General features: G+C 41.9%; 6 protein-coding genes, 4 long non-coding RNA genes, 1 other non-coding gene and 1 pseudogene across 57 annotated transcripts; 7 read left to right on the top strand and 5 right to left on the bottom strand.

The window, feature by feature from the left end:
* Positions 1-157,286: 157,286 nt before the first annotated feature.
* On the bottom strand, positions 157,287-157,359 carry TRNAE-UUC (transfer RNA glutamic acid (anticodon UUC)). Its single transcript has one exon. It is a non-coding gene; the product is annotated as a tRNA-Glu (tRNA).
* Positions 157,360-171,130: 13,771 nt separating this feature from the next.
* On the top strand, positions 171,131-237,258 carry NOX3 (NADPH oxidase 3). Its single transcript, XM_086318497.1, has 13 exons — positions 171,131-171,178; positions 171,813-171,908; positions 172,025-172,135; positions 173,143-173,227; positions 182,184-182,329; positions 184,811-184,992; positions 190,286-190,409; positions 195,849-195,941; positions 198,282-198,535; positions 205,160-205,322; positions 219,897-220,043; positions 224,911-225,035; positions 237,132-237,258. Exons 1-13 carry the CDS (start codon positions 171,131-171,133, stop codon positions 237,256-237,258), a joined length of 1,701 nt encoding a protein of 566 aa, XP_086174623.1.
* A 63,933-nt stretch (positions 237,259-301,191) lies between these two features.
* TFB1M (transcription factor B1, mitochondrial) lies at positions 301,192-370,811 on the top strand. Of its 6 annotated transcripts, none has more exons than XM_086318490.1 (7): positions 301,192-303,619; positions 307,091-307,242; positions 324,785-324,893; positions 326,167-326,318; positions 335,222-335,341; positions 365,750-365,877; positions 368,837-370,811. In XM_086318490.1, the coding sequence occupies exons 3-7, from the start codon at positions 324,785-324,787 to the stop codon at positions 369,066-369,068; spliced, it is 741 nt and encodes a 246-aa protein (XP_086174616.1). In that variant the 5' UTR covers positions 301,192-303,619; positions 307,091-307,242; the 3' UTR covers positions 369,069-370,811. The 6 variants fall into 6 exon arrangements, with proteins under 6 accessions (XP_086174616.1, XP_086174615.1, XP_086174619.1 ...); XM_086318489.1 differs by lacking the exon at positions 301,192-303,619 and adding an exon at positions 303,682-303,878; XM_086318493.1 differs by lacking the exons at positions 301,192-303,619; positions 365,750-365,877 and adding an exon at positions 303,682-303,878.
* Positions 347,475-349,743, bottom strand: CLDN20 (claudin 20). Its single transcript, XM_086318495.1, has one exon. The coding sequence runs from the start codon at positions 349,741-349,743 to the stop codon at positions 349,084-349,086; it is 660 nt and encodes a 219-aa protein (XP_086174621.1). The 3' UTR covers positions 347,475-349,083.
* On the bottom strand, positions 364,310-607,830 carry TIAM2 (TIAM Rac1 associated GEF 2). 25 transcript variants are annotated; one of them, XM_086318450.1, is made up of 34 exons: positions 607,266-607,830; positions 606,523-606,628; positions 535,275-535,420; positions 529,843-529,926; positions 529,453-529,521; positions 516,729-516,822; positions 489,513-489,623; positions 487,030-488,175; positions 480,330-480,765; positions 477,002-477,174; positions 475,526-475,750; positions 462,756-462,941; positions 461,574-461,720; positions 456,055-456,126; positions 441,019-441,180; positions 439,539-439,643; positions 439,261-439,339; positions 436,507-436,599; positions 435,665-435,928; positions 415,838-415,941; positions 386,914-387,093; positions 383,538-383,606; positions 382,496-382,621; positions 381,317-381,425; positions 377,359-377,538; positions 375,399-375,517; positions 374,344-374,452; positions 373,689-373,747; positions 373,014-373,119; positions 372,009-372,096; positions 371,490-371,644; positions 368,658-370,274; positions 368,140-368,262; positions 364,310-364,665 (listed from the first exon to the last, which is right to left on the bottom strand). In XM_086318450.1, exons 8-32 carry the CDS (start codon positions 488,167-488,169, stop codon positions 369,679-369,681), a joined length of 5,082 nt encoding a protein of 1,693 aa, XP_086174576.1. In that variant the 5' UTR covers positions 488,170-488,175; positions 489,513-489,623; positions 516,729-516,822; positions 529,453-529,521; positions 529,843-529,926; positions 535,275-535,420; positions 606,523-606,628; positions 607,266-607,830; the 3' UTR covers positions 364,310-364,665; positions 368,140-368,262; positions 368,658-369,678. The 25 variants fall into 25 exon arrangements, with proteins under 25 accessions (XP_086174576.1, XP_086174574.1, XP_086174579.1 ...); XM_086318448.1 differs by lacking the exon at positions 529,843-529,926 and adding an exon at positions 525,226-525,293; XM_086318453.1 differs by lacking the exons at positions 529,453-529,521; positions 529,843-529,926 and adding an exon at positions 606,145-606,324.
* Positions 607,831-610,944: 3,114 nt separating this feature from the next.
* Positions 610,945-827,837, bottom strand: SCAF8 (SR-related CTD associated factor 8). Of its 12 annotated transcripts, XM_086318484.1 has the most exons (25): positions 827,230-827,837; positions 786,181-786,264; positions 781,149-781,193; positions 776,643-776,804; positions 775,268-775,421; positions 774,249-774,379; positions 771,211-771,387; positions 769,526-769,605; positions 767,781-767,898; positions 761,927-762,058; positions 761,558-761,670; positions 759,950-760,143; positions 757,724-757,824; positions 755,211-755,324; positions 753,402-753,558; positions 751,399-751,532; positions 749,460-749,604; positions 747,546-747,614; positions 744,220-744,438; positions 741,568-743,029; positions 636,534-636,750; positions 635,481-635,561; positions 625,841-626,108; positions 614,869-615,060; positions 610,945-611,391 (listed from the first exon to the last, which is right to left on the bottom strand). In XM_086318484.1, exons 1-20 carry the CDS (start codon positions 827,257-827,259, stop codon positions 741,582-741,584), a joined length of 3,807 nt encoding a protein of 1,268 aa, XP_086174610.1. In that variant the 5' UTR covers positions 827,260-827,837; the 3' UTR covers positions 610,945-611,391; positions 614,869-615,060; positions 625,841-626,108; positions 635,481-635,561; positions 636,534-636,750; positions 741,568-741,581. The 12 variants fall into 12 exon arrangements, with proteins under 12 accessions (XP_086174610.1, XP_086174606.1, XP_086174607.1 ...); XM_086318480.1 differs by lacking the exon at positions 636,534-636,750 and having other exon boundaries at positions 625,841-627,612; XM_086318481.1 differs by lacking the exon at positions 636,534-636,750 and having other exon boundaries at positions 625,841-627,127.
* LOC147366370 (uncharacterized) lies at positions 611,493-614,355 on the top strand. Its single transcript, XR_015133345.1, has 3 exons — positions 611,493-611,640; positions 612,100-612,234; positions 614,142-614,355. It is a non-coding gene; the product is annotated as an uncharacterized LOC147366370 (long non-coding RNA).
* Positions 827,838-859,137: 31,300 nt separating the features above from the next.
* Positions 859,138-866,592, top strand: LOC147366368 (uncharacterized). Its single transcript, XR_015133343.1, has 4 exons — positions 859,138-859,350; positions 859,684-859,810; positions 862,812-862,944; positions 865,429-866,592. It is a non-coding gene; the product is annotated as an uncharacterized LOC147366368 (long non-coding RNA).
* A 10,493-nt stretch (positions 866,593-877,085) lies between these two features.
* Positions 877,086-885,912, top strand: LOC147366367 (uncharacterized). 3 transcript variants are annotated; one of them, XR_015133341.1, is made up of 4 exons: positions 877,092-878,267; positions 879,243-879,301; positions 879,941-880,067; positions 882,594-885,912. It is a non-coding gene; the product is annotated as an uncharacterized LOC147366367 (long non-coding RNA). The 3 variants fall into 3 exon arrangements; XR_015133342.1 differs by lacking the exon at positions 879,941-880,067 and having other exon boundaries at positions 877,086-878,267; XR_015133340.1 differs by having other exon boundaries at positions 877,089-878,267; positions 879,243-880,067.
* A 21,865-nt stretch (positions 885,913-907,777) lies between these two features.
* Positions 907,778-933,228, top strand: LOC147366366 (uncharacterized). The gene is made up of 3 exons (XR_015133339.1): positions 907,778-907,965; positions 930,905-931,100; positions 932,235-933,228. It is a non-coding gene; the product is annotated as an uncharacterized LOC147366366 (long non-coding RNA).
* Positions 933,229-1,017,107: 83,879 nt separating this feature from the next.
* Positions 1,017,108-1,017,412, bottom strand: LOC147366365 (non-histone chromosomal protein HMG-17 pseudogene; annotated as a pseudogene).
* Positions 1,017,413-1,024,904: 7,492 nt separating this feature from the next.
* On the top strand, positions 1,024,905-1,131,083 carry CNKSR3 (CNKSR family member 3). Of its 5 annotated transcripts, none has more exons than XM_086318419.1 (14): positions 1,025,346-1,025,482; positions 1,041,787-1,041,878; positions 1,089,336-1,089,499; positions 1,097,796-1,097,998; positions 1,098,452-1,098,539; positions 1,105,036-1,105,077; positions 1,108,753-1,108,872; positions 1,110,454-1,110,513; positions 1,115,615-1,115,683; positions 1,115,951-1,116,097; positions 1,122,685-1,122,809; positions 1,125,360-1,125,565; positions 1,126,032-1,126,121; positions 1,129,563-1,131,083. In XM_086318419.1, exons 4-14 carry the CDS (start codon positions 1,097,820-1,097,822, stop codon positions 1,129,859-1,129,861), a joined length of 1,425 nt encoding a protein of 474 aa, XP_086174545.1. In that variant the 5' UTR covers positions 1,025,346-1,025,482; positions 1,041,787-1,041,878; positions 1,089,336-1,089,499; positions 1,097,796-1,097,819; the 3' UTR covers positions 1,129,862-1,131,083. The 5 variants fall into 5 exon arrangements, with proteins under 5 accessions (XP_086174544.1, XP_086174545.1, XP_086174543.1 ...); XM_086318417.1 differs by lacking the exon at positions 1,041,787-1,041,878 and adding an exon at positions 1,087,431-1,087,694 and having other exon boundaries at positions 1,025,347-1,025,482; XM_086318418.1 differs by lacking the exon at positions 1,041,787-1,041,878 and having other exon boundaries at positions 1,024,905-1,025,482; positions 1,089,336-1,089,515.
* The last annotated feature ends 22,350 nt before the right edge of the window (positions 1,131,084-1,153,433 follow it).

Raw genomic sequence — 1,153,433 nt, 5'->3', positions numbered from 1 at the left:
ATTTGCCATGGTCTCGTGAAAAGCAATATATACTTTCCTACCCCATGACTTGGGATTAGCCATTTGACTTGCTTTGGCAAATGAAAAGTTAATGACATGACAGAAACAGAGGTGATTATACATATAGGTTTCTCTATTGGGCTTCTGCCATGTCTAAGAAAACATACACCAAATAGCCAACACTCTTTCAGCATGAGCTTCAAGGTAAAGAATATCCAAATCAGAGGTATAGCATGACACTTCCATAGCCAACTTGCAGACTTGCAAACCTAAAAGCAGAGTCCCCAGCCATCTGGGAGAAAAAGATAAATTAATTTCTACTCTATTAGGTCTTTGACCACAGAAATGATGTGGCATGTCAGACTTGAGATATATAACATAGCAAACCTTTCCCATCACTAAATTTTATGTACTTTATGATAAAATTTAAAGATCTATAATCCATGAAAAGAATGTTTGTGTTTCAAGAGTCAGATTCATGATGGACTTGGACTAATTTGGAAACTATTGGCAATTATTTCTGATTTATATTTAGAGATAAAATGAATCCAATTTCATAATTCTAGAGACTAAAATTTGAATCATAATGATAAATCAAAGGAAATCCTATAAAATAAATTATCAAAGTTGAAAAATTCACTGCAAAAGTATCTGATTTCTTCATTCACCCATCATGACCACAAAAAGGAGAGGAAGGAGTAGTATTTGTGAAGGAATTGATAATATGAAGCAATGAAATTTACTTAAACTACTTGTTGATCTGTGCTTTATTTGTCAGCTATTTCTTCATTTCAACCTTTGGGAGATTAGAAAAGTACACAGAGAAAATGTTTGTACCCTACAGTGACTTAGTATCAGTAGAAACAGTCAGTTGAATAAAAATACATAAAGTTATAGATTTATAATTTTATATAAATATATACAATTTTATTTAATCAACTGCCATATTTTATGGGTTGCATTGTTTAGAAAATGGCAGCTTTTTCTTAAAGAAACCATAAAGTAAATTATGCATCTGAAATTGTAGAATGTAACACCACTGATCTTTAATGTACTATACTATTATGTCTATAAAAGGCAAATTTTTATTTTACACATACACAGTACAGGAAAGCCCCTTGACATCCACATGGGCATTGTTAATTATCAGTGCCATTAGTTTGGAATGGAAAAGCACAACAATCTCTTTGATAAAGAATTGAAATGCATGCTTAAATATTAGAAATAGAGTATAAAATGCTTGTGCTGTATTTTGTTTTAAAAGAACAATGATTGGCCGTAAGTCTTAGTCTCTACAAAGTAGACCTGCCTTGAAGCACTTTTATTTCATGTAGCAAAATGCTTGGAAGTTCTGAGTTAGGATCACATCCCATCATCACACAATAACACAAAACTCAAACTGGCATCTGATTGAAGTTTCACATTTGGAACAATGGTGGGTTTAAAAGCGTGTAACACGCTTCCTATAAAAAGCACACAGCCTCTTCCTCCCTGTCAGCATTCAGGGCTACACTAAAGGTTATGTTTGCTGCTGCTCTCTGTTGTCCTTAACCACTGACATTTTAAAAAGTCTAAACGCACTGTGTCTTGGGACTCCTTTGTAAAGTGGGCTTTATAAGTGAAAATGGTTGTTGGTACAACCTCTATTTGACTTCTGACTATCACCTCCAGTTCCAAGTAGAACAAGTTTTGCTGCCTTTGCAGAGTCCTCACATTTCCTTGGGGAGTCCATATTCCATCTGGCAAAACCATCATTGTAATTTGTCAAAGTAAGAATTGTGCCCATGAAAGCACGTGTTCGAGAGAAATAGGGAGTATTGTCTGCCTGCTTTCTCTTGCATAAGCACATTCAAAAGCCTTCAGTAGATGAATGATCAGCTGGACACAGACAATGGCTTAGGGTACGTATGAGCTTATACTGTTATATCGTAGGAGGATCCGTGAGAATGGAAAATGGATGGTGCTTTTGCTACACAAGAGGCATGTTCCATGAGGTGACATCGGTGCAGGTACTAGAGGACTGTCTTGACTCAGGGTGGAGATCTATACTGATAAGGGAAGGGCCAAGGAACATGATCTGCATCCTTAATCTGAAAAGTTTTCTTTGTAATAATCACCGAAAAGGAACAGCCAAGTAACCGTAACTCAACGTGTAGAAGCAAAACACTACTCCGCACATTTATATGCAGTGGACAGAATCCAGGAAGCGGGCCTCTCCAAAGAGATAGTTTCTTTATCTCTTTGTAAAGCTGGGTATTTTCAATGAATACTTCAGGAGATACTATCTGAGGAATTCCAGGTAGCAATCTTCTACCACTAATATCACTGCCAACTTCAGAGAAAAATGAGCCCAGGTGTTAGTCCTGGCTAGGTCACATACAGAAACTCTGAGCCTTGAGCGAACTGTGAATCCTTTCTAAGTCTACAGCTGCTCCTCCAACTGTGAAATACTATCTTCTTCATAGAACCGCAACACGTGTCAACAGTTAGCACTTAAAACACTGAGCACTCAGTATGCTTTCAATAAATGTTAGTGATTGTCAGATTTACTGACACCCCTTTAAAGAACTGGAGATCATTTGTAATGAAAAACAAATAGATAATAAAAAAAGAATAAAAAAGCTAATGAGACAGAAGAGGAAATAATTATACCAGTAATATACTAAAAACACAGTTCTTGACATACAAGGGCAAAGTCAGGTAGGAAAAGTAATTCAGGGCTCCTGTACCTTATGATAGGCAAGGAGCTTGTTCCAGCCACAGGGCTGCCCAGACTTGCCGCCACTTCCTCCCCTCTTGGCTGTCACCCCTTCTATCCCAGCTGTATTTCAGCTTCACAGTGTTTGGCATTAAGACTTCTCTAGCCATCAAAAGATAAATGAATCGACCAAGACCAAGAGGTTAGCACCAAAATGTCATTTCATTTTTCTTAGAAAGTTTGCAAGGAAAACAATTCACCTTGCTTAAATAAAAAGATGTCAGTCATTTCCCTTGTACAGATAGCCTACAAAACAGGAAATCATGAATTCTACCAGAAAAATTTCAATATAATTTTATAGTATGGCTGACACTCTGACTATAGAGAATTCTCAGTCTTTTTAAATATAATGTCTTAAAACTTAAGCTTTAGAGTCTTCAGCTTTCATGTAATAACAGCTGATTCTGGCTTGTTCTTGCCTTTTAGCTGTTGAATGAAGACATACAACTTCTGAGCATAAGATTATGTAACTCTCCTCCAAGGTGACAAATTGCCCTATTATATCTGTGCAGAAAAGACTTCCCTCCCTGTGTGCTGAATAGGTGGGAGGGTATACAGATATCTGATAGATTCTATAAGTAATCTTACTGCTAAAACTCTGCTCAATGATTATATTGTACATACATCTATCTACAGTGAACAGAATTTTATGCCATTGCATATTCATTTATATAATTTCATACAAAGATAATAACTTAATTAAATGATCATGGAAGATAATAGATCAAAAGTTTGTTTCATAAGATCAGTTAGGTTAGACCATAGTCAGGAAGCATAAGATAAATCACAATAAAGAATTAAGTTCCAAGTCTAGAAATAATATATTTCTTATCTCTTCTCCCTGTATTATTAGTCTGCTTCTGCTTCCATAACAAGATGTCATAGACTGAGTGGCTTAAATAATAGAAGTGTATTTTCTTACAGTTCTGGAGGCTGGGAACTCTAAGATCAAGATGTTAGCTAACTCAGTTCCTAGTGAGAGGCTCTTCCTGGCTTGCAGACAGCCACCTCCTTGCTGTGTCCTCATTCGGTGGGTTTGGGGCAGAGGGAGGTGGGAGAGCAGAAAGAAGAGGGAGGGAGAGGAGAGAAAAGAGAGAGAGGAATGAGAATAGTGAGTGTAAGTATTCAGGTGTCACTTTTTGTAAGTATGCTAATCCTTTTGAACCAGGACCCCATCCTTATGACCTCATTTAAACTGTATTATCTCCATACAAGCCCTAGTTCTAAATTCACTCTTACAGAAACTTCAAGCTTCAACATACAAATTGTGGGGGGGGGGTGGAGGGCACAATTCCACCTATGCCACTTCCAAACCCAAAATAGAAAACCCCTTTGGGTTCAATCCCCTTAAGCTAAACTGTTAGTTGACCCAGCCAGTCAATTAGTTATAGTAGGAAAAATCTGGAGGATCCAGAGCTAGGAGTCTTTCACCTGAAGTTAAAGTGCCAGCCAGTCAATATTAGGTGGTACCCAAAATGAAATGCCTGATCTGGGTATCCATTATGCTTGGAGAAATCCAGGGACACTGGATTCCTGGAAATAGACATTTTCAGTCAAGTCAGATGAAGCACCAAAGTCCAAGCTCCTGAAAGAGGTATTGGGGTGAGGGTAAGGGTAGGGAGTGGCACAAGCCTAACAGATGAAGTAGAAAGTGATCTGAATGAATTACAAAGACCAGGCGATGTCTTCAAATGGAATTGCACATGTTTTTCTATATTAAAACAGCTTAAGGACACCAAATGCTAACAGACAAATTGATAGCCATAGTTCCATCATTAAACTCCAGTGCTGATCACCCCTAAAATATCTTAGGTAAATAAGAAAATCATATGCCTTTAAAGCAGAAGAAACTCCCCGTCCCCCAACCCAATGCCTCTGTTTGGGTGGACAGTATATTTATGGAGTAGCATACATTGCCCTTCACATAGTTGGCACAAAGCGCTGTGTTAAATATAAATAAAACCCTCCAGTGGTAACAGTTGAAATCAATTAACAAAGCAGGCTTATTTTGGCAAAATAAAATTCCCACAGTATCAACGACATTCTGATAAGATGGCATTTAACCGTCACCAAATCAGAAGAATCCCAAGAGAGGTAGTCATTTCTAAGAAAAATAAAAATTAAAAAGAAGCATTTCCCATTCTTTCAATCCCCCTCCCTTGTCATCTTAATGGTCTAATAATTGCATATCTACAGACATAATGAAATCCCTTTCAAAAATTTTGGATAGTACATTTCTTCCCCGCTCATTTTCCCCGTCCACTTTTCTGTATTCATTTTTAACGTTGCTCTCTTTTATACAAATATCAGGGTAGGACTTTTATACTACGTCTCAGCTTAAAATTTGTCAGTGCCTTCTATGAAAGGTAAAACTGCCACCTTTGGTGATTAATCAAATTTTCTCTAAATGGGATTAATTTGGGTGGATGTAAGAAAAAGATTGTCAGGGTGCATGTCCCTCTTCCTGTCTGTCCTCAGGTCTTCTTTTTTTTTCCCTTGCTGAATTGAAAATGAAGCAGAGCTATAATCTTGTGTGGCAGATACTGGATCCTTCCTTTGATAAACATCTAAAATGCTAATGAATGTGGGCTGCAGTTCTGAAGGAGCAAGCAAACGATTTGACAAGAATCTGGAGGGTAAAAAAACGAAGAAGAACTTTCTGACTTAAAAGAACTCTTTTTGTTCACATTCTGTATTGTTTCCTGGAGAAAAAATTTTGCTCCGTGGAAAAACAGAAGAAAAAAAAAAAAAAATTCTGCTACATCAAAATGTGGAAGCCTGAAAAACTGATGAGCTTTCAGATTGTCCTCTTTTGCATGCAAATCATATCAGAAGTTCTCATTAGCATAAATGCATGAGCAACTCTAAATGCTTTTAATTTCCAATCTCAGCCAGCAGAGGAGTAATTTGTCACTGTCAGGGTGAAAATCTAAAAAGAAAAAAGGAGAGAGAGAAGGACTCCATGCTAAATTGGAATCATATAAATTTTTGATTTGCTAATTGACTGATGCTACAGTTCAATCAGCTGCCTTGAAGGTGTAAATAATTCAATGTATAGTCAGAAATAAAAGCATAATGTGCCTCTACCGAAGGTATATTAGTATTCCATTCAGCAGGACATACCTGACCATATCTTTTTCACAGATGCCCCCTTTAGTCAAATTATAAGTCTTCTGAAAGCAACTGCACTCATACAAACCAATAAAAACACCTCTTATACACCCCCAAGCTATTCAAGAAGAGATATTAGGACCAAGAAAACAGAACTTGGCAACCATTTAACTGTAAGCATCCCAGCAGGTTACAAGGAAGGCTTCATAAGCCACTGTCCATCAGTAGCTCACTAATGCAATCATAAAGAGAAAAGAGAGACTATACCAAATACCAATCTTATCTCTGCTCTGGCTCACTTTCAATCTGTCCTTTCCTTTAATCAACTGCTTTAAATGTCATATGCAAAATGTATTTATTACAAAAATTTCTCATTAGTGCCAGCATGATAGGGATACTTGAAAGGCTACTCCCCATGGTTTATTTTTATCATGCACTTCTATAATATTAATATCCTTATCTTTAAATGTTATCATTTGCACCATCCAAAAGTTAGTTTGTAAATATTTTAGGAAATATTGCTTAATTCAAAATCAAATGGAACAAATATGACTAAAGTTCCAACTTATTGGAGCTCTCATTTATTTGGCAACCTGTATTTTATTCGGTAATGGTCAAGAAAATTTGCTATAACCATGCTCCAGCACTTGCATTACAAAAAAATGAACTTGATACTGAAATTAAAATGCCAGTGCCCTGTGAGAATTGCAAGTAGAAATTAACTGTAGACTAATCACCCTGATGAGAAATTACAGACGATGCATGTGCCAACATTCAAGGAACTCATTTGAAATACCTTTCAGTTTTAGCATCCAGACAGTAGCCTTCATCAACATATGCACTCAGAGACCTATAAAGTGATAAAAGTAAAGTCGCTCAGTCGTGTCCAACTCTTTGTGACCCCATGGACTGTAGCCTACTAGGTTCCACCATCCATGGGATTTTCCAGGCAAGAATACTGGAGTGGATTGCCATTTCCTTCTCCAGGAGATCTTCCTGACCCAGGGATTGAACCCGGGTCTCCCACGTGATAGGCATTGCAGGCAGATGCTTTACCATCTGAGCCACCAGGGAAGATCAATATAGCAAATACCAAATATCTGGAAAATCCCATAGACGGAGGAGCCTGGTTGGCTGCAGTCCATGGGGTCGAGAAGAGTCAGACATGACTGAAGCGACTTAGCAGCAGCAGCAGCATTCTACACTCAATATCCTGGTTCTAAAATCTTGTTCTTCAACAATTCTTTCAATCATGCTTGATTTGTTTGGAAGTTCTATGGAGAGGAACTTGGTATTACATAATGCACATATAGTAAGTCTTATGTCATATGTGTTTGCTATGGACTGTTTAGCTCTTTATTTCCCTTTCACATGTTGTCCTTTATCAATTCCTTCTCATTGACTGTATGTCAGTTAAGTATTAGTCTCTCAGCCATGTCCAACTCTCTGTGACTCCATGGACTACAGCCCACCAGGCTACTCTGTCCATGGTATTATCCAAGCAAGAACATTGGATTGGGTAGCCATTCCTTTCTCCAGGGAATCTTCTCAACCTAGGGATTGAACCCAGGTCTCTTGCATTGCAGGCAGATTCTTTACCATCTGAGGTACCTGGGAAGCCCTTGTCATTGTCCCTAAGAAGACAGAATAAGAACTCTTAGCTTCTAAATGTGAAGAATCAAGTCTCAAGAATGAGCATCAAACTCCTTAGCCCTTTATATCACAAAATTTATTTTAGAAACAGTAAACCTGAATGAATACTCAATCAATTAAAGGCATTTTTTTTTTTTTATCCTGTTCCCAGACCAGATAAAATAACTAGAGCTTAGAAAGGAAGAGATAATGAGAGGAAAAACAAAGTAAGAGTCTGAATCTGAAGGTATAAATGGACAAAGTTTGGACCCTATATAAAAATAGATATATGAAAATAGAACTTTGGCCCACACCTACTCAGGAAACTAACCCCTTATCTATAATAAATCACCCAGGAAGCCAGTCTGCTCTAAGTCAGACTTTCAGAAAGCCATGTAACCATCTTTAGTAACAATCCAGGAAGCCAAACAAAAACATCTATTACCTATTGGCCCCAAATAGCCAGGTCTTGATTGGTAACCAAGAACTTCCCTAATTTTTTCTCCACTTCCAACTTAGGATCAATTATGGAAAGTTAAGTGCACACCCCTAACTGATCACCTGTATCCACTGCTCCTAGTCAGTCACCTCCAGCATCCCTGTGCCCACAATTTCCATCAGGGCATACCCCAGCCATCCCACCCCAATGCTGTCACTGGGTCCCTGCCCAAACTCAAGCGATGGTGAGTTTGGAACTCCCATAATAGCAAGCTCTGAACTGATAGCCTTTGCTTTTCTCACTTAGGTGATCTTTGTTTATTTCCACAAAAGGGTGATGGAGTGCCCAAGGGGAGCCACTCCCTCCTCAGAAGGAGGAGGTTCCTTGTGAGCCCCAGGAGCATGGAGACCTTCTGGCTTGTTTCCAAATGGCTCCCGGGGGTGAGACACTTTACAATCACTCTAGGATGTCAGGAGATCAGAATGACATCTACGACATTTTTGAGCACATTCTACTTGCCGATGTAAGACCATAAGACAGCATGGTAACCCACTCCAGTATTCTTGCCTGGAGAATCCCATGGACAGAAGAGCCTGGTGGGCTAAGTCCATAGGGCCGCAGAAGAGTCAGACATGACTGAAGTGACTTAGCAGGCACACAAAGGACTGACTAATTTCCATCCTGCCCTCCGGTGGTCTTTGTGCCTCATCTCTTCCTCCCCCTTCCTCTTGATAAAACCTGAATTCCTCAGCCAACTGCTAGTCCAGAAGATCAACTCCTCCTCCTCTAAGGAGCCTTTTTTCAGCACCTACTCCCAAAACTAGCTGAACTTCCACTGACCTCTCCTTGCTCAAGCCCTGTAAAAATTCCATCCTTTTCCCCCAAGGCAGAACATTCCTTCAGTGCCTTCCCTGGCTATGGATTTTGACTAAAGTCTTGCTTTGCACAGAGCTCTGCTAGACTGTCTTCAACATTGGTCTAAATGCTTTACATATTTTACTTAATCTAATTTTCAGAACAACTCTCGAAGTAGGTACTATTACTATTCCCATTTTATAGAAGGAGAAACTCTGGAATGAAAACTGTACTTGGGGGTAACTTCCAACACACAGGGTATGCAAAGAAATACTCTGAATATGCTAATATGATGAGGGGTTTCCTCACCTCATCACTGTTGACATTTCTGGCAGGATAATCTTTTGTCGTGAGGGGGCCAAGAAATAGAAACAAGGAAAGGATTAGCATTTCCTTTTTACATCATTTTGGAATTTTATTTTGATTTCACTTTTAAAAATAAGCATTTCTTAGTTTTTTAATTTGCAAATCATCAAGGGAGAAAAATTTCAAGAGAAAAGAAATCTCACCTTTGTTTTCTCAGCAGCCACAATTGTATTACTGGTTAATATTGAGCTCATGATTAATTAAACTTTACAAGCCTTTTTATATTATACATAAATCGCTTTGTCTCTTCTAGCCTATACTCAAAATTGATTTTTTTTCCAAACAAAATTCAGAGCCTTATATTCAACTTGTGATAAATTTCACATTCTATGTTCTGGTCTTTCATTGCAAGCCGGCAGTTGTTTAATTTTAACTCTCTCATTCAACTTACAATCTATCTTTCGTTATTTATCCTCTGTAATATTGGCCACTACATTTCAATGCCAAAATAGTGCTGCTGAAACAGAATGAAAGAGTCCTGTTTTACTTCACTAGAGACTTCCTGCTTGGAAGTGGAAACACATCTACAAACATTAATTTAAATTGTTCTACCAGCTGAGTGTCCCTGCACCTAATCATTCCACTTGTGGGGCCCCACAGCTGGTACCCTACTGGTGCCCTGCTTGACCATAGGTGGTGGGCCTGATCACCTAGCACACAATCCTCCAAGCATATCCCACCAGAATCATTAAGTGTCATAAGGTGATTCTTCCCAGAAAGAAAGAAAATCTGAACCTAGAAACAAACATCCCAACCAGATCCAGACGTGGGAGGAGGAGGAGAGGCATCACTGGGACCTCTTCTGTCTTCATGAACAAACCCACATGTGAAATAGGCCTTTCTTTTACTTTGTAAGTGCCTGGTACAAAGTGTACCAAATGTGTGAGTCAGACAGTTAAGATGTGAACAGGAGGAACAGTTCTTCTGCATGACCCTATTTTTAAAAATCAAGTTTTTAATCATCTTCAGTCTTCCGGAAATACTTCCGGTCACCATGGTTTCTCAAAATGTGCCAGCAGCGGCATGACAGTGCCTGTCGTCACACAGGCAAAGTCCCTCAGGAGTCCATGATGTAATTTTTGGTCCATGAGCATTCACTGTCCTATATCAGCAGCATTCTTTTCCATCCCTACCCATCACTTTTCCACCTACCAGGGAGAGCCCCCACTGAATCCTATACATGACCCTAACATGGTACATGGAACACCAGATGTATAAGATATTCCAGTGAATTTCATTTGTTTATTTCCACTAAAATGCAGGAACTGAGAATGACCATTTCTCATTGCTCAGTCCAGTGTATGAATGTGTTAACATTTGATGAACGAATGAACAAAGATGAAACTGAATTTTAATACATTTAAAACAGGTGCTTTATGACTTCTTCAATTTCTTAGGCTTTGATTTCTTTCAAAATATTTGTTCTCAAGTATCTTCCCCATTGGAACAGGATTTTCCTTGATGGAACAGGCTGAGCAGAACTGAAGCTGAAGGACTGTGCTTTCTGTGCATCATCTGTTAGCATCATACCATCTGCTCCAGGCAGAGGGCCTCTCTGTTTCTCTCTTGCTCCAAATGTAGCTTTAAAGAGTCTTTTGTTTTATCTGGCTTTTTTTTTTTTTTTTTTTGCAAGTCTCAGTCTATTCCCCTGCGGTCCAATGGTTAGGACTCCATATTTCCACTGCAGGGAACACAGTTTCAGTCTCTGGTTGGGGAATTAGGACCCCACAAACCACATGGTGCAGTGGGGAAAAATTTTTTTAATTAAAAAAATTTTAATTTAATTTAAATGTTAATACTTAGAAAGTTCTATGACAACAAGTAACATGTTCTTTTTAAAATGTGTACAGAACAGTAATACAAAATTTATTTTAGCATGAGACAAAAGCAAAACTCAGGGCTTCCTTGGTGGCTCAAACAGTAAAGAATCTGCTGCAATGCCAGGAGACCTGGCTTTGATCCCTGGGTCAGAAAGATCCCCTGGAGAAGGGAAAGGCTACCCACTGCTGTATTCTTGCCTGGAGAATCCCATGGACAAAGGAGTCTGGCAGGCTACCGTCCATGGGATTGCAAAGAGTCGAACATGACTGACTTTCACTTTCAAAAGCAAAACAATATTCTGTGGAATAAACCAATTATTGAGTGTCACCTCCTGAAATCAGTTTTAAAAAGGGTGTCATTCCTCGTGATTCAGGATCAACTCCCTTCATGCCTTAGGTGTGTCTCCATCCAGTGTGAGCTCGTCAGGAAGCCCCTAAGGAGTCACATAGCCACAGGAAGTTCTAAGGATTCCCCTTCCCTTTTCATCAAAACCCTTTGCAATTATATTGTTGGAATTTTATTTATTTATCTATGGTTGCGCTGGATCTTCATTGCTGTGTGAGTGTTCTCTCTAGTTGCTGCAAGCAGGGGCTTTGCTTATTGCAGAGCACAGGCTCTAGATGCACAGGCTTAGCTTCTCTGTGGCATGAGGAATCTTCCCAGACCAGGGATCAAACCCGTGTCCCCTGCATTGGCAGGCAGCTTCTAATCTACTCTACCACCCAGGCAATCCTTGTTAGAATTTTATTTCTAGAAAACTTGAGCTTTATTTACTTGTAGATGGCGTCTCACCATAATATAACTACCCATATTTTTAATAAATATGTAAAATCTCTTTCCTAAAATCTATGTTGCTGTTCTTGACAATTTACAGTTTTTTTCTAACTTTATATCATTTCTAGTTACCTAGCCAGTTTTTTCCGTGTGTGTCCAGTTTAAGAATTATTTGTGAAGTCAAGAAGACATGAGGTATAATCCTACTTTGACTACTTAATGTGTTTTACATGAGTGACTTTTTACTCGGAGTGGCTCAGTTTCTCCATCTGTAAGACAGCGATGACAATTGTATCTAGACAAGTTCCAACCTCTCTCATACAACTAGATTCTCTTACCTTACAGCTGTTTATCATAGGGATGCTCAACCAGGGTGACTCTGTGCCCCAGAGTACACTTGGCATTTTATTTGTTCAGTCGCTAAGTCATGGCTGATTCTTTGTGACCCCATGCATGGACTGCAGCATGCCAGGCTTCCCTGTCTTTCACTATCTGGCATTTGCTCAAACTCACGTCCACTGGGTCAGTGATGCTGTCTAACCATCTCATCCTCTGTTGCCCGATTCTCCTCCTGCCTTCAATCTTTCCCAGCATCAGGGTCTTTTCCAGTGAGTTGGCTTTTCACATCAGGTGGCCAAAGTACCGGAATTTCAGCTTCAGCATCAGTCCTTCCAATGAATATTCAGGATTGATTTCCCTACATGGGGGCATTTTTTATTTTTCACAACTGGGGGAAGTAGTTACTGACACCTAGTGGATAGAGGCCAGCAATGCTGCTAAATATTCCACAACAGAGAACCATCTAGTCCAAAATGTCAAGAGTAGAAAGGCTGAGACCCTCTGGAGATGCAAACCCCATGAAGACAAGAGCCGTATTGGTCATCACCCTGGCTGTGGTGTGTCATCGCACCTAGCTGTGGGTGTACACAGGATGTGGAACAAATAATAGTGCAGAACGAACGGCTTCAGAAGGCCTGAATTCAGATCTTGGAATGAGAGAGCATTCATCAACCACCATTCAACACCCAGTACATAGAAAGGCATGCCCAAAATATGAAAGAAAGAAAACCAGGTAACGTCATAAATACTTAGCCAGTCATGTGCTCGTAAAAGTTTAACCATCATCTCTCAGGCTGGTCAGGGCAAGGAGTGGAGGAAGCCCTGATGCAGTGCCTTCCGAATTCTGTAGTACAGAGGAGTTTCAAGACAGGGGACATATGTATACTTTGGCTGATTCATGTTGAGGTGTGGCAGAATCTAACACAATATTTTAAAGTAATTATCCTCCAATTAAAAATACATAGATAAAAATTCTGTAGTACAGATACTCTCACCATGGGTGTTTCTGAGTTACCAATGTGAGGTCACTAAACTGAGATTTGGAAAAGTTGCCTACAGTCAGCTCATATAAGCAAGTTCAAGCCAGCTGCAGTATTGTCGCTTCGTCACTAAGTTGTGTCTGACTCTTTGCAACAACATGGACTGCAGCATACCAGGCTCCTCTGTCCACTCTTCTTATCCTGGGCTTTTCCGTCTGCCCTCTGTCAGCATTGCACCATGACCTTTCCACTATGATTTACACCTTACCTTCAGCTGCTTTCATTACTCCCCCAGATCCTCTGTAAATCTAATATTAAAGAGTCCAAAATAACTATGCCTCACCTTCAGGGTTCTCGTGGGCACAAGAATTTCACAGCGCTTTTCCAGCCTGAGTTAGAAGAAAACCATGCATTTTCTCTGAGTTCACTGACATTCTCATGGCCAATTTAAAAAATAAAGTTTTTTTTTTTTTTTTAAACCAAGAACGTCTTTAGACCATCACTTAAGTCATGGTCAACTTATAAAAAATCATTAAAAGTACAACAGTAATGCTAAGTCGCTTAATGCTAAGTGTCCGACTCTGTGTGACCCCATAGAAGGCAGCCCACCAGGCTCCGCCGTCCCTGGGATTCTCCAGGCAAGAACACTGGAGTGGGTTGCCATTTCCTTCTCCAATGCGTGAAAGTAAAGTCGCTCAGTCGTGTCCGACTCTTAGCGACCCCATGGACTGCAGCCCACCAGGCTCCTCCATCCATGGGATTTTCCAGGCAAGAGTACTGGAGTAGGGTGCCATTGCCTTCTCTGACAACAGTAATAGATTAGAAAATGAACCAGTACCCCAAAAGGACGAACAGGATTCATAAAACTCCATTTACTTTCTGTGGTGTTCCAGCTCACCCACAATGAGAGTGTCTGATTTCAGGCTGGTAGGTGGGAAATTCGAGGGAAATATGAAGTTCATGCCTTGATGAAGCACACAGACAGACATCCACTTGCCCTCCACACATACTACACCTAATCAAATAAAACTTCAATGATCCAACACCAGGAGAAATTAAATGCTCTTCTTTGTTAAAATAAAGATTAACTCAGAGGATTATTTCAGTCAGGTATCTCTAGACTTCTAAAAACTTTAAAATTTTACAGCTTCAAAAAAAAACAGGAGTGAGAAAGTTTGTTTGTCCCCTCGATTTTACGAATGTATGTGTCCATTTCCCTTACCTTTCCTGATAAAGAGAATGTAACTCATAGAACATGGGTGCGGTGACTTTGCAGCCCGCAAACTCGGCGGAACGATAAGAAATCCCTTCTCTTTATTGTTTGGGGTAAGAAGTGACCACAAGAGAAATTTTGGTGAGATTTGGAAGTCAGAAGTAAGAATAAACTGGTTACTTTCTACTGAAAGCTGACACGGAGCACCGGGCATAGCTGCCTTGCATGCACCTGGCTGCTGATCTCCTGGCTACATCCTTGGTGGGATCCAGCAGTTGTGCCCACAGTTCCTGAACAGCCTCTGCATCTCCTCCTTTAGCTTCTCTAGTTGCCAGATTTGTGTGTTGTTCTTTGGCAAAGAGCACCAGCTTCTTCCGTGGGTCCCTTTGCTGTAGAGGTTGGACGTGGTGGCAGGTTTGAGTGTGTCCACATGCCACCAGTGCCGAGTTCCATTCAATGCACAGAAGTTCTGTCTTCCTGATTAAGCCCTAATCTGTACAGTGAGTGTATAGGATGCTGACTTCCTAGGTGTTCTATCTCCTTTTATTGCTGTTGTTTAGTTGCTAAGTCATGCCCGACTCTTTGCAACCGCATGGACTGTAGCCCACCAGGCTGCTCTGACCATGTGATTTCCCAGGCAAGAATATTGGAGTGGGATGCCATTTCCTCCTCCAGGAGATCTTCCCAAGCCAGGGATTGAACATGTGTCTCCTTCACTGACAGGCGGATTCTTTACCCATGAGCCATCTGGAAAGACCCTCTCTCCTTAATAGAGAGCAGTCACACCTGTGGGTGTTCTATCTACCTCCCTTTGCCCCAAGCCAGCACAGACCTGCTCACAGCTCTTTTATACACCATGGCTCCAAGCATCTGCTTCCTAGAATGATTGTGCTGGCAACAGAGTGTGCTCAGATCACACCTGAGAGGGGCCAGAAATATCAAGACATTAACACCACAAAGGTAAGCCTCAAACAAAGAGAGGTAGGAATTGGTGGATAAACCTTCCAGCTTCCTCATCCAACCACAGGAAAATTCTAAAGTGGGTTCTACAGTTTTTATAACTTTTCCCATGGGTAAAGAACCTTCCTACCAATACAGGAAATATAAGAGACACGGGTTTGATCCTGGGTTGGGCAGATACCCTGGAGGAGGAAATGGCAACCTACTGCAGTATTCTTGCCTGGAGAATCTCATGGCCAGAGGAGCCTGGCAGTCTACAGTCCACGGGATCACAAAAAGTCGGACACGACTGATGCGACTTAGCAACAGCAGCAGCAGCCACTGCACTCAAGCCCTCACTGCCCTCGGCCATGGTGTTCATCCTAAAATATATTTGATTGCCTTTCATTCCAGCCCTGCTTCACTTCTTCACCACAAAACAGCACTTTTGGGATCATCTTACAAACTATCTATTCCTCAAAGCTTTCTTTCAGGATCTGCGTTTGATGAAACTCAAACTAATACAACCTCTAAAAGTCTTTATGTTCTGCTTTAAAAAAGGACATTCCCTTGTGAAATGCAAAAATGTTACAGCCATCTTACAGTATCTCAAGGTCGTCGTTTTATTATAGCTCCTTGTACAAAACTTAAGACAAGGTTCCCAACATTTCCAAAGAAGAGCAAATTTTATTTCTCCCAAGACTGATAGTCCATCTATTCACCTCTCAAGCTAACTCTGGAGTTACAGGCGGTGCAAGTATGGACACTTCACCTTCTTTTGGGTGGGAACTCACCTTTCAACCACCAGCTGTATGCCAGGACCCAACAAGGTAGGCATAAAAGTCACCAGAAAAATGAGGCAATATATGTCCAGATTGGCTCTGTCATAAACAAATTTGTATAAAAGCTAAAGAGACAAAATTAGCCTGAATACCAACTTTCCCCATGAAAGTGAAGTAAAAGCGAAAGTGTTAGTCACTCAGTTGTGTCTGACTCTGTGACTACATGGACTGTAGCCTGCCAGCTCCTCTGTCCCTGGAGTTCTCCAGGCAAGAATTCTGGAGTGGGTAGTCATTCCCTTCTCCAGGGGATCTTCCCAACCCAGGGATCCAACCCAGGGTCTCTGGCATTTAAGGCAGATTCCTTACCATCTGAGCCAGCAGAGAATCCCCATTTCCCCTGTAGTACACTTTATATAATGTTTTTAGAAATACTTTCATTCACTTTTCTTGCCCTTTATTTCTTAAAAAAAAAAAAAGTCACCATGGGTTGCAGAAATTTATATTGGGTTTCCAAGTAACTAAGTTCTTATTGTTCCAAATATAGAACAAAAATTAGAATTATTTTAACTAGTTCTTTCAAATATAAAATAGCACCAGGCAAATTACTACCATACAGTAGTCTATGGTGAAGGCTAGGTTTGAGAGGAATATTTAGCAAATAATAAAGATCCATGCTGAAACTGTTCTCTTACTGGTCTTTGTTTTCTTCCTGGTTTTTCCTTTCAAATCTATGGCAATCCTAACATTGCTATTAAGCCAACAAAGGGTGACTGAAATGGAAGCAGCCACAACAGCAGCTGATGATCCAGAAATACGTGTGTTACAGGGCTCCCGGCCTGGTGCCACAGAATCATTTAATTTTAAAGATCACATAACATGCTAGCCCAAATGAGTCAGCACTCCAACTTATGGATGAAAACTTAAAGTCATCATTTAATTATCCACCACAAATACCAGATAATTACTTTGTAAATAGAAGGGAGATGTTTTTGTATTCACATTCCAACTGAGTCAACAGAAAATTTAGATTGGAAAACAGAAACTGATAATATGAAATGTTCAGTATGCTTACTTACTCCTTTTTTAAAAAAAAAAAAACTGATTGTAAAAGAATGGTTCTATTTCTCAAGAGAGAGTTTCTCAAACTCCCTAAACAAATTTGCCTATGGATGAATAATTTAGCAGAGAACTTTATTTAGAAAAGTTCAGTTTTCATCATTGGAAGAAGGTGTGCCATATTAATCATCCATGAAAATTAGAATAACTCAACATGGGTTAAAAGTAACAGCCAAGAGGCATCCAAATGTATTTAGATTAAATGAACTGATACTTTTATCTTTAGAGAGCTAAAAAAGCTGCTTCACACCCTTCTGAGTTCTTTTTAACAATGGCTATTATGTTCTTCTTTTTCATGAAGTACAACTATACTTTCTAACCACAATAATAATAGGAATAATATAAATGTTATAATGAGTCTGGATTTAAGTCCATCACTGGGAAATCATTTGAATGGAGAAAAAGAGAGCTTTGTATAATAAGAGAAATTCAGCTTTATTGTATTAGATTGTGTCATGTTAGGAATATTCAGATTCTCTATTTTGCGGAAGACGTAGAGTCTTCATTCAAGAGCCCATTATAATCATGCACATCAAAAATATTTTCTTTAATTTGGAGAGTAAAATTTGTTTTGCAAAACAAAAAAGAGATCTTTTAATGCAACAAGAACACACTGTACAAAGAATTCTTGGTGGGATGCCTCCTTATAATTGCACCAGTTTTAATTTATGGTATCCATTTATTATTTCCACTGTTTTGTTTTCTAATGAAAGTTTTATGCTCTGCAGAAATTCAGTGCAATGAGGCAGGTCTAGTATTTTTTGTTGTGCTGAGTTATATCCAATCTTTTTTTTTATGCTAAGCTATTGTTTTAGATGATTCTTAGCTTTTCTTTAATACTATGGCTCAGTCTTGCAGAAATGTATGCACATTTTTTTTTTTTTTTGAAAAGTGAAAGGCAAAATCATGCATTATGCTTGTCTGGCAAAAAGAAAATCATTAGCTCTTGCCAAAAGCAAAGGAGTTGATTTCTTGACATGCTATTGTATATGATTACTAATTTTCTATCAAGCATTGTCCTATGATAAACAAAATGGTCTTTCAGTGATGCCAACAGGCAGGCGATTCTTTAATAACTCAGCAAGACTACCTCTAACTGCTTCCCAAAAGGGTCTTTTCAAGGAAACCGCATCTACAGCTTTTTCAGGAAGACCAGGGATATAAGCGTTCCTCAGGCAGATTTAATTGTAACACTAATTAAATGATCCTCTCATTCACTAATTAATTATAGAATTATAGAATGATAGGGTTGAAAGGGACCTTGAGAGATCAAAAGAGTCAGCACCTACATCCTCTGTAGGGACTGTATATAAACTATTATACACAGAATACTGTCCTATTTTTCAATTCTTAGTAAAAGAATTTTGTTTACAAGATCTTTTCATGATCCAGTCCAGGGATGGATGCACATAGCATGAAAAAATCCTTCCATCACCATTTAGTTGCCACCTTTAGAGAAGCCTGAGCGCACACCTGGACCCCATCCTCTGGGTCAGCCTGCATTGTTTCCTTTCCTTCAGGGACTATTCTCTGTCCAGGCTAAATAGCCCATGCTTCTGACTTATAAGCAGTACCTTCTTTTTCTGTATTTTTCAGTTGTCACAGGTTATTCTAAATTTTCTTAAAGTTTTCCACATTTTCCTTTATTTCTGAAACTTATTCCTGGACAATGTAAAGATGTGATCAATGCAGAATAAGACAATGAGTATGTGCTAAGTCACTTCGGTCATGTCCCCCTCTTTCCGACCACATGGACTGTAGCCTGCCAGGCTCCTCTGTCCACAGGATTCTCCAGGTAAGAGTCCTGGGGTGGGTTCCCGTGCTCTCCTCTGTGGTATCTTCCTGACCCAGGGATTAAACCCGCGACTCTTATGTTGCCTGCATTGGCAGGCAGGTTCTTTACCACTAGAGCCACCTGGGAAGCCCAAAGATAGGGCATCCCTCATACTACCCTACGTGAGACCCTCTGACACAGCCCACCCTAGGCGGAATGCCACAACAAAAGGAATTTGTTTTGTTGGCCTCTTCTGTCCACCACAAGCAGCTGGGGAGAGTTGCTCTAGATACCAGTTCTACCTCAGAAGAAAAGAAAGGAAAATAGGGCAGGAAAAAGATGTTTAAATTTAAAATGTCCAAACACCTCCCAGGTTACGTGAATGTTTTAAATTTATATATTCAAAGAAGGTCAGAAAATTCCCCAAAAAGGAAAATTCAAAGAAAAAATGCCTATTTATATCAAAGTTCAAAATGCAAAACACCAAAGGTAAGGAAAGAAACTTGAAATTAGTCAGAAGAAGAAAAGATGCAATGCTTACAGTGGAACCACAGTGCAAATAATCAGAGATTCCTCATTAGAAACCATGGAAACTAGAGACAGTGGAACAATGTATTTAAAGAACTGAATTTTTTTTAAGTTGTCAATGAAAAATTCTATGCCAAGTGAAAAATACCCTTAGAAATGAAGGTGAAGAAAAGGAATTTTAAGATAAAAGCCAACCAAATATTTCAAAGGCAGATCTCACTATAAGAAATACTTCACGCACTACTTTAGGCTCAAAGAAAAGTTTGCAGAGAAAAATCTGATCTTCAGGGAAAAAAATAGAAGCACTGGAAATGCTTGGTAAATATCTGACTGATTTTTCTCAATTCCCACAAAATACATATAGCTTTTTAAAATAAAAATTAAAGCATTGTTTTGTGATGTTTTCAATGTTTGCTGTAGTAATATTTTACCACAAACAAACATTGTCATTGTATACATATTGAAGTGAAAGTGAAGTTGCTCAGTCGTGTCCAACCCTCAGTGACCCCATGGACTGCAGCCTTCCAGGCTCCTCCGTCCATGGGATTTTCCAGGCAGGAGTACTGGAGTGGGGTGCCATTACCTTGAGATCTATATAATTGCAAGCTTTCTAATTTTACATTAAATGATGCAATACTAACTCTAAGTAATCTGAGAAAGACTATGTATTATACTGTTTTCTCCAAAAAAAAATTTAAGAAACTGTAAAAATATATAGATAGTATGTCAAAGAGGTATAACAATATATAAGTTGATATATAAAAAGAAAGTCTAAAACATAAAAGTTTATATTTTAAAAAACTAAAAAAGTCTAATATACAAAATTTTAAGAAAGAAAGGGGGAACATAAAAACAATAAAAGCAAAAGATATAAGCAGAAAAAAATTAAATGGAAAATATCATCTAAGCATATAAATAATTATATTAAATGGCAATAATACAAACACTCTAATTACAAGTCAGAGATTGTCACAGTGGATTCAAAAGCAAAATCACCACCCACCAGAAAATATTTCCAATAAGAGATATATTTTTAATATGAAAATATAGTTCAAAAAGAGAGAATCTAACTACTAATATCAGGAATAAAAAAAGGATCAATTTAGATTTTACTAATACTAAATAAGGAATTTTTCAATATCTGACAGCTTAGATTAAAAGGATAAATGCCTTGAAAAATGCCATGACAAAAAACAAAACAGGAAATTTTAATATTCTTACATCAATTAAGAAATTGAATTTGTTATCAAAAAAAATTTCAGCAATGACAATAGAATAGTTTTGCTGGTGAACTCTATCAGACATTCAAGGAAAAAAATTATACTCACCTTATATATTGTTAAAAAAGAGGGAAGAAATATTGACAAACTGGACTATTTTCTGGTCTATAAACCCTAAATTTTATGAAACTCAGATGTAAAAATTCTTTGCAAAATATTAGCAAATAGAATCTATATATGTAATGCATTGTTACTAAGTATGCTTTATCACAGGAATTCAAGGCTGGTTGAACATTTAAACATGTAATTTAGTCTATTGAAATAGCAAAAGAGAAACCTCAAATAATTTCAGTAGATGCAAAAAAAGTAGCTGATGGAATTTAACACATTCACAATTAAAATTTTTAGCAAACTGGAAATAGAAAGATTTTCATCAATCAGCTTAAAAATACATAGCTAATATCATAATTAATGGGAAAATATTGAAACATTTTCCCCTAAAATCATTAAGGCAACACTGCTATATTCACCACTTCTAATTAACTTTATAATTGAAGCCTTAGCTATTGTAGTAAGGCAAAAAAACAGAAATATAAGGTATTTCAATCAGAAGGGGAAAATAAAATGCTTGTTTGCAAAAATCTCAGTGAATCTACAAAACTTTTGTACACCTAAGTGGATAAATAGAACACGTTCGTGGATTAGACACCATGGAGTGAGAAGTCAAATGGGTCTTAGGAAGCATCACTGCAAACAAAGATAATGGAGGTGATGGAATTCCATTTGAGCTATTTCAAATCCTAAAAGATGATGCTGTGAAAGTGCCGCACTCAAAATGCCAGCAAATCTGGAAAACTCAGCAGTAGCCAAAGGACTGGAAAAGGTCAGTTTTCATCCCAATCCCAGGGAAAGGCAATGCCAAAGAATGCTCAAACTACCACACAATTGCACTCACCTCACCCACTAGTAAAGTAATGCTCAAAATCCTCCAACCCAGGCTTCAACAATACGTGAACCGAGAACTTCCAGATAGTCAAGCTGGATTTAGAAAAGGCAGAGGAACCAGAGATCAAATTGCCAACATCTGTTGGATCATCAAAAAAGCAAGGGAATTCCAGAAGACCATCTACTTCTTTGTTGTGTATGCTAAAGCCTTTGACTGTGTGGATCACAACAAACTGTGGAAAATTCTTCAAGAGATAGGAATACCAGACCACCTTACCTGCCTCCTGAGAAATCTGTATGCAGGTCAAGAAGCAACAGTTAGAACTGGACATGCAACAATGGACTGGTTCCAAATTGGGAAAGGAGTACATCAAGGATGTATATTGTCACCCTGGTTATTTAACTTATATGCAGAGTACATTATGAAAAATGCTGGGGTGGATGAAGCACAAGATGGAATCAAGATTGCCAGGAGACATATCAATAACTTCAGATATACAGATGACATCACCTTTACGTCAGAAAATGAAGAGGAAATAAAGAGCCTCTTGATGAAGGTGAAAGAGGAGAGTGAAAAAGTTGGCATAAAACTCAACATTCAAAAAATGAAGATCGTGGCATCTGATCCCATCACTTCATGGCAAATAGATGGGGAAACAGTGATAGACTTTATTTTCTTGGGCTCCAAAATCACCACAGATGGTGACTGCAGCTATGAAATTAAAAGACACTTGCTCCTTGGAAGAAAAGTTATGATCAACCTAGGCAGCATATTAAAAAGCAGAGAGATTACTTTACTGACAAAGGTCCATCTAGTCAAAGCTATGGTTTTTCCAATAGTCATGCATGGATGTCAGAATTGAACCATAAAGAAAGCTGAGGACCAAAGAATTGATGCTTTTGAACTGTGGTGTTGGAGAAGACTTCTGAGAGTCCCTTGGACAGTATGGAGATCACACCAGTCAATCCTAAAGGAAATTAGTCCTGAAAAATCATTGGAAGGACTGATGCTGAAGCTGAAACTCCAATACTTTGGCCACTTGATGTGAAGAACTGACTCATTGGAAAAGACCATGCTGGTGGGAGAGATGGAAGGCAGGAGGAGAAGGGGACAATAGAGGATGGAAGGATTGGATATCATCATCAACTTGATGGACGTGAGTTTGAGCAAGCTCTGGGAGTTGCTGATGGACAGGGAAGCCTGGCATGCTGCAGTCCATGGGATCACAAAGAGTTGGACATAACTGAGCAACTGAACTGATGGCTGGAAAATCCAATATCATTAAGATGCTAGTTATAAGAAAACTGATCTATGACTTTAACACAATTTTAATTAATGCTTTATTTTGTAGTAGTTGTTCAACTAATTTTTTAAGTATATATGACAATAAAAGAACCTAGTATAGCCTAGGGAATTATTTAAAAGAAGAACAAAGTTGGAAGACTTACTACTATAAAAAAAAAAAAACTTTTTGCTATAATAATCAAGACAGCTTAGTTCAGTTCAGTTCAGTTGCTCAGTCATGTCTGACTCTTTGCGACCCCATGAATTGCAGCACACCAGGCCTCCCTGTCCATCACCAACTCCCAGAGTTCACTCAGACTCACGTCTATCAAGTCAGTGATGCCATCCAGCCACCTCATCCTCTGTCATCCCCTTCTCCTCCTGCCCCCAGTCCCTCCCAGCATCAGAGTCTTTTCCAATGAGTCAACTCTTCCCATGAGGTGGCCAAAGTACTGGAGTTTCAGCTTTAGCACCATCCCTTCCAAAGAAATCCCAGGGCTAATCTCCTTCAGAATGGACTGGTTGGATCTCCTTGCAGTCCAAGGGACTCTCAAGAGTCTTCTCCAACACCACAGTTCAAAAGCATCAATTCTTCGGCGCTCAGCCTTCTTCACAGTCCAACTCTCACATCCATACATGACCACAGGAAAAACCATAGCCTTGACTAGACGGACCTTTGTTGGCAAAGTAATGTCTCTGCTTTTCAATATGCTATCTAGGTTGGTCAAAACTTTTGTTCCAAGGAGTAAGCATCTTTTAATTTCATGGCTGCAATCACCATCTGCAGTGATTTTGGAGCCCCCAAAAATAAAACAGCTTAGAATCAGTAAACATATGAACAGATAATAAAATTCAATAAAGAATGCAAAAGTATATCCACATGTATAGTCAATTAATTTTTGGTAAAATTGCCAAAGCAATTCAATGGAGAAAGGAGAGTCTTTTCATTCAATGGCACTTGAATGACTGGATAACTCATATCTTTACAATTAGCAATTGAACTTTACTTCCCACGATGCATAAAAATCAATTTAACATAGGTCATAGACCTAAATCTAAAACCTAATATGAAACTTCTACAAGAAACATGGGAGAAGATCTTTGTGACCTCTGGATAGGTAAAAATTTCTTAGGTCATGAATTCCATAAAAGATTTTCTGAAAATTCAACCTCATCAAAATTAAAAGCTTTTGATCTTCAAATAAATGACACCATCAAGCAGTCAAGCCACAGCATTGGAGAAACTATTTAGAAAACATGTAGAACAAAGAACACTTACATTCAGTAATAAATTAATCAGACTAGTTTTTAAAAAAATGAACAAAAAATAAGACATGCCCCTAAAGGCAATACAGGAACAGTCAAGAAACACATGAAAAGATATTCAGTATTATTAGTTATCAGGAAAATATAAATTCAAATCAAAATACAATACTCTTTAAAGCTAAAAGTCTGAGAACACATAGTAAAGGCAGATAGAGGGAGCAACTGGAACTCGTATAATTAAAAATTATATATATATATATATATATACACACACACATATATATGCAGTTTATTGCATGCAAATTACTCATGTTGGAAAATACCTATTATCTACCTTGTCCTGAACAAAAAGAATCCAGTATAACCGAGATAACAAAAATATATATTAAAGAGTCTGATGAAATAACCAAAATAAATTGTCATTAAAGAGACATATTCTATTTTTCTCAATTATGCAAACAAAATAAAGCCACTGGTTAAAACATTCACATCAGTGGTTTATTGTTTTGGCTCAGCTTTTACTCAGAAGGTCCATTCGGTTTATATATCCAACAGGAACATTGCAACCATGACTCATTTTGCAATTAGAATAGTCAGTGTGAGTGTATCAGAGCTAAACAACTTGGCATTATTTTCCTGCAAGAAAAAAAAAAAATCCCTGGTAAAAACAGCACTTCTATTTAGTGTCCAGATGTTAACTTTATTAAACTGAAAACATTCTCTTCCCTCTTCACATTCTGTGGGCATTATTTTGGCCTATTTTATAAATGACCTATTTTATACTCACAACCAGACAATTAGATATATCAAAATCCTGTAATGAAACAAAATTTTCAGTAATGAATTCTGTCTCCCTTTGTGTCTTTTAAGAGAATTTAATTTTTTTTCCTTTTGCTTCACAGATATATAGGATAATTTGTATAAACAAAATACATTTATACAAATGTTATAACTCATACTAATAAAGATAATGGGTCTCCAGAGAAAACAGTGGCCAAGGATCACGCAACTTGAAATTTATTTTAATTCGTATTCTTCAGGAAAAGGCAAAAAAAAAAATAAATAAACATTCCTCATTTCCATATCAGTTAAGATTCAGTATTCACTGGTCAGACAAATTACCTTATATTGATATGCTAATTACGTCCTCAGTGCATATTACTCACACCTAGGGTGATATATAAATCTTATTAATGAAAAGAGCAGAAAAAAAGCATAAAGATGGGGGATAAAGTAATGAAAATATTGTGACAGTGAGCATGACATAGAACACATCATTGTGGACCTAAGCTTGTGAGCTGCTTTCCCACTTCTAACTGCCACCATGGACCTCCCAGGTATGGCTTAGATGTTTTCCTTTGACTTTCTAACCTGAGTAAACACTGCACTACAGGAATGATGGAAATGCCTTTCAAGCACCAGTCTTCCTGGGCAGTGAGGGGAGGTGGGCTTATGTAGGATGGAGGTGGTGGTACAGGCTTGGAAAAGACAAATAGGAAAGACCCTTACATCTGCAAACCTGAGAATCTTTGCAGGAATGTAAGAGTACTTAATGTTGGGCATCCCTGGTGGCTCAGTAGTAAAGAATAAAGAAGATGCCTGCCAACGCAGGAGACACAGTTTCGATTTCTGGGTCAGGAAGATCCCCTGGAGAAGGAAAAAGCAACCCAACCTAATATTCTTGCCTGGGAAATCCCATGGACAGAGGAGCCTGGTGGGCTCCAGTCCATGGGGTCACAAAGAGTCAGACATGACTTAGGGACTGAATAGCAACAACAAACAGTACTTAAAGAGAAAGAAAGAAAAAACGATCGGTCCTATTAACTAAACCTAAACCTCCACAGCATGAGAAGATGAATCCTAAGTTCCACTTTAAGTGCAGCCATGAGTCAGAGCTAAGCATAAGGCAACTTATAGACAATGCCTTCTTCCAAAGCAACGCCTGATATTTCTTTAGCAGAACAATAAATTTTGATTCCACAGTTAGAATTTTTAAGCCTGTGGCAGAGACAGTTATTTATCCCCCAATATCTACTTGATTCTCTTCATTTTCCTGCTATAATGGAACCCCTAGTTTTTAGCTGGGGGCCTCGCTTTAGGAATGGCCATTTGACCAAGTTCTGGACAATATGATTACATGTGAAGTGGGTAACTACAGGAAGGTCCTGAAATAGAGGTTTGTCCTCCCCTCCTCTTCCCTCTTTGCTGCTGGCTGGGATGCATATGTGCCAGCTGGACTCAGAGTGGCTGTCTGGCACAGGACATGCCCTTGGAAATGGCCACACACAGCAGAGGAATGAGAGAAAAGGAACCAGGCTGCCTGAGGTTTTCATGGAGTAGAGCCTTCAAAGCAGCCCTAAGTGCCTACCTCCAGTCTTTATAGCAAAGAGAAATCAAAGAAACTTAAAGAAGATAGGAGCTTCCCTGAGGGGGTTACTCTTATCTGCAGCCAAATCTATTTCTAAATTAGAAAAACCTAGATGTGCAATTACTCGAAGGGGTTAATAGACCAAATAAGGATGAATTTCACAAAATAGCACAGTGGAGATTTTTACTCTTTCAGATGGTGGAGGGCAGGAGAAGAAAGGCTTTGGGAACTTCAATAAAAATTGGAAATGACAAGGAGAGAAAAGGAGGAGGGTAAAAGAAAAGGTGGAAACTCTAAAAACAAATCGCTGGGCTGCTAAAGTGTTTTGAGGCAAAGCGTGCCTGTGAACAAAGGTTCTGTCTTGTGCCCCTTCCTCCTCTCCTGAGGGTCTTCAAATGTCATCTTCCCCATGAGATGGTATTCCAGCTGCTATTCCCAAGGCTGAATTCATTCACTTTAGTTTGAATGATGACCACAGGCAGGCATGACTGAGGACCCTGTAAATACTCATAAGGACATTGGTATGTGTTATGGAGACACCACAGTGCAGGAGTTAAAGACAGATTCTGCTGTCACCTGTGTGATCTTGGACAAGTTTCTCTCTGATCCTTGGTTTCTTCATTATAAATGAAGTTAATAATAGTACCAACTACTTACAGTTAGATAAAACAAATATGCTGTTACATGTAAAGCACTTCAAGTGCTTAAAACATCTCAACATTGTTTGTTGATAATGTTATTGCATTACTAATACATTTCTGAGCTCCAAGGTAAACTCTTAGGATCGTGTTCTTCTGTTCTAGATGAAATATAAGCTTCCTCCCTCCTATACTCTTCCATCCCCACCTCAGTTGTTTGGATACAGTGGAGGCGAGCCAAGTCGCTTCAGTCAGGTCCGACTCTTTGCAACGCTATGGACTAAAGCCCTCCAGGCTCCTTTTCCTGAGGAATTCTCCGGTCAAGAATACTGGAGTGGGTTTCCATGCCCTACTCCAGGGGATCTTCCTGACCAAAGATTCAAACCCAAGTCTCTTTACATCTCCTACATTGGCAGGTGGGTTCTTTAGATTAGCCCCATTTAGAGGATCCAGCAAAAGGCTCAAGGTTCTGGGAACCATGAGGCCTTAGCATAGGAAGAAGCCGGGCCGTTGAACATCTGTGGGGAAGGCTGTCCTGCAGTCAAAGTCATTAACATCTGCATGAGAAAGAAACAAGTTTCTACCGCATCTATGCATGAAATTTGCAGGCTTACATGTTATGCTATCTGATGTTACCCACCCTAATTGTATGGGTTTGCAAGACTGCAGTAACAGAGTCCCACAACTGAGTGGCTTAACAACAAACCTGTTTTCTTATAGTTCTGGAAGCGAGAAGTCTGAGATCAAGGTACGGCAGAGCCAGGCTCCCTCTGAAGAACCTAGGGAAGGGTGTGTTCTAGGCATGTCTCCTGGCTTCTGGAAGTTCCCTGAACTCCAGTTTTCATGTGAATTCCAAGCCTCACAGTGCCACACGAAGATTGTGTGTTTGTAGCCAAAGTTTTTCCTTTCATAAGAACACTGATCTTACTGGATTAGGGCCCACTCTCATGCCCTCATTTTAAACGTGTGTGCTGTGTCGCTCAGTCGTGTCTGACACTTTGCCACCCCATGGACTGTAGCCCACCGGGCTCCTCTGTCCATGGGATTTTCCAGGCAAGATTATTGGAGTGGGTTGCCATTTCCTCCTCTTGGGGGAAACTCGCATTTCCAACCCAGGGATCAAACTTGCGTCTCTTAGGTCTCCTGTGTTGGCAGGCTGATTCTTTACCACTACCACCACCTGACTTGATTACCCCTATAAAGACGATCTCCAATTAAGGCCCCATTCTGAGGTACTGGAGGTTAGGACTCCAGGCTCTCTTTTCTGGGGGGCACAATTCTCCCCATAGCACTAATATAAGTAGCTAACTTTTCATTCTTACTTGCATCTAATTCTTCAAATCAACACAGTGTGAGATACCAGAAATGAAACCTATCATATTTTTTCCTGGTTAATATTAAACTAGAGAAAATTTTATTATCTTAAACTAGTTGCTTTCCTACCAAAGTCACTATCAGGCTGTATTTTATTCTGCATGTCAATACGTATCCATAGATTTCTCTTCACTATATAAATATACACAATCCTATAAGCTTTTTTGGTGTGATATGGACCTGGTGTCTTTTCCTGGACCAGCATTTCCTGGTCACTCTAATCTTAAAGAATTATGAATAAGGCTTTGAGAAGTAGTTCAGGAAATATTTTTATAACAATAATTAAAATTGCTTTTGATACCTGTTACAGAAAAGTCATACAGCTAGCAATTTCAATATACAAATATTGTAATAACAAAGGGATACAGTTATAATAAAATCAAGTAAATACTAAAATGGGTAAAACATATGACACCAACATAATTGCTGAAAATCAAGGCCACTATTGTAAGGGGCATTGAAACAGTCTTACATCCGTCTTGTGTATCATATCCTACACATATTGTAAGGAGAAAAAAAGTTTCTGGAGCATAAGGCACATATGTTTGTTCACTTCTCCCTTGCTCCCACCAAGAACTTTAGAGCCAACTTTCTTCTCCAGGAGACTGACTTTCTTGCAATTTATTTATGATTTTGTGGTAGTTTGTTGTTTAAGTGTTCATATTTGAAACACTTAATACTCCCCCAAAGCTTTATTTTGTCTGTATCTTAACATATAACAAAAATCAGAAGAGTTCCAGTAACTGTCTTACCTACCGGCACACCAAAGCAGAGGCTAACACAGAACTCATTCCTGTAATTCACTTTAGAAAAGACCAACTGAAGAAAATTCAGGCCTTAGGCAGGTTATTGCATGGATCCATTGAATTTTAAGTCTAATAACTTTTTTCAGAAGCACAATAAAAGAACAGCAAACCATTTTTATTTGAATAAAATCTACTCCCACAAAATTCAGAATTACCAAACTACTTCAAAGGCCATTCACTGAATACCCCAAGGATGGTTTTAAGTTAAAATTTTGTGAAGGACTTAAATCAATGGTTCAGAAAGAAAGGCAAAAGGAATTTTATTTACAGTGAGAAACATGGGGGAGAAAGAAAAGGGGAAAACCAATCACCTTACATCTAGAGAGGAGATCAGAGAACCCTGGGTACCGGACAGGTTAGAACTTGCTGAATTTAGGTCTTGAGGTTACAAGGGCACACGTTCCAAAATTATCTCTTTATTTCACAAATTTCTTAGGAGAAAAAGAACTATTAATACATTAAAGCGACAACTCCTTAGTGTCTCTCTTGATCAAAGATCTTGGTTGGTTAACACAATGATCACTCTGAATTGGGTCAGAAGATTGGAAAGAGCACGGTAATGGAGGAATGCCACCAGTGTCCGAGCAAAGGGTGGGCCACAGTAGAACAATGGGAAACATGGGAAGAGGCCAGAGCTCTGAGAAATCTCCTTCCCTGAGCACCGTGACTTGTCTTGCCTTCCTATGATATTTTTTAGTCCCAAGAATTTATGAAAAAAGAAATTAGTTTGAGAATGAACACAGAATAATCCTACTACCACAAACAACATGAGGTTAAAGAAAATATCAATTGAAATTATCTCAAGGTCACCGATTCTGGGCAAGAGGGAAAACCATTTTACAAGCTGAACTGACATGGTTGATTTGTTACAAAGAAGGCAGCGGAGATGAAAAGGAGACTTGTTCAGGTATTCTCATCTTCCATAAAACACAAACAAGGCCTGAAAAAGTAAGATTCTTAATACATCAAAATACTTTATTTGTAAGAACTATGTTTAGCTTCAATTTATTGCATCCTTCCCTTACATGGGGGCTTCCCTGGTGGCTCAGACAGTGAAGAATCTGCCTGCAGTATGGGAGACCCCATTTTGATCCCTGAGTCAGGAAGATTCCCTGGAGAAGGGCATGGCAACCCACTCCAATATTCTTGCCTTGAGAATCCCAGGGACAGAAGAGCCTGACAGGCTATAGTCCATGGGGTTGCAAAGAGTTGGACATGACTAAGTGACTAACATTTTCACTTTTCCTTTCCATGGACTGACATATTCACCTTTTCTATCTAAAAATTTCTTACTTCTTCAAGGAGATGCCTTTGGTTTTCACACAATCTTTCACTTTCTGTTTATTACCATCATATTCAAATGACGTGGTCACACTTGCTATTTTCCTAGCTCCTCCTAAATCCTTTGCAATCTACCTTACCACTGCTCTGCTCTCAGGAGCCACAGAGATAGCTGCCATCCTGAAAGCCTTTTCTCAGGACACTCTTTTCTTGACTTTTGTTTTTTTGCTGCCTTTTAAGCTGTAACTCTATTCCACTTCATTTATACCTTCTTCCCCTTTCCTTTCCTGGTTTTAAAATTCCTAGTTCTCTCTACAGGTCTCTGATTATACTTCCTCATCCTCTTCCACTGACATATCTTCATCCTCCCATTCTCTTGATACAGACATTTCTTCCTAGCTCCTATACAGATCTTCCTCCAGTCTCTCCTAGATGACCACAAACCTCCTCCAATCCATCTCTCTGCCTTCATTACTCAAATTCTTCATGACCAACTGCTGGCTGCAAATCCATCTCCATCTAAATATTCTACCAACCCTCATATGTGATATGGAAGCAACATCACTTAACTTCTGCCTTGCTAATACTTCTGTTTAATCTTATAGTTTCCATGGATAACTTTTTTTCCCAATCAGAAGATGCCAGTTTGGGCTCACCACTGGTTTCTTAGATAGGCACTAGTGTCTGCTACCTCAGACAACTCTTTGTTTTACTCATTTATTTATTTAGCAGATACCTATGCAGTGTTTGGAGCTTCCCAGGTGGTGATAGTGGTAAAGAATCTACCTCCCAATGCAGGAGATGCAAGAGATGTGGGTTCCATCCTTAGGTTAGGAAGATCCCACGGAGGAAGGCATGGCAACCCATTCCACTATTCTTCCTGGAGAACCCCACGGACAGAGGAGCCTGGTGGGTTATGGTCCATCGGGTCCCAAAGAGTCAGATACAGCTGAGCAACTTAGCATGCAGGCACTCATGCAGTGTTTAACATGCACCAGATATTCCTAGCATTGAAATTGTGATATTAAATATACCAAGAGTGATATTTTTCATCATTTGTTTGTGATTATTTGATTAAAAATAGATGAAAGCTTTATAGAATAAAGAATATATATGTGATATGGTTGGGGCTTCCCTGGTGGCCCAGATGGTAAAGAATCTGCCTGCAATGCAGGAGACCTGTGTTTGATCCCTGACTCATAAAGATCTCCTGGAGAAGGGAATGGCTACCCACTCCAGTATTCTTGCCTGCAGAATTCCATCAACAGAAGAGCCTGGTTGCAAAGAGTCAGACAGGGCTGAGTTACTAACACTGCATTACAACTACTATGTGAAGCTGTTAGAATACTTAGGAGACTGACCTTATCCAGAAAGTCAGAGAAGGCATTTCTGGGAGAAGAAGACTGAAGGAAAAGTAGAATCTGGATAGGCTGGCTTCCCACAGTACCAGAAACCTTAACCATGACTCAAGATTAACCTTAACCATGACATGCCTGCTCCTTGGACAGTGACATTCAAGGTAAGAAGATTGGAATAGTCCTTCATTTTTCTTTCAGGTCTCTGAATTCTTACAACCAATAGGTTATTGTTGTGATGGTTATTGTTATGTGTCAACTGGACTGGACCATAGAGTATCCAGATATTTGGTCAAACATGATGTGAGATTCACATTAAAGTCAGTAGAGAGTAAAGCACATTGTCCTCCCTACTGTGTATGCTGCTAAGTCACTTCAGTCGTGTCCAACTCTGTGCGACCCCATAGATGGCCTCCCACCAGGCTCCCCCATCCCTGGGATTCTCCAGGCAAGAACACTGGAGTGGGTTGCCATTTCCTTCTCCAATGCATGAAAGCGAAAGTGAAGTCGCTCAGTCGTGTCCGACCCTTAGTGACCTCATGGACTGCAGCCCACCAGGCTCCTCCATCCTTGGGATTCTCCAGGCAAGAACACTGGAGTGGGTTGCCATTGCCTTCTCCTCCCTACTATGTATAGGCCTCATTTAATTAAAGAGCTGAGTTAAACAAAAAGGTTGACCTCCCCACTCCCAAAGTTAAAAAAAAAAAATTCTTCCTGACATTCCTGACAGCCTTCAAACTAGGACATGAGATTCTTCTTGCCTTCAGTCTGGAACTGAGACATGAGCTCTTCCTGTGTCTCGAGGCTACTGGCCTTGGGACCAAAACTACATCATCAGCTCTCCTGTTCTCAGGCCTTCAGACTCAGACTGGACCTTACATCATCAGCCTCCACCGCCCAGGTTCCCAATGGGCACCTCACCCTGTAGATCTTGGAAATTCCCAGCCTCTGTAACCATGTGAGCCAATTCTCATACATACATCCAGTATATGATACTATTTATACGGAGAATCCTAACTACTACAGTTATAAAGATTTCTAATAATTTTTTAAATGAAATTTCTCATTCTATTCTTATGTTAATCCACTGTGTAAAGAATGAGAAGAGTGAATTACTATACCAACTCACACTGAGTACTTTTTTAGGAAACATTCTGTTTTTGTTTGGGAATACATCTTGATGAATTTCTAAAAGGAAAAAGTGAGACCCTATTGGAAAGTACCAAGCCAACAAGGCATTATGGTTAAGCTATTTTACATGAAAACAGATTACTTTTGCTTCTGGGAAGGGATGGTGGAGAAGGAGTGGAGAGAGGAGGAGAGAGAAATCAAGGATATGAGGGAAAGGAGTCCAGGCACCTTAAGAAAAAAAGAGACCAGGAGAAGACTCTGATCTGGAAACTGGAAACAATTTAAGAATCAGACAACCAAGGTTCACTTCTAAGTATTTCTACAGGCCTATGGCAGAATCCTAGTTATTCCCTTCTTCGTCTCAACAGAGCTTGTTTTGTTCAGGTATCTGGTACTCTTGCATTTCATGGGCCACTCTCAAGACTCAGGCAAGAAATAATATTAAGTCCACCACTGTTTTCTTTGTTCCTGACTAGTTTAGACAAAGGTATGAGCATGTGCCAGGACCAGTGCTCCTGAACAAGTGGTTAACAAAGAAATGTAGTGATGTAGATAAACCTAGAGCCTGTCATACAGAATGAAGTTAAAAAGAAAAAAGCGAGTATCACATGATATATGTGGAATCTAGAAAAATGGTATTGGGGGAGGAGCTAAGATGGCAGAGGAGTAGGACGGGGAGAACACTTTCTCCCCAACAAATTCATCAAAAGAACATTTAAACCCCGAATAAATTCCACAAAACAACTTCTGAATGCCAGCAGAGGACATCAGGCACCCAGAAAAGCAACCCAAGTCTTCGAAAGGAGGTAGGAAAAAATATAAAAGAAAAAAAAGAGACGAAAGAGGGAGGGATGAAGTTCCATCCGGGGAAGGGAGTGTTAAAAAGAGAGAAGTTTCCAAACACCAGGAAACCTTCTCACTGCCGAATCTGTGCCGAGCCATGGAAGCACAGAGGGCAACATAACAGGGAGGAAAAATAAACAATTAAAAACCGCAGATTACGAGCCCTATGGTAACTCCCCCAGCGGAGAAGCAGCGCAGACGCCTGCACACGCCACTAGCAAGCGGGGCTGGGCAGGGAGGCGTGGCACGGGCTGCATCGCTTAGAATAAGGATCTGGCCTGAATACCCTGAGCACTATCTGAGCGAAGTAATTTGGGCTAGCAAACCAGACTGTGGGATATCTACCACACGAAAAGCCAGCCCTAACCTAAGACACCGCCAGGCCCACGCACGGAACAAAGGGCTGAACAGAGATAGCCGGCTGCAGACCTTCCCCCTCCGGTGACAGGCAGCCAGAGCCAGAAGGGGGCAATCGCAGCCCCAGAGAGACATTATCTACAAAACTGTAAGCAGGCTTCTTTGCTAACTAAGACTTCTTGGGGGTCTGGACGGTCAACATCCGCCTGAGAAGGTGTGCTGGTTGTACACCTAGATAACCGAGTGGCGGGGAGGTGATAAGTCGCAGCAATCGCGCTGGCCAAACACCTCATCACCTGAGCTGCTCGGACCTGGGAAGAGCACAAAACGCAGGCCCAACCGAGTCTGCGCCTCTGAGGACTACCCGAGTGCCTGAACCTGAGTGGCTTAGACCTGGGAGGTGCAAGCAGCCCAGGGCCAGCCACGGATTGTTCCCGGCGGAACAACCTAGAGCCCGAGCAGTGTGGGCAGGGAGGGTACATGCGCCGTGAGCGGGGGCAAGTCCAGTGTGGCTGAGGCACTGCAAGCACATGCCAGTGTTATTTGTTTGCAGCGTCCCTCCCTCCCCACAGTGTGACTGAACAAGTGAGCCTAAAAAGAAAAAAAAAAGTGTCCTCCACCGTCCCCTTTGTGTCAGGGCGGAAACCAGACACCGAAGAAACCAGCAAACAGAAGAATCTATAACAGAGGGAACCGCCTTGGAAGCTACAGGCAATAGATTAAAACCCTGTGGTTAGTACCAACTACATAAGAAGGGGCCTATAGATCTTGAGAAATATAAGTCGGACCAAGGAATTAGCCGAAAATGAACTGAACCCACAATACCCACAACAAAACTAGAGAAAGTCCTAGATATATTTTTACTATTTTTATGATCATTCTTTCTTTCTTTCTTTTCTTTTAAATATTTTAAAGAATTTTAAGTCCTCTATTATTCCTTTCATTTTCACTTTTATAACCTACTATTACTTAGCAAAAAAAAATACCCTATTTTTTTAAAGCAAACTTCATATATTATTTTATAATTTTTTTGACTTTTTTTTTTTCTTTTCTTTCACATTGCATTTTTGAAATTCCAAACTCTACTCTAGATTTTTAATTTTAGCTTTTTGGTATTCGTTATCAATTTTGTACCTATATATTTTTTTATATAATTTTTGTGACTTTTTTTTTTCTCTCTTTCTTTCTCTTCTTTTATATAACATTGTATATCTGAAATTCCAAACTAACTGTACTCTAGACTTTTAATTTATGCTTTTTGGTATTTGTTATCAAATTTGTACCTATACTTTCTTTATAATTTTTGCGACTTTGTTTGTTTTTGTTTTTGTTTTTTCTCTCTTTTTTTTCTCCTTCTTTTTTTTAACATTGTACTTTTGAAATTCCAAACTCTACCCTAGATTTTTAACTTTTGCTTTTTGGTATTTGTTATCAATTTTGTACCTATATTTTCTTTATAATTTTTGTGACTTTGTTTGTTTTCATTTGTTTGTTTTCTCTCTTTCTTTTCCTTCTTCTTTTCTTTAACATTGTATTTTGGAAATTCCAAACTCTACTCTAGATTTTTAATTTCTGCTTTTATGTATTTGTTGCCAATTTTGTACCTTTAAGAACCCAATCTTCAGTACTCATTTTTCACTAGGGAGCGAGATTACTGGCTTGAATGCTCTCTCTCCCTCTGGACTCTCCTTTTTCTCCACCAGGTCGCCTGTGTCTCCTCCCTAACCCCTCTCTACTCTACCCAACTCTGTGAATTTCTGTGTGTTCCAGATGGTGGAGAACACTTAGGGAACTGATTACTGGCTGGATCTGTCTCCCTCCTTTTCATTCCCCCCTTTTATCTTCCTGGCCACCTCTGTCTCCTTCCTCCTTCTTCTCTTCTCTGTATAACTCCATGAACATCTCTGAGCAGTCCAGTTGTGGAGTGCACATAAGGAAGTGATTACTGGATAGCCCACTTTCTCCTCTATTGATTCCACCTCATCTCACTCGGATCACCTCTAACTCCCTCCTCCCTCTTCTCTTCTCCATGTAACACTGTGAACCTCTCTGGGTGACCCTCATGGTGGAGAAACTTTTCATCTTTAATGTAGATGTTTTATCAATGGTGCTATATAGAAGGAGAAGTTTTGAAATGACTGTAAAAATAGGACCGATAACTGGAAGCAGGAGGCTTAAGTCCAAACCCTGACACAGGGAACTCCTGACTCCCGGGAACATTAATTGACAGGAGCTCATCAAACGCCTCCATACCTACACTGAAACCATGCACCACACAAGGGCCAACAAGTTCCAGGGCAAGACACACCAAGCAAATTCTCCAGCAACAAAGGAACACAGCCCTGAGCTCCAAAATACAGGCTGCCCAAAGTCACCCCAAAACCATAGACATCTCATAACTTATTACTGGACACTTCATTGCACTCCAGAGAGAAGAAATACAGCTCCACCCACCAGAACACCGACACAAGCTTCCCTAACCAAGAAACCTTGACAAGCCACCTGTACAAACCCCAGTGAGGAAATGCCACAATAAAGAGAACTCCACAAACTGCCAGAATACAGAAAGGACACCCCAAACTCAGCAATTTAAACAATATGAAGAGACAGAGGAATACCCAGCAGATAAAGGAACAGGATAAATGCCCACCAAACCAAATAAAAGAGGAAGAGATAGGGAATCTACCTGATAAAGAATTCCGAATAATGATAGTGAAATTGATCCAAAATCTTGAAATCAAAATGGAATCACAGATAAATAGCCTGGAGACAAGGATTGAGAAGATGCAAGAAAGGTTTAACAAGGACCTAGAAGAAATAAAAAAGAGTCAATATATAATGAATAATGCAATAAATGAAATAAAAAACACTCTGGAGGCAACAAATAGTAGAATAACAGAATAACAGCAGAAGATAGGATTAGTGAATTAGAAGATAGAATGGTAGAAATAAATGAATCAGAGAGGAAAAAAGAAAAATGAATTAAAAGAAATGAGGACAATCTCAGAGAACTCCAAGACAATATTAAACGCTACAACATTCAAATCATAGGGGTTCCAGAAGAAGAAGACAAAAAGAAAGACCATGAGAAAATACTTGAGGAGATAATAGTTGAAAACTTCCCTAAAATGGGGAAGGAAATAATCACTCAAGTCCAAGTAACCCAGAGAGTCCCAAACCCAAGGCAAAACACCCCAAGACACATATTAATCAAATTAACAAAGATCAAACACAAAGAACAAATATTAAAAGCAGCAAGGGAAAAACAACAAATAACACACAAGGGAATGCCCATAAGGATAACAGCTGATCTTTCAATAGAAACTCTTCAGGCCAGGAGGGAATGGCAAGACATACTTAAAGTGATGAAAGAAAATAACCTACAGCCCAGATTATTGTACCCAGCAAGGATCTCATTCAAATATGAAGGAGAAATCAAAAGCTTTACAGACAAGCAAAAGCTGAGAGAATTCAGCACCACCAAACCAGCTCTCCAACAAATGCTAAAGGATATTCTCTAGACAGGAAACACAAAAACGGTATAAAATTCAAACCCAAAACAATAAAGTAAATGGCAGTAGGATCATACTTATCAGTAATTACCTTAAACATAAATGGGTTGAATGCCCCAACCAAAAGACAAAGACTGGCTGAATGGATACAAAAACAAGACCCCTACATATGTTGTCTACAAGAGACCCACCTCAAAACAGGGGACACATACGGACTGAAAGTGAAGGGCTGGAAAAAGATTTTCCATGCAAATAGGGACCAAAAGAAAGCAGGAGTAGCAATACTCATATCAGATAAAATAGACTTTAAAACAAAGGCTGTGAAAAGAGACAAAGATGGTCACTACATAATGATCAAAGGATCAATCCAAGAAGAAGATATAACAATTATAAATATATATGCACCCAACACAGGAGCACTGCAATATGTAAGACAAATGCTAACAAGTATGAAAGGAGAAATTAACAATAACACAATAATAGTGGGAGACTTTAATACCCCACTCACACCTATGGATAGATCAACTAAACAGAAAATTAACAAGGAAACACAAACTTTAAATGATACAATAGACCAGTTAGACCTAATTGATATCTATAGGACATTTCATCCCAAAACAATGAATTTCACCTTTTTCTCAAGTGCACATGGAACCTTCTCCAGGATAGATCACATCCTGGGCCATAAATCTAGCCTTGGTAAATTCAAAAAAATAGAAATCATTCCAAGCATCTTCTCTGACCACAATGCAGTAAGATTAGATCTCAATTACAGAAGAAAAACTATTAAAAATTCCAACATATGGAGGCTGAACAACATGCTGCTGAATAACCAACAAATCACAGAAGAAATCAAAAAAGAAATCAAAATTTGCATAGAAACAAATGAAAATGAAAACACAACAACCCAAAACCTGTGGGACACTGTAAAAGCAGTCCTAAGGGGAAAGTTCATAGCAATACAGGCATACCTCAAGAAACAAGAAAAAAGTCAAATAAATAACCTAACCCTACACCTAAAGCAACTAGAAAAGGAAGAAATGAAGAACCCCAGGGTTAGCAGAAGGAAAGAAATCTTAAAAATTAGAGCAGAAATAAATGCAAAAGAAACAAAGGAGACCATAGCAAAAATCAACAAAGCCAAAAGCTGGTTCTTTGAAAGGATAAATAAAATTGACAAACGATTAGCCAGACTCATCAAGAAACAAAGGGAGAAAAATCAAATCAATAAAATTAGAAATGAAAATGGAGAGATCACAACAGACAACACAGAAATACAAAGGATCATAAGAGACTACTATCAACAATTATATGCCAATAAAATGGACAACGTGGAAGAAATGGACAAATTCTTAGAAAAGTACAAATTTCCAAAACTGAACCAGGAAGACATAGAAAATCTTAACAGACCCATCACAAGCACAGAAATTGAAACTGTAATCAAAAATCTTTCAGCAAACAAAAGCCCAGGACCAGACGGCTTCACAGCTGAATTCTACCAAAAATTTATTTATTTATTTATTTATTTATTTTTTTTACTTCTTCTTTTCCAATTTGGATTCCTTTTATTTCTTTTTCTGCTCTGATTGCTGTGGCCAAAACTTCCAAAACTATGTTGAATAGTAATGGTGAAAGTGGGCACCCTTGTTTTGTTCCTGACTTTAGAGGAAATGCTTTCAATTTTTCACCATTGAGGATAATGTTTGCTGTGGGTTTGTCATATATAGCTTTTATTATGTTGAGGTATGTTCCTTCTATTCCTGCTTTCTGGAGAGTTTTTATCATAAATGGGTGTTGAATTTTGTCAAAGGCTTTCTCTGCATCTATTGAGATAATCATATGGTTTTTGTTTTTCAATTTGTTAATGTGGTGTATTACATTGATTGATTTGCGGATATTGAAGAATCCTTGCATCCCTGGGATAAAGCCCACTTGGTCATGGTGTATGATCTTTTTAATGTGTTGTTGGATTCTGATTGCTAGAATTTTGTTTAGGATTTTTGCATCTATGTTCATCAGTGATATTGGCCTGTAGTTTTCTTTTTTTTTTTTGTGGCATCTTTGTCAGGTTTTGGTATTAGGGTGATGGTGGCCTCATAGAATGAGTTTGGAAGTTTACCTTCCTCTGCAATTTTCTGGAAGAGTTTGAGCAGGATAGGTGTTAGCTCTTCTCTAAATTTTTGGTAGAATTCAGCTGTGAAGCCGTCTGGACCTGGGCTTTTGTTTGCTGAAAGATTTTTGATTACAGTTTCAATTTCCATGCTTGTGATGGGTCTGTTAAGGTTTTCTATTTCTTCCTGGTCGAGTTTTGGAAAGTTGTACTTTTCTAAGAATTTGTCCATTTCTTCCTCGTTGTCCATTTTATTGGCATATAATTGTTGATAATAGTCTCTTATGATCCTTTGTATTTCTATATTGTCTGTTGTGATCTCTCCACTGTCATTTCTAATTTTATTGATTTGATTTTTCTCCCTTTGTTTCTTGATGAGTCTGGCTAATCGTTTGTCAATTTTATTTATCCTTTCAAAGAACCAGCTTTTGGCTTTGTTGATTTTTGCTATGGTCTCTTTTGTTTCTTTTGCATTTATTTCTGCTCTAATTTTTAAGATTTCTTTCCTTCTACTAACCCTGGGGTTCTTCATTTCTTCCTTTTCTAGTTGTTTAAGGTGTAGAGTTAGGTTATTTATTTGACTTTTTTCTTGTTTCTTGAGGTGTGCCTGTATTGCTATGAACTTTCCCCTTAGGACTGCTTTTACTGTGTCCCACAGGTTTTGGGTTGTTGTGTTTTCATTTTCATTCGTTTCTATGCAAATTTTGATTTCTTTTTTGATTTCTTCTGTGATTTGTTGATTATTCAGCAGCGTGTTGTTCAGCCTCCATATGTTGGAATTTTTAATAGTTTTTCTTCTGTAATTGAGATCTAATCTTACTGCATTGTGGTCAGAAAAGATGCTTGGAATGATTTCTATTTTTTTGAATTTACCAAGGCTAGCTTTATGGCCCAGGATGTGATCTATCCTGGAGAAGGTTCCATGTGCGCTTGAGAAAAAGGTGAAATTCATTGTTTTGGGATGAAATGTCCTATAGATATCAATTAGGTCTAACTGGTCTATTGTATCGTTTAAAGTTTATGTTTCCTTATTAATTTTCTGTTTAGTTGATCTATCCATAGGTGTGAGTGGGGTATTAAAGTCTCCCACTATTATTGTGTTATTGTTAATTTCTCCTTTCATACTTGTTAGCATTTGTCTTACATACTGCGATGCTCCCGTGTTGGGTGCATATATATTTATAATTGTTATATCTTCTTCTTGGATTGATCCTTTGATCATTATGTAGTGACCTTCTTTGTCTCTTTTCACAGCCTTTGTTTTAAAGTCTATTTTATCTGATATGAGTATTGCTACTCCTGCTTTCTTTTGGTCCCTATTTGCATGGAAAATCTTTTTCCAGCCCTTCACTTTCAGTCTGTATGTGTCCCCTGTTTTGAGGTGGGTCTCCTGTAGACAACATATGTAGGGGTCTTGTTTTTGTATCCATTCAGCCAGTCTTTGTCTTTTGGTTGGGGCATTCAACCCATTTACGTTTAAGGTAATTACTGATAAGTATGATCCCGTTGCCATTTACTTTATTGTTTGGGGTTCGAATTTATACACCATTTTTGTGTTTCCTGTCTAGAGAATATCCTTTAGTATTTGTTGTAGAACTTGTTTGGTGGTGCAGAATTCTCTCAGCTTTTGCTTATCTGAGAAGCTTTTGATTTCTCCTTCATACTTGAATGAAATCCTTGCTGGGTACAATAATCTGGGCTGTAGGTTATTTTCTTTCATCATTTTAAGTATGTCTTGCCATTCCCTCCTGGCTTGAAGAGTTTCTATTGAAAGATCAGCTGTTATCCTTATGGGAATTCCCTTGTGTGTTATTTGTTGTTTTTCCCTTGCTGCTTTTAATATTTGTTCTTTGTGTTTGATCTTTGTTAATTTGAGTAATATGTGTCTTGGGGTGTTTCGCCTTGGGTTTATCCTGTTTGGGATTCTCTGGGTTTCTTGGACTTGGGTGATTATTTCCTTCCCCATTTTAGGGAAGTTTTCAACTATTATCTCCTCAAGTATTTTCTCATGGTCTTTCTTTTTGTCTTCTTCTTCTGGAACCCCTATGATTCGAATGTTGTAGCGTTTAATATTGTCCTGGAGGTCTCTGAGATTGTCCTCATTTCTTTTAATTCGTTTTTCTTTTATTCTCTCTGATTCATTTATTTCTACCATTCTATCTTCTAATTCATTAATCCTATCTTCTGCCTCTGTTATTCTACTATTTGTTGCCTCCAGAGTGTTTTTAATTTCATTTATTGCATTATTCATTGTATATTGACTCTTTTTTATTTCTTCTAGGTCCTTGTTAAACCTTTCTTGCATCTTCTCAATCCTTGTCTCCAAGCTATTTATCTGTGATTCCATTTTAATTTCTAGATTTTGGATCAATTTCACTATCATTATTCGGAATTCTTTATCAGGTAGATTCCCTATCTCTTCCTCTTTTGTTTGGTTTGGTGGGCATTTATCCTGTTCCTTTATCTGCTGGCTATTCCTCTGTCTCTTCATCTTGTTTAAATTGCTGAGTATGGGGTGTCCTTTCTGTATTCTGGCAGTTTGTGGAGTTCTCTTTATTGTGGCTATTCCTCACTGTGTGTGGGTTTGTACAGGTGGCTTGTCAAGGTTTCCTGGTTAGGGAAGCTTGTGTCAGTGTTCTGATGGGTGGAACTGGTCCAGGTGTCCACTGTCATCCTCAGGCAGTCCTTGGGCTGGTGGGATGGGATGACCTCGGGCTTGTTTTTCCATGAGATGAAAGGGCTCGTGCAGGATCACGAAGGCAGCTTGACGTGAACCTGCTGGTCTTGGAGCCTCTCCTGGAGAAGCGAGGAGTGGCTGCAGGTCACCATGGGGACGGAGACACATATTGGGGAGCATCTACCAAAAATTTAGAGAAGAGCTAACACCTATCCTACTCAAACTCTTCCAGAAAATTGCAGAGAAAGGTAAACTTTCAAACTCATTCTATGAGGCCACCATCACCCTAATCTCAAAACCTGACAAAGATCCCACAAAAAAAGAAAACTACAGGCCAATATCACTGATGAAATTAGATGCAAAAATCCTTAACAAAATTCTAGCAATCAGAATCCAACAACACATTAAAAAGATCATACACCACGACCAAGTGGGCTTTATCCAGGGATACAAAGATTCTTCAATATCCACAGATCAGTCAATGTAATACACCACATCAACAAATTGAATAATAAAAGACATATGATTATCTCAATAGATGCAGAGAAAGCCTTTGACAAAATTCAACATCCATTTATGACAAAAACTCTCCAGAAAGCAGGAATAGAAGGAACATACCTCAACATAATAAAAGCTATATATGACAAACCCACAGCAAACATTATCCTCAATGGTGAAAAATTGAAAGCATTTCCTCTAAAGTCAGGAACAAAACAAGGGTGCCCACTTTCACCATTACTATTCAACATAGTTTTGGAAGTTTTGGCCACAGCAATCAGAGCAGAAAAAGAAATAAAAGGAATCCAAATTGGAAAAGAAGAAGTAAAACTCTCACTGTTTGCAGATGACATGATCCTCTACATAGAAAACCCTAAAGAGTCCACCAGAAAATTACTATAGCTAATCAATGAATATAGTAAAGTTGCAGGATATAAAATCAACACACAGGAATCCCTTGCATTCCTATACACTAATAATGAGAAAATAAAAAGAGAAATTAAGGAAACAATCCCATTCACCATTGCAATGAAAAGAATAAAATACTTAGGAATATATCTACCTAAAGAAACTAAAGACCTATATATAGAAAACTATAAAACACTGGTGAAAGAAATCAAAGAGGACACTAATAGATGGAGAAATATACCATGTTCATGGATTGGAAGAATCAATTTGGTGAAAATGAGTATACTACCCAAAGCAATTTATAGATTCAATGCAATCCCTATCAAGCTACCAACGGTATTTTTCACAGAGCTAGAACAAATAATTTCACAATTTGTATGGAAATGCAAAAAACCTCAAATAGCCAAAGCTATCTTGATAAAGAAGAATGGAACTGGAGGAATCAACCGACCTGACTTCAGGCTCTACTACAAAGCCACAGTCATCAAGACAGTATGGTACTGGCACAAAGACAGAAATATAGATCAATGGAACAAAATAGAAAGCCCAGAGATAAATCCACGCACATATGGACACCTTATCTTTGACAAAGGAGGCAGGAATATACAATGGATTAAAGACAATCTCTTTAACAAGTGGTGCTGGGAAAACTGGTCAACCACTTGTAAAAGAATGAAACTAAAACACTTTCTAACACCATACACAAAAATAAACTCAAAATGGATCAAAGATCTAAACATAAGACCAGAAACTATAAAACTCCTAGAGGAGAACATAGGCAAAACACTCTCCAACATAAATCACAGCAGGATCCTCTATGACCCACCTCCCAGAATATTGGAAATAAAAGCAAAAATAAACAAATGGGACCTAATTAAACTTAAAAGCTTCTGCACAACAAAGGAAACTATTAGCAAGGTGAAATGACAGCCTTCAAAATGGGAGAAAATAATAGCAAAGGAAGCAACAGACAAACAACTAATCTCAAAAATATACAAGCAACTCCTACAGCTCAATTCCAGAAAAATAAATGACCCAATCAAAAAATGGGCCAAAGAACTAAATAGACATTTCTCCAAAGAAGACATACAGATGGCTAACAAACACATGAAAAGATGCTCAACATCACTCATTATCAGAGAAATGCAAATCAAAACCACTATGAGGTACCATTTCACGCCAGTCAGAATGGCTGTGATCCAAAAGTCTACAAGCAATAAATGCTGGAGAGGGTGTGGAGAAAAGGGAACTCTCTTACACTGTTGGTGGGAATGCAAACTAGTACAGCCACTATGGAGAACAGTGTGGAGATTCCTTAAAAAACTGGAAACAGAACTGCCTTATGATCCAGCAATCCCACTGCTGGGCATACACACCGAGAAAACCAGAACATAAAGAGACACGTGTACCCCAATGTTCATCGCAGCACTTTTTATAATAGCCAGGACATGGAAGCAACCTAGATGTTCATCAGCAGATGAATGGATAAGAAAGCTGTGGTACATATACACAATGGAGTATTACTCAACCATTAAAAAGAATACATTTGAATCAGTTCTAATGAGGTGGATGAAACTGGAGCCTATTATACAGAGTGAGGTAAGCCAGAAAGAAAAACATCAATACAGTATACTAACGCATATATATGGAATTTAGAAAGCTGGTAACAATAACCCTGTATACGAGATAGCAAAAGAGACACTGATGTATAGAACAGTTTTATGGACTCTGTGGGAGAGGGAGAGGGTGGGAAGATTTGGGAGAATGACATTGAAACATGTATAATATCATGTATGAAACGAGTCGCCAGTCCAGGTTCGATGCACAATACTGGATGCTTGGGACTGGTGCACTGGGACAACCCAGAGGGATGGTATGGGGAGGGAGGAGGGTTCAGGATGGGGAACACATATATGCCTGTGGTGGATTCATTTCAATATTTGTCAAAACCAATACAATATTGTAAAGTTTAAAAATAAAATAAAATTTAAAAAAAAAGAAAAAAGAAAAATGGTATTGATGAGCCTATTTGGAGGGCAGGAATAGAGGCACAGACCTACAGAACAGACTTGTGAACACAGCGGAGGAAGGAGAGGGTGGACAAATTGAAAGAGTAGAACTGACACATATACACCACCATTTGTAAAACAGATAGCAGGAACCTGCTGTATAGCACAGGGAGCTCAGCACATTGTTCTGTGATGACCTAGAGGGGGGCATGGGGGGATGGGAGGGAGGTTCAAGAGGGAAAGAATATATGTATACACGTGGTTGATTCACTTTGCTGTACAGAAGAAACTAACACAACATTGTAAAGCCAGCATATTCCAATTAAAAAAAAGAAAGAAAGAAAGAAAGAAATGCCTAACACAGAACTCACCCCTTCTTGGCCTAAACATCACTGGGATATTGAAGGATCTAAACAAAAATTCATGGATCCTGGAACCGCTCTACCATCAGGATTCCTTATGTGAGGAAAGAATTTCTTTCTGCTTTTTGTTTTTACTCAGGTTTCCTGTTATTTGCAACCAGAGGCAACATAGCTGAAAGAGAGGGACTTGTCAGTAACCTGATGAAAGAAATGTATAAGAACAAGTGAAAATAAACCTGCTTAATAAATTCCAGGCTGAAAATTTTATGACTCATAAAACAATTTTTTTGGCAATTTCCTCCTGTTATCTATCAGACCATAATTTGTTAATCTATTTAAATATCCATTAGATAATAAAACTGTAAGATACTTGTATATGTTTTTAATGTTCCTGAAAAGTAAATAATGAATGATATAAAATAATTTTACATTGGTAATTTTATAATATTCTGTATATTGGTAGCTAATAAAATCTGTATAATGACATGAAACTTGTCTTAACCCATTTTACTCCTAAAATTGAATAGTTTGTAAAACTTCCCAGAATTCCCAAAGTATTCTGATTTAATCATTCCATATTTCTAAATATTACTTCTCATTTTCTTCATTAGGAGCAGAGTGTTGTTCTCGTTCTACTAGTAACATATATTTCCAAGCTTTATTAGGTCTTATAAAGTTATAATAACTAGAGAAATAATAACATCACTGAGTTCTAAATACTGAGCTAAATAATTGGCTTACAGTATTTCATTTCAACCACAAACCTTCCAATTTTTCAGATGAGAACCCAAGGTTTAAATTTAAAGTAACTAATTCCACATCCTAAAAATACAAACCAGACCTATCTACATGAAAAGTTATGAGTTATAAAACAGCTAATAAACTAATTTTTTAAAAGCCTCATAAATGCACCATAACTACAGTTTTCTCCCAAGTTGTTTTGTAAGAGAATTATAAATTTTTCATATCAGGAAAAAAAAAAGAATTTGAAAAGATACATATAACCTAGTCTCTTTGAAACATTTTACTAGCATTAATTTTGTTGCATAAATTTGGACAAAGATAAATCTAAAGTTTATTTAATAACAATTAAAATTTAGAAAAAAAAACTACGAAACTAAGAGGTAGGTTTGTTACAGTTATCAAACACTATTCAACTCCTTTGCATATCAGGAAATTCCATGATGTTCAAATTTGATGTGGTTTGCACAAGTTCACTCAGGTATTCAGTCTGCTGTTCATTCAGAATAGTTTTTCAACATTTTCTTTGAAATCTCTAGAGACTCAACAGTAATTCTCAAACAATAAGAGGACATTTACATGGAAAGAATGAAAAAGAAACATTCTCAGGCTTTGTGTGATTTCTTAAGAAGACATATTACTGTGAGCTGTTTTAATGAATGGCCACCCTATTGTCTTCCACTGAGAGTTTTCTCTAATCATCAATTGATTATGACAAAACTCAACTCTGTAGGAACATATTTATTGCAAAGTCTCGAACATAAATGTGTCCTGATTTATTTGTGTTCGTGAGGTATAAATGTTCCATGTGCAAGAATGCACTCTTCTCTCCACAGTAGTAATAACTCTTCTGCTCATCTGATTCAAAATAATTTTTGTGCTAAATGCATAGAATTGAAAATTAAAATTAACAAGTTCTCAATTCTTGGTTTCAATATTTATAATAAAAAGAATACTACAGTTTTGTCAGAAACAGAAAATTTTGACATAGGTATTGCACTGTCAAAAGAATAAAATAAACTTGATTGGATAGAAATTTTATTTAGTAAGTGCATGTTGATTATTAGAGATCATCATTTCCTTGTCCAGGTTCTCACAATCAAGCCCTTTACTCTGAATGTAAAATCTTACTTCAAATATAGCCACCAACCAAAAAGATTTACAAGAAACCACAAAATAATATAACATATAAATTCACAAAAATAAATTTGAAGATAGAAAAATGGATGATATCAAAGCGATTGATCATAGGCTAGAAAAATACAGATACATATTTTGAAATATGTCTGGGACCACATACTTCCATCTCTTCTCCCTTAGAGAAACTCAACAAAATACAGCTAAAGGTATAAAAAGCTATAAAACTATAAGAACCAAGAAAATAAGAGAAGACAAAACAGTAAGTAAAGCTATCATTTGGAAGACAAAAAGTAGATGACTTAGTAAAATCTAAGAATCTATAACCCAAGAGCTTACAAATGGAATATCAATGAGAAAGGTGTCAATATACCCCACAGAAATCTGAGAAGTCAGGGAGGGGAAGAGCTGGGAATTGAACAGGGTAGAGATGATGCCTGTCTGATAAGCCCGGGATTCTAGTTATAAGAGTATATATGGTATAATTAGACTCCTAAGTGGGCTTCCCAGGTGCTGCAGTGATAAAGAATCTGCCTGCAAGGCAGGAGACATGGGAGACGAGGGTTCAATACCTGGGTCAGGAAGATCCCCTGGAGTAGGAAAGGGCAATCCACTCCAAATCCCTGCCAGGGAAATCCCATGGACAGAGGAGCCTTGTGGGCTATAGTCCATAGAGTTGCAAAAAGTCAGATACAAATGAACAACTAAATAACAAGATTCCTAAGTATCCCTTCATTCTGCACATTCAGAGACAGCTCCTTTCCAGCATACATGGGCACAAAGGAACAGAAGCCACTAAAATTCAATTAAACAAACTCAGAGAGAAACAGACTCCCATATACCACACATGGCAAAGAATGGTGTTGAAGACTGAAGAGCAAAACAGAAGGACCAAGTGAAATTCTAAGTTACAGTAGAATTTAATCCCTGTTTCCCACATTTCTCTAAGAAATGGAAGAAAACAACAAAAAAACACTCTTGGAGATTGAAAATACACTGAAAATAAATTTCAACAGTAAGATAAAAATAAGGTTTTGGAAATCTGCCATAAAGGAAAACAAAAAGACATATGTAGATAATAAACTAGAAAAACTGAAAATTAGATGATCACATCAATGAATTCAAAACTTCTATCAGTAGACATTCTAGAAATAAACAGAGAAAAATGCAGGGGGGTAAAAAGTGCTGAAGAAATTTTCCTGCACAACTTAAATATCTTTCCAATACAAAGAAAAAAGAAGTTCACACTAAAGGTACATAATAAAATTTTGTAACACTTTCAGAATATTTGTTTTTTTCCTTCAGTTTTGAGAGAGAAACAAAAGACACACAAAGAACCAAGAACATTAAACAAAAGTCTGCATGAGAATCTTCATACACATCTTTATTGTGTATACTGCATAAAAATGCATCTTTATTCATTAAAGTAAAAATCTGGAAATATTAAATAATCCAAATGTCGATGATGTTCACCAACAATAGCACTCAGTTCAGCAAATAAAAAATTAAGCTACTGCTACATGCCAAAACATAGATGATTTTCAGAAACATAATGTTGTGCATAATAAACCAAACACAGATTATGTGCTATATGATTCCACTTATGTGATGTTTAAGACCAGACAAAGTCAGAACTGCATTTATGTTCAGAGATTAAGAATAATTTACTATGAAGGACATGAGGAGCATTCTGGGGTAGCTGGAAATGTTCTGTGTAATCTTGATCTCAGTAGATGGCTTTTTCCACATGTAAAATTCCACTAGATTCTACATGTAATATGAGTACATTTTATAGCTACATTTAAGAGCCTCACATTTGTGAGACTGTTTATTTTTATTTATTTATTTTTTAAAAATCAAGTAAAATAAATCAAATTTCTTTTTAAGAAAATAAAATTCAATTAAGTTCAATAGTTTAAAAAAATCAGTTAAAAAGAAAAATAATTGAGTTGAAAGACAGGGACGAAAAAGTTATTTCAGAATGTCAAATAAAAGGATTAAAAGGTTAAAATTATATTATAAAGTATGAGGCAAGGGACAAGGAGCAAGGCCCAGAAGTCCTGACACATACAATTTCTGAAAGAGAAAAATAGAAAGATTGGAGCATAAAAATTCTAAGAAATAATGGAGAATATTTCCCCAGTTACAGAAGAATAAAAATCCTTAGATTAAAGCAGTTCCTCTAGTCTTGAGTAGAATCTGAGAACACACAGGCACGCACATACCCTAGGTGTATCATCACTGAATTTGGGGTTATTATGAATGGACAGAAAAATCTTAAATGCTGTAAGAAAGAAAATTTTTGAAATCAGATACAAATGTTTTCCTATCAGCAGTGTAAGAAGACAAAGGATAGTATCTCCAGACTCTTATAACTTGGAATACAGGGATCTATACCAGATAAGTGATTAAGTGTGTGTGAATGAATTATTAAAGACAAAAATGTATGATATAGAAAAAAATTAAATTGATCGATAAAGCCCAGAACTGGATGGAAGATATGATATTGGGAGAAGCTCTGTCTTTTGATTTCCAAAAACCACCATGAAAACAGAACAAAACCTAAAATGTATCAAGCTGGGTAATAAGTTAACCGATGAATCCCTAAATACAAGTAACAAAGACAAAACACTAGCAGCAAGACTGCAAGTGCATCTGTGCAGGAGGAAGCAGCGGACACATCACCAGGGCTCTTACAGTTCCCCAAAGCCAGGACACACTCACTGTAAAAGCTTCACATGGCAACCTGAGAACAGCAGTAGAAATCAGAGGTGATCTGTAGGATCTACTCACAAGTGTGTGCGAAGAACTATGAAACCAGAGGTCTCACGGTGTGGAACCATTTAGACTCTAAACTAGCTCCGTTTCAAGATGAAGCCTTATACTGAAGAGAATTTGCTGGGAGTAGAATCCAAATTGAGCCAGGCAAACATATGAAAAAAAAAAAGAAAAAAGTAAAAGTCCATAAAAAGCTGGGAAGGAAAGCAGTGAAAGCAGAGCTCAGAAAACATGAGGCAATTTTTCTCACCATTTTTTAAAGAAGATTTCCAGAGCTGTGAAGCTTAAAAAAAAAAGATAAAACATTTATCCTTGCTCATATCCCCATCTCCCTTCTATAAGGAAAAGAATATCTATGTTATATAATAAATGAGGAACAGAAAAGAATCAGTCAAATGCCATAGAAAGTTTCTATAAGCAAAAGGAAGAAAGGGAACAGAATAATACCTTTATAAGCAATGCAAACATGTCAAAGGCAAATCCTACAGATAAAACTGGAACCTCATATGTTAGCACAAGCTATGTCAGATGCTATGAAAGAACAATATAAATCCAAATTAGAAAAAAATTCACCAATGAGGATATTGAGGAAATAGTGTTATAAAAAGGTGACATAAATCATGAAAGAATTTTTAAAATTTCTTTAAGTCATATCATAAGTGAAGAAAAAACTAGAAAGAATATATGAGCTAGTAAACATAATAGATAATGTCTTAAGAAAAAGAGATGGAAAAGAGGAAATTCTTTAAACCTGAAAGATATGAGAGAGATAAATAGGACTTGAAAGAAATGGATGGATTTGGGCTATGGGTAAATCAAAGCTAACATACATATAAGAGTCCCCAAAGACCAAAACTAACAGTAAAACTAATTCAAGAAAAGTTTTCAGAAACAAAAGATGATTTAAAGCTGTATATTAAAGAGCTACCACATGTCTTTGAAGATTGGCCCAAATGACCAACATCAAGACATTCTAGCAAAACAATCAGAAAGACACACAGGCAGAAAAACAGAAGGAGAAAAATAAACACACACACCTGTCTGGGTGTCCAGGCAAAAAAGCCAAATCACTTATATGGAAAACATCAGACTTTGATAATATATGTTAAAATCTGTAAAATTAAGGCTTGTTGTTGTTTAGTCACTAAGTTGTGTCCAATTCTTCTGCAACCTCAAAGACTGTAGCCTGCCAGGATCCTCTGTCCCTGGGATTCCCAGACAAGAATACTAGAATGGTTTGCCATTTCCTTCTCCAGTTGATCTTCCTGACCCAGGGGTAAAACCTGCATCTCCTGCATTGGCAGGTGGATTCTTCACCACTAAGCCACCTGGGAAGCCAAAATTAAGGATAAATAATGATTATAAGGAATGTAGCTATATACTGACTTTTATCTCCTTTAATATCTTTTTTTCAGTTTTGATTTTGAAACCAAGTATTTAAATTTTAACTTCAAAGTATCATTATAAACTCATGATGAATTTATTTTAAAAAACATTTTCTAGTTCTTGCCACTAAAGGACCCTGGAAATAATCACCAACGCAGTAGCAGAGAACATCCCTACCACCAAGACTGTGATCCTTAAGTGTGTTTCTCACTAAAAAGAACCAGGATTTCCTGAACAAGTAGCTGATTCCAAGTAAGGGGCAGAAAATGTACAAGATGAGGACATGTACCAGGGTCATGGGAAGATGTAGAATCCCACCTGGTTAAGCTCCCTCTGGTTAAAAGTGAGTCGATTGGAACATCAATAATAACAACTGCAATCAATTGAAACACAAATATGTTTAAATCTATGAACTTATAATGATATTTTTAAAAACTCATTAACCACATTTACAAATTCATTATTTTGAAAACTAGTAAACAAAGAGGAAGCATCAAATATTTATCCTGCTTGTCCTCTAGGATATAACCTCAGAGCCTATGGGAATTAGATTACACAGGAATCACCAACTGTGATCAGTAACTGACAACATCACATAAAGAGAAGGTCCATGTTGATGTACAGCAGAAACCAACAAACTGTTGTAGTTATCTTTCAATTATAAGTAAATAAATTTTTAAAAAGAGACGAGATAGTACTGATGGAAGACCACACACTCTGAAATGCTAAGGCTAAGGCACTTCAGTCGTGTCTGACTCTGTGTGACCCCATAGATGGCAGCCCACCAGGCTCCCCCATCCCTGGGATTCTCCAGGCAAGAACACTGGAGTGGGTTGCCATTTCCTTCTCCAATGCATGAAAGTGAAAAGAGAAAGTGAAGTCGCTCAGTCATGTCCGACTCTTAGCGACCCCATGGACTGCAGCCTACCAGGCTCCTCCGTCCGTGGGATTTTCCAGGCAAGAGTTCTGGAGTGGGGTGCCATTGCCTTCTCCACACTCTGAAATAGGCTTGCCAAAACTTAATAAATAAAAAAACTGAGTCTCATCAAGCTCATAGGTCTTACTACAACTTACAGGATTTAAAGGGACAGAGAAATGTGAAATGAGAACATAGTCAGCAAAATTTAAAATGTGAGAAACTCTATCAGACAAATCGTGTAGGTTGTTTAATGAACAAGCTGCAGAAAAAGAAAAGAAAGAGAATCTGTAGATTAAAGATTTAACATATATTCAAACAGTTGCAATAAATTTATTTGAATCCTAATTCAAGAAGTGTGTGTGTACACATGCATTCAAGATACTATGCAAACATGAACATTATTAATATCTGACAGTAATAAATTCTTACATCAATATTTAGGTGTAATAGTATTGCTGCTATGTACTTTTCAATGTAAATATTGTTTAGAGATATAAACTGAAATATTTATACAAATATTTATATTCGACCTGATGTGATGTCTAGAATTTGCTTAAAATAATCTGGGAGGTATGGTAAGGGGATTTGGAGAGAGGTATGAATGAGAAAAGATGGCCTATGTTGATAATTGTTGAACCTGAATGATAGATATGTTGTATTAGTAACCATTTTTTCTACATTTGTATATGTTTGGAATTTTCCCCCAGTAAAAAGTTATAAAAAATGCCTTTAAAAAAAAAACTAGTAAGCACAATACTTTTTTTTTTTCAAAAGCACAAAGAAAATTGAGAATGAAAAGGGAAACTATGTGAAGAAGTTTATTTATAAGAACAAATGTATATTAATAAATTTGTAAGCAACTTAAAGTAAGAAGTTTCTCGAAATAGCTCCAAGAATAAAATCTGGCATGGACCATCTCTACAGAAGGAATTAAAACCACAGATAAAGATACGACCACTGGAACAACTAGGAGTGGATAGCTTTATGGTAGAATTCTAACAAATTTTTAAGCGACAGAAATTTCCCATATTTTTTAATGTTTTCTAAATCAAGGAAAAATAGAGACAACTTCTCAAATCAGTACATTTCTGACCATAAATATGCTATATCACAAAACATTAGGACTCCAGTTAAAGAAAAGACTATAGCTGTGCCCAGCAATTCCTTACACTGAAGTTTCTACAAGAGAAAAAAAAAAACTAAAAAGACAGAAATATCAGAAGGGAAGAACAAATATCACAATTGACAAATTGATAAATATGACAATTGACAAATATCACATTTGACAATGATATAAAAATCTTATAAAATCAACTGTCAAACAATTAGAATAAAGAGTTCAGAAACAAAGATAACCGAAATTCCACACAGCCAAATAATGGCCATCTTCTCCCTGAGGGCAAAATTGGAAAAGTGGAGGAGAAATAACTTCTTTCAACAATTCGTATTGATGGAGTTGCTCCCTGAGTATGCATTTCTTACTAATACAAAAGGAAACTAAATTTTTTAGGCCAAAATGAAACATTCAGTGATGTCAAAAATGAAAGGTAAGAAGTCCAAAGCAGCAGAAAAACACTTTGATGACCCTGGTGCTAAGATGATTTGCATATATTTATGGCATGTATGTCTACTCCTTCCTGAAAATCAGAACTGTATTTAACCATTTATTCTTTTCTTCTACTAATGCATTCTCCTTCCTTCTTAAAATGGCCGGATAGCCAATGTTGCCTAAGCCATGCTCACAACATTTTATAATTAACTTTCTCCTTTGTTTTCCATTTTCAGTAATTTTCAAACTCTCCCACTGGTGTGTTCAGTAAGAGACAGCCAGGACACCTACAGTAACATTCTAAGATGTAGTCACAATAATAAATTATCTTTGAAACATATTTTATCTTCAAATATATTCAAATTTTATATTATGAAACTTGCATCGATTTTAATATAAATAGAAATTGTCTATTTAGAAATAGACAAGTACTCAGAAATTGTCTCCCTGGAAATTGTTATGAAGGACCACTGAGAAGACTTGCCATGTTAATCCTATACTTTAGCACCCATTTTGCAAACCCCAGGGTCAGAAGTCCCGCTTTTGTTTCAGAGCTAAACCTCTTACCAAGCAGCGTATCCTGTTTTTTTCCAAAGTCTTTCTCTCTTCCTATCTCCTCTTTCTAAATGTTTTTTAAATTGGTCTTAAATAAATGTTTGTTGGGTTTAATTTAGCAGAATTTCTTTTCCTTGCTTTTAGTGCTCCCAACAGCCTGATTATCTCAGCTTGTAAGAAACTGAGAAGGTATTTTAGCCTAATTTTTAATGTTTTGGGTAGTTTTGGGTGGTTCCCCCACCCTAGAAACAGCCTTATCTGTAGCTAATTAAATGGGAAGTCAGGGCTAGAGTCTGGATCTCCTAACTTCCAGTCTAGTGCTCTTTATATAACACTGAATAGCCTTCAAAATCATTTTAAAGAAGGGGGAACACGACATACAAGACAAGGGCAGTTTGACCGGCTCTGGATATGCTGAGCAAAAGAGAATTATTGAAAGGATACTAAGAGCTCACAGGGGACTTTTCTGGTGGCCCAGGGTGGACACTTCCCCTCCCAATGCAGGGGGTGAGGGTTCAATCCCTAGTCAGGGAGCTGAGATCCCACGTGCCTCATGGCCAAAAAAAATAAAACATGAAACAAAAGCAATATTGCAACAAATTCAATAAAGACTTAAAAAATGGTCCACATTACAAAAAAAAAAGTCTTTAAAAACAAAGCTCAAAAATCTTTGGATCTGAAGATCAAGCTAGAAAGCCAGAAGTGTGAAGGAAGCCCCTGGGGGCTGGAGCTGAGCACCCCAGGGCAGCTCCATCTCTGGGTACAGCAGAGTGGCAGGTCTGTGCCTTCATGAACATGAGTATCAACTGCTTTCAATCAGCATATTCCAGAAAGGGAGCAAAATCATGTGGGGACACGAAGGTATCTCATGCCTACTTGGCTGGCAGAGAGCCACATACCTGATTCAGGGTCCTAACCCAGAGCAGCCAGCCGGGAAGAAGGCAATTCCCCATAAGGAAATAAAGGTGCTGGTAACAAGATGGGGATTAAAAAGTGCTGTGAGGAAAAAATTATCTACCCCACTCACCCCATCCATCTCATAAAATTGCCATAATGAGGTAATTAAGTAACATATGTAGAAGTTCTTTGTAAATTATGACAGCAAGGAAATCAAACCAGTCAATCCTAAAGGAAATCAACTGAATATTCATTGGAAGGATTGATGCTAAAGCTGAAGCTCCATACTTTGGCTACCTGATGTGAAGAGCTGACTCATTGGAAAAGACCGATGCTGGGAAAAGATTGAAGGTGGGAGGAGAAGGGGGCAACAGAGGATGAAATGGTTAGACAGCATCACTGACCCAGTGGAATGTGAGTTTGAGCAAATCCCACATAGTGAAGGACAGGGAAGCCTGGTGTGCTGTAGTTCATGGGGTCAGACATGTAGACAAGGAATCAGACCAACTTAGTGACTAAAGAACAACAACGAACTATGACAAGCTCTACAAAGGCATTTTGATGAAGTATTACTTCTTTAAGGTAACATTGTAACAACTCTATTTAATCAGTTCAGTTCAGTTCATTTCAGTCGCTCAGTTGTGTCCAGTTCTTTGCGACCCCATGAATCACAGCACACCAGGCCTCCCTGTCCATCACCAACTTCCGGAGTTCACTCAGACTCACATCCATCGAGTCAGTGATGCCATCCAGCCATCTCATCCTCTGTCGTCCCCTTCTCCTCCCAGCATCAGAGTCTTTTCCAATGAGTCAACCCTTCGCATGAAGTGGCCAAAGTATCGAAGTTTCAGCATTAGCATCAGTCCTTCCAATGAACACCCAGGACTGATCTCCTTTAGAATGGACTGGTTGGATCTCCTTGCAGTCCAAGGGACTCTCAAGAGTCTTCTCCAACACCACAGTTCAAAAGCATCAATTCTTCTGCACTCAGCTTTCTTCACAGTCCAACTCTCACATCCATACATGACCACTGGAAAAACCATAGCCTTAATTAGATGGACTTTTGTTGGCAAAGTAATGTCTCTGCTTTTCAATATGCTATCTAGGTTGATCAAAACTTTCCTTCCAAGGAGTAAGCATCTTTTAATTTCATGGCTGCAGTCACCATCTGCAGTGATTTTGGAGCCCCAAAAAATAAAATCTGACACTCTTTCCACTGTTTCCCCATCTATTTCCCATGAAGTGATGGGACCAGATGCCATGATCTCTATTTAATACCTGATTTCTAAAGTTTAAATTTTCAGACAAGCTAATGAAAAAAATGTTTTTCTCAGGATAGGAAAATTTCATTTGACTCTTTTTCAGGTCCTACCACATAAATATGTAACACATGGTCATTTTACTGCTGAGGTAGAATTTGAATACTACCACAAATAGTGCATTACAAATAATGTTCTACAGGGGCAACTTCCATCAAAATAAGGTCTTACTGGCTTTAATTTGCACAAATCTTTCTAAATGAAATAATCACTCTGAGCTACTCATTTGTTAGGCTTTATAGAAATTTAATGGCTTTTATCACTCCAGTTTTTCAAAAATTTCCGGTTACCCACTAAAGACATATTGTGGTAGGTGGAATTCTGAAGATGTCCATTCAAGATTCCCACCTCTGGCTATTCAATCAAACAGTAAGTAGGTGCTACTGCGAAGGCACTTTCCAATGGAATTAAGATCACATATCAGCTGATCTTAAGAGAATGGAGCCTGTATTCTCCAGGGAGGCCCAGGGTAATCTTGAATTAAAGTCATGTTTTGCTCTATCACAGTGGTTTGAAGCAAACCTTGAAGCAGTCACCCATAGAGCACTGTGAATTTCAGGATGTTCCCTGGAAGGGCCCCACCCAAAATAAGTTAAAATTTCTCCTAAAATCAGGAAATAGTACAATAATCTTTGTTTGTCTTTGATATGTGTATTAGTATTCTACTGCTGCTCTAACAAGTTACTACAAATTTAGCAGTTTAAATTAACACCCATCTATTGTCTCATAGTTATAAAGTTAGACGTCTGGGTTGGCATGGATGATTTCTCTACCCCAGGTTTCACAAGGCCAAAATCAAAGTGTTGGCTGGCTAGTCTCTTATTGGGATGCTCTGGAAAAAATAAGCTTCTGTGCTGATTCTGGAGGTGGGCAGAATGCAGTTCCTTGGGGTTGTAGGACTGAAGTACCTGGTTTCCTTGCCGGCAGTGAGCTAGAAATCACTCTGAGCTTCTAGAGGCCTCCTCCATATTTTACACTTAACCCCCTACACCTCAAAAGCAGAAACAGTGAGTAGAATTCACCACATGCTTAGAATTTCTGCATTCCTCCTCTGCTTAATCTCTCTCTGGCTTACTCTCTCTTCTTCCTCCTTTTTCTACTTTTAAAGATTCACGTGATTTTATTGGCCCTCCTTGGAACTATTCTCTTAAGATCAGCGAATCAGATCAGATCAGTCACTCAGTCGTGTCCGACTCTTTGCGATCCCATGAATTGCAGCACGCCAGGCCTCCCTGTCCAGCACCAACTCCCGGAGTTCACTGAGACTCACGTCCATCGAGTCAATGATGCCATCCAGCCATCTCATCCTCTGTCGTCCCCTTCTCCTCTTGCCCCCAGTCCCTCCCAGCATCAGAGTCTTTTCCAGTGAGTCAATTCTTCCCATGAGGTGGCCAAAGTACTGGAGTTTCAGCTTTAGTATCATTCCTTCCAAAGAAATCCCAGGGCTGATCTCCTTTAGAATGGACTGGTTGGATCTCCTTGCATTCCAAGGGACTCTGAAGAGTCTTCTCCAACACCACAGTTCAAAAGCATTAATTCTTTGGCGCTCAGCCTTCTTCACAGTCCAACTCTCACATCCATACATGACCACAGGAAAAACCATAGCCTTGACTAGACGAACCTTTGTTGGCAAAGTAATGTCTCTGCTTTTCAATATGCTATCTAGGTTGGTCATAACTTTTCTTCCAAGGAGTAAGCGTCATTTAATTTCATGGCTGCAGTCACCATCTGCAGTGATTTTGGAGCCCAGAAAAATAAAGTCTGACACTTATTTCCACTGTTTCCCCATCTATTTCCCATGAGGTGATGGGACCGGATGCCATGATCTTCATTTTCTGAATGTTGAGTTTTAAGCCAACTTTTCACTCTCCACTTTCACTTTCATCAGGAGGCTTTTGAGTTCCTCTTCACTTTCTGCCATAAGGGTGGTGTCATCTGCATATCTGAGGTGACTGATATTTCTCCCGGCAATCTTGATTCCAGCTTGTGTTTCTTCCAGTCCAGCGTTTCTCATGATGTACTCTGCATATAAGTTAAATAAACAGGGTGACAATATACAGCCTTGACGTACTCCCTTTCCTATTTGGAATCAGTCTGTTGTTCCATGTCCAGTTCTAACTGTTGCTTCCTGACCTGCATACAAATTTCTCAAGAGGCAGATCAGGTGATCTGGGATTCCCATCTCTTTCAGAATTTTCCACAGTTTATTGTGATCCACACAGTCAAAGGCTTTGGCATAGTCAAGAAAACAGAAATAGATGTTTTTCTGGAACTCTCTTGCTTTTTCCATGATCCAGTGGATGTTGGCAATTTGATCTCTGGTTCCTCTGCCTTTCCTAAAGCCAGCTTGAACATCTGGAAGGTCACAGTTCACATATTGCTGAAGCCTGGCTTGGAGAATTTTGAGCATTACTTTACTAGCGTGTGAGATGAGTGCAATTGTGCGGTAGTTTGAGCATTCTTTGGCATTGCCTTTCTTTGGGATTGGAATGAAAACTGACCTTTTCTAGTCCTGTGGCCATTGCCGAGTTTTCCAAATTTGCTGGCATATTGAGTGCAGCACTTTCACAGCATCATCTTTCAGGATTTGGAATAGCTCAACTGGAATTCTATCACCTCCACTAGCTTTGTTCAGAGTGATACTTTCTAAGGCCCACTTGACTTCACATTCCAGGATGTCTAGGATTCCAGGTGATCACACCATCATGATTATCTGAGTCATGAAGATCTTTTTTGTACAGTTCTTCTGTGTATTCTTGCCATCTCTTCTTAATATCTTCTGCTTCTGTTAGGTCCATACCATTTCTGTCCTTTATCGAGCCCATCTTTGCATGAAATGTTCCTTTGGTATCTCTGATTTTCTTGAAGAGATCTCTAGTCTTTCCCATTCTGTTGTTTTCCTCTATTTCTTTGCATTGATCGCTGAAGAAGGCTTTCTTATCTCTCCTTGCTATTCTTTGGAACTCTGCATTCAGATGTTTATGTCTTTCCTTTTCTCCTTTGCTTTTCACTTCTCTTCTTTTCACAGCTATTTGTAAAGCCTCCCCCAACAGCCTTTTGCTTTTTTGCATTTCTTTTCCATGGGGATGGTATTGATCCCTGTCTCCTGTACAATGTCATGAACCTCTGTCCATAGTTCATCAGGCACTCTATCTATCAGATCTAGGCCCTTAAATCTATTTCTCACTTCCACTGTATAATCATAAGGGATTTGATTTAGGTCATATCTGAATGGTCTAGTGTTTTTCCCTACTTTCTTCAATTTAAGTCTGAATTTGGCAATAAGGAGTTCATGGTCTGAGCCACAGTCAGCTCCTGGTCTTGTTTTTGCTGACTGTATAGAGCTTCTCCATCTTTGGCTGCAAAGAATATAATCAATCTGATTTCGATGTTGACCATCTGGTGATGTCCATGTATAGAGTCTTCTCCTGTATTGTTGGAAGAGGGTGTTTGTTATGACCAGTGCATTTTCTTGGCAAAACTCTTATTAGTCTTTGCCCTGCTTCATTCCACATTCCAAGGCCAAATTTTGCCTGTTACTCCAGGTATTTCTTGACTTCCTACTTTTGCATTCCAGTCCCCTATAAGGAAAAGGACATCTTTTTTGGGTGTTAGTTCTAAAAGGTCTTGTAGGTCTTCATAGAACCGTTCAACTTCAGCTTCTTCAGCATTACTGGTTGGGGCATAGACTTGAATTACTGTGATATTGAATGGTTTGCCTTGGAAACGAACAGAGAACATTCTGTTGTTTTTGAGATTGCATCCAAGTACTGCATTTCGGACTCTTTTGTTGACCATGATGGCCACTCCATTTCTTCTGAGGGATTCCTGCCCACAGTAGTAGATATAACGGTCATCTGAGTTAAATTCACCCATTCCAGTCCATTTCAGTTCGCTGATTCCTAGAATGTCGACGTTCACTCTTGCCATGTCTTGTTTGACCACTTCCAATTTGCCTTGATTCATGGACCTGACATTCCAGGTTCCTATGCAATATTGCTCTTTACAGCATCGGACCTTGCTTCTATCACCAGACACATCCACAGCTGGGTATTCTTTTTGCTTTGGCTCCATCCCTTCATTCTTTCTGGAGTTATTTCTCCACTGATCTCCAGTACCATATTGGGCACCGACTGACCTGGGGAGTTTCTCTTTCAGTATCCTATCATTTTGTCTTTTCATACTGTTCATGGGGTTCTCAAGGCAAGAATACTGAAGTGGTTTGCCATTCCCTTCTCCAGTGGACCACATTCTGTCAGATCTCTCCACCATGACCCACCCATCTAGGGTTCCCCCGCGACCATGGCTTAGTTTTATTCAGTTAGACAAGGCTGTGGTCCTAGTGTGATTAGATTGACTAGTTTTCTGTGAGTATGGTTTCAGTGTGTCTGCCCTCTGATGCCCTCTTGCAACACCTACTATCTTACTTGGGTTTCTCTTACCTTGGGCATGGGGTATCTCTTCACGGCTGCTCCAGCAAAGCACAGCCATTGCTCCTTACCTTGGACAAGGGGTATGTCCTCACCGCCACTCTTCCTGACCTTCAACATGGGATACCTCCTCAAGGCCCTCCTGTGCCCGTGCAGCCACGGCTCCTTGGACATGGGGTTGTTCCTCCCGGCCGCTGCCCCTGGCCTCGGGCTTAGGGGTATGGGGTACCTCCTCCCTCCTGCTGCCCCTGGCCTCGGGCTTAGGGGAATGGGGTATGTCCTCTTGGTCGCCCCCCCTGACCTCGGACATGAGGTAGCTCCTCTCTGCCTTTCCTGTGTGGTTGCAGTCTGGCACTCTCCACCACTACCCCTGACCTCGGACATGGGGTAACTCCTCTTGGCCACCGCCCTTTGGGCATGGGGTCCTCCCAGCTTCTGCCCCTGACCTCGGACGTGGGGTTGCTCCTCTTGGCCGTGCTTAGTGCACCGGTCACAGATCAGCTAATAGGTGACCTTAATTCCATTGGAAAGTACCTTCACAATAGCATCTACTTACTGTTTGACTGAAAAGCCAAGAGGTGGGAATCTGGAGTTGACATCTTCAGAATTCTACCCACCACAATATGTCTTTACGGAGTGACTAGAAATTTTTGAAAAACTGAAATGATGAAAGCCATTAAATTTCTACAAATCATCACAAGTGAGTAGCTCAGGGTGATATTTCAAGAAGTTTTATCAGAATTGGCCACAAATCGTTTACAATCTTCAAAGGCCATCATGTGACCGATATCATAAAGTCCCTCTTTGTATCAAAAATTGGTGTGACCAATGTTGAAAAAGTTCCAAATATTTCTTTGTATTTCTAATATATAAGATACTCTTTAAATATTTCAAATGGATATATTCAGTCATAACTGACTTTTATTTCTTAATATTAATTTATGTCTAAATTCCCTTTTCTTAGGTTTTATGAGATGTAGCTTCCAAGGATTTGAATATATTCAAAATCTTTATAACACAAATTCAATTATATTTGCACTCCATTCCTAAATAACAACTGGCACTTGGAGAAGAATCTTGATATCTCATTCTTCCCACATACAAGCCTCAATCAGTTACAAACACATAGATTAATCACTAAATCAGCAAATATTTACTGAAGCCCCATGGAGCAAATAGTGCCATTTCTAAGCCCTTAGGATTCCACAGTATGTAGAAATAGACAGAGAAATTATTCCTTTTCTAAAGGATTTTCTAAGGCAGGAAAATATGACCAACATGAAGAGTGTATTCAAATAAATATGATTCTCTAATGAGTTAAGGGTACTGTTAAGGTGTTGGAGAATACTACTGTAGATTGCAAAAGAAAAACGTTCAATAGGAAGAAGTTTCTTTGAGTAGGTAAATGATTCTGATACAAATTAATGCTAGCACTGCTGATTTAAGGCTGTTTTTTGTATGTTGGGGACTTAGAAGAGAAGGAGAGCCATGGAGAGGTAGACTGCCACAGCTGATTTACAACTCTATAAGAGCTGGCCTGGAGAAGGAGCCTGTGTAATGGAAAACTTTCAAGGCTATTATTAGAAGACTATATTTGATTCAGAAGACAGTGGGACTTCCTGAAAGAGTTGGAAAGAACTGAGAGATAAGAACTGAGAGATATAATCAAGGCTTCAGGCCTGAAATAGAGATTTATCATACCGTGCAAAATAACTTAAAAAAAACACAACTGCACAGTGAAAGCAAGCCAGGAGGAAGAAGACAGAATAATCTGGTAACAATTTACCAGTGGTCAAGAGATTCTCCTCAGTGATGGTGGCAAGTGATTTGATGGTTCTAAGTAGAAATAGTGAAAGTTTAAGATGGACTTAAAGAGGTGGAGATGGAATTAGAATTCAGTGCTAGAAAAGCAGCATGATTCCTCTGTGGTTTCAAGAATGTTTATTTTGTAAGATATTTAATAACTTTTACTAACTCTGATATAAGGTCCTTTTGTATTTTCAACAGGCCTAACTCATAAAGAGGGCTTTAGCACATTCCTTTATTAGGTAGGATCCATTTCAATGTTTTTAAAAAATACTTCCCATGAATGAGTCACACTTTTCATATCTAATCCACTGGCAAACAGACAAGTCTTTTCAAAACAAGTGACTTGCATACTGAGACTGAAGGATGGATAGGAGAACCAGATCTGGGTTTTAGAATAATCCTCTGGGCTGAATACTGGACAGGAATGAGGAAGCCTAGAGTTGTAGTTTGACGACCTAGTAAACATAATCAGGGCGAAGAGTGATGATGAACTGTGGTAGCAGGAGTGAGAATGGAGAGAGGAGACTGAATTGAGAGATGTTCAGGGGAGAGAATGAAATGAAAAAAACTTGATAATTGACTGGAAATGAGGGACAAGTGAGGAACAGGGGAATGTCAAGAATGAGTCCCCAAATGCTGGATTTTACTACTGAGGTCAGTTTTGTTGGAGGGGAAGTTTGAAGATTAAAATAATGAGTTTGATAAATGTTGAATCTGAGCTGCCTGTGAGACATGCAGCGGGAACTGTCTTAGTTGGATATATGGTGGGCAGGTGGGAATCCCAGAGAGAGGCCCCAAGCCTTGAGCACAAGAGACTATGATGACATCAAAGGTGTTGCTGTAACCACACAGGGAGACCATGAGGAGAAAGAAGAGATGAGACCCCAGACAGAATCCCCAGGCAAAAATACTGGAGCGGGTTGCCATTTTCTTCTCCAGGTGATCTTCCTGGCCCAGGGATTGAACCTGTGTCTCCAGCACTGGCAGATGGATTCTATACTGCTGAGTCACCAAGGAAGCCCCAAATCTCTCGCTGATTAATGCCAATTTTATTACTCACATATTTAATATGACGAGCATATGGCTATTGTTTCTCTCATAGTAACATTTCAGATGTGTAAGTATCTTTGCAAAACATGTACACGTATGAAAACTCATAATCATCATAGTAACATCAATACTACCTTTGTTTTACAGATGAAAAAATTGAGACTCTAGAAAGAGATTGCCAAGGCCATTGAGCTAGCATATGGCAAAGTGAGAGGCTGATTCTGGATATTTAGATCTCAAATCAATTATTTTTCTGACTAAACAAATATTTTAGGCACCCAACATATGGCACCCTACAATTTCATTCTCCACAGTAACTGTATTATTCTAATTTGGGTTATAGATTTTTTTCCCCCTTCTTTTATGTGTTTCTAATCCTTCTTTCTGGACTTTTAATTAATCTTTTATGTGGTTTAATTATGTTTGCTTTAAATCACTTTTTGAAAAAGGTGGAGTATCATAAATAAATTAATAAATAGACAGACACTTAAATAGACTATACATCTGAGGCTTGCTGATTCCCTTGGCAATAACAAAATTTAAATCACTTTTAAGTGACAAGGAGAAAAAAAAGCAAAAACTATCAATATGAACTAGATTTTTCACACATCTTCAATAAAACACTTGTTCATTTCTGCTAATGAGGACAATTGTCCAATTAAAATTAATCCTAATCAAGAAAATAATTCCTACTGCTCCTGCTTATAACCCCAAGTGCAGAGGCTCCATCTATCTCCTCTCTCTATTTAGAAACACTTAATGAAACTGTTTAGAGGGTCTAGTGAATCTGTAATTTCAAAACTGAAGAAGGGAGGAAGCTATAGGTAGGGCATTTACCCAGTGCCCATCCTCCAGCTATGAATGAAACAGATCATTTACTTACTTATCCGAAAATCACTCCTTACCAATGCTATATGTCCTGCAATACCTCCTTTCTCACTTCAGTCATTTTCACTATCTAAATTTCTACCACTTTGCAATTATCAGTATTCGTTAATACCTCTTCTTTGCACATGTAAATATTTCTAGGACTCATTCATTCAATGAACATTGATTGAAACCTACCAAATGCCAGGTGCTGCGCTGGCAACATAGCAGTAAAAAAAGAAAAAAAGAAAGAGGAAAAAAACTGACACATTGGGGGATGATGATATATAATCAGCCATTTACAATTAGTAAAAATTATTTAAATTTATTTGCTTTTTCTTAATTGGTTTAAGTGTGAAATTACTTTCACTGAGGAAAAAGTTTACTGTATACATGGATAAGGAGGAAACTGAGATGCTATTGAAAAAACTCAAAAGAACTTTATGGCCAACCCAATTGATGGTTTGAGAACAAGAATGTACTCCCCTGATTAGAAATGGGCCACCTGTCAATTTATCGCCTCCGAGGTCCAGATTCACTCCTCACTACCTGCACTGTGCTGCCGGGCTAGACTGCCAGCATTTCTCCTTTCACAGTGAGCATGTTGTGAGTAAAGGGGATATTGAAAGAAGTGGCTCCCTGTCCTGGTTCTGTGTGCTGTTTATTATCGTTACTACTGTTGTTGCTTCAACAGTGTTGTGGGTCTGTGTGAGACATCCAGGGCTATTCTATCTCACTACTCACAGTCATCCTTTGATGACACCACGTCCCTGGCCTGAGTCCAGTGACCACCTTCCTCTAGTCATCCCGGGGCAATCACCACACGCTCTTGGCTGGTGCCCACAATAGCACTCTGACCCTTCTGAATACCCACCACCATCTGCAGTGCACTCACACCCCAGACTCACAGCGCCCTGTGCATTCATGCTAAGTCACTTCAGTTGTATCCGACTCTTTGCAACCTGTGGACTGTTGCCCACCGGGATTCTCTACACTCTCACAAGATTGCTTCCTGGTTTCCCAGGGACTGGATCAGCTCTGGCTGGGGCAATCCAGTGAATTTCCACACCACCCATTGGCTACAATCATAACTTCCCCAACAAGGCTGGAAACCCAACCTGGGGCAGGGGACACTCTCTTCCATCTTTGTCCTTTCTTAAATACTCTTCTTCTATCAGAACCAGAGCACTTTTTTTTTTTTTTTGAGTTCTCTTTAAAGTGAAATTGAAGTCATTCAGTCGTGTCTGACTCTTTGTGACCCCGTGGATTGTAGCCCAGGGAATTTTCCAGGCAAGAGTACTGGAGTAGGTTTAATTACTATCCCAACTGGCCCCTTGATTGGATCCCAGGCTAGAGATTAGTGGGGGGTTAGTCTTGGAATCTAACCCCATTTCTGTCTCCCATTTACTTTGCAAAACCTGCTTCAAGTCTCATAGAATCAACTTATAAATAAACTTTTTAAGGAGAGGAGTCATTAAAATGTGAATATTTCCCATAATCACATACTGAAAATGTATGTGTGGTTAATATTGAAATATTAAATATTTAATATTTACAAACTAAATTCTAAAAATTCAAAGCAAAATTCAATTAAAAACAGAGGATGGGCCAGTAGGAGGAACAAGGGCTTCTGCATCATGTCAAAGGACTGAACCCAGATTCTACTGCTTACCAGCTGATGATCTCGAGTGCATTAACCCCCTGGAACCTCAGTTTCCTCAACTGTAAAGTGGGGAGAATAGCATCCACCTTGTAGATTTACCATGGGAATTACACATCACACACAGTAGGGAAGTACATCATGCACAATAAGTGCTGGTCAGTAAACATTATCACGGCTTCACTGGTGGCCCGACGGTAAAGAATATGCCTGCAGTGCTGGAGATCTGAGTTTGATTTCTGGGTCAGGAAGCTCCCCTGGAGGAAGGCATGGCAACCCACTCCAGTATTCTTGCCTAGAGAATCCCATGGACCGAGGAGCCTGGTGGGCTACGGTCCATGGGATCGCAGAGTCAGACATGAGTGAGCGGCTAAGCACATGCACAGAATAAACATTATTAGCCTTTCTTCTGTATCTTTTTTTTTTTTATCTGAGAGGATAATTTTCCTGGGATCTACTGAAACGCAGGGGCTGCTTGAAGCAGTGTTTCTATATTTGCAAGTTTTCCCTGTGGGATTCATTCTTGAAGAGCAGCAGTTTAAAAAGTGTGGGCTCTTCTCTTTCAGCCTGAGCCAGGTGGCACCACCATGTGGGTCCTCTGAGCACTGAAAAAGCTCTACAAAGAAGTTCTGTATGCATTCTGGGTGTTAGGCCTGCCATTATTTCATTGCTCTAATCATGACAGTATACATGTTTTCTACTAGTGTTTTGAGTTTAATAAAATCTCTGTTGCATGCAGGATTATGTAGTTTATGTAATAAAGAAGTTCCAGTCTTTCCTGCATGAAATCTATTGAAGGCAGAATTCCTTCTTCTTTTAGGATAAGAAAGGAAGGCTGGGAGAAATTACAATGAAGTGGCAATAAAAAAAAAAATGTCAGAAATGTTAGTCAAGAAATGCTAAGAGACTGGCTCAGAGCCCAATTAGGACTGAACAAAGATATATATATATAACCTAGTTAAGCTAAAGAATCCTTAATTAAGCTACTGTAAAGCCAAGGGTTTTAAAGTTCAAAGGATATGTAGACTTCTGTCAAATTCCTTTCAGAGAAGGTGACAAGAGAACTCACTAGCAGTCATAGAGAGTGACAGACATAAATAAAATTCTGAAGGAAACTTTAACATAACTGAAGCAAAAAAAAAAAAAGAACAAAGTTTTGTATTACAGTCTTTTGTGTTTGTACATTGACATCTTTTGTGCTGAAGGAGGTTGCATTGATTATTTATTCTTTGAAAGCACACACATATCATTTATTAATAATTATCTTTATAATTAATTACATTTCACAATGACAATAGTCCATCATTGATTTGAATTCTTTCTGGAAATGTGCATCCCTCAGAACACCCAAGTGCCCTGGCTGCTCTGACATGGTGGTAGCTGCTCCTGATTCCAATACATATACTCAAATTTGATTTTGCAGGACTCTGTAACATGCTTAGGAATCTTTTCTTTTTTACAATAAATATGCAAATAGTAATAACAATAATAAAATAAGCACCTTCTGCATCTCTTTGGTCACCAAGTTCTATAGCCGCTGTCCTCTCTTTATTTTTGAGTCTAATCCCTTTCCATCCACAATGACTCACTTATTTCAGATGTTCATCCTCTAGCTCCTGGATGATTTCAAATGCCTCCTGTAGTATTTCCTTGTCTCCCCTTGTAACCAGAGCCATCTTACTAAAATTTGAATCTGTTTATATCATCCCCAGCTTGTATGCCATCAATGGCTACTCATTGCCTCAAGAATTAAGTCCAGACTCATAGCATATGTCTGAGGCCCTTCACACTATGGCCCCATCTGTTCTCCCATCATCACTGCCTGCTACTCTTGGGAGGTTTCTTGCCCCACCCTTATGCATCCCTGCCATAGGAGAACATGTAACGTCATTTCAAGGCAAGTTAGCAAGAAGCACTGTGTCAAATTAATAGTAATCTAGAGAAAAGACTGAAAGCATTGTGGGGTAAGAACTCATCCTAATAACCATCAGGCAATTAAGCAGACCCATCTCCCAGGAAGCCACTTAGTGACCATCTGCTGTAATATAAGCATAGCCCTTGGGAATCCCCCTCCTCTACTCCAACCGTCTTTCCATCTCATTCCTTATGACTACAATCAGTGCTCTCCCTGGGAGGAGCTTCAATAAATACAATTGCACCATCTTTTAATTTTCAAATGATGTTTTAGCACCCCATGTAGAATGGCACCCTCAAAAGCTGTCCATCTGATCAGCCCCCTTATCTACAATGACAAATCCCCACCCATTCCTCAAGGTTCAATTAATACATCACCTCTGTGAAGATTTCTGTACCTAACTTCCAACTCTCTAGCAGAATTAATTAAACAGACACTTTCAAAGCACATATTATTACCAGTGCTCTATGATGTCTTATCCTATTTTTTAAATATCATCTCACTTTTTCCTTACGATAGCTCTATATGTTGTGTGCTATTATTTGTGCCTCATTTATAAGCAGATCTGTCACACAGCTAGCAAAGGGCAGAGTTAAGATTCAGATCCCAGGAGACTGGTTCCAGAGCATTGCCCCTAGTCAGTCTTCTTGGCAGTGTGCTTACTTTTCCACTCCACTGCTAGTACCTCTTATGATGAACTCTATTACAGCTGGCATATAATCATATATGAAGTGTTTGTTAACATGTTGACTTTTCCTCTAGATTTTGAGGTTCCTAAAAGTAGGGCTCTTAACCATATGTATATCTCCAAGAACTTGCTTAGACTTAGTACATAACAGACATTCTCTAATAGTTGTTGGATCATTAATAGTTTTCATGAAAGTAAAGCCTGTGTTTGAATCTCTCTGTTAAAAATCCAAGCACTAAGCCTTCCCTGGAGGTCCAGTGACTAAGAATTTGCCTGCCGATGCAGGGAACGTGGATTCAACCCCTGAGCCAAGAAGATGCCCCATGCCATGGGGCAACTGAGCCTGTGCACCACAACCCCTGCAGCCCGCATGCCCTGTGCTCCACAAAAGAGAGAAGCCACCACAAACAACAGTGGAAAAACCCGTGCACCACGATGAGAGAGTAGCCCCTGCTCGCCACAGATAGAGAAAGCCCATTTGCAGCAACCAAGACCCAGTACAGCCAAAACTAAATAAATAAACAGGAATAAAAATAATCCAAGAGCAAAACCTAGGTGATCATTTTTAAATAGAAATATCAAATCACTATTGTATACCAGAAACGAACACAGCATTGTGGGTCAATTATACTTCAAAAGCAAACAAACACACACAGAAAAAGAGATCAGATGTGTGGTTCCCAGAGGCAGGGAGTGGGTGGAGGGGAATTGGAGGAAACTAGTGAAAGGGTACAACCTTCCAGTTAAAAGGTAAGTAAGTACTGGGAATGTAATGTACAAGGTAATGAATATAATTAACACTGCTGTACGTTGTATATGAAAGCTTTTAAGAGAGCAGATTCTAAGAGTTCTTATCATAGGGGAAAAAAGTATCTTTTTTCTATTTCTTTAACTTTTGTATTTACATGAGATGGTGAATGTTCACTAAACCTTTTGCAGTAATCATTTCATGCTGCTGCTGCTAAATTGCTTCTGTCATGTCTGACTCTGTGCGACCCCATAGACTGCAGCCCACTAAACTCCTCTGTCCCTGGGATTTTCCAGGCAAGAATACTGGAGTGGGTTGCCATTTCCTTCTCCAATGCATGAAAGTGAAAAGTGAAAGTGAAGTCGCTCAGTCATGTTCGACTCCTAGCGACCCCATGGACCGCAGCCTACCAGGCTCCTCCATCCATGGGGTTTTCCAGGCAAGAGTACTGGAGTGGGTTGCCATTGTATCATTTCATGTATCATTTCATTGTATCATTTCATGGTACAAGTCAAATCATTATGCTGCACACCTTAAACTTAGAGTCCTCTATGCCAATTATTTCTCAATAAAACTGGATGAGAAGTGGGGAGGGGAATGATGTGTCTAACATAGGAAGGGGCGGTGCACTCATTGTCTGAAATGCATATGTCCAGGTCATGCCATGGACCAGTCATCAGCTGCTTGTTCTCCGTGGTCCTGAAGTTGACATGTGTGACTAAAATGCTAATCTTGCCATTAAAAAATAATAATAGTAATCCAATAAGAAATGCCTTACATACTCCAAAGGAGTTTCATTTCACATGGGAAATGCAGAGGAACAGAGTATTTGATCAGTTATGTCTCCAAAATTGAAGCAAATGGCTGAATTATCCTTACTAACGTTAAATTCAATTGCCAAGTTGCATGCACAATAATAAGATATTTTCAAGACCAACTGTAATAATGTAGACTATAAAAGCGTAATGGTAAAAACTATTTTCAGTGTCATCAATATGATGAAAAGCAAGAAGATGATTTTCTGATAATCACTTCTAAAAGAATTACTACAACACCAGGATAATTAAGGCCAACCAGGGAGATAAAAACCTTCAGATTCAAGATGTGAAGAAATGTCAGAGGGTGTGAAACAATTGTTTTAATTTTTTTCTCATTTGTAAATTCATTTTATGCCTCCAAGTGCAATATAAATTATTTACCAAAATTAGCTGTAATCACTTACAGGGACAAGTACAAGCGGTTCACACATAAACCTGTATCGTTACTTTATTTGCATGTAAACTGTGCAAATGACTAATTAGAGAGGCAACTATAGAAATAAACAATGTTTAATGTTGTAAAAAAAAAATCCCTGCACCCTCTCTCCTTCTGATTTAAGGAAGAGGTAAGGAGAAAAGGGTCAGTGGCCCCCGGGGTAGGGGAGGGGAATTCTTCTTTGAAAACATCTTCAGTAACCATATTTCAAGTGAGGATGCTGTATGACTTTTATCCGGTTTCTAATTCTCTTCCCCGGTTGTCATTTGGGCTTTTGAAATGTGCTAGAATATTAGTTTAGACTTGAAATATACACTCTGTGAGAAGTCCGACCACCAGCGCACACACTTTATCTTATGAGGTTGAGATCTTCCCTTTTCCTCCGCCTAAGCCATGGTCTCATGTCTCTCCTCGGACATGAGTCATGTTCTCAGTCCTTATGTGATTCTCTTAGACAAGAACAAGGGCAACTTGCTCGCTATCCAATAGGATACCATGAAAAGTGTCTTAAATTAACCAGCTGAGTACTATGATTCATTACGTACTAATTTATCTTTCCTGTTCTGTTTTCAACAGACCTTCCCTCTCTTTTCAACTTAGGACCAATAGAAACAGGACTCTGCCTGGGCCTGTGTATTCATATTCATTCCTTATTTCATTGCTTGAGCATCTTTTACATGAATATAAATGCAAGGGACTTGGAATGACAGAGAGTTGTCCTTACAGGGTTGGGAGGCAGATCTATGAGGATTTCTGAAATCAAACTGGCATCTAATCACATTGCTTCATGGTCACATCTATAAATGACACTGGACTTCAAGCCCCATGCACTGCGATCAAGCCTTGGAAATCAATAATAGCAGCTACCTTGCTTGTTTCTCAGGGTGATGCCCTGTCATGAGAGAGTCAGTACAGATGGCTTTGGAGAGATTGCTAGCATATCCTGTGCACTTTTACAGATGAGAAACTGATGCTGTTCATTGTGTTTCTGGCAGAGCCTAATTTCCATTCTCAGATGCAAATACAGACATTTAACCCTTATTCTGGATTACAAATGCCTCCCACACACTGGAACTTGAAGATTCTATTAAATGAGTCAATACAAAGAACTATCATTATTCGTTTTTTGCCCTTAGACGTTCATTTTCCATAGTCATTATGTCACTGTGTGTATGCATGTGCACACACACACAAAAACACATACTCAGAACGTGTATAAACGCACAGTTTATGCTGCTGATTTGGGGAACATCTTTTGGACTGTTAAGCTCTTCCTGGTGAAGATCTTTCTCAGGATAACCTCAAGTTCAGGAAGTCACATACAAGGATGGTGGACACTCCATGGAGCCAGTGGTAATAGCTCAGTCAATTTATAAGCATTGCCATGCTCGTGTCCTTAACTTTGCCTGTAGCTGTAGGCTAGACAGCATTTCAGTCAGTTCGAGTTCAGCTGTCTGTTTTATTATACCCAGGCCAGGAACACTTTGGGGATTTTTTAGTCCCTTCAATGACAAATGTATATTCAACCACTGCTGTGAGTTGCAACCCACAATGCAGGTCACCAAAGGACAACAAACTGAGTAGGTACGTCAGAAAAATGTCTCTACAGGTGTCTGAAATTGCATCTATCTTCAGTCTTTTCAATCTTTGAGAAGCATATAAAGTTGTTTTCCTTGAATCATATATATATATATATAAAATTGCATCTCTTAAAAAGAAATAGCTAGATTGCCTAAGATACTTTCTAACAAAATTTTATACAAATTTAACTCATTCAAATGACAGACAACGATGAGATTTTTACATTACCTCATGTGGTGGTTGGTTGGGTGTAATGTTTTTTAATAGAGATCATGAAGTCTATTCCCAGATCCCACTTTGAGATTCTTATCTCACAAAGCTGAAATAACTGTCTGTAAATGGTACGATGCACCCAGCTATGCTTAGTGAGAGAAGTCCACGTCCACAGTGCTGTCCCTTAGCCAACACAATTGAGAGAAAAAAAAAAACCTTCCTATTGGAAAAGTGTTAGCTGGGCTGATTCAAAACAGACACTGAATTGGTCCTAATATATTTTCACCATGATGCCTGTGCTCATGGATGGACTTGAATTATCTCTGTAAAATTCTTGTATTCTTTAAAGGAGGTAAGACGTTTTCATCAAGTCTCATCAATCAACGGAAAACTTTCTTTCCGCTGACCCTAGATCTGGCTCCATCTGTTATAAAAGTCCAATTAATTTGTGCAAGATGCAAATTTTACTTAACTGAAAGAAAGTCTGTGAAATTTTAATTGTTGGCCTCCACTTGTGGCCCTCCCACCACCTAATTCCACAACCAAAAATCTTATGAGAGAGTTGAGAGCAACAATAACTTTGCTTTTCTCAGTTCCTATGCCCACAACACCAGGAGCCAATCACTTGACAATTAATGTCAGAACATCAAGAGAAGAAATGTCTTTAATGACTGAAGTCTTTTTTTTTCTATTAATAATTTGGAACATGCATCCTTCTTCCTATCCTGTACTATCTCCTGAACCTAACAATTAAAACAGGGAACTTTTCACATTGAGGTTTAACTATCTGACCACTTGACAAAAACATGTATCCATATTTGTCTTAATCAAACCTAGATAAGGACCAGTCTCCTCAGAGAACAATCAAATAATGTTTGATTCTCTTACATAAAATTTGCAATGAACAGTAAGATCATATTCAAATAAATACTCATTTAATACCACATCTGTTCCCAGAAATAAACAGTAAAGGAGGCATTGAGTATTAATATGTCAGAGTCCAAAATGAGTATATACTTTTGGAAATGTTATAAATATGTATACTGTGTGTGTTATTCAGTGTTTCCTTTTCATGTTCTTTTTGCTGGAACTTGACAACACTTCAAATAATTAGGGAAAGAAAAAAAAATGTCTTTAGGGAATATCCTTCAATAATAATTTATTTGAAGTCGCATGTATTCATTGGCAGGGTTTCCCCCTCTTGAAACCTTTGTTGGATACAGTGTACTGAGCACCTAGTCCTGTGGAGGGCTTTTATCTCTGTGTTCATGTAGAGCTATGTCATTTAAAATGTCTCTCTTTGTTGTGAATTTAATTTTTAAAAGTTAAACTGTGAGCCTACTACCTTAAAAGTGTGATCAAACCTCTGAAAACTCCTTAACATTCAACTTTAGGGTGAAATCTCCCCAAAGCTAGTGAGTGCTCATTAACTTACAGGCATGCAGAGGTTGACTTCTATTTGGCCTTATGACTTCATTGCCCTATTTCTCCTTCAGTCCTATCCTAAGTTTCCCCTAAATTGCCACACATTCCTTAGAAAACTTCTCTCCCCCTCAGCTGTCTCTTGTCATGAAAACAAAAAACTAATAAATTGCTTTGTCCATTAATTAGTGATTAAGATGTCACAACTGTTGAGGACATTTGCCTGGTCCATATATTTAACAATTGCTCAGCAAATATTGTTGAATACCCATTCAGCACTGCATAAGCTCTCTGTGCTCATGGAAAACACAGCTTGGAAGCAAGATACACGGGGATTATCTTCTACGGGAGTTCTGGTCACATGCCCTTCATCATTCCTAATATTTTTTGTTTTGTTATTTTTCTTCTTTTTTTTCCTCTTGATCAGCCTTACCAGCAAGGTTTTCTTTCTTTTTTTTCCAATTGAGATACAGTTGATTTATAATACCATATTAGTTTCGGGTGTTCAGCAAAGTGATTCCTGTAATATATTCACATAAACATGTATATGTATTTTTCATATTATAAAATATTTAATATAGTCCCTTGTGCTATATAGTCGATCCATATTTGTCTGTTTTATATACAGTAATGGGTATCTGGGGGCTTCTCTGGTGGCTCAGTGGCAAAGGAGCCACAGGATTGATCCCCTGGTCAGGAAGATCCCCTGGAGAAGGAAATGGCAACCCACTCCAATATTCTTGCCTGAGAAATCCTATGGACAGAGGAGCCTGGTGGGCTACAGTTCATGGGGTTGCGAAAGAGTTGGACACAACTTAGGGACTGAACAACAACAGCAATGTGTATCTATCAATCCCAAACTCCTAATTTATCCCCCCTGCCTTTTCCCCTTTGGTAGCTGTAAGTTCTTTCTTTGCCTGTGATTCTGTTTTGTAAATAACTTCATCTGTATAATTTTTTTAAGAATACACATGTAAGAGATGTATTGTATCTGTCTCTGTCTTACTTCACTTAGCATGATAATCTCTAGGTTCATCTGTGTTGCTGCAAATGGCATTATTTCATTCTTTTTAATGGCTGAGTAATACTTATTGTGTACATACACCACATCTTTATCCATTCCTCAGTCTTTCAGCATTTTGGCTGCTTCCGTGCCTTGCCTATTGTAAATAGTGCTGTCATGAACATTGGGATGTATGTATCTTTTGAAATCAGAGTTTTTCATTTTTTTCTGGACATATGCCCAGGAAAGAGATTGCTGGATCGTATGGCAACTCTATTTTTAGTTTTTGGAGGAACCTTCATAGTGTTCTCCATAGTGGCTATACCAGTTTATGTTCCTACCCATGTAGGAGGATTCCCTTTTCTCTACACTCTCTCCAGCATTTATTAAAGACTTTCTGATGATGGCCGTTCTGACTGGTGGGGAAAGGCATGACAACCCACTCCAGTATTCTTGCCTGGAGAATACCATGAACAGAGGAGCCTGGTGAGCTATAGTCCATGGGGTTGGTCCAACTTGCAAAGAGTCGGACACAACTGCGGCGATTTAGTACTTAGCATTCTGACTGGTGTGAAGTGATACCTCATGGTAGTTTTGATTTACATTTCTCTAATAATTAGTGATGCTGAGCGTTTTTTCATATGCCTGTTGACTATCGATATGTCTTCTTTGGAGAAGTATCTGTTTAGGTCTTCTGCTCACTTTCTCAATCGGGCTGTTTGTCTCTTTGTTTGATATTGAGTTGCATGAGTTGTTTATATATATGAATTCCTTGTCAGTTGCATCATTGGCAAATATTGTCTCCCATCTCCTAGGTTGTCTTTCTGTTTTGTTTATGATTTCCTTTGCTCTGCAAAACTTTTTAAGTTTAATTAGGTCTCATTTGTTAATTTTTGCTTTTGTTTCCATTACTCAAAGAGATGGATCTAGAAAAATATTGCTGTGATTTATGTCAGAGAGTGTTGTGCCTATGTTTTCCTCTAAGAGTTTTATAGCATCCAATCTTACATTTAGGTATTTAACCCCACAGGGTTTTCTACGATGTTCTTCTTTTTAAAGGAAGGGTTTTTACTTCTATCAATGCTGTTCATTAAACTTTGTTTTCTATTTAATTAATTAATTTGGGGAATTTATTATTTTTTCCTTCTGCTTTCTTTGCACATACCCTGCTGTTTCTTTGTCTAACTTCTTGAGTTGTCTGCTTGGTTCTTTAATTTTCAGTCTTTCTAAAGACATATTTAGAGGTTGTACCTGTCCTTCTGAGAGCTAATTGAATTGCATCCCACAAGTTTTGATATGTAATATTTTCATTAATTTTTTGTTTCTGAGTTATTTAGAAAGACACATTTTATTATCTTGTCATTTTGATTCTGAGTCCCAACTTTATTGGTCAGAGAATGTGGACCCTATATTGGCTCTTTGGTTTTGACGATACTATTTTGCCTCCCAGTGAGTGATAGTTTTGCACTTATTCCATGTATTCTTGGAAATACATCCTGAAACTTTGGACTACAAGGTTCCATATATATCCACTAGACAAAAAGCTTGCCCACTGTTTTGTTTCAACTTCTATGGCTATATTAAGCTTTTGCTTTACATGTAAGAACATTCCAGATACATAATGCTAACAATTTTACATTATGAAATTTGAGGCTATGTAACTATATACATACAATTGCAGAATTGTTATAGTTTGTGCAAGATTTACTGCTCTTGTATTATGTAACAGTCCTCATTATTCCTAATAAAATTTTTGCCTTAAATCGATTGTTATGATATTAATACAGCCACTGTGCCTTTTTCATGGTTAGTGTTTTCCCTGCATGTATTTTTTAATCTCCTTTACTCTCATTCTTTGTAATTATGTTTTAGATATATTGCTTGTAATTAGTGGGTCTGTGACTTTTTGAGAGATTCTCCTCATTCTAACTGGCAATTTTTGTCTATTTACATTTACTATGATCACTGATATAGTAGAGAATATTGGTGGATAAAGAACATACCTTTTATTTAACAGTGTAGAATTAGCACAACAAAGGAGGGAAAAAAAGAGAAAAGGGGACTAGAAGGTGAAAAGGTAAAATAAGGCTGCTGATGCATCATATTGTTCACTCCAGTGGCCTAGAAGGATGTTGTCACACCAATAATGAATCATTGCTCAGATTCTCATCCTTAATATAATTCATGACTAAAAGAAACAAGGGCCCTTGAGGAAATGACTGAGTACAGGTCTGAGTGAAGAAGGTACTACACAAGCCTGGAATATCTTGTCCTGCCAAAAAGGCAAGAACATTTTCAAGATTAATGGGGTATGTCAAAGGACACAGGAGCCAACCTAATGGAGCTCTTCTATGGCCAGAATTATGTCAATTAGAGAATGAAAATATAATGATTGTAATTGATTGAACCACTTGGCATTTATGGAAATCCATCTGTTTATAATGATACTAAAAAAAGAGAAAGCCAAAAAAATCATTTGTGGTCAATTGAGGCCACTCTTAAAGTAATTCCTTGCTTTGAAAAATGTTAACTAAAGGGCAGAAACTATTTACTCTGTCTTTCAAATAAGAATCTTATTTTAGGGTAACCAAATAGTCTCAATTGATGAAACAAATAAAATATTAAAAAGGTCCACCTTATAGAAAATGCCAGGTAATATATTTAGAACAAAGATAGAATTAGAGAATCACCACTTTACAGCCTTAATTGATTCATAAAAAGATTATCAATTGTTGCTGCTGCTGCTGCTGCTGCTAAGTCTCTTGAGTCGTGTCCGACTCTGTGCGACCCCGTAGACTGCAGCCCACCAGGCTCCCCGTCCCTGGGATTCTCCAGGTAAGAACACTGGAGTGGGTTGCCATTTCCTTCTCCAATGCATGAAAGTGAAAAGTGAAAATGAAGTCGCTCAGTCATGTCCGACTCCCAGCGACCCCATGGACTGCAGCCTACCAGGCTCCTCTGTCCGTGGGATTTTCCAGGCAAGAGTACTGGAGTGGGGTGCCATTGACTTCTCCATCAATTGTTGCTAACATTAAGTAAATGTTAGTGAGGAGCTGAATATCTCTTTGATACCAAAGGAACATTGTGCCTTCATAAGAGAGACAAAACAGGATTCTATTTAGGAAGAAATATCAACTCAAGGATTTTTTGTATGAGTATCAAGAGATATTGAGAAATTTGCAATATATGATAATGTTATTTTGGATATATAATGAAACATTCCCAGTTTTAAGAAGCAATCCTAAGTAGAAAAAGATAAAGTAATAAAATAATGACTGTATAAACAAATGCAGCATATTCCTCATGTCTTTACTTTTCTGTGATATCAGTCTTCTTTATTATAGAAGTAGATTTTATTTTTTAGGTAAAAATGGTTATTTTATGCAAGTATAAGAGAATATAAAAGAAATATAATGTATATGTATATTTAATATACTATATATACATTATATTTTCTTGCATCATATTTTTCTTTATTGTTAGCCCTTTAAATTTTAATATAGACAATCAGTTCAGTTCAGTTGCTCAGTCGTGTCCAACTCTTTGCGACTCCATGAATCACAGCACACCAGGCCTCCCTGTCCATCACCAACTCCCGGAGTTCACTCAGACTCATGTCCATCGAGTCAGTGATGCCATCCAGCCATCTCATCCTCTGTCATCTCCTTCTCCTCCTGCCCCCAATCCCTCCCAGCATCAGAGTCTTTTCCAATGAGTCAACTCTTCACATGAGGTGGCCAAAGTACTGGAGTTTCAGCTTCAACATCAGTCCTTCCAATGAACACCCAGGACTGATCTCCTTTAGGATGGACTGGTTGGATCTCCTTGCAGTCCAAGGGACTCTCAAGAGTCTTCTCCAACACCACAGTTTAAAAACATCAATTCTTCTGCGCTCAGCTTTCTTTATAGTCCAACTCTCACATCCATACGTGACTACTGGAAAAACCATAGCCTGACTAGATGGACCTTTGTTGGCAAAGTAATATCTCTTCTTTTCAATATGCTACCTAGGTTGGTCATAACTTTCCTTCCAAGGAGTAAGCGTCTTTTAATTTCATGGCTGCAATCACCATCTACAGTGATTTTGGAGCCCAAAAAAATAAAGTCTGACACTATTTCCACTGTTTCCCCATCTATTTCCCATGAAGTGATGGGACCGGATGCCATGATCTTCGTTTTCTGAATGTTGAGCTTTAAGCCAACATTTTCACTCTCCACTTTCACTTTCATCAAGAGGCTTTTTAGTTCAATAGTAAGTGTTAAATAAATAATAATGTCTAAAGTTAATCAGTTTGCCCTACACTCTTCACAGACAATATAAGACCCTAGAGAAAGCTTTAATGCTAATCCTATGCCTTTTATGTTAAGTGTTTTCCTCTGAAGTTTAAAGTTTGTGTTTATATCCTCTGAAGTTTAAAGTTTGTGTTTATATCCTCTAAATCAGTTGCACCATCATCATTATCAATGACATCATCACCATCATATTTAGATTTCCTATATTTGCATTTTGCTGGATAATCATTTCTTCTTGTATCCTGTAAGTTCACAACTCTTCTTCCTGTACTTCATTCTTTGATAGTTCTTTCTGTATCATTTCATAATTGGTAAACTCTCTCAATATATTTTATTTGAAAATGCCCTTATTTATCTCCCATCTTTAAATCATAGTTGATCTGGGTATAGAAATCTAGTTGAAGATTATTTCTCAAAACTCCTTCAGATCTTATTTGCTTGTTTCCTGCTTACTTTTGTTGCAGTTGGAAAGTGTGCAGACAACCTGATTTTTATTAATTGGTAGCAATTATTTTTTGGTGCTCTGTTTTTCCATTAAATACTTTTATATATGAAATTTTCTTTATCCTACCATGAATTAATTGTGTTCACTAAATCTAAGAATTCACGTCTTTCTACATATGGTCAATTGTTGCTGTTTAGTCACCAAGTCATGTCCGACTCTTTTGCAATCCCATGGACAGTAGAATGCCAGACTCTTTTGCCCATGGGATTTCCCAGGCAAGAATACTGGAGTGGGTTGTCATTTCTTTCTCCAGTGGATCTTTCTGACCCAGGGATCAACCCTGCACTGTCCCCTGCATTGGCAGGCAGATTCTTTACCACTGAGCCACCAGGGAAGCCCACAAATGGTCAATAGGCTCATGAAAAGATGCTCATCATAGCTAATTATTAGAGAAATGCAAATCAAAACAACAATGAAGTCGCACCTCATGCCAGTCAGAAGGGCCATCATTAAGAAGTCCATAAATAATAAACACTGGAGAGAGTGTAGAGAAAAGGGAACCCTCATACATTGTTGGTAGATTTGTAAATTAGTGAAAGTACTGTGGAAAACAGTATGAAGTTTCCTCAAAAAACTAAAAATAAAGTTACTGCATGATCCAGCAATCTCACTCCTGGGCATATACCCAGAGAAAGCTATAATTCAAAAAGATACATGCACCCATATGTTCATTGCAGCACTATTTACAATAGCCAAGACAAGGAAAAAATCTAAATGTCCATCAACAGATGAATGGATAAAGAAGATGTGGCATATATAGACAATGGAATATTACTCTGCCATAAAAAAGAATAAAATAATGCCATTTACAACATGGATGGATTTAGAGATTATCAATATAAGCTAAGTAAGTCAGAAAGAGAAAGAAAAATACCATATGATATTACCTATATGTGAAATCTAAAATATGACACAATTGAATGTATCTATGAAAGGAAAACAGACGTATAGACATAGAGAACAGACTTGTGGTTGACAAAGAGGAGGGGAATATTCAGTCCTGAATATTCATTGGAAGGACTGATGCTGAAGCTCCAATACTTTGGCCACCTGATGCAAAGAACTGAGTCATTGGAAAAGACCCTGATGCTGGGAAAGATTGAAAGCAGGAGGAGAAGGGGATGACAGAGGATGAAATGGTTGGATAGATCATCAACTCGATGGACATGAGTTTGAGAAAGCTCCAGAGATTGGTGATAGACATGGAAGCCTGGCATGCTGCTGCAGTCCATGGGGTCACAAAGAGTTGGACATGACTGAGCAACTGAACTGAACTGAGAAATTAAAAACAACACTGCAAGGCAATCATACTTCAGTGAAATTTTAAAAGAATAAAAATTCATGTCTTTTAAAAGTTCTGGAAAACCTTTTATGTGGTACCTTTAAATATCACCTTTTCTACATCTTCATAGTTCCTCTTAATGCATCTGCTATTTACTATGTTGAACCTTGTCATTCTGTTCTCCATGTCTCTTAACTTTTCATATTTTCCTCTCTATGTTTCTTCATGATGAAAATTGCACAATTCCTTCAAATATATCTTATGGTTCACTAATTCTATGTTCAGTTGTTCAACCTGTCTACTAGATTTTTCATTTTGAAGGCTATATTTTTAATTTTATGAAAATCTATTAGTGTCCTTGGTGGCTCAGTGGTAAAGAATCTGCTGCCAATGCAGGAGACAGGAGATGCAGGTTCGATCCCTGCATCAGGAAGATCTCCTGGATGAGGAAATGGCAACCCATTCCAGTATTCTTGCCTGGAAAATACCATGGATGGAGGAGCCTGGAGGGGTTGCAAAGAGTCAGACACAATTAAACATGCATGACATAACATTGGTTCAGTTTTCTAGCAGAATCAGTATTCATGCACATCAAACATATTTATATTATATGTCATACTGAAATCATGTTATCTGAAATTTTTACATTTAATTTCTTTATTTTATAATATATATGCTGAATTTTGATCTTGAGATTTGAAATATTGTATTATAAGCCTGTTATTTGGAAGATAGGGTTTTTATTAATGAAACCTTTTATGATCTGGGTTATAAAAGTATTCCTAGTGACATTTTTTCTCTACTAGGAGCCCCAGAGCTATCAATAGCCTAGGATAATTTTATGTTACTCTCAGTTTAAAAATTTCCAGACAATTCTGGCCACATAAATTTAGCCCTCAAATTATGCTGAGGGTGTATCTGCGCTTGTCAATTCCCTGAATCAAGGCTGAGACACCCAATTATTTTTGTCATTTTCCCCAGCTGATATGCAGAAATTTTCTAAGATTCCTTTTCACTGAGTATGTAGCCCTTTGAGAATCTTGGCTTTATGAAGCTGTAAGCTATATCAATTCTTCCTCTCTTCCTTGCTAAGCCCCAATTTCTCTTTATATGAGTATTTCTATCAAAATCAAATACTCCAGAGTTGTACTCTTTCAGCTCACACAACTCACAACAGTGGCTCTCATCCCCTCTTCCTTTTTGGTTCCGGTATCTTGCTCCCTTTGTAGCCTATCTTTAAATTTCAAGGATTTTTGTTATATTTCATCCTGCATTTCTAGATTTAGCTACAGGTGAGTTTTTAGATTATCTCGTCTGCTATAATGCCAGAAAGAGACATATTAATTTTGGGGTTTTTTCCCTTTAAACTTACATAACATAACTTTTCCTTATTGCCCTTAAAATTTTTTACTTAAATTCCAGAAGGAAAATTGAATGTGTACATCCTAACATTTGAATCCTCTTTCGTGAACATCTCCCAGGATGTTATGTTCCTCTGAAGTTCCTCATGTATAAATCTTCAAAATCTGCTACTGTTACTTCTTTGACCTACATTTGGTCAATAAATTTATTGTTGAAAATGGAAATTAGGCAAGGGAAGCTCCGTCTTCTTTCATTTGAAGTGCTCCTGGTTTTCATATGTTCATTTTTATTATTTTTCAGCTTTAATAGCTTTGATAGTGCTGTCTTTTCTATTCCTTGGGAATTATACTTGATTTGTCTCTGATTTCCCAGTTTCTTAGGTACCTATATGTTCTCCGATTTTTACCTATTCCACTGAAAGGTAAGCCTTCCTTTCTCTTTTTAAGTCAGTGATTCAGGAAACTTTTCCGCTTCTGACTCCACTAGTTGACTGAAATGCCCGGGTCTATTATTAGAGCTGGAGCTACTAGTGGAATCATTACAGATTCCACCAGTTCGTTGAAATGACCTAATGTAGCTCTACTGGGCCTGCTGCCACAGTCTCAGTATTTGCATCTTTTACAGCACATTGTAGGCTTCCCTGATGGCTCAGATGGTAAAGATTCTGCCTCCAGTACAGGAGACCTGGGCTCAATCCAGGTCACACACAGAGCGACTGAGCGAGTCAGACAGAACTGAGTGACTGACACCGACACAGAGCACACGCTGTACTTTTTGTTCATCATGATAGATTCAAAATCCTGTTACTTCTTTCTATAGAACAGAATAGAAAGTATTAGTCACTCAGTCGTGGCCAACTCTGTGCGGTCCCATGGACTGCAGCCCACCAGGCTCCTCTCTTCAATGGGATTTTTCAGGCAAGGATACTGGAGTGGTTTGCCATTTCCTTCTCCAAGGAATCTTCCTGGCCCAGGGATCAAACCCAGGTCTCCTGAACTGAAGGCAGATTCTTTACCCACTGAGCTACCAGGGAAGCCAGAACAGAATATAGTCTCCCTGTTCCACTTTATGACATCAAATAGTTCTTCTTTCGGAAACAAATGATCTTCTGATGCCTGAGGTCCTTAAGTGCCCATGTTCCCTGCCCTCTTCTCTTCAGTCTCTGCCTCGTGTATATATTAATGTACATGATTATTATGTCCTCGATCAAATTTCCAGAATTCTGAATTCAAGGTTTTCCATCTATTTTCATTTCTTCCTTTCCCTCTTTTCCCCTTCCCTTTGAATTCAAGTTTATAGAATGACCTAATGTGTCAATTTGATATTGTCAAATTTTTAAAAAAATTAAGCTAATTTTTGGTACTTTATTTAAAAAGATGTCTCCAATGCCATACATTAGTCCCATTCCAGAGCCAAATGAAAATGAATAAAATATGCAAATTCACCTGTGTTCTTTCCCATACCTGTCATAATTATACATTCAGGATTATTTCTCCTCATCCCCATCAGTGAGTGATAGTTGCTCAGTCATGCCTGACTCTTTGCAACCCCAAGTAGCCTGCCAGGCTCCTCTGTCCATGGAATTCTCCAGGTAAGATTACTGGAGTAGGTTGCCATCTCCTTTTCCAGGGTATCTTCCAGACCCAGGGATCCTGCATTGCAGGAGAGTCTTTACCATCTGAGCCACCAGGGAAGCCTACTATTAAGAGACATTTCTAAGTATAAAGACAGGTCAACTTAAAAATTATCAGCAGATACACGCTTGACTTTATCTTATAAACTATAGACAATACATTAGAATATGTAATGAATCCATACACCTTTTCCAAAGGAATACCCAAGACAGAAGTAGCAATAAAATTATAAATGCCATGTCATCAATCAGATGAAATAATTTAGATGAAGCACAAGACCATTTTTATTTTATTAATCTTTGCTCTGTGAGATAAGCACTGTCTAGAATAAAAGCAATACCCATATTCTCATTTGTACCAAGGGAAGATCTGTGAGAGCCTTAGTAAAAGGAGATCCAGGAAATAAATCAGTTAATAAATGCAAATTATAAGCAATATTTGACCAGCACCATGTTACCAAGGACAGAATTCCTGCCTTAAAGGTTCCTAAAATTCTTTTAATGCAAAGAATATGGAATAAGAGAAAGGAAAATGAATCACTGCAAGGTTATGTGTGCACGTGTGTGTGTTTGGGTAAGCAAATAGAGCATGGATGACATTCAGACACATTTTTAGAAATTTAAAACAGAAACATACACAGAGATATATTTTTATTTTGATTCAAGAATCCTGAAAACTAACTACGTGATTGTATCTCCTTTTCCTGGATATTTGAAGAAGTAAAGGAGGACACTGGGTGATTTTTTTAATGGCTTATTGTAGAAATGAAGCAAAATAAGAGCCAACAATTTTTTTTTTTTAAGACTCAGTTACTGAATTTAGATAGTTACCCAAACTCTATCAGTCTTTCAAGGCTAAAAGTTTTTCTAAAATTGATTTGTGTCATGCAGGTATTCTTTGATGCCCTGTGACTAGAATTCACCTCAAACCCATTCAAAAGGTGCAACTTCAAGGTTCTCGTGAACACTGCCTCAATCGCGTAAGTCAGCTCCTCAGAGAGCACGTTCTCAGAATCTGAACTGTCCCAGCAGCCAGAATCCACAAGATGGCAGTAGTGTTCACTTGTGTTTTTTTTTTCCCCCCTCTTTTTAGGGAAGTTGATTTTACAACAGTCATTTAATTGTCTTTTCTTTAAGAAAAGGATAAAAAGTTTTCCTCTGATGAGAGATAGTTTTCATATGGTTAACAGTGATTATATTCCTGAAAGCCCTGCTATAAAAGAGCCTCACTTACCTAAAACTTCTTTGTATCTCTGGTTTGAAAGTTGATCCCCTCATTCCTTGGGCTTCTGTGTTTTTCTTCTGTGATAAGATTCTGAGATTGGGCAGTTCAGTCATCAGTAGCCATGTGTGTAACTTAAATTTTAATTAATTAAAGTTAAATAAAACTCAAAATTCAGTTCTCCAATAGCCACTCGAGGCTAATGGCTGGCAACATGGCACTGAGCCGTACTGAGCATTCGCATCAACACATGAAATTCTTTCTATCTGATAGCACTGCCTGAAGGATAGTAGAGACCTGGATATATTTCCAGGACCTGGTATATAGAAATCATATACCCTATCAGTATCTTTTGCTGTGACACATACATTCTGAAGTGGAAATAGAAATGACAGAATGTTGAAATGAAAATGTGAATTTTCACACAGCCTTGTGTACAGTGTATACACAGGAACATTAATATCTTGTGAAATATACATACCTGGACCAGTGTTCACAGTACAAAATTTTGGACATCTTCAGAGCATTCATTGTCATCCAGTATTTTTTAAACTTTACTTACATTATTGAAGCCCAACACGGTCCTTGTTTCAGAAACACAGAAACAAAATAACAGAACTGAAAAGGAACCTGGGGATCATCTTCCCCAACCTCCTGGTGTGATTCATTAGGAGACAGGACCAAAGAATGAGCCGAGGAACAAAACAGACAGGACTCCAGAAACAAATTCTGTCCTGGGTCATCTTGGTTAAACTTTCCTGTACCTAACTTTTGTTCCATGGAAAAGGAAAGATTGAGAAAGGTTATATGGAAGTTTACTTTCAGCTCTAAATTTATCTCTTGTATCATATGCGGTTTTAGGAATTCAAGGGGTTTCAAAGTTACAGGATAAAAGATAGTACATTCACCTTGAGTATTAATTTTATTCAAAGATGTGAGAAAGAAAAGTTAAGGACTTTGACTAGTAAGTGATTTTAAAATTATCCTTTTATCTTTAAAAATGCAGACCTGTTATGAACAAGATAAAACATGAAGCTGCAAAGGAATATCATGCCTGTTGTGACCTCTTTGAGATACACTCCCAAATCCCTTCACGAGTTCTCATTCATTCCTTCTGCATTTAAGGACAGTTTTTATGCATTTAAGAAATGCTTCAGTGGGCAACTGCACATGAGTGAAAGCCTCCCAGTGACAGTTTTAGAGGCTTGCTCGACCTTGTGAATAAGGTCTACAAGTCCAGAAATTTCATTTGGTTAAACACATAACAAGGTTCAAGTTCATTCACAATAAAATACAAAGTAAAAATATAATGGTTAATAGTGATGAAGGCAATGGCACCCCACTCCAGCACTCTTGCCTGGAAAATCCCATGGATGGAGGAGCCTGGTAGGCTGCAGTCCATGGGGTCACTAGGAGTCGGACACGACTGAGCGATTTCACTTTCACTTTTCACTTTCATGCACTGGAGAAGGAAATGGCAACCCACTCCAGTGTTCTTGCCTGGAGATTCCCAGGGATGGGGGAGCCTGGTGGGCTGCCATCTATGGGGTCTCACAGAGTCGGACACTACTGAAGCGACTTAGCAGCAGCAGCAGAAGCAAGCGTCTTTTAATTTCATGGCTGCAGTCACCATCTGCAGTGATTTTGGAGCCCAAGAAAGTAAAGTCTGTCATTGTTTCCATTGTTTCCTCATCTATTTGCCATGAAGTGATGGGACTGGATGCCATGATTTTAGTTATCTGAATGTTGAGTTTTAAGCCAGAGCTTTTTCACTCTCCTCTTTCATTTTAAGTATATGTATATACTTCATTTCCTTAACCCATTTATCTATTAATGGACATTTAAGTTGCTTTTACCTCTTGGCTATTATGAATAATACCCCAATGAACTTGAGAATGCAAATATCTCCCTAAAATCTTGCTTTGAATTGTTTTGAATATATACCCAGAAGTGGGATTTCTGGGTCATTTGGTATTTCTATTTTTAATTTTTTTGAGGAGCCTCCATACTATTTTCCATAATGGATGCAACATTTACATTCCCACAAATGGTGCACAAGGGTTTCAATATTCCTATAACCTTGTCAATCCTAAAGGAAATCAGTTCTGAATATTCATTGGAAGAACTGATGCTGAAGCTGAAGCTCCAATCCTTTGGCCACCTGATGCAAATAGCCAACTCGTTAGAAAAGACCCTGATGCTGGGAAAGATTGAAGGCAGGAGGAGAAGGGGACGACAGAGAATGAGATGGTTGGATGGCATCACTGATTCAATGGACATGAGTTTGAGCAAGCTCCGGGAGATGGTGAAGGACAGGGAAGCCTGGTATGCTGCTGTCCATGGGGTCTCAAAGAGTCAGACACGACTGAGCAGCGGAACAACAACAGTAGCTTTGTCAACACCTGCCTTTTCTTTTGTTACTGGCATCCGAATGGCCAGCTGCTATGTTGCCCTATCAAATATCAACTGTGCCAGCCAGTCTCTTGATGGGAATATGGGATAGCAAACAATTCAAGATGGAGGCTGTTTAGATGCCTGAATCACAGAATTTTAAAGATTCCAACAGTCCTAAATCTATACACTTAGTTTGAAATGGTTTGATGATGGTGAGTAATCAAATAGCAGTGCTCCCACTAGACGGCAGTGGGCTGTGTTGACGCGGCAACCTTCGATGATGTAGTATAATTCGGTCAGAAGAAGACAGCTCAGGCCTCCCAATCCTGCTCCTGCCACTATCAAGGTGTGGGTAGTGGGAAAATTCGTAACCACTGTGAGCTCATTTGGAGAAGGCAATGGCACCCACTCCAGTACTCTTGCCTGGAAAATCCACAGATGGAGGAGCCTGGTGGGCTGCAGTCCATGGGGTCGCTAAGAGTCGGACGTGACTGAGCGACTTCACTTTCACTTCTCACTTTCATGCATTGGAGCAGGAAATGGCAACCCACTCCAGTGTTCTTGCCTGGAGAATCCCAGGGACGGCAGAGCCTGGTGAGCTGCCATCTATGGGGTCACACAGACTCGGACACGACTGAAGCGACTTAGCAGCAGCAGCAGTGAGCTCATTGCCCACTTTCTTGAATTGGGAATAATGATATCTGCTGCACTGTACATTGTTGACATGAGGATTGAATGAAAGGATGTACATAAAGTGTCTGCCACATAATATGCTATCAACAAATGCTAGCTTCTTTTTGTTTAATCCCCAAATCCATTTCTCATGCAAGTTAATGTATGAAGAGATCAAAACCAAAAATTTTAATAAAAGCCTGATAGTGTCAGGAGATCTTCAATAGTCACTACAGTTATAAGTTTTTTATAGTATTTTACAGTAGTTTATCCCAGATATTTGACCTGAAGCTACCCTGCATGAAGAGGAGTTTGCCACCGAAAATAAGATTTAAATAATGCTTTCTGGAGAAGAGTTTCCTTGTCTTTATCTTTAACATATGTATTAAATCAAAAAGGTTTTCAAAAGTAAGTTGTCCTAGCGTCTTAAGCAAATAGGATCTGAGAATCTATACTCATAGACTTGATGTTCATGGATAAAGTCTCACATTGCTGTCTGTGGTAGTTCATCAGTCCATTCTATTCAATAAACACATTATAAATCTATTTTCAACAAATCAGCCAGAGGGATGTTCTTAAGCTATAAGCTAAATCCTGTCACACCTCCAATGACTTCCCACTAGAAAGTTATTACACCATAGATGGCAGGTATCTTTGTCTGTTTTGATCACTGCTATAAACTTAGTATGTAGAAGAATGCCAAAAAGATAAGAGGCCCTTAATAATTACTTATTGAATAAATACATAAATGAGCAAAGGAATAAATAGTCATATTGAAAGAATTTCCATACAGTATCCCCAGGTTCTGATTAAATGTCCTGATTATTTTTTAGAAACCTTCTATGACTTCTAACCAAGGTCTTGAAGTGCAGTCAGGAAACCAGTCAACCCCTGATGATGGAAGGGTCACTTCCTCTGTGATGTTTGAATCTGCAGTCAGTACAGATGTCTCTCCCTAAAGACTGCTGGGCCTGAACACAGTGAATTATTTTTAACTCATCCCCTAGAGGAGAAACCTTACTTCAGTTCAGCCTCCAGCTCAGTGTACAAGCTCAGGGCCTTAGGATGTGGAGAGAAGCAAGGCTTGAGCACTGTTAGTGCTTCGAATTTCCCCTAAGATGTTCTTCTCACAGATACAGACAAAAAAGGATGTGCTTAATAGTCAATTATCAATGACATTTTGCTCCTTCTATATAAACAACCTTGTTTTATTGTTGTTGTTTAGTCACTAAGTCATATCCAAGTCTTCTGAGACCCCATGGACTGTAGCCCACCATGCTCCTCTGTCCACGGGATTCTCCAGGCAAGAATATTGGAATGGGTAGTCCTTTCCTCCTCCAGGGGATCTTCCTGACCCAGGGATCAAACCTGCCTCTCCTGCCTTGGCAAATAGATTCTTTACCCCTGAGCCACTGAGGAAGGTGGAAACAAGGTTATCCCAAGACTTATCTTTGAGTTTCACTTCAGTATGTTGAGTTGTAGTTGTGTATTTGATCAAACATATCTCTTGCTGGATAAGATATCACTGCAAGAACAGTGGTGTATTGAGAAACAATTTTCCTAAACCAGGTAATCTAGCAATAGAATTTTATTTCTATTTTAAATGGAATTTTATTTTATTTTATTTTATTCCATTTCTATTCTTGACATTCAGGCTCCTAAAATTACTGTGTCAAATAAGAGTATCTCAGACATGTAATGTTTAACTAGCTCTCTACTTGGGACCAGAAAACTGGACTTTCATGTGTCCATTGGCAGTATGTGTGTGTGTGTGATAGAGAGAGAGAAAATGAGAGAAAAAGAGAACATACTCAGAGCTGGCTTACTGAATTAGTCAATCAGGAATAGAAATAGTTTCTCACTGGTTTGCATTCAGATCATTTAAACATGACCTGACTGATATTAACACTACTCAGTGTGACCAAGAAGTCCTGAACTCAACTAAACATATGTGATTGGGTGAGGTTCTCTCAAAAACATAGAAAGAAAGGAAAAAAGAAAATATAAGTAAGGAAGGAAGGTTACTAGATTGAAGTATCAATAAGTGAAATTTAGAAAAAATGGACGTAAGACCTGAGAATGTTTTCAAAATTGAAAGTGCCCACATATCACCTGAGGGTTTTTTTTAAAATGCAAGTTTTTTGTTCAGTGGACCAGTATTGGGACAGATTCTGCATTTCTAACAAGTCCCATGTGGTGCTGATGCTGGAGGCCCACAGATTACACTTCAAGTAACAATGTTTTCTTTTTTTTTTTTTCAAGTAACAATGTTTTCAAACACGCTAACAAAAGGCCTGTTCCCCCAAATGGGAAAGAAACCATCCACACAAATTAGGTCAAGGCAAAAAGTGACTTTAGCAGGCCCTTGGATCATTGTTCACTCATTGAAACACCATGATTATATTATGGGAAGAAATCATTATTTTATTAGTGCAATATAGTTCAAGCTCTCTTTCTGTTGCAAGCATGAATCACTGATGCTCAGTCTGGGGTTGTTACTGTGAGACTTTAAGATTCACAGTAACAACCCCAGACAAAGCTATATATATATATATATATATGATTAAATATATATATAAACATATGTAGACATATATATACATAATCATGTATATATATGCATAATTTTATTTATTTTTGGCTATGCTGAATCTTGTTGCTTTGCACAGGCTGTTCTCTACTTGAGGTAAGCTGGCGCTGCTCTCTAGCTGTGACGCACACCCTTCTATTACAGTGGCTTCTTCTGCTGTGGAACGCGGGCTCTGGTGCACACGGAATTTCAGTAGCTACAGCGTGCAGGCTCGGTAGTTGTGGCACACGGGCTTATTTGCTCCACAGCCTGTGGAATCTTTCTGGACCAGGGATCAAACCTATGTCTCCTGCATTGGCAGGCAGATTCTTAACCACTGGACTACCAGGAAAGTCCTAATCCTTTGGGTTTGTGGAATTCTCATGATAAATAATGCTATTGAGCATCTTTTCATGTGCTTCCGGGCCCTTTGAATTTTCTCTAATATGAGGGGCTTCCTGAAGTCATTGACTGAATCACGCAGGGTTCCAAAAGGAAGCAAAGTCAAAGAGTTATTTTCCTAATTGACTGATCAGAAATATAAGTTGGCATAGATTTGAGTGTATCAGAAAACAGCAAATTCATCCATCTACAGTACAAAGAAGACTCATAGACCTTTGAATTTGGCACTTTCAAGGTCCGACTTCCTTGTTCAAATAACAAAGCATAATTTATGGGCCTTATATCATCATAGCTCTAGACAAAATGATTTTGGCTATGACACATCAAATTGAATACTGAGGAGAGAAAAATGACTTATTCTTTAAGAGTTGTTAAGGTCAATGTGATTTGCCTGAATATTGAAGCACATGCTCTGTGGGTGGGAAGGACATTGTAATAGGTTGAACCCTATGTGTATTGGAGTGAAATAGGTGGGACACATTGAGGGCCTAAGGAATGTGTTATGGAAGAAAGTATAAAGAAAGACAGAGCCAAGGACTTAGCTTCAGGAAAATTGTATACTTAGGAATGGGAAGAGAAAAGAGCCATGAAGGGCTAATAAGAGGAGTGGTCACAGTCAAATGCATTAGTACAGAAGCCAAAGACAAGAGAATGACTTGGGAAAGGGGTAGGGGTGCCAAATAGCATTAAATATTCAAGAAAACACAAAAGTAAGAACACTGGCAAGAGGTCACTGGATTTCACAAGTTGTTGGTCATTATTTTATTTTGAGTACATAGCTTAATCAGAGTTAATATAAATGACATTTGTTGGTGTTGTTTAGTCTCTCAGTCATATCCAACTCTTTGTCGATCCTACGGAGCCTGCCAGGCTCCTCTGTCCTTGGGATTTCCCAGGCAATAATGTTGGAGTACAGTGGCATTTCCTTCTCCAAGGGTTCTTCCCCACCCAGGGATCAAACCTGTGGCTGCTGCATTAACAGGCAAATTCTTTACCACTGAAAGGAGTAAGTGGAATGGGGCTACAGGAACATGATGAGCTTTCTTCTGAAATAATTGGGAAATTAATATGAGAAAGACACAAATACTACTGAGCAAAAGCATAAATACATTTAAAGTTAGTATAATTCAGCACTAAAATGACCTTTAAATTCACTTTATGAAAAACACTGCCCATTTCCTTGATTTCTTATTAGTTTTATCCCTTACTAATAATAATATCCTTTGATAATAATTTTACAGAAAAATCTTTCTAAACAAATTTATTATATCATTTTTTTCTGTGCATATCTCTGCTCAGCCAGTCAGCATAGTAAACATGGAAATAAACACGGCAGAAGGGCTTCCCAGGTGGCTCTAGTGGTAAAGAACTTACCTGCCAATGCAGGAGATGCAAGAGGTGTGGTTCCGTCCCTGGGTCAGAAGATCCCCTGGAGGAGGAAATGGCAGCCCACTCCAGTATTCTTGCCTGGAGAATCCCATGGACCGAGGAGCCTGGTGGGTTGTGGTCCATGGGGTCACAAAGAGTGGGACACGACGGAAGAGACTTAGCAGAGCACAGCACACCCAGCACAAACGGCAGAAAAGGCCTCGAGAATGTTCTGGTTCAGCCATGACCCCATTTTTGGCCTCACTGAATATGCAGTACTGTAATTATCACTCACAGTTGCTACCTGCTAGGGTTTCAGAACACAGCTGGGGAGACTTAGGCTAGATGGAAAGAAAATCTGGCTGACAATGAGAGTTATTAAACACTGCAAGGATTACTAGAGGAAACTATAGTTGTCTTTTCTTGTAAAGTGCTTAAAATCAGACTGGCTACCTAGTTATCTGATACGTGCTCTTGGGCAGAAGCAGAAAGACGGACTCATTGACCTTTCAGAGTCTCTCCAGACCTTTTATCATCATGCTGAACCTATTCGCACCATGAAAGAAAGACTCTAAGAGCCTGCCTTTTCTTCCTACACTTAACACACATTTATTACAGACCCTCTCTGTGCTCAGCACTCTGCTTGGTGCTAGAAACATAATTTCAACCTTTAAGGAGATCACAAGCTTTGGTCAAAAGGTGAAGCAAAAATGTTCCATCTACATAAGTGTTAACCACATGGGGTGATTGGAGATGCTATTTAAAACAGTGAGTGCCTTCAAAGGACAAAGCCTACTGTGACGGGGTCTATCCCTTGCCCTGGGTCTCTTCTCAAAAGAGTAGAAGGCTCGTTTGTTCAACTGAGCCCATTGATGGGTGTGAGATAGACAAAAGGACTTAAAGCAGAGGTACAGGAGAGAGTAGAGTTCTCTGCATAATTGGAAATCTCTGATTCACTGGAAAACCTGGATGAGAATGGGAGCAAGATAGGGATGGAGTAGGGAAGTCAAGAGTCCAGGGGTTATCCGGGGCAACCATGGCCAGTGAGAAAGCCCTTGGTCTGTGGTGGCTTAAACATATCTATGAACCTGGCAATCCTACCTTTAAAAAGCTAACAAGAGGGACTTCTGTCCAAACAAGTTAACTGGTATAGACTCATCTCTCCCTACTTCTCCCTCCGGAGGATAACAATAAACACTGGAAATAGTGCAGGAGAAAATCAAGGAGAACTCTCAAAGGAGGAGGGAGGAAGGTAAACTGATTTAAGAAGCCCACAACCAAAGGGGTAACAGAGGATGAAATGGTTGGATGGCATCATTGACTCAATGGACATGAGTTTGAACAAACTCTAGGAGATGGTGAAGGACAGGGAGGCCTGGTATGCTGCAGTCCGTGGGGTTGCAAAGAGTCAGACAGGACTGAGCAACCGAACAACAATGATTGAAGAAACAGCATTATGTCTGGGCATCTTACAATCTCTTGTCCAACAGAAGGCCACATGGTTGCACTTCCCAACCCCCAAAACTAACAACAGAAGGTGTCCAGGTAATCCACAAGGGATGGATCAAAGCCCCATTGAAAACAGGTTACCTAGGGAAACATTCTCCTTCCTTGATGGTCCTGGGACCCCCCTCTTCCACTCAGAGACACTGCTTGTAGGGCACTGGACACCCACAAAGTGGATTCCACCACAAGCACTCGCCCCCAGGCAGCCTTCGCTGTCTCCATAAGCCAGAGACGTCACTGTTTCACCCAGAGACTCAAGACAGGTGGCATGCCAAGTGATATTTCTTCCACCCCTTCAAGACCTGTTGGAGCTCCATGGCTGACCTTAAAGAACAGCCAAAGGAAGTTCATAGAACAGAAATGACATGAAAAAGAAAGCTTTCATGCCATGAAGAAGGAAGAAAAAAAGGCGAGAAAAAGAATACAATACAGTGTATTGTATGTGCCTTCTCCACATGAGTTTTCGAAAATATGTGCTGTGACTAAAATTAAAATTATAACACCATCTAGTACTTAAGACAGTATTTAAAGTGGAGAAGGTAAAGGGTTAATGGAAGTAAAGTTTCCACACTTAGCTGGAAGCAGCAAAATGCTGATACAGTAGTCAGTGATAAAGTATGTGTATTGTCATACCCAGAGCAGCCAAGAAAACTGTGCAAAGCGAATTACTCAAAAATACTAAAACTACATCAAGGTGGAATCCTTAAAACATTTTCAAGTAACCCACAGGAAGTCAAGAGGGAGAAAAAAAAAAGAAGAATGAGAAACTGGAAACAAACAGAAAACAAATAATTGTTAGAGTTAAGGTTAACATATCATAAATGGTTCAAATATGCCAACTGGAAAGCAGAAATTGGCAAACGGAATTGTTTTAAATGATTTAACTACATGCTGCTTACAGGAAATTTACTTCAAATTCAATGGCATAGGTAGGTTGAAAGAAAAAGGATGAAAAAAGAAGACATACTATTTTATTTATAAAAATGAATTGAGATACATACATAAGCTTGTATATGTATACAAAAATGTCACAGAAGACTACACAAATCATTAACAGTATTTCTGATGAGGATAACTGGGGATCTGGTATGAAAATCACTTCAGTGTCTACCCTTCCATGCTCTTAAAAAAATTAACACATGCACTAATTAGTTATTTTTAAGTTTATATAAAAATAAGCTGAAGAAAATAACTTTGGTTAATAAAAGTTAAGGACTAAGTAATAAACAATGTTATGTTATTTATTATAGTAGTGAAATGATGGATTCCACCAAGGCAAACCAAAAACCACTAGTAAAAGTCCTAAATTATGTGCTTAATCTGTATTAACATTGCTCTAGAATTGATAGAGAATCATGGGAAAGAACACATGTTCCCTCTTTGCATCAACAGCAGAACAGAGATGTGGGAATAGCTGTGAGCTAATGAGTGAATAATAGCTCAGCCAAGGCAAAAGAGAATCAAATTTGCCCATAAAAATTTAAGTCCCCCTGCCCTCCCACCCTCACTCACTTTTATAGGCACGTGTGGTTGTTCAAGTTTATTTCATTTTCATCTCAAAGAAGAGAGATTTTATCTGATCATTAGGTAACAGAAGTATAATCCGTACCTTGGTCTAGGACACTTGTGTCCACTTGTAGAAAGACAGTGATAAACGGTTGGACCGAAAATGACGCATCTAGAGTTCTCAAAAATTTTCAGTGGTAATCCTCATTTATTATTTTAATTACTTAAGTATTATTTCTAAACTATAACAAACAAATCATGTTCCTTAGATGCAAGCTGCTTAGTGTATATAAACCATGTTTGCAGTACACCTACAACCATTTTCAAATTCAGGAAGAAAACGCCCCACAAGCTGAACCCTGATGACAAATTCTATTCCCTCTCCTGTGACAGAGGTGGTGGGTGAGATAGATGACTCAGAGCTTTCATACATTAAGATTTTCCCCATTAGCTATTTATAGGGAAATCTTTTAAAAATGTATATGCTTAAAAGTTTAAAGTGTGCTACTCAGTACGTTACACTGACAAATAGACATGCTGAAGATTCTTTCACTCCAGACTTAATTTTATTGCCAAAGGAAACAGAATATGTAGAATAGCTCATGTTCCTGATCAAAATTCTTAAACAAAAAGAATTTTTTTCTAGATAAAATATAATAGTATCCAAATTCTTAAGTTAAATTTAAATTCTTAAATTAAAAAAAAAAAAACAATATATTTTTTCCTAGAAAAAAAAATACAACAATACAAGAAAATACTCTTGTTAAGCATTATTCAGATGTAGGAAAGAAATAGTGTTTGAGGGTCCAGGAAGAATGTTTAGATTAAAAGGAAGAAATGACAAGAAAAACTTCCAAAGAGGAGTCAGCGGTGTGAATCCCATTGGCTATCCTTGTCACCTGTCTCTTCTGTCTGGTGGCTTTAGAAGTGGCACATTTCTATGTGAAGAAATGAAGAAATTAATGTAACAGTCATCATATTAGAATTGTCAATGGCACCCCACTCCAGTACTCTTGTCTGGAAAATCCTATGGACGGAGGAGCTTGGTAGGCTGAAGTCCATGAGGTCGCTAAGAGTCGGACACGACTGAATGACTTCACTTTCACTTTTCACTTTCATGCATTGGAGAAGGAAAGGGCAACCCACTCCAGTGTTCTTGCCTGGAGAATCCCAGGGACAGGGGAGCCTGGTGGGCTTTCGTCTATGGGGTCGCACAGAGTCGGACACGACTGAAGCGACTTAGCAGCAGCAGCAGTACCATTAAGTGAAGTTCATTTGATTCCTGTGGAAAACTAAGGTGCATTATTCATCCCATTGGGATGAAAAGCATATTTTTAAAAATAATCAAATGACCTATTTAGTTGAAAAATCATTATTTAATTGAAAACTCATGATTTAATTGAAAAATCATCGTTATCATCTTGGACAAACTACTTTTGGCCGATGCATACCTAACAGAAAAATAAGACCAGATCCTGCACTACCATTCACTAGTCAGTTTAAGCTTCTTGGGATCCACTCAGTTTCCTTGAAGCCAAGAAAGCAATCTTGCATTCATCTCCCAATGAGGGACACCAAACTTCCTTGCCTAATGCTGCAATTTATTTTCAGTGACAGTCCTCGTCTTATGCCATATTTAATTTTGAGCACCAAAACAGAGGAGGCTGTTGAGATTTCAACTCTTATGGATCAGATTGTTTAAACCTAGAAGAACAAAATGCCTTAAACTAGTGGGTGCAAAGCATGTATAAGTATTTGAAGACCCAAATGTCTCTAAGTCAGTATATTATTCCCTTTCTGCCAGGACATGGTGGCATATGTGAAGGACATAGGCAAACCTGGGGAACCCAAGTCTGGAAAATTTGGGAAGAGCAGTGCATAACAAAAGCACTTCTAATTCAACAAGTTATTATCTAAAATTCTAAAATCTAAAGTTCTGCACCAACTTTTGAAAAAATACATACAAAGCTTAATTCAGCTGACTCCCGAAATACTTTCCCTGTTTTAAGGAAACTGAACAGTGCAACCAGCATAGCAAATTGCTCAGTGATGCAAAAGATTATAAAGAGAAGAAGAGAGAAATAGAAGAGAAGGAAAACAAGAGTCACCATTGGCGAAAGGAAGTAATGGTTTACATGGAATATTTAGCATAGCATGTCTTACCTCTTAAGACTTGCTGTGCACTATAAAATCCTGTTTAGAAACTATGGCACTATTTAAGGACATCTACTGTTTTGAAAACAAATAGGAGACTAAGAGTAATAAAATGAGGTTTCTGATGTCAGCTGAAAGTAAATGTGTGACCTTGAGCAAGTCACTTAACTTTGTAAGTCTTAATTTACTCATGCAAACAATAAAGGCCTTGTGTGTGGATGTTAGTTGCTCAGTCCTGTCCAACTCTTTTGTGATCCCATGAATTGTAGCCTACCAGATTCCTCTGTCCATGGAATTCTCCCAGGAAGAATACTGGAGTGGGTTGCCATTTCCTTCTCCAAATAAAGGCCTTAAACTAGAATTGTTTCTAAGCTCTACACAATAGGAAATATGCTTTTTAAGTGCTAGGAATCAAAATCTTGAAACACCTATTTTGGAAGAAGTTTTGACTAAATATGGTTTCTTTTAGCAAAAAAAAATTTCTGTAAAAAAAAAAGACATCTATGATGTTTTTCCAAAGAACTTTGCATTATTAAAAATTGGAAAGGCAGGTGGGACCCAAAGTGTTTCTAAATAATAGCTGCCTGTCTCTAAAAATTTTTAAGTTACCCAGTCTACAAACAAGTTGACAATAGTTAATTTTTAAAATATCTTGAGATATGATATCAGAAGACATGATACCTGTGAAAATCTTTTATCAACTGAAAGGCAATACAAAATATACATATCACGGTTATTATTATCATTGGTGCTAGAAAATTCTACATATGCTGCTGAGTTCTTAGATTTATGGCTTATTTCTTTTACACTTTTAGTGACAATAAAATCTAGATGTTAAATTCCAAGCAGGTTTCTAAAACAACCAGTTCATATAAATACTTTCTTTTTAGCTTTTAGAATATTTGGTAAATTCAGATCCTAACTGTGATTCTTCAACAGTTTTATTCAAAAATAGTACTAGTACTTATTTTAACTTAAGAAGCTATCTATTGTCATTCATGTAGCTCTGGATGAATGAGTTTTAATTTGACCCTCAAGAGTCAGTCTAGCCAAATAATAACAATGAAAATGCATGAGAACAGCAATTTCAACCTGGCTATTTCACAGACAAGCTTATTTTATGCATCAATAGCAAATAAATCAAGAAATTGGATGGACTTGCTGAATGCCTTTCACCGCTCTAAGTAAATCCATCTAGCTAGCGTAACAAGCAGTTCTGAAGATTGGAATGTAAGCAGAGAAGAAATATTGATTGATTGCTTTATTTAGAGTAGAACTGTAACACCACCTATGCAAGGCATTTAGCATATCAAGCTAGGCAGTACCATCTTGTTGCTATACACTTAACTGCAAGATAGATTAGACACTGGTTTGTGGAGTCTGGTCCCATAACTTAGAGCCATCTCTAACAGCACAGCAGCTCCTACTAAAGGCATTAACTTCGGGGAGATGCAAGTGGCTGCTAGCTGGCACATTCGATTTCCATATGCAACAGTACAGGTTAGCAGAGCATCTGTGGGAATGTCAAAATTCACATGTAGGGTGCATTGTTTCCAATCAACCTTGTAGGCACTTGGAAGAGGAAGAAAGCCAAAATCATGCACCGTTTTCGATGTTTGGACATTGTTATGGACACATAATGGGTCTTCCCTGGTGGCTCAGAAGGTGGAGAGTCTGCCTGCCAATGGGTCAGGAAGATGGACAGAGGAGCCTGGTGGGCTACAGTTCATGGGGTCACAAAGAGTCAGACATAGCTGAATGACTAACACTTTCATTTCACTTTCACTTCAACATACCTTATAAAGTTTTCTATAGAAGAGAGTTATATCTGAAAATCAAACATAAATGATATCTTCAATTGCTCCAAAGAGTCACCTTGAATATTGTAACAGGTAGAGAAAAACAAAGCAATATTCAGATTTAGGAAAGTCATCTAGACTCACTCCCTAGCTAGAGCACCAACCATGCAGAAGTAAGAATGCATGGAACTCCAGTGCATGGGATTCCAAGTGCTTTCTCAGAAAAATGAAAAATAGCTATAGGTCTCAAGCCTTGAGGAGGGTCACTTATAAATGTGACTGCTCAAAGTTAATTTATTACTGGGTAAAACCTTATAGACACTTTCAGCAGAATAAAGATGTTTGTTCTCACAAAAAAACTTGATATAATCAGTTGCACTGAAATTCAGGTATGAAATCATTGGTACAAATGTCAAGAAAAAGTATTTAAATATATGGGTAGTACAATCAAATGAACAGTAGTAGTTTGTTAACTTTAAAAGAAGAATATGATTATAATTCTTTCCAAAGTCTTTGTTTACAAAGTTTGGTCCAGTAGCCTTTAGAGACTTTCCAGTGAAACTGATGTTGTCTAAAACCTGTTATTGTACTTACAGTTACAGTGGTAGCCTAGGTGACTCAGAGGTAAAGAATCTGCCTGCCAACACAGGAGATGCAGGTTCAATCCGTGGGTTGGGAAAAATCCCCTAGAGTAGGAAAGGCAACCCACTCCAGTATTCTCACCTGGGAAAACCCATGAACAGAGGAACCTGGCAGGCTACCATATGTTAGGGTCACAAAAGAGTTGGACATGACTTAGCAACTAACCAACTGTCTATGCGGTTGCACAGAGTCAGACACGACTGAAGCAACTTAGCAGCAGCAACAACAGTTACAGTATTACTCCAGCAAATCCATGACTGCAAGCCTTCTCTGACATCCCAGTTCCTGTGCTGGAGAATTGCAAAGATAGATGATTCATTATACTGAATTTTAGACCTTTCCCTCCATAGTAGTTACATCACACAATGTAAGCATTACTTGTGTGAAGATTCTGGAGGGACTTGAGCTGGGCATCTCCTTGCTCCATGAGACCACACCTCTCCTTGTTGCTCCTGTGGTTCTCTTGACCTTGATCTTGGCACATAACCCACTGTATTGATATTAATCTGAATATCATGTGAATGAATGCATGGTAAGCTCTACAAGAATAAGACATTTATATTATTCATCTTTGTGTCCCCAGCCTCAAGCTATAACAGCATGTCACCTAGAAGATCACATAGCTTGTGTTTACTGGTTAAACTGCAGTGACTAGGCATTTGACTATGTCAGCTTTCTATGTCTAATGACTGACATTTTCATCTGAGGCCCCATGAAGTGTAATCAACCAATCCTTTGGCAGCAGCTCATAGGACCTTTGGGTCCTCCAGTGACAGATGAGAAAGCCAAAACAGAAGGTTTTAGCAAGGAAGTTGTGTAGCTGCTCTACACAATATGCCAAAGGGCAGTCTAAGCACATCTCTGTGAGATACAAAAATAAGGATACTTTATCCCTGGTGGCTCAGTGGGTAAAGAATCCACCTGCAATGCAGGAGACGTGGGTTCGATCCCTGGGTTGGGAAGATCCCCTGGAGAAGGGAAAGGCTACCTACTCCAGTATTCTGGCCTGGAGAATTCCATGGAGTGAATAGTCCATGGGATCGCAAAGAGTCGGACATGACTGGGCACCCTTCACTTATACAGAAAAATGAGCATATTTACTCTTTCTTCTTGAAGTATAATATGAAAATAATTGAATATCCTTGATGCCAAAATCATTAGGCTTCATTCTTGAAATGACTGTGAAAAGGGAGAGTTTCAGAAGAGCTTTTCCAGTGAGCATGTTTTAGTAGCTTTTTCCTCAAGCCAAACTGCAAATGTTGATTTGCAAAGCGCAAGCAGTGTGGAAGCACCTTTGAAAAGCCTGCTTGCACTCTTCTAGGCAGGAATCTGATGGTGCTGGTTGGTTATTTTTCTAGAAAAAAATGCTGTCTTCCAAAAGGTTGGGTTGCATTGTCACTAACGAAATCCACAATTCTCCCATCAATGAGATCTCCTCGCTGAAAAGAAAAGAGAATTCAATTCGGAACCTTCTGTCTGCCATACCTGAGAAGAAGTACCTAGAAGTTTGCACAAAGGACTGAGATGCAGCAGCATGAGAAGGCTGGGAAACTCCCCACCCCTCCCTATAGGCCCCATGTCAACTTTTGACCCATGTGGGGGATGTCAAACGCTCTATCACAGAAGATACAGATCCTGTCTGTCCTAGATTTCTCTAGCTGTGATTTTCCTCTTCCTGTTCCTATATCGATTGTCCCTTCTTTTTCTTCACAAAATGTGTCCCAGGTTCATTTTCAAGGCCAAGGAAGAGAGTAAGTTGTTTTTATACATGGGTGATTTTGATAGTTAGTCAATTTATCCCTTTTCATGTTTCCAATTTATTTCATGTATTCTCCAGCCCCAATAAAGGACTATATGAGCATTTTTTAAAATATGTAACCATAGAGATCAAATTGCCAACATCCACTGGATCATGGAAAAAGCAAGAGAGTTCCAGAAAAACATCTATTTCTGCTTTATTGACTAGGCCAAAGCCTTTGACTGTGTGGGTCACAATAAACTGTGGAAAATTCTGAAAGAGATGGGAATACCAGACCACCTGACCTGCCTCTTGAGAAACCTATATGCAGGTCAGGGGGCAACAGTTAGAAATGGACATGGAACAACAGACTGGTTCCAAATAGGAAAAGGAGTACATCAAGGCTATATATTGTCACCCTGCTTATTTAACTTATATGCAGAGTACATCATGAGAAACACTGGGCTGGAAGAAGCACAAGCTGGAATCAAGATTGCCAGGAGAAATATCAATCACCTCAGATATGCAGATGACACCACCCTTATGGCAGAAAGTGAAGAAGAACTAAAAAGCCTCTTGATGAAAGTGAAAGTGGAGAGTGAAAAAGTTGGCTTAAAGCTCAACATTCAGAAAACGAAGATCATGGCATCTGGTCCCATCATTTCATGGGAAATAGATGGGGAAACAGTGGAAACAGTGTCAGACTTTATTTTTCTGGGCTCCAAAATCACTGCAGATGGTGACTGCAGCCATGAAATTAAAAGATGCTTACTCCTTGGAAGAAAAGTTATGACCAACCTAGATAGCATATTGAAAAGCAGAGACATTACTTTGCCGACAAAGGTCCCTCTAGTCAAGGCTATGGTTTTTCCTGTGGTCATGTATGGATGTGAGAGTTGGACTGTGAAGAAAGCTGAGCGCCGAAGAATTGATGCTTTTGAACTGTGGTGTTGGAGAAGACTCTTGAGAGTCCCTTGGAGATCCAACCAGTCCATTCTGAAGGAGATCAGCCCTGGGCTTTCTTTGGAAGGAATGATGCTAAAGCTGAAACTCCAGTACTTTGGCCACCTCATGCGAAGAGTTGACTCATTGGAAAAGACTTTGATGCTGGGAGGGATTGGGGGCAGGAGGAGAAGGGGAAGACAGAGGATGAGATGGCTGGATGGCATCACTGACTCGATGGACCTGAGTCTGAGTGAACTCCGGGAGTTGGTGATGGACAGGGAGGCCTGGCGTGCTGTGATTCATGGGGTCCCAAAGAGTCGGACACGACTGAGTGACTGAACTGAACTGAACTGATACTTTGTAAATGCAGGAAAAAAAGTTTTAAAGTCTCCTTCAAAATTGGCAAGAACATATCCTTGAAGATACCAAATTCAACCTAGCGAAGAACAGATTAATAACATTTCAGGAAACTTTTTTCTATTTCCTAAACAACTCCAGCTAAAAAATGCAAATTCAATTCAATAGAAAATTCTTTCATGAGAAAGGATTATGGTTTGGAGAATGAAGTTTAGGAAGAGAAGATGGAGCTCATTCTTCCACAGTGGGGACTAATTTCCAAGGTCAACATCATTCACTCACATACAAAATGGCTCTGAAATTTTACGTGGACAACTTCTGTATCTACAGAGTAAGGAAAGCAGGATGAAGATTTCACTCATGAAGAATTAACTGCTATGAAAATTGCTGCCTGTTATCCACAAGTATCCACAACCAGAAAACCAGACAATGTATATGAAATGAATGTTTCCAAAGAGTGGACAACTGGCATTATAAGTCAGTGGTTCCTAAGAGAAGGAGAAAATGAAGTAAATCTTAAAATTGTCTTTGTTTACTGCCTGGGGACAGATACCAGGACCAAAAACAGTGAGGGAGAAAACAAAAAGAGGCCAAAGTTGTCACTGAGCTGAGGATATCAGGTTTGCAGTTTGATTGTCTAAGCCAGATTGTCTAAAATCCACAGGACAGAGTATTGGAGAAGATGGAGCTACACAGAAACAATATCCTGATGCCAAAACAAGAAAAAAAGCTTTACAGGGAAAAGAAAACTACAGTTGAAGATCTTTCACAAACATAGAGATAAAATGTTTTAACAAAATATTAGCAAAACAAAGCCAGCCATATATAAAAAGAAAATGTACCATGACCAAGTGGGATTTGTTTCAGGATGCAACATTCAAAAGTCAATGTAAAAAACGAGGAATAAAACCACCATATGACCCAGCAATCCCACTCCTAGGCATATACCCTGAGGAAATCAAAATTGAAAAAGACACATGTATCCCATTACTCATTGCAGCATTATTTACAATAGCTAGAACATGGAAACAACATAGATGTCCATCGATAGATGAATGGATAAAATAATTATGGTACATATATACAATGGAATATTACTCAGCCATAAAAAGGAATGATTTGAGTCAGTTCTAATGAGGTGGATCAACCTAAAATGTATTATACAGAGTGAAGTAAGTCAGAAAGAGAAAGATAAATATCATATTCTAACACATATATACGTAATCTAGAAAAATGGTACTGAAGAATTTATTTACAGGGCAACAATAGAGAAAAAGACATAGAGAATAGACTTATGGACATGGGGAGAGGGGAAGAGAGGGTGAGATGTATAGAAAGAGAAACATGGAAACTTACATTACAATACGTAAAATATATAGCTGATGGGAATTTGCTGTATGGCTCAGGAAATTCAAACAGGGCTCTTTATCAACCTAGAGGGGTGGGATGGGGAGGGAGATGGGAGGCAGTTTCAAAAGGGAGGGGATATATGTATACCTATGGCTGATTCATGTTGAGGTTTGACAGAAAACAACAAAATTCTGTGAAGCAATTATCCTTCAATAAAAAATAAATAAATTTATATAAAAATAGTCAATAGTGTACACACTACTATATTTAAAGTAAATGAACAAGGACCTACTGTATAGCACAGGGAATCCTCCTCAATACTCTGTAATGACCTATGTGGGGAAAGAATTCGAAAAAGAATACATTCATGCATGTGTATAACTGAATCACTCTGCTGTACACCTGAAACGAACACTACATTGTTAATCAACCAGACTCCAGTATAAGATAAAAAACTGAAAAAAATCAGTGTAATTTATCATATTAAGACATTAAAAAAGAAAAACTATCTGGTTATTTCAATAGACATGGAAAGAGAATTTGAAAATAATTCAACAAAACTAATAACATAAACAGTTCATGAACTATGAAAAGAAAAATAGTTGCTCAATGTGATTTAAAAAAATCTACAAAAAATACTACAAAATACACTGTAAAGAAGGTAGACCACACTGGAAGGAAATATTTTCAAATCATGTATCTGGTAAAGGACTTGTACTCAGAATATCAAAATGACTGCTAATTTGAAAAGAAGATAGTCCATTAAAGACTGGGCAAAACACTTCCTGAAAGAAAATATACAAATGGCAAATAAGCACATAAATAGATCATCAACGTCATCAGTCACTAAAGAAGTACAAATGCTACTGATGCCCATTATATTGGCTAATACTAAAGACTGACCCAACCAAATGTTGTAGAGGCTGTGAATTAACTGAACTTTCATACACTGCTTAAATGTATGAATAAAATGATATAGCCACTATGGAAAACAGTTTGGCAGCTTCTTACAAACGCTAAAAGTTCTTTTACCATACTACCCAGAAATCCCACTCCTACATATTCATTTAAGATAAATGAAAATATATATCATGCAAAACTGTATCTGAAAGTTCATAGCAATTTTATTTATAATAGCTCCAAACTGTAAACAAACCAAATGTGCTGCAAGTAAAGAATGAATGAACAAACGGTATAACTGTACAGGGCACTATTAAGTTCAGTTCTGTCGCTCAGTCGTGTCCGACTCTTTGCAACTCCATGAATCGCAGCACACCAGGCCTCCCTGTCCATCTCCAACTCCCGGAGTTCACTCAAACTCATGTCCATCAAGTCAGTGATGTCATCCAACCATCTCATCCTCTGTCGTCCCCTTCTCCTCATGCCCTCAATCTTTCCCAGCATCAGGTCTTTTCAAATGAGTCAACTCTTCGCATGAGGTGGCCAAAGTATTGGCGTGTCAGCCTCAGCATCAGTCCTTTCAATGAATATTCAGGACTGATTTCCTTTAAGATGATGGACTGGTTGGATCTCCTTACAGTCCAAGGGACTCTCAGGAGTCTTCTCCAACACCATAGTCCAAAAGCATCAATTCTTCAGTATTCAGCTTTCTTTATAGTCGAACTCTCACATCTGTACATGACTACTGGAAAAACCAAAGCTTTGACTAGACAGACCTTTGCTGGTAAAATAATGTCTCTGCAGGGCACTATTACCTAGTCATAAAAAATACTGCTAGAATTGAATGATGATTCTTAAATGAATAATGCAACTGAAAGAAGTCAGACATAGAGAACTACATGCTGTATGACAAAGACAAGCATAATGTTATAGAAAAATCAGAAGTTTCCAGAATCTAAAGCCAAGGAGAGACAGAATGCAAAGGTCACAGGAGGGTTTTAGGGATGATAAAAATGTTTTATATTTTGATTGAGGTGATGTTTACACAGCAGTATACATTTGCCAAAATTATACATCAAAATTGATTAAATTTACTGCTTAATTATTCATTAATAAAGCATATTCTTTAAAAATATGGAAGGAAATATAATAAAAAGAAGCCATCCTCATTTATTAAAAATTCTATATGAAATGATGTTGCTGTCTTTTTCCTATTATTGTATATCCTGGTGTGTGTTTTATCTTGTATTGAAAAGGGGGAAAACAAAGCTATTTAAATCTGAGATTAACTATGTCAAAAGAATTTCAAGTTATAAATATATTTATATTAAAATTAGAAGACTTTATAAAAACTAACTTATGGTTTTTAAGATATATCTTAGAAGTGTAAAGAACACACATGAGTGCTTATCTCTTTTATAATTAATTTCTATCAGAATATAGTTGGTTTATAATGCTGTGCTAGTTTTTGCTGTACAGCAAAGGGAATCAGCCATAATAGACATATTGGATGTTTCCCTTCATTATGATTTATTAAGTGGTTTGATGGATCTACTTAAATCTCAATATTTACTACTTTTAGTACTTCATTTGAATTCACTTCATTTAGAGCATTCTAATTTTTAAAATCAGTAAGTTGTTACTTTTCACATATAGTTATAATGAAAATAGCTTTGGGATACCATCATGTTTACCCTTTTGCAGTTTCAGTTCTAGACTATTTTGCAAAAATTTGAAAAACAAATTCATTGATGGGAATAGATTTCCTCTACTTGGCTTTCAAATTCATTGTAATCAATCCTGTAGCATTAAGCACTTTTCCTCATCAATATGAAAATTAGACTTCAGGGACTGACCTTATAAATAGATCAGAGAAAGCAGAAGGACACTGAGAATAAGTTAATGACATTTCCAGATAATCAAGCTCAATAAAAATATAGTGTTTGAATGTGCAATGTGCAGAATAAATCAAATTCAAAGGTATGCTTCCAGATTTTAAATAGCCTATGCTGAATGAGAAAAGAGAACCTGGTAAATCTTAATCACTTTAAATTGGCAACACCTCGAGTATGCTCTGCAGAAGGTTTGTCTTGGACAAACACATACACACACACACACACCATGAGTTCATTATCAAACCAAGCTCAATAATATTGAATTAAACAAAATGAAACCAATACTTTCTCATGTCAGGATATCTCAGAACCTTTAATATACTAATCTGCATGGGCATTCTTACTGGAGAAAGTTACACGTACCTGACTATGAAATCTTTTATCCAGGATCAGCTTCTGGAGTTCATATCTGAAAAACAAACTTTGGGAAAGATGACCTAAATGGTACTTATTTTCCCAGAGAAATTCTTACACATGTGAGAGCACAGTTCTCTAAGCTGCATCTCATTTAGTCTTTTAATGGGTATGTTGTCTTATTAGTTCTTCTTCATAAATTTCAGAAATAAATAATTATTTGTTTCTTGTTTTTTAACAGTCTCTTGGAAATGTTCATGCAATTTTCAATAGGTAAATAATTATAAAATGTATGCATCAGCTCAGTTTAGTCATTCAGTCACGTCTGACTCTTTGCCACCCCATGGACTGCAGCATGCCAGGCTTCCCTGTCCATCACCAACTCCCAGAGTTCACTCAAACTCATGTCCATCAAGTCAGTGATGTCATCCAACCATCTCATCCTCTGTCATCCCCTTCTCCTCCTGCCCTCAATCTTTCCCAACATCAGGGCCTTTTCAAATGAGTCAGTTCTTCGCATCAGGTGGCCAAAGTATTGGAGTTTCAGCTTCAGCATCAGTCCTTTCAATGAATATTCAGGACATTTCCTTTAGGATGGACTGGTTGGATCTCCTTGCAGTCCAAGGGACTCTCAGGAATCTTCTCCAACACCACAGTTCAAAAGCATCAATTCTTCAGCGCTCAGCTTTCTTTATAGTCCAACTCTCACATCCATACATGACCACTGGAAAAACCATAGCTTTGACTAGACAGACCTTTGTTGGCAAAGTAATGTCTCTGCTTTATTATATGCTGTCTAGGTTGGTCATAACTTTTCTTCCAAGGAGCAAGCATCTTTTAATTTCATGGCTGCAGTCACCATCTGCAGTGATTTTGCAGCTCCCCAAAATAAAGTCTCTCACTGTTTCCACTGTTTGCCCATCTATTTACCATGAAGTGATGGGACTGGATGCCATGATCTTAGTTTTCTGAATGTTGAGTTTTAAGCCAACTTTTTCACTGTCCTCTTTCACTTTCATCAAGAGGCTCTTTAGTTCTTCACTTTCTGCCATAAGGGTGATGTCGTTGCATATCTGAGGTTATTGATATTTCTCCCGGCAACTCCAGCTTGTACTTCATCCACCCCACCCACCATTTCACATGATGTACTCTGCGTATAAGTTAAATAAGCAGGGTGACAATATGCAGCCTTGACGAACTCCTTTTCCAATTTAGAACCAGTCTATTGTTCCACATCCTAACTATTGCTAACTATTCTAGTTCTAACTACTAGTTAGAACTAATAGTTCTAATAGGTCTGGTTCTAACTATTGCTTCTCAATCTTCATACAGATTTCTCAGGAGGCAGGTTAAGTGGTCTGGTATTCCCATATCTTGAAGAATTTTCCACAGTTTGTTGTGATCCACACAGTCAAAGGTTTTGGCATAGTCAATAAAGCAGAAGTAGATATTTTTCTGGAACTTTCTCACTTTTTCGATGATCCAGTGGATGTTGGTAATTTGATCTCTGGTTTCTCTGCCTTTTCTAAATCCAGCTTGGACATCTGGAGGTTCATGCTTCATGTACTATTGAAGCCTGGCTTGGAGAATTTTGAGCATCACTTTGTTAGCATGTGAGATGAGTGCAGTTGTGTGGTAGTTTGAGCATTCTTTGGCATTGCCTTTCTTAGGGGCTGGAATGAAAACTGCCCTTATCCAGTCCTGTGATGACTGCTGAGTTTTCCAGATTTGCTTGGATATTGAGCACATTACTTTCACAGCATCATCTTTTAGGATTTGAAATAGCTCAACTGGAATTCCATCACCTATATATACTAGCTTAGTTTGTTGTGGTGCTCTGTAAGGCCCACTTGACTTCACATTCCAGGATGCCTGTTTTTACGTGAGTGATCACACCATCATGGTTGTCTGGGTCATAAAGATCTTTTTTGTATGGTTCTTCTGTATATTCTTGCCACCTCTTCTTAATATCTTCTGCTTCTGTTAGGCCCATACCATTTCTGTCCTTTATTGTGCCCATTTCTGCATGAAATATTCCCTTGGATCTCCAATTTTCTTGAAGAGATCTCTAGTCATTCCCATTCTACTGTTTTCCTTTGTTTCTTTGCATTGATCACTGAGGAACGGTTTCTTATCTCTCCTTGCTATTCTTTGGAACTCTGCATTCAGATGGGTATATCTTTCCTTTTCTCCTTTGCTTTTTAGCTTCTCTTCTTTACTCAGCTATTTGTATGTATATAGTTTAGTTAATTATGAATGGCTCTAACATTTTCTAAACTTCGGCAAAGCCAGTCTGCTTTATATTAGATAGGCATACCCACTTATCTGCAAAGGGACAGTTTTTAAGCACTAATCAGTTGTTAGAAGACAATTCTCCATGGATCTTTCCTATTTCTGTGTGTCTTATGACCAGAGGCACTGACAGTTTTTTCAGAACTCTCTTTTGAAGGACAACCATATAGCAAACAGTCTTGGAAGATACCAGGTCTCCCTCTGGGGTACAGGACTCTGGACAAGTGTTGGGCAGGTTTGTTAGCAGTTCCCTTCAAAAGAGTGATTCCTTTAAAAGTTTTGTCCCTGAGCTTCATTTAAACGCTCAGAGCTTCTCAGCCATGAGATGAACCCCCTGCACTGGATTGTCCACCTGGGCTATTCCACATCATGAATGGGCTTCCTGGTGCGAGATAAACATTGTGAACATGAAGTTCATGCTTCCTGCTGTGCCATGAGTAATAATATCCTTTGCCTCTGACCCAGGTGTCTCATGCCTTCAGTAAGCATCCATGAAACTGTGACAGTAACTTATTAGCTTGCAAATAGGATAAAGGCTCAGACTTTTCATAGTTCTTGAAGCTTTAACATTTACACTGATGGATATCTTCCCATATAACAGCAATAAAAGTTTGAAGATGTCAGTGGAAGATTGAAGAACACAAGACGGAGTAGTAAGAAGGCTTAATCTTATCAAGAGAATCAAATATATAGCATTGGTTCCCAGAGACGATCAATGTAAGACACAATGAAAAGTCAGAATGAATATGATAGAGGCAGAATTTCAGGACATGGTGATTTTGTTTTCATGGTCCAGCTGTACTTCTACACAGGTTATGGTTTACAAACGGAAAAGGAAGATAGGAAGGTAGAATCTAGAAGAGTCAGGACAAGTTTATTTTATAGGTCTGCAAAAAAATAAAAAGCTAAAATAGTTCCATGTGTAAATTCTAGTACATCTTATTTTGGTTGCCCTGGCATGATCAGAATACATACTTCATGCTTGAAATTGTAGAATGAAAGAAAGGATTTGAAGGGTAGGTACCTTGGGATAAGGACAAGCTTCAAGCAGAACATTACAGGAAAATAAATGCTCTAGAATGAGAGAAATAAGATCCTGCTGTCTACATTCATGATTAGCATCTACAAGTTGTTCCTATACCATTGTCTCCATTTTATTCTTCTAGGACCAAAACCCCCAAAGTTTTGTATGATGAAATTCTGGGTCTTATTATCCAATACTGTGATAGGCAGAATAATAATCCCATAAATATCCATGCCTCAATCCTCCAAACCTTTAAAAATAAGTTGCAATACATGGCAAAAGAAACCTTTCAGATACAGTCAAGGTTACAAACTTGAAAATGGGGAGATTATTCTGGATTGTTTGGGTGAACCAGTCTAATCACTAAAATCCCTGAAAGTGGACAGATTACTTTTCCAGCTAGAGACAGGAAAGATACAATAGTAAAAAAGTCAGGGAGGTTTGAAGCATGAGAGGGACTCGACTATTTGTTGTTGGAGGGGCATTACAGCAGGAATGTGGCCAGCCTCTAGGAGAAAAGACCAGCTGGGGGCAAAGACCTTTGCTGACCGTCAGCAAGAGAATGGAGACCTCAGTCCTATAACCACATGGAACTGAATTCAGCCAACGACTGGAATGAGCTTAGAAGTAGATTCACCCCCAGAACCTTCAGAAATGAGTATGACTCTGCCATCACGTTGATCTCTGCCTTAAGATCCTTTAAGCTGAAGACTCAGCTAAGCTAATCTATATCTAGAAATGTTGATCTTTAGAACTGTGTGATAATAAGTGGGTATATTTTTAAGTGCTCAATTTGTGGTAATTTGTTATGACAGAAATAGAAATTAATGCAACACTAAACTCCCCCTATAACTCCAATGGACAATTTTTCTGAAGCTTTTATATTTGAGGATTCAAGCAGTGATGATCTGATAAGCAAACCTATGGAGATGTTGCCAGTTTTTAATTCCAGTGTCATTTATTTGCCTACGGACATTTATCTAGTAAATGAAATAACTCGATGAATAATTGAAACTTTGCTATTTGATACCTTTTCAATTATTCAGTAACAAAAGAGAATAACAATATCATTCTCAGAGAGTTTAAATAAATATGTCTCTCCTGAATTTATTTAACTCTTCCACTGTGACCACAGTGTCAATGCTACCAGGCTGACAGTGAAGATTGGAAAGCTTCCTTTGAGTTACTCTTTTAGGCGTTTGCACATGCAGTCACTGTAGGTTAGTGAAGCACATAGGTTACTATTTGCATCTTGCCCAGTAAATGACCTAATCCTTCTAAAATGATCTTTCTCATTCCTTTGAACGAGGGAAGCTAACTTTTCTCTGAGAATAAAATCCTTTAACAATCTAAACAGTAGAATTGGAGTGTTGTAGCCTGTGCTTTGGGGAGATCGTAATATAACTGACCATTAGTTAACTCACAGAAAGTTATCTTTATTAACAACACAAGATTAGTACTAAAGAACTGAAAAGAGAGGCAGGATCTCTCTGGGATACAGTGAGTGGTTTGCAAAGATCCCAATTATTTATTTGGTAACCCTGTGTCAGTGCTTCTGGGGAGGGAATGCTTTTTAGGATCATTAACAAGGTCTTAACACTTCACATGGCTTCTCTCTAACCTTTCATTTAATATTAAGGTACATTGGCTAGTAATAACAAATTACCAATTACCTCTTTTCAAAAATAAACCTCAGAAACAGAAGAGTCTATTTTCTGTCTTCTTATATCAACAACAGAACTATAATAGGAAAGATGCTGGTGCCGCTGTAGAAAATGTCCTGGACAGCAGAACGTGGTAGGAAGCACTGAGCTCCCACCGGGAGAAATTTCATTCTGATAATAAGCATACATGGTATCTCACTTTACAGTGTATGGTCCCCAATAAAGAAGTATCAGAAAAATTGAGGGGAAATATTTTTTATCAAGTCAACATTTATTTTTAAGTTGTACCCAGACATCTGTAAAGGGCAAACTCAAAGCAGAGCTTAAGGACTAAATATCATGTAATATATCCTCTTTTTTAAGAAGGACAATATAATCTCAAGTGGATTAAAACTTCCCTGATTTGAAAAAGTCCTCCAGCAAGGGGAATTTCCCATGGTCCTATGACAACTCATTGATACGGCATTTTTTGGAACATTTATTATCACATATAATCCAGCTGTTGAAGTCTGCTTCTTCTTGAAAAATCGTTCAATCAATATTTATTAAGTACCTACCACTGTCTGATTCTTCCTTTCTCATATTTTAACAAGATTATTGAGCTATAATTCACATACTCCAAATCACCCATTTAAAGAGTTTTTTAAATGGTTTTTGTGTATTCAGAGTTGTACAGCCATCACTCATAATTTGCTTAGAACATTTCTGTCAGTCCAGAAAGAAATCCATTAAAAGTCTTTTCAGCATTCTTCCTTTCCCCAGCCACTGGTAACCATTGATCTTCTTTCTGTATCGATAGATTTGCTTATCTGGGATAGTTGTTGGGCTCTCCAGGTGGCTCAGAAATAAAGATACTGCCTGCAATGTAGGAGCCACAGGAGACATGGGTTTGATCCCTGGATCAGTAAGATCCCCCTGGAGAAGGAAATGGCAACCCACTCCAGTATTCTTGCCTGTATAATCCCATGGACAGAGGAACTTGGTGAGCTACAGTCTATGGGGTCACAAAGAGTCAAACCCAACTGAAGCAACTGAGTACACATCTTGGATATTTGATAAATATATGGAATCATATCTTTTATGATTTTTTTTCACTTAGCATGATGTTTCAAGGTTCATGCACACTGAAGTATGTATCAATTTACCATTCCTTTTTATGGCTGAATAATATTCCACTCTATGAATATATCACATGTTATTTATCCATTTATCAGTTGATGGACATTTGGGTTATTTCCACTCTTTGGTCACTATGAATAATGCCTCTATAATCATTCATCTCACAGGTCTTTGTGTGGATGTATGTTTTCATTTCTCTTAGATATATACTGGAAATAATGGATCACATGGTATGATTAACATTTGAGGGCTCACCAAACTGTTTCCCAAAGTGGCTGAACAGTGTCACATTCCCACCAGCAATATCCTACACATCCTCCCATACTTGTGAGTATCTTCTTTCTTATAGCCATACTAGTTGATACTTAATAATATCTCATTGTGATTTTAATTTGTATTTTCACAATTAACTATTATGTTGATCTTCATTTCCTGTGATATTTAGCCATTTATTGTATCTTATTTGATAACTGTCTATTCTAATACTTTATCCATATATCAATTGGACTATCTTTTCTATTATTGAGTTGTAACAGTTCTTAATATATTCTAGATACAAATATTTTATAAGATACATGATTTTGAAATATTTTCTCCCTTTCTGTGGGTTGTCTTTTCATTTCTTTGATGGTATCGTTTGTTGAAAATACTATTTCTTTCCCTGTTGAATTATCTTGAAATTTGTCAAAAATCAATTCACCATAAATGTATTGGTTTATTTCTTAACCCTGAATTATATCTTATTGATCTACGTTTATTTTTATTTGCAAGTACCACAGTGCTGTGATTAGTGTAGCTCTGTAGTAAGATTCAAAATTGGGAAATGTGAGCCCTGTTACTTCTTCTTTTTCAAGATAGATTTTGCTCTGCTGGCCCCCTTGAAATCCCACAGATTTTAGAATCACCTTATCAGTTTTTACAAACACACAAAAAAGCAGCTAGAATTTTGATACAAAATTGTGTTCAATCAGTAAATCCATTGGGGAAGTATTGCCATTTTAACAATATTAAGCCTCTGTTTCACGGTTTGCAGTCATATGTTCTGCATTCCTTTCATTAATTTGTTTTTACAATCAGTTTCATAAGTTAACTATCACTGTGCCTACTGACCAAGCATTTTGAATCATGTACAAATGTTCTTCAAAGCTATGAATTCTGTTTTCTGTTGACTCTGAATCTCCCACAGTTCAGTTCAGTTCAGTTCAGTTGCTCAGTCATGTCCGACTTTTTGCGACCCCATGAATCGCAGCACGCCTGGCCTCCCTGTCCATCACCAACTCCCAGAATTCACTCAGGCTCACGTCCATTGAGTCAGTGATGCCATCCAGCCATGTCATCCTCTGTCGTCCCCTTCTCCTCTTGCCCCCAATCCCTCCCAGCATCAGAGTCTTTTCCAATGAGTCAACTCTTTGCATGAGGTGGCCAAAGTACTGGAGTTTCAGCTTTAGCATCATTCCTTCCAAAGAAATCCCAGGGCTGATCTCCTTCAGAATGGACTGGTTGGATCTCCTTGCAGTCCAAGGGACTCTCAAGAGTCTTCTCCAACACCACAGTTCAAAAGCATCAATTCTTCAGCATTCAGCCTTCTTCACAGTCCAACTCCCACATCTATACATAGTACCTGGTTAAAGTATAAGATACTCCATAAGAAGTTAATTTATAAGTGTTGAATAAATAACTTTTACTGAAAATCAATTTATTACATATTGTTTGAGCTGAATGAGCAAATGATCATGAACATGGAAATGAAGACAACATGCCAAAAGATACTGGAGAAAGTCACCCAAGGAGTGGTTGCTGAAGGCAAAATATGCAGTCCCTGATTTACAAATGCTCTTTGGCTGTATAGCAAATTCTGTGGCTTATACACTTTTTTCCTACCTCCAGAAACCTAGACATCCATAATGGCCAGGGACTTAGGCACAAGAAGCCTCTTCAGTCAACAGCAGTGGTCAACATTTCTTTTTGTTAAAAGATCAAATATCAAATATGTCAGACTTTGCAGGCTATCTGTCCTCTGTTACAACTATTATAACAGTCCCACCATTGTAGCAAAAGCAGTCACAGACAATACATAAACAAATTAATGTGCCTGTGTTCCAACAAAACTTTGTTTATAAAAATAGGCAGCAGACCAGACTGGAGCAGAAAGCTGTACATAGTCAACTCCCGGTCTATCATGATGTACCTAGAGCACAGTGCTGTCCTTATAGACTTGTAGGACTAAACAACACGGGCAGAGGGTGCTAGTTCAAAGAGAAATCTTTTCCATTGTTACAACCTAAAGTATGAGAAGCACACTTCCATCAGGCATTCAGCTGACCAAGAAGAAGACAGACTGCTGATTCCATACCTTTGGTGATGACTGACTCTTGAGAGTGGAAAGGGGTTCATGCAGCCAGGGAATGGGGAGCTACAACATTCCGAGACTTCTGGATTACTTTGCTAGGGCTGTTGCCACAGACTGGGAGACCTAAACAATAAAAATTTATTTTCTCACAGTGCAGGAGATAACATCAAGGGTGTCAACACAGTTGATTTCTTCCAAGACCTCTCTCCTTGACTTGCAGATAACTGTCTTCTCCCCATGTCTTTACATGATTTTCTCTATGAGTCTGTGTCCAAGTTCCTTCTTATAAAAATACCTGTCATATTAGACTGTGCTCAGTCCCTCAGTCGCATCTGACTCTATGACCCCATGGACTATAGCCTGCCAGGTTCCTCTGTCCATGGAATTTTCCAGGAATACTGGAGTGGGTTGACATTTCCTTCTCCTGGGGATCTTCCTGACACAGGGAGTGAATCCACATCTCCTATTTCTTTGGCATTGGCAGGTGGATTCTTTACCACTGAACCATATTAGATTAGAGCCTACACTAATGACCTCAGTTTAGTTTTAACATTTAAAGACTCTGTCTCCAAATTGTCGCAGTCTGAGGTACTAGGGGTTAAGGTGTCAACATATGAATTTGAATACAATTAGCCCATGATAACTTCTCTCAGAGAAAACCCAGAGACTCTTAAGTGTAAAACCAGCCCCTATATTTTTCCTTTTCCTCTTGTTCACCTGTCTATGGACCTGTGCTGTCCATTTCCCTTTCCACCAGCTGTGTAGAATCTGGATTTCTTCTCATTCTAGTCTACCAAAGAACAGAACAAATCTCCCAGCTTCTTTCTTTCTTTCTTCTCCCAGGCTCTTTCTCCCAGCCATAAAGCATGCTCATAGCCACCTGAAGATTTTTATAGGTTTAAAACATGTGTAATAAATATTCTTTCCCTCTTTCAGAACTTAAATCTTGTTAGAACACATAGCTATACTAGAAGAGGTCTTTGTATACACAATGGATGGAAGAAAGATTTGTCTATTTTACTGTTTTGTTGTTGTTGTTTAGTTGCTCAGTTGTGCTTTTGTGACTCCGTGGTCTCTCCATGGAATTTTCCAGGCAAGAATAATAGAGTGGATTGTCATTCCCTTCTCCAGGGGATCTTTCTGACCCAGGGATCAAATCCAGGTCTCCTGCACTGCAGTCAGATTCTTTACCATTTGAGCTACTAGGGAAGCCCATTTTACTGCTAGTTAACAGGAACATTAACATAGAACATTGTCACCAAGATATACATATACATATGTTATCACTTTTGATCCCCATGGTAGTCTCTGAGAAAAATAGATCATCTTCAGTGTGCAAATGAAGAAACTGAGATTTAAAGTGTTTAAGTGATTTTGCTAAAGATTTTACAACTAGGTTATACAGCCAGAAAAATCCTACAGCTCTAACAAAGACTTGGGGTTATTTGTTCCTGATATTACTCAAATATTCCAAGTTAGTACCTAGTTATTTTATTTATTTATTTATTTTTAGGAAACAAAAACATTTTAATAGATCCATAAGAATTACTTATATCTAGCGTGTAACTTGTTATGAGTTCCTCTGCTTCTGTTGCTCAGTCTTGTGAAATCCGACTCTTTGCAACTCTGTGGATTGTAACCCACCAGGCTCCTCTGACCATGAGATTCTCCAGCAAGAATATTGGAGTGGGTTGCGATTTTCTTCTCCTAGGGATCTTCCCGACTTAGGGATTGAGCCTGCATCTCCTGTGTCTCCTGCATTGCAGGCGGATTCTTTACCCACTGAGCCATCAGGGAAGCCCTAAGATTTCCCTATCACCCCTGACATAAGTGAAAATACTCTTCTCTACTGTTTAAATATCTTATGGAAGTTCATCCTTATTATTATTATTTTAAATTTTTAATCGGAGAATAATTGCTTTACAATATTCTGGGTATCTGCTATACAACATCAATTTCAACCATATATATATATATATATCCCCTCCCTCTTGAACTTCCCTTCCAACCCCCCCACAGCCCATCCCAACCCTCTAGATTGTCACAGAGCACCAGGCTGAGCTCTCTGTGTTATACATCAAATTTGCACTAGCTATCTGTTTTACACATAGTACTGACCATTCAGGTATGACCTAAATCAAATCCTTTCCAACTATACAGTGGAAGTGACAATAGATTCAAGGGATTAGATCTGATAGACAGAGTGCCTGAAGAACTATAGGCAGAGGTTCGAAGCATTGTACAGGAGGCGAGACCACCCCCAAGAAAAAGAAATGCAAAGAGTCAAAATGGCTGTCTGAGGAGGCCTTATAAATAGCTAAGAAAAGAAGAGAAATGAAAGGCAAAGGAGAAAAGAAAAAAATATCCATTTGAATGCAGAGCTCCAAAGAATAGCAAGGAGAGATAGGAAAGCCTTCCTCAGTGATCAATGCAAAGAAATAGAGGAAGACAATAGAATGGGAAAGACTAGAGATCTCTTCAAGAAAATTAGAGATACCAAGGGAACATTTCATGCAAAGATGGGCTCAATAAAGGACAGAAATGGTAGGGACCTAACAGAAGCAGATGATATTAAGAAGAAGTGGCAAGAATACACAGAAGAACTGTACAAAAAAGATCTTTATGACCCAGATAACCACGATGCTGTGATCACTCACCTAAAAACAGACATCCTGGAATGTGAAGTCAAGTGGGCCTTAGGGAGCATCACTACGAACATAGCTAGCATTGGTGATGGAATTCCAGTTGAGCTATTTCAAATCCTAAAACATGATGCTGTGAAAGTGCTGCACTCAATATGCCAGCAAATTTTGAAAACTCAGCAGTGGCCACAGGACTGGAAAATGGCAGTTTTCATTCCAATCCCAAAGAAAGGCAATGCCAGAGAATGCTCAAACTACCGCACAATTGCACTCATCTCACATGCTAACAAAGTAATGCCCCAAATTCTCCAAGCCAGGCTTCAACAGTACATGAACCGTGAACTTCCAGATGTTCAAGCTGGTTTTAGAAAAGGCAGAGGAACCAGAGATCAAATTGTCAACATCTGTTGGATCATTGAAAAAGCAAGAGAGTTCCAGAAAAACATCTACTTCTGCTTTATTGACTATCCCAAAACCTTTGATCACAACAAACTGTGGAAAATGCTTAAAGAGATGGGAATACCAGACCACCTGACTGCCTCCTGAGAAATCTGTATGCAGGTCAAGAAGCAACAGTTAGAACTGGACGTGGAATAACAAATTAGTTCCAAACTGGGAAAGGAGTACGTCAAAGCTGTATACTGTCACCCTGCTTATTTAACTTGTATGCAGAGTACATCATGAGAAATGCTGGGCTGGATGATGCACAAGCTAGAATCAAGATTGCCAAGAGAAATATCAATAACCTCAGATATGCAGATGACACCACCCTGATGGTAGAAAGCAAAGAACTAAAGAGCCTCTTGATGAAAGTGAAAGAGGAGAGTGAAAAAGTTGGCTTAAAGCTCAACATTCAGAAAACGAAGATCATGGCATCCAGTCCTGTCACTTCATGGCAAATAGATGGGGAAACAGTGAAAACAGTGAGAGACTTTATTTTTTGGGGCTCCAAAATTACTGCAGATGATGACTGCAGCCATGAAATTAAAAGATGCTTGCTCCTCAGAAGAAAAGTTGTGACCAACCTAGACAGCATATTAAAAAGCAGAGACATTACTTTGCCAACAAAGGTCCATCTAGTCAAACTATGGTTCTTCCAGTGGTCATGTATGGATGTGAGAGTTGGACTATAAAGAAAGCTGAGCACTGAAGAATTAATGCTTTTGAACTGTGGTGTTGGAGGAGACTCTTGAGAGTCCCTTGGACAGCAAGAAGATCCAATCAGTCCATCCTAAGGGTAATCAGTCCTGAATATTCATTGGAAGGACTGATGCTGAAGCTGAAGATGTGAAGAACTGACTCATTTGAAAAGACCCTGATGCTGGGAAAGATTGAAGGTGGGAAGAGAAGGGGATGACAGAGGACAAAATGGTTGGATGGTGTCACTGACTCAATGAACATGAGTTTGAGCAAGCTCTGGGAGTTGGTGATAGACAGGGAAGCCTGGCATACCGCAGTCCATGGGGTCACAAAGAGTCACATGTGACTGATCAACTGAACTGAACTGAACTGACTTATTTTAATGAAAAGAAAGTGTGGCGTTTCGATTAAGAAAAGAAAGGTAAGGATGGAGGGTAGATTTGCCCAAGGAGTTAGGAGAAAATTCAATCCTAGGAGGGAGGGAAGAAAATCAGTAAGGTAAATAGGCTGCAATATTCAGGAATGTTTAGGCAGTACAAACTCCAACCAGGTTGGGAAAGGGTGTGCTTCCCATCCCCCTACCTCTGCTGGGCTGATGGTCCCCAGGCAAAATGTCTGAACTGCTAGCTCAGGAGAAAAAGGAGGGATTTGTTAGACAGAGCGGCCTGGGCTTCCCAAACCATTTTCCAAAAGGATGGATAGCAGAAATCTATCCCAAGAGATAGCTGCTCCCATGACCACAGGCGAGCAGGTTTGCAGACAGTTTCAGGTGTTCCCTACCATTGTTCGTTAATATGCAGCCTGCATATGTCAGACACAAGGAAGCCTGGGTCTGCCTGCAGCCTGTTGACAGAAGAAATGGTCTGTGGGGGATAAACCTAAGGAGAAATCATCACATCGCAGAATACTTTGTGTTGAAAAGAAATTGTACGATCCTTCCCCCTCCCTGTCCTCCAGAAAAGGCTTTTTATTTTCTAAAGGGCATGATGCTTAAATCGTTCCAACCAAGGCTGTGCACAGCTCTTCAAAGGGGCTTCTGTGGCTGCCCTTGGGAGATGGTGCCAAAACACATTAGATTTTGAAGCTCTAATTTGAAAAAATGTTTCTAATTCAGATCCTCCAGTTTCCTTTAGTAAATTTCACAGTATTATTTCTCGTTATACTTCCTCTTGGCACTATATATAATCCTACCCTTCTTCTTACCCTTCAGATGGCAGTCAAGAGTTATTGCATCTCTCCAATTTATCACTTAGCTAAGACATATAAAGCATAGTGAGTTATTTTAGCCACCTTTTTCAGGATTAAATGCTTAATATGATCTCTTTATCGTCCCCAGCACTTTTCTGGCAGAAGATCGCAAAGTTGGAAGGAATTTTAAAGATCATCCTTAGTCTGGCCGCCTAATTAATATCTAAATCTCATTCTCCCAGAAGACCAATAAGAATACCCCCAATGGCTACTCAGCCCTCATGTAATTTAGTACCTTGTGAAGTAACTTTTTCTTTGCCCAGATGAGATGTATTTTTTGTTCTTTTGTTGTTGCTGTTCTGGTGGGGAGAAAAAAAATTATAGCTTCCAACTATTGTCTATGCTTTTGGCAATAAACAGAAATCTACTCTTCACATATGCAGCCAATCAAGTATTGAAAACAAGTTTCAAGCTCATTGAATATCCCCAAGACTCTAGCTAAGGTCAGGTAAGAAGGCACACATTAAATTTAACTATGAAGTAAGCAATTTGCTTACCTATTTACTTATCACGGGGAAAAACACAAAGAAAGCATCCAAGTGTTTCTTCCTGAGTTTCCATCTTCCATGTGCCTTGTTTTGGTCAGTGTATCCTGCATGTTCTCCCTGAAGAGCCCTTCCTTTACATTTTCCCCATCATTTACCTATATTCTCCTTAAGTCCTTGCTGCTGCTGCTGCTGCTAAGTCGCTTCAGTCACGTCCGACTCTGTGTAACGCCAGAGACGGCAGCCCACCAGGCTCCCCTGTCCCTGGGATTCTTCAGGCAAGAACACTGGAGTGGGTTGCCATTTCCTTCTCCAATGCATGAAAGTGAAAAGTGAAAGTGAAGTTGCTCAGTCGTGTCCGACTCCTAGCGACCCCATGGACTGCAGCCTACCAGACTCCTCCATCCATGGGATTTTCCAGGCAAGAGTACTGGAGTGGGGTGCCATTGCCTTCTCCGCCTTAAGTCCTTACTAGGTGGTTAAAAATCTAATATGTGAATATGAACTAACAAGTCAATATGACAGAATGATTTAGCCTTTTCTGATAACATCATTTTATAAGAGACCACCAAGTCATGCATGCTCAGTCATTCAGTAGTGTCTAATTCTTTGAGACCCCATGGACTATACAGCCCACCAGGTTCCTCTGTCCACGGGATTTTCTAGGCAAGAATACTGAAGTGAGTTGCCACTTCCTTCTCCAGGGGATCTTCCTAAACCAGGGATTGAACCCGTGTCTCCTGTGTCTCTTGCATTGGCAGGCAGATTCTTTACCTCCTGAGCCACCTGGAAGCCTGAGACCACCAATATTTATCACAAATAAGTACAGGATGTTGGAAATATCAGATGACCCGGTAGTTTGAAAGGAGTGAGATCCTGAGCTTTGGGAAGGAATTTTGATCCTTTTAAATGTAAACCATTTGTCTAGCCTAGGGCTCAGTGCTGGAGAGTAATAGTAATGTGCTTCAGGTTCTGGAATAAACCTCCATTTCAACTTTGAAAGAACTGCTTATGTTATTTGTTTGGGGAGATGACTCAACACTTCTGGCATAAGCTGTAAATCAGCTCAGCTGAATTGCGTTTACACCTGGAAAGTAAGAAGCTTACCATGAGCATTCTCCCCTGATTACTCATATATTCAAGGGAAGAAAGTCTTGACTGTATCTCTACCCTCATTCCTAGAAATCTCTTCATTCTGTGGATGGAGATACCCATTAGTTCAGCAGGACTCTGACTGATAAGAAGTTAAAGGTCTCCCAGGAAGGAAGCATCCTGTGGTTACCTTTGCCAGCATGGCACTAAAATACACCAGTATGTCTCCCTGTCCTTCCCAATTCAAAACCCTCTCCTCACCTTTTTTTGTTCCTCCCATGAAGGCATTTGGATTCTCCTGACCCTTCTTTTTTTTTTTTTTTTAGTTTTCTGTGTTTTTTTTATTTTATTTTATTTTATTTTTAAACTTTACAATATTGTATTAGTTTTGTCAAATATCAAAATGAATCCACCACAGGTATTAATCTTTGCCAGGTCAGCTCTCACCTCAAAGAAACCCAGAGGTTCCATTTGCTTCCAGAATAAAAGTCAAATTCTAACCAGGTCTTATAGATTCTTCATGAGTCAGGCTTCTCCTGCTTTTCTGGGCTGATCTCCCACATTCCCTTCACAAATCCTCTGACTTAGGCAGAATTCGTCATTGGACCTACCTTTCATGGTGGCTCAGGAGGTAAAGAATCTGCCTACAATGCAGGAGACCCGGGTTCAATCCCTGGGTTGAGAAGATTCCCCTGGAGAAGGGAACAGCAACCCATTCCAGTAATCTTGCCTGGAGAATTCCATGGACAGAGGAGCCTGATACAAACTCCATGGGATCATGAAGAGTCAGAGATGACTGAGTGACTAACACTTTAACTTTCAGATACACAGACACTTTCACACCAGCCCTTGATGTCCTTTCTGCCTGAAATGCCCTTTGCTGCTGCTAAGTTGCTTCAGTCGTGTCCAACTCTGTACAACCCCATAGACGGCAGCCCATCAGGTTCCACCGTCCCTGGGATTCTCCAGGCAAGAACACTGGAGCAGGTTTCCATTTCCTTCTCCAATGCATGAAAGTGAAAAGTGAAAGTGAAGTCGCTCAGTCTTGCCCAACTCTTAGCAACCCCATGGACTGGAGCCTACCAGGCTCCTCCGTCCATGGGATTTTCCAGGCAAGAGTACTGGAGTGGGATGCCATTGCCCTTTGCTACTTGTTTCCAAAGGAATATATTCTCCTGCCCTTCAGACAGTAATGCTTCTCTTAAGGGTTCTTTTATACTGCTCCTAACACTTCCTTCTAAACATTCAGGGAATTGGCTTTATTACTTTTTTGTGGTACTTACATACAACCCAGCTTGCATGATTTTATCATCTTCCTACCTGCCTATAATAACATCTTACACCAGCACCTAGTTCTGTGTTTGAGTCCCGTGGCATTTGGTGCTTATCAGATGGCATCAAGCTTAAGCTAGTAACTCAAGCTTATTCATAAACTCAGATTCCAATGAAAAAGAAATGCAAAATAGATATATAAATGGCACATACACATGTTCATTTCAGGCCCAAGACCAATGTTTTAGAATCTTGACCTCAGGCACTAGATCCAAGGCATTTTTGTGATTGAATCACTAAATCCTCCGTTATATATGTGTGTGTGTGTGTGTGTGTTACTGTTAGAAGAAAATGAACATGCTCATCACTTGCTCACATAAAGTTTTAGTACTGTTAAACCATCCTGTAAACTCTTTTATGTTTCATTCTTTGCTGGTCTCTGTCACAACATTGTATTCCACTGATGCCCTTCATTCCTTTTAACATTTCTGTGCTCTTGTCTTAAATTCTTAGAGTCGCTGCAGAATACCACTGTTTCTTGTAATCAGTGAGAAAAATGGAATAGCTCCATTTCCCAGCAACATAACTCTAGGTAATCTTCCTTTGCTGCTAATTCTGGAAAGGACAGGAAAACACAAAGAAAACATCAAAGGGCTATTTCCTGAAATAATTCCGTTCTCCCAGATCCCTTCACAAAAGTGACAGCAGAAACAGAAGAGACAAGGTACAGCTTCCAAAAGCTAATGACGGTGCCGCCATCCAGGGCTGCAATAATTGAGTTTTAATGTCCTGAGCTGTTGCTGGTCATAAATCCTCTATATGCAAAACGCCAGCCCCTGCTAGGCAAGATGAATGGTTAGCAGTGTATATAATATTTATTAAACCCCTTTTTATGTTGCTTGGCAATCTGTGCTACCATCAAACAAGTTGAAATAATTGACATTTAGCACATCAACCTGCTTTTGACTGAGAAGCATGACATTCATGTAGATAGTAAACATTTGGCAATTGCTGTAAATGTCTCCAAATTTAACGTCATGACCTTTTCTCAGGTAAATGTTTTTGGATAAAATGTAAATAATGATTCACTGTACGTCAAATACCACAGTATGTCAAATACCGTGCAATGTCAACTTTACTGTCTTGTTACCCTCCAGAGGTTCATAGATTGGTTGACCTGTTGCATCTTTCAGTGAGTTTTATATTAAAACTCACTATTATTTATTATAATTTATTGGCTTTCCAAACTTTGCCCCCCACAATATTTCTGATTAAGAAGTGTGGTTTGGTTCCATTGTTTAATTAAATGAAACTTGGCATTTTAAAAATCCATACCACAGTATGAAAAAATTAATTCTATTTCTGAGACTTCTAAGTACAAAGAAACACACATGCCTCAGAATCTTTGGAAATAGTGACTGAAAATCATCAAAGAAAGTAAGGCTAATGGATTTGAGGGGCCCGTTTCTTACCCTCCAACACCTTTGGGCTCTTTTCCAATCAGTGACAAATCCTAATTTATAAACGTATAATGCAACTGCATCCAATTGTGCTGCTTTATAAAAACTTATCCTTATTCATCATGTGAAAAGGATCACTCTAATTAATGGTCCGTAGGTCCTTTGCTACTACATTTAAATCTCTTTCCTAAGAGGAGATCTGCTTTTCAGATGTGCTGTCCTTGTACACACTAAGTACACATGGCATTTGTTCCATGAGATCTTCCATCCTTTAGTTTAACAAAGTATTCTAGACAGAGCATTTCACAACTGTCAGTGGTTCACTTAGGCTATTTTAATGTGGTAATAGAAACAGATATGCACTGATGTGCCAAGACTAAAATGAAATAGATTTAATTTTTTTTTTCTGCTGTTTAAAGATAAGATAGGAGAGGTGGTCCTAAGATGGCAGAGGAATAGGATGGGGAGACCACTTTCTCCCCGACAAATTCATCCAAAGAACATTTAAACGCTGACTATATTCCACAAAACAACTTGTGAACGCCGGCAGAGGACATCAGGCACCGAGAAAAGCAGCCCATTGTCTTTGAAAGGAGGTAGGAAAAATATAAAAAACAAAAAAAGAGACAAAGAGGGAGGGACGGAGCTCCGTCCTGGGAAGGGAGTGTTAAAAAGAGAGAAGTTTCCAAACATCAGGAAACACTCTCACTGCTGAGTCTGTGGCGAGCCTTGGAAGCACAGAGGGCAACATAATAGGGAGGAAAAATAAGTAAACAATTAAAACCCACAGATTATGAGCCCAATGGTCACTCCCCCAGCGGAGAAGCAGCGCAGACACCTGCACCCACCACTAGCAAGCAGGGGCTGGGCAGGGAGGTGCGGGCTGCATTGCTTAGAGTAAGGATCAGGCCTGAATGCCCCGAGGATAATCAGAGCGAAGTAATTTGGGCTAGCAAATCAGACTGTGGGATAGCTACCATGCTTAAGACGCCGCCAGGCCCGCGCACAGAACAAAGGGCTGAACAGAACTAGCCGGCTGCAGACCATCCCCCTCTCGTGACAGGCAGCCAGAGCTGGAAGGGGGCAATCGCAGCCCCAGAGAGACATTATCTGCCTAACCGCAAGCAGGCTTCTTTGCTAACTAAGACTTCTTGGGGTTCTGGAGAGTCATCATCCGCCTGAGAAGGTGTGCTTGTTGTACACCCAGAAAACCGAGCAGCAGGGACGGGGGAGGCGATAAGTCACAGTGACCGCGATCGCCAAACACCTCATCACCCGAGCTGCTTGGAGCTGGGAAGGGCACAAAAGACAGACCCAACGGAGTCTGCGCCTCTGAGGACTACCCGAGTGCCTGAACCTGAGAGGCTTAGACCTGGGAGGTGCATGCAGCCTGGGGCCGGCCTCCAACGGTTACCTGCAGAGGAACCTAGAGCCTGAGCTATGTGGGCAGGGAGGGTGCAAGTGCAGTGAGCGGGGGCAGGCCCAGTGTGGGCGTTTGTTTGCAGCATCCCTCCCTCCCCACAGCGCGACTGAACAAGTGAGCCTAAAAAAAAAAAAAAAAAAGCGTCCACCACCACCCTCCTTGTGTCAGGGCGGAAATCAGACACTGAAGAGACCAGCAAACAGAAGATGCTAAAACCGAGGGAACCACCTTGGAAGTGACAGGTGCAATAGATTAAAACCCTGTAGTTAGTACTGACTACATAGGAAGGGGCCTATAGATCTTGAGAAATATAAGCCGGACCAAGGAACTATCTGAAAACGAACTGACCCCACACTGCCCACAGCAATACCAGAGAAAGTCCTAGATATATTTTTACTATTTTTAAGATCATTCTGTTCTTTTTTTCTTTTTTCTTTTTCTTTTTTTTAACTTTTTTTAATTTTTAAGTCCTCTATTACTCCTTTAATTTTCATTTTTATAACCTACTATTACTTTTCAAAAAAAAAAAGACTATTTTTTAAAGCAAACTTCATATCTTTTTAAAGTAATTTTTGTGACTTTTTTCTTCTTCTTCTTCTTTTCTTTAATATTGTATATTTGAAAATCCAAACTATACTCTAGAATTTTAATATTTCCTTTTTGGTATTTGTTATCAATTTTGTACCTTTAAGAACACAATCTACAGTACCCATTTTTACTTGGGAGCGAGATTACTGACTTGATTGCTCTCTCCCCCTTTGGATTCTTCTTTTTCTCCACCAGGTCACCCCTGTTTCCTCCCTCCCCCTTCTCTTTTCTACCCAACTCTATGAATCTCTGTGTGTTCCAGACAGTGGAGAACACTTAGGGAACTGATTACTGGCTGGATCTGTCTCTCTCCTTTTCATTCCCCCCTTTTATCCTCCTGGCCACCTCTGTCTCCTTCCTCCCTCTTCTCTTCTCTGTATAACTCCATGAACATCTTTGAGCGGTCCAGACTGTGGCGCACACATAAGGAAGTGATTACTGGATAGCTTGCACCCTCCTCTTTTGATTCCACCTCATCTCATTTGGGTCACCTCTAACTCCCTCCTCCCTCTTCTCTTCTCCATCTAACTCTGTGAACCTCTCTGGGAGGTTCACTCCACCTCACTGTGGAGAAACTTTTCATCTTTAACCTAGATGTTTTATCAATGGTGCTATATATAAGGAGAAGTCTTGAGACTACTGTAAAAATAAAACTGAAAACCAGAAGCAGGAGACTTAAGTGCAAATCCTGAGAACATCAGAGAACTCCTGACTCCAGGGAACATTAATCAATAGGAGCTCATCAAACGCCTCCATACCTACACTGAAACCAAGCACCACCCAAGGGCCAACAAGTTCCAGAGCAAGACATACCACACAAATTCTCCAGCAACACAGGAACACAGCCCTGAGCTTCAACATACAGGCTGCCCAAAGTTACTCCAAAACCACTGACATCTCATAACTCATTACTAGACACTTCATTGCACTCCAGAGAGAAGAAATCCAGCTCCACCCACCAGAACACCGAAACAAGCTTCCCTAACCAAGAAACCTTGACAAGCCACCGATACAACCCCACCCACAGTGAGGAAACTCCGTAATAAAGAGAACTCCACAAACTGCCAGAATACAGAAAGGCCACCCCAAACTCAGCAATATAAACAAGATGAAGAGACAGAGGAATACCCAGCAGGTAAAGGAACAGGATAAATGCCCACAAAACCAAACAAAAGAGGAAGAGATAGGGAATTTATCTGATAAAGAATTCCAAATAATGATAGTGAAAATGATCCAAAATCTTGAAATAAAAATGGAATCACAGATAAATAGCCTGGAGACAAGGATTGAGAAGATGCAAGAAAGGCTTAACAAGGACCTAGAAGAAATAAAAGAGAGTCAATATATAATGAATAATGCAATAAATGAGATCAAAAACACTCTGGAGGCAACAAATAGTAGAATAACAGAGGCAGAAGATAGGATTAGTGAAGTAGAAGACAGAATGGTAGAAATAAATGAATCAGAGAGGAAAAAAGAAAAACGAATTAAAAGAAATGAGGACAATCTCAGAGACCTCCAGGACAGTGTTAAATGCTTCAACATTCGAATCATAGGACTCCCAGAAGAAGAAGACAAAAAGAAAGACCATGAGAAAATACTTGAGGAGATAATAGTTGAAAACTTCCCTAAAATGGGGAAGAAAATAATCACCTAAGTCCAAGAAACCCAGAGAGTCCCAAACAGGATAAACCCAAGGCGAAACACCCCAAGACACATATTAATCAAATTAACAAAGATCAAACACAAAGAACAAATATTAAAAGCAGCAAGGGAAAAACAACAAATAACACACAAGGGGATTCCCATAAGGATAACAGCTGATATTTCAATAGAAACTCTTCAGGCCAGGAGGGAATGGCAAGACATACTTAAAGTGATGAAAGAAAATAATCTACAGCCCAGATTACTGTACCCAGCAAGGATCTCATTCAAATATGAAGGAGAAATCAAAAGCTTTACAGACAAGCAAAAGCTGAGAGAATTCAGCACCACCAAACCAGCTCTCCAACAAATGCTAAAGGATAGTCTCTAGATAGGAGACACAAAAATGGTGTATAAACTCGAACCCAAAACAATAAAGTAAATGGCAATGGGATCATACTTATCAATAATTACCTTAAATGTAAATGGGTTGAATGCCCCAACCAAAAGACAAAGACTGGCTGAATGGATACAAAAACAAGACCCCTACATATGTTGTCTACAAGAGACCCACCTCAAAACAGGGGACACATACAGACTGAAAGTGAAGGGCAGGAAAAAGATTTTCCATGCAAATAGGGACCAAAAGAAAGCAGGAGTAGCAATACTCATATCAGATAAAATAGACTTTAAAACAAAGACTGTGAAAAGAGACAAAGAAGGGCACTACACAATGGTCAAAGGATCAATCCAAGAAGAAGATATAACAATTATAAATATATACGCACCCAACATCGGAGCACCACAATATGTAAGACAAATGCTAACAAGTATGAAAGGGGAAATTAACAATAACACAATAATAGTGGGAGACTTTAATACCCCACTCACACCTATGGATAGATCAACTAAACAGAAATTAACAAGGAAACACAAACTTTAAATGATACAATAGACCAGTTAGACCTAATTGATATCTATAAGACATTTCACCCCAAAACAATGAATTTCACCTTTTTCTCAAGCACACAGGGAACCTTCTCCAGGATAGATCACATTCTGGGCCATAAATCTAGTCTTGGTAAATTCAAAAAAATTGAAATCATTGCAAGCATCTTTTCTGACCACAATGCAGTAAGATTAGATCTCAATTACAGGAGAAAAACTATTAAAAATTCCAACATATGGAGGCTGAACAACATGCTGCTGAATAACCAACAAATCACAGAGGAAATCAAAAAAGAACTCAAAATATGCATAGAAATGAATGAAAATGAAAACACAACAACCCCAAACCTATGGGACACCATAAAAGCAGTGCTAAGGGGAAAGTTCATAGCAATACAGGCACACCTCAAGAAACAAGAAAAAAGTCAAATAAATAACCTATCTCTACACCTAAAGCAACTAGAAAAGGAAGAAATGAAGAACCCCAGGGTTAGTAGAAGGAAAGAAATCTTAAAAATTAGGGCAGAAATAAATGTAAAAGAAATAAAGGAGACCATAGCAAAATTCAACAAAGCCAAAAGCTGGTTCTTTGAAAGGATAAATAAAATTGACAAACCATTAGCCAGACTCATCAAGAAACAAAGGGAGAAAAATCAAATCAATAAAATTAGAAATGAAAATGGAGAGATCACAACAGACAACACACAAATACAAAGGATCATAAGAGACTACTATCAGCAATTATATGCCAATAAAATGGACAACGTGGAAGAAATGGACAAATTCTTAGAAAAGTACAACTTTCCAAAACTGGACCAGGAAGAAATAGAAAATCTTAACAGACCCATCACAAGCATGGAAATTGAAACTGTAATCAGAAATCTTCCGGCAAACAAAAGCCCAGGTCCAGATGGCTTCACAGCTGAATTCTACCAAAAATTTAGAGAAAAGCTAACATCTAGCCTACTCAAACTCTTCCAGAAAATTGCAGAGAAAGGTAAACTTCCAAACTCATTCTATGAGGCTACCATCACCCTAATCCCAAAACCTGACAAAGATCCCACAAAAACAGAAAACTACAGGCCAATATCACTGAAGAAATTAAATGCAAAAATCCTTAACAAAATTCTAGCAATCAGAATCCAACAACACATTAAAAAGATCATACACCACGACCAAGTGGGCTTTATCCAGGGATGCAAAGATTCTTCAATATCCACAGATCAATCAATGTAATACACCACATCAACAAATTGAAAAATAAAAGACATATGATTATCTCAATAGATGCAGAGAAAGCCTTTGACAAAATTCAACATCCATTTATGACAAAAACTCTCCAGAAAGCAGGAATAGAAGGAACATACCTCAACATAATAAAAGCTATATATGACAAACCCACAGCAAACATTATCCTCAATGGTGAAAAATTGAAAGCATTTCCTCTAAAGTCAGGATCAAGACAAGGGTGCCCACTTTCACCATTACTATTCAACATAGTTTTGAAAGTTTTGGCCACAGCAATCAGAGCAGAAAAAGAAATAAAAGGAATCCAAATTGGAAAAGAAGAAGTAAAACTCTCACTGTTTGCAGATGACATGATCCTCTACATAGAAAACCCTAAAGACTCCACCAGAAAATTACTATAGCTAATCAATGAATATAGTAAAGTTGCAGGATATAAAATCAACACACAGGAATCCCTTGAATTCCTATACACTAATAATGAGAAAATAAAAAGAGAAATTAAGGAAACAATCCCATTCACCATTGCAATGAAAAGAATAAAATACTTAGGAATATATCTACCTAAAGAAACTAAAGACCTATATATAGAAAACTATAAAACACTGGTGAAAGAAATCAAAGAGGACACTAATAGATGGAGAAATATACCATGTTCATGGATTGGAAGAATCAATATAGTGAAAATGAGTATACTACCCAAAGCAATCTATAGATTCAATGCAATCCCTATCAAGCTACCAACGGTATTTTTCACAGAGCTAGAACAAATAATTTCACAATCTGTATGGAAATACAAAAAACCTCGAATAGCCAAAGCAATCTTGAGAAAGAAGAATGGAACCTGCCTGACTTCAGGCTGTGCTACAAAGCCACAGTCATCAAGACAGTATGGTACTGGCACAAAGACAGAAATGTAGATCAATGGAACAAAATAGAAAGCCCAGAGATAAACCCACGCACCTATGGACACCTTATCTTTGACAAAGGAGGCATATAATGGATTAAAGACAATCTCTTTAACAAGTGGTGCTGGGAAAACTGGTCAACCACTTGTAACAGAATGAAACTAGAACACTTTCTAACACCATACACAAAAATAAACTCAAAATGGATTAAAGATATAAACATAAGACCAGAAACTATAAAACTCTTAGAGGAGAACATAGGCAAAACACTCTCCGACATAAATCACAGCAGGATCCTCTATGACCCACCTCCCAGAATATTGGAAATAAAAGCAAAAATAAACAAATAGGATCTAATTAAAATTAAAAGCTTCTGCACAACAAAAGAAACTATAAGCAAGGTGAAAAGACAGCCTTCAGAATGGGAGAAAATAATAGCAAATGAAGCAACTGACAAACAACTAATCTCAAAAATATACAAGCAACTCCTACAGCTCAACTCCAGAAAAATAAATGACCCAATCAAAAAATGGGCCAAAGAACTAAATAGACATTTCTCCAAAGAAGACATAAAGATGGCTAACAAAGACATGAAAAGATGCTCAACATCACTCATTATCAGAGAAATGCAAATCAAAACCACTGTGAGGTACCATTTCATGCCAGTCAGAATGGCTGTGATCCAAAAGTCTACAAGCAATAAATGCTGGAGAGGATGTGGAGAAAAGGGAACCCTCTTAGTCTGTTGGTGAGAATGCAAACTAGTACAGCCACTATGGAGAACAGTGTGGAGATTCCTTAAAAAACTGGAAATAGAACTGCCATACGACCCAGCAATCCCACTGCTGGGCATACACACCGAGGAAACCAGAATTGAAAGAGACACGTGTACCCCAATGTTCATCGCAGCACTGTTTATAATAGCCAGGACATGGAAGCAACCTAGATGTTCATCAGCAGATGAATGGATAAGAAAGCTGTGGTACATATACACAATGGAGTATTACTCAGCCATTAAAAAGAATACATTTGAATCAGTTCTAAGGAGGTGGATGAAACTGGAGCCTATTATACAGAGTGAAGTAAGCCAGAAAAAAAAACGCCAATACAGTATACTGCTGCTGCTGCTGCTGCTAAGTCACTTCAGTCATGTCTGACTCTGTGCGACCCCATAGACAGCAACCCAACAGGCTCCCCCGTCCCTGGAATTCTCCAGGCAAGAATACTGGAGTGGGTTGCCATTTCCTTCTCCAATGCATGAAAATGAAAAGTGAAAGTGAAGTTGCTCAGTCGTGTCCAACTCTTAGCAACCCCATGGACTGCAGCCTACCAGGCTCCTCCATCCATGGGATTTTCCAGGCAAGAGTACTGGAGTGGGGTGCCATTGCCTTCTCTGAATACAGTATACTAGTGCATATATATGGAATTTAGAAAGATGGTAATGATAACCCTGTATGCGAGACAGCAAAAGAGACACAGATGTATGGAACAGTCTTTTGGACTCTGTGGGAGAGGGAGGGGGGGATGATTTGGGAGAATGGCATTGAAACATGTATAATATCATATAAGAAATGAATCGCCAGTCCAGGTTTGATGCAGGATACAGGATGCTTGGGGCTGGTGCACTGGGATGACCCAGAGGGATGGTATGGGGAGGGAGGTGGGAGGGGAGTTCAGGATGGGGAACACGTGTACACCTGTGGCGGATTCATGTTGATGTATGGAAAAACCAATACAATATTGTAAAGTAATTAGCCTCTAATTAAAATAAATAAATTTTAAAAAAAGAAAAGAAAGATAAGAAATACATTTCAGTCAAATTTCTAGAGAGACTCCTACAGAGGAACTCAGATAATCAGTTGAAAAAAATAAGTAGGTATGAATTCTTTTTTAAAATTGAAATTTAGTTGATTTACAATGTTTCAGATGTGCAGCAAAGTGATTCCATTTTCATATGCATGTGAGCACTGCATGCTCAGTCTCTTCAGTCATGTCTGACTCTCTGAGACCTGTGGAGTGTAGTCCTCCAGGCACCTCATCCTTGCGATTCTCCAAGCAAGAATACTGGAGTGGGCTGCCATGCCTGCCTCCAGGGGAATCATCCCGACCCAGGGGTCAAACCCTCATCTCTAATGTCTCCTGCATTGGCAGGCAGATTCTTTACCACCAACGCCACCTGAGAAGTTCCAAAAAATTTTTTTGAAGAAAGAAGAAATGGATATGAAGACTCACTTTGTATCTGATATTCATTTTGCATTTTGATTATCCTTTATTAAACAGTTTTTTCAACAGAATGTTTTGAACATTTACTCTGAGCAAAGTGTTGCACTATAGGCATTGTGACTTTCACTCTGGATAAGGCGTGAGCTACCTTCCTTCAGGGCTTACAGTCTGGGGAAAACTTACACTGCACGTGCCCACCCTCTCTTTGTTTCCATGACACCAAGTCACAGTTTATGCTGTTGAAACCTTAGAGATCACTTCTTCCAACACCTTCATTTTCTCCGTGAAGAACTTCAGTCCCAGGATTTCTCTCTGACTTGTCCAAAGTCGCACACTTCCAGCAGCAGATTGAAATGAGAACCAAGTTCTCCTGCCTCCTAGGGGACGTGTAATCCTCCCATTGTCCACCTAATTCATCCGTTAGTCCATTTAAAATTAAATTCGAAATGGAACCTCATACAAAAGTTTGGGAAAAGTTATCTGATACTTACACAACTGCCATTATGGGAAGACACAACAAACTCTCTTTAGACATTTAAATATGTCTTAAAAATACTGTCAGATTGTGGTTAAAAATAATAGTGATGATAATATCAAACTCCTTTATCATGCCTCTTAGCTTCCAGATATACTTCTAAGGCTTTTATGTATATTAACACATTTAATCCTTAAAACATTGTAGGGCAGGTGCTATTTACTCTCACTTTACTGATTATAAAAAAGAAATTGAGGCACAAAGAAGTAAAGAAACTAGCACTTAAAATGTGCTTCAAGTTAATGAGTCAGAGCAACCATCAAAAAGAATAAACTGACAATGTGTATTGATACTGTCTGACTTCCACAGTATATTGTTAGGCGAAAGATACCTATTTAAGTGTATGCATAAGTTTATATACATATGTACCTATATGTGTGTGGTTCTATTGTTTGCTTTTTTAATCACCAGGGAATGTGGTCAAAAATATATGTTCCATACTACTTAGCCCTTAAAAAGGAATGAAATAATGCCATGAATGAAGAACGAAATGCAATTAAATGCATTTAATGCAACTAAAAAAGAATGAAATGGCAGCAATATGGATGAACCTAGATATTATGATACTAAGTGAAGTAAATCAGAAAGAGAAAGACAGATACCATATGATATCACTTATATGTGGAATCTAAATCACAACGCAAATGAACTAACCAGAAAGAGCCTCACAGACAGAGAACAGACTTGTGGTTGCCGGGTAGAGGGAGATAATTTGGGAGTTTGGGATTCACAGATACTATTATATATAGGATGAAGAAAGAACAAGATCCTACTGTATAGCACAGAGAACTAGATCCAATATCCTGTGATAAACCAGAATAGAAAAAAATATAAAAAAGAATGTGGATATACATATATGTATTAGTGTAGCTGAATCACTTTGCTGTACAACAAAAATTAATGACAACATTGCAGTTCAACTATACTTCAATAAAATAAATTAAAATAAAATATATAGATACTTTCCAGTGTCCTAAGTCTAAATTAGAATTTCTCTGGATGGGGTCTGCACCCATGGATTCATAAATAGATGCTTCATCTGCGTACTCTTGGTTAAGATTGCCTACCCTAGTGCAACCAGACTCAGCAGGGAAACCGTATTCTAATTAGCTGATTAGAATACGTTACACTAAGTTATGAAATCCAATAACCTTAAAATTCTCCTACATCATGTACAAGGAAAGAACACATGATCAAGAGCAAGAGTTTTCAGCCCATTGCTAACACTGGGCATCCATGAAGTCACTCCTGTCACCAATATACCAGAGAAGCAGGGTTCAGAATTTTAGTTGTCAATCTCCGATTTAGACCATTGAACTGCAATGTGCTTTAAGGTTAAACTAAATTTTAAATTCAGTTCACTTGAAGGAGTTCATTGGTGACCTTTGAGAAATCAATTGTGTAGTATCCCAGGCAAAAAGATGATCTAACTTCCCTATAAATTGATGACCTTAAATGACATGTGCCATCTCTACCAAATATATTGGGAGAGCATTTGCATGGTTCAAGTTCAATGACAGCCTCTTAAGTCCTGATGGGGAAGTCTTTGAGTCTCCACCGAAAGAGGGATGAACACTGAGAGTCAGCTCTGAGTCTGGTTCTGCAGAGAAACAGCAATTTTTATAAACACAATTTTGGCCTCACTCACTCATTGTTTTGATCACTTAAATAAAAATTCAATTCACTATTTGATTAAAATCTTTATTTTGAAAGGAATACATTTTCTCTTTGGGGGAAAAAATGGTGAAAGTGGTTTCCTCTAGACAAACTTGAGAGGTCGTCATGGAGACAGTCTTCAGAATGTAGACACAGACAACAGAGGCTGTCACCATGAATTGTCGCAATGACCGAATGAATTCACGTCCCACAAGTGGCCGTGGCTTTCTGTCTGTTAGGGGCCCAGGATCTCAGAACATCCAGATTCAAAAATTCCCTTCCTACGGCTGAAATTTGTTTCTATTAAATTTCATACGGAGGCCAGTGGACCTCCCTACGTGACTGTACAATCTATTGCTAAGAGATGCCCTCTCTAGAGACCCCTGACTGGGGAAATCCAAGCCATCCTAGTCCCGTGGAAACACAAACCAGGCCACAAACTACATTAACCGGGATGGTGGTCCTCCCTTGAAATAACTCCATGATTGGCTGCAGCCTCATTTGAGTGGCATTTATTAGTGTAATAAATCCACTAATGAGATAAGCAACTGAGAGCAATATTTAGACAAAGTAAGAGGACCCTTGTTTTGCGAGATCAGTAGAAGCTTAAAAGAAAACTGAGAACTGGTCCAGAAGGTAAGGACAGAAGTGTTAAGACGCCTTGAGTTTCATCTGTTTTTAAGGGGAGGCCCCTCTGACTCTCAGTAAACAGCGGCTCAAGTCGAAGCTACTATCTGCCCAGCCAGCAGAGTTAAACACTTCTTCTCAGGACAGCCTTATATAAATAACTTATGGACAATATATTGCCAGCTTCCACCACCTAATAACATCATGTATTTTTTATGTATTCTTGGGATTCATAAGTGGGAGGCATATCCATTGAGATGGATAATGGCTGTGCTTTTTTAGTTTATGCACTTAGCCTTCTTATTGAGAACTGCATTAATCTTGTGTTTCATAATGGTGAATGCCAGAGAGGTGTCTCCCTCTTTGACAAGAAAAAAAAATCCTGTTTTGACATCTAATGTACTTACTACTTCAGTTCGTCCCCTGCTTAGACATTGTTTATTAGTATAATTGTTTTTAGAAGCACACAGCAAAAGCTAGAATCTAAGGAGATCAAATTCCTATGGAGTAGATTTATGATCCAATATGAAAAATTCTTGTACTTTGAGATGTCGTCCCCAAACTCAAGAAGGATTTGATGTCAGAATGTTTTTAAATTATTTCCTGGAGGAGATCTAATACAAGTGCCTGGAGATGCTAGGGCTCCAACAAATGGAGTTAAATTTCAAATTAATTTGCATTGGTATCAAGGAGTATTAGGTGATTCAACCATCGTTAGTTTCAAATTATTATATAGATTATGTAGCTATTTTATCCTAAATATAAACACAATGGCAAAACACAGAACTGTTATTTAATTGTTTTAAGTAAGCTCTAATTTTGACTATTTCTGGTATGAAGGATTTTCTTAACTCTCCTGAAATAAGTAATGCTGCAAATGTATGGACAAAAACCAGTTAGTGCAAATATACCATTACACCACCGTAGAAAAGAAAACTTCCACAAATATGGGCTTTCTGCAACTGCAAATCTACCTGGATTTTCTAACACATTTCTTAGTTCACAAGACGTCAGAGACTAAAGGAACCATGAAAGATAAACCAGTCTAGCACCCATATCTTATACTGGACATATCTGAGTGGGTAAGTGGATTATCACAAAGCTGTTTGAAAGAAGAGATTACATAAAGATGCAGAACTGTCTTCTACAACAATATGCTTTCCACCAGACCATCTCATGTCTACACGATCACAGAAAATCAAAGCTGTTGTGTGTGTATGAAATTACTTGCCATCTCTTGAGACATTTTTATAAAACTAATCAGAGCGTTCACCTCTATACCATCAAATTACTCTATTAGACAAATAAATTTTCATTTTAAACCTAAGGATGTGATTAAGACTACCAGAATGAGCATCAAGAGGTCAAATCCAATCATTGTATTTATATCACTGTTAAAGATTATAAGGTTGCACTGTTAGTGGAAATGTAAATTGGTGCATCACTATGAAAAATAGTATGGAGATTCCTCCAAAAACTGAAAATAGACCTACCATGTGGCCCAACAATTCAACTTCTGGGTATTTATCTAAAGGAAAAGAGATCATTGTCTCAAAGAGGTATCTGCCCTTCCGTGTTAATTGCAACCTAACTTATAATAGCCAAGACGTGGAAACAACCTCAGTGTCCACTGACAAATAAATGGACAAAGAGAATGTAGTATGTATACGTATATATTCGACCATAAAAAGAAGAAAACTCTGCCATTTGTGACAGCATGAGGAGTGGATCTTGAAACATCATGCTATGCGAAATAGGTCAGGCAGACAAAGACAAATCCTTGTATAATCTCACTTACATGTGGAACTTTAAAAAAAAATAGAATTCCTAGACACAGAGAACAGATTAGTGATTGCCAGAGGAAGGGTCAGGATCCGGCAAAATGGGTGAAGGTGGTCAAAGGTACAAACTCCCAGCTATGCGATGCCCTGAGGGTGCCGGGCATAGCGTGGTGATGATAGCTACCAATATTGCATTGTATATTTGAAACTTGCTAAGGGAGTGAGTCTGAAAAGTTCTTATCATGAGAAAAAAATTCAAACTCTTGTCTGATGATGAATGTTTACTAAAACTATTGTGGAAAGCATTCCACAATAAATACATGCAATAAACCATTAGGTTTTATACCTAAAACTAATCTAATGTTATGTATCAATTATATCTCAATTTTTAAAATTAAAATGTATGTGTATTTAAAATTAATTGAGCACCCATGGTGTGTCAGTAGTTAAAATTTATGGAGCACCTATCGTGTGCCAAGCCCTTGTAAAGGGCCATTTTTTTTTCCCATTTAATTTTTAGCACAAAGCTACAAGGTAGGTAGTATTCATTATTCCAGTATGCAGCTGAAGAAAGAGAAGGTCAAAGAGAACTTGATCAAGATCATATTGCTGGGGAATTCAGGGAGTTTGAGCAAGAGCCCCCTGTTATCCTTGCTTGGTACTGCAGTAAACACTTCTCTGCTCAAATATATATTTACATATATATTAAAAAAAAAAAAAAATCTTATTGCTATCCAAAGATAGGTCAAGGTTCAGATCCTGGCAATCTTGTTCCAGAGCCTTTGCACAGAAGGAGTCCAAGGGAAACTCATTAAGACTCTGACTTGGGCAAGATTTAGGACTGGTCTATCTTCACAAGACAAACAACTTCACAAGATTTGAAAGCTCTTCTTCCGTTAGACTCATCAATTGCTCTCAATTTCTTATGCAAATGAATTTACAAATACATAAATGCCAACTCACAGCAGAAATGCAATCCTGATAAATCTGTAATGAGTGCAACTCTTATTAATAGCCTATGGTTCCAATGAGAAATCTTCTTGTAATTTACAACAGAGGCATAATTATTCTATTTCCCATAAATGGCTACTGTAGTGATACCAAGTTTGTAGCTTGTCACATGGATGACAACACAAGACATATGTAGCTGTTCATTTGTAACAAGTCCGATACATTGTGAGTATTCCCTAGCAATAACATTATGAAACATATTTATGAATTTATGGGGACATTTGTTTAATGTCACAAATTAAAGCATCAAATATGAAGTAAATATGGTGGACCATGAACTGTAACATACAAATGAAATGTTGTTATACATTTTGTAATTTTTGTCTTGCTACCTCTATATTTATCCATTTGTGCTATGCTTTAAGTTAATATCAGAGTGACAAATGTCACCACCCACAGTCACCCCTCCTGTGAAGAGAACTATTTATATTAATGTAGTTATGAAGTGAAGAATGATATCTGGAAATACTCTGGAGTCCTACCTATGAAACATTGGTATTAAAAACCAAAGAATGGCTTAATTACCTGATGGCATTATTTTACTTCAAAAATCTAAAATATTGATAATGAGGTGATTCATAGAGTGATGACAGTAACCTTTTACCTTTGTTATATACTGAAAGATCACTTGATTTTTATGGACTTTTGTGGACATGTGTTTCAAGTAATTGTGTTCTATGTATCAATGAAATCAAATACATAATGTCAGAAAAGATGCTCCAGCCTAATTTTGCACTATGTCTTCTCAACTGAGGGTCACAGTTATGTGTTTTCACATTCACTTAGTGTGCTCAATTGTGTCTTGGATACATCTAAGATGACAGGAAATGGTGTGATGAACCTTAAGTTTGCGATCCTCAGGTTTGCCCCACAACCCTGTTTTCTTCTTATTGGTCTGTATTATCTATTTACTGTCTATCTCCCCCTCTGCCTAATTATAAGCTCCTTGAGATGATGACTGAGTCTTCTTCCTCTTTGAATCTTCATATTCCTCTTTGGATTTCCAGTGCTGGCACGTATCTTGAAAACAGTAGGCGTGTGATATCCATTTGAGGAATGAAGAAAGGAAGAAAAGAGGGAGAGATGAAAAGAGTGGTGGAAGGGAGGGAGAGCAGGAGGGAAGGAAGAAAGAAGGAAGGAAGAGAGGAGACAGGAATGAATTCTGCTGTATCCTCTTCATAAACTAACAGGCTCCACCCTTGTAGTCCCCACAATGACACATATACAAAGAAAATGTGAAATTCTCGATGAAGATATTCACACAGATACAAGTGATACCAAGAAAGGACATCATCATAATGTTCTGCTGCTATGAAACTTAGAGAAAATTCCTCTGGTTACAGTGTACTTGGATTTATATTTAATTAAGATCATATTGTTCATTGTTTTTGAATAGTAATTTTAAAATACTCAAATAGTGTTTATTAAGTATTTAGCATGGTCTGATATTATGCTAAACACTGAAAGAAAAGCAAAAGAAGTTGTGCAGTCATACATTCATTCAGCATTTATTGAGTATTTAGTAATTTGCCAGATGTGTTGAACACTTTCCTGCCCTTGAGATAATTATATTGTTCCTGGGAAGCCAGAGCATGCAAGTGTAAAACAGAACACTGGGAGAACATAGAGATAAATATAAGCATTTAATGATAAAGGCAATATTAGCCAGTATTTAGTAAGTGCTTACTATGTGTCGGTCAAGGGGCCAAGCATTATACATGCATTACTTTATTTAATGTTCACTGTAATTTATACACACACAGTACTTTATATTCATGCCATTGAAATACTTGTTTTATAGCTAAGAAAGCTCAGCCCAAAACAGTTAATAATAAAGAACAGTTAAATAATTTGCCAAAGTCATCAGCAATTAATTTGAATCAATGGTCTTTCTCACTCCTAAATTCATACACTTAAACATTTGGTTCTACCACCCCTGATCACTGCCTAAATTTTTGGATGCAGGTAATATACTCTAAGGAATGGAGATTTTGTTTGGGCTAAAATTAATTTTTAAGTGACATGGAAGAGGCAAAACTTGAGATACCAATCTTGAAGTGTGGGCATGATGTATATTACTTGAATAAATAGAGGAAAGAATTGATCACATCAAAGTGAAAGCAGGGGATAGTAAATCCAAAAATGTCAAATGCAAATTTATATGAAATGATGAGATCTGCCTAGGAGCAGATAATTTAATGGGATGGAAGCTTTGGGTCCATAAGTCTACCGAGACCAATGGATGTGCTCAAGATGGCAACATAGAGATGAACCACCATCCTCCCCTTCCATATCAGCCCTTAGTTAATGGCACCAAATTTTGTTCCCATTTGAATATGTGTTCTCCCTTTCACCTCCATCTCCAAAAGTTTCACCTCCATCTCCATAGTTCCCAGCTATGCAATATTTTTCTTAGATTCATGCTCCAATGTAACTCACTTAATGCTGCCATGCAAAGTATTACATCCCTCTCTAATCCTCAGTTTTCCTATTAGAGAAGTGAACAGGACAATAAAACCTGTTTCAAGGCTAGTATATGCATTGAATAAGATAATACATGTAAAGTATATAGCTCAGTACTGTTTACCTGGCACATTGTATCAACTCAATGAATATCAGTTTTGCCATCTTCTTATCTCATCTTTTTTATGATCTGTCTCCTCTGTTTTCCACCTCTTGAAATATGGCTAGAGTGAATCTTTCCAAAAAAACCATATGTCATCATTTCAGTTTGCTGCTTTAAAAATTTCCAGTGATTTCTCATTGCATCCAGGATGAAATCCAAATCACCTAGTCTGGTACTAACCTTATAGGCCATCCATTGGTAGATTAATTTAATTTTAAAAATAAGTAAGTCCATCCTATGTGCTAGGAACTATTCTACATGCGTCACAAAAACAACAGCAAACTTGGTAATTCAACGTCTAGAGTTCAGGACAAAGTTCTGAATGAGAAATGGTTTGGAGTTCATCACCATTAGGGTGAAACCATGGGCATGGTTGAGATTGCTGATGGAGAACATGAAGCTTGAGGAGGGAAGAGGGTCAAGAATAAAACCTTTGGGATTATCAGCATCTGGTATTGATAGGGATAGACAAAGGAAGAAGAGTCCACGAAGGAAATTAGAAAGACCAATCAGGAGAAATTGAATGGGAACAGACAAGACTGATATTAAAGACAAGGAGGAAGACGCAAGGAAGGAAGATGTTGTCAACCACATAAGTAAGCAGACCCTGCAACGAGAAAGCCAACAGTAATGTGTGCCCTGGTGAGGGTAGAAACCTAACCACAACAGCTACAAAAGAAAATGGGAAGTGAGAAAATGGAAGCAGGTTCATGGGCTATATTTCTAGGTGCTTCTTGATAAAAATGAAGAGATAAATCCCTCTATTCCCACTCCTGCATCTCCACTCAGCCAGAAGTTGAATTTTTTTTTTTTTTTCAGAAAGACTTCATTGGTCAGTGGCTTTCAACCCTGGCTCCTATTTAGAATCATTTCAGGATAATTTAAGAAAAAAAATGACACCCAGGCCAAGTGCCAAAATTCTTATCCAAATGATTTTGAAGTAAATATGACACTGATATTGTTTTAAAGCTTCAAAAGTGATTCGAATTTGCAGCCAGGTTTAAGTGGGCAACAAGCAAGAAACCAATTACAAGCCTCCTGGCTATCTCATGAAAGATGTGAGCAGAAAATCCTGTTACACGGCAGGGACTTTGAGTAACACTAACTATTATGTTTTATGCATTTACACTGCACCGTGCCCAGGAATTGATGTATACTATCTTAATGTATCCTTGGAATCACCTTATGAGTGTGATGATCATCCCATTGTGTGGCTGTGGAAACTGAGGCTCAGGAAGGTTGGAATTTTACCCAATGTTAGCCAGCTGGTGAGAGCAAAGCCAGGATTCACAGGAACTCAGTCTGTTGAATCTGGTTCCCTGTATGCCTAACCTGCTCAACCAAGTAACCAAGTGAAGTCGCTCAGTTGTGTCCGACTCTTTGCGACCCCATGGACTGTAGCCTACCAGGCTTCTCTGTCCATGGATTTTCCAGGCAAGGATACTGGACTGGGTTGCCATTTCCTTCTCCAGGGGATCTTCCCGACCTAGGGATTGAACCTGGGCCTCCCGCATTGCAGGCAGATGCTTTACCCTCTGAGCCACCCAGGTAGCCCACACAAAAGCACTGTGGCTGGCATCACAGAATAATCAAATAATTCATTTCTGTGACTATACAGACAAAAGCTAAAAACCAGAAGTGAAAACTTAAGACTAACCACACTAACTCTCCTGAGGGTTCTACTAGAATATTCAGGAATACCATATTGTCCGTTTCCAAAATTATCCCTCCATCATTTACTTGGCTAACTCTATACTGCTGAAATTTAATTAACAGGTCCAACACAATCCAGATAAACCACTAGACAGATAATTAATTTTGCTTAAACTAAACCTGAACCTGAATGGCCCTTCTATTCCACCTTCCTAAGTGACCCAAAACCGAATGGATGCAGTGACATAAACCTAAATAATGATTTAGTAGAGCAATTACCAAAAGTTTAAAATTTTCTCCGAAATGATCTGCATGATAGAGAGTCCTAAATTTGCACATAAGTGAAAGTTTGTAAACTATTCAAGAGAGGTGAGCAGAAGAGTATCACCAGGCACCTTAAACTGTAACTCATTGTAACTAATATTCATGTCATGGCACACACACAGAAATCACACCTGTCCTCCAGAAGTAGACATAAATATGTTAGCATGCGTGTTCAGGCGTGCACTACTCACATGTGCCCCAACATGGAACCGCTTGGGCCAACCCCAGCTTCTACAACTGTGCTAACAGCCACAGCACTTTAGGACTAAGTAAACAATGGATACTTTTTTAATTTGTAAGTGACAGGATGAAGAATATTGTGGATTTTCCCCACCAGACTGTAACAATATTAGGTAAATCAAATTTTGCACCTCATTTATTTAACAATGTCGTTTTTCAGTTGCTATCAGGTTTTTTAGTCTCTCAGAACACGAGGCTGCACAAATTTCCCAGAACTTATTTTCACAAAGAAAAAAAAAAAAATGTTAGCTCTTGAACACTTAATTATAATTGGCTACGCTTCTTTTCTTTTATTAAGTGATAATTTATGAAAGACTACTTCAAGATCATCTAAACCACTGCCTTTGGAAAGGCTGAAGCAAGGGAATATGTAATTGCTGTGTAATGTAATCAGAATATGTAATTAACATATAATCATAAAAGAAGAAGATAGTCTCATAGCATCCATGCCCCAAAGTCAACAACAAGACTGTATTAAAAAGGCTGTGTATGCTTATAAAAATATTTTAATGAAGATAACATTTTTTAATAAAATATTTGCTCAATCATTTTTTTAATTTCAGCCAGAAAATTTGACCTAGAACTTAGTACTGGAAGGATACAGCGTCTGGTTTTTAAACTGGTTCACAGCCCCCTTCATATTCTCCAGGTCCCATGAACTCCACTCACTCACCACCCCAAAGCCTTCTTCAGTCACATCCTCTTCCATTCACCTCTAAGTTTCTTCTTTCTCCTGAGTTTTCATTTGTTATTGAGGGCCATCCTCCAAAACCAAGCTTTGTTATTTTAAATATCTGGTCCATTTTTTTCCTAGTCAAGGATCCATAAAAACATACAGAAATGCAATCACAGAAAATCACTGAGGATGGGGAGGTCACAAAATTTTGTACCCTAAATCAATGACAAAACTCAGGGCAAGAGATGAATGCCATTAAGAATCATAAAGATAATACCCAGAATTATAATAGCGAACATAGTTCAGAATTAAGTGCCTTTTATATGTTCTCTTGGAGGAGGAAATGGCAACCCACTCCAGTATTCTTGCCTGGAGAATCCTGTCGACAGAGGAGCCTGGTGGGCTGCTGACCATAGGGTCGCATAGAGTCAGACACGACTGAAGCGTCTTAGCATGCATGCATGCATTGGAGAAGGAAACGGAAAACCCACTCCAGTGTTCTTGCCTGGAGAATCCCAGGGACGGAGGAGCCTGGTGGGCTGCCATCTATGGGGTCACACGACTTAGCAGCAGCAGCATACATTCTCCTAGTTGTAGACATGAGATAGTTTATATTTTAATCCTTTAAAAAAAAAAAAAGCTGCAACAAACTTCTTGTGCATATCTTCTTAGATACATGACTGAGAGTTTCTTTAAAGCAGGTACCTAGCAGAGTTGCTAGGTATAGTGTAAAAATATTCCAGATGACTATGTACTACTCAATGGCTTTTCAGGGTGGTTTTAAGAATTATCAGTTTGGAGGAGTTCCTTTTCCTTAATGCCAACTCAATAGACTCTGGCATTTTAATTTTTGCAAATCAAATGAGCCAGAAATGGTACTTTGTTTCTTCAGTTTGTATTTCTCCAATTATTAATAAAGCTAGATTTCCTTTTATTGGTGTTTTAACCAATTTAATTTCCTCTTCTCATAGCTGTCCAATTTCATGTGTTTAGTTTTCTAGAGAGTTTTCTCTTTCTTATAGATTTCTAGAATTTCCTATCTTCCTTATATTAAAGATATTAATTATATATCATTAAATAAAGTGAAGTTGCTCAGTCATGTCCAACTCTTTGCGACCCCATGGATTGTAACCTATCAGGTTCGTCTGTCCGTGGGATTTTCCAGGCAAGAGTACTGAAGTGGGTTGCCATTTCCTTCTCCAGGGTATCTTCCTGACTCAGGGATTGAACCCGGGTCTCCTGCATTGCAGGCAGATGCTTTACCATCTGAGCCACCAGGAAAGCCACTATTATATATAATATATATATTATATATCATTATTATATTATGTATAATGATAAACATAAATAATAAAACAATAAATTATATATATAATATATAATTAATATATGTTAAATTTTTTTCAGTTTTCACATACCTTTAACTACAGGTTTGTGTTTATTACTGCATAAATTAGAGCTTTAATTGTGATGTGGTCAAATGTATAAATCTCCTTGGTTAAGACATCCATTTTTTAATTCTCAGTTGATAAAACTACCACCTGTATTTTCTTCTACTAGTTTCAAATTTTTGGTTTTCTCTTTTAGGCATTTAATCCACACAGAATTCATTTGTATGTAATATGGTGAGAAAGGGAGTCACGTCTATTTTTTCCATACTGAGAGCCATTTATTGCCTTATCACATATTAACAGTCTATTTTCTGCCCACTGAGTTGTAATATCACCTTTCACATAAGTTCCCACATAAGACAAATCTGCCATTAGACATTATATTCTGTACCATTCAGCAATTTTTTTCTTATTCAAAAAGCATATCATTTTATATTGCTTTATATTACACCATATTTTAAATTAAGCTTTATATTATCTTGGTACCTTATAGAATAGTTATCTTTCCTTTGTTTGTGCCTATTTCCATTGTTTAATTTTGTTTTTAGAATTATCTTAGATAGTTTTCAAATTCCATGGACTCTATAGTTGCAAAGAGTCAGACACAACTCAGCGACTTTCACTTCACTTCACTTCGTTTTCAATTTTTTTTTTCTTCCATTTTAAGCTTTGAATCTCCTTCACAAACTCTAAAAACTTAGTGATGGGATTTTAATTCCAACTGCATTCAATTTCAAATTTTATTTGGTAGGGAAATGGTATCTTCATTATTGTGAGTCTTCTCATTCATGAAAACGATATATTTATTACTTTAAATCTATTTCAATGTTCTGCAACAGAGTAAAATTTCTTCATAACAATTGAACATATCTTTTGCTAAATTTGTTCCTGGCTACCTCACAAATTTCATTGCCACCGTGAATAGGGTTTTAAAATCGATTATATTTTAGAAATAGAAAATCTATGAGTTCTCTGTGTTAATTTTTATATACTAACGTTCCTAAAATCTTTTATATTAATAGCTGTAATATTCTGTCAGTTGGTTCTCTTGGATCACATATGTAGATCATCATTTGCAGTCTGCCTTCTTCTTTATAATCCTGTAAATTGTAGTTGATTTCTTTATTACCTTTTTTAATAAGAATTTATTCATCTATTTATTTATTATTATTATTATTTTAGGTGGCAGCACTGAATGGCATGTTCCCTGACCGGGTATCGAACCCATGTCCCTGTGGAAGCCTGGAGTTTTAACCGCTGGACCTCCAGGGATGTCTCTATTTCTTTTATTATCTTGTTGGTTAGTTCCATGAGAACAAGGTTGGATGACTATAATGACCATCCTTGTTTTATAAAGCACATTAATGGAAATTCTTTTAAGTTATGTAAGTGTGAGGATCATTATAACTTTTTTTTAGATGCCCTCCTTTAGCTTAAGAACTCTATTTCATGTTCGTAGCTTAATAAGAGCTTTCATCATAAAGGACTTTTATAGAATAATTTTTCTAAAATAATTTTTCTCTAATCATTGAGACAGTTATATTGGCTTTAATCTGAATTTATTAGTACTGTGAATAATATTTAGAGATGTCTAATCTTTTAAAAAAAATTATTGAATTCCTTAAATAAACCATAGTTGGTCCTAACAATTTTTTCTATAACCCAGATAGTCAATTTTCTAATATTTTACTTAGTATTTTTACATCATTTCAAAATAAAATATGTCTATAATTTATTTTGTTGTTTGATTATCAAGATTATACTAGCATAAAATTGCTTTTATAAAAGAGAGAGCACTTGTAAAGTTTCCATAACACTTTCTTCTAAAACTTCCCAGGCCTTTGTCTTATCACTGCCCTGGGAAAGGACAGGGTAGGATTTTGGCTTTTAATCCATTTCTTTAATAATTATTTTTCTACTCAGTCTTCTGTTTCTCCTTGAGTACATTGCACCAATGTATATTTTTCTTGAAAGTCATATGTTTATCTATTTTAGTCATTCATACTATTCTCTGATACTTTAAATTTTAGTTATTCATACTATTCCCATTTTTTTTTAACTGTTGTTGGGTTCATTGCTTCAGTTTTATCTTTATTATGTTGTTTTACTTATCTTTTATTAATTCATGCAATTATTTACTATTTTAAATACTCTTCTATATACCATTTCCTGAAAATTGGTAGTTAGACCTAGAAACCTGATCATATTCATTATTTTGTTTGGCAAAAATATTTTATAATGTCATATACCATGAAGAGATTCATAATGCCTGGTTGAATTTCTTTTTTTGATGTTACCAGCTAGTGATAAAAATGCCTGTGCTATGTGCTAAGTCATTTCAGTTTTGTCCAGCTCTTTGTGACACTCTAGCCCACTAGGCTCCTCTGTCCATGGAATTCTCCAGGCAGGGATGCTGGAGTGGGTTGCCATACCCTTCTCCAGGGGATCTTCCTGAACCCATGTCTCTTCTGTCTCCTGCATTTGCAGGCGGGTCTTTACCACTAGTGCCACTTGGGAAGTCCTAAAATTGCCTAAATTCACTCAAGTTGAATTTCCAAATAACTGTTTTAATATTATTATTCCTTTTGTATTCATAAGCTTGAAACCAATCCTCCTAGAGACAGAAATTTTCTTCATCAATTATTTGGTTACCCCAGGTACAGTTCAAACAGAAAGGATAAGAATGTAAAAATATTTGACTTTTTTCTTTTATTTAAGAGTTTTCAAATGAGTTGGTGCCCCAACCGCTTCAAAAGATGACAAAGGAAGTGCTTCCTTTTAATACCTTCACGAACCCATGCATTTAGAAATATTTGATATGCTGCTGTCTTTCTTGGTCTTCAAAGTGTCCCATCTCTGACCTGAGGGAACTTTCTCAACTCGGCTTTTAAGTCGCTTTGACATGTAACTTAGAGTCTTTGATAATTCCCTTGATTTCGGGTATGACAAGGTAGTCCGGGCTCTTAAAAACTTCCTGTTCCAGAACTTAAGCACTTATCCATGGATTTGTGGCTTCTTTGTTTAGTGAATGGTATTTAAAACCACAACCTGAACCAAGAGATGTTCATTGCCCATTGCTATTTGGACCCTTCCCACCCTCATGACTGTTTTTGCTCTTTGGTGTGTGTGTGTGTGTGTGTGTGTGTGTGTTACTAGCATAGTGAAGAGCTGACTCATTGGAAAAGATCCTGATGCTGGGAGAGACTGAGGGCAAGAGAAGAAGGGGGAAGCAGAGGATGAGACGATTGGGTGGCATCACTGATTCAATGGACATGAGTTTGAGCAAATTCTGGGAGACAGCGAAGGACAGAAAAGCCTGGCATGCTGTGGCTCATGGGGTCCCAAAGAGTTGGACATGACTCGGTGACTGGACAAGAAGTAGATAAATCTATCAAGACTTTGTACTGAACTTTACATTTGAACTATTTCTAGTTCAAATCCATAATTATAGAGTTTCTACTTAGCCTCATTGAGCTCGTATCTGTATCATTTTTTCCCACATTGAAATCCTTGGTTCTCAATGACTCAAATACAAATATTCATTTTCTTTATCCTTCAATGGACACAACAGTCTTACAGTAATATTACTGCTAAAAGTATATTTTAGTTCTTTTAGTCTTTACAGATAATGCCTCAGATGTAGTTCAATTACTTTTAAAAATAAGCTGGAATAATTTCTCTTTATGTAGCTATTGCTCCTTTATTCCTAATAATTGAGATGGTAGCTAATTTAATGTCTGTGGATTGTCTTGCTTTGTACAAAACCTTGACTGTATTAGAAATTTCCCTATGAAAGTTTATCTCTCAGTCTTAAGGGAAACCCAAAAATTGAGTTCTACTTTCCGTGAAACATTTTTCAGTGTCTCTACCAAGATCCTAAAAGTTTCCCTGTTTATGAACCGTGTTTATATTAATTCATGGCTCCATGTTTTATTGCCTTTCAGCACAAATTCAGGTTCTACTCTCAAGGCAATTGTTTCCTCCCACAGTAAGGTATGAACTGGTCTTCCAGGATTACAAGCAAAGATCTTTCAGTTCTTATTGATAGAATAGTGATGTCACAGCTTCTTCCTCTGGGAAGGGAGCCTGGATCATCTCTTGGGTGTGCGTGGGGCCTCTTTCCTGACCTGTAGGTCCTGAGGTGAGTTTCCACACTGGAACCTGCGTCCCACCACTTCTTTGCTTACTGTGCCACTTCATTTTGCTACCTGAAGTTTTCTATTTTCATCGTAAATTTCTTTGTTAATATTTAGGAGTAGTTTTGGTGACAATTTCTGTGCATTATAAGTAGTAGTGGAGTTCTCTGCATCTGTGGATGCCACAGCCTTGATCAGAAGTCCCAGAAATTAAACTTGTACAGATACATTCACACAGTCCAGAAAATCCAGGTCAAATCTGGAAGCTTTCTCCATCCAGATATTTTGATATTTATAAACAACTGAATAATTGAATTTTTCACCTGGTCAGTTAAGTTCATGTAGGTACACATCCATTTTAATTTGTGGTACTCATTTTAAATGGTTTTCAACCTTTTAATCTATGCTCTGTAGTAGTTTGACCTTGATTCACCTTGAGTGACTCAGTGGGGATGCGTCTCTCTGAGTGTTCGAGATCATGTAATTTAACTCATGCACTGATGTACTACAGCCTAATAGATCCTAAAGATTTGAAAGCTTTCTCTTTGGGTGTACACCCAGCACTGTTTAGGGACACTGTATTTTCTAGTTCATCATTTACTCAATTGTTCGGAAGGAGACTTCATTTGCATTTAAGTTATTAGCTTCCTCAAACTCAGCCCCATCTCTTCTTAAAAGTTTAATTTTTTCAAAAGAGAAAAATCACATATTTTTAGCACTTTCTTTTCCTATGACTTAAACATATCTTAACACGATTTTTAAAAGATATTTTAAAATTAAATTTATCCCTTGACAATTTGATTTGTAGGCTAAGGAGAGCAAAGTTTTACAAATGGAATACTTTTAAATAAATCATAATTAATTAACTATGCAAATATATCAAATAAATGTGGATACATAGTTAGATGACTAATTACCATTCAGAAAGGTTAGAAATTGTAATCCTATTTTTTAGCTTGGTTAATATAATATTATAATTGGGGTTGCTTTGATCATGGGGAATGTCAGAGACAATAATTTTTCAAGCTTGGCTGATTTTGAAATCATATGGTTATGAGTATTAGCAGCTTAATATAAAATGTGGTGCTGTCCACAAAGTTAAAAGAAAATTATTTTTGTCATAATAAGCTATATTAATTTAATTAGTTGTGTATGCGGTTATATTTTTCATTTGAAAATGAAAGCAGAATGGTTGTCGATAGATCTAGTTCTTAAAAAAGAGAAAAAAGAGTTCTTTGATATTTTAACTCTATAGGAAAACATTTTTGTCTCCTTGGGTTTTACTATTTCATACATCCTAGTTATTTTAAGTGCCAGCTAATTTCTGGATCATTCAATAAGTGTTCATAGAGCCTCAGTGGTGCATTTAGACTGCCAATCCTTGAGTTAACTGAATGTAGCCTCTCCTGCTGCTGCTACTGCTGCTAAGTCGCTTCAGTCGTGTCCGACTCTGTGTGACACCATAGACAGCAGCCCACTAGGCTCCCTCGTCCCTGGGATTCTCCAGGCAAGAACACTGGAGTGGGTTGCCATTTCCTTCTCCAATGCATGAAAGTGAAAAGTGAAAGTGAAGTCGCTCAGTCGTGTCCAACTCCTAGTGACCCCATGGACTGCAGCCCACCAGGCTCCTCCATCCATGGGATTTTCCAGGCAAGAGTACTGGAGTGGGGTGCCATTGCCTTCTCCGGTAGCCTCTCCTGGCCTACCGCAATGACCTCCTACTTTGCCTTCTGGCTTTGAGACTCAGTCCCTCTGATCCATCCTCCACTCTGACACCAAGATTGTCTTCTCGTGAAGCCACCTGGGGCCTGTACCCTGCTCGCTGTGTTTCACACTTCTATGGGGCTGATCATCTATTACAGTGACTCTTGTAAACCAAGCATCCATGGGCCATCCCCAGGCAACAGACTCATTTCTTGCACTCATACTGTGATGTCAGTCTTGGTTTTGTTTTCACTTCGATTTGTTTCCAAATTTTAAAATGAGATTTTAGGTAAAATTCTAGAAATCTGAGTTTTCTTCAAAACTTGAAGTGATGTGACAGTGTTGGCCCACATTCCTTCAGGAGCTGAGCAGCGGCTGCTCTTCTCAGATGAGGCTGGTCACAGCAGGCACCTCGGCCCCCACTCACTGATGTTAACCACCTGAAACCTGAATCTGTGGTCCTTGAATGCAGGCTCAGATCCACATCTGTCATTTTTCCCACAAGGCTATAGTGGATTAAATTGTGTCTCCCCAAAGGATAGGTCCACCTGGAATGTCAGAATGTGACTTGATTTGGAATAAGCGTCTTCGCTGGTATAATAAAGGGAAGTATCTGAGATGAGATTGGGGCTTCCCAGGTGGCTCATCAGTAAAGAATCCGCCTGCCTATGCAGGAGACATGGGTTCGATCCCTGGGTTGGGAAGATACCCTGGAGGAGGAAATGGCAACCCTCTCCAGTTTCCTTGTCAGGAAAACGCCATGGACAGAGGAGCCTGGGGAGCTACAGTACATGCAGTCACAAAAGAGTACACACGACTGAACGACTGAGCATGCACACACATCTGAGATGAGATTATCCTGGATAGGATGGGCCTTTTAAATATGAAGATGGGCTGTCTTCATAAGAGACAGAAAAGGAGACGACAAAGACACACAGAGAGAAGAAGGCTGAGTGAAGATGGAGGCTGAGGTTGGAATCACGCAGCTTCAAGCTAAGGAGAGAGGAAGGTGTCAGCCACCAGCAGCGCAGGACAACTTTTTGTGGTTTAAACTTCCAACTTGTGGTAGTTTGTTACAGCAGCCCCAGGAAATTAAAAAAGCCCCTCTGTGATCTGGGTCTGGCCTAGCTCTCTAGTCTCCACCCCGATACTTGCTTGCTGCTCCCTCACAGCTGTGTGATTTTGTGATTCTGTCTTTGAACTGGCTGCTCCCCTTGCCTAGAAAACTCTTATCTCTTTCTTCCTGTTGAATTTCAGTTCACTGTTTAAGGCACATGTCAGAAGGCAAACTCCTTGGAGAACCACGCTTCCTTAGCTGGGAAAATGAACAGATTGCTGCCCCCTGGTGCCAATATCGATCCCTGATCTACAACTCCTTTTAGCACCAGGCTACACCTGGCTAAACTATGCCAAGGTAAGAAAGCTTCCATCAGAGGTCTTATTTGAACTAATCTTTCAAAGAGGTGAAGGTTTGAGGCATGTGATGGTTAATTTTATGTGTCAACTTAACTAAGCTGTGACAAAGCTGTTTGGTCAAACTCCAGTCTACATGCTGCTATGAAGGTATTTTTTAAGATGTACTTAACATTTAAATCAGTAGACTTCGAGTAAAGCAGATTACCCTCCACAATGTGGGTGGGCCTCGTCCAATCAGCTGAAAGTATTGAGAGCAAAGGCTGAGGTTTCCCAAAATAGAATAAATTTTCCTCAAGACTGAAGTATAAAAAATAAGAAACCCTGCCTGGGTGTTCAGTCTGCTCCCCTGTGTACTTTGGACTCCAGACTACAACCCTCTCCTGACTTTCCAGCCTACAGCACAATTGAAAACTTGCCAGCTCCCATAATTGTGTGAGACAAGTCCTTAAAATAAATAAATAGCTGGTGTGTGTGTGTGTGTGTATTCTACTGGTTCTGTTTCTCTGAAGACACCTGATTAACACCAGACAGAAAAGAGAAAGAAGAACATTCCAGAAAGCACAAACAAAATAATACAGATGTGCTGGTGGAGTCAGGTGTGGCTGGATCATGGAGAATACTGAGACACGGAAAGAGGCGAAGCTAGAAGGGGAGCTGGGGACCAGCCTCTTGCGGGGGTCATTTCAGACACATAAGCAGAGTTAGGACTTGTTCTGTCTGCTTTAGCAAAGTAGCTACTTTGGTTGCAGCACTGGGGTGGAAGCAAAATGTTGCAAAAATGCAAGTAAAATATAGTAAAGGCATGTAGTGAGGGACTGGAAGGAAGTGGGGGCAGATTAAGAATCAGAGCCAGAATCAAAGGACATGAACTGACGGCTGGTTTGCCGCACTATACTTTCTTGAAATCAGCTTATTTCTTATTCCTCTTGGCACCCAGGACCCAGCACACGATAACTTATCAAATGAGGGATGAATGGAAGAATAAACAGGAGGAGAATGATGCAATATTTAAAGATAGCCCTGGTGCCTCTACATCACAATATCTATTCTTTTTTCCTTTCAGCACCTTTTAAAAGCTCTATTTCTCTACTTCTTGCCCATCCTCAAAAATCTGTATGATCTAAAAATAATAAAGAACAGTGTGGATTTAGTTTTGCAAAAAACTTCTTACCCCTTGAGCCTTACCTCTAATCTCCTCTGTTTTTCCTTCCTCCGGTTTTACTTTGTACGCTTTGGAGCCTGGAATGTATGAGATGTGATTGCTGAGTGTGACCAGTGAGGAGATTGAATTTAGTGGAAGTAGAATCAAGGTTGGTTGGAAAAACTGCTGTGTTAGTAAACTTTAGGGGAAATGGATAGGTGGTCAGGGCCTACCTAAGCAATGCGAAGAGGCAGAAAATTCAGAAGATGTCAAGCCACCATCGGGTACTTTGCAGTCATCTGACAAAACCTTCTAAACAGAGTCAGAGTGTAACAAAGCAGTTTCGAGAAAATCCATATTGTATGTTGCACCTTCTTGGTCACCTTGACAACAAATCCTCTTTCTTAAGACAATAATATCATACCAAGAAAAGCACTTGCAAATTATGTAAATGTTAATTACAGATGAAATATCTATGGCTGAGGTAGCTCCACCTGGGGAAATATCAGGAAGGTATCTGAAAGTTTGTACTGCTAACACAGGATGGGGTAAGGAGGGAAAATTGGAGTTGGGTTATAAAAAGGATAAAGTACAAAGGGAAGATGGATTTATTCACAACTAGCATCAATCAATCAAATGACGTGCAGTCAGGATACTGGATCCATTGGTCTTACCTCCTGGAAGGGACTTTAAACTGAAAAATGGAATAGTTATAGTAGAGACTGTAGCACTGTGGCACCTGCAGCTTCAGTTGATACTGAAATCAGCTGGGATGACTGAGGCCATGTAGAAAGGAGAAGAACCAGACATCAAAAGTGACAATGGACCAGTATACTGATTTTCAACATACTCTAAAGAATTCATTGTTCTTACGGAAGATCCATCTTTTAAAAAGCACTCTGACATGGATTCCGAGCAATTATTTTTGTTTGGCCACCCCACATGGCCTGTGGAACCTTAGTTCCCTGACCAGGGATCGAACCTGTGCCCCCTGCAGTGAAAACACAGAGTCTTAACCACTGGACCATCAGGGAAGTCCCTGAGCAACTATCTTGTTTTCTCTACATGGCCAAAAGTATTGCTAAAAATATCACAATGGAAAAAATAGATTTTACTTTTAAATCATCTACAAGTAACAAAGCACTTTAGGATATTGTCCTATTCGGTTGTACTCTTCCCAGGAAAATTTAGGCTTTAAGTATAAACTTTTAAACTTTGACATGAAATTCACGCTCTCTCAAGAGCTATGTTATCAGTGAGGTGGGTCAGAGGAGCACTAGATGACTGACCCCATCTTTCCATGTGTCTAAAACACAGCTTAATGGCTGTGGTCATTCCGAATAATTTTTTTTTCTTTATTGGTTCAATTAGGCAGACCATCGTAAAATGCATCTAGCTGTGGACACCAGTCAGACAGAAGCATCCGTGCACATAGGGGAAGCTTTCATTGGTGGTTTAGGAAGTGCATCTGTGTATTGGTCTCCAAGGTAACATAGTCTAACAGGTAGATCACAGGACTGGGGTTGGGCATGCGCAGCTCAGCCACGTTTACCAACTAGGAGATTTTAGGATGTTTTCTGAGTCTCGTTGCCTCCTCCTTTTCCAGAAAGAATGCCTTTACCACCCTCATATGTCTGCAGGATTAAGTATCACAGTGTATGAAATGCCTGGCACCTGGGAAGGTCTCTGGAAATATCCATTCTCGGGGCTTTTGCAGAGTAAATACACCTTCCCTATTAGCACTTCCAGACTTCCCAGATATCTGGGTTGGGAGGATTCCCTAGAGTAGGAAGTGACACCCCACTCCAATATTACTTCCTGGGAAATCCCTCAGACAGAGGAGCCTGGCAGGCCACAGTCCATTGGATCACGGTCCAGAGTTGGACACAACTGAGCCATTAAGCCAAAGAAGGCAATGGCACCCCACTCCAGTACTCTTGCCTGGAAAATTCCATGGACAGAGGAGCCTGGTAGGCTGCAGTCCATGGGGTCACGAAGAGTCAGACAGGACAGAGCGACTTCACTTTCACTTTTCACTTTCATGCATTGGAAAAGGAAATGGCAACCACTGCGGTGTCCTTGCCTGGAGAACCCCAGGGATGGCGGAGCCTGGTGGGCTGACGTCTATGGGGTTGCATAGAGTCGGACACAACTGAAGTGACTTAGCAGCAGCAGCAATAGCATTTCCAGGCTGCATTGTCTAGGATCCAGGCTCTTGCAATGAACTCGTTGAAGCTTTTTGCTAATTCTTTCACCTTTCTATACTGTAGCCTGGAAAAATGCAAAAACCTGAGTGTAATAAGTGATGTAACGGAAGAGCCAGTGGACTTGAGCACCTGGACTCTAGTTCTGTTTTTCTACTAACCTGCAATATTACTTTAAATTAGTTGCTTAAGCTCCTTGTTTCTGTTTTCTCCTTCATAAAATGAGAATATTGCTCTATTTGATCCCTATGAGTCCCCTCAGTTCTTGAGTATTAGGATGTTAAGCAATATTTTGAGTACATGAATTTTGGTTGTGAAATATGATAATATATCTGTACACACTACAAAATGATCACCACCACAGTCTAGTTACCTCACAGCTGACTCCCTCCACCCATTAGCTTGCCCCCCTGTGATAACCACGAATCTGTTCTCTGTATCTGTTTTTGTTTTATTTTGTTTGCTCATTTATTTTTAGATTCCATGTATGAATGAAATCACAGTATTTGTCTTTCTCTGTCTTACTTACTTGACTTAGCCAAATATCTTTAACTTTTATCCGTGTTGTCACTAATGTCAGGATTTCATAGTGTATGATTTTCTTACTGTATTGTTGGATCTGATTTGCTAATGTTTTGTTGAAGATTTTTGCATGTATATCAAGAATTAGTTCCATTTAGTCACTCAGTCATGTCCAACTCTTTGCAACCCCATGAACTGCAACACCCCAGGCTTCCCTGTCTATCACCAACTCTTGAAGCTTGCTCAAACTCATGTCCAATGAGTCAGTAATGCCATCCAACCATCTCATCCTCTGTCATCCCCTTCTTCTCCCGCCTTCGATCTTTCCCAGCATCAGCATCTTTTCCAGTGAGTTCTTCGCATCAGGTGGCCAAAGTATTGCAGTTTCAGCTTCAGCATCAGTCCTTCCAATGAATATTCAGGACTGATTTTCTTTAGGATTGACTGGTTTGATCTCCTTGCAATCCAAGAGACTTTCAAGAGTCTTCTTTAATACCACAGGTCAAAAAAGCATCAATTCTTCAGCATTCAGCTTTATAGTCCAACTATCACATCCATACATGACTACTGGAAAAACCACAGTTTTGACTAGACAGACCTCTGTTGGCAAAGTAATGTCTCTGCTTTTAAATATGCTATCTAGGCTGGTCATAGCTTTTCTTCCAAGGAGCAAGCACCTTTTAATTTCACAGCTGCAGTCACCATGTGCAATGGTATTGGCCTATAATTTCTTCTTTCATAATATCTTCATCTGGTTTTGGTATCAGAGTAATGTTGATTTTGTAAAATGTGTCTGAAAGTTTTCTCCCCTCTTCAACATTTTGGAAGAGTTTGATAAGGATAGGTATTAAACTTCAAATATTTTGTAGAATTTGCCAATGAAGTTGTTTGGCCCTGGGCTTTTCTTTCTTGGGACATCTTTGATTGCTGTTTTAGTAACTGTCTATTCAAATTTTCTGTTTCTTCTTGATACAGTCTGGGGAGAGTGTATATCTCTAGGAACTAAGCCATTTCTTTTATTTGCTATACAATTTGTTGGTGTATAATTGTTCTATAGTCTCTTATGATCCTTTCTACTTCTGTGGGTTCTGCCATAATGTCTATTCTTTCATTTCTGATTTTATTTATTTAAGTCTGCTCTCTTTTTTTTCTTAGTCTGGCTAAAGGTTTTTCAATTTCATTTATCTTTTCAAAGAACAAGCTGTTAGTTTCATTGATCTTTCCTATTGCTTTTTCAGTCTCTATTTCACTCTGATTGTATTTCCTTCCTTATACTAATTTGGGGTTTCATTTGTTCTTTATTTTCTACTTCCTCTTGGTATAAAGTGAAATTTCTTATTTAAGATTTTTCCTATTTCTTGAGGTAGGCTGATACTGTTATTAACTACCTTCTTAGAAGCATTTTTGCTGCATCTCATAGTTTTTGGTATTTTGTGTTTCTGTTTTCATTTGTCTCTAAGTATTTTTAAAATGCTTCTTTGATGACCCAGTGGTTTTTCACTAGCACATTATTTAGTTTCTGTATTTTTGTGGCTTTTCCCATATTTTTCTTGTGATCCATTTCCAGTTTCGTGCCATTGTATTGAGAAAAGATGTTTGATATGATTTCAGTCTTCTTGAATTTACTGAGACTTGTTTTGTGAACTAATGTGTTATCTAGGAGGGCCTAGAGGAGCTATCCCACATTGAAGGTCAGGAAGGGCGGCGGTAAGGAGATACCCCTTGTCCAAGGTAAGAAGCAATGGCTGCGCTTTGCTGGAGCAGCTGTGAAAAGATACCCCACGCCCAAGGTAAGAGAAACCCAAGTAAGATGGTAGGTGTTGCAAGAGGGCATCAGAGGGCAAACACACTGAAACCATACTCACAGAAAACTAGTCAATCTAATCACACTAGGACCATAGCCTTGTCTAACTCAATGAAACTAAGCCATGCTCGTGGGGCAACCGAAGACGGGCAGGTCATGGTGGAGAGATATGACAGAATGTGGTCCACTGGAGAAGGGAATGGCAAACCACTGCAGTAGTCTTACCTTGAGAACCCCATGAACAGTATGAAAAGACAAAATGATAGGATACTGAAAGAGGAACTCCCCAGGTCAGTAGGTGCCCAATATGCTACTGGAGATCAGTGGAGAAATAACTCCAGAAAGAATGAAGGGATTGAGCCAAAGCAAAAAGAATACCCAGCTGTGGATGTGTCTGGTGATAGAAGCAAGGTCTGATGCTGTAAAGAGCAATATTGCATAGGAACCTGGAATGTCAGGTCCATGAATCAAGGCAAATTGGAAGTGGTCAAACAAGAAATGGCAAGAGTGAATGTCGACATTCTAGGAATCAGCGAACTGAAATGGACTGGAATGGGTGAATTTAACTCAGATGACCATTATATCTACTACTGCGGGCAGGAATCCCTCAGAAGAAATGGAGTAGCCATCATGGTCAACAAAAGAGTCCGAAATGCAGTACTTGGATGCAATCTCAAAACGACAGAATGATCTCTGTTCATTTCCAAGGCAAACCATTCAATATCACAGTAATCCAAGTCTATGCCCCAACCAGTAATGCTGAAGAAGCTGAAGTTGAACGGTTCTATGAAGACCTACAAGACCTTTTAGAACTAACACCCAAAAAAGATGTCCTTTTCATTAGAGGGGACTGGAATGCAAAAGTAGGAAGTCAAGAAACACCTGGAGTAACAGGCAAATTTGGCCTTGGAATACGGAATGAAGCAGGGCAAAGACTAATAGAGTTTTGCCAAGAAAATGCACTGGTCATAACAAACACCCTCTTCCAACAACACAAGAGAAGACTCTATACATGGACATCACCAGATGGTCAACACCGAAATCAGATTGATTATATTCTTTGCAGCCAAAGATGGAGAAGCTGTATAGTCAGCAAAAACAAGACCAGGAGCTGACTGTGGCTCAGATCATGAACTCCTTATTGCCAAATTCAGACTTAAATTGAAGAAAGTAGGGAAAACCACTAGACCATTCAGGTATGACCTAAATCAAATCCCTTATGATTATACAGTGGAAGTGAGAAATAGATTTAAGGGCCTAGATCTGATAGATAGAGTGCCTGATGAACTATGGAATGAGGTTCGTGACATTGTACAGGAGACAGGGATCAAGACCATTCCCGTAGAAAAGAAATGCAAAAAAGCAAAATGGCTGTCTGGGGAGGCCTTACAAATAGCTGTGAAAAGAAGAGAAGCGAAAAGCAAAGGAGAAAAGGAAAGATATAAACATCTGAATGCAGAGTTCCAAAGAAGAGATAAGAAAGCCTTCTTCAGCGATCAATGCAAAGAAATAGAGGAAAACAATAGAATGGGAAAGACTATGGATCTCTTCAAGAAAATCAGAGATACCAAAGGAACATTTTATGCAAAGATGAGCTCGATAAAGGACAGAAATGGTATGGACCTAACAGAAGCAGAAGATATTAAGAAGAGATGGCAAGAATACACAGAAGAACTGTACAAAAAAGATCTTCGTGACCCAGATAATCACGATGGTGTGATCACTCACCTAGAGCCAGACATCCTGGAATGTGAAGTCTAGTGGGCCTTAGAAAGCATCACTACGAACAAAGCTAGTGGAGATGATGGAATTCCAGTTGAGCTATTCCAAATCCTGAAAGATGATGCTGTGAAAGTGCTGCACTCAATATGCCAGCAAATTTGGAAAACTCAGCAGTGGCCACAGGACTGGAAAAGGTCAGTTTTCATTCCAATCCCAAAGAAAGGCAATGCCAAAGAATGCTCAAACTACTGCACAATTGCACTCATCTCACACGCTAGTAAAGTAATGCTCAAAATTCTCCAAGCCAGGCTTCAGCAATATGTGAACCGTGAACTTCCAGATGTTCAAGCTGGTTTTAGAAAAGGCAGAGGAACCAGAGATCAAATTGCCAACATCCACTGGATCATAGAAAAAGCAAGAGAGTTCCAGGAAAACATCTATTTCTGCTTTATTGACTATGCCAAAGCCTTTGACTGTGTGGATCACAATAAATTGTGGAAAATTCTGAAAGAGATGGGAATCCCAGACCACCTGATCTGCCTCTTGAGAAATTTGTATGCAGGTCAGGAAGCAACAGTTAGAGCTGGACATGGAACAACAGACTGGTTCCAAATAGGAAAAGGAGTTCGTCAAGGCTGTATATTGTCACCCTGTTTATTTAACTTATATGCAGAGTACATCATGAGAAATGCTGGACTGGAAGAAACACAAGCTGGAATCAAGATTGCTGGGAGAAATATCAATCACCTCAGATATGCAGATGACACCACCCTTATGGCAGAAAGTGAAGAGGAACTCAAAAGCCTCCTGGTGAAAGTGAAAGTGGAGAGTGAAAAAGTTGGCTTAAAGCTCAACATTCAGAAAACGAAGATCATGGCATCTGGTCCCATCACTTCATGGCAAATAGATGGGGAAACAGTGGAAACAGTGTCAGACTTTATTTTTCTGGGCTCCAAAATCACTGCAGGTGGTGACTGCAGCCATGAAATTTAAAAGACGCTTACTCCTTAGAAGGAAAGTTATGACCAACCTAGATAGCATATTCAAAAGCAGAGACATTACTTTGCCGACAAAGGTCCGTCTAGTCAAGGCTATGGTTTTTCCTGTGGTCATGTATGGATGTGAGAGTTGGACTGTGAAGAAGGCTGAGAGCTGAAGAATTGATGCTTTTGAACTGTGGTGTTGGAGAAGACTCTTGAGAGTCCCTTGGATTGCAAGGAGATCCAACCAGTCCATTCTGAAGGAGATCAGCTCTAGGATTTCTTTGGAAGGAATGATGCTAAAGCTGAAACTCCAGTACTTTGGCCACCTCATGCGAAGAGTTGACTTATTGGAAAAGACTCTGATGCTGGGAGGGATTGGGTGCAGGAGGAGAAGGGGATGACAGAGGATGAGATGGCTGGATGGCATCACTGACTCGATGGATGTGAGTCTGAGTGAACTCCGGGAGTTGGTGATGGACAGGGAGGCCAGGTGTGCTGTGATTCATGGGGTCGCAAAGAGTCGGCCACGACTGAGCGACTGATCTGATCTGATCTGATCCTGTAGAACATTCTATATGAATTCAAGAATGTATATTCTGCTGCTTTTGGATGGAATGTTCTACATAAATCTATTATAAATTCATCTGCTCTAATGTGGTATTTAAGTCCAATGTTTTCTTATTGATTTTCTGTCTGGATGACCTATCCATTGTTGTAAGTGGGATATTACAGTACCCTACCATTGTTGTATTGCTTTCAATTTTTCCCTTTAAGTCCATTAATATTTGTTTTATATTTCTTGGTACTCATCTGTTGAATGCATACATTTCAAGTGTATATCTTCTTGCTAGATTGACCCCTTTGTCATTATGTAATGCTCTTCTTTGTGTTTTATTACAGCCTTTGCCTCAAAGTCTGTTTTGTCTAATATAACTACTCCAGCTCTCTTTTCATTACCTTTTGCATGAAATATCTCTTTCTATCCCCTCACTTCCTGTCTGTCTGTTCTTCTTTCTAAAGTGAGTCTCTTGTAGGCAACATATAGATTGATCTTTTTGGAAAACTCCATTCAGCCATTCTGTTTTTGATTGCCAAATTTAGTTTATGTACTTCTCAAGTAAGTGTTGATATGTATGTATTTACTGCCGTTTTTACAAACTTTAAAAAAATTAAATTCCATAGTTTTATCTTTTTACTCCCCCTCCATCTCATTTTATATTTTTGATGATACCTAGGCAAGGCTGGCCCCTGGACCAGATGCAGGGACTACCTATGGCTCCTGTGGCATGCTGGTGGACGTGCCTGGCCCCCAGAAAGGCCACAGGACCTGACCACAGCTGCTGTGGGGTACTGGTAGTGGGGCGAGACTCCAGATGAATCTAGGCAATTTCGATTCTTAGTATGAAGCTCTACAAACCGTCTCCTAAAAAGGTATTCCTAAGTCTTTGTGTGTGCATGTCCCGTGTTGCTGGATGATGGTCATGATAACTGTGGACAGGTTTTTCCCTTTTTGTCAGTTTCTTAGTTAGTGGTTATTGAATAGTCACAGAGATTTTGTTAAAGTAGCAAGCGAACCTACTCTTTTCTGTGCTTACAATTCTTTCTTCTATTTTCCATTTTTCAAAAGCTTGTATTATTTTGATTCCAATTCCTAACTGAACCCTTTGTCAACAAAATGAATCTTCAGAGTTGTAAGAATGCAAACATTGATGGTTGAGTAGAATAATAGCAAATTGCAAATGAGATGACAAACGAGCAGCACATCATTTCATCCTGGAAGAGAGATCACTGAGCCTGTTGAGGGACATTGGCATCCTTCAGTACAAACATCCAATGCTTTCTCCAGCTGATACTTTCTTATCTGATGGCTTTACTTTAAAAAAAAACCTAAACCTTCATTTGATTTTCCTCTTCTTTCTTAACTGTGATCAAACAGTCCCACAGTTTGGCAAACTGCCTTATAAGATAGTAGAGGGCTTAAAACTTTCCAGTTCATCTAAATGGATCATGAAAACAGAATATTTCAATACATGTTCATTTGATTTCTTATTTGCTACCAGAAAATTCACGACTGCTACAAAAAAAAAGTATTTATTTTTAGGAAGCTTGTTTTATGTTATTGCACCCCTCTGCTGTCTATTAAATCAAATGGATGTAATTCACTGCTTCATTCCTCAGCGCCTTTCCCTGCAGCACACAGGGGATTAGAGCACGCAGTGTGAGAGAGCAGCGGGAGAGACGGTTTGGAAGTGCTCTCCTCATCACAAATATGTGTCTTCAATATTTAGTTGTTGTGGCAGGAAAACAGCAACAAATACATGAACTGTAAACCATCTGCTTTGAAATATGTTCAAATATGAATGTTCATCTTGAAAAATGAAATCTATGGAATTCTGGCATCCACTTTGACTTTTGAGAGATGAACAGCTTGGATATGCAAAGAAGGGATTTCCAGACTAGCCTTCTTAAACTTTAAATTTTCCTAAACTCAGAAGTTAAATAATTCACAACCTAGACAGGAAAACTTTCCTCTCAGTTTTAAACTTTAAGGGAAAACACTGCTCGAAAATCCTGCAAATGTATCTGTGTATGGATTTGTATAGAACTGTCTTATGTTTTAAGAAGCAGAGAAATGAATGTATTTCTGTGTTTGTTATTTAATATTTATTACATTTCTGTGTATGCTGGGCATGATATAAAATATAAAAAGCATGATAATTCTGACTTTCACCAGATTCCTAAAACCAAAAAGTTAAAATTGGCAAAACAGGAGACTTTGAACTGTGCCACTTGGTTTGGGGATAAGAAATGATGAGTTAGTCTCTCTGCTCACTTCTGAACTGTGGTCCTGAGGCTATCAGCATCAGTGCCCTGTAAGAAGTAGCTTTCTAAATAACTCTCAAAAAGATTTTAGGTGACTCCATAAATGTAAAGATGAAACGTGCTGCAAACTTACGTGAGCAATGAGAAAGATGAAGGCAGGAAAATGGACACCAAACAAAGCACAAAGCCCTCTGGGCTTAGCAGACCGCATCAGAAGTGACTGCAGGAAGAAGATTGGAAGCAGGAGTCGTTTTTCCTTGCTGTTTGATGTTTTGGGAGCTGATTCAATTGACCCTTTGAGAGACACAGAAATTCAAACTTATTTTTCTCCTTTTCTTCTTCATGCCATGTAATTTTTGACAAAAGTCAGTTTGATCCCCATGTAGAGAGCATTCTCCCTACAGTAAATCCTTTAGCAAGATCTCTTTGTGCTTCAGTGGCCCCCAGGTGGACAATCTCGGCCACTCCAGAATGTACTCACCTTTAAATGATTACTTTATTGCCACACATGTCCTGCCACTTCCCTGCTACCCTGTAAGCTTCTAAATAGTGGAACCCAAACTCTAACACCCTCTGAGCCGAGCATCATGTGATGAGTGCTGTGGTCTCAGTTAGCCTTCATTTGAAACTGGGAGACTTGGATGAATAAATTATGCCTAAGTGGGGAAAAAAGGTTTGAACCGACTAATGCCAATATAAGTCTGTGAAATAAGCTATTTTTATACAATATTCAGAGAGCACAACCTTTCCTAAAACAAAAATACAATATACTTAATTCAGCAAACGGCAAGATGTTGGTGATATATTTAATTTTATTTTATTTTAAAAATCAGGTATATTTCAATGCATGGCCTTTCTGAACTCTTTTCTTTTGTTCTACTTTTTCTTTAAAAAATGAATTCATTCAACATATGATTTATCTAACAGAGTTTCATAATTTTTACAACAAATGCTCCTCAAAATAACTATATAAATATCTGATACTATATGTGTCTATAGTTTTTAATTTACTTTTTTCATCTCTTTTCACTTTTGCTTTTAGGAAAAGGGGTAAAAACATGTCTAATGCTTAGAAGATTTGGCAATGCTATTTTTATGCACTGTGAACTCTGCTATGTCTACAGGGAACTTAGATTTTAGTATGCAGCAGCAAAAAAGCTACTGGATGATCAATCTTGCCCTTGAGGATCAAAGTGTTTTTTTGTTGGGTCAACTGTTCAACTAAGAAACTAAAAAGAACAAAAAATATAATGGAGTAAATCTAGTCCAGAAATGTAGTGTGGGTAGTATGGAGTTTCTGTTTTATATACACGCAATTAACCTGCCTTTGTAAACGTATCTGTTTGGTTTCCTTCCTACTTTCTCCACTACAGAAAGTCTGTTACTGGTCATCTTTACAAGGGAAAAAAATCCACATATTTTGTGTTGAGCTGGAAGAACCAGTGGGTGTATCCATTTAATTAGAAGGACTATATCTGCCTTAGAAACACACAGAACAAACTTCACTTTATTTTTTTCTGAGAAAATCCTGAGAAATGAAATGAGCACAACTTATTAGCAACAAAGAACAATTATATGAAGCTAGATTGAATGCTGAGCATTCATATCATTTTAGTAGATTTTGTACAATTTCCTCTCTTTAGATGCAACTCCATTCAGTTGACCTGAATTCTTAGGAAATGATTCAGATTGCTTTGATTTAAATTCTGATCTGCACAAATCTCTTCATTGCAGTAAAAACTAAGGCAGCCACTGGGGGCTGGATAGGCATCCTCAAATTTCCCCAGATAAATCAAAAATAAAGAGAGAAATCACAATATCATATTTCTCAAAACTGAGGACTTCTGGGGAGTGCAGAGGCTGGACTGAGTTGAACTTGTGTGTGTGTGATATAAGATACGATATTTTGTGTTTTATAAAATCTAATTCCAATATTGTAAACCAACCAGTGGTGTCAACAGATTATTCTTATATATGAATATACAGAATTTGAGAAGAAAAAGCATGTCCATCAATTGTACAATAGTGCTGAGCTCTGAATAAACTGAATATAATTTGAAAGTCACGTATTTTTTAATATGAGTAAACTAAACATGGTAAGTTCTACAAAAATAAAATCTGTGGAGAAAAATGCAGAAGCTGTCATGATTTATACTCTTATAACACAACTATGAACCGTCTTTTACGCTATGAATGAATAATAGATTTAACACATAGTGTCTCTGCATGAGTGTCAAGATGAGGAACAAACACATCACATTTTAGAAATAAGAATAGAACATGCAAAGATGCAGTGTTGTTTCTAAATTTTCTAAACTTTTAAATTTTATTTTTATTATAGCACTAGAAATAGTCTAGGCAATTAACAACAACAGAAATGTGACCACACATTATTATTCAGCAATATATGCCTCTCATTTGTAATGCCGTGTGAAGAATACAGAAGGCTAGAAAACTCCAGCTCTGTCTCACACTCACTGAATCTAAAATAGAGAAGATAGTATAAAATTCTGGAGGTAGTCTTTCTGAATTAATTTTTATAACCCAACTGAATAATGCCTTTAAGATATGTAAATCCTAAACACTTCAGAAATAACAAATCATTTCATCATGGAAGATTATTGGCTTAAAGAAATGAATATGAAGACTTTACATCTTTATATGCCTCACTGTTAAAAAAGCTACTGAGGATATTTCACTAACTGCGCTCTTACCTCGGGTTAATCTGCCAAAATATCTGTATTTCATATATTAAAATGCTCAAACTACTGCACAATTGCACTCATCTCACACACTAGTAAAGTAATGCTCAAAATTCTCCAAGCCAGGCTTCAGCCATACTTGAACCGTGAACTTCCTGATGTTCAAGCTGGTTTTAGAAAAGGCAGAGGAACCAGAGATCAAATTGCCAACATCTGCTGGATCATCAAAAAAGCAAGAGAGTTCCAGAAAAACATCTATTTCTGCTTTCTTGACTATGCCAAAGCCTTTGATTGTGTGGATCACAATAAACTGTGGAAAATTCTGTAAGAGATGGGAAAACCAGACCACCTGACCTGAAACCTATATGCAGGTCAGGAAGCAACAGTTAGAACTGGACATGGAACAACAGACTGGTTCCAAATAGGAAAAGGAGTACATCAAGACTGTATACTGTCACCCTGCTTATTTAACTTATATGCAGAGTACATCATGAGAAACGCTGGGCTGGAAGAAACACAAGCTGGAATCAAGATTGCTGGGAGAAATATCAATCACCTCAGATATGCAGATGACACCACCCTTATGGCAGAAAGTGAAGAGGAACTCAAAAGCCTCTTGATGAAGGTGAAAGTGGAGAGTGAAAAAGTTGGCTTAAAGCTCAACATTCAGAAAACGAAGATCATGGCATCTGGTCCCATCACTTCATGGGAAATAGATGGGGAAACAGTGGAAACAGTGTCAGACTTTATTTTTCTGGGCTCCAAAATCACTGCAGATGGTGATTGCAGCCATGAAATTAAAAGACGCTTACTCCTTGGAAGGAAAGTTATGAGCAACCTAGACAGCATATTCAAAAGCAGAGCAGTCGCAGTCACTGCATTTAATAACCATGTGTCTGTGTGCTCAGTCGCTGAGTTGTGCCTGATTCTTTGCAACCCCGAACACTGTAGCCCTCCAGGATCCTCTGTCCATGGAATTTTCCAGGCAACAATACTGGAATGGATTGCCATTTCCTACTCCAGAGGATCTTCCCAACCCAGGGATCAAACCCACGTCTCTTGCATCTCCCTCATTGGCAGGCAGATTCTTTACCGCCACACCTCCTGGGAAGCCCCATTTAATAACTGTAACTTACACAAAATCAGAGAATGGACCAGGCCCAGACAGCCACTCCTTGGATCACTAAAGTATGAAAGAATATTCTCACTGACCTCATGGGTACACCAAGTGGGATTACAGGGGAAAAAATACAGTTTATTCTGTAATCCCACAACTGTCTCCTTCATTCTTTATGGTTACATATTTTTAAAATATTTACTTATTTGGCTACATCAGGTCTTAGCTGTGGCATGCAGCATCGAGTTCCCTGAACCAGGAATCAGAACTGGGTCCCCTGCATTGGGAGCATGACGTCTTAACCACCGGACCACCAGGGAAGTCCCACCCACATTTTAAGTTTATGAAAGTTCCTCCATCTGTGTTTTTTTTAGAGATTCTTCTCTGGTTTTCTTCATCATCTTCTGAAAGATTAACTTATATTTATTTACCCATCATTCTATGTTTTCTATAAAAAGTTTTTTCCAAAGAGGAAGAAAGGAAGTGAAGAAACTAAAATAAAGAACGTGGCAAAAACTCTATTAAAATGTTTTGCTGTATCCAGCTTTCAGCAGTTAGGTTATTTTTCAAATTTACATAAGGACTTATTATCATCCTGACTGCAATCATGTAGAAAATGAATGGGGTATAAAGTACATCAGGCTAATTTAATAAAACGAGCCTTCTTTTCTTGTGAAATCTTTGAAGAAAGGAATCATTAGACAGAGACTTGCCTTGTTTTCACCCAGGTCATGAGGCATGTCAACTTGGAGATGTGCCTTTGGCAAGAAGTCCTTAATTAGAAATTCCTCGAGAGCTGCTCCCAGTAGGTGCTTCCTAAGACAAAAAGATAAAATAACATAGCAAAAAAGCCCTTGCTAAGGATACAACAACCAGGCTGAGCTGAATGAAAAAAATAATTTGCTAACTGCAAACGAGCAAGGCTGTCATGATGGGATGCTGGATTTTGAATGAGAGTCTCTCCATCATATTAGTAGTAAGTATCATTTTTGTTATTCAGCTCTAAACATATACACTGCATACCTTGATTCTTCAGATAACTTGTATAGGAATACTAAGTAACGTGAAGTATTGCCCGGCTTAAAAGACTAAAACTTGTTAGAAAACATTCAGTAGATACACCTTGGTAAATCTTAATTTACTCTTGCAGAATCATGCAAATCATTATTTTTAAAGTCAAGTGGTTTCCATTTGCATCAGGTATGAATGTTTCTGTAAATCGAAGGAAGTGTTTGAATTAGACTATGACATTGGAATTTTTCTAAAGTATTTTCTGAGTTGATTTTTAAGGGTTTCCTCCTTCTTGACATCATTGACTTGAAAGATTATAGCAATGTTGATTAGGAGGGTTCTGTATTTTTCATTAAATTCCTTAAAGTATACCCCTATGTATTTCAAATCTTTTTTAATAAAGTTAACAATTTCTTAACATGCTGATAACTGTTACAAAACTAACCTATAAGAAATAAGTATATGGAATGATTCTGATTGATATTGAAAAGCTTTTCATTTCACTTAAAAAAAAAAGACCCCAAGAACCCCAAATGATTTTGAGAAGAAGGAAAGGTTGAAGACAGTATTGACTGGCCCTTTTTTCCATTCTGCTCTAGCTCTCATGGCTGGGAGTGAATTTATATCTGTTTATCGACACATTCTATTGGTATGAAGAGGAAGAGTCTTTCCTTTATACACGAGTTATTCTGGGTGTAAGTAGATTTGGGTACTATGCATTAATTATCATTTCAGAAAACAAAATGCATTCTATTTCCCCCAGCTTCCCTGTTTCACTGTATCTCTTTCTTATGTCTTTATACATGGACAGTCTACCCTGGCTTGGGCTCGCGCATCTGCAGTGTGCCTGAATTTTAACTGCATGCTAATTCTATTACCCGTCAGTCGAAACCTTATTTCATTCATGAGAGGGACAAGTGCTGTAAGTACTAAGTTATTGAAATAATTTCCGTTGTTATGATCTATTAATATAAGTGCTATTGAAAACAAAGATGTACTTCACTATGAAATTCCCAATAATCCTGTTTAGATTGACATATGCTTCTTTGTAGAGAGGACACAAGGGCTAAAACTGAAAATCGGAAATTGGTACACTTGATTTGTGTTTTCCTTTTGCCATTGACACCTTACATGACATTGGACTCATTGCTCAACCTTCCCCTGATGCATCTGCTTCATCGGAAAAGAAAGGCTAATAAGATTGACCTGACTCATGAAGATGGAAGCATTATAACAGCTTGAACTATTACCATTTCTGATTAAAAGGAAATAGATACGTAGATGAGTCAAATGCCACTAAAGAAGCGTCTCTCTGAGTTTTCAGCCCAGGAAAACACAATTAGTGTACATAGATTTTAATATGTAAATTTTAACCCCTAGCAGACACAATGGGGCATTTCCTAATTATGTAGATTTCACTGCGTTGAGTACTTACCTGTGTTTCCTGCCAAACAGAATAGCGCACTGTACAGAAAAATGAGACCTCAATAACCCTTCCAGACTAAATACTTTATCATACAATCTTCATAATGTTATGAATATTTAGATGTAGATGAATATACAGCCTTTCTTTGTGTAATAAGGAATAATTTATAGACCACTTAAACCACATCACTGAGGATGATGGTTATCATCTTCATTTTCTAAATTAGCCAGTGCATGATTATTAGCAGGTTTATTCTAGAGTTTTGACTTGTAGCCAGGGAACTACTAACTCAATCACTTTTATTGAGTTGGAATTTCAGCAAAGCTAGTAATAACCATTTGATTTTGCCTGTTTGACTAATTAATGGCCACTAATTTTTGTCTCAGGTAGGCCCACCTTTAGTAATTTAGAGGCAGAGCCTGAGTCTTGCTCTCTTAACTCTCATGACACTGCTATTGCTATGATTTTCCCTGAATAAGACTTTCTAATTTTTGTTACTCTAGTGCTTCAGAGGACCGTGGAGGAGGCAATTAGACAAAAATCTCAAATTCCACAAACTGGTTGCCTATGGAATAGTCATTAATGCAAGTAAGTGCTTATTATTAATTATCTGATTAATTTTATAATACTGCACATTCATTTAATAGTTTTGTTTATTCCTTCCCTGCCAAAGACTCACCCTTAGGTGAAAGAAATCTTTGTCTTCCATCTGACCATGCAAACCTTATACAAATGGATTTTTAAGTTTCTAATTTACATTCATGCCTTCTCTTCTTTACCAAGCCTTCAATTTGTCAAGGAAAAGTTTATGAAACTTCATTTTCATTTCTGAATAATTAAGCTTGTTGATAATACCGTGGTAAAGACCCACTTGAAAAATAAGCACTTTGTTATTCAATATAATTCACATCAGAAATAAAATTGACCTATACTCAAAATCCCATTCAGTCATGGGAAAATGACTATCAACTGGTATCATGGGCAATAAAAAGGAGAAAAGCAAGATCATGTGAACGAGGTTTTGAATAGTATTGAGCTAGTGGATATAAAAGGATCTTGAAAAGATCTGAAGCTTTATAGCCATATAAATTGTTATCACCATTTCTTGAATTAGAAAACAAGAGAGTTCAAGATAAAAGCACTAGAAATTAGCATCCAAGGTGAAGGTTAAACTCTGATCAGGAAGAAATGAAGAGGGGCAACAACCAATTGGCTTGTGGTTTTGTTGGACAACAAAGACATTGAAATAAAAGGCTCTCTGAACAATAAAGAGTTATGATTCAGGACTGTTTTCCTCAAACTAATTTAACTATAAAATGTTTTTCTCTTTTGTTTTTATCCTCTCATGCATAAAAAATAGCAGAATAAAAAGAACATTCAAAACAAATGTAGATTTAATTAAGCAACAAGACATGACAGACGGTGCCCCGGTGCCAATTAGCACAATTTTGGGTGTGTGCTAAGACAAGCAGGGAGAGCTCCCTACCGGCTGTCTTCAACGCCAGATTAAGCCAACCCAGGAAATGTTTGGAAAAGTTCTTCGGCATTTGTTAAGAATTAAGGGTAAATCTACAGCATGTCCTAGAGAAAACCAGAGAAAGTTTGGAGGACAAAGAGCAGGGCTAATTCATCTTTGTGTTCCAAGGCCTGCAATGGTGCAGAGTATATGTAGATGCCAATAATCTTTGATGAATGAGTAAATACAGGAAGGAATGAAGACTCAGGGAAGCAGATTTAAGCTCAGAAATGGAAGCCTTTGCCAGACCTTGAAAATTATCTAAAATTAGAATGAGGGTCCCCTGAGAGGGCTGAGTTCCCTGTTGGGGGAGCTGTTCTAGTGGAATCCAGATTGCATCTTGGAAAGTGCTTCAGAGAAGGAATTCAAGGAAACTCTAGGCTTCCTTTAAAGCCTAAGAACCTTTAATTCTGTTTTAAAAGAGGAGATAAAACACACTACAATGTCAGGAAGAATGCTCACTCTGCAATAGCTTTAAGGCAGAATTGGACTCTAAGAGAAAGTTATAAAGATATAATAGAGAGAAGGAACAAAAAAACCCCAGAGCATCAAAACATGTCAGAAAAGGAATCAAAGAATAAAGGAAAATATGTGTTATGCAATGATTTTTTTCTCCTTAAACCTTTGAGTATGTATATTTCTTCATGCAGAATCATATATCAATAGTATGTATGTATGTGTGTATATATATATATCAGTGATGCGTGTTGAATATCTGCCTCCTGTGCCCAAGATACCATGATAGGAACTATATATAACCTCCTGAAACTGGTACAGTCAGTAATGGTTTCAGGATGGAGCATAATTCACAGGGACAGCAGCTGACTAGAAGCAGATGACCAAGTTATTTTATACCCCTGCTACTGATGGGTTGTGTGATCTCAGATAAGTTCCTTATGTTCTACGCCGTGGAATTAAAAAAAAAAAAAAACACCAATAATACAATCTATCCATTCTTATGAGATGTGCAGACTAGGTGTCAGGAGTGGATCTCTTAGAAACCTACAGACTTCAAGTCACTTACTGCTGCCACTGCAAAGAGAATCAGATCAAGTGTAGCCTGGTGGGCAGGCTCCCATCACCAAGTCCCGCCCACTGCACACCAGCTCATCCTTCACCACACCCCCTTGCTTTTTCCTAGCTTCTGGTGGTCCCTGAGCAGGCTGTGCATTTGCCCTTGCTATTGCCTCTGTCTGAAATGCTTGCCCTCTCCTTCACTGGATAAATTGTCACCATATCCAGGGCTCCATGCTTAGCCAGCTTCTCCCTGAGCTGCCAGATCTGGGCTGTTGGGCTTCCTTATCTCTGGGCCCCAGGCACCCCTCCTACCACACAGTACAATTTCTCAGATTCTGATCACCTTAAAATGTGAGACTGTGCCTTATGCCTCTTCCCTCTCCTGGTTGCGGCACACAACCTCAATAAATCTGGTCAAACCTGAGGATGAGTAGGAAAGTTGGCCAGCAGGAAAAAAGAGATAGATCAAGGGATTTCTTGGGACAAGGTCCTAGATGTAAGCGTTCAGGAGTTGCCAAGGAACCGGGAGTGTTTTGGGGTGGACAAAAGATAGTGTGCGGGCAGCAAAGAGACTCAAAATGATGCCAGTCATCCACGATAATTAATTCACATTCTGCTATGACAAGACAAAGCAGGATGCCTGTTCTCCCGCTTTCCCTCACAAATCCCTGGAGAGAATGAAGTCTTCTCCCTGGCCCTCTTCTCCTTGAATCCCCACTGTTTGCCAGGCTCCCAAACGTCTCCCGGGGCTGTGCCAGCAGGGTCTGACTGCTTTTGAGAGCAGAGGCTCCTCATCTCCCACCGCCATGGCAACCAGCAGCCCAGCAGTTGTTTCCATTCCAGGCAGAGGCAGGAGGGTGGAGAGAGAGCGCTCTGCTTCTCCCAAACCCTGACAAAGCAATTATTACATTTCACATTGACGAAGAAACGCGGCTGGCAACTGTGCTTTTAGGAGGAGAAAAATGCTAAGCCCTGGTTTCATAGATATACCTTTGCTTTTCCCGTTTTGTCCTTCTGGTGTATTCACTTGGGAGCTGCTGAAAATGTCCCCGTGCTTGCTTTATTAGCATCACCCATTATGCTGCTTTTCAAATAGCCGACTGGCTTAATAGAGGTGTGTAACCTTGGAAGAAGTGCATCCTCGTCGAAGTTTGCGTGCCAGCCTCTAATTTCTCATCCGTTCCCCTATAAGTTGAACTGCAGGCTTTAATTGGTCAAATCATTAAAGGAGGTAATTAGAGCCTGGTGAAAGCAGGCTGGGGAGGAGGAGGGAAGAGGCAAACAATGGTATCTATGATCAAGGGCATCACCGAAAATGCAGTGACAGGAACTCTTCTTTTGGCTTCCTGCCTTCCTGCTTGCTTGCCTACGATAAGAGCTGCCGGAGCCTTCTTCAACCACTAATAAATCATTTTCAGAGCTCCATAACCTCCCTGGTATAAAAATCATAGTTTTGCAGCCTCTCTGTTCTTGTTAATGCAGATCTTTCTGGACTCTGGCCCACAGTAGACCTTGAAGACCTTTCCAATTGAATAGTAGTACTTTAAGCCCGAGCTTCCTTCCAAGGGGCTGTGAATAGTGACCTTGGCAGCTCTGTCTGTCCCTGCAGTTGGCATCTGCTAGGTTCCAGGGGTGGATAATGACCCACAGGCAGCTCCTGATGCGTTGATTAGTTTGTAAACCTCAAGAAACACAATAGAGACAGGTTGAGAGAAGTGACCTCAGAATCGGGACGCTGAGAAAAAATGATTTGGAGGCCCCACCACAGAGAACAATCCCAGAGGCCCAAATGCTTTCAGACCTGATCCCAAAGGGATGGCTACTGATCTAGTTCTGCTTGAGGCATGGAGAGTTCCAAGTAGGCGTCTCCCCTGTCTTGCCTCACACAATTTAATGTGATTTTCAAATGATTGGCATGCACAGAGTGCCAGAGAATATGTATATTCTTGCAGAAATAAGACCACAAATTTGAAAGTTTGGGGCCAAATTCTGGCTGCAAGAAACACAGCCAGAATTTGTCCCTGGGCCCTTCTTTCTAAAGGCTGCTTAATTAGGAGGTGACTAACTCCAAAATGACTGTTATCACTGACAGGCAGGCAGAGAGATAGCATAGAACTGACCACACTTCCAAGATTCTCCCTCAATTACGCTCCCTTTGATCTCCTGAAAAAGAAAAAGAAGGAAAGAAGGGAGAAAAAGGAACTTTCTCAGGGCAACTGGCTCTAATTGTAGCCTTTATGAATTTTTTTTCTGTTCACTCTTCAATAAAAGCTCCTTAGTTGAACTCCAAAGTTCACACAGCAATTAAATGTGCATTTGTAGTGTGTCCAAGATTGCAGCTCTTTTTTAACTGTAAAAAATATTTTTTGTAAGAAAAAATAATGGAAAGACTGAGCCATAGCATTTTTTAGCATGGAACTCGAGTTAGTTCTGCAAATGTGTACCTTGGGATCTTCCAAGCGATTGGTAGAAGGTCCCCTGAAATACCATGAGGAGAGAACCCATGTAGCTGGTGACACTGGATTTGCTGTAAGACTGAAGAAGCTCCTTTAAGACCGTGTTGATTTTTAAAATGTTTTAAAACGGTAAGTTTCATGTTTGCTCTTGTATTGGACTGCAGCTCCCTTTCAGATGACAAATGTTCCCAATTAACTTCAAATGGAGACATAGGAGCCAGACAGCTGGAAGGGAGCCTAGATATCATGGTTTAGTTCAACCCACCCCTTTTACAGATGAGAAAACAGGGACTAAAAGAAGTTAAGTAACTGAGACATATCCTCTTCAGTATTCTTTCTCCCACATGCTCATACCAAATCTAGTAACATGATTTTGATGACTAAGAAAGAAAAAATAAAAGCGTGTCACTATTTTATCATATACTTGAAGCAACTGTCACTGTAAACATAGATAGCACAGCTATTCATATTAAAATAACTAAAATGTATACATGGAAGAATAGAAAATATAATGTCCGAAAAAGAACAAAATCCATCTCTCCCCTGATATCTATCAAGTCCCAGCAACCCTGGATTTGGTAGCTGGAATACCTTTGGTTCCAAGGCAAGATCACAATAAAATCAGGGTACAATCTAGGAGAAAATGGATCCCCAGGTAGCTCAGTGGTGAAGGATCCACCTGCCAGTGCAGAAGATGCAGGAGATGCAGGTTCAATCCCTGGGTCAGGAAGATCCCCTGGAGAAATTGCAACTGGCTCCAGAATTCTAGCCTGGAAGATCCCATGGACAGAGGAGCCTGGCGGGCTACAGTCCGTGGGGTCACAAAGAGTCAGGCGTGACTGAGGAGCTGAGGGTGCGCACAGGCCCCACCGCGGCTGTGCTGTGATCAATCGTGTCTGATGCTTTATGATCACATGCACTGTAGCCCCCCAGGCTACTCTGTCTATGGTATATTCCAGGCAAGAATAGTGGAGTGGGTTGCCATTTCCTTCTCCAGGTTCAAACCGGTGTCTCTTGCATTTCCTGCATTGGCAGGTGGATTCTCACTGTACCACCTGAAAATAAAACGACATGGAGATAGCTGGAGAAATGAAACATTTAAGATGCGAATTTTAAAGTACTTAGAAAAAAATGGAAAGAATAGCTTTCAATACATTCCCTAAAGAGCTACCTTGTGAAAAGCATCTTGGGTTTTCATACTCTACCTCATTAATTTCTTCAGACTTGTTATGGGAAACCTGGCAATAGGAATAGATGAAGAGCTCAATATCTTTGCTCATTCAATAAATGTACTTAAATTTAGTTTATCAGTGGCAAGTTCATGTGGAAATCAACCTAATAGAAAGTAGATTGTGACCAACAGCTCATTACATGGGAGAAAGAAGCTATAGATGTAGACTATAAACGACCTAGATTTTACCCAGTGTTCCTTTTCTGACCATCACATGTAGGTTATGTAATGGTAAATACATTACTTAATTTGGGGCTTGAAGCTCAGTGTCTATTTCTGTAAAATGGGAATAACTCCTCTCTCTCTGGTGTGCTTTAGTCCACAGAGGGAGAATGGAAGAGAGGCATGAGCACAGGTGTGAGGGAGAGGGATAAAATGCAGACAGAGGATTCACACCCACCTACAAAGAAGACTCCAAAGACAATGATCAGTCATCAGTCGTAGGAGCTTTTTGACTCTAGATTAAAGACACCAAGTGAGCTATTCAAAGAGTCTAGCTAAGCCCTTAGGAGAAATTCATCTTCAGTAAAGTATAGCCATTATTGATTAGAGAAAAGAAGCAATATAACTTAAAGGTCAAAAGATCAGGCTCTGGCATAGGCAGTTTTATCCTACCTTTTCCATCAATGGACCACTCTTAATTTATTAAACACTTATCTGTAAAATGGAAATAAGACTAGTATATGAGGATTACATGAGATCATATGCCTAAAGAATTAATAACAGCATTTGGAGTATAATAAGTATTCAGTATATGTTAGCTAGGAAAAAGATTACTTGTTTTTCAAAACTTTAAGATAATTGTTAGAAAACAGCTATTAAAAAATACTAGACAATGTCTATGTGGAACTAAGAAAATAGTTTCCTTTTTATATACGACATATTGCAAGAGACTGCTGCCAGGTAAGCTTTTCTAGCTCCATGGATGCTGAGACCAAACAAGGCAGCCCCTTCAGGGACACGGCCGCATATGTTGACAAATAGAACATTTAAGGAAAGACACTACCTCTTGGGTGCTCACCTCACTGAATCCTTAAGGAGATAGTCAACATCATAGACTCAGAAACACTCACATGCTTTGCATTCCTAAGTAAAAGCTTCAACCAAAAGTATAGTTGAATTGATTTCCAACTTAAAGCCTGTAGAAGTGCAAAAATACATATTAGCAGAGAAAATGCTACTCTAACTGCACATAGATTGCCTCTCTGGACCTTTCTCCCTTTCTGTAATCTCACTCTGCAATCATCACTAAGGACGTTCATGCTCAGTCGCTTCAGTTGTGTCTGACTCTTTGTTACTCCATGGACTGTAACCCACCGGGCTCCTCTGTCCATGAGATTCTGCAGGTAAGAATACTGGAGTGGGTTGCCATGCCCTTCTCCAGGGGATCTTCCTCACCCACGGACTGAACCTGAGTCGCCTCTGTCTCCCCCATTGGCAGGCATATTCTTTACCACTGAGCCACCAGGGAAGCCCTTACTAAAGATAGGCTGGTGCTAAGCAAGTGACAGGTGTTGAGATTTCAAGATGATCAAGTCTTGGGGGGTCAAAATCCATCAAGCAACGCAGGTAAAAGATCATCAGAACCATAATATCTGGGAAATGTAATCAAGGCACCATCCGTGCCTGTGGAACTGAAGAATGCTTGAGAAAACAACTTTGGAATTGGGTCTTAAAACAGGAAGACTGCTTTGCAGGGCAAAAAAGGGAATGGCTCTGTTAAATGGAACTCAGATGACAGAGAGAAGAGGACAAATAGGAGATGACGTTTCTAAATACATCTGCTACTAGAACCAAAGGCCACCAACTTCACAGAAATTCCTGCTGTTTCCTTTTCCCTCACTCCCCTCACCCACTCCAGTATTCTTGCCCGGGAAATTCCATGGAGAGAGGAGCCTGATGGGCTACAGTCCATGGGGTCACAAAGAGTCGGACACGACTGAGCTACTAAATAACAACCATACCTCAACTCACAGTGTACAACCACGGTGACCCCAGAACTCACCCACAACTGTAGAGACTTAGAATAGTAGCAGCCTCTGTGACTTTTCACTGTGGATGCGGGGGTGGGGGGGTGGGATGTCAACTTGGAAATTACCTATCTTCTTGGTAATGAGTTCTTATTTCACACTTCAATGTGATCTCAATGGCGAGTATCAACTGGCCACCCAGCAGGGCTCCCATTGGCAGGAAGAGCCTCAGGATATTCTCGTCTGAATGTTGTGGCTGCTGGCATGCCCACAGATTTCAGAAGACAAGAAAGTAGCAGTGGGCATAGACTCCTTAGGCCAGAGGATTCTGTGATCTGAGCTTATTCTCTTCACTTGGAATTTAGACATCACCAATTCCCAGAATTAGAAAACTAAAGTTTCTTCTTAAGAATATACTGAGAGGTTTAGTTTCATAAATATTTATTTTGGTCCACTGGGAATAACACATGTAAGTATATGTGTGTATGTGTACATATATGTGTATGTGTATATATACATATATATACACTAAAATGTATAAAGTAAGAATAAAACATATAATGTCTGAAAGAGAACAAAAACACCACTGTCTCTTCTGGTATCTATATCATATGTTATATGCGTATATATGTGTGTTTGACATACAGTATTCTAGAAAAATACTTTCTGATTTCTTGGGAAATAAGAGATGTGTGTGTATGTCTATCTTCTTATATATATGTATAGGGTGGAATATATATATAACTAGCTTGTATATCATAATATCTATTCTATTTCCAGAATGATTATATATTTATAATTAAATTATGGTGAATTGAAATTTACTTTATGTCTTAATATAGTTAAAATGAATATGGTGATGGGTTGCACAGCCAAATTTTTAAAAAACATGAATGTGCTGAATCATACAGTATCTTCAAAAGTATTCAGTTCACTTCATTCAAGACACTAGGAAAGATGCACAGATTAATCCTGCTTGGAGGTTACAAAAACCAGAACAGAGAAACTTGACCAGATAGACATTGAGTTTTTGAGTAACCTCAAAGGAAGAAATTAACATGGTTCGTGTTCGGTGTCGTCCCCTACCCATGAGTGGGTGAAGCCACTCAGTCGTGTCTGACTCTTTGCAACCCCATGGACTGTAGTCCACCAGGCTCCTCCATCCATGGAATTTTCCAGGCAAGAGTGCTAGAGTGGGTTACCATTTCCTTCTCCAGGGGACCTTTCCAACCCAGGGATTGAATCCCGGTCTCCTGCACTGCAGCCAGACACTTTGCTGTCTGAGCCACCAGGGAAGTAAGCGCAAAGGAAGGAATTAACATGGTGCCTGTTCCGCGGCGTCCCCTGCCCGCAGCCATCCACGTCGTGGCGCATTTGTTTAACCTGGAGCACTACTACTGGAGCCAGTCGCCAGAGGCAGAGGGACTCGTGGCTGCACTTTCCAAACTTGGTGACACCCCGAACGAGACCTACCTCAACCCCATCCGGACCTTCCACACAGTGAGTTCTTGCATATTACCTCCTTTCTCATCCCCTAAATCCTTCCTTTTATGATCCCTTTATAAGGAATCCTGTATTTCAAAAGCTTTTGATAAAAATTTTTAAAAAGCTAGAGAGCCAGTTTCTGCCAAATGGTAACATCAATTTCACCTTTTAAAAGAAGTTCTTTTTCTTCTGCCATCATCACTGCTAAGAGGTTATGAGCAAGAAAAATTGATGCCACTTGATTAGTTTATAGCAAAAATAAATAAATAAATACACCTAAACAAGGAATGAAATAACCTATTAAACCTTACTTTAAGTTTTTAAAGTAGCTCATGATTAGATATTTTTTGCCAATATTAGAATCATAAAGAATGTGAAGTGCCATCTAAATTCAGGGATGATGAATTGGATGTCTTTATTTTCAGTTTGCAAATTGTTTTCTGGATTGCTTTTCCTGTGTCATTTTTGGCACACAAATGACTAGCTAGTTTGCCACATCTGATGCTGGACAGAGCAGCAAATTCCATAATGAGACCTGCATGGCCAGTGACATCATTAATGCTAATTAGTTGTGTGTACATATAAGAAACAAAAAGAAAACCCAATGTGTAGCCTCAGAAATCCTCCTAAAAAGACATTTCTTTCCTTTAATTCACCTCCTGCCTGTTTTCCTGGTTGATCTAAACTTTTGCCATGTACTGCCTATCATATTGGAAAATGTATGCTGCATGTTGACCAAGATCAAAAATCTGTATTGTCCAAGAAGAGCCTAAAACAATACTCTCCAAAATGGAAATTCCTCCAATACTGTCTGGGCCATCTCTTTAAGTGACCCTTTTGCCCATTAGCCTTACTTGAAGAAGCAATATTCAAAGTCTCTTTCTGGGGAAATTCTTCCATGTCATGTCTTCTAATTATCCTACAGTGATTTTGAAAATCAGGCCATTGATCTAGTAGAGCTACATTTTCTTAGCTGACAATAATTAGAAGCTACAGAGGCCCTAAGCCTATGGGAATGGAAGGCCTTTGGTGTACTTATTGGAGCTGCAGGATTTATCTGGGCACCTACTGGGGTTAACTCTGTCCCCCATTAAGACTCTGGGAAATCTGTTGTGATACATAACCAAGAATAAATCTCAAGATTTTGAAGAGACTATACAATAAATTATATTTATTACAAATACTTTTAAAGTAATTTGAAGCAAATTAAACATGATTAAGCTACTCCCCATATGGCTATTTCAAAATTTTAAAGGCAATATACTATGTAAGTACTAATTAAGGTCAAGAAACCTTCTAATCTAGGATATTTAGAGAAAGATAGGTACCCATAACACAACATGTACATTATAGAGCATTTCTAATGAGACACAGAGGAATTGTTTTAGATGATCCCTTGCAACTCAAACCAGTCTATAAATATGTCACAAGAAGAGGGAAGTGGGGATTTGCTTTAATAAGCAAAGAAGAATGATTTGAAATTAGCACACCATGTGATATCAATGGATTTCTAAAATGCCTGAGTACAGTGGGGAAAAAAAAAAAAAGGTCTTTTAAATGTTTTAGACATAACCCTTTCAGTTTTATTTCCACTGTTTGCTCTACAAAGGAAAAAGTAAACAACAGAGAAGTCCCTGTTTAAATTACCTCAAGATCTCAAAGCGGCCCAAATCAATGAGATTTTACTGACAAAAAATACAGTGTGCGTTTATGGAGCTCATAGTTGTCTCAAAGATAGAAACACAGTGTGTGAATACTAATGACTTGACCAGAATATGGCAAACTCCCAATAAAACAAAATGTTTTATGATTCATATTCTGAAAAGCTATTTAACCATCCTCTACACTAACAGGTCAGAATTCTGGCCTTGTGGCAGGGTCTATCTAATAAGAATAGCTGTATCTTTATCGATCACCTAGGATTTACAAAGCCGTATTCCAAGCCTCATGAGGTGGCATGAAAGAAATGCAAGTCATGGTCCTTCCAATTAAAAATTGAGAGCAAGGAATAACTGCCAGGGGAACAGAGTGTGCAGCTGCTTTATTAGGGATGCCCCTGAGGGACCTCTCCAGAAAAGTGTTTATTAATGTTAAGATGCAATTAAGCATGGTGAGTCTCATTTTTATTTTAAAAATTAAAAACTTGAAACTCGTTTTTTTTTTTGCAGTATTGTATCCTAAAATGCATTTTCATATATTGTCCTAATTACAATTCAACATCATCAACTTTGGCATGCTGGCTGATTTATACAGATGGGGAAAAAAATAGTTAACAAAATGACATTGGACAAAATTTGAGCATAGTGAATTCCACCCTCCGGTGGCAGAGGAAAGGATAAGAAGTCCCCTGTTAGAAGTGTATGGGGACCCTTCCCAAGGTTAATGTGCTTCTGACTAGTACATTGTGTATTGCTCCCTGTTTGGATTCTCAAATGTTGATCCTAAAATGGAAAAACAGAACTGAGTCATTAATGTGATGGTGTTTGTTTCTTTTAGAACACAATCACTGAGTTGCTAACTACAATCGCAGGCATTACTGGCCTATTGATCTCTCTGGCTTTGATCTTGATCATGACCTCTTCCACCGAGTTCATCCGGCAGGTGTCCTATGAATTGTTCTGGTATACGCACCATGTTTTCATCATCTTCTTTATCGGTCTGGCTATCCACGGAGCGGGGTGAGTCCCTTTGACACTCAGTGAGTAAGATTTTATCTCTGTGAATCTCAGAATAGTCTAGAAAGTCTTTTGGATGGAGGAGCATGACATGCAGGACAGATGGACGCAGAGAACGTATGAAAAAGCAAATTCACTATGCCAAACATAGTGAGTTTTTTAGTTATGCTGGAAAAAAAAGCAATATAGATGGTTAAGGACTTCATTTTTTCTAACCAATTCTGTTGGGAAATTCTGACAGGTATATGGGAATTTTAATGAAAGCTGGATAACAATAGGTCTATATTTTATTTAGAATCTATTTCCACAATCCAATTTATATGGGAATCCTTGGGATATATATTTTTGATACTCAGATTTTACTTTTGCTGGACTAAAATAATCCATTAGGAAACCCCGTGTGGTGGAGGGACAGAGTGTGAGATGACCAACCTGATCTAGGCTGTGCCACTAGTCACCAGAGTGACCACTTGCAAGCCATTTCAATTTTTTGAACCTCAGTTTCCCCATCTGGCATCTAGGATTCCTTTTTGCTCAAACATCCCATAAAATGCTGTTCTGGCATTCAACACCCACCTGATATTCTTAATTCTTTCATCAGGAAGCTAGAGTAGCATCATCTGAAATATAGGACCTTCAAAGATAATGTTTTTAAGTCTTTACATGTTACCAGAATTGTGCAGGAGGCAGTGATGAAAACCATCCCCAAGAAAAATAAATGCAAAAAGGCAAAATGGTTGTCTGAGTAGCTGTACAAATAGCTGAGAAAAGAAGAGAGTGAAAGGCAAAGGAGAAAAGGAAAGATATGATATAATCTGAATGCAGAGTTCCAAAGAATAGCAAGGAGAGATAAGAAAACCCTCCTCAGTGATCAGTGCAAAGAAATAGAGGAAAACAATAGAATGGGAAATACTAGAGATCTCTTCAAGAAAATTAAAGATACCAAGGGGGCATTTCATGCAAAGATGGCACAATAAAGGACAGAAATGGTATGGACCTATCAGAAGCAGCAGAAATTAAGAAGAGGTGGCAAGAATACATAGAACTATACAAAAAAAAATATCTTAATGACCTGGATAATCATGATGGTTGAGCACTCACCTAGAGCCAGACATCCTGGAGTGCAAAGTCAAGAGGGCCTTAGGAAGCATCACCACAAACAAAGCTAGTGGAGGTGATGGAATTCCATTTGAGCTATTTTAAATACTAAAAGATGATGCTGTGAAAGTGTTGCATTCAAAATGTCAGCAAATTTGGAAAACTCAGCAGTGGCAACAGGACTGGAAAAGGTCAGTTTTCATTCCAATTCCAAAGAAGGGCAATGCCAAAAAATGTTCAAACTACTGCACAATTGCACTCATTTCACACACTAGTAAAGTAACGCTCAAAATCCTCCAGGCTAGGCTTCAACAGTACATGAACCAAGAGCTTTCAAATGTTCAAGCTGGATTTAGAAAAAGTAGAGGAACCAGAGATCAAATTAGCAACATTCGCTGGATCACAGAAAAGTCAAAAGAGAATTTCAGAAAAACATCAACTTCTACTTCATTGAGAATGCTAAAGCCTTTGACTGTGGATCATAATAAACTGTGGAAAATTCTGAAAGAGATGGGAATACCAGACTGCCTTACCTGCTTCCTGAGAAATCTGTATGCAGGTCAAGAAGCAACAGTTAGAACCGGACATGGAACAACAGACCGGTTCCAAATTGGGGAAGGAGTACATCAAGGCTATATATTGTCACCCTGCTTATTTAACTTATATGCAGAGTACATCATGCTTGTGCAATGAAGCACAAGCTGGAATCAAGATTGTCGGGAGAAATATCAATAACCTCAGATATGCAGATGACACCATCCTTATGGCAGAAAGTGAAGAACTAAAGAGCCTCTTGATGAAAGTGAAAGAGGAGAGTAAAAAGGCTGGCTTAAAACTCAACACTAAAAAAACTAAGATCCTGGTATCTGGTCCCATCACATCATGGCAAATAGATGGGGAAACAGTGTCAGACTTTATTTTCTTGGGCTCCAAAATCACTGCAGATGGTGACTGCAACCATGAAATTAAAGCTTGCTCCTTGGAAGAAAAGCTATGACCAACCTAGACAGCATACTAAAAAGCAAAGACATTACTTTGCCAACAAAGGTCCAAATAATCAAGGCTATTGTTTTTACAGTAGTCATGTGTGGATGTGATAGTTGGACCATAAAGAAGGCTAAGCATCAAAGAATTAATGCTTTTGAACTGTGGTGTTGGAGAAGACTCTTGAGAGTCCCTTGGACAGCAAGGAGATCAAATCAATCAATCCTAAAAGAAATCAGTCCTGAATATTCATTGGAAGGACTGATGCTGAAACTGAAGCTCCAATACTTTGGCCACCTTGTGTGAAAAAAACAATGCATTGGTGAAGACCCTGATGCTGGGAAAGATTGGGAGGAGAAGGGGACGGCAGAGGATAAGATGGTTGGATGGTGTCGCTGACTCAATGGACATGCATTTGAGCAACTCTGGGAGATGGTGATGGATAGGAAAGCGTGGAGTGCTGCAGTCCACAAGGTCACAAAGAGTCAAACATGACTGAACAACAACAACAAACTAGTTTGTCCCATATTAATTATTTCATAAATTGATGTTTTTTTCCCACGTTAAAATTTTAAAGCACATTCATATAAGCAGATAATCAGTTTGACCCCAACAACAGTCCTGTCCAATGAAGACGGCGCCAGTATTCCCATTTCATAAGGAGGAAATAGATGCTCAGAGGGTTAAGTGATTCACTCAAAATCCAAGGACAAGTAAATGACAGAGTCAGATGCAAGACACTGGCTTTCAGACAACCCACCCTTTAGTGGTAACAAGCCCTGGAGATCAGTCTCTACTTACATGAATAAAACATTCCTCGACACTTGTGAGAATGTGATTGGTGATACTGCAAAGCCCTGCATGGCTTGCCAGAAGCTCCTCTTCTGCTACCCACGCTCGCTGGATACTCTGTCCTGCACCCATTCTCCTGCCCTAGTAGCTGCTGAGTGCAGGGGGCTGGTCTCAGAGGTGGGCTCTGTTTCTGCCCAGGTCTGGAAGGGCAAGCACTCGGCGATGGAGACCGGATGGCCGGCCGAAAAGGTCACCCACCTCGTGGTGACTCTGGGTCCCGTGTGGGGCCCTCTGGCAGTTCTTCTCAGTTTGCACCTCCCAGCAAGTCAGCCGCCTCCTCCAACCTCCCACCCCATCCTAGATGTACCCCCAATCTTAGCCTCCCCTTCTTGCAAGGGGGCTGTGTGCCTTCCACTGGCTCTGCCTGGTTAAGAGCTTCCCCATCATCCATTAGCTTGTCCAACACACAAACACAGAAGGGAAAATTGCCCCTGGCAGCATATTTAACCCTAAATCAACTAGCCATCCCTCGGCTAGTCTTTGGAAACCTAGTTGTCAATGTTCACGTTGATGCTGCTGCTTGGCTAAGGGCTTTCTAGCCTCTTTTAACTTTAAAATAGCTGCACTTGACTCTCCTGAATGTGTCATCCTTCACCCTGACTGTATTTGGGGGATGGGGTGTGTGGTATGTAGTCCCCAAGCCTTCCACCCCAAAGGCTGTCAGGCCTTCCTTTCTCTCTGAGCTCTTCTGCCGATGCCAGAGTGTTAACCCCTGGAGTTCACTTGAGAGCTCTTCATAATTCACGTGCGTCTAGAAGACCTCTTCACAAAAATTATGCATGCATCGCCCTGATCCTTCCTCCTCCGCATTCACTCCATGGTGCATTGTAGGAGCACAAGAGGATTTCAATGGGCAGTGTTTCACTGGAGATATTTTTTAATATCCAAATAACATTTCACAAGATGAAATTTTTTTTTTTAGTCATTTTAACTTAGTTGAAAGGCTTATTTTGGGATAAGGGCCTCATTTAATCTTCTCAGCTTGAAGTATTCTACAGCTACTGTTTACAGCAAAAAGTAATTTGCAAATTCTATACAAAAATGCCAAGTAAAGTAGGATTATTGCAATGTGTTAAAGCCCACTAATCTTCTTATTATGGGATGGCATGGATGAAGACATAAAAAGTTTAAAAATTTTTTAAAAGATGCTTACTGCATTTGAGAAATGTTCTGAGGTCCCTTGGGATACAAGAAGAATTGTCTGAGGCCTGAGAAGGAAGGTGTTAAAATTTACAGATTCTTTTCATCTGGCGTCTATTTTATTCACTCTTCCTATGTCTGGGCATCGTTTGCTCATGGGAGATTCACAGATAGTTTTGCTCATCTAACTCAAAGGGATGTTACCAAGTTTGGATGACTTCCATAAAACAGACTAGGACAGAGGCCAGGATGGCAGTTCTCCAGGCCACTCCCAAGGGCGTTGCTGCACCCTCCTCCCAGGCAAAAGCAGCTGTGTTACTCCACAGGCTACCCAGGACCTGAGCAGCCTAGTGTGATGTGAAGCACACACTAAAGCTTCATGTGATGCTAAGCTTTCTCTGCAAGGACCATGTTCCTCAAAAAATAAACCCATGTATTTTACTCATAAACACCTAGGAAGTGAGCAACGCCTAGGTTGTATGACCTCAGTACCCCACGCGTCACAGCCTGTGCACCAGTAGATAAAGGAAGGAATTTGCCCCGAAGCAAATTGTCCGGGGTCAGTTGATACCGCATGTGTAGGAAATCTAATATAGCAGGATCACAGGACTCTTGATCCAGTGCTCCATTCACGAAGGCCAACTTCTTCTTTCAGTCTCCAATTCAACAATATCATCTTAAAAGGCACATTTTACATCCACCTTTTTGGACCCCATCAAATACTAAGCCTGCTCTGGGTCACTGGGGGAACACATACCATTATTCAAGGCACTTCTTTTGACTTCTTCACTTGACAACTTGAAGGTGCTCAGAAACAAACCAGGAAGGGAAGTTCAATAAATTCACAAAAGACCCAAATAGTACAGTTAGCCAATTAGCCCGAATCAGCAATCAGGACAAGATGTAACCTAATTAGATTCAACAGTCTACAAAAGGATGTGTTCAAACAATTTCCTTCATTATGAATTCTCTAATGTAGACACTTTCAATTTAACACAGGATACCACCGAGGGGCACTTCTTTTCTGGGCTCTTCAAAGTTGCTTGAAGCTTCTTAAATTCCTATTTTTAAAGAAGCTCAGGGAAATGCACCCCAGCCCAGATTGCAAGACAGTGAAAGTGTTATTGTAGAGTCCATCATAGTCTATGTATCCGTGGCAATCACAAGGCACAAAATCACTTTCGAATCTGAGGGCTTTATTATTATTTTTTTTAATAACAAGCCGGATTGTTCGAGGCCAAACCCCCGAGAGTCTCCTGCTGCACAACATCACCCTCTGCAGAGACCACCCAGAGGAGTGGCAGGTCCGGTGCCCCGTGCCTCAATTTTCTGGCAAGGAACCTTCGGTAAGAACGAGCCCAGGAGCTTTTAAAAATAGCTGTCGCCACAGTTAAAATAGCTAGAGCTTTTACATGCTTGAAAAAAAGAACAGCCCCGTGTCACCACGAGACAAAGCCAACTCTTTATTAAGAGTGCTAATGGAGGACTCGAGTTATGGATAATTTCAAAAGAGATCCCCTGCCAAAAGCACTCTGTTCGTTTTGAAACGTGTTCTTCCACTTACATTTAAATATGGATGTCTGAGAGCATGGGATTCAGAGCCCCTCACGCACAGCCCTGTCTCTGGAGGAGTCAGAAAGCGGTGGGCTAGCCACCCTCTGCTCTCCGCACAGTCGGCTCCCTGATGCCCTGGGCGACTGCCCACTCCATCCTGAGGACTAAGAGCATCCCTTCTCAATGAATGTCAGGCAGTGCCCAAGTGAGAATCAGGCCACCTTTGCAAGCTTGCCTTCTTTCTTTCCACAACTTACGAGACAGAAAGAAATTGAAAGTACATACATTTACTTCCTGTTCTAATTAAGCTTCTATTCCTGAAATAATGACAATATTAGACCAAAATAGACTTAATTAGAGTAGATAATAGTGTCCAAAATCTCAAAAGTAAGATTTCCTGGGTATGCTGTCAGGATGACAGTTGATGACATGCTGCTGCTGCTGCTGCTAAGTCACTTCAGTCGTGTCCAACTCTGTGACCCCATAGATGGCAGCCCACCAGGCTCCTCTGTCCCTGAGATTCTCCAGGCAAGAATACTGGAGTGGGTCACCATTTCCTTCCCCAATGCATGCATGCATGCTAAGTCGCTTGAGTCGTGTCTCACTCTGCGACCCCATGGACAGCAGCCCATCAGGTTCCTCTGTCCACGGGATTCTCTAGGGAAGAATACTGGAGTGGGTTGCCATTTCCTTCTCCCAATTAATGGCATAGATAAATAGAAATAACAATTTTCTTCGGTCTTATCATGTGTCTCAGAACAATGCAAACCTTGGGACAGCTGGGTAATGTGTAAAAGAAAGTGAATGAAGCCAGCAGATTAAAACAAGGAGGAAACAAGGGACAAAAAAGTGCATGGTTGTGCTCAGTCATGTCTGACTCTTTTGCGACTCTATGGGCTATAGCCACCAGGCTCCTCTGTCTATGGGATTTCCCAGGCAAGAACACTGGAGTGGGTTGTTATTCCCTTCTCCAGGGGATCTTCCCCGCCTCCCAAGGATTGAACCTGCATCCCTTGAATCTCCTGAGTTAGCAGGCAGATTCTTTACCCCTGAGCCACCTGGGAAGCCAAAAGATATTTAAAAATGGGATAATAGTATATAAATGGTGAGGATTCAGGAAATTAAGTCATCAGCATATGAAGAATATAATGATTGACTTTTTCAAAAATCTTCAACTCTATTAAATTAAGCACTGGATTTTAAGGATGAAAACTGCTAGGAGGAATGTTTAAAACCAAGAGAAGTGGAATAGATGTGCCCATTAGACTGTGGTTCTTTTAATGGCCAGTATAGATTGTCTCTGTCTTAAACTCAACTATCGGGAGCCACTACCCAGCCTGCATATTAATGAGGAACATGAATGCCTCTCTCAAATGTTCAGCTACAGTGTCTCCATAAAAAAATCAATCCTCTCCCACACCTCATGAATACAGACTAGAGCCTGCTCCCAGCAGCGTTTGCTGACATTAATTATCATGAGAAGGGGGCACGTACCCACCTCTCTGTTCACTCTCCCCTGCTTTACCTCCTTGCACACCCAAACTCGTGTTGTCACTCTTTCCCATTATTTTTAATGGATCCTGATTCGAAGCGTGTGTGGGCTGTGCAATTACCGCTTGGCTGAGCTGCACAATATTCTTTCTGTTGTCTGAGAGACACCGAATCCAAAAGGCATCCCAAGGACAAGGAAGGGTTCCTGCGCCTCACCGCGCCACACCTTCCCTGTCTTCTCAGGCCTCCATCGCGTCCCCTCTGCCTCTCTTGACTCAGTGCATTTTCATGGTGCTTTTCTCAAGAGAATATTTATCAGTTCACCTTTAGGGGTGCACCTACTCTCCCACTCCTCCCAAAGCCGATAGTGCTGCATGCATCACCTCTATGAACTGAACTGCTCAAAGGAACCAATTATATTATTATTTCACAATCCCCTTTTCCCCTACTTTTCTCTCTTTCTTCCCAAACTCACAGACACATGCTGCAAGACTCCAGACTCTAGAATTCCTCATGCCATCCATCTCAAAAGATACCTGGTCTTCCTTAGCCTATTTCATTTAACTGCAGCTTTAACAAATAATAATGATAATGTCTGGCACTTTTTAATTACTAAAGCATGATGTCAACAGTATAGGGAAAAGCTCTAACTGAGGTAGAGTTAATTCAGCAAACTCTTGCCAAGTGGCTGTTATATACTTGACACTGCGCTAGATGCAAGATTCAAGGATGTGGTTCCCACCCCCTGGAAATCCTATTGTCTCGAAAAAGAGACCATTCATAAACACACACATAAAATAAAATCAAAGCCAGCATGTTCTTATTTTCTGGTAGGAATGAAAAACCAGGAGTGAAAGTGGAGGAAACAAGTTTCAGTACTGCAGCTTTTAAATCAACATGGTTTTATTTCTACCATAAAATACTCACTGTACCGTGCCTTTTTCAGTATTTTTTAGAGAAGAAAATATAAAGCTAAAAATCCACAGAGTCTCTTAACATTAAAGAAACTTAGATACTAAATAGCCCTGGCCCTTTATTTATTAGATGGAAAAATTGAGATCCAAGGAGTTTTCATTTCTTACCTATGGTCACAGAGGGCATTCCAAGCAAAATCACATCAAGGAGCCAGAGCTTCTCACTCTCTGGCTGTGAACTTTCACCTCTATGCTCTTCAGCATTCATTTTGAATATCTGGCCTTTTCCCACTCCTCATTTTGCCAGCTCTCTGCTGCTATCCACAAGTATATGCCCCCAACATTGTACTCCCCTCTGTGAGCAAAATTGAAACATTTAAGAGCTTGGGGGGAACCCAAATAATAACTTCCTTTGACACTCCCATTTTATAAGGCAGAAAAGTTGAGCATAAAAGAGCCCAAGATTTTCCTAAAGGCATAGGATAAGGGAGGGTAATCCCAAGACCAGAATCCAGGTCTTCTGAGACCCATTCCAAGACTCACCCCATCACACGTCCCTCCTGCTCTGGCTGTTTCTTGTTTTCACTCGCTCTTGCCTATCCTGGTCACCCCTGTTGGGAAATATATCTTTGAATATTCATCTCTGGCCATCTTCTCCTCCATCTCTAATTTCCAAGGGCTCCAAGAATATCACAGTATAACTAAACTAGGCTTTCTCCTCCTGGAGCAATTTATATACCAGACAGAGGTAGAGGTGAGGATTAATAGCTTACATTCACCTTCCTGACTAACCGTACAAAGAAAAATAATCCATTCCATTTTATCAACATGGAAAAAGCAGAGACCATGATTGACTTGACACCAACAAAATGAAGTGTGTGATGTCTCAAACTTTCTAAAATGGGTGTGGAAGATTATTTGTAAAAATACATAGAGACCATGGGAGTGTTTTTTGCAAATCTCTCTCTAAGCTCATACAGAAAGAATTGCATCCTTGCTCTCTTTTCTGTAAATATCCAAGCTTATTCTCAAAATACTTTCTGGTTCATTCAAGCATAAGAGACCTACGGACTCACTGCTTTGGTCCAACCCCATCCTTCGTGTCTATCCCTTCCGGCCTTTTTCCCTTACTCTGATCATCATGCCCGCCTCACCCACAGCATAGGTGGACAAAAGGTTTTATTCTCTGGGCTGTTCTGAACACGTTGCTGAATCCCACTGAGGCAGAAAAGAATAAGTGGGTCAAATTGCTTTGTGTTGCCTCCATAAATGGAGCCTTTATCAGGCAAACAAGAGGCTCCCAGGGAAAAAGCACAGAAGGTTGATGTAGGTGAGAAGAGGTGCCATGCAAACAGACCTAGAAATAAACAAAAGAGCTTCGAAGAAACAAGAAAGACAACAAAAGCAAAAATAATGCTGAAGGGCTTGTGACCTGCCAACAGACAGACAAGACAGAGAAGGCTAATGAGCAGGGGAGTAATGAACAAGGAAGATGAGGAGTCGGTCGGTGAAGGTTTAGTGAATATCCGTGTTCAGGAGAAAGGGATGCCCTTATTGCTATTAAGATAGGATTCTAAGAGTAAGGTCCAATGGATTTAGAATTCCAGGGAGAGAACTGAGGGAAATGAGGAGAAGGCTTGGGTTCTACTCCTGGCTCTCTGCGACCTCACCCCGTGTCCCTGACAATTTATACCCATTCTTGGAATGTTGCTTTTTCTTCTTTAAAAGAACTAGGCTAGATTTCCAAGAACCTTGATCATCCTAAAATTCAATGAATTAATGAGTCTCTAATGTGAAGCAAGTGTCTGTTCTTCACTGAACAGAAAGAAGCACGATTACTTGGGAAGAGCAAAGGCTGGGTAGTCAAGGCCATCTGGGTTCACATCTTCACTGTGAACCTTGTTTATCACCTTTGTGACCTGGACAATTTGTGTCATCTTGTTGAGCCGCAGTCCCCTCTTCTGCAAAATAAAGAGAATATCATATGCCTCAGAAGGTTGTTTGATTAAATTTGAAGATTAAATCTTCAAAATTTTTAAGTTCCCATTCCTTCTCTTTTAAGGAAGCAGACACCTTAGGTTGTAACCCAACCCCTGGTACAAGGGTAGCCCCGCGGAACCTTAATACGGCAGATTATACTCAGAAAAGGCTAACACAGAATGGAAATGTTCCCTGCCACAATTCTCCAGACAAGTATTGAGGCTTTTGTTCTGATTCTGTTAATCTAGATTTACAATACTGTGAAACTAACTTTGCTTTATTTCAGATGACACTGACTATGCCCATGTGTGTGAAAGTGTGTATATGTGTGTGTGAGTACATGGGTGCATGCGTGGTGTAAGAGTGTGAGTTGTTTTAGGCAGACCCGCAAAGTTATGATGCATTCTTGGCCCCCAAAATTACTATTTGAAATGTTTTTTGTTGAATTTCTCATGTCCTGTGTTGACTCAGTAATGTAGTTTGTAAGCCTTTGACTTTGGTTGAGTTTGGGAGCATTTATGACCCTATCATATATAACATAAACATCAATCTACTTTCTATTTCTTTGCAAATTCAATTATTTCTAATTACATAAAGGCATCATTGATCAAGTAAGCATAAAAACCAATACAGAAGAGTTTAATCTCTTAAATAAGCTTGTAGACTTCAAGGCATAATTGAATGTTATAGTATTTAATACAAGGAGACATCTTTGTTGTTGGTAACTGGCCCAAAGTTAAAGGAAAATGTCTAAACCCCGTCGCGTTATATATTGATTGGTTCAAATTGAAAATATTTGGATTCCATTTTCATTTCCTTTTCTTCTCTCTTTGCCGCTCTCTGCAGGCTTGGAAATGGGTTTTAGGCCCCATGGTCTTGTATGCGTGTGAAAGAATAATTAGGTTCTGGCGATTTCAGCAAGAAGTTATCATTACCAAGGTATGCATGTAGGTTTATGTCTGAATAAAAACCTGAGTGTAGATGAAAATTTTTTATTGGCCCAAGTTTTTAATTTGCCATTTTTATTGCAGAACCGTGTGTAATTTAGAGGCTCATCTTCTGTTCTAATAATTGCTTGTATCCTGTGCATCTTTTAGTGAGACTAATTTTACTGAAGACAGGGATCAGGGCTCCCGACTGGTACACAGAATTCTGATAAAGGTTATACTACAGCCCTGGAATCATCTGTATTTCCCTTTATTTTGGTGTCCTCTAGGGGAAAAGGCAGGAGGGCTGAGTATGCTTTACATGGATCACAGTGTCTTAGAGTATAATCGCTTCCTCTACCACATAAAAATATGGACATTGCAAACACAAAAATAACGTATATATATTTTCAAATACACACGCTCACATTTGGAACTGCTGAGCAGAAGATGGGGGAACAGTTTCCCTCAGGTTTAGATGGAGAAAGGGCACTGGGGGGGAGTTCAAAATGGAGAGGAAGGGGCCCTGCCCTAGTGAATGAAGGCAAGAAGGTAGTATTTTCCAATCTTGACATATCTCATCCTTGCTCCCCAATTTTTACCTTGAGCTGGAGGAAGGTCTCAGCAGATAGGTCAAAAATACATGCCCAAGCAGTAAAAGCGAAAGTGTGAAATTGTTAGTCACTCGGTCATGTCTGACTCTGAGACACCGTGGACTACAGCCCGCCAGACTCCTCTGTCCACAGAATTCTCCAGGTAAGAATACTGGAGTGGACTGCCATTTCCTTCTCCATTTCCTTAGCAACCCAGGGATGGAACCTGTGTCTCTTACATTGCAGGCAGGTTCTTTACTATCTGAGCCACCAGGAAAGCCCTGGCAATAATAGTAGTGTAATAATAACTCTGCTTTTGATTAATAAGAGTAGAACTCCCGTGTCATTCTGCAACATATTGTGTTGTTTTACTTTCTTCATAGCATGTGTCATCTCCAAATACATTTCTTATATACATCATTATTTGCAATAAAATAAAATCTTCTCTACCCCAGCTAAGATATATGCTACTTGAGAGTGAGGACTTTTTTTTGCTTCATATTATATACTATATCCCCAGTCCTAGAATAAGTCTGGAATAGAATATACATTCAAAAAGCATTTGTTGACTAAATGAATGAATGAAGAAAAAATGAACACATGCCTGGGAGACTGAAAATTTACCCCAAAATCTCCCCTCAGATGTTTTAATGTCTTAGAAGAAATTCTCTGCTAACCAAACCCATGAAGCTTTGCTAATACAATATTAACAGAATACTCTATCTCTTTAACTGTCTTCATGAAAGCAAATGCACAGAAATTGCTTCATATTTCTGTTTTAAGCTGCTTCTGTGTTGCTGTTTTTAAGTTAAGCACCAAAGAATATCAAGCTGTATCAAAAGCCAGACCGTAAAACTTCTGGAAATCTACTCAAGCTGTTACTAGGGAGACCATTTAACAGCTGAATCAGAACAAGATCAGTAGGGAGAGGAGAAACTAATGATTAAAATGCTGTGAAATTCTCTTCTGAATGGAAAAGTACTGTCACAGGATCCAGACACTAGATTTTGGTCCCATATAACTCCTGTCAAAAAAGGAGACATGGGAGCCTGGAAAAAAGAGATATGTCTAAGGAGGAAAATTAATTCTTTGTCTCTGATAAGTAGCAAGTTATAGAGCACTTTACAAAGCAATAGATTTTGCATCATGCTTTCTTACATCTAAAACACAGAGCCTAAGTAGGAGACTGGACAAGGTTTGAATAACACCAAACCAAACCAACAAAACATTTCAGAGTTTGAAGATTGTTTCATACTTAGAATGAAGAAATACCAGGGTTAGTTCACAAAGGATAAAGAAAAGATACACATCATTGAAAATGGTAACAAACTAGACCTACATCTTAAAACAACATGAAGTTAATTCTGTGGCTATTTCAATAACTTTAAGGCTAATTATGTGCTATGGATGAAATGCTAGCTTATATTCTCTTGAAATTAACCAGCCTGAAATTAACTGTGCTACCGAAAACATGGTCACTGAGACAAAAAATCATGTGCTAGACATTACTTTGCCCCTGATGCAGCCGCACAAATTTCTGGCCTAGCCCCTGAAGAAGATTAATGTCTTTCTGGCTGAAGTTGCCAACTCAGACATGAAAGTTGTGGCAATGATCCTTGGAAACTCATAATTAATGGTCTATGTCAATTACACCTCAAAAGAGTTGATATAAAAATTGAAAAAGCTTTGATGGGATGAAGGCCATTGTCTTATTATTTAACCTAAGTGAAAGAACCAATGACTCTCTTGCTGTGATTTAGGTGGTAAGCCATCCATCTGGAGTGCTAGAACTTTGCATGAAAAAGCGTGACTTTAAAATGGCACCAGGGCAGTATGTGTTGATCCAGTGCCCATCCATATCCACGCTGGAGTGGCACCCCTTCACCCTCACCTCCGCTCCCCAGGAGGACTTCTTCAGTGTGCACATCCGGGCAGCTGGAGACTGGACAGAAGCTCTATGTAAGGCCTTTGGAGTAGAAGGACAGCCCCTGAAGGAGCCCTGGAGCCTGCCAAGGTGGGAGCCCATTTCTTTTTTATGTATGTTACCATATTATAAAAAGCAAGGTCCTTTAGTGCATCAACATGCTGAGAGCTTCTGCAGTATCTTAATTCTAGATGGTAAATTTGAAACCATTTTTAAAATTTGAGTATGAACAAGTACATTTCTTTAAAAATCAAATGATCAATAAAGGCAGGTCATGATCCAGGAACAGGAAACGTTTTGCTTTCCCGGGTCTAAAACATCACTTTGGCGAATTACAAGCCACTTGTTGTGCCTAACGCAGCGCTGTGCACTTTTTGCTGTCATAGTTTGTTGTTGGACAAGTCAGTCCAAAACAACACCCTATTTAGAAAAGCCTCAGCATGCAACAGAGTTTAGTATAGTCACCATGCCTTGGTTCCTTTTAGTAATCAATGGCTTAAAATTGATTCCCATTCTTGCTACAGGATTACCCAATAAGAACTCAAAGCCTATGTTTAGGGCTCCAGAAAAACAGGGACACAGACAAAAAATGTTGGGATATACATTGTGAAGAGATTTGAGAAAACCATAATTTTTCACTGCTTTGGGCACAGAAAGAATGTAATACAACCCCAGGAATCTCTGAGGCAAGCAGTGACTAAGGAGTCCAAGAGGAGAAGCACAGCCTCGTGAAGAGGAAGAAAACTCTTCCTCTAAACTCAGGACAAAGAGAGAACAAGACCTCTTTTTTAAAATTTTCACATTAACAGATATACACTACTATATATAAAAAAGATTACAAGGGTCTGCTGTGTAGCACAGGGAACTCTAATCAGTACCTTGCAATAACCTGTAATGGAAAAGAATCTGGAAAACAATAGATATATGGCTCAGATGGTGAAGAATCTGCCCACTTGAGGGAGACCAGGGTTCAATCCTTAGGTCGGCAAGATCCCCTGGAGGAGGAAATGGCAACCCACTCCAGTATTCTTGCCTGGAGAATGCCATGGACAGAGGAGCCTGGTGGGCTGCAGTCCATGAAGTCGCAGAGCTGGACGTGACTGAGTCACTAACACTAACATATGTATGGATCACAGAATTGCTTTGCTGTACACCTGAAACAATATAAATCACCTATACTTCAATAAAAATAAATAAATGAATAAAAGACTTTGCCTTCTGAGGTAAAATGGAGGAATTTCTCGACATTGGTACTAGAGTTCTCAGCAACTTATATCTACAACCCAAAGCCAAGGGCCTCGGCATTTGACAACCTGGGTTCAAAGCCTAATTTTGCATGTGATCTTGGAAGATGTATGTAACACCTGCCTCAGTTTCCTCCTCTGTAAGATGAAAATGATAATAATAGAACATAGGTTCTGTTTAGGATTAAATATGATAGTCAGTATGATGCTCTTTGCATAATGCATAGTAAAAAAAAACAAAAAAAAACAGTTAGCTACCCTTGCTATTAGCAAAATAAGAAAGGTCATCTACCACAGAGATGACAATGAATGTGCTGATAAGAAAGGGAGGGCAATGTAGATAAAAAAGGTCTTGGGTTCAGAGACAAGACCGAAGGTTGATGGGCGATGCTGATGAGAAGCAATAGGGACAGTGTGATGTGACTGCTGGAGAGGGAACTTGTTTCTAAGATGTTATCAGAAACTGGATCTACATCAGACAGGAAGTACCTGAGTGAACTTGATAAACAAGAATTTGTGCAAAGGCAGCCAGTTCAACGTTGAGAGAAACGGAGGTGTTTTGGTCCACAAAAAGAACCATCAGAGTGTCGTGATGGCTAGATTTCGGCTAGTTAAAGGCTAGAGAGGCAGGGAAGGGAAAAGACCTGGTTTGTGTTTCTCAGGAAGGTAAAAGCCCGTGAGTTGTCAGAAGGCAGATCCCAGTGAGACAGGAGGAAAAACTAGACCAGCCCCTTGATGGAACTTGGGGCTCTGCAATTTCACGTGGGAAAGTAATCAGCAATCAGGGATGCGAAAGGAAGGATCACTGTATCAGCAGGGAGATGGGATCTAATATTTCCTCCCGCTGCTCCAGCTTAGATTCTCAGTTTTATGTAGAAATGTATTTATTGTGCATTTCTACGAATTATGACACAATTCTTCTTTGGGTTTAATTGTTATCTTTTATCATCAGTGTCAAATAAATCCCAAATACAATGAAGTATAAAAATAACCATAAGACGTTTTAGTTGTGGACAGTTTCTGTTTTTCTCTCTCTCTCAATTCCCTTTATCTAATTATTTATAAAAGAATCTACCATGGGCTGAGATACAAACCCTTTCTGATTAAGGCCTTTTTATTTTTATTCTTCTATTTCCATACATCAATATGTAATAAAAGCCTTATTAATTAATATTAATTTGAGGAGAGTTAATTTGAATTATGAGGAGGTTTGGTATATGGAATATTTTAAAATAAACCCAATTGAACTTTCATGAACACATAGTAAGCCCAAATGGGCCAACCCCGGGTGCCTTCAATAGACACTCCTTAGGGAATGGTTATGAATAACTTAGAAGCTTTTTAATTAGCATAGCTTTGTTCATATGTAAATGTGTGCTTTTGGAATAGTTGAGGTTATTTAATACATTCTGTTGATTGAAGTATTTTAAACATTCACAATCTACTCAACAAATTGTTATTGAACAATCCACGCCTTGTAAGGTGCTGGTTTGCAGTGGTGGGCTAAGACAGATACGGCCCCTCCCTCCTCAGAACTTACAGTCTAGTGACCAAACAGGTGCAAATCAAGTCGTGCACACACACCAAACCCACCTGCCAGTGCAGGAGACACAGGAGACTCGGGTTCAATCCCTGAGTCAGGAAGACCCCCTGGAGAAGGAAATGGCAACCCACTTCACTATTCTTACCTAGGAAATCCTATGGACAGAGGAGCCTGGAGGGCTACAGTCCATGGGGTCACAGAGTCAGACACACACGTAGGGAACAAAGACCCCACATGCTGCGTGGTGCCGCAAACACACACACACACACACACCACCCAAAACAGCTTTAAAATTACACGAATGATGAGGACTGCAGAGGAGAGATCAGTTCAGTTCAGTCACTCAGTTATGTCCGACTATTCGCAATGCAATGGACTGCAGCACACCAGGTTTCCCTGTCTATCAACAACCCCCTGAATTTGCTCAAACTCACGTCCATCGAGTCTGTGACGCATCCACCATCTCACACTCTGTCATGCGCTTCTCCTCCTGCCTTCAATCTTTCCCAGCATCAGCGTGTTTTCTAATGCATCAATTCGCATCAGGTGAGCAAAGTATTGAAGCTTCAGCTTTAACATCAGTCCTTCCAATGAATATTCAGGACTGATTTCCTTTAGGATGGACTGATTTGATCTCCTTGCAGTCCAAGGGATTCTCAAGAATCTTCTCCAACACCACAGTTCAAATGCACCAATTCTTCAGCCTTCAGCTTTCCTTATGGTCCAACTGTCACATCCATACATGACTACAGAAAAACCATATTGTTGATTAGACGGACCTTTGTTGGCAAAGTAATGTCTCTGCTTTTAATATGCTGTCTAGGTTGGTCATAGCTTTTCTTGTAAGGAGCAAGCGTCTTTTAATTTCATGGTTGCAGTCACCATCTGCAGTGATTTTGGAGCCCAAGAAAATAAAATCTGTCACTGTTTCCATTGTTTCCACATCTATTTCCCATGAAGTGATGGGACCAGATGCCATGATCTTCATTTTTTGAATATTCAGTTTTAAGCCAGCTTTTTCACTCTCCTCTTTCACTTTCATCAAGAGGCTCTTTAGTTCCTCTTTGCTTTCTGCCATAAGGGTGGTGTCATCTGCATATCTGAGTTAATGATATTTCTCCTGGCAATCTTGATTCCAACTTGTGCTTCATCCAGCCCAACATTTCTCATGATGTACTCTGCATATAAGTTAAATCAGCAGAGTGACAATATATAGCCTTGACATACTCCTTTCCTGATTTTCAAATCTGGATTTTCAACCAGTCTGTTGTTCCATGTCCAGTTCTAACTGTTGCTTCTTGACCTGAATACAGATTTTTCAGGTCTGGTATTCCCATTTCTTAAAGAATTTTCCACAGTTTGTGGTGATCCACAGAGTCAAAGGCTTTAGCGTAGTCAATAAAGCAGAAGTAGATGCTTTTCTGGAACTCTCTTGCTTTTTCGATGATCCAATAGATGCTGGCAATTTGACCTCTGGTTCCTCTGTCTTTTTTAAATCCAGCTTGAACATCTGGAAGTTCTTGGTTCACAAACTGTTGAAGCCTAGACTGGAGAATTTTGAGCATTACTTTGCTCGCGTGTGAGATGAGTGCAACTGTGCGGTAGTTTGAACATTTTTTGGCGTTGCCTTTCTTTGGGATTGGAATTAAAACTGACCTTTTCCCAGTCTTGTGACCACTGCTGAGTTTTCCAAATTTGCTTGCATATTGAGTGCAGTGCTTTCACAGCATCATCTTTTAGGATTTGAAATAACTCAGTTGGAATTCCATCACCTCCACTAGCTTTGCTCATAGTGATGCTTCCTAAGGCCCACTTGACTTTGAATTCCAGGATGTCTGGCTCACTAGGTGAGTGATCACACCATTGCAGTTATCTGGGTCACTAAGATCTTTTTTGTATAGTTCTTCCGTGTATTTTTGCCACCTCTCCTTAATCTCTGCTGCTTCTGTTAGGTCTGTACCATTTCTGTCCTTTATCGAGCCCATCTTTGCATGAAATGTTCCCTTGGTATCTCTAATTTTCTTGAAGAGATCTCTAGTCTTTCCCATACTATTGCTTTCCTCTATTTCTTTGCATTGATCACTGAGGAAGTCTGTTTTATCTCTCCTTGCTATTCTTCACAACTCTGCATTTAGATAGATATATCTTTCCTTTTCTCCTTTGCCTTTAGCTTCTCTTCTTTTCTCAGCTATTTGTAAGGCCTCCTCAGACATCCATTTTGCCTTTTTGCATTTCTTTTCCTTGGGTTTGGTCTTGATCCCTGTCTCCTGTACCATGTCATGAACCTCCATCCAGTTCTTCAGGTACTCTGTCCATCAGATCTAATCCCTTGAATCTATCTGTCATTTCCACTGTAAAATTGTAAGGGATTTGATTTAGGTCATACCTGAATGGTCTAGTGGTTTTCTCTGCTTTCTTCAATTTAAGTCTGAATTTGGCAATAAGGCGTTCATGATCTGAGCCACAGTCAGCTCCTGGTCTTGTTTTTTCTGACTATATAGAGCTTCTCCATCTTTGGCTGCAAAGGATATAATCAATCTGATTTCAGTATTGACCATCTGGTGATGTCCATGTGTAGAGTCATCTCTTGTATTGTTGGAAGAGGGTGTTTGCTATGACCAGTGCGTTCTCTTGGCAAAATTCTGATAACCTTTGCCCTGCTTCATTCTGTACTCCAAGGCCAAACTTTCCTGTTACTCCAGGTGTTTTTTGACTTCCTACTTTTGAATTCCGGTCCCCTATGAGGAAAAGGACATCTTTTTGGGGTGTTAGTTCTAGAAAGTCTTGTAGGTGATCATAGAACCAGGGGATAGATACATGGTGTTATAAACCATCTAATACGGTATTTAACCTAGTCTCAGGGATCCATGAAGACTTCCCCAGGGAAATGATGACTGAGATATTATGGGAGGATAACTGTGAACTACATAAGAAGATAGAGGAGAACTCGGGGCAGAGTTTTCCAAGTGATTAGTTGGATTATCATGGGCAGAGGCTCCCTGGCCAAAGAGGGTCCTGTGTCCCTAAGAAACAAAAGAAAAACCAGTGTGAGATCTGGTCATGAGAGATGAAGTAGAATCCAGGGGCGTCAGTCCATTTAGGACCCTATTAAAGACAATTACGGGCTCCCCGATTGCTCAGGTGGTAAAGAATCTGTCTGCAGTGCAAGAAATGTGGATTTGATCCCTGGATCAGGAAGATCCTCAGGAGAAGGGAATGGCTAACCCATTCCAGTATTCTTGCCTGGAGACTCTCATGGACAGAAGAGCCTGGTGGGCTACAGTCCATGGGGTTGCAAAGAGTTGGACACAACTGAGCGACCAAGCTCACAAAAAGACAATTATATTTATTCAATGAATATGCATTATTCTTACAAAGAAAAAATTTGCCTACACAAAGACCACCTGCCCCTGGCCTGCTTATCACAGATTTTTAAGTTCACATAATCTAAAATAATGAGTTTTAGAAATTCAACATAACTGATAAATTATTCCAAAATTATATTTATTCCAAATGAATAGCTTCCATTAGACTAAAATTATATAAACATACTAAGAAGTGGGATGGAATAAATAAAAACAGGGGGGAGTTACATTAGCAAAAGGAGAGATAAGCCTTCTAAACCACCTTGATACTTCTGCTTTTTCCCCTTATGGCAGCTGGGGAGAGAAAAGAATAAAGAAAAGGCATCTTTTATCAGTCTTCGTGATGCAAAATAAGCTTCTAAGAACTGTAAAAGGAGCTGTGCTGTGAGGCTGGCCACCATATCTCTACACTCTGTGTGTTCAAACAAGGCATTCTCGAGCACAGAGCTAACCTCCCCGCACACTTATGCCAACACATCCTATCCAAAGCACTGGTTTAGGATGGCTTTGTTTTTAAGAGTAGAGTATTCTGAAAGTCAAACCGCGCACTTTGTGATTGCAGGCTGGCTGTGGATGGGCCGTTCGGAGCTGCACTGACTGATGTATTTCACTATCGAGTGAGCATGTGCATTGCTGCGGGAATAGGGGTCACTCCCTTTGCAGCTCTTCTGAAATCTATCTGGTACCAATGTTGTGAGGCACAAACGCAGTGCAAGCTGAACAAGGTATGGAAAAAAATCATCAGCTCACCCTTCCATGAATTCAAAAGTTCAACATCCTTCTATCTATCATCTGCTGATTCCTGGGGAGGGTTTTAATTAACTATGAGGGATAAACTCAAGGATCCTTAACTATACTTATGTTCTTAAAAATCTCCATTCAGTATTACATTTATGAGAAGGGTTATGTCTAATCTTGTTAAAGATGACAAGACATAAATTTTATTGCTTCATTGCTGTTACAGGACATGTAATTGCTCATGTCAGTAAAATATGGACAGGCTGCAAACGGCTATGTGACTGGGCTGCAGTGAGTAATATTAACAGGCAGGCTTTGACTCTTGGGCTTGTTACTGTGGTTTAAGGGTATGATTCAATATCTTCATCTTGTAGACTCAGAGTCTTAATTGAGAAGCAAAAATGGCACAGTGGGGATTCATTTGTCTGCTTGCTGGTTGTTGTCATCCAAATCCAAGTCTCTCTTTTGTCATTTCTTGAATGTTCTCAGACTAACTTCCTCCATAGTTCCCTTCCTCCCTTTTTCCATTTCTTACCTGAACCCTTTTAGGGTTAGCAACAGACACTGGAGCAGCCAGAGAAAGGGATGTCAAGTTGAATGGTGTCAACTCCGGAGGACCCAGGACGCCTGATGAACGTGGTTCTGGTCCTTACCCTGCCACTTCTCTGGTTGACACTTTGGCTGTAGTTTCCTCATCTATCCAAGGAAGAGGCTTGATTAGGTCAGCGTGTCTCCATGTCTTCATATAATGGGGTCCACTGAAGAGAATTCTGTAGCCAAAGGATTCCAGAAATGCTATGATAAATCCCTCTTTAGACGAGTCACATCTTCTATTCGCCTATTAAATAAGTTCTGTAAAAAAGAACATCATTCAGTTTTGTTTCATCCACCCTTCTCAAGCATATTTACCCATGGAAATTTTCTTCACTTCCCATCTTTAAGAAATGGCACTCTCAATATGGAGAACAGCATGGAGATTCCTTTAAAAACTGGAAATTGAACTGCCATGCTGCTGCTGCTGCTAAGTCACTTCAGTCGTGTCCAACTCTGTGCAACCCCATAGACGGCAGCCCACTAGGCTCCTCTGTCCATGGGATTCTCCAGGCAAGAACACTGGAGTGGCTTGCCATTTCCTTCTCCAATGCATGAAAGTGAAAAGTGAAAGTAAAGTCACTCACTCATGCCCGACTCTTAGCGACCCCATGGACTACAGCCTACCAGGCTCCTCCATCCATGGGATTTTCCAGGCAAGAGTACTGGAGTGGGTTGCAATTGCCTTCTCCGATACGACCCAGCAATCCCACTGCTGGGGATACACACTGAGTAAACCAGAATTGAAAGAGACACATGGTACCCCAATGTTCATCGCAGCACTATTTATAATAGCCAGGACATGGAAGCAACCTAGATGTCCATCAGCAGATAGATGGATAAGAAAGCTGTGGTACATATACACAATGGAATATTACTCAGCTATTAAAAAGAATGCAATTGAATCAGTTCTAATGAGGTGGATGAAACTGGAGCCTATTATACAGAATGAAGTAAGTCAGAAAGAAAAACACCAATACAGTATATTAACACATATATATGGAACTTAGAAAGATGGTAACAATGACCCTATATGTGAGACAGCAAAAGAGACACAGATGTAAAGAACAAACTTTAGGACTCTGTGGGAGAAGGCGAGTATAGGATGATTTGAGAGAATAACATTGAAACATGTATATTATCATATGTGAAATAGATCACCAGTCCAGGTTTGATACATGAGACAGGGTGTTCAGGGCTGGTGCACTGGGATGACCCTGAGAGATGGGATGGGGAGGGAGGTGGGAGCGAGGGTCAGGACAGGGAACATATGTACACCCACGGCTGATTCATGTGAATATATGGCAAAACCACCACAATATTGTAAAGTAATTAGCCTCCAATTAAAATTTAAAAAAGAAAGAAATGACACTCTGAAGCACTGGGGAAAAGCCAGACTGGAAGATATCTGGAGGTGGCAAATTCTCAACTAAGAAGTTAAAGTAAAATAAGCTCCCATCTCATGAGTTTCCAAGTGACAGGCGCTTGACAAATGCTTTCTCGTTCTATTTTTATAATCGTCCCAGCAACCTTAGAAAGTAGGTAGCATAATCTCTGTTTTCCAAAGGACTCCAAAGCTTTGAAGAGACTACACTCACTTTCCTGAAAACACACTGCTAATGAAAGATAATACCAGCATTCAAACTCAGGTCCATCTGGCTCTCTGGTTTGACATACGCAGTACATGGTAAACATGACTCCACCTGCCGTATTGTAGGAAGACTGTGGAATTCCTGGCCAGAGAATCTACCTCAGCTTGATTCCACCCTCACCAGAAACATCAGTGCATCAGTTCACCTCTCTGAGCTGTTTCCTGATCCACACAACAGAGAAATAAGATTATATATTCAACCAGATAGTTTTAATAACAAATAAGACAAATAAATGATGTAGAAATATTTCATTGTAAATGTGTATGAAAAGAAAGTGACGGTCACTCAGTCATGTCCAGCTGTTTGCGACCCCATGGACTGTAGCCCACCAGGCTCCTCTGTCCATGGAATTCTACAGGCAAGAATACTGGCGTGCAGTTCCTGTACTGTAGCAGTTCCCTTCTCCAGGGGATCTTCCCAACCCAGGGATTGAATCCAGGTCTCCTGCATTGCAGGTGGATTCTTTTCTGTTTGAGACAACAGGGAAGCCCAAGAATACTGGAGTGGGGTAGCCTACTCCTTCTCCAGGGGATCTTCCTGACCCAAGAATCAAACTGGGATCTCCTGCATTGTAGGCAGATTCTTTACCAGCTGAGCTACCAGGGAAGCCTGCAAATAGCTATAAAATTATATTAAATGTGTACTATATCTGCCAGACATATAAAAAGATTACTAGTTCATGTCAGTCATTCAGTTGTGTCTGACTCATTGTGACCCCATGGACTGCAGCATGCCAGGCTTCCGTGTCCTTCACTATCTCCCAGAGTTTGCTCAAACTCATGTCCATTGAATCAGTGATGCCACGTCATTCAGTTGTGTCTGACTCATTGTGACCCCATGGACTGCAGCATGCCAGGCTTCCATGTCCTTCACTGTCTCCCAGAGTTTGCTCAAACTCATGTCCATTAAATCAGTGATGCCACATAACCATCTTATCCTTCATCATCCCCTTCTCCTCCTGCCTTCAATCTTTCCCAGCATTAAGATCTTTTCCAGTGAGTCAACTCTTCTCATCAGGTGGCCAAAGTATTGGAACTTCAGCTTCAGCATCAGTCCTTCCAATGAATATTCAGAGTTGGTTTCCTTTAGGATTGACTGGTTGGATCTCCTTGCAGTCCAACGGACTGTCAAGAGTCTTCTCCAAAACCACAGTTCAAAAGCATCAATTCTTTAGTACTCAGCCTTCTTTATGGTCCAACTTTCACAGCCATACGTGAAAGTGAAAGTCTCTCAGTCATGTCTGACATTTTGTGATCCCTATAGTCCATGGAATTCTCCAGGCCAGAATACTGGAGTGGGAAGCCTTTACCTTCTCCAGGGATCTTCCAACCCAGGGATCAAACCCAGGTCTCCCACAATGCAGGTGGATTCTTTACCAGCTGAGCAATAAGGGAAGCCCCATACATAACTACTGGGAAAAAAACATAGCTTTGACTATACAGAACTTTGTTGACAAAGTAATGTCTCTGCTTTTTAATATGCTGTCTAGGTTTGTCATTACTAGATTACTAGTACTACTACTAATACTAATAGCCTAGGTTCAACAATCTCTTACTTCTAGAAGGCAGGGAGTAACAGGGACTTACACTTTCATTCCATTTACAGATGAGAAAATTATAATACCTCTTTCAGATGAGTACTGTCCTCAGATTACCAATGAGAAAGCAGAAGCACAGAAAGCTAGTCAATAACAGAATAAAAGCTTGAATCCTGGTTCTTCTTAGGTCAGTTCAGTTCAGTTCAGTCACTCACTTGTGTCCGACTCTTTGCGACCCCATGAATCGCAGCACATCAGGCCTCCCTGTCCATCACCAACTTCTGGAATTCACTCAAACTCACGTCCATCAGGTCGGTGATGCCATCCAGCCATCTCATCCTCTGTCGTCCCCTTTTCCTCCTGCCCCCAATCCCTCCCAGCATCAGAGTCTTCTCCAATGAGTCAACTCTTCGCATGAGGTGGCCAAAGTACTGGAGTTTCAGCTTTAGCATCATTCCTTCCAAAGAAATCCCAGAGCTGATCTCCTGGTTAGATCTCCTTGCGGTCCAAGGGACTCTCAAGAGTCTTCTCCAACACCACAGTTCAAAAGCATCAATTCTTCGGCACTCAGCTTTCTTCACAATCCAACTCTCACATCCATATATGACCACTGGAAAAACCATAGCCTTGACTAGACGGACCTTTGTTGGCAAAGTAATGTTTCTGCTTTTCAATATGCTATCTAGGTTGGTCATAACTTTTCTTCTTAAGCTATTAAATCCCATCTTCTTCTCTTTATACCACAGTTAAGTTTAACTAAGTGTCTTGCTCTGTTTGACCTTCTATAACAAAATGCCATAGGTGGGGTGGCTTTAAGCAACAGAAATGTATTTCTCACAGTTCTGGAGGCTGGGAAGTCCAAAGTTAACACATTGACAGACTTGGTGCCTGATGAGAGCCCAGTTCCTGGTTTATGAAAGGTTATCTTCTAGCTCTAACTTCCCACTGCAGAAGTGGGCAAGGGAGTTTCTTGGACACTGATAGGCACTAATGTCATTCAAGAGGGCTCCACCCTCCTGACCTAATCACCTCCCAAAGTCCTCACCTCCAAATGGGAGCGGGGGGTGGGGGCGGGGGGTAGGTTTCAACATTTGAATTTGGGGGAGGGGGCACAAACACTCAGCCTAGGGCATAAAGCAAGCAAAACAGATACTGTTTACACATGTGAACCCCACTGCAAAGCTTTGTTATTGTTTATGCTGATTTCCATCTCTGTAAACTCTTTGCTCTTACTGTCTACCAAGTCAAACTGATTTATTCAGAAGGCTCATTGCTTCATTGTTCTCATAACACTAAAGGTCATATTATGCTTCACATGCAGAACGTGATGGGATTGTATGTCTCACTTGCATTCACTTATTCACTCAATGAGTATTTATTCAGCATCTACTATGTGCCATAGGCAAAGCTATGGTTTTCCAATAGTTATGTATAATGTGAGAGTCAGACCATAAAGAAGGCTGGGTGCCAAAGGATTGATGCTTTTGAACTGTGGCGTTGGATAAGACTTTTGAGAGCTCCTTAGACTGCAAAGATATCAAACCAGTCAATCCTAAAGGGAATCAACTCTGAATATTCATTGGAAGGACTGATGATGAAGCTGAAGTTCCAATACTTTGGCCACCTGATGCAGAGCTGACTCATTAGAAAAGACCCTGATGCTGGGAAAGATTGAAGGCAGGAGGAGAAGGGGACTGCAGAGGATAACATGGTTGGATGGCATCACCAGATCAATGAACATGAGTTTGAGCAAGCTCTGGGAGATGGTGAAAGACAGTGAGGCCTGTTGTGCTGCAGTCCATGGAGTCACAAGGAGTCAGATGTGACTGAGCGACTGAACAACAGCAACTTCATGCCAGGCCCTCTCATGCTGACATGAAAAGCCTACCCCGTCCTCGTATCAGACTCGCAACGCCAGACCCTTCTCTCAACATCCATTACCCCTCTGCTCCCCTTTTATATGATTTATCTTTCCTTTTTGTATTAAGGTTCACAAATTACCTTATTTCCCTTAACAGATTCTGAAGTCCTTGAGTGTGTCTCCTCTGGATATCTTCATAATTAGATATGTGTATATACACATATATATATTTATACATGCATACACACTATAAATTTTAAATAAACCAATGAGTAAATAAGTGTCTACATGCCCCCCAAAATTAAAAAATGCCTTCTTCACAATTTTCTGTAAAATTCTAGGTTACTGAGAATAATTTTTTTATTTAAACAAAATGTTTAGTAACTTTATAATTAAAATAATGCATTCTGATTATATTATCATAAATAGAAAAAATTCTTCTAAGAATCCACAGAATCTTAAAGTCCTTATAGGATCCCACAAAATCTTAATACTGTCTCCTCACTCACCATTCCATTATTACTCATGGGCTCTGTTTATGGGTTTTGTTTACGGATTTTCTTAAGGCTGTTTCAGTGGGAAGGCAAAGGAGTGATCATGAAACCATAAAACAGGAACTTTGATCTTTATTCCAAAGAATAGAAACCATGGAATTGGAAATAAAACACAATTGTTTCATGACTTATAAAAGTTGAGGGTAATATTGAGACAATCCGCTGAAAATCAATGTAGAGGTTGTAGTATATGGGAGAAAAGAAGCTAAAAGCAACTGAAGGGTTCAACCTCTCAGCTTGGCATCTGACAATACTTAGAGTGGCAAGTGACTGGTCCAAAGTCCCTACCTGGCTAGCTACTGGATCAGGATAGGAGACTGTGCTTTTGATTTCAAAGCTCTTTTAGGAAAGGAGTGAGGTTTCATGCTATTGGAAGTTTAAACTGAAAATAACACTTGAGATCTACTTCCTCAAAATCTGCATGCTTGAGAAAAGTTTAGGAAATTTCTCTGTTTTAAAGCAATGCTGTGTTTGTTTGAATACAGCTATCATTAGGCTTATGTAACTAATATTCATCAGGGCCACCCACATGCCTTTGAGATATAAATACTACTCCTTCCACTAAACTGTCAGCATCTCTATAATTTTTTGAGTGCAGCAGAGCAAAGCAGTGCATTCTTATCTAACTACGTCTTCACAATTATAGATCTGGGCCATAGTTTTCAGTGTTCTGTTTTGCAACAAGGAAAGGGGAAAAAACAGCAGAGAGATGTAAAGCTGAAATTTTAAGCTTAAATAATTAAATGTGATTGGTGGAGATTTTCTTCTTTTTTGTGTAAAACACCAGTTGGCATAAAAGCAGACTTTTTTTACATACAAGCCTTGTGTTGCAAGTCTATAGTCAAAAATTTGCACCAATGCTATTTTAGTTGTGACCATTGCAAGCTGCATCTCTTTATCCTTCTCCTCTGATACACTATTCCAGAACACTTCTAAGTAAAATGTGAGAGAATAGCCAGTAGAACTCCTGCTTCTTCTTTGGTCATAGGTAGCACTTTTTGTTTGATGCTGGGATTTTTCAAATTTCTTTCCTGCTATGTTTTTTATTTAAAATAGTGGGAAGAACGGGCAGAGGAAGAGAGAGATGTGATTATGAGGAGACGTCCCAAGGAAGCAAAATGGCAATGAGTATAATGATGCTCTGCTGTGAAGAAAATGGGTAAAAGTTGTAATATATTAAAGGAATATTTTCAACCCGACAGTAAGAGCCAACTTCACTTAGTTGGAGGCAGATGAGAACGCAGTGCTCCTTTAGGATGAGGGAATGAGGGAAGGGGGTGTAAGCGGCTAGGAAGTCTCTGTGATACAATATGGAGGAAGCTGAGGGTAAAAATGCCCCTTGGCAGTAGACGCCCCCCAACTCCTGCCCAACTGGGATGATTAATTCTACATCACACTCAATTTGTGAAAAGAGCTCTTGAAAAAAATTAGGACAGTTTGCTTGTACAAACTGTCAAAATGATGAATGGAATAGGTGTGTACAAACAGGGAGGGAGGGGGCAAGTGCTGACATAAATGCTTTGGCCTCTACATTTGGTTTTCCTGGTATCACATCTGTGCAGTCAGACGAGAGGACGGCCAACGGAAGGATGTGGTTCATTTTCTTAAGTGCATATGTAATCTTCAGATGATAATAAAATAGATTCTAGAAAAACTGAGATAATCTAATCTCTTCATAAATTGTCTTCCTTCATCAGCTCAATAATACATAACTGTGATAATGGGTATTTATAGTGTGTCCCATGCAAAATGGCCTTTGGGTTCTTAACCTAATATAATAAACAGATAATTCAAATAAAAAGACAGCATGGGCCAGTGGGAACAAGGCAAAGAGGCCAAGAAAGGCAAAAATCCATACTCTCCTTAAATATATTAATAAAACAAAGGAGGGCCTGCTCCCTTTTCTAATGAATGAAAAATGCATTTAATTTAATCTGTTTAGCTTGAGAAATTATTTACTTTCACTTTCCCTCACCCTGGTGCTCTGGCTACTCCTGGAATTGATCATCTCTGAGAACTGCTGAGTGTTCTGATAAATTGAACCAGGGAGCACGAAGCCAGCTTGCATCTCCAGGAGACACACGTGCATCTCATCTTTCACTAGGCAGCCTCAAAAGAGTCCAGTTCCCCAGAAGCCTTCTCCACTGCCCTGTGGGGGAAGTGACCAGTATTAATATTTTTAATATCTTGGTTTATTAACCACACAAGCTATACATGACTACAGGGTTACTGTAAAAGATTCAAAGAAAATACTCACTGAAAAATCTCCCTTCAAAAAAAAAAAAAAAAAAACTCCCCCTTCAGAACAGATCAGTGGTTGCCAAGGGAGTTGGAGGAGAGCTGGACTGGACTAGGATTTGAGAGGTTAGCAGATGTAAGCTATTACATATAGAATGGATAAAAAACAAGGTCCTACTGTATAGCATGGAGAACTATATTCAGTCATTATCCTTAGATAAACCATAATGGAAATGAATCCAAAAAATATATATACATATGTGTGTGTGTGTTAGTTGCTCAGTCATGTCCAATTCTTTGTGACCCCATGAACTGTAGCCTGTTAGGCTCCTCTGTCCATGGGATTCTCCAGGCAAGAATACTGGAATACTGGAGTGGGTTGCTATTTCCTTCTCCAGTACATAGATATATATATACGTACTTCAATTTTTAAAAAACAAATGTAAGTATGGTTTTAAAGAGAGGAAAGTACACTGTTCTGGGAACCCTTAAGATGAAACACATCATCTTCATTTAGCTGTTTTTTTAAAAACTCATTTCTGCTTAAAAATAAATTGGTTTAGCGATTTGAAAAAAACAAAAATCTCCCTTTATTCACCTTCTTTCCCAAACTAACCACTTGACTCTCCAGGGTTCTCATCTGAAACAGGTGAGCACCTTTTATTCCGTTCCTTTCCTGCACATTTGTGTACACATACATACCTACACACATATGTTTATTTTTTATAGTATTACAATAGGGATGTGGGGTTGGGGAAGGAAGGAGAAAGAGAAAGATGTGCAATTTATGTTTCTGTTTTTCATTCTAACATGGCCTGGAGCTCCTTCAAGTGTCAATGCCTATTTATTGATTTTATTTTATTTAGTGCCTTCAGTGAATTCTGTAGTATAACTGTCTCACAATTGATTTAATCATTCTAGTATTAATGAACATTTTGGTTGTCTAACAAGTATTAGAACAAACTGAGGCACAATGAAGTTCAGTCCCCATTCACAAGGCAAAGCAGCAGCATAGCCATGAAACAGTTAACAATAACAGTAATGGCTTTCAGAAAAACTCTTATGGGCTTCCCTGTTGGCTCAGATGGTAAAGAATCTGCCTGCAGTGCGGGAGACCTGGGTCCGATCCCTGGGTCAGGAAGAGCCCCTGGAGAAGGGAATGATTACCCACTCCAGTATCCTTTCCTGGAAAATCCCATAGACAGAGGAGCCTGGTGGGCTACAGTTCATGAGGTCACAGAGTCGGACACAACTGAGCAACTAACACTTTCACTTTCAAGGGCTAACATGGTTAACAAAGGCTGGTCTTAGTCTTATAATGGATAATGGGAAAAACAATCTTATAACTTTACTTCTTTAAAACTTGATGTGGAAGCCACGTTAGGGAAGCTTCTCAATAAAAACGAGTTGCTTCAAAATCTGTTTGCTATTGTCTTCATCCAGGATGACCTTGGCAAAAGAAACCACAAAATAAAAACCAGGACAATAATAGTTACCATTTATTGAGGAGGTATTATGTTTTCTAAATATCAGTCTCAGTCTTTATCTTTTCAGAGACAATGGTTCTCTTTTTGGAAAACAGTCATGAGTCCCTCCGTGAGAAGTCTCCATCACCCTCCTCCGTTGGAGCTTCTACCAGTTCTGTTAATATTTCATGAAGTGTGGAATGTTAGCTCAGATTACTATAACAAAACACCAAGGCTAAGTGGCTTAAAACAACAAATGTTTCTCACATGTCTGGAGGCTGGGAGCCTGAAATCAAAGTCCAGGATGATCGGGATTTTGCTGGAAGTCTGATATCAGAGCCCAGGGTGATGGGGTTCTGGGAGGACTCTTCCTGGCTTGCAGATGACCACCTTCTTACTGTGTCCTCACATGACAGAGAGAGGGAGCTCAGGTCTCTTTCTCTTCCTATGAGGGCACTAATCCCATCACGGGGGGCCCACCCTCCTGACCTCATCTAAATCTAGCCACCTCTTAAGGGCCACACAATTATCACATTGGGTTAAGCTTTCAACACATGAATTTGGGAGAGAGACAGTCAGTCCACAGCAGTGGGGAACATAGGGTGCTGCCCAGGAGGAGGCAAGTTCACAGTGCAATTCCCCTGGCCTCCTGGGGGAGGAGGTCAACCCAGGCCCTATAAATCACCTTACTGTGTGTTGAGCACGTGGAGCCTGAGGCACGTTTCACTAGTGAATGGGTTCCTCTTTCAGAACTGCGTGATGATGAGCACTGCTGAGGCTTTGAGACTGGTGCTGGAGATAAAATTTGGTTGCACTTCCTGTGGATGACCACCATCTTTATAATTCAGGAGTGACGGTGGGGACACAGACCCCTAAGTAAGGCAGATGACCCCTTTGCTCTCTAATATCATCATGTGGTATTCATTCCGTAAGCTAGGCCAGATGCCATTGAGATGGCGGCATTATCTCAGCTCACATCTCACACGGCAGAGCACTTACTGTACCCATTAGACTTAGAGCTAAATGCTTCGGTGAAACCTACCCTTTCATCTTCAAAATAATCTTGTGAATGATTGTTCAGTGTTTTTGTTTGAGTGTTTTTTTGTTTGTTTGTTTGTTTGTTTTTTTGCCATTTTAGTATGTGATCATCTAGGCTCAAATTACATAATCTGCTCCCAGTTACACAGCTTGAAGGTAGTGAAGTCAGGAAACAGGGCAGCTTGCAGGACTCCCGGGTTCACAATGTTTGGTTACCATGTTTAGTTTCCTTTCTTGGAAAGGAAAAAGCCCCTTGGAGGGACCCTGGGTCATAGATAGATAATTTTTAGTCCCATTCCACCCTCAGGAAATCGATTTGGGTCTAAAGGTTGTATTTGAGGGTGTGTCCTCTGCCGTGTTCCGTGTCTGTGAGTAACTAACCAGGCCATGGCACGAGAACCTCTGATGGAAGAGTCTGGAGCTCTGGTAGTAAAATAGACAAGTAGCTTTCCTTAATACATTTTCTAGAATTGTGTATCCAAAAATAGCACAGGGCCATTTCCCACTGGGTCCAGATGACCTGGGTCAAACACTCTTAAAGAGAAGCCCAGGCTGCAGGGAAGCTGGGGATGGGCTGGAGCTGGGACCCAGGCACCCCAAGATTGGCTGCAACGGAGTTTGTCGGGTGGCTCACGCCGGGAACAAAGTGAAAGCAGAGGCCTGTGACAGGCCACATGCGCACAGAGTTCCCCAACTCTGTGACACCATCCTGGAGCCGTCCCCTATCACGTCTGGGGATCCGTTAGGTCCACAGAAATGTGTGGGCTGAGTCCTGTAAAAGAAAGAACTTCATTACTACAAAAGTTCAGAACTTTCATCATTTTACCGAGGACGACTTTCTGTGTAACAAAACCTTTTAAAGTTACCTGAGGTATTTTAGGCCTCTGTTATTCACTGTAGAATCCTGAAAGCCGTGCTTTATTCGGGGAACTGATTTTAGGGTGGTTTTATTTTTGGAGACTGGGGCGGGGTGAGGGTTGGGAAGCACAGATCACAGACGTGCAGCCTATTGTTTGGGACATTTGTTCTAGCGTTGACCAGACCCTTCCTACGGGAGGAAATGCAGAGGTGGGACCGTTTGTCCCTTCACAGCGAGCGTCCCTCAATATTAGAAAGATGAAAGGGAAGCAAAGTAAATACGCTTTGCCTCCGTTCAAAGTCCGTCTTCTCCTCTTTCTGCCTGAAGCACTTCTCCTGGGCCCATTCAGTGCCCTTCCATTGCCTCCTGCACCAAAGCCGCCCAGTGTCACCGATGAGTCAATTACAGAGGGAAAAACACACAAAGCCATTACAAGGAAGCAAAAAAGTATAAAAGGCTTGGCAAACCCTCAGAACACTGACACACAGCTAAGCCACAAAAAAGCAAGGACAGGAATGATTTCTGTTTGAAAGAATAAGGGTCAGTAAGTGGAGGAAGCTGAGATGTGACTGTTTTTCAAGTAAGGGTGATTGGAACTGGATTTGAAATGAGAAGTTCTCTTTTTTTTTTAATGATACTTTTGTTTATTTCCTAGATGAGTATATTTTTAGCATGTTTCTTAAAGAGTGAAAATAGTAGAAAATACATCAATGATGTTTGTTTTATACCAAATGCCACCATTAATGTTCTCAGATAAAACAACCTACCAGGGGGCAGGGAGGAGAAGGATCATAGATGAGAATGGCATTAAATTCAGTCAGGGTTTTCGTTTCCATGGGGAGCCCAGTGAGCCAAAGGCTGGGGGCCGAGGTTTGAACATAATAATTTAAATGAGGCACCTCACAAAGTGGAAAGAGGATAGCAGTATCAGCCTCATAGGACATAAAGTCAGCTTCCCGGCCTCCATTCTCCCTTCCTTCCGCTCCCTCGCCCCCATACACCCCCCAGTCCATCCTCAAGATGCTGCCAGAGTGGTCCTTCCCGGGCCCTTCCTCAGATGACGTCATTCCCCCCTGAGCAGCCTGCAGTGTCTTGCCCTGTGACTCAGAGTAAAAGTCAAGATGGCCCTACAGCCCCCCGCCTGCACCTCCTGCCTCCCCCTCAGACCTCACCTCTTGCTGCCTCCAGCAGCCTCACTTTACCCCCACCCCCGCCCACCCGAGAGCTCCTGCCCTGGACCTCTGTACTCTGTTGCTCTCCCAACCCTTCAACTTCCTCCATGGCCGGGCTCAAATGTCCCCTGTCCTTGACTTAATACTGCAGGATGTTCCAGCCTGTCTTCGTTTCTCTGTAGGACCAATCACCCTCTGATGTGGCCTATATTTCACTTATTCACTTATCACCATCATATTTTTCTCCCTCTAAAATGCATACTCCACGAGGACAGGGAATTATTGGCTCTTTTGTCTGCTCTTCTAGTTCCAGAGCCAAGAACACTCTTGACATAGAGTAGGCATTGGTAGATGAACGACCACCAGAGGGCCGGTGGACTGAGACAAAAATGAGAAGAAGCTCGTCTTGGGCTGGGAAGGGGGAACACGCCTAGGAGCTACTGTTTGTCCTGAGGTTAAGATTCCAAGTGCCCTTCCAAGCAGCAACTGTCCAACAAATAGGGAGGCTCTGAACTTTTGTTCCTGACTATTAATTTAATAAATTCCTGCACAGACCTGGAGAGAATAGGCAAGATGCTTAGCCTTGAAACACATTCTGTGATTTTTCTTTTCCTCATGAATATGATCTGCTAATTAAATCTCGTCTGGAAGTTTCATAATGTGATGATGGTGAGATGCAGGCTGGCGGGAGAGGGGAGGGCGAGAACACTGGCTATTGGAGGCGATATTTCCTGGTGGAGATCAGGCTGGCCCTCTCCTCTATCTTGTTAAGCAGCATCTCTTTGGGGAGGGGGTGCAGCAAAGAGCAGTAGGCAGTAGTGGGTAGGAGTGTGAGAAAAATAGGAGAATTAATAGACCTATCTCCTATGGTTTCTTCTAGATATAATTATCTGAAACCCAAAGTACAAGGCTGAGCCTTGGTTTTAGCAAACTCAAACTGCTACCTGTCACATGCCCTTTGCTAAATACAGAGAGTTAAAGAAAGAAAAAATGTTCTTCAACATCATTTCATTATAGCAGTTGACACAAGACCACTGCCGCCACCCACCAGCCTCCTTGGACACTAATATGTCTGGTTGAGAGCAAACTTCTGGTCTGCAAGGTTAATTCTGCAGTTACCATAATCTTCACCCTCTAGAGGTCATGACTGGTGAAGTCAATTAGTGAACAAGCCTTTGTGTCTCTGGAGAAGAAGGTCTAAATCCAGAACTTAGACCACAAGTAAAGATGAATAGGATTGGTCTAATGGTTTATCCCCCTTTATGAAGCAGTGAAAGGCACAGCTAGTTATGATTATTAACCTCGTTCAGACTCAGCACATATGTAAGAATGGGGTAAATTGATCCTCATCCAGAGAAACCGGCAACAACCCACAGGCGCCTGACTCTGAATTCATTCTGGGCCTTTTCAAACACAAGGTGAGTGTTCTCTAAAGAAATCACAGTGTAACTGTTCACTGGCAGAGAGAAGCATGTTATTTTGTAGAAGTGCCCATTTGGACTCAAATAATTTAATGGAGGCTAAGTAGTCTGTGATTATTGGCATGTTGTGAAAAGATAGACCAATCTGTTTTCTTGCTCTCTCTCTTGACAGGTGTATTTCTATTGGATTTGCAGAGATCCAGGAGCCTTTGAGTGGTTTGCTGATCTCTTACTCGCACTGGAAACAAAGATGAGTGAGCAAGGGAAAGCTCACTTTCTGAGTTATCATATATTCCTTACTGGCTGGGATGAAAACCAGGTATTGATAAGATTCAGAACGGGCAATATTATCTAATTTGTGTTATGATAGAGCAAAGATGAATAATTTCAGTAGTAAGCTCTACGATTATCAGGTAGCCTGAAAGTATTGTTTTTATGTTCTTTAAAAGAAAAGAGGAGAATAAAATAAAGCCAGAGTAGAGCTATTCACATTATAGCAATAAAAGGAATAGAAAAGGAGATTAGAAAAGAACTTGATCAAGGTGAGAAGATTCCAAGTTTGGAAACTCAAGAAAAATTACGTCATTGGAAATTGCCTTTGAAATTTAGTATTGTCAAGCAGACATTGTGGATTAGCTCTATTGTCCTGAGCTCTCAATTGGTTCTAATTCTATGCTTTGAGCTGTTCAAACAGAAAAAATTCGCAGATGTTGACATTCAGCATTTTGTATTGTAAAACTTGTGAGTTCCTACAAAAAATAATTGTTCCTACAGAAATTAAATATGAATATATGATTTATCTAGAGATTTATTTTTCTTAAGGCATTCTTAGAAATTGCTTGCATGTATGTTTATACACCTAAGATCAAAATGATCTTCTGTTAGAACAGATGTTCTGCCTTGTCCATTAATACGTATTGCTGCTGCTGCTAAGTCGCTTCAGTCATGTCCGACTCTGTGCGACCCCATAGACGGCAGCCCACCAGGCTCCTCTGTCCCTGGGATTCTCCAGGCAAGAACACTGGAGTGGGTACGCTATATTAAAGTTAGGTTTACCAAAAGTAATGTACTATATATCAAAATATTGCACTATTGTAGTGTTTCAGTGCTAATAGTATTGAATGATAACTGCTACATTTTAAATGTTTTCTAACTTCTCTAATGTGAAAGCTAACAACGAAGTGATGAAGTGATTACTGTAGTGGTGGTTTAGTCTCTAAGTCATGTCTAGCTCTTGCGATCCCATGGACTATAGCCTGCTCCTCTGTCCATGGGATTCTCCAGGTGAGAATACTGGAATGAGTTGTCATTTCCTTTTCCAGAGGATCTTCCCAACCCAGATCTCCTGCATTGCAGGCAGATTCCTTACCAACTGAGCTATGAGGGAAGTTAGAAAACATTTAAAATGTAGCAGTTATTATTCAATACTATTAAGGCTGAAACTTCGTTAATGTGGAAGCCAACAGTAATGTGATGAAGTGATTACTAGGCTATGACATTTATGTCCTAATCAGCACTTCTGTGACAGTTACTGTAGATATTTAAGGAAAGCATGTTTGAGCCAGAGATTTGCATTAGTCACTAAATTTACAAATGAATGCACTCCTGATTCTTTGTCTCTCTCTCTCTCTCTCTCTCACACACACACACTTTGGCCCTATAGAATATCACTGTAATTTGACTCTGTGTTTCTGAAAATGAATAAGATTTTGCTTGAAATTCAGTTGCTAAATGTTTTTATAGGGTCTTATTTGCAGTCAGCCTTAAATATTTATTCCTCTGGGGTACTTTGAAATAGAGATTTCTTGGGAACTAGACTCGAAACACCTTCATGAATTAAATAATGTAAATTATATTTTCCAGAAAAACACTTTTCTTTCAAGTGGGATTTTTGACTAGTGATCCGTTTGGTGAAGTGCAAACACAGCCTTTGTCTTCTGCTTTCTGGTCCGGTGCTTGCTCTTCTGCTTCTATGGTGGATTGATTTTGAGTGTCCACCTAGGCAATCCCGGTCATTTGGAAGGTGCAAGATGCAGGCTCTGTTTGATTCTGTGACAACACAGCTCTGCCCCATCGCATGGCTGCCACTTCCAAAAGTACACTATAAGAGATACTTTTCTTCTGAAAATAGTAAACTAAAATCGACACGTTCTTAAATTTTTGCCATGACATGTTGGAAATTCTTGAGATGCTTAAATTTCAGGACAAAATAATTGGTACATGCTGTCAGTCAGGAATCAAGAGGCTGTTTTAGAAACAGCCAATTGTTAAACTGAATTCAACAACCTCAAAGTGGCAGAATGACAAGAACAGAAGGGACAGATGGAAAAGGTATTATGAAGGGCAAATCAACAGTGTTTGGAGATTAATTGAACATTGGGAAGAGAAATATGGAGCAAATATAATTCCAAATGTTGAACATCAGTGATTGGTAGCTGAAGAGTATTATGGTCGGAAATGAAAAAAACCTCTTTTTTCTATTGAACAATACCCAAACTTAGCAAATACCTCCAGGCACCCCCTGACCCTGACCTGACAGCAACCCCCTTGTTCTGTACAATTCCTGTCATTCGCCACTGGCCCCAGAGCCACCAAAAAGTGTGTGTTCTCCAATCACACCAAGGACTTTCTTGCTTCCATCTCCCCTCACACTCTTTCCTTTCCCTTCAATGCAATGTTAAAGCGCCTCAGTCATGTCTGACCCTTTGAGACCCCAGGGACTATAGCCTGCCAGGCTCCTCTGTCCATGGGATTCTCCAGGCAAGAATACTAGAGTGGGTTGCCATTCCCTTCTCCAGGGGATCTTCCCCCGTCAGGGATCGAACCCACGTCCCTTGAGTCTCCTGCATTGGCAGGCAGATTCTTTATCACTAGCACCACCTGTCTGTCTCTCCTGCGGCCTACTGCATGGAATCATCCTTTAAAGCCCAGTTCCCACAAAGTTCCCTTCCCCAGTTCTCTTAGTTAAAATTATTTGAGGTTAACTTAGGTCTCCAGTTCACTGCGGGTGGTTCAGATCATAGTATTTGTGCACACGGGCTTCCCTGGGGGCTAAGCTGGTAAAGAAGCCGCCTGCAATGCGGAAGACCTGGGTTCCATCGCTGGGTTGGGAAGATCCCCTGGAGGAGGGCATGACAACCCACTCCCATATTCTTACCTGGAGAATCCCCGTGGACAGAAGAGGCTGCGGAAGAGGGGAGGCGGCTACACTCCATGGGGTCACAAAGAGTCGGACACTACTGAAATGACTAAGCACAATTGTGCACATGGTCTGTCCCTTCCTCCAATGACCAGTTCCTCACAGAGCAGAGACCTTCTCTCTTTCTTCTTTGTATTCAGATTCATAACATTCTGCCTGCCTAGGGCAATCACTTAACAATTGTAGGTGGAAGTAACTTGACGTCACAAATTATTTGGAAAGTGTAATAATTCATTTTTAGCTAGGATGGCCCATTTGAAGGTACAGGAAGAATTCTACACAGAAATATGTTTGGGGAGTTTAAGATGCAGTCCTCTACTCAGGTAGGAAGATGACAGTTTGGGAGAGAAAGTTTGATTCACCTATGTAGGTGATGCTAATTGGGTTGTGAAAATGGAAGTTCTTTGGGGAGTAGTGGTCTGAAAGAGATTCAGAGAGCTAAGCTAGAGACTGGGAAGGCAGTCTTCCCATATGGAGACAGGGGAATAGGATAACAAAATAACAATTACTGTTTCTTCAATCAGAACAAGAACAAGAGAGAAGTAGAAGAACTAGGATTTTGTAATGAAAATAGAATCAAGAAGCAGTGCTTGGCCACATGGTAGAGAAGCCAAGAAGAATAAGGCCTGAGTTGCTCATTAGATTTGGCACTTAGTCAAAAAGGGAATCGACTGTCCCTGGCTTCTTCTTCCACCCACTGCTGGAACCAGTTTCCTCTAGGGTTAGCAAAAGGGCTGTGGGGACACAAAAATTCCATTCTAATCTGGAGGCCGATACAACTCTGACCTTGAATTCCAGTTCTAATAACGGGGCTTCTGCCAGTTTCCAAGACTCAGTCCTCAACTACCACTTCTGTTCTTAGCCTTGAACCCTTGTCTTCTATTTTATGCTTTACTCTCTGTCTAAACCTGCCTAAGAAGAGGGCACTTCCTGATATTTGCCAGTTTTCCCTCTCTTGCCTGAAGTCCTCTTCCCAAGCTCAACTCCTACAGTAGCCCTGCTACCTGGGCTCAGACTTGCCTAATGGCAACTCCCTGCAGCCTGGATTTCTGTGTCTCCACCAAAGTCTCCATCATCTACTGGCTTGTTAGGGCCCAGCCTCCTTATCCCTGTCTGCTTTCTAGACTGATGAGAAACATGCTAGGGAATCCAGTCTTGCAGGATCATGGGGTAAGAGTTGGGCCCTGCAGTGCTGCTACTCCAACTGGTCAGAGGAATTGAACAAATGAAGTACCCAAGGGTAAAACCCATGAGCTCAAGAGTTTTGGAGGGGCCTGGGCAAAGCAAACACAGATCTCAGGAGTTAGGAAGCAAGAATCCTTCTTACCTATCGGAGTTCAGCATGGGCTGAAACAGATGATAGTAATTTATAAACTCATCACGAGGCATGGCTATGCCCCAGGCTCTTACTTATCAACTGCTTGATGCCTGGGTGCTTTTGTGCAATTTAAAGGCAAACTGTTGGCCACAGAGCTCTAATCTTGCCCCTTACTAGGTCTGGCAACCTGCTCTGCCTGCCAGACTCAACATCCTCCTAGCATTTGAACTTGAACACAGATCGTTTCACTCCAAAAGGCAGATCTAACTGTAAAATCCAGCTTCACTCTAGGCATTTTCTATCACTTTAATCCGTCAGGGCCCTTCTCAGATCCCTAAGGTTTACTGTGAAGTGAACAGGGGCAGAGCTATAGATTAGTTTTTGAGAAATTTGGCAGGAAAAAGGTAGCTTAGTGTCAGCTTTCCCTTACCCTTTTTCACTATATTACCTGCATCCTCTCAAGAAAAATCTTTCCAGGCTCGCATTTCTGCATGTCAACCACATAGAAGGCACTTTGTTTCAATAGTGCCCAGGTGGAATACAAAGAATTTCCCATAAAAAATAATTGTGTGTTAAATCTACAAATGAGCATAATTACATCATCCTTATTTATTAAAGATTTTTTTTCCCCCTCTGAACACCCATCTGATACCACAATTTTTACTTTAGGCCTTTCACATAGCTTTACATTGGGATGAAAATGCTGATGTGATTACAGGATTAAGGCAGAAAACCTACTATGGAAGACCCAACTGGAATCATGAGTTCCAGCAGGTCGCCTTCAGTCACCCCAGGTGAGCAGCTCTCTCTCCTCTGCCTCTTGGGAGCCTCCAGGAGAGACACAGTCTCCATCACTGCGAGAATGGATAGCAGCTCTCGAGCACAAACCAGTTAATCCACAGCAGTGGGCCTCTTGTTTAGAGGTAAAACATTGACCTTAGAAAAAGTAATCGTGGGATATTTCAGGAAGCACAAACCTATGCATGACCATCTTACAACATCTGGCAAGTGTCAACTGCATTGAAATTTCCATTGTTGTTGTTTGGTCGCTAGGTCAGATCTGAATCTTTGACAACCCCGTAGACTGTAGCTCTCTGTCCATGGCATTTCCCAGGCAAGAATACTGGAGTGGGTTGCCATTTCTTTCTCCAGGGGATCTTCCCAATCCAGGGATCAAACCCACGTCACCTGCATTAGCAGGTGGATTCTTTACCACTGAGCTACCAGGGAAGCCCTAAAATTTTTAATACGTAAACTCAATTGAAGATGGTATCCCTTTTTAATTTTGATTTATTTATTTACTTATCAAACCAGCCTCTACTATGTCTTTGCATTAGATTTTTAGGATGGATTATTTGTGGGCCAAAAGAAATAGAGCTGAAAAAAATTTAGGGATTATACTTATCTTTATTTATTTTTTAAATTAATTATTATTGGAGTACAGTTGATGCACAATGTTGTGTTAGTTTCTGCTGTATAGCAAAGTGTCTCAGTTATATATATACATTCTGTTTCATAATCTTTTCCATTATGGATTGTCACAGGCTACTAAATATAGTTCCCTGTACCATAGAGTAGGACCTTGTGGTTTATTCATACTACACATATACTAGTTTGCATCTGCTAATCCCTAACTAGCAAACCTTCCATTCCCCATCTTCCTACTCTTTGGCAACCAGAAATCTGTTCTCTGCATCTGTGAGTTGTTCCTGTTTCATAGGTATGTTCATTTGTGTCGTATTTTAGGTTCTACATACAAATGCTAGCATATGGTATTTGTCTTTCTCTTTCTGACTTACTTCACCCAGCATGATAATCTCTAGGTCCAGAAGACGGTATTTCTTAAACTGCCCATGCCTTCAAGAAATCTTGGGTAAACACAATTGATCTGTGACTACTCAACTGGAGAATTCACTTATGCCAAACTGTAAACTGTACCTAAAGCATATCTTGCAAAGCAGAAAAAAATATTCTAAAACCAAGCAGGAATTTAGGAGTCTGAGTACCTGATTGTAAATCCTGGCTCCATCATTAATACCAATTTACCTTGAACAGATTATTTAACTTGGCTCTGACTATCCCCTTCTCCGTAAACTGCAAATAGTAAAACTGTTTACCTCCTAGGCTTCTGTGAGGATTAACTGTGTGAATTTTAAAGGGCCTAAAACACTGCTCTGAGTTCAGTGTTAGCTGTTATCATTATCAACTATTAGTTCAACTCAGCTCAGTTCAGTCTCTCAGTTGTGTCCGACTCCCTGCAACCCCAGGGACTGCAGCACACCAGACATCCCTGTCCATCACCAACTCCCAGAGCTTGCTAAACTCATGTCCATTGAGTCAGTGATGCCATTCAACCATCTCATCCTCTGTTGTCCCCTTCTCCTTCTGCCTTCAACCTTTCCAAGCATCTTTTCCCAGGTTCTTTTCCAATGAGTCAGTTCTTCGTATCAGGTGGCCAAAGTATTGGAGTTCCAGCTTCAGCATCAGTCCTTCCAATGAATATTCAGGACTGATCTCCTTTAAGATGGACTGGTTTGATCTCCTTGCAGTCCAAGGGACTCTCAAGAGTCTTCTCCAACACCACAGTTTAAAAGCATCCATTCTTTGTTGCTCAGCTTTCTTTGTAGTCCAACTCTCACATCCATACATGACTACTGGAAAAACCATAGCTTTGACTAGATGGACTTTTGTTGGCAAGGTAATGTCTCAGCTTTTTCATTATCCTCTTTCACTTTCATCAAGAGGCTCTTCAGTTCTTCTTCACTATCTGCCATAAAGGTGGTGTCATCTGTGTATCTGAGGTTACTGATATTTCTCCCAGCAATCTTGACTCCAGCTTCTGCTTTGTCCAGCCCAGCATTTCGCATGATGTACTCTGCATATAAGTTAAATAAGCAGGGTGACAATACAGCGTTGACATACTCCTTTCCTGATTTGGAACCAGTCTCTTGTTCCATGTCAAGTTCTAACTGTTGCTTCTTGACCTGAATATAGATTTCTCAGGAGGCAGGTAAGGTGGTCTGGTATTCCCATCTCTTTAAGAATTTTACAGTTTTCTGTGATCCATACAGTCAAAGGCTTTGGCATAGTCAATGAGGCACAGTAGATGTTTTTCTGGAACTCTCTTGCTTTTTCAATGATCCAACAGATGTTGGCAATTTGATCTCTGGTTCCTCTGCTTTTTCTAAATCCAGCTTGAACATCTGGAAGTTCATGGTTCACATACTGTTGAAGCCTAGCGTGGAGAATTTTGAGCATTACTTTGCTAGTGTGTGAGATGAGTTTTAATAAAAAGCACTTAAGTATGACTACTATATGATAAACTTCATCGTAGAAGAGGAAGAGCATTTGCTTTTGGACCATAAGACAAGAGTGAAGGCTGTGTTTTCTGATTCTGGAAGATACTGACTATGTGACAAACAAGGGAGTTTGTTTGAGCTTTTGGGGCCAAGTGTAAAACATGCATGATTCTATACATTCACATTTTTATTTTCATAATTTAAAAATGCATAGTATGTTGAAAAACTTGGTGAAGTACAAAGCACTAATACAAAGATTTTGTTGTTATTTATATATATTGTCTAAATCGGTCATTGTTCTGAACCCACATCATCTACAGGTCTTGGAAGTAGCATGTCCTAATATTGTTTTTGTTTAAAGAATAGTTTCCACTTTTGAGGAAAGACCTGAAGGAGGTAAGGAGCTGGCAAGTGTGCCATGTGGGCAACTGGGAAAAAGCAAAAGGGCAGCATGTACCAAGGCCCTGAGACTGCAGACACTGTTCCTGGCATGATCCAGGAGGCCATGGATCAGGTTGCTATGTTCTTCCTTTGGAAAAAAAATTATTCATCTGATAAATGTTTTACACTCAGTTTTCAATTATCTTGGAACTAACATTCCCACACTGTAGGCTTTTGACAGGGACATGTGTATCTTTGTCTTTAAGCTTTTATAGATAAGACTGCTCTTTTCTGTGCTGTTTTTGTTGTTGTTCAATTGTTAAGTCATGTTTGACTCTCTGTGACTCCTTGGACTGTAGCATACTAGGTTCTTCTGTCCTCCCCATCTCCAAGAGTTTGCTCAAATTCATGTCCATCGAGTGAGTGATGCTCTCTAACCATCTCATCCTCTGCTGCCCTCTTCTCCTCTTGCTGCCCACTTCTCTTTCAATCTTTCCCAGCATCAGGGTCTTTTCCAATAAATTGGTTCTTCGCATCAGGTGGCAAAGTATTGGAGATTCAGCTTCAGCATCAGTCCTTCCAATGAATATTCAGAGTTGACTTCCTTTAGGATTGACTGGTTTGATCTCCTTGCTGTCCAAGGGACTCTCGAGAGTCTTCTCCAACACCAAAGTTCAAAAGCATCAGTTCTTCAGTGCTCCAACTTTATGGTCCAACTCTCACTTCCATACGTTACTATTGGAAAAACCATAGCTTTGATTGTCCCTTATTGATGCTTCACACTGTATTTGTTTATTTGTGTTACATATGAAGTTTACATCCCAGTTAGAAGACCTTTCAGAACAAACCATTTAATTATCTCCCTTCCCTCAGAAAGGTGTAAACCAGAAACACAGCATCAAGAGATGGAGGGTAGAACTGTGTTTGCACAAACTCTACCTCCAAAATCACATTGCATTGTGCTGAGAATTGAGTCTGTCTGATTTTGCAGGGAGTGAGGAGTAGGGAACATTTTGAAAGTGGGAAAATCATATAGCTGTCACTTTTCTCATTGCCTTGGGAACCATGTGCTCATTCCTTTTCAAAAGCCATAATCGAAGTATAGTATATACATGTACTTAAAGCCCAGTTGAATTTTTCAGCACAAGACTTATGGAAACTCTCTCTTCTCAACAGAAGACTTCATCTCTTCCAAAGTTTAAAAAAACCAAAAAACCAAAAAACAAAACCAAGGTTTGGATGTCACTGAATCAAGCCTCTATAATTCTAAAAATAGTGTATCTGTAACAACCTTAGACTCTCTAACACCGCAACTTATTATACAACTTCAACTATCAATGTAATTAACATTAGACATGCGTCACTGTTGCTGCTGCTATTGTCCGGTCACTAAGTCATGTCCTACTCCTTGCCACTGCAAGGACTGTAGCCCACCAGGCTTCTCTGTCCTTCACTGCCTCCTAGAGTTTGTTCACATTCACGTCCACTGAGTTGGTGATGCCATCCATCTCATCCTCTGTCATCCCCTTCTCCTCCTGCCCTCAATCTTTCCCAGCATCATGGTCTTTTCCAATGAGTTGGCTCTTCACATCAAGTGGCCAAAGTATTGAAGCTTCAGATTCAGCATCAGTCCCTCCAGTGAACATTTAGGGTTGATTTCCTTTGGGATTCACTGGTTAGGAAAGCTCAATTATCCTTTTATTCATGGAATGCCAGATTCCTGGGAAAAGACAAGTCACCAGTAGAAGGCTTAGCACTACTCTTCCAAAAGACTTTTTAAATGACCTCCTTAAAGTAATTTTGTTTTCTGCTGTGTAAAAGAAGATTTATGTTTAATGAAGCTTTTAATGAAGACATCACAGAAAGAGAATGCCAGTAGAATCTAATTTTTAAATAAGAAAATCTAATATTAAGAAGTATTTCAATATCCTGGCCTTTGCCAAGTTATAAATAAAACACACAATTCAATTATTGTCCTGCACAAAGAACAAAGTCACATTAATTTTCCTCAAGATGGTTATTAAAGAGATAAACAGTATGTTTCCCCCCCAATTATGTCAAGGAGATGTTTGTTCCCAAGCCTCATTGGCTACTCATACAAGACAGGTCTGTCCTGTCATTAGCTCATATCTTTTGGCAAAGGTGGGCCAGAAAGAATTGGTGGATTTGTTCATGGCCTCAGAAAAGGTTCTTTGTTCTTGAGGGTCTTTGAAGTAGGCTCTCAACCATTTCCATTCATCTGTGCAAAGCGGAGTATTCTCAGGGCTTACTCTTTTAAAAACATTTACCTGTTCATTTAAAGCAGGAGTCTGTTCTTGTTCTAAGAAGAAGGAGTTAAATCAAAAGAATAAAGGGAAGAGGGGCAAAAATATTTTTTTACAGAACATGAAAAACAGCACCAAAAATAAAGCTTGAAGGGAAGCAGATCAAAGAGAACAGTGCAAGCTATAAAGGAAGCAGAAAATTGCAAAAATAACAGTAATAGAGAAACAAATTGATGGGCATCAAAATGAATACAAATAAGAAAAGGGAAAGAAAAAATTTTAAAGAGATCAAAGACAGAAAGTAGAAAATAGGGAAGCATACTCTGTTGTTTTTATGTGCAATTAATTTTCATAATTGTATCAGCTGTATAACAAAAGCACAAGTATAATTTTAAAAGAAGATCAACAAATAATAAGTGGACATGGAAAAAGTAAGTCTTTTATTGACATGGCCAAACTGACATGCATGGAACTATTGTTGTCCGTTGCTTAAGTCAGACAAGCACAGAAAATTACTCTAAACTCACAATGGAAACTATTCTCTTAATTAAAATATAAATGTTAATTAAATACACACACTTATATCTGTGTCTTATTAATCTTTAGAAATGCATGTCTTATACAAAAATGGGAGCTACATATCATTATTTGTAGATGTTATTGTGATTCCAAGCTTTAGGCAAATATTCAGAAAATCAGGAAATTGTTTCCAAGAAGGTAGACAGAATGAAAATAAATATATCTTTATCACATCTAGCTACTTTTTGATAAACACATATTATGTGTGTGCTCAACCTTCTGGATTTGTAGGTCTGTTGTTTTTAATTAGTTGAATAAAATGATATTCCATAAGACTTCAATTTTTGATCTTACTTTTCACATAATATTTATAGTTTGCCACTTTTGACTTATCTACTAATAACTTCACCATGCCTTGTAGGCGTAAAACTTTATGCAATTAATTATGATTAAAAACTTAGAAGATCTGACCATTTTTTCGTTGCTTCAGTAGAAGTGTTTCTTTTCTCTGGAAGAAAAAATAAAGAATAAAAGAATACTACCATTTGTTAGAACAGTACAACCCCAAAGTGAAGAAAGATGCCAACTTACCATATGACTGGGAGCTTCTGATCCATGCTACCTGAATGCATTTTAGACCACCCATTGTTTTCAGAAATGTAAAAATACCTTTCCACTAAATTGAGTAAATGTGTCCACCTGGAGCCACATTTGCTTGTGTGCACACCCTCCCGATTCTCATTTGTGTGTACATATGTACAAACCTAGATAGCATATTCAAAAGCAGAGACATTACTTTGCCAACAAAGGTCCGTCTAGTCAAGGCTATGGTTTTTCCTGTGGTCATGAATGGATGTGAGAGTTGGACTGTGAAGAAGGCTGAGCGCCAAAGAATTGATGCTTTTGAACTGTGGTGTTGGAGAAGACTCTTGAGAGTCCCTTGGACTGCAAGGAGATCCAACCAGTCCATTCTGAAGGAGATCAGCCCTGGGATTTCTTTGGAAGGAATGATGCTAAAGCTGAAACTCCAGTATTTTGGCCACCTCATGTGAAGAGTTGACTCATTGGAAAAGACTCTGATTCTGGGAGGGATTGGGGGCAGGAGGAGAAGGGGCCAACAGAGGATGAGATGGCTGGATGGCATCACTGACTCGATGGACGTGAGTCTCAGTGAACTCTGGGAGTTGGTGATGGACAGGGAGGCCTGGCGTGCTGCGATTCATGGGGTCGCAAAGAGTCGGACACTATTGAGTGACTGATCTGATCTGATCTGATGCACAAAATGTTTTTGAATAATATTTTTGAGAAATTAACATTCTGATTATAGCACACAAGTCTGTCTGTCTAAAAGGATATCCTAAATACTCCTTATATGACTAAATTGCTCAGAATATTCAAAGAAGTAGACTTTGGTAGAAATTCCACACAAAACAAATTATAGCTTCAAGAGAAGAAGAAAGCCACCATAATCTTATGACTGGGCATTGTTAGCATACATAAATAATGTCTTTCCATCAGAAGACATCCAGTCCTCCTGTTAAGATCAAGGGAAGATTCACGGAAAATTGGTGGAACTATTCCATTTGTGGGAGGTGGGATTAGGGAGGTGGGTGAGCACGAGGTAAATTTATCATTACTCTTCAGTTCTCTTTGGGAGTTATCTATTGAAGCATTCAGTTCAGTTCAGTCGCTGAGGAGTGTCCAACTCTTTATGACCCCATGAACCGCAGCACGCCAGGCCTCCCTGTCCATCACCAACTCCCGGAGTCCACCCAAACCCAAGTCCATTGAGTCAGTGATGCCATCCAACCATCTCATCCTCTGTCGTCCCCTTCTCCTCCTGCCTTCAATCTTTCCCAACATCAGGGTCTTTTCAAATGAGTCAGGTCTTCGCATCAGGTGATACAGCAAAAATATTAGGATATTTCTGTGTGATGTATTTCTGTGTGAGGTGTATGTTTTCAAAGTTTTATCAGAGGAAGGAGAGGACCCAATTGGCAGAAACATAGCTCTGCCATGGGGATCCAATACTACAAGTCAGCTGCTTTCATTTCTCTCCCCTATTTTAATCATGAGGGGCTTCCCAGGTGGCGCAGTGGTAAAGAATCTGCCTGCCAATGCAGGAGACCCAAGAAATGCAGGTTTGATCCCTGGGTCAGGAAGATCCCCTGGAGAAGGAAATGGAAACCCACTCCAGTATTCTTACCTGGAAAATTCCATGGACAGAGAAGCCTGGTGGGCTACAGTCCATGGGGTTGCAAAGAGTTGAACATGACTGAGCGAACACAAAACAACAACACACATTTGTAACCATGATGCTCTCAGAGGCAGCAACTTTGTGCTCCTCAGAGCCAAGAGCCAAGTCCAGTCACCAGCTTTAGCTAGTGAAGGGACCATGAGAAGGATGAGGAATCTGGGACAAGAGTGCTGACTCACCAAAGAGGATGGAGTTGGTGGGAAGAGCTAGGGAAGTGTGTCAGCCACGTGCAAACACCGTTAGGGATGCCTGTAGCCCCTAATCAACCCCCGAGTAATTAGGTCTCAACGAAAAGTAGCAGAGGAGGCCGCTACAAATAATCGGGAGGCGCGTTTAAAAAAAAAAAAAGCCCAACGCAGTTATCATCTCAGGTTACAAAAAGGAAGGTGTACAAAATGTAATTATGAGATGAATTATTTGGAGGCTTCTCTAATGAAAAGCATTCTCTAGAAAAGATTAAATAGAAGTCTGATAGTGAGTCCATTGTCTGATAGTGAGCTTGTCGTTCTCATTGTCTTTCTAAGCCTCCATAAATCCACAGGAAGCTTCTGTTTATCGATTTTATTTGCAGAGTGCACTCAGGGCATAAAGTAATTTGATTTTTTTTAAATGGGGTTTAGGGTCTGCCCCTATAGGGTTATAACTTACCAAGCATAAGAGCCAACACATAAAAACAAACATGCAATTTAAAGAGAGCAGGGCTCAAGATGGGAGAACCTGGGAAGAGAGCAAGGTGGTGGGATTACCCTCGCTCCCCCATATATCTGCTGGCCAGAAACCTCCCGGGGAGTGACATTTTGGCTGCCTTTCATGCATGGCATCACCAAATTGTTTTGAAAAATGCATCAAGCCCACAAAAAAAATGAGCACAATAGTCATTTAGCAAATAAGAGGGGACGAAGAAAATTTTCTTTATTGTTTATCAGAGCTAAAAATGCTGTTAATGTTAACCATCTCTGCAGCTTGTGTAAAATTTGTCCTTTCCCCATCAAAGTCAGATGCCCAGACTGATCAATGCTGCTAATGTTGTCCCCAATCCAATGCCTCCCGTGTGTGCAAACTCTGCAACTTGCAGGCTGTAAACTGAAGAATAATGCCTTGTGTTTTTATACTTCTTTTACAGAGAATCTTTTTTTTTTTCATTCTGAGCATTCGTGGGTAATTAAACTTTATAGAAGAATGTTTTTTCTTTAGCAACCCCATTAAGGTTCTGTTGCACTTGTCCACTGCCTCATAAAAGAAAAAAAAAAAAAAAAAAAACGCTGCCACATCAGTGCCTTTTCTACTTTGTGAGGCCTCTTGGCTCCTTGCTTCCCAGTGAGGCTTCGTGATGAGAAAGCTCCATAGTTGAAATTACAAACGCCGAGGCAGGGAAGAAAGGCACACAAAAGAATGCCATGTGTGGGGCCCATAATGCACAGAGAGCTAAGGAAGGACTGGCCTTTCTGCCTTCGTGGAAGGTAGGTGATGAAGGGCCTTTGTGAGACTTTTTGGAGATTACATAACCATGACAGTTACATAAATACAGAAACATGTGTACTCAGCTGTGCAGTGTTATAGCCGCAGCTTCAAAAGAGGCAGGGTAGCTGTGAACTGCTGGGGACACCAGGGGTACACCTGGCAGCCAGCAATCAGAATCCTTTGAAATGGAGTCTTAAAGGCAGAGCATCAAAGAGCATCTTCACGATCTGCAAACAGTCACACGCGGCTGCAAACGAAAGGGCAATCTTAGCCTGTTGGGAATGGACCAGTGGGCAACCTCTTTGGTGACACCTACACTAGTGGAAAAATATCAGCACCCGTAACAGTGTCTTTGAACATAGATGCAAGGTTGCCTCTGGGCATCAGACTCCTCAAGGGGAAGGCTTTTGCCTGACCCATCTATCATTCAAACTGCGGCAGTCCAGAACTCAAAAAACCTAGTACAAGCCTGGGCGGGAGGGGAGTACAGGGGAGAATGGACACGTGTATATGTATGGCTGAGCCCCTTCACTGTTCATCTGAAACTATCACAACATTATAGCCAGCTATACCCCAATACAAAGTAAAAAAACTAAGAAAAAAAAAAAGATGAACACTTCAGATTAAAAAAAAAATCCTAGTGCAAGAGTGCTGATCCAGGAAGTCTGTAATCACTGCTCGGTTAACAGCGCACATCACACACACATCCTGTGGTCAGCTTCACGGAGCAGGAAGACATAATGTAGGTTGTAATGTAAGCTAACCATTCTTGACAGCTCACTATGTGCTAAGTCTGATCTAACCCTCACAGAGGCACTTAGGAGTTTGGTATAGAACTGTCACCATGGACAAAGTCCCCAAAGGAGGACTTTGGGAAGCTAATTAACATGCCCATCAATGAAGTGATGAATCAACAGCTCTCAACCATTGGCTGATATTTCCATGTGTGTTAGTTGCTCAGTCGTGTCTGACTCTTTGAGACCCCATGAACTTTAGCCCACCAGGCTCCCTGTCCATGAAATTCTTAGGGCAAGAATACCGGAGTGGGTTGCCATTCCCTTCTCCAGGGGATCGTCCCAATCCAGGGATCGAATTCAGGTCTCTTGCATTGAAAGTAGAGTCTTTATTGTCTGAGCCACTAGGGAAGCCCATAAACACCTTTAAATTACTTCATTAAGTCATAAACTCATATTTTTTTCAGTGGGAAATGTTTCCTGAAAAAGTGCTTTCTCGAATTTAGCCATAGGAATAATCTCTTTAAAAATAATACTTAAACATTTTAAACATATTGTCATTTACAACGAATCCACTTGATAAGTTCCTCTGAAGCTAGAGTTTGAAATGTCGTTGAACCATCAATTCCTACCATGGCTATTATTGTTCAGGAACACATAATTAAATGTGGATTCAGTACATGGCAGAGAATCATGTTAACACACGAGCTAAGAAGAATGAGGTTATAGAGGAGTTCCGCAACAAACACGATATGAGGAGGTAAAGGTGGTGCGAAGGGCTGGTCCTGAAGTGTTTCTAAGACAGTGTTTCTCAGAGGGTAGCTCATGGGGCCCATGTGCTTTAATAGCTCCTGGGAGGCTTGCTAAAAATGACTCCTTGGATTCGAGCCTGAGACTCTGTTTTAATAATCTGCCTAGATAATCTTATGCCTAGCAAAGTATGAGGACTTTTGACCCAGACTACAACCCTCTAATTAAGCTTGTGCCAGAGATTAGAAAATGTTACAAGGAATAGTACAATGCAAGATAAGGGAAATCGCAGTTTCTATAAGTCCCTGTAGAGACTGGCCACTCCCACTTTTCAGAGACAACCTGAATCCTGGTGCTAACTCATTATATTGAGGAGAGCCAGCAGTTGTGTTTTCAAGAGATTGGAGCAGCCCTGGGACATTATTCTGAAATGCCATAGTTAGAGAGGACAACTTTGAGGTGACCTCATTTTCAGCCATGTGATTTTCCTTTCCAACTCTTTTTTTTGGCCTTCTTTGAAAATTAAAGTAATTCCAACAGGAGAAGTAAGCAAACGTTGCTAGAACTTTTGTATAGATGATCTTAACTATGAAAAGGCAGAGTTGAAAAATAGCAATAACTAACACTTTTTAAACCTTTTGGAATGCATTATCTCATTTTGCTTTGGATAAAACATACCAAGTAGTCACTATAATCTTAGTTCAACTCATGTTGAGATTGAGGTTCATAGTCTTGCTCAAGACCATGCAGATAATAGGGAACAGAGCCATTTATTCATTTCTTCAGCAAACAAATATTGGTTGTCTACCCAGGATTACAGAGATGAGTAAGACAGACCAGGTTCTTGCTCTCAGGGAGGTGACATTCTAGTCAGCAATCCAAGAGAATGCTAATCAAGGTCACGACCAAAATTCCACCCAATATCACCTCTATAATGAAACGCCTTCATTTGTCATCATGGCACCTGCCAACCTCAACCTTCTTTACATCACCTATCTATATCCCACAGCATCTTGTGATACAGAGCTTAACAGGATTCTGGGAACCTGTGAGAGAACATGGTGCTAAAAGTAGGAGAAAAGATTTTAAGGAAAAAAGAAAGTGGGTGGAGAAAAATACGTAAAGTCACAACCGCGGCTACTCGCTAACTGTACCCTTCTGTCTTGGCTGCTGGCTGGCCTTGCCCTGTGTAACATATTCTCTTCTTGTCTCACCTCCACCGCAGCAGCAACATCGGCGTGTTCTTCTGTGGACCCAAAGCTCTCTCAAAGATACTTCAAAAAATGTGCCGCGTATATTCATCCGCTGACCCCAGGGGGGTTCACTTCTATTACAACAGAGAAAGCTTCTAGACTTCGGAGGGAAAAAAAAAAATCCACGTGTTGTATAAGTGGCTACAATCATATAGGTCAAGCGTCAGGAAACTTTTCCCCAAAAGTGCCAGATAATAATTATTTTAGATTTTGTGGACCGTATGGTCTCAGTTGCAACTACTCAACTCTGCCGTTGCAAGCACCAAAGTAGCCCCTGTATCTTAACAAATGGAGGTGGCTGTGTTCCAGCAAAACTTTATTTATGGACAGTGAAACCAAATTTCATATAATTTTCTTCTGTCATAAAATATTCTTCTTTTGATTTGTTCTCAACAATTTTAAAATGTAAGACATTCTTAGCTCATGGGTTGTCCAAAAATGGGTGGTGGGCCAGATTTGACTTGTAGGCAGTAGTTTGCTGAGCCCTGATATAGGTCATCTTTCCCAAGCTTGTTTTCATGCTTAACAATACGCCCAAATGGAGACCGGCATGGCTGCTTGGCTCATTGCCTCCTTTAGAAGTCATTTCAAATTTCATCTCCCTGATGGCAGAGACATCTGCCTTGTATCCAAACCTGATCTTTTCTGCTTTAAACTTAAGCTCCTTTGTGCTTTTTTCATCCTCTATAGATCTGAGAAATCACCAATGGGGGTTATCTTTCACAAAAATCCTTTCTAACTTGAAAATGATAATAAAACCATCCTTTACCTATCCCTTTTCTAGTCCAAACAATACTGAACTCTTAACTTTTCATCCAAGGATATATACCCTAGCACTTCAATCATTCTTGCTGCCCTTCTTCAAATCCATTTTCATTCTTCACATCCTTTTAAAATGTGTTGACTAAAATGAGATGTAACATTCTAATCTAAGCATGACTAGTAGTGTATAAAAGAGTGGGTTTTTTTAGAGCTTGGATGCCATATGCTTTTCAATACAACTAAATTCTGTTTGCATCTCTTTCTTCCTTTCCTTCCACATTTCTTTCTTTCTCTCTTTTAATAAGTACTTTTTGTTACTATCACATTTTGATCTATGGTCATCTTGATACTTACACCTCAGCTCAACTTCTACCCCACAAACATACTGGATTTTTTTTTTTAATTTTATACTCTTATTGAGCCAGTATTTCCATGCCATGCAACTGTTTTATCCCAAAAATGTTCAAAAAATACTTTTCATATTGTATAGTTTTCTCTACTGGTATCAATTCTTTTTTTAGAATTTTTCTTTCTAATATTTCAATATTGTTTTTAAGTCTATCACCAGATACTAATACTAATATTTAGCTCAGTTTATCTCAAATCTTTTGTTCAGTGTTCAAGTTTAGACTCCTTTCTTTAGATTCAAGTTCTTTAGATTCTAAGATTCTTTAGATTCAAGATCAAGGACTCCATGATGAATTTTTGTTACTGCCTGTTAATATGAGCACCCAGTTGGGAACACGTTAAAGATAACTAACCATTGAGAATGGCACATCGCCCTATACTGTCTTAGCTTAAAAATAAGATATCATATACAATGAAACAAAAACATTTATTGAAATTAAAACAGATTATGTTTTACAAATGCTTCTTATCTTTTTAGGTGGCCATTCTGCCATAGAACAGAATTTAATTGGTCTGACCTGATTTGTTTCTACAAAGTTAGGCAGCCACTTAAGCTCTTCCAAGTATTTCTAAATTGTAAATTGATCATTTGTTTTACTTTATCCTCAAATAATAATGCTGATTCTGTAATTTCTAGGGTATACACTTAACTATATTCTAGGGGAAAAGTTAGGTATATCCTGATGTCTCAAAAATTATTTCTACTAACTCTGCATTGTAATTTATTAGTATCTTTAATTATTCCTTGGAGAATATCATCCAAATTCTACAAATTTTAGTACACCAAATCTTTCTGTCTATTTATTTCCCCATTTAAGTTTGATTAGCCTTTACAACTAGGCATTTCTGTAGTCAAATATGTTTATTTAACCTTTAGCAGGAAAATAAATATATTAAAATATTTTCTCTTGATTATATTCAATTCTTACTTTTCTTTTCCTGTCTATTTGTAAATAAAATGTACTCTCTAGTCAACTAAACTTGTCTAATAAATATACTTGTCATTAAAAATAGGTTTCAGTCTCTGTAGATTTCTTTTAATTTTGTTATAAACCTAAAATTGTTCAAAACATAGAAAAATTTAAAAAAAAGATTTTGCTGCATTTGAAAAAATCTTTCCTGTTTGCATCCATTTTTAGTTTTGAGCTTTAGGTTATTTCTTTAAACACCATGTAGAATCTGACCTATCTCAATAGTAAAAATACGAAAAAAAATCAGTAGATTTCTTTAATGCAGCAATAATCAAATAGAAAATACAGATTTTTAAAAAAAGGATATTGTCTAATCAAAATAGAAACAAAGATATAGCAAACATAAACTTACCTGACAAGAATTATGTAAGGTGATTTGATAATTAGCAAACATTTACAAAGAGACATTTTTAATTTGGTAGAAATAACATGTTCCTAAATAGGAATATTAAGCATACCAAAAATATTGATTTGTTCCAAGTTAATTAATAGATTAAATAAAATTACAATCAAAATTTAAATTCTCTTTAAAACTTTTTGAAATACTAGATATGCTAAAGTTTACCTAGAAGAATATATAAGCAAGAAGAAGCAAAAAAAAAGTGAAAAGGAAAAGAGAAGAAAGAAAGAAAAAAGGAGAAGAAAGAAAGAAGAACAGAACAGAAAGAAAGAGAAGATAAGAAAGAGAAAAGGAAATTCAGCATCCAGAAGCATCATTGTAAAACCTAAGATCGTAAAGTAACCAGAAAGATAACACTAAATTACTTACAAATAAACAACAATAAATTTGACAGCTGCCTTCTCAGAAGCAGAAGTAGAGACCAAATGATAATGAAGTAATATCTTCAATGTGCTGAAGGAACATAACTATAAATTGAGATTTTTGTGCTTAGTGAAGTTATTGGGCAAAAGTGGAGGCCAAAAAACAAAAGTGAAGGCAAAATAACAGATATTTTCAAACAAAAGAATGACTCAGAATGGAGCTTCAGAGGAGTAGAGCAAGGTAGAATTTGAGTCAAACCACTGATCTCCTTTCTGCTTCAGAATTCTCTGTGCTTTTTTTTTTAGATTTTTATTTTACTATAAAGATCAAAACAGTATGGTACTGGCACAGAAATAGAAATATAGACCAATGGAACAAGATAGAAAGCCCAGAGATAAATCCACACACCTGTGGACATCTTATCTTTGACAAAGGAAGCAAAAATATACAGTAGAGAAAAGAGTCCCTTCAGCAAGTTGTGCTGGAAAAAGTGGTCAACTATATATGAAAGAATGAAATTAAAACACTTCCTAACACCATATACAAAAATAAAGTGGATTAAAGACCTAAATGTAAGACCAGAAATTATAAAACTCTTAGAGGAAAACATAGGCAGAAAACTCTCTGACATAAATCACAGCAAGATCCTCTATGACCCACCTTCTAGAGTAGTGGAAATAAAAACAAAAACAAGCAAATGGGACCTATTAAACTTAAAAGTTTTTGCACAACGAAGGAAACTATAAGCAAGATGAAAAGACAGCCTTCAGAATGGAAGAAAATAATAGCAAATGAAACAACTGCCAAAGAATTAATTTCTAAAATATACAAGTAGCTCATGCAGTTCAATACCAGAAAAACAGATAACCCAACCAAAAAGTGGGCAGAAGATCTAAATAGACATTTCACCAAAGTCATACAGTTGGCTAATAAACACATGCTCATTATCAGAGAAATGCAAATCAAAATTACCGTGAGGTATTGATAGCTTAGGGTGAACAATATTGGATTCATGATCTCCAAAGAAGATTTAGCTTCTGGATCAGGGACCAGGCTTGATTACTCAGAGCTTTTATGTGGAAAAGTTTTATTCCAGTGAAGAAGGACAGAGAAAACTTCTGACACAGACATCAGAAGAGGGATGGAGAATGCCCCCCTCACTACCAGACTCACTCCCACAACATACATTCTAATACAACAAGATTAGTCAGAAGGTTCCTGACTAAGGAGAAACATGTCCTCAAGCAAGATACATTGTTATCATATAATCATTAGTACAGAGCTTAAGGAAAAACATACCCTTGAGCAAGACAGTTGTTTTGTTGCATAATCATTAGCTCTGGTCTTAAAGAAAAGTCTTATGTGACTAAGACGAAGGAATGTAGGAAAAAAATGTTTGTCCCTTTCTCCTCCTTGAGAGCCCTGGACCCCTCCCTCCTTGAGGTCCCCCAACACCTTATCAACGTACCTAAGAATCAACTCTCTCAGTATCATCTCACACCACTCAGAATGACCATCACCAAAGAGTCTACAAACAATAAATGCTGGAGAGGGTGTATAGAAAAGGGAACCCTCTTGCACTGTTGGTGGGAATGCAAACTGATACAACCACTCTGGAGAACAATATGGAAATTCCTTTAAAAACTAGGAATAAAACTACCATATGACCCAGCAATCCTTCTACTGGGCATATACCCTGAGGAAATCATAATTGAAAAAGACACTTGTACCCCAGTGTTCAGTGAAGCACTATTTACAATAGCTAGGACATGGAAGCAACCTAGATATGTTCATCAGCAGATGAATAGATAAGGAAGTTGCGGTACTATACACAATGGAATATTACTCAGCTATAAAAAGGAATGCATTTAAGTCAGTTCTAATGAGGTGAATGAACCTAGAGCCTATTATACAGAGTGAAGTCAGAAAGAGAAAGACAAATATCATGTATTAATGCATATATCTGGAATCTAGAAAGATCATACTGACACTCCTACATGCAGAGCAACAAACCAGACAGAGACATAAAGAACAGACTTTTGGACTCAGTGGGAGAAGACGGTGGGATGATTTGGGAGAATAGTATCGAAACATATACGTTATCATATGTAAAACAGATAGCCAGTGGGAGTTTGATGCATGCTGCAGGGAACCCAAAGCCGGTAGGTACTCTGTGACTACCTGGAGGGCTGGGGAGGAACATAGGAGGGGGGTTCAGGAGGGAGGGGTCACATGTATGCCCATGGCCGTTTCATGTTGATCTATGGCTGAGGCCATCACAGTATTGTAATTATCCTCCAATTAAAATAAATAAATTTTTTTTTTTAAAAAGAGTGACACAAAGTAGACATGAGTAGGTAGATGATAGAAAGTTGACAGAGAAAGAGATGGAGAAATAGAGAGATAGATAGATCTTAAAATAATAACAATGCTGATCAAAATCTCAAGAAATATGGCTGACATATTTCAGCCATAGGCTACTAGCTTAGCTTCTATATGGTTATAGAACTGAATGTAATCAAAAGAACAGATCAACGTGCTGCCGTTCTGCTAACCACTAAACAATAAATATGCTTCCATCAGGTGAGTTAAATGCAGCAACACAACTAAATTAAGCCACATTCATTTCCTACCTTGTTTGTATATTACTTTCCAGACAGAGCCATCTTCCCAGAAAAAAATCTCATGCTGATGACCCTGGGATGTGTATTTATGGCCTTTAAAGTTGTTCAGTCATCAGACCAGATGTTTACTTCCTACTTTTAAGATTTTGGAATTATTTATGAATCTGAATAAGCTGTTCACATGTATAAAAATAAATATTTCACTTATTGATTATTTTTCATTGCCTGGGCCTTCATTGCTGTATGTGGGCTTTCTCTAATTGTGGCGAGTGGGGGCTACTCTCTGGTTATGGTGTGCAGTGGCTTCTCTTGCTGTAGAGCACAGGCTCTAAGCAGGCAAGCTTCAGTAGTAGCAGCACATAGACTCAGTAGCTGCAGCTACTCTCAGGCTCTCGGGCTCTGAGCGTGATGCATCAGTATTTGTGATACACACAGTGTGTGGAGATCTTTCTGGACCAGGGATCAAACTCCTATCCCCTACATTGGCAGAGGAATTCTGATCCACAGTACCACCAGGGAAGTTCTGGTGCCTTTTCTTGTCCACAGGTTTTTAAAACTTATTAGATGATATTTTTCCTTTATTTTGTCTATTGACGAATGTTTGTGTGTCCATTGCAATATCAGTCTACTCTCCATGGTTAATTGCCCACAATGGTCTCTCTTAATTTATTGTTATCTCCAATTTATTGTTATCTCCACAACTATAACTATTTTCAAAGTGTGTATCTCCAAAACATGAAATTCAACTCTTTTTTATTGTTAGCAGCAACTAAAACAGTTGACTCCTTCTCCCTTCTTTTGACTCTGATGTCATACTGACCCTTAGTTTTCTTCTCAGGCTCCTCTGTTCAACTTTAAAATGTCAGAGTGTCCTAGGGCTTGGTCACAGTTCTTGTCTTCACATGTCTACCCTTTACTCTTGACTGGTAGCACACATTTCCATGATTTTGAACCAATGAGTTCCAGATCTAAAACTCCAGCATATATTTCTCCTCTGGATTCCAGTCTGATATATACAACTGCTTACTCCACCACCAAAATATAATAAGCATCTCAAATTTTACATATCCACAACCAGACTCTTTTTCTCCTCATAAACCTGCTATTCCTCCATTTTTGTTGTTGTTGTTTTTTGTTTCAGTACTGAGAAATCTGTATGCAGGTCAAGAAGCAACAGTTAGACTTGGACATGAAACAACAGACTGGTTCCAAATCAGGAAAGGAGTATATCAAGGCTGTATACTGTCACCCTCTTTGTTTAACTTATTATGAGTACATCATAAGACATGCCTGGCCAGATGAAGCAAAAGCTGGAATCAAGATTGCTGGGAGAAATATCAATAACCTCAGATATGCAGATGACACCACCCTTATGGCAGAATGAGAAGAACTAAAGAGCCTCTTGAAGTAAGTGAAAGAGGAGAGTAAAAAAGTTGGCTTAAAACTCAACTTTCAGAAAACTAAGATCATGGCATCCTGTCCCATCACTTGATGGCAAATAGATGGGGAAACAATGGAAATATTAACAGACCTTATTTTGGGGGGCTCCAAAATCACTGCAGATGCTGACTGCAGCCATGAAATTAAAAGACACTTGCTTCTTAGAAGAAAAGCTATGACCAACCTAGGCAGCATATTAAAAAGCAGAGGCATTACTTTGCCAACAAAGGTCCATCTAGTCAAAGCTATGGTTTTTCCAGTAGTCATGTATGGATGTGAGAGTTGGACTATAAAGAAAGCTGAGCACCAAAGCATGGATGCTTTGAACTGTGGTATTGGAGAAGACTCTTGAGAGTCCCTTGAACTGCAAGGAGATCCAACCAGTCTATCCTAAAGGACATCAGTCCTGAATATTCATTGGAAGGACTGATGCTGAAGCTGAAACTGCAATACTTTGGCCACCTGATTCAAAGAAATGACTATTGGAAAAGACTCTGATACTGGGAAAGATTGAAGGCGGGATGAGAAGGGGATGACAGAGGATGAGATGGTTCGGTGGCATCACCGACTCGATGCACATGAATTTGAGTAAGCTCCGGGAGTTGGTGAAGGACAGGGAAGCCTGGCATGCTACAGTCCTTGGGGTCACAAAGAGTCAGACACAACTGAACGACTGAACTGAATGTCACCATCATCTACCAAAATACCTATAATAAAAACACTAAATACATCAGAGTTATCTTTAATTCTTCTCTTTTTCTCACCAGTCCCCTCAAATCCCTATCCCAAACCACTGTTTCATCATCTTCTTTCTTCTACATATTCCTAAAAATAGTTCACTAAAGCATATGTCAAGCTTTGGTGACCTTGGATATGTACAATAGAAACTTCCAAGTGAATGCTTATGGGTAGTCCAACTTCAGGCAATCTGTATAGCAAATCTGATCCACAAATAGGCAAAAACAAAGGACTGCTCATCAGGGTAACTAGTCTGTCCCTTCACTAAGAGATGGCTGGCATCCCAGTTATGTGTTTCATCTACATAGATCATCTCATTACCAAATAATAGAAAGTTTTCTTAGACACAGCAGTAATTATTATGCTGGATTTTTTTCTCTTTTCTTTTTCTTTTCTTCAATTCTGAAATTGTTTTCCCTATCAAATTATTATAAGAATTCTTCATCTCTAAGTTGCTTTTTCTCAGTTCTGCCCCTCTGAACAAAAGAAAAGCTATTTTAAGAATTCTTTATCAATTTCAAACACCTTCAAAACTTCCTAATTGATCTTAAAGAAAACAGCTCAGTAATGATCCAGTCTCAGTTTACTGATTTAACTAATTATGCCAACTAAGGAAAGGACTGTCACCATTACATTTTTTATACAACAGTCTTGTGCCATTTCCTCCAAATCTCAAGCCAATTTACCTCAAAATTCAAATTTTTAAAAAATGTTTGCAGTGTAGGACTATAATCAACAATATGTGGTACCCACAAATGATCCTAGCAAAATATATGAAAACTTTACAAAGAAAATCATAGAACTCTATCAACCACTTCCTTCTCACACTAACATGAATGGGGGTGCTCCTTCTCTACTGTCTCACCCCCACCTTGAGACTGTGTGGTGGGGACTTGTCAAGTATTCTTGTCCTATCCTAAACAAAAATCTAGGAAAGGTTGAGAGGAAGGGTCTGGGAAAAGGGTGGGAAGGGGAGTATTATAGAACTAAGAATGCTGAAGAAAAGGATTTGTAAATCTATATACAAGGGACTTCCCTGGTGGACCAGTGGTTAAGACTTCATCTTCCAATGCAGAAGGTACAAGTTTGATTCCTGGTCAGGGGGCTAAGATCCCACATGCCTCAAGGCTCAAAACCATAAAAACAATAAAAGCAACATTATAACAAATTCAATAAAGACTTTAGAAATGGTCCACATCAAAAGAATAAAACCGTAAAAACAATTAAAGTCAGGACCTTTCTCCAATGGGGATCTGTTCACTTTTTTTAAAAAATCTATGTATGAAGTCCTGGGAAAATTCCCAAGAGGTCAATATGTAAAACCAACCAGAAACAACAGCAGATGACTTGAAATTTGAACTCTGGTGAGGAATATCATCCAGGTTTCACATCAGCCTCTAGGTTGCACACATGAAGCATACCAGAATAGAATTGCAAAGGCTTTAAAAACTAAATTGATTTTGGAACCACAAACCACAGAAGTGGGCCAGGCTGTGTGTTCTGAACCTAAACCTGTTAACTGCCAGCTAAAATAGAAGATCTAAATAAGAACCAGAGTGTCATAACATTATACTCAAAATGTGCAGGACACAATCCAAAATTTTTGTCATACGGAGAGCTAGGAAAATCTCAACTCAAATGAGAAAAGAAAATCAACAGATGCCAACACCAAGATGACACAAATGTTGGAATTATCTAACAAGAATTTTAAAGCAGCCGTCATCAAAAGGATCCCACAGGCAACTGCAATCGCTCTGAAACAAATGGGAGAATAAATCGTCTCAGCAAAGACATAAAAGACACACAAAGAACCCAATGCGAATTTCAGAATTTAAAAATATAATAACTGAAGAAAAAGCTCACTAGATGACTTGCGGTAAGTAAGATAAGGACCTGAAAATGTCCACATCTTAATCCCTGGAACTTGTGAGGTGTTTTGGCAAAGGGCAATTAAAATTCTAAATGCAATGATGGTTGCCTTGAGATGATCCTCTTGAAATGGGAAGATCATCTTAGATTACCTGGACAGGCCACATTTTCTCATAGGGAGTTTAAAAGTAGAAGAGGGAGACAGAAAGGTCAGAGTCAAGAAGCGGAAGTTGGAATGTGATGGATGGCTTTGAAGGAGGAAGGGGCTGCAAGCCAAAGGACGTGGGCCTCCCCTAGAAGCTGGGAGAGACAAGGATACAGATTCTCCTCAGAGCCTTCAGAAGGGAACATAGCCTTGCCAACACCCTGATTTTGTTCTGTGAGACTCGTGTTGGAGTTTGACCTAAAAAAATACAAGATCACAAGATAGGGTTATGGCATTAAAAGATGCAAAGTACTATGTATAAAATAGGCAAGCAACAAGGATATATTATTCAGAAAAGGGAAATATATCCACTATTTTGTGATTTCTCAAGGGGTGTATAAAAACAAACACCAACTAGATTTGGCCTATGGGCCATAGTTTGCGGATGCCAGAATTAGAACATGAATAAGCCTCACAATCATATTGAGGGAAAAAAAGTTATTGAAGAATAGATATAGTGAGGAACTATTCAACAAGATTAAAAAACATACAAAACAATATTATTTACTCATATACACACATAATCAGATAGATGTAAATGTACAGAAATTAAATTACACATCCAAACTCAGAACACTAATTATTTCTGATAATAGGAAAACAAGGAAGGACCTCAATAATCTTGGTTATATTTATTGCTTAAATTGGATTTTTAATGTGTATTACATAAACTGTAATTTTGCATCACTTGACATATTTTATAATATTAAAACTTTCTTGGTAGATTTTTTTTTCTCTGCTAAGCAAGGGATGACTCCTCAAGTTATCAAGGGATGTATGGATTGTCCTCAATGGACGGACAGTAGGTTCCCAGGTTCATCCTTCTTCAGGGTTTATACACTTGTCCCATATATTAAAAGTGAGGGTTTGAAAAAACTTGGTTTTCTGGAACCCAGGAAAGCATGTTCAATTCATCATTGTGCCTGTGTCAAGGAAGCTTGGCTTTCATCTCGACAATAACTGTCTATAAAATTTCCAAAAGTCTGTGATGAAAGAGACCCAGACACTCAGTGTCTCCCATCACTGCCATCTCCCAACACACATGATCACTTGCTCAGTCATGTGAGATTTGGATTTTTAAGAAGACACACCTCCAGTTCACAAGGATGTCATTTGCTAATCCTCCAAATGCTCTGTCTTAGCCACCATCACATAGCTACTGTCACATCGAGTTCTAGGACCTTCCACTCTGCTTCTAGTCACTTACTCTCTTTAAATTTTGAAGTAAGGATCAGAGTATGGCAAAAACACAATATGGAAAGAAAATATGAGACAAGATCTGGCACAAACCTCTAAAACTACAGCAGATAGCAAGCTAGAAGGCAGGCTCAGTCTACAAAGAGCAGCTAGGCAAGAAGACAAGAGTCATGCCCAAAGAAGGGCCATAGGTCAGGCAACAGTGGACATTAAGACTTCCAAGAGATAGACACATCCAGGGAAGGAAAGTAGACCAAGGTAGTGGAAAACCCAGATGGGTAGCACATTGGATTGAGGATGACAAGTGTCATCAACAGGAAGCTTCAAACCTAGCAACCAGGGCAGTGGCTGCAGGATTGGGTGTCAGAAGCAGAGATGCCTAGACTCACTTGAGGATGGCAAGGTGGTGAGAACCAAAACAGCGCTCAGGTCTCAGCAGTGAAGCACATGGGAGCCCAGAGACGTCACAGGGCTCTGGGAAGCTGCAATATTCAGCCCGTCTCTTGTCTGATTCGGTCCAAGAACCAGGGCAGATGTCAGTGAATGGCAAGACCCAGCCCAGCTCCTGTGACCTGGGGAAGGTCACAGGAAGAGAAAAGGGAGGGCAGTTGCCTTTCCTCTTCTTACATTTGTCAATTTCCTCCCGCCTCTCCCTCCCATCCCCACCCAGGTAGTCATTATTTGTACTAACATCTGCAGCACATTTTTGAGATTCACTGCTGGTACAAAGAAAGCATCCCAAAATAAAGTCATGCTATTGTATTTTTCCTTAATGGTGCATCTTGGTTTGAAAATTGCTTAAGTTTTGGAAATGTCTCTCCATCCGGCATGATTAATGTGATACATACAGAAGAGCAGCCGAGTGAGTGGAGAATTAGAGTTGGTGCCAGTTCACCTCGAGGCATTTATCTTTGTTTTTTTTTTTCTTTCCCCTGGTGCCTGCGCTGAGCCTGAGGGTAAGCTGACACTTTTTTTTCTTTTTTTAACAAATTAAGCTTCATTTTCCTTTTCGCGTGTGTGTTAAGAACCTTGAAGGGAATGAGCTTTGTCTGCAACCTCCAGTACCAGCTGCCATGGCAGGAAAGAAAGAGGTGACAATTTCCTGCAGATTCCAAATGATTGTTTTAATGGGGCTGTGGTGGAGGTAACAAGCACAAAGATATTGTGCTGCCAGGAAAAAGCAGGTTCTCTCTTCCCCTAGCCTCGCGCTACATGATGTAACATTTAGCTTCTGGCTTAACGTGGCATCTCTTCCCGGCTTTGATTTATTCCCACTTTTGCAAATCACAGAGGTATGTTACAGGAGACGCATTTAGAGCTGTTGTTATAGTTCATTGAGGAGGCAGGCTGTTATCCCCACCAGAGGAGAATCTTCCACGTGGCAGGGTGAGTGACCTAGAATTAAAGGGGAAAAAAAAGTGAGGGAGAGAGAGACTGAGAGAGAGCAGGAATCTAGATGTTAGGCTGGGATGAAATTGTATTTACCTTGATTGAAAACTCTTTTATTATGAACATAATTTAGATCAGAATGGAAAATAAAACGCCTGGGCTCCTTGCCTGGCCGAGAGTGTTGCTGAGTACACAGCCGCTACAATAATGTAAGTGCATATGTGATGACTGTGTTATTGTGTTTATATACGAAGGCATTATGCTCCATCAAAGGAAATGAAAAATATCTCCATGGGTTTGCTCAGTCAGCTTCTTTAGCAGAAAACGCTTGGAGGTGTGGAATAGTAACAGTGGCCAAAATGCAGAATCTCAAAGAACCATGCAGGCTTATGTTAAAGTCACATATCCATCTGAAACAAATGACATGCTGACCAGACCCTCGCCTCCTTGGAATAGTTAATCCTGTATTATGACGTGGGTCTAAGTACTCCCTGAGCATGAATTATGCCTGCAGCTGCTGAGTTGGGCAAAATGATGTGTAAGACAGCAATGCTGTCTGCAAGGAGACTATAGTCCAGTTGGGCAGGAAAAACACTTCTAAAGAGAGAATTAAAATTGTAGGGAGAAGGTGTGGATTTCAAATGAGTTGCTGCAATGATTCAGATTCTAATAGGAAGTGAAGTGAAGTAAAAGTCAGTCGTGTCTGACTCTTTGCTACCCTGTGGACTATACAGCCCATAGAATTCTCCAGGCCAGAATACTGGAGTGGGTAGCCTTTCCCTTCTCTAGGGGATCTTCCCAACCCAAGGATCAAACCCAGGTCTCCCACATCGCAGGCAGATTCCTTACCAGTTGAGCCACAGGGAAGCCCAAGAATACTGGAGTGGATAGCCTATCCCTTCCCCAGCAGATCTTCCTGACCCAGGAATCGAACTGGGGTCTCCTGCATTGTAGGCAGATTCTTGACCATCTGAGCTATTAGGGTCTAGTGGGAAATGTTCTAGGAATTTAGCCACTCTCTCCAGAATGTCTGTGAGTATGTGTATTTATCTCTATATTAACATTTTATTTACATAGATGATATATATTTTACCTTCTTTTCCTAACACACTCAATTAGGAAGTCTCAATTTCCTTATTTCTACGACTTTCTCCACGTCAAAGCTACACTCTGGACCACAGAACTGAGCTAGTAGAGGCCTTTGTCTCCACGTCCCACTCTCAGCAGTGTAGAGGAGCCTCTGGATGTTTTCCTTGTCAATTCAAGTCATAATTGACTGCCCCCAGCCCACCCCTTGCCCTGAATGGTGTGGACCAGTGCAGTGCTGGGCATTGAGTACGGCTCAGAGGAAGGCAAAGAAAATAATCAGCTCTGAGCGTCACTCTGTGCTAGAACCATGGGATGATGCTGAATGTTTCACTTGTTATCACATCTCAACATAGAATTTCCACAAGAGCAGGGATCTTATCTTATAATCAATACTCTATCCTCTTTTCCTCGTTCTGGGCTTGGCAGATAGAACATGCTCAGTAAACATCTGTTCAATGAATGGATGAATAAATGGATCTTTATAGCAAAATCGGTGAAGCATGTATCATGATCCCATCTTTCTGGCAATGAAACTTCAACTCAAAGATTGAACCATCTGCACGTGGTCACACAACACATGGAGACAATTACCCACATTCAAGGTTAATTAGGTCTGACTCCAAAGACCAGCTTCTTTCCACATAAATATCATTGCTTAAAGACAAAAGACCTAAGCCTGATCTCAGAGGGCTTACCATCAAATAGGGAAACAACACTTCACAAACAGCCTGAGGCAGGCTGTGCCAGCATCCTTTATCTGGCAGTAGCTGGTGACCCACTCACTCTCTCGTCTATACCATAAAGGGGAGGAAAGTAATTACTAGCACACTTGGTTTTGTCTACCCATGTTTTTCCAGGCCAAAATAACCTAAGAGTAGGAATGTAAGCAAAAACTTTAAATTTCTGATTCCAGTGTACACTTTCTTTTTTTTTTCTGATTTTGCACTTATAAATTTCTATCAGATGGGTCTGGATTCTCAGCCGTTTTCCTCTCTTCTTGTGCCAGCTCACTGTGGTGACAATGTATTACTTGTAAAAGATCACGCCTCTGACCTGAGCTAAAGACATGGCTGATAGGAGGCAGGATAAGAGGGATTTAAGCACAGAATCTGGGGTCCCATTCTACCATTCAGATGCCAGTCAAATTTGTAAAATGACCACAGTTGTGAGGCTCAGATGATAAATGCCTCCGTAGGAAGATCAGATTGTTACCACCTTAACCCAGTGATAAATTTTAGTATCACTCACGGTGCACCAACCAGAAATTAGCTACCACCCATTGTAATTAAAATGAAATACACAACGACACCTATGACGTATTCTTGCCAGAATGTTTAATGTAAATCTGATTGGGTCTTTCCATACAGGGCATAGAGAATAGGTTAGATGGCACCACAGAAACAATCAGACACATACAGAAGGAGGGACATTTTAAAGATAATGGACCTGGTCTCTTTAAGCCAGAGTCATGATTGTTAAAAAAAGAAAAGCAATGTTGAACTGTAAAAATAAATAAATAAAATGAAATGGAGGATGGGAGGATTTTTCTAGATCAAGAGATATTTAAAGAAATATAGTAAGTGTGACAATTTAATTCTGATTTAAACAAAAGAGCTATAAAGTTATTTATGGGAAAGAACTGGGGAAATTTGAATATACACTAAGTTTTAGATATTAGGGAATTGTCAAGGATGATAATAATTTACAGTTATGTAGAAAATGTCCTTATATTTTGGAGGTGCATACTGAAGTACTTAAGAGTGTAGTGTCATGATACCTGTAACTTAAATTACTTCCACCAAAATAAAACAGATGCAAATATAGAAAATGTAGATGATGGGCTTATGGATGATCCTTATTCAGACTCTCTACTTTTTAGGATGTAAATTTTCATAAAAAAAGAGAATCTGAAAGGATGATACAATACCTGTGACTTGTTGAACAGAATTCCTGGCACACAGTATAGGCTTATTAATATTGGCTTTTCCAATGATTATTGTTTGTTATTATTTCCAGCTGTCACTGCTGCTACTGATGTGTCTGCCAACATTACCATGAAGGCCGCTGCCCCCAAAGGCCAGACTGCTGGTGTCATTGTGGACTGCAGCCACCAGTTCCTGCCTAAGCACAAAAGCCAGTGTTGCTGAGGCCTGTGTTCTCAATAACCCACATTGTTTTGTTTGGCTCAATTTTTAGATTTTGGTCACTGGAAACTGGACCAGAGAAGAGTCTGTGTGGCAAGTGCTGGGCTCAATTCAGAAACAGCTTTGAAGATACTGATCAGCCCCCTGTGCTGCAGCTGCAGAGAGAAGGTCCTCCCCCAGCTTCACCTTCCCCATGCAGGGACAATGGTGGGTTTGGATACCCTGTACTTCCTCACTCACTCTTCTTTAAGAAGGAGGCTTGTGTTATCTTATTGGCAAGTTTGGGAATAGGCACTAGTCATGGACAGCCTCTGCTGATACAAAACACATGTGGTATGCCTTCAATGTGCTAAGCCTTGCCACAAAAGCTTTATGCCTACACAGGGACCCTGCAATGTTCCCTGTGATTGGGTGGGTGTTTGTCTGATTCTGAGATTCAGGATGGAAGTTCACATTGCTGCTCCTAAGCCATGTTCTCCAGCAACAAAAAACAAACAACAAAACACCCCCAGAACTGCTATTTTCTCCTCCAGCTCCTTACTTCACTTTATTATTTGGTTTCAAACCAAATGGAAGAGAAAAGGAGTGTTATGTATCTACTTCCTCAAATGCCAACATCCTAGACCAAACAACTTGAGCTTCTAACTTTCCAGGTTCCTTCTCCGGTCCTTGAAATAACTAGGTACATGTTCTACACTCTGAGTCATGCAGATGTGCCCAGAAATACCTGAATTTTGAGAAAATACAGTTGATTCGGGATTTCTGTTCTATGCGTTTTAAATAAGTTCATTATACTGGTGATTAATAGCTATCAAACTTAAAGAGCTGGGCAAATGAGTTTTATATGAGTTATAAGACATTTTAAGATGGAGAACATTCTGAATGAAGCTGATGAAATAGGAAATTGCTATTAGTTTTCCCAGGTATTTTAATATTTCAAATTAAAAAGAGAAAGAGAACAAAGTTCCATATGCTACAAGTATAGAATTAGTAAGTCCTTTGGTAATTAATTTTTTTCTATGGTTTGGGGAAATGCTAAAGTTAACCTTGAAGTTGAAATGTCTATGACATACTGGACACCCTTCCAGTAACCATCTCACCCCTTCTTGCCTAATAATTTCAACAATCAGGAGATCCATTTCCTAGGAGAATAAGTCACCAAGTTCATAAGATGAAAGAATTGATACAATGGATTTTTATAGGAATGGATTTTTATAAGAGCAGAAAACACCTACCCAAAGCCAAATAAACTAAAGACAATGATTTTTAATATTTTTCATTGTGGTGAGATATACAAAAACTGTATCACCTTAGCTACTTTTAAGGGTAGAGTTCAGGATTATTAGTAAATTCACATTATTGTACAACAATCACCATCATTCATCTCCAGAACCCTTTCATCTTGTAAAACTGAAATTCTGTCCCCATTAAATAGTTCCTCGCTCCCTCCTGTTCCCCACCCCCTGCAGCCACCATTTTACTTTCTGTCTTTATGAATTTGACTAATCTAGGTCCCTCCTGTAGGTGAAATCATATTTATTATTTTAAGTAGCTTCTTTTCTGTCCTCTGCTCATCACTTGTATATGCCTTGAATGGATATTTGCCCAGTGATTCACCCAACAATCGTCCCTGCACATAAGCCAAGCAACTTTACATTCAGAAGACCACCTCTTTCTACTTGACTTTCTCATCTAGCAGTCACCATGTCAGATAAAGCGTCTGTGTCATAACATGTTTCCTTTGCTCAAAGTTAAATTTGTAAGATCAGAACACTCTCCTGTCGGTCTGCACCAGTCTCTGGGTGTGGTATCGGCCTGGGTCATAGGCATCAGACCCCAAAAAGGGGGACCAAAGCTGGACTCAGAGAACAAAAGTAAGCTGTCAGGAGTCTGGAGGCAAAACCATCAACAGAAGATGAACGTCAATACGCAACATCACAGATGAAGTCTCAACCGAAGACCCACTGTGCGTTTTCAGTAGCACTGCTGGTGTACATGGAGATGACACATATGTCAGAGGCTGCCGGTTACCAGCAAAATGTGTCCAGTGCATAAGACATATTAAGAAAACATTCTATATTTTCTATTTTTATTAAGGGTAGAATTTGGGATTATTAAGTACATTAATATTAAAATAAACTAGAAATCATATTTCTTAATCATCTCATTTCTACCAGCAGAGATACCAAATACAAAAACCGAATGAAACCTTACTTAATTCAAGTCTTATTTCTTCCACATAAACACCTTGCTTTATATTAAGAAACAAAATCCTGGGTCTGAGGACCCAGAGGAAAGAGAGATCTTTTCTGATGAATTGTTGTTTCTCTTATGAAGTGTGACTCTGGGAATAAGAAGTCAAAACCAGTTTGAACTTTGGAACTGAAATAGCATACACTGAATATCATGAAACCATAATTAGAAATAGTGTTCAGAAACTAATAATCCTGTATTTTTTAAACTGATATTACTGTAGTAAAATTTTGTAATTAATTCTGGGTCCTGGAAGAATTAATTATTTCTCATTTTGGGAAGAGTCTGCTTTCTGCTGTTCAGTGCCTCAGATTCATCACATACCTAGTCAAGGGAGCAATTTTCAAAGTTCAAGTTTCCAAGTTCAAAGTTATAGTCCTGACAGACATAGTCATTTTCACAATCACTGAAAAAAAAATCTTCCATCAAAGAATTAAGCAATTAAAACTTCAGATTCTACTTCACATGAAAGTGTCATGGTCCTGAAGGTCGTATCTCTATGTGCCAGTTCTTATACCACTTAGGCACATCATTATGCCTAATACACAGTTCGTTACAGAGCCGCAGAATGCTGCAGACAGACTGGGAAGCCAACTGCAACAAATTCTTCATTTTTCAGTTGAGGAAACTTTAGCTCCAGACTGGTTTCACCCAGTTAAGTTCATGTAACTAGAATAAAAATTCCAATCTCTTGAATCTTATTTCAATGCTATTTTCATCACACCAAATAAAAATATCTAAATTATGAGAAAAGAAGTTGATCTTTAGTTAGAATCCAATTCCTAAGAAATTTCCAGAGTTGTCTTGCCCTGACCAAACTTCTCCAGGATGAGGAATGCTAACTGAATGGACAGAAGCTAGTTTCATTAGTAGATTAGACACTGACTCAAAAATAGATTGTGTTGGCCATGATCCATGTACTAAAATACCCACTCTAACACTTACAGTGACCTTCGTAAAACGAGCTGCAATTTCTTGGGACAATAAATAATTAATAATAATAGTTGTAGGGACTCAATTTGAATCACACCTGAGTCAAATTTAAGTTACAAAACAAACAGCTTCAGTCCAATATCCTGAAGTAAGGTAGATTCTATGATGAATTTTCAAGAGAGCAGACGTCCAGAGCCAGAACATATAGATAAAATAATGGCATAAGAAAGAGATTTATAGATTCACCAAGAACCAGGATATCTTTTGGAAAGTCAGAATCCACACAGGAAAAAAAAATAATAAATAAATAATGGGCTAGTATCTGAGGTAAAATAGCATCAGACTGTTAAGAATACTTTTCAAATTTCAGAAAGTTTAAAATTAAATAATAGAGAGGGAAATGGCTGAAAACATACTTGAATTATCCAAGATTCAAATAAAGCAATCAAGGAGGAAGTGGAGAACATATCTGAGAAAAATAAGGATAATAAAAAAGGATGGTGTAATCTAAGAACTAGTGGATGGGAGAAGTGGTGAAAGATCAATTCAGCATGCAAAACCGTTTCAAATAAACAATAAAGACTTATAAGACCAAATGGCCAGAAGGAACTACGTTGACAGCAAATGAGAGATATGATGTAATTAGCAAAGAAGGAACCAGATAGCCTCCTGCTGCCAAACAAAAACTCTGTCTAGGAAGGATATGGTGCAGGCACACAGGAGGGGATGTGGCTTTGTACTTTAGGGCCTCTTAAATGAAAACAAGTTGCAGGAATTTATGGACCAAGGAAATATGATAGAATCACCGGGGGTAGAAAATATCATACTTAAATATCTAGATAAGACTTTGGCAGATCAGATTACAGCCTGTAGGCCAAATCCAACCCACAGCTTATTTCTATATAACCTGCAATCTAAATGAAGTTTAAAAATAAAAAATACATTGTTTTAAAGGCATCATATGGAAAATAAATGTGCCTGAATAGAAAAATATAAGTGACATAATATATAGCAGAAAAAAAAACCACAATATATATGCATAATATATAGCAGAAAAAATGTTTTAAGCTCAAAAAGAACCAGGGCACGTATCTGAGGATTCAACCCCAGTATTAAAATACTTGTTAGAAACAGGGGAGCCAGAGAGATAGCAGGAGAATCAATGAGACCAATTGATTGATGATCACAATATAAAAAGTCCATGCAGGTCTGAAAAGGAGATAGAAGAATGAATCAGCTTATAAAGGAAAGCATTAGTGACAGTCTCACTCCTAAATTAACTTCTGAAGCAGATCAGTCACAAGTACAAAATCAAATAGCAATAAATAAACTAGATGTCGTGGCTGAATCAATAATGCATTTTGTCACAATTTTCTTTCCTGAACTTGAGTAATCACTGGAAATAAATGGGCTCTACCCAAGAGTTTAGAAGACATTCAAGGGTGAAATTTGGGATCCATTGAAACTTGTGTAGACAGGCCAATTTAATGGAGGACTAGCGGGCTGCTAATGTGACAAGCATTTACAAGTAAAGACCGAAGGATACGATTCACTGTACATTTAAGAATAAGACAATCTACAGAGTAAGGCAAGACAGTTTATGAAAGCGAGACTACACCTGCCTAATATTTTGAAGGAAGCATGTGGGAAATGTCCTCTATTTAAATGCTCAGTAAGCCCGGGTGGGTTACAATTCCATGAAAAACTGCCTGTTTATTATTTCTAATTACAAAAGCAATATATATTCTTTGTAGAAAATGTGGAAAATAGAGAAGCAAAATGAATTCAATTAAAATCATCCATAATCCAGCTAACCAGAAAAGTCCACTGTTGATATTCTGCCATAAATTATTTGGGACTGAACACAGAATTTAATTAACTGTTTTATCTTAGAAGAGAACTGACACTGGCTCCAAAAAAAGGAGAAAGGGGAAAGGAAAAATATTTTTTAAATTGTACCAACTCACAAATGAATGCTAAGATGTTAACAAGAGACTGTTTACAGTAAAATCCTCAGGTTTGCACATGACACTAAGTTCTTTTTAATAATGAAATATTATACCATTTATGCAAGGGAAACTGGAATTTTCACAAGACTGCATATGGGAGCAGAAAACTGGCAGATGAAACTCCTTATATGCAAGTGTAAGAGAATATATTCAGGGGACTGTAAGACCAATTATCCTAGAAAAATGATGGATTCCACAGTTTTAATCACCATCTAGAACATGGAGCATGCCATCATTATAGACTACACCTTAAAGACAATGTACAGATTCAACTAAAAGATTTAAAATGATGCAGAAGCCAATATTATATTCTCAAAAAGAACAGTATATCCACAGCTCTGTGCATTTTTAGTCCTGCCATAATAAAAGCTAAAATAATAAATAATCAAAGCAAGATAGGGGTAGGGAATTAAGAGGTATATACTATGAATAAAATAAATAAGTTACAATGATATATCGAACAGCACAGGAATATAGCCACTATTTTATAATAACTGTAAATTAAATATAGTCTATAAAAATTTTGAATCACTATATTGTACACCTGAAACTAATACAGTACTATAAATCAACCATACTTCATTTTTTTAAAATGCTCTAAAAGGTCAAAGAAGTGGAAACACTTGCCTATGAGAAGCAGTGATGATTATAACTGGCATTCTCCAAAGTGTAAAATCTAATTGTGGTAGCTGAAATCTAAATAAAATGAAATATTTAAAATAGTAATATTGCTAGATTAGATCGTGCTTTTTAACCTGGAGTGCATGGGCTTTAGCATGGCATGCACATTTATATATGTGTATATTTGTATGTATATGCATGCATGCTCAGTCACTCAGTTGTATAGAGTTCCCTGTGACCCCTTGGACTGTAGCCCATGCGGCTCCTCTGTCCATGGAATTTTCTTGACAAGAATACTGGAGTTGGCTGCCATTTCCTTCTCCAGGGGATCTTCCTGACCTAAGGATTGAATCTGGTCTCCTGCATTGGTGGGCAGCTTCTTTACCACTGAGCCACCAGGGAAACACACACACACACACACACACACACACACACATATATATATAGACAGAGAGAGAGTATATGTTTATGACACATATATGTTCCTTCTGTTGATTAGATGCATAGTTATCATCAGATTCTTAACAGTGTTCATAACCCTAAAATCTCCAGAACTAGTTATCTAGAGGGTAAGGGTGCAGATTCAGACACTAATTCCTGGGAGTAGGTATTGAGGCTTGCAAAAGAAAGCTTTAGAATTAATTAAGTTGTGTTTACTCCATGAAAAATAAATGTGAGGAGTTCATTTCCCTGAGAAATGCCATAGAAGAAGAAGACAAAGTTATGAAACTGCCTGAGGGAGATATGCAAGGTAGATCTCTAAGTTTCTCATATTGGGGCTCCAGGAGGGCAAAGACGGAGCTCTTGTTTGCTGCTCTATGCCTAGGCCTTAGAACAGGGGCCTGGCACACGGTAGGCACGCACTAAATACTTGCTGACCACTCAGGAGCTAGGGGAATCCTGGTGGCGCCATCAGAGGCAGCGGCTCCCTGAAGGAGGGTCTTTCGCTGGGTGGCATTTCTGATATTCATAAGAGTGAGGCTCTTTCCCTCTTTCTCTCCTTCCGACGTCCTCATCTCTTCTTCTCACTTGATCATCTACCACCATGAGGGCATCTAGGTTGTAAAAAGAGAACAGGTACCACATGAGCAAAGAACCTCACTACTTTGGCCTTGGAAGAAGACAGGAAAAAAAGACCCAGAAATGAAATATCAAAGAGCTTATGAACATAAAACATGTACCACTGTTAAGTGGAGCACTGTCAAGCAGATTAATTGGTTAACATTTGGAAAGTGCACTGAAGATGAAAATTGCCAAATAAGGGCTTTGTATATTGAACTGGTTTCTCATTTGTTATAAGTGAGTGGCATAAGAAATAAGTCCACTAATAGTTAAGACAACTATTATGCCCAAGATGGGCTATAAAAGGTCTTTGGCTCTCAGAAGACTGAGCCCAGTGTAGCTCTGCTTTAGGATTTGGGGAGAGCATCTTCCCCAAGTGTCTGTGAGGTCCCAGCTCTAGAGCTCCTATCCTTGCAGTTCCCTGCTTTTGCTAGCCAATCCCCCTGCTACAGGCTCCTTGCAGGAGGTTTCTTAAGGCCAAGTGAAGAATTTATAAATAATTTTGTTAGAAGTTCCTAAGTTCAATCTGAAATTTGTTAAGATGAGATTTTAGCCAACCTTCCTTGGATAGATGGATTCCATTCTTCTACAATGGTGAGATATTGAACCATCCAGATATTCTTGAATCCCAATAGGACAAGAGTCAGAGCTCAGCACCAGGAGCTAGCTCCAGCTTGAGCGTTCAGAATAGATGCTCTCTCTCTGGAAAGCAGGGGTCAATGAATAGAGAATCCCCAGTCAGAAATCATCAGGAATGGACATGTGAAACCAAATTCAGTATAACTTGTCTCTGAAAAAAAGAAGGGGTGGGTCCACCTGTTTGATGTAGTTTTGGTTGTCTATGAATGCAGGAATTTTATTTTGACCAATATTTGTTTTGTTTTACTTAAATTTTAACATCCCTCCTACTTCTGAAAAGAATTAAGACAGATTCAGATTGAAACAAAGTACAAAAAAACTAAAGCAGTTTGGGAGAAAATAGGACAGATAATGCATTCTTGCTGGAATTCTTAGGACTCAGTGTATATATTTTAGTAAAAAATGTACTGGAACTGAGGTTTAAAAATCCTGGGCTCCAGCCATAAACTGTGTCCCTAATGAACTGTGTGGTCTTATGCAGTCATTATTCCATTGGCAAAATAAAGTCTCTGGAAGTTTTTCAACATGATCTTTTTAAGTGTTTAAAGAATAATGTCCTGGCATCAGTAGGTAGGCAAAATGGAGTGAGCAAGGTCATAGAGAAAACTGTTAAGAGATTGAAGTGTAATCCAAGTCAGCAGGGATCAACAGTAGAAATGGAGAGAAAAAAAGAAAAAAGTTATTTGAGGAAGACTGGACAGAACTTCAAGATTGACTGGATATGCAAATGAGCAAAATGACCCAAAGAAGACTGTAAGCTTTTGTGGCCAGGAGCACGGTATCCCTGTGAATAAAGAGAGGAAAATATTTCTAGAAGAGGAAGTGCGGCCAGGACTGAACAGAGTCAGCTTGCAATGTGGAGTTTGTGATGAGCAGAAGCCATCCAAGGGAAATATCATGGAGTCATGCCTGGTGCGAGCTGCACACCAGGCAGGAGGCACACTCTCTTAAGTTATTAGTATTTCAGCAAAGGAGCAGATGGGGGCAAACAGGAAGTGTACGGGGGAGTGGAGGACTGAGGGCTGAGTCTTGAGGTGACCTGGTTACTCAGAACCAAGCATTTGTTTCCGGCATTAAATAGTTTTTTGTTCTTCTCAGTTCAGTTCAATCCAGTCGCTCAGTCGTGTCTGACTCTTTGCGACCCCATGAATCGCAGCATGCCAGGCCTCCCTGTCCATCACCAACTCCCGGAGTTCACCCAAACTCACGTCCATCAAGTCGGTGATGCCATCCAGCCATCTCAACCTCTATCATCCCCTTATCCTCCTGCCCCCAATCCCTCCCAGCATCAGAGTCTTTTCCAATGAGTCAACTCTTCACATGAGGTGGCCAAAGTACTGGAGTTTCAGCTTTAGCATCATTCCTTCCAAAAACACCCAGGGCTGATCCCCTTTAGAATGGACTGGTTGGATCTCCTTGCAGTCCAAGGGACTCTCAAGAGTCTTCTCCAACACCACAGTTCAAAAGCATAAATTCTTCAGCACTCAGCTTTCTTCACAGTCCAACTCTCACATCCATACATGACTACCGGAAAAACCATAGCCTTGACACTAGACGGACCTTTGTTGGCAAAGTAATGTCTCTGCTTTTCAATATGCTGTCTAGGTTGATCATAACTTTCCTTCCAAGGAGTAAGTGTCTTTTAATTTCATGGCTGCAGTCACCATCTGCAGTAATTTTAGAGCCCAAAAAAATAAAGTCTGACGCTGTTTCCACTGTTTCCCCATCTATTTCCCATGAAGTGATGGGACCGGATACCATGATCTTCGTTTTCTGAATGTTGAGCTTTAAGTCAACCTTTTCAGTCTTCTCTTTCACTTTCATCAAGAGGCTTTTTAGTTCCTCTTCACTTTCTGCCATAAGGGTGGTGTCATCTGCACATCTGAGGTGACTGATATTTCTCCCGGCAATCTTGATTCCAGCTTGTGCTTCTTCCAGCCCAGCGTTTCTCATGATGTACTCTGCATATAAGTTAAATAAGCAGGGTGACAATATACAGCCTTGACGAACTCCTTTTCCTATTTGGAACCAGTCTGTTGTTCCATGTCCAGTTCTAATTGTTGCTTCCTGACCTGCATATAGGTTTCTCAAGAGGCAGGTCAGGTGGTCTGGTATTCTAATCCCCTTGGAAGAGCATGCCTGCTGGAGAATACAAGCAGAGATGCGAGAAATGAATTTCAGGTGGGTATTCATCTGCCCTGATTAGCTGAGTTGTATTTTCCTAGCTTTCTTTCTCTTTCCATTGGATGTGGCCCTTAGTTGAAGATCCTTTTCTGAATGCATGTTGACTCCCTGCAACCTGGGATTTCCTGAACTATGTAGGTAGACTCAGCGTGTCTCATCCAGCTGTATTGTATTTTCATCTTCCCAAATCTGCCCCTGTCCCTTCCAAGGTCCGATGCTTCTAAGAGTCATTTTTTGTGCTGTGCTCACCACCAATCTTCCCCAGAAACCTTGAGTAACTTAAGGCACAAGTTTCAGTTCTCTTTCCTACCATCTATCAAGGACAATTGCACAGATCCTGTATCCAACCCCTGTTATCTCTTGGGCCACAAGAGTACCCAGTGTTGTCAATCCTCAGGGGCAGGTAGATAGTTCTGGAGCTCCAGTGAGGATACACACATCTACCCACATAGTAAATCAAAGAACAATGAACCAAAACACTCACCATCAAAAAGAAACATGTTTTCTTCTTTTTGTCTTTCCTCTTCTAATCTTGATATCAAACATATCATAGTGAAAAAGAACTATCCAGATATTCTTTTTTTTTTGCTGTGCCGGGTCTTAGTTGCAGCATGTGGGATTTAGTTCCCTGATGAGGGATCAAACCCTGGCCCCCTGCTTCTGAAGCACAGCATCTTACCCACTGGACCACCAGGGAAGTCCCTATCCAGATATTCCTGCATCCCAGTAGGACAAAAGTCAGAGCTCAGTACCAAGTACAAGTGTTTTATGTTAGAATAATGAGCTTCTCTGGATATAAATTGGGTATATTTTGGTATAATACATATATGTAACATGTATGCTAATATATTACTATCAATATATTATAATGGTGTATTTTTCTGCAGGGTAGGCTATAACATATATGTCTTAGTGGTTGTAAAACTTGATGTCACTCAAATCTAAAACATTTTTTCAATCACAGAGTTATAAATGATATTATCAATGTAGTTGATGCTAACATTTGCTAAACCAACTTTTCTAATGATATTCATTTATGACACAAATACAACAGTAAAACCAAATGCGGGAAGAAATAGAAATAGGTGTGTAATAGAAAAGAGAGGGATACCTAAGGATATAAATTTAATTTGATTTTGGCTCTCCTGTAGAGTCGTTTATGGTAGGACCTTACTGCTGGTAGCTCTGGTGATCTAGGAAGGAGGTTCTCCAGTTTTCCCCTCCATGGCTCTCAGCTACTCGTGACTTGAAGTCAATCTCAGACTGAAAGTGAATCCTCAGGATAGTTGGAATACAGAGCTATCACAGATAAATGGTTCTTCACTCTGCACACTCAGGGCAAAGTCAGATCTATCAGAATAAGGCAGAAGACGGTCGTATGGAACTCCACTCATGAGACAAAAGTGGAAGAAAGAATGTGTGTGTTTGAGATGAAAAAAGAACAAAGTTGTAGGGGTCTCCAGTAGAACAACCATCTTATGGAACATTTAACAGAAAAACCCGAGCAAACTTTTTGGCCAACTCAATATTAACCTTTTGAAGAATGAAATCCCTGTATTTCTCACTTCAAAGAACTATTTGCACCATCTCTGCTGTGACATATTATCAAATATTTATTTTGAATGTAAGTGGAAAGTTCTCAAGGTGTAATAGGAACATTGCTAGAATTAGAACCAGAGGGTTTTATTGTCTGTCTGCTACTTCCTGGCTGTGTGGTATGAAGCAAGTTATTTAACCTCTTTAAGCCTGTTTTTTTGTTTGTTTTTTCTTTTCTTTTTTTTTATTCCAAATCCTTCTGAGCCTATTCAGCTCAGTTCAGTTGCTCAGTCATGTACGACTCTTTGCAACCCCATGAATCAAAGCATGCCAGGCCTCCCTGTCCATCGCCAACTCCTGGAGTCCACCCAAACCCATGTCCATTGAGTTGGTGATGCCATCCAACCATCTCATCCTCTGTCGTCCCCTTCTCCTCTTACCCTCAATCTTTCCCAGCATCTGAGCCTATTCATTTATCAGTAAAATGGGAATAGTAATTATAATGCATCCATTACAAAGTTGCTATAGGGATTCATAAGATAACGTAGCTAAAAAATTTTTGTGAAATTTTAGTGCTATGCTAATGGCAGTTATTAGCAATTCTCTACAACCAGTGGCATGTATTTATTTATGTTGAGATTGAGCTCAGCTCACACAAGAATGAGCACGCTCACTTGGGCAGTTGTGGGATAATTTGGGAAGACTTCTGCTCAATGTTTGAGGGGTCAGGGTTTGTGGAAGGGGGCAGTTTGACTTGCAGGAGGCTATATGAAGGGGATTGGCTTTGTAGAAACTATCTCTGTCTGACTCTGGATTCCAACAATCTTCCAGAACTTACAGTGTTAGGGGTTTGGTACCTATAAAAAATACCCTTCCAGTGGCTTCCTTGCTAGAGAAAAGTGGGTGAGAGCCTCACTGATTGAGAACCTGGTCCCACCTCAGTCTCACCCAGCTGCCACTGGGTGACACTGGGAAGAATGATGGTTTGAGTCGTTCCACCCAGACCCTCAGGTGTCCCTGAAGGTCTGAGCACAGCAGTCCCTGGTCATCACTAGTTCAAAGCGCTGAACTAGTTCACTACTTTCATCACTAGCTCACTACTTTCTTGTCAAAGCAGACAAGAAAAATGGGATCACTGACTGACAGGGTCTTGTGTTGAGTTTACTTCATCCTGCTCCTCAGCCTGCCTCTTTTTCTTAACCTTTCTTTCCTTGGTCTAGGCATTTCTTCAATTTTTTCCCCCTTTAGCAAACCCTCTTTCTTTCCTTTGGACGTCCTTCCTTATCTCACCCTTTTAAAATCATTCCTCTCCCTTTCCCTTTAAATGGTCATTGTAGTAAATCAAAACACTTCAATATTTCCTACACAAAATAAGGTTTTAGACTCCCTCTTCTTAAAGCATATAAACAAAAAAGATTTACAAATCTCTCTTAAAATGAAGTTAGGTTGGTTTATTTAATGTAATGATCATTTTTTTATGTCAGAAGCCCTTGGTGAGAATTTTAACTGAAAGCAGTTTTAAGTGTAAAAAATCCACAACTGTCACCACAAAGAATTCCTAAAAAAGCTTCATGGCAAAACATACAATTGAAAAGCAGATTGTATTGTCCCCTAGAAACAAGTTTGTAATTAGGGGCTGTGTTCTTGATCAAGGACTTAAATCCAATAAATCATAGATATGAGCAACAATAAGTCATAAAGGAAAAGACACAACAATAAAATTTTATAGTCATTTGAAATAGTAAAATTTGGCCCCAGGTCTTATAAAATGAACAAAAATAGAACAGGCACGGCGATTATGAAAGAACCCTAACCTGCTATTAAGTACTTTGATCAGATAAAAATACAGCTCTAACTTGCCATAAATTTGACTAAAAGTTAATGTATCCATAATGGATATTAAACATGTAATTAATAATAATTTTATTTGCTGTCCTTGACTTCAGAAAAACTTTCTAGGGAGCTTTAGGGTGAGCTGAGCCTCCTTACAAAGCCAGCTGGTGAGCACGAACTTGAGCAGGGCACAGTGTTGGCCTTGGGTGGGGTTCCATTTTACACTCATAAGTGAACTGAGAAGATGCTAATTAAATTTGTAGGGGATGTTCCACAACTTTCAAATCTTGGTTAAAGTTAATAAGGATCTGGAAAAGTGGACAGATCTCAACAGAGATTCAGTAGGGATTTATGATGAGATTGTCAGCTCAAAGAAGAACAAACCACCTATTATCAAAGAAGTATTACCTGAGTGCTCATCAAGCTAAGGAATATATGACTGTGGGTAAGAGGTTTAAAAGTAGTAACCGGGCTGATCATAGAGAAATTTAATACCCTAAGTTAACAGACACAAATAAATATGAAATAGGCACATTTGACATGTATAACACACAGACACTAAGTAGGCAATAAAAGCAGTAACGGTAAGGTTTGAGGGTCCCCCAGCCCCTCTGCCGAGTACGGCAGAGCACACAGCCCTGTGGTGTCACCCACCGTGAGTCACTTTCTGTTGAGTTTCAGGGCTGTCTTCCTGCTCAGCTGAGTATCTTCATGTGTTCTTGTGTGTTCCCATTTTCTACCTAGCTGACCTATAGTAAGCACTCATTCAATGTTTGTTGAAAGAGAGGACAAATTAACGCTGTTTTTCAGTCTGAAGCACCCCTGCGTTCTAAAACCCACTCCACCACTCACTGCATAAATTCCAGTGAGGCGTCCATCAGCTTTTGAAAACAAAGGACCACATGTACCACTCCTTCCCACGTTAGGATCATGCCACAGAAATACTGGGCTGCCAAACCCCCTTCATCAGGCAATCCTGTGTAGTTTTCCCTTGAGGCAACCAGTGTTAACATGCTAAGTCGATACAATTAACAACTGAAAATTACATTTTTATAGTCTAAACAATTTATCATTGGTAAATATTCCCCCTTTTAAAGGTGAAAACAGATCCTTGCTACCTCTACATTACTGTATTCAGTCTCCAAGGTGAAAGCAGTCTGAAACCTATCTATGGGGCCTTCTCATTCTAACTTGAAATCTGTATTATTAGGGGTTAGGACCTAGGGAAGAAAAGGCCGGGAACTGTCGACAGTCTACATCCAAGCATATGTAATTATGGATGATTATTTGTGAAATAGAGGAAAAGTGAACACAGGGAAAGAAAATATGAAAGGAATTTTCTATTTTAGTAAGAGTAAGAGGGATGTGAACTCCGGGAGTTGGTGATGGACAGGGAGGCCTGGCGTGTTGCGATTCATGGGGTCGCAAAGAGTTGGACATGACTGGGTGACTGATCTGATCTGATGTGATCTGAAGAGGGATGTGCATTTTTAAAGATCTCAACAACAGGTATTTCCACGCACAACACAGAATTACCAGTCGGACATGACTGACTGACTAAACAGCAAAAATGAATGAATTACATGGTTCTCTAGAAGGGACTTGGAAAACACATGGTTCTGAATCCCATCTCCTCCCTCCAGCCAAAAGGTCAGGAATCCGTTCTATGGCGTTTCTGACGAGAGGACGACAGACCGGAATTTGATGAGTGAGGCTGCAGGGCAATGCCTCCCAATCCACAGGTGGAGAACTACCTGAATCATTAGCCTCCTCCTCAGAAGATACAGAGGAAGAGAAGCACAGGCAGGAGACGAAGCAGAGCCGCAAGCACCGCCTGCCTTACTGGGAGAGGCAGGGAGAAGTACTGAAAAGGCCCCCGGGAATCTAGAGGGTAAGGCCTTCGACCACAGCGTGTTCTGGGTCATCCCCAGGTGCCATGGAGCTGCTGCAGGACTGGGAGATCTCAGGAAACACACGCTTCCTCACTCTGCCTCAGCTGCCCTGTTCATCCGATGGAGATGGCCCTCGTGCTTCATTCAGCTTGGGTAAAAGGAGGCCATAGGTACTTTGAAAAGTTGAAAAAGGTAGTAAACTGTAGTTTCTCAGAAAGGAGTAAAGAGCTCTATATTTGAGATGCTGCTGCTGCTAAGTCGCTTCAGTTGTGTCCAACTCTGTGCGACCCCATAGACGGCAGCCCTGTCCCTGGGATTCTCCAGGCAAGAATACTGGAGTGGGTTGCCATTTCCTTCTCCAATATTTGAGATGAAAGAGCACTTTTGCCTAAAGGCTGAGGTGTGGGTTCCTGGCTGCCTCTTCAGCTCTGTGATGCTCTGACTGCAGGACTGGGGAGGGCAGGTTCTCAAATCCATCACCTCCCCCGTGTTGTTGCTGTGTTTGGAGAGGCAGGCTGGAAATGTGTACCCTTTCCTAATAATAGTGTAAAAAAAAAAAAAGAAAAGAAAACAAATGTTTCCAAATTGTTCTTCCTTTTAAAATACTAAGTGAGAATAAAAGAACTGAAAAAAAGGAAGAAGGAAATAATCGAGGAAAATAAAAAGATGAAGGTATACTGGAAAATTTGGAAAAAGAGGAAGGAGGAACAAGAAGAGGAAAGAGGAAGACATCAGACAGAGAAAAAGACATTTATTGAGAAGAAAAAAAGAGAAACTGAGAGCAGATACAGGCCAACTTGAAAAGAAATGGAAGAACGTGTAAAAAAAAACTGACTTTACTGAGCACAGGAATAAAAAGCAATGCCAAACAAAAGGCAAAAGAAAAAAGCACTAAAATGAAAGAGCTATCAGAAACGGAAAATGTCATGTAGAGATAAAAGAGATTTTTCTTAAATGGGGGTAAAAAAATCCTCCAAGCATTTTTATTTAGTTAGCCAAGGAAGAAAATGAATTCAAGGGGATAGGGAGATAAGGAATGACAAGCAGTCGTATAAGAAATTAAATGATATTAAAGAAGAGACCAAGGAAGGAAGGAGACAACAGATTTTAGCAAAAAAGAGACTCTTATATAAGAAATTTTCAACAGCTAAATTATGTTAAAAGCCTTTTGCAAACATCATCTTCAATAAAAAGCATGTATTGAAATCACTTTGAACCTGGCAAACACAGGTAGAGAGAACAGAGAGACCCTTTAAAGAGGAAGCAAGACAAATCGGAAAACAAGAGTAGCTAACCTGAAGTAAAAGCTCCAGGGCACACAAATCAGTCTTTTATCCCATCACCTGACACAGAGAAGGCATTCCAAAAGTCTCTGTGGAATGAATGAATGAACTGAATGAATAAATGAATGAATGGATGGATGAACCTGTGGAGCTTCAGGAGTTTTCAGAAGCCTATGTGTCTATGGCTTCTGATGACAAAAAAACATTCTCTGCTCCCAAATGTCTGTCCCACCCTAATGTGGAAACTCCTCTTCCTCCTTTGTCCTACCAGCAAAAATGACAAGATGCCTGTGATCCACAGTCTACTCATCAGGGGGTCATACCAGGCCTATTTCCCATTAGCAGGGGAAAAGGGAAATGGTAAAAGTTTTTAACTTTGCAAAGCATTTCTAGAATACCTCATTTTAACCCTGGCCAGTTGAGTGAGGCAATGATTATCTTTCATTAACATCAACTTTGAGAAGTCTAGTGGTTATTTTAATGATCCCAGAAAAAGAGAACCATATAGGTCATGAGATCAGTTTAGTTCAGTTCAGTCGTTCAGTCGTGTCTGACTCTTTGCGACCCCATGAACCACAGCACACCAGGCCTCCCTGTCCATCACCAACTCCCGGAGTTTACCCAAACTCATGTTCATCAAGTCGGTGATGCCACCCAACTATCTCATCCTCTGTTGTCCCCTTCTCCTCCTGCCCACAATCTTTCCCAGCATCAGGGTCTTTTCAAATGAGTCAGCTCTTCGCAACAGGTGGCCAAAGTATTGGAGTTTCAGCTTCAGCATCAGTCCTTCCAAAGAACACCTAGGACTGATCTCCTTTAGGATGGACTGGTTGGATCTCCTTGCTGTCCAAAGGACTCTCAAGAGTCTTCAACACTACAGTTCAAAGCATCAATTCTTCGGCACTTAGCTTTCTTTACAGTTCAAATTTCACATCCATACATGACCACTGGAAAAACCATAGCCTTGTCTAGATGGACCTTTGTTGGCAAAGTAATGTCTCTGCTTTTTAATATGCTGTCTAAGTTGGTCATAACTTTTCTTCCAAGGAGCAAGCATCTTTTAATTTCCTGACTGCAGTCAGCATCTGCAGTGGAGCCCCAAAAAATAAAGTCAGCAACTGTTTCCCCATCTATTTGCCATGAAGTGATGGGACCGGATGCCATGATCTTAGTTTTCTGAATGTTGAGCTTTAAGCCAACTTTTTCACTCTCCTCTTTCACTTTCATCAAGAGGCTCTTTAGTTCTTCACTTTCTGCCATAAAGGTGGTGTATCATCTGCATATCTGAGGTTATTGATATTTCTCCCAGCAATCCTGATTCCAGCTTGTGCTTCTTCCAGCCCAGCATTTCTCATGATGTACTCTGCATATAAGTTAAATAAGCAGGGTGACAATATACAGCCTTGACATACTCCTTTTCCTATTTGGAACCAGTCTGTTGTTCCATATCCAGTTCTAACTGTTGCTTCCTGATAAGAAGAGTTAAATCATAACATCTTATGACACCTGAATGAGAGAGATTTCAGAACCACTGTGGATGGAGACAATTTAGCGTCACTCAGGATGTCTTTGAAAAAGTAAGACATTAGTTGGGTTTTAAAATATGAAAAAAAAAACAAACAAACAGGGCTTGAGGACATTAGACTAGGGAATGGAAAACACACACGCATGTGCACACACAATCACACTTAACGTAGAATTCTAATGCCACTTAAGTGGGCTTTTGAATGAGGACCCCAAAACTCCATTCATTTCAACTGTTTTCATAATAAAATCTACTTCCTATCTAACAAAGCCTGCTACTAAATTTAAAGGTTTTTGTTATTTTAAGGGTTACCCTTTATAAGGCAAATATTATGATAAACCTAGAAATAAACCTAGACACTAGGCAATAATTTAAAATGATGCATATCAGTCTCAAAGTTGAAATTATACAACTGCAAAGGATAGTTACAAATAGAGTTTGTATTGCAGGAAGTAATCCTAAGACCTGGGGAATTTTTCATCATTTACTCGAGAGCCAGAAAAGCAAGGCCAAGAAGTATGGCCAGGCTTCAGAAGAGCAAATCAGAACTAGACAAATATGTTTTTTATGTCAGCCCAGAGATTTTCAAGTTGCGTATTAAGTATAGCATTTTTAAATAAATGTATTCAAAATCATGACATGGTTGGACTTCCCTGGCAGTCCAGTGGTTAAGACTCTGAGCTTCCAAAGCAGGGGGTGCAGGTTTAATCCCTGGTCTTGGAACTAAAACCTCACATGCCACACAGTGCAGCCAAAAAAAAAAAAAAGGAAGTGAAAAATAAAAATAAATAAATAAAATTATGGCATAGTAAGCTGTCTTTGGGGGCTTCCCAGGTGGCGCTAGTGGTAAAGAATCCACATTCTAACGCAGGAGATGTAAGAAATGCTGGTTCAATCCCTGAGTTGGGAAGACTCCCTGGAGAAGGGCATGGAAACCCAATCCAGTCTTCTTGCCTGAAGAATCCCATGGACAGGGGATCCTGGAGAGCTACAGTCCATAGGGTCACACAGAATCGGACACGATTGAAGCAATGGCATACACGCACACATACAGTCTATGTTCATTTTAAATGGCCAAGAAATCCATTAGATAAGTACCATAGACTTGTCCTTTTAAAAATATATATTAAATTGGGAAATATTTTAAATAGGACTTTAAAGAGTTGTTCGTACTAATGGAGTTAATTATTGAAGGTGTCATGTATACTATCAAGTTTCTTCTTTGTTTGAGAATAAAGGGTTTCCTTTCACATCTGCTTTCTTCAGATCTGAAGAATTCCAGTTGTTGAGAGAGCTAGTGGTGTACTGTTACTATCCTAACTTTAAAACGTGAAAATATTAATATTAGTTTCTAAAGTGAATACAATTATTTAATTTATATAGTATGACTCATTTTCTAAGCTTGTGCTACTGGAAATGGATATTATTATTCTCTTCAATCGAGCAGAGTTTGAGTTCAGATTCACATACAAATCAGGGTCACAGAATCACAAGTGAAGATGGTTTATATAAGAACAGAATAATAGAATGTCTTGTAATTGGAAGGAATCTTGGTAATCATCGAAGGTGCTTAATAAATATGTCAATTGGAAAATGTTACTTACAATGAAAAAAATGAATTTTGAAAAACACTGTCAGCTATATGTGAATCCATCTTAAGCATTGGCTATTTTCATCAATTCCTATTTAAATGGTCAAACTGGGTTTTTGTTGCTGTTGTGTTGCTGTGTAAGATAAAGCAGAACTAGGCAATAACGTGTTTAAGAGTCTGAATGAATTTTTGCTGTTGAATCCATTGCTAGAAATCACTCTTCAGTGATTTGAGGAGACTTTTAATGAGACCTATGAGGATAAAAGATCAGAAGATGATCATAAAAAAGTGATTCTGCAAATGGAATGCAGTTAGGCTGAAATGGACCAGAAACACTGATCCACTGACCTACCTGAGAAGTAAAACATTCCATGCAACAGAGTGGATCCTTTCTCATCAACTGTTTAAGAGCTCCTTAGGGCACTCTGTTGTTGTCTCTCAGTCACCCAGTCATGTTTGACTCTTTGCTACCCCAGGGACTGCAGCACGCCAGGCTTCCCTGTCCTTCACTGTCTCCTGGAGTTTACTCAAACTCATGTTCATCGAGTCGGTGATGTCATCCAACTATCTCAACTTCTGTCGCCCCCTTCTCCTGCTGCCTTCAGTCTTTCCCAGCATCAGGGTCTTTTCCAATGAGTCGGCTCTTCAAATTAGGTGGCCAAAGTATTGGAGCTTCAGGTTCAGTCTTTCCAGTGAATATTCAGGACTGATTTCCTTTAGAACTGACTGGTTTGGCCTCTTTGCAGTCCAAGGGACTTTCAAGAGTCCTCTCCAGCACCATAATTTGAAAGCATCAATACTTTGGCACTCAGCCTTCTTTATGGCACTCTTTAATGCTACATAAAAAGTGTTTTTCAAAGAAATCCTGGTGTATTAGAAGGTTGTAAGTGAGGAGCTAACTCTCAAAAGCGATTTTGGTTATAGAAGATCACCATAGTATTGAGGGAAAAGTGCCACAGATCATAGGAAAAGGTCCTCAGATCGCTTTCCCTGGTGAAAGTCACTCATTCACTCATTCTTTCGGCTAATGTAACACATATTTATGGTGACGCCAAGGGATTTGTTAGGCAATACTTATGCCTTCATGATCATTCTATCTTTGTTTTTCATTGAAACAGAAATAAGTAAGTTGGAACAGTCACCCCATACTGCGAAGCCAAACTGTATTTATTTATATTATTTTATCATTTTTGGCCTAGTTGGCCATGTCTGCTTCCTATTTGGGTAGTGACTGGAACACATTGACAGATGTGGAAGTATGATTCAAAGCTCAACCAGGGCAATTTTTCCAAAATATAATTGAAGACTGCATTCAAGCCCGGCATATACATAGACACCTGCTTTATTTGCATAGCCCAAGCTTGCAGGAAGTTTTAATCAATCATTTTCTGCATGTAGAATTATCCATCCAGAAAACCATTACTTATTTCACCGAAAAAAAAAAGTTTTTCTTTGCTGCTGCATTAGTCTCATCCTACCTCCCTCCCCTCCACCAGCAGAAAGAAAAGAAAAAAAAGTTTATGTCAAAATATATGGATTAATGTTCCAGCTTATAAACAATCTTGGCTTATTTTCAAATCTCCAAAAGGTAGATTCTGCCACTTCTTTTGCCAATAAGCATGAAAATTCTATCTTCTGTCACATACCTTTTCATTTATATTTACTGAATGTTTCTCATTGTGCCAGGTGCTAGGAAACTAGGAAACAAAAGGCGACAAATTTTGATTAAATAATCATAAAAAGCATGAATTACAAAACCTGATAGCTGTAGAAGGTGCTGCATGAAAGGATGAAACAGGGGAATCTTATATAATCGCAGGACTGAGGTGGTGATGGGTCAGGAAAGAAGCACTATTTGAACTGAGAGTTTAGTAAATGGACATTGTTGTTGTTTAGTCGCTAAAGTAGTGTCCAACTCTTTTGCAACCCCATACACTGTAGCCCACCAGGCTCCTCTATCCATGAGATTTCCCAGGCAAAAACATGAGCTGCCATTTCCCTTTCAGGAGGTCTTCCCAACCCAGCAGAATTTGGGAGGAGGGTCAAGAGGGAAAGGAGAAAGTTACAGGCAAATAAAAACATGTGCAAAGGCCCTGGAGCAAGAGAGAGTGCACACTGAAGAACCAAAAGGCCTGAGAGAGTGTACCATGGAAAAAGAGTGAGAGGGTCGGATTCCCGGAGGCTGGAGGGAGCTGGACCCAAAGTATGTGTGTCTGTGCAGACCTCCTAAGAAGTTTGATCTTCAAAAGCAACTGTAAGCCATTCAGTTTTCCAGATTCACATTTTTAATAGCTCGTCCTGTGTACAGTGAATTAGAGTGAGGACACCTTTCAGATCTGTTGACCTGAAACGGGTGACAGGAGTAGCTGCTATAAGGGTACCAGTGAGTTAGAGAGGAGTGTATGCATTCCGGAGACATTCAGGAGGTAAAACCTACAAGAACTGGTTTTGTTAAACAAATACATGAATGTATTAATGAATCAGTCCTCAAAATAGTTCACATTTATTTACTCTTCCTACTTGCCACATTGACTGAATTTTAAAAACTTCTCTATACAAATGGTAATTTTTAAAAAGAGAAGGAAAAAGTACATCCAATATTAGTGTTTTATGAAAAAAAGGCATGAGTCTTTAAATCTTATGAGCCTTATTTCAGGTTACAAATAGTCTTTAATTCAGTTATTTTTTCCCTTTGAATATTTTTGCTAGAGACTTTCCCAAGTTTCTAATTTATTCCCTACACTTATTAATATGTAAATGTTAACAGCCTTCAATTTATAATCCAAGCTACAGATCACTCTTTTTTAAAGTGTGTTCCCCAGAATCAGTCTTTGTAGAAGTAATAGCTCTTACTTTTTTTAAAGAAAGTAATTTATTTTTAATTGTTTTTGACTGTGCTGGGTCTTTATTGTTGTCCAAGGACTTAGTTGCTTGGGATGTGGGATTTTCCCTAACCAGGGATTGAACTTGTGTCCTCAGCGTTGCACAAGAATCCTGTGTCCCCAGATTCTTAACCACTGAACCATGAGGAAAGCCCAGTTTTTACTTTAAATACATATTTTTTAGTAAATAAACAATGGTTAAGCAATAGTCAACAAGTTTCTCTACTGAAAGCCTTTTCAGAGTCTTTTATATGCCAATATGCATTATGAAAATATTGAAGGCAAAGAAGAGGGCAGCAGGAGGATGAGATGGTTGGGTGGCATTGCCAATTCAATGGACATGAACTTTGGTGAATTCTGGGAGATGATGAGGGACAGGGAAGCCTGGCATGCTGCAGTCCATGGGGTCACAAAGAATCGGACATGAAAGCAACTGAACAACAACAAAAATCCATTATGAATTTCAAAGACAGAAATAGGTAACACTTCCCATCTCATGCGTCCATGGAATGCCTTCCTTGAGCATATCAGAGATTCCACAAGAACTTTTGGGTAAAGAACCATACACATATTGACTCAGTTCCTTGAACAGGGTTTGGCATGAAACCCTCATGGCAGAAAGCAAAGAACTAAAGAGCCTCTTGATGAAAGTGAAAGAGGAGAGTCAAAAAGTTGGCTTGAGGCTTAACATTCAGAAAATTAAGATAATGGCATCTATTCCCATCACTTCAGGGCAAATAGATGGGGAGACAGCAGAATCAGTGTCAGACTATATTTTTGGGGGGCTCCAAAATCACTGCAGATGGTGACTGCAGCCATGAAATTAAAAGACACTTGCTCCTTGGAAGAAAAGTTATGACCAACCTAGACAGCATATTAAAAAGCAGAGACATTACATTGCCAACAAAGGTCTGTCTAGTCAAAGCTATGGTTTTTCCAGTAGTCATGTATGGGTGTGAGAGTTGGACTATAAAGAAAGCTGAGCACTGAAGAATTGATGCTTTTGAACAGTGGTGTTGGAGAAGACTCTTGAGAGTCCCTTGGACTGCAAGGAGATCCAACCAATCCAACCTAAAGGAAATCAGTCCTGAATATTCATTGGAAAGACTGATGCTGAAGCTGAAACTCCAATCCTTTGGCCACCTAATGCGAAGAACGGACTCCTTGGAAAAGACCATGATGGTGGGAAATATTGAAGGCAGGAGGAGAAGGGGACGCCAGAGGATGAGATGGTTGGATGGCATCACCAACTCAATGGACATGAGTTTGAGTAAACTCCAAGAGTTGACGATGGACAGGGAGGCCTGGCATGCTGCAGTCCATAGAGTCGCAGAGAGTCAGACACGACTGAGCGACTAAACTGAACTGAACTGAAGTCTTTATACTTTGTTTAATAAATTAAGATGTAGATTAAGATTTCAAAAATCGAAGTCTCAGAGGAGAAGGGTTTGTCAAATATGCCAGGCATCCACTGAGGGCAGCATTAGAACAGCTTCTTACTACTCAGCTTGCAGCCAACTCATTGACATGAAGTATTCCATTTCTTGAGAAGCTAAAATTCTATATTTCTGTATGAAGTTTCATATTTAAAAAAAATTTAATGCCACCTGTCAAGCAGAACATATAGGTAACCAGTTTTCAACTTCAGAGGCATTCTAGTACAGATGACATTACTCCACTTTCAAACAAAATTGCTGTGAGCAGTCAGGACAAAGGACGCTAATGGAGCAAACAAGGATCCTCCTGTGAAATCCATAAATGCTTTCCTCCCTTTGAAGGAACCCACAGTGTCCATCTGAGGAACATTAACTCCTTCATTGCCTGGAGGCATCATCAGAAGCCCCAAAATAGATCACATACCAAATGATACTGTTGGACTCTGAAAGAAATAATTCTTTCATTTAAATAAGCACATTTTCTCCCTATTTAGGAAATACCAGGTCATTTAGGAATCAACAGCAGTAGAAGAACAATCCCATTTGAGAAAACACATTATTGCACCGGAGGCAACACTTAGAACAGCATAATCAGGCCAGAGTTTAATTACAGGTGGGTTGTTGGCCTGTTTTAACTAAAACAAGTAATGTCAATACTTAAAAGACAGTCAATTCTCAGGTGTTTAGGATCTGATTCACCATTTTATTGGTTACTCAATCCCAAATTTTGTCCTTTTTTGCTTAGAAATGTGTCTATTTCAGTACTTATGTGCTAGGCTTAGTTGCTCAGTCATGTCCGACTCTTTGCAACCCCATAGACTGTAGCCCACCAGGCTCCTCTGTCCATGGGGATTCTCCAGACAAGGAGTGGGTTGCTATGCCCTCCTCCTAGGGAATCTTCCCAACCCAGGGACTGAACCCAGGTCTCCTGCATTGCAGGTGGATTCTTTACCATCTGAGCCACCAGATGCTGGCAAATGCAAACTTATCAAGTTTATATATCTTGCTGCTGCTGCTAAGTCGCTTTAGTCATGTCCGACTCTGTGTGACCCCATAGACGGCAGCCCACCAGGCTCCCCCGTCCCTGGGATTCTCCAGGCAAGAACACTGGAGTGGGTTGCCATTTCCTTCGCCAATGCATGAAAGTGAAAAAATAAAGTGAAGTTGCTCAGTTGTGTCCTACTCCTAGCGACCTCATGGACTGCAGCCCACCAGGCCCCTCTGTCCATGGGATTTTCCAGGCAAGAGTACTGGAGTGGGGTGCCATTGCCTTCTCCATTATATATCTTAAGTTGAGCCAAAAATACACAATATGCAGAATACATACAGCATTAGGTATTCTGTGTTTTGTGTGTGTGTGTGTTATTGCAGTAATGAGTGCTTTATTGCTTATCTTTTGCTTAAAGTTCTGTTTCTATATCTTTTTTAATCAGAGTCCAACATGAATAGTTGGGGAAATTTATAGCACTAGCATATTTCTATTTTGTAAAAAATCAATTGTATTTTTAAATGAAGTGTTAACTTGAAAAAATGAGATTTTTTTTTACTGTTAATGGAACTGTATATGTAATAACACCTTTCCAATCAGAAGATAACTTGTTTCATGACCTCAACAATCTAAAACATATCCAAGAAAATGAAATTGAACTAATAAGTCTATTAGAGCCAAAACAGATGACAACAAAAAATAATACCACCACCTCAAGTTGCCAGAGAGGATTTTCTTTAAATCATTTTGAAATATCTTCATAAATATAATCTCATTTGGTTATTTTTAACAATACTGCAAGAAAAGAAAGGCTTGGCAATATTATCCATATTTTTCAGATGAGAAATGAAGGGTTACCATATAAGATTTTGTCCAAATCGGGACAGTGATTGGGGCCTTGTTGATAATGATGGCAGGACAGCAACATAAACTGGGATGACCCTAGGCACACTGGGACCTGCGGTCACCCTGGAAACATGAGGGCATAAAGCCGTGTTCCTAAGTGCACAAGTCCCTCAGTCCTTTTCTTAGAGTTTATTTGCTCCCTGGAATAGCTGTTGCGCCTCCCCCGAGAGGCAAGACGCTACCTGCAGCTGACAGGTGAACCATACAGATTCAGCCTAGAAGGGCAGGGCTGACCGGGGCCAATGGTCACATAAGAGCTTCCCTGGTGGCTCAGACGGTAAAGAATCTGCCTGCAATGCAGGAGTGAAAGTGAAAGTCGCTCAGTCGTGTCTGACTTTGAGACTCCATGGACTATACAGTCGGTCCATGAATTCTCCAGGCCAGAATACTGGAGAGGGTAGCCTTTCCCTTCTCCAGGGGATCTTCCTAACCTAGGGATCAAACCCAGGTCTCCCACATTGCATGGAAGATTCTTTATCAGCCACAAGGGAAGCCCGAGAATGCTGTAATAGGTAGCCTATCCCTTCTCCAGGGGATCTTCCCGACCCAGGAATTGAACCAGGGTATCCTTTACCAACTGAGCTATCAGGGAAGCCCACAATGCAGGAGAACTAGGTTCTATCTAGGTTATTGCCTGGAGACTTCTATGGACAAAGGAGCCTGGGGGGCTGCAGCCCATGTGGTCACAAATGGTAGGACATGACTGAGTGACTAACACACACACATATACCAAATCACAATCACCAGGGCACATCAAATGTCCAGTCAGTCCTAAGGTCAAACATAGTGCTCAGACTCTGAGTCAGGCAATGGAAGAGTCCTGATGTCAGAACTTTGCTCCCTAATATTTCCAGCAAGCAACTGCTCTGTATTTGGGCTACCGGGATTGTTCAGGAGGGATAATAAGAAACGATGAGGATAAAGATAGCAAAAGTCAAGAAGGTAAGTCTGGAAAAAAGAGGTAAAGTTCAAAGCAATCCCCAATCCCAATGGAGAGGAACAGAACTTAACAAGAGCTGCAAAAAGCAATTAGGGATACAGACCAGACGTGTATGGTGGGAGCTTAGAGGAAGCCAGGGCTCTGGGAACATTCATCAGAGCAGGGACCTGAGGACCAAGGTCAGATTTTGAGTGCTAAAACTAAACCCAGGAGTGAGGCTTCTACTTTCTGCTAGGCTGGCAGCTAGGGGAAGATCTTCAGAAAGAGGAAAGGAAGAACAGAGTCTCATAGGAAGGAACCTCATATCTGACCAGTTCATCATCTGATCATCTTGGATACCAAGAACAGGGGGGAAATGGGTTGCTGCTGGACTCAGGTACTGTCACAGTCAGGGACCTGCTGACTTCTGGGAAGAAGGAGACGCCCTTGAATGAGTAAACAGAGACCTGAATGGGTTAAGCAGGATTCTGAGTCCCAGTAGTTCATGAGGCACTTGGTTGAAAGTGAAAGTGAAATTCACTCAGTCGTGTCAGACTCTTTGCGACCCCACGGACTATACAGTCCATGGAATTCTCCTGGCCAGAATACTGGAGTGGGTAGCCGTTCCCTTCTCCAAGGGATCTTCCCAACCCAGGGATCGAACCCAGGTCTCCCGCATTGCCAGCGAATTCTTTACCAGCTGAGCTAAAAGGGCATTTGGTTAGATGGTATCTAATGGGATTCTTATTCTTTTTTTTTTAATAACATTTTTATTTTTTATTTTTATTTTTACTTTTGACCATGCCGGGTCTTCATTGCTGCACAGACTTTTCTGTAGCTGCCAAGAGTGGGGACTACCCTCTAGTTGTGATGTGCTGCTGCTGCTGCTAAGTCACTTCAGTCGTGTCCGACTCTGTGCGACCCCAGAGACGGCAGCCCACCAGGCTCCCCCGTCCCTGGGATTCTCCCGGCAAGAACACTGGAGCGGATTGCCATTTCCTTCTCCAATGCGTGAAAGTGAAAAGTGAAAGTGAAGTCACTCAGTTGTGTCCGACTCTTAGCAACTCCATGGACAGCAGCCTACCAGGCTCCTCCGTCCATGGGATTTTCCAGGCAAGAGTACTGGAGTGGGTTGCCATTGCCTTCTCCAGTTGCGATGTGAGGGCTTCTCAACACAGTGGATTCTCTTGTTGCAGACATGGGCTCTAGGGTGTGAAGGTTTCAGTAATCGTGGATCTTGGGCTCTAGAGCACAGGCTCAATAGTTGTGGCGCATGGGCCTAGTGGCTTCAAGGCAGGTAGGATCTTCCCAGACCAGGGATTGAACCAGTGTCTCCTGCATTGACAGGCAGATTCTTTATCACTGAGTCACCAGGGCTTCCTATTTCTAAAATTGGTTTTAAATGGCAAACTTTAATCTTCTTTTAAGGTTAATTATATGCTGTTTTTAAAGGTGTGGCTATATACAATAGATCTTAAAGGATAATCTAGCCAAAATAATTAACATGGGAAAGAATTTGCTTCAAAAGTAAGACGCCTGAGCTACTTAGAAGCTTCATTCATCCAGAGCAAAGCACTCAAACATGTCTGAGAGCCCTGATTTCAGTGCAACAGAGTATTGTTTTGCTTTAAAAGATTAGGATCTCTGCAAAATTATCATATACCTGCTGCTGCGGCTGCTAAGTCACTTCAGTTGTGCCCGACTCTGTATGACCCCATAGCCGGCAGCCCACCAGGCTCCCCCATCCCTGGGATTCTCCAGGCAAGAGCACTGGAATGGATTGCCATTTCCTTCTCCAATGCATGAAAGTGAAAAGTGAAAGTGAAGTCGCTTAGTCGTGTCCTATTCTTCACGACCCCATGGACTGCAGCCTACCAGGCTCCTCCAGCCATGGGATTTTCCAGGCAAAAATACTGGAGTGGGGTGCCATCACCTTCTCCAATCATATACCTAAATACTTCTTATTTCCCATTTGAACTCCGTACTACTGAGTTGTGATGCTTGGGGTAGCTTCCCGAAATGTTCTGGATTTCCAAATCTCATCTGGAAATGAGGGGATCAAAATCCTTAGATCAGGGATCAACACACTATAACTCACAGGCCAAATCCAGCCCAGCATCTGTTTTTGTGAATAAAGTTTTATTGGGAACATAGACACCCTTAGCCATTGACATGTTTCCATGACTGCTTTTCGTCTACAACAGAAGCTGAGTAGTTATAACAGACACTTTATGGCGCACAAAGCCTAAAATATTTTTAGGTGATAGAATATTACTACTTTGCAGGAAAATGTTTGCCCTTTCCTGACTTAATTATTCTTGATTTTACCGATATAGACAGACACATAAGTATGGAAATCCATATATACAATATAAGAAATGTTCCTATTGTTGGTGACTTCATTTTCTCAGAGTTTAGGCTTCTCATTGTTTCCCAGTCTCTCTCTCTCTCTGCTTCTCTAGCAGTTTTGTTACTCATTATGGCAATCACGTCTTACTTTTCCTAAAAGATTCTTCCTATTGCTTCACTTTGGGTCTACTGTTTTCTCTCTTAAGTCTATCTTTCTTGTAAATATGCCTGTAATTAACCCCATATAACTATTGATGCTTTGAATTGCTATGATATTTTTCTTTAAAAATACAAAGATCTTTGAAAATACTGACACTGTCTTTAAAACAAAGTAGCTTTTTAAAAATAAAGCAAATAAAACCAAAATGGAGGAACTTTGTCTCTCTTCAACTAGTTCTGTTTCTTTCAACATCCTGCAGAAGCTCCCGGATCCACACCACTCACCTCAGTGGGTAGAAATGTCATGATTGACTTCAACTTGTTTCTCTGCTTTCACCTCATTCTCACACTTTCAACCTTAAATTTAAGCTTTCAGTTTTCATCTTTATCTGCTGCACTGCTTCCCAAACCCGTGCCCCTGACCTTCCCCACATCACTTCCTGCTGCTTCCATTCCTTCCCATTTTCATAGTCTCCTGATCATAATGGAAGCATTTTAGCTAAATCTTCTCTATCTAAAAATCTCTCCCATACCTTTGTCTCCTTTTTTCTCCTAAATCATTTTAAATCACATCACAAGGTTCTATTTTTATGTTTTCTTTAAATATACTTACCTCTGAGCATTAAAGAACTCCCACTTCTTTCCCTTGACTATCCCTGTGTATATAGAATACCTACTGGGGCTACGGGTTATTTATATTCTAGCAGTCAGCATTGGGGTTCCTTTCCCAGCCTGCTGCCATTAGGAGAACTAAGGCAGAATGTTGAAACAAACTACAATGTGAATTTTTCTCTGTAGTGAATCTGAGACCAAGCGATCAGCTGATAACAAAGACCACACAGTCCATAATTACAGTTAAACCTGCTGAAATGCAGTGCTGGTGCAGGGAAGAGATGGAGTCAACTGAGCAAATTTTTATGCAATTTAGTTGACATCATTCTTTAAACGGCAGTATCCAAACTGATGATATGCATTCACTACTAGTCAAAGGGCTTCCCTAATAGCTCAGTTGGTAAAGAATCTTCCTGCAATGCAGGAGACCCTGGTTCGATTCCTGAGTCAGGAAGATCCCCTGGAGAAGGGATAGGCTACCCACTCCAGTATTCTTGGGCTTCCCTTGTGTCTAAGCTGGTGAAGAATCTGCCTGCAATGTAGGAGACCCTGGTTCGATTCCTAAGTCAGGAAGATCCCCTGGAGGAGGGATAGGCTACCCAAGTATTCTTGGGCTTCCCTTGTGGTTAAGCTAATAAAGAATCTGCCTGCAATGTGGGAGACCTGGGTTCGATTGCTGGGTTGGGAAGATCCCCTGGAGAAGGGAAAGGCTACCCACTCCAGTATTCTGGCCTAGAGAATTCCATGAACTGTATAGTCCTTGGGGTCGCAAAGAATCAGACATGACTGAATGACTTTCACTCACTCACTCACTAGTCATAAAGAGAACTAAGTCTTGGGCAAGAGGATTTTAATCCCACAGCACTTCAACTACTGGGTAGGTGGTAGGTTAAACAACTGAAAATTAAAAACTAACACTGACCGCTGTATGTAGGATAGTTCCTATGAATGCTAAAAACTTTCTAAAATGATCTCTTGCAAGCCTGCCCCAAACCACTCCCCGTGTGGTTTCGGTTGCACACTACACAAAAGTGGCACATTCAAGGAGACTATCACGTCATAGCCATCTTATGATTCTGTAAATTTTTTTTGTACTTTTATAATAACTTTGTTAACTTCAGAGATGAATGAGTTTTGTGGTAAATGACTATAAAAAGTCTTTCTTCAATAAGATTGGTATATTATTACTTTCTGATCAGACTTATGAAATAAAAATATGTTTGATTATTACAATATCTTGATAATATAACAACATTCAAAATAACCTGTATTTCTAAATAAGAAGTTGCTTTTCTCACTGAAGAACTGATTAAAATCTTAACATTTTTTAAAAATCTCTATCAGCATCATGTACAGACAGAGTAACATGGAAATTTACAATATCACACATAAAATAGACAGCCAATGGGAATTTGCTGTATGACTCAGGGAACTCAAAGAGGGGGTCTGTGACAATCTAGAATGGTGGAATGGGGAGGGAGATGGGAGGGAGATTTGGGAGGGAGGGGACAAGGATGTACCTATGGCTGATCTTGTTGGTATATGACAGAAAACCACAAAATTCTGTAAAGCAATTATCATTCAATTAAAAAAAGAAAAAAGAAAAAAAACCTGACAAAATATATTCTCAAAAAAAAAAATTTCTATCAGCAGCAATACACTGTAGTTCATGTACTCTGCCCGGTTTTTCCTACCAAGTGGGATTGCAGAGTTCCTATTTTAAATATACAGGCACTTTCATTATGATACAAATAACTAGGCAGTCACTAATATTAATTTAGCATTAATAACGTACAAAGTAAGCACTAACTTGACATAAATTAGACATTACTACGTAATGATCTGCTAATTACATTATAGCACTTGTTTATTTGTTGCTATGGAAATTTCATAATTAACTGCTATTAAAATTTGGGGCTTGTTACCTAGCTCTTATTTTTAAATTTAATTTTCTAATTATTATGATTAAAAATTCAAATCATGTATTATGTTTAATAATTGTATTTCTATTATTTATTCACAATTATATTATGTTTGCATCACTGTAATTAATGGGAAATATATAACATACTAACTTCAAAAAGATGTTTTACTTGAGAATAGAAAGCTTTCTCTAATTTATGCCAAAATGCCCTGTCAGTTAGCAGCAGCCCTGATTCCTCCAGCACTACGATGGAGAAGATACTATTATTTTTCCCTCTTCACACATGAGGAAAGAGAGGCTTAGAAATCTTAAATAATTTGCTCAGTGTCAGAGATAGCAAGTTATGAAGGCAAGAGTCAAATTCTAACACTTTGAGACAGAGCCAGACTGCTGAACTGCAGGGTTTGGGAAATTGCAGATCTCCCTTCTTTAAAAAGGGCCTCCTTCGGGTTCCTGCCTGACTAGACCCTTCTTTCAGTGACGTCACCAACTGGACCACAAAGGTGAAGTCTGTCCTTCCAGAAGGTGACAGCAACGGCAATGGAAGTTGACCACGAGGAACAAGCCAGAAGTGCAGTCAAACGCTGGATCTCCAAAAACATGTGCTTAGTGTGGGGAGAGAGCACAGTTTGATGAGAAGCAGATTTAGATTCCAATTCTGCCTCTGCCGCTTACTCAAGAACTACCCACTAAACCCTTGGTCCCCTCCAGTATCCCTCTCCAGGCATTCACTTGTCCAAGCCAGGACCCTGGGAATCAGTCTTTCCCTCACCACCCCACCTCTTCCCAACCATTCTAAGAGCCATAAAGTTATTTTCCAAATATCTCACAAACTAGCCTGTTTCCTCACCATCTCTACCACGGTCACCCTGGTCTCACCATCATCTCACACCAGTTACTGTAACCCCTCTTCTCCAGTCTCCCTTTTTATATTCTGACTCCTCTTCAATTTATTCTCCCCATTTTCATCTCATCAAAATCAGGTATTTACTTACAACCTTGGAATATCTATTATTCCTCAACATCAAATTCTACCCTAGCCTACAAGGTCACTCAAGGTCAGGTCCCACCTCCTTCCCCAGTCAACTTCCCTGCTTGACACACCTCCCCTCTTCTACTCAGCAGACCTGGTTCAGATTCTCAAAGGTTCTCAACCCTCCCCCTTTGCACGAGCTGTTCACTTTGGCCTCCTTAACACCCATTTACCTTTCAAAACTCACCTTAAGCATCAGAGCCTCCAGACGTGCCTTCCTGACCTTGACCTTTCCCCCTTATCTGTCCCTACCCCCACATTGGCTGCTGATCAGATCAGTTACCCTTTGCTAGTTTCTCCTATATTCAACCTTTTGTTTGTCTTTCATGGTCTTTATCACAGGAGGGCTTCCCAGGTGGCTCAGTGGTAAAGAATCTGCCTGTCAATGCAGGAGACACAGGAGATGCAGGTTCAATCCCTGGGTTAGGAAGATCCCCTGGAGGAGTAGGAAATGGCAACCCACTCCAGTATTCTTGCCTAGAGAATCCCATGGACAGAGGAGTCTGGCCTCCTATAGTCCATGGGGTCACAAAGAGTCAGACAGGACTGAAGAAACTTAGCATGCATGCACGCACACATACAGTTACCAATTGATTAACATCTGCCTTCCCCAGTGGACAGAAAGTCAAAAATTGGGAATGACCATGTCTGTTTTGCTCACCGTTTGGATTCTTGTGCTTAGCACAAAGCATAGTTCACTAAATTCCTTTACAATGACTGAAAGAAACGTGTGGCTTTGAGTAGATTACTTAAATTTTCTTAGTCTCTTTCCTCAACTGTTAAAAAAAGGATAATAACAATACCTACCTCAAAAGTCATTGTGAGGCTTAAGTAAAAGCAGCATTGTAAAGCACTAAGCACTCAGCGCATTATTTCCTGCAATAACATGAGCGACGAGAATTAGTCTCTATTTTCAAACTGCTTGTAGTCCTACAAAAATAGGAAGTCATTCGCACAAATAATTAAAACACTGCAGAATATGAGCTTATCAGATTAGCCAATAGAAGGCCTAGCCTAAGGCAAAAAGGACTTCCCAGGTGGCTCAGTGGTAAAGAATCCACCTGACAATGCAGGAGACCCAGAAGACACGAGTTCAATCCCTGAATCATGAAGAGCCCCTGGAGAAGGGAATGGCTTCCCACTCCAGTATTCTTGCCTGGAAAATCCCATGGACAGAGGAGCCCGGTGGACTACAGTCCATGGGGTTGCAAAGAGTTGGACACAATTGAACACGTACTCACTCACCACTCACTCAAGGCAAAAAAAGGTGAAGTAACCAATATTCAGGGCACCTTATTTATATCTTCCCTCCCCTGGGATCCCTCAGGAGCCCTACTGCTGGACTAGAAAAGACAAGGACACAAGAGGTGATATGGAGACACAGGCCTCTCCACTCCTCCTCAGTACAGTCCTTCCTCTGTCCACAAGGGGGACTCTACTTCCTTCTCCCTTGTCCTCTAGGAGGGTGTGTGTGTGTGTGTGCGTGTGTGTGTGTGTGTGTGTATCCCTGCAGGACTTTTGGTCCTGTGCCAAACGTCCATAAGACATTGGGTCCACATCAAAGGTCCTTGAAATTGTTTCCTATCCAAAATATCCGAGCTTATTTAGTCCATGCCCAAAGGGTTTTTTTTTCTTTTTTCTAAATTTTTATTATAGTTGCTTTATAATGTTGTGTTAGTTTCTTCTGTACAGAAAAGTGAATCAGCTATATGTATACATATGTACCCTTTTGGGGGGATTTCTTCCCACCATGCCCAAAGATTCTGGACAGGACCAGATATCAAGGATCTTTTGTCTCCGTGGCCCTTATGAACAGAAACGAGTGTCTGCTAACTGTGTGTTTGCCTGAAAGCAGGAATCATTTGAAAAGTCAGCTGTTGTCCATTTCCATTATTCCTGCCCGTATCAACTACATTAAGTACCCGATTAAGGTTCATGAATGAATGAATGAATGAAAGCGAAATGAAATTACATAGAAAACAACATGGGTGCATTTTACATCTGTAAGATGTTTTTGGCAAACTCAATAGAAAAGACAAGACACAGGAGGAACCATGAGGAAGCAGTGCACAAGCCCAGAACATAATTCTGTTCAGAGGGTTTTCAAAAGATAGATCAAAGGAAGCGAAACCCCCACCAGGGGTAGCTCTGGCATGTTTAGCCTTCAGCCGCTTCATAATCTACCTGCACCCCCTACCCCTGAGTCTACTTTGACATGAGATCTTTAAATGTTGCGGGGGGGTGGGGGGTGGCAGAGAGAATCACTTAACTGCTATCTGATTCTTCATCTGTAAAATAGAGCTAATGACACTGACCTTCCTCCTAGAGCTATTGTGTGGGATAATTAATTAATAATTGTAGAATCCTTTGAGAGTCTAAAGTGCGACATAAATGCTAAGCATTATTTCCACACAGTCTCAACTGGCTCTTCGAAAGTACACTCTGGTCTCGATGCCTTTGATCTGCTGTTATCACCTGAAATAGAGCAAACAATGCCTCTGTATCATTAAGCAAATGCATAATGAATGCTATTCATTGTTAAAGGTTACTTAGCAATTTAACTTTTTTTTTCTTTTGAATAGGGACATCCTCCTGTGAGAGGATTATGTAAGCTAATAGCTAATGTATCAAAGGAAAGGGGAGAAAAGAAGCCACCATGGCAACCAGAGCCACGAGGCCCATGCTTCAGCCTTCAGAAGAAACTGATGTCCACCTCACCAGGAGAATAAGAAGAAAACCAGAGGAGAAGGCAGGCAGAGGGGTCAGTGGTGGAAAATGGCAGGCCAGGGCTGGACCTCCTCCTTCCATCATCTCTCGGTTTACAGTGCAAGACACCATGTGCGCTATTTGGGAGGGAGGAGGGTTTAGGCAAGAGTCAAGTTTCTCCATCTCTCCATTGTTGCCCTCTTCCACAAGTCCCTTCATGTTCACTGATGCTGGGGAGATTGTTCTTCTTTTGAATAAAACCTTTTCTAGGGATAGAGGTGGACAGAGCTGTGATCAGAAAGCCTTTATCCTTCCCTGCATTCCTACCGATGCTCAATTATCTCCACAGAAATGGACCTTGACTTGAAGCCTGGCAGATACCGGTCCAGTTCATTAACTCCCAGAGCAATCACCCAAAGGTTTTTAAGGTAAGCTAGGTAGCCTGATGGGGCTTCCCAGGCAGCTCAGTGGTAAATAATCTGCCTGAAATGCAGGACAGGCATGTTTAATTCCTGGGTGGGAAAGACCCCTGGAGAAGGAAATGGCAACCCACTCCAGTTCTTGCTGGGAAATCCCATGGACAGAGGAGCCTGAAGGGCTACAGTCCATGGGATTGCAAAAAAGTCAGGCGTGACTTAGTGATTAAACAACAGGTAGCCCGATAGAATCACATTCTCCAATAAAATATGGAAAAGCTCGAAACTTGTAGATTCATTCCTTTTATATTAAAATACTGGAACAGGATTACAACTCCCTTATGTGTTTGTTTCCTTTAGACAGAAGAAATAAAGCGCTCATTTGGTTTAGATTTTGAAGGTTTAGATTTTTATCTTCTGGTGCAGTTAGAAGGTATTGGGTTATTTTACAAGTTAAATCTCTAAATGTTAGAGTTAACTTTTAAACCATGTTTTTCAAAAACTATATACATTTACAATGTGCTCCTCTCCCTCTATTCCTTTAAATAATACCCAAAACACAACTCTTACATCCCCCTCTGTGTTTTTTACTGCCTTGACTATAGAGATTTTATGTCCCTTATTTGGCATTGCTGTTTACTGTCATTCCTCCATAATTCTGGGTTGTTTTTTTCTTTTTTTCTTTGCTGACCTGATTTTATTTCAGTATCCTTTGGAAAATCTATCTTCACTATGCTTAGTTAACTCAAACTTTGGCACGATTGGAAAAGGCTGGAACATGGAACAAGATCACCACCAAGTGGCCAGGCTGGGTGTGCTTCTTTCTGTGCATCTTTTCAGATTTTCCCCCACATTTTTATTTCATTGGATTATACACAGCAGAAGTGTCCTTAAAGATAACTAATCCAGCTCCTATGCTCTTCAAATGAGAAAACTGAAGGTCAGAAAGATGAATTTCTTTGTTCAAGGCCATGATGTCTCATAACATGCTGTAGTCTGCATTTTTTCAATGACAATGTCTTGAAACTGGGATTGAACTTCAGGGTCAACCAATCCAATCCTCTGTCATGTAGATAGATGGCTTCCCTGGTGGCTCAGTGGTAAAGAACCTATCCGCCAATTCAGGAGACAGGGTTCGGTCCCTGGGTCAGGAAGATCGCCTGGAGAAGGCAATGGCAACCCACTCCAGTATTCTTGCCTGGGAAATCCCATGGACAGAGGAGCCTGGCAGGCTATAGTCCATGGGATTGCAAAAGCACTGGACACGACTTAGCAACTAAACAACAAATCATATAGATGGGGAAACTGAGACATGGAGAAAGAAAATGCCTTCTCAAGGTTCAGAGAGCTGATCAGATTTGTACAAGAACCCAGCTTTAATCATACGTAGCCTGGCATTCATCCTCCTACTAGACCAGCCCCATTTGAAATGTTGTGGGTTTTTTTTTTTTTTTTTGCCCCCATAAATTATAACTCTAAAGAGGTGGCCACAGTATCTGAAAATAAAGTACTCAAATTTTTTCTTTTTCGAAATAAATAAGGCTACACCAGAGGAGCCCTTTCTTTTCTGACAATTTTATTTATTTTTGACTGTGCTGGGTCTTTATTGCTTTGCGGGCTTTCTCTGGCTGTGGTGAGCCAGGGCTGCTCTCTATTGCAGTGCCGGGGCTTCTCACTGCGGTGGTTCCTTCGCTGTGGAGCACAGGCTCTAGGGTGCGTGGACTTCAGTAGCTGCAGTTCCCCGGCTCTGGAGCACAGGCTCAGTAGTTGTGGCACATGGGCTTGTTTGCTCTGAGGCAGGCATGTGGGATCTTCCCTGACCAGGGATCAAACCGGTGTCTCCCACATCAGCAGGCGATCTCTGTACCTTGGAGCCACCCATGAGCAACCGCTGAGCTCCACCTCCCAGAGAAGCCTTTTGAAAAAGGCAAATTTCATTCTCGCGGATGAATTGTTCCTTGTGAACAGATAGAAAACATATTTTACCACTTTTGTTTATATTTAGGAGGTGATGAATTTGAGCGAAGGTAGTTAGAAATTCCAACTATACTCTTTTGACTTAGGGAAAAGACTTATCTCTAGCTCAGAACGTCTTGATTCTAAGGTTTGACTGCCTGGATTAGAGAACTTTCTTTGGTAAACTGAGATAACTGCTCATTGTCTTTGAATTCCCTTCCATCTAACTTCAGTCATTGTAACAAAAGTAGAAAGGTCCACAACACTGAAGATTCCTCATCACTCTGAGTAATCTGAGTTCCTCGGTTCTCAGGGGGAAGAGGAATCCGCATCGGGCGGCAGGTGCTACGCATTCTTGCCCCAGCCTGTGTCACATACCCTCCTGAGTTTTCCTGCAGCTATGATGCTGGGCAGACTGACGGCTCTCCCCTCCCTACCCCCTCTTCTGTTCTCCGTTCTTAGGGCTTTCGGGTGCCTCCTCGGCTTCTGGTGGGAAAGCTCTGAGTTGGATTTCACCAAGTTTTTCAATGGGTCCTCAGGGAGGTTGAGGCCTGGTTGTCCTAGAGCCCTAGCATTAAACTACTCTCTAACTACGTTTAGTGACTTTTCTCCATTTCCCACTGCATGTTTCCCCTTTCCTCCTCTGTGTCTCCTGGGATCACCTCCCAGGTAAAGTACCTGCATCCAGAGCTTTGCCTCAGGGTCTGATCTTGAGGTGATACAGCCACAATGCTGACACTGTACCCAAGCCAGGTTTCTGCCTTGGTGATAGAATAAGTGTGATCCTCTAAAAAGCGTGTCCACCGGAGGTGGTTCAGCCTGGCCCTCGCTCCTGCACATGGGAATATGAACCATTAAGCTTGGGAAGTTAAAGTGACGGGCCTTCACTTGAACAAGCCTCTTGCAAGGCTTGAGGGTCACTGGAAATATACTCATATGGTTGTATGTTTTTGTAAAATTTGCAAAAGTAGGGCATTTTAACCACAGTTAAGACAACTGTTTCTGTCCAGGTGACATCTGGAGGCAGAGACCACTTTGTGAGTCTGACGCAGGTGGAAATTGAGCTAGGAACACATTTTAGTTGAACTTTGGAAAGATGATTTAGAACATTTCAGTAAAATAAATGCAAAATTATAGACTCCTGGTTTGTGTGAATATGGAATATGCTTTCTGCTATCTGGCAACCCACTCCAGTGTTCTTGCCTGGAGAATCCCAGGGACAGAGGAGCCTGGTAGGCTGCCGTCTCTGGGGTCGCACAGAGTCAGACACGACTGAAGTGACTTAGCATAGCATATCTTTAAATTTATGTATTTAAAGAATGGAAAGAAAATTTAGACTAAAAACTAATGGGTAAGAAACAAGCAGTAGAGTGATAAATGGAGCAATAAAGTCAATAAAATTATTCTTACATCAAGAAGTGAATTGCAACCAAAAAAATTCATATCAAATGCAGTAATTTATTAAGAGGAATAAATACATTGAGTAGAAGTAAGGAACGGGTTCATGAACTATTTGATAACCTAATTAATAAAGAGAAGTGAATCATATGAATACATTGGAAAAAAATTAAATATCTTGATTATTTGACACCACATACTGACATCAATAACCTCAGATATGCAGATGACACCACCCTTACGGCAGATAGTGAAGAGGAACTAAAAAGCCTCTTAATGAAAGTGAAAGAGGAGAGTGAAAAAGTTGGCTTAAAGCTCAGCATTCAGAAAACTAAGATCATGGCATCTGGTCCCATCACTTCATGGCAGATAGATGGGGAAACAGTGGAAACAGACTTTACTTTTTTGGGCTCCAAAATCACTGCAGATGGTGACTGCAGCCATGAAATTAAAAGATGCTTACTCTTTGGAAGGAAAGTTATGACCAACCTAGACAGCATATTCAAAAGCAGAGACATTACTTTGCCAACAAAGGTCCGTCTAGTCAAGGCTATGGTTTTTCCAGTAGTCATGTATGGATGTGAGAGTTGGATTGTGAAGAAAGCTGAGTGCCGAAGAATTGATGCTTTTGAACTGTGGTGTTGGAGAAGACTCTTGAGAGTCCCTTGGACTGCAAGGAGATTCAACCAGTCCATTCTGAAGGAGATCAGTCCTGGGATTTCTTTGGAAGGAATGATGCTAAAGCTGAAACTCCAGTATTTTGGCCACCTCATGCGAAGAGTTGACTCATTGGAAAAGACTCTGATGCTGGGAGGGATTGTGGGCAGGAGAAGGGGACGACAGAGGATGAGATGGCTGGATGGTATCACTGACTCGATGGACGTGAGTCTGAGTGAACTCCGGGAGTTGGTGATGGACAGGGAGGCCTGGCGTGCTGCGATTCACGGGGTTGCAAAGAGTCAGACATGACTGAGCGACTGAACTGAACTGAACTGAACTGACATCAATGACTGTAATATAAACTCATGATACATCAGTACAATGAGGATGCCTGTGACAAATTGGTGAATGAGTGTCATAAATTTGAAGTATTTAAAATTAGACACTGTACCAAAAAAAACCCTGAAGTGCCCTAAAAACATACAGATCATATACACCAAAAGCTTAAAAGAGAATTTCCAACTTTGACAACAATCCTAACAACTTATGTGCCATTGCCAATCATGAGCTTCAAGCTGAAAGAAATGTTTCTAAACTATCAAAAATAAAAACCAAATTTTAATCAGTCAGAGTAGAGGAAATACTAAATTTATCTTTCTATGCTCTCTGTGGAAAATAATCTCAAAATATTCTCATATGAAAAAACAACCAAGGAGTGTGCTCCCCAAAATGTTGGGGGAAAATTATCAAACGAGTTTGTAATGAAAATACAAAATAATAAAAAACATTTAATAAACATTTAATAAAACATTTAATAAAAAACATTACTTTTCCAGATGTTGTGATGTTTGTGCTATTTGTCATGACTTATAATTTCTTTCCTTATTCCAAAAAAATGATTTTCGTATCCAATTTTGTATTCTTTTTCTTACAGAGAGCCTCCCAAATTGTATAAGCTTCCATATCTTCCCAAGGTTTCCTCTAACGAATGTAATGCATGTATGCATGTGTGCTCAGTCCCTCAGTTGTGTCTGACTCTTTGCAGGCTGTCAGGCTCTTCTGTCCATGGAATTTTCCAGGCAAGAATACTGGAGTGGGTTACCATGCCCTCCTCCAAGAGATCTTCCCTGCTGGCGTTTCTTACGTTGCTGGCACTGGCAGGCAAGTTCTTTACCACTAGTGCCACCTGGGAAGCCTGAATATAGTACACCAGGCCTTAATCCTACCAGGGAAAGAAGGAAGATGCTCTAACGTCTGCTGAATATGCCAGGAATGGGTATGAAGCATGAGAGTCCCCAAATCGATGCATGTAAAGAGAGTGGGAAAACAGCAAATGATCTTTCTGATATGTCATGGATCGTTACATTTCACAATAAAGTTAGGAGTATATACATTTACTCAAGAAAGGAATTACCATCTACTATATGTGATAGTGACCTACCCTGCTGACATTTCCAAAACATAGAAAGAAAACTGTCACATAAATTACAGAGGCAGTCATCACAGGGGAACGAAAGAAAACTGACAGAGACCTCGGAAAACTGGAGCCTGTTCCATTTCTCAGGCTTAGGGACCATAAAGAAAATAAGACAGTGTGTTAAAACCTGCAGGTCAGAATCCATCACTGAGCAGCAGAAACTAATATATTGTAACAATTATTTTAGAAAAAAAAAAGAAATGGTTTAAAAAGAATAGACTAATTTAGAAAACACATTGGCTCACACATAGTTATATTAAGGGTTTCAAGAAGCATCTGTGTATGAAGGGGTGTGTATAGGGTTAAAGTATAAAAGGAATTTTTGCTATGAAAGGGAAAGGGAAAGGGAAGTTGCTCAGTCATGTCCAACTCTTCACGACCCCATAGACTGCAGCCCACCAGGCTCCTCCATCCATGGGACTTTCCAGGCAAGAGTACTGGAGTAGGTTGCCATTGCCTTCTCCTCACTAATCACTGCTGCTGCTGCTAAGTCACTTCAGTCATGACCGACTCTGTGTGGCCCCATAGACTGCAGCCCACCAGGCTCCCCGGTCCCTGGGCTTCTCCAGGCAAGAACACTGGAGTGGGTTGCCATTTCCTTCTCCAATGGATGAAAGTGAAAAGTGAAAGTGAAGTCGCTCAGTCATGTCCGACTCTTAGCGACCCCATGGACTACAGCCCAGTAGGCTCCTCCATCCATGGGATTTTCCAGGCAAGAGTACTGGAGTGGGGTGCCATTGCCTTCAGCCTAAAAAGTTTGAAAAGTATGTATAAGGAACATTGAGTGGTTGCAGATTCAAGCACAAGAGAATAAAAATGACAGAAACAGCAGAATTCAGTTTGGAAATCTGTAGCAGATTATAAATTCACTAAAATTGGGGAGGCATTTTTTAAACAGAAGCAATATTCATGATTGGATTCTGGAATGAAACCACAAAAGCTTATTGACTCAAAATACAATATATAAATTATAGTATAATATGATACCATGTGATAAAATATGGTATGGTTAACATAATGACACGATGTAATATAATGAACACAATACAACTTAAATGAACAATTGTAGTTATTATGGCCCTAAGCCAGCACTCCCATTTTCCTCCCCACTGTCTCTCTCATTTGTAAGACTCATGAGCATACTGGTTTTAGATAGTCTACAATTATAGGATTTCAGGCACAATATTATGTGTATACATTTCAAAACACAATATAACAGTCTGTAATGATAATTTAATATTTTGTTTTACACTACCACTTGATTTAACGTAACTGTTTCCTAAACCTTTTTGTCTAATTAGAACCACTCACCCTTCTTTGCCTTCACCTCCCCCAAAAGAACAACAGAGTACTGAATAGGCTAAAAGGAATACCTTTTTTGAACTGGGTAACAGTAAGATCAAATGACACATTTGTTTTCAGGTGTAACACTTGTAATTCCAGCCTTAAGACAATCCTCTGATGGTAACACTGTCAATGTCTCTAAATAATGAAGTGACAGAATAAAAAGTCAATATGCAACAGCCAAGCCCAATAAAAATCTGCAGAAGGGAAAGTCATCTTTCATGAGCACCATAGAATAATAAATGGGCAAGTGGTCCTCTGAGCTTACTTTGTCATATGTTACAACAATAATAAGGGAACTACATTCTAATGGTTTTTTTTACTTCAGTACCACAAGGAGCTTCCCAGGTGGCACTAGTGGTAACAAACCCACCAGCCAATGCAGGAGATTTAAGAGATGAGGGTTCAATCCCTGGATCAGGAAGATCCCCTGGAGAAGAAAATGGCAACCTACTCCAGTATTCTTGCCAGGATTCTTCAATCCCATGGACAGAAGAGCCTGGCAGGCTATGGTCCATAGGGTCACTAAGAGCCAGGCATGACTGAAGTGACTTCACATGCACACACCATAAGAGTATTAACAACGTGTATGTTGATTATATACACCTGGATATAGATCTTATGAGTGTATTCAGATAGAAAGAGAGAAGGGGAAGAGTATTAACATTGATGAATGTCAATAGGATTGGCCACTATATTTGGTCCATTATATGCCTTATCTCGGAGAAGGCGGTGGCACCCCACTCCAGTACTCTTGCCTGGAAAATCCCATGGACGGAGGAGCCTGGTGGGCTGCAGTCCATGGGGTCTCGAAGAGTCCGACACAGCTGAGCGACTTCATTTTCACTGTTCACTTTCATGCACCGGAGAAGGAAATGGCAACCCACTCCAGTGTTCTTGCCTGGAGAATCCCAGGGATGGTGGAGCCTGGTGGGCTGCTGTCTATGGGGTCTCGCAGAGTCGGACACGACTGAATTCAGCAACTTAGCAGCAGCAGCATGCCTTATCTCAGGCTTCCCTGGTGGCTCAAATGGTAAAGAATCCACTTGAAACATAGGAAACCCAGGTTTGATCCCTGTATAGGGAAGATCCTTTGGAGAAGGGAATGGTTACCCAGTCCAGTATTCTTGCCTGGAGAATCCCATAGACAGAGGAGCCAGGTGGGCTACAGTCCATGGAGTCACAAAGAGCCAGACATGACTGACTAAGCACACACAATACATGCCTTATTTTATGAGGTATAACGATATATGATATATGAGGTATAATGATATATGATATCTTAATATTGCAAAAATTTTTCTAACACGATGTTATCTATTACTGCTGCTACTGCTAAGTCACTTCAGTCGTGTCCGACTCTGTGTGACCCCATAGACGGCAGCCCACCAGGCTCCCCCGTCCCTGGGATTCTCCAGGCGAGAACATTGGAGTGGGTTGCCATTTCCTTCTCCAATGCATGAAAATGAAAAGTCAAAGTGAAGTCGCTCAGTCGTGTCCGACTCTTAGCGACCCCATGGACTGCAGCCCACCAGGCTCCTCCATCCATGGGATTTTCCAGGCAAGAGTACTGGAGTGGGGTGCTATTGCCTTCTCCCTATCTATTACTATTCTCATGTTATAAAGAAACTATTGGTGTTCTGTCTCTGTGTTGTTAACAACTTACCATACCTTTGTTGGCTCAGAACATAAATTTGTCTTCCGCTTCTGTAGTTCAGGAAGGTGAAATGGGGGGAGCCTAAAATCAAGATGTTGCCAGGACTATGTTCCTTTCCAGGGCCTCTAGGGAAGGACCCCGTGCCTTGCTTTTCCATCTCCTAGAGGCTCCCCACACCTTGAAGGTTTTACCCCCTCGTCCCTTGACATTCTTCCTCCATCTTCAAAGTTAACAACATTCGACTAAGTCCTTGTCATGTGCTTTCTCTGGTTTTCAGTTCCCTTTTCCACTGTTAAAGGCCTTTGGGGTCACACCGGGCTCACCCAGATAACCCACAATTGGATGATTTAGGGGAGGGAGGGGATAGCATGATAGACGGATATGGTAGATCCAACAGCAGTCTGAAGACACTGGGCTCCAGGTGGGCCCCAAGGGAAATGAGAGGGCACCAAATAACCTGCACTGGCCCTCCTCTTCTGACCAAGCCTCCCTATCCTTCTTCCTGCTGTCTTCACCTAGCCCTTCTCAACTAGAGAACAGGCAGCCCATCGCTGTGAATGAGTTACAACTCACTAACCTGTACTGGCAGGAATGCGAATCCCAGGTTGGGTGTGTGCCCACAGGCACAGCCACTTTGGTCTTTGGGGCTTGGGCTAGAGATGGGCAAGGCAGGGGACCTAGGACAGAGAAAGAAGGCATAGACATGGCTTGATTGAGTATCTAGTTCACCTCATAGTCTCTTTGTTGAGGGACAGGGGGCTGTCACCAAGAGGCCCAGGGAGATCCATTTACTTGTTGAATAGAGTCTCCCCATTCACAGAGCAATTTGTTCCCACATAGATTTTTAAATGCATGGGAAAGACTTAGATGCAAAGGTACTCACAGTCACAGTTTTATTTTTAACCTTTATTTTTCAATTGAATGTGGAGTTTTAAATTAATAAACTATTGATATAATCTGTGTTGTGCTCATTCACTTCAGTCATGTCCAACTCTTTGAGATGCTATGGACTGTAGCCCGCCAGGCTCCTCTGTCCATGGGATTCTCCAGGCAAGAATGCTGGAATGAGTTGCCATGCTCTCCTCCAGGGGATCTTTCCAACATTTTCTGTGTCTCCTGCATTGCTGCTGCTGCTGCTGCTGCTAAGTCGCTTCAGTCGTGTCTGACTCTGTGCAACCCCATGGACTGCAGCCTACTAGGCTTCTCCATCTATGGGATTCTCCAGGCAAGAACACTGGAGTGGCTTGCCATTTCCTTCTCCAATGCATGAAAGTGGAAAGTGAAAGTGAAGTCGCTCAGTCATGTCCGACTCTTAGCGACCCCATGGACTGCAGCCCACCAGGCTCCTCCATCCATGGGATTTTCCAGGCAAGAGTACTGGAGTGGGGTGCCATTGCCTTCTCTGCTCCTGCATTGCAGGTGGAGGCTAATTATTTTTACAATGCCTTTAGCATGTGTTAACTTTTTCTTCATTTGCAAAAAGATCTGCTTTATTTGCAGAAAAAATCCTACCCCCTACTCTGAGTCATCCTAAGTGGTGAGTGTTGCCTGTTCTCACCACTTTATTAGGATACTTGACAATAATTCACAGATCTTTAGGGAGTCAGCAGGCTCTCAGACACTGCCTGGAATGGTGATAAATATCATATATATATATATATATATACACACACTATATATATATTACACTATTATTAAATGTGGCTTGGAATTGCCAAACAACTTTATATTATGGTATATAAAGCACCATTTTCTGATAGTATTTTATAATTCCATGTAATACGATTCCATGTATAATTCCATGTAATATATATAATAGTGTAATATATCATATTATCATATATAATGTGTATATATTATATAAATTATATATATAAGTATATATTATATGTATATAAATTATATCATATATAATGTGTATATATTATATGAATATATATATTAAATATAAATATAAATTAAATATAAATATTATATTTATATAAATGTAAAATATATATATATTTAAATAGTGTAACTCTTACATGGTTCCCTCAAGCAATTAGCCTGTGTTGCTTGCCACTAGTTGTTTTGCTTCCGTCCCGAAAGAATAAGCATTTGGTCTCTCTGCTCAGAATTATCATGTATTTCCGTCTTCCCTCTAGGTAGGTCACTATATTCCTTTGTGAACAGTGAGCATCAAAGAGTCACTAAAAAAAATAAATAGAGCAAAATATGTCTCAATATTTCTCTAGAGTTAGAATTATAAAATACTATCAGAAAAGGGCACTTTATATACCATAATAGTCATTATATAAAGTTCAGTTTGGCAATTCCAAGCCACATTTAATTTTCTCTGAAAATTCCCACATGGCAGAGAAGATATTGGTCTTTGTGGCTTTCAAGTCTCTTTCGGGGAACTGTAAAATGACAACCTTTTAGAATTAGCACTTCATCCATAAATAAACACTAAATTACTTATACCAAATAAAGTCACCTGTGTATTTTCATTAACATAAATACTAAAATAATAAGTAGCTTTCCTATATAACCATCCTGGGATTTATGAGGTTTAGAATTCTGCATTTTAGTTTAGTACAAACTAGGTTAGAACTTGCAGTTCTTCATCTCCACTGATAGGTGGGGCTAGGAATTTCTGTATTAATTATAATATTTTAGCATATTAAAATTTATATCTAGATGAAGCAGATACTTCAAAGCTTCAAAACTGATGAAACTGCATACTTCTCTTTTAAGGGATAAAACTGTTTGCATTAATATGTGAAATACACTACTAAAACACCCCCTGCTGATTTCACAGGCTTTGCAGGGAGTTATGCATAATTTTCTGAAAATTAAAAGACTGAGGATCAGATATTTATGGTGATAAAAATTAGATCTCAATAACTTTTAAAAACTTGGAAGAGTCTCTTAAGGTGGAATTTTTAAAATTCAGTTCAACAACTATTTAACATATGTATGCATGCATGCTAAGTCATTTCAGTCGTGTCCAACTCTTCACGACCCTATGGACTTTAGCCTGCTAGGCTCTGCTGTCCACGGGATTCTCCAGGCAACAATATTGGAGTGGGTAGCCATTCCCTCGAGAGACTTGCAGAGTCAGAAGATTGGAGTTCGGGACTCAGCTGTGCCCTTGCTAGCACTGGAGCAGTATATATTGAATATCTTTGTAAACTTCCAGCACAGAATTGAAATCAAAATTAACTGAAGTAACTGTTTTGAGAATAAAAGATCATCTGCTCTCAAATACTGATTACTGAAGACAGCATGGTGTAAGACAATAATTCTTGTATTTAGATGTGAGAGTTTCTTAAGAACCCACCAATTCTCCGTGTAACTGTGCTTTTGCTTTTGTGTTTTTATTTTTTATGTTGGTGTTAATCTTTTAAAAGTTCATGTGAGCATATTCTGAAGCATCTGAATACTCTCCTTCTAACTGCACACACACACACACACACACACACACACATATATATACACACTCATGACAGCATTGTTGTCATTGTTCAGTTGCTAGGTGGTGTCCGATTCTTTTCGATGCCATGAACTGCAGCACTCCAGGCTTCCCAGTCCTTTACTATCTCCTGGAGCTTGCTCAAGCTCATACCCATTGAGTCAACCATGCCATCCAATCATCTTATCCTCTGTCGCCCCCTTCTCCTCTTGCCCTCAATCTTTCCCTGCATCAGGGTCCCTTCCAATGAGTCGGCCTTCACATCAGGTGGCCAAAGTAATGGAGCTTCAGTTTCAGCATCAGTCCTTTCAAAGAATATTCAGGGTTCAGCATCAGTCCTTTCAGTGAATATTCAGGGTTTTCTTTAGAGTTGACTGGTTTGATTCCCCCCCTTGCTGTACAGGGACTCTCAACGGTCTTTTCCAGCACCACAATTCGAAAGCATCAATTCTTCAGGGTGCAGCCTTCTTTATGGTACAATTCTCACACCTGTACATGACTACTGGAAAAACCATAGCTTTGACTATACCGACCTTTGTCAGCAAAGTGATGTCTCTGCTTTTTAATATGCTGTCCAGCTTTGTCATAGCTGTTCTTTCAGGGAGCAAACATCTTTTAACGTACTGGCTGCAGTTACTGCCTGCAGTGATTTTGGAACTCGAGAAAATAAAATCGGTCACTGCTTTGACTTTTCCCCCATCTATTTACCATGGAGTGATGAGACCAGATGCCATGATCTTAGTTTTTTGAATGTTGAGTTTTAAGCTAGCTTTTTCACTTTTCTCTTTCACCTTCATCTAAGAGGCTCTTTAGTTCCTATTCCCTTTTTGCTATCAGAGTAGTGTCATCTGCATATCTGAGGTTGTTAATGCTTCTCCCAGAAATCTTGATCCCAGCTTGTGAGTCATTCAGCCCAGCATTTCTCAAGATGTATTCTGCACATCAGTTAAATTAACAGAGTGACAATATATAGCCTTGACGTACTTCTTTTCCAATTTTGAACCAGTCTGTCATTCCATGTTTGGTTCTAACTGCTGCTTCTTGCCACACATACAGGTAAGGTGTCTGGTATTGTCATCTCTTGAAGAATTTTCCACAGTTTGTTGTGATCCATATAGTCAAAGGATTTAGTGTATTCAATGAAACATGCCGGCATTACTGTCAAGTAATTTGACCTCTGTTTCTAAGCTAATGAAAACAGCTACAGGTTGACTTAAAGTATAGCTCTCATGTTACTCCAAGAGAAAGGCAAGCCACAATGGCAAAAACCCCAAATGAAGATTTGGTGGTAGTCTGGATCCAGAAAACTGATCAGAAAATTCAATCATTACATGGCACACTATAATATTTGGTAAGCTGAACTTTAAATAAAAGAATCCTGTCAGTCTGCATTAAGACCAGTAATTTAACATCACACACCATTTGTTTTGGTTTTGTAGCTATAGAAATGTATTTACTAAATTGTATTTTAGTCATATGAAAATAGTGAACAAGTTTATAGTCAAGATTCAGAATCTATATATTAAATAGCATCATAAAAATTAAAATGCACATACATTAATTAAATCATTAACTTTAAAATAATCTAATACTTGAGGGGTGTGGCCAAAATTGGAACTCAGAAAAGAAATAACTCAGATTAAAGTCTTCTAACTCAAATGACCTCATCTCCCTCTACTTCTTCACAGTAAGGATAAGGATGGGTTGGCTCAGTGGCAAAGAATCCACCTTTACAAGAGAGGTAGGTTGGATCCCTGGATCAGGAAGATCCTCTGGAGAAGGAAATGTCAACCCACTCCAATATTCTTGCCTGGGGAATCTCATGGACAGAGGATCCTGGAGGTTTACAGTCCATGGGGTCACAGAGGAATCGGACATGCCTCAGCGACTAAAACAACAACAAACTAAGGATGATAATCTCACCACACAGGACTGTTGGGAGGAGTAAATAAAACAACGAGTATAACCTGAGAATGAACACCTATCTCTTGCGGAAAATAAGGGTTCTGAGTCTAGACTTTCAAAAATAGGATAAATATTGCTAACTTCTGTTTAGGGTGGAGGAAACAGTATCTTTAGAAAGGCGGTATAACCAAGTATTTGATATATACCAGAAAACGCTTCCCAAAGCCTAAAGCGCTAAACAAAGCGGCTTTTCTCACTGACTACATTTTGAAGGAACAGGAGTTGGGTTCTGTTCTGGCTCTCTAGCAAAGCCTCGTAGGCTGCAGTTCATGGGGTCGCTGAAGATCGGACACGACTGAGCGACTTCACTTTCACTTTTCACTTTCATGCATCGGAGAAGGAAATGGCAACCCACTCCAGTGTTCTTGCCTGGAGAATCCCAGGGACGGGGGAGCCTGGTGGGCTGCCATCTATGGGGTCGCACAGGATCGGACACGGCTGAAGTGACTTAGCAGTAGCAGCAAATATGCAGATGTCGTGTAACCCCCTGGGCCGCATTCACCTGCAAGTAATTATAGCAGTAACGGCCATCTTTGATAGCGGCTTTACCATATACCATGCACTTGAACTACGTTCTGGATTTACACACCAGACGACCTCTCTCAGTTCCACACCTTTAAAGCAAACATTACGTTCACTTAACAGATTTTTTTAAAATAACAATAAGGCTAAGAGAAGTTAGAAACCTGCCATGCCACACCTGCTGTGCTGAGAGTCTAAAAACATCCACCATAAGAGAATTGTTAGCAATCAACAGTTTTGCCGTTAACAACCTGCTATCCCGTAACCCTCCACAGAGGCGCTTTTAGGACCGCCCATCTGCCAGGTGGGGCTTTCCTGCGGCTCAGCTGATAAGGAATCCGCCCGCCAAGCGGAAGACCTGGGTTCGATCCCTGGGTTGGGAAGATCCCCTGGAGAAGGGAACAGCTACCCAGTCCAGTATTCTGGCCTGGAGAATTCCATGGACTGTGCAGTCCATGGGATCGCAAAGAGTCGGATACGACTAAGCGACTTTCACTTTGGAGTCAAACTCAAAACAAATCCTCCACCAGGTGAACTTCATTCATCAATCCTTGGGTCCGCCCCTCCTCGTTCAGGCCCAGGCCCCGCCTCTCCCCGCCCCGCCATCGCTCCGGCCTCCGCCCACCTCACGTGCAAACACGGCGCGGTTACCCAGCCTGCCCTGCACTTAGCAGGACGGGGAGCATGCGCTTTCTGTGCGCCTGGATTTCCTGTTCGCGTCCTTCGCTTCTGACGGGGTACGTCTAACCAATCACGTAGGCTCGGAGGTGGGCCAGAGTTCTCCCAGGCTCCTCCCCCTGCCCTCACTTGAGGAGCCTTGGAGGAACGTCCGGCGTGGGATCTGTACAGCCAGTTCAGGGTTCATGGCTTCCTCCAGGACGCTCGGCACTTTCCGTCTCCCGCCGTTACCCACGATTCGAGAAATCATTAAGTTGTTTAGACTGCAAGCCGTGAAGCAGCTATCCCAGAATTTTCTTCTGGACTTAAGGCTGACAGGTGGCTTATCAGTGTTTCCCCGGCGTCTCCCTCGCGTCCCTGGGGGAGTGGGGTCGAGGGGGTTTCGCGCGGACCCTGCGGGCGGGCGACGGGGTTCAGGCACAAAGGTGTGCGGTGGCCGTAGGTCAGACCCTTCTGCCGCTTTGCTCTGAGAGAACTCCGGAGCCCCACCGCCCAGGGGGTGTGTAGAGTGTGTCGTTTGCTGAGGGGTGTTTGCCGTGGGCTTTGGAAGGCAGGCTGTGCGGACGCCGAGCAAACACTGGCTTTGGAAGGCTTCGCGTCTCCTGAAAGGCGCTTGTGGAATTCCAAATCTTGGTGTGTTACCAATAAGGAATACATGCACGTGCTGACTGATTTGGCTTTTTATGCAGTTAAACTTGCAGGGACTTTATTGGTAAACAGGTTGGAAGAGTATCCATTTCATGGCGTTCGATATTTAAAAGTTTACTTGTTGAGTCTCACCCTCGAGGGTGCAGATATTCATTCTGTAAACACTCATGAAACCAGCCAAGTCTGTCCCCAAGGAGCTTACATTTTAGTCAGTTTGCTTTCCCACTCCCTAAGTCACGTTTTATGAAGTAAAATTTAGACACAAAAAAATTCGCCTGTTTGAAGCGCACAGTTGGATAAATTTTGCAAATATATATATATAGTCGTTTAACCTCTACCAGCGTTTTTTCGTGCTGGTCTTTCTGAAAGATGATACTGCAAGAAAAAGATTATTAGAAATATGGCAGTTCACAGTTGGAGTACGTAACATTTCTGGGGTTTTGATATTTCATTCTATTTGGCCCCTCTTAAGAAACTGAGTCAGTAAATCACATATTTCGAAAGTTGTGAAGTACAGTCCAACAGCAGGGATGGGTGGTTTTATTTCTTGAACTTAGAGTAGCAGCGTGGGCAAGCCAGTAGCGATGTAACGGGGTAAAAAAACTTAACCTGTTTTCAGTTTTTTTATTTAATTGGACGAGAGCTCTACCACAAGAGCATTAAAAGGTCATCCACCTCGAAAATTCTTTGGTCCTGAGATGGTTGGATGGCATCACCGACTCAATGGAGTTTGAATGGGCTCCGGGAGTTGGTGATGGACAGGGAAGCCTGGCCTGCTGCAGTCCACGGGTCGCAAAGAGTCCGCAATGACTGAATAGTAACTAGAGCCAGCCTTTTCGGGTAGTCATTAGCTGCATTCTAGATACAAGGCACCGTTCCGGGGACTGAAAATAGAGGTCTTTATATTGAAAAAAAAATCCTTCATATGTCCTTTCTCATGTGAGCCTTTATTCACCTTCAGGAATCAATTCCAGATCTAGATACTATTGTCCCCTCTTCTACAGGAACCAAAATGAAGACAAATAAGGTACTTGTGTGAGGTGAGAAGCTCAGGTGTGAACAGAGCAAGATGGAACCCCAGGCATAGTGAATTGACTGTGCTCTTTGATATCCATTTGTGTTTGAATGTTTCTGAAAAGTTTAAGGTGAAAAGACTGTCCTATCTACTGTCGTAGCTTTCCATTTTAAAAAAAGAGAGAGACTGTTAAAATCACTCTGTAATATCTGCACTTAAGGCAGCCTCTCTGTTCCCTCTGAGAGACAGCGCTCTTTAGTGGAGAAAGGGTTGGCTTTTAGGACTTAAACCTGAGCTGGTGTCATCCATTTGTTTTCCAGGTAACCTCACTCAAATAATAGATGAAGAAACTGGAAAGTTCAGAGAAGTCAAAATGGGGTAGTAATTCTTAAGTTAGGGCTTCACAGGTGGCATTACTCGTAAAGCACCTGCCTGCCAAATCAGGAGACTTTATAAGAGACATGGGTTCAATCCCTGGGTTGGGAAGATTACCTGGAGAAGGGAATGGCAACGCACTCCAGTATTCTTGCCTGGAAAACTCCATGGTCAGAGGAGCCTGGTGGGCTGCAGTCCATGGGATCGCAGAATCAGGTGCTACTGAAGTGACTTAGCACAGCACATACAGCACAGTTCTTCCTTAATATGTTGTAAGAATTTGCTGTGAGAAAGCATGTTAAACACCTGTAACGTGGTCAGTGTATGCTCGTTTTCTCCTGGCACCCATTGAAGAGAAAACTATTCTTGGATAATTGAGAGATTGTTTTTGCCTCTAAGCTTACAAAGGTAGGTTATCAATAACAAGCAAAAATGAGACTGTACACTGTCAGTGAACAGTGTAAAGTGCTTAGTACGTTTTCAGTGGCTAAATTTCTACCATCCCAAGAGGCCCAGTTGCTTGGATTTTAATATCTCAGTCAATATGATTAGTCCATTGTTTTTCCAGAAGGTTGGTTGCAATGAATCCTCAGTAATGTGCTTTTCTGTGCTTTCTTAAGGTCTGCTAACTTAGATTGATTAAAAAATTAATTTTCTTGTATCAACTTGCATGTTTGCAAAGCTCAAAAACCCTTCACTCCTAAATTTAACTTTTTCCTAAAAATAACCAAGAATCTCAATTTCTGCAAATCCTGTTAGCTAGGAACTTGGTACCATTGCCACGTTGACCACCAGCTAGATGTCTGTAGATAAAAGTGAATACTGCCAGCACTTTCTGCTCTGAATTTCTAACTTGCAACGTTGGAAATTCTGAATGTGAAGCTCGCCTTGCTTATTCACATAATTGATATTCAACAACTGTAGAGAAGTGGTTTGTGTTTTTCCATCACTTCTTATATTGATTGGTTTGGCAGAGAAACAGGTGAAAAATACCGTGTGTGCGTATGCTTTCGTGCACGTGCACTCAGTCGTGTCCGACTCTCTGGTGGACTGTAGTCTACAAGGCTCCACTGTCCATGGGATTTTCCAGGCAAGAATACTGGCATGGGTTGCCATTTCCTTCTCCAGGGGATCTTCCCAACCCAGAGATTGAACCCTTGTCTCTTGTATCTCCTGCATTGGCAGGCAGATTCTTTACCACTGCACCACCAAGGAAGCTCTCAGAAAATACCATGTTTATTTAAGTTAAGGAAATTTGTCATGGTAATCCTATTTTTATTAAGGGTCTGGTAGAATTCAACAGTTATATGGTAGACTATTGAATGGCTACTATACATTGGTTTAGGCTGAGTTAAATAATCTGATAAATACTATGTATAAAAGATTAGTTGGTTAAGTAATGCTGATAAGAATTTGTGTAGATTATTTTTCATTTTGAATTCCATATGTTGACATTTGCCAAGGTAGTCAATTCAAACTTTCTTTTCTCTAGATAAAATTGTAAGGAAAGCTGGCAATCTGACAAATGCTTATGTATATGAAGTGGGCCCTGGGCCTGGGGGAATCACAAGATCCATTCTCAATGCCGGTGTTGCTGAACTTCTGGTGGTTGAAAAGGATAGTCGATTTATTCCTGGATTACAGGTGAGTTGCTGAAAGTACCTTACTTAGGAGGTAAAAACCCAGTTTAAATCTTCAGGTCACGATTCTTAAACCTCAGGGTATATAAGACTTATACAGTTTGCTCCTCAAACTGCAGTTCTCCAGGCCTCATTCCAGAGATTCTGATTACAGTGGTCTAGGAGTGGTCTAGGAATCTGCATTTCTAATCACCATTCTCACATGAATTGTTGGCCAAAGCTTGAATGAACCAGCTTTATGCATTGATGCTAAGCAAGCTAATTGTGTGACTTTTTGGCTACTAATAGCTGTGCATGCCATAGTACCCCATTCCTTCAAAAATAAGTAAAACTAAGAAATGCTAACGATGTCTCAGTTACTGGCATGGCTTCTGAGAACCTCCTTTAAGTTCAGAAAATCATTTCCACAAGCACAAGATAGAGAAGATACACGCCTCATTGAGAGAAAGTAATTGTTAAGCTTAGGCATTTGTGTAAGGATTTTTTAAGTGAAAAAATTAAGTTGTGCCATAGGTTTAAAATGAAGTTTGAATAAAATGATCGTTGTTTTTCTTTAGTCACTAAGTCATGTCCAACTTTTGTGCAATCCCATGGACTATAGCCCACCAGGCTGCTCTGTCCATGGGATTTCCCAGGCAAGAATACTGGAGTGAGTTGCCATTTCCTTCTCCAGGAAATCTTCCTGACCCAGGGATCAAACCTGAGTCGCCTACATTTTCTAAATCCGCCTACAGGCAGATTCCCACTGAGCCACCTGGGAAGCCGGAATGAAATGATAAATGTATCTTTAAAACAGTAGGTGATGTCCTATGAGAAGTGTTTGAAGAAACTGGTTGTATTTCAGTGGAAGAGAAGCCTTGAGTGAGGGGATTCATAGCTGCCTCTCCAAAGCTGTGGTGGGGAGGATCAGTTTGTTTTGATCTTCTCTAGAAGAGAACTAAAACAGATAAGAATTGAGGGAGGCAGGTGGATTTAAAAATGAGGAGAAAGTTAAATTTTTAAAACAGTATAATACAGTGGAACAGATTATATAAGGGATCTTATAAAGGGATTCTTCATCGGGGCACTTATACCTAATGGCTTAAGGGCCTTTGTTTGACTCCTCTGTAATTCTGAAACTTTAAGAGAGTCCTTAGCCTTTGGTTCATAAGAGTAGCAATTTATTTAGTGAGTCCAATAGAATAATAAAATTAGCTACATTGTTATTTTCATATAGGAGGACAAATCAGTTTAAAATTAGTGCATTCTAAAACTTTTACGTATATTAATGGATAAATGTTTAATTTCTGCCAGAACAGTTTGAGAAAATTTGAGAAAATCTAGAGCTTGTGTTTATGCCTCTGGATATTTTTAGAACCCAGTGAGTTTTCTTCTCATTATTTTGCTATATCCAGCCTTTATGCTTTAAAAAAATTATGTATTTAGTTCCACCTAATTTTGCCAGCCTTGATAGAATTGGTTTCAGATTTATAACTTTATTTGGGGATTATTACGTGGTGCAATGCACTTTCATGCACTGGAGAAGGAAATGGCAACCCACTCCACTGTTCTTGCCTGGAGAATCCCAGGGACGGGGGAGCCTGGTGGGCTGCCATCCATGGGGTCGCACAGAGTCGGACACGACTGAAGTGACTTAGCAGCAGCACATAGTGCAATATTCCTTGATTAAATATGGAATTTAATAGTGATTTTTGCTCTGAACCAGTTTCTTTCCAGAATGGTGTATCAGTTGGAGGTGGAAGTTGTAACAGTGTTATTTTTGGTGGGAGCATAAGATGATAAAAAGAAACTGAATAACATTACACAGTTCCCTGCAGGTTTATTCATCTCGCCTTTCTGCAGGCATAGAGAAGACTCTTGTGACTTCTTTTCATCTTAAAGGGATGTCTTAACCCTAAATCTCACCCTCTATTATGTGTAATTTTTTCCCATTAGGCAGGCAGGTGAATCACATTTCGCATCACCAGCCTAATTTATATATCCTCCTCTCTGATCTCAACGAAAGATGTTTTGAAGACAGACCAACAGACAGCCACACTCTTTTCACTGCCCCTCCCATATCCCTGCACTCCTAACTTCTGCCTTGTTTTATTTGTCTCATGAGATTTATTATTATCTGACACACTGTATGTTCTTATTTGTTGTCAGTCTCACATCTTTGAGGTCTTCCCTGGTGGCTCAGACAGTAAAGAATCCTCCTGACGATGCAGGAGACCGGGGTTCGATCCCTGGGTAGGAAAGATCCTCTGGAGAAGGGAATGGCTCCCCTCTCCAGAAGTCTTGCCTGGAAAACCCCATAGACAGAGAAGCCTGGTTTGGCTACAGTCCACAGAGTTGCAAAGAGTCAGACACAGCTGAGCAACTTAACACTTCTTCACCCCTCTGGAATGTTAAGTGCCATGAGGGTAGATGTTTTTGTCTGTTTTGTTCCCTGCTGTATCTCCACAGCATCTAAGAGTGCCTGGTGCATACCAGATGTTTGGTAATGTTTCACATGGAGATAGAAAGGTTGACTCTGTGTAGATATCTAATTAGCTGATTAAATAAATGTGTTATTTAATGGTGAAACCGAATAATTGGGTATCATTAATTATCAAAGTTATGTGCTTTTTCCCTAAATATGAAGGTTGATTTCAAGGTAAATTGCTGTGCAGGAAGTATATATTTGACTTCTGTTTCTGTAGAAGAAGTAAAATTAATTTTTAGTGTCGCATATGCAGGAAAGGAATTTGCCTTAAAAAGAAATGTTGGGTACTAAAATATCAAATAGACTTCTTTTTCTTGTAAAGAATGTTTCAATATGTAAAACCACGTTCTTTTAGAGGTGCTAAATTAATCATAAAACTGAGTAAAGGCAGAAAGAGTGGTCTATTTTAAGAATTCCATTTTAGTGATATCTAAGCTAATAGAATTACTTTTTAAAGAAATTGTAATAATTTATAAAATGTCTGCTAGCTGAAGTATGTCATTTGTAGCTTAATTCAAGTTCTTAAAATATTATCACGAGGCAGCCTAGGGAAAAGAACATAGTGGTAACATACAGGTTTTTCACTGTTAGCATGTTGTAATGTAAGAAAACGTGTTTAATATGTGAAAGCATTGTAGTGTGATTTTTATAGTATAGAACAGACTCTTAGCGTCAGATGACCTGTGTTTGATGTCTGGCTCTACCGTTTACTATTTATATGACTGGGCAGGAAACTCTCACTGTGCCTCAGTTTGCTCATAGGATTGTTATGGTTTAAATGTGTTTAAAAACATGCTGTCAGGTTTTGGAGTTTTTCTCCAGTACTCTTCAGATGTTGCTCTGCTATCTTATTACTTATGTTGTTTCTGACAAATCTGTTCTTTGCTTCTGTCTTTTTTCTTGGGCTGTTTTTATGATTTTTTCTTTTTTTTATAATTTTATTTGTAATTGAAGGATAATTGCTTTACAGTATTGTTGGTTTTGGCCAAACATCAGCACGAATCAGCCATAGGTATACGTATGTCCCCTCCCTCTTGCACCTCCCTCCCCATCCTACCTCCCTAGGTGGTTATAGAACCCCAGGTTGAGTTCCCTGAGTCATACAGCAAAATGGCTGTGCGTGTCACATAGGGTGATGTGTGTTTCCAGGTTACTCTCCATACAGCTCACCCTCTGCTTCCTTCCCACGTCTGTGTGAGTGTGTTCTCAGTGTCTGTGTCTCCTTTGCTGCCCTGCAAACGGGTTCATCAGTACTGTCTTTTTAGATTCCATATATATGCATTAGTATATGATACTTGACTTACTTCACTCTGTATAATAGGCTCTAGGTTCATCCACCTCATTAGAACTGACTGGAATGTGTCCCTTTTTATAGCTGATGATTTTTTCTACATCATTGGCTTTGAGTCTTTTCATCATGATGTGCCTTGGTGTCCTTTTCTTCATGTTTCTTGCCCATGGGCCAGTGAGAGCTTCCTGGATCAGCCCTGGGATTTCTTTGGAAGGATTGATGCTAAAGCTGAAATTCCAGTACTTTGGCCACTTCATGAGAAGAGTTGACTCATTGGAGAAGACTCTGATGCTGGGAGGGATTGGGGGCAGGAGGAGAAGGGGACGACAGAGGATGAGATGGCTGGATGGCATAACTGACTCGATAGACATGAGTCTGAGTGAACTCTGGGAGTTGGTGATGGACAGGGAGGCCTGGTGTGCTGCGATTCATGGGGTCGCAGAGAGTCGAACATGACTGAGCAACTGAACTGAAAACAGTATTTCTACTTGATAGGCAATGTAGACTTCATGGGATTGAGAATCAAATAGATTGGTTTTCAGATATCATATATGGCACTTACTAGCTTTGTGACCCTGGGCTTGCCTTTGAACCTTTTTTAGCTTCAGCTTTCTCATCTGCAGCATGGGAATGTTAGTTTTCTTTTGTGGTTATTATAAGGATAGAAATTTATGTAAAGAGATTGGTCTGTTGCCCGTAGTCAGTAAATGGCTGCTCTTAAAATTCTTCCCCTTCCCCATCTTCTTGCAAAGGGAAATATAAAGTAATCTGGTCATCCTAACAACAGGACTTGTTTTTAATCAGAGGTAGTAAATGTTTGAAATTCTTTCTAGCAGATTTTAAATAGGACTTCCTGTTGTGATGACTACATACGTATACATGTAACTTACTTGATACAGCTATGACCACAGTTAATCATAACATGGACAACACTCAGTTAGCAAAAGCTGATTCACAGCCAAAGTGATCTCCTAGTCCACTGCAAGTAAGTACAGAGAATGCTGGAAGCACACCCACTGACTACAGCAAGAAGTAACAGTTATTACTGTGGCAGAAGAGCTACAAGAAGCGAAAGCACAATAGGGAGGGGTCCATAGCTGTTGAGGCCGTTCCTCTACAGTCAACAGTGTTCCAAGTCATCAAGAATTCTATAAGTTTATTTTTAAGAAATGTTGACAATTAAAGGAGTTACATTGGTTGAATAGAAAAAGTCTTAGTTGCTCAGTCGTGTCTGACTCTTAAGTGACCAGTGGACTGCAGCTCACCAGGCTCCTCTGTTCATGGAGTTCTCCAGTTAGGAATTCTGGAGTGGGTTGCCATTACGTACTCCAGGGGATCTTCCCACAGGGATCGAACCTGGGTCTCCTGCACTGCAGGCAGATTCTTTACATGTGAACCACCAAGGAAAACCCCGGGTTGAGTAGAAAATTTACTAAATCAAGTATCTAATCACTTGGTGAGTCTGAGTGGGTTTCTACTGTACCTGTTCTTATTGTTTGTTGTTTAGTCGCTCAGTTGTGTCTAACTCTTTGCGACCCCATGAACTGCAGCACGCCAGGCTTCCTTGTCCTTCACTATCTCCCAGAGTTTGCCCAGGCTCATGTCTATTGACTCAGTGATGGCATCCAACCGTCTCATCCTCTGTCATCCCCTTCTCTTCCTGTCCCCAATCTTTCCTAGCATCAGGGTCTTTTCCCTGATGAGTCACCTCTTCGCATCAGATGACCAAAGTATTGGAGCTTCAGTATCAGTCTTTCAGTGAATATTCAGGCTTGGTTTCCTTTAGGATTGACTGGTTTGATATCCTTGCTGTCCAGGGACTCTCAAAGAGTCTTCTCCAGCACCATAGTTTGAAAAAAATTCAGTTCTTCTGTGCTCAGTCGTCTTTATGGTCCAACTCTCTCATATGTACATGATGACTGGAAGATAACATAGCTTTGACTGTATGGACCTTTCTCAGCAAAATGTTGTCTCTGCTTTTTAATATGCTCTCTAGGTTTGTCATAGCTTTTCTTCCAAGGAATAAGCATCTTTTAATTTCACAGCTGCAGTCATGTTGAAGCCTAAGAAAATAAAATCTGCCCATTTCCTCTTTTTCCCCCAAGAACTGATCTGATTCACCATGAAATGATGGGACTGGATGCCATGATCTTTGTTTTTTGAATGTTGAGTTTTAAGCCAGCTTTTTCATTCTTCTCTTACACTTTCATCAAGAGGCTCTTTAGTTTCTCTTTGCTTTCTGCCGTAAGGGTGGTTTTGCATATCTGAGGTTATTGATACCTTTCCAGGCAGTCTTAATTCCAGCTTGTGATTCATCCACCTGACATTTCACATGATATACTCTGCATAAAAGGTAAATGAACAGGGTGACAATAGACAGCTTTGATCTACGTCTTTCCTAATTTTGAATCAATCCATTATTCCCTGTCCGATTCTAACTGTTGCTTCTTGACCTGCATACAGATTTCTTAGGAGGCAGGTAAAGTGGTCTGGTATTCCCATCTCTTTAAGAATTTTCCACAGTTTGTGATCCACACATCAAAGGCTTTAGTGTAGTCAGTGAAGCAGAAGTAGATGTTTTTCTGGAATTCCCTTGCTTTCTCTGTGATCCAGTGGATGTTGGCAATTTGATCTCTGGCACCTCTGCCTTTTCTAAATCAAGCTTGTACATCTGGAAGGTCTCGGTTCATGTACTGTTGAAGTCTAGCTTGAAGGATTTTGAGGATGACCTTGCTGCCATGTGAAATGAGTGCAATTGTGTGGTAGTGTGAACATTCTTCAGCATTGCCTTTTTGGGACTGGAATGAAAGCTGGCCTTTTTCAGTCCTGTGGCCACGGCTGTGCTCAGTCTCGCAGTCATGTGCAACTCTTTGCATCCCCATGGTGGACTGTAGCCCACCAGGCTCGTCTCTCCATGGGATCTTCCAGGCAGGAAGACTGGAGTGGGCTGCCATTTCCTTGTCCAGGGCCACCTCTGAGTTTTCCAAATTTGCTGGCATATTGAGTGCAGCACTTAAACAGCATCATCTTTTAGGATTTGACATAGCTCAATTGGAATTCTGTCACTTCCACTAACTTGTTTGTAGTAATATTTCCTAAGGGCTTCTTGACTTCACATTCCAGGATATCTGACTCTAGGTAAGTGATCACATCATCATGGTTATCTGGGTCATTAAGACCTTTATTGTATAGTTCTTCTGTGTATTCTTGCCACCTGGTGTTTAATATCTCCTGCTTCTGTAAGATCCATGCTGTTTCTGTCCTTCATTGTGCCCATCTTTTCGTGAAACGTTCCTTGGTATCTCCAATTCTCTTGAGGTCTCTAGTCTTTCCCATTCTGTTGTTTTCCTCTATTTCTTTGCATTGATCACTGAGGAAGGCTTTCTTATCTCTCCCTGTTATTCTCTGAAACTCTGCATTCATTTGAATATGTCTTTCCCTTTCTCCTTTGCCTTTCTCTTCTCAGCTATTTGTAAGATCAGATCAGTTGCTCAGTCGTGTCCGACTCTTCACGACCCCATGAATCGCAGCACGCCAGGCCTCCCTGTCCATCACCGACCGGAGTTCACTCAGACTCATATCCATCGAGTCAGTGATGCCATCCAGCCATCTCATCCTCTGTCGTCCCCTTCTCTTCTTGCCCCCAATCCCTCCCAGCATCAGTCTTTTCCAATGAGTCAACTCTTCGCATGAGGTGGCCAAAGTACTGGAGTTTCAGCTTTAATATCATTCCTTCCAAAGAAGTCCCAGGGCTGATCTCCTTCAGAATGGACTGGTTGGATCTCCTTGCAGTCCAAGGGACTCTCAAGAGTCTTCTCCAACACCACAGTTCAAAAGCTTCAATTCTTCGGTGCTCAGCCTTCGTCACAGTCTAACTCTCACATCCATACATGACCACTGGAAAATCCATAGCCTTGACTAGACGAACCTTTGTTAGCAAAGTAATGTCTCTGCTTTTGAATATGCTATCTAGGTTGGTCATAACTTTCCTTCCAAGGAGTAAGCATCTTTTAATTTCATGGCTGCAGTCACCATCTGTAGTGATTTTGGAGCCCAGGAAACTAAAGTCTGACATTGTTTCCACTGTTTCCCCATCTATTTGCCATGAAGTGATGGGACCAGATGCCATGATCTTCGTCTTCTGAATGTTGAGCTTTAAGCCAACTTTTTCACTTTCCACTTTCACTTTCATCAAGAGGCTTTGGAGTTCCTCTTCACTTTCTGCCATAAGAGTGGTGTCATCTGCATATCTGAGGTGACTGATATTTCTCCTGGCAATCTTGATTCCAGCTTGTGTTTCTTCCAGTCCAACGTTTCTCATGATGTACTCTGCATAGAAGTTAAATAAGCAGGGTGACAATATATAGCCTTGACGAACTCCTTTTCCTATTTGGAACCAGTCTGTTGTTCCATGTCCAGCTCTAACTGTTGCTTCTTGACCTGCATACAGATTTCTCAAGAGGCAGATCAGGTGGTCTGGTATTCCCATCTCTTTCAGAATTTTCCACAGTTTATTGTGATCCACACAGTCAAAGGCTTTGGCATAGTCAATAAAGTAGAAATAGATGTTTTTCTGGAACTCTCTTGCTTTATCCATGATCCAGCGGATGTTGGCAATTGGATCTCTGGTTCCTCTGCCTTTTCTAAAACCAGCTTGAACATCTGGAAGTTCATGGTTCACATATTGCTGAAGCCTGGCTTGGAGAATTTTGAGCATTACTTTACTAGCATGTGAGATGAGTGCAATTGTGTGGTAGTTTGAGCATTCTTTGGCATTGCCTTTCTTTGGGATTGGAATGAAAACTGACCTTTTCCAGTCCTGTGGCCACTGCTGAGTTTTCCAAATTTGCTGGCATATTGAGTGCAGCACTTTCACAGCATCATCTTTCAGGATTTGGAATAGCTCAACTGGAATTCCATCACCTCCACTAGCTTTGTTCGTAGTGATGCTTTCTAAGGCCCACTTGACTTCACATTCCAGGATGTCTGGCTCTAGGTCAGTGATCACACCATCGTGATTATCTGGGTCGTGAAGATCTTTTTTATACAGTTCTGTGTATTCTTGCCATCTCTTCTTAATATCTTCTGCTTCTGTTAGGTCCATACCATTTCTGTCCTTTATCGAGCCAGTCTTTGCATGAAATGTTCCCTTGGTATCTCTGATTTTCTTGAAGAGATCCCTAGTCTTTCCCATTCTGTTGTTTTCCTCTATTTCTTTGCATTGATCGCTGAAGAAGGCTTTCTTACCTCTTCTTGCTATTCTTTGGAACTCTGCATTCAGATGTTTATATCTTTCCTTTTTTCCTTTGCTTTTCGCTTCTCTTCTTTTCACAGCTATTTGTAAGGCCTCCCCAGACAGCCATTTTGCTTTTTTGCATTTCTTTTCCATGGGGATGGTCTTGATCCCTATCTCCTGTACAATGTCACGAACCTCATTCCATAGTTCATCAGGCACTCTATCAGATCTAGACCCTTAAATCTATTTCTCACTTCCACTGTATAATCATAAGGGATTTGATTTAGGTCATACCTGAATGGTCTAGTGGTTTTCCCTACTTTCTTCAATTTAAGTCTGAATTTGGCAATAAGGAGTTCATGGTCTGAGCCACAGTCAGCTCCTGGTCTTGTTTTTGCTGACTGTATAGAGCTTCTCTATCTTTCTCTGCAAAGAATATAATCAATCTGATTTCGGTGTTGACCATCTGGTGATGTCCATGTATAGAGTCTTCTCTTGTGTTGTTGGAAGAGGGTGTTTGTTATGGCCAGTGCATTTTCTTGGCAAAACTCTATTAGTCTTTGCCCTGCTTCATTCTGTATTCCAAGGCCAAATTTGCCTGTTACTCCAGGTGTTTCTTGACTTCCTACTTTTGCATTCCAGTCCCCTATAACGAAAAGGACATCTTTTTGGGGTGTTAGTTCTAAAAGGTCTTGTAGGTCTTCATAGAACCGTTCAACTTCAGCTTCTTCAGCATTACTGGTTGGGGCATAGACTTGGATTACTGTGATATTGAATGGTTTGCCTTGGAAATGAACAGAGATCATTCTGTCGTTTTTGAGATTGCATCCAAGTACTGCATTTCGGACTCTTTTGTTGACCATGACGGTCACTCCATTTCTTCTGAGGGATTCCTGCCCACAGTAGTAGATATAAGGGTCATCTGAGTTAAATTCACCCATTCCAGTCCATTTCAGTTCGCTGATTCCTAGAATGTCGACATTTCACTCTTGCCATCTCTTGTTTGACCACTTCCAATTTGCCTCGATTCATGGACCTGACATTCCAGGTTCCTATGCAATATTGCTCTTTACAGCATCAGACCTTGCTTCTATCACCAGTCACATCCTCAGCTGGGTATTCTTTTTGCTTTGGCTCCATCCCTTCATTCTTTTTGGAGTCATTTCTCCACTGATCTCCAGTAGCATATTGGGCACCTACTGACCTGGGGAGTTTCTCTTTCAGTATCCTATCATTTTGCCTTTTCATAGTGTTCATGGGGTTCTCAAGGCAAGAATACTGAAGTGATTTGCCATTCCCTTCTCCAGCAGACCACGTTCTGTCAGATCTCTCCACCATGACCCGCCCATCTTGGGTTGCCCCATGGGCATGGCTTAGTTTCATTGAGTTAGACAAGGCTGTGGTCCTAGTGTGATTAGATTGACTAGTTTTCTGTGAGTATGGTTTCAGTGTGTTTGCTCTCTGATGCCCTCTTGCAACACCTACCGTCTTACTTGGGTTTCTCTTACCTTGGGCGTGGGGTATCTTCACAGTTGCTCCAGCAAAGCACAGCCAAAAGCTATCTCATATAACCACTTTTGACTTCTTGCATTTCTTTTTTGGGGGGATGGTTTTTGTTATAACCTCCTTACATTTTTATGAACCTCCAACCCACAAACTAGAGAACAATAATACCAAAGAAGTTCTTAGACTGTTGCGAATGTTCTAGGCCCCACATCAGGCTTCCCAACCTGGGCATCTGGCAAAGGGAATGGGAATCCCCAGTCTGACTTTGCAGGTCTATGGGATTTGATTATAGAACTTCCACAGGACTAGGAAAAACAGACTCTTGGAGGGTGCATTCAAAACCTTGTGCACACTGGGTCCCAGGGGAAAGGAGCAGTTAACCCCGTGAGAGACTGAGCCAGACCTGCCTGTGTTTGAGGGTCTCCTGTGGAGGCACGGGTCAGCAGGAGCACTGGCAGAAGCCGTCCTGGGAGGTCCATATTGGTATAAGTCCTTTTGGAAGTCACCTTTAGCCCTACCATAGAGCCTGTAAGCTCTAGAACTGGACTGCCTCTAAAGGCAGGGTGCACAGCCCCACCCATCAGCAGAAAATTAAATATTTAGCGAGCATGGCCCTGCCTGCCAGAGCAAGACCCAGTTTTCCTCACAGCCAGTCCCTCAGGAAGCTTGTACAAGCCTTTTATCCTCATCCATCAGAAGGCAGACAGAAGAAGCAAGAAGTACAATCCCACAACCTCCAGAATGAAAACCACAGTCACAGCAAGCTAACCAAAATGGTCACATGGATCATAGCCTTGTGTAACCCAATGAAGCTATAAGCCATGCCATACAGGGCCTCCCAAAACGGACGGGTCATGGTGGAGAAATCTTAAAAAACGTGGTCCACTGGAAAAGGGAGTGGCAAATCACTTCAGTATCCTTGCCTCAAGAACCCCATGAACAGTATGAAAAGGCAGTCTGTGGCAGGTTAGAAAGAAGGCAGTATTACCGGGCTGTGTGATGACTGCTTAGCCCACTGTGCAGTGTTGGCTGTCATGAGCCCCTCACCATGAAAAAGTGAAAGTGAAGTCGCTCAGTTGTGTCGGACTCTCTGCAATCCCATGGACTGTAGCCCACCACACTCCTCCATCTATGGGATTTTCCAGGCAAGAGTACTGCCTGGAAGGATCGACCCGACCCAGGGATTGAACCTGAGTCTCCTGCATTGTAGGCAGACGCTTTACTGTCTGAGCCACCAGGGAAGTCACCGTGAGAAGGTGGCGTAAAACATATCAAATGGCTGTTAGTTTTTTGCACTGAAGGGATTTATAAATGGGCATAGGTTCTAGAAATTGCACAGATTCTTTCCTCATCAAATTAGATCACCAGCAAACTAGCTAGTTAAGACTATAGCTTCCCCTCCACCCCCACCCACCCCCCACCCCGTGACACACACATGCAGGACAGCATTCACTAAGTACTTGTAAGAGGAGAGAGATTTTTTAGGTGACTGTGAAGAACACTTCTGCATTTGTTTTCTTAGTTTTATCAAAGGCATTCTCTGTTTCTTCCTTGTACCCTTTATAGAACTTAATACCAGAAAAGCACATGTACTCTCTTGGAAACTGGCTGTAATTACTTCCAACACTGAGTAAAAATGATATAGTTCAGTATGTTGGCTTCAGGATCTGACATCTCTAGGATTGGTACAATGTAAAGCTCTCACAATCTACATACTTTGTATGCTTCCTTTATCACAGTTTGGTTTTCTTCTTTTACAGCCTTATTTAATGAATGCTTTTTACTCAAAGCTTGCTTATGTCTCGTTTTGGGAAAATACAGGATTGAAAATGGTAGAACAATTTGAGTGTCTGTAAAATTACTCATTTGGCTATCATTAGTGCCTGCATGGATCATCGGTGGTGCCTTTGAGGTCAATATGAGGCAACACTCCCAGAGTTCTGAGGTGTTAACAGGCTCCAGTGTTGTTCCTGAGGGCTGTAATAGTGATCTGTCCCGCCCTTTCGTCATTCCCCTAGTATCATCATGATAATGCGGACATTTTCTTCTCTTCGTGGGTTACGGGGTCTTTCTGTGTCGTTGCTGATTATTGTTAGGTGTTGAAATGGCTTCTGTCCATAATTATACTGTCATTTCTGTTTGTACAACTTTTTTTTTTGGCCTCCATAATTGCTCAGGGCCTTCACATAAACCTGTGAACAGCAGCATTCATTCCTTCTGCAGTGGGGAGTGGGAAGGGGAAAGCTCGAGCTGCAGAGCTGTCCTGGAAAAAGTAGACCTCTTAAAGAAAGAACAGGAGGACCTGGTGTGTCATTGACTGACACATAAGCCAGAATGGGAATCCAAAAAACTAGCACTTTAAACTTGGGAAAGGAAGGTAAATGTGTATTTTTACCAGTTTCCTGGTATGTAGCTGCGTGTGTCAAGGTGGAAAATAATATTTCAAACATGGTTGAAGTTATCAGAGCATGTAATTAATGCCGCAGAGCCAAATTTACCTTGTTTTATTTTAGCCTTAATTACTCGTTACTTTCTATATATTGACATTGTGAAACATAAGCTTTTAATTCTGCCTCTTTGTTTTTGGTATGCTTATTTGTTTTGTTTTAATTATGTGAAGCATAATTACAGAAGAAAATTTAATGTTCTTCATTGATGGTAAATGCTGCCATTAAATACAATTTTTATACGCTCCTATAGAGCGAGATCCCCCTTTTTTTGTAATATGTCTAAGTTATTATATTTTCTAAGTTTGTCTGGAACTCATCAGGTAAGTTTTAGCAAATCATGGCCACTTAAAATAATCCATAAGTACATTAATATCAGAGGTACACAATTATTTTTGCTAAACTACCGTGGCTAAACAGATCAAACTAGATGATTCCCATAACTTAAAATGCTTAGCCTTTAATCAGCATATGCATTTCAGCTACGCATTTCTCCAACATCACATGTATAATTGACTTATCAGTGAAGTAAATCTTTGCAAGTTTCTGAACCTTTCAAATTTTAGGGGCCCCGAATATTGTAGGCTAGGAGAGGAGTTTTCCAGCATCATAGAAAACTGAATGCCATTTGATCATACATTTATTCATTCACTTGTCAAATACATATAAAGCACCTACTGTGTATGGTTGCAGCCGCAGGGGATATTGAAGTAGATAAGAAACAGGTGCCCTTAAGGGGCCTCTGTTGTTACAGGGGAAAGAAACCTGTATATCCATGATTATAATACACAACGCTATAAAGAAGCGTGTGCAAGGCACATTGTTGACCCAGAGGTGTGAGTGATCTACAGCTAGGTGCCTTGGTCCATGTCTCCTCCATGGCTTTTGTGATGGTGCTTTCATCCTTCCTCAGTTGCCTGAATTAGTCAGAGGAGAGATAGGATGAGATGATGATCCGGGGGATGCTAAGGGCAAAAGTTCGTTGAATTGGAGCCAAGGTTCTCTGAGTTCCCTGAACTGAGATTTAATATGGAAAGAGGGTCACCTCTTCTTTTCTTCCTTTTGTAACCTACTTTATTTTTTTAACTTTTTATTTTATATTGGAGAATAGCCAATAACAATAATAGTTTCAGGTGGATAGCAAAGGGACTCAGCCATACATATACTTACACACGTATCCATTTTCCCCGACTCCCTCCCATCCAGGCTGCCAGTAACATTGAGCAAAGTTCCCTGTGCTCTACAGTAGGGGGACCTTGTGGTTGTCCACTTTAAATATTGCAGTGTGTACATGTCGGTACCAAACCCCCTATGTCTTCCCCACACTGTTCTTTAGATGTGCTTGTTTTCATTGATTTTACTCTCTTGCATGTTAACTTTATAAGCTCATGGGTTGCATCTGGCTGTTGGTTTTTTATTAAGGACTTTAAGAATCAAGTTTGGTTTTGAGTCTAGGGCACTTAACACATGCACATTTATAGATGGCTTACCTGTAAGCCTCCTTTTAGTTAGGTGCCAACACGTCAGTACTATGAGAGCATTTCTTAAGGTGTGATGTTAAGGTGGATGAGAAGGAGGGAAAAAAAGATAAAGGAAAGAAGTACTTCTCTTTTTCACTCAGAAAAACTGAAGAAAGGAAGGACAACAAAGAGTGGAAGGTAGAAATTGGCCAGGAAGTAGCTTTTGTTAAAACATGCAGGATAATTCATTAGGTTGAAAGTGCCTATGGATCAGAATTACTTCAGGAGCACTCTGGTCAAGAGAGTGTCTCAGAGTGCCACGTATAGCTTGGCAGTGACATATAACTTTTCTGCCTGGTTGACTCTACTCACAGATTTAGTTAAAGATCTTGGTAATACGTAGAATCAATCCTTTGTATGTACTTAAGATATAAAGATTTAGTTAAATTAAGTTCATCTTTCATTTGATTTCTCCTAATTCTCAGTATTTCGTTATGTCTTTAGTTTCTGTTTGTTATTTTTTTTATTGACATATAGTTGCCTTCTACTGTTTTGATTTCTGCTGTTCCATTATGGTTTTTTGTAGAACATTGAATATAGGTCTCTGTGCTTTATGGTTGTTTGGTCACCAAGTCGCATCTGACTCTTTTGTGACCCCATGAACTATAGCCTGGTAGACTTCTCTGTCCATGGGATTTCCCAGGTAAGAATACTGGAGTGGGTTGCCATTTTCTTCTCCAGTGCTATATAGTAGGATCTTGTTTATTCATCCTATATATACAAGCTTATATCTGCTAACCCCAGCCTCCTACTTGGTCCTTCCCGAACCTCCTCCTCCCTGGCAGCCAGCAGTCTGTTCTCTGACTCATCCATGATTCTGTTTCTGTTTCATAGATAAATGCATTTGTGTTGTTTTTTAGATTCCATGTATATTTGTGATATGATATTTGCCTTTCTGTTTCTGACTTATTTTGCTTCGTATTGATAATCTCTAGTTGCATCCATGTTACTGCAAATGGCATTGTTTCTTTCTTTTTTAATAGCTGAGTAATATTCCATTGTAGAGAAGGAAATGGCAGCCTACTCTGGTATTCTTGCCTGGAGAACCCAATGGACAGAGGAGCCTGCAGACTGCAGTCAGTGGGATCACAAAGAGTCAGACTTAGTGACTGAACAACGATATTCCATTGTACATATGTATCACATCTTTATCTATTCATTTGTCGATGGACATCAGGTTGTTTCACATCTTGGTAATGTGAATACTGCCACTAAAAACATTAGGGGACATGCTCAGTTCAGTTGCTCATTCATGTCTGATTCTTTGTGACCCCATGAACTGCAGCACGCCAGGCCTCCCTGTCCATCACCAACTCCCAGAGTCCACCCAAACCCATGTCCATCAAGTCAGCGATGCCATCCAACCATCTCATCCTCTGTTGTCCCCTTCTCCTCCTGCCCCCTCAATCTTTCCCAGCATCAGGGTCTTTTCAAATGAGTCAGCTCTTTGCATCAGGTGGCCAAAATATTGGAGTTTCAGCTTCAACATCAGTCCTTCCAATGAACACCCAGGATTGATCTCCTTTAGGATGGACTGGTTGGATCTCCTTGCAGTCCAAGGGACTCTCAAGAGTCTTCTCCAACACCACAGTTCAAAAGCATCAATTCTTCGGCACTCGGCTTTCTTTATAGTCCAACTCTCACATCCATATGTGACCACTGGAAAAACCATAGCCTTGACTAGACGGACCTTTGTTGACAAAGTAACGTTTCTGCTTTTTAATATGCTGTCTAGGTTGGTCATAACTTCCAAGAAGTAAGCGTCTTTTAATTTCATGGCTGCAATCACCACCTGCAGTGATTTTGGAGCCCAGAAAAATAAAGTCAGCCACTGTTTCCTATCTATTTGCCATGAAGTGATGGGACTGGATGCCATGATCTTAGTTTTCTGAATGTTGAGCTTTAAGCCAACTTTTTCACTGTCCTCTTTCACTTTCATCAAGAGGCTCTTTAGTTCTTCACTTTCTGCCATAAGGGTGGTATAGTCTGCATATCTGAGGTTATTGATATTTCTCCTGGCAATCTTGATTCCAGCTTGTGCTTCCTCCAGGCCAGTGTTTCTCATGATGTACTCTGCATATAAGTTAAATAAGCAGGGTGACAATATACAGCCTTGACGTACTCCTTTTCCTATTTGGAACCAGTCTGTTGTTCCATGTCCAGTTCTAACTGTTGCTTCCTGACCTGCATACAGGTATCTTTTTGAATTATAGTTTTATCTGGGTATGTGTCCAGGAGTGGGTTTGCTGGATCATTTGGTAATTCTGTTTTTAATTTTCTAAGGTACCTCCGTACTGTTTTCCACAGTGACTGCACCAACTTACATTCCCACCTACTGTGTAGAAGGGTTTCCTTTTCTCCACACCCTCTCCAGCGATTGTTATTTATGGACTTTTTAATGATGGCTATTCTGAGCAGTGTGAAGTGGTACCCATTGTAGTTTTGTGTTTCTCTAATGATTAGCAATATTGAGCATCTTTTCTTGTGCCTTTTGGCCATCTGTTTGTCTTTGTTGAAATGCCTATTTAGTTCCTTTGCCCATTTTTGATAGGATTTTTTGTTGTTGTATGAGCTGTTTGTATATTTTGGAAATTAAGCTCTGTCAGTTGCATTGTTTGCATATATTTTCTCCCATTCTATAGGTTGTATTTTTGTTTATGATTTCCTTTGCTGTGCAAAAGGTTGTAAGTTTAATTAGATCCCATTTGTTTATTTTTGTTTTTATTTCTATTGCCTTGGGAGACTAGTCTCCAGTTTAAAAATGCAGGAGTTCGGTGTTTGCCAAATCTATACCGAAATACAAGCCATCTTGAGGGTCAAAATTATGTCAATATTTGTGATGTTAATAGGCTGTTGTTATACTATTATCTGCCGCCATTCCTAGTCATTCTTGTGTTGAAGTCGAACACCACAGATGTCTGTTGCAGTGGACGCAGCATGCTATTAGTTCGTTAACGATCATTCTTAGTCTCTGACTTTTCATATTAATTTAATGATGCACAGATTTGCCAGGGAAAAAATGAATTCCACTGTTCTCTAAAGCGTATGAGCTCATTTTATTGCCCTTTTTGTAAACTAGATGCTTTCTGATGCAGCACCTGGAAAACTGAGAATTGTTCATGGAGATGTCTTGACGTTTAAGATAGAAAGGGCTTTTCCAGAAAGTCTCAAAAGACAGTGGGAGGATGGTAAGTGTCTTTGGGTTGGTTTTCTTATTTTCTTTTGTAATTATTTAATTACAAATATTTGTATTATTTGTCATACATTGTAAATATTTATTATATACGTATATTACATTAGATAATTAAATAGGTAAGGTGCATTGCAATTTTTTCTGCTTTTCCACTTTCTTCCAAAATAAAAATCAAATTGCTTTCTCTTCATCCAAATTTATCTGATACCAATATTTTTCAAATATTTTGGGGTCTGTTCATATAAACTTGCCATTTTCATGATACCATATAAAGATGGAATGAGCTAGAAAGTGTTTTCCCAATGGTGAAAAAAGTGTTTTGGTGAACAAAGCCATACCCCCCCTTTCTTTTGACTTTATTTCCTCTGTCTTTTACATTCAGTAACCTTCCAAGGCACTCTTCATTCATGGACAGTTTATTGGGTACCTGCTATGTGCCAGCTCCTTGGAACACACAGAAGTGTTTCTTGCCCATAAACCCCCCTCAGAGCAGTTGGAGAAGCGATTTGGGGGTGCCTCCACAGCTGCCCTTGAGTCTCTCACTGCTCCACACCAGGCTCCTTCAGAGTGGCTGGCTCTGCCCGTCTCCCCCCTCCAACTAGCTCTTCTCAGTGACCATCTTCAGTTTTCTGCCCTGCCCAGCCAGCCACAGACAACAGGGATGACCCACCTAACTGCCTGCCGCAAACCTTCTCTATGTTTCCCAGTGTTAAACTGTTACTCTCACTAAAAGATTTCTCTGCTTCTGTTTTCCCTGATACCAGGCCCACCTATTCTTCCTTTCACCTTGTTTTGAGCTTTCTCTGACTTTGCTGGTGGTTATTTTTCCACCCACATCTTAAATCTTGTTTCTCCTGCCATGACTTCACTTATCACATAAATATTATACACAATTTTCATGTCCAGCCTTTATCCCCCTTTGTGGGCATCTGACAGATTCTCTGGTGTCCCACAAGAACTTTGACATCATGTCCAAGGCTAAATGATCTTTTCCCTCAAACCAGTTCTTTTTCACGTTTTCCTAAGCCAAAACCTGGGGACTTTAACTGAATACTAATTAGGTGGGGTTTTTTCCCTTTAATTCAAAGCTGATTGTGAGCAAACATCGCTTCTGAAGAATAAATGGACTGAAAAATACTCAGCCGTTATCTTTTTGTATGCTTTTGTTTGATGCTATTAATAGCCAGTTTGATTTTACTCTTAACTAAAATTGTATTCATAATACATTTATGAAATAATCATACCAAGTTTTTTCTTATGCCAACCAGATCCTCCAAATGTACATATTATTGGAAATCTGCCTTTTAGTGTATCAACTCCACTGATTATCAAATGGCTTGAAAATGTTTCTCAAAGAAATGGACCATTTGCATATGGTAGAACCCGGATGATGTTGACTTTTCAAAAGGAAGTGGCAGAGGTAAGTTTTAACTTTTTATGGTTGTTTTATCACAAGATCAAATTACCAGAACAAAATAAAAAGAATATTATCAGTTTGGAGTTGAGAAAGGTAAGGGGGTTTGGTGTCTCATTATTCAATATATAGACTTTGGCTCACATAAGCCTGCTAGGCATTCTCTTGATTGGAGTGTTCCAAGTTTGTCTCTAAAAAGTAAACCCTCAGAGCAGTGAAAGCAGTTTTTGAAGCAAAGAGGTTTAAGGAGGGAATCTGCAGGCTATAAGCAATTCTTTTTTATGACATATGAATATAGAAGAGTGTGTCATGTATATTAACAGCTTTGTGTGTGTATGGTTTAATCAAAAGAGCAGCCGAATCCCCACCACCCAAGTCAAACTGTTGTTGTTCAGTTGCATCTGACTCTTTGCAACCCCATGGACTGGAGCTCACCAGGCTTCCCTGTCCTTCACAATCTCCTGGAGTCTGCTCAGACTCGTGTCCATTGAATCGGTGATGCCATCCAACCATCTCGCCCTCCGTGGTCCTCTTCACTGTGGTATTGACCATCTAGCGATGTCCATGTATAGCGTCGTCTCTTATGTTGTTGAAAGACGGTATTTGCTGTGACCAGTGTGTTCTCTTGGCAAAATTGTTAACTTTTGCCCTGCTTCATTTTGTACTCCAAGGCCAAACTTGCCTGTTATTCCAGGTGTCTCTTGACTTCCTACTTTTGCATTCTAGCCCCCTGTGATAAAAATGACATCTTTTTTTGGTGTTAGTTCTAGAAGATCTTGTAGGTCTTCATAGAACCCTTCAGCTTCTTTGGCATTAGTAGTTGGGGCATAGACTTGATTACTATAATATTGAATTGTTTGCCTTAGAAATGAAGGATTATTTCTGATTCTTCTGATGAAGGAAATGAAAGATCATTCTGTCATATTTGAGATCGCATTCAGGTACTGCATTTCAGATTCTTTCATTGACTGTGAGGGCTACTCCATTTCTTTTAAGGGGTTCTTGCCCACAGTGATAGATACAATGGTCATCTGAATTAAATTTACCCGTTCACATCCATTTTAGTTCACTGATTCCTAAAATGTTGATGTTCCCTCTTGCCATCTCCTGTTTGACCATATCCGGTTTACCTTGATTCATGGACCTAGCGTTCCAGGTTCCTATGGAGTACTCTCGTTTACAGCATCGGACATTACTTTCACCACCAGCCACATCCACAGCTGGGCGTCGTTTCCCCTTTGGCTCAGCCTCTTCATTCCTTCTGGAGTTATTTCTCTGCTCTTCTCTAGTAGCATATTGGACACCTACTGACCTAAGGGGTTCTTCTTTCAGTGCCATACCTTTTTGCCTTTTCATATTCTTCATGGGGTTCTCAAGGTGAGAATGCCAAGGTGGTTTGCTGTTTCCTTCTCCAGTGGACCACTTTTTGTCAGAACTCTCCACCATGACCTGTCCATCTGGGTGGCCCTACACAGAGTGGCTCAAAGTTTCAGTAAGTTGCACAAAGCTGTGGTCCATATGATCATTTTGATAAGTTTTCTGTGATTGTGGTTTTCATTCTGTCTGCCCTCTGATGGATGAGGGCAAGAGGCTCGTGGAAGCTTCCCAATGGGAGGTACTAGCTATGGTTTGGAAAACGGGTCTTGCTCTGGTGGGCATGGTCATGCTCAGTAAATCTTTAATCCAACTAAAGTCTTTAATCCCATTAAATCTTTAAATCCAATTAAAGTTAAGTTAATAATTAGATTACTAACATCTCTGACACCCTCTTGTATGCCTCTTTCTGATTGCATCTCCTGTTTTCCATCTATTACCAGGATAATCTATACCATGCATTTGCAATTTATTATTCCCTACATAGTTTATCAGATTCTTACCTGTATAATAATATATTTCAGTTTTATCCATTTTTCAACTTTATACAAATGGGTTCATACAGTGTATATTCTTTTTATCCTGATGTGCTCATATTGTCCATAGCTGTAGCTTACTTATACAGCTATTTACTATCCACTGACTGTTGGTCTGTCAGGCTTCTCTGTCTGTCTTCCTGTTTGGGGACCCCACATTAGTTTCAGTGTTTCGTTATTACAAACAGTCACAACCATTCTTATGATGATCTAGGCTAGTACACATAGATGAGATTACTCTAGGGTACAGACCTCAGGGTGGCAGTGCTGGGACATAAGGCTTGCCACTTCAAATTTACCACTCTTTTCTGCAGTGTCTAATCTGTTGATAATTGTATTTTCCATTTCAGATTCTGTACTTTTATCTCTAAAAGTTCCGTTTGAGTCTTATTCTATCTTCCCTTTTTCTCATGTTTATGCTGTTCTTGGCATCCTTATACATATGTATAATATTTGTAATAGCTATTTTAAGATCTTTGCCTACTAATTCCACTGCCTCTGTCATTTCTGTACTAGTTTACCAATTGATGTTTCCCACCCTCTTTGTTCTGGGTCCCATTTTTCTGCTTTTCAAGCCTGGTAATTTTTGTTACAATAGTGGCTATTGTGAGGCTTGTTGTTTTTTTTTTTCCCAGTGTTGTTAAGGGTCAGATTTTGTTGTATAGGGTTGAGTAGTGGGTTTTGTTCTGGCACGTAGATAAAGTACTTACAAATTGGTTTGACGTTTGCCTTTCAAGCTTTGTTATGATGGGTCCAAAGCAGCCTTTGATCAGGGGCTAAGTCCTACTACTAAGCCATGGTGTTTCTGAGGAAGCCCCCCTGTGTCCTGTGTATTTCATGGGCTCTTTACTTTAGCTGTTGGGAATGCAGACTATTTCCAGCCCTGTATGAGCTCCATTTTGTCCGACAGCTTTCCAGTGGTACTTTGTCCAGCCTTCCTAGCCTTGAGGAGTTAACCTCATACACCCCTTGCAGATCCTTGCTCTGCCAAAGACTTGAAAGAGAGTGTGTCTCCACTCACTGCCTTCCTGTCTCTACCTCCTTTCCCTAAGACCTCTCCAGCTCTGCGTTCCACTTCTCCAGCAGCCTGCCCCACGGATTCTAGCTGCCTCGGCCTCCCAGAACATCAGCCTGTCTCCTGAACTCCAGGTCTTCTCTGGCCTCTGTTTCTTTGCTCTCCTTGTGCTGCAGCTGTAAGCTGGGCAGTCCTGAGACTTACCTCCTTTCTCTTCTGGCAGTGATCACAGTCCCTTACTGCATCGTGTCCAGTTTAGAAAACCTGTTGTTTTGTGTATTTTAGTCAGCTTCATGGTTGTTTCTGTAAAAAAAATAAAGCAATACAACTTAATATCAGAATTGCTCTGAAAGTAGACACTGGATGACTACCTTAGTTCAACTCTTCCAGTGTCTTCCTCTCGAATAATTTATGAATGTATTATAATAAATTTTTTCTTGCATCCATCCCTCTGTCTCCACGTTCCCTTCCAGAGGTGCTGGTTTTCAACAGCAGTTTTGCCCCATCCCCCACTCCCGGGACACTTTGGGTTGTCCCAGCTGGGGGTGCTTCTGGCATCCAGTGGATAGAGTTCAGGGCAGCTGGTAAACGTCCTTCAGTGCACAGGACAGTCCCCGTAGCAAAGAACTACTCAGCACTAACTAGCCCAAAATGTCAAAGCCACCAAAGTTGAAAATTTCCGTTTTAGAGTATTAGGCCATAACATCCATCACAAAAATGTAGAACCCTTTTGTGTTTATTAGAAACTCTTAAGATGACATCCTTTTTTTCCTGAGATCCTAGTCATCTTGTGACTCTTATTAGTGCTTTTCTGTTGCTTTGAATTGAGGCCACGCTAATAGTTCTCTTTGTTGCTTTTCTCAACTTTTGAATTTGTCCTTGGATTATTTCCTCAGCTGATACGATTATTATGGTATTTCTACTCTTCAGTAGCACAATAGAAATGCAAAAATACTCATTCTTTTGGGGGAAAGAGCAAAGGAACAGAGGCTGAAGCGGTGGAGTAACATTTCAATGACTCATTGTCACTTGTTATTAATAATAGTGTTGCTTCCAGTTTACCATATGCAGTTATTTTTCTTTAACAAAAAGTTGATTTTAGTTAAATGTTAGTTTGAATATTGAGAAGAGTTTATATTCAGGCTATAATTTATGGAATGCTTTAAAAGTATAGATAACACTGGTCCTCTGACTGATTTTCACAATTTTGCAAGTGAGAGTTTCAGTGGAAGACTATATAGCCGCATTCTCCTGTTTTCCCTCTCTTTGTTCTTGACACTGTCATATTTGCATTTTGAATTTTAGCCACAGAAAGCACTTAGAAGATTTGCTTGGCTTGCTTTGTGAGTTACAGGGCAGAAACGAGCGTGTTTGTCTTGTTCCTTTCTCTCTAAGACGACAGGGTGTAAATGTAAGAATTCAGCTCATACACATTAAGGGGCTTGTAGACACTTGAAAGTTGCAGCTTATAAAATAGAATCAGACCGTGTAGCAGTAAATGAGAGCTTAACAAATCTCATCTAACCTCACGTTACAGGTGGTGAAACTGAGACTCAACATAGTTTAACGTCTTCCGAAGGTCGTGGAGCTAGCTGCAGGGAAAACTGAACCTGAACAGAGGTCATGTTTTCTGCTGAAATTATGATGTTCCAGTTCTTTGTGTGACTGGATCTGCGGTCTTTTCTTTCTGGGTCCAGCATCAACCTCTTCATCTACCATCTCCAGGGGCCCATGGCTGGTTAAGGGAATGGCCTTTCCATAAATTATCTAGTTCTCATTGTCCCTGATATTTGGCTCTGTGGTTTCTCAAGCATAAGTCTAATTTTTCTACTTAAAATTATTTTACATGAATAGAAAAAAAACAAAACTGTTCTTGTGAATTCGTTGACCCCTTGTTTTTCTTACACTCAATCAGAATTTTTTAAAAGCTCAAGGGTTAGAGGTTTCCTTTTACTGAAAAATTACCTGGTTTGGTTCCTTGAACTTCTGCTCTTCAAATATATCTTGTAACGGTGTTTGAATTTTCATAGGTTTACCGGTAATATATCAAAGAAACATCAAATGTTTGAGTGGTTGGATCAAACATTGAACTCTTAGGCTAGCGTTTAATGAAGTCTTTTGCAGAGCTTTCTGGTCTGTGGATTGAATTCTTCCTTAATAAATGAGGGACAGGTATTTGTGCTGCTTTCTTCTACGTTATGAGATTGACATGTTTTCATCTCCAAAGCCTTTGTGTATTTGTTGCAAAGATGGGATTGTTGTTGTTTAGTCACTGAGTCCATGTCTGCGTCCATGGACCGTAGCCCACCAGGCTCCTCTGTCCATGGAATTTCCCAGGCAAGAATACTGGAGTGGCTTGTCATGCCCTCCTCCAGCGGATCTTCCCAGCCCAGAGACGGAACCCTCATCTCCCACACTGGCCACCAGGGAAGCCCAGAGATAGGAGGGTAACATTCATGGGTCAGGATACTCCTTTCTCCTGGCAGAAGTGGATACATACCATTCTTAAGTGAAATATACTTTAATGTGTCTTTATAGCGAATTAGGTTTCCCTCCATGCCTCTCTGTTTTGCTTTTGGTTAAAGTGATTTTTAAATTCTCTTCCTTTTATCAATGGGGACATACTTTTCAGATGTAAAGTAAAATACTGGAAGAAAATCCAGGATGAAAAAATTTAAGTTCAGGCATTTCTTTTGGTTTATTTTCTAATTTTATGATTACGTTCATGCTAGATTTTAGTTTTGCGCAACTGCTTTGAATTGTGCCAGTTTATACAATGCATTTTAGAAAATTTGAATCTTATGGCGTTGGTAAAATTAAGTTTCTTATTTTCCTTTATGAAGGGCTAGAAATATTTTTGACCATTTGATCCATGAGATTATTCTTTAACTTAAATATGTACTTCTGTTATTTTTTGTTATTTGCTTGAGAATATGTACAATTCTTGGTTTTACTAAGAAAGAATTGATTTTGTTGTATATGCTGTATCACTTGTCTGAAATTAACTTCCCAGTAATTTTAACTGTCCAAATAGAGACAAGAGCCAGGTAAATTAAAGTAAAAAAGGCTGAGATGAGGTCTGGTTTCTGAGTAACAAAATGTACTATAAAATCTACAGTTAGCTTTGCCTATAGGAAATTTTCTCAGCATCTCATATTAAAGCCTGTGTTTAAATCTTACTAAAGGAAAAGCTTTTACAAGTCAAATTACATGATTTTCATGCCCACGGTTGGTTAGAAGCAGCAAAGTAAAAGGGACTATTAGAGGTTAACACACACAGTGAAACAGGAAGGAGACCACCCAGCCCAGTAAATAGAACTTAAAGAATCACTCCAACTCTGACTGTTGAGTAGTAAGGCATGCCACAGGCACACTTGGCCCAGGATTATTCCAGTAATCATTGCTATCTGCAATGTTGACTCTGTGTCATTCTGAAGAGGTCCAGGGAGCTCTAGGAACAGGATGCATTTTAGAAAACTGTAACTGTAAGTCACTTCAGTCGTGTCCGACTCTGTGCGACCCCATAGACGGCAGCCCACTAGGCTCCCCCATCCCTGGGATTCTCCAGGCAAGAACACTGGAGTGGGTTGCCATTTCCTTCTGCAATGCGTGAAAGTGAAAAGTGAAAGTGAAGTCGCTCAGTCATGTCCGACTCTTAGCGACCTCATGGACTGCAGCCTACCAGGCTCCTCCGTCCATGGGATTTTCCAGGCAAGAGTACTGGAGTAGGGTGCCATTGCCATCTCCGCATTTTAGAAAAATAAGTGTAGAATTATTTTATGCATCACTCAGCTTTGTCCAACATACCGTATTTTTCATATCTTTTTAAAGAAATAAAACATTATGAATATGTTTGGAACCCCTTTTTCCCTCCTGTGAATTGACCTGTCTAAAAATCGATACTCAGTATTGCCATGAATATGTTTTGCTTGCTCTGCAGATATAGATAGATACACACATGCACATGGAGAGTAAACGATAAATAATCTTCTGACGTTTTCCTGTGAGTGCAGTCACACTACCTGTCTTCTGTCAGTTATTTGCTCTATTTGGGGATTTATGTTGGAAACCCTTGTTATTCATTGTAAATATTATTTAGTCCATTGTCAGAATTACCACAGTTTAATTATTCATTCACCTATTGATGGATCTTTGTTTTTTGGATACTACATACAGTGTTGCAGTGAATATCCTTATAAATATCTCCTGCGAAGCAGGTCTCTAGAATATAGTCATAAAGGTAAACCTGACGGATTACAGCAGTTTACTCAACTTTGGCTTTACTGTATATTGCCAGATTATAGTCCAAAATGCTTGTACCAGTTCCCACTCACTAGCAGCATATGAGAATTCCTATTGCTCCATGTACTCCCCAGTACTAGGTTCTGTTAAGTCGTTTCTCTGTGTGTAAGTTTTATTTCATGAAATATGAAATTGTATCTAAAATGGTTTTAATATGCATATCCCTGATCTGTAATTTACTTGAGCTTAGTTTATGATTATAGTTCGTTTGGGTTGCTACAATGTTTCTCTTCGTATTTTCTATTAGTTTATCTTTTGATTATTGATCTGTAGGAGTTTCTTCTATATTCTGAGCACTAATCCTTTGTCCGGAGAAGGCAATGGCACCCCACTCCAGTTCTTTTGCCTAGAAAATCCCATGAACAGAGGAGCCTGGTAGGCTGCAGTCCATGGGGTCGCTAGAGTCGGACACGACTGAGCAACTTCACTTTCACTTTTCACTTTCATGCGTTGGAGAAGGAAATGGCAACCCACTCCAGTGTTCTTGCCTGGAGAATCCCAGGGACGAGAAGCCTGGTGGGCTGCAGTCTATGGGGTCTGACAGAGTCAGACACGACTGAAGCGACGCAGCAGCAAATCCTTTGTCACATAAGAGTTTCAAATACCTTCTCTCAGTCTGTGACCTATCTTTATAGTGTTTTCATTATACAAAAAGTTCTTAAGTAGAACAATATATATCAGTCTTTTGTGACTACTGCTTTTGCATTATTAAGAAAGTCTTCCTGCCATGGGAGTCATAGATATTTACTCATAAAATTTTAAAATTTTAGTTTTCACTTACTGTTAATTCACTTGGAATTTATTTTTGGTTGATGAGATATGGGCCTACACAGTCCTCTTTGTCGATTCCTGCTTATACCACAGTCACCAAATGATCCATCCTCCTCCCTCTAGCAGTCCACACGTGCTTGGGTCTCTGAGGTTTTTGTTCCATGGGTATATTTGTGCCTCTAACAATATGATACTGCCTTAATTTTGATATCTGGTAAGGTGAATGCCCCCATATCACCTCCACAGAGCAGCCCCCTGCCCCGCATTGTTGACGTTCTTCTGGAGTGCCCTGGGGTATTCTTGGCCCTTTACTTTTTCATATAATGTTTATATGGAATTTAAAGTTCTTTTTAAAAATCCTTTGGGGATGTTGATTGAATTGTATATATTTATGAGTTAATTCACATATGTCTACTTTTAAAATAAAAATGTTTGGGTGCTTAAAAGAAAATAAGTTTTTTGTTAAAAAAAAAAAGTTCTCAAAATCAGCCAATTCAAGAGTTCTAAATATTCATGGTTTTATTACATTTAAATAAAGGACATACCATTGGAAATGTTCATTGAGACTTTGGGGTAGTTCATAAAACTGAAGCATCTTGAATTCATTATTCTTGCTGTTTTCACCTGTCTATATTTATGGATTACTTGTTTCATACAGTATCTTCTACCTTGAAAATCCCAATAGCCAGTGGTAGGGAAATTTTCTAATTTGATTTCTTTTAAGTGCATTGTGTGTATAACTCATACTTCATAGATGTACCTCAGTTAGTGTCGAAGGAAAATGTTCCCCGTGTTGGCTATATATCATGTTAGATAGCCCATGCTTTTAAAATTTACCTCAAAACAATGTACCTGGTGTTCATAGATGATGAATGAGTTTTTTGCCAAAATTCCTCTTTGTCCTTCTGCAGAGACTTACAGCTACTACTGGAAGCAAACAGCGAAGTCGCCTCTCCATCATGGCCCAGTACCTCTGCGACGTTCAGCACATCTTGACAATTCCAGGTCAGGCTTTTGTGCCCAAACCAGAGGTGAGTTTCTGATGATTTGTTTTAAACAGTATAGTATACTAGGACTAGGATGTGTGAGGATGTGTCATAGAAAATTATCGCTAGAATCTGATCTTCTATGCAAACTGTTCCATAACTTTTTCCTTCCCTCTCCTAAAACCATAAAAATCACAGTGGTGGATCAGTTCAGTTCAGTCGGTCAGTCGCATCTAACTCTTTGCGACCCCATGGACTGCAGCACGTAAGGCCTCCCTGTCCATCACCAACTCCCAGAGTTTAGTTAAACTCATGTCCATTGAGTCAGTGATGCCATCCAACTATCTCATCCTCTGTCATCCCCTTCTCCTTCCACCTTCAATCTTTTCCAGCATCGGGGTCTTTTCCAGTAAGTCAGCTCTTCACATGAGGTGGCCAAAGTATTGGAGTTTCAGCTTCAACATCAGCCCTTCCAATGAATATTCAGGACTGATTTCCTTTAGGATGAACTGGTTGGATCTCCTTGCAGTCCAAGGGACTCTCAAGAGTCTTCGCCAACACCATACTTCAAAAGCATCAATTCTTCGGTGCTCAGCTTCTTTGTAGTCCAACACTCACATCCATATATGACTACTGGAAAAACCATAGCCTTGACTAGACGGACCTTTGTTGGAGAAGTAATGTCTCTGCTTTTTAATATGCTGTCTAGGTTGGTCATAACTTTCCTTCCAAGGAGTAAGTGTCTTTGAATTTCATGGCTGCAGTCAACCATCTGCAGTGATTTTGGAGCCCCCAAAAATAAAGTCAGCCACTGTTTCCACTGTTTCCCCATCTATTTGCCATGAAGTGATGGGACTGGATGCCATGATCTTAGTTTTCTGAATGTTGAGCTTTAAGCCACTCTTTCACTCTCCTCTTTCACTTTCTTCAAGAGGCTCTTTAGTTCTTTGTTTTCTGCCTTAAGGGTGGTATTATCTGCATATCTGAGGTTATTGATAATTCGCCCAGCAATCTTGATTCCAGCTTGTGCTTCATCCAGCGCAGCGTTTCTCAAGATGTGCTCTGCATGTAAGTTAAATAAGCAGGGTAACAATACACAGCCTTGACGAACTCCTTTTCCTATTTGGAACCAGTCTGTTGTTCCATGTCCAGCTCTAACTGTTGCTTTCTGATCTGCATACAGATTTCTCAGGAGGCAGATCAGGTGGTCTGGTATTCCCATCTCTTTCAGAATTTTCCAGTTTGTTGTGATCCACACAGTCAAAGGCTTTGGCATAGTCAATAAAGCAGAAATAGATGTTTTTCTGGAACTCTCTTGCTTTTTCGGTGATCCAGTGGATGTTGGCAATTTGATTTCTGGTTCCTCTGCCTTTTCTAAAACCAGCTTGAACATCTGGAAGTTCACGGTTCTCATACCATTGAAGCCTGCCTGGAGAATTGTGCAGTAGTTTGAACACTCTTTGGCTTTACCTTTCCTTGGGATTGGAATGAAAACTGACCTTTTCCAATCCTGTGGCCACTGCTGAGTTTTCCAAATTTGCTGGCATATTGAGTGCAGCACTTTCACAGCATCATCTTTTAGGATTTGAAATAGCTCAACTGGAATTCCATCACCTCTGCTGGCTTTGTTCGTAGTGATGCTTCCTAAGGCCCACTTTGACTTCACATTCCAGGATGTCTGGCTCTAGGTGAGTGATCACACCATCATGATTATCTGGGTCGTGAAGATCTTTTTTGTATATTTCTTCTGTGTATTCTTGCCACCTTTTCTTAATATCTTCTGTTTCTGTTAGGTCCATACCATTTTTGTCCTGTATTGAGCCCATCTTTGCATGAAATGTTCCCTTGGTGTCTCTAATTTTTCTGAGTGGATAGTTAGCTCTTAATCTGATTTTTCTTCTCCTTAAACAGAATGACCAAACATCTAGGTTTATATGTGTTACCCTGATGGTGGTATTATCATTACTATAAATGTTTTCATCTTGAAGTTGTATTTTGTCCAATGCCTTTTCTGCATCTAGTGAGATCATCACATGATTTTCTTTCATTTAATTGATGTGTCATGTGTTACATTTATTGATTAGCATATGTTGAATCATCTTTACATCCCAGGAATGAGTCCCACATCATCATGGTATATAATCCTTTTGTGTTCTCAAATTTGGTTTGCTAATTTTTGGTGAGAATTTTTCATCTGTATTCATTAGGGATATTGGTCTACAGTTTTCTTGTGGTAGCCTTATCTGGCCTTGTTTTCAGGTAAATGCTGTTTTCATAGAATGAGTTTGGAAATATCCCCTCCTCCACAGTTTTTCGGAAGTGTTTGAGAAGGATTGATGTTAATTCTTCTTTGAACGGTAGAATTTTTTAGTTAAGCCGTCTGGTCCTGGGGTTTTCTGTGTTGGGAGGCTTTTGATTACTGATTCAATTTCTGCTTGCCATTGTTCAGATTTTCTGTTTCTTCCTTATTCAGCCTTGGTTGGTTGTATGTTTCTAAGAACGTATCCGTTTCCTCTGAGTTGTCTCATTTGTTGGCATATAATTTGTTCATGGTTGTCTTGTCTGTTCCTGTGTGTTTCTTTAGTCTCAGTTGTAATGTCTCCTTTTTCATTTCTGATTCTGAGTCTTCTTTTTTCTTAGTCTGGCTAAAGGTTTGTCACTTTTAATTTTTCAAAGAACCAGCTTTTGGTTTTGCTTTTTTATTTTTTAATAAACTCCATTTATTTCCACTCTGATCTTTATTTCCTTCTGCTAACCTTGTTCTTTTTCTAATTTCTTGAGGTATAAAGTTAGGTTGTTTGAGATTTTTTAAGTTCTTAATATATGTATTTATTGCTGTAAACATCTCAGAACTGCTTTTGCTACATTCCATAGTTTTTCAATATGTTGTATTTTCATTTATTATGTGAGATTTATTTCTCTTTTGACTTCTTCTTTGACCAGTTGGTTGTTCAGAAGTCTGTTATTTAGTTTCCACATACTTGTAGATTTTCCAGCTTTCCTCTTGTTGATTTCTACTTTCAATACCATTGTGGTGAGAAAAGATAATAGGTGTGATTTCCATCTTTAATTTTCTGAGATTTGTGCCTTATCATGATCTATACTAGAAAATGTCCCGTGTGCATTTGAAGAATGTGTATTCTCTGCTGTTGTGTGGAATGTTCTTTATATGCTTAAGTCCATTTACTCTAGAGTACGATTTAATTCCAACAATTTCATTGTTGATTTTCTGTCTGGATGATCTGTCTGTTGCTGACAGTGGCATATTGAAGTTTGTTACTCTTAACTGCGTTGTCATCTATTTCTCCCTTAGGATTTGCTTAATATATTAAAGTAGTCCAATGTTGAGTATATATATATTTACTATTGTAGTATTTTAAAGATGTAGTGACCCTTTTATCATTATGTAACAACCTTGTTTGTCTCTTGTTAACCAGTTTTTGGCTTGAAGTCTCTCTTACCTGATTCACAAATGGCTCGGCCCCTTTTCTTTTGATTTCAACTTCCAACCCTACACTTTGAGCCTATGTGTGTCTTTAGAGTTGAAATGAGCTTCTTGTAGGTAGCATATAGTTGTTGTTGTTGTTGTTGTTGTTTTAATTTCAATTGGAGGATAATTACTTTACTGTGATGGTTCTGCCATACATCAGTGTGAATTGGCTGTGGGAATCCATGAACCCTCCCTCCCTCGCCTGTCCCCACCCTCTCCCCTGTGTTGTCATGGAGCACCAGCTTTGGGTGCCCTGCTTCATACATCAAACTCGCACTGGTTACCTGTTTCACCTGTGATAAGGTATGTGTTTCTTTTTTCTCAAATCATCCCACCCTCCCCTCCTCCTGCTGAGTCCAAAATTCTTTTCTTTATGTCTGTGTCTCCTTTGCTGCCCTGTACGTAGGATTTTCGGTACCGTCTTTCTAGATTCCATATATATGCGTTAATATATGGTATTTGTCTTTCTCTTTCGGACTTCACTCAGTATAATAGGCTCTAGGTTCATCCACCTCATTAGAACTGACTCAAATGCCTTTCTTTTTTATAGCTGAGTAGTATTCCATTGGGTATGTGTACCACAACTTCCTTATCCAGTCATCTGCTAATGGACATCTAGGTTGCTTCCATGTCCTAGCTGTTGTACATAGTGCTGCAGTTAACATTGGGTATCTTCTTCAGTTCTGGTTTCCTGGGGGTATGTGCCCAGTAGTGGGATTGCTGGTTTCTATTGTAGTTTTATTCCTGGTTTTTTAAGAATCTCCATACTGTTCTCCATAGTGGTTGTATCAGTTTGCATTCCCACCAACAGTGTACAAGGATTCCCTTTTCTCCTCACCCTCTCCAGCATTTATTGTTTGTAGACTTTTTGATGATGCCCATTCTGACCAGTGTGAGATGATACCTCATTGTGGTTTTGATTTGTATTTCATGAGCAGTGTTGGTTTGTTTTTTTTTGTTTTTTAATCCATCTAGTCATTGTGTGTTTTTTGATTGGTGAATTCAGTTCATTTATATTAGATTATTGACAGAGGATTTACCACTGCTCTCTTCCTTATGCCTTCTGGTTATTTTGTATCACACTGTTTTTTCCCTCTCTGTGTCTGTCTATCTTTCTAATGTGGTGGGTTTCCATAGTCATTTACTCAATCTTTCCTTTTCTATCTTTCATGACTCTAGAGTTTGGCTTTGTGTTTAACATATGGCTTACCTAAAAAAATCTCAAATAAAATGGTTCTTCTTATGCTGATATCACCTTATCTTTATTTGTCTATAAAGATTCTACCCTTTTACTCTTCCGCTTATATATCTTTATCACAATTTCTCTCTTTTAGTGCTCTGAATTCATTGAGAAATTGTAATAGCTTTCCTTAAGCCTTTATGCTATAAGTAAGTGGTTAACATACCATTCTAATAGGGTTAAAGTTTTCTAATTCTGACTATTTTTCACCTTTTCCAGGGTATTGTGAACTTTTATTGTCAGTAAATAATGTATTCTTATTTCAGTTTGAAGAATTCCTTTTACCATTTCTTTCAAGGAGGTATAGTGGTGTGAACTCCCTCAGTTTTTGTTTTCTGGGAAAGCCTTTATTTCTTCTTCATATTTGAAGGATAACTTTGACAGATAATTGGCTGGCGATTTTTATCTTTTAACACTTTGAATATGTCATTCCACTCTCTCCTGGCCTGTAATATTTCTGCTGAGAAATCTGCTGTTAGCTCAGAGAGAGTTTCTTTGTAGGTTACTTCCTCCCCACGCCCCCACCCCATGCCTTTAAGATTCTTTCTCTATCATTGATTTTTGACAGTTTCATTATAATGTATCTTGGATAAGGTCTTTTGTATTGAGGTGATAGGATGTTCTTTTAGCTTCTTGGACATGTATGCTAGGTTCTTTCCCCAGGTTTGAGAAGCTGTCAGCAATTATTTTTCTAAATATACCCTCTGCTCTCTTCTCCTCAACATAGATCGATTATTCTTATATTTGGCTTTCTCCTCATACCTGATAGGTCTCAGGGTTTCTTCACTTTTAAAAATTTTATCTCACTCCTGAGTCATTCCTAAATTCCCGCCTTTCAAGTTCCTAATTCCTTCTTCAGTCTTATCTGCCCTTTCTTAAGCTTTCTAATGTATTTTTCTTAAGCTTTCTAATGTATTTTTCAGTCTGATCTGCCCTTTCTTAAGCTTTCTAATGTATTTTTCATCTCATTCATTGAATTTTTCAGCTCCAGAATTGGGTTATTTTTTAAAATTTCAGTCTCTTTGATAAAGACCTCATTCTGTTCATTAATTTTATTCTTGAGTTCATCAAATTGCCTTTCTGAGTTTGAAAGTGAAAGTGTCAGTCACTCAGTCATATCTGACTCATTGTGACCCCATTGGATGTAGGCCCCCCAGGCTCCTCTGTCCATGGAGTTCTCCAGGCAAGAATACTGGAATGGGTTGCCGTTTCCTTCTCCAGGGCATCTTTCCAACCCAGGGATCGAACCTGGTTCTCCTGCATTACAGGCAGATTCTTTACCATCTGAGCCACCAGGGGAAAGCTCTGAGTTTACTTGTGGCCCATTGAGTTTCATCATAACAGCTATTTTCAATTCTTTATAAGTTAGATTACAGTATCCTGTGCCTTTGAGTTTAGTTACTGGAGAACAATCATTTTTCTTTTTGTGATACCGTATTACCCTGATTTTCATTGTGTTTGACTGGAATGTGCCTCTGCCGTTGCTTTTAAAGTAATACACTTGTTTACTTTGGTAAACGTAATAGAAACCCTTGTTTTCCAAACAGTGGCGCTATAGCTCAGGTTTTTGGTGTCTGTTTCTGATCTGGTTTTGGGGCTACACTCTGGATGGGGGGCAGTGGTGGGGAGTGTTTTTAAAAAAAAAAAAAAAAGTGCTGTAGGAAAAGCTGGTGGCAGAGTGGAGGGAGGTTTGGGCTCAGTGCTGGAGGCTTTGCACGCTCACAGCCCAGTGAGGACACCCTCAAGTGGGGATGCTTCCAGGGGTCCAAGGCAGACAGCAGGTAACAGTACCTTCCCTGCCCTGTTATACTCGTCTGCCTCGTTCCCTTTCCTCTCCCTCCCCTCAGTCATAGAGGTTTCTCAAAAATCCAGATGCTGCTGGAGAGAATCAGGTCCCTCCAGTTGTAACCTGTACAGCTGGGCGGTCAGCCACTCGCCCCTTTCTCTTTCCATCTCCTCTGTGAGGCAAGTTCTCACTGTCCTGATGAAAACTCAGCCCTAGGCAGGGAGAGGGACTGACTCCTCGAGTTCCTCCTCCTCGCCTCCAGGCTGGTCTCTGTTGTGCTCCAGTGGCGTGCCTGGTTCTCCCTTTGTCTGGCTGACCTCCACAAGTTCTCAGTGCCCTGCATGTCCGCCATGGATTTCAATCTCCAGTTTTGCTTCCCCCAGCCCTGCCCCCATCAGTCACTGGGGGTAGGGTCGGCTCACCACCATCTTTAGGCCCAAAGCCCCCTCCAGGATCCTGTCTCCTTTGTGCAGCGCAGGAAGTCTGCTGGTTGGTCTGGTGCGAATGATGAGCTGTGAGAGGACTGAAAGAAGCGGCTCATTGCTGCCAAGGTGCTGATGCCACTCTCAGAATCCAAATGTTTTTTATTTGTAATGATTTCCCCCACTTTTTGGAGAAACTTTGTTTTGACAGCTTTACTTGTGATGAGTCATCTGTGGAAAAATAGTTGGATATTAAACTAGGCTCTGACTATTATATGCTAATCACAGAAGAATAAAAGCTAAGTACAGAAACAAAGCTTCTTTGCCAGAAATACAAACCAATAAGCCAGTGTCTAGTTTAACAAAACCACTGCTGGATGAATTACTGCAGGACATACATGTAGTATAAAATCTTATTTCTTCATTGAAGGTACACTGAGCCCCAACTGCATGAAAAGCCCTAAGCTAGGCAGAGAGGTGGTGGTAACAGGAATGACAAATCAGACATCTCCCTTCAGGAGTTCACAGCTAGTGAGGAGCAGTTTTCTTCTTGTTGAAACGCAAGTATAAAGTCTTGCAAAGCTTCCTTTGGATTCTTTGACATTCACTGATATAAGTAGATATCATGAAAAATTGTGTTATGTGGTTTTTAGATTTAGGTGTAGGTGTATGTTATTGGTTTAGAATGGAGCCCCTGACCAGTAGCATTCGACCTGTTTGTACCTACCGAATCATGATCTGAGGCATCTCCATGGCCTTTGCTGCCAGCTTCTACTTCCTCTGCCACGTCAGTCACAGTTACCCAAGCTTTCCAGGACCTTTAGGAATTCAGTCCGTCTTCCACTTTTATAGCAGACTTAATTGTCATCTTTTTCTTAATCAAACTCAGTATTACCTTCCTTCAGCATGTCAAGCTTTCAGACATTGTAAATAACTTCTTCCAAAATAATAGATCCTTTTAGATCCTAGACAGAATTTGTTTGAAGATACCTTTTGGCTCATCAGATTTAACACATTGGTGCTCTCAGGGATTTTTTGCCCTAGAACAAGTGGCCACTGTAATGAAGACCAAGTCACCATAGAGCTTTCTCTCTTCTTATAAGGCATATATATGTGTGTGTACAAGACTTTCAATAGTATAAGACCCAGTTATATCAGGAACCAAGATCTTTACTTTAGGCTTTTATATTGGTGGTTATCATTGTCATCCAGAATCTTCAGGCTTTTTACCAGAGGTTTCTTAGAGTGGGTATTAGAGTGTTTTACTGGAAGGTTTTTCTTTGTTTTAGTTACCTAGCTGAGAGTAATTGATGGTGTTTGGAGGTTATTATCAACTTTGTCTTTTATTTAAAAGGATAAGATCCACATGTAGTTTATTAAAGCACTTCGCAGGTGACTTAGTGGTGAGGAATCCACCTGCCAATGCAGAAGACCTGGGCTCGACCCCTGACTCAGGAAGATCCCCTGGAGAAGGAAATGGCAACCCACTCCAGTATTCTTGCCTGGAAAATTCCATAGAGGAACCTGGTAGGCTGCAATCTATGGGGTCGCAAAGAGTCAGACACAACTGAGTGACTGAACACGCATGTAGTTAACTAAAAGTACTTTCCCCTCCAGGACTAAGGCCTTATGAAAGTATTATTTGTAAAATAGCTAGCTGTGTCTTTGATTGTTTTTTCCCCCACTGAGGATGTTTGCTTTTTTGGCAAACTAAGCATGCAGAAGTTTTCTTTGCTTAGTTTTTATTGTGTTATAAATAATACATGTAGGTAATTTATTTGTAACCTAAGCAAATGGTAATCAAGGGAGAGAGAATGTATTATTATAAAGGAAACAGATGATTAAATTTTAGTTGTAAAAGAATATGCTACTTCTCTAAAGTAGTTTTACCATATTAGGGCAAATCAGGAGTACTCTGAGGAAAGCCAGAAAATATTTGACTGATCGTTAACATTGAGCAAATCTTTAAGAATTCGTTTTCATAAGAAAGGGGAAGAGTTTTTACAGAATTGATAAAAAATAACAGTATATGGCGGTCCTGCTGGCTAAATCCTTCTAAACAGAAGAAGAGAACGTCTCAAGCACAACATAGACAAAATATGCTCAGTGCTAAAATAGAGGTGCAGGCAGATTCCTGAAAGAGTTGAAAGGGGGAGGTTAATTCTCTGTATATGCTCAGAAGAAATTTACTAAAATTCAATACGTGTTCTTAATCAAATTCTAAGAATTAGATTTGGAGAAATTCTTTTGATATAACAAGAAAGGCTTACTTACAACCATCTTAGGATTTTTCCTGCGAGAATCGATTAACCCTTCTAATAATCAGTCTTTAACTAACTTAATCAAAATCAAGCTTTAATGACAGAACTTTCACTGCTGTAAACCTATTACAGCTACACCTGGCTCACTCTTGCCAGACTCTTCCCTCTCATTAACTTCTCTAGCGCAGTCCCCAAAGTATGAACCCCAAATTCTTTTCTATTTACAGAAAACACAATCTCTTAGGTTCTTAAAATTAGACTAATTTGTCTATTCTAATTTTTCTTACAATTTGTAGTAAATGGATTTTTAAGTTAGAATTTTTTATAATTTTGTATTTTTCTTTCACTGAGTTAATAACATTATTTTACCAATTAGAAGACAAAATCTCTTTTGCAGTACAGATTCACAGTTGAAAAATGCTTCCATGAGAACATAAGATTAGTTTAAGTCTCTCAAGCTGGCATCTGAAAACCCCTGAGAATCCATACATTTCTGGGGTTCCACTGTAATTTTTTTCAATTAGACTGCACATTGTCGTCAGTCTCCATATCCATGGTTCCACATTGGTAGACTTAGTCAACACCCAGATTAAAAATAGAAAAAAATTCCAGAACATTCCAAAAAGGAAAGCTTGAATTTGCCACTTATTGTCATCTATTTACATACCATTTACTTTGTATTAGGTATTATAAGTAATCGGAGATGATTGAAAGTATTTGGGAGGATGTATGTAGGATCTGTGCGAATGCTGTGCCACATTGTATAAGGGACTTACTTGAGTGTCCTTTGATTTTTGGAATCCATGGGGGTCCTAGAACCAGTGCCCCACAGATACTGAGAGACTGCCGTACTCAAGTGTGAGAAATCCTGAGCCATTAGCTATTCCCTCAAAATTTTATGTCACCTTTTTTCTGTTATAAATTGTGGTTGTGGATCTGCTTTAACATCCTTTCCACATCACTGTCCTATACTCCAAGGTAGCAGAAAAGACACTTAGATACAATCTGAGAATTGCAGCAGGCCCTTCTGATTGATGTGACAGAGACACTGGTAGAAGAGCTAGAAGTGCTTTCAAGTCAGCTGGTCCTCCTGGAATTCCAGTGCTCCTAGTTCTGAGAACTTGGTCATGTTAATAGGCTGAGTTTTAATACATCAAACAGGGTAGTAATGTCACCCTTAGTGTTGTTGGTGAGGAATAGAAATAATCGAGATGCAGTGCCTAACAGGAGTAGCTCACACAAGGAGACAGTTAAAGGTAGATCTTACTGTTATCAGTTCAGTCACTTAGTCGTGTCCGACTCTTTGTGACCCCATGAGCTGCAGCACGCCAGGCCTCCCTGTCCATCCCCAACTCCTGGAGCTTGCTCAAACTCATGTCCATTGAGTCGGTGATGCCATCCAACCATCTCATCCTCCGTCGCCCGCTTCTCCTCCTGCCCTCAATCTTTCCCAGCATCAGAGTCTTTTCCAGTGAGTCAGTTCTTCACTTCAGGTGGCCAGAGTTTTGGAGTTTCAGCTTCAGCATCAGCCTTCCCTTGAATGTTCAGGATTGATTTCCTTTAGGATGGACTGGCTTGATCTACCTGAAGTCCAAGGGACTCTTCAAGAGTCTTCTCCAACACAACAGTTCAAATGCATCAATTCTTTGGCGCTCAGCTTTCTTTATAGTCCAACTCTCGCATCTATACATGACTACTGGAAAAACCATAGCCTTGACTAGATGGACCTTTGTTGGCAAAGTAATGCCTCTGCTTTTTAACATGCTGTCTAGGTTGGTCATAGCTTTTCTTCCAAGGAGCAAGGGTCTTTTAATTTCATGTCTTCAGTCACCATCTGCAGTGATTTTGGAGCCCAAAAAATAAAGTCTGTCACTTTCCCCATCTGTTTGCCATGAAGTGATGGGACCGGATGCCATGATCTTAGTTTTCTGAATGTTGAGTTTTAAGCCAACTTTTTTACTCTTCTTTCACTTTCATCAGGAGGCTTACTGTTATGGTTATAAACAATTATTTATGGACTAGTTGTAATACCCTAATAAAGTAATGTGGATTATAACTTTTAAGACGTATAATTTATATCTTGTCTATTTAGAAGTATGGTATATGGAGCAAGTAACACCCTAACATAGTACAGATTGAAAGCATAAAATTGTGTCAGTACAATCTTAGATGAATTAAAGATGTTACACCCCTGACATAAAGGTCAGCACTTTGGGGCATCCACACGTGACCTTTGAGAACAACAGCAGTTTAGAGGCTTTCAGCTGCACTTGCCCGCAGCTCTTGAGGCCTCAACCTCTGGTAAAATAATCTTAAGCTTAGTCAATGGATGAGTCCACAGAAGATACAGGGGAGTACCTTGATGTACCACTGTTAGTCAGTCTGACTCCACCTCCTGGAAGCAGTGGTGCCCTGACCTTCAGTAGAGTCAGCCCCTGATCCATGAGCCATTAGCATCCAGTACCCACAACAGCTGGGGGAGCGGGGTTAGGGGTATGGTGCCACCTACAGCTCTGGTTTCTGCCACTAGACAAAGCTGTCACATTCCTTATGTGGCCTTCTCTGACCTGGTTACCTGGGAAGTTCAAAACTAAAGTTCATATTTAATTGCTTTAACAACTGTAAACCAGGATTATTCCTGTCTTCCTTTTCTTTGTGATTTTAGCCTGTCTTCTTTATCTTTTGGTTTTTGTATGTATTGGGCCAGCAGTTTAATTTTAAATTGCCTCAAATGCTTTTTGGAAGTGGATGAGTCTAAAAGAAAAATGTGTAAATTAAAAGTCAGTTTTATAATTAGAAAAATACCAGCATTGTCCTCCTTAAAAATCAGATAAAACAAGTGTTGAATAGAAAAAAAAGTATTTACAATTATAATCCATTTTAATTATGCTTAATTATAATTCAACTTAGTTATGCTTTCATATGTACTCAAGAGTAAAATAAGCAATAAATATAAATCCAGGGAGGAAACAAAATTGCTTTTTTGCAGATGATACGTTTTATTTATAAAACACAATGAAATGAACAAAATTGTTGGAGGTAAACAGAAATATGCAACAAATTTTGCAAAATTACACGCTATGATGGAAATCCTTTAAAGTCAATAAAGTTAGTATATTCTCAAGTCATATAGCTAAAAATACAGATGACATTTGCTTAGAAGATATTTTGACCACTCAAAAGGAATATATACATAAATGCATTCCTAATACCCATGTGAAATCATATCTTTATTTTAGATCTTTGATGATGATACAGGAGAGAATGATCTATCAAATAAAACAGCTGTAAAATATTTTAGTCTGTACTTCATATGCACAATTCAAACTTATTCACATAAAAGATAACTTCCCACTATTAATGCATAATGAAGTAGCCTTTCCCCCTTTACCATTATGTTACGAACAATAACTAAGCTTAAATGAATAAATTATTAGAAACAGCTGTGTGCGGTGTTTCTTTTGCACATTGGAAAATCCAGTTTTTATTTTCTTTAAATATTTGAATTACATATAAGATAATCTAACTTTTAAAGCATTCTTTATTCTTTAAAACATTTTCATAACCATTAATTGAAGCACCTCATTTGTAAAAACGTTTTTAACATGAATCAAACTTAAGAAAAAATGACAACTTGAAAGTAACCTTTAGCATTCAAATACTAATCAGTGTGATATTAAATGATAGGGGCAAATCAAAAATGCTAGAGGTAAATGAACCTAATCTGGAGAGTCCTCTTGTTAGCAGCCACAAGAGGGCAGTTCATAAGCATTTTAAAACAGATTCTTCTTGTTTTCACTTAGCTTATACATAATGCTTTAAAAGTCCTAGAGATTTCAGTTTGGGTTTAGTTTGATTTTGCTTTGCTGTGGTAGCATTTACCAATTTCCTTTATTTCCATCTAATCTTTGAACGCCATATTGTATGGAGATTATATTTCCTAAAGTGTAAAAAATGTCCTCTGCCGGGAGGCCACAGTGGATGGGGACTCGAGGTTTGGGCCACCTCTGAAACAAGTGGACATCTTCTGTGCGTAAGGTGCAGTCATACAATGGAGCTTGAAAACAGAAGTAAGTTACTGTCGTCAGGCAGAGATAGCAAAAGCAGATGATACCTGAATTAACACCAGGACAAGGTGCTTTTTATACTTAGTTCTTTTATGAAGTCCAATTAAATACCGGTTAGTAAGATGTAATGGCAGCCCACTCCAGTGCTCTTGCCTGGAGAACCCCAGGGAAGGGGGAGCCTGGTGGGCTGCTATCTATGGGGTTGCACAGAGTCGGACACGACTGAAGTGACTTAGCAGCAGCAGTAAGATGTATCAACAGTTTATCTTTAAGAAGAAAAGGCTGTAAAATAATTGCCTTATTAATATAATCAGAACCGGTTTCTTTTATAAATCTTCAGGTAAAACATGATAATAATGGGAAAGTAATGTAAAACAGATATACACAAAATCTAGCATTTTGAAAAACTTCATTTTTAAAGTATTTCACATTCTTTGTAGAGAAAGTTAAGCACAATTCTGGTATTTAAAGACAAAAGTCACAGCAGGCACCTAAAAATTCCATGTGCATCACACAGTTCTTCACACATAGTCCTTCATGCTGTATGCCGAACTGTCCTCTGGCTGTGCGGTGGAGACAGGCAGCTGCTTGCATGGGTGGAGCAAAGCTCCCGAATTCTTCTTCAGACAGGATGTGCAGAAGATCATGCCGGAGATCACCAGCAGCACGGCCGAAATGATTCCAAGGTAGACAGCTCCTCCAGGCTCATGTTTGTTGCTTTGTGGAACCGTCAAGTCCAGAAAGTTTGCTATGATCTCCTTTGTGTACCACACAGTTGGTATTAAACCAGAGGTCCCTGCAGACAGGAAACAAACTCCTCCAGCAAAACAGGCATGCCTCTTGGTTTCCGGGTCCCCTCCTAAGCGAGTGCACTCCATCCCCACTGTGGAAGTGCAGATCCCCACTGCAGACAGGATGCAGGCCAGGATCATGGCGGCCCTCGCGGCCTGCTCGTGGCTGGGGAGGGCCAGGACGGAGTACTTCAGAGTGCAGCTGAACATCCCGGTGCTGTACCACGTGCAGTCCATCCACAGCCCTTCCAGCCGCTCGATGGTCGTGATGATGTTGGAGCCCGCATCCATGTTCACCTTCCAGTTGGGTAGCAGCGTGGCCGCGAGGACTCCAGAGACCCCAGATAAGGCCAGGGCGAAAGCCAGGAGCTGGACACCCGCTGTGGCCATGACGTCGCTGCGACCTCTGTCCTCCCAGAAAACCCCGACGGCTCTCGGTCAGAATTGTAGCTATTTCTGCACAGTAGAAAACCAAGTAACAAAAGGCTGGGGAAAGAAGACAAGATCAGGACTGAAAGAAAGGACAAACAAAGACTTCTGTGAACAGTGAAAACTGAGACACACCTGACGAGGCCTCCACAGGGGATGAGGTCACCGCTTCCCAGGAGAGAAGCTCACACCAGGTCCCGGGGCTGCCGTTTCCTCAGTGATTTTGGTCAGGTGGTGCTTGATGCATGGAGTCAAGGAAGGAGATGTCCACTTTGTTTCTTGACTTAAAATTTTAAAAAGTGTTTATTGGAGTGTAATTAATTTATAACGTTACAGCTTCTGCTGTACAGCAAAGTCAATCAGTTATACGTACGTCCACTCTTTTTTGGATTCTATTCTCTGTAAGTCATTACAGAATATTGAGTAGCATTCCCTGTGCTATACAGTAGGTTCTTGTCAGTTATTTTATATATAGTAGTTTTACTTAAAATTTAAACCCTGCTAAAGTTGTCTATAGGGTAGGCCTGTACCTTGTTAGGAGATTTAGGCATTGAATTCCAGCCGTAGGATAGGTGATAAAGGATTTTAATAGTATGACAGGTTTTAAAAATGTTATTTCTAATTAAAATACCCTATTAGTAATAAGAATAGTTTAAACCCATCTGTTAAAATTGATTTATAAATATATATTAGAAAAATTTTCCGTACTGAAAAATGATTATTTTAAAAATCTGTTAAACACTCTTCATGCCATTCATGCCATTCACATGGCCCAAGTGAATTGTTAAAGAAGGAGAAGAAAGTAATAGAAAGAACTCAAACTCACTAGCATGATATCTCTGATTTCCAATTTGGAAAATCTTTACCTAAGGCATGCCATTCGGAGAAGGCAATGGCACCCCACTCCAGTACTCTTGCCTGGAAAATCCTATGGACGGAGAGCCTGGTAGGCTGCAGTCCATGGGGTCGCTAAGAGTCGGACACGACTGAGCGACTTCACTTTCATGCAATGGAGAAGGAAATGGCAACCCACTCCAGTGTTCTTGCCTGGAGAATCCCAGGGACGGGGGAGCCTGGTGGGCTGCTGTCTATGGGGTCACACAGAGTCGGACACGACTGAAGCGACTTAGCAGCAAGGTATGCCATTGCCTCCCTTCAGGTATAAGTTATTCAAAACTGAAACAACTGAGCCAGTGTCTTTTGCTTTTAAGAATGTGAGATCCTTTCTAGTGGGGACCAGAACCGTTCCCTGACCCAAATGAAGTCTGCTGCAAAACCGGTTATTCTAAATGATTCAGAAGTAGTGACATAGGATCTTGAAAGTACAAAGCAGAAGTAACCACATCATTTGTATTTGAGAAAGTAAGAAAAATAATTCACACTTTTCTTTGCACCCACCCTCCCTTTCTTTTTATAAGAGGGAAAAGATAGTGCTTGCTGTGTTTTAATCTGACAATATTTATTGCCTTCTTTGAGGAAAATATAATAGTTTCTGAAATACAGCAATACTGACTTTTGTGCATTTCCTAATTAACTTTTGAATGATGTGTTAGAATGGCTCTATAATGATTCATATCTGTTTCACACAAAGCAGTATGAGCTCTGAATCTAATAAGATACCTGGGTCACATCCTGGCTTTCCAGAACCCCGCTGTGCCTCATATCCTCTTCTGGAAGGTGGGAGGATTATAGTGTCTGTATCATGGAGGTACATACAGTAGTGAAGTTATCTAACCTGTGGAAGGTACTCAGTAAACTATAACTGACATTGTTATTAGTATTTTTAAATTTTATGTCATGTGACAGTTGATATTTAATGGCACCAATATTTAATGGTGTTTTTTTCCCTGTTTTTTTCCCTCTTCCTTCCTTAGGCCGATTCCATTCATTTTCATAGACTCTTAAAGGTGAAGGAAACCATAGGTCTATAATCTTGGCCATCACCATTGTTTCAGATTAGGACACTTAGGTGGTAGATCGCCTTAGCAGTAGATCGGCAGTGCCCGCTGCCCGCTTCTGCCCCTCTCAGCGTCCTCACCCTGTCCGCCTCTGCCTACCGCAGTAATTCCTGGTGAAATCCTCGTGTGTGCTTCCCGTGGGAAGCAGGGACAATGCTACTGCATCTGGAGGCAAAAACCACCGTTAATGGTCAACTTCCCTCACTCCCTTTCTCACCAAGAGAGAGAGAGACTCCAGAGGGAAGTAATAAGGCAAACGAGCAAATGTTAGCTTCAGAGACTCACCGAGGTCCATCATGTCTGGCTTTTGTGAGATATCTACGGTAATGCGACTCCATGCCTGTGTTCCCGCGAATATAGTTGTATAGTTCAGTATAGTTATAATAACATTGATTCCCCAAGAGGTTAAATCCTGGCCTGTCTGAATTCGATTGTTCTATTTTTGTTCATAATCTTAAAATGTAAATTCTACCGTTTGAGGATATTTCTCTGAGATTTTGAATTCTTAGAGTCAGTAGCATCAGAGTACCTCGGCTTTGCCTTCCATCCTACAGTTCATTCTTTCTCTGTTTTCCAAATTTCTTTTCATATCTGAGACCAAAATAAAAGTTATGGTTTCTAGAAAAAAAAAGTAAAGCACATGTCTGTAGTTTCATAACAGCTGTTTTCAGGTTTGAGTTCTAGCATTTCAGACTCCAGCCAGCTCACTCAGGTGCTGCCTTCTCAGACCACTCTCAGCTTAAGGGATTCTTTAAGAGTGAGACTGCTGTTAGCATTCCCTATCAGCATCTCATTTCTTTTTTTTTTTTTTTTCACTTTGGTTGAGTAACCTTTATGTGTTGATCAGTCTGTGCAGTCTGTGCTCAGCTTCCCAATTACAACTCTTTTCTTCCCATTAACCAATACATTTTATAAATTACAGTGTATCTCAGACTTGCAGACAGCCTGTTCATCTTAATTAACAAGTGCTGGCAGTGATAAATTACAGACGGCCAAAATCAGTATAAACAATATGACACTGCATTAAGTTAGCACAGTGCTCACTTACTAGTGAATGTTGGACTCTTAAGTGCTTTCCTCTGCATAAAAAGCTTAGAATTCATTCTCCAAAATGAAGGTCACTCTTTTCCTTTCATAAAATGTACTGGCATCTTAGCTATTGCTGTGAAATCTTTTTTTTCCTCTCTGTCTCCAGCCATAAGCATGGTACAGTTTGTGGCCTGTTCTTTCACATTTCTGTCTCATAGAGAATAAAGGAATACTTTGTTTCAGTGGTTGTGGTGGTGAAATACTGTGAAAGTAGGCAAAAGCAGAGAGGTCACATGTGAAAACTTAGTTCTAAATAGCGCTCTCGTGCTTCCAAAATCTGCTGCATATAGAACAGAACCTATAATGTTAAATTCATGAGCTATTTCCCAAAGAAATTCTGAACTGGATTTCATGAAAATGTAAAGTCAGTTTTCCAGACAAGATTTATTTATATCAAATCTAGCATTTAAAAACAGCTTTACAACTTATAATTCAAACCAAGTTATACACGAAGGTCTATATTTAGATCCCCAAGCATTATGAAAGCTCCTCATTTTCCATACCTTTTGTCAGCAGCCTTCAGTATCTTAACTCTCTTCTGTCAGTCGCCTTCAGTTGAACCCCAACAAGGTCTGATGAGGAGACACCACATTCATGAGGCTCAGTTCACAGCTTCTGAATATTAATGATAAAACTCCACCAAGTTAACTTGCAGATAGCAACGAGCAACACAGAAATCTGGAGAGGTGAAAACTGCTGATGGTGCTAGAAGATAAATACCAGGTTCTCCATCTCATTTTTTGAGCTGTGGGAGAATTAAGACAAGAGAGGCGGGGAAGGGAGGGAGTTGTTGTTAAAACAGGATTTGTCGAAACCTGAAAGCTGAAAATGCTCTTGTGTCACAATATGCAGAGGAGGAATTATTTGGGTGCTGACAGAAAGACTTTCTTTTCTTTTAATATTATGTTTTAGTCCATAGTTATAATTTATTTTTGAATTTTTGTCTATGTTGGGAGATACAGTTTATTACTTAATGTCCCCAATTAAACAATGTGGTCTGAAATATTTTTAACTAGATTGTGCTTTGCAAATGATAGTTCAGTGAGACTTTCTTTTTATCCTGGTGCTTCTGACTTGTGTGAAATCAAGATTTACAGAATTGGTAGCTTTCAGACTAAAAATTCAAAAGACAGGTTTAAACATATATATTTTGATAAAAGTAAAAAGAAAATCCAGTACCAGCTGATGACTAGAATCTGATCAGTAAACCTACAAGTGTTTTTCTAGGAAGGGTAAGAGGTGGGTATCCTGAATTTTCTTCTGTTAGCCTTTACACTGAGAAAGATTTCTAAAGTATCACTTAATAGATTTTAGAAAATGTTGTAAAGAAATTACATCGAAATAATGTGATGAAACATTTTAGATGAAACCAAAAGCAAACACTGAGGTGCTGCACCATGAATAATGGTACAGACATATTTCATCTTCATCTACTTTGGGTTCTCATTTTTTTCTACCTCAGTAATTTTAATTCTACAAGCTGTGTGTTTATAACCATTATGAGAACGGAAGATAATTTTACATGTGGTTGGATGTTTAAATTTTTACTACTGCTAATAGCCATGTTAGATGTTATTCATTTCTTTAAAAAGCAGTGACTAATAAAAAGGCGTGTTTCAGTTATCTGTATCTTTCTCAGTTTTTTGTTGGTTGGTTTTAATCTTCTCTAAGTCTGGCATTTAGCAAGATACGTATTGTTTCCTCCTCTTTGAAGTCGAATGTCTTTGCCTTTGTTTTTTAGCCATAGTGTTGTAATTCTGATACATAAACGTAACTTCCTTCTTTTATTTCATGAGATATATAAGCAGTTCTTTGTGTAAGTACTGGATGGAGTAGAACTGAATCTCAGGCACTGACACTCCCAGCATTGCTGTCACTGCTGTGTCAGGAGTCCACCAGATGCCTTCAGTGTCTCGGCTTGTTGCGCTCCCCGTGTGGTTGGTGGTGTGCACGCTCACCTGTGCTGAGGCTGACTGGGGGCCGGTGGAGGGAGGGGCCGGTGACTGCTCCCTGCTCTGGCCTCCAGCATAACACAGCCTCCTGAGGATAAATGGCTTAAGCATGCTTTAATGTACCTTGCGTTGTTGGGTTTTTTGGTTTTTTTTTTTAAGTAATTTATTTAGTTTTTGGCCGCACTGCGTCTTTGTTGCTGAGCGTGGGCTTTCTCTAGTTGTGGCAGGTGGGGGCTACTCTTTGTCGTGGCGCTAGGGCTTCTCATCGCAGTGGCTTCTCTTGTGGAGCACATGGGCTCTAGGGCACGCAGGCGTCAGTAGTCGTGGCACCTGGGCTTAGTTGCTCCGCAGCATGTGGGACCTTCCCGGGCCAGAGATCAGATCTGTGTCCCCTTCACTCGCAGGCAGATTCTTAACCACTGGACCACCAGGGAAGTCCCTGTACTTTAGTGTTTTCAAGAACTTTTTGGGTTTTTTTTTCTGTCTTGATGAGTACACTTATCCTATAATGTATTAACTGCCTGTTCTCCCACCGCCCAGCCACACCTCACTGTCTTGGAATCTTAGTTCCCTAGCCAGCGATCAAAACCTCACCCCCTGCATTGAAAGAAAGCACAGAATCTTAACCACTGGACCACCAGGGAAGTCCCTTAACCACCTGTTTTTAAAAGGCAAACTTCTGAAATGTAAATAACTTTGATTAACTACAGACCTTTAACACAAGGCAGAATTTCTTATATAAAGACAGAGCCAGAGGGACTTCCCTGGTGGTCCAGAGGTTAGGATGTGGTGCTCTCACTGACATGGCCCAGGCCGGTTCGATCCCTGGTTGGGGAACTAAGATCCCACAAGCCGCACAGTGAGGCCCAAGGAAAAGGAGCTAGAAAGTAAAAGTGCATAGAAAGTGAAAGTGAAGTCACTCAGTCGTGCCGGACTCTTTGCAACCCCATGGACTATAGCCTACCAGGCTCCTCTGTCCGTGGGATTCTCCAGGCAAGAGTACTGGACTGGGTTGCCATTTCCGTCTCCAGGAGATCTTCCCCACCCAGGGATCGAACCCGGGTCTCCCGCATTGCAGGCAGACGCTTTACCATCTGAGCCACCAGGGAATCTCAGGGAAATTAATTCATTGACATAATTATCCACTGCCAATGTAGAGAGTACAGAGAAGTCCAGAGGCTTCTCTAGGTAAACCTTATCTTTGTTTATCTTAGTACATCTCTCTTTCCAGCCCTTCCCCACTGAACACCCAAGTTTTGTATATCCAGCTGGCGACGTGACTCACTGATAGGCGTCTCAGATCTGTCAGGGACAGGACTGAACTCCTGATCTTCCCCACAGCGATTCTCCCCACTTTCCCAGTGTCTGTTAACAGCAGACGCATCCCTGGATCTTAAAAGAATCCTTTGTTTCAATACCCAATATCCATTCAGTCAACAAATTCTTTTGTCCCAAAACTTGAAAATAAATCAAGAAACCTACCACCTCTGAGCCCCTCCCCTGCTTACTCTGGCTTAAGACCTCTAGAATGTAAACCTCACAAGGGCAAGGACTTCCTGCTATCCTTTTAATTGCCAGTGCTGTGCCAGGAATGGTGCCTGGCTTATTTTCAAGGTGCGACAGATATTTGTTGAATGAGTTCAGAAACTGATTTTGAGTATATAAAATAACAATAATACATTACCTTTACATGATTAAAAGTGTAATTTTTAAATGAGACTGTCATTTTGTTAATTTTGCAGTTCTTCAGTACTATCTGAGGTAATGTGGTATTTATTTAACATTTTTTATATCTGGCCGCGCTGGGTCTTTGCTGCGTGGGCTTTCTCCAGTTTCAGTGAGCGGGGGCTTCTCGTTGAGTTGGCTTCTCTTGATGTGGAGCACGGGCTTTACGTGTGTGAGTTTCACTAGTTGTGGCACACAAGCCCAGTTGCTCAGCGGCATGTGGAATTTTCCCGGACCAGGGATCAAACCTGTGTCCCCTGGATTGGCAGGCAGGATCCCATCCACTGTACCACCAGGGAAGTCCTGGTATTTAATTCTTAAACCAAGTCTATGAGAGAGAAGAAATCGTCTCATTTTTAGAGGTGAGAAGACTAAACTCCTGAGAAGTTACATAAGGCCCATAAAATGAGTAAGTAGCAGGAATGTGGGATTCAAGCCCAGAATACTGTGATTTTTGAAGCTCTGTACACACAGCCCTGCCCTGTCCCATTTAGAATGTGTTTTCAAGTCTTATAATAGGAGTCGCTCCTTTCTGTGGTGGTCTGGGTTAAGCTCTGGAAATGAATGAACCCTGACACCTCGTAGCCTGAAATAGAAACATTTGCTTCTCATTCATGCCAAGTCCACAAGTGACTCAGCAGACCCAACTGTTTTCTTTAAAATGTTTTCATTTATCTGTTTTTTAAGAAAAAATGACATGTGATTCCCTTGGTGTATTGTTCTCAGTGACAGTATTCTGGATATTCAGACAAGCTTTTGTTTAAAGAATCAGTAGTTTGACTGAATGTTGGAGAAGAAATAGCGATACCAAGCCTTTGGGGGAGGCGGTTCTCCAGACCAGCGTCTCTCACTTCTGCCCACACACGAGCATCATCCCGCTTTAGAAAAGCCTTGGGGCCCAGGCCCCGCCCCGGGGCCCTCAGCTCTGTTGTCGGGGATGATGCCCAGTCCCTGTGTGTTTAAAATGCTGCCCACTTAATTCCAATGGAAAGTTGAGGTTCTGATTTTTTTTTAAGTGTCTTTTCTCATTTATTTTCTCTTCAACCTTAAAAAATAATTTAAGTTTAGGTTAAGATTAAGATAATTTACCTGTTCCAGTCCCACAGATTTAAAGCGACTGACTTAATCCTAAAAGAATGTTTCTCTTCTTGACTCCATCATGGAGTATTAACAGTATCAGCTATGAGCACAATCACTGCTTTGTTTTCCTCCGCCTTTATGGTCATTTTATTTAAAATAATGCTTTAGGCTGCCCTGAACACTTGATCCTTTAGAATTGGTGGTTTGTAGACTAGTCGATTACAGTGAGGACTGTTTAAATGAAGATGGCTGTTCTCTGGTTACTGTGTGCTCCCGAACGTCTAATGAGGCCACCCGGCTCCACGGCTCTGTGCGACAAACACGTATTTCTGATGTGGCTTACACTGCCATTTCTCTGTTACTTACTACCTTATTTTTCCAACATTTTGTTGCTCCTTTTAATGTCTTCATGTGAAAGGATCTTGAGGATTTGCTTTCTATGTCTTTATCACATTATTTTAGAATATTAAGGCAGTCTTTGGATTTTGCAGTGACACCTGGAGATCAACCTGTAATCAACCTGTACACCTGTTGTTCGCTTTGCATGTTATTTTGAAAACCAGGACATTTTTTTAAAAACATCCTCACTTGCTGGTAGTGTGTCAGGTTGTGGCCTGAGCGCCCCTCATCCCAGCCTGGCTCTCGGCTCACCGCCCCTCCTCCTCCCCGCCTTTGCCTGCCTGCCTTGTGCTTCTCCCTCTCTGCCCACTGGGTCTCCTGCGTTTCAGTCCTGGCCCAGTCCTGGCCCACGCTCTGCCGTCCTGGGTGGGTTCGTGTGGACTTTGTGATGTTGCCAAATAGAGAGCTTACATCAGTTTCCATCATTTCTCTTTATTTATTGTTATACCTCTGGTTACATTCATAGGAGGTCCCCCAAAACTCCGTGAGTTAAACTGGTAAAATCAGCATATGAAGGAAGAGATCCAGTAGCTATGGAATTCGTCTTTACAAAGACAGACTGTCTTTCAAGTCAGAAGTAGGAAGAGCAGGACAGCGTGAACAGTTAGAGGGCACCTCTGCCAAAGGAGAGCGGGTCTGGGTGCTGAGAGCACAGGGCCTGGGAGAATCCAGCACCCTGTACCTGTGCCCATGAGTGGCCAGGCCCTCGGGCTGAGCACCAGTGACCATGGCGACAGCATCTGCATGAGCTTGTTCCTGCTCCGTGCCTCCGCAAGCCTTCTCAGCATAAGAGCTTGCACCTTAGGTAGTTTTCTTGGGAAGGGAATGTACTGACGAGTCAGCTTGCATGTCTCTTTGACAGTTGTGATTCATTATGAGTTAGTAGATTTGCATCCATGTTCATTTATCCGTCTTCTCAGTATAGTAATGGTAATATTTATAGCAGCAGCAATTATTGACTACCTGGTGAGTTTGTATAGATTGAAGCCACCCCCCGGGGAGCTGACTGATTCAGAGGTGCTCAAGTTTCTCTGGAGCCATGAAACAAAACGAGAGGTCAGGCCCTGGCCGCAGCCCCCTCTGCTGCAAGAGCCCTGCCCCAAGCAGGAACCTCCTCTGTCCCCAGGTACCTCCAGGGGGCCACTGTTACACAATCACTAAAGTCATGGTTTGTGGAAAAGGTTGTGGTTTTAGAAAGGTGTTTTCCCTATGATCATTCAGTACCTCCAAGTATAACAGAATATCCTAATCCAGTATTTGTGCATTCTTGTGCCTCTTGTCAGTTCAGTTCAGTTCAGTCGCTCAGTCATGTTTGACTCTTTGCAACCCCATGAATCGCAGCACACCAGGCCTCCCTGTCCATCACCAACTCTCGGAGTTTACCCAGACTCACATCCATCGAGTCAGTGATGCCATCCAGCCATCTCATCCTCCGTCGTCCCCTTCTCCTCCTGCCCCCAATCCCTCCCAGCATCAGGGTCTTTTCCAATGAGTCAACTCTTCTCATGAGGTGGCCAAAGTACTGGAGTTTCAGCTTCAGCAACATTCCTTCCAAAGAAATCCCAGGGCTGATCTCCTTCAGAATGGACTGGTTGGATCTCCTTGCAGTCCAAGGGACTCTCAAGAGTCTTCTCCAACACCACAGTTCAAAAGCATCAATTCTTTGGCACTCGGCCTTCTTCACAGTCCAACTCTCACATACATACATGACCACAGGAAAAACCATAGCCTTGACTAGATGGACCTTTGTTGGCAAAGTAATGTCTCTGCTTTTGAATATGCTATCTAGGTTGGTCATAACTTTCCTTCCAAGGAGTAAGCGTCTTTTAATTTCATGGCTGCAGTCACAATCTGCAGTGATTTTGGAGCCCCAACAAATAAAGTCTGACACTGTTTCCCCATCTATTTCCCATGAAGTGATGGGACCAGATGCTATGATCTTAGTTTTCTGAATGTTGAGCTTTAAGCCAACTTTTTCACTCTCCGCTTTCACTTTGATCAAGAGGCTTTTTAGTTCCTCTTCATTTTCTGCCATAGGGTGGTGTCATCTGCATATCTGAGGTTACTGATATTTCTCCCGGCAATCTTGATTCCAGCTTGTGCTTCTTCCAGTCCAGCGTTTCTCATGATGTACTCTGCATAGAAGTTAAATAAGCAGGGTGACAATATACAGCCTTGACGTACTCCTTTTCCTATTTGGAACCAGTCTGTTGTTCCATGTCCAGCTCTAACTGTTGCTTCCTGACCTGCATACAAATTTCTCAAGAGGCAGGTCAGGTGGTCTGGTATTCCCATCTCTTTCAGAATTTCCCACAGTTTATTGTGATCCACACAGTCAAAGGCTTTGGCATAGTGAATAAAGCAGAAATAGATGCTTTTCTGGAACTCTCTTGCTTTTTCCATGATCCAGCGGATGTTGGCAATTTGATCTCTGGTTCCTCTGCCTTTTCTAAAACCAGCTTGAACATGAGGAAGTGGAAGTTCACGGTTCACGTATTGCTGAAGCCTGGCTTGGAGAATTTTGAGCATTACTTTACTAGCGTGTGAGATGAGTGCAATTGTGCAGTAGTTTGAGCATTCTTTGGCATTGCCTTTCTTTGGGATTGGAATGAAAATTGACCTTTTCCAGTCCTGTGGACACTGCTGAGTATTCCAAATTTGCTGGCATATTGAGTGCAGCACTTTCACAGCATCATCTTTCAGGATTTGAAATAGTTCAACTGGAATTCCATCACCTCCACTAGTTTTGTTCGTGGTGATGCTTTCTAAGGCCCACTTGACTTCACATTCCAGGATGTCTGGCTCTAGGTCAGTGATCACACCATCGTGATTATCTGGGTCATGAAGCTCTGTTTTGTACAGTTCTTCTGTGTATTCTTGCCACTTCTTAATATCTTCTGCAGATCCATACCATTTCTGTCCTTTATCGAGCCCATCTTTGCATGAAATGTTCCTTTGGTATCTCTGATTTTCTTGACGAGATCTCTAGTCTTTCCCATTCTGTTGTTCTCCTCTATTTCTTTGCATTGATCGCTGAAGAAGGCTTTCTTACCTCTTCTTGCTATTCTTTGGAACTCTGCATTCAGATGCTTATATCTTTCCTTTTCTCCTTTGCTTTTCGCTTCTCTTCTTTTCACAGCTATTTGTAAGGCCTCCCCAGACAGCCATTTTGCTTTTTTGCATTTCTTTTCCATGGGGATGGTCTTGATCCCTGTCTCCTGTACAATGTCATGAACCTCATTCCATAGTTCATCAGGCACTCTATCAGATCTAGGCGCTTAAATCTATTTCTCACTTCCACTGTATAATCATAAGGGATTTGATTTAGGTCATACCTGAATGGTCTAGTGGTTTTCCCTACTTTCTTCAATTTAAGTCTGAATTTGGCAATAAGGAGTTCATGATCTGAGCCACAGTCAGCTCTTGGTCTTGTTTTTGCTGACTATATAGAGCTTCTCCATCTTTGGCTGCAAAGAATATAATCAGTCTGATTTCGGTGTTGACCATCTGGTGATGTCCATGTATAGAGTCTTCTCTTGTGTTATTGGAAGAGGGTGTTTGTTATGACCAGTGCATTTTCTTGGCAAAACTCTATTAGTCTTTGCCCTGCTTCATTCCGTATTCCAAGGCCAAATTTGCCTGTTACTCCAGGTGTTTCTTGACTTCCTACTTTTGCATTCCAGTCCCCTATAATGAACAGGACATCTTTTTTGGGTGTCCGTCTTGTATTTGTTTAAAATTAAGCGTTCATCTCCCCAAAATTGTTCCCATCCTTGGGACCAAAAAACCCTCATATGTCTTGTTGCTGGTAGGCCTAATTTACATACATACTTTTATTTACATGATATACCCAGTAAAAAGCCCTCTCCATCCTCTGCCCTCACTTTGGCTGCCTCTTGGACTTATTTCTTATCGTGCCCTCAGCTCGCTCACTCTTCTTACATGCTTATGCTCCCAGAGTAAACACTGTGACTGTTTAAAATCTGTTCTTTTTGTATCATTCTAAGAAGGAAAAGAGAGGGAAAACACTCTAGCATTCTCCAACCTGCTTAACTATACTATCACAGGCAGTAGTGACTGTGACCGCTCCCCTTCTTGGGGGCAGATGCAGCCGCAGGGCCCAGGACGTTCTGATGGAGACGTGGGCGTGGGAACCCTGAGGGAGTGAGCCAGCACTGGTTAGGGAGGAACCAAGCATCCTTAGGGCGCTCACCCGACTCTGATTTCACCTGATGCCGAACGTGACTCTCCTACCTCAGGATCGCTGGACCCTTCATGCCGTCTACACGAATCTGAGACAGTCCTCCCTTGAAGGTTGAATCCCTGTGTTGTTTCTGGAGCCTCATTATTCCCTGTAGTCATCCTTTGTTCGCATCACTCCTTCCGTCCTCTCCCAGTTGTGGTCATATCTTGGCTAAGTGAACTGTAACTTCCTAAGCATTTTTCCTCTCCAGTGGCTTATCCTTTAATGGTCCCGAACACCATGGGAGCTGTTGAAGACCTTTTCTTAGATAATGGCCAATATTCTATCTGTACCTTTCCGTGGGGGTAGTTATTGAGCTCTTTGACATGTTATGATGATCATCTCAAAGAAACAGGGCTGTACAGTCTTCAGTGTTCCCTGGACCGTGTTGATTCAGGATCTGAGCTGGCAATGTCTGAGATTTAATAGCTTCTTACCCCAGTTCTCCTGTGAGGCCAAAGTGCTGCTCTGAGCTCATAACCAGTCACGTCCTAGACACGCTGGCCTCCAGCCTGCTCATGTTGAGAAGCAGAACCTCCACTTTGTGCAGCATTGACCTTGCGGTGGGTTGGAGAGGCAAATATTTACCGTTGTAAACGCTCTAGTTTGAAGTTTCAGTAGGTCATTTTAGTACACTGACCGGCTGATTTCGGAACGGGACGGTGGCGTTTCATCCAGGAGTTTTAGCTGCGTCTAGTGCCCATGCACTGACTTCTTTTTTGGAATCAAACCCTTTAACAAACTTAAAACTCAGGCAAGGAAATTTAATGGTTGTAATTTTAAATAAGCATTCATTTATAAGTAAAAAGCATTTTTGAATCTATTACCATAGTTACCAAGTAGCTTCCCTGTGGTTCTACAGAAAATGGGCTCCATCCTACAGCGTGATTCGAGAAGTGTGTTTGGAGGCAGGTGTAGAAAAGAGGGTGGTGTAGGTCTCCCAGAGAAGCAGGACACGTTCCCCGAAGAGCCTTTTTGCCTGAGTTTTCTGTGATCCTCTGCTAAACAGTGACTGTATTTGATTGTGAGTGGAGATTTCCTTTTATCTGAAACATACTATTAGCCAACTTAACTGGGTATCAGAGTTAAATTCAAACTTTAGAAGTCTACTGCTACAGTTTATATGGAGTGCTGCTATATTTATACAGGGTTTTAAACTTTTTAAAAAATAAAAAACAGACATTGCCTGTATTTGTAAATACTAGCTATATCTCAAACAGAGAAGGCAGTGGCACCCCACTCCAGTACTCTTGCCTGGAAAATCCCATGGATGGAGGAGCCTGGTAGGCTGCAGTCCATGGGGCCACTAAGAGTCGGACACGACTGAGCGACTTCACTTTCACTTTTCACTTTCATGCATTGGAGAAGGAAATGGCAACCCAGTCCAGTGTTCTTGCCTGGAGAATCCTAGGGACAGGGGAGCCTGGTGGGCTGCCGTCTATGGGGTTGCACAGAGTCGGACATAAAATCAGGCAAATAAAGATGAGGCCAAATTTTTAAATCCAAGGATTCTAGGAGTGGCAGTTTCTTACTGGAAGGAGAATGCATCTATCCCTGTTTTCGTGCCTTTGGTCTTAATAGTATTTGAACATTAGAGTTTTGATAATATTTTGTGGGTTTAGGGTTGGGTAGGGTTTAATTTTATCTCAGTTTAATAAAAAATTATTTTCTCTGGAGACTGGCAGGCTGCTGACTGGAAGAATCCTTTCAGAACTAATTTGGAAGGATTGGATGGAAAGGATTCAAGGGGCTGAGTCTTAGAGGGTTGGCAGAATGAGCGGTCAGGACAGGAATGCCAGTGAGCACAGGTGGGAGAAAAGGGTGGGCAAAGTTGAGAGAACGGTCTAGAACAGTTGAGTTCACTTGATCCCCAGTCCCATGTGCTGTCCCGTGCCTCTCTCCTCTGTGTTGACCACAGGCCCTCTGGGGCGCCTGGATCCTGTTTCGTGGTGTTTTTGTGAAGCTCTAAGGAAAGTCCTGGCCTTTTAGCTGAAAGTGCTAAAAGTGAACTTAGAAGTTCACTAAAACAAGAACTTAGGAAGTGCTTGTTAGTGAACTTGGAGAAACACACAGAGCACAACTTGAAAAAACTATTCAAATTTAATAAGCACATTGAGATAGTCACTCTGCAGTGGGAGAATAACTGTTCCACCCAAAGTGTATAATCGTCACTAAAACAGTCTGAAGATGGACATTTTAGGGAGCATTTTCAGGTGCAAAGTCTCTCCATTGCCAGCTTTCACTCTCCAGCTTAGAACATTCTCAGCATTTGCCAGCCTCAGTGATGGGGGAGGTCAGCGGGGCGGTTCCAGGCAGCTCAGACCCCACCCAGCAGGGGAAACCCTTCTGGCGCCTCTGAAAGCCCATCCAGGTTGGTCTTCTTGGGTCTTTCTTATCCAAACATCCTCACATCACGTGCAAATACTTTTCCTCCAACCTAAAAACAAACAAAAGTTGCCTTATATATTACAGGCCCACTTGAAGGAATAATTTTGCAGCTACAAGGATATTTAGGAGCATGTCCTCCCGAGAGAATGCGATAACCCCTTTGAGTTTTAAAACATAGGGTTCCTTTTGACAAGTAGTGATACGGCCCACACTTCATAAATTGTTGGACTTTCTTAGAGTGTATGATGTTCTAAGGAGCAGGTTTAGCAATAATCCCTTAGAGCCTGAAGCTTTTGTAAATTACGAGTAGACTTCCCTTACGAGTAGACTTCCCATTTCCCAGACCACATCTGTGTCAGGCTTGTGTGTGTGTCATAGCTGCTTTGACTCCATTTCCTCTCCTAGTCTTTACTTTCAGTATTTTTCTAGTGTTGTTTTGAATATATCCTTGTGAACCACTGTGAGTCCATTTTTAGAATAGGGATATTTTTATTTTCTGATAAAGAATCTCAACAGCTGGTAGTAGCTTAACACTTAAACAGTAGTATTTTTGGTGGTTTCCATTACATTTGGTTCCTGCCTTTGCCTCGTGGGACGTTTAAAGTTGTTAGCAGAAAGTTATGTGGCCATGCAGACGAGCATAAATTCAATCCAGCTGATTAATCAGTATCTATATCTGAAAGAATTGGTGTCTTAATCGATTCCCTTTATGGGGAGTTCAGTGCTGAGTAGTCCCTGGGGGCCCAGCTCCCATGTCTCAGGCTTTTGAAGTCCAGACTTACACTCGGAACTTCTGCTGCAGCTTATTTTTTACTCATTCAAAAGCTAAATATTCTTATGCTGTTACCTGCCTACAGACTTTAAAGATTACCTGGATTAATCTTAAATGGCCATTGTAAAACCACATTCTGAAATTAAGTGACTATTAAGCACAGGCCTAGTGGCTGCCGTTACAGAACAGATACAGCCAACTGGGAGTTCCCTGCGGCAGCTCAGAGGCGAGTGTAGCGTCTTACATGCCTGGAGGAGATCTGCCGTGCTCCTGCTGATCCATCCTCCTGTGCTGTACGAAGATAAACCGTTTAATGTACTATAGCAGGCAGTAAAATCCTGTGTGTGTTCTGACGATGAAGGTGGACTCGGGGGTGGTGCACTTCACCCCCCTGACCCGGCCCAGGATCGAGCAGCCCTTCAAGCTGGTGGAGAAGGTGGTTCAGAATGCCTTTCAGTTCCGAAGGAAATACTGCCATCGAGGGCTCGGGTAAGAATGCTTTTTCCTGCTTGGTAGCACTTTTTACAAACTCCTCAATCACCTTCCAAGATTAGGAACTGATGTTTTTACAGTTGTTCAAACTGCCGTAAATGTTACTCTTAGTTCAGATCCTGTGATGAACAAACTTAACAGCCACTGAGGAGAAAGCAAAACGTTGTCTTAACCGCATATGCCACCGGGAGGTTCTGTTTGGTTTGGTCATAAGTACAAACTAAAACTGACATCACACAGTTTGCAGTGAGGCTGTACTGGGCGGTCATCATTTCACTCAGGACTCAAACCATCTGAGCTGTTGTTACTCTTGACACTTCTGCCACTACACATGTGGTGTTTTCTCCAACGCGAGAAGATTCCCTAATTCTCTGACCACCACCTGGGTGTCGTGCAATTTAATTCAAGTCTGATAACTCACTGCCTGGCATTAACGCAGACACTAGTGGCAAGTCCCAGGTTGCTGCTGATATTTTCTGACTGGCTGTAAATCGGCAGTTTCCATGATCTCGTCCATCTTCAGCCTCAGCAATCTGCTAGAATGGCTCATAGTACACTTACTTTCATGTATTGGTTTTAAAAGCTATAACTCAGGAACTGCCAAAGTTGGAGGAGAGGTCCAGGACATGGTTTGGGGGCGGGATGCCCTCTCGAGGTTTCTTCCTTCCCAGCACCTCGTGTGTCCACCAGCCTCGAAGCTCTCCTAACCCTATTATTTGGGGGTTTTATGAAGTTCATTACCCACCAGGACTGAGTAAAGCATTGGCCACTGGCGATCAAGCTCAGTTTTCCAGCTCTTCCCTCCTCAGACGAGCAGTGGTAGGTGCATCCTTCAGTCATATAATTGAGTCCCCTAGCCTGATGCTTTCCAGGGGCCACCAAGAATCACCTCATTCGCACAGAATTCAGATATGATCAAAAGGGGCTTGTTATGAATAACAAACGATGTTCCTGTCACCCCTTACACAGGAAATTCCAAAGATTTTAGAAGCTCTGTCTCAGGACAGAGACCAAATATGTGTATCTCCTATCACACACTAAGTGGGTTTTTTAATGCCCTCTTTCCATCAGGTTGCTATATCTTGAAGATTTTAAGGACATGTTTAAAATTAGGAAGCAAAGATAACTTCTGAGTAGCCAGAAAAACGTCTGGCGTATCCGTGAGATCCGTGTGTATCTGTTTTTATTAACAGAGAGCTCCTGTGTGTGAGCCTGAAAGGCCTCAAGGTCACCAGTGATGCTTGATAGCCAGTGACAGTCAGGAAAACATGTGACTAGGCCCAACATAGTCTAAGGAGGCAGCAAAGCAAATGTGTGTTTTTAAGATATCCACCTAATACAGTCAACTGTAGTTCTTTACATCAGTTTAGCTTTAGAGGCACATACTATTTTCTAGGGCTTCCCAGGTGGCGCTAGTGGTAAAGAACCTGCCTGCCAATGCAGATGTAGAGAGACATAGGTTCGAGCCCTGGGCCAGAAGGATTCCCTAGAGGAGGGCATGGCAGCCCACTCCAGTATTCTTGCCTAGAGAATCCCATGGACAGAGGAGCCTGGCAGGCTCCAGTCCATGGGGTTGCAAAGAGTCAGACATGACTGAAGCGACTTGGAACACATTATTTTCTAAGATTAGCTAGCTCCATTTCAGTTCTCTCATTCTGGTTCTGTGAAGAGTCCCCTTAGCATGTGAAATTACTTCAGGCCCAGCTGGACAGCTGCCTCCTGAAACCATTGGAATCCACAGACCCACCCTTGAGGATCTGACAGGACAGGTAGAATCCCCAGCCTGCCATTGGAGTTAGGCCAGTGTTCATGCTACTACTTCTCTAGTTGGTGATGCTGCTGGCTGTCCTGGTACCAATAAGTGAAGGCATCCCTCTGGTTCACCCCAGCTCCCCGCCCTCCCGCCCCCCCCCCCCCCCCCCCGCCACAGCCAGGATGCACTGCCACAAGTTGGATGCAAGCTGGAGGTCACACAGGGTCAGGGAGGGAAAAAAAAATCACAAAGTACATCCTACGTGTAGCAGTCCTGGAACTGGCCTGAGCCCAGAGTTGGCCCTGGCATCTCCAAGACAACCCGCAGCTAAGTAATGAGCTCCTTTCACATCACACCGCCGTCCCCTGTGCTGAGATGGACCAAGTCTTGTGACTGTCTTTGACTTTTTGGTGACCCTCAGTCACATCACACCACACGGCAGTCTCAGATCACAGAAATTATGATCAGACCCCTGCTTGCCATGAAACTGAACGCAGTCAACTCACCCTGAAAATGTGGGGACCTGGCATTCCTAGTTGAGAAGACCATCAGCCTGTAAGAAAACTCTGTCGTCTCTTGCCACGACGTCTTCCAAGCCCTTTGAGACAAGTTCTGTTGAACCTCTGAGACTTGAGAGAAGAAAACAGAATCCAGGTGTAGCTTTGCAATATTTCAGTCAGTTTCACTATTCATTTTAAAACAATAATCTGATTGATAGATGAAATTTACAGTTTATACTTGAGTCAATTTTAAAGATGCTTCAGTTATCTTAAAGAGGAAAATAACTTTCTATTTTCACATGTTTTCTAACTTTAGGCTGGTAAATTCAAGTGACAGAGAATCAAAAATGCACCAGAAATAATACGCAATTTTTATATTTAAAATGTGAGGCACAAACTTGTATTTCTCTGAGAATGCAGCTGAGCATATGATAAATTTCCCTTAGAGATGCACGTACTGATTTGGCTTTAGAGCTCTCTTCTCACGTGGGCAGATTAGCTCTGCCCTCAGTGGTGGTTCATACCTGTTGCCGGTGGTGTAAGCAGAGCCTCCTCCACGGGCTTGGGGCCCGCAGGTCTCTGCAGAGGCTCTTCTTCCACTCCCTAATGTTGTTGGAACCATGCCGTTTTCAAAGGAGGAGAGAAGGAGCAGCATCGTTTGTAGAATTAAAATGAAATTCTGATTTTTTTCCTCTTCTTTCAGAATGTTATTCCCTGAAGCTCGGCGATTAGAAAGCACGGGAAAACTGTTAGAGTTGGCAGATGTGGACCCGACTCTCCGACCTACCCAACTCACTGTCTCACATTTTAAGAGCCTCTGCAATGTGTACCGAAAAATGTGTGATGAAGACCCACACCTCTTTGCTTACAATTTCAGAGAAGAACTCAGGCAAAAGTCAAAAAAAGAGGATGACAAGCAGAGCTGCAGACTGTAGCTGCTACTCAAGGGGCTGCCAGCCTGCCAGGTGCTGAACTTCTCATGTGTGCGCACGACTGTGACTTACTCCCCTTTTACAGCTTGGTAAAGAGAATAAATATCAAGTAAGATAGAGTACAAGCTTTAATATACATATATATACTGCATAGATGTGACATGTTTAGTATAAACAGCATCTATTACAACCTTACAAAAATGAAGTATCTGCACATTGTACCCCTAACCCACATTAAAATAATTTAAATATGCTTTAAATAAAGTGAAACCTAATAGCTGAAAGTATTGGAGAAAAAATGACCTTTTAAAAGCTATTAATCACAACTTCCCCACCTTTTTCTACATAAATTAGAATGCATTCATCTTAAGGATTCTAAATCATTTTGATACCTGCTCAAAAGGGATATAAACTAAGTAATTTACAAATTCTGACCAGTTTAAGCTAGTTTTCTGATCCACAATAAATTAAAATAACTTAAGTCTTTACAACTATTTGTGGGAAAATGTATCCTGCACAAAACCTAATAATGAATAGTGTTTCTGCAATTTTCATTTTGCCACCAGTTTAAAAGTGAAACCAGCAATGTAAGCCGTATCTGGGTTGGACTGTGCTAGGACTTTCCATGGCTCTCTGTTTCATAAAAGCACTCTTCGTTGACAACCGATGTTAAGCTCTGGACGCTGAATTCTCGCTCAAGGACAGAGCTGAGATCAAGGTTGGCGTTTCCAGGATGACTGTCCAGGGACTGGTGACGTGTCTGCGCCTTCAGCAGGGTGCCCCTGTCCCGCTTGGTGCTGTTGGCCTTGCGTTTGATGGCGCAGAAGTGCCCCCGCACCAGCTTGGGCTGCCCGTCCTTGCTGGGCGGCTCTTCAGCCGGGTGAGCATCAGGGTCCTCAGAGATCCTCAGTCTCTGGAACTGGATCTCGATGTCTTTGGTGGGGCTGCCCTGCCTCCGAGCCTGGGGGTAGTCGTCCTCGTCGTCGCTCAGAATGTCGCTCTCTTTGATGAGACTGTTGGAGAAGTCGGCCAGGCCCGCGTGGGGGTGCTGCTGGGTATCCTGCCCCCTTCCGGCAGGGGGGCAGCCGCTGCTCTGGGTGCTGCTGCTCAGGCTGCCCTCGTCCGAGTCCAGGGAGCTGCCCTTGCCCGGCTCCCCCGGCCACTCGCTGCTGGAGGAATTCTTAAGGACTTTTAAGGACCTGGATGAAGCTGCAACGAGAAAAGCACACGTTCCCTTATGACAGAGGAACTGTTTCCACAATGTGTAACGTTGGCCTTGGAGGTTATGAGAGTTAACATCTTAATTAAAATTTTTTCATCTCACTTAAATTACTAACTGTCCTGGGACTTGAGCAAAAAAAAAAAATGTAGATACTGCAAATATGGACATTTTTTACTTATGTGTAATTGAAATTTTAAGTTGGGGAATTTGGCATTTTTGGATGATAAGTTATCAGAACTTAATTACTGAGATAGAATAAGTTATAAAGTGTCATAAGGGCTAGGATTCTTATTTTACTAATGAATAAATTTAAAAGTTAGTGGCTAATAAAATCTAGGTTCCTTTCTTTTACTAAAGTACTTTGTAGTTTCAGAACTAAGATTACATTATTTCTCTGCCCACCTTCTCACCTGTTTATTTCCACTGTTGCTCAGGTAAAGATTGGAAAATGCTCTTTTTCTCATGAGAACTGTCTGTTGGATTTCTCAACTTTGAGATTTAACAAGAATATTGAGTTGCACACACGTGTATTTGTGTTTAACTCCTTTCTCTTGGGTTGAAAGGAAGAGGGGGAGTTCAATTGTGTTTCTGCAGACAATAGTATATTTTTGATGGCTGTAGCTTATTTTGCCAGTGGAGGAAAAAATAGAAAATATATGGTAAATCTGAAGTGGTCAAACTACCAAAAATGAGAGATACATTTTGCAAGACTAAAAACTAGATCAATGATATTAACGAAATAGTTATATAGAAAGCTGAAAGTTTATCTATACAGTGGGTTTACTGAGAGTGGGTATATTCGACTTTTTGACCTTTATTCACTTAGAATTGACCTTCTCTAGAGGCTTTGCACTGTTGCGAGCACTGGAACATGACAATGAGCAGAAACAAGTCCCTCGACTCTGGTACATTTCAGTGGACGAGAGAAGATGGTAAGTGCAGACTGTCAGCCAGTGGAGACGAGGGTGGGGGTGGTTGTGCTTCACAAAGTGGGGAGGGGCGTGTTGTAGGTTTCTTAAAAGAAACAGCATGGCAGTGACCACCTCATCCATCCTGTGTGTTGGGGTCTGGTTTACAGCTTAGAAAGCTACTGCAGATCATCTACAAAGTGATGACTGGCTGCCCTGTTCGAAGAGCATACATGCTTGCAGAGAAGTTTATCATAGTCTCCCGAGTACACCCAAGGCTAGACAAGTTCTCACCTAATTTGGCTGAGACAGGAACACGGTTCTTAAGGGGTACCAGGCGATCCTTACATGTTTTCTCCAGGGGTAATTCACACTTTATGTGACGCCTGAAATTTTCCCTCAGGATAGATCGAATCACCTTGACGATGTTGGTTTTGCTTTCATTGTCACTAGAGGGGAGAGAAAACACTGGTTGTTTCTGCTGTCTCACCCAGCTTGCCCTTGTCTCCTGCCCTCCCGTGGTACATGAGGGCAGACTGACAGCAAGTTGCCCAGCCTCTGTATGCCGCGGCCTCTTGTCGCTTACAAAAGGAGTGAGGATTGATGGTTCTTGAACTTCCTGCAGGCACTAAGATTTGGATGTATATTTAATCAATGTATTATTCTACTAGAGCTGCAGTTGCCAGTTTGGAGAGGGTGGGTGTGATCCTGAAGTCATCAAAATTCAAGAGGGCACCAAAAATAAACCCATTTTTAAGAGACTATCATTCTATCTTATTCCCATTGGCTTTCATTTTTGGAAGGGAGCAATACCTGCAGCACAACTGAAAGATGGTCTCTGGCCGTCCTTCTATTTCTGACTTGGTGTGGATCAGCTCCCATAAGGAATTATTTTCTGTCCCTGTGTAAAAAGAAACCAGGGGCTGCAACTCTGCCAAAGATGCTGTGATAAAGGACACCCATGAAACTTTAAACCCACAATCTAGAGAGTTCAGTATTCCCAATTCTGACTCTCCTCATTTTCTTCTGGGGCTCAATTCTGTGTATGACTTCCACAATAGTTAAAAAAGTTAAATGTGTTTTAGTTACTTTTTGTACATTTTGTGCTGACATTTCCCATCCACCTTGGTGCTTCTACCCTACCTCTGGATCCCATCTCTGGGGAAGAGGTAAGTGAACCCCATTTTTCAGCCTCATCCCTTGGAAGGAGTGTGCTCAGGCACTTTAGGTAAAGGCAGCCAGCACCACACTTAGTCATGGTTCCGGAAACGTGAGTACTTCCCGCAAAAACCGAACAGGGACCCAGACCGTCACCGCGGGCCTCAGCCTGGTGGTCTTTTCCATCACCAGTGGCACTGGCACCGGAACAGGGTTATTCTAGAAGGATCTCTGAACATTTTGCATGGAAAATTTTTTTCTGTATCACTTGTAATACTGCTGAATCTTAAGGAATTTTCTGGTATTTCAAATTTGTAAGAATTTGTGGACCTGTGTTTAACAAATTTTAGGGATAGATATTACCCTAAAATTATTAGAATAACTAGAAATGTTAGATATTAGGAAAATGTTGAAAACCATAAACAGTGAAAATAAGAAAACAATGAAGAGAAGTATTTAGCAAAGAAAAGTCATCCTCTAGCATTTACTTCCTCCAAAGCCTGTAAAGAGACATCACAACAGTCTCTCGTCCTCATTTTCCTTGCCTGTAAAATACCAGAAATTATCCCCAGGTTCTTTCCTCCTCCTTTTTCATTCCATAGTTTGAAAATTCCCTGAAGATGTCTTTTTTCTGGCATTTGTACAACATGCAACCATTACCTGCTGTATTTCCCAGTCTGACTTGAAGCGCGGATATGGGGATCAACCAGCGGAACTTAAACGGATCCAGGTCAGCATTGCTGTGTGCAGGCCGGGAATTTGAGGGCTGTAAGGTGAAAACCCCCCAAGAGCAGGTTAGAGCAAGCTGGCTCCCAGGGTACATGTGCGCAAGGCGGGAACTGGGCGCTCTCCCTGGTGCAGACGCGCCGCTGTGTGGGGCTCGGGGTACAGAAGGGAATCGGGTCAGGTGAGCCCCAGCTCTGAGGAAGCTCTCGATGGGCTGCGGACAGGGCAGCGTTGTGGTTTGGGGAGCAGAAGTCCTAGGCTTCTAAGCAATAATGACAAGCAAGCCTTCTATGATCTCATGTTACCACCTCTAAAGAGAAACCAAAATTATATAGACTGACTTCTATGGAGCAGACATGGGTCATTTTTAGAGACAGAAAAGCTGCTTTTCTAGGTAGGCCCCCAGCACGGGTATTTATGTCCATCTTTTCAGACAGACAGCTTTGATGGGGAGAATAAGAAATACCCCAAGTATCTGATTCGCTCAGTTACCCCAGGAATAAGCCACATCAGTTGGCCAGGCCTTGGTCCTTAGCAGGCTTCCCAGTTCAGTAACAGGAAGGTACAGTTCAAAAAGTTTGCTTTAACCAAAGTTAATTCATGTCTTACCAATTTCTTTTTCAGTTTGCAGTTTTCTTTATAAACCAATATGACAGCTCTCTTAAAAACTAAAGAGAAGAGAAAGAAATGTCATTATTTAATACACACTCTCCTAACATTGAACTGAAGCTGAGTATTTTAATAGCACAAAGCTCTTCAAGATTCCACAATGCTGACACACGGGAGAATAAATAGTACTTCCTTCTGTTCATATTTGAATCATGCACAAGTACTTGCTTATTTAAAAGCTATTGTTTGAACGAGATCCTGGCATTTTGTTTTTTGAATTCGTGTTTTATCAGAAGCTGAGGACATGGGGTTCATCTCAATGAGAACTCACAGTCTATGCCCCCTCTCCCAGCTCTCAGTGGGAATTAAGACATTTTGAAGTGCAGCAAACTAAGATGGCAGATTTCAAAAATAGACCCAGGAGCTCTGTTCCTGTAACACTTGGCCAGATCCACCAAACCAAGCAGCAGAAGGGAGGAGAAGGTCGTGTGTGTACAGGGCAAGGCTTCTAAAGAGCTGGAAGCTGCCCATGTGAAGTCAAAGCCATTAGCGCAGTGACTCTAAGTCCTTCTGGAAATCAGGAGTTTGTGGGTTTAGGAGGTTCTTCATTCTTGCCAGCCCCTCAAGTTTACATTCTTGTGAATGGAATACTAACCAAATACTGTGAGTTCAAGGTCCTTTCTGGCTTTTCCTAGAGACAGAAATGGATTCAACCAGGACACTGTAGAGTGCATCAGAAGCTCCCCCATTGAAAGTTCTGTGACCTGAATGGTAAAAACAAGATCAAGGAGACATGGAAATCCAGGGGCGGGGGGCGGGGGTGGCTCAGGAGAGAGGGATCACACACATATGGTCATTGCTAAAACTCAGGTATGTTCCATTTTTATGGTTCCCATGAACACAGGGCCTTAAATAGCAGGTTTGAAAACATGAGCTAAGCACCACACTGAAAAATAAAGGTGAAGGCATTTTGCCCCAAGGCACACACACTGTGACCTGTGGGATGACATTCCTCCCACCCCAGGGTCAAAGTTCATCCCAAGTGCCTTTGAAACCAGGTGAGGCCTGCTAATAAAAGAGGTACCAACATTGAAACTGACTGTAATTAAAAAAAAAAAAACGTTTCCTGTTCTTGCCTTTTTCTACTTAAACTACATTGCTCCTTATGTGTAGACTTTTTAAAGCTCAAGATGCTAAATTTGGTAATCCAGCCAGAGAAGAAAAGTAGGGAAATTGTCAAATTCCACTTAAACTGCTTTTATAAGTAAGGAGGTAGCCACCAATACTTGAGGTTAGAAAAGGGAAAAAAAGGAAAAGCCTTCAATTCTCTTCCCACACGCTGACTCCCACTGCCTTTATCCCTCCCCTCCCCTCCCACAGCCCCAGCTCTCCATTTATAGTCTAGCCTCTGGGATTTGTCCTGACCTCACGCTCCACAGGAAGAGGAGGAAGAGGTACGGATACGAGCTAAGAACTAGTTCTCTGGGTACAGTAGTTATTAACAGAACAGATGATTACGCCTTTAGGCCAATGCAGTCAATTTTATGTTATATTTACACCTAAATCTTATAATAAGCATTAGGATCAAAAAGAAAATTTTAGGCAATTTCTCCTGTAGGAAAGCCCTAACTGGGTGGCCTGGCCTGGAGGTCACCTCCAGACCCACGGTCACAGGCATTCAGCCTCTCGGAATCCGAAAGTCCTACTGACCTCCTTCTCTGTTCCACTCTGCTCTGCTACAAGCTGGTCAAATACGGTCCCATAATCTTCATATATCTTCTGCATCTCATTGATGTGGCTGGCTACTTTTTCCATTGCCTTTAGTGCTTCTGCAAGATACGCAGTCATAATTTGTTTTACAGTTTTGATTTGTTTGAAATCCTACCCAACAGCAATAATAAAAAACCTTAAGATTCAAGCCAGAATTCGAGACCAGTTCTTAACTAACAGTAGCATCATTCAGATAGGGCTTAAATAGCCTATGGTAATCTAGTTATAATGAAGAACAGCAAAATTATCTTCCACCTCAAATTCTCCTTGAAATGAGGCAGAGTACAAGTAAAAAGCATCACTAACAATAACAGCTCCCACCTATGGACACTTTCTATCTGGCATATTCTCCTAGGTGATTTACATGAGGCATCTCATTTAATCCCCACAGCAGTGCAATCAGAATAGGACCTATTATTGATCCCATTTTACAGATGAGAAAATTCAGGTGCAAAGGGGTTTTTTGCCAGACATGAGGAGGAGCCAGAATTAAACCCAAGGCTGATTAGCCATAGGATACCTGCTCTTAAATTTTGCCCTCCTCCCGGACCACTTAACTGGAATAGTGATCAATGACAGTTCTTGAACAAGAACTTACAAAAGCCTCCATAAATATCCCCTTTCCAGAGCAACTGTTTGCATTTATGTTTGGTGTTAATTTGAACTTTATACATGAGCATGTGAGGGACAAAGTGATTTCTGTCAAGGTCAAAAAGCAAAATTTCAAGTCACCTCCAAACTATTTTTCATATCTTGTTCTTCTGATTCAGGATTTTAATTCCATCTTTAGAAGAGGGACTTTAAGCAGGCAATTTTTTTTAACAGACCCCTTTTAAAGACCACCTCAGTGCAAAGTGAACTATTCACACAGCAATTGAATCCTAATCATAATTTGTATCATTTATAAGTTTTAACTTTCAAACCAAAAAGTTTATCCTTATGATACAATATGCTTGTCACAGAAAAACCGTTTCATTTACACTGCACTGTTTGCTATTCAGTAATACTAATATTTACTAGTAAGTTTGTTTCCCTCTCCATGTGCTTATTATGTGCAGCTTAACTGGATCTCCTAGTTCTGACACATGGAGAACAAATCCCTTTTACTCTCCAAACAGCATCTCTTTAAGGGATACTCATTGCTGTTCAGTTACTAAGTTGTACCAGACTCTGAAACCCCATGGACTGCAGCACGCTAGGCTTCCCAATCTTTTACTATCTCCTGCAGATTGCTCAAGCTCATGTCTGTTGAGTCGGTGATGCCATCCAGCCATCTCATCCTCAGTCATCCCCTTCTCCTCCTGCCTTCAATCTTTCCCAGCATCAGGGTCTTTTCCAATGAGTCATCTCTTCTCATCAGGTGGCCAAAGGATTGGAGCTTCAGCATCAGTCCTTCCACTCTAATTACTATCAAAGTGAGGGGCCCTGTGTATTTGACAAACTTAGGCTGATCATTTCTGAGGTTACGAAGACGACACATCGGCGTCAGCTGGTAAAGCTTCATCTGTCCTTGGGAGTTCAGTCTCCACTGGCAGCTGTCCACAAGGTGGAGCCTCACACAGCAGAATGGATCAGTAAACAACACAGAACCTCACAAAGTTGTGGGGGAACAGGCCCGGGCACAGGTCCTGGCAGCACTATTTGTTAGACACGTGACCTGAAGCAATTTATTTCAACTCCCTGAGCTTAAATTATGTTCTTTGAAAATGGAATCGTCCCTCCAAAGGGCTATTCCAATGAGATAATTGGAAATGCTGTGCCCATCTACAGGGGTGGCCATAATGCCTAGCTATTTGCACACACTAAATGGTACCTAAAGGTGAATAATCACGATGCTGAGAAGCATTCCGAATGTGACACCAGGCAGCTGTCAGGTCCCCCCTCGGCCCCCGCTTCTTACCCGTCAGATGATAGTGCTCCTCGCTCTCGTGGTCCGTCAGGGACACCAGCTCCTTGAGCAGCAGCGGGTACTTGAGCACCCTCTGAACTGGCTTGATGAGGTAAGACTCCAGCGTGGAGGAGTGCTGCTTGGTGGGGTTCCGGGCATCCAGAAAAGCCTTAAAGGCTTTATCAGTTTTAGCTGCAAGCAGATGGATTAAAAGACCCTTAGAAGAGCACAGCAGGATGATGTAAATTCCACTTCCTTTAGGTTTTAATGGAATTACAGATGATCCACTGCTACAGCCCTCCTAATGACATCCTTCCAGGAAAAAACCACCTGCACCAGTGGGTCATGCACCCGCTGTCAACAAGGACTCAGCATCATCGCTTGGTGACGAATCCCACAAAGGGAGCTTACTGGGCTGCCAGAAGGGCCCCAGCCACAGACCAAAGAAGAACATGGAGTCAAAATGCAATGGAGTCTGACTTTAAAGGCACGTTCACCTGCAGACCCACAAGACAGATTGAAACTCACTTTCTCAGCGTCTATATCAAATAATTCATAAAGCCACAAAACAGTACTATCCAAACCTACACCATCAGTTCAGTTCAGTTCAGTCGCTCAGTCGTGTCTGACTCTTTGCGACCCCATGATCGCAGCACGCCAGGCCTCCCTGTCCATTACCAACTCCCGGAGTTCACTCAGACTCACGTCCATCGAGTCAGTCATGCCGTCCAGCCATCTCATCCTCTGTCATCCCCTTCTCCTCCTGCCCCCAATCCCTCCCAGCGTCAGAGTCTTTTCCAATGAGTCAACTCTTCGAATGAGGTGGCCAAAGTACTGGAGTTTCAGCTTTAGCATCATTCCTTCCAAAGAAATCCCAGGGCTGATCTCCTTCAGAATGGAGATCAAAAACAACAGAATGATCTCTGTTCATTTCCAAGCAAACCATTCAATATCACAGTAATCCAAGTCTATGCCCCAACCAGTAACGCTGAAGAAGCTGAAGTTGAATGGTTCTATGAAGACCTACAAGACATTTTAGAACCTACAACATACCATTCACAAAATTCATAGAGCAAACCAGTATTTTTTTTTTCCACTGACCTAGGACAGATTGCTACTTATTCTGTACACTTAAGGGCTATTTTTAAAGCGAGATCTTTTTTTTTTTTCTTTTCCTTTAAAAATAAGTTGACAAGCACTGCAGCTTCCATCTCCACAGCTCCGAGCAGTCTATGCCTTCCACCAGATTCAGAGCCCCCTGGGCAGTGAAAACCCCGTCTCTGTGCAGTGTCATGAAGGTACACTCGTGAGCCCAAGTGCATTTAATGTTTCAGAGTGCTTGTGGACACCTCAGCTGTTGCTTTGGATTCCACATGCTGGCACTGGTCCACCAGCCGCTGGAATTCAGCCAATTTGAAGGAAGACAAACCTTTATTTGGGGTTTTATACAAAAGGCAAAATACAACTTGTAGGAGGTGCAGTACCATTTTGAAAATGGCTACGAGACAGCGTGGATGGTGAGATGACCGTTCATCTCTGCGACAAGGAACTGAGTAAACCATCTGTATGCTTTTAGTTTATTATACTGCCAAGAAGGCATTCCTCAGAGGAAAGTAGTTGTCTCTGGTTTAAAGAACTAGACAAGATAGATTTGGGCTGTGTCTTGTTAACCTCTAAGACTTCGTCTAGAGGGTAGCACTCTAAGACTCCATTTTTCAACTTGAGCCTATTCTAAGATGCTATGAAGTTCTGGGTTTTAAACTGAAGGGCAGAACTGCATCCGTGGACGTGACTGAACACTCTCAGTATCTGAAGGAACCCTCCACACCCTCGTGACACCACAGAGAGACCGCTCCCCGGTTCTGAAATAGACATATGGAAGCACACACTCGATTCTTCACGGCAACGCCATTAGGAAGCATTTGATGAGAGAGAAAAGGGACTTGAAATGCAGCTTGGCTGCTCCTATCCTGTTGACACAACTAAAAACGTTCCAATACAAAAGCCTCTCAAATGCTTGCCACTGTCACGGACAACAGCCCTGATTCACTGGCTTCCAGACAGGTGGCAGATCTTCACAAGAGTAAGCACACGAGGGCAACCTTAACTCCAAAGGCGGCATTCACCTCTCGCGGGAATCGTTTCTTTCTCCCGGGAATTTTATATTATGAGTTCAAGAGTCAGTGGGTTCAGATCCTAAAGGATCTGCAAGTACACTTGAGAGAATGCAGGTAGCCTGGTGACCTTTCCTGGAGACAGTTCAGATGACCTTAACTAGGATGACATATATTTTCATAAGATGCCTTCCTCTATAGGACCCGCGCAGAACAGGAGCAACCCCTGGGGACCTGTTTCTATTTGACGGTCTCCATGCAGACTGAATTACTGCTGCTCATGACCTTGAGCTTAAAGGCGTCCTCTCATCTCTGCCACCAGAAATGAGAATTCCGAAGAACGAGATAGAAACCTATCTTCTGAGAGAGACAAATTTGAGAATTCTAATCCCATGCCTAACGAGTTTTGTGATGACTTAAAGAAGCTTTTGGTAATAACAGTTAAGCATTTCTGGTTCAGGGAATAATAAAAGAAATGTGTGGGGAAGTCATCCTGGCTTATACCTGAGTTAACTTGAATTTTATACCAACGAAAACAGCCTGTTTGTGAACTATCAAACAGACATTGTGCATCTTCTTTAATTATTAAAGAAAAGGGTGCACTGACCAGAAGTAAAGATGATCTGTGTTAAAAATAAAGATTAAATGCCTCCCAACCTGGGACACCAATGTGGGTCCTCCTTCCATGATAAAACTCCCTTCCCAGGTGCCAAGGCCATACTGACTGGCTCTGTACGTGCCAATCTGGTTTTCTTGGAACCTTGAAGGAATGTATTCTTGACTTATTTGATATTCTTTGTTCTGACAAGACAGAAAACTGCTGGCAGCCCTGCTTCTCTGGAGCACACCCTGAGAGAGTAATCACAGAAGCTGTCTTCTGGGCTAGGCTCCTTGTGCTCGGTCGTGTCTGGCTGTTTAAGACCCTACTCAGTTTGGCTCAAATAAAACTTTCTCCTATTCCTGTTATTGTCTGTTTATTATTTTCATCAACAGGTATTACAGGAATAGCTTGGACATAAGGTTGTTGACTTGATGATGGTGACTGTGACACACACACTCCCTCCAATATCCTACACATGAAGAAGGTCACTGCGGCCATCAAATCTCTGGACAGACTTCCCAGGCTGAGATGACGGGCTGGCTGGCCACTGAAAACCCAGGAGAATCAGAGCACTGACCGTCTGGCCCAAGCTGACCCACTGCAAGTCAGGGGCCAAAATTCAGGCATCTCTCCAGCTCCAAGAGTACTGTTTGCTGTTGACATGAAGGGGAAGAGCGAGACGGGTTTGCTACCGCTGTCTACTTGGACTTCAAAAATGTAAAATCTTCGGTTAAAGTCAGTCAAATAAGAGGATAACAATGCAGAGAAATAAAAGGTACTTCAGTGACAAGCTAGGGGCTGTGATAAAAACCAGCTTCACTTAAGAGCTTTTCATTTTAGTTAACACACGTCCTGTGAGTTTAGTAGTAGTTATCTCGTGGTGGTTTTTTGCAGTGGATCCTCAGGCTTAAGAAAAAGGTTAACAAGAAAGAAAACACCATACATCTCTTTCTACTCCCTCCAGGGGCTTATATGGTTGGTTAAAAGTTTTTAGAGCAAGGAAAAAAGAGTTGGTGAAAAAAGAATGCAGATGTAATTTAACAGCAAAGTGATAGCCAAGCAACATCTCGGCTCTCAGGCACACACATTCACTGTTACCAGAAAACTGAGATAAGTTTGGAACCTCCCCCTCTAATGTTCGTTCATTTCAAGGCCAACAATGGAGCACATCCCATTAAAATCACACTTATCCTTAATGAATACAAATTTACTCTAACAATTTCAAAAGTATAGCTATAAAACGTGAGCCACTTACCTCGCTCTAGAACCTTCTGTACTTTAATATGATTAGCACAGAATCCGCTATACAGTTTAAAGTGGTCCGCATAATAAAGGAAAGAGCCTCCGAGGGAAAACAGCAGTTTCTAGAAAGAGAGGGAAAGTTACATCAGACGTGGTTCATTCGATGTCTGCTGGCTCAGCTTGGCATCTGACCGCTTTGCTGTCTCCACGGTATTCGTCTTTCAGACACCAGGGCACTGTGCTTCAGGAAGGCATTGACTGAAGCCAGGGAGCGCCATTTGCCCAGCTGATGGACGACAGCCCAGGCATGCCTCTAGTAGATCTTCAGTCTGACTGAAAAGTTTCTGGCAGCAGAGCCTCTTGACACAGTGTGCAGGCAAGGACAAGAAAGAAAGTTCTATCTAAAAAAATACATCTGACATGACAGGATATAAATAATCTGAGAGGCTCATTAATAAAGCCAGCTCTGCCTTACTTAGGACAAATGATGCTCACCGTGTATTTCCTTAGTCCCTTTCTACTGTCTTCTGCCTTTCCCTCCCTAGAAGGACCTCATGGAAAAAAAATGAAGTGGCTCCAGTCATGTCCAACTTTTTGGGACCCCATGGACTGACTATAGCCCCCCAGGCTCCTCCGTCTGTGGGATTTTCCAGGCAAGAATACTGGAGTGGATTGCCATTTCCTCCTCCAGAGGATCTTCCCGACCTAGGGATCAAACCTGGGTCTCCTGCATCGCAGGCAGACTCTTCACCGTCTGAGCCACAGGGGAGTCCTCTTGCCAGTCACCAATGCCTGCTTGGAGACAGGGCTCCATAGAAAAGGATGCTCTCTTGCAACAAGTGAAAACCTATGCTCTCCTCCCAAAGTCACATGACCACAGAGATGCAGAATCAGATGCAGGAGGTGCTCCTTCCTCAGCAGCACTTGCCCTGCAGAGCCTTGGGCAGAGCTGAATAGGGAGCCCGGACTTGTCAACAGCAGGCAGACTCCATAAAAGCTGGGCTGCCCAGACACCTGATTCCCAGAGCATTTACTCGAGGGAAAAGCAGAGCCTTTTTTTGCCACCTGCCAGAGGAATGGCAACACAGAACTTATCTTTTCAACAGTCGAGGGACACCGCTTTCTCTTCCAGGGGAGAACTCTGCACCGTACCCACCTCTATTTGCTTTAAACCTACATCTACAATACTTACTCTGAACTGCGAGGGGGTTTCAAGTATGTTAAAGTCAGACGACGCTGAAATCCCATCCTCCAGGGTCTCGAGAAACACCTTTTGAAATTCAAGCATCTCTGGCAAGCTTCCAAAAAGTGACTCCATCTGAGTGAAGACCAGGATTTGAAAAGAGGGTGTTAGCGATGAAGATCTAGACACCGCTCTGAACTCCCAGATGCACAAACGAACCACAGTCATTCACCAAGAAGGAGACGGAAGTAAATCCTTTAAAGGACAGCGTATTCATGAGGGGACAGAGTTCATACACAGAGGGTCATATACATCTCCGGTCCCTGTAATTCTAGAATACGTTTTTAAGGGGATGTCAAGTTTTCAGAATTCAAATTGAGGGGTGGGGTGTGGGGTTGGCGGGGAATGGAAGTCAGTAAGAAAGAATTAATAACTGTGAGTTAACACTAAAAAGTCACATATTAAAAGGTAATTTGGGTCACACCTTCTACTACAAAAAGGGCACAGTCGCTCTTAACTGCTGCCACTGTGCTTCAGGGGACAGGAGCCACATAAACAGCTCTGCAAGAGGCCACGCCTAGGTCTCTGAAGATCCCTAAGTCTCTAGTTCCTTTGGGACCACTAGATAAAATCTCGGAGGTCTACTACAGTCCCCAGCCTTTTTGGGGGACCAATTTCACGGGAGACAATTTTTGCACAGCCAGGGGTGGAAGGGAGGGGATGGTTCCAGGATGATTCTCACAAGGCGTGAACAATCTCAATCTCTTGCATGCGCAGTTCACAGTAGGGTTCTCATGTCTATGAGAATCGAATGCCCCACTCATCCTTCAGGAGGCGGAGCTCAGGCGGTAATGCAAGCAATGGGAAGTGGCTGTCAATACGGATGAAACTTCACTCGCTCACCTGCTGCTCACTCCTGCTGTGTGACCCAGTTCCTAACAGGCCGTGGACCAGTACCGGTACCATGGCCCAGGAGTTGGGTGACCCCTGAACTAAAGGCAAGCAGAGACTAACCTGTGGGTCGGTGGACTGAGTGAAGGAAGTTATTTACCTCATCTTGGGTAAGAAAGGTCTCACTCTGAAGTGGCTCCAAATATAAGTCGAAGAGGCAGCTCAGATCCTGAAAGAAAAGACGACAGTCTTTAACCCGTGAGTCTCCAAAACACCCAAGCACTGCTCTGTCCACACCTTGCACTGGTATTAAGAACAATGACACTTAATGTGTGGTTGAGAGACTTGGCCCTGAAGGTGGTGGTTCCTTGCTCACCTAATTCAAAGAGGTTAACAGCACAATACAATCAGCATCTGCATTCCACATTTTTCTTTATGGCTCGATCACCTACTCTGCGTATTTGAATGTTTTACTGGCAGAGCCAGTAAAACGGGCTGGAGCCAGCTGCTCCAGCAGGAACACTCCTTTCCCTGCAGAGAACTGAGGTTTGGCCAGGAACTTCTGTCAGGCGTGGCCATGTCTGCCGGCCAACCCGGCTTCCTCCTCTGCCTCAGGGAGCCGGGCAACGGCTCCAGTGTGGACAGCTGAGCTGAGGAGGACAGGATGAGGTCTTGGGAGCTCCTCAGCTTCATGCATTATCAGAATTTCAAACTCCCAAACTCAAGTGCAAGAAAAATTTTCCAGAGATGAACATCATGATGTTTACCATCTAGGCCATCTTTGAGTCTTCACTAAACCTGGGCTCTGACAGCACAGAATAGTGGGAGTTGATGTATTTACAAAACTCTTTAGATAAGTTTTGTTTTTAATAATTTTTTTTTCTAATTTTATTTTTAAACTTTACATAATTGTATTAGTTTTGCCAAATATCAAAATGAATCCGCCACAGGTATACATGTGTTCCCCATCCCGAACCCTCCTCCCTCCTCCCTCCCTGTACCATCCCTCTGGGCCGTCCCAGCGCACCAGCCCCAAGCATCCAGCATCGTGCATCGAACCTGGACTGGCAACTCGTTTCCTACATGATATTTTACATGTTTCAATGCCATTCTCCCAAATCTTCCCACCCTCTCCCTCTCCCACAGAGTCCATAAGACTGTTCTATACATCAGTGTCTCTTTTGCTGTCTCGTACACCGGGTTATTGTTACATCTTTCTAAATTCCATATATATGCGTTAGTATACTGTATTTATGTTTTTCCTTCTGGCTTACTTCACTCTGTATAATAGGCTCCAGTTTCATCCACCTCATTAGAACTGATTCAAATGTATTCTTTTTAATGGCTGAGTAATACTCCATTGTGTATATGTAGCACAGCTTTCTTATCCATTCATCTGCTGATGGGCATCTAGGTTGCTTCCATGTCCTGGCTATTATAAACAGTGCTGCGATGAACATTGGGGTACACGTGTCTCTTTCCTTTCTGGTTTCCTCAGTGTGTATGCCCAGCAGTGGGGTTGCTGGATCATAGGGCAGTTCTATTTCCAGTTTTTTAAGGAATCTCCACACTGTTCTCCATAGTGGCTGTACTAGTTTGCATTCCCACCAACAGTGTAATTTGAAGCCAAGTTCAGTTCAGTTGCTCAGTCGTGTCCGACTCTTTGCGACCCCATTAATCGCAGCACGCCAGGCCTCTCTAGAGATGGGAAAGATTTTTTTTTTCTTGTTCAGTGATTCTGAAGAATTTTGAGTCACAGAGTATTAGAAGTAGGTGACTACATCTGATTCCTCTTACAATCGAGAAATCCAGTTCTGGAGAGCTTGCTAAGGTTAGAAGCCTCCAGAACCTTGTGGTGCAGGTCCTGGGAGCAAGTGACCCTGAGGGTTTCACAATCAAACGGCCCTGGTCTAACCAGCCTCCAAGAACCCCACAGCAGCTGCTTCAGAGCAGAGAGAGGTGGGCAAGTTCCTGGAGCGTCTCTCAGGGAACACATGAGCGCTGCAAACTCCAAGTCAAGTGCAGAGGTGCAGGTTACAGGACAAGTAGAAGTCCATGTTCAATGTCAGCAACAAAAAGAAGTTAAAAAATAACGTGTGTGTGCGTGCACACGCATGAATCACAGTAGGTACCAGGTGCTGGGTCTTTCATCAGAGGCGGTGGTGGGCCGAGGTCACTCGTGCCCATGAGCAGTGACACACTGAGGCTGGCCGCCCTGAGCTGCGACACGGGGGCCCAGAGGAGACGACAGGCGGGGTTCTCGCAGAAAGAAAGGAGAGCCGCCCTTTTTATTCGCTTGGCCCACAGCATGCATTTTGGTCCCAGACTAGGGTCACGATGCAGTGACCCTCCTGGATCCAGTGCTCTAGCAGTTAAATATACCGACAACAATAGGAATAAAAAGGGGCTTGGATTCCACTCTCAACTGTGCCCTTGGCCCTGTGGGTGGGCGCTCCTCAAACATCATCAAGTGGCCACAGTGCCCGCCCTGCTGGGCATGGCCACTGTCAACTCCCTGGACATGCACTTCATCTCCCCCCATTCGATGCAGGATGAGACATGACAGGAAAGGCCATGAAACTGCCATCTCTGCTGCTCTCCTTTGTCCCCTGTACTTCTCCCAGGCTGCCTCGTTCGTTCTCCCAAAGGCCCTGGGTGAGGCTCTGGCAAAGTTCAGATAAAATGATAGTGATGTTAATAAATGGCAGAAGCTCAGATATGTCTGTGCAGAAAGGTGAGAGCGTGTGTGTGCACGCTGGCACATGTGCCAAAGCCTAATTCAGAACTCAGCGTGTTAGACCTGGGACAAGTATGCCCCTGTCTCAGACCCCATGAGGGGCTCGGAGCAGGCCGCCCAAGGCCACAACGGCAGGTGGAGGCAAGGCCAGGCCTGGATTCTGCGCCTCTCTGCTGCCAGCAAGTGGCCGAGGAAGCGAGTTTAAAATCGTTTCAGCAAATACTTCAAGCAAAAGAACTCTGTCTTCTCAGGCACCCGCATTTTTTGTAAAATGTTTCCCAAACTACTAACTGGAGCCCCTGAGATAAATAAATGATCTCCCTGGGTTGTGAAAGGCCCAGCCGCTGCTCTGTGTGGTGGCTGGGGATGCCCAAGTGATGCCCAGTGCCTCCCCTGTGGGGCTCTGGCCTGCACGGTGATGCCTGCCCTCTGGGGCCCATGCCAGCAGCCGTTTGTGAACACACTGCTCCCTGGTTCCTCATCACTAAAGTGATCTCCGTCCCCCTTTCCCTAAACCAGTGCAGGTTCCCTTCCCACAGATTGCAAATGACAAACTAGAACATCTGTTTCCATAGTGAAAGCTACCTTGGTAACAGAATGAGCGGGGATTCTAAATTCTGCAAGCCCGCTCAGCTCCTCCACCCTCTCGCCCTCCCTGGCAGCAATTTGCCACTTCAAGGAGCAGGCATCTCCCTGGTGAGTGGCAGGGTCCTGGGTAAATACAGCCAGGAGCCCCTGCCAACATACAGCTGGCCATCACAAGAGGGGAGCAGGGAATCAGGACGGCATCTTCTGTTACCTTCACATAGGACTTCTCTGTGTCCATGAGCTCCTGGATGACTTTCCGGAGGCGATCTGCATCAGAGAGGTGGCGAGCCAGTGGCCTTGGAGCAGGGTCCTGACCCTCCCTTGGTCCTTCCATGCCGTTGGTCTGGGTGTCGTTAAAATTCCTACACAGCACAGTGATCTGCTCAGCACTCTGGGAGGGAACAAGAGGCACAGGACGTTCTCCATCATTACCTGCCACCCACCAAGGACACGGGGGCTCTCTTCGCCCAGTGCCCTCTTGGGAGTCTCACAGGACATTGATCGGGGGCGTCCAGCTTCGGTCATCTCAAACCCTGCTGGCTACCACTCAAGGTTCCAGTCGTGAAGATACAAACTTACACTTGTTCAGTACTTACCCATGACACTTCTCCACTTTCACAGAAGCTGTGTGACAGACACTTCTTTAGTGTTGAGACTAGAGAATAAAGCACTGAGCTAACCCTCTGCTCTACAATCAAGGTCAAGGCTCTGTGACAGCACCATGCAGACAGACTCCTTTGGTCCACTCTGTCCCCTCCATGGTTGATGGAACGGAGCTCAGTCACCCACACTAAATAGCCCTGGGAGACCCAGGAAAGGGACAGCAGTGTCAGGAAGGCTGGATCACAGGGAGCTTGGAGTGCTCCCCACAAATCCCCCCTTGGAGTTATGTAGCCTTGAGCCAAGTCCCAGTGTGAGTTGTTAAAGTGTGAGCTGCTGCTTCTGCTAGGAATGGGAGTAGAGGTCAGGTCATGTAGGAAAGATAATGTCCCTATTCCGATGGGGCACAGAGCCCACCAGAGGGCACAGGTGGGAAGAAAGCAATACAGCAAAGCCTGCTGAGGTCCATGGGAACCTTCTGGGAGGAGGGAACCTTGAGCATGTTCTCAGCAGGAAGTAGTCATGTGCCAAACTCAGGACATGGGGGAAGAAAGGCTTCTCATTCCAGGATGCGGGAAGAGAATCACACAGATTAAAAGACAAGGAGGAGTTGGAATGTCTGTGAGGATGAACAGCCTTCTATAAAAGTTCCTGCTTGGGTTTAAGCTCAGCATGCAAAGCCTTCTCTGGGAGAACCCATTTGTATATTCCTGCCAGAAGCTAGTGGTTTAAATTCTCAAATATGTCTCTTCCTTTTTGCCACCACCTGCCTGGAGCATCATCAGATTACACACAAAATCTCTCTTTTACTTCTCTTTCTTTCCATTCCTGCAACACACAAGATCCAGCCCAATTTACCACCTGCCAGCCTGGCAACTAGTCAAGGGCAGGAGCCTGCCTTTCTTTCTCATCACCCGCAAGGGCTCAGTGTTGAGACCACCTCTGTTGGCACTGATGTAGGTACTGAGTAACAAAGCAGCTTAGTCCTAATATGCGTGGTCAATATCCACCCATCCTTAACAGCTCAACTAAAACTGCTTTCTTCAGCTAGACGTCTCCATGCCTAATCTCCATCACTGTCTCAGGTAAAAAGGTGAACCCGTCGGAAGCCCCTCTTCATTCTCACTGAGTTCATTTTCTTTGCTTGGATATTTCAGAACGCTAACAACTCACACAAGCATACAGGTCAACGTCAGTGGCCAATTTGTCATGAAAACTGTCACCTGACCCGCTGAAGTGGCTCAAAGTAACAGCAGGACACCTGCCCTCCCTTCTGCTCTGCTTCCCTATTCTACACCCACCTCCCCCCAAAACAGTGTCTTTATATGATGGAAATAAGACAATCAACATTGACACACAACACTGACCTTCTGGCTAGACTTTCAACTAAATCCAGTGGGAACCAACCAAGGACCTGCTCTGTCTCCAGAGAAATAGAAAGCACCCCCTGCACAGGAAGACAAGACTCGCCAAGGTAAGAAATGCCGAAGCTCAGCCTGCGGCAGACTGGGAACCAGCACAAGCTTGTGTGGAACAAACAAGAAATGTGACATCCGTGAAATGAATGAGAGCACCACGTTGAAACAGGTTGTCTGGAAGGCGTCAGTGAAGAGCAGATTGTAAATGCTCCTGGAAGGAGCATGTTCCAAGGGAGAACCAGAGAACAAGCCAAAGGCACGAGGAAGATGGAGCCCAGTAACGTAGAACCCAACTCAAGGTGGGGGTGAAAGCGAGGCCCCCTCAGATGTCTACGAGGAGAACGCCCAGACTGCTGGCCTCTTTCAAGTAATCACTTCTCTCGTATTTTGACATGAATCTTGTTGCAAAAGTTAAATGAACCAAGTGGCAGATACTAAGCCTCCAACCAGACACACCGACACATCTGAAGTAATTCACTTCTAAAACAGTTCAAGCACGTGTAAGCACTAACGAGTCTCCTTGGATATACACAGCACCCCTTGTTTCTGTCCTTAACTGTAACACAAGCATATTGCTGGCAACACCTGTCAGAAGATGTTCACATTCAGGGTAAACTTTGAAAGAACAAGGAAACAGACTAGCAAAACGGTATTCATAAACCTATTTGCAGGGCAGGAATAGAGATGCAGATACAGAGCACAGACGTGTGGGCACAGCGGGGGAAGGAGAGGGTGGGATGAACTGAGAGAGGAGCACTGAAACACACACGTTAACATATATAAAACAGATGGCTGAAGGGCAGATGCTGTATAACACAAGCAGCCCAGTCCTGTACTCTGTGATGACCTAGAAGGGTAAGATGGAGTAGGGGGTGGGAGGGAGATTCAAAAGCGGGGCGACATATGTATACTTAGGGCTGATTCATGTTGCTGTATGGCAGACGCCAACACAATACTGCAAAGAAATTATCCTCCAATTCAAAATCAATTTTAAAAGAAAAAGAAAACAGATGTGGATCTTAAGGCATTGATTAGAATGCAACTTGATCTCTCAAAATGTCTCATATCGTGTTTGAAACAACCAGATCTCAAGGTTACTGAAGAAACTCCTAACTGTTCGGTCATGCCCTAGAAGCCTAACGACACAGCAAAAGCCAAACAGAGCAATGCAGCCAAAAGGCAGTTTTCAAAAGAAGATGGCAACCCACTCCAGTATTCCTGCCTGGAGAATTTCATGCACAGAGGAGCCTGGCGGGCTGTAAAGTCCATAGGGTCGCACAGAGTTGGACACGACTGAAGTGACTTAGCACAGCACATAAGAAATACTCATGGCTGGACCAAAGGAATCCAAATATTAGGGGCCCCAGGTAGGAGTATTTTTTAAAAGCTCCTCAAGTGATGCTGATGTGTGGCTTGCATGAGAACTACTGGTCTACCCATTAGTAGAGCGAGCCTTCTGCTTGCAGTTCCTGGGAGGATCATGCTGCCCCAAGGCTCTGCACTGAAGGATGGCCACGTAAAGCGTGTGTGGACCGAGCTCACAGATAAGAGGAAATAGATCAAACCTGTGACCCTGGTGTTCTGCGTCTGGCTCCACTAACAGCTAAACAGCCCAAGATAATAATACTGAGACTCTCAAGTTCACTTATTTGAAATCTCTATACTGTTATTTGCACCACAAGCTCTGACAATACAATTTTGCAACCCTGAAAAATAACAGTTTTGGGGGCTGTAGAATCCACATTAATAGCTCGCATATACCGTATAAAATAAGATCTGACAAAATGCACCATAAGTGAAATGGCAGCTGGTGAGATTGCAGCTTTCCTTGCTGGGATGTCGAAACTCACACCTAACAATGCAGTGTTAAAATAACGAGATTTTAAAAATAAAGTATCTTGCCATCTTAGAAAATCAGAATTCATTTTAAGAATACTTCTGGTGAGTCTAAGTTGGAAAAGCAAATGTTAGCTGAGAGTTTCATAGAAAATGTACTTCTGAAGATACCACAATGAAGTGCTACAAAGTCACCTCAGGTATTGTCTAGGGAAGTCATGTACGGATGTGAGTTGGACCATCAAGAAGGCTCAGGGCCAAAGAACTGATGCTTTCAAACTGTGGTGCTGGAGAAGACTCTTGAGAATCCCTTGGCCAGCAAGGAGATCAAATCAGCCAATCCTAAAGGAAATCAGTCCTGAATATTCATTGGAAGGATTGATGCTAAAGCTTCAGTACTTTGGCTACCTGATGTGAAGAGCCGACTCATTGGAAAAGACTCTGATGCTGGCAAAGACTGAGGGCAGGAAGAGAAGGGGACGACAGAGGATTAGATGATTGGATGGCATCACCGACTCAATGAACATGGATTTGAGCAAACTCTGGGAGATTGTGAAGGACAGGGAAGCCTAGCATGCTGCAGTCCTTGGGGTCATAAAGAGTCAGACACAACTTAGCAACTGAACAAGGGGAAGGCTGGGAGTATTATCTGGGATCAAAAGGAGGCTGAGCCACTAAAAGGGGAAGGATCACTATAACTGTGTTTGTAGATTGTTCTGAAAGAGTCTCCTGGTTGGTTATATTTCACTTCCTCTGTTCTTAGCAACAATTATAAAATCAAACTGTTAAAAGGTAGGATTCTGGGTGAATTTGATGAGCAGTTTCTAGAAAGAGCGACTACTCCAGTTGGGGTATTTTCACATGTACACGTGGTGATGGAGGTAGGAAGCTCAGACAAGATGGAGAGGAGCTGAGTTCTAGCCCTGGCTCTGCCCTGAGTCCTCCAAGCATCGGGGGCAAAACATTTCTGTCTTCAATTTCCTTAATGATGAAAGAGAAGAAGCATTACACCTCACCCATCAAGTGACCCCTCCAGTTGCCAGTCAGGCCAAGGAGGAAAGGGAACTCACATTTGTTGAGCACTTGGTGTATGCAGGGGGGTGAGGGGTTCTCGTGGAACTCACGGGCATTGAGTCTTCACCGTGTGACACACAAGACAACAGCTGAAGGGTGGGGGGTGGGGGACAGGACCTTGATGGCACAGGACCCACATCCTCTGGAGCTGTCTGCACAGTGCTGACCAATCCCGGAGTAGCAGGCAGATCATGGGCAAAACAGACTTGCTCCTCCGGTGGCCTCTGCCCACCATGCAGTCAGGGCTCTCCTGGCCCCAGGAGAATCCAAACACACCCCGGGCGTGCCCAGGATGCAGCCACAGCCCTCCGGAGGTCGCCTCTGCTCCCCCACATCTGCACACAACTGTGATTTCTGGTGGGCTGGTCCCCACTCCCCTCCACTCCTAGGAATTCTGCCTTGAAAGTAGGGACAGATGTTCACACATTAGGGCTGAGTGTGCATGTGGATTCAGCAGCTGGACAGTGTGTGCTTGTTCAGAACAAAAACAACACTGGACTTTGAAACTCACTCTAGTATTCTCTGGGGCTTCCCTGATAACTCAGCTGGTAAAGAATCTGCCTGCAATGCAGGAGACCCTGGTTTGATTCCTGGGTTGGGAAGATCTGCTGGAGAAGGGATAGGCTACCCAATCCAGTATTCTTGGGCTTCCCTTGTGGCTCAGCTTGTAAAGAAGCCACCTGCAATGCGGGAGACCTGGGTTAGATCCCTGGGTTGGGAAGATCCCCTGGAGAAGGGAAAGGCTACCCACTCCAGTATTCTGGCCTGGAGAATGCCATGGACTCTAGAGTCCATGGGGTCACAAACGTCGGACACGACTGAGCGACTTTCACTTCACTTCACTAGTATTCTCCAGTTCAGAGTGATCAATAAGACCTTCCCTGGTGGCTCAGTGGTAAAGAATCTGCCTGCCAATGCAGGAGACTCGGTTGGGAGGATGCCGTGGAGTAGCAAATGGCAGCCCACTCCAGTAGTCTTGGCTGGGAAATCCCATGGACAGAGGAGCCTGGAGGGCTACAGACAATGGGGTCACAAAACAGTCAGACACGACTGAGCAACTGAACAACAGTGATCAGTGCTGAGAACCTTGGGTTCATCAGGGGCCTTGCCTTTTATAAGAGAGCATGAAACTGATCTTTTGTTTACGAATTCACTTTTAAAACTTAATGAAAAGTTCCCTCTAAAACTATGTTGTTTAAAAAGGTAGTGATATTGACCCCCCAAAAAAGTTTCTTTTCAGGTTTTTAAGGTTTCAGTAAGCTGATCCCTGCTTGAAAGAAATGGTAAAGAGTCTGCCTGTAATGTGGGAGAACAGGGCTCAATCCCTGGGTCTGGAAGATCCCCTGGAGAAGGAAATGGCAACCCCCTCCAGTATTCTTGCCTAGAGAATTCCATGGACAGACGATGAGGTCACAAAGTGTCAGACACGACTGAGCACTAAACAGCAAACATAAATAAGGAATTAGAAAAGGGAGTGGCGACCCACTCCAATATTCTTGCCTGGAGAATCTCCTGGACAGAAGAGCCTGGTGGGCTGCAGTCCATGGGGTCACAAAGAGTCGGACACGACACAGTGCTAAGACATACACATAGATAAGGAACACCTCAGTCAGGACCTCTCAATTAAGTCACTCTTCTGTGTTTGCAACAAAAACAGAAGAGTAACTATGTGAGGTGACGGGTGTGTTAATTTGGCTGTGATAATCATCACATATCAAATCCAGTTGTATACCTTACATATATATAATTTTTAATTGTCAACTATACCTTGATAAAATTGGGGAGGGGAGACAGCTAAAACAGTTATCCTTGGTTTGGGGTCTTCAGTGTGTGAATAAGGACACTTGCTATCCTGGATTAGCTGTGTGATGTGTTTTTTTTTTTTGAGGAGCCCCATTTCTTGGGAGTGGCAATAAAATCGCTCAGGGTAATGAAGTGCCCTGGCCCCTAGATTCTCTTTGGAGGAAGGCAGGGCTGAAGCCTCTTTCTCAAACAAGCTTGAATCCCACAGGTGCCCTTTTTAACCTTGATCCAGCTCAGTGCTTTTCATCCGACGCACCAGTGCTCCTCCTGGCCTGGATTAGTTAAGATCAGCTCCCGCCCCCACCCCCCCAACCCCAGAGCATAGCCACTCTGATGTCTGCTTTGCCCTTGTTTGAAGACATTACTACCTGAGGCTTTTCCATTTCCCTGTGGGTTTTGGAACCTAAGATGGGATAAGTACATCACATTATCCAGTTATTCCGGAACATTATTCCAGGACAATGGCTGTGGTTTCGTTTTGTTGTTCAGTCACTAAGTCAGTCGTGTTTTATGACCCCGTCTACTGCAGCACGCCAGGCTTCCTTTTCCTTCACTATCTCCCGGAGTTTGCACAAACTCATGTCCATCAAGTTGGTGATGCCATCCAACCATCTCATCCTCTATCATCCCCTTCTCCTCCTGCCCTCAATCTTTCCCAGCATCAGCGTCTTCTCCAATGAGTTGGCTCTTCACATCAGGTGGCCAAAGTACTGGAGCTTCAGCTTCCACATCAGTTCTTCCACTGAATGTTCAGGACTGATCTCCTATAGGACTGAACTCCATGAAATTTCACTGCCCTGTGCCTTGCCAGCAGCTGAGCTCCACCCCACCTTTCTGGGCTCAGGTTTCAATCCTGTCCTCATTTAGAGGCTTCAGGTACCACAAACTCGTTTGTCAAAGGCACCTGTTTGTATGACTTAGACTCCAAAAACACTTCCAGCCAAAGAAAAAAGGTCTGAAGGTGCTACGTAATTTGGGGAATAGTTCATAGGGAAGTGCTCCAAGGTGAATGACAACACTTGCAGCGTGCTTCACTTTTGAAGGCCTGGTTCAGAGGAAAAGGACGTTAACTTCAGGGGGAATCAGTAACAGACACAGTCAACCTGCTCCTAAATGGGAGGACACCTCACGCTGCTTAACTGGTTAACTGGTCACACACAATGTGATCAACGTGGCAGACCCCCAGCTGCCACCCACGTCCACCTCTCCCTCCAGCCGTACAGATCAGCTCTATGCTGGGCCACTGACGTGGACCTAAATCCTAGTCTGAGTCATGCCCACAGAGTCTCATCCTGCCTGCCTGCTAAGTCGCTTCAGTTGTGTCCAACTCTTTGTGACTCTATAGCCTATAGCCCACCAGGCTCCTCTGTCCGTGGGATTCTCCAGGAAAGAATGCTGGAGTGGGTTGCCATGCCCTCCTCCAGGGAGAGTCTCATCCTACCAGAACACTAAGCAGGAGAACCAGAGGTTCTTCCACAGGCCCTGCTGTCAGCCCTGGGTCAGTCACCAGCGGTCCTCGGGGACAGTCCAGGTCTGGAGAGGCGTGGCTGAGTGGCGCATGCTCAATGCGCTCAAACAGATGTCCCGGTTCACTGTCTGGAAGGTTGCATCAGTAAATCATCTCAGAGTGCAGCTAGGGAGTCAACTGTCCCAGCCCAGCAATCAGTTAAATCAGAAATGCTCCCTTGGTGGAAAAAAAAAATCTAAAAATAGTACAGAGGACTTTTCAATTCATGCTTTAATCCACTTTAGTCTCTAACTTACAGAAAGCTCTGACATTAATCCCAAATGGTCTCAGAGAGAACCCAGAAGCAACGCTGATGGACAGAGTCAGACGACGGACCCCAGGTGAGCTGGGTCCCCCACGGGCAGGTCCAACCACAGACATCCTGTGCCGCCCCACCTCTGCCAGGTCAGGATTCCAGGGCCACACTCTGCTCCACGCTCAGAGGCGGCTGGCAGGGCCCACAGGCAGGAGCGAGGGCAGTCCAGTCCAGTCTAGCCTAGGGAGGGTCTCAGCGGAGGGCGAGAGAGGAAGGGGAGAAGAGGGGTGTATTCAGCACTGTGCAGAGTGAAGTGAGACGATTATTTTTATATTTGGGGACAATCATTCACTTTATGGGGTTTCCCAGGTGGCATTAATGGTAAAGAACCTGCTTGCCAAAGCAGACGTGATGCGGGTCCAATCCCTGGGTCAGGAAGATCCCCTGGAGGAGGGCAAGGCAACCCACTCCAGTATTCCTGCCTGGAGAATCCCATGGATAGAGGAACCTGGCGGGCTAGGGTCCATGGAGTCCCAAAGAGTCAGACACGACTGAAGCGACTGAGCACAGTACATTCACTTTATAGAGATACAATCCTTGGATTAAAAACTCTAGAGAAATGACCTGCGATTTCCTCGTACTTCCCTCAAAATGATACAAAAAGGATGAGAAAATGCTCACAACCTTTATTTTCTAGACCAGATAGTTCTATTTCTAAAGGCAGAATGGAAAGGTAAAACATAAAATTAAATGTAAGTGTGTCAGATGAGTGTTGTTTTATACTGAAAGGTAAAAGAATTAACCTAAATAAATGATGGTGCAAAAATGCAATGAAATCTATGCAGCAGTTACCAATGACGGGAAGGACTGGCATCTGTTGACCAAAAGAGGACATGGTTTACTGGAAAGGGAAGAAGTCAGTATGCATTTTTTAAAGTAACTTGTATGTATATCTACTACATGGCAACCCACTCCAGTATTCTTGCCTGGAAAATTCCACGGACAGAGGAGCCTTGTGGGCTGCAGTCCATGGGGCACAGAATCGGACACGACTGAGCAACGGAGCACCACATGTAAACATCCGTGTGTGGATTTTTTTAATGGAAAAATATAGGTCATGATGGAGAAGGAAATGGCAACCCACTCCAGTACTCTTGCCTGGAGAATCCCATGGACAGAGGAGCCTGGCGGACTACAATCCATAGGGTCGCAAAGAGTCGGACACGACTGAGTGACTAACCACACACTCAGGTCATAAATTCAGTTGTTAACAGCACATTTCAACTTATTTTAATTTCTGTCTTATCTATATTTTCTCATTTTCTAAAAGTGGTTTAATTTTTTAAAGAAATTTCTTAATAGAATCCTTTCCTGAGGCTTTCAAAAAGTGATTTAAGGCAGACGTGGGCTGAAAACCGTTCCGTTTCTAAGAGGACAGGGTAATGGAAAGACTGACACAGTCCCTGAACTCAGGGTGCCCAGAGTTCGGCTGGGAAGACAATCTGGGAGTGAATCAGTCAAGAGCAATTGGTACCCAACGGCGTGGGGTCTATGGGAACAGAACGGGGCGGCCTTCTCTGGTCAGAGCAAGGTCGGGGAAGGCCAAGGTGGAAATCAGGATGACCTCAAGGGAAACAAAGTTACCCACGCTAAGCGAAGTTCAGGGCTGGGGAGGGTGCCAGGAACTGAAGGCCAGTCCAGCCATGGCCCACGGCTGAGTCAGGTCATGTGGGATGTGGCAGGAGCCAGAGGTGGGGGCCTTGCTGTCAGGGACTGGGGGACAGAGGAGACCCACTTGGAACGTGTGCAAAGGGTCCTGACATGGCCCCCAGGCCGACCCTGTCACCTCCTGGGCACACACCCTACAGCAGGCAGCAAGGTGAGGGGCTATGATGGCTCAGAGAGGGCCACCTGAGCTCAGCCCTACCTGAGTGGGAAGCTCCCACCAAGGGCCTCAGCATACGCTCTGGGCAATGCTTTCTGAGACAGTTACTTCTTCCAAGACTGGAGCCTTAAACCCATAGTCCCTGGGTGACCACCATGGGCAATCCCCAGCACTGATTAACTCCTCCCTGACGCAGTTTTGTGCACCTGTAAATCAGGGGTCGTGTTTCACAGGGTCGTTCAGAGGATTCCATGAGGTCATTTTAAGGTTGTGAAAATACTTAACAGAGGGCAAGGGATGCAGAGGGCCTCCAAAGAGTTCTATCAGGCACAGGCAGTTTAACTTTCTAAGTTCTGTTATTTTTACAAAGGTAGGAGGAGAAACTTCCTCTGAGTTCCCTGAAGGGAAGACCAGAAAAATCAAATGGCTTATTTGTTAACTTTTTACTGAGCTCCTCCTCCATGCCACGCTTGGCTCTAGGTGCTGGAGATGAAGCCTGAACACAACAGAGGAAAACCCTGACCTTCACACAAGAGGAAGGGCAGAGAGAGGTGACAAGGACTCTACAGATGACAAAAAGTGGCACCCCCAGCGTCTGGACAGAGGCGGAGGGCCCTGAAGAAAACCAGAAGTTGAAAGTGTTAGTCACTCAGTCGTGTCTGACTCTTTTGTGACCCCATGGACTGTAGCCTACCAGGCTCTTCTGTCCGTGGGATTCTCCGGGCAAGAACACTGGAGTGGGTAGCTGTTCCCTTCTCCAAGGGATCTTCCTGACCCAGGGATTGAACCTGGATCTCCATCATGGTACGCAGATTCCTTACCATCTTAGCCACCAGGGAAGCCAGGAGAAAACCAAACCAGGGAGGCTATGGAGGCCAGTAGGCTGGGCAGCCGCTTTAACAAGTGGGCAGAGGAGATGAACTTCACCTTCAAAGATCGGAGGGAGAGAGGGAGTGGCCGACCAGCGGGAAGAGCAGCCTTTGAGAAGGCAGAGCGCGTCTGCGTGGCACGTGTGTACCCAGCGGTAAGGGCCTGTCCTCAGGCGGCACACCCCGGGAAAGGCAGGTCCGATCCCCCGCCCGGAGGTGGGGAAGCGCCCCGCGTGTGGCTATGGGGCTCCCAGGCCAGAGTCACCCCCTCGGGGAGGGAGCTGCTGATCCAGAGCCTTTGTGAAACAGGCCGGCTGCCTGCCTTCTGCTTGGTTTCCTTATTTAAAACTGGAGTTTGATCTGAATTCAGAAACGAAAAAGATGCACGCTGTCTCAGCCAAGGATGCTTCAAGGGCCAGGGCAGCATTTCGACACAACCAAGCACTTCTTTCACATAAAATATTGGGTGTTTCAATATCGCTTACGTATTGGGTTGGCCAAAAAATTTTGGAAAGCCTAAACAGACTTTTTGGCCCACCCAGTTATTTACCAAAAAAAAAAACAAAAAAAAAACGGTTCATCCTATCCAATAGATTATATGCCAAGTACTGCATTCTCTCATTTCCATTTCTCACCCAGAGAGATAAGGCTTACTTCTGATACATAGTTAAACTTGTCCATCAAGGAAGATGCATGGAAGCCAGAAATTTTCCTTAACTTCTGAGTGCAAAGATGGTAAAGTCTCCTACATACGAACCTCCCAGCTAAGACGTTCAAAGAGGCGAACATGCATCTATTTCCGGCCAAGGAACCAGAGCCTGTGCCATCGGCGTCCCCTGTGAGTGACACTGCAGCCGGCCCTCCGTCTCCTATTGCTGACGATCCTTCAGCTCTACCATCTCCCACATCCTCTCCCTCCAGCAGTCAGTAACTCTTCTTGCCTGTTCACTCGGTGCCAGCCCCTGTTGACCAGCCATTGTACTGTGTTGCTGAACTTTTCAAGGTACTGTCCTGTAAGATTAAAAATGCTTTACTTTTTGTGTTTGTTTTTTTATGCATGATTTGGGTGAAAGGTGTTATAAGCCTATTATAGTAGACTGCATGCTATTTCACTTCAGTCGTGTCAGACCCTGCGGCCCTATGAACTGTAGCCTGCCAGGCTCCTCTGTCCATGGGATTCTCCAGGCAAGACTACTGGAGTGGGTTGCCATTTATTATAGTCCAGTATTATATAGCCAAGTGTGTTAGTTGGGTACCTAGACTAACTCTGTTGGATTTAAGATGCTCTTGGAAAGAAAGTCATTCATATGTCAGGGGCTTGACTGCAAAGAGACTGCAACGACCTCACTCTGAACCAAACAGATGCAGGGGTCAGCAAACCTTCAGGCCAAACCCACCCTGCTCGCTGCCGCTGAGGATACAATTTTATTAGCACTCAGCCTTGCTCCTTCATCGGCCTGTGGTCAGTCACTGCTTATACACTGAGATGCAGAGATCAGTGGCTGCCAGAGCCTAACTTACTTACTACCTGGCCCTTGACGGGAAAAGTCTGCCAATCCCTGATATAGAGAGATGAGTCCAAAGGAGGAAGACTCCTCTTCTGAAATTAGGTCTGAATTCAACCTTGAAAAAATCCTCTCAAACTTTATTCTAAATTTTTAGTGAGTAAACTAAAATGTATATTTTTTAAATGACTTCTACATGGCAATTTTCTGGAGACTCCAAATAGCACCTTAATTCCCATAAGATATAAACTGTCTTGTATAATATGCTTTCAACTGTGTCAAAAACCAAGGGAACAACACCTGCGTGCTCACCTGGCTCAGATCCAGGCTTGGAAAAATGACTCAGATTCTCTTTAACAGTGTTTGCTTTCTTTTGTGTGGCTTTTTGATGGATGGGAGAATTCAGTCTGCTTTTCCTGTGACTTGGGTCATTAAAGCCTATATTTCATTTCTTTCTATGATTTTACCACTTAACATTCATTCTAAATATGTTAGTCTAACTCAAGAAGTCTCTCAACCCCTATCTTTCAACTCATGTTTTGGGAAAACACCCACTTGCCTATGACTTATCCATCAACACTACCCTCGCCCACGTTCCCAACCAGAGGTATTTATCTCAGGTCTTAGCTCCCTCTTAATTCTCTTCCCTTTATTTTCTCTCTCTTTTGTTCTGATAATCACATAAATTCATTTAAACTTGTATATTTACAGTAACTCTCCCTCTAGTGGTTAACGTTTTCATTGAACACTATTATTCTAGTTGGTTTTGCTTACCGATGATTTTTCCAAACCCAACATTTCTATTCAAGAGTTGTGTCTCTAACTTTATTCCTGGCCACTGATACTATATTACTGAGCATTTTTTGCAGCAAAGGTCTTTAAGTGCTACACAGTCCAAGAACGTACTGAGATATTTTTCTAACTTTGTCGCTGTATTTAAAGAGAAAATGTGTCAATAACAACACCAGTTGTAATCCAATTCTGGACAGACTAGAGCTTTGACAAATCTTTGTTAGCCTCTAGTTTCCTGGGCAGGCAGAGTCTCTACTATAAACAGAAGACTGAGGATGACACAGCTGAATCTGGAAGGGGACCCTGCACACTGCTGTTCAACAGCTCAGGCTGGGTCTCACTGCTGCGGACAGCTCTGCCCAGCTACCCAGCCTGGACTGTCCCCCAGCCAAGCCCTCTCTGTGGATTTCTAGTTGGAATCCACATGGGTCCCTGGTTGCCTCACCTAGAAAAACAAAAAGCTGGGCAATACCTGCTCCCCAGCTGCAGACCAAGGCCTAGGAGCCATTCTAAGATGGTCAGGAAGCTACAATTCAGTTGCTCCTATTACAGTTCCCTGATGACATTCCTTAGGCATCTTAGATCAGCTTCCTATCGTAGTGTTACATCTTAGCTGGCTCTAACTGGTTAGCCTGGTCTACCTTCTTGGGCCTCCACACTCTTACAGACCCCTCTTATCTGTAGGAAAGCGGGGGGGCTGGGGGACTTCACAGAGCAAGGACCAATACCATCATCTTGTAATCTGCCCTTCACTGCTCTTTTAATTTTTTTTTTTAACCACACCGTGTGCCATGTGGACTCTTAGTTCCCTGACCAGGGATTGAACCAGTGGCCCCTGCAGTAGAAGAAGGGACCACCGTTCTTAACCACTGGACCACCAGGGAAGTTCCATGCACTTCACTGCTTTTAATTCCTGTTACCCCGCCAATGTCCCAACTAGTCCTTTTATTAAATATCATTACTGTTGCCATATGATAATTTTATCTCAGGAAATATTTTTGTAGGAATCCACAAGATAGACAAAAGCACCGTTTTTTCCTGCAATGTTTCTCCCAACACCAAAGAAAGACAGCAGGAAAAATAGCAAATAAAGGAGAAGCAATTTATTGTTTATCTGCAAATAAACTGTTTCTTTCAACCCTTTGAGGATGGGTTTTATTTTGGGTCTACATAAACTCTACAAGGAGTGAGCTCCAATGGAAAAATCCAACATGAAAAGGTATGTTCAGATCAGCAAAGTTACAAATTACTGGAGAAATGTTCTCCAGGCTTTACTGATGAAAATAACTCACTAGACTCTCTGCTTTATGCAGATATACCCAGGGTAGGAACTCTCAGCTATCAAGGCACTGAAGATTCAGGAAGAAATCACCAAACCAGCCCTGGGAGAGAAGAGGGTTTCTGTTTAGATATAAGTGGTCTTCTCTCTGTACTTACTTACACCTTCACGATATACTTTTAAAGATGTTTTCCTAAAGACCAATATCTACTTTTTATACTGTATGATTTTAATGTTAAGGTTATCATACAGTGGCAGATTTTAAAACATGAATTGTATCTACTGAAATAATTTTTGGAGGTAAAAATATTCACATATGGCCTGCCCCTAGTACAAAACCACACAAATTTTTTAATTTGATAAAAAATTATCAAACTAATTACTAGTCAGATGCAAATATCAGATACTAGTACTCAGAATTCTGGGACTTGAGAACTCTTCTGCAACAGATTTCAAATTTGCTGACATTAACAACTATGGGAATTTCATTATAACTCTATGAAATAGTGTTTAAAAGCCAAAATCAAAAACAATATCAAAAATAACACATCTACGCTGCTTAACCATGTTTGTAAATTAAGCCAAAGAACTAAAAAGTTGTGTCCGAATTTGTAATGTCATACCTGCAATTGAACAAAGAGAGTTGCTCTGCTTTTAAATCTCTTGTATTTAAAGGCACTGTTAATTTATCTGGTTTTCCCCTTTCATCTCTAATCAGCACCATTCCCCTTACTGGGTGTGGTAGAAAGAACAGGCTTTAGAAAATGACAGAGCTGGATATGAACGCTGGCCCCCACTAACTGGACCTTCAACTAACTTCTCCCATCTCAGTTCTCTCAGAGTAAAAGGGGCTCATGATATCTATCCAGTAGGGCTGCTGCGGAGAAAAGGGGTCTCAATGAGATGCTGTGTATAAAATTCACAGTGACACGAAGAGCCAAGTTATCGCATGCCGAGGGCAGTTCGCAAAGTCATTTCACTTCCATGAACCTGTCATGGAAATATAATCTTATTATTATTTTATTTTTTTTTAGCAAATAAGGATATAAGGACTCGGGGTAAGGTGGTTTTCCTAAAGCCCACGGACCAGGGAGATGGAGCTAGTCTCTGGCACTCAGATCTACCTCCTGTCTCCCCCTGCAAGAGCAAGAGATCACCTCTGCTCTTCAAATGAGCTCAGCAGGGGATGGAATTCTGATAGGGAATCTCCTTATTTTTCTTATATATCCCACCCTCCTAATGTGAACTGCAAAAATGTGGTTGGAATAGCCTTGGCCCCAGGGATGATCAGATCCAACTGACGGTGACGGCAACACTCAGCGGAGGGAGGAGCCTGAGACATGCAGAACGCTGTAACCTTCTCCAGGAGGAACCGAGCCGTGGTTGCTCCGATCGGGACAGGCAAAGGGGCCGTGAGCTGATTTGGGGGAATGAAGGAACCACTTTCTTGCCTGAATTTGGTGCAAATTATGAATCCTAAAGACCTTCTCTGGGCATTTCCACTTCATCACTGACAATCTTGCTGTGTCCATCAGAGCTGACACAGACGCACAGCAAACAGAGGTGGCCCCACTGCAGCTTCAGGAGGGGCAGCCCGACCCCTCCCCATATGCCCCCTGTCCCGCACGAAGGCCGGTGCCTTCTGACACTGACTTCCAATGACAGCGACTCCACGAGGTTTCATCATCCAGGACACCCCCACACTCACTCATGAACATGGGTAGGGACTTACGGAGAGAGGGTCCAGGTGCTAGAATTTGTCTGAAACCTGCTGCATCCCCTTTTGCATAAAAAGGCCTAGATTTTCAGTTCTAACGTTTGCCTGAAAATAACGCTTGAAATTTGGTTTCCAAAAAGTTGTACACTTGGGGCGAAAAAAATAATAAAAATGTAAAAAAAAAAAAAATCAAAGTATTTGTTAAAATCCTGATAACCTTGATTGGACACAAGTAATGATAGAACCATCTGTCTTGAGTGCACACAGGTACACACTTCTGTGGCCTCTTGCTGCTGCTGCTAAGTCACTTCAGTCGTGTCCGACTCTGTGTGACCCCATAGACAGCAGCCCACCAGGCTCCCCCGTCCCTGGGATTCTCCAGGCAAGAACACTGGACTGGGTTGCCATTTCCTTCTCCAATGCATGGAAGTGAAAAGTGAAAGTGAAGTCGCTCAGTCGTGTCCGACCCTCAGTGACCCCATGGACTGCAGCCTACCAGGCTCCTCCATCCGTGGGATTTTCCAGGCAAGTGTACTGGAGTGGGGTGCCATTGCCTTCTCCTCTTACTTGTAGTTTAAATTTTTTTTGCTGGATTTTAGCAATGTGATCATCCAGTCTGTTACATTACTCTGGATTGCTTCTTATTAACAGGGTCTCAAAATAATCATCTCATATGGAACAGTGCCCACCTCATACACATTTATCTGAGACTTTAGCACCAACTTATGCCTAAAATCCCTTGTAGCTCAGATGGTAGAGTATCTGCCTGCAGTGCCGGAGACCCAGGTTGGAACCCTGGGTCAGGAGGATCCCCTGGAGCAGGCCATGGCAATCCACTTCAGTATTACTGCCTAGAGAATTCCATGGACAGAGGAGCCTGCTGGGCTAGAGTCCATGTGATCCCAAAGAGTCGGACACAACTGAGCGACTACACTTTCATCTCAAAAATCTAGCCCTAAGTAACAGAAATGAAGTAATAACACATAAACTGGGACGATGTCCATGTTAACAAATGGTTTAGCAATTCTGATCAAACTTCTAGAAAATACAAGCTGGTAAATACAAAGTAACCAAAGCCATGCTTCCCCAGGGTGAGGAGAACAGGTGACACAGGGAAGGGGCGTACAGACAGACAGACACTCATGCAAAAGCAAGAGACAGAGACGGCGTGACTATTATTCAATGTAAATATAAAACATTTCTGTATAACTGACTCACTTTGTGGTATACCTGAAACTCACACAGCACAGTAAATCAACTATCCTTCAATAATAAAACTTTTTTTAAAAGCCTCAGACATAGAAAATTGTTTTTAAGTCTCACCTGAGATTACTGATTTGATCATCAGTCTTTCCATCTTGGAAAATCGTCTATAAAATCATGACATTCAACGTCTCGCGTCTCGCAAAGCTACTAAGAGGCGAGCAGAGGATGCCTGGACCCACCCGGATGCCCAGAGCCCCCAGGCCATGTGGGGGTTGGGACAGGCTTCTCATCTGACTGTCCTTTATCTTATGGTTGCTGAACTGAGAAGGAAATGGATTCTAGTCTCCAAAGCCAGCTCAAAACAGCTTGAGAGGAGGAAGACAGCACGACTCCTCAAGCTATGCAACACTGGTAGCTTCTAAGCAGTTGGCATGAAACCCCCAGCCAGTGCAATGCCAGGCCAGGACTTCTTAAGCAATTGCTCAAAGAGTTTTCTCATCTGACATCTGTCTTCTGCAAACACTAGAGAACTTAGGTGACGGCCAAGGATTCGAGGGTGTGAAGGAAAGTGAGTCATGGGACCGAGGGAGGCACTGGAGGCTGAACAAACAAGGAGAGAGAGGAGAAGGTGGTGATGTACAAAAGAACGTGAGGGAGAAAAAACGGAAAGAATTGAGGGCATCTGTAAAAACATACCTCCGGTTTTCTTCTGGCTCCGTTATTAGTGACAAATATATTTTTTGGACATTTAATATATTTTCACTTTGAAATAATGTGAGATTTGGGCTTCCCTGGTGGCTCAGTACTAAAGAACCCACCTGCCAATTTAGGAGACGCAGGTTCAAACCCTGGGCCGGGAAGATCCTCTGGAGAAGGAAATGGTGACCCACTCCAAAACACTTGCCTGGGAAATCCCATGGACAAAGGTCCACGGGGTCGCAAAGACTCAGAAACAACTAGAGGCTAAACAACAACAAGCATGAGATTTACCAAAGAGTTGTCAAGGACAGTTTCTGTATATCTTTCATTCCCTTTCCCCTGACGTTAACATCTTATATGACACATACATTTTCTGCTGCCATGTTCCTCATGCGATTATCAAGAAAAGCAGGAGACTGGTTTACAAAATTAATAATCCCATCTTTGCTCTCAGCAGTTAGGAACCTGGGGTGGAAGATGCCAAAGACACAAATATCTGCTTGTGTGAAGGGATCCCAGGCAGAGTCCCTCCCCAGCCCCTGACCTCCATGCCTTCAGCCGCCCAGCCCCAAGGATGTGGCAAAGAAATCCTATCAAAGAAGAGAGCACGGGGGAAATCGCCAAATGATTCGAAACAATTTCTCAGAACCTTTTTTTTTTCTTTAGAGTGAAAGAGGTGACGCCGTGGGGCTGGGACTTTTATCCAAAGGTGAGAAATCTGCTATGAGTGATGAAAGACACGAAAAAGCACTGAGACTCAAATACACTGTCCCTGACCCAGCACAATCAGAGTGTTCATTCAACCATCTCCACGCACACAGAACAACTAAAGGCCTAGCTCAGAGCTCTCAGCAAGAGCTAACAGCTGAGAGCACCTTTGTGAAGGAGATTTCAGTAAAGGGATGAAGAATCAGTGTGATGATACCCCCACACCTGGCAGATATTAAAGATAAGATGGATAAAGATCCCCGGTGCCCAAACAGTGGCCAGTCAAAATTAGATGATAATTGCGGCTGTTATTCCTTCAAAAGAAAAGGAGAACGCAGCAGTTGTGACCAGCTCCCCTGCTGATGCAGAAGTGGCCGGGGTGATGTTCTCGAAAGAGACACACATGAGCCGCCTGATCCCCCACCTAAAACTGAGCATTCAAACCACTGCCTCCTGGCCCCTCCAGACAGCTATTCATTTTACAAAAATGAGTCTCACACAATTCTGCTTTGGAATCAAAATTTAAATGCTTGTCCCCCCCAACTTCACTTTTTTCCCCACTAATTACAGAAAATAAAACTTTTTGAAATGCTCCGACACCCAGCACACAACATTACAGCTGGTGGGCATCTAGCAACATCCACCCACCACCATCAACGTGGTCTCCTCGCCTCAACCTAGCGATGCGTGCAATCCAGGGAGGGGCGGTCATTCATCCGATGCTCCTCAGTCTCTTAACACATTGAAACACTAGAGCACTGAGAGCCAGCCCCACACAACCTATCAGGCTTGAAGACGAAAACAAACTTCAAGTGCCACTTGACGACACAAACACAGTGCTTGTCTTATTGTAGGTACTTGATGTTTGATTCTGTAATGTTCACCGTATTAAGTCAAGACAAGCTAGATGATTCAGATGTTACTCCGAGGGCTTCCCTGGTAGCTCAGTGGTAAAGAACCAGTCTGCCATGCAGGAGACATAGGTTCGATCCCTGGTCTGGGAAGATTCCACTTGCTGTGGGACAATTAAGGCCACGGGTCACAGCTAGTGGAGCCAGAGCGCCCTAGAGCTGGTGCTCCACAGTAAGAGAAGCCACCGGAGTGAGAAGCCCATGCCCCACAATGAAGAGTAGCCTCCTCTTGCTGTAACTAGAGGAGAGCCCAAGCAGCCATGAAAACCCCAAATATATCAATAAATAGAATCACGAACTCAGAGTTCATCAGTTCCTAAGTGGGGAATCCACAGATAAACGTCGTAAGATCAAGGAGCTCCCTAGAATCATGGGTGACTTTTTACATATGTATCTGTATGATATACATTTTTCTAAGACGCAATTTTCTAAGTGTCTATATTGACTCATTGGAAAAGACTCTGATGCTGGGAGGGATTGGGGGCAGGAGGAAAAGGGGACGACAGACGATCAGATGGCTGGATGGCATCACCGACTCGATGGACGTGAGTTTGAGTGAAGTCCAGGAGTTGGTGATGGACAGGGAGACCTGGCGTGCTGCTTCATGGGGTCACAAAGATTGGACACAACTGAGTGACTGAACTGAATTGATAGCTTTCAGCAGATTCTCCAATGGTCTGCTCTAAATAATTTCCTAAACAAAGTAAGAGAGGGAAAGCCTAGAGCGGATACGGGAATAAAGTCTCTGACGATCCCCCCACCTTCACTTACCATTACCTTAAATAACATCAATAACTGTGTGCAAGACCATTAAGTCCCCAGTATTCAGTCTAAGTGGATTCTTCTAAAACTTCTTTTTCTTTTAAGCGGCTTTCTGTCTTCATGAGAAGAAAAGACTGCCAAACAAAAGACCACTTTAGGTCACATGTTTGGACAGAAAGACAGACTGGGATGGGTGTCAGGGACTACAGACGCCCGGAGCCAGGATGGGCCGCCAAGACGGACAGACCCGCCCCTCAGCTGCACAGATGCAGGCATGAGATGACCGGTCCGAGAACAAAGGGACTTCAGCGTGAGGCCACCCCATGTCCAGGAGGCTTCCGCTGGGAGCCTACCAGCACTGTTTACAGAGGTTAGGGGTTGGCCTGAGAAACTCAGACTCCCTCCCTTCTCTCCAAACACCAAAGCTATACTCAAGTCTCCGTAAGTCCTTGTCCAATCTGGGAGACCGAGAAAGAAAGTAAAGATGGAGAAAAGTAGCTAAACGCCAAGGAGGATGAGGCTGTGAGCTTCAGGGAGGCTACAACTGCTACAACTTCTCCCACGACCGTATCCAAAAGCGCATGGCCCCTCCTCAACCAGCACAAACACAGGGAACTTGTCGCAGCCCTCCTGGACTCGTCCAGGCACCAGGCTCAAGGGAGAGACCTCGAGGAGCGGGCCGAGCGCCCTGTCCACCCCCCCGAGGTGGGGGTGGCCAGCGGGCTGCTCTGTCTGCCTCGGAAGGACCAACACAGCCCTCTGCAATCTCACCGTGGAGAACACGGGAGCAAAACCATGGCCCTGCTGTTCCAAAGGGCAGGACAAGGAAGGAGGTGCCCAGAACAGAATCCAGGGTGGCTGGTCGGTCATGAGCCTAAGACCAGGCCGCCCGTCCCTGCGGCCTCTGTCGTCAGGGTCAACTCTGGGTGGCTGGGCCCTGGGGCATCTTCAAGTCGCTCTCCTGTGCATCATTACCCTGCAGTGTGAGGCCGCGTGTGTCATCACCCCGTCAGCCCGTGGATCCAGAGCCACATCCACCTGGCAGGCCTGCCCGCGGGTGACTCAGCCGCCGCCACCCCAGCCCCTCCTCTCTTGTCCTCCTTGTGTGACTGCAGATGCCTCACCGTGACACCTTTTACTTCTTTCCAGAAAGAAAAAAAAAAAAAAACAGGATGAAATGGGAGAGCCTGGAGGGGAGGGAGAAAGCGGGGGACAGGCGGGAGGAAGGGGAGGCTAGGGGACAGCAGAGGAGCAAAGGGAGGCCCAGAGGGAAACTGAGTCAGAGTGCCCACAGGAGCGCCCTCAACAACGCCAGGGCACAAGGGGGAGCGGCTGGGGGAAGCCTGCACCTGCAGCTCCTCTGGGGCTCAGGGTCCCCACCTCATAGATGGAACCAGGAAAGCAGGAGTGGCCCCAGGACTCCCCGAGCTGAGACCCACGTCTTTGGGGGCCCCACATGCCCTGCTGCCTGCATGTGGCGCCTCACCTCCCCTGTGTGCACAGGACCCCAGGGTCATGAAGTACCCCCCAGCCAGCTCGCAGCATCTGGTGGGCCCCCCATCCCGGCCCAGGTTCCCAGCAGGGCATTTGGGCCGCTGGGCACTTGTTGGGCATCCCCCAACCGGAAGGAGTCTCTGGTTCCAGGTGGCCCACAGCTCAGCCAGCTGTGACTGCCACTGGCCAAGGGGCTCTGTCCAGGGATGTGTTCCTGACACGGACCCCTTGAGGACCCCAGCCCATGGCCTCAGGGATGGAAAGGGAGAGGCCACCACCAATGAGATTTCTTCGCCCACTGGACATGCCCTTCTGTCCCAGACTAGGCCAGACAGCAGCCCGCTCTGGGCATGACGCTGCCCAGCTCATGGGCATCATCACTGGGCGATGCCCTGTGCCTGAGCATCGCCCTAGCACTGAGATCTGGTTATTTTTCTTCCTTGCCTTCTCTCCTTTGACACTGTGGGTGGCATCGAACCCAGCGGGACAGAGAGTATGAATGATCCGTGGCCACAAAGGGTCAGCTATGTCCCTTCCAGCCACTCCCAGCAGAGACTCAGCATCTCCCGGGCATATCAGCCCGAATGATCAAGGACAGACCAAGAAAAGTGGGGGGCTAATATCCTGAAGCTAGGAAAATGGGAAATTCCCCCACAAAAAAATCCAACAAACTACAAAGAGATCAAACGGCCTTGCAGAAGCCAATGAAAATGAACCCCAGTCATTTCAAACGAGTTCACCAACTTGCCACCAAGTGCCTGCTGAAAGGAAGCAGGTGTTAGAAATGCAGAAAGATGTGCTTGAGGGCTGATGGGAAACTCAACTTTGATCCTTCTCAGCCTGAGTCCTCTGTGTCCTCGGCGCCTCCCTCTGCCCTGAAGCGATGCTTCTCTTGCAAAGAGCGAACAGTCTACGAGACCCTCTAAGCATCTCACACTCACAGCTCACGCCTGCTAAGGATAAAGGCAAACCTAACATACACCATTTTTATTCAGTCACTTGAACAACCCTTTAGAAAAGGTCATCAATTCAAAATACTCTACCTAAGAAAATTAAGCTAAAGATGGGCAGGTTCTGTCTCCATGCAGGTGACAAAGAGCTAAGAGGACTCAAGGGTCGAGGCCCTTGGTTTCCCATTCTTTTTTATCTCATGGGACAGCTCAGCAGGCTTTGACCACAGACACTAACTTCAGGAAGACTCGGGAGGCAGCCTGGTGACTGTCTCGCATTAGATGAGTAGAATGGAAAAGATTCAGAACATGCAAATATATGAACCGGTCGGGGAGGGGGACTGCTCGCCCAATAATCCCTCATGTCTGGGCTTCCAGTCATCTAAGATCCTTTCTGCAACACAGGTTTAGGACTACTGTTATTTTTACTTACAGATGAAGACACACAGGCTTATTAGAAAGGCTGGGTACCTTGCCCCAGGGTACACAGTGGTTAAAGCCTGGTGGCTCAGAACACAAATTCCAGTTTCTTACAATGAAATGAAGAGTTCTTTCCATTGTACCACTGCCTGTCTACCTGGAACTGAATCTCTGCAAAAAAATAACTGTCTCACTAATCAGACCCCAATTCATTTCTCAGGGACCAGTTTGCTTCAAAGATGCTACCTCTCTGTTCATCCTTTAAGAATTATGTCAGATGGCATGCATTTAGACATTGGTGTGTTTAGTTTCTGAAAAAGGATCACGATTATATTAATCTATTGAATAGCAGCCATGTGGAAAGACTATTTATAAATAAGTTCTACTTGCGCTTGACTTTTTAACCAAAGCATCTTACAACCAGGAGATCCTGAAATAACACAGGCTACTCAGAGAAAGGTAAAAAAAGACATATAATTTAAAATGCTGGAAAACAAATGTGACCCACGAATCCTTTTCCTTTAGCTTCTTAGAAATGCAAGCTCTACTAAAAAAAAAAAAAAGAAATGCAAGCTCTTAAAAGCAAACCATGTGAGAAACTCAAAAGGTTAAGCTAAATGGGTGAGCAGGCATTAAATACTAAATGCAAGTTAAGATCATGCCGGGTACCAAAACCTAATCATCAGTGCATGGCCCTTTTTCTACCTTGAAAAACTAAACAGGACACAATACAAACTAAAGCGATTAAATTGCAAAGAGCACAACACACAGTTGTCAAGGCTCTATGTCTCCAGATTCTCAAAGCTCGCTGTTCTACCAAAACAACGCCTACAAACTGCAAAAATAATCACTGCCAAAGCTGCCCTAGGTGATTACATAAAATTATTCTAAAAAGCTGAAAAAGATTACTTAATCATGAACAATGAAAGTAATAACGCTGCTTACCTTGTAGAAAACAGGTTTCAGTCTTGTGGGTTTTCTTTCAAAGCATTAAGCCCAATACAAGTATGCACAATGCTCCAAGAAAATTTGACAAAGCCTAAAATTATTTACTGTCTTCAAATTATCCTTCTCTCTTTTCAAACATCTTTTACAGAGCAAATATTCAAAATTTCCCTAGTTCTTTCTGATTTCTTTATATTTCAAAAAGACAGGACTATTATTTCAGACATCCATTTAGAGACCTATGCAACCCTGGAAAGAGAGAGGACAAATTGATAATGCCACCAAATAACGACTATCTGAGGATTCTCTTAACCTGAACTATAAAGAGTGCTTGGAGAGTACTGCCAGGATCCTTCTGGAAAGAAAGGCTTATCTTCTCTGCCTAACCGCCTTGAAACATTTCAGAGGAAAAATCAACTTTCAAGACAGAGAAAAGAAAACCATGCACGCATGCCTGCGTTTGGATCCGGAACCCACATCCCTGAGAATCAGATCCCTCGGTTTACTTACGTGCTGTACTTAGACAGGAAAAGTTCAGAGAAATCTGCTCCCTCTGGGAGCAACGATTCCATCTACAGTCGGCTGTTGGGAAGTGAGTATGACAAGCGTTCTCTCTCACTCTCATCCCAGGCGGAGGGGGAAAAAAAATCCCAAACTGCTCTTTCAAGTCACATTCACAAGGGCATCCTAGCGCCACCAAGCTCTTCCTCCAAGGCAGCCGGGGGGGGTGGGGGTGGCTGCGGATTTCCACCTCACGCCCTGAGCCCGCTGGCTCTGGAAAGGTGCCAGGTCAGGACACATAGGGAGACGGTAGAACCACCACCCACCAGTGCTGCATCAGCTCAGAGGCAGCAAACCGCACCAGCAGCCCTTCTGTGGGGACCGCTTCACACACCTCAAGTCCCCAGAACAAACCAGAAACTCCTTCAACCCCCTCACCCCCCAAAGAAACTGTTTATTCCTTTCAAACTCCAAACTGTTATAATAGTGTGAGCTAATTGCTAACAATACTGGGGGGCGGTGGGGGGGGAGGCCCCCACACAGGGGAGGGTGACGGGGCACACAAAGAGCCGTGACAGTAATAGGCACCCTTGAAGAGAAAGAAGGCAATCAATTATAACCCATTTGCAGAAATTGCAGGGCTGTCAAAAGCCCTATTTACAGCTGCGCTTCATCAAGCCAGGCTGCGTTTGATTTTCAAGGGAAATTATTCTTTATTCTCAAATCTAGTATACGGTGAGTAAAATACCCCCAACAGCCCAGGTTCCACCAGGGTCTTATCTGTACAGAAGTTAATGACCCCCGAGAGGGCTAATGGGCCAGTGTGGGAAGCCCAGGAAACAAGGAGGTCTCCCCTCTGGGGAGTGACCACCTCCTGTGGGCACCAGGGGACATTGCCAGGGCCATCGGACACTGGGCACGCATCATCGAACTCCCAGATCACCATCTGAAAAACAGACAAGCATTGCTGTTGGATGTAACCCACTGTTTCCTAGGCGGCTAAAAATAACAGAAATTTTATTTTTTAATTCTTCAGTTCAAAACCTCCTTTTCACTACCATCCATCGCAGTGATCACTTCTGATGATCACAGATTCTTCTCTGCCAAGGAACAAAGAATATGTAAACTCAGTAGCTGCAATGCATTTGCCAGAATGTTTTAAAAATGTACTGACATCCATTATTATTGGTAGATATCTTCAGATTTGAAAAAGATGAGATGATAACTGCTCTAGACTTGAGAGGAATTTGACGGCAAGTGCTTAACATGCTAATATTCTTTTTTAATATTTCTTTCTTCTGTATTCCTTGGCATTCCTTCGCTTTATCCTTGAACCATTTTAGCAAAATGAAAATGAGCTCAGAGGGCTCCAATTTCAAGCTGAACTGCATCTTTCACTCCTCTTCTAAGTTTCTAACTAATGCCCCGATGCTCATTTTATAAACCTTTGCTTAGTTATGATAAGTGCTGTTAAGTAATAGAAATGGAAATAGCCTCAACATGGTAACTTTCTGCAGATTTATTTGACTGAATCTTAACATAAAACTTGGAAAAGCATTTCCTTCTTAAGAACTGTAACATGGAACTCAAACAGATTATAGCAGAGAGGAAACCATTATCCCTAATGGCATCAATGACTCTCCCCCACCCCCAGGCTGCCACCCTGTGCCAGTGCCCCCAGGCACACGATCTTAGACAGCCTAGCTTCTTGAGGGTTTCCTTAGCATTTGCCTTGTTTAAAAAATTTAAGAGAAATTTCCCCAGAGGTACAATGGATGAGAATCTTTCTGCCAACACAGGGGACACAGGTTCGATCCCTGGTCTGGGAAGACTGAGCCCCTATACTGCAACTACTTAAGCCCATGTGCCTAGAGCCCCAGCTCCGCAAGAAGAAGCTACGGCAAGGAGAAGCCCAGGCACCACAATAAAGAGTAGTCCCTACTGGCCACAGCTAGAGAAAGCCCACATGCAGCAACCAAGACACAGCACAGCCAAGTATAAATTAATTTTTCTTTAAATTTAAGACAATGCAAGCCAAACACATCCATTTGATGCTCTAGGATCCACTGCTTCATACATACACATGCATGACGAATTTGAGCTGTAACACTGGATCCCCAAAAGTAAATAACCAACCGGAGTTGGAACAGAGCAGAAAGACTAAAAATCCGTATGACTTCAGTTTAGTAAAAGAAATTGCCTCCTGGGTATAACCAGACCAGTGAAAGCAGTTTAGGAATTGGTTTGCATGAGGAATTGGGAAGAAAGAGAAGGGAGATTTTGGAGGAAGTGGATAGGGAATGGGGTAGGAAGAGGAATTCAGGGGGTGAGAAAGAAAAACAGGGAAGAGAGGTAAGGACCAGGTGCCAGGAGCCACCAGAATCGGCCCTGAAGCTGGTAAGCTCTAACCCCATCCCCCCAGCCCCACTACGAAGGCCACCAGTCACCCGAGGCTGTGCCACTGGCCATGACTAAGGGACCAGCTCCTGGCAGCATTAGTTGAAACCCAACCGGGGTGTGGCCAGGCTATATATTTTATTCAAATGCCTGTGATGGTTTATATTTCCTCCATTCTTGCTTTGTATTTAAGATGAAAGTGAGAGAGAAAAAACATGAATAATCTCAAAGTCAGTTAAAACTGGACTCTGTACTAAAAGACATCATGTCAGACAGACCACTCCTGAAAGGAAAGCTGACTGCTGCTGCTGCTAAGTTGCTTCAGTCGTGTCCAACTGTGCGACCCCATAGACGGCAGCCCACCAGGCTCCGCCATCCCTGGGATTCTCCAGGCAAGAACACTGGAGTGGGTTGCCATTCCTTCTCCAATGCATGAAAGTGAAAAGTGAAAGTGAAGTCGCTCAGTCGTGTCCAACTCTTTGAGACCCCATGGACTGCAGCCCACCAGGATCCTCTGTCCATGGGATTTTCCAGGCAAGAGTGCTGGAGTGGGTTGTCACTGTCTTCTCTGGAGAGCTAAGAACAGTTAAAAACGCAGGAAAGGAATGTGACAAGCATTGGTGAGGATGTGGAGAAATAGGAGCCGTCATACATTGCTGGTGGGAACAGGAAACGGGTGCAGAGTGGTCTGAGCTCAACAGTCGGACTGCTCCGCAGAAAGCTAAACAGAGAATTACCACATGACCCAGCAATTCCACTCCGAGTGGCATACCCAAAAGGAGTGAAAACAAGCTTTGAAACAGATATTTGTATGGCGGTGTCACTGCAGCATTACTCACAACAGTCTAACGGTGATCCAATCAGTAGATGAGTAGATAAACAAAATGTAGTATATACATACAATGGAATATTAATTGGCCATAAAAGGAGTAACGTTCTGATACAGGCTACCACACGGAGGAACCTCAGAAACATTACACAGAAACAAAAGGACAAATATTATATGACCACACTTCTATGTGGTAACCAGAACAGGCAAATGAGAAAGTATAATGGGGGTTACCATGGGATCAGTGGGTGGTATCAATAGGCAGTTATTGTCTAACAGGTACAGGGTTTCTACCTGGCAGGATGAAAAAGATCTGGAAATGGTGATGGCTTACACAACACCGTGAATGCACTTAATGCCACTGACATACACTTCAAAATGGCTATGACCGGAAACCGTCATATGTTTTGTGTATTTTACCACAACAAAAAGACAACATCCTTAAAATAACCTTCAGCAAAATAAAAGTAGTAAAGGAAAATTTTAGTCATTTTATGTGACCTTCAGAATACCTGAACACAGATTCTCCTTGTCAAACCACCCTAATGTATGAATGGCCACATTTGCCCTGCTCTTCAGAGTCAAGGATTCCTACTAGAACTTCACTTTCAATAAAGAAGGAAACTATTTTCTTTAAAAAAAAAAAAAAAAAGTGTGTTGGCCATTGGACCTAGGGGTAGGATAACTCCATCTTTTTTTCCCCCACCTCAGGTGCAGGCAGGAATTAATACCTGCCTGCTATGTCCTTCTTTAAGATTTGGGACAGTCTTACCCTGAATGTCTGCTCCTTCTTCTCCCTGTGGGAAACCTGATCCAGTGTGCCATCAGTCTGACTCCTTTTCAGGCCAGTTGTGACATCGGGGACGTTGCTGAAATCTGCATGAAAAGTGACAAAAACATAGGCGAGTTTGGCCATCTGCACAGAATGGTAGTGACTAGCTTAAAGGCTCAGATAGACAAAGAGAGCAAAGGAAAAAATGAAAACCTAGAAGGCAGGACATCATGGTTCTCAGTGATACAGTAGTTAGCATATGCACAGCTGGGCTTCTGAAATAGACCTGGGCCCTGGCTAATGGAAGCAGCATCATCTGACTGTTTGCTCAAAGAAGGCCAATGACCAATCAAAACAATAACTTAAATGCCTGGCTGATTTTGTCAAACTTGACTGTTGTGCAAACTTCACTAAGTACTTTATATAAAGTGTTGCTCACTTCCCTTTATTTTTGGCTAAGTGATGGTAAAGGATAACTGGGTAAACCAGGGATGTAGCACCATAGATTCTTATTACAACCCACAACCTGCTCATTTGCAAGCATAATTGTTCTTTTTCTGGCATCAACCACAATTGCAATGTAAATCGAAAGTCCCAAGAGGAAGAGCAAATCTTCTTAACTTCCAGAGTCAGGGTTAAGAAATAATATAAAAGGTTAAGAAATGATATAAAAGGTTAAGCAGAGCATGTGGTTTTCCAATCTGCACTTATACATGTACACTATTTTCAACAGTTCTTTCCAGGGGTTCTCAAATTAAACTCAAGAAAGATGAAATGACCAGCTTCTATCAAAACCACACACAGGTTTTCATTCTAATTTTTGTATTTAGTAGACTTTCCCCTCAAGTAGGCAAAACCATATGGTTTCTGATTCCAGTTAACTATAACAAGCCATAAAACTCATACCTGTCTGAGTTGATCTAGGCATAAAAGACAGGGATAGATGCTGGCAAACCATCCAGCATGTGGGGGGCAAGGACAGTGGGCTCTAGTAGACCTTTAGAAGCTATGGGAGCCCTGGGAGGTTGATGGAACTCATGGACAGAAATGCTGGTCCATGATCCAGGCTGATATTACCAATCACTACATAAGAGGAGACCTAAAGAAAATGTCTTAATGGTCTACAGAATTCTAGAGCTCTTATTTCTTCTTCCTTTTTCTTCTTCTAACACCCCAACTCCACCCAGAAAAGGACCACATTGTCTAAGCCACACTTCATTGTTGGTGGCTGTAGAGTAAGTTAGCCCCATAATGCAGTGCTGATCACAAAAGCATGGGCCATCCCCGAGCAAATTTTAGGAAGCAACGACAGATGCGGATACCGAACTCACCTCTCCAGGCCCCTAACACCGCACCAGAGAACAGTCCACTCGCCAACAGGCTGACCACGTGAGAAGCAAGGTCAGACTCTAGACCAAACGTGATGCACCACTGGTCCTCCACCACTGAGGCTGCTACACGCACCTCTGTGTAAGGAAGACCAACCAAGCGAAAACAGGCCACATTCCTACTGTATTCAGCACAAACGCACCTCTCCATCCATGCATTCAACACGCACTTTCTGAGAACAGGCCCTTTTCCAGGCACTGTGCAAGGTGCTGGATATACAAAGATGATGAGACGCAGTCCCTGCTCTCAGGATGTGCTTCTGATGCCGGAGGCGGGAGACAGAAAACAAGCACAGCAAACTACCAGAGATGACGTTAGAAGAAACCACACGGGCCGAGTAGGGCCACTCTGGGAGGAAGTTAATTCTCCCTGGGGCCCTAACAGCGTTCAGAGCAAAGCAGACACCTCAGCAAAGTCTTAAGAGGGGATAGTGGGGGCCAGGGAGGGGAAGGTAGCCCAAGGGTAGAAGAATTGAATGGAAGGCGGGACTTGGGCAGAAAAACAGGCCAGAAGTCACAGCAACAGAGAGGGAACGAGGAAGAAGGATCCAAATGAATGCAGAATAGCATGAACACATGGAAGTCAAGTGAACAGAGAGTCTGTGCAAGTCAACTCCACAGGTCTCCTCTTTGCCACCTATTTCATGAAAGGATATGCAGACAAGGAAGGCATGAAGGCAGAGTGTGGCTTTCATGTCTCAGGTGACAGGGTGGATGGGTACAGGATGGGGCAGGAGTGGGCAACCCAAGATTGGCTTTGCCAGAGCTGAACCTGAGATGCACGTGGACCATCCATCGCAACACACCCAGGTGTCTGGTAGTGCAAGAAAGGTCTGCACAGGAATTCAGCTTTGGAGCCATCATCATGCACTTGGCCGTGAAGCCACAGGGATGGATCGTGCTCCCCGGGGAGAATGTGCAGAGTGGGACAAGAACAGGACCAAGGAGAGAACCCTGGAACCACCAAGCCACTGTGCACAGGGGAGGAGAACTCTAGAGAAAAGTCACAGAGAAGTACAAGGGAATCAAGAGCAATGTCACAGACGCCATGAGATAAAAATGTACATTACCTAGGCAACAGAGTCAAATTTGCTTTATGTCTGCCTTTATCTTAAAAATAAAAAGCTCCAATATTTCCAAAGAGTTGTATTAAATACAGGACACGCAATCAACGCATTTATCCATGATGATGATTTCTACAGCACCTACTCTGTGTCAGGTACGCACTAAGTTCTGGGGACACAAAGATGAAGGTGACCTCAAGTCCCCTGAAGATCTCAGAGACATCACGGCCACAAGGAGCCTTGGAGCCCCGAGGCGCCAGATGGATGCTGGAGAAAATAACACGGCTGATGTCAAAAGCGGGTGCCAAGTTTGAGTTCTGAGTCATCTCTTCAACATATTCACAAAATTTTGGAACTTAGATGCTGGAAACTCCCAGAACCACCTTTTATCTCTTACAAAGGCAAAGTGCTTACCTGCTAACAGAACATATTTCATGCCCTTCCTCTCCAAAGCCAGCCCATCCCAGGACAAAAGGCTTTACTATGAATCAGAGAGGTGCCACTTAATTGCATGGAGCCCCTGGGTGCAGCTGGCATCCTCTCTGAGGCAAGACCTGAACAGGAAGGATCACAGGATCCAGTTCCCACCAAGGCTGGACCCTGGGATCCCAGAGGAGGACACAGCTCTGCCAAGACAGGAAGTCTTGGAGCTGTTCTGCTGCCCAAATTGCAAGAGGGTGACTGGTATCTGGATCCACAGACTCTCTGGGGTGACTGACTCTTTCACCAGCCCCCCGACAATGAGCCAGCTCTGTCCTGGAGGTGACAAAGCACAAGGAAGCCCAGCTTGACAGTGTCCTCCACCTTGGATCTGGGTCCAGGAGCCTCAGATTTCAACTGAACCTTGGTCCCTGTCTGTAAAAAGAAAAAAAAAAAAAGGCAGCATGCCCTTGGTATTCTGATTAGAGGAGAAATGAGAACAAAGTAGGTTCTGGAAGAAGAGCAGACCGGCTAAAAAGAAGTGTAGGCCGGTACAATTCGAATGCTGATTTACAAAGTGGTTTTAAACAGGCACCGCGTTGACATCCTGTCCTGGGTGCCAAACGCCTGTGTATAGCCCCACTTACACTCTGCCCACGGCCTGAGCACCAGCTGCTAAAGTGAGTAAATATATCCTTCCCCTCCCACCTTGGGAGAGCCTCCATGCGGTCCTGCCCCCTTGACACTGAGTTGGATCACTGGATCCCTATCACAGAACCCCAGGCACGTGCTTCCTGCCCACCCCAGGCTCTGCTGCTGCAGAACAGATGTTCAGACGCACTGCACAGGAGTCCTTAGCCACTGTGGTTGTAAATAATGAAAGATAACCAAGTTGCAAACTCAAGTCAAGACATTTATTTATAACCAGTAAATACGCTCTCTTGTTTTTCTCACCTTACTCCCTATGGAAATTAATAATTTGGGGTGAGGTCTAGCAATTCAAAGTATCTAACATCTGGTGCTGGAGAAGCCTCTTGAGAGTCCCTTGGACAGCAAGGAGATCAAACCAGTCATTCCTAAAGGAAATCGACCCTGACTATTCATTGGAAGGACTGATGCTGAAGCTCCAATATTTTGGCCACCTGATGAGAAGGAGCCGACCCATTGGAAAAGACCCTGATGCTGGGAGATATTGAAGGCAGGAGGAGAAGAGGACAAAAGAGGATGAGATGGTTGGATGGCATGACTGACTGAATGGACGTGAGTTTGTGCAAATTCCAGGAGATAGTGAAGGACAGAGAAGCTTGGCATGCTGCAGTCCATGGGGTCACAAAGAGTCAGACATGACTTAGTGACTAAACAACATCATCTAATTGGCTGACACGAGCTTCTGCTCAATGGTGAGCAGAGATGTCTCAAGTCTTAGGCTCCATTCCTCCGTGTGGACCACGAATTCCATTTATTCATTCCCTGGTCAGATGGGCACTGCACATTCGTGGGGCACCAGGCCCTATGTCCGTGTGGCACACGAGCCCAGCCCCAGACACCTCTCTCTTAAAAACACACATTTTTAGAGAGTAATGACATCCTGGGCAGGCTATACCAGGAGTTGACTGTCCCCTGCTTTCTTGCACTCTCTATCGTGTCTGTGGGGGACTGAGGGAAACATGGGACTTCAGGTATGAGACCCCTGGAAACTCAGTATCTTCCAGTTCTGAGCATCAGTACAGACCCCACAGGTAACACAGTCAGCCAAGTAACTGGCAACCCCAAACTCTTTATAATAAAGGGCAAACACCTGTGTTCAATAACATCCTGGGTACTTACTTAAAATCAGAAATGTTAGGGCTTCCCTGGTGGCTCAATGGTGAAGAGTCCAGCTGCCAATGCAGGAGACAGGGGTTTGATCCCTGGTCCAGGAAGACCCCACATGCTGTAGAGCAACTAAGCTTGTGCGCCACAATTACTGAGCCTCTGTTCTAGAGTCCAAGAACCGCAACCACTGAGCCTACGTGCCGCAACTACTGCAGCCTGAGGGCTCTCGAGCCTGTGCTCCACAATGAGAGGAGACACAGCCGTGAGAAGCTCGTGCACCGCAACTACAGAGTAGCCCCACTCGCTGCAGCTAGAGAAGAGACTGTGCAGCGATGAAGACCCAGCACAGCCAAATACATACATTATTTAAAAAAACAGAAACATCAGAATAAATGTTAAAGTTAAGGTCACTTCGCCCACTCGGCTTGTAATCTAAATTCCAAGTTTATATTTCCATCACTTCCAAATTGAGTTGAACAGTTAATATGCAGGAGTGTGAGCTTGGACATTCATTTCCCCTGGGCCCCATAAGAAGCAATAGGCTATCTGGGTACTAACTCTGATGTGCACAAAGGGGACTCTCATGAAACAGGTAATACTGGGGGCCAGGAGGAGGGCTTGGAGGTCTTGGCGGGGCGGGGGTGGCCCTGCCAATCTCTCTGGCTGCTTACTCCCTCCAGGAACCTTCACTCTGCTCAGCCAGCAAGCAGGATGTCGGCTCATATGACTGATGCCTCCCCACCAGCCTGGTCTTGCCGGCTGCCTCCTCCTTACCCAACCAGGCAACAAGTTCCTCCCAGTATCTGACACCCACCCAGGTGGCTGTCAGCAGCGCCCAGAGACACCCGGCGGCTCCTGGCTGTAGGAGGGTGGGCGAGCTGCTCTGCCCAGACCTCAGCTGGTTCCCAGAAAAGAGAGATCCAGAAAGTCTGAGCAGGCCGCCTGCATTCTCAGGAACAGCAACTCTAAGAGGAATCGAGTTAAAAACTCAGTATTATATCAAGCCAAGGCCAGAAATAAACTCACATGAGAGGAGAACATTTGTTTTCCCCTATTTAATACAATAAGACTTAAAAAAAAAAAAAGAATTAATGGTAGTCATAGCATCAGGACAAGCTCTGCTTTGGTTTGTGGGCTGAGGAGTGATTTGAAGGAGATTGAAAGGATAAGCAGTGAGAATGGGAATTATTTCAAAACTGTGCTTTTTGTGCTTGAAAGCATATTATATACTGATTCTCATTTCTCAAGCTCCAAAGCCCCCCTTTTGATAATACATACTTTTACTATATTGAAATAAAATTCTCTAACATAGGCTACACCCACATCTAATTTCACAAAAAAATAATAAATGCCTTAACAGCAACATAAGAAGTAATTCCCTGGTGGCTCAGTGGTTAGGACTCTGTTTCCACTGCCCAAGGGTGTGGGTTCAATTCCTGGTCAGGGACTAAGATCCCAGAAGCTACTCAGCAAGGCCAATAACAACAACAACAAAGGAAATTCCCTGGTGGTCCAGTGGTTAAGAATCTTCCTTCCAACGCAGGGAATGCGGGTGCGATCCCTGCTTGGGGAACTAAGATCCCACATGCGTGTGTGCATGCTAAGTCACTTTAGTTGCATCCAGCTCCGTGTGACCCCATGGACTGCAGCCTGCCAGGCTCCTCTATCCATGGGATTCTCCAGGCAAGAATACTAGAGTGGTTTGCCACGTGCTCCTCCAGGGGATCGTCCCGATCCAGCAATGGAACTTGTGTCTCTTCTGTCTCCTGCATTGGCAAGCGCGTTCTTTACCACTAGCAACACCTGGGAAGCCCAAGGCCCCACATGCCACGGGGCAACTAAGCCCCATGCCACCCAGTGAAATTAAAAAAAAAAACATCCACCACAAGGGAAAAGAATTAATGGAAAGTAACATACTCTTGTTTAAATACATGTCTCAATATGTAAATGCTTGGACACAACCAGTCTAGCAGCTGTGATGAAGCTGTGAGAAGCCTGCCCACAGAGATTCACAGGGAACGTCTCCACTTCATCAAAGACCAATGGCAGCATGTCTTGGTGGAGATTTAAATGCCTGTAGGGCACTGCCAACTAGATGCCTCTAGCTGTGGCATGGGGGTTTAGTTGCCCCATGGCATGTGGGGCCTTGGGCTTCCTAGGCAGTGCTAGTGGTAAAGAACCCACTTGTCAATGCAGGAGATGTAAGAGACGGAGGTTCCATCCTTGGATCGGGAAGATCCCCTGGGGGAGGGCATGGCAAACCGCTCCAGTATTCTTGCCTAGAGAATCCCATGGACCTGATTTTTCCAAGCGGGCAAAAACTCTTGACAAAGTTCTGAACAAAACAAAGGTCAAACTTCCCTTGATGTACTGAGGTGTTGCACTCCTAGAAAATTCAAAGTACCCACAGTACCCTATGGAGAAGGCAATGGCACCCCATTCCAGTACTCTTGCCTGGAAAATCCCATGGATGGAGGAGCCTGGAAGGCTGCAGTCCATGGGGTCGCTGAGGGTCAGACATGACTGAGCGACTTCACTTTCACTTTTCACTTTCATGCACTGGAGAAGGAAATGTCAACCCACTCCAGTGTTCTTGCCTGGAGAATCCCAGGGATGGGGGAACCTGGTGGGCTGCCGTCTATGGGGTCGCACAGAGTCAGACACGACTGAAGCGACTTAGCAGCAGCAGCACAGTACCCTATAGCCGTGGGGAAGAAATAATCTGTGTCCGTTTGTAAAATGGACCTGGTTCGTGTGGTTCTCACCATGTGAATGTCCAGGAGCTCGTCTCTGCAGAGGGAGCAGCTGATCTGAACAGGCAGGACATCCTGTACCACAACCCCAAGCAGTAAAAAGCACCTTCCTCCAGTTCATATGAAAACCAAAAACAGACCCATACGCTTACAAAATATCACTGATGGGCAGCGCCTTGATGGCTGAGAACTGCCCCTGCCTCTCTCCATGCCTGGGACTTCAACTTCACCTCTGGGAGGGTCAGTGACATCAGAGAATACCACTTATACCAAAAACCACACAGTTCACAGCCAGTGCAAAGGGCATGCTAGCTCCTCACTTCCTTAAGAAAGAGGACATACACGCACTACAGCAATTTAAAGGACAGCACTCTGATAAATAATGTAGAATATTTAACTGGGATTTTCATCTTGGGATAAAAAATGTCTTGTCTGATTAATCATTAGCCCTTCGACTTGCTCTGAGTTGAAAACTACAGAACGATAATCTTCTATGAAGATGATGGAAAGAAAAATCTAAAAAATAATATCAAAGAAGTTACAAGTAAATAATAAATGGTTTAATCAAGTTTTCAACCACAGAATCTCCTGTGGCATGAAAGCTGTACATCCTTGACAGTTAACAGTTTTATCTCTACATTCATCCCTCAGTATCAGAGGGGGGCCAGTTCTAGGACCCTCAGGGAAATCAAATTCGAGGATGTTCAAGTCCTTTACAGCACAGAATAGTTATTTTCCATTCACGGTTGATTAAATCCGAGGATTCAGAACTTACAAGTAAAGAGGGCCAACTGTAGTTACGTTCAGGCAACACAATTTGGTCTAGAGCCACACCACCCATAATGTGCTCGATCTTGTCAGGTATACAGCTGGTGTCAATTATATTCTTAATCTACTCAATTTATTCAGTTTCTCAGAATTTCTACTCTGTAATTTCATAAATGAACAGCTTATAAAGAATCAATGAATTTTACATCTGAAAAGAATCTTAAAAAGTATCCAATTCCTTCATCTTATCTTCATCTTATCCCGTATCTTGTTATTTAAAACACCATGAGTGCCTACCATTTTAGGAAAAGGTAAAGATTTTGGTAAATGAAGGCTGCCCGTAGAAGGAAACAGCATTTCGTAAATTCAAAATTACAATATTTTTTCAGTTCTCCAAGCTTCACCCACTATATAAAATTCTAAACTAACGTTTCCAACACACATTGAGCATCGACTTCATTTGCACAGAAAAGCTTAACGTCTCTCACTTTTTAATTTCAACTTGCAGGCTTTGTATACCATTCATCATTTTTAATTAACTCAGATTTCCCTACATTTTGCTCATGCTTTTACTTAAAAATGCAATGGTTTGCGACATCTTTCATTAATGATATTGATGTGCACTGTCATTCAGGCAAATATTAATTGTCATCGATCAGTGAAAGACAATGAAAGCAAACTATTTAAATAAAAAACAGAAGGACTATACAGTGAGAGAAAAAATAGCTATATTTGTTGACTATATTCAAAGGCTAGTCAAGTCCTAACCTGCACCATTAACAAACAGATCACTATTACTTTATGTTCTTCTGACAAAGATAAAAAATAATCTACTTTTCAGAAGGTATCTGGGACTCTACATTTCTTTATTGTTATTATTCTTGTGTCAAGGAAATTCAAGGCAGCAGTTTGAATATCATCATTAAGCTTGTAGAGAAGGAAATTCTATCATAACAGAAATGCCATCCAGAAAAATGCAATTTCACAAATCTTCCAAGTGCACTTGACCTCAGGTCATTCCAATTGGTGACGTTCTTGACAATGCAAGGTCTCTGGCGATAAACAGAGAGAAGTAAATACTGGTACTAAATGTTTCTTAATAGCAGGCTGCCATGATTTGATTCACTTATCTTGTGATAAATATTCTCAGCATCTGAAAGGACATTTAGAGGAACAGGACTGTGGCGGGTGTTTCCAAGGCAGGCATGTACTGCAGGCCACCTCCATGCGCATTACAATGGGGTGGCTTCGGAGGCCCTCCTGGAGGAGGGGGAAGGAACACAGGTGTGCCCATGCTCTGGTGCTCCAGGAGGCTCTGGCTGGGGGGGGAGGGAGGGGGGCCTTCCATGGCACATTATCCAGGTCCTTGATGGAAAGTACAAAGTCCATGGCAACAGGATGTTCAGCCAAAGCTTTTGTTCCACCAGAACCTGATCCCTGCAGAGCTGGGAGGACCACCCAGATGTCCCAGTTATATTCAGAGGCATGTAACATACACCACTGCATTTCTGATACTTAAAGAACTTTGATAAAGAAGTATGTAAGTTCAAAACCCTGACAAGCTATTTAGCTGGAATTCTATTCAAGACCCTGAGGACTTCCCCAGTGGTTAAGAAGTCCAAGGCAGGTAACACGGGTCTGATCTCTAGTCTGGGGAGATTCCACATGCCACGGGGCAACAACGCCCACGTACCCTTCAACTACTGAAACCTGAGTGCCCAGAGCTTGTGCTCTGCAACGAGAAGCCACCCAGTGAGAGGCCTGAGCAACTGGCAAGCAGCCCCCACTTGCTGCGACTAGAGAAAGCCCAAGCAAAGCAGCGAAGACCCGGGGCAGCCATAAATAAATAATTTACAAACTTAAAGACCCTGAAGAAGAATCCTAGCAACAAATTACTCACAAGTTTCTACTGGGGGATGTGCTGTAAGAAAAAGGAAACCTGAAGATCACCTCCTACTGTACGGTAGGATTAAAGAGGGTTTACAAAGAGCATTATTCAGCCATAAAAAGGATGAGTGCTTCATGCAACAACATGGATAAAGCTAGAAAACATCATGCTAAACAAAAGGCAGACACAACAGGCTACATATTGTACAATTCCATTTCTGTGAAACAGCTGAACAGGCAAGTCCATGGAAACAGAAAGCAGAGAAGCAATTGTCGAGGGCTGGGAGGAGCAGAGAGGAGGGGAGACTACTGATGGGCACAAGAGTTTCTTTTCTTTCCATTTTTTTTTTGTGGTGATGAAAATGTTCTGAAATTAGATAGTGGTGACAGTTGCAGAACTTCGTCAATATACTAAAAACCAGTGATTTGTACACTTTCAGAGGTGACTTTTATGGTATATGAATTATACTTAACTTTTTTAAAAGGTAAAAATGTCAGTGCAGATTTTACAGGAGAGAAATTAGTTACAGGAAAATGCCACCATAAGTAAGTTTCAAAGAACCGAGTCACACGAAATATACGCTTGCATTGCTACAAGGTGAATGAAAATCAATGTGAATTATAGAGAAAGAGAGGGAGAGGGAGAAATAGGAAGGAAGGAAGAAAAGTGTAAGAACAAAGTTAGTAAGATGATTACTAAACCATCAAGCTTTCCTTGCAGTAAACAAGCCCCAAATGATCACAAGGCAGTTAATTCCTAATTGCAAGCCCCAGCCCCCAGAAAAAAACCCAGATAAGGAGGCAAGGGCCGTTATCAATCCAATTACACCTAAATTTGCTTTACTGCAGGATATATTATTATTGGGTTTTACTCCATGTGTGTTAATAGAGGAATATTTAAAAGCGGGGGGGGGGGGGGGGGGGGGGGGGGGGGAAGTGGTTAAAATCCTGTTCCCCTACATGGAAGGGAAAAACAAGAAGAAACAGTTCTCGCCCAAGGTCACTGACCGTGACCTTGTCCAAGTTACCAGCAACTTAATGTGTCTCTGTGCCTTGACTTACCCAGCTGTGAAAGAAAAACACTAATAACACATCTCTGCTACACAGGGTGATGTAAGGGGTAATTAGTGCTCTTAAGGTTCTTGGTGATCTTTATATTTGAGACAGCCTGCTATTATGACGAAGCCTTAACGAACACCTTCTCTCCAGCAGTCAAGACCTGATTCTATTTAAAGACGTAATTTAATGAGATTTGTTGCAAAACCAAATGGAATGCTTGATCCATTACTTCGCTTTTTTCGCTTCATAAGCTTGTATGATAAATGCACATTCCTATAATTGTTTAACTTGGTGCTTTAATCATATTAAATAACTGAATTTTTGAAAACGAAAAAATGCTAAACTGTCTCATCCAATCCTTCACTTTTAGAGGCATTAGAAGATGAGGAATTAGAATAATATGCCCAAAGCCAAGCATGAAGGCTGGAGCTGCCCACCCCATGGGAGCTGTGGTTCTTTATTTTTGTCTCTCTGCCAGCGAACACAGTGCTTGGCACATAAACACCATGCATCATCTTGGTGTTCTGGAGGCCAGGAAACTGAACTTGGTCACAGCGGGGCTGCATTCCACCGGCAGGTTCAAGGGGAGAGTGTTTCCAGGCCTTTTCCAACTTCCAGAAGCCTCCTGCATTCCTCGGCTCACAAGCTCGCATCACTTCAACCTCTGCTGATGTCCTCACATCTCTACTTCTGACTCTCCACCTGCTGTTACAAAGACCCTGTGATGACTTCAGACTCATCCAAACAATCCAGGATAATCCCCCCATCTCCAGACCCTTAACTGAATCACACTTCTGAAGTCCCTTTTGCCAGGTAAGCTCCTTTTGCCCTATTCACAGGATCCAGAGGTAGACATTCCAAGGGGGCCTATTATTCTGTCTATCCCAACATGTATGAAGTAAAAACCAAGAAGAAAATTACCCCACCATGTCCCCCAACATTTAAGAGTCTCCAGGCCAGGATGAGAAAGACACAAGGGACAGTGATTACTTTGGGAGAGAAACTGGGTGGCCAAGGACAGGGTGGGAGAAATTTCTCTTACTTGCTTAACTAACATCTACATGCTGATGTCTACATGACATGGCCAGGCACAGTCTCATTGTTTCCAGCTATTAGTTCATTGAGCCCATAAAAACAGACTAGACTATTTTACCATTGTTAAAAACTCAGCATAGACAGCGTAAGTGACTTGCACAACCAAATTCATCCAGTTAATAAATGGGTAAGCCTGGAGTCAAGGCTTGAGCAAGTCTGGCTACTTGCTCTTAACTACCATTTCTAAACAGCTTAGAGGGACTTACCTATCACAGTTTAACTTTTTATCCTGCTGGAATTTCACACCATGCCCATATATGTATTAAAGATCTGAAAAACTAAAGATATAGCCATGACAGAGCTGTCTCTAGAAGTAAGAGCTAAAAACGAGATGTCCATACTTGGTTCTTCCTGAGTCCAGTTCCTCCCTGGGGAAGAATTAAGTCAGGAACATAATTCATTTGCAAAGAAGGGGAACAAAACTGGAAATGCAGACAAGCACCATTTGGCAATCAGTACTTGTAACATCCACAGGAAGGGTCAGACCTTTTTTTCCCCTCGTGTGTAACCGGCTATATAATGTTTCCTCTTTCCAATAATAGCTAACAGCTTCACAGAACTGCTGCCTCACAGAGATCTGGCTCACTCTACATGCACAGGTGACTGCATTTGATCCAGTCATTCCAAAGTCTCAAATGGCTATTTTAAAAGTGACATATCTAACAGAAATTACATGCCCTGTTCTTTAGAGAAATTCTGTAGATTTTAACCTGAAAAATGAATTTGCATACCATGTTAGGAGAGAGAAAATAGGACTGGTTCTACTCAAAATGCTGGCAAATTTAATTTACCAGCTTCTCCCTCAGCTCCAACATTGCCTCATCCTCAGGGCTACAGGCACCTCCTCACCCCCAGCTGTCCTGATGCCAGGCTAGTCAAACCTCTAAAGGGGATCTGCGAGGACCACACCATTAGTGGACATAGCATTACAGTGCTGAGGAGTACTTTGCTTTTATAGGAACCAACAGTAATTCACTTGTTCTTTCTTTCCCCAAAAACATGTATTTGAGTCTGTATTTTACAAGGGACTTCTGATCATTAAAAACAACACTGTGCAAGCCAAAGGAACGAAGCTCTAAGAGTGAAATAATAAAGCCAATATGCAGAAGGTAAGAGTATCTACTCTGGAAGGATTTCAAGCCACACTTTGGTGCTCCTTAAGTGACCAGACAAACACTCTGTATTTTCTGTAAGGCAGGGAAAAGTAAGGCCAATACTTGCTCCTTTCTCCACTTACTTGCCATGATATATTTGTTATAAATTCCAGGAATTCAGGGTTGTATACAATCTGGTCCCAATAGACTTTACAATGTTATTTCCCATTCGCACAGAGCCAGGTGGCCTCTGCTCTGGGCTGTGTCCCAGGCCACACACTCTATGGAACGCCCTCCCAGCTCCCACCACACACCTCCCAGTCCACAAAATGCCCATCTGACCCATCTGAGTTTGGCACTCAGACCAAACACTCACCTTCTCCAGTCCTCACACCTCTCTCTTTGGACTCCTTTGCTCAAAATTAACAGAAGATCAGTGTTTGGAATTCTACCTCTGAACTGGACCTCTAAGTCTCTTCATTGAAAAGCTTTTTTTTTTTTTTTAACGTGAACTATTATCTAAAAGTATTGTACTTTTTCTCCTCAACTATAAGCGCCTTGAGGGTAGAAAATAATGTCTGACTCATTGTTATATACCTGCAATGTTTTATGTTATTGTTTATTTGTTAAATAAACAAGTGAATAAACAAATGAATGGATATGGGAAAATGAAAACAAATTCCCCAACAACATTAGGCTTTATAAGGAGATTAGCACCCAAGGACCCTAGTTACTGCTAACAGAAAGCTACATTGCTCACTCCTGCTAATAAAACTGAAAACTGTCTTCAGCACCATTGGAAGAAACTATGAACTCGGAGACCAAAGTTCTCTGTGTCCTGGTAAAATCAGTACTTCCCACTCAGATTTTTAAGAAAATTTTTACATGCACCCACCATCTTTAGAAACTTGAGTATGTTCTGACATCCGGGTATCTGGGGTGTCAGCCAGACAGACCTGGTAATAGTATTTTCACACACAAACAGGGCATTTTCTGAGCTCGATGTTGTTAGTCATCCTAAACCAGTCTATGGAAGCCGAAATGCCCTCACTCTCATAAACAGGAAATAAGCGGGTTTGCCACCTCAGAGCTGGCTCCCCTGGTGGAAAGCTGTATAACGGATACATACATTCCCAGGGGCAATTCACTCCAAAGAGCAAATTTGCATCTAAGTGGCTTCTGGTAGCCTGACAGTCTACACTACGTATATAGCAATTTAAAAAGGGACTGATTCAAAGTAGGGTGGGGAATTAAAAAAAGAGCCTCAGGCTGCAGTTAGCTTCATCATCCTGTGAGAAGCATTGGCTGGGTTGACATTATCTACATGGAAGGAGGAACATAGGTCTTTTCTATTTTGTCTCTATACCCCAACCCTAATGAGGCCAAATGAATAGCTGTTTATAGATGGAGAATACATGAATGCCACATCAAATTCAATGTTTACATAAAGACTTTATTCAGGAAGTCTATGCCCAATAAGACACTCTTAAAAGCTACTGAAATGTTTCAAAAGATGGCATACACTGGAAAAGGGACTTTTCAATATAAATCAGAAACAGCAATAACAGGAAGCCAGTATCAACAGGGCTGGCATGTCCGATGACTTCAATGGTGGCCTTGTTGGCTCAAAAATAACAGTGACTTATCTGGGGAATTCCAGCGGTAAAACTAATTCTCTGTATAAGAAGTCTTTCCAGATGATATTACTGTTCAAGTCAAAAACAGCCTCTAGACATTTCTTCTCTCTCTCTCTCCCTCTACTGTGGATAACCAGAACAAAAATTCAAACCCTTACCGGCAGGAATCAGTCATTCAACCCTAAGGATACAACGGAACTTAGTACTGAGCACCCAACACTTCTCAGGGTATCCCTGCCCATTCCACTCTTCACAGCATCATGGGAATATCACAGCAAAGCCAGTGACTGATGGAAGTTCTCTAGTTCTCAGTGTATCAATCGACTGATTGAGGACTGTCTCCCAAGCGTGAGCTGAGACCCAATAAGGGGAACTAACAAACCAGTCTGCTGCCTCCTGAGTGCGCTGAGGACTGGCTCGGGGCTAGGGGCATGGGATCCCCGAATGAGAATACCAACACACAGGTACAAGTGTAGTCATTTTTGGGAACTTTATATACATTTATCTCATTTAATCCTCAAGACCTGGGCACAGAGGGGTTCAGGAAAGGAGGGGGTCGTACTGCTGGGGAGCAGACCACATCCTTCAGGCCACTGGCCTTGGCAGTGTGAGCGAGCCCTGGTCCAGCCTGAAGGGGGCTCTCTGGCCACAGGACCCAGGAATTTGAATTTCCACAAGGTCTTAAAGTGAGTCTTAAACACTGTTAAGTCTGAGAACCACTTCCCTAAACACTATACACATCATGAGTGTCAAGAAGGCCACCAGGATGCTTCTTTTTTAGAAAAGCATGAAACCTGAACAGAAACTCTATTATTTCCCAAGTTTCATGGGACAGTCTCATGTACATATGCATGCCAAGTCACTTCAGTCGTGTCTGACCTTTGCAACCCTATGTACCGTAGCCCAGGCTCCTCTGTCTATGGGATTCTCCAGGCAGGAATACTGGACAGGGTTGCCATGCCCTCCTCCAAGGCAATATTCCCAACCCCGGGATCAAATCCATATCTTGTATGTGTCCTGCGTTGCCAGGCAGGTTCTCTACCACTACTGCCCACTTGGGAAGCCTATATATATATATATAAAGAAGGTTTTTTATTTTTTTCCCCAGCTCAAACCTGATCAAGAGACTAAAGCTAAATTTAGTACATATATTCTGGATACCTGAATCACACCTCAAGTAGACAGGAAGTTCTGAACTCACGTTGCTTACCCCAGGGCCTCCCGTATTTCAAGTACCCAGAAAGGTTCAGTGAATATTCAGCCCAGACAGTTAAAATATACCCAGAACAGTTGCTTAGGGAGACTTCTTCCTCCACTTTCTGATGTTCTTTCAGTTTCCATTAACAAAAACAAAGGCAGGTCTTCCCTTCCAGAGAGCCCGCTGTGTGGTTTTTATTAACAAGCAAAAGACTGGTTTCTTGGGGAAACAAAACAGTTTCCTCTGAGTGCCAGGCTGCCTCTGGCAACGCTGGGAGCAAGCGAAATTTAGGGAAAGGCAGACTCTGAAATGACCACTCTTCAGTAACACTCAAAGTTGTATGAAAAATTGTTTTTCAAAATCATTTAAATTACTTTATGTGTGTAATTTAAAAACTTAAGCATAAAAAATGGGACTACTGTTTCCTAATTCATCACCAAGGCAAGTCAAGGTAACCTGTAACGAGACAGCGAGCTCATGGTGGGGAAGGGGATGGGAGACCCCCGTGTTCAGACTTCCTGCCCCCAAGGAGCCAGGCTGGAGGTGCAGAGACTCAGACTGGCTCAGGCTCACGGCAGCCCCATGGGCCAAAATAAGCCTCGTCTTCCAGATGAGGAATCCAGGTTCAGAGTCCTCATTTGAGCTCCCCCAGACGCAGAGCCCAAGCCAAGTTGTGGGTACAGAAGCTTATCTAGAAGGTGATCCCAGGAAGCCCAAGTGAGGGACAGCGGCCAGCGAGAGGGCAGAAAGCGTGTGAAAGGCGTGAGATAAGAAACCGACTGCCCTTGTATCTGGAAGAACTGTGGGGCGCACCCCAGAACCGTCTCAGCAGTGGACAGGGAGGCTGGGGTATCATCCACCGACGTCCACCCCTCCCTGGCTGAGCGCTGCCCCCAAGGTCACATAACCTGTAACGGGCAGGCCCAAACTCAAGCCCAGATGGGGTGGGACTCAAAGCCTGAGTGCCTGTCACCTAGCCACTCGGCCCAACCCCACCCCACCCCCATCACCCCAACCCCATCACCCCCACCATCACCATCACCCCCACCCCCATCATCCCCACCACCACTACCCCATCCCCCATTACCCCACCACCACCCCATCACCCCCACCCATCACCCCCATCACACCCACCCCACCCCCATCATCACCCCCACCCCACTCCCCCACCCTGATCACCACACCACCCCCACCTTACATTTCCACAAACACGACTTCTCATGTCAGGCTCAGCTAACAAGTTGCCTCTTTTTCCTCCTCTCTCCCCTCCCTTAATTTCTTCTCTCCCAACCTTCAAAACAGACAGGCTTCCCTTGGAGACATTCACTCACAGGCATTTAACTTTCTTCACAGGCTACACAGCTATTTCAAAAAAGACAATAAACCAAGGGGGAAGGGTGGTGGAGGAGGGATGGATTGGGAGTCTGGGATTAGCAGATGCTCCCACTACCATACATAGGATGGATAATCAACAAACAGCTCAGGGAGCTATACTCAGCATCCTGTGATAAACCATAAAGGAAAAGAACCTAAGAAAGAAGGTACGTATGTATATGACTGAGTCACTTTGCCAACACAGTATTGTAAATCCACTGTAATTCAATTAAAAAAAATCAGAAATTGATGGGGGTGGGGGAATAAATTCCATATTTGCCAAGCCTTTGGGAAAGCAGCCCCTCATGGCTGTTTTGTCTCCAACACAAGCGCATTACTGTGGAGCAGTGGAGGGGAAAGACAGAGGATCCCTGGGGAGCAGTCTCAGCCCCAAGGAGCACAGTCTCACCAGGAAACAGGGTGGTGATAAACCATCCAAGGAAGGATAAGGAGAGAGATACGCTGCAGCCGCGGGGGCACCTGGAGCAAGACTGACAAGCACTGCCACAGTCTGGACACTCACTGGAAGGACGGATGCTGAGGCAGAAGCTTCAGCACTTGGTACCTGATGTGAAGAGCCGACTCATTGGAAAAGACCCTGATACTGGGAAAGATGAGGGCAGGAGAAGGGGGGTCACAGAGGATGAGACGGTTGGATGGCATCACCGACTCAATGGACATGAGTCGGAGTAAACTCCGGGAGATGGTGAAGGACAGGGAAGCCTGGCATGCTGCAGTCCATGGGGTTGCAGAGTCGGACACGACTGAGCGACTGAACAACAACAGCCTGACTAAGCTAAGGCACCTGTGCACACAGACATGGGTGTCCTTAGTTACACAGCTGTAGCCTATAAGAAGGGGTCCCTAGGCAGGTACTTAACGACCACCTAACATATCCAAGCCCTCTTCTTATGCTGTATCCTTGCACCAAAAGAAAAAGTAAAAAAACAAGATTAACTGACCTGCTTGATTTTCAACTGGTAGGGGAGGGGGAAAAAAGGAGTCAAATTTGGCCTCTTTTGCTGCTTTCTGTAGAAATCCATTCCGGCAAGTACCAAAAGTTATCATAGACTCCACAGTGATTTCTTATTATGATAAAATAGAGAGAGAGATAACAGGCCGTGAATGTATCCCTCAAGAATAATGAGTCCAACGAATGGACACACCATGTCTTGTGTGGAACACAGGCCTGTAAAGCAGCCCAGGGGGACTTGAATGGCATCCCTAAGATAACCAGGTAATTAATTAGCTCCATCACATTTTTGGTTTTATGACACTGACTTTTATATGCCAATAGTCAATGTAATGGCATTTTAAATTGGAGGGAAATCTCTAGAGAGGAGGAAAAGGCAGTATATACCTTATTGAATCACAAATCTTACCATCTGATGTTTTAATACCAAAATGACCTAATAAACCTGCTTTATAATTAAATCGATCTTAACAACTTCTGTGCTTTTTTATTCATTTTTGGTGATCATGCAGAGATTTCCATTAGAAATCTGTTATGATTGTAATTAAGAATAAAAATGACTGCATGTGCTTGTCATGCTCAGTCGCCTGCGGGGGCTTGGCAGGCTCCCTCCCAGGTACAGAAGGGACCACGGGCTTTCAGTGTGAGCTGGAGTCTCTCATTTACCAGACTGTAAAAATACGAAATGTGTACCAATAATAGGCCCAGGAAGTCAAACCTTCAAATAACTGCCTCAAATGGAAATCTCACCTTTAAAAAAGTAAACTGGCATACAATTTTTTCATTTTCAAAAAATGAAAAAATTACAAAATTTTAAAATTCATGACCTATGTGAAAAATTTGCCATTTATTGAAAAAGTAGTACTCAACCAAACAGATTAAGAACTGAATTGCATGAACTGTTCTTAAAACCCAATAAATGACTGCAAAATGCTTTTGCCTTACACTCAACTAAACAGAAAAATCAACTTCGGCATTTATGTTGGCTTTTGTCTCCCTGAATAACCAAATAATTACGACACTAAATATCATGGGTGATTTTTTTTTTAAGACTGTAATTTTAAGGAATATTACTTTGTGCAAAAACAATTATTTTCTATTTTCACTAAAAGTGATATAATTACTAAAATGCATGGAATTCTGTATCAAATCAGTTTGCTTGGCATCTGTGTTCTTCCCGTAAGAAATGAGAAAATATTCTTTGAACAGAGCTAAATAATCTCAGTTTGCAAGCAAACACAGCCTAAAAATATTATCTGGTGATACCAGCCGTGAAGAAAGGGAGAAATAACAGAACCTTACCATTTGCCGTATCCTTTTTAAAGTGATCCAGGAATTCCTCCAGAAGTTGGGACTGGTTAGGAGGGGGCAGCAGACCCTTCTGGTCCCGGGAGAACAGGTCACTGTCTGACCAGGAAGAACACAGAGTCGCTTTTGTGTCCGGTGGCCTGGCAATCAGAGTGAGCCCGACACTCTTCTCAGAAAACAGAGCCTCCATCTGCTTGAGGTCAAGATCAGACACGGCTTCCCCATTTAAGGTCATGATTTCATTGCCCTTTCTCAACCCTGAGGAGGAGGAAGGGGACACAGAGGAAGAAGAAAGAGAGATGACTGAGAGGAATATTTTAAGATGAAAGACGATTGCAAATTCGACCCGCTTAGTGTTCTCAAGGGCTCTTCTGTTGCTACCTTCAAAGATAGCACCAAACCCTGTAGGAATCAGATTCCACTGATAACAAATTTCAACTCTCTCAAGACTAGCATTAGAAGAAATAGTTTAAGAGTCACTCAATTTAATTAGTCCTCTAAGTGATGTTCAACGTGCTGGGAAATAACCTTTGGTGTGTCTGCCTGCCTGGCTGGCCCTCACCGTCTCTTTCTCCATCTACCTGGACACGTGCACGGGTACTCTGTATATATACTGTCTCTTTCAAAACCACACGCACAAACTCTCTCACTGTATACCCATATACATGTGTGTGTGTGTGTGTGTGTGTGTGTGTACATATGCCTTGGCATTCAAAATCACTTTCTTTAAAATTCTAGGAGAAACTGTTTTCTGACAAAATCATGAGCAAATTTCACTAGCCAGACTGCACTGCACAGAATTGAGAGAGAAGAGAGATACCGCCTGCCACACGGACCTTCCCCATACGCCAGGCCGTCAGGGAGGACGTCACTTATAAAGATGCGGCTGAGATGCTGGTGCTCGTCCACCTGAGCAGTCACTGCAAACCCTAGGAAGAAAAATAAAAGGAGGAAACAAGTCTAAGTTCCTGACACTAAGTATTTCCTTGACCATCTACATATTCCCGACATTATACATAAGCAGGGTATGTAGAAAGGCTAAACGACAGCTATTTTGAAAGCACAGATATCTAGGAAGGGCAGAAAAGGGGGAGAGTGTATCAGATCTAAAGGTTTAGGACTTTATGCTACATGAAAAAGTCAGCCCCAGTAGACAAAGGACTACAGGATTCCACTTCTCTGAGGTACTAGAGCAGTCAGATTTAAAGAGACAGAAAATAAAAGAGTGGTTGCCAGAGGCTGTGGAAGAGGAGAGAATGGGAAGTTACTGTTTTACAAGAGTCCCGGTTTTGCAAGATAAAAACATTTCTGGAACTAGGTGATGTTAATGGTTGCACAACAGTATGAATGTATTTAATGGCGCTGAGTTGTCATTTTAACCTGTCTTAACTGCTATGAAGGGAAATTATGATACGTGGTGTTGATTTTCAGTCACTAAGTCATGTCCAACTCTGCAACTCCAAGGACTCCAGCATGCCAGGCTTCCCTGTCCTTCACCATCTGCCGGAGTTTGTTCAAACTCAGTGATGCCATCCAACCATCTCATCCTCTGTCACCCCTTCTCCTCCTGCCTTCAATCTTTCCCAGCAGCAGGGTCTTTTGCAATGAGTAGACTTTGCATCAAGTGGCCAAAGTATTGGAGCTTCAGCATCAGCACTTTCAATGAATATTCAGGACTGATTTCCTTTAGGATTGATTGGTTTGATCTCCTTGCTGTCCAAAGAACTCTCAAGAGTCTTCTCCAGCACCATGGACAGAAAGCATCAACTCTTCGGTGCTCAGCCTTCTTTAGGGTCCAACTCTCACATCTATACATGACTACGGGAAAAACCTTCGCTTTGACTAGATGGACTTTTGTCAGTGAAGTGATGTCTCTGCTTTTTAATATGCTCTCTAGGTTTGTCATACCTTTTCTTCCAAGGAGCACGTGTCTTTTAATTTCATGGCTGCAGTCCCCATCTGCAGTGATTTTGGAGCTCCCCAAAACAAAGTCTGTCACAGTTTCCACTGTTTCCTCATTTGCCATGAAGTGAATGAGTAGCCACCCATTCCCTTTCCCCAGGGGATCTTCCCAACCCAGGGATCAAACCTGGACCTCCCGCATTGCAGGCAGATTCTTTATCATGTGAGCCACCAGGGAAGCCCTATATTATGTGTATTTTGCCACAATTTAATTTTTTTTTTTAAATTGAGATCAAAAAAGTCTTATTAAAATAAATTAAGTTCACTTCAATATAATATTTGTTAAGAAACAACTCTGTATGGAGCTAGGCACTTTGAGCAGGTGGAAAAATACTTGAGTGGATACTTCTTGCCCTAAATAGGATTGCATGGGACACCCAGGTGAGATGGCCCTTCTCTGAATGTGTCTCCCTCCATCCTCCAAAAGTGCCCTCATCTGTGATTCCACGGTGGGAACACACATTTTCATGTCTTGGTCCCATAATCCTGGGAGGTCTTTGACAGCAGGAAGAAAGGCATGTCCCTTATTTCTTCTGTGCCTCACACAGAGCCTGGGAGATTATGGTCACCAAAGGGTATTTTTCCAAGTATCTCCCATCAGTCATTCAAATGCAAAGAAGACTGACCAAAGGAGACCTTGGAGAATAGAGCGAGACCAATAGAAACATAGACAAAATGCTCAGAGGCCTTGAGAGGAAAACCAACATAACATCTGGGGCCAGACAGATGCCATAAAATTTAGAAACAAGGAACATCATTTTACCAAAAAACCCCAACAAATCGTAAAAAGGAAATTTTTAACATATTACGATCAGGTTGTGTCATTTTAAGGGAAATAATTATATCAATATATCTAACAAGAAATAGTCTTTCTATGGAGATATCTACTGATCATTAACTGGCAGGCTACAGTCCATGGGATCACAAGAGTCTGATACAAGACTAAACCACAAGCACCATCATCTAATTATCAAGTTTCTCTGGAACAAGACAAAGCAAGAGACAGGAAGGAACTTTAAGATACGAGTACAGTTTATAAAGAGCCAAGTTTAAACACAGATGAACAGAAATGCAAGAATTAAATATTATGAAGTGATATGGATAATACTGACCCTTAATTATTAAACTGAAGGTAAAGCGATGGGTAAGGTTTCTTCAAGGAAGTGAGACCTTTAGTCAGCCTTTGAAGTACAAGTTGGATTTATACACTCAGAAAGAAGGGAATAAGGGAGGGGAAAAATGGGGGCCAGTTCAGGCAGGTGAAGCGCTAAGAGCAAAGAGGCGGAGATGAAAGAACTGTTACATGAATCATACGTTAATCAGCTAAGAACTGTGCCCAGCACACAATAAACTCATTGCGTGGTTGTTATCACCATCACTTCAAGTTTCCCTTCGGTTTTTACATTCGTTCCTCTTAAGTGTTTTGGCATTTCCCCCCAATAATAATACATATATTTTTAGTCTGCTAATATAAATTAATAGGCATGAGGGAAGAGAAAGGAAGCTCAGAATCTCTTGTCATAGTTTCTGAAAATGGGAAGAAAAGAATATTAGGTCCAAAGATACTGGGGCAAACCAGGCAAGGATGGACCAGACGGTTCTCTGACGAGTACGTTCCTCCTCCTTACCGAAGTCAGACACACCCCCGGTCTTTGTCAGCTGCACATCATACACGCTTAGTGGAAAGACTTCTATCTCATCATAAACCTACAAAAGGGAAGACCCGCAAAATCAGAGGATCTGAAGTCACAGTATCTTGCAAATTTATTTTGATTGTTTCCAAGCTAAATGACAATTTAAACAGAATTTTTTCCCCTGAATGACACTATTTTTTTAAATTAAGGGGCCATGGATGGGTTTCCTTGGCCCATGGATCGGTCCCTTACCAAAGCCGAAGAACACTCACCTGGTCCTGCATATATTCGTAGGGTGCAGGAATACAGTACTCAACGTTCTCGTCCACTAACTTCCGAAGTTGTAGGCCATAATGGCTGGGTTCCAACTGCCTCATCTAGGGAGAAAAAGACAGCTATTCAGATGTTAAATGTTCTTTCTAAATGCACCATTGTTCACTAAAAATAAAAGTGGAAATTTCTTTTAAAAATATCTTCTATAATATGCTGAGTTTAAGTATATATAAGAGCTCAAGTTTCAGTGTGCAAAAAAGAAAAAAGGGAAATTATTTTTAAGAAGATTTTCTCTAAATGATACCACTTATCACTAAAAGCAAGAGATGTATTTTGAAGCAGTGATGGTGGTCAGAACTGCTCTCTTTTAATAGACAGGTACCTAAATTTAAATTGTTTCCTGTTACTAATTTGTGAAATGTCAACCATCTCATACTCTGCAGACTTCAGAATTACGATTTCCTGTTCCAACCATTTTTCACAAGGAAAAGGTATATATAAATATATATACACACACATAAATATATATATACACCCACACATTCTGTCTCAGACACATTTTCAACAATGAGAAATTATCTCAAGCCTATGGTCTAACTGGATCTAACTCACCCACTACATCTGACCTCCTCTATCAGAATATTTACCAACTTGATATTATTGTTACTGAATAATATTATTGACTGCCTGAATAATCACCTGACATAATGGAGCAAGAGAAAATTAAATTCATTAACAGTATAAGCTGCATATACAAATATCTGGAATCCTAGGGCGTAAGTCAAAGTGAAAAAGGAGGACTAAAATGAAAGATTATCTAATAAGCATTTGTGGTAAAGAGCTACCAAACTCGACATTTTTTTAACCATTTCGTATGTTTGCATTTTCTCTGAAAACTTAAAAATATTTCAGCTCTATTGCGCCATCTGGTGGTCTGAAAGCATATTATCTGATGCTGCTGAGTCGGTTTCATGGATCTCAGAGGGCTCTCTTGAAAATATATCATAAACTTTCTTCTCAGAAATAAAACCCAGTTTGAATAATGAATGAAACACCATCTCATAACAATCTCCATGAAGCAACTGTGAGTGGTATTGAGTGACTCATTTAATCCGGAGAAACTTGATAAAACTAGCATCAAATCAAACCACCGCAAAGTTCATGCCACTTTCTCACAGAATACCATCTATAAGTACCTTAAATAACAAAAGAGACTTCATAATTATCCCAGATACAAAGGTGTATATACAGAATTTCAGTAAAATAGCTGAAGTTCTTCATGAAGGCATTGGGCCATGACTCAACTTATTCCTCTAAAACATGGAGAAAGAGAATGCTATAATGAATATGTTAATTAACAAATTTGTTCCTTCCTGTAGAAAGTGAGGTCTTCAACACCACCCAAATTAAGCAGGCAAAGGAGGGCAACATTAATGATTATCCCATTCAGAAGTGTATTTCTACAGCAAAATCCACTACCTTGCAGGCCAGAGTCAGAACATCTTCTACCCTGGTTTCCGGCTTGACCATCACAGTCACGGCTTGACGATCCTGAAAGTGAACATCAACCTGGCTCTCCCACGTGCCGTCTCGGGGAACGCCATCCACTGCTGACCCGTATAAGTGTAGCAGGTCATCCACCTGTTTTGAGGTCCCAAAAGAAAGGGTGGGCTTGACGAGCAAATGAGGGAGGCCGTGGGAAAATGCCCCTGAGTTTAGAGTTAGCACTTTTGCGCTCCTCACATCTAGGGCTTCTCATGACCCTCTGGGGCAGACAAGCCTGGAGTTTCCTCATTTGTTTAACCCACACGCAACTGACGCCTGGGGAGGCTGACTGGAGTCCATCAACTCCTCCTCCTGTGTACTAGCCACTTTGCCTCTTAGCCCAAGTTAGCACAATGCAGTCAAAGAAGGGCTGCTCAGTACCCACTCTTACTGCTCTAGAATTGTCCAGATGATCAGGAACTCCATGAAGTCTATGTCTAAGCCATGATCCCAGTGAATTTCAGATACACTCGGCCATGGCCTCTGATGCCTGCCTGCATACTAACCATGAACTGCACTTAATCCAAGCATGTTTCTCTTCTTTCTACTTGTTTTTAAAAATTACCCCCTAATCCTGGACTAAGTGTTTTTCCATCTTCAGCTAGACACTCATTCAGAAATCATCCCCAAACACCATGTTTCAAAAGCTTTTCCCAAGGAAGCTTTGTTTCCTAAACTTCACCCTCACAGTAACTCCATGACCTCATGCTAATATGTTCTTCTATGATTCATAAATAAAAATAGTTAACATTAAATATTAAGCAACTCAGAAATGTTCCCTTCTGGTTAGGCTCTCATATTAGTCTGTTAGTAAAAACAGGACTTGAGGATTTGAAATCAAAAGACTGAGGTTCAAGTCACACCACTTAAGAAGCGGTAGGGCAGGGCTTTCCTGTGTTCAACCTCACCTCCTATTTTGTAAACAGGGATGTTATTAATACAACACAATTGCTTAAGGTTACCAATCAATAATACAAATTTTGTGAACAAAAGAAATCATATATGTGAAAACACCTCACACACCAGAAAATGTTACACACAGATTCATCATCAATACATCACGTATACCCCACCTATCATACATGAGAGTTGTCAATGACAGGTTTTTTACTTTGAATTTCACGCATTTAAAACACACGCACATACACACACAAGATTCCCCTATGTACTAAGTCGCTTCAGTCGTGTCCGACTCTTCACAACCCCATGGACTACAGCCCACCAGGCTCCTCTGTCCATGGGATTCTCCAGGTAAGAATACTGAAGTGGGTTGCCATGCCCTTCTCCAAGATTCCCCTACACCGTAGGATTAAAATACTAGAATATGTACAGTAATTAAAAAAAAAAACAGATTTAGGCAAAGGGAAGAATCAATTTTCCTGTGCTGTCTTTTTAAATGTGGTACTCATCTTTGAAGTGACATTTCTGGCTCTGTCACTTCCTGTATATTTTCCTGGAAAGATGGTCACAGCCCAGAATGCACACGAACACACTTGCCAAAGAAAAAGACAGCAAGCAAGAGAGAGAGAGAAGCAGATGCCCGGAGCCAAGGACTCAGGCAAGCAGCACGGACCCCTGTGTCCCCTGCAGGGTCCCATCTCTCGTGGGCCCCATTTTCTTCTGAGGTTAAGCCTCAGGCACTTCCGTCCACCTAAGCAGGAATTTCAACCAGGGGCATCAGCAACGAGCAGGTACGGGCTCAAAGGCACAGGCCCCGCCTCTCCAACAACGCATGCTCAGAATCAAACCAAAACTCCGGCAGAGGTCACTGTGGAGTAAGAAACCACAAGGAGCCAGGACCAGGGGACGTGAGCCCATGCTGACTGCTGCTGCACAGCAATTCAGGGCTGTACTTTCAGAGCAGAGCCGGGAAAACCTGATGGAGGATGACAAGCTAAGGGAGGGACACGGGAACGCAAATCCACAACTACCCTCCCCTCATCCAGAGAGACCTCACAACTCCTCACCAGTTCACTCACCACTCACAGCCCTCTGAGGCAGGCGCTGTCCCAACTCTCTAACAGTGAAAAGACGGGGGCTCAGAAAATTCTAGAAACTTGCCCCAGCTCCCACATAGAGCTACGACTGACATACTGTGGGAATTTGAACCCTGGACCCCAGTGTGAGCCTGGGCTCCCACCACTGCTCTATAGGAACATCAGCCTGGCAGTTAGTCACCTCTCACAAAAGGGACAAGGGCCAGCTGTCTGATTCCTTTTGGTTACTCCACGAGGCACACCATGTTCCGGCTCCACCAACTCCCCACATGAGCACTCTCCTGCCTCCAGACCCGGGTGACCTCCACTTCTTTCGCCTGCTTTACCCTCCCCAGAGCTCCTGTCCTGAATTCACATATATCCTTCAACCTTATTTCAAGTGCTACCCTCTTTCTTAGGAAGTCTCCCATGCCCTCCCCCAATCCCAATTCCACTCAGTTAGATGTGTCTACACTCTGATGTCCCTGCAGTGAAGTCCAGCCAGCTTGATAGGCATTTCCAGGCTGTTCTTAGGTCCCCCAGGTGCTGAGATGAATGAATGACAGCAGAGATGCTGTCTTTCTCATTCTCCTTCAGCCCTTCACACAGTGTGTCCTTCAGGCCTTCACACAGTGTGTCCTTCAGCCCTTCACATAGTGTATATCCTTCAGCCCTTCACACAGTGTATCCTTCAGGCCTCCTCACAGTGTATCCTTCAGGCCTCCTCACAGTGTATCCTTCAGCCCTTCACACAGTGTTTCCTTCAGCCTTTCACACAGTCTGTATCCTTCAGCCCTTGACACAGTGTATCCTTCAACCCTTCACACAGTGTATCCTTCAGCCCTTCACACAGTGTGTCCTTCAGCCCTTCACACAGTGTATCCTTCAGGCCTCCTCACAGTGTATCCTTCAGCCCTTCACACAGTGTATCCTTCAGGCCTCCTCACAGTGTATCCTTCAGGCCTCCTCACAGTCTGTATCCTTCAGCCTTCACACAGTGTATCCTTCAGGCCTCCTCACAGTGTATCCTTCAGCCCTTCACACAGCGTATCCTTCAGCCCTTCACACAGTGTATCCTTCAGGCCTCCTCACAGTGTATCCTTCAGCCCTTCACACAGTGTATCCTTCAGCCCTTCACACAGTCTGTATCCTTCAGCCCTTCACACAGTGTATCCTTCAGGCCTCCTCACAGTGTATCCTTCAGGCCTCCTCACAGTGTATCCTTCAGCCCTTCACACAGTGTTTCCTTCAGCCTTTCACACAGTCTGTATCCTTCAGCCCTTCACACAGTGTATCCTTCAGCCCTTCACACAGTGTATCCTTCAGCCCTTCACACAGTGTGTCCTTCAGCCCTTCACACAGTGTGTCCTTCAGGCCTCCTCACAGTGTATCCTTCAGGCCTCCTCACAGTGTATCCTTCAGGCCTCCTCACAGTGTATCCTTCAGGTCTCCTCACAGTGTATCCTTCAGGCCTCCTCACAGTGTATCCTTCAGCCCTTCACACAGTGTATCCTTCAGCCCTTAAAACAGTGTATCCTTCAGGCCTCCTCACAGTGTATCCTTCAGCCCTTCACACAGTGTATCCTTCAGGCCTCCTCACAGTGTATCCTTCAGCCCTTCACACAGTCTGTATCCTTCAGCCTTCACACAGTGTATCCTTCAGGCCTCCTCACAGTGTATCCTTCAGGCCTCCTCACAGTGTATCCTTCAGCCCTTCACACAGTGTATCCTTCAGGCCTCCTCACAGTGTATCCTTCAGCCCTTCACACAGTGTATCCTTCAGCCCTTCACACAGTCTGTATCCTTCAGCCCTTCACACAGTGTATCCTTCAGGCCTCCTCACAGTGTATCCTTCAGGCCTCCTCACAGTGTATCCTTCAGCCCTTCACACAGTGTATACCCTTCAGCCCTTCACACAGTCTGTATCCTTCAGCCCTTCACACAGTGTATCCTTCAGGCCTCCTCACAGTGTATCCTTCAGGTCTCCTCACAGTGTATCCTTCAGGCCTCCTCACAGTGTATCCTTCAGCCCTTCACACAGTGTGTCCTTCAGCCCTTCACACAGTCTGTATCCTTCAGGCCTCCTCACAGTGTATCCTTCAGCCCTTCACACAGTGTATCCTTCAGGCCTCCTCACAGTGTATCCTTCAGCCCTTCACACAGTCTGTATCCTTCAGCCTTCACACAGTGTATCCTTCAGGCCTCCTCACAGTGTATCCTTCAGCCCTTCACACAGTGTATCCTTCAGCCCTTCACACAGTGTATCCTTCAGCCCTTCACACAGTGTATCCTTCAGCCCTTCACACAGTCTGTATCCTTCAGCCCTTCACACAGTGTATCCTTCAGCCCTTCACACAGTGTATCCTTCAGGCCTCCTCACAGTGTATCCTTCAGGCCTCCTCACAGTGTATCCTTCAGGCCTCCTCACAGTGTATCCTTCAGCCCTTCACACAGTGTTTCCTTCAGCCTTTCACACAGTCTGTATCGTTCAGCCCTTCACACAGTGTATCCTTCAGCCCTTCACACAGTGTGTACTTCAGCCCTTCACACAGTGTATCCTTCAGGCCTCCTCACAGTGTATCCTTCAGGCCTCCTCACAGTGTATCCTTCAGGCCTCCTCACAGTGTATCCTTCAGGTCTCCTCACAGTGTATCCTTCAGGCCTCCTCACAGTGTATCCTTCAGCCCTTCATACAGTGTATACCCTTCAGCCCTTCACACAGTGTATCCTTCAGGCCTCCTCACAGTGTATCCTTCAGCCCTTCACACAGTGTATCCTTCAGGCCTCCTCACAGTGTATCCTTCAGCCCTTCACACAGTCTGTATCCTTCAGCCTTCACACAGTGTATCCTTCAGGCCTCCTCACAGTGTATCCTTCAGCCCTTCACACAGTGTATCCTTCAGCCCTTCACACAGTGTATCCTTCAGGCCTCCTCACAGTGTATCCTTCAGCCCTTCACACAGTGTATCCTTCCGCCCTTCACACAGTCTGTATCCTTCAGCCCTTCACACAGTGTATCCTTCAGGCCTCCTCACAGTGTATCCTTCAGGCCTCCTCACAGTGTATCCTTCAGCCCTTCACACAGTGTATACCCTTCAGCCCTTCACACAGTCTGTATCCTTCAGCCCTTCACACAGTGTATCCTTCAGGCCTCCTCACAGTGTATCCTTCAGGTCTCCTCACAGTGTATCCTTCAGGCCTCCTCACAGTGTATCCTTCAGCCCTTCACACAGTGTGTCCTTCAGCCCTTCACACAGTCTGTATCCTTCAGGCCTCCTCACAGTGTATCCTTCAGCCCTTCACACAGTGTATCCTTCAGGCCTCCTCACAGTGTATCCTTCAGCCCTTCACACAGTCTGTATCCTTCAGCCTTCACACAGTGTATCCTTCAGGCCTCCTCACAGTGTATCCTTCAGCCCTTCACACAGTGTATCCTTCAGCCCTTCACACAGTGTATCCTTCAGGCCTCCTCACAGTGTATCCTTCAGCCCTTCACACAGTGTATCCTTCAGCCCTTCACACAGTCTGTATCCTTCAGCCCTTCACACAGTGTATCCTTCAGGCCTCCTCACAGTGTATCCTTCAGGCCTCCTCACAGTGTATCCTTCCGGCCTCCTCACAGTGTATCCTTCAGCCCTTCACACAGTGTTTCGTTCAGCCTTTCACACAGTCTGTATACTTCAGCCCTTCACACAGTGTATCCTTCAGCCCTTCACACAGTGTGTCCTTCAGCCCTTCACACAGTCTGTATCCTTCAGGCCTCCTCACAGTGTATCCTTCAGCCCTTCACACAGTGTATCCTTCAGGCCTCCTCACAGTGTATCCTTCAGCCCTTCACACAGTCTGTATCCTTCAGCCTTCACACAGTGTATCCTTCAGGCCTCCTCACAGTGTATCCTTCAGCCCTTCACACAGTGTATCCTTCAGCCCTTCACACAGTGTATCCTTCAGGCCTCCTCACAGTGTATCCTTCAGGTCTCCTCACAGTGTATCCTTCAGGCCTCCTCACAGTGTGTCCTTCAGCCCTTCACACAGTGTGTCCTTCAGCCCTTCACACAGTCTGTATCCTTCAGGCCTCCTCACAGTGTATCCTTCAGCCCTTCACACAGTGTATCCTTCAGGCCTCCTCACAGTGTATCCTTCAGCCCTTCACACAGTCTGTATCCTTCAGCCTTCACACAGTGTATCCTTCAGGCCTCCTCACAGTGTATCCTTCAGGCCTCCTCACAGTGTATCCTTCAGCCCTTCACACAGTGTATCCTTCAGCCCTTCACACAGTGTATCCTTCAGCCCTTCACACAGTCTGTATCCTTCAGCCCTTCACACAGACTGTATCCTTCAGCCCTTCACACAGTGTATCCTTCAGGCCTCCTCACAGTGTATCCTTCAGGCCTCCTCACAGTGTATCCTTCAGGCCTCCTCACAGTGTATCCTTCAGCCCTTCACACAGTGTTTCCTTCAGCCTTTCACACAGTCTGTATCGTTCAGCCCTTCACACAGTGTATCCTTCAGCCCTTCACACAGTGTGTCCTTCAGCCCTTCACACAGTGTATCCTTCAGGCCTCCTCACAGTGTATCCTTCAGGCCTCCTCACAGTGTATCCTTTAGGCCTCCTCACAGTGTATCCTTCAGCCCTTCACACAGTGTATCCTTCAGGCCTCCTCACAGTGTATCCTTCAGCCCTTCACACAGTGTATCCTTCAGCCCTTCACACAGTGTATCCTTCAGGCCTCCTCACAGTGTATCCTTCAGCCCTTCACACAGTGTATCCTTCAGCCCTTCACACAGTCTGTATCCTTCAGCCCTTCACACAGTGTATCCTTCAGGCCTCCTCACAGTGTATCCTTCAGCCCTTCACACAGTCTGTATCCTTCAGCCTTCACACAGTGTATCCTTCAGGCCTCCTCACAGTGTATCCTTCAGCCCTTCACACAGTGTATCCTTCAGCCCTTCACACAGTGTATCCTTCAGGCCTCCTCACAGTGTATCCTTCAGCCCTTCACACAGTGTATCCTTCAGCCCTTCACACAGTCTGTATCCTTCAGCCCTTCACACAGTGTATCCTTCAGCCCTTCACACCGTGTATCCTTCAGGCCTCCTCACAGTGTATCCTTCAGCCCTTCACACAGTCTGTATCCTTCAGCCTTTCACACAGTGTTTCCTTCAGCCCTTCACAGTGTTTCCTTCAGCCCTTCACACAGTGTATCCTCAGCCTTTCACACAGTGTATCCTTCAGCCCTTCACACAGTGTATACCCTTCAGCCCTTCACACAGTCTGTATCCTTCAGCCCTTCACACAGTGTATCCTTCAGGCCTCCTCACAGTGTATCCTTCAGCCCTTCACACAGTGTATCCTTCCGCCCTTCACACAGTCTGTATCCTTCAGCCCTTCACACAGTGTATCCTTCAGGCCTCCTCACAGTGTATCCTTCAGGCCTCCTCACAGTGTATCCTTCAGCCCTTCACACAGTGTATACCCTTCAGCCCTTCACACAGTCTGTATCCTTCAGCCCTTCACACAGTGTATCCTTCAGGCCTCCTCACAGTGTATCCTTCAGGTCTCCTCACAGTGTATCCTTCAGGCCTCCTCACAGTGTATCCTTCAGCCCTTCACACAGTGTGTCCTTCAGCCCTTCACACAGTCTGTATCCTTCAGGCCTCCTCACAGTGTATCCTTCAGCCCTTCACACAGTGTATCCTTCAGGCCTCCTCACAGTGTATCCTTCAGCCCTTCACACAGTCTGTATCCTTCAGCCTTCACACAGTGTATCCTTCAGGCCTCCTCACAGTGTATCCTTCAGCCCTTCACACAGTGTATCCTTCAGCCCTTCACACAGTGTATCCTTCAGGCCTCCTCACAGTGTATCCTTCAGCCCTTCACACAGTGTATCCTTCAGCCCTTCACACAGTCTGTATCCTTCAGCCCTTCACACAGTGTATCCATCAGGCCTCCTCACAGTGTATCCTTCAGGCCTCCTCACAGTGTATCCTTCAGGCCTCCTCACAGTGTATCCTTCAGCCCTTCACACAGTGTTTCCTTCAGCCTTTCACACAGTCTGTATACTTCAGGCCTCCTCACAGTGTATCCTTCAGCCCTTCACACAGTGTGTCCTTCAGCCCTTCACACAGTCTGTATCCTTCAGGCCTCCTCACAGTGTATCCTTCAGCCCTTCACACAGTGTATCCTTCAGGCCTCCTCACAGTGTATCCTTCAGCCCTTCACACAGTCTGTATCCTTCAGCCTTCACACAGTGTATCCTTCAGGCCTCCTCACAGTGTATCCTTCAGCCCTTCACACAGTGTATCCTTCAGCCCTTCACACAGTCTGTATCCTTCAGCCCTTCACACAGTGTATCCTTCAGCCCTCCTCACAGTGTATCCTTCAGGTCTCCTCACAGTGTATCCTTCAGGCCTCCTCACAGTGTATCCTTCAGCCCTTCACACAGTGTATCCTTCAGCCCTTCACACAGTGTATCCTTCAGGCCTCCTCACAGTGTATCCTTCAGCCCTTCACACAGTGTATCCTTCAGGCCTCAACACAGTCTGTATCCTTCAGCCCTCCTCACAGTGTATCCTTCAGCCCTTCACACAGTCTGTATCCTTCAGCCCTTCACACAGTGTATCCTTCAGCCCTTCACACAGTGTGTATCCTTCAGCCCTTCACACAGTGTATCCTTCAGGCCTCCTCACAGTGTATCCTTCAGCCCTTCACACAGTCTGTATCCTTCAGCCTTTCACACAGTGTTTCCTTCAGCCCTTCACAGTGTTTCCTTCAGCCCTTCACACAGTGTATCCTCAGCCTTTCACACAGTGTATCCTTCAGCCCTTCACACAGTGTATACCCTTCAGCCCTTCACACAGTCTGTATCCTTCAGCCCTTCACACAGTGTGTCCTTCAGCCCTTCACACAGTGTATATCCTTCAGCCCTTCACATGGTGTATCCTTCAGCCTTTCACACAGTGTATCCTGCACCAAGAACATACCTAATCCATGGGTGTTGAACTGGATGCAATGAGAAATTCAGTCACGTATGGGCTTGTAGGGTAAGAGCTGCCCATTTTCATTGTCTTATGTAGAATCTATTTCCACAGTGTTAAGTTCTTAAGCCTCTCTAGAGTTTCAAGAAGAAAAACTAAAAGAGGATTACTATGGAGAAATTCTAGGCTAGAGAAAACTATGCAGGCAAATGAGAAGATACAACGAAGGACCAAAGAAACATTCACATTCTATTCAATTAAACAAGGTTTTGTGCCTACATGTGCTCTGAGGAAACATTCCCTGAGTCTACACTGCTGACCTAAAGTCAACTGAATGATCGAGGTCTATCAACACCAAGGCTAGGGGAGGTTCAGATTCTCTCAAGAGATCCTAGAGTGAAAATTTACGTGTAGTTTTTTTCCTATGTGTAACATACACACAGCCTAGAAGTTTAAGAAATTAAAGAAAGGTGAAATATGGCTATTCAAAAAGAATGCCAAGGATGCAGAAGTGATTCATTAGAAGTAGAGAAAGAAAAGACTACTTGGTGCTTATACATCTCCTAGGCTGTTGGAAGACTTGCCTACATAGGGAAAAAAAAAACTGGATTGATCCTTTTAAGGGTCACTGTTATCTACACTGAAATCACACGCTTCATTTTCAGTGAGTCAGATAAGATATTCTCTTACCTTCTTTTTCATAAAAGGAATAGAGAATCATGAAAACAAGCCCAGCAACTTGACGTGTCTGGAAAACCCTTTTCTCTGCTTATCCTTAAAGATGCTACATTAATCTTTTAAACCCCCACCCAGAAGTCCTTGGCTGGCTACCCCTGTCAAGACTATCATATACCCCTTCACCCGCTCCATCCCTCCCTCCCCACAAAATTAGCTTCCAGTCAACCAGTTCAAGGTTTCCAGTTCTCAGAGGAGACAGACAAACAAGCAAAAATACAATAAACAGATAATCTAGGTCAAATCCCAGCCTTGTCAGGGCTGGTTAGCTCATGTCTCTGGGCTTCAATTTCCTCACATTTACAAGGGGCTGAAGCACACCAGCCCCACAGAGAAATCAGGAGACTGGCATGAGAAAGGGCATTTGAAGGGACTACATAAACTGTAAAGGGCCATCAACAATGTAGAAGATCACTTTTGAAGTTCGGTGTGGATTATGGAATTACACCATACTAGGCTTGGCCAGCAAATCAAGTCAAGTCAAATCACCGTGGATGGTGACTGCAGCCCTGAAATCAGAAGACTGCTTCTAGACATGAAAGCTATGACAAACCTCGACAGTGTGCTGAAAAGCAGAGACATGATTCTGCTGACAAAGGTCAAGGCTATGGACTTCCCAGTGGTCATGTATGGTTGTGAGAGTTGGATGGTAAAGAAGACAGAGTACCAAAGAATTGATGCCTTTGAACTGTGGTGCTGGAGAAGACTCCTGAAAGTCCCTTGGACAGCAAGGAGATCAAACCAGTCAATCTTAAGGGAAATCAACTCTGAACACTCATTGGAAGGACTGATGCTGAAGCTCCAATACTTTGGCCACCTGATGAGAAGAGCTGACTCACTGGAGAAGTCCCTGATGCTGGGAAATATTGAAGGCAGGAGGAGAAGAGGGCGATAGAGGATGAAATGGCTGGATGGCATCACTGATGCAACGGACATGAACTTGGGCAAACTTTGGGAGATGGTGAGGGACAGAGGCCTGGCAGGCTAAGCTGCAGTCCATGGGGTCGCAAAGAGTCAGACACGACTAAATAAAGGCTTGACCACTGTAATTCAACAGTGGCCACTATAAAAAAACCGAATGAGAATCACCCCTTGCTCCAAAACCCAAGGGAACCGTGGTGACTACTGGTGCCCAGACCACCATGTGGCCCGGTGCTGAGTGGCCATCCACCAAAGGGTAACATCACTGAACTGCAGCCATGGCCACTTCCGTTAAGGTGTGCAAATCACTTCTGCCCTCCAGGTAGGGCAGCTTCTACAGAAGCATTTCTTATTACCATCACATTAATGGCCTTGGAAGCACATGTCAAATTACTTCTGCTCAGTGTGCCTCAAGGAGAGAAAATTGAAACTCCGAGGGCTCTCACAGCAGATGCTTTTGGATCAAATGGCTCGTAATTACTACTTGGATCTCTGAAGGGAAGTGAGTGGCAAAATCACAATCTGGCCGTCACAAAACGGGCCCACACCACAGTTGCTGATAAAAGGAAGGTCTATTAGCAAGTGAGATGAGGGAAGAACACAAAAGACGTTCGTACTCTTGGCTGTCTTAACAGCAGCAACATGTCACAGAGGCGGAGGTGTTCATTTCCTTCTTGGGTGGATGCCCAAACATCAATTGATATGAAAGGGAAACAAAGACCTATCTATGTACCATCCATCTGTGCACGTACGACAGTTGTGTATGGCTCCAGATTAAACGTTCTATTTAAACAGACCAGAGTGATGGTCAAGAGTAAGCGGTTTCATTCATAGTTTCCACTAAAAAAAAAAAAAAAAAAATTAGCATTTTTTTTCCCCCCAGTTTGGAGCTTAGGACTAGTGTGACAATGCTTCATTCACTCACTGCCACAGAAAGTTGGGACACCCCAAGCCAATTTTCCAGGAGTGAGAGCCAAGGCCCAGGGCGCCAGGGTATCTGCAATGATGCTTCTGGGGTAGCTCCCTTCCAGAGCCTCAGCGGGGGATTTGTTGTCACTATCTCCATAACAAACACATCCCTTCAAACTCTGACTGAGACGTATTATTACTCACCAAGAAGTACCCTATGAAAAGCTTTCACTTTTTTTGGCGGGCCAAAGTGTCCTTTAAAAAAACCGCTCAAATAAGACTGGCTGGATTCCAACATTAACAGATTTCAAATTAGGGTGACTCACAGTTGGACTGTTACACGATGCACCGATTAGAATGGAATATTTTTAAATACCCGTGACCCTCCTCCCTCCCAGCACTCAGGAATGACTGCCTTTCTGTGTTACGCTGGTGGACATAACACACTATTCACAAATAGATGGTTTGTGCAAGTTATAAATATTCTCCAAGAATGGTTAGCAGGAAAAAAAAACTAGTGGAATGAAATATTAATTATTCAACCAGCTACAGGCAGAATCTTAAGTCTCAGAGATATTAAAAAAAAATCAAATACCCTTCATTCTGTCTGCTACTCAATTTAAACCTAGTTATCTGAGTACTACAGGACAGAAATAATTGACACGGCATTAAAATAGCCCTCTATGTCAAAGGAATTTCTTCACTGTTGCTATCCAGAAGCAATGTTTAGTTAAAACAAATAGGGATAAATGTTTAAATATACATGCTTTAAAAAAAAAAATAGCAAACAATAATACTTTCCTCTCACTGGTTATAGCACCAATGGGGCTTGTTAATTAAATCACAAGAAGATGATTTGGTCACTTGAACCCAATTTAAATAAGACTAAGCTTAATTCTAATCATTAATGACTACCAAAATTTATTTTCAGTGTTCAACGTAAGTTCTGTTAATAGAAAGTGTTTTGATGATACAATTTCTAAACTCTCAAAGTAGGAAATTTAAATTATCACAATGCTGGAAAAGATATAACCTTAAAACCATGTGGCTTTTATTGCAGATCAAACAGTTCTTCTCAACCATTAAAGGGCTACATCTAATACAGACAAGTAATAAGCAAATTTACTAAGCAATACTATATCCTTAGCAGTGAGTCATGGGTTAAGAATATACACATAATCAAAAGCGAAAGTGAAAGCAGCTCAGTTGTGTCTCACTCTTTGCAATTCTCCAGGCCGGAATACTGGAGTGGGTAGCCTTTCCCTTCTCCAGGGGATCTTCCCGACTCAGGGATCGAACCCAGGTCTCCTGCATTGCAGATAGATTCTTTACCAGCTGAGCCACCAGGGAAGCCCAAGAATACTGGAGTGGGTAGCCTTTTCCTTCTCCAGCGGACCTTCTCAACCCAGGGATTGAACCTAGGTCTCCTGCGTTACAGGGGGATTCTTTACCAGCTGAGCTACCAGGGAAGCCCAACACATAATCAAAGGTCCTAGTCATAAACTTGCCTGGGAGATATGACATGTGTACTTGGTGGGATGACTAAAAGAGAATAAGAAGCAAACAAATAATAATGATATAATTTGATGCTGTTGCTGTTCAGTCGCTAAGTCGGGTCCAACTTCTCGCAAACAATTTTTTTAATCAAGAAAAATGTCTCGTCGACTGTGTAATTTGATCTGGATTTTGAAAAAAGCTCTGAGTGTATATAGAAATAACAGGGCAGAGAATGGAAATCATTTATTATGAAAAGTCTACCATTTTGATGGTATGATCTATAAAGAGGAAGGTTTGGATGTGGCTTCCTCAGAGTTCCACTTAGTCAAATCAGGTGGCGCTAGTGGAAAAGAACCCATCTGCCAACGCAGAAGACACGAGAGATTGCGGGTTTGATCCCTGGGTCAGGAAGATCCCCCGGAAGAGGGCATGGCAACCCACTCCAGTATTCTTGCCTGGAGAATCCCATGGACAGAGGATCCTGGCGGGCTACAGTCCATAGGGTCACAAAAAGTCAGACATGACTGAAGCCACTTAGCACACATGCAGCAAAAGGAGACCAGCCAGGAGCAGTGCCCATGACCTGGCCTCCTGGAATAGCCACCCTAGCTCACTTGACCTGCCCTCTGGCAGCCCCTGTGCTGTGAGTATGGGAGGTGAGGGCAGGGTTTTGAGCAGAGGTTCTCTACCCCATCTCAGGACACCGTGGGCAGGGCTTAACTATGAGGGGTGGTTCAACAATAACCATGGAACTGAGCCCCTGCTCACTACCCACAGTTGGGTCCACTTCCCATGGAGGCGGAAGATGTGGCTGTCTATGGAGTATATTTTAAGATCACCAGAAATTTCCTCATTTACCTCCCTCTAGACCCATCACAGGGTCTTAAACACTCCGCCATTCCTCAGGTCTTTCAAACTATCGCCAATTCACTGAATTACCCCAATTAATTTGTTATGTAATATTGCCTACTTCTGTAAAAACACATTAAATTGTGTCTAAGCCCTTAAAATCAGGTTGGAGCCTCAACAAATAGTTTAGAGGGTTATTGGACATAAAACCCCAAGATACAATGATTTAGTGAGGAAGGAGATAAGAGAAATAGTAACACAAAAGACAGCTTTAATTGGAAGGTGTGGATTTGAAAAAGACACAAAGAAGAGGCGTGAGCTCACCCAGACCACCTTCACCCACCTCAGAATTCCATCCAGCAATGGTTCTGGGCTTTGCTTAGTCAGAAACTGTCCTGGGGACTAGACAGAGTCCCTGTGCTCAGCTCTACTGAAGGCACCAAAGGCTGCTGATTCACAGCGTGAAGCACTGTGTGTGTGAAGACCCCTGACACTCTGAGAGGAAAACGCAAGTTTGGATCCACTAAACTCTGATGACAGTAAGTACTACCCGAGGAACAGGGATAAATAAAAGTCGCTATTTTGACTTCAGTCTAGCTATATACCACTTCAATCTAGCTATATTCATGGGAAGGACTGATGCTGAAGCTGAAACACCAATACTTTGGCCATTTGATGCAAAGAACTGACTCATGTGAAAAGACCCTGATGCTGGGAAAGATTGAAGGTGGGAGGATAAGGGGGTGACAAAGGATGAGATGGTTGGATGGCATCACCGACTCAATCAATGGACGTGAGTTTGAGTAAGCTCCGGGAGATGGTGACGGACAGGGAAGCCTGGCGTGTTGCAGTCCATGGGGCTGAAAGAGTTGACACGACTGAGCGACTGACCTGACTGATACCACTTTGAAGATGCAGTTACCATGAGTTTAAGATACCTTCAAAAATAACTGGCATTCTGAAAACACCTTTTACCTACTCGGCACCATTTGAGTTCCAAATTTATTTTCAACAGGTTCAGATAAAGATTAAGCATGCCCCATTTAACTTAGCATTTCTGTCATCCAAGGAAAATAAGACAGCTGCCGTCTGCAACCTTGCTTACCTCACTGGAGTTATTGGAGCTTTGAGGTAGCTGAGTTCCGGAAAATCCATGGCTGCCACTGGAATCGAATATCTGATAGACAGCAGGAGAAAAAAAGACTAATGAAGTGGCTCTGCAATATTCATTTGGCAGTTACTTTCTCAGTATTTAAAAATTTAAGTTCTATAACATTTGACAAGATCTTCCTATCACAATGTATATTATTTACGACTCTACTACATCTAAAGTTTTAACTTAAAGTTGCTTTTTTTTCCTTCCCATATGGTTACATATATTACTTTTCTATGATACATATTGTTCAGGTCATCCTAGATCTTCTTGATGTTGGAGAAGGCAATGGCACCCCACTCCAGTACTCTTGCCTGGAAAATCCCATGGATGGAGGAGCCTAGTAGGCTGCAGTCCATGGGGTCGCTAAGAGTCGGACATGACTGAGCAACTTCACTTTCACTTTCATGCATTGGAGAAGGAAATGGCAACCCACTACAGTGTTCTCGCCTGGAGAATCCCAGGGATGGGGGAGCCTGGTGGGCTGCTGTCTATGGGGTCGCACAGAGTCGGACATGACCGAAGTGACTTAGCAGCAGCAATAACTTCTCCCCTGGAGAAGGAAATGGCAACCCACTCCAGTATCCTTGCCTGGAGAATCCCATGGATGGAGGAGCCTGGTAGGCTATAGTCCACAGGGTCGAAAAGAGTCGGATACGACTGAGCAACTTTTTACTTTACTTTACTTACACATTTCTGAAGATGCAGAAATCAGAGTTGGCAAAGCCACCAAAATCAAGTTTATAACTATTTTTTAAATGTGCATAGAAAAAATATTAGGAAGAAATAGAGCTAAATATTAAACATGGTTGTGTCTGGGTAGAGGAACTAGGAATAATTTCTTTTTCCAATTTTTATCTTCTAGATTTTATAGTGGAATACTAAACATTAAAGAATAGGCCATTTAAACATTTATACCAAGTACATCAGCTCTCAGCCCAGGCAGTACTAGTGGTAAAGAACCTGCCTGCCAAGGCAGGAGACACACAAGGCTCAGTTAGATCCCTGGGTCAGAAAGATTCCCTGGAGAAGGGCATGGCAACCCACTCCAGTATTCTTCCCTGGAGAATCCCATAGACAGAGGAGCCTAGCAGGCTACAGTCCATAGGGTTGCAAAGAGTAGGACACAACTGAAGCAAATTAGCACACACAATATCAACTGCATTCAGTTATGTAAATTCATTGTTCAGTCGCTCAGTTCATGCCCAACTCTTTGCAATAAACCGCAGCACGCCAGGCTTCCTTGTCCATCACTATCTGCCAGCATTTGCTCAAACTCATGTCCGTTGAGTCAGTGATGTCATCCAACCATTTCATCCTTTGTCACCCTCTTTCTCCTACTGCCCTCAATCTTTCCCAGCATCAGGGTCTTTTCCAATGAATCAGCTCTTTGCATCAAGCGGCCAAGTATTGAAACTTCAGCTACAGCATCAGTACTCCCAATGAATGTTCAGGGTTGGTTTCCTTTAGGATTGACTGGTTTGATCTCCTTGCAGTCCAAAGGGACTCTCAAGAGTCTTCTCCAAAACCACAGTTCAAAAGCATCAATTCTTCTGAAAGAAGCGCTCAGCCTTCTTTATTGTCCAACTCTCACATCCATATATGACTACTAGAAAAACCATAGCTTTGACTATACTGACCTTTGTCAGCTTTATAGTATGTTGTGTACCTTTGTCAGAGCTTTTCTTCCAAGGAGCAAGTGTCTTTTAATTTCATGGCTGCAGTCACCATCTGCAGTGATTTTGGAGCCCAAGAAAATAAAGTCTGTCATTGTTTCCACTGTTTCCTCATCTATTTGCCATGCAGTGATGGGGCCGGTTGCCATGATTTAAGTATGTGAATGTTGAGTTTTAAGCCAGTTTTTTCACTCTTCTCTTTCACCTTCATCAAGAGGCTCTTTAGTTCCTCTTCACTTTCTGCCATAAGGATGGTATCACGGGCATGTCTCAGGTTATTGATATTTCTCCCGGCAATCTTGTTTCCAGCTTGTGCTTCCTCCAGTTTTGCATTTCGCATGATGTACTCTGCATTTAAGTTAAATAAGCAGGGTGACAATATACAGTCTTGACATACCCCTTTCCCAATTTGGAACCAGTTCATTGTTCCATGTCCATTCTAACTGTTGCTTCTTGTCATGCATACAGGTTTCTCAAGAGGCAGGTAAGGTGCTCTGGTATTCCCATCTCTTTAAAGAGTTTTCCAGAGTCTGTTGTGATCCACATAGTCAAAGGCTCTTCGGGCAGTCAATGAAGCAGATGTTCTCCTGAAATTCCCCTTGCTTTTCCTATGATCCCACAGATGTTGGCAATTTGATCTCCGGTTCCTCTGCCTTTTCTAAATCCAGTTTTTATGTACGGAAGTTCTCGGTTCATGTACTGTTGAAGCCTGGCTTGGAGAATTTTAAGCATGACCTTTCTAGCATGTGAAATAATGCAATTGTGTGGTAGTTTGAATATTCTTTGGCATTGTCCTTCTTTGGAATTGGAATGAAAACTGTTCTTTTCCAGTCTTGTGGCCATTGCTGAATTTCCAAATTTGCTGGCATATTGAGCGCAACTCTTTAACAGCATCATCTTTTAGGATTTGAAATAACTCAGCTGTAATTCCATCGCCTCCACTAGCTTTGTTTGTAGTAATGCTTCCTAAGGCCCACTGACTTTACATTGTACATTTCCTAATACTGCACAGGAGGCAGTGATCAAAACCATCCCCAAGAAGAAGAAATGCAAAATGGTAAAATGATTGTCTGAGGAGGCCTTACAAATAGCTTTGAAAAGAAGAGAAGTGAAAAGCAAAGGAGAAAAGGAAATATATACCCTTCTGAATGCAGAGTTCCAAAGAACAGCAAGGAGAAATAAGAAAGATTTGAGAGACTAGCACTGAAACATGTATATTACCATATATAAAATAGATGACCAGTGCAAGCTCAGTGCATGAAGCAGGGCACTCAAAGCCTGTGCTCTGGGACAACTCAGAGGGATGAGGTGGGGATCGAGGTGCGAAGAGATTCAAGGCAGGGGACACATTTGCACCTATGGCTGATTCATGTCAACGTATGGCAAAAACCATCACAATATTGTAATTATCCTCCAATTACAAAAAAAAATTTTTTCAAGCCTTAAGTGAACAATGCAAAGAAATAGAGGAAAACAATAGAATGGGAAAAAGTAGATATTTCTTCAAGGAAATTATAAATGCCAAGGGAACATTTCATGCAAAGACGGGCACAATAAAGGTCAGAAATGGTATGGACCTAACAGAAACAGATATTAAGCAGAGGTGGCAAGAATTACACAGAAAAACTGTACAAAAAAGTCTTACTGACCCAAACAACCACGATGGTGTGATCGCTCCCCTACAGCCAGACATCCTGGAGTTATATAAATACCGACACTACAATTAGCTTCATATCTTTTTAAAACAAAAATGTTCAAGCAAATGCTTTTGCTTCATAAAATTTTACATTAAGGACATTTACCATATATGATGGGGTAAAGACTATATTAGGCTTATATCAAATTAGCTAAACGTCAACATTTTATAAGCAAATTACCAAGATACTTATTGTCATTTAATTATATAGAATTTGCTGTCTTGATTAAAATGAGAATTTGTCTAAAGACATTATTTAAACTTCATAGAACTTGAATTCAAAAAGATGAGCCGAGCATTAGCTAATGGTGTATCAGTTCAGTTGCTCAGTCTTGTCTGACTCCTTGCGACCCTACGAACTGCAGTATGCCAGGCCTCCCTGTCCATCACCAACTCCCGGAGTTCGCCCAAACTCATGTCCATTAAGTCGGTGATGCCATCCAGCCATCTCATCCTCTGTCGTCCCCTTTTCCTCCTGCTCCCAATCCCTCCCAGCATCAGTGTCTTTTCTAATGAATCAACTCGTCACATGAGGTGGCCGAAGTATTGGAGTTTCAGCTTCAGCATCAGTCCTTCCAAAGAACAACCAGAACTGATCTCCTTTAGAATGGACTGGTTGGATCTCCTTGCAGTCCAAGGGACTCTCAAGAGTCTTCTCCAACACCACAGTTCAAAAGCATCAATTCTTCCGCGCTCAGCTTTCTTCACAGTCCAACTCTCACATCCATACATGACCACTGGAAAAACCATTGCCTTGACTAGATGGACCTTTGCTGGCAAAGTAATGTCTCTGCCTTTGAATATGCTATCTAGGTTGGTCATAACTTTCCTTCCAAGGAGTGAGGGTCTTTTAACTTCATGGATGCAATCACTATCTGCAGTGATTTTAACCATAATATATAATGAAGAAATGTTTTCATTTATAACCAACAAATGATTAATTTCACAATTGAAGTACAAATAGAATCACAATTTTTAAACATGATATCCTTTCTGATTGTGAGCATACAAAAATAGTGGCCAAGTAAAGGACTGCATGTATTTTTGCTTTCAATCAACCAATCCACTCCCTACCACTTCCACCTTTATTGCTTTAGGGTTATAGATAAGTCATAGAAGTTGATTCTCTCCCTGCTATTCACCTGTTTCATGAAACTGTTTCACAAGTTAAATGTGTATATGTATATAAAATTAGAGAACAAAGTTCATAAAACATGACTCTGCCAGCATATTCAGAATAACAGCTGTCAGAAATAAAAACAAGAACTTCCTTGGACTTCATCACATTTTCCCCATTCACTTAAATGAACAGCTCATTTTGTGATAATTTATCTTTCCAAGAGTCTTACAAAAAATAATAATCCTAAAACATACCGCTCAGCAACGTAAAAATCATTATCACATACTGTATTAGCAGCATTAGGAAATATTTCAGACATGAGTAATCAAAACGTTCCCAAAACAATTCACTATCCATGGGCCACCTTTCAACAATATGTGCTCGGGCTATTTTTACTTGGCATGTTTAAATAGCCGCTCATCCTCTTTCTAGGATAATAGGCAGCAACAGTGATCCAGTGCTGGAGGATCTAGGTAGACCAAGCCTCAGCCTTGACTCTCAGCTGCCTCAGGAACAAGGAAAGGAAGTGACCTCACCTCTCCCTGTCTCTGCCTTCTCATCTGTGATAAGTGATGACACAACGCCTACTTCGTGTCATACAGATGACGTCAGCAAAGCGTCCGGCACTATCAACAGAGTTCAGTTGCTGTTATTCTATTATTAATTTTCCATGTTGATTATAACAGAAAATCTATGACAATTACTTAAGGGCAATGACAAGTGCAGATGCTTTTCTGATGAGTCTTACCTTTGCGTTCCCACGCACTGCAGATGTAGGGTGTGAATACCTCTTTGGGAGTGCCAAAAAAGAGAGTGAGCAACTTGAGTGTTTTCTTTTGGGGAAAAACAGTTAATGCTGAGACTGCATCCCTTTGAAGCAACTTTGATCTCATTGTGAAGGCTGGTGAACATTTATGATTCACAGCATATCAGGGATTTCCCACTTGGTCTATTGTCCCTCCCATGCTGAGCAACTCACCTGAGTTATAGACGGTCTTTTCTCCTTCCCTTTTCTTGCAAGTGTGTCCAGGCCTTTTAATGAAGAAAACAACCCCTTCTTGTGTCTTCCCCGCTGAGTCAGCGAGAGAGTTCTTTTCCGAAGGGCAGAGTCATCTCTAGAACACACCTGATTTAAAACACAGTTTAGAAACATCATAAAGTGCATTATGTCCTAACAGGAATAAGCCCTGCTTGCTATAAATGTTAGTTGATCAGCTGCTCTTTGCAACCCCATGGACTGTAGCCCTCTGGGTTCCTCTGGCCATGGAATTGTCCAGGCAAGAATACTGGAGTGGGTTGCCATTTCCTCCTCCAGGGGATCTTCCCGACCCAGAGATCGAACCCAGGCCTCCCTCACTGCAGGCAGGTTTTCTACCATCTGAGCCGCCAGGTGTTCTGAGCAGTCCCCAGAGTTATTCCAAGTCTGACATAGCAGAGGCACATTCACCAGAGATCTCTTATCGAGATAACGTAAGTCTAGCTACCACAGTCACATCTCTCCAGGGTGGGCAGTAGGGTTGGCAGAATCACCTTCAGACTCCAGACTGAGCCAATGCTATCCACAGAAGCCACCCATGCAGAAACGATCTCACAAAACCCAGGGGAACTCTCGGCAGAACAGATCAAAGCACCTTCAATCAGCCCTTCAATTCTTCACACCACTGTCGCTGTTCCTCAGGGATTCCACCCTTTTGATTGTACGAGGTGGGACAGACAGAAGGGCAGAGGCAGACGGGAATATTGAGTAGCTGGGTACGTGCTTGCATGCTCAGTTGTGTCCGACTCTTTGTGACCCCCAGAACCCCCTGGCTCCTCCATTCACGGGATTTCCCAGGCAAGAATACTGGAGTGGGTTGCCATTTCCTTCTCCAGGGGATCTTCCCGACCCAGGGATTGAACCTGCATCTCCTGTGTCTCCTGTTTTACAGGCAGATTCTTCCCATTGCACCACCTGGGAAGCTGGATTCCACGAACGAGCAGCAGAGAAGCTGACACTCTACAGCAGGAAGCCAACCCTCCCTCCCCCAGCACCGGGTCCCTGGGTGGCCCTGGTCAGTTACTGGGTTAAGTCACAGCAGAGCCCAGTGTCAACCAGCTGGAGAAAGGTGAGCTTCCGCAGCGCTCCCTGCATGCCGCCGAACCGCCTTCCTTGGAAACTTACCAGAGCATGGAAAGAGGAAACTGACAAGATGCCCAGCCGGCCCAGGGCCAGCTTGGAGGGGCGGCTGGCGGCAGCAAGGAGGCTCTTGGGGTTCGGCAACTCCCCGCCCTGCAGGCTGGCCAGATAGCAGCGCATCCTGAACAGATCCATGTGAAACTTCTCCAGGTTCTGCTCCCATTGCTGGATCTGTTTAATCAAGAATAGGATTAATTTAAATAAAAATGAAGCGTTTTCACAGGTCAAATTGAAAATGTGACCCCTTTCAGCAACTTTAAGGAAAAAAATCATTTTAGCTGGTGTTGCATGGCTCAAATGAGCCTTCCCTCCTTGCCCCATCTCAAGCCCTCCCGCCAAAACCAATGGGGTCAGATAGCACTGTACTTCATCAGGATGGCCAAAGACAAAACCAAACCAGTGGTCCCGATACAGTGCCAGGGCACGACCTTTGGAGAACTCCAGCGCTGAAAACCATGCTGGCTTAAGGCAGGATGCCCAACTCTAAGTCAGTTACTTCACTTTGTTACATTTACATTCACAGCCTCTGATCTTAAACCAGAATAACCGAATTGCACACAAACAGATGCGGGATGAATGGAGGCAGTGTCTGCACATTTCTGTACATTCTCAGAATGACTCACGAAACAAGAAAAAACAGATGAACTTCAGGCATAAGGACAAACAGAGCTTTTACTCCTACTTTAAGTATTCTGGGGAAGAATCACCGTCTATACAGCTTTATTAAGACACTTATAGGGCTTCCCTGGAGGAGGAAATGGCAACCCACTCCAGTATTCTTGCCTGGAAAATCTCCATGGACAGAGAAGCCTGGCGGGCTACAGTCCATGGGATCGCAAAGAGTCGGACACGACTGAGTGACTAACACAGGGCTTCCCTGGTGGCTCAGTGGTAAAGAAGTTGCCTGACAGTTCAGGAGACACAGGTTCAATCCCTAATCTGGAAAGACCCCATATGCCTCGGAGCAACAAAAACACATATGCCACAGCTATTGAGCCTGGGAATAATTACTAAAGCCCACGCACCCTGGAATCTGTGCCCTGAAACAAGAGAAGTCACCACAATCAGAAGCTCATGTATCCCAACTACAGACGTGCCCTCACTCTCCACAACGAGAGAGGGAAAAAAAAAAAAAAAAAAGGCCTGTGCGTCAGTGACGACTCAGCACAGCCAAAAAAAATTTTTTTTAATTTAAGACATATATAATTATTTACAATATAAAACTTTCTATGTATTCTTCAAAAGTGAATTCATAAATTGGTAAAGAAATAAAAACTCTGGGGGCCACTCTCCTTTCTTCCAAGGATATCAAAGTATATTATATGTAAGCATTATCTTCATTTAGACATAAACGAATAGGCAAAGAAAGGCTCTAGGAAGTTGCCAACACCGAGATTCAGAACAGAACAAGAAGTTGGGCTTCACAGAGTGTTCAGAGGAATCTCGAAATTCAAGGGAAGGTCTGTAGTGAAGACTTAACGATTTCCCATGAGAACTGTGTCATTTCATTTGCAGCAACTGCATCTCCTGTTTTGCCGAGCTTTGCACCCAAATAGATCCTAACCTTTCACAGTACACTTTCCAGGTCAATCCCTGATCCTGGATAAATGATATTTTGAAGGATCTCTGACAATGAACACTCTGTTTCCCTCATCTCTCTCCAGAGAAAGGCAGAACAAATTCTGGGTGCTCTTTAGAGTCCCTCTATGTTCTCTGTATCTATTTCTTAGGAAGATCACTGCACACCTTTCTACATGAAAGAAATATGATGGCTACAAGATCTAAACAAGTAATTTGCTGATTTATCATAGTTTGTCAGCAAAACAACAAAATCTCCCAGAGTGCACTGAAAAACCTCAATCTCTAATCTAACTTCACTGAAGACACTGTATGACCTTGCTAGTGATGTAATAGCCCACTGATGTCAGCCTTGAATCAATACCAGTATGACCTGATGGCTTTTAAAAACGAAAATCCCCAGGTTTTTACCTGATGAGCCTACTCATTAGGTATGAGGCCCAGGAAAGCAGACATTTAATTTAAAAGCATCTGTAGCAATTCTGGTGCCCAGCCTGAGTGAGGACCACTGTTTCAGATTAACATGGCAGATCAAATTGAACAGCAAATCTCTCTGTAGTCTTATATTAGAGAATTCTAGATTCCAGCAGTAATGGATGGGTATTATGTAACCACAAACTACATCGACTGGAAACTATAATACCCAGAAAAAACTATACTCCCAGTTCTGTCTCACAAATATCTTTACAAGCTAATACCTGAAAATCCACACTTGTAGGCGCATTCTTTTGTCTTTTAATAACATGCAGATATTTCTCGGTTTATCTCTCATTTATAACTCCATGTGAAACAGCTAATGAGATACTTTTTAGGCGTTCTGGAGAGAGCGGAGGTATGAAAGTCAAAGAAACCAGTGAGTTATTGGGTACCAGACAATACAGAAGCCCACAGCATCCACAGAGGAACAAAAAGACAAAATAGCAAATAAAATAAAACCCAGGTCCAGGCCAAACACTTTAGATCAGGGAAGGTGACAATCTCATATTATCACTGACTTCTGCAGTTTACAAAGCTTTTTTTAAAAGGCATCACTGAATGTATTTAAATGACTATACATCAAAGCATTACTGGAAAGAAAAGACAGCTCCATCCTAAACAATACACAGGGAACCTCCAAATTCCATCAGAAACATTTTGTAATCTTTAGCACACCCAGACCTCTCTGCTCAAAACCCTGGGACAAAATGCAGGTAAGTTCATAGGAGGAATATGGATTCTGATGCTTAGGCTTGTTGAAAGAAAGAAGGGGCTGGGAGACTCCAATAGCCCAAAGCAGATCCTACAAAGATCAAGAATTTTGTTAATATATGTGACTATGTTTCAAGAGACCTAGTATCTCAATCAATACTGCACATTATGGAGAGCATTTTTAATCTGAACTTAGTAGAAAATGCAACTGAGAAGGGACTTTACTTCCATTTCAATGATGTTTCCTGCCGTCATCCTTTGTAATGGTTAATTCTATGCATCCACTTGACTGGGCCACAAGGTGCCCAGATGTGTGGTCAAGCACTAATCTGGGTGTGTCTATGAGAGAGTTTAGGGATGAGTTTAACACTTAAGTGGATAGACTGAGTAAAGCAGACTGCCCTCCCTCATGTGGGTGGGCCTCATCCAATCAGTTGAAGGCCTGGCTAGAACAAAATGTCTGACCCTCCCCAAGCAAGGGAGAATTCCTCCTCCGTGATGGGCCTCCAAACTGGGGTGTCAGCTTTTTTCCTGGCTTTTGATGACTAGAACTGAAATATTGGCTCATCCTGGGTCTCAGGCCTGCCAGGCTTCAGATGCAAACCACACTGTCCACTCTCCTAGGTCTGTAGCGGGCTGACTCACTGCAGATCTTGGGACCTGCCCATCTCCATACTCACACGAGCCAATTCCTTATAATGACTCTCTTTATGAGTATATTTTTTACACATCGTATTGGTCCTGTTTCTCTGGGGAACCCTGACTAATACCGCCTTCATTCCCAAAGTGCTCTGTGGCAGAGTTAGCCATCATTAGTCACACATCTAGTGCATGTGTAAGGACAATATTTATCTTGTTTTAAAGGTCATGGTTCTTTATGGACAGAATCAGTCAGAGAAGTTAAATGAGGATCTGAGGTTGGATAAGTAACAATGATTTTTCTTTCCATAGACTCACCACAGTTGTAGAGAAGGACATGGGAGAATATGCAGGTAAAAGTCTGGTAAGGACATGGATTCAGGTGCTTGGGTTAATTGGAAAGAAGAGAGAAGTACAAACACCAGACCCACGAGCTCAATATAGATCTTGTAATACCGGGAATGCCAGTGGACACAGGCAGTGAGGGCTGCCAGGCCGTCACTCCTCAGCAGAGGACACTGAGGCTCAGGAAGGAGGTGACTTGACCAGGGTCACACAATATGCTGCCCTTCCAGGCTGGCCAAGGCCCAAAGCTGATCCTAATGGGAACAACACGTGGGAACAGGCTTCCACAGAGCACTTGGAACACAGCCCCCGAGCCCAGGTCTTCTTGCTCATAAGGCTGGTGTTGTACACTGTCTAGTAATTACTTTGCAACTTTCATTTAAATTTTCATCTAATCATCAACCATATTTCTCCCCACAAATCCCCAGGTGTTCTATAGAGAAGCTGTAAGACTATCTGCTCTCTCATTTGGGTGAACATCTTGCCTCTCAATTTCCTATCAGCCTTGATATTCAAGTTTGGCCCAAATTCAACGTAAGATTAACTAAAAGGAAAACATGTTTTTTATCCCTTTATCCCTCAAACGATGAGATAAAGATACATTCTTTTTAAACGAAAGAGAGAAACAGAAGACAGTTTTGTATCTATCATACATGCTACCTCAGAAAATGTCTTCATCATTATGAAAACAGTAATATCATCCAATCTCACATTTATCACAGAATTTCTAGAGATTTTTTTCCTAATATGATCAAAAATGAAAATGCCCCAAATCAGTTCCCTTAAACCAAGACAGTTTCCCTCCTTCTTTCTACATTCTACTGAGAATTGTGCCTAGACATTTTTTTATTTCATCTGGACATGAAAATTAAAACTCAACTGCTATGTAGCTTGAGCTTTCATTTCTTAGCACAAAACACAAAATTAATATGAATGCAAAGGAAGTTTTATCTTTCATTTGTAAAAGAAAAATTATTAATAAAAAAAATTGAGGAAAACTCCCATTATTTAGCACTGATACAAACACAATGCAAAAATTTCCTCTTTATGGCTAATATATCTATATTTATTTAATGAGCTCAGAAAGGCTATGGTCCACTCTAGAAAGTGGGAGGGAAAGGAGATGAAGGCTAATACTAAAAATAACAGATGAATAAGTGATGCATTAAAAAGATGACAAGTACATTCCTGCCACACCCAACACTCCTAGAAAAATATTTTCTACCGTTTGGCCATTTGATCACAGTATTCAGTCATTTGTCCATTTCTAAGTTGGTCCTAAAAGATAATTAGTTTTTCCTTTTTTGGCAGAGTAAGTTGAAAACCTCCCATACAATATTTTCCAAGCACTAAAACCGACCTCCACAGAAGAACCCAGCTAGTAACACAGAAAACATTGGAGTTAACTGGTAGTTAGAGCAACCAGCTACTGGTTTAGAATATTGGTTATGTTTTATTTTTCCCTTTGAGATGTTCACATGCCATCAAATTCATTTGCCAAATGCATTCATAATAAATATATTTCCCATCACATCAAGCTCAAACATTCAAGTTAAGAAAACAAGCAAATTAAAGATTAATTTCTACTTGACACAAAACTGTGCATCACCTGGTTCCTTAGTGAGCAAAGCACAATCTGATTCACACATCTTTTTGCGAGGCTGGATCCCATTAGAAGTGCGGATTTGTGTTCAAGCTCGGACACTTGACACTGTGTGATGACATTGGACCGTTTCCTGCTCGGACACTTGACACTGTGTGATGACATTGGACCGTTTCCTGCATCTGTCCCAGCGTCTACACACTCATCCATCAGATGGGTGATACAGACAACCTGACCATGTGGAGTGACTGTAGAATCACACAGAATCCTGGCCTGAGCAGTCCTGAATGGTAGCCTTGGAAATCATGAGGATGAAGAGTGAAACAGGAAAGGAGATGCTCACTGGTGAATGAAAGAGTGAAGCCCCAAGCAAAGGAGCAGGAGCTGGTGAGGGGCTGGGATGGGGACCAGCCCAGGGAAGAGGGAAGGAAACACAGGAGTGTCCACGATCTACCTGGAACCAAGTACCAGGGAAACAGATGGTGGGGAGGGGCAGTTACTCATCCCTTAGGAGCTCTTATTTCATTCTAGGAATGACCTTATACGCAAAGGGATAATTACAAAACAGTGTGTGAGATAAAGAGCGACCCTGAGAATTATCGGAGCATAGTAGGTCCCTGATGGAGGGGTGGGGAGGGCGGTCAAGGGCAGCTCCTGGGAAGAGCTAAACCCTTCATCACAGACAGGCAAGGATGAGTCCAATGATGGGGGAGGGGACGGGGCAGTCTGCAAGCAGGCATGTGGTCCACGTGGGTCCTCTCTGCCTGAGGGAAAATCCAAAGAAAGAAGTGGAACCCACAGGAAGCTTGATGTTGCAGCTAAAGGTCAAGGAGGGGAGCTGTCATCAGAGACTATCTTGTAAGCAACAGGGAGCCACTGCACGATTTTTAATCCCAGGAATCCGATGGTCAGATTCTCTTGTTAGATGCAAACCACTCTGGCCTTGTGTGGCCCAAGCACCTGAGGAAGGGCAAAACCTGCAGCCTTAGAGAGAAGAGAGAAGACAGTTCTGCTACACCTCACCTCTCACAACCTACCCATCATGTGCTGAAAATTCAAACTGCCAGGATGACCGCATCATTTCAGAGCACTCTGCCTTGGCTCACGCCAACCCCTGGCCTGGAATTCCCTTTGCTATTCCTCTCCTGATTAACTCCTCATTCTTTGAGAAGCAATTCGAGCATCGCTCCTCCAGGAAGTCCTCCCTGACTACATATGAGGCTGAACTCCCCATGTGTCTTTCACAACACTCTGGAATATCATCTACTCCCAATTCATTCTATTATGTCAAAATTATGTGCTTAGCTGTCTATCACCCTGCTTGACTAGGAGCACCCTGAGGGCAAAGACAGCATCTTCTTCAAATTCCCAGTTTGCACGCTCACCTGGCCCAGAGTCTGAACTAACTGAATGTGAACTTCCCATCCTCAGCACCTCCAGTACGTGCCACCCCCTCCGGCCTGCTGCAGGATGCCTTGTCCTGCCTAGTCCCTGGTAACCTGGCCTTGTCTCCCTCAAACCCCCTTCACAAATACTCCAATGCTCTGTTCCCCGTACTGCTTCCACCCACGTGCCCTAGATCATATTTCCCTCAAGGTTTTGTTCCTTTTGTTCCTTTCACTGCAGTTTCCAGTGGTCTGAGCTCAATCCATCCTCTTTTTTATTTTAAAACTTTACACAAGGGCTTGCCTAGTGGCTTAATGGTGAAAAGTCTGCCTGCGGATGCAGGAGACATAGGTTTGATCCCTGGTCTAGGAAGATACCACACATTGCAAAGCAACTAAGCCCGTGTGCCACAGCTACTGAGCTTGTGCTCTAGAGCCTGTGAGCCGCAACTACTGAGCCCATGTGCTCCTGCAACAAGAGAAGCCACCACACTGAGAAGGCCTTGTACCGCAACTAGAGAGTAGGCCCTGCTCTGCAACCAGAGCAAAGCCTGCATGGCAGTGAAGACCCAGCCCACCCATAAATAAATAAATATTTTTAAATAAAAAAACTAAGTAAATATTGAAAACAGAGCCCATGGTTCACAAAACCCAGTGCAGTCCCAATCCCACCAGCTGACAGTTTGCTCCTTCAGGGCATCACCTCCCTGCTCCTAACTGACCCCAGGAGGTGAGAAAGGCCCAGAGAGAGTCAGGATGGGGAGAGGGAGCCATCTGGGAAGAGGCCAAGATCGCCTTAGGGTGGGGAGGTTTTATTCACTTGTTTTGTTCACTTGTTTAAAATAATAAATGGAAAGGAAAATCAAGTACTAATGGACTTAATTTACAGCTCTTCCTCCCTCAGAACTTCAAAGGGAACTGCCCTGTGGACAGTCTGCTCCCAATTGGACATGCCCAAATGCAAGTGGTGTCATCCTGCCCCACAGTCCCCAGAAGGCCTGGGGACAAGAGCACATGATGGTCTCTTCTAAGCCAAGCATGTCCCCACATGACGGCTTGAAACTCGGCTATTATTACTGCAATAGCGACTTTATCTGAAAAGGGAATCGACAAGGAGCTCCTCCAACCAAAGCTCTTCAAAGAAAACCTGTTCCAGAGACTTTATCTCGCATGATGTAATGTACTCTCTCAGTTCAGCTCTCATTAGGCAACAAGTTGACTAGTTCTGGGGTTCTTCGGATCTCTGGGGGAAAGTGCTGCGTAAATAAATTATTTCCTTGTATGTAAAATAAAATAGAGTGAGGTTGAGAGTTTTCAATGGTAATTGGATAAAGCACTGCTCTTTTAAAGATGTTTTTAAAAGGCACTTTAGAGAAAACTATATACTTCTGGGATATTTAGGAGATAATGTTCTTATTGATTTGATTTGTAAATACCTTTGCCTTTATATGTCATAGAACATTCTCTAGTCCAAAACCATCTCATAAAAGTAATCCTAAGCATGTGCCTGCTTCCCCCCCGCTTAATGCTTCATACTCTGTGTCTGCAAGTATAGAGAAAAATAGCTTTCTTTACAACCATCTGGCAAGTGAGTTAAGAACAGTGGGCACAGCGAATGTAGCTCACGTTACCTGCCGCAAAGCCCTCTGGGAAAACATGAATACATTACAACCTTAAAAACTGTGGCTCTGGTACGGAGAATATTTTCAGGTGGAATGCCTAAAGATCAACCCAATTGTTTCTTACCAGAAATTCAGCAGCATAATATGAGAAGGTGATTGTGTGCAGGGGAGGGGATCAAGGGAAGGGTGTGGGGGAAGGGGTGCGAGCAAGGGGGAGCGGGGTGGGAGAGGGGAAAACCAAAATGAAAAATCAGTAGTATTAGCGCAGTGCTTTAAATACTCATGCAATGATTCTGCCAAAGAATGCACATTGGTCACAAGTTATAATTACCCTAATTCTTTAAAAGAGTTCCTCTCCGGGCCATCCAACCACCAGAGACCCTTGGATCTGTGTAGGGGGGCATATGAAAGTAATTCCCCTCTCCCAAGAAAAAAACAGCACCAATTTTGACATCATAAATGAAGCATTTACCAACAATGAAAAAAATTAATGAAAATTTTAAAAATTAATGAAAATTCAAATTAAAAAAAAATGTTTGCTTGTACTTCTTGTGGCCATAAACAGAGAAAGAAAACAAGAGGCCAAAAAAAAAAAGGGGCCAGGACCAGCTCAATGTTGCCCAATTTCCCTTTCCTCTCCCTGACCTAAACATTTGACAACACATAAGGACCTGAAAACTCCAAGTTGGGTGTCCAGGAGACTAAAGTATGGCTTTAAATGTTAGTGAGCCAGTTAAAACCACACCTTCTCCCACTACAATCAGTATGAGATTCTAACTCTGGCACTTGAGCCCACGAGCGGCATCTCTGATGACAGACAGACTACCGTGGCTTTTGGATCCTGGAAATTCAGGACCACGAGGGAGACATGGTGTGGAGAAAACATGAAGAAAACCTTTCTCCTCCTCCTCAGGCCTTTCCGCTTGTCGTGTGAATTGGGACACAGCATCACATCCCTGCCTGCCCCAGACAGAAAGCTGAGAGGTCAGGGCCTGCCCGCGGGCCAGATCTCTTCCCAGACAGGAGCCGGGCCAGGCTCTGGGAATGAAGCGGCCAAGGGCAGAGATGTGTCTGTCCCCCGCAGATGCAGCCTTGTCAAAACCCCCAAAACCGTCCACTCCCACGGTTCTCCTTGGCGGCTTCAACTTCCTTTTCAGTTCCTTGGCAAAACTATCAATATGTTCTAGTTTGTAGTTTGCGAGCTGTCACTCTTTAAATAAAGAGCATATTTTGGAACTTCCTTGACAATCCAGGGGTTAAGACTTTCCACTGCAGGGGGCACAGGTTCAATCCCTGACTGGGGAACTAAGATCCCACATGCCACACTATAAATCAGTTGTCTGTTTGAGGAACATTTCAATTCAGGTGCATAGGAAACTATCTTTAATACTCTATAAAATTATCAAAAATGATGCATTGGGAGAAACATCTTCCATAAAATTTGTTAAACTTCTGTCGTGTTACTCTGGTCCAGACCTTCACAGCTGCACATGCAGACCAGGGTCATTCTGACCCCTATCCAAGCCACTGCCAGATTAATCTTCCAAAGAGGATGCATTCACCATGCTTTCATCACAATTTAAAAACGCATGTTCCTCCCTTAGGTCTAGAGGCTTACCTCCCAGTGTTATCTCACAGACCCTGAAAAAGCTACACCAGTCCCTGCCCCACCAAACCTCCATCTCTTCATCCCTTCCCAGCCCACATCTCAGCTCCCGTGTGCTCAGGAGACCCAAGCCCCACTCTGTTACTCCTACACGTGACCCTTGAACAATAAGGATGTGAACTGCACGGGTCCACTTACACACAGATTTTAAGTAAATACTACAGTACTATATGACTGTGGTTAGTTGAAAACAGAGGGCCAACTGTAAGTTACAAGTGGCTTTTCGACTGCCAGAGGGTCAGAGCCCATAACCCTGGTGTTACTCAAGGATCAACTAGACTACCAAATTGCCTACCATGTGCTACACTCTCTTCCCAATAGGGTTTGGCTTTCATACTTACACATCTCTTGCCAATTTTTTAAGGCCCTATTCTTCCAGGAAGTTTCCTCCTCCTCCTCAAAATTACAGCACAAGCTCAACCCATGATCCCTCACAGCATCTGATGACTATGCCCTAATCTACCTCATTCTAGAATATTCATTAGTTTCATGCTTATGAGGCCTGCTTTCTAACTAAATGATACATTTCTTAGAAACGGGATCTGTATTTTAAAATTACGTTTATTTGTTGAAGCTATAGGCATCTGTTCAGATCAGATCAGTCGCTCAGTTGTGTCCGACTCTTTGCGACCCCATGAATCGCAGCACGCCAGGCCAGATGGACAAACAGTGAGAGGGAAGGATTGGGTAGGGAGAAAGACAACACAAGATACCAGAAAAAGAGAAGCAAAGACAGATCTGGGTCTCACCAGAAAATCCATTCAACTGCACTGTCATTTAGAAACACTTGATGAGGGGGCAGGAGATGGGAATCACTTGGTTATTTTACTATTGCCAACTGACAGATTCCAAATTCTTAATGTGTCACAAATATATCATTTGAATGCAAGCCTTTCATCAGTTTCTTATTTACAGCTAGGAATTTCTTTCCACACATTCTAAGTTCTTCATGTATATGCAGACAGAAAAAAAAATTCTAAGCAAGGTTAAATATTCAGACACAAAGAGAAGACTATTTGTGATTTAAGTCAAATGCTGCAGACAAAATTATTTCTATGGGGAATCTAAATTGTTGTGTTGCCATGGAATTTTTTTAAAAGAACCTAGTCTCTCTATAATAATTTACAAAGTGAAAAGGACGAAAGATTCAGGCACACGCCAACCCATCTTCAGCCTATCCCTCTTCAAGTTCCCAAATCACTGGACACTGATTTTGAAGGGGACTGTAGTGGCTACTGTTGTGTACCACCTGATTCCCCTTTGAAGACAAAGGCATTCTTCCCCTTAGCTGCTCATGGCTCACAAATAGGTCTCTCTTTGGGAATCAGCCCCCTCTGACGGCAGCTACCTTGATCAGTTGTCATGGCATGCCCCACTAGAAGCAAGCAACTCTGAATGGCCATCCCAGCTGCTAAGCCCCCTGTGGAACCAGCTCCGCACAATTCAGAACCAGAGTCTCTCCTTAATTCCCTGATAGCTCAGAGGGTAAAGCATCTGCCCGCAATGTGGGAGACCCACGTTCGATCCCTGGGTCGGGAAGATCCACTGGAGAAGGAAATGGCAACCCACTCCAGTATTCTTGCCTGGAGAATCCCATGGGCAGAGAAGCCTGGTAGGCTACAGTTCCCAGGGTCGCAAAGAGTCGGACACGACTGAGCGACTTCACTTCACTCCCTTACTCCTGAGAGCATTCCTAATCAAACTCCTCACATGCAAATCTCTCAGTCTGTTTCCCAGGGAACCTGACTGAAGAGATTCACTGACACTTGTCTAAGTGTTCAGGTCGTCTGAGCAAAGGAAGACTGACACTAAGCTGCTTCCCGCCCTGTAAAATGCAAGCAGCATAGACAGTAGCTGCCTAATTACTAGATGAATGTGGAAACAGGCCAAAGAAAGCATTTTCTTTAGCACCTCATCTGTTAGAAAAAACAAGCCAAAAAAGTAGTGTTTTGCCCCCAAAGCCACAGATACAGGAATAGCTGTGTTATACCAAACCACTGAAGGCTGAGCACCGAAGAACCAGTGCTCTCGCACTGTGGTGCTGGAGAAGACCCTTGAGAGTCCCCTGGACAGCAAGGACATCAAACCAGTCAATCCTAAAGGAAATCAACCCGGAACATTCATTGGAAAGACTGATACTGACTTTGGCCCCCTGATGCAAGGAGCCAACTCACTGGAAAAGACCCTGATGCTGGGAAAGATTGAGGGCAGGAGGAAAAGGGGGTGACAGAGGAGGAGATAGTTGGATGGCATCACCAACACGTTCAATGGACATGAGTTTGCGCAAACTCCGGGAGACAGCGAAACACAAGAAAGCTTATGTGTTGCAGGTCACGAGGTTGCAAAGAATCAGACACGACATAGCAATTGAACAACCAGACTACCGTTTTTGAAGCCATCCTCTGTATTAGAATCATACCTGTCTAATCTTCCAGTAGTTCTATTATACAAATTTTGTTCCAAACGTGACAATATTCACAGAATCAGCTAGGCGAGCAGGAGCGCCTCAATACGAGGAAACAAGATCTGGTCATAAAATGTTCCACTGTACCTATACAGCCACCGAAGCAGATCGTATTTCCCATATGACAAAAGTGCAGCCACTTAAGTACTTGAACCAAGAGACCACAGAAACTATTTCCACCAGAAGTGTAAGAACCAGCTCCTACATCTGAGTTTGCCGCGAGGGAGGTGAGTAACGGGAGGAGACACTCATAGGTAATCTGTACCTGGTTCTCTATGGCCTTCCTGTTCTTTGGGTCGCTCACCACGGACAGCTGCAACTCTGCCATCTTCTTCATCTTGCTGTCCATGTCTATCTTCTGGAGGAGGTTTCTGGTCTGGTTCTTCAGCAGCCGGACAGTGTCCTCTTTGCCGTGTTTCTTTGCGAAGAGGGATGCGCAGGCCGAGTGGATGGCGGTGACCCAGTTCTCCAGGTCTGTCTGGCTGGTGGCCTAAACACAGAGGGGACGGGGGGTAGGGAGGGAGAAGCGATTTGGAACTGTTTCTCCACGAAAGTGTTCTCCCAAGTGGCAGCCTGGGCTTGGATGTGTAAAACCCCCAAATACCTCCACTTCATAAAAACTGTTTAAGTTTAAAAAACACACTCAACACAGATCTGCAGGCTTCCGTGACTCCAGGGGGCCTGTGAGAGCATCAAGGGTGTCACATGGCCCCAGATAGGATGGGAAGACAAACCAGAATCAAGCTGTTCACCAGCAGCGAGAGTAACAAAAATACAAAAAAAGAAAAAAACAGTATATTCATGCAGTGTGCATCTCGTCGCTCTCTAAAAAAGCAGGCTACCTTCATAATTTTAATAAGACAAGGAAATGTTAGGAGCAAAATGCTACATTTTGAAACCTGGATATGAAATTACATCCATGGTATGGACTCATTTAAGAAAAACTATAATAAAAGAACTTTTCCGGGAGGGCACAATAATATTAAAACAGTTGTCTGTAAATACTGAGAATTTGAGTGGAATATTGGAAATACGGGGCTTCCCAGATGGCATTAGTGGTAAAGAACCTGCCTGCCAATGAAGGAGATGTAAGAGACACGGGTTTGATCCCTACGTCAGGAAGATCCCCTGGAGGAGGGCACGGCAACCCACTCCAGTACTCTTGTCTGGAGAATCCCATGGACAGAGGAGCCTGGCGGGATACACCTCATGGGGTCTCAAAGAGTCGGACACGACTGAATCGACTTAGCACACATGCAGGCACAGAGGCACCCAAGAAATGCTTGCTGGGTGAATGACTGAATGGTGATAGCCCCATGGTGCCTGGCAGTCAGCAGAGGCCAGTTCTCTTGCTTAAACTTTAACCCAAAGTTTAACGGCTTTTACTCTATTTTATTGCTAAGTCATGCCTCTTAATTCGGATCCTTCTCGTCCTAACAGGACATGAGATCTCGCCTCCACCCTCCATTTATTTATTTATTTTTTCTTTAATAGAAAATTATTTAATTAGTATACATGTGTTCCCCATCCTGAACCCTCCTCCCTCCTCCCTCCCCACACCATCCCTCTGGGTCGTCCCAGTGCACCAGCCCCAAGCATCCAGCATCGTGCATTGAACCTGGACTGGCATCTCGTTTCATACATGACGTTTCACATGTTTCAATGCCATTCTCCCAAATCTTCCCACCCTCTCCCTCCCTCCTCCCTCCCCACACCCTCCATTTAGAAAGCTCAGCGGTACCTGGAATAGGTAGACATCCCCGAAGGAGTTGCTGAGGCAGAAGACATTTTCCTTCTTGGGATGTTCCGGGACAGACTGCACTATGCTGTCTTCTGCAAAGAGGGCACAGCGGGGGGCACTGCTCTGATCCATAGAATTCTTCCCGTAGGTCTCGTAAAACAGCAGCGTGCATCCTGTGAAAGAGAAAAGCACAGTACGGCCCCTGTCACAGGTCCTGAGGACCCATGTAGGAAAGGAACGAGAAGAAGGGACATGAGGGAAACATGGTCACACAAGTTTACAATGGAACCCAGCACAGCATAGAAATCAGGAGAAAAAAAGTGCACAACCCCAGCTCTGCCCCCGGGGATGGCATCCCTGAGGCAGCGCTTTCTCCCTCCCCGGTACTCTCTGATCTCTGAGTACTCTGAGTGGGGCACTGAGCAATCTCTCCTCCCACAATCAACCCACATCCAAAGGCAGAGGCTGTGAGAGCCTCTTAGAATAAGGGGAAGGGGCATGAGGTTTATGGCCTGAGCCACTGCTGCAGGCCTGAGCCAGTCCTTTGTTCCAGCCACTGATGTACTTAGAAATAATCCTCCCATCTTTCCATCAGGAAACGTCTGACTGATGCTACCGCTGCACATATAACATCCCATGACCCGGGGACCTGAGGACCAGGGTAGCGGTGCCAGCTCCACCCCAGTCCAAATTCTTTGCAATGGTTCCCTTAACACTGAGCTCCCAGTGGCCGGGGCTTGAATCATTCTATCTAGAGGAAGTAAAATTCATTTCGGGCAGATACCAAGATGCTGCCAGCCTTAGCATCCCACGTATTGTGCATTCTGAGGGACAGTATATCCGCCCTGCCAACATTCTACCCGGGAAGTCCCCTGTGAACCACGCGTAAATCCACTCATTGGAAAAGACAGCTGGAAAGCAGAATCACCCTTGTTAAAGTTTTATTACATCCTCCAAACCCTAAAAAACATGTGTGCCATTAGCATACCTAGACATTCAGTGTAGGTGGGCAACCAGATGGTTGGCTGATAGCTGCTCTCTTAAAAGCACTGCTTCGACTTTATTTACAGAGATACTTCAAGGATAATTTTAAAACTCTGCTTAAATGTATATGTGTGTGTGTGTGTGTGTGTGTGTATACCTATATATATATATATATGTTTTTAACTACAATTAAATCAAACAGTTAAGCCAATTAAATCAAACAGTTAAGCCCAAATATTACAGCTTGGATTCTAAGCCAAGAAAGCTGAACTCATCAATACTGAATTCCCAGAGGAAAGAGGCATAGAAAAGCACATGGGATAGGTTATGATGGAGGGAAAAAAACATCTTCATGCCAACCCTTTCTTGGGCTGCCAAGGAAACAAAGGGATGTGTGCTTTATAACACTGTCACCCAGAGAGCATCCTTTATCCACGGGGCTTCAAATGCTTAACAAGCAAGGGCCCGGGCAGGCCCATGGATCTTACAAAGGTCAGAGACAAGTCAGGACAATCCGTGCCCCTGAAGCCAGCAGCCAGAGGTTCCCTGGACAGCTGCCAGGATGGGAGACAATGTTCTAGAGACGTCCTCTTTCAACCTTAAATGACACCTGCCCACACCTCCCCAGGGGCCTCCAAGCACCTGGCACTACAAACATCTCCGGGAGCACAAACTCTGGAAAGCACTAGGTTTTTGGGTTTTCCCTTCGTGTATTTTTTATACTAATTCACCATCAGCTTGTCTTCTACCTATTAGTCCTGTCCCAACCTTGATAAACCAGAATAAACTCAGTGTCTCTTCCCGAAGACCACTATACTCACGGTCACCCCAGTTCTCAGTCCTCCAGGTTAAATGTTGCTAAATCGTTGTCATCTTCCATACTGCACAGCTCTACAGCCCCTCGGTGTCACCGATGGCTGTGCTTCTCGAAGCAGGATATGGACACACAAACGCACACCACCACCACCCCATGGGGTGTGCTCTGGGGTTTTCAAAGCCACAAGGCAAGCAGGGAAAGCATCCTGCTTTCAGTGTCCCAAAGCACCCATTTTAGTAAACAAACTTCACGTTGAAGAAAAGTGTCTGACATGCTCTAGAGACACACCTCCCTCTCTCGCACTTGGGTAGTTCTTTGATCATTAAACCTTAAAAGCATCAACTTATCCCTTAAAAATGTTATCTTGCTGGATCCAATCCATTATTCCAGCTTTCCAAATCTCTTCCGTCCTCCCACAGAAGACCCCGCCTCCCCCAGGGGGTCGCCCTTTGCCTTCCTGAGCCACAAGATACCACGAGGATCCAATCGAGAACTGGAAAAGAGGGCTGCATCTGTGAGGGATTCCGGGTCTCAACTTGCATAAAACCTCCAGTTTGCTGGGGGAAGGTGTTACCTAGAGAAGAGATGGCTTCTCCGTGTCCCTTTCCCAGAGGGTGCTGGGTAATGAGTTGATGCCAGCTCCCCAAAACTCACAATTTCTAAATATGGGGAGCACTGCAGATAGCTCTGGGCCTTTCACCTGCACTTTGTCCAGCGTGACCCCCGTTTCTGCCTTCTCCCATGACAAGGAAGGGTGCCAGCTGCTACTGAGGAACCACACCAGGTTCCTCTGACAAAGAGTCTCAGGACAGCTGTGCAGAAATGCCCGGGTCTGTGGGGTTGCTCGGTGTTCACATCTATATCAGTCAACGCGATGCTGACTCAAAGCCTCAGATCGCGTCAAATAATCTATCCATCCACAATGAGAGAGGCAATTATAATTTTTAAACGGTAAGGCTTGTGAAAAACTTTTATCATCCTCACAAAGCAAAGGCTTTCTCCTATTTCTTCTGCATCAGAAAAACAAAACAAAACAAAAACAAAGCACATGTTTGTGATGACAATAAGACGCTCTTAGCTCATCAACGTGGGGTGACACAAACCAAATGACGCAGATGAAACTCTTCACTGTACAAGCTGGGGAGGACTGCCTCTCTGGGGTTCTGAACATGTGCACAATCCATGCTCAACGTTCCAAATAACTACACCTGGTTACTTATCCGGGGCTCCCCTCCCATCCCCCAAGTGCAGGACAAGTATTAAAGAGTGGTACGGAAACCCCTATAAAATAATAAGCAATAGTTGTTACATTCAATCATCACTCAGTAGAATGAAGGATGCATACGACTGTTAAGTGAACATATTATACAGGTTTGAGAAGGTATTTTAGGAAAGCAGGCTGGACGGTTCTGGATCAGATGCCTGCACATGAACTCCAGTCCAGCCTGGACTCGCTGACATTTCCTAGGAAAGAGGAGAGCAGAGGAAAGAACTCCTGGGACCCCCTGGGTGGTGAAGACCACATACCTTTAAGTGTCACCCAATACTGCTTCCATTTCCTCCGGGCCACCAGTTCCAGCTTCCTTTCCTTCTGCAGAGTGACGAGGGGTTTGAAGAAGAGCCACCCGGCTTTGCGCACCACCCCTTGTTCCTTCTCAAAGAGCAGGTCCAGTTGCTCCAAAGAGCTGAGCGACTCGCTGCTGGACTCGGCCGTCTCCGTGGACGTCTCGAGGTTCTCCGTGTTGGTCCTGCTCATCTCCAGCTCTCGCATGAAATTCTCATAAATGTTCTGCTGGAGGGGGTCGCTGCCAATCGCATGAGCAGATTCACTTCTATGGGACAGGATCTGAGCAGAGCCCCCTGACCACAGGGACACAGACCCTTGGGAGGGCCCTTGCGTGTCCACGTTCAGCCCATCCGAACGGCTGTCAAAGTAGTCACTGCCCTCCTTGGACCTTGGCTCCTGTGAGCAACGCAGATGACCACCCATCAGAGGTTATGTATAGCCAAAGCACCTCTTCCCCCACATGGCGTGCATATAATAGTGTGGCTTGCTAATAGAAATGCTGCAAAGCAAATTTTTTTTAATGCAGCAAGTCTGCAAACCAGAAAGAATCATAGAGACAATACAGTCCGAACCAGTGTATAGGCAGGGGAGTCAATGCTTAAAAAGTGTAAACCAATCATTCCTGAGCATCCTAAATCTAGGGCTTCCCAGATGGCACTATTGGTAAAGAACCTGCCTGCCAGGAGATGTAAGAGACACAGGTTTGATCCCTGGGTCAGGAAGATCCTCTGGAGGAGGAAATGGCAACCCACTCCAGTATTCTCACCTGGAGAATCCTTTAGACAGAGGAGCCTGGTGGGCTACAGTCCATAGGGTGGCAAAGAGTTGGTCACAACTGAAGCAACTTAGCATGCACACATCCTAAATCTAACCCACATTTGGCATCAAAAAATGAGTTAGTATATTCAAAACATACTAGTGAAGATTTCTGGCTAATTTCTTGGCTAACTATGAATCAGGATCTTCCAGGAAAGAATTCATGTTCTTGCAGTCTTGTTTTCTTTCTGGATCATTTTTAAGCTAAACAGGAGAAGCACTAATTTCAGGGTCAAGGAGGGTGTTATTATATATAAACGTTTCTTCCACTCCCCACAGTGAACAGTTTCAGCTTCTGAACCCCTGCTCAGGTCTAGACATTAAGATCGTTAGCATCGTATTAATATTTTCCCTCTTTGGATAGTAAAAACCATGCACCTGGGCTCCTTATCCACAAAGGGTTCTTGTTAAGAACCATAGCTATTTCACTGTAGTTATTTCATAACTAATATATTTTACTTAATTTGGGAATTTTTTCATGAAAAGAATATACTGTTTACTCATTCCCATTGTTTTATTTGAGCACTCATTTTATTCCAAGCACTGGGAATACCAAAGCAAGATTCTTTAATATTTATTCTGACACAAAATGAGACATAAGCATTTCTAAATAAAATTAGGTTTATCTAATAACCACTGCCCTACTTAAGACAACACGCACTAATACTGAACTGGCCGTGCACAGAGCTGAAAACAAGAAGGTTTCCTCTAACACCTAGACTAGAGGTCTAGTCATTTAAGAAGAATAACTTGCATAGAGGCCATTCATTGGTCAATAGCAGTAAGTAAATTTCTGAGCAGAGAGTGAGCTTAGGAGGACTTCCCTGGTGGTCCAGTGGTTAAGAATCTGCCTTCCAGTGCAAGGGATGCAGGTTCAATCCCTGGCCAGGGAACTAAGATCCCACATGTGCATGCTGCATGCTAAGTTACCTCAGTCGTGTCCAACTCTTCGTGATCCCATGGACCGTAGCCAGGCTCCTCTGTCCATGGGATTCCCCAGGCAAGAATACTGGAGTGGGTTGCCGTGCCCTCCTCCAGGGGATCTTCCTGACCCCAGGGATCAAATCTGCTTTTCTTACCTGTCCTGCATTGGCAGGTGGGTTCTTTACCACTAGCACCATCTGGGAAGCCCACATGTCAAGAGGTAACGAAGCCCACGAGCCACAACTGGAGATTCCACATGCCCCAGCTGAAGAGGAGCCCACCGTGAAAGATCCTGCATGTAACCAAGATCCTGAGTGCGGCAACTAAGACCCGATGTAGCCAAAAATAAATAAACAAACAAATCTTTTAAAAAATAAAGAAAGTAAGCTTGATTTATGACTTAAAAGACTCTGACATTTCAAATTTACAGCTTAGGTTAAGGTAATTCTGCAGAGACTCTTAACACACTCTAACTCACAGGCTAGTGAATTTTCAATTAGATTTCCTTCTCCATTAAAATAAAGAGGAGGGAAAATGAGGTCAAGGACCACTGACTAAAGACTTTATGGTGAATATTGCCCTGTTTGGAGGGGTTTTCTTTCCAGAAATTTCATCCGGAAATCAAGCGGCAATTACCTGCTATCTTTTGTAGGAAAATCATCAATTAGACAAGTGCTTCTAAATACCCAAGGGCTACAAACAACTGAGCCCCAAACATAGCTATTACTAATGAAAATATTATCTTCCACTGTGTTTATACGATATCCCATAGTCAGATTTATTTATACCCTGATGCTTATGCAAGAACTGAGCAAATAAGCCAGCTATGGTGAGTCACTTGGACAGGAAACTTTCAAAATAGTTTAAGGGTTGTTTTTTTTTTTTTTTCCCCCCTCAATTGTCACTGTGTTGCTCTTCAAACGTTCCTAGGAGATGAAGGAATATTTCTCATTTAGCTCATATTGACATTATTTCAGCTATGAATAGGACTCTCTGACTCATAGCCCCAGGACACTGGGATTGCCTCTGATAGCCAGCAAGACCTGTGATGGGGTGTTTCAAACCCAGCAGAGACCTGCCAGAGAAAAGCATCAAGTGTCAAACCAAAGTGTAACTTGTCAGCCCTCCTGACATTGGTTCTCACAAGAGGTAGACTTAAGTCATGGTGCTAACTTTTAACTGTTCAACCAGAGCAAAAGACAAATTTTCCTCCTTGAAAAATGGAGAAAAGATCACATATTTTAGCATTTATAACTGATTCATATACACAGATATCAATTTCCCTGGTCTGTAACAAATGTGTAAAGCTTTCTATCTAGAATCCTAATAGCTAGTGACTCATTTTCAGGTTAATAGGAAGGAAGGAATGTGGGAGATTCAGCTGGATTTCCTGATCACTGTGCTGTGTGTGTGACGCTAAGGTGCTGTGTTAGTCATGTACATAAAGAAGTCTAATTTTCATTCCTATCTGCATCACATAATCATAAATGACAGGTACCATAACTTGACATTATAGCATTACAGCAGAGTGAAGAGGAACTCAAGAGACGTCACTAAATTCCTTGGGAGCTAAAAGAAAACTCATCGCCATTCCTCACTTTATGGGAAAAAGCACCAAATTCACCGTGTTGTTCTTCACATGCCACTGTCTTTCTTTTCATAGTAAAGCCCACTGGTCCTCTGCAGAAATTCCCTGGGACTGTGGGGCCCTCAAGGGGCAGCAAGAGTCTAAAATGAAGAGGGTCAGAAAGCCGGGGTCTCTGTGTCCTGACTCTCGCTAAGAAACTCTACAGCAGTGGTCAGGACTCACCCCTAGGGTCCCTGGCAAGACCATTCCCTGCTCCCAACCCCCATCCCTTGGAGTTCGGCGTGGTCTCGTGACCCGCTTTGCCCAATAAACGCGAACAGATGTGAAAGGCGTGGCTTCTGAGCGGGCGCTTCAAAAACCATCAATAGGTTTCTTCTCCCTCTGTCCCGGAGGCTTGGGGTGTCCTGGAGGGAAACTACTCCATGGACCTGGGGGCCCAGAGGGGATCAATGCAGAACAGAGTTGCAGCTTGAGAACGACGCAGACTGATTTGTGCTCAACCTCGGAGAACTGAGGGCTTTTGTTCCCTCCGTGTAACCTGGCCCACCTGACTCACAGGATAGAAAGTTTACCAAGGACCCGTCTCAGAACAGCTGCATCGCTACAAGTCGTCCACCAGCTTCAAACACACGCTCTCCTCCTGCACACCCATCCCCCCACCCTCTATGTTTGAATATCCTTTTTCAGCTACTAAGTATCTTCACTGATGAATTTGCTTTCAGGCTGTAACTCCCCAGAGTGGTTGAAAACCCTCTAAAGAAAGGATCGCTCTTTTCACATCACTTTTTTTTATAAGTCAAAACAAATATGTCTACCCATCATGGGAAGACCTTCTGAGTCTTAGCTGTACTGGCATAGAGAAGTCTGTGTAAGAGAATAAGCATTTGGTACCTTAACTATGGTACACTGTCACAAACTTTGCTGCTCCTACCCACTGACTGACTGTATTTTTAAAGACCCAAACTTTGTCTTCACCTTCAATTGTAAAAGAAAAGCAAAGGCAGGAGTTCCCCAGTGGCCCAGGTTCGATCCCTGGTCAGGGAACTGAGATCCCACAAGCTACACAGTATGGCCAAAAACAAAACCCAACTGGAAAATAAAAAAAGAGAAAGAAGGAAAACAAAGGCAAGGCCAATGGAAGTGGCACACCTACCAAAACGTTGTTCACCTTTATAAATTATCAAAATCGGACACAAGCAAAATGCAAAAAGCTGCCTTCGTAGGCCACTTTTTAAAAATCCAAGATAATTTGTTACGTTAATGTTCAATAACCCCCACGAAATTACTAGAGTACCAAGAGTACCTTGGCCATGCAGCCAAGTGGAAAAGACACACATCTGAGCTTTAGCAGAAATGGCTTTGGCCCCAGCTTCTCCACTGCTGCTGCTGCTGCTAAGTCACTTCAGTCATGTCCACTAACTAGCCATAAATCGTCAAACTCCTTTAACATTAGTTTCTTCATTTTAAAATGAGAGGGTCCGTGTGCATGCTAAATCGATTCTTTGCAACCCTGTGGGCTGCAGCCCACCAGGCTCCTCTGCCCATGGATACTGGAGTGGGTTGCCATTCCTCCTCCAGGGGATCTCCCTGACCCAGGGATCAACCCTGCATCTCCTACATTGGCAGGCGGACTCTTTACCACTAGTGCCACCTGGGAAGCCCAGATGAGGGGAAGTCCTTTCAGATTCGGGCTCTTTGATCTTGTAACCATTCTGTTCTTAACTCCACGGACTTACAAATCATCCAGTTAAGTCTTGGATGATCCAGACTTGAAGGAGCTTCACTTCCCAGGGGTGGCTGGGTGGCAGGGGTCTGCATAGGATGGAATGTGGTCAGTCCACAGTGGCAAAGGTCTGCTTTCGAACTGAATGGGAACTGACCATGTATAAGCCAGGCCACACACACAGGAGAGAACATGCTCTATGCAAATGAGAGATGTGGAGGAACAGGCTCAGGGGTCCCGGGAGATGAGTGCTGAACACAAGTCGACAACACAGCACTTGCATCAAGAAGATGAGAAAGTTGTCTGCATAGGACTACGGGTCCCCAGAAAGTAGGAGCTATCTTTCCCTTTACGTTTGATTGCTGTCAGTTGTCAAGTGTACTTGGCAGCTGAGAGAAAGGTCAAAGAAATCTTTACTACTTAATGGTTTGACCTGAACAAGTAATGAGTCAGGAGGAAGCAAATTACTGCACTCAGGGATATGAAGAGTTCTGTAACAGGACACTGATCGTCTATCCTTAGTCTCCTCCTGAGAGGAGGAAGAAAGGGACAAAGGAAAATATTGGGGCAGGGGGCTTGGACTTTGTGCCTAGGAAGGAAGTAACTAATGGCAAATTTTACAGATCTGAAACAATCTGCTCAGGGAAGGATGGTCAAAATGTCACTCTACTAGAGACAAATTCCTAAAGTCACTTAAATTTCCTTCAACAAATTCCCAAAGTCACTTAAATTTCCTTCAACAATATGACTTAAGGTGAGTTAAAATATGTATATATATACTTTCTCCTTTCTATAAATAATTAAAAGCAAAAAAACACACAAACAAATACAAAAGAGCAATTAAAAATACCTAGCAATCGCCTCTCATTACCAAAGAGGGCAAACTCTTACTTTCCTCGCTGGCACTGAAGTCATTTTGTCTCCCCTGTTCAAACTTTATACGCCCATTAAAAGTATTACTGTCACCATCATGATTCTTGTTTCATCAACATTGTGTTTTTGCGATTCCATGTGCTCAGGTCAAGATGTTTTCAACATCGTTAGCTGTCCCCATGAGGAGGTGGTAAGATTATACCCATTTTTTTCCCCATTGTACTCAATGAACAATAGGAATTTTAATCTCCCTAAAGTAATATCAAGTTCAGGAAGGCTACTCATCCCAAAACGACAACAGCTTCTCTCTCTTCCTTTCGTTCTAGGCTTTGAGAATGAGTTTTAGCTGAGCACTCAGATAACCAATTCACTGGGGAGTCTCCCTTAGGCTGTTCTTTCTAAGAACAGTTTGACTAGGTCTTGGATGAGGCCTGTGGATTTTACTCCAGAATCCAGGAGGCACAAGATTGGACAGAATGGGAATGACTGGAGTGGAGGGTTCAGAGTGAAAATGCATGTCTGACGCACAAGGAAAACACACACACACACACACACCACACACAGATACACACACACACACACCCGAAAACAAGAAGTGCCAAGTCTTAGGCTAACCACTCTCAGCAGCTCATCTAAGTCTCGGAATGCTCTCTGCAGTACCTTCTGCTAGCCTTCCCGTTTTGCAGATAGAAAACCAATCGAAGAGCATCTCTCCCGGCACTCCAGCCTGACTCACCTGGAGTCTTCTTTTCTTTCTGGAGAGGCTTCCCGTCCAGTCGCTGATGCGGCGCATCCTGGCTTTCAGGGTGTCCTTCTTGGAGGACTCCTCGCCCAGGGCCCTGGACTTGCGGCAAGGGAGGGTGAAGGACGCGAACTGCCCGGGCTCCCCGCGCTCCACGCGGGCCGGCACGTCCATGTCGGAGGCGAAGGAGACGCGGGCACTGAGGCTGGCGCGGGTGCCCATGTAGTCATCGGAAAGCCGCAGGGCCGCGGGGGCCAGGCTCCCAAGGGAGGCGTTGGGGTAGGGGTCCCGGAGGGATGAGAGGGAGGCGCTTTGGCTGAAAGGCTTTGGAGCATCCCTGGTCGGGAAGCCAGTGTGGAGGCCGGGCTCAGGCGTGTCCGGCGCCACGAAGGAGCCCTCAGCCTCACTGACCTCGCCGCCCGGGCCCCAGGGAGAGTCGTACCAGGAGGACTCGGAGCTGAGCGAGCTGCCCTTGCTGGAGCGGGGGCGCGCGGCGGCTGCCGGGGAGGCGCGGGGGCTGGGCGCGGAACCGGCCGAGTAGCGCAGCAGCTGCACCGGGCCGCCCGATGGGGAGGCCCCCGGGGGCGCGGCGCCGCTGTGGAACTCTACCCGCAGGCACCCGTCCAGCTTGCCCAGCGTCTTGATGAGCACCCGGGGGCTCTTGCGGTCCTCGCCAGGCGGGGTGGATGCGATGCTCTCGTTCCCGCCGTAGCAGTTGAGAAGGTGCCCATTGCGGCAGTCCCTCGAAGCCGAGTGGTTCTCCTCGGGCGGGCGTCCGACATAGTGGAAGCCGTTCTCGGGCGAGAAAGCGGCATCGGTGCCCTGGAAATCTGACCCTGTGGCACCTGTCCTATGCTTGGCGTAGGCACTGCCTTTGGAGGCTTTGCACGTGGGGCCCCCTGGTCGGGATGCGTAAGGCTGATTGCTCTTAAAGTGAGAAAGGCAGCTTCGGGCCAACGACCTGGACTTGTACCCCGCTCCGCTGCTTCCATGACCCCATCCGTGCAATGACTTGTCATCCTTGGCATGAAGGCCACGGATTTTCAGGGAGCAAGGCTTTTGTTTAGCACCAGTAATAGTATTGCTATGATTTTTAGGTCCTTGTAGGGTGTACTGACTCTCGGAGTTTCCCATCGTCACCTGAATTAAGAACAGCAGTGTCAGTAAGAGTCATGACCTAAACTACATTCCACTAGGACAGAACTTTCTACAAGCTATGTTCAGGTGACAGAGGAACCAAGCAACCTCTTTCTGGGCCTGACACAACTCAGAGACGTAGGGACAAGCGTGACTTGCGGAATTGGTTCTCCTTCTGCATTGCAGGTCATCAGCCAAGTAGACAGCACTGCACATTCCTGTGCTAGCGAGTTTAAGCACATTATCTGTTGTCTGATGTTAATTCAGAAACCGAACAGGCATAGCAATCAGCTTAAGACAGAGACCTCCTATAGGCTGGGTGTTGGGAGGTTTTGAAATCAATGATTCTAAAGAGCAAAATGAGAAAATCCCTTTACTCTGTCACTGCAATACACTGATTTTTCAGTGACCACAGAGACACCTTTCCTTTATACATGAAGGACTGAAAGAGCTCATATTGCACCCCAATATAAGTGGTTACTGCTGAAAAATGACCATGTTTGTGGTAATATGACTCCGGGTACTGCACTGTGTTGGAGCTTTCATATGTCACACAGAATAGCATACCTCAAAGGATAAAGACTAAATGTTCTCAAAAACTAGGCTGAGGTGAAAAACAGAGGGAGAAAATAAAAGCTCTCCTTTGGAACAGAACAACATTTTAATGAAACTAATCTCTCGTGCTTTTCTAAAGACTTTAAGGGTCCTCACTTTAGAAACTGATAAAAGTCTGAAGCTGACTTGTTAGAATGTGAGCATCCTAGAAAGAAATATTTAAATTTTTTTAATTAAAAAAAAAAAAAGAATGTGAGCATCCAAAAAAAAAAAACATACCCAAACTTAGATTCTATTGATTTCCTTTAAAACTCCAATTTGTTTAGAGAGTCTGTTAGTTAAGCAAAATTCCAGGGGACGATCCAAACCACCCCACCTCCTCAGTTTTTTTTTATTCTAACCAATATATCAGTGTTTGAGGCAAGTCAGAAACGATGCTTCCAGTTACGTTTCTAATATATGAGGTTAGGTTTAGTCAATCAGTTGTGTCCGACTCTTGCGACCCCATGGACTGTATGTAGCCCGCCAGCCTCCTCTGTCCATGGGATTCTCCAGGCAAGAATACTGGAGTGGGTTACCTACTTCTAATACATGAAGTTGGTTTTTAATTTCCATTCTTTTATATGTAAGAATGTACAGCCACAGAAGTCAAAAGGGCTGACATTTCTTTGGAGGCAATGATCAAGCTCAGTTTAAAACACAAATAATGGGAACAAATAATTAAACCCTTACTAACACAGCCGTGGCACTGGACAGGAACCACAGCTCCCACGGGCCGGACTCACCTGCAGTCTGGTTTGTGCACTGAGGGAGATTAATGGTCAGTCGACTTGACAGGGTCCCAGGAGCAAGGCAGCGTGGTTAGGAAGTCCAGGCAGTGGATCCATGAAAGGATCCTGAAAAACAAGAAACAGGAGAAAACTCTGTCAAGCACTTTACACCCGGTCCCCCCAAAAGTCAAAAGGAAGGCTTGCCGTAAATTACGTGGAGAAACAATGGGTGTCCAGAATCGCTGTGAAAATAATAAATGGCACATCTGTGAGCTGTGTGATTCATCAGGGTTGTCTGGAAGATGTGAAGGAAGCCAGGACCGCCCCCAGCAACCTTGCGAAAGGCCTTTCACTCTGTCCTCAGGCAAACGCACGCCTTTGTTTCGGGGGAGAGCAGGTGAGCGCGCTGCCCTGAGTCACAGCTCGTCTGTCACCACCGCTCGGAAAACAACTCCCAGACCCGCTGCCCTGGCAAGATCACAGGAGCAGCGTCCCGGCACGGCAACAACAGGTCACTGTTCCCCAGCTGATGAAGCAGCGAAAACAAAACCCAAAATGTAGAATCACAGAGAAATAGCCCTTGGCTAAAATAATGTATGTCAGAGATGCCAACCCCAGAGATGAGATGAAAAAGGTTTTCTCCAGCACATGCGTGGGCCCCGCTGCAAGAGGCCAGCGGCAGGAAGCCCACCTTTGAGGGAAAGATGGGGGTGCTGCCATCTGGCTGTGTTCACGGCCGGGACACAAAGCCTTTATTTTCTCTGCAGACAGAGAGAGCAAAGCAGTGAGGGCTCAATAGTGACCTTTTTCCTCTTTAAAACAAACAAACAAACAAACTATATTTGTAATTGCAGTACAATGCACATAACATTTACCATCTGAACCATTTTTAAGTGGTCAGACAGTAGTGTGAAGTATGTTCACAGTGTTATGCAATTCGTCTCCCGAACTCTTTTCATCTTGCAAAACTAAACCTCTTGCATTAAACTCCTCACCTCACTCTCTCCTCCATCTCCCCAGCCGCTGGTAACAACCATTCTCTTTTGTCTAACGAATTTGACTGCTCTAGGTACACCATGCAAGTGGAATCGCACCGGATTTGACATTTATCACTGGCTTTTTTCGTTTAGCGTAATGTCTTCAAGGCTCCTTTGTGTTGTAGCATGTGTCAAAATTTCCTTCCTTTTTAAGGCTGCATAATATTCCATTATTCACATTCTGTTTATCCATTTATCTGTAAACAGACCCTTAGAAACTGCTTTCCACCTCTTGTCTATTGTGAATAATGCTGCTAAGAATACAGGTGTACACGTATCTCTTTGAGACCCTGCCTGCAATTCTTTGAGGTATATACTCAGAAGTGGAATTGCTTGATCATATGATTTTTCCATTGTTCATTTTTTTGAGGACCCACCATACTGTTTCCCATAGCAGCTGCACCATTTTACATTCCTATCAATAGAGTATAGGTTCTAATTTTTCTCTGCATCGTCAGGAACACTTGTGATTTCCTATTTGTTTTTTTTTTTAATACAGTGGCCATCCTATAGTGTGAGATGATATCTTACTGTGGCTTTGATTTACACTTCTCTGATGATTAGTGATGTTGAACATCTTTTCATGGCTTGTTAGCCACCTGTATAGCCTCTTTGGATGGTTTGATGGTCACTTCTAAAATTCACAGAGCACTGGTACAAGACATGCTGCTAAGTCGATTCAGTTGTGTCCGACTCTGTGCGACCCCATAGACAGCAGCCCACCAGGCCCCTCCCTCCCTGGGATTCTCCAGGCAAGAACACTGGAGTGGGTTGCCATTTCCTTCTCCAATGCATGAAAGTGAAAAGTGAAAGTGAAGTTGCTCAGTCGTGTCTGACTCTTCGCGACCCCGTGGACTGCAGCCTACCAGGCTCCTCTGTCCATGGGACTTTCCAGGCAAGAGTACTGGAGTGGGGTGCCATCGCCTTCTCTGGGTACAAGACATAAGTATCCCCAATAAAGCCAAAGACACAAGTCTACCTAGGATGATCCACACACACACAATTTAAATTAAAAAAAAAAAAGTCAAAAAGACTTCCCACTTAGGCATCAGCAGGAAATCTAACCGCTCATGTGAGTCTATAAAGACTGAAGCCAGCATCTCTAACCAATGAGGTTAGAGTGGTACCCAGCCCACTACTGATCACATCTTTCCATGGGCAGCTCTCCCGAACGTCTAAAAGGCGGAAGAGCCACTGAGTGAGTTACCCATGACACATGTGACATGGGAGCTGGAACAGCAGCACCCTACCTTTTGAAAGTTCAATACCTACATTGTCTTTTCTCAGCTACATTTTAGTAGAAGCTAAAAGTCAGAGAAGCTCCCAGCTGCCGCTCCCACCACAAGCTGAAGGGAGTGAGCCTTTGTGCTTGCTTTCCTCAAGACCAAGGTCTGGTGATGACCCACAGGTGAAAGTCTCCCAGCAACTCTTTGTCAGGCCCTTCTGATCCGAGGGTCACATGCCCGAAGACGCGCACACACAGCACCACTCAAGCCCCTCAACCCATGGGCACAAAGCTGCCACTGGGAGAGGGGCCCGCTGTGTCGGCCACTCAAGGACACACAGAGATGGTGGAGTTTGGGGAGGAGGGGTTCAAAGGTGCAGAATGGCTTGAGCTTGGAAGCTTATGCCCCTGCAGCAGACTGTAACTTCACCTTGTCTGACTCCTTCTAAAGTTAAATAGCTTAATTTAAGATTTCATGTCCTATTTCAAAACACACAGCCCCGGACCCTGTCCTTTCCAAGGTTCGATCTGCTAAGGTCTGCATCTTGAGCTCACAGAAGCATTTAAATGATACCTGTTGAATGACAGCAGCTTCACATGTAAGAAGACTGATTTGGGCACAGACTATGAGCAGGAATCACCCTAACAGGAACTGGCTGAAAGATTGATGTATAAACCCATGAGGCCATGTCTCAAGAATGAACACAGTCCTGCCTAGAGAAAACCCCAAAGGCGGATATGACGTGCATTATGACACGTGAGTGATGCTGACCAGCTGTTCAACATCCCCAGCCAATCACTCCTGCAGAAAGAAAACAGCCCTCAACTGTGGCAAGAAGAATTTATCTAATATTTACTAGGAATTTATTGACAAGGAAGGGTAATCTCAGAGGACAACTTTAGAACTGTCCCTGAGGAGTTTAGCAAATTGAACAGATATTTATCTGTCAAGTTTCAGCTGGGACTCTTGTCTGAAGGCAAGAGAATAAACAAGTCAGATTTTCTGCAACCCTGAGTCTCTGAAATCCTTTACTAAAAGCATTTTATGGTATCCAAGTTAAAAAAAAATTGATTAATAGAAAGCTGGATGACAATATCAAAATGACAGATTTCCTAAGAAATTTTTTTAAAAGGAAAAGAAATAGTTAAAAGCCCCCTGTAGATAAAAACATGCACTTTGGGTACATAATCTGCAGAAATACACATCAGGTATACTCAGGTTCCACAAGGCCCACAGCTGGCCAGGAGAAATTTTAAGTTTCTTAGGAATGAAATGAAATGGTGCTAAGGCTGTGTGCTTCACAAATATCCTATGCTGTGTATACATTTATTTCTACAATTATTTTTTTATAATTACCATAAAATACTGGGATTTTAAAAAATTGATCACAATCTCATGAACCTGAATAAAAAGCCTTTGTATTTTGTTGCCTGCATTCCCTTCCAATCCCCAACCTTATGAATGTGCTATGTAGCTTTTTAAGCTAAAATCACAAGAATGGAACTTTTTTCGTTTCTTTTTTTTAATTGAAGTATAATTGATTTACAATGTTGAGTGAGTTCAGGTGTACAGCAAAGTACATGTGATTCATATATACATATACATGATTCACATATGATTCATATATATGTATATGTATATTCATGTATATATACATGTATATATACATGAATGTTTATATACATGAATGTGTGTATATATGTGAATATATATTCATGTATATATATATACATGCATATATATACATATGATACACATATATTCTTTTTCAGATTCTTTTCCCTTATAGGTTATTACAAAATATTGAGTATAATTCCCTCTGCTATTCAGTACCTTGTTGATTATCTATTTTATATATAATAGTGCATATATATTAACCTCAAACACCTAACTTAAACTAACTTTTTAAAATTGTAATCCATTACCACCCCAGAAACGCCCAGCAATGTGGAGGAATTTCACAAGTATGTCATCAGAATCCCAGCAACCCCCATGACCTACTGAATCTCACAGTAAATCATCTTTTAGGAGGAAATTCAAGCTTTACCTTTTCTTCATTTGCCTTGAGCTTGGTCTTGAACTGATGCATCAAAAATGCCAGCGTCTCCACTTTCCCATAGTATAGAGTTCAGAGCAAAGGGAACTAAACTCCTCCAGCCGTGCTTTGTCTCCGCCAGCACCGACTGCCCAGATGGAGCAACCACAGGGAAGTCAAGGGCGACCCCAGGGGACCAGATGGTGCTGTGAGGAGGGCTGGGGGCTAACTGATGTAGCAAGCAGAACAGAGGCGTGGGGACTCTGCACAAAAGCCAGATTTATGGCTGGGTGAGGCGGTTAAGGGGAGCTCAAGTTCTCCCAACCATGAGATATCAACAAGGCTTCCTATATAATTTCAGAAAGATTTTTTATAATGAAAGAGGAACCCCATCACTGGACAAGGCAAACATTTCAGATACTGATAAGAGCTGGAAAAATAAAAGATAAGGACGCACCATTAACCCTAACAATATCTACTTAGTTCCCTTTATTTAGGGGTGGGGGCTGTGGGGCCAGGGGGAGCTTGACTCATTAAGGAGACAAGCCTCAGAATCCCAGACTGGTTTGTGTCACAGAACTTGAGTTTAAGCCCTGCTTCCAGTTCTTAAACAGCATGTGAGTTTCAGGGTGAATTACTTGTGCTTTCTGCATCTCATTTGCCCCATCTGCAGCTTAAGGATAAAAATAGCTGTCATACCTACTCCGTGAGTTGAGAATTGAATGTAGAAATACATGTGAAACCACCCAAAAAAACTGTGAAATGCAACACTAATACACAGTACTATTATTAATTTTTAGTTATAAATTTAACTTGGTGCATTATAATATCAATATTATAACAGCCAGCTGTTTCAAACATTTTGTTAACTATTAATACATTATATATGTATAGATATATGTATAGATATATACACACACAAACTTGGAATTTTTCAACTTCCAGTCTTAGTATTTATTTGAATTTGATCAATTCCCCAATAGTTACAGCACATAAAACTAATTTGTCAAATGTGTCAAATGTCAAAAAAGGCAATGACACAAGTCATGTACCTATATTACATATTAGAAAATGTAAGAAAATAACCTAAGTGCTCACTGAACAATTGGCATAGTGTTTACCCAGCTGATCTCAACCACTGCGACTTTGGTCCCCAGGGGACATTTGGCAATCTCAAAACACATCTTTGGTTGTCACACTAGGGCACTGGCTCTAGTGGGCAGTGTTCAGAGATGCTACTAAACATCTTACAAGGCACAGGACAATTTCCACAATAAAGAATTAGTTGGCTCCATACATCATTGGTGTTGAGGTTGAGAAACCCGGCCTTAAACTTTTATTGCCTGTCTCATTAAAAACACTGAAACTGAAGAACAACTATGCCTAAACATCTAAAACCACAGCACTGAACTAAGGACCTAACCCTAACGAACTCTGTCAGTACGGCCCAGACTGGCGTCTGCCCTCTTCAGTCCATGAGCTGCACTCCGAATGCACGGGTAACAGGACCGGAAGGAACTCATTCCTAATCTTAAGAAAATTTGACCCCAATCAGTATGAAGACGCAAGCGAAAGGAACATCTGATCTCCATAGGAATAGTGCTTGGGGAGAGTAATCCTTAAAAAGTGGACAGAATGCAGACTGTTCCTAAGGCCTCGAAAGCTAAGCATCCATTGTGGAGTCCCACTGGGTCTATTTCAATTCTATGGGGCTCCTTCCAAATGCATATTAACAGATGAAAAGACAAACCAATCTGCAGCAAGGGATGCCCGGAATAGGACCTCAGAAGACAAGCATGGCTGGTATTCAGTAAAGGAAAAGCAATAAATTCCACAGAGACAACAGCCCAGCTTTTTGCACAGTTCATCACCTTAGTAAGCCAATTTATCACAAGTAGTGTCTCAACGCTCACACCCATTTTTATAAAAAAAGAAAAAATTAACATCTGCAGCATTGCTAACAGAAGTGTTTGTCCAAGGGTTCGTGAACCATTGTTGGGTCATGACATTTATGCAATGATTTGATACCAGTATTTTTAAATGAATAGGATGGAAATGGAGCAAGGAATTTTGGCGGGGGGCGGGTAAGAGGGTTACATCCCAGTAAGGGTAAAAACTGTCCTATGACATTAAAGTTTTTTGCGTGCTTATGTTTGCCTATACACTGGGTTGTGAATTAAATTTACGTCTCCTTGAGTAATGGTCAAAAAAAAGCTCAAAAACAATGATTCATAAAACTGCCAAGTGGTAATTTCATCAGAATGACACATCCATTCTAATAAGATCCGATAGCAACCCAGGTCTAGAGAGTCTTGAAGCATCCAACAAATTATCACCCAAGGGAAACATTTCAGCCTGAGAGAAGAAGATCAAAAGAGAAAAGGACTCTCTGTCAAGGATGTGCCACACGTGAGGCCTTCACCTTTCTGCAGGCCACAAATTAAGACAAACCCTCATTGGACATTCAAATCCTTCCTATGAAAGTTAAAAATGACCCCATTAAAAAAGTCAGATGAAGAACTGGGTCTAGAGGATGTGTGGGATTCTGCTGAATGAAGATAGAGAAGGACGATCCAAGGAATAGGAAAGGGCACATCCAAAGACACGGGCACTCCAGGGCCACCTACTGAATCCGCAAGTGAACTGAGAGGAGAAAGTCCCCAGCTTGTTCAGGAAAGGTGACGGGGCGGCAAGGACTGGGCACAAGTGTCAGGGACAATGTTGCGAGGGATGAGAAGCAAGAGATAAGAGGAAGAGGTGGGATGAGAGTGAGGAGGCTGGGCGAAATCTTGCTGGTCACTGCCATCACCTTCACCTTCGTGCCCTCCCCCCACCCCGTCCCCAGAAGCATCACATGTGAGCCATCTCCTAGGGACACTTTGGGACACCACCTCGGAAGGTGTCCCCAGCAAGCAATAGCTCAAATATTCATGTGGGAGGCAGAGTTGGCAAAAAAAGAAAATGTTCTTAGTCTTGACAGAAACTTGGGGAACTGAAGTAAAAGAAGAGCTCCACTCACCAGTTCAGCGTGAATTTTTGCATACACCTATACATCCCCCCAAGCCCCCCATGGACCGGGCACTGGAGAGAAAGAACAGCCACTTATGATCTGAACCCTTCCCCAGAAGCCTTATTAGCTTGTGTAGGAAGGGGATGCAAAAATTAACATGAAAACATTTGTAGAATCAATAAGCAAGTTCCCAACCACGTTAACGGCATTGAGTTTCTGAGAGGTGTGGTGAGCCCAACAGTCCCACAAATATTACTGGTATGTTTCTGGAATGTCAGTGAATTGAGAGGCCCAGCTACATCTGAGCCATCACAGAAACTGAAAGTATTTCAGGGTGTGTTTCTTTTTTTTAATCACCTTTTCCAGAAAAATTTACAGAATATAGCCTAAAATAACATAGTCTACATATTATATAGACTATAATAATATAGTCTAATCCATCTAAAGATAAACCTTTTTTCTTATTTTTCTTTCAGAAATTATCAAAATGCATCTCACGCATTTCCATCCATGCTCTTTTTGCTCAGTAGCATGGATATTTCTCTTTTTCTTTTTTAGTACCAAATGTTGAATTCCACTCTGCATTTGTCCCCCAGGTGTACAAGTCTCATCCAAAAGTCAGTCAGGAGCCTGATCTCTGCAGACCTAGTACTGCTTTGGTGACAGCCGGAAACAAAGACGCTCAAGACTCAAGATGGTTAACACGACTTTTAAATAACCCTCTCTTGGAATTTTTATGAATATGGGATTCAAAGTGGTTCGCATGACTTTCAAATAACCTCTCTGTTTTAACTGTAAGGAACACGAGCCATTCTACAACCAGCGAGTTCAGACACGGGCAGGCACCTCCTAAGATTCAAACCAAGATGAAAACAGAAGAGCAGGCATCAGAACCCCAGTCTGTAAACACACAGCCTCTCACTGACTCCGAGACTTGTCTGTGCGGCACGTGCTTCCGTAAATCAGAAGCAGGCATCGTGAGCCTGAACCTCAGTCACGTTCTGTGACCGAAATATACCTTGGTGACTGTACCAGGTTATTCTTGGCAAAGTATTTCTTCATTATATTACTGTTCCATTTAAGTTAAAAAAATGAACAGGCTTAATCCACACGGTTTTCCCCTCATTTAAACAGGGGCTTTTCTCACCCTCATAAATGTGTAACTATTTTACTCCCATCCGGCTTACAGCCTGATTGAAGCATTCATTTCTGTTAAAGTCTGTATCTGAAAGGCACAATATAAGTTGTTCTTGGGCTTGAACGTATAATTAAGCCAATCACTGCTGAACTTTTCCATAGAACATGTATTATTCAAAACAAACCTGGTACGATTTTAGCTAGTAACATTACAGAAACTTTCAGGGGAGGGAAAAAAAGCACTAATATTAGCACTGATAACTTACCTTTTATAATTTACAGGAATTGAGAACGTTTGTCACTTCAAGGAGATGGGTGTACAGACAGAAGGGGGAGAGTTTAATATGTCCTGAGCTTCTGTGTGTCAGGGCTCCCCAGGGCACAAGAGCCCAACAGCTGACATAACCATCCTTGATTTACAGGATAGGGAGTGTTAGCCTCCATGGATTAAATACTTTGACCAAGATCCCTAAGGAGCACAGGTAAGAATCCAAAGGTAGGAAATTCTGGATTTCTTTCATTTTTGTTGCTTCCCTGGTGCCTCAGATGGTAAAGAATCCGCCTGCAATGCGGCAGACCTGGGTTCAATCCCTGGGTAGGGAAGATCCCCTAGAGGAGGGCATGGCAACTCACTCTAGTATTCTTGCCTGGAGAATTCCATGGACAGAGGAGCCTGGGGGGCTACAGTCCATGGGGTCGCATAGATGTATTTCTACCAATTTTAAATTTTCCTGTACTTTTGAAATATGAAAATACCCTATATCTTTTCATATTTACTTATTATTGATTTAGCTGTGCCAGCTCTTAGTTGCAACGTGTAGGATCAAATCCGGGCCCCCTGCCTTGGGGGCATGGAGTCTTAACCACTGGACCACCAGGGAAGTCCCTCCGTATCTTTTTTTAAAACGTCCAACTTAACTTTCAGGCTCCTCTTATAAGAAGAATGGTTGTGACTCATGTCCCTTTCATAAATACCTTTCCCTATGGGTACCCCTGGAGAAGGAAATGGCAACCCACTCCAGTATTCTTGCCTGGAGAATCCCAAGGACGGGGGAGCCTGGTGGGCTGCCGTCTATGGGGTCGCACAGAGTCAGACACGACGGAAGTGACTTAGCATGCATGCATGAGTACCCTTTCTCCCGGCAGCAGAGGCTTCCGCAGTTGGGGCTCGGGACATGAGAATGAAATGAAGAACTGAAATGTTAACTAAGGAGCTGGAAGGTTCAAATGTACTTATTCTATGCTACTGCTTACCGAGAACACTTCACAAATGAGAATTTTCTTTTCTTGATAGTGTAAGGTGGTCATTATTCTAAATACCAATTATAACATAGAATATGCCTCCTGAAGGCTGTGGGGTGGGACATGACAACCAAGACAATGTATGTGTGTTGGTTGGGTGGCGGGGTTTGGGGAGCGGTACACAGAATAATCAAGGGGGAATCTTCCCGAAGCTTCCATTTCATCCAGTGCTAAGTATTCTAAACGTTGCTGCCATAATAAAAAAACATAGATCATGAAGTAAAATATGAAATTTACATTTTGAGATAAAATACAGGGGCTCCATGGTATTTAGCATACTTAGGTGCTTTAGTTACATCATCAGGTATCTTAAGTAGGATACATTCCATAATGTGATCAGTGTTTCCTGAGCACCTAGTCTGTGCTAGAACTGTTCTACGCCCTGGAATATAGCAATAAACACATCTCCTCCCCCAAAAATATCCCTTTTATGGAGCTTATATTATAGTGGGGAGACTAAACAATAAACCATGACAGTAAATAAGTTATAAGGTGAGTAAGTGTGTGCTCAGACACTCAGTTGTATCCAACTCTTTATGGCCCCATGGACTCTAGCCTGCCAGGTTCCTCTATCCACGGGATTCTCCAGGCAAGAACACTGGAGTGGGTTGTCATTTCCTCCTTCAGGGCAAAAAAATAAAGGGTGATGGGGGAAACCAGGTAATGTGGGGGGAGGGGAGCTATAGGTTCAGAAAGGAGAGCAGAAAAGACCTCATGGCTGTGACATTAAGTGAGGACTTGCAGGAGAAGGAGACTGTGCAGATTCTGGGGAAAGAAAGAACACTGGAAACAGAAGTTCAGTTCAGTCACTCAGTCGTGTCCGACTCTTTGCAATCCCATGAACCGCAGCACACCAGGCCTCCCTGTCTATCACCAACTCCCGGAGTCCACCCAAACCCATGTCCATTGAGTCAGTGATGCCATCCAATCATCTCATCCTCTGTCGTCCCCTTCTCCTCCTGCCCTCAATCTTTCCCAGCATCAGGGTCACTTTTCCAATGAGTCAGCTCTTCTCATCAGGTGGCTAAAGTATTGGAGTTTCAGCTTCAACATCAGTCCTTCCGATGAACACCCAGGACTGATCTCCTTTAGGATGGACTGGTTGGATCTCCTTGCAGTCTAAGGGACTCTCAAGAGTCTTCTCCAACACCACAGTTCAAAAGCATCAATTCTTCAGCACTCAGCTTTCTTTATAGTCCAACTGCCACATCCACACACGACTTCTAGAAAAACCATAGCCTTGACTAGACGGACCTTTGTTGACAAAGTAATGTCTCTGCTTTTTAATATGCTGTCTAGGTTGGTCATAACTTTCCTTCCAAGGAGCAAGCATCTTTTAATTTCATGGCTGCAGTCACCATCTACAGTGATTTTGCGGAAACAGAAGACAGAGGTGCAAATGCCCAGAGTGGTGAACGCGCAGCAAGCCAGCATGGCTGGAGCAGGAGGGGTCAGAAAGGGGACAAGGAGCCACAGGGTCCAGCCCTAAGGGACACTGTAAGGACTCTGGCTTTCACACTGAGATGGAAATTTTCTAATAGAGGGCTGTGAATAGAGGTGCCTCCTCATGGGGTATATTTCAAGAGGCTGATCTGGACTGCAGGCAACAAGGGGGAAGCCGGGGCCTGTCGGGCTGGGAGGGTCTTGCAGATGAGAGGTGATGGGGGGTCAGACTCCGGTGGGGAGTCTAGAGACAGGTGAAAGGAGAGCCAATGGGAGGCCCAGGTGGATGGGAGTGAGTGGTACAGTCAGAAACGACACCACGATTTGATCTTCAGTCTAAGCTCCCAGAATGGGGAAGACAGTCTCTCCCTCCCTTAGAAGAAAGACGAGGAGGTGTGTTCCACATGTCTCGGGTGGGAGATGCCCCCTGGATGTTCAAGTGCCAACGCTGAGTGAACACTGTGCTTTAGGAGCCCAGAATTCTAGGAAGAGATGGGCCTGGGTGCAAACCTGCTCTCACCACGTGGGGATGCCTGATAAACACACAGTGGATAAGCTCCCCGAGGGAATAAGTAAACCAAGGGAAGAGAAGAGCCAAAGAGCCCCAGGACCAAAAGGCCAAGAAATCAGGAGAAACAGAAGTCAGTAAATCCAATTAAGAGGAAACCAAGCAAGGAGAAGGTGGGATGAATTGAGAGAGAAGCATGGAAGCATACACATTACCATGTGTAAGACAGATAGCCAGTGGGAATTTGCTGCATGACTCAGGAACTCAAACCAGGGCTCTGAGACAACCTAGAGGGGTGGGATGCAGTGGGAGATGGGAGGGAGGTTCCAGAGGGAGGGGATATATGTATGCCAGTGGCTGATTCATGTTGATATGTGGCAGAAACCAGCACAATACTGTAAAGCAATTGTCCACCAATAAAACATTTAAAAAAAATTAGGAAACCAAGAAAATATGTTGCCCACAAAGCCCCATTGAAAAAAGGCTTTTCAGGGAGGAGACTGTGAGCATTTGATGGTTCACGTAATAAGGACTGAGAACAGAGCCCTTCTGAAGTTAGCAACGTGGAGGCTCTCAGTGAACCTGACCTGAGCAGGTCCAGGTGGAGAAACCTGGGTTGACATGAGTCTGAAGGTGAGGTCCATGAAATTGAAGATGGTGAATAGAGACAACTTGGCCAGGAGTTCTACCATGAAGAGCAGAGAACCCCGTGGTTGCTAGGAATCCTAAAGAGCGTGGGTGGGTGGGTAGGGTGGGTGGGTGTCTGTCTGTCTTCAGGAGAAACCCCAGCACGTGAATGGGGGTGACTGCAGAGAATCAGCTGTGGCAGGAGAGAGGGGAGACCTGCGCGGTCCTTCATCAGCCAAAGGGGAAGGAGGCTTCCTCCCAGGACTGCTCAGGCACCAGAAGGGGAATGGACCCTGGAGCCATGACCCTCCACTATTAGACTTCAGGAAAGCATCTGAGAACCACTGATAATACACACGTGAGATAAGGCACCAGGACAAAAGGGCATCAACTCTAGTAAGGAACTCTGACGATTTATCATGAAGGTTTTCGCCAGGTTGCAGTTACTTCTGAGTTTGGGGGTTTCCTGTTTTGTACTTAACTTTTGGTCCATTTGTGACCATTCTATCAACCTTCAACAGAATATATATGCAGATACATGTATGTGACAGTGTGTGTGTGTGTCTGTGTGTGTTGTTCTGTGAACGTGTGTCTGCTTTCATGGAGTTCTTTACTCGCTATGACCTCTTGATATCATGGATTTTCCTGGCTTATTTAGGACTGTCTGTGAACAATGCTTCTTTTCACTTGTCACTCCACCTTCCACAAGTGGCCACAGACGACTTGAAAACAAGTCTATCCACTCAGTTTCTCTTCAGGGGCTCGAATGATATGGATTTTTAGCTTTTGTCCTTCCCAGCCCCTACCCTCCACATATCCCTTGAGCTCTTTACATCTCAGCAATCCTACTCTAACAATTCTGCAATGAGAGATGTGTCACGGTCAAGTACAAAAACAGGATGGGGACCATTATCACTTTCCAGTGTTGTCCTAAAGATACCCAGGATTTCCAAACCTATCTTTAAGGTTTAGGAACGCCCTGGACCGACTTCTTCCTGACACTATCTGTAGCACTGGCCACATCCCTTTCCTAGAACGAAATGATAACCTGGTCTATCACTTCACACGTAAAGTTTATTTTTCCGAAACGGCCTTACATTACCTTGGCACCAAAGCGAGAGTCCATCTGCTGTCTTCTGTTCCCCTCCAGAGCCTCTCTTGTCAGGCCCAGAACTAAGGAAAACAGCAGTCTCATACCAGAATGGGATCATGGAAAAAAAACATCTTAATCTAAGGCCAAAACAGGAACAGACTGACAGGTGAAGTCTAGCCAAAGCTGCCTTATCACACAGGTTAATATGTGGGCACCAAAAACTCTCTGGCAATAGTTAATGGGAATGATGACCACTGACTGAGTGTATGGCTCTGAACTTGATTAGGATCCAAGAAAAACAAGTCTTTGTCTTGTCTTTGACTATAGCTTTAAGCTTGTCTGGTTTGGTAAGTAGGTAAGTAAATAGGTATGTAAGTCAGAGAGAGACAGGAAGGAAGTGAAGGGGGAAAACAGATGGATATGTGTATGTGTACATATATGTATGTATACATGTCTCTATCAGTTTATAAAGATATCAAGATGAGCTATGAATGTGTGCGTGCTGCATGCTCAGTCATGCCTGACTCTTGTGACTCCATGGACTGTAGTCCACCAGGTTCCTCTGTCCATGGGATTTTTCAGGCAAGAATACTGGAGTGGACTGCCATTTCCTCCTCCAGGGGATTTTCCCAACCCAAGGATTGAATCACTGTCTCTTGCATCTCCTGCATTGGCAGGTGGATTCTTTACCACTGCACCACTAGGATGAGCCAAAATATTCCCGATTAAATAAGCAGATAGGATAAAGAAAGATCAACAAGACAACTGGTGTCGCATCTCAGCTCCGCAACTAACTATCTCGGTAACTCTGGACAAGTCATTTCAGTTTCGTAGGTTTTCAGCTTTCCCATTTGAAAAACTGCCTAAGGCCCTTTTCAGTTCCACAACACCACAGACTATAAATAGCTAACAATAGAGTCTGAGATATAGTCCTTGAGACACTGACATTAACACCTCCTAGCATTTGGGAGTCCATCTAACATGGAACTGAATAATCAAAAGACACTCAACACACCATCACTAAAATCCAAACTACTACAAACATAGTGCTTAGTACTTTTCAAGAGTCAAAAATTCAGGTTTATCTACTTTATTTTCCCTGCTTCTTTTATTATTGCTGTTTCTCTGATTCCATACCTTAATCCTTTTTTTTTTTATGTCTTTCTAGCAAAGCCATTTTTACCTTGGCCTTTATTTAAGGTACACAATTTCAAAGGACAAACACAAATTATCACTAAAAACTAAAAAATACAACCACGACATCTCAGATAGTACAGTGAATAAGAATCCACTTGCCAATGGAGGGGACATGGATTTGATCCCTGGTCAGGAAGATCCTCTAGAGAAGGACATGGCAACCCACTCCAGTACTCTTGCCTGGAAAATCCCATGGACAGAGGAGCATGGTAGGCTGCGGTCCATGGGGTCTTGAAAAATCGGACATGACTGAGCGACTTGACTTCACTCACTCACTCACTAGGAAGATTCCACGTGTCATGAGCAACTAAGCCCATGCCCCACGGCTACTGAGCCTGTGCTCCGCAACAAAAGTCACCAAGATGAGAAGCCCACGCACCAGAGTGAAGAGCAGTCCCCGCTCGCCGCAACCAGATTACACCTGCACACAGCAACAAGGACCCAGAGCAACCAATAAATACATTTTTAAGGGCTTAATAGAAAATTTTTTTCCAATTGAATGTGTCCAAAAAGACCTTGTTCTGAATGTTCCGTCAAAAGAAAATGCTTTTTCTTTACCAGTTGAGCTAAGGAATCTCAGCTCATATTTGTTTGTTTTCCCTACATAAATTAATCTTACAAAGTGGGCTAAACCTGGAGGCACACAGACAGACACAGAAAAGTGCCCCCCTCCACAGATATTTAAGGAGTGTGAGTTTCTCTCTGTATTGTTCCCACATCCATTCAAAAGCTGTTGTAGGAAGAGGCTGTAGGGCCCTGCACCAACTTCAGATTTCTGGAAAAGGGCAACATGGCTCTTCTCAAGCACAATCTTGGACCACCAAGACAGCATCATCTATTCTACTTAGTGGTTAAGTGAAGGACCACTTCGGAAGGATAATCTCTTGGCAAGGAGCCCAGCCCTTATCTTGCACTTCCAAGCCTCCCAGACCAGGCCTGGGGTAAGAAGAAGGCTTTGTGAGTCACTCCCCCTGCACTAAAAGTACCGAAAGGAAGGTGTTATCTGCTTGCCTTCAAAACACCACGTCGGTATGGATTAGAGTCAGAAGGCTCTTCAACAGACTTCAGCTTCTGTCTACAAGCTCTGGTGAAAATCAAGGGGCTGACAAGTGTTAATGTGACTACACAAGACGGCAGCTGGGGCTTCCTTCTTCCCCGCTCTGAATGGTTGCCAGCCCTGCCAAAGCTTCACTTTCTACATGCAAAGGAAGCGTAATAAATAAAACCTTTATTACTACGTTTCTACCAACGTCCCTATTAATTCTAGCCTACCTGGGCAACACTCACATTCCTCCAGCCCCCAAACACTTCTCTATAAAGGAAGACACCCACTGAAGAGGCCCACACATTACCCTCCCTGAAATAACTGATAGCACTGTCTCATTCTACTGAAAGTATAAAACTTTAGAATTCCTGAGTGTGATGGACAGAGGGCCATGGTGAAATGATGAAAACGAGTTAGGGAAAACTCCAGTCGCTGTTCTGCAGCATACTGACTTTTCAGAAATTCTATAAATAACCTTCCAAATTTACAGTGACTTCAATAAAGCTTCCTATTTCTGTCTCTCCACCTACCAATTTTCTGAGAATTACACGCTTGCCCAAATTAACGTAAAGCTGAGAGAGGTACTCTGCTGAATCCATCCCTCCAGCGCTGCTGATAAATTCAGAGCTCAGACAAATGCCCGATGAATGAGCCACCTTGGAGGGATTATGACATGAATCAGTCTTCTACTTACAATAAGGTTCCCCTCCCAACACACACACAGATTACAAGGGATTCTATTTCTTTTTCAGAAAGTTTGAGGAAAAGTTAAGGATAAACATGAATAAAGAGTGAACATCCAATTACAAGTTTGAAAAGAAATTCTTCAATGAAAGAGCTTACTCAGCTCCAAAGTAAGGCCTGATAAAGTTATGTAATAACCAGGAAACTGTAAAATATAATCTCTGCACACTTTTCATTTCTTTCTGGGCCCTCAAAGAAGTAACTGGTAAAGATAAGGTCATGGCCATTAATGCTTTAACGTGATCAGACTGAGAAATGGAACTTCCTTGACATATCAGAAAAAAGAAATCCCTACAGCATATACCCATCCACTTTGGGAGAGTTCAGTAGTAAAACAGGTAGGGAAACCGCCATCTATCACCAATAGGTGAGTGAAAGCAGCCACACACTCCAGCTTGAAAGGGCCTGTTCCCTTGTGCCCACCAACGTGGGCTGCCCAAGTACAGCACCCAATGAAATAAAAAGGAATATTTCAAGGAACGCTGATCTCTCACGCATAAAATGAAGCCTCAACTGCAAAAGGGGGGAAATGAACATTTATAGCCTTACCTTTGCCAGAACTCTGGATGTAGCCAGTGCTTCTCAGGCTCTTTTAATTAGGGTCTCTCTATACATCCATAGACTCCCTCTTCTTTCTGCCCATGGTAAGGCAGGAAACAACGTTCTAACACTTCAAATGCTCGGCCGTTAAGAGCTAAAAACAGATTCTGTGCAATGCTGGATGTATTTTTGTCTGCTAGCTACACACCCTCATCATGTTCAATTTTTTCCATTGGTGGGAGAGTGTGATGCAGGCTTAACCAGAAAGTGGTTTTCCATGGGCTGCCGGCAGCGATTAGCCAGAACAGCCTGCCATCAGGCCTGGAGCCGCCGGGCTCGCCCATGACTACGCTGCTGTGGGCTCCGCATTCCAGAATTACCACCAAAGTTCCATAGGAACGCGGCTCCCCAGTTTGCTGAATAAAGGTTTACTCACTCGAAGGGTGCCTCAGCTGCTTTTTTAAGCCCCTTGGCAGGAAGAATATACACCTACCATCCTGGTGTTTGAGCGGTAGTAAACATTCTGTCTCCAAAACCACAGCTGGAATGTCGGCCATAAAAACCCTGCCTCAAGAGCAGCCGTTCAAAATCATTTTGTGATTTGCAAAATAGAGGGTGTGCACTCTCTGTGCCTTGCTGGAGTTACTTCGTTTTCCAGAGAGCTGAAAACTACAGAGCCTTACACTAGTAGTCCCTGTTATTCCAAAAGGTGGCTATTTTCTCCAAAAAAAAATGCATTTAACTGCCCTTAAAAAAAAAAAGTGATAAACCAGAGTTTCACAGGTTTTGAAGTCTTGCTGTAGCTTTTGAAAAAAGACCCCCCATTTCAAGAATCCCCAAAAGATAAGGTGAGGTATTGGGGACGGGGTGCTGAATGAGAGAATAAGATTCCATCTCTGCAGTAAGATTTTCCATTTTAAGTTTCAATCTTTGAAATTATAGTTCATAGAAGAAAACAGTTTAAGCAGAGGTTTCCCAGTTATTCTGGACAAACACATGACAACAGTTTTTTTCAGAAAGCACTTCTCATGAAAAATGTGAATGAAGGACTTCACCGGTGACTCAGTGGCTAAGTGGTCACCCAGTGGGTGACCATCCCAAATAGGGGCCCTGGTTCGATCACTGATTGGGGAACCAGATCCTACAAGTTGCATATAAGATTCTACACGTCACAACTAAAGACCAAACATCCCGTGTGCCACAACGAAGACCCAGTAGAGCCAAATAAATATTTTTTAAAAAGCAAAAATTTGTTTTAAAAAGACCTGTTTTAAAAAAATATGAGTGGATCCATACGTGCAGCAGACAAGATTTTTAAGTAATACTAAAGACAAGATTCTACTTTAGACACACAAGCTTTTAATTCCTCATCTTGCATGAAAAAATGAGTATTTATGTACACATACATACATCAACACACCCAGGTACACACTCACACACACGCAAACTGAATTCTGTTTCCACACAGTTTCCATGTAGTTCATACACGTTTGAAGATACATTTTCTAACCTTAGTTGACACATAATAAGAGCCATCACAAAACGTCATTAGCCCAATAGTTATAAAAAGCCATCTAACCTCCACAAAAATTTGTATTAGTGAACACAGAACCAAGGAATTTTTAGTGCTGGTGGAGAAAGAAGGATAAAAAATTCCCGTCTCCAAGCCCCTCATCAGAAACAAGGCTTCAAGTGACTCGCTTAAGGCCACACCAAGACCTGCCACCCAAGTAACCACAAGCCCTGGGACTGAAGTCAGAAGGTTGCCACGGAAGCCAAGTCATATAACAGAAAACATGGGAATTCCCAAAATGTTCATTTGACCTGTGTCTGTATTAAAAAAAAAAGTCTAGATAAATACAAAAGAAGGGTGCAGTTTAAGTCACTGAGCTCCTATTCCTTTAGACCCAGCACCATCATTTCTGTTACCCAAAAAATAAAGTATCAGCCAACAGAAAACAAGCATGTTTCTTCCAAACAACCCTGAGACAGAACAACTACTCCTTGATACAAAGGAGAGAAAGGGAATTATATAAGAACGAATATGTTTCTGAGGTGGAAAACTTATCAGAAGAACAAGTAATTCCAAGGAAATATTTTTGTATCCCTATTAAGACAATTCTGACCTTTTGATATTCTGTATACACACAGATCACTCCGAGTCAGAACTGCTCAAAAGACTGACTTATCTCCAACATTCCTCAGACACTTCCAATGGGTTTGCATTGTCTGATTCCATTTTTTATCACTGAGGTCACCCAAGTAACTTTTGTTCTATGAATTTATAGAGTCACTTGGGGTTTCAAACTATGTTAGATTTTTCAAGTTCCTTAGACTTCGTCCAACTACAGCAAAATACTCTCAGTTTAGTACTTCATCCCAAAATTACAAAACCCAGCATTATTTCCACATCATAAAACCTAGACTTTATCTTTCTAATGCTTCATTCTGACATAATATTATAATGTAACAGGATATATGCATTAATAGTCATTAAAACTGAATTCCTTGGCAAAGATCTGAGCATTATGTAAATTACTAAAGAAATATTCTGTCTGCAAACACACAGTGCAAAATGACACATGTAAAAGCAAATATAGCAAAACTGTAACAATTACAGAGTAGAATTCAAGTTATGGGTCTATTCAGTTCAGTCACTCAGGCATGTCCAACTCTTCGAGACCCCATGGACTGCGGCACGCCAGGCTTCCCTGTCCATCACCAACTCCCAGAGCTTGCTCAAACTCACATCCATCGAATTGGTGATGCCATCCAACCATCTCATCCTCTGTTGTCCCCTTCTCCTCCTGCCTTCAATCCTTCCCAGCATCAGGGTCTTTTCCAGTGAGTCAGTTCTTTGCATCAGGTGGCCAAAGTATTGGAGTTTCAGCTTCAGCATCAGTCCTTCCAATGAACACCCAGGACTGATCTCCTTAAGGATGGACTGGTTGGATCTCCTTGCAGTCCACAGGACTCTCAAGAGGCTTCTCCAACACCATAGCTCAAAAGCATCAATTCTTTGGTGCTCAGCTTTCTTTATGGTCCAACTCTCACATCCATACATGACCAATGGAAAAACCACAGGTTTGACTAGACGCACCTTTGTCAGCAAAGTAATGTCTCTAGGTTTCTGCTTTTTAATATGCTGTCTAGGTCTACTATTCACTATACAATTCTTTGAACTTTTCTGTATTTTTGCAGATATTCCTAATAAAAGGTTAGAAGGAAGTGACACAAACACACTCACAAAGTAGAAAGATGGTTGCCAGGATGGAGGAAGGAGAAATAGGAGAGGTTGGTAAAAGGGAACAAACTTTCAGCTAATAAGAAATGTTTAATAAACATAAAATGTAGCGGAAATATCTCAGATTTCACAGGGGACATGAGTTAGAAATTCATCTCTCAGTGACTTAGAAGCCTTCTAAAGACCCTGATGCTAGAAAAGATTGAAGGCAGGAGAAGAAGAATGGGACAACAGAGGATGAGATGGTTGGATGGCATCACTGACTCAATGGACATAGGTCTAAGCAAGCTCCGGAAGTTGGTGATGGACAGGGAGGCCTGGCGTGCTGCAGTCCATGGGGTCGCAAAGAGTTGAACACGACTGAGCGACTGAACTGAACTGAAATCCCATTTCCCTCACCATAAAATGGGGTGGATAATAATGTCTATCTAGAATAAAAACATAAAAAGATATAAGTAGTTAATCTATAAGTAGTTACAGAAAAACTGACATTAAGAATACGATTTTAAAAGGAGTATGCTGGGACAGGGGCAATCCAGGAGAGAGGGGATACATGAATACATATGACTGATTCACTTTGTTCTGTGACAGAAATTGACACAACATTGTGTCTATACTTCCAATAAATTAAAATAATAATAACAACAATAAAAGAAAGTCAGGAACAAAAAAAAAGGAATATGAACTCTCAGAAATAACCTCTCCACTTAAAAATCAAGACACTCAATTCCTGCCATATTCTTCACTTCTGACATCAAACACACAATGATACAGAAAGAATATCCCATCAAGCATCATTTTTTATTAATAATCTATAGTCAATTCTAAGGGCTTCACCTGGTTAAAAAAAAGCATATACACACACACACACATACTGCCTTCCCAGGAGATACAGTTGATAAAGAATCTGCCTGCCAATGCAGGAGACTTGAGAGATGCGGGCTTGTGGCAACCCACTCCAGTAATCTTGACTGGAAAGTTCAATGGACAGAGGAGCCTGGTGCACTACAGTCCTTAGGGTTGCAAAGAGTCAGACATGACTATGCACACATGAGTAAACACACACACACATGTATAGTAGTAATAATAAAGACTAAAAACATAAATTATTTTTATCCAAACAGGATCCCAAAAGATAGAATGCTGCTGCTGCTAAGTCGCGTCAGTCGTGTCCAACTCTGTGCGACCCCACAGACGGCAGTCCACCAGGCTCTGCCATCCCTGGGATTCTCCAGGCAAGAACACTGGAGTGGGTTGCCATTTCCTTCTCCAATGCATGAAAGTGAAAAGTGAAAGTGAAGTCGCTCAGTTGTGTCCGACCCTCAGCGACCCCATGGACCGCAGCCTTCCAGGCTCCTCCGTCCATGGGATTTTCCAGGCAAGAGTACTGGAGTGGGGTGCCATTGCCTTCTCCGAAAAGATAGAATAATCTCTCACAAATAGAAACATCCACCTTTGAGGAAACAACACAAATGAGGAAAACCTCCACCATACGCTAACGTGCTAGAAGAGCTTTTAGTCTGCTCCTTCGTCATGATGGAAAAGCAGTATTTCAAATAACATGGGCTGAAAAGATATGGAATTGAGCGATGCCTTTGCAAAAATGTCCTAGATGAAGGCCACACCAGAAGAAAAGGAAACATGCAAAATATTCATGTGAAAACCCTAAAATCCAAATAAATCCAAATAAAATCCACCTGAGGTGGCCTTCCTCCCCATTTCATCAAAAGGCAAAAATCTTAACAACTTGTTTCTAAAACCAAACGCAACTGAATTAGCCCAGAGCTGAGTGAAAGTGTACGTGCCTGGCCTTCATATCCAAACTCGCACAGTTTGAAAGGTTTCCCTCCCACGTGGGACACGGGAGACCCACACAACTGACACACGAACTCCTCTGCAACCCAGCCACTGCTCCCAGGCGCCAGCAAAGCAGCTCAGGCCCCAGACCTTAGGGTCCCTCTTCCTTGACCTCAGACCCTGCGGCGTGACACGAGACTCATCACTTTTCAGCTTCTCAATCTGCGAAAGGGAGATACTACTACCTACCTCACTGGGCTGTTGTCAGGATTAAGTAAAATAATACGTGCAGACTGTGTAATAAAAGACCTTCCAGAGAATGCAGAGCAGAGATCTTGTGAAGTGCCTACTGTTATGTCTAGTACTATAAAAAGTACCTGGCACATGGTGAATACCTAATAAATCAATAAATATCCATTGAGTCAGTGAATGAGTGAGTGAGTGAATGGAGTGATGATGATGATGGCAGTGGGGGTGAACAGGCAAAGAAAAGAACATTGGAAATTCCCCCGCAGTCCAAGGGTAGGACTCCACACTTTCACTGCTGAGGGCCCGGGGTTCAATCCCAGGTCAGGGAACTAAGATCCTGCCAGCTGCACAGTACAGCCAATAAACAAACAAACAGATAAAATAAAAATAAAAACTTTTTTAAAAAAAGGGCATCCAGTGCAGTCTACATATTTGTGTCAGAAGACTCTAAAACCCATTTAAAATAAGCCATTCACACATTATAAATGCCCACCAAGCACATCTTCCAGAGAGATTGTACTTGAAACTGTCCAGCTGTTCTCCTGTAGCATTGCATATTCCAGGCTGCCTTAGCCTCACAGAGATGCGTGAACAGCCCACGGTCATGCAGCTTTCAAGTCAACAGTCAACTCTAAGACAATTCCAAATGCAATGCTAGCATGGTAAAGTGTTGCTTTAAAACCACAACTTCACAAGTGTGGATTAAGAAGACAACAGTGTTCCTGTAAATCAATGAAAAACTTAGTATTTACAAAATGAGGACAAAATAGAGAGCAAAATTAACTTTCAAGTTTTTCAAAAGCAAACTGGAGGTGCCTACAAAATCTACAGTCAATGTTAAAATAATTCAAGATGCAATACTAACATGGTATGTGGTTGCTTTAAAACCACAGAACATCTAAATTTCATAATACAATCTTTTTCTAAGTGTTTTGAAGGCATCAAATGTGCAAAAAAAATAAAATTAATGAAGATAGTTATCATGAAAATGAAAGATTTTACAGTGTAAATATTTATGAAATCCAAGTAGTACCTTACATTTCATAACAATTAAGCCCTAACAATTTAACCAAATGAGCAGTTAGTTACTTTAAGAATGAGCAAATATTAAGTGACATAAAAATTAAGATTTAGAGCAAATTCTTTAAAAAAGCTTTCCTTTAAAGGATCTTTTTTCTCTGAGTCCCCATATCCAAATTAAATACACTTTGACGTTCAACAATTATTGACAATGTATAAAATTCTAAATTTTGGGAGTTAATTTTTTTTTTTCCTCTTTTTGATTGCAGTGCTCAGCTTGCTGGACCTTAGTTCTCTGACCAGGAATTGAACCCAGACCCTCGGCAGTGACAGCATGGAGTCCTAACCATTGGGCAACCAGGGAATTCCCCCAAATCCTAAGTTTTGAAACTAAATAGAATACTTTGTACCAACTAACAGGTAATATTTTATATAAATGACAAAATGTGTATTAAAAATCATGCTACCAATGGAAATAAAACTACAAAATGAGTTTCAGATAAGGTATTATTAAAATAAAAAATTTTAGTAGAAAAAAATCATTTATTAATAGGAACTATGCTTGTAAAATCCTGTCTTATAAATACTAATCACTAGACACATCTGTTTACAACATTTTTGAAGGGTTATGTTGGAAGTTAAGAAAATACAAGTAATCTGCCCAGAACTCAATGTAATTAAAAAGTGTTAAATTCTGCCTCTCACTCCACTCACAATATTTTCTTTTCGTGGACTAAAGTGAAACTGTTTTAGCTGAAAGGTTCCTAATCAGTTTAACTCAGAATAATTGAATCTGAGTTTTTGAAGAGACCCTGCGGGTCATCCATCTATCAAGCCTGGTCCTGGTCCCGCTTCCAATTTGAGAACCGTCTCCAGGATCCTGATAGATGGACCCCTCCCTTCTCCCTAAATACACGGAGGGATGGGAAGTTCCCAGCTCTATTAGAAAGCACATTCCACTGTTAAGTCACCAACTGATAGATGAGAACTCCTTCCCCGGACTTCAGATGAGTCATCCTAAAACTTCCACTAATTAAGTTCAGCCTTTCCATCATTATCCGCACACACATTCTACACCCCCCTTCTACCCAGTCACCCTACAAACAGCAGCAGTCAGGTTCACGGTTCTTCCCGGCTCTCCCCCTCCTTTTAGACCATCTTCACAATGAAGCCAGAGCCACCGTGTAAAACAGAACAGATGGACAACACCAGATTGTTTTTCGCTAAAAATCAAATGCACATGGAAGACAGTCCTAAAGGCTTCAGTCTGCGTCACCCCGCTCAGAGTAAAAGAGGCCACAGGCCCTCTCTGGTGCCACGAAGTCTGGGAAACGTTGGGGCCCCAGGGGCGAAGGCAGGATGGAACCTACCTCCCGAGTCCCCACGCATGTATGGACTGTTCCCAGTCCACCGAGCCAGGAGGCCCAAGAACTGAGCTCAAGGAAGGTGAGGGAGAATTTGCTGCCGAAAGAAAGGACCTAAAATGAAGCAAAAGAATGGTGTCTGAATGCAGAAGGAAATTTTTTACCGTCCAGAGGAGGGATCAGTCTCCTAACAGGGCTGTTTGAAATGTATGAGTGAAGCAGGACTGGGAGCTACATTCTTAAGAAACAGAAACCATTTGTCAGCAAATGAAATGTGTACAAGTATCCTTCAGCACACACACACAAATGCTCTGTTCTATTTTCCTTAAAATAAGAAGCTCTAGGAACTTCCCCGGCCATCCAGTGGTTAAGACTTTGCTTCCAACTCAGAGGGCACGGGTTTGATCTCTGGTTGGGGAACTAAGATCCCACATGTTGCAAGGTGTGGCCAAAAAAAAAGGAACTCTCCAGAAACATCTTCTATTTTTCCATTACAGATACAGAAGTAGATTGCACTTTTTTCACTTTTCTCCTAGTTCTACTAGAAATAAAACTACTTAAGTCAATGAAAAATGGCAATTGACACTCAGTGCCTTGAGACTGTGCACAGCAGCAGGGACTGTGGCCATCTGGCCCATGACAACCCATCCCGAAGGGCCAGCTCATCACTGCCATCTGGGAATGCAGAAGCCTGGGGATGCGCCAGCCGAAACTCCTTTTCAAGAAACACTGAAAATGCTGCTTTCATGTAAATTTTTCCACTTTTTACAGGTCAGCAGCTAACTTACATAACCTGAAAATACTTGTCAGGGACATATTTTGCAGGCCAACCAGAGCTTATCCACAGCCCAGAACCAGCCAGAAGCCCCCCACTTTGCAATATTGGATGTAAATGATAAACCACAAAGAAGACAATTTCACTTAAGCAACAGTCCCGACTCCCTGACTTGGGAAGGCTAAATCCTAGGTCTTGAGGGGCATCCGTCTGCACAACCAACTTGCCTAGGACACCAGAGGCACAGTTAGTGTCACATGGTGAGAAATTTGTGCTCTGGAGGAGATTTTGAAGATTCAATTTGCTTCTTACTGTTTTAAAAATGTGAAATGCTCCTTCGCACAATTATCATGTTTTACACTATGATCCCTGCAAGCAGGAAGTTTTCTAACATTTCTGGGTTTATTTACAAATACAGCACACACTAAAGGTACACATTTTAATAGCAGCTGGTAACCTTTGTATTGACCAGCCTTTGTGTCATCTACATTAGAATATTCAGAAGGAATATCCACTTAGCCTCGGAGGGGTGTTTCACTTATGTTTCCACAAAGTTCAAAAGCCAGGACTGAAAGACACCTGTTTGAAAAGCCTCAAGTTTAGATTTTGGGGGAGTGACATGGCCTGAGTTTTTGAATCCTGCCTTTGACCTTTCTGGGGTCAGTTTCTTCTTTAAGATGGGAATAAGAAAAACATTTTTCTCATGGAGTGATGGTGATTAAGTATGTTCATACACATCCTGACCCACAGATCGAACCCGCATCTCCTGCTTTGGCAGGCGGATTCTTTACCACTGAGCCACCTGGGAAGCCCCCTTCAATTTAAAAAACATTTCAGTAAATATAAAAGTAAATAAAAAAGTAATAGTTTAGCAGGTGGCTGAGTGGCCACCACATATTGGGTGCTTGGGGACAGTCTCTGGAGGCAGCACCCTGAGTTGAGACCCACAAGGCACAAAGGGGCCCAGGAGAGATGAGACAGACTTCAGCCTGGGGAACTTTGCCTGTGTGTGTGTTTTACCAAAACAAGCATGAACTGCAGACACTGCACACCTTTCCAAGGAACTACCTGCAATCATTCCAAACAGGGCTTTGGGAACTGCTCAGATTTCCCGCTGTAACATTTACCCTGCAACAACCAATACACCAACTAGTAAGATGCACCAGTCAGAACGAAAACAGCCTCAACACCTGGGGTGAGACCTGACCTCTCCTCGGTGGCTTCCCATTGCCCAAGTCCCCTGAGCTGTCCCGATCTTACAACTGCCATGAGAAATGATACTCTCTAGTCTGCTCTCAGGGCTTCCCAGGTGGTCCTAGTGGTAAGAACCCGCCTGCCAGTGTAGGAGAGGTAAGAGACACGGATTTGATCCCTCAGTTAGAAAATCATGGCAACCCACTCAGTATTCTTGCCTGGAGAATCCCATGGACAGAGGAGTCTGGTGGGCTACAGCCTATAGTATTGCAAAGAGTCGGACACGACCGAGGCTACTCAGCATGCACAATCTGTTCTTGAGCAGGAGGTCCTAGTTGGTTTGGAGTTCAAACTTTCCTGACTTCAGCTTCTCTACCTAAACTCTCAGCAAAGATGGACATATGCTTTTCCACAGAGACAGGATCAGCCAGCACATCAAATTAAGGGGCATTTGTAAAAAGCCACTCAGATTTGGTGCCCGCTGCCTGCAGAAACCTTGGCCACCAGCCACTAAAGGAATCCACACCAGCTTTCCCTGCTCAGGTCTGCACACAAAGAGCAGTTAATAGAGCGACACGGGAAACAGGCACATAAACACCACCAGATCTTATCGCTCTCGAGATGTACAAGGGCCTTGAACTTACCCCCAGAGGAAGTGTAGACCACACTTCACGTAATCATTCATTCATCTGGAATGAGCTGGCTGAAGAGCTGTCTTTGTAATTCAGGCACAGAACCCTGGCAAGACAAACAAAGCAAAACAAAAAAATAGGTGGTGAGAAACAAGTTTTCAAAAATCAGAGTTTTATAACTAAAGCTCAATTTCTCAGCATTCTGCCTATCTTGGACTTAATACAAAAAGGGAGCATCTGAGAAAAACACAAGTATTAAGTGTGTGTGTGCTCCGTTGCTTCAGTTGTATCCAACTCTTGGTGACCCTATGACCTGTAGCCCGCCAGGCTTTTCTGTCCATGAGATTCTCCAAGCAATACTAGAGTGGGTTGCTATTCCCTCCTCCAGGGAATCTTCCCAAACCAGGGATCGAACCCATGTCTCCTGCATTTCAGGCAGATTCTTGATTCTTTACTACTGAGCCACCAGGGAAGCCCCAGCTATTAAGTGGTTAACTATAAAGGAAATGTGAGGGTCTTCCCACATTCTAATTGGAGAAGCAGCTATACTGCTTCATCCTATAAATATAAAGCCAAACCATTTTATAGACAGATATATGGAGGGAGGGGAAAAGTGGGGAAGGAAGGAGGGAGGAAGAGAAGTGAGGGGAGATGGTTGGATGGATGGTTAAACAGACAGGACAGGCCGCTACTCCACATGCTGAGGCTAGAGCAGTAAAGAAGAGCAAAAGTCTCTGCTCTCACTGAGCTTTACTCAGATGGGAGGAATCAGTCAAACAAACAGGTAAATAAACAAGGAAAAATATCCTAGAGTAACAGAGACATAAAACAGGATGACGAGCTTGTGAGGGACAAGTGTCTAATGTAAACTGGAAGACCAAGAAATGGCCTTTCAAGACGGCAACTAAGTTGAGACCTGAATGCTGTTTCAAAGTTAGTGAAATGATCCCCCAGACAGAGGGAGTAGCCAAGACCCCAAGAAGAAGCAGTTGTCTAGAGGAATTATCATGGACTGTGGGCAGAAGCTGCATGCAAGGGCATGGAGTCAAAGGATCAGAGTTTTGTTACTTATTCAGCAGGTGGCTTCTGGCTCTTCTCCTATAATGGAAATAGTATTTTCTTCCTATGGTTGAAATGCTGCACAGTGACATTAGAACTCATGGCCCTGTTGGTCAACATACCAAAAAGTACCTCTTTTCTTTCACCATTTAAAATGTTGCACAGATGGCTTTCAGAGAATGAGACTTTTTTTTTTAATGACCTATAGTTGATTTACAACATTGTAAGTTTTAGGTGGAGACTTGTCTTTTTACAAAACATCATTTCACCCCTGCTATATACACAAGACACTCTCTTATAGTAATAACCGTATACCACGGCTCACAGTTCACAATCCTTGATAAAGAATGCAGACTTTGGTGCCAAAGGGTCAGAGTTCAACCCCTAACTTCCCCATGACCACCTGAGTGACATTATTAAAGTTGTCTGAGCCTCTGTTTTCTTCAACCATAAAATGGAAATGATATCTACTTTGCAGGGTTATTCTACATACACACAGAGAAAATACTTAATAAAGTAGTTGAAAAATGTGTAATACTCAAAGTGGTGAGACTTGCATTGCAACCAGTAACTATTGAGAAAGGTGTGGTTATCAACGATTTATGCTGCAGAAATACGCCTGTATAACCAGGCACAGTGGAGATAACAATTTCCTTTTAGAGATCATAGAATAGCCTATGGTGGACCTTTAAAAACCAGCCCAACTCCCTTCTCTAAAGAGGAGAATTTAAAGCTTGAAGAAGTAGACTGATTCGCTCAAGGTGACATCACTGGTTCAGAGAAAAATCTTAGAAACCTAAATAATAGACTTGGTCTAGAGTCCCTACCTTATAAGATAAATCCTAAAGAGACATAAACTTCTAATTCTCTTTGTAATTAATCCAGTATGGACAAGAAAATATTTTTAGGTAGAATGGAAAATTAAACAAGTTTTGATAGACTCCATCTAAATACACTATACTGACAATTTTTAAAGGCCGAGAATTATCATACCTTACTGATGGCCTGATAGTGATGGTTATTTCCTAACCAGGAAACTATAAAATATAACACCTGCCACACCTTAATTTTTTTCGATGATAACAACAGATACTGAGTCTCAAGCACCTACTATGTGACAGAAGTCTCCAAACATTCTGAATACTTGGCCATTTCATGAGTGTGATAGCCTTTTATTGCCTACACCTTTGCATACATTGTGTCCTGCTGGGAATGTCTCCCTGGAGAACTCGGAATTACCCCTCAAGATCGAGCTTAAGTGTCTCCTCTTCCACGGAGCCTTCCCTGATCCACCTTTCTCCCGCCAAGACCACCCCCTACCTCACCTCACTGCTCTAGTATAGACAACCACATTGCAATCATCTCTTTTTTCGTCTGTCTGTCCTTTGGAGTAGATGCTGACTGCTTTGAAAGTAAAGGGCTTGTCTTTGTTTTCCTGCTCTAAAGCACAGTGCCTTACACATGGGTGCTTAATAACACCCAACGAATGGTTCAATGCAAGAACTGACACATTATACCAAGACAACATGATTTAATTTCAGACTAGTGTTTTTTTCTAGTTCATAGCCATGACTTAGATTACAAATAAAAAGTTTACAGCTTGACTTCTGTAATAGTTAACAGTATGGGTCAGCTCAACTAGGCTATGGTACCCAGATGTCTGTTCAAATATCAGTCTAGATGTTGCTGTAAAGGTCATTTTTTAGGTGGAATCAACACGGAAATCAACAGACTTTGAGTAAAACAGATTATCTTCCATAAGGTGGGAGGGCCTCAGCCAATCAGTTGAATGTGTTAAAGCAAAGACAGGGGTTTCCTGAAGAAGGAATTTTGCCTCCAAACTGCAACATGGAAACCCAGCCTGGGTTTCCGGGCTCCTGTCATGCTGAACTTTGGACCCATGGCTGCAACATCAATTTTTGCCTAAAATTCCAGACAGTTGGCCTGCCCTGTGGATTTCAGACTTGCCAACTCTCCCAATCGGGTGAAACAGTTCCTTAAAATTGACATAAAGGTGTGTGTATATGTGTGTGTGTGTGTGTGTGTGTGTGTGTATACTTATGGATGTGAGAGTTGGACTATAAAGAAAGCTGAGCACAGAAGAATTGATCCTTTTGAACTGCGGTGTTGGAGAAGATCCTTGAGAGTCCCTTGGACTGCAAGGAGATCCAACCAGTCCATCCTAAAGGAGATCAGTCCTGGGGTTCATTGGAAGGACTGATGCTGAAGCTGAAACTCCAATACTTTGGCCACCTGATGCGAAGAACTGACCCATTGGAAAAGACTCTGATGCTGGGAAAGATTGAGGGCAGGAGGAGAAGGGGACGAAAGAGGATGAGATGGTTGGATGGCATCACCAACTCTATGGACATGAGTTTGAGCAAGCTCCAGGAGTTGGTGATGGACAGGAAGCCTGGCATGCTACAGTCTATGGGGTTTCAAAGAGTTGGACATGACTGAGCGAATGAACTGAACTGATACATATATGTATATATGAGAGAGAGAGAGAGAGAGAGAGATGGGTGCTTCATCAGAGCAGCAGCAGGCTCGAAAATCACACTGTGAATTCTAACATCCACTGGTGGTGTCAGCATGAGAATCGTTAACATTGTCACAGTAGTAACAGTATTCATCACTTACAGAAGGACACGCTGAAACCAAATCCTACAGGCCTGCACCAGTCACAGTAAGACAACCAGAGAGATTAAAGTGCTCCAAATAAAGCAGCCCTTCTCCCAGAGTCAAAACCCTAAGCGCAGGGTCTGTGATCTGGTAACATCCGGACAGACTGAGGAACAGAAGTACAGAACTTCAAATCTCTTGATCAGATTTTTCACTCCTGAAGAGACACAGATTCAATCCCTGTGTCAGAAGATCCCCCAGAGCAGGAAATGGCAACCTGCTTCAGTATTCTTGCCTGAAAAATCCCTGGTGGGCTACAGTCCACGGGGTCGCAAAGAATCGGACAAGACTGAGCAACTAAACACACACACACACAGCAAATGAAGCCTGTTGGTTCTGTTTCTCTGAATAGCCTGACTAATATAATTACTAATCATTTTGGATTGAAATGATTTAAGGCAGGATTATAGGATGCTTACGTTCAGGGTACATCAGTTTAAACTCTGTTCACTTTGCAGATGCAAGAAAGAGAGGCCTGGAAAGGATAAATCAGACCTGTCACTCAGAGCGTGGGAAGGAACTTGGACGAGAGCTCAGATCCCCAAACAACTGCCTCAGTTCTGGTCCCAGAACGGACGACACTGGTTTTGCCACAGTGACAAACCAGCCGTCACCAAAGCACTCTTCCTTCGATCCCAGGGTCCCCGCCTGACCTTTTTCCCTTTCTGTACGAATTCCAGGGCCACACGAACAGTTCACTTTGATTTAGCTGGGTGGACCTCAACTACCTTCGATAAGTGGATAAGCTCTCAACAGCGTAGACTGGATTCAGCTGCCCGTGAGTGTCATGTTTTCAGATGAGTCAACAATGGGACAGGTATCACAATCTCCTGCAACTCCAGAAAGGTCTGAGAGGTGCTGTGTGTAGTCTGTGCGATTCTAGGCACTGCTGGGTAGATCACACCTACCATAAAACTCTAGTGATTCTATATTATTAGTTACACACAGTATGCTAATTACCGATGACCAAACGTAGGCAGCCTGTGTGGACAGAACTGTCCATCAGCAGATCCACTCACGCTCTTTCAGCATGAAATCCTGCTATCCTAGAGTCCCTGAGCTGCCTGCTTGCCACCATGACATCATTTTAATTTAAATGAATATGGCTTACACTTTTCTCTCTTGAATTTTATGATGAAAAGCTGGCCTCATGCCTTCCCTAGAAGCTGAATGTAGTTGAACCTTCAGCTGTATCAGTTAAAAAAAAAAAAAAAAAAAAGGGAGGGGCCCACATCTAAAGAATGGCTACAGCATTCATCAATCGAGAAGTCTGTGGTCAAGCCCTGGCCTAAGTGCACAGTGCCCAGTGTTTATAAAACTTTCACTGCTGGGCCAACCAGGGCAAGGAGAAAGTGCTGGGGAAGAAAGAGATGACTACTTCACCATGCCCTGGGAATAGGCTGCCTGCTGCCCACCTTGGTAAGAAGAGTGCATTTCTTGCTGAGAAATTTCCTTTATATATTTATATTTGGAGAAGGAAATGGCAACCCACTCCAGGATTCTTGCCTGGAGAATCCCATGGACAGAGGAGCCTGGTGGGCTGCCATCTATGGGGTAGCACAGAGTCGGACACAACTGAAGTGACTTAGCATGCGTGCATGCATATTAATATTTATTATATATATAATTTTATTCATTTACGTTTGGCTGTGTTGGGTCTTTGTTGCTGCACGAGCTCTCTCTCTAGTTGCAGCGATCGGGGGCTACTCTCTCATTGCGGTGTGTGGGCTTCTCATGTGGCAGCTTCTCGTGTTGTGGAGTGTGGGCTCAACAGTTGCAGTGCATGGGCTCCGCAGCACGTGGGATCTTCCCAGGCTACTGATCAAACCTGTGGCCCCTGCACTGGTAGGTGGATTCTTAATCACTAGACCCCTAGAGAAGTCCCCCGCTGAAAAACTCTCCAAAACTCATGACTTCTTCAAATTAAATCCGCTTTGTAACCACCATCTCTCTGACTACACTCACGTCTGCAAGTTTCCGGGTTTCCTTTGGCCTTGCTATCTATCAGCGAGGCAGCTTATCGAATCAGTCTCCGCCTGGCGTTTGTGCTAAAACAATACAGCCCATGGGAGGTTTCCCAAGAGGCAGAAAGGGTCCTGGAGTGAAGGGAATCCTGTCTCCGTGAACTCCTCGTGTGACCCTGGCCGAGCCCAGCAGCATCTCCATCACAGGGGAATTATTTCTGACCTGTGTCTCTTGGGCCCACAGAGACTTCAGAGCCATAATGAACAAAACCCCTGTGTGACTCCCACTCCAAGGCGGGAGGAGGGGTGTGCTGGAGACCTTCACTAAGTGACAGTTGTCACCAGTTTCTCACACTGACACGAACACACTATTCCCACACAGAGAACCCATGCAGTCGAATGCCGCCCTTAACAAAAGCAGCAGGTACCGCCGCCCAAGAGAATCCACCCTCCTGACAAAGGGATGGCTGATTACAATGAAAATGGGAAGTTTCAGTCAGTCTTCCTCAAATGGCAGACTTCTGCACCCACGGAGCACAGCGCTTACCATGCACCAAGTCACCGCAAGTCCCTTGTTATTTATAAAACAGCTCATGTGAAACACCAAAAACAAACAAACAAAACCAAAAAGCAGCTAGAAGAAGGACAAGGCATATCCCTCTGGGGTCACTGTATTCCCCAGGGTGGTGACCCTGTCAGCCAATCTGGTCCCTGGTTAGAATAAGTGTTCCCCGGGATTCCCACAAAGTTCATGTTTCCAGGGACAAAACCCAAGGATGCAAAAGTTGGTACATTATACCTTGAATGCCTATGTGCAAGACCTTTATTAAGTTAATTCAATTCAGGAAGTATCTGATGAACAGCACTTGTGTTCGAGGTACCACGCTAAGTGTCGGGAGTACGATGGTGATAGAAAGCCTACAGACAGTCTCACCAGCCTGTGAACAAACAGGCCACCAGCCACCACTCAGTGTGGAGACGATCATGGTCCAGAGGGGCAGATGCTACGGAAGCCCACGGGGTGGCTCATGAGAAGACGCTACCACGCATCCCAGCCCACTTGTTGCTAAGGCAACAGAAACTGATTTAGCACCGTTGTCTTAGAGCCATCACTGGATTTTGGCTTCTAGATGAAGTGATGACCTTCATCCAGTTGCCTGACGGTCACGTGGAGAGCGACTTTCTTCAAGAGATAACTGCAAGGTAACAGGCCCTGAAAGTGAAAAAGTTGCTTAGTCGTGTCCAACTCTTTGTGACCCCATGGAAAGGCCATGGAATTCTCCAGGCCAGAATACTGGAGTGGGTAGCCTTTCCCTTCTCTAGGGGATCTTCCCAACCCAGGGATCGAACCCAGGTCTCCCGCATTGCAGGCAGATTCTTTACCAACTGAGCTATCAGGGAAGCCCTAATCACCCCCAAAACCACGGCATCTGTGCATCACAAATTACATTCAGCATCAGGGTGGGCTCACACCCCCTTTATGACACAACCCTAGGTGTCATAGGCACCTAGAGACAGTCAGGCAACCACCTCGTACAAAAGGAACTTAACACAGTGTGGAGTGGAGGCCATCTGGATGATTGTGGATGGACTGACTGTAGCTGACAAAGAACTCATTCACCTTCAGTAACAGTTAAGTCCCAATAGCCGCAAAGTGTGATTCAGGGTACCATGAATGAACCAAAGATGAATCAGACCCAGCACCACCCATCCAAGGGCCTAGAGTTAGTAGGGGAGAAAGGACAGCAAAGCCCTCATATGTCATATAAAGGGGCAGGATAACCTGCCCATCTGGGATGGGAGCAAGACGACACTGTGAAGAATGCCAGAAACTTCCTTTGGTTTAAAAAGTAAAGGAAAAATCACCAAAGAAAACCAAAATCCATTAAATCTATCCAAAACAGGCATTCTCAGAAGCAAAGCCACTCAGATCAGCAAGCCAAACTAGAGGAAGAAAGAGTTGGAGTCCAGCTTAAAAGGAGAAGCAAACAAGCACACGTAAAACAAAACCAAAAAAAAGGAAAAAAACCAAAAACATTAACCTCTACAAGAGAAACTACAGACCTTTTTAAAAATGTTTGGAGGTTGCAGAGCATCTGTTTGCAAAGATAACAGCGGACCCTGCATCCCCAGATGAGAGCAGGTGGGGATCAAGGAAGACCATCCAGGGGTGACACCCCCCAGAGCATCACCAGATACCACTGGGGAGCAGCTCGGACAAGAAGGACATGACACCAGGCTGCGTAGAGCAAGACAGCCTTGCCTAGGGACCCGGACTTCAAGGACTGTCTGACTTGGACGTGGAACCAGGGAGGCCCTGCACTGTTACAAGGACGACAGCACAGATGAAGGCCAGAGAGACCAGGAGGCCGGAGACACAAGACCCAGAGCAGCATCCAGTGTGATGAAGCATAGCATGGAGTGAAGGTGGACAGACAGGCAGGTGAGCATGGAGCTCCTCCAAGTCCAGGCTGCCACCTGCCCTTTCGTGATGAGACAGCAGCAGACGTCACAAGCCAGCCACCCACCGGCACTAGCCCAGCACCATCCACCAGTGTGGAACAAGCAGTAACTGTAGCACATGACGACGAAAATTCACAGGGAAATCCTAAAGTGTTTGTCAAATACAAGAGCGTTCATTCACAAGAAGGCTGGAGTCAGGAGCAAACCCCTCCGTAATCCCTGACTTGGGGTCATTTATCGACCTCTCCATATGTGATTCCCCTCCATGCAAGATGGAGGTGATGATCCCACCTCCCGGGACTGTTGCAAAAGCAAAATAAGAAAGTATATCTTTCAATTACCTGACACGGGGCTTAGTCCAAGTCAATAAATGTTAAATATTAGATGTTAATTCTTCTTGTCCCAGTTTCTAGGATACAGAAAGAAATGTAGACTTGTCCAAGGGAGCAGCGTGAATAAAAAAAAACTTTGAATTATTTTTACCAAGCACAAGGCTAGCGAGATGACTCAGTAATACCAAGGCCAGGCCTCAATGTCCGTTACTAACAAATACTGTAAAACATTTAAAAAGAAGTCTCTCTCCAGGAACTGAGTAAGTGGGTAAATTAAAAATCAAAAGGAAAATGTCAATTAAGAAACTGGCACAATTTGACTTGGTGATTATTGTGTTTCAATATCAATGGTAATATTCTGAAACTATTTTCACAATATTCTAAAATCAAGAGTAAATAATTAGGGCAGAGAGGCCTTCTCCAACCCCAGACCAGCAAGGCAGCCTCTGAACAGGCAGGTAATTGTAGGTCTGTGTCTGAGTTTAGTGCAAGACTGAGCCCTACAGGGCTTCTCTTCTTTAGAAATAATTACCCATCACCACGAAAGGGGCTCAGCACACATTCGGAGTTTATAGAATAATCACCTTCTGGTCCTTCGGGCCCAATGTACAATAATCTATGGGGATTGTTGAGAAATGAGCATAAATTATGGCAAATTTATTAAATGTGAATTCTGGGTATGCAAGATAACAAGGATTTGGGGAAAGGATATGAATTTCAAATTCTCAGCAGGTGGATGTGACTGAGGGCGTAGCTATGCTCTTCTCCTAATTTTGCTCTTCTAGGCCAACCATCCAGCAATCAAGCTCCACCTTCTCTCCCAGGACCGAATCAGAGTCCAATTAGCATCAAATTACAGTTATCAGCTCTAAACTATCTGTACATCCCTGAACAACCATAATCATAGAATTTCCTTAGACTGGAGGTACTGCAGACATTTAATTTTAATTACTTCAGCATGGAATCAGCAACATTATTTCCCACAGGTATTTTATTACCTGTTCTTTTCATGTGGATGAACAACCAAAATGTCAATTAGAAGAGGGCTATACGTGGGGAGGGTTGGACAGAGGATGATGACATACACATGTACGGGTTTTCACCATGTGAAACACATTTACAAGGACACAGTCTAGGAATATAATTTGAATCAAAATTTCAGGGCCCATAATGAATGTTCCATTCCCCTTCTACCTCTTAGACCACCCATAGGAACGCCACTGCCCAGGCCTCAGAACTCAACCCAACTACAATGAATAACTCCTTCCAAGACTTCCCTGGTGGTCCAGTGGCTAAGAATCTGCCTGCCAACGCAAGGGACACGGGTTCAATTCCTGGTCCAGGAAGATCCCACACGCCTCAGGGCAACTAAGCCCTTGTGTCACAACTACTGAGCCCAAGCTTCGAAGCCTGGGCTCCACAACAAGAAAAGCCACCGCAGAGAGAAGGCTGGGCACCGCAACTAGAGATAGCCCACACAAAGCAACACAGACTGGGCACCGTCCAGAATAAATTTTTTTAAAACATACCTCCTTCTGGCTGGAACCTAAACTGCTGGCTGCCGCCCAGCCTTGCTCTCCACCTCACTTCTAATGCCTCAGGTGTCCTGCCTCTCCTGGCCCCACTATTATCTGTATTCTCTCCTTCACCAGCATTTTATGCTAAATTCCATTATCAAGTCTTGCTCTCACTTCAGGTGAAATCCTAGGGACCCCAACTGACTTTAGGAAAGGAAAGAAGAGGTAGAGTCATTATAGTCTCAACTCCCAAGGAAACAAAAAGACAAAGACAAAGATGAAAGTTTTCTTCAACAGTTGGTTGCTGGATTTTTTTTTTTTTTTAGTTCTAATGTGACACAAAAAAGCCAATATTCTATTTAGCTTACGTCTCATCTTGTTGCTATAACAGGCCTTGACATCGTTAAAAAATATTTCTAATGCAGTAAGCATGCTCTTGAAAATCTTCTGTATGAATGACCCAGAAGGTTCTTTATCAACTCAGTCTTGCCTTACTACCTTCCACTCCTTCCCTCCCCACAGTAGGAGCAGAGGGCAATCTGGGAGGAGCTGGAATCACATCCCCGAGGCTGTGTGCTCTGCTCCATATCCTGCAGGCACCACTCCTTCCCTCCCCACAGTAGGAGCAGAGGGCAATCTGGGAGGAGCTGGAATCACATCCCCGAGGCTGTGTGCTCTGCTCCATATCCTGCAGGCACCACTCCTTCCCTCCCCACAGTAGGAGCAGAGGGCAATCTGGGAGGAGCTGGAATCACATCCCCGAGCCTGTGTGCTCTGTTCCATATCCTGCAGGCACCCTGCTGTCCGCATCCAGAGCTGCGGCTGTTCTAGCATCCCTGTCTAGACTGCTGAGATCCAAAGCATCTCTGTCATTTTACCAGATACCCACTCCATCCTCCACTCCCCAAGGCCTTGCTCATGAGATGGACACTGGGGATCCATCTCCAGCTCTACTGACAATCCTCTAAGATTGGAATAACATTTTAACCAGCCCTGGGATCAGTCCTCAAGATAGAAAAGTACATCAATCACAGTTTAAGCAGTAACAGTCTTAGTCCCTTCAGTTCAGTCACTCAGTCGTGTTCAACTCTTTGCCACCCCATGGACTGCAGTACGCCAGGCTTCCTATCACCAACTCCTTAGTCCCTTCGGAAGCACTTAACATACAAGAAAAGGTGTATCATACCAACAAGAGCCTACTGTGTAGCACACGGAACTACACTCAATATCTCGTAATAACCTATAATGGAAAAGAATTTAAAAAATAGATACGTGTATATATATATGTATAACTGAATAATTTTGATGTACATCTGAAACACAACATTGTAAATCGACATTTCAATAAAAATGTAAAAATTCTAAAAAGATGTATTGGTAATACTTTGGAAAAAAAATTAAATAAAACATATCAACAGACTCAACGTTTAAGATTTTTTTTTGTTGTTTAGTCGCTAAGTCGTGTCCAACTCTTTGCAACCCCATAGACTGCAGCACGCCAGGCTTCCCTATCCTTCACCATCTCCCGGAGTTTGCTCAAACTCATGTCTGCTGAGCCAGATATGCTTAAACCTTTTCCAGATGCTATACAGTCATGGTACATTAACTATTTTACAAAAGACTAACTTCAGAAGTAAATTAACTCTGTTATAGAGAGGAGCTCATGACTAAGTCTATCATTAGGCATTGTCTTCCAGTTAGAACCCTTCTATCCACATCAGAGAGTCGATAATAGTATCAGTTGCTGATGGGGCATGGAGGAATAAGATCTGCATAGGACCTGGTGTCTTGATGGTTTCCTCCATACAGGGTGGCACCTGCAGTGGGTCGTCTTTCAGACACTTAAATTAGTATTTTGGTTCTAGGTGGATCAACTAACAAGTTGCTTTGGGAAAAACATAAGTCTCTTCCTCTGTCCAAAATCACTTTGTGTTTTCTACCTACTAGCCCCAAAGGACTTGGCAGGGATTTCTGGTGTCTGAAAATCTTTCATCTCTGGAGATGAAAGGTGCTGATGAGTATTTGCTGGGAAGCACTCCCACGCATGCCCTGCGAGGAGATTCAGAATTCTGCCAAGGGCGTTGACTGCAGGTGGGAAAAGGTTACCTTTGAGGTGGAATTGATGATGGACTTTTAATCATCGGGAGGTAGGGCTGCTCACTGCAGGCAGAGACCAGCGACCCTTCAATTCTAATTTTCCCTCAGGTGCCACACTGGGTGTGGCCTTGAGCCTCACCCTCTTGCTCTTGGGAATCCAGCTTAAGTACACAGAGTAGCTACAGAAGCCGAACTGGAATGGAAACATGTGTATACTATCAGTTACACAATGGGGCCTGGCTATAGTTTAGGCCCTTCTATGAAAGGAGCCAATCGGAAATAGGAAAAGGACCATGTAGAACGAAAAACGGATAATACAATCTACTACAGGGTCTTTCTAAAGTCCTTTAACTTCTAAATTTTAGTGACAAACTTTAGGCATAACCAATATCACCTTATGAGAGGTATCAAAAAGGTTTAGTTCCTAATAGGGAATATGGATTTTGTTCATTTACCACGGAATCTGTAAGAAACACTCTGTTTGAAACTTCTGGACCCTCCATCCTCTGCTGTATTGACTCCCCTGCTCAATATCAATCCTCTGCCTCTTCCTTGAGCTCCTCCACCTCCACCCACCTCCCTGGATGTTCCTCAGTCCCAGGCTGAGTCTTCATCTCCTTACCTTTGACATTCTTTCTGATGACGTCATGGCTTCCGCTCTCACGGATCAACACCGAGTCTCCTTCTCCAGCTTAAATGGAAGAGATGGCTCGTCTCAGCTCCAGACACACTGAGGGACTTACTGGATGTGCTATTTCAAACTCAGTATGACCCAAACAACAGCTATTCATTGCTCCAGGCCTGCGCTGCACCCAAGTTACCTGGGTCTGGGTGCCCAAGCTGAGGTAACAGCCCCTCCAGCAGGCCAGTCTCACCAGATGCAACCCATCAGCCACCCTAGGCTTGCCAGGCCCTGCCCTCAGTTAGCACGTGCAGGTCTCAGTAAACCCTTTGCTTTCCTCGTGTCTCTTCCATGTGGGTTTCCTCTCTGATGTTCTGCATTCATACATACTCCAGATGACCCTCCTGCTTCCTACAGGAATACTCCAGGCCTCCTCCATCCACAAATCTCTTCTCCAGTAGTCAGAAGAAAACTCTAAAGCAAAAATCAGATTCTGAGATGCTTCATCCATTACAATTAAAAACCCCAAACTTCTTTGGGCACACGAAACTCAACTGCTGCTCCAGCTTCTGTCCTGCCAGTCGCCAATGCAGACTCCTCAGGGCCTGTGACATCCTATATTCTCCATGCCTAAGCGCCTTTCCTGCAACCAGAGTGCTCCCCTCTCCTGTGACTGTTCAGCACATTTCTCATTCTCAAAATCAGCCTACATGGTTCTTCTGAGATGTCTTCCCTAACATCACAGACAAGGGCTAATAAATCTTTCCTTTCAGATGCATCACTGCATATTGTACAAATCTCTGTTTAAGCACTTATCACACTACACAAATTCTTTGCTCATATGCCTATCTGTTCTACTAGGGCACAAACTCTGAGCTGTCTGTTCTTACCACAGCATCACCTAACACAGGGCATGGTAAACACTACATGAGGGGTTCCCTGGTGGGCAAGTGGATAAGAATCCTCCTGCCAATGCAAGGGTCATGGGTTCGATCCCACGTCTGGGAAGATCCCACATGCCACAGGGCATCTAAACCTGTCCACCACATCTACTGAGCCCACGCGCTGCAACTGCTGAGGCCCACGTGCCAAGAGTCTGTGCTCTGAAACAAGGGAAGCCACCAGAAGCCCACGCCCCCCTCACTACAACCAGAGAAAACCAGCAAGGAAGACCCAGCACAGCCAAAAATAAATAAGTTTTTAAATGAAAAAAGAATCTTGGATTCTGACTTACTTAAAAAAAAAAAGTGACATGAACACAGAGTATCTGCTGAATGAACAAACTAACAAACAGTCAAGTTCCAGCAGATAGCTGTCCTAAGGTATAAATCCATTCTGAAATGCTTCCACTTTCTTCCTATCATCTATACATCCAGTTATTTCTGACACAACAGTCTCCCCATCTTTTTGAAGATTAGATGCAAATATGCCCCCAAGTTGTCTGAAAAGCCAGGGCATCCCAATTCATTTCTATAGCACATAAACTCACGTTCAGAAAATATTTCTTATATGTTTCAAAGGCCAAGCTGAACCACAAAGCTCATAGTGAAGACACATGAATAAAGGTGATTTCTTGGGAACTGAGTCTCCACCCCCACCTCAGGACATCATCATCCCAACATAAATTTCCCTTTAAAGAGTAGACAATCAATTTGCCCTAGTGTTTTTAAGACCTTTTGCCCTTTGTTATTTATCATTTCCCTGTTTAACTCATCTTAAAGAAATTCCTGAGGTACTGCCTTCAAGTCAGGAAGAATATGCTTACCAGAAACACATTTCAATGAATACTGACTACATGGTTATAGGCTTTTTTTTTTTTTTTAAAAGAACTACAGTAAGCCAAATTTCAACTTAAGAAAGAACTGTCCAAACAGCAAACTCCAGACAACACATTGGTGGCAGAACTCACAGGGCAGTTAGAAAACAGCAAGACAATTTCTTCAATGTCTCTGTTGTTTCAATTTTCTTTACTTAAATCATAGTGGGAAGCGATAACAAAGCAAATCATCTGCACTTGTTTTATTTTTCTAATATATTTTAGCTGCTATACACAAGATTAATGTAAAATAGGGTGTCTCTTCTATACTAAAATTACTGTGTACAACTACACAGGCCAATCTCTTTCTATGCTTTTACAACATAATTCTTTGTTATGTACATTTCTTATTTTCTTTTTGTGTCTAAACTTCAAACAGGCACAGGTGGTTACAAAGATTATATGCAAATATATGCTAATTTACATAATCTTTGATAACTATTTCCCCCAAACTGTGCCATTATTTTTCTGTTTTTTTGTTTATTTTCTTTAACTTTACAATATTGTATTGGTTTTGCCATATATCAAAATGAATCCACCACAGGTATACATGAGTTCCCCATCCTGAACCCTCCTCCCTCCTCCCTCCCCATACCATCCCTCTGGGTCATCCCAGTGCACTAGCCCCAAGCATCCAGTATCGTGCATCGAACCTGGACTGGCGACTCGTTCCATATATGATATTATACATATTTCAATGCCATTCTCCCAAATCATCCCACCCTCTCCCTCTCCCACAGGGTCCAAAAGACTGTTCTATACATCAGTGTCTCTTTTGCTGTCTCACATACAGGGTTATTGTTACCATCTTTCTAAATTCCATATATATGCGTTAGTATACTGTATTGGTGTTTTTCTTTCTGGCTTACTTTACTCTGTATAATAGGCTCCAGTTTCATTCACCTCATTAGAACTGATTCAAATGTATTCTTTTTAATGGCTGAGTAATACTCCATTATGTATATGTACCACAGCTTTCTTATCCATTCATCTGCTGATGGACATCTAGGTTGCTTCCATGTCCTGGCTATTATAAACAGTGCTGTGATGAACATTGGGGTACACGTGTCTCTTTCAATTCTGGTTTCCTCAGTGTGTATGCCCAGCAGTGGGATTGCTGGGTCATAAGGCACAAACTGCGCCATTATTATCTTCCACTGAATGGAGCATCTACTTCTGCTTTATTGACTATGCCAAAGCCTTTGACAGTGTGGATCACAACAAACTGGAAAATTCTTCAAGAGATGGTTATAACAGACCATCTGACCTGCCTCCTGAGAAATCTGTATTCAGGTCAAGAAGCAACAGTTAGAACTGGACATGGACTGGTTCCAAATTGGGGAAGGAGGACATCAGGGTTGTATACTGTCACCCTGCTTATTTAACTCATATGCAGAGTACATCATGAGAAATGCTGGGCTGGATGAAGCTCAAGCTGGAATCAAGGTTGCCGGGAGAAATATCAATAGCCTCAGATATGCAGATGACACCACCCTTATGGCAGAAAGTGAAGAACTAAAGAGTCTCTTGATGAAAGTGAAAGAGGAGAGTGAAAAAGTTGGCTTAAAGCTCAACATTCAGAAAACTGAAATCATGGCATCCGGTCCCATCACTTCATGGCAAATAGATGGGGTAACAGTGGAAACAGTGGCTGACTTTATTTTGGCGGGGGGTGGGGTGGGGTGGGGGTTCCAAGATCACTGCAGATGGTGATTGCAGCCATGAAATTAAAAGATGCTTATTCCTTGGATGAAAATCCATGACCAACCTGGACAGCATATTAAAAAGCAGAGACATTAGTTTGCTGACCAAAGGTCCATCTAGTCAAGGCTATTGTTTTTCCAGTAGTCATGTATGGATGTGAGAGCTGGACTATCAAGAAAGCTGAATGCGGAAGAATTGATGCTTTTGAACTGTGGTGTTGGAGAAGACTCTTGGGAGTCCCTTGGACTGAAAGGAGATCCAACCAGTCCATCCTAAAGGAGATCAGTCCTGGGTGTTCATTGGAAGGACTGATGCTGAAGCTGAAACTCCAATACTTTGGCCACCCGATGAGAAGTGCTAACTCATTTGAAAAGACTCTGATGCTGGGAAAGATTGAGGACAGGAAGAGAAGGGGACAACAGAGGATAAGATGGTTGGATGGCATCACCGACTCAATGGACATGAGTTTGAGTAGTCTCCAGGAGTTGATGGACAGGGAAGCCTGGCATGCTACAGTCCATGAGGTCACAAAGAGTGAGACACAAGTCATGAACAACCTAGATAGCATATTGAAAAGCAGAGACATTATTTTGCCAACAAAGGTCCGTCTAGTCAAGGCTATGGTTTTTCCAGTAGTCATGTATGGATGTGAGAGTTGGACTGTGAAGAAAGCTGAGCGCCGAAGAATTGATGCTTCTGAACTGTGGTGTTGGAGAAGACTCTTGAGAGTCCCTTGGACTGCAAGGAGATCCAATCAGTCCATTCTAAAGGAGATCTTTGGAAGGACTGATGCTAAAGCTGAAACTCCAGTACTTTGGCCACCTCATGCAAAGAGTTGACTCACTGGAAAAGACTCTGATGCTGGGAGGGATTGGGGGCAGGAGGAGAAGGGGACGACAGAGGATGAGATGGCTCGATGGCATCACCAACTCGGTGGACGTGAGTTTGAGTGAACTCTGGGAGATGGTGATGAACAGGGAGGCCTGGCATGCTGCAATCATGGGGTCGCAAAGAGTTGGACACAACTGAGCAACTAAAGTGGACTGAACTGAACTGAATGGAGCTCTAGTTCTTCTCTGATTGAACTTGAATCAAACAATAGAAAATCAGGCTACAATGTTTACTAATAGCTATAAAGTGGCTATAAAGGATGGTAAGATACTAGGCAGATTCTTCTCACTCACAAAATTTCCTAAAGGGGAAAATGGAACCAAAATAGAGTAGCTTGCAACTGCGAAGTCAGAAGAAGAGAACAGTGCTCTCCAAGGAAGGGCAGTCCTGGATTCACATCTTGCCTCCCCCACTTTCTTAATCAGGACTGAGATTTCCTACCTCAGGGCTGAGATGATTAGATGGTCAGTGTATATTAAGCGCCCAACACAGACCCGTCTTCCAAGCTCCAGAAAGTCTACCTGCCACTTCCACCAGGCAATCAGAGCTCAATACTCCTTCACCCACTGCTCCCCTCCAAGGCCTGCTGATGGCTCCTCCTCAGTATTTTCCCAGTGCTTCCACCTCCCTCCATCTCCTCTGCTGCCATTCAGTCCACAACACCAAAACTCTCTCCTAGGCTAATGCAACAGCCTCCCCACTAGCTTCCCTGAATCTACCTTTAAAACCCCTTTGGAGTCTTCCCCCTGCTCTTGGATGAAAACCAAGATCCTCATTAGGCTCTGCAACGGCTTACAAGGGTGACCCTCGCCCCCTCACTCCTGACACTGCAGCACACTGCCTCCTACCTCAGGCCTTTGCACACCCCACTCCTTGCTTGAAGTGGGGGATCTTTCCTATTCCCAACTCCACACCCAGCCTAATTACTACCTTTCCTGATCCTCAAGGCTAGGTCAGGCCCACCTTGCAACGAATTAAATACTTTGTTCCTCAAAGAACGTTCTACAGTTGAGATAGTATATTTTTACTTACATGATTAATCAATGTATGATTAATCAAGGTATCTCTCTTGTACTTCACTCTAAACTCAAAGGCAGGCAGGGACTAACAAGTCTTGCCACTATCTTAGTTTGGTGTTTCTGAAACAGAGCCTAAGAGTAGGACTTGAGCTGGGTCATCATGGAGGTCACTCGGAAAGAAGGAATGAGAGGGAGTAGGGAGAGTGGAACAGGGAAGGAGGGTGAGTTACCAAGGTCGACGCTGTGGACAACAGGGTATCCACCCCAGGCAAGAGCCTGGGAGCTTTAAAATCCCCGCTGTGGGATAGCCAGAGGTCTCTAAGAACAACTGACAATGCAAACTTCGACATCAAGACGTCACACTGCTGCCTGTGAACGAGGCAGAAACTAACCTCTGTGCCAGATCTAGAGCCTCGAGGGAGTTCCCACAGTCCAACTGGGTTTTCCTCTGGCCCGGCTAACTGGAGTCGTATGGTGTGGCAGCGCATCCTAAGACACAGTGGGCGTCCTTTTCTGAGAACTCTGCAGCTCCAGCAGGCTGGGAAGATCATAAATGGAAATATTGGTAAAGAACTAACCAAAAAAATGTTCTACTTCAGCGTAACCATTAGGCCTCAGGAAGGTATGCAAAGAAGAATTTCACCAAATATTTTTTTCTGAGTCTATTGTTACAATCTGGGCTTGCTTCCCATTTCTGAAATCAAAGTCTATTACAAAGGATAAAAACTAAAGGAAACCCAGGGCCAAACAGGAAAGACACACCAGAAATATGCAGAAGTCCCATCAAATATTGAAGCCTGTCCACCCAGAGCATCCCTGGTGGGTCCCCTCTGTAAGTCCACACAGGCACACATGGCAGCGTCGCACGGAGGAAAAGCTCCGGGCTCTGGCAGGGCCTAGGCGCACCGTACCGCTTTGATTTCTGCCCATGCTCGAGGCCTTCACGGTCTCATGTTTGATGTGATGTGACCAGTGAACAACAAATACCAACAAAATATGTAAACAGGAGCCTGACAGAGAAGCTCAGAACTGGAAACAGTGGCATCTTCACGGTGAGGCTGAAAGTGATGGCGGGGATGGAGGCTGCAGGGAGGCATCCTCCTCCCAAGGGCCCAGAACCCACGATGGATGCCACGAGATAGCTCAATACTCTGGAACCCCTTCAGAGAGCAGCTGGGGTTTCCAAAGTTCAATGCTCCCCCGTCTAAAGGACAGCAGCAGGACTGTCAGACACACATCCAGTAACTTGTCTCCACATCACCCATACCGGGTTGGCCTTAGGGGTCCAGGTTATAAACACAAATTAGCAGCCTGACCAGCTGCCAAATCTGCTTAGCGCCTGCTCCTGCCCAGATTTCAAGCCAGAGTCACCACGCCAAGACTCCTTGGCACTAGATCATTATTTGACTTCAAATATAAATTTGCACTTGAATGAGTGAAAGGGAAGTTCTGCTTTTGTATTATCAAAAAAAAAAAGGTTATTCTCCCTTGAAAATAAGAAGGTCACACAAGTGCAAGAGAAAGGAAATAGACAATTATTTGCACAGGGTTATGTGTAGTACCAGAATTTGCATTGTTGCAATATAAGAAGAATTAGAAAGAAATGGTTTAATTGTGTGTCTATGAACAAAATTAATTTTGCCAGTCCAAAGGCAGGAGGAGAAGGGGACGACAGAGGATGAGATGGTTGGATGGCATCACCGACGCAATGGACATGAGTTTGAGTAGGCTCCGGGAGTTGGTGTGCCTGGACAGGGAAGCCTGGCGTGCTGCAGTCCATGGGGTCTCAAAGAGTCAGACATGACTGAGTTACTGAACTGAACTGAGCTGGGCTCTGGAGAGGGGAGGGTTGGAGGAAAAGGAGTTAGAGGCGAAGAAGTAGGGGGTATAAGATGGAGAAGGGAAGGAAGATGAGATGTTTATCTTCACCGTGATAGAAACTAGACTTGGGGAGAAATAAAGAACCTAACAGAAGAATGTTTTGTTTACTTTCAATATGCTCGCACACAAGTTATTAATTACACTGGCCATGAAGTATAATTATGGAACTCAGCTTTAATGTTCGAACCCTGTCAAGCCTCCACCTGGAGTTACTCAAAAGCAGTTTGCCCCCATTGAGAAACAAAGAAATAAAGTCTCGACTCAGTAATAAAATTCCAGAACCAGGGCTTCTCTGTGGTATCTGCCAGCTCTTATACTACATTTGGTTCCGGGCCAAATGGAAAGTTCTGAGGAAGTCAGCTCTTCAAATCCCAGCCCAAAATATAGTCACAATTCACAATTAGAGCATAGGCAAGCCAGATACATAAACTCTGGGTTTAATGTTTCAGCAATGTTCATGAGACGATACGCTTTTCTCTGAATTATGTGATTTTCATGTCTTAAGGCTGTAAAAGCTAGACAAGTTTCAGGCTTAGTTCTTAAAAGTACGGTACTGTATCTCACATTATGTGATCCTAACACTCACCAACGTTATCAATATTCCCACACTGGCTAAGGAACTCAGGAATTACCAAATCGGCACAACACAAAGTATTTTTTAAAATGTACAGGTAAATTTGTAGATCATTATTAAAATCCTACAACCAGGACACTAAGCTACTTATTCACATTATCAAGAGAAAATAATCCATTTTCCAACCTGTAGGATATCTAGCCTTTATGCATGAGGCTAATCTATTATTTTCCTTCTAAGCGTCTATCTTCCAAGGACAGTTGTTCGGTATTCCAGATAATAAATATTTTTGCTGTTTGTATTTATCCACCATTTCTACATCATTTTGTCTTTCACTTACCCCTTTACCCAAGACCTCTCCACATCATATCCACATCTACATTGTTTATTTTTTATTCAGTTATAACCTGCATGCAATGAAGGGCACAAACCTTAAGTGCACCTCTCCACAAATTTTACATATGTATATACTCATGAAACTATCATTCAGATCAAGATATATTTCAAGAAATGTACATACGATTGTTCCCCTTCATACACAGATGTGCACACACACCCACACACTGCCTCCATCCTTGGGGTCACATTACAGCTGTGGTATAAGCAAACAGAAAACAGGTCAACCACAATATGATCAACTGCTAAAACAATGCTTTTTAGTTGACTGCAGAAAAAAAAAGTATTCAAAGTATCACTTAAATTTGATGCAGAGAGGCTGTTACTGCATTTCTAAGTCTTGAATCATTACCCTTTATTAAATTATGTTGCCTTGCCACTAAATCTGAACCAGTTATTCTCTTAAGAAAAAAAAAAAAGTTACAAATCTCAGAGTGGAAGAAAATATTTGCAGATCACATATCCAATAAAGAATTTGTCTCCAAAATATGTACAAAAAGTTGTCAAAACCAAACACTAAACAACGCAGTTTTTTTAAATGAGAAAAAGACTTGAACAGACACCTCACCAAAAAAGATACATAGATGGCAAATAAGCACATGAAGAGAGGCTCACTATTAGTCATTCAGGAAATGCAAATTAAAGCCATCAGGAGATATTACTGTATACTAGGAAAGTGGCTAAAATTTTCAAAAAGTAAAACTAACGGATAACACAAAAGCTGGTCAGGATATGGAGCCGTAGGGATGCAAAGTGATGGCCAGTTTGGAACAGTTGCACAGTTTCTTATAAAGCTAAACACACATCTGCCATATAACCCCCTTTATATGGTGACCAAAGCCATCCCAAAGAAAAAGAAACAAAAGAACACAAAGTGGTTGTCTGAGGAGGCCTTACAAATAGCCGAGGAAAGAAGAGAAGTGAAAGGCAAAGGAGAAAAGGCAAGATATACCCAATCGAAAGCAGAGTTTCAGAGAGTATTGAGCAGAGGTAAGCAGACCTTCTTAAATGAACAATGCAAAGTAGTAGTGGAAAACAACAGAAAAGACTAGAGATCTCTTCAACAAAACTGGAGATATCAAGTGAACATTTCACGCAAGGATGAGCACAACAAAGGATACAAATGATAAGGACCTAACAGAAACAGAAGAGATTAAGTGGCAAGAATACACAGAACTATACAAAAAAGTCTTAATGACCCAGACAATCACGATAGTGTTGTCACTCACCTAGATCTGGGCATCTTGGAGTGTGAAGTCAAGTGGGCTTTTGGAAGCATTACCACAAACAAAGCGAGTGGAAGTGATGGAATTCCAGCTAAGCTATTTCAAATCCTAAGAGATGATGCTATTAAAGTGCTGTGTTCAATATGCCAGCAAATTTGGAAAATTCAACAGTGGTTAAAGCAGCCAGACCCTCTCCAAGAAAAGAGCTGTGTATTTTATAGCCCTGTTTATACGACATTCAAGAAAACACAAAATTCTAGAAGGAGAATCAAATGTTGCCAGGGAGTAGGGGACCACACAGAGTTTCAGGATGATGGAACCGTTCATTATGACACGAGGGTGGTGGACATACGACCCTATGCCTTTGTCAGAACCCATACAACTACACTGGGCTTCCCTGGTGGCTCAGATGGTAAGGAATCTGCCTCCAATGCAGGAGACCCAGGTTCAGTCCCTGGGTTGAAAAGATGCCCTGGAGAAGGGAATGGCAACCCACGCCAGTATTCTGATCTGGAGAATTCCATGGACAGAGGAGCCCGGCAGGCTACAGTCCATGGCATCACAAAGAGTTGGGCACAACTCAACTGAGTGACTTTCAAACACACACATACAACTACATCACAAAAAGTGAAATAAACTCTTATGCAATATTTTCAAAAAATCGACCAGGGTGTCAGTGGATCTCAGGATGACTTGAAGACTGTAAGAAAGGAATCAATGGGTGACACAGCTTCACTGCAGCGGGTAGGGGAAAGGAGCTGATCTGAGTAACTCTGGAGCCTAGTATTCCACCTGACGCTATAAGCTCATGGTGAGATTTTTTTAAAAGTACATAAACACTAAACACTGTGTTGTGATTGTTGAATCTGTTGCTCTCAGGAGAGCCAGTTGGCAATTCTGCAACTATACATAAACTAGGACTGAACAGATTCATACATAAACTGTGAAAGGGAAGCCAGGATTTTCACTGTCAAAAACAGAAACCAAGAAGAAGGAAAGGGAAAAGAATAAAATGAACCTTGTATTTCTGGATTATAGATGTACATAAACAGGCAAATAGCTATAAAAACAAATACAGACATGCATGTAGATTCTGTGATATCAGTATGAACTCATGTTTAAGATGGAGAAAGAAATACAGATATCTATATGGATTAGTATGTAAACACTTATTTCCTAGCTCTGTTCATTGAGAGTGCCCAAGAAAAGTAGTGACATCCCCTAGCAATGAGCACACTCAGTACCCAGGTCTTGGTTTCTAAATGCCATTCTCAACTAAAATTCTGAGCTGGAGTAGGGAACACCGCAGATGAACCAGGCATATCCTATAGAACCAGAACGCCAAAAGGGAACAGGAGCCAAGCTGAAAGAGTTTTCAGTCCCCATATCTGGAACAATTTGAACAATAATGACAGTATTCGGTTATAACCCAAAGAATAAAGTAAATGACTATGAGTCCATACCAACATAGTAACTGAATAACAAACAGAGAAGGAACAAATCTTCCTGACAAAAGAATTACAAGAATGAGGGATATGAAAAATCTTCAGTAGAACTGCACATGCATTCGGCTCAGGGTAGATAAATACTAAATGCAGTGGGCAGTAAGTGACGCTATAGAGAAACAGGGATTTTCAATGCCTCAAAGTACATCACGCCAAATTTATTAAACACTGTGCTAACTTGCAGATATGACCACAAATCAATTGATACTCCTCCCTCCAGAAGGTGGAGCTAAATCCCCTCCCCTTGACAGGAGCTGGACATGATTACTTGCTTCTAACAGAATACAGAAAGTAAAAGATAATTATTACACTATGGAGAAAGCTGGCTGACATGACTTTAAACAAGTGATCAAAGTATAAATCACATTGACATCATGTGTCCCTAAAATGATGCAAAGAAAAGGGAACATCATCACCTTTAAGCTATTCTGCCCAAAATCCATGACCTCAGTCTAATATGAAAAAAAAAATCAGGCCAACACAAAGGGAGGGAGGTTCCATGAGATTCTTGATCATTACTCACCAAAAATGTCAAAGTCATAAAAAAAACAAGGAAAAACCAAGAAACAGTCATAGATTGGGGAACACTAAGAGCCATGACAACTAAATGGAAGGTACAGTCCTGAACTGGATCTTGGAACAGAAAACAAGTATTAGTGGGAAAATGTCTCTCATTTAATTATAGTACTGTATCAATGTTAATTTCAGAGCATGGCTGCCTGAAATATCGTCTTCCTCTCCATTTTGCATGTGAGTGTGTAAGTGAGTGAAAGTGTTGCAGAGAAGAAGCCAATTCTGACTCCATGTTGGAACCGTTTGACTTGCTTTTCGTTGCTTTTGCTATTATAATCATACAGAAGGGCCAGCCTCAGAGAATCCTGCCCCTCTGCCTGACTGTTAAACTAAACTGCCTTTGTTCAGAACCCTGTCCACTGTAGATGGCAGGAAGAAATTAACACATCCTCTGCCTGAGGCTTGCCATTCTAGGAGATGTGTGCAAGATAAATGGCCTTTGCTTCCTCACCTCCCCTGCCCTGCATCTCTGATTGATCAAAGAACCTGGCATCCAGACCCTGAGAAGATGGTTGTTTTGAGGTGTTAGCCTGCCATCATCTTCTCCGTCAGCCAGCTCCCTGAATAACGTCTCTTCCGTGACTCAACGTATTGTCTCTCAGATTCATTGGCCCATTTTGGGGCGAGCAAAGAGAGTCTGGACTTGGAAACAAAAACCACTCAGTTGTGTACAACTATTTGCAACTCCATGGACTGTAACCATCCAGAATCATCTGTCCATGGATTCTCCAGGCAAAAATACTGGAGTGGTTAGCCATTCTCTGGGCAAAACTATTGGAGTGGTTGTGCACATTGGTAAAATAGAACTAGGACAATAAATTGAGCACTTAATGAAATAGTACACATAAGGTGATTAGCTTAGTGCTTGCATATAGTATGTTTTCAGTAACAATATCAGCTGCTGTCACTTTTATCAATGTCAATGACTAAGACTTTTATTTCAGTGATCTGTATAGTGCCTGCTGCTGCTGCTGCTAAGTTGCTTCAGTCGTGTCTGACTCTGTGAGACCCCATAGACAGCAGCCCACCAGGCTCCCCCGTCCCTGGGATTCTCCAGGCAAGAACACTGGAGTGGGTTGCCATTTCCTTCTCCAGTGCATGAAAGTGAAAAGTCAAAGTGAAGTTGCTCCGTCGTGTCCGACCCTCAGCGACCCCATGGACTGCAGCCTTCCAGACTCCTCCATCCATGGGATTTTCCAGGCAAGAGTACTGAAGTGGGGTGCCATTGCCTTCTCTGGTATAGTGCCTAGTAGGTGATTTTTTTCCTACATGATTATTAAATATTAATTAGAATATATTTAATTATTTTCTAAGTTATGGTTTTTCCAGTAGTCATGTATAGATGCGAGAGTTGGACCACAAAGAAACTGTGGTCCGAAGAATTTATGCTTTTGAACTGTGATGTTAGAGAAGACTCTTGAGAGTCCCTTGGACTGCAAGGAGATCAAACCAGTCAATCCTAAAGGAAATCAGACCTGAATATTCATTGGAAGGACTGATGCTGAAGCTGAAACTCCAAGACTTAGGCCACCTGATGCGAAGAACTGACTCATTAGAAAAGACCCTGATGCTCGGAAAGATTGAGGGCAGGAGGAGAAGGGGACAACAGAGGATGAGATGGTTGGATGGCATCACAGACTCGATAGACATGAGTTTGAGCAAGCTCTGGGAGTTGGTGATGGACAGGGAATCCTAGCATGCTGCAGTCCATGGGGTCACAAAGAGTCGACATGACTGAGCAACTGAACCAAAGTTAGTACTTACTTATTAACACTAATAAACATTTATGCAATATCTATTTCACATATTAATAGTCTTTATCTTCAAGGGTTTTACAGGCTAGAATTGCTTCTCTGGCTACACACTAAAATCACCTGGGGAATGTTAACAATATATTAATACCCAAGCCCTACACTCAGAAATTCTATCTTAACTGGTCTGAAATGTGACAGGTTGAAAAACTAATCTAGTTGGAGGACCAGAACATAAACTTTAAAATACATATAAAGAAGTAATAGTACCCCAGTAGCAGTACGCACACCCAACACCCAGGTCTTGATTTCTAATGCCAAGAAACCAGGGCTTCTTAGAGAAATGGCCAATTCTAGATCTGGTACAAGGAAAATTCACCATGATGAGGGTGTGTCGTAGGGATATAAAAGCCCACTAAAAGCATTTCCAACGGCCACATCTGGAATAATTTAAGCAACAAAATAAAGTAGTATTGGATTATAACCTAAAGTATGAAATAAATATACATGAATCCATACTGATATAAATGATTGAATGAATAAGTAAATGTAAGAAAACAGAAACTCTCCCATGCAGAATTAAAAGAATTTATGTAGATCATTTGACCCCAAGGAAGTGGAGCATAACTCCCACACTTTAAGGCAAGGCTATGTAAAGTGACTTTCTTCCAAAGAGTATAGTTTGAAAAGAGAGAGGGAAAAGGAGTAACTTTCCAGTGGAGAAAGCTGCCAAATACTACTTCAAGCCAGATGGTCAAGGTTAACAAGAACAGTGAAAAGTCATATTGATAGTATGTACAATAGCATGTGATAATTATGGCCTCTTATCTCTGTAATCTTCTTCCCCAAAACACATGAACCCAGTCTAATCAGAAAATTAAGAAACATTTTCTAAAACATCTGACTGCTGCTGCTGCTAAGTCGCTTCAGCAGTGCCCAACTCTGTGTGACCCCATAAGATGGCATCCCACCAGGCTCCCCCATCCCTGAGATTCTCCAGGCAAGAACACTGGAGAGGGTTGCCATTTCCTTCTCCAATGCATGAAAGTGAAAAGTGAAAGGGAAGTCGCTCCGTCGTGTCCGACCCTCAGCGACCCCATGGACGGCAGCCTACCAGGCTCCTCTGTCCATGGGATTTTCCAGGCAAGAGTACTGGAGTGGGGTGCCATTGCATCTAACTAGAACTCCTCCAAACTGTCAAGGACATTGAAAACAAGTCAAGTCAGAAAAAACTGTCACAGCTAAGAGGAGGCTAATGAGACATGATGACAAAAATGTAAAGTGGTATCCTGTGTGGGATCCTAAAATAGAAAAAGGACATTAGGGAAAAACAAATTCTGACTAGGGGGAGTGATGTTAGTAATGTATCAATATTGTTTCATTTGTTATTAAAAAAAAAAAAAAAACACCGTAACAGTGAAAGGTGTTGAAAATGGGTGTGGGGTATACAGGAACTCTCTATACCATCTTCGCAATAATTCTGTAAATCTAAAACCATCCCATAACAAAAAGTTTATTAAAAGAAAACAAAAGCCAATCAAGAGGTGAGGGGATGGTATCTTGACATTGTCATTAAAGTGCAAAGAAACTGAAGAGTCATGAAAATTTTCAGAAAAGGGCAGGACTGAGATATAGGGAAAGGCAGGTATGAACAAACAGGACCCAGGAAAGCAGTAACATGGAGCTCCATCAGAACTAGTCAGGGCGTACAGGAAAAATCCAAAGGATTGTTTGACTCAACAATTGGTGAAATAAAGACACTGGAAGAACACAGTTCGTTTTGATTAGCTTTTATGGCCATATAGGCTCAATTCTCTAACATTTTCTCTCTAATGGGTTCATTCATTGCTGCTGCTGCTAAGTCACTTCAGTCGTGTCCGACTCTGTGCGACCCCATAGACGGCAGCCCACCAGGCTCCCCCATCCCTGGGATTCTCCAGGCAAGAACACTGGAGTGGGTTGCCATTTCCTTCTCCAATGCATGAAAGTGAAAAGTGAAAGGGAAGTCATTCAGTCGTGTCCGACTCTTAGCGACCCCACGGACTGCAGCCTACCAGGCTCCTCCATCCATGGGATTTTCCAGGCAACAGTACTGGAGTGGGGTGCCATTGCCTTCTCTGGGGTTCATTATCAACCCAAAATTTTCTGTCTCTTTACACAATGATTTTTCTCAGATAAGCATATTAAGAGTTTGATTCTTGATTGGAGAGCTAAGATCCTGCATGCCACACAGCATGGCCCAAAAAAACAAAAAAAAAGTTGTAAGAACAGTTCAAGAACTCCCACACACCCCTCATCCAGATACCCAGTTTCTCCAAGTATCATCATTTTACCATTTTTGTGTTCTCTCTCCCTCTTTGTATGCAAGCTTCAGAGTAGTTATCTTGATAAATATATTGCATTCTTATCAACTGAACTTTCTAAATGGAAACAATATCTCCTTAAAGTTTCAGTACTTTGGATGCCCAATGTCATGGTAACAACCCATTTTCATTATACCATAAAAGGTACAGAAGATTGAAAAGAATTTGAAGTAATAGCAGGATAGTCTCGACTCTATTCTGACAGATACTAAATTTATAAGAGCCAACAAGCAGTCCCGCACTTAACGGACCTTACGGACTATTTTCCTAAGATTGACTTTTGTCATAGAATTTGTGGCTAGGCAGGTCAAGGAGGATAGAGATATTCCCATGTTGCATATCACACAATCAATCCCATAATCCTTCAAAAACTTAATATTTGTTAAGCGGAGTCAGGAGACAGAGTATGTAAAAGTTCTATCTGTGACTAATCAATAGATCGAGTAGCTTGTGTATCATTACAAATGGCATGTTAATGTGAAATGTTGTCTTGTAAAATCAATCACTGGTATTATTTTTAATGGTACAAGTAAAGTCACCATAATAGACAGAGGAGTTCAAACCACATCCTGCATCTGTGTGCATCTTAGTTTTTCATGTAGAGGAGCACTAATCTTTCCCCACACACCTCCTCCCCTCATCCCTCCTATCTCTCCTTTCCTGCGTGAGCCACAGCTGACAAGTTAAAAAAGTAAATGCACTTTCCACGGCGGCAACTGCTAAATAAGCTGTGAGAACTACACCTTTAAATAGAACAGCAGGGGGGAAACTGCCATCTCATTTTAAATTGCTTTGCTGAAGTCTTTGAAAGAGGTAAGATTTCAGAAAACATCTGATAGAAAAGACCCGTCACTGAAACGAGGGCATTCTAGGCCAAGAACACCTTGCCAGGAGACATCCAGGAAACAATGGTTTAGTAGAAAGAACATGTGCTTTGGAACCAGGTGGACTCGGGTCTCCTTCCTGGCTTACTGGTTACGAACATGTGCTTTGGAACCAGGTGGACTCAGGTCTCCTTCCTGGCTTACTGGTTACTAACAGTGCATTTCTGCCCTTGGGCAAGTTCCTGAGATGCTTTCCTTCCCGAAGTAAGAATAAAACCTAACTTGAATTGGTAAAAAGATGAAATATAGCAAACCAGGACCAGTAGAGGAGTCCCGATGGGGTCTCCTCCCGGGGGCATCGAGCCTCTAGACAGCTCTCCCTCCTGGTTGTGTATTTATACCCTCGCTGGGGTCTTCCGTCCAGACTGTCTTTGAATCCAAAATCCCCAGTTTTCTTATTCTCCACTGGCGAACATTTGCTTCAGTTACAGAGAATGAAGCAGTATGTTGAGAAAGTGTAACATTACTAAAACTACCAAAAACTTCAGTTCAGTCACTCAGTCGTGTCCAACTCTATGCAACCCCATGGACTGCAGCATTCCAGGCTTCCCTGTCCATCACCAACTCTCAGAGCTTGCTCAAACTCACGTCCATCACATCGGTGATGCCATCCAACCATCTCATCCTCTGCCATCCCCTTCTCCTCCAGCCTTCAATCTTTCCCAGCATCAGGGTCTTTTCCAATTGAGTCGGTTCTTTGAATCAGGTGGCCAAAGTACTGGAGTTTCAGCTTCAGCATCAGTCCTTCCAATGAATATTCAGGACTGATTTCCTTTAAGATGGACTAGCTGGATCTCCTTGCAGTCCAAGGGACTCTCAAGAGTCTTCTCCAACACCACAGTTCAAAAAAACGACTTAGCTTTTGCCTAAATCAGACACTCATCATAGTGTCATTTCTCTTATCATGATATATATTTAAAACAAATATTTTCCTACAACTACCACATAATTTTCAGGCAAACTCGAATTTTTTGTAATTTAATAAAAAAATTGAAATGAAAGCATCTTGTTTGTCCAGAAATCAATCTTTCAAATTTCCTTTCCAAACATATGTTTGTACCAGATTTTTTTAATTCGTGTTGTTTTTTAAGGACAGTTATTGCTTCAAATGAGAACTATTCTGATCAGTGCACCAATTATAAAACAGAAGGTCAGAACAGGCGGTTAAAACACACACTCTAAACAAGGTTAGCTGCTGCCAACACAACAGACACGCCAAGATTCAGCTGCAAGTAAAGTCAGACGAACTTTCCAGCCACAGACAAATCTAGTAATTACAGCACTAATGACCCGTCGCTAATGAACAAGCTTGGCAACTAAAGTAGGTGTAAATCAGGAAAACACAGAGACTAAACCAGACCATTTCCCATTATCCTTTTGATTTCTTTTTTAAGAGTTCAACAAAATCTAGGTATGAAACGAATGACCTGAAAACGCACTCCCTTCCCAGACTCCACCCTGGAAGCCTCTCTCTGGGTTCCCCAGGCAGAAAAGCAGCCCTGGCGTCCAAGGCCAGGGTCTCCAAGGTCAAGGTGATAAAAGGCCCCGTTTGGAGTTCACAGGTGTGTCTGGGGCTCAGACAAGGCGCCGGGGGCTCCCTCGACGAGTGGATGGAGCGTTTCGGAGCGCTTTCTGTTCAGGCACGCCTGTTTGTTTGTTGCACCGTTTATATCACCTTGTAAAAATACTCTGGAGCAACACAGCCAATCTCCCACAGCCCTCACACTACCTTCCCAGAGACGTGCGGGCCTTCCAGGCTCCCTTGTGGCTCTGGTTACCGCCTCTGACCCTGCCTTATGGTGCTGTTTTCTGACTCCCTTATCCCAAACTCACCTGTGCTCACATCCTCCCTTCTCCTACGTCTTCCTCCTTCCGTCTGGGTCCCACTTTTTTCCTCGCAGCCTTGTTCATTCATTTGCTCTTTTCTTCTCTGTGCGTGACCTGCTCCAACAATCTCTCTCATCACAACGGACAGCAGCAAACCACAAAAATCAGAAATTTTTTTTTATTTATTTGGTTGTGTCGGGTCTCGGCTGTGGCACTTGGGATCTCCATTTGCAGAGCATGGACTCTCTCATTGTGCAGGCTTAGTTGCTTCTCCTCATGTGGGAACTTAGTTCCCCGACCAGGATCAAACCTGCGTCCTCTGCTCTGCAAGGTGGATTCTTAACCACTGGACCACCAGGAAGTCCCCCCAGTGAGAATTTTTCAAGCATGCCAGCTTGGCCCACCTAATGCCCATGTCTCCCGTCCAGTTCTATGTGACTCAACTGGTAGCACTGGGTTTGTGTTTAACAGTGCTCATCTGCCGGTTGCTTCTGTTTTCCTCGCTGCCTGAATGAGAAGGCACCAAGAGCGTCTGTGTGCCGACACCCCTCTCCTCTCTGCCTCACAAGACTGAGTGCTTTCCTTCACCGTCCACTCTCTTTACCCCCTGTGTTTTCAATCACTGGGCCTCGGGGCCAGGCTGAAAAGACAGAAGAGGAGGAGCAGGAGGAGGTGAGGTGGCTGGGACTTCTTGCCCTCACTAAGCTCAGGTTGGAGGGGGGCGCAGAAAGACCTTTGGGGACTGGACAGCCACTCACTGCTGCCTCCTGGGCGAACCTGGGACAAGGAACCCTGAGAAGGACAAACAGCACAGGTAGGAGGTGGATGGGCGACAAAGGAGAGAAGAACCTGGGTATCCCGACCCCAGACCCAATGGGAGCTCAGCACCCCTGCCATCTCCCCATCTCCCCTGCTCACCCCACGACTTCACAAGTCTGACCAGAAAATCTCTCTCGAGATGCATCTCACAGACCCCCTACAAGTCTGAGAGCCATCGCTAGCTCATGTTGCGTTTCCAACAAGAATAAGCCATAGCAACAAATCCAAACGCCAGTGGCAATGGAGGCAGGGCTGGTTGGGGGTTGGCAGGGGGTGGGGGGGGAAACTGCCACACAGAAGAGGGGACTGTCCTGCAGAGTCAGAGTCCACACATCCCCCCTTCCATCCCAGAGAGGCACCGGATTCCCAGGGGAAGCTCTGAGAAGAGCAGAAACCCTGGAGAACAATGTGTGAGCCAATTCCTCACACTCGCATTCTCCAGGCCCGTCTCCCTTGCAGTTCTAGACTACAGACAGGGCAAAGAGCCCTCCCTCCCTGCAGACTAGAGCAAGGAGAAATTGCTGGGCTTCAGGTTCCTCCGAAAGCCGAGGGAGTTGGACTAGAGCAGGGAGACCTGCATAGCACAATCACCCCAGGAGCTCCCCCCACCCCGCCCACTTTGAGATCCACCTCCAGAGACTCCATCTAGCCGGCCAGGGACGAGCCCAATGGTATCTTCATTTCAAATTCTCCAGGTGGCTCTCTTGTGCTGCCAGTGCTGAGACCACTGGACAAGAAGGTCTCTAAAAGCCCCTCCAGCTCTATGAAGGCAGCAGAGGACGTGGGGAGAGCAGTCAGCAGAACCTGGTTTTAAACCCACTTTCCGCCCCCTTTTTGTCCATGTTACTCTGGGTAGGTCTCTCTCCTGCCAGAGTCACGCCTTCCTCATCTGATCATGTAGATGACAATGCTTCCTCCATAATGTTATGAGGTGGAAATAAAATCATGCAGGGGAAGAACCCGAATACAGTCACCAGTGTTTAATGTAACTACGGGATGAGTGAGCTAAAAACGTCAGAGACATCCTTAAGTCTTAGTCATGTCCGACTCTTTGCGATCCCATGGACTGTAGCCCACCAGGCTCCTCTGACCATGGGATTCTCCAGGTAAGAATACTGGAGTGGGTTGCCATGCCCTCCTCCAGGGAATCTTCCCAATTCAGGGATGGAAGCCGGGTCTTTTGCATTGCAGACAGATTCTTTACCATCTGAGCCACCAGGGAAGTACTACATCCTTAAGTTCCCCCCTGACATAGGATGACCAGTGGGATCCTGCCTGCATTCAACCCTGCTGAGGAGGCAATTGCTAATAAAAGAGCTGAGAGGCCCAAGTGCCAAGTGGACCAAGCCCTGGAGGTCAGGGGGATGGGGGCCGGGCAACCGCCTGCAACAGGACGGGTGGGGGAACCACAGGAAAAGGCTTTCCTCTCCCTCAATGAACAAATGCTGTAGATAAAAAGTTAGGGGAAAAAAAGAAAGAATAAAGCTGTAAACGCTGGCTTCTGGCCAATTTGCCAGGGTGAGGGAACGCATTTCCCATACAAAACTGTTTCAACCGAGTCTATCTGTTAATTTATTTCAAAGCAAGCCACTTTTTTTTCCCTCTCACACTAAAAATAAAAGTTTCCAAACTGCCCTAATTGGAACTAACATCACACAGGCAATATGGATCTGTCTCAGATGAAGAAGGGAAAAGTGTGAAGAAGTTAATTTTAAAACCAACCTTATTGTTCTTACTTTCACCGAAGGGTTACAAGAATTTATGATACCATGCAGGGGGCCTCTGGGGCTCCTGGGCACAAAGCCCTCCTGTGTCCCTCATTTCTTTGATCATAGGGAACAGCCTTCACTGAGCCTCCATGACCTTTCCCGAATTCCAATGGGCAGATTCAAACAGTTAATTAGGGAAGGGAGGGAATGTGAGAAGAGGGTGAAACAGTCAAGAACAGCCTTTATCTTTGAGCTGTTTTGCAAATGCTGAAACCCCCTCCAGGTGGGAGACGTTAATGATTAACTTAATGATGGTACGCTGCCCACAAGCATGGAGACCCCAGACCAGTTGGACCTGAAGGTTGATGATGCTGACTCCGACTTTACCTCATCACCAACCCAGCAGAAGAATGTCCACCAGCTGATCACCCTCTCTTTGAACAATTACCATAAAACTTCTTGCTGTCTTCTCCAAGGAAAGACACGTGGTTTTGAGGGGATAGTCTACTGTGGCCCCCTTTGCTTGGCAAAGTAATAAAGCTATCCTTTTCTGCTGCTGCTGCTGCTGCTAAGTCGCTTCAGTCATGTCCGACTCTGTGCGACCCCATAGATGGCAGCCCACCAGGCTCCCCCGACCATGGGATTTTCCAGGCAAGAGTACTGGAGTGGGGTGCCATTGCCTTCTCTAATTCACTCAAAAACCCCACTATTTGATTTGGCACCACTGTACAAAGGAGCTGAGTTTTCAGCATCATTTAGATGAGAGAATGCCTACAAACCAACTACTTGGTAGTAATGAAGCCTATAGATTTTAGGCATGCATATGAAAACAGTCATGACCAAAGCTGTGAAATGAACATGAAAACTATTTTTTAGCTGGCATTATTTCTTTTAAAAATTTCTTCCTTTTTTTTTCACTGATCACACTAAAACTCAGAATAGGGAATTAATTCCCTGGTGGTCTAGTGGTTAGGACTCTGTGCTTTCATTGCAAACAGCCCGGGTTTAATCTTGGGTCAGGGAGCTAAGATTCCCCTAAGCCATGAGGCACGACCAAAAAAAAACCAAACAAAAAAACTCAGAACAATACAAAGTTCCTCTTTGTTTTACAAATTCTCAATACCATTTTTTTCAACCACACCCTTTTCTTTGGAATACTAGGATAAAGCCAAAAATAATCTGGCTACATTCAAACCCATGGAAAGAACGGCTATTCTCAACAGATTTGGAGCTCCTCCTCCTTTCATCTTTTCAGAGATCAAAATAATGCAAAGCAGCCTTCGATTCATGACTAACATGAAGTTTTATAAAGTTTCCCCGAAGTCTCCAGGGAAGGGGAGGGACGATTTTTTTGCCAACAGTTTTCTATTATTCAAAAGGCCGGAAACAGTATAAAAGCCCCACTTGAATGATAATGGGGTTTGATTGATTTAGAGACCTTGTTTTTCACCTTTAATTTCAGATTCAAATTCCAGCTTTGTCTAAGAAGTGAAAATGAATCTGGCAAATCCATCCCAGTGCCCAACTGGCATTTGGACAATGAGCAATCTGGACCCTGAAATCTACATCTGAAAATCAGGGATCTGGCCAAGTTGAGAAGCCTGGATGGCAGTTGCCCTTACCCTGTTTGGCAGTACAAGGTCTGCACTCCCTCAGGATAATGCGTCCTGCCACAAAAGAAAGTGTGAAGCATGCTGTGATTTTTTGCTTTCATTTTCACTTTCTTGATACGGAATAAACTCATATCGTTTTACTTCTGAAAGTTCCATTTCTCCTACAAAAAGAAGAAATTAGGCTATTACTGAAGGTGATAGAACTCAACAAGAAGAAACTCAGGACCCACTCTGCCTTCCGCTGCACGTGTTAAGCCTCATTAAAAGTCTTCTCGCCTGACATTTGTACAAGTTGCTTCCAAGGAGTCCATCTGGTCACTTAAGCCCTGCTTTCAATGACAAAGGCTCCTAACAGCTTCATTAAAGGCCTGAGTGGCACTGAGGAATTCCCAGAGGTAATGAGATTCTTCTAATCTCTGATTGATGAAGTATTTATCTAAGTCCGAAACAGATACGGAGACTAATCAGAGTTGGGGGAAAGATGAGAAAGGAATTAGCCAAAGAAGAGTATGCATCTTTTTTGACACAAGACTACCTCAAGGTCATAATTATCATGGAAATTTTATCCAATTCCTCAGAAAGTGCTTCTAAAATTTTATCAGGCAACAGTCTAGGCGAGAAATTAAAAGTTCATTGATTTTGGTCAAAGGTCACTTTGTCATGGTAAATTACAGTAGAAACGGTTATCTGGGAAGATGCTTAAAGTAAATGTGGACCAGAGTGAGTTTAAATGGAATAAACCCTTTTCCATCCCTAGGGGCTTTCTAATTACTTGTCCGTCTTCTGGATGTGACACGTCTTGCCAAATCTTTTTGCTTCCGAGGATAAAGGTCAGAGGTTGTGAGTGGTTTGCTCTGGACACTCCCTACTCTATTCCTCAACAAAGACAAGTTACATTAAATTAACGATGCTTAAGCTTCAGGGCTCCTTCTAAAATCCTGGGACAGGCCCCAACACATGTTTACCAGTACTCTTGTACAAGTTTTGGAAGAAAGATCTTTTCATCTTCTTTTTTAAGGAGAACACCAACAAAACCTGGATTCTCCCAGACCTACAACCCCTCTCCTCTTCAGCCTTCACCTCTTTATCCAACAGCTTCTGCAAATGTTAGACACACACACACACAAAGCAGCACACTACTCAGGACTCCACTATGGCTGTCAGGACTTCACCTTCCAGACGGGGCCCAGGCTGACCTCGAGAACAGCCTTATTTCTCAGATAGGGAGGAGGGCAGAGAAAAGAGGGAGACTTGATTATTGCTAAAGTGGATGAAAACGAAATTCTGGTGATCTCAACTTTCTCATAGAACTGACCTGAACATTATTCTTAAATTGAAAACTCAGTATATGTCAGTTTAACTCCCCATGGTAAACAGCGTACGGGGGACATGGCTTTTTTTTCCAATGAATTTTTTAAATGGTGGTAAATCATACACAACATAAAATTTGCCATTTTAACCATTATTAAAATATAGCTTAATGGCATTAAGCACATGTACTCTGTTGAGCAATCGTCACCACCAACTGCCAGAACTCACTTCACCTTACAAACTTTTGGGGCCAACCCAATACTTTCTGTCTCTATGAATCTGACAACTCAAGGTACCTCATGGGGCTTCCCAGGTGGCTCAGTGGTAAAGAATCCAACAGCCAAGGCAGGAGACACAGGTTTGATCCCTGGTTGGGATCAAACTCCAGTATTCTTGCCTGGAGAATGCCATGGACAGAGGAGCTGAGCTGGCTACAGTCCATAGGGTTGCAAAGAGTTGAACACGACTGTGCAACTTAACACACACACAGCACAGGCATGCAAGTGTGTGAAATTAAACAGTATCTGTCTTGTGACTGGCTTAATTTACTGAGCATAATGTCTTCAAGGTGCATTCATGTTGTAGCAAACGTCAGAATTTTCTTCTTTTTTAAGGTGGAATAAAACTCCACTGTCTGTATACACCACATGTTGTTTATTCATTTATCTGCCCATGGACAGTTGGTTTGCTTCCACCTTTCAGCTATTGTGAATAACACTGCTATGAATGTGGGCACAAAAATACTTGTCTGAATCCCTGCTCTCAAGTCTTTTGGGTATATACTGAGAAGTGGAGTTGCTGGATGATATAGTAACTCTACTCCACAATAATGCTACTCTATAGCAACTGCATCATTTTACATTTCCAGCAACAGTGTGAAAGTGAAAGAAAGTGAAGTCGCTCAGTCGTGCACGACTCTTTGCGACCCCATGGACAGTAGCCTTCACCAAGCTCCTCCGTCCATGGGATTTTCCAGGAAGAGTACTGGCGTGGGTTGCCATTGCCTTCTCCAGGGAATCTTCCCGACCCAGGGATCGAACCCAGGTCTCCCACATTGTAGACAGACGCTTTACCATCTGAGCCACCAGGGAAGTCCAGCAACAGTGTACAAGGATACAAAATTCTCCATATCTTCGCCAACACTTACTGTTTTCTGGCTTTCTGTTTTTGATTTGGGGGGATTTTTTTGGTAATACTATCTTGATGGGTGTGAAGAGGTATCTCACTGTGGTTTTGATTTGCATTTCCCTAGTAACCGGTGATGTTGAGCATCTTTTTATGTGCTTAATGGCCATTTGCCCATCCTTGAGTCCTCCGTACAGTTGTTGCTCAGTCACTAAGCCATGTTTCACTCTTTGTGACCCCATGGACTGCAGCACACCAGGTTTCTCTGTCCTTCACACTCTCCTGGAATTGGCTCAAATCCATGTCCACTGAGTGTGATGCTATCTGACCATCTCATCCCCTGCCACCCTCTTTTCCTTTTGTCTTCAATCTTTCCTAGAGGAGGGAATGGCAAACCACTCCAGCATTCTTGCCTCCCTCCCCACTTCCCACTGCCACTCCTCAAGACCAAGACAGGCAGATCCCATCTTCCTAGAGACTACTTAAGTTATCACAAACAGAATGCTGGTGGAAATATGAACAGTAAAAGGCAATCTGATGTGGTCTCAGACAGAGATGAGGAAAAGACAATCCTTATCATAAAAGGACAAAGAACTTGGATAAACTGTGCTCCTGTTCCAGTGTTTCATGGTTGAATTTGGGAGCAACAAAATTGGACATTTAGCTAGAGTGATTTCTAAGTAAATGATTGAAGGTACATCTTGACTGCTCCTGATGGTTTACAGTAAAATGCAAGAGTAAAAGACTTCCATGGAATTGTTAAGCAAGAAAAGGAAGAAGGACTTAGAGAGTTGGAAAATTCTCCTACCAATGTATTTTCTTTTATTTATTATTCACTGATTTGACTGCACCGGGTCTTAGTTGCGGCAGGTAGAATCCTTTTTTGGTTGTGCCATGCCAATTCTCATTGCAGCATATGAGATCTAGTTCCCTAACCAGTGATCAAAACCTGGGCTTTCTGTACTGGCAGAGTCTTAGCCCCTAGACCATCAGGGAAGGACATGCACTCATCTTCTCCTGTGAGAACACCAAAATCGCAACTAGCCGCTGAAAAACCATCAACAGGAGGATGTTGGAACCCACCAAGAAAAAGATACCCCACATCCAAGGACAAAGCAGAAGCCACAATGAGGTGGCAGGAAGGGCAAGATCACATTAAAATCAAATCCCACACCCGCCAGGTGGGCGACCCACAAACTGAAGAACAAGAATACCAAAGAAGTTCTCACACTGTTGCAAACATTCTAGGCCCCACATCAGACTTCCGAACCTGGGGATTCGGCAAAGGAACTAGGAATCCCAAGGGAATCTGACTCTGAAAGACAGCAGGATTTGATTAGAGAACTTCCACAGGACTGGGGGAAACAGATTCTTGGAGGGCACAAAGTCTCTCAGTCGATCTATACTGCAAAAAGTGAGAGCACTGAGGGAAGGTCAAGTCACCCTTTGATAAGGAGATTCTAGTATTGACCCTATCAAGACAGTGGAAGCACAACCTCAAAGACAATTCAGAGATCCCCAGGTCCTGAGAGCAGGGGCCCAGGATGGGAGAGGAAAACATGGTCTCCTCCACCTATGGGGGCTTCCCAGGTGATGCAATGGTAAAGAATTCGTCTGCCAAAGCAGGAGATACAAAAGACATGAGTTCAATCCCTATGCCAGGAAGATCCCCTGGAGGAGGAAATGGCAACCCACTCCAGTATTCTTGCCTTGGAAATCCCATGGACAGAGGAACCTGGTGGGCTACAGTCCATGGGGTCACAAAGAATCTGAGACGACTGAGCACACAAGCATACCATATATGCCTCCACCTATATATCAAGGGACAGGGCTGAATGGAGCCACGGGGCAGCCATCTCAACCCAGGAGAACCTGAGGGCCCCAGCAGAGAGCCACCTTGGGGGCGGAGAATCACCACAAGAGAGGGGCCCCAACAGACAGCCACTGCAGAGCCAACGTGCCAAGCCAGACCTGGGAGGCAGAGCATCAAGTCAAAGAGGATTACTCCCCAGCCTTAAGGTTGAAATGTTATGACATGATGACATGGGACTTGTTACCCTTTTCTTCTTTCCTATTTCTCCTTTAGAACGGGAATGTCTACCCTTTGCCTGTGACACCATTATGTCTGAAAAACACATAATTCATTTGGTTTCACAGACTCACAGCTGAAGAGGAATTTGCTCTGCATAAAATGGTACCTGAGTCTCACTCGTATCTGATTTACATGTTGTTCAGATGAGATTTTGGACTTAGACTTTAAAGCTGATGCTGAAAAGAGTGAAAACTTCAGAAACTGTCGGGATGAACGAGTATATTATGCGGACAAGAAGGACATGACTTTGGGGAAGGGACGAGGGCAAATTTATGAATGAATGTTTGAGGGCCCCTCCAACTCATATGTTGAAACGCTAACCCCAAGATGATGGTATTAGAAATCCGGGCCTTTGACATGTGGATAGGTGATGAGGATGGAGCCCTTACAAATGGAATTAGTACACTTATAAAAGTCCAGAGAACTCTCACCCTCACCTGAGGACAGTGAGGAGACCGCTGTCTATGGACCAGGAAGCAGGCTCTCACCAGACTTGGAATCTGCTGGTGCTTTGATCTTCAACTTTCAGGCCTTTGGAGCTTTATGAAATACATGTTTAGGTCACCTAGTTATGGCATTTTGGTCACAGCCCAAACTAAGACATCACCTACTATGGCTGCCTACAGCTCTTCATCTCGTTCTTCCCAAGCCTTTCTCTAATGACCTGGACCGTCCTAAGCTCCATGCCCAGCCTGGACAACCTCCACCTGGGTTCCCAAAGAGCCAAGAAATGACCATTAGACCCACTTAGAAGCAGCATCATGAAGGGTTTTCCAGAAAACAGAAGGGAAATTTTAATAAAGCCAGACAGCTCAGGCATCAAAATCAAGGCTTTTTCATCAAGGGAAAGTAACTACACAACCAGAGAAACACCAGTCACGGTGCTCTGTTCCAATCTCATCACAGTCAGGGGACAGGGGCACGTCTAGCGAAGAGCAGGCCGCCACACACAGCCCAGCAGGAGGTCCTCACCTCCAGGACCAGCCCAGGAGGGAACTGCAGCCGAGGTGACTGAACAAACAAGAACCTTCTCGTCACCTTATGCCCACTTCATGCTCTCTAATCCTTCCGTGTGGATCAGAGGGGTTCAGCAGAAGCAAATGTGAGCAATGCCCCCGAGTCGTAGATGGGGTGACCCGGGGTGCACGGTAGCCTGGCTGCCTTTGGGCATCACTAAGCCCAGGAGAACCTGCATCCAATTTCCCCCAGTCACCTATAGCTGAGAAACACAGTGTCCATCCCCAAATCAACTGCAATCAAACTTCTAAGTATTTGCTGAGGGAAAAAAACTTACTGTTCTGGGTGCTACAGGGTATGAGAGTGATTTATGACATCTGCTTCCCATCAGCTTATATTTCAGATAGGAATATTATACATATATTGACATTATCTGTAGTAGAAGATTATACATAATAGATTTTATATCACATATAATAGATCATACATCATATATAGGAGAACTAGATAATAGATTATATAATAGATTACGTATTTTATTTAGATAATTGTAGAAAATAGTATATGTAAAATGGGGTTTCCCCAGTGGTTCAACGGAGAAGGCAATGGCACCCCACTCCAGTACTCTTGCCTGGAAAATCCCATGGATGGAGGAGCCTGGTAGGCTGCAGTCCATGGGGTCGCAAAGAGTTGGACACGACTGAGCAACTTGCCTTTCACTTTTCACTTTCATGCATTGGAGAAGGAAATGGCAACCCACTCCTGTTCTTGCCTGGAGAATCGCAGGGACGGTGGAGCCTGGTGGGCTGCCGTCTGTGGGGTCACACAGGATTGGACACGACTGAAGAAACTTAGCAGCAGCAGCAGTGGTTCAAACCATAAAGAATCTGCCTGCAATGCAGGAGACCAAAGTTCAGTCCCTGGGTTGAGAAGATGCCCTGGAGAAAGGACTAGCAACCCACTCCAGTGTGCTTGTCTTTCATGGACAGAGGAGCCTGGCAGGCTACAGTCCATGGGGTCACAAAGAGTTGGACATGAAGGAGCAACTAACTGTACTTCTACTACATATATGTAATACGTAACAGAGGATTCTATGCAGTCTATACATAAAGTTTTACATATGATAATAGATTATGTATGTTATATGTGTAGTAGATTATATTTCCCTATAAATATATATCTTTGTAAGCGTGTACCACGACACTCTGTAAATGTGTACCATGACAGTATGTGAAACTGAAGCTTGTGTAATGAGTACATGAGGAAAGGAGGGAGAAACAGCCTGGTCCTGTTTGAGTGCCACTTTCTTTCCAGAGAAGCACAGTTTGAAAATCCATGCTCTAAATTCTACCGATCAAAATGAGTCAATTTTTTCAGAACTTAGCTTGACAAATACAAAATACTTAGGAATCAAGACACTCTATTCAGGTAAAGAATGCTATGGTATAATAACGGCTGTAATTACATGAGAGTAAGTAGTTGGGAGCAGTTTTTTCTTCTCATTGGCTTCAGTAAGATCAGAATTAAAACCATATTTTTTTAAGTATACCCATACATTTCAAACCCTAGAGCTTCTGTGGTAAAGAATCCACCTGCCAAGCAGGAGATGGGGGTTCGATCCCTGGGTCAGGAAGACTCCTTGGAGAAGAAGTTGTCAACTCACTCCAGTATCCTTGCCTGGCCTGGAAAATTTCTTGGAAATAGGAACATGACAGTCTATCGTCCATAGGTTTGCAAAAGAGGTGGACACAACTTAGCGACTCAACAACAACAAAGTATACCTCGATAAAATTGGGAGTGTGTTTCTTTTAAAGTACAGCCATCTTTGAGCAAGTTCTAATATCAAACTGCAGACTGACACAAAAGAAGTCTCCACTTCACATCAAGATCTCTAAAGAGAGACAGATTTCCTACATCATTTAAAGTATGATTCTAATTGCCATCAACCATGCAAGTAAACTTGGAAATGGGTCCTCTCCCAGTTGAACTCTGAGATGGCAGCATCTCTGGCCAACAGACTGGAGCAAAAGCCTCCCAGAGACCCTGGGCTATGACACCAGACTCACAGAAACTGTGAGAAGAACTAGCCATTTGCTACACAGCAGTAGAAAAATAATCATAGAAAAAGAAAGAGAAGTATTCCAGAAAAACGTCTGCTTCTGCTTCATTGACTACCCAATAGCCTTTGACTGTGTGAATCAAAACAAACTGTGGAAAATTCTTCAAGAGACGGGAGCAGACCACCTGACCTGCTTCTTGAGAAACCTGGATGCAGGTCAGGAAGCAGCAGTTAGAACCAGTCATGGAACCAGATTGGTTCCAAACTGGGAAAGGAGTATGTCAAGACTGTACACTATCACTCTGCTTATTTAAGTTATATGCAGAGTAGATCATGTGAAATGCCAGGTTGGATGACTCATAGGCTGAAATCAAGATTGCCAGGAGAAACATCGACAACCTCAGATATACAGATAGTACCACCCTAATGGCAGGAAGTGAAGAGGAACTAAAGGGCCTCTTGATGAAAGTGAAAGAGTAGAGTGAAAAAGCTGGCTTAAAACTCAACATTCAAAAAATGAAGATCACAGCATCCGGTCCCATCCCTTCATGGCAAATAAATGGGAAAGCAATAGAAACAGTGACAGACTTTTATTTTCTTGGGCTTCAAAACCCCTGAGGATGGTGACTGCAGTCATGAAATTAAAAGACCCTTGCTCCTTGGAAGAAAAACTATGACAAATGTAGTGTATTAAAAAGCAGAGACATCACTTTGCCGACAAAGGTCTGAATAGTCAGGGCTATGGTTTTTCCAGTAGTCATGAACGGATGTGAGAATTGGACCATAAAGAAGAAGGCTGAGCACCAAAGAACTGGAAGCTTTTGAATCATGGTGTTGGAGAAGACTCTTGAGAGTCCCTGGGACTGCAAGGAGATCAAACGAGTCCATCCTAAAGGAAATCAGTCCTGAATTTTCATTAGAAGGGCTGATGTCGAACTCCAATACTTTGGCCACCTAATGCAAGAAGCCAGCTCATTAGAAGAGATCCTGATGCTGGGAAAGACTGAAGGAGGGAGAAGGGGACGACAGACGATGAGATGGTTGGATGGTATCACTGACTCAATGAACATGAGTTTGAGCAAACTCTGGGAGATGGTGAAGGACAGGGAAGTCTGGCGTCCTGCAGTCCATGGGATCGCAGATGGTGGGACAGGACTTGGCGACTGAACAACAACAATAATAGTTGCCCTTTTAAAACATTATCAAAATACAAGGCTTATATTTCTTTCAGTGTGCAAATTTACATTTCTGCCTTTGAAATACTCTTTATCTTGCAGAACTGAATAGTTAACTTATGTTGTGTGAATGTTGCAAACAAAGAACTGAATTTAATAAAAGTTGATTCAAAGGAAAAAAAGAAGAACAGTGAGAAGAGATCAGGATACACAGACACACACCAGGCTGCGCCCATACAGAGGGAGGACCATGTGAGGATGGAGCAAACCAGGGAGAGCCTCAGATGAAGCCGGCCCCGCCAGCTCCTTGATCTTAGAATTTCAGGCTCCAGAACAGAGAGAAAACATTTATGTTGTCAACACCATCAGTGAAAACAAAACTTACTTCCGATAGGCCACACTTTAGGACACAAAATGTGATAAGGTCACTGAAAACAGATCTGATCATCTAGCCAAGGCAGAAGCAGCTTGTTTTGGCATTGAGACCAAGATCACAATCTAGGCGACCGGGGACAAACCGCTGAAGGAGACCCAGCAGCACCAGGGTCAGGCCTCCAGAAGGTGGACTGAGGTGGGCCCTGAGACCCGCGCCATCGCTCCCAACTCACAGCAGCAAGTGAGTGGGGGTCATAGAGGCCGCAGTTGGCCATCCAGCTCCTGAGTCAGTGCCCTGGCAGCAGAGACGAGCGTGCAGCTGGCCAGGCCTAAGGCAGGGCCCTGGCCAGGCCGGCCCAGAGAGCCTGGGGGCCTTGCTCACCGTTTGTAAAGGGGTCAGGGGGTAAGAGTTTGTAAGGGGTCAGGGTGGTGTTTGGTGCAGAAGAAGCACAGCACTCAGCCTGACCTACTACCTTCCACCAAAACAGTTGGAGAATCCATGGTCTTTCCCTAAATGCAACATACAGACTTAATTTAACAAAGGCAATGAGTCAAATCAAAAAGGCTTACATTTCTTCTCATTACTTACATTAAGAGAAAAACAGACCAAATTTTTATCTTCAACACCTTCCAGGAAGCTACTTGCAACTGCCTTTCCCTAAGCTCTGCTGCTGTGAAAAATGCATCTCACACAGAGGGATGGATGGAAGAACCATCAGTACATTTTTAAGTAGTCACGGAACATGCTGTACACACACATATACATTAAATTTGAAATCGATTTTATTGATGCACCCCACACCTACACGATCCTGGCAGCCTGTTTATGTTTCCCAGCTTTGTTTTCCACCTCTCCTTCTTCTCTAAACCTATACTTTCTCAAAATCAACTTTACTTTCCAATAATGCAAAACCTCCCCACACCTCCCCACCTTCACTATCTTCGGGAGGGGCGGGGGGAGCTCTGAAAATTAGAACAAACAGGAGAATATAAACAAGATCCTTTCTCCTCCACTGCCCCAAGCGACACTAGAGACAAGGAGGTCTGGAAGTCAAAGAGAAGGCAGAGAAGATGTGAGGTCAACACTCACGTGGAAATTCTCCCGAAAGTCTAAGAGCCCACTGTAGCATACAGCAAATGTGCAATTTATAAAGTCCTTCATAAATAATATCTCTTAAGTATTCTCAACAATCCTCTTTTTGAAGTCCTGCAACTGCTAAGTAGGGAAGCTAGGATGTAAACTCATATCTTAGTTTGAAAATATTTAGCATATCACTTTTGAAAGATATCCAATCCATACCAGAATGCCTGAATAATCCATTTCTTCTCATTAAATGAATGGCAGTTTAAAAAAAAAAAAAAAAAAGTACTGGTATCTGTAATCATATTTAGGAAACCACCTAAAATGAAAGAATGAAAATCAGAAGGTCAACTCCAACCTTTGCTGGTGGCTGTTATAGAGAAGGCAATGGCACCCCACTCCAGTACTTTTGCCTGGAAAATCCCACGGATGGAGGAACCTGGTAGGCTGCAGTCCATGGGGTCACTAAGAGTCGGACACGACTGAGCGACTTCCCTTTCACTTTTCACTTTCATGCATTGGAGAAGGAAATGGCAACCCACTCCAGTGTTCTTGCCTGGAGAATCCCAGGGACGGCAGAGCCTGGTGGGCTGCCATCTGTGGGGTGGCACAGAGTCGGACACGACTGATGTGACTTAGCAGCAGCAGCAGCTATAGACACACAGCCCCATCCATCCAGGAGAGAGCTAAAAAAAATCTCAGTGACTCCTCATTCCAGTATCTCAGGGCCCCTCTCAGGAAGTTCCTCTTAACATAACCTATACCCCTCTTCCCTTAGTCCATTTCCTTCTGACCTCTGCACTTAGAGACCATATAACCCTCCTCCCACCATTCATAACACTTCCATTTACTCTACATTTCTAAAGTCTAATTTAGGCTTTTTTAACCTTACTCATAAAAATCACGTGGTTTGTTTTTTTCCCGCACTAGCTTCTGACTTTCACACTGCCATGTGACTCATCTTCAATGCTATACTGAACAGAGAAGCAAGCAAAGGAAACAGGCAGTCAGCCAGGGTTCCACTCAGCATTGTCTCTGCCTCGTGCATCGAATCTCCAGTTGGCCACAAGGGAAGACTGTTCAAGGCAAAGTGGAAACGCAGCCTTCTGGCTCTCCCTTTCTGCCATCTACTCAAAGGCAGGCGGCAATAAGAACAAAGAGCCTGTCTCTTAAACGCCAAACTTCTCATCTTAGGGACAAAGGAGACAGGGCAGGGCAGGCAAAACCCGGTCCACACAGAACCAGCTGGCAGATGGCAGGTCAGAGGGCATCAGGGGGCTGAAATGCTTCTCACAACAGGTGGGTAGTCGGAAGGATGAGGAGGGGAAGAAGGCTTAATGCAGCTCAGAGCAGTTCGAGACTTCTCTGGAACTTACTAGGACCCCTATTACACGGCCATGTTCACTTTAGGAAAATGCACCAAGCTCCCCACTACGATGTGTGCCCTTTACATTTGAAGAAAAAGTTTTCCATGTGGCCTTCCCTTAGTAATTCAGCAAGAGAGAACACTCTCCAAACCAAGCTTCTCTTTTCCCCTATGACTGGAGAAAAAGACTGCTCTTTTGTTCCTAAAAGTAAAAATGGAGAAACAAAGAATTCCTTTGGGCCAGCTAGGTATCATAAAAAACAGGATAGACGACAAAGACCCAGCCAACCACAGCTTCAGATAAAGATGCAGAACCGTAATGGATACAGAAGTAAGGACTCAGAAACAAATCCTGAAGAACACAGAGAAAACTATTCCTTCGTGCCGACCTACCACATCAGGGGAAAAGAGTATTTAGTTGTGGGTAACAAGAGTGGGCTGAAATTTTTTTTTAGGACAATAGAGACCCAGAGAAATTACAGTTTCAGTCATTGGAAAAAGATAATTGCAGTTATTTGACTAAGGGGAAAGTAAAGATGGTTACTCTTCAGTTTACTTAGAACCCAATATATGCCATGTATAGTGCCAAGCTCATCATTAAGGCTCATGATATTTGAGATATGTGTTTTATTGCATGAGAAAAGTGAGCGATATTTACAATAAACAGTTAATGGAGAAAAGTTATAGATAACAATTAGGTCAAGAAGGAATGGAAAGAGTTATAGCAAAGTCTTGCTTAAGGATGAAAGCAAATCTCTTGGAATAAAGCCCTGAACAACTAATAATTTCTTATTTCAGAACTCAAAGAATTTTAGGGCTAACAGGGACCAACTCATTTTTGATGGGGGAAAAAAAAGGACAGAATTATATATTTCAACACAAGTCATTCCCTGCCCACCCGCCAACACTTTTTTTCATTCAGCATTGTGTTAATAAAAGTTTGCTGAGTACATAGTATACTCTAGAGCATCTTTAACATTCTAATTAATCATCTCCCTTAACTTTCCACCTAAAAGACCTAAATAATGCACACTCTGTAGACAGTTATTCTTTCTTTCACCTGCCCAGATAAATTTACAAAAACAAATAATAATAATAATCAACAATTTAAGAAACACTGAACATAAGCTCCAAAGTTCTAGGAAAATTACAATTCTAACTACAAAAATGTTCTTATTTTAACAAAGTACATTCTTGCTACCATCATAGCCTTCCAAAGGTCACCTACACCAATCAAGCAAGGTCTGTGTATATGACCTTGTCCCAGAATTAACCACGGTCCACTGAATGGTCATTTGTATGAACAAGATTCACGTTTTAACATATGATTCTGATGAGGACAAGAATTTTCAGGCTGTCCCAGAGGCCTCTTTGGGGACTAAATCCGGTTTAATTTTCCTAATAATGAAAGAAGGGAGCTAAATTAAACTCCAAATTTCTCAGATATTACAATTCCAGTGATGCTGTTTATACATGCACACAGGAATAACACAGTATTTGCAACATTCCAAAATTATTCTGTCTCTCCTGATTTATTTAAATTATGAGCAGAAAGATTTAATGCCAAGAATAAAATGTTAGCCAAATTAAATTTGCATCATTTGCACACCCATTCAGCAAATGAAGAATTAGCACCTATTATTATCGGAGAAAGCAATGGCACCCCACTCCAGTCCTCTTGCCTGGAAAATCCCATGGACGAAGGAGCCTGGTGGGCTGCAGTCCATGGGGTCACTAAGAGTCGGACAGGACTGAGCGACTTCACTTTCCCTTTTCACTTTCATGCATTGGAGAAGGAAATGGCAACCCACTCCAGTGTTCTTCCCTGGAGAATCCCAGGGACAGAGGAGCCTGGTAGGAGGCCGTCTATGGGGTCGCACAGAGTCGGACACGACTGAAGCGACTTAGCAGCAGCAGCAGCATTATAGGCTCATTTCTTCCAAACCATATTTTATCTTTTTTCCTTCATTGGTGACAGTTTCTTTGACCCCTGCCAGTTTCACTGAAATACAATTTTAAACTTCCTTAAATTTCCTTCCAGTGGATTTTGGCTTTGTTGTTGTCAGTGGAGGTTCTCTAAATATTAAAAATATTGATTCATAATTAGCTAATAAAAATGTTTTTAAATTTATGTAAAAGTCTTCATAATGAAGAGCATATACAAAAACATTTACAGATAACATCACACTTAATGGTGAAAACTGAATGCTTTCTACCCAAGAACGGGAACAAGGCAACATTATCTTCTTGTAGGTGCTAGTCAATATGATAAGGGAGGGAAAATTGGTTAACTAACTTAGGCAGAATTCAAACATGGGACTCTCAGACTCCATTAAGCTCTGAAGCAGAAGCTCCATGAAAAGAAAGAACTCTGAGAGAAAAAAGGCTTTTTTTTTTTTTTTGGACACACTGAGTTATAGGAGTGTAAAAGCAAGTGAAAAGTAAACGTGTTAGTTGCTCAGTCGTGTCTGACTCTTTGCGACCCCATGGACTGGAATTCTCCAAACAAGAATACTGGAGTGGGTTGCCATTCCCTTCTCCAAGGGATCTTCCTGACCCAGGGATCTAACCCAGGTCTCCCACATTGCAGGCAGATTTTTTACTGTCTGAGCCACCAGGGAAGCATAAGAGTGTAGCAAACATTCAAATAATGATATCCAGCTGGAAACTAAAATCACTGAACCCAGAAGAGAAGTCTTAACTAGAGGTGTATTAACTGGGCAATAATGACATGCATAAATGGTGGGTGAAGTTTGGCAAAAACATGCTTATTCACTGAAGAGGATACGGGATGGTACCCTGCAGAGAACGTCAATTTGACAGTGAGAATTGGAAGGAGAAACTGAAGGCAGCAGGAAAGGAATGATGAGCAAATACAGAAGAAAGCCAGGAGAAAGGGGCTGACCCTAAAGCCAACGGCAGAAGACGCTTCAAGGAGAAGAAAAGAGGTGGCTTCCCTGGTGGTTTAGTGGTAAAGAATCTGCTTGCCAATGCAGGAGACACGGGTTCAATCCCTGATCTGGGAAGACCCAACATGCCACAGAGCATCTAAGCCCGTGTGCCACAGCTATTGAGCCGGTGCTGTAGAGCCCGGGAGCTACAACTATTGAAACCTTGCCCATGCTCTCAACAAAGGAGCCACCACAACAAGAAGCCCTCCTGGAGAGCAGCCCCCGCTCACCGCAACTAGATAAAAAAACCTGCATGCGATGAAGACCCAGCACGCTCAAAAATAAATAAAATTAAAAACAAAAAAGGAGCAGAAAAGAGATGAAGAGTACTCAAAGAAGTAGACAGAGCTGCTCTGAGAAAGATGCATGGAAACAACCTTCTGCATAAAATTTCTTGTTCTGAGTATAACTCGTATCTGGCACAGTTTTGAATAAGAAGCTAAGGCTTTCTATGCTTTAACTTGTTATCTTTAAACTTGAAGCACTTGCTGGTCTTCTATTTTGGATTTCAGAACCAAGGGGCTATGGAAATTACAGGATTAGGGAGTCTCGCACAATAAAATGGATATTTTAAGCCACAGATACTAGAGGCCAAAGATAAGGTTGCTCAGAAACATAAGGCTACATTTTATCTTTTTAACTGTTGCCTGGAAGAGAGAAGCCAGTTGCCCTGAGGGAATTAGTAGTATTATAAAGAAAGTGAAGTTGCTCAGTCGTGTCTGACTGTTTGTGACCTCATGGACTGTAGCCTACCAGGCTTCTCTGTCCATGGGACTCTCCAGGCAAGAATACTGGAGTGGGTTACCATTTCCTTCTCCAGGGGATCTTCCCGACCCACGACGCAAACCTGGGTCTCCTGCATTGGAGGCAGACGCTTTAACCTCTGAGCCACCAGGGAACCCCCTGGTGTATGAGAAAGCCCCTAAGGATTAGAAAACTTAGCCACAATTCCTGAAAGGTCACAGAAGGGGCACAGTGGTCACAACACAATATTTGGTCTCTTGGGGCTGCATTCAAGCAGGGCTTAGGCAGTGCCAGAGGTCCTGCGGCCACCAGTGTGTACTCAAAATGGGACCCAGTTGTACTAGCCTATTCCCAGTAAGGGAACCAAAAGACCTGGGCACAAGGTAACAATCAAAACTGGCATGACCAAATGTGTGTTTAAGATACAGTGTAACAGCCACACCTGCAAGACAGCCAACACGACCAACACAAAGAGGAAAGGCAAATACACTCCAGTCCTGGAATTTCAAACAACAATAACTTAACACATAGGCTTTCTTAAATGCAAAGACAGAAAATTTTAGGGGAAATGATTCTATGTCAAAAATTTCTTTAGTCCATATATAACAAAGATTAAGAATAAAATCTCCTGCATCCCAAAGAGATAAAGAAATGCAGAGATGAAGGGAAAAAATTCTCATCCTCAAAGAATTCTCCCTAAATTATTTTGGCCAATGCCTCAATACTCCATTTTATGTCATTTTTGTGTAAACAAAGATTTAATGACTAACGCCACTCATGACATAGATTACTGTCAGCATCTGCATTTTTCTGATGGCAACTCACTGAGTGGTCCATTTGATGGGCCACATGGTGAGTGGGTGGTGAAGAAAGGACCACAGTGCAATCTTTCCAAGCTTTAATTCCTGTCCACAGGAAAGCAGGTTCACACAGGTTTAAGACACATGTGTACGAAGAAAAAACACACAGGAACTGGAAAACATTTTAGCAAAATGGCTTAGATTGTTCTACCTGAACATAACTTCCTTTCTCACATTAGCAAAATTTCACTAAATCACACATTTCCCTCCACTCCATGGATCTTCCCTGGGAAATCCCATGGACGGAGGAGCCTGGTAGGCTGCAGTCCATGGGGTCGCTAAGAGTCGGACACGACTGAGCGACTTCACTTTCACTTTTCACTTTCATGCACTGGAGAAGGAAATGGCAACCCATTCCAGTGTTCTTGCCTGGAGAATCCCAGGGACGGGGGAGCCTAGTGGGCTTCCATCTATGGGGTCCCACAAAGTCGGACACGACTGACGCGACTTAGCAGCAGCAGCATGGATCTTCTATGGCTATAAAGTATACTTCATATTCTTTATAAAGAATATGAAAATATAAAATATATTCTATGTTTTGAGAGACTCTGCTGTCTTCTCCAGGATTTATAAGAGCAGTGAACTTTCTATCTGAATTAATATAGCCCCTGATCTCCCCATACTCTTTTAAAATATGAATGAAAATAAATTTTCATAGATCACTAACATTATTAATAAATATATATTGATATTTACTCCTAGCAACTTTCCTTCTCTCAACTCCATCAGAAGAAAAGTGAATTAGAGAATTCAAATTAATAATATTGTGTTAAGTCTATGACACAGAATTCTGAAACATTTAATTCTTTTTATTTAAATAAATGCTATGCAGTTCTTACTTTTAAAAGGCTAGAGAGTCACAATCATATCCAGATGAACCATCTCTTTATTTTCAAAAACAAAAACTCTTTTGTAACTTGAGACAACGAATTAAAAATTGGAGATAAATTGTAAGAAAAAATGATTCAACATATCAGCAGCAGTGATTAGATTATTTACAAAAATGCAGTTGGATTTGACTTGACTAATTCTAATACATACCTAACACACGCATTCAAAAACAAAGAAATCAACAGAACAATCAAGTACCACCTATAATCAGCTAACTTAGTTAACAACAGGAAGTATTTATGAATGTGCATTTTCACACTAGAATTTCCAGCACACTGCCAAAGGGTTAAATATGTAAGAACAAGGTATCCTGTGAATACAATTGTTTGGCATTTCATGAAAACTCTTGAGTAGGGGATAGGAGGGAAAGTTTAAGAGGGAGGGGACATTGGTATACCTATGGCTTATTCACGTTGTCCAGGCAAAAACCAACACAACATTGTAAAGCGATTATCTTTTAATTAAAAAAACAAAACAAAACAGGACCTTAGAAGTAGCTAAATAAATCAATAAAACTCTTAGCCACATATGAGAAAGAAATCACAACTGTCGGGGAGGACAAAACCCTCCTGGGAACTCACTTTACCAAAGCCATGAATGCATTCTCACATTTTAAATCTTATGGCAGTCTACTGCACAACATGACCAGACCAGAGATGACTTATTTCCCTGGTCTTTTAAAAAGAGACAGCACGGATCTTGATCCAAAAACTGAAATGAAAGGTTTGATCTCATTATTTGGAAGCTTGGACTCTCCCTGGTTGAGCCCTAAACTCAAGGCCACACTTAACAAAAACACTCATTGTGAATAGTGGAATCCAAAATCTAATGTTCCCCTCTTATAGAAACATAGCTTTCTTCCAAGACTTACAAATGAGCATTATTCCACAGAAATGAGGGCAAGTTAGCTAACAGATTTTTCCACAAGCACGTGATGAATCAGATGAAATCATGGCGAGCATTCCCAGCGGTGCCCAGCGCCTCCACCGACAGCCTCTGAGCAGCAGACAGACAGTACCCAGAGACCTGGGGCTTGCAGGCAGGACAAAAGCAGAGATCATCACCTAAATTCTTCTCACGCTGGCCAGGGTCAGAGCCTTAGTCAGCGCTTCTGCTCCAACTGAACCTTCAGGGGTCAGAGTAACAAAATCTGAGCAGTCATCCTAAGACTTTTGAAAAATCAAGTTCTTACCTACAGAAGAAGGTTCAGTTTTAACTTTTACACCTTCATATTCTATTTTGTTGTCTACGAAAAAACCCTAAGATTCATCGCAAGTTGGCTGTAAGCAACTGAGGCATAAAGTAGATGTTGTGGATTTTCTCCTCTATGTGAAATGACATTCAAAGAAGTTCAAGGGCCAGAAGGGGTTTGGATAGACAGGGGGGTGGGGGGTGAGGAGTGGGAACTGCCGGAGAGGGTGATGGTCTGGTGAGGGGCGGGTCTTATTCCTGGACCATCTCTCTACTTGCATATTACAACCAGTCTCCCAAAGGCTCCTTAGAAACAATTTACCAGCTTCTCCCTCTGGATCAGAACCGGCCTCATATCCCATCCCCAATCTTTCATCATCCCTCTCCAGCTACCAGCCCATTGCTTTCCTTTTCTCAAGCTCTAACTTTAGAAAGTTATTATAAAGTAATATAAAAATCACTTCGACCCCATTTGCTTCTAATGGGCAATAAGGAAGAAACTCTCAAGAGCAGCAAATCTTTATGCTATATCCAGTTCCTGAGTATAGAAAAAGATAGAAAGGCTACCAATTCCTTTCATGAACCCTAAAGCAACCATTGAGAAATGAGTTGCTCAGTCGTGTTCGATTCTGAGACCCCATGAATGTAGCCCACCAAGTTCCTACATCCATGTGATTTTTCCAGGCAAAAATACTGGAGTGGGTTGCTATTTCCTTCTCCAGGGGATCTTCCCAACCCAGGGATCAAACCCAGGTCTTCTGCATTGGAGGCAGACTCTTTACCACCTGAGCCACCAGGGAAATGAGGAATGATTATTATTCCTACTTTAATGGATGATATGATAGTCTGGAAAATCCAAGATAGTCAGATGAAAATGTGTTGAAATTATTAAGCAAGTTATAAGAGGACCATACCGTGAAGAGACAAAATGAGTAGGCTTCTACATATGAGTAATAACCACTTAAAAGGCAAGAGGATCCCAAACTCCAGGGCCTTGTCATTAACCGAGGCCCCAAGGAGTTTCTGTGTCTTGCTATTTACCTTCTTGGAATTTAAAGTTGAAGAGATTTAGAAATTACTGTGGCTCAGCTAGTAAATAATCCACCTGCATTGCAGGAGACCTGGGTTCAATCCCTGGGTTGGAAACATCCCCTGGAGAAGGGAAAGGCTACTCACTCCAGTATTCTGGCCTGGAGAATTCCATGAACTATATAGTCCATGTGGTCACAAAGAGTCAGACATGACTGAATGACTGTCACTTTCATTCATTTAAAACAATAATACCTAATATTAAAGTCATTAGGTGTTAAAAAAAAAAATGAGGAAAAATCCTTTTCCATCACCAGCAAAAATTACTAAATAATTGTAAATTAGTAGGAATGCATAATATCTATAATAAAAACCTATTAAATTTTTACTAAAGAGCACAAAGAAGACCTGAAAAATTCTGACAGTCTTGGTAGGAAGATTCAAATCACAAGAGCTCAAACTCTGAAAATTATGATATATGCAGAGCAATCACAAATAGATTTTTAAAAGTTCATCCTAAAGTTCATCTGGATGACTAATTTTGTAAAGAATAGCCCAGAAAAATATTTTGAGAAAAAAAAAACAAAAAACAAACATGAGAGTATTGGCCCTATCAGACAGCACAATATTCTATTGATATAAATTTACCGTAATCGTAATAGCTTGCTACCAAACAGAAACATTCAGAGTCCAGAAATAGATACAAACTTGTATGGAGACTCAGAAACATGAGGTGGCATTTCAAGGAAACAAAGAGGCATTAAAACAACCAATGTTTGAACAACCAGATTGCTTTCTTCCCAACTCTCTACTGAATTAAATAGCTTCACTAGTGAAAACCCAGCAGCACACTGCTGCTGCTGCTGCTGCTAAGTCGCCTCAGTCGTGTCGGACTCTGTGCGACCCCATAGATGGCAGCCACCAGGCTCCCCCGTCCCTGGGATTCTCCAGGCAAGAACACTGGAGTGGGTTGCCATTTCCGTCTCCAGTGCATGAAAGTGAAAAGTGAAAGTGAAGTCGCTCACTCGTGTCCAACTCTTAGCGATCCCATGGACTGTAGCCCACCAGGCTCTTCCATCCATGGGATTTTCCAGGCAACAGTACTGGAGTGGGGTGCTATTGGCTTCTCCAGGGGCATCTTCCTAACCCAGGGATCGAACCCAGGTCTCCTGCATTGCAGGCAGACGCTTTTACCGTCTAAGCCACCAGGGAAGTCCAAGAGCTTCTCACCAAGTCCCTAAGGAGAGATGAATGCACACTTAAACCAAAGCCAGCATCATAGTCGTTCATTTTAACCTTTAGGTTCTCACGGGAGCAGCCAAGATAACACCTCTCCACTGGCAGAGACTGGCACTGGGGCCAAGGGGCCACACAGGCTGCCATCTGAGTCACGGCTGAGTCAGTCCTGTGAAGCCTACCAGCCCTTCCTGGACGCCTCCACCTCCAGCGGGCAGCCTCTTTGTTACAAAAACACTTTGAGTACTCTCTCAGCACTCATCTGTTCCCTTTCGAGTGTAACAGTTAACCACAGTGAATTCTGCAAGGAAAAGTCATATTCTACTCCAGAGAGGATCGGGGAGGGGTGGGGCGGGGCAGAGAATGGTGAGAAATAATCAATTCCCATCACAAAAGGATGATGGTCCTTAATGGGAAGCTTGGGAAGAGCCTGGGGAAAGCAGGTCAGAAAGGATGCCAAGATCATCTGCATTTGGAATAAATAAAGGTTTTTATTATCTGAAATGTGGAACATGTCCTCAAGGGAAAGACTTTTGTGATGTGACAGCTTCCCCCAGTCTTAAGTATTCCCCTCGTTAGAGGCTCTTTTTCATCCAGTACCCAGCCAAGGCCATGGAGGACCATCAGAGGACAAAGCAAAATGCTGGATAGGAGCTCTTATGTTCCCAGGTGGAAATCCAACCTATTGTTATCAGAGCTCTAACAGGGCTGCGAGGCGCCTCTGTGGAGGAAAGTCCTATAAAAGAAGCCGGTTATATTCTGAGACGGGATCACTGAGAATGTACAGACCAGTTAATGCTCAATGTCCTTCATTCTCACAACTGCCAAAGAGGCTGCCTTCCAAACCACCCAACAGGGAAAGGTCCAGGTACTTTTCAGAAGGCTCCCCAAGTCTTTCTTCTCCCTCCCTTTTCTCCTTTGGGAGTGGGGGTGGAAGCAGGCAAGAGCAAGGGGCCACATGCATTTGTGTACTTGCACTGGAAAGAGATTTTTAAATGTGGTCGGTAAAATGGGCTGGTACGAATCTAGCTCCAGTGGCTAAAGATGCATACACTGTCCAGGAAATTAATTTTAATTTGACAACAAAGTGTTACAATGTGTTTGAGACACATTAAATAAAAAATAGCCTTTTTAAAGAAAAAAGTTTCTATGGGATGCTCGGTAACTAAAATGACATTTACCAAAGTACAAGCTGAGTATCTGAGCCCTTCATCCTGCCAGATCCATCTTAATCTGCAGGGTGAGGGCCAGCAAGGAAGCCCCCCAAGGTTCGACCACCTATAAAGGTCTAAGATCCTAATTCCAAAACATTTGTATTCTCTACTCTGTCCCCACAGGACTCAGAGAGAAAAGAAAGTCAGGGCCACTGGCTTAGTAAAATGAAATCCTGTCTTGGCTCTCCTATGATTTCACTTACTTTTTATAGCTTGGCTTTCCAACATAGTAATTGCTTTCTTTTTTTAAAGGCATGGATTTACACCACATTTAATTTGAATGCCCCTATATATAGATTTCGGTCTACTATAATAGCAAATTCATAAGATCCCACCCCTGAAGACCTAAATATAACAGCAATTTAGGGATAGGATTCTTTCCTATAAAGCAAAAATATTAAAGTGATCAAACATAACATATCCATCTGCCACCTAAAGACAATTCCTAAACCCAGCTTTTATGATACTCTCAAAAAAAATGTACAGTCTCTTCCAGGAAATTTGTGGTCTGAAAAATCTGAGATTAAACAATTATATCATGTTGGTTTATGTCTGTGAGCTCTTATATTCTCTGGTTCAGATATTGGTACTTAAATCTAACAGAAAAGCAGTTATTCTAGATGTCTATCAATTCTCAGAAAACAGATATAGAATTCACTTTTCATTCTTCACTTATACCTCATAGTAAAGGAAAACAGTAATAAGTCATTTCCCCAGAATCATGTAGTTGAAGGTCACAAAAGCCCATGTGCATGCTAAGTCAATTCAGTCACGTCCGACTCTTTGCAATCTCACGGACTGTAGGCCAGTAGGCTTCTCAGACCATGGGATTCTCCAGGCAAGAATACTGGAGTGGGTTGTCATGCCCTCCTCCAGGGGATCTTCCCAACCCAGGGATCGAACCCAGATCTCCCACATTGCAGGCAGATTCTTTACCGTCTGAGCCACCAGGGAAGCCCAAGAATACTGGAGTGGGTATCCTATCCCTTCTCCAGGGGAACTTTCCAACCCAGGAATCAAACTAGGGTGTCCTGCATCGCAGGCGGATTCTTTACCAGCTGAGCTACCCAGGAAACAAAAGCTTGGCGTGGTACAAAGAACACGTGCTCTGGAATTAGCCTGGGTCAAACCCCAGCCCCACTGCTGAATTCCTCACCCTCTCCAAGCTCATGTCCTCCTGGCAGGACTGAGACGACGGCATCGCAGACTCCTACGAGTCAACGAGATGAGGATGTTGCTGATGATGAAGAGTCATGGAAATACTTTCTCCTATCCTTTCATTTCTCAGATGAAGATAAGTGAGGACCAGAGAAATTACCACACAACCCAACAGTCTGCATCTCAGGAAGTGGTCTATGGAGCAGGACAGTCTCAGGCCTCACTAAGGACTTTTAGATGTGATGAACAAAAGCACAAAACTATTCACGTTCACGAGGAGCTTTGCCTTCCAGGAAGGCTGGCCAAATCTCACTACTGCCAAGTGTATAGCAAAACAAGAACTGTCCCCACAAAAGAAGGCCTCCAAAGACTGATGGGTAACACCCGCCCTTGTGCTGTGTGCTCAGTCGCTCAGTTGTGTCCGACTCTTTATGACCCCGTGGACTGTAGCCCACCAGGCTCCTCCATCCATGGGATTCTCCAGGCAAGAATACTGGAGTGGGTTGCCATTTCCCTCTCCAACACCTGCCTTTATTGACTTCAAATATCTCTTCATCTTTGCTTGGCTGCTTCTGACCATTCACTTCTAGTTGCTCTCAGGCTGGGAGGTCGCCCAACACATCACACTGCAAGAGCAACAGAGGATACACAGACATGGCGCCATTTCTACCTGCACGTGGTCCCGCGCACCGACCAGGCGGTCTTGGACGGGAGTAGCTGAAAAGAACACAGGCTTATGATGGAAAGATAACTCTCAGTTACTCAGCTGCACATTTTCCTAAGAATTCTTTCACCTCTAAATCATAAAGATCCCTCACACCAACCCCTCAACACTCTGCATCTTGGCAGAGTGTGGCACCTCGGACCTCATTCCAGGCTAAGATTTGTCTTCAAGAGTGCCAGGTGCCAAGTACAGACAGCGTCTCTAGCTGAGATCCACCCCTGGGCTCAGATTTTCCTCCAAAGTCCATTTCCTGCAGTAGCTGCAAGTAAATCCAAGTCAAATTCAGACATCTTGAACAAAGAGGAAAAGAATGCAGATCTCAAAATAAATTTATATGCCGGGGGTTTGGGGAGGTGAGGAGCAAAAACTGGATTCCTTTTTCTATCTCAATCCCTTTGTTTGCAAAACCACTCCTTCAAAACAGAAGCCAGAAATGAAGAAACCTAAGATGGATATGGAAATGAATTCACTTTATACATATCCACAGCTGCAGAGCCAAAACCAAACCCAGAACATGACACAAGTAAGCCCAGTAAGGCCTGAAAAAACCAGCTCAGTTCCAAGGTCACTGAGGGGAGCTTAAACTTAAGCAGTAACCATATTCTACCATCAGAGTAAGCTTTAACTTCTCATAACTCAAGGAATTTGACAACAAAAGACATTGTATTGCTTCTGCAAGACAGCCCCAGGTGGTTTTCCCTGCGAGGGAAAGCTGCACTAACTCAGCTCAGGCTCGATGGTTGTTTATGTCTCTCCTCAGCATTAAAGATTCCAGAGGTCAATGAGCTCTTCAAGAACTGGCCAGGTACACGCATCACACAGCATGCCCAACTCTGTTCAGTTTTTTTTTTTTGGTAGAAATTGTTTAAATATATTCTTAGACGATAAACATAACTAGAAAATAAAAAGCATACGTTAATACCTACGGGCTTTCCTGGTGGCTCAGATGGCAAAGCTTCTGCCCGCAAAGCGGGAGACCAGGTTCAATCCCTGGGTTGGAAAGATCCCCTGGAGAAGGCAATGGCACCCCACTCCAGTACCCTTGCCTGGAAAATCCCATGGACAGAGAAGCCTGAGAGGCTACAGTCCACAGGGTCACAAACAGTCGGACATGACTGAGCAACTTCACTTTCTTTTTCTTTCTTAATATCTATGTTTCTCCTGCTTTATTTTTTATTTTTTTTGAAACATTTTATTTTATATTGGACTAGAAAGAAAAGTGTTAGTCGCTCAGTCATGTCCAACTCTTTGTGACCCCTTGGACTTATAGCCCACTAGGTTCCCCTGTCCATGGAATTCTCCAGGCAAGAATATTGGAGTGGGTTGCCATTCTCTTCTCCAGGGGATCTTCCCAACCCAGGGATCAAACCCAGGTCTCCTACGCTGCAGGCAGATTCTTTACCATCTGAACCCCCCAGAGCCAGCTAATAATGTTGTGAGACATATCCATGGATCTTATTTTCTTCAAGTCAACAAATGCTTACCAATCAACCAGTGATCTGCAGTTGACTTCCATGGGCTTCTTCAGGCAGGAACAGGACACACTCTTTCACTCCCAAAGTGAAGGAGGAGTTGAGGGACTGGGGCAAGGCTGCTCAGCTGGGAGGTGGCATGGCCAGTAAGGAAGACCCAGGCTGACTCCCAGCCATGTCTGACCATCCACTTTGCTGACTTCTCTAATCTGCCTGCCCTGCTCTGCAATCGAGGAAGCAGGGGCTCAGAAAGGTTAAGTCATTTCCCCAGGATTCCACAGCTGGTCAGGAGGCTCAAGGCAAGAAGTCAGACCAACCAGTTATCAGTCTGCTATTCTTTCCAAATATCAGAGAAAGCCACATCTGGGGAGGAAGAGTACCTCTGGAGCCCATGGCATATTCAAGGCAGGCCACCTCCATCGTTTTCAACCTTCTCCCAGGAAGGACTTTCATTCCGTCATTTTCCATTTACTTTGCTTACTTAATTTTATTTAAATCACTTGTTTTCTCATTTTCTCATTCATTCGGTCTTCCCTGGTGGCTCAGAGGATAAGGCATCTGCCTGCAATGTGGGAGACCCGGGTTCGATCCCTGGGTCGGGAAGATCCCTGGAGAAGGAAATGGTAACCCACTCCGGTACTCTTGCCTGGAAAATCCCATGGACAGAGAGGGCCTGGTAGGCTACAGTCCATGGGGTCACAAAGAGTTGGACACGACTGAGCAATTTCACTTTTCACTTTTCATTCAACAAACCTTTTATAAGGACTTAGTTTTTCTTTAAAAAAAAAAAAAAAAAATCACCTGCACACACATTCTCCCTTAAAGCAATCCATTCATTACTCAGTCAGCAAATCTTTATTTACTCAGTCATCTACTAATTTGGATGCTATTAACATGTGTTTCTGGCAGAGACAGAGGGATCCTCAACCATTGCCACTATTCAGAAATATCACAAAGCAGGCAAACAAAAACACCATCAGAACACAGCCAAGAGATGATGCATGGCACCACAGATAAGTTTTACCAGCTCAAGAGGAGAAAGTCTATGTAAATTCACCAGCAGCTTTCACTCACAATTTCAACATTCCAAACAAGCTTTCCTAGTAACAGGGACTAGGCACCACTAAGCATTTACACAGCACAGCACTTGGACTTTTCTCAAAGCAACTCTATGAGATAAGTATCAGTGCCTCAATTACAAAGGATGTGAAGGTACAAAGAATTCAATAACTTGTGAAGGTCAGAGAGCAAGAATGACCATTCTAGATTCAATCACAGGTCTATCTGAAAGTCAGTGATGCCCATGGCTGACTCATTTGGATTTAACATGTGTATTTTGTTAAGACTGGTGGAAATGAGGATGTATTATCTATTTACTCATTCAACAAAACTTTGAGCTCCTTACAGGGACAGAGCCCAAAAATAGAAACAGCCAGAAGCAAGAAAAAACTACTCATATTTTAAAACCACGCTTATTTTATCAGTCCTGCTTGCAAGGGGCTTACCGTCCAGTAAAGGCAATATCAATCTTATCTCCTAGGAAACAAGATAAGAGATGCTTGCAAGCAGATTTCAAATAAAGATACAAAACTAGAAACCTGGGACATTCCCAACCTAAGCTAGAAATAAGTGACAAGAGGTAAGACATTAAGTGTCACAGATGAGAAAGGAGACTGAAGTTGGCCTTGAGACATGAAGATATGGAGAAGTGGATGACAACGAGGAAAGCTTCAACCTAGGGTAACCCTAGGATTTCCCTGGTGGCTCAGACAATAAAGCATCTGCCTAACAATGCAGAAGACCCAGGTTCAATCCCTGGGTCAGGGAAGATCTCCTGGAGAAGGAAATGGCAACCCACTCCAGTATTCATGCCTGGAAAATCCCATGGATGGAGGAGCTGGTAGTCTACAGTCCATGGGGTCACAAAGAGTCGGACATGACTGAGTGACTTCACGTTCACATTCACTTTCCAGGGTAACCCCATCTACCCCTGTCTAGAGCTGGGTGACTCATGGAAATAAAATGTCATCTATGCATGTAAGTCAGCTATGCAGATGTCAGCTATGCAGAGTACATCATGAGAAATGCTGGACTGGATGAAGCACAAGCTGGAATCAAGATTGCTGGGAGAAATATCAGTAACCTCAGATATGCAGATGACACCACCCTTATGGCAGAAAGTGAAGAAGAACTAAAGAGCCTCTTGATGAAAGTGAAAGAGGAGAGTGAAAAACTTGGCTTAAAATTCAACATTCAGAAAACTAAGATCATGGCATCTGGTCTCATCACTTTATGGCAAATAGATGGGGAAACAATGGAAACAGTGTCAGACTTTATTTTTTGGGGCTCCAAAATCACTGCAAATGGTGACTGCAGCCATGAAATTAAAAGACAATTGCTCCTTGTAAGAAAAGTTATGACCAACCTAGACAGCATATTAAAAAGCAGAGATATTACTTTGTCAACAATGGTCCGTCTAGTCAAGGCTGTGGTTTTCCCAGCAGTCATGTATGGATGTGAGAGTTGGACTATAAAGAAAGCTAAGCATCGAAGAATTGATGCTTTTGAACTGTTGTGTTGGAGAAGACTCTTGAGAGTCCCTTGAACTGCACGGAGATCCAACCAGTTCATCCTAAAGGAAATTAGTCCTGAATATTCATTGGAAGGACTGATGCTGAAGCTGAAACTCCAATACTTTGGCCACCTGATGCAAAGAACTGACTCATTTGAGAAGACCCTGATGCTAGGAAAGAATAAAGGTGGGAGGAGAAGGGGATGACAGAGGATGAGATGGTTGGATGGCATCACTGACTCAACGGACATGAGTTTGAATAGGCTCCAGGAGTTGGTGATGGACAGGGAGGCCTGGAATGCTGCAGTCCATGGGGTCGCAAAGAGTTGGACACGACTGAGCGACTGAACTGATGTGTGTAAGTAACTCTTCCAGTGACTACTTTGGTAAAGCAAGATACAGATGAGATTAATTTAAATAATGTATTGGAATCCAATATACCCACATTACTGTCACGGTAACATGAAAACAACATAAAAATTATTAATGAGCTTATAATTGAGTTTGTGCAAAGGTCTCAAAACTCAGTGGGTGTGGATTTTGCACTTAACAGCTTAGCTGCACTGGCCATATCCAGGGCTCAACAGCCACATGCAAGAAGACACACACGCCCAGAGGCAAATCACCCAGGAGTGGGTTTGGGGTTTGTTTGTTTTTGGAAGGCAGTGACTAGACCAATGACGTCAAAGCAAGGACTTCAGGAGAAATCCTAAAGACAGGGTTTAAACAGTCAGGCAGGGTTTGAACTCTATCTGTCCAGGAGTGAAAGGAAGATGGTGATGTTATAGAACAGAGGACATGAAGTCAAGTCTTGTACCGAACACTGAAGCTACTGCCCCACACCCAAGACCTCAGACTCTCGGGATTCCCCTCCCCAACCTTCCTCCCAAGGTCTCTCTCCCGCAGGCCCTTACTGAGGGGCCCCGCTGACCACCTCTTCTCTATCACTTGGACACTATTCATTCCCAGTCATTCCCACGATGATGTCATAACAAACCGGAAGTCCTTTGGCCCCTTAATTTTCCTTGTTGTTTTGCTGTTCAGTTGCTAAGTTGCACACGACTCCTCATGACCCCATAGACTGTAGCATGCCAGGCTCCTCTGTCCTCCACCGTCTCCCGGAGTTTGTTCCAACACATCCCAATGCGTCAGTGATGCCATCCAACCATCTCATCCTCTGCCACCCCCTTCTCCTCTTGCCCTCAATCTATCCCAGCATCTAGGTCTTTTCCAATGAGTTGGCTCTTCCAATCAAGTGGCCAAAGTATTGGAGCTTCAGCATCCAATGAATAGTCAGGGTTGATTTCCTCCCATATTGACTGGTTTGATCTCCTTGGGAGATCACTCCCAGGGACTCACAAGAGTCTTCTCCAGCATCACAATTCGAAAGCATCCATTCTTCAGTGCTTAGCCTGTTTTATGGTCCAACTCACATCCATACACGACGACTGGAAAAATCATAGTTTTGACTATATGGGCTTTTGTCAGCAGAGTGATGTCTCTGCTTTTTAAAACACTTTTAACCCCTGCTCCTGGGACTGGCCGGAGCCCCTGCAGACTGCCTTAAATGTTACTGCATTGGAGGTCAGGGAGGGGACTACCTAGGGGTCCAGCTCTCTAACTTTACTACAGACCCCCTGTAGCTTTCCACTCTTTTTCTTGACATGTTATGAATTTTCTAGCATCTCCTACAGAGGCTGTTTCAAACTTCTGCATCTATCAAAATATCCAAAACCACCCTAAAAGCTTCTGATGCTTGGCCAATAACCCCGTCTCCTGTATTTTAAAAACCCTTTCCCTCAACTTCCTTCCTCCAAAGCTGTCTTCACCTGGTCCTGCCTGCCAGTCAGCCCCAGAGTCACGTTCTCACTGCCCCCCAGCTATCCGCCTGCGCTCCTGGCCCGGATGAACCGCCATCCGCGCCGGAGGGCATCTTCAGTTCAGCCCCTCCACTTCCACTGCACCTGCTTCCAAACTCGCCTGGATCTCCCCTGCACTGCACTAGCCTCTCTCAGCACTGTCACCCTCTCAAGCTGCCAGTTTTCTTTTTTGCCACCAAAGATTTTTTCCCCTTCAAAATTAAAAAAAAAAAAAATCACACCTGTACTATCCCTACTTTGTTACTACTCTTCACAGCAAGAAATGGGGCTTCCACTCCAAATTACTCTCAGAAAAGTTTCCAGCAATTTCTAAACTCTAAATTCAATGGCCTTTTCTCATTGATTTGCAACATGAAGAAGTTATAAGGAAAAAAGTAAAAAAGAAAAAATCTCCACACCCTGAGATACTCACCTATAACATGCTGGTGACCATCCTTCCCGTATCTGTCTATACATACATACAAGTGATGTTTCATCTTAGATATTTTTTAAGTAGTCCTGTTTATTTTCTTCCCACCCACCTCCAGGTGGCATGGATTCCAGTCCCATCACTTTATGGCAAAGTGATAAGAAAAAAATGGAAACAGTGACAGACTTAATCTTCTTGGGCTCCAAAATCACTGCGGATGACAACTGCAGCCATGAAATTAAAAGACACTTGCTCCTTGGAAGAAAAAGTATGACAAACCTAGACAGCATATTAAAAAGCAGAGACATCACTTTGCCAACAAAGGTCCGTCTAGTCAAAGCTATGGTTTTTCCAGTGGTTATGTATGGATGTGACAGTTGGGCCATACAGATGGCTGAGCACCAGAGAATTGATGCTTTTTGAACTGTGCTGGAGAAGACTCTTGGGAGTCCCTTGGACAGCGAAGAAATCAAACCAGTCAATCCTAATGGAAATCAGTCCTGAATATTCATCGGAAGGACTGATGCTGAAGCTCCAATACTTTGGCCACCTGATGCAAAGAACTGAGTCATTGGAAAAGACCCTGATGCTGGAAAAGATTGAGGGCAGGAGGACAAGGGGGCAACAGAGGATGAGATGGTTGGATGGCACCATCGACTCAATGGACATGAGATGAGCAAACTGTGAGAGATAGTGAAGGACAGAGAAGCCTGGTGCCCTGTAGTCCATGGGGTCGCAAAGAGTTGGACACGAGTGAGCAACTGACCACCACCCACCTCCCATAGTGTCAACTTCTCTCTTCCCAAGCAGCGTTAACATATATACAAGATTTTTTAAGTCATTTTATAACCGACACAACCAGGATCCTATTATACATGGTGCTTTGCCTCTTCTTTTCTCGTGGGAATCCTGAGTAGTCCAGAAACCCAAGGCATGGACGCGCCTCGTTTTATCCAACCACCCCTTGTTGAAAGCACCCACTTAGCTTCCAGTTCTTTGCCACTACAAACAATGCTGTATTAAATATTCTTGTACAAACAAATTACATACAGCTGCTTTTACTTCTATGGGATGGAGTCCCAGGGGAAGCACTGCTGGGTCAAAGGCTGTGTGCATTTTACATTTTAAGAGACTCTGCCAGACTCTTTTCATAGTGGCTTTCCCCAGCGTGTCTGCCAGCAAGAGAGAGTGTCACTTTAAAACTGTTTGCCAGTCTGACGATCTACTATACATACAGTTGAGAAACTCTCCCTCACCACCCATCCCGGTCCATGGCATTCAGAAAATTAACTCCCCTCTCTGAGGGCATTTCTGAGCTACCTTAGTCTCCTAGTCTTTTTCCCTCAAAAAATTAAACCCCAAACAAGGCTGCATCCCTGTCATTTTCTCCTCTCTTTTCACATGTGCTTGCCTGACAACCTAATTCTTTCACAGGGTTTAGCCATTATTTCTAGAAGCTGAATCCAGATCGACAAACGCACCCAAGACCTCTCTCTGGAGCTCCAGATTTCTAACTCTTTGGAGGATATTTCTAACTGTTCATGGGACACAGTGCCTACTGACACCTCAAAACTCAAAAGTTTCAAAAATCAGGAAGACCGTCTCCAAACTCTCCTTGACTTGCTCCCAACTTTCCCCCCATCCCGTCTCCCCATGCTCTTAGCAGCACCATCTTCATCACAGGTACCTAGACCTGGACGTCATAGTTGACTCTTTCTGACACTTCACTCCCATGTCCAGGCAGGTGCCTAGTTTGGGCAGTTCTCTGTTCTCTTATTCAGTGGGTACAGACTCTCCTCAGATCATCAGGACTGTAGTTTCAGCAGGGGTCCCTGACCCTGCCAACACCTCCCCAGCTGCTCACTAAGTTGAGCTCAACCTTACCACACTCTCACGATCTTCTAAGCTCTGTTCCAGTCTACTCTCCAGCCTTTCTGCTGACAACCTGTTATACTCCAAACTCAACAGGAGTAAAGTCTGGTAGCCTCGAGGAAGATCTTTTTCTGATAGGAGAAGAATTTGTGGAGAAGGGACAGAAACAGTCAACAGATGCTTACTGGAATTCCCTCTGCTGCCCTGGCACTGCCAAGGAAATGTCTCTCTCTCTCAGCTTTAAAGAGGAAAAATATTAGGAAAAGAAACTAAGTAAATGAAACATAATATAAACCGACAGAACTATAATAAGATGCATGTGTACACTCCAAAAGACCCAAAACGGAAGACAGAAGAGGCCTGCTCCGGTGGCTCAAACACTGAAGAATCCGCCTGCAAAGTGGGAGACCTGGGTTCAATCCCTGGGTTGGGAAGATACCCTGGAGAAGGGAATGGCTACCCACTCCAGGATTCTTGCCTGGAGAATTCCATGGACAGTGGAGCCTGGCAGGCTACAGTCCATGGGGTCACAAAGAGTTGGACACGACTGAGCAACTTCACTTCAAAGACAGAACAGGAAAACCATCCACCATGTCAAGAACATCCTACATTTATCCTAATACCATAGAATCATTTTACAATCACATCTGTCTCATGATAGAGTTTCATGAATTTGATATTCATAAATGGCTGGCAATAAAACTCAGCAAGCGAGCAGAGTTCTATTATATTATACTAGAGTATAAAAAAAATTCACTAGAGTGAACTAAATAAAACTTACTAAATGAAACTTGAAGAGACAAAACTCAAAGTATTTGGCACAATAATTCACGTTTAGACTAGCCATTTGAAAAACAATGAAAATGACTACTTAATAAACCTTCAGTTGATGCTTATGAGTTAAATTTTGTCCTGAATAATTGAGGAAAGATATTTAAAAACAGAGAGATAAGCTCAGTGACCTCAGAGAGTACAAATACTAAAAGATGAAACATATTAATACATCTAGGAAATGAGATAAGAGATGATGAAACAAATTTTCAAGGGCAAAAAAGTCAATACAAATGGAATATGAATAGCATGAGATTAGTGAAAATGGATTTCCTGAACTCTGGCACATGAAAAAAGATCCCCACATTCTTTGTGTCAAAGCGAACAGAATAATGATCTGCTCCACCTAAGTTGTTAAAAAAAAAAAAGTCTGCCTAACAGTATCTTCAGTGTTTTCCAGCCCAGCGAAAATGACTAGAATCCAAGTTTCAATCACACTTATAGCACTTTGGAAAGATTCTGTGAGCACTGCTCCAGCGACCAGGACTCCAGCCTCTTCTGATGGGAACTGTCAACAATCAATCATACATGCTAATGTTGGATGCAGTGTCCCAGATAATTTAAACAGCTGTCAGAGCCGAGTGGCGCTTCAGAATTCCATATGGCTTGTAAAACGCACATGTGCGCTCACCCTGCCCCCTTCCTAAGAAAGAATCAGGAGGAAAGGTATGAAGTCAGGCAGACTAGGACCCACTCCCAGCTCTATGCCTTCTTCACCTCTACAGTATGGATTTCCAATAGCCTTTCCACATAGTCGTGGGGAGCATGAATTTTTAAAAGCCCGAGCACAGTGCTCAACACAAGAGATGCAGGAAATGTTAGCAACCAGGGCTTTCTTCTCTTCCCTCAGCTCCTCCCACCTCTCATGGCATGCCATGTGCAGAACAGAGAGCTCTCTCGGGCACACATTCTAAAGCAAAAGACAGAAAACTCTGTGCCAATGGGGAATTTGTAGAGGTTTTTTAGGATCTGCTTTGTGGCTTACCTATGGCGTGCACACACCTTTGGCGGTGCAGAGCAAAGGGACAAAGTAGGTGATTAAATAGCTAATCCCACTAGGGGATCCTAAGTAAAGAAAATAGTATGGGAGACCCCTGTGAATTAATGGTCACTCAAGAAAGCAGGTTTTCTTTATCACAAAGTCATGCAACAGAAGTATGAGACATCCCCCCCAACAAGAAAACAATGATGGCATGAAACCCACACCCTGCCCAGTGAGCTCAGTGAATGAATGGTTTCTAGGACATGCTCCTCTGCACACATTAAAAGCAGAAATATAAGGAAAGGTGACATACTAAAACCTGAGATGACTTACCATTTTTAGCATATGTTACCCCCTTTTGGCTCATTTTTATTGCACTATGACAATCCCAGCTTGACCACATAGGGACAAAACTCCCCAGCCCCATGTGGAGGAGGAACGGCTGATCTATTCAAGGATGAGGAAGATGGTGGTCTCTTTCCCCCTCCCCACTTTTCCTTTGATCAGAAAACCTTTTTTTTCTTAACTGAATCACCTTGCTATGCACCCGAAACACTCTAAGTCAACTATGCTGTGTTGAGTCGCTCAGCTGTGTCCAACTCTTTACGAACCCATGGACTGCAGCTCGCCTTGGCTCCTCTGTTCATGGGGATTCTCCAGGCAAGAATACCGGAGCGGGTTGCCTATTCCTTCGCCAGGGATCAGACCAGGGTCTCCTGCCTTGCAGGCGGATTCCTTACCATCTGAGTCACCATGTTAGGTTAGTGGGGGATGTTAAAAAACAAAAGCATACTCATCAACCAAGCTTTCGAAGTCGTGATTCTATAATATTAATATGATATACACAATGATATTTCACAGAATTCACCACAGGTCAGTTTGCAAAGCTGTCATGGAAATATATACACCCCCATCCCCCCGCCCCGCAACTTTAAAGTGCTTCCCTGGTGGGTCAGATAGTAGAGACTCTGCATGCAATGCAGGAGACCCAGGTTCGATCCCTGGATCGGGAAGATCCCCTGGAAAAGGGCATGGCAACCCATTCCAGTATTCTTGCCTGGAGAATCTCATAGACAGAGGAGCCTGTCAGGCTACAATCCATGAGGTTGCAGAGTTGGACATGACTGAGCAACTAACACACACACACCCTACCTTAAAATCTCACACCACAACACTGGAGTCCCTGATCTATTCAAATGTTAAAATAACAGGAGAGACCTTTGAATGAGCTCTGATTCAGGTAGATGGAGAGGAGAGAGGTAAGCTCCCTGCCCAGCTTCTCCCGCCAGGTGAGTGTGGACAGCCCTCTAGGGCTGCTGAGTTGTGCTCGGCCTTGGTGCGCTCCCCATTTCATGCTGGTGGCCCCAGGCTTTCTCTGAGCATAAGACGCCTCTCCCATTCCGCTAGTGCAGCTGGGGTTTGCAGGTCGGCAGATGGTTAAGATGGTTTTGAAATGGCTAGGTGGCTGGCATTCTAGAGGCTCTGAGGAGCTTCAGTTCTGTTTCTGTGCAGAAAAAATTCAGCAAGAGGCAAAATGAGAGGTAAAAAGTGACTTATAGCACAGGACACTTGTGAGGCTTATTGGTGGACATGCGTGAGAGTGCTGCTCTCTGAGAACTTAGGCTACAGTTTGATCTTTTTAATACAAATTAAATATCCATCCAGGAGACATAAGAGATTTGGGTCTGATCCCTGGTTGGGAAGATCCCCTGGAGAAGGGCATGGCAACCCACTCCAGTATTCTTGCCTGGAGAATTCTGTGGACAGAGGAGCCTGGTGGACTATGGTCCATAGGGTTGCAAGAGTTGGACACTACTGAAGTGACTTAGTGCACTCACATGCATGGCAGAATCATAGATATTTTGAAACTACCATCGATCAGAAAGGACAGTGTCTTTGGATTATTTTTTCCTTAATATATCTATTTTATTGACGTAAAGTTGACTTATGGGCTCCCCTGGTAGCTCGGCTGGTATAGAATCCACCTGCAAGGCAGGAGACCCCGGTTTGATCCCTGGAGTCAGAGAGTTCCCCTGGCGAAGGAATAGGCAACCCACTCCAGTATTCTTGCCTGGAGAATCCCCATGAACAGAGGAGCCAGGCGAGCTGCAGTCCATGGGTTCATAAGGAGTTGGACACGGCTGAGTGACTCAACACAGCATAGTTGACTTAGAGTGTTTTGGGTGCACAGCAAGGTGATTCAGCTGGGAAGGGTTGGGAAGATCCCCTGGGAAAAGGGAAGAGCTACCCACTCCAGTATTGTCGCCTGGAGAATCCCATGGACAGAGGAACCCGGCAGGCTACAGCCCACGGGGTCGCAAATAGTCGGACATGACTGAAAGCCCTTAACTTTGTATCACTTCATACTCACCTAACATAAGGGCAGAAAAAATGTGTGTGTGTTAGGTGTATATTCAGTGTAAATCTCAAAGGGGGCAAAGATCAAAGCAGAATTCTCCTCTTCTTCCTGTTCTGTGAACTTCCCCTTCGTCAGTGGACTCTCACAGTAAAGAACAGGGTAAGCAGCGAGGCCCAGGTGAGAATCTGAACAATGTAAAGTGAGCAGGATGAAACGGGGGCTGGGGTGTGGGGAGGAAGAAACAGGACTTGAACGAAAAATGTTTGCAATAAGCTGGCCAGAAGAAAAGATGATCTCTTTGAATTTGCAGGCTCTATTCAAGCACTATATATTATTTATGAACCACTCCTTTTTTTTCTTTGTATAAAGAAATTCAGTACAGTATCGGCTTTGATATATTTACAATATCCCTCTTGGAGAAAGTCCAGAGTCTACATTTGGTTTTAAAAGAAGGTTCTTCCTGCATAGAAGCTATCTCAAAAAGCCAAAACACACATTCAGAAAAGCTGAGCCTCTTGTTAACATTTCCCAAGCACACGGTAGCTATGCACCATTTGGTACCCACCAGAACGTCTCCGAAAATATCACAAGGCTGCCAGTTTCTCCACGAATTTATGAGACTAATCTTGAAGAAGTGTCTGTTTGCAGAAGAATTCCATTTTTACTGGTATGCCTATCAAAAATTTACTGTCTCCCCAAGGAGAGTTCACTGGTTTTAGTGACTTGGCCAAATATCAAAATAGCTTGTAATTAAATGGATTTCTGAGAGCCAGATAAGGTATTAAAAACCGAGGGTGATCCCAAAGGAACGAAGCTTATGCATAGCACATGTTTAAATAATATACTCGTCATAAGGCAAACCACTGTCAGACACACCTCTGAGGAGAAAGATAGATCAAATGACCCAAGGAAGTTTGCTCTGAAGATAGGCCATTTCAGTCCAGTCCTGGGAGTGACTGACGACCATCCACATTTTTCAAAATAAATATTTCATACCCATTTTACTATAAGAACATCTGAAAAGTCATACAATCTCTGTTCGGTTCCTCTGAATTTCAAGTTGACACTCAGAATGCACCAGTTTTATCTATGATCAAGGCAGAGAGCACAGACTAAACCATCACCTGTCCAAAAGGTTTTCTAACAAATGTCAGTTCCACAAGGACACTCTCATCCCTTAACGACAGCCGTGTCTTACAGATCGAGTGGTTCCTGCAGTATCTAAGGGCGTCATGCAGTGCTGTCCCAACAGAAACATGACCTGAAAAGAACTGCTCCCAAATTAATTTTTTTAACCTCCTTCCCAGACTTAAGAAAATGAAAAACCTGTCGATTTATGTATATAACCATATGTCCCAGATCCCCCAGACCCCATCTTTAGGGAAACTCCGTCTAGAACAAAGCCGGTCACCTGTGTGTGATTCAAAGGGTACGTCTATGGCATTTCACAAGATTTGTTACAGTAACACAATAGTAACATTGGAAGGGGAGTCGTGGGTCTCCCAGAAGCAAGCACGGGCTTACAGAAACCTTAGGCATTATCATCACATACACAGTTGAGCCTTGAACAGTGTGAGGGTGAAGGGTACCAAGCCCAACACAGTCAAACTTTCTGCGTAACTTTACAGTCAGCCCTCCGCCTGTGGTTCCACATCCAGAGAGTCAACCAACCGTGGAGAGTGTAGTACACGTTGATTGAAAAACAAGCTGCAGAGAAACGGACCTGTGCAGTTCAAACCCATGCAGTTCAAGGGTCAACTGTATTTTCAGTCACTTAGTAGGAACATCAACGTGTTGGTCAATGTGGAGGGTTGTAAAGCAGCACCTGTTTCTAAAGGGTGAAGAGCAAAGCAAACCTCAGCGGGAGCATCAGGTACCCTGGCTGGCTATCCAAGCTCCTGAGATCTCAGGGACCTCAGCCCAGAGCCCCCAAGAGCTCATCACCTCCCAGCTGATTACTGACGCCTAGAAATCCACTTTCAGAGCACTAGTCTTTTCTTTGCTTCAGTCCAAACTTTTTCAAAAACAGTTTGCTGTTTCCCGTCTTCCTTCCCCTCCACCATTTTAGAATTTATTCTTAAAGAAGCAGGAAGAGGTAGCAGCACAACATATTCATTATAGAAAAACTCCCCAGGTGATGAAAAAGACTCCTCCCCAGACTCAGAACCTCTGCTTCAGAGAGATTCTAGGGGTATCTAGCTAGCTATTCATCCATCTGTATCTACCTACCTAATTTATCTACCAACCTTTCTAGGAATATCAAGAGACAGGAAGAGAGAGATCCCTAGAATGGATATACTTGTATGCGCACACACACGCACACCTGTGTGGGGTGTGTGTAAATTTGTTTATAGATATCCATACAGATATAGATATCCATATGGATATCCATAGTTATATTGTGTATAACTTTGATAAGTAAGACATTTTGCCTTGTGACTTATATCTACATGATGGTTAATTTTGCCAACCTGGAAGGTGTTTGAGAATGAGACTAACATTTAAATCAGTGAACCATGAATAAAACAAACTGCTCGCAGTAATATGGGTGGGCCTTATCCAATCCGTTGAGGACTTGACTAGAACAGAAAGACCAGTCAGATCAAGAGGGAATTCTCCAGCAGACTGCCTTCAGACTTTGTCTGAATCATCACCCCTCCTGAGTCTCCAGGCTGTCTGCCCGCATTGAGATTTTGGATTTGCTGGCCTCCATAATCACATGAGCCATTTCCCTCCTACAAACTCTTTCTGCATATATACATCTCCTATTGATTTTGTCTTTCTGAAGAAGTTTAACTAATACTATATATATATAATATATACCATATATATTCCTATCTTTCTACCTATCTATACCATATGATATTGCATACATATCCTACATACATCTAAAGTGTGCATGTATACACAGGTCTGTATCAAACTCAAAAGTTTCAAGAAACAATATCCTTACTACATGCAATGTATTTAGACACTTTCTATTCCATGTTAGGCTATGTCATTCCATCTCATGTGTGCCTGAATATGGGTCTTAGTAAAGAAAAAAAAAAGTCAGAAAGGTATTGGAATCTTTTTAAGTCTATCACTAGAATTAAAAACAAATCCACCACCAAACAGAGGTCACTACCTGTGATTCATTGTCTGAAAAACACTTTCCTTCAAAAGGCTGAGCACTTCTACAGTGTCTGCACCTGGATTTCTCACTTAATAAACCACGGAGATTGTTCCATACTTATGGGCATTTTGCTTTTTATTAATATCTAAACTTTTTCTTATAAGGAGGATGAGCCAAAGAAGAAGAGAGAAAATAAAGGTTTGAAGAAACCCAGAACAGGGACTCATTGAGTACCAAAGTCAAGTTTAAACTAATTAATAATTTTGCTTAAGGCTGGTTTCAGGGCTTCCATAAAGTAGCTGACAAAACAAACCAAGAGCAATAGGCAGACATCTTCTCTGGACATCTGTGATGTCTGAGATGTTTCATTCTTTGATTAAAAAGTTGGTACTGCTATTCTCCTTTTTATCTATTTTCCAGGAAAGATTCCACTAAAGCTTAGGAAATCCAATTTTAGGCTTGACCGCCAGGCTTACAAGAATAGCCTTTCAACTGAATTACACACTCCTGCTGAAACCAAAGGCAGGAAGACATGTCCCCTGACCCTCCACCCATTTCCTTTTTCATTAGAATTTCCCCATTTCTTGCCTGAAATGAACTGCTCGGTTTTTTTTTTGTTTTTTTTTTTTATAGTACCATGAGAATTGAGTGGCAATATAAATTCCTATTTATACAGACTCAATTCCTATTTATATAGACTAAACATAGTCTCTCACAGGCACAACCTTACAGTTAAGTCTCTGGATCAGATTTGTCCAGCTATTGAGGTAATAGTCTCCAGTTTCAAGAGCATGCACAATCAAAGGGAAAATGACAAATGCCAGAAGCCTCAGAAATCATCTCTTCCATTGGATTTATCACTGTTTTAGGTTCTTCAGAGAGAGCCCAGGGCTGTCCCTCCTCTCCACTCCAAAGACACAAAATACACAAATCTTTTTATTCTCTACCTCTGCTGTAACATAATTCCAGTTTCTCTCTTTTGCATTTTGGAGTTTCACACAATATGTAGTTTGGAACAAAAGACTCCTCTGATTTCAAATACTTGAAAACCACAAATATTGTACCATTTCTCAGATATAGGAAAACAGAGCCCCTGAGAAGCAGACTGGTAACCACAGGCTACATCCCCATTCACTGAATCTCCAGGGCAGCTGTTCTCCAAATGTGGTCCAGGATCAACAGAAGCATCATCCCCTGGGAACTTCTTAGAAATGAAAATTCTCCGGCTGATCCCAGATCTACTGAACCAGCAACCACGAGGGGATGCTGAGCAATCTGTGTTTTAACAAGCCCTCCACGTTATATTGATACCCTAAAGTTTGAGAACCCTGGAGCAGTCCCAATATTTTTCCATTATTCTCTTTCTCTTCTTATTCTAGTCCAACATCCGTACCGCAGTAAACATTCAGCCACTGCCCCAGAAACGCTGAATCTAACTGGAGAGTCACCCACTGAAAAAGTCAAGATGCCATGAGAAAGTATTTACTCACTGCTAGTGACTTTCACTTTTCACTTTCATGCATTGGAGAAGGAAATGGCAACCCACTCCAGTGTTCTTGCCTGGAGAATCCCAGGGACGGGGGAGCCTGGTGGGCTGCCATCTATGGGGTCGCACAGAGTCAGACACGACTGAAGCGACTTAGCAGCAGCAGTGTAGGCTATACATTTTCTTTTCTCACTATAAGACACACATCCACAGTCAAAAGTTTTAATGCTTTCAATGAATAATTCAAGAAGGCAGAATTTACCAGTATTTCAGAAATTAAACCTCAAAAGGATGGAGCAGTGCCAAGAAACTTATTTCCAGAAAACCAGGATCATGGTACCCTGGGCTGTCAGTGACCAATATCCACTGAAAAGAGGACTGAAGAGGCAAAGTGACCAAACAGGAAGATTATTAAACTATGAGACAGCTCTTTCCAGGAAAACCTGGCTTGGATACCTTCAAATAAGCAGGAATAAGACTATTGCTCATAGGACTTCCCTGATGGTCCAGTGATTAAGATGAGCTCCCAGTGCAGGGGCCCCAGCCTTTGATAATTGATTTCACCACATTCTCTGTATGGTTCATGGCACAGGTCAGCCATCTCCCCGGGTGAACTCGCTGACCTTCGACAAACCAGAGAAGAGCCGCCATGCTGGCTAGCTGTCAATTATAAGCCACATCTCAATTTAATGCTATTTTAACAATTTTCAAGGATCCCAAATAAAAAACTACAAGAAGCTTCAACATCAAAAACTGAGACACTGTGAGAATCAACCTATAGAACCTGCTACTTGGTTTTCCTTTAGGACTTCCTTTTTCCTTTAGGAAAAGATTTTCAACTAGTCCCTACTAAGCACTCACTAGATGAACCTTCATCTTGAAAAGTAAGAATACACTAACGTAGAGAGGCTTGCAGGGTGGAGACAGGGGTGTTCCATAAGGGAGAAGGGGCTTTTTGGCTAATTTCTTGAATACTATGAATAGTGCGATTGGCTTAAAAAAAGAACATAGACATTGCCACATCCTCTGTTAATTCATTTGGATTAACAGGATACCTTGCAATAATGAAAGACTTCCCTGTGCTCAAATGGTAAAGAATCTGTCTGCAATTCAGGAGACCAGAGTTTGATCTCTGGGTCAGGAGGATCGTCTGGAGAAGGGAATGGCAATCCACTCCAGTATTCTTGCTTGGAGATTCCCATAGACAGAAAAGCCCGGCAGGCTACAGTTCATGGGGTCACAAAGTGTAGGACATGACTGAGTGACACACACACACACACACACACTTGCAATAATGATGCTGTAATATGTAGAACCTTCTTCATCTCTTAGCAGCATCTCCCCACTCCCACTCCACCCAAGGTCCTACCTGTTCACATAAATCTAGCTATACTTGCCAAAGCTTACATACAAATTCAGTGAAGACACAGACTTGAAAACCAGACTTCAGACCACAATTTAAGCATGCTTTCTATTTGACCAAACGGTAAGTTTTGGACTTCCCTGGTGGTCCAGAGGTGAAGAATCTGATGCCCACCAATATACGGGACACAGGTTCAATCCATGGCCTAGGAAGATTCCACATGTCGCCGGGCGACTAAGCCCATGGGCTACAACTACAGAAGCCCGCACTCAGAGTCCATGCTGTGCAGCAAGAGAAGGCACCACCGCGAGAAGCCTGCACACCACAGCTAGAGAAAACCAGCCTGCAGCAACGAAGACCCAGCAGAGTCAAAAATAAATGGTTAAACTGATCAAAAATGGACAATGCTTACACTGGAAGATAAATTTATTTAAAAAGAAACAGTAAGTTTTCTTTTCTTGGGTTTCCCTTGTGGTTCAGCTAGTAAAGAATCCACCTGCAATGCAGGAGACCTGGGTTCGATCCCTGGGTTGGGAAGATCCCCTGGAGAAGGGAAAGGCTACCCACTCCAGTATTCTGGCCTAGAGAATTCCATGGACTGCATAACCCATAGCGTCGCAAAGAGTCGGACACAACTGAGTGAGTTTCACTTTCAGTGTTTCTTTTCTTGGATGCTGTCATTGCAAGGCTGCCCTTAAAATTGAGGGTGTGTCTGGGAGCATGGCCCACTGTCTTCCAACAGAAAATCAGTCATAGGCCCCAAACTACCATCTTTATAGACACATTACGAACCTCTGCCATTAGTTCGGCTATAATCAAAACCAAAAAGTATTTTGAACTTCATGGACATGCGCTTTATAATTATTTTGCTTATAACACAAGTTGATAGACTTGAAAGATGTTATTTCATTTTAAAACAATTATTAACAAAAATATCATAGTCATTCATAACATGGGCTTCCCTGGTGGCTCAGCTGGTAAAGAAGCCACCTGCAGTGCGGGAGACCTGGGTTTGATCCCTGGCTTGGGAAGATCCCCTAGGAGAAGGGAACAGCTACCCACTCCAGTATTCTAGCCTGGAAAATTCCATAGTCCATGGGGTTGCGAAGAGTCAGACACAACTGAGCAAGATTCACTTCACTATTTATAACATAGAGTTGGGACAAAGCTATGTTTCCCCCTGACAGAAAATAAAGGAGTAAACTAAGATTCCTTTCAACTCAAATAATGTATATAGTACTACCCTCAAATCTCCCACTCACACTTCATTAGGAAAAGGCCTATTTATCTTTGTGCAGATGACACAATCTGCTGTAACCCACAAAATAAGCTTGAGTTGTAGGCTGTCCTCTCCATGTACAACGTAAAGTTGTACATTCCTTTGAGTAGGCTCTAGATTGTCAGAAATATCAACAACCTCAGATATGCAGATGATACCACTCCAATGGCAAAAAGTGAAGAGGAACTGAAGAGTCTCATGATGAGGGTGAAAGAGGAGAATGAAAATGCTGGCTTAAAACGCAACATTCAAAAACTAATATCATGGCATCCAGTCCCATCATATAATGGCAAATAAATGGGGAAAAAATAGAAGCAGTGACAGATTTTTTTGGGGCTCCAAAATCGCGATGGATGGTGACTGCAACCATGAAATTAAAAGACGCTTGCTCCTTGGGAGAAGAGCTATGACAAACCTAGACAGCGTAATAAAAAGCAGAGACATCATTTTGCCAGCACAGGTCCATGTGGTCAAAGCTATGGTTCTTCCAGTGGTCATGTATGGGTGTGAGTTGGACCATAGAAAAGCCTGGGCACCAGCGACTTGATGCTTTCACACCGTGGTACTGGAAAAGACTCTCGGGAGTCTCTTGGACTGCAAGGAAATCAAACCAGTCAATGCGAAAGGAAAATCAACCCTGAATGTTCACTGGAAGGACTGGTGCTGAAAATGAAGCTCCAGTACTCTGGCCACCTGATGTGAAGAATCAGCTCTTTGAAGATGACCTTGATGCAGGCAAAGACTGAAGGCAAAAGGAGAAGAGGGCAACAGAGGATGAGATGGTTGGAGAGCATCACTGCCTCAATGGACGAGAATTTGAGCAAACTGTGGGAAGTAGTGCAGGACAGGGAAGCCTGGCGTGCTGCAGCCCATGAAGTCGCGAAGAGTGGGATACGAATTAGCGGCTGAACAACTGCAACAAAATACACAAGCCAAGAAGTTGTTATTGCCTTTGCTAATTCCAAAAATTCAGAGGTTTAGTTTCCTTTCTCATGGAAAATCTAAAACATTTCCTGGCTTTTTGATGCAGTCTTCCTAGTAGGTCCTTCTAATTTTTAAGGACAGAGAAAAAGGTCTAAAGAATCTGGGAGGTAGACCTTGTTCTGCTTGCCATTCATTTCTTATGATGGGGAATTAAAGCAGGTCATTTAACTTTCCCAAAACACCAAATTTCTCTTCTGAAACATGGGTTGAATTAGATTTCTAAAGGTTATTCTGTTCTAGAATGCTTACTGATACATAACAACTATTAAAGGAATACAGCACAATTTGTGATATGGGACCAACATTCTGAATATGCATATGTAAGTATAATCCTCATGACTGTATCACTACTATTTACATATTCTTTTAAAGTTTGTCATCTCTTCTATTCCACACAAATATAAATGTACTTTTATATTTTGAAATTATTCAAGAAATTTTAATGCACTCTATAAATGTTTAATGGAGAAGGAAATGGCAACCCACTCCAGTATTCTTGCCTGAAGAATCCCATGGACAGAGGAGCCTGGTGGGCTACAGTCCAAGGGGTTGCAAAAAGTCAGACATGACTGTAGTGACTTTGCACATAAATGTTTAAAGGTTTTTCTTTAGGTAACAGGAAGATTGTATGGGTTGTTATTTAATGTTGACAATAAAATATGAATGTGCCCATCTATTTTCAGATTTACTCATTAACTGATTTGCTGAAAATTCCAAGTGCTGGCTGCCAGCTCTGTATATATCATTCAAGTTTTAGTGAATTTTCTAACTAATGAGATTTATCAAGCCATCAAAATTTAGCTTCTGTGACAGATAGCTTTTCAGAAAATGCCATATTGCAATGACATTCTCCTCTCAACATACACCAAAACTCCAGTAACATTGACATCCTTCTGGACTCATTTCCTCACATATTTAGACTAACAGCCAAGGTAGAACTTATTACAGTTGGATTTAGTGACATCTTGAAATTTCTAAAGACAGGTCATCTAAAAATTCCAATTACATAGAAAACTGAAATGGAACTAAGCAAAACACTGCCTATTAGTATTTCTTAGAAAATGGCTTACTGAAAAGGCAAAAATGCTTCCTTGTTCATAGTTATTACAAAATATTTAGATGGGTCTATGTAGACGGAAATTTTCCCTACTACCTTTCATTATTAATATCTTATCATTAACACACTTACTATTAATATGCTTATAGTTAATATATTAACAAATTTTTTTCTTTAGAGCCCTTGAGTTCCTTTCTAAAAATTTGTTTCCTTCGTTTAGTCACATCATGTCCAACTCTTTTGCAACCCTATGGACACCAGGCTCCTCCTTTACCTGGGATTTTTCAGGCAAGAATACTGGAGTAGGTTGCCATTTCTTCCTCCAGGGGATCCATCTTCCTGACCCAGGGATCGAACCTGCAACTCCTGCACTGGCAGGCAGGTCCTTTACCACTGAGCCACCATAACGCCCAGCAAACCACACATCGTAGATCCAATCTGAAATAAGTAAAACTGTACTGCATTTCTCTGTGGATAATCTCCAAATCTCTTGCCCAACCTTAGCAAAAACTAACCAACATGGTTAGGTACGCACAGCCTTATACAAGTCATGTCATATGAGAATCCTGCAGCAGAAAGATGTAGGGAAAGCATGGGTTCAGCTCTCCATGCTCCCTTTCCAAGTCAACTGTCCTAAGAGTACAAATCTCCCCTGAAGGGCAGACTTTGTCGAGGTACAATCAAAGAGCCACCAGCCACAGCTCAATGTGCTTCAATAACTGCACCTTCAATTTCCAGAAACATCATCTCAGAGTGACTTTCAGGAACGTGCACTGCCAAAGGGGTATTTATACAAACTCAAGCTTGAGAACTCCTGTCTGTCTTTCTCCATCTGGAAGAGAACGGTAACAAGACTTGACCGTTCTCTCTAAAGTCTCTTCTGGCTTCTCTTCACAGTCTGTCCTACTAAGACTCAGCAGTGCCATCATTTATCAACATTCTCATATAGCTTAACCTTGACCCAGTGTATATACCTCCTACTTACATTCTACCTGGGGACTTTGTGCTTCATCTATTCTACATGGCTGCTGCTGCTCCTGCTAAGTCACTTCAGTCATGTCCAACTGTGCGACCCCATAGAAGGCAGCCCACCAGGCTCCCCTGTCCCCGGGATTCTCCAGGCAAGAACACTGGAGTGGGTTGCCATTTCCTTCTCCAATGCAGGAAAGTGAAAGTGAAGTTGCTCAGTCGTGTCTGACTCTTAGTGACCCCATGGACTGCAGCCCACCAGGCTCCTCCGTCCATGGGGTTTTCCAGGCAAGAGTACTGGAGTGGGTCAGCAATGTCTAATTACACATTCTGGATATACCAAGACGAACAGGTTCACAGATCTTGCCTTCCTTACTAGTGCAGGGTGATGGTTACCTGTCATCTAGAAAGGCCCAAATGCTAGTGAGCATAATAGCATAATATAAGGACTATTTTAAAATTTTTATACATTTTTCTTCTGCTTTCTTATATCCTATCACGGCACAGAATCATTGAGTTTTGTAGCTGAAAGGATCTCAAAAAGTCATTTAGTCCAATGTGACCTCCCTGGCCACCAAAGTTGCAAATTAGGAAACAGAAACCCAGAGAGAATGTCCTGTTTTGTTCAAGATCACACAGCTATTTTTGGCAAAACTACCCAAAATGCAGAGCTCTTAAATCTATCCAAAACCCAGAACCCCAGTTTTTTTTCAATATAGCATGATTATTATCTCTGACTGGACAATACAAGAATCATTCAAACAAACATATACAAGTATCTTTCAAACAGTTAATCCTTGTTGCTTATCAGAATGGAGAAAAGTGAAGGCATTGATAAAAGTCATGTATGTTCCAGAACACTTCAAAAAGTAAACCTTATGGATTGATCACTTTTACATTATTAATAAGGACTCCAACTGAGAAGGGATTAAGGACGCAGATACACATACAACCACTGTTTGGCAACACAGCCATTCGGAAGATGAATTCCAAAAATGGTGAGGACGGAGTGGTAACATTTCAAGAAAAGAAGAGGTGTTAGGAAAAGGCCAGGGAGAGCCTCAGAAGGATGACATGTGAGGTGAGCCTGGGGCCTGGAGGAGACCAATGCTCTCTACTTATAACAACAGAATTCTGATACAGAAGACAGTTTTTCTTTTTTAAGTGAGCTGCTCTCGGGGGTTGGAAGTATACATAATGAATGCATCCATTCTGTGGTATTTCTCATCTTCCACATCTCATGTACAATGAAGTAATTTCCCCACAAGACATGCAGTGCACTTCCCAACAAGAAGTTCAACAGACAGTCATGAAGGGAGAATTACAACCGATGACTATAGTTCCATAGAATGATTAGGATCTTCCAGAGGGAAAGTTCAAAAAGGAACCATTTAATGAGTAAATATCTCGGTTCTGGTTTGGCTAACATTCATCAAGGTTTCATGCCTTCATATGGTAGGTACTGATCCCACAAGTTCAAATGCCACCAACACACTTGATAACTTAATTCATTTCAGCATATTCCAGATATGGTCCTCCTTGGTTTCTGTTTATATGTATAAACACTCTCTGAGAGCATAGTAAAATCCATTTTAAATCAGTCTCATGGCTAGCCATAGTGATGAGGGTAAATATGACTATTATTCTACCAACCATGTCCTAGCACTTCCTCCTGAAGAGGAAAGTTCATGAGAGGAATTTGACACCTCTGCTGATAGAAGACACTGGCAATCATTGGAGAAAAATTTTATTTTCTCCTTGAAGAATCTAAGGCCCTCCAATATTAACCAAGTTGCAAAATGAGTAAAAAGTGTATTCCAGACAAGAGTCTAGATTAATACACAGTATAATGACGTTGTTACTATTGCACACTTAAGATGGAGAAAACTACTATTTTTTAGCACTTTATTATTGATGAAGTCCACTTAAAGAGTCAAATATTTGGCAAAGGATCACTCAACTTCATAATCATGGTATAATCTCAAACATGAAGAAATATGAGAACAATTTTAATGGACACTTCATGCATTCTATCAACCACCATTTAAGAACGGCCTTTAAAGGCACCATGTTGGCTCTGGAAGAGGTACGAAAAGAAAGTAGGCCCTCCCCATGTGATGGAGAAGTCACCCACAACTAAATATCCCACAATGAATGCCTCAGCTGATACAGACCACATACAGACAAAGTGCCTGCGAGCACAAGACAGAGTACATCGTGCTCCGAGAAAAGGCTTTGCTGAGTCTCAACGAATGATGAGAAATCATTGGCCAAACAGGGAAGAAGCATCAGAGGGAAAGACAGAGAGAGGAAAACCCATGGAAAACGAGTGGACTGTGAACTCCACTTTGCAGCCCAACTCACAGCTCCATGCTCATCATCCGCGTTTTACATCATTTGATAAAGCCGATCCCATCCACAGGGAAGGAAGAACTAACGTTTCCTGAACTCACATCCTGGCAGGCGGGGTTCTAAGCACCCTATGTTAATTACTTCATCAATTTTTCAATTCTCCAAATAATCTTCTATAAAGAAAGCACTACTGTTACCTTCCTTACAAGAAGATCTACACTCTACAGATGAAAATCCTAACACAGAGAACACTTTTCACAAGACAAAAAGCTTTTTTGAATTTAAAAAACAACAAAATGTTGCACAAAAATTCATCACCATAAAGACCCTTTAAAGGATTTTGGAAATCCTTAACTTTTACCAGTTTGAGAAGCTTTCCAAGTTTATTTACTATGCCATTTCCAAAACTATGGATGCCAAAATCCAAAATTCTAGTTTCTCACCCTATTCCCAATGCAAAAAGTCACTTAGTAGTGGGAACTCTTGAAGAACCATGTCCATGAGACAAGCTCAGAAATATAACCGGTAGATTTAAAAGAAACCTTGTAACCCAACACCACTGGCAACACAATGAAAGCTGCAGCCCAGATTCTGTTCCTCAATCTGCAAACCTCCTAACTGGAAACAAAGCAGATCCATTTCCAGCTGGACAGGACGCCCAGAGAGGAGCGGGCTGGATCCCAGACCAGACCAAGTCCAAGATAGGAAATACATTAGACGGTCCTGGCAAGGAACCTTCTCGGGCACCAGCCTGTGTCTACTGGCCTCAGTCTGCTGAGAGGGCTTCAGATAGGGCACTTTTTGTTCTTTCTTAAAACTCTGAACTCATAAAAGCTTTCAGATTCTACACTGTTTTGATTAAAAATCCTCGATTCCTTTACAATTACAGGCACGTGAACAGTTGAGAGAGGGAGGGCAAGAAGAAGGAACACACAGCCAGCCAGCCAGGCTCAAATCTCAGCGGTGTGACTTCCTGTGTGAACCTGGGTGAGGGGTCCCCTGCAGGCCCCCAACCTTCTCCTCCTGCATTGCTGAGGCTGTGATGCAAGGTCTGTGATGGTTCTTAGCTGAATGCACTGCCCCCTGCACTCTTACCTGCCAAGTCCATCCCACCCCCTTCAAATCTCAGGACTCTGTCCCCTTGCGTGTTTCCACCACCTTACTCACACTGCCTGTGACCATATGCCCAGTTATGACTGATCATTTTTCTGCTGGTCTAGTTTTCTTAAATCCACTCGCCACACTTGCTTTTCCATCACTTGCCTTTCTTTCTGATGTGCAGTTCTCTTACTGACCTTCAGAGACTAAAAATACTCAATACATTTTGTGCTTGTGTTAGTTGCTCAGTCATGTTCAGCTCTTTGTGACCCCCACAAACTAGCCTGGCCAGGCTCCTCTGTCCAGGGAATTTTTCAGGCAAGAATACTGGGGTGGGTCGCCATTCCCTTCTCCAGGGGATCTTCTTGACCCAGGGATTGAACCCAGGTCTTCTGCATTGCAGGCAGATTCTTGACTGTCTGAGCCACCAGGGAATCCTAAACCCAAAGTAACCATTACTATGTGCATCAGTGCTAAGTCTCCCAGTCGTTTCTGACTCTCTGCAACCCCACTGACTGTAGCCCACCAGGCTCCTCTTTCCATGGGCCTCTGGGAAAGAATACTGGGCGGGGTTGCCATGCCCTCCTCCAGGGGATCTTCCCAACTCAGGAATTTTGAACTCACATCTCTTACATCTCCCACATGGACAGGCTGGTTCTTTACCACTAGCGCCACCTGGGAAGCATTTCAGGGGTCACCAAATACTTACCTCATGTGGAGAGTAGTAGGGTAGCTGTTTAGGCTTCGGTTTCTTCCTCACTACACAAGAGCCTTGCTGTTCTACTGGAGGAATAAACTGGGTGATGGACAGAGCGCTCAGCACAGTGCCTAGGAAGCACCTCCTGCCGTCGATTCTAACTCTTCTTACTCCTCAGTGTTCCAAAGTTTGCAAAGTGGGTTCATATGTGTGAGCTCACTTGCCCCTGCTACCAACTCTGAGACTCAGGAGGTTCCAGAAAGAAACTGAGGTTGGTGATGTTCAAGGTTATCACAAAGAAGGCTAGTTGGTGGACAGACCTACTGATTCCAAACCCTTACTTTTTCTACTGATGCCTCTTGGGTCAGGAGTTCTGGCTTCTTTTATAGAAAGCAATTCCTACCCATCTCCTCCATCAAGTTTATCCAACACTGTTACTGAATTTAAGAAACACAAACATGTGGGCCAAATTCCACTATAATGGATTCCAAAGGACTTCAGTCTGTGCTATATCAAATAATTACTTTAAATAAGCAAGCTTTCAACTAGCTCGTCCATTCATCATCCAGCAAACATGTATCACCTGCCTAACTTCAACAAGGCATTGTGTTTGGGGATGGGAATCCTCCCTTTCCCTGAGCTATAATAATTAGTCCATGCCTTTAAGATCTCCCAACTGAAGCCAATACTGGAAGATATAGAAGCTCGAATACAAAGAGCACTTGAATCAATAAAGCAATGAACTGAGAGCCAGAAAACCTGAGCGCCTGTCTTGGCTGTGCCCCTAGCTGAGCTCTATGACCTGGGACAGGCTCCTAGTCCTAACTTTCCTTACCTATAAAACGGGGAAACTGGTCCGTATTGTCTTTAAAGTTCTATGCAATGAATTCTAGAGCTTCCAGGATTCTACATGATTCTCAAGTTCTTTTGATATGTAATGGGATATGATTTGACACAATTTTATAAGTCTTGGTGAGATGATCCACATATTGACTTTAGCTTGAAAAATATCTCCAGATTGCCCACAAATGGTTAGAAGTTTTTAACACCACACAAATTTGGAGCATTTTTAAGAATCTTACAGCCAACTGAGTTTGCAAACTGTCCCACATACAAACTCCATTTTTTCGCATGTAAATTGCAACCCTAAATGCTGATCTCATTCGGAGAATTTAAATAAATCTGATTCAAAGCCTTTTTTCTTCCTTCTTCCAACTCTGTGATATGTCACTTTAAGATGACTGTAGTGCTTATGTACAAGAAGGCACTTCATCCAATGTACTAACACATGTTCATGTGAGCCGAGCTCTTTATAGCCTTACTTTTAAGAGTCCTGTACTCTCTCTCAGCACATCATGATTAGATGGATACTTCTTGCCTTGAAAGGGAGTCAGTTGAGGAGGCCCACCACGTGCTGGCACACATCTTTGATGCCCACGTGTGAATTCATTCCCCCCAGATTCTCCCCTGTAATCAAGAAGACTTCTAAGAATCACTTGAAGAGCCAGACATCAGAGCAAACTAAAGCCCATTCCTATATCCTGACTTATATGAGAAATCTGCCCCCAAACTCCCGCTTCCTAGATGTCTGTAGAGATGCTTTCTTTTCTCTCATTTAAGGAGACTTAACTGAGCTCCTGGCCAGTCAGTCTCCATGGTGGGTGCTGAGTTTAGTAGTGGAGAGAGGGTGAAGTAGGGCCACAGCTAGCCCACCCTGGACCTTCAGATAAATTAAAGAAAGTGGCTTCTTCCAGTGGAGAGGCAGGCACCGGAGGCTTGGGAAGTGGCGTGCAAATCGGATTTCAGCCTCCACTTGCCCGTTGGACAGGATGACCTCATACAGTGAGCAACTCACACAATTTTACAAGGTCACTTCCCTGTTGGTTCAGACAGTAAAGAATCTGCCTGCAATGCAAGAGACCTGGGTTCGATCCCTGGGTCAGGAAGACCCCTAGACTAGGAAATGGCAACCCACTCCAGTATTCTTGCCTGGAGAATTCCATGGACAGAGGAGCCTGAGAGGCTACAGTTAATGAGGTTGCAAAGAGTCAGACACAACTGAGCAGCTAACATGCATGCACATGTGCGTGGCCAGAGGTGTCACAAAAAACAAGCTGTTTTAATAGAGATACTGACTACTAGAGAAGAAAGAGCTTAACTGCCCAGCAAGGAGGAGGGAGGACAGCCTGCCCGAGAAGGGATGTGACTGACACATGACGGACGTGTGGGTAATCAACAGATGGATGAATGGAGTGAGCGCAGTATAAACAGAATGCTCATTCATTCCAGACAGTGGTCTGGAAATGACAACTTGGAAAGCGTCTGATGAGTCTGTGTGTGGGTATAAGGGGAGAGGGAGGGAGAGAGGTGTGTGTGTGAGGGAGGGAGAGACGTGTGTGTGTGTGTGTGTGTGTGTGTGTGTGAGTGAGTGAGTGAGTGAGTGAGATGATGAAGCATCTTATACATAGGCAAATTAAGGTGCTGAAATTGATTCTGACACCATTAGGGGCTCCTTTTGCCACTATACATAATAAACTCTTCAATTATACCTTGCCCTGTTTTTAACATTTACCAATCACAAGATAATTAGGGACTCTGATTCCAAAGTAAGAAGTTTCATCCTATAAACTGAACAGGTAAAGGTCAATGGAAAAGAAGTTTGCTTTTAGAACTGCACCAATCTTAATACTACATTTTTAGAACATAAAAAAACCTCAAAGAACACCAATGTTTTATAAGTGTGTATGTACACAAGATCTATTGGTTATGCTCAAATGATAAGACCAGAAATTGAAATTTTATTGAGAGCCTAGGGCTGAAATATGTATAGCATATGGTCTGCACCTGTAAGACTAGGAAGACTTAAGGACTTATTAGCCACCCTCCAGCTTAAATCTATCTGAGAGGGATTGGAGATAACCAGGTGCTGTCGGTTAAAATAATTTTTCAGCGGCCTTTGAGGAAGGGGAGGTAGAACGGATTGAATGAGCATGAGAAGAGAACCCCAAGACCTTGGCCATGTGGTGAATAAAGGTCTTATCGGCGACCCAAGGCTGCGTAGATTACAACTGTCACCAGGCAGCCTCTCCGGGGCCTCCGCAGAAGCAACGCGAAGGGAATGATCTTCAGGACCAAGCCGACTCCCCTCCCCCTAGTTAAGTAAAGTTACCCCACTTTGCTATTTTAAAAAGTTAAGCACAGGGAAGCTCAACATATTAAGTTTCACCGTGTCTTAAAGAGAAACGACCCCGGTGCAATCCTACCCCCCTCACCTTTGCGGCGGCGGCCCGGCCGTCAATTGTTGGAAGAATGGCCTCTTTTCTTTCCAAACTGTTTTTGGTAAATATGATCCGTTTGCGACACGACGTGTCGGTTTTCCCAGAAACTTGGCACCTGGGCCCCTCGGAGCGGAGCCGGGCGGGGGCGCGGCGGCGGGACTCCAGCCCTTCCGCCCGGCGGCCCCGGGGCTCGGGGGACCCTGAGTTCGGAGATCCGAGCCGTGGGCGCGGGGGGCCGCTCTCCCAGGACCTTCCGGGCGCTGGGCCGCCTCACCCCCGAGGCCCCGACGCCCTACCGCGGGGGTCGGGAAAGCGTTTCCTCCGCGCCGCCAGCCTGCGCGGGGTCCCGGGCGCGCCAGGGCGCCGCTCCCGGTGCTCCGGGCACCGCCGGCTAGGCGACCGCAGCCGCCACCCTGGGCTCCCTGCCCGGGGCAGGCGGAGGAGGGCGCGGGGAACAAAGCCGAGGCGGTGGGCCGCCCGCCCCGAGCCCCGGGCCGCGGTGGTCTGGACTCGCCCCCACCCCACCCCTCCCCATCGCCCCCCTTACCTGGGTGGAGAGCCCGACACCCGCCCGGGCCCCGGATCGGCGACACGGCCGTTCCCCCGGGGTCCCGTGTGCGCGCGGGGCGGCGCCGGCCGAGTTGGAGAAGTTGCCGGGGTCGCTTCGTCCACGCGCGGGCGCTCAGCCTCCGGCAGCCGCGACTACCCCTCGCCCCGCGCGCAGCGCCTTTGGTGGCGAGAGGCGCCGCACCTTCCTCCGGGGCCGCTGGGCCCGCCTCCTCCCCGCCCCCGCCGCCCAGCCCAGCCCAGCCCACCCCCCACCATCTCCCCAGCAAAAGCCCCCACCTCAGCCCCAGGCCGGCGCGCATCCGCAGCTGCGCCCACCAGCCCCCCGACCCTCCCTCACCCGCTCCCGCCCCCGTACCTCGCGATCGCCTACTGCCCTTTCTTTCTAGGACGTCCCCAACTAATCAACAGCGAGAATTCTGCGAGCTTCGAGTAAGCGCCTTCCTGTGAACTCCGTGCTCCGCCTGCTCGGAGGATGCGAAGCGTTAAGATCCAGTTCCTTCCCCATAGAGCCAAGAGAGGGAAAGTGCTAACTTGGGTACCACTGAGGGCAGGAGCAGGCGGTATCCGAAGCCCCGTGCAGACAGGAGAGACTGCTAGTCTCCTAACCTTCCCAAAAGAGCGAGAGGGAGGAGACGGGGGGCGGGGGCAGGGGTTCAGGAGAATTCGGACCTTCCAGGTGAAAGCCGTAGAGTTTATTAGAGAAACCTGAGGAATCCAGAGGGCCGGGGTGATGGAGAAAGGGGTAGGACGCTCGGGAGAACCAGGAATGAAGGCTTTGTTGCCATGATCGGTGTCTCTGCCTTTACAAAGGCTCTCCCGGAGAGAGAAGGAAGGGGGAAGATTTAGTCCGTGTACTAGTGTGGGTCCTTCAAAAAGCAGGCACCAAGGCAGGGGTAGATACTGAAGGATTTGCTTAGGGGAGATGGCGGTGGGATGAAATGTGAAGGGATCCCGGAGAGGCAGGCGTCCTGCAAGTCTGACCCCAGTTAAGGAGACAGCAGCAACCGTCCTGACCTCCTGGCAGCCTCCGGAAGATTGTGGGCGAGTCCTACTCCAAAGTGACCCATCCCAGGGGGCCCAGTTCTCCTTGGCACCCACCTGCCTTAATACCCGTGTCTCCACCAGTGGTTAGCTGGGAGCAGGCAGACAAGAAGTGTGGCCTTGTGCACAAACCCAGACATGAATTTCAGGGCACACCAGCCAGGGCCCTTCCTCAGTTAAACTCCAGAAAGCTGGAGAGGGTCCGAGATCTTCAAGGAAGCTTCTGCCAGCTGGCGCCAGGCTTAAAGACAGGTGGAAGCAACCTTCCCACACACAGCTGCAACTTTTAAATGAGGTCCCAAGGATTTCCTGCTCTCAGACACACCTGGCTGTCCATTTTCAACTGCCACAGGCTCTGCTCACATGGACCCCTCTTCCCTGCATAGACCCTCCCTGGTCCTGTCTCCACTGGGGCTCACGTGAACGTGACTCTGCCCGGGGAAACATCTCCCACCCCACTCACTCTCCAGTTCCCAACTCAAGCATCATCTTAGCACAGGCCTACCACCCTGGGATCTTTACATGCTTGTCACCCTGGCTTCTTGTGTCATGTTTTTTCACACTTTTTCCAAAAAAATTTTTTTTCTGATTACTGCAGACTTGGGAAAGTACATGTAACCCAAATGTCTCCAACTCCTCCCCACAACCCCCCTTCAAGAGATACCTTCCCAGGATAATCAGAATTTGAGCCCCAACCTATGTGTTCCAGTCTGGGTCTAATCAGGAAAGAGAAACCACACAGTAATTAAGCAGTAGAAGTTTAATATAAAGAATTAATGGGACTTCCATGGTGGTCCAGTGGCTAAGACTCTGTTCTCAATGCAGGGGGCCCAGGTTCGATCCCCCGTCAGGCAACTAGATCCCACATGCCAAATGAAGCATTCGCATGCCACAACTAAAGGTCCTGTGCAGGCTAATAAATAGGAAAAGCAAATTATTAACTATATGACAGGATTTGGAGCAATGAAGTGTTGATTAGTTAGAAGAGAACTCAGAATAGGGACAGCAGATATAAATATTTTCTTAGGCAGCCGCAACCCATGGGACTGTGATAGAGCCTTCCTCTATCCCAGCCTGAGCCCAGACCCTGCTGGGGAGAAGGTGGCTCTGGCTCACCGAGTGTAGGGAAATCACTGTGGTCTCATGCCAGTGGAACTTGCTGGAAATCCACCCCCTAAAACTTACTGAATATCGACCCCCTTGGGTGTGGGGAAGCTGTTCAAAAGGAAGTGTCTTATGGAAAAGCACTTCCCTGCAAAAACTACCCAAAAGAGGTGTCAGAAGGAGCCGGTGGTCACTGGATGCCACCTGACGCTGCAGAACCCTGGTACTGCAGGAACCAGTCAAGAGAGGTCACAGCAACCAACAGGCAGAGTTGTGCCCTCTCACAAGGCCTCCCCGACACCCTGCACTGATAATCCTAAACCACAAGCCAGCTGGCAGAGAAAGCTACGCAAAAGGCCCAGACCCCTTTTTGCAAAGAAGGCGAAAAGGGTGAATTTGGAGCTGACAGTGACGGGCACACTATGTAACCTCAGCAGAGTCCAGGCCTTGTCTGGTTTCCCCTCCCCACACATGCCCGCACGTTCCCGGTGGCCACTGTTCTCTCTCCGAATCCCACCCTACTGCCCTTTCTCCCCTCGGCTTGACGTTTTGTTCCTGACTCCCACTCCCTCCGCTGCAAGTTGGCTCAGCATTTTCTCCTATGGCTTTACAAGGGGGAGGCTAGCTTCCTCACCCAGCTTCTCACACCACAGCTGTGACCACATTGAGAGGGTCAACAAAATTGAACAGACATTTTGGGGCAACAGAAAGGGAATTGCAGAAGGGGAAAATAAAAGAACTGAAACCAACTAATGATCCCAAAGATGTGAAACCATCCAGAGCATCTCTCTCCTGGGCCCAAACCCCCCAACAGGACCCCCAGCAGAATCCAGGCTGCAATGCTATCAGGGCCTAGTGAGAGAGGTCTCAATCTTAGTCCCACTCCATTCAGTAAAAAAATAATCAATCTGCAGAGATGAAGTTCTATCTGCAGTAAAGGTGAGCATTCACATGTTAGGGAGAGAAATTTTACCCTCCAGGACTAAAACCTTCTCAGTTATTAATCCATTTATGGAGACTTTTAATCCATATATGGAGAATTTACTTAGCAGTTGGCCCTGTAGCAGGTCGTGGGTATATAATCAATGTCATCGTTACAATGTGAGGGAGATGCATAGTAAATAAATCATTCTACAAACACTGCTTTTTGTGTCTCTGCTAAGATGCAGAGCATAGAATAATGAGTTAATCCAGCTCTAAGGGACGACTGAGTTGGCTCCATCAATCCAGGTGAAGGGAGCGGTTAATTTGAAGCTCTGACGTGGGACAGAGCTGAGCCCGGCGGAAAGGAAGGGAGAACGGACAGAACAACCAGTTCAGTTCAGTCGCTCAGTCGTGTCTGACTCTTCGCGACCCCATGAATCGCAGCACACCAGGCCTCCCTGTCCATCACCAACTCCCAGAGTTCACTCAGACTCACGTCCATCGAGTCAGTGATGCCATCCAGCCATCTATCTCATCCTCTGTCATCCCCTTCTCCTCCTGCCCCCAATCCCTCCCAGCATGAGTCTTTTCCAATGTATGAGGTGGCCAAAGAAAGAACAACCAGAGAGGAGGCCAAAGAAGAGCCAGTCACGCATGCTCTCGTAGGCATGTTAAGAATTTTGGATTTTATCCTTAGAACAATGAGAACCTTCTGAAGGTTTTAAGCACCAGTGTAGCTGGAGGGTGGAGGGTGGGGCGGGGGGTGGAGAAGAAATTGGAGGAAGAGCATGTGGAGAATATATGAGACTAGTGTTCAGAACCGTTTGGACCTGGAGACGAAGACAGAGAACTAACTGGCCGAGAGAAAGAAGGTCTAACCCAGGGCCTGGCTGAGATTCCGCTGGCAAAGACTGGGCAGAGACAGGACTCTCGTGAGATAGAGTGCAATCAGCAACGAAAGCTGAGGGGAGAGAGCCAGGGGCCTGGGAGACCATCAGGAAGTTATCATCTTCGATGAGAAGCAAGATCACTTGCCTTTAGAAATACCCAAGGCCCAATTAAAGCAAATCTACCTACTCGCAAAGAAGTATTCAAACTGAATCCCCGCAAAGAACAGAACAGCCTGGTTTTAAAAAAAGAGGCAAGCCCCAGTGTTCTCACTGTCCGCTCATATCATCCCCACCAAGATGCTTCAATTATAGCATCCAAGTATTTACTAGAAAGTTAAAAATAATATTAGCTATAACCCCACTCCCTAGGAAAAAGAAAACTCTTCTGTCATATTCTTTTGCAGACTTTTCATACTTAAATTACTCAAACCTAATTTTCTTGAAGGGATCAACCCAATTCATCTTTTTACCCCCAGTGATTTTGTATGTTTTCTGGCACCTAAAGGGTGTCTAGCAGTGTTCACAGAATTGAAATTTGTTGCCAGAATCTTCCGTTGGACTTTCTGGTAGCAACATTGAGTCGACAGCTCCAACAAACAAGTCATCCTTCCCCTGTTCTATGTCAGAAAGAGTTTTCTTAAAACACCTTTCTAGCTTTTGGAACTTTTCTGTGTGTTTTGGAAGTTGCAGTTTTTTGTTCTCTTTTCTCCCTTTCCCAGAACCTAAGGGAAGAGAGTCTTCTTTGCCAAGTAAACTCTCCGCCTCAGCCTGGGCCCCGCTGGTTACAGAAATGACATTAGACACACACACAATGGTAATACCACTCAAGAACGGCTGCATTTAATACCTGTCTCCACGGAGCTCAAATTCACTTTTACGGCCTGTTTGTGGGCAAGAAGGAGGATTCAAGCGATGGTTACTTCCTCTAAGAGCTTTTCTATTGCTTCATGCCCCAAATTAACAGGCTCCATACAGCCTCCCTCCCAGCGCCCCAGGACCCACTAAACAGACAAAGACCACACTGACTCCAGCCCAGCGTCTCCGGCACTGCAGGCAGTGTGTTGCCAGTAGGTCAGGCTAACTTTGGAAAAGTCGAGATTTCCCAGGGCAGGGGGTCAGGGGTGGGGGTGGGGGGGTGGAGGTCGGGTAGCCTTTTCAAGGGAGGCTGCAGCCTTGCTTTCTGAAGATCACTGGCCCAATGCAAATAGTTTCTTTCAGCCGTTCCAGGAGCTTGCACGAGCCACTTCACAGTACTTTTCCAACTCCTGAAAGAAAGAAGGCATTAGGCCTGATTACAATTCCCAAAAGCTGTGTGTACTCTGATAATCTGGATCCACCCTACACTGCCTGCAAACCAGCTGCATGTGTGTCTGATGTGGAGTGGGGTGGGGCGGCACACCCGCTCACACTGGTGATGGACTTTTCTTTCTCTTGGATTCATCTGACCCATTTTTTCCTTCCCACTGACAAGTAAATATAGACTGGAACTAATTTATTCTTGAAAGAAAAAAATGGTAAGATTACTTTGTTAAAAAACAAAAGGTAATTTTACTACCCCATAATAAAAGGTCAATGCTTGTTTAGAAGGTTACTCAAGATTCCAGGTCTAAAAAAACACATTTAATCCTGCAGAGGAGCTGTCTTGGCCAGGGCTGACACTGTCTCTGCTCTAGCCCTGAGATGGAAAGCATCTCCCCGCATCCCCAAAGAGGAGACAGAGGTCCTCGGTGCTTCCTGGAAAGCACGCTACTCCCACATTTGTGAGTGAGCTTTGAGCGATCAGCCCGAGTTACCAACGCCCTGGTCTGGCTTCCGTGTAACTTAACATGTGGGCAATCTCCAAGACCAGTGAAAGACTTTAAATCTTGGGCTTCCCCCTCAAAAGACATACCCTTGGGGGAAAAAATGCCTGTGATATTGACTGTTTTTGTTGATGTTGTTGCTTTGGGTTTTGTCTTGTTCTCTTGGCCCAGTGGTGCAGCATGCAGGATCTGAGTTCCCTTACCAGGGATCAAACCCATGCCATCTGCAGTGGAAGGATGGAACTGTAACCACTGGACCACCAGGGAATTCCCTGATTGTTCTACGCTGATAAAACTCATGTTATTGTAAGTTTGTTTCATTTTCCATAACTTATGAAATCTGATAAGCATATCTGAAAATGTAAAAGCATTTTCTGAATCAACATAAAATATCAATTTTAATGCTTATATACCTTAAAGAGGTCCAGTCAATTCTTGAGTGACAGATGGTTATGTAGCCAGCCTTTATTTTCACTGGAGCCCTCAGCCAAGGAAATGTGTTTGCTGAACCCATAAACTTTCCATGAAATGCAAGACATACAAAACAAGAGCACGCCTTTTCTCTCCAGTTCCCCTTTATGGCCCTGAGTTCCATGTTTTCAATTCCCTCGTCCCATTAAACTTGTTCTTGGACTTCGTCGCAGGATCTCTAGTTGGACTCTTCCTGAATTCCTTGTACTTCCTCCCAGCCCTGTTCACTATGTTGGGTCATTTCCATTTGCCCCTCAACAGCACTGTCTTCGTAACTTTCTGTTATATAAGTGCTGCTTATTATTATTATTATTGAAAGTATTCGGGGTTTGGAGTTTGGATATCACAGTTCTGAGTGAGTTGGGAAGGGAGGAAAAACAGATCAACTTCCGTTCACGGGCTAAGACAATTTAAGCCACGTCTGAAGTTGAGGGTTGTTGGCATGGAGCCATCTGGTATACGGACAAGATCTTCACATGGGAAGTGAGTTTTGAACTTAAACTACGTAGAGAATGGATTTCCACCATTATGTTAGAACTAGCAGCTTTCTCCTCGTAAGTGGAGCTATGAAATCCATTTAGGTATACAGGTCTGGTGGTGGTGTTTATTGTTTAGTCACTAAGTCATATCCAACACTTTTGCAACCCCATGGACTGTGGCACGCCAGGCTCCTCTGTCCATGAGATTTCCCAGGCAAGAGTGGGTTGCCATGCCCTTCTCCAGGGGATCTTCCTGACTCAGGGATCAAAGCCAGGTGTCCTGCACTGACAGGTGGGTTCTTTACCACTTGAGCCTGGGAAGCCCATACCTGTGAGTAGTGAGAATAAATCACATTAACTGTTATGTTATTAAAAGTTACTATTTGATGATGATATATAATTTGTTACTAAAAGTTACTATTTGACGATGATATATAATTTGTGGGTTTCAGTTTCAAAGCTAGGGTATTAAATGAGCTAAAATGTGACCTTGAGCTCAGATTTACATGTTTGCCAACTTCTCCTTGGTCCAATATATCTCAAAAGGAAGAAAAAGAAAGTCTTAGGGTATCCTATAACAACTATAGTAAATGTTTATCAAATGCACCCTATACTCTGCACACTTACATAGATATGAAATAAACATATGGGCATGCCAATACATATAGACAATTTGATTCTTTTAAACAGCTTCATTCCAATGCATTTTTAAAAAGAAATTTACAAACTTTAGTAATAGAATGAGGAAATTATGTCATGCAGAAAAACATCTGCCTTTTGTCTAGCACATTACATAAATACTTATTAAATTAACAGACACATAAATTAATAAATCTTTATTATTTAATCGGGACAATAATACCCTGATTTCATGGCTACTGTTTGGTTTTTCACCCAAACTTTCTCATTAGAAAGGTTAAATAAAAAAAAATAAAAAAAATAAAAAAAAAAGAAAGGTTAAATAAGCCATAAGCTTTAAAATTCACATGCCAGGCTTTTAAATCAGATATAGTTTTTGATAGGACTATGTATAACCTTTCTATAACAAGTTAGGTCTGTATCTTTATACTGTAAAGAATACATCTCCATTAAAAAAAATTTTTTTTTAAATCATTTTGGCATTGCAGTGTTCTCTTCTAGATTTTAAAACTACCACCACCATCTGCAGTGGTTCTCCAAAGTTACAGGATTAATGAAGTCTTTTCCCTGCTATTGGGTTAAGAGTTTTAAAAACATTCCTATTTTACCTTTTTTTTTTTTAAGGAGAAGAAAGAAAAAAAAAAGAACTTTGTTGTTGTCTACTCTTCATGCTTCTGGAATACCCTGCTCACTCCCACCTTCCTTCCCCCTCTCCCAACAAGGGATGGGAACTCTGTTTGCATATTTTATTATTATTTCACGTCATTGGAATGAGAGTCTCAGCAAACACACTTTCTCTTGTGGAATTCCCTAATAAAAACAGACAGCTTGTTTTGAACAAGCAGCCTCTGGAACAGGAGAAGCAGCAGAAGCTGGTGCAGGAGCTGACTGGGTTTTTCCTCTTGCCTCACAGATGTCTTTATCATCTGAATATACACTCCCAGCCCCCAGGGCCATGAGAGAACTTACAAAGCAAGTTTTCAAAAATATTTATTATTTATTTGGCTATGCTGGGTCTTAGTTGTGGCATGTGGGATCTAGTTCCCTGACCAGGGATCGAACCCGAGTCCCCTGCATTGGGAGCATGGAGTCAGCCACAGGACCACTAGGGAAGCCCGTATAAAGCAATTTTGGATTCTTTGAAATAGAGGGACTTAATTTGTCACATGGTTTCGACAATTTCTTGCTTCAAGTACCATTTCCTACAACAGGATAGCATCAATTTGTGCAGAGTCCTACATGGACCTGAAATTTAACTGAGAAAGGCACCCAGTCCTGACGACTCTTGTTAACCAGCAGTGTTCTCGTGGCTACCAGCTTGCAGAGAAACCCAAGGACATGCCAGATTTACCTCCTCCAGGAGGAAGTGGTTGAGAAATCCATCTTCTTTTCATTATGATGAGGGAATGAGAAACATGCCGTCCTGAAGAAGTACTAGGGGGACTTCTGTGTCTCCCCAGCACCATCCCAAGGGCAAGGTGAACACAGCAGTGATCGACGGCAGTGGTGGAGACCTGCTGTCAGCTTATCTGTCTACCAGCTCCTGTGAAAGCAAGCCAAAGAATAAGCCATAAGTCTACGAGCCATTCATGAACTCCTTTCTGTTTTGAAAATGTAGTTCATGCATTCTAACTGTCATTATTATGACATGGATGAGGCTTCCCTCATAGCTCAGTCAGTAAAGAATCTGCCTGCAGTGCAGGAGACCGGGGTTCGATTCCTAGGTTGGGAAGATCCCCTGGAGAAGGAAATGGCAGCCCACTCCAGTATTCTTCCTGGAGAATCCCATAGACAGAGGAGTCTGGCAGGCTACAGTCCATGGGGTCGCAGGAGTTGGACACGACTTAGAGACTAAACCATCAACCATGACATGAATGCTCATTGAATACTGGCTCTTGATGATTACAATGACCTTGTCCTTGGGCATACTGGAAGCAGGACATGGCCTTCCTCCTTCCATCCTCATCTCTTCCCAATCCCAGAAATCACACAATCAATAATGGTCATCTGTTGCTAAGAACTTAAGCTGTGAACTTTCTTGGGAGATTTTTGTACTTTAATTGTAAACCTAATAATGCCTTCAAGAAGCAGAGGAATGATGCTACCCAATGGATCACAGACACTCGTAGAAGCAAGGAGGCAATCTGACTGAGGAGACCTCCCTGGAGCTCTTCAATGCTCCCAACAGGTCCACCCTGATGGTACACATTTATATGAGAAAACACTGTAGCTGTCACTAATTCCTTTCCTGGTGAGACCTTGACCTGAGCTGTTATTTAACTGCAAAGTACACTTGGTGGTAAACTGTATATATTTCCTCAGTTGCTGTGAATTCTGACTCAAGCCAATTCAGGCTAGCTTAATGAAACAAGAACCAGGAAAGCAAAAGCTTTCTGGCAGTTGCCTTGTGTACTGATGTAGAGCTTGGGCCTCCCTGGTGGCTCAGCTGGTAAAGAATCCGCTTGCAATGTGGGAGACCTGGGTTTGATCCCTGGCTTGGGAAGATCCCCTGGAGAAGGGAAAGGCTACCCACTCCAGCATTCTGGCCTGGAGAATTCCATGGACTGTGTAGTCCATGGGGTCGTAAAGAGACGCCCACGACTAAGTGACTTTCACTTTCACAGAGGGCAACTGATGCAACATGAACTCAGGGAATTCCCACATGGAGAGAAGCAGATGAGTGCTGCCCAGATGTAAAGGGAACATGAAAGGTAACCTTGAAAGGAAGATAATATGAGCTCAATGCCTGAGTTCCATATAAAATGTGAAGACATATACAGAAACCTAATGTCTTTCCTTTTCCATAACTGGACTCAACTTGGTGTACCAGCCCCCATTTCCAGTTTGCAGTTGTATTCGTTCCCGAGGGCTGCCCTGGGAAAATGTCCACACACTGGGTGGTTTTAAACAACAGAAACTTACGTCCCATGGTTCTAGGGGCTGGAAGCCTGAAATGAGTGTCCACAGGGCCAGGCCTCCATGAAGGCTCAAGGAGAGAATCTCTTTCACACTGGTAGCTTCTGGTGTTTCCAGAAATCCTCAGAGTTGCTTGGCTTGCAGATACATCACTCCCATCTCTGCCTCTGTCATCATGCGGCGTCTCTTATTGGGTCTCTGTCTCTGTTCTCCTGTATTTTTTTATTTTTTTTGCCCCACCGTATTCAGGCTTCCCAGGTAGCTCAGTGAATGGTAAAGAGTCCGCCTTCTAATGCAGGAGGCGAGTGTTCGATTCCTGGATCAGGAAGATCCCCTGGAGTAGGAAATGGCAACCCACTCCAGTGTTCTTGCCTGGAAAATTTCATGGACAGAGGAGCCTGGCGGGCTACAGTTCATGGAGCTGCAGAGAGTCAGATACAACTGAGTGACTGAGCATAGCAAGCAGGGATGGAACCTGTGTCCTCTGCAGTGGAAACCTGGAGTCCAAACCCCTGGATCACCAGAGAACTCCCCCTCTTCTCCTCTTCTTAAAGAGACATCAGTCATATTGGGTTAGGGCCGCCTCTAATGACCTCATCTCAGCTTGACTACCTCTGCAAAGACTCTCTTTCCAATAAGGGCACATTCGTAGGTACCAGCCCTTCAACACACCTTTTAAGGAGACGTGATTCAATCCAGAACAGTCATGGAAAAGGAAATCTCACCCGTCCCAAGAAATGTAGTCCCTTCCAGTTTAAAAAACCTTCCCATATTTTGTCTGTTTCAGAGTTTCCCCCGTTCTGATCCCTTTTCTTCTCTCTGGAGGAGGCTGGGCGTGGGTCGGGCCAGGTGAGAAGCAGGTTGGAGCCCGCCTGGGTGAGGCATGCTGGCCCCAGTCTTCTGCAGGTCCCTCTTGCCTGGACCTAGTGGACCTTGGTCTTTGTTGCAGATACTGCCATCCTGTCCCACCCTGGGCCCGCATTGTTAGGACTCCACAGGCTGTGTCCTCCTTCTCTCAACTGGGAGGCCTCCTGTCTGCGGGGCTGTTTTTAGCCTGGCTCTAAGCCTTGCAGACACAAAGATGAACAGACAGATTTGGGAAGGTTCCCCCCTCACCCCCCACCTCGCTTGGAACCTCTGGGGCACATGGGACTGAAGAGCTGACCTCTGTCAGTCTAGCACTGGCCTTCATTTATTTATTTTCAGTTCACTGTTCCACTCACTGGCAGGGGGCTTCCAAAAGTTTCTGTGGACTGAACCGGATGGACACACTTTGAGATCCCCAAGCTCTTATCCCTGTCTCCAGGGACAAGGCCCAACGGTCAGAGGGCAGAACCCCACCCAGCACTGCACATCCTCCCTTCATCCCAGCTCAGCCCAGGAAAGGCTGTCTCTGCTCAGTGCTTGGGGCTGGCCTTCAGGCCACCAGACATGCTTCTCATTCTACAGTTTCCTTCGGAACTGCCACCAAATCAACAGTCTCATCCTTGACTTAGGCTTCAGAATATAAAGGAACGGCTTATACTAGACCAGCCCTTGTGATGGCCAAAAAAAAAATAAAGCTAGCAGGAAATCCAGATGAAACTTTATGCACACACACTCATATGCTTCAGTTCAGTCGCTCAGTTGTCTCCGACTCTTTGCGACCCCATGAATCGCAGCACGCCAGGCCTCCCTGTCCATCACCAACTCCCGGAGTTCACTCAGACTCACGTCCATCAAGTCAGTGATGCCATCCAGCCATCTCATCCTTTGTCGTCCCCTTCTCCTCCTGCCCACAATCCCTCAAAGAATCAGAGTCTTTTCCAATGAGTCAACTCTTCACATGAGGTGGCCAAAGTACTGGAGTTTCAGCTTCAGCATCATTCCCTCCAAAGAAATCCCAGGACTGATCTCCTTCAGAATGGACTGGTTGGATCTCCTTGCAGTCCAAGGGACTCTCAAGAGTCTTCTCCAACACCACAGTTCAAAAGCATCAATTCTTCGGCACTCAGCCTTCTTCACAGTCCAACTCTCACATCCATACATGACCACAGGAAAACCATAGCCTTGACTAGACGGACCTTTGTTGGCAAAGTAATGTCTCTGCTTTTGAATATGCTATCTAGGTTGGTCATAACTTTCCTTCCAAGGAGTAAGCGTCTTTTAATTTCGTGGCTGCAGTCACCATCTGCAGTGATTTTGGAGCCCCCAAAAATAAAGTCTGACACTGTTTCCGCTGTTTCCCCATCTATTTCCCATGAAGTGATGGGACCGGATGCCATGATCTTCGTTTTATGAATGTTGAGCTTTAAGCCAACTTTTTCACTCTCCACTTTCACTTTCATCAAGAGGCTTTTGAGTTCCTCTTCACTTTCTGCCATAAGGGTGGTATCATCTGCATATCTGAGGTGATTGATATTTCTCCCGGCAATCTTGATTCCAGCTTGTGTTTCTTCCAGTCCAGCGTTTCTCATGATGTACTCTGCATATAAGTTAAATAAACAGGGTGACAATATACAGCCTTGACGTACTCCTTTTCCTATTTGGAACCAGTCTGTTGTTTCATGTCCAGTTCTAACTGTTGCTTCCTGACCTGCATACAGATTTCTCAAGAGGCATAACAGGTGGTCTGGTATTCCCATCTCTTCCAGAATTTTCCACAGTTATTGTGATTCACACAGTCAAAGGCTTTAGTATAGTCAGTCAATAAAGCAGAAATAGATGTTTTTCTGGAACCCTCTTCCTTTTTCCATGATTCAGTGGATGTTGGCAATTTGATCTCTGGTTCCTCTGCCTTTTCTAAAACCAGCTTGAACATCAGGAAGTTTTCACGTATTGCTGAAGCCTGGCTTGGAGAATTTTGAGCATTACTTTACTAGCATGTGAGATGAGTGCAATTGTGCGGTAATTTGAGCATTCTTTGGCATTGCCTTTCTTTGGGATTAGAATGAAAACTGACCTTTTCCAGTCCTGTGGCCACTGCTGAGTTTCCCAAATTTGCTGGTATATTGAGTGCAGCACTTTCACAGCATCATCTTTCAGGATTTGAAAGAGCTCAACTGGAATTCCATCCTCTCCACTAGCTTTGTTCGTAGTGATGCTTTCTAAGGCTCACTTGACTTTACATTCCAGGATGTCTGGTTCTAGGTCAGTGATCACACCATTGTGATTATCTGGGTCGTGAAGATCTTTTTTGTACAGTTCTTCTGTGTATTCTTGCCACCTCTTCTTAATATCTTCTGCTTCTGTTAGGTCCATACTATTTCTGTCCTTTATCGAGCCCATCTTTGCATGAAATGTTCCCTTGGTATCTTTAATTTTCTTGAAGAGATCTCTAGTCTTTCCCATTCTGTTGTTTTCCTCTATTTCTTTGCATTGATCGCTGAGGAAGGCTTTCTTATCTCTTCTTGCTATTCTTTGGAACTGTGCATTCAGATGCTTATATCTTTCCTTTTCTCCTTTGCTTTTCACTTCTCTTCTTTGCTTGGGAGTCATCAAAAAGCTGCCCAGACACTGAAGTCTTAAACCAAAATCCCTGAGAAAGGGGATTCTAGAGAGAGGAGCCCAGCGTTTGAATTCCTCTTCCCTTTGAGGTGTTTCCCCATCATCATTTTGACTGCCAAAACAGTCAGAGAAGTGTCTGTGATAATGGACCCCATAAGGGTCTGGCACCCAGATAAACTCTGAGGAATCAATTCAAAAAAACCCTCATTGCAATTTAAAAATAGGCAAAAGATTGAAATGTTACTATATAAAAGAAAATGTTCTAAAAGCTAATAAACATTTAGAAAAGATGCTACACCTCAGTCATCAGGGAAATAATAATAATAAAAAATAATATATAAGACCACAAAGAGACCCCACCACGTACCCTCCAAATGGCTAAAACAAAAAAGACGACAACATTGTGTTAGCAAGGATATGTATGAATCTCATAAATTGCCTGTGGGAGTGTAAATTCATATAGTCACTTTGGAAAAACTTTTTGACAGTAACCACAAAAACTGAATAGATGCCATGACCCAACAATTCTTCCCCAGTGTATACACTCAATGGAAGTGCACTTAAATGTGCACACCACTGGTATAAAAATGTTTCTGGAGTCATTATTTGAAAGAGCCCAAAGGAGAAACAACTCAAATGTCCCTCCACAGTAGAAAGGCTACATCAAGTATAGCATATTCATATTATGGAGTTACTATAATTATTACTATACAGCACGGTAAGGGAATCAATTCCTACCAGAATCTTACAAGCATACCATTGTGAGAAAGACGGCAGAAATAAATTATTAGGTACTATGTGGTTCCATTGATGTAAAGTTCAAAAATGTGTGTGTGTGTATGGCTCAGTCATTCAGTCATGTCCGACTCTGTGTGACCCCATGAACGGTAGTCCACCAGATTCTCCAGGCAAGAATGCTAGACTGGATTGCCATTTCCTCCTCGAAGGGATCTTCCTTACCCAGGGATTGAACCTGTGTCTCCTGCATTGGCTGGCTAGCGGTTACTTGTGGTGACTATGTCGGGGGTCAGGGTGGGGAGGGCAGCAGGGAGGGAAATATTATGGTTATGTTCTGTTTCTTAAAGAGGACTGTGGTTACACAGGTGTGTTTATTTGAGTAAACCCACAAAACTGTAACATGTGTTCAGTGCATTTTGCTGTATTTATGCAATTGTAATAAAAATATCATTAAAACAAACATTTCTCAGATAGACTCCTGACACTGAAATGTAGAGCTATCACTCCTCGTACATTTCATCTTTGTGTTAAATGGGATATAAACTTTATTAAGATTGGAATTGCTTTTTAGGTCTAATAATTCGACTAGGTAATATTTGCCTTCAGGCAAGGTCTGCTCAAGTTGATCACTCAAATCACTTCACCTGGTTGAGCTCAGCTCCAGACTTTGCTTGTTTTAATTAGGTCAGTCAGTTCAGTCGCTCAGTCGTGTCTGACTCTGTGACCCCATGGACTGCAACACGCCAGGCTTCCCTGTCCATCACCATCTCCCGGAGTTCATTCAAACTCATGTCCATCACATTGGTGATGCCATCCAGCCATCTCATCCTGTGTCATCCCCTTCTCCTCCTGACTTCAATCTTTCCTGGCATCAGGGTCTTTTCCAATGAGTTGGTTCTTTGCATCAGGTGCCCAAAGTACTGGACTTTCAGCTTCAGCATCAGTCCTTCCAATGAATATTCAGGACTGATTTCCTTTAGGATCTCCTTGCAGTCCAAGGGACTCTCAAGAGTCTTCTCCAACACCACAGTTCAAAAGCATCGATTCTTTGGTGCTCAGCTTTCTTTATGGTCTAACTCTCACATCCATACATGACCACTGGAAAAACCATAGCTTTAACTAGATGGACCTTTGTTGGCAAAGTAATGTCTCTGTTAATATGCTGTCTAGGTTTGTCATAGCTTTTGTCCCAAGGAGTAAGCGTCTTTTAATTTCATGGCTGCAATCACCATCTGCAGTGATTTTGGAGCCCAAGAAAATAAACTCTCTCACTGTTTCCATTGTTTCCCTATCTATTTGTCATGAAGTGATGGGACCAGATGCCATGATCTTAGTTTTCTGAATGTTGAGTTTTTAAGCCAAGTTTTTCACTCTCCTCTTTCAGTTTCATCAAGAGACTTTTTAGTTCCTCTTCACTTTCTGCCATTAAAAGTAGTGTCACCTGCATATCTGAGATATTGATATTTCTCCCGGCAATCTTGATTCCAGCTTATGCTTCATCCAGCCTAGCATTTCTCATGATGTACTCTACATATAAGTTAAATAAGCAGGGTGACAATATGCAGCCTTGATGTACTCCTTTCCCAATTTGGGACCAGTCTGTTGTTCCATATCCAGTTCTAATTGTTGCTTCTTGACCTGCATACAGATTTCTCAGGAGGAAGGTAAGGTGGTCTGGTATTCCCATCTCTTTAAGAATTTCCCACAATTTCTAGGTTAGCTGAATATTTTTAATATAAGAACTTGTTACATTCCATGGAAATAACCTAAGTGTCCATCAGCAGAGGAATGGATAGAGAAGTTGTGATATATATACACAATAGAATACTACTCAGCTATAAAAAACAAAGAATGAAATAATGCCATTTGCAGCAACATGAATGGACCTAGAGATTATCATACTAGGTGGAGTACGTCAGAGAGAGAGAGAGATAAATATATCAAATTCCTTAATCGTGAAATCTAAAAAAATGATACAGGGACGTCCCGAGGGGTCCAGTGGCTACAACCCTGAGCTCTCAATGCAGGGGGCCAGGATTTGGTCCCTGGTCAGGGCACTAGATTCCACTTGCCACAACTAAAGATCCCACGTGCAGCAACTAAGACCAGATGTAGCCAAATACAGAAATACAAAAAAAAATTTTTTTAATGACACAAATAAACTTATTTACAACCCAGAAACAGACTCATAGATAGAGAAAAGAAACTGATGGTTATGGAAGAGGAAGGAGAGGAGGGATAGAGTAGGTATAGGGATTAATAAATGCACATAAAATAGATAAACAACAAGGATTTATTGTCTAACACAGGGGATTATATTTTCTATCTTATAATAAACAATAATGGGCTTCCCTGATGGCTCAGATAGTAAAGAATATGCCTGCGGTGCGGGAGACCTGGGTTTGATCCCTGGGTTGGGAAGATCCCCTGGAGGAGGACATGGCAACCCACTCCAGTATTCTTGCCTGGAGAATCCCATGGGCAGAGGAGCCCAGCAGGCTACAGTCTGTGGGGTCACAAAGAGTCAGACACGACGGAGAGACTGACAATAAACTATAATGGAAAAGAATAAAGAAGCTACAGGTACAAACATGTATAAATGTGTAGCTGAATCATGGTACTGGACACCGGAAACTAACACAGCATCGCGAATCAATGATACTTCAGTATAAATAAATACACAAAATTAAAAAAAAAAAAGAACTTGTCACAATCAAGTGACTGAAGGCTTCCAGACACAAACCTGTCAGCACACCACCCTGACTCCCTGGCAAGGAGACATGGCAGAGCTGGGTGGCGCTGCGGTGGGGCCGCAGTCCCGGGGCGGTGGGGTGTAGAAGGGCACCAGCACCTACAGCCGTGCTTGTTGCGGAGCATGGGTTCTCGGGTGTCCAGGCTCAGGAGTTGGGGTGCACGGGCTTAGTTGCTCTGTGGCCTGGGCGGGGGGATCTTCCCAGGCTAGAGATCGAATTGTGTCCCCTGTGCTGTACTATCCACTGTGATATGGGGGAGACCAGGAGGTAATTTTCAAAGTAAAAAGAAGTGGCCCACCCCAGCTTTTGAGAGGTGCCCTGCACAGGGCTTGGAGCCGGGGCCCCCGACCTTCTCTGTGGAGTGTGAAGTGTTCACAGTCTTCCAGTACCTAAATGCTCATCTGTCTCCCGCACATGTGTTTTGATTCTTTCTCCAGCAGCCCAGTTTTAGTCCCTTTGGAAAAAGCTTCCTCAAGTATATGAAATTAGCTCTTTACCACAAAGGAAGAAAGCATCAGAAAAGACCACTCAGGATTTCCATTTCACAGAAAGCTTTCTGAAAGGCCTGAAATCAGAGGCAGGAAGCAGGCGTGATACTGGGCACCAGGAGCACCGTGAGCCCAGGTGCCGCCCACCCAGGAAGCAGGCGTGATACTGGGCACCAGGAGCACCGTGAGCCCGGGTGCCGCCCACCCAGCATCTCGGGGCCCAGAGAGGCTGAAAGCTGTGCTGTTTCTTCCTCTGAGACACAACAGCTTGTCTCTTGAAGCCGCCATGAATTCAGGTTTCTGCTGACCTTCTGGGGAAAACGCTACAGGAGACCTGCCCCTCTGTCTGGCTGTCACATGTGTGGTTTCAGTTCAGTTCAGTCACTCAGTTGTGTCCGACTCTTTGCAAACCCATGAACCGCAGCATGCCAGGCTTCCCTGTCCGTCACCAACTCCCGGAGTTCACCCAAACCCATGTCCGTGGAGTCGGTGATGCCATCCAACCCTCTCATCCTCTGTCGTCCCCTTCTCCTCCTGCCCTCAATCTTTCCCAGCATCAGAGTCTTCAAATGAGTCAGCTCTTTGCATCAGGTGGCCAAAGCTGAAGCATCAGCTTCAACATCAGTCCTTCCAATGAACACCCAGGACTGATCTCCTTTAGGATGTGCAGTTTAGCACACCTCAAACTCTCCCCACAAGGTCTTGGGGTGCGACTTGATGCAAACAAAGAAGCCAATACAATTCTTCCGGTTGTCTTCATTTAGTCCTCAGGACGGATGAGAGCAGGGCGGTTCTCTGGTGGCTCAGTGGTAAAGGATCCGCCTGCCAATGCAGGAGACACGGGTTTAATCCCTGACCCGGGAAGATCCCACAGGCGGTGGGGCCACTAAGCTGTGTGCAGCACAACTTAGTGAGCCTGTGTTGTAGAGCCCGTGAGCCGCAACCACTGAGCCCACTGAAGCCTGTGTGCCCTGGAGCCCGCGCTTCCTAACAAGGGAAGTCACCACAATGAGAAGCCCACACGCGGCAACTGGAGAGAGAGCCCACCCAGCAACAAAGGCCCAGGACAACCAAAAGTAAAAGAAAGTAATAAATAAAATTATATATTAAAAAAACAAAACAGATGAGACCAGTCCTACTGGGCTTCATCTGCTCTCATGTCTCGAGGGTGGGCTGCAGGCTGCTTGCTTAATAAATCCTGCCTGTTTGAAAAACACAATAAAGACAGGTGAGCGTCTCAGTGATGGGGAATGATCTTTCCAAACTTGATCTTTCCAAGATCAAGAAGGATCTTTCCAAACTGAGAAGGAGGAATGGCAGAGAAGGCCCCTCTCAGACCTAAGGTCAGGGGAAAGGGCCTTATGACACCCGTGACCTCTTCACACGAGACAAGGGAAGCATCCTTCAGTGGCTTCTCCAAGGGCAGGAGTGGAGGGAGAAAATTTGCATCATTTTTATGGTGACTCACCTATAAACCTTAATTAAAAATCTGTTCATAATGCAATACTGTCAACCAACTCCACTTGAATAAGACACATTTTTTGAAATCTCTTCAAATTGTGTAAAATGGCCAATAGTTGAAGAAAGCAACCTCATGACAGAGTCCTCTCCTGAATATAAAATAGATCACAAAGATAAGTGCAAATACCCTTTTTCCTCTTAAATCCAAGATGTAGGCAGAAGCTCATAAATCCAGGTACCCTCTTAGTTGAAGGGCTTCGCTAGTGGCTCAGATGGTAAAGAACCCACCTGTAATGCAGGTGACACAGGTCTGATCCCTGGGCTTGGAAGATCCTCTAGAGAAGGAAAGGGCTACCCACTGCAGTATTCCTGCCTGGAAAATCCCATGGATGGAGGAGCCTGGTGGGCTACAGTCCATGGGGTTGCAAAGAGTCAGACATGACTGAGCGACTAACTCTTAATTTAAACATTTAAATCATACCTACGGAGTGAGGAGAATTTCTGAACTCCAATGACCCACTGCAGTACTCTTGCCTCTAGGAGTGCATGGACAGAGGAGCCTGGCGGGCTGCAGGCCACGGGGTTGAAGAGTCGGACACGACCGAGCGACTTTCACTTCACTTCAGTGACCCTTCCATGAATTTTATCATGAAAAGCCTTCCAATATAATTAGGGGGAGATTAGTTTGAAATAGTCTTTTTAAAGGAAGGTTCTTCATCTATCACTCTATAAAGATTTATTGCCATTCTCTGAAAGATAACAAAAATAGAAAACAAATCAGCATACAGTTATTATCTGTTATATAAGAGGTGTTATTAATATAAAATGAGCATAAGCACCTCTGTCACTAAAGATTCAAAAACCTTAAAGAACCCACCTGTCTTCCCTTCTTCCCAGGGAACATTATAGAGGATGGGACAGCACATACAATGATACAACTGTGGGTTTTGTTTGTTTACTCACATGGACAGGAGTAATATATGACTGTATAGGGTTTGTCTTTCAAAAATTTAAGTTTCAAATGTAAGCAATTCAGTTTAGTCGCTCAGTTGTGTCTGACTCTTTGCGACCCCATGAATCGCAGCACACCAGGCCTCCCTGTCCATCACCAACTCCCGGAGTTCACTCAGACTCACGTCCATCGAGTCAGTGATACCATCCAGCCATCTCACCCTCTGTCGTCCCCTTCTCCTCTTGCCCCCAATCCCTCCCAGCATCAGAGTCTTTTCCAATGAGTCAACTCTTCGCATGAGGTGGCCAAAGTACTGGAGTTTCAGCTTTAGCATCATTCCTTCCAAAGAAATCCCAGGGCTGATCTCCTTCAGAATGGACTGGTTGGATCTCCTTGCAGTCCAAGGGACTCTCAAGAGTCTTCTCCAACACCACAGTTCAAAAGCATCAATTCTTTGGTGCTCAGCTTTCTTCACAGTCCAACTCTCACATCCATACATGACCACTGGAAAAACCATAGCTTAGATATAGCTCAAAAAAAAAAAAAAAAAAAATACCCTTGTCTTTTTTTGTTTTTTGGTCATTATGTTTTTAACAATTTTTCTACATTATCCTTTCAGGAGAAGGAACTTTAAATTGAAAAGGTATCAATGAACTATTTGGGTTCAAATGTACTGATTTTAGTAGAGGGAAAACCATATGAGGTCAGACTGTTCATGTCCACGTGCTCAACATACAGCCTTGTCCTGGAATATACTGGATGCTCCTTAAGTGTTACATAAGTGGATGAATGACTTAAAGATGATGAATTCAATCACTATATAACAGAAGAAAAAAGAATATTATTCAGTAGAAGAAGGAAGACAAGAGAAAACAATTAAAATTAGAGTCTGAACGTTTACTTGACCTGTTTCTGCTGTGCTAATTTTTTTCTTTGTCTCTGCCTTTAATCTCCTGGTGACCAGTATTTGCATCACACATGGGAGGGTGCATGGATGGGAAAGGGTAAAAGTACTAGCCGCCACTGCAGACACCTATTTTGTTGTTGTTGTTCAGTCACTCAGTCATGTCTGACTCTTTGTGACCCCACGGACTGCAGCACACCAGGCCTTCTGGTCCATCACCAACTACCAGAGCTTGCTCAAACCCATGTCCATTCAGTCAGTGATGCCATCCAGCCATCTCATTCTCTGGCGTCCCCTTCTCCTCCTGCCTGCAATCTTTCCCAGCATCAGAGTGTTTTCCAGTGAGTCATTTCTTTACATCAGGTGGCCAAAGTATTGGAGTTTCAGCTTCAGGTACCTACTTAGTTTGTTGATATTAGTAAAAAAGAAGAAAGAAAATGTGCTTAAAGATCATGAAGACCAGCTTTTCATTTTGCAGATGAGGAAAGCAAGAAATCAAATGACTTGACTAAGGTCATAGGCATAGCCAGCTAAATGTAAGGAGTATCATTTTATTATTTATTGCTTTGGGGGGAGGGGCTATATGATGCTAAATAAACTTATCATAGACCTGCCTGATATCAGCTCCCCATCCCCAAATATTGGATGGAGTTTCTTTGGTTTGACCAATCCACTGATTGTTTTTACGTTGATTTTGATAAGAATGCTAGGAAAATAATGTTCTTAAAACTTTACTTTGCACAAAAATGACTGGGGCAATGCCTGTTAGAAATGGATTTCTAAAACTCTCAGAGTTAGAGAACGAACTTAATGGTTGCCAGGGGGAAGGGATAGATAGGGAGTTTGGGAAGGTCATGTACGCACTGCTATATTTAAAATGGATAACCAACAAAGACCTATTGTATAGCACATGGAACTCGGCTCAATGTTATGTGCCACCTGGATGGGAGCAGGGGTTTGGGGGAGAATGGATACATGTATATGTATGGCTGAGTCCCTTCGCTGTTCACTTGAAACTATAATATTGTTAATTAGCTATACCCCAATGGAAAATGTTTTTGGTGTTTAAAAAAAATTAAAATAAAAAAAAGAAAAGAAATGCATCTTTCTGATCCTGAACTCCTGAGAGTCTAATTCTGTGGATCTGGAGTGAGGCTAAAGAATCTGAATTTTAACAAACACATCCATGTGACTTGGATGCAAAAAATTACTTTGAGAAGCACCGTTCTCAAGAGCCTGAGGTCAGTCAAGACCCGCCTCTCAGCAACAGCCATGGAAAGCCCCCCTCTGACGGATTTACAGAGCTGCTGAAATGAAGTTTGACATGTGGGAGAAACGTGTAAATCGTGCTTTGAAGAACACTGCTATGTCATCACTATTAGAGATATATATTCAGTTATATACAACTGTATGTTGGTGACAAGGTCTATATTCAAAGTCATTTCTTTTTCTTAACTAACTGATACTTTGTGAATGTCAAGTTCACTCCTCAAGACCAAGCTAAATGCCATGCTCTTAACATAGAAAGACCAAGAGGCACCGAAAGCTGTCAGGAGCTCCATGAGGAAAGAGGCCAGGCTGGTCCAGCGGCGCTCACAATTGTACCCCTTGCACCTCTCACATGCTCTGCACATAATAGGTATGTGATAAATATATATTTATAAATCAATCCAACAGAAGGGGAATATGAAATAGTATGAATATTTGCATAATTCTTCTGTATAAGTGACTACTTGTGATAATACAATTGGTTGGTCTCTTACTGGAAAAATAATTCATCAAGAGGAAGGGGATATAATATATACATACGGCTGATTCACACTGTTGAACAGCAGAAACAAGCACAGCATTGTAAAGCAATTATGGGGCTTCCCAGGTGGTGGTAGTGGTAAAAAACCCACCCGCCAACACAGGAGACACAAACTTGGGTTCCATCCCTGGGCTGGGAAGATCCCTGAAGGAGGGCATGGCGACCACTCCCTTATTCTTGCCTGGAGAATCCCATGGACAGAGGTGCCTGCTGGGCTATGGTCCATAGGGTCGCAGGGAGTCAGACATGACTAAAGTGACTTAGCACACACACAAGTAAAGCAATTATACTCCAATTTAAAAATAAATTTTTAAAAAACTATTCACATGTTTAAAAAAAATAAAGAAAAATAATTCATACGTTTAAGAAGGCGTCAACTGCAAGTCTGGGAGGAAATGGATGGCAAGAAACCCAAAGCTTGAGGAGAAAATCAGACCTTTTTTCCATGGATCAGTCTCTGTTTCTGATTCCCTAAAGTTTCCATTACTCCAAACCACAAGTTTTTGCAAGGCTCAGTGTATTTTAATTAAACCCCAGTGATGAACACAGACTTTCCAAACTCCGTCCTGGTTTGCACCGTCCAGCTTCAAAGCCGGGTTGAAAGAAAACAGTGAGGGGGTCTGATGCTCAACAAGGCCTTGGAAGCGTGCGTTGCCCTTGCCCAGAACAGAGCCACCGAAGAGTGGCATGGACAATTACCCTGAGTGCACAGAATGGCACTTAATGATCATTTCCTTGCCTTCTGGGATTGGCGTTTGGTTCTTTATTCGCCTGGTCTGTGTTCACAGAGTAAAACTCTTGTCTGTGTGACTCAGGCCATGAAAATGCTTGACTTGGCAACCCACGTGGGTATTCCCACATGGGCCTCAGCCCAGCGCCCGGGGAAGGGAGAAGGCCGGCCCTTGCATCCTTCCCCAGTGCCATCTGTGATGTCCCCGCGGCCCCTGCCAGCAGCCACAGTGGAGGGAGGCTGCTAGGGGAGGCTGTGTCCCGAGTTAAACTCTGCTCAGAGAGGCGGGTTCACAAAACCACACGGGACCCACGGGGAGACTGCTTTCTTTCTCCCTTCTTCCTTTTCCTTTCTTCTTTTCTTGATCTTTCCCTTCCTCTCTCCCCTCCTGTGCCCTCCTTCTTTCTCTGCAGGTCTCTCTTTTTATTTTTTAATTTTTATTTGAAAGAAAAAAATGTTTTTTGGCCTCACCTCACAGTATGCAGCATCTTAGTTCCCCAACCTAGGACTGAACCCGGAGCCCTAAGCCATGGAAGAAGAGTCCTAACTACTGGATCGTCAGGGAAATCCCTCTCTGTGGGTCTCTTGTGAAAAGAAAAGGCTCAAAAATCTCAAAGAAATATTCATGAAGCAGACATTTCTGTGGCCAGCACTGGCCTCTCCCAGGTCCGTCTCTCTTTCCAACTCAGACCTTTGCTTTCCACATCAGAGACACAGGTAGCTCCTATGCAAAAGTAAAAAGAAACCAAGAGGAAAATCCAACAATGAACCATTAGAGGAGAGCCACAGCTACACTTTAATCTGAGCAACGTGGTCTGAAGGTTACCTGCATGGTCTCTGCAGATTAAGTGGGTGTCACCCACAGTGCCAGTTAGTATCCTTGGCAACCAACTATCACTCAAAGAGGCTGGAGAGATAATCCTGGTTCAGGACCCTGAACAACCTCATACTTGAAACACATACTATGCAATGACTTGTGGACTCTGAACACAATTATGACACACACTGAGTCTGCCAAGTTCACCTTGTAGATGAGGGGAAAAAATACATAGTTTAAACCTTAAACAATTCAATTTGCAGAGCAATTGGACCCACAAGGGGATCAGGAAACCAATCTGCAGCCAGCACATATTCATGGCACAGAGAAGAGTGAGTTTCAGCTAAAGGGTCTCCAAGGCTGTTCATCTCAGTAATGGCATAGCCCCCGAATACGTATCTGGAAACTGGATCGCAGCCACGGGGCCATAAAGTTCAGGAAGTGAGTTGGTATCTTCACTTTAGTGCACTGGTTTGAAATTCTCAGGTCAGCATGAGCTGGTGAGTTTTACAGGGGAATTCGAGATCTGGAAACAGCTCCAGGCTTGCTGCCTTTTCAGAGTTCAAAGCCATTCTTTTCCTGAGTGTTTACTGCCAGCATCCCAGCTCTGCCATCTGTGAACAGGTGCTCTATTTATAGGTGACTTCTGGTGGGCGAATGCCAAGTGCTCAACCCAGAAATATTGTTATCTGAATGATTTACACGCATGTCCTGAACCCCACTGGGCACTAAACAGAGGGATGCTTTCCTAATAAATCTCGCATTTGTCAACATTCATTTAAGGTAATCTGAGTCGACAGTCAAGAGTCCACTTCTCAATAAGCAGCCAACTTTTCTTCTATTAAATTTTTAGGAGACTATATTACCAAGTTCTGGGAAATACCATTGGCAAGAAGCTGAGCTGGAGTACGTTTAGGAACTCAATCGTGTTAAGCTGTCTGCCCCAAACACATCTGGGCCACAAGCATACCCGCGATCAGTAAGTCAGATGGCCTCGCTGCTTCCAAGGCCTCCACGGTGGTCTCTGCCCAACCACCACCCCTGGAAGGCCAGGGAAGCACGGCAGCGACAGAGGACAAGCTCAGAGGCTGTGCTCAGCGGAGGACGTGAAATGAGGAAGAAGCCTGCAAGAAGCCTCCAAGAGCTCTTGGAGCCTGTAATCCATTCGAGGAGGAAAGATGGCGCCCGTGAATGCGGAAGTAACACTGCTGAGCCGCTGGGGCCCCTGAACCAGAGGATGGGACGGAGCTTCAGGGAGGGAGAGACGAACAGGTGGGAGTGAACGGGGAGCGTGGTGAGGATGTGAGCTGGAGGCCCCGGACCTGCAGAGGAGGAGGATGCGCGTTCCAAGGGAGGCGGTGAGAGGAACGACGGCTTGAAGCAGACGTCGTGTTGGGACGGGGAGGACCCTGAGGTTCAAGCTGGCAGTGGCCTGGCCTCTCCTGGGCAACCCAGGGTACCAGTGCTCTCAGAGGGAGGGGAGAAGAAGGAACCAGTGTTTCACAAAGGCTAATACAGAGGCTGAGCCGGATGGGAAGACGATGTGAAAGCCTGACGTGGACTGAGCGTCAGGACACTGCAGGCATTGCCCAGGTCCGCAGTTTTGAACAGGGGGAATGTAGCCCAGGTACACTGAGGTGATGCCCTGGGATATGGGGAGAAAACAGCCGAGTTTGTATTTGTACTTGCTTTTTAAATTCTCATCTTTTTTTTTTTGAGTGTATTTTATATAAACATACCAGTGTAATAGAAAAAATATATACTATAGACTGACTTGTGCATCACCTCCAAATTTGTATGTTGAGGTCCTAAGCTCCAATGTGACTTGTTGTTGGAAATGGGTCCTTAAGGAGGTAATAAAGATTAAATAGGGTCATAAGTGTTCACCCTGATTTTGATAGAAGAAAGAAGAAAAGAAGAATAGACACCAGGCCTCTCTTTCTCTCTCTTTCCTCTCTCTCTGTCTTCCTTGTTTCTCTCTGTCTCTCTCTGCAAACACAAAGAGGCCATGTGAGGACACAGGGAAGTGGCCGTCTACAAGACAGAAGAGTCTCATCAGAAACCAACCCCTGATGGAACCTTCATCTTGGACTTCTGGCCTCCAGAACTGTGAGAAGATAAAATTCTACTGTTTAAGCCACCCAGTCCAGCACATTATATGGAAACCATCAAAAACTGGAAGAGGGAATTGTACAAACATATCTTGTTAATGCACAGGATCAAAAGAGTCTGGGCAGCCAGGCTCTGGGTGCTGGGGCCCAACCAAGAAGGCAGTGAGTGCTAAGAACTACTTCAGAGAAAAAGTAGGACCTCCGGGAGCCACTGGATATAGAAAACCAGAGGAAGAGAGGAAAGAACGTGGTCTCTGGGTTTTCCAGCCTGGGACGTTTTCCAGTCTCTATCCCATGGGAGATAAGGGTTATTCTACAGGAGGTTCAGAGATGCTCAGGGACCACAGGAATGACGGATATCCTCCTAACAGGAAAGAGAAATGACCAGAGAGGGGAAAGGAAAGTGGGGATCCCAGGGCCACAGAGGTCAAGAGGAAAGAGACTTCGGAGGAGGGCAGGGTGGGTAGAATTACCAGGGAGGTCAAGTGGAACGACCCCCAGAAATGCCTTGTGGAATTCCACGAGGAGGTCCTTGAAGACTTTTAAAAAAGTGACTTCAGAATAGGGGAGAGGATGCAAGCTAGACTGTAGGGGGTTATGAAGGGACAGATGGAGAGGAAATGAAGGCATCAGGTTTTCTTTAGCTTTTAACTATTAAAATGTGTCAAAGTCAGAACCACAGGGGGTGGGAGGTAAGCTTTTCCCTTCATCTCCAACCCCAGAGGAATTCCCTGTTACTAGTTAAATGGTGTTAAGTGTTAACTGGATCTGGAGCTGGTGGGCCATGGGCTGGGGGGCAGGGCGGATGGCAAGTCAACAGTAAAGTAGTCAACCTTGTCCCAGAACCTTCCAGACAGCTCTCCCTTTGTGTGTGAGTTTGTGTAGGGGGACAGAACACAAGACAAAGCCAGACGGGATATACCATTCTCAAACTCATATGGTGATTAGAAGTCGAGAAATCTCCTGCAAATTTCGTACCTTATTTGATAGTTGAATGTCAGAAGATCGGACATCAGTGGCGGGAGGAGGTTGGAGTTCATTGAGGTATCTCAGCCGCCAGCAACAACTGGACACCCAGGAGATGCCGTCACAGTGGTCTGGCTTTGCCCGGGTTGTAACACTGTTTACAACCACTTCACAAGTGTGCAGGCGAATTCAGAGTTATGTGTGAGAACTAATGGATGCTTGCAAAAGTCTTTGGGATCCACAGATGAAAGGGGCTGTTTGAGTGCAGAGCATTATCACTAACGATGGTGCACACGTGACGAGTCAGATCATCCCAGAGAGTAAGCCGTGTCCTGGGGACAAACTCACTAACTCTAGAAAGCTGCTTTCAACATTTTAGGTGAAAGGCAGTTATTATTGTTAACTCTTCAGCAGGCTGTCTTTCCAACTCTAGAATTATCTTACTAGCTCACGTCCTGGGACGTGTGTGGACCTCATACAGAATTTCAACATCTGTTTTTATAGAATCAATAACCTGTTTTATAGAATCAACCTCTCAGGGCTGGAGGGGTCCAGCAGCTTTTGCTCATTAAAATGCCCCCTGTGATATCTACAAAGATAGTGGCCTGATCATGCTCAATTTCTCCAGCCTGACTTGTTAGCCCCTATTCTCTCTTCTTTTGGCTAGAAATAGTTTTCAAAGTCTTTTCTATTAATACCAGCTTTTGCATCTTTGCAAGTCAAAGCTCATTTAAGGCTTCTGCTGTCCTAAATCTCTTCTCATGTTCACCCTTGGTTATTCATCCTTCTCTTTCTATGTTTTTGTACATCTTTCAGAAATCTGATCTTGCTGGAGAGTCCCCGAATTTTCAGCAATAATGACTTAAAATTCTCTCCCTCCAGCAGGAGAGAGAGAAAAGTAAAACTGCTAAATGGACATGAAGTGGTGAGTGTAGGTATGGAGGTGTGTGTGCAGGTATCACGGGATCATGGAGAGGCCTGCTGCCCACTATGGGGGTGGGGGTGGGGGTCCCGAAAAGGCTGCTCAGAGGGGCTGATCCCTGAGTGCGTCTTACAATGCAGTCAGGGGAAGAGGAGGCTTAATGTCAGACAGAGAACAGCCAAGAGCAAAGACATGGACCCAACAGGTCTAGGAGTGAGGAAGGAGCATCGCGAGATGAGGATGGGGGTGGATGTCAGGCCACAGAACCTTGGAAGCCAGGCAGGGGGGCTGGGTTTAATCAGATAGAGGGCTGCTCAGAGCAGTGACAGGGTTGGACATGCATTTAATTTTAGGTGGAAAGTGGCAAAATTAGATAGGGCATGGAGACTGAGCAGAAGGTTAACATAATCAGCCAAACAGGAGCAAAAAATGGAGAGCAAATGAGTCAGAAAAAGACCGCTTCTGACACCAACTCCTTTTTTTCTTTATTTAAGAACTAATGTGCCACCACCCTGGTGCCCTGTGGAAGCTGACTCTGTTCATTGTGAAAACAGCAAAGGTAACGGAGTCCTTTTTGACATTTCTGGTGAGGAGCTTGACCTTTCAAGCTGAGTCACTTATTATCTGATTTTCGTTTGCATCAGAGCCTTGGTGGGGGGTACCTGGGAGGGTAGTACTGCGAAGAAACAAAAGAGAAGCTCTGTATTAGGGAGCTGGTGGCACAGAACTGCGCTGCGAACCTCTCCACACTAAGCATTTTACTCCCAGACATCTGAAAAAATCCTGACTTCCATACCGATGCAGCGAAGGCCTTCCTAACCACCCTGCTAACTTCAGGACAGCCTGCTTGTTAAGAACTGGGGAAGATGGGCAAGTACCAGCTGGTAGCAAAAGAAACTCACTACTGACCTTTTAAATTTAAACCAGAAGAGGGAAGACTTCATATTCTGCTAGACTTCAAAGCTCCATTATCTTCTGAGTCATTCTGTCCTAGAAGAAAACAGCAAGCAGGCTCATTACATTACTCATATGTGAATGATCAATTCACAACACATTAAATGAAGAGGTTACATTTCATGGACCAAGTAACATACAATTTAGAACAAACTATTACTGTGATGATGCATGCAAAATTCTGATTTTTGAAGTTCTATCTCTGAAGATAACAGATAATCTGACTTCATTTTGGTGATCAGGTCAGTTAAGCACCGTTCGGCACTTCTGAGAGTGGCAAGCAACAATTATCGAGAGAAAAGCTTGCAGGCACTGTATCTGATTCAGACTCTGCAGCTGAGAAAAGTGAAATGTTATCTCCCTGTTGATTAATATGATCCAGTGAATGTAAAATGGATTTGAAAGCCCATATTTGTAATCACAGGATTTTGGGAATGGAGAGGGGTTTCCTTTCATAGATGAAGAAATAAGATCCAGAGAGGCTGTCCCACTCACAGTCTGGTGGCCAGATACTGTGGATCAAACCAGAAGTTCTCCCACTAGTGCCCTCTCTGCTACATCAGACTTTATTTAGGAGTAGTCTTTCTAATATAGTAGTTCTTATGAAGACCTCTGAGTTACAAAATACTCTAAATTTCACGTTGATTTTAAATGCATAGTCTTTTTAAATGTGGAAGTCACTTTCATTTTTGCCATGAAATTCTAATAATGATTTCATCCCACTCTTTATGGAGAAATGAGTCCCACTAGGGTATGGCAATGGATTCCCAGGTGGCATTAATGCTAAAGAACCCATCTGCCAATGCAGGGGACATAAGAGATGTGGGTTTGATCCCTGGGTTGGAAGATCCCCTGAAGGAGAGCAACGCAACCCACTCCAGTATTCTTGCCTGTAGAATTCAATGGACAGAGGAGCCTCGGGGGGCTACAGTCCATGGGGTCCCAAAGGGTCGGACATGACTGAAGCGACTGAGCATGCACACACAGAGTATGGCAAAACCAACTCACCCCTGTGACCTTTCCCTATTTCCAGCCAAGGCCTGGCCTGTGCTAAACCCCAGAAGAAACTGCGCTCCCTGAAGGCTATCCGTCCCTGGCTTCATGGCATCTTGGAAAATCTCAGCATGCCCGAGTGGCTGAAGGCCTTAGGTTAACGGAATTCAAACATCTCATTATACTTAAAGTGCAGCACAGTTCCGATGCTCCATTAAAGGGAGAGCCAGTTCTAGAAAATCAGAGAGAAGCAAGTGTTAACTGAGCATCTGTTGGTACTAGGCCCTATGTTCTGTGCTTTAAATATATGATCTCATTCTGTTCTCACAACTGCCCCCTGGGTATGCCTGGGCACCTCTCCGTTTCACAGATTTTACAAATGAGGCTGAGTTCTTTGGTGCAACTAATATTAACCTGAGCATCTGCTACCTGCCAGGCACCAAGGTGGATGTTCAGTATGCAGAGGAAGGGACAAGCTTCACTTTCTGCCCACAGGGAGATCAGAGTCTAGCAGGGATGGGGCTGGGGGTGTCAGGCACATTAACCAGAACTGTGTGGTTCCAACAGCAACGTGTGACCCAAACAGACAGAATCATGAAACCAGTTTAATGGGTCTTGATCAGCACTCAGAATAAATAGATAGGGGCTTCCCTGGGAGTCCAGTGGTTAAGAATCTGCCAGCCAATGCAGGGGAACCAGATTCGATCCCTAGTCTGGGAAGATCCCACATGCAGAAAGTCTGTACACCACACCTGCAGAGTCCACACTCTGCAACAAGAGAAGCCACCACGGTGAGAAGCCCGAACACTGCAATGAAGAGTAGCACCCACTCATTACAACCAGAGAAAGCCCCCACACAGCAATGAAGACCCAGCGCAGACAAAAATGAACAAACAAAGTAGAACAGAGTAGCACAGAATGGAAAATATCAGAGAGCGTGCAGTCAAGGTATCTCTGTATCAATCATATATATATATATACATATATATACACACACACACACATACACACATCTGTGTGTGATGGTTTGCAATGGAAAATACATTTTCTTTTGTAGGTGATGGTGAGAGGAAATGTGAAAGCTCTCAAATTACAGAGCAAAGTGACAAGTGCTCTGTTAGAAGGCTATACAGAATGGTAAGTGTGAACAAGAGGAAGTGTTTGCCCGCAGATTAATTTTCACTTAGTTCCAGAGTAAGCTGGGGACAATTTTGGTTCCTCATGAAAGACACATCTCTTAAGGATGGAATGCTCACACCTAACGCTCAGAGCTAGGAAGAGCCTGAGAAGGGCTGGTGTGAATTTTCCAGAACTAGCAAGGAAAACAGAGCGGAGTCCCCCTCTTGCATAGTCTGGGAAAGAAGACGGCACCTGTGAAGACACAAGACACAGGAACGCCAATGGAGCCAGAAGAGGGGATTCAAGGAGATGGAACCCAAATCTAGCCTGATTGCTAGACTGTGGGAACTGCTGGGAGGCCTCTTAACCCCCACCATCCCCCTGTAATTTTCTCAAGAATAGTGCCTCCTTTGGGACAACAGGTTACTGTCACCTTCCTGATCAGGATAAAACAGTGACTCAATTTTCTTTCCTTTTAATACATTTCCTTCAGATGTATCCTAGATACCATGCTTACAGATACAGGATTTGTGGCAATCCACCAGATGGCCACATGGTATCTGAGTACGGACTCAAGGCAAGAGAAAAATGATCTTCCTGTAGAGGAACCTGAGTGACTCATATTGTAAACCTCTCTCATGTGGGTTTAAGTGACTGTGCAATAAGGCAGCTCAGGACAGCAGTTAAATTCTCGGTGTCATCCTGGTGACTTGGTTTTTACATTTTTTTTTTTTTTTAAGAAGCAATGCCATGAGATTATGTAAAGATTAATTATCCATTATTTAACTCATATTTTTCATGGTACAGACTTAAGAATTGGCTATTATACAAAATAAACAACTCCAGAAATGTATAAAAAAATAATGACTAGATGTTTATAATTTATGTTTTTTCACTCAACACCTATGACTTTAATAAGTTCCTCTCCGCTGCCGGCTGAAGAGAGAACACAAGCATACGATGACAGCAGAAGAGATACTTTGTGTGGGATGGTTTTATTCTATAAAAACACAGATAGTTCATAAGAAAGAGCATCTCATGAACTAAAAGTTAGTCTGCAAGTACCTGCCATTTTAGTTACTATTACCAACGCTAATAAACTATTATCAGGTAAAAATGCAAAATATTAGTACCCGCAAGTAAATGAAATTATATTTGATGAACCCTGGGAGTACATGTTTTTTTCACCCCTTTTTATTTTTCACACCAAAGACTCAGATTTAACTTTTTCCAGAATCAAGATTAATAATAAGGTAGAGAGTTTAATAAATAAACCATTTTTCATAACAAAAGTGTGGATGGACTGTGAGAATCAGGCGCAGAGAGACTGTTGCCGTGCCCAGCATTCCATGGTGGCAGAACCAGAACTGAAAGGCAGATCCCGTCACTTTAACTTCTAAGCTTGCTCGTGATTTTGGTTTGGGGCTTTTCTTACAAAGCCATAGCTGTTTTTCTATTCTTTGCCTAGAATAGAGATAATCATATGTGACATAGGGCTTCCCTGGTGGCTCAGCTGGTAAAGATTTCGCCTGCAATATACAGGAGACCTGGGTTCGATCCCTGGGTTGGGAAGATCCCCTGGAGTAGGGAAAGGCTACCCACTCCAGTATTCTGGCCTGGAGAATTCCAGGGACAGTCCATGAGGTCACAAAGAGTCAGACACAACTGAACGACTTTCACTTTCACTTTTGCTATGTGATGTAATGATTATATAAGCACACGCACGCATGCTAAGTTGCTTCAGTTGTGTCTGACTCTTTAAGACCCTCTGGACTGTAGCCCACCAGGCTCCTCTGTCCATGTGATTCTCCAGGCAAAAATACTGGAGTGGGTTGCCATGCTGTTCTCCAGGGGATCTTCCTGACCCAGGGATCAAACCTGCTTTTCTTATGTCTCTTGCATTGGCAGGTGGGTTCTTTACCACTAGCACCACCTGGAACCCTGTATATAAGCACACATCACAAGATCAATGGTATCAGAAAATGAAAAGCTCCCCTGTACATTACCCAGATAACCTCAACCTTTCAACCACTAGTATAGATTCAAATGCAACTTTCTGGCTTCTTAGCATTTTAAATATGTCTGTTTTCAGGTTTTACCACATTTCAATTAAAATTAGGTATTACCACTGTGTTTGCAAAAAAAAAAAAAAATCTTAAAATCATAGCTTACACAAGGTAATTGAATGTGTTGCTAGTATAATTTGGCTTAAATACTTTAAGTCCTACTTAAAGGTCGTTCAATAGGTAAATTTTAAGGAGTTAAAGGAAACATCTGTAGTTTTTAAAATAATTAAAAGGTACTTTAAACATTTCTAAACAGGCAAGATCAAATTTTTGGAGTTAGAAAAGGCAAGGGAACCAGAGATCAAATTGTCAACATCCACTGGATCATCGAAAACTCCAGAGAGTTCCAGAAAAACATCCAGTTTTGCTTTATTGACTACGCTAAAGCCTTTGACTGTGTGGATCACAACAAACTGGAAAATTCTGAAAGAGATGGGAATACCAGACTACCTGACCTGCCTCCTGAGAAATCTGTATGCACGTCAAGAAGCAACAGTTAGAACTGTTGGACGTGGGACAACAAACTAATTCCAAATCGGGAAAGGAGTAAGTTAAGGTTGTATATTGTCACCCTGCTTATTTAACTTCTATGCAGAGTACATCATGAGAAATGCCAGGCTAGATGAAGCACAAGCTGGAATCAAGATTGCCAGGAGAAATATCAATAACCTCAGATACGCAGATGACACCACCCTTATGGCAGAAAGTGAATAAGAACTAAAGAGCCTCTTGATGAAAGTGAAAGAGGAGAGTCAAAAAGTTGGCTTAAAACTCAACATTCAGAAACCTAAGATCATCGCATCTGGTCCCATCACTTCATGGCAAATAAATGGGGAAACAATGGAACAGTGAAAGACTTTATTTCTTGGGCTCCAAAATCACTGCAGGTGGTGACTGCAGCCATGAAATTAAAAGATGCTTGCTCCTTGGAAGAAAAGCTATGACCAACCTAGACAGCATATTAAAAAGCAGTGATATTATTTACCAAAAAAGGTCCATCAAGTCAAAGGTATCGTTTTTCCAGTAGTCATATATGGATGTGAGATTTGGACTATAAAGAAAGCTGAGTGCCAAAGAACTGATGCTTTTGAACTGTGGTGTTGGAGAAGACTCTTGAGAGTCCCTTGGACTGCAAGGAGATCCAAACCGTCAATCCTAAAGGAAATCAGTCCTGAATATTCACTGAAAGGACTGATGCTGAAGCTGAAGCTCCAATACTTTGGCCACCTTATGCAAAGAGCTGACTCACTGGAAAAGACTCTGATGATGGGAAAGATGAAGGCAGGAGAAGAAGGGGATGACAGAGGATGAGATGGTTGGATGGCATCACTGTCACGATGGACATGAGTTTGAGCAGGCTCTGGCAGTTGGTGATGGACAGGGAAGCCTGGCGTGTTGCAGTCCATGGGGTGGCAAAGAGTCGGACACAACTGAGCAACTGAACTGAACTGAAACAGGCAAGATCAAATTTTTAAATCTAGAGATGATGCACAATTGAGTGATAAAACTATTAAAAGTTAAACCCAGGGACATCCCTGGTGGTCCAGGGGTTAAGAATCTGCCTGCCAATGCAGGGCACATGGGTTCAATCCCTGCTTTGGGAATATCCCACATGCCACGGAGCAACTAAATCCGTGTGCCACAACTTACTGAAGCCTGCACTCTAGAGCTTGTGCTCCTAAATGAGAGAGGCCACCACAGTGAGAAGCCCAATAGAAGTTTGGAAGAGAGGTTATTCCTGGGGGAGAAGAGGGTCTGAGATGGGGACCGCAGGGGGCAGGAGTCAGGTTTTATTTTTTGACCTCAGTAATTCATTAAGCCATCCACTTGACTTGTGCTGGCTTTCTGTATCTGTGGAAGTCTTTTTCTTTTTAAAGTGATTTTCATGAAGCGTGTATTGGCTTGAAATAGGGAACTAACTAACAATAAATAGTCTTTTCCAGGTCTAGTAGGACAAGAAGAATGAAAATTTAAGCCTACGGTCCCTCGGACACAAAAAGCCGAGTTTTGAGGGGCTCTGACGCAGTGCATGCTGTGTCAGTCACTGAGTGGTCTTAGGTTGTATGTGGCTCCTTCTAAGAATGTGTCCAGGGACTTCCTGGTGGTCCAGTGGTTAAGAATCTGCCTGCCAATGCAGGGGACATGCGTTCAGTCCCTGGTCTGGGACGATTCCACATGCCAAGGGGCAGCTAAGCCCGAGAGCTGCAGCTACTGAAGCCCGTGCACCCTAGAGCTTGAGCTCAGCAACACAAGGAGCTACTGCAGAGAAGCCCGCTCACCGCAACTAGGAGTAGTCCCCATTCCCCGCAACTAGAGAAACCCTGCACGCAGCAACAGGGACCCAGTGCCGCCAAAAATAAATAAAAGTTTTAAAAGATATATATAAAAAAGGAATGTGTTCAAAACGATTTTGATGGCAAATAAGTCTCATCAGTTGTGCCAACAGCTGGAGGTTTTATGAGCTTTGGAACGAAATTTTGAAATATACGTGATCCAAAACTGCAGAAATTCTTCAGCTTTATTTCTTGCTTCCAGGTTTTAATCAAGTTGAGAGCAGCTCCAAATTTCCTCCCCCCCCCTGCAACAGGAATACTCAAGATAAGCCCCAAGTAAGTCCTAGCAAACAACAGCCTTGGGCCGGCAGTCCGGTTTCCTGCCCAACACCTGGGGCTGGGCTCCCCGCCAGGGCCTCTACCCTGCCGCCGGCCTGGCTCCGCGAGCGAGCCGAGCGAGGAAAACGCTCACTGCAGAGGACCCGAGCCCGCGGACCTCCCCTCCCACTTCTCCAGGCTCTCACTTCGCTCCTTTTTCTGTCGCTGAATAAAATCCCTCGCCTTTTCTGTTTATTTGCACAGAGGGCTGTTTAACCTAGGAGCACAAAGAGTGGGGTGAAAGCCACAACCACGTGGCCGAGAATGATTTCCAATCACAATAAACACGCCCAAAGAGGGAGGAAGATGGGAAGCGATCTGCTTCCTTTCTAACGTTCTTTAAAATAAATGCCGGGCCCTGGAGGAGGCAGCCTGACATGTTTCCATTAGATGAATAAGTGCGGGAAAGCAGGCACCGCTGTACACCCTACCTGCACTTGCCCAGGCCCTGGTCCAGAACTCAGTTTGACAACTGGGTCCCAAGGGCCCGAGCATCTGGAGATTGTGTATGACGCAGTCGTCTGGGCTGCTTTCTGGGAGCCCTAGGCAGTCTGACCTGTAAGAGGATGCTCTTCTCTGACATGTTCTACAGAGCCTCCCACTTCCCCCAAACTGAGTCTTGGCCGCGGAGAACTGCTCTGATGGTTTAGAAACCCCAGCCATGGCAAGCCAGGTCACAGCAGAGACAAGCCTAACCTACAGTCTGGCCTGCCACCGTTGGAAGCTATGTCCCCTGAAGCATGTGAGCAAAATCCACAACAATTTTAAAGCAACACTGGATTGTTGTGAAAGAATATAAAGGACTGTACTTTCCTCATCTGCTTCCGTGAGTTTATCCCTTCTAAAGGCTGAATCCATGTGTCATGTTGCATCATTCATTATGAACAAGACTCAGAAACACTGAGCACCGTGGAGTGGGACACATCACATTCTAGGAGGCTTTAAAACATCACCACGTACGAACAGCTGGGTTTTCCCACTGCTGTCAGAAGGCGAGATAAGAACATAGCTTAAGTCCTTTAAAAGGAGAAAAACTTCTCTCATTTAACACACATCTAACTAACTTAACTAATTACCCAGCTCTAGAAGGGCCTCCATCAGATGATTAAACCTTGCAAGTCTATCAAGTTCCCATCTTAAACTTCTTTTGTGGCTACAGTCTCTGAATCTGTTGAGGTGAAGGCCAAGACGGACATGACAGTAGCTTTGCAGGGTGATCTGTTGCTATTATTGGTGCTGCTGCTAAGTCACTTCAGTCGTGTCTGACTCTGTGTGACCCCAGAGACGGCAGCCCACCAGGCTCCCCTGTCCCTGGGATTCTCCAGCAAGAACACTGGAGTGGGTTGCCATTGCCTTCTCCGATTATTGGTGCTACTTCCTTGATTTGTGCAGTACACAACCTGTGAGACCACACGTGGCAGCCCTGATTATATTTATGACATCAGAACACACTCTTTACTTGTGTATTTACATCTTATGTGTGTTACAAAACCAATATGTATATTACATATGCTATATAAATCAGTTCCTTCTCTCCAATGTCTATGTAAATCTTATTGGTTAGTCAACTCTTAATTTCATTATTCTAAATAGATATCAGTAAGCTAATTACATTCAGTGCCCAAGTATTAGGATATTCTTTTCCTTTTCATGTTTGAGTATAAATCCACTTGAAAGTCAGATTTAGTTTGTTTTAAGTCAACAGTGATCTTCAATTTTTCCCCCTCCTATTCCACTGGTCACCAAAAATTGGGGTTAGCTGTCAATCATCAGATCAGATCAGATCAGTTGCTCAGTCGTGTCCAACTCTTTGCGACCCCATGAATCGCAGCACGCCAGGCCTCCCTGTCCATCACCAACTCCCGGAGTTCACTCAGACTCATGTCCATCGGGTCAGTGATGCCATCCAGCCATCTCATCCTCTGTCGTCCCCTTCTCCTCCTTCCCCCAATCCCTCCCAGCATCAGAGTCTTTTCCAATGAGTCAACTCTTTGCATGAGGTGGCCAAAGTACTGGAGTTTCAGCTTTAGCATCATTCCTTCCAAAGAAATCCCAGGGCTGATCTCCTTCAGAATGGACTGTCAATGCTACCTTATAAATATCTCTCAAGTTTCCACCCTCCCAAACCTTCTAATATTTCCTCCAGATCATTACAGTAGTTTTATAACTGGCCTTCCAACATCCAGTCTCTCTCAATGAATCTGTCACATTATAGTCAGAATTACTTTGTCAAACACAGATTGCAGATTTAGATCATTCTTATTTAATGGTTCTATATTCCCCAAGAGGTAAAGTCTAAACAAATTACTGTGATATATGACCAGTTCCTCAGCCTAGGCTAAAATAACTTCCAATATCACCCAATATCTATTCAATGAAAATGCATGGGGCCCTTTTAAAAACACTGTCAGATTCAGGAAGACTGAGGAAAGTCAGTAAATTTACAGTCATATCACCACAGAAGTACCCAACCTTGTCTGAAGAAAGTCAGTAAAACCTAATCCCTGATCTGAGGGTGCAGACACTTGGGCAGGAGATACAGACATATATATAATTATAATCAACCATTTTGATGGCAATTTGATCCCAATCTGGTACAATAGTCTCATATCCAGTGAATCCCCACTCACCCATTTTTCCTGTATTTTGACCACGTTGAACTTTTTGCTGTTTAGAAATGTGCCACGTTTTTGATACCTGTGTATCTTTACTTTATCTGCAGAGCTTCGAATGCCCTCACTGAGTCTCTACCAAGTGAACCCCTATTCATCCTTCAAGATCCTGCATAAAGCCTTCCCTGATACTCTCAGGCATAAATGTTAGGTTTTTTTTAGGGCTGTCTCTACTCCAGTACTCTTGCCTGGAAAATCCCATGGGCGGAGGAGCCTGGTGGGCTGCAGTCCATGGGGTCGCTAAGAGTCAGACATGACCGAGCAACTTCCCCTTTCACTTTTCACTTTCATGCATTGGAGAAGGAAATGGCAACCCACTCCAGTGTTCTTGCCTGGAGAATCCCAGGGATGGGGGAGCCTGGTGGGCTTCCGTCTATGGGGTCGCACAGAGTCGGACACGACTGAAGCAACTTAGCAGCTTCTTAGTTTATAACTCAACTCTATCAAAGTATTACATTGTACAAACTGCAACCATCATTTAAATGACTGTGCTTCCTACTACGTTGATGGCAGCCCTTATATTTCAAGGAGTTATGGCTTTTCTAGCTCCTCCTCTACCACTGGGCACACAAGTGGATTAAGAACTAAATGCAGAGTGGCAAAGGGTCAGCCAGAGAATATCAGCCCCCAGAGAGAAGGGCCTGAGCCAGACCCCACCTAAAGAAGTCACCCTCTCTGTGTTACCCAAGCCCCTGTCTCACTCCTATGATCTTGTCCACTTCCTAGTGTTGGGGGGGCGGGGGATGGTTCCTTTGTGGTTGAGCTCATCCAAGGCCACCAAGGGCTGTGGTCTCAACAGGGGATGGAGTCGGGCAGCAGCTGGGAAAGGACTGCATCACTCTAGGAATAAGGTTGATTTTTTGGGCTGCCCAGCGCAGTAAAGATCCCCTGCAGCTAACCCTAGTATTTATGCTTCCTCTGATTTTGGTAACTAAGAATGGAAGTGACTTCAAGATGCAGTAAACTTTATCTGGGGAGCCAATATTTTAAGGCCACTGAAGTAAACATCAAAGAAGAAATGAGGAATCAGTATTTGAAATTAAGTACAAATGACCTTCCTTCTTCCCTCTCCCCTTTCTTCCTTCCTAAACGTGGAGGAACTAACTTATATGACTGTATTTGTACTACAGATGTCATTTCTGTATATCTGAACGCGTTATTAAACGGTCCATTAACAAAGTCCATTTCAACGAAGTGAAATTAATTAATTTTAGAGTCATTCACTTGGTCTTCATTTATCCCACAAAAGAGGGTAAGATGTGAAAGGTGCCCTCAAGAAATTCACAGTCTAGAGGTCAAGTCTAGTTCACTGGTAGCCCTGCCTTTTCTCCCCAGAGTGAGACATTTCAATCCATAGATAGTTATTACCAAAGAACTTTAATTAGCTAATTAATTAATTAGCTCAAAACTCCCTCTAGGCTAAAATCAGTGACTTTCCCAAGAAAAGTTACTGAACCAAAGCCCAAAGAGTAGAAAACTAGAACTCAAGTGTGTATGTCTACAGATTAGTGTCTGTATACAAATATTCACTGATACAAAGAGAAGGGGCTGGCACATGACAGTCTTTTCCCATGGCTGCCGTGGCCACCATCCTGATCAGCCCAGGGGCTGGGAACATATGGAAATCACTGCTGCTTGCAAGGCCAAAAGCAGTGCTGGAGGGGTGTGGTTTCCTCTCGAATAATAGGAATCCCGAGGTCCATCGCCCTCTCCCCATGACCTGGGGGTTCCCTTCATTCTGCCTCCTTCTTCATGGGTATTAGGGGAGAAGACCTTTCCATGCATGATCCAGGCCTCACCCTGCTCCTATAATAGGTTTGTTAGGGAACCACTGACCAAAACCGCTTGCCTTGGCCAGGCACAATGATAACCCCATGCATGAGTTGTCTCACAACAAGAAGTCCTGATAAGGAACAAGGTGCTGCCACCGAAAACTAACCAGGAGAATTCAGGAGGAGCCAAGAGGAGGGGGAGATGCCAGCCAATAGTATTGTCCTACCAACGTCCCAGCACCCTTTGTGCTGGAATCCATCTTGGCTGAACGAGGTCTGCACCACCAGGAAGGACCCTAAGACCAAAAATATCAAGCAAGATGACTGGCCAGAGACAACCTGAAAACTCACCCATTACCATAAAACCAGAGACTGTGAGCCGTGTGGCAGAGCAGTTCTCCTGGGTTCCCTCAGCCCGCTTCTCTCCGCCCGGGTGCCCCTTCCCAATAAAGCCTTTTGCTCTGCCAGCACATGTGTCTCCTCAGACAATCCATTTCCTAGTGTTAGACAAAAGCCCACTCTTGGGCCCTGGAAGGGGCCCCCCGTCTTGCAACAGGTTCAATTCCTGGTACTCCCATCTCACCAGCAAAGACACAGAATACGGGTTTGCCCATTCTTGGAATGGTCTGATATCATCCAAGAGGCTCCCAAAAAGTCAGGTGTCATTTTTAGCCCTATTACACTAACTCTATCCTCTCTCCTCAGGGATGTCCAACAGCCCTGTGGACAGGGTCTGTGAGGGGCCAGGTTTTGGGTCCTGAAACCTCAGTAGGTTGGCTTTTGCAGGGTAGGGTGGGGCGGGGGGTGCACAGGGTGTATCTTCATTTCAGAAAAGAGAAGCTGGAATTCAGAGCGGCTTACCCAAAAGATATTCAGTAAGTCCAAGCTCTTCTGGTAAGTTCTGAGGAAAACCAAAACTAGGCTGTTCAAGTTTGAGGAAAGCACATTCCAAAGCCCGCGGTTTTCTCCTCTGCACAGCCAAGGCCTGGCTCAAGCAAAATTGCCCCCTGTTTCTTTTCTTGAATGAGGTAAACAGCACTGCTTTTGAATTTGCTACGTCAAATTGACTTCAGAGAAACAAAGAACACAGCCCACAAAAGTACCATTAGGAAAGAAGAAGAAAAAAAAGTTTCAAAAATACTGATCTCTGCCGTATGCAACCCCAGAGTCTTTCAAGTTGAAGGTGATGTTTGCCCAGACAGCAATTTCTTTTTGTAGAGACAAACCCTGTCCCGGGGCAGGAAGAATGTGAGTAACAGGGCGCAAGCATTCGCGTTAAGTCCCGACTTCAAAAGGAGTATAACCACCGTTCTGTAAATTCTCTCCTTGCAGACGAACCAGGTTCCCAGCTTGAAGACGAGTCACGTCCTGTCCCCAGAGACTGTCCCAGACCACACACTCCTCCTACCGTCCCTGGTGGTCATTTGCATACGTTCTAACCTAAACCAGGGCCATTTATAAAAGGGCTTGTGTTTAACTTTATTCAATTCCAGTGCTTTCTTCCAGCTACCCAATCTGTACGTAATTAAAATCATATTGTGGCAAACGCTGAATGGTATGAAAAGTTTTACCATATGTATACAATTGACTAGCTGTAGCATTTGGCATGTCTGTAGCGATCCCATTAAGAGGGGCGAGCCTGGCTTATTTTGGAGTATACGTTATATGTTTTGGATCAGTCCTGTTTTCTGCTTCTACGAAGACTGTCTGTGATGCTTAACCCTTTGTCAACAGTCACCACAATGTGTTCCTGCATTTCAACAGTGAGGACCACTGCACCCTGGCTCAAAAACTGTTTGGCTCTTGGAGGTAGGCTCCTTTGAAACTGTTCTGTTTTCTGAACCCAAATTAGCTTTCTCTGTCTTGACAACAAAGGCTCAGCAGATACCATCAAAGCCTCCAGGATCGGGTGGAACTGAAGGGAGAAAATGCAGATGGAATCATTGCTTCCCAGTCCTAAAGGCAGAGGGCACTCCTTAAAGCTTGAAAGAGGTAATTTTAGGACAAAAAGAGGAAGTACTGTGTTACTGTAGATAATAAAAATATGAAACTTGTGTCCTGAGAGATAGTAGATAAAATATAAAGGGATTCAAGAAGGAGCCAGCAAAGGTCATGCTGACAGATCCACCTTTGAAGAACATTCCAGACATTCTGAGACTGAGACCAGAGAAGGAAAACATATCTTTCCACCTTATCACATGGCCCATTTCACCTACCCTCCTGTACAACAATGAAAAGCTTGAGGCCTTTGTCAAAGGAGAATTCTAGTTGGCTTTGAGTCTCTGTATCACTAAACTCAGACTCTATGCAATTTGTAGTTAATATATCTGTAAAGTTGCAATTTTGCTTTAAGACACTCTTCAATATAGATTTCAGAATGAATTAAAGTCTCTCTTAACATGTGACATGAAGAAACACATGTTCTTAATCTGTGGGTTTAAAATTGTTTTAGAATTACATCAGTGAGACACGGCCTCAAAAGAAGAATTAGGCCACCAACCCTCAAACACTAGAGAGTAAGAGCAGTGTAGGATAAGACTACTTTCCAGAATGTCTTACAACAAATCAGGTGTTAACATCCTTTGAAAAGAGACCTTCATCTGGAGCTAGAAGAAAAAAAAAAAAGGAGCTTTGGAATCCAGTGAGTGTTAGTTTGTTGCTGGAGGCAGAAGTCCTGCTAACCCAAGATGAAGTCAGAGGCACCCAGCGCCCCCAGGGAAAAGAGGGGGTAAGAAATGTCCTTAGGTCATTAGTCAAGTTCCCAAAGGAAAGTATAGTGAAGTTGACGCTCAGTCATGTCTGACTCTGTGATCCCATGAACTGTAGCCTACGAGGCTCCTCCATCCATGGGATTTTCCAGGCAAGAATACTAGAGTGGGTTGCCATTTCCTTTTCCAGGGGATTTTCCCAACCCAGGGATCGAACCCAGGTCTCCCACATTGCAGGCAGATGCTTTACCATCTGAGTCACCAGGGAAGCCCTAACCAGAGACCAAATCCTGGGTTCTCGGTACCAAATGCAAACCCACAGAACGTTAAGATTAGAAAACTGCAGAATAAATGTGGAGAATATATCCTTTTGCCGGTGGGGTAGGGGGGCTACTCTACGTGGCTTGCAGAATCTTGGTTCCCATACCAGGGATTGAACCCAGACCCCTGTCGTGGAAGCATGGAGTCCCAATTACTGGACGGCCAGGGAAGTCCCAAGAATTCATCCCTTAAAACAGGAAGGTGATCGGACGGCTATTGTGAAATGTTTAAAGATAGTTTTGGAGATAAGAATTTCATATTTAAAGCTTGGTGACACTAAGACGTTAACTTAAAAGATATATGCACCTCTCAGTGTTCGTAGCAGCATTATTTACAGTGGCCAAGATACAGAAGCAACCTAAGTGTCCATCGACAGATGACTCAATAAAGAAGATGTGGTGTACACACACATACAATGGGATAGCACTCAGTCACAAAAAAGGATGACACTTTACCACGTGCAACAGCATGGATGGATTTGGAGCATATTGTATGAAGCAAAATAAGTCAGACACAGACAATAAGAAATAATATCCCTTATATGCAGAATCTGAAAAGTAAAACAAGCTAATGAATATAACAACAGACTCACAGACATAAAGAACAAGCCAGTGGTTACTAATAGCAAGAGGGAGGGGGAGGGGACAGATAAGGACAGGGGGTTAGGAGGTACAAACTGCTATGTATAAGATGAAGAAGCTACAAGGATGTGTGATACAGCACAGGGAATATAGCCAATGCTTTATAGTAACCATAAACGGAATATAACCTTTAAAAATGGTGGATCACTATGTTTTGGGCCTGAAACTTACACAGTATTGCAAATCAACTGTCTGTACTTCAATTTTTTAAATGATGATAAAATCAAATGAAGCTTGGTTACGTGATAGTGAAAAACACAATAGCTGATCTGCCAAAGTAAATAAAAGAAAGCAAAGTAGGAAGTAGCCATAGTAAGAATAATGGCCTGAAATTAGGGCAAAGAAAAATTAGCAAGGGGAAGGGATAACCAAGTGGACAGATTATAATGAAAACTTGTAAATCAGGCTTGTCTGACCATCCATGAGGCCTCTCACTGTGTCAGCCTCTCCCGTGTATATCCCATATCCTCCTATCTAGAGACAAGGAGACGGACTCAGAAGGGAATTGCATGCCCAAGGGCACAGGATTAAATTAATAACTGGTGACCTACTTGACTCAAGTCCTATGCTCTTTTTCCATTAAAGAGCTCAAAGGAAAAAGTAAAAGCAGTTTGTCACCTTTTCCCCCTTTCCTACATCTATTACATAAAAATAAATAGACTCCAAATGTCTTGCTCCTCTTTGGAAGATGCATTTAAACCATTAGAAGAAAAGCAACTAGTTTAGATGATCTGTCAGAATATTTCTGAAACAATACCATTAACCACCCCATCCTACCCCCTTATTATCTAAACGACAATAAAAGTTAGGGGGAAACGGTAGGGCCTTTTAAGAGACTGGACTGAAAAGCCTTTCTTTCATGTTCTGTTTCTTTCACTAAAGACAAAATGGAAAAAAATGCCATTTTCTATTTGGGGACCCACCACTGGGACCAACCAGGACTGAAGGAGCACTCAAAGGCTTTCTTTGGCATCAGGTAGAGTTACTAAGCCATCTGAGGAAACCAGATAGAAGGAACAATGCATGCAAAATGTACTACTGTACAAAAGAAACGCATATTGCATTTACCACAATCTTGATTCTAAAAATAAAAGAACTGACTTGGGAACCCAAGCGTCTCAGGGCAAAGGGATTGAATGATTCATAGACTAGGCTGAATACTCAGTCTTATCTCTTTTCCATGGATTAATCCCTAATGTCTTTCTGACTTTTTCCTGCTCTGGGTGAGACTGTACATAATATATGTTATTGGTCTATAAATGAAAACTCATTGGAAACCAGTTCCCTATTTATTAAACACATTTTAGGACTACTTTCAGAGAAGGCAATGGCACCCCACTCCAGCACTCTTGCCTGGAAAATCCCGTGGACGGAGGAGCCTGGTGGGCCGCAGTCCATGGGGTCGCTAAGAGTCAGACACGACTGAGCGACTTCACTTTCACTTTTCACTTTCATGCATTAGAGAAGGAAATGGCAACCCACTCCAGTGTTCTTGCCTGGAGAATCCCAGGGACGGGGGAGCCTGGTGGGCTGCCGTCTATGGGGTCGCACAGAGTCGGACACAACTGAAGCGACTTAGCAGCAGCAGCAGCAGGACTACTTTCCTTTGCCTGACAAAATTATTTTTTATTTATTGGACTCTAACTGCTTTACAGTGTTGTGTTGGCTTCTGCTGTACAACGAAGGGAATCAGCTCTATGTATACATGCATATCCCCTTCCTCTTGGGCCTCCCTTCCACCTCCACCCACTCCCGCCCCTCTAGGTCATCCCAGAGCACAGAGCTGAGGTCTATGCCCTATACAGCAGCTGCCCACTAGCTGTCTATTTTACACATGGTAATAATGTACATAGGTCAATGCCACTCTCCCAATTCGTCCCACCTCCCCTTCCCACTCAGTGTCCACATATCCATTCTCTATGTCTGAGTCTCTATTCTTGCCCTGTAAACAGGTTCATTTGAACCATTTTTTTGAAAAAATTTTGATCTAGGATACTTTCTGCCTATCACCAAACATGTGTACTTTCATTTGGCTTCTTAGTTCAACTTCAGGTTGAATGCACCTATTGCCACCATAGAGCTGGACGACCAATCTATTCTGTGTGTTAGTTGCTCAGTTGTGTCCCATTCTTTGCGACCCTATGAACTGTAGCCTGCCAGGCTCTTCTGTCCATGGGGATTCTCCAGGCAAGAATACTGGAGTGGGTTGCCCTGCCCTTCTCCAGGGGATCTTCCTGACCCAGAAATCGACCCCTGTTCTCCTTTATTGGCAGGCAGATTCTTTACTGTCTGAGCCATCGGGAAGCTGCTGCTGCTGCTGCTGCTGCTAAGTCGCTTCAGTCGTGTCCGACTCTGTGAGACCCTATAGACGGCAGCCCACCAGGCTCTCTCGTCCCTGGGATTCTCCAGGCAAGAACACTGGAGTGGGTTGCCATTTCCTTCTCCAATGCACGAAAGTGAAAAAATAAAGTGAAGTCGCTCAGTCGTGTCTGACTCTTAGCAAACCCATGGAATGCAGCCTACCAGGCTCCTCCGTCCATGGGATTTTCCAGGCAAGAGTACTGGAGTGGGGTGCCATTGCCTTCTCCGATCAGGGAAGCTAACTCCCCTTAATTTAGAAAATAAGGAAATAAAGCTTAAGTTGAACTCAAAAAACTTAAATTCGAAATAAGAATTACTTTCAGACCAGTCCAGGGAATCTAGTACTTACAACTACATGTATCTTAAGTGATCCAGGAACACAAGATGCTTTAACCTAAATAACTCCTCTGTTATCCTGATTGCATATCCACAGTTTTCAATCTGTGTTTTCCTGCAGGCTGGGAAAACTGTTAGTTCCGATCACTGCAGGAAATTGAAAATTTCTCTTCTTAGGAGACGGCTAGGCTGAGAATTGGTAAGCGATAGGGTGAGACAGGGATCAGCCTGGAGCCCTGAGAGCAAGACTGCTCCTTGTCTTGCAATAATCCTATTAAGCAGCTCCCGGCACAACACAGTCTGGGCTTGAAGTGGCTGCAAGATAATGAATGAGTCTTTAAGAGTCATTTAGCTGTCGAGGTAAAACTCCAATGCCAAACTCATCAGCATAATCAAGCATGGAACATGAGGACCCTTGATGGTGCCCGCTTCCCTGATAGCCTGGTATTGGAGCAGTTACAAAATGCTCCTTAGAGAAAAGGGGCCTCGCCTTATTTGGGCAGAAGTAATTTACTCTGTTCACGAGAAACGCATCCTGTCTAGACTACAGGGTTGCTCTCCAGCGTACGAGTGATGAGGAAATCCTTGGGAGCCCACTTGCCAAGGTAAAGACCTCAGGTTCACACTCATAGCAATTACAATCCATCTCGAGACGTCCTCTGGGCAGCAGAGGATGCAGAAACAGCTGCTTCTTCATTAGCTGAGAAAATTAAATAAAAACCTATCGTGAGCAGAGCACCCATCAGCTGACACCAGCTCAGTCCCTGGTGGATGGCCAATCTAGATGAATGGAAATGCTTTTCTTGTTGAATTCTTCTATCAGTTACTGACAGAGATGCTAAAGCTGTAATTGCAGATATGTCTATTACTGCCTTAAATTCTGTCAATATTTGTTTCTTATATCTTAACCTCTATTACTAGACGTTTACAGATGTATGATTGTTATGTGTTCCAGGAGAATCCACCCATTTATCTCAGGCAATATCTATCATCCTTAAATCTACTCTATCTTATATTAATATGGCCACTCCAGCTTTCTAAAGCATACTGCTTGTAAGACATACTAACTCCATCTTTTCACTTTTGATCTACTTACATTTATACTTAAAGGCAGCATATCCTTGGGTCCTTCTTTTCTCCAGTTTAATAAGCTCTGCCTTTAAATTAGAGCATTTAGTCCAGTCACATTTACTATACATAACTGATGTGACTAGATTAAAGTCTGCTGCTCTGATTTATTTTCTGTTGGCCCCATCTGGGTGTTTTGGTTTTTTTTTATTCCACTGCTATTGCTGCTAAGTCACTTCAGTCGTGTCCAACTCTGTGCGACCCCATAGACGGCAGCCCACCAGGCTCCCCTGTCCCTGGGATTCTACGGGCAAGAACACTGGAGTGGGTTGCCATTTCCTTCTCCAATGCATGAAAGTGAAGTCGCTCAGTCGTGTCCGACCCTCAGCGACCCCATGGACTGCAGCCTTCCAGGCTCCTCTGTCCATGGGATTTTCCAGGCACTGCCCCTCCTTTTTTTTCTGGAATAATTAAATTTTTTTTTTAGATTTCCATTCTCATTTACTTTGTCTTTTAACTATGCCTCACTATATTTCCTCTGGAAGTGCTAATACAACTTTATAGAGAATAAAACCAAATATCCTGATGGGATTTACCCTGTGGTACAGTGGCTAAGACTCTACACTCCCAATCCAGGGGACTCTGGTTCGATTCCTAGTCAGGGAAGTAGATCCCATATGCTACAACTAAGACCCAGCAGAGCCAAATAAATAAGTAAATATATATTTTTAAAATGCCCTGATGCCCTCTGACTCAGGATATTATATCAGTATGTGAAACTACATTATCGGTTGCTGACGAGGGTTGAGAATCTTGCCCCCACCATCCCATCACCCCCAAGTCCTTATCTCCCTGTTTTCTTAGATCTCTTCTAGTGCTATGATTCTACATTCTGAAAGACTGTAGAAGTTTTTAATTTCTCTTGATACAATTTTTATAAAATTTAAATCCCTGGATCTTCATTGCCACCAACCTAGAAATTCTAATTCCTGAACTTCTGTTTTGTGGTTTTTTGAGTCTCTTCCATGAATTTTCTATTTATACAGGATTGCAATCCATTCTCTGAAAATATGCTTTAAAATCAAGCTTCAGGCCTGGGAAAACAATAAATCAAAGGCTTGCTAGGAGCACCCTCTTGAGGTCGTCTTGATAAAGATGTTGAAAACTTTGCCTTTGTATGAATTGGCAGCAGTTTCAGCTTCAGGAGCTAATAAAATTAATCCAGAAGATATGTCAGCTAAATTATGGAAGCAAATATCTCATTATAGGTAATTCTATCTCCTAAAAGACCATATAACCTCCAGCAGAAAAATAAACACCGTGCCTCACTAAATGCACGCCCTAAATATAAAATACACTAGCGATCAGAAAGATAAACGTGGTTCTGGAGTTCTGGTTTTAGCTGTTGGTTTTAGATATTATTCCTTATCTTGCGGAAAGGAAAGCTTTCTCCAGAGAGAGGGGTGCTGGCTATGGGTTTGGGTGCGTCTGCTGAGTCAGAGAGATCAGGGTACAGAGACTGACTCAGCTACTCAGCAGCTGTGTGAGTCTGGGGGAGGTTTTTAAAGCCATCTGTGTGGTACTGGAGAAGACTCTTGAGAATCCCCTGGACAGCAAGGAGATCAAACCAGTCAGTCCTGAATTGGAAGGATTGATGCTGAAACTGAAGCTCCAATACTTTGGCCATCTGATGCGAAGAGCAGACTCATTAGAAAAGACCCTGGTGCTGGGAAAGATTGAGGACAAAGGGAGAAGGGGGCGACAGAGGATGAGACGGTTGGATGGCATCACTGACTCAACGGACATGAGTTTGAGTAAACTCTGGGAGATAGTGAAGGATTGGCAAGTGCTGCAGTTCACAGGATCACAAAGAGTCGGACAGGACTTGGTGGCTGAACAACAACAGGCCATCTGCAAAATGAGAGTGATAAAAGAATCTACCCGGGAGGTGTGAAGGGAAGAAAGCAGAGGGCAGCAGGAGGGCCCTCAGCACAGGGCGCAGTGCACAGGAAAGGCTTGGGGGCTGAGCATCCCTGTTACCCACGTTTATAAGACCCTCAAATGAAGGGCAGGATACCATTTAAAAACTCACCAGGATGCTTCTTGCTTTCCTATTTTAGCTAAGAAAAAAGTATTTTTCCTAGGTTTTTTATCATTTGGGGCATGATCTGCTGAATTCAAACAATAATCACTGAAGTTCTTTAAGGCAGTGTACATAAGATTCTTGGACAGTCAGTTCAGTGGAAGAGTCAGTTAAGTCACTTGCCTGATTTTCATGGTTCAACTAAACCTATTGATCGACAAGGGCATTGTGCTGTATCTCCTCCTGAAGCTGCAATGAACTTCCTGACATGATGGAGACGGAGAAGGAACAGACTCTATCTGCAATCTCTGAAGCTCCTCTAACTCCCTCCACCTCCCAACCTGGCATCAGAACAGAGGTCATGCATACTCTTCTGCTAATGTAGCCGCCAATGAAATACTCTTGGGAACTTACTCATCGGTTTCCTACTTATTTTTGTTTATTTTTCTGTTTTTGGTCTCCCCCTCTGCCCATATAGATTCCAAAAGTAAACAAAGCTGGGAAGCTGGCAAGAAAGTCCATAAGATCTGAACAGTCTCAGGAAAACGAGAAGGAAAAGGAGACCTGGAGGTAAGGATCTCCATTTCCAACAGAGTAAACGGAATGTGTAGGGGAAAGGTCATTGCTGGAGAAAGCCTGAGGGAGAAAACAAGATCCCTGAGTTAGGAGTCAGGGAGGTCCAGGGGACAGTATAGACACAACTCTGTAAGCAGCCCGGCCTCCTTGTCCCCACAGGACAGACCCCCCCCACACTGGGGGGCTCGGGGCCACAGCTCAGCAGTGCAAACAGGGTCAGTCAGGGCACCCTGACCCCTGCTGCTGCTACTGCTAAGTCACTTCAGTCGTGTCCGACTCTGTGCGACCTCAAAGATGGCAGCCCACCAGGCTCTGCCGTCCCTGGGATTCTCCAGGCAAGAATACTGGAATGGGTTGCCATTTCCTCCTCCAATGCATGAAAGTGAAAAGTGAAAGTGAAGTCACTCAGTCGTGTCCGACTCTAGTGACCTCGTGGACTGCAGCCTGCCAGGCTCCTCCGTCCATGGGATTTTCCAGGCTAGAGTACTGGAGTGGAGTGCCATTGCCTTCTCCCTAGGAGAAGCAATAGAACACCCAATTTTCCCACTGTGACATCTTTTCAGGTCTTGATTTGTCCTCGAGGGAAAACTGAGAAAGGAAGGTGATAAGCGGGCAGCTTTTAAAATCAGGGACACACACCTTAAAGCTGGCGGCTCTGGCCTTTGTTTCTGCGAGGTCACGGCCGCTTTGAGCCATTTTCATTAGGATGGTTAGTGAACCTTGTGTAGGTGTGTGTGGTCTCACGAGAAGGGGTGAGAGAGTGTGTGTGGACACATGAAAGTGAAGGCGCTCAGTCGTGTCCAACTCTTTGCGACCCCAGGGACTGCAGCCCGCCAGGCTCCTCCGGCCATGGGATTTTTCCAGGCAAGAATACTGGAGTGGGTTGCCATTTCCTCCTCCAGGAGATCTTCCCAACCCAGGGATCGAACCCAGGTCTCCCACATTGCAGGCAGACCCTTTACCATCTGAGCCGACACATGAGTGTGTGTTAAAACAGACTGAGTTTAAAAGCATCCCTCAGGAAACCTCAAGTTCTGTTTTTTAAAACATTAGTTTTCCATGATTGCAGCTCAGCTCCTGTGAAACAAGTAAGTAGAATTACCCTCAATTTCTGGTTAAGAAGACAGGCGCTGCTGAGCCCTAATACCAACCCTTGGTACACATGACCCTGCCGCCTCGCCCCTGTCCTCTCCTGGCTTCTACAAGGGACTCGGCCTGTTCCTAGTGAAATAACAGCTTCCGAGTCATCACGATGCTCCCAGCGCTATGCTGATGGTCTTATCTAACTTACCGCAGTTGAATAACCCTCTCACGAACTCCCACCCCTGCTTTTCACGCACATCACCCCTGACCAGTGGCCCCTCAATGCTCCCCAGCTTTGCATCCCCCTGGCTCTCCAAGACCCCATACAGCCACCCCAGGGCCCCTTTGCTTAGATGGCTACTTTTCCCATCTAGAAAAATGGCACCACGTCTATGCAGACAGATACCTTTTGCTCCCCTACCCCCACCACTCACTCTCATCCCCAGTCCACTAAGAAGTACTACTGAGGCTGTCTCTAAAAATACAGAACCCCCCGCTTCCCTCATTTCTCCTTTTCTCATCCTCCTGCAGTCTCCCTGACCTCAGGGAGAGACTTGGGGCTGGTCTCCCAGCCAACACGCTGGGCCCTCTTCCATCTTTTCCTCGAAGGGCAGCTTAAGTGATTGTCAGTACTTTATATTCCCTCTCACCCCACCCCTTAAACTCTCTCCCTCAGACTCTGACTTTCAACATTGCACTTGTTACAACTGAAATGATCTTAGCCACTTGTTTGTGGCTTTCTGTCTTGGAACAGGCAGACCATGCACATAGCTCATGCATCAGAACCTACGTCCTATGTGAGAAGCGTGCTTGTTTCTTCACGACTATCCCAGGGCCTTGATAAGTATTTGTTAAAGGTTGAATGGAGTTCCCTGATGGTTCAGAAGGTAAAGCATCTACCTGCCAATTCAGGAGACCAGGGATCGATTCCTGGGTCCAGGAAATCCGCTGGAAGAGGAAATGACAATCCACTCCAGTGTTCTTGCCTGGAGAATTCCATGGACAGAGGACCCTGGCGGGCTACACTGCATGGGGTCACAAAGAGTCGGACACGACTGAGCAACACACACACACACACACACACACACACACACACAAAGGCTGAATAATCAACCTGTTGGGTACTTGAATTTTGTCCTGCCCCTTCCCTGCTTCCCCCAGTAACTCTTTTAACTCTCTACTTTTCAGCTCACTTGGTGTTAGCGAAACATTCCCCCGGTAGCCTTCCTGCCAAAGGAAGGAGATCAGACATCCCACTGAAGACCTTTGCTTCCTGTTCCCACCTCCCTGAGCACTTCCCTCAAGAACTGCTGTGTCTAAAGCCGGAGGTGGAATTCCTGGGCTACATTTCTGTCTGCTCAAGGCAGCTTCAAGAGACAAGTTACCAGCAATCCTGAAACAGGAGGCCCCAGAATGATAAAGAGCTTCCTATGATTCATGGGGCTTGAACTTTTTTTTTTTTTTAAACCAACAGCACATTCTTCATTTTCTTTACCAGGTTGCTGAAATATATGGCTGAAGAATCTCAGGAGAGGAAGTAGGTTAATCCTGGCTGGGAACTCGCCTGAGTGCATGAAAGCCCTGCTCCCCTGCACCTGGCTCCTGGTCTACTGGGGCTTTGAGCAGGGAAATGACACCACTTATTTTTTTCGGTCTGTCTGGGTGATCCTGGTGGGTGGGGGGAGCAGGTAGATAGGTAGGGAGGCAGACACGGGTGAGTTACCTTATCTTTCTAAATGCTGTCACACACAGAGAGAATATTTGCTAGATAAGCTGTGAGAATTAAGGGAGAAAACGTATCCAAAGGGCTTGGGGTGGAGCCTGGCACACAGAAGTTACTCCACAAACAAGAGCTGTTCCTTGTGTGTGTCTCTAGCCAGGTATGTGTGAGGGGTGGGAGGGGAGGTGGATGCATTCTTTCACTGGAAGACCCCGACCCTGGGGACCTCCATCCTGAGCCTATGATTGCAGGAGGCTGATCCCTATCAGGGTCAGCCACCCCAAGGGGTCCCACAGTCCCCTCTGGCAGGCCACTCGCCTGTCCTTTCCTTCGGTTGGGGGGCGGGGGCAGAGGGAAGGGAATGGTTTCACTGTGACCAATCACCTGGCATTTATCCCACAGAATTTCATTCCGTGTGAACATTTCATAAGCTAGTAGAGGTCATCTGGATTTTTAGTGAAGTCTTCTGAAGGGTCTCGCTGAGTCAAGGTCCTCGTGAATTTGACGAGTGTGCCTTTCTCAGTGTGCCTTTCTCAACACTGGGGATGATATGGACGAGAATGGGGGAGGGTGGATTTTGCTTTGGTGACCTCTCCAGCGCTTTGGCTTCATAAAATACTAACACTGAATCACTATGCGTCTTTATTTACATTCTGTTACTGGAATGTAACATGCTGATTCTCTAAAGATGGTGGAACTTCCTAAATCAAAGTTGACAGGAGGCCAATGCATGACAGTCCAGTGACTGTGAAAAGAAAATGCCACCCAGCCTGGCTGCGGCTCACACGACCGGCCCTGATCGCTCCAAGATTCTGACCGCTTATATCCATCCCCCTCCATCCGCCCACCTCCTACTTCCTAAACATTTCTCTATGTACTGGGATGAGTAAATGAAAACGTGAAATCTAAAAAAAGTTAAAAAAAAAAATTTTTTTTGATGTTGACTAAAAGCAAGGTTTTCAACCTCCCCTTAAGATGGCTCAGACTATAAAGAATCTGCCTGCAATGCAGGAGACCCAGGTTCGATCCCTGGCTCAGAAAGACCCCCTAGGCGAAGGGAATGGCAACCCACTCTGGTATTCTTGCCTGGAGAATCCCATGGACAGAGGAGCCTGGCGAGCTACAGGGCAAGTCCATAGGGTCTCAAAGAGTTGGATACGACTGAGAGATGACCACTTTCGATTACAGACACCCGTGTTCTCCCTCAGTCCTACCTACCCACAGGCTTTGTTCAGTCCAAGGAGAGGAATGATCGTGGCTTTTCTGGCAAAGAGGAGCTGCTGACACCTCAAATGCATACTTCGTGTGCACTCGCTTCCTAACAGTTGTGCTGAAAAAGGGAAACACGCTGCAGGCGTGGAGAGAGGAAGAAAAAGAGCTGCCTTCATCTGACATTTCATCTAAGCACTCTGGTGGCTGGTTCACAAGCAGGCACTGTTTCCCCCACTGCATGTCAGAGTCTTGTCACAGCCCTGGTCACACATGGCTGAGAGTGACCTGACTTGCGTGAAAAGATCGAGACTCCTCTTGGCTGGCCTGATCCTAAGTCATCCCCACAAGGGCAGGAAATAGTCGGTCTGGCTCCCTTGACTGCCCACAGGAGGCACTCTCAAGGCCTGGCCTGTCTGTGCCATCAGGTCCCCCTCCCTGCCTTGCTTTCAGGCCAGGGGTCCGGGTAACCCTAGGCAGCATCTGTCCCCTGATGCCCAATGCCAGAGTTGGGCCCAGAGGCTTTAAAAGTCATCATCATAAGACAGGTGAAGCTCCCACACCACCCTCATCTAAGGATCTCAAAGGAAAGGGCCCTTTACATGGAAGTTTAAAAACTCTTAGTGGTTGTTTAAAAACTCTGAGGTTGATGCTTCTGCCTCAAAGATTCCCAACCAGACCAGCAGCAAAGGTGGGGGCTGAGGCCATGAACCAGACAGAGGCAGGGTGTCTTTCGCCTCTTTCTTCTGCCACACGGTGGATTTTGGTCAAATATGCTGGGCATGTTTTACCACTAAAATCCAGAGCTCAGTTCAGTTCAGTTCAGTTGCTCAGTCGTGTCCGACTCTTTGCGACCCCACGGAGTGCAGCACGCCAGGGCTCCCTGTCCATCACCAACTCCTAAAGCTTACTCAAACTCATCCACTGAGTCGATGATGCCATCCAACCATCTCATCCTCTGTCACCCCCTTCTCCTCCCGCCTTTCGATCCTTCCCAGCAAAAAACTGATTATCCTTAATTCTTATTTCTTTTTAATGTTACTCTCATTACATTAAGGAGAGTAACATTTAAAAATGCTACTCATTTGAAAGCAATGACAAAAAATCATTTGAAAGCAATGATGAAAAACCATTTGGAAGCAATGATGAAAAATTTAGGGAAACAGAGTTGATAAAAAAGAAATTCATTTACTGAGATTTTGATAAGACATTTTTCCCTACTAGATAACTTTCTCCATTGTGGTCCTTTCTTGGAGAAGGAAATGGCAACCCACTCCAGTATCCTTGCCTAGAGAATCCTGTGGACAGAGGAGCCTGGAGGGCTGCTGTCCACAGGGTCGCACAGAGTTGGACATGACTGAAGTGACTTAGCAGCAGCAGCAGCAGCTTGGTTACATTATCGTCAATAATTCACTTCTCCATCAAATGGCTACTTAGCTTTGACTGTGTGTCAAGAGCATTGTTGGAATGCAAAGGTCAGGCTCATATTTTGTCCTCATCAGGACCCCCGGCTGCTCAAGGAAAGGGGCCATAGATCAACCACGGGGATATAAGTAACTTCTGGACACAAACACATACAAGGCAACCCCTGCTTTGGGCACTACCCTCACTGGACAGCTGCTGCCATGGTTACGGACCAACATTTATTGGAAATGGCTTTTATCATAGCTGAGTGCTTTGTATGTATGGATCTTATTTATCCCCATTTTAGAGAAACAGGCTCATGAAGGTTAAATCACATGTCCCTGGTCACAGAGCTAGTCAGTGGCAGAGACGGAATTGAGACCATGTCTGCATTCATCCCTTCAGTCGTGTCCGACTCTTTGTGACCCTATGGACTGTGGCCCTCCAGGCTCCTCTGTCCATAGGATTCTCCAGGCAAGAATACTGGAGTGGGTTGCTATTTCCTCCTCCAGGGGGTCCGGGTGATTCCAAAGCTAGAACTCTTACAACTTATAAACACTCAGGACAGCAACAGACTTCCCAGAAATGCACTTAAGTCATAACTATTCCCCTTCTTCCAAAGTTGAACTCTCAGTGATGTGTTTAAGATATTCTTGGGGCAACGGAAAAAGAAACCCATAAGCCGTGGAAACTGACTCAATTGTGTCAAATATCCGACTTAACCCATTTTCTCATTAATTTTTTTCAGCTAGTCAACCATAGCTTGCTTCCTATATCCTTTTGACCACTACACGTAAAGTGTTGGCCATGCCCCCCACTTTCTATTCTGCCCTCCTTACCCCAATTCATCTCTGTGTAACAACCCAAGATGTTATATTAATGTCACCCATCTCTTTTTACTAGATTAAAAGAGCTATGAAATCATGGACTTTGTTCTGGACATTGTTGTATTTCTGGTTCTAGACAGCATCTGGTCCATAACAGATGTGACTTATTAAATAAGTGAATACATTTGTTGAAACCTTAAAATGAACAAAATGTGCCCTACAGGCAAAGAGAGCAGATGTGGGGTTGCCTGGTACAGCGTTCCCAACCCTCCAGGCTCAGACCATTGGCTCCCATTAAACACATCCGTGCACAGACTCCATCCTCTACCCGAGAGCTACTCACTGCCTTTACTGTTGGGTTTCCTTACCTCGGAATCCCATTCCACCCCTACCTGCAAGCCAGAGATCAGCTTAGAGCCCAGCTCATCCCTAACTCCCCTCCACCCTGTCCTCTGCCTTCAGGATAATCACTCTCCTCTGCAGCACAATGCTTCTTGTTCCTCTGTCCAATCACTGAATATTCACTGGAAGGACTGGTGCTGAAACTCGTATACTTTGGCCATCTGATGGGAAGAACTGACTCATTGGAAAAGACTCTGATGCTGAGAAAGATTGAAGGCGGGAGGAGAAGGGGATCACAGAGGATGAGATGGTTGGATGGCATCACCAACTCAATGAACATGAGTTTGAGTAAACTCTGGGAGTTGGTGATGGACAGGGAGGCCTGGCGTGCTGCAGTCCATGGGGTCGCAAAGAGTTGGACGCGACTGAGCAACTGCACAGCAACATTCAATCACTGACCTCATCCTGCCTTCAGAAGCTCTCTGCTGCTCTTCCCAACATCTCCAGAACAAGACCACTCTCTCCAGGGGAACATGTGGGGAGATTTTTGTTTGTTTGTTTTTACATTTATACAGTTTCCACTGCTTGACCTGTAACTAACACTTGTAAGATTAATAGGGCCATAGTTTTAAAGACTATTTACATAGCCCCACCATAATACAGAGCCTTTTTAATACTGAAAAATAAAAAAGAACTTTCCATCACCAGGGTATATAAATTTGACCATCTAAACTTACAAACCCTGACTAAAATACAAGCAATCATTTGCTTATTTCAGCATTTTATTCTCTTACACGGCAAGTGGAGCTCTTAGTAGGAACTTGATCAGTGAGAAGCAGAGAACACGTGGAAGCAGTTTCTATAAGGGGAGGACCAGCATGCTGGGCCCAGAAGGACCCCAGGAAGATACTCTCAGTGAAACTCTCAACGTTCAATGAGATGACATGGTTATGTAACATCACTTACAGAGCCTGGCTTTTTCTCTAGAAACAGTTAAAATAAGCAGTTTGGCTGATGACTGAACCGTGTTTTACAGGGTTAGACTCCAGATTACAAACAGGAAGTTCTACTGGCTTTCCAAGGCTCTTGGCATGTATTTGGGCCACACAGAGGCCAAGGTACCAAGTGATGTCAGTGCGTTTGGGACTGAGTATCAGGCACTCCCTGACTAAACAGACATGTAGGCGCTCTCCGTATGAACTGCCCAAGGGCACCACAGCCGCAAAGGTCTACAGGCTCCCGTGCTCCAGGTCCAGAGCTAAGTCCTCCCCAGACAGCACACAGCTCGTGCCTCACAAGTCACTGTGTAGAGGGCACGTCCCTTCCACACCCTGCCTCTCAGGATTGCTCACAGGAGATGACTGATGGGGATGAACGAGAATTCTGTAAGACAGTCAGCCCCGGGCTTGGGGTTCAGGCTAACGGTGACCAATCTGCCACGACCAGGGACGTGTACTCTCTCTGCGGAAGTGTCCATGTTCAGACAGTTGAGACTGAATAAACCTCTAGATCACACGTCTCCCTGGTTTGAACTTTCAAGCTGTGTGCCCTTAGGGGATTCCCAGGTGGCGAGAGGGGTGAAGAACCCGCTTGCCAGTGTGGATTTGACCCCTCATTAAGAGATGCAGGAAGATCTCATGGAGGAGGGCATGGCAGCCCACTCCAGTATTCTTGCCTGGAGAATCCCATGGACAGAGGAGCCTGGCAGGCTACAGTCCATGGGGTCACAGAGTCGACTGAGCACACATACACAGGATCATTTTAAGTCGCTCCAGAGGGTCATGAATAGTGTCAGATTCTCTTCTAATGTAACAAAAGGTCAAGAGGGATGCTCAGAGTGTGGTCAGACAGTTTGGGCACGTAAGGAAAAGAACGCTAACAATTTTTTTGAGTCACCACCATTCGAGGTAGGTGCCGGGTGGGATGGGGACAGGCCAGCCATGACCTTTGACCTGTGGCACTCACCGTCTGTCTGGCGCTAGAAAGACACTCTGAAGAGCAGGTCACACAGATAGTCCTGAAATTAAAGTCTGAGGTGTGCTCTGCAGGAAAGTGACTCCATGCTATGAGACAATGGGACGGGGGAACTGACCCAGAAGGAGGGTCAGGAAGGCTCCCTGCAGGGCACTAACATTTAAGGCGAGATCTGAAGATGGAGCAGAAGGTGGCCAGGCTAGGGTTAGAGAAAGGGGTGAGGCCTGAAAAAATATACTGTCCCCCCAAATATGCGAGGAAACTGCCAAGTTGACTTTTCTGTTTAATAAAATGCAAATGAAACAAAGCACTCTGGCAACCGCCTTAGGGCCTAGCAGTCATAAATCTTCAACTGTATCTGGAAAGCAACGTGCAGGTTTAGATGATCTCGCTTGATCAGACTCCCCAAGACGACTGAGAAATCTGATGCACTCAAAGGAGTCACTCAGAATCCAACCTTTCCAAAATTACTTGAAATATGAAAACCTTTAAAATATTTTTGCACCCCAAAATATTCAATGTGGCACGTGGGTGCATTTTAATGTTTGATAGGATACAAGCTGGGAGCCTTCAAAATAAAAATATGAGCCTCCAAGCCTCAACCCAGCGCCCGGGGTACAGCATCTTCGCAGGCTGGGGAACCTCAGTGCAGCTTAAGCTCGGGGTTGGGTTCGGGGGATGGAAGGCGGCCAGTGCAGGGCAGGTCAAGGATCCGGGCTTTATTCTTACGAGCAATGGGAACGGGCATGCGGGTTGTCTCCGTGTGTGATGTGTGTGTCTTTGCACAGTCAGACTTACATTTTGGAAGGATAACTACTTTGACGGTGGTGTGGAGGGAAATTGAAGGAGGCAAAGCTGGAGGCAGGAAGCCTGTTAGGAAGGTACTGTAGTAACTCAGGTAAGAGACGGAGGTCGTCTGGATTAGGAACCAGGATGGAAAACAAGAAATTTAAGGTTTTCCTTAAACCAACTTCTTGGGCCTGAGCTTAGACCCTCCCCTTCTATGGAATTCTATTCCACAGTCAATGTGTCCTAGCACCGTTCAAGCGATATTCTAGAATACTTCATATTCTACCTAGTGCAGGGGTCAAGGCAGTGGCCGACCTAAGGAAAATACAAGAAATACATCAGGACCAAAGGCAGGCTTGGGATCATGGTTGCTATGGGTTGAATGGTAGCTCCCAAAAGATACATCCATGTCCTAACCTCTGAAACCCTTGAATGGGATCATATTTTCAAAAAGGGTTTTTGCAGCTGTAGGGAAGCTAAGGGTTTCTAGATAGGATCATTCTGGATTATCTGGGTGGGCTTTATATCTAAAGACGAGAGTCCTCATAAGAGACAGAGGGGAGATGACACATAAGAGGAGGCAGGCATCAAAGACAGAGGCAGCCTGGGAAACTGACAGCTGGTGTACCCCGAACCAGAGGCTGAGAAGGCTGCTCTGGGCGGGGCGGGGACCCAAACTCTGCTCCTTGTCTTCATTTACTCGTAACATCCCAGAGGGCCCCCAACACAAGGCTGGGCATCAGGAAGCTGAGACCGGTGTTCCCTCTGCTGGGCTCCAGACAAGCCTCTCCCGCCCCAACCTGTGGAAGGTCACTCTGTGGCCATTCACAGCCAAGATCAAGATCCCAGGGCTCAGGGAGTGAGGGGACTTCGAATGAGGAGGGGAGGAGGGCCTGGACGTACAAAGAATGTGCGAGGGCAGCTGGGAAGGCGGGGACAGAGGCTATGAATGTCCATAGAGCCCTGGAGAAGCTTGAAGGGGATGCTCTCCAGATTCTGGACAGGAAGATCCACAACCTCTCCATCTTTCCAGCACCTTCTCCACCCTCCCACATCCTTTCCACAACCTGGGCCTAAGCGAACAGGATCCTGATCCTCAGGGTTACCCTTGTTCTCCCTGACTAGGGGGGTGGGGGTGGAAATGACTGAATTCGCGCATCTCTCCTGGGGCTGCTGAGCACAGTTGCTCACGTTGCACACTGCACAAGAGCACTTGTGCCGGGTGAGCAAGGACTGAAATCCAGCTCTGGTTCCTCTCACTGTGCTGTGTATCCTCAAGGCAATGGGGCTCCCTCTGTATCTGTACAAGGCTCAGGTCGTGCTAGGAGCAGCCCAGCCCTCTCTGGGGATAGCCTGGCCTCGGTCCCCACCACCACATTCCCAGTCAGCTCCTACTGTCTCCAGCGACCTAACACAAAATTCTCTGCCTCCATGAGAACTCTCCACGCCCCAGAGCTTTCTGCATCTCCCCGCTCCTTCCTTCCACATCCCGACTGGGGCACAGGTCTTCCTTTCCCGTCAAAGTCCGCTTCCTGTGCTCAACACAGCTGGAGCGGCTATGACACGTTCTAAAGCAGGAAGTAATCCTGTTGATACACTATTTCCTGGAGCGCAAAACTCCTCAAACATGTGTCACAAGGAAACCATGATATGCGGCTAGATCAGGAGGCACGTGTAAAAACGATGCACATCAAGGATATTTTCTAGGCTTTTCCACACGGAGGGCTGGGCCAGACCAGTCTACCTAGAAAGTTTATGAGTAGCTGTTTTAGAAAAATATGGACTAGTCTATAAGCTCCTGCACTGGTTAGAATAATTTATAACAAGCATATATTCTTTCTTGACTTGAGAAAATAAAAAACAAATCAGGAAAAGTTTGAGGGACTTCCCTGGTGGTCCAGTGGCTAAGACCCCATGCTCCCAGTGCAGGGGCCTTGCGTTTGATCCCTGATTGGGGACCTTGATCCCACATGCCGCATCTAAGAACCAGTGTAGCCAAATAAATACATATATTAAAAAGAAAGAAAAAGAAGTTTGAGGTCAATCATATGACACAGCAGCTGATATAAGAGGTAAAATAGGAGGCGGTCATTCAAGAGTCTCCTATTTTCATCATCAACTTGGAACTTGAATGATCAGACCTGATTTCCTTCCTCGTGTAGTTAGAAGTATTCGTTTTCAAGATAATTTGAAAGTGACAATATAATCTTACAATGCAGAATACATTCAACAGAATAAACAGATGGGATCTGTCAGACCCAGAATCCACTTTCAATCATTTTCCCATTTCGTCCTCAAAATAGTCCCGTTAAGTTAGGCACAGTTGTTCCCATTTGACAGACAGGCGAGGGCCCACAGGAAGATGAAGTTAAACACGAGTGCGTGTGGGAGCTGGGATTTACAACCTCCGCAAAATCGACTTCGGAGCCTGCATTGCTGACCACTAGGCTGTACTCTCTCCTGGGGGGCACAGGGTCCCCTCAAAGCCTTTCCCACAAGGCACTCTCTGGATCCCATGAAATCCTCCCACCTACAGCTCCGACCACAAGAAGGGAGTACTGACGGTGTGCTCACATTTCCTCTCTAACCACAGTCTTACTATAACCGGGTAGTCCTGCTGGTATCTGGTCTAACAGAACCCCACAGAGAGGTGTCAGACGGCTCCATCCTGCCAAACCTGTGTGACTAAGGAGCCCTCGTGAAACTACAGAAAGAAGGAAAAAGGAAACACAAAACACCCTTTTCTTATAGGTCTTTGCCTACTGTGATTGACCACGCGTTTGGATCCCCCAAATACATAAATTACAGACCTAAGCCCTGCAGACAGGTTCATCAGTGCCGTCTTCCTAGATACCATATAAGTGCATTAATATATGGGGGGGAAGGAGAGGGTGGGCGAATTGAGAGGGTAGCATTGAAACATACACATTACCATACGTAAAATAGATATTATATACATTTTTATATCACATCAATTATATGTTAATAGATTATATTAATAGTGGGTGGGAATTTGCTGTATGACACAGGGAGCTTAAACCCGGTGCTCTGTGAAAACCTGGAGGGGTGGGATGGGGTGGGAGGCAGGAGGGAGGTTTAAGAGGGAGGAGACATACCTACGGTTGAGCCACGTTGATGTATGGCAGAAACCAACATAACACTATAAAGCAATGATCTTCCAACTGGGGCTTCCCTGGTAGCTCAGGCGGTAAAGAATCTGCCTGCAATGCAGAAGATGCAGGTTTGATCCCTGGGTCAGAAAGATCCCCTGGAGAAGGGAATGACAACCCCCTCCAGTATTCCTGCCTGGGGAATTCCATGGACAGGAGAGCCAGACAGACTACAGTCCATGGGGTTGCAAAGAGTTGGACTGAGTGACTAACACACATCTTCCAATTAAAAATAATTAAAAAAATAAATTCACCTTTATGTCTATTAAAATGATATTGGCATTTTAAAAAACAAACCTAATCCCCATTGTGATGGAGGCCCTTTGGGGGGTGATGAGGTTGTGAGCGTGGAGCCCTTACAAATGAACAAGAAACCCGAGAGAGCTGCCTTCTCCCTTTTCCCACATGAGAGCTCAGCGAGATGACCCTGATCAGACACCAAACCTGCCACCACCTTGATCTTAAGACTCCCCAGCCTCCTGAACGGTTAGAAATACATTTCTGTTGTTTAGAATCCCCTAGTCGATGGTATTATTTTATCCACAGGAGCCGGACAGACCAAGACACCTACTTCCCCCAATTTGTGGGCTGAATTCCTTTAGGCCTGATTTCTGCTAAAACTCTGAGCCAGACCGAATCTTTTCCTGCAGGTTAAAACGATAGGGGCTTTCAGCAGCTCCAGCAGCCCTGACTTCTTCCTTAAGTGCCTTTGGGACACAACGTCCCTGGTTACAGGAAAGTGGGAACCTCATTGTGTATCACATTGGTGCTGGCTCGGGCTGTACTAAATGGGGAACAAGCAGAACCTGTGGCTAAAACATTCCCCCCACAACATGCACACCCCCCGCCCCCCACCAATGATGCTTAAAACCTGCTGTGAAACCTGGGAACGGAGCTGGGGGAGAAGGATGGCCACCTGTGTCCATGGGCCAGTCTGTGCCCACTGTGATGGCCTGGGAGCTTTGAACAGCTTTCTTTGTTTCCATTCCCCTATTAGTAAAATTGGTTCACACTGGAGGGTTACCAAGCTCTTTGCAAATCTGCTGAAAAGCCATGGCCCCCATCAAAGACACATTTCCATCTGCCTATGATGCCGGTATACTTTCAGACTGCTCCCAGTTAGGGACCCCTGGGGTTCAGATGATTGTTCAGGCTCCTTTGGGCTCTGACATTCGATCTTCCTCTGATTTTTATCTCGGGGGAATGCACACCACTCACCTCCCCTTCCCTCCACAAAGACCACCTCCCCAGGGCCACCTGGCAAAATAAGACAGTCTTTCTCTCCCCGCCCCATTCCGGCCCCTGGGGTCTGCATGCAGGAACCACGTTCATCTCAATAGGCATTGTGTTTGTGGTTCTTTTCTTTTTTTTTTGTAAATTATTTATTTTAATTGGAGGCTAATTACAGTATTGTAGTGGTTTTTGCCATACATTCACATGATTGATCTTTACTTTCTCTGTGAAGTTAATTTTTGTTTTCTTGAGATGAAGGCAAAACAAAAAAGAAGTGAATAAAGATTGAAGGAGTGGAAGAGAGTTCTTAGATTAAAAATTACAATCAGGGGTTAGACTCTAACTCGCTGAGGACCAAGGAGCTGACAGGCACGGTGTGGGGACATAATGACAGACCCACCCCCTTACTTCCCACCACGTCGGGGCCAGCTCTAATCAGTGAATGTGCCCACCCAACCCAGGGAGTCCAGCTGGCCTTTCCAAAAACATTCACTTCCCAGTTTTTCTCAGATTGATCTGCCGGGCAGATCCTAGTCACAAAACTCTAGGGAGACTCACCCCATCCTGGGAAAACAGACAAACACAATGGCCTTATCTCTGAGTATAAGGTTGCATCATTCTTTCCAACAAGCTAGCAACAGATGAACAATTCAATTGTGGGTGGTGGGGGGTTAAAAAAAAAAAAAAGGCAAGTGTGAGGGCAGCGAGCCTGTCACCCTACCTATTCTCACTTTCATAAAGCCAACCTCACTTAATCATCCACAGGGCGTTTCACTGTCTTTGAAGTGGACTAAACGTTATTTTACCCTTGGGAGAGATGACGCCAGCTACTATTTCCTGTGCCAGACACATCATGCGCGTTGTCACTGATGGTGTAACGTACATGATATTTTCACTACACAGATGAGAAAATCACCAGCATGATTATCTCCACTCTGCAGACAAGGAAGTCAGGGCTGGGCGAGGTTAGGTAACTTACCCCAGCTCGCACAACAGACAGGAGTCAGGGCTCGGATTCAGGCTCCGGCTCACCAGTCCTTTCCTTCCTTCCCTGTAGCCCAGCAGTTCCCAAACGTGTCTGCACAGTAGGAACCCCTGGGGATCTTTTTTAAAACTCCCAGTGCCCAGGGCACACCCTACAAATCAGATCTCAGGAATGGCTGCGGGCCTCAGCTAATTTTTTTAAGCCCCCCAGGTGATTGTAAAGTGCAGACACGTTTGGGAACTGCCATGTTAGCATCTGGGGGCACCTTCGGCTTGCCAGTACAGGTGCCAAATAAGCTACGTGAAAATCAAGCAACGACTAAGATGGAGCAAAGTGAAGACTGAACTGAAAGTAGCTGAGGAGACACAAGATAAGGAAACACACAATCTTCTCTGCAGGCAAAGGAAGAGATTCGATAAGAGCAGAAGCTTTCTTAATGCAAGCACAACTAACTCCAATGGGATGCTGGTGTTTAGTGACTCCATGTGTAAGGGCTGAACAAAAATGCACTAAGTAAAACTCTTCTTTTAAAGGGGGGTTCCTTTTTGCTTTTAGGGGAGTGACTGTTTTGTTATTTTCTATTTATGTTAGAAGCTGTATACCAGGCTCTGTGGCTGGCATCACTGGTAAGGTGAGCCCTCTGCTGGCCATTTGCATCAGCAAAGACAGTAGGGTTATAGCCAGTAGGGCATATGTGTGAAGGAGACCCGAGTTCCATCCCTGAGTCAGTAAGATCCCCTGGAGGAGGGCATGGCAACCCACTCCAGTATTCTTGGATGGAGAATCCCCACGGACAGAGAAGCCTGGCAGGCTATAGTCTCTGGGGTCACAAAGAGTTGGGCATGACTGAGCAACTAAGCACAGCACATTTAACAAATACATTCAAATTCCTTAAAAACAGGAGGTTCATTGGAAAAGCCTCAATACCCTACTATGCTAGGAAATGAGAGCTTATTGTGATACCATCTTGCAGAACCTCAGTTTGAAAATTTTGATGGCCCAGTTAAGCATCCTGTGGAATTTTAGTCGGACTGTAAACAGAGAAGAGGGCGGCAGACGGCACCTGGTGGGCTACAGTCCCTGGGGTCACAAAAAGTCGGAGATGACTGAGTGACTAACACTTTCACTTTCCTGCCTCAGATAAAGACGTGAGCTAATGATGGATGGCATCCACAATTCACTGATTGGCTATTGGTTTTGTTTTCCTCTTTTGTATTTAATAACAACGTCTTCTTAAGCATGCTCTCACTGGACTGAGAACTGTGAGTCAACTTACTTCCGTGTGTCTGTTGACGGTGACAAGGACCCGGGAAGGCCAGGCGTGTTGTTTGTGTACAGCTCAGATGGCCCAGGGAGATCAAACCCCCTCCAGGGAAGACGTGGGTGAAGAATCCACGTACTCCACCCACCCTCTCATTATAGTCTGTCCTCCTTTCATGAAATATACATATATTTTGGAAATAAGAGAGATCTCTCAAGAAACTCTGAATTTGAATGCAGAAACAGCTTCTCGTGCTCTATGTATACTTTCTCAAGGTCATTTTGCATAGTCAGTTCTGTCACTTTGTAAAGCCAAAGTCACTGAGAGTAGTTTGAGTTTTTCGCCCCGTCTACTGACAGCTGAAACCTGCCACTTCTTGGGTCAAATTTAATGACTGCATCCGTGGATGGTGTCACTTTTCTTTGCTGAAGTTTAGGGATTTTAAAAAAGAATGATCGTGTTTAGGATCTGCTGTGAGGAGTCTCCAGCTGGAGAACCTATTTGTGAAATCTCAATCTCAAACCAAAACGTCAAACATTGCTGCCAGGCCACAGAAATCAGGTAAGTCCTTAGAAACAGTATATTTCTGACTAGGCATGGCTCACTGTTATAAGCAAATATAAACCCAAGATTCTCAAAACCAAATAAACAATAAGCTTATCACTGGCTAGAAAACAGCAAAAGATAAATTGTAAGAACTGTTTTCTTTCTTCTTCAGTGCAAAGTTGAGCTAACAAAAAAAGTGGTCATTTTTAGGGAAACTCTTGGCTGAAACCCACCCACGTGGGCCTCTTTTTCATTCAGCTTCTGTTTAAAAGACAATGCACACCTGCCTGCCTTCCTAACTGGCAGATCTGAGTGATGGGCAGAAGCGTCATTTTCATTCATCCCTTCACCTCTGATCACTAATCAGTTCTGTGAGCACTGAATAAATACACATTGGATCACAAAGGAGTATTCGTATTTGGAGACAAATGTATAACATTCTGGGCTTCCCAGGTGGCTCAGTGGTGAAGAATCTGCCTGCCAATGCAGGAGATGTTGGCAAATAAAAATATCCTTTTAAGGTTCGATCTCTGGGTCAGGAAGATCCCCTGGAGAAGGAAATGGCAACCTGCTCCAGTATTCTTGCCTGGGAAATCCCATGGACAGAGGAACGTGGTGGGCTACTGTTCATGGGGTTGCAAACGAGTTGGGCATGACTGAGCAACTAAGCAGGCACACATGTCTAACATTCTAGTAAAAAGCCAACTTAGTTGGAGTCAGACAGTGTGAAGGAGGTAGGGCTTCAGCTGCAGTTTGGCCGAAGCACACAAGTGGGGGCCTCCATCTCTGGAGCTGCTGGTCGTTTTCTGGGGAGACGTCTCCCCACCAGCTCTCGTGGCAGGACCCTAGCTTGTCTCCTTGCCCAGGGCCTCCTGAACTTGCCCAGCCAGGCCTCCTCTTGGCAAGTTTAACTTCTCTGTGGTCTAGATGAATCCAGTTCTCTCTGCCCTGGCCTCCAGGCCCGTGAAGTGTGTACACATGCTTACATCTACACAGGCACAGCAAAACTCTGGGTAACATGGATATTTTCTGGTGAAAATGACTTCCTCTTCCTTCTTAGCTTATTTCTTTTTCCTGTCTGTAATGGAAGGGCAGGAATGATGTGGTGGGAAGGAGGGAGGTGCCCACCACTGACTGTCTTGTTTGCTGGGGCTTTTCATTTGCTTGATATTTTGTGGGAGACTTTTAAATATTAATGCAACTCTTCAGGAAGGATCCTTTAAGATGATATAAAATAAGAATTTGGCTCAGTCTTCATACAATTTTTTAAAAATCTTTGGAATGGCAATTGCTTCTACTCAGTAATAATCTTCCCACACATGATTATCCAAGCAAAATTCTAAAAGGCGTATCAATTTCTTTCCCAGCCACACAAGCTGTTAGACTCAGCCACATTTACTTCTAGATTGTGGATTGTACAGTGGATTTAAAAATTTGTATTCATATTATCTTTTTAGAAAATATACTATTATACTTGGGCCTGTATATAAACAGTTTAGATAATTAAATGTGTATATATATATTTTCTAGTTTACAATTTTCTTTCCTAAACCGTTTATATTTGATTTGTATATGTTTGGATTAAAAAATACATAATTAATTTTTTCAGTAACACCAGAACGTGAAAATAAGCTTCATTTTTTTTTGACTGCACTGTGCAGTTTGGAGGGTCTAGTTCTCTAACCAGGGATTGAACCTGCGCCCTTGAAGTGAAAGCTCAGAGTCCTAATCATTGGACCTTTAGGGAAGTCCCTCATTTTATTTCCTGATAGCCCACAGGTAGACTCATTTGCTATGGTATTTTTAAAAATGTTTGAAAGAGATGTATACCTCAGAAGAAATAAAAGAAGTAAACATAACATTTCTAGACACCAGAAGGTGCAGTGAGAATCTATAAAACAATAAATATGCCCAGTCTAAACAATGCACCAGGCTCCTCTCCTGGTCATAGTGAAGCGGTCCCCCGATGGAAACTCCAGCCGTAAAAATGATGTGATTTGATGCCATCCACAATAGTGTGGAATATTCCCCAATTTTAACAAATGGATGTAGAAATAGCAGATTTAGGAAAAATCACTAAAAATGACCAGAAAGAGGCTTTCTTCTAAAGCATCAAACTCAACTGCTTTCTTAACTACTTGTGTTCTTCAATCATTTAAAACACAGATTGCTTTGAAAATAAGTAATCATCTATGTGTAATTCCCATGCAGGGAACCATTCTGAAACAGACGTTTAGGGTTTTTTTTTTCCTCTTTCTGAAGAATTTATTAACCACAAAGACATTGCTTAAGACCACCCGTCTCATCTGAACGAGAGTATTAGAATTCACATGAGAATCCAGCATCTACTGATAAAACTAAACAACCCACATCAAGGATTCTTTCTAATCGTGTAAATACAGAATAGCTTCAGTTTGTCAAAGTCACCTAATACTGTCTTTAAAACCAGCTCAAAATGTCTTAGGTCCCTAGAGAATAGTGACTTTTGAAAGCTTCCCTTTGCTGCTGACTGAAGGTAGGGATGCAGTGTGGACTGGTAAATATTCACGCTGATTCACAAAGAGAGATGCAGGTCCAGATGCTCAGAAGAGAGAGGGTAGTAGAGGCTTCGGAAAAGGGAATTCATCCATGGAACAAAAGCATCAACCTCTGACCTTATTATAGTGTCTTGGGACTTTAGAAAAGACGACTCTTGTAACAGCTGGGTCCTGGATGGACGCCTGATCACGGAAATGCACCCCCAGCTAAGTGAGAACACTGTACAAAACTCAGTCTAAAGGAATGATCCTATTTTTAAGCTGGTTCACTATTTCACTCCTTCTCCTGCCACCCACCCACTGCAAAGAACCCAGAACCTCCTGTTAGGTTTCCCTTCCCCTAACTGAAGAGTCCCAACGTCATTCGCTCAAATATGCACTCGAACGTCCACGTTTATCTCCCAACCCTTGCTGTTCCTTTCTGGGGGGGTGATGGCAGGTGGGAGACAGATGAATGGCGTATCTGCCACCTGCAGGTTTAGTTACAAAAGAGAAAAAGGAAAGGGACCTTTTCTTCTTATTTCCATATCAAATGCCGTGAAAGTGCCAGGCAAGGTCTGAGTCTTCTACGCAGGCTCACGTGTGTGGGTTTCACTGGAGTTTCTTAATTTACTATAATATTATGGAATACATAAAAATATACTCTAACACACAACACATGGGGCAGAGCCAAACCAACAAGATGTGACTGAAAAGCTCATAGCTGGATTGCCCACAGCCTTCTCCAATCACCTACTTATTTAACAGAAAATATCAAAATATATTATAATGCATTTAATAGAAAATGTGGTATAATCAGAAACTGCAGAAAGCTAAGAGTCCTCAAGAATTACCTTTAATCTGTGTTGTAGAATGCATAATCTAACTTAGCATTCAAAAATATCCCAGCCTTTCAACAAAGAGAGTGATTGTCAAAATACAGAGAACAGTGATTTGATGGACTGAAAGCCTTACTATGTACGTGTATCTATGTCAAGGTATGCGGCCACACAAAGCGCTCGGATGACAGGCAGAGACGAACCACGGAAGAGGTACTAAGCTACAGAGCAAAATAAACGACTACCGACCAAAATCCGTTTCAATTTTTATTATGAATGTCCAAAGCGACAGCATACTGTGAAAGTGTTAGGTTCTCATTGATTAAATGTCAAGAGACCACAGATACAGCATTCCAAGCACTTTAATTCGTGACAGAGCCAAAACAAATAAAAGAATGATAAAAATATTCTTTTAAGTGTAAAGAGTGTTCATATTCGAGTTTGTGGGTTTTTTTTTTCAACCCCCCACCCCTTGCAGGTATTGTGAACACTGATAATTTCCAAAACCCAGAACCTGGTCTGAATACTTGCAACAAATTTTTATAATCTCTGCCTGAATAAGAAGTGATTAAAAAACGTACTTATAAAGTATGTTTATGATACAATGGGATGACTCCCTTCCCTCCTCTCTCCCTAGGCTTCTCCCCTACCACCAGGTACCTGCTGTTCGTAAGATCAGGACACAAAAGCTGGGGTGAGATACCTGGAAGACTACATTGAACCTGGATTTTCTCAAACTGCATCTCTTTTCCTTTTTAATAAAAACTGAAGAGTTCAACGTTTGCGTGTCCAAAGAGATGACTCATAACGATGGATGAAAGCCACCAGTCAAGAACCACAGTTTTTGCACGTTGTGTTTAAGCAAAAAAGCCTTAGTTTACTACAGCTATGGTTCCAGTAATCTGTAGTTCCAACACAACATGACATTATCTCCCTGAACAGTTTCCTTGCAATCTGTCCTTCTCATCACTGGTACGGGATGATGCTACAGTTGGAGTTTGTTGCCATTTATATTCCAAAAAAAACAAAAAAACACAAAAAATTCTGGTCCTGTGGAAGTGCATATCTCTTACAGATGCAATACTGTTCATCTGAGTGGATCCTCAAAAAGAACAATTATGGACTAGAAACTCATAGAGTTTGTGTTTAAAATTTATAAAATTAAACCTGCTCCAACAGGTAATACAGGGAGGCATGCTTGCAACCTCTGGATTCAATCAGAAACAATGTCTGAGAGCACAGAGCCTTCAATAGTAACGGTGGGTTCCTTTTAACGCTTCCTTAAACAAGATCCGATGTGGTGCACATGGGAACTTTGAAGCACGTCTCACTTATGTCTACAAGGCCTGGGACACTGGAAGCTGCCAGAACTTCATTCATCATCTTGCCTGTTGACAGAAGGAACAATAACTGGTCATCACTGGTCAACGGAATAACTTTTTCTATTTTTTTTTCCCAAGATAATTCCTAAAGAAGAGATGGAGTGAATAAAACAGCCCATGGTTCAATGTTTGATGAATTTCTGTGCTCTAAAATGCCATGTCTTTCTCCAGTGGAGCAGGAAGAACTAGGGTGTTCAGCTCTCTCCTCGTAGGGGAATGGTTTAGGAGAGACCCTGTCTCGGAGGTCAGCTTGCCCAAGCTCCAGACGTGATTCTGCCAGTAACTAAGGTCACCTAAATTTGCTGGGCCTTAGTTTCGTCACATGTAGACTAAGAGGACTTCAACGGATGCAGTCTAACGAGAAAGCCACTAACTAACTTTGAGTGGGTCCATGTGGTCTTGCCCTCCCAGGTCCTTAAACAGCAGAACCAGGCAGAACCATTTCAGTCTGTGGGCAATGGGTAGGCTTCAAAATATCTATGCCTGGGGTGCCTACCATCTTGGTTTAGATTGGTGATGAGAACCCGATGAACCACTGGGGAATTTTTCAACATATATGTTAATATCTGCAGTCAATTAAAATCTTCCTAAATGGTGATGTGAGGGGTGTAAAATTCTGGAAATACACATTTCCACATCATTTACGGTCTTAAAATCTACGAAGTGTCTTTTTTTTTTTTTTTGGTACCTATTGGTCTTCTTAAATTAAGACATAGATTTGTAAAAGTTGAAAAAAATCATTAATAAATATAACAACATGCATGCATTCTGTAAGAGCATAGTTGTTATTGTTGCAGTTGCTCAGTCATGTCTGACTCTTGGCGGCCCCATGGACTGTAACCTGCAGGCTCTTCTGTCCATGGGATTTCCCAGGCAAGAATATTGGAGTGGGACTCCCCTGGTGGCCCAGTGGTGAGGAATCCTTGCAATGTGGGGAATGCAGTTTCAATCTCTGTTCCTGGAAGATTCCACATGCTGCAGGGCAATTAAGCCTGAGTGCCATCACTAAGACTTGATGCAGCTAAATAAATATTAAAAAAAAAAAGGAATACAAGAAGACTGGACTGGGATTTTTCCAACCCAGGGACTGTCTCCTGTGTCTTCTACATTGGCAGGCAGGTTCTTTACCGCTGAACCACTGGGGAAGCTCAGAAGCATAGTACCTAACCTAAAATCCAATTAGTTGGACTAGTTAAGTAAATATGTCAAATAGGTTTACAAAGATATCCACACTGGTGAACAGACATGGGACCCTGACACAGAAAGTCTGACCCTAAAACTGATGCATTTAACCACCATGCAAATCACCTTACCACGCCTTGTTAAAACAATAGTGAATTGGGGCTGGAAAGTTTACTGTGACTTGCACAGCTGTCCTAGGTTCAACCAGAAATTAGGGTCAATATTTGGAAATTTAGGGCTATTAGCAACAAAATGAAAAGCTTCAGTAATTGAAAGACTGTATTTAGCAATTTTGATTTGATCTTTGTGTCTTTGTGGCTGGTAAAACTTAGATGATGCTGAAACAACTGTTTATATAATTTCATACTATTACAGTATGTCATTATTACATTATAAATATATATGTATATAAATATATTAAGGCATCATGGCATTATATGCATGACAAAAAATAGCTCAATAATTTTTTTTTAATCTTTCTACTGTGGCTTTGGCATAAGGGGAGATACAACTTTATGAAATGTGTGAATGATTCACACAAAACTGGCATCGAGATATCATCTATTGGAGTATTCCAAGTATTTTGCTAATGAGTTTATCCTTCAAACTGACTTAAAAGCTACTCAAGAATGAAAAATGACAATGAAAATAAGCTACAAGTTCTAAAGGGACAGAGCTATGTTCTTAAATCTGGGTAAGATTTGCCAGATTGTAACACAATAGGGTTGCTATCTGGAGCAAATCAGCATTTGGAGAATAAAAGGCACGGAGACCCACAATAGGAAGCAGAAGGGAAAAAGACACAAAATTCCTCAAATCGTCCAGGGTAGACCCATGAGAATGATCTAGTAACACATGCACATACATCTACAGACTAAATTTCTGGGTTTCTTTGTTGCCAAGTAAGAGAAATAAATATTTCTGTCTTAACAAACAAACTTGAAGTAAACAAACAGTGAGTGAAATTTATTATGGTGTTCTGGCAAGTATTTTCACGACCATGGATTTCTGGAATGTGTTAGCATAGATCATAAGCGTCTGATAGAATCGTTTCAAGAGCCTGTAACCCGATCCATCCACTGGTGAAGGTCAAGATGAAAAAGGAAACATCAAGGAACAGTACAGAGACCAGAGGATGGCCACAGAGCTCATGTTTGGAAAGCGCTTTAATTTTCAAAGCCCCTTCACATGGTGGGGAGCCCTGCTGACACGAGAGGTGGCTGCAGTTTGAGGGTTAGGGACCTGCTTGGCGTTACACGGGTATGTGAGTCACCAAGTCACTGGGTAGAAGGAGGACCAGCCTTTTCTTCTCCACGTGCTGCCTCTGGCTGGTAACGCTGACATGGATGAACGCACTATTCATCTATTATTCATCTCTTCTGCTCCTACAATTACGCCTCATAGACTGTCTCATAAACAACACCCTACAAACTAGATCGAAGCGCCTCCACAAAGCAGCTGGGTTGGGAGAAGCGCGTTGCCCAGTGTCATTTACAAAGCAGCCAGCAAATAGCAGAGCCAGAACTCAGAGCCTTGGCATCTGTGGTTCCCCAGTTCCCGCTCATTTCCCGGCCACACCGCTGCGGTGCCCACTGGCAGAAGTGTCTATGCGTGCGATGCAGCCCCATCTTTCCGTGTCAAATCCAAAACGAGCTCCTGCATCTAAAACCTAGTCACACAGACAGACACCGGCCACTCCAGAGACCAACAACCAAGAGACACTGCAGGCAGGTACGCTTACTCCAAACTCCTTAAACAGAGAGTTTTTGTGAACCACATTCTTGCTCGTTCAGGGATCACTCTTTACAGTTACCAGTGGGCTGCATGATCACCCTTAACACTGGCTATAATTTCATAGAGTAGGAGGCCAAGCACCATAGTTTTCAATGAGAATATGGTGCAAAGATCTTTTTTTTTTTTTAAGTAAACTGAGAGACAGCAGTGCCTGGAGGTGTAAGTTATACCTGGAACGTCACTGTGAAAGTCCTAGTAGTGTCAGCCACTCAGTCGTATCCGACTCTTTGTGACCCCATGGACTGTAGCCCGCCAGGCTCCTCTGTCCATGGGATTCTCCAGGTAAGAGAGCTGGAGTGGGCTGCCATTTCCTCCTCCAGGGGATCTTCCCAACCCAGGGATCGAACCTGGGTCTCCTACATTGCAGGCAGATTCTTTACCATCTGAGCTTCTGTAGCTCAAGCTGCCATAAATGATGCATTTGCTGCAACTGTCCTTAATTTTGAAATGCAATCTTTTATAAACTGGGCACAATGAAGGTGAGCTGACTGGGAGGCAACCCTCACCCAGCAGAAACCCACTGGGTTCCAGGTCACTTACATAGGCAAGTGAGATCTTGCATATGTAAGTCCAGGCCTTGGATATGTGAGTCCAAGTCCAGGTCTCAATCTGTGCAAACAGTCTGGCAAACTCATTAATGCCATGATGCATACTAGCAAATGAGGTTCAAGGAAGTGAAATAACCTCGCAAAGACAACATAGCTACATAGTGGCCGAGACTGACTTTGAAGTTACGTGTGTGTCGCCCCCAATTACTTGCCTTTCTACTCATACCTCATGCAGAATGCATCCCCCACATACCTGAGCTCCACACAGCAAATGGCCACCCCGTACCAGGGCCCCTGGGTCACGAGGCTGCAGAGGGACCAGCCCTGCAGGGAGGCCCAGGGCTCCCAAAGCAGCCACGCCCTTTCTTATTCATGGAAACCTGGCTCTGGAAATAGGGGCCAGGCTTCCATGAATGCAGGGCCACAGAATGAGGGTGGGGGGTGCGGTAAGGACAAGCAGGAATGACCACAGGTGGGCCAACGGCACGGAGAAACAGGAATTAGGTCAACTTCAGTGTTGAGGCTTCTGTTCTATCTCCCATTTTTTCCTCCTTAAGTAAATGTGATCTGTGCTCCCACCTGCCAACACGGGAGACTTTAAGAGATGCCGGTTCGATCCCTGGGTCGGGAATATCCCCTGGAGAAGGAAATGGCAACCCAATCCAGTGTTCTTGCCTAGAGAATGCCATGGACAGAGGAGCCTGGCAGGCTGCAGCCCATAGGATTGCAAAAGAGTTGGACACGACTGAAGTGACTTAGTACACAGGATTCCAAATGACCTACTAACAGCAGCAAGCTGAAACCTGCCTACAGCCTGAAGAATCACTTCTCTATAAATTACAGTTGAGAAAGAGCATCTATAACAGAGGCTCTGAGGCCTTCATTTCTTCCCCCAGTAAAGCTCTCACCAGAGCAGCTCAGTGATCAGCCAAGCTGGCACACTGGAATCCACCGTCCTGTCTGCTGTTCTCCCCCAAAGCAGGAGGCACGCGATTGTGAAACCACAGGACAGAAAACCTACCCAGGAAGTGCTCTGTCCTGGCACTGATACTCATGGCTTAACCACCAGTGGGCTAAATAAGGAGGAGATGGAGCAATACCAAGAAAACCAGGCCCTTTGAAAACACTCTCAGATCCAGACCTCAGCCAGCCTGCCCTACCACGCTGAAGGGAAGGTGCCAGAGTTATTCAGGGATGCCAGGCCCCCATCTGCCTCGTCCAGCTGATCCACTTGGTCAGCCCATATGGGAGCAGGATGGCTGGCACAGATCTAAAAGGAGCAGTGTGTGCAGACATGTTCTACCATAATTTGCTAAATGTTTTATTGTTCTGTAGTTAAAAGCCTACTAAAAATGTGTGGAGCCACACGCATCCTATTAGGGTAGAACAGTATGAAGTCAGGTCTTCCCAAGAACCAAGCATAATTAAAATAAAAGATAGATAAAAATAAAAAACCTTCCTATTAGAGAAGTTCATTCCTATGACGGGGGATATGCAAGGCTCCTCTCTTAAACTGAGATCACGTTTTGCTTCATGTGTCATGCCCACACATATACGATGCATACAAATTTTTTGGATTCCCCAAAGAAGCTTCTTAATTCCAATGTGATGGAAAGAAGGATCATATATATCATATTAGCGCTAAAACAGACCCTGGGAAAGGCAGGGCACAAAATCCTTGAACATCAGAAACCTGAAGCGCAGGGATTTCACACTGGCCCAGGGGGACACAAAGGCTGGGCGTCTAGACAATGTTCAGATTTCCTGTGCTTCCATACCCTGTATACCCCACGATGTCTCTCATTCATTTAAATCAAGTCTCTCAGATACTAAATCCTGAAAAATTGTGCCACTTGGCATGAATGACCCAAATATACACAGACTTTTGAATGATCCAAATATAACAGAGATTTCTGCACCATCACAGATGGACTGAGCTGTTGCAAACAGTGCTGAAATCCAACTTCCTGGGAGCTGGCGGGTGGGAGGCACAGGGTCCCCGGGCCCAGGGTCTGGCAGAACCCTCCAGAGAGTTCATTTATGGCAAGGCGGTTCAGAATTCTGGTTTAAAGTGTGCCCTTTGGAACCTGACACTTGCCCTGGAAGCTCTGAAGCTGCTCTCCACTGAATATGCAATCCTTGGGCAAGTTCCTTAGCTACTGAGAGTTTCAACTGTAAAATGGAGATTCCTGCCCACCAGCCAGGCTAACCGTGGGGAGGGCATGCGGGACTGCATTGGAAGTGTCCATCGCAGAGGGGGCAGGAAGGGCATGGAGTCTCCCTTCTGCCAGCCACGTTCTCAGGGAACCCCGGGAACACAAGCGGAGAGCAGAGATGTTCACCGATGCTCAGGCGCTGGGAACCAGGCTGCCGTCTGCCATCCCCTCTGTGCGGAATGCTCTTCACTCTTCTCCACCTGACGGCGCTTAGGCAGCCATCGAAAAGACTCTACTTGACGGCTGCCTCCCTGGAAGGTTCTCCATTGGCTGAGGCCCCCAGTTCCACAACCCTGGCAGAGCCTTGGCCTAATCATCGCCTTCGCCCTCCTTGTCTGGATTATGAGCACCTCTGTGATTGACTGAAAAAGTAAATGAAAGAGGCCTGCTCCCTTTCGCCTTGCTCATGGAGGCAGCAGTGATTCTACCCCAGGCTCCGTGCTACTCTGGCCATGACAAAGTCAGGACCCTTCCCTTCTCCACCTGCTCCCATCAGCCAAATTATTAATTAGCCTCCTTTTTCCTCCACCTCCCAATGTTCTCCCCCTCCCACCACACCTTTCTCTCTCCCTGGGCCACTCCTACTCAAACAGAATCACCACAAGCCAACAAGGAATTGGCACGTATACTACTTCACTTAGCTGTCCGGCAGAAACGAACACAACATTGTAAAGCTACCATACTCCAGTAAAAATTAGAAACAGCAAGGAATCAGGACTTCCATATATTTCAAGTCAAAGCTGATGCCCTTGCTGAGCTACAACAAAAACAAAACCAATTGTGTTAACAACCTACATGTGACAAGTCTGCACTTTGACCCCTTGAGCTTTGGGACAGTGGGTAGGAGAGACAACAAGCAGAGGAAGGAGAAAGAGGAAAAGAAAGGGCTGTCAAAGGAGCCCGTGCACTGCCGGGTGTGTGGGCTCCGGGTGAGCGGGGCCAAGGCCTGTCTTTGCTGCTGTGAAATCTCGACTCCTTGGCCTGGGGCTTCTCCATGGACGTTCAACATTGAATGAAGGGCTGCATGAACATAAGGGAAAGAAGTCCACACAGTCATCCTGGAAGTATAATGTCTACCAGCTAAACCTTCAATCATTCTAGACAACTTATATAAAACCGTCCTATGACATTCATTCCGTTGGCAAAAATCAGCTCAACTGCTTGGAAGCCCTTAGGCTGGGGGCTGACGCTAAATGCTTATGAATTTTATGCAACAGCTTGCTCAACACGTCACTCCTGCTAGCTTAAAGGTTAAAAGGTTTTGACATTTTTTTCCCCAAGAAGAGATACTGTGAGATTAATGAGCGGCAGGTCACATGATGCAACCGCCCTCACTGTTAACTTTTTCATCTTCAAACTAGTAGGATGTATTCTTCCCCTCCCCCAGTCCAGAGCAAAAACTATATCTACTAGATAGGTATATATCTACTAGCAAAATTGAACCCATCAGATAAAAAATTCTACTACTTGAAAAAGTCAATTTTAAAAGACTTTCAACACTTTTTACCAGCACGCCAGCTTTATGTATCACATATGCTCCAGAAAGATGGGCCTAATCACATCTTATTTGTAGAGTGCTGGAAGAAGCCGCTGTCCACAGAAACCCTCCTGTTCACCTTCTAGAGGGCAAGGGAACTTTTGAAGAGTGAACAATCATCCATTTCAGAAATGTTCAAGTTTCACATATCCATTTTGCTTCAGGGAAATTCAATCTGGTGCCCTCAGCTGTCTGACAATTGGACAGACTAGATGGCCACTCAGTTGAGCAGATGCTTTTCTTCGTTTTAATTTGCAAACTGGACCAGTGGAAGTGAATTGACGTGACTTAGTCAACGACATGATGAGCCCCTCACGTTCCTTGGATGCCAAAACATACGAACCCAGGAAAGGTGACCATGGAGATTCTCAGGACAGGAACACCCAGCTCCCAGCCCCAAGGTTGAAGGGGAGAGGCAGCTGGAAAAAACACACCTGGGACCCCGCCTGGCCTCCTACATAGGCTGCCCCTCTGAGTGGGCTCAGCTGCCCTCCCTGAGGTCTTTACTTTGCATGCATGCATATGCTATCTGGAGAAGGCAATGGCTACCCACTCCAGTACTCTTGCCTGGAAAATCCCATGCACGGAGGAGCCTGGTAGCCTACAGTCCATGGGGTCTCAAAGAGTCGGACATGACTGAGTGACTTCACTTTCTATATGCTTTATCTCCTTATCCAGAATTAACATTTAAAATCAGGAATTGGCTATTTCAAAGCATCACCAGGAAAAGTGAAATAAAATTAAAGAAAGAAGAAAAGACTTTTACTCCTCATGTGCATTTGGAGGGGCATAAAATCACTGCAGATGGTGATTACAGCCAGAAATTAAAAGACACTTACCCCTTGGAAGGAAAGTTATGACCAATCTAGATAACATACTCAAAAGCAGAGGTATTACTTTGCCAACAAAGGTCCGCCTAGTCAAGGCTGTGGTTTTTCCAGTGGCTATGTATGGATGTGAGAGTTGGACTGTGAAGAAAGCTGAGCACCGAAGAATTGATCCTCTTTAACTGTGGTGTTGGAGAAGACTCTTGAGAGTCCCTTGGACTGCAAGGAGATCTAACCAGTCCATTTTAAAGGAGATCAGTCCTGGGTGTTCACTGGAAGGACTGATGCTAAAGCTGAAACTCCAGTACTTTGGCCACCTCATGCGAAGAGTTGACTCATTGGAAAAGACCCTGATACTGGGAGGGATTGGGGGCAGGAGGAAAAGGGGACGACAGAGGATGAGATGGCTGGATGGCATCACCCACTCAATGGACATGAGTTTGAGTGAACTCCGGGAGTTGGTGATGGACAGGGAGGCCTGGCGAGCTGCAATTCATGGGGTCGCAAAGAGTTGGACACGACTGAGCAACTGAACTGAACTGAACTAGAAAGTCGCCTGCAGGAGGGCATGGCAACCCACTCCAGTATTCTTGCCTGGAGAATCCCACGGACAGAAGAGCCTGACGGGCTACAGTCCACAGGGTCGCAATGAGTCAGACATGACTGAAGAGACTTAGCATGCACGCACGCAACTGGAAACTAGGGCTCCCCTGGTGGCTCAGCAGTGAAGAATTCACCTGCCAACGCAGGAGACGTGGGTTCGATTCCTGAATTGGGAAATCCTCCTGGAGAAGGAACTAGCTACCCACTCCAGTATTCTTGCCTGGAGAATCCCATGGACAGAGGAGCTTGGTGGGCTACAGTCCTTGGGGTCACAAAGAGTCGGACACAACTTAGCAACTAAACAACAACTAGAAACTGCTTTCATGCCTATTTTGATAGGTTATCTCAGTTACATCCGTCTATTTTCATTTCAATCTCTCTCTCACGAGCTCTTAAAATGATAAAGACAGGAAGTGGGGCTCCACCGCCACAGAGGTGGCAGGAAAGGCAACAACTCGGGTCACATTACAATTCAACCCCCAGAGCAGAGAGGACCCACTGAGACCCCCACCAGCTAGTCCATACCCAATCTACACCAACCTGGGCCTGGGTTCCCCTCAGCGCCTCAAGTCACAACTCTGAGGTCAGGGAGAAACACGACACTGGTACTGCATGTCGGTTTTTTTGGTTTGTTTTAACAGAATAGCAGTTTTCAGGAAGGCACAGTGTCTTATTTTAACAAGCTCACAGAGATTTTTGAACATGACCCAAGATAATGAGCCACTAATAGACATTCTTTGTCTACATACACAGCACAATCTCAGGAGCGTTTGTGTTGGCCTGGGCAGATCCGAAAGCACAGGAGAAAGGGAGGCGATTGTATCTGAAAGCTGTGTGGTTTTCCATAATCATACTCCTCGGAAGCCCAGGATCTGGGATAAGGATGTCCCTGACCTGCAGTGCTTGATAGCTGACGTGTACCCCACCAGAGACCCCTCGTGTGCTCACCAGGGAGTGTGACATGGATGCTCTCAGGACTCGTCTCACAAAATGGGACCCATGGCATCCACATTTCATCCAGTTGTCGAGTCCTGGGCCTTTTCACAGAAGACCTCAGACGTTGGTGATGGCACATTTCAGCAAACCCCCAAATTACAAGCCTCATGATCGTATATAATTTACCCTAAGGCAGGTATGCGGTGATGAGTAGAAAAAAGCTGAACGGGGAAACGGTGACTGCAGTCCCCAGAGCCCACTCACCACCTAAGACACACGGCCACCCACCTGCCTTTCGGTCAAGGCTGTTCATACCTGTGTCTTAGCGAAACAACAGATTATAACATGCTATAAGTTGGCCTGAACAGCCCAAACCAGACATGTTAGCACCAAGGAACCCCAGAGTTAGCTTGTAACTCATCCCCATGAGGATCCGTCAAGTGAGATGGACTAGTAGAAACCAGTACTAGTAGAAAACTGAACAGAAGTCAGGTTTTCCCCATCCCCAAGGGGACGCTGCGGCCCTCTGCCCCATGGACAGAGTCTGAAAAGACTCAAACCTAATATATACAGCTTTTGTTTGGAAAGCCTTGTGCTGAAACAATTTTAAGCACTACCAACGAGTCAGGCTAAATGAGGGGTGTGCCAGATACCACCTCCTCTGGATCTGCACGAGAACTCCCTGGAAAGAAACTCTCTACAGTCAACCCCACTTCCTGTCAACTCAGGGGCCACCTTCCTGATTGACGTCTGAGGCCCTTCGAGATTTCTTAAGACCTCTGAAGAGCCAGATTCTTGTCAACATCAAGCACCACATTTTGGGAAACTGAAATGTTGCCCTGGGAACGGATCTCTCCCTGCAATTACAATGGGTGTTGAAGGAAAGCTTGATCTGCACTACAAATAATAATTCAAGATGAAATAACCTCTTCCATCCAGTGTTAGTCACGATACAAATATCAGGGTTTACACAAGCTGATCCTAAATCACCTCTTTCTCTTCAAGTATCTCCTTCCTTTCCCCCTAATCACACATACACTGAGAAAGAGGTCACTGAAAACTTCCAAGTTGTAGGTCCATTTATCATTTGTATACAGTGGGTAAAGGAACTATGAAAGTAAATGAACTCTTGTGGCCCCCGAGAACAACGGCACTTGGCCAGCCCTGCTGATAATGATGGATACAAAGCAGAGTAAAGCTGATTGAAGTTAGGACAGGGCTCAGTGTTCTTCGCCTAAGTGGCTTGGCTGGGAGACAGGGGGACTAAAAACCAAACTCTAACAGGTCCCAGGACAGTCTGAGCAGAGTCCTGACTATCGACTATTTATAAGAAAGTATTACACAACAAGAAAACGATGTCCGTTTTGAGACGGCCAATTTCATGAGTTTGCAATTCAGTTATCTCTTTACATCTTCAAAAGAAATTACTACTTACTTTTCAAACCACTCGCCACGAAACACATCCAAACACCTGCATCCTCTCTGGCAACTTCTGAGAAAATATCCCTGTCTCTTTGGGACAACCTTGCCCTAATTAGTTGTTCTTCTCCTTCAATGACTGCTTGAATTTGGCAAGCCTTCATAAACCCTGGCAAGGGAGCCAACATGGATTTGTAAACCCTTCTCATGGCAGCAAGGAGGGGAAGAAACGCGGGTCTGTGTCACCTGTGCCCAGGGCTGGGGCTTCCCAGGTGGCTTGGTGGTAAAGCCACGTGCCAACCCAGGAGATGCAAGAGACACAGGTTCGATCCCTAGGTTGGGAGGATCCCCTGGAGAAGGAACTGGCAACCCGCTTTGCCTGGGAAATCCCACGGACAGAGGAGCCTCAAGGGCTATAGTCCATGGGGTCGCAAGACTCAGACACAACTAAGTGACTGAGCATACAGGCACATGCCAGGTGTGAGGTGGGGGCTGGGCCTTGGTCCTTCTCTTGACATTCCAGCAGCTGCCATGGACCTAACGATCAACTCTTGGAGACCGTCAGCTCCTAGAGACCGTGAGCTCCTCAGCTCGTGTTGCTTCTGTAAGCTGGAGCCCACGCTTAATGAGTCCAGTCTCTTCCCTGGGATGTTTCCTCCATAGAGGACTGCATTTCAACCCAACAGGGGACTGTGTGGTGGCTGATGGCTTTAAGTACAGGTCAAGTGCCAGGAAACTTCTGCCGGGCTGTCAGATGAACCCAGCCGGATAAAGCCTTTCTCTGCACTGATGACCCATGGTTGGGTTTGTGATGCCAGCGAAGCACATGTGAGCCAATCATCCGGAGAAGATCTGCTTGCCAAAAATTTTGTCAAAATTTCTGGCTTTCCTTCTTTCTGGAACTAAGACAAATTTCGATTTTTTTTTTTTTTTTAAATTTCTATAATCCACTCCTTGGAACGTCTCTGAGGATGCTTAACAGAATGTCACTCTAGAGAAGTGGTCCAAGGTTTACAGAGTAGTAGCTGGACTTACACCAACACATCAGAACAGGGTCGTAACACAGGGGACAAAGACGTAAAACCAGGACGTCCCAGGTAACACGATGGGCGTCACGTGCCACTTTTTCATTTGCCTTATACTCAAAGTAACCACGCTTCAGGGGTCTCAACACTGCTAACGATAGGGGCTTCCCTGGTGGCTCAGTGGTGAAGAATCCGCTTGCCAGGGCAGGAGACACGGGTTTGATTCCGCATCTGGGAAGATCTCACATGCCTCGGAGCAACCGAGCCCACACACCTTAGCTACTGAAGCCGGTGAGCCCTAGAGTCTGCTCTGCAACAACAGAAGTCATCGCAACAAAGAGCACCGCCTGCTTGCTGCAACTAGAGAAGAGCCCATGTAGCAATGGAGACCCAGCACAGCCAAAGATAGATAAATTCCATAAAGAGCACTAACGATGGATACCTGACTGCAACCGAAGGATCCAAATAAATGTCTATTCACTTATCTCTTCAGAACAAGAAATGAAGCTGAGCGACATTTTGATAGTTTGTGGTAGTATATTAGAGGTTTTTCTTATTTTTTTTAAATTCACATCAATACTCAATTACATTCTGAAAAACTACTTTAAATTACATTTAAAAACTACCCCAATGGGCACTAAGGCATATTCTTTGTTTTTGGTTTATTTCAATTGGCCTCGGGCCACTAATAAATCTCTGCTGTTTCTTAAATTACTCAGGCAATTTTTACAGCTAAGTAACAACTGAACATTTGGTGGTGACTATAAACTGAGAAAAGATATTCTCGTTTCTCGTTTATGTGGCCCTCCATGTTTTCAAAAAGCTTTTCATTCAGCTACTTCAATGGCCCTGCCAGTGGGGTTAGACGGAGTCCTGTTTTGTCTTGTTACATGTAAAAAGGAAGCTGTCATCTCAGTATCAAGGACATCCATCCTAGCAGGTAGGTGGGCTTTTACTGAGCCATCTCTCGCACTTCAGAAAGGTCCTCTTTGAGTCCAAGATTTTTTTTTCCTTTCAAAGAAAATAAACTCCTCAATCCTCTTTTTTAACACGAAATTCTAGCCCATTCATCCTTAACCTCACAGTAAATCTGCAGTGAGCTAAGAGACGTACCTACGTCATTTCTTAGGTGGAGTTACAATAATTAAGTCCAAATCTGCAAGTTACTTGTTTTAAACAATCAATCAGAAAGGACTCAAAGTTCTCCCTACTAACAGTCCTTATCATTTATATTCAATAAGATTTTTAGAGTGGGTGAGGGGGGAGAGGAGAAGTTGGTGGGGGTGGGTTGCACACATGAGTATCGCTCTTCACGCATATTTCAGTCAAAGAAAGGTTCTGAATGAACCACGGCTCCATCATCAGTGCTCCATCACCAGGGGAAGCTGACATTAGAGGCGATTTCTTTTAGGAAAACCATGAAGAATATGGAAACAGCCTGACTTAAGGCAAATCAATACATATCAGGGAGTGAGGGGGTATGGTTGTCAAACGGAGCAAATGAAAATACACAAGAAGTAATGTTCAGTATACGTACGTCCCAAATATTTCACAGGATGTATTTATACTAAGATCTCTTGTGTACCCCAAATTCAGTTTAACTGGGCATCCTGCTTCTTATCTAGCATCCTACCAGGGAGTGGAGTGAGGGTGGGGACCTCAGAGACGCTGAGCTGACGTAACAGGTTGTTTCAGGTCCACAGCGAGGTGGGCTCCCTAACAATGCATGTCTGTCAGGATGCTGAGAATAATCCCCTTAAAAGTTCTCTCCTTTGTCTCCCTCGGAGAATTACTTCGAGCTTCCCATGGGCCTTGGATGCTCCAAAAGTGGAGATGAGGCAGTAAATAAAGCACAGCCTCTCTCTTCAGGGAGCTTGCATATCCAGAGAGGGAGATTAAAAAAAAAAAAAAGAAACATATTTATTTGGCTATACCAGATCTTAGCTGCAGCACTCTGGATCTTTAGTTGTAGCATGTAGGATCCAGTTCCCTGACCAGGGATCGAACCCAGGCCCCCTGCATTGGGAGCGGGGAGTCTTAGCCACTGGACTACCAGGGAAGCCCTCAAGAAGAACTGAATGGACAAGTGAACAGACATGTGCTGTTAAAGCAAGCGGGGTAGGAAGAAAGAGAGTCGCGGGGCCTAGGGATGGGCACTGTTTCAGACAGGATGCTCTTCTGGCCATTTCTAAATCAGTACAGAGAGGAATGTGTGTTTAGAGAGGATGTGGAGTATGGAAAAGTGAGAGAGAGGGTGTGTGGCAGGGGCAGGGGAGGAAGACAGAGACATGATCATCTAACATTCCCAGAACAAAGCACTCTGCAGCCACTTAGTGCAGAAAAGCGAGAGCCTTTGGAGCAAACTTACAGCATCTGAACCCAGCACCCCACGTTATGGAGGAGACAGCGTCTGCTCTGTTTAAGGAACTCTGGGAGTTGGTGATGGACAGGGAGGCCTGGCATGCTGCGATTCATGGAGTCGCAAAGAGTCGGACACGACTGAGCGACTGAACTGAGCATCTACAGTGTATTTGGGGGAAGTCAACAGTTAACCTTGATGACAGACTGCGTTAAGAAAGGGCATCTGTTATCAGTGTGTAAAACTAGCAAGGCGATACTTTTACGCCCTGCTGGTTTACGTCTTCTTACACTTTGGGTTTTTATGTTTTATTATACTTTGTTAAAAAGGAAAACTTGTACGGTTTTAGAATGTTTTTATGAGTAAATTTAACGTACTGAAAATAAAAATTTTAAAAATGCATCTGTGACCAGGAAAACAACTCCCTGGTGTTTGAAGGGCATGTCCAGTTTGGGTGGGGAGGAATGTGTAACCAGGAAGAAGGTCACTAAGGGGACCAACACTCCGCATCGGAGCAACTGGCGGATTGTTGTCTCCACTTGGGAACACGCTGGAGACAAGGCTCCCATGGCTTTGGAATCCGTTCCCCTGTTCAAAAGGACAGGGACACATAGCAGAGTCCAGAACTAGGGAGCCGGCCATCAGAGTTAAGGACACTGGGCTTCTGGCTTGCACCCAAAGTTCTAAGGAAGGTCTTCCTTTTACATTTACAATAAATCATTTAAAAAAAAAAATCAAAATATATGAACACATCTCTTCTTAATAACTTGCTTAAGAATTGAGGGAAAACCGCAGCTCCCTTACCCTGTAAGCACCGCTCCGCACCCTGGCACTGAGAAGCACAGATAACGAGGCCCTGCAGGGTCACTGCACCTCCCTCTGACTTTCAGTCCAGTTCCACCGCCCTGAAGGATAACAATGGGTCCTGTGAAATGGACCAGGTTGAAACTGAGGTCCTTTTCATACAAGACAACCCAGACTTTTCAGCTTTGAGCTATACTCCTAACAAGGAGGAGACACTCTTGAACAGCACATGTTGACAGCAACAGTTCGAAACGGGCACACACAACTGCGGGTGACCACAACTACAGGAAAGTATGAGAGAACCAGAAGCAGACTCTCAAGCCTATGAGGGTCTTACATGTCGTCAGACGGATGTCCACTTGGACCCCCAAATTGTCTAAAGTCTCTGAAAATGGCCTGTGTCCAGCAGCCTCCCCAGTGGCTGGGCCTCTCTCCTGATGTTTCTGCTGCTTCTTGGACATCTCCAAGGGCAGGAAGCCCAGGTTTGTGCCAAGGGGTAAGCAACCCTCCAACTGTGTTTCGCATAAGCCAGTGGCCATATAACCAACAAAATGTTCTCCAGGACAAGCCCATTAACTCTCATCTGACATATACCCTGCCCCTCGAATCTGGGTCATTCTCCAAGGGACACATTCAAAATGTGTCCCTCAATGCATGGAAACCAGAACTGAATTTAAAACTTCAGACGCGGTGAGATTCGTGTGGGGCAGGAGGACTCCACCCAGGGTGATTACGTATCTCAGCCTGAACCACACTCTCCTGCTGCAGAGGCCAGGGCTCCGCTCTCCACCACCCCTGGTCCAGGGAGGCTCTGTTGCTGGCTTCCTTGGAGCTCCCACTCCGAGCTCACTGGCAGGTGTGTCGAGAAGTGGAGTCTAACTCTCAAAAGCCTTCTGTTTACTTCTCCCACCCTTTTCAACGTCTACATGGGAGCAAGGAGGACTAACCCAGATGGGTAGAGAGTGGACCTGAGCTCCCACGTCCTAGTAACTTCATTAACTAAAGCAAATCCTTGGGAGTTTTCCTAAATATAGTCCAACAACATATATTGATTATAGGCGCATTACACTCATCACAAGTACACAAACCAGAAATGAGGACTTAAAGGAATCTGGAAATTTTGTAGACATGCTGAGAAAGCTATACAAGGTTACATACACAGTTACTGACAGAGTCAAGAACTAGAACCTAAGTTCTAATTTTTAAAACCTGAATTTAATCTAAGTTATTTTTAGATAAACTTCTGAGTTAATTCCAACAGCTTAATTCTAGTGAAGGCGAGGCCGTTTGGGAATCAGATGTTTACAGTATAAAGAGGAAGCCTTTTTCTCAGTTGAACAGTTATCGAGATTTAGATGCATATTTCATAGCTTAAGAAAGCTATATAGATCAATGGTTTGGCAGCTGGCTGAAATAATTCCATATTTTAAAAATCTGTGGGGTGCATCTGTTCATGGTTTTGAGTTTCTACCGCAGACTAACAATTTGGTGATAGCAAGCTGTCTTCCAATTAATGTTCCAGAAAACATTTTTATTTCAAGATTTTTAGAACCAGAGCCAAGATTTTTCTGGGATTTGGTTATACGAAGCATCAGTGTAGTTTTTGCCTTTTATAAATCTTTCACATCTAAAAGGTTAATAAGCAGAATGTCTTGAAAAACGTTTTGTCTGCATTTCTAAAAAAGCTTAACTGAGACTCTGTAATAGGTAACCTGCCTTTAATCTTTCCTAACCTATTGGATAAAGTCATAAAAACACTTAAAACCACATCACATTATATTTACATCATTCCCTTTTTTAGAATTACACAATTTCCCTTGTGTTCTGCCCGTGGCAAACTTGGAATCGGACTTTACAAACATTCACTCTCCTAAAGCGGCTCACGTGGTTTTCAGAGGCTGGCTCCCTTGTCCCCAGTCACCCACCTGTCTGTAAAATCGCAGCCCCTACCCTCGTCAAAAGTCCTGAGGTGAACGGTCCTTACGACACCTTTCAGATAAACCCCTTAGCCATCAGACCTGGATCCCGTGAAGTCACACGAGACGCACAGGGTACATATTTGGTTTCTGTCCTTTCCTGCCTCCTGTCACTACTACACTCAGAGCTTCTAAAAGGACAGCAGGGCCTGGCCGCCCACTTATCTGTTGGGTGAATAAATAAGTAAACAAAGCCTAAAGCCAAACTGATGACTAACACGTACTCATTCTGTATAGTTAACAACTTTTCCTTTTCCTGTACTAGTTCGAACGATAACATAGAACATCTGAAAGTTTATACTAATGCAGTTTTGTTTTTTCATTTGAAAACTGAAAATATGATTGAAAAAAGTCTCACACTCTGGCACTGGCTTTCTACCTTGCCCTAGAGCTTTTGGTTTAGAAATCATCAGCTCTATGGGGCTATCCATTTTGTGCATATGGGAGTAAGGTTATACTCAACCTCGTATCAACTTTAAAGCCAGTATATTGCCATGCATGAGATCTCAATAATTATTTGGGGGAATGCCTAGAAGGCTGAGCAGGATGTTCTTTGCTTTCCTTGGATAGGAAAGAGAACACAGAGAAGAAGATAAAGAGAATACGTGTATACACAAGAGACTATGACTACAATTAGCACAAGTACAAGCAGTGAAAGACGGAGGAAATGGGAAGCACAGTGTGTGTTATTAACCTCTTGGAAAGAAAAAGCAGGAAGTGAGGAGTATCTCTTTTACACGCTGATCCAGGCCACTGTGGACAGCACAAGTGGCTTTAGGGAGAGGTGGGGAGGGCAGATATTGTAGGTCACTGGTCAGGTGGTCTTCGGGACAGTCACATGCCTACAGCTCTCAGCATGACACTGGTACTGTAGGAGCCCAGATATACACAGGCTGCTAAAAACCGTCAACCATTTTGGTCAGATTTGCTGCAGGTGAAGTTGCTCTCTAACACCACAGCAGCACAGAACAGATGTGAGGTCTCCTTCACTGTTTCTTAAGTCCAAGTTGGGATATGCCTTTTTACCATTACAGGAGCATGTGTGTCTGCTGAAATGCTGCAGTGTGAGGCGGGTACTCAGTGTCTATGTGCTGAGTGAATGGTTTCGTATGAAGTCCTTAACACTGAGGATGCTCTCTGCCTGCTTCAGCTGGCCATGATGGAAGCCTCCCTAAGCTCTACGGCCACAGGAAAGGACAGCTCTCTGTCCTTGTGACCCCAATCAGACAAACCACAGGGTTAATGCTGACATGCTGGCCACATGGAAGAACCTGGGTGATGATGGTCTCATCACAGGCAACACCACTGATGGAACACTAGCAGAGCACAGGCCAGGCCTGTCTCCAGCACAAAGCCTCCTGTGAGCCTCACGGTTCTCCAAGGCAGGTGTGAAGGCAGCCTCGTGGAGAAGAACAGTCTTGGGTATGGATGCAGCGTGAGGCAGGTGTGAGGGCGGGCCCAAGGAGGAGGACAGTCTCGGGTGTGCATACAGCGTAAGGCAGGTTGTCAGAGCCAGGATTCAAACCCTGACCGTCCGACGCTCTTTCCCCTCTATCCCAGTTACCGGACCACCTTCCCACCTCTGCCCGGCAGGAAACTACTAATTAAAACTATACACTAACTCCTTCCCCCAAACTAGAAGCATACGGCTAAAAAGTACTATCACTTGAAAAGCAGGCGGAGTAATGAGAATTCTCAGTCAGTTCACCACCAACCTTCCGCGGAATGGCTCCTTCCGCTAGAACAGAAAGCCGACACTGCCACATCTAAGTCTCCGGGCTGACGCTGAACACATCCATGGCCCGTGCTCCCCTCACTCTTCCAGCCCTGCCCTCAAGGCTTACTGTCCCGCGGGCTCCCAATGACCTCCTGACGGACACCTGCATCCACTTCCGGTTGGTCCTCACCCCACTGTTCCCACCTTTCCTGTGAGGGGGACCGCTTTCCAGCGGCAGTCCTCCCCGGATACTCTCCCGGCTCCACCCACATCACCTGCCCTGGGTTCCTACCCCCAGGGGGACCCTGCTCCCTGCTCCACTGGGCCCGATGTTTGCATTCCACAAGGGAAGTGCAACACCACGTGAGCAGAAGAGACAGACTTTCCCACCCCCAAACACGAACGTGCACGGTGCTTCCTTTCCACAGTGGAGTGGAAGCGAAGAGACTGTTTACTCAGTGCTCCCTTTACACTGGATAGAGTCAAGGCTAAGTTTTAATGCACATAAATATTCAACCTAATTGAGCACTTACGATGATAGGTGATGAATATTTTCAACAAAGTATAATGAAGAGTGGCCATTCTGAATAGAATTTCCTTGGGGAATATAAGGAATGTTCAGGGCTTTCCAAAAACGTGTCTTTAATAAACTGCTTTCTGCCCAGGGCTCTCCCCACTAAGGGTGGGCGGTGCTGATCCCTAAGAGCCTGCTCGGGGGACCAGAGCTATGTGGACTTTGGAAACAAGTCAGCATGCAACCCACACCCATTTCCCATTTAGATTCTTGAAGAACCATCAAGTCCAATAAATACAAGATGCCTTCTGTTGGCGCCTCAGACAGAAATACATACAACGTACGCATACACACTCTAAGGCTGCCATAAAATGAAAAATGAAATATCCACCCAAATAACTGTTAGAGAGCTATGTAAGACCTAAGTGTGTGTATGCGGGGATGGGAGTCAGGGGGGCGGGGGGAACGATTGCTTCCAGACAGAACTGCTGATGGTCAGAAGTGATTTTTCTAGGGAAAACTCAAGTGTGCTTCAGTGTTTTTCATCCTTCAGAGAAAAACCAAGCTCTTCCTTGACCAGGTAATCGAATGTGCATTTTCCCAGGCACCCACTGAACTCTCCCGAACACCTCACGGCTTTCCCTGTGGCCCAGATCCCCGCGTCCAAAGGCATCACAGCGATGCTCTACTTCCTGTCCTTCCTCAAGTCAGGGTCAGCTCATGACTTGGCAACAGCGGTGGATTCCTGCAGGCACACACTGCCTGCTATTTAAAGGGATTTTTTAAGTCTATATTTGAATTTGAGCAAACTCTGGGGGATAGTGGAGGACAGAGAAGCCTGGCGTGCTGCAGTCCACAGGGCAGTCCAAGAGTCAGTCATGGGCTTAGCAACCGAACAACAGCAACAAAGCATACAGGAGCCTTCAAAAGAAACATCTAAACACAAGAATGAGTCACGAGCACTCAAGAACATGCCAGGCACTGCGCTAAGACTGGACATATATTATGTCCTACAATTCCCAGAGGGCTCCCTGAGGAAGGCACCATCACCAGCTCACCTGTTCCACACACGGGAACCGGGGCTTGGAGAAGCCATGTGTCTTCCCCGCCGTCTCAGCAGTGTTCATGCGAGATCCTGGCTTTGAATCAGATCGACACTCAAAATCAGCCTTGCTTTTAAAATGACATAATCCTGCAAGTTTTACACGGGACAACCTTTGCACTTAGTTTCAAATAAAAGCAGGCTTGCTACTGTTTTCATTCACAATGAAAACTTTCTTCATTACACTGGAAGAACTTCAAAGTGTTTTTAAATGAAAACAACAAAGCAGCATATAGTCAGAAAGCCATTTGGGGCTGAGAGGAAAAAGAATGATCCTCAGTGTTCTACATACGCAAGAAAAAGTCAAGGCCATAGCTGTAACCCCTCATATGCCTAAAATTAAAAAAAAAAAAGAAAGAAAGCTGGTCCCTTGAAAATCAACCAGAAAAAAATGAAACAACAACCAAAAACAATACCTCCCAACCCCAGACTTCAGATTAAATGTGAATTTATGGTTGTGTTCAGACATAAGAACTTAGAGGGAAAACAGATGACTTGCCTACAATAAACACTAAATCTCAGTTATCTACAGTGTTGAGAAATGAGATATTTCACACAAGGTATTTTTCCAGAACTATAATTGCACATGAAACATAAATTCGACTCAGTCTGCAGTGGCATATTTGGATACAGGGCATGACCTTTGGCCGGTTTTTGCTCTTCACTAAGTGTTTTCTGCCTTATGGCTACCAGCTGCCACTGCCTGCTGCTGTCAGCTCCACACCAGAGGCTGGTCTCGTTGCTGGACTAGGGTGGAATTTCTTCATCTAGTAGAACACCTGTCAGCCTCACCTCTGCAATCATTGTGGAGCAGACAACCAGAGGATGGAGATTCTTATAGCTGTGAATGAGATAGGAACCTGAATTTACTCCCTGACGTCACACAAGGGCTTCATAGGCAAGCTGTCTGCACTTAAGCAGACCACAGCTGGTCTGGACCCATGGGCCCTGCCCTTCAACCTGCCTACAAACACACACCTGACTTGCAGGAAGCCTGATGCCCCCTAAATGAAGACTTGGCTGACCACACCCACCGTGACTGCCTGCCCAAGCCACACACGCCAGCCTAGCCCTTCGAGGTCTACGTAATCCTCCAAAACAGACCTTGTCTCAAGAGCCTGGGCCACTCAGGGGCCCCTATGCCTCATTTCCTGGTTTTTAGTGGTTGGGTTTAGGAACAGTGGAAGGTACTGCATAAGATAAATAAGTCAGGATTTTTTTAGAAGTACTCAATTTAAGAAAAGGCAGAGGAACCAGAGATCAAATTGCCAACATCTGATGGATCATCAAAAGCAAGAGTTCCAGAAAAACATCTATTTCTGCTTTCTTGACTACGCCAAAGCCTTTGACTGTGTGGATCACAATAAACTGTGGAAAATTCTGAAAGAGATGGGCATACCAGACCACCTGACCTGCCTCTTGAGAAACCTGTATGCAGGTCAGGAAGCAACAGTTAGAACTGGACATGAAACAACAGACTGGTTCCAAATAGGAAATGGAGTACGTCAAGGCTGTATATTGTCACCCTGCTTATTTAACTTAAATGCAGAGTACCAGATGAGAAATGCTGGGCTGGATGAAGCACAAGCTGGAATCAAGATTGCCGGGAGAAATATCAATAACCTCAGATATGAAGATGACACCACCCTTATGGTAGAAAGTGAGGAAGAACTAAAGAGCCTCTTGATGAAAGTGAAAGAGGAGAGTGAAAAAGTTGGCTTAAAGCTCAACATTCAGAAAACGAAGATCATGGCATCTGGTCGCATCACTTCATGGCAGATAGATGGGGAAACAGCGGAAACAGTGGCTGACTTTATTTTTCTGGGCTCCAAAATCACTGCAGATGGTGACTGCAGCCACAATATTAAAAGGCGCTTACTGCTTGGAAGGAAAGTTATGACCAACCTAGATAGCATATTCAAAAGCAGAGACATTACTTTGCCAACAAAGGTCCGTCTAGTCAAGGCTATGGTTTTTCCTGTGGTCATGTACGGATGTGAGAGTTGGACTAAAAGAAAGCTGAGCACCGAAGAACTGATACTTTTGAACTGTGGTGTTGGAGAAGACTCTTGACAGTCCCCTGGACTGCAAGGAGATCCAACCAGTTCATCCTAAAGGAGATCAGTCCTGGGTGTTCATTGGAAGGACTGATGCTAAAGCTGAAACTCCAATACTTTGGCTACCTGATGCAAAGAGCTGACTCACTGGAAAAGACCCTGATGCTGGGAAAGATTGAGGGCAGGAGGAGAAGGGGACGAGAGAGGATGAGATGGTTGGATGGCATCATCAACTCGATGGACATGAGTTTGGGTGGACTCCTGGAGTTGGACACGGAGGCCTGGCGTGCTGCAGTTCATGGGGTCGCAAAGAGTTGGACATGACTGAGCAACTGAACTGAAGTGAACTGAACTCGATTTAAATGGTTCTGGAAGTAAAATCATCAGTTGGTTTCGTTCTCAGGGTTTCTCAGCAGGGACGTTCTGACCGTCTCTCTGAAGGAACTGCTATGATACTAGTACCCCAAGTTCAGGCGCTGCAGATGCCGAACTGACCCAGGGATCCTGAGTTCCTACAGGGGTTTCTTCACACAGAAGCTCCACATTGCATGTCTGAGCCAATAAAAGAGCATACGAGGCCACGAGGCTGGAATATCACAAAGTCTGCCGACTACACACATACAGCCTATGTCTGTGGTTTACAAAGGGAAAGCCGAGTTCTGTGGTGACCTGTTTACATGAGCTGGACAGGACCTAACAGGGCAATTCCTGGCAGTTCCTTGAGGATAAGCCAGGTCTCTGTCATATTCCCAAGGCTCCCCGTGGCACCGGGCACACAGCAGGGACTCAGCCAACGTTTGGTGACAGCAACGTTTAACTCAAGATTAGAAGCCAGTCTGGGGCCTCAGCCATCTAGCATCAATCCTCCTCAAACACATCTGAAAGTGGCTATTCCTTCCATTTCAGACATGGGAGATTAACGGGCCAAATTCTGTCAAGTCCCACTCTCCCTCGTAAATCTTTCAGAATTCACGTGCTGCTGTGTGACTTGTGATGAATGCATTGTATTCATTCAAGATCACAGTTAAAAGCATGATGAATTCAGAATTTATCATCCATGGAAAAGTGAAAAGTAGCACCAGCAACACACTGGGACAGCAGGCACGAGCTGAGGTTCTCTGGGGCAAACCAGGCATACTGTCACACTAAGTAAGAGGACAGAGAATCTCTGCTTGGCCAAGTGACTCCCAACTATGTATCTTGGACTAGAGCAATTCTGACGCAAAGTTAAACATGACAAGGATACCATCAGAGCAAAACTGTTACAAGATGGGAAGACTGGCAGATTCTAAGGGAACTGCTACAAGACGGCTTAAGAAGAAAACAATTTGCATTTGACTGCAAGTATAAAATATTTTTTAGAGAATTCTGTTACAACATTTTCCCCACAGAACCTTATACTTGTCTCAGTAATCAGGTAAGATACCTAGGCCAGAACCTTTCAGCCCAAAACTTCCCTCTACAATCCCCTCATTGAAGTTAAATTATTAGGAAGATTAACAGTCAAGTCAGGAGAACTGGACTCAACGTTGTTAGTTACTAAGTAAAACTTCTGAGCAGAAACACAGTTTTCTAAAATGCTTTTCTATTTATACTCAGTGGGCCTATTTTTAGTCACTTTGTTTTACAATGCGGGAGAGACTGGGGTTCAATCCCTGGGTTGGGAAGATGTCTTGGAGAAGGAAATGGCAACCCACTCCAGTATTCTTGCCTGGAAAATCCCATGGATGGAGGAGCCTGGTAGACTACAGCCTATGGGGTCGAAAAGAATCGGACAGGACTGAGCGACTTCACTTTCACTTTTGTTTTACAGGCATAACTCTTAGGAGGAAAAAAATTCTATCAAAAACTTGTTATGCTTCAAATTTTTACTCATTTAAATTTTTAAAAAATGGGATTTATTCTATTTAAAAAAATACAGTGAAACAAGTGGAATACAGTGGACAAGTCTGCGAGATGACTTTTAGCTAATATTTGGATGAAAAAGCTATACTGTTTGTTAGTCATAAAATTTTACTGTTATGTCACTGGGCACAGGATGTGATTTAGGTGCCCAGTCACAGAATAGAGATGTTAACTGTTACGGGGTCCAAAAATACCACTTGAAGGAATGTTCAAATATGAAGCTAATGCTATTCTATGACTCTTGCTTTTAAGAGCAAGTTTTTAAAATCTGAGATATAGTTTATATATAAGAGCAAATTTTTAATGACAGGAAGCTTTGCCTTCTGAGCAGAATATTTATCATTATACTATATAACACTACCTAGAGCATTCTATCGTATGTGTTTTGGGAAACCAGGAAAAAAATGGGTAAACAATGCAAAAGATACTGATGAAAATAAACATGTATATATATATGAAGAGGGGCTTCCCTAGTGGCTCAGTGATAAAGAATCCATCTGCACTTTCCTCTTCCAGAGGATCAAAGCCCAGAGACAACAGAGGAACACTAAACACTGTGAAATTTACTTTAACATCCACACGCAGCTCCCTGCCCCGCTGTAACTGATTGCTGCTGCTGCTGCTGCTATGTCGCCTCAGTCGTGTCCAACTCTGTGCAACCCCGTAGATGGCAGCCCACCAGGCTCCCCCGTCCCTGGGATTCTCCAGGCAAGAACAATGGAGTGGGTCTCCATTTCCTTCTCCAATGCATGAAAGTGAAAAGTGAAAGGGAAGTCGCTCAGTCGTGTCCGACTCTTAACGACCCCATGGACTGCAGCCCACCAGGCTCCTCCACCCATGGGATTTTCCAGGCAAGAGTACTGGACTGGGGTGCCATTGTCTTTTCCAACTGATCGTTATTCAAGTTTAACTCCAGTAGGTCTGGTGTTCCCTTTTTCAGAGTTCTCATGTAGCTAGTTACTTTTTTTTTTTGCTAGTTACTTTTTTATATTAGTCTGTAGGGTTTACTTGTGACACTGGGGGAGAGAGGCTACAGTTGCTTACTCTATTTTGACTAACTCCTGTGTACTTTTTAAATTTAAACTTTTTATTTTGTACTGGAGTAGAGCCAATTGACAGTATTGTGATAGTTTCAGGTGAACAGTGGAGGGACTCAGCCATACATATGCATGTACCCATGCTCCCCCAACTCCCCTGCCATCCAGCCTGCCACAGAACATTGAGCAGAGTTCCGTGTACTATATGGTAGGTCCTTGTTGGTTATCCATTTTAAACATAGCTGGAGAAGGCAATGGCACCCCACTCCAGTGTTTTTGCCTGGAGAATCCCAGGGGCGGGGGAGCCTGGTGGGCTGCCATCTATGGGGTCGCACAGAGTTGGACACGACTGAAGTGACTTAGCAGTAGCAGTGTATAGATGTTCATTGGGCTTCCCTGGTGGCTCAGTGGTAAAGAATACACCTGTCAATGCAGGAGACCTGAGTTTGATTCCTGGGTCTGGAAGATCCCCTGGAGGAGGAAATGGCAACCCACTCCAGTATTCTTGCCCAAAAAATCCCATAGACATAGAAGCCGAGTGGGGACCCCTACAATCCATGGGGTCGAAAAAGAATTGGACTTGACTTAGCAACTAAGCAACAACACATACGAAGAGGTGAGTACATTTAAATGCTTTTTGAGAAAAATAAAATAATATTTTATTTTAAAAATACAAATAATTTTGTTATTTGTAATATTTCGGAAAATGTTACCTGTCTTGGTTGTTCACTAAAACATTTTAGAACCTCAAATTTTCTGTTTCCATATTCCTTAACAATAAGGGTAACATGTAAAGTGAAACAAATAAAGGATATTTTCTATTTCCCTGTTAAAAGTAATAAACATGAACACCCCAGCCGGGCAATTTAATTTCAACTCAACAAATATTTACTGAGAGCTAGGCATGGCCTGGCATTTTGCTAAGTACCAGAGATAAAAAAAAAAAACAAACTGCATACCAGTAGTATCATATGATTAAATAAAATCAGCTCAAGGATATCAATAACACCAAACTCAAAAAAGCTGGCTCCATAATTTCCCAGATTGATAATACGGTAATCAGTGGAAATTATCTAACAAATAATCAGTAGGCAGACATGACCCAGCAAAGTGATCACGGGCAAATACCTCTGACTGTGACGAACAGTTACCAACATGCTCACGTGGTGGGATTCCTACACTTGTTCTGCTGTCAGTATCTTGCAAAATCTCTCTCCTGATCATTTGTGTCACAGCAATGATCATTACTTAACATAATTCTACTTAAGAATCCACATATAAATGGGTTCTGCTAGCCTATTGTGGGTTCCCCCTTTGCCTGGCAAAGAAATCAAGCCACTCTTTTCTTCTCTCCATTTTTAAAAAAGTGTTCCGCAAAATATCCTAACTTAAATGTTTTAACTAGATTTCAAAATTAAACGAATTTCAATTTACTGCTATTAATGGTTATATTTTGAGTTTCTACTGGAGTACTGTATGGATTCAGTGAATTTGAGTATTTTCCATGTCCCTTAGCCTAAAGTGTTACTGAAATATACTTAATAAAACTGGATCCTTTTTATCACTGTTTATTCACTCCATTTCTTATTTTAAAAATTTTGAATGCAAATGCCTTCAACTTAAAATATATAAAAGATGTGGTTAATAGACTAATAAAACCCAAAAGCAATTATGAAAGCAATTCCCCAAACGTCACACTCAGCGGTCAAAAGTGGGTTAAAAATTGCGAATGATGACAAAGATAAGTCTTTACAGGACACAGCACACAGGTAAGAGTCAAGCTATCCAGGGAAAAGTGGGCCCACGAGGTGAAAGCTGGTCAGGCTGCAAATGAGTTTTATTCCTGTAACTAAGATCTCCTGACATTCACTTAGGTCAAAACTTAATCTTTATTCACCAGAAAAATGGAAACTTTGCTAGATTAGAAGAACTCACTGGGCAGGTACTGATCATGTAAATGAATAGAACATTAGTTTGTCACACTTAAATCAATGATCTTAATAATCGTGAATACAAATAGACTCTACATTTCATAGTCGACCAACTGTCATGCTTCTAAAATCTCTGTCGCTGAGAAAATGGCAGAAGTGAAATCAGATGGAGAAGGGGGCTGTGTGTGAGAGCTGAAAGAAGACAAAAATGACTTAAAACATAATCTGATTGATAAAATATCTTTCAACCGTGGATTTCCATCCTTTAAGTGGATGGAACTCATTTAGAAGCTGTGTAGAGCGAATCGATAAAATGCTGACCACAGCCCCACGTGATGCTGCAGGCCCCTGTATGCCTCTCTCCAGGTTGTCACATGTGATGCCTGCCACGAATTCATTTATCTCCCGCTGATCTCTACAGACGTGAGGACAGATCCCAAACATTCCTGCGGGGATCAAAGTGTGCTCTTTTAATTACCAAGATGAAACACTATTTTAGGCAAACGGAGTGAACCAAGTCTAGACATGAAGAGACATGTGACAGAGCAAGGCCTCTGAGCACACAGGACACGGTTCCGAAGAGGGTTCACACGACAGACAGCGGGGGAACACAAAAAGAGCTCTTGGTAATTTTCTGGCCTAGATTTGGCTATGAATCATTCTGACCCGAAGGACACAGAGAGGCTGTGAAGGACGCAGGATTTATCATCACACACCGCTGGCTTTAGAACCCAACTTCTGCCCAAATTAGCTGCATAGCTTAGACTGAATTGCTTATTTGATCTGCGAAGTGAAATAATATTCTTGCAGAATAAATCGTTTATGTAAAAGGTCTAGAATAGCAGGTTTTCACTATAGGAAAATCATTACTATTAGTGATCAATAACCTGCCTGCCAATACAGGAGACATAAGAGATGCGGGTTCGATCCCTGGGTCGGGAAGATGCCCTGAAGGAGGGTATGGCAACCCACTCCAGTATTCTTGCCTGGGGAATCTCATGGACAGAGGAGCCTAGAGAGCTACAATCTATGGCATCACAAACAGCTGGCCACAACTGAAGTGACTTAGCACACAGCACGTTCTATTGTAACACTCACAAACACACATGGCTCAATAATGCGATCAAGGTGCTCATCCCAACACTCCCCATCTGGGGACGAGGAGGAAGGAGCAAGAAGAAAGGATATGAGACATTATTCCTAGGAATCTAGAAAAATCCAAGGAGACCAAGACCACCAGTGAAATCCCCACACATACCAGGACATCAAGCTTGCAGCCAGGGTCTTGGCTCTGCTGTGATTCTACGTATCTAATTAATTAGGGATGCAACAAAAAACACAGGATGCCCAGTTAAGTTTGAATCTTAGACATACTGCACCTATACGAAAAAAAAAGCATTCACTGTTTGCCTGAAATTCAAATTTCAATTGGGTTTCCTGTATTTTTATTTGCAAAACCTGGCAACTCTATTTCTACTGCCTCTTTTCTCTTTATTCAACTAAGGGGAGCCTTTATCTTCAATTCCCAGAGACCTGAGAAGATGGTTTCTAGCAGGGCAACAAACAGCATCGTTCATATACAAAAGTTTTTCTATGTTTCCCCAAGCTTCCAAGGAATTCTGACTGGGATGTTATTGGATCCTCATTCTAAACACCTGGTACCTGCACTCTGCTTTGTGGATGAGAAACCACGGCAGAGACACGGCTGTCATCCCAAGCCCACCCCGATCCTTGGCACATCATCAGATTCTACGGTTCTTCCCTCATTTGAGAATATTTGATTAGGACCCAAAGCAGGTTAAACATGCTTTCCCAACTCCCTCCTGTTCTCTTCAATTTCACATACCCAAATGCTCATTCACAGACCAGATCGTCTCTAATTTTCTTTGATCTATGACCCGTGAAATTGCTAGGTCCCAAGGTCTGTTTGTTTTGAGAATCTCAAACGGAATTTGTACCTCCACACGCTGCATTGTCACAGCCTGCAAGACAAGCTCCACTGCACTAAAGGAATGCCAGGTTCCCATGGAGCCTGTCAGAACCTTTCACTGCAGCCGAGCGGCGTGTCACCTGCAGTCAGCTTCAGATTCCAGATTCCCTGTGGGTGTAGGTGACGCTCTGGCTCATCATTTCCTTCCCCATCACCGGTCTCCCTAGAGCCGGATCTCTGAAGGCCATGTGGCTTCCCTCTGCACACAGCAGCCTCCCTTCCCTCTGCAGACACAGGTCTCCACCTCTGCCTTTGCAGGCAGAGTAAAAAACAATGCATGAACTTCGAGAGTAATACTCTCAAAGAGTATTCTTACCGCTATGCCCATTGAGTTCTGGGTGCTGGGTTATTTCTTGAACGGCTGCCTTTTACCTCCCTTCTTTCCTACATCTTTATGAACAATCATGCTATCCGCTTTTGAATAAATAAGACAAAATGGCAGAGGCTAGAGCTTTTATTGGCCTTATCTCATATCCAGCATGTTATCACACACGTCTTGTAAAAAATATATGGTCTGAAGGCAAAATGCTGTGACAAAGCGAGCGAGACTTAAACATACCCCTGCCCCACGTTATTTCCATATATTTTACAGGAAACTTTCTCTTAAGAATGAATTATGAGTGAAGAGGGCCTGGTACTCCTAATGTCTGCAGTCCTAAAATCTTTTTCTCAAAAAAAGAAAAAGAAAAAAATCCTTTTCTCTAGGATCTGGATAACAATGAAAATAAGAGCTGCACGGATGCACCAGGTGCCAATCCTACTCTAAACACCACGTGCCCTGTGAAGTGCCGTCATAAACCCTCTGACACAGATGAGGAAGGGGGAAATGGAGTAACCTGCTCAGTGTCACATAACCTGGGGAAAAGGAAAAGCTGGCTCCAGAGTTATGTTCTTCACCTCTGCATCGTCCTGATGCCCTAATTTAAAATTGCTGAGCTGAACTTTTACATGGATGATAGGTCTGGATAGAAGGAAAAGAGTATGGTGAGGAAAAAAATAATAATGAAAAGGGACCTAAATAGTATTCTTGGCTATTTCTTGAGTTTCCACAAAAGAATAGTTGACAAAACAAACCTTGACACCATGTCATTCTGGAATACTAACAGAAATAAGGAAACTTAAAATGTATCTATAACAGTCTTATGGATTAAACTCATGCATGAAAATCTTTAAAAAAAAAGAATGATTACTTTTACTTTAAAAAAAAAAAAAAGGCTTGTAACTGAACAAAACAGAGCATGTTATCTTCAGGCAAAAGTTCCCTCTGTCTCCTACCATTAAATTAATTCAACATACTGAGTTCATCACACACAGCAAATGTCAATATCACTGGAAGAAACGTAAGGAAAGAAGGCTGCCTCCTCCTCCAGTGGCGTGTGTGTGTGTGTGTGTGTGTCTGTCTGTCTGTCTGTGGTGTACTCAGTGGTGTCCTAGTCGTTGCAACCCCGTGGACTGTAACCCTCTAGCTCCTCCATCCATGGGATTCTCCAGGCAGGAATACTGGAGTGGGTTGCCATTTCCTTCTCCAGGGGATCTTCCCGATCTAGGGACTGAATCCGTGTCTCCTGTGTCTCGGCACTGACAGGAGGATTCTTTACCACTAAGCCACCTGGGAAGCTCAAAAACATAGATGGTTCTTGGGTTAATGGAGAAAGTCTAGTTATGGCCTTCTATCTAGGAGGGAATTCCTTCCACTCCTCCCCTACAGTAGTGCCATTTATTGGTCTCACCTTTCAAGATCAAAAATCTCTACCTGTAAAAATCTATTTATGTGCCAGATACTGGTTCCCTCACTCAGAACTGATATGTGGGTATATATTTTTATTATATAAGAATTGGAAAGTTAATAAATTTATCTGAACAGATAAATGGTCAGATCACAGTTCTAAAATTTTTAATAAATTGATTGAATACAAATGCCTCATAAACAACATAATGGATTTTGACAAAAACATTCTGTAAACATATGAATGTTACAGAGAAATTCTGTTTGAAAGAAACTTGTGTCTTATGATTTTCAGGAAATTAGGACATTTAAATATTTAAAAAGTGAAGCTCTGAATCATTAAAACACCAACTGAAATGTGACTATATACACCACAAGAAAAATTCCAGACCAAAATACTGGATCAAAAGAAGGAAACTCACTAAATTAATATGAGAACAAATTTAAAGAAAACAAAGGAGAAAGCTTAAATCATTAGAAATTATATAGATGGCTAGTTCCTTGATATAGATGCCATTAATTGAGGGCTAAAGCTCAGTTCGTAAAGAATCCACCCTGGTTTGACCCTGACCCTGGGTCAGGAAGATCCAATGGAGAAGGGATAGGCTACCCATTCCTGTATTCTTGGGTTTCCTTTGTGGCTCAGCTGGTAAAGAATCTGCCTACAATGTGGGTCGACCTGGGTTTGATCCCTGGGTTGGGAAGATCTCCTGGAGAAGGGAAAGGCTACTCACTCCAGTATTCTTGTCTGGAGAATTCCATGAACTGTTTAGTACATGGGGTCCCAAAGAGTTGGATGTGATGGAGTGACATTCACTTTCAATTAGAGAAAACAAAGAATAAATTCTTATTTTGAGCCTCAGGGAGCAGTTAAGAACAGAGTAAGGTCCAAGAATTCAGTTATCATATTACAGCATGGGTTCTCTGAAGAAAAACTGAGCGCTTTAGCATTTACTATGCTCTAGGTCCTTACTGGAGAAGGCAATGGCACCCTACTCCAGTACTCTTGCCTGGAAAATCCCACGGACGGAGGAGCCTGGAAGGCTGCGGTCCATGGGGTCGCTAAGAGTGGGACACGACTGAGCAACTTCACTTTCACTTTTCACTCTCATGCATTGGAGAAGGAAATGGCAACCCACTCCGGTGTTCTTGCCTGGAGAATCCCAGGGACAGAGAAGCCAGGGGGCTGCTGTCTATGGGGTTGCACAGAGTTGGACACAACTGAGGTGACTTAGCAGCAGCAGCAGGTCCTTACTATTCTAAGTACTTTACACCAATTAACCTAATAACTACATACTACAGCTGCTGTCAAAAGAAGCCCACTTTATAGACGAGGAAGCTGAGGGGCAGCGAGGGCAACTACATGATAACCTAAGAACTGGCAAGTGGAAGAGTCAGGAAAGGTGATCACCCTCCAGGATCCACTGCAGTATACACTGACCATGAACAACTAGAATGTTAGCACTAAAAGAACCTGTAAAAGCATCGAGAACAATATTCTCACATCCTATAAACTGAGGCCTCGTCACACAGGTCTACAAAGTGATCCTTGATTCCTACCCGCTTGCTCCTCTCACAAGACTCCTTATCACCTGCTATGACCACCTTCACAGTGACTTGGATCAGTATACAGGTTAAAGGTGTTCTCTTGACTGATAACCAGTTTTTTTTTTTTTAAGTCTTTAATTCTCCTCTGTTACAGTGAGCAGACACATCTGTGGAATAACATTAAGAATAATATTCCCCTGTGAAATAATCTGTTTATCTTATTTACAGGGAATGAAACATTATGTAATAAGAACATCATAATGGTGTAAAGGTACGAGCAGTTTTAACAAGTAAAGTTCCATACTACTAACTAGCAGATGACTGTAGCCGAAAATAATTGTTTTCAGACTATTTTCAACTAGCAAATTAAATGTTAAAATAGATGCTGCGTCTGATGAATACTAAAGTTCCTTTAAACTCAGAGATTTCATGATTTTGTGAAATCATACTTTCTGGTGATTTAGTGGATGTTGTACCCGAGCATCTGACAGGAAGGTGTGTCAGGACTCCACTAAACACCATCAGGATATGCTCCTTTTATGGGGAAAACGAGGGACCATCTCATAGATAACAGGCAAGTGACTTGAAGGGGAAAGGAGGAATGTGCTTAGGTTCCCAGAAGTGCCAACTGGTAAATCCTAGTTCCAAGATGACCAGCTCATCACAAGAATGGAGCACTGCATTCCTCTCATGGGTGCACAGTGGCCTCTGCTGGTGTGAATGCGGAATCTTGAAAGGCAATTTTCTCTGTACATTTTCAGAGGCACAATTAAGAATACTTATCCTTTGGGAACCTTTTAAAATTTTTAATTAAAAAAGAAATTTCCTCCTCTACTAGTATTAAACATTCCAATTAAAACAGACCACATATACAATATCACAGAATGGAAAGAACTAAACAGTATTTTCATTAAAAAATTAACCCTGCTGGTGATAGCAATACAATTTAAGTGTCATGATATCAAAGCTCTTATAAAAAAATAACTTCTTGGAAATACCTCTAATAAACCCAAAAGTCATCAAAGGCACCAATTACAGGATAAGAAATTGAAACTTTCAGCTGTCAAATATTACATGGCCCACATTCCCATGACTATTTTGCTTTGTTGTTTCCGAAATAAAACTTAAAGCTTTTTTTTTTAAGTCTCAAGGATTATCCAAAATAAAATTAGTTATAGATCAGGCTTATTAAGTTTATAAAAACTTCCAATGAGAAAATTTTACTACATGTGAAAAAATGTCAAATAATACAGTTGATCCTTGAACAATACGGGTTTGAACTGGACAGATTCAGTTAATACACGGAATTTTCACATTCTTTTCAAGAGTAAATACTACAGAACTACACAATCTAAGGTTGACTGAATCTTAGATACAGAGCCTCGGCCAACTAGAAGCAACTGAAAGTTACACGTGGGGAGGGTAGGCATCCCTAAGCTCCGTGTTGTTCAAGGGTCAATTGCACTTGACCTTAAAGGCAGCCTTAATATGCTTTGTTACGTAACAGGCACACACATGCAATTATGATGGAAATACTGTACACAACTTTGTACAAAAGAAAGAATTTTTAAAAACCAATATGAATTCTTGTAGGCTGAAACAATTTCCTTGAAACTTCATTTCCATAAATTTCCAATGCAGAAAATGAAGCAGGAAAAAATTCAAAATGGTACTTTTCAGTGATGAATTCACAAACCAAATTTTATTCCAATGACAGGGAAATACAACTTCTCTGATCTTGGTCATATTCTTTCTTTTTAACCGAGCTTAATAAAAACAGTTGCGGGCTGGTGAATAAGTTGGGTTTTACACAAAACATATACACAGATTAAATGGAGAGTTGTTTTTCAAGAAATGTTATCTATTGCTTAAATAAGAGTAATGAATGGGTTAGGAAAAATGAAGACATTTTATTTAACTTGGATAACTAGGATTTAAATATTTGTACACTATACTTCCTTATTTCTACTTATTAATTGATCAGTCAGTATTTGTTGTAGTCCATGTTTAAGGCACAATCAAGAATAAAAAGGTGAATATGGCACTATTGGGGCTTCCCTGGTGGCTCAGATGGTCAAGAATCTGCCTGCAGTGCAGGAAACCTGGGTTTGATCCCTGGGTCAGAAGATCCACTGGAGAAAGGAACGACAACCCACTCCAGTATTCTTTCCTGGAGAATTCCAAGGACAGAGGAGCCTGGTGGGCTACAGTCCACGGGGGTACAAACAGTCTGACACAACTGAGGGACTAACACACGCACGGCACTATTCTTGCTTTAAGGAACTAGCAGTTAGTGGGAAAAGAGGATTGCTAGATACAATTATAAAGACATTTTAAATAATTTGGTCTTTAAATATGAAGTTTATCCTCAAAAGCTATCTAAGACTTTTGTAGAACTCCACACCCCCACCACATACAGCAGTACCTGCAGCCACCTGAGAGGGCTGCTTCTGCTGCCTCTCTTCTCTGGGGGATTAGATGGAAATTATGCGTCTGGACCAACATCTGTCCATATACACAGTTGTTCAAGCAATTCCTACCATGTAATGCTCCTCCTGTTCAACCAATCATACCCATAAAATATGCCCTGGTATCAAATACTGAATGGATGCCTGGAATTACAGACTGAACGGACGCGTCATTTTTAGTAGAGAAAGGCTAAGCAGGAAGTGAAAACCCATCGTGAGTCCGTCACAGTCTCTGCTCTCAGCCTACAGGACAATGCTAACTCACATCAGGATAGCCGATGAAGCTACAGAAAAGCAGTTTCCTAAAAGGTAGCTCTAACTCACTGAAAGGATTCATGGTTTTCAAAATCATAAACATTATGTCACAAAATTCTATGTAAATACTCAAGTCTTGACAGTACTTTAAAACAGCATGTCCCCAAAAGCAATACAGTCATTTAAAACTCTACCAAAACCGTGTGTAAAAGAGAGAAACAAGAAACAACTGAAATATTCCTCGGTAGAGGACTGAAAGGTCATTTAAAACTCTGCTGAGACTAAAAGAAAAACAGGAGATGGCTGCAACGTTCCTCAGAAGACTGGTTAATTAAATTACAGGTAACTAAACTGGAGTATTATAGATGTATTAAAGAGAATGATATGCTTTCCTGCACTCAAGTGTCTGGAAGGATACATACAACTGGCTAGCTTACTAATTTTATATTTTTCATTTCATATGCTTTCGTACTTGTTGAATTTTTCATGATAAAGATGCAGTATTCAAAAAATAGAAAAAAATAATAAATACTCTTTTAAATAACAAAAGCCCAACCACAGTTCTGTGAGGAGTGGAATGAAAACAGGAGTGTGAGAGATCTTCACAACAATAAAAAAAATAAATGACATATAATACATAACTTTTTTGTCAAGTGAATACTCTGATAAATTCATTCATCTATATAAACTAATGTCAAATTAAAAACAAAAAACAAAAACAAAACACCCAATAACCCGATTCAGTAATGTACCAGTATTCCTAAAAGGAAATAAACCTTTACATGAGAGTTACTGAGTGTGGGAGTGTTATGTCTGACTCTTTGTGACCCCATGGACTGCATGCAGCCCACCAGGCTCCTCCGTCCATGGGATTCTCCAGGCAAGAGTACTGGAGTGGGTTGCCATTTCCTTCTCCACAGGATCTTCCTGACCCAGGGATCGAACCCAGGTCTCCCACATTGCAGGCAGACACTTTAACCTCTGAGCCACCTGGTTATAATGGTTTATAAAATATTTCCTATTTCCACAGTTATCCTCACAAGTTTTTCTTGTTTGTTTGCTTTATTCAACACTTTGCTCCAAATGTTAACACTCCAAGAATTAAGTTGTGAGCAGTGCTCCATACTCCTCACCCTGAGGAAGCTTTTGCTGCAAACACTTCAGAATGGTAAGCAAAGTAACACAGCGTGAAGAATTTGTGTAAGTCCTTGCAGTAAATTCCGTGACAGATTCTACCCCCGGGACAGAATTCTCTATGGGGACTAAGAAGGCAGTAAAAATGGTTTTGAAAACGACCACAATTCAGAAACACCAAACACTGCTTTTAAATGTAGATCAAATTTGAAGGCTCCAAGATGTCATAACTGAGAGATCATTTCCTCCTTTGCTTTTTGAAAATATTGTAGGAAGAAAAAAAAAAAAAAAAAAACCAAGCAACAACAAAAGCAACTATGTTACCTAGTATGAAATTTCACAATACAAATTTTTAATTTACTAACTAGTATAGGTAGAGGTTTGAGCTTCCCTGATGGCTCAACAGGTAGAGAATCTGCCTTCAGTGCAGCAGATACAGGAAATGCAGGTTTGATCCCTGGGTCAGGAAGATCCCTGTGAGGAGGAAATGCAACCCACTCCAGTATTCGTGCCTGGAAAATCCCATGGATATAGAGGAGCCTGGTGGGCTACCGTCCATGGGGTTGCAAAGAGTCAGACACGACGGAGCGCGCACACACATGATAGGTAGAGATTAACTGGAGAAAGCAACCAGGAGGAAGAAAACAAAACTTGGGTAGACTTGTGGCTAAAAGATACTTTATGCTCCCTTGTCTGTGCTCGAAGAGAGAATGAAGCAGGTCTGGTGATCACCAGCAACTGCAGTTTGAACTTGTGAGCTGCTGATCATTCATTAGTCATTCATTTTAGTCAAGGGAGATTTGCTCTGTATACAAATGTGCTTGGGACACTGACAATTCACTGAGGGGTGTGAAGAGTAACTTTTTTTTTTTTTAATTCTTGAAAGGTTCAGGGTTAGATTAATTTAAAAATCAACAGAGGAAAGCAAAAAAAAGAAAGCTAGGAAAAGGCAAACTTCACTGATTTTACAACATCACCGGAGGCTAACTATGTATTTAACAGATTAAATTCCCCAAGTGTCCGTGTGTACATGTGTGCATGCCCCTTAGAAGCTGTATGAAAACCATGTGCACGATGGAAGCAAAAGCAAACCTGTCACTGAGTCCTTACTGATCTTAAAAAAACAGTCAATTTTGTCAGCATGAGTGTAAGTTTACAATGCAGGTGTTTTTGTGACTCTGATTTTTAGAGTCAATTCACTTGCCCACTTTTAGATTTATCATCTCGGGAGACTAAAACATTCTTCATCTTCTGGCAAAGCTTATCACCAAATGATTAAAAAATCTGCTCCTCATGACTATTTATTAAAGTCAAAATTCAACATCAGTTCATCTGGCAATGGCAAAATTCTGCTGAAGCTTACAAAACGAGAGGAATGTTAATAACTCTCCAAGCTAAGTCCTCTCAAATTAAAAAAAAAAAAAACAACCCAACTTTAAATTAGAAACGATGGTATGACCCAAAGGGGTATACCAGCACCATATAAACAGCCAAATGACCTGACAATCCTGAAGAAATGAAGATTTATCTTTTAAAGAGTTTAAAATATTTTATATTCAGCTAGGAGCTCTCTTGCTCTAGTACCAAATTGAAATGGAGACATCTTCATTTCTGACCAGGGAATAGTTCCTCTATCTTAATAACTAACAGCACAACGTAACCTCACAGTAGATTTAAAAATCAAAAGATCTCTGGAAAAACTGAAAATTAATTTTTGCTATGGCAATGACATTTTTTTTACTGTATAGTAACGCTGTGTCCGGAGAAGGCAATGGCACCCCACTCCAGTACTCTTGCCTGGAAAATCCCATGGACGGAGGAGCCTGGTAGGCTTCAGTCCATGGGGCAGCCCATGGGGTCGCTGGGAGTCGGACACGACTGAGCGACGATGTCACTTTCCCTTTTCACTTTCATGCATTGGAGAAGGAAATGGCAACCCACTCCAGTGGAGAATCCCAGGGATGGGGGAGCCTGGTGGGCTACCGTCTCTGGGGTCGCATCGAGTGACTTAGCAGCAGCAGCAGCAGCAACGCTGTGTCATGAGCACTTTTTTTTGACAACTGATTGGAATTTCAAAATTCTCCCTTCTTGTTGAAACTGATTGTGTGTGTTAGTTGCTCTGCTGCTGCTGCTGCTAAGTCGCTTCAGTCGTGTCCGACTCTGTGCGACCCCATAGACGGCAGCCCACCAGGCTCGGCTGTCCCTGGGATTCTCCAGGCAAGAACACTGGAGTGGGTTGCCATTTCCTTCTCCAATGCATGAAAGTGAAAAGTGAAAGTGAAGTCGCTCAGCCGTGTCCGACTCTTAGCGACCCCATGGACTGCAGCCTTCCAGGCTCCTCCGCCCATGGGATTCTCCAGGCAAGAGTACTGGAGTAGGGTGCCATTGCTCAGTTGTGTTCAACTCTTTGCAACCCCATGGGGTGTAGCCCGCCAGGCTCCTCTGTCCATGGGATTCTCCAGGCAAGACTACTGGAGTGGGTTGCTATTCCCTTCTCCAGGGAAACTGATTGATTAGCCCTTTAATGGAGAGGCTCTAACACTCACCTTCATGGACCTGGTCAGCTTCTTACTCTTCATTTAAATACACAACTAAGCTGCAAACTACAACACTGTAGTCTCTACTATAGTCCAATGTATAATACAATGAATCTGTATTATGACGGACTCCCAAAACACTTAACTACAAAACCCCTTTTCCTACTTTAAAAAACATATTTTTAGGCTAGCAGAAAACAATCCAAATTAAAAATTATTATAGGAGACATAGAGAAGAAAAGGTGTGTGTGTGGGTGGGGGTGGGGGGCAGTCAGGGACAAATCTGCCTTGTGAAAATGCTTCCCTCAGGAAAAAAGACAGGATGCACGCTTGCATCTTAGATGATAACTGATCCACCCAAAATGCAAAGCATGTGATTGCTATATTTAAGAAGATATATCTATCTTCTTAAAATACTACTCTCAGACTTTGCAGGTTAATTAGAATATAAGTAAATACATTGCTTCCTTCCTTCTCACACTATAAATAAGAGGTTCCAGTATAAGGATGACTATCTGCCTGGACACATTAGAAAGAGATATTTTAGTTTCAATGTTATCAGAAACCAAAATGGAAAATAACATGCTATGTATTACATTCATGGGGAACAAACAAACATTTCTGGTTCCAAACCTAAACCCACCTAAAAATGAACATAAAGAAATCCACTTATCTTAGTAGTATTTCTCAAGTAGTGTTTAATTTGCTTTTCAGTCAAGTAAGTAATAAAATGATAATAGTTTAGATTTATTCATACTTATAGTAAACAGAGGTCAATAAGGGTAAAGAGGAGCCACGTGCAATAAAAAAGGTCAACTGCTGAAATTTTTACCAGCAAACAGCAAGCTAATTTCAGTTATTCCTGTAACTTCTGAGGCAATGTTTTGGAATTCCTGCTTTAACCTTTTATTTTTCCCCCAACTCTGGCAATTTAAATTACTAGAATTTAAGAATACATATTGACTATGCCAAAGCCTTTGACTGTGTGGATCACAATAAACTGTGGAAAATTCTGAAAGAGAAGGGCAGAGCAGACCACCTGACCTGCTTCTTGAGAAACCTGTATACAGGGTCAGGAAGCAACAGCTAGAACTGGACATGGAACAACAGACTAGTTCCAAATAGGAAAAAGAGTACATCAAGGCTGTATATTGTCACCCTGCTTATTTAACTTATATGCAGAGTACATCATGAGAAACGCTGGGCTGGAGGAAGCAAACGCTGGAATCAAGACTGCCGGGAGAAATATCAAGAACCTCAGATATGCAGATAACACCACCATTATGGTAGAAAGTGAAGAGGAACTAAAAAGCCTCTTGATGAAAATGGAAGAGGAGAGTGAAAAAGTTGGCTTAAAGCTCAACATTCAGAAAACTAAGATCATAGCATCTGGTCCCATCACTTCATGGGAAATAGATGGAGAAACAGTGGAAACAGTGTCAGACTTTATTTTGAGTGGCTCCAAAATCACTGCAGATGGTGATTGCAGCCACGAAATTAAAAGACGCTTACTCCTTGGAAGGAAAGTTATGACCAACCTAGATAGCATATTCAAAAGCAGAGATATTACTTTGCCAACAAAGGTCCGTCTAGTCAAGGCTATGGTTTTTCCAGTGGTCATGTATGGATGTGAGAGTTGGACTGTGAAGAAAGCTGAGCACCGAAGAATTGATGCTTTTGAACCATGGTGCTGGAGAAAACTCTTGCGAGTCCCTTGGACTGCAAGGAGATCCAACCAGTTCATCCTAAAGGAGATCAGTCCAGGGTGTTCATTGGAAGGACTGATGCTAAAGCTGAAACTCCAATACTTTGGCCACCTGATGTGAAGAGCTGACTCATTGGAAAAGACCCTGATGCTGGGATGGCTGGATGGCATCACCAACTCGATGCACATGAGTTTGGGTGAACTCCAGAGTTGGTGATGGACAGGGAGGCCTGGCGTGCTGCGATTCATGGGGTCGCAAAGAGCTGGACACAACTGAGCGACTGAACTGAACTGAAGAATACATATTCAGTGGTCACTATAACACACTCTAAGTTGGAACCTAATAATTACAGAGGATGGGTTCGATCTCTGGGAAGAGAAGATACCCTGGAGAAGGGAATAGCTACCCACTCTACTATTTTTGCCTGGAGAATCTCATGGACAGAGAAACCTGGTGGCCTACATTCCATGGGATCACAAAACGTTGGACCCAACTGAGAGACTAACACTTTCACTTTTTCACTTTTGAAGTAAACAATCTAACAGGTAGAATAGGAATCATTCAACTCCAAACACTGGTAACACTGACATTATTATAGAAAAGGAATTTGATTTAACGAGCTTTGACAAACCAGACACCAGCAACACCAGAAAGGCTGCTTATGTTGCTAGCAGTCAGTCCTTCCAAGGGGGAACTGTTAGCTTTACTACGCAACAAAAACTTGCTTACACTCTAGGAAAAACTGCAGAACTGTGTCCCCCAAATTAGATTATTTAATGTTCATTTAGCTTCCAGCTGAGAGTAAGACGCCACACATAACTTGGTCTACTGAGAAATGTTCCATTAAGACAGAAACTGATCTGAAGGAAATGAAATCTAAGACTACCTGATAGAATAATTCCATAAAAAGTTACAATTCTTTAATCTGTGGTTCTCAAAATTTAGTTATGCCTTTAATATACCTGGATTGCTGGTTAAAAAGGCAGGTTTCCTCTACCTCTTCCCAAAGCTTTTAGCTCCACTAGGTCTTGGGACGGAGAAGGCAATGGCACCCCACTCCAGTACACTTGCCTGGAAAATCCCATGGATGGAGGAGCCTGGTGGGCTACAGTCCATGGGGTTGCTAGGAGTCGGACACGACTAAGCAACTTCACTTTCTCTTTTCACTTTCATGCACTGGAGAAGGAAATGGCAACCCACTCCAGTGTTCTTGCCTGGAGAATCCCAGGGACGGGGGAGCCTGGTGGGCTGCCATCTCTGGGGTCACAGAGAGTCGGACACGACTGAAGTGACTTAGCATAGCATAGCATAGCATAGGTCTTGGGAGGAGCTAGTTTGCATTTTGAACAATCCTTGCAGATGTTCTAATTTAGGTTACCCTTGGTCCACATTTTGAGAAGCACTGACCTTAAAAAGTGACATGTGGTCCCTTCTTTACTGTGACTCCACTGAGCAGTGAGCCCTGTCCAAAAGTATGAATTTCCTACCATTTTATCATTAGCCTTGTCCAACGAAAATATGACAAAGAAAGCTCTGTTTATAAAATTCACTTACGAAAGTAATTTTTTTGTTAATTACCAACTTAATAAATAACAGCAAATTGTCGTGAAAGGAAAAAGTGAAAAAAAGAAAGCTGACAACCCACTTAGAATTCTGCTGGGACCAGATTTCTGTGTCACAGAGCAGTGACCAGCACCCACACGGGGCACTGCGGAGTGACTCTTCAGGTCTGTCCACTACCATTCGCCTTCGAGACACGCGACTACCGAAATCACCCTCTCCTAAAACACCACTTCATCAGACCATTTTTCAGTTTGAGAACCTATACTAAGTGGTTCCCCACAACCTAAGTGATGAAATAGGAACCTCTCAGCTCCTGAAGCTAAAGATTCTGTGTAACCCAGTCTCACTTAAGCAACCAAACCGTAAGTCACCTGACTCATGGGGTGATTCTACATCTTATCAGCCTCTGAACGGTTGACTACCGTGACTTCAGTCTGCACTGCATCCCTTTTCTGCTTAGCTGCAGCATGTCAAACACCTTCACCAAATAGCGTCTACTACAGCTGCCCTGTAGAGTTCCACACCCTTCCGTCCCCTGGTGACTTTCCAGTTCCCTGAATGCAGTAACACTGAAAGAATTTCTCACTGTCTCCATCCCAACCCGCTCAACTCCCACTCAAACAAAATACTAGTCATATAATCAACCGGATAATAGTTACCACAATTTCATGTTTTCCTGAAGGAATACCTGCAAATCACCACATAGATAATCTGAGTATTTGCAGGCACTACAGCTTCACTTAGTAAATTGTCTGTGTCCTCAATCCCCTCTTAGCTGAGTCTTTTAAAACAAAAATGATTTTTTCCCATTTCTGGCATTACATGAAGTTTTATAATACTTCTTCTCTGAAAGTCAGAGTTTTCTACTTGTAGAAGTTCTTAATACTGATACTACAACTAATAGGAGAAGTTAGGGCATTATGCGCTCCCTCCCCGCCCACCCCCTGGCCCAAAACCGAAAGCACGGAATCTGGTTTTTTTAGTCATATAACACTTTGAGATGAATTTAAGGTAAGGAGTTTATTTCCTGTGTACCCTATTCAGTACCTGGCATGTATGATCATGAGGTGTTAGCTGCTAATGATTTTGGTTTTACAGTTTCAAAACTAAGGATACATACCATCTGTCATCATTAAAGATTTTTATCTCTATGATTATCTTTTTTGAATTAATAAAAAGAATAGGTCTATAAACATGGTAAATGGAGACTATCCAAGGATAGAAAAATCATTATTAGGCTTGGTATTTATCATCTTCTAAATTGTGGTATAAAATACACAGAATATTAAATTTTACCATTTTAATGACATTTATTTTTATACTAAGAAAACTGTTGAAATAATACTGACTAAAATGTGGAATTTTTTCCTGTTGTTACAACATCTGAATTTGGAATCTAGTGTTAGCAAAAACCTCCTTCACATTATACATACTATTACTGCTGACAAAAAAAATTAAAATACACTATTGAATGGTTAAGTCACCTATAAATGTTTTAGGAGTAAAATAAAATGCTAAGTGTTACACCTGCTAGATTTCCTGCATTTTTCTTCAAATTCACAAATGGTTCCTAGTAACAGTAGCAGATACTCTTTAGAGCATGTTTCAGGTCCTGCTAATAATGCACTTTACATGCATTTCAGATTTTTGTTTTCTTACTGAGGTATAATTCACAGACTATAAAACTCACCCTTTTAAGTGGGCAATTCAGTAGTCTGAAGCATATTCACAAAGTTGTGCAACCATCACCATTATCTAATTTTAGAACATTTTCATCATTCCAAAAATAAACTAGCACCCACCAGTAGTCACCCTCCGTTCCCCCTCAGCCACTAGCAACTACTAATCCACTTTCTGTTTCTATTGATTAGCCTGCTCTGGCCATTTCACAAGAATAAATACACTATGTAGTCTTTTGCATCTGACTTCTTTTACTTAAGCATAATATTTTCCAAGGGGTTTCCCAGCTGGCTCAGTGGTAAAGAATCCGCCTGCCAATGCAGGAAATGCAAGAGACACAGTAATATCCCTGGGTTGGGAAGATCCCCTGGAGGAGGAAATGGCAACCCACTCCTGTATTCTTGCCTGGGAAAATCCCATGGAGAGGAGCCTGGTGGGCTACAGTCTGTGGGGTCACAAAGAGTCAGACACAACTGAGCAACTGTGGACTCACAGGGTATTTTCCAGATTCAACCATATTGTAGCCTGTATTAGTACCAAGCATTACGTTTTAAGACCTCAAAGTAAACACCTGAGGCAGATTCAACTGGCTCTGGTACACAAAAGAACTTAAGACTGAGAGATGAAATAACTTGCCCTTCTTGATCCTCTTTGAACTCTAATTAGTTTACTGCACTTCAGTGGAGACGTAGAAAGTATAAACACTATGAGAAGTATATACAAACTTTCTATATGGAAGCAACTAGAGTTGACCCTTGAACTGCATGGGTCTGTTTATACTCAGATTTCTTGCAATAATAGATAACCACAGTACTGTGTGATCTGAGGTTGGTTGAATCCACCAATGTGGCACTGCAAATATGGGGAGCCTATTACAGGTTACACACAAATCTTTGAATGTATGGAAACCCCTTTTTTTTGTTCAAGGGTCAGCTGCTGCTGCTGCTATTAAGTTGCTTCAGTCGTGTCCGACCCTGTGAGACCCCATAGATGGCAGCCCACCAGGCTCCCCCGTCCCTGGGATTCTCCAGGCAAGAACACTGGAGTGGGTTGCCATTTCCTTCTCCAACGCATGAAAGTGAAAAGTGAAAGTGAAGACGCTCAGTCATATCCGACTCTTAGCAACCCCATGGACTGCAGCCTACCAGGCTCCTCTGTCCATGGGATTTTCCAAGGGTCAGCTACACATGTATTTTTTTTTAAAAAACTGCCACCTCTGTCCGCTATCATGGGTAAAAGTCATAATCTTCTAAATTTTGTCATGTTTTAAAAATACAGCCAATGATCTTCATTCAAGCTGTTTTCAAAAGCATTAAGGGGCTTCCCTGGTGGCTCAGACAGTAAAGAATCTGCCTGCCAATGCAGGAGACAAGGGTTCCATCCCTGGGTTGGAGAAGATCCCCTGGAGAAGGAAACGGCAACCCACTTCAGTATTTTCGCCTGGAAAATCCCATGGACAGAGGAGCCTGGCGGGCTACAGGCCATGGGATCACAGAGAAGTCGGACCTGACTTATCGACTAAACAACAGGGGATTATTTACTTTCTCTTCAATTCTTATCTGATTCCCAATCTCTCAGAATAAGTCCTACAACTACATTTACTACTTACAGTTGCTATCTCTCCATATTCTAGAGAATATGGCTTCATATCAGGAATTATACAGTAAACTAAATGGGGCAACAATAGTAATAATAGATTTCATACTATGAAAATGAACTCGGCATTTACTTACATATCTATAAACCCAATTTGCTTTATAAAAACAAATCAGCAAATAAGAAGTATCATTTTGGGGGCTCCAGAACTTTTTTAAAAAAGGAAGATCCTGATAAGCACTCACGTGGAAATTTCTGGGATGATTTATAGTTTGGTTCTTGGCAAATCAATCTGGAATGTTTGTATAACTGACTACTTCTATTCACTGTAAATTTGCCAGAAGCAGTCGGTAGAGAAACTTTTTAGCCTTTTTGTTATTTTGGCTGGTTTATTCAAAATCACAGCATATCTGTTGATGTGTCTGCCATAATAATAATGTAAAGGGTATATGTGTGCATGCTCAGTTGTGTCCAAATCTTTGCAACGCCATGGACTGCAGCCTACCAGGCTCCTCTGTCCATGGGATTTCCTGGACAAAAATACGAGAGTGGGTTGCCATTTCCTTCTCCAGAGGATATTCCAGACCCAGGAATCGAACCCACGTCTGCAGCACCTCCTACACTCGCAGGCGGATTCTTTACCACTAGCACCACCTGGGAAGCCCTAGTTGCAGTATGAAAACTCTAAATGAATACTGAATATATTTAATTTAATGCAACATTGTTGTCTGTTATCAGAAATAGCATTTTAAAGATGTCTAAAAATTTTCTTTTAAAACTTCAAGGAAATAAAGAGCCCACTTTTTGGGTCCACTACGATCAGCAATCACCACTTTTTAGAAGAGCGCTACAAAATAGAACCTTCTGGCTGTCCAATTTGGGAGCCACAGCCACACGTGGTTACTGGACATTTTTAAGTGTGGGTGGTGTGACTGGCCAAGAGAATTTTAAATTTTTAGTAACTTAAATAGCCACATATGACTAAGCACTTCCTTGCTGGACAGTGCAGATGTTGAATGAGAGGCAATGTTCCATAAAAGGGCCACACCACTAATATTCTGGAAACTTTTAAAAAGTGAGACAGACTGGGGTTATTTATAATGAAGGAGGAGAACAATGAGGGAAAACGAACTTCCAAAGAAATCTACACCTGACTTCTAAAAACTTTAGAGAGCCTCCTTTAAATCCACGGATGAGGGCTCTGAATAGAATCAAATTTAAATTTTAGCATTTAAAGTTTTGAAAACAGTTTCAAAGAATCTGGCAAGCAAACTCGGAAATTTAGATGTCTGGTCAAAACATCTAACTTTGAGCCTTCATGGTTTTTCTTTTTAGAACCATTATTCAAAACTATCAGATTTCCCAAAACTTTTGGAAATTATGCTATAAAAAATTTAATACTACAACTGAAATCCTAGTACACAAAATTGTGTTATTTAACACGATTCACCTTTGTATGTTCATCTTAGAGCAGAGTCACACTGCTTACAGTAACGTTTAACTAAAGCCTTGATAGTTTTCAATCTTTTCATCTCATTTACCAATGACTTTTCTTTTTTAAGCCTTTCATAATTTATTACATCCATTCCTTATGGGGCACATTGCCAGTACCTACAGGGTAAAGTGAGGCCAAGATAAACTTTGGGACCTCCCCCTTCCCAATCAGAAAGGGCCGAAAGGAATCCAGGAATTGATCCAAATCCGTAGATCCATAGGCTCATCCTCATCCCAAGATTTATATATATATTATACATTATATACACACATACACACAGTCTTTCCTGGTGGCTCAGATGGTAAAGAATCTGCCTCCAGTGCAGGAGACCCGGGAACCCTGGGTCAGGAAGATCCCCTAGAGAAGGACATGGCAATCCACTCCAGTATTCTTGCCTGGAGAATTCCATGGACAAAGGAGCCTGGTGGGCTACAGCCCATGGTGTCCCAAAGAGTCCGACATGACTGAGCTCACACACACACATATATATGTGTGTGTGTGTGTGTATATATATATGTGTGTGTGTATGTATATATATATGTGTGTGTGTGTATGTATGTGTATATATATATATATATGTATTCTGTTTGAACATAGGAAATCCCACATTTGTTGGGGGAAAAAATGACCTAGAATCCTATTTCTCAAATTTTATAATTACTACAAATCACCTAAGGAACTGATGAGTAAGCAGGTCTGGGAGGGAACCTGCTGGTCAGTAGGGATTCTGAGTTTCTATCAAGCTTCCAAGAGTGTTACTGCAGTTGCAGGTCTAAGGCTCTGTATAGCTGAGAACTGATTTCACTATAGATTTCAGTGATTTTTTTTGTTTTGACTCTAACTTCTTTTCAACGTTCACTTATTCTTTCAACAAAGTTTTTACTGAATGTGTATTATGAGGCAGGCAATTCACTAGGAGGATAAATAAGATCTGATCTCAGCTCTTACGGAAGAGAAGGGCTACTTTCCCAGGGGAAGCAGAAAAGGCTGAAGCTGTGGCCCTTGTACAGAGACTTGGAGATAAAAAGGAGTCTGCAGAGTGGAGAAGATGGGCATTCCTACTCAGGCAGAAGGTACAGCAAGACAGGCTGTAAAGCACTCTCGAGGAACTGTAGATTACATCAAATTGCCATACCACATGGTGAATATGGCAGATATCAGATAGGGGGCCAGGGAAAGGTAAACAGATCAGGGAGCCCAGCATGGCAACCCACTCCAGTGCTCTTGCCTGGAGGATTCCATGGACAGAGGAGCCTGGCGGGCTAGAGGCCATGGGATTGCAAAGAGTTGGACAAGACTGAGCAACCAACCCTTTCACTTTCTGCACATTTGAGGTCTCTGTATGATGAGCTCTGATAATGGGTATTAACATATGGAAAAGCCCATGCACTTCACCCAAAACCTGACTACAAATGGTACATAAGCCTACAGCCAAGTGAGCAAAAACATTTACTGGAGGCAAACATGTTCATACAGCAATCAGGGTTATCTCTAAAGCTGTCAGGTTATGTTTTTATTCCTCCAAATACACATGAAAAGCGCACATGATCTGGAAACATGCTGAGAGGTGTTAAGAATTGAGAAAGGCAATGTAAGGACGTTCAAAAAACAGCCTAGATATAAATAACTCAATTATATTTAACAAATCTAAGGATTTCAATACCTGGCTCAAAACTCAGCTATTGATGAAACAACCCTTATCATCTATTTATTGCTGCAAGCTACTGCATCAACAATTATTTCATGAGGAACATTAAGCAGATAAAACTTCACTGTACACTTTAAGATTCAAGAGAGTCAATAATCTTATCTATAGTACTATTTTTGTTGTAAGCTACTTAAAATTCAGGAACAGAACAGCTAATTGACTAAATGATATAAGATGCGACTGTATCTCAAATGAGGCAACAAACAGAATAATATCTGAACAGTGTTAATCAATGGAAAGTAACATCATGCAATGTTACCTTAAGAACTAAAAACCGCACACAGCAAACTGAGAGGACCCTGGGGTAACTATCCAAGTTAGGCACATAGTTTTCAATGTTAAAATGTTTCAGTGCCACAACGAAGTGGTTTCAGTTCTAACGCTAACAACCGTGACTAGCAGTGGCTGCCGAGAGAGAAGTGGAAAACTCACGGCTTAGCAGGAAAGACTCCCTGGATAGATTAACGGTATCTGTCATAGTTGTACCTGTTAAATATGTGTGTCTTTTGAGGAAAGAAGGAAAATGCTGGTACACCTTCCATACTTTTCAACCTTGCTCTAGATAAAAATCAGAGCACCAATGTACGGTAACAAATTCTGTCACTGAAGAGGATTACAACGCTAACTTTTCCCAGACTCAGGGTTCTTTGTATTGTGCAAGTTACAGGAAAAAGGCACTCTAAAATACGTCAAGTCCTGCTGCTGGGGCTTCACAGATTTTTAATTAACAATGAAAGCTTTAAGATCAGAAGAATACAAGAAAGCCAGAAGCAAGAAGGCTTCTAAGTCCTCAGCAATCCCGTTAACAGAAGTGAATTCCACACTGTAAAATGCTTAGAGCAGAGGGGTGTGGGAAGAACCATTGAAAACACTACCAGTTCTCATCTACTAGGATAAGTTGTAATGTTAAAGAGGGCCCTAGGGTGTGGTGATGCTGGTGGTAAAGAACCCGTCTGCCAATGCAGGAGACTAAGAGATGAGTCTTCAATCCCTGGGTAGGGAAGATCCCCTGGAGGAGGGCATGGCAACCCACTCCAGTATTCTTGCCTGGAGAATCCCATGGACAGAGGAGTCTGGCGTGCTACAGTCCACAGGGTCGCAGAGTCAGAGACAACTGCAGTGACTTAGCACTCAAAGGGTGTACATCAGACTGTGTGTAGGAGCACCTGTGAAGTTCTCTTTCCTGGGCTAAATTCTAAAACCATGTAAATGTCTGGGGTTTTTGCATGTTTATCATCACCCCAAGAGGTCTACCGCTTGGGTTTCAAATGCTAACTCTAAATACATGATGAGTCAAACATACTGTCCTTATTCCTATCAATCCTTGCTATGCACCAATGGCTCAATGAAATCATGTATTTTACTCTGAATTTATCAGTTTGATAAAAAGGAGTTCAGAATGGTGGTTCACAAGTTACAACATCCTAAAGAACAGCCATAAAACAGCCTTCAGAAAATTAACAAAAAAGAAAAATAAAAGGTTTCTTTTTGGCAGAACAGTGAATATCAAACAAGTCAGAAGGCCAAGAAGGGGCACATGTGTGCCCACTGCTGTATTCCTCTCACTCCTCTGTCTTCTCTCTGAAGTCGTTCAGTCTCAATTAACTTTTGGCATTATTTGGAACCAGCTAGTCCAAAGAAGCTGGAGAAAATCCACAAAGTGAACCACAGTACTGATGGTATGGAGAGCAGTGGACAGTCCTGATAATTTTAGTCGTGTTCGCAAAGAGTTGGACACGACTGAGCGACTTCACTCACTCACTCAGAGTCCCTTGGACTACAAGGATATCCAACCAGTCCATTCTAAAGGAGATTAGCCCTGGGGTTTCTTTGGAAGGACTGATGCTAAAGTTGAAACTCCAGTACTTTGGCCACCTCATGCGAAGAGTTGACTCACTGGAAAAGACTCTGATGCTGGGAGGGATTGGGGGCAGGAGGAGAAGGGGATGACAGAGGATGAGATGGCTGGATGGCATCACTGAATTTGATGGACATGAGTTTGAGTGAACTCTGGGAGTTGGTGATGGACAGGGAGGCCTGGTGTGCTGCAGTTCATGGGGTTGCAGAGTCAGACATGACTGAGCGACTGAACTGAACTGATTAAGTTATAGTAAACCAGAAGATGAATCATTAACTCAAAAATCATTTAAAGTTACTGCTTTTTCTTTTTAAGCCAGCTATCAGAAATATTACTGCTTTAAAAATTAAAGGCAGTTCTCTTATTCACTCTTGTTCTCTGAGAATACATGTAGTATTGAGTAAAATCCTATGGACAGAGGAGCTTGGTGGGCTACAGTCCACTGGATCCCAAAGAGTTAGACACGACTGAGTGACTAAGCACGCATGTGCGTGTGCATGCACACACACACACACACACATATTAATTTCCTCTTCTTGGGGCAATTAAAGGAGTCTTTTTTTTTTTTTTTCAAGACTGGGTTGAATCTGATGAGGATGTGTCCAGCTTTAAAGATCTAATTCCTAGGAACTACAAGTTTGATAAGCAGATGTGACTCAAAGCAGAAAAAGGAATGGTTTTAAGTTGTCTGATTCCTGAAAGAATATTCAAGTACCATTACAAAGGATCAAAAGAAAATCTACAAGGCTTGCTAAAAAAGGTTCTTTGAGAAGGTGTCTGATATATACACATATGCTTGTGCATATATTGATGTGTGTATACTGTATTAGACTGTAAGCTGTATTAGATTATTGGAAACCATTTCCAAATGTTAAAACTGTAAACAGTCAAGACAGAAACAAAAGCAAAGTAAGACTACTCATTGAGCAGTGGAAAAAAAAAATTACTGTTAAAAATCAAGTTGGCTCCACCACATCCAGCCAGAAGAGGTGCTTTGTTTAAGGTGCCAAAGTAGGTATCTGACAACAATCCCAACAACAAGGAGTAAGTAGTCAATAACTCACTTTCTTTTTCCACCAGACCACCAACCACTAGAGCTACAAAAAGGAATACAGAGCTATCTAAACTTTTAGGAACAAAGGGAAAAGTAGCAAAGTATTCCTTTGGAGAAATTTAGAAACTCACACCTTGAAAGGGCTTAATAAGTCATCACAAAATGTCAGCCTTATTCAACTCTCTCAACTTAGATGTCATGACAGTTTTCAAGACCTGGTTATACTACTTCTGTATACTCTTAATTGGAGAAGGAATTGGCAACCCACTCCAGGATTCTTGCCTGGAGAATCCCACTGACAGAGCCGCCTGACAGGCTACAGTCCACGGGATCACAAGAGGCGGACAGGACTTCACGACTAAACCACCACCATATACTCTTAAAATAATTTCCATCTGATATTTAGTGCTTTAGAAACAGTCAAGGCCATACCCTACTCTACAATCCTTGGAGAATTAGAATAATCACACCTGGAGGTTCATGAGATCTAAAGGCTAGTCAGTGCCTTTATTCCCATAGCTTCTCAGCCGAATCCCCCATCAATCAGAATTCTTGTTCATCCATAAACATTCCCACATACCCTACTTTTACTATCAGTTAAATGAAAAATACGGTGTGAAGGAAGCCCTTTGAACACTGACACTAGTTTAGAAATCACTCCGCATCTACCATTAACTAAAACGTACACTACTGATTCTATTTGCTCAGAGTCTAAGAGTCACGTTTTGAAGAGAGCATTTCACACACAGCTCAAGTTACAACAAAGGCTTTGAACTGTGAACCTGGTGACAACTACACTTTGTCCTTAGACCTCTGTGAGTCCTAGATCTGTATGTGTGTAGCGTGTGGCAAGGAAAGAGTACGGCTGTAACACAGATGGAGGGCTTGCTGCATTCCAAGGTGAACTTTCTACATCAACAATTACATTTTACATTATCCTCTTAAGAGTCTAGCTATTATTTTTTTAAAGCTCTGATGAGAAATTAAATTACTGCTTTACATTTGGAAGTACAGGTAACTATGGCTATGGTGGCGTTTCATGATTTCCAAGATCCCTACTAGGTCTTCCTAAACTGGTTGCTATGAATGACCAAAATAACCTCACTTCTTTCTCTCAAATAGATAATCTCTTTTGAGATCTCAAATTTTATTTGACAAACTTCATTTGGGATAAAATAACACTAAACGTGTTTTTAAAATTCTCAGTATTATACAAAGAGGTCTAATAGAAATGTTTTCAATTCAGTTTTCTAAATGTGGTTTCCCCATATAATGGATTGAGTCACACACAATTTTTAAGAAGCTAATTCGTTTATTTCCGCAGTTAACAACTTTTTTTTTTTTGGTCAAATGGCTGAATGGTGTGGCTTGTGGGATCTTAGTTGTCCAACCAGGGATCGAACCCTTGCCCTCAGCAGTGAAAGCACAGTGTTAACCACTGGATAGCCAAGGAATTCTCAACATTTTTTTAGTATGAATACATTCATGGGAAAAGTATAAATCTTTTTTTCACCTTAATCAGCCTTTTTCAAGTCTCATGAAAAAATATCTACTCTTAAAACTTGAGTTTCTACTTCATTGAATAAGAAAATCAGGAACACTTTTTAGCCACTGAATTTTTCCTATCTGGACACAGGTCTAACTGGCCTGGGCTCTACATGCTTGTGGGTTGCATACCATTGTTAACTTCTCCCACCTGGAAGGGGTTTCAGTATCTGCTGAATAGCTCGAAGATACTGTTGTGTGTATTGATGGGCAAACAGGACCTTGCCCCAAGGCTACTCTAGTCTATTTGTTTCTCCCTGGTCTCTGTATCCCTTCCCATATTTAGACAATCAACAAAAGATGCTGAAAATGAAGCTCCAGTACTTTGGCCACCTGATGCAAAGAGTTGACTCACTGGAACAGACTTTGATGCTGGGAAAGATTCAAGGCAAAATAAGAGGGCAGCAGAGGATGAGATGGTTAGACAGCATCACCTACTCAACGGACATGAATCTGAGCAAACTCTGGGAGATGGGGAAGGGCAGAGAAACCTAGTGTGCTGCAGTCTGTGGGGTCACAGAGTCGCACGTGAACTTAGCAACAGAACCACCACCAAAGAAAGGAAGCCTTCTAACTGTTCTTAGAAAACCGCCATCACTTCCTGATTGGTGAGCCAGGTGCGCCAGCAGGCCTGCCACTGGCCTAGTGAATCAGACCTCCTGTGTTTCAAGACTGGACCAGAAACACAAATACAGCTCGAATAACTAAGTAAGCTTTAGAGGCAGGAAAACTCTGGAGCGTTAAACCTCCAAGAACTTGTAACTTCACCCATTCCCTCCCTGATATGGGGCTGTAATATAACACCTGCCTAAATTATCCCTTCATTATCTGCAGTTAATATAAACCACTGATTTGCATGCCCCCAAAGTCTCCATTGGGTTTCTCAGGTGGCGCTAGTGGTAAAGATCCTGCTTTCCAATGCAGGAGAGGTAAGAAATTCGATTCCCTGGGTTGAGCGGCTCTCCTGGAGGAGGAAATGGCAACCCACTCCAGTATTCTTGTAATGAAGAATCCCACGGACAGAGGAGCCTGACCGGCTACAGTCCATAGCGTTGCGGAGTCAGACATGACTGAAGCGACTTAAAAGGCACAAAGTCTCAGCCATTTTGGACAATTACAACAATAGCCAACACCAATGTACTCTACAAGCCAGGCAGTGTTCTAAGTGCTTTGGTGCTCTTCAAATGAAAATCAGGGAATTGCCTGTTCAAGTGTCCACAAGTCATAGGGAACACTGTTAAAAGACCTATTTAGTAAAGACCTATATATTCAGACAACTTGGATTCAGTCAGCTACAAAGCTGTTTTTCAACAAAGATTTTGCTGAATAATTATATGAAAAAAAAGAGAAATATATTAAGGTTATACTACTAAATGAAAATAACAAATTGCTAACTTATTTGGTAAATGAGAAAGCTATTTCTAACAAACCACTGAAATAGCAAAATGATAGTCATTATCACTTGCTTAACAGAAAATCTGGACAAAACAAAAAATACTAACATACTATAAAAAACAGTAGAAATGAAACACACTGCATATTTTCAGTGAGCTATATTTAATAAAGTCTAAAAAAACCTTCATATTTAAAAGTCAGCATGAATCATTTTAAGTGCAAGAAAAAATTGCAGGAGATGCTTTGCTATATAATGTTAATATTATTGGATCTTCTTTGCTGATTTGTTAGTTCAAGTATGACTAAAAAACATAAAATTATGGGTATTACAAATTCACCTAAAAAGCTAGGCAGTGTCTATCATATTTAACAATGAAATTCTATAAAGATGCGTTTCGTCACTCTAAAATATGACTATTCTCCCTAAGTATGTTTTAAACTATTCAACGTCTACTTGAAAGTGGAAGTGTCAGTCGCTCAGTCGTTTCCAGCTCTTTGGGACATCAAGGACTGTAGCCTGCCAGGCTCCTCTGTCCATGGAATTCTCCAGGCAAGAAAACTGGAGTGGGTAGCATTCCCTTCTCCAGGGGATCTTCCCAACCCAGGGGCTGAACTTGGGTTTCCTGCATTGGAGTAGATGCTTTACCATCTGAGCCACCAAGGTTTATTTACTTAGATCTTAAATAGTCACAGAATTCAGTCATAGGCTATTAACGAAATGTGTCCTCCCAAAATGTGTAAGTTCCAACTTCCAGTACCTCAGAATGGGACCTCGTTTGGAAACAGAGTCATTATAAATATAATTAGTTAAGAAGAGGTCATGCTGGAGTAGGGTGGGCCCCTAATCCAATATAACTAGTATCTAATTGAAGAAGAAAATTTACAGACAGACATAAAAGGAAGGTGATATGAAGACACGTGATCGAAGACAGCAACTTGACAACAGAGGCAGAGACTGAAGTGATGCGTCTACAAGCCGAGAATGACAAGGACTGCTGAGAACTTCCACAAGTTGGGAAGAGACAAGAGAGGCTCTCCTCTAGAGTGTTCAGAGAGAGCACAGTCCTGCCAACAGCTCGATTTCAGATTTTAACCTCTAGAACAGAATCTAGAGATTCCATTTCTGTTGTTCTAAGTCACACACTTTTTGGTATGTTGTTACAGCAGCTCTATGGAATTATACAGACCATGTGTTAAAATTAAAATCTGTGGCGCTAGTGCTAAAGAATCCACCTGCAATGCAGCAGATGTAACGTTGGTTTGATCCCTGAGTCGGGAAGGTCCTCCGGAGGAGGGCATGGCAACCAACTCCAGTATTCTTGCCTGGAGAATCTCATGGACAGAGAAGCCTGGGGGGGGCTACAGTCCATAGCGTCCTGAAGAGTTGGACGCAACTAAAGTGACTTAGCACACGTCCAAGAGTGTCTTTTAAAGTAAAGCACAGCTTTGCCTGGTCAGCAAAAACCTGAGTTCAAATACCTGTACAAATCAAAAGCTGTGTGACTGGGGACTTTAGTTTGCTTATTTGTAAAGAAGGGAAATGGCTCCTACAGAATGGTATGTTTCTGAAGATAAATGATTCAGAATGTCCATGACACAGAGGTTAAAATTTTTCTCTCTCCACTCTCAAACCCTTCTCCCTGTAATGAGAAGGAGTTTTAACATATGGTCAACAGACTATCTGGCTACCAATGCAGAAAGTAATATGATTAAAAAAAAATAAAGGCTGTAATTCATATATTGTTAAATACATATTCTAAAAAAAAAAAATGCTTTTCTACATGAAGCCCCAATAGCTTCACTACTTAGAAATCTCTAAATCTTTCCTGTGGTGGGTATGACCACAGTGCTATATGATGTGATTATCTCAGAGTTTTATAGGATGGTAAATGCTACCCTCGCCTATCTAAAAAGCTCAAAGCAGTTTCAATCACCAGAGAAGGAAAGAACAATTCTTACATAAGTTATCTTTTGTACTTTCAAAGATTATTTTATTTTTTAGTACAAGTCTTCTGATTTTACTAATATCCTTACTAATGTGCCAACTGACCCGACTTCAGTAATAAACACAAGACTCATGTCACTAAAAATCAATTGTTCAAAAGCAAGAACTTTTTATTTCAAATAATAACATAAGCAAAATGGTAATTAACTTTGGCAAGATTAGTAGAAATAGGAGAATAATTCACAGACATGGTAAGCATGTTCCCCTGATGTGTGCATCAGGCAGTAATATGGCCACAGTGTTTAGAACCACATGAGCAAAGCCTGGAAAAGGTCATCAAAGACCAGCACCATGACGTGCTGTGGATTAAGCCTCAAAAGAATCCAAATTTAGTGACTTGAAGAAAACCTAGAATCAGGTTATATATATTCTAAGAAAGTAAAATAACTGCAAATTATCCACTGCTACCAAAGACAACAGCTAACCTCTAGACTACGTGAATTCAAGTGAATAAAAGACTAACACTGAACGCTTACTATATATGTGTAAAACTAACTTTACATATTTCATTTATTTCAAGTCACAAAATATTCCTAATTAGGAGTTTTATACACAAGAAAACTGAGTACTAAGTTTTGGCTAAATATACAGTGTATAACTGGCACAGTTCAGAAAGGAGCTGCCAAAGCCACAACCTAAAATATAAATTTGCAACCTATCACTGGTTCTGCTTTACATATATTAAAACATTAAAATAAAAAAGTTTTGAAATTTTATTTAATTTGTGGGAAAAGGTGCTTTCAAAAAGAAATCTTAAATATCAATGCAATACAAACCTGCCTCCGGAGTAGCAAGTTACTTAAAAGTTAACAATATTATGCTATGGTACCACTTCAGGAAAAAAACAAATCCTGAAAGCAGAATCTAAGCAAATGAACCTGAAGTGAACCTTCAGCCGCTGGAAGAGAAGAAAGCGCCACAGACACTTGAACAACGCAAACACCAGCTGAGTGCTTCCCTGCAGCCTTTCCCTACTTAAGGATAAGCCTGGTAGGGCTGTTCAAGTTTACATTCCTCTGCACCAAATTTATCTGCCTTTTCTAAAGAGAAGAGGAACTAATAGTTGGTGAGCCTCTGCCGCATGTGTCTGGCACTTTATTAAGTGGTTAAGTTTTTAATCTGACAGACTTGGGTTTCAATCTTTGCTGAAACATTTGCGAGCTGTGAGATCTTAGGATATTAAATCTGTGCCTCTCTTTTGTAAGAGATATTAAAATAACAAATACCTCATTGGACTGTCAATGAGAATTATATTATGACGCTAATAAAATCACCCCGGTTCTTGTCACATGGTGTATATCTATTAAATATTACCTAATATTATCAACTTAAAAAAAAAAACAAGACAGCCTGCAGGCTAGCTGTTAAGAAATGAAGCTGAGAGAGATGCAATCACTTGGCCAAAGACAGACATCTAGAAACATTAAAAGCCAGTTACAAAAACCTAAAGGTAGTAAGAACTGTGTTCTCTTCAAAAGTGTTCCAATATTATTAGCCTTTCTCTCTGTCCAGCCTGCTTCCTCAGCTAGTCTTTTACAGAAGACAAAACTTAATGACTCAAGGTATTTAAATGCTGGAAATGACCTTAGAAATCACTAAACAAAGGAGCAGCAAACTGCTTTCAACAGACAAACCCAAACTGATGGTCTCTGCTTGGAATGATGGGTTAAAAAGGAGGATGGGAGGCACTATGAGAAGGATAAGAATTCTGAGAAAGGCAGAAAAAATAAGACGAAACAGTGATAGCAGCCCGTGGCTGGTGTAAGGGTGTGGTGTGTATGTGAGATAGTGGTGCAAGGACAAGCATCACAGGCCAGCCAAGTTCTACATCCTGCCACTGCTGTGTAAGTTCAATATGCTCATGAAACGAACTCCTCTATTCTCACTGAACTAAGGGCCCAAGGTCACGAGTTCCAAGAGCACACTCCACCACCTCCAGGGTTCTGGCTTCTCAGACAGTAGGTCATCCTACTGCCTGAAGCACCTAATGCTTCTCACACAATCTAAAGTTAGCCCACTAGCACCATTTCACCCTGTGACACCCTGCATGTATTTTTTATAAATTACTTGGAATATCTGTTCTGCATTTTGACTAGAACAAGGCAGAGTGATTCCCAGTGTCCATACGAGGCAAAGAGCCTCCTGGTGAATAGAGGGAAGAAAAATGAGCAAAGCTCATGCCAAAACAAAGCACTGGATCGCATTAGCTTTTGATGTGCAACCCACGTCTACGTAGTCCTACCAGAAACCTTTCTCCTATTCCCTGATAAGACCAGGACTTTTGTTCCAAAGGGGCACTTTCTATAAGCAAAGCATTTAATTACATGGTATCTAGAGGTATCCTATAACAAGGTTTCAGTTGAGTCAAAAATACTTCTTATAAAACCATCTCCTATATACTTCCTTCCATCCCTTGCTATAGTTCATTTTTAGATTAACTCGAATGTAAAACATTTGTGATGATGGACTTTATTCATCCGCCAATACCAATTACCACAATTAAGTATATACTTTATTGAAACAGTAAAAACTCTGTATCACTGTTTTACTTAAAAAAAAACAAAACCTTAAAAATCTCAAGTGTATGGTACATTAAGTGTTTACAGATTTTAACATATCTAAAGTGGTAATACATGGAAGGTGTGTGTGTCTTTGTGTATGTGTATAAACATGGATCTCCCCAGGAGATTCTGCATTAGTAAGTCTGCAGTGACCACCCCTCAACCCCATATTTTCAAAGAGCTCCACAGGCGACTCTGTCACACGTTTCCTGGCTAAGAACCACAGAGAAAGTGCATTTCAAACAGCTTTCAGTACCCATGCCCTCTATTTAAAGTATGCCCCCCAAAGAAAACAATCTGGGCCATTAATTTTAAATTCTAGTTCCAGAAAGTTTGCATCAAGGTATCTTGTTTTTAAATCCCCCATTAAAAAATGTAGTAACCTGACTTTTCATTAGTAGAAAATAAATTATTTAGAGCCTACTTATGGTTTAAAATATGTTTCCTATAAAACCACAGCATTATCAATTAAGGAAACATTTATAATTCTCTGCCACACTGTAGTATTTAAGATTGCTTACATAATTTTAATTTATTCTGCCTATCTTAAAAATGAACATACACTTGCTCTCCTCTATTTAAAGAGTAATATGTTAATGCTTTTCTTTAAAAGAGTTAAAAGCCCTTAAAACATTTTATTAACATAGCACCCAATAATAATGATGAAGGCACATAAGGTATAACAGTTATTTTTAATTGAATGTTAAATTTTTTCACTAAACGTTGTGCCCATCTAAAATATATACAATGACAAAAAAATCAAAAATTTTCCTAAATCATTAATGAATAAAAGAATATATATATGGAATATATATACACACACACATATATATTCCATATATATATATATACACATACCAAAGAAATACCGTATTTCTTTGATTCTAAGACCCGTTTTACATTTGACATTCCTGAATTACGAATGCATCTTATAATCACTGACATGTCATACTGGAAGCATTTTTAAATTTTTGAATGGTGTTTCTTACAATTAATGGCACCTTAGATCTGATGAACTACTGTTTATTTAAAACTAGTTAAAAGAGGCAACTTATTCTTTTTAAATGTAACGAAACTGCCCCATTCCGAAAACAATCCCAAATGTGTCACTCCATAAAGCTGTATTTTGAGTGAAAAATGGCCAACAAATTTGTGGAAGCAACTAAATTATCAGAACAAAGGAAACTGCCCTGGTAAGAATGTATAGCTTAAATAATAACTGCATTAATTATTATAGGAAGTGATTTCCAGAGTTTTAAACAAGCAACTTTATACTATTCCATCTTACAATGCTTTCCTAGTCTTCTGTCCACCCTATACAATGAAATAAAATTAAAGTAACATTTCACTGATGATAAGCTGTAAAGACTACCTGCTCTAAAAGAAGTTTCTACCTACAACAGAGATGATCAAAGTGCAGTATATGCATTCATGCTAACAGAAGCCAATGTTCAATGGAATGTTTAAAGACAAAAATTTAAAGATGAATATCTATTAATGTTGCAATCTACTAACACCACAGGAAGCCGTATCATTCTCTATCACAAATAAAAACTATGTGACCTCATGTCTGACGTAATTACTGCCTGCGGCAGTTCAAACTATTTTACTGAAATATTTAGGTTATTCCTTGCCCGTTTCGAATTGCTAGCATTCTAGTGACAGCAGTACTGTGAACAAAAGGGTCAAAAATGTGATAGGTCTTAAGTCAAATTTAGCAAAGTAAGACAATTAACTTTTCTCTCCATCATCTTAAAAAAAATAGTGAAAGTATCAGTTTTGGAAATTTGGTATCAGGATGAATACTATCCTTTCACTCAAACATTACACGACAATAAAAGATAAAGTGAGCATAACTAGACATAAATGTTTTTCAGCTGTTTTAAGAGTGTCGCACACTTTCAAGATGGGTCTCGAAGATAACAGTACTGACAGCTGATCAGCAAACTTCCACCATCAGAATCTTCAAGCCAGGGCAATACTTGTACACATTTTGTTTTCAAGTTTGCACATGAAAGCCCAAGGGTGAAAAAAGCTTGGGATCAAAATTCACTGAAAAGTCTCACTTTTTTTGTGGCTACTTAATACAATGTCAATTTTAATAATGATAAATGCAACCAAAGTACTGAACAGTCTGAAAGAAATTCCACTTAATATAATTTCCTTAAGGGCAAGACAAATCTTTCCAGAACATTAAAACTTTGTACCAGTGTCAGTTCTCCCCACTACCCCAAGGAAATGACAGGAAACCAACTCAAATTACTGGACTGAATTCAATGACCTTAGAAATAAACATCAGATTTCCATTCTCATCTACTTTTCCAAAAAAACAAAATAAATAACATACTATTTCTATTTCAGAACATGTAAGAAGAAAAGAATATTTCTGGTGAGGAACCTTAAGGATCTCTAGATCACAAGAGGTAAGCAAAACCACCCAATTTTAAATGGCTGGTGTCTGGCTATCATTTCTGGGGGAAGCTTGACAAGCATAACTGAAGAATTTTAGATAAAACCAGTGATGAATTATCGGAAGAGGAAACAAATGACTATTCACAGGACCAAATGAAAGCCTTCATTAGAAACAAAAAAACACCAATGGTTTTATATATGTGTGTATATATGTAAAACCCAAAGGAGAAACAATCAGCAAATAAATGAAATGCAAGAGCAAATAATAATAAATATAACAGGAAACTAATCCCCAATTTTTCTGCTACTCGGGTTTACCTTGGAGGCTAATCTGAAACAGTGTCACCCAGAGCCTACAAAACCCATGATGGACACACTGTTTCTGGAATACAAATGAATGTTTTTAAATCCATCAACACCCACAACTCTACATTTTGTGCAATTAAGGAATTCACTTTAGGCAAGTGACCAGTAAGTATCAGTAAGTACAAGCACTATCTATGCAGAATAGCAAATATAATGTGAAAGAAAGCAATGCAAGCATTTAGGTGAAATTCGGCTCCATGCTAAATCTGACTTCATGCTTCACTGTACTAAAAAAGAACTGCCATACTGTCAGTGTTATCTCTTTACAATATTTCTTATTTTACCATCATAGAGGCTAGGAGCTGTAACTATGAGCAATGTCAGTTAGCCAAATTTCTCTGATTTTCTACCTAGTTTTAAAGAATATTTTATTATCTGAACTATCAACTTTCTATTTTTCTCTGTATGTGCATGAAACAGACATACAGAGAAAGAGAAAAATCTACATATGACTTACACAATAAAAATGCACAGGTATTACACATATACTAATGAGACTGCATGATTTTTTATATCAAAGTACATGCTTTTTCCACACATGGTTCTTTGTTGTTACTAAGAGTAATAGAAAACTTCTGCAACAACTAAGCACATGCTGCCAATGATTCATGGTTTTAAGAATTTGTAGGTTAAAAAAATACAATTCCTAGAACACTGTTATCAAACAAAGAAGTTTTATTGGCATCTAAAAACAAAGTTCACCCAACATTGAAACGTACTTTAATATTGATGTTGTTTTCTTTTTCTTTTGAACTCACTGCAGTATGAGGAACAAATCACAAACACTTACTTTGGAGAAACAGAGACCAGAGTGTAGATTTTACAAAATCACTTTTTAAAATCTCTGTATTGTGCTCCTCAAATATTTAGAGCCAGTCTTTGCATAAAATATCACAGCTTTGTCTATTACCTTAAAATTCTGCAGCAGCCTAAAGATATGGGTAAGATATACCATCACTTGCTATTCTGAAATATATCTATTACCATATCCAACCTAATGGTAGTATCTAAAAAAAATTCTTTCTTCCATAGGAAGTCTCTGACAAGCTGTTATTCGTTTCCTTGAAGTTAAAAGAATCAGGGGGCAACATTTATATTTTATCAGAAAAATAAAAAAATGTTTACCTACCATGTTCATATTAAGAACAATGTCTATACAAGTCAGTTGTACAATTATTTTAAGAGAAAGGTGAACATGAACATCAGATTAACTTAATTCTGGCAGACGAAAGTGAGCAACTATGGTCCGGTCAGCCATTAATCTATTACAGAGAGATGACAACTTTACAAAATGTATCTTTTACCTACTGAGTGATGATTATGTCCCCTCAGTTTCTGTGCTTTCTACCACTGGTTCACTCTCTACATCAGCAACTGTGTCACTCTTCTTGTTTACCTCACTTGAGGAGGCCAGTTTCTCATACAGTTCAGGATCACTCTGCGCTGGCAAAGGCGGTGGCTGGGCGTGTCTCTCAGTGTTTTCACCATTAACCTGAGGCACGTTATCACCTTTTCGTTGAGAAGTGGCCCCTTCAAAAAACTCAAAAACCCGAGCATGAGGAGGGGGGATCCAGGTGTTCTGAATTCTATCTCGTCCAAGACGATTCCCATTCATTTCTCTGCAGAAATCAAAATCTCTGTCATCCCTGTCCCTCTGCCTCTCCCAGGGTCTTCTGCGGTCATCAAAATCTCTGTGAACCTCTTGTCCGAATCCTCTGTTCCAAGGACCACTTCGAGGATCAAACCGGTAGTTTCCAGACCGAAATCTACCTCTTTCTTCATGTAAGCCTTTCGGACCGCCATAGACAGGTAGAACTCGATGCTCTCGCTCATCAAAATCTCTGGGCCCCCAGGGCTTCTCTGGATTAAAGCCAAAGTGGTCTCTTCGGCCAAGATGATCTATGCCCGGCCTCACGAGATTCTCCCTGATATCTACAGGAGGTCTTCCAAAATGATCTCTAGCGTCTAACGGAGGCCTTCCAGGACCTTCTCGTGGATCAACAGGTCGTCCAACCACATCCCTAACATCCACCGGGGGAGGTCTACTGATGGCTTCCCTGGGTTCAATGGGAGGAAACCGGTAATCTCTGTCACCTTCCTGCTGAATGTTATCATTCCCAAGTGGTATCCTTTTCTCTGGGTTAGGAACACTGTCTACATTTTGTCTTCCAGGAACTAGAAAAGGTCTTTCAGGTGGACTAAAAATATCTCCTGGAGGAAAAGGACCACGGGGTGGTGGATGCAGAGCTGAATCAAGTACTGCTGGGGGAGGGAGTCCCCGCTGGGGTGGAATTCCAGGCTGTATTAAAGGGAATCGTGGTCCAGGTGTCTGTGGGATCAGTCCTGGACGAATGTCTAACATTGGCATTGCAGGCATCCTTTGATTAGGAAGATTTAAAGGGGGTAAGTTTTGAGGCCCAGCTGGTGGTTGTGTTCCCAAAAGCCCAGAAGTACTTGGGATACCAGGTGGCTGTACTCCGATAAGTCCGGAATTATTAGGCATATTTGGGGGGAGCACTCCCAAAAGTCCAGAACTACTTGACACGTTTGGTGGCTGTAATCCCAAAATTCCAGAGTTATTTAGAATATTTGGTGGCTGGGGTCCAATAATCCCAGAACTACTGGAAACGTTAGATGGCCGGACTCCAAGAATTTCATTATTACTGGATACGTTTGGTCTTTGGACTCCCAGAATTCCAGAATTGCTTGTCACATTTGGCGGCTGTCCTAAAATCGCAGGGCCACTTGAAATATCATTTGGAATCACTAAAATGGAAAGGAAAACAATAACATAATCAATCACCCTGGTGTGAAAAAGAAATGATACACTTCAGTCCCCTACATACGAACCTTTAAGGTGGGAACTTTCAAAGATGTCAACGTGTGTTCACGCCCAGTCACTAGGTTCATTCACACGTCTAGCACGGTCACCTGCATGCACCCCCGTGTACCTGAATGCCCAGTGCTGCATACAGAGGGCAGCACTATCCCTCCATCCTCCTCTAGGCAGTAACGCTTCTTGCCTGTTCACTCAAGCCAGCCCCTGTCGGCCAGCTGTTATGCTGTACTATTGTACTTTTCAAGGTACTGTACTGTAAGATTAAAAACATTTTCAGTGTTTACTTTTTATGTATTATTTGTGTACAAAGTATTATAAACCTATTACAGTACAGTACTATGTAGCCAATGGTGTTGGTTGGGTACCTAGGCTAACTTTTGTTGGACTTACAAACCTGCTCTCAGAACAGAACTCATTTGTATACAGAGGACTTACTTTATTTATAATTATTCATGCTATAATTTCCAGTAGTCAGCTACTTGTATCTCCCCAAGAACCAAGGTATACCAGATATTAAATAAAAATTAAAGCTAAAATTATAAATACCACACATAGTAAAATTTAAATATGAAAACAAAGTGGACCTCTTACCTAAAATCTTTATATAATATCTTTTTAAGTTAAACTAAAACGTCAGGTTTTATATCAATCCTCCACCTTTATTTAACAAAAGCATTTCTAACAGTAATGTCATTAAAAAGAAAAAAGACTTGCCGCTTTCAAACAACACACTTATCTTCCAGACCTAGCTGAATATCTGATAGAAGCTATACCTTATATTGGTTTGTTTTAATCTTTCTGTTGGTATACATATTTTGTGCAATCTTATTTTGATAACACCACGTTAAAAAAGTCCCAATAGGCCAAAAAAACTGAGAAGTCTTAACAAAAAGGTGTCAAAATATATACTATCCTGAATAGAATGCCAAATTTGTTTTTAATAGAAATTTTAGGGGACAGTGTTTTTTTTTTCTTTTTTTAAAAGCTGCAATATCCATGCACTGAATCGGTTACATATGCATGACACCTCAGAATTAAACATCAATACAGAGAAGTAGTACTTATGATTTAACTATGTCTTTCTGGGAATTTCTTTTTACTTTTTTTTTTTTTTTACCTGATCTGGTGTTTTCTGCAGAAGAAATCTGGTGATCAATAAGATGAGGTACTTTTTCTTCAGGCTCTGCTTGTTTCGTTGGAGGATTAAAAACATTTCCAGCTGGCAGAGTGGCAGTAGCAAGACTGCTGGCAACAGAACCACCTGGTAAAACAAGGCTACCAAATCCAACATCTTTCACAGTTTCTGGAGTCATAGATAATGGCGGCTGCACTAAAGCTGTTTAAAGAAGGAGAATATACAGTTCAGATTTAATTAGCTAATCAATTAATGTGCCAAGTTAAAATATTAAGCATGACCAACACTGGTCTTGAAGTTTTAAATCACCTCCTAGCCTCTTCTCCCAATTATATGGTGAGACTGCTCAGTTGACATGACATATGTGAATTCTCTTCTGGTCCCTTTATTTCATTTATGATGAAAACTAACCTCTAGGAGCCTGAGTGTTTCATTTAATGGCATCTCTGTATCACTGGAAAAGACGCTGATGCTGGGAAAGATTGAAGTCAGGAGGAGAAGGGGACAATAGAGGATGAGATGGTTGGATGGCATCACCAACTCAATGGACATGAGTTTGAGCAAGCTCTGGGAGTTGGTGATAGACAGGGAAACCTGGCGCACTGCAGTCCGTGAGGTTGCAAAGAGTTGGACATGACTAAGTGACTGAACTGAACTGTATTACCCAGCACATTATAAATATAGTAACTGATACTCAAAATGATAAATAAGACACCATGAAGAGGCTAAATTATACTTAGAAACCTCTTTTAAAAAAATAGGTTCTAAAAAAAAAAAAATTTCTAAAAATATTTTAGAAATATTTAGTAGAGACAAGTTTGGTAAAATAAGGACCCACACTTAAAATCATAATTTTTCAAAGATGGGGCTTCCCTCGTGGCTCAATGGTAAAGAATCCACCTGCCAATGCAGGAGACACTGGTTCAATCCCTGATCCAGGAAGATCCCACATGCCATGGAGCAACTAAGCCTGTACACCACAACTATTTGAGCCTGTGCTCTACAGCCCGCGAGCCTGTCCTCTGCAACGAGAGATGCCACTGCAACAAGAAGTCCACCTACGATAACTAGAGAGTATTGCCACAACTAGAGAAACGCTCATTCAGCAATGAAGGAAGACCCAGCACAGCCAAAAGTGAATCAATGAAAACAAAACCTAGTAATTTTTCACGGATGTCAGTACGCGACTATCTAAATGTACAGAAATGATTGGTGTAAATACAAAGACGAACAAATGAGAGTGAAAACCTGCCCAATTCTCTAGAAATTCTAAGTACTAGGGTCTTTTACATTCACTACTTTTTGTCAAATGAGGTTAGAAACTCATCAGATTAGAACTACAAAGATTTCACTTTAAAGAATGGGTAGAAATGTCCTGTTTATATGTCACGTGTATGTTAAAAACTAAGCTAGAGGAATATTAAAATTACAATTGAACAATTAGAAATTCTAGTCAAATTTATGTCACAACACTATTTAGTCATGTACTCTGGGATTCTAAAAAATGTTTTATCCTCACATTTAACTCCAGACTACCTAGACAAACCGTTAACATAGAACAAAGCTGTAAAACAGGGATAAAATGACCTGAGATCCCATATGGGAATTGTGAGAATTAAATGAGACAGTGTGAACAATCAGGTGAGTATCTGGCACACATGGTATTTCTTTTTTTCCTTTAATTGATCCCAGATTTTCCAAAATAATTAAAATAAGGAGAAGTAAACTTGGTAGAGGGGCTCTTAAGTAAGTAGGATAAGTCTCTGTAAACAGTGAATTCAGAAATGGCTTCTGAACATTTTTCTAATTTTCATAAAAAATGAACAGTTCTTCCTAATTAATCAATAGTAACATAAAAAGGATCCTCGTGTTGTCTAACAGCACCAGGAGAAAAAGGAGTTTAAAAATATAATAAAAATGAGTTATAATATCAAAAGGTAGGCTCTATAATATACTCTCTTTACAATAAAGTCCTTTGGTCCAATATTATGCCAAAAAGCTAAGAAGCTCCCCAAAACTGATAACAGTCATCCCAAAAGGATAGAGCAGTAACATGAAAGGTCTCATTGTACAAAGATGAACAAACTGAACTTCAAAAAGAAAAGTGAATTTAACTATTTGAAAGCATAAATCCATGAATCCATACATGTTACTAAAAACGAAGGGGGAAAACATAGAGGGAAGGGAGTAGAGAAGAAATAAGAGAAATTCTCCCCTACCTTCAGCCACTGGGTATCACGGATAATAGAATTCGTTACTCTGAAAGATGGCACTTGCAGTAAAGAATTTAGCATCTACCCTGGGTCTCCTGTCCTTCAAGGTAATGAAATATAATTTACAGAACAAATTCTTGCTAAGAAATGTGGAAGGGATCATAAAATTTAGAAGATCACTTTGCAACTAATAAAAGGTAGATTCTGGCAATAATAATCAAAGGATGAAAGCATCAGATGACAATGTGAAAGGCGACTTTTAATGACCAGGTTCCACCATCTGAATGCTCTGACCCATTCTGACATCATTTAACATGAACAAGAAGGCACTGCATGCATGGCTCTTGATGTGAAGTGATATCAAGTCCACAGAACCCCACTTGTTAAGTTTTCTTACCAAAAAAGTTGAAGCATGTTCTAAACAAGCCTATGGTGCTAAAAACTTTCTATCTGCAGGAGGTTCAAGAAGACAAAATAACAAATTCGATACCACAAAGAAGCAAAAAACCCAAATCCATTATTTGGGATCCTATATAGAGAAGGGAGGAATTCCAAGGTGCTGCTGGTGGTAAACAATCTGCCTGCCAATGTGGAGATGTAAGAGATGGGGTTCAATCCCTGGGTCAGAAAGGCCCCTGGAACAGGGTATGGCAACCCACTCCAGACTGTTGCCTGGAGAATCCCTTGGAGAGAGGAGCCTGGTGGGCTACAGTCCATAGGGCTGAAAAGAGTTGGACACGACTAAAGCTACTGAGCACACAGGCACATAAAAATGAACTACTTTTCAACAAGTCAAAGACATGAAGGATTTTAAAAAAGGGAATGTGGGTGGAGCTGCTCCAGATTAAGACATTTTATACATAAAACAAAACAAAACAAAAAAACAATGAGAACTTTTGATTAAAATAAAACAATTATAAAAAATCTTGATACAATAGAGCAAATCTGGACTGTCATAGAATACTGCTGATTTGTCAGAAATCATTTAACCCAAAAAACCAAAAAAATGCAACTATCTGACAACTTTCAGAATAAAAAAATTAACAATTCACAGGAATGAGAACCAACACATAATTTTTAATGTAGAAAACTCACATGTTGGTACTACTGGTGGGATAGTAGGTGGTGGTACAACAGGGGGTGGAACTGGAGGAGGCATGAAACCTGCATGGGGAAAAAAAAAGACCAAAAATAAAATAACAAAAAAGTTACTTTCTTTTAAATCAAAGATTTCAACAGCTATAAATGAAATTCTACATTCATTATATAATCCTTACTACAACCTCATATTTATGAATATATTTTCCATTTAAATAATTATTTTTATACACACAACCTTATTTGACACTCAGTAGGCTAAAAAGTAAAAGCACAGAGATCCCTGTCATGAACATATACTATTTGTTTACTCATTCGTCTAAATCCTGTGGCACGTGCTGTGATACTCTCAAATCAAACATTAATTCAAGCCAGGCAGTCTGTTTCTATGTTAGCTTGATGACTGCATGAGGGGGAGTTAAGCACTGTATTTCAAGCTGGTATAATATTATGTGCAATAATGTCACCTGTAAAATGTGCTCCTGTATTTCTCTGATATATATATAGATTCTGTTTTGAGCACTGAAACAAACCTTAATAAAAATAATATCACATGATCCAACTATAAACCTGCTTCTCTGTATTTTTAAAATACAGAGCTATCATTATATTCCATTAGAAAAAGTGGCTAAAAATAATGGGGAAAAAATATGATTTTCAACAAGTGAATGCAAACGTGTATATGGTTTTTGAAATACCATGTATTTCTTCTGAGAAAAGAAATCTAAGTTTAATTTTCAATGACAAATACAGAAGATATTTTATGAGTAATTCTCTAATATTTAAAATATAAAAAGGTACAGTTCTTACTAAAATCTTCATCAACTTCAAATTATATATTAAACTATAATTTAAAAATTTTACATTACATGATAAATTACAACAGACAATGAGTTTAATTTTTGGTTTGTTTCCAGATTTTAGGAACCGTATTCAACAATGGCTAAGGATTTAAATTACAGAAATCAATTCAGTCATTCTTTTCATAATATACAAATAATTCATAAAGTTCAAAAAAAAGAAACAATTTTGAAAAACAACATATATCATTTGATCCCTTATTCTTCTAAACCTCCCATGATCTAATAATAAAAAGCTCTAAGCTCTCTGTATCTCTTACATATAAGCAACTAATCATATTTAATTGATATGTGTTAGGTAATCCATAGTTTTTACATGGAAACAATGATTTAAGGGCCTTTTTGTTTACCAAAATTAATTAGGTCAAAAGAATTACTACAAATTCAATTAGCACTTTAAGATATACTTTAATTTCTAATGTCAAACTGGAAATAATCTACATATTATTAGATCCAGAGTGGCTCAGATGGTAAAGAATCTGCCTGCAATGCAGGAGACCTGGGTTCAATCTCTGGGTAGGGAAGAACCCCTGGAGAACGGAATGGCAACCCACTCCAGTATACTTGCCTGGAGAATTCCATGGACAGAGGAGCCTGGCAGGCTAGAATCCACGGGGTCGCAGTTGAGCAACTAACACTTTCACTTTTTTCAATCTATATATATTTGATGCATACTTTCTGACAAATGGGTGATAACTGTAGACTTCTATATAAAAAACTTCAACATAAATGTTAAATTATTTTGAAGTATTTCAATGATTTTAAAAGATTCATTTAAATCTTTTCTCTGTCAAATGCTTCTTAAGTGTGGTCTGTGAACAACAAGCATCAGCTGGGAACTTGTTAGAAATGGAACTGTCCTGCCCCACTTCAGTTCCACTGATTCAGAAGGTGGCTCGGCCCAGCAATCTGTGCTTCAACACACCTTACAGGTGATTCGGATGTAAGCTCTGGTTTGAGAATCACTGCTCTTATAGCATCTGAACTTCGAAACAGAACAATTTAAATGACAGAATTCTCAACAGAGTTCAAATACAAAATGAATTCTTACCAGGCGGTGGTTGTGAAGGGTTGAAACTTGCTCGGAGAAAAGGAGGCGGAGGGATTGGACTGAAGCCGGGAGGAGGAACTGGCATTGACACAGGAAATGTTGGTGGTACTAAATTAACTGCAGGCACTGCTGGAGCTACCGGAATCTTGGGGGTAGAAAATAAAAAAGTCCATGCACCATGTTATCCATCTGCAACGATTACATCTTAGGACAACCAAGGTAAATGATTTCTGTTTCACAGAAAGGTAAAAACATCATCATATTAAGTTGCTTTTTTTCTTTCTGTATTCTTACAAGTAAACCTACTTGAAGTAGAAGACAGTATTTTTCAACAGAGTGTATGTGGAGATTGTGAAATCTACCTTATAGTCAGGTGATGCAAAAATATGGGCACCTCCTCAACAGTGAATATCATGCTCAATTTTAAACTGCCATCTCCCACTAAGTTTGTAACACCTAACTATGTTATGCACTCTAATCACCATTAGGAAGCACGTCACTCACTATCAGCTTTAAAATGGCTGCAATTTCTCATTAACTTGCTTTCTACTCCTAACCATAAATTCTTTTACTCATAATAGGTACAATAATTCCCAAATATTTATCTGCGTTTTGGCATGGCTGGCTGTACTTCTCTCCTGAAGAAAAGTTAAAGTCTCTCAGTCATGTCTGACCCTTTGCGACCCCAGGGACTATACAGTCCATGGAATTCTCCAGGCCAGAATACTGGAGTGGGTAGCCATTCCCTTCTCCAGGGGATCATCCCAACCCAGGGATCGAACCCAGGTCTCCCACATTGCAAGTGGATTCTTTACCAGCTGAGCCAGCAGGGAAGCCCACCTCTCTACTGAAGTTCACATTATATCAATGGTCTATTCAACACCTCAATTTTGTTGTCCAGAAAGACAGTTCAAACTTTCACACGCACAAAACTGAACTCCCTCTGTCCTTCCCAAAACCACACTTCCACAGTCTCAGATTCTCAGGTAATGGTAACTCCATCTCTCCAATTTCTCAGACCAAAAACCTTGCCTCTGTTCTTTCTCACAACTCAAATCCAATTATGTGCACTGGTTATACCATGACAATACACTTAGTATCTGTCAGCCTCTTGTTGACTTCACTGCCATCAGTCTCGTCCGAGCCACCATCATCTCTTGTCTGAATTGCTGCAATTGTCTTTTAACTTGTCTCTGCTTTAATAAGTGCCCACTATTCTATTCTCAAAGCAGTTGCCAGCGCAATCCTTTAAAGCCAGATAGAGTCACTTCTTTCTTCAAAATAAGGGGTCCCCCATCTGAGAGTGAAACCAAAGTCCTCCAAGAAGTCTCACTTTCACTAAGCTGCCTCTCACTCACTATTCTTGCTCACTTGTTTTTCCTGGAACACACCCATAATGTCCCCAGCTGTGGCCTTTGCACTGGTTGTTCCCTCTGCCTCCAAAGCTTTCTTGAGATAGCCACATGATTAACTGCCTCAGCAACTGTAAGTGGTGCTCAAATGTCATTCTCAATAAAGTCTACCCTATTTTAAATTTTAAACTCCTACCGAGGCACTCCTGACATCATAGTTTTATACTACCTTCTCCCTTGCACAGTATCTTATAAACTTACTAATTTCCTAGTTTCTGTCTCTCATAATGAGAACAAATGCTCCAGAAGGGTAGGGATTTATGCGTGTTTTCTTTCCCTGAGGTCTCCCCTATCCCAGGTGACTTGAACAGTGAATGTCACAGAGCAGGCACTTGATAAATTTGTTCAGTAAATAAACATTTAAATATGAATTACTTCTTACCTAAATGAAAATTTTCAAAATACTTATATTTTAATGTTAATCTATTTTGCACAATTTCTCCCAAGTTTTATAAAATAAAAAAATGAGTAAAAACAGAAATGTAAAACAACACCTTGAACAGTTAAAAAAAACACCCAGCACTAACCTGTAACATAGCAACAGGTGGAGGGAAAACCTCTGCCTGGGTTGTGACCACTGTCTCCTTTTCAGCTGGAGGTGGGCTCTGAGTTGTCTGGACCGTCTCTTTAACAGGTTCTGAGCTTTTCACCGTTTCCCACTCTAAATAAAATATTTGAAATTGATTTCCTTTGAGTGGATGCACTTTTTCATTTTCTATTACTATGAATACATTTACTCCAGGTCCAAATGGTCCTTCCTGTACCACGGCTCATCTTCCAGAAGTGTCCACAACTCTAGGTGTTGTGGACAAACTCTATTTGGTTCTGCTGAGATAAATCCAATTAGGATACTAAGGAGTTCAAAACAACATGAAATGAGGCACAAATCAAAGATGCTAAAATATTTAGTCTAGAGAAAACACATAAAAGGGAAATAAGAGACATATCTCCAAGGCTGCCTGATATAAGAGGAACCAACCTTATTCTATATTTTGTCACAAAGTACAAGGGGAGCCAACAAGGAAAGCATTAACCCAATATAGAAAAATCTTCCTGAAAATACTGAAAAATGCAAAAGCAGCACAAAGAAGCTCCAACGGGTCCTCTAAAGGTTCTTCATCTCCCTTAGAGCACACCCATCAGTTATCAAAATGCTAGTAAGACTTCACATGACCTTGCCACTCTGCCTCTCTGACTTCATCTCCTACTACTCACTTCTCACTATACTCAAGCCATTCCGCTCTTGTAACCATGTAACAGACTTTGCATTCTCTCTGTACGAACCACTCTTCCCCAGAAAGCTGCACATCTCATCCCTCTGAAAATCACCTGCTCCACTAGACCCTCTTCATTCACTTAAAACTGCAAAAGCACCACAATCGTGCTGCCTATCCCTTGCTCTGTTTTTCCTTAGGGCTTACCAACGGTGAAATACTATTAAGTTTATTTACTTTGTTTATTATCCATTTTTCCCCACTAGAACATGGGTTGGCAAACACTTCTTGCTGTAAGTATTCTAGACAGTGCGGGCATGTGTTCTCCATTACAATGACTCAACTGTTGTTGAATTTTAAAGTCATATACAATAGGTAAACACGACTGACCATGGTTATGTTTCAATAAAACTTCATTTACAGAACAGGCAGCCAGTAAGATCTGGCCCAAGGACTGCTGTCCATCCCTGTACTACAGTGCGCACTCTGAGAGGAAGGATTGTTGTCTATCTCCCTGCTATAATCACAGTTCCTAAAATCATGCCTGGCACACAGCAGGAACTGAAACATGCTTTGAATGAATAAATGTTCTGGAAGAGCAGCTATCCAAATGAGAGAGAGAAGGAAATTGCAAGAATACAACAACTGAAAAAAAGTGTTTGAAAACATGTGCACTGGCCAGAGAACAAAAACACTACTCCTAAAATTAAGCTAACTTTAGTAAAGAGCTAAGATGTCAAGAAATGAGGTATATCATATTTCGATTCTTTCCCAAGTATCCATTATCCTGTGAATTTTTTAAAACTAAAAAGACAAATTTTTAAAAAGAACAGGTCAGATTATCACTTGGTTATAAGCTTTATAGAGCTCCATGAATCTGAACTACAGCTCTCTAAACCAAAGTTCTATTCCTGCCATTCTCAACACAGATACTAATCAAAATATTATAATCTTGGAAGTTTTTTTTTAAAGAAACACCATCCTAAATCCCCAGTTCTCATTTAAACTCAAGTAAATAAAATAATTAGTCTAAAGATGCCTCCATATTCACAACTCTCTCAAAGACTGAAGCTTTAGAAAAAGGCATACATAAGAAATGCTACATTCAGAGTTTTAGAACACTACACTTTGACACTTATGAATAGATCGCAATAAGCATATACATGGAACAGGGTAATGGTTCATTTTTTTCCCCACTTGTGTGCAAGGGGGAAAAAATCCAGGAAATAACACAATTCACCCCATCATGCAAAATGTTTAGCAGTTACACTTTCAGCGTACTTTTTAAACAATAAAACTCCCCATAGGGTTCTTACCAGTATTTACAGTTTCCTGATCAATCATGCCTCCTTCTGCAAAACCTTCCAAGTCATCCACTTTAACTTTCTCCCACGGTATATACGTAACTCCAAGATCCACATCCCAGAATTGTTTGTATTCTGTTTTCACACCTTTGTTTAAAGCCCAAGCAATCTATAAGAGAAGAAAAAAAAAAGTGCATTTATACTATTAAAAAAAAAAAGCTAAAACATACAAAATTATAAGCTAATGATGTAAATACAAATAAAATTAGTTTCAAAAATCAGCTGGACAAAAATCACTGCTGGAATAATAATAATCAAAGAATTTTTTCCGATGTGTTTCCTGATTTTGTTTGTAAAATGAAACCTGCATTAGACAGTGACGGTGTCTGTAATATGGGGTTTATTTCCACTTCTTCAGTTCAGCCGCTCAGTCGTGTCCAACTCTTTGTGACCCCATGAATCGCAGCACGCCAGGCCTCCCTGTCCATCACCAACTCCCAGAATTTACTCAAACTCATGTCCGTTGGGGCAGTGATGCCATCCAACCATCTCATCTTCTGTCGTCCTCTTTTCTTCCTGCCCACAATCCCTCCCAGCATCAGAGTCTTTTCCAATGAGTCAACTCTTCACATGAGGTGGCCAAAGTATTCGAGTTTCAGCTTCAGCATCAGTCCTTCCAATGAACACCCAGGACTGATCTCCTTCAGAATGGACTGGTTGGATCCCCTTGCAGTCCAAGGGACTCTCAAGAGTCTTCTCCAACACCACAGTTCAAAAGCATCAATTCTTCGGCACTCAGCCTTCTTCACAGTCCAACTTTCACATCCATACATGACCACTGGAAAAACCATAGCCTTGACTAGACAGACCTTTGTTGGCAAAGTAATGTCTCTGCTTTTGAATATGTTATCTAGGTTGGTCATAACTTTCCTTCCAAGGAGTAAGCGTCTTTTAATTTCATGGCTGCAATCACCATCTGCAATGATTTTGGAGCCCGAAAAAATAAAGTCTGACACTGTTTCCACTGTTTCCCCATTTATTTCCTATGAAGTGATGGGACCAGATGCCATGATCTTAGTTTTCTGAATGTTGAGCTTTAAGCCAACTTTTTCACTCTCCACTTTCATCAAGAGGCTTTTCAGTTCCTCTTCACTTTCTGACACTTCTTAGTATGATCTTAAAACAATACATTCCTCAATATAATCCAAATCTACTTTTCACCATAAAAATCTCAACTTAGTTAGATATAATTATTTAGAAAAAATCTTATAATTAAGCAATTAGATACTTAGATAATTAGCTAAACAAAATCTTGGTACTCCATGAAAGAGACCAGTGACACTTCAGCTTACAAAGAGAAACTCTCTGCCATAAAAGGACAAAGTATGGGTGTATTAACTCCTTTGAAAGTAATTTTAAATTTATTAATTCAGTTACAGAAATTGATAAAATAAATTATCTTCAAAATAGGAGAAATAAAATGTGAATTACAAGATGTTAAAAAGGAGACATCAATAGTATAATTTGGGGTTAGGATTAGGAAGCACTGGCAAGAAAGGAATGAAAGACAAGCCTGATAAAGCTCTGCTCATAAAATGGGGTCCTGGTCGACTAAAGAGCACTGTGCAGGTGCGATTTCAAAGAACTGCTTGAATAAGGTTTTGTTTGGTCATTGTTTAACCTCAAGCTAATTCTATACTTTAATAATACTGAAATAATAAATTTCTGTCAAGGTTTACCCATAATGCTAAAAAAGGATTTAATACAGGAAACAGAATTCTACGATCTAATAAAACAAGAGCATGTGTCCCCCAATCTCACCTTAATGACCTTGGATCCAATTTTATACGACCCGGAACTAAGTTTCTGAAGAGCTCGAAATGCATCTTGTCGATGAACCATGCAGACATAAGCACAGCCTCTGGGAGGAATCATCTGTTAAAAAATTTTTTTTCTTTAGAAACAGTATTAGGAGGGTAAGTCATTTCTGGCATTTTATGGTTTTAATAGAACAGAACATTGATTACTGATGAATCATTTTCCCCCTTTCTTCCTCTGGCTGTTTATTGGTACAATTCATATACAATTACTTAAAAAGAAAAGTTCAGAAGCTAGCTGGGACTCATTCTAAGCCTAATATACACGAAATCTTAAATATCACATATCAATCAAAGTTTCACTACACAATGAATATTTGAAGCATGTAATTTATTTACAGTAGTATTTATAATTTTACAAATGTTATGTTGGGTATTGTGAGAAGGATTTTTGTTTGGCCAAAATATTTTATCTTTAATATAAAGTCCAAAATCTACAACAATAAAACGAAAGCTTTTCAATTTTATAAAACTTTACTTTGCCCAACTACTTCCAAAGATTTTAGTATGAATAGGAAGATAGCCTCACCATAAGGATCTCAATTTTTGTAGCATTTAACTACTCTATGAACTGCCAAATCATAAAATTATCTTTAATGTATTAATTCAGAAAAATACATGGAGTATTTCAGTTTATAAAGAACTTACAAGGTCTTCTACCCCTTTATTAGTAGTCATCACATAAGCTTTCGCTGTGAAAATAACCTTTCCCTCAGTCTTGCTAATATCTCAAGCTGCTGCTGCTGCTGCTATCAACTCTTAATTCCAAACTTCTCAAAAGAGAAGCTTATCTAACCCCTTACATAATTTTTCATCTTTTGCAATGTAGATCCAAACCCTCCCCAAACCACCAAAAATATTTTCTTCAAGCTAATGACCTACTAAATTCTAAATCTAATGGACTCTTCTCAGTCTTCAAATTCCCCCCAAACCAACTGAAAGATTTATTAAGTCTTCCATCAGTTTTTCAAATCCTGGATTTTATCACTAGCCATTTAGTACACTTCACTTCACAAAATAACTTAATGCCTATTACTTGTAAATAATACACTATTATAAGGTAAGACAGAAGAAGAGGGAGACACACTGATGTCCAAATGACTGTGGTGCGAGAAAGCCTAGACATGGCATACGCAATGTGAAATACAGCACGCCACTTGGATTCAGGATCTGTGCAGAGCAATGATTCCTGGTTTTGCATCAAATTCACCTGTGTAATTATGGCACTTTGATAAGAATCTAAAGATACTGATCATGGGCATCATATTTTTTCAAATGTCAGCCCATGTCTGATATGCAGCTAGAGCTGAGAACCATTAGTTTAAACGTAGTACAAAATCAGGAAAAAATTTGAGAGGTTACATGATTACAAACTCTGAAAGATTACTTAAATTCTGACAGGTGAAATTTAAAAAGACAAAAAGAGAAGCCTTCAACACTTTTATGGTATAAAAAGAGGAATCTGAAATACCTAAGTTGAAACATTCAACCAATTATTTATTATTTATTAACTAATCAGTTATTTACTATCTATATAACTCAGTCAAATCATTTAGGTTCCTCCCTGGTAAAGTAACAATATATGAATAATTATTAACCAGCTTCCTGTGAGGCTCCAATGTGGTCACACTCCACTGAAAGTAAAATTCAAAATGGTCTAATTCAATTTAAATAAACACTGCTGTTACTTATACCAGAAAGTCAAATTTGGCCATATAAGGAACATTGAGACTGTAAGAACTCTAAGACTAGAAAGGAAAAACCAGTTAATTTCCTGGTAAATAATGATGAAAAATGTCCAAAAGACATTAATGTACAGTAACAGTGAATAAAATCAGGATTGAAGTCTCCTCAAACAAATGACTACAAAACATTTCATGGCTTAGTTTTAGCTCCAAGGAGAAACATTAGTCCTTCAGGAAGAAGAAAATATTCAAAGAAGGGGACTGGGTACAGGGAAAGAATCACACTGAGGAGAGAGGGAACTGTGCTCAGGCCACATAGGTTCTCTTGCCTCGGGGTTTGCTCTGAGAGGGCGAGGTGGGGAAGGGGAGGAAGGAGGCTGGCAGAAGACTGGGACCTCCCGTCCAGCTGTGTCTCCACCATCACCGACATGCTCAGGTGCAAATAATGATAATTCTAACTCAGTTTCTCCATTTTCATTAAAAAAGGGAAAAAAAGAATTAAACCAGATCATACATATGGTTCCTGCTAACTCATTTGATGTTTTTAGCAATCAAGTACTACCACACTGTAGTAAGGCCCCTAAAAATATTTTGTAAAGAATTCCATTAAAAAAAGAAAAATTAATTATGGAGATAGCAGGAGAATAAACACAAAAATGATCAGAGTCAAATAATCCTCACAAAAATGTGATTAAAGGCAGATGCAAAGTGACTAAAAACTCCCTATATTTTTCCAAACCCTACACTATTATATTTAAGAATTGATACTTACATTAATGGACTCAATCTGTCCAAACTCTTCAAACAGGTTGGTTAAATCCTGCTGTGTTGCCTTCTTGTCCACCTGACCGACCCACAGAGTAGTACTGCATACTGCCAAGACAGAAGAGACAGATTACCTAAATCGCAGAGAAGTTACTCTTTCAAGTAGCTAAGGAAAAGCACTAGGAACAGTAATAAATTAAAATTTAAGATAGCATATTTTAAATACTTATTAACTGATATTTTTGTTATGTTTAAAATCAACTAAAATGCCAGGTACCCATGTACATCTATGCCAAGACAACATCTTGCATTATTATCACATATTCTCAAGCTTGACAGCACACATTTGTGGATATCTGAGACACACTCTAAAAGATAATCCAAGATACGTGGTACAGAAAATTGGGAACTGGGGTAGTTTAAAAATTCTGTAGGTGATTCTAATGTGCAACAAAGTTTCAAAATCCCTTTTCACTGCAGTCCTATTTGGGAACCTTTTAAGTATCTTTCTGTGCTGGAATGAACAGTTAAATATGAAAACAGTATCTTACCCTTAAGAAAAGAATAATTAGATTAAAAAAAAAAAAAAAGGAAAAGGCTGATTCAGAACTTAACTTGTTACCATGAAAGACCCAGGGATACTAAAAGCCAGAAGCCACCTCCCTTTAATAAGTCCTACACAGGAGACACATCTGGCCTATTTTTGGCTGCACTGTTCATGCCTTCAGAAACATCTCCTTTCCCCGAAAATATTTATTTTAAAAATACTTACAGCTGATATATTTGCAGAATTTTATTATATTTGGATTTGTGTCAAGGTTATTTAAAAAAAGTCTCAAAAAAAGTCTCCAGCTTTTGGGTTACTGCTTTACTCTAAAGCTAATTCAGCCCTACATTAAAATATGACCATTGCAAGATATCTACCAAATGTGGATTTCAATCAGGCCTCTCTACTCTGGCTGGTCAGAACATGAATGTCTTCCAGACCTAAGAGAGCTTTGGGAATCATTCAGTTAATAGATCCTGAAGACTGTTCTCTCCCTGCTGTTTGTTCTGGGTCTCATGCAGTTCACCTGTCCATTCAACCGAAGTCTCAAAGGGCAATGTATTAGTTTTCTTTTGCTACTGTAACAAAACACCACAAAATCAGTACCTTAAAACACAAAAAGGTAGTCTTCTACACCTCTGGTGGTCTAAAATCAGTGAACAAGTTGCCCTCCTTCTGGAGGCCCTCAGAGCAAATCTGTTTCCTACCTTTGCTGGCTAGCTTCTACAAGTTATCTGCATTCCTCCGCTCATGATCCCAACCCTCATGTTTGAATCAGGGTTACGAGCACCAACATTATTAATCATTTACTACTGGTTCTCATAATCAGGTAAGATTCTGGAAAGACAGCCAAGGCTGGTTCAGATTGCTGGAATGTACTAAGAAGATGCTGTCACCTTTAATGCCATGTAAATGCCTGGGTTTCCAGGATGCTTCAGCAATGTAAGCTGTACCAGTTACCCATCTATCTCCATGGCAGAAAGAATTTGGAGATCTTCAGAAATTAGATAACCTGATCAGTGCTCAGCTCTTGGCAAAGAATGACAATTTGCTCCACTTTATGTACTTCACCCATCTGCAACCTGTTCCGTTTACCCTAAAAGTCATACCCCTCTAAATATCGTTTAGGCAGAATCCCACACTGAGTATGACTTACTTTACTACACTTCACGTGCCTGTCAAGTCAATTCTCCTGGAGGTTTCTCCCAAAACAAACCCCCACTAGTACCAAATTTGGTCTAATCATACATTATAGATTAACTATAAAGGAGGGAAAGATTTTACGACAGAACTCTCTGAGTACTGATCAAGTTTATAATTAGCTTTAAATTGGCATGCTTCCCATAATAATTACTCCTATAGACCTGGTGTTCAAAACTGGTTAGTACACCACACGTGGAAATCATGGTGTCAGTGAAACATTATAGATACAAGGCCTATTCTGCTTTGTAAATCATTAGTCAAGTCATATTTTTAAACTAGTATCAAAAAAAAAAATCAACTCTCAATGACTTTAGTATTTAAGTAGAAACCTATTACTTATCTTCCTCCTCTGTCACGTTACAAAAACCAAACCAGTTTTCAACTTCTCAGTCTGAAAAATCAGGTTGAGAGATTGTGTATTAACAGCAGGTAACTATTTTCTCAATGTTACTGAAACCAAAGCTCATAAACTACATCACTTACCACTTAATGTTTTAGATCTAATTGGAGGTAATCCCTTCTTCTGTCGTTCTTTCTCCCTTTCTCTAGCTCTCCTTTCACTTGAGTATGAACGTGATGATTTCCTTTTTCTTTCTCTAGAGCGGGAGCGTGATCGCTTTCTGTGCTTACGCTTTCGAGAACCAGATCGTGACCTAGACCTTCGTTTTCTTGGTGATCTAACAGTAACAAAAAAAAAACGCTTATTTTACTAACGACAATGTTAAAGCATCAAACATGCACTTAAATCTCTATACTGCTTAGGTCCACATTAGACACAGATGTGTGTCTGCAATGATTCTTATTGAGTCTGGGTGATACAAGGAAGAGGAGAAAGAGAATCTAGTTAGGACCTCACTTTCTCTTAGTGTCTAATTTACAAACAAGAGGTCAAGAACAGGGATGAAAGAAAACAGATTCTTTAGGTGACAAAGATGTTGCATTCTTAAAATTAGGAAACAGTGTTTTCAACAGTAGACCACTAAACAATTCAGTTTATAGGTTTTCATCTAAAATCTCATAGTACTTGACTTTATAATGTGATACTGAAATACTGTTTCCTTTTTCCTATTAGTCATATGCCACTGAACTCTATTCAAAATACTCCTGGTGTTGCAAAGACAAAGAATTTGCTAAGACAAAGATGTTTTCAGGACTAGCACTGTAATTCCCTGGAGAGAAGTCAGTTTAGAGAAAGATGAACTGACAAGCTCTCACTTGCAAGGAAATTCTTGAAAATAAATTCCTGAAACTTTCAAGTAAATACAAGGAAGTTCTTAAAACACACAAGAAATGACTGAAAAAAACATCAAAGATACTGTCCCTCTTCCAGCATTTACTGTTCAGACTTCGTGGGGCATTCATGTGTGGAAAACACAGCATAAAAATGTTACAGATTAATGACTTAAAGTTTTAATTTATAGCAAATACAACATATATTTAAGACAGTTCAAAACAAAAACAAGAAAATTTACCAGATTAAGAATAATGTACCTTAACTCAAATTTGATTGAGCATGTACATTAATGGGCCTTAACATGGCTAAGCCCACAGAGAAAACCATTTCTAGGATATGTTTTTTGAGAGTCCGATATGCTTACTGTTAATAAAAACAATTTTTATAGTTTGATTTTCATGATCATTTTTGGTATTACAAGATGAAACAGAATGTAAAAAAAACAATGGAATTTCTAATACTATTCCTCTATCATGTGATTTAACTGCTGTTCAGGGACAATTACGTCCTAAGCTGACTATCATCATAATATTATTAACTGCAACCATATATAACCCCAAATCCAAGACTCACGATATTGCTGTGACTCATGTAAATAATTCAAATAAAAAGCCACAGACATGTCCAACTAAAAACAAAACAGAACATATTTTCGGTTTTTGAAGTTCTGAGCTACTTTCTCATGAGACAATATGTTACTCTCAAACATACTGAGAGTAACATTTTCTTTTCTCTCAAAACATATTGAGAGAAACATTTTCTTTTACCTTGATGCAAAGAAACAAAGGATGCAAAAAAAGAAAAAGCCAACATTTTAAAAGTTTGCACACAGCTATTTTTAAATAGTACTACAGAACCTTGAACGAGATCGGGAGTGTGTTCTTGATCTTGAACGAACAGCCACTTTCTTTGCTTCCTGTTCAAAGATCTCCTCTTCCACTGCATCTTGCACTTCATCTATATCCATATCCTTGAAAGTCAAAGGAACACAAACAAAATGCCTGGTTGAGATTCAGTTTTTACTGATTATTTCTGCATTCCAAAATATTCACCATAATAACATTAATGCCTAACAGTAAAATGGTTACAATGAACAGCTTAACATGGAGGAAAAAACATTCACATTTATATTATTTTACATAAAATAAAAAAATTACCATATTTTAAGACTTTTTTCTGAAATCAATTTTAGAACTTTATGACCCAAGAAAACATTTACTTTTTACCTGTTGCTGAATATCTATAGAATCATCCAAATTTGCTTCAGGTTCAAGGAAATGCTGCTGACTGCTCCCTTGTGACGGTGATGCAGAATGTTCTGACCCAAATGTTCCTTCTTGACTATCCTGAGGAGTTGCCTGTTGAGTATGTACACAAACACACAAGCATTGGGAAATAATGAATAATATTATAAATGAAAATTTACATGCAAACATCACAATCAAATTTTTAAAAAGAAACCCAATACCAAAAGAATTCTGTTACATCCTTAATGATCAATCTAAAATGGCACTTTTGTATAAATCCAAGTTTACTTGAAAGCACAGAATACCTCCATAAAGGGGGATACTGTAACACTAGAAGAGACTGGTAAGATTAAGAAAGTCTCCAAACAAAATTTTTCATTGTGAGAAAGATAAACTATCGTGAATAAAGGGACTGTATCATGAATGATATATAAAGAACTAAGTCACCCACTATATATACACAAGCAAAAGCAAAGCTCAAACCTGAATATCAAAATCACTGATCCAGTAAAATCAGTTTAGAACTTGGGTCTTTTTCAACCTCCACTTCTACGAATTCACAAAACAGTATTAGGAGGTGCAATGGCACCCCACTCCAGTACTCTTGCCTGGAAAATCCCATGGATGGAGGAGCCTGGTGGGCTGCAGTCCATGGGGTCGCTAAGAGTCAGGCACAACTGAACGACTTCACTTTCACTTTTCACTTTCATGCACTGGAGAAGGAAATGGCAACCCACTCCAGTGTTCTTGCCTGGAGAATCCCAGGGACGGGGGGGGGAGCCTGCTGGGCTGCCATCTATGGGGTTGCACAGAGTCGGACGCAACTGAAGCGACTTAGCAGCAGCAGCAGCAGATATGTAAAACATTTCAGAAAGACTAAACAAAAGTTAGGCAATGAAGCCTAACTATAGGAAAAAAACAAATTTAAATCCCCGCCCCACCCCTCAACCTGGGACTACAATTACAGCAACTTGATACAGGGACTCTGCTTATATGCTGCTGCTGCTGCTCCTTCCAAAGAACTGAGTGTTCTTTGGAAGGAATGATGGTAAAGCTGAAACTCCAATACTTTGGCCACCTCATGAGAAGAGTTGACTCACTGGAAAAGACTGATGCTGGGAGGAATTGGGGGCAGGAGGAGGAGGGGATGACAGAGGATGAGATGGCTGGATGGCATCACCGCCTTGATGGACATGAGTTTGAGTGAACTCCAGGAGTTGGTGATGGATAGGGAGGCCTGGCGTGCTGCGATTCATGGGGTCACAAAGAGTCGGACACAACTGAGCAACTGAACTGAACTGACTGATGATGTTAACTAAAACTGAGAAATTGATTATTATGGAAAAAAAAAATGACTCCCTAATTAAACATCCTAAAACATGATCTCACAGGTGCTAAAAATGAATAAAAAGAGTCCCTGGTAGTACACAAGTTGGGAACTATTGAATATCATAATTATTAATAGAAAAGGATAACTCAAACTACTGTTCCCTTCCTACAAATCTATTACTAAGAACAAAGCTACTCTTGCTATGAATTTGTCTCTGTGTGTAAAAGGAATACAGTACAGTGATTACAGAGAATACTATAAATTTCAAAGTTGCTAAGAGACTAAATCTTAATTGTTCTCATCACAAAAAAGAAATAATTATTTGACAAGATAGAGGTGTTAGCTAACAATAGAGGTAATCATATCTCAATATATAATCATATCAAATCAATATGTTGTTCACCTTAAACTCACACAATGTTATGTCAATTATATCTCATAAAAAAATTTTTAATTACTCTTATTCTAACGACATTTAAACTGAAAGAAAAGCAAGCAGTAGAAAAACTGAGTCAAAAAAGCATAAAATAACCATTCCAATGTATTAATTTATGAAGGAACAGGCTCCCCAAAGACAAGTAACATTTTCAAGGTTTAGAAATAAATTAAAGCTAAAAAACTTGTTAATTAAATGCCTGCTTTATTCCACACTATTGACCAAAAAGTTGGTAAATTAGTATACTTTTGAGAACAAATCAAAGTGTGTTTTAAGCACAGTCCCAGCCTTCAAAGTGGTACAATAAAAATAAAATTCTTAACACAGCAAGACTACATTCCATTTTATCCCGAGCCCTACTGTTTGGCCCTAATTCAGTACTGCTACACCCCTCACATCATGTACTTCTTAGCTCGCCACCCACCTGGAGCATCCCATCTACCATCCACCCCACCTCTGTCTTTCATCTCTGATTTTCTGTGTAACAGTCTGCTTGGTATAACCAGCAGAATCCACTGCAACCAATGTTAGATTCTGAGGTTCTTTTTGAGCAGTTTTACCTATTTGAAAAGGCTGCGGTTCATGACTCTATTTTTTCTTTGAAATCTTATGAAGAACAAAGAGAAAATTTACTTTAAAAATTCAACTACAGAGCTTCCCAGGTGGCTCAGTGGTAAGAATCTACCTGCCAATGCAGGAGACACAGGTTGGATCCCTTATCTAGGAAGATTCCACGTGCGCCACAACTATTTAGCCTGTGTTCTGGAGCCCGGGAAGTAGCAACTTCTGAGCCCATGTGCTGCAACTTCTGAAGCTCGCGTGTCCTAGAGCCTCTGCTCCGCAACAAGGGAAGCCGCTGCAATGAGAAGCTAGCTCATCCCAACCAGAGGAAAGTCCAAGCAGCAAGGAAGCCCCAGGACAGCCAAAAAATAAAACTGTATTTAAAAATTACAATAAAATTCAACTATAATTTATTTTATGATCTTGCAATTAGCATTAGGACAACTGGACCCTTAACTACATCTAAGGTCTAAGCTATGGAGGAAAAACTATGACAAACCTAGACAGTATATTAAAGAACAGACACATCACTTGGCTGACAAAGGTCCATCTAGTCAAAGCTATGCTTTTTCCAGTAGTCATGTATGGATGTGACAGTTGGACCATAAAGCAAGCAGAGAGCCGAAGAATGGATGCTTTCAAACTGTGGTGCTGGAGAAGATTCTTGGAAGTCCCTTGGATAGTCAATCCTAAAGGAAATCAACCCTGGATATTCACTGGAAGGATTGATGCTGAAGCTGAAGCTCCAATACTATGGCCACCTGATGCAAAGAGTCAACTCACTGGAAAAGACCCTGATGCTGGGAAAGACTGAGAGCAAGAGGAGAAGCAGGCGACAGAGGATAAGATGGTTAGATAATATCACCGACTCAACTGACATGAATATGAGCAAACTCCGGGAGACGGTGAAGGACAGGGAAGCCTGGTGTGCTGCAGACCATGGGGTCGCAAAGTGCTGGACAAGACAACGACCAAAAACAACAGTACAAAACTACTGAAGCAAAGTTAAGTTACATATTGCTGATATCCCACTGATAGCGCTGTATTATTAATTGGCTGAATCTTTTCTAATCTTTTTATTTCTAACACTTTGTTTAAAGTTCTTTTATTAGTCTTATCACTTTCATCATGAGCATTTCATTCTGAGTTATCTGACGTCTTTTGGATATCTGATAAAACAATTATCAAAAGCACAACTCTAACCTACTCAAGACAACAGAAACCATTCCTTTTATGACATGATTGTTAGTTCCTCATGATTCAACCAGTTTCAGAAAGTTCTCCCGTCTTCCACCAGCCTTCCATCATTAGACAAAAGACTTCAAGCCCTTACCCCAGTGTGGTCAGGGCTGCGAGAAACAGAGCAGCACTAGCAATCCTAATACCCTCTTCACTCTGAGACTATGGAAACTTCCAGGTAGCCACACTGAGCTTAGCGGTGACTAGAAACACTTAGCTTTTCTGCATATTCCACCCCATCTTAAATACATAACTGGTTTGGTAGAGCCAATTACACAACTGATTGAATTTAACTGCTACTCTGTTGATGTTTACTCTTCAATTTTAAATTTGTGATAGGTTTTAAACACTATTCATCTTACGCCTAAGAAAAGTTGCTTTTTTTCTTCACTGCCATTTTTGAACAAGGAAGCTTTTAAGAACATTTACAAGAGATTCTATTACTATACCTTCTAAAATTGTGGAGATGATATATAAGGCAATCAACTATGACCAGAATTCTTTTTTTTCTTTTTCTGTTAAACCTTCATTTTATTGTTTCTGCTAAAACTTCTGAAATGAAGTTAGAACTAAGGAAATTCAAAGGTGTCACGTTTATAGGTGAGTAAACGTTCATTACTACTACCTCTTGGCTCTGTAATAGCTCTGAAGTTTCCTATATCACTGACAATCTGTTTCCTTTCCTTGAATCACAACTTGTGCTTTTAAATAATATTCAAATGTTTTTTACTCTTTGTCCTCAAGTTCCTAAATTCTCAAGCAGATATATTTTATTTTCCTGACATAAAATAATGCACCTACTTCTATCAGAATTATTTCTTCAAAACAAGGTATGGAATTTCATTCTCATGATTCCAGGTACAAGTTCCAACATACAAATATCAACAAAATCCATTACCATTTGCATTGAAAGGACAATGTCAGACCCTAACAGCGTCTAAGGTTTGCTATCGAAACTAATCTTCCCTCTTCCATATTCCCATAGTCCTTCATTTATACCTCTATTACGAAACCAGTATCCTGCCTTGTAATCAAACAGATATACATGCTCTACTAGAGAAGAGCTTACTTGAGGCAAAATGCTTCTCTGTTCTTCTCTGGATGTTATCATCAGTCTAACAATGCTCATACTTTAAAAACATTTGTGGTATTGTATTAAATTCATTAGCGCCAAAAAGGTTTGATTAGAAGAAGTATGAGATTCCCAGAAACTCATAATGTAAAGAGTTTTACATCCATAACTATTTCTCAAATAGAGAAAAATCAGGCTTTGCAATGGATTTAACCTTAGCTTCACAATAATTTGACATGTTATCCATTCTAAGGTACAACTTTACATTTCATCATGCCTGAAATTAGAAGATTCTTAAAACTATACGGAATGTTACATGTAATTTGTGTGTGTGTGTGTCCATTCACTCAGTTCTGTTTGACTCTTTGCAACCCCATGGACTGTAGCTTGCCAGGCTTCTCTGTCCATGGAATTTTCCAGGCAAGAATTCTGGAGCAGTGAATCTTCCTGACTCAGAGACTGAACCTCCATTTCTTGTGTCTCCTGCGTCGGCAGGTGGACTCTTTACCACTGTGCAACCTGGGAAGCCTACATATACTTCAGAAATATTCTAAACTTCTTGGGTATATATAAAATAATGGTGAGTCTTAGGACAGAAGGTATTTCATACTAGCAGTGCACTTTAACAGTGGATGCTTCATTTCACTAAGCTTCAATTTCCTACAGTGTAAATGAGACTCAAAATACCTATATGATAGCATATAAAAGATGTGGTCAAAGAAACTATACCTTTTTAAAGAAAAGGATCAAATGAAAGATAAAAATGAACTGTAAAAAAACTATCTGATAAGCATTAACTGTAATCATGCCTAATAAAGCTCTTGCCATCTACCAAGAGTCTAATTAAAGATAGCAACCTACTTTGTCATCATCAACAACAACAACAGCAAAATCACCATGATCTTGCTTAACAGGTAACTGAGAGGAAAGAAAAGTTTCACACTGTAATACTGAAACACCACGTCTTCTGTCCTCTAATTCCTTCCAGTATACTGAAAATAATTTCTATAATTTCTCAACAGATATATAAGCTGCCAGAACACATTTCAAGATTACACAAAAAAACAGAACAAACAAAAACTGTAAAGGTCCTGAAAAGACTCATCTTCCGAGTAACAACCAGCTGAAGAAAAATCACCAGGTGACAGACAGCAGACAGCAGTAACAAGAAAGACCACAAGGTGGGGTTACCAACCTTTTGAGGCTGCTGCTGTTCCAGGAGTTGCTGTCTGAGATGTTCAAGGTTTTGCTGCTGCAATTGTTCTGCTATCTGATGAAAGATGGAATTGTTCACAGATTCCGAAACATGAGAACTACAATGAAAAAAAAGTGTTAATATATTTTAAAACTCAATAAAGATAATATGAAAGTAAAAGAATATTCAAAAACACCCCAAAATGCCAACAAATGGAATATACTCTATTACAGCGTTTACTTTTAATATTAATACAGAAAACAGAGTAACTCGGAACATTAATATGTTGAAATAGAAATATACTTCTTCAATAGTTTCAACAGATTGACTACATGTTAGACATACTCTGATGAAAATCTGCTATTACTGTCTATAAATTAGTACCTTTTTACATTAGAGCATTTTAAGAAAATCTTAATGAAACACTTATAAACCATGACACAATGGGAAAAATGTTCCATCAATCAGTATATATGCAATCTACAATCAAAACTGATCATACACTTAAAAAAAAACTAATCTGCTTTCACATTATTAGGCATGTTAACAGAAAGAGTGTTTAGATAAGAGGAAATAATAATTTAACTATACTCTGGGAAATTCACACCTGGAATACACCTGGAATTCTGGGTGCCACAAGGTAAGACATGAACAAAAAAGAGGGCACCCCAAAAGGGGCAATCAGGATGGTGAGAAGTCTTGAAACAGTTGGAAAAAAGTGTACTTCATCTGGAGCAAATAAACCTAAGGGGAAGAATGATACCTATCTTCAAATACTGAATGGCTATGTCTCAATAGATTATGGAGCAAATTTGCTTCCTTGCTTCAGAAAGCAAAATGGATCAGTGTGTAGAAAGCAAATCCCGTAGGATTCAGTAACAAAAGATCAAACCGTATATTAACAACTACTTAACTCTATGTCATAGGAGGCATTAAAACAACAGATTAAAAAACCTATCAGGACTGTTACAGGAGATTCTTACATTGCTCAGGACACTGATCTACATGATCTCAAATGCTTTGTAGTCTAAAACATTAGTTCTTAATTTTTCAAGTAGAATCTCTTTATCATCAGCATATAACTACATTTATATATATATATTTTAATATATTATCACAATATAGAAAACTAATAACTGCTGAAATAAGACATCCAGAGGCTTTCCCCACTCATCACCTCTTTCCTATTCTCCAACCTTCCACCTTCCTCTCCAACATCCTCCTTTCCACTGGTCCTCTCCTGAACCCTCACAGAACCCAAGGCTCTGCACAATTGTTTCGGGTGAGGAAGCAGGGGAATCACTGATTTAAATCAAAACTCACAATCTATTTCTTTAACAAACAAAATCCCTACAACCCTGTTCCTTACTTCTAATCAGTCTGATACATTCCCAGAATTTACTATATACTTCCTAGAAGCAGCCATGGACACTAGAAGCAACTTCTTTCTCCTACTATTTCAACTGAGCTAAATAACCTAAAGCTTACTATATCAACAGCAAATGTTACAACCAAGTTTATCAGTACTTATCAATTTTCCAGTAAAGAATTTTTATATATCCCAACTATCTGCAAAGTTCTTAGAGTCAAAACAATATAGGGAGGCAACAAGCAGCAACTCCCCCATCTTCCTATGTGAGAGCCTGAAACAATGCTCAAAGTATACTGAGTAGCTCAGATGGCAATATTTATAAAGATAACAGAAAAAAGTTATGGTTTATGAAGAAAAACGTAACAACGCTTACAGTTGAGAAGCTGGAATTTCCTTTTTGGGTTCTTCACTATGCTCAGAATCTTCTCCAAAATCAAACCTATCCATCAACTTCTAAGTGGGGAAAAAAAAAGAGGGAGAGAAAGAGATAAATTTAAAAGTACTTTACACAAATACAAGTTACAAATGCTATTCTAAAGATCATTGACATTCCATTAATTTATCTCTATCATTTAAAATGTAACTATTTCTTTCATATAATTTTATTGTTACATGCTATTTCATATAATTTTATTGTTTATTGTTATACTATAAAAACATTTTGAATGGACCTTTACTTCTCTTCAAAGAATTCTGACAGACGTTGTCTTATGAAGCAGAACAATCATGACACATAGGATAATTACCAATACTTTAACTTTATAGAAGAGAAGATTAGGGTTTAAATAATTGAGTGGCTTGTCAAATGTAAAACAGTTTTATTAAAAAAAAAAATCTAGAACTATAATCTACAGAACTATAATCAACAGATCTACTACTAGTACAGTTCTCTCAGAATGCTCCACTGTCTTTTAAATGATCAATATAAAGGCTTTCTGAAAGCTGTGGGCTAAACAAGCCTAAGTAATATAATCTAATAAATCAATATTTATATTTCTATGAAAATAACAGCAGAAATAAAAAGAATATAGATAACATTTCCAAGGGATAATATTCCTATAATCAGCAAGAATACTGAGGATATCACCCGAGTTAAACAGCCAAGATTTTCAACTTTGAAAACACTATTCTTTCCAGTTATATCTCAATTTATCATATTATAGTAGCAACTTATAAAGAAGCTTTCCTTTGAACTTTCACATACTTTACAATTTTACTTTTAGCAGGTTAAAATTACAGGCTAGACACTATAATTAATTAATTTGTAACATCCATAAAAATCAGCTCAAAAACAATCATTTGCCTCAATAGTGAATATACAATTTTACTGACTAGTTTTCTTTAGTCAAAAGAAAATAAATGTTTCAAGTGGATTTATAAAATTACTTAAATTCCTTTCAGAAATCTGAATCTTTTGTAAAATGTATTTCTTAATAAACAGTAATATTTACTTAATAATTGTTAAGTTATTAAGTAACATTTACTTAATAACAGTACATGCACGTGTGCTAGGTCACTTAAGTCATGTCTGACTCTTTGCAACCCTATGGACTGTAGCCCGCCAAGCTCCTCTATCCATAGGATTCTCCAGGCAAGAGTACTCGAGTGGTTGCCATGCCCTCCTCCAGGGGATCTTCCCAATTCAGGGAATGAACCTGCACGTCTTATGTCACCTACACTGGCAGCCATCTGGGAAGCCCCTTATACAGTGCTGTGTTTAGTCGCTCAGTCATGTCCGACCGACTCTTTTCAACCCCATGGACTGTACCCTGCCAGGCTGCTCTGCCCATGGGGATTCTCCAAGTAAGAATACTGGAGAAGGTTGCCATTTCCTTCTCCAGGGGATCTTCTCAACCCTCAGGGATTGAACCCAGGGCTCCCACACTGCAGGTGGGTTCTTTACTGTCTAAGCCACCAGGAAAACCCTTATAGAGTACAATGGATGTTAGAACATAAAACAGTTTTACAGTAAAATGTAGTTTACATAATTGCAATCTACATGATAGTATAGAAAATTCAGTTATTCATATAGAACAGATCTGTTATCCTAATTTCTACCTTGTTAAAAGACACCCCCTGTTCTAGGGGATTAAGGGTGTTGGCTGCTGCGGCTGCTGCTGTAAGCTGTGCTGTAAGAGCCTGCAGCTGGACGACAAGACCAGCATCCAGGGCTTGCAGGATGGAGGGCTGAGGCTTCTGCTGCTGTATCTGTAAAGTCTGTATTAACTGCTGAAGCTGCAGCGGGGTGCGGGGAGAGAAAAGAAAATTGTTACAAACAGGTGTTGGGTTTTACCCATAAGAATGCTCATCTAAACTTTTAGTCAATAAAATTTATCGTTCTACAGTCTAGAGACCAAGAAAAAATATATACTGACTCAACACAATTCATTTTTAAAATAAGATTTGTGTGTGTGCCCTATGGAACAGTTCTAAATAGGTTTGTCTTTACTTCTGGAAAGTCGAGGAACTTTAAACAAAATAAAATGACCATACCATAACAAACAACAAAATAAAAACTCATCACAAGCAGACTTAATTTTTTTTCCACTAGGCTTTTCATTCCCTTCTTCAATGAACTCAATCTATGTAAAACGACAAGCACTTACAACAACTGCTTTTGCTATCATTCAAATTTACCATCTGACAACACATTCCTGAAAGGAGGAAAGAAAATAAGGAATCTTTCCCTTGGAGCAGTCTGAAACTAAGGAAATTAAAGACAAATAGTGTCAATAAGAGTGGAAAGCAACCCCTGTCCCCCCTCTATTCACCTTCTCTCTTAAAAAATAGAAATAATAATAAAATCCTAAACATATTTCAGGTAAGTAAGCCCTACATATATCCCACAAGTAATTACTTTTCTACTTAAGATGTAAACCGAAGTTAAATCTGAAAATTATCAGTTTGGAATATAAAAATAGCAAAGCTACTGCTAAACAAGACATTTGTATTAAGTTCAATTTACAGTGAGAGAAGATAAAAATATGCACGATGATAGTAGTGAAACAATTCCTTGCCTATCCCCAAAAAGGAACATTGGAAAACAAACCAGTCTCCACCTATCAATCAACATTTACTACAAAGTACTAATTGTGATAGGAAACAAAGTACAAAAATATATGATAGCTGAGCTACTGCACCAAAGCAGCTCCAAGCCAGACAGGATGGGTGACTAAAAGATGGAGCATTATAGGGAGGAAAGAAGGAAGGAAGGAAACGTCTTCACACCTTCTAAACGCTCCTCCTGACACCTGCACCCCCCTCCACGCCCCCACAGCAGTATCCTTTCCGTCACCCAGGTTCGAAGGCTGCAGCGTCCTACTTCTTCCTCTACTCTGACTTCACATCTCAGATTACTGTGTCCCCTTGACTCTTTGTACTATTTTTCTGGAATACCGATTCTCCTGCCAAAAGCACTTTTTAATAGATACATTTTAAAATTAGATTTGCTTTTATGGGTTCTTTTCAAAATATCATAATCACAGAAAGTTAGTAAATTCTACAATTTAATCTAATATTCAATTTGATTTCACAGCTGTCCCAAAAATGTAGAAACGGGATCCAATCTAAGGCTAAATAAATGAACTGGTTCCATTTGTTTAAAGATTGTCTTTTTAAAGAGTCCACAACTGTACTATTTTTCACATGTGTATTAATGCCTTTCTATTATCATTGTTACCAACAAATATACTCCTTATCTCTAGATTTCTCCTTTTTCCCATCCATTCAAGTACTCTTCAGATCATGTGACTTCAACATAAAAATCTCTGGCAACTCCTCCCTGCTTAGTACATGAATCCTTCACTTCTCAGCCCAGGTCCCACACTTAGGTTTACCACTTCAATGTCATGACTAGTAACTTACATACGTAGACTATCTTATCCTCTAGAAAACTCAATTCTAAGATATCTTCTCTATACCCCAACATTGTTATGCCTCTATACATCAGTCATTCGTTTCACAAAATATACTGAATACCTGCTATAACCTAGACACTGAAAATACAGGAGTGAGCAAAACAGAAAAACCCCTTGCCCGTGTACAGCATACATTACAGTGGAAAGAGACAGTGAATGGAACAAATGAGGAAGGTACATGAGATATTAGGTGCTAGGAAGAAAAGAAGGCAGGTGACAAAGAAAGGGAGCAGAGCAGATGAAAGGCAGCATTTGCAGTTTTAAATAGCTGTCTGAAGGCCTTACTGGGCTAGCATTTAAACAAAGACAGGAGGCTGAAATGTGTGAACATGCGGGAAGGACAGCTTGGGGAGTTTTACTATATAGATCACAATTAACCTGGGTTTAAAGGATAAGCTTAAAAACAAACAAACAAAAAACCACAGATGCTAAGGAAAGACAATCTCATATCTGCCGTAACAGGTTCTTCAAATGTCACTTTGTCAAAGATGCTTTCTCTTGGCTACCCTAACTCTGACCCCTTCCTCCAAACCTAGTCACTCTAAAGATCTGCCTTTTAAGTCATCTGTGCTAAGTCGCTTCAGTAGTGTCCGACTCTGCGCAACCCTATGGACTGTAGCCCGCCAGGCTCCTCTGTCCATGTGATTCTCCAGGCAAGAACACTGGCATGGGTTGCATTTCCTATTCCAGGGGGTCTTCCCAACCCGGGGATCGAACCTATATCTCATTACATCTCCTGCATTGCAGGCAGGCAGGTTCCTTACTGCTAGCGCCACCTGGGAAGTCCCTTTAAGTCATATATCTCTATCTAAATAATGTTTTATACTTCTTTATTGTCTGTCTCCCCTAAACAGAAAGCTATCTTCTCCAAGGCAGAAGGCTTCCCAGTCTCATTACTGGATTAACAATAGCACCTAATAAAGCTTGGTAAAACTATGTGCTAAACTAAATCAATTATTCTGGTGTAGAATGAATTATTTGTAAAATAATCTTCAATGATACAAATGTACATGATACAGTATTAAATTTAAAAAAGCAAGTTACAAAGTATTGTATGTAGGGTGGTCATTTTAAAAAAACTTAAAAAAAAACACTCTTTAGGTGGTACATAATCAAACAATGCATTAGGAAAACAATGAGTTCTAAATCATGTTGACATAACAAAAAAAAGCTGCTCACCTGTTGGCCTTGAGGACTTTGTAAGATCTGAGCTACTGCTGCAAGTGTATCTGTATTTGTTATCTGAGACACCCACGGATCAGGTAAACCTTGGACCACATTGGCTGGAGTAACAGGTGTCACAGGAGTTCCTTTTAGAAAGACATCAAACCCATCCCCAATAAATATGTAAGTAAATAAATAAGATGTAGAAAATTAGATTTGTTCTGTCACTTTTAAAAAATATGTACAAATTTATATAATTTTACTGTCTTCATCTTTAAAAACCATTACAGAATTAGGTTCATTAAATAAAACAAAATGGCAACAACAAAAATGACCAAAAAGAGCTTTTCATACTTATTTTCAATTAACTAAGCTACCATTTTAAAGGAGCCTACAATCCTCGGAAATCATTAAATACTTTACTAAAGAAGAAAATTCAATGACATAAGGAAATATTCAATCTCTGATGAAAAAAGTATTATAAAAGTGTACATAAAATTATTATTGTTCCAAAATGTATATGTACATACTCCAAAATAAACATACATCAAAATGATAACAAATATAATTCTTAGACTGTGGTTAAAAAAAAAAATTCAAATGTCATTTAAATACCTCAAAAAAACCTCCATGATTTTGAGATTATTACTCATTCTTGGATCCACTAAATAAATCTTTTCAGGGTTCTCTTTATATATTAAGTACACTTAGCTCACTATGAATATCAAGTTGATATATATGCAAGTTTAGAAGATTACAGTCTATATCAGGAAAAATTTAACTGACATACCAACTTCCCAAGATGATTATGTTATGTTTCTAGGAACTTTAAAAGCTTAGCTTTTTAATTTTTTTGAAAAGAATGAAACACAAATATAATTTCTGGTTTTATTTTTCCTTCAAATTAAGACTTACTTTCATTTACCTAAAGTGAAACAAATTATCCTGCACTGTCAAATTATTATTTCATATATGAATAATTGCCTGAAATGCATGAGTAGAACACTCAGAAAATCTCTCTCAAAGCAACATACCTGGAGTATTGCTCATAGCAGCAGTAGTACTGGCCAGAACAGGTGTGACAACTGGAGGAGGAATCCCTGCTGCCATATCCAGAAGAGGCTGAATAATCTCACTCTTAAATACATTATTCTTCTGCCATAAGTTTAATACTCTCACTATTTTACTCTAGAGGAAAAAAGAGAACGATTATTTTTATTTTTTTGCTTTCAAAACTTCAGAACAGTCATATCATAGAGGCTCCTCAGGCCATGGACAGGAAGGATGGATTAAAATACTTCTTGGGCACTTAATGGAGTTCAGGCACTGAGATTACAGTATCAGTATAATCTTTCCGACTCTGATTATCAAAAAATCCCTAAACACTAAACTTCATTATAAATGACAAATATTATTATTATGAAGTTTACAAATTCAAGACTGACTTATTCATTGTAACTGACACAAATCCAAGTCCAAATTAGTGAAATTCCTAAATCAAAGTGTCTAAGTTACTTCAAAAATGTTTATATAAAATCTCAAATGAGTTATTTTAGGTGGCGTTCTAAGGTATTTAAGACTCAATCATGATGGATCACATTAAAACTGGAAGCATTCTTTCTGCCTGCAAAGAATCAACGTAACAAGGTTAATCAGAAGGAAAAAACCTGACTTTAGAGGCATATCCAAGAACAATTTACAACTCCTGACACAATAACGTGTTTTCTCCACATCGATCCACTCTAACAAGACTTTGTTCTGATTGCAGACTGTATAACAGTTATTAAAAATAAAAACTACCTAATCTTGTTGTACTTGAGAGGAGGTAAAAGATCTGTGGTAAGCTTTTAAGTCTGGTTGCTCTTCTTCAGAGTAAGTCTTCACCTGTTCTTACTTTTCTACACAATCAACACTGCAATCAAGTCTGTCAGAATAAGGACACTAAATTTCCAAGTCAGCATCCAAGAAATGTAACCTTCTACTATCCCGGTTTCCAGCACTAAGAAAACGCTTCCATAACAAAGGAATTTTGATATGCAGTTATGGTCTACTAATTACTTGGTAAAATCATTTTCCACAGACAACTAAGTAGGTAAATATCAGCTAATGTCAAATGACCAAAATTATGAATTGGTTGTGCATGTAAGTAAATAAGATTTTAGGATAATTAAAAATGCTTATTAGAGCCAGTTTCTTTAACACCAATGGCTTTAATAAATTAAAAAGTAGCAAAATCAACTATATCTTTCATTCTGTTTAAGAAAAGTCTAATAACAAAAAGAAACATGGACAGTGCAATAACTATTCAAATTCAGGATAACAAATGGTAATATAAAATGATAAATTATGATAATGTAAAGTCTTATTAAGACCAAAAAGGTAATTACTTCACCAACTTAGGCAGCATACCTTGTCATCTCCAGGGCAACGGTATAAATTCTGGAAAGTGCTAATGATGTTATTACTAAATCTGGGTGCAAACACATCCTTTTCTTGACCAAATTGATGTCGAGATTGTCGTACAATAGAGTCAATAACATAAAGTCCAGGCACCTTATATTCTGGTTTACACTGATGAAAAAAGAAGAATGGGAAAGGAAGCAAATGAGAAGGTTAAAATTCTCAACAGACAAATGTCACCATAAATCTATAAAAACACAAACACACTGCTCACACTGAGGTGATGAACACTCAGAGGTTGACCATTCCACACCATCTGTCTCTGGAATGGCATTTGAAAGACTCTACTTTGGCTACTCTACATATTCAGTTCAACTGCCAATCACCTAAGTTCCAAAACAGCCCTGTGTAACTGGCTTGAACAATAACAAATAAAAGGTGTGGTTAAAATTAAATATATATATATATAGTTTAATGACTTGTGAATTCAAGCAGTGAATTCAAGAAAGAAAAGCTCTGGTAAAAAACTACTGCCAACAAGCCTTAGACTTCATCCAAAAAACACACAGGAAAAGGATCTCTATATGAATGAAGGAAGGAATCAAATGGCAAATTACAACATTCTAAACACAGTGAGCCTGAAGTTTTAAAACTTTTCTCAAATGCAAACCTATATGAAAGATAAGACACTACCATTATGATTCTAAAAATCTGTCCTACGAAAATATGTTTTAGCTGCTTCACTGATCAGTGTTTCTTATCCTTCTTATAGTCTGAAGAACATGACAGTCTTCTGGGACCTTCCCTAAGCACAACGAAGAACCCTTCACCATCAACTTCACTGCTTCAATTTTTTCCATGTCCAGAAGCATGAGAAAACCTGCCTCCCAAATACATACTAATTAAAATGAAATTATGGCTGCTAAAAGCAGGTTCAAATTTTGAGTGTAATTAGGTAAGCATTTCACCCAGAATCATTTCATAGAAATCATATATAGCACTAAATCAAAACTGCATTCTTGAAAAATTTCTTAGACCCAAGGACCAGTGAGTAAAGGATCTTCAATCCACCTCCAACACACAGATACATGTTTCTAAACAGTATTTTCAGTCAAGACAATGAGTGACTTCATTCTGCAAAAAGACTAGATGATCCATCACTTGTTCCTTCAAATCCCTTCTTCTTAAGGTCATTATTAAAAAAATGAAGAGACTGATACCACCAATTTATAAGTATCTATTGCAAGGTTCTGGCTGTTTAGTACTTGAAATATTTAATAAAAGGGCAGTAATGTTGATGTGTGGACATTAAAGTTTTAGGTGTAACCAACCAAAGGTTCAAAACTGTCTGCTCTGTTCAAAGTTATTGTTTTAGAAGTCTGAAATAGTTTTCACTGATGTTCCCCCCAAATCTAGCATATTTGTTCCTCAGTTCATATATCTGACTTATTTTCCTTTGACTACCGTTCAGTTCAGTTCAGTCACTCAGTCACGTCTGACTCTTTGCGACACCATGAAGTGCAGCTCGCCAGGCATCCCTGTCCATCACCAACTCCCGGAGTTCACTCAAACTCATGTCCATCAAGTTGGTGACGCCATCCAGCCATCTCATCCTCTGTCGTCCTCTTCTCCTCCTGCCCCCAATCCCTCCCAGCATCAGAGTCTTTTCCAATGAGTCAACTCTTTGCATGAGGTGGCCAAAGTATTGGAGCTTCAGCTTTAGCATCAGTCCTTCCAAAGAACACCCAGGACCGATCTCCTTTAGAATGGACTAGTTGGATCTCCTTGCAGTCCAAGGGACTCTCAAGAGTCTTCTCCAACACCACAGTTCAAAAGCATCAATTCTTCGGCGCTCAGCTTTCTTCACAGTCCAACTCTCACATCCATACATGACCACAGGAAAAACCATAGCCTTGACTAGACGGACCTCTGTTGGCAAAGTAATGTCTCTGCTTTTGAATATGCTGTCTAGGTTGGTTGTAACTTTCCTTCCAAGGAGTAAGCGTCTTTTAATTTCATGGCTGCAATCACCATCTGCAGTGATTTTGGAGCCCAAAAAATAAAGTCTGACACTGTTTCCCCATCTATTTCCCATGAAGTGATGGGACCAGATGCCATGTTCTCAGTTTTCTGAAATGTTGAGCTTTAAGCTAACTTTTTCACTCTCCTCTTTCACTTTCATCAAGAGGCTTTTTAGTTCCTCTTCACTTTCTGTCATAAGGTGGTATACAAGCAAATAATTATCTACCTAGCCAGGCAAATAATACATCCACTAAAAAAATTGTTTAAATTTAATGAAAACCCAACACATTTCTTTGTTAAAAGTCATCTATTCCTCAATGCTGGAAAAACAGACAAAATAATCTCATATTTAATGTATTATTTTATAGAAATGATTATCTTGAGAGTAAGGCTAAATAAAATTGCTAAGTTGCTGGTAAGAGTTTTTAAATACTGAGTGGTAAGTAATAAAAGCGATTAGTATAGTGAGTTTAAAAAAAAAATACACCTTTTTCTTTGATTTATAACAAAAATTCTTGATTATAAACTCACAGTACATAAGAATCATGAGTACACAACACAATGAATGGGCCTTTCTTCCCTACTATGAAGATTCCAAAGCTTCAAAAGTGTCAGGGGTTTTAGTATTAAGCTATAAAGATGAACACTTCTTTCACAATAACCTTTAGAAACACCATATTATGATGTTACAGTATGGAATTTCCTTCACTGGTAACACTAGGTATTTTTATGTGCCTGGCACATAAAATGGCAAAAAAAAAAAAAAAAGTTATGTATGATTTAAATGTTGTAGAAAAGCTTTAAAAGAACAGTATTTGGTAAACTTGGTTACGTTACCAACTAGAAACTTGAGAGAAGAATTAAGACTAAAAAAATCTGAAATGTTTTTCAACTGTTCAAGTTCTATCAGCAAAAACACAAGAATTCCTAAGCCTCCAATATCATGAGGGATTTTTTTATACTTTGAATTAATTGTGGCACTTACAAAGCACTAAATGATGCTGACAGCAGCATGTAAGAAAAGAGGGCTGTCTCAGGACACAGTTATACCTGATACCAAACGAATTCTGAAAGTGAATACTGCATGCTTCCAACAGAAGGAGAGGAAAAGGAACCTTTCCAAGAGAGTCAGAGCATCCAGGGCTTTAACAAGGTCTACTCTCAGGGAAGCCTGGTGTGCTGCAGTCATAGGGTCGCAAAGAGTCGGATACCAATGAGAGACTGAACAACTCTCAGGACACACTTAATCAGAGCCTGATCTGCTTTGGTTTTACCAGAGTCTAAATGACCCACCCTCAGGGAATCAGAACCTGCATTTCAACAAGATCCCTAGGTAATCTGTGCAAGTTTCTTATGCACAAAAAAAGTTTAAGACACACTGTTTAGACATTTGAATCTTTTTAAAGTTTTATAACAATGAAACTTTCTAACCACCAACATTTCTATCTTACAGTTAGATTTACCTTAGACATACAGCATACCTGTTATTTTACCCCATACCTTAAGCTTCAATTCACTAGCTGTTCATCTCAAAATATGTTTTATCAATACTTTAAGTTTTGAGAAAACAAGATATTAAGAGGGGAAAAAAGCTGAATCAAATAAAAGTTAACTGATTTATTCAAGATTATCCAGATAGTTTGGAGACGCAGTAACACTACTCTGATCCACGCACCCTCCTCCGGTCAGCTATTTTCACTCAAGAAACACACTGCAATTTATGTCCTTTGATTCACCTCTGATTGTCACACTGGTTCTGCTCACATCTAGGCAAGTGAACAAAGGGCAGAATACTAAACCTCAATTCAGTGACAGATTTCCTACAGTATCATTTTACAAATCCTAAGTCTTATGGTACTCCTGCCCAAAAAAAGCGGCAGAGATAAGGCACTGATCACAAGGGGCAAAGAAATATAACCTAGCCACCTTGGGCTTTGGTTACCAAAAAAATTACTAAATGTATGCAAAAACAGCTGTTTTCAACTTTGTCTCCCTCTGCTTACCCTGGAAAATGGAACTTCAGGTCTAATAATAAGAAGTAGAGATGCATACTGTCCTAACGGATGAACAAAATGAATCGGCAGAAGAAAAGCGGCTAGCATTTTTACTACATTTACTACATCTTATCTACAAGGAAGACTGCTCTCTAGGCATTAAGCTTGAAATGAATAAGGAGAATTTCTCTAAAGGCTATATAAAAAGCAATGAATCTAAAATTTCATTAAAAAAATCATACTGAAGTATTTTCTTCATGGAACAGATGCTCACTATGGCAATGCAAATTAACAAACACATCTACCTGAAAGCTTTCGTTTTTAGAATTATTTGAAAGGCAGTTTCATTTTATTTCTTAATTAGAAATTAAAACAAATGGAATCACTTTTGAACAGTCATCAAAACAATTTAAAGTTGGGTATTTGAAAAGAGAATAGCACAGGGTGTTAGTCTACAGTTACAGAACTTTAGCATATACATGGAAAACTATATACTTACTTTCTGAATGAATTTCTCAACACTCTGTACCACATGTTTATAGAACTAAAAGAAAAAAAAAGAGGTTTTAAATGTTTGATTAGAACTTTCCTGCTAAATTTACAGTTTAACAAAGCTTCAAAGGTCTTCAAAATTCATTATCAACAAAGCAATGAATTTTAATCATGAATTCTGAGATAAACATAACATAAACAAACATAAACATGAGCACCAGCTATGGTCAGTAAAGGTCCTTGAAGCAGGTATACGGTCAATATACCCAAAGTGTGTTACATGCAAAATACGGTGGTAGGCCACTGGTAGATATACACTCTTCCTTCCTGGAAGGAAAAGTAAAGATCTCCTGTAGTAACGTTTTATTGGCTAAATTAGGTTAGTGCTGCTAAGTTGCGTCAGTCGTATCCGACTCTGCGACCCCATAGACGGCACCCCACCAGGCTCCCAGTCCCTGGGATCCTCCAGGCAAGAATACTCGAGTGGGTTGCCACAGAAAAATCAAATAACTGAAAATAAAGAACATTAATAAATGTATGCAAGGGAGTTGCCTTCAACTTCATTATCTTCTGCTTCTCCTAGAATATTAAGCTAGCAAGTATATATAACAAAATATAGAGATGTACAATGTTCGAATGGATCAGTCAAAATGAATTCAGCAGAAGAGAAGGGAGCACATGGATTAAAAATCAGAAATGAGCTTTTATTAATTTTGAGAAAACCCTTTATGTTTAAGTTTTATAAAACAACACTATGAATAAACTTGAAAATGAAAAAATAAAAATTATAGGTTAAACAAAAACTATCTGGAATTTGTACCTAATAGCTCAGTGGCAATCGCATAATCAACATATTTCTGTTTAAAAAACTAGCCTCAATTGTGCTTTGTTTTATATGTGTGATCCCATAATTTAGGCTTTTAAGGCGCATCCACTTAGACTGAGACACAAGACCATTCAACTGCAGCATAAAATCCAACATTCATAAAGTAAAAAACATAGGAAACTCTCATTAATCATATTCACCAAATCAAAATCTACAATACAGTTTCCTTACTGCAAAGTAACAGTCTACTCAACAGAAAGTTAAGCAAAAAAAAAAAAAAACCTGCCAAAACAACTACTTAAAAGTTATCAGGCACTTTATAAATAACTAAATATTTTAAATCAATATATAAAATGTTATTTACACACTGAGTGGTTTTTATTAAATAATAATTCTTCTGGAAAACACCTTGCCAGAGCTTCTTACTTCTAGTTACTTTATGTATGACTTGTAATTCAGACTAAAACTAAATGTTAGCTTCAGTTCAGTTCAGTCGCTCCGTTGTGTTCAACTCTTTGTGACCCCATGAATCGCAGCACACCAGGACTCCCTGTCCATCACCAACTCCCAAAGCTTGCTCAGACTCATGTCCATCAAGTTGGTGATGCCATCCAACCATCTCATCCTCTGCTGTCCCCTTCTCCTCCTGCCCCCAATCTCTCCCAGCATCAGAGTCTTTTCCAATGAGTCAACTCTTCACATGAGGTGGCCAAAGTCTTGGAGTTTCAGCTTCAGCATCATTCCTTCCAAAGAACACCCAGGGCTGATCTCCTTTAGGATGGACTGGTTGGATCTCCTTGCAGTCCAAGGGACTCTTAAGAGTCTTCTCCAACACCACAGTTCAAAAGCATCAATTCTTCGGCGCTCAGCTTTCTTCACAGTCCAACTCTCACATCCATACATGACCACAGGAAAAACCATAGCCTTGACTAGAGGACCTTTGTTGGCAAAGTAATGTCTCTGCTTTTGAATATGCTGTCTAGGTTGGTCATAACTTTCCTTCCAAGGAGTAAGCATCTTTTAATTTCATGGCTGCAGTCACCATCGGCAGTGATTTTGGAGTCCAGAAAAATAAAGTCTGACACTGTTTCCACTGTTTCCCCATCTATTTCCCATGAAGTGATGGGACCAGATGCCATGATCTTCGTTCTCTGAATGTTGAGCTTTAAGCCAACCTCTTCACTCTCCTCTTTCACTTTCATCAAGAGGCTTTTTAGTTCCTCTTCACTTTCTGCCATGTTAGCTTGCTGCTACTGCTACTGCTAAGTCGATTCAGTCGTGTCTGACTCTGTGTGACCCCACAGACAGCAGCCCATTAGGTTCCTCTGTCCCTGGGATTCTCCGGGCAAGAATACTGGAGTGGGTTGCTATTTCCTTCTCCAATGCATGAAAGTAAAAAGTGAAAGTAAAGTCGCTCAGTCGTGTCCGACTGAGCGACCCCATGGACTGCAGCCTACCAGGCTCCTCCGTCCATGGGATTTTCCAGGCAAGAGTACTGGAGTTGGGTGCCATTGCCTTTTCCAATGTTAGCTTACTAAATGTTAATTCGAAGATTCTATTCACATAGGTCTTTTTCCATAACAGGTGATCAGAGGTTTTGTTGACAGCGTGCAATGGTAACAAACACCCATCAAAATAATCATCTCTTAACACTGGCAAAAAACCAATGACTTACCTTAACATGAAACACAGTATCATTTAACTGAAAAAGGCAGTTCAAATATCAATTTATATATGCATCAAATTCAGTTTAAAGTAATGCAGTACTGCAAAACCGTTGGTCTAAACTCTTCAAAAGTGTCAATGAAAAACAAAAGAAAAACAAAGCAAAAGGCTGGGTAAAGGACAAATACAGGACAGGATCTTGACTGGATCCAGAAAATGCACAAGTGCAGGGATTAGCTACTAAAGTTAGTATTGAGACAACTGATAAATCAAAGTGTAGATTATATTAGATAATAATGTTGCATCAAAGTAAAATTTCTTGCATGGGATGTGTTTTACTGATCTATGAAATCTCTTTGTTTTAGGACATTAAAATTCTAGTATTTAGGGATTATGTGCTATTCTAAATGAATTCTGAAATGAGTTCTCAAATGACTCAGTCAAAAAACCCTGACAAAGTGTGTGTGTGTGTCTGTGTGTACATGCAGAGAACTAACCAAATATACTAGCCAAGATGCTAATACCTGGCAATGCTAAGCGGCTATGTACTGCTCACTGTATTTTGCAACATGCTTTTATTTTTTCAAAATTAAAAAAACTAAGACCAGTAAATCAAAATAGTACAGTAAACCATGTTTAGACTGTAAACCATGCTTTCTCTCTTGACTAAGAGAAAAATTAAAATCTAGCTGTTTTTATTCTGACTGTTGCAAATTAATTTTCTTAGACACTTCCAACATCTGAAAAATGTAAACAATGTTAATACCTATTCCTTAAAGGTCATGAATTAAAAAGTATTCTGTCCAACAAAAGCTTTTATTAAAATGCATCAACCACTCAGAGAATGAAAACTCGGAAAAAAAAAATGCATCGACCATTTAACAGAACAAAAATGATAATATGTATGCTGTACACTCTCAGGATCACACAGAAATCAGACCACAAAGATGGAGAACAAAAAGAAAGCACAAGAAACTATTACTCATCAGAGTCCCTGAAAAATCACTTCTTTGAAGAAAATTCTCCAGGTTAAACGTGTTTATTGCTCACTGTCCTTATCTCTCTTTCATATTCTACATTTGAACTCTAATACTGTTTAGACATTGATTACAAGTATGAAAACTAAGGTTTGGCCGTTAGAATGCTGCAAAATCAACTATCTAAATTTTCTCCTAATAGAGACTGTCTATGAAGAATCATCTGTTAAATCTAACAGATAATGCTGTTATTCAAAGATAACTTATCCAGGGAATTCCCTGGCAGTTCAGTGGGTAGGACTTAGCGCTTTCACTGCTGGGAGCCGAGGGCTGGATCCCTGGTTGAGGAACCAAAATTCAAAAAGCTCCTCTGTGAGGCCAAAAACACAAACAAAAACAAAAAAATAAAGGTAACTTACTTAAATAATGGTGCCTCTGGTTATGGCTGATGTTCTTACACAGAGTAGAAAAACATATCATTGAAAATCTACAGCAGATCTACTTAATTAAAAATAAGCACTCACTCATACTCACTTTTAACAACCAGACTAGAATAGGGAGTCTTAGCTTTGGGGACAAGGACATTGTGGAGAGGTGTCTATGGCTGAGCTTCAGAAGGTCCCTAAAGCCAAGAACTTCTATTCACAATTTTGTACATATGTGCATTTCTCTAGAAACAGTCCAACCTTCTGAGGCAAAATTTTTTATATGTGTGTATTTCTCTGGACAGTCCAATCGTCTGAGATTTTCAGAAGTATCCATAAGTCACAGAGAAGGCAATGCCGACCCACTCCAGTACCCTTTTGCCTGGAAAATCCCATGGATGGAGGAGCCCGGTAGGCTGCAGTCTATGGGGTTGCTAAGAGTTGGACACGACTGAGCGACTTCACTTCCACTTTTCACTTTCATGCACTGGAGAAGGAAATGGCAACCCACTCCAGTGTTCGTGCCTGGAGAATCCCAGGGACGGGGGACCTGGTGGGCTGCCGTCTTCAGGGTCGCAGAGAGTCGGACACGACTGAAGCGACAAAGCAGTAGCAGTACCCATATGTCAACACAGGTTCAAAACTACTGTGTCAAAGTAACAGCTAAATACCTGTGGCCTCTTCCCAGAGTTTAAATGTCCTATGTACAATGTAATCCAATTATTTTCCATAAAGGTCCATTTTCAAATCTATAGTATAATCAATAGGATAAAAAAACCAACACATTAAGTTTTATTTAGAAAACTCTTCTTAACTAGTATTTCAAGATTCTATAAAGTCAGTGTGACAAATAACAGTGTTAAACACATTCTCCACAATGTGCCTGAATCCAAAATCTTACCTATGAAAAGGGAAAATGACTGCTTCAAAGTTTATGTAAGAATATTTATGAAAATATTAAATGTTTATCTCTAGTTGGGAGGGTTTGTACGTGACAGATTTTCATTTTTGTGTTTTTCCAACCTTGGAACAAGTACTAACTTTGTAAAGATGAAGAAAATACATAATCTGTAAAAATTAACCTTCCTCCAAAATATTAGTGGAGTATTTCCTTTTGAAAACAGCAGAGTAAAAAGTGTTACTCACCTTTATAGCTTTGATGGCTGCCTTAGTAATTTGGGTCATTTTCGCTTTAGAAATGGGTGGCTTGTAGTCATTCAGGGAATACAACTGATGAAAAAGAACAAATTTTAAACACAGTAAAACTAATGGTCTCTATGCAATTACATGAAATTACCAAACATTTCTATTTTTACATCCTCAGTGAAATTAAAAGTGCTGCTTTTCTTTTAAAAGTCAAGTTCAGCATCATTAGCCATCAAGCAAATACAAATTAAAACCACTATGAGATTATCACTTTACACTTACTTGCTTATAATCAAAGAGACAGACAAGTGTTAGCAAGAATGTAGAGAAATTGGAACCCTGACATATCCCTAATGGAATGCAAAATGGTACAGCAGCTTTGGAAAACAGTTTGACAGTTCTTAAAAAAATTAAACATAATAATATGCAGTATGAGGCAACAATTCCACTCCCAGGTATATACCCAACAGATGTGAAAATATATGTTCCCATAAAAAGTTGTACACAGTCACTGCAGCATTATTAAAAATTCATTTAAAAATTGGAAAGTAGCTAAATGTCCATCAGATGAGGAATGAATAAGCAAAATGTGTTCTACCGAATTAATGAAATATTAACCATGAAAATGGAATGAGGTACTGATGCATGCTACAGCACAGATGAACCTTGAAAACAGGCTCAGTTTAAAAAGTCGCACTTAAAAGACCACGTTATAGAAACGCATTTATATGAAATGTCCAGAAAAAGAAATCTACTGGGGACTGTCCACAGCTGGGCCAGTTGGGGAGAAATGAGGAGTGATGATTATGAGTACAGCATTTCTTTTTCAGGTGATGAAAATATTCTAAAATGGACTGAGGTGAAGACTGCACAACCATACCAAAACCCACTGAATTACACACTTTCAATTGGTTAATTGTGTGGTATGTGAAGGATGTCTCCATATAATTGCTTTCAGAAGTCAAGAGACCTCATGTTTAGCAACAATCCCACCATTCCCCCCAAAATTTGTTTTAAAATTTCTCATATAAGCAAAGAATACTACTGCTTAGAGAGAAAACAATTGAAGACAAGGTAGGGGAATTAACCAAAAGACAACTAAGCTTAAACAAATCTGGATGAAAAGTGGGTACTAGGTAATGCTAGGAATTTAACTACAATTAACTAGAAGTCGAGAGACCAAGCTTTGGCCATCATGATCCTGAAAAACCAACCTGAACAGGGCTTCCCTGGTGGCTCAGTGGTAGAGAATCTGCCTGCCAAAGCAGGAGACACAGGTTCAGTCCCTGGTCTGGAAGATGTGACATGCCGCCGAGCAACTAAATCCGTCCGCCACAACTACTGAGCCTGCGCTCTAGAAGCCCAGGACCCACGATGACTGAGCCCACGAGCCCAAACTGCTGAAGCCCTTGTGCTCCCCAACAAGACAACAGCAATGAGCAGCCTGCACACTGCAACTAGAGCAGCCCCACTCGCCAAACAAGAGAAAAGCCCTCACCAAAAAGACCCAGCGCAGCCAAAAAAAAAAACTGGAACAGACTATGAAAGCAATTCAAAACAGCTTTAGCTGGTTAACCAACTAGGTAGTCCTCTAACGTATTTGCTCCAGCACCCCTTATAACCTATTTATCACTGAATTCTACTGAATTTTACCCAGTTTTCCCCATATTTGTCTCTTCTTCCTCCATCCACCACCATGACCCACATCCAAATTACCTTCAGCTCTCACATGGAGATAGCATGCCTATCTTTTCAAAAACTGATCTGATCAGGTGACTGATACTCACCCACCTCCTCTACCACCTTAAAAAGTTCAATGATTTTCCACTCGCTACACAAACAAAAATCTAAGTAAACAATGCCCGTGCCTGGTTTAATTTCTGTCTCATCTCCTGCCATGCGCCCTTCCCCAGCTCTTTGCCCTGGGCACAATGGCCTTTTTTCAGTTCCCTACCACAGAGCCTTCCTCTATTTGGTACAGAACCAGGGTATCCCCACTGGTTTTCCTAATGAGGAAAGCCTTCCCTACATGTGCCCAATCAGAACTGTCTCCTTTATACCCTCACTGTACTGTCATTCACCTTTGAAACATTCATCACAGTTATGTGACACTTGTATGATTATTTAACAAATATCTGATTTTTAAAAGGACTGTTCCAAAGGATGACAAAGACTGACAATCATGAGACAAATGATATAAGTTCCTTTAAAAGGAGTTTAAGCAGTAAGAGGTGAACTGTACCCCAAGAACTATGCAAGCTGAAATGAACCCTGGTAGAAATATATACATCTTTCCCTTTAAGTTCCCACAGAGGTGTCCACTTGTTGATGTAATCCTAACCAGGGTCAGAATCTCATCATATCCTTTAAGAAGCCTCCTCTGTTAAACTCACACCAAATTTTAATATGCTCATGGCCTCAATTTCTACTTGACTGTTTCATAAAATCTAACTGCATGCAAGTCAACTCGCCAGGAGCAAAATAACATGAACACGTTCTGCAGTATCTACAGTAAACTGTGTAAAGCAAAGTTCAATTTCCCAGAAATTGTTGGCAGGTACAGACTGCAGCCCATCTGAGATCCAGACCTGCCCTCTCCTAAGTGGTAAAGAATCCACCTGCAATGTGGGAGCCCTGGGTTTAATCCCTGGGTTGGGAAGATCCCCTGGAAAAGGAAATGGCAACCCACTTCAGTATTCCTGCCTGGATAATTCCATGGACAGTCAGGAGCCTGGCAGTTTACAATCCAGGGGGTCGCAAAGAGTCAGACATGACTGAGCAACACTCTACTTCTGCTGCTACTACTCTACTAGAAAACAAGCTCTAAGAACAGAAACTCTGCCTTTTCTGCTTACATCTTTGTTTCCCTTTATCCACTCTTTATCCTCAGTGTCTGATAGAGAATAAGAATTTGTTAAGAATAAATTTAAGCGGACAAATACATATAAGACACAGGATTGTACCAGCTTTGCACAGAAACACCTGAATTTGAATTCCAACTATGTTACAAGCTGCCAAACTTCTGAACCTTAGTTTTCTCATTTACAAAATAGAAAAAATATTAATTTCACAGAAACACTGCATATAAAGCTTTAAAACACACTTAAATCACTCAACAGGGTTAGCCATTATTAAAATTATCTTTGGTAGGCATTTTCCATTTAAATGAACAATATTCAAGTGTGCATCAAACACCTATTCCCTCAGGTTCCTGAAGGGACATTCCATGCTAATTTATATTACTGGGACAACGAAGACGCCTCAAGGTCTTCCCAGAGCTGACAATTCACTTCATTTTGTATGGTAAAGCCCTAAAGTCTCAATCACCCTAAAGTTTCGATCAAGCACTAGTCCATATTCTAGCAGATCAAAAGCTTTCTTCTTTTTGGGAGGGAGGGAGGCGCTGGGGGTGGGGTGGGAAGAACCAAGTAGGGGAAATGTAATTTAGACTTACAAAACATTTCAACAGTGTCAAAAGTCAGCTCTTATCAGAGACGCTCTTTTAAAAAATGTACCTACTGCAAAAACTTAAAAGTACTACTTAGAGAAATACTAAGCAATTAGTAAGTACTTTTCAAAGGTTCACTTAATACATATGCTTTCAACTAACTATCCAACAAGATTCTCTAAAATCTCACTTCTTCTTAAAATCTAACCACCAGAGAAGAGGCATAGATCATGTCATCTAATTCTTCACAGAATGCCTTTACTCAGATTTAACAACATCCCAGTATTGCCCTTTCTTTGGCTTATTGATTCACAGGAAAGATTGACTTATTGATTCACAGGAAAGATACTAAACAGCAGCCTGGCTTTTCAGTCCAATTCAGGTATTCTTTCGTTTTTCCAACTCCCTTCAGGTACACTGAAGAATCAGCAACATTTAAATTTTCTACTTTATCACTTGTAGGCACCATATGAAATGAGTATTTTTAGATCTGAAAATAACTTCAAATCAAATCCGTTTCTAATGACTTTAATCAAGGCCTGAGGAATCTTTAACCTAAACAGTTTCTTAGTTGCTGTCTGGCTACCCCACCAAAAAGCTTATTTCTAACAAAGACTTTTAAAGTTGTCCACTACTGAGTAGGCCAGGGTTCAGCACAGCACGTATTTTAGGCTTTGAAGGCTACACAGCTGCTATCACATAAGAGGCATCTTTCACTTCACTGTGTTTTGCAGACACACTGAAGGCTGTGGCAACTCTGGGTTAGTTAGTGAAGAGGACATGCTAATAAGCCTCCTGCACCAGTTAAGCTGTAAATGCAAAGGAAAAGTTCTTGAAGGACATTAAGTGCGACTCCAATGAACACACAAATGATGAGCCAGCAAAGTGGCCTTACTGCGGATACAGAGAAAGTTTTAGTCTGGAGAGAAGAGTAAACCAGCTGCCACATTCTGGAAAGCCAAAGCCAGAGCAAGTTTCTACTCTGCTCAATTCTCTGAAGGCTGAGAGGTGAGGAGGCTGCAGAAGTGTGAAGCTAGCAGAGCTGATTCATGAGATTTAAGCAAAGAAGTCATCTCGCAACATAAAAGCGCAAGTGAAGCACCAAATGCTAATGGAGAAGATGCAGCAAGTTATGCAGAGGATCTAGCTCCAATAATTAATGAAGGTACCTCCATAAACAACAGATTTTCAGTGTAAACAAAACAGCCTTAAGCTGGAAGAAGTCAGGTAGACTTTCATAGCTAACGAGAAATCAATGCCTGCCTTCAAAGTTTCAAAAGACAGGCTGACACTCTGGTAAGGGGCCAATGCAGCCAATGACTAGTAGAAGCCAATACTCATCCACCCTGTGAAAATTCTACCGCCTTGAAGGATCATGCTCAATCCTCTATGCCTGGGCTCTCTAACTGGAACAACAACACTTGGATGACAGCACATCTATGTACAATGTGGCTGACTGAAAATACTTTAAATCCATCGTTGAGATCTACTGCTCAGGAAAAAAACCCTTTTAAGATATTACTGCTCATCAACAACACATCTGATCATGCCAGAGCTCTGATGGAGATTGGTGTTCACATGACTGCTAACACAACATCCATTCTGTAGCTCATAGATCAAGGATTCATTTCAACTTTCAAGTCTTAGTAAGAAATATATTTAGTAAGGTTATAGCTGCAACAGATAGTGATTCCTCTAATGGTTCTAGGCAAAGTAAACGGAACACCTACTGGAAAGGATTCACCATTCTTGGTGCCACTGAGAACACTCATGGTTCATAGGAGGGGTCAACATAGCAATGTTAACAGGGGTCTGAAAGAAGTTGATTTCAACCCTCATGGTATTTGACTTTGAGGGGTTCAAGACTTCATGGAGGAAGCTAACTGCAGATGTGGTGGAAATGGCAAGACAGCAGGCAATTTTATTTCTTAATCTTATAAACAGTTTCGTTCACTTGTCTACCTTTGAATAAACACAACGATCTCATGTCCTGCAAAGTGTATTCAGGTGCTCCCTCATCTATGTACTGAGTAACGCTCATTACCCAAAATTCAACAAAATGTTGTACTTCATGCTTGCTATTTCAAGCAAACGCTTCACTACAAAAAGTTTAGTGCCTTTCCAATTTAAGCAATAGTAAATGAATTCTACTATGACCCTGAAAAGAATGCAACAAAAAACTTATGACATGAAAACTCCAAGAGAACCAGCAAATTAGGGTGAAGTATTGCTCATTTACAGATCAATCTTATGCTTCAAGACTGCTGATTCTAGGTCTAATAGGAATTAAGCTTAAGTGTGAACCTAAGATGTTAATCAACCCAATTTATTCTTCCCAACAGTGGTCCATTAGGCCTTGAGGATACTAGTCAGGATCCTTCAAATGCCCTTAGAAATCAGAAATCACAGAAGTTCCTGGAACTGACGCAATTTTGGTACTTTCGATCCAAGATAGCATGCTAACCACTTTTTCCTTTTCTTCCCCTTACTGGCACGGTAAAAAAGGAATAATTTCTTACAGGTGTTACGAGTAGGGGAAAAGGTTAAGCTGTCACCTACTTCCAGAAAGTGGAAACGTGATGAGGACTGGTTAACTGATGAAACAAAGGGGAAACCACAAGCCACAATATACACAAGATACAGCCAAAGAGGGAAATAACTTGCTCTGCAAAAATCCAGAGTCTCATCCATTAAAATCAAGGTACTCAGAAAGCATGAGCAGCACAATGAACTAACACCTCATCCAAAACGTCAATAAATAACGTCTAAAACTGAACATTAAAGAAACACATATAAAATTATTGGTTAGTGATATGAACATTATCAGAAGAACTGAAGTTGTTTGGAGATCCACCATAGGATGAGAAGGAAGAGATTCCAATAAAATCTCTTTTGTACTTGAAAAAAAATTACATGCATACATTATTCTGAAAAATATAACAATTATATTTTAATACAACCCTGTTCTAATTCTAAGGCCAATCCTGGCCTTCCAGAGTGTATCTGTCCCCAAAACTCATATGTTGAAGTCCCAACCCCTAGTGTGACTGTGTAGTGACCACTGAACAACCCAAGAGTTACGGATGATGACCCTCCACATGGTCAAAAATCCACACACAACTTATAGTCAGTCCTTACTACCTAAGGTCCTACATCTATGGGTTCAACCAACCACAGGTTGCGTAGTACTGTACTATTTACCACTGAAAAATTTCCACATGTAAGTGAACCCTCACAGTTCAAACCTATGTTGTTAAAGTCAACTGTACTTGGAAACAGCCTTGATGGAGGGGTGGGCTTCCCAGGCAATGCAGTGGTACAGAATCCGCCTGCCAATGCAGGAGATGCAGGGTTCGATCCCTGGGTCAGGAAGAACTCCTGGAGAAGTAAACGGCAACTCACTCCCGTACTCTTCCCTGGGAAATCCCGCAGATAGAGGAGCCTGGTGGGGTACAGTCCACAGGGTCACAGAGAGTCAGACACAGCTCAGCGAGTGAGCAAGCACACAGGCACGTGGTCTTGAGAGTGAAGTCCTCATCCAGCAGAACTATGCCCTCCTAAGAAGAGACTCCTGGGCCTCCTAGGTGGCACTGGTGGTAAAGAACCCACCTGCCGATCCAGGAGACATAAGGGACACAGGCTCAATCCCTGGGTCAGGAAGATTCCCTGGAGGAGGAAACGGCAACCCACTCCAGTATTCTTGCCTGGAGAATCCCATGGACAGAGGAGACTGACAGGCTACAGTCCATAAAGTCACACAGAGTCCGGCACAACTGAAGCGACTTAGCACATGCACACGAGAGACACCAGAGAACTAGCCCCGTTATGGCCATGTGAATACACACGTGAGAAGGCTACATGACAAGCAGGACCCGAGGGTGGCTGCTAGGAACTCAGGGACTCCTCCACCCCCACCCAGCAAATACAATGAGGCCTCGATCCATCTACAACGCTAAGAAACCATATTCCCAACAATGTGAATGAACTGGGGGAGAGGAGAGCACAAATCTTAAATGAGAGCACAACCCTGCTGACGCATTGACCTCGCCCTGCTGAGACCATAAGCAGAGGATCCAGCTAACCCGTACCTGGTTCTGATCCATGGAAACTGTGAAATAAACACATGGTGCTTTAAGCCTCGAGCTGAATTTGTGGCAATGTGTCACACAGCAACAGAAAATGAATAAAGCAGAAGAAAGCTGTGAGTGATTATCTGAAGTTTTCTAACTTGACTGTACAGACTTTTTACTTTACATAAATATTTTTGCAAAAAAAATCATTTTTATAATTCAAAGCAGAAACTATAACTTCAAAATAAAAAACTTCTCTGCCTTTTCCTAAATAACTTTAAAAAATAGAAACTCAGTATTCTGCATATAGGAATGAAAAGTTGAGTAACAGTCTAGTTTCACTGATAGTCATTTTAAAGAGCATAATATTCACCAACTTTAATACCTGAAAATCAATACACTTCATTACAAATTCTGCCTCAACAAATCAAAAATTATATATTCTCTATATCCAAAATTTCTCACTCCCTAATATATAAGGTCTCCTTTCTTTATATGGCACAATCTTCCATATTAATTTTGGTTTGGAACACAACATAAAAATGTTTGATACCAAAAAAAAAAAATGTTTGATACCAGAAGCATGTAACAAAGTGACATATAAAATCAGACACACAGGACATAACAAAATGTGACCAGAGAACACTAACATTAGACTAACAGTAGTAGATTCAACATGAAGAAAATCATATTCTGCAAGAATAATGTGAACAATATTGACTTTTTCCTAAGGTTCTGAAAGCATATCTCTGTAAAAAGTAAAACAAAACTCTCCAAAAACTTGGGTTAATTTCTACTGAAGCAGCAATATTCTTGAGCAAACAGAATGTTTTAAAGAGCAAAGGCTAAGTAAAAGACATATCACAGATTCTGTGAGGACCATCACATCAGGCTTTTAACCAAGGCAGCACTCCCAATTTTATACTGAATCCTGTGACAGTATGGAAACTTCCCTGGTGATTCAAATGGAGAAGAGAATGGTTACCCACCCCAGTATTCCTGCCTGGATAAGTCCAAAGACAGAGAAGACTGTTGGGCTACAGTCCATGGGGTCACAAAGAGTCGGACAAGACTGAGGGACTAACATTAACACACTATGACAACTTCAGAACAAAGTTTCAAATGCATGTTAAAGGAAGAAAAAAAAAGGGGGGGGGGGCCCTTAAAATAATTGCAAACATCAAAGCACAAAACCTGAAATGTGACATCTAAAAACCAGTGAGAGAACATAAAAAATAATATTAAAAAAAAGTCTTAATAACTTTTTTTTCTGGTTATAAAAATATTTTAGAATGGAAAAACTGAAAAATGCAAAAAAAGCATGTAGATGGCAAAATATGCACATCACCCATGCTGCTAAGTCACTTCAGTTGTGTCTGACTCTGTGTGACCCCATAGACGGCAGCCCACCAGGCTCCCCCGTCCCTGGGATTCTCCAGGCACGAACACTGGAGTGGGTTGCCATTTCCTTCTCCAATGCATGAAAGTGAAAAGTGAAAGTGAAGTCGCTCAGCCGTGTCCGACTCTTAGCGACCCCGTGGACTGCTGCCCACCAGGCTCCCCCGTCCATGGGATTTTCCAGGCAAGAGTACTGGAGTGGGGTGCCATTGCCTTCTCTGAAATCACCCATAATCCAACAATTCATCACTCATTCCAAAGATACTCAATTAATGCCAGGCACTATGGGTCCAATAGAGGAAGTATATAGTCCCTTCTCACGAACTGATGGGCGGCTTCTGGAGATGGACAACGTTCCAATGAACAAACAGACACACCTTGGACAGTATAGTTGAGTAAACAATGAAGGTAACAACGTGACATGGGGAAGAGTATTGTACATCTTTCTCAGAATGTCAAAACCAGAATCCCTTTAAATTATAAGATATTATAAAAAGGAAACGCCTATTTTAAAATTTTTAAATCTGAATTATGCAAAAATCTGTCCAATAAGATCAAATCTATATACCAAGCTTTTGGAGGGAGAAGGAGAAATTCTCTAGTTTAAAAAATGGCGGGGGGGGGGGCCCAGAATTTGGTCATATATATATAAAGGTGCCAACAAGAGTACTGTAACGAACACAAATGTTTATATCCTTCATAATAATTATCTTTAACTATGAGCTACAAGCAGTTTCACATAAATAATTAGCTTATTATTAAGCTGCTGCTGCTGCTAGTCGTGTCCGACTCTGTGCAACCCCACAGATGGCAGCCCACCAGGCTCTGCCGTCCCCGGGATTCTCCAGGCAAGAACACTGGAGTGGGCTGCCATTTCCTTCTCCAATGCATGAAAGCAGAATACCTCATTTCTCAAGCATGACAGACATCTAAGGTTAATATTACAGTTCTGAATACTGTCAAAAAGGAACACTTAACACTGCATTAGTAACGAAGAAAAACTATCAACTCTCCCCCAAAAGGTTATCCTTTAGAAAACTAAATACAGGCCACAAGAACTTATCTGCATGGTCCTTTCATTCAACATTCAAATTTATACAACCTTTCCAAGTGCCTGGAATAAATGGGGTTAAAAAACACTCTTAAAAAAAAGAGAAGGAGAAATAACCTATGACATCCCTTTCATGTGGAATCTAAAAAGAAATGATACAAATGAACTTACCAACAGAAAAAGACTCATAGACTTAGAGAAGGAACTTAGGGTTTGCAGTGGGGGGGGTGTGGGGAAGGGATGGTTAGGGAGTTTATAATAGACATGTTATTTAGTTGCTAAGTTGCGTCTGACTCTTTTGCGACCCCAAGAACTGTAGGCTCCTCCAGGCTCCTCTCTGTCCATGGGATTCCCAGGCAAGAATACTAGAGTGGGTTGCCATTTCCTCCTCCAGGGAATCTTCCTGATCCAGGGATCGAACTCAGGTCTCCTGCATTGACAGGTGGATTCTTTACCACTGAGCTACCAGGGAAGCCCAATGAATATATATATACACTGCTATGTTTAAAATGGATAACCAACAAGGACCTACCATATAGTACACGGAACTCTGCTCAATGTTCTGTGGCAGCCTGGATGGGAGGGGAGTTGGGGGAGCATGGGTACATGCATATGCATGGCTGAGTCCCTCCACTGTTCACCTGAAACTACCACAATACTGTCAATCGGCTATACTCCAGTACAAAATAAAAAGTTTAAGTTAAAAAAGTACACAGGAGTTAGTCAAAACGGAGTAAGCAACTGTGGTGTCTCTCCCCTACTGTCACAAGTAAACCCTACAGACTAATATAAAAAAGTAACTAGCTACACGAGAACTCTGAAAAGGGGACACCGGACCGACTGGAGTTAAACTTGAATAATGACTAGTTACAGCGGGGGAGGGAGCTGCGTGTGGATGTTGAAGTAAATTTCACGGTCTTCTGTGTTCCTCTGTTGTCTCTGGCTTTGATCCCAGAGCTGGCGTTATCAAATGGTGCAGACAATACTACAATCAAAAAGTGAAGTCGCTCAGTTGTGTCCAACTCTTTGCAACCCCATGGACTGTAGCCTACCAAGCTCCTCCATCCATGGGATGTTCCAGGCAAAAGTACTGGAGTGGGTTGCCACTGCCTTCTCCACAGGATCTTCCTGACCCAGGGATCGAACCCAGGTCTCCCGCATTGCGGGCAGACGCTTTACCCTCTGAGCCACCAGGGAAGCCCATACTACAATCAAAAGCACTGAAGGGAAATCCCCTTCAGCCACCCAAAAGACTAGGTAAAAGGAATCTTCCCTGCTACTGGGGGGAGGCTGGGGTGAGGGAAGAAAAACTCCTGCTCCCCCTGATCTTCCCAGGCCCTGCTAAGTGTTAAAGGTGAGCCACTGGTGCCACTTCAGCACCAAAAACCCAAGAGAAAAGCCATCTCCAGACAGGAAAAAAGGCCCATACTATCCAAAAAACACCATTTTCTTTTTCTTGTCACTTCTCTCTGAAGGCTAACTTTCTGGCCAGAGAACAGGGAAAAGGATGCACTGGGATCTGGAGAGAGAAGGGGAATCCCAGAGAGAACTAGAGAAGGGGCGCCCCTGAATCTGTGCACCAACTGAAGTCCTGGACTCATCCGAAATGCGCCTGCGTGAAACAGACCCAAAGAAGCCGTGAAAAGGCTTTGAGAATTAATACCTATGTAAACCACTACCCAGAACCTAGACAACTGAGTGGCACAAATGCTGAGCACATCCAAACAGCGTAAGAAATGCTTTGAAAACTGAACTGACATTCGATCATTGAAAAAGCAAGAGAGTTCCAGAAAAACATCTATTTCTGCTTTATTGGCCATGTCAAAGCCTTTGACTGTGTGGATCACAATAAACTGTGGAAAATTCTGAAAGAGATGGGAATACCAGACCACCTGACCTGCCTCTTGAGAAACCTGTACGCAAGTCAGGAAGCAACAGTTAAAACTGGACATGGAACAACAGACTGGTTCCAAATAGGGAAAGGAGTACGTCAAGGCTGTATATTGTTACTCTACTTATTTAACTTATATGCAGAGTACATCATGAGAAACTCTGGACTGGAAGAAGCACAAGCTGGAATCAAGATTGCTGGGAGAAATATCAATCACCTCAGATATGCAGATGACACCACCCTTATGGCAGAAAGTGAAAAGGAACTAAAAAGCCTCTTGATGAAAGTGAAAATGGAGAGTGAAAAAGTTGGCTTAAAACTCAACATTCAGAAAACGAAGATCATGGCATCCGGTCCCATCACTTCATGGCAAATAGATGGGGTAAACAGTGGCTGACTTTATTTTGGGGGGGCTCCAAAATCACTGCAGATGGAGACTGCAGCCATGAAATTAAAAGCCGCTTACTCCTTGGAAGGAAAGTTATGACCTACCTAGATAGCATATTGAAAAGCAGAGATATTACTTTGCCAAAAAGGTCCGTCTAGTCAAGGCTATGGTTTTTCCACTGGTCATGTATGGATGTGAGAGCTGGACTATAAAGAAAGCTGATCGAAGAAGAATTGATGCTTTTGAACTGTGGTGTTGGAGAAGACTCTTGAGAGTCCCTTGGACTGCAAGGAGATCCAACCAGTCAATCCAAGGAAATGAGTCCTGAATGTTCATTGGAAGGCCTGAGGTTGAAGCTGAAACTCCAATACTTTGTCCACCTGATGCGAAGAGCTGACTCATCTGAAAAGACCCTGATGCTGGGAAAGATTGAAGGCAAGAGGAGAAGGGGACGACAGGACGAGATGGTTGGATGGCATCACTGACTCAATCGACATGAGTCTGAGTAAACTCTGAGAGTTGGTGATGGACAGTGAGGCCTGGCGTGCTGCAGTCCATGGGGTCGCAAAGAGTTGGGACATGACTGAGGGACTGAACTGAACTGAAAAAGGCAAGACAGAACTTGCATCCTGAATCAAACCAACCTAAATGTCTGCTAAACAAAAATCAACATTTTTCAGAGAATAAAGTAACACAATACTGAAAATATCCAGTATATGAGCCAAATGTATTTGACACAGCAAAACAGACACACACACTCTGTCTCGCTCTCTCGCTCTCACTCACTCACCCACTCTCCCAGAAAATCTGTCCACACTGATCAAGGGAAAAAAAATAACCAACAGATGCTAACAACAAGATAATGCTTCTGTTGCAATTATCACTAAGAACTTTGAAGAAGTTATAATCATTACAAATAAGGTAAAGGAGAAAACTCTTCCAATAAATGCTATGTTTTCAGCAAAGAATGAGAAACTACAAAAAAGAACCAAATGAAAATGTCAGAAGTGAAAAATACAATATCTTGAGGGAAATGATAGTATACCATTGTATCCAAGAGCTGTAAATTTTACTAAGCACTCTTGCCTGGAAAATCCCATGGATGGAGGAGCCTGGTAGGCTACAGTCCATGGGGTCGCAAAGAGTGGGACACAACTCAGCAACTTCACTTTCACTTTATATAATTGCAACTTCATAAATAAAAGAAGTGCAAAAACAAGACCAGGAAAAATGTTCAGAAAAATTTCTAAAAACTGAATATGATTTATTCGACATAGACAATTTTTTAGTCTTATCACACATTTCTTTTTCCATTTCACACCATTCCTTCCACCATAGAATATATCTTTTCTTCATCTTTTACTTTCCTTCAAGTTATAATTTAACCTACTAAATAAAAAGGTTCTCAAGGTAATTCTAGTCCAATTCAAACAAAACAGAACAAAATGGAAAATAATAAAGCACAATGACTAATCCCTGATGAGATTTTTTTCCCTGTTATATATTTACATATGTAACTACTGGCTCATGATACAAACTATATTTCTTACAATGGGCTGCAGCAAAAAAAATAATTTTGAGAAGCACTGCTCTAGCTCACACTTGTAGGTAGAAAGTAATACTAAAATTAATTATACAGAAAATAAAACATGATTAACTTCTCTCTGGATAATTCAGCTTGCCAAAAGATAGGCTTAAAGGGCAATCTTTGTTTTCTTTTTTTAAAAGATTAGCAAAGATCTAAAGATGCAGAAGACACAAGTATAAAATTCAGAGTTGTTTTTCTTAGTTGTAATCAGAAGAATGGGAATGGGAGAAATTTTCGTATCTAAAATCATACCCTAAAAAATAAATAATAAAACCATACCCCGCCAACAGTGCTATGTATGTATTTATATATGTGTGCAGACAAAATAGACACAGATCCTTCTCCTCCTGTAAGTGTTATACACCCTGCTCACTCTCTTCATGGCAACTTAATCACAATGTAAAATTGTTTTGCCCATAATCTGTTTCCTGTTTGGTCCATTTCCCAATATCTCCATTCATCCATCCACTTCAGAAAACAATGACATTACATACTACAAATTCTCAATAAACAGTTACCAATATCAGTCTTTTTTTATATCCTCTGCAATGTCTAAAGTAGTTCCTTGCACACATCAAATAGAAACTGATTTAAATGATAAATTAGCTTACTAGGTTCTAAAGATAATCATGTAAACAAATTCCAGCTAGAAAAAGAAATGTATCCAGCTTCTTCATATCTAAATGCACCTGAATGCAACAGATCTATTTTGCTCAAAGGAGCAGAATGCCAAGGCCAGACTGATGGTGTACATTTCTTAACTCGCCATTCCCCCAAACTTTACTTTTAATAATCTTTGCAACCCTGTATCTACAACCCTATGCCAGTATCCATGGAAATAAAGAATTATTTCAAAGAAGCAGAATGTCTCTGAAACAATCTCCAACGTAATTTATGACTGATGTATCATAATCACCCTTGTATACTTATTTTCAAATTTACTTTGAGAGTTAATCATAAGCACTCACAAAATAACCTTTCTCAGATCACTAAGTTTTTTCCAGGTAAAACCAACTAAAACAAAGAACTGAGAAATATGAAGCCAAACTGAACCAATTAACAGGTCAAAGCTAATCAGTGACTTAAATCAATATCCACTGATAAGCCACTGTAGATATGCACAATACATTAAGCTCTTGAGGGGATAAAAGGTAACATGAAGACCTTCACCCCAACTATCTAACAATCTACTACAGTGGAAAGGGAGGGTAATAGACACACAATTGCTGTAGTATTATACAACACCATCCTTATGGCAGAAAGCAAAGAGGAATTAAAGAACCTCTTGAAGGTGAAAGAGAAGAGTGAAAAAGCTGGCTTAAAACTCAACATTTAAAAAACTAAGATTATAGCATCCAGTCCCATCACTTCTTGGCAAACAGATGAGGAAACAATGGAAACAGTAAGACTTTATTTTCTTGGGCTTCAAAATAATTGTAGATGGTGACTGCAGCCATGAAATTAAAACACGCTTCATCCTTGGAAGAAAAGTTATGACAAACCTAGATAGCATATTAAAAAGTAGAGACATTACTTCACCTACAAATGTCCGTCTAGTCAAAGCTATGGTTTTTCCAGTATTCATGTATGGATGTGAGAGCTGGACAATAAAAAAGGCTGCATACTGCACTGAAGAACTGGTGCTTTAGAACTGTGGTGGCTGGAGAAGACTCTTGAAGAGTCCCTTGGACAGCTGGACAGCAGGGAGATCAAACCAGTCAATCCTAAAGGAAATCAGTCCTGAATATTCATTGGAAGGAGTGATGCTGAGACTGAAACTCCAATACTCTGGTAACCTTGTGCCAAGAGCTGACTCAATGGAAAAGACCTGATGCTGGGAAAGATAGAGGGCAGGAGGAGAAGGGGGCGACAGAGGATGAGATGGTTGGATGGATCATCAACTCAATGGACATGAGTTTGAGCAGACTCCAGGAGATAGTGAAAAGACAGGGAAGCCTGGTGTGCTGCAGTTCATGGGGCCACAAAGAGTCAGACACGACTGAGTGACTGAACAACAACAATAGATTCTCGATATTCTGAGATTTACCATTGTCAGCTCTGATAGTTCACTAATGATTTCAAAGGTCTCTGAAATGTGGTGGTGATGTTCAGCTGCTCAGTCGTGTCTGACTCACAGGTAATTTTTGGAGACACTAATTTGAAATGCATATATTAAAAAGTTGTGTAAGGTCAACAATTAGTGCCTGAGCACCTTTATTTTTTCCCCCCTCATGTTCCCACATGCATTTTAAAAAAGAGTAACTTACTGAAATAGTATTCAGAAACTGGGGGATCCATGAGAACCTTAAGACTTTGCCTCATGAAAATAAGAACACAGGGAATATATTTCAGTGCCAAAATAAAAAATGCTACTGGGAAGGGCATTCAGACAAATGAAATGTAGTCAGAAATAACGAAAGGTTTAATAAAGAAAATGGAACTGATTGTACAGAGTGAAGTAAGCCAGAAAGAAAAACACCAATACAGTATACTAACGAATATATGTGGAATTTAGAAAGATGGTAACAATAACCCTGTGTACGAGACAGCAAAAGAGACACTGATGTATAGATAAGTCTTATGGACTCTGTGGGAGAGGGAGAGGGTGGGGAGATTTGGGAGAATGGCATTGAAACACGTATAATATCATGTATGAGACAAGTCGCCAGTCCAGGTTCGATGCATGATAATGGATGCTTGGGGCTGGTGCACTGGGACGACCCAGAGGGAGGGTATGGGGAGGGAGGAGGGAGGAGGGAGGAGGGTTCAGGATGGGGAACACAGGTATACCTGTGGCGGATTCATTTCGATGTTTGGCAAAACTAATACAATATTGTAAAGTTTAAAAATAAAATAAAATAAAAAAAAAAAAAGAAAATGGAAGTGAAATGGACTGGAAAAGAGAGCATGCCTGTGACAGCTATGATTCTGCTTCTAAACGGTTTACATGTACAGCATATTCATCAACAAACCTCTCCTGACAAGCAGTAATGTTCACAAAGGACTGAAGAAGTGGCTATTTTCTAATGGGAATGCATTAAAATCTAAACAGACTGCGTGCTTTCCTACTGGAGGATCACTAAGTGCCAAAAATAAGACACAAGGATGGGAATATATACTGTATAGCTTTGGATATGGTAAATCTTCCCATTTCACAGTATTTGCAAATATGCATTGCATATGATAAGTATGCTGCTGCTGCTAAGTCGCTTCAGTCGTGTCCGACTCTGTGCAACCCCACAGACGGCAGCCTACCAGGCTCCCCCGTCCCTGGGATTCTCCAGGCAAGAACACTGGAGTGGGTTGCCATTTCCTTCTCCAATGCATGAAAGTGTAAAGTGAAAGTAAAGTCGCTCAGTCGTGTCTGACTCTCAGCAACCCCATGGACTGCAGCCTACCAGGCTCCTCCGTCCATGGGATTTTCCAGGCAAGAGTACTGGAGTGGGGTGCCATTGCCTTCTCCAATATGATAAGTACATTTACATGTAAATAACTTATTTATAAGGGTCTTATAAAAAGCCTTTGTCAGCTACAAATTGGCACTTACCAATTACACTGCCAACAGCTGAGCAAGGGTACTTGCCATCTGCCTCTGCAGAGACTGAACCCTGTACTGCTGCAGCTGCTGACCCTCAACATCCCCTGAGGGAATTCAGGGGAGTGACGCACTGTGTCTTTTGTTTCTAGGAGCATTATAATCTCAATCCTTTCGGCCCCTCATACCTAGAAAAGCACTAAACCCCTTCATGGTAACATCTGATGCTCTGGAACTAGCAGAAAACCTTTTGTAAAATGAGTGCTTAACGGTACTGAACTCAACCTTCACCAAAACCTCATGTATTGATGGTCCTCCCACTGCCTCTTTGGAGCAGTCTCTCAGAGCTATCTGATGTGCTGCCTCCCTGGCTGCAATCAATCATTTTGCCCCAGATAAACTTAACTCACAACTCTCAAACTGTGCTCTTTTCAGTGGACACCTTGAATCCACAGTTAAAAATCTGTACAAGTTCTGGTTCAAGATGGTGGAGTAGAAGGATGTGCGCTCATCTCCTCTGAGAGCACCAAAATTCCAATTAGCTGTTGAACGACCATCAACAGGACGACATGGGAAACCATCAAAGACACCCCAGGTCCAAAGACAAAGAAGAAACAGCAGTGAGTTGGTAGAAGGAGCACAATCACGATAAAATCAAATCCCATAACCACCGGGTGGGTGACCCACAAACTGGAGAACAATAATACAAAAGTTCTGGCACTGTTCTGAAGGTTCTGAATCCCAGTCTTCCAGGCCTGGGGATTCAAAAAAGGGACTGGGAATCCCCAGGGAATCTGACCTTGAAGGTCAGTGGGATTTGATTATAGGACTTTCAGAGGACTGGAGGAAAGAGACTCCAGTCTTGATGGCCACAAACAAAATTTTGCACGCACCAAGACCCAGAGGAAAGGAGCAGTGTACCCAGAGGAGACCGAACCAAAACTACCTGCTGCGTTGGAGGGCCTCCTGTTGGAGGCAAGGGTCAGTAGGGGCTGCCACAGGGATGAGGCCAGAAAGGTTCCCCTTGGCGTAAATCCTCTTGGAGTTCCTAACCCTACCACAGTCTGGGTCATCTTGGGCCAAACAACTACCAGGGAGGGAGAACAACCCAACCCATCAGCAGATAACTGGAGTGAAGTTTTACTGAGCAAGGCCCTGCCCACTAGAGCAAAAAATAGTTTTTCCCATTGCCAGTCCCTCCCGTCAACAAGCTTACACAAGCTTCTTAGCCTCATCCATCAGAAGGCAGACAGAAGAATCTGCACAGCCTCACAGAGGCTGAAGCAAAAACCATATTACGGAAAGTTAATCATGATGAAAAAGCAGAAAGTTATGTTCCAGATGAAGGGACAAGATAAAACCCCAGAAAAACAATCAAATGAAATGGAGGCAGGCAAACTTCCAGAAAAAGAATTCAGGATAATAATAATGAAGATAATTCTGGGTCTCAGAAAAGGAATGGAGGCAAAGATTGAGAAGATGCAAGAAATGTTCACCAAAGACCTACAGGAATTAAAGAACCATACAGAGATGAATAATAAAGACGAATAATACACTAGAAGGCATCCATAGCAGAATAACTGAGGCAGAAGAACAGATAAATGACCTGGAGGACAGAATGGTAGAAATCACTGCCACAGGACAGAATATACAGAAAAGAATGAAAAGAAATAATGACAGCCTAAGAGACATCTGGGACAACATTAAACACACCAACATTTACATTATATGGGTCCCAGAAAGAGAAGAGAGAAAGGACCTGAGAAAATATTTGAAGAGGTAACAGCTGAAAACTTCCCTAACATGGGAAAGGAAATGGTGAACCAAATCCAGGAAGCAGAGTCTCCCAGGAAGGATAAACCAAAAGAGGAACACACCAAGATACACAGTAATCAAACTGACAAAAATTAAAGACAGAGATAAAATATTAAAAGCAACAAGGGGGAAATGACAAATAATGTGCAAGTGTAACAAAAGGAAAAGGGGCAGAGCACAGCTTTTCAAAGAATGACACAGTCCAGGACAGAACATAAACTGATTGGAATCGATCGGGACCAAGATGGCAGACTGCAGCTCCGATCCTTTGGCCACCTGATGCAAAGAACTGACTCACTGGAAAGACCCTGATGCTGGGAAAGACTGAAGGCAGGAGGAGAAGGGGACGACAGAGGATGAGATGGTTGGATGGCATCACTGACTCAATGGACATGAGTTTGAGCAAGCTCTGGGAGATAGTGAAGGACAGGGAAGCCTGGGGTATTGCAGTCCATGGGATCGCAAAGAGTCAGATATGACTGAGCTGAAGATAGCAGACAAAACTAGACCTTGATCCTCAATTCAGCAAGTGAAATGACACACTCAGAGGTGCCATGACAGTTCCAAGGCACTGTTAAAAGACCAAGGAGTGGGTGGTGGCCCAAATTCTGGAAATCTCCGCCCCTTCCCAAAAACAGTTGGAATAATCCTCCCACTCATTAGTATGAAATTACTCAGCCTATAAAAACTAACCACGCCACATTTCCTGGCCACCCTCTGAGATGGCCCACACTGTGGAGTGTGCTTCTCTCTTAATCTGAAAAAATCCAGTTCTCACCTTTCATTTTCTCTCTCATTTAATTGTTTCTGTGGTGAGACATTAAGAACCTGAGCTTCATTAGGTCCTGAAACCAAGTACTGTGGGTTTTGGCTGGGTTCGAGTCCCAGTCACGTGGGTTTGAGTCCCAAACTGGGTTTCGGCTGGGTTCGAGTTCTAGCACATGGGTTCAAATCTCAATCCCTGGTAAATGGTTTCACAAGGAAACATCACTCAGGCTATCAGCTGATTTCTCAACAGAAACTCTACAAGCCAGAAGGGAATGACATAATATACTTAAAAGTGATGAAAGGAAATAACCTAAAACCAATAATACTCTACCCAGCAACTTTCCTTCAGATTTGATGGAAAAATCAAGCTTTTCAGACAAGGAAAATTTAAGAGAATTCAGCACCACCAAATCAGCTTTACAACAAAGCTAAAGGAACGTCTCTAGGTAGAAAAACAAGAGAAGGAAAAGACCTACCTACAGAAAATAAACCCAAAACAATTAAGAAAATAGGACATATATCAATAATACGGTTCAAAATTGGGAAAGGAATACGTCAAGATTGTATATTGTCACCCTGCTTATATAACTTATATGCAGAAGCTGGAATGAAGATTCATCCAGCATCCTTATGGATTCCAGCACAAGCTGGAATCAAGATTGCTGGGAGAAATATCAATAACCTCAGAAATGCAGATGACACCACCATTCTGGCAGAAACCCAAGAGGAACTAAAAAGCCTCTTAATTAACGTGAAAGTGAAAAGGCTGGCTTAAAACTCAACATTCAAAAAACTAAGACTGTGGCATCAGGTCCCATCACTTCATGACAAAGAGATGGGAAAAAAAGCAAACAGTGACAGACTTTATTTTCTTGGGCTCCAAAATCACTACAGATGGCGACTCCAGCCATGAAATCAAAGAAGCTATGGCCAACCTAGACAGCGTATTAAAAAGCAGGGACATTACTTTGCAGACAAAGTCCATCTAGTCAAAGCTGTGGTTTTTCCTGTAATTATGTATGGATGTGAGAGTTGGACCATAAAGAAAGTTGAGAGCCGAAGAACTGATGCTTCTGAACTGTGGTGTTGGAGAAGACTCTTGAGAGTCCATTGGACTGAAAAGAGATCAAACCAGTCAATCCTAAAGGAAATCAGTCCTGAATATTCATTGGAAGGACTGATGTTGAGGCTGAGGCCGAAGCTCCAATACTTTGGCCATCTGATGCTAAGAGCCAATTCACTGGAAAAGACCCTGATGCCAGGAAAGAGTGAAGGTAGGAGGAGAAGGGGATGACAGAGGACGAGATGGTTGGATGGCATCACCAACTCAATGCACGTGAGTTTTACCAAGTTCTGGGAGATAGTAAAGAACAGGGAAGGTTGGCGCGCTGCAGTCCATGGCGTCGCAAAGAGTGGAACATGACTGAGTGAACAACAACAACAAATCGATAATTACAGGTAAATGGATTAAATGCACCAACCAAAAGATGTAGACTGGCTGGGTGGATGAAAAATATGCACGTATGCACTTTCCACGGGCTTCCCTGGTGGCTCAGATGGTAAAAAGAATCTGACTGCAATGTGGGAGACCTGGGTTTGATCCCTGGGTTGGGAAGATCCCCTGGAGGAAGGCATGGCAACCCACCCCAGTATTTTTGCCTGGAGGAGGAGCCTGGCGCACTACAGTCCATGGAGTCGCAAAGAGTAAGACATCACTGAGCATCTAAGCACAGCACAAGCTCTTTCATTTATCACATCACTCTGCTTGACCCCCCTCACACTGTATGTAATTATTTTACATTGTTAAGTTAATCATGTTCCCATTATGGCTTGTAATTGTAATTATCTTTTATTTTTTGTCCGGCTCTTGACTGTGAAAGCTGATAAACTTTTAAAACTGATAAATCTTTTACTACTGTGATTATGCAACTATTACTTAAAACTACTGTATCATGACTGGTCAATAGAAAAATTATATGATTTACTAGAAAAACCTGTAATCACTTTTTAAAATCCAGATGCATACCAGAATTATCTTGAAATTTGTTGAAAAATACAGATGCCCAGGTATAGCTCTCTCCAGAGCTCCATATGTTTCCAATGAGCAGCCATGTTTAAAAACCACTAAACTGTATGATGATCTTTTACTTTTATCTAGTTTCACTTTTTCTATTTCATATTCAGTGCTCCCATTTCATTAAGTTTTCCAATTTTTTTCCAATATTTTCCAACTCCTTCTTTTCTGATGTTCCTTCTCAAACCTTTATTTTATCAAGTGTAGTAGAAAAGCTTTTGTATATGGATACATGCTGCTGCTGCTAAGTTATTTCAGTCGTGTTCAACTCTGCGACCCCATAGACGGCAGCCTACCAGGCTCCCCCGTCCCTGGGATTCTCCAGGCAAGAACACTGGAGTGGGTTGCCATTTCCTTCTCCAACGCATGATAATGAAAAGTGAAAATGAAGTCGCTCAGTCGTGTCCGACTCTTCATGACACCATGGACTGTGGCCTACCAGGCTCCTCCGTCCATGGGATTTTCCAGGCAAGAGTACTGGAGTGGGGTGCCATTGCCTTCTCCGATACGGACATATAAATATGTGTAATATATGTATTTTAGAAAACATTAATTTTTGCCTAACTAAAAAAATTGACTTTTGATTCTACTTGTTTGACTCAGTATGAGTAGAATGCTAGATTTTTAATTAAAAAACAGATATGCAACAAGCAACAAAGGTTTACTGTATAAAACGGAAATACAGTCAATATCTTGTAATAACATGACGGAAAATAATTTTAAAAACAACATGTGTATTTGAATAACTGAATCACCTTGCTGTGCACTTGAAACACTGTAAATCAACTACACTTCAGTAAAATATATATATTAAGAAAATAAAATCTGTACACTTGAAGGCAAAGGAACCTAGAAGGTTTCTCAAAATACAAAGTGATTAAAAGCTAAGTTGTTTGATGAGATTAATTTAGTAATCTAAAAAAATGTACTCCTACTGTATGAACTGAAGAGAACAAAGAATAATACATTAAAAACCAATTAAACCAAGCAGAGAGCCATGAGAACCTGTACTAAAGTATTCGTACTAAGAAGAAAAAGGAAGGGAAGCATAGAAAATGTGTTTTTAAAAGTAATTCATAGAATTTCACAACTGAAAAGATACAAATCAAAGAGAGGCACCTATGAAAAATCCAAGTTTTCAGGTCTGAGTGTCAGGAACACATTTTTACTACTAACATAAAGAGATCTAAAAGTAAGTTTTAGAAGAAAGAGAAGTTTAGATTGGGGGATAACAGTATCATTTTATGTACACACAGTACTCAGAAGATATGGGACTAAATTCCCTAAGAATTCAGAGAAAAGCAAAAAACACAGTCTTTCCTAAAGAGCTAAGAGTTGAAGCGATGAAGAATAAATAATGAAAACTAAATATCAGAAAAAGAATAGACCAAAAGCATACTAGGCCTTAGAGTAAAATCATTTCTGAAATATGAGCAACAAATACAAAGACTGAAAAAGAGAGACAGGCAGTAGTGTAATAAAGGAGGGTAATAATTACTTTTTACTTCTATGGCACGCTGTTAACTCTTACGCACGATCATATGTACTGTATCGCTTTTAGCTTCAGAATGGCCCAGTAAGATTAGTATTTAATTATTCTCATTTTGTCACTTTATAGATATATAAACTTATGGTAACTGACCTAACAAAATTCAAACTGGTATTAAGCTTCAGAAGCATGTCTCAAACCCAATTATTCTGGCTAACCCCCCAACATTCAGTTTCCAAAATAAAGCAAAGTCCACCAGGTAGCAACCAACTAGATATACACAACTGAGTCATGGAGTTGATGGTAGACAACTGTGGAGACAACCACGTAACAGCATCAACCTAATTGATAACCAAGAAGATCTGAAGACAACACATTACGAAGCTTATATGTCAACTGATCAAATAACAGCTAAGTTTTAAGTCGTCCAACCCTTAACAAGGAAGCTCACTTTCTCTAAAAGATTTAAGTCAATTAACATTATCACAGACCAACTCCATCTTTCTCACCAAAGCTAAGACACATGATATTTTGGGTTTGAAGGCAATATTACAAAACTAATATGGCAATAAACATGGAATGTGAAAAACTCCAAACATTGAAAACTCTCATTCTCCTAAACACCTGCTTCTCTCCTAAGAAATAACCACTGCTAAAGGCTGACAGGCTACTTATCAGAATTTTCTATAGGCATCTATGTATGTATGTGTGTGTGTATAAAGGTAAATGTATACATGTATGTATGCGACATACATACTTTAAATACAATCTGGTGCAAAATTATACTATTAACTACTTAATAATTGATTCTCTTAAAAGCCTTGCTGGATTTAGTACAACACTAAAATTCTTATAAATGAAGACCAATAATAACACTGATCCAAAATACATCATGGTCTGTATTTTGTTAGTGTCTGACATTCAAAAGTTTTGTTCAAGTATTTCTCCAACTTGGAAAATATGCCAAATATAATCTAGGTCTTTATAGCTCATATTTTCCAAAACTTTTATCCATTATCAAAATACTACAATATTAAAATACTTTCCAGGGCCGCAAAGACATCCACAATGACACTAAATGGTCCCAGATTTCTTTCTTTAAAAAAAAAAAAAAAGGCAGTTTTCTTGCTAGGCTGAGTTGCTTCAGTCCTGTCTGACTCTACTTTGAAAACAGCTATTATTAATTTTGTAGCATTGTTGTGCTTTAAAATACCTGTACTAGCAGCTTTCTAAACAGCAGTCTGTGAAAAATTAAGAAAGAAGTTACAGAGTAGTCACTGTTTTTTCCCTTCACTTTTCTGCAGAGGGTGTACTGCCTGTTGTATAATACGTCTTTGCCAAGGAATGCAGGTTTCCTATGGCATCTTATTCTATGAGCAGGAAAGCAGCAGCCCAGGAGTTTGTTGCTCATTCTGGTCCAAGTTCAGCATAATGCAATAATAATTTACTACAAATCACCAATTCCTATTCCGCCTCCACCTACAACATACAGAAAAATCTCACTCAGTTATACTGAAAAAGTGAAAACAATGAACCAAGACAGAGAGCAGAAACTTCTAATTTGGCTGCTAACTATGTGCCTCTCATAAGCTGTGACTCAACAAATTTCATCATCTTTGGGTCTTGATTCTTCACCCATCTATTAAATGATATACTATCACAAGTGTTTCTGGTCTAAAACTTGTAATTTCTGGAAATCAAGTTGAAGCATTAACAAGGAAGTAAACAAGGAACCCAATCATAGAACTGATAACTACAAATGTGTAACATGAGTGTAAGGGTCTCTGCTGGGTGCTGTGCTCAGTCCCGTCTGACTCTGCAACCCCGTGGACTGTATTCCACCAAGCTTTCCGTCCACGGAATTTTCCAGACAAGAATACTGGAGGGTATTGTCATTTCCTCCTCCAGGGGATCTTCCTGATCCAGGGACTGAACCCATCTCTTGCATTGGCAGGCAAATTCTTTACCACTGTGCCACCTGGGAAGCCAAGGGTCTCTAGCTACATCATTCTAAAATCAAAGAGAACAGGACTTTCCCAGTGGTACAGTTGATAAGACCTGCCAATGCAGGAGATGTGGCTTCTACGCCTGATCCAGGAAGATTCCACATGTTGTCGAGCAACCAAATCCATGCAACACAACCACCGAGCCCGGAAAGAGCCCACACTGCAATTACTGAAGCTCACGTGCCCCAGAGCCCACGTGCCACAAAAGGAGAAGTCACCACAGTGAGAAGCCTGTGCAGTGAAGGAAGAGTAGTAGCCTCCACTTGCTTCAACTAGAGATAGCCTGTGCACAGCAACAAAGACCCAGCACAGCCAAAAATAAATATAATTCATTTTTAAAAATCAGAGAACAGAAATGATTCTCCATGGGAGAAAACAAAAGGTATAAACACACACATACATATATAAAAATAACTTCAGTTTACTGGGTTCTATTTCTAATAATATAGCATTTAAATTCACCACAATTCCATGCTCACAATAAACTGGTTATTGTAGACAGGGTTAAAATAAAAAACTATGTAACCAAGAGGAGCTAATGAAACACGTGATCATATGAGTAGGCTCAATGTTAAGGAATTCTAATAAAATCTCATTGAACAAAATTTAAATCTTTACTTCTAGTTCACACAATTCACTACTTAACTTTTAATTATATATAAGAATCAGATGCTTGTATAAACAGAATTTAAAATCAAGCAAATTCCAAGCAGAGTTGCTTTAAGATGTCCTTATATTCACAAACACAAAATGATAGAAAAGGTCAAGCCTAAAAAACAAACAAAAACTGACTAAAAGAGTCTACAACATTTTGCCTTAAGCCTTTTTGTCTTCATCATCTCCCCCTAATCTCCATCTCTAGCCTATTCTTTAAGTACTTGACCTATATCCACCTCCACCCTGATGACATCAAATTGTCCAGATGCATGGAACTACTGTTGTATTTAACAAACCAGTGGTCTTTGGGGGTTGAGATATATGGGTGATTTCAATTCTCCCCACCCCAACTCTTTTATTCTAGGTGGGAAAAAAATGCCCCCTCATCTGACCCATCCTGCCAAAGTACCTTCCTCCTCAAACGTTTTGCTCCTCCTGATTTACCATCACTGTAACTGGACCACATCATCTTATCTACCCTGTAACTCAAAGCCCTGGCACCACACTCTTCCTTAAAACCCTTCAGAATCTCCATTCTCCTGATTAAAAAGGAAATCTCGGGCATTGTATATACAAAGACCCTTCATCTGAAGATCCTTACCCATTTCCCTGAAAAAGATCTTTTGACTTTGCCTTATACATGTCTCGTACTCTGTCCAACATTATATACAGAGAATAGTGTACACATACTACAAATGTCTACACCACTACTCTTTGTATCATAGGATTCATATTATCTTTATTCTTTGTGATAATCCATTCACAACCCCAACCCTTTTAAAATATGAGCTGAGAAAAAGGATGTAATAAACATGGTAACCACTCTGCAATGCCTGATAGATGGCAAACACGCATAAATAACAAAGCTCAAAGGACCTGCCAACTACATTCTAGTATTCCTTCCAACCACTAGTTGCTGTTACATTAGAACTTTCATGGGTTATTACTGTGTTCTAGCAATTTGAAAACTGTATTATAATTAAAATAGAATGAAAAAATTAGTCTGACAATCCTGTTGTTCTGTCGCTCAGTCATGTCTGACTCTGCAACCCCATGGACTGCAACATGCCAGGCTTCCCTGTCTTTCACAATCTCCTGGAGTTTACTCAAACTCATGTCCATTCAATCGATGATGCCATCCAACCATCTCATCCTGTCGCCCCTTTCTCCTCCAATCTTGAAGGACTAGCAAAACAAAGTAAGCACTCACAGAATTATTTGGAATTACTCCCTGCTTAACAGCTCTAAGAGGTCTGAGATAGCTAATCTTTTGATTTTTGCAAAGGATCAAATCAACCCAAGTACTGACTGGGAAATTTTGTACTAGCAACAAAATTGCGGTAGTGGTAGCCTCCTTTAGGGCAACTCCTTTAGAATATTAATTGTCTTCAGCTAAGTTCGTCACAACCCTTTTTCTTGTAATCACTACCAAGGCCTTTTCATACTGTTCATGGGGTTCTCAAGGCAGGAGTACTAAAGTATTCCTCAGTGATCACTGCAAAGAAATAGAGGAAAACAATAGAATGGGAAAGACTAGAGATCTCTTCAAGAAAATTAGATACACCAAGGGAACATCTCATGCAAAGATGGGTACAATAAAGGACAGAAACAGTACAGACCTAACAGAAGCAGATGTTAAGAAGAGGTGGCAAGAATACACAGAAGAACTATACAAAAAAGATATTAATGACCCAGATAATCACAATAGTGTGATCACTGACCTAGAGCCAGACATCCTGGAATGTGAAGTCAAGCGGGCCCTAGAAAGCATCACTATGAACAAAGCTTGCAGAGGTGACGGAATTCCAGCTGAGCTATTTCAAATTCTAAAAGATGATGCTGTGTAAGTGGTGCACTCAATATGCTAGCAAATTTGGAAAACTCAGCAGTGGCCACAGGACTGGAAAAGGTCAGTTTTCATTCCAATCCCTAAGAAAAGCAATACCAAAGAATGCTCGAACTACTGCACAATTGCACTCATGTCACACGCTAGTAAAGTAATGCTCAAAACACTCTAAGCCAGGCTTCAGCAATACGTGAACCGTGAACTTCCAGATGTTCAAGCTGGTTTTAGAAAAGGCAGAGGAACCAGAGATCAAATTGCCAAGATCCGCTGGATCCTGGAAAAAGCAAGCAAGTTCCAGAAAAACATCTATTTCTGCTTTACTGACTATGCCAAAGCCTTTGACTGCTTTATTGACTATGCCAAAGCCTTTATTGTGGATCACAATAATCTGTGGAAAATTCTGAAAGAGATGGGAATACCAGACCACCTGACCTGCCTCTTGAGACACCCTGTATGCAGGTCAGGAAGCAACAGTTAGAACTGGACATGAAACAACAGACTGGTTCCAAATGGGAAAAGGAGTACGTCAAGGCTGTATAGTGTCACACTGCTTATATAACTTACATGCAGAGTACATCATGAGAAACGCTGGGCTGGATGAAGCACAAGCTGGAATCAAGATTGCCAGGAGAAATATCAATAACCTCAGATATGCAGATGACACCACCCTTATGGCAGAAAATGAAGAAGAACTAAAGAGCCTCTTGATGAAAGTGAAAGAGAAGAGTGAAAAAATTGACTTAAACAAGGATCATGGAATCCGTTCCCATCACTTCATGGCAAATAGATGGGGAAACAGTGGCAGACTATTTTGGGGGTCTCCAAAATCACTGCAGATGGTGACTGTAGCCATGAAATTAAAAACGCTTACTCCTTGGAAGAGAAGTTATGACCAACCTAGACAGCATATTAAAAAGCAGAGACATTACTTTGCCAACAAAGGTCCGTCTAGTCAAGGCTATGGTTTTTCTAGTGGTCATGTATGGATGTGAGAGTTGGACTGTGAAGAAAGCTGAGCCCCAATGAATTGATGCTTTTGAACTGTGGTGCTGGAGAAGACTCTTGAGAGTCCCTTGGACTGCAAGGAGATCCAACCAGTTCATCCTAAAGGAAATCAGTTCTGAATGTTCACTGGAGGGACTGATATTGAAGCTGAAGTTCCAATACTTTGTCCACCTGATGCGAAGAGGTAACTCACTTGAAAAGACCCTGATGCTGGGAAAGATTGAAGGTGAGAGAGAAGGGGACGAAAGAGGATGAGATGGTTGGATGGCATCACCAACTCAATGGACATGAGTTTGAGTAAACTCCGGTAGTTGGTGATAGACAGAGGACTGGCGTGCTGCAGTCCATGGGGTCACAAAGAGTCAGACACGACTCAGCGACTGAACTGAACTATCTGAACTACCAAAGCAGAGATAGATCTCTATGAGAGGTTCTGAGTGCTCTGACAGAACAAGAACATGAACTGGGATTGAGAAACTCCTGTCCAATAAGAGAAATTGTTACATGGCATATTAAAAAAAAAAAAAAAGCCAAATATGCTAAGGATCCTAACAAAAAGCAGTCACTATTACAGCTCAATAATCTTCCCTTGTGGCTCAGATAGTAAAGAGCCTGCCTGCAATGTGGGAGATCCAAATTAGATCCTGGAGTCTGAAAGATCCCCTGGAGAAGGAAATAGCAACCCACTCCAGTATTCTTGCCTGGAAAATCCCACAGACCGAGGAGCCTGGCAGGGCCCCAATCCATGTTGTTGCAGAGTCGGACATGACTAAGCGACTCACACACAAACCTCAATAAAGCATTTAAAGGTGGAGGGCACTTGCTGGCTTGTTAAATGCTTACAGAAAAACTACTCAGAGAAAGAAGTCATTTCAGCAACTAACATGCAATATGGAAAAAAAAAACTCACTTTGATGATTTTTATTCAAAGGGGTTGACATTTAGCCAGGTACAAGATAAATAACCTGCATATAGTTTTTAAGATTTTATTAGGTAAATGCACATTAGCATTATCAGGAAACTTCCTATTTTAAGAAAACTACACAAGCCAACTACTTTCAGAGTCCCTCAACTGTGGGTAATATTTTTAAACAGTATTTTCTTAAGAGTCCATTGTACACGTTTGCATGAATGCTCAGTCGCGTCCAACTCTTTGCAGTCCCAAGGACTGTAGTCCACGGAGGCTCCTCCGTCCATAGGATTTCCCAGGCAAGAACACTGGCATGAGCTGCCATTTCCTCCTCCAGGGGATCTTCCTGACCCAGGGATTGAACCTGCATCTCCTGCACTGGCAGACGGATTCTTTACCACTAAGCCAAGGAGAATACATGTGTCCTTATCACTAAATGAGGTCTGCGTTCTGTGCCCAGTTAATGGGGTTTCTCTTCTCTTCCTTTAATGAGTCAGTGTAGCTACATAATGAAAGTGTCACAAATGGGAGATCAGAAGAAAGGAACGAAGCTTTTCAAAGTTTGCCCCTTTGGCTGCATTGTTTGTCACGTTTTCAAGAAAGAATGCTCGCTCTGCAGTTAATATGAAAAAGAATTTAGTTGCTCAATCTCACTACGTGCGGAAAAATAAGAAACATGCGTTTCCAGTACACACCCACACACCAAAACTTAGTACAAATTCCACGAGGGCGGAGGCTTTTTTTTTTTTGGGTCTGTTTTGTACACTTACATCTCTAGAGCCTAGAGTAAGTGTCTGCACATGTGTACATGGTGGCAGGTGTTCAAAAAACCATGTTGAATAAATATTTTCACTAAGGCAGCTTTTAAAAGTATTTTGTTTCTGTTTTTGATGTTAAAATAAGGCTTATAAAGCTCAATTATAATTCTGATTTGCAAATAGCATACTATTAACCAAGTTCTCAGGTTTCAGATTAAAGCAGGGTCATAAAAATTATGGCCCAGGGCCCATTTCTGTAGCCCCTCAGGCCAAGACTGGTTTACATTTTAAAAGAATTGTGAAAAAAACAAGATTATGCAAAAGAGACCTTAAGCAGCCCATTAAACCTAATTTTTACCATCTGACCCTCTACAGAAAGTCTACTGACCCTGTGAATTGAGATTTCATTCAAAAGAAAACCAAACTTGGGACCTTCCTGATAGTCCAGTGATTAAGATCCCTTGCTTCCCTGCATGGGGCAAGGGTTCAAACCCTGGTTAGGGAGCTAAGATTCTGCATGTCAGACAGTGCAGCAAAAAATTAAAAAAAAAAAGAGAGAGAGAGAATGAAAGCTTTAACTTACTTTCACCTATGAACTGAAAATCTGTGTTACCAGAAACATCTTTCACTTAAGACCTCCATTGTCTAAATCTCTAAATTAGCTTATTTGATTTGAAGAATACCAAGGAAATGACCTTTGTTTTTTTTTTTAACCAGAGCATAAGTGGTTATAATGACAAAGATAATAAGTAAAGAAGGATTACAGTTGATTTACATTTAATATTTTACATACTAAAACATAAAAATGGATAAAAAAACAAAATGGAATACAAACAGAAAAAGAAAAAAAGAAGCCAAATTATATTTCAAAGGAATAGCAAGAATACATTAAGAGGGAAAAAACTAACCAAGCAACTTTGAACGCAGCATTTTGACTTTATACCCTCAGGCTAAAAAAGATGAACAAATACTCAATTGTAGTTAACAGGCTTGTTTTGAGATACATGGGTTAGCAACTCTGAAACTACTTTCTGTGTATTTTAGGATCAAACAATACACAAATATATTGTGGACAACGGAAACTAGTGTTTTCTCACTACCGAAAAAGGAATTACAAATCTGCAAAGGGGAAAGACTAGAATGAACCAGTGAACAGTGTTGGACTGTTACTGGAGACAGGATGAATTCATGGCATTTTAGAGACACAGATGAACAAAAAAAATTTCTTGTATATTGATATAATATATATATATATATATATAAGCATGTTCAAACAAATACACAATTTCTAGCTCAATAACCACCAAAAGAAACTAAGGTTCCTCAGAGAAATGGCTGATTCTAGAGTTGGGGTGGGAATATCTTATTATACAAGAAGTGAATACGCAAAAACTGATGAGCACATGTTGAAGATACAGGAGCCAGCGTGAAGGAGCTGTGCCATCAAAAGACCCCAATGAATGAAAAATAATCTTTGAATTCATACTGATATGCATACATACATAAACGGGGAGAAGAAAAAGCTATTGTAGGAGGCCGATAATTAAACAATAGACTCAGAAAATGACCATCTGAGTACTGATTCAGGCAAGAATTGGATGCTTAAAAAAATAAAGGGTGAAAGTTTGATGAGTAACAAGCTATTTGTATAGTTTCAAAAATGACTTCCCATAAGATATTTGTTACAGGTAATTCCCTAACAGTTCAGTGGTTAGGACTCCACATTTCCACTACAGGGAGCACAGGTTCAATCCCTGGTCAGGGAAGTAAGATCCTGCAAGCCTTGCAGCATGGCCAAAAATAAATAAATCCATTTTTTAAAGAAATATTTGTTACAAAAGGAAAAAAGACATTTTACAACAGAAAAACCTTGCAGAAAAAAGTTAACATCCTTTTTAATGGGATACGTCATGCGCTTCCTGAGGACACAGTATCTCTTCTGGATTACTCCTGCCAAAAACGCCTAACCTGAAACTAATCATGAAGCATCAGAGGACAATTCCAGATTGAGGGAATTCTAAAAATAACTGGCCCATTCTCATCAATCATCAAAGGGCATAAAAGACAAATAACCAACTGCTCCAGATTAAAGGACACTAGAGAGACAAGTGTGATGTGATTTAGATTTCCTTTCTACTCAAGACTTAACTGATACAATTAGTGAAATCTGAAGGTCTGCAGACAACTGCATCAACTTCCTGATTTTGATACCTGTACTGTGGTTGTTTTCAGAAAATACAGTTAATATTTAGAAATAAAAGGCATTAATTGCAATTTACTCCCCAAATGTTCAGAAACAAGGTTTACAAGTCATTTATGTGCACTGCAAAGAGAATAAGAAAGCAAATATGATTACATGTACTAAATAGTGAAATCAGGATGAAGTGTATATAAAAATTCTTTATCATTCTTGCAACTCTTCTGTAAATCTGAAGTTGTACAAATAAAGTTTAAAAAGTGGGGAAGAACCGTTAATTTATATTTGGACATCATACCAGCAAACAGAATTGTGAAAGATCGAGTGATGGCTCCCCTGTACACAGCTGGCTGTCCTTTACATCTCAACCAGGAGCTGAGTGAGACCTGGTCCTTCCAGTCTCGGCTCTAACACAAGCGGCGCTTCCTTGGGAAGGTCACACTGGCCGGCCTCAGAGTCCTCGTTTGTGAAATGAGGACAGCACCTATCCTACCTTTCTCACAAGTTTATCCTAAGACCCACTGAAACATAATAATGGCTGGGGAAAATAAGCACATATAAAACACCATATATTATAAAGTGGTTCGCTTTTTAAAATGTTTGGTAAATAAAAAGTACTTTAAAATTACCCAAGCCAGACATTTTTTTTTTTCATCACAGCAAGCGGCTGTTTTAGAAACTAGACATTTGCTATGTGTTTTGGTTTGGAAAAATTTTTAACTTATCCAACATTCTTTTTACCATTTCAGTAAATTCAAATACCTGTATCTTTTTTAAACCATAAAACTTTATAGTAGCAAGACATTACTAAAGAAAGTAATTAACCAAGGCATTATCAACCTTTTAAAAAAAAAAAATAAGATACAGTTGACATAAAACCTGTATTAGTGTCAAGGGTACTGGTCAATCTTTTAGATACCTTGACCCAAAATAAAAAGACCATTATATCATTTCCCAAGTTTCCAAAATCATAAAATACATAATCCAAACTTTCATCCTGCACTTACAAGCTACTCAAATCAGGCCCAAGGAATCAAATCAAATTCAGAAAACAGTGTTCATAAAAGAGAAAGAGACACCAAATTTTTTTCATGTACTTAATTAAATAAAGAAAAAGTTTTAGAAATAAAAATAATCAATCCTTCCCAATTCATAAGGGTTTGATCACCACTTAAAATTATTTAATATTTGCAGAGACTAATTAATATATCATGACAAAAGAAAATATCCCTAAAGCTATACTTTCTAAAAACAGTTATGATTCCAAAATACGAAATGGAGATTCAATAGGATAGGCAAATTAGTATAAAATGGAACAGTGTAGCTTGTCTTCCTTCCCCATTGTTGAAAAGATCAGAACACATTCATGTTTAAGAAGTCTACTCCCTCAATCTCGATTTTGAACAGTAGACAAGCAACCTGGACTCTGTAAAAGTGAAATATTGAGAGTAGACCAGGCAGAACTGAGCATAGAGAGAAGTGCTGCAGCCACCCCGGCCCTAGCGAAGAAGCAAGCCCGGAGTCAGTAACGCCTACGCAGCCGCACTAGCTCTGCAGCAAGGGCACTGCGCTCAAAGCTGATGAGGTGAAAGAGAAAGGATTACAAGTGCATAAGCTCCAAGACGGTGTGCTTTTTGCCAGTCTTGTTTACAACTGTACCTCAGCAGATAGAAAAGTGCCTGGTAAATAGTAAGTATTCATTAAGTATTGGTTAAATGAATAAACAAATAAATCAAATCCTAGGTCTTTCAAGTCAGCCTCTACAAATCATACTAAGTTGCAGAATTATCTTAATGAATTTAACATACATTGAATTAAAAGCCATAAACTTTTTTTAAAAACATGAACAAATCATCTCTATTCCCCATTCTGACTAAATACAGCAATGTCAGAGTTCCTAATGTATCTCCTGACCTACAGTAGATAGCATATTTACATACTCTTCCTTGAGTTTAAAATATGGTGTATCAGAAACTGGTACAGCAGAAATAGAAAGATGAAATAAACGCATAAAATCAAAATCAGAGAGACCAAACACATCGTGTTTACCACCAAACTTAAGAGAACTAACTCAGACAAGGAATCAGAAGCCATGGTAACATTTCTCACGGGCATTTATGTCTTATAATAGTACCTCTAACAAAATCTGCTCCTCTGTAATTAGAAAATCCAAAATTTGACTTAGTCTTGTGTCTCCAATACTACAGAGTATCTGCCAGTTATCATCTTATAGTTTGAAGAACTTCCTCAAAATATAAGATGTATTTCATTTCCAACCATCAAATTCAGAAATTAGCAATTCACCCATCTCACATAAGTAATATTTCTTTTACAAAAAATTACGTGGAGCAGAATGCAAGTAAATGCACAAGAGTTTAGATATGATTGATGCTCACTCGTAAGCACAACTTTTTTTTCACTTCACCTATTTTTTGTGAAGAAATTCAACTCATTCCCTACATGCTTGCTTTAAGCTTACCAATATATTCTAAGTGACAACTTCATTCTGCTTCCCAAGCACTTCCCATACAATCAAGACATCATTTGACTACCAATTTAAACCTCATCATTTTCCAAAGGGCCTGCCTTATGTGGGTTATAATCATCTTACTATGCTTCTTGTGTCCATGCTGCTGGAAAGCAGTCTGTACAAGCAGGAGTAGAGAGGCACAATCCTGAGAGAAAGGAGCAGAGAAAGATGTTGAGAAAACAAAACCAGATAAAGTGAGCTCACTGAAGAGTTCAGGAGCCCAGCCAGTGTTCAAGGTCAAGGTTGATTACATTCTCTCATACCATTACGAGTTAGCAGTTGTCCAGTACAGGAAAACTGGCCCTAGAAAGAAATACCTAAAATTTCATGTACAAGCAGCAGTATCAGCATTAATTCTATGCCAACTATAGTTCTAAAAAAAGAGGAGCAAGTGATCATAAAATATGACTATTCAGAAGACTGGGGAACACTGTCCCCCAAATGCCAATCAAATTACTGTAACAAACTCACTGCTAGCCTAAAAAAAAACGACTGAACTATATATATCTCATGAATTTCAATGTTGCCAAAAAAATTTTATGCTTAATCCTAAAAATGACTAAAACACTCTCAAATCATACAGTCCCCCAAATCATTATCAACCTCAATTATGCTTGTACTCTAACTTTATTCATTAAAAAAACTTTTACCATATGTTGTTTTAAAATGAAAAAACAAAGCATAAAGGGCTTGAAAATACCATAATTACAATATAAAACTTAGGACTGATTCAGCCTAACTGGAACTTTCAATGAAATAGTCCCCTCCCTGCTCTCCCCTTAGTAAGAATCGTAAGCAGAGTTTTTATTTTAAATTTTCCATCTAAACTACTATAAACCTACAATTTCATAAAATGACCCTCAAAACAATGCTTATACCTACTAAGTCCTCCAAAGTATTAATTTCATATTTAGTCAGTGAATCTTGCAACTAATAGGAAACCTAAAAATCTCGTATCATTTATTTTACACCAGAGAAAACCAAATGTTCAAAAATGTTAACTGCCTTGGTCCAAGTCATTCAGCTGCCTACTATATCATCAATCCATGCATTTGAGAATCTTTATTTAGCATATACCAAGGCATTATGCTATGTACCAAGGATATGAAGCAATGAAATTACGTGGTCACTGTCCTCATGGAACTTATAAGGTGGGGGAAATTACTCCTAATTACTTAAAACTGTAGTCATCATTACAAGGAAAAACACAATGTTTCAAGGCAGTTTAACAGGGGACCTAAATCAGTGATTCTCAACCACGGTGGACTTTGGCCCCCAAGGGACACCTGGTACTATCTAGAGCCATTTCTGGTTGTCACAACAAGGGACTCTAGTGGGTAGAGACCAGGGCTGCTGCTGAACAGCCTGCAGTGCACAAATCAGCTCCTCACAGCAAACGATTATCCAGCGAAAAAGACCAACAAAGCCCAGGCTGAGGATCCCTAACCTGAACACCGGGGCAGGGAGAGGGCAGTGAAGGCTTCTTTTCTAATACTTAGACTGCTACATCTTTAAGAGATTTTCACAAAGTAGAAACCAAAAAAATCTTCTAATCGTTACAATTAACCAAAACTCCCACTGGAAAGTTAAACCAGAAGAGACAGAGATATTCCCTGATACATGAAAATCAAAGAAAAAGGCAATGTTCTCTAGCTGCTTCACATAACTTCCCCTTCCTGAACTGCAAGGGGAAAATATAAAATCCCATGTCACACGCTTTTATCACTCCCACTACCTTTGCCACCGTCCTCCACCACCCCATGCCCACTACTAGACACTGGTGGAGAGACTGTAAGTCCTCTAGATAGGCAAACGAATACCCTGGATACAAACTTGGAAATGGAATAAACAAAGAAGGGATTTCACCACTGGTGTAAGACAAGGCAGAGAAGAGGAAAATATACTGGGTGTTAAAGTGACTCTGCAAAGTCTACAACCTGACAGTTTAAAGGGTGAGCTATGTGACTAACCAAAGGATCCTAAGAACAAAAGACACTAATAATTTAGATATCCTACAGATGAGTAAAGAATTTAAGAACCAAGGTAAATCCAAAAATTAATCTGCAATAATTTTACACACACAAGCGTAACAGATTCTTATATTCTTAATGTAATAATTCTTATATTTTCCACATATTAAGAGTTCCTATATTACTAAAGTGCCCTCGCCAATTAAGTTATAATTTTCTAAGAAAAGGGTTATGAACTGATTTTGTATTTTCCTTCTTTAAAAAAAAAAAAACCTACCATAATGACCTCCATATAGAAGCATTCTTAAGGACTGAGTACAGATATGCAACTCACGTATAAAACTGCTGCATTCCAGTAATAAACTGGTCCTAAGGTGAATACACAGATTTAAAAAGATGAACAGGAGACCCTTCCAACCGAGGTGAGGGCTCTAAACGATCCTAACAAGTAAGCGCCACCATCTCTGAGCAGCAGCAACTGCGATACCTTGTAATGATGATAACTCTTCTGGAGTCAACTGCTCGGGTCAAGCACTGACCCTTAGGGAATCCTGTATTTCAATCTGGACAATATTCTTTCATCATTTCAGAACTGACATTAGTGGTCATGGGATTAAACTTTCATCACAATGATGCTTAACTGGAAATTAAAGTTTTCCCACAAAACCAGCACAGAGGGCACTTAAATACCAATTCCTGAGCCTCAATCTCATTTCACTGATGACAATTAAGAGGAATTTACCACACACAAAAAAAGATCCTCCGACAGTGAATGTGAAAGTGGGGTGGGGAGGCCATAAAGCGCCTTTGACAAAAGGGGAGGGAAGGCTGGCAGGCAGGAAGACAGGCCAATCATGACTGCTTCCTAGCGTTATGCATAAGACCAGATTTTCGGACCGAAACTTAGCCACAATTTTCAGATTAAAGACCTATATTCTTAACTTTAAAAATCCATGGCACATTTCTGTTTTCAAGCCAATGTTCGCTTGTTTTTTTAAGCAAGTCATAAAAGCTAAGCATTTCATATTTTGAACATTATGCTTACAGATAAATTGTGTTGCCTTATCAAGTACGTGGCATTTGACAATTCAGTGCTTCAAAGATAATTTTAAATTTGCCAGAGAAAGTTTTGTTGGGCTCAGCCCAAGGATAAATGCCTTTAAAAGCCAAATTAATTTTAAGGAAACATTCTAAAACATCCTTGTCTCCTAATTCTGTAATTCAGATTCCTTTATTTTTGCACTTTGTAACATATGATTTAATGGAAAAATATTACTGAACTATTTCCCACTATATACTTTCAACCACAAATTTTTACTATACTAGCAAGCATAGATATTCACAGAAACTTTTTTCAAAAATCAGGAAAAAAAATTATCTATTTTGAGTTTAAACCCCCTTAAAAAGTACATTCTTCTGAATCTTCTTCAAAATATATTTCCCTTCCTCAATTCTATAACTATGCTGTGCGCCAACCCCATTTTCAGAGGTGTGAGCATAATACTAGTAAACAAGAGAGTAAAAAGATGGTTTAAGTTCTTTGAAAATATGTAAGGGGGAAAAAATACATACGGGGAAAGGAGACAGTGTTACATAAACTAAAGTGGGAATACCACTACAAATCTCAAGTTCTTGTGAAGATTAGATGAGAAAAGAGCTGAAACATCAAGCTAGTCATGTAAATATTAGGCTCCTTATCCTTCAGGTCAACAGTAAAATAAAAAAAAACAACTGTAACATTTCTACTCCTCCCTGCTCCATTGTGATCAACCACAGTGTACTAACCACTTGTTTGTATCTATCACATGGCAGGGAGGGCTGAGAATGGAGGGTACATATTAGGAACCCCCAAGATAAACAGGAGACACCCATCAAAAAAGTCTAGGGTACATCAAATAATTGGAAGGAAACAGGAGAAACCTTTTTTATATATAATTTAAATGAAGACCACTACTTAGTGCTGTAGCACTACATGTAGCAAATAAAAAAGCTACACAGACCTGTTTTTCCCCCTCCCCTGCAGAGCTGTGAAATTATCAACAATAAATTTGAACATATAGTATCCTTATTATTTCAGATTTTAAGGACAAGTGAAAGCAGATTTTATAAATTTGATCCAAATTATCAGCTACAAATTCATAAATAAAATGGAAGATTCTGAAGTTTACACTCTAATCTCTATCAAAAAGCAGTAAAGAAAATCTTGTATTCAAATGAAAATCCTTTCAAAAAAAAAAAAAAGGCTTTCTTTCATATAACTGTCACAGCTATCTGCTTTAATATGGAAAGTCTAATTCACATGATTGTTAGATCTTTTAGCCTCTTCTAAGTTTCTCAAATGCTAATTCTCCAAAGAAGGAAGGAAGGATAGAAGGGAGGGAGGGAGGAGGGAAGAAGAAAAGAAGAATTGTTTAGACTATCACTATTAGACTATACTGAACAGAGTATTAGTGCCTCCACATGAAAAGTTCATAAAATTGATGCAAATCTAATTAACATATTAAAATATTTGTATCTAAGGCATACAAGTACGGATAAGCTGTGTAGACATCTACTTGTTAAATGTTTGTTTAATATAATTAAGCCTATTCACATTAGAGTGTTTAAAAGGTTTTAAAATATTTTAGGGCTTCCAGGGTGGCTAAACAGTAAAGAAGCTGCCTGCAATGCAGGAGACCCGGGTTTGATCCCTGGGTGGGGAAGATCCCTGGAAAAGGAAATAACTATCTATTCCAGTAATCCTGACTGGATAGAGGAGCCTGGCAGCCCATGGGATCGCAGAGTCGGACACGACTATTTTTATCGAAACGTGTCTCCCTTCAGACTAGCAAACTCAATCAAATAGTGAAAACTGGACAGCTGCTTATTTAAAATCTAGCCTTATGTATGACACGTGAAGGAACCCGTGGGAAATGCCTCTCCCACATCTTTCCTCTCGGCATGCACAGCTCTGTTGCTTTATGTCGTGATGATGAGAAGAGTTGGGGGGTGGGGGGGCGGAGTAAGGACAGGGGAAATTTGCAGAATAACCTCGCCTCCCGACCAACCATCCCCTTAAGCTTAAGTCCCCGGTTGGCAGGTTACCTAGCCAACAATATCTCGGTTATAAACAAACACTGCTTGCAATGTGACCACAGATGATCATCCCAGGAGGTGCTTTTCCACCACTTCCCACCCCCTACTACCCCCATCAGTGCCTGCCTCATTAAGGACCGGGGGAAGGCCTGAAGTGGGGATGCCTGGCCTCCAAGTTAAAAATCCCGCAGGCCCAGGAAAAGAGGTGGGCGGGCCAGGCCTCGGCGGAACTGACCCGCAGAGAGACCCGTCGGGAGCCTCCGGGGGAGGGCCCAACCGGTGGCCTCCCCTTCCACCCCCGCAGCCACTCGGGAGTAGGTGCTGGAGACACCGGAACCTCCCCCGCCCCCACCACCACCCCGGGATCGGGGGAGGGGCGCCGGGACCGAGAAACACCCCTCCCCCACGGGCACGGCCAGCAGCCGCTCGCCCCACCCTGGAGAAAGCCCTGCGGGCCCGTGCCCAGTCCTCCCGCGGCGGGCCTCGTCCTGGGCCGGGGGTCGAGGGTCGGAGGTCGGGGTGGGGAGCGTGGGCAGGAGCGGGGGAGGGGGAGAGGAGAGGCGAAGACTGCAATACCAACCTCGCTATTGAAGGTTTTCACAGCCTCCATGTTGTCGGTGCGGAGGCCCGGAGCCCGGCGGCGGAAGAGGCGGCGGCCACTGCACTGGGTGGGGAGAGCGAGACGGGGACGGCGGCGGCGCCGCGAGGAGGGTGGGGGGTGTGAGGGGGCGGGCGCGCCGACGGCGGCGGGGACGGGGGGTGGGGGGCCGGGCCGCTGCGACCCCCCGGGCCCGAGGGAAAAGGCGAGGCAAGCACTGGTGGGGAAGGGCTCTCCCTTAGGGGCGGCGAGGCCCCGGCATGGCCGCTAGGGCAGGCGGAGCGCCGGGCAGGGGAACAGAGGCGCTGCCGGGGCGGGTCGGCGGCGGCGGACGGGGGGGGAGGGGCCGGGCCGCGGCGCCTTCTCTTCTCCGCCCCGCTCGGTCTCGGGCTTCCACCCTCTAGCCCCGGTCCCCGACTTCTTTCAACCCCCTCCTTCCTCTTTCCTCCGGCGGGCTCCTGTTTCGCCTCCCCGCCGCTCGGGGCCCGTAGGAACCAGCGGCGCGCCGCGAAGACGGAGGAGGAAGCGCTGGCAGCGGCGGCTGCGGCATCCAATATGGCGGACGCGAGTCGGGCCGCGCAGCTCGGAGATCCGCGGCGCCGGCCAGCGCGCCCCCTGGCGTCGGGACCGCGCGGGCCTGGGCCGCCGCGCGGAACCATCGAGCGCGCGCGCGCGCGCGGGCGGGCCAGAGCGTCGCCGCCGGGAGGCCGGGCTCAGCTCTACCCACCCCCAGCCCCGCGTTCCCCCCCACACAACACCTCCTCGCCGCTGCGGGAATGCGGGCTGCAGCCCCTTGGAGCGCCCTTGCAGGGGGAGAGAGCCACTGCAAAGCGTAGATGTTAAGAAAAACCCAAATCCCGCCCCCACTGCCCTCCCGGCAAGTTTAGGCAATAATATCCGCGTTTCCGTTGTTTCCATAGGGACTGGCCTCTTTACACGAGGTTTAGTTGATTTTTTCAAAACTTTACTGGACGTTGGCCTCGAGGTTAACAGGCAGAAAACTTCCTAGTTGGTCACTTATTTGGGAACGATGTGCCCAAGCATTTTTAATAGCGTCGGGAGAAAACGTTTAGAAACAAAAGCTTGGGATTCGGGCGGGGGCAGGGGAACGAGGGAAGCACGCCTGCAGCCAGCTTCTCGGTGCAGGAAATGCACGCTGCATAAAATCCGGGGGGGACTGGCGTGGTGCAGACAATGAGTGCATTTGTCTGCGCGGCGGGAAGCGGTGCCCAGAACGCACGAGATCTGCATAGGCGAAAGGGCACCCGTCCTCTATAAACAGTTAATTATTCTAAAGGAATTTTGCCCCAGGTTGCTGAGAATCAGATGGTGAATACAGTTTTTCTAGATGAAGTAGGAGATGCTGCTAGCAAAATGCCTCCTCTGTCACTTGATGCGATGTAAGATAACCGATACCAAATTAAAAGTGAGCATTTAAATGAAAAGTTAGGTGTGTATCAGTGAACCCCAGACACCACTGTCGTTTTGCTGGGAGTCGTTTTTCAGCAGTTGCTGCTCGTCAAAGGAAAGGGAGATAGATGACTGCGGGATTTTTCTCTATAGGATTATTGGAATCAAGGTAAGAGCTGAGCCCAGAGCCCTGTGAAACAGGGAGACAGACCCTTCTTCACTTGGTAGGGCCTAGTTTTTATGAGTCTTCTTCATTGACAACTTTAATATGGCCGCTGGCTACTTAGAAGGTAAAATGGAAAACTTCGTAAGAGCTTGTATTTCCACCTTAAAAAATCTCACATACTTTCCAGAGCTCCTTTTGCCTCCCATCCTCATAGGCTAAGCCGTTGTGATCTCTTGCCAACAATTGCAGTAGCCTCCTAAACTGGTCCCTATCCCTCCTCTAGCCAGAATGGGTAATTCTTTTTTAAGACCCAAATCAGATCAGCTCACTCCCTGTTTTAAATCTTTTTTAAGACTTTCCTATTGCACTTCAGGTTTTATCTTATCCAGTTACCTTGGCTTAAAGGCCCTACCTATCAGCTCACACTACTTTTCCCCCTGCTGTCTACTCTGGCCACTCTGGTTTCCTTTGTTGCTTGACCACACTGAGCGCTTTCCTACCTAGGCCATGGGATGTGCCTTTGCCCTCGGGTGCTATTGCTCTGTTCTTTACTACCTGACTCCTCATCCTCTTCCCTCCTGCCAGAGGAGGTTTCTCCTAATAGTTCATCTGCAGTAGCATGCTGGGACTTGCAGAGGTGCCCACTCAGTTCTGGTCCCGTGGGATCCTAACACTCACCATTTGCTGCTCTGGCCTGTGAGGGATTATCGATTCAGTCGTTGATGAATGTTGACTGAATTATTTAGGCCTGAGAGATTAAAGTGCTATACAAGCTGAAGAATTACATTAAAAAAAAAAAAAAAAAAAGATTTAAATCCATTGTTAACAGTAGTACAGGACTTGATTTCCTAAAGCTTCCATAGCCAGAATTGCAAAGGCATATTTTGATCATGGGAAGGAAAAGAAGTAAGAAAGCAGAGAACAACCTAAGCACACTTTGAGTGAGAAGGAGGTTAAAAGTAGGAAAAGGAAAAGTAGTCTGGGAGCCCAGTGTGATGACTTAATGCAAAGTTTGTGTACAACTATGCACACCTCTGTGTTGTATGTTGATGCCTGTGTGTGTAGTTTATGGATGCATGTACGTTAGGACTCTTGGGTCCCAGATAATAAGCCAGTTGGAACTAGCTTAAGCATTGAATAATTTACTGTTAGGATGCAGACTTGTCTCCTGTAACGCAAAGTTATGGATGCTGATGGGCCTGAGAAAGGAACCTGAACCCAGAATTTGAAAGTCCAAAGCAATTTAATCTCCGCTTACCTGCTTGAGCTTTCTTTCCATTGCTATATCCAGCTCAGTTTTACATAGTGGGATATGACTGTTTCTCCTAAATTTATAGTTCTAAACAGCTGGAGGACCACCTGACTGACAGTCTCTCCCAGTTCCAAATACCTTAAGGGAAAAGTAAGGAACTGGATTGACCCAGCTTGGATTAGGTGACCATCAGTAACAAATTTAAGACCAAGAGTTCATACTCGGAAGAAGACTTGACGTGGGAAACAGCAGGCAGGGGTAGTCCAGCCACTGGAAGAGATATTCCCAGTGGTGAATTTTGAAACTCACATTCCAGAGTTTATGGTATTCTCTTCTGAATGTGTTTAACATTGGCCTTTCTCCTAGGATTTAATCATTTGGGGGAGTAACTCATAGGCTCTGATTCAGCTAACAAAGTGGTCAGAGTCAAAAACAGTCTGGAGCAGCGCTCGCCATAGAGCTTTCTGAGATGGTGGAAATGTTCTGTATCCATGATGCCCAATTCAGTAGCACAAGCTCCTTGTGACTGTCATGTACTTGAAATATGTCAGGTGCGACTGAGAAAATGAGTTTTTAATTTTTTTTCCCTCTAATTGACTCAAGTTTAAATATATGCTAGTGGCCCCCACATGGGAAAGCAGAGATCAAGCTAGACAGGATTTACTCCCATCAATGGGGCACGTCCTTGAGAAGGGGAGTCATTTTGAGGTGGCAGTAAGCAAAAACAGTTATCAGCTACCAGGGGTAATGTTACCAGAAGGTGGGAGGCAGCTGCTTGCCACTCAAAAGCCAATAAGCAGGCCAGGCTGGTAGAAAGAAAGATTTGCTTTATTTCAGTTACCAGCAACCAGTAGGGAGGGCAGACATGTGTTCAAAGGCCAGCTCTCTCCACTGACGATCAATTGTGCAGAGCTTTTCTAGCTGGGGGTGGGGTGGGCTACATGCAGAAACAGCACAGTCAGCTCTGACAGTCATCAGATTGATCACTGATGGTCTGACCACCCTCATCTTGATTGTACAGTTAATTCTTCAGTTCCAGGGTCAGTTTGTTTCCATGTCCTTGAGGCCAGTTCTTGGAACTGTGGCAGCTTATGTCTCAGGTACAGTCTGATCATCATGTAGTTAACTTCTTCACCCTTGCAGAGTGGGGACGGGGATCACTTTTAGGACAGCTCACTGGATATGGCTCAGAATATTATTGATAGCCCTTGAGAAGGAACTAAAGGTCTTTGACTATGCTAAAAGACCCTGATGCTGGGAAAGATTGAAGGTGGGAAGAGAAGGGGACGACAGAGGATAAGGTGGTTGGATGGCATCAATGACTCAGTGGGCATGAGTTTGAGTAAACTTTGGGAGTTGGTGATGGACAGGGAGGCCTGGCATGCTACAGTCCACGGAGTTGCAAAGAGTTGGACATGACTGAGCGACTGAACTGAAATGACTATGTTATTATTATTTGGTCTTTGACAGTTTTTCTATTTTTTTGGTTTTCTTTTGCACGTTCTCATGTCTCTGATCAAACATATTCTTTGACTAAAGTTTCCATAGATGAAAGACAGGCAGAGGACATTGGGGGCTGGGGGGTGGGGGCAAGAACCATAGGGTCCTGCTCCGTTTCAGTAATAATGTATGTATATGAGTTATTTTTAAACTGGGGCAAAAAAATGTGAAGCATTGTCTAAGCCAGAACTAACTTCCATCCAACAGAGAAAATGAAAACTTGAGATTCCTCAGGAAACACTTCTGGAGTGGTTTAGTATTAGGGCATAGAAACAAAATGGAATATTATACAGCCAATAAAATGATGAGACTATGAGAAACAACAGGACAGTTCCTCAAAATTTTAATAGAATTAGCCTATGCTCCAGCTATTCCACTCCTGGTATTCATCCAGAAGAACTGAAAAAGGCGGCAGCACCCCCAGTGTCCATCGACAGACGTTGTTTAGTTGCTAAGTCGTGTCCGACTCTTTTGCAACGCCATGGACTATAGCCCACCAGTCTCCTCTCTTCATGGGATTTCCCCGGCAAGAATACTGGAGTGTGTTGGCATTTCCATCTCCAGGGGATCTTCCCAACCCAGGGATCAAACCCAAGTCTCCTGCATTGTCAGGTAGATTCTTTACCACTGAGCCACCAGGAAAGCCACTACTGCCAGATACATTTATGTAAGTATATACATTTATATAAACAAAGCAGACTAGGGTATATGCATACAATGTAATATCACTAAGCCTTAACATGAAAGGAATAATGATGTACCCTACAACATGAATGAAACTTGAAGACTATTCTAGGTACTCCATATAAGTTGGAATCCTACAATATCTGCCTCTGGCTTATTTCACTTAAAGGCAAATATCATATGATTCCACTTACATGGGGTACCTAGAATAGTCACATTCATGAAGGCAGAAAGTAGAATGGTGGTTGCCAGAGAAGGAGAAATGGGGAATTAGTACTCGATGGGCATAGAGTTCATTTTGGGAAGATGATAAAGTTCTATAAATGAATGGTGATGATGGTTGCACAAGAGTATGAAGTATTTATATTTAGTGTTATACGACTGTACACTTAAAAATAGTTAAAATGGTAAATACTATGTTCAGCTCAGTTCAGTCGCTCAGTCGTGTCCGACTCTTTGTGACCCCATGAATCGCAGCACGCCAGGCCTCCCTGTCCATCACCAACTCCCGGAGTTCACCCAGACTCGTGTCCATCGATTGAGTTGGTGATGCCATCCACCCATCTCATCCTCTGTTGTCCCCTTCTCTTCCTGCCCCTAGTCCCTCCCAGCATCAGGGGCTTTTCCAATGAGTCAACTCTTCTCATGAGGTGGCCACAGTATTGGAGTTTCAGCTTCAGCACCAGTCCTTCCAATGAACACCCAGGACTGACCTCCTTTAGAATGGACTGGTTGGATCTCCTTGCAGTCCAAGAGACTCTCAAGAGTATTCTCCAACGCCACAGTTCAAAAGCATCAATTCTTTGGTGCTCAGCTTTCTTCACAGTCCAACTCTCACATAGCCTTGACTAGACGGACCTTTGTTGGCAAAGTAATGTCTCTGCTTTTGAATATGCTATCTAGGTTGGTCATAACTTTCCTTCCAAGGAGTAAGCGTCTTTTAATTTCATGGCTGCAGTCACCATCTGCAGTGATTTTGGAGCCCGAAAAAATAAAAGTCTGACACTGTTTCCACTGTTTCCCCATCTATTTCCCGTGAAGTGATGGGACCAGATGCCATGGTCTTAGTTTTCTGAATGTTGAGCTTTAAGCCAACTTTTTCACTCTCCTCTTCCACTTTCATCAAGAGGCTCTTTAGTTCCTCTTCACTTTCTGCTATAAGGGTGGTGTCATCTGCATATCTGAGGTTATTGATATTTAATTACAATTTTTAAAATATTTTAATGGTTAGAAAAAGATTAGAAATATAGGAAAGGATAAATGCATATGTTAAATACTTATGTTATTAAATACAAAGGAATGTGAATCAAATCGCTAATATATTTTAGTTTTAAGAATATATATGCAAAGATTGAAAATGATACAAAAATAGTTATATTAGCGTGCTGAGTTGGCCTAGTTATATTAGCGTGCTGAGTTGGCAAAGGTTTTTTAAAAAATATTTTTGCCTGGTTTCAGTAATTCAGTAATTTCTATCTTTTGGGCTTCCTTGGTGGCTCAGACAGTAAAGAATCTGTCTGCAATGCAGGAGAGCTGGGTTCGATCCCTGGGTTGGGACGATCCTCTGGAGAAGGAAATGGAAATCCCATGGACAGAGGAGCCTGGTGGGCTACAGTCAATGGGGTCACAAAGAGCCAGAAATGACTGAGAGACTAACACACACATACATTTTATTTTTATTCTTTTTGGCTGTGCCATGCATTTTGTGGAATCTTATTCCCAACCAGGGATTGAACCCAGACCCACACAGTGAAAGCATGAAGTCCTAACCACTGGACCACCGGGAATTCCCAATCTTATTATTTTAGATGGACCCAAAATAACTCACCAAACTTGATACTGAAACCAAGTATATTTCCTGAAAGAATCACAACATGTTAAAGGTACATAGTAAATATTTTACTTCTACCAGTTTCACTTTTAGAAATTTTGATTTTGGCAGGTGTGTTTTATTGCACGTTAAAGAAGTGGTTCTTCAAACAGCTAAAAGTAAAACATCACACATTGTCAGTAATAGTGATCAACGATTAAAAAAAAAACTCTAGATTTTCAGGCTTTGTAGTTTGAATATTGATTTAAGCATAACATTTGCTCCTCAATGAGTAAACCAACAGATCTGTGTCTTTTTCTCGTTCACGATGAATCTTTTCTTACTTCTTGGACACACTCCTGACCCAATATATTTGCCCAACCCACATACACATCCTTCAGTGTTTCCCCAGACTTTCCAAATGGACACTACTTCAAGTTTCCCCAGACTTTCCAAATGGACACTACTTCAAGTTGCTGGTGAGAGGAAGCTGTTTTGCGTGCCTTAAAGTTTTATGCAGCTATTGTGAAATGACAGGAATTTTCTGACTATAGAAATTTTCATTCATTTCAGATCATTGAAAAGGAGACCAAATTATTTTGTTGCAATAGAATGAGAGAAGACTCAGGGTGTAACGAAAGAAGTTATATCTGCCAGAAGGCATTGCCTTACATTCCTAGACTCAGTTTAATTTCCTGGTACAAACAGCTGTTATAAATTGAAGGCATTATGACAAGTGGCATCAAGGTGGCTGTCCAAATAATGCTTCACATGGTGACAATATCTTGTGACCATTGTATTCCTCATATGTTGGTGGACTAGTAACCCAATGTAATTCACCCAGATTAGATCAGAGCCTCATGGACAAACCAACAACAACCAAACACAAGACGCTGATGTATGCCCCCCAGAATGCAAGTCTATTAATTTGCTGTATCATTTATCTCATTCAAGTGACTAGAATTCTCATGTCAGCTATTCAGGTCAAAGTCTTCTACACCAAGGTACCTGGGAAACTAATAATCTGACAGTTGCTTTGAATTATTAAGTTGTAAAAAAGAAAATTTTAGTGACTAGAACTTTTATATCCTTCCCCCTGATTTATACCCCAGCATCAGTTTTTCTTTTTCCTACACCATGTTGAATAAACACTGCAAACATCTCTCTGATACCTCTTTTGTTTTTACGCTAATATCTTTTGGCTAAATTCAAAGCCTATAATACGACAAGCAAAACCATGGCTTTCTGAAGATTTGACTTTATTCCTTATATATTAATTTGTATAGATTTTAATCTAAATCCAAAAGTTTCAAGACACTTTAAAAAAGAAATGTTTTTAGTTTATCTTGGCTGTGCTGAGTCTTCGCTGCCACGTGGGCTTTTCTCCAGCCGCAAGCGGTGGGGCTACTCTCTGGTTGCAGTGTGTGGGCTTCTCACGGTGGTGGCTTCTCGCTGCAGAGCATGGGCTCCAGGTGAACAGGCTTCCGTAGTTGCAGCGTGTATGTTCAGTAGTTGGGGTTCCCAGGTGAGCACAGACTCAATAGTTGTAGCACATGGACTTAGTTGTTCAGCAAGCATGGAGGATCTTCAAGGATCAAAGACTGAACCCATGTCTCCTGCATTGGCAGGCAGAGCCACAGGGGAAGCCCTTCAAGGCAGATTTTAAAAATCAATTTTGGGTGGTGTTATACACTGCTGCTGCTGCTGCTGCTAAGTCACTTCAGTCGTGTCTGACTCTGTGCAACCCCATGGACTGCAGCTTACTAGGCTTCTCCATCCATGGAATTCTCCAGGCAAGAGTACTGGAGTGGGGTGCCATTGCCTTTTCCAGTGTTATACACTATATAGCTTCAGGCTTAGCTTAGCTTCAGGCTTCAGCAATACGTGAACCATGAACTTCCAGATGTTCAAGCTGGTTTTAGAAAAGGCAGAGGAACCAGAGACCAAATTGCCAACATCTGCTGGATCATCAAAAAAGCAAGAGTTCCAGAAAAACATCTATTTCTGCTTTATTGACTATACCAAAGCCTTTGACTGTGTGGATCACAATAAACTGGAAAATTCTGAAAGAGATGGGAATACCAGACCACCTGACCTGCCTCTTGAGAAATTTGTATGCAGGTCAGGAAGCAACAGTTAGAACTGGACATGAAACAACAGACTGGTTCCAAATAGGAAAAGGAGTCCATGAAGGCTGTATATTGTCACCCTGCTTATTTAACTTACATGCAGAGTACATCATGAGAAATGCTGGGCTGGAAGAAGCACAAGCTGGAATCAAGATTGCCGGGAGAAATATCAATAACCTCAGATATGCAGATGATACCACCCTTATGGCAGAAAGTGAAGAGGAACTAAAAAGCCTCTTGATGAAGGTGAAAGAGGAGAGTGAAAAAGTTGGCTTAAAACTCAACATTCAGAAAACGAAGATCATGGCATCTGGTCCCACCACTTCATGGGAAATAGATGGGGAAACAGTGGAAACAGTGTCAGACTTTATTTTTCTGGGCTCCAAACTCACTGCAGATGGTGATTGCAGCCATGAAATTAAAAGATGCTTATTCCTTGGAAGGAAAGTTATGACCAACCTAGATAGCATATTGAAAAGCAGAGACATTGCTTTGCCAATAAAGGTCCGTCTAGTCAAGGCTATGGTTTTTCCTGTGGTCATGTATGGATGTGAGAGTTGCACTGTGAAGAAAGCTGAGCGCTAAAGAATTGATGCTTTTGAACTGTGGTGTTGGAGAAGACTCTTGAGAGTCCCTTGGACTGCAAGGAGATCCAACCAGTCCATTCTGAAGGAGATCAGCCCTGGATTTCTTTGGAAGGAATGATGCTAAAGCTGAAACTCCAGTACTTTGGCCACCTCATGCGAAGAGTTGACTCATTGGAAAAGACTCTGATGCTGGGAGGGATTGGGGGCAGGAGGAGAAGGGGATGACAGAAGATGAGATGTCTGGATGGCATCACTGACTCAATGGACCTGAGTCTGAGTGAACTCCAGGAGTTGGTGATGGACAGGGAGGCCTGGCGTGCTGCGATTCATGGGGTCGCAAAGAGTCGGACATGACTGAACAACTGAACTAACTAACTAACACACTATATTGTGTCTCCCCAAAATGCATATGTGAAGACCTAACCCCCAGTACTTCAGAGTGTGGCTGTATGTGGAAATAAGGTCTTTCCTGCACCCCAGCTTGAGACATGATTGACAAAATTATATATATTTAAAGTTTCAAGGTAGTTTAGATGTACATTGTGAAATGCATGCCACAATCAAGCTAATTAACATATCCATCACTTCCCACAGTAACCACTTTTTTGGAGAAATGGAAACACCTGAGATTTACTCTCAGCAAATTTCAAATATAATTTATAGTATACACTATTAATTATACTTTATTATAATATTATATATTATATATATTATTATATTAATATATATAATTAATATATTAATTATAATTTATAGTATACACTATTGATTAATAAATACTAATAGTATTACATTATTATTAACTACAGTCATCATGCTATCTTTTTGGGGGAAAAAACCACTTTTTTGGGGAAATGGAAACACCTGAGATTTACTCTCAGCAAATTTCAAGTGTAATTTATAGTATACACTATTAATTATACTTTATTGTATTATAATATTAATATTATATATTATATATATTACATATTGTAATATTAATTATATATAATTAATATATTATAATTTATAGTATACACAATTAATAAATACTAATACTATAGTATTACACTATTATTAACTACAGTCATCATGCTATCTCCAGAACCTATTCATTTTTGTAACTAAAAGTTTGTATCCCTCTCTCTCTCTCCCCTCCCTCTCTCTCTGTGTTACTGTGAGTTTAACTTTAAAAAAAAAAAATTCACAGATAAGTAAGATTGCATATTTGTTTCTATGTCTAGGTTATTTCACTTCAGAGTGTCCCCGAAGTTCATCCATGTTGTTGCAAATAGCAGAATTTCCTTCTTTTTATTTTTTAGGTATTCTTTGCATATACATGCAAAAAAAATTTTTTTTAAAAAAAGGAAATGCTGCTATTTGCAACAACATGGATGAACTTGGGGGACATGTATATAAATTGTGAAATAGTTGATGTACAATATTATATGTTTCAGACATAAAACATAGTGACCCATTGGTTGTTCAGTAGCATGTTGTTTAATCTCCACATACTTATGAATTTTCCAGTTTTCTTTATGTAATTAATTTCTAATTTCACACCATTGTAGTTAGAAAACTAATGAGCACTGTAATGGTAGAGCTCTGCCAATCTCTAGTCACTAAGCTTTGCTTTTGATAACTGTACACAATTATAGGGAGGAGGGAAAAGCACAGACATTCCTGCATCTGTATCAACAGGAACTGAGTGAAGAGAGGAAAAAACTTCCCCTGAGAATGTATAACCACAAGTCAAACTTCTTGCATGTTTGTGGTCTAACTCATAATACCTGGGTAATGTGAAAAACCTCAAGCAAAGGAATTGTTTTAAATCAGAACTGTGTTGGCCTGCCTCCAGGCAACTGAAAGCACAACAGCAGTCCTTTTTTTCTGCGGGAAAGTGACATGAATGTAACCTTCCAAGAAGTTTGACAAATACAGGTTTACTGAGGATAATCAAAGTGAAAGTGAAGTCGTTCAGTCTTGTCCGACTCTTTGTGACCCCACGGACTGTGTAGCCTAACAGGCTTCTCCGTCCATGGGATTTTCCAGGCAAGAATACTGGAGTGGGTTGCCATTTCCTTCTCCAGGGGATCTTCCCGACCCAGGGATTGAACCCAGGTCTATGGGGACTTCTCTGATGGTCCAGTGGTCCAGAAGGTTTTGCCTTCCAATGCAGGGATTGCAGCTTTAATCCCTGGTTGGGAAGCTAAGATCCCACATACCTTGTAGCCAAAAAAAATAAATAAAATAAAACCAAAATATAAAATAGAAGCAATATTGTAACAAATTTAATAAAGTCTTTTAAAATGAGATTATAATTAAATGAACAAACGAATGAACAGGAAAACAGAACATCAGGAGTGGGAGCCAACAGAAATACAAGACAGCAAAATCAGACCAGCCAAAAGTTTAGATGGTGGAATTGACAGATTCAGAAGAAACAAAGTTTTAACAGATGTCCAGGAATATTTTGGGCCAGGTTATTCAGATCAGCCCCATCACTAAAAACCGCAGTGAATGCTGGTTAAAAGAAAGGTAAGTGAGAAAAACTCTGAAAGCATTGCAAACAGGACAAGGCTTAAAGAAAGAGAACCAGAAAGAACCTTGAAATTGCTTTTGCCTTGGGTGCATTTTCTATTCTGGGCAAACTTGAACTTTGGATTTTGACAGCCTTCTGGGGTAGAAGGGGCAGAAATCAAAGCCTGGTGGCCCCAAGTTGAGGAGTCTAAGAGGAGGGTCTCACTACACTGAGCTGGACCCGCAGAGAGTGACAACTCAGGATTAGGGTGAAACAGAAGTAAACTCACTCTCTCTTTCTCCACCCAGGGACTCTGAGAAATTTTTCCTTGTCTAACAGAGCGAGAAGAGAGAGGAGGGACTTCCCTGGTGGTCCAGTGGTTGAGATTCCATGCTTTCCATACAGTGGGCACAGGTTCCATCCCTCGTTGGGGAACTAAGATCCTGAGTGCCATATGGTGCAGCCAAAAAGAGAGAAAATAGTGAAAAGTATAACATAGCTTAGCCTTTACATGGACTTGCTCAAAACACATTACCTTAAGCCCTTAATGTAGTTTGAAGCATTTCCAGGCTAGTGCCCCGAAACGACTAGGAGAAAGAAACACAAGTCCTCGCTGAAAGACTGGTCCTTCCTCTAAGGCCTCAAGGAAATCCTTCAAATGAATTCATAAGGCAAATGAGTGTATTTGTTTCCCATTGCTGCTGTGACAAGTTCCTGCAAACTTGGTCGAGGCTTATAACACAAATTTATTGTCTTACGGTTCCAGACGTCAGAAGTCAATGATGGGTCTCACTGTGCTAAAATCAAGGTGTCTACAGCGAGTGTTATCTACTCGATGGACATGAGTTTGAGCAAGCTCCAGGAGTTGGTGATGGACAGGGAAACCTGGGTGCTACAGTCCATGGAGTCGCAAAGTCGGACACAACTGAGCAACTGAACTGAACAGGGCTGTGTTTCTTCTAGCTAGAGACTCTAGGGGCAACATTTGAAAATTATAGACCATGAATGAGAATCAGCAGAAAAGACAGATGAAACATACATGCCTGCACATATATTGATATATCATGAACCAGTTGGGTTTATTGTAGGAATGGGGGGTTGGTTTAACATGGCTTAACATCAGAGAATCTCATTAGTGTAATTCACATTTTGAGAGATTAAAAGAGAAAAACTATATGCTTGTTCCAGTGGATTAAAAAAAAAAATACCTTTGAGGTAGTTGAATGTGCTAAGTTGCTTCTGTCGTATCTGATTCTTTGCAACCCTATGGACTGTAGCCCACCAGGCTCCTCTGTCCATGGGATTCTCCAGGCAAAAGTAATGGAGTGGGTTGCCATTTCCTACCCCAGGGGAATCTTCCCAACCCACGTCTCTTACATCTCCTGGCAGGCAGATTCTATACCACTTAGTGCCACCTGGGAAGCCTGTGATTCAGTATCACAATTAAATAAAAACATTAGATTCCAATGGCTCCTATAACAAATTACCCTGATTTTCATGGCTTAAAGCAATAATTCTCTCACAGTTCTGAAGGCTGTAAATAAAAGACCTAAGCATCAGTAGGGTCAGGCTCCACTCAGGTTCTTGAGGAGGGTTGGTTCTTGCCTCTCACGACTTTTGTCATTGATGGTGTTTTTTCACTGATGGTGACATCATTCTGACCTCAGTGTGTCTTCATGTGGACCCCTCCTCTGTGTCTGTCTATAAAATCGCCCTCTCCCTTTCTTTTAAGGATACATGTGATTGCTTTTAGGGCCAACCCTGATAATTCAAGATAAATTCCAGTCAAGATCCTTAATCACATCTTTTGCCATATAAATTAATTTTCACTCTTGCTGTGTCAGATGATATTCACATGATCCAGCAATTAGGAAGTAAATATAACTTGAGGGGGAGGAGACACTTTTTTCAGCATACCACAAAACAAACCACAAAGGAATTATAAAAGACAACTTCCTTAACTTGTATTTTAATCAGGATCTAAAAACAGTAGCTAAAGCTAATATTAATCATTCCTTTTAAAACCAGGAATAGGAATGGATGCCCATTATTACCACTTCTGTTTACATTATCCCAGAAGCCCAAACCAACACTGCAAGATAAAGACATAAGAATTCTAAGAACTGAAAAGAAAAACAAAAATATTATTTTAAAATAACTATCTGAATGGAAAACTTTAAAAACTTCTCCAGATAAGTTATAGAATTAATAATAGTTTAAGTCAATTGCGTTTCTATATGTGCATATGTGGATTATATTAGCAACTGTAATAAGTTACAGAAATATATACCATGTAAAATAGCAACCCAAACAGTAGAGGCTGTTGTGCTTCCTGCTGTAATGGAATATTGGAACCACACTTGGCTTTTTATAGTAACAACTAAAGGATGTACAAAATATAAGCAACACTTGTTTTCAGACATTGGGCAATAGAGGATAGTAAAAATATTATCCTGGATGTCCCTGATGGTCCAGTGCATAAGACACTGCTCCCAAGGCAGGGGTCCTGGGTTCAATCCTTGATCAGGGAACTAGGTCCTGCATGCCGCAACCGAGATGAAATCCCAACTGCTGCGTCTAAGGCCCGGCACAGCCAAATACATAAATATATTTTAATCTTTTTAAAACAGTTATCCAGCAATACCTCTAGTTTCTTCCTGGTGGCTTTTTCTGAACCACAATGTGGGGATGAGGAGCCCAAACAGCATGAGAGTCTTACTGAGTTGAGGAGACGGAGTTCAGGTTTTCAAAAAGCGGCTGGAGTTTGGAGGGTGGGATACTCGAGAGGAGAGAGCTATGTGCAGAAAGGGCTCCAGAAATTCACATAAAGGTCACCTTGAGTTTCGGCTGAACACAAAGCAACACGTGTCTAGAGAAAACACTACAAGGTCAGGGAAAGCAAAGCTTTTGGGAGCTCAAAGCTGAATAATTCGCGGAACTAGGAGATACTGAATTCTCATCAACCAGAGCAGAGAAACCTTACTGAAAAGCTGGGAAAAACTATAGACACACAAATACACACCCACATGCACACACAATGATGGTGTGTATCCAAGTAACACAGGAACCAACTGAGAGAGTTCCCAATGCCAAAGCAGGAACAGTTTACACAAAATAAAATATTATTGAATTATAATCCAAGAGTGATAACCCCATTCAAGGAGTGAAGGTAGTATTGTTAAGATATCAGTTCTCAAAATGTTTTAAATGTTCAACGCACTTTTCTAAAAAAGCAGGGTCTTTTTTCCCCTAGAAATAGACAGGCTGATTCCAAATATTATATGGAGATGAAAAGGATTTAGAATACTACAACAATTTTAAGGAAAATTGGAAGGACTGCTACTACATGATCTAAAAAAGAGGAAGGGTATTTCCCTGAGAGTGGTTAGGCCTTGGAACTTTCACTGCTGTGGCCAGGTTCAATCCCTGCTTGGGAAACTAAGATCCCACAAGTTGTCTGGTGTGGCCAAAATAAATAAATAAATATTATTATAAAGCTACAGCTTCAAGGCAATGTGGTAGTGTGGTATAAATCTATATATCAATATTTCACTAGAAGGGATTAGAAAATTTGGAAATAGATGTTGTATATACATATTCCCACACATATACAGTTTATTCTTTTTTTTTAGAGTTATTTATTTACTTTTGGCTATTCCGGGTCTTCATTGCCGCATGGGCCTTTTTCTAGTTGCGGTGACCAGGGCTTCTCACTGACGTGGCTTCTCTTGTTGCAGGGCATGCGCTCCAGGGCACATGGGCTTCAGCAGCTGCGGCTCGTGGGCTCTAGAGCTCGTGGGCTCTCGGGCTTAGTAGTTACGGTGCTGGGCCTCAGTTGCTCTGCAGCATGTGGGATCTCCCTGGATCGGGGATTGAACCTGTGTCTCCTGCATTGGCAGGCAGATTCTTATTCACTGTGCTACCAGGGAAGTCCAGTTTATTATTTTCAACAAAGGTATCAAGGTAATTCATCGTCTTTCCAAGAAATAGCAGTGGAAAAAAGGGGGATCCATATGAGAGGAAATGTGCCTCAATATTAAAAATAGATAAAAATTAGGAGGAGATGGAACAGTACATGGAGGGAGGATGGGATTGGGGAGAACTGGGAAGATCATTTCATGGAAGTCACAACGATGGCTACTTCTGGTTACTTCTCCAGTTTCACCATTTCCTCTGATTACTCTGTCTATAATTCCAGCTCCTTGAATGAGATATTCTATGGTTTGATTCTAGATAATGCCATTCTATTTCATTTTACTGAAATGCTTTCTACACAATTACATTTATTCTTTATTTGGGTAATTCCTATATTTCTTTTAGTTTTCTTTTGATTAATCAGCAAATACATACATTATTTATGGCTTCTCTTGTGGCTCAGATAGTAAAGAATCTGCCTGACACCCAGGAGACCAGGGTGCGATCCCTGGGTCAGGAAGACCTCCTGGAGAAGGGAATGGCTACCCACTCCAGTATTCTTGCCTGGAGAAGTCCATGGACAGAGGAGCCTGGTGGGCTACAGTCCATGAAGTTGCAAAGAGTCAGACACGACTAATCGACTAACCTTTTCACATTACAATATTTATAATATATTAAAGAATTTTTTGAAAGAACACCTGTGTAACCCTCACTGAAAGAGATTTCTAAAATCAACCCTAGCTTTGGTATTAGCTAGGAGAACTCAGAAGGCAATGGCACCCCACTCCAGTACTCTTGCCTGGAAAATCCCATGGATGGAGGAGCCTGGAAGGCTGCAGTCCATGGGGTCGCTGAGGGTCAGACACGACTGAGCAACTTCCCTTTCACTTTTCACTTTCATGCATTGGAGAAGGAAATGGCAACCCACTCCAGTGTTCTTGCCTGGAGAATCCCAGGGAGGGGGGAGCCTGGTGGGCTGCCGTCTATGGGGTCACACAGAGTCAGACACGACGGAAATAACTTGGCAGTAGGAGAACTCAAACACTCAGAATATGGTCATTTTCATAGTATGATTTATTACAGTGTAAGGGGCTTCCCAGGTAACACTAGTGGTAAACAAAGTGAGAGTAGTAAAGAACCCACATGCAATTGCAGGAGATGCAACAGACGTGGGTTTGATCCCTCGGTCAGGAAGATCCTCTGGAGGAGGTAATGGCAATCCGCTCCAGTATTCTTGCCTGGGAATTCCCATGGACAGAGGAGCTTGGTAGGCTGCAGTGCATGGGGTCACAAAGGATTGGACATGATTGAGTGATTGAGCAAGGATACAAAACAAAATCAGCAAAGAGAAAAGGCACAAGGAAGCCAGTTGCAAGCTTCTAAGAGTCCACTCCCAGGGGAGTCTTACAGATGTGATTAAGTCTTCCAACAATGAGTTGTAACAACACATATAAAATGTTGCCTACCAGGGAAGCTCATTAGAGACTCAGCCCCAAGAGTTTTCCCTGGGAACTGGACATGCAGGCTCCCTCTGCCCAGCATATATTGAAAACCAAAATTCAAGACTTCTGGATGGAAAGCAAGTGTCTGGGATAAACCATATTGTCTAGGCACAGTGAGCCACTCTTACCAGGCAGTGGTGGGAACCCCTCCCCTCAAGATGAAATCTAACCTCCCAGACACCAGCCAAGGTCAAACTTGCAGGCAGGTCTTTATAAGGATAGCATCCCAGGCCTGCGATTTATTCTGGCATGCACTTTCTGTTTATGCGCATTCCAAATCCTGAAACCTCCATTCCAAACACTCACCCTCCATCCATCGAGTAACCACTCAGTTAATGAGCATTTACTGTGTCCTTGCTATTTTCCCCTACAGATTTATTACATATGTATGTATGCCTATGGACTTCTCTGGTAGCTCAGATGGTAAAGAATCTGCCTGCAATGCTGGAGACCTGGGTTTGATCCCTGGGTTGGGAAGATCCCCTGGAGAAGGGAATGGCAACCCACTTCAGTATTCTTGCCCAGAGAATCCCATGGACAGAAGAGCCTGTCGGGCTACAGTCCATGGGATAGCAAAGAGTTGGACACGACTTGGCTACTGAACAGCATAATACTATTCTAATATTTTAGGCTTTTATATATCATTACATGGTATGTTGGTTCCACCTTATTGCTCTTCTGTTTAAAAGATTGACTGTCTTATTTCTTGATTCTTTTTATATATGAAACTGGAAATCATTTACCTACTCTCATACATATCCATAGATGTTTTTATTGGGATCCTATTAAATTTACAAATAAGTTCAAAAGGAACTGACATCCTTTTTAAATTTAGTCTTCTGTGTATAGATAGATAATAATCAAAATAAGATAGACATATTTTTTGATGATTAGTGCTAAATAAGTCAGAGAATGAGACCAGATGGTGGGGATAGAGGCTGATATTCTAAATGATAGACATTGATATTTTTCTAATTAATTAATTAATTTGGCCGTGCTGGGTCTTAGTTGCAGCACATGGGACCTTCCCTTTTCATTGCCGCATGCGGGATCTTTAGTTGCAGTATGTGAACTCTTAATTGCAGTGTGTGGAGTCTAGTTCCCTGACCAGGGGTCAGAACCAGGCCCCCTACATTGGGAACATGGAGTCTTAGCCACTGGACCACCAGGCAAGTCCCCCGATGATATTTTAGTATAGACTCTAATGAAGTGAGGAAGGGAGTTCATGTTCCAGATAGAGGGAGTGGCAAGTTCAAAGGCCCTCAGGGATTGATTTCAGCTAGGAACACAAACAGCTCACCCATAGTTGCAGGAGACAAGGCAGAGTGTCCTGCCGAGACGCAGTTTGATGGGTAGATGCAGTGGTAGGCTGGGGTAGACAGTCTCCTGTTTTCTAGGTGAAATAGAAAGCTGGGCAGAATGAGGATCTGAAAGGCAGTGTTAAGAGGAGAAGGGAAGGACTTTGCTGGTGGTCCAGTGGTTAAGAATCTGCCTTGCAATGCAGGGGACACAGGTTCGATCCCTTGTCCAGGAAGATCCCACATGAAGAGGAGCAACTAATGTCGTGCACCACAACTCCTGAAGCCCTCAGCTCTAGAATCTGTGCTCTGCAACAAGAAAAGCCCCTGCACCACAACTCAAGAGGAGCCCCTGGTCGCTAGAGACAAGTCCACATGTAGCAACGGAGACCCAGCACAGCCAAAAATAAAAGAATACAAAGAGGAGAAGGGGACCGTGGTCTTTCTAACAGGTGGCATGAAGGGCCTATTCAAGACTAGTGACTGTGAATTCACAGTAAGAATTGTGCTCAGTTCTCAGCCACATTCAACCACGTGGGTAGAGGCTCGGAGGAGGCAAGAGGTGGACTTATTCAGGGTTGTGATTTAACCAAGAAGGAATCACAAGGCAACAGAAGGACAAGAAAACGGAGGATGAAGTGTTTGGGAATACGGAAACAGTGACCGTGCAATTTCCACCAGATAAGGAGAGAAGTAGGACAGAAGGAGGCAAGGGACCGTGACCTTTCTTAAGTCTTTTAAACTAGCCCATCAGAATTATTTTGTAAAATGTATACTGTAAAACTATCTTTTTAGAGATTATCCTTCAAACTATAATTTCTGTGAAGAGGTCATTAATTATTTGAATGAATTAAAAAACTTAATTATTAGTACTCTTACAAACCTATCCCTAGAAGTTATCATATAACCAAGAATATAACAATGGTTAAAGATTCTCTTATTAAACTTCAACATCAATCATAAAAGGAACTTGACCTTTGTAGTACTCAAATAATTCTTGGTGATTTATGATGTTAAATACAGGCCTGGAGCGAGTAATTAAAATTGACAGAAGGTGGGGATTTCCCGAGCAGTCTAGTGGTTAAGACTCCATGCTTCCAATGTGAGGGGCATGGCTTTGATCTCTGCTTGGGGAACTAGGATCCCACATGCTGTGGGACACAGATGAAGAAAAATGAAATAATAAAAAAAATTTTTAATTCACATAAAGTGGGAAAATTTTGGAGAACAGTTAAGATAACTGCTCCATTGGAAGCCCAAGCCTTTTTGATTTTTGATATACCAGATAGCAAATCTGATTAATCACCATTTTATATTCCTTCTTCCCTTGCAAGGGATCTGAGAAATCCTAGGCCTCTCTGAAAACAAGGCCATAATTTATAAAGTACTGATTCATTGTCGAGATATAGTTAAGCTGACTTTTTTTCATTTCTAACTCAATAAAGCATCAAACCTGTATTTCCTTTCCTCCTCCTCCTCCTCCTGTATTTCCTTCCATTCTTCATAAAATCTCAGAGTTGAAAAGAGTGTAAACATACACCAGTGCTCGGCCCCTATGTGGAATTTGACAAGGAGTCATACAGTGCCAGTGGTAGAGAAGTCCGATTGATTGTCCATTTGATTTCAGCTCTGCTTGCTATAAAGTTCTGTCTCAAACTGAGCCCAAATACGCTGCCATAAAAATTTTCACCCATTTGTCTCAGGCTTGTACCCACAGTCACACTCCATAGATTTTACTCCTCTCCCACAGTATAATCCTTCAAAGAATGTTTTAAAAAACGGCCACACTTTTTACTTGACATAAACAGCTATACTTTTCCTCACTTCTTTTAGTCATTCTTCATATGATCCTCTCACGAGCCAAACCCTTGTCCTCAGATCAGCTCCAGAGGGTGGTTTACCTCCTCGACAGTGGCCCCCAACACAGTACTACAAATAAGGATGGCCCACCTCAGAGAAGACCAGACCTAGGAAGGCCTCTATTATACTTCCATTTGGACTTAAAATCCCATTTGCTGTTTATAGCATCTGTATCACATTGCATTTGTTGCTCTTAAACTGTACTCCTGTGTGGTTGGTTTCCTGGGCCAAGTTCCAGCCATTACATTTGTCTATATTAAACTTTGTTCTCCTGGATTAAGCCCATCATTTCAACCTACTACCTTTTTGACTGTCATTCTGTCAAATCTATTAGCCTTCTACATTTACCTTATCTAAGGATGTAATCAGTGCATTCTCAATGTCATTATGTCAATAATGATATAAAAAAGTATGATTACTAAGCAGTCTGCTCTTTAGCTTTAAAGCCCTCTCTCAGCCCTTGTTTCAGCCTTTTCTGATTACTTCACTGAATACAGATCCACCCACGTCACATCATCTTGTCTACAAAAGCATCGTGGGATGCTTGACATTCCTTCTAAATGCTGTAGTACTCTTTTCAGAAATCATCTTTAAGTACAACTCCATGGTGGGTACCATGGCTTTAAGCCTACAGCTAAAGACCTCCCTTTTATGACTGAAATACTGCACAGTACCACAGAGTGCTTCGAAGACCTCTGCCTCAAGATAATGGACTGAACACGAGCAATTGCCTCATGTTCCTTCAGAGACTCCACTGATATTTCGCTATGAAATTGTAAAAAGTCATATGAACACTGTAAGAGGGGAAATGGTGAGGGGATTTATCAGCAGATAGGAAATGTCAAACAAATCCGGAATGCCAAAGTGGACAGAAGCGTCTTAACGTAATGGGTGAGTGGAGCTCAAACCGCAGTTCGGTTTTGGGGTGTGAGCTAAGTTGTTTCAGCCGATTCTGACTCTTTATGACCTTATGGACTGTAGCCCCAGGCTCCTCTGTCTGTGGGATTCTCCAGGCAAGAATACTGGAGTGGGTTGCCATGCCCTCCTCCAGGGGATCTTCCCAACCCAGGAATCGAAACTGCAGCTCCTGCATTGTAAGGGGGATTCTTTACCGCTGAGCCACCAAGGAAGCCCCTCAGGTTGGGTAGCTGTGTAGTTAGGAGACCAGTCAGAATCTGTGAATCAGAGAATAGGAAAGCAGAGTGGGGCTGAAAATATGAAAGAGTTGTGCTAATCTACTCCTAGCTTTTCTGCCTTACCTGCCAGAGGCTGCATCACCAAAAGAAAAAAAAAAAAAATATCCTGATACCTAAGGAAATTAAATTGTTTGAAGGCTATGTTTTCCACTATAAGTACTGGGTTGGACTCCCTAAAGAAGAAGTACAGCAGCCACACTAAATGTCTCTCCAATACATAACAGCTTCCCATTTAGGGAAAGAGGCATAACAGGAGGCAGTAGAAGGAGAAACTCACCCCGTGAGATGAAATAATCCATCACTTCTTTTATCCTTAAATATAAGGCAACTAGGGCTTCCCTGGTGGTTCAGTGGTCAAGAATCTACCTGCCAATGCAGGAGACGCAGGTTTGATCCCTGGGTCAGGAAGATACCCTGGAGGAGGAAATGGCAACCCGCTCCAGTATTCTTGCCTAGAAAATCCCATGGACGGAGAGGAGCCTGGTGGGCTACCGTCCATGAGGTTGCAAAGAGTCGGATACGACTTACTGATTTTGTAAACGACAACAACAATAAAGGAACTAACAAGGATCAACAGATTTATCAGGGGAAAAAAAAAAAAACATGAATGAGCTAGATCAACATACACAAGAAAAAATTAATCCCAGAGGAAATAGATAATTCAAGAAACAAAAAAGGGCTTGAAATAAAATAATTAGTCTCAGAAATATTATATAGATAAAACAAAACAGAAGGCTTTGAAAAAGAAACACTACAAGAAGGAGCTACTATTAACTAATAATAGGAATGCGACAATAAAAGTATTTCAACAGAACTAGAAGATAAAAGTTGAAAATTATCCCATGTACCTCTCAAGGATTAACGTGCATAAGAATCACCCGGGGATCTTATTAGCAAAGAGTCTAATTCTGTAGTTTTGAGGTGAGACCTGAAGCTTTATATTTCTAACAAGCTCCCAGGTGAGGCCAATGCTGCTGGGCCATGAACACACTTTGAGTAGAAAGGCCATAGGTATAGAAGTTTTAAAAAATGAGAGAGAGTCCAAAATTATGAAACAAGAAAAAGAAGAGAGGAACTTCCCTGGTGATCCGGTGGTTAAGAATCCACTTTGCAGGGGATGCAGGTTCGATCCCTGGTCAGGCAACTACGATCCTACATGCTGTGGAGCAACTGAGCCCGCGAGCCGCAACTACTAAAGCCTGTGTGCTTTGGAGCCCAAGCGCCACAAGTGGAGAGCCAGTGTGCTGCAACGAAAGATCCCGTGTGTGCAGCTAAGACCTAACGCAGCCACATGAATGAAGAATACAATTTTTTAAAAAAAGAGGACAGAAAGACAATCTAGGAGAGCCAACATATGGAACTAATTAAAGTGGCAGGAAGAAAAAATGGATAATATGTGTCACAGAAATAATAGAAGAAACCTTCTAGAATTGGAAAGGGATTCAAGTCATCAGATTAAAAGGGATCATTACTGAGTAGGATGAATTTTTAAAAGGCTCACTTCTAGACACATTCACACGCAATTTCAGAATGCTAGAAAATGAGTAAATATAAAGATCCTAAAAGAGAGTAAAAAGTAGGACGACTGCAAAAGAGTTTGAAAGAGACGTATATAACATTTCTATTAGATGGATTGGATGCTAGCAGGCAATGCCTTCGAAATTCTGCGTGTAAACACTTAGGACGTGAATTTTTAGATCCAGTTACTCTTGATCATTCAAGTCAGGGTAGGTCCGAGACATAACTAAGGTGTGACAGACATTGAAGTTTGGCTGATACATTTCCATTCCCACCTGCCTTTCCAATGTGTGTGTGTGTGTGCATACGCACATGCATGCTAAGTCGTGTCTGACTCTGCTACCCCATGGTCTGTAGCCCGGCAGCCTCCTCTGTCTATGGAATTTTCCAGAATAGTGGAGTGGGTTGTCATTTCCTGCTAGTAGGGATCTTCTCAACCCAGGGATCAAACCTTCATCTCTTGCATCTCCTGCACTGGCAAATGGATTCCTCACCACTGCACCAAACAGAGGCTGGTAAATCCCAGTGCCTGCTTATAAGCTTTGTACAGCTAGGGAGTGGCCCTCAGACACCTGTCTGTCAGTGAGAGGTAGGCAAAGACCTGCTGAAGATACTTCTGTGGAACTTGGTCCAAGTTTCCTGTATGCTCCAAAAGAAGTTTTGTTTGGGGGTTGGTTATATAACTATGTGAAATTATTAATCATGTTAAACAATCTGTGTCTTCACTTACTTTTCCTATGCTTTGTTATTAAATTTCTGAGAAGATCTGTTAAAATCTCAGCTATGTTTATCAATTTATCAATCTTCCCCTGTAATTTTACCAATTATTGCTACATATCTCTTAAGACGTTAGAAATTGTTTCTTGGTTATACTCTTAGCCTTAATGCTCCATTTGCCTTTAAAGCTGAGTGAGTTTGCCATCATTTCTGGAACTGGGAGGTTGGCCTATACCATGAGAGGCTCTTCATGGCTTAAGATAGAACATTTTATAAATATTCCAAAAATACTTAAAACTTACTGATGTAGGGTACTTGCTCTTTTAAATATATCTATAATACTTTTTTTAGGTCTCTGACCATTCAGTTCAGTTCAGTTCAGTTGCTCAGTTGTGTCCGACTCTTTGCGACCCAATGGACTGCGGCACACCAGGCTTCCCTGTCCATCACCAACTCCAGAGCTTACTCAAACTCATGTCCATCGAGTTGGTGATGCCATCCAACCATCTCATCCTCTGTCATCCCCTAGTCCTCCCATCTTCTCTGACCATTAGTGACCTTTTTTTTTTTTTCAAAAGCAGTCCTTAATCAATACTTCTATAATGGTCAACATCAATCATGAAAGAAAAATCTTTTGAATCCCTTTCATTTCTGGCAAGCAATTTCAGTATAAGTTGTTCAGTCTTCTCCCCTTCCCTCTTTTCTTCTTTTCTTCTTGTTTTAATAATTTAAATTAATTTAGATACATTTAATAATAAAATAACTAATAAAAGTAATAAAATAAAAAGTTACTTTTAATATTAGCTAATCTCATTTTGAGAGCAATCTTTAATATGTGTTTTGTTCTATAGTGAATTTAAGTTTTCTATTTTTGCATATTTTAGCTTGTTTCAGTTCTTACCACTCATTATTGTGCCCTGAAGGCTGCTTTGTCTGGGCATGAAGCAAAAAGCAACTTTAAATCTTACTAAAATATGAGGGAAGATATGACTACAGGCTAAGATCAAAGGGATTAGGCATAGCTTTGGGTGTTTCATATATATTTCACGTTGACCCCAATTAATGAAGAACAAAATTAAGAGCTTCTCGCCACCAACCCTTGGGTATTTTTATACCCGTACCACTGAATATGGGAGTTCATGGCACAGGACTAATTTTATTTGTGATCTCTGGCAAAGGACTCCAAGTGATTTCAACTGTATAGGCTATAATTTCTGATTCAACATACCTGAGAATCTTGGGGCAAGAAAATTTCCTGAATCCCAACTTAGGGTCCTTGTCATGATTTTTTTACTGTCCTAGTGCTGAAAAATCATCGATATGCCCCTTCTCCATTTAATTAAAAAAAATCCTAAACTGTAAAATAGACATTGGGAGACCCAATACAATTCTGGCATTTCTCATGCTGACTTCAGTGGTTTAACAACATAAAGATTTCAAAAACAATTCTCATGTATTAGGGTCCTGTTTTCAGAGCACCTAGTCAAGGAACACAGGTCACATTTCTCCCCAAAATCCCACTAGGCCACAGTGGCAAAAATCTAATGCCTATAAGGGTCTGGAGGTAAAACAATGACTGAGGCACTGTGAGTGAGCTAATGAAGAAGGCTGGGTTTGTGGCGATCACACAAAAAAATACCCTTTGTAAGAGGGATAGGGTTTTTCCACCTCTGGGCAGTTGTGGCCAAAAACTGTTTGCAAATATTGCGAGATCTTATGACTTTGTAAGAGAAGCCCCAAATACAAATTTTACATGAATACTTCCTGTGTCAATTTTTGCAACTATTGATACTTAGAAACATTTTAGTATCTACAAATTTTATTTATTTATAATATATATGCTTCAAAGGCCAACAGAACACACCAGTGAACTAAATCCAAGCCAGTGGGTACCAATTTGCGACCTCCGTTGCATCAGATCAGATCAGTTCAGTTCAGTCGCTCAATCATGTCCGACTCTTTGCGACCCCATGAATTGCAGCACGCCAGGCCTCCCTGTCCATCACCAACTCCCGGAGTTCACTCAGACTCACATCCATCGAGTCAGTGATGCCATCCAGCCATCTCATCCTCTGTCGTCCCCTTCTCCTGCCCTCAATCCCTCCCAGCATCAGAGTCTTTTCCAATGAGTCAACTCTTCGCGTGAGGTGGCCAAAGTACTGGAGTTTCAGCTTTACCATCATTCCTTCCAAAGAATCCCAGGGCTGATCTCCTTCAGAATGGACTGGTTGGATCTCCTTGCAGTCCAAGGGACTCTCAAGAGTCTTCTCCAACACCACAGTTCAAAAGCATCAATTCTTCGGCACTCAATACCTTCTGACATACAAGTGTTAACACACCATCTTTGTTTTCTTTCTGACTTTAGTCTGTATGACAAATTCTAGGTCCATCTGTACAAATGACCCAATTTTTTTCCTTTTTATGGTTGAGAAATATTCCATTGCACATATGTACCACACCTTGGGCCTCCCAGATGGCTCAGTGGTAAAGAATCTGCCTGCCAACGCAGGAGATGCAGGAGATGCAGGTTCGATCCCTGGGTCAGGAAGATCCCTTGGAGGAAGAAATGGCAACCCACTCCAATATTCTTGCCCTCGATAATCCCCTGGATAGAGGAGCCCGGTGGGCTATAGTTCCTGGGGTTGCAAAGAGTTGGACACAAGTGAGGGAGCATGAACGCGCATCACATATTAATGCATGTATGTGGAAATCTAGAAAAATGGTGCAGGTGAACCTAGTTCCAGGGCATGAATAGATATGCGGACATAAAGTGAGGACCTGTGGACACAGAGAAGGAAGGATAGGGTGGGATAAATTGGGAGATTAGGTTTGACATAAATAAACCACCATGTGTAAAACTGATACCTAGTGGGAACGTGCTCAGTAGCACAGGGAGCTCAGTCCTGTGCTCCGCAATGACCGAGGTGGGTGGGATGGAGGGGTGAGGTGAGAGGGAGGTCCAAGAGGGAGGGGATATGGGTACACATATAGCTGATTCATTTCACTGTACAGAAGAAACTAATACATCATAAAGCAATTATACTCCAATGAAAATAAATACCTTCTGAGTCTGACCAGGCAAGATAATTCAGATTAAATTTCCCATCATTTAATGGGGTGGGGATGGGGTTTTCAGGATGAGATTTAAATTGATTAAAAGAAAATGGAGAAATTTGCTATTTCTTACAGGTTGGCATGTGTGATACAGTAACTCATTACACAAATAATACTTTGGTATCTGATGGTGCCTCTTCTTACTGAGTTCAAAAGTTCTGCGTGAGATACCTGATGTTTACTAAGCTCTATCCCAGAGACCAAGTCTCCAATCAGAATGTGATTCACCAGGCTTATAAACTTAAATCTTTTTCAGTAGTCATGATTATAAATACTGATTGATTCCTTTTTGTTCTGATAAGTGCATTATTAGCATTAAACCAGTTTCCTTACCTATTCTCTGTATTTCAAGATCTGGCTACCCATCAATATGGATTTAGTTTTTTTTCCTCAGAGTCTTTAAAGTGTATTTTGGATGGAACAAAATTGTTTTTCATCTCACTTCCAGAGTAGTTTTCTAACAACGACATAAAACATTTTAATTGCAAATGCAGCCACTCCAAATAGCTAGGCAAATTAGCATAAATACAGAAGTGAAAGCCGTTAGGATGGTCCTAACTTAAGTCAGGCAACAAAAGGAAATTTTAGTGAACAAAAAAGATTAAACGTAGAGAATTCACAGAATTGGTGCTGTAGTTCTGGCCATTGGGGCCTACAGCTGTGCATTCTTCCCACTAAGCCCGGGGCATTTCACATCATTTGGTTGTTCCATGTATACTTGCTATGGGAATGAATGGCTAGGTCTCCTGGCTTTCACCAGGCACCTATCTTAAATGCCCCTGTTGTATTAATATCGCTAAAAAGCTGATTTCATCGCGTCACTCCTCTGCTCAAATACCCTTGCATTATCTATTGACTCAAATTAAAAATGTTGGCCTGAACAAAATCCTGTTTTAATTATTGCTACTTCTAAAATAAATGAGTCCTCTTGCCCCAGCCAACCACGTTATTTAGCACACTTCTTAAAATACACATGCGCGCGCGCACATCCACAACCTGTCCCACCTCTCAAACCTAATTAAAGCATCCTGTCAGCTTCTGTGGGGCGCTTATTGTCTTCATGAAAACTCATTGGGCATAGCAGCTTGCTTTGCTCTTGCTTTTATCTTAACAATCATCAATATCTGGCTCTTACAAATGCAGACGCCTTGACTCTTCCCGAGACCTAATCAATAAGCTCTCCAGAAGAGGATTCTGGAAATTTCCTCCGGGAGATACTTTTGACTGGAAAGTTTAGGAAACTGACATATCACGCTTTCCTTTGTCCTGGAATCATTGATAGCCTTTTATTGTTACCTGTCTGTCTCCTCAGGAAGTGTACGTGCGTGCTTAGTTCCTCAGTCATGTCTCACTCTTTGCGACCCCGTGGGCTGCAGCCCACCAGGCTCCTCTGTCCTCGGGGATTCTCCAGGCAAGAATACTGGAGTGGGTTGCCATGTCCTCCTCCAGGGTATTTTCCCAATCCAGGGATCGACCCCAGGTCTCCCACATTGCAGGCCGATTCTTTACCGTCTGAGCCACCAGAGAAGCCCAAGAATACTCACTGGAGTGGGTAGCCTATCCCTTCTCCAGAGGAACTTCCTGGCCCAGGAATCAAACCCGGGTCTCCAGCATTGCAGGCGAATTCTTTATCAGCTGAACTACCCAGGAAGCCTGCTCTTAATGCATAGGGATTATATTTATGTTCATTCTTTTTACTCTTCCATGCTGAACATTATGCTGATGATAGATGATTTACCAGTTCCTGTTATTTGAATGGATCATCCAGTAAAGATTTTGCCAAGGCAAATGTTTTTTTAAAATGTGATTTTCTGGACTTACTTACAATGTAGAAAGAGACTCACGGATTTAGAGAATGAACTTATAGTTGGGAAGGGGGTGGGGGAGGGAAGCGGGAAAGGGATAGTTAGGAAGTTTGGGATGGACATGTACACGCTGCTACATTTAAAATGGATAACCAACAAAGACCTACTGTACAGCACATGGAACTCTGCTCAATATTACATGGCAGCCTGGATGGGAGGGGAGTTTGGGGGAAAATGAATACGTGTCTGTGTATGGCTGAGTCCCTTTGCTATTCACCTGAAACTATCATAACATTGTCTGTTAATCAGCTGTACCCCAATACAAAACAAAAAAATTTTTTAATGTGCAATATTAGTCCCTAATTGCAACATTGGTCCCTAATAGAAGTATTTGTGAAGAACAAACACTTTCTAGCTTAAACCATTCCTTTTTATTTAGATAAGAAAAGAATCTAAATATATACAGATTCAATGTTAAAAATGAAAAAGGGCATATGGGCTTGTTTAGGAGTAAACTGTGGTGAAATACTTACTCACCAGAGATTCTATATTTAAGCACAATGTTAGAACAAATTCAAGAATAAATTTTAAAAAATCCTCCATGAGTACTTAAGTATGCCAGAAATGTGAAATGGAAAAGTGAGGCCTTTGAAACTGGAGTCAAACATCTTAAATTACATGATCAGTTTTGATATTTAAAGAAAAAGTTTAGTGAATGGAACCTTGGTTTAACACTAAAGCGTCTTCTTCAGTTTGAGTTGTACCGGTACTTCATTTTATTTTGAAAGTCTTTACTATTGGGTGTCTTTTGTGAATTTGTTGATCTTCATAATTCATGTGTTCCCTGTATAAAATGAGAAAATAGAAGTTACCTCTGGTTTCGTAAGATGTGAAAGGTACATATAGCTCCTATTCGCCAGCTTGAAATAGAATTAAGTGTTCTGTTCAACCACTCTATGTGCCTTTGATCTGATGAAAATGACACAATAAACAGCTGTTTACAAAGTTTTATAGGTACACACCCTTGACTGTCTGATAAAGGATGGGTGTATAAGAGGTTAGTTTTAGCGTCAATGAATTTCTTAAGAGGAGGAGAAAACTGCATTTCTAGGAGAGAAGAAAACCTGACCAATATGATTTGCTATTTTTTAAAAAACTTTATTTATTTATATTAACTGGAGGATAGTTATTTTACAATATTGTGATGGTCTTTGCCATATGTCAACATGGATTGGCCATAGGCATACATGTGACCCCTCCCTCCTGAACCCCCCTCCCACCTCCCTCCCCACCCCATCCTTCCAGATTGTAACAGAGCATCAGCTTTGGGCTCCCTGAGTCATATGTCTAACTCCCACTGGCTATCTGTTCTACATATGGTAATGTCTATGTTTCAATGCTGTTCTCTCAAATCATCCCACCCTCTCCTTCTCCTACTGAGTCCAGAAGTCTACTCTTTATGTCTCTATCTTCTTTGCTGCCCTGCACATAGGGTCATCAGTACTATCCTTTTAGATTCTAAATGTGTTAATATACGATATTTGTCTTTCTCTTTCTGATTTACTTCACTCTGTATGATAGATTCTAGGTTCATCCACCTCATTAGAATCGACTCAAATGTGTTCCTTTTTATAGCTGAGTAGTATTCCATTGTGCATATGTATGACCACTTCTTTATCCATTCATCTGCTGGTGGGCATCTAGGTTGCTTCCATGTCCTAGCTATCATAAATAGAGCTGCAATGAACATTGGGGTACATGTGTCTTTTACAATTCTGGTTTCCTCAGGGTATATGCCCAGTAGTGGGATTGCTGGGTCATATGGTAGTTTTATCCCTAGCTTTTAAAGGAATCTGCATATTGTTCTCCATAGCGCTTGCATCAGTTTGCATTCCCACGAAGAGTGTAAGGTGGGACCCTTTTCTCTGCACTTCATGTTTGTAGATTTTTTAATGATGCCCATTCTACTGACGTGAGATGATACCTCATTGTAATTTTTTTTTTTTGCATTTCTCTAGTAATGAGCAATTTTAAGCATCTTTTCATGTGCTTATTATGTCTTCTTCGCAGAAATGTCTGTTTAGGTCTTCTGTCCACTTTTTGATTGAATTGTTTGTTTTTCTGGTATTGAGCTGCATGAGCTCCTTGTATATTTTGGAGATTAACTCTTTGTCCGTTGTTTGATTTGCTATTATTTTCTCCCATTCTGAGGATTGTCTTTTCACCTTGCTTATGATTTCCTTTGTTGTTAAAGTTTTTAAGTTTAATAAGATCCCATTTGTTTATTTTTGTTTTTATTTCCTTTACTTTAGTAGGTGGGCTATAGAAGATCTTGCTGTGATTTATGTCAGAGAGTGTTCTGCTTATGTTTTCCTCTAAGAGTATAATAGTTTCTGGTCTTATATTTAGATCTTTAATCCATTTTGAGTTTATTTTTGTGTATGGTGTTACGAAGTTTCAAATTTCATTCTTTTACACATAGTTGACCAGTTGACCCAGCACCACTTGTTGAAGAAACTGTCTTTTCTCCATTGTATATTTTGTCTCCTTTGTCAAATATAAGGTGTCCATAGGTGAGTGGATGTATCTTCAGACTTTCTATCTTGTTCCATTGGTCTGTATTTCTGTTTTTGTGCCAGATAATTTGCTATTAATAGAAGAAACTAAGAGATAACCTAAGGAGATTTTAAAGAAGCTGAAATATGAGTTTGGCTTAGGAGGAAATGCCAGGGTTTCTGTACTATTTGCAAAGTATTTTTATACACTTGATAACAATCTACTTTATAAACACTTTTGTGACAGCAACGGTCCATATCACACTAATTTGCATTTGCTATATGTAGTGCCAAATAGAATTCTTCTCGTTACACTTCATGCTCCAGAAATATCAAACCACTTGTAAGTCTGCAAGTGTAACGTACTCAGCCAGCACATCGCGTTTCTCCAGCGCTGCTTGGTATGTCCGTCCCAGCTTACACGTTGCAGATTCCTGCTCTTCTAAGTCTAGGCTGAAATATTATGGCCTCTACAATTATTTCCTTGTGTGTGCATGCGTGTGCTCAGTCACCCAGTCGTGTCCAACTCTTCGAAGCCACATGGACTCTAGCCAGCCAGGCTTCTCTGTCCATGGAATTTTCCAGGTAAGAATACTGGAGTGGGTTGCTATTTCCTTCTCTAAAGGGATCTTTCCAACCCAGGGATTGAATCCGTGTCTCTTGCAGTTTCAGCATTAGCAGGTGGATTCTTTATCACTGAGCCACCTCCTGCTGCTGCTGCTGCTGCTGCTAAGTCGCTTCAGTCATGTCCGACTCTGTGCAACCCCACAGACGGCAGCCTACCAGGCTCCCCCGTCCCTGGGATTCTCCAGGCAAGAACACTGGAGTGGGTTGCCATTTCCTTCTCCAATGCGTGAACGTGTAAAGTGAAAGTGAAGTCGCTCAGTCATGTCCGACTCTGTCCATGGGATTTTCCAGGCAAGAGTACTGGAGTGGGAGCTGCCATCGCCTTCTCCGGAGCCACCTGGGTTGCCCACAATTATTTCCTTATCTCAAGATAAACTTCCGGAGCTTCCTCTTCCATGGTCTCATGGCGTGTCTTGAGGTAAATGTGTCTATTTTAATCTCTCCATTTTACCATAAGACTGTAAAACAATTATAGGTCTAGAATGTGAGGGGGGAATTTGTTTGTTTTTTGGTTTTTATTGGTCTTGCTCTTTTTGGTATCTAGAGCAGTTAGTTGCACTTGTCCAACAGTAAGAAGTCATCAAGAAACAGATTGTGAATGAATGGAAATTAGAAACCATTGGTGATCCATAAGTGCCCTGGTAACCAAGAACCTCTATAATATTTTCCATATTAAAAAAAGAAACTTCCAAAATCATATGAAAATATTTTCCCTAAGTGTGGTGTCATTATAGGATTGGAAACCAGTGAGGCCAACCCTAAGGAGAGCTGTCTGACAGTTTGTCCGTCTTTCCAGCCCTGATTTTCTGAGCAGTTCCCCAGTGTCTTCATGGATTCCCCTTCTTCAGGCACTACTTTCATTTCCTGGTATTCTTCTCTACATAAAATCAGAAAAAAGTTTAGATTCTATTTGTTTGTGCTCATTACATGATGGGTTATCAATTAGGAAGTTCCAACATGTTACCTTAATTATGTACAAATAATGTAGTCTAGTTTGGGATACAAATTTCCTTTTAATATTCAAATTAATTTCAAGATTTCCGGTTTCAAGTAGATGAGCTGAGCTCATACCTTTTAACTTTTCTTTCTTCCATCCCAGTGAAAACTTGTAATAATGAAAAAAATGTGTAAAATCATCACAGCAAAGGGAGGAAAGATGGACAAGGATTTTAACCTATTAGGTAAGATGGGAAACAGGTGAAACAACAGCTGATCATGTAGAATAGGTGGCCCATCGCCTAAAACAATGTACATTGCTGTCATAAGACGGCCTACTGGCCATGCTGAACGTTGCAGACACTCAGAATTTGCAGACACCATGCGCAGCGTGTGTATGTATTAGTCATTTGGTTGTGTCTGACTCTTTGCAACCCCATGGACTGCAGCCCACCACCAGGCTCCTCTGTCCATGGGATTCTCCAGGCAAAAATACTGGACTGGGTTGCCATCCCTTTCTCCAGGGGTTTTTCCCAAGCCAGGAATCAAACCTGGATCTCCTGCATCGCAGGCAAATTCTTTACCAACTGAGCCACCAGGGAAACCCCACCATGCACGGTAGGGGATGCTAACAGCAGCGAAAGTAATGTGAAGAATAATGGACGGTCTTCTTTTTTTTTTTTTTTTTCTGGAGACAGTAAATAAAGTGGACACAATCTGGAGGAGAAGAAATGTCTGGGCAAAATCAGGGCACCTTTGGCATTCTGGAACATGGGGCTTCCTCCGTGTCCATCTTTAAGCAACACCTGCCGGTTGGCAGACTCAGCCATAGATTCAGAACATCTCATCAGCTTTTCCAGTTCTCCAGTCTTAAATACGATGACTGAAGATCATGGAAATGAATGAGGAAGAACAAGATAGCAAGCAGGAAAACTGATCTGAGACGAAACAAATGGACACAGGAAACATAATAGAACATGATTTTATTTTTCCTCTAATGACTAATCTCTTTAAAATTCTAGGTTTGTAACACAAGGGAAAGATACCCTGAAAAAGCGACAATCAGAAGAAAGATTTTCTTAACAAAAATGCTATGGAATACCTGAGGGTGGGGTGGGGGGCGGGGAAGCTGAAGAGAAATCTCAGGAAGTTGAGTAAAACCAGATGGAAAAAATAAGGTAAGGGTGAGAATCATTGCAGCGGGTCCAACAACAGGCGAGTTGTCTGTCGTTGTGCGGCTTGTGCGGTCCACAACGTGTACGGGACATTCAAGATGGACCTGAAATAAGAGATTAGAAACAACGGGCGAGGAAAGGAGAGCTTCCCAGAGTGAAAGTGTGCGTCTTCAGACTTATAGGAGTCGTGGGAGGGCCAGCAAAAGCCAACACGCAAACACAGCACTGTAAACTTTCAGAGCATTGAGGCTAAAGAGATTATTTTCATTTCTATTATTCAGCTAGTGTATTTAGGCAATGGCACCCCACTCCAGTACTCTTGCCTGGAAAATCCCATGGACAGAGGAGCCTGGTGGGCTGCAGTCCATGGGGTCGCTGAGTCGGACATGACTGAGCAACTTCACTTTCACTTCTCACTTTCATGCATTGGAGAAGGAAATGGTAACCCACTCCAGTGTTCTTGCCTGGAGAATCCCAGGGACAGGGGAGCCTGGTGGGCTGCCGTCTATGGGGTCACATAGAGTCGGACACGACTGAAGCGACTTAGCAGCTTCAGTTAGGTTATTTTGCATCGCAAATATAGAATTCTATTGGGCCTTGCCTGTTGGTCCAGGGAAGACTGTGCTTCCAATTCAGGGGGCGTGGGTTCAATCCCTGGTCAAGGAGCTAAGATCCTACATACCTCATGATCAAAAAACCCAAACATAAATCAGAAGCAATATTGTAACAAAGTCAATAAAGACTTTAAAAAATGATCCACATGAAAAAAATCTTTTAAAAAATTCCTTTAAAAAGTTTTAAAAAAAGAAATGCAGAAAGTTTTTTGCTTATGTTTTACAGGCAATTTCAGGACCAAATTTTTAAGAAATACTTTCCTTGGATAAAACTGCTTATGGAGAATAATTAATTATTAATAACTTAATTAATAATTATTTAATAATATTATTAATTTAATTATTAATTTGAGTTTAATTATTTAATAAATAATTTTTCTATCATTTTTCTCAATTGAAAGTGTTTTCTGTATCCTGTTTAAGAAAGATTTTTCTATCCCAAGGTAATGAATTTTTTCCTCTGCTATCTTCTAGTAACTTTATTGCTTTGTATTCCATAGTTAGATCTATAATCCACCTGGAATTAATTTTTGTGAACGGTGTGAGGTATGGAAAACTTTGATTGCTCCATTTAGTTGCCTAACTGACCCAGCATCATTTACTGAAAAGACAGATTCTTTTCCCCACTGCTGCATGTATGTGTGTATATATATATGTATGTATTTACATTTTTAAAATTTACTTATTTTTTTAGACTGAGCAGTGTGGATTGTGGCATCTTAATTCCCCCATTAGAATCTAACCTGTGCCTTGTGAACCGACAGTGCAGTGTCTTAACCATTGGACTGCCAGGAATGTCCCTGTGTATGTGTTTAAAAATTACTCTTGTAAGTAAATGTGTTTTTTTTTTTTTTGCTATGTTCTGTGACTTGATTATTATATGCACAAGTAGATGCAAATGTATTTAAAGTTTCATTTGTAAATTATAATTGAGTCATAGCTCATAAGAAAATCAGAGGAAAAAGAAGAGGCAGATACTACTTAGGTTAGAAATGGGAGAAGGCAGAAACAAATATGTAAGGGATTTCAACAATGAGAAGGTGGATCTGAGCCCCCTTGATGTGCTCTCAGATGATTAAAAGGAGAATATATGGTCTATGTTAAAGTCTAGGTCATGGCTACTGGAAGGATCGACCCGAACAAGTTTGAATACACCCACATCTCCAGATTGGTGAGCTGATTAGCCATGATTTAAGTTACAATTTAAACCTGAGGCAGAGCAAAGAACCCACAGGTCGCTAGAAGATACTAGACGTGGGCTTCCTACACATTTTAAATTACTGAAGAAAGTTAGGACAGCAACGCCCAATGAGCGTGATTTAGATTTGAATAAAATGATTCATTGCCAAGTAATTGTGTTGTTCATTCCCTATTCCTTACTCTGAAATTCTTCCCTGTAATGACTAAATAGAAATCGTGCCATCTGAGGTCCCCAGATTCCAGCCTCTTACATTTAGAGACTTAGGAGGAAACAAGAAAATGCCGAAGATGACTGCATCCAGAGTTTCACTTGATACTTTTCACTTTCTAGAAGGGAAGTCTGGATTTCTGCCTCTGGCTGGTGATCATATAAAGATAATGAAGAGGTTTGCATGGGGGCAAGAAGGTGGTACAGGCCTCAGGGTTAAGAGTGAAAGAGCTTGGATGTTTATTTCACTGCAGATGATAATGCGATAGCTCTCCATCAGTTTATTAGGAATAATCTTTCACTCAGTTCATGTACAGTCATCTGATTTACTCACTTGGTTGGCATATCCATGGCCAGCTGTTAATAGAGCTTTTAGGTGAGGGGAAAAAAAGTGTATGGTCTTCGGTGTTCCCACTGAAATATGTTTTCAGGCTTATAATAAGTGGTACGTGGTTTGAGACACTCTGGAATTCCCTCAGTGTGAAGCCAAAGAAATTGCCATGTAAGCACAAAGTGCTACATGTATTATCACAGTCTGTTCAAGCTCTGAGTTGTTAGTTGAACCATTTTGCAGTTGAATTATTGATATTATGAAACACTTGAGAGCTTGTATCATGTATGTAATCCAATCTCTGAAGTATCTAGTACCGTGCTTTGAGTATATAGGTACTTAATAAATGCTTTTTGATTGATTCCAAGAAAATCTTTAGCACAATTCTGTACTACTAAAACTGAGCTCTATTGAATTGGGGATAGTCAGGTGAAAGAACACTCAAAAACAACAAAGTGATTCAAAATGCTGTCTCCTTTGTGGTTACAATAACCATTGCAAAGCAGACACACAAGAAAGAAGAGGACCTCATAATAGCTCCTGATTTCAGCAATCTGAGCCTTTATCTTTCAGTTTGCATGGTTCCCAGCATCTACCTTTTGTGAAGCAGTATAAAAATTCCCCTGTGATTCCCTCAATAGTCTTAACAGCATCTAAATTCTTGAGGGAAAACTCCGGGTGATTTTGTTTTCAGCTCCTAAAATCCACGTCCTTTGTCTTTCCTTTAATAGTCAGCGTTTTTCTGTTGAGCTAGTTAGCTCTATCAGCCATCCTGCACCCAGGGGTAGAACATTTTGCTTGTTCGGGGTACAGCCAGTCCCGCTGGAAGAATCAGGAGACGACTAGTGAGTAGTTCCGGAGACTGGACAGTATCTTTACTATGCCGAAGCCCTCCAAATGAGGGTTTAACTTAGCCTTACAATTCTTAGCATTCCATCAGTGTGAATTCTGGGTTTGGTATGAAAGTTTTGGTATGGAAAACTTTGCACCTGATCAATGTTTTCCCTCCCTTCCTTATTCCCTGAATGTCCTTAAACGTACTCTGGTAAACCTTCCACTCCTGGGTACATAGGTGTGGCCTTGGGAAATAGTGACATGTAAAACCATTTCTAGGTCTTGGGAGGTGCCTTGAGGATATATTTTTGATTTGATGTCCTTCTGGATCTTCTCATATTAGTTCAGTTCAACAAACATTATCGATTTCTTCCATATGTGCAATGTTAACCCAAGTGATGGAGATGCAAAGATGAGTCGTTTCTGTTGTCAATGGTAACAATATAAGGCAATGATTCCCAAACCTAGGGCATGCTGCTTACTTGGAGAGGCCAAAGCATATCAATACCTGAGCTGCTACATTCAAAATCTTTTTTAAAAAATATGTCTTGGGTGGAGTCTGGGCATCAGTATTTTTTTCAAAAGCTCCCCAGGTGATTCTATTAATAATATATGGTGAAGACCAATTAACCTAATAGGTGAGCTAATACAACTTAACATTTATTGAGGACTGCTTTATGCCAGGCATTATTCTTTTTTCATATTTTATATCATTTTATTCTTCCAATAACCTAATAGGATGAATATACTGTAACTTCCATTTATGAATGATCAAACAAATCAGGACAAAGTTTAATGACATATCTAAGGCTACTGGAAGTCCCTTGCACAGCAAGATCAAACCAGTCAATCCTAAAGGAATTCAACCCTGAATACTCATTGCAAGGACTGATGCTGAAGCTGAAGCTCCAATCTTTTGGCCACCCGATGTGTAGGAGCCAACTCATTGGAAAAGACCCTGATGCTGGGAAAGATTGAAGGCAGGAACAGAAGGGGACAACAGAGGATGAGATGGTTAGATGGCATCACTGACTCGATGGACGTGAGTTTGAGTAAACTCCGGGAGATGGTGATGGACAGGGAAGCCTGGAGTGCTGCAGTCCATGGGGTTGCAGAGTCGGACACCACTGAGTGACTGAACAAGTCTAGAGCATCAGAATGTGGAAGAAGCAAGCATCAACACCAGAGTCTGCTCTGGAGCCCGTGTTTCTCAGCACTACACACACTGCCTCAAGTTACCTTGAGTGACTTAATTCGACAAGCTCTTTCCTGATGGCTGATTGTGAAATATATGGAAGGAGGTCAGAGCTGTTGATTTTGACCGTGATTGAGGCAGTTGGGCAATATTTTACAATGGTAGAACTATTTGAACTTAACCTTAAATGATGAATATGATTTATAAATAGAGAGGACAGTTCAAACAAAAGAGATAGTCTCTGAAAAGTCACTCAAAAGATGGGCACGGAATATTCCAGAAATGTGTTCTGTCTTTTGGGTGAGTTCTCCAGTTCCTTTAACCCTTTACCTATGAACGATCTATTCTCAATGTCCCAGCCTGCCTAAAAAGTCCACTTTTCCTCAGGGCTTTCTCCTCTCTCATCTTAATAGTTCAAGATTCATAGATATATGTTTTAATATACTTCATGTTTTTAAAACTAAAATGAGTAAACATACCCATGGAAGCCCTTGTTCACTGTTTTGGCCGTGTCTTTCTTAGCACTTGGTTCTTCTAAGCCACAGCACTGATAAATTGGGGTAGATAGTACCTCAGGTAAAAGAGTCTTCGTAACTGGGACTAGAAGTTTTAATAATAAAACTGTCATAATAATAAAAAATAAAATATTTTTATTATAATAAAATAATAATTTAAAAGGCTGTCATAATTAAAAGAAAAGATGTTAATGATTATCTCCATGCCCATCCTTACTGGAGAGACTTTTGTTCTTGGAATGTCATATTTATGTATTTATGAAGTGAGCGGTAAATAGAATAGGGTGAGATTCACCAGACTCCGGGGGCTGTTGACAAGGGACCTTCACGAATGTCTCATATAGGCTGCATCTGCATATGATGTGGTAAACCGAGGTAGCTCTCCAGAGATGTCAAGTCAAGTCCAGGAGGTACTGTGTGGGTAGAGCTGCTGTAGGTATGCTGAAGGCATGGGGCTAGAACTCGAAAGCAAGCACTTGGTGCCACAAGACGCTCCTTATAAGGTAATAGGGTTGGTCCTTCCAGGCTGACCTGGCCTCATTCATACATGGTGTAAAAGACCGTGAACTTGCGTTCTGGGTTCCTCTGACACGGCCAAGTCCTCACTTAACCTGGGCTGCACTGACCACCTCTGTTGACCACTTAACTTGGTGCTATCGACTGAATTGTGTCCCTTCTCCCCCTCCCCCCATTGACATGTTGAAGCCTTAGTCTCCAATGTGGCGGTATTTGGAGATGGGTCCTTGGCAGAATATTCATTGGAAGGACTGATGCTGAAGCTAAAGCTCCAATCATTCGGCCACCTGATGCAAAGAACTGACTCATTAGAAAAGACGCTAATTCTGGGAAAGACTAAGGGCAAGAGGAGAAGGAGGTGACAGAGGATGAGATGGTTGGATGGCATCACCAACTCAATAGACATGAGTTTGAGCAAGCTCCAGGAGATAGTGAAGGACAGGGAAGCCTGGCGTGCTGCAGTCCATGGGGTCGCAAAGAGTTAGACATGACTGGGCGACTGAACAACAAAGATGAGGTTTATGAGGGCAGGACCTTCAGGACAGGATCGGTGCCCTAGTAAGAAGAGCTTTCAGAGGGCTCTCTTCCTCTCTCTCCTGGGTGAGAATGCATCAAGAAGGCGGCTGTGTACAAGCCAGGACGAGTCCTTACCAGGAACTGAGTTGGCTGTCAAGTTGATCTTGAATTTCCTGGTATCCAGAACCCTGAGAAATAAATTCTGTTGTTAAGCCTATGGTGTTTGGTTACAGCAGCCCAGACTGACGCTTGGGAGCACCTTGTTGAGAGAACAATGGAAATGTTGGAGCGCTCATTTGTGTCTGTGGTCTGAGGTGTAGGGTGGTTTTTGGTGAAAGCTATTGAGAAAACAACCTTGAACCCAGCTTGAGCTGTCATTCCTGTCCATTAACCCTCTTATCTTTCCCTCCATTACCTTGTGATTGCAAACAAGATATCCTATTTTGTGTTGCCAGAAGATAAGTGAGTTGTGTTTGAGTTTTGGGTAGACTATAGCTCAGATGATAAAGAATCTGCCTGCAACGCAGGAGACCTGGGTTCAATCCCTGGGTCAGGAAGATCCCCTGGAGAAGGAAATGGCAAGGCACTCCAGTATTCTTGCCTGGAGAATCAAATGGACAGAGGAGCCTGGTGGGCTACAGTCCATGGGATTTCAGAGTCAGACAGGATTGACCAACTAACACAGACAGACAGCTTGACAACCAAGTTCAAACTTTATTAAAAGAATAAACAGCATAATCTCTCTTTACAGAAGTGAGATGCTTTATTTAGTTATCAGTGAAGTGTATTTGGTGAAAAAAAGCAACCTCAGGATCTGTGGGACTCTGCTGACACCTGCTGGACACATTGAATAAGACACCCATACCCCACAGGAGAGTGACCTCTAGTGAGAAAGCCTTGGAAATGTTCTTTGTCATTGAATGTGTAAAGGTTCAGAATACCATTGGGACAATATACAATTAGAAGGAAGAAGGGTGAGAGTGTAAGTACTGAGCATATTCAAACTCATCAGTGATGTTCAGTTCTTTTCCCTGTGAAGAGATGTACCAGAATTCAATTTTAATGATTGTAGCTTGTTTTATGGATTTATCGTTTTGCATTCACGTGTTGTTTTATACTGAAAGCTACATAATTTAGTCGTTTGGAGCAAAGGCTCTGGAGTCAGAGCCAGGGTTAAAACACAGGATTTGTCACTTTCTAAATTTTTGGCCCTGAGCAGGTTATTTAACTTTCCTGTGACTTGGTTTCCCAGGCTTAAAATGTGAACGACTGTACCTGCGTCAGAGAGATGAGAACACTGCCGGACAGGAAGTAAAATCTCAACAACTGTCAGCATTTTTATTACAAGAATAAATACAGTCCCTGTTCAGTTCAGTTCAGTTGCTCAGTCATGTCCGACTCTTTGCGACCTCCTGGACCGCACCATGCCAGGCCTTCCTGTCCATCACCAACTCCCAGAGTTTACCCAAAATCATGTCCATTGAGTCAGTGATGCCATCCAACCATCTCATCCTCTGTCATCCCTTTCTCCTCCTGCCTTCAATCTTTCCCAGCATCAGGGTCTTTTCAAGTGAGTCAGCATGAGGTGGCCAAAGTATTGGTGTTTCAGCTTCAACATCAGTCCTTCCAATGAACACTCAGGACTGATCTCCTTTAGGATGGACTGGTTGGATCTCCTTGCCGTCCAAGGGACTCTCAGGAGTCTTCTCCAACACAACAGTCCCTATAGTTTCTATCATTCTGTGATAAAATAATCTCTTAGCAATCTCTTTGGCAGGAATAAGTGGAGGACAGATGACTCATCACAAGGATGAGGGAGCCATTCTACAAAAGGGGGGATTCACATTTGTGCTTGTCACCTCATACCACCTAGATGGAGACTCCATGGAGACGAAGACATCCTAGCGCTACGAATGGGGTGGTTCTGGCTATCAGAGGAAGTCCGGTTGTTGTGAGTGAATGTGCAGTCACAAGGATGGCCTTGGATTAATGTGTATGGTTATTGGGTGGGCAGTGATAAAACGCCATGAAGTGATTAGTCATTGGAGAGGGCTAGGACTGGACGCCTGCCCTGTAGGTCCTCAGATATTGTCATTATCTTCTCGAGGTGTCCAGCTGGAATTACACAGAGGGGTATATGGCGTGAGTGGTATAGAACCCACATGACAATGCATTTTGCTTTAAACTATCACAAGTGGGACTTCCCTGGTGATCCAGTGGCTAAGACTTCGCCTTCCAATGCAGGGGTTGAGAGTTTAATCCCTGGTTGGGGAAGTAAGATCCCATAGGCCTTTTGGCCCAAAAGCTAGAACATCAACTGAAGCAACATTGTAACAAATTCAATAAAGACTTTAAAAAGGATCCACATCAGAAAAAGTCACAAGCAAAAATAATCCTATGTGGGTGAAATTATTTTGCAATCTTGAGAAGACACCTTTTGGTTCATGATGGTTTTCTCTATTTTCGCCCATTGCCTCAATATCTAAAATCCATTCGAGGTAGTACATCTTAGTTTGCAATTAGAGAAAAAGCAAATACCCGTGGGAGGGGTAGTATGTTGATTTAAGTTTATTCTGAGTATAAATGACGAGTCTGAGGTGCTCTGCGGAGAACAGTGTTGAGGGTGTGAGGAGGCAACCACAAGGGTGGAATTTTGTAATGACGACCCAAACGGTCATGGAAAGGACAGAATTGTAATAGCGAATAGAAACTCTGCCTAGGGAAAAGCGTGCCCAGCATCATTATTATTTATTCACTTACTTAAAAATTATGCACTGAATAATTTTTACTTAAAAATTATCCAATGAAAGGAATTCAAGTCTTCTTATAAAGATGCACATCATTTATCAACATCAACTGAAAATAAATTAGAAAATGTAGGTGAATAGAAAACGTGGGGAGGAAAGAGGCGGGGCCAGGAGTGACGTTGACGGAGGCATGCGCAATGCTGGCTACTTCTGCACACGGAAGGAGGTGAACCCCAGACGCGGCACGAGTGTTCGGACAGTCCCTGTGGCGAAGAAATGTGTGCCCATCATGCGCTTTGTAGTGAACTAGAACCTCGGAGAGTGAGCCCCGGACATGCATTTTGAATAGCGATTCATGTTATTCTGATACACCAAGACCCTAAGGCTTACCCTTCTCCTTATTCTCACCTGGCCCCTTTCATCAATGTCTTGCCTTCCAGTCACTCTGATGTGGGTGCTGAGGCAACAGCAAGATATCTATTCCAGATAAAGTACTGGAAAATCATCTGAGAGTAGAATAAAATGTTTTAGGAAATTGCTTTCTTTGATAGCGATCAGTTGACTAATATAAAGGAAGAAAAAAAGCTTTGAGAGTGAAGACTGGAATGAGATTATCTCCCCTTTATTTCTAAAAATTAAATAATTTAAACTTAAAATGTTTTACACGTAAAAAAAGAGTGGGACATGACTTAGCAGCTGAACCAAAAAGAGTTTTACAGACAAATACGTTTATAAATGAGACGTCCGAGAATCTTAAAAAGTCAACTAATGAAATGATTCTTTAATACTGCAGAGTTCTTGGCTCTTAAGGAAAAAGTGTTGGGCTTGTTAATTATTTGGGAAAACCTCAGTGAAGTCATTCCCAGACGATTTAGGAATGCTGATTTGTCAACTTGCATTTCTTAATTGCTTAATGAAGTCTACAGTTTGCTGAGCACCAGTCTGCTGGTGCTCCTTGAGTGTAACATTTTCAAAGAAAACGAGATCAGGGCACTGGTACTCTCTTCCCACTGTGTGTGTGCCTACCATTTCTGAGTGTGTCTAAACATGAAGTATGCATTGATTTTCATACACTGATTCCCATTACTAGGACATCATTTGAATCTATGGTAAATTTAAATTTAGAGTAAATGCTTTGTCCTCTGTCTCTGATGTTACTGTAACTGAAGAAATTCAGACGCACGGAAGGTCATGTCAGGCGTTTATGTAAAACTTATTAGAGCTGTTTGTAAAGGTACCTTGTGTATTATTGCTTTGTGCATGCACTTTACAGGAAATCCTGTCATTCTGTCATTTCCTTCCATATTTCAGCTCTTTCTCATTATAAATAAAAACCTTTATTGCTAACGGCCACTGAGCCACACGAGATGGGGCGTGGACCTCCATGAAGTCTCGCTCAATCTTCACTGAGGCTTGAGGATGGAAGGTGGGGGCTGAATTTCGCATTCACTGCATTGCCAGGTCCAAACTGCTGCCTAGCGTCATCACTAGACGACCTTCCCATGAAGACTTGACACACTGAATCACAAATATATTCGCTCACCCATTGTTCATCTGCCTTCTCCCTCGTTAGCAAAGCTAACTCCATCGCTGAGACAATGGTCATTTTTGTAGGATTTTTTTTTTACATAGACTTTTAATAAAGGTCACTTATAAAAATTACCCAGAGATATCTAGCTTCCATTCTCCTCTTCCTCCCTATTGCCCCCTTCCCCTTCTGGAAAATGCAGGATTGTTTGTAAAAGCATCAATAGGAGATAGCTTGAAACCACTAATTTGTATAGAATGTACATGTTCCTCTTACACTATTTGTTTATTTATTTTTGGCTGCGCTGGGTGTTTGTTGTCCAGGCTTTCTCTAGTTGCAGCGAGCAGGAGCTAGGCTCACAGGCTGTAGGCACCTGGGCTTCAGCAGTTGTGGTGCTGGACTTAGTTGCCCCTCGGCATGTGGAATCTTCCCGGACCAGGGACTGAACCCGTGGCCCCTGACTTGGCAGATGGATTCTTAACCACTGGACCACATGGGAAGTCCCATAGCATATATATGTTCTTGATTCACCCCTTGAGAGAGAGCCATGCAACCGGCATCAGAGTATGTTGTAAGAAATAAACTTCTGGGGCTTTCAAGTCCCCGGACTTTAGGGGTACTGATTCCATCGCATAGTCTATTCCATCCTGCCTCCCAGCACTTGAGTTTTAAAGTGAAGTGGTGCTCAGAGAGGGAAGTCACAGTTCCAGTTCCTGCATGCAGGGCATGTCCATGAGATGGCCGTGTTTAAAATACGACCACATTGATCTGTGACTCAGGTGAAGATACAGATCATTCTGATGACGGGTGGGAAGCTTTGTTTTAAGTTTTGTCTTGGGATGTAATGTCTGACTGGCCGTCACCATCAGAAATAGAATGAGGCTCTGGCACTCAACACAGGACACAGGTCAGCCTGCACTGATGCACCTTTGGGTGCCCCAGGGGCAGCGGGACAGCTCGTGAAGCCTGAGAGATATGCTGCATGCCCCCTCAGGCACTCATCCCATCCCCAGGGAGCCTGGATTTGTATTATAATAAGTCCTACCTGTTCTGTTGGAGAAAGCAATGGCACCCCACTCCAGTGCTCTTGCCTGGAAAATCCCATGGATGGAGGAGCCTGGTGGGCTGCAGTCCATGGGGTCGCTGAGGGTTGGACACCACTGAGCGACTTCACTTTCACTTTTCACTTTCATGCGTTGGAGAAGGACATGGCAACCCACTCCAGTATTCTTCCCTGGAGAATCCCAGGGACGGGGGAGCCTCATGGGCTGCCGTCTATGGGGTCGCACAGAATCGGACACGGCTGAAGTGACTTAGCAGCAACAACCTGTTCTGTACTTAGTGTAGTCAAGATATTGAAAGCAGGTGTGGCTTAGAAAGCAAGTGTAGCTTAAAAGGCTTCCTAAAATCAACAGCAAAATAGTTGCAAAAATTGCCAAAGTCATTTTCAGAAAAGGTGATTTCCTAGTCCAGTTCCACATTATCATCATCACACTTAGCAGCACCTGTGACCCTGCAGGGGGTTGTCTGGGGGGAGGGGAGTTGGAGGAGTGATGTAACTACTCTTTAAAGCAGCAGCAGCAATTTTTAGACACTTTTAATTGGAGGATAACTACTTTACAGTATTGTGATGGTTTTGCCATACATCAACACGAATCTGACATAGGCATACATGTGTCCCTCCATCCTGAGTCGCCCCTGCCCCCACATCCCTTCAGGTTGTCACAGAGCCCCGGCTTTGGGTGCCCTGCATCATACATCGAACTCGCACTGGCTATCTATTTTACATATGGTAATGTATATGATTCAATGCTATTCTCTCAAATCATCCCACCCTTTCCTTCTCCCACTGAGTTCAAAAGTCTGTTCTTTATCCCTGTGTCTCCTTTACTGCCCTCCATGTAAGATCGTCAGTACCATCTTTCTAAATTCCATATATATGTGTTAATATACAGTATTTGTCTTTCTCTTTCTGACCTACTTTGCTCTGTATAACAGGCTCTAGGTTCCTCCACCTCATTAGAACAGACTCAAACGACTTCCTTTTTATAGCTGAGTAATATTCCCTTGTGTATATGTACCACAACTTCTTATCCATTCATCTGGTGATAGACATCTAGATTGCTTCCATGTCCTAGCTGTTTTATTTAGTAAGCAGCAGCAGTTCTTATTCTGGATAAAAGTTTAGATTAGGCAAAAAAAAAAAAAAGGTTTTGTTTGGGGACTTTCTTACCTTCCTCTTCTTAGTCCTGGGTTTCTTTCTCCTTTAACTAATATTGCCTCCCTTTGACTCTTTTCCCTAGAAGTCGTTCCCATACATGTATTCATTCATCCAGCAGACACGTATTGAGCACCTTCTATGCCATGCATCAGGAACAAAAATGAAGAAGAGATAGTCTTTGGTCTCCAGGATGGTCTAATGAAGTGAGAAGATTATGACAATAAGGGGGAAAAAACCACAAGAGAGAAATCTTTGCCAAAGGTATTACATCCTTGAGTGGTTAGAGTACCAGTATGTGGATAACAGCTGAAGGTAGTAAGTAATTTCCCTACAGGGACTTCCAATTTGCCACAACGTACTCTTGCCTGGAAAACCCCATGGACGGAGGAGCCTGGAAGGCTGCAGTCCATGGGGTCGCTGAGGGTTGGACACCACCGAGCGACTTCACTTTCACTTTTCACTTTCATGCATTGGAGAAGGAAATGGCAACCCACTCCAGAGTTCTTGCCTGGAGAATCCCAGGGATGGGGGAGCCTGATGGGCTGCCGTCTATGGGGTCGCATGGAGTCGGACACAACTGAAGCGACTTAGCAGCAGCAGCAGCAGCAGCAAGAGCTTAGGATGTCACTCAGCTCTGGCGTGTTTACCCTATTAGACTCAGAAAAGATAGAAAGGGAAATAGTATATTTTAAGTTCCTCTTGTCTCACCATTCTCACATACATTATCCTAAGGTAACAGATGTGGAAACAAGGGTTCACAGAAGAAGTGGCCTGCTAAAGGTCCGTAGTGTGCAGAAGCGCTGAGGCTTGAGCTCGAGTCTGCTTAAAATTGGAGTCCAGGCTCTTTCTGTTTCATCACACTGCCTACCGGAAGAACTCTCTATAGCATCTCAGATGCTATAATAGGTGAGGGGCTGGTATTTTGGGCAGGGAGCCCTCCCAGCTTCCACTTTGTCATCCAGGCAGGCAAATGCTTGTGAGACCAGCCCTTTGTAGTGACAGCTGAACTATCCTGCCCTTGTCTGCTGAGAAAGCAAACCAGAGGACCGGCAGGCAGAGTGGATGCGCTCAGCGGGTCTGGCTCCAGAGAGACTGATGGTTCAATGGGGGCTATTGAAACCGCGTCAGGCCCAATGCCTTTCGCTGTGGTTCTCAGCTTCATCCTCCCGTCGCAGTTCTCAGTAGGGCCGCCCTTCCCAGAAGGCCTCCAACAGCTCTTTCCGGGCAGGGGACGTGCCTTGAATTATTAATAACTTTGTAACCCCTTCTGTGCCGGACATAAGATTCAAGACTTCTTCAAAAACCTTTTTGGCAAACTCTGGACACAATATTCTTCCAGGGATGTTGCCTGGCTGTATTAAAGAGTTGAAAACTGATATTTCGTGACTAAGACAGATTTTCTTGTGAACTCCACCCTGAATGCACTGTTGACTCGGACAGGAAGCGCTGTTGTGATCACAAAGAAATACATGATTCATGGGAAAGGCCGCCTTGATTCCTCAGCTGCCGCTGCGTCTGCGGTCATGTGCTTTGAGATGCTTGAACATTCGGGGAGTTTCCAATCTTGTTTTGATTTCTTTTCCATGAACCTCCCTATTATCCAGACCCTCCTCCCTGAAAATGGCATGTTTTCCACGTCGTTAAAAACAAAACAAATGACAGCAGGACACCGCATCACAAAACCAGGAATTCTTAACCAGCCCGTGGCGATCATTTAAAAATCAAACAAGAGCATCCTCTTCACTCCTTTGACATTCTGCTGCTCAAGGCCAGCCGCGCAAACTCCAGAAGTTTCCTTTGGCAGGCAGACACCGAAGATACAGTTTCCATCTCTTACAGAAAGAAACAAGAAGCACTATTTTCCTTTGCGTTCTCGGAGTCTCTGGGGTTATTCTTTCTGTTTCCAGCAGTGACTGGTACAGAGCTTGACGCCTGCCTGTTTCCTGGGTCTGGCCCAGGCTTCCAGCTCATGTCTCAAACTGGCTTAGCCAGTGTCCCCTGTTTATGGGCTGTGAACACAGTGATCTGAAGAATGTGATTCAAATTCTCCTTTCTCCAAATACTGTTCTGCCCTTCCATCTGCTCCCAAACCCAAACCACAGAATTGCTTTTCTTGTTAGTGAGGCAGTTGGGGGCAGAATGCCACCCTGGAGGCAGGAGAGGCTTCGTTAACACGTGATCCTGTCAGGTCAACTCACTGGCAAGTGGGCAAATACAGAAAGTCACATCCCAAGGTGTAAGGACAATGGACAGACAGGAAAAACTTCAGGTGACTGTCCGCATCTGAAACTGAACCAAAGCAAAGGAGGGCTCCCTAGCAGCTTAGCTGGTGAAGAATCCGCCTGCGATGAATCAAACCGGGAGACCCCGGTTTGATTCCTGGGTCAGGAAGATCCCCTGGAGAAGGGGTAGGCTACCCACTCCAGTATTCTTTGGCTTCCCCAGTGGCTTAGACAATAAAGAATCTACCTACAATGCGGGAGACCTGGGTTCAATCCCTGGGTTAGGAAGATTCCCTGGAGGAGGGCATGGCAACCCAGTTTGGTATTCTTCCCTGGAGAATTCCATGGATGGAGGAGCCTGGTGGGCTTCAGTCCATGGGGTCTCAAAGAGTCGGACACGACTGAAGCAACTAAGTACAGCGGAGCACAAAGGAAGGTACCCAGAAGAAGAAGGAGGTGGTGGCATCTGAGAGCTTGAAGCTTTCCATTTTGCCTTGACCCAACCTCTCCTGCTTAGGGGATAAACCAGAATGTCTGGCCCTGTAGACAGAGATGAGAAGTGTTAGAAAGGAGAAATACAACATTAGCAAACATAGAGCAGTGTCAGAAACAATTTCACTTAAAATGTTAAGATGGTAGATCTGTGTTGATACAAAGTAAATATCCACAAACAGATGATCCTTCCAGTAATGTAGCTCAACTGTTTTCAGATGTAAAAGCTCTTTAGAAACTGACAAGTCTCAAAGCTAGGCAGAGATGTTTTTAAGAGTAGCTTTTTCACAAGACAAGATGGTCCGATAGAGGTTGAGAGACTTCAGCAGTCATATAGCTGGCTGGGCTTCCAGGTGGTGCTTGTAGTAAAAAATACACCTGCCGATGCAGGAGGCATAAGAGATGTGGGTTTGATCCCTGGGTTGGGAAGATCTCCTGGAGAAGGAAATGGCAACCCACTCCAGTATTCTTGCCTGGAGAATCCCATGGACAGAAGGGCCTGGCGGATGTAGTTCGTGGGGTCACAAAGAGTCGGACACAAGTGGGCGTCTGAACCCACACAGCTAGTGACAGAGCTATGACCTGAACACGTAGGTGCTGAGTTCAGTCCTCACCCACTGTGCGGTTCTGCCTCCTATGTCTAAGTGAGACTCTGGGGAAAAGCCTAGCACAGATCTCTTCTTTCCTCTTCTCCTGGGGTGAAAGAAACATAGTGACCTAGGATGAAAATAAAACACCATGAGAATATGCCTTGTTGTTTAGTCTCTAAGCCATGTCTGACTCTTTGCAACCCTGTGGCTTTGCAACCCACCAGGCTCCTCTGTCCATGGTATTCTCCAGGCAAGAGAACTGGAGTGGGTTGCCATTTCCTTCTCCAGGAGAACTTCCTGACCCAGAGACCAAACTCATGTCTCCTGCATTGGCAGGTGGATTCTTTACTGCTGAGCCACCAGAAAAGTCCATATGAGAATATCTGTTGTTCACTTGCTCAGTCACGTCCAACTCTTTGCAACCCTATAGACTGCAGCACAACAGACTTCCCTGTCCTTCACTATCTCCCAGAGTTTGCTCAAACTCATGCCCATTGAGTCAGTGATGCCATCCAACCGTCTCATCCTCTGTCGACCCCTTCTCCTCCTGCCTTCAATCTTTCCCAGCATCAGGCTCTTTTCCAATGAGTCAATTCTTTGCATCAGGCGGCCAAAGTACTGGAGCTTCAGCTTCAGCATCAGTCCTTTCAATTATTCAGGACTGATTTCCTTCAGATTTGACTGATTTGATCTCCTTGCAGTCCAAGAGACTCTCAAGAGTATATTTAGACACTAATCCCCTGTGAAATAGAGATGGGCTTTGGGGGGAGGAATTGATTTCACCAGATTAATTCTCTTTTCACGTAAAGTGACATCAAGGAAAAATGCGGAAGAAGAACCGGTTCTGCAAATTCTGCAAATCTTATCTGCTCTCACCTTGAGACATGAGGTCTCAAGGTTGAAAATTCCAAGTTGGGGTCAAACAGGACAGTTTCCTGCTTTGCTGCTCTCTGAGCAGACCAACCTGGCACCTGCTACCAAAGACTCCTGTTTGCAATTTGAAAGGGAGAAATTCCCTTCAAACCACAGGAAGAGGTAGGACCCACTTGTCTCTTTGGGGATTTATTGATAGAACCTCCTGTAGTTTTTATATTAAGACTAGATCTCTTGTAATATACAAGAGCTTATTGACCAAAACTTTGAGTTATGGCTTGTTGGGTTTTGAGTGGAATTTCAGGTATCTCTGAGGCTGTCATGGGGGCAGACCAGATCATGCTCTGGTAACAATCAACCCCTGAATCTCAGTGGCTGAAAACAGCAAAGGTTTCTTTCTCACCTGTGTTTCATGTTCTAGTAGGTTGGCAGAGGGACTTCGCTTCCAGTGGTCCTTCAAATATTCACGCCGATGGAGAAGGTCACTGTGACAGTGGGGGTGGGGTGGGGGGAGGGTAAAGAGAGAACCCAGGAAATTTCACACTGAAAATCAAGTGCTCTAGAAAAGTGACATTGCTCATAGTCCACTGGCCAGATCAGTGGTGTGGCTCCATAGTTACCGAGAACAGAAAGTCCAATTCTGCCTTGTGCCCAGAAGGCAGAGAACTGGAAATACTGGTAAATAGTGCCAATGGCTATCACACTCCACAGATAAATAGATGCGACCCTGGTAAATCACATCTTTTTTCCTAGTGATGTTGAGGATACAATTATCTGAAAAATGAACTATTCCAAGATGCTTGTTCATAGCTATAATAACTAAATGAGAAGTATGGTTCAAGGTTGGGAGAAAAACGGAATGTTAACATAATCGTTAGATGTTGGTCATGAGCTTAGGGGAAAGGAAGCTCTTTTTTTGAACAGGAAGTAAAGTAGTAAGCCATATTTTTTTTTGTGTGTGTGGAAGATGTGGTAGTATATTAGGGAGATTCTAGAGTAGTGATGGCAACTAGATTTTTCTTCTATAAATATTTTAATTTATTGGTATGGCACCTTAAAATAGCAGACTCCAAACTTCTTTGATTTCTTCCTTCTATTGGCAAAACATGTAACTTATTTACTTTCACATCCCTATAGGCTTCCTAGGTGGTGCAGTTGGAAAGAATCTGCCTGTCAATACAGGAGACTCAAGAGACGTGAGTTCAATCCCTGAGTCAGGAAGATCCCCTGGAGTAAGAAATGCAATATATATTTAATTATTCCATGGTAACTCAGATGGTAGAGAATCTGCCTGCAATGCAGAGACCGGGGTTTGATCCCTGGGTTGGGAAGAGCTCTGGGAGAGGGGAATGGTAACCCACTCCAGTATTCTTTCCTGGAGAATTCCATGGACAGAGGACCCTGGTGGGCAAAGAATCAGACACAACTGAGCAACTAAACGCGTACACTATCTATCGCATGTGCTGAAAGTCATTGACAGAATAGAAATTAAAACTAGAAATAAACAATCTGATATTTTCTTCCTACCCCATTAAAAACCACCTTATCTGTCCACTTTGGACACAACAGTTCTTTAGCACTTGTTGAACTGGATTCTCAGGTCAGATTAAGGCTCAGTTCTTACTGAGTAGCAATATCTGTCAAGCAAAGGGAGAACGCTATATGCTCCAGATGGTTGACATCAATGATTAGAGTTAGGATTTTCTTGCAAGAGTTGGCTACTCGACATTCATTTTTGTGTCTTTCCTATTATCACAAGACATCCCACCCCAGGTCTCCATTTGTAGGTCATGCTAAATTACACCCCTTGACAACTCTTCCTTGACTCTTTCAAGCCGGTTTTTCCTAAGCTGGATCAAGTGGATAACTGCACAGAGGAATCTACAAGCATCTGCAAGTTCACAACTGCAAGCTGTTACAGAACGGTTAGCAAATTGGATCCAGAAACTATAAATAGCATCTGTAAGATTTCATACATTGTTTCTACAATATGAAAGATGCCTGAACTTTTTGTAGTAAATGCGCTTTGACTCATCTACAACATTTCCTATCAAAACTAATTATAAGCTTAGGAATCATAAATTTGAAGGACAGAAGCTACTAGGTTTTTCGCATAATAGTTAATATCATTCAGAAAATGACTGGAGAACTTTCTGTGTTCATGGTTGGAACTACCCAGGTTTTATCTATCTTTATCATAGAAAGTGATTTTAGAAGCACTGAGTTTTCAGGGACCTTGAAAGGTTGAGGAGAGAATTTGGATCTAAAAGATGGACTTCTAGATCACTGTGACAAGTGATAATGCATTTTCTTTCCTTCTTTTACTTACTGAACTCAAGTGGGAAGATCAGGTACTCTGGTGTTTAGATGTTGATGCATTGTAATAGGCCAGGAATTTTGTTCAAAATACAAAATAAACATATCATCTTTCCTAAGAACTGGTATTGCAATGGAAGTGTCTATGTTTTAATTTGTTTTGGAAAGAGGGTTTTAATATACTGTGCAAAATAATATTGAGTCCCTTCAAATCTGGTCATGGTTTGTAGGAATTATCTAAACCAGAAATTTCCAAGAAGTCAGGGGAACAGATTCTGTGTGACAAGTGGAATTGTTCAAGAGTTTAAAGAAGTGGGAGGAAGTAAAGGTGGTAACTTTCAAAGAGATCTACAAGGCTACAACAGTTAATGAAGACTTTGTATATTATATATAAACAATACGTGAATTATATATAGTTATTATGTATAAAATAATTTATATTTTGTGTACGTTTAACAGCCCAGCTTACACAAATAGACTGTTTCCATGGGGGATGTGATATATAAATGCAATTTATTACTTGTTCCACTGAACTTGTGGCTTCTGATCCTAATATGGTTCTTTATCAAGCACTTTGGAAAGACAAACATTTTTTTCATGTATCAAAAATGCTTAACTGATGATTGACATTGCATCTTTCCAACAGATGGTGCTATCTTACTGCCAACTATTCCAGGACAAACCCTTCAGATAAATAAAATAAATCCCTTTCTCCACTTATCAACCACTGGTTCAGGTATCTTTGCCCCATGAGCCAATCCAGTATCATAATAGCTTCAGAAAAAAGTCTCTTAAAAACTCTCTAATAATACATGTGTTTAATTTCTCAGTAGTTTTCCTATATGAGCCTCTTCTCTTTATTGAAAGCCAGACATATAATGGGTGCACAACTTAGTTCTATTGACTTGGCTGTCAGTAGATTAAAGCAAGGTATTTATTAACACAGCTGGATTGTGTTGACCTATTAACAAAATGCTTCCTTGGTGGCTCAGTGGTAAAGAATCCGCCTGCCAATGGAGGAGACACAGGTTCGATCCCTGGGTTGGGAAGATCCCCTAAAGGAGGAAAGGGCAACCCACTCCAGTATTCTTGCCTGGAGCATTCCATGGACAGAGGAGCCTGGTGGGCTACAGTCCATGGGGTCACAAAGAGTCTGATGTGACTTAGTGACTAAACAACAATAACAACAATTAATAAAATACCAAAGGGATTTTGAATAACTCTTCTATGTGTATCTCTGAATACTTAAAAAGTTAACGTTATTGTGTGAAACTTTTTAAGAAGCAGAGGCCATATGATGACTTCTCTAAGTCTCTTTAAGCTTCATGGTTTCTTGACATGATTTTTGAGTTGTATGAAGTCAGTTAAGGATGTTGGATGCAACATATAAATACAGATCTGGCTAACATGTTGGTCATTTGCATCTCCTTGGCCAAGTTTCTCTTAAATATTCCCACATTTAATGGAATGGTTTGAAAAGTAAATATATTTTGAGTTATATTAAGTATTTAATAAAGTATGTCTTTATAAAGAAATTTTAGCTTAATCTCTCATTACCTTTATTAATGCTTTAACTTAGACAAATTTCAAATGTACATAAAAGTAGAAGGAATAGACTAATGAAACACCATTACCCATCATCTATCTTATTTTAACGGTATGTCCCTACCTCTAATCCTGTGTTGGTTATTTTTCTTACAGTATTATTGAGGTATAAATTCACCCACTGCACTTACATTGAATGGTAATACAGTGGTTTTTTAGTTGAGGTATTAGCTGATGTACAATATTATATAATGGTTTCAGGTATATAATAATACTGAGTCATAGTTTTTAAAGCTATATTTCATTTGCAGTCATCATACAATATTGGCTGTGACCCCTGTGCTGTTTATAATGTATCCTTGTAGCTTGTTTATTTTATGCACAGTAGTTTGTACCTCTCAATCCCCATCCCTGTATTGTCCCTCACCCTTCTCTTGCCCTGCTGGTAACCGCTGGTTTGTTCTCTATGTCTCTGAGTCTGTTTCTTTTTTGTTATATTCATTAGATTTTTTTAGAGATTCCACATATGACTGATACCACACAGTGTTTGTCTTTCTCCGTCTGATTACACGTAACACCCTCCAAGTCCATCCATGTTGCAAATGGCAAAATTTCCTTCTTTTTTAGGGCTGAATTGTATTCCAGGAAATGGCAACCGCCTCCAGTGTTCTTGCCTGGAGAATCCCAGGGACGGGGGAGCCTGGTGGGCTGCCGTCTCTGGGGTCGCACAGAGTCGGACACGACTGAAGCGACTTAGCAGCAGCAGCAGTATTCCAGTACATCTATATCTATATATCAAATCTTTATCCATTCACCTGCTGGTGGACACTTAGGTGGCTTCCATTTCTTGGCTGTTGTAAATAGTGCTATGGTTTTTCCTGTGGTCATGTATGGATGTGAGAGTTGGACTGTGAAGAAGGCTGAGCGCCGAAGAATTGATGCTTTTGAACTGTGGTGTTGGAGAAGACTCTTGAGAGTCCCTTGGACTGCAAGGAGATCCAACCAGTCCATTCTGAAGGAGATCAGCCCTGGGATTTCTTTGGAAGGAATGATGCTAAAACTGAAACTCCAGTACTTTGGCCACCTCATGCGAAGAGTTGACTCATTGGAAAAGACTCTGATGCTGGGAGGGATTGGGGGCAAGAGGAGAAGGGGACGACAGAGGATGAGATGGCTGGATGGCATCACTGACTCGATGGACGTGAGTCTGAGTGAACTCCGGGAATTGGTGATGGACAGGGAGGCCTGGTGTGCTGTGATTCATGGGGTCGCAAAGAGTCGGACAGGACTGAGCGACTGATCTGATCTGATCTGATGTACACTGGGGTGCACGTATCTTTTAGAATTTTTAGAATGTTTCCATTTTCTCTGGATATACAACCTGGAGTGGAATTGCTGGATCATATGGTAATTCTACTTTTAGTTTTTTGAGGAATCACCATACTGTTTTCCACAGTGAATATACCAATTTACATTCTTACCAACAGTATGTAAGGGTTCCTTTTCTCCACATCCTCTCTAACATTTGTTATCTGTGGTCTTTTTGATGATAGTCATTCTGACAAATGTGAAGTGATAACTCATTTGATTTTCACTTCTCTGATGATTAGTCATGTGAAGCATCTTTCTATGTGCCTGCTGGAAATGTAATATATCCATGCAATGAAAGGCAATTCAGTAATAAAAAAGACTAAATTACTGTTACCTGGTATAGGGGGACTTCCTTGATGACTCAGTGGTAAAATATCCGACTGCCAATGCAGGAAACTTGGGTTTGATCCCTGGCTCAGGAAGATCCCCTGGAGAAGGAAATGGCAACCCATTCCAGTATTCTTATCTGGGAAATCCCATGGACAGAGGAGCCTGGCAGGCTACAATCCACTGGGTCACAAAGAGTCGGACACAACTTAGTGACTAGAAAACAACACATGCTATAGCACTGAGGAACATTATATCTAAAAATGTTATGCTAAGCTAAAAAGGTAAGGTGCAAAAGGCTATGTACTGTATGAGTCCACTTATATAAAAATGTTTAGAAAAGGAAAATCTGTAGGTTTGACAGTGGTTACCTGAGACTGAGTGTGGGAGTGGGGTTTGACTGTAAACAGGTACCAGGGAACTTGTTAGGGTGATGGAAATGTTCTAAAACTAGATTGTGGTGATGATTTCACAACCCGATACATTCAGTTAAAGCTATCGTATTACAGCACAATGTAAATGCACATTTGCTTTCCATGGGTGGCTTTTATGGAGGTTAGAAGTCTAAGATCAAGGTGTTGGCAGGGTTGGCTTGTAGACATCCACCTTCTCCCTGTCTTCACATGATTTCTCCTCTCTACATGTGTTCTAAGCTCTTCTAATAAGTAGTCATTCTGAATAAGGGTCCACCCTTCTGTTGTTGTTCAGTAGCTAACTCGTGTCCAGCTCTTTGTCACCCCATGGACTGCAACATGCCAGGCTTCTCTGTCCTTCACTATCTCCCTGAGTTTGCTCAAACTCATGTCCATTGAGTTAGGGATGCCATTCAACCATCTCATCCTCTGTCACCCCGTTCTCCTCCTGCCTTCAATCTTTCCCAGCATCAGGGTCTTTTCCAATGAGTTGGCTCTTCGTATCAGGTGGCCAAAGTATTGGAGCTTCAGCTACTAGCATCTGTCCTTCCAGTGAATATTCAGAGTTGATTTCATTTGGATTGGCTGGTTTGATCTCCTTGCTGTCCGAGGGACTATCAGGAGTCTTCTCCAGCGCTACTCATTTTAACTTAATTATCTCTTGAAAGGCCTTGTCTCCAAATATGGTCACATTCTGAGGTATTGGTGGTTAGGATTTCAGCTCATAAAAATTTTTTTTTCCAGTCCAAAACAAGACAAACTCAATTTACTGCAGTTTGTAATAATCACAAGATTATAGTAGTCTCACCAGTGATGGTTGGTTTGCAGCAAAAAGTGGGTTAAGAAAAACAAAAGCCCTATTTTTCTTAGTTGGTACATTTATTAAAAATATAGACTAATGATTTCGTGCTTAAATGACACGGTTGTGCACTGGCTGCCATAAAACATAACTAATGGAAAGGAACTCTTCAACAAATATACTCCAGACAGAAGTGAAAAAGCACACAGAAATGACTCAGAAGACAGTGCCATTGCAGATATCCTTCCGTTATAATTATTGCTTGCTAGAAAATGGAGTTTGACATCATGTACAATTCCACCAACTTTCGTAGAGGCTGAATATCACAGCCATGATGGAGTACCATGACCATAAAATGACTCTTGACACTTCCCAAATTGTTTTATCTTTTAGTTATAAAGTTCAGTTACCAGAGCCAAACTTGTTCTTAACAAATAGAATTTTTACATCCATTCAAAGAGTCTCTTACGTCCTTCTGGGCCCATTCATTCACAGATAGGAGCAGAAACTGTAACCAGGCTCTTCGCATCATGCATTTACCCATGATGCCCACTCTTCACATGCTGTCCAATAACAGGAGTAACTTGCAGCAGGGCCACACAGGTGAGGAATTTGCATCTGGAGGAGATCACATCCTTGCACATCTTTCATTTCATCTCCTCGGGGTCCAGCTTGGGTGAAAGGCCCTCTGTCCAGAACATTCCAGCTCTGCCGCACGGCTTCCGGCAGACCCCTTCTGTTCTCAGCGGCCTCCTCAGCATGTAAATTTTGGAAGGACATAATTCAGTCCATAACAATGATTAGAAAGGAAGAAACACAACTCTTATTATCCATGGGTGACATGATTGTTTACACAGCAGATAAAGGCTCTATGGTTAAACTATTAGAATTAATGTATGAATTTATTTAAGCTGTTGGATATAAAGTCTATGTATAAAAATCATTGTATTTCTATAAAATAGCAAAAAAGAGTATAGACATTAAAATATGATTTATTAGTATCAAGACCACCAAATTCATAATAACAAATCTGATAAATGATGCACAAAAACATTTTTACCTAAAAAAAATGCAACTACAAAATGCTGTTTAGAAAATTAGAGGAAATGAAAGAAGATGTAACTGTATCACGTAAATGATTCAATATAGCAGAAATATCAATTCTCCCTAGTAGATTTGTAGGTCAAATAAAATCCCAATAAAAAAAATTACTGCACATTTAATTTTGTGGACTTTGAGTTGATCTTTAAATTTATATAAAAATTCAAAGGGTGAAAAATAGCTAAGAGCATAGTGAAGAACAAATTTGACAAACTTATGTTACTAGATATCATGACTGTAAAGCTGTAGTAGTTTGCACTGCATCAAGGGTCCCCAAGACCATCCTGAGGTTTGAAGATTTTTAGGGGACGCACATATGACTCAGCATGGGTATGGTTTATCACATACCCATATAAAGATATAAACAAAATCAGATGTGGGAAAAGGCACAGGAGATGAAGTCTAGAGGAAGGCGGGGCAAGCTTCCAGAAGTCTTCTCCCAGTGGAGTCACATTTAAGTCCCCCAGCAAAGGATGACAACACGTGTGAGATGGCGTCTTGCACAGAAGCCTTCAGAGATCCACTGCCCAGGGTTTTATTGGGGGCTTGTCATGCATGCATATTCTGCCAAGCATACACCCAAGTTCCAAACACCTAGAAGGGTTCAGCATAAGCCGTATCGTTTGAAGACTTCCCTGGTGGTCCAGTGGCTTACAATCTACCTTCCAGGGCAGGGCATGGGGGTTCGATTCCTGATTGGGGAACTAAGATCCCACATACAGTGGGGCAACTAAGCCTGTGTGCTGCAGCTACTGGGCCCGTGCTCCACAGCTAGAGACAGGCCCGTGAAGCACAGCAAAAGATCCTGTGAGCCACATGCAGGATCAGATGCAGCCAAGCAAACAGACAAAGATAACAGAAAACCATACTGTTGGTACAAACATTTTTGACACAGTGAGGCACTCCTTACTTCTGGGAGTGATAGAAACTCTCCCCAAATCTAAGTTCCCACACTCCAGTCAACGACCAACCTTATATGCTGGCCTCTCAAAGAATAGCATCCCCAGGCCTGTTTTGTTAAATCTTTTCTGAACAGGTGCAAAGATGAGTAAATAGAACAATACAATGGGAAAGGAAGTCCAGAAATTGATGTACGCACACTCCCGATATATGACAAAGGTGTCACTGTGATATAGTAAGGAAAAGAAAGAGTTTTTAGTAAATGATGCTGGATCATGTGGTTATCTAAATGGACAAAAGTAGATTTGGACCCCTTCTTTATGTGTTATCCAAATATCAATTCCAGACGGGTCAAAATGATAATGCTTACAGAAGACAACTTGAAAAATGTCATCAGGAGCTTATAGGCAAAGTGTTCTTGAAAATTCCCCCAAAGGGGTAACCAAAAAGAAAAGGATAGACACATTGGACATGATTAAAATTGGAAACTTTGTTTCACCAAAATCTAGCAATGAATAAAAGACATAAGCCATGAAGTGAGAGAAAGCATAATAAATATTGTAATTTACAAAGATCTTGAATGCAGAATATATAAGGAATTCCCACAAATCAAAACAAACAGTTTAAAAAAATGGACAAAGGACTTAACCAGATAGCCTCTTCATAAAAAAACGTATCCACATGGCCAAAAAAGGAATACATATGGGGCTTCCCTAGTGGCACAAAAGAATCTGCCTGCAATACAGGAGACCCAGTTTCGATCCCTGGGTTGGGAAGATACCCAGGAGAAGGAAATGGCTACCCACTCCAGTATTCTTGCCTGGAGAATTCCAAGGACAGAGGAGCCTGGTGGCCTATAGTCCATGGGATTGCAAAGAGTTCGACACAAATGTGTGACTTTCACCACTCACTCATATAGGCAATAAACACATGAAAAGGTTATTACATGAGCTTCCAATTATTGCTGTAACAAGCTGCCACAAGCTTAGTGAGCATTCACTCTAAAACACGCAACAAACTCTCAAGGCTTGTGAACTTTCCTACGTGTATGCTATACTTCAGTGAAATAAAGTTAACTTATTAAATAATTACAGAAACAGGTATGGAGTCTTTCTGATAAATCTATGCCTGACTCCTTGGAATAAATCCAACAGAAATGTGTACCAATACTCATCAAGAGACATGTGCTAGAATCCACAGAGTAGCACTATTCAGAATAGCTCCAAACTGGAGCCATCCAAATGTCCAGCAGCAGTAGAATAAATAAATAAACCATAATAATAAAGTAAATATTATTTATTTATAACTACAGCAATGAGAATGAAGGAACTAATATTATTACTCCATGTAACTACATGACTGAATCTCTCAAATGTAACACAGAGTAATGCAGAGTACATACTGTCTGATTCCACTACACAAAGCTCAGAGTTAGGCAAAATTACTGTATGGCGTTAGAAGCCAGAATAGCGGTCCTTTTGGGGATGGTAATGGACAGGAGAGGGCATGGGAAGTTTTGGCAGTGTTGATGATGCTCAAGATCTTGATCTGGGGCTGGTTACACACAGGTATTCATTCTAAAACATGCAACAAGCTCTCATGGCTTATGAACGTTCTTACAGGCATGCTATACTTCAGTGAAATGAAATGAACTTACAAAATAAGTAAATGCATGGAGTGTTTTGGGGGAGGCTTCCCTGGTGGCTCAGGTGGTAAAGAATCAGTCTGCCATGCAAGAGACCTGGGTTCAATCCCTGGGTGGGGAAGATTCCGTGGAAAAAGAAGTGGCAACCCACTCCAGTATTCTTGCCTGGGAAATCTCATGGACAGAGGAGCCTGGTGGTCTACTGTTCATGGGGTCGAAAAGAGTCAGACACAACTGAGCAACTAACACTTCGACTTTGGAGTCTTTTTGAGAAATCTTTGAAGGGGAAGCAAGTCATTATCTTGTGACCTTTTCCCTTTCCTACCCCACCCTGTAGTTTTTTACTTGAAGAAAAGAATTGTTTCCTTTTCAGGGTCCTCATACTCTTCAGCTGAAGGCTGGTTCCAATTTTAAGTTAGCAGAGTAGCTGGAAAGTTGAGAAAATCCTTTCCGGAAATGGGTCCTAAATTGAATGTGTTTCATGGGTTACAAAAACAGGCATGGTGGGATTTTCAGCCTCAGCATTTAATCTACTGCCAACTGCACTTGACAGAGACACTCCGGTGACTCATCATTTCAGGTTGTGACAATGACATTAAGGTGAGTCTGGACGTTCAGACACAGAGGGGATCAGTTAGTGGTAAACTAGTTTCTCTCTGTTTTGTCTTTTCAATAATGCAGGTATTCTCAGATGCAGATGGCTTTCAGCCGTCTGCATGGCTGAAGATGTGCTCCGAATATAAGACTCCACAAGTTCTTGAGTGTTTCTTTTTAACTCCCTGAAATTGCTTGTTTACTTGTTTATACACTTGCTTAAGGAACTTCCCTGTGGTCTAGTAGTTAAGAATCCACCTTGCAATGCAAGGGATGTGGGTTCGATCCCTGGTCAGGAAATGAAGATGCCATGTACCATGGAACAAATAAGCCCGCATACCCCAGCTACTAAACCCATGTGCTCTGGAGCCCCCACGTTACAACTGGAGTCTGTGCACTGTAGGAAAAGACACTGCATGACACAAGGAAAATCCCACATGCTGCAACTAAGACCCAACACAGCCAAGTAAACAGAGAAGAACTTGCTCTAAAAAGCCTGTAGTGAAAGATGGCTTCCCCAGTGGCTTGCCAGTAAAGAATCTGCCTGCCAATGCAGGAGATGACGGTTAGATCCCTGGATTGGGAAGTTCCCCTGGATGAGGAAATGGCAACCCACTCCAGTATTCTTGTCTGGAGAATCCCATGGACATAGGAGACTGGGGGATTACAGTCCACAGAGTTGCAAACAGTCAGACACAACCGAGTGGCTGACATGCACATAGTGGAAGACTGGAAAGGAAGACTATGTTTCTTTCCTTAGGAATCGAAGAATCTTGATTGAGGGAGTCCTTAAGGATCATTCAGTCAATCATGTGTGCAGAGAGTTGAGGGGACCATATGGCCAAATCTTTGTTTCCATAAAGAAGAACTTACCCTCTAGTTTCTTAGAAGGAACCTGCTCTTCCGTCATCCACCTGCACTTGATGACTTATCTGCTTGATGAGACTGGAAGAGAACTGAGTCCTCAGAGCCTTGGTTCCCTGTCTCTCTCAGAGCTGTGGGTCCTGTGGCTGTTGGCGTTATCTCTCATCTGATGCAGCCCTTCCTTAAGATGGTGCTGGCTCTGCAGAGGGTGGGCTTGTGGGAGTATAAGCTGAACTCCTGGCCATAGGCACCAGGAAGTTGATTGTGGTTATGGGTCCAGGCTGTCTCCTTCAATATGCTTTCGTCAGTAATAAATCTGGCTTCCCTGGTGGCTCAGATGGTAAAGAATCCACCTGCAATGCAGGAGACCAGAGTCTGATCCCTGGGTTGGGAAGATCCCCTGGGAGGGCATGGCTACACACTTGAGTATTTTTGCCTGGAGAATCCCATGGACCCTGGAACCTGGCGGGCTACAGTCCATGGGGTCACAAAGAGTTGGACATGGCTGATCTAGTAACACACACAGCAATTAATCTCATAATTTGATTGTTTTTCTCTCTGACTCTGTCTCTTTCTTAATTGGACTTATTCTCCCTTGATTTCAAATGGTCGCGTTTCTTGGTGTGTTCAGGCTGCTATAATGAAATAGCAAACTGGGTAGCTTATAAAGAACAGGAATTTATTTTTTACAGTTTTGGAGGCTGGGAAGTCCAAGGTCAAGTGTCCAGTAGATTTGATGTCTGGTAAGGGCTGTCCCGTCACATGCTGCAAAGGGCAAGGCAATTTTCGGGGTTCTCTGTAAAAGGGCATTAATCTCCCTCATGGGGGTTCTGCCCACAGGACCTAATCAACCTCCCAAAGCTCCACCTCCCAAATACCTAACCCTAACCATTACATCGGGAGCTAGAATTTAACACATGAATTTTGGAAAACACAAACATTCAGTCTGTAGCATCACACAGCATCCAGGAGTGTGCTGTTCTTCCTGCGAGGCTCAGAAACCAGGGCCCTATGGCCCTGAACAGTTGAACAGATTAGATTGTTAGACTAAAAAGAAAGCTTTGCTAAGTTTTAAGGAGAGATCAGAAAAGGAATGCAAGAAATATGCAAAAGAGATACTGTATGATATCACTTAGTTTTGTGATCTTGTGCTCTGTTGCTTGGTCATATCTGATTCTTTGTGACCCCATGGACTGTAGCCCACCAGGCTCCTCTGTCCATGGGATTTTCCAAGCAAGAATTCTGGAATGGGGTGCATTTCCTACTCCAGGGAGTCTTCCTGACCCAGGGATTGAACCCGCAAATCTTGCATCTCCTGCATTGGCAGGTGGACTCTTTACCGTTAGTGCCACCTGGGAAGCTGATGTCACTTATACATGTAATCTAAAAATAAAACAAATTAATGAATACTTAAAGAAGAAACAGACTCACAGGTATAGAAAACAGACTATGGTTATCAGTGGGGACAGGCAGGAAAGGAGTTGAGGGGTGGAAGGTATGAACTACTGAGTATAAGGTTATAAGGAAGTATCATACAACATAGGGACTAAAGCCAATGATCTGTAATACCTGTAAATGAAGTGTAACCTTTCAGACTGCAAAAAATTTAAAAAAAGGAACATATAAAAAAGCACAAAAATAATAGTTAAATAATGAAAGCTAGGTAAATGCTGGTGTCAGGAACTGGGATGCCTCGTCTCTTTCCTTGAGATTGGTTCCTTAGTAGTTCTGCTGCTCCAAAAGTCAACAAGGAAAATGGTGTTGTTATTTTTCTGATTATATAGGTAATACTAATACAGAAAACCCTAGCAACAGAACAGTGTAGAGAAGAAAGTTGAAAATCCCCTAAAATTCCTTCAGTAGAATGCCCACTCAATGTCTTGGGAAACATTTTTCAGAGAACAGGGCTTCCCAGGAGGCATCAGTGGTAAAGAATCTGCCTGCAATGTAAAAGACATGGGTTCGATCCCTGGGTCAGGAAGATCCCTTGGAGAAGGAAATAGCAAGCCTCTCCAGTATTCTTGCCTGGAGAATTCCATGGACAGAGGAACCTGCTTGGCTACAGTCCATGGGGCTGCTAAGAGTCGGACACAACTGAGCACACACACACTTCAGAGAAAGGGCCCGAGGGAGTCTTTTGGAGTCCTGGGAATGTCCTGGAATTTTATGCGATTAGTGTAGTCACATGGGTGTATACAAATTAAAAATTCATCAACCTGTATGAGATTTGTGCACTTAGCTGTATATATATTTTACATATCAATTTTAAACTTTTCCACATATTTTCCTCTGTAAATTTTATAGAAGCAGAAAGTCAAGAAACACCTGGAGCAACAGGCAAATTTGGCCTTGAAGTAAGGAATGAAGCAGGGCAAAGGCTAATAGAGTTTTGCCAAGAGAACGCACTGGTCATAGCAAATACCCTCTTCCAACAACACAAGAGAAGACTCTACACATGGACATCACCAGATGGTCAACACCGAAATCAGATTGATTATATTCTTTGCAGCCAAAGATGGAGAAGCTCTATACAGTCAGCAAAAACAAGACTGGGAGCTGACTGTGGCTCAGATCGTGAACTCCTTATTGCCAAATTCAGACTTAAATTGAAGAAAGTCGGGAAAACCACTAGACCATTCAGGTCTGACCTAAATCAAATCCCTTATGATTATACAGTGGAAGTGAGAAATAGATTTAAGGGATTAGATCTGATAGAGTGCCTAAAGAACTATGGACAGAGGTTCGTGACATTGTACAGGAGACAGGGATCAAGACCATCCCCATGGAAAAGAAATGCAAAAAAGCAAAATGGCTGTCTGGGGAGGCCTTACAAATAGCTGTGAAAAGAAGAGAAGCGAAAAGCAAAGGAGAAAAGGAAAGATATAAGCATCTGAATGCAGAGTTCCAAAGAATAGCAAGAAGAGATAAGAAAGCCTTCCTCAGCAATCAATGCAAAGAAATAGAGGAAAACAACAGAATGGGAAAGACTAGAGACCTCTTCAAGAAAATTAGAGATACCAAGGGAACATTTCATGCAAAGATGGGCTCGATAAAGGACAGAAGTGGTATGGACCTAACAGAAGCAGAAGATAGTAAGAAGAGGTGGCAAGAATACACAGATGAACTGTACAAAAAAGATCTTCACAACCCAGATAATCATGATGGTGTGATCACTGACCTAGAGCCAGACATTCTGGAATGTGAAGTCAAGTGGGCCTTAGAAAGCATCACTACTAACAAAGCTAGTAGAGGTGATGGAATTCCAGTTGAGCTATTTCAGATCCTGAAAGATGATGCTGTGAAAGTGCTGCACTCAATATGCCAGCAAATTTGGAAAACTCAGCAGTGGCCACAGGACTGGAAAAGGTCCGTTTTCATTCCAATCCCAAAGAAAGGCAATGCCAAAGAATGCTCAAACTACCGCACAATTGCACTCATCTCACTAGTAAAGTAAATGCTAGTAAAGTAATGCTCAAAATTCTCCAAGCCAGGCTTCAGCAATATGTGAACCGTGAACTTCCAGATGTTCAAGCTGGTTTTAGAAAAGGCAGAGGAACCAGAGATCAAATTGCCAACATCCTCTGGATCATGGAAAAAGCAAGCAAGTTCCAGAAAAACATCTATTTCTGCTTTATTGACTATGCCAAAGCCTTTGACTGTGTGGATCACAACAAACTGTGGAAAATTCTGAAAGAGATGGGGATACCAGACCACCTGACTTGCCTCTTGAGAAACCTATATGCAGGTCAGGAAGCAATAGTTAGAACTGGACATGGAACAACAGACTGGTTCCAAATAGGAAAAGGAGTACGTCAAGGCTGTTTATTGTCACCCTGCTTATTTAACTTATATGCAGAGTACATCATGAGAAACGGTGGACTGGAAGAAGCACAAGCTGGAATCAAGATTGCTGGGAGAAATATCAGTCACCTCAGATATGCAGATGACACCACCCTTATGGCAGAAAATGTAGAAGAACTAAACAGCCTCTTGATGAAAGTGAAAGAGGAGAGTGAAAAAGTTGGCCTAAAGCTCAACATTCAGAAATCTAAGATCACGGCATCTGGTCCCGTCACTTCATGGGAAATAGATGGGGAAACAGTGTCAGACTTTACTTTTTTGGGCTCCAAAATCACTGCAGATGGTGATTGCAGCCATGAAATTAAAAGACGCTTACTCCTTGGAAGGAAAGTTATGACCAACCTAGATAGCATATTCAAAAGCAGAGACATTACTTTGCCAACAAAGGTCTGTCTAGTCAAGGCTATGGTTTTTCCAGTGGTCATGTATGGATGTGAGAGTTGGACAGTGAAGAAAGCTGAGCGCTGAAGAATTGATGCTTTTGAACTGTGGTGTTGGAGAAGACTCTTGAGAGTCCCTTGGACTGCAAGGAGATCCAACAGTCCGTTCTAAAGATCAGTCCTGGGTGTTCATTGGAAGGACTGATGCTAAAGCTGAAACTCCAATACTTTGGCCACCTCTTGCGAAGAGTTGACTCATTGGAAAAGACTCTGATGCTGGGAGAGATTGGGAGCAGGAGGAGAAGGGGATTACAGAGGATGAGATGGCTGGATGACATCACTGACTCAATGGACATGAGTTTGAGTAAACTCTGGGAGCTGCTGATGGACAGGGAGGCCTGGCATGCTGCTATTCACGGGGTCACAAAGAGTTGGACACGACTGAGCGACTGAACTGAACTGAACTGATGCTGCTTTGACAAGTCATTCCTGAAAGGATAATAAAAATTCTTTCCATAGCAATATAGTTTCTTACACATCTTTGTCTCAGACAAGGAATGTTTGGTGCTGTAGTTTAGAAACTTATGAAAGCTGGTTTAAGGAAATAGAGGCTTTAGGGAAAGAAAATAATAGTTCTTCTCACAGCCTCCCAGATAAATTATGAATCTTATTTAAAAATTTTTTTATTATCTTTAAGCCAATTTTCTGAGCCTTTTCTCATTTTCTTACTTGCTATTAATTTGGGAATCTTAGAATTTTATTGCAACTTCAGAGGAGTGTTATGATTCCCTTCAGACAGTTTTCTTGATGGAAGTTCATTTAATGAAGTCTAGTTGAATCCATGGAATCCACTGTGTTTGATTTTGTGCCACCCAATGTAGCTATGTTCATAAAGCAGAAAAATAAATGTCAGGGACAGTAACCTGAATCTTATCAACAAATTAGAATCATAGGTTTAACTCTGTGGGCAAAAGGCAGAAAGAGCTTTTGTTGTTATGTTTGAAATTCATTCAGTGGGTAATTTTTTGGTTGAGAATCTAATAGGTGCAACATTGTATAGGATGCTGGAGATACAATAATGAACATGATGTTTATACTGGATCTCAGTGAACACAGACTTCAGTGTAAAGGTGAGTGTAGACTGCTCCTTTCAAAACAAGTTCCTGAGATGGGTATTTCCTGATTCCCTGATTGCCCAACGATGAGAGCTGCCCGAGGGGGATCTCACAGGAGGTAACAATGGATGCCAAAAATGAAGGAAGTGTGTAGAGTTCGAAAGATCAAAGGAAAGCACAGGTCTATAAACCGAGAGAGGAATTTGGAGGTTGGTTAAAAAGGTGAAGCAAGTCAGCAGAAGATAAAGAGGTCAGGTTTTGAAGTCAGGAATGTGAGACCTGGGCAACAGAGATGAATCCAGGGTAGAAGGGGATGAGAGATAAATGTCCTAAGAGAATGAAGAAGGATAAAATGAAGCACTGGTAACTGCTGGCATCAGAGGTTTGATATTAAGGTTGAGTACTTGTGGTTAGATGGCCAGGGGAACAATAATGAACAGACACTCAAGATGAAAAAATATAAATGCAGGAAATGTGATATAATTCTGAAACTCACAGAACCCACAAGAACAGCAAACCCAGATAGACTGCACTTGGTTCTGTTTGAAGTACCATCTTCATGGAAAAGAAGATAAAAGCTTTAATTACCTGGTACAGGATGCATAAACAAAGTTATTTATCTAAACTTCTCCTCTCCCCCCATCCCCAAGAACAGATTACATCTTCTGTTATTTTCTTAGATTCCTCTTCCAGTCCACTTAGATTACATGTTGAACAGAAAAAACAGCAAGGAACTTCAGTCTTTTCATTAACAGAATATAAATTCTCCTAAAGATGGATTAAAGCACACAACATAAAATACAACAAAATATTACCAGTTGGCTGTTGGTGGGTGGTCTGGCTTGTTGATTGTCATAGATTAAGCCTCTTACTGTCAAACTGGAAAAATGAAAGAACTAAACAAGAAATATGGCCCAAGATAAGATAATACTGATCATTAAGAATGAGAAAGGGCATTTGAAGAAATAAAACACAAGTTAATTGAATGTGAATTGTGCGTGTGCTTAGTCCCTCAGTCATGCCTGACTCTTAGTGGCCCCGTGGGCTGCATGTAGCCTGTGAGGCTCCTCTGTCCATGGGGATTCTCCAGGCAAGAATACTGGAGTGGGTTGCCATGCCCTCCTACAGGGCATCCTCCCAACCCAGGGATCGAACCTGAGTCTCCTGCATTGCAGTTGGATTCTTTACCATCTGAGCCACCAGGGAAGCTGAATGTGAATGTTCTTATTTGATATAATGGCTAATGGACTCACCTCTACTAACCCCTGACCTGACATCTAAGCCAAATACTTAGCATGAAAGAAATGCTAATCAGCTCTGTGGAGTTTGATCCTAGTGGAAATTCTATTGTTTCTCAGAATAAGTAGATTTATCTTGGCTTCCCCTATTCAAGGAAATGCTTTGATTGCTGCCTTCTTTCCAGCCAAGGGCACAGAAAGACTTCCAGAGTAGGAAGCAAGCTGTGTGTGTGTATGTCTGTTGGAGACTTGGACAGTTATTAGGAACTTTCAATTCTGAATTGACGTGGGAAGATGGAAGAAATATTATGATGAGAAAAGTGACTACAACCCAGAAGTTTGGTTCCTCTAACCTGCTGAATCACAGCCAGCAGTGAAGTTTTAACTGTGTTGCTTTCTCTTCCATATACCAAATACACGTATTTTAATTAAATTTCTCATTCAAAATAGCTTATCAGAGGGAGAGAGAGACAGAACAAGAGTGGGAGAGACAGAAGCTTTTCTTGTACTTTTGTTTGCTGTGAATATAATTTTGTTGTTATTAAATATGGACACTTCCTAATACTTGCTTTTTAATTAATTTGTTTTCACTATGTATTTGTGTATGTGTGTGTGTTCTCAGTCACTCAGTTGTGTGATTCCATAGACTGTAGCCTGCCAAGCTCCTCTGTCCATGGGATTTTCCAGGCAAGGATACTGGAGTGGATTGACATTTCCTCCTCCAGGGGACCTTCCCAGCTCAGGGATCAAACTGATGTCTCTTGCATTGGCAGTTGGATTCTTTACCCCTGAGCCACCTGGGAAGCCCACATATATATATGTGTGTATGTGTGAGTGTGAGTGTGTGTGTGAGTGTGTGTAGCAGTTGGCCATATCCAATGTTTTAGGTACATAAGAATGATCTCATGACAATTGGATAAGTATGTACTCAAAACATAAAAAAAATAAAGATCTCATTCTATTCCCTGGAAAGTGCTGGCAAGATCACTGGAGGCTGGCCTGTACTCACCTCTCTTACAGTGCTTGAAAAACCCACGGCCATGAAATATGAATGGGTAAAGCCCCATTTGTGGGAAGGAAAAAGAAAAAGGAGATGGAGGACGAGAAAGGAGAATAAGAGCAGGAGGAGAAAGTGGCAGAAGCAGGCCAGGAAAAGAAGGAAGGAAGGAAGAAAAGGAAAGAAAGAAGAAAAGAAATAAATTACCAATTCCCACTATTTTAAGTATTAGTAGTTGTTGCCAAATTCCTGGCATAGGTAGGCTGGCTCCACATTTTTCAGCTAGTACCTTGGCCTGAAATATTGACTCTTTTATGACAACAGAGATGTTTTCCTTGAGTGTTTCTGTCTCTAGCTTCTCTGCATATCAGTTGCATTTACAAGTAGTTTAATACATGAGAAACACTGGGCTGGAGGAAGCACAAGCTGGAATCAAGATTGCCAGGAGAAATATCAATAACCTCAGATATGCAGATGACACCACCCTTATGGTAGAAAGTGAAGAACTAAAGAGCCTCTTGATGAAAGTGAAAGAGGAGAGTGAAAAAGTTGGCTTAAAGTTCAACATTCAGAAAACTAAGATCATGACATCTGGTCCCATCACTTCATGGCAAATATATGGGGAAATAGTGGAAACAGTGGCTGACTTTATTTTTCTGGGCTCCAAAATCACTGCAGATGGTGATTGTAGCCATGAAATTAAAAGACGCTTATTCCTTGGAAGGAAAGCTATGACCAACCTAGACAGCATATTAAAAAGCAGAGACATTACTGCAAGGAGATCCAACTAGTACATCCTAAAGGAGATCGGTCCTGGGTGTTCATTGGTAGGATTGATTTTGAAGCTGAAACTCCAATACTTTGGCCACCTGATGCAAAGAGCTGACTTATTTGAAAAGACCTGATGCTGGGAAAGATTGAGGGCAGGAGGAGAAGGGGACGACAGAGGATGAGATGGCTGGATGGCATCACCAACTCATTGGACATGGGTTTGGGTGGACTCTGGGAGTTGGTGATGGACAGGGAGGCCTGGCGTGCTGCGGTTCATGGGGTCGCAAAGGGTCTGACATGACTGAGAGACTGAACTGAACTAAATACATAGTATTTTTCTAATATATTTGCTAGCCTTCTCTTTTTAATACACTGTATCTTATGCAGTGTAAAAAGCAGAGACATTACTCTGCTTACAAAGGTCCACATAGTCAAAGCTATGGTTTTTCCAGTAGTCATGTATGGATGTGAAAGTTGGACCATAAAGAAGGTTGAGTGCCAAAGAATTGATGCTTTTGAACTGTGGTGTTGGAGAAGACTCTTGAGAGTCCCTGAACACTTAGGAGATCGAACCAATCAATCCTAAAGGAAATCAATCCTGAATATTCATTGGAGGAACTGATCCCGAAGCTCAAGCTCCAGTACCTAATAGGTAGCTCAAGCCACCTAATGTGAAGAGCTGACTCATGGGAAAAGATCCTGATGCTCTGAAAGACTGAAGGCAGGAGAAGAAGGGGATGACAGAGGATGAGATGGTTGGATGGCGTTACTGACTCAGTGGACATGAATTTGAGCAAGCTCCAGGAGATGGTGAAGGACAGGGAAGCCTGGTGTGCTGGAGTTCATGGGGCTGCAAAGAATTGGACACGACTGAGAACTAAACAACAACAACAACAACGATCTTCATAAGGGCAGAGATTCTCCCTGTGTCACAGTGCCTGGTGATTCTGAAACAGGAGGGAAGTGGAGAGGGCATAACCTTTAAAAGAATGACATAACCCTTGAGGGTATGACATAAACTGGTTAGAAGAAACCTAGGTCCAAGGTGGTGAATGATTCAACTTCCAGGGCACCTTGAGCCTCATTACACGATCATTGAAATAGACTCACATGAGCTAACTGACACACCCACCAGTGCCATGACAGTCCTGAGACATGACACAGCATAACGTGGCATGCCATGACAAAAGGCCAGAGTATTGGCAGTGGCCCAACTCATGGAAATCTTCACCCCTTTCTGCAAACTAGTTGGACTAACCCACATAGATACATACATGGCTTCCCTGATAGCTCAGTTGGTAAAGAATCTGCCTGCAATGCAGGAGACCTGGGTTTGATCCCTGGGTTGGGAAGATCTCCTGGAGAAGGGAAAGGCTATCCACTCCAGTATTCTGGCCTGGAGAATTCCATGGACTGTATAGTCCATCGGGTTGCAAAGATTTGGACATGTCAAGGCAATGTCACCCCACTCCAGTGCTCTTGCCTGGAAAATCCCATGGACAGAGGAGCCTGGTAGGCTGCAGTCTATGGGGTCACAAAGAGTCAGACACGACTGAGCAACTTCACTTTCATTTTTCACTTTCATGCACTGGAGAAGGAAATGGCAACCCACTCCAGTGTTCTTGCTTGGAGAATCCCAGGGACGGTGGAGCCTGATGGGCTGCCATCTATGGGGTCGCACAGAGTCGGACACGACTGAATCGACTTAGCAGCAGCAGCAGCAGCAGCAGCAGAGTGACTTTCATTTTCACTTTCATATGTGGAAGGTTAGCCTATGAAATTACCCAGCCCATAAAAACTAACCATGCCATATTTTGGGGCCTCTTATCTTCTGAGATGGCACACAGTCAGTCTGTTTCCCTCTAAACAAATCCACTTTTTATCTATTGCTTTTTATCTATCTATTTCAGTCTCTGACTGAATTCTTTCTATAATGAGACATAAAGAACTCAAGCTTCATTATGTCCTGACACCAGGTATGTGATCTCAATTAGAAGACAGTTCAAGTCCCAACCTGGGTTCTGGCAGGGTTGGAGTCCTGGGCCATGGATTCAAGTCCCATCTGAGTTGTGTGGTTTCAGTACTATACAAGCAATAAGTACTCAGCTGGTCTCCAATTTTTGGAAAGTTTCACTTTACATTGTTCCCCATCCACGCAGTTCCCCTCTTCAGAGGAGTATATTAGCATTTTCTTGGATGTCCTTCCAATGATAAACTGCATATGCAAATAATTACATGTACGGTTCCCCCACCTTCATTTTCACCCAAAAGATATTCTGCACTTTGCTTTTTTTTTTATCTGAAAATACATCTTGATTTTTTTGCTTCACTTCAGAATATAAGGAGCTTCCTCATCCTTTCTCTAAATAATTCTTTAAGCATTCCATTCTAACACAGGGAGTGTCAAATTTTTTAAATCAGCCAACTCTCAGGACTTCCCTGGTGGTCTAGTGGTTAAGACTTCACCATTCCACTGCAGGGGGCATGAGTTCAATCCCTGGTCAACGAACTAAGATCCCACATGCTTGAGGGACTTTAGTCCCCTGGGATTGAATCCAAGCCCTCAGCAGTCCCCTGGGATTGAATCCAAGCCCTCAGCAGTGAAAGTGCAGAGTGCTAACCACTGGACAGCCAAGAAATTCCCCCAAATCAACCAACCCTTGATTGACTTTTATGGCACGCCTGCCATTTGTCATTTAATATCTTTCTGTAATTAATAAATAGCCTAAAATATATCATCTTACAGAGGTGTGAATATATATGTAGAGTGTGTATGTCTAACTGGCTAGGTTAAAGGGTATGCATATTTTAAATATTAGTAGTCACTACTAAATTCCTTCCATGGAAACATCAAGTACAACTAAGTCACTATTGTTCATGTATGCACTAACACACCAAATCATTAAAATTTTCATCTTGACAAATCTGACAAGATTGGAAAAAATATCTCAGTAAAATTAGAATTGTCCTTCATGGATCACAGCCTTGTTGTGGTGAAGGAGCTTGCATAACTCATTCTGAGTCATGCAATGAAGCTATGAGCCATGGCAGGCAGGGTTACCCAAGACGGACAGGTCATAGTGAAAAGTTCTGACACAACTTGATACATTGGAGCAGGAATTGGCAACCCACTCCAGTGTTCTTGCCAGGAGAACCCTGTGAAGAGTATGAGAAGGCAAAAGGACTTGATACCAGAAGATGAACTCCCCCAGGTCAGAAAGTTTCCAATATGCTACTGGGGAAGAGTGGAAGGCAATAACAAATAACTCCAGACAGTAAAGAATCCGCCTGTAATGCAGGAGCCATGGGTTTGATCCCTGTGTTGGGAAGATCCCCTGGAGAATGGAATGGTACCCCACTCCCGTATTCCTGTCTGGAGAATTACATGGCAGAGGAGCCTGGCGGGCTATAGTCCATAGGGTTACAAAGAGTCAGACTCGACTGAGCGATTAACACTTCCACTTTCCAGAAAGAAAGAAGCAGCTGGGCCAAGACAGACATGATGTTCAGTTATGAATGTGTCTGGTGTGAAAGTAAAGTCCAGTTCTGTAACAGACAATGTTGCAAAGGAACCTGAAATATCAGGTCCATGAATCAAAGTAAACTGGACATGGTCAAACAGAAGACAGCAAGAATGAACATCCATATCTTAGGAATCAGTGCACTAAAAATGGATGGGAATGGGAGAATTTAATTCAGATGACCATTTTATTTACTACTGTCGGAAAAAAACCCCTCCAAGAAATGGAATAGCAAGAAGGTAAAGTGGTTGTCTGAGGAGGCTTTACAAATCACTGAGTGAAGAAGAGAAGTTGAAAGACAAAGGAGAAAGGGAACAATATACCCAACTGAATGCAGAGTTTCAGAGAATAGCAAGGAGAGATTAGAAAGCCTTCTTAAATGAACAATGCAAAGAAATAGAGGAAAACAATAGAATGGGAAAAACTAGAGATCTTTTCAGAAAAACTGAGATATCAAGGGAACATTTCAAGCAAGCATGGGCACAATAAAGGACAGAAAAGGAAAGACCTAATAGAAGCAAAAGATATTAAGAAGAGGTCACAAGAATATACAGAGCTGTGTAGGAAAGGTCTTAATGACTGAGATTACCACAATGGTATAATTGCTCACTTAGAGCCAGACATCCTGGGATGTGAAGTCAAGTGGGCCTCAGGAAGCATTACTATAAACAAAACTAGTAGAGGTGATGGAATTCCAGCTGAGCTACTTAAAACCCTAAAAATGATGCTTAAATAGCTACACTCGATATGTCAGCAAATTTGGAAAACTCAGCAATGACCACAGGACTGGAAAAAAGTGTTTTTTTCAAATTCAGTCCCAAAGAAGGGCAATGCTAAACAATACTCAAACTACTGTACAATTGCTCTCATTTCACATGCTAGCGAAATAATGCTCAAAATCCTTCAAGCTAGACTTCAGCAGTACATAAACTGAGAACTTTCAGATGTACAAACTGAGTTTTGAAGAAGCAAAGGAACCAGAGATCAAGCTGCCAACATTCATTGGCTCATGGAGAGAGCAAGGGAATTCCAGAAAAACATCTACTTCTGCTTCACTGACTACACTAAAGCCTTTGACTGTGTGGATCACAACAAACTGTGGAAAATTCTTAAAGATATGGGAGTACCAGACCACCTCACACGCCTCCTGAGAAACCTGTATTTGGGTCAAGAGGCAATAGGTCAAATAGGACATGGAACAATGGGCAGGTAAAAATTAGGAAAGGAGTACAACTGGGCTGTATATTGTCACTCTGCTTATTTAACTTATATGCAGAGTACGTCATGAGAAATGCTTTGCTGAATGAATCAGGCTGGGATCAAGTTGGCTGGGAGAAATATTGACACCCTTATTTATGCAGATATCACTTTTTTAAAATTAATTAATTTATTTTAATTGGAGGCTAGTTTCTTTACCACATTGTAGTGATTTTTGCCATACATTGACATGAATCAGCCATGGGTGTACATGTGTCCCCCATCGTGAACCCCCTCCTACCTGCCTCCCCATCCCAGCCCTCAGGGTGGTCCCAGTGCACCGGCTTTGAGTGCTCTGTTTCATGCATCAAACTTGGACTGGTGATCTATTTCACATATGGTAATATACATGTTTCAAGGCTATTCTCTCAAATCATCCCACAGAGTCTGAAAGTCTGTTCTTTGTGTCTCTTTTGCTATCTCACATATAAGGTTATTGTTACCATCTTTCTAAATTCCATATATATGTGTTAATATACTGTATTGGTGTTCTTTTTTCTGACTTACTTCACTCCGTATAATAGGCTCCAGTTTCATCCGCCTCGTTAGAACTGATTATTTTTAATAGCTGAGTAATATTCCATTGTGTATATGGACCACAGCTTTCTTATCCATTCGTCTGCCAATGGAGATCTAGGTTGCTTCCATGTCCTGGCTATTGTAAACAGTGCTGCACTGAACATTGGGGCACATGTGTCTCTTTCAATTCTGGTTTGCTTGGTGTATGCCCAGCAGTGGTATTGCTGGGTCTTATGGCAGTTCTATTTCCAGTTTTTTAAGGAATCTTCACACTGTTCTCCATAGTGCCTGTTCTAGTTTGCATTCCCACCAACAGTGTAAGAGGGTTCCCTTTTGTCCACACCCTCTCCAGAATTTATTGTTTGTAGAATTTTTGATAGTCTTTCTGACCAGAGTGAGATGGTACCTCATTGTGGTTTTGATTTGCATTGCTCTGATAATATTGATGCTTTTGAACTGTGGTGTTGGAGAAGACTCTTGAGAGTCCCTTGGACTGCAAGGAGATCCAACCAGTCCATTCTGAAGGAGATCAGCCCTGGGATTTCTTTGGAAGGAATGATGCTAAAGCTGAAACTCCAGTACTTTGGCCACCTCATGAGTTGACTCGTTGGAAAAGACTCTGATGGTGGGAGGGATTGGGGGTAGGGGGAGAAGGGGACGACAGAGGATGAGATGGCTGGATGGCATCACTGACTCAATGGACGTGAGTCTGAGTGAACTCTGGGAGTTGGTGATGGACAGGGAGGCCTGGCGTGCTGCTATTCATGGGGTCGCAAAGAGTCGGACAGGACTGAGTGACTGATCTGATCTGATCTGATAATATTGAGCATCTTTTCACCTGTTTGTTAGCCATCTGTATGTCTTCTTTGGAGAAATGTCTGTTTAGTTCTTTGGCCCATTTTTTGACTGGGTCTTCTATTTTTCTGGTCTTGAGCTGCATGAGCTGCTTATATATTTTTGAGATTAATTCTTTGTCAGTTGCTTCATTTGCTATTATTTCCTCCCATTCTGAAGGCTGTCTTTTCACCTTGCTTTTAGTTTCCTGTGTTGTGCAAAAGCTTTTAAGTTTAATTACATCCCATTTATTTATTTTTGCTTTTATTTCCATTACTCTGGAAGGTGGGTCATAGAGGATCCTGCTGTGATTTATGTCAGAGAGTGTTTTACCTATGTTTTCCTCTAGGAGTTGTATAGTTTCTGGTCTTACATTTAGATCTTTAATCCATTTTGAGTTTATTTTTGTGTATGGTGTTAGACAGTGTTCTAGTTTCATTCTTTTACAGGTGGTTGACCAGTTTCCCCAGCACCACTTGTTAAAGAGATTGTCTTTTCTCCATTGTATATTTTTGCCTCCTTTGTCACAGATAAGGTGTCCATAGGTGCGTGGATTTATCTCTGAGCTTTCTATTTTGTTCCATTGATCCATATGTCTGTCTTTGAGCCAGTACCGTTCTGCTTGATGACTGTAGCTTTGTAGTATAGTCTGAAGTCAGGTGGGTTGATTCCTCCAGTTCCATTCTTCTTTCTCAAGATTGCTTTGGCTATTCAAGGTTTTTTGTATTTCCATACATATTGTGAATTTATTTGTTCTAGTTCTGTGAAAAATACCTTTGGTAGCTTGATAGGGATTGTATTGAATCTATAGATTGCTTTGAGTAGTATACTCATTTTCACTATATTGATTCTTCTGATCCATGAACATGGTATATTTCTCCATCTATTGTGTTATCTTTGATTTCTTTCACCAGTGTTTTACAGTTTTTTATATATAGATCTTTTGTTTCTTTGAGTGAGTGAGTGAGTGAATTCGCTCAGCTGTGTCCAAATCTTTGTTCCTTTAGGTAGATTTATTCTTATGTATTTTATTCTTTTCATTGCAATGGTGAATGGAATTGTTTCCTTAATTTCTCTGTTTTCTCATTGTTAGTGTATAGGAATGCAAGAGATTTCTGTGTATTAATTTTATATCCTGCAACTTTACTGTATTCATTGATTAGCTCTAGTAATTTTCTGGTGGTGTCTTTAGGGTTTTCTATGTAGAGGATCATGAGATGACACCACTCTTATGGCAGAAAGTGAAGAGCCTCTTGATGAAAGTGAAAGAGGAGAGTGAAAAAGCTGCCTTGAAACTTAACATGAAGGGGGCTTCAGGATGGGGAACACATGTGCACTCATGGTGGATTCATGTCAATGTATGGCGAAACCAATACAATATTGTATAATAATTAGCCTCCAATAAATAAATAATAAATAAATAAAAATACTTTCTACTAAAAAAAAAAACACCAAAAACAAAACACTAATATCATAGCATCCGGTCCCATCACTTCATGGCCAATAGAAGGGTAGAAAGTGGAGAAATAGTGACAGATTTTATTTTCTTGGGGTCCAAAATCACTGTGGATGATTTCTGCAGACATGAAATTGGAAGATGCTTGTTCTTTGGAAGGAAAACTAAAACAAACCTAGGTAGCATATTAAAAAGTAGACATCACTTTCACAAGAAAGGCCCATATAGTCAAAGCTATGGTTTTTCCAGTAGTCATGTATGGATGTGAGGCCATAAAGAGGGCTGACTGCCAAAGAATTGATGCTTTTGAACTGTGGTGCTGGAGAAGACCTTGAGAGTCCCTTGGACAGATAGGAGATCAAAAAAGTCAATCCTAAAGGGAATCAACCCTGAATATTCATTGGAAGGACTGATGCTGAAGCTGAAACTCCAATATTTTGGCTACATCATGCAAAGAGCTGACTCCTTGGAAAAGACCTTGATGCTGGGAAAGATTGAGGGCAGTAGGAGAAGGGGGTGACAGAAGATGGGATGGTTGAATAGCATCACCAACTCAATGGACATGAGTTTGAGCAGACTCTGGGAGATAGTGAAGGACAGGGGAGCCTGGTGTGCTGTAGACCTTGGGGTTGAAAGGAGTTGGACATGACTTAGTGACTGAACAACAGCAAAAGCTGAATTAACATTTCCTTTACTTCAGGTGAGATAGCCTACATTTCCCTATGCTAAAAAGCTATTTGTGTTTCTCTTTCTGTGATCTATCTGGTAACGTTTTTAATCTATTTTTCTATTGTTTTGTTTTTTTCATATTGATTCTGGGATATCTTTATATATTAGGAAAATGAGCTCTTTGTCAGTGACAAGAATTGCAAGTATTTTCCAGATTAGTATTACTTTCATGTAGCCAAAATTAGCAACTCTTCACTGGTTTCTATATTTGAGTCATATTTAAAAAGACCTTCACTGTGTTTTAAGACTTTTTCTCTCTTCAGTTACATTTAACTCTTTGATCCACATGAAATTTATTTTGGTATAATTTGTGAGATCTTTTAACTTAAATTTGTTGCCATATCAGATGATTACTTTGCTGTTGATATGCCCACTGTCATGAATTTAGTTATCATATAAGTGATGTTTATAGAACCAACAAAGTCTTTTAGAAGGAAAAATCTTGAATCTAGTAAGAAATAAATCAGTGTGCCCTTGAAGGTTATGAAATGTTGAAAGCACTACCTAGTAGATTGCAAACCATATAAACATTGTTTTCCATTATATCCTGAAAAAATCTTAATATTATGGTGGGAAAAATGTAATTTGCATCATTTGAGGTTGAACTTAACTGCACTTCTCAAAATAAATATTTCTTGCAAAAGACTCAGTGTTTAACATATTAGGTAAAGTAATTTTAATTGATGTGTTTAGGATGTTTTCCGTGTGAAAGAAGGTCATTTTGTAAGCCAGATCATCAGAAAGTTTCAGCAACTTTCAACTTTGCCTAAATGGGAGCATTGCAAGGATACCACCATGGAAATATAGTAAATTTCAATATACAGATTTCAGGGCCAAAGACAGAAGAAAAATTGTTAATGTTCTCTATCATTTTGCTAAGTTTCACTGAACAAAATTAAGGAATTTGAAGTAAAAATGGATAATTCAATTAAGTAAAACATTTTGGATTTGTGTCTACCCGAGTAACCTTGGTTGGGGTTTGCTGTTTTTGTTCCAGTGTGCTAGCTAAAGAAGGTCACTGCTGCCGCCTAGTTCTACAAGAATTAAGTCATTAGCCAGAGCAGTCATTGACCTTCAACACACCCTGAAAGGAATTCAGGACAGAAATCAGGAATGAGGCACTCTGTACTCTGGGAAAACCGGCAGAACAGGCTTTCAAAAAGTTACATATTTTCATAAGACATGGTTCATGAACCTGGTTTCTTGCATCTTCCCATACTTAGGAAAGACAGGGAGCCCTGGTGTGCTACAGTCTATGGGGCTGCAAAGAGTCAACACGACTGAGCGACTGAACAGCAAGAACAAAGGTATCTGTTACTTGTGACTAGTAGGAACCTGTTAGAGGTGTGCTTGGTTGCATGTACCTGCTTCTCCAAAATCACACATATGCTGACTCTTACACTTACTTCTTTGGAACAGTTTCTCCAAGCTCTCTGAGAAGCTGTCTCCTAGGCTGTAGTCCTTCGTAAGACACTGAATAGACTCAACTTACAGCTCTTAACATTGTGCATTTTTTGTTTGTTTGTTTGTTGGTTGGTTTGTTTGTTTTTCAAGCCAATGTAGGACTGAAGTAGAACTCATATTGTGAATAAGTTTAAGCTTTCATTGAAACTTTAGTTTAACCATTGTAAGTTACTTTAGAGACCATCTCTAGCCAATCTTTTCATTTTGCTGATTAAAAAATCAAGGATGGGGACTTCCCTGGACACTGTGCTTCAAATGCAGCAGCTGTGGGTTTGACCCCTGGTCAGTGAAATAAGATTCCAAGTGGCACAGTCAAATTAAAAAAAAAAAGAAAGAAATCAAGGATCAAAAAGATCAGATAACAGGTCTACAGACTTCATATTACTAGCTATTAGGCTTAAAACAAAGTATGTATGGATGTATTTGCTATTGTTTTAGTTGCTAAGTCATGTCTGACTCTTTTGTGATCCCATGGACTGTAGCCCACCAGGTTCCTCTGTCCATGGAATTCTCCAGGCAAGAATACTGGAGTAGGTTGCCATTTCCTCCTCCAGGGGATCTTCCCAACCCAGGGATTGAACCCACGTCACCCTCGTTGGTACGTGGATTCTTTACCACTGAGACACCAAGGCAGACCATTGGTTTATAAGAATATATAAAAATACAGAAAATAGGGAGAGAAAATAAAAATCATTTAATTCATCAATCTTCCTAAGAGAAGGTAAAATGTATTGCCTTGTAAATAAATTACTTGAAATAAGTTTTCAAATATTAGAAAGATTTAGGGGCTGCTTGAAAAGCTCAACTGTGTCATTTTAGGGCAAACAAAAATGATTTTTCTACGTGAAGAATAAGTTCATGGAACGTATTTCCACAGAAAGTGCTCCCTGTTAAACTACAAATAGATTAAGTTTATGAATGATTATAATTATTAAAAAAAACTAGAGTTTTTCTGAGTACATTTTTAACCTTTTGAGTTTAACTTCGTGGAAGGTAACCATGGCTTTTCAGAATACATCCCTGTCAGGAAAAGGATAATAGGTTGGTTTAACTCGGTAGGAAGTTTTCTTAGTGAACGTCAGTTTAAATAGAAATAACATTATGTCTCTCCCAGTCACCAAAAACTTCCTTCCAGAATATCTGTCCTTCTAAATGAAAAACAAATATTAGGAACAGTCAGATATGAATGAAATTCCTTTGTCCTAACTGTCCATGTGATTAGAAAAACAATAAAGTCAATTGCCCATTTTGGCTATTAGAAATCTCTCAAGAAGCAGATTCAGGGAAATTCATATTTGTGGAATTATAAAAAGAATCGAAGTTTTGAAGGCCAAGAGTCCTGTGGTGAGAACTAAAATCTGTAGAAATATTTAAATGCCAAAGGCTTTATGTTTAGAATTCACCACAAATTCTTATCATTCATGCTGGTTGTTTTTCTTCTAAAAAGAAAACAGGAAACTTCTCAAAAAGTCACTGGCTCTAGGCTTAAAATCAAAATGATCTTTAAAGGTAACTATGGGTTTAAAAAAAAAATCAAATAAAGACTATTTGTCACTGATTTCAAAACTTGCTCTTTATCCGTTATTAATGAAGTGGAGAGTAATGACATTTTAGGAAATTGAGGATAGATTGTCTGCAAAATGTGGAAAAGGAAAATATGAAGCAGAATTCTTTCTGAATTGTGTTCCTAACTTAGCTAAGCCAGCTCCTGTGGCACATGTCCTTGTAAGTTTACATTTGGGATTTTTGCCAAGCAGACTTTCTTCTGTGAGTAGAATACTTAGTACTTATATACTCAGGATGGAGAAGGCAATGGCACCCCACTCCAGTACTCTTGCCTGGAAAATCCCATGGACAGAGGAGCCTGGTGGGCTGCAGTCCATGGCGTCGCTAGGAGTCAGTCACGACTGAGCAACTTCACTTTCACTTTTCACTTTCAAGCACTGGAGAAGGAAATGGCAACCCACTCCAGTGTTCTTGCCTGGAGAATCCCAGGGACGGGGGGAGCCTGGTGGGCTGTCATCTCTGGGGTCGCACAGAGTTGGACGTGACTGAAGCGACTCAGCAGCAGCATATACTCAGGATGGGACTTCCCTTGTGGCTCAGTGGTAAAGAATCCAGCAGCAGTGCAGGAGCCACAGGAGACTCGGGTTTGATCCCCGGGTCGGGAAGATCCCCTGGAGGAGGACATAACAACGCACTCTAATATTTTTACCCGGAGAATCCCATGGACAGAGGAGCCTGGCTGGCTACAGTCAGTGGAGTCGCAAAGAGCTGAACACGACTGGAGTGACTTAGTACACATATACTTTGGATACCTATGTATATAATTTTGTCAAAGAAGACAGCATTTGCTTTGAAATTTGGTCCTTGTGATTTGGAATAGGGCTCCATTTTTCTAAAGAGTTTAAAATTGCCCTTGATATCTCTTGCATTCCCTATCTCTTCTATCAAAACACATCAATATCTTGTATGTTGGTTACAAAAATTCAGCCTGTAATTTGGGAATAACACAATTTCTTTTTCTCTATATTTGGAAACAAATAGGGTTGATCTGTGTGAACACTGACAGTTTGGGTCATTTCTGTGCTAGTATTAGAATATAAACGGAAACAGTCCATAGATTCAGGGAAAAATGCTAAGCAGAGAGACAAAAGCAAGTTCTGGTCACAGCTGTTTAACTCTGTCTCTTAGAAAAAAAATATGACCTCAACTTGGCTGGCTTAACTTTGCCTCCATAAAATGGTCATTCTTTCCTTCCACTCCAGAGCCAAAGATATAGGGGAGAACAAACATATAAGCTTCTTTGGTTTTGCTCATTGTTCTTTCTTTTGTGTTTAATAAGATCATCTCTGAGCTCATGCTTGCATATATGATTTCTTAAAAATCATTTAGGTATTTGAGAAGTAGGATGGAATAAGGACACTTTTATCTCCATTGATTTGAATAGCCAAACTAGATAGCTATTTTTACCAGAATTATCTTGGAATAATTTAAAGAGAGCTGAAAGGAAGAGTGTCATACATGACTTCAATTTGTCTTTCCATAAACATAACAAAACATTGAGTATCTTTTGTATTTTATTTTTTAACTTTACAACATTGTATTGGTTTTGCCATATATCAACATGAATCTGCCACAGGTATACACGTGCTCCCCATCCTGAACCCTCCTCCCTCTTCCCTTGAGGTATTCTTAAGCAGAAAGAAGCATGCAGAATATAGCTAAACATAGAAAATTACAATCTGAGAATAATTAGGATATTTCTTCCCAGTTTGGATGTTTCATTTATTTTGCTTTTTATGTTTCTCTCTGTAGTCTTTGGAGTGATATTTGTAAAACTTTCCCTGTCAACATTTGACCTGCCTTCGCATGTTGGAAAATCAGCAATCAGCCATTTGTAAGTTTAGGAAGCCAAAAAGTTCATGTATGCGCTTCTGACTTCTGGCAGTTAGGATAGAGGCCACTGGCTCAGGAATTCAGAGGTTGCTATTTAGAGTTTGAGAGACAGATGAAGTGGTGTAGCTGGCCTGCCTGGGTTTGAGGATCTTAGGCAAGGTGCCCAGTCTCTGTGAGCCTCAGTAGCTTCACCCGGCAGTCAGTCAGTTCAGTCACTCAGTCATGTTAGACTCTTTGAGACCCCGTGTACTGTAGCACACCAGGTTTCGCACTACATCACCAACTCCAGGAGCTTGCTCAAACTCATGTCCATTGAGTCGGTGATGCCATCCAACCATCTCATCCTCTGTCGTCCCCTTCTCCTCCTGCTTTCAATCTTGCCCAGCATCAGGGTCTTTTCTAATGAGTGAGCTCTTGGCATCAGGTGGCAAAGGATTGGTGTTTCAACTTCATCATCAGTCCTTCCAATGAGTATTCAGGACTCATTTCCTTGGATTGACTGGTTTGATCTCCTTGCAGTCCAAGGGACTCTCAAGAGTTTTCTCCAACACCACAGTTCAAAAGCATCAATTCTTTGGCACTCAGCTTTCTTTATGGTCTAATTCTGACACCCATACGTGACTACTGGAAAAACCATAGCTTTGATTAGACAGATGTTTGTTGGTAAAGTAATGTCTCTGCTTTTTGGTATGCTGTCTAGGTTGGTCATAGCTTTTCTTCCAAGGAGCAAGCATCTTTTAATTTCATGGCTACAGTCACCATCTGCAGTAATTTTGGAGCCCAAGAAAATAAAGTTTCTCACTGTTTCTGTTGCCATGATGTGATGGGACTGGATGCCGTGATCTTAGTTTTCACATATAAAATGGGACAATTATTTTCTTCCAAGTGTTATCAGGACAATTAAATGAGATAGTGTTAACTTGCTTAGAACAGACTTCACAGAATGTAAACTCACAGCAGATGTGAACTCTTACTGTGAAGGGGCCAACAAGGCAACCAAACCGACAACTCAGAATCCATCTGACAGTGGCTGTCTTGTACCTGGAGTCTGGTGGTGGCTTGGCAACCAAGCAGTTCTTTTCACTTGATCCCAGTTGTGAATTCCTTTGGTTTTGTCCTGTTTTCCAAATGTAGTCCTCCAAACCTCTAGTCAGTTTTGTGAGCCACTCAATAACCTTCTGGAAAGTCCTTCTACTTTAAGTTTGTTAGAACCCATACCTAGATGGATATTGTTTGTGACAATCAGATGAATGTCTGAGTACTACGTCAAACTGTCTTACTTTGGTTTCATTTATATGAGCCTTTTCCTGATGAAGAGGAAGCTAACTTTGAAACTGTGAAGGACCTACCTTGCTTTTTGTTTGTATCAGCCCAGGAGTCCTGCAAGGTACTGGTCCAGGGCACCAGGTGCCACCTTCTCCTGATCCATGATTGGGTGCCTAGGAGGCCAAGAGAATACTGAAAGGCATTTTGGATGAACGAATGAATGAACTCAACAGATGTTGTCGACTCAGGGCTCTGATGTGGTTAAGCAGTGCTAGCAATCCTTTAACAGACTTCTGGTTAAATGAAACAGAAATTCTTATATTATTTGTCATTTTTGATTGAGTATTCTGTGATTATAGCCAAATAGATCCTGATATTAAGATTATATGTGCTTTTTATCCCCCAAGACTCTTTTTTTCTTGCTGTCTACCTACTGCCAAAAAAGCACTTCTTGCCATTTTTTTGAGAAGTGATTTACAAGTGTGCTCCACAAAATTCTGTTGGAAACAAATACTGCTTTGGACAGATTTTGTATGGTTCATCGAAACCGGCTGTGTTCCACTCTTTCATTCAGGAGACTCTTCAAACGTAAGATTGAGGCAAATGCTTTTATTTCAGAATGGAGATTTTTGGAAAGTTTTTGCATGAAGCTTGGCATATTTTGCATTAATTTCTCATTAAGGGATAATAAACTCACTTGGATTATGCATGTTCTAAAAATTTAAAAAAGAATGAAAAAATTCTATTTAATTCTGAACTGCTTCTGTGACCTGTTTTTATAGAGGTATCTTGTAAAAAAAAAAAAAGGTTGAGTCAACATAGAACAAGAAATCTGAGTGTGCACAACAAATCCTTGGAAAGAACTCAAACAGAGCTTTCATCTGACCACCAACCTGAAATGCTGATCACAAGCCAGAAAAATCTCTCCACGTCGTCTCTCTTCAAAGGGTGTTAAAGTGCAGTGCAGTCAGGATGAAAAAACAAAGCAGATTTTAATAATATCCAGTCTTAGATGCCATCAGCAAGATGACATTTCCTGGAAAGAACTATGTGATTACAGTATTATTATTTGTAATGATGCTTGATATGATCAACAAAGGAAAAGTAAATGATCCAAATGGGACTTCTGGCAGAGAACTGCATCCTCGTTAAAAGAGGTATTAGTGGGCCAAACACATTTGAGTAAACATGGAATATGAACTTGATGTTAGAAAAGAGGAGATGTTTGTGGAGACCAAAGGAATTTATAAGGCCAAGGAATTCCGGTTTCACCCACTTAGAGTAAAACCAGGCTGACCTTTGTCAGACCTCTTGGCAGCCTGGGCCAGGATTTATACTGAAGAAAACTTAAAGGTCAAAATTACATAATTTACATGACGTCATGCGCTTCATCGTTTCCATCTTTTAGATACACAGACATAATGGCATAAACCCTAGCACTCAGGCATGTCAGAAAAATACCAGGAAGTGTGGGGGTGGTAGAGAAGACTTCAAATTCTTTGCCATGAGGTCAGTAAACTTGAGAGATAATAAAAAAATTAGAGCTGGCAGGCTCTGAATATGTTACTACTCAGTTTGCCAATGAGGAAAACATGAAACAAAAACTTTTAACAATGACATCGACAGGTTAGTTATAAAAAAAAAGACTAGAGACAATTTAACCAAGCATATTCATTTCTATTTTTTGTACGGTTGTCTTTTAAAAATACATAAGATGGGGGGGAAAATCAAGGAAAATTTGAGTTAGATAATGATTATCTGAGACAGTCTCCTGATAGATGCCTGCCAATTCCTGATGCAATAAACACCAATCTTACTTTCTAAAAATTTCTATATAAATATCAGATCTCCAAGTCCCAGATGTTCAGTGATCTAATTCAAGTAACATTAGATCCAGTTCATAAATGGAAGACATTAAACAATTTAAAATTATTTGTAATAGGGTAAGAGCAAGACTGTATATTGTCACCCTGCTTATTTAACTTATATACAGAGTACCTTATGTGAGATGCCGGGCTGGATGAAGCACAAACTGGAATTAAGATTTCCAGGAGAAATATCAATAACCTCAGATATTCAGATGACACCACCCTTATGGCAGAAAGTGAAGAAGAACTAAAGAGCCTCTTGATGAAAGTAAAGAAGAGAGTGAAAAAGATGGTTTAAAACTCAACATTCATAAAATGAAGATCATGGCATCCGGTCCCATCACTTCGTGGCAAATAGATGGGGAAGCAATGGAAACAGTGAGAGAGTTTATTTTCTTGGGCTCCAAAATCACTGCAGATGGTGACAGTGGCCATGAAATTAAAAGATGCTTGCTCCTTGGGAGAAGAGTTATGACCAACCTAGACAGCATATTAAAAAGCAGAGACATTACTTTGTCAACAAACGTCCATCTAGTCAAGGCTATTGGAGAAGGAAATAGCAACCCACTCCAGTAATCTTGCCTAGAGAATCCTGTGGACGGAGGAGCCTGGTGGGCTGCTGTTCCTAGAGACACGCAGAGTTAGACACAACTGAAGCGACTTAGCATTCATGCATGCATTAGAGAAGGAAATGGTAACCCACTCCACTATTCTTGCCTGGAGAATCCCAGGGACAGAGGAGCCTAGAGGGCTGCCGTATATGGGGTCCCACAGAGTCAGACACAACTGAAGCGACTAAGTAGCAGCAGCAGTCAAGGCTATGGTTTTTCCAGTGGTCATGTATGGATGTGAGAGTTGGACTATAAAGAAATGAGTGCCAAAGAATTGATGCTTTTGAACTGAGGTGTTGGAGAAGACTCTTGAGAGTCCCTTGGACTGCAAGGAGATCCAACCAGTCCACCCTAAAGGAAATCAGTCCTGAATATTCATTGGAAGGACTGATGCTGAAGGTGAAACTCCAATACTTTGGCCACCTGATATGAAGAATTGACTCCCTGGAAAAGACCCTGATGATGGAAAAGATTGAAGGCAGGAGGAGAAGGGGTTGACAATGAGATAGTTGGGTGGCATCACTGACTCAATGGACGTGAGTCTGTGCAAGTTTTGGGAGTTGGTGATGGACAGGAAAGCCTGGTGTGCTGCAGTCCATGGGGTTGAAAAGAGTCTGACACAACTGAACAACTGAACTGAACTGAGCTGAAAGAGCAATACTATTATTTTGTGAAAGTACGGAAACATAACTATTAATTGTTCTACAAAAAAGCTATTTTTCTGTTTTTAAATTTATTTTTAATTGAAGGATAACTGCTTTACAGTATTGTGTTGGTCTCTGCCAAACATCAACATGAATCATCCATAGGTATACATATGTCTCCTTCCTCTTGAACCTCCCTTCCACCTCCCTCCCCACCTCCCCCCGCAGGTTGTTCCTGATCCCTGGTTTGAGTCCTACAGCAAATTCCCATTGGCTATCTAATTACATATGGTGATATACGTTTCCTTACTTCCTCCGTACATCCCGCCCTCTCCTTCTCCCCAAAACCCCCATGTCCATAAGTCTGTTCTCTATGTCTGTGTCTCCATTGCTGCCCTGAAAATAATTTTGTCTGTACCATCGTTCTAGATTCCATATATATATGTTAATATATGATATTTGTTTTTCTCTTTCTGACTTACTTCACTCTGTATAGTAGGCTCTAGGTTCATCCACTTCATTAGAACTGACTCAAAAGTGTTCTTTTTCATGGCTGAATAATATTCCATTGAATGTATGGATATAGTTTACAAAGAAGCTATTTTTCAATGGATAAAATAGGTTACCTTTTTTCTACCCTAATTTTATAATGATGATAAATTATGCTGCTGATCATCTTCTAGTTGTCATACTAAGAAATGAATCAACCTTGAATGATACTCCATTTGTCTGCAAAATAGCAGTAGGTTCACTCAGAGACTTGCTCAGAAGATTCAACTTTATGCCCAAAATGCCTCCAAACCAGCTGGGGAAATGGATCCCAAAGTCACATTCTTATATAGGGAATGTGGTATGTATATAAAAAAAGTCACATTCTTATATAGGGAATGTGGTATGTATATAAAAAAAGTCACATTCTTATATAGGTAATGTGGTATGTATATAAAAAAAGTCACATTCTTATATAGGGAATGTGGTATGTATTTTAAAATGAGACAGTCATAGGCTTGTGAGGGTAGTGGAGAATGAGATGCAGAGAAACTTGGAACTACTTTTTCAGTTTCTTACAAATTTGTGATGGATTACAAGGAAGGGAATGGCTACTCACTCCACTATTCTTGCCTGGAGAATTCCATGGACAAAGGAGCCTGGAGGGCTACAGTTCGTGGGGTCAAAAAGGGTAGAACACGACTGAGCGACCAACACTTTCACAAAGGATTACCAGAAGGCAGGCTTCCTTACACTTCTGTGAAGTTCTTTTTAGGGGTAAGACACTAGGAAAATTGGACCTTTTACAGATGTCAACCTCTCCCTCTCCTCTTCCCCCCAATACCTCCCTCCCTGTTCACATTCCCTTCATTCCATGCACGGAATGAAGTTCCAGGTGGATGCCAAATTTGAATCATTTTCTTGTCCCTTAGGACCAAATACTCTGCACCTGGCTCCATCTTTAAAACAATACCTTGCATGTGGTCCAGATGCTTTGATTAATATTTGTTGAATCGGAATATAAACAGTTGGTTACAAAGGGGATCTGAGCCTTTGGGGCTCCTGACACATTTGCATTCATTTAAGCTGAGCGCTGAAGAATTGATGCTTTTGAACTGTGGTGTTGGAGAAGACTCTTAAGACTCCCTTGGACTGCAAGGAGATCCAACCAGTCCATTCTAAAGGAGATCAGTCCTGGGTGTTCTTTGAAAGGACTGATGCTAAAGCTGAAACTCCAATACTTTGGCCACCTTATGTGAAGAGTTGACTCATTGGAAAAGACTCTGATGATGGGAGGGATTGGGATGATGGCTAGATGGCATCATCAACTCGATGGACAAGAGTCTGGGTGAACTCTGGGAGCTGGTGATGGACAGGGAGGCCTGGCGTGCTGCAATTCATGGGGTTGCAAAGAGTCAGACACGACTGAGTGACTGAACTGAACTGAACTGAACTGAATGCTACTTACCAGGTCTCTGGGCTCTGGTGCTGTTAGATGAAGACTAGCCCGCCCGGGTAAGAGTAATCCTGGTTGCCGTGCAAACCTGGAGCTACCAGAAAACCAAGGGCAACATGGAAGAGAAGCTTGAGAAGTTTGAAAGTTTCCCTCTCAGGTGGCTGTGTCACATCCGACTGGAACTCTTTCCACAGGTGGAAATTTAGATCTGAATTTCAGAATCTACTTGCGTAGATTTTAACACCTGCAGTAGAACAATTTATGCTCATTCAAAAATGTCCACTTTCTTCTGCAATTTTTTTCACCTTGTATAAAATATAGCCTTCCCTTGAGGGCCTCCCCCTTCTCACTGCTGAAGTCAGAGCTCAGTCCTGAAGTTTGCAACTGTTTCCCTTGCGGGGCTGGGGTTCCACCTAGAATGGGGAAGAATCCGCTGAAGCTGGCAGGCACAATATCCTTTTCTGAACCTCTGTTATTTCTTCACTGATTCTGAGGTACACAGTTTTTCTTATCAGTATTTCTGACACAGAGACGCTTATTTCCATCTGTGGCATCTTATATTCAATAAAATACAGTGTAATGACCAATACTTCCTTTTTTAAAAAATGAAAATGTTTACCTATTTTTTTTTACTTAAAAAAAAATTAAATGTATTTATTTTAATTAGAGGCTAATTACTTTACAATATTGTAGTGGTTTTGCTATACATCAACATGAATCCGCCATGGGTGTACATGTGTTCCCAATCCTGAACCCCACTCCCACCTCCCCCCCCACATTTCATCCCTCTGGTTCATCCCAGTGCACCAGCCCCAAGTATCCTGTATCCTGCATCGAACCTGGATTGGCGATTCGTTTCTTATATGATATTATACATGTTTCAATGCCATTCTCCCAAATCATCCCCCCCTCCTTCTCCCACAGAATCCAAAAGACTGTTCTATATATCTGTGGCTCTTTTGCTGTCTCCCATACAGGGTTATCATTACCATCTTTCTAAATTCCATATATATGCGTTAGTATACTGTATTGGTGTTTTTATTTCTGGCTTACTTCACTCCGTATAATCGGCTCCAGTTTCATCCACCTCATTAGAATTGATTCAACTGATTCAAAAGTATTCTTTTTAATGGCTGAGTAATACTGCATTGTGTATATGTACCACAGCTTTCTTATCCATTCATCTGCCAATGGAGATCTAGGTTGCTTCCATGTCCTGGCTATTGTAAACAGTGCTGCGATGAACATTGGGGTACATGTGTCTCTTTCAATTCTGGTTTCCTCGGTGTGTATGCCCAGCAGTGGAATTGCTGGGTTGTATGGCAGTTCTATTTCCAGTTTTTTAAGGAATCTCCACACCGTTCTCCATAGTGGCTGTACTAGTTTGCATTCCCACCAACAATGTAAGAGGGTTCCCTTTTCTCCACACCCTCTCCAGCATTTATTGCCTATTTATTTTTATTTATTTATTTGGCTGCTTCCAGTCTTAGTTGCAGCACACAGGATCTTCGTTGCAACTTGGGGGATCTTTCTGTTGTGAGCATGGATTCTTTTTTTTTTTTTTTTGAGCATGGATTCTTGAGTTGCAGTGATTGGGCTTAGTTGCTTGGCAGCATGTGGGATCTTAGTTCCCTGACTAGGGATCGAACCTGAGTTCCCTGCATTGCCAGGCAGATTCTTAGCCACTGGACCACCAGGGAAGTCCCATGACCCACACTTTCTGAAAATGGTGGTAATGACATATCCTTAGAGGTTCCTAAAATTACACTTGTGTGGTAGTTTGAGCATTCCTTGGCATTTCCTTTCTTTGGGATTGGAATTAAACTGACATTTTCCAGTCCTTTGGCCACTGCTGAGTTTTATTGAGTGCAGTACTTTCACAGCATCATCTTTTAGGATTTGAAATAGCTCCACTGGAATTCCATCACCTCCACTAGCTTTGTTTGTAGTGATGCTTCCTAAGGCCCTCTTGACTTCACATTCCAGGATGTCTGGCTCTAGGTGAGTGATCACACCATTGTGATTATCTGGGTCGTGAAGATCTTTTTTGTATAGTTCTTTTGTGTATTCTTGCCACCTCTTCTTAATATCTTCTGCTTCTGTTAGGTCCATACCATTTCTGTCCTTTACTGAGCCCATCTTTGCATGAAATGTTCCCTTGGTATCTCTAATTTTCTTAAAGAGATCTGTAGTCTTTCCCATTCTATTGTTTTCCTCTATTTCTTTTCACTGATCACTGAGGAAGGCTTTCTTATCTCTCCTTGCTATTCTTTGGAACTCTGCATTCAAATGGATATATCTTTCCTTTTCTCCTTTGCTTTTGGCTTCTCTTCTTTTCACAGCTATTTGTAAGGCCTCCTCAGACAGCCGTTTTGCTTTTTTGCATTTCTTTTTCTTGGGGATGGTCTTGATCCCTGTCTCCTGTATAATGTCACGAAACTCCATCCATAGTTCATCAGGCACTCTGTCTATCAGATTTAGGCCCTTAAATCTATTTCTCACTTCCACTGTATAATCATAAGGGATTTGATTTAGGTCATACCTGAATGGTCTAGTGCTTTTCCCCACTTTCTTCAATTTAAGTCTGAATTTGGTAATAAGGAGTTCATGATCTGAGCCACAGTCAGCTCCCAGTCTTGTTTTTGCTGACTGTATAGAGCTTCTCCATCTTTGGCTGTAAAGAATATAATCAATCTGATTTCAGTGTTGACCATCTGGTGATGTCCATGTGTACAGTCTTCTCTTGTCTAGTCAAGGCTATGGTTTTTCCAGTGGTCACGTATGGATGTGAGAGTTGGACTATAAACAAAGCTGAGTGCCAAAGAATTGATGCTTTTGAACCGTAGTGTTGGAGAAGACTCTTGAGAGTCCCTTGGACTGCAAGGAGATCTAACCAGTCCATCCTAAAGGAAATCAGTCCTAAATGTTCACTGGAAGGACTGATGTTGAACCCAAACTCCAATACTCTGGCCACCTGAGCGAAGAGCTGACTCATTTGAAAAGCCCCTGATGCTGGGAAAGATTGAAGACAGGATGAAAAGGGATAACAGGGGATGAGATGGTTGGATGGCATCACCAACTCAATGGACATGAGTTTGAGTAAACTCTGGGAGTTGGTGATGGACAGTGAGGCCTGCTGTGCTGCAGTCCATGGGGTCGCAAAGAGTCGGTCATGACTGAGCAACTGAACTGAATTGAAAATTACACTGCAATCTATAGTTTCATGGCATCTAATGTTCCTCCCTCTCAACAGCTGTCTGTGTCCTGTATATTCAGAGGCCTGTCATTCCCTATATACTTCTGATTTTCTTAAGGTCCTCTGACTTGGATTAAGAGTATATAGTGTTTGAGTCAAAAAAGGGTTGGTTTTTCTGTTTTGTTTTTGAAGGCTAGCTTCTCATTCTTTGCCTATTATAGCCATCACATAAATAATGATAACTAATATTTAAATGGCACACCACTTTGGTATTTTTGCTTGGGAAATCCCATGGACAGAGGAGCCTGGCAGGCTACAATCCATGGGGTCGCAAAAGAGTCGGACACAACTTAGCGACTAAACAACAACAAATATTTAGTGTTGACTTTGCAGCAGGCACTGTTGTGTGCACTTGAGCGATATTAAGTTACTTAATCTTCACAAGAAAAGCTATGGCTTTCACAGTAGAAGAACAACATAAGGGAAGTACAATTATTAACTCCATTTAACAGAGGATTAAGTGGACTGCAAGGAGGTCAAACCAGTCAATCTTAAAGGAAATCAATCCTGAATATTCATTGGAAGGACTGATGCTGAAGCTGAAGCTCCAATACTTTGGCCACCTGATGCAAAGAACTGACTTATTTGAAAAGACCCTGATGCTGGGAAAGATTGAAGGCGGGAGGAGAAGGGGACAACAGAGGATTAGATGGTTGGATGGAATCACCGATTCTATGGACATGAGTTTGAGCAAGTTCCAGGAGCTGGTGATGGACAGGGAAGCCTGTCCAAGTGCTGTAGTCCATGGGGTTGCAAAGAGTTGGGCACGACTGAGAGACTGGACTGACTGAAGTGGAAGCCCAGAGAGGTTAAGCAATTGGCCTTTATATCAAGTATTGGAACAGGGATTTCAACCCTGGGTCCATACTTTTAGCACACATCCTGGTCCCATAAAGATTTATGGTGATGGAATTGACTAGCACATCGGCTGCAAGGAGTTAAACTCGAAGCTAGTAGCATGGAAAGATTTCTGCTGAGCATGGTATTAGCATATTCTATGATTTGATTTATATCCTGAGATGTGAATTTTACGGCTATACAGAAAACTCAACAGATTTTAACATCCATCTGGGAAAAGAATATCATGGAGACATGCAGAGATAGACAGCAGGGCCAGGATGTAGAAGGTAAGAGTATAGTGACCACCTCTCTTTTAACTTCTCCTCTGCATGAATGTTCTTGTAAATTACCACACATCTGTGATTGTCTGTTATTCAGTTTTCCTCAGGGTTGTCTGAAAATAGGTGTTGCTTGTTTTTGAAGGTCAAATCCAACCTCCAAAGGCAAAGATTTATCATCATTGAAAACTTTTAGGAGAATATGCTGTAGTCTGCAGAGGTAATTCTAAAAGAAGCTGTCTAAATTGCTTAAATAATGGCAACCTCACTGGGAAAAAGGATATATTTTCCTGGACTGACTCCTGCAAGCATACACAGTCTCTTCAGATGTTTAAGTTATAAGTACATATTTTAAAATATGGCTTGTTTTATCTTTAGAACTCATGGTGGTAATGGTGGTTTAGTCACTAAGTCATGTCTGACTCTTGTGATTCCATGGACTGTAGTCTGCCAGACCCCTCTGTTCATGGGGTTTCCTAGGCAAGAATACTGGAGTGGGTTGGCATTTCCTTGGAATAAATGAAATTTCTGTCGTTTGCTTGCATTCTTCATGAAAAATTACATAATAGATTTTCCTTTGGTTGTTAGCATTATCACTCTAAATCTACAGTGGGTAAGAATATAATTTGTTTTTCTATCCTAAAGTCCTATTTATATGCAATTATTTTGGATCAAGATCATGCTATAAAATAATTCTCCTGAAAAAAGGGAAAATTCCAACTTACCCTATGAATAAAAAATAGTTTCTATTTGAATAATTGACCAGTATGTCAGCATTTTCTTTCTCTTTCTTGTTTCACTTTATTAATCTATCAACTAAAATTTCAAAGAGTTCAGTTATAAAACGCTGATACACTTTTGGGACTTCCCTGGTGGTCCAGTGGCTAGGGCTCCAGGCTCGCAATGCGAGGGGCCAGAGTTCGCGCCCTGGTCAGGGAACTGGATCCCACATGCGACAATGAAGAGTTTGCATGCCACAACTAAGGATCCCCCATGCTGCAGTAAGACCTAGTGCAACCAAATAAACAAACAAATGAAAATAAATTAAAAACAAACACAAAATTTTCTCTTAAAAAAAGTTGATACATTTTTGTGGATTTCAAAAATGATTTTGTATAGTGGTTAGCCCTATTCTCAAGGTGCTCTTAGAGATACAAAGGATTCTCTTGGGACCAGACAGGATCCATTCTGGGCAGGAAATGGAGTTGGGATCACATTGGAATCTGCAATGGCTAGCTGAACATCAGATTGTGGCCAAAACTCCCTTTCATCTATTGCCTGAGGGATACAGTTACCGTGTGTTCTGGGATCCAAAAATTTCATAAGTCTCAAAAATATTTTTAAAAGACATTCAGTTTTCAGTCACTGTCATTCTTTCAATCAAGTACATTTAGGCAAAAAAAAAAGTCTTCAACTGTTAAGTGTATGTGAAACATCCATCATGTGAGCCAGGTGCCAGACTTGCATTTGGTCCTCAATTCTTTGCTTTGGAGCATTGGTTCTTGCTGTGAATCTAAACAACATTTTGGATTTTGTCACACCTGCCTAAGTGGGTTAGGAAGTTAATTGCTTTTTATAATCATTGTAAATTAAAAAAAATTAGGATTCAACCAACTATCAATTTTATGAAAATTTTTTATGAAATCCTTTAACTGTATGAATTACATAAATTTATATGTTAACTATAAGTGCATGTATGTGCATGCTCAGTCTTTGTGACCCCATGGACTGTAACTGGCCAGGCTCCTCTGTCCATAGGGTTTCTTTAGGCAAGAATACTGGACTAGGTTGCCATTTCCTCCTCTAGGATAAAGGCATATATAATTATATAAATGTCCCTCATTGTGTTAGTCGCTCCGTCATGTCTGATTCTTTGTGACCCCATGGACTGTAGTCTACCAGGCTCCTCTATCCATGAGATTTCTCCAGGCAAGCATACTGGAGTGGGTTGCCATTTCCTTCTCCAGGGGATCTTCCCCATCCTGGGATTAAACCCGTGTCTCCTGTGTCTCCTTCGTAAGCAGGCAGATTCTTTGCCACTGAACCTGGTAAGCCCTGATCAAATTGTCCACCATCTCTGAAACTGCTTTTGTAACTCTTTAGGGAAGTGACCAATAGCTGGAATTAAAAACAGCATTTGACACCATTTTATTAAAAACTAAAAGGAATGTCTTTAAAAATAATAATTTATTTTATTAAATGCCAAAATAAAATTCATGTTTAATGGTACAATTTGGAGTATGCAAGGTATTTAAACAAAGAGACAGTCATTTTGTCTCTTCTGTCTCTGAACCAGCCTGAACACATAAAACATGAAGCACTTAAAGTTTCTTTTTCTACTTTTTAAATAAAAAGGATTAACTAAAAAAAAGTAGACATATGACACACTGCAGCACAGGGTTCAGTAAGCACCATTTGTGCTTAGCTCTGCTTGAAAATCATAAAAAGTTGAATTCCACACACGGGGACCCAGAGGCGAGGGTTACAGGATGTCATATCCGGTCAAGAAGGAAGCGTGGCCCTTGGTCAGGGTAAGAGAATCAAAAGAGCTGCATTGGGAGGTTGACACCCTTGACCATGAGGTCAGGCTTTAGCGTTTTGGACTCTTCAAGAATATTTCAAAGTCACTTTGGCAGAGAGCTGAAGTTTTTTATTTTTATGCTCTGGACCACATCCTTGGAAGGTTATCTGTTGTTTTTCCTGATGACTTATGCAGAGGCAGCATAAACACTTCCCTTCTTGAAAACAAGCTGGGGTTTTGCGTTAGTAGACATTACCCTGGGTCCCAGAGTTAAGGAACTGTTTAGAACCAAAAGGGGACCACAGGGTTATGGTCTGCACCTCCAGGACATCCATCATGAGGGATTTGCTCTCATCTCCACTGCAGGTTCTGGTAGGTGTTGATCTTTGGATGGCTACTCCAATGTCCTGACACCATACTGGGCCCTACTCACGTTTAGTTCTACTTCACTGATGAGGAAATCGAGGCTCAGAGTTACCTCACTTGCCCAAGGTCTGATACCTGGAGTCTGACAGAGCCTGCTTGGAGTCTGGGTTTAACTCCAAATGCCATGTGTTCTCCACTGCATCACACTGACCCCCACAATCCAGGGCCAGAATCGTACCAGCTTGTGGGAAATCCAAGTATTTATCCCACATAAAAAGAAACTCTACCAGATATAGCTGCTGAGAAAAGAACAAGGTGAGAAATGATTGAGTTGGGAATGGTGAGGCGGATGATAAATCCAGAGACTTCGATTCCAAGGCAGTTGTGTACTCTTAGGTGAGTGACTTCACCTAATTGGACTCAGTCTCCCATTTGTCAGTCAGGAGTGTGAGCACGGAGAGAGTAACGTGGAAACATACATTACCACGTGTAAAATAGCCCATGGGAGTATGCTGTCAGAATTATATAATTCTGTGTTTATAGGGGCTCTGTATCAACCTAGAGGAGTGGGATGGGAGGGAGGTTCATGAAGGAGGGGACATATGTATACCTATGGCTGATTCATGTTAATATTTGGCAGAAACCAACACAATTCTGTAAAGCAGTTATCCTTCAATTGAAAAATAAATCATAATAATAATAAAGAGTGTGAGTAATTTGGACTTCAGTCCAGTGATTAAGACTCCCAGCTCCCACTGCAAAGGGCTCAGGTTTCATCCCTGCTGGGGAACTAAGATCCCACTTGCTGTGCTGAGTGGCCAAAAAAAAAGAGTGTGAGCAATAGAAGTAGAATTGCTAACATTTTCTGATTCTAATCAAGGAAGTTTGGAGGGAAAATCATAAGAACTTGGTCTTGAAGGGAGAAGTGAAGGAATTATGAAACGGCAGTTCAGATTAGGGGAGTAACTTAAGCTCCGCGATGAGTTCAGATGAGCTGTGTTCCTGGGGTCAGTAATAGACCTCATAAGTTCATTCACAGAGCAAAGTACAGGACAGTTTAGACAGAGGGTGAGAGCAATGCCAAAACAGAAAGGATTTGGAGGGCAATGTTTAGCCCACTCGTTCTGGATCTCATCTAATCGGGTTTCCCTCCAGTTAAAAGTATCTTATCTTCTCTCTGAGAAGGCGAATTGGAAATTTAATCATTTAATGACGAGATGTCTTACAATGTCTTAATGCCTTACAATATAATGACACAAGAATTCCCTGGCAGTCCAGAAGTTAGGACTGTGTACTTCCATGCGGGGGACATGGGTTGGATCCCTGGGAAGGGAGCTAAAATTCTGCATGCCCTGTAGTCAAAGATATATGTATATGTCTGTAATAACATACAGGGGACTCCCAGCGAATGCTTTTTCTTATAGACAAGGGAAGAGATCAAATACAGACTAGGGACTTGGGGAAACTCCCACACATGTGCTGAGTCACGAGGTTTGCGTTTATCTCCTCTTATCCTTGCTGGGTGTCCAATGCCATCCAAACAACAGTTTTGAAGAGCTGATTATACAGAGGATGTTATGGATAAAAGCAGCCCACAGCCAAATGAGTCATGCGGTAAAGGACAGTGAAACTGCCAGAGAAGAACTGTGGGGAAGTGAGTGATTAGACCAGGCCAGAAGGAGTGGAAAAGGCTTTCCAGAGGAAGGAGCAGTTGAACTGTCCCTTGAAGGAGAGAAATAAGGGGCAGGGAAAAGCCAACGAGATGAAGGAGACAGCATGAAGAAAGGCACGGAAGTGTGCTTTGAATAAGCTGGTCACAGAGTGACGAGACCCCCAGGACACAGGGGTCTGTGTCCATGCAGGGCCCATGGAAAGCTGGAGGAGGACTTAGATGTACGTGACCTAAGGCCTCATAATGGCTCTACACGTTCTGAGCAAAAAATTTTCTGAATTTTAAAAACATGTTAATTACTATACCACATCACAAGATATAGCATGGGATTCTGGGAGTGTATCTGGGTTTGTTGGAACACTACAGTTGGAGGACAGAAAAAAACGGATTAAAGTGGCTGATTGAGTCAAATACCAAACCAAACACACTTATTGAGGCTAATAGGCTAAAAGAGGGGTGGGAAACTGAATATGGGGAGGATTAACTGAAAATGGGCTTCATAAAAATTCTGCTATAAAATTTTATTTTAAATTTATGGTATAGCAGAGGGAACTGTAGTCAACATTTGTGATAAACTGTAACGGAAAAAGAATAGAGAAAAGAATATAGATATACACATGCATATGCTGTGCTGTGCTTCGTTGCTCAGTTGTGTCTGACTCGTTTCAACCCCATGGACTGTAGTCTGCCAGGCTCCTCTGGCCACATGATTCTCCAGGCAAGAATACTGGAGTGGGTTGCCATGCCTCTTCCAGGGGATCTTCACAACCCAGGGATCGAACCTGCATTGCAGGTGGATTCTTCACCATCTGAGCCACCAGGGAAGCCCATATATGTATATACGTATAACCAAATCACTTTGATGTATACTTGAAACTAATGCCACATTGTAAATCAACTGTACTTCAATTTAAAAAATTACATTTTAAAAAAGGAGTTCAGGTTCAGTCAGAATCATCAGAGACCGATTCAGTAATTTGGGAAAGAAAAAGTTGACTTTTATCCTGTTGTTCTATGTTGAAACTTCATTAATTGGGCTTTAAATTAAAGCTAATTAAATGAACATGCCCTACTTAAAGAAAAGCACAGTTAAGGGATGGGTGCTTCTTAAAGTTGGTTTATCACTATTGTTCTTGGACTGGCAGTGTTGAAGGCTGTCCCCTTATGAAAATAACTTCAATAAATATTTAAAAGGTGAGTCACTGTTTAAGATCAAACATTTGCACTTTTATGTTTTTCATCTGAGGGCTAAGAAAATTATTTAATAGACTCAATTAGTTTAGTCAATGCCCATTCATTCACCTTTACTGTGCTTGGTACTAAGTCAGTAGGAGGAAGAGATTCATAGATTCTCATGGGTCGATGTCACAAGCTTGCTTCAGAATCTCAAAAGAAAGATTTTAAAAAATTAAAGTACTACGTAAGCATGTGTGCATTTAAAAATTTTATTTATTGCAGTTTATCTATTAATTGTTAAATGTGAAGGGGATGGGGAGACTCAACTTCGATGCAGTATTCCAAGTAAAAGTCCTAGCTTTTTTTCTCTCCTTCATTTGCTCCCAAACCACCCTACTCAACCCCACCAGAAATTCAATCTGTCCCCAAGTCGCACCGAGTCCACCTCTGAAGTGTTATCTGTCTGTGCTCTATTCATCCACGCTTTCTGTGCCTTGGGTTCTCAAAGTAGGTTCTCAAGATCCCTGGGGTCCCCAAAACCCCTGCAGAAGAGCTGTGAGATCAAAATACTTTCATTGCAATTATGAAATATTAATATCTTCTTTCACTTTCATTTTTTGAGGAGTAGAAAGTGGAGGTTTTCAGAAGTTACAGGAACTATGATGATATCATGTTTATGATGGCTAACAGAATGAGTGCTTGTATTCTTGTATTTAAGAATTCTCTTAAATTTATAATACAGTAGTATTTAGATACATATAACTCTCATAAAGGAAAGCTCTTTGGGGTCTCTAATAATTTTTAAGATGGTAAAGGGGTCTTGAGGTCATTAGTATGAGAATTATCGGCCTCAAAGAATGTCTTTACTTCTCATGCTTCTCTAGACTTGTCCCTACCCTGATCATCCTCCATACAAACAACAGTCTTCTTCCTGAGACAGAGGCCTACTAGTTGACTTGAACTTAGATAGTTACAATGGCTTTGTTTATTTATTAATTAATTGAATGATACCGTATACTAGCATTGAAATGTTGTCACAATCTGGACTAAATCTTCCTTTCTAGTTCCATCTCCTACCATATACCACACCACCTACACCCGAAACATCCAGAGCCAAAGATGGCTGATGAATGACAATTCACTGGGTGTATTTCCTTAATATCCTCCTAGTCAATGAACTACTCTCATAAAAAATGAAAGCTCTCCTAGTCCTCCTAAAACCCACAGCTCTCAAGTTCATTGCAGCACTACTCACAATAGCCAAGATGTGGGCACAACCTAAGCGTCCACTGATAGATGAATAGATAAAGAAAATGTGTTATACGTGTGCCCCAGTGTGCATCGCAGCACTGTTCATAATAGCCAGGACATGGAAGCAACCTAGATGCCCATCAGCAGACAAATGGATAAGAAAGCTGTGGTACATATACACAATGGAATATTACTCAGCCATTAAAAAGAATATATTTGAATTAGTTCTAATGAGGTGGATGAAACTGGAGCCTATTATACAGAGTGAAGTAAGCCAGAAAGAAAAACACCAATACAGTATACTAACACATATATATGGAATTTAGAAAGATGGTAACGATAACCCTATATGTGAGACAGCAAAAGAGACACAGATGTATAGAACAGTCTTTTGGACTCTGTGGGAGAGGGCGAGGGTGGGATGGTTTGGGAGAATGACATTGAAACATGTATATTATCATATGTGAAATGGATCACCAGTCCAGGTTCGATGCATGATACAGGATGCTTGGGGCTGGTGCACTGGGATGACCCAGAGGGATGGTATGGGGAGGGAGGTGGGAGGGGGGTTCAGGATGGGGAACACGTGTACACCCATGGTGGATTCATGTTGATGTATGGCAAAAACAATACAATATTGTAAAGTAATTAGCCTCCAATTAAAATAAATTTATAGTAAAAAAAAGGAAATGTGTTATAAATACAGTGGAATCTTATTCAGTCTTAAGAAAGAAAATTTTACAATATGTGACAACATGAATAAATCTTCAGAACATTTGCTAAATGAATTAGGCCAATCACAGAAAGATAAACATTGTATGATTCCACTTACATGAGTTAACTAAAACAGTCATATTTATAGAATCAAACAATGGAATGGTGGTTATCAAGGACTGATGAGAGAGGAGGCAATGGGGAGTTACTAATAAATTGGCACAACTTTTCAGTTAAGCAAGATGAACAACTTCTAAAGAACATTGTACCTCTGGTCAACAAGATTGTATTGTACACATAAAACTTGGTTAAGAGGGTAGATTGTATGTTAAGTGTTCTCCTCAATAAAAAAGTTAAACCAGATAGAATCTTTAATTATTACCAAAATTTTAAAAAGGACCTACTCCAGAATCTGAGTTTCCAAAGTATGTTTTGATCACATCTTTATTTGTTACTGATCACAATCTGACTTGAGTGATAACCAGGTAGATGTTTGGTTATTCTACCCTTGAATGTGAGTTCCTTAGGTCAGAGACCAGGTCTTAATGCATTCTTGCAGTATCTCAGACCTAGACAATGCTTTTCTTATTACATTTTTAAAAAGTACTCTGTTGAATGAATGAATGAATTATTGCAACAACTAGACTCTATTATATACATACATAAGCATTTTTGTAGTAGGTACAGATTTAGTTATTTATAAAATATTAAGACTGACTTTTGCATCTATTTACCTTATGAAATATATAAAGGCATTAATCTCATTATTTGTAGATATTTCTGGGTTTGTATTACATAGCATTGTTCAGCCCAATTACCCACTTTGTTCATCAAGCTAGGAGCTAAACGGCTTTAGTCTTTTTCTCATCATGTGTCCATCCTCAGAACATTTAAATTTGCCAGCACTGGGGCTATTAGAAAAACATGTCATCTGACCTGGGGTTAATTACACTTTGGTTCCATTCCATTCAACAGGCACTTACTGGGCCTTGGCATCTCTGCAGGAGGTGGCAGAGATGAAGATGGAGCCAGAGATGACAGTGGAGATGGAGATGGAGATGGGTGATACCAAGCTCCCACCTTCGAGAGCAGCTCACAGGCTAATACAGAAAACAAAGATAAACACGTAAAAACACAACTCCTCGTGATCAGGGAGAGAATAGGGGCTGAGGTAGGACCAAACAGTGTTAATTCTGTTGAGGTGGCGGTGATGCGATGCTAGGAACCCAGACCCTGGCAGTAAAGGCACCAAATCCAAACCACTAGACCACCAGGGAGCTCCCTAGCTAATGCCTTTGTTCTGTCCCAGGACTCCATCCGAAGAGCACGTGGCGATGATTTGTCATGCCTCTTAGACTCTTCTTGGCTGTAACAGTTTCTCAGATTTTCCTAGTTTGAGAGAGTTTGGAGAAGTATTAGTGTGGTGCTTTGTAGAAGGTCCTTCAATCGGAATTTATCTAATGTTTTTCTCATGGTTAGACCGGGGGTTGTTTTTTGGCAAGGAAGTGCACAGACAGGAAGTATCCTTCTCATGACATCAAATCCAAGGTACCTGCTACCAACCTGACTTATCACCGTGATCGATGTTGACCTTGATATCCTGGCTGAGGTCATATTTGTTAGTTTCCCCTGCACCTTTCCCCGTTGTCCTCTTTGGAGGGAAGTCACTCTTGAGCAGCCCATACTTAAGCAATAGGAAGTTATGCTCCATCTCTCTGGGGACAGAATTTCTTATAGATTACTTGGAATTTTTCTGCAAAAGGTTTTTCTCTTCTCCATTTAGTAATTTATCACCAGTGATTTTTTTTTAAACATTTACCATGAAACATGTACTCAGTAAAATGATATTTATTGAAGTCCTGTTAAATGCAAAGCATTCATAACACATTTTTGCTGAACAACATTTTGGTTTTCTCAGAAACAACTTGTTTATAAATGAAGAGAGGACTTCCCTGGTGGTCCAGTGGTCAAGAATCTGCCTTCTAATGCAGGGGATGGAGTTTCCATCCCTGGTCTGGGAACTAAGATCCCACATGCAGTGGGGCAATTAAGCCTGTGTTTCACAGCTAGAGATCCCACGTGCTGCAACCAAGACCCAGTGCAGCCAAATATATGTATGTATGTGTGTGTATATATATATATATATATTTTTTTTTTTTAATGGAGATATCTGCCTTTCTCTCCTGTCTCTGACATTTCCTTGCTTCGAGCATCAGGCAGGAAATTTCACATTCAAGTTCCAGTGTTCTCTTTTGGAAAATTCAATGATAGAAAATGATTAACTCTACCATTTTTTTTTTTCCAGGTTCAAAATCATAGAAATAGGCTTTAAATAGTCTACCAAAGGGGATTATTAGTATCTGCAGTGGGCTGGCTCAACCCAATGAAATCTGCGTTGAAAATCTTCTTTGTCATCTGCCATAGGGAATGTGTCTTTTGCTGGCTATATTATTGTCTTATGACTCAGAGCTAAAATATATACACCCAGTGAAAATAGCAAGTGGATGATGTTAACCTTGTTAGTGTAAGGTATTTTATGATGAAGAAAAAGGTGCCAGGCCATCTGCAAATGACTGATTTATGGCTGTAATAGAAACTGCTACCTATGGAAGAAGCAGCACTGAATGAAAATGAAGCAAAGGAATTTGGAAGCTGTTGCAATACCAGATTGAGGTGGTATTGGGAAGTCAAGGCAAGATTCATGTGGACGCTTCCTCACCATTACCTCTGTTGGGAGAAAGAAACACAAGACAAAAGTGAGAAAAGCTGATAAAACCAGAGGATAAAAAGCAGAGTTTAGATTTGCGAGAAAAATAAACACAAACATCGAAGACTGGCTTCTTAGACGGCTCCTCTTAGCCGAAAGGAAGGAGGCGTCTGGGAGGTCTCACTCTCAAGTACCAGTTGGCTCTTGGCTTCATCTTAGGGAAAAAGGCAAAGTAACTTTCTTCTACTCCGGCCCTTCACAGACTTCTTCAGGCTTTTCTGGACAGCTGTAGCCTCTCTTTTCTCTGATGAATGTCTGCTAATGCATTTCTTGCAAATGCTATTATGTTCTTTCCAGTGTTTTCTCGGAAGGTTTATTCCTGTAAACTCAGTAGTTGTCATGGTAAACTGTAGCTTGGAAATTCCCTGGTGGTCCAGTGGTTAGGACTCCTGTGTTTTCGCTGTTGGGTGTGTGTGTGTGTTGCGGGGGGAGGGGAAGGAGCATGGTTTGATCCCCAGTCGGGGAACTAAAATCCCACAAGCTGTGCAGCATGGCCACAGATCCAAAGCAATAAAGACCAGGTCTGAGGTGATGCAGTCTGTGTCACAGAGTGCCTTGCCCAAGTGAAATGCTGTGCTAAGCTTTACTGAGAAGTAAGTAAAGTGGAGTCCTTAAGAGCTAACAACTTGATAAGGGAAACAGAGATGGGAAAACAACTGCAATTCAAAGTGGCCCAGATGAGGGCTTTAGCAGGAGGACAGGGGCTGGGGGAGGGAGCACTGCTCTGCAGTCCCACCTGCCCGGCTCTGGCTGAAGCGGGGAGGGACACGTGTGGGGAAGGGAGAGAGACTGGAAGGAGCACTATTTTGCCATTTAGCAGTGGTTGTGGGACCCAGAAGGCAATGGCACCCCACTCCAGTACTCTTGCCTGGAAAATCCCCATGGATGGAGGAGCCTGGTGGGCTGCAGTCCATAGGGTCGCTAAGAGTCGGACACGACTGAGCGACTTCACTTTCACTTCTCACTTTCATGCATTGGAGAAGGAAATGGCAACCCACTCCAGTGTTGTTGCCTGGAGAATCCCAGGGACGGGGAAGCCTGGTGGGCTGCTGTCTATGGGGTCGCACAGAGTCAGACATGACTGAAGCGACTTAGCAGCAGCAGTGGGACCCAGAAAGGGACGCAGAAAGCACAGGACTTCCTCGGCTCTGTTTTTGTGTCCTGCAGCCTCTAGGCTCTGAGCTGGGCAGCTGCAGGAGGAAGACTGAAGCTAAGGGCCTCACCTTCGAGGCAGGGCATGGATTCTCTCCAGATAGAGTAGGTGAGCAGTGGGGAGACATCCAGATCAGGGTTAGGTGACTTATATGACAACTAGTTTATTCATTTGCATGAAGTTATGCTTACACCCGAGGGATGCTCAAACAACCCTCTTAATGTGCAGTTGTTCTTTAGTTGCTAAGTTGTGCCAACACTTTTGCAATTCTATGGTCTGTACCCCACCATACTCCTCTGTCCATAGGATTTCCCAGGCAACAATACTGGAGTGGGTTGCCATTTCCTTTTCCAGGGGATCTTTCGGACCCAGGGATTGAATCCACATTCGCCTGCATTGGCAGGTAGGTTCTTTACCACTAAGCCACCAGGGAAGCCTGATAGCAATTTCATTATTTGACTCTTTTTTTAAGGTTAATAAGAATGATCTCTCTTCAGCTAGCCCCTGTTTAAAATGCAAAGGCCATATTATACAAAGTGAAGTAAGTCAGAAAGAAAAACACCAATATAGTATATTAACACATATATATGGAATTTAGAAAGATGGTAATGATGACCCTATATGTGAGACAGCAAAAGAGACACAGATGTAAAGAACAGACTTTTCGACTCTGTGGGAGAAGGCGAGAGTAGGATGATTTGAGAGAATAGCATTGAAACATGTATGTTACCATATGTGAATTAGATGACCAGTCCAGGTTTGATGCATGAGACAGGGTGCTCAGGGCTGGTGCACTGGGACGACCCTGAGGGATGGGATGGGGAGGGAGGTGGGAGAGGCTTCAGGATGTGGGACACAAGTACGCCCATGGCTGATTCATGTCAATGTATGGCAAAAACCACCACAATATTGTAAAGTAATTAGCCTTCAATTAAAATCAATAAATTAATTTACAAAAAAATAAAATGCAAAGGCCACTAAGGAAATCAGTACAATCATTCACTTCACTGAGTATCAGCCATCTCTTTCTGCCTCTGCTCCCAACTAGTGTCAAGAACTATGATGGGTCTGAGGTGTTATCCCTCCTACAAGTTAGTGAGTTAGCCTGTCACAATTCTGTAGATAAATGGCGGAAGACATGAAACTCCAGGGTCAGAGACAAAGGACTGTGTTATTCATGATGCAGTAAAAAGCAGAGGGAGGTAGAAATCAGGTGTAGTCACGTCTTACAGTTTGTCCAAGCATGTTTCTCTTTCATTCTCCCTTGATCAAAACTGACTTTTTCCTCTTGGAGGTTGACCTAAATTAACTACTCTATAAGATTCTTCCGATGTGTTACTAACATAACTTTTTGTCAAACACCAGCAAATGGTAGAAGAGACACTTGGGGATAATTTACTGAATCATTTAACAAAAAAAAATTACAGGATCTGGGACTTTCCTGGTGGTCCAGTGGCTGACTCCGTACTGTCAGTACAGGGGACCCAGGTTCGATGCTTGGTCAGGGAACGAGAACACACTTGACCCAACTCGAGTGTGCATGCTATAACTCAAGATTCTGTATGCAGCAATCAAAAGATCCTGCATGCCACAACGAAGAAGGATGATACCGCAACTAAAAGCTGGTCCTGCCAAATAAATGAATAAATATTAAAAAATTCCAGGATCCTACTGTGTATCAGGCATTATGACAGATGCTGGCGGTAACAAGGGGGCAGACCCTGCCCTCAGGGGGCTTACAGTCTGTGAAGAGAGAGAGCTGAATAAAGGTGCGGGAATGCTAAGGCCATTGCAGGCTCCATCAACACCCAACCTGAAAGTGGAAAGTAGCTGGAGATGACCCAGCCGCTGGGATGGGGATACGGTGGAACTGGACTGTCAGATGAATCATCATTTTCTTCATCGATCTTATTTCACCTAGGATGTACTACATAGCGTCTACAATGAGTTTTAAAATATGGATCATTGTAATGAAATTTGTTAGAGTCATTATTATTTATCTTCTTATTCAGGAAGTCCGAGGAAGTGTTTACTGTTTGGAAACACAGGGCCATCTCTGTAACCACAGCCCAAATGAGAAGCAATTTTAGAAATTCTGTGCTCATGAAATGAAAACATTCCACAGCAGTATTGTTTCCTCCTTCACGCTGAGAAATTAAGTTTCAAAACTGACGTAAATATTGGTAATGCTCCTTTGATGAGCTTGAATTCCTCCCAGTGAGGTTAATGAGTTAGAGGTAGTGATGAAAAATAAACATATCTAAGCTGACAGCGAAGGGAGGGAAACAGAATTCCTTTGGCTAGCCATGCTCACGAGTTTGCAAACTCAGATTCGTTATGCAGGATGAGATGGTATATTTGGTCCAGAATAATAACTTCCATAAGGAACAAGGAAATGTAGGGAGGTGATCCAGATGAAGTGCAATCTTTTACCTGATCCTTTTTTCAGCTACACTGGGTCTATTTGCTGGACCATAACTAGTCTTCCTCCTTGGAGGCCCCAGACATGCAGTTCCTACACTAGACTGTCCCCTCACCAAATCACAAGTCCTTCCTGGTGAATGAATTTTCATCTTTCAATATTTGATTAAAGCTTCATCTGCTCAGTGAGGCCATGCCCCAGTACTCCAGGTATCAGATTTTGAGTCAAATACAACTAGATTAGAATCCTTTCTGTTATCCTGGTTCTGAATTCTGGTGTCTGTGTGACTATGAACAAATACTCTTCAAAGTTTCCTTTTTGAAACTTTGAAAATGAATGTAATAATACCTACTTCATTAGATTGTTGTAAGAATGAATGATATACCCTCAGAAAAGCGCCTCCCACAGGGCATGCCCTCAGGAAAAGTGGGTTCCTGTCCTCTGTGTGATCACAGATCCCACTCCACAGTGAGTTTTTGATTGTCTCTTTCTCCCAACTGATTGCAGTCTCCTTGAAGATAAGGAAGGTATCTTAATTTTATCTTAGAATCTTCTCCACTATCTAGAAATATACTTGACAAGAGAAGGGACTCAATAATGGTTTAATGAATGAAGAAAGAATAAGTGAATGAATTAATAAGTGAGTAATTAACTGATATATCTTAATTCAGTAGTCCTTAAGCTGATGTTTTTTCAGAGAAGTACTACTTGACTGCCTTCAGAAGATACATTGGTGTGTGTGTGTGCACACTTGTGTGAATGTGTGCATGACCGTATGTGCACATACATGCTTGCTGAAGGTGAGGTTAATGGCTGTTGTCTATGTCAAGGTATAAACTGCATTGGAAGTTAATTTTCACCAGTGATACAGATGTGAAGAGAAGTGCAAGTGTTTTTATAGTTGATCTGGAGGTCCTTGGGGGTGGTGGTTATCAGCCTGACTCACGGCATCTGTTTGTTACTGAGAAGTGTTTAGTTCTCGTTAATATTGTGGGAGTGAGCTATGACGACTAGCCCAGCCTTTCTGTGACTAAAATTTGATTGTCCTGTATATTAAATAGTAATGTTGACTGTGAATGTCTGCCATGAGCTGATGACTGCATAGTCTTTTGTTTAATTGTTAATAGCACTAGACCTAGATCATCTGGGGGCATTTGGTCTTAGATGACTCAGTAGTTATTTCACATTCACCTCTATTTAATGATATATCCATCTCATCCATAAAATATATGACGATTATTGAATTCCTTTAACCTACTAGAGAAAAATCATGCGTTCCCCATCCTAGAGAAGGTCTGGCACATGGGCAAGCATTCATTCACCAATTCATTCATTCTTATTCATTCAAGGAATATTTATCGAGTCTACTGTGAGTCAGGCATGTTTCAGGTGCTGAACATACAACTGTGAAGAAGGCAGCTAAGTTTAGGGTTGGAGCTAAATGTATTATTACTGAGGGCCTCCTGCGTTCCAGGCACTAAACTGTACTCTGGAGATACACCAAGGAAAAAGCGAGTTCTGGCTGCATAGGAAATACATGAATGATGGAATATATTCACAGATGGGGAGAATGTGAGTACCAGTAAAGACAGTTTTCTGCTTCTTTGAGTGTTAACACTTAAGAATCATTGCCCAGTCTTGTACGGTTACATCAGTTCTCCACTTCTATTGCCAAGTCATGGTGCCAGGCATCATAATGGAGAGGTTCGGCAGAATTTTATAGCTGGTTAACAGCTATAATTTTGAAACAGTTGCCTTAAACTATTCAATACATGACATTCTTTCCTCCTCCTGCTTTTCCATTCTCTGGATTAATCTTGAAACTTGAACTTGGTGTTCAGACCCTGGGTTCTTGTGGACCACAGTTAGAGCTTCTGTCCATCTACACCTGCTCAGACTGCTTTGGCTTAACTCCTGTCCCAGTTCAGCCAGACCCAGGATTGAGGATGTTCCAACTGACCAACATATTATGAGGCCCTTCCAAACCCAAGAGTAAGAGTTGAACAAACCAATTTATTTCAAATCTTGTTTCTCAAAATCTTTCTCAAATGCCTGTATCCATTTCTGCTTTATGTCTATACGATCCATTGAATTAAATCTTTCTTTGATACTTGAGGCTCTTGTACTGCTTTGAAGCTCATCAGCTTAAACCTTTGTCCTTAAACATTATAATAATCCTTATAAAAATTTGATATATTTAGAAATCAGCCTATATGTCATTAACACTCTATTCCAATCAATCAAAATGAATTTTTAAAACCTGAAATAGAGCTGATTTACAATGGACTGTCAGTTTCTGGTGTACAGCAAAGTGATCCCGTTGTGCATATACGTATTCTTTTTCATATTCTTTTCTATCGGGATATATAACAAGATATTGAATATAGTCCCCTGTGCTATACTATAGGACCTTGTACTTTATCTCTCCTATATATAACGGTTTGCATCTGCTAATCTCAAGCTCCCCACCCATCCGTCTCCTGCGTCCCCTTCCCCCTGGCAGCCACAGGTCAGTTCTCAGTGTCTGTGAGTCTTTTCTGTTCATTTGTGTCATATTTTAAATTCCACATAGACATGATATATACGGCAAAATTAGTTTACGGAGCCCTAATTATCTTGATATCACTGAACAAAGAGGGCTGACTGCCGAGAGATACCAGAGTTCCAAAGAAATGAAATGGAGGGACAAAGTTGACTTCATTGAAAGTCAGCAGCATAACACGATCCGGGACAGATCCCAAATTAGCGGCAGGGGCAGCGAGCCCTATCAGAACCCACAGCTGTGAGAAAGTCACTGCTGAATAGTGTGGAATCTGAGCTGGGCCTTGAAGAAGAGCTGGGGTTTCAATAGGAGGAGAGGAGGGGCGAAACCACAAGCAGGGTTGGTGGCGCGAACAAAGCTGGAAGGGCGAGGAGGTGCCCACCTCTGGATAACATCAAAGAGCTTCAGGTATATCGATCTGGCCAAAGCCTCCACGGCTTTCAGGTGGCCTCTGTGTTACAGGAGAATTTGAGTTCCTAGATAAGAATGGCTGGCAGCTTTTAGAAGGCTTCAGTTGAAAAGCAGAGAAATGATGATCCTGGGGGGCCAGTTTGTTTAACTCTATAAACCTTGAATCCCTTTGGGTATCGCTCAGAAGAGCCATGCCCTTCATCATCAGTGATTGGAGTTTTTAGGTTTAGCTTCTCTACCAGGGGGGAAAAAAAAGACTCTTTGGCTGCTTAACTCAGGTCACTAGAGGCTGTCTCTGGAGAATTACTCTTTGTGGATAATTTCACTCATCGCCAGTCAGATTAAGACCTTCAACTGCAGATAATGACATTCTCCCTGGACTGTTGTTTCTGTGAACTTCATTGTGACAGCTTATATTTGAAAGGTGAATTTGTGTAAGCTATGTGTCTAATGGGATTTTTTAAAGTTTGGTATGAGAAGTGTTCAGCACAGCTGTGACTCAGAGGGTTTTGATTCTCTACAGTTTTGCAGGAATGATTTTCCTGTTTTAGACAAATGATCAGTTTTGTGCCTAGGGAACAGTGAAGGCTGGTGGTTGGTACCTGCCTCCTGGTCTGGGTTACACTGGAGAAATACACTGGAGAAATACACTTCCATCAGGGAGGGATGGGAGAGGGTTGCTATTGATCAGAGGGTCTGTAGAGGGTGTTCAGAGAAGAATAGCTGGTGTGAACTCTGATTTTAAATATTGAGATGCCAAGGATGTATCCAGAAGGATAGTGTGCATGTGTGGTCACTGTGATCCTGAGGACTGAAGCCCACCAGGCTCCTCTCTCCATGGAATTTTCCAGGCAAGAGTATTGGAGCAGGTTGCCATTTCCTATTCAAAGGATCTTCCTGATACAGGGATCAAACCTGTGTCTATTGCATCTCCTGCACTGGCAAGGGGGTTCTTTACCAACTGTGCCACCTGGGAAGCCCAGAAGGGCAGCACGTGGTGTTAAATCAAAGTGTGGAAATAGATACATTTGAAAAGTTGGAAGTTTGAGGACTGTGGGAATTCCCTGGTGGTCCAGTGGTTAGGACTCTACACTCTCACTGCTGAGGGTCTGGGTTCAATCTCTGGTCAGGTAAGTAAGATCCCACAAGTTGTGCAGTGTGGCCGAAAGAAAAAAAGTTAGTTAGAGTACTTAAAGCAGGACAGAGTGCAGTGTGAGGAATGGGTATAACAGGCAGTTCTTCAAGAAGGAGCTGATGGCACGATGCCTGGTGTGTGATGCAGCCATTCTCTGAGGAACCATACTAAGACCAGACTCCATTCTTTTCTGTGGCATGTGTGTTGGGGGGAATCTTGTCTGGGTGATGGAGGGTGTTCTGTGCCAGGATCTCAGTGTAGAGGAAATAGATGGTGTTTCAGGGAAAGTCAGGGTTGGAAGGCAGTGACCCATCATCCTATGAGCAAAGGTCACTGGGCCAAGTGTCATCAGGGTGAGGTGGTTCATGCATTCCATATGGAATGAATGTGGAACTTGAATGGCAGACATTGGGAACACTGCTTTGTATGAATGGAATCTTGAAAGGCAACTTTGAACCGCAGAGACTTCCAGTTAAGTTTCTCTGGGCTTCGAGTTGGACATATTCAAGGGTGCTTAGGTGAAATCAAGTGTTTTTGCTTTATTTTGTCTTGTGTGTGTGTGCGTGCCCATGTGAGTGTATCTGAACAGAAGGGGTGTGGCTAGAGATGGGCCAGAACAGGACTCTCTAAAGCAAGGGCTCCAGAACCTGGGTCCATGGGGGCATTTCCTTTATAGTCTGCAGCTTAGCATTATAACCTTGAAGGAAAGGGCTCACTAAATCCAGGGTTGCTATTTTGAGTAGCTCCAGGGAGGCAGCCAGATCTCATGATCATGAGATATTAAACCCTCTTAAAGTGATGTCTCTAAGCCCAAGTAGGGTGCCCCCTGTCATATGGCACCATTGGTCATGGCAGGGTCCATTGAAATAGCTATGTGTACACGAATAGGTTTTGGGCAACATGTCCCATCCCTGCCCACCCCTTAACTGCTTGCATCTATTTGAGGAATTCCTCAGTTTGTGAGAACCTGCCCCTTATTATAGAAGTAAAAGAAGACAGTTGTCACTTGCTTTCCCAGACTCCTTTGCACCTAGGGAATGTGACCTATACTCAGCCAAGCAGATGCATCTACCTAGAGCAGAGCTTCTCAACCACCAAGCTGTGGCAAAGCGATAGATTGTGAACAGGTCATAGGAAGCCCGAGACAGGGAGTTCCTCAGTCCCTGGAAGTGTCAAAGCTCTTGGACACGTCACCTCTGGCTATAGCATCCTCATTGTACCCCAGGCACTGTAAAAATACAATTTTCTGTAGGGCTGTGGCATGAAAAAGCTGTGAGACACTGGACTAGGAAACTGAACTGGGATCTGGTGGCACAGTTACGGAGACCTTGGAATCCGAGGTTCTCTCTGTGACTCAATGGTCGCTGCAAGAGACCAGGTCATGGGTCGCCCTGGGTGGAATGTCTTCTCCCGGGATCACTTCTGCAACATAGTTCTCATCCCTTCAGCTAACACTTAAACATTTTTTTAATAGATTCATTTTCTGTTTCAATCAGTCAGCATTCCAGAAGAGCTGTACCGTAACAGAACACAGAAAGTCTATGAGAGGGGAACCAGGTAGGAGAGTACTGAATACTTCTTCCCATTCCAGGGTAAATCTGAGCCAACTGAGCCCTTTGTTGGACAAAAATATTCCTGATAGGTCACACACACTAAAATTGGGAGCTTGAGGGGACTTTGAAGACAGTTGTAGTTCAGTCCCAATAAGCCAAAGTGAAAGGGCTCCCAGGCTCCCATAGTTACTGGAAAAATGGCGAAGTCTGGCTTATTTCTATTGTCTGAGTGGGTATTTCCTTTAGCAATGCCATCTCTCACTTTTTAACAAAAACTTGGACCATTTGAGTGTCTAGCTGTTCCTGGCATTCCCTTTTCCATAGGAAAGAATGCTTTTAATGGCTTTAAGCTAAAGCAAATACTTTTTTCCCCCCGATGCTTGCTAAATGGGCCAAATACGTTCTTCGCTTCCTTGGAATTTTCTTGTATTTTATTTGTTTTTGAAGGTGAAGCATGCCAGACAACTAGGCAGATTGTCGTGTAAATTGCACATGGATTAGCAAAAAGCCTTAGAGCGTCAGAAGGTTTAGATGAAGCAATTAAAAGAGTATTTGTAAAGAATCACTTAAAAAATTTTTTTTGTTTCTTTTGTTTTGTTTTTAAGCCAAAGTCTCTCGAGGAGACTTTGAAGATTCTTGTAGTTCAGTCCTAAGAAGCCAAAGTGAAAGGGCTCACAGGCTCCCATAGTTACAGGAAAAATGGTGAACTCTGGCTTATTTCTATTAGTTTTTAAGCAATGCCTGGGGATGCAAGTTGGGGTGTGGGAGGGGTGGTGGGAAGAATTACCAAGGAGTGGGAGGATACTTTGGGGGGCGATGAGGATGTTCATCATCCTGATAGGAGCAAACATACCTCAAAACTAATTAAATCATACGATTTAAGCATGTGCAGTCTGTTCTATGTCAATTATAGCTCAACAAGGTTGTTTATAAAAAATGACACAAATGAAACACCATTTCACAAAAAGACTGTGTAAAAAGTTAGAGAAAGAGAGGAAGCCAAAGAATCAGAAACTCTGCTGACCAAACTCTTCCAAATGACCAGAGAGCATATGGAAAACATTATTTTGAAAAAGCTGCCCACTCAGTTCACAGGTGATCACCAGGTCGGAAGACCTACACCACAGCCAACTGCCATTTCCTTATGAGTGGCACTTCCAAAGGCCTCCTCTTGGGTCTGCTTTCTCTAAACTCTTTGCTTAGGCTTTCTTGATCATCTCTGCCTAACAGAGGAGATGGGCCTTCCTTGTGGTTGAAAAAAATTACCCATTTATTTTTCAGAGGACTGCAGCAAGGATTTATGTTTATTAAACATAATTCTATAATTGATCTGAAGGTTCTTGGAATGTGTGAATTATAGATCAAGCTTTTGACCATAAATCTAAGGCACTGCTCAAATTATGTTTCACAAGAATTCATGGGATTTCATCCTATCAGCTGTTGTGTGGAATAAATGAGAGAAAGGCTCAGAAGCAGAGGCTGAGCACCTACTGAAATTGATTAGAAGCAGGGTGACCATGTAATTTATTACCCAGAGACAATATTGAGAGTTAAAAAAGCCACTATTGATTGGTATCTATGTTGGCAGCAAAGACATAAACTAGGACTGTTCCTGGTCACCCTCCTAGAAGACTCTTTGACTTTCTAAAAGTAGAAATTGATGAGCCCAGGTCACCCTTTCTGTGTGCTGGGGAGTAAAGCAATGTGCATACAGACCAAGGTGGCTAGATCTCAGTCCATCTGGTGAACTTGCTTTACTTGGAGCTGGAAAGAGAAGTGGACAGTGGAGGTGAAGAAAGGAAGGCAGGGATTACTCAGAGATTTCAAGGACCAAGTCAGCCACCAGTGACAAGGATTGATTACTCCCTGTAAGAGCTTAGGGTGAATCTTTTCTTATTCCTTTGTCCTGAGAAACATCAGAGTTATATATAAGCAAATCCTTGCACAATGGCAACATATTCAGCCTCTCATATTTAGAGAAAAAATTGGTTAGGACAAATAGGACTTTTCTTCAATTAAGCTTCCTAAATCTACCATGATCTTTGCAATTCAGAAAGCAAAATTTAAGTGGACTCTTTTGGTTATTTCTTTTATTGATTTTTTAATTACAATTTTTTAAAAATAGCTTGTACTTCCTTTTCCTACACTCTTAAAGTTGCCATTGCCTAATGCCAGCTGCTCTAAGTAGCTAGAATTTGGAAATGAAAGAGTAGATGGCAACATCACAGAGATGAGAGTTACAAAGATTTTTAATATGAAAATATATTTAATATCCTGCCTGGGTATTAAAATGACAGGCTGTGTCTTGGATAAGCTTTCATGAGTCCATGATAATTAGTTTTTATTACATTGTATTGAACAGCTTTTCCTAACATGTAGCCTTTTCCAAACAAGGTGGTGTGCAAGGCTGTGTATGATTTTAGTCTTGCTTATCTCGCTAGCTTCATCTCTCAATCCTTGCTTGACTCACACTTTAAATTCTAGCAATATTAAACATCTTGTAGTACCCTGTGTCCCACAGAGAAGATTTTAGAGACTTTGAACAGCTCTTTATCTCTCAGTCCTTTTTGTTGCTATGTTCTTTTTTAGAAAATGTCTTTTCTTCTAATTCATTCCTCCTCTTTAAACATTCAGTGGTCACTGTTTCCAGGAAGCCTTTCCTAATTCTTTTCCTTAATTCTCCCTTAGTTACTTTAGGATTCCTTTTCTCTGCTTCCTTAATATGCATGCAACTCTCTATTCCTATGTGTTGTCTTATCTTATAGTTATATATAGAGAAAAACAAATCTGACTCCATATTGAATCTGTTTCTTTTTACTCTGACCTTTGTATTCTATTGCTTTTCCTACAAGCTAAGAATGTGGTCTACAGCCTGAAATATCCAGGAAAGCCCATTCTCAAGGTTCTGACTTTTAAAGGTATAACACTTTCCCATTTATACAGAGATTAAGTTGCAGAACAGAGAATAACTCCATCTTGCTGGAGGTTTATAGGAACATTGTGACCAGACCAATGTGGACAGCTGCAAGAGCAAAGAACACCCGCACCAAGATGCTTGCAGCAACCATCCACACCTCCTACCCTTTTAGTGAAAAAGAGGTCTAAATTCTAACTCAGGGAATATGGCTCTTTGGGACACGAGTTCATCATCTTCTTTGTCTGCTGGCTTTCTGAATAAAGCTACTGTTTCTTGCCCCAACAACTTGTCTTTTGATCTACTGGTGTGTTGACCATGTGAGGAGCAGTATGAGCTTGGATTCAGTAACAGTTATAAGGTTTTATATTTGTGTCCGACGTACATGAACAAGCATCTAGAAGACTGAATCGAGTATTGAATGTTTTCTGTCTGTCTCTCTAATGGCTGGCACGGTTGACCCAGAGTAGGTGTTTCCAAAACCTAATAAAATTGTACATGAACCTGAGAAAACAACCAGCTGAAACATTTCCAGGAAAGACAGGTGTGCAAACGATTCCAGCCAGGAGTAGGTGCAATGCTGTTTACTTTAACTGCTCTTGAGCCAGCTTTGCTTTCTCATTTCCTCAGAGTAAATATGTGAACATATTTGATAGAAGCAGATGCATAGAATTTAAGTGCAGTGGTGCTATCATCAGATCAAAATAACACAGGCTTTGTTGACCCCACAATATTGGATTTGTTTTTAGCTACTTGTTTATTTCATGTCAGTTTCCATTTTTTCTTGGAACTGAGAAATAACACATATTTCACTGCACATTTTTAAGGAAAATGATGGTACTATAATGAGTAGGAAGTGTTACTTCCAAACTGCTATTAATGAGAGTGCAAGGTTTATTTTTCCAGTATCCTTTTTGACTGAGAAACCACTGAACATTGTTGGACAGCATCTTTATTTTTGAAGAAGTACATCATCCCAAGTAGCAGGGGTTTGAAAAGAATGGAGGAGAAATGATTAGAAACTAATCATTAGTTCAAATATATTTAGTTTTTAAACTTTCAGAAATCTTAGTGGTTATTACGTGTTCAAGTAGTAAACTTAAAAAAAATATTATTCCAAAAGCTGAGAATCAGGACTTGAAGTTTGTATGTTTCCTAAATTAATGACACTAGAAAGTTAGCAGAAAGCAGGGTAGTCTAACCTGATTTCTGATTGCAGAAGACAAGGTTAAGCAGTTTGATTGTTACCAAACCCAAGTTCACGTGCCTGACATACAGTGAGAACAAACTAAAACATGGGAGTTTGAAGCAGAGAAAGGTTTATTCCAGGGCCACCCTTATGGCAGAAAGCAAAGAGGAACTAAAGAACCTCTTGATGAAGGTGAAAGACAAGAGTAAGAAAGCTGGCTTAAAGCTCAACATTCAAAAAACTAAGGTCATGGCATCCAGTCCCATCACCTCATGGCAAATAGATGTGGAAAAAATGGAAACAGTGACAGACTTTATTTTCTTGTGCTCTAAAATCACTGTGAACGGTGACTGCAGTCATTAAATTAAAAGACACTTGCTCCTTGGAAGAAAAGCTATGACAGCATACTAAAAAGCAGAGACATCACTTTGCCGAGAAAGTTCTATCTAGTTAAAGTTATAGTTTTTCCAGTAGTCGTGTATGGATGTGAGAGTTGGACCATAAAGAAGACTGATTGTTGAAGAATTGATGCTTTCAAATTGTGGTGCTGGAGAAGACTCTTGAGAGTCCCTCGGACTTGAAGAAGATCAAATCAGTCAATCCTAAAGGAAATCAGATTGGAAAGGCTGATGCTAAAACTGAAGTTCCAATACTTTGGCCACCTGATACAAAGAGCCAACTCATTGGAAAAGACCATGATCCTGGGAAAAATTGAGGGTAGGAGAAGAGGGCGACAGAGGATGAGATGGTTGGATGGCATCACTGGCTCAATGGACATGAGTTTGAGTAAACTTCAGGAGATAGTGAAGGACAGGGAAGTCTGGCATGCTGCAGTTCATGGGTCAAAAAGAGTAGGACATGACCTAGTGACAGAACAACAACAACAAACCAGCCAGTCCTAGATGGCTCCATGCAAAAGTGACCATACCAAGAGTAACTGAAATCACTGAACAGGGTGTGGCTAAGGTAAAGAAATTGAAGTTCTACTAATTATTTAATCCTTTTACATTGTTATAACATTTATAACATCAACTTTTACAGGAGAGTTGGGAGTCCCTTCCCTATGATATACACACATGGCCAAAAAGCTTTTGGTTTTCTGGAATTGTTGTTTAAAATTCCAAGTAATCTGAGTGTAAATTAGAGGCATTAAAGTTTTGGCTAGTATTGATAAGTTCAGGCAGATTATTAACATATATTCCATTTAAGGTATTATTTTCTGGAAGGCAGTAAATATGCACTTGTAAAGCTTTTCTTTATGAAATATACAGAGAAATATTTAATCAATGCTTTGTGTGATAGTGGTGGCTGTTGAGGATTACACAGAAAGTGGAGATAATTATGATGAACATAATTTCTTCTAAGCAGAGAACCAGTTTGGCTCTCTTAACTAGAGCTATTGCTTAATCAGTTGAACCAAGAGCCAGAATGGCAAAGGGATGGATTTATTAAGGGTGGCAGAGACATGTACTAAGCTACAAATGACCTTAGTAATAGGCATTTGGATTTCACATAACTTAGAGTAGTATAGCATTGTAAAAAGAGATCAAAAAGATCACACAGAACTAATTGTGTACAGATTTGTAAATTATACAGTAAGGCTACGCATTTCAGTTACATTGGCAAAGTCGATTACATATAATTGCAATTCTAGCTCATGTGCCTGCATAATATAAATTTTACTAAAAGCTTACTACATAGAGCAAGTTTCAGTAGATGGTAATGATTTTAAAGTAAATTTCTAATTATATCATACAAAAATTTTTTTAAATTACTTTCACATTTTGATAAAACTTTCAGTTCAGTTCAGTTCAGTCGCTCAGTCATGTCTGACTCCTTGCGACCCCATGAATTGCAGCACACCAGGCCTCCCTGTTCATCACCAACTCCTGGAGTTCACTCAAACTCATGTCCATTGAGTCGGTGATGGCATCCAGCCATCTCATCCTCTGTCGTCCCCTTCTCCTCCTGCCCCCAATCCCTCCCAGCATCAGAGTCTTTTCCAATGAGTCAACTCGTCTCATGAGGTGGCCAAAATATTGGAGTTTCAGCTTAAGGATCAGCCTGATAAAACTTTACTCACCTCCAAATAGGAAACATGTCCAACTATCCTTATAATCCACAAATCTGGTATATTTTCTCTGAAACCAAACAGAAATGTTATATTTAACTACAAACAAGTCATATATCAAGATGAAATACCAGCTTTGTTTTTTTAAAACTCATTTCTTACAAACCTCTTTACTGAACACATTTTTATTAGCTATTCTAATTGATGAATATGACAAAAATCTGTAAATGAGAGTGAGTAAACAGATATGCCATACAAAATATAAAATAGCTCATTGTTTTTAATTAAAAAAATTCTTGCTCTCTTATATATAACTTGGATTCCTTTTGGCCAGGTTTGAAGTTGGAAACCCTTTAGACCCAGGATCTGCTACATCTATGATCCCATGAGCCTCTGTCATCAGAGACTGTGTTCTAGGTGATTTCATTACTCATCTGCTGTTTGGCCTTGGATAGCTGAATCTCTTGGCCTCTGTCTCTTTAGTTCTCAGTTCCTTATCTGTAAACTAGGGGATAAGTAGATCAATGGTTTTCAAATTGTGCACTATAAAGCCTTGATGTGACTGTGGGTACTCTTATTAGAGACCTCCGCATGGGATGGAGGCAGTGGGCACAAGGACCCTGGGGCTCTGGAATCCTTTAGTACCTGCTCAAATGACACAGTTTTACTTACACCTACTGGGTTTATTGGAGTTCTATGTGAGCTTTCCTTTGAGGAAAGAGGTATAAGGTCAAAAAAAAAAAAAAAGCAAACCATTAGACTTAGATACAAATTAAGTTATGGTTCTAGAATTAAATTATTTTACTCCAAGCAATTAAATGGGTCTGGCATGAAATGGCTCTCAAGAAATCTCTGTTGAATGAATGGCGTTTCTGCCTTTAGAGAATTTATAACCTGATGAAAAATCTTCTTCATTTTAAAAAATACTGTAGTTCAAATAATGCTTCTTTTATCCTATTACCATTACACTTTCAATTGTTTCTTAATCTTTGAATTTTGTAAGCAGCAAAAGAAAATGTCTATTCTTCATCTTCAAATGTACCCATACTAAAATCATCCCATTCAGATAAATATCAGATGACAAATTGCAGGCTATGATTGTTAGAAGTTTCATCATTAATTTGTCTAACACCTATAATAGATATAGGCTAGAAACACTGAACTTACTGTACAAATATGGGACATTTTGGCAGGATAAATAGAAATCTTTCTTTATAGAAAGCAAACTCTCCCAATGATGTGTACATGAGCACAAATTGAATATATCTTAGTATGTTTTCTAATGAACTTCAAGAAAACTTTCAATGAGTTCACATTAGAACAAGTGTAGAAAACCATGGAGTTGAAACAGTGTTCAGTTGGCAACTAAACAACAATCCCACAGTAGACGAAAACTATGATTTATAAGTCAATGAAAGAAAATCTAAAAGGAAAGAAGGAAGGAATTCTGACATATGAGACAGCGAGGATCAACCTGGAGAACACTATGCTAAGTGAAACAAACCAGTCACTAATACTGTATAATTCCACCTTTAAGCTGTTGAGTCGCTAAGTCACGTCCGGCTCTTTGTCACCCCATGGGCTGTAGCCCACCAGGCTCCTCTGTCCAAGAGATTTCCCAGGCAAGAATATTGGAAAGGGTTGCCATTTGCTTCTCCAGGGGAGCCTCCTGACCCAGGGATTGCACCGGTATCTCTTACATCTCCTGCATTAGCAGGCGGATTCTTTACCAGTGAGCCACCTGTGGCACATGGGTTCAGTTGCTCCTGGGTATGTGGGAACTTACCAGACCAGGAATCAAACCAGTGTCCCCTGCATTGGCAGGTTTTTTTTTTTTTTACATTTAAAGTGCTTTTCTCATAGACAGCACTGTAGTTAGGTCTTGCTATTTTCAATCTAACAATCTGTGTCTTTTTTTGTTTTTTGCCTCTGCTGGGTCTTCGCTGCAGCTCACGAGCTCTCCATTGTGGCACGCCGGTTTCTTCTCTAGTTGCATTGTGCAGGCTTAGTTGCCCTGTGGCATGTGGGATCTTCGTTCCCCAACCAGGTATCTAACCTGCACCTCCTGCATTGCAAGGTGAATTCTTAACCACTGGACCCCCAAAGAAGTCCCACATATTCCTCAAATTTAAAGACAGAGTTTCCACATCACATACTTCCTGTTAACTAGTAAAACAGGTTATGAGAATTTTAGAGTTTACAAAATGGAAGTAAAAGCTTCTTTCCAAATCTTTGAAAAAGATTCCATGTTTAAAAAATCACGGCTCCGAAGAAGTGCATAACCAAAGCTGAAGACCAGAGTGTCCAATCCAGTTTTGATGTTTGCTTCAAATACATTAATAGATTCAAAGAGATTATAAAATAATCTTGCTCAATCCACATGGTGCTTTCCTGAAAGAGGAAAAAGACCCCTCTCTCACAGAACCCAGTTGCCCCGGATCACCTTGGCTTTTGAAGAATTGTTGGTTTGGCTGGGATCCCACTTTCAGAACACAATTCCTTAGATCTGGCAAATTTGAATTGTGGATTGATGACCGCTTGGCTTGTTTGAACGGATTCTCTGGTTTACTCTCTGATGTGGCCTCATGTAAAATGCACTTTGTCCCCCTCCCCAACCCCAAGGAAAGCTGGGTACCACACACACCTCCTTCACTGTTTCTTGGGCATCGTACTTAATCACACTTAGACTAGACTGTAAGCAATGACTATAGATCCAATGTTCCAGACAGTGAAGTAGCTGCAATACCACCGTGGGGCTGTGATGGGAAATTTGGGATCTGCAACTCTATGGAATGTATAGCCACAAAAAGAAAACTTGTTGTTAGAAGCCCAAGGTTCAAATGCCTGACCCAAGATCTATTTCATATGGGTCCTGGGGGAAAACCAATTAATTGTTTTCTGAGGCTCAATGACTCCAACCCTAAAATGAGGACAATAACAACTTTGCTCATGAGTTGATATAAGGGTTACAATGAAATGTATGTCAGAGTGAGTTGTAAGCCGCAGAGCATCATATGCACATGTGCCTACACACACCATCCATGTGTGCATTGCTGTTGTGGCCAGTGATGATGAGCAGGGCAGGGAGCCTGTTGAAAGACTCCAAGGTCTGAAATGTGCTGACCAGTACATCTGAATGTAATGTTTTGCTGCTGTTCCTGATCAAACAACTATAAACTTTTGCTCTCAATACTCTTTTCAGAGTATTGAAACTGAAAACACACAGTTTTCATGTCCCTTTTGGATCTATAGTCATTGCTTATGGTCTGATCTAAATGTGATTAAGCAATGCCCAAGAGACAGAGAAGTAGGTGCATGTGGTACCCAGCTTCCTTCATTGCTGTGGGAGCTTCCGCCCAGGACTGACCTCCATCTCTGGGTTGGAAGTAGTTCCTTGTAGCTACCACAAACTGGCCAACCTGAAGGAGATCCAGACACCCCTGTGAATTCCTTACCTTGCAGGGTGGTGCCAGTCCTGGGGCTAAGAGGGCATGCTTACTCCTGTGATCTCGGCTGGCCAGTAAAAGATGATTATGGCCCTGCTCGCTGTGTGGGAGGCAGGAACGTGATGACAGCCTCCCTTGACAGATGGCAGGCATGTGTTCCTGTGCTAACAAGAATTTCTTGCTGGATCATCAAAAGGCATTTATTTCTCTTTTGGGGACTGGACCTTGTAGAATCTTACTCCTAGGTCTGGGGCTTCAACATCTGGGTTTCATCATCAGTCGACCTGTCCTTAAACAAGAGATCTGGAAAAAACGCTTTTCCAGAAGTCATAAACATGCTATTGACTTTTACTTCCTACTGTTAGCCCTTCCTCACTACCCACCAGCGGTTTCCCATGAATAGTAAATATGTGTCTTAGGCTAATTGGACTAAACTGGTGTGTCAGATCTACTTACAGGCTCCTTTTAGTTTATTTGTTTGCTAAACTTCAATTCTGTGTGTGCTATGTTAATACTTTTTTTTTTTGGTTTAGATTTAAAAAAGTATACAAATCGCAATGCTTCCATCAATACAATAATAATAAAATAATAATCCATTTCCAGATTCTATTGTCAATCAGATGTTTTATACACATGATCTGATTTAATGCCCATAATGTTCCAGAGTAGGCATTATTATCTCCCTTTTATCCATGAGGCTTAGAGGGTACAACAGTTTGTTTAAATCTACATAGTAATTATTAGACCTGGAATTGAAATCTAGGTAGGTTTAAATCCAAGAGTACATTCTTTTCACTGTATCATTCTGGATCTTGAATCTTTAGTTACTCTTTGGCATGGCATTGGAAATCATTACTATCTTTTGAGTTTAAGCTCAGATTCCTTTTAGTTTCTCTGTGCAGGGCTGGATGATAGGATACAGGTGGTTTCAAATTTTACAAACCAACATGTTTCTAGAAAGCATACTATGAAGCAGATTGTCATGAATTTCACTAAACACCCAGAGTTAGTCCAGATAATATTGATAGTGAGAAGCAAACACAAATACCATGAACAGTATCAAATGGTAGATGGACTCCATGTTCTGACTCCCTTCAGACCTCCTTTCAGTAGCCAGAGTAATCATTCAAAAACACAAGTCTGATTATGCCTTGACCACAATGTATAAATTTGCTTTCATCTGTGTCATTGTTCTTAAGTTAATGGCAGCCTCCCCCAATATGGCTTAGCTGGTAAAAAATTCACCTGCAATGTGGGAGACTTGGGTTCGATCCCTGGGTTGGGAAGATCCCCCAGAGAAGGAAACAGCTACCCACTTCAATATTCTGGCCTGGAGAATTCCACGGACTGTATAGTCCATGGGGGTCACAAAGAGGTGGACAGGACTGAGTGAGTTTCACTTTCCCCCAATAGACTCTAGGCTCCATATGGGCAGGGAGCATCTCTCTTTTGTTTGGCCCTGAATCCTGTACTTAATGGTCCCTAGTTCTTTAACACACCAGGTTTGGTCCTGACTCCAGGTATCTGTGCCAACTGTTCCTTCTGCCTGGAAAGCCATCTTCCTCCCCACTGTGCCTGCATGCCCCTCTCTCATCTCATGCAAGATTCTGCTCAAATGTCCCTTATTCAAGAGCCCTCCCTGACCACCCTTTCTAAAATGACACTCCCTGCCCCTCCCCCAAGTCCATCACTTCTGAATCCTTTGCTTTTTTTAAATTAAAAATTGCTTTTCCTAGCACAAATCACTGACTGATATAATATGTTATATTATTACTTACAAAAAAAGTCTGTCTTCCTTCACTAGATTGCTAAGCTTACCAAGGGAAGGGACTTATTTTATTTCCTGTTGCATCTGTAGTCCTTAAAACTGTGCCTGGAGATAGTAGGTGCTGAGTAAATATTTGATGATCTAATCAATTAATACAACTGCAATGCAGGAGGCCTGGGTTCGATTCCTGGGTCGGGAAAGAAAGCCCTGGAAAAAGAAATGGCAACCCACTCCAGTATTCTTGCCTGGGAAATCCCATGGACAGAGGAGCCTGGCAGGCTACCGTCCATGGGGTCACAGAGAATTGGACACAACTGAGTGACTAAACCATCACCAATCAATGAATAAATGACTTAATTAAGATTTAGTGAATTCACGAAAGCCTCCTTCAATCCCATCAGCAGCAGACACTGCTGGTACGCTGTGCCACAACCCTTCTGCCCAGCTCTGCCTATAGCTGTGGCGGGGGTGGGGTGGGGGGAGCGGAATTTCTGTGCACATGGACTCTGTTCACTTCACCCGCGGGCTGAGTCCCCTGTTTCTGTGCATCAGGCTTTCTCAGAAACTGTGTGTGGAGTTGCCTCACAGCCTGGAAGTACGGGAGAGTTACAGCCCAGAGGCAATCCTCCAGCCCCAGGAAGGGAGTCGGGGGTAAGTGCCAGGGTGCCCTTCTTCAGAGGGACAGCGAGTCCCTTCTCCAGAGCTGCTCCGAGTCTCCAGCAGGGCTGCGTCCACATCGGCGAGCAGCTCAGAAGCCCTCTTCATGGCGTTCCCTCCGCCTTCCATGCTCTGGCGTCCTTGCTGTTGCTCAGTCTCTCAATCACGTCCGATGCTTTGTGATCCCATGGGGCATCCTTAGGTCATCTTTTAAACTATTTGCCCTCAAATCTTTGCATCAGGAAAACCCAAACCAAGGCACTGTCCTCTTCAATACGAGTGTCAGGGATTCAGAAGTGACTCTGTCAAATTTGCATGAATATTAGCAATCTTGTTTGTTTACACTGGGTTTTATAGGTACCAAATGCTTCAACTTAGGCTGATTAACAAGTTGCCTCACAGAATAACAAGCCAAATAAAATACTGAAGTATCTTGAAAAATGAGCTAAATTCAAGATGTGAAATCAAATAAGAAAAACTATAAAAGGACAAGGATTGGGACTTCTCCAGTGGTCCAGTGGTTAAGAATCTGCCCTGCAATGCACAGGAGGTGGGTTTAATCCTTGGTCAGGGAACTAAGATCCACATGTCATGGAGCAACTAAGCCCAGGTGTGACAACTAATTAATCCTGCATGCTCTGGGCCTGTGGGCTGCAACTAGAGAATATGAGCACAGCAAGGAAAGATCCCAGGTGCCACAGCTGAGACCTGATGCAGCCAAATAAATAAGTAAATAAAAAAATAAAATACTAGCCAGATTCTCTGCATTAAAAAAAAAAAAAAGACAAGGCTTAGGCTTAAAAAACAACAACAACAACAACCTTATACACACATACGTAGAATGGGAAGAAATAACCCAACCCTCATTCTGGTGGTTGTTGCTCAGTAGGCAGCTTGGGTATTGCAGAGGGTGATTCCCACATCCTAAGTGATCCTTGACATCTTACACAACTTTGTTTCAGCTGTTTCCACAGCCTCACTGCGGTTGACATGCTTCCCGTGGCCTCAGCTTTACAGAGGAGGCCTACAACCAGGGATGTGCCTGGAAACATTAACAGCCGGCAGTCTGGGGAAAGAACAAGCCTTAATTTGCAGCATCATGCGTATATCCATGGCAGAACTACTTCCGCCAAGGTTGATTTCAAGCTTCTGATAGGATGCATAGAATGTGGCTTGGGGAAGAGACGGTGGTGGGGCCAGCTCCAAAAGGCCACTGCTGGTAACAGCATTTTAGAAGTGAAGAGGCTCGAGGACTTCCCTGGCAGTTCATTGGTTTAGACTCTGTGCTTCCGCTCCAGGCACCGTGGGTTCTACTCAGGGGACTAAGATCCCGTGTACCACGTGGTGCGTCCAAAAAAAAAAAAAAGAACTGCAGAGGCTCATTTAATTTTTTTATTTTATCAAATACTGCTCCAGATTATCAGGGATGTACGGCAATCACAGTGGGAAATTTTAATCAGTCAATTCAATTAAAAACTAACAACATCTATAGATGTAAAAAGATATCTGATGAGTATTGGTCTCCATCTGGGAAGGTTTGCCTTCTGAATACAGAGAAGGCAATGGCACCCCACTCCAGTACTCTTGCCTGAAAAATCCCATGGACAGAGGAGCCTGGTAGGCTGCAGTCCATGGGGTCTCGAAGAGTTGGACATGACTGACTGACTTCACTTTCACTTTTCACTTTCAGGCACTGGAGAAGGAAATGGCAACCCACTCCAGTGTTCTTGCCTGGAGAATCCCAGGGACGGGGGAGCCTGGTGGGCTGCCATCTACGTGGTCGTGCAGAGTTGGACACGACTGAAGAGACTTGCAGCAGCAGCAGAAGCAGTCTTTGTACTCTTCCTTTTCTCTTAAATCCTTGGCCTCTGTAAGGTACTACAGGTCTTAAAAAATTGTGGATTTCATTTGTTAGTCCAATACGTGAAGGTCAGGTCTAAGCAAACAAAGCCCAGAACAAGAAAAGATTTTAATCATATTTCTTACACAGGAGTCCCATCAAAATGAGAGATCTTAGTGGAAAGTCAGTAGTCTGATTAGTCAGAATTTTCCAAAGCACACATCCCTCAAAGGACCCAAGCTCATTTTAAGAAGAGTACCCAATGTCACCACATCATGGAAGTACTGAGGACTCCTTCCTAGCAACAGGCTGGTCTCTTATCACTAAGAGACACTTTTTTGGAGTCTCTGGGGTCATTTCCTCTTGGACCACACCCTGGTGTGTTCTCAGCCCATGAGCACCAGTGCTCCCTAGAAGGTACAGCTGTGGATGCCCCTGGACGTGTGCGGGCTGCTCCCTTCGGGGGAGTTATCTGCCTGCACCCAGGTCCGCCATGCCCTGTGCTAAACTGCCTCTCGGTGATAAAAACCCTGAAGACAGATGTTTCCTACGGAACGCAGCATGCTGCAGAAAGTTCCAGGAAAAATATAAATAAGCAGATTTTGAAACAGTATTCAGTTTCTAGAAGGTTTGTCTAGAATAATAACATCTCACTATTGAAATCAGAATAGGAAAGGACACTGGTGTAACGAATGTTCTGATTTAGAAATTTCCCCATTTATTCCAGACTGAGAACTAGAGAAGATTTAAAAACAACAAAAGCAGCCAGTTGAAAGACCACCCAAATATTGAGTCAGTCATTAAAAGGAGCTTTAGGAAGAAGCTGGTGAAAATTCTTACTTATTATCAGGTCTCTAAGGACTTTGTGTACTTTTACTGAAGAGCAGCAGTGAACAAGAAGCTGATTGTGTGATATACAGAGCTCTCTTGACAAAGCTCATGTTGAATTACCCGCCTTTTTAAACAGGATGAAAGTGAAAGTATTAGTCTGTCTCAGTCATGTCCAGCTCTTTTCAACCCCATGGACTGTAGCCCACCAGACTCCTCTGTCCATGGGATTCTCACACAAAAATACTGGGTGGGTTGCCATGTCCTCCTCCAGGGGATCTTCCTGACTCAAGGATCGAACCTGAGTTTCCAGTATTGCAGGCAGATTCTTTACCATGTGAGGCACCAGTGAAGCTCTAAATAGGCTAGTTCAGTTCAGTCCAGTCGCTCAGTCATGTCCGACTCTTTGCGACCCCATGAATCACAGCACGCCAGGCCTCCCTGTCCATCACCAACTCCCAGAGTTCACTCAGACTCATGTCCATCGAGTCAGTGATGCCATCCAGCCATCTCATCCTCCGTCGTCCCCTTCTCCTCCTACCCCCAATCCCTCCCAGCATCAGAGTCTTTTCCAATGAGTCAACACTTCGCATGAGGTGGCCAAAGTACTGGAGTTTCAGCTTTAGCATCATTCCTTCCAAAGAAATCCCAGGGCTGATCTCCTTCAGAATGGACTGGTTGGATCTCCTTGCAGTCCAAGGGACTCTCAAGAGTCTTCTCCAACACCACAGTTCAAAAGCATCAATTCTTTGGCGCTCAGCCTTCTTCACAGTCCAACTCTCACATCCATACATGACCGCAGGAAAAACCATAGCCTTGACTAGACGAACCTTTGTTGGCAAAGTAATGTCTCTGCTTTTGAATATGCTATCTAGGTTGGTCATAACTTTCCTTCCAAGGAGTAAGCGTCTTTTAATTTCGTGGCTGCAGTCACCATCTGCAGTGATTTTGGAGCCCAGAAAAATAAAGTCTGACACTCTTTCCACTGTTTCCCCATCTATTTCCCATGAAGTGGTGGGACCGGATGCCATGATCTTCGTTTTCTGAATGTTGAGCTTTAAGCCAACTTTTTCACTCTCCATTTTCACTTTCATCAAGAGGCTTTTGAGTTCCTCTTCACTTTCTGCCATAAGCGTGGTGTCATCTGCATATCTGAGGTGATTGATATTTCTCCCAGCAATCTTGATTCCAGCTTGTGTTTCTCCCAGTCCAGCGTTTCTCATGATGTACTCTGCATATAAGTTAAATAAGCAGGGTGACAATAAACAGCCTTGACGTACTCCTTTTCCTATTTGGAACCAGTCTGTTGTTCCATGTCCAGTTCTAACTATTGCTTCCTGACCCACATACAAATTTCTCAAGAGGCAGATCAGGTGGTCTGGTATTCCCATCTCTTTCAGAATTTTCCACAGTTTGTTGTGATCCACACAGTCAAAGGCTTTGGCATAGTCAGTAAAGCAGAAATAGATGTTTTTCTGGACCTCTCTTGCTTTTTCCATGATCCAGTGGATGTTGGCAATTTGATCTCTGGTTCCTCTGCCTTTTCTAAAACCAGCTTGAACATCAGGAAGTTCACAGTTCACGTATTGTTGAAGTCTGGCTTGGAGAATTTTGAGCATTACTTTACTAGCGTGTGAGATGAGTGCAATTGTGCGGTAGTTTGAGCATTCTTTGGCATTGCCTTTCTTTGGGATTGGAATGAAGACTGACCTTTTCCAGTCCTGTGGCCACTGCTGAGTTTTCCAAGTTTGCTGGCTTATTGAGTGCAGCACTTTCACAGCATCATCTTTTAGGATTTGAAATAGCTCAACTGGAATTCCATCACCTCCACTGGCATTCCATCACCTCCACTGGCTTTGTTCGTTGTGATGCTTTCTAAGGCCTACTTGACTTCACATTCCAGGATGTCTGGCTCTAGATCAGTGATCACACCATCGTGATTATCTGGGTCGTGAAGATCTTTTTTGTACAGTTCTTCTGTGTATTCTTGCCATCTATTCTTAATATCTTCTGCTTCTGTTAGGTCCATACCATTTCTGTCCTTTATCGAGCCCATCTTTGCATGAAATGTTCCCTTAGTGTCTCTAATTTTCTTGAAGAGATCTCTAGTCTTTCCCATTCTGTTGTTTTCCTCTACTTCTTTGCATTGATCACTGAGGAAGGCTTTCTTATCTCTTCTTTCCATTCTTTGGAACTCTGCATTCAGATGCTTATATCTTTCCTTTTCGCTTCTCTTCTTTTCACAACTATTTGTAAGGCCTCCCCAGACAGCCATTTTGCTTTTTTGCATTTCTTTTCCATGGGGATGGTCTTGATCCCTGTCTCCTGTACAATGTCAGGAACCTCATTCCATAGTTCATCAGGCACTCTGTCTATCAGATCTAGGCCCTTAAATCTATTTCTCACTTCCACTGCATAATCATAAGGGATTTGATCTAGGTCATACCTGAATGGTCTAGTGCTTTTCCCTACTTTCTTCAATTTAAGTCTGAATTTGGTAATAAGGAGTTCATGATCTGAGCCACAGTCAGCTCCTGGTCTTGTTTTTGTTGACTGTATAGAGCTTCTCCACCTTTGGCTGCAAAGAATATTATCAATCTGACTTCAGTGTTGACCATCTGGTGATGTCCATGTGTAGAGTCTTCTCTTGTGTTGTTGGAAGAGGGTGTTTGCTATGACCAGTGCATTTTCTTGGCAAAACTCTATTAGTCTTTGCCCTGCTTCATTCCGTATTCCAAGGCCAAATTTGCCTGTTACTCCAGGTGTTTCTTGACTTCCACTTTTGCATTCCAGTCCCCTATAATGAAAAGGACATCTTTTTTGGGTGTTAGTTCTAAAAGGTCTTGTAGGTCTTCATAGAACCATTCGACTTCAGCTTCTTCAGCATTACTGGTTGGGGCATAGACTTGGATTACTGTGATATTGAATGGTTTGCCTTGGAAATGAACAGAGATCATTCTGTTGCTTTTGAAATTGCATCCAAGTACTGCATTTCGGACTCTTTTGTTGACCATGATGGCTACTCCATTTCTTCTGAGGGATTCCTGCCCGCAGTAGTAGATATAATGGTCATCTAAGTTAAATTCACCCATCCCAGTCCATTTTAGTTCACTGATTCCTAGAATGTCGACATTCACTCTTGCCATCTCTTGTTTGACCTATTCCAATTTGCCTTGATGCATGGACCTGACATTCCAGGTTCCTATGCAATATTGCTCTTTACAGCATTGGACCTTGCTTCTATCACCAGTCACATCCACAGCTGGGTATTGTTTTTGCTTTGGCTCCATCCCTTCATTCTTTCTGGAGTTATTTCTCCACTGATGTCCAGTAGCATATTGGGCACCTACTGATCTGGGGAGTTCCTCTTTCAGTATCCTATCATTTTGCCTTTTCACACTGTTCATGGGGTTCTCAAGGCAAGGATACTGAAGTTGTTTGCTATTCCCTTCTTCAGTGGACCACATTCTGTCAGATTTCTCCACCATGACCTGCCCATCTTGGGTTGCCCCATGGCCATGGCTTAGTTTCATTGAATCAGACAAAGTAAGGAGCAGTGGCTGTGCTTTGCTGGAGCAGCCATGAAGAGATACCCCACACCCAAGGTAAGAGAAACCCAAGTAAGATGGTAGGTATTGCAAGAGGGCATCAGAGGGCAGACACACTGAAACCATACTCACAGAAAATAGGCTAATAAGCCCTCAAATAAGATACTTGTCTTTAAATTTGAAAACCGTAACTGTCCCTGAACACTCTAATTTTTTTTCCTGAAAAAAATAATCCCTTAATACAAAGCCCATTAGTAAAGGCAAGAACAATAATAACTCAAAAAAAAAAAAATAGCTCTTAACATGAACTGCTGCTGCTGCTAAGTCGCTTCAGTCATGTCTGACTCTGTGCGACCCCATAGACAGCAGCCCACCAGGCTTCCCCGTCCCTGGGATTCTCCAGGCAAGAACACTGGAGTGGGTTGCCATTTCCTTCTCCAATGCATGAAAGTGAAAAGTGAAAGTGAAGTTGCTCAGTCGTGTCAGACTCTAGCGACCCCATGGACTGCAGCCTACCAGGCTCTTCCGTCCATGGGATTTTCCAGGCAAAAGTACTGGAGTGGGTTGCCATTGCCTTCTCTGAACATGTACCGAGTACTTGCCTAATGGGTTATATGTCATTTAATGTACACACACACACCCCCCTCTAAGATGAGCATTATAATGTGCAGACTCCTCTTTATAGATGAAGAAAATGAAGCTTGAGTGAGTTAAGTGACTTGCTCTTGAGTATCTGAATAATGAGTGGAAATGAGGAAGATGGGATGTGAGTCCACACGGTCTTTTTCTAGACAGTCCTATAATATTCCAAAGAGGGTTAAAGGAAACTCCCAAATAACACCAGGTGAGAAATCCCGTGTCCCTGTTTCTGACATTTTTATCTCGTAGAAGTCTTGTTCAAGTCAAAGGTAGCAATCGTGGGAAGGTGGCAAAGCAGGCAGTGGGAGACTGAGCTTTGATGGTGAAGGAGCAGCGTCAGTATCCAGTGTCCTTGTTTGTTATCTTTAATTTTTTAAAATGTAATTCTTTTCTAAACTCTTTTAAGAACACACACACGTTTATTTATTTGGCTGCTCTGGGTCTCAGTTGCAGCATATGGGATCTTGTTCCCCGACCAGGGATTGAACCCAGGCTCCCTGCACTGGGAGTGTGTAGTCTTAGCCACTAAGTCACCTTCTATTCAGTATATGTTATTAATATTATTATGACATTATTTATCAATAGACAATTATTAATATCTCCAATGTTGTTACTAATATTTTATGATGCGATTTTGTCACCTTCTTCTGATCTCCTTCTCTCCCATCCCCCCTGCACCAACGTTGTACTCAGGCTGCCTGATTCTTCCAGGAGGGCACTGATGCTTTAAATCAAGGGGCCTTTGGGGGTCCCCCTGATCACCTGTATTCCATGAACCATCTACAGTTTGACTGACTCATCCATGACTCCTGCACCAAATACAGAATATAACAATGCCATTATTTCTCCTATTTCCTAATGGATATTATCAAGGGGCCAGTTCGATCAATGAAACAGTTCCCCTACTGTTGGAGGTATTAGGTTTTAGTTATTAAATACAAAATAAATATAGTTCTTGGTTGACCATGATTATAATCAATACAGCAAATATTTTCTGTGTCTCTGCAGACTTCAAAATCAGTCACCTTGAGCCTAATCCAAAACTCAGTAGCCATGAGCCCTAGGCTTGGGAAGCTCCCTCCTGCCCACCACACCCACTGTTGACTCAAGCAGCCCTTTCTCACATGACTGAGGTACCTAAACTCTCAGCAAACAAGAATCCCCTTAGTTCCTCAGAGGATATACAGTGTGGGTAGTGTCAGGCTGTTCAGAACTGGGTAAACAAAATTATATCCTACAGCATTTTCTGTAAGTTGATTTGCTTGTTGCAGCCATCATCAAAACATCTGTAAAGATTAGGGTTTTTGTGTGGACTATCTGGCAAACTTCAAATTGTGGTGCTAAAGAAGACTCTTTTTTAAAAAATTTATTTTAATTGGAGGCTAATTACTTTACAGTATTGTGGTGGTTTTTGCCATACATTGACATGAATCAGCCATGGGTGTACATGTGTTCCCCATCCTGAACCCCCTTCCCACCTCCCTCCTTATCCCATCCCTCAGGGTCATCCCAGTGCACCAGCCCTGAGCACCCTGTCTCATGCATCGAATCGGGACTAGTAATCTATTTCACATATGATAATATACATGTTTCAATGCTATTCTCTCAAATCATCCCACCCTTGCCTTCTCCCATGGAGTCCAAAAGTCTGTTTTTTACATCTGTGTCTCTTTTGCTGTCTTGCCTATAGGGTCATCATTACCATCTTTTAAAGAAGACTTTTGAGAGCCTTCTCTCAGCAAGGAGATCAAACCAGTCATCTTAAAGGAAATCAACCATGAATACTCATTGGAAGGACTGATGCTGAAGCTGAAGCTCCAATACTTTGGCCACCTGATGCGAAGAGCTGACTCATTTGAAAAGACCCTGATGCTGGGAAAGATTGAGGGCAGGAGGAAAAGGGGGTGACAGAGGATGAGATAGTTGGATGGCATCACCGATTCAATGGACATGAACTTGGGCAGACTCTGGGAGCTGGTGATGGACAGGGAAGCCTGGTGTGCTGCGGTCCATGGGGTCGCAATGAGTTGGATAAGACTTGGCAGCTGAACAACAACATGAGGCTCTTGCATTTGGGGGACCTCTGTATGTGTGTGTCTGAAATGGTGTGAGAGAATCAGGGCCAATAGACGTTTAAAAGCAACCAGGCATCAAGAATTTTCCCAAGAAATATGTCCAAGTATCCCTTTTACCTTAAAATGGTTTGGATTAGAGGTGAGATTTTTTTTTTATTGGGCAGGTCCTGCTGTTTCTCGCCCCCTCTTTTTTTCTCCTACATACCATATTCCTGTCCACCTAAAATGATAACTTCTAACACTGTGTTGTTGACAGATCACATGTGCAGACCTTATTCTATGGCTCCTTGACCTTACCCTGGATTCCACATGTTTAACAAAGGAGGAGACTCAAGGTCAGAGACCTTATGACCACAGTGAGCTCACATCTGTGGTGAATGTGCCACCGGCTGGAAGCCAGGTCACGTGAGTCTCTCAGTTCATTTCCACTAGACTCAGGGCCAGCTGGCCTGTTTAATGCTGGGTTTGGGGGATCCTGTTTTGTTTCTTGGGAGATGAGGTTTTGGCCCACAAAGAACATAGTATCAGCCAGTCATAAAAACACAAACCAAAAAGTAAATATCACTTTCCAGGATGTTAGGAGAGCAAATGTTCCATGCCACGTAGAATAATACTGTGTCCAACCCCATTTGGCACTTCAGTAGAAACGTATTTTAAAATGATACTATCATCCATCTGGTGGCATTAAACTGACCAGGTCTAGAGTCGTGCATTCGGACCACTCCAGATGTTATTCTTCTGTTGGGCCGTTTCCCCTCATTGTATCCACAAAATGGTTACTGAAACACAAAGCTATCCCTGTAGGTTTCTGGTACCTGATTGAAATTTTCCTGGACGCTCATCTACTTCCTGGCAACAGTTTAACTGATGCAGAAATATGAAATGAACTTGCCTTCTGGTTTTGACATGTCCTCAGATTACAAGATGCTTCCCCCCACAAACCTAACTGCTGGCGTATACAGAAAGAGCTGAAAATATCATTCAATAACATTTATCAGAAAAAGTACCCACCCCCAAATGCTATTTTGACAGCTGTTTAGGACACAGGCAGCTAAAGTGAACCCACTCAAGCACCCTCAGTTTTATATCTTTTAAATCGATGGATTGAATTTATTGTTGAATCACCTGATTTCATTTATTGTTTGAGTTCATATTTTCAAACCCAAGTTTTTGTCTTGTATTACAGTCACAAAATATAGAGATGCCTTATTGTGCTTTTCTTAGGAATTACAATGGATTTTAGAAAAGGTTTTGCGTTACACTTTCTTTTCTTATAGATCCACTAATCTGTTCACTCGTCCATGATCCATGTTTGAACGTGGTGTATGCAGCTTTGCTTCTTGTCATTACTGAGGACTTTAGCTACACAGGAAGTCTTTCCTTCTTGGTTTGTTTGTTTTTTTTTTTTTTACTGTAATGACTTTATAGATATATAATTTAAATACCATACAATTCACTTGTTTGCAGTATAAAATTCAGTGGGTTTTAGTATATTTACAGAGTTGTGCAACCATAACCACAATCAATCTGAGAATATTTCATCCTCCCCAAAAGAAATCCCATACTCATTAGCAGTGCATGGACAATCGTCTGTATGTGATTCAGTTCAGTTCAGTTCAGCTCAGTCGCTCAGTTGTGTCTGTCTCTTTGCGACCCCATGAATCGCAGCACTCCAGGCCTCCCTGTCCATCACCAACTCCCGGAGTTCACTCAGACTCACGTCCATCAAGTCAGTGATGCCATCCAGCCATCTCATTCTCTGTCGTCCCCTTCTCCTCTTGCCCCCAATCCCTCCCAGCATCAGAGTCTTTTCCAATGAGTCAACTCTTCGCATGAGGTGGCCAAAGTACTGGAGTTTCAGCTTTAGCATCATTCCTTCCAAAGAAATCCCAGGGCTGATCTCCTTCAGAATGGACTGGTTGGATCTCCTTGCAGTCCAAGGGACTCTCAGGAGTCTTCTCCAACACCACAGTTCAAAAGCATCAATTCTTTGGTGCTCAGCCTTCTTCACAGTCCAACTCTCACATCCATACATGACCACTGGAAAAACCATAGCCTTGACTAGATGGACCTTTGTTGGCAAAATAATGTCTCTGCTTTTTAATATGCTACCTAGGTTGGTATAACCCTGTAAATTCTGCTTAAATGTAGAAGATTAATACATGTTTTCATCTCTGCTTTTTTTCAAAACCCCACTAAAATAATAGTAAAGAAAAAAATTTAAAGCGTAAAACCAAATAGAAAGAAGAGAGGAGATAACAGTAAATGATTCTAACTGATTTTGGAAACTGAACTGTGAATGGACAAGGTGTAAATGACTCAGACTAGAGAACCCTGAACTCTAAGTACCTGCCAGGGGTGGTACGTGGGAGCCAATCAGCAACAAGCCAATTGCCACGGCAGGACCCCAGGAAGTCTCAGAAATTTGAGGCAGAAGCAACCCGGAAGTAGAGGTGCTGGGTGGGGCTGCGGTTAAACTCTGATGATTGGAAACTGGTTGAAACACTTTTAAAGGAAGAAGTAATGTTTCAGTTTGAGGCTGAAGACTCCCTGAAGTTCGAAGAAAACAATGTACCCCCTTGCAAGTAGTCAGGCAGCAGAAATCTTCTTATTCTGAGTAAGGTCAGCTTTTTGTTCTAAGCAGGCCTTCAACTGAGTCAGTGATGCCCACCCACATGAGGGAGGGCAGTCTGCTTTACTCATTTTATCCATTTAAATGTTAATCACATGCCAAGACACCCTTAAGAAATACACAGAATAATAACTGACCAAATATTGGGCACCCTATGGCCCAGCCAATTGACATATAAAATTAACCATCACAGTCGCCCTATTTGTAAGTCCAGCAACATTCAGAACCTTTAAGAGGCATGTGAGTGTTTTATACCCAAATATAAACAGAGAGCCAGGGATGGCCAGGCATCTGAGGACAGTCTTTAAGACACAGGAGTGATCCCAAATAAAGGCAACTTGGAAAAAGAGCAGAAGGAAACATGAAAACAAGCAAAGAAATAAACCAATCACTGTCAGTTAATATACTTGGAGAGGATGAGAGACAAAGTTCTTATAAAAAAGAGAAAACTTAAAAAAAAAAAAGTATCATTCAGAGAACAAGAAAGAGACTCCTGGGTATTAAAACAAAGATGGCACCCCTAAAAAATTAAATAGAAGGTAAGAAAAATGAAGTTGAGAAAACTTCCCCAAAGTAAAAAAGACACTGGGATAGAAAACAGAAGGAAAAAAAAGGAAGAAATAAAGAAAGGGAAGAGGAAAGGAAATTAGAGGACAAATAAATAGTTATCCTAACTATTGAGAGAACAGCGAACACAAGGGATGGGGTGGGAATGGAAGGAGAGGGGTGAATTATTTAGAAAACTGAGGACTCAGCAGTAAATGCAGGGAAGCACATGACCCAAGCCGCAAGAGGCTCTATGCGGGACACAAACCAGGACCAAGACAAGAAGATGGCTTTCCCTGGGAAGTTGGCAGGTGCAAGTTCATTGTTTCTGGTGATTGTTCCTGTTTCTCTTAATCTTTGGAGAAAGCTGCCTACTTTATCCAGGGCAGAGATAAGATATGGGAAGAGACAGAGAGAGATAGAGAGGTAAGGAGGAGGGGAGAGAATTGTTGGAAACTCTTGTAGCCATTTATAAGACCAGACACACCTTCCAGTCTTCCTCCTTTAGAACAATGGGGAGCAATACCTTCTTGTCCAGAGAAGATCTTGAGAATTTTGTTTTCACCACTTTCAGCACAGGGGACATGGTGGTCTTGACCTACAGGCCTCCCATGCTCATGTCATCTACAAACTGCAGATCACAAGGAAGAACTCCATCTGCTCACTCACAAAAGCAAATACTCTTTATATATATATGTATCAGTCCAGTTCAGTTCAGTTGCTCAGTTGTGTCCGACTCTTTGTGACCCCATAGACTGCAGCATGCCAGGCTTCCATGTCCATCACCAACTCCTGGAGCCTACCCAAACTCATGTCCATTGAGTCAGTGAAGCCATCCAACCATTTCATCCTCTGTCTTCTCCTTCTCCTCCCACCTTCAACCTTTCCCAGCATCAGGGACTTTTCAAATGAGTCAGTTCTTTGCATCAGATGGCCAAAGAATTGGAGTTTCAGCTTCTGCATCAGTTTTTTCAATGTTCAGGACTGATTTCCTTTTAGGATTGACTGGTTTGATCTTGCGGTCCATGGGACTCTCAAGAATCTTCTCCAACACCACAGTTCAAAAGCATCAATTCTTCTGTGCTCAGCATATCCATACATGACTACTGGAAAAACCATAGCTTTGACTAGATGGACCTTTGTTGGCAAAGTAATGTCTCTGCTTTTTAATATGCTGTCTAGGTTGGTCATAGCTTTTCTTCCAAGGAATAAGCGTCTTTCAATTTCATGGCTGCAATCACCATCTGCAGTGATCTTGGAGCCCCCCACCCCCACCCCACCCTCCAAATAAAGTCTGTCACTGTTTCCACTGTTTCCACATCTATTTGCCATGAAGTGATGGGACCGAATGCCATGATCTCGGTTTTCTGAATGTTGAGCTTTAGGCCAACTTTTTCACTCTCCTCTTTCACTTTCATCGAGAGACTCTTTAGTTCTTCTTCACTTTCTGCCATAAGGGTGGTGTCATCTGCATATCTGAGGCTATTGATATTTCTCCCAGCAGTCTTGATTCCAGCTTGTGCTTCATCCAGCCCAGCATTTCTCATCTGGTACTCTGCATATAAGTTAAATAAGCAGGGTGACAATATACAGCCCTGACGTTCTCCTTTCCCAATTTGGAACCAGTCTGTTTTTCCATGTCCAGTTCTAACTGTTGCTTCCTGACCTGCATACAGGTTTCTCAAGAGGCAGGTCAGGTGGTCTGGTATCCCCATCTCTTTCAGAATTTTCCACAGTTTATTGTGATCCACACAGTCAAAGGCTTTGGCATAGTCAATAAAGCAGAAGTAGATGTTTTTCAGGAACTCCCTTGCTTTTTATATGATCCAAGGGTTGTTGGCAATTTGATCTCTGGTTCCTCTGCCTTTTCTAAAACCAGCTTGAACATCTGGAAGTTCACAGTTCACGTATTGTTGAAGTCTGGCTTGGAGAATTTTGAGCATTACTTTACTAGCATGTGAGATGAGTGCAACTGTGCGGTAGTGTGAACATTCTTTGGCATTGGCTTTCTTTGGGATTGGAATGAAAACTGACCTTTTCCAGTCCTGTGGCTACTGCTGAGTTTCCCAAATTTGCTGGCATATTGAGTGCAGCACTTGCACAGCATCATCTTTTAGGATTTGAAATAGCTCCACTGGAATCCCATCACCTCCATAGCTTTGTTCGTAGTGATGCTTCCTAAGGCCCACTTGACTTCACATTCCAGGATGTCTGGCTCTAAGTGAGTGATCATACCATCGTGATTATCTGGGTCATGAAGATCTTTTTTGTATAGTTCTTCTGTGTATTTTTGCCACCTCTTCTTAATATCTTCTGCTTCTGTTAGGTCCATCCCATTTCTGTCCTTTATTGTGCCCACCTTTGCATGAAATGTTCCCTTGGTATCTCTAATTTTCTTGAAGAGATCTCTAGTCTTTCCCATTCTATTGTTTTCCTTTATTTCTTTGCACTGATCTTATCTCTCCTTGCTATTCTTTGGAACTCTGCATTCAAATGGGTATATCTTTCCTTTTCTCCTTTGCTTTTCATTTCTCTACTTTTCACAGCTATTTGTAAGGCCTCCTCAGACAGCCATTTTGCTTTTTTGCATTTCTTTTTCTTGGGGATAATCTTGATCCCTGTCTCCTGTACAATGTCACGAACCTCTGTCCATAGTTCTTCAGGTACTCTGTGTATCAGATCTATTCCCTTGAATCTATTTCTCACTTCCACTGTTTAATAGTAAGGGATTTGATTTAGGTCATACCTGAATGATCTAGTGGTTTCCCCTACTTTCTTCAATTTAAGTTTGAATTTGGCCATAAGGAGTTCATGATCTGTGCCACAGTCAGCTCCTGATCTTGTTTTTGCTGACTGTATACAGCTTCTTCATCTTTGGCTACAAAGAATATAATCAGTCTGATTTTGGTGTTGACGATCTGGTGATGTCCATGTGTAGTCTTCTCTTGTGTTGTTGGAAGAGGGTGTTTGCTATGACCAGTGTGTTCTCTTGGCAAAACTCTATTAGCCTTTGCCCTGCTTCATTCTGTACTCCCAGGCCAAATTTACCTGTTACTCCAGGTGTTTCTTGACTTCCTACTTTTGCATTCCAGTCCCCTATAATGAAAAGGACAGCTTTTTTGTCTGTCCCTGTAATTCATGGAGCTTTTTGTTAAACGACAGAAAGATGTGTAATTTAACATGGTTGGTCCATGAAGCACAGAGCACTGAAGGAGTAATGTCCCCCCATCTTGGTGGCAGAGAGTGAACGCTAATTTCAGAGTTGAACAAGTGAGGATGCCCTGGGGACAGCAAGGGGAAGAGGAGAGTGTTTGAGAATTTGCAAACAGTTCAGTATGCCCTTGCGAGGAGATTGAACTAGTCAGTCCTTGAGGAAATCAACTCTGAATATTCACTGAAAGGACCGATGCTGAAGCTGAAGCTCCAATCCTTTGGCCACCTGATATGAAGAGCCGACTCATTGGAAAAGACCGTGATGCTGGGAAAAGCATCATTGACTCAATGGACATGAGTTTGAGCAAACTCTGGCAGATGGTGATGGACAGGGAAGCCTGGTGTGCTGCAGTCCATGGGGTTGCAAAGAGTTGACACGACTTACTGACTGAACAACAGCAGTGTGCCCAGAGCAAGAGGTGAACTTGGGGAGATGAGCAGGAGCTACCTAGTGGTCACGAAGGAACAAATAACTATAAACACGAGTGCAGTGAAGCTGGTAAATAAGGAAATCAGAAAAGGACAAAACCAGTCTCCTGACATGTTTCCTTGGTTCTTGCCTGCAGCTTGTTCTGGTGAATATGTGAACTGGGTCTGAGTTTTGACCTTCCCTGGTGGCTCAGTGCTAAAGATTCCACCTGCAATACAGGAGCCGCAGGGGCTGCAAGTTCGATCCCTGGGTTGGGAAGATCCCCAGGAGAAGGAAATGGCAACCTGCTCCAGTGTTCTTGCCTGGAAAATCCCATGGACAGAGGAGCCTGGTGGGCTACAGTCCACGGGGTCGCAAAGATTCAGACACGACTGAAGTGGCTGAGCACAGCACATGTTTGGCTTTAAACTTGTCCCAGGATTTCAAAATGCCTTTTCTCCACGTCTGACAGTCTGAGTTCTCGGGTCATTTCCACGATTGCTCATCCTGAGTTGTAGCTAGACCCTGAGCACAGGAGAATGCAGGGAGCTTGGGTGAATTGAGGGAGACATCTGTGCCTCCCCCCGCCACCCAGTCCCCTGAAGCATCCGGAAGGAGGCAGCACTTTCCAAGATTACCCCATTTGGCTGTGCCAGGTGTGGTCAGGGTGACCACACAGAGTACTACACAGGGTAGGCACACAGGGAGGCCACAAAGAGGGCAAGCTCATGAAACCTGGTCAGTCTCTGGAGCACACTCACTGCGGGTCACCCGTGGGCCTGTCCACTCGTAACCTACCAGTCTGTGGACACTTTCTTCCCCAGGCTCCTAAAAGTTCTAATGGGGCACAAAGATGTAAATTTCCAGACAGTTATTCTGAATAGCTGATAATCTGCTTTGTATATAGGTAATTGTTTTCTCCCTCACATCAACCCTGCCTTTTTTTTTTTTAATTAATTTGTTTGGCTGCACTGGGTCTTAGTTGCATCATGGAGGATCTTTAGCTGCAGCGTATAGGATCTAGTTCCCTGACCACGGATCGAACCTGGGTCCCCTGCCTTGAGAGCGCAGTCTTAGACATTGGGCCACCAGGGAAGTCCCTCAACCCTGCTTTTAAATGTGGGGAATGTGGTTTATTTAACCTGTCCTCTATAGAGTCATTACATGTAGCAAAATGGAAAACACTTCCATCAGAACATTATAACCAAATTTTTACTCTGATTTGCTATCCTTGTACCTGGTCAGGGATAGCAAATATTTGTAGAGCTTTTTTTTTTTTTGTCCATATGAAAGAAAGACAAATACAAAAAATCCTTTCTCTTCCCCAGAAAATAAGTAGTGAGAGTTACAGGAACAGTTGCCAGTTTAAACCCTAGAATAAGTTTTATAAGGATGCTTGTCTCCTCTCTTCTGTTGGAAAAACCCTTTCAGTATTGTGCCAGGCCTCGGATGGAATGGGTTTCCCAGGGCATTCCAGCTGCAGCTGAAGAATTCAGGAGTGTTAGATGTCCTGTTACCAAAACACCAACTCCTCACTGCAGCCTGCTCAGATCAGCGACCTCTGACCCCTCTGACTTCTCACCTCCCCCCATCGCAGTAACAAAACAGAGTTCCTGCTTGCCTGCGGTGGGTATTACTGGGCTCCAAGATTACGCATTAATCCAGACTATGTAATTACCTTGCAACTTAGTTCTCTTAATTGTGCTGAGGTATCTAAGGAATTCGACAGTGCTGGTGCTAAGCTTGGCATTGTTTACACCAACAACATACACCATTAAGCCGCTTAAGTTGGCATGAACGTAAGGCGTTAGGAAATGTCATGGTTCAAAAGTGAAATCATATCAGATGAGCATAGCTTAACCCAGGTGCAAAACTGTGACTTTTTATCATGAGTAGAAGGAGTCATTCCCTTGGGCTAGGGCATGGTTAGGTTGAACAGAGAAGTGACATTATTCTCCTTTGGGCATTTGGCCACATGGGTAGTACAGCTTGCATCCTTAATAAGGGAGAGAGTTATCTTGTGTCTTTCACCGTGAGAGGGAAAGATGTCAGGTTTAAATCAAATTAAATGCAGATCATTTTCAAAGTCTTCAAACTGGGCTTCCTGGATTTCCCAGGCGATCTAGGCGTTAAGACTTTGGGCTTCCACTGCAGGGGCATTGGTTCCCTGGTCGGGGAACTAGGATCCGGCATGCCACGTGGTGCAGCCAACCCTCTCACTCCCCCATACTGGAGCTCCTAGAATTGGACTCAATGAAGCAGTTGTCTATATGCGAACTGGATCAGGGGAAAATTTGAAGTGGCCCACCTGTTCCCATTCTTTATCTGCCTCTGATACTCTTGACACCACTAAATGGGATTCTGTGACAAAAGGGGGTGGCTGATGCCTAGAACTCCTGTCTCTGCAGAGAGCCTTGGCATGGTAACACGATGGCCGTGGGGAGGGTCTAGAGATAATTGTGTGGCTGTGGGTTAAATGTTGAGTCTCCATGTGTCACAAACAAAACCGTCTCATTTTTTCCAACGTTCCTTTTTGCTCAGGAAGCAAAAGGCACAGGGCCAGGACAGAAACTTGAAGGGCAGGCAGAACTCTGGGTCTTATCCTGGCTCACTTTGAACTGTCTCTATGACTTTATGCAGAAAATGGGAGCATTTTAGAAGTGATAAAACATATGTAGATTTGCAACTTCTAAAAATAAATCATGTAGGATAAGGGGACCAATGAGTGGTTTGGGTGGCAGAGAGATCAGGTCTGAACCTTGGCTCTGGGAATGAATTTCTGAATCGTCCAGGCAAGTTACCCTTGGACTCTCTCAGGGATTCCACTACTTCTTAAATAAAAAAACTACCTCATAGAGTTTCCTGTGAATTAATGCCATGATACCTGTTGTGCAACCGAGTTATTGCCTAAAAAGTAGGAGGTTCTCAGTAAACAATAAGAAATCTTATTATTTACAATATGGACAAGTTGGGTAACATGACCTCTAGGGTCTTTGTTAGCAGCAACTCCTTTGCCCCATAGTCATTAATACCTTCCTCACTTAAGACTTTGCAAGAACAACAACATGCTCCCCATTGCTTTGGAAACTCCTAACCTCCATTAATTGGTGCCATTTTTATTTAGCTGTTTAATCAGACACAATGTCTTTTTATAATCTAATTGGTGGTGGTGGTTTAGTAGCTAAGTCATGTCCAGCTCTTTCGACCCTCATGGATTATGAGTCACCAGGCTTCTCTGTTCATGGGATGTTCCAGGCGAGAATATTGGAGTGGGTTGCCATTTTCTCCTCCAGGGGATCTTCCCTACCCAAGAATTGAACCTGTCTCTCCTGCAATGCAGGCAGAGTCTACCTCTGAGCCACCGGGGAAGCCCTCCATCTAATAATTAATAGTACTAATGGTATTAATAGTACTAATAGTATTAATAGTATCCCTCAAATCCATTCATTTTATCCCAAATCATCACTGCCATAAACAACTACTGTTTATATCATTTCTCTCTCTTTTCCCCCCCTTTCTTCATCATCTCCACTAATCTTGTCAGTTGCTATCTAATAGCCTAGGATTATATGCTGTTCGAAGCCATTTTGGTGTATGAACTGTTAAATTTCATTTAGAAATCTAAGTTTCTCTTCCAACTTTCATCCACTTATGAAAGTACTGAATTTCCTGTTTGTTTTACTTTGAGAACTGTCTGAAACTTAAATGATTATCTCTTGCATTAATTGTTTCAATTGCCTTTTTTTTTTAAAATTGAAGTGTAGTTGATTTATAATGTGTTAGTTTCAGGTGTACAACATAGTGATTCAGCATATATATATTCAGCACTCACACATATGTATATATATGTACACACATATATGTATACACATACATATATACATATATGTACACATACACACATATAAATACACACACACATATATATACATACATATATATATATTCAGCATATATATAAGCACAAAAATAATGTGCTGTGCTTAGTGGCTCAGTCATGTCTGACTCTTTGTGACCCCCATGGACTACAGCCTGCCAGACTCCTCTGTCCATGGGGATTCTCCAGGCAGGAATACTGGGGTCGGTTGATATGCCTTCCTCCAGGGGACCTTTCCAACCTGCAATCAAACCCAGGTCTCCCACATTGCTGGCAGATTCTTTACCATCTGAGCCTCCAGGGAAGCCCATATATATACATAATTCTTTACCACTGAGGGAAGCCATATGGTTGACACCTGCCAATGCAGGAGACACAGTTTTGATCCTTGATCCAGGAAGATTCTCTGGAGAAGGAAATGGCAACCCACTCTAGTATTTTTGCCTGGGAAATCCCCATGGACAGAGGAGCCTGGCAGGCTACAGTTCATGGGGTTGCAAAGAATTAGACACGACTTAACTACAGAATAACAACAATAATATATACATATATATATTAATTTATTCATACATATATGATATATATATTCTTTTTCAGATTCTTTTTCATTATATTTTATTACAAGATATTGAATGTAACTCTTTATGCCATACAGTGGGACCTTGTTGTTTTTATTTTATATATAGTTGTTTGCATCTGCTAATCCCAAACTCCTAATTTATCTCTCCTGTCCTTTCCCCTTTGGTAACCATAAGTTTGTTTTCTATGGCTGTGAGTCTGTTTTACTTTTATAAGGAGGTTCAATTGCATCACTTTTTTAGATTCCCACATATTTGGTATTATATGGTATTTGTCTTTCTCTGTTTGACTTACTTCGCTTAGTATGATCCTGTCTAGATCTATCCATGTTGCTGCAAATGGCATTATTCCATTCTTCTTTATGGCTGTGTAATACTCCACTGTATATGTGTACCATATCTTCTTTATCCATTCATCTGTCAATGGATATTTAGTTTGTTTCCATGTCTTGGCTATTGCAAATAGTGCTGCTATGAACATAGGGGTACCTGTATCTTTGCAAATTTGAGTTTTCTCAGAGTATATGCCCAGGAATGGACTGCTGGATCATATGGCAATTGTCTTTTAACTGCTTTGAACCTTCCAGACTTGTACTTCCTGCTTTATCAATGTGTAACCATGAATAGACTCCAGGTGTGTTCATCTCTTCATCTCTCACGGCAGGGCCTAGAGTGACCTCTTTCTGTTCCCTCATTGTGCATTATAGTATTACTATTTTCCACGAGTGTCACAGGTACAAAATCTGAAAGCACTAGCATCTAATCCACTTTCTACATTGCAGCCAAAGTGACCTTTGAAAGAAAATATAATCATGTTTATAACAGTCAGTGGCTCTTCATATTGCCTTTACAATCAATCAAAATTCCTTTAGCTGGCCAGATTAAGTTTGCTTCATCAGCTTTAATTTATATCAGACTTGCCAGGCTATCTTGAGAAAATATTTTCCAAATTCTTTTAATGCCTTTTTTTTTTTAGCATACCAACAACTAACTAAGCTTGGAGAAATGAGCTTACAGAACTCTCCCACAGTGTAGAGGAGAGATTCCTACCTCAACTGTAGATGGAGTCAGAAAGAGGAGGACAGGATGGCGGCAAAGTATGAGGAAAGTCCACCTGTTTTCTGGCCCTGGGGAGCATGGGGAGGAGAAGGGAGACCTAGAGTGTTTGTGTGAAGGGTAAGGAGAGGGAGGAGAGACAGATGTCAGTCCCAAGCTTCTGAGAGGGTGAAAGTGGAAATGTTAATCGCTCAGTCATGTCCAACTCTTTGCGACCCCAGGGACTGTAGCCCGCCAGGCTCATCTGTCCATGGAAATCTCCAGGCAAGAATACTGGAGTGGGTAGCCATTCCCTTCTGCAGGGGATCTTCCCAACCCAGGGATCGAATCCAGGTCTCCAGCATTTCAGGAGGATTCTTTACTGTCTGAGCCACTAGGGAAGCCCCTCTGAGAGGGTGGGGACCCATGAAACCAGTGGGTTACACTGATGGCAAGTTGGGGAGCTATTGCCATAGCCACCGTGGTGTATGGCCTCGAAAAAATACAGTAGGGTGGGTACTTTTTGAGGTTCAGCCTCCTTTTTGTGTGAGGATGAAGCTAAGTCAGCCTGGGATGCTGAGGCGCAACAGGACAACCTGCTATGGGGCTGGGAGCCCAGGGCACTCGGGTCAGAGAAGGCGGCGGCAGGAGCCCAGGACGAGGTGGGGGTAGCCACGTCTGGCCCTGGCCAGGCCCAGAGGACCCGACCACGGGTCCCACCAGCACCTGGGATGCGGAGGAACTCTGGATGATGCTGTGTGGATCGGGGAATCCCAGTATCTCCCCCAAACCTCAGAGACACCTCTGTCCCATACCTCTGCTTCTGTTCACTCAGAACACTTCAAGAAAGAAGTGGGAGACGGGCAGGCGTCTTAAGTATCTTTTCCAAAGAGAGACTTGGCATTCCTACACGTGCTATTTCAATTACTGCACTGAGCTATGCTTTTAACAGATGTGAACATTAACTGAATTTATTTTTTTATTAACCAGACTTATGAAAAAGACCAGTGTAAAGAAATTACATTTTTTTCTGCACATCCCCGTTGGAATGTGTGAAATAGTCCACTCACTGTTGGTATTTGTAAAGCACGAAGAAGAGTACAACGTACAATTCTCAGTTCCCCTTTCTCATTTCCCCCCCTTTCTTCTGCTCTGAATGTTTTACAAAGTCTGGAGAAAACTGAGGGCGATGTTCCGAGGCTCCAAATTTGGGCGACTGACTGGGTGAGGCTGCTGCTAACACACTCGAGATTAGAATGGATCTGAAACGGGAAACATGATTAAAACTCCATTTCGGACAATAAGAAGAATATATATTGACGATGGAGGAGACAACCAGTAAAAAAGACTGAGAAAGAAGAATGTTGCTCGTAAAGTGTTCAGTTGGGAGAAAGCAAGACAAAGTTGTGGAAGGCAGGAATTGGTCTGTGACAACCTGGGTCAAATTAGTTAATTAATTATTAATTCATTCAACAACAATTAAGGGCTCTTCCTGTGCCTGGCGGGGAATTAGGTTCTGGGGATACAAAGATGAAAAGACAAAGGCTGCAAAGTCGTTGGCGGCTTGCCAATTTGGGAGAGGTCACTGGATTTTGCCCCCAGGAAGGTTTGTTGTTGTTGTTCAGTCGCCCAATGTGTCTGACCCTTTGGGATCCTGCAGCATGCCAGGCCTGCCTGTCCCTCACCATCTCCCGGAATTTGCCCAACTTCACATGCATTGCATTGGTGATGCCACCCAGCCATCTCATCCTCTGACACCCTCTTCTCCTTCATGCAGTTTTAACAAAGTGATGGGATCGGGGTAAAGCCACAGCAGCTGAGGGCTGGCTGGAAGGGAAGAGCTTCCTTCAAGACAATTTGGGGTGAAATGCAGGAAAGCATTGGGCTTCTTAGGTGGCGCTAGTGGCAAAGAGCCCACTTGCCAATGCAGCAGACAGAAAGAGACGCGAGTTTGATCCCTGGGTCGGGAAGATCCCCTGGAGAAGGGAGTGGCAACCCACTCCAGTATTCTTGCCTGGAGAATCCCACGGACAGAGGAGCCTGGCAGGCTACAGTCCATGGGGTCACAAAGAGTTGGACACAACTGAAGTGACTTAGCATGCATTCAGGAAAGCAGTGGGGATCTGTGGAATGCATATTGGGAGGCAGAATGTCTTCGGAAAAGAAACAAGAGCATATGTGTAAACTGAGAGGATAAGGCAATGGATCGAATATGATTTTTGCAGTGAATATTTATGGACTAGCTTTCCTGTGTCAGATACTGTTACTGGGTGAGGGGGCATGGAGCAGTACAACAAAACCCTGCCCTTAGGGGCCCCATTCTAGTGGGGGAGACAGATACATGCTCTGAACATGTGAAAACATTTTCAGATTTGGGGAAGGTTATAAACAACCTTGGAGAAGGCAATGGCACCCCACTCCAGTACTTTTGCCTGGAAAATCCCATGGACGGAGGAGCCTGGTAGGCTGCAGTCCATGGGGTCGCTAGAGTTGGACATGACTGAGCAACTTCACTTTCACTTTTCACTTTCATGCATTGGAGAAGGAAATGGCAACCCACTCCAGTGTTCTTGCCTGGAGAATCCCAGGGACAGGGAAGCCTGGTGGGCTGCCGTCTATGGGGTTGCACAGAGTTGGACACGACTGAAGCGACTTAGCTGCAGCAGCAGCAGCAGCAGCATAAACAACCTACAAGGCGGGTGATGTGGGAGAGGAGCCCTTTGTCCAGAGGCTAGGACCCCTGCGGATGCCGAGGCTGGGATGAGGGGGAGGGGCAGCACCCAGGCACCCAGGTGAGCAGCCAGGGAGTGGGGGGAGGGGATTGGGGGTGACGGGGAGGTGGGTGGAAGAGAAGCAAGGACAAGCAGGAGCAGGGCTACAGGAGGGGAGGTGAAAACCCAGGCAGGGTCAGCTCACCCGTGGCTAGTCAAAACAAAGTGTTTGGCTTTTGTTTGAATTTCAGTAGAAAATGACTGGAGGTTTGAAATAGAGAGAGGATGGATTGTTTTTCCTTGTTGGCTATTGATGGAAAGAGTCTGTTGGTATTGCAGTTAGGGGGACCCCTTCCAGGGCCCAAGAGGGGGCTCTTGTCTAACTCAGAAATGAATTATCCGAGGAGACACAGGTGCCGCCAAAGCAACAGACTTCATTGGGAAGGAAGACCTGGGCAGAGAGTAACACGGTGGGAACCCAGGAGGACTGCGCAGCCACGTGGCTTCAATTCTTGGGTTTCCCAAGTGGTGCCAGTGGTAAAGAACCTGCCTACCAAAGCAGGAGATGTCAGAGACGTGGGTTCAATCTTTAGGTCAGGAAGATCCCCTGGAGGGGGGCATGGCAACCCACTCCAGCATTCTTGGCTGGAGAATCCCACTGACAGAGGAGCCTGCCAGGCTTCGGTCCATAGTGTCACACAGAGTCGGACACCCGTGAAGCGACTTAGCATGCACACACGGGATTCGTTTCCGGGTTGCTGTTTCTGACCGATCACTCTGACTCAGGGTCCTTCCTGGTGGTGCACGCCTTGCTCAGACAAGATAGATTCCAGCCAGAAGGATTCTGGGAGGTGGTAGGACACATGGTGTCTCCTTTTGACCTTTCCTGAACTCTTTGGGGTGGCGCTGGCTTTTTAGTTCCGTGCTCCTTACTAGGTTCTCCTGTCATAAAATAACTCACATGAATGGTTACTATGGTGCCTGGCCAGGGTAGGTGATTCCAGTCAGTGTGTTTCCCCCAGTACTGGGACAGGAGACGTGGCAGTGAGAACCCTTAGGAGGCACGCATGGTGGGTGAGGCCTGAGTGCCCGGTCTGGACCAGGCCCAGGTTTTGGGCACCAGGATGTTGCCAAGTGGTGGCATTTAGGACATTTTGGGATGGAAGGCCATCAGGAGACTGGGGAAAGTCAGAGGTGGGGTTCTGTCCCAGCCCATGGGCTGGTTTAAGGCCCAGAGCCCGAAGGCTGGAGAAGCAGCAGCGCTGATGTGCTGAGGGTGGCAGTGAGCGGAGATTCACCTTCCTTCTGCTTCTGCTCTCTAGGGGCCCCTGGGAGGCTGAGGGTGCCGTCCTTACACGGATATGCATGTCTTTCCTCTTTACACAGATTCAAGTACTGTTCGGAGAAGGCAATGGCAAGCCACTCCAGTACTCTTGCCTAGAAAATCCCAAGGATGGAGGAGCCTGGTAGGCTGCAGTCCATGGGGTCGTGAAGAGTCTGACACGACTGAGTGACTTCACTTTCATGCACTGGAGAAGGAAATGGCAACCCACTCCAGTGTTCTTGCCTGGAGAATCCCAGGGATGGGGGAGCCTGGTGGGCTGCCGTCTGTGGGGTCCCACAGAGTCAGACATGACTGAAGTGACTTAGCAGCAGCAAGGACTGTTGGATAATCAGCCTCACTCACACACACCCAGAAATAACGTTTTCCCAGCTATGTGGGCATCCCTCAGCATAATCAAGTTGACACATTAAAATTTATCCTCATGGATGGAGTAATCGATAAAGCCCCCAGAGGAGGTGGGAGGCATGGGTGTGCATTCACAGGTGTGTTTGTGTGTGTGTGTATAATAGAGATGCTTTGTTTTTTTTTTCCCTATAATTTCATTTATTTCCTTTCGGCCATCTGCTCTTCGATGCTGAGCGCAGGTTTTCTCTAGTTGCAGGGAGCGGGGTCTACTCTCCAGTTTCGGTGGCTGGGCTTATTGCCGTGGCTTCTTTGTTGCAGAGCACAGGCTCCAGGCAGGTGGGCTTCAGTAGCTGGAGCATGTGGACCCTTGCAGCATGCAGGAGTTGTGGCACCTGGGCTTAGTTGCTTCTCGGCATGTGGACTCTCCCCAGGGCAGGGATCGAATCCATGTCCCCTGAGTTGGAAGGCAGATTCTTAATCAGGGAAGTCCTGTTTTATTTTATTTAAAAACTTCCCCGCCCCGCCCGACTAGCTTTGTTGAGGTATATAATGAACAAATATAAGTAAGGTTCTTCAGGTGCACAATGTGATAATTCGATAGATGTATATATGGTGAAAGATATCCCCCCATGGAGTTAATCCAGCCATCACCTCACTTATTTACTTATTGCGGGGGTGGGGGTTCTGATGAGAACATTTCTATTCTACTCTCTTGAAGAAGTGAAGTGAAGTCGCTTAGTCATGTCCGACTCTTTGCGACCCCATGGACTGTAGCCTACCAGGCTCCTCTGTCCCTGGGATTCTCCAGGCAAGAATATTGGAGTGGGTTGCCATTTCCTTCTCCAGGAGATCTTCCCAACCCAGGGACCGAACCCAGGTCTCCTGCATTGCAGGCAGATACTTTACCATCTGAGCCACCAGGGAAGCTCTCAGTTCAGTTCAGTTTAGTCGCTCAGTTGTGTTCAACTCTTTGCACCCCCATGAACTGCAGCACGCCAGGCCTCCCTGTCTATCACCAACTCCCAGAGTTCACCCAAACTCACGTCCATCGAGTCAGTGATGCCATACAGCCATCCCATCCTCTGTCGTCCCCTTGTCCTCCTGCCCCCCAATCCCTCCCAGCATCAGAGTCTTTTCCAATGAGTCAACTCTTCGCATGAGGTGGCCAAAGTACTGGAGTTTCAGCTTTACCACCATTCCTTCCAAAGAAATCCCAGGATTCTAAACATCCTTTAGAATGGACCGGTTGGATCTCCTTGCAGTCCAAGGGACTCTCAAGAGTCTTCTCCAACACCACAGTTCAAAAGCATCAGTTATTCAGCGCTCAGCTTCTTCACAGTCCAACTCTCACATCCATACATGACTACTGAGAAAACCATAGCCTTGACTAGACGGACCTTTGTTGGCAAAGTAATGTCTCTGCTTTTCAATATGCTATCTAGTTTGGTCATAACTTTCCCTCTAAGGAGTAAGCGTCTTTTAATTTCATGGCTGCAGTCACCATCTGCAGTGATTTTGGACCCCCCAAAATAAAGTCTGACACTGTTTCCACTGTTTCCCCATCTATATCCCATGAAGTGATGGGACCAGATGTCATGATCTTCGTTTTTTGAATGTTGAGCTGTAAGCCAACTTTTTCACTCTCCTCTTTCACTTTCATCAAGAGGCTCTTTAGTTCTTCTTCACTTTCTGCCATAAGGGTGGTGTCATCTGCATATCTGAGGTTATTGATATTTCTCCTGGCAATCTTGATTCCAGCTTGTGCTTCTTCCAGCCCAACATTTCTCATGATGTACTCTGCAGAGAAGTTAAATAAGCAGGGTGACAATATACAGTCCTGACATTCTCCTTTCCCAATTTGGAACCAGTCTGTTGTTCCACGTCCAATTCTAACTGTTGCTTCCTGACCTGCATATAGGTTTCTCAAGAGGCAGGTCAGGTGGTCTGGTATCCCCATCTCTTTCAGAATTTTCCACAGTTTATTGTGATCCACACAGTCAAAGGCTTTGGCATAGTCAATAAAGCAGAAATAGATGTTTTTCTGGGACTCTCTTGCTTTTTCGATGATCCAGCGGATGTTGGCAATTTGATCTCTGGTTCCTCTGCCTTTTCTAAAACCGGCTTGAACATGAGAAAGTTCACAGTTCACATATTGCTGAAGCCTGGCTTGGAGAATTTTGAGCATTACTTTACTAGTGTGTGAGATGAATGCAACTGTGCGGTAGTTTGAGCATTCTTTGGCATTGGCTTTCTTTGGGATTGGAATGAAAACTGACCTTTTCCAGTCCTGTGGCCACTGCTGAGTTTCCCAAATTTGCTGGCATATTGAGTGCAGCATCATCTTTCAGGATCTGAAAGAGTTCAACTGGAATTCCATCACCTCCACTAGCTTTGTTCGTAGTGATGCTTTCTAAGGCCCACTTGACTTCACATTCCAGGATGTCTGGCTCTAAGTGAGTGATCACACCATCGTGATTATCTGGGTTGTGAAGCCCTTTTTTGTACAGTTCTTCTGTGTATTCTTGCCACCTCTTCTTAATATCCTCTGCTTCTGTTAGGTCCATACCATTTCTGTCCTTTATCGAGCCCATCTTTGCATGAAATGTTCCCTTGGTATCTCTAATTTTCTTGAAGAGGTCTCTAGTCTTTCCCATTCTGTTGTTTTTCTCTACTTCTTTGCATTGATCAATGAGGAAGGCTTTCTTATCTCTTCTTGCTATTCTTTGGAACTCTGCATTCAGATGCTTATATCTTTCCTTTTCTCCTTTGCTTTTCACTTCCCTTCTTTTCACAGCTATTTGTAAGGCCTCCCCAGACAGTCATTTTGCTTTTTTTGCATTTCTTTTCCATGGGGATGGTCTTGATCCCTGTCTCCTGTACAATGGCACAAACCTCAGTCCATAGTTCATCAGGCACTCTATAATCAAGTGTAGAGTAGGGAAGCTCTAGCAAATTGCAATTATGCAACACAGGTCTAACAACAATGGGATGCTTCTTTTTAGACTTAGAGGAGGGATACATAAATGAAGAAACTCTGGTGAATTCCTGAACTTCTCTGAGTCTTTTTTTGTAGATGTCACTCAGTCGTGTCCGACTCTTTGCAACTCCATGGGCTGTAGCCTACCAGCCTCCTCTGTCCATGGGATTTTCCAGTCAATAGTCCTGGAGTGGATTGCCATTTCCTTCTCCAGGGGATCTTCCCAACCCAGGGATCAAACCCAGGTCTCCCACATTGTAGACAGATGCTTTACTGTCTGAGCCACCAGGGAAGTCAACAGATTAGAGAATTACCCTTGGGTAATTCGGCTTTCAAGTGCTAAGGGCTTGGCATAATGCCTGGCACCATAGCAGACAGGTAGCCAGTAGATTGTATACAGGGGAGAAAGATGCTGAAATAGGGCAGAAGGAGCTGAAGGGCTTCTTCCCCTATGAACAGTATTGTCCTGGAGAACCACTTGAGGGACTTCTCTGAGAGTGAGGGCCTGGAGGGAGGAGCAGGATGGGGCCAGGAGGAGAATGATAACATTTAGAAAGCTGCTGGGGAGGAGGCCAAGGGGGGTCAGGAACTGCTAAGGTTGCTAAGGTTCTTGTTGCTCTGTGGTTGAGTGATGTTTTTTTCCCTGGAAGTATTTTTATAAGCCAACAGTTGTATCCAAAAGTGAAGTCTCTCTGTACTGATTCCAAGAACAACAGAAGTCATATTACAATCATAAGACTTGACAGGAAAGCAGTACCCAAGAGAGCTGGCCGGGGACATGTTTGGGAGGGGCTCCCTGCTCATCCCCCAAGCTGACCTGAGTCTGGTCCAACCTGAAGACTCGTACCTGGAAACAGGACCTCACCTTGGAAAGGATGGCCTTGGTGATGCTGACGGTGGCCATGCCAGTTTACATCTAGGTCCCATCCATATGTGTGTCGTGCCTGATCAGTCGCTCAATCGTGTCTGACTCTTTTCAACCCTCTGAACTGTAGCCTGCCAGGCTCCTCTGTTCGTGGAATTTCCCAAGCAAGAATACTGGAGTGGGTTGCCATTTCCTCCTCCAGGGGCTATTCCCCACCCAGGGGTCGAACCCAAGTCTCCTGCATTGGAGGCAGATTCTTTACCGCTGAGCTACCTGGGAAGAGCTATGCGATTTGGTTACATCCAGTAAGAACCTGAGGAATAGCCATCGATATGTAATGTTTTGCCATACAGTTTATATGGTAGAAGATCCAATTAAGATATATTTTGATGGATTTAAATACCCAGTTCATTCTTTTTTTTTTTTGCAATTTGAAAACATAATTGAAAGCATAGAATATGTCTATAATACTCCTATCCTAAAACATTACTTAAACTTTGTGCTATTTTTCTTTGTAACTAGTTTTCCTTGCTCAACAAAAATAGGTAATTTCACCATTCAAATACTATGCTTTTATTTTCCTAATATCCACTGTCTTTGAAGTCATTAGGTGAATTAAACTTCTTTTGCATGTCTTGTTTTCTTTATATAAAAAATAAAATATACAAGTATTTTCATGTAGCTGTTAATAAAAGAAGTTAATTTAATCCTTTGTGATACTGATTTCATAATGTTTCTTTTCTATAAACTGCTGTTGCTTGTTTTAATGAAATAACCTGTGAAATTTCCTGAAGTACTGTTATTTTTCTTTCTCTTCCTTTTTCTCACGTACTTGCAAATTTAGTTTGGAAGTTAGCAGCATCTTTATTTTGGTAGCTAACTGTTAAGGTTCTTATCCTTAAAAAAGTTTTCTTACACAGAAATTAAAAATCCAGAATATATTTATGGCTTTAGACTTGCATTTAAGTTAGGAGGCAGTATCTATTGCTGGGAATTACCTGGTGGCTCAGACAGTAAAGAATCTGCCCGCAATGCAGGTGACCTGGATTCAATCCCTGGGTTGGGAAGATACCTTGGTGAAGGAAATGGCAACACATTCCAGTATACTTGTCTGGAGAATTCCATGGACAGAGGAGCCTGGAGGGCTATGGTTTATGGGGTCTCAAAGAGTTTAACTTGACTGAGCAACTAACACACACACACACACATCTATTGCTGATCAGTAGAAGGACGATCTTCACACAAGTAGCTGTCTTTGACTTTTCTTAGAAAGTGACCTTTTCCTGTTAAATGGCTATTATTAGGAGAGTCATGAGAAGAGGTGGAAAGACACTGCACGGGGTTTATTAATGAGGCTCCCTGATATTAAGTCTAAGAAATTTACATCAATATTTCAGATGTTGGTTTGAAAATCTGACCAGAGTTGAATGTAATTGCAATCCTTGCACCATCTAGATCCCCTCACTGCTGCTGTGACTCCTTTTGGCAGGCCAAGTGGCTCCACTTTCTGGACTATTCCTCTTCAGTTTTAACTGAAGTTGTATGTTGTCTTACATACATATAGAATAGCATCTGGCTTCCTCAGTGGCTCAGTGGATAAAGAATCCGCCTGTAGTGCAAGAGACATAGGAAACATAGGTTCGGTCTGTGGGATGGGAAGATCCCCTGGAGAAGGGAACAGCAAGCCACTCCAGTATTCTTGCCTGGAAAATTGCTTGGATAAAGGAGCCTGGTGGGCTACAGTCCAAAGGGTCACAAAGGGTCAAACGTGACTGAGCGACTACACACATATAATAAATAGCATCTATGCACTGAATATCAAGTCTGTAAACATATGCCACCACATGACTGAAAAGCAGCTGACTTTGCCAATTACCAATGCTTTAATTTATATTATAACACTATTTGCTTTAAGTATTTTTACAATTTTCTTGCTGTCTTTGGACTGTAATCAAATTCTCAGTGGAAATGATGCAAATATTATATTTGACTGAATTTCCATGCAAGTTAAATTTCCACTCTTGGAAAAGTTAAAATAGCCATTGCTTTTGGGCAATTGTTTTCTCTTGATGGTTTTATAATTTAGGCTTTAAATTCTGCTTTAGTGATCACAACAAAATGTAGTTTGATATTTGAACAATGACAACATATTAGTTTTTTTATTTTTTGGCTGCACCACACAGCTTGTGGGAATTCCCTGACCAGAGATTGAACCCATGTCCCGGCCATCAGAGTATGGAGTGCTAACCACTGGACCGCCAGGGAATTCCCTAGCCTATATATTATTTTAAAGAACGTAGGCTTAGGATGGAGGGTAAATATGAAGTAACAGCATTGGGGATTTAGATTTTCTGGCCACCAGGAAATGGATATTTTTTTCCCCCATCAAGCATGATGATGGGGAGAAAATTTGGAAGTCCAGATCAGAGAATCATGAAATTTCTGAGGTATGGAGAATCTTTAATTCTAATATGATCTAATACAACTCTCCTATTTTTATAAAGATGGAAGCAGAAGAATGAGCTGATTTGTCTGAAGATGTTTAGTTTTTAGTGGTAGCCATGGAGCCAGCTTTGAACTCAGGCCTCCAGATTCAATGTTCTCCATATTAGCCCACAAATCATGTAAGTGGAGGTAGGAAGAATAAGGAGGGCTGGGCAGGATTTTGAAAGCAATTAGCACCGAGTTCTCTTTGCTAAGTCCAGCCTTTTTGGAACTCACAACTCTGAACCAAAGGGAGCTAACTAAGCAGTTATCAGGGGGAAATGCAGATGAGATTCGCCTTGCTATGTTTCACACCTTGAAGCCCGAAAGAGATTTGGAATTGAACCCCAATTTTGACATTAATGATTTTAGGCTTAGATGCCTCAATTGTTAAAAAAAAAAAAAAAGGGGGGATTCGAAGCTTTACCATGCATCAGCTGGAGAATGTGTTCAAAACTAGCTGTGTAGGCTCAGTCCCCAACCTTCTGATTCGATAGGTCCAGGTGAGGCACGAGAATTTGCCTTCCTGATAGGTTTGCAGGTCGTCTGAGAACCACATTTTGAAAACTAGTGGCTTAGAGATAATTTTAAAGGTCTTTTCCTGCACAAAAGCATTTTTTTTTAAATCAACTTTATTGAGGTATAATTTATATGCAGTGAAATGCATGAATCTTAAGGAAATAGTGAGCTGTGACAAATATATTCATGCGTGTAATCACCACCAAAAGCAAGGTGTTAAGATTTTCCCATCAGGGCAAAAAGCTCCCCAATGCCCTGCTGAAGTCAGTGTGATTTTCTTTTTTCTTTTTAACCAGTTTTTACATTGAAGTATAGTTAGTTTATAACATTGTATTGCTTTCAAGTGTAAGCAAAGTGATTCAGTTTTATATATACATATATATTCTTTTTTGGGATCTTTTTCACTATAGATCCTGCATGAAAAATTCTTAACCTTCTTACCTTAACTTTCTCAACAAACAAAAGTTTATACATTCATGGCACTTGGAAAACAAGGGCAGGGAGAGATTTTATTTGTATGAGAACTTAAGTTTTGTGAGGTCTTCAAGTGAAAGATACAAGTTATATTCAGTATGATTTTAATATAGTATTATTTTGAAAGTCACAAATGTTGTAGGAAAAGGAGCGTGAGATGTTTTATGTAAGTGGCAAAAGAAAATTGTGGAAGGAATGACTGTACTATAGGTACTGAGCACACACTTCTCAGTGGTGCCTGCCCAAGGAAGCCAAGCTCATAACAAACCTTATTTATTTAAATTGGAGTCAGTGGGAGTTCCCGACAAGAAAAAACAGTTATAAGATCAAAGCACAAAGTGAAAAACCAGGAAATAAGAATTTTATGTAACTTCTATCTAAAGAATTCTGAGGGTAAGAATTTTCAGTTACATTTTATTGATGTTTTTTCAGAGTTAAAGGAGCATGAAGTCATGGTTTTAATCCCACTCCACTTCTTTCTCAAATTTTAGTACAAATACAGTTGGTTGTTCTATTGAGTTTGGCAGTTCTTTAATCATAACAAAGAGAAATGGGGAAGTCCAAATGTGTACTAAGTTTTCGTGCCTATTACAAATTGCAGCATCTTCTTGCAGGAATATATGTTGGCTGAGGTTGCTATACTGAGGTTTTAGATATTACATTTTGTACCATATGTAATGTAATTGCCAAATGGACACACTGTTCAAACACTGTCTTAGGCCAGCTTTTAAAATATTCCCAAGAGTTGGAACATGTCTTTTAAAAGGTAAAAGTTGCACTTTTAGGTGTAAAAATACACCCCATAAATAAAATAATTTATTTTTTATGTCTTTAAAAACAACCTCAAGTCTGATGTAAGCCACTTAAAAAGAGGTGACTTGCTTTTTCTGGTAAAGATCGAATACACTATTGATCTGCTTTTGTCCTAATGAGATATGACCCTTATAAAACACAAATGCAAAGGAAAGAAAGAAAACGAACCCATACTTCCCAGTTGGCTTTCTGTTGGCTGTGTAACAGGCCGTGTTTTACTTGGTTTTTCACAGACTCAGCAGGGAGCAAGTTGTGTGAGAAAGGGTCTTGTGTTGAAAAGTAGCCTGATTGATCCTTTAAAGACCATCTGGGAAACCTGCCTGCAGATAGCCGGTGGGCCTCCTGAACACCGAGTGCTGAGCGGCGTAGCCCCACATAGCACGGAGAAGCTCTGCGAGACGGTGTCCGGCTTCACCAGGGCTCCGGAATTCAAGAATTTCTTCCTTCCTTCCTTTCTTTTCTCTATTTTTTGGCTGCAGTGTGAAGCATGTGGGATCTTCGTTTCCCGACTAGGAATTGAACCTGTGCCCCTTATAGTGGAAGCGTGGAGTCTCAACCACTGGACCACCAGGGAAGCTCCCTCTTTTCCCCCTAATCTGGGTGATTTGTGACACTATCTGTGATTTTGTTTCAGAAGTAAATATATCAGTTTAAAAATGAGGTTCATTATGGTTATTTTTTGGAAGTCAGATAATAACAAATGCTGGCGAGAATGTAGAGAAATTAGAACCCACATACTTTGTTGAAGGGATGCAAAGTGATGCAGCCCCTTTGGAAAACAGTCTGGCACTTTGTAAGTGAGTAAACACGGAGTTCCTGTGTGACTGGGGAGCTCCACTCCCCCATCTCTCTCTCCTTCCCCCTTCTTCCCATATCCCTGGAGTGTAAGCTCCATAACAGTCCAGGCCTGCTCTGTCTGGTCGTTGCTCTGTCTCTAACGTCTGGGACAGAGTTTGGCACATGGCAGGAACTCTGCTACTGCTGCTGCTGCTAAGTCGCTTCAGTCGTGTCCAACTATGTGTGACCCCATAGACGGCAGCCCACCAGGCTCTGCCATCCCTCTATGTATTTTTAATTGAGCAAACCAGTAGGAAATAGGCATACAGTAAAGTTATTAAGAGCACAGCCTCTGCATCACTGTGAATTCAGGCCCAACTCTTCCCGTGGGACCTTGCTTTTATTACTCAGCCTCTTTGAGCCTCAGTTTCCTCAGCTGTGAAATGCACATAAATTCACATAATCTTATGTGAAACAGCACATAAGATTTTTGACTGACAAGCCCTCAAGAAAACGTATTAAGAATAAATAAGATTCATTTTAAAAGTGACTAAAGAAATTCATTTAATAAAAAGTTATTAAGAATGATTGCATAGCACTTTGTGCCATATAAAATGAGTGTCATCGCTGTAGATGAGTAAGATGTGGTCTCTGGCTTCACGATCATGAGGAAGTGTCACCCTAGTTGAAAAGAGATCCCTAAAAACCAAGAAAGAGACCTAGGCCTGAGGAGAATATGTAAAGTGAATGCACAGCCTTAGCCAAACTCTTTGGTTTAGCTTAACTGTGTTCCCAGTCTTTGGGATTAAGGAGAGTCGTTTTGAATTGAATTTATTTCTCCAAAATATTGTATATGGAGACATTAATTCCTATGTATTTCAAGTGGACACAATTTGGCCATCATGAGAAAATTTAATTTTATGCCTGGCCTATTTGCTTCATTCAAAAACAATGAAGGGAATTCCCTGGTGGTCCAGTGGTTAGAACTCAGTACTTTGACTGGGCTGAGGTTCAATCCCTGGTCAGGGAATTAAAATCCCACAAGCCTCACGGTAAGGCCAAAAAAAAAAAAAAAAAAACAAACAAACCAATGAAAATCAGTACACTGAGCGCAGCGTAAATTCCAAAATAGAGCTTTGTTTTCCTCTTCTTTAAAGTGTGTTCGGCGGGAGTGTTTTCTCCTGCCCCTGATGGTAGCTTGGGCAGGTGCTTTGACTCTGGGGCTCACTTGTAGATCCTTTTAGTTCTGTTAGTTGTGATCATAGTAGCAGGTTGTGCCTTTCTTGATCTAAAGTTCCCCTTATTCCAGAGTTCCAGAAGATATGAAAGAATTCACATTTCAGAAATGCAATACCTTATGGGATAACAAAATAGAGATCAGAGACTGGGCCATAAGCCAATCAATTCTTTCCTCAGATTTACCGACTCTAGCTAATAACAATCAAACTTGGAACATTAATCAGCACAAAAGCACCCAAAAACTTCTGCAGCTGTTGTAAGATCACTTGTAGTTGGGGATTTCCCGGGTGGTCCAGTGGCTAAGACTCCACATTCCTAATGCAGGAGGCCCAGGTGTGATCCCTGGTCAGGGAACTAGATCCTACCAGCCGGAACAAAGGAGATTCCAGGTGCTGCGATGAAGACTGAAGATCCTGTGTGCCACAAGCAAGACCTGGCGCAGCCAAGTAAATAAATATATGCAGATTTTTAAACAGATCCCCTGTAGTTGGAGATCTATAGTTGGGACATTTTGCAAAGTTTCTCAGAAGATTATGATGCTCTACAGATGCTTCCAAAACATGGAGGCAAACGGAATCATTACCAGGTCTGCTAGTTTGGGCGCTCTCAACCTGGCTGTTTAAATACCAGGAGACGTCTCAATGACATCCCTAAAAGAGAGGAGAATCCTGGGGAGAAGAGAGTGGCAGCTGAGAGGTGGCACATTCTTCTTCTTAGCAGACTGACATTAGGAACTTTTTGTAAAAGAATCATGGCTGGGTTTTTAACCAACATAGTTTTTCAAGAGTGCATTGTTGGAAATAGCTAAAGTAAAAGTCGGTATTGTTAAGAACATTACTACAAGCATACAATGTCTACCTAATGGTTTATGGTTTTCACTATCATACCTAAAAAATATTATATGTATATCTGGGATGTGAGTCTCTTTTTTTAGTCCTAACACTTGGTGAAGGCACCAAGTATCAACAATCTGCTTTGTGTTTAAATAGTGGAGGCATTTTCACCACTGTTCGGTTAATACTGGAATGCCAGTGTTTGCTGTCTCTATAGCACAGGCTCAGCGTGGCTTCTCTGTATAAAGCAAAACTAATTCTTTACAGAGCAGACAAAGATCTGATTGGTAACAATCTTTGTGTGATGAAAATTCACTTAGTCTGTACAACCCCTTGTGCCTATTTTTACATTTAAATAAAGAAAATAATACACTAAATTAAAATGTTTTTGGTGGCATCTTATACATGTTAAATTAATAATAATGAGTACAGGGGCTTCCCTGATAGCTCAGTTGGTAAAGAATCCGCCTGCAATGCAGGAGACCTCAGTTCAGTTCCTGGGTTGGGAAGATCCCCTGGAGAAAGGATAGGTTACCCATTCTAGTATTCTTGGGCTTCCCTTGTGGCTCAGCTGGTAAAGAATCTGCTTGCAATGCAGGAGACCTGAGTTTGATCCCTGGGTTGGGAAGATCCCCTGGAGAAGGGAAAGGCTACCCACTCCAGTATTCTGGCCTGGAGAATTCCAGGGACTGTATAGTCCATGCGGTCACAAAGAGTCGGACACGACTGAGTCACTTTCAAGGGACCATTTCTTGTCATATACTGTAGCTAGGCGCTTTCTTTCTCTCCTTCTTTTCTAAGATTTTAAATAAATTCAATTTACTCTATAACGAAATAGATCCTAATAGTTTTCCCCCTTTCTGGTTCTCCAGTCACACGTTCAGAGCCTCTTCTGGCTTCATACTCTAGAGCTATGAATGCTGGTCTCTGGGGTCCTTATATGATCCCAGGAGGTGCAGACCTGAATAGTTGCAATGGGAAAAAATTGGAGAAACTTTTACTAAAGCTGTTTGGTATAGTTAGTCATTTCTCAGTTTCCCAAAGCCCTATCCTCACTGCTACCAGGATACAGGTTGTACAGGCCCAGCTCTGCTCATGATTACTTCTTGCCAACGTGCCTGAATCTCTCTGGCCCCTGTAAGCATTCTGAGTCTCAGGTTTGCTTTCCCATAAACTCTCACATTATGTTCAAGGTTTGCACCTGACTTGATCACAAAAATCTCAGCTTCTGCTTTGCTTGTGTGTGTCTCAGGTGTGTCCGGCTCTTTGTGACCACGTGGACTGTAGCCCACCAGGCTCCTCGGTCCATGGGCTTCTCTAGGCGAGAATACTGGAGCAGGTTGCCATTTCCTACTCCAGGGGACATTCCAGACCCAGGGATCAAACCTGTGTCTCTTGCAATCTTTGCTGTGATCTAAATGCTATAGTTAGTAAAGCAAGTCCACCGTACTTGATAATGGCATCAAGGAATGTGTGGCTGGGGAAGGAATTTAGTATTTAAAAACTAAAAACAAATTGACAAATAGACACATACTACAAAACCAAACCAAACCCTCTCATTTCACTGATGAGCTTCTTAATATAGGATTTAGTGCTTAAAAAATTATCATGATTATTGCTAAATCTGTTCAGCAGATTTTGATCACATATTGTAATTAAGCATTGTTTGCCCTCCTCTTCTTTTTTTTTTAACCTAAAACTTTAATGAAAACATAAGCTTTTTGTTCTGCAGTTTCCTAGTGCATTGCTAAAAGGGAAAAGGCCACAGTGTCTCCTTATATCACAATTACAGTATCCGCGGGTGTTTGACCCTGGTACTATGTTGTAATACTTCTGAAATCAGGGCTAGAGTTTTATTTATTTTTGCATTTCTCCTTGGCTTTTAACATGTTTAATAAATTATTAGGGGGAGAATGTTTCTCATCACTGGTTTTTTTTTTTTCTTCCTGGAAGATGATTTACAAAAAATAGTAAGGTCATTGTAAGTATATACCTTCTAAAAAAGATAAAATTTATTTTGTGCCAATTAGTCATTTATTTCAATAGCATGAAAAATTGCAAAACAAATAAGGAATATAAAATCAGGACAGTCTCTCCAAATTCTTTTATAGATGAAAAATCACACAAGGACCTTTTGTCTGAATGTTTTAGTTTGCTGCTACCATTAAAAGAACTCTTAAATCACTACCCGAGACACAGTTATTGTGGGCAAGTCTTCAGGACTTGCCAACCTTTTCTCTTCTTCAAACTAAAGCAAGTCAATAAAAGGGAGAGATGGAAGACACAGAGAAGAAGGGGCGCGCGCGCGCGCGCACACACACACACACACACACACACAGCTGCCTCTGTGACCACCCTGCAGGCTCATTTGGTGTTTTATGGCCTTCATTGTCTTGCTCAGGACCGGGAACCGATGAGCACACCGCATGGTGACCCGTGAACACCCAGATGCAGCTGAGCTCTATTGTCAAAGAAAACAACACAGGTGTGCTCGCATATGCCCAGCAAGAAATATAATCACTGCAGAGACACATGGTAAGCAAGCAGCGATGGTTAGCATCTTACATAAATTACTAAAATAATAATTTTTTATTAAATAAAAAGCAGAGGTTTTTAATTGCTTCTTTGGTGTATTTGTAATCAGCCCAGAATGTTCTCCGTAAAACCTGGCATTCCTTTTTGTCATCATCAGCACCAACTCCAACCACATTTATTCACGGAGTACTTGGGACCCCTTGCCTTCTACAGCATCCCTTCTGTCTCCCCCAGCCAACATCCTGCCTGTACACTCGGACCCTCCCCCAGCCTCCTCCATCCTGCTGCACTACCCGTTACTAGGGGGCCCTTACACCACGCCTCCTGACCCCGAAACCAAGGGGTGAGCACGAGGCCTGTGGACTCTATGGTGGGTGAGCCAGAAGATAATAATCCATCATAAAAGGGTGAGTAAGAAAGTAACAACCTGATATAATAGGGAAGGAAGCCGAAGTTCAAGGACAGTCATATAGGAATAAGAGGGCCCATTGAGACTGAAGCCTGGCTCCCCAGAATCCTTGAATCCCCAGAATCCTCACAAGCACCTTATTCACCCTGTGCTCAACACCATCCCCCACCCCGATCTGAAGCCACAGACTTCTCACCCATCTCCCATTAGGACTCACACAGTGTCTCTGACACCCCCATGTTGCATGCCTAGTGTGAATATTCTACATGGACTGAATTTAAGGAGGTTAATGACAGCAGGTTGGCCAAAAAGTTTGTCCATTTTCCCCTAGAATATTATGGAAAAACCCAAACAACCTTTTTGGGCCAACCCAGTAATAACATGCCAGTTGGGTCTGGAACTACAAAACCAGTGTTTTCAGATAAGCATAACTGTTGTTCCCATTTAAAAATAATTTTAAAAATGTAAACTTCATTGAGGTATAACAGACATATAAAATTGTAAGATAGTTAAACCGTACATCTCAATAATTTGATATAGTTTTATATATTGTGAGGGGTTCCCAGGTGGCTCAGTGGTAAAGAATCTGCCTATCAGTGCAGGAAATGCAGAGTGAATCCCTGAGTTGGAAAGAGCCCTTGGAGAAGGAAATGTCAACTCATTCCAGTATTCTTGCCTGGGAAATCCCATGGACAGAGAAACCTGGTGGGCTATGGTCCATGGAGTCGCAAAGAGTCAGACACTACTTGGTAATTAAACAGCAACATAATATTGTGAAAGAATTCCCCCATTTGGTTAATTAACAGGTTTATCACTTTACATATTTATCTTTCTTTTTCCTGGGTGAGAACATTTAAGTTCTACTGTCTTGGTTTCTGTTGTTTAGTAGACCCCGTGGACTGCAGCAGGTCAGGCTTCCCTGTCCACTGTCACCCAGGGTTTGGTCATACTCATGTCCATTGAGTCACTGCTGCCCTCCGATCGTCTCATCCTCTGTTGCCCCCTTCTCCTCTTGCCCTCAATCTTTCCCAGCATCATGGTCTTTTCCAATGAATCAGCTCTTCACCAAAGATATGGCCAAAGTATTGGAGCTTCGCCTTCAGCATCAGTCCTTCCAATGAACATTCAGGATTGATTTCCTTTAGGATTGACTGGTTTGATCTCTTTGCTGTCCAAGGGACTCTCAATAGTCTTCACCAGCACCACAGTTTGAAAGCATCAGTTCTTTGATGCTCAGCCTTCTCTATGGTCCAACTCTCACATATGACTCCTGGAAAAACCATAGCTTTGATGAGATGTACCTTTGTCAGCAAAGCGATGTCTCTGCTTCTGTATGAGCAAGCTCAGGGAGTTGGTGATGGACAGGAAAGCCTGGTGTGCTGCAGTCCATGGGGTCGCAAAGAGTCAATCATGACTAAGTGACTGAACTGAACTGAAGGCTTGGCGTAGCTTTTCTTCCAAGGAGCCAAGTGTCTTTAATTTCATGGCTGCAATCACTGTCTGCAGTGATTTTGGAGCTCAAGAAAATAAAGTCTACTCTCTTAAGAAATTTCAATTATACCTATTTTTAAACAATTCATTTGGACTCAGAGAGCAGCCATCCTGTAACTAGCTGGTGGTCGAGCCAGAACCCTGGCTCATGAAGTGGGGGGCTTAGAGGAGATGCTGTGAGGCACAGGGAAAGAAAAGGGAAGGTGGAGACCTGAGAAGGAAATTCCTGTCTTCCCCTCCCCTCTTGTTGCCCTGGCCTCAGTTCATTTGCATCTCTGTGCAGTCGTGGAGAACCGTAACAAAGGGAGACTGGGCCCTTGGAGGCGGGTCCACTTTTTCATCTCAGCAAGGATTATTAACTGCAATTTTCAAACCATGAAAAAAAGACTACCCTATTTTTGGAGATTGTTTCCTACAGTTTTCATTCGAATCATGTTATCACATTCTGTTTATCCTTCTGAATTTGAAGGAACCGTAAAAATCCTCAACTGTGCTGACATCTGGCCTGTTGCATCTATGAGTCATCTTAGGAAGCCTTCTTCCATGTATAAAACATTCCACCATAGCTTATTAAATATTGAACTGCTGCCCTGCTAATCCTACGCTTTTCTAATTCTAAAATAAGAAAAAAAGTTCATTTAATTTTTAAATGAGATTTTAAAAATCTGTTGATTTTAGATGGCAAAATATTCTCAGCCCACTCTTCACAGCTGGGGAATAGTTGCTCTTACAGACTTTTCTCTTGCTTTTTAAGCTTGCCTTCTGAATTTCATGTTCAGATCATTTTTCTCTAAGTTGAGAGAGGTTTATGTTACTTATAAGGTACTAGCAAGTCTCTAAATGACCAAATCAGTGGTTCTCAAACTCTTTAGTCTTGGGATCTTTTTATGTGTTTTTTTATGGGATGTAACTACCAATTAAAAAATAAGTTTATTAATAATTTATTTGTTTGGCTATGCTAGGTCTTAGTGGCAGCACACAGAATCTTCAATCTTTGTTGTGGCATGTGGAATCTATTTTCCCAACCAGGGATTGAACCCAGGCTCCCTGCATTGGGAGCAAGGAATTTTAGCCACTAGACCACCAGGGAAGTCAGGAAGATCACCGATGTTTACCCATAATGGAAATTAAAACTGAGAAAATTGTGATATGTTTATTTATAATTCATTTAAAGTAGCGATGATAATGTTAACTGAAGCAACATTATTTTTTAATAAAAAAATATACCAGACCAAAAGAATTTGTGAGAACAGCATTGTTTTACACTCTGGCAAATGACTTCACTATCTGCTTTAATAGAAGGCAGTTGATACTGTAAAGCAATTATCCTTCAATTAAAAATAAATAAATTAAAAAGACAGCTGAATTCTCATATCTGCTTCTGCTTCAATGTGTTGCAATATCACACATCATGTAGCCTCTGGAAAATTCCACTGCAAAAAGCCCAAATAACTTTGTTTTATTATGAAAATGGTTTGACTTCATGAAACACCAGGAGGGTCTTGGGACCATGATAGTCTCCAAACCACACTTTGATAACAGCTACACTCAACCACCATGATAAGGCTTAGAAGACCCTAAGAGGCTATTTCTAATAGGTACAGTTCAGTTCAGTTCAGTCGCTCAGTCATGTCCGACTCTTTGCGATCCCATGAATCGCAGCACACCAGGCCTCCCTGTCCATCACCAACTCCCAGAGCTCACCCAGACTCACGTCCATCAAGTCAGTGATGCCATCCAGCCATCTCATTCTCTGTCGTCCCCTTCTCCTGCCCCCAATCCCTCCCAGCATCAGAGTCTTTTCCGATGAGTCAACTCTTCACATGAGGTGGCCAAAGTACTGGAGTTTCAGCTTTAGCACCATTCCTTCCAAAGAAATCCCAGGGCTGATCTCCTTTAGGATGGACTGGTTGGATCTCCTTGCAGTCCAAGGGACTCTCAAGAGTCTTCTCCAACACCACAGTTCAAAAGCATCAATTCTTTGGCGCTCAGCTTTCTTCACAGTCCAACTCTCACATCCATACATGACCACTGGAAAAACCATAGCCTTGACTAGACGGACCTTTGTTGGCAAAGTAATGTCTCTGCTTTTGAATATGCTATCTAGGTTGGTCATAACTTTCCTTCCAAGGAGTAAGCGTCTTTTAATTTCATGGCTGCAGTCACCATCTGCAGTGATTTTGGAGCCCAAAAAAGTAAAGTCTGACAGTCATCCGTAAACCCCTCCAAAATGTTAGCTATCCACAGGTGTGCTTGTATGGTGCCTTTCCATGACTGCATTTGAGGATTTCCTTTTTTGTGTGTGTGTGTGAATTTCATCATTTACATGCTCTCAGAAAATCCTGATGCTTGGCAGTAAACAGCATAATGCAATGGTTAAGAAAAATTGCTTTACAAGGTGCAGAGCACTGTGTGCTCCCCTTTGTGTTAAAAGTAAAGAGTGAGGAAGAGAGACTTTCATAGACTTTCTAGAAGAATATATAAAAAACTAGGAATAGTGGTTCTTTTTGGCGTGATGCCTAGGGAACAGAATCTTGGAGTAGAAAAGCATGATTACCTCCTATTTATGGACTTCCCAGGTGGCACAGTGGTAAAGAATCCACCTGCCAATGTAGAAGACACAAGTTCAATCCCTAGGTCAGGAAAATCCCTCGGAGTAGGAAATGGTGACACGCTCCAATATTCTTGCTAGGGAAATTCCATGGACAGAGCAGTGTGGCCGGCTACAGTCCATGTGGTCTCAAAGAGTTGAATATGACTGAGTGCGCACGCACACACACAAACACACAAACCTCCCATTTATGGTTCATGATTTGTTTTTTATTAAAATTTTTTTTGTCCATGCCATGTGGCATGGGGGGGATCTTTGTTCCCTGACCAGGGATTGAATCTGTGCCCCCTGCAGTGGAAGCACAGAGTCTTTTTACCACTGGCCCTCCAGGGAAGTCCCCACCATTTTTTAACCAGATGCATGTAATAGTTTCTCAATTAAAAGATGTAGCTAATAACAAAAGGAAAAAACAACAAAACCTTTAGAATGAGAAAGATTTAACTTAGAACCTTCAGTTCAGTTCAGTTCAGTCACTCAGTCATGTCCCACTATTCTTGACCCCATGGACTGCAGCACGCCAGGCTTCCCTGTCCTTCACCAACTCCCAGAGCTTGCCCAAACTCATGTTCATATAGTCAGTGATGCCACCCAACCATCTTATCTTCTGTCATCCCCTTCTCCTCCTGCCTTCAATCTTTCCCAGCATCAGGATCTTTTCCAATGAGTCAGTTCTTCGCATCAGGTGGCCAAAATATTGAAGTTTCAGCTTCAGCATCAGTCCTTGCAATGAATATTCAAGACTGATTTCCTTTAGGATTGACTGTTTTGATCTCCTTCAACTTAGAACCTTAGTCTACCATTTATTACCCACACAAAGTCTGAGAGTGATTGCCATCTCCTTCTCCAGGGGAATCTTCCTAACCCAGGGATCAAACCTTGATCTCCTGTATTACAGGCAGATTCTTAACTGTCTGAGCTACCAGGAAGCCACACAACTTTGACCTAGTTACTTGACCTGTTTCTTACCAAGTTTTTTAACCTGAAAGTTGAAGTTACTGCTAGTATCTACCTCATAAGACTACTGTGATTATTAAATGAGAAAGTAAAAATAATATCTTATCCTTGGCCCATCGAAGCATATGTTTTACATATTGCTAATCATAATCATCACTTTATGAATCAAAGACTTATTTTGAAAGTTGCTAATCATTCTTTAATTTTCCTTTTATTGGGTGATTCTGAAGTTTCATTAGACAATTATGATAATATAATTGCAATCATGATCAGCTCATTGAAGACTTGTTAAAAAGTCTAGATTGGGCTTCCCTGGTGGTTCAGTGGTAAAGAATCTGCCTGTCAATGTGGGAAGCTAGGGTTCAATCCCAGGTCCAAGAAAATCCCGAGTGCTGTGGAGCGGCTAAGCCTGAGCGTCACACCTATTGAATTTGTGCTCTGGGGCTCTTGAACTGCAACTGAGCCCATGAGCCCTGGATCCCATGCTCCACAATAAGAGAAACCCTCACACCACAACTAGAAAGTAGCCCCTGCTCACTGCAACTAGAGAAAAGCCTACCCAGCACCGAAGACCCAGCACAGACAAAAACAAAAATAAATAAATACAAAATTATTTACAAAGTTCTAGATTATTCTATCAATTTTGACTACATCTTCTTATCTTTATGCTTAATATTGTTCGTGCATAACCATACATCTTATGTTTCACTCCTGTCCTTGGTCACGCTTAAGCTGGGCCTGGCTCATCAGTCCAGGGTTGCTTAACTCTGAGGCAGAATCTCTAGCTCTCAGGCAAGCAGTCTGAACTTGCCTTTTGCCTGTGCTATGCTTGAATGTGCTTCATTCTGCCCTGTTATTCCTGTATGGGATTTGGAGCTATCTATTTTTAGTAAACTTTTAATTTCCTGATTATTCTTGCTCAACTAGGCTAAATTTGTAAGTTCCCGCTCCTCTAATTTTGATTCCGTATATATTCTCTTTTTGTTTAATTTATATATGTATTTGGCTGCATTGGGTCTTAGTTGCGGCATGCAGAACCTTCGTTGTGATGCACAGACTCTCTAGTTGTGGTGAGTGGGCTCAGTAGCTTCAGTGCCCAAGCTTAGTTGCTCCGCAGCTTGTGGGATCTTAGTTCCCTAACCAGGGGTGGAACTTGCCTCCTTGCATTTCAAGGTGGATTCTTAACCACTGGACCACCAGGGAAGTCCCTCTGTGTATGTTCATTCCTGTACTGCATTAATGCATTCCTACTTAACCTAATATCTATATGATTATTTTCTGCATTCCTCACATCCAATTTTTTGGGGTTGGCTCCTTGATGGTCACTTCACAAGTGTCTAAGCTTCATCTGCTAGTTCTTGGTGCCTGAATTTTCACTTTCATGCATCGGAGAAGGAAATGGCAACCCACTTCAGTATTCTTGCCTGGAGAATCCCAGGAACGGGGTTGCACAGAGTCGGACACGACTGAAGCGACTTAGCAGCAGCAGCAACAAATCTGAACATGCCTATCTCAATAATGCACAGATTTATGTGAGAAGCAGATTCTTGATACAAGTGAAAGACATGGGGTCCCCTAGCAGAGATGGCTTTGGTTGAGACAGCACCCTCTAAAGGGGGCTACATATTAGAGTTTGCCAGAATCTTGGTAGCAACTGTTATGAGTTCACCCAGTCCAGACACATGTATAAAATAATAGCTATGAAATTACTGGGAAGACAGAAGGATTTATTGAGTTTGAAATGAGAAATATATACTTTTCCTATAAACCTTTCTTAAATTCTTATGGGTTTATAATGGGTTCAGATATCGATCTTTAGGTCCTTTTCAATAACGAGGTGGTGGTAAGCTTAAGGAGTATAGCTAAGAAAATAGCCTTTATTTTAGTCTAGTTCAGTTTCTAAGCCTGAGCACCACTGACGTTTTGAGTGGATAACTAATTCAATGTTGTCAGGAGCTGTTCTGTGCATTGTCAGGTGGTTAGCAGCTTCCTTGGTCCAACCTGCCGGATGCCATGGCACCCCCTTAGCCACAATGATCACAAATATCTCTGGATTTTACCAAATGTCCTCTGGGGGTGAAAATCACCTCGTGTTGAAGACTGTTGGTCTTGTCATTGTAAATTTATAACAGTTTAGTCTAACTTAATTTTCAGCAAAATGAGTGCAAGAATATTGGACTTAATTTCCTTCTTCAATTTTTTCATTTTGTGAAAATATCTTATTATTGTTAATTTTTTGTTTTCATTCTTTCATTTTTTGTTTCCCTTACCAGAATACTGAACTTTTATATATATTTGCTACATTTTCTTGTAATTGTTTTTTTATTATGATTATTATCCATATGAATCGTCATCTATTTCCCCCAGGGCTTCTAAACACGGCATTGGGGAAAAAAAAAAACTTTCTCTGGACCAGTGTATGTCCTTGTCTATATTAATGGCTGTCACTTGGTAGGTGCTTAATAAATATTTGTGAAGTGAGTGAATGAATGAATTCTTATGCTTGTATTGGAGGCAGGAAGTTCATGCAAGACTAGAAAAAGAGTCAGAAACTCTGGGTTCTTCTAGTCTTGCTTCTGCTGTGGGAGCTCTGGCAAATCTTTTCATTTCACTGGCTGGCCATTTCCTATTAGGTGAAATGATGAACCATGAAAGATTCTTCTGTTACTTTACTAGGGCTGCTGAAACAAAAGTATGAAGTACTAGCCTACTTTCTTCAATTTAAGTCTGAATTTGGCAATAAGGAGTTCATGGTCTGAGCCACAGTCAGCTCCTGGTCTTGTTTTTGCTGACTGTATAGAGCTTCTCCATCTTTGCCTGCAAAGAATATAATCACTCTGATTTCGGTGTTGACCAAGATAATCATGACGGTATGATCACTCATCTAGAGCCAGACATCCTGGAATGTGAAGTCAAATGGGCCTTAGAAAGCATCACTACGAACAAAGCTAGTGGAGGTGATGGAATTCCAGTGGAGCTATTTCAAATCCTGAAAGATGATGCTGTGAAAGTGCTGCACTCAATAAGCCAGCAAATTTGGAAAACTCGGCAGTGGCCACAGGACTGGAAAAGGTCCGTTTTCATTCCAATCCCAAAGAAAGGCAATGCCAAAGAATGCTCAAACTACTGCACAATTGCATTCATCTCACACGCTAGTAAAGTAATGCTCAAAATTCTCCAAGCCAGGCTTCAGCAATACATGAACCGTGAACTTCCAGATGTTCAAGCTGGTTTTAGAAAGGCAGAGGAACCAGAGATCAAATTGCCAACATCCTCTGGATCATGGAAAAAGCAAGCGAGTTCCAGAAAAACATCTATTTCTGCTTTATTGACTGCCAAAACCTTTGACTGTGTGGATCACAACAAACTGCAGAAAATTCTTTAAGAGATGGGAATACCAGACCACCTGACCTGCCTCTTGAGAAATTTGTATGCAGGTCAGGAAGCAACAGTTAGAACTGGACATGGAACAACAGACTGGTTCCAAATAGGAAAAGGAGTACGTCAAGGCTGTATATTTTCACCCTGTTTATTTAACTTATATGCAGAGTACATCATGAGAAACCCTGGACTGGAAGAAACACAAGCTGGAATCAAGATTGCTGGGAGAAATATCAATCACCTCAGATATGCAGATGACACCACCCTTATGGCAGAAAGTGAAAAGGAACTCAAAAGCCTCTTGATGAAGGTGAAAGAGGAGAGTGAAAAAGTTGGCTGAAAGCTCAACATTCAGAAAACGAAGATCATGGCATCTGGCCCCATCACTTCATGGGAAATAGATGGGGAAACAGTGGAAACAGTGTCAGACTTTATTTTTTTGGGCTCCAAAATCACTGCAGATGGTGACTGCAGGCATGAAATTAAAAGACGCTTACTCCTTGGAGGGAGAGTTATGACCAAACTAGATAGCATATTCAAAAGCAGAGACATTACTTTGCCAACAAAGGTCCGTCCAGTCAAGGCTATGGTTTTTCCAGTGGTCATGTATGAATGTGAGAGTTGGACTGTGAAGAAAGCTGAGCGCCGAAGAATTGATGCTTTTGAACTCTGGTGTTGGAGAAGAGTCTTGAGAGTCCCTTGGACTGCAAGGAGATCCAACCAGTCCATCCTAAAGGAGATCAGCCCTGGGTGTTCTTTGGAAGGACTGATGCTGAGGCTGAAACTCCAGTACTTTGGCCACCTCATGTGAAGAGTTGACTCATTGGAAAAGAGTCTGATGCTGGGAGGGATTGGGGGCAGGAGGAGAAGGGGACGACAGAGAATGAGATGGCTGGATGGCATCACTGACTTGATGAACATGAGTTTGAGTGAACTCTGGGAGTTGGTGATGGACAGGGAGGCCTGGCGTGCTACGATTCATGGGGTAGCAAAGAGTCAGACACAATTGAGCAACTGAACTGAACCGAACTTGCTCTTAAGCTGGAAGTCTGAAATCAAAGTGCTGGCAGGGCCATGCTCTCTCTGAAACCTGCAGGGGAGAATCCTTCCTTGCCTCTTCTAGCTTCTGATATTTGCCAGCAGTCCTTGAGTCCCTTAGCTACTATCTGTGTCACTCCAATTTCTAGGTCCATTGTTACATGATCTTCCTGGTTTATGTCTCTGTCTCTATGTGTCTTCTTACCTTAAAAGGACAACAGTCATATTGAATTACAGCCTGCCCTAATGACCTCATCTTAACTTGATGACATCTGCAAAGACCCAGTTCTCAAGTAAAGTCACATTCAAGGTACCAGGGGTTAGGACTTCAGTGTACCTTTTAGGCAGACATGTTTCAACCCATTCAGTTCAGTTCAGTCGCTCAGTCGTTTCCGACTCTTTGCGACCCCATGAATCGCAGCTTGCCAGGCCTCCCTGTCCATCACCAACTCCTGGAGTTCACTCAGACTCACGTCCATCGAGTCAGTGATGCCATCCAGCCATCTCATCCTCTGTCGTCCCCTTCTCCTCCTGCCCCCAATCCCTCCCAGCATCAAAGTCTTTTCCAATGAAGCAACTCTTCATATGAGGTGGCCAAAGTACTGGAGTTTCAGCTTTAGCATCATTCCTTCCAAAGAAATCCCAGGGCTGATCTCCTTCAGAATGGACTGGTTGGATCTCCTTGCAGTCCAAGGGACTCTCAGGAGTCTTCTCAAATACCACAGTTCAAAGGCATCACTTCTTCGGTGCCCAGCCTTCTTCACAGTCCATTTCACATCCATACATGACCACTGGAAAAACCATAGCCTTGACTAGACGAACCTTTGTTGGCAAAGTAATGTCTCTGTTCAATATGCTATCTAGGTTGGTCATAACTTTCCTTCCAAGGAGTAAGTGTCTTTTAATTTCATGGCTGCAGTCACCATCTGCAGTGATTTGGGGGCCCAAAAAAATAAAGTCTGACACTCTTTCCACTGTTCCCCATCTATTTCCCATGAAGTGATGGGACCAGATGCCATGATCTTTGTTTTCTGAATGTTAAGCTTTAAGCCAACTTTTTCACTCTCCATTTTCACTTTCATCAAGAGGCTTTTTAGTTCCTCTTCACTTTCTGCCATAAGGGTGGTGTCATCTGCATATCTGAGGTTATTGATATTTCTCCCGGCAATCTTGATTCCAGCTTGTGTTTCTTCCAGTCCAGCGTTTCTCATGATGTACTCTGCATAGAAGTTAAATAAGCAGGGTGACAATATACAGCCTTGAGGTACTCCTTTTCCTATTTGGAACCAGTCTGTTGTTCCATGTCCAGTTCTAACTGTTGCTTCCTGACCTGCATACAAATTTCTCAAGAGGCAGATCAGGTGGTCTGGTATTCCCATCTCTTTCAGAATTTTCCACAGTTTGTTGTGATCCACACCGTCAAAGGCTTTGGCATAGTCAATAAAGCAGAAATAGATGTTTTTCTGGAACTCTCTTGCTTTTTCCATGATCCAGAGGACGTTGGCAATTTGATCTCTGGTTCCTCTACCTTTTCTAAAACCAGCTTGAACATCAGGAAGTTCATGGTTCACGTATTGCTGAAGCCTGGCTTGGAGAATTTTGAGCATTACTTTGCTAGCGTGTGACATGCGTGCAATTGTGCAGCAGTTTGAGCATTCTTTGGCATTGCCTTTCTTTGGGATTGGAATGAAAATAGACCTTTTCCAGTCCTGTGGCCACTGCTGAGTTTTCCAAATTTGCTGGCTTATTGAGTGCAGCACGTTCACAGCATCATCTTTCAGGATTTGAAATACCTCCACTGGAATTCCATCATCTCCACTTGCTTTGTTCGTAGTGATGCTTTCTAAGGCCCACTTGACTTACATTCCAGGATGTCTGGCTCTAGGTCAGTGATCATACCATCGTGATTATCTGGGTCGTGAAGATCTTTTTTAGCCTAAATGCTTCTATTATGGTTTCTGCCTTTGTCCATTGCTCTTAAATTATATATAATAATTAATATTGAGAACAGAATTATTATTTGAATCTAGTTTTGTGATTAGATCCCTTAAAAAGAAAGAGCTGAAATCTAACTGCTTGGGGAATCTCTGAGGGTTTGGCTTTGTTTTATTGTCACCTACAGGCTAACGCTGTGAGTATGTGGATACCCAAACTTTATCTCCACCCCCTACACATAGCCCACTTTACAACTTGATGGAGCACGCCGGCAGCCTCTCCACACTTGGGAAGATGGAGTTGAGGAAGAGCTTTGCACAGGCACTGACCACAGACTTCGGTCTATTGAGGCGGTATTATTTTCTTAAGGGCTTCCCTTGTGGCTCAGCTGGTAAAGAATCTGCCTGCAATGCGGGAGACCTGGGTTTGATCCCTGGGTTGGGAAAATCCTCTGGAGAGGGGAAAGGCTACCCACTCCAGTATTCTGGCTTGGAGAATTCCATGGACTGTATAGCCCATGGGGTCACAATGAGTCGGACACAACTGAGCGACTTTCACACATTTTCCTAAACTAAAAGGCGGTATAACAAAGTACCATTTGGGTATGTTGGGTACTGGGCAGCTTACACAACACAAACTTATTGCCTCATAGTTTTGGAGGCTTGGAGTCTGAATCAAGATGTTGGCAAAACTGGTTCCTTCTGAGGGCTGGGAAGCCCTTCCTCCTGGCTTGTAGATGGCCATCTTGTCCCTGGGTGTCTTTGCATCATCTCTGCTCTACTTGGGTTTGCTTCTGCACTCAAATTTCCTGTTTTTTTTTTTTTTAAATAAGAGCACCAGTCGTATTAGAGTAGAGTCCAGTCTAAAGATGTCATTTTGGTATTTTCCTTGTGGTCTGGTAGCTAAGACTTGGTGCTTCCATTGCAAGGGCATGGGCTCAGTCCCTGGTAAGGGAACTAAGATCCTGCATGCCACACAGCGCAGCCAAACAAATAAAACAAACATGTAAATATCTAATGGCATCATTTTAACTCATCTATGTAAAGACCCAGTCTCTGAATGAGGGCACATTCTGTGGTACTGGGGATTAGGATCCCATCTTGCTTTTTGTTTGAAGGACGTGATTTACCCTTATCAGACAGAAATCCTGGGATTCCATGGAACATGGCCCAGAAGGGTCTATAGGTTCCATGTGGCCAAGTCCTCTTAGCAGAGGAAGGTCCCGGACCTATACAGAGGAAGACCACAGGGCCCAGTGGGAAATGTGCCTGTGAACAATGTACTCTGTAATGTAGCATATGTAATTATAAAGTGAGGTTACTCAGTTGTGTCCAACTCTTTGTGACCCCACGAACTGTAGCCTACTAGGTAGGCTTCTCTGTCCATGGGATTTTCCAGGCAAGAGTACCGGAGTGAGTTGCCATTTCCTTCTCCAATATGTAATTATAAAATGTACCAAACTCTGCCCCACCTTTTCCTCTGGCCTTTGCCATTCCAGAGCAAGCTGGGTCTATGAGCTACTGCCAGCATCTACCTCCCTTGGCCGGCAGGTTATCTCTGGCTAAAGGAGCCTGCTCTGTGCCAGGGAACTAACACTCCCCGGGGAGCAGCCCTCAACCCATGACGAGGATGGTTGGGACACAGATACTGAAGTTCTTAGTTCTTTGGGAAAGATAATTCTGTGGGAAGGGTAAGTATGTAGGTCACTATCACAGATTTCCCCTGCACCCCATTTTAAAATTTCATTGAAAGGTATTTGTTTAATGTGAAAAAATAACATTGAATTGTCCTATATAGACATTTTTTTTTCTTATGTATTTTATCTAGTTTGTTTCCTCCACATTAAAGAGTAAGCCCCAAGAATACAGAGATTTTTGTTTGTTTGGTTGACTGCTGGGTGCCCAAGCCAACACAGGGCCTGGCACACAGGAGGCTGAGCAGTGGCATCTGGGAATGTGGATGATGAGGGAGAAAGACAGCACTCAGGGGGTGGGGGAGGAAGGCGAGGAGGCCAAGTTCAGGTTACTTTAAAAAAATATTATTGGAGTATAGTTGGTTTACAGTGTGTTAGTTTCTACTGTATAGCAAAGTCAATCAGCTATACATATACATACATCCACTTTTTTAAAGAGTCTTTTCCCACATAGGTCATTACAGAGTATTGAGTAGAGTTCCCTGTGCTATACAATGGGTTCTTATTAGTTATCTATTTTATGAATGTGTGTGTGTGTGCCCGTTCAGTTGTGTCCAGCTTTTTGTGACCCCGTGGACACTAACCCGCCAGGTTCCTCTGTCCATATCTATACTATGTATAGATAGTAGTGTTCATACATCAGATTACTTGTGATGCTGAATTTTATCATCTTATTCTGTCTTTACCATTATTTTCCTTCCCCCTAATATTATGGTTATTTGAGAGCTGTTTCCACCCGGCTCATGATGTTTATTGGTGTTTGCATTTCCAAAATAATTGACCAACAGAGAGCTGTGGTTGTCTCCTGACCAGACCCATCCAGGAACCACTCTGGTTACCTACACACCCCTCAACTCACTCCCTCTTCTTCCCAACACAAGATCATAAAACAATTTTCATTATTTCCTCTGGCACCAATAATTAGTAAAGAATCAATTGTTATTTTTCTATTAAAGGAGGAATCTCACTATTTAGTTACTTTTTATGTAACTAACTGATTTGCATGCCACTGTTTTTCTCTGTTTGTTCTCTTTCTCTTTATTTTCTAAGATTGTTTATTTCAAGATGTGTAAGAAAATTTGGTTTTAGCTTGAACAACTCATACAAGACCTGGCATTAAAGTTTTCTCCTGAAATGTTTATGTATTTTTTTTCCCTAGTAGAGTGTTTTTTTATTATATGAAGGACAATGTAATATGTCAACAGGTAGAGAAAATAAAACAGGAATATATATTGGGTGAATGATAGGAGAGGAACATTAGTCACGGTGGTAAGAGAAAGCTTCTGAATAAATGACATTTGGCTTAAGACCTGACTGATGAGAATGGAGTGGCCATGCAAAGAGCTGGGGAAGAGTGATCCAGGCAGAGGAAACAGCAGGTGCAAAGGCCCCGAGGCAGGGGGCAGCTTGCTGTTTAGGAAGACAGGAAAAAGGACAGTATGACTGTACTGCAGTGAACAAGGCTGACGGTGATATCAAAGGAGGAGGAGGAGGAAGTAGAGGAGGAGGAGAGATTTTTGTTGCCTGAGATCACACAGCTCATCAGTTACTCATTTAGCTCTGTGAATTTTGAATTCTAGCTCTGTGTCAGGTCTCACACCAGGCTCTGGAGCTTCCAGTGCAAGAGATGACTGACGTTTGTGCAGTGCTTTATGGTTTATGAAGCACCTTTAGCATTTAATCATCAGGGTGGTTCTTGTATGATAGATTCCTATTTGTCAATAAAGGCAGAGAGGTAAAGGTTTTATCAGGGTCCCATAGCTGGTGGCTCAGACGGTAAAGCGTCTGCCTACAATGCGGGAGACCTGGGTTTGATCCCTGGGTCTGGAAGATCCCCTGGAGAAGGAGATGGCAACCCACTCCAGTAGTCTTGCCTGGAAAATCCCATGGACGGAGAAGTGTGGTAGGCTACAGTCCATGGGGTTGCAAAGAGTCAGACAAGACTGAGCCACTTCACTTCATAGCCAATTAGTGACGGAGCCCAGTCACTCGTGTACTTGAACAAACCAGTCCTCAGACTGCTAATCCATGTCTTTTTGCCAATACCAGATTACCTAAAAACTGATGACTATATGTTACTTATTTATCTTAAAGAGGATTTCTAGATACTTATATTTGCATTTTGCTGCTTGCTAAGTCTCTTTAGTCATGTCTGACTCTTTGCAACCCTATGGACTGTAGCCCACCAGGCTCCTCTGTCCATGGGATTTTCCAGGCAAGAATACTGCAGTGGTGTTTATGTATTTTTGATATTGCCAAGCTTCTATAGTTTCCATTTCTGTTACATAATTCAGTCAGGAAATTGAATTAATCAATATACAATTTCTCCAATTGCCTAACAGAAGACTAGTGTGATAATCCTGTCTATTACAATAACATTTCAGGGAGTGGGTTTTATTTCCTCTTAGAAAAGATTATTTAATTAAAAAAATCTTATTTCATTTAATAAATTACTTAGAGCAGTAGGGGCTGGTGGTAGATACTCACCCCCTTCATGAATTAATGATAAGATAAAGCATAGACTTTTTAAAGCTGTCTTAGACCTGAAGGGTAAAAATGTAGCATAGTCATTTACTAAGCATCTCTTTTATGTCTAGTGAGTATAAAAAAAAGAAAATGGCACAAAGAGTGCCATGGAAGAGCACAGAGAAATTGTACAACTTTAATAAAGAGTTAATTTAATAGAGAAAGATTTAGCTGGACACAAGTGGAAAATAATTAGATTGACTAGATGGGTCTTTAGATGCAAATAGGAAAGCTGTTGAAATGGAGAAAGCCAATGGATCTATCTGAGTCTGTAGTAAACTCAGGAAAGCAGCTGCTTTGTAATTGTTGAAAATGAACACTGTACTATTTATTTTGGTTCTGAGAAGACTTACCACATTGTATAATGTTACAGCCTCTCAGCCTTTTCAAGTTATCAATAGAGTTAATCACATGACCTAGAGAACTTTTAGTCCATTCTCCCACACTGGATTCTAGGGTGTGGTGTGCATGTGTGTTACTATTTTGGTTTTCGTTTGTTTCTTTAAACTCTCTTCTCATACTTATTTGTTGGTTAACATTATGTGGAAAGATTATAGAATTTATCTCCAGTTGAGCCTGTTCCTTTTGTCAACAGATAGACTTCACAGATATTATGCCTATAAAATAAAAATTATCTGAACATTAGAAAGGTTATTCCATATTTAGTATAAATATTATTACCATTTAGCACCTTTGCTGATATTTATTTAGTGTGTGTGTGTTCTGTCTCTCAGTCGTGTCTGACTCTGTGAGACCCCATGGGCTGTACCTCCCCAGGCTCTTCTGTCTATGTAATTTTCTAGACAAGAATGCTGGAGTGGGTTGCCATGCCCTCCTCCAGGGGATCTTCCTGACCCAGGGATCAAACCCATGTCTCCTGCATCTGCTTCATTGGCAAGCAGATTCTTTACCACTGCACCACCTTCCCAAACTAAATTGGGAAGCCCACAGTTAAGTTTACTACTGATGAAACAGCAGTTGAAAACATTTTTTTTAAATCCTGCACTCTTCATCAGATAGAGATTATGACAAATTCATCAAATGAACTGTGCACTCGAGAAATATATATTGAGGACCCACTCTGTGCCATACACTGTTTTTCACTGTAAGTGCACAGCACATAATAGAATTTTCTGCTTCCATGCAGCTTATATTCTGCTGAGAGGGGTTTGACAGTGGGCAAATTAATAAAGTTTGAGATAGTTACACACTGTATATGTGAAAGAAGTCTGTGTAGAAATGGTTCAAATATTCTGTATGAGTTATCTATTGCTACAGAGCTTAACCCTAAATTAGCTGATAATTTAAAGGTTATCTTACCCTCTTGCCATGAGTCAGGATCCAGGACTAGCTTAGGTAATGGTTCAGCCCAGAGTCTCTCATGAGGTCATGATAAAGATACTGACCAAGGCTGGAGTTATCTGAAGGTGAATTGGGCATGAAGAACTCCTTCCAAGGAAGCTCCCAGGGCTGGCAAATTGGTGCTGGTCTTTGACTGCAGGCCGCCTCAATTCCTGACCACGTAGACCCTCTGTGGGGCTTGGGGGTCGTCATAACACGGAGATCCCCCATTGAGGCTGATCTAAGAGGAAGAGGCAGAAACCACATGTCCTTAAAGTGCCATGGTCTCAAAATAACACATTATCACCTCTGCCATATTCTGTTAGAAGAGAGTCACTCACTCAAGGAGGGAGAATTAGGGTTTATCATTTAAAGGGGTAGTATTAAGAATTTGTACATTTTAAAAAAACCACCATAATTACCTAGATACATTGAAGAGCAAATTAAGCAAATTAAATATGTTACAGAGCTATTCCACAATGAATTATGCCGTTTTAAATATGCATTGTCAGTATATAATGCCTTGTTGTGCCTTATTTTGCAGCTGTTGGTTTTTAAAAATTGTTTATTACTATCATTTTTAGACAAAAAAAATCATTGAAAATTTAGGTTTCCTGAACTTTACCTTTTTCTTACTGTTTTGGCTGTTTTGTTACTATGCTGTCAACACTGTCTAGGGTTCCACAGATGAAAATACTCTAGATTTTTTTTTTTTCATTTCTGGAATTAGTTGATGAATTTAAGGTTATTTATATTACTCCACATTTGTATTGAACATGATTTGTCTAAATGACTGGAAGACTGGAGCTGCATGGCCCAAGAGTAAACTAAAATCCCCTTTGGTTCTCAAATAAGTTACTTTTGGTGGGGCATCTAAAGTCTATGAAACATGGACTTCCCTAGCACAGTGGTTGAGAATCCACCTGTCAGTGCAGGGGACACAGGTGTGATCCCTGGTCTGGGAAGATCCCACATGCCATGCCTCGGAGGAACGAAACCTGTGCGCCCCAAGTAATGGAACCCGAACATCAAGAGCACGTGCTCTGCAACAGGAGAGTAGCCCCCGATTGTCACAACTAGAGAAAGCCCTCATGTAGTCGCAAAGACCCAGAGCAGCCCCAAATAAATGAATTAATTAAAAAAATAAAGTCTATGGAAACATAACTCCTACATAGAACCCACATAAACTTGTCTAACCATAAATGCTGTACCATGAGATGACAATTTAAAATTGTGGTCAGCTACACTTTAGCTTGCTCCTTGGAAGGAAAGTTATGACTAACCTAGATAGCATATTCAAAAGCAGAGACATTACTTTGACAACAAAGGTCCATCTAGTCAAGGCTATGGTTTTTCCAGTGGTCATGTATGGATGTGAGAGTTGGACTGTGAAGAAAGCTGAGTGCTGAAGAATTGATGCTTTTGAAGTGTGGTGTTGGAGAAGACTCTTGAGAGTCCCTTGGACTGCAAGGAGATCCAACCAGTCCGTTCTGAAGGAGATCAGCCCTGGGATTTCTTTGGAAGGAATGATGCTAAAGCTGAAACTCCAGGACTTTGGCCACCTCATGTGAAGAGTTGACTCATTGGAAAAGACTCTGATGCTGGGAGGGATTGGGGGCAGGAGGAGAAGGGGACGACAGAGGATGAGATGGCTGGATGGCATCACCGACTCGATGGACGTGAGTTTGAGTCAACTCTGGGAGTTGGTGATGAACAGGGAGGCCTGGCGTGCTGCGATTCATGGGGTCGCAAAGAGTCGGACACGACTGAGCGACTGAACTGAACTGAACTGAACACTTTAGCTTAGAAACCTGGTGAGAGATTGTGTATGGTTGCTCAGAGGATGCAAATAACATATAGAGAAGCATGGGTAATTCTCTGGCTACGTGGTATAATATTTGTATTTTGATTGGAACAGATGAGAGGCACCCCTTTGTGGCCCGTGTGTGGCGACAGTTCCAGGGCTTATCTCTTAATGACTTGAAATGATAAATTTGGAATTCGTCAAGCTTAACTTTTCTCTGTGACTGGACTTCCCCTTTGGGCAGTCTTCCTGGGAAGCCTTTAGTGAGTCTTTAAAAGTACAGCAGCTCTATTGGAGATGCACAATGATTTAGCCTTTGGACCTTTAAAGATAAAAGACTCTTGTTAACTGTTTAAAGCCTCCTTTTCTCAGAAGGGAAGAATGCTCTTAAGTTTCTTAGTGGATTAATTAGTAACTGAAAATAGCACCATTCTTTGAATTCTTCCCACTTTTACAACAAATAACGGCAGAAACAAGTGCCATCAGAAGGAGAAAAACAAATAAAAGATGATCACATTTCAGACTTTATCATTTATGTGAAGATTTCATCCCTACTTCTAGATCCTGCCCCAGATAGAAAAAGCTACTGATGGAGTCAGGTGCTGAGGAGAGGGGGGACAAAAGAGGCAGTTTTTCTCCCCCTGTATTGGTGGGAGTTTACTGTCTTGAATATCTGAGACATTTCTAATTGTAGAGAAGGATGGAAGCTATTTGTTTCAGAAAAACATACTAGTTTACATATGTAGGCATGCTAAGTCACTTCGGTTGTGTCCAACTCTTTGCAACCCTATGGACTGTAGCCCTCCAGGCTCCTCTGTCCATGGGATTTTTCAGACAAGAATACTGGAGTGCGTGGCCATGCCCTCTTGCAGGGGGTCTTTCCTATCCAGGAATCGAAACTGCACCTCTGACCTCTCCTGCATTGGCAGGCGGGTTTTTTACCACTTTCGACACCTGGAAAGCCCTGAGAGCAAAATGATGAACCATATTAAGGGTTGGGGGAGCTCCCTGGGTGGTTCAGTAGTTAAGAATATGCCTTGCAATGCAGGGGACACCAGTTGGAATCCTGGTCGGGGAACTAAGATCCCACATGCCGTGGAGCAACCAAGCCCGTGTGCCACAACTGCTGAGCTTGAGCTCTAGAGCCCATGAGCCACAACTACTGAAGCTTGCATGCCTAGAGCCCGTGCTCCACAACAAGAGAAGCCATCACAATGAAAAGCCCATGCACTGCAGCTAGAGAAAACCCGTGCAAAGTAACCAAGACTTGGCATAGCCTCCTGCCCACCCCCCCCAAAAGAACCCTGACTTCTCACTCAGGTTAGATGGTTCCTTGGGGGTGGGGGGCCGGGAAACAAGTGCTGAATAAAGCCATAGTTGGATCCAGGGTTCTTTTGAATTAGATGAAGCAATCCTCAGATGTAGTACTTATGTTTGTTTTTAAATAACGTTATACAGTGTTGCAATGGTTAAATTCATGATGACCCAGAGCTGGGAGAGACTTTGTAGGGGGTTTGATTCTGACCCCAGAGAGATGGAATGATTTCATGAATCATTACTTGGTGAAGGGATGTGGTCAGAGCTAGTTCTAGAAACTTCCAGTACATCACTTTTTTCCTGAAGAAACCCAACCACTGATTTTTGGATTTTTACATTTTATAAAACAGTAATTTAATTAGAGGCTATTGTGTGGATATGTTTTCATCCGAGAGGGAGAAAGAAAAAGAAACAAGAGCCACAGAATTAAATAGAATAGGAATTGTAAAAAAAAAAAAATTCCATTGAAATCATAATTCAAACAGTGTTTGCCTGTGGGACCTCCTGGGCTGGGAAGAAGATAGGGTGAATGGGCAGGAAGTAAGGCAGCAGTTTGGGTCCTAAATGAAACTGGGGTAACTCCCTTCACACCAGGTGATTTATTTCATGGGGAGCCAGACCCTCAAGGTGAGGCCAGAGTGGGCATCTGATAGTAGTAAGTACTTTTCTGTGCATTTAATATTTATTTTATTTTGATACTTGCACAAGTGAGACCCTAATTTAACAAGAAAAGCATGATTTGTATCATTACATTTTTGATAGCTTCTCACAAACTTCATCCTGACAAACAGCATATCTCCAGTCAGTCAGTTCAGTTGCTCAGTCATATCTGACTCTGTGACCCCATGGACTGCAGCACCCCAGGCTTCCCTGTCCATCACCAATTCTCGGAGCTTACTCAAACTCATGTCCATTGAGTCAGTGATGCCATACAACCATCTCCTCCTCTGTCATCCCCTTCTCTTCCCACCTTCAATCTTTCCCAGCATCAGGGTCTTTTCTAGTGAGTCAGTTCTTTGCATCAGGTTGCCAAAGTATTGGAGTTGCAGCTTCAGCATCAGTCCTTCCAATGAATATTTAGGACTGATTTCCTTTAGGATGGACTGGTTGGATCTCCTAGCAATCCAAGGGACTCTCAAGAGTCTTCTCCAACACCACCAAAAAGCATCAATTCTTTGGCGCTCAGCTTTCTTTATAGTCCAACTCTCACATCCATGCACGACCACTGGAAAAACCATAGCCTTGTCTAGACAGACCTTTGTTGGCAAAGTAATGTCTTTGCTTTTTAATATGCTGTCATCAAGGCTGTATAGTGTCACCCTGCTTATTTAACTTATACGCAGAGTACATCATGAGAAACTCTGGACTGGAAGAAGCACAAGCTAGAATCAAGATTGCCAGGAGAAATATCAATAACCTCAGATATACAGATGACACCACCCTTATGGCAGAAAGTGAAGAGGAACTCAAAAGTCTCTTGATGAAAGGGAAAAGAGGAGAGTGAAAAAGTTGGCTTAAAGCTCAACATTCAGAAAACGAAGATCATGGCATCTGGTCCCATCACTTCATGGGAAATAGATGGGGGAACAGTGGAAACAGTGTCAGATTTTATTTTTTTGGGCTCCAAGATCACTGCAGATGTTGACTGCAGCCATGAAATTAAACGACGCTTACTCCTTGGAAGGAAAGTTATGACTAACCTAGATAGCATATTCAAAAGCAGAGATATTACTTTGCCAACAAAGGTCCATCTAGTCAAGGCTATGGTTTTTCCAGTGGTCATGTATGGATGTGAGAGTTGGACTATATAGAAAGCTGAGTGCCGAAGAATTGATGCTTTTGAACTGTGGTGTTGGAGAAGACTCTTGAGAGTCCCTTGGACTGCAAGGAGATCTAACCAGTCCATTCTAAAGGAGATCAGTCCTGGGATTTCTTTGGAAGGAATGATGCTAAAGCTGAAACTCCAGTACTTTGGCCAGCTCATGCGAAGAGTTTACTCATTGGAAAATACTCTGATGCTGGGAGGGATTGGGGGCAAGAGAAGAAGGGAACGACAGAGAATGAGATGGCTGGATGGCATCACTGACTTGATGGACGTGAGTTTGAGTGAACTCTGGGAGTTGGTGATGGACAGGGAGGCCTGGCGTGCTGCGATTCATGGGGTCGCAAAGGGTCAAGCATGACAGAGCGACTGAACTGAACTGAACTGAGGTTGGTCATAGCTTTTCTTCCAAGGAGCAAGCGTGTTTTAATTTCATGACTGCAGTCACCATCTGCAGTGATTTTGGAGCCCCAAAGATAAAGTCTCTTATTGTTTCCATTGTTTACCCACCTATTTGCCATGAAGTGATGCGACTGGATGCCATGATCTTAGTTTTCTGAATGTTGAGTTTTAAGCCAACTTTTTCACTCTCCTCTTTCACTTTTCTATCTCCACTCTGAGTTAAAATCTATAAACAATGTACAGAATACTGAATCTCCTCTGTTTCTCCTCTTATCACTACTTCATATCTTATTTTGAAACTCAGTGTCAGCAAGTCAGTTTACACAATCACGATGAGTCGTCCAGATTTATAGAAGCCAGGAAACAGGGTGTCAGGTTCCTCATGCCAAACTGCCCTCCCTCTCATCTGCCGACTAATTGATACTGCAGCATTAGGAAAGAGAATTCTGATGATTTAAACAAAATTAAAAAAAATTTTTTTTTGTCTGCTCTGGGCCTTTTTTTTTTCCCAAGCCAAACTGTATCTAGCTCTATTAAAGATACTTTTCATAAAAAATCATGGTATTTCAGGCAGGACATGGGCAATCGTTAACAGCATACAACTTTCAAACTCCCTTTTTCAATGGACCACCAAAATCAGAAAGCCACTATAAAACCCAGTGAAGTCTTTGTGCGATGCTCTGAACAGGGAAAGTGTAGAGTGAGGGCTGACAGTTCACATTTCGCATGTTGTTTAACAGCTTTTCACAAGCTGACCCTGCCTTTCAGGAAACGGGAATGAAAATGGGGGAGGTATCAATCCGAGGAGCCACAGTCTAAAAAAGGAACCCCTGCTCTTTCGAGGAATGCCATCTCAGTGCTGACACTGGAAAGTCCAAATTGCCTGACATACTGGCAACCAATTTTGGGGGGGGTCAGGTTCCACAGGTCTCTGGGGTTAGGGGAGTCGAGTCTGCGCTGAAGTAGAGCGGAAGAAGAGGACATAACAGCTAACTCTAGCTTTTCCATACCACCAGGCGCATGTGCCAAGGTGGCTAATGTGTGCCAACATCAGGGAATCCCTCCTTCCTGGGAATCAAGAAGTCTCTCAAAGCTAGACGGGAAAGATGTTTCTCCCCCCATGTCAACCCAGCCTTGGAGATGCTCCGTTAGTGACATGTATCCTTCCCCCACCCCCACAACCCCCAAAACAATAATGAAGTGATCTTTGTGCTAACAACATAGCTTGAAAAAATTCTGCATTTTTATAAAACTTCATAAAAAATCGTATTTCCAGTTGTACAGTCACCGGAAGTACACAGTTAACAAAAATGCACACCCTTCACTTGGCATCTCCAGCACCTTCAGCTTTATGTGCCTGGTCTGTTTTGTCAACTCCATCTTCTGCAGGGTTATTCTCATCCCTGCCAGCATCAGCTTTCCTCTTTTTCCCTTTGGGTCCCTTCTCTCCCTCCTTTGCAGGGGCCTTTGCAGGCTTGGGTTCTGGCTTTGGAGGAACAGGTTTAGCAGATAACCTTGCAGATCTTCTCTGTGTTCGTCTTTCACCTTGGCTTTAATCTCCTGTAGCATTACTTTCAACCTTTCTCTTGGGCATGGTGATGACGGTGGCGGGAGGTAGATGCTGCACCCGGACATGCAGGGGCATGTGGGCACTGGTCGGTCCAGGGGTCCCTCTCATCTCTTCTTCTGTGCTGGCTCTTCACTGTGCCATGGAAGCTCCTCTGTTGTGGTGCATGGATTTGTTGCCCCACGGCAAGTGGGATCTTAGTTCCCAGACCAGAGATCAAACCTGGGTTCCCCGCATGGGAAGGTGGGCCACAGGGAAGTCCGAGAAAAGAGAATTTAGAAGCTAGAAGTATCCCCAAAGTTCCTTTAGACCTAAATCTTCAATACATAAGCCCAGAGAAGCTGGCTTGCTCAAGGTTACAGGGTGGCTTATAGACTGCTTCAGGACTGGGGTGATCAAGTCAGTTAGGATCTCAAAGAATTTCCCTTCAAGATATGGATTCACTAAGAATAAGACCATCCTGGGCCAGCACCTTAGTAGAGATGAGGTTATTTTAACCACAGGACATGGGCACACGGTGGGAGGAGGTGGCCTTGGAAGCAGAGGCGATGCAGACGGCAGGCAAACCCTGCCTCCTGACCGTGTTGCCTGGGTCCTCACACATGAGGCCAGCATCGTATTTCTCCTGTTCTTATCTCTTGCTCCACCTAGCTGGCGTCCACAGTGGACATTATTTGGAGCAGGACAGAGGTGAGGCCTCTCTGGTGTTATGCGGGTCCTTCCTTTGTTTCTTTCCTACAAGCACCAAGGATTTTCCAGGACCCAGGCATCACAAGCTCGAGCAGCAAAGGGCTTTCTGTTGGCCCTTAAACTGAGGTTCCTTTAGCTTCTGGAATCAGCCCCCACCCCCACCCCACAGCTCTTTCACTGGAACCAAACCCAGAAGAAGGGAAAGAACATGAAAAATGAACAAATACAACCTCATTCCTTTGTAACTCGAAGCAAAACTTATACGGAACTCAAATGGAAAAATAGATTTGATCTGGGAGGTTCTTTTTTTTCCCCAGAGTGGCATGCATACTGTAAAATGATTACTGTAAAACAATTATTGTTGCTAGCATTTGTGAGCTGGTTGTGGGTTTAACAACCATTTTGCTGACTTTTTGGCAGCAAGTGTGAGTTTTCCTGTTCAATTAGATCTTTGGGAGTGCTCTTAAAATCCTGTGGAATCATCTGATTCCCTCCAGGAAAACACTGATTGGTATTAATTTTCATCCTTTCCCTTTTGATGCTGAAGTAGCCTGAAACACTTCCTGCTTTTCTAACATGTTCCTTTTATTTCTACCTTTCCTCCATGCCCAATGACTACAGTATTTCCAAATACAAGGCCTGGTTGTGGAAAATTAAGGGATAGGGTCCCATTACAGATCCTCAAAAAAGATCCCGAATAGAAGGCATAAACGTGTGTTTAGTGAAAATCTGGGTGTGTTGAATAGCAGAGCCTGAAGAATTTAAATATTCTGATAGGTTACAACTAGAAGAAATTTTCCTCTTTGGTGTGCAATTGTAGCTATATAATGAAACAGCAAACTTCTTTAATGAACTCAAAGTTCATTAAAGCTGCTTAATTATAGTCTGAGCACTTGGATTTACATTTCTATTTGATGTAAAATGACATTATAAAATATCGCTGTTATGCCAAAGTCAACTTAGGAAAACATAAGATAGTAAGTAAACAATTACTTGTATGTCCTTCCTGTTAACACTTTAGAGATTTTTGTGAAATTGTGGCATAGTGTGTTTATGATTCTCAAATCTGTGTTTTATATCTAACATTAAAAGTTTACTTGGTTTGCTATGGAGAACAATATGGAGGATCCCTGAAAAACTAAAATAGAGTTACCAGTGGGATCCAGCAATCCCATTCCCGGGCATATATCCAGAAAAGACAAAACATTAATAGGAAAGATATATGCACCCCAATGTTCTTAGCAGCAGTGTTTATGATAGCCAAGACAAGGAAGCCACATAAACGCCCATTGACAGATGAATGGACAAAGAAGATGTGGTATATATGTACAATAAATATTGTACAGCAGTAAAAAAGAATGAAATAATGCCATTTATAGCAAGATGGACAGACCTAGAGATTATCATACTAAGTGAAATAAATCAGACAGAGAAAGAAACATACCACATGATATCACTAATATGTGGAATCTAAAAGAATGACACAAATTAACTTATTTACAAAGCAGAAGAGACTCAGAGACATAGAAGACAAACTATGGTTATCCAAAGGGAAAGAGGGGTGGGGAGAGGCATAAATTAGGAATAGATTAATAGATACACACTGCTATATATAAAATGGGTCTACTATACACATGTACTATATAGTATACACACTGTATATAGTATATAGTATACATACTAGTATACACATTACTGTATATAAACCAATAAGGACCGACTATATAGCACAGGGAATTATATTCAATATCTTATAATAAGCTAAAATGGAAAAGAATCTGGAAAAGAATATATAGATACATACATATGTGCATACAATTGAATCACTTTGCTGTATTCCTGAAACATTGTAAATCAACTATACCTCAATTTAAAAAATATAAAGAAATGTTTTTACTTGGTTTGTTTAATTATAGTTTTATTTTTAAGCTTTATTATGACAAACAAAAGTATTTTTTCACCCTAAGCTTTTGTCTGTTATCATCAAGAGGGAACTTGTGTTTGAAACAGAAATCACTGGATCTGAAACTCTTGGCATTGTATTTTCATGTTCAGAGATGATGAGTCTCACAAAGTTAAATGGAAACTGTAAGAGCAACTAATACAAATGGCATTTGGTTCCCTTCTGGACTCTTGGCGGCTTGAGAGCTGGAAGGAAAAGTAGCATAAATTTTGTGGGGGAATGTGTAAGATTGAGTGTTTCTTCTTGGTCTATAGCAAGCTCCCCTAATGGCTAATTTAATAGTTGCACATAAAGAACTTTTTTTCTGAGTATGGCCTCTTGTAACAATTCTTTCAAAATACAGCTCTAAGTCCTGGAAAAGAGGATTTAACAGTGTCAACACTTCTCTTTTGTGTTAGAAAAATGTCACCAATTTCTGCAACTCTGATTTCAAAAGATGAGGTTTCTGAACATTTATCTAATCAAAATTGATCTGAGTTACAAATAGGGCTCAGTAAAAGAAAGCCAAATATCAACTTTCCTACTGTAGGAGGAGTTAATGTAACTGATCAGAAGAATATGGATAAGTAGGGCAGCCCTTGTGAGAACTAAAAACACAAAACAAAAAAAGTTGGAGGACTTTCCTACTTGAAATATCTGATAGGAAACTCGGAATATTTAGGAGGGTAACTGCATGATTGTGGTGTGAAGTTCAGACCAAATGGAACTGACTGACAGACAAGATCATCAACAGCTTGGATAATTTACTTAACCAATGACTTTGCAGTGAGGTCATGCCACAGATAAGAATGCTCAATGCAAACCAAGTAGAATACTTCCCAGGCAGCATTTTGAAGAATGGTTTGGGATCTCTCAAGATGAAAGATAACATAAGAGATATAATGAGACAATTATATGTGCAGAGAATATTAAGTAATTTCAAATGTTCTGAAAATAATAAAAAAAAACCAATGTGATAGGAAAAAATGAATCAAAAGAAGGATCGTAAATTGTGACATAGAGTAGACTGGAGAAGCTCACTTTATTACTTTTTGTCTCTCATTCTGGAAAGCATTGCTTTGGATTGGGGGAGGGGCCTGGGTCTTTACAGATTAATTTGCTTACAGGTTGCTTATTTTGCTTCTCTTGTGTTTATCAACTAAATTATGGTAATAACTACTAACACAAATTGTTTCATCTCTAGTTCTCAAAAAATTAATAATGTATGGACTAGCTCAAAAATGTTCATATCGTATTGATCCTTAGAACTCTTTGGGTCAAGCAGGGTACTTTCCTCTGATTAAAGATTAGAGAAGAAACTCCCCCCTCTGAAAATCACATGATATCTTTATTCTACAAAGGCTGTGAAGAACTGACTCATTGGAAAAGACCCTGATGCTGGGAAAGATTGAAGGTAGGAGGAGAAGGGGACAACAGAGGATGGGATGGTTGGATGGCATCACTGACTCAATGTACATGAGTCTGAGCAAGGTCCGGGAGTGGATGATGGACAAGGAAGCCTGGACAGGGAAGCCTGCAGTCCATGGGGTCGCAAAGAGTCAGACACGACTGAGCGACTGAACTGAACTGACAAAGGCTACTTGGCATTTGTTTCTGTGCCTAGTTTTGTGCTTTACTAATACAGAGTAAATATCTCATTGACTGCATAAATGACCTATGTGTGTAAGGCGACCCCAAGGCAGAAAAATAAAGGCGCTGAAAAGAGAAATCTAGGGAGCCTGGGCTCTAGTATCAGTTCTACAAATTCAATTAAAAAAAGGATCTATTTAGCTCTTTGTTCTGTGTCAGGGATTGCGGTAAACATCAAGCTGCCGGTGAGAAATTCTACTTCTCAAGAATCTAGCCTGGCTGCTGTTTGGTAATGTGCATGCAAGCACAGTGTAATAGAATGGTGAAGATTATAGCAAGCAGAGAAGAAAAATTGGCACATTTATAAATGATCGTTTTGTATCCACTTTAATTTCCAAAGTTATTTACCTGAGATTCTGCCTTTATTATCTGCCATTAGTGACTGGACATCTTCAAGTCTGCATTTCAGATAGAAAGGCAGGCCTCCCTCAAACTTTCACATGCTAACAGCTGTAATTAAGGTAGAAGGCCTTATTTAAATAGTAATTAGCCTTCAGGACTTGAAGTGTAAACAGAACGCTAATTCATTTAGGTAGTTAATTGGTCTTCCGGGTTAGAGATCTTCACATGGCCTTCCTTTTCAGCAATGATGTATTTATCATCAACACACAGATAATGTGTGGGATGAAATTTTGCAAACTCTTGTTTGACTCTCAGAATTTTAGCTTTTAACTCTCTGGTAGTGACAAATGCAAATGAGTTTGAAAACACTGTGAAAAGAACAAGTAGGACGCTATGGTAAAATCATTTGACGTTTTCTTCATAATTACAGGGACCATATGGCTTAGTTAATTCATGTTATTCCATCTTAAGTACTGATAAATCCCCTTTCAGATTCAGGAATATCTTGGTTTGGAGATAAATTGTGTGGTCATGCTAATCATGACTAAAAGAAGTCACAAAATTCAGTGATTACTGTAAATAAAGCTGTGGATAAGATTGGTTACATTTTCCAGTGAATTCAGTGACAAATGTTGAGAGCCTCCTTATCTGTTGCCATAAAGAAAAGATGGTTAATAACTGATGTTATTAATTTTAAAAAGTCATTTTTTTTTGAAAGACAACTACTCGATCTGGAATTTTGTCATTGCCTTTACCAAGTTTCCTGGTCTACCGGTAACTCTTGCTCAAACAACAACAACAAAAATCACTATATTTGATAACTGCATATCGGTGTTGTTATGGCTTCTCTGTCCTATAGGTAAGTTGCATGGAAGGTGGGTCTGATGTTTCACTTTTCCAAATATGTTTTTTCTTCTTGGGGACTCCAGCTCATCATACCATACAACAGAAGCATAGGCTTTCTGTTAGTCATCCTTCCAACATGTGCATTAAAGCAGACCTGTATAAATAGTACATGTCACCAATTCAACAGATAGTTCATGAATGCAGTGGCTGGTTGGCACCGAGGAGGCATTCACAGATACATATTAAGTGAATGGATAAACACCAGCACCTGCTAGGTGCCACCAGCCAAGTGATAGGAAGAGGGAGAGGAGAAAAGCTCTATATAATATCAGGTAAGTTCTGCCCCCCTTCCCCACAAGGAGTTACCAGTCTCCAAGGGGAAGACGTGAATGAATAATGCAATTGAAGGTAAGAATCACTAAATGCCAAAGAATCTCTGTGAGTGGGAGGTGGAGAACACAGGGACTGGGGTGGGGGGCGGTGCAGTGGGACTTGAGGGAGGAGAGGTAGATATTCCAATTTAGGACTTCCAGTTCCGGAGGAGAGGTAGATATTCCAATTTAGGACTTCCAGTTCCGGGTTAACTCTGGCCTCAGACAGAGTCCGTGAAAGTAAAAGGGCCCTCTGTCAGTCGCTGAAACTGTGCACAGGCTTTTTTTTTTTTTTTTAAAGAGCTGGCTAACAACTTTCCCATTACGATTGATGACTAATTCAAATGAGCATTAGCTCGCTTCGCAAAGATGAGTATTACAATACAGCAATATAGAACGCTAAACGCTACCAGGTTATTATGATTCATTTTAGTTGCGAAGTTGAAATATTGCAACAGCGTTAAAAGAGGAGTTACAGACAGAGACTTATGGTTGCCCAGGTGTGAGGAGGTGAAAGAGGAATAGACTGGGAGTTTGGGGTTAGCAGATGCAAACTATTATACATAGAAGGGGTAAGCAAGAGTCTACTGTGTAGCACAGAGATCTATATTCAACGTCCTGGGATTAACTATAGTGGAAAAGAATATGAAAAAGAATGTACAACCCCATGGACTATACCTAGCGAGACTCCTCTGTCCATGGAATTTTTCAGGCAAGAATACTGGAGTGGGTTGCCATTTACTCCTCCAGAGACTCTTCCCCACCCAGGAATTGAACCAGAGTCTCCTGTGTCTCCTGTATTGGCAGGCATGTTCTTTACCATGGCACCACACAGCAGAAATTAACACATGGTAGAGAAGGCAATGGTACCCCACTCCAGTACTCTTGCCTGCAAAGTCCCATGGATGGAGGAGCATGGTGGGCTGCAGTCCATGGGGTCGCCAAGAGTCGGACACGACTGAGCGACTTCACTTTCACTTTTCACTTTCATGCATTGGAGAAGGAAATGGCAACCCACTCCAGTATTCTTGCCTGGAGAATCCCAGGGACGGGGGAGCCTGGTGTGCTGCCGTCTATGGGGTCGCACAGAGTTGGACACGACTGAAGCGACTTAGCAGCAGCAGCAGCAGCAGCAGCAGATCAACCATACTTAAATAAATTTACAGAAGAGCAGTGAGTTAAATTGCCACAATGTCATCCAAGATATAAATAAAATATTTTTTCCCAAAGAAATGTGAAAGGAGGAGGTCGGGATCGCAGAGCAATATTGACGCAAAACACTGAAACACGGAGATCTGAACTTTAGTTTTTGACTTTATTATTTTTCATTGTGTTGCTGCTCACAGTCAGACAAACTGAACAGGTACTAAATAAGACCCTGGCCTCCCCCAAGCCCAACGGGCTCTCCAGGATGCAAGCGCATCTACAATGCGCCCCCTTAAAAGGAAAGTCGGCAGGGACCTCTCCGGGTGAGCGAACGCAGGTTTCCAGGGCGAAAGTAACCGGAGTCGGCCGACCGGGGCAGCCCCGCCCCCTCCCACGAGTTTCGCCGGGTGTCCGGCCCCGCCCCCTCTTTTATTCCGCGCTCACCACCGGGAGCTGGAACTTTGTAACCCGAGCGCGCTGGCTCTGCGCTCCTCCCCGCCCCGGTGCGGCCCTCCCGGGAGGAGCAGGAGGTGGGACCTGCGGGCGGGAAGGCTCGGGACGCCAGCGCACGAGGATCGGGGACCTCGGAGAGCTCAGCCGCCCAGAGGAGGAGCTGGACTGGGAGCCGAGCGCGCGGCCAGAGAACCGGAGGCAGCGGTCCCGGCCCGGGGGCGCAGAGGGGCGGAGGAAAGGTCCCGCGCTCGGAACTGAGCCCGGGGGAATCTGGACTCCCTGCCCCGTGTTCCCGCAGCGGCCGTAGCCTAGGAGCGGCAGCTGTGTCTGGAGTCCCGGCGGCGGCGGCGGCCGCGGGGGACGAGGAGGAGGAGCTGCAGCCGGACGGTGGCAGCCGGAGGAGGAGCCGCCCCGCTGTCCCGTGCGCCGGGGAGCGGGCCGCGCCGCCCGGGCCGCGCCGCGCTGGGATGCCCCGCTGACGGCGGCGGCCATGCAGCCTTGACAGGGCGCTCGGGCGCGGGGACCGGCCGCGGGGCGCGCCCTCCCGGGAGGGCAGCAGGACTTCACCGCCGACTCCAGCTCCGCTGGGTTCCCGGCCCTCCAAGATGGAACCGGTGACCAAGTGGAGCCCCAAGCAAGTGGTGGACTGGACTAGAGGTGAGCGAGCCTGGGGGTACCCCGGCGTCTCCAGCCCGGGGGATCGGGCCGGCGGGGAGCTGGGATCCGGGGTGGGGGGTGGCGCTCAGCCCCTTTGCCCGCGAGAAGCTTTGAGAGCACAGCGCGGTGAGCCTGCAAACTTCTCTGCCCCTGTCACTCTGGTGCCCGCTTTCGGGGGTGAGGGTTGTGGCCAGCCGAGGGGAGCCTCATCTTTAAACCCGGGGGGTACGGGTGGCCTCTGAATGGAGGATGAGGGTTGGGGGCGCGGATATCGGGCCGGGGCGCCCGCCCTGCCCTACCCGGGTGCGGTGCCCGGAGGCCCGGGTGCCCACCCGGGAGCGCAGAAGCACAAGGCGCCTTTGTGTGGGTGACTCCCCTCGGACCTCGTAAAAACGCCGCCTGCCCAGAGCAGTTCGCAGCATGAAGAGGCGGTTGGACAGGTACAGGGAGACTCCGGCGGCCCGGCGAGCCTCTGTTTTTGTTGGAGAAGGAGACAGGGCAGCACCGGAGCCAACACTGAGGCGTTCGCGCCGGCGAGAAGCCTGGAGCCAGACTCCCCGGGACTCGGTGACTTTTGCTCCGGGAAGGCGCCAGTACCCCGCGCTGGCGCCGCAGTCTTAGGCCACATTTAAACCCTGGAAAGAAGTCTGCTTGGAACCATTATCCTGAGTTACGCCGTTTTTGGGGACGAGGACAGGCCGCGGGTTGGAGAGGCCGCGGGTGCTGGACCAAGGCTGGGGGCTTGGACTCTGAGCTGGCACTCTTACTGTTAGGTGCCTCCCACGATTTCGAAGCAAAAGTGATAGAGGTTCCTCCAGCCTCTATGAACCCTTCAAGAGAACGGGTCCGCCAAGAACAACCCGTGTTTTCGTGGGTTCCACACCCCCCGCCCAGCTCAGCATCTCTCTGTGTCAAGTTACTATTTTGTTTTCTTTCTTCTATCTGCTCTTTCAGGTGAGGAATGGTGTCCTTTCTCAATAATAATAACTAGAATTGTGTAGCGCTTTACAGTTGGCTAAGAGCTCTGTCTCTGTTATTGCCCTTGGTCATCCGTAAGCCTGAGAGGTAGGTAATGTGGGTAAGATCAGGTCATCTTTCTGTCTCACCCATGGCTGCAGCATCTCCAACCCCGGTCATCTCTGCATCTCATCTCTCCCGCCTGCCGAGTACACACAGACCATGTGCAATGGGGTGTCCCAGACTTGTGGGAGATGTGGGGTGTCAGTGGGGGGCATGTCTGACCATTCATTCTGGGAGAAGGGACAGGATACACTCTCTCCTGAAAAGAGGTTTGTCCAGGGACCAAAGTTTTGGGGGCTCTTATTTAAAGCGAAGATGAAAACACCAAATACTTCTCTGTGGAGTAATGTGTAACTAACAATGTCTGTGCTTGATATAAAACATAAAATCTGTAGAGACCTAGATGCTATTTTGAAATGGGATGTGTTCCCCCATCCAAGATACTACTAGGTCCCTTGTCTAGCGACTTGCCTGGTCTGAGTTGGTTGATCTGTTTTACCATTGTGTCCATCAGAGAAGCAACCTAAAAAATTGAAGACATCAGTTTTTGATCTGGAGAGCTGCTCTGTCTAATATGGTAGCCAGTAGTCACTCATGGGCCTTGGGCTCTTGACATATGGCTGGTCCGATGCCCTGTGCTGTAAGTGTGAAATACATACTAGGGTGAAAACAGCATATAAGCTATCTCATCACTAGTTTTTTTTTAATAATCATTGCATGTTGATAGTATTTTGACTGTGTATGTTTACCCTCTGAAAGGTGGCTCCTGAAAAATGTAAAGTTACACAAGTGGCTGACTTCTGCAGCTCCCATTGTATTTCCGTGGACAGTGTTGCTCCGGAGTGAAAGAAAGGGTTAAACTTACCAGTCTTTGGCTTTCCTGAGCAGTTGCCAGCCTACCTGATAATGTACAACCAGAAAAGCAGTAACAGGCACACAGGGGAATTTTGGAGTGAGGTCTTCACACTCTCAAGATTTTTGTCTTTTTTTTTTTTGACCCCCCTTGGGATTGGGAGAGAAGTGTAAATTCACAATCTGTTATGCTTGTTTAGCATTTAAAAGGCAGAGCAGATTAAACTGCTTTTGGGATCCTGCTGCCTTGACATTGTGACTTAGTTGAGACTGCTTTCACTGGGGGAAAGTTTCCTATTGGCCTGCAAGAGCAGTTATGGGTGGTTCAGTTTTCAGTGTCTTGATGTCTGGAGCATTGGGTGCTGATTAGGGTACATACCTGTGGCTACTACATGGCAACTTTATACAAAATGCTTGTGCCCTTTAGACCCTTAGGTGCAGCCCCATAGAACTACCCGGATACTTTCCCTATTAGAATCTAGAAAAGATAAAAAGAGCAAGTGTGTAGCCAACTCTTAGACAAGAGGCTACATTCTCCCAAATTGTGTGACACATTACTTGAATATTTCTCAAGAGTCATGATGTGAAAGTATTGACTTTTTAATGAACTGTTGGCTTATGCAAACTTGTTTGCTTATAGGACTATTTTTAGCTGTCTTTGTTAACCTTTCTACCCAACCCCCATTTTATAAATACATCCTACTGATAAGCAGCTCTTCGTGTAGACTTTACCACTCTTGGCATCGTATGAGTGTGGCAGCAGTGATGGTGAGCACTGGAGAAAGCCTTAGATTTAAAACTGTCTAAATCCAACCACAATCTGCAGCTTGCTTTCATGCTGATGTTATTAGGCAGACGCATACACTAGGAAAAAGGTTGATGTCTACAGAATGAAGTAATTCATCTGGTTTTTATTATTGTTACTATTTTTATTTGTTAATCGCTAGCACTACCACCACCAGTGTTGCAATATTAGTAGTGAAGTGAAATGAAACGAAAGTGTTAGTCGCTCAGTCGTGTCTGACTCTTTGCACACCCATGGACTGTAGTCCCCCAGGCTCCTCTGTCCATGGAATTCTCCAGGCAAGACTATTGACGTGGGTTACCATTCCCTTGTCCAGGGGATCTTCCCAACCCAGGGATCGAACCTGGGTCTTCCGCATTGCAGGCAGGTTCTTTACCTTCTGAGCCACCAGGGAAACTGTAGCATAATATTAGTAGATCCTCAGTGAGTGTTAGCGCAGGTCTAAGCATTGTACTTGTGTTAGCTCACTTAAATACGTAAGCACCCTTTGAGGCAGGAGCTGTCATTTCCATTTTGCAATTGAGAACACTGAGGCACAGGCAAGTTAAGTATCCTGACCATAGCTGAGAAGTGTTTGACCACAGACGGGTTGGCTTTGTTTCCTTCTATCTTCTCAGGAGGTTCTTCCCAGGGTCACCTGTAGAGGACTGGCAGCATCTTTACCACGCTGATGAGGAGACCATCAGAAGCCCCATCATGAGTTCTCTGTCGTGTGTTAATGAGGGAGACTCATCTGCTGTGTGTGTCTTATTTTCTTTATTCTGTATGTGTCAGCAAAGTTATTTGTAAGTCATATCTATTCATCGTTTCATGGCACCATGCCTTCCAGATGATTTGGTAAAGGATTTTGCAAAGCAAATGAGCTTTTGCAGTACGTATCAGGCAAAAAAAGGTCAACTGTGTGTAACAGAAAACCCAGTTTTTGGTGGACTAACCAAATGAGTTTTGGTTTTCCTTGTAAAAGAAGTCTGGGGATAGGGAATTTAGGACTTCATGGGGGCTTTGTGGTGCTGTCAGGATCCCAGGCTCTTTGTCATCCTGGTTCCGGTTAGCTGGTTCTTCTTCCTTTAGCCTCTAGGGTTGCTGAAAAACGAAGGTCCTTTTCTTTTGGCAGCTGTAGGTCTACCATTTGGCCGTGGGTCAAGAACTCTTTGCTTTATTCCAATTTCTTGCCAGTTCTATCTCCTGGATTCCAGCCATAGAGTTTTCTTAATCATAATAGTAGAAAAACATTCATTGAAGCATTTATTATGTATCAGACGGTGGGCCACATACTTCATTTATTATGTATCAGACAGTCGGCCACATACTTCATTTAGGCTTCTTCATTTCATCCTCAGAAAACCCAGAGAGGGGTATAAACCATTATTAGCCCTTAGTAAAGACAAAGAAACTAAAGCAGAGAGAGGGAGTGTTTGGTCCCGTGCTGATAGGCGGTGATGCTCCATTATTTCATTACTTCTGTGGCTTATACCAGGTATTGGAACAGAGAGAGCAGGGGCTGTGGAATCAGACTCTGGGTTTGTATCCTGGTATCTCCTCTGCCTGTATGAGCTTATATAAGCTCTTATATTACTACTCCTTGTTTTTATTGCTTCCTCTCCTTTTATCCTATAGCTCCAGGACATAAATTGTTCTCTCTGAGCCGCCTTGTCTGTCAAAACGTTGATTCTTGCCATTCAGGGACACCAGTCGGTGTCGTGGAGATGTCTCTGCCAGGCACGCAGAGGACCCGGGGTGGGACTTGTAGCTGGTTAAGAAGGTTCTTGTTTCTTGCCCCCTCCCCCACTGGCTTTTTCTAAGTTGATATTTTATGAAATTCTCTACATTTTATACTCATAACAATACTGTTGCCTCCTATGTGCAAAGTAAATTCTAGGTGTAGCTAAAGCTTAATTAAGAAGAGTAACCTTAAAAATATTAGAAAAAGCATATGAAAGACTATTAATTCATCTTAGGCAAATTTCTTTTAAAAATACTAAAATGCAGAAATAATAAAAAGTGACAACACACACACAGATGCCAGCAAGTATATGAAGAGATGCTCAACATCACTAATCAGGGGAAGATTCTTAGTTGGCCGTGTGATAATAGGTGCTTCTCGCCAACGTCATGCACTTTCTTTGGGTAAATAAGTTCCAGTTGTGTTTTCTCAACTGTTTCCTTGCAGTAACTGGACTTCCACTGACCATGGCGTTAGGACTGGCTCTTGCTTTGGACTGTGGACTCCTGTCTGGCGCCTAGTCCAAGACTTGTGGCACCCGCATCACCCGGGAGCTTGTTAGAGATGCAGAAGCTACAAGCCTGCTGACTCAGAATCTGCATTTTAACAAGAGGCCCTGGTGATCACTGTGCTCAATGCCGCTGGAGAGCTCTGTTCTAGCAGCCACTGCAAACGCGTTTTCTCCCTTCGCTGGTAGGTCCTGCTGGTCTGATCGGACTTGGGCTCCATCTGTTTCATTTAAGTTCCCCAGGGATGACACTTAACTTCAGGGTGCTTGACTTGGCCACTAATTAAAGCAGAAAAGCAATCTTAGGGTGTGTGTTTATGTTTATAAGCGCCACCTGGCAACAGCATCAGGTGCTTCTCCGCAAACTGAATAGACATTTCTCTTGAGCTTTCTTCCATATTTCTTGGGACATGAAGCATTCTCATAACAACTTTTTTTTCCTAATTTTTTTTTTTTTTTGGGCGTCGCGGGGTGGCCGTGGGTGTGTATGGTTGAAGTGCGCTCTTAAGATCCTCAAGTGGACTCAGGAGGATGAGATGGCCTTTTAGCCAATCACTGGGCCGTAATGTCTGCTACTGCACCAGGTTCACCGAACTTAGATGATTTTGAAGGGAGACTTCTTTGTTGCTGGTAAATGACACTGAATGTCATTTCAGGGCAGGTCTCAAAATTTGGAAGCTCATCGAGGGCGGGTGTCTGAGCTCTGTGATGGTGGAGACTGTTCGCACAGCACCTGCACGCCGCCCTTCTGCGATCACATCATTGCGGAAAGCTGTGGCGCTCCTCTTTTCTGTCTCGCTGCTTCTGTGTCACCACCTCGATGTTTGTCCATTCCTAGCTTGTTGTGTTCCAGCTCCGGGACATCCGTGTTCTCACCTCTTTTTCCTCTTTGCTCTCGTTTCATGAGGTTTCTGGGGTTTTCACCCCGGGTTTAGCCATTAGCGGGGCTTTCAAGCAGGTTTTATTTACCCGAGCTTTTCCATATTTGTGCTCATCTGACATTTGTACAAGCCCCAGAGGGGCACAGTGAAGGTATCCCTCTACCACAGATGAGGAGAGAGGCTTCGGACATGAAATGAGTTGTCCCAGGTCAGAAGGCCAGACCCCACAGACTTCTTGTTCTCTTGTTCTGTGCAGCCCCTATGCCTCCTCTGGTCAAGATGGTGCTTTCCATTCTCTCTCCATCAACAAGTGATGGGAGGGGCAACTTCAAAGAACTTTGGACTTTTGTATTTCCTGAGGATCCCTTCAGGGTTTCCGCTCTTGGGATGCATTCCTTTTCTTTCTCTTTCCTTCTTTCTTTATTTCACACCTTGAGCAGAACCCTACATATTTGGGACCTGACCTTTAAGCATTTGAGACACTTCTTGCCAGTTACTTATTTTTATTGTAGTTTGCTGACTGTGTTGTAATGTTTCAGAATGCAGCTCTGTAATGGAATGAATCATTTCACTTTTTGATTCTCTTAATCTGATTTTTATTTTATTTTGAGTGTCATATGATAGTTTTTTTTTTTTTTTTTGTCTGCTACAATTAACATTTCTATTTGATGGAACCACATCCATCCATCCATCCATACATTTAACTTTCTTCAACAGCACCTGTGATTTTTATGGCTTCATTTCCTGCTTGCCTTTGATTCTTCACAGCTTTTTCATTGTAACTGCTATGGGAGAGATCAGGCCTGGTGAATAATATGCATGGTTTGGAATAAAATAGAGCTGGATTCAGATTCTGTATTTGACAGTAACTGATTTGAAAACTTGGTTAAGTATCTTATCTTCCCGAAGCTTGCCTGAGTTTTCTTATCTGTGAAATGGGACTGCTAATTAACTCAGTGTTTTTGTTAGAGTTAAAAACATGTAACATAAGGAAAGCATTTTGCATAATCTATGACGTATATGTGTTCACAAACTTGTTACTGATTAATTCATAATAGTGAAAGTGAAGTCATTCAGTCCTGTCTGACTCTTTGCAACCCCGTGGACTATAGCCTAACAGGCTCCTCCATCCGTCCATGGGATTTTCCAGGCAAGAATACTGGAGTAGGTTGCCATTTCCTTCTCCAGGGGATCTTCCCGACCCAGGGATTGAACCCAGGTCTCTCGCATTGTACGCAGATGCTTTTACCATCTGAACCCCCAAGTTAATGTGTACTATAATTGGGTTATTATTGCTTAAATATTTTATTCTGTTGTGACTGATCGTCACCTTTCATGCTTACTAATAATTTATGACAGTTCCATCCTCCTCTGTGTTGATAGATAGGTGGTGAGTTAACTTCTTTCTCTGCCTTCTCCTTGTTATTTCCTTGGGCACTTTTCTCTCACTTCCTTTGGGGACCTTGTGTGTCCTGTAGGGGGCTTCCCAGGGGGCTTAGTGGTAAAGAATCTATGTGCCAATGCAGGGACACAGGAGGCGCGGGTTCGATCCCTGGGTCGGGAAGATCCCTTGGAGGAGGAAGTGGCAACTCACTCCAGTATTCTTGTCTGGAAAATCCTGTGGACAGATGAGCCTGGTGGGCTACAATCCAAGGGGTTGCAAAGAGTTGGTCATGACTGAACAATTGAGCACATGTCCTGTAGGAAGGTGGTACCATGGAAAGGTTTAGTCGTGGCTCTCTTGGAGAGAGCTCAGGAAGAACACTTTCCTTGATGTCAAATTCCATGCTGAGTAAAAAGAGAATTTTTTTTTTCGTTCAGCAGCTGATTGCTGAGGACCTATTAAGCTCCAGGCATTGTGGAACTTACACCTCCAGTTCCAGGTGCTGGAGGTCCATCTGTGTTTTAGGTGCGGGGGTCCAGCTGGGTGCCTGCTTTAATGGGGTGGAAGTAGGGATGACAAACAACAGTAACAAAACCACCACCCAAACAAAGCAGGTGCTGCTGCTGCTGGGTCGCTTCTGTTGTGCCCGACTCTGTGCGACCCCATAGACGGCAGCTCACCAGGCTCCCCCGTCCCTGGGAATCTCCAGGCAAGAGTACTGGAGTGGCTTGCCATTGCCTTCTCTGAACAAAGCAGATGAACAAGAAAATATCCAGTCGTGATCAGCGCTAAGAAGAGAGTGAAGCAGAGAGGTGAAGGAGCATGACTGGTTGTGTAGGCTTCTTTGGATGATGTCTCCCTCTGAGAACACGATACTTGGGTATGAAAGGCAAGAAGGAACCAGTCACTGGAAAATTAGGGGGAGGACCATTGTAGGCCAAGGAACAGCCAGTGCAAAGGCCCTGAGGTGAGCTTGGAGCCTTTGAGGAGCGGAAGCACGGTGGAGTCATGAAGAGCAAGGACAGTGGGGCTGTGCTGGATGGGATTGGGGTGAGAGAGAGACACAGCAGTCAGATCATGGAGGGTCTTACAGGTCTTAGGCGTTTGCGATATTTTCTAGTTACTATGGAAGGCAGTGGGGTGACATGATCGTATCTGGATTCTCGAGGCAGAATGAGTTTAGGGAGGCCCGCTGGAAGGCACTGCGATATTCTGGAGATAACGTTATTACTGTCTTAGGTGAAGGTATTAGTGACTCCAGCATCTGAGAAGCCAAGGTCTAGGTACCGTTGGTTCACTGGTAACATCACATCTGGATAATTTAAAAATTATCTTTGAAGCTGGGATGTAGATTCTTTTTTTTTCTCCTTTCTCTGCCAGGGTTAAGAGCTCCCCTCCGCTCCCCGCATCCTGATTACTCTCCTGTCATTTAAAAGGGAGGTGCAGGGCTACTCTCTGCGTTCACATGCTTCGTTCACGTCATTGTTTTCTTCTGGCACATTTTGCTGGGAGCTACAGTTTCTGAGGCTGTTTATCCATCTATGAATAGGGTTTTTGTGAAAGTGGACTTAGCCTAGTTTGTTTTCTTTGACATCAAATGACTGAACAGTTTTTAACCTGGGATCAGGAGGGCAGAGGCAGTTGTGTTTACTAGAGCAAAACAGTTCCTTAAAATTCAGTAGGTTGTAAAAAATCAGAAAGCTTTTTGTATGAAAACTTGAAAATAGTTGAGTCAAAGGAAGCTGATCAATAGATCTAATGGAAAATATTTTGCTCCACCAAAAGACTATCATAATTTTACTTTAGAAAATTGAGTCACCATATTTTTGATTAAGCAGATGGTATTTTGAGAAATTTTCAACAGGTGAGAGTTGAACACATTAAAAAAAAACAAAACTGCAATGCATCACTTACCAACAGTGAAGGAGTGAGTGGGAGAGGACTGAAGGTCAGAAGGCTTATACTGAGGCTTCCCTGGTAGCTCAGCTGGTAGAGAATCCACCTGCAATGCAGGAGACCCCAGTTGGATCCCTGAGTCGGGAAGATCTCCTGGACAAGGGGTAGGCTACCCACTCCAGTATTCTTGGGCTTCCCTGGTGGCTTAGATGGTAAAGAATCCGCCTGTAATGCAGGAGACGTAGGTTTGATCCCTGGGTTGGGAAGATCCCCTGGAGAAGGGCACAGCAACCCACTCCAGTATTCTTGCCTGCAGAATCCCATGGACAGAGGAGCTTGGTGGGCTACAGTCCAAGGGGGTCACACAGAATCGGACATGACTGAGCTACTAAGCACAGCACAGCGCAAGTTTATACTGGGGCTTTCCAGTTGGTACTAATGGTAAAGAATCCACCTGCCAGTGCAGGAGACATAAGAGACGTGGGTTTGCTCTCTCTGTTGGGGAGATCCCCTGGAGAAGGGAATGGCAACCCACTCCAGTATTCTTGCCTGGAGAATTCCACGGACACAGGAGCCTGGCGGGCTGTGGTCCATAGCGTCACAATGAGTTGGACCCGAAGGAAGTGACTTAGCACAGCAGCACAGGTTTATATTAGAATAACCTAGAAGCTTTACCTCACACACCTGATGTCAGCCCCACCCCTTTAAGGAGGGTATCTCTCAGGCTTTTAGAGGAAACCCCCCCTATGTGTCATCAGTCAGAAAAGGCAGTGAGCATGACCATATGAATCATGCCTTCCTGAGGAAGACCTTTTAGTGAAAGGAAATATTCTATTTCCTATTTTCAGAGATTTGCAGCAGAGGGGAAATTCAGAAGTTTGGGGTTTAGGAGTGGATGTGTGTGTACGTGAGTAAGAGTGTGTTTATGTGTTTCTAACTTTAACCTATGTTAATTGAACAGACTTTTGTGTTCTCAGAGTAATTTTATATTACCATGTCTTGGAGAGAATCAAGTCAAAAGTCTACCTGGAATATGACCTTTGAAACAGGAGAACTAGCTCACGATGTAGAGTGGGACCAGACGTCACGAAGCATCATTGATATCGTCAGCACCATCTTAGCATGGATTTTAACTGGAGTCTTAAACTCGCTGTGAGCAGATGACACACCTGTGAGTAGAGTTTATGAAATGACTGTCTACACCAGAAGCTAAAATTGTTGGTAATAAGTATTAAATAAAAAACACAAATACTCCTTGCTGGTAAGACATCCAGAGGTAGATGGTATGAAGTGATTTGGTTACAAGCACCCCTAGGCATTTTCATACTGTTGCTCAACCTACTGCACAATTGCACTCATCTCACACGCTAGTGAAGTAATGCTCAATATTCTCCAAGCCAGACTTCAACAATACGTGAACCGTGGAACTTCCATATATTGAAGCTGGATTTAGAAAAGGCAGAGGAACCGGAGATCAAATTGCCAACATCTGCTGGATCGTGGAAAAAGCAAGAGAGTTCCAGAAAAACATCTATTTCTGCTTTATTGACTATGCCAAAGCCTTTGACTGTGTGGATCACAACAAACAGTGGAAAATTCTGAAAGAGATGGGAATACCAGACCACCTGACCTGCCTCTTGAGAAACTTGTATGTAGGTCAGGAAGCAACAGTTAGAACGGGACATGGAAAAACAGACTGGTTCCAGATAGGGAAAGGAGTCCGTCAAGGCTGTATATTGTCACCCTGCTTATTTAACTTACATGCAGAGTACATCATGAGAAACGCTGGGCTGGATGAAGCACAAGCTGGAATCAAGATTGCCAGGAGAAATATCAGTAACCTCAGATATGCAGATGACACCACTCTTATGGCAGAAAGTGAAGAAGAACTAAAGAGCCTCTTGATGAAAGTGAAAGGAGAGTGAAAAAGTTGGCTTAAAACTCAACATTCAGAAAACTAAGATCATGGCATCTGGTCCCATCACTTCATGGGAAATAGATGGGGAAACAGTGGAAACAGTGAGAGACTTTATTTTTCTGGGCTCCAAAATCACTGCAGATGGTTAGTGCAGCCATGAAATTAAAAGACACTTACTCCTTGGAAGGAGAGTTATGACCAACCTAGATAGCATATTAAAAAGCAGAGACATTACTTTGCCAACAAGGATCGTCTAGTCAAAGCTATGATTTTTCCAGTAGTCATGTATGGATGTGAGAGTCGGACTATAAAGAAAGCTGAGTGCCAAAGAAATGATGCTTTTGAACTGTGGTGTTGGAGAAGACTCTTGAGAGTCCCTTGGACTGCAAGGAGATCTAACCAGTCCATCCTAAAGGAAATCAGTCCTGAATATTCATTGGAAGGACTGATGTTGAAGCTGTAACTCTAATTCTTTGGCCACCTGATGCAAAGAACTGACTCATTGGAAAAGACCCTGATGCTGGGAAAGATTGAAAGCTGGAGAAGAGGGGGATGACAGAGGATGAGATGGTTGGATGGCATCACCGACTCAATGGACATGAGTTTGAGTAAACTCTGGGAGTTGGTGATGAACAAGGAGGCCTGGCATGCTGTGGTCCATGGGGTCACAAAGAGTCAGACTTGACTGAATGACCAAACTGAACCCCTCAGCCAGGTTTAAGAATCTCATCTAAAACTGATATGCAAAGAAAGACTCTTTTTGGAAGTGGAGAAACACTAGTTCTTACTTGTGCTTAGTCACTCAGTCGTGTCCGACTCTTTGGGACCCCATGGACTGTCGCCCACCAGGCTTCTCTGTCCATGGGATTTCCCAGGCAAGAATACTGGAATGGGTTTCCATTTACTACTCCAGGGTATTTTCCCAACCCAGGGATCGAACCTGGGTCTCCTGCTTGGCCAGCAGAATCTTTACCACTGGGCCACTTAGTTGGGATACTTAATGAACACCTGTAAATCTGTGACAATTGTCCGTGCTTCCTGACATTTACAAGAAGTAAGCATAATGTGGATCAATGTCTTGTCACCACTGCTCTTGAACTTTCTTTTTTTTTCCCTTTTTTAGTGTTTACAAACTGCAATCTACTTTTTGTTTTAAACAAGTGTATATATTTAAAAGCTGGATCCTGTTTTAATTTAATTTAGCGTAAGGTTTTTAAAAAAAATTTAGTGACGTATAGTTGATTTGCAAATTTCTGCTGTACAGCAGAGTGACTCAGGTATATCTATATACACATTTTTTCATATTTTTTTCCATTCAGGTTTATTACAGGATATTGAGTATAATTTCCAGTGCTATATAGTAGGGCCTGGTTGCTTATCCATTCGCCTTCCCTTTTCAACATCAGAACTTGGACGTGTAAATTCTCAGGCCCTATCTGAGACCCACAGTTTCAGAGACTCTGGGCGTGGAATGCAGGAAGCTCTGTTTTAACCAATCTGTCCGTGATTCTGGTGCCGGCTAAAATTTGAGAACCACCGATGTTTACCACTCGTGTGGAACCATAAATGATGTATGTCAGACCATCCTCCATAATTCTTGTCTCCAGTTGGTTTTCAGCTAGTACATAACGGTTGATTAGGAAAGAGAACTTTTCTAGCAGGGACCATTGTTACGTATTTCGGTAGGTGCGTCAAGGCAACGAGGTCTGTAAGCATCCTTTCCACAGAGTAGGCAGGGAAGGGTCAAAGCCTTTGCACCTCTGGGCTCCTAGCTAGTTGCACCACCCCAGGCCCAGGGGATCCTTTGGTTGTGTAACTCACCCAGGTGAGTGTTCAGCCCCAGGAAAACACAGAATGAGGGGAATGTTTTATGGCCAGGCAGCACCTGTTTAGGTTTTTGTATGGGATTTCCAGGCCTGGTGCTCAGGCAGGAGCAGAATGTGACACCTCCTCCCCCATTCCACTTTGAGGGAGAGAGGATAGTTTTTCTTTTTCATTGAGCGGGCTGGTTTTGAACAAGCCGTGCAGTTGTAAAGGGTAGGGAGGGAAAGAAAAAGCAGAAAACAGTGGCAAACATGTTGCAGTCCAAGGTGAAAAGCTCTTTTGTTTTAGTCCATGGACATGAGTCAGTGCAGTTTGAGAGCCCCCTCCTGCAGTTGACAAACGCCCAGAGAATCCAGAAGTAAAAAGCTGCTACAGAAGTGAACCCTGAGGACCAGGGGTGGTGCTGAGACTTGCAACAAGAGTTGCAGACTTAGATGCCTACAGGGGCCTGGAGGCAATGTCAGAGATTGAAATGTGGGGGCAAGTGAGCAATAGGGAGTGGTGGAGACTGTGGCAAACCCCAAGATACATGTGCTACTCAGTCTCTGCTGACCATGAACCTACACTTTCCAGAATCTTCTGATTTTTTGGTTGTTCTTTTTGTTTTCGAATGAAGCTGGCTGTCTGGCTTTATTGTGTCATTTTCCAGTTTTTAGGAATCTGTCAACATTTTTTTTTTTTTGGCATGGGCTATGGGCTAGTGTGTTGATTCTCCTGCAGATAGCTGTGGTGCCTACTCAGTCACTCAGTTGTGTCCGACTCTTTTGTGATCCCATGGACTATAGCCCTCCAGGCTCCTCTGTCTATGGAACTTTGCACACAAGAATACTGAAGTGGGTTGCCTTTTCCTACTCCAGGGGATCTTCCCTACCCAGGGATTGAACCCATGTCTCCTCCATTGGGAGGTGGATTCTTTACCGCTGAGCCATCTGGGAAGCCTGTGGACAGTTGTGGTCAGATGTTAATGGTCTTAGTGAGAAAAAGACGTATAAGGTGTGAATACACTTAGCTGCATAGTGGTCCATTCATGATTTAGCAAATCTGTTATCTTTAATTTCGTGTTGCTACTTTATGAATTCTCTTATTTCTAGTATTGTAATATGTAATTCCCTACAAGTATTATTAAGCCAGAAATACCAATGCCTTGATGAACCCAGCAGACCATGGAGTAGTTACTCTTTAGTGTGAAAACAGGAATTTGGCTTCTCTTGATTGAGTTTACTTTGCCACTGGATTTGTGGTATTGGTGCCTGACAGAAAGTGTTTTTGTCTGTACAGTAAGATTTTATGTATAAAATAAAACATATACCCTGAAATAAGGCATTTGCTCCTAACTTCTCTGTGGGCTTTTGTGGTCATGTTTGAAAATTTACCAGTCTACTCAAGGTCTTTCTGTCTTCCCGGTGTGCTGAATTGGGAGACAGACAGGGAAAGCAGTAGTCAGTGCTCACGCTGGGGCAGTACTCACCCCAAAATGCAGTCCACAAAACTTCACGACAAAGATTTCAGGGTATTTCAGCGTCCTAGCTTGCTTTGTAAATAAACAGTCCATTTGTAAATGAACAGTGTATGTATGTGTGTATAAACACACACACATAAATGTAAGTATACAGGCTGTATTTATAAAAATATATACACATATTCATCATGGATCATCTTTTGTTAAACTTTCATTAAGTGTTTATTTCTACTATTTATTCTTTTTGAAAATTTAAAATGAAAAAAATATATAGATTTCCTTTTTGGTACCAGTTCCTCTGCTTCATGCGAGGAACAGAAAGACCAATTATAAACGACAGTTTGAGAGCCACTGGCCTTTAGGAAGTTTGTTCTTAATTCAGTGGATAATGGAGAAGTAATACAGGGGTTTGAAAGAAGGCATATTGCTGGCAGAACTGTGGGATGTTGCCGGGTGGGGGTGGGCTTTGGATGGAGGAGTGGTTGGAGTCTGAGACCAGCTCCAGGAGGCATTTGATCTGGCCTTTTGGAGAGAGTTAAAGAGGCCTGTGTAAGAGCAGGGGTCTTGTGGGGGGTGGGAGGAAGGGCTGCTGAGAGAGGCATGGCCCATGAGCGGTCCTGAAGCCTTGGCAAGGTTGCTCTTGGAGATGGAGAGAAGGGGACCATTTGTGTCTCCCTGCCTTAGCATGGCAGTGCCACCCTGGAGTCTCTGGAATTCTGGGGAAGAGCTGCTTTGTGGGTTTGGGAGTGAGCGCACCTTACAGGGACCACCCTCAAAAGCCGTTCTGGTTTGTGGAGGAGACATCTTTTGCACGGGACCAGCATCTCGCATGATTCAAACACTCTGGAAAACAGAGTGCCCTCTCTCACGGCGGCACTCTGATCGTCTCATGTTTTAATGAGGTGTAAATATCATGCAGATTGGCACACAGAATGTGTTAAAATAGGAGAGTGTTAGTGGAAATTTAGGTCCTCCACCTTGAGTGTGAAATGATGCAATACACATGAATTTGACACCCTGAATTATTTCAGTACGGCGCAGTCCAAGACATGGCACACGAAGTGAAGTAGAGAAGATGAGAGTCCTACAGGACAGCATGTCGGTGGAGATACACAGTCAGCGCTCAGTGCAGAAAAGGCATCTTAGAGTAATCCCTTCAGTCTTGTTCAACGCTTAGTGAGATCAGCGTTTCTGGCTGCCATTCCTGTGTGGGTTGAGGAGCCGGTTCCCTGAGATTAGTGGCTCCTTTGCATTACAGCGGCTGGAAAAGCGCCAAGGGTGTGTAGGTCTTGTCCAGGGCCTGGCACTCAAGGGGATGACAGGTCTGTCCTCCACAGGCGTGCCATGACCTGTTTTCTTATTCGTCATTGGCTTTACCAAGCCTTAGAAATAGATATGATCTTTTCTGTGAGTTTCAGGTAAAGCTAATAGATTCTTTACTTAACAGGAACCACTATAATACGATGGGGCTTCCCTGGTGGCTCAGATGGTAAAGAATCTGCCTGCAATGTGGGAGACCCAAGTTCGATTCCTGGGTCGGGAAGATCTCCCGGAGAAGGGAATGGCAACCCACTCCAGTATCCTTGCCTGGAGAATCCTTCTGGACAGAGAAGCCTAGTGGGTTACAATCCATGGGATCACAAAGAGTGGAACATGATTGAGTGACTAACACCACCATAAAATGATGGGCGATCTTTCTTACAACATCTCGCCTGGTATTCTGCACACCTGACATTTCTCTTAAAATCTACTCATTTCTCAACTGTGACTTTTAAATACTAGCTGCCCTACCTGGTATTCTGAAATGACGCCACATGTCTTTCACATTAAGTGTAGCTCTGGAAATGAAGTTTTGGATGAAGTAGTGTCACTAGGCCATGTTAGGAGAAATACAACCCTAACTCTTTTGCATTTAACTTTTCCATCTATTAACTCGAGTGCCCTGTTAGCTGGCACGTGCACCAGGCTTGGTGAGGGTAGCTAGTCACCGGGCAGTCATTCAGCAGATTTGTATCGAGTGCCTACCCTGTACAGGTGCTGTTCTGAGAGCTGAGGGTCCAGCAGCGAAGAGAAGAGAGTGTAGTTCCTGTCTTCCCGGAGCGGACGTTCTAATGGGCAGACAGACAGTAAGTAAAACTTGTAGCATGTGGGTGTGGCACATGCTGCTGGCCAGGCCCACAGGTGGATGCAGGGGAAGTCAGGGATGCAGCGTTCGCTGGGATGACCAGGGGAAAGCTTTGGGAGGGCACCTCAGCTAAACAGGTGAAAGAATGTTCTTGGCAGAGGGAAGATGCTCTGACACGGGCCAGGTCCTGGCGTGTGGAGGGAGCAAGGAGGCCAGGGTGTCTCGAGCAGAGGGAGCCAGGAGGAGAGCAGCAGGAGATGAGGTCAGAGGAGAGCGGGGCCCGCATCGTGCAGAGCCTTAGGGATCGTTGTGTATGCTTTGGCTTTAATTTGGTGTTTGAGGAGCCTTTGGAGGGTTTGGAGCCAAAGAGTGATATCAGATGTATGTTTTAAGGTTACAGTGGTTGCTGTGTTGAGTCGACAGAAGTGAGCAAGTGCGGGGATCAGGGAGCTACTTAAGACACTGGGGTGGGCTTCCCTAGTGGATCAGTGATAAAGAATCCACCTGCCATTACAGGAGACACGGGTTCCATTCCTGGTCTGGGAAGATCCCACACGCTGTGGAGCAACTAAGCCTGTGCACTACAACTGTTGAGCCTGTGCTCTAGAGCTTGGGAGGCACAACTCCTGAAGCCCGTGCACCCTGGAGTCTGTGCTCTGCAACAAGAGATGCCACTGCAATGAGAGGCCCTCTCACTGCAGCCAGAGAGTAGCCCCTGCTCTCTGCAACTAGAGAAAAGCCCATGCAGCAACAAAGACCTAGTATGGCCCCAAAATAATAATACTAAAAAAAGACACTGGGGCAATAATCATCTGAAAGGTGATGCTGGGACCCAGTGGTAGCTGTGGCCCCTCTGCAAGAGGTGGCCATATCCTGGGTGTTGTGAAAGGCCAGTGGGTTTACCAAGAAATCGAGTGGTGGTATGAGAGAATACCCATGATGTTTTTGGTCTGGGGAGTTGGAAGGACAGAGTTGCTGTCCACAGAGAGGTGGGAGAATGTGGGAGGAGGTGGTTAAGGGAATATCCGGATTTGAAATATCCAGTGCTTACTGGTTTGCTGAATGAAGCCCGTGGTTGGATGAGTGTGTGTGCATTAATGGGGGAGCTTGGGACTAGAAAAACATTTGGTGGCCACTGGGGTATACATCGGAGAAGGAAATGGCAACCCACTCCAGTATTCTTGCCTAGAGAATCCTGTGGACAGAAGAGCCTGGTGGGCTGCCATCTATGGGGTCGCACAGAGTCGGACACAACTGAAGTAACTTAGCAGCAGCAGCAGCAGGGGTATATGATGTGGTGTTGAAATCTCTGAGGCTGGATGATATCACCCAGTGAGCGGGCAGAGGGAGACAAGAGAAAAGAAGAAATCTAGGGTATCCCCACCTTAACCAGTCTGGAGGAGTTGAGCAACCAGCAAGTTGCTGCCGGCAAATAGAAGGACATTTGTGTGTGTGTGGATGGGTGACGTACAGGAAAGAGTGATCAGCTGGGCCCAGTACTGCTGCTGGGCCAATAAGGGGAGACTGAAAGTTGACCAGAGTATTTAGTGTGTGGGAGATATTGGTGAACTTGACAGTTTTGGTTGGTTGATGGGTGCAAAAGCCTGAGTAAACTCAAGAGCAAATGGAAGAAGAGGCATTGATGTCCCGAGAGACCTCGCAGTGTTAAAGTGACTTCCCAAATGAATACAGCACTGTTTTAGTCTGAGTATGACTTAAGGGCTGAATGCATTTTAATTGTTTAAAATCTGTAACCATTTTTTGGAATAGATGACTGCTTGGTAACTAGATATTTGATGAATTAAGACATGTTTTGCCCTCCCTGAACTGGGTAACAGAACACTGTAGATTATGGAGTCTCTTAACTTTTAATACTAACAAAGCTATTCATTCACTGAATGACTATGGACCAGTGGCTTCTATAGAGAAGAGTTATTCCACAGAAACTCTCTCTCTGCTTCATGCATGCGTGCTCAATTGTGTCTGACTCTTTGTGGCCCCAAGGACTGTAGCCTGCCAGGCTTCTCTGTCTATGGAATTTTCCAGACAAGAAGACTGGAGTGGGTAGCGATTTCCTCCTCCAGGGGATCTCCTCCCCGGGGACGGAACCTGTGTCTCTTGCATCACCTGCATTGGCAGGTGGATTCTTTACCACTGTACCTCCTGGGAATCCCTTAAGTTTTTCCATATTTTTGTGTTATTTTTTGTTATTCCATAGTTTTGTGTTATTCCATAGTTTACCCACTTAGGTAGAAAATATTTGTTATGGATGGACCCAAGACCTCGGAAGAATCCCTTGTTGGTGATACTCACCTTCATATAAGATTTTTATGAATGTTTTGAATGCAGTGAAATCATGTATGAAAGTGAAAGCTAAGTCGCTCAGTCGTGTCTGACTCTTTGCGACCCCATGGACTGTAGCCGCACAGGCTCCTCCATCCATGGGATGTTTCAAGCAAGAATACTGGAGTGGGTTGCCATTTCCTTTTCCAGGAAATCGTCCTGAACCCGGGATTGAACCTGGGTCTCCTGTGTTGTAGGCAGACGCTTTACTGTCTGAGCCACCAGGGAAGTCCTGAAATCATGTATAAATGACGTTTATTACAGCCTGGAGGTGGAAGCCATTTGTTAGCAGGAGAACTGGTGCAAATAGAGATAAACCAGTCAACTTTAAATGTAAATCATCAAACATTCATCAAGCACCTATCCTTTGTCTCTAGTAGGTGCAGTGATGGTGTCCCTGTGTCTTTGGCATCTTCTGTTGAGTGGAGTTTACAGGCAAGCCCATAGGCACTTCAGCTCCAGGCCATCCTAGGAGTGCAGAGGAGTAATCGAGTATGTGAATGGGCACAGCGTGGAGGGCTCTTGGAGGAAACCACATTGAAGTCCAGACCTGTAGGATGAGCAGAAGGTAGCCAGGCCTAGAGGAGGGAGGAGAGGAAAGAGAGGAGGGGAAAGAGAAGGTTTGGGAGAAAACTGGGCGACCAGTGAGGCATGGCATTTACTTGCAACTGAAAGAACTTGATTGTGCTGGGTCTGTCCAGAGATGGTGTGGCGAGAGATGAGCCTGGAGGAGTGGTGTGTGTGGCGTGGGCTGCGTCCCCAGCGACCTGTTTATGCTTCTGAGCAGGTGGAAGACAATGGAGGACTTTATGTCTTGGAGTGGCCTTCCTTTGGGAGGAAGTGTGTCAAGTAGATGGGGAAACAATGGAAACTGTGACAGAGTTTATTTTCTTGGGGTCCAAATCATTGCAGATGGTGAGTGCAGCCATGAAATTAAATGATGCTTGCTCCTTGAAAGAAAAGCTATGGCAAACCTAGACAGCATATTAGAGAGCAGAGAGGTTACTTTGCCGACAAAGGTCTGTCTAGTCAAAGCTGTGGTTTTTCCAGTAGTTATGCATGGATGTGAGAGTTGGACCATAAAGAAAGCTGAGCTCCAAAGAATTGATGCTTTCAAACTGTGCTGTTGGAGAAGACTCTTGAGAGTCCCTTGGATTGCACGGGGATCAAACCAGTCAATCCTAAAGGAAATCAATCCTGAATATTCTTTGGAAGGACCGGTGCTGAAGCTGAAGCTCCAATCCTTTGGCCACCTGATGCGAAGGGCCAACTCATTTGAAAAGACCTGATACTGGGAAAGATTGAAGGCAGGAGAAGGGGATGACAGAGGATGAGATGGTTGGGTGGCATCACCGACTCGATGGACATGAGTTTGAGTCAGTTCGGGGAGATGATGAAGGACAGGGAAGCCTGGCGTGCTGCAGTCTGTGGGGTCGCAAAGAGTTGGACATGACTGAGCACACACGAAATGTACGGGAAACCCTTGAATCTCAAGGAGAAATAGCAGTTAAAGCCTTTGTACAAAAATTAACTTGACTTCCTGGGTATTTATTTCCTTTGATCTGTAAATGTGAAATAGACCAGACTTTTATAGCACAAGGGAACATAACTCTTCATTAAAAAAAAAAGAAGTTATTAAAACATTGACTTGATTGAAAAAAGAGATAGGAGTTGGGCAGCAAGGCAGTGGGAGAGGGGAGGAGGTGGTGAGGATTGGAGGGGAAAGGCGTCTGAGGAGGAGGAGGGGGCCGGGGAGCAGGAGGAAGTGAGGCTAAGGGGGTGTGGCCTGGAGGTCACACCTCAAGCTGTGGGTGTTCAGTGTGTTATCACCTGCAGTCTGCTGCCCGTGGCTGATTAATGATTAACGATCCGTCCTAGCTCTGATATAATGTAGTCTTTATGTGAGTCAGAGTTTTCACTCTAGTGGGTGAGCTAAAGCAAGAGCGGAGTTATTTGTAGGAATTTACGCTCTAGAAGTGGTCATAATGTGACCGCCTGGGTGGGAGAAGAGTTTTGGGGGAAAATGGATACTTGTGTGTGTATGGATGACCTGCTGTGCTGTGCACCTGAAACCTGGGGCTTCCCAGGTGGCACTAGTAGTAAAAAACCTGCCTGCCAACGCAGAAGATGCAAGAGACGTGGTTTCAATCCCTGGGTCAGGAGGATCCCCTGGAGGAGGGCATGGCCACGCACTCCAGTATTCTTGTCTGGAAAATCCCATGGACAGAGGAGCCTGGCGGGCTACAGTCCATGGGGTCACAAAGAGTCAGATACGACTTAAGTGACTCAGCATGCACACACACACCTGAAACTATTACACTGGTTTTCGATTATAGTCCAATATAAAATAAAAAGTTTTTTTTTTTTTACAGTAAAACCTTGAAAAAAAAGAAGCGGCCATAAATATCATCCAAGGGTTTGCAAGTCTCCCCATCCCTGCAACCCAAAAGTATGCTGGAGCATGTAAGAAATACTGTCCCCTACTCCCGATTACAGTTTTAGTTTGGTGCAGTTGATCACTGAAACCTTAACAGTACATACTACGAACATTTCAGATGCAAGCCCAGATGAATCACACTGGCTCTACCAGAAGCGGCTGCATGGGTATTCATTTCTGAGGTCCTGAACTCTGGAAGGACACGCAGATTATACTTAAAACTAATGGGACTTGATTATGGTAGGGTGAAGAACAACAAATGGGGACCCACCTCTGCAGGGCGTGGCTGCCCTTCCTCCTGCTCTGCATTGTTCTGGGTGGTGGACGTGGCCACATCATTCCCAGGGTTAAACATATACCCAGTTCTGGGAAAGCTTCCATCTTCAACAGTCCACAGTGATCATTCAGTGGAATGTGGTTTTAAAAATAATTTAACAAGGTAAAATTTTAGTTTTTAATAGTTACCACTTAAAAATCCCAGCCAGTTTTTCTGCTTCTATCCTCCCTGCCTGCTTCCCTTTGATTTCTGAGTATGGGGATCTCTTCGAAGATCTTTACAGCTTTTACTGTAATCAATTTCACATCCTTCACTATATGTTTTAGCAATTGGAAGTTCTGTAATATCAATTCTTTTTGCATCACTGAAGGTGTTCCTGTTTCTCCTTCGTCTTAAAAAAAAAAAGCCTTAGAAGGGATATTGCAAAAGTATTTTATTAGCTGCTGTATAGCACTGGAACTCTGCTCAATATTTCGTAATAACCTAAATGGGAAAAGAATTTGAAAACAGATACTTGCGTATGCAAAACTGAATCACTTTGTTGAACACCTGAAACTAATAAGACATTGTTAATCACTTACACTTCAATATAAAATAAAAATTAAAAAAGCATTTTATTAAGGTAGCATGTATATAGATACCTTTTTCCTATTTTCTGTTTTAAAACTAGTTACCTTGAGATAGTATGTAATGTTCCAGTTCTGCTATAGAAATTCCAGCTTCTAAAATCATGTTATAACGAATCAAGGAGAAAAGGAACATTTATGACCAACTAATGACAAAAGAAAAGAAAAGTACAAATGCCTAGAAGCAACCATAGAAATTCAGGGAGAACGCAAAGGAACTAAGGAAAAGCTCTCTTATTAAAAGTAGCTGTGGTAGGCTTCCTGGAAGTGGTAAATGCAGTGAAATCAATCTTTTGTAATGACATAATTGTCATCAGAATATCTGAAAACAGTCTTATGGGTTAAGGAAGGTAATTGGGCTTCCCAGGTGGCTCAGCCGTAACGAATCTGCCTACAGTGCAGGAGATGTGAGTTCAACCCCTGGGTCAGGAAGATCCTCTGGAGAAGGAAATGGCAATCCACTCCAGTATTCTTGCCTGGGAAATCCCATGGACAGAGGAGCCTGGTGGGCTCCATTGGGTGGCAAAGAGTTGGACATGACTTAGCAACTAAACCATCGCCATGAAGGTAATTATCATTCTTGCTGGTAACTATGCTTCCCTGATAGCTCAGTTGGTAAAAAAAAAAAAGAATCTGTCTGCAATGCAGGAGACCCTAGTTCCATTCCTGGATTGGGAAGATCCGATGGAGAAGGGATCAGATGAGATCAGATCAGTCGCTCAGTCATGTCTGACTCTTTGCGACCCCATGAATCGCAGCACGCCAGGCCTCCCAGTCCATCACCAACTCCCGGAGTTCACTCAGACTCAACGTCCATCGAGTCAGTGATGCCATCCAGCCATCTCATCCTCTGTCGTCCCCTTCTCCTCTTGCCCCCAATCCCTCCCAGCATCAGAGTCTTTTCCAATGAGTCAACTCTTCCCATGAGGTGGCCAAAGTACTGGAGTTTCAGCTTTAGCATCATTCCTTCCAAAGAAATCCCAGGGCTCATCTCCTTCAGAATGGACAGGTTGGATCTCCTTGCAGTCCAAGGGACTCTCAAGAGTCTTCTCCAACACCACAGTTCAAAAGCATCAATTCTTTGGCACTCAGCCTTCTTCACAGTTCAACTCTCATATACATGACCACAGGAAAAACCATAGCCTTGACTAGACAAACCTTTGTTGGCAAAGTAATGTCTCTGCTTTTGAATATGCTATCTAGGTTGGTCATATCTTTCCTTCCAAAGAGTAAGCGTCTTTTAATTTCATGGCTGCAGTCACCATCTACAGTGATTTTGGAGCCCAGAAAAATAAAGTCTGACACTGTTTCCACTGTTTCCCCATCTATTTCCCATGAAGTGATGGGACCAGATGCCATGATCTTCGTTTTCTGAATGTTGAGCTTTAAGCCAACTTTTTCACTCTCCACTTTCACCTTCATCAAGAGGCTTTTGAGTTCCTCTTTACTTTCTGCCATAAGGGTGGTGTCATCTGCATATCTGAGGTTATTGATATTTCTCCCGGCAATCTTGATTCCAGCTTGTGTTCTTCCAGTCCAGCGTTTCTCATGATGTACTCTGCATAGAAGTTAAATAAGCAGGGTGACAATATACAGCCTTGACATACTCCTTTTCCTATTTGGAACCAATCTGTTGTTCCATGTCCAGTTCTAACTGTTGCTTCCTGACCTGCATACAAATTTCTCAAGAGGCAGATCAGGTGGTCTGGTATTCCCATCTCTTTCAGAACTTTCCACAGTTTATTGTGATCCACACCGTCAAAGGCTTTGGCATAGTCAATAAAGCAGAAATAGATGTTTTTCTGGAACTCTCTTGCTTTTTCCATGATCCAGCGGATGTTGGCAATTTGATCTCTGGTTCCTCTGTCTTTTCTAAAACCAGCTTGAACATCAGGAAGTTCACAGTTCACATATTGCTGAAGCCAGGCTTGGAGAATTTTGAACATTACTTTACTAGCGTGTGAGATGAGTGCAATTGTGTGGTAGTTTGAGCATTCTTTGGCATTGCCTTTCTTTGGGATTGGAATGAAAACTGACCTTTTCCAGTCCTGTGGCCACTGCTGAGTTTTCCAAATTTGCTGGCATATTGAGTGTAGCACTTTCGCAGCATCATCTTTCAGGATTTGGAATAGCTCAACTGGAATTCCATCACCTCCACTAGCTTTGTTTGTAGTGATGCTTTCTAAGGCCCACTTGACTTCACATTCCAGGATGTCTGGCTCTAGGTCAGTGATCACACCATCGTGATTATCTGGGTCGTGAAGATCTTTTTAGTACAGTTCTTCTGTGTATTCCTGCCATCTCTTCTTAATATCTTCTGCTTCTGTTAGGTCCATACCATTTCTGTCCTTTATCGAGCCCATCTTTGCATGAAATATTCTTTTGGTATCTCTGATTTTCTTGAAGAGATCTCTAGTCTTTCCCATTCTGTTGTTTTCCTCTATTTCTTTGCATTGATCGCTGAAGAAGGCTTTCTTATCTCTTCTTGCTATTCTTTGGAACTCTGCATTCAGATGTTTATATCTTTCCTTTTCTCCTTTGCTTTTCGCTTTTCTTCTTTTCACAGCTATTTGTAAGGTCTCCCCAGACAGCCATTTTGCTTTTTTGCAGTTCTTTTCCATGGGAATGGTCTTGATCCCTGTCTCCTGTACAATGTCACGAACCTCATTCCATAGTTCATCAGGCACTCTATGTATCAGATCTAGGCCCTTAAATCTATTTCTCACTTCCACTGTATAATCATAAGGGATTTGATCTAGGTCATACCTGAATGGTCTAGTGGTTTTCCCTACTTTCTTCAATTTAAGTCTGAATTTGGCAATAAGGAGCTCATGATCTGAGCCACAGTCAGCTCCTGGTCTTGTTTTTGCTGATTGTATAGAGCTTCTCCATCTTTGGCTGCAAAGAATATAATCAATCTGACTTCGTCGTTGACCATCTGGTGATGTCCATGTATAGAGTCTTCTCTTGTGTTGTTGGAAGAGGGTGTTTGTTATGACCAGTGCATTTTCTTGGCAAAACTCTATTAGCCCTGCTTCATTCCGTATTCCAAGGCCAAATTTACCTGTTACTTCAGGTGTTTCTTGACTTCCTACTTTTGCATTCCAGTCCCCTATAATGAAAAGGACATCTTTTTTGGGTGTTAGTTCTAAAAGGTCTTGTAGGTCTTCTTAGAACCGTTCAACTTCAGCTTCTTCAGCGTTACTGGTTGGGGCATAGACTTGGATAGGTGATAACTATAATGTTATAAAAACATAGCTAGGCTATTTTTCTTGTAAAAGAAGACTTCATTCATAGACCTTGTTATAATTGTTGGTTTTGTTTGCTTTTTATAGATCCAAAAGTATAATGAAAGTGACATTGTTGCAGTGAGATGTGAAGAGTAGAGTTGTTTTGTTTTTTGTTTCATGCAGTTAATATTCTTTTTCTCTTTTAAAAAATAACAACACAGTTTCATTCCAAAGCCCCATGACAGGATTAACATTTGCACTTGAGGTGGTCAGGCGTGGTGTTTTTCTACTCAAATGAGGGCCTGCCTGTGCAATAAAGCTCTTTGGTCAGCACTTGGATGGGGGAGAAGGTAAAATCTAACAAAGTTGGAGTCAGCTTTTAAAAATCATGGCTGTCGATGGAATGTGTTTACTCTGTAAGTAATTGCCTGTGGTAGAGGAATAACTGTTTTAAGGAGTTTGCCTGGAGAGAAAATGTATTCGTGTACCCATTCATAGCCTCCCTCTTTTCTGTCTGTTATGATTGTCTAAATTTGTGTGTTTGTGTTTGGGCCATTTCTCATCCTAAAAACACTTGTGGCTGCTCCAGCGATACATGGTGGTTAAGACCAGGGAGGGCTGCTTACGTCTGGATCCTCTACCAGTCACTTACGAGATGTGTGATGTTCACCAGTTTTTTGCCTTGTTTAGTCAACTAGCTTATTTTTATTTTTTTAAGTTTTTAGTTTGTTTTAGTTTTCATGGCCACACCACGTGGCATCTGGAATCTTAGTTACCAGACCAGGCATCGAACCCATGTCCCCTGCGTTGGGAGCTCAGAATCTTCACCGCTGGGACCGCCTGTCAACTAACTTATTTTTAAGTTTGGGATCACGCTGTTAGTAAACTCTTAGGGTTTATGTTGAGGATTCAGTGAGATAATGCTGGTAAAGTATTTCCCACAATAAATGATGAAATAAACTCTATGGCATATAGTCAGTGCTTTAAAAATACTCTAGCCCTTGTTTTGTTACATACGTGACAGGGATATCCTGGAGAAAACATTTTTCACATTTCTGAGAGAATTTCCCTGTGGCTCAGTGATAAAGAATCCGCCTGCAATGCAGGAGCCACAGGAGACTCAGGTTCAATCCCTGGATTGGGAAGATCCCCTGGAGGAGGAAATGGCAACCCACTCCAGTATTCTTGACTGGAGAATTCCATGGACAGAGGAGCCTGGCGGGCTACAGTGCAGAGGGTCGCAAAGAGTCGGACATGACTGAAGCGACTTAGCATACGTGCATGAACACATACTCTGCTTTTGACAAATGGTAAATTGCAACTCAGTGAGGAGAATGGTGAAGAGAGAGACTGGCCCACACACCCTTTGGGGAGCGTGTTGATATCAGGTGGCACTGAAAATGGGAGATGCCAGTTTAAGATAGGGCGATTTATGAATCTTTCTCCGTAGTTATTCCACCAACGTTGTGTTGGGAGGCTTAAGAGCTTCCAATAGCAATCTGTAGGATATGGTCACAAAAGTCAGAAGAAAGGCTGTCACCGGCGACGGGCCCTTTCAGTTCGTATTTTCTGTTTTATCACAATCGAAGTCCACGACTTACTCCACTGCCTGCTCTGCTGTGGCATTTGATAACCAGTGGGTGTGACAGTAATCCCTGGGTGTGTCCCTGCCGTAGTGTGTATTCCACTGACTAATCATCTTCTGTCATCAACTACCTCCATTAGCCGCACATGGAAGGTGCTCCGTCTCGCCAAGCCCCAATTAAGGAAACCAGCCCAGTTTCTTCTTGGGAGCCAAGGAGTTATTTCGTAAGATGTGCTCCTGTAAGCACTGTGGGAATAGCTGTCAGCATGGTGATTGCTTGTGTTCTTTAGTCCCCAGGGTTGATTCCCTCAGTTTGAGAACCACAGAAAGTTGCAAACTTTTCAAAGGATTTTTAGGGTTACCCGTGCAGAGGGAGAAAGAATGGTCCCCATGGATCTCAAAGAGGCATCTTTGCAGGTAGGTACCTGGAGTGAGGTGGACCATGCTGGAGCAGACCTGGACTTATGGGCAAGACCCATCCCTGATGCTTCTTAGGCAGGCACAGGGGGCTAAAGAGAAAGCTTGGAGTTGACCTGACTTGCCTATTATGGGTAGAGTACTTTCTGTCAGGCTTCTTTGAGTGGAGGGAGTGCTTTTTGTTTTAGTCCATTTCTACTTGCTTCCAGAACAGGGTTTCAGCAGTGATGAATGTAGACGAGTTCTCTTAAAACCAGATAAATCTGTATCAGGCCCTTTCCCCCTTGAGAACGTGTGTGTTCAGTCGCTCAATCATGTCTGATTTTTCGACCCCATGGACTGTAGCTCTTGAGGCTCCTCTGTCCATGGAATTTCTCCTCTGTCCAAGAATACTGGAGTGGGTTGCTATTTCCTTCTCTAGGGTATCTTTCCAACCCAGGGATTGAACCCGCATCTCCTGCGTCTCCTGCATTGGCAGGTGGATTCTTTACTCCTGAGCCACCAGGAAAGCTGGGAGTATAAAGAAAAGGGTATTTTTTTTCCCTAGGGTTATGGTTCCAGTGGGCATCCCTGGTGGCTCCACGGTAAAGGATCCGCCTGCAGTGCTGGAGTCACAGAAGATGCAGGTTCGATCCCTGGGTCAGGAAGATCCCCTGGAGGAGGGCACAGTAACCCACTGCAGTATTTTTGCCTGGGAAATTCCATGGACAGAGGAGGCTGGAGGGCTACAGTCCATAGAATCGCAGAGTCGGACTCAACTGAAGTGATTTAGCACGTACATGTACTACCGTGCTTCCAGCACTCTGATTTTCATGTTTGTTTTTCCCCATTGCTGTCTAATATTGAGGGTTGGCAATAACCATAGGTCATGCAGTCCAAATACATGTTCTTTTGAATAAATAAGTTGTTTCATTTTAAAGCTAAAGAAACTGTGGCCCAGAGAGTCCCATGGCTAAGATGTAACGGCAGGACCTAGACTAGAAAGGGAATTCTCTGGATTCCCAGTTCTGGATGTTTCTGATTATAGTATTTCCACAACCTTACCCTAATTGCCCTCTACCCACAAATCCTATAAAATTGATAACCTTGTAGGTCCCACCTACCAGCAGTGGTGTGGAACGTCACTTGCCCGTCTGTATTGCAGTCGAGGGCAGTGAGCCTGGTTAACCATCTGTGATGCAGACTGAGTGTGGGCTTACGGGGGGTCCAGTGGGGAGGAGCTTTCCGTCTAGCAGGGAGGTGGCAATACTGATTATTATACCATATGGTGCAGTGCATTCAGTGATTTACAGGTGTTTACAGGTCCAGAAGCTGTACAGAGAAGCAGAGAATGCATTGTGTGTGTGTGTGTGTGTGTGTGTGTGTGTGCGTGCGTGTGTGCGTGTATTTAGGAGACAGTTGTTTGTGAAGGTTTTAAAGGATAAAGGGGAGTTTGCCGGCCAGATGGAGGTTGAGGATGGAGTCTTCTAGGTGAAGATTTTGGGGAACTAAATAGCAGTCCATTGGCGGCGCTGGAGGATGAACTGGGGGTGGGACCACGGCCGCCTGCAGACATCTCTAGGTGGTACTCACATTGTTCACTTCCTCCAGTCGGTTTCAGAATGGAGAGAGATATGGAAAGTTCATCAGTGACTCTCAGTTTCCTTTTGGGCTAAAGAACGTGAAGTGTCTTTGAATAGGACGGTTGGTGTGTGCGGGAGAGGCGGTGGCGAGTGTGGACTGCCGGGTCCCTGGGGGCTCTGTGGCTCCGGTGTCATCAGGGAAGAAGGTTCAGGAACAGTGCTTGGCTTTGGACTCAGAAAGGCAGCAGGTTGTGTCCAGAGCCTTCCTGCCCTTCCTCCAGGAGGCCGGTGGGTGAAGGTGTGGATTCAGGTTTACACGTTCAGCCTTTGGAACCAGACACCGTTGCCTTTCAGTTTTCATGGCTTTGGAGGAAACAGATAACGGGTGATAGGAAACAGCTGCTCCTAACGTGGCAGCCAGAAATGCAGCCTCATGGAGCAGTGTGGTCATCACGAGAATATTCATGCGAAGTCCTCTCTGATTAAACACTGGGAGCTGTGGAATGTGGCTTGTTTTTGTCTGTTTACCCCCTCCCCCCATTGTCTTTCTGTTGCTTGCAGCTTTTATTTTTATTCATCCAATAACACAGAAATGTTTCCTTGTAAAAAAATTTAAACAAGCTGACTCTCGATAATTAGGGTTTCTCTGGTGGCTCAGATGGTAAAGGATCCACCTGCAATGCAGGAGACCTGGGTTCCATCCCTGGGTTGGGAAGATCCCCTGGAGAAGGGAATGGCTACCCACTCCAGTATTCTTGCCTGGGAAATCCCATGGACAGAGGAGCCTGGCAGGCTACAGTGCAGAGGTTTGCAAAGAGTCAGACACGACTGAGAGACTAAGCTCACACACCAGATAATTAAAAAGTATATCTAACTTCCACCTTTGTGCTAAACCCTTTTCCTTTGTCAGAGTTGGGTGTGAGCACCTTCTAGAATCCTTTCTAGACGTTTACATACATGTTTATACAGGTCCATGTATAATTATTTTCATTTATGTAAATGGATTTACATATAGTTTGAATCTGATCCATGTTTTCTTTTTTTTTTTTTTCACATTTCATACTGTTTTAAAGGTCTGTCACTCTATTTAGATAATCCATTTTAGAAGTAATTTTTTTATACAATCAAACTTAATTAACTTTGTCAGGAACTTGGGAATGGAGGTATAGAGATCTGGGTGTCTTTTAGGAACAGGAGGTTGTGGTGGCTTATATGTTGGTGCCCAACAAGGATTCAGGATGTTTTATGGCAGACGGGCTGGCACCTGGCAAAATATCTTGGGTCAGCCTGACGGGAAAACTGATCTCCTGCTGTGAGAGTTTATTACTGTGACACCAGCTTGGTTTTAAGCACACAGTTGGTCTTTTCTTGCCAGAATCATATTAAAGTGAGAGATGGCCGATACAGTCTTTAAGATCTCTGACTTCATCGAGAGAATGTGGGACTTGACTCTTTCCTCAAAGCGTGCTTCATAATTTTGCAGAGCTTATTTAAGAGAAGTTGACCCAAGGGACAAGGGAACTTTGAATTATAACCCAGCGAACTGGGACCCAGAAATGATGAGAGGGAAACCTTTGGAAGGGGAAATGGGACCAGTCATTGTTATGATACATTCATGGGCTGCTGACATCATGGGAAGCAGTTGATGACCTCTTGCTAAAATTGTTCATTTGAGCTTGCCAAACCCAAACAGACTGTGGGCATTTGTGGCCGTTCCCCAAAGTACAGCAGCAATTGTCCCAGGAGCTGTTGGAATGCTGTCATTATGACCTCTGTGCATGTTGTTTAGACAAAGGGGGAAGATGCCTGCTCGGCTTGACAATTTGCCAGCCACCTGCTGTCATTCTTTTTCTTCAGTGCTTTGAAAGTGACCAGAACATGGTCATCAGGCCTCTTGTAAAAATAACAACATGGGCATGCGTAAAATCACAAAGTCCAAGACGCTGATGCATTACAGAGGACACATGGCAATGGGTGCCTATTTTCCTCATCTGTTTTCTTGACGGCATCAGTCTCTCATATTTCATGTGGCCAGTTGCTGCCTTAAAGGGAACATTCTAGAAGAGAGGTGGACTTTCATGGGACAGTTACTTAGATCTTTTACTGGAATTAGCTATTATCAAATAAGCACTGCAGTGACCTTCACATTTCTTGACCATGTGGGGCCATGTGGTGGCTTTATAAAGAAATCCTAATTTCTAGCTGTAAGGGAACGTGCATAGTTAACTATTTTACTCTGGTTTTCAAGGAAATTGGGGTTGGTGGGAGATAAAGAGGTTAGGAGTGTGGTATTCCGTCGGCTTTGCAGCTCTGTGGTGTCATGTCACAGTGGATGAGAGGAACAGGCTCGTGTGTTGTTCTTTGTCACCCATTGCCTTCCTTTGCTTAATGAAGCATCAGCCAGTTTGATCACATGAAGGACCAATCAGGGAGACAGCTCTGTTTGCCTGGATCCTTCCTGCTCTTGTGATCCTCCCACACTTGAGGGCAGTACTTGCCCGGGGAGGTCACACCACAGGGAGGGAGGGAGAAGGCTGAGCCAGCGTTGGGCGGAATGGAAAACCCTGTGTGGAGTTATCACTCCGGTGCTTCCTGGGGGGATAACCTTACACGTGGAGCCCTTCAGAGCGTGCTTCCTCATGTGCCAGTGGGGCTAATAAGGACTTCCCTGGTGGTCCAGTGGTTAAGAATCCACCGTCCACTGCAGGGGACACAGGTTTGATCCCTGGTCAGGGAGCTAGGATCCCACATGTCTCAGAATGACTAAGCTACTGAGCCTGGGAGCCTCAACCAGAGAGAAGCCCACACACCGCAACTAAGATCTGATGCAGCCAAAATTAAACAAATACGTATATGTTTTTAAATGGGGATAATAAGTCCGTTCTCTTCATCTGCCTCTCCATTGCTTCCCTGAAACTAGGTTCATCAGTATCGTTTTTCTAGATTCCATGTATATGCGTTCAACATATATTTGTTTTTCTCTTTCTGACTTACTTCTCTCTGTAGTAGAGGCTCTAGGTTCATCCACCTCACTACAGCTGCCTCAGATCAGCTCCTTTTGTGGCTGAGTAGCATTCCATTGTGGGGTTTCCGTGGTGGCTCAGCAGTAAAGAATCTGCTTGCAATGCAGGAGCCGCAGGAGATGCAGTTTCGATCCCTGGGTCGGGAAGATTCCTCTGGAGGAGGGCATGGCAACTCAGTCCAGCATTCTTGCCTGGAGAATCCCATGGACAGAGGAGCCTGGCAGGCTATGGTCCATAGGGTCGCAGAGTTGGACACAACTGAAGCAACTGAGCATGCCCGCCTGCGACGTTGCATGGTATATATGTACCACATCTTCTTTATCCATTCATCTGTCGATGGACATCTTGGTTGCTCTGTGATGACCTGGAGGGGTGGGCTGCGGGAGGGGAGGAGGCTCAAAAGGGAGAGGAGATATATGTATATATTTATAACTGATTATATGTATAATTATGACTGACTGATTTCTAGTACGGCAGAAACCAACACAACATTGTAAAGCAACTTTCCTCCAATTGAAAAAAGAGAGAGAAGAAAGAAGATGGAGATAATAATACATCATAGCGTTCTTCTGAGGATTAATCAGACCCTGGGAGTGAGTGCCCAGCTTATGTTACAAATACAGAAAGACCCAGAAATTGAACTTGTGATTTCTTTCTTTGTCTTTCATACTCCCCTGTCCTTAAATGAGATGGCCCCAGCCCTGGACATTCTGGTGCTTGGTTCTCATTCATCAGGGATAACTCTCTGTGATTTACAGTCAACAAAACGAAAGTTCACTTCTTTAAAAATCACCCTCCTGGAGTTGCAGCCATCCCGCAATCTGTCTCCCTCTGTTGCTCCCCCAGCCTGACCACTGCAGTGCAGTAAACCCCAGGTCTGTTCAAGGGAAGAACTAATTTTAACCACAGTGTGAAGGCATGTGGGGGTGGGGGAACCTACCATATAGAGTTACAGTAAGTTGCAAGCACACAATCTCAAATTATGACTTTGGCACAAATTTTACATTTGTAAGTCTCTTCCAGGTGCTTCCTCCAGACCAAAGACGATAGAATTCCACAGAAAAAAGACACTTGGTTATTTAAAAAGCCGTTTTGCAAAACATGAACACGACCATTTCACAAAGCCGTCACAGTTCTGAATTGCACATCTTCCTATTAATCTTTCGCAGGGGGCTCGATTTGTGTGGTGATCACTGTCAGCCCTGGTTTGACTCATGCATTCCTCGCGGCCGCAGTAAGATCTGTGTTTATGTGAAATATGGAAACGATTTCTCCTCCCTCTTTCTTCTGTGCTTGAGTTGGGATACAGCCGCTGAGTTGTTTTCCATTGTTATTTTTAAAGGGTCTTCAGTTTCAGAATTCCAGTCTGGGCTTGAGCGGGACAGCTGGCAGTGTGGCTTAGGCTGGTCTTCGTGCGATCTGGCCTTGGATCCGGCATCCTTACCCCAAAACAGGAGGCCCTCCTTTCTAAAACTCTGATGTGTCCAACCCTGAAAACAAAGTGGAAGCTAAAATAGTGGTAGAGAAATCTGCACTGATGGAAGAAGTTTTTTACCCTAAAATCTGTCTTTTTTATCAAGCCCCATATGTCTTGTGTCTTGGTCTCTGCTGTTTTTTTTTTTTGCCTTCTCCTTCAACTGCTTGGGTACCATGAGGATGGGGAAGGTATAGCCTGAGTTGTTACAGGTCCAGAGTTTAGTTGTACAAAGAGAAAAAACCAGAAAAAGAGTGTGTTTTGATCCTCCTGAAAAAGAAAGTTTTGTGATAAGGATTCCAGGCTATGAAAGAAAGGATTAGCTGCTTTCATTGGATCCAACACCACATTCTCATCGCATCGTTAGCAATCCTTGTAAAGTGTCTTGGCAAATAGGGGCGCGTCCTTCACAGCAGACTGTTTTTCCAACTGCAGATTTATAACTGCTTCATGTGCCATGACGCATGGCGAGGTGTCAAGATCATTTTATGGGAGGAAAACCCCCCAAAGACTGTTAAAGCATGCAGCTTTCAGGGGAAAAAAGAAGTCAGTTTTACAAAGACAGTTTTAAATAAAAGGGTATTGGTGGATTTATGCTTTGCTCACGGGCAGACCTTTTGAAAGATGACAGTGTAAAAGGAGGACATATATTTCATTCATTCATTCAGTGAGTCCCTAAGGTACTGCTGTCTCGAAGGGCCAGGTGCTGGGAGTGTAAGGATGAGTGTCATTTTGGCCTTTAAGTGGTGGTGGTGGCAGTTTCGTTGCTCAGTTTGCATCTGACTCTTGTAACCCCACGGACTATAGCCCGCCAGGCTCCTCTGTCCGTGGGATTCTCCAGGCAAGAATACTGGAGCGGGTTGCCATTCCCTTCTCCAGGGGATCTTTCCCATCCAGGGATTGAACCCGCACCTCCTGAGTTGCAGGTGGATTCTTTACCATCTGAGCCATCAGGGAAGCCCCTTTTACTCAGGAGTCAGAGGCATGAGTCAGAATACCTCGTCCAGATGGCAGGAAGTTAGGAGTGATGAACTCTACTGGGGTGGGAGGTGGTGGGTGGCTGGTGTCCAGAGACGACCTCATAAAGGAAGGGAAGCTTCAGGTGAATCTCAGAAGATCGGGAAGAATTTGCCAGATCAGATAGGAGTGTGGGAGGCATTGCAGGCAGAAGGAGAGCAAATGTGAAGGCGTGAATGTAGGAAGCAGCAGGATGTGTTAGGAGAAGGAACTCCAGCTCTGGGAGGCCTGAGCTGCCTGATTCGGGAGGCAGCAGGCAGGGGAGGGGCCTGGTCAGGAAGCCTGGGGGCTTACTTCCAAAGGCCTTTGTAGGTCACAGGGTCGTGCTGTTGCCTTCTGGACTTTGCTCCCCTCACGTGAGAGGCCTTCTCTGATTAGTACCTTTCTGATTTCCTTTCCCTGCCTTCATCCCAGCTCTTACCCCCTGACCTCTCATAGGCTGGTGTGTTTGTTGCCTGTGCCCCTTTGTTCAAATGGAGACCCCAGGAGAGCAGGGGCTTCCTCCTGTGTGGATGGCTGTGTCCCCAGTGCCGACACCAGTGATGTTACAGAGTTTGGACTTCATCCTCTGAGTGCTCAGAACCACTGAAGATGCTGACCAGGAGTGGGGTGGGGTCACACGAGTGACCGGGGTGTTGGGAAGAGCAGTGTGAATGTCACGTCCAGCTGATGACAGGTGAGGAAGGAAGCTCCTTGGTGCATACGGAGGGCAAGGGAAGGAAGCCGTGATCCTGCTCCTCGGCTGCCTTGGATGGGGCCCAGCTTTTGCTGCCCTGGTTAATTATCAGTTGGTGGTGCTAGTGGTAAAGAACTCGCCTGCCAGTGCAGGAAGCTTAAGAGACGTGGGTTCGATCCCTGAGTCGGGATCTCCTGAAGGAGGAAATGGCAACCCACTCCAGTATTCTTGCCTGGAGAACCCATGGATAGAGGAGCCTGGCAGGCTACAGTCCCTGGGGTCACAAAGAGTTGGACGCAACTGAAGTGACTTAACACCCACAGTATTGATCTCATTCTATAGCAGATGTTTTGAAACTTTAATAAACGTTACAGAGAAGCTCCAAGAATTTTCTTTTTCCTCCTTTACAACCCAGTAGCTGCCTGAACATTCCAATAGATGTCCTGATGTCATAATATGATAATGATAATCACTTTAATCACACTAATATGATAATAATCACAGTAGTATGGTAATCACTTTCTTTCTTTATTGATACTTCACTGAAGCATCTTTCTTTGAAATGCATGAATGCTTTGATATGAAATGAATTCTTTATGTAAAAATAGGTTTGAGGGCTTCCCTGGTGGTCCAGTGACTAAGACTTCAGGCTCCCAATGCAGGGGGCCTGGGTTCGATCCCTGGTCAGGGAACTGGATCATACATGCCACAACTAAGACCCTGGGGCAGCCAAATAAAAAAATAAAAATAAAAATAGGTTGATGTCAGAATATGGTGATCATTTATTTCATTTATTTATACTTCCGTGATAGATTTGAGAAATCTTAATGAATTATCTTTCTTTGAAATGCCTTGAATGCTTTAATATGAAATGGATTCTTTATGTAAAGATAGGTTTAGTAGTTTCAAGACAGCTGACCTCATAGCTATTTGTGTCTTGCAGTTAGATTGTCTGGAAAGTTAAAAAACAAGAAAGAGGACATTCTGCAGTTCTTCTGAGAGCATTAATATGATGTATCATCCTGTTGACTGGACTTGAGGAAGGAGTGAACAGTTCCCCATATATAACTTTTCCTGGTAACATAACTTCATCACTTTAAGACCTGGATGTTTATTTTTTTCTTCAACTTTGGATGAAAATTTTCCTAAAATTACTTACTTTCTTGTGTTCATAAGCAGAGTGTATTCAGCATTCCTTTCTTGGGAAAGAAGGAATTTTTGCACCATGATTGAGGCACATGGTTATTGTAATGATAATTGATTGGCTGAATATTCACTGGAAGGACTGATGCTGGAGCTGAAGCTCCAATCCTTTGGCCACCTGAGGTGAAGAACTGACTCATTGGAAAAGACCCTGCTGCTGGGAAAGATTGAAGGCAGGAGGAGAAGGGAGCTACAGAGGATGAGATGGTTGGATGGCATCACTGACCCAATGGACATGAACTTGGGCAAACTCTGGGACATAGTGAGGGACAGAAAGGCCTGGCATACTGCAGTCCATGGGGTTGCAAAGAGTCAGACATGACTTAGTGACTGAACAACAACAACATATTGGCCACTTGTGAGTCCTGACAAATGACTCCAGAATGCCAGGTTTTCAGAGTTACCATCCTTGTTTTTTAGGTAGTGGGTGCTCCCAGCAGCATACCCACGTGTGCCTTTCTTGAATTAATTCAACCTTCCTCTTGAAGCCTGGGAGACAAGATAGCTCATTTGCTTTGTAAAATGAGAGTAAATAGGCTGTGTGTGGGGCTCCGTCTCAGAAGACCTGGATAGGTCAAGTGAGTGGATTTTATTGCACAGACTTTCTCATATCCTTAAAAAAATATAGCTGTGATATACACTAAATCCTCGTTGCTTATCTATTTTATTTTATTCATTTATTTTTATTTTTTTGGCCATGCCACAAGGCGTGTGGAATCTTCGTTCCCCGACCAGGGATTGAACCTGTACCCACTGCTTTGAAAACACAGAATTTTAACCACTAGACAGCCAGGGAAGTCCTGACTTTATCATAGCTTTAACATTTCAAAGAAAGAGGACTCATTTTTTATTTTTCAAGTTTTCCTAACAAATAATCTATATCTGAAAAAAAAAAGATTATAATATTATCTCTTCCACTGTATCGACACTGGGTTTGCAAAGGGAAAGAAAAATGCCCAAGCCTCTTACAGTGTTTGTCCAGAGAACCCATTGCTTCCTTTAGGTCAAAGGTGTGTGAGATGAGGTCACTGGAAGTGTTTCTGTACTAAAGGTTGTCATCATCTCTGATGACTTTCTGGGCATCTACCATACATAAGGCACTGCGAACAACACAACACAGGAAGTGCCTTCTTCCTAGAGATTTAAACCCTAGTTTGGAAGAGCAAGTAGTGGAGAATAAACAACTGCAGCTCTTGGACGTTGAAAGGGGACGCAGCAGTGTGGTGTACCCCTAGAAAGACCAGGGCTGAACAGGAGACGTGTCTCCAGAAGCTTGACAAGACAACTCAGATGGAGCCAAGGGGAAGGAAGAGCCCCAAATAAGGCTCGGCAGCCAATCGGCCATGTCCATCAACAGGGTGGTGCATAGTGACCAGGTCAGCATACCTAATTAAAGCTTGTCTGCATGTGCCTGGAGGGTGGCGTTAACATCGAGGGCCACGGGAGTCAGAGGGAGGTGATCATGTCCACGTTGCACGGGGAGTGGTTCGTGAAACCTGCATGGAGTGGGAGGGTTTTTTTTGTTTTACTTTTTATTTTATATGGAAGTATAGAAAACTCCAGGAGATAGTGAAAGACAGGGAGGCCTGACATGCTGCAGTCTATGGGATAACAAAGAGTCCGACTTAGCGACTGAACAACGACATTGCTGATTACAACCTTGTGATAATTTGAGGTGGTCAGCGAAGGTACACATATACCTGTGTCCGTTCTCCCAGGAGGGTTACTGCTGGATCTTGATGATTTGAGTGCTGTTGCTGAATCACAGGAGTGGGAGGGCTGGCCCAGAGGAGGAGAGGGCTAGGTTGGGGAGGGGAGGGGTGTCGAAAGGCCAGGTGTGTGTCATGACTCTGTTCTGCTCAAGAAGAAGCCTTCTCTCTTTGAGCCTCCCAGTGGAAAGACAATGGGTTCTGGAGTTGGATGAACTGGTCCCAAGACCAGTTCTACAACTCTCCAGCTGCGTCCCCTTCAGCAGCTTTCTTCATCCCTGTAATATCAGCTTCCTTGTAAGAGGAAGGGAGATAATAAGATTGGTCTGTGGACTCTTCAGAAGAGTACGAGCCTTATATTTGACCGTGCACCGCAGAAGCACAGTATGTGCTTAGTCATTGTTCGTTTCCTTGGGCTAGCCCTTCCTCGGGGCCCTGCGCCGCGGCTTCCTGATGCCCACAGGCTGTGCCCACTTGCTGACTCCCTTGTAGGTGCAGTCAACTCAGTCGGTGCGGGACAAAATGCATTACGTCGTCTTCTAAACGTCTCCTCTCTCATATCAGGTCTTTCCCATTTGCCCTTTTCTGTGGTGGGATTTTTTTTCTTTTTTTAATCTGCTTGTTCAGTCACTCAGTCGTAGTCAACTCTTTGTGACCCCAAGGACAGTAGCATGCCAGGCTTCCCTGTCTTTCACAATCTCCCAGAGTTTGTTCAAGCTCATGTCCATTGAGTCGGTGATGCCAGCCAACCATCTTGTCCTCTGTCACCCCCTTCTCCTTAGAGTTTGAGTTCTTACAAGTTAACCCAGCTCAAACCCTTGGTGTCATCTTTGGTTAATTTTTGCCTTTCATGTGACATTTCTTCTTCTTTTAAAAAAATATTTATTTATTTGGCTCTATTGGGTCCTAGTGGCAGCTTGTGAACTTTTTAAATTGCAGCATGTGGGATCTAGGCCCCCCGCCTCGGGGTAGAACCCAGGCCCCCTGCATTGGGAGCATGGAGTCTTAGCCACTGGACCACAGGTAAGCCTCCTCATATGACATCTATAGCGAAGCTAATGTCTTTCTCTTGTGATGTTACTGTCTCCATCTGTGCTGGGCTCACATCGGGTCACGAATGGATTTCTCAGAAGCTTTCTGACTTTGGTCAGTCTGTCCAGCTTGCATCCTTTAGATTTCACTGAACACCTCCGTCCTTCCACAGTCCTTTGGTGTAGCCATACCTTTTCCATCTAATTTTGCTTTTCATTAGCTCTTAGAGTAATAATAGCTCACATTGATTTATGCTGCTTGTGAGCCAGGTATGTATTAAGGACTTAGACCATTTTCTTTATTTCAGCCCTCAACTTTGCACAACTTAGTCAGTGTTTGAACCCAGGCAACTTGGCTCCAGACCCTATACTTTTAAGACCTGCCTTAAAACCTGCCTTAAGACCTTCACTGTCTTCCTTCCAAATAAACTCCTAGGGAGCAGGATCCATGCGATTCATCTCTGCTCACTATGCTCCGTGCCGTGTCCTGACAAACAGTAGACACCGCTGAAGGCACTCACTGCATGACTACCTCCTCCCTCCTCTGGGCCCTAGTTCACACCGTTCTCTCCCAGTATCATGGTAGGAAGTTCAGGAAGGGGTTAGTGCTCTGACCTGAACTCGTACAACCAGATTCAGTTCTCAGACATTGTACCCACTGTCTCACCTTGGTCGGGCCACTTCTCTGAAGCCACAGTTGTACTCCATAAAAGGGGAATAATAGTAATGCCACTGCATAAAGCTGATATGATGAACCAGTGAAATAACGTGTGCCAGATGCTTTAGTTCCGTGCCTGGCATATGGAAAAGGGTCCATACCTATTAGCTCTTATAAGCAGTTGTATTAAGTGCCCTCCTCTGCCTCTTTCAGCTCATTTTCGTCTGTTCTTTCAGGCCTTTTCCAACTTGCACTGGGCTTCCCAGGTGGCGCAGTGGTCAAGAATCCGCCTGCCAGTGCAGGAGGTGCAGAAGATGTGGGTTCCGTCCTGGGATCGGGAAGATCCCCTGGAGGAGATAGCAGCTCACTCCAGTATTCTTGCCTGGAAAATCCCATGGACAGAAGAGTCTGGTGGGCTGCAGTCTCTGGGATCTCAAAGAGTCAGACACGACTGAGCGACTGAGCACACACACAGTTTGCATCATCTATCTGGCACTTACGTAACTTCTTCAGCTCACAGAAAACCAGACACTTGCTTCTTTTTGACCATTTATTAGCTGTGTGACTGAGCAAGTTACTACATTTTACAAGTCTCAGTTGTCTCATGTGATAAAAAGGATTTTTTTTGTATATTAAAGAAAGAGTATGTGACACATTGTAAACATTCTGTAAATTTTAGTTTTTGTGCCTTTTTTCCCCTCCCTCGTCGCCAGTTCCTCCACCACTGACCAACAGGTCCCCATAAAGGCTCATTGATAGACTCCAGTCCTAATTTCATTGTTTGGAAGTTACGTGAAAGAAAGAGAGGCTTCTATTGTATGGAAAGAACTGGATTGCAGTCCAGTAGCAGGAAATGCTAGGAAGTTGAAGAACATCTGTCCTGAGCCCTTTGGTCTTTTTGAAACACAGTTTTGATGGTCATTGTAAACGTTGTTGTTGTTCAGTCACTAAATCGTGTCCAGCTCTTTGCGACCCCATGGACTACAGCCCACCAGGCTTCCCTGTCAGTCAGTATCTCCCAGAGTTTGCTCAAATTCATGTCCATTGAGTCAGTGATGCCATCTAACCATCTCATCCTCTGCCACCCTCTTATCCTGGAAGCCTTCAGTCTTTCCCAGCATCAGTGTCTTTTCTAGTAAGTCAACTCTTCTCATCAGTTGGCCAAAGTATTGGAGCTTCAGCTTCAGCATCAGTCCTTCTAATGAGTATTCAGGACTTGTTTCCTTTAGGATTGACTGGTTGGATCTCCTTGCAGTCCAAGGGATCCTTAAGAGTCTTCACCAGCACCACAGTTCAAAAGTATGAATTCTTTGGTGCTCAGCTTTCTTTATAGTCCAACTCTCATATCCATACATGACTAATGGAAAAACCATAGCTTTGACTTTACGTGCCTTTGTTGGCAAAGTGATGTTTCTGGTTTTTAATACACTGTCAAGGTTTGTCCTGACTTTCCTTCCAAGGAGCAAGTGTCTTAATTTCATGATTGCATTCACCGTCTGCAGTGATTTGGGAGCCGAAGAAAATAAAATCTATCACTGCTTCTGCTTTTCCCCCTTATGTTTGTAAACATAGGCAAGCCTTATACTGTACAGCAAAATTTTGACATTGTTTGAACTCATTCATTCAACAAATAGTCCTCGAACACCTCCTTTGTGCCAAGAACTGGCTGAACCGTGGCGGGAATAATGATGGAGAAAACCAACCTGCTTCCTGTCCTCCTGGAGCTCGTCCTGCTGGGGAGACAGACACCAGCATGCAAATATTAAATGATAAAGCGAGATGTGTCACGAGGGGCAAGTGAAGGTGCTGGGAGATGCGTGCTAAGGGGATTCAGTACTGAGGGCCAAGAAAATATTCCCACTGGAAGAGATGTTTCAACTGAGATCTGAGGGGTGAATCGGAGTACCCAAAGAGGCAGAGGAAACCTTCAGATGGACTGCTCCTTCGTTTCCTCTTAAAGTAAGATGCAATTTAGTGTTCTGGGAAGCTTGGATGATGACGGATGATAATTAGTGTTCAAATCTGGAGGTGCCTGGATATGCTGTCATTGACTGTTTTTATCTCACTTGTGTGTAAATAGTGCATGTGTCGGGCCGGGAGAGGGAGGTTGAGTGTACCTGAGCGCAATCAGGCGTGTGTTTTCATTGCACTCGGGGCCAGCGCCGTCAGTCAGGCTCTTCCAGGCACTTTGTCACATTACTGGTCGCGCTGTCTGGACTTGTCTGCCCAGGGGCAGATGCTCTTTAGTTCTAATTCGCATTACGTCTATTTGCTCGGAAAGTTGTTTTTGTTGGAACTTGGAGGGCCAGGTGCTTGCAGCTGGAGTATGGGCCAACTTATTGGAAATTTGAACAAAGTTCGTTAACACAGAGAAGGGACACCCCTCAACCAAGTGTAACAGGCTACCGAAATATGACAGCTGTTAGGGAGCAGTCTTTTAACACCCCTCCAATCTAATCATCGTGATGGGACTCATTTCCTGACCTCTTTCAGGAGAGGTATTTCCTGAAAAGTTGCAGTAGACTTTTCCAAAGTGAGGAGCTCATGATAGTCTTAGAGATGATTTTAGAGTCTGACAGGTCAAGGGAACTGTCTTTGTAGCTAGCCTTTCTTCAACACCCGTTCCTTGCAAGTTCTCTTTTAACATGAAGAAGCAAGCCCTCGGAGATTAATAGCTAGCTAACTTTGCTTTTTGTTTTCCTTATAATGTTTATGATACTTTCTGCTTGTGGCAAGTGATACTAGTTTATAGTAGTGATTTACAGACTTTTTAAAAAATGAAGTGAAAAGTGAACTGACTTTTAAAAAATGAAGTATGAAATAGTAGAAATGGCACTCAGGGTTGACAAAATCATTAAGGTGGTTCTTGAATGACTGAAGTTAGGAAACATTGCCTTGATATCATCTGGGCTTTTTCCTGCTCTCTGGCATTTGTATTCTGTTTTGGAGGACTTATTAATAATTAGGATGTTAAAATCTGATAACATAATAAAATATTACACCACACTGACTAGTTTGACTCTAAAACAAGATGGATAATAGTAAGTGTTGGTGAAGATATGGAGAAACTAAAACCCTCATAAATTCAGTGTAAGAATGAAAAATGGTGCAATTCCTTTGGGACGTATTTTGGCAATTTCTCAAAAAGTTAAAATATAGAGTCATGGTATGACTCAATAATTCCACTCCTAGGTATATACCTAGGTATATACTCAAGAGGTTTGAAAGCATATGCTCAGGTAGACACCTGTGCATGAATGCTCACGACAGCATTATTCATTATGGCCAAAAAGTAGAAACAACCCATTTGTCCATCAACTGCTGAATCAATTAAAGATAATATACAGTATATCCATACCATGGGTTATTATTCAACCATAAAAAGGAATGAAGTATTGATGCATGCTGCAACATGCATGAACCTTGGAAACGTGCTAAGTGAAATAAGCCAGACACAGAAGGCTACATCTTGTAGGGTTCTGTTTATAAGAACTGTCCAGAAAAGGCACATCCATAGAGTCAGAGTATAGATTAGTGACTGCAGGATTTGGGTAGAGGGAGGGTGGAGAGTGGTTGCCAGTGTGTGTGGGATTTTTTTTTTGGGTGATGGAAATGTTCTCAAATTAGATGGTGGTCACACAACCTTTTGAGTAGACTAAATATCACTGAATTTTACACTTTTAAAATTTTTAATTAAAATATGATTAATTCAGAAGATGAGAAAAGTTCTCTCTTGCCAGATTAACTCATTTACAGATGTATTCTCATGAACCTTTTCATTGGGGCCACTACAAATATTCACTCAAGATGTCTTTCATAACAATGATAGAATAATTCATAATTTGCAAAGTACTCTCAAGCTCAATACTTTCTGTTGTATTAGTTCAAAGCTAACTGAAGTCTAAAAGTTAAATAGTTGGCCCTGGACACATGGCAGAGTCAAGCTGGATTTTAAGCCGGGTTGTCTGACTCTGTGCCTGCTGTGTTTCGTCTCTCCGTTCTTTCCTCATGTTTTGTTTGGAGCATGTGGATCCATGCATTCTTCATTCATTTGACAGTTACTGAGTGCCTCATAGGAGCAAAAATGTTCTCGGAGGTGGAGTCATGCAGGTGATAAGATAGATAAGGACTCCAACTCCTAGGCTTTAGATGGTTTAGAGGGAGGAGACTGACAGGAGGCCATTAGCTAGTAAAGCAGGCACTTTCAGAGTGATGTCTTCAGAAGAAAATAAGATGGTAAGATAGAAGTGACTGGGACACGTCTCTGGACTTTTAAAGATTAGGTGGTCAGGGAGGACCTCTCTGAGAAGTGACATCAAGTTGAGATCAGAAGGACCTGAGAAAGTCAGCTGGGTAAAGATCTGGCAGAAGACTATAGAACATGCGGTGTAGTGCAGACCCTCAGCATTCCTGTGCTCTTCTAGGAAGCAGATTCTGAGCCGCTGTTCTGAGACAGACCACTGTTCTGGTCTTCTGGCTATATCTATACTGCCATATATACTGTGTGTATATCTATACTGAGAAAAAGTAGAAAGTGATAGAAGTATACACCTATATACAAACTCGTAAAGAGTCTCACACAGCTGAAGTGACTGAGCACGCACACATATGTGTGTGTATGTGTGTATATCTCTCTATATGATGTCACTTATGTGTGTGTATCTACATGTGTATCTATAGATATACACACATGGTATGCTATATAGTCTTTTCCAATGAGTCAGCTCTTCGCATGAGGTGGCCAAAGTACTGGAGCTTCAGCCCCAGCATCATTCCTTCCAAAGAAATCCCAGGGCTGATCTCCTTCAGAATGGACTGGTTGGATCTCCTTGCAGTCCAAGGGACTCTCAAGAGTCTTCTCCAACACCACAGTTCAAAAGCATCAAGACTCTGATGCTGGGAGGGATTGGGGGCAAGAGGAGAAGGGGACGACAGAGGATGAGATGGCTGGATGGCATCACTGACTCGATGGACGTGAGTCTCAGTGGACTCCGGGAGTTGGTAATGGACAGGGAGGCCTGGTGTGCTGCGATTCATGGGGTCGCAAAGAGTCGGACACGACTGAGCGACTGATCTGATCTGATCTGATGCTATATAGTATCAATGAATAAATAATAAACAATTATAAAAATCAATTTCAAATTAAATATGTTTTCAATAGAAAGATAATCTGGAGGTGTGATTTTCCCATCAGGCATAAGCCTTTTATGAAATCACTTGAAGCGGTTCCCTCTTAGGAATCTGACCAATGGATTTTGCTTGGGTGACTGAACAGTTGTCATGATGACTGTGGAAGAAGGTGACGTCTCCAGTTGCTGGCCCTCATCAGGACCACCTGTTGACCATATATTTCATGAGACTACACCGCCCCCCCCCCCGCCAAAACCCCTGCACGCTGAAGGCATTTGCAAACCCTCTATACATCAGTGCTAGTGAATGTGCTATGCTGTGCTTAGTCGCTCAACTGTGTCCAACTCTTTGCAACCCCATGAACTGTGGCCCTCCCGGCTCTTCTGTCCATAGGGATTCTCCAAGCAAGAATACTGGAGTAGGTTGCCATGCCCTCCTCCAAGGGATCTTCCCAACCCAGAGACTGAACCCAGGTCTCCCTCATTTCAGGGAGATTCTTTACCATCTGAGCCACCAGGGAAGCCCCAGGCAGCAAATAGTTGATGCTAAATGAATAGATCAAAGTTGGCTCAGATAGAATGAACTCATTGTTCTGAGGAAAATGTCACTCGTTCAGGACTTACGAGCAGAAAGCTTGTGTTTTGTTGGTGTGTATGTGTGATAGTCACTCAGTCGTAGCCAACTCTGTGATCTCAGCACATGAGGTGCCTCTGTTCACGAAATTCTCCAGGCAAGAGTACTGGAGTGGGTTGCCATTCCCTTCTCCAGGGTATCTTCCCGATGCAGGCATCAAACCTGGGTCTCTTATATTGCAGGCAGATTCTTTACCATCTGAGCCACCAGGGAAGCCCGTGTTTTGTTGGTAGTACCGTGCTTTTCTAAAATAAGAAACAGGCTGATGAAAGGATAGAGGTGATTGGAGTCAAATACTGTGAGCTTCCGAGCAGCGGGTAGTGGTGGTGCGGTGGGATTTGGGGAGGATGAGGTAGGAGGTCCCCTGAAAAGGATTTCAGTAGCCATTGTTGTCTTTAAGGTCTGGTCTCCATGATGAATGTCAAGGCTTTTTGGGGGCTCTCAGTGGAAACAGAGTAGCCATCGAATCTGCAGTTCCTCTTTCTCAAAGCCTCAGCTCTCTCTTTACTTTCCAGTACAGTACGTCCCCTAAGAGTGTGTGTGTGTGTGTGTGTGTGCGCGCGCTTAGTTTCCCAGTCGTGTCTGACTGTTTGCGACCCCATGGACTGTAGCCTGCCAGGCACATTTGTCCATGGGGATTCTCCAGGCAAGAATACTGAATACTGGCGTGGGTTGCCATGCCTTCCTCCAGGAGATCTTCCCAACCCAGGGATCGAATCCAGGTCTCCCACATTGCAGGTGGAGTCTTTACCGTCTGAGCCACCAGGAAAGCCCAAGTCCCCTATATATGCACCTTCAAGTTGCAAACTGTCAAAGATGTGAACGTGCGTTTGCAAGTTCAATCATGTAAGTCAGGTCACGTGTCTGTCACATACGTACATCCTCAGCAAGTGGTTGTGCTTTTGTGTACTTTATTGTACAGTAAACAATGGCAGCGATGACTGGATAGAGTGCAGGGCTACCCAGACATCACCTGATCGTGTTTTCCAGGGGGCAGATAGAATTGAATCCAGGAAGGAACCAGAACTGTGCCATCAATGTCAGGCACGAGTGAGATGCAACTTGCTCTCCGTCGCTGATGATCCTTCAGCTCTAACATCTCCCGCCTCCTGTCTCTCCTCCAGGCAGTAACTCTTCTTGTCTCTTCACTCGATGCCAGCCCCTGTATGCCAGCTGTTGTGCTGGACTGTAAGATTAAAAATGTCTTCTTTATTTTTTTCTGGTTGTTTGTTCTTTCTGTATTATTTAGGTAAAAAGTATTATAAACCTGTTACAGTGCAGTACTATAAAGATAGGATTGTGTTAAGTTGGATTCCTTGGCTAACTCTGTTGGGCTTACGAATGTGCTCTTGGAGTGGCCCGCATTTGTATGGAGGGAACTTACTGAGCCTGCCTGCTTGCCTCCCTGTCCTGCTTTTCTCTTTGCAGTTAACTCTTGTTCATGGAGCAGCACCCCTACATTTTCTTGGTGTTGTAAGAAAATGCAAGTGCAAGACAACAGCTCAGGACATCTTTCTCCCTCTTCCTCTTCTTCCCCACTAGGGATTCTTCCTGGGAGTTCTCCAGTCTTGCCCTGAGAGCAGAGCCTGCGCTAGAGCTCTCCACTTTTGTGCTGTTCCCCAGTTTTTGCACCATCCTTGCTCGTGCTTGCCCGTGCTTCTGGAGGGCAGGTGCTTCTCTTTGTTTCTGATTCTGTGGTAGATGCAAGTCCATACAGGAGTCCAGTGAACAGAGCCATTCTCTGCTTAGAAAGCGCAACATACACAGGCTCCCCCCTCTCCCCGTCCCTGTGGTTTACTTGGCTGATTTTTTAAATTGGAGTATAGTCAATTTACAGCGTTATGTTAGTTTCAGGTGTGCAGAGAAGTGATTCGGTTATACATATATAAATAACCTTCTATTCTTTTTCAAACTCTTTCCCATTATTGGTTACACAAGACACTGAATATAGCCCTGTGCTATGCAGTAGGCCCTTGCTGTTTATCTGTCTTATATGTAGTTGTGTGTATCTGTTATTCCTCAACTAGTTTACCCTCCCCACCCGCCTTTCCCCCTTGCTGCTGCTGCTAAGTCGCTTCAGTCGTGTCCGACTCTGTGCGACCCCATAGACAGACATAGATTCATGGACATAAAAATCAAATTTACGGTGTCCCCCTTAGTAACCGTAAATTTGATTTTTATGTCCATGAGTCTATTTCTGTTTTGTAAATCAGTTCATTTGTATTAGTTTTTTTTAAAAAATTATTTTTAATTGGAGAACAATTGCTTTACCATATTGTGTTGGCTTCTGCCGTACAACAGTGTGAATTAGCCATAAGTGTATGTATGTCCCCCTCTCTTGAACCTTCCCCCCACCCCCACCCATCCCACTGCTCTAGGTTGTCACGGTGGGATCTAGAAAAGTGGTGCTGATGAACCTCCTTGCAGGGCAGGAATAGAGACGGAGACATGGCGGACTTTGGACACAGCACGGGGAGGAGAGAGTAGCACTGAAACACACACGTTATCACATGTAAAATAAATGGCTAACAGCACAGGGGGCTCAACCCGGTGCTCTGTATCACTTTTTTAGAGTCCACATGTAAGTGGTATCATATGATATTTGTGTTGCTCTGTCTGATTTACTTCATAGTATGACAGTCTCTACATCCATCCATGTTGCTGCAAATGGCATTATTTTGTTCTTTTTTATGGCTGAGTAATATTCCATTGTATATGTATACCGTATTTCCTTACCCGTTCCTCTGTTGATGGACATTTAGGTTATTTCTATGTCTTGGCTGTTGTAAACAGTGCTGCTATGAACACTGGGGTGCATATCTTTTTTTTTTTCTCTGTCGCCCTTAGGATATACAATTAATTATTGCCCTGTACTGACAGCTACTTCTCATTTTCCCCTTCTCTTTCTTTCTCTTTGTTTTTGTTGTATTTACTCTCTTTGCCTTTGTCTTTTCTGGGATGCTAATGGCACGCAGAAAACTTGAAGTATACTGCCTGATCTTCCCTATTTTTATTTGCTCTCAGAAAGAGATAGCTTGCCTTTCTTAAGTTCAAGGTTTTGAAAAGTTATCTGAGAAATATAGGTGTTCTGAGTTTGGTGAATCCTACAGATATTTAATTCTTTAAAGGCAGTCATTTTTATTGGTGTATTGCTACCCTCTTATGGTCATCACTGGCCTAAAAGGCCGGTTTCCAGAGTCACTTTAAAAAATGGGAGAGCTAGAAAAGACTTAAAATTTCTTAGGATAAAAGTACAAATTTGTCTCACTTGTGTCTTAGAGTGTTGTTAGGAAATGAGACATCAACAGAGTGGGCACTGCTGGCCCGGCTTCATGATCGGGGAGTAGATCCAGGGAGGTGGGTTACACTGAGTCCTGAACGAGTCCTCACTGAGCCAGCACAGGACCAGTCCTTAAATTATATACAATACAAAGGCAAGGAGTATACACTTTACAATTCCGCCTTCATTCTGGTCCTTATGATCTTGTGAAAGTGAAAGTTGCTCAGTTGTGTCTGACTCTTTGTGACCTCATGGACTATACATACAGTCCATGGAATTCTCTAGGCAAGAATACTGGACTGGGTTGCCATTCCCTTCTCCAGGGGATCTTCCTGACCCAGGAATCAAACTGGGGTCTCCTTCATTGCAGGTGGATTCTTTACCAACTGAGCTATCAGGGAAGCCCATATGATCTTATAAGGTATTATAAAGTACTCTTTTCCCCATGTTAGTTACTGTGTATTAATAGTGCTAACTACCTGTCCTTTGGATGTGAGCTGTAGTCGTATATGGATGTGAGAGTTGGACTATAAAGAAAGCTGAGCGCAGAAGAATGGATGCTTTTGAACTGTGGTGTTGGAGAAGACTCTTGAGAGTCCCTTGGGTAGCAAGGAGATCCAACCAGTCCATCCTAAAGGAGATCAGTCCTGAATGTTCTTTGGAAGGACTGATGTTGAAGCTGCAACTCCAATACTTTGGCCACCTGATGCGAAGAGCTGACTCCTTTGAAAAGAAAGACCCTGATGCTAGGAAAGATTGAGGGCAGGAGGAGAAGGGGATGACAGAGGATGAGATGGCTGGATGGCATCACCGACTCAATGGACATGAGTTTGAGTGAACTCCAGGAGTTGGTGATGGACAGGGAGGCCTGGGGTGCTGCGGTCCATGGGGTCACAAAGAGTTGGACACGATTGAGTGATCGAACTGACTGACTGGACTGGCTTTGGTATTTGAGCCCTTGCCCTTTCTTTTAACAGGGGGTTGGATGATGGTGGTGTTTTACTAATTTGAGGATGGGAAGAAGAAGTTGGTGACCTAAGATCCATGGAACTCCATGTAGTTTAGCCTGCCAGGCTCCTCTGTCCATGGGATTCTCCAGGCAAGAATACTGGAATGGGTTGCCATTACCTTCTCCAGGGGTTCTTCCTGACCCAGGGATCAAACCTGGGTCCCCTGTAGGCAGATTCCTCACTGTCTGAGCCACCAGGAAAGCCCCAAGATTACAGAATTGTATGGGGATTCTCTGGCAGTTCAGTGGTTAGAACTTGGCGAGTACATTGCTGTGGGCTTGGGTTCGATCCCAGGTTGGGGAACTAAGATCCTGTAAGCCATGCCCTGAGGACAAAAACAAAAGACTAGAGACTTGTAGGAATGTGGTGCTTTTCTGAGCACAGGGCCAGCTTCTCAGCCCCTGCCTTTGCACACTGAGGGATGGGCGACAGTCTGAGGCCGCCCAGCTCCTGAGACCCGGAGTCACAGGCCTGCGTGCTCTTCACTCCGCACAACACAAAAGTGACTTTGCAGGCTGACGACTTATGAGATCAGTGCCACTCAGCAGCACAGGACGTGGGACATTTCACGTTTTACCAGAGAGTAGTGAAAATTGGGACTTTCCTGGAGAATGAGGAGAAAGTGTCACTTTAATCCTTCAGGAAACCAGAGTGGACATATTGTCAAGCCACGATTATGGAAAACTTGTGGGGATTTTGTGTGAAAGAACCCAGAAGATTCTTCCTCTGCTACATCACAGCTGCAAGGGCTAGGACCTTCTGTATGGGTTTTCCCATCAGGAATATCAGGAATGTCCACAGCTCTGGTCTGAGGGGGTTCCAGAAAGAAAGATGAGGAGATGAGAGCCAGACGGGATCCCTCAGAGGAGGATGGCAGATGGAGGGAGGTGGGGTCCTACAGCCTTCACCATTCACTCCTTCGGAGTTGGGGTCTTCAACCTCAGCCAGGATTTCTTTTCTGTTTTCTATTTTATCCAGCCAGTATCTGAGGTGGGTCATCAACAGAAGCATGCACGGGTCTCATGTTTTAGAGAGAGAGGCAAATGCAGACTAATGAACAAAGAGGTGCTCACAGGCTCGCTAAGTCCTAGGAAGGAAGTAGACAGGACATACAGTGACGAACAATGGTGATGTTCAGTGGAGACCTTCCAGGGGTCTCCCTGTAATGTGACATCTGAGCTGAGATGAGGGGTGAGGAGGAATCCGCATTCCAGGTTCAAGGAACATCATGGGGACAGGTGTTGAGGTAGAAAGGACCAAATATCCTCCATGTCGAGCATGGTGGTCTGAGGAGGATAATGCAGGACATGAAGTTGGAGAGGCGGGCAGGACCCAGACAGACCAGTCTGAACTTTACTGGTTGCGGATTTTACCCCAGGTGCCATGGGAGCCAGCAGGACTTGGAGCAAGGGAGTAACGTTTAAACTGTGTGTTGAGAAGGTTTTAATGAGCGTTGAGAATGTTAGTCTACGTGAAAGGTGTCAAGCACCAAAAATCATATATGACCTGATTTATGTGCAATATCTAGACTCCATTATGTGAAATAGCCAGGCAGACCCAGAAAGACAGAAAGTAGGTTCATTTGGCCTACTGGTGGGGGTGGGGTGGTGAAATGGGCAGTAAATACTTTAAGAGTCCAGAGGTTTTTTTTGGGGGGGGGTAGGATTGAAAATGTAAATTTGGTTGTGGTTATGGTTGCAGAATATATCAGAACTCATTGAATTGTACACTCTATATAGGTGAATTGTAGGTTCTGTACATGCTACTTCAATAAAGCTGTTATTAAAAAAAGATTGATGCCGCCTGACAAACCCGCTCCATTGTCCTAGGCATCTGTCACCAACTTTGCAGCTGTGCGGGCCTTTCTCCACTCTCCTTGTATGTGAACATCCCTTTCATCAGCTGCTGATATTGTCAGCTTCTTGCATCAAACTGAGACAGGCTGGGACCTGGGACCCCTTGCTGCAACGTTTGCATCTGGACACACCTCTCCTCCAGCAACAAAATACAAAGAAACTGTATGGGACTAAAAATAACTACATGCTTGAGCAATTGGGCCAAATTATGGACAAGAAGATACAAAGAGACCAAGAAACCCAACTGCCCCTTTTGAAGAGTCCGGAGTGAAAGTAGGCGGTCAGGAACAAAAGCAGATACTGCGCATGCCCCCCGCCCTCAACACCACCTAAGGGGTCGTCAAGCCACCTGTCATCCTTCCAGCCCGACCCCTGGACACACCCCATTCTCACCCTGGTGCTTGTTCTCACTCCCCCTGCTGAAGCAGGGGGGATAAGGCCTTGCCTGAATTTCTTGCCTGGCCTTTGATCAATTTCTGTTGAAGGAGGCGAAGAACTCTGGAGGGTAACAAAACCCTCAGGTCTTCCAATCTCATACAGGCTTCAGTACTGTCCTTCACATGGCTCACATGTGTGTGTGAGTGTGTGTGTACATGTGCTCAGTTGCTCAGTCATGTCCAATTCTTTGCAGCCCTGTGGACTGTAGCCCACCAGGCTCCTCTGTCCATGGGACTCTCCAGGCAAGAATACTGGAGTGGGTTGCCATTTCCTCCTCCAGGGGATCTTCCTGAACCAGGGATCGAAGCCATGTCTCCTGTGTCTCCTGCATTGGCAGGCAGAGTACTTTACCACTGCACCACCTGGGAATCCCAGAGGATCGGACAGACTGTAGTTTTTCCATGGATATCTCAATGGACTCAGGCAAACTGGAGGTGACTGTGTTGCGTGTTCATCTCCTCAAGGTAGAACGTGCTCCTGGGTGGTATTGACACTCAAGCAATGAGTGCAGCTTCCAGGTTGCTCCTGTGGCCGCCACCTGGTCCACACTCTTGAGTGGCTTGTCTGTAGCACCATGAACTTGAACTTGCTGTGTGTCCAGGAAACTGGGTTCAGGGTAAGCATGCCAGTGACAATAGTTTTTAGCCAATGTTTGGTTTTTAGACCAAATCTAATTTATAGTTTTGGAAAAATAAACTGTGCTGGGGGTGGGGGAGAGTATAATTCACTGGGCAAAGGACAGTAAATTCTTTTCTCATCTTTCACGTGTTGCCCCCCTCCCTCCCGTCTCGGTCCATGGTTCCAGAATTGGATACAGCGGTTTGGTTACTGAATTACAACACCGGCCTTGGAAAGTTCACATTTCTTTTACCCCAGAGTATTGTGGCTTGCTTTGTGTTCATCTTCACAATTTTTTTTTTGTTTGTTTTTAGCATCTGAACACTTGCCTTGCTGTCTTTGTTTAATAACAACGGTTATATGTCTGTGTACGCACACACAGAGCTGCAGACGTCTACATCACTGTTGAATTTCTTTCCTGCCCTCGGTGTTATCTTTCAAGTTTATCATACTTTTGGGGGTTGGGGGCAAGGGAAGGGGAATGCAATGCTGAGCTCTTATTACATTCTGAATTTTCATCATCCCTGTAGACCATCAGTTCTTTGGTTGATTCTGATTCGCATGTCAGTGCTTTTTCAGTGATTTAGAGCAGTATAAGTATCTTCCCCAAATGATGGTTTCAGACAACAGTAACTTCTGTCCTTTCCCCTGTCCCCACTCTGGTCTGCCCTTTGAGGCTGGACTCAGGATGCTGGGGGCATAGCAGGCTGCCCTTTCACAGTATCAGAAGTTGTGCAGAGTCTGACACAACTTCAGACAGGGGAGGGGACAGGGGAGGAGTTGCCAGACCTGCAATCTTGGAAGCCAGAGTTTCCTGGTGAAAGTCTTCAGCTGAGTTGCATTCTTTCCTAGTTCATAAACCTCAAATGAAGGCAGCTCATCTGACTGTTGTTTTCTGGGTAACTTGAATCCTTGAACTCCTATTTTCACTTTCTTAAATTATCCTGGCATGGATATATTTGCTATTTCCAAGTTTTGTTTCAGTCATAAATCCATGTATATAGTAAAACCCAAGGAGTTGGCTGGCTATTTGGTTCCATCTTCTGATGTCCTCAGAGTGATGTAAGTCTTAGAAGAGGTTGGTTACTAGCAAGAAACTTGGTTTGCTTTAGAAACTTTGGTTGCTTCTCCATAAGACATCAAAGCTACATTCTTTTGCAGCTCTTCCATGATGTGTGGACCAGCCTCTCCTAAATGTTTAAAAGCACAGACTTTAAAAAATAATAATTTATTTATTTTAATTGGAGGCTAATTACTTCACAATATTGTGGTGGTTTTTGCCATACATCTGCATGAATCAGCCACAGGTGTACACGTGTCCTCCTGTCCCGAATCCCCCCACCCCCTACCTCCCTCCCCATTCCATCCCTCTGGGTTGTCCCAGTGCACCGGCTTTGTGTGTCCTATTTCATGCGTTGAACTTGGACTGGTGATCTATTTCACATATGGTACTATACATGTTTCAGTGCTATTCTCTCAAATCATCACACCCTCGCCTTCTCCCACAGAGAAGTCCAAAAGAGTCCCAACAGAGTCCAAAAGTCTGTTCTTTACATCTGTGTCTCTTTTGCTGTCTTGCATATAGGGTCATCGTTACCATCTTTCTAAATTCCATATATATGCGTTAATGTACTGTATTGGTGTTTTTCTTACTGACTTACTTCACTCTGTATAAAAGGCTCCAGTTTCATCCACCTCATTAGAACTGACTCAAATGCATTCTTTTTAATAGCTGAGTAATATTCCATTGTGTATATGTACTACAACTTTCTTATCCATTTGTCTGCCGATGGACATCTAGGTTGCTTCCATGCCCTAGCTATTGTAAACAGAAAAGCACAGACTTTTATTTTGTCTTCAGTATTTCTATTTTTTCAGCTTGGTACCTGCCCCTCTCCTCCCCACCCTAGATAGTCAGCAGAGTGTCCCTCCTCCTCAAAATAAGCTGCTCCATCCCATGAACATAGTGAAGAGGCTTTGTTGGTTCGCAGTTGAGCTTCTAGTATCCCTGTGACTGCATCTTTGGATGTGTTTGGATTTTAAGCAGCTTCTGCTTTCAAGGCGGCGGCAGCCTTGGGCATGACTTCGTATACTCACAGCTCTAATGAGGGCAGAAACCCTGATGGAATTTTTCTCAAGACCAGATTCTTTCATTTTGATGATTGTCTTTGGCTCTAAGGAGGTTTGGGATTCCAGTTCCTGAGCAATTTATTTCCTTTTTTATACTCTGCAACTCTAAGTGCAGGTATCAGTACTAAGTGGAGAAGTGTAGACTTTTAGATCTGAAAAGTACTGAGAGAGCTTTTTAAAAATTTATTATTTTTTTAAGTTTATTTTTAATTGGAGGATAATTGGTTTATGATGCTGTATTAGTTTCTGCTGTACAAGAGCCATGTGTGTACATGTATCCCCTCCTACTTGAACCTCTCTCCCACCCCTGAGAGTTCTTTTCAGACATTATCTTTAGTTCTGGTCCTCTTTTTTCAAATTATATTTAACCAGAAGCCTGGTAGGATGACTGAGAAAATCAAAGAAGTGAGTAAAAAGTGTGTGGGGGTATCAGTCTTAATGGAAGTCTGTTAGTTCACACGAGGGGCCCAAGAACTGGAAATAAAGTGATTTTGCTAGTGTTGTGCATGGCAGGACAGGGACCAAAGCCAGGTGAGAAACCAGGTTCCCTTCATTAGAAGGGAACCTTAGGCATTAACCTTAACCATTAGGCATTGGTTACCAGGGGCCATGGAGAAAGAATTGACCCAGCAAAAGGGCCCAAGGCAACTGTTTGGGGTGATAGAAATGTTCACATCATGATTGAGGTGTCATTACATGGCTGTATGTATTTGTCAAAATTCATTGACTTGTAAACTGAAAAGGGGTGAATTTTGTTGTATATAAAGTGGATAGAAATTGTAAGAGGTCTGGACTTGCCTGGTGGTCCAGTGGTTAATACTTCACGCTCCCAGTGCAGGGGTTCCTGATCTCTAGGTCAGGGAGCTAGATCCCACACGCTGCAGTGAAGACTAAAGATTCCCCGTGCCACAACTAAGATTTGGTGCAGCCAGATAAATAAAAATAAAATTATTAAAAAAAAATTGTAAAGTGTCTCCTAAAACATGTTCAGGACTTTTTTGGGGTGAGAGGAAGGGAGATAACATTTTTTTTTCCTGCTTTTTAATTCGGTGTAATTATATCAAGTGATTCTTCTAAAAATACAAAAAGAAAGGAATCAGAGTCACCTCATTCCCAGTCTTGTTTGTTTTTCCAGTTGGCAGATTTATCATCCCTCAGAACTACTTACTCGTTGCTGCTGTTGGTTATACCAAGGCTTGGCGCACCTTTTCTGTAAAAGGCCAGAGAGTAAATATTTTAGGCCTTGGAGGCATTTGGTCTCTGTCTCAACTACTCAGTTCTGTTACTGTATCTCGAAAGCAGCCAGAGACAATATGTAAACAAAAGAGCGTGGCTGTGTTCCCATGAAACTTTATCTCCCAAACGGAGCAGTGGGCTGGATTTGGCCCATCAGTTGTATTTGCCAGTCTCTGAGTTACACCTTTGTTCCTTTCAGAGAAACTCAGGGTGTTTTCTCCATCATCAGCAGAAGGAGGAATATTATAGAAAAGTAGGATTGTAGAGGTGTTTGGAAGAGGACAGTTCTGAAAGTCTTGGAATGCCCTGCTAAGCTCACGGATTTGGATCTGTTAAGCAGAGGATGGTTTTTGCTCAGGGATTGTGGAGGCTGAACTAAGGGGAAGAAGGGACTGCACAGGGCAACCAGTTTCTAGATGAGTGTAGACACCCAGGCAGCTGTGACAATGAGATGAGATGGAGGGCTCTGGTGGAGGCCCTCTCAACTCAACATTGAGAGGGCGAGAATGCAAAGGCCTGAAGACTGGAAGTCCTGGGGAGGAAGAATCTGGAGGAGGAGGAGGGGGATGGCTCCCACTTTCTAGCTTGGACAACTCTGTAAGTCTTGGAGTCATTGACCAAAATGATCAAAGTGGGGGAGAAGCAGGCTTGATGAGAAAGATGAGGAGTTCAGGTTTGAATTGTTTTGAGTTTTAGATTAGTTAAAAGAACCTGGGAGGCATCACTGTAGAGATCTGTGGCTTTCGGGCTTTTTGTTTTTCCTTTTTTTATCACAATGGACAGCATGTGGGGTCTCAGGTTCCCCAGCCAGGAACTGGCCTGTGCCCCCTGCAGTGGAAGCACCACTGGCCCTCCTGGAAAGCCCCTGTAGCTTTGAGATTTTTGATGGTGCTTTCCCAGTGCACACATCAACAATACATGGATACTTAACTATAAGCAATTCACACATTCTGCTGGACTAGTGTGCATATTATGAAACCTAATATAAGAAATTTACTGTGCAGTTGCTAAGTTGTTCCTGACTCTTTGGGACCACATGGACTGTAGCACGCCAGCCCCTCCATCCTCTGCTGTCTCCTGGAGTTTGCTCAGATTCATGTTCATTGAGTCAGTGATGCTGTCTAACCACCTCATCCTTTCCCGCCTCCTTCTCCTTTTGCCTTCAATATAAGAAGTGTGCTGAGTTGCTTCAGTCGTATCCAACTCTTTGGGACCCTATGGACTGTAGCCCATCAGGCTCCTCTGTCCATGGGGCTTCTCCAGGCTAGAAATCTGGAGTGAGTTACCATGCCATCCTCCAGGGGATCTTCCTGACTCAAGGATGGAACCCTCTTCTCCCGCATTGGCAGGTGGATTCTTTACCACTAGTACCACCTGGGAAGCCCCAATATAAGAAATAGGCATTTCCAAAGGGGTAAGAAATATTTTTTTTTAAAAATCACAAAACAAATACCTGTTTAATGTGTGACTATTCATTAACATGAGATGTGATACTGTATTTCTCTTAGATTTGGTCATGATTAGGTTAAAAGCATCAGTTCACCCCTTGTAATAGTTAGCTTGTGCTTGGGTTACCTTCAGTGTGCAGTTCATTCTGCTTTTCTTGCTTTTCAGATCAGTAGGGGAAGACAGAGGATCTTGAGCCGAAAAAGAGAAGTCATGGCTGTAGTTTCTCTCCTTAAAGTGGATACGGGATATTATGATAGGGGAGAAAGAGGATGGCTTGGGAGGAAACTGGCTTCTTCCAGGTTGAGGGGAGGAACTGTGCTTCCATCGGCAGGTGCAAAGGCTGGCTGTGCCCTTTTGTCTCAGGCTGTCCCTGGGGCTGAGACAGGCTGGGACCCGGGACCCTTTGCTGCAGTGCTTGGACAAACATCTCCTGGAGCAACAGAATACAAAGAAACTAGAAGGGACAAAAATAAGCATGTGCATGCCCAATTGGGGCAAGTTATGGACAATAAGATACAAAAAGACCAAAAACTCCCAACTGCCACTTCTTGAAGGAACTGGGAGCAAAACAGGGTATTGCACTTGCCCCCAGCACACAGGAGCACCAAAGTGCTGGGCAAACCGCTAATCCTCCCCACCAAACCAGCCCTGGACCCGCCCCTACCCTCCCTCCATATAAGGAACCAGCTTGCCCGCCTCGGGGAGGGAGTAAGGGGACATGTTACCTGTTTTTGCTCCCCTTGCTGCAACAGGGGCCCCAATAAAGCCTTTCCTGAATTTCTTGTCTGATCTCTTATCAATTTCTATTGATTAAGGAGGCCAGACACCATGGTCAGCAACAGAATCACCTCCCTTTCTCCTTCTAGAGACACTGGTTGTTCTTTTGACTCATTAAGAAAGGCCAGTGGGTCAAAGGCTTGTCTGATAAAGCAAAAAGTATTCCTCAGTCCTTTAACTGAGCTAAAACTCAGCACACCCTGTGTTTCAAACATGGTGTTACTGCCGGAACTCGGACAGCTGTACCTAAACCACTGGTATCAACCAGCTTTAAACTTAAGGCCAACAAACCTTGACAAAACGGGGTGACAAAGAACAGTAATTCCAGAAGCATAGAGTTGGGTGGTAGGTAGTGTTATTATCTCTGTTTTACAAGTGAACCAACTGGGCTACTTGTTCCAGGTACTCAGTTAGCAGGAAGTGGACGGAGATTGGACTCGGGCTCTTAACCGCTGCCCTCTTGGCTTTTCTGACATAAATCAGAGAACAGTATTTTTAAAAATCATGAGATGTTTGTTTTTTTCCTTTTTGCCTTTGGGATTTCTTTGAGAGTGTAGGATTATTTGCAGGTTTAAGAATGGGGCGAGTCTGGGTGTCTCTCCCTGCGGCTTCCATTCTGTGGGAACCCTATCCTTTTCCTTCGTGGTTCTTTTCACATTGAATTGTGTGTTTAATTTAATTTGTATAAATGGAATGTCTTTAATCTAATTTTGTGTAATTATGTCTTTCTCTCAGCTCTGCTAGACTTTCTGTAAGTTCCTTGAAGCAAAGAACTGGTAAATAGATACATTTGACAAATAAGTTAAAGTGCAAGGTGTATTACAAATTCTAAAACCGGTTCATTTTAAATTGGGGATTTTCCCCTCCTTTGTGGGACTGCATAATAGTTTGATTTGGCTGTTTGTGAATGTTTAATTGTATTCTAAACAATAGGATAACTGAACAATAGGCCATGATGTATTGGAATAATAAAACTGGAGACAATACTATTTAAAACATAGCATATTCAATATATGTGTCCCTTGAGGGGAAAGTCTTTTTATTTTTGAAGTTTTTTATTGAGGTATAGTTGATTTACAATGGTGTGTTAGTCTCGAGTATGCAGGAAAGTGATTCAGTTATACATATATATGTATTTTTCTATTCCTTTCCAGAGTCTTTTCCATTGTAGGTTATCATAAGATATTGAATATAGTTCCCTGTGCTATACAGTAAGTCCTTCGTGGTTATTTATTTATAGTACTGTGTCTATTAATCCCAAATTCTTAATTTATCCCTTCCTCTTTGGTAACTATAAGTTTGTTTTCTTCATGAGTCTCTTTCAATTTTCATCGTATCTTTTTTTTTATTCTACATATAAGTGATATTATTTATTTACTTTTCTCTGACTTACTTCACTTAGTATCTCTAAGTTCATCCATGATGCTGCAGATGACATTGTTTCATTCTTTTTTATGGCCGAGTAAGGGGAAAGAGTGGAAACAGTGTCTGACTTTATTTTTGGGGGCTCCAAAATCACTGCAGATGGTGATTGCAGCCATGAAATTAAAGGACGCTTACTCCTTGGAAGGAAAGTTATGACCAACCCAGATAGCATATTTGAAAGCAGAGACATTACTTTGCCAACAAAGGTCTGTCTAGTCAAGGCTATGGTTTTTCCAGTGGTCATGTATGGATGTGAGAGTTGGACTGTGAAGAAAGCTGAGCACCAAAGAATTGATGCATTTGAACTGTGGTGCTGAAGAAGACTCTTGAGAGTCCCTTGGACTGCAAGGAGATCCAACCAGTCCATTCTAAAGGAGATCAGCCCTGGGATTTCTTTGGAAGGAATGATGCTAAAGCTGAAACTCCAGTACTTTGGCCACCTCATGCAAAGAGTTGACTCATTGGAAAAGACCGTGATGCTGGGAGGGATTGGGGGCAAGAGGAGAAGGGGACGCCAGAGGATGAGATGGCTGGATGGCATCACCGACTCGATGGACATGAGTTTGAGTGAACTCCGGGAGTTGGTGATGGACAGGGAGGCCTGGCGTGCTGCGATTCATGGGGTCGCAAAGAGTCGGACATGAATGAGCGACTGAACTGAACTGAACTGAATATCCCAGTGTGTGTGTGTGTGTGTGTGTGTGTGTGTGTGTGTATCACATCTTTATCCGTTTGTCTTTTGATGGGCATTTAGATTGCTTCCACAGTGGGGAGTCTTTAAGTCGCTCTAGATTCTGTATTTGGGCAGGTAATCACATGGTGTTTCTACTTGGTAATTCTACTACATCTTGGGGATCTTTTGATTAGTCGAGGTCAAATCATTTATAGTCCTCTGAATCCTCCAGGAGATGCTGGACATTTTGCAGGCAAATGTTCTGCTGTTTTCTTCACTTCTCTCTCGTCCTATCCAGAAACGTCTTTACATCTCCCATATCAGCCTCCTTCTTTGTGTCCAAAATATTTACTTAATGCTCTGAAGCTATTTCTGAAATCTTGTTTCTTCAGTGGAACTTTTTACAGTTAAAAGAGAAACCTGGCCTCATCTTTCTTTCTACTTACTATTAAAGGATGGAGTTTTGTGAACACCTGTGGTGCGTGTGGTCCTGCACTTTAAATGTAATGGACTAGTTTATTCTCCACATGAGAAGTCACGTGAGCCGGTCTCATTCTCCTATTTTGAGCAAATAACTTGCTTGGCACAGTAAACATGAATCGTAATTCTGTTGGTCACTGGGCCTTGCTTATTTTAGGAAAAAGTTTATCACGTGTGGATGAACATGAAGTAAAGTATCCTTAGGTTTGTGTTGGTTTGTTAGAGCTGTCATAACATAGCCCCACAGACTGGGTGGCTGAAACAACAGGAATTTGATTTCTCCAAATTCTGGAGGCCAGAAGTCTGAGATCATAGTATTCGCAGAGATGGTTTCTTCTGAGGCCTCTCTTCCTGGCTTGTAGAGACCTTCCCCTATATGTCTTCACATGTTCTTCTCTGGGTACGTATGTCTCCTTTTCTCATAAGAACACCAGTCATACTGGGTTTGTGTGCTCAGTTGCTCAGTCGTGTCCGACTCTTTGTGACCTCAGGAACTGTAGCCCACCAGGCTCCTCTGTTCATAGGATTTTCCAGCCAAGAATATTGGAGTCAGTTTCCATTTCCTCCTTCATATTGGGTTTGGGCTCACCCATATGACCTCGTTTGACTTAATCAACTCTTTAAAAACATTACCTCCAAGTTCAGTAATGTTCTGAGGTACTGCTGATTAGAACTTCAACATATGTATCTTGGGAAGATTGATTCAGCTGTAACAGGGTTTAAATGTTTAATATGATTGTCCTAAACATCTATTTAAAGCTTAAGTGCAGGCAAGGAAAGAGAACATTCTGAAGGAGGGGAGGGTATAAGATATTGAATCAATCTGGCTTAAAACTGGCTAAGTAATTTAGAGTAAAATTCACAGTGATTAGTCTTTTGTTCATACTTTCCCAGTTTTGGGGGTCAATGAAATGTGAAGTACCTTCTCAGGACCCCTGGGTTTCCATGCTTCTGTTTTAACAGCTGTGATTAGACCTTACTCCTTATTTAGGGGCAAGCTTGGAGAGGAATTGTTATAGTCCCATGTTTGCTGGGTAGAATGCAAAAGGATTGGGGCTTGTGTCAACAAACCTTGATTTGAATTTGAGCTCTTTTCTTCCATATTGGGCTGAAGAAAATGGCTAACAAAATCGTCCTCTTGGCATTGTAGCAGCTATGTACCCGTGGACAAGGTACAGAATCTCCATGAGCCTTGATCTAGTCATCCATGAAATGGGAACGGAGTTGCAAGGAGGCTCTCCTTGTCTCTAGGACTATCACTGTTGTGCCCTGCAGATAGACTCTGCACCCTTGCAGACCGCCCTGGGTACCCTGGACGGTGACCCTCGATACCTGCTGGCTGGTGTGGCCTCCACTACCTGCTCGACTCACATGCAATGGAGGCCCCCGGTGGCTCGAGGCCATCGAAGTGGAGGTGGGTTTATATAGTTGCCACAACCTCGCTGCTGTGTGACAGAACCCCTCTGTTAGACAGATGTCTCTTCAGGGAGGGTGGGTTAGACTAGTTACTACTAGTTACCGTAGTAACTTGTTACCATAAAATTAATTTTTTCTTAATCTCTGCTTCAGGTATTTGATAGTCCCAAATGGTTATTAGGACTCTGTTTCTCTTTCTACATCTTATCAGGAGGCAAATGGTGAAAGTTTTTGCCACTTTAAAAACTTTCAAAATAGTGGGGCAGAGATATCACTTAACACATTTTGAGTGCTAAATGGACTCTAGATTTTGAGGTTCGTGGACTCTAGTATTGCCAAAAGTAAGTGCCAGACCTATGTCTACTTTCCTGGTTCAGAGTACCCACATAGAGAGCTTTCGGGAGGGGTAAATGAAGTTTGTGTGTGTGTGTGTGTGTGTGTGTGTGTGTGTGTGTGTGTGTGTGTGTGTGTTTAGCGGGGGAGGGGACAGCAACATGCCTTCCACATACTTTTTCAGGTTAAATTGAGTTTTCCTCCTTTGTGTGGGATTGAATTTATATAAATCTAGTCTTTTAAAACACTCAGGTGGCTTTTATTAGGCTTGAATAGATAAACTGATTTAGAGTGAAATATGCTAGTAAAACCATTAAAACATATTGACAAGAGAGTTCTCTATAAAGGAATAAAGAATCCCAAGTTCTATTGGGCTTACCTATTTCAATCATTGTATAAGAATATTAAAATACAGCCCTGTTGGCCATAGTATTTGACCTGGAAAAATTCCCATAAGTGAACCCATTGAACATTGTCTTTGTCTGGCTCCACTCCTGAAAGCTTCTCCTCTGGGTTCTGTATTCATCAGAACTTTTCATTTGCAAGGGACAGAAATTCAACACAGATAAGCTTAAGCTAAAACGGAAATTTATTTTGATATAAGTAAAAATATTCTGGGGTTAGAAGTATCTTTAAACAGGATTAGATCCAGGGACACGTAGGATATTACTGGGGTATCTTCTTTGCCTCAAATGGATTTATTAAAAAAAAAAAAAACAAATCAGAAAAGTGACTCCCAAAATCCCTAAGACTGTATCTTTATGACTTCTAATTGGAAAAGAAGAGAGAGACTTTGTCTTCGTTTGTTCACATATCAAATCTTAGGGGAGATTTTGATTGGTTCTGCTTGAATCACATGTTCATCCCTGAACCTATTACTGTCTGGTGGATAGAATAGTGTGGCCAATCACTGTGGCAGAGCATCTTCATTGGCATGTCCACTGGAATCACATGGGCTGGGGGAGGGCTGATGTTCCAGAGAAAGACTGCTTAGCCAACAGACAAATGTATGTGTAGCACAGATAACTAGCTTTTCAAACCACCAGGGGTTAGTGTTTATTCTTCTAGCTAGAAGGGAATGGAAAGATAACTGTCAAAATTGTGGGATCCATCTGGAAATTTAAGCTGTGATTTAAATTTAAAATTTAGATTTAAAACTTGTTTAAGAAGATGAGAGCACACTTGATTGTGTGGACCATCAAATAGTGGAGCATAACCGGTGATTCCTGAGGTTGATTTAAATGTGGGCATTTTTTGGAGTAAGGGAACAAAGTGACAATAATGGATTGTTTTGCTTTCTCGGTAGGCTTAGATGATTGCCTGCAGCAGTATGTCCACAAGTTTGAACGAGAGAAGATTAACGGAGAGCAGCTGCTACAGATTTCCCACCAGGATCTCGAGGAGCTGGGTGTCACACGCATTGGACACCAGGAACTTGTGCTGGAGGCTGTCGACCTTCTCTGTGCACTGGTTAGTTCAGGAAAAGGTGATCTGTACTGCGATGATGGTTTTTTAAGGGTCTCACCTTTTAAGTCTCCTTGGTTTTGCTATCTTGCTTGTCATCATTTTCTTAATGATCCGCTGAAGTAGAGCATGAGCTGAAGATAATATCAGAAGGGAAGAAAAGAAATAATTTTCTAGGAAGAGCTGGCAAACAATAGCCTGAACCTTCAATCTGGCCTGCTGTCTATTTTTGTAAATAAAGTTTTATTGGGACACAGCCATGCCCATTCATTTAAGTGTTATCTGTGACTACTTTTATGTTACTGTGGTAGAGTTGGGTAGTTGTTTCAGGAACAGTGTATCCACTTAAAGCTGAAAATATTTGCTCTCTTGGCCTTTACAGAAAACGTTTTCCTTTTATGGAAAAAATTCTGTATTCATTTTATTTTCCTATCTTTTATAAAGAATAAAAAGATGAAGATGGTCCTGAATGAACATGTCATCTTCTCCATTGAAATGACAAATGGGGTTTGATTTTTTTGGTCTGTTTTTGTTACGTAAAAATCATTTTTATATTTTACAGATATTTTTGATAGTTTAATAACTGATGCTGGTGCTTGAAATATTCAGCCTATGAAATGGCAGCTGGATGGGGAAAAAGAAATGTGAACTTAGTTACATTTCGTAGTTGACTGAGTTTTGGCTTGAACATGAGTGAGTTAAATCTGGCCAGGTTCTGACTCTTCATTGCATCTGTGATGTGGCGAGTATTTATAGCTCTTTTAGGCGTGGGCTAAAACCACCTCCAAGGGCATCGTGCTTATAAACTGGCTGGCATAGGGTGGGATCCACGTCAATTGTGGTGCCATGCAAAGGATGCCATTTCCTTAACTGTCTTGCTTTGGACAAAGTCGGCAGCATTCGGACTGCTCTGCTGTGAACCTGAGCCAAGGGCATATACAATTACATCACTGAGAATGGTGGGAAAAAATGTGCTGCCTATTGCTTGCCATTGGCAGTCCGCGTCCCGTTGATTACATAACACTTGCTGCATTCTGCGTGTTCTTCTTAAAATGGACAGAGCCTTGTCTTCTGCTCTGAGATGCCCTACACTTGTTTAGGAAAGTAACGGGGGAAATTGTGGTTGATGAATGAGCTGCCACCAGGGACACGCTGTGGCCAAGTGGTGTGAGCGCTGGCCTGGGAGGCAGGGTTTTGCATTTTAATCCAGGCTCTGCTGCACACTCTTGGCTCTGTGACCTCCAGGGAGACCGCAGTGTCTGTTTTCCCCATTTGTGCAGTGACACTCCCTTAGATGTGAAAGCCTACACTCTGTAGCAGCAGAGTGAGGAGGTTTTTGCTGAGGGCATATGGGACAGGGGTGATCAATTTCCCGTTTGGAGCCTCAGTAGGAGATGGGCCCCAGCCTCCCTTCTTCAGCCGGTGACCTGTCCAGCATCCACCAATCAGGGAGTCAACCCACCCCAAGGTGGGCCCCCCTGTGGTCCTCACATCTTGGGGGCTTCATGCGTGGGGCTGCGTCAGGAGCAGCAGGGAGATTGTCTTTGACTTCAATCCCTGGGGAAAGTAGCCTGGTTCTTCCTGGATGGGTCCAGCTGCTACATGGCCTTCTGGCTTGGTTCTGGAAGTGGCCATGGCCCCAGGACAGTGCTGAGCAGCTCGATCAAGGTGTCCATCCTCCGTACTAGCATGCCAGTCTGCTTCTCTAGAGCCTGGTGCGAGCTTTTAGACACAGCTGCCCATCACACAGGATCATGTGTATCTGGGCAAAGAGAGGTCAGAGGGATGGGGGCGGGAGTTCGGGGTCGGGGAGACTTCCTCCCTGCCCCACAGAGTACGGCAGCAGAACCAGCATTTAGCTGTGTAGTAACACGTAGGTGTTTTGCGCTGCCCAGAAGATGTCCTAGTCCTGTTTATGATTAAAACTTACGTGTTTCATCCAGTAAGACATGTTTGAGTTTACTCATGTTGCGCTTTCTGGGAACATTGCTTTTTGGTCTTTTTCTGCTGTTTCAGATCATCTCTTTGGCTTTGCGGTAGGGCTTGGAGGGCAGGTAAATTACTTTGAAATCCACAAGATGGAAGGAGAGGAGGCAGGATGGACTACAGGCACATTGTGGATGTCAAGCAGGATAATTAACATAACAGCTGCCTCTCTGCTTCCCCTCCCTTCTCTACCTCTTAAAATATTAGACTAAAGTGAACAAAGCTGGAGAAATGCCAGAACCTAAAGCTGTGTTTTATCTCCTACAATTTCCTTCTAATTTCCTTTGTAGACAAAGTTTTGACCTCAGACTCTTTCTGGGCATGTTTCGTGTAGCAGAGTGCCAGTGAATGCATTTGACAGGAGGGTCATGGAAGGGTCTTAAATGAATGTGCCTATTTTGAGTCAGGGAGGGTTTTCGAGCATTCAGTAAAATATCTTTAGCCTGGCTATAATCTCCTTTTAAAATATTCTTATTATAATACATCTATTTATTATATCAATACCATGTTTAATCCATTTACACCATATAGATCTTTGTATATTTAAACAAGAGTATATTTAATAAGTGTATATTTAAATAACTTCTTTGCCTTAACTAGTCCATCCCTGGGACAGTTAATATGTATTTGCAATTGTCCCTGGTATTATGAGAGACATTTCTATGTAAACAGTTTAGTGGATGTTGATTTTATGATGGACAGGAAATGAGTAGAATTAGAAGCAAGAGAGGGAGGAAAAAACAAAAACACTGGAAAGTTTTGGAAAGAAAAGGGCAGATAGAATCTATTGAACCTAAAGTAAGGAACTGCTACTAAGATCCCAAAACCAGCAAACAGATGGGCCACTGGTTCTGGTTCTGGATACAGAACAAGGGGAACTCCCTTTTGTGAACACTGGCCTTAGCTGGCTAGAGTGGCTTAGGAGAGAGACTTGTTTTCTGAGGCAGAACCAAGACCACTTCTCAGGACTGAGTTCAGAATCCAGTTTTTCTCCCTCTTATCTGGGGCAGGGGGTGACTGGGACAGGCTGTAGAACTGCTTTTGTCCAGTAGCTGCTACATGTGACCGTTTAAATGAAAATGAATTAAAACGGAAGAGTAAAATTCAGTTGCTCAGTCGCACAGCTACATTCCAAGTGCTCAGTAGGTACTTGTGGCCAGTGGCTACCATATTTGGACAGTGCAGCCGGAGAACATTTTCATCATTGCAGAAGGTTCTGTTGGACAGCATTCGTCTCTAGGGTGGGATGAAGAATAAGAAGGTACTAATATAACTGTAAAACCCATTTCCTTTCCAGATCAACCAGACCCTAGTTTCCTGAAGACCAAGAGAGGGACAGATATATTTTTAAGGTTGGAGTAGGCTGAGGAAAGTGAACAGAGTTGGAATTCATACACATATCAAGTGATGCCATCTACATATGTGCTTAAAACGAAATACCTGTGATGTGTCTACCTGCCCAAGGGGCTTCTGTGCACTTGTGTACCCCAGAGATGACCCATTATTCATCATTTACCATTCAGCAAAACAGTTTAAAACAATGTTTTAAAGCTTCAATATGTATTCATTTCTTTGGTGCGTGGGGTCTTAGTTGCGGCATGCAGGATTCTTGTGTCATGTAGGATCTTTCACTGGGGTGCATGGACTCTAGTTGTGGCGAGTGGGCTTAATTAATTGCTCTGAGACGTGGGAGGCTAGTTCCCCAACCAGGGATTGAACCCACGTCCCCTGCATTGCAAAGTGGATTCTTAACCACTGGACCACCAGAGAATTACCGCCCGCCCTCCCACCAAATATCCTTTTTGTGGGAGAAATCACTCAAGAAGAGGAATCTTTGCTGGCTGTTGTGTTTACCTTGGTCTTGCTTATGAATGGGAAAAGAAAGTAGAAGAGAAGATGTGCAAGATTTGTCCATAGCGAAAATGTGTGCAATTAATGACACCAGAAGAGCAAACTGCCTCTTTCCCCCTGTCTCATCTATAGTTTCTCTGGCCAGACCATGAAATGACCCCTGATGGATAGCCTCTAATGAAGTGGGATCTTGGTGGAAAGTTTTTAGTACATGTCTAAATTTTTGGAGATTCATTTCATTTCTTAGTTTGTACCTTCTCGATACCTTATCTTCAGTTAAGCAGTTTCTGAAGGAGACAGACGTTAAGGAAAAGGTTAGTGAAAATGATCAAATCTGGTCTGGGAAATTATTCATTTACTCTCATTGTGGGGCACTTAAGTCAATAATCCTTTCCTGATTATGTTTCTACAGTAGTTCTTTGGAACTAATATAATCAGTTTCTTGTTTTCTTATTGTGGAATAGGGTGGAAGGGGAAGGCATTTTCCTTTCTTCCTTTGTTCCTTCTTTACTGCTTCTTAAAATCATAATCTATGTAAAAAAAGCAGAACTATAGTGACTGACAGGAAGAACATCAGAAGTTGCTGGGGACGAGGGGTTAGGGAAAGTGTAAAGTGGTGTGAAGGATGTTTGGGAGTGATGCAAGTGTTCTATAATTGTCATTGTGATGGTGCTTATGTGACAACATACATTTGTTAAAAGTGACTGTGTTGTGCATTTAAGATTAGTAAATATTATGCATCATAAAGTATACCTTAATAAAGCCTATTAAAATATCTAAAGTACCTTAAAAATAGAATTATAATCTGTCATACTACATCTGTTCATCCTTCTAGTCCCATGATTTGTGGGAAATGAAAAAAAATTTTCATCTCAGTGGAAATGAAAAGAACCAGTTAACAAGCTACATTCCTCCTTTAATATTAAAAGTGGTTGCTTAATAGAAGATGGAGGTTTAAAATTTTCTGTAACACTAAAATGCATTTAATCCTCTTTGAATTAAAGAAATAAATGCTGTACAGTAATAAATACTGTACAGTAATAAAGGTTCCAAGTAATTCATGGTGACACTAGCCATAGAAAGCTGAGCTTCCTGCTCTTAGTTCAGAACTCCTGCCATAAGTTGGCAGGCTGAGTAATTAACTGAATAAGGGAACAGTGCCTTTTGATCATAGTCACAGGTCCTTCAAACAGGCTGCGTCAGGTGGCTATTTATCCATTCAGTTGTGAGTCTTTGATTCTCTAAATTTCAAAAGCCATGGTGAAAATCCATGTTTTTATTTCCGTCTTCTCTATTAAAGGATGATGCCATGTTTTGGTTTCCAGAAAATGACAGTGAAAAAAAAGAATGGATGAATGTAAGGTTTAGATGGAACATTCCTGTTGATACAGAAGACTCATTTTTGTTACGAAATTTAGATTTTTGTAAAAACTTGCAAAGAGTTTTCAGTTAATGCAGCTGAAGAGTTTTTGTCTTTGTATTTGTTCTTAATTTTTTTCTATCTAAATTCTTTTATTTTTTTTTTGGCTGCTCTGTGTGGCATGCAGAATCTTATCTTAGTTCCCTGACCAGGGATTGAGCCCATGCTCCCTATAGTGGGAGCATGGAGTTCTAATTACTGGACCACCAGGGAATTCCCTCTATCTAAATTAAAATTTTTTAAAAAATTTTACTAAGAAGTAAGATGCCACATAAATTTAAACTTCACATAAAATCTAATTAGAGTTAGAAATGTTTTCATTCAGGGTATTGTCTTTTGTTACTGTTACTATTTGCTATTGCTCATTTTGCCAAAAGAAAAAGTTCTCACAGACTCCCTGGTATATTTATACTTTATGTATCTTGGAGCCATTGCGCACCCCTCCCGGAGACATTAGAAATGGGGGCTGTAAGAGAAAAAGACTGTATAATTTCAATACCTTAAGACCGTGAACTGTTTGTACCTTATTTAATGTCCCTGGATATGTTCCAGTGTCTGTCTCCTAGTTTATAGTCTATGGTAGCTAGAATGGAATTTGTATCCTACTGTTGTGTGAAAATTGTATAAATCTTAATTATGTTGAATTGGTTCATGTTGCTTTTCAGGTCTACTATATCCTTCTACTTTTCAGTATATTAATTCTATTAATTTTTGAGACTTTGAAATTGAAACTGCAACTAAAAAAATCTTATTTTACTACTTAAAATATAATCATAATATATAGAGGAACTATATGTAACTTTGTTCTGTGTTTTCCAAGTCTCCTGTAAATGCTGTCATGCTTTCATAATTTAAAAAATAAAAAAGTGGAAAAAAAAAAAGAAATGAAGGCGGTAACAGAGGAGGGGCGAAAAGACAGGCTAGATGCAGGGGGGACAGAAGCAGCAGTTAGATCCAAAGAAAATCTGCTGGCCTTCCAGAAGGGTGAGGTTCCGGATGGCCGAAGCCTGTCAAGGAAGCTTCTAACGTATCACAGGGAATGGAGCGGGTCAGGATAGAACTCAGAGAGGTTAAGTTTGGGCTGGATCCGGGGTGACTGGCCACTCTTCTTTTTCCTTGTCCCGTATCCATCCTGTTTTCTGTCTCATCACTTTGCCCTTTCTTGGACAGGGGGTATGGAAGTGGGGATATATGGCTTTGGGATCCAAAGCTTGTACCTTGATGCAGATCACCTTGGTTAGATTCTACCGCCTCCACGGATTAGCTGTGTAACTTCGGAGAATTTATTTAATGTCCCTGTGCCACAGTCTGCTTACCTGCAGAATATAGATAATACCACTTCCACCTTCATAAGCCGTTTGCCTGTGATAATGTTTGCCAAGCACTTAGCCCAGTTTCTGGCATAACATGTTCGATAGTGTTGGCCATATATTATGACCAAATTTTACATGGTACCACATTCTTGCTTTGGGATGCTATTGACATAGTTTAATATACCCCAGAGATATTTATTTATTTATTTTTGTTAAAGAGTGATGGAACACCAATTTAGGACATGTACATGAAATACTGAAATTCATCCCTCCCCCCTAAGGTTGTCTCAAATTTCATGTTGTTTCTTGGGATTTGTTCTTTATCTGGAAGGGAGTTGTTCAGTCACGCAGTCTTATCCAGCTCTTTGCGACTCCATGGACCACAGCATGCCAGGCTTTCCTGTCCATCACTGTCTCCAGGAGTTTTCTCAGATTCATGTCCATTGAGTCGGTGATGCCATCCAACCATCTCATCCTCTACCGTGCCCTTCTCCTTTTGCCTTCAATCTTTCCCAGCATTAGATTCCAATGAGGCGGCTCTTTGCATCACGTGGCCAAAGTATTGGAGCTTCAGCTTCAGCGACAGTCCTTCCAATGAATAGGCAGGGTTGATTTCCTTGAGGGTGGACTGGTTTGATCTCCTTGCAGAGAAAGGAGTAGTCTAGGGCAATATTGTCATACACAATGAATTTTTTAAAAGCACCCACATAGGTTGAACGTTGCTCAGAGGGAACAGAGATTAGAAGCTCATGGGACAGAAATGACCTTTCAGGTGAACTGGTGTTTCGACAGTGCTGCTGTGTTTCTGCGTGAATTTCATTTGATGGACATTTATCTACTCACTGACTGCTTTATGTCTGCTGTCCTGGAAGAGCAGTTCTGAGGGATGTATGCAGAGCCAAGCTCTGGTGGACCATGTATCAGTGAGGAAGACAGTGAACAAGGTGGTCTAGAGATGACGGAGAGGTGATGGGCTAGAGAGTGACCTCAGGAGAAACTTGGCAATATCTGGAGACATTTTTGTTTGTCACAACTGGAGAAGGGATACTACCGATTTTAACAAGTGGAAGCCAGCTAAACATTCTATGGCTATAGGAATCCTACCTTACCATCCAAGCAGAGAATTATTAGATTTTAAATGTCAGTAGGGTCCAGGTTGAGAACCTGCTCTAGATGGTCCTGAAACCTTTGAAGAGGAGGGCATATTTGAGCTAATTAGGATGTTAATGGCCTTCCCTGGTGGCTTAGTGGTAAAGAATCCGCCTGCAGTGCAGGGGATGCTTAGGAGATGTAGGTTTCATCCCTGGGTCTGGAAGATTCCCTGGATAAGGAAATGACAATTCACTCCAGTATTCTTGCCTGGGAATCCCATGGATAGAGGAGCCTGGCAGGCTACAGTCCATGGGGTTACCAAGAGTTGGATATGACTAAGCAACTGAACACACAAGATGGAAGTGATAAGAAAGAGCTGTCTTTGACAAAATTTGTGGGAGAAGCATTTTGGGAAGAGAAACTATCGAGAATAAAGTTCCTGAGGCAAGAGTAGGCTATGGAAGTAACGGAGGGAAGGCTGGTGTGGCTCATGAGGGTGAGATCAGTACTGCAGGTAAATCATGTAGGGTTTAGTGGCTGACATAGGAGTTGTTCAAGTGACTCAGTGGGTTTTGAGTTATTATGAGAGTTTGGACGTTGTTGATTGTTTTGAATTTTTCCCTTTGATTTTGTTTTCCAGAATTATGGCCTTGAAACTGACAATATGAAGAACTTGGTTTTGAAACTGCGAGCATCCTCCCACAATTTACAGAATTACATAAGCAGCAGGAGGAAAAGTCCAGCTTATGATGGGAGCACCTCCCACAAGCCCCCCAATGAGTTCCTGACTTCTGTGGTGGAGCTCATAGGTGCTGCCAAGGCCTTGTTAGCTTGGCTAGACAGGTAAGTGATGGTGTGCTTTACTGTCCTGTGAAAGGAGGTCTGAGGCACGTAGAAGTCTGTCCTTTGCCTCAGGAGTTCGGGGTCAGTGGTCCATTTTAGGGTCCCTTTGGAAGTTCTGGAGAAGGTGAGTAGCAGGAACAGATTAACCTCAGCTTAGAGAAGACTTGAGCTTTACTGAGGTTAAACATTACTGATTATCTGGTTCCATGAAGGCTATTAGTTGACTTTTGAAGGGATGTTCATTCCCTTGGCTCATTTTTGGTTGGGTTTTAATCTAGAACTTCTCTGTCTCTTTGCTATTCAGATTCCTATATTGTGTGTTACTTAGGAGGAAACTTACATAACAATTTAAACTGGCTTGTTGTATATTGTGGTTGTTAATACACGGTGTGGGATCCTGGTGGCTTCAGTGTTTTCACTTTTTTTTTAAAGAGAATTTTTTTTGCTTTCTAGGGCTCCATTTACAGGGATCACTGATTTCTCAGTGACGAAGAATAAAATTATTCAGCTTTGCTTGGACCTGACCACTACAGTCCAGAAGGTCAGTGCATCACTGTTGTTTTCTAAAAGTTTTTTCCTTTTCCCTTTTCTTCAAAGGATTTACATTCAGGTATGAAGTACCAGTCTGTATTTCTCTCCTTCTTCCCCCCTATTCCCCATCAGAGCTAGGGAGAGATGAAAGGCTTTAAATTAGATGTGTTATACAGATAGTTTCTGTAAAGAATGACCAGTGGCCTTTACATCAAAGATTGCCTTCTTTTGTTTCAAAATAGTTGACCTAATAAGCCTGTGCTTTCTCTAAAATGTTAGAACACTAAATTTTTAAAAAATAGAAATTCTGGAGTAACAACATTTCACCCTAATCTTTGTTCTGAGTATGTTATTGTTCAGTTCAGTTCAGTTCAGTCGCTCAGTCGTGTCCGACTCTGTGACCCCATGAATCGCAGCACGCCAGGCCTCCCTGTCCATCACCAACGCCTGGAGTTCACTCAGACTCACGTCCATTGAGTCGGTGATGCCATCCAGCCATCTCATCCTCTGTCGTCCCCTTCTCCTCCTGCCCCCAATCCCTCCCAGCATCAGAGTCTTTTCCAATGAGTCAACTCTTCACATGAGGTGGCCAAAGTACTGGAGTTTCAGCTTTAGCACCATTCCTTCCAAAGAAATCCCAGGGCTGATCTCCTTCAGAATGGACTGGTTGGATCTCCTTGTAGTCCAAGGGACTCTCAAGAGTCTTCTCCAACACCACAGTTCAAAAGCATCAATTCTTTGGTGCTCAGCCTTCTTCACAGTCCAACTCTCACATCCATACATGACCACTGGAAAAACCACAGCCTTGACTAGATGGACCTTTGTTGGCAAGTAATGTCTCTGCTTTTGAATATGCTATCTAGATTGGTCATAACTTCCTTCCAAGGAGTAAGCATCTTTTAATTTCATGGCTGCAGTCACCATCTGCAGTGTTATTGTATCTGCTTCTTAATTTTCTTTTTGGTTTGAGCTGTGGTAGCTGGATTTACCAGTCATTGATGATGCAGTAACAAGCATCCCTCACTCCTCAGCAACTTATTCCTGGATTATCTACGTGTATATGGGTCAGCTGGGAGATCTGCTTCAGCTCTCCTCACTTCAGGATGTAGGCTGACAGAATCTCACGTTGTTTTTCCCCAAGGCAGAGGGACAGAGAACCTGGGTGATTTTCACACTGACAGATGATCTGGTTTGGAAGTGACACGTTTCATGCACCATTCATTGGCCAGACTTTCAAACCTTAGTGAAGGCCAGGAAGATATTAACTGGCACGTAGCAGACTCTTGTGAAATTATTCTTAAATTGAGTTGAAGCCATAAAAATGTAAGGAAGAGCTTGTTCTTTTTTCATGTCCCACTTGGTTCAGATATTCTGAGATTGCACGTTTGTTCTCACTGCTGATTTGGCAGAGTAAAGAACATCCTTTCCTCAGTTCCAACCACGCCATAAAATGATGCAGTTCTGAAAAGCCATGTGCTTTCTGACTGTTCCTGGAACACGAAGAGTGAAGTTTGGCTGTTGTTTCGGGTCCAGTCCTGAGCGGCCCTTGAACCTGAGGCATGTGTGACTTCATCATATGCTTTTGAGGCCATGTTTTTAGAAAAGTGCCCAGAGCAATAGAGAGATGCTGAGTTTCAGCTCTTTCTTTATGGTGTATAAAGTAATTTTGACAAAAAATCGGATACCAGTCATGCTGTATTCATTATGTAGCCATCATGTCCTGGCATTTCTGGTGGAGGGTGCCCAGGGGTACAGATCCTGTTCAGAAGGGTACCCACTCATTGCATTTGGCCTTGTTCACTGGGGCCATGTGATGCCTGGTCCATGATTATTGGCGCTTTCTAAATGTGTGTTGAAATGAATGAGATAATGCTTTTGACAAATAAGCTGATGAGAATTTACTTCTTAACATGAAAAATTTAACCCAGACTTAAGGGACACAAGAGGTATTGTTTTTGTGTTTATTTTGTTTTCCCATTGGTACTCATTGAGCATATGCTTCAGAGATAGATAGCTGTGAGTTCAAATTCTCCCTCTACCATTAATTAGCCCTGGGACTTTGGACAATTCACTTAAAACTTATGAACCTCAATTTTCCCATCTGTTAATTGGGAATACTAACAATTACCTTACCAGATGATTTGCTTCAATTTCTACAATTTATTGTGGAATAAGAACAAAGGAGGAAGAAAGTGTAATATGAAGACACATTTTAAAATGTATGTGTATTTGTAATACACATATACATCTGAAAACCTATATACAAAGAAATATCTAAATACAGTGGGAAATTTGGAAGAAAAGTTGGGTTTACTTTGGCAGGGAGAAAAGTGGAGAGAGAATGATGTATGAGTCAAGCTAAAGACAAGAAAACATTTTGTCATTTACAAAAAAGCATGTATGTGATCATGTTTATTTATTCATGTAAGAATGGATCTAGAAGAGAAATATAAAATATTTAAAACATAGTAACTCTACCTCAAAAAGATTATGCAGATTAAAGAAGATATATGAAAAGCACAATGTCTACTTAAGAAATAATAACCTATAGTAGGAAATATAAAAGTCTTTTCTGGTACCAGTTTTCTGGAACCAAACTTGTTGGCTTAAGAAGGAGACCAAGTTACCACATATGTTAGTATTTCTGGTATTTTCTAGCTTATTGAAATTTGAACAATTGTTACAGATTAAGACTGGAAATGTATAAAATATATACATTTATATATATATATAAATGTATATATATACACATATATATATGTATAAATATATACATCATAAAATGGAATGCCATTTTATGAACTTGGGTTGAAAAAACATGTTTAGCTCCTGAGGAACATGTGTTTTCTGTAGAGATTAGAGCGCATAGGTACTTTGGCAAATGGTAAAATTTGCGTGCACAGTGGAAGGATGTGTGGACTGTCTTTTTCCACGGGGGGTGTCATGGCAGCCACAAGGCTCACCTTGCCAGGGATTTCACACCCTCTCACAACTGGGGGACGTGCAGTTTTTCTCAGAACTTCTTGGCAGAGAATCTTTTGACTCTTTAGGAAGAAGCCTGCCTTTTCCATTTATTGCTTTTTCTTCCTGGGGAATTGAAGGAGTAAAAGCTGGGTCTCTATTATTTCTAGTGACAAGGGACACATTCTCCTGGAGTCTTTATTTTGGTGTTCCTGTCTGTGAAGAGAGGCGTTTGTCCCTTTTCTTGTTCCTCTGTTCCACATGCTGCCTCTTTCCTGTCCTCTTGTAACTTTCTCTGCATCCTTCCCTCCCATGACAGTGGGCGTGTCTCCTGATTGGAAGGATAGAGAGTTGTTTTTTTCGCCTGCAAGGAAACGGCACACTTCTTTTGTGTGTGTGTATTCAGTAATTTTTTTATTTTCTTTTTTTAATTGAAGTGCAGTTGATCTGTCATGTCATGTTAGTTTCAGGTGTGTAGCAAAGTGATTCAGTCCTGTTGCACACTTCTTTTAAGCCTGCTTGGGCTGGAGTCCCCAGCCACCCCACCCGAGTCCACGGAGAGACCTTCCATCCAGTTTTCAGGCTGTATTTCAGCGGAAGCCTCCTGTGGTGGGAAGGCCTTCTGACCTCTATCTTCCTTCTCTCCTCTTTGTGAGGACATGAACACGTGTTGTGCTGGCGAGGGACAAAATGTCAGGGCAGTCGCTGGGTCCCAGTGTAGAACGAAATGGGGGAATGAGCCCTAGAAAGTGAAGATGCTCATCATGTCCAACTCTCTGTGACCCCATGGACTGTAGCCCACCAGGCTCCTCCATCCATGGGATTTTCCAGGCAAGAATACTGGAGTGGGTTGCCATTTCCTTCTCCAGGAGATCTTCCTGACCCAGGGATTGAATCTGGGTCTCCTGCATTGTAGGCAGACGCTTTACCATGTGAGCCACCAGGGAAGTCCTAGAGAGCCCAGGAAACAGAGAAGGAGAGAGGACCATCCCCAGAGAACGGAGAGCCAGGGGACCATTTATTGGGCCTTTTATTGGTTGGGTCTCAGCTGTGGACTACCCCACTTGACGTGTCTTATCACATTTAATTCTCAACAATTCTCTGAGATAGCTGTTCTCCTCCTGGCTTTGCAGAGGAGGAGGCTCAGGTGTGGAGAGGTTAAACCCATCTTCCAAGGCTCCTCAGTCAGTAAGAAGGGAGAATAAGGAGGGAGGGGAGCGGATGCTATCCTTAACTGGGGCTCGGCTCATCCACTTGACCAAGGGATGTGACAGACCTCAGCCCTGCTGTCGGAGCCCCGAGGGCCTGACTTGGTTCCAGCACTTCTCTTTTCCATTCCGTTGCCTTCATGCCAAACAGCATGAAGTCAGGCCTGCAGCTGCTTCCTCCCGGTAGGAATGGGTGTGGGAACCCACGTCCCCGAGGGCGGAAGGTAAAAAGCGCGCCCTTTCACACGCTGCCTTGGATGGTTCGGGGACGCAGGAGCACCCCTCACCCAACTTGGCTCCATCACCACGGGAGCCCGTTTTCTTTCTTGGTGGCTCTTTGGATCCGTCAAAGAATCAAATGTGAGGAACCACGAGGTCACACATGCACCTTGATGTCTGGGCCCCGGTGTATGGAGAGGAGCTCTCTGCCTCACCAGGATGACAGTCCTCCTGTTATTTGGGGAATTGTAATGCTGGGCTACCCAGGTGGTGCTAGTGGTAAAGAGCCCGCCTGCCTACACAGGAGATGTAAGACTTACGGTTCGATCCCTGGGTCGGGAAGATCCCCTCAAGGAGGGCATGGCTACCCGCTCCAGTGTTCTTGCCTGGACAATCCCAGGGACAGAGGATCCTGGTGGGCTACAGTCAACAGAGGTGCAAAGAGTCAGACACGACCGTGCACGCACATATACAAAATGAAAAATCATAGACACAAACCATTAGTTTTATTTCCGGAACAAGACCTTATAAATATTCTGTTTTGTTCAAGTTGACATTTACTTAATATTTCTGTCCTTCAGCTGGTTTGAATTAGGGGAGGGGTTGTCATGGTATTTGATGGTTTGGTTTCGTGCACAAGATGGAGGATGAAAAGCACATTTTTGGGCTGTCATCACTCATATTTTACAGAAGTTGCTCCTGGAGTTTGAATTTACATCAGACTCACATGTGCAAAAACATACTCCTGAATTTCTTTTTTTAAGTATTTTCTCTCCAGGCTGCTCTTTGCCTGAGAGTCAGTGTAAATTTTAAGAGCAGTAGAGTGACTATGATCTCCCACATTTTTATCTAGTAGAGAAAATTAAACAAAATTTTCAGAAAGCACTAAAATCTGATTATAAAATCATAGGGTAGAATGCTGTACATTTTAACCCCTATTCCCAGTGGCAGAAAAAAATGACCTAAAAGGACATTTTGACTGAAGCAAAAATCTTTGATCATTCCAACAGAGTTGATGAGTGTCCTTCCCGTACATGAAATACTTTGAATTTTCCTTAGGGTGCCGCAGTTTGGGATTATACTTAGTGCATGCTGGGTGCTGAACTGCTTCAGTCGTGTCTGACTCTTTGCAACTCCATGGACTGTAACCTGCCAGGCTCCTCTGTCCATGGGGCAAGAATACTGGAGTGGGTTCCCATTTCCTTCTCCAGGGGATCATCCAGACTGGGGAGCGAACCACCATCTCTCATCACTGGCGGGCAGTGGTGCCAGATAAACTCTCAGGACCTCACTGGTCTCCCTCTTGTTCGGCATGCACAGTGCTGCGTAGCTTGAGCTCTTCTGCTGTAGATCCTGTTCTAGAAGGTTAACGGAGAGTTTCACGTTGTCAGTTTCACTTTGGCTGCTTTCAGTCAGGACAATGGTGATTCCTATAATCAGCTAACTGGGTTCATAGGGTTCTGAGTCTTTTGTTCTTAAGCTGAGTAAACAATGCTTTGCATTCCGGCCCATTATTTAATGTCATCAATAGCATACTTCAAGACCACTTTTTTGGCAGCGTGTTAATGAATGTTTTGTTGAGCCCCTTTCATCCGTTAAGGACTGAAATATCTGATTTAATCTCAGTGGTGCTTAAAATAAACTTTGTGGCTAAGTTTACTCAAACCCTTATTTGAAAGCTATTCTTATGGGCAGGCCCAGAACTAAAGGCTCCCGGCTTGTTGGCTCAGTGCTAACTCAGCCTGGGGTCAGGTTTGAGAACCATCATCAACTTTCCTGGACTCTGACTTCTGGCTTCCTACTCTCTGTACAGTCTGGACAGTGGGTAGAGTTTAGTTCAGGTGATTTCTATAGGCTTTCTGATTAAATAATTGGTCAGATGGGTTCCTTGGATGATTAGCATCCTGGATCTGGAGACAGTAGAGTCTTAGGAGGAATCTAATGTCTGCCCTCTTTTCGAAGTCTTCTCTTCCCTGAAGTTCAGGACTACAGGCTGCAGGGTCGGAGGTGTGTGTGTCAGGGACCTCCTTGGGTCCCAGGAAATAGCTAGCAAGCTAAGCCAATTGTATCTGAAAGTTTTTGTCTCTTATAGCTTAATTTTCTTCTTTCTTCCTTTAGGATTGCCTTGTAGCAGAAATGGAGGATAAAGTTTTGGCTGTAGTAAGTATACCTTCTAAAAGTTACTGTAAAATTCCTTTTCCCAAAACAGTGGGAATCACATTAATTAAAGTAAATGTATTGTGGTTAGGTATTTCGGGATATGCTTTGAAATACTGACTTTTGGGATATGAATCTCTTAATTTAGGTAGAAAGGCAAGAATACAAGTTATTTAACAACAAGACCAACTAAATTGGGTATATTAGGGTCTCTGCTTTGCTCCCCCCAACACTTCTTCAAGGTATAATTATATTTAGATAGCTAACTCTCAGCTCTCAGGGTTAAACTGATGTGCAAATTTCACCTTTTTTTTTTTTAATTAAAAAAAATCTTGGCAAAAATCTTATGATGGAAGGGGGATGTACTGTGACTGTTTAAAGAGCATTTTGTAACTATTCATCATCACTTCCTCCTTTTGACATAAGCCAGCCTGTGCTCTTTTGATAAGGCCTTCTTCCTACTGATGTTGAGGAATTTAGCAATGAAACCGCTATAAATATATTTTCCATAAATAGGGAGGTTAAACACATTGGAGGCATGCAAAAGTGTCACTTCTTAGATTCTTCCCCCTTAGAAGAAAAACATCACTCTTTATAAAATCCTGATTTCTTTGGTTGTTTAATTTTGAAAGGTTAGATGAATCTGGGATTGGGAGAAATAACCACACGTAGCCACTAGGATTTCTACATGGAGACCACTCAATAGGGATCCTCATGTCTCTACAGTAATTTTATCTGGTCAGTGTTTGGTGTTCAGAGAATGTGAGTGGTCACTGTAAAGCTCACAGACCTAAATGTAAAATGCAAAACTATAAAATGCCTAGAAATAACAGGAGAAAGGAGAAGGCAATGGCACCCCACTTCAGTACTCTTGCCTGGAAAATCCCATGGACGGAGGAGCCTGGTAGGCTACAGTCCATGGGGTCGCTAAGAGTCGGACATGACTGAGCGACTTCACTTTCACTTTTCACTTTCATGCATTGGAAAAGGAAATGGCAACCCACTCCAGTGTTCTTGCCTGGAGAATCCCAGGGACAGGGGAGCCTGGTGGGCTGCTGTCTCTGGGGTCGCACAGAGTTGGACACGACTGAAGCGACTTAGCAGCAACAGGAGAAAATCTTGCTGACCTTGGGTTTGATGATGAGTTTTTAGATATGATGTGAAAAGTGTGATCCATGGGCTTCCCTGGTGGTGCAGTGGATAAGAATCCACTTGCCAACTCAGGGGACTTGGGATCTATCACTTATCCGAGAAGATCCCACACACCACACTACTGAGCCTGTGCTCTAGAGTCCAGACACTGAAACTACTGAGCCCATGCGTTGCAAGTGCTGAAGCCTGCATACCCCAGAGCCCATGCTCTGCAACAAGAGAAATCGCTACAGTTAGAAGCCTTCGCAATGCAACTGGAGAGCACCCCCCTCTCACTGCAACTAGAGAAAGGTCCAGCTCATGCAGCAACAAAGACCCAGCACAACCAAAATATAAATAAATAAAAACAAATAAGAAGATTAGAATAGTCTGCTTGAAAAAAAAAAAGAATGCCTTGGATTATGGATAGATCAACTTGTTGACTCTTTTTACTAATGAAGGATGGAGCCAATCCCAGCTAGAGAGCACATCTGGATGTTTGAGTCCACTGGGAAACTCAGGAGTGAAAAAATAAAAAAGTGTGATCCATGAGAGAAAAATGGGTAAGGTAGACTGCATTAAAATTAATATCTCTGCTCCATCAATGCAATGTTAAGAGAACAAAAAGACAAGGCACAGACTGGGAGAAGTTGTTCTCAGAACACACATCAGATAAAGAACTTATGTGCAAAATGCACAAAGAACTCTTCAAAACTCAATAATAAGAAAGCAAACAACCTAATTAAAAAGCAGGTGAAAGATCTGAACAAACACCTCATGATAAAAGATATACCGGTTGGCAGGTAAGTATATGAAAAGATATTCAGCATCACATTTCATTAAGGAATTTCAAATTAAAATAACAGTGAGGTACCACTACACACTTAATAGGGTAACTAAACTCTACCTCGTGATGACACCAATGTAGAGCAAGAGGAACTCTCGTTCATTGCTGGTGGGAATGCAAAATGGTGCAGCCGCACTGGAAGACGTTGTGGCATTTTTTTTCCTTACAAAGCTAAGCATTCTGTTACCCTACAAACCAGCAGTTATCCACCTAGGTGTTTACCCAAATGAAAGAAACTAATATTCACCAAAAGCTGCATGGACTATTCTAGCCACTTTAATCATAACTGCCCAAACTAGGAAGTAGCCAAGGTGTCCTTCAGTATGTGACTGGATAAACAACCTGGAACATCCAGACAATGGAATATTATTCAGCAATAGAAAGAAACGAGCTATCGAGCCATGGAAAGATATGGAGGGCCCTGAAATGCATATGACCAAGTGAAAGAAGCCAATCTGAAAATCCAAAATCTATATGCTATATGATTCTAACCATATGAGATTTTAGAAAAAGAGAACCTATGGAGAAAATAAAATGATCAGTAATTGCTAGGGGTTTATCCTGGGGGAGGAGGGACAGACAGGTGGGTGGAACTGAGGGAATTTTTAGGGTAGTGAAGCTATTTTCTATGACACTGTGATGGTGAATATATGACATTGTGCATCTATCAAAACCTGTAGAACTGTACACCCTAAAGAGTGAATTCTAATGTAAACTATGGAACTTAGTTAACAATAATGTGTCACTGTTGGTTGGTCAGTTGTAACAAATACACCATACTAATGCAAGATGTTAATGAAAGTGAAAGTGAAGTCGCTCAGTTGTGTCTGATTCTTTGCGACCCCGGGGAATGTAGCCTACCATGCTCCTCTGTCCATGGGATTTTCCAGGCAAGAGTACTGGAGTGGGGTGCCATTGCCTTCTCCAGAGGATCTCCCCAACCCAGGGATCGAACTCAGGTCTCCTGCATTGTAAGCAAGACGCTTTACTGTCTGAGCCACCAGGGAAGTCCTGATGTTAATAGTATCTTATTATTAACCATTATAATAATATAGCTGTGTTAGAAACTGTTGAGATGGAAAAGAAAATAGATGGAACTCTGTAATTTCTGCTTCTTTTTTCTCTAAAATGAAAACAGCTTTAATTTTATTTACTTACTTAATATTTTGGCTGTACCACTCCAGTGACATGTGGGATCTTAGTTCCTGACCAGGGATCGAACCCACACCCCCCACATTGGAAGCACAGAGTCTTAACCAGTGGACCATCAGGGAAGTCCTTAAAACTATTTTAAAATATGAAATGCATTTTTCAAAAAAGGTGCAGGACAAGATGATTATTTTTTTATGTTGTCGGTAGTTGGTATGCAGAGAATGTGAGCCATTCTTAAAAAAACGCAGAGATGGCTGGGAATACATGGTTCTCTTTAGCTGCTGAAAGGGGGTTTCCGCCCAGCCTGTGCACTTCAGTGGCTGTAAATAAGTTAATCTAAAAGCTGCACTTTTAAAGCAAAGCTGGAATAATGACACTATTCTACACGTTGCAAATATGGAAGCCACGTGCCACGTGGACTGGGTGGTTTTATCACAGTGTTACGGCCAGAGCTAAGGATGATCAGTGAAGTGCATTTTAAAAAAGAATTCAGCCGGAGATAAACTTGGTTAATGATTGACCTTCTCTATTTGCCTCTCCAACTCTAGGTCAAGGTTTTAAATGGCATCTGTGACAAGACCATCCGATCTACCACGGATCCTGTAATGAGCCAGTGTGCGTGTCTGGAAGAAGTTCACCTACCAAACATTAAACCTGGGGAAGGTTTGGTAAGGCGTCTAACAGCATTTGTTTATTTTTGGATAGCATCATTGTTTTATTAAAGTTGCTGTGTTTTTTTAAAAACAATAATTCCATATTGCTTTCACTAGAATTCTGAATAGTAGAATTAGACTGATTTCCATTATGCGGTTAAGAATTTGCCGTCTTGAACTGTTGATATGTTTTATATCAAAGCGTCTTCAAAGTATAAAAATAAATACAGTTTTAAAACTGTAAACTCGTGTCTTGAGGAATTGTCTTAACAGTTTTATTTTTAGGTCTTAGCAATACAAGGAGATAGAGCACATTTCCACAAAGTAAAGATGGTCTCTGGGTAGGAAACAACGTCTGCTATGACGTCTCTATTAGCACTTAGGCTTTATGTGAGAAGAGACAGGTTGAAAGAAATGATGGTTTTAAAAAAGTTCAGAAATGTTTTAGACATAATGTATGAGCTCTGTAGTAACAGGCCCCGAGAGTCTGCAGGTGGATACCTAGATCAGCACCTAGGGCCACATTCTTGGTAAGGAGAAATGTATATACCGAGACTGCTCCAATTCAAAGTAAATGATTGCTTATACTGAAGTAAACATGGAAGGCTTCCTGGAGGTGGGCTTATCCACGTATTGAAGTGGAGAAGTGCCCGAGTGGGCAGAAGTGGAGTTGCCGTTCCAAATGGTGAAGTTACCCAAGCAAAGCTCTGTGAAGAGGAATACCATGCAGAGGGAGAGGCTGATTACTCTGATAGTGAATAGCAGGAACAGAGAGCCTGGGCAGAAACGTGAAGGTGTTAGTGTTGGGTGAGATACTCATCCCCAGAGGCTTGTAGATTGCTGAGCAGGGCAAGTTCACTGTCAAAATGACTCCTGAGGAGGTTCTGTGTTATTACAGCATTGGTACCAGGGTGAGCAACCACTCTTTGCTCTCTCTACCTTTTGCTCTTTCCCCGTCTTATAAAAGTTTAATAAACATTTTTTAAAAATAATACAAAGTGCCTCAAACTGCAGAGATATTTCTTCCAGGCTCTGCGTTCACCTCTGAGTTTGCCCACTGGGCATTTAAGGATGGAGTGTATTAATATTTATGCCTCCCTTAAAATGCAGGAATGCCTGTTTCTAATTTATTTCTTACATTGTGTTCCTGAGCAGTCTCTGCTCTTACATCCTGGTTTGGTTGTTCGTGGCTTGAATAAGTCACCGTGCAGTGACTGCTGAGACCAAATTAAGTGAATATATTGTGTCACTACACAGAGAGATGGTCGGGAGAGGACCGGCCTTGTTTGAACTGCCTCATTCATGCAGCAGATCTGAGAACATTCCTTCTGAGTCCTCAGACATAGAGCAAAATTCTGTGTGCCTGGTACACAAATTATAATGTCAAAGAGATCTCGTTTCTGATCTCCTTCACTAGTATTTGGTTAGTTCCCCTTCACTGCTCTTTGGATCTCGTTTTACAGTGTTTCAGAAGGCTGAAGAATGAGGGGTGTTCGGAAATGACTGCCTTTAATGTTTTGTCAAGTCTAAGTCTCACTTGTGGCTCTGTTTCTAAACGTTGGAGTAATGAGTTAATATGTTTGTGACTCACTCTAGGGTATGTACATCAAATCGACCTATGATGGATTGCACGTGATTACTGGAACCACAGAAAATGTAAGTGCATATCCATTTAATGCAAAAGCTATTGTACCTTCAAGCAGATTTGACAGCGTCCCTATTCCTTTCATTTAACTATGTGTATGTTGTTCTATTATCTGTAAGGGAGTGTGGGCGCCTGTTTTGTTTATTTCTGTTGCTAGTGTGCTGCTCATCACCAGCTGTCATCAATGTATTATTTAAATTGTCCTTTATTGCTCTCATTCACACACTTTGCCCAGCTTTTGCCATCCTGTGTTATTTTTTTTGCGCTCTTGGAAGTGTTAACCCATAAATACAAAAGCAGTGATCTCTTTGTTGTTGAGAATCACTCTTATAAGAGCTGGAATTGGTGACCATATGTGTTAAATATAGTGTTTTTTTTTTAAAGTGGAATTTATATGTGTCACCAAAGCAACTATTTTCGGGTTTTTGCATGACGAAGTTTCTTTTTATAGAGCTGTATTTCATAATACTTGCATGATACTGAAATTTAGTTTTTCCCCCCTTAATCATTTGAATAGAAAAAGCAGGGCCATTTCTGTTGTGAGGAACTTGTACTCTGTTATCATCCTTTAGAAAATTCTGCTACATAAAAGGTTTTCCCTTAGTTCCTCAAACATTTTGAATTTGTGAAAAGTAGAGCTAATTGAATGCTTTCTTTATGCCACCTACAATACAGCTAGCTTTTGAATGACATTGATACAGAGCTTGAAATGTCAGAAAAACTTCTCTGCGTCTGTGTAAAAATAGCATGTGTCTATGGAATTAATTGCTATTTAATCAAATAAGACAAGAGGATGTAATTCAAGACACAAGAAACTTGGTGACTACTTTTGTTCATTGTTGTTGTTGTAGTCGCTGAGTCATGTCGGACTCTTGTCCACCCCATGGACTATAGCCCTCTAGGCTCCTCTGTCCATGGAATTCTCCAGGCAAGAATGTTGGAGTGGGTTGCAGATTCCTTTGCCAGGGGATCTTCCTGACCTGGGGATTGAACCTGGGTCTCCTCACTGGTGGGCAGATTCTTTACCACTGAGCCACCAGGGAAATACTTTTCTGATCTGATGGAAATATGTGTCGAAGTTTGAGCTTCAGCTGCTAGGTCTGTTGATAAAATAAAAAGGCATGATCTTTGATGAGAGTTTGTGACACATTTGATTTTTATAATAAGAAAGAAAGTGGCACTGTAAGGCATTCAATGAATTACAAATAAGTTGTGTGGTTCTGGCAGACAAGTGAGTGGAAGCTGGTAGTGTCTTTAAGCATTGTTTATTGAGTTACAGTGAGAGCACTCAGACCACTGGGAATTTTTATACCATGGCACCCGAGAGGCAAAAATGGCCCAGGATCCTCTCCTTTTAGGCTGGGGCCGGTGCAAAAAAAAATCACAACAAATGTTCCTCCCTCATCCTTGTCAGAGACTTTGTGTATTTAGCCGCACCATGACACGAATATGCTCATGTACCACTCAGTACATTGTTCTGAAGCTGGATAGATTCAGAGGGATGGTGAATGTCACTTCAGTTTTTACATTTTATTTATTTTGTTTTTGGCTGCACTGGGTCTTCGTTGCTTTGCACGGGCTTTCTCTAGCTGTGGTGAGCGGGGCTACTCTTCGCTGGCTGCTCCAGCTTCTTCTTTTGGTGGCTTCCCTTGTTGCAGAGCGGGGCTCTAGGCATGCCGGCTTCGGTAGTTGCAGCACTCGGGCTTAGTTGTGGAATCTTCCCAGACCAGGAATTGAACCCACGTCCCTTGTATTGGCAGGCAGATTTTTATTCACTGCACCACCAGGAAAGTCCTATTTTAGCTTTTAAACAGTTGAAGTTTTGCATCTAGTAATTTGGTGATTGCATTAACAACCCAGACCTGTGCAGTTCCAGACTCAATCAGGTCTTTGAACCAATTTCAATCTTGGATAAACATATAGAACACTATAATGTTACTTCCTTTCACTGTCTACCTCATCCCTAGCCTGCTTTCCCCCCACGCACTGTAAACTAAAGAAAACCAGCTTTGAATCAAATCAAATGTCTACTGATACATTCCGTAGAATTCCTACCAGACTCTTAGGACTGGATGAGAGATTCAGGATTTACCTGGATGTGGCTGCTCCTAGTGCCTCCACGTAGGATGGTACCTAAGTCATCCTAGAGAGAAATGGTTTCCTTCTTGTTCAAAATCAGAGAAGGGGAAACTGGTCTTTTTCCGTCTGGTAATCTGCTGGAAAATGTCCCTCATTCTTGCAGTCACCTTATGTTCATTGTCTGGAATATGCTACATACTCTGTAATTCTTGTCGATGACAGTGGGGAGTTAGGTAAGAGCCCACTTCTCAAGGACTTGATCTGAATATTTTATACTTAGTGCTGGATATTTTACACTTAAATGTTAAATGCCAGTAGAAAATGCCAGTTCCAGGACAGCTTTCTGTCTATCACTGAAGGTTGCTATGATTTTAGAGTCAGAATGTTTTTATAAAAGCCTGGTTTTGGAGGGTTAGAGTGGACAGAATTCACCAACTTCTTTCTCAATGTGAATTGTCTCCACACTCCTCTATCTTGGACTCTAGTTGACGCAATGCCAGCAATGCCAGCAGGTCATCTCAGGCCTTTAGTCCTTTTTTTTTTTTTTGAGGTTACCTGAGAAGTCAGGATCATTCCAAGATCAGACAAACAGGATCTGGTGATTGTCTATCTTCTTTTTTTGATGTTGCTCAGGACCTTGACAGAAGTCTGATGGGATCTTAGCCCTACTCCTCTTCCCTACCCCTGACATGAGTTGGGAAATAGATGAGCCTCTGAAGAATGGATGCATTCTTCTCCAGGGCATCACTCTTCTGCAGTAGGCCAGATCAAGCATCATTTTTCAGTAGTCCAGCACACAGTGAAGATCATCAAGAGCAACTACCCTAGGAAGAATTTTGGTATCAGGCTCTCTCTTTACCAGTGTTCTGCCAAGCACAACGCTTAATCATTTGGTAGGACACTGGAGAAATGAATATGTGAAGAGGAATGGAAGTCAGTTCAGGACACTGGGACTTTTTTTTTTTTTTTTTTAAGATTGCTTATCTGTAAACAGGGACTTTCTGGCTTCAAGGCTATCTTTTAGAAAGTGACGCTTACCTTAGATGAATCCCCAGCCCAGGAAGATTAACTGGGACTGGACTGATTATGATCAGACTTGCTAAAGTTGACCTGTAACCATGGGTTTGGCATCTGACACTAGGGGCAAGAAAGGAGCATTGACACATTTGTTTGTTTAAGAAGTGCCTCAGGAGCAGGGGATTGGAGACAGACCATCTCCCCGTGGTACCCACGATGCTGGTCTCACGGGTGAGGCACAGCCGGTAGTCACGGTGGCAAGTTAAATGTTTTCAAAAGTAGCTGGCCTAGTTACCTGTGCCTTGTGTTGGCCCAGAATCCAAGAGACTGTTTCTACAGTTTAATGCTGCTGCTGCTGCTGCTGCTAAGTCGTTTCAGTCATGTCTGACTCCTTGCGACCCCAGGGACTGCAGCCTACCAGGCTCCTCCATCCATGGGATTTTCCAGGCAAGAGTACTGGAGTGGGGTGCCATTGCCTTCTCCGATAGTTTAATGCTACTCGCTCATTTCTTTTTTTTTCCCTGCTCATTTCTTGTTGAGCCTATCACAACAGCTGAGTGAGAAAGTTCAGCAAGGGTGTCTTGAGTTTAGTTGCTACCCCCATCACTGTGTTCAAAGGTGCTATTTATAAAGGATGGTTGTAAATTGCTTGAAGATTCAGTTATATAAGTCACAAAATAAAACATTCTGGCTTCAGTAACAGTTGATTAGAATTTGAAATCAAAGTTTCATCCTTTCCTTCTCTTTTGATCATATGAAGTATCTTTTTTTTTGCATAATTCTGTTTTATTTTATTCCATGAATTTATTGTTTTTGCAATTAAATAATGATAATAAACCTATACTTCTAGGTAGGATTAGACATTACACTTATCCTAAAATACTTTTCAAATTCTTTGTCAAAATGTTTAGTCTGTAAAAGGTATTAATGAGAGAAAAAAAGTTGAGAAGAAATTATGGCACAGGTTCCCTTTAAGATGAAATAATACTTCGATATATAGTTACAATTTATCAGGGGAAAATTTTTAAGGTATTACTTTCATGTTAAAAACCACCTAATAAGCATAAAGTTATATTCTGCATCTTTCACTTACTGTGTGTCCATAACTGAGTTATTTACCACTGAATGTCAATTTCCTCAAAACTCCATAAAATAAGCCTAATGATATCTGTAAAGTTTGTTGGCAGAATTTTTTAAACATATTTTAAAATCGTATGAAATTTCTTACACATTGAGTTATAATTTGATTAAATGAACAAGAAACCATGAGAAAATATTTGACAAATAGATTACATATATTTATCTGCCTATACACACATATGTGGGGAGATATATATATATATATATATATATATATACACATACACAGATATTTGCAAATTTGTAGCAAATTGTTATTTGAAGCGCACGAAGTCTGGACTTTGTTTTGATACTGTGAAAATGCATCCATTTAGAATTCAACCTGAAGACAAAAAAAATTTAAATTTTTTCTAAATATCTTCTGTTTTCACTATCTTTCTATTTTAGCAATGTGATGATAACATGTAAAACAAGTTTGAGTAAAATAAAGAGTTAGTTTTAATAATCACATAAAAAGCAATTATGTGACAGAGTTACAGTGACCATCTTTACATGTTAAGCAGTTGGTCAGCTTTTACAAGATTAATTTTGACAGGAATATAGGGAAGGTACTTTTTAGATGAACCAGTGGCTTTGATCAGCATGTTAGGTGGACAGTGCGTCCCACTCTTCATGGTAGGTTAGATGAACCTTGGCTGTTCCTACTGACAGATTATCTGTTGTAACAAACCACTGGAGATAACACGCGTATTCACATGCCAAGTTCTACAGGCTGTGTAGTTTTAGGAATCTCCAGCACACTGTGTAACTGTTCTTGAGAAAATTGTATTCCCATTGCTTGTTTTGTGTAGAAGAAAGAAGGGAGACGAAATAGAAGCAGAAAGAAAAAGGAGGCTTAAAAAATAAGACAGGTCTCTCTCTGTTTGTCTCTAACAGTCTCCTGCAGACAGATCTCAGAAGATTCATGCTGGTGATGAAGTCATTCAGGTTAATCAGCAAACTGTGGTGAGTTTGTTCGTTGAAGCTTAAGACTTCATCTTCCCCTTCTAAAACTTCTAAACCATTTTGCTTGCATTTAAAAAATTTGCAGTTTATATCCAGCTTTCCATAATTTTAAGCAGTGCTAGAATGAACAGATTTGTATCTGCCTATTTGCTCATAGCTGATTTCCTTGAGATGAATTCAAGGAAATTTGAATTCCTTGAACTCAAATAGGCTTGAGTTTTCATTATTCATGAGTAAGTCCCCTCTCCTCACTATCTTTCTTTGAAGGTGGGATGGCAGCTAAAAAATCTGGTGAGAAAGTTGAGAGAGAATCCTACTGGAGTTGTGTTACTGCTTAAGAAGCGCCCCACGAGTTCCTTCAACTTCACTCCTGCCCCCCTGAAAAACCTACGGTGGAAGCCGCCTCTGGTGCAGGTACTGTTATTGGTTGAAAGCCTTTCTTTGACATTGGTGCAGGAACAATGTATAATACCTGAGTTGTCTAAAAAAAAAAAAAAAGGTTACAGTTTGATTGGTTTCGGGAGTGTATGGATTATCTGTGAATGGATAATTATTCTATAATCCTGTATGTACAGGTGCTGAGTTGCTCAGTCGCGTCCAACTCTGCAACTCCATAGACTGTAACCTGCCAGTCTTCTCTATCAATTGGATTTCCCAGGCAGGAATACTGGAGCAGGTTGCCATTTTCTCCTCCAGGGGATCTTCCCGACCCAGGGACCGAACCCCCATCTCCTGCATTGGCAGGTAGATTCTTTACCACTGTGCCACCTGGGAAGCCCATCCAATAATCCTGCGTACATGAGAGCAGACTTGCTGGATTTGCGCTGACTAATATGGCAGCCACTAGCCACCTGTGACTGTTTTAATAATTAAAAGGAAAGCTTCAGTTCCTCTGTCTCACCAGCCACATTTCAGGTGCTGGGTAGCCGCTTGTGGCAACTGTCTGTCATCGCTGCAGACGGTGGCAGACTTCTGGCCCTTCTGGCCCTTCTCCTCTACCGTTTCAAACACACAGTCCCATAAAGGAATCCAGTTTGAACACTGCTCTGAGACCGCCTGGGGTAGAGTCCTCAACATCGGTTTATCCAGGCAGGGGTAGGGACTGTGAGACCCACCCACCAGGCAGGGAGCTCCGTCACTCCTTTGTTAGATTTAGTAGTCTTGGATGAGAATAAAAAGCCGATTGGCTTTTAGTTTTATTATTTGAATTCTCTACAGACAATGCACTCCTTACTGCTTACACTTGAGTGGACATGCACCCCACCAACCCTCTCCTTATATCGTCAGTTCTTTGTGTTTAATTTCTAAACCATGAAAGAAAAGCAGCACACTTTAAAGCTCTTTTATAAGATTGAGATTGCCACTTATGTGTAACTCTCTGTGATTTTACTGTCCATCTTCAAATGGAAGGAACGGCAGTACCTCACACTATCAATGGCTGTTTTCGTGATGCACAGAGCGCTGGAAATCTGTCTGCGTGTGTACCTTAGCGGGGCAGGGGACCCATAAAAATAAAGAACAGGGTGTGGACAGTGGAGCCAGGAGGGGCACATAATTAAAGCCACTTCTTAAATAAAAAGGGAACGTATCAATCACACTCCAGCAGCTTCTGTTTGCTTTGGTTCAGTTCAGTTGCTCAGTCGTGTCCGACTCTTTGCGACCGCATGGACTGCAGCACGCCAGCCTTCCCTGTTGTTCTGCTTGCATCACTCAGCACACAGGGCACCGTCTTTCAATACTTCTGGATTTCTCAGAATGTGTTACTTAACACAGAAGAGGTCTTACTTTACCATCGGTAGTTGATGGAGGGCTTCCCGCCAGCCAGCTCTGCCAGCTCCTTGGTGCAGGGGGGTGAATGTTGGGTTCTGAGGAAGGGGTGATGGGCATGAACAGGTGAGCGAAAGCACCTCTTCCGAGGCGGTGGGAGCCTGGAAAACTCGGTGGGATTTCGTAGGCAGATGGGAGGCTCTTGGTGGAGTAGATGAACGCTGTTCACACAGCCACCAAGGGAGGATACACTGCCGTCAGGGCGGGTGGTGCCCAGATAGGATTTCCTGGAGGCAGAGAGTGTGGCAGACGTTCTTGTGAAATGATTTAGGGCAGGTACTTCCCGTAAAACTTGGCAAGGAGGGAGGGAGGCAGACGAAGGAGGGGAAGCCCGCAAGGTGCTGTCTCAGGTAGAGTCTAGTCTTGGGCTGTTACCCAGGTGTAACCACACAACACAGGCTCTGGCAGCTGTACGCAGGGGTGTCTGCTGTCGGCTGAGAGCAATTCTACGGAGCAGGGGGTGACTGTGAGCTTTTAGCAATAGATACTCACAGCAGCTGGGTTCACTGGCTAACCAGAGGGGCTCTGGGTGAACATCACAGCTCTCCGGCATGAAGTAGACCAGACTCTCAGGCAGGGGGTGGGAGAGAAAGCTGGACCAGTGGGCTCGGCTGGACAGGTGGGTATAGAGTTCTAGGCTAAGGAGCACGGACCTCATCCCGCAGGTAATGTCAACAGGTTGACAGTTGGTTTTTACACTAATGTCTGGGTTGGTTTGCTAGGGCCGCCATAACCAAGTACCAGTGACCGGGTCACTGAAATGAAAGTGTATTCCTTCAGAAGTCTGGGGGCTGGCGATCTGAGAGCAAGGTTGGCTTCTTGTGACGTCTCTTTCCTTGGCTTGCAGATGGCCATCTTCTCCTTGTGTCTTCATGTGGTCTTTGCTCTGTATGTTGTTATTCAGTCGCTAAGTTGTGCCTGACTCTTTGCAACCCCATGGACTGTAGCACTCCAGGCTTCCCTGTCCTTTACTATCTCCCAGAGTTGGCTCAAACTCATGTTCATTGAGTCGATGATGCCATCCAACCAGCTCATCCTCTGTTGCCCCCTTCTCCTCCTGCCCTCAGTCTTTCCCAGCATCAGGATCATTTCCAATGAGTTGGCTCTTCACATTAAGTGGCCAGAGTATTGGAGCTTGCTCTGTATGTCTGTGTCCTAATCACTTCTTCTTACAGGGATACCAGTCAGACTGGATTAGGGCCCACTCATGTGACCTTATTTTAAATTAAGCATATCTTTAAAGACTGCAAGTACAGTCACATTCTGAGCTACTGGGGGCTCCGGGGACACAGTTTAGCCCAAGACACTATCTAAACTTGAAACAGCAGGTGGGAGGTGCTACATGTCTTTTGTTGTTTTTGATTTTTAGTTGCTAAGTCATGTCTGACTCTTGTGACCCCCATGGACTGTCGCTCACCAGGCTCCTCTGTCCATGGATTTCACAAGCAAGAATACTGGAGGGTGATGCAATTTCCTTCTCCAGGTTTCTTCCTGACCCAGGAATCGAACTTTCATCTTCTGCACTGGCAGGAGGCTCTTTACCACTGAGCCACCTGGCTTCTGGGTGAGGCTGGGACTGGGGCGATTCTGAAAGACTAACTCAAGAGATCCTTTGGAAGAAGTATCAAGAGGACTCACAAAACAGAGGAAGGGGGTCCAGAACTGAACTCCTTGCATTCAAATCCAATCTCTGACTCATCTTAGCTGTGAGACCTCAGACAAGTAGTTAGTATTTCTAAATCTCAATTCTAATTATTCATAGTAACCTTTAGAAAAGTCTTTGGGTTAGGGGTAGGCAGGCAGGGAAAGCGAGAAGCAGATGTGAAATGTGGCAGTGACCTTGCGTGGTGATACCAGTGACAGAAATCACACAATCAGAAGAGAACCATCTAGGAGGCAGAGATGGCAGGTCTTCTGATCATCACTGAGTTTGAAATGACAGAGGAAAAATCAGGTGGATGTGTTCAGAAGGAAAGCGAACATTATTTCTAAGTATAGGCTAGAGTCAGTTCCTTGACCTCTGGAAATTCACTTAAAAAGGGACATGCTTCCTTTTTCCTTTGTCTACCTTCCTGCCAAGTTCCACTCACTGTGCAGTTTGGGGGAAGAGATGAAGGTGAGGAATGAAACATGTAGCTTCACTTCCAACCCAGCTAGAGAACAGCCATCAAAATGCAGATGCTGGGGACTTCTCTGGAGGTCCAGGGGTTGAGAATCTGCCTTCCAACGCAGGGGACCCGGGTTTGATCCCTGGTTGGGGAACTAAGATCCCACATGCCACAGGAAAACCAAGCCCCCAACTCAAGAGCCTGCTGCTGCTGCTGCTAAGTTGCTTCAGTCGTGTCCAACTCTGTGCGACCCCATAGACGGCAGCCCACCAGGCTCCTCTGTCCCTGGGATTCTCCAGCCAAGAATACTGGAGTGGGTTGCCATTTCCTTCTCCAGTGTATGCATGCATGCTAAGTCACTTCAGTCGTGTCCGACTCTGTGTGACCCCATAGATGGCAGCCCACCAGGCTCCTCTGTCCCTGGGATTCTCCAGGCAAGAATGCTGGACTGGGTCGCCATTTCCTTCTCCAATGCATGCATGCTAAGTTGCTTCAGTCGTGACTGACTCTGTGCAACCTTATGGACAGCAGCCCACCAGGCTCCTCTGACTACAGGATTCTCCAGGCAAAAATACAGGAGTGGGTTGCCATTGCCTTCTTCAGTTTAATCGCTAAGTCACATCTAACTCTTTGGAACCCCATGGACCATAGCCCGCGGGGCCCCTCTGCCCATGGGATTTCCCAGGCAAGAATACCAACTCAAGAGCCTATGTGTCACAAACTACAGAACCCAAACACTCTGGAGCCTGTGTGTCCATGAGCACAACTAGAGAGAAGCCCGCACACTGCAGCAAAGACCCCTTGTGCCTCCGCTAAGACTTGATGCAGCCAAAAACAAAATTCAGAGGCCATTTTATAGCTTAGTATCCTGGCACTGAGTCCACGATTTTCTCAGAACAAGAACTCTGGTAGACCAGTACTCTGTACACTTTCTCAGCCCCCATCCTGGGTTTTGCCCTCTGTGTTGTTCTTCAGGGGTCTGTATGCCTGAGTGCCCACCTCTGCTGGGAGGGAGCATCTCTAGTTCTTGTCCGTATCATTAATGTTATTACTAGAAAGGTATTCATTGCTCTGTTTTTAGGCCACCACCCTGGTAAACGAAGGTTATTGATTTAGAAGTAATGATCAGTGTTGGAGTTTAGGGAAATACCTGCTCTATGGAAATGCCCATTTCCTTCTACTTCTGTTTGTGGAGAGCCTGGGTCCTGGGCCCCGTGTCTTCAGATGTTGTCTAAGATGGTCAGGCTGAGGTGTGGATCCGTTCCTTGGTGCAGAGAGCTCCCAGGCTCTCTGTATATGCTTGGGGAGTCTGTTTCCCTGAGCCTCAACGTCCTCCCCCAAATGGGGCCGTCGCTCTGTGAGCACTGCTACTCCCATCCTGCCAAGCCTCAGACTCCATTTCACACTCTCACTTCTGGGAGGGTCTCCAGCAATCATTACCTGGGCCAGACAGGGCTTCGGTGTCTCTCTCTGTCTCCCCAGGGCCTAGCGCAGTTCTCACATGGTGCTTCCCCCTGGCCTTCCGCACATATCTTCGTGCCTTGACTCAGATTTCCTTGCTGTTGTTCCTTTTGTTATTGTTTAGTTGCCAAGTCATGTCCGACTCTTTGCAACTTCATGGACTGTAGCCCGCCAGGCTCCTCTGTCCATGGATTTCCCAGGCAAAAATTTTGGAGTGGGTTGCCATGGCCTTCTCACTGTTCTTTTACCAACCAGAAAGGGCTGATCGTCACTGTTAGACTATAGGAGAGATACGATTGAAGGTCTCACAAGATTTAAAAAAAAAAAAAGGTCCCCTGAGACCAATAACACGATTAAAATGAAGCCATGTGAATTTTAAATTTAAAAAATTAGCTCGTGAATACTCAAACAGCATAAGGTTGTGTACTTACTGTGTGATGAGCCTGTGCTAAAGCCCGTTACATGTGTTACCTAATTCTCACAGCTGCCCTTTGTTGCTACCGTGTGTGCATGTGTGTGTGTGCGTGTGTGTGTGTGTGCGTGCACACTCAGTCACTGAGTCGTGTCCGACTCTTTGTGGCCCTGTGGACTGTAGCCTGCCAGTCTCCTCTGTCCATGGGAGTTTTATGCTTGTTCCTGTTTATGCCCATTCTGTAGATAAGGCACAGAGAAGTTGCGTGATTTGCCTGGAGACACACAGCGAATCAGAGGTATAACCAGGATTGCACCCAGAGAGTCCAAGTTCCGAGGCCACACTCCTAGTCAGTGGCAGTGCTGTCAGTGATCAGTGTGAACTAACTCATTCTGTCCTCACCGCAGCCCTCCGTGAGAGGTGCTGTCAGTATGATTGCTTTTCAGAGGAGGAAGCCGAGGATTGGGAGTTTAGGTGCTTTGCTCAGAGCCAGAATTCTAACCTCCTGGTTACCTGACTCCCAGGCCTCGGATTCTCACAATACATCTAGCCTTTCAAAACTCTTGGTAAATGGTTTATACATACCATGGGACATTAGTCATAGGAAACAATAAACTAATGCCATTGCAGCAACATGGACGGACCTCGAGAGTGTCGTACTAAGTGAAGTAAGTCAGACACATATCATATGATTTCACTTAATCTGGAGTCTAAAAATGATACAAATGCACTTATTTACAGAATGTAAACTCACAGGCAGAAAATGAATTTATGGTCACCAAAGGGGGAAGGGCAGGAGGGATAAATTAGTAACTTGGGATTAAACACATACACACTAATATACATAAAATAACCAACAGGACCTACTGTGTAGCACAGGGAGCGATATTCAATATCTTGTAATAGCCTATAATGGAAAAGCATCTGAAAAGAAATATATTCAGTTACACATACATACATGCGGATAACTGAATCACTTTGCTGTACACCTGAAACTAAGACGACATTGTAAATCAACCATATTAAGAAACAAAGAGATTGTAAGTGTCTCAAAGAAGAATATATGTTGAATGTTGCTAGTAGCTGCAGACACGCAAATGACCCAGGACCCTGTTTACCCAGAGGCTGGGGTTGGTTTTGTGGAGAACGATCTCTGAGTTAACCTCCAAGCTTTTACGCTTGCTCCCTTTCAGACCTCACCTCCCACCACGACCACCCAGTCCCCGGACAGCACGATGGATGCCTCGCTGAAGAAGGAGAAGCCAGCCATCCTGGATCTTTATATTCCTCCTCCACCAAGTGTTCCCTACTCGCCCCGGTAAGTCCGTGCCCATTTTCGTGGTGTGCTCGTCTTCTGGGCCTGGGGATGCTGCTGGTGGTGGGAAGACCACGAGCATCTCAAGAGGAGGCTGAGGCCCGAATCCACTGTCAGAAAGCGTCGACCTGAGTGTGGGGGTCAGGAATGGGTGAAGGGTTCAGAAAAGTACAGACTTCCAGTTACAGGCTGAGTCCTGGGAATGGACTGTTGGGGTCAACAGCATGGTGACTGTTAACAATACTGTGTTGTATATCTTCAAAGTTGCAAAGGGACTAGATCTTAAAAGTTCTCATCAGGAGAAAGAAGGAATTAGTCACTGTGTGGGGTGATGGATGTTACCTAAGCTTATTGTGGTGATCATTTTGCAATATATACATAAGTCATTATGTTGCACATCTGAAATGAATATGACATTATATGTCAATTATATCTCAGAAAAACTGGGGGACGGAAGTGTAATTCTTAAAGGGGAAGTGTAAGGATAGATCCAGTTTTATGGACCTTGAAGTCAGACAGTTTGATGGGGAGGAGGGGGGTCCTTAAAGCATGTGCTTTTGGGTCATGTCATTTTCATTCTTCACTGGGCAGTGGAATGGGCTGTTTGGGGGTTCCCTGAAGCTGAAGTTTCATTAACTACATGGTAAACTTATCTCTGGGGAGAAAGATAATAAATATTTCTGCAAGATCAAAGTCAGTTTTATCTTGTTGAGAGAGACACGTGTTCTTCATAGGAGTTAAAAAACGTGAAAACAGGTGTGAATGCCCTGTATTTGTGCATCCATATGTGTTTATGTGTATTTATCTATTATGAATTCTTAAAGATCATTGCTTTCTTAATGGCTATTTTAAATGTTTATGGTGAAGTGAGGATGGTCATGCCAGATGTTATATAGGGGGTGATTGAGGTATGAAATACAGGCTTATTTATACCATCTGACATATTTACATATGCTAGTAAAACTAGAGAATCTGGCTCATTTATTCAACATATATTTCCTGAGAGTTGGGCCTGATTTACCATCTTATGCAAAACAGATGTAGTTCTTGCCCCTAGAGAACTGCCAGCGTCTTAGTCAACTGTTCAAGAATAAATTGAGAAATACGTAATCATGCTGTAATATTTCATAAGATAGAAGTCTGGACTGAACCTGTAGTGATGTTTCACTTTATATTGGAGTTTTTCATTTGTTTTTGTTTTAAGCTGAACTCTTTGCATCCACTGTGTTTCTTTCCTGGGCACAAAAAAGAAGTAACATGATTATCCTCCTCCTTGAGTCTTGGTTTGCCCAGAACTTATTACAGCAGGTGGAGCAGTGACCTCAGTGATCAGGGCATTCCGGTTGGTAGATAAGACTCTTCCCCGTATTCACAGACAAGAGTTCCTGTGGTTGTTGGATCTTAAGTGCGTTTAAAACTATAAGGAGCTGTTTGTTGCTTTGATGACCAGCATGTGAACTGTTCTATCAGAAACTGTAGGGAGGATCACCCCAACACCCCTAATCCTGAATATTCTTGCCTGAGTCTCAGCGAGGGGGTCACAAGAGCCATGGCAAGAAAAAGAGTATGCACATAGTAAGGGCAAGAGGGAACTGGGGCTCTTAATGTATTTGGGAGAAGACATGTGGGGACACATACATACTGAAAGACACCGTTAATAAAGCATATTTTATTAGGAATGAAACATGCAAATGGTCACAGAGGACAAGCGGTGAGTGTGGAAAGCGTTGCGAATAGGGAAGCTGTATTCCAGGTTTAAAAGTATAGAAGGAGACAGATTCATGGTGGCAGTCAGGGTGGGTACAAGTAGCAGACTCACTGGGAATACCAGTAGGCCAGGCTGATCTTTAGACTGTTTGGACTTAGTAGACTCTGTATTTATATAGTTGTTTTGCAATGATCCCCTAATGGAATTTACTAAATGCAAAAAAGTTAACCAGCTGGTAACTTGGACTCAACTAAAATTAATTTTATAAGTCTTAGTATAAGCTGGCATTCAGAAAGAATTAAGTTGCAGGCAGTGGTCCAATTTTTGCTGATTTTCTGTACTTAGTTCAGAAAATAGACAGTTTCCATTGGTCACTATAAAGGCCCCTTTGTAGTTTTTGACATCATTTTCAAATCTAACAACTGCCATACTTCAAGTGTCTTCTTTGCTTGATCTTGGCAAAGATACTAATCTTGGCATGAGAAAAAAGGTTTGGTTATATCTTCACTTGTGGTGTCTGTAGTAAACAGGAGATCCAGTTCTACTATAGGATAGGTGTACAGGGAAACCAGAGCTAGCTTTTCAAAGGTATATTTGTATCCTTTAAACTACATATACGAAAAAGTCTCATTTCCCCTTATTTAGTAGGATCATGATATTTACTTTTATTTAATAGGATCTTTATGTATTTGAGAAGCAGCTGTGCTTGAAAAAGTATTGCTCTTTCCTCCAGAGGAAAAGGAGAATTTAAGTTGTCTTCTGTGTGCTGGCAATAGTATGCCTCATAATTCTTTTGTTTGAGAGGATCTTTGTAAGCAACTTAATTATTGCCTTCCATCCTGCAGGGAAGAGAATGGGGGTTCTGTTTACGGATTCAGTAAATGTAAACAGCCACAGCCTGGTCCTAAGGGTTCCGAGTCCCCCAATTCCTTCCTGGACCAGGAAAGCCGGAGACGGAGATTCACCATCGCGGATTCTGATCAGCTGCCTGGCTATTCCGTGGAAACCAACATTCTGCCAGCAAAGATGAGAGAGAAAACGCCATCTTACGGTACGCTGCGGGGTGTTTGTCCTCTTCCCCTCCCCCTTCCTTATTTGGGACTGTTGGATGAATTTGGCAGACTTGCAGGGTAATCTGAGGAAAACATAAACCTCAATGAAATTCCAAGTATGAGACCTTTATTCATCTCTCCAAAGCCAAGGCTGGTTGAGTCATCACACCGCCTGGCATCCAGGCCCAGTGGGGTGAGATCATGTTACGGTTTTAACTTTCAGTGCCTGCATTTCAACTTGCAGTTGTTTTGCTCCGGGGACCCACAGACTCAAGTTCAGCACGCCTCTGTCCTCATGGCGTGCTGAGGAAACCCACCGCTTTAAAACACTTTTTCCTTACTTTAGGTTTTGCTTACGTTGCAGTGAGTGTGGTGTTGGGGTGCAGGACGGTCTAGTTCTAAGTAAAGGGTTCTCTGAAGTCCAGAAACTCTCAACTTCTCCTTTTTCTTCCCCTTCCTCTGAAGGCAAGCCCCGGCCTCTGTCAATGCCTGCGGACGCGAGCTGGATGGGCATCGTGGACCCTTTTGCTAGACCTCGAGGTCATGGGAGGAAAAGTAAGTTTAAGCAAACAGAAAAGCACCAAACGTAAAGCCCAGGCCTTCATCTTGGGCCTCTTCCTAAGTGTGGTCAGTGACCACAGAAGTCATCTTCTCATCTACATCAGGGCTGCTGAAGGCCTCTAAGTTTCTACCTATGTCTTTGTTCAGCTGCCCAGTCATGTCTGACTCTGTGCAACCCCATGGATGGCAGCACACCAGGCTTCCCTGTCCTTCACGGTCTCCGGGAGTTTGCTCAAACTCAGGTCCATTGAATCAGTGAATCCTAGTTAGTGCTTGTAAATCTCCTAATTAGTTTTGTGTGCTTTACACCGGCTGTAGACATTGATGGTCCAATTTCTAAACAAGTAGAAATACCTTATTCATAAAACGATCCCATCCTCAATTTTTAGCTTTTCATTATTGGAGTCTGTCTTATTTTTGATGGACAGGCGTAGCTTTTTTTCTTCCCCGTCCTTATATTAGAGAATAATTACTATTGGAAAAGAAACTTGTGTTTAATTTACACTCTATTCCAAGTTACTGATGATGATGCTTCTCTTAAGGGAAATGTTGACCCAGATTACGTTTGATTGTCAAGACAGCCTAACATTGATTTTGCAGTGCTAGAACAAAGAGCTGTTGAAAAGATAGACAGCAGGTTGGCCTGAGATAGGAAAAGGAAGAAGAAATAAATTCTGGTGCCTCAACTGCCAAAGTGCTCAACCCCTGACATTTCCCTGGGACTTGGTAAAGTTTGTCACCTAAATAGCTGAATTACCTGAATGATACTAAATTGGAAAAAGGAAGAAGATGCCATCTGAGGTCCAAGACACCCTTAGCTGACATGGAAAATCTGTGGAGCAGACAGCAGGGGGCAGGGCAGTCCTTTGTTTAGATCTGAGATGTCCACAGCCTTGTTGCCAGTCTTTTTTAGCCTTTGACGCCCCAGATGTAGTCTTTTAATATTTGAGATACGGGGTGTAGGGGTGGGGAGTGTGAGGTTGGGAAAATGGAAAGATACCTGACCTCTATCCCACCTTCCACATTTTCCTGGTGTTATCATTTTAGAAGGAAAGTTATCTGCATAAAATAATGGATACTTCAGGAAAACAAAACAAAACAGAACATGACCTTTTTTTGGAGAGACAACTCACATACCATAAAGCTCACCCTGTTAAAATGTACAATTCAGTGGGTTTCAGTATATTCATAGAGTTGTACTAATTCCAGAATATTCTGTCACTTCAACAAGAAAACCCTGTAAGCAGTCATTCCTCACTCCCACCTCCTTCAGCTCCTGGCAACCAAAAATCTACTTTCTGTCTCTTGATTTACCTATTTAAGGCATTTCATATGAATAGACTCCTATGGGCACTTTTTAAAAGTAACTTTTTCCCCCTTTGATTACAAAAGCAAAACAAATAAAAAATATAAGAAAACTTCCTGTAATCTGCTTCCCCAACCTAGAAATAATCACTCTGAGTGTTTTGTATATCTTCTAATTGTTTCTGTATTTACATATTATACACTTAGGAAAAATATGCAAAATGGAATAGATAGATGTTCAGAAATACTATGTAAGAGGAACACGTGCATTTTTTGTAATAGTTGCGTTAGTAATCTGTCTTATGGCAATCAGTTCAGTTCAGTTCAGTTGCTCAGTCGTGTCCTACTCTTTGCGACCCCATGAATCACAGCACGCCAGGCCTCCCTATCCATCACCAACTCCCGGAGTTCACCCAAACTCATGTGCATCGAGTCGGTGATGCCATCCAGCCATCTCATCCTCTGTCGTCCCCTTCTCCTCCTGCCCCCAATCCCTCCCAGCATCAGGGTCTTTTCCAGTGAGTCAAGTCTTTGCATGAGGTGGCCACAGTATTGGAGTTTCAGCCTCAGCATCAGTCCTTCCAATGAACACCCAGGACTGATCTCCTTTAGGATGGACTGGTTCGATTTCCTTGCAGTCCAAGGGACTTGCAAGAGTCTTCTCCAACACCACAGTTCAAAAGCATCAATTCTTCAGTGCTCAGCTTTCTTCACAGTCCAACTCTCACATCCATACATGACCACTGGAAAAACCATAGCCTTGACTAGACAGACCTTTGTTGGCAAAGTAATATCTCTGCTTTTGAATATGCTATCTAGGTTGGTCATAACTTTCCTTCCAAGGAGTAAGCTTTTAATTTCATGGCTGCAATCACCATCTGCAGTGATTTTGGAGCCCCCCAAAATAAAGTCTGACACTGTTTCCACTGTTTCCCCATCTATTTCCCATGAAGTGATGGGAACAGATGCCATGATCTTCGTTTTCTGAATGTTGAGCTTTAAGCCAACTTTTACACTCTACTCTTTCACTTTCATCAGTGTAGGTGGTTTATTTGCAAAGTCCTGTGCAACTCTTCTATGACCCCATGGACTGTAGCTCACCAGTCTCCTCTATCCATGGGATTTCCCAGGCAAGAATACTGGAGTCGGTTACCAATTCCTTCTCTAGGGGATCTTCCTGACCCAGGGATTGAACTTGTGCCTCCTGCGTTGCAGGCAGATTCTTTACCATTTGAACCACTTATTCAGTCTGCTATGGTTGGACATTTAGGTTATTTCTGTTTTTTTCCTCTCAATTATAAATAATGCTTCAAGAAACACCTTGTACATAGATCTTCCTATGTTTTTTTTTTTGGCTGAATCTCACAGCATGTGGGATTTTAGTTCCCTAAGCAGGGATTGAACCTGTGACCCCTGCAGTGGAAGAGCAGAGTCTTAACCAGGGAAGTCCCAGTCTTCATACATTTTTAGAAGTGGAACTTCTTGATCAAAAGAAGGCTGCATGCTGCCAGGGTGCCCTGTATTTTACGTTTACCTCCCCGGCCCTGCTCCCCAGCCCAGGGGGGCTGACTTTTAGGGTAGGATCATTCTTTCTTCTCCAGAAATGTCCCAAGCCTTGCAGAGCAGTAGAATCTTTGAACCCCACCCATTAAAGGTGGAGAGTGCCTGCCCTGCAGTCAGGGTGACAAGCAAAGGCACCCCACCTTCCTGAATGCCCCTGAGGGATGCTCCTGCGTAAGAACCGTGGTTCCAAGGGCCGGTGCTCCAGGGTGCAGGTATTGAACAAGCACAGGTGTGGAAGGAGTGATAGCATTACAAGATTTTCTTTGTTTTTTGATCTCAAGTGAAATTATGAAAATCCTATACTGATTAAAAAGGGCAGGCTCACTGATTCTTCTCTGCCCCCGTGTTACCTCTCAGATAGAAAAGCAGCCTGAAGTGTGAATGTCTTCCATTTCCGCTTTCTCAAAGCCCTGCGGGATGGGCCCAGCCTCCTGGGGGACCTGGTAGCCCATCCGTGAGTGGAAGGCAGGGTGCGGTGTCTGTTTCAGAAGCAGGGCAAGTCTGAGCAGCGGGTGTGCGGATGATGGGTATTTTAATGGACCGCTTGTGGGCTTTATCCGATAACAGGTGAGGATGCCCTCTGCCGGTATTTCAGTAACGAGCGTATCCCTCCCATCCTCGAAGAAAGCTCCTCGCCCACGTACCGCTTCTCAAGGCCCGGGACCGAGAGGCAGCTGGTCCGAGGCGCAGACTACATCCGAGGCAGCAGGTGCTACATCACTTCGGATCTCCACAGCAGCGCCACGATTCCGTTCCCGGAAGAAGGGACCAAAAAGAAAGCCGGCTCCTCGGCCGCCAAGTCCTCGTCTCCAGAACCATCCCTGCTGGTCAGCTGGTTGACTCGCCTGAAATTGTTGACTCACTGAGCCCCACGCTCCCTGGGGCCTCCTGGACTCCTGCTACCAAGTGCCTTGTTTCCTCGGTTGGCAATCTTGTTCTGATTTTCATTCACAGTATTATGTAGCGATCTTTTGCAATTTCGTGGGTTTCTTTTTTGGAAAGTTGTGTATTGCACTTCTTGGAATTTTGAAGTCATTGGATGGGAATAAATCCAGAGAATCTTAGATCAGATGCTGACTTGTGGCGGCCAAAGGAGAGAAATGGGGAGAGTCTGCCCCCCCCCCGCCCCCACCTTTTTTTTTTTTTTTTGCTTCCTTAAGAGTCAGAACACAGAGACACATTCTGTAAAGCAGAGCCTTGGCCAGGAATGGTATGATCATTACAGAGAACAGGCCATTGTTCGTTTTGAGGGTCGAACTACAATTGGTGGCCGCTGTCACACAGATGTGTTGGATTTTGGTCCAACCTCTTCACCTGAAAAAGCCAGTGGAGAAAAGTTTTGTTTTGTACCACATGCAAATGTGTAGCAGCCTTGACCTTGAAATAACACGTGGGCAGCATCTGATGTTCTTTCAGAGCAGAGGTATAAATGTAGGCCTGTTACACTTGTTTAACTCAGTTTGCATAACAATCAGTGTAGGTCAGTTAATACAGAAACACGTGAAAACATTTAGATAGGGCTTACTACACACAAAGTTTATGGTTATTGTAAGGGGTGTCATTGTTGATGGTGTATATTATTGTCTTTAAGGGAAAAGAAGCTATAATAGACTTGCTGACAGCCAAAGTCTCATTCAGAAAAATGAAGCAAGCATACTTAGGTTTATGAGAGAGACATCAATTTGCATTTTAACCTGTTCAGTGACTATCTTCCAGAAAAGAATGGACAGTTCTTCAAAATTGTACATTTTGCTAATTAGAAACCTCTTGGAAAAATCTCACGGTCACTCATTTTCAACTAGCATATGGTATTTTGGAAAAGTGTGTCTGTATTAACTCTTGTTTAAACTGAATGTATGATACTTTGTTAGAATGGAAAAGTACTATCTTGTTAATTTAAGTGTTTTAAATATAGTTGTATATTTTTCTTACCTTAGTCACATGTAATTGGTATATTTCTGTTTGGTGTCCTACAGGAAGCTAATGAAAAAGTGTTCAAGATGTTTTCAGGTTTACCAGTGACCACCATGGCTGTTGCCACCGTGGGCATTATTGTTAAAAAAGAAAAAAATAAACCCTCTGAAGCAATTTTAGAATTGTATGGATTAGAAATGGGGACATGGAGGGGGCATGTGTGGAGTTTACATTTGGGGACTTTTCTGAGCTGTACCCCTGGACAAAGCTGGTATTTGTCTTGAATTGTCTACTTTGCTGAACTGCCTGAAATCAGAGATTTCTTGGAGTTAGCAAACATCTTCCTTTAGATGCGATTGAGGGAGTTGGTGAGCTTCAGGGAACTGGCAACCACTTGTGTATTTGTGTGAATGAATTCAGTCAGGCTGTTTTGGTGTCACCCAACCCCCAAGGGAACTGCAGTGAAGATATAGCCATTTCACGGGGGTTACGGGGTTTGGCAAATGGAAGGAAGAAGAGGCGTGGAGTGCGTGATTCACGGGTGCTTGACAGCACAGTGTAGGGGCAGAGTGGGGGGGGGTGTCTGGTAATCAGGGGACGGGTGATGGGAGGACTGTGGCAAAGGGGAAGCGCTAGGCCCGGCCTTTGTATGTTGGCTTGGCTGGCTTTAAGCCCAGACAGTGGGGGCAGGGGACGACTCTTCCTCTCACTCCTTAGCTTTAGGGGAGCTTTAGATCCCCTGAGTTATGAGTTCAGTGGCTGTGGCGGTCTTAGCTGCAGGTCAGCCCCTTTGCTGTGGACTGAATGCCCTTTGTGATCAAATGACCATCCTCAAGTGAATTTTCAGTGCGCAACTCAAGTAGCTGTATTAGACTGGTGTTTCTCAGACTGTTCCCTGAAGTCCTAAGATGGGGACTTTCTCTCTCTACGTCTCTCTCCACCAAACTGAATGTATCTGTTTTGTGGGGGTTTATTATCATTTTGTTTTTCCTCCCTGAAAGTAAAGCAGTTGCCTCCTGGCCTGAAGACCATCAGTATTCCCACATTTCAGTTTATTAGCCCTCAGAGAACTCTTAGAGGTATTTATACTTACCTTTTCATCCCCCTAAAGAGCTGGTATAAGTAAATCTCTGACACTTGAGCATATTGCTTTTTTGCCACCACAGGCATAAATGGAATGACCATGCAGGCCTAATGTGGCTGTTTCCACCTGTTGAATATGTGGTTAGTACTTGCAGAGAGTGTTAACTCACTCAGTCGTGTCTGACTCTGTGAGCCCATGGACTGTAGCCCGCCAAACTCCTCTATCCGTGGAATTCTCTAGGCAAGAATACTGGAGTGGGTAGCCAATTCCTTCTACAGGGGATCTTCCCGACCAGGGATTGAACCCAGGTCTCCTGCATTGCAGGCAGATTCTTTACTGTCTGAGCCACCAGACATTGATCACATTTTGCTTCCACCCTTATGAACAGAATCACTGCATGGTTTGCTTTGGGATGAGACTTCTGCCCAATTCTTCCTTGGAGGTTATACGGAAGGTGGGCACCTTGAAAAGGAAAAACCTCCTCTTGGTATGGGGTTGGCCAATGACATTTGAGGGCTTCCCTGATGGTAAAGAATCTGCCTGCAATGCAAGAGACTCGGGTTCGATCCTTGGGTTGGGAAGATCCCCTGGAGAACGGAAAGGCTACTCACTCCAGTATTCTGGCCTGGAGAATTCCATAGACTGTATAGTCCATGGGGTTTCAAAGAGTTGGACAGGACTGAGCAACTTTCACTTTCACTGACATTTAATTTCATTCACCTTTGTAGTTCCCCTGCTTGTGTGTGTGTGTGTGTGTTTTCTACTTATAAGGCAGTTAGGCTATTTACTAGCATTAGGAGAGCATTCCTTTAAACAAAAGAAAGAACTCTGAACACTAAAATCTCACCCAGTCTATGAAAACTTGAGACCAAACTCTCTAGCATCTGTACACAGCTTAATCATGAACAAGAGCAAGAAGTCGAGTTAAATAAATTAAACCAAACTGTCCTGCTACAAGGAAATGAAAACTGGGGGACCGCTTATGCCCTGCACACCCCCTCCCCCCCACCCCTCCCCCCCCCCACTTCCAAAGTCCTCACTTTCACACTTCAGTATTTCTGCTATAAGAATGTTAACAATTCCCCGGTGCAGTACAAAACCGCTTCCCATTGTCTCTTAAGGCAGTCATTTAATTACCAATCGCCAAAGGCTAAGAAAATTTCGTGGGAAAGGGGCGTACCCTTTGGCTCCGTGTGTGATCTGTTGCTGAGGAGCCAAGTTGTTCAGACCCGACCATTGGCTGACACCCCATTTTTCGGGGAGAGCGCCGTCACAGAACCTCAGGCTTCGCGGAGCTCAGCTTCTGCATCTGTAACATGTAGGCCTGGAGAGGGAAGACCCTCTAAGCTTTTGGATCGAGGTCGTCATTATAGTCCAGCACGTGTCACACGAGTCGGCCCAGGGGACACGAAATTCCTCCAGGCTGCGCGAGACAAGGGTCAGTGACCACGTGGCGGCCCACGCACACGTGGCCCTGCTCCAGGAATGCCACGGTGGCCTGGAGGTGCTTGTGTCACGCGCAGCTTGAGGAGCACACTGGGCAGGGCAGAGGGTCGAGGCCGTGAGGACATCGCACGGTTCCACCGACCCGTGCGGGCACGAAGCCGGCAGCAGAAGCACTCAAAATGGGTCAGGCGCCGAGGATTGCGCAGGCGCCGTGCAAAGCTCGCGCCCCGCCCCACCTCGCGGCTTGGAGCGTGTAGTTCTCTCGCAGCTGCAGCGACATCGTCGCGACACACGCAGCTCGTGGAGGTTGTGATCCCTGACCTCCCAGTTCAGGGAAGTCCAACTCCTTCAGCAGCTTCTGCTTTGTGGCACTTAAGTTTCTGCACCGTGATGCCAGCTGGTATCCTCCAGGACCCAAGGCCCTCCTTCTTGTGTTATTTTCAAAATTATGTTCATGCTAATCACCCGGAAGGTGAGTATTTAAAAATCTGCTGATGAAAAACTGGCTTAAAGAGTATGCAAAGCAGGGCTTCCCTGATGGCTCGGACGGTAAAGATCATACAAAGCTGACGTTTCTGATGTTTTTTCACATATGTGGAAGACCTTGTGTGACGAATCAAGCCCAGGAGGACTTTAATGCAAGTTTACTGATACCTAAAGGGCATCACCGACTCGATGGACGTGAGTCTGAGTGAACTCCGGGAGATGGTGATGGACAGGGAGGCCTGGCGTGCTGCGATTCATGGGGTCGCAAAGAGTCGGACACGACTGAGCGACTGAACTGAACTGAACTGAACTGAACTGAAAGGGACTCATAGGGCTTCCCTCATAGCTCAGTTGGTAGGGAATCTGCCTGCATTGTAAGAGACTTGGGTTCGATTCCTGGATGGGGAAGATCCCCTGGAGAAGGAAATGGCAACCCACTCCAGTCTTCTTGCCTGGAGAATGCCATCAACAGAGGAATCTGGCGGGCTACAGTCTGTGGGGTCGACTTAGACACTTTCATTTCACAAAGGGACTCATAAAGTAGATTATATAAACTGTAGAATTTGAGATTAGAAAAAAAATTATTAATCTTCTTATTGTAAAAATTATAATTCTCTGGAAATTTCTCAAATGCTAAGTTTTGACTTAGGGATTTTTTTATTTGGGGCCAGAATTGTTGCTAGAAGTGTTCTGGTGTGTGACTGAGGTTTGGCAAAGAGAAGTAAAGGAAAAAATGATTACATCAAATTTGAATTTACTGGAGGGTCATGTATTTCTCTAGTTTTAGGAACTTGAGGCCTGTCCCAAACCCTTTGTGTGTGTGTGTAAGAGAGAGACAGAGAAACAGATAAAGAGAGAATTTTTTCTTGTTTCTTCTAAGAGAGTTTTTTCCTACTACAAAAGTCCTGAAAGTGTCCTATGACCTATTGATTTTGGAAATAGAAGCGGTAAGAGTTGTCTATAAGCAACAAAATAATGTCACGCTGTCAACAGGCTGTCACAGACAGTATTTCAGAACCTTTGGGGCTCCCCTTACCTAGAAATGCACCTGGGGTTGAGCTTTTAAGGTCTAGATTCTGGATGTAACCTGGTCGTTCCTCAGCGTGTGGTAAAACTCTGTGGCAGTGTTTATGAAGCACATCTTCTAAGTCAAACATTTACTGTTCATGGGATGCCAGTTTACAACAGCCCGAAGGGGTTTAAACATGTGAGGAAACACCTGAAGAAGAGGATGTTAATCCTCACTCTTTCCTGGATCCGACCGCCCGGAGTCACTGTGCAGAGAAAGGCAATTCCCAGCCCGAGGTCTTCATGTCATGCTTGCAGCTGAATATTACACATGCTCTCCTTTCCCAAGCTTCTTGTTTCTCGGAAAAGTTGTGAAACTGAAGCTGTAGGAGAAAATTAAGAAATCAACCTCAAAGGTGTTTTAAAAAGAAGAAGGACTCCATCACCCCCTCAAATCCAGGGATATTGATAGTCTCATCATTTTCTCTCCCCTTGCCAGGAGCATTGTAAATCCTCAAATGTTTGCAAAGGAATGATTAAAAGGAGAGAAAACATCAGAGGAAAAAAAAAATCATATTTTTCCCCATGTTCTTTCATTGTCTAGACCCACTGAAAGGGATTTTCCATTTGACTTTATTTTTTGGATGACGAAGACTGGATTTGAGGATGATCCTTCAACATTTTGACATATCTCTGGGTGAACATTTTGATTTATCTTAAGAAAACAGGAAGGACTTTAAAAATGAACTTTTAATATAAAGTAATATTTTGTCTGAAGTAAGAAATTGTCCATTTTAATTTTGTGAGTGTGGGGTTCTGTTTTCTTACTCATCTGCACTTCTGTGTCCTTCCAGCTGAGGTCATGCCAGGGTAAGAATGGAGGGATTTTAGGAATTAGTGTTAATTTAGAAGTCACTGACCTTTGGAAGCTGGCATCCAGTAGTTAGAAGCAGTTGAGGGCTCAGCTTTTAAAGTTAGATAATCCAGCTGCCTCACTGAAGCATTTACAAGCTCTGTGACACAAAACAAGTTACTTATCTCTCTGCTCCTCAGTTATCTATGAAGTGGGGATAAAAATAGAATCTCATTCATAGGCTTACGGGAATTAAATGAGATAGTGTTCCTAAGGCCTGTAGGATCCTCCAGCACCCAGCACTTAGGAGATGTCCACTCTTGTTGGAACACAAGTAGCAGTGTTTGCTCCATCTTGCATGCATACTCAGTTATGTCTGACTCTTTTCGACCCTGTGGACTGTAGCCCACCAGGCTCCTCTGTCCATGGAATTTTCCATTCAAGAATACTGGAGTGGGATGCCATTTCCTTCTCCAGACAATCTTCCAGACTGAGGGATTGAACCTGTCTCCTGCATTGGTAGGTGCAATCTTTACCACTGAACCACCTGGGAAGCTCCTTGCTCTATCCTGCTGCTGCTGCTGCTAAGTTGCTTCAGTCGTGTCCGACTCTGTGCGACCCCTTAGACGGCAGCCCACCAGGCTCCCCTGTCCCTGGGATTCTCCAGGCAAGAATACTGGAGTGGGTTGCCATTTCCTTCTCCAAGGCATGAAAGTGAAAAGTGAAAGTGAAGTCGCTCAGTCGTGTCTGAGTCTTAGCGACCCCATGGACTGCAGCCTACCAGGCTCCTCCATCCATGGGATTTTCCAGGCAAGAGTACTGGAGTGGGGTGCGTTGCCTTCTCCGTGCTCTATCCTAACCTCTAGTTAAATAAGGCATTCAGAGCTGGTCAATAGGCTTTTGTCCATAACCAGCAAAATTATGCTATGGCCACACTGTTAGAAGGCTGCTATGTAGTCTGCAGCCTGGAAATGTGGCTTTTACTGGTACAGATCTCAATTATTCAGAAGTTTTGGATGGGTCAAAACTAAAAAAATGATAAAAGTTTATGATTGGATGCACGTTGAATAATAGAGTATTATTTTAATATTGGCTTGATTTATCAGCATATTTTCTCTTTAACCGCACCCCCCCCCCAACTTTCTTCAACAGAATAATGTATAAAATAAAGGAAATCTGAGCATTTCCCCATCTCCTAGTTGACTGAATGACTTTTGCCTCCCATCCCTGGTTTGAAGCAGCACCCTAAATTTATTTCTGGGTTTCATACAATTAGAAAAAAAAAGGGGGAATCATGTGGAATGGTTTCTGTGTTGAAGTCTCATGAAAAAGGACTCCTTCATACATGTAAAACTAAGAGATTGTGCTGCCTCTGTAGGAGGTGAAAAGGATTGTCCTCACGTGCTACTCCCAACTAATGCTCTGGTAGGTCCAGGGAGACATAGGGAAAGAGATTCCTTGAGAGGGTCAAGGGGAACTAGAAAATGGTTGTTAGGCTTGACTTACTTTCTTTTCTTTTTTTTGGCATTTTGCTTGTCAACCATCTGGACGCATGAAATGTATCAGTGAGCACACAGACCAAGAGATAGATGTTCAGCTAATACAGACATCGCAGCTCCATTCCTGCCCATCATTGTGTTTGTCTCACTCACCTGTTAAGCAGAATCATATGAGTCGTGACTATTTGGCCATATTAGAATAAAAACCTACAGAGCCAGCAGTCAGTTTGATTTGATCTAGTAGATTACAGATGCCCCAAGATCAGAGATCATGTTTGTTTCTTTTTACTTTCTGGCAACACTCAACTCTGTTCTGTGTCCTGTGTTAGTTCCACTTTGTAATGACTGTCTGCCTCTGTGGATCTCTCATCCCCATTGCCCTGAACATCCAAAGATGACCCTCAAATTTGACCTTACTTATCTGTTTATTTCCTAGGAAATAATCTGTTTAATTCCTAGGAAGAAGGGAGCCGATTATGGGTGAATGACTAAACTGGCATTTTTACATTATAATGCTCATGGCACTGCCAAGGATAAGCAAGGGTTGGCCATGGCTATTTAGCTCAGATGAGCAATTAACACACAAAGAAAAAAGCACACAAAACAAAACAGAACAAACACCCTGGAACCTGATTTTTGGAGAAGAAAAGAAATTAACCCAGACCTTTCAATATTTACTTCTCTTTTTAGCTCTTGTGACAGTTTAATAAATAGAAAAATATTTAAGCCAGTCTTGTTTAGAATACTGTATTTTACTTGAAAGTGCTATTGCTTTTTTTCAGATTTCTCCTCAAGGAAGGAATGTCATTGAACCCACCATGCCCAGAGGGCATTCATGGATGTTAATTGAATGCTACTCTTTAGATAACATAAAATACAAATGATCAGGGTGTAAGCTTTTGTTTGTGTGTTAGTTAACAACTAGTTTTTTTTAGTTAATGCTATTCCTGAAACCCCTGACTTAGCACTTCCTTCTGGGTTTTCATCCTGAGGATGGACTCGTCCTTCTAGGTCCAGCCCCCAAGGTGACTCCCAAGGTCATTGCTATGAGGCCTTCCTTGAACTTGCTCTGGACAGAATTCACTGGTCTCTGCTGTTTTTCTGTAGCATTGACTCCTCCTATTAAATGTTTGGCTCTCCAGCTTGGATTATGAACCTTTCTAAAGCAGGGTCCCTTTAACTCACATGGTAGGTAGAGTCAATATTATTGAAGTAACTAGATGGTAAAATTAATGACTGTACAGTTGGGAAAAAATTTAAAAAAATATTGAAGTTTTAGGTGAGAAAAAAGATTTTATATTAAGATTTTTTTGCATACTACTACATATAGAATTTCATGACATAAGCTCTCATTCCAAAGGAAAACATTATACCAGGTGTCAGAACTTCATCATATTTATAGGAAGAATAAACCTAGGCTGTCAACAATAGCTCCTTTGCTTACAGGATTACAGTAACTGCTGAGAATGTAAGCACTTGCAGAAGTCTACAGAGGACTCATTTAAGAATCGTACAGGCAGTTTCAAATTAACCATAGGAAAATTAGTAGTGGGGAGTTGGGGACCTTCTTAGAAATTCAGGCAAGATGGAGGACAATTTCAGTTGTGAGGTTTGGTCAAAGGAGAGTAGTTTGACCTGAGAAAATCAAGTGTATAAATATTAAAGCTGTTGATGAGACAGTGAAATTCTGTCTAGAAGTTCATCCTAGGAGATTCAGTGATAGAATTACTGAGAATATTGTTGCTGTGTTTTAGAGACAACCAGCAAATGCTGCCCATACCGTCTTCAGACCTGAAAGTCTAGCTTTAAAATAATGTCCTCTGCTTGAGGCTACACGGGACTCACCTGAGCCTGTGGAAATCTACTCTGTTGATGTATGAAGACAAGCAGAAAATCTGCTCCCTCCTGGAATCTGACTCTCCAAACGGATGACAGGTAGCAGGAGACATTCCACTAGGATGTAGCTCAAAGACCAACAATAAAGTTAAAAAGGAAGAAGTATCAGATGATTAGGTAAACTCCTTTCCAGACCAAAATTAGTGATGGTGCTGATGCCTGGGCCTCTGGAGGGCTGCTTGCGCCGATGAATACAGCTATGTACTTTGAGTTGGGAAGATCCCCTGGAGAAGGGAAAGGCCACCAACTCTAGTATTCTGGCCTGGAGAATTCCATGAACTGTCCACAGGGTCGAAAAGAGTCAGACACAACTGAGAGACTTTCACTTTCACTTTTCTTTTCTTCACTTTGATCAAAAGTGCTCTTGTTGAATTAGCTGAAAATGTGGACTATGCTTATTACATGGGAAGTGGGATTGGATCCTCTTCTTGGCAGTGGCAAATACTTTGTGCGCTCAGATGACAGAACCTACTCTGTGTCTCTTCTCCTTGCATGGGGAGCCCTTGCCCTGAGTGCCCCAGGAAACCCTGCTTCCTGCTCTGCTTGCCTTTCTTCTTCTTGCCTTTTCCTCACCTTCACCCTCTACTTTTGGCCTCTTTTTCTGCTTTTTTCCTTTGTGATTTCTTGACTCAGTTCAAACCCTGGCCACCCCTGTTCCTCGGATTTGCTCTGTCTGCTCAGTCCACCTCAACTCTTTCTTCCCACATTGAGAAAACATAGCACATTTATTTGCCAATTGGAAGAACAAGAAACAAGTACTCCGGCCCATTCAGTTTCATATATGTCGGCTCTCAGTGTGTTCTTTCGAATAGTGTGGAGAGATGGAAACACGTTTGACAAGGGGTCCAAGGCCAGGGTTGGGCAATCAATTACCTGATGGCTTTTCTAAGGCTCAGGAAAGAACAGTTGTTCCTCTGCTGAGTTTGATGATTCTTTGTTTTCCATTTCATTGCTCTTTGCTTTTTTATTTTCTCCTTCCATTTCCTTTGGGTTTTGCTGTTTTTTTTTTTTTTAATTTCTTGTTTTAGATTCATACCGTAACACCGTCAATATCTCACTGACTTAACACACGAAGAGTTTATATTTTCTCACATGCAAAGTCCATGGTGGGTGTTCCAGGATGGAAAACACTCTACCATGGCCCTGCTCCAACCAATGACTCAGGGACTCAGGCCACACTTCTGTCTCTGGTTTTTCCAACTTGGGGCTTCAAGCTTTCCCTGGCATTATCCATCTGGTAGACCGGGGTATGAGACATGAGAAAGTGAAACTGAGTAGTTAACTATGTTGGCCTAGAAATGACAGTCGTGGCCACCTTACTACAAGGGAGGTTCGGAAAGGGATATTGGTGAGAACTAATGGTCTCTGCCATGTTCCCTAAGTTGGATACTTAGTTCATTAATATATGATTTTTCTTGTCTAATGTTAACACTCAAGGCTATAAATTTCCTTCGAAGCATTACTTTTGCTACATTTTACAAGGTTTGGTGTGTAACGTTTTCATTACCATTTAATTCCAACTAATTTAAAATTTCTGTTATTATTTAGTCTTTGGTCCACACATCATTTTTAGGTTTATATATTTTTATGACATTGAGATAGGGAAGGATTTCTTATATAAGACAATAAAAAGGCCAACTATAAAAGACAACATTGAGACTTCCCTGGAGGTCCAGTGGTTAAGACTCTGTGCTTCCAAAGCAGGGGCTACAGATGTAATCCCTGGTCAAGGGACTAAGATTCCACATGCCACACAACTTGGCCAAAAATAAATAAAAAATTGAGGGAAGATAGCAAATCTTAAAGATTAGTCTAGAGTATATGAATAATCCTTACAAATTGGTTAGAGAAAGACAAATCAGTACAAAAATGAGCAAAAAACATTTCACACAAAACCCTGCAAATCATCCACATGCACGTGAAAAGCTACTCATTATTCATCAGGGAAGTCTAAGTCAAAACCACAGGGAGATAGTCTTCCGTATCTAACTGATTATCAGAAATGGAGTAACTGAGACATGCTAGGGGGATGTACTCAGAGGATCATGGCTGGTACGAGGTTGACTTAGCAGTGAATGCTCATACTGTCGATCTAGCAGTTTCACTCCTGGGAATATATGCTGGAGAACAAATGCTAACTACCTGAGATGTGAATGGGCTTCCCAGGTGGCTCAGTGGTTAAGAATCCACTTGCCAATGCAGGAGACTCCAGAGACCTGGGTTCGATCCCTGGGTTGGGAAGATCCCCTGGAGGAGGGATAGGCAACCCACTCCAGTGTCTTATCTGGAGAATCTCATGGACAGAGAGCCTACACTCCATGGAGTTGGATTGCAAAAGAGACACGACTGAGCGACTAAACATGCACGCAGGAGACATAAATACTAACAGGTCAAAGCTTGATTCCTCCTAAGCTCTTATCCCAGTAAAGGAGGTGGGCTCCTGCAGAGCTCCACAGAAGCTAACTATGACCTGTCATTTAGGGCAGTAAAATCTGATCATGTGCAAGGCTTCGAACCTACTTAGCTGGGTCTACCAGGGGAACGAACGGTGGGTTCTTCCCTGACCACTGATGGTAAGGGAGCAACTCTGCGGCTCAGCTGCAATCCTGCACCCTGATCACGCCAAGGGAGGGCCTGCTGCTTCCTTAAAGATGAAGCTTGAAAGCCCACAGGTCTAAGGACTCTCTTCCAGAGACCGAGGGTGGGCTCTGTCGGACCTCTATCTGACCTCTGTCTGCTGCTCTCCATGAAACTGACAGCAGGACCCACATTCCTTCTGCTGCTTTTCCTGAGGGTCCTCAGCACGTGGTCTCTAAAAGGCCTGTTCGTGCTTGCTTGGCCACCTGCCTTTGTTTACAGAACCACCAGCTGATGTCCATCAGCAAAAAATGTTTATACTGTGGCTTATTCTTAAAATGGAACAGTCTGCAGCCAGTGAAAATGAATGAATGATAGCTGTTCACATCAAAGAGATGAATTTTATCAATGTAATGTTGAGTGGAAAAAGTAAGTACCAGAATGCAGCATAGAGTGTAACATTCCTTATCATATTCTAAGACAGGCAACACCAAAGAAAATATTATTTAGACATAACGTATAAGTGAAGAGAGAAAAGAGAGGGGATGAAAATATTTAGTTTGAGCTGTTGATTATCTTTTGTGGGATGGCAAGAGCACAGGAAATGAAGGAACCCACTGGCAGATGTACATAATGAATTCTCGTATTAACTCAGCTCTCTCTGGAGTCAAGGATGAAAGTATTGATGCTTTAATTGCAAGTTAAAGCTCAGGGCAACTGGAGTGAGAAGAAAAGGAAGGGAGGCAGAAGATGTGAAGCAACACAGTGTTATGGGCTGAATTGTGTCTCCGCCACAAATTCATGTATTGAAGTCCTAACCCCAGTATCTTAGAACAGAACTAGATTTGGGGATCAGATCTTCAAAGAAATAATGAGGTCTTACTCAGTTAGGGTCCAAGTAGGATGACCCTACTTGGGTCCCTCAGTGTTGTGTCCTTATAAGAGGGAATTTGGACACAGACATATATGTGCACAGAGAAAGGACCATGTGAAGACATAGGGAGAAGGTGGCCGTCTACAAGCCAAGGGGTGAGACCTCAGTAAAAAACAACCCCGCTGACATCCTTATCTGAGACTCCTGGGCTCCAGAACTGTGAGACAATAAATTCCTGCTGTGTAAGTTGCCCAGTCTATGGGACTTTGTTAAGGCATCCTGAGCAGACTAAAACACAAAGAGATACCCACAGTCACTTCTCAGATTACCCCAGAAGACACACAGCAGGTCTCCAGGCAACTATGCTCCACTCAGTGAGGCTCATCTGGAATCTCTAAAGGGGGAGGCTGAAGGGAGGATTTATCTTCTGGGTCAGGGCAGCCTGTGGGAAGTCCGTGTACTTTTTTGTTGTGTCACCTACTTCTCTTTAGTGAGTGCTCAAAATGCCAGCCCCCATGCCATGCAGTGTAGCCTTTCACCTGAGTCCACAAAGGGCAAGAATAGCTGGATATGCAGGAGGTTGGCCTGGTTGGCCATGGTCAATGGTTAAGGAGACGCTCTGCCCTGACTGGCCCTGGACAAGGGACTCCAGGAGCCCAGCTGGGTTGGATTTTGTGACTCATCAGTCATATGCTAGTCCTTGGTTAGGATAGTGGGTCTGTAGGTATTCATTTTATTATTTTTAAAATAAAATCTAAAAAGTAAGAGGACAATGATGGTAATGATGATGTACAAAGAATCAAAGGCTAAATGATGCTTAATTCAATCCTGTGTTTCTGAGTATGTGTGTTTTTCTGTTCGAAAGAGAATAGCAGCTGCTTTTCAATTCTGAGAATCCCTTACTCTTCCTTACATCCAGGAAATTGGTTGGTTATTTTAAAAAGCTAATTTAAATCTATTTGGGGGACAAAAGGGGTCAAATATCCGGTAAAAATTCAACTATTATGTCTCTGACCAGTTTTATTCATGAGCTATTCTTTCTTTTTTTTCACTTAATTTTATTATTTTATTGTTTCCCAAAGTTTCAATTTTTTTTTATTGGGATGTAGCCAGTTGACAATGTTATGGTAGTTTCTGGTGAATAGCAAAGGGACTCAGCCATACATATACGTTTATCTATTCTCTCCTAAACCCCCCACCCAATGTTAAAAAAAGAATGTACATTTGATTATAGAAAATATTTGTCATTAAATAAGGCCTAATAAAGTAATCGAATACATATGTTCCTAATTTCCACTGCTTGCCAGGTTCTTATGTTTCATTAAAAATGAAAGAATTGTTGCGTGTGCACGTTCAAGTCTGTTGTGAATTACTCACATGCCTTCAACAGGCAACAATCCATGGTTATCACGGACCCTGAACATGGCAAACATTCCTACTTTTCTTAACATTCCTTTCCTACTGCCTCGATTCGTAATGTACACAGTGAAACAGCTTTCTTTCATTTTCTTTGCAGCAGTGCCTTCGTTATTTCATGAGTTATGTAAAGCTGTGCACCCTGCGGTTGGCTTATTCTTTTCTAACTTACTCTCCTTTGGAAGAGAGTGGACTGCTTGATGTATTGATACAAAGGCTAAAAAAGTCATTGATGCCCAGTGCTGGTCATGGTCATTGCAGGAAACAGATGGCACCCTTGAAAGGGTCACGGGTGAGTCTCATGAATGGGTGATTTGCAGAAGTGCCAGTAGATGCAGAGATTCCAGAAGGGGTGGTGAAGCATCCCAGACTCAGCAAGAGGATGGAGGGTTAGGGGAGGGGGAGGTCCCCGGAACCCAGGGAGAATGTGGCAGCTGGAGTAGGGGATACCCATCAGGAGCCATGACCTTTGGTAGAAGATCTCTGCCAGTGCAGAGGAGGTGGATGGAGAGAGAGAGAGAAAGAGAGGGGAGAAAATGAATCCTGACCTTTCTCTCCTTCTGTCAGTTCCCCCCTGACTGGCAGGACCCAAACAGAAGCCAGAGGGCTGAAGACCCCTAGTGATGGAGTGATCCATGGAGAGCAGCTTCCTTGGCTCTTGGCATTGGTGGGAGGTTCGAGGGAGCGCAGGGTAGAACTGAAGGGACAAGCAGAAAGCGTCTGACACACTTACAGGGCAGTTCTCCAGGGCTAAACACATTTTTAATCATTCAAGAAGTACCTTACTCTCCATGTTTTGATAATTGCCATATTTGTTAGGAGACTTTTTTTTCCCCCTTTAAAATTTTAGGTTTTAGTGACTTGGTCCAATTTCAAAAGGGAAGCACTCCCCAGGGGGACCTTGCCTTTGGGCTTCAGGGGATGGTTGTTACCATGTTTGATCCTGGGGACAAACAGGTGGAAGGATGATGTCTGAAACATGTGCTCTTTGTTAGGGAGGAGGGACACAGGAGGGCGGGATGCTGATAATTTCTTGTGAATCTTTGTGACCCTGGTACTGGGAAAGATTGAAGGCAAAAGATGGAAGCGGCTGAAGATGAGATGGTTGGATGGCATCATCTACTCAATGGACATGAGTTTGAGCAAGCTCCAGGAGATGGTGATGGACAGGGAAGCCTGGCTTGCTGCAGTCCATGGGGCCAAAGAGTCGGACATGACTGAGAGACTTAACAACAATGATGATAAGGACTTTAAAATTAGTTTTAAATGGAAGGTTTGGGGATTGCTAGTCTGCAATGCAGCAAGGTATATTTGGCAAATACCATATGATCTCACTTATATGTAGAATCTTAAAATAACACAAACCAAAAAACAACTCAAGCTGATAAACGTAGAGAACAGATTCAGCGGTTCCCAGAGGTGGAGAGTTGAGGGTGAGCAAAATGGGTGAAGGGAATCAAAAGGCACAAGTTTCCAGTTATAAAATAGGTAAGTCTTGGGATTTAATGACAGCTATAGTTAGTAATCTTATACTGCATATTTAAAAGTTGCTAAGAATGTAGATCTTAAAAGCTCTTGAGAGAGAGAGTGAAGTCACTCAGTCATGTTAGACTCTTTGCAGCCCCATGGACTGTAGCCTACCAGGCTTCTCCATCCATGGAATTTTCCAAGCAAGAATACTCGAGTGGGTTGCCATTTTCTTCTCCAGGAAATCTTCCTGACCCAGTGATTGAACCCTGGTCTCCCACATTGCAGGCAGATACTTTACCATCTGAGCCACCAGGGAAATTCTGGAGCCCCCCAGAAAAGTTCTCGAGAAAAAAAATGTTGTAATTATGTTGGTGATGAGTGTTAACTAGACTTACTGTGGTGATGGTTTCATAATACATACAAATACTGACTCACGTTGTACACCTAAAACTAATATAAGGGCATATGTCAATTATATTTCAAAGAAGAAAGATGCCGTTTTTAAGAAATGTAGATATTGCAAGATGGAAAAGACGCAGAGCTCTGTTCCATAAACTTAGCTGCTTTTGCATTGTGCATTTTTCTTTTCAAAGAATTCTGAGAGCTAGATAAATGGAGGGAAGTAGATGCATATAAACAGGATTAAGCATTTGAGTGAGTCTTTAGTTTGGATGGGGTAGGATTATTTTCCTTCCTCAAGAAAAGAAGAAAGTTCCTAGGATGTATGTATCCCGAAGAGTTTATTTGATGTTTCATCTTCCAAGGGGTCTTCCCAACCCAGGGATCGAACCTGTGTCTCCTGTGTCTCCTGCATTGGCAGGCAGATTCTTTACCACTGAGCCATCTGGATTGAACCCATGTCTCCTGCATCTCCTGCATTGGCAGGCAGATTCTTTACCATTGAGCCACCTAAAGAGTCTATTTGGAAAGACATTGTTCCTGCCACTCATACTCTCCTTTCCCTAGAAGGTTGTCATTCTCTGTCACTTGGACAGCGTTCCTTGCAGACAAGACTGTGGGGGAGCCCTGGACCTACCCTCCTGTGTAAATCACCAGGGGCTGAGACTTGCTTCTGGATACTGTTATATCATAAAACCAAAACACTGGCAAGACGAAAAGTCTAAAATCTGAAAGTAATGCTCAAACAGGCTCACAATAGATGTTGAGCAGATTTGGGGAAGACTTAAACAAAATCAGATTCCAAACATCTAAAATTTGGAGGGAAAAATATTTCTAGAGCCAGCCCTCTCCAGGTGTGCTGTGCCCAGGAAAAGTGAGGGGCATGGTGCATAGAATACAAGAGTAAGGCAGAGGTGTCCTTAAATTCCCATATCACCAGATTTTATGTCTTCTTACAAGTTGATAAGGGAGGGGACATCATGAACACACATCACGAGGTCAAAGGAGTTTCCCACACTGAGCTGTGATGTGTTGGCTCCTGAAGGGCAGGCAAGTCTTAACTTTCTTATTACTCCTGGAATTCTAGAAAATTGTCTGACACATTCTGGTGGTAGCTTCATACACATCTCTTGAATTTGATTATTCAGGAGGAGGAGGGGCTCAGAAGATATTAGTAATGTTGATGTGCCTTGTGGAAAGATCCACCGCTTCTTTATGGGTTTGGCAATTGAAGTTTTATGTAAATATTTTATAACCACTGCTTTGTGGAACTTTGGCAGATTTCTGGCTTGCTAACCGAGCAGTAACAAGGCTAACATTGTTTTATAATTAGGTTTAGGACTTCCCACCTCCTTAGACTAAGGCAAGGAAATTCCAAAATCCCTGCAGGTGCTAGCCTATCAAGAATTCCTGAAAGCAAAACAAGACAAAGAAATGGAGTCAGCCATGATTCCACAATTACGGTTACTGTCAGAAGTACAAGGGCAAGACTATTTTTTTTTTCATTGAATGGAACTTATTATTCTGTGGAAAAATAACCAACCCCCCAAAACTCTCAAGAGACATACTTAGGAACCTTCCAATAACAACTTTCTGCCATGATCCTATTGTTTCTGTCAACTTGGCTGCTCCTCAGTCTTTAGTCATGAAATGTAATTTCATTTCTGGAATCTCAGAAAGATGTAGGTGATAAGATAAGCCCCAAAGCTATGAGGTTTCTTGCAAAAATGTAAAGTCATCATCTTTTGCACAGAAAATGTAACAGCTTTCTTTCTGCTCTTTATGCAGCATACTGGAGTAGTTTACAAGTTAGCAAGCTTCAGGTTTTGTGGGTCTTTGGTTTTAAATTCCTTTTATAGGAAAAATATTTGCCAGGCTTGGTAGGCAGCCTAAGGGAGACCTCCAGTGATCTCCATCACCAAGTGTTGAACCCCGTGTGTAATTTCCTCCCACCCTGAAAAGAGAGGACCTGTGATAGCAATAGTGATATAGTGGAAAGGACAGCTTGTGGTTTTTGAGGTAGGTCATTGGAGATGAGGACGCTTCCACCTTCTTCTCTCTTGGACCACTCAACCTGGGGGAAGCCAGCTGCCATGTTGTGAGGATACTCAAGCAGTCCTGTTACAGAGAGGACCACGTGCTGAGAAACTGAGGTTCCCAGCAGCACTCAGCACTGACTCACCAGCCATGAGAGTGGGCCAGTTAGGAGGTGGATCCTCTGGCCAGTCAAGTCTTCAGATGACCGCAGCCCCAGCTGACACTGTGATGGTAACCCCACACGAGATCTGGAGTCCCTCAACTGCTCATCCCCAGATTTCTGACTAATATAAACAGGATGAGAAAATAAATGGTTATGGCTTTTCCAAACTGTTTTATTTTAGAGGATTTGTTCTACAGCAATGGATAACAGATACTAAGTGATGATTATGAGCTAGAAATTAGAGTCAGTCATTAAGAATAATGAGAACAGGACCTGAGATGAGACACAAGTTCAGATAAAAAGTGTTTCTTCACTGCATAATTTTTACTAGGATTTTAAAAATCAAGGGGATGCAAAGCTCTTGAGTTTGAGAAGCCTGCTTTGTAAGCAGTGCATGAGTTACAGCAGGGCTTGAGTGAGTGAAGGATGAAATAAGAAATGGGGTAGGGAGAGAAGGGACTTCCCTGGTAGCTCAGCTAGTAAAGACTCCACCTGCAATGCAGGAGACCCCACTTCAATTCCTGGGTTGGGAAGATCCCCCAGAGAAGGGATAGCCTAACCACCCCAGTACACTCCAGTATTCTTGGGCTTCCTTGGTGGCTCAGATGCTAAAGAATCCACCTGCAATATGGAGAACCTAGGTTCAATCCCTGGGTTGGGATCCTCTAGAGGAGGGCACAGCAACCTACTCCAGTATTCTTGCCTGGAGAATCCCCATGGACAAAGGAGCCTGGCAGGCTACAGTCTATGGGGTCACAGAGAGTCGGACATGACTGAGCAGCAACTAAGCACAGCACAGGGAGAGAAGACATTTGGTTTTTAAATTCTTACAATCTCATTAGTAACTTGGGCTCTGAAGGTAGATTTAGGTAATCAAAAACTAATCCTTGAAGAGTGAAATACCAACCAACATACATTCATCTGAAAAATGCAGAGGTCGGAACTGAGGCTGTCAAGGCTGAATTCTTAGTGGGATGTCACTCATTGCATGCCTACTCACGGTAGAAATTGAACATGCATTCCTGAGGGGCTTAGAAAAAACAATCCAAACTCCTTCAAGACAGAATTTCTGGTAACTACTACCAACTATTCGAAACTGTCATAGATAATAATGCTTTTAAGGGGTAGTAGAATTTGAAATAGGATTTGTTGTAATCCTTCCTTAGAATATAGCCAGGAAGGGAGATTCCATTGCAAGACCAGAGGCTAGAATTATGAAACCACAGACTTCCACTCATAACAGTTTGGGCTCCTAGCTACTACGAAGAACCCTCTTGCTACACAACAAATAAATCTTGCATTCATCATCGTGAAGATATTTTATAAGGCTTTGGAATATTTGTAATGATGCGTGAGCTCAGAATGAGGAGAATGGACAAGGAAGTGTTCCTGAGGGCAAACTCTTACATTAGTCCTGACATGTGGAGCCTAAGCCTTGTCTGTATAACACAGAGTCTCACCCAGTAGGACACAGAGGAGGCAAAGGTGGCCCCAAGTCATCACTCAGCTCTTAGCAAAAGCAAACACACACCCTCTTTGGCAGAGGCCTGAAGGAAAGAAAGGAGAGAGGATCAAGTAAGAACACACAGGTAGCTTCAAGGATATTGTGATAGTCTAGCTTTTAAATTGCAGCATGGATTGTGTTTTCATTTACATCATTAGTTACCTAGAGTTTGCACATGTAATTGTGTACCATTTTTATTTAAACCAAATAAAATGCCTCCCTTACCTGTCCCCACAAACAAGAACCACAGGACTGGAAAAGGTCAGTTTTCATTCCAATTCCAAAGAAAGGCAATGCCAAAGAATGCTCAAACTACTGCACAATAGCACTCATCTCACATGCTAGTAAAGTAATGCTCAAAATTCTCCAAGCCAGGCTTCAACAGTACGTGAACTGAGAACTTCCAGATGTTAAAGCAAGATTTAGAAAAGGCAGAGGAACCTGAGTCAAATTGCCAACATCCGTTGGATCATTGAAAAAGCAAGAGAGTTTCAGAAAAACATCTACTTCTGCATTATTGACTATGCCAAAGCCTTTGACTGTGTGGATCACAACAGACTGAGGAAAATTCTTAAAGAGACGGAAGTACCAGACCACCTTACCTGCCTCTTGAGAAACCTGTGTGCAGGCCAAGAAGCAACAGTTGGAACTGGACATGGAACAACGACTGGTTCCAAATTGGGAAAGGAGTATGTCAAGGCTGTCTATTGTCATCCTGCTTATTTAACTTATATGCAGAGTACATTATGCGAAATGCTGGATTGGATGAAGCACAAGCTGGAATCAAGATTGCTGGGAGAAATATCAGTAACCTCAGATATGCAGATGACACCACCCTTATGGTAGAAAGTGAAGAAGACCTAAAGAGCCTCTTCAAGAGAGTGAAAGAGGAGAGTGAAAAAGTTGGCTTAAAATTCAACATTCATAAAACTAAGATCATGGCATCTGGTCCCATCATTTCATGGGAAATAGATGGGAAAACAGCAGAAACAGTGACAGACTTTATTTTTTTGGGCTCCAAAATTACTGCAGATGGTGACTTCAGCCTTGAAATTAAAAGATGTTTGCTCCTTGGAAGAAAAGCTATGACCAACCTAGACAGCATATTAAAAAGGAGAGACATTGCTCTGCTGACACAGGTCCGTCTAGTCAAAGCTATGGTTTTTCCTGTGGTCATGTATGGATGTGAGAGTAGGACCATAAAGAAAGCTGAGCGCGGAAGAATTGATGCTTTTGAACTGTGGTGTTGGAGAAGACTCTTGAGAGTCCCTTGGACTGCAAGGAGGTCAAACCAGTCAATCCTAAAGGAAATCAGTCCTGAATAATCATTGGAAGATGAATATTCACTGGAGCTAAAGCTCCACTACTTTACGTACTGATACGAAGAACTGACTCATTGGAGAAGACCCTGATGCTGGGGAAGATTGAAGGCAGGAGGAGAAGGGGATGACAGAGGATAAGACGGTTGGGTGGCATCAGTCTGAGCAAGCTCCGGAAGTTGGTGATGGGCAGGGAAGACTGGAGTGCTCCAGTCCATGGGGTCACAAAGAGTCAGACACAACTGAGCGACTGAACTGAACTGAACAAGCACTTGCTTCTCAGGGAAATACATGTGCTTCCCATTCATTCTCAAGATGGATTAGATGTCCCTCCCTCTGTTTTTAAAATACACTGGGCAGATCTCTGACACTGCACTCCCTGAACTGGGCCATAATTATTTGTTTGTGTATCTGTCAGCTAGTTCAAACAGCTGACTCTGAGATCACCTTTAACCTATTCCTGACACATCCAATGACTGATAACATCCTTGTTGAGTGAAAGAATGAAATAAACGAAGAATGTCAACTAAGGAGTTTGAACTTTATCTGAGATATTGAGGATGCAGGAGAGGTGCAATGATTTTAACTCATTTTTGATGACAAAGCGTTGATGAGAACAAAGATATGGAAGTACGAGCTGCAGAGGCGAGGAGAGGGCTGGTCCATGGTCCACTTGGTGGAGGAGGTGGGAAGGCTTCTCGGAGGAGGTGTTGTCTGAGGTGAGACTTGAGGACTCAGTCATCCATTCATTTATTCAAAATAGATTTTACTGGGCATGTACTACTGGCTAGGCTGTGGCAGAGGCTAAGGCTGTAAAGATAAACAGACAGACCTCTGAGTGAGGCAATTGGACAGTGGGGGCAGGGCAGACATTCTAGAGGGGAAATGACTCTGTGACTATCTGGGCCATCAGAGAAAGAGGTGTTCGAGTGAGCAGCTGGCATTTAGCATAGAAACAGCATATGTGAAAGTGTAATATGTGAGACTAGACTGAGGGGAGAAATTCATGCACATCCCTTATTTTGAGGCTGAGAATGGGCATGAAGATGGCAGCTACATTCCAGGTATATTCAGCTTGTTATGGGGAAAGATGCTTGAGGTGGGGGGCACCCCAAGTTTTAGCAATCTGTCTTTGAATAGCAGATGGTCACCCAGGGGTGGTTACTGAAATAGTTTTCTTTATATGTGAAATAAGGATAATGATCCCTGAAAAAGGGCATTGAGTTTTCACTCTAACAGTGTGTTTGTTGATCTGGAGGAAGGATGATGCTGCTGACCATTTATTTTTTTCTTTTTGGGAGAACATGTGGCAATGCAAGGTAGGCAGGAGGTGATGTTGCTTTCGGAATTCTCATCAAGAGCATACGCATCAATGCCTTGGGCAAAAAGAGCAATTTACTTTCCCATTTAAAATAGGGTAGACAGTTCTTGCTTTGTGCAGGACCATAGGTACGATCTTGTAGACCGACACATGCAAAGTGATCTTAATAATCAAGGGGCAAAGTTATAATTCTTCTGTGAACTCTCAAATTTATTTGTCAGAACATCAAACGCTCCCTTTCTGTAAGTTATGAATATATTGATGTTGTCATTTGGTTGCTCAATCATGTCCAACTCTTTGGGACCCCGTGGACTGTAGCCTGCCAGGTTCCTCTGTCCATGGGATTCTCCAGGCAAGGATACTGGAGTGGGTTGCTATTCCCTTCTCCAGGAGATCTTCCCAACCCAGGGATTGAACCTGGGTCTCCTGCACTGTAGGCAGATTCTTTACTGTCTGGGCCACCAGGGAAGTCCCGTGGCTTCCCTCGGACTATAGAGAAACGAAAAAAATTGTAAAATTGATGTATGTATGTATGGTACATATATATTTATATTTAGTACCCAGTAATTTCAAATGTTAGAAAGATTGAGAATGAAAATATTTTATTTCTTTGTAAAAGCTATGTCAAGAATAGTTTGTACGGCTTGCCTTCTTTGGATCTTTTCTCCGTCTTAAAGAATTGTTATACTCCTTTTAAAATTTGAAGCAACTCTCAGCATTTTATCCTTTGTGTGTTAATGAGGAATAGCTCTCAGAGTTCTTTCAATTGCCGTTGTTTTCTGCCTACATCACTTTGCTTCCCTGTTTTGCGTCTCAGCTGCGTCCTCACTCATCGTGACTAACTTCATCCTCCTTAATCTTCTGGCTGCATGTCTGAAGTCTCAGGAACCAAGGCCACATCTATGTTCCTATGATCGACTCTTTCTTCTCTAACCCTGCATTTGCTTGGAAATTGACTTCCAGCTTTATTCCTTCTTATTTCTTTGCTGCACTTTAGCGTTTGCACATTTCACTGTCCACTTTGGTACACACCTTGCTGGCTCCGTGTGATCTGAATAACAACAGATGCACAGTGACCCTCATTGATAAGACTGTGGTAGAAGTCAGATCACTGCTCTTGGTGTGTGCCTGCTAGTTACGTAGTGATTAGGGGACGGAAAGCCTAGCCGTGA

Source organism: Bos grunniens, chromosome 9 (genome assembly GCF_055505025.1).
Source record: "Bos grunniens cultivar Pamir isolate PY7600 chromosome 9, Bosgru_T2T1.0, whole genome shotgun sequence".
Taxonomy (NCBI): domain Eukaryota; kingdom Metazoa; phylum Chordata; class Mammalia; order Artiodactyla; family Bovidae; genus Bos; species Bos grunniens.
This window is presented reverse-complemented; position numbering and strand designations above follow the sequence as displayed.

Excerpts from the sequence above, each read along its gene's own strand:
- CNKSR3 (XM_086318414.1), top strand. The coding sequence starts at position 1,030,518 with ATGCCGCTGGAGAGCTCTGTTCTAGCAGCCACTGCAAACGCGTTTTCT. Across the intron at positions 1,098,540-1,105,035 it reads TGACCACTACAGTCCAGAAG|GATTGCCTTGTAGCAGAAAT; the intron begins GTCAGTGCATCA and ends TTCTTCCTTTAG. Across the intron at positions 1,115,684-1,115,950 it reads AGGTTAATCAGCAAACTGTG|GTGGGATGGCAGCTAAAAAA; the intron begins GTGAGTTTGTTC and ends CTTTCTTTGAAG.
- TIAM2 (XM_086318453.1), bottom strand. The coding sequence starts at position 488,169 with ATGGGAAACTCCGAGAGTCAGTACACCCTACAAGGACCTAAAAATCAT. Across the intron at positions 477,175-480,329 it reads GTATTGGGTGACACTTAAAG|GATGCACGCTGCTGTTTTAC; the intron begins GTATGTGGTCTT and ends TCTCTTTCACAG. Across the intron at positions 441,181-456,054 it reads GCTCCAATAACTCCAGTGAG|GTGGATGACCTGCTACACTT; the intron begins GTAAGCAAGGTT and ends ACCTCAAAACAG.
- CLDN20 (XM_086318495.1), bottom strand. The coding sequence starts at position 349,743 with ATGGCCACAGCGGGTGTCCAGCTCCTGGCTTTCGCCCTGGCCTTATCT.
- NOX3 (XM_086318497.1), top strand. The coding sequence starts at position 171,131 with ATGATGGGATGCTGGATTTTGAATGAGAGTCTCTCCATCATATTAGTA. Across the intron at positions 190,410-195,848 it reads TTTCTGGCAAGGAACCTTCG|GCTTGGAAATGGGTTTTAGG; the intron begins GTAAGAACGAGC and ends CGCTCTCTGCAG. Across the intron at positions 220,044-224,910 it reads CTGGCTGGGATGAAAACCAG|GCCTTTCACATAGCTTTACA; the intron begins GTATTGATAAGA and ends TTTTTACTTTAG.
- SCAF8 (XM_086318484.1), bottom strand. The coding sequence starts at position 827,259 with ATGGAGGCTGTGAAAACCTTCAATAGCGAG. Across the intron at positions 767,899-769,525 it reads GAAATTCCAGCTTCTCAACT|TTCTCATGTTTCGGAATCTG; the intron begins GTAAGCGTTGTT and ends TTTTCATTGTAG. Across the intron at positions 749,605-751,398 it reads CACCTGTTGCTATGTTACAG|ATTCCGGTAGCTCCAGCAGT; the intron begins GTTAGTGCTGGG and ends TCTACCCCCAAG.
- TFB1M (XM_086318489.1), top strand. The coding sequence starts at position 303,746 with ATGGCTTCCTCCAGGACGCTCGGCACTTTCCGTCTCCCGCCGTTACCC. Across the intron at positions 303,879-307,090 it reads TCTGGACTTAAGGCTGACAG|ATAAAATTGTAAGGAAAGCT; the intron begins GTGGCTTATCAG and ends TCTTTTCTCTAG. Across the intron at positions 307,243-324,784 it reads GATTTATTCCTGGATTACAG|ATGCTTTCTGATGCAGCACC; the intron begins GTGAGTTGCTGA and ends TTTGTAAACTAG.